Source organism: Sus scrofa, chromosome 13 (assembly GCF_054392235.1).
Source record: "Sus scrofa isolate SSC_HxYL_T2T_F1_AM1 chromosome 13, Sscrofa_HxYL_maternal_Yorkshire_Landrace_v2.0, whole genome shotgun sequence".
Taxonomy (NCBI): domain Eukaryota; kingdom Metazoa; phylum Chordata; class Mammalia; order Artiodactyla; family Suidae; genus Sus; species Sus scrofa.
Window position 1 is genome coordinate 79,653,518 of NC_139395.1, and position 1,043,550 is coordinate 80,697,067.

The 1,043,550-nt window shown below is 43.3% G+C and overlaps 9 protein-coding genes, 4 long non-coding RNA genes and 1 pseudogene across 151 annotated transcripts; 8 read left to right on the forward strand and 6 right to left on the reverse strand.

Moving 5' to 3' along the window:
* Nucleotides 1-41,869: 41,869 nt before the first annotated feature.
* LMCD1 (LIM and cysteine rich domains 1) lies at nt 41,870-102,472 on the forward strand. 3 transcript variants are annotated; one of them, XM_084987206.1, is made up of 6 exons: nt 41,870-42,024; nt 75,266-75,354; nt 81,956-82,813; nt 85,255-88,332; nt 99,960-100,175; nt 101,803-102,472. In XM_084987206.1, exons 4-6 carry the CDS (start codon nt 88,015-88,017, stop codon nt 101,959-101,961), a joined length of 693 nt encoding a protein of 230 aa, XP_084843332.1. In that variant the 5' UTR covers nt 41,870-42,024; nt 75,266-75,354; nt 81,956-82,813; nt 85,255-88,014; the 3' UTR covers nt 101,962-102,472. The 3 variants fall into 3 exon arrangements, with proteins under 3 accessions (XP_084843332.1, XP_020924276.1, NP_001008692.1); NM_001008692.1 differs by having other exon boundaries at nt 41,936-42,024; nt 81,956-82,211; nt 88,003-88,332; nt 101,803-102,038; XM_021068617.2 differs by lacking the exon at nt 75,266-75,354 and having other exon boundaries at nt 81,956-82,211; nt 88,003-88,332.
* Nucleotides 102,473-137,973: 35,501 nt separating this feature from the next.
* LOC146397419 (uncharacterized) lies at nt 137,974-145,627 on the forward strand. The gene is made up of 2 exons (XR_014823739.1): nt 137,974-141,934; nt 142,242-145,627. It is a non-coding gene; the product is annotated as an uncharacterized LOC146397419 (long non-coding RNA).
* A 2,323-nt stretch (nt 145,628-147,950) lies between these two features.
* On the reverse strand, nt 147,951-174,621 carry SSUH2 (ssu-2 homolog). 5 transcript variants are annotated; one of them, XM_003358510.5, is made up of 12 exons: nt 174,554-174,621; nt 166,824-166,922; nt 166,383-166,464; nt 164,720-164,849; nt 162,902-162,962; nt 161,372-161,496; nt 160,216-160,278; nt 158,340-158,425; nt 156,917-157,009; nt 155,810-155,915; nt 153,952-154,059; nt 147,951-149,850 (listed from the first exon to the last, which is right to left on the reverse strand). In XM_003358510.5, exons 1-12 carry the CDS (start codon nt 174,579-174,581, stop codon nt 149,704-149,706), a joined length of 1,128 nt encoding a protein of 375 aa, XP_003358558.3. In that variant the 5' UTR covers nt 174,582-174,621; the 3' UTR covers nt 147,951-149,703. The 5 variants fall into 5 exon arrangements, with proteins under 5 accessions (XP_003358558.3, XP_084845386.1, XP_005669800.2 ...); XM_084989260.1 differs by having other exon boundaries at nt 147,951-149,942; XM_005669743.4 differs by lacking the exon at nt 166,824-166,922.
* Nucleotides 174,622-226,187: 51,566 nt separating this feature from the next.
* CAV3 (caveolin 3) lies at nt 226,188-239,225 on the forward strand. Its single transcript, NM_001037149.1, has 2 exons — nt 226,188-226,301; nt 238,884-239,225. Exons 1-2 carry the CDS (start codon nt 226,188-226,190, stop codon nt 239,223-239,225), a joined length of 456 nt encoding a protein of 151 aa, NP_001032226.1.
* Nucleotides 239,226-242,392: 3,167 nt separating this feature from the next.
* OXTR (oxytocin receptor) lies at nt 242,393-347,823 on the reverse strand. Of its 8 annotated transcripts, XM_084987043.1 has the most exons (7): nt 347,255-347,823; nt 271,511-271,702; nt 267,669-268,172; nt 266,213-266,341; nt 262,879-263,369; nt 260,912-261,997; nt 242,393-247,114 (listed from the first exon to the last, which is right to left on the reverse strand). In XM_084987043.1, the coding sequence occupies exons 6-7, from the start codon at nt 261,837-261,839 to the stop codon at nt 246,882-246,884; spliced, it is 1,161 nt and encodes a 386-aa protein (XP_084843169.1). In that variant the 5' UTR covers nt 261,840-261,997; nt 262,879-263,369; nt 266,213-266,341; nt 267,669-268,172; nt 271,511-271,702; nt 347,255-347,823; the 3' UTR covers nt 242,393-246,881.
* Nucleotides 347,824-365,830: 18,007 nt separating this feature from the next.
* Nucleotides 365,831-471,964, reverse strand: RAD18 (RAD18 E3 ubiquitin protein ligase). Of its 6 annotated transcripts, none has more exons than XM_084986673.1 (14): nt 471,814-471,964; nt 470,253-470,334; nt 452,841-452,902; nt 451,602-451,672; nt 443,127-443,467; nt 439,232-439,331; nt 434,437-434,621; nt 426,592-426,668; nt 425,262-425,322; nt 406,533-406,670; nt 402,646-402,820; nt 379,774-379,836; nt 366,578-366,719; nt 365,831-366,467 (listed from the first exon to the last, which is right to left on the reverse strand). In XM_084986673.1, exons 1-13 carry the CDS (start codon nt 471,862-471,864, stop codon nt 366,617-366,619), a joined length of 1,509 nt encoding a protein of 502 aa, XP_084842799.1. In that variant the 5' UTR covers nt 471,865-471,964; the 3' UTR covers nt 365,831-366,467; nt 366,578-366,616.
* Nucleotides 471,965-480,412: 8,448 nt separating this feature from the next.
* Nucleotides 480,413-873,842, reverse strand: SRGAP3 (SLIT-ROBO Rho GTPase activating protein 3). Of its 50 annotated transcripts, XM_084989332.1 has the most exons (28): nt 752,022-752,718; nt 729,890-729,981; nt 729,424-729,594; nt 728,443-728,560; nt 628,980-629,094; nt 628,286-628,346; nt 627,774-627,966; nt 607,752-607,914; nt 578,424-578,486; nt 564,937-565,122; nt 560,859-560,987; nt 559,216-559,437; nt 557,330-557,431; nt 555,376-555,573; nt 551,119-551,203; nt 542,130-542,157; nt 539,529-539,615; nt 532,807-532,837; nt 531,639-531,699; nt 529,457-529,534; nt 520,933-521,067; nt 517,611-517,716; nt 517,183-517,410; nt 513,975-514,054; nt 493,494-493,674; nt 491,824-491,973; nt 489,467-489,794; nt 480,413-485,671 (listed from the first exon to the last, which is right to left on the reverse strand). In XM_084989332.1, the coding sequence occupies exons 8-28, from the start codon at nt 607,812-607,814 to the stop codon at nt 485,258-485,260; spliced, it is 2,955 nt and encodes a 984-aa protein (XP_084845458.1). In that variant the 5' UTR covers nt 607,815-607,914; nt 627,774-627,966; nt 628,286-628,346; nt 628,980-629,094; nt 728,443-728,560; nt 729,424-729,594; nt 729,890-729,981; nt 752,022-752,718; the 3' UTR covers nt 480,413-485,257. The 50 variants fall into 50 exon arrangements, with proteins under 50 accessions (XP_084845458.1, XP_084845463.1, XP_084845461.1 ...); XM_084989337.1 differs by lacking the exons at nt 628,286-628,346; nt 628,980-629,094; nt 728,443-728,560; ... (1 more) ...; nt 729,890-729,981; nt 752,022-752,718 and adding exons at nt 784,331-784,391; nt 825,120-825,250; nt 864,165-864,276; nt 873,588-873,658; XM_084989335.1 differs by lacking the exons at nt 628,286-628,346; nt 628,980-629,094; nt 728,443-728,560; ... (1 more) ...; nt 729,890-729,981; nt 752,022-752,718 and adding exons at nt 784,331-784,391; nt 825,120-825,250; nt 873,588-873,658.
* LOC146397420 (uncharacterized) lies at nt 721,814-728,023 on the reverse strand. Its single transcript, XR_014823746.1, has 2 exons — nt 723,093-728,023; nt 721,814-722,667 (listed from the first exon to the last, which is right to left on the reverse strand). It is a non-coding gene; the product is annotated as an uncharacterized LOC146397420 (long non-coding RNA).
* On the forward strand, nt 812,806-813,743 carry LOC100739467 (rRNA N(6)-adenosine-methyltransferase METTL5-like; annotated as a pseudogene).
* Nucleotides 834,925-861,578, forward strand: THUMPD3 (THUMP domain containing 3). 22 transcript variants are annotated; one of them, XR_014823743.1, is made up of 12 exons: nt 834,925-835,386; nt 835,521-835,623; nt 836,474-836,761; nt 837,808-837,885; nt 847,768-848,244; nt 850,679-850,809; nt 852,747-852,816; nt 855,908-856,023; nt 856,421-856,500; nt 859,688-859,798; nt 860,412-860,535; nt 860,716-861,578. XR_014823743.1 is itself a non-coding variant. In XM_084989364.1 (11 exons), exons 3-11 carry the CDS (start codon nt 836,507-836,509, stop codon nt 860,863-860,865), a joined length of 1,512 nt encoding a protein of 503 aa, XP_084845490.1. In that variant the 5' UTR covers nt 834,925-835,386; nt 835,521-835,623; nt 836,474-836,506; the 3' UTR covers nt 860,866-861,578. The 22 variants fall into 22 exon arrangements, 17 of the variants coding, with proteins under 17 accessions (XP_084845490.1, XP_020926758.1, XP_084845498.1 ...); XR_014823742.1 differs by having other exon boundaries at nt 834,925-835,623; XR_014823744.1 differs by lacking the exon at nt 835,521-835,623 and having other exon boundaries at nt 834,925-835,520.
* LOC146397421 (uncharacterized) lies at nt 865,768-871,846 on the forward strand. The gene is made up of 2 exons (XR_014823745.1): nt 865,768-868,995; nt 869,908-871,846. It is a non-coding gene; the product is annotated as an uncharacterized LOC146397421 (long non-coding RNA).
* On the forward strand, nt 873,785-968,062 carry SETD5 (SET domain containing 5). 50 transcript variants are annotated; one of them, XM_084989265.1, is made up of 28 exons: nt 873,785-874,124; nt 912,756-912,815; nt 916,643-916,829; nt 917,384-917,481; nt 917,640-917,864; nt 921,192-921,384; nt 921,667-921,772; nt 922,099-922,307; nt 922,646-922,704; nt 923,189-923,367; nt 924,312-924,350; nt 929,277-929,519; nt 930,931-931,079; nt 931,464-931,581; nt 932,806-932,915; nt 933,768-934,017; nt 934,384-934,464; nt 935,738-935,995; nt 937,658-937,978; nt 938,383-938,625; nt 944,148-944,277; nt 954,713-954,957; nt 957,980-958,036; nt 959,914-960,384; nt 963,088-963,386; nt 964,280-964,413; nt 965,002-965,090; nt 965,435-968,062. In XM_084989265.1, the coding sequence occupies exons 6-28, from the start codon at nt 921,293-921,295 to the stop codon at nt 966,041-966,043; spliced, it is 4,491 nt and encodes a 1,496-aa protein (XP_084845391.1). In that variant the 5' UTR covers nt 873,785-874,124; nt 912,756-912,815; nt 916,643-916,829; nt 917,384-917,481; nt 917,640-917,864; nt 921,192-921,292; the 3' UTR covers nt 966,044-968,062. The 50 variants fall into 50 exon arrangements, with proteins under 50 accessions (XP_084845391.1, XP_084845398.1, XP_084845414.1 ...); XM_084989272.1 differs by having other exon boundaries at nt 922,156-922,307; XM_084989288.1 differs by lacking the exon at nt 917,384-917,481 and adding an exon at nt 922,412-922,452 and having other exon boundaries at nt 922,156-922,307.
* LOC146397422 (uncharacterized) lies at nt 946,507-952,267 on the forward strand. Its single transcript, XR_014823747.1, has 2 exons — nt 946,507-948,652; nt 950,694-952,267. It is a non-coding gene; the product is annotated as an uncharacterized LOC146397422 (long non-coding RNA).
* Nucleotides 968,063-985,517: 17,455 nt separating the features above from the next.
* On the reverse strand, nt 985,518-1,037,076 carry LHFPL4 (LHFPL tetraspan subfamily member 4). Of its 2 annotated transcripts, XM_084989378.1 has the most exons (4): nt 1,036,950-1,037,076; nt 1,035,556-1,036,041; nt 993,132-993,368; nt 985,518-989,042 (listed from the first exon to the last, which is right to left on the reverse strand). In XM_084989378.1, the coding sequence occupies exons 2-4, from the start codon at nt 1,035,959-1,035,961 to the stop codon at nt 988,942-988,944; spliced, it is 744 nt and encodes a 247-aa protein (XP_084845504.1). In that variant the 5' UTR covers nt 1,035,962-1,036,041; nt 1,036,950-1,037,076; the 3' UTR covers nt 985,518-988,941. The 2 variants fall into 2 exon arrangements, with proteins under 2 accessions (XP_084845504.1, XP_084845505.1); XM_084989379.1 differs by lacking the exon at nt 993,132-993,368.
* Between the last annotated feature and the right edge of the window lie 6,474 nt (nt 1,037,077-1,043,550).

The window sequence follows — 1,043,550 nt, forward strand, 5'->3', positions numbered from 1 at the left end:
ACTACAATGAGGTACAACCTCACACTGGTCAGAATTAAAAATTTGACGAGTTATATGGAATTCCTGCCATGGCTCAGTGGTTAATGAATCCGACTAGGAACCATGAGGTTGAGGGTTTGATCCCTGGCTTCTCTCAGTGGGTTAAGGATCCAACGTTGCCATGCTGTGCTGTAGGTCACAGACGTGCCTTGGATCCCAAGTTGCTGGGCTCTGGTGTAGGCCAGCGGCTACAGCTCCGATTAGACCCCTAGCCTGGGAACCTCCATATACCATGGGTGTGGCCCTAGAAAATACAAAAAGACAAAAACAAACAAACAAATAAAAAAATAAAAAGTTGACAAATTATAAATGCTGGAGAGGGTGTGGATAAAAAGGAAAACTCCTACACTGTTGGTGGGAATATAAATTGGTACAACCAGTATGGAAATGGTATGGTAGTTCCTCAGAAAACTAAAAATAGAGTTGCCATATCATCTAGCAATCCCACTCCTGGACGCATATCCAGACAATACTATAATTTGAAAAAAATATGTGCACCCCTATGTTCATAGCAGAACTCTTTACTATAGCCAAGACATGGAAGAAACCTAAATGTCCATTGACAAAGGAATGAATAAAGAAGATGTGGTATATAAACACAATGGAATATTACTCAGCCATAAAAAATAATGAAATAATGCCATTTGCAGCAACACGGATGGACCTAGAGATTATCAGACTAAGTGAAGTAAGTCAGAGAAAGGCAAATATCATATGATATCATTTACATGTGGAATATTTAAAAATGATACAGATTAACATATTTACAAAACAGAAATAGATTCACAGACATAGAAAACAAACTTAGGGTTACCAAAGGAGAAAGCAATAAATTGGAAATTTGTGATTAAAATACATACACTACTATACATAGAATCGATAATCAACAAGGACCTACTCTAGAGAACAGGGAACTATACTGAGTGTCTTACGACAAGCTATAATGGAAAGAAATCTAAAAAAAGAAACATGTAGATATATATTTCAAATATTTTATATATATATATATATATTAAAAAACACACACACATATGTCACTTTGCTGTACACCTGAAACTACCACATTATAAAACAACTTTATTTCAATAAAAAAATTTTAAAAAGAACATGGTGCCCCCACTCTCCATGGACACACTGGTCATGTTGAATAACCTTTCCAGTAGCACACTGCTTTCAGTTCATGCATCACTGTTTACTGAGTACCTGTACCTATTAGAATCCTTTTGATTGTAAGAAAAAGAAAACCCAATCCAACATCTTCAATAATAAGGGAACTTATTATTTCACCTATTAGTAAGTTCAGTGGACCCAGAGTTAATTCAATTATGTTATCACATGCCATATTCTTCCCCATTTATGCCCTATCATTGTCTTGCTATAGCTCTTAGTTTCTTACATAGAAATAATATTCATCAGAAGAAAAGGGACTTTTCCTGCCCTACTCTTATTTTCCAAAGTGCCCCCACCCCAGATGACTTCCCCTCATATTTCACTGTCCAAAAATTGCCACATGCCCCTTATAATTAGGAAAAATATGCTAAAAAAGAATGAAAGAAAATTGCTTGGACTAGATCTGTCACAGGGAATGAAGAAACTGTGACCATACCTGGCCCACAGATCTATGGAGAAGGGCAAGAGTGAATTATAAGGGCCTCTGCCACACGTGAAAAGTGAGGGTGGTTAAGCAATGGATATGGGTCATTGTCTGCTACAGTGTCCATGTGCCTGGCATGCAGCAGGAGCTCCATAAATGTCTTCTGAAGGAAGAAAAGGAAGAAGCAAATTGGAGTGGTTACCAGAAGTGAAACAGTGGAGTGGCTGTGAACATATATTCAAAACAACTCCTTGAATTTTAAGAAATAGGTACCCAATTCAGAACAGTCTCAGAGAAGATTAATTATATTTACTGGCTCACATAATTGAGAAGTATAAGATGGTACTGGCTTCAAAACATGGCTGGATTCAGATATTAAGTAATATTTTCAGAAATATGTTTCAGTTGGTCTCTGGACTCTGCTTTTCACAAGATGGACCAAGGCAGCTACAGGCCCAAGTGTTCCCAGTTAAACAACCCCAAGGAAAAGGGGACCATTTTCCCCAGTCTTCAGCCCAGGTCCCTGATCTGACACTCAGTGTTCTGGATCAGACCACATGCCATCCTTGAGCCAATCCCTGTGGGAGGAGGGGGCTGATTGGCCAGCTCTGGCCACATGCCCATTGGGTCTGGGTCACATGACCACCCCATGGGCAGGGGAGGCAGAGAAGGTGGAGGAACAGAAGTGGGATAGGGAGGCAGAACAAGCAAGGGTGAAGGAGGAGGTAGAGGCTAGAAAAAGTGGTACTGGCTCCCTTTGGCATTTCCAACATTCCTCACAGCTTCCACCTGATTTCTCTCTGCCAGGTAGGAAACAAGTGACCAGTCTGTGCATTCCAATAGTGTCCTCATCCTGCTAAACAACAGAAATTCCAAGAATCATTCCAAACCAAGACCCGCAGTAGGTGGTTGAGGAAAGTTTATGTTTAATTAATGGCAACTGACAGTCTTCAAATGATCTCGGTGGTAAAACCCTCATTTAGCCTAGGTTTAGAAAGGGAACACTTGGGAGATTATTAATGAAGTTTGCTTTTCCTGGCCACAGTGAAAACAAAGGGAGAAGTATAATTGAGGCCATTTAGTTAAACTGTGGCAACTTAATCACTGGCAGATTTGTTCACAGGGGAAAGAGTGGGGAGAGGCCAGAGCAGAGAAAGCTGGCAGGCACATTTGAACAACACACAGCCTGCAGGATAATCCAAACTGCTGGTCCATTTGCAAAAGGAGTTGTTTAAATGTAATTGAACATGCAACATGCGAGTGGGTTTTATGCAATTCAGAATCCACAATAAATGCATTAATATCTGGAGAATTTCCAAAATGGGACCCTGCGAACTCAACCTGTAAGAGACATCATACATCACAGTGATCACATGAAAAACATAAGAATACACTGGAATGCATGTTAGGTCCAATTTTCCCACCTAGAAGCCTGGGCCCTTGCTGACCTCTCCATGATTTCTGCATGGCTGGCTCATCCTTGGTCTTCAGATCTCAACTGAAATGTCACTTCATCATAAAGGCCTGACCACGCGACAAATTTACCACAGCACTATGAGATGTCCCAGCATCTCAGCACCTGTTGTGTATGTGGTCTGTTGGCCTGTTCATAGACTTATGTTCTGGCTTAAGGGTGGTCCCATATGGAGAGCATCCTGTCCCATCTTGGTCACCATTACATGACCAGTACCTCCGCCAGTGACTGGCACTCAAGTATTTGCTGAAAAGATCAGTCAATTATCTCTGGTCCCTTCCCCTGACATTCAGTCCAGACAGCAGCCACAGCAGGCTCCTTGCTCTTCTGTCCTCTCTACTCCATGCCCTCACCTAGGCTGTTCCCTACTGGGAATGCAGGTCCTGCCTACTCTCACACCTCTACTAACCTCATGAATCGCACTCACTCTTCAGGGCCTCAGCCAATATCACCTCATTTCTTTAGATTCCCTCAACCCCCACCCCAGCATGACAGTCAATTCCACTCCTGCCACCTCCACCCCCAGCTACCCATCACTGCCCCTGCCTCTCTGACCTGTCCAGGACAGTGAACAGTACAGGATAAAAGAGGTAGAACATGCATAGAGCCAAACAGCCTCACCTTTGAATCTTGGTTCCCATGCTTACTACCCATGAGTGCTTAGGAAAATGGTTTATCTTTCTGAGCCTCAGTTCCCTCATCTGAACAATGGAGGTCAGAATAGCATCAACTAACAGAAATTTGGGGAGGGCTCTATGGGTCCAACTACATAATGAACGGTCCAGCCCCAGCCCCTCGCCCCACTGTCTTGTGAATCTAGCATTCATCACAGCTATTTGTGGACCTGTGTGTACCAATAGGTTTTAAATTCTTCAGGAGGTGGAAGTCATGCTGTTCTTCTTTGTATTCTCAAGTCCTGTATTCTGCCTCAAACATAGTAGGTGCTCAATAAACATTTTTTTTCAAATTCAATTGGATGTCATTCCAACATGACCCAAGTCTTCAAGTGACTTCTGTACACCTTGATCTTCAGCTCTCCAGAGAAAGCAAACCTATATGGCTCTTATCTTGAGCGAAACTCTAAAAAGAAAGACTGCCAGCCATGAGAAAGTAATCTTGCCCTGCATTCCCTCACCAAACAGAATTGTTTTTAAGTCAAATGTCTAGTCTGTGCACTCTGCCCTTCTAACCCATGTTTATTAGGGTTATTGCACAGAAAGAGCAGGAAATAACTTTTGGGTAGTATCTAGGTCTCTTAGCTATCTCCAAAATGGATGCATCTGCACATCCACTGCTCAAGGAGAGGTCTGTTTCCCCCTGCACAAAATTATCCAGAACATACAAGACTTAATGTCCTAGCTTTTCCTGCCTCAAATTGCAAATTCTTCCCTTCTCTAGCCTCAGGGACTGTGTCAACTTTTAAGATCCAGACCACAGAGCCATAGAGGATCTAGACATGCTAACAAAAATATTATTTGCTTCCCTGGTTTCCAGTATATTGGACAGGAGTCTTCAGTTCCCAGAGTCCCAAGACTCTGATAATACCAGTCCCAGCACCTAACTTCACCACTCACCCAGGCACCGATCATTTTTTTCAGATACCTAAGGTGGCTCCAGCGTCTCATTCCAAGCTCTGACTACAATTTCTTGTTTTCCAACACCATGAATGTGCTTCTTTTTTAAAAACTTATTTTTCTTGGAAAGATATGTCTGTCCTGATTACAGCCTTTCAGATTTTGATGGAGTGTAATATGCCCCTTAAAATTCAATCACCACCAATTAAACAGCTTCAATGCATCCATTTAATAGTGAGGCAACACGGTAAGTTACATCATTCAGAGACAGTAGTGGTGTTTGGAGGGGGAAGGAGCTGATGGACGTGAGAGCACAAACGTGCCATCTGGAAACAATTCTTCATTCAGCAAATGGTCATTTATTTGGAATACCTCCTCTATTCCATGGATTTTAGGCATGTTTTCTCATTCAATGGGAAACTGGAAGGAATAGGTCATTGAGACCTTTCATTTTTCTCATTCCTGTCATATAAACATGAATAAACAGCCCTCTCTAAAAATGCTACTAAGTTAGGGCAGCCCAGGGATATTTCAAGCCTGCATTCTGGCCATTTCTCTCTGTTTTATGTGGCTTCCTGCTCTCACATCCGATGAAAATAGCTCTTTCCATGGCAACACTACATAGAGATATGGTAGATTTGGGGTTTTTTTGTGTTTTTTTTTCTTTTTTTTTTTTAAAGCAAGACTGTTTATCTTGAAACTGAACTGAATTATCCCCCATTTTCTCCCTCACTCTACAAGACACCAGTTTTGGCAGAATCTCTTGAGGGATGTATGAGGACACATCTTTATCAAGGGACTGTAGTTCTTTCTCAAGTACCACTGACAATAACCCTGTGTAATTGCAAATAGGTTTCAATTCTGAGTGTCAGAGCCTAAGATCTTAGCTTCATATTCAAGACCACTGATAACTGGCTCTGCATGCTTCTAGATGTTCATATTCTAACAGTGCCTACATTTTACTTTACACGCTGACAATAACAACCTGCTTACCAGAGACCCGAATGAACTTGGGTTTCTCAGCCAGCTCACTGGATTACAGTCAAGTTCAGCATATCACCTTCTCCCAAACACACACATGCTTACACACATATATACATGAATACATAGACACACAAATCCATTCCCTATAGCATTCAGGCCATAAAGCAGAATGTTATGGAAAGATAACTGAAGAAGGGGATTTGACTGGGCATCATTTGCCCTAATGTCCCTTAACAGTTCCTTTAAAAATATTTTAAAATATTCTATCAAAATTCCTTTCCCAATGATAACTGCCAACTCTCTCTCTCTCTCCCTATTTGATGAAAAAAATGTTCTCCAACTGAAGTTTACGCTTTCTCCTCAACCCACTCTCAGCCAAAAAAATCCACTGAAAAAAATACAAGCCAGGCAGCCAGTTGAGAGTTTGAAACCACATTGTTAGGCACACCCAGACAATCCAGGATTCCCAGCAGGTCCCAGGCTGGGGAGAGATGAGAGCGATGCTCCATTCACTCACTGTGCAGAGGTCACAAACACACAAGGCAGCTGTGGCTCTGTGAGTGCACGAGCCTTTCCCTCTTCCTAGCATGCCCTTCTCACACGGCCCATATGATGAACCATTGAAGGAGTCAAGACCCAGACCAAGAATTACCACTTCTGAGACACCATGGGGATTTCAAACATGTTTACTCATCAAAGGGAAAACTGGAAGTCCAGAGCTGACCACTCTGACACAATACCTTGGGTCTGCACTTGTTGGGACACCCATTTACACTATTATACCATGAATTTCTTAAAGAGAAACCTTCCTATCTGAATCTCAGCTTAGCACAGTGCCTGGTACATGTACATAGTATATGCTTAGTAAATGTTTTTCCTATTGACTTTTATTTTTACCACACAGCTAGGAGTTAGGGCAGTGAGTGTATATAAAAACAGGAAGCCTAGGCAGATTCTTTGTCCTTTCTGAGACACAGAATGCATTGTGTACAGTCTCTAAGCAATATCCCTGCATTAATTCATTCAATAATCACAAGAACCCGATGAAGTAAATGCTATCATCATCCATATTTTACAGATGATGAAGCTGAAATTTAAATTCCCCTTCTGCAAGCTTTTATAGTGTTCAGAATATGTGTTGTCCACCCCTTACTGTAGGAGGACTATATACTCAGGCATGGCTATGTAGTCTGTTTTGTCCTATGAAAACTAAGACAGGAGGTGTGTCATCTCCAAAGCTTTAATAATTAGCACATGGTGCCCTGCCTCTTTTCCCTTAGCCCTATGAACAGTCTCTGCCCAGTCACCCTGGATCCCAGAGTAAAGATGATATAGAACATAAATGCAGCTGACCATTATTGGCCAAACAGCACAAGTGAGAAACAAATGTCCGTTTTTTATAAGCCACTGAGATTTGGGGGTTAACTGTTACCTCACCATAACTTAGCCTAAATTGACTAATGAAATCCACAAACCTTGAAAAAAATCTTTCCACGTTCCCATGTCAATAAAGGAAATTAACATCCATCCATTTGGAATTTATCTATGGTACCTCTTCTCCCTCCACCCCACAAGTCCCCCTCAAAAAAATTTTCAAGTCCTATTAACATGTTTTCTAAATCTTCCAGGAATGGAATGTCCCCATTTCCCCCTGCAAATACAATACCATCATCCCAGATTGGGCCACCATCATCTCTCCACTGACTATTGAAAAGATTTATCTGAAGCCCTCAGCCCCACTCCATCCACATTTTCCTCCCTCCATACTATCCTCCACAGATGCTCTGCCATGAGAAAGAATCAATCATGTCACCATGTTGCTTGGAAATCTTCAATGCCTTCCCCTTGTTCTCAGGAGATGGAGCAATATCCTTAACCTGGAGATGAATCTCCCATGGCCCGGCTCCTGCCACCTTCCCAGTCTCAGCTTATCCCTCCCTCCCACTTAACCTCAATGATCCACCACTCTGACCTTTCCCCTCTGGGACAAGAACATTGTCTTCCATCTTCAAGCCTTGCGTAGGCCTTTCCTTCTACCTGGGGTTCTCCCTCTACTTCCCACCATCACTCCCTATCTTTCTATTCAAATGTCATATCCTTGGTGAAGCCCTCCAGGACTCCATAGCTTGGGTCAGGGCCCGTAATTAAGTGCTTTCATTGGACCATGCCTTTCCCTTACATAATATTTTACACAGTTGCAATTTTAGATGTATTTAAAGGACTGCTTTCCAAAACTGTCTCCTCAACTAGACCATAAGTTTTATGTCAATGAGAACCTTACCAAATACATCTTTTAACCTGCACACCCAACAACTTCTGAAACACAGAAGATGCTCAAATAACATTTGATGAAGGAAGGAAGGAATATGTGAAATGTAAACCCTTTCCATTTGGACATTCTAGGTCTCCTCATAACACTTAAAAAATACACGAATTTGCTACCCCTATTAAGCTTAAAATACAACTCTTCCCATTGAATTTGTTGGATCAGAAAATCCCAGATACCACAGTAGTAATATTTTTGTCAGTTTTCCAGTGGTACTTTCTCATGTAATCTCATCCACTGGGGTCCTCCAGCCATGCACATAAGAAGTTAAATTCAGGATTGCCCAGCACACTGGCCTTGTACCTAAAGCAAATAAGATGAACGTGAATAGTGACAAGTAGGGCTGTATCTCTGCAGTCTGGAAGTTAACTTGGTCATGAGCTAAAATGAACTGCTGGGTTTTGGAATGGATACAGATGGTGACCAGAAATGGAGCACTGGCTGATATTTTCCTTCAATAAACAGATAGAACTCAGGGCACTCCAGGGGAATGGTCTGAGCAGTTTCATATAAAAGTATCAGAGGCCCCCAGTGGGGTCCCTGTGTTTTTATAGCCACCGATGATGACACTAGCTATACCCACTGCTCTTACTGACGATGCTCCAAGGGAGGAGGGTGGGGCCAGCTGTCCAGAGATGTTCTGTGACTGGCAAGGCTCTGTTTATTTCAGAACCCCCACCTGAGTTCTAGAAAAGAGCCTCATTGAAGTGCCCACAAAAGGGAAGCCCAAGTGTGAGCAGCATGGTACAATGAGAGAAAACAAGTCTTGCCTGTGTTCTTGGGTTCAAATTCCAACATAGCCATTTACCAACATGTAAAATTGGGGAATTTCACTGTGGCTCAGTGGTAATGAACCTGAGGATGGCATTCAATCCTTAGCCTCACTAGTGGGTTAAGGATCCACCATTGCCATGAGCTTCAGTGCAGGTCACAAAGAAGGTTCAGATCTGGCATTGCTGTGGCTGTGGTATAGGTCAGCAATTGCAGCTCCCATTCAACCCCTAGCCTGGGAGCTTCCATATACCACAGATGTGGCCCTAAAAAGACAAAAAAAAAAAGGGGGGTGGGGTAGGTCGCTGCATTTCTCTGAGCCTTGGTACCTTCATCTTTGAATGGGGAGCAGGACAAGGATAATTCTTTCTATCTTTGGGACAATTAAATGCATAGGAAGCAGCTAGACTGCAGTAGGTACTCAATAAACATCTATATTTCCCCATCCTTAGTCATTCTTCCAAGCATGTAACAAAACAAGATCTTCATTTTTTACCTTAGTAGTTGAGAGCAATACTTTGAACCTCATACTTTCATCTTTAATGGAAAAGATGGAAAATTTTTAGTTCCTTTAGAAATATTACTTTGGAGGTAAACTTTATGAAAATCAATGAAACGTTACAGAAAGGACTGAATGTTAAGAAATCTCTCTCCTTCATTCATAGAAGCTAAAATATCAATATCTATTCCTTCTTCAGTGCCTTCCAGGAGCCAGGCTCTCAAATGATGAGTAATTTGCATCCCTTGCCAGTAGCATATCCTTGGGTAAATTGCCCATCTCAACCTGGATGGCACCCACCGTAGAGTAAAGGTAAGAGTGATGCCTTTGTCACAAGGTTGCTTTGAAGATTAAGTGAAATATTCTGTCCCACTTAGATCATCTTAGAACTGAATGCATATTAGGTGGGTAGGTTTTTTGCTCTTTTGGGGGGAGGGGGACATACCCACGGCATATGGAAGTTTCCAGGCTAGGGGCCAACTTGGAGCTGCAGCTGTCGCCCTATGCCACAGCTACAGCAGTGCTGGATCCAAGCCACATCTATGACCTATACCACAGCTCACAGCAATGCCAGATCCTTTAACCCACTGAGCAAGGCCAGTAATTGAACCCACATCCTCCTGGATCCTAGTTAGGTTCATTACCACTGAGCCATGACGGGAACTCCTTAAGTGTTCAGTAAATGGAAGACATAGTTTTCATTCAGGAGTCCCTGGTACAAATATGCTGGTCCCAAAGCAGACTGTGTACATTTCTTCCCAACTCTGCTCTTAGTGTCATCACACAGACAGATAGCTTGAAATCAGCTATAGTGGGTACATTTAATCCATGGAAATCAGCAACGTACATATAAGGGTTCTTTATTTTCAGACAGCTAGTCATCAACCAAAAACCAACACCCCATGCTAAATAACCCTTCTATTTTACCAGTGAAGAAAACAATGCTTCTGGACATGTTAAGTGACTTATCCAAGGTAACACAGCCAGTAAATGGCAGAGTTGGGGGTGAAATCAATTACACATGACACCAAATCTCATGGTTTATCACCATAATAATTGTACTAACATTTATAGTAAAGGAAGAGGAAGCAACTTCTGGGAGTTGTCTGGGTTTTTTTGTTTTTGTTTTTGTTTTTCCTTTTTACGGCCCCATCTGCAGCATATGGAAGTTCCCAGGCTAGGAGTGGAATCAGAACAGCAGCTGCTGGCCTATGCCACAGTCACAGCAACACCAGATCTGAGCCACATCTGTGACCTATGCCACAGCTCGCATCAACACTGGATACTTAACCCACTGAGCGAGGTCAGGGATCGAACCCACATCCTTCATGGATACTATGTTAGGTTCTTAACCCACTGAGTCACAACAGGAACTTCCAACTTGCATTTTTAAAAAGTTCCTTTGACATCACGAGGGTCTTAAAGAGAATTACAATACATGGGGGTAGAAGTCAGTTTGCATAAGACCTAGCATGTGGAACTCCTCAGTCAGCAAAGTTCTAAATATTTCATGAGCCTCCACTTTGGAGCAAGCCTCGAGCTGCTGAGAGCACGCAGCTGGAACCTCTGAGCTGGGAGCTGGGGGTGTGTGGGCGAGATCACCATAGCCTTCTTAACTTTCTACAACAGAAATGTTTAGACATTCATAAAACTAAAGAAATGTATCATTTTCAATGCAAAGGCTGATTTATTTTAATTTTTTTCTTTTCTGGTTGCCCCATAGCACATGGAGTTCCCAGGCTAGAAATCAGATTCCAGCCACAGTTGCAACCTACAAGATCCTTAATCTACTGTGACGAGCCGGGGGTTGAACCCACGTCCCAGAGAAGCTGCCAATCCCATTGTGCCACAGTGGGAAGCCCAGGACTGATTTCTTTACTGAACAGCTACAGTGTGTTCAGCCCAGTTTCAGGAGGTAAATGAGGCAAGTCCAAATACATTGCAATTCCCATCACTTCTCCCTGAGTCCCCTGCTGCTAAAAAATTAAAACTAGTTAAAACAGTCTCCATTCTGTTTGCCCTGCCTCGGCCGACTAACTTATTACCAATGTTTACTTTCTGGTTAGAGTTATATTGCACTTTGTGTTTTGTTTTGTAATTGGAACATTCTCTAACACCCCTTCCCTGTCAGCAATCCTCTTTCCAGAGAAAAGGTCAAGAAATGATAGCCCCAAGGACCAACAGAAACCATCACTACACCAAGAAACAGCAGACTTGATGACTCTGAAATAATCTATGGAGGGAGAATAATATAGACACCTTAATCAATAACCCTGTCTTCTGAGCTAAACCTATAAAACCCCTTGGTTTTATAAAATCCCCCTCAGGACAGGACACAGTTTTGAGGTGTTAGCCTGATGTGGCCTCCTTTGCCTGGCAAAGCAATAAAGCTCTTCTTTCTGCTTCACCCTAAACTCTGTCTCTGAGACGTAATTGGTGCCCATGTACAAAGGCTGAGTTTTTGGCTATACAACCACTTCACAGACTCCTAGGTAAGTTTCACAACACACATGTGATGGTCCCAGGGGGACCACCTTCATCCCTCACAAGTCATGAAAGTCGGTGCCTTGTGATGGCTGATATCAGTCACCAAACATATTTTGGAAGAGAAAGTACAAATACACGATGTAACACAGATGCAAACAAACAAACAAACAAACAAACACCCACACCAAACCTCAGAACTCAAGCCAGGGGACCCATATACCTCCTGGGATGTTAACTTCACATTGACTGGTGATCTCCATCCAAAACATGGGCTTGTTTTCCTCCTGACTGTGACCTGCATGTCTGGCAGGGCACACTCCAGTCACACACACCGTGGGTTCTAGTATCTTCTCAGCAAAGAGAAGAGGAACATGGGTCATGGTGTTAGGGAGCAGGAGGAGGACTGAGGAGCTCTCTGGGAAAAAAAGAGAGCACAAAATTGAGAGAGAGATGAATGGGAATGAGGGAAAAGGTGCTGAAATAGGAGTGACATGAAATTCAAGGGGAAAAGGTAGACCAAGCTCAGGGAAAACAGTCACTAATGAATATTACCTCCCTTCAGTCATAACCATGTCCCTTGGGAAGTGGTTCTCACAGGGTAGTTCCTGAATTAGCATTACCTAGATATTTGTTGAGAATACAAATTCTCAGCTCCTGGGAATTCTGGGAGCAGAGTATAAGAATCTGTGCTGACAAGCTCTCTGGGTGATTCTGATATATGCTGAGGGTTGAGAACCATTGCTCTTCGGTACTCCGTGCCCTCACTTTGTCTTTAGTTCCAACTTGCTGCCACATCTAGAGGATAAATGGGCTTGATTTATGTTCTTCTCATGGAATGTACGAGCTCTATCTGCCAGGACTTCCTATCACAACTCTACCTGGACTAAGCCACCTAATGCATACTCAGGTGTTAAGGGTTGTCATAGATTGAATTATTGGCCCCAATGCTTCACTTCTTGCTGTATCTGGTGCCCTCTGCCTGAGGCCATGCAGTGCCTCCACAAAAAGCAGATTGTATGACTCCCTTTTCTTTGCATGGTCACATGACTTGCTTTGGTCAATAGGACATTAGCACATGTGACACAAGTACGGGCTTGAAATGTGCTTGTGCAGTCAAGCTCACCCTGTAACACCTCTGCCACCCCATTAGATGGGCACCCCCCCCAGGACACGTGGCCCCCTCAGTCTGGTCTCAGAATGAGCTCACATGATGCAGAGCCAAACTAGCACAACCTAAGAAGCCAGTTCACAGAACTATGAGCAAAATATTCCTTGTTATAAGATTCTAGGTTTATCTGTGACCCAGTAGTAGCTGACCAGTACTTTGGGCATCAGTGGATTTTGGTGGTATCCTCCTGAAATCCCAATGTCTTACAGCAGATTAGGACTTTCAACCCTTGCAAGGAGAGAATGGAAGTAAATTTTAAGAGGATCAGTTTGGCAGATAGGGAGTGCTCCACTTCTCTTAAGCTGTGAGTAGGGCTGCCCTGCAAGACACTATTAGGCCAGACAATGAGAAAGGCACAGAAGGCAGAGGGGGAAACAAGACTAAAAGGAAATACATGAATGACTTTAAGGGAGTTCCCATTGTGGTGCAGAAGAAATGAATTTGACTAGTATCCAAGAGGATGATATCCTGGCCTCACTCAGTGGGTCAGGAATCCGGCATTGCCGTGAGCTGCAGTTTAGGTTCACAGATGCACCTTGGATCCCACATTGCTGCACCTGTGGTGTAGGCTGGCAGCCGTAGCTCTGATTTGACCCCTAGCCTGGCAACTTCCATATGCCGTGGGTGCAGCCCTAAAAAAAAAAAAAGAAAAAAAAATGACTTTGAACAGAAGACACAGAAGTTTAGGTGAAAAGAAAGTGACATTGTGAAAAGAAAGGAGCATTGTGTCTCTTCAATTGGTCACGGCTGAGGTTCCCCAACAGGAATTTGCAAGACTCTCAGCTCCAGGCAAACCCATCTTCATTTATTCTTGCTTCTGGCCAGGCTACCATGTCATCTGGCTCTCACTCACAAGCCCAGGGTTGCAGTGGTGCCAGCAGGAGAAGCAGCATCCTCTCGGGTGGGAGGTGGCCTGGGACTGTTTGTCTTGACAGAATTATTCACTCTGGAAGCCAAGATCGCCCACCCAAATTCTTATATCATCATTCACTGTTTCTGAAGGGCTCTCTCAGTTGGGGGTCACAGCAGTAAAATGCAATACAGGCTCTGCACTTAGGGCTGCCCGGGAACTTAGATGGTTGGAGAGGCAGCATGTGTCATGTGCTGGCTGCTATGGTACCACTTGGCCACATGGGAAAAGCTGAGGTTACTCATGATCATCAGCACGTGGCTTCCCCACATGGCGAATGATGCTTACTCTGCACATTACAAGTCAAATCCCGTCAAAAGGGGAAATGATGTAATGAGTACCTTCTGGGCACCCGGAGGTGGGGATCTGGCAGTTTCCCACACTGGAATGAGTGTCTGGGTATGTTGTGAGGACTCTTCTCTTTTCAACCCCAGTGAATGCAGATGGTTTATGCCATACCAACACCAGCCTCCCCAGCCCCCTGCACAGGGATGTGAGAAAGAAGGGGAGGTGAAGGGCAACACAGCTGGCTGGGCACAAGCTTTCTGCCAGGTACTGTGCCAAGTGGTTTACATAAATTGCTTTAATTTGCATTTTAACTCTACAAGGTTGTATCCTCACCCCCATTTTTACAGACAAGAATGGTTAAACCTCAGGGAGGTGAAGCCCCATCATTGTCAAGTATACAGCTGGGTTGGAATCTAAATTGAACTAGAAGCCTGATTTTGCACTCTCACTGTAATACACTCCAAGGGCTTGTCCCTTGTATTAATAGTCATCTTACTATTAACTTCCTGAGGACAAAGACTGAGTGTGTTCCCTCCTGGGGCCACGTCTTATAGACATCATCTCCTCTAGTCTTCTCAATGCTTAATTTACAGTTGAAAAAAAGTAAAGCTCAGAGAGGTTAGGTAACTTTCCTGACGTAACACTGCTATTAAGTGAGAGAGCCAGGATGTGAACACAAGTGTGATTCCAGAGTCTGAATCCCTGACCAGGTGCCTGTTCCTTAGATTGTGAGCATCTGTTCATTAAAGCTCAATCCTGCCTGTGGAGAAGAGGTTAGCAATTAGGAAAAAAAAACTCTGTAGAGAAAGTAGATTTCTCAAAGCTGCAATAGACACCCCAGGCCTCTAAGAAGCATGCGACCTTGCTAACATCTGCATCTATGGCAACCCTGAAGCTTCAAAAATATTTTGGGAATGAACTCTACCTCGTCATGCAAATGCCCTGACCCAGGCTTTGGGGCTCACCTTTGGAAGCAAGAATGAAAACAATGACAGCAGTGGGTTTGAATGAGAGGCTATAAAAGCAAGTTACTACTTGGATGAGAAACAGTATTAAAAATGTATTCCAAAGGGTCACATTTCCCTAGCCTGAAAATATCCAAAAATGGAGATAAAAGAGATTAATTGGAAGAAATAGCAAGGGCTGTGTTCTAGGATAGTTTTCCCCGTGTTAAACCCAAGATTCCATGAGCTGGAGAGAGACACGTGGAAGTTTCTATGTGGATGAATTGGGGTTCCCTACCTGAGCATCATAATAAATGGAAGCATATTTATTTCTAAAAATCTGCATCTTAAACTTGGTGTGGTTCTGCCTGCCTAGCATCTCTTACAGGAGCATCACCCTCATTTTACTTGAGGGGAACTACCATCTCCCTCTCGTGTTCCTGGGATTTCGCATGTGGGGAAGCTACCAGAAAAGCCCCTTCCACAGCCTGAAGCTGCAGAAGCGGATGGAACAGGGGGAGACCGTGAGGGAGACTCGACCTGAGAGGGAAGCTGTGAGATGTGGGGACACTGACTCCTTATGACATGAGCCCCTTGGGCCCAATGATGATTAACCTCAAGTTCTCCCCACATGGCCAGACTTGTATATGAGAACCCACAGCTTGGTTCTTCATCTATGGCGACACAAAAATCCTGGTTCATATAACATTAATGAGTAAAATCGAGGAGAGGCAGAGCCACACCCTATATCCTGGAGTGCTAGACTGGGGATCCAATTTTAACTGGGTACTTCCTATGTCCCACACCCCAAGCCAATGCTTTTCTTACTTTGAGGACATCTATACTCCTTTCTACCCAAGTGGTCCTAATCTCTGCTCACTTCCATCCAGTGCACTCCTACCCATCCTACAAAACCCTCCATCATCTCCTCCCCTAGAGTAAGGTGTCACTTCCCCTCCCATCCTCTGGCTCCCACAGCACTGGCCCACATCTCTGCTGTCATCTCAATCACACTTCCTTGTTTTGTTTCTGTTCATATGGTGATTTTATTTATTTTCAATGTAAAAATAAATAAAAATCCTAAAAATACAAAAGAGAATGAGATAAAAAGTAAGATAAATTTTCCCTTTTGACCCAGTGTCTCTTCCTGGAGGTAAACATCATCAGCACTCAGTGTGAAGCCCTCCAGATGTTTCCGACTGCACTACACTGAAATGTCTGTCTGTCCCAGAGCATGTAATACATCAAGGACAGGAATTTGGCCTCATACACTTGGCAATGGTATCATGGGGCCATTCAGCCCAGATTCCCACCCTGGCACAAATATTTACTTTTGTGACCTGGGACAAATTGATGAAACTCTCTGTACCTCAGTTTCCTTATCTGTAAAATAGGAGTGGCCGTGTGTCTCATCAGGTTCTTATGAGTATTAGACATGTTAATATATTCAAGCACTTAGAACAAGGCCTGGGATTCCTGTTGTGGCTCAGTGGTAATGAACCCAACTAGTATCCATGAGGATGCGGGTTCAATCCCTGGCCTCACTCAGTGGGTTAAGGATCCGGTGTTGCCATGAGCTGTGGTGTAGGTTGCAGACACGTCTTGGATTTGTTGTTGTTTTTGCTGTGGTGTAGGCTGGCAGCTACAGCTCTAATTCTACCCCTAGCCCGGGAACTTACATATGCTGCAGGTGCAGCCCTGAAAGAAAAACAAACAAACAACAACAACAACAAAAAAAAAAAACAAGGCACATGTTAAATGCTGAATAATTGTTTATTACTGCTACTACGTCTCTCTCTCCAGTGTCCAGCCCTAAACAAAAAGTTCTGTGTGATTTCAAGCATGCATGTAGCTGGTTGACTTGCAGGAGTTCACTCCACCCCTCACATACACTTCTGGAACTTTCCCATTGACATTTATTCCCCTTGGTAAGATTAACCTTCATCACCATGATTTATTGAGTTCTTATTATGTGCTGGGGCATATCTTATCTCATTTTACCCTTTTAATATTTCTATTTTTTAAAAAGTAGGTACAGCCACTATGGAAAACAGTATGGAAGTTCCTCAGAAAACTCAAAACTAGATCTAACATATTATCCTTCAATCCCACTCCTGGGCATATATCCTTATGGAATATAATTCAAAAAGATACATGCACCCCTATGTTTATTACAGCACTATTCATAATATCCAAGACATGGCAACAACCTGAATGTTCATCGACAGAGGAATGGATAAAGAAGTGGTGTTTATATATATATATATATATATATATATATATATATATATATATATACGCACATATGTATATATGAATACTACTCAGCTATAAAAGTAAAGAACAAAACAATGCCACTTGCAGCAACATGGATGGAACTAGAGATCATCATGGTAAGTGAAGTAAATCAGACAGAGAAAGGCAAATACCATATGATGTCACTTATGTGTGGAATCTAAAATATGGCACAAATGAACCTATCTACTTAACAGAAACAGACTCACAGACATAGAGAACAGACTTGTGGTTGCCAAGGGTAAGGATGTTGGAGCAGGGCTGAAATGGGAGATTGGGGTCAGCAGATGTAAGCTATTATATATAGAATGGATAAATAACAAGGTCCCACTGTGTAGCAAAGAGAACCATATTCAGTATCCTATGATAAACTATTATGGAAAAGAATATTAAAACATATATATGTATACATATATAAGTATAACTGAATCGCTTTTCTATACAGCAGAAATTAACACAGCACTGTAAATCCAGTATACTTCAATTTTTTAAAAAGTACTCACCATTGTTCATAGCAATATTATTCACAATAGCCAATATTTGGGAAGACATCCAAAACGCAGGAGAACTTGGTCAAGGTCATCTGGTAAAAGGGATTCAACTCCAGTCTGTCACACCCTACGTACACTACCTGCCCAGTGTGCTTCATCCATTGTAGGCACTAATTATGTATGTGTTGGATGGACAAGAAACACAAAAGATCTCATGATGGTTATCCTTAATTTTCCCTTCTGCTATCTCTAATCAATGGCTTCCTGAAAACAGGAAGATGGCAAACGAAATCGAGGAAGAGTAAGACATTAGACCTATCCTTGTTCATCTCAGGGCTCCCCAAACCCCAGAGCAAGGAAAACCCTTGGTTCTGCCAGTCTAGAAACACCCTTTCAAGACCACACAAGGCACACTGTGGACTGGACAAAATCTAGTGTGGGCTAGCAGGGGACAGTCCCTCTCCCACACATCAGCCACACTGGGACTCAAAAGCAGAAGAATCAGAGAAATTGTAAGTAGGTCCCAGAGCTTTGCTGGAAGCCAAGCTATCATGGTTCAGATAAGAAACTTTAGCCCAAAGAGGGACCAATCCAATGCTCTCCAGCCTGCAGGTTTCTCAGTTTTCTCCACTGATAGAATGAAGATATTAATTCTTCCACTTAGATTACTAACGAAACCCCTGAAAAAAAAATCAAATACAACCAATGAAGTAGGACAAGCAGGCAAAAGCAATGGATAGTCCACAGAAAAGGAAACATAGGCCAAAGAGATAGATAGATAGAGATATTTAAGATCATTAGCCATCAAGAAATGTAAATCAGGGAGTTCCCTGGTGGCTGCATGGGTTAAGGAGCCAGCATTGTCACCACAGTGGCTTTGGTTACTGCTGTGACATGGGTTCGATCCCTGGCCCAGGAACTTCTGCATGCCATGATCACGGCTTAAAAAAAAATTAAAAATTTTAAGCAGTACCACAATGGGAAAATAAATTGAAATCTGACATTTCCTAACAGCGGATTGGATATAATCTAAAGACTCTCTTAAATGTGACTGGCAATCATGTAAATTAGTGCAATCACTTTGGAAAACTGAGACAAGAATGTTCAAAGGCCACAGTTAACAAGAGCAGAGGTCTGGTGACCACCCAAATCCCATGGGGATAAGAGTGATGAATAAACTGTGGTTTATCATCCTAGTGGAATCATCTATGGCTGCCCCTATGGATACACCATGCGAGGTACACAATATGGATAGATCTCAGCCAGATGTCATGAGGAAACACCCGGGCCCTCAAATTAGGGAGTGGGTAAGAGTCTTGGGTAGAAGGTTAAAACTACCAAAATGAAAGCTGCACACATGCAGTTATGAATGGACACAGATTGGATCCAACCATACAAAGAGGTCAGGTGGAGGGTGGTGGGTCAGGACAATGGGCACCTGGGAGGGGGTGATGAGGAGATGGCAGTAGGAGCCCCACACTGAGACCTAAGTAGTAACTCCACTTCTGTATTAATTCCAGGCCATTAGTGGTCCCTGCATGATTAAAATATGTATTTTTAGCACGTGTCATAGAATCAGAGTCATTATTAATTTAATCCAGTGACGATGAGGCCCAGTGACAACAACAACAACAATTCCTCTTGGCAAGGATGCCAAGAGGATCCAGCATAACGGCCCAGCTCCCAGGCACTTGCACTGTCGCCAAGACTGGCTCTGGGGTGGTGGCTGGCACATGCCCACGACGTCCGGTATGGCTGGAAAATCTCCTGAAGCAAGCTAAAGAAAATAAAATCCCTTTCACTCTGACTCCTTTAGCCTCACTTCCACCCATTCTGTGAACCAATACAACCTTTCTGCTCTCCTGGGCCTGACGTTTTTAAAACTTACCCAGCTCTTAACCTGGTAGATGACAAGACCCATGATCTCCAGGCGATGTTTTGGGAGATCAGAACCTCTTTCAAGCACCGTGATGCGCCTGCTCAATTTTCCTTTCAGAAAGAACCCTCATAATTGAGTCTCTGTCTTCTGAAGGATTTCACCTGGCCTGGGCTTTGGGTTAAAAGAAAACTGGCTTTCAGCAGAAAGGGAGGTGGAGGGGGGGGGTTGTTGACACTGCTCTCCCAGCCCGCTGTAGGTAAGAGTTTTTCCTCCCACACAACACAAGGAACAGAGAAGTCCTTTAAGCTTTATAAATACTGGCAAGGCTCAAAGAGCAAGTCACCAGCCTTAAAAACATGTCTCTGTTTCCTTTGGCTAATTTGCAAATCCAGTCATATTTTCAGATAAGAAGGTAAACAGAGGGTGGAGGAGATTAAGGAGGCCTATCCTAGGCCAGTATCTGGAGAGAGAGAGACTGGGAGAAGAAATGTTACTGGAGTCTTTCCCTTTCAGGGAAAATGTTGGTAGCCAAGCCCATAATAGCTCCCAAACCCAGGAGGTGATAGAGGTGAGCCCTGTTCTCTGCCCCTTCAAGAGAAAAAATAGGGCACCAATGAATAAGGTGCCAAACTCATGTGTACTGCATCCCAGTCTTGAGGCTTATAGTCAGGGAATGGGGTTGAAGAAGAAGTTGGCCAAGTCTGCAGTCTACAGAATTCTAGAATGGAAATGGGAGGCTGGAGATGGATCAACATCCTATTTCTTAAAAAAAATAAAATACCTTGTGCTAAGTCACTCTTAGCAAGGATGCTGAAGAATATTCTCAAGATGGTAGAAGCAGGGAGTTCCCCATTGTGGTGCAGCAGAAACAAATCTGATTAGTATTCATGAGGACATGGATTCAATCCCTGGCCTTGCTCAGTGGGTTAAGGACCCAGCATTGCCATGGGCTGTAGTGTAGTTTGCAGACATGGCTTGGGTCCCACATTGCTGTGGCTGTGGCATAGGCTGGTAGCTGTAGCTGATTTGACCCCTAGCATGGCATTCCATATGCCATGGGTGTGGTCCTAAAAAGCAAAAAAAAAAAAAAAAAAAAAAAGGTAGAACCAGCTCAGAACCTGGAAAATGGGGAGGCAGAGGGAATGAAACAAATTTTCTGAAACTGAAGGCAGGAGTTTAGAGGACTGGAAAGCCGAAGCGCAGCTTTTATAATATTCTCAAAGAAGCACGTGACCCTAAGAAAGATCAGGAACCAAGAAACTAGATAATCTTTGAGGTTCCTCCCTCAACAAAACACCAGGTCCTTATGCCTCTGAATTCAAGCTGAAGTAGATACCTTTAAAGACTTAAACACATACCCTAACTAGAAAGTGGCTCCATAAAGGCAAGGATGTCTTTTCTTTCTTTTCTTTTTTGGCCACTTCACGGCACATGGAGTTTCCAGGCCAGGGATCAGATCTGAGCCATGGTTGTGACTTACACCACAGCTGTGGCAATGCCAGATCCTTTAAATCACTGCCCTGAGCTAGGGATTGAACCTGTGTCCTGGCACTGTAGAAACACAACCAACTCCATTGGGCTGGAACTCCAAAGGCAAGGATTTCTGTCTTTCCTTCCCTGCTGCCCCACCAGCATCCCCAACAGTAGCTGACACATGTTATGTCTTTGGCAAACATCTCTTGGTGAATCTAGATGGACGGACCCCAACCAAAGCCTCTATTTCTTCTCCTGAGGTTACCCATGAATAAAAATGTCTCATTTGACTGGCCATGGAGGAGTTAGGTCTCAGCAAGTGTTCACTTTGGATCTTATCTGCACAGATTCAAATGTCTTCCCCAGACTTCCAGACACACACATCTGGAACCTAATGTCCCAGCTCCCAATTATTTAATCTGATGGGACTACCCTGAAATGGCTCTCCCTGCCTGTCTAGAAAGGAAGGTGTTAACTGTGGCCCCAGATACCAGATTTACAAAAGGTTTCCGCCTGCTGCCCTTGACCTCAAACCTTTCCCTGCTGTTGATATTGAAACCTAATTGTGTTGATGTTGGTCTCCAAGGTAAACAGAGTTTACAGGGGAAATGTTTGGACCTCAGGATTCCGGTTTGTTCCAAGATTGAACTAATGGCCGGAATTGTGAGCATTTCCCTTCATTTCCTTTGAAAGTGCTATTGATAATGCAGCCCAGGAGACAGCCCCAAACCATGCATAGGGCAGCCATGATCACAAACAGCCTCTAGAATACAATGGATACTTGCAGAATTTCACCTGGAGGAAATGCCAAGAATGGTACCCCAGGGTAGACCCCAAGATCCTAAGAGCAAGGAGAGAGGGGAGAGGAGGGCAATGTTAGGAGAGAAAAAAGGAGTACACAGCAGGAGTTCATCTCTTGTTCTCAGGTGGCTGTAGGGTGAGAACGCTGAGCCCTGACCGCTTGATGCAAGTCCCCAGAACTTGTCCCTTTGGAGAAAGAATTTGGCAAAGAGACTGAGGGTAGTGAGGCCAGTAAGTATTTATTAAGAGAGAAGACAGAAAAGATAGGTGTGGAGAAAGCACACATAGGCTCCACAGATGGGGCGGGGGGTGGATGAAAAGGAGAGAGAGATAGAAAGAGGAAGAGGGTGGCAGGTGCTTTGGAGGTCATTTAAATCAATTGTGTGGGGACAGTCCTTCCCGGCTTCCTCCAGCCAATCATCTTGCTTTGTCTGGCCTTGAGCCCACATCAGGCCTGATTCAGGGCCCTCTCCGGTGTGTGTGTGTATCTTTTAGCCAGGATGGATTCTATTGCCAGGATTTCTGGGAAGTTGACAAGATGTACTATGGTCTGCTGCCCTCCCTTCTCTGACCCCTGAGGAACCTTTCTGTGAGTGTGTAGTTCTGGAGGTCTCCTTGACCTCAAGAACAAGGAATAGGGAGTTCCTGTTGTGGCTCAGTGGTAACAACATGACTAGTATCCATGAGGATTTGGGTTCAATCCCTGACCTCGCTCAGTGGGTTAAGGATCTGGTGTTGCCATGAGCTATGGTGCAGCTTGCAGTCGCAGCACAGATCTGGTGTTGCTGTGGCTCCAATTCAACCCCTAGCCTGGGAAATTCCATTTGCCTTGAGTGCAGCCCTAAAAAAGCAAAAAAAAAAAAAAAAAGAAGAAGAAGAAGAAGAAGAAGAATGAGAAATGTGACATGGTCTCTATCTTTTATCCAAGCAGCAGGATGCAGCTCCTCCTTGCTCCTGCCATCATCTTCATCCTGAAGCCATCTGTCCACAGGGAACAAGTTACATACAGTTGCTCAGCCTGGGACCCATCTATCTCCTGCTTCAATCTGACCTGCTGATCTCCACCCTTACAACATACCCATTGCAAATGAAAGCCTTTTAATTGTGAAAGTACATTGACCCTTTTCAACAGCCCCAAGAGAAAAGTTTTATTTTCCCCCATTTTATTGATGGGAAAACTGAGGCCTCAACACTTTCTAAAGGTCACACAACAGAGGGGACCAAGCTTGGACTTATACTAAAGTCTGCATTCTTAGCCACCAGCTTGCATAGCCTCTCTTTATGCTCAAATCCTGCTCCTCCCTCTCATCACCATAAGTATCCTTGCCCATCATTGGAGGATGGTTTCTGAGTTCAACTGTGACTCCTCAGGCCTGGAGAGAAGAGAACTTGAACATATGAAATAAGGAACTCAGATATGGGTTGTTGTAGGTTGTAAAGGCTGGAGATGGGAGGGGAGCTTGGTGGGGAGGTCCATGAGCTTGACCCAGGGTAGGATTTGAGGTGAGTAAGGAACATAGCCAGGACTATGTGCTAGAAAGAGCATGCTGACAGTTGCCTACCAGCCCTCATGGAGCCCCAAGCAATACAGACACCTCTGGCTGTCCAGGGTGAGGAAGTCTGGCCCACGGCCTTCCCAGAAGGGGTAAGCCTGGCAAACCTCAGCCTTGTAACCCAGTCTGGGAAGCTGGCCCTTGTAGGGTTTGGCAAGCAGGCATCTGTGAGCTCAGCAGGAGAAGATGCCAATTGTCCCTGGTTTAGAGAAGAAAGGCTCTGCTATCCCCATTGCAGGTGGGCCCTCGCACAAGAGAGATTGCCAGAGTGCCCAGCTCCGTTTGTTTCTGACATGTGTAGCATCCCATTCAAATTGGAGCCAGGCTCATCCTTGGCCCACAGGGCTTCAAGCTCCAAAAATGATCCCTACATTGTGCTACGCCAAGTGTGGTCCAGACCCCCGGGAGCATGAATGTCATTGCCTGGGAGCACATGAGAAACGCAGAGTCCCAGGCTGCACCCAGACCTGCTGAATCAGAATCTTTAAAGTCTGGGAAGCACTGTCCTAGATGCTGCCCCAGCCTAGAATCAGAACCCCTGCAGCTATATCCCCCACATTTGCTTAACATAAAATTTCCCAAGGGAATTGGACATGGGCTGAAGTTTGAGAGCCAGGACAGGAGACCTTTGAAATGTCATGAGGACGTCATTACTGTGGCATTCGAACCACACCTTTCAGATGCCTCTCCTACACAGGAGCATCACAAAAATTCCTTTGGAGGTGGCATGGAAGGTATCATCCTTGATGTGTTGACAATCTACTTCTAAAAAAGATCGGTGAGAGTTTATTAACAGAGCAGGTCTGAGAACAAGCATGACAACCCACTAAGCTCCTTTCTCTACATTTGTAATATTAGAGGCTAAAATCCCACTGCTGGGCTAGCTTTATTTCTTTTTGAAATTATAAGATTTCCTCAGGAGAAAAAGCATATCTACATTCAGACTGTTTTCAGAGCCTGCTTTTCTCAATGGCAAACTGTAAGCAAGCCTTGTCATGTGACCCCCAGGGAAAATCTTCAAAGTGTCATTTCTCTCCACCTCCACTGCTGCATCACAGCCCATGTGTGCCTGCCAGGAGCTTTTTAGCTGGTCTCACTGCTTCTACATCTGCCCGCTTCTGGTCTCTGCTCCACAAAGCACCCAGAGTGGTCCCTGAAGGATGCAAATCCCATCGGGTCATATCCCAGCCTAAACTTAAGAACTGCCTATATCCATTTGTTTTGGCTGCTATAACAAATTGCCATGAGCACGGTGGCTTAAGACAACAAAAATGAATTGTCCCACAATTCTGGAGGCCAGAAGTGCACATCAGTATCACTGGATTGAAACCAGCATGTTGACAGGGCCAGGTTCCCTCTAGAGGCTCCAGAGGAGAATCTTTGCCTTGCCTCTTGCAGCTTCTGGAAGCTGGTGGCATTCCTTACCTTGTGGCCACATCTCTCCCTCCCTGCTCACACCGCTGCCTCCTCCTCCTCCATCTGAGTCAACTCTCCCTCTGCCGCCTTCATAGGGATACATGTGATGGCACTTAGGGCCCAACCGGATAATCCAAGGTAAACTCCCCATCTAAAGGTTCTTAACTTCATCACATCTGCAAAGTCTGTTTTTGTCCCATTGGATGATACTCATAGACTCTAGGGACTAAGATGTGGATATCTTTAGGAATCATTATTCAGTTTCCCACACTATCATTCCACTGCCTTCTTAAAATTAAAAATCTTTACTGTGGCTCTGAGGCCCCATGTGATCTGGCCCCTTCTCACTTCTCAGGCCCCATCTTGATCCACATTCCCCTTCTTTCAGTCGACCCCTTGCATCTGCTTTTCAATTTTCAAGTATGTTCTCACCAAAAGGCCTTGGCTCTTAGAGTTTCTTTTGCTTAGAAAGCTATTTCTCTTGGCCTCATTTGATGAACAAATGAATGAATGAATGTCTTATTCCCAATAATTCAGGAAAACAGAAGCAGCAACATGAGTAGACATTAACTTTGCCTACATCTGAATATTGCCTAGAGAGTTGTCTGGTTAATGATGCCCCCAACTACTCTTCCTTAAGGTGATAGATATCCAAAACTATCCACAGCACTTAGTTACCTGTAAGTTCTCTCTGAAATGGAGTCACTTTAGCCAGCAAAGTCAGAACTGCAGTAGGGAAAATGCCAATGGAACTAGCTCCAGTCTCTTTGTTCTTAGACAAAACAGGACAGTCCAAGAGATAGAAATCTATTTTGACTTCCTTTTAATGATGTTTATTCTTTTAGTAGTCATTGAATACTCACTGCTGATTTTGGTGGCAATTGTACAAAGGCCACTGCTGATGGCAGCATCCTGCCCCAGAGACAGGAGGCCTGCCTGTGGTTAAATGACCTCTAATTTTCTCCTGACTCTGGAAACAAGTCTATCATTAAATGGAATTTCTAGTGTGCTGTTATGATGAAAATGTAAATAGAAGTTCTTTCTTGCTCCAGAAAGAAGGAGCCTGAATTTCATATCATTAGACACATCCATAGCGATCAGTACATTATGACTGGTGGGTGGGCTCAAGCAATCAACCCACCTTGTTTTAATTTGCCTGGGTCTTTCGCATTAGCAGTTTCAATCTTGCATCCTGGGAAACCCCTGAGTCCCAGATAAACCAGGACAGTGTGTCATCCTAGTGGTAGTTCAAGGCCTATCCCTAATACCTGAAGGACCCCAAGGAGAAAGGGTACAAGCACAGGCATGTGTCTAAATATAAAGTTATAAATCATGCTAACACACTGCTCAATAAAAATGATGTGGTCCATCTTCCTACTATCATGAAGATCTTCAAAGCTACCTGGAAAGCCAGGTTTTAATTCCAAGTTATTGGATTCCACTCTGGCTTCTGGTCTGTTTCCACCTTCTTTTCCCACTCCGAGCTCCGTCCCACACTTCAAGGGGTCTTGCTCACACATATGCGTTTCCTCAAACTCTGTCCACATCCAATAAACTGCAACCTCTTGGTTCCCCCTCAGGCTTATGGGTAGGTAAACTGTACCAAGGTCCATTCTTAGAGGAGGATGGCCCCAGACAAGAGGCCACTCTGCTCTGGAAGTGGTATTAGGGCCCTTTAAGCAGGGAAGGGTTTGCGGAACCTATGCCTGGCCTGGAAGGGGTAGATGACCAGTGGGCCAGAGCGAGGCCCTCGGGACAGAAGCCAATCTTGCCTGTGGGAATCACCTCTTCCTGAAGGCTCCTTGAAATTAGAAACCATGGGATAGTTACCAAGGTCCTAACACACCATCAGGTCCTCCTGGAAAAAGGTCAGAGCTGACCAACCCAGACAAATAGCAGTTGTACAAAACCTTTCAGATGCCCTCAGACTATTCCTAGAAAGAAACAAACTAAGGTCCTCGCTAGAGGAAATAAAATTATAGTGTGAAAGGGGGAAAAAAGTCATGATGCAAAAAAGAAGTACTTAGAGAATGGCTCTATGCCTGGAGATTGATATGAAGAATAAGTCACAGAGAGGAGACCAGGAATTTAATAAGCTCATCCTCCCCCAGTCAATGCTAATCCAGGTTTCTGTTTTCCTTCATGGGATCTACTTTGATGGATGATACAGATTGTAATCGAAGTATCAGGAGATTAAAAGCCTTACACTCTGGAAATGACTTGTTGCCATGAGTACAGTAAGAGCCAGGCTGCCAGTTATGACATAAACAACAGCAGAGAGGTGATTTGATATGAAGTGGTGAAAACAATTGTGAAGGTAATTGATGTGGTGGTTAAAGCACAGTGTCAAGTAAGTGGGGTGTAAATAGTGCCTCTGTTGTTCACTATGTGAGAGAGAGACCTTAGGTGAATTAGTTTGGTTATTTGAGCCTTGGTTTTGCTAACTCAGCAAAACAGTGATCCAAATAGCACCTATCATATATGATTGGTACAAGGATGAATTGAGACATGATTTATAAAGAACTCAAACAGCATTTGAAACAAGGCAAGTGATAAAAAATACCACCTACTAGTTCTAAGTGAAGTGCTGGTGGTGATAATATTGCACTAGCAGAAAAGTACTAGTTGTCAAGAAAAATCAGTACTGGAATTCCGGGCAGCCGTGGCACAGGGAGTTAAGAATCCAACTACAGCAACTCAGGTAGTTGTGGAGGTGTGGGTTCAATCCCCAGCCTGGCATGGGGGATAAAGGATCTGGTGTTGCCATAGCTGCAGTGTAGGTTGCAGCTCAGATTCATTCCCTGGCCCAGGAACTTCTATATGCCATGGATGTGGCCATAGAAAAAGGGGGGAAAAAGAAGTTATGAGAGGTTTAGGTAGACTTCTTATATTCTGAGGCTCACTGTTTGGGAGTCTGAAAAGGAAGAAACTGCCTTTTTTTTAAATTGAAGAACACTTGATTAACAGTGTTGTATTAGTTTCAGGTATACAGCACAGTGATTCAGTTAATATACATAAATTCTTTTCCAGATTCTTTTCCATTATATGTTATTACAAGACATTGACTTTTGTTCCCTATGTTACACAGTAGGTCCTTGTTGTTTATCTCTTTTATATATAGTAGTATGTATCTGCTCATCGTAAACTTCTAATTTATCCTTCCTTAATTATGGAGCTGACTTTAATTGTAATAAGACATCAGGTAAAAGAATCTCTTTGGGGAAGGAGACGATGTATGAACTAAGCCTGTAGTAACTGCAGATACCAAACCAAATGGATAGGAAGACACAAGGAAACATGACTCACTCTCTCTTCCATTGAGAATATGTGCCCATGAGCACAGAATCATCTCAAACCACGTGGGGGACACCAAGACAAAGTGCTGAGCACACTCACCGCTGCACTCATAGTTTTACAGACCCAAGCTGAGTCATCGTAACAATTCAGTCACATCTCAAGTGATGGAAGGCTGACCGCTCACTGGCAAGCCTGAATCACCACATCACTAGCAAGTATCCCCATCCTTGGCCAAACTTAGGTACTACTCAATTTGTAGATGAATCATTTCTAAATTAGGCATGAAGTTTTCCAAATTAGCTCCAAGTGATCTAATATCTGGACAGGAAATATATATTACTGAATTGGAGGAGGGGACATAAGGAGAGAGAAAAAATAGAAAGAAGACTATGTTCTCTAAGAAAACTATTTTTCTTTTGAAATATAGGAACTATTTTTACAAAAATGACTGACTCACTTTATTTTTCTGATCATCTAAAAGGAAAGCATGTGTGTGTAATGGAGTGCTTTACAACCAAATAAAGATGTTGTGCAGGCAGTAGCCTTTTAATTCAGTTTGCATTACTCTAGCTATGTTTAAAACACACATACAAGTGCAAGATTGGTTTATTTTTGGGCTGGATTGCCTAAGGTCTTCCTACCATCACAAATAAACTTTCCACAAATCCTTCTCATGCTTTCTGGGATGCAGGAAAGAGCATCACCCAAAGATGCTCTCTGACTGGGTCACTCCAAGTTCCTGCTCTTGTTCCCAAGTGCTGCAAGCTGCACTGCAGAGCCCTTGGCTTTTTGGGAGTAAGCTAGGAAGATCCAGAGGCTCTCTTTGCCTCATTTTTCTCAGTGCATTTGTTACAGGTTTTCCAATACCTTGCCACAAGGAGGAATAAGCATTCATGGTTATCGCTTTGATCTCTAGAAGTAAACAGACCAGGGTTTCACTCCTGGCTCTGTCACTTCACTCTGCAAATACAGCCAAGTTGCTTATCCTCTTAGAGCCTCAGCGTTCTTATCTGTGAAGTGGGTAGACTTTGAGTCCCTAGTTCAGGATTACTGAGAGGATTAAGTGTGACCATCTTGGTCAAGTACTTGGCTCAATGCCTGGCCACACAGCCAAGAACTTCACAAATGTTTCCTCTATTCTTTCTATTGGAGGGCTGTCTGGAGTTATTTATCTAGACACTTTGGAAGTTAAGCCACTGGAGTCTGAGGTTTTAAATAACAGAGAACAGTAATATCCAGCCAAACTGATCTTCTTTCACCTCAGGGCCCATATTTTTCCTATCATAACACTCCCCATTCATCATCTTTTGCTGTAACTGCTTGTTTAACATCTGTCTTTCCTGGGAAGAGTAGATCTTGTGAATCTTTCATTACTGCTGCATGCCCCACACCCAACAGAGCTTTTGGTGTAGAAAGAGCTGTGCAATTGTTGTTTGTTAAATGACTGAAAGATGGAACAACCAAGAGAACAGTGGAATGAGAGACAGACTGAATGACCAAGTGAACCACAGGCCAAATGACTGAATGATCCATTGAGTGACTGAATGAATGAATGAACTAATAGATGAATGACAGAGACTGGTCATCTACATTCTACTGGAAGGTATGAAAATACTTCCTATATGACAAAAGATGAGACTACTAAGTGCAGGAAATGTAGGGTCTTTGGGGGAATACGGAAGAACTGGTTTTGAGTATTTTAAAGAGTTCAATTCTTCCCATTTCCCTTACATCAGTGATGGGATGGTGATTATACCCTACTGGAAAGCATTACTCACTTCACACTCACATAGCCCTCGAATGGTACATCCCTCCCATCCTCCATCATAACCCAAGATCTGCTTGACAGCTTCTGGCCTCAGAATGTCAGATGACATCATGGCCAAACCATGTGTCTTGGGCTGTGAGAACAAATGGGAATATCAACAGGAAGCCCCATATCCTTCTCTGCCTAATTTCTGAAAAAGAAGAATCTTCCCTAAAATCGCCCACCCCTCTCTTCTGAGTGAGCTCATCCAGTCTTTCCAGAAAGGCCAGTCAGTGGCAAAGTATTGCTGGACTCCATCAGGGGGATTTGGTGTCTTCATACTTTGTTCATCAGCCATAGGACACACTCATCTTTCAGAAGCTCTGGATTTCTGCCCACAGATGTCTGGACATGGCGTTGCATTCTCAGAGGACCTCTTAGGATGTGCACACTTAGCCAGAGAAGAAGCAAATTGTTTTTAAATTATAACCTGCCTCAAACTAATGTACTTGAAATGACCATTAGATGATATTTTGACTATGCTCATCTCTGTGATTTTAATGAAATAACTGAGTCAATTAATGCAATTTCCCATTGTGAGGGAGGAAAAGTCTCCCAAATCCAAACTGAGCAAAACCTTCAGGGTCCCTGGGAAGATTTTCTAAGAAATCCAAGCATGATGACTGCCTACCTGAAAATGAAGGAGCAAACAATAAATAACTGCATAATTAAATCATAATTACACAGCCATGAGGTATTAAACACCTTCTCCATGTGAGGCATTAGACTGCATGCTTTCTGTACATCAGTCCATATACTCTGTATGGCAACACTATGAGATTGGTATCACTGCCTCCATTTTACAGATAGGTAAACTGAGGCTTCCGGCAAGTTCTTAAGATGGGATGTGAACCAAATTTGCCTATTCTCAAAGCCAATGCTCATACTCCTCTACAGGCTGCACCATGGCCCACCAAGATAGGAGGGAAGGGTGAGGGCCAACAAAGTGGAACACAAGGGCGGAATGTTAACTTAAGTGGCATAAAGGGGTCCCAAAAATCTGGACAGGAAAAGGGGAAAAGACCTCATGGACACATGAACATAGTTTTCTAATAGATCAACTGTCATTGTGTGAGAAAGGGAGAGCCCTCGAAATAGATCCCAAAGGCTAGAAAAAATAGATCCATGACAGACCCAAAGGCAGATTTCAGCCCAAGAAAACGAGACGCCTTGTTATCAGTGAGTGCTGCACCAAATCGCTGCAACTCACTGGTCAGGGAATGAGCTCTTGGACATGAAGACCATCCAAGCAGATGGTAGGAAACATCTTACTGGGCACCAGAGTGTGGAATGGGATGGCTCAGAAGTCCTTTACAACTCCCAGTCCCTCTGTTGGCTTTGGGGACACATTCACCAACCATCTGACAAAGTCAGCCTTGCCTGCACCCAACCCCCACCTCCCACAGGCATGCGAGTAAAAGAAACTTTGTGGAAGTGGTCCATGGAGACAGTTTCATCTCCCTCAGGATAGAGAAAACAATCATGTTATTCTGAAACTATCTGTAATAAACAAGGAAGAACTGGGTGGATATTGGAAGAGAGGCCATCTTGGGAAAGGAAGGAAACTATGGGTGTTACTGTGTGCCAGGAAATGCCTTGGGCACTTTCTTGACTCAAGCTGGGCACCATGTTCTTGAAGTACTGCTCATCATTTTCATCTTACAGGTAGAACAATCTAAAAGAGAGTTAATTTGCTCAGAATCACATAGCTAATAATGGGTAGAACCAGGATTCAAATTCAGATTTGCCAAATCCAGTGAGAAGGAGACTGGGCAGGGCCCTGAGAGATGGAACTTAAGACAGGTAGGTATAAATGGGCAGAAAAGCAATAATAAGGCCACAGCATGGAGTAAGACATAGGAAATACATCCAAATGAGCAGCTCAAACAGGTCAATTTAATCACTAAGGAAAGGTAAGAAACAGGAAATGGATCAAACTGGACATCACCTCCTTCACAATTCACTCTAATTTTAGCCTTGAACCCAAGCTACAGAACAGGTTCCAAATTGACTGCAAATAATGTAGGTTCACAGATGGGACTTAAGACATTTCAATTTGAACAAAACATACATATGTCAACTTTTCCCCAAGAGTAAATTTCAGAAGCACTGTTACCAATTTTTTCCAGAGTACAGAATGATTTCAGTATTCCATGTGGAGATGTTACCAGGTAACACAGGTTCATGAGGCTTTGGAAAATTAAAATGCCAACATGGCAAAGAGAATGAAAAACATGGTAATGAGAAGGGATGTTAATGACAGCTTTAACTATACTGATTTTTATGTCTTCTCTGTTCCTTAAGTTCTCCTGGCACTAAAGGGTGCTATAAGGCTTCTCCCCAACCTCTCACTAATTAGAGATTTCCTGATGGGTTGAAACATCTGATTTTCTCCATTATTTGCTTATTCTAAAATATACTTTATCTAAATATTTGCTATAATTGGGCTGTTGAGGGTTTGAGGGTTACCTACAACTAGACCACAGGTGTTAAGTGTGTATTGAGGGAGGGAGGTGACTGAAATGATTTTTATGTCTATGCTAGGGATCCAGACCCTATGCTGTAGGAATTAAATGTGATGGACTTAGTTTGACATATAGCAAAACAACAACAACAAAAATGGTTGCTGGTGCTTTTAGGTGTGTTTTGTAGTTTTTCTTAGTACTGCCTTTGGAGTTGGACATATGGGTCCAAATTCAGGCTCTGCAACCAGGTGTGTATCATGGCGAAATTACATAAGCTTCCCAGGGCTCAGCTTGCTTTTCTGTGAAATGGCACTAAAACTATAACCACTAGAAAGTGTGCAGTGAGATTGCTTGGGGATAGAGTCTGACAGAGTCTTGTTGGTGGGAGCTCATAAAGGGCACTTGGGCCCAATTATCCAGAGCATGTCCCTTGAAGCTGGGCAATTCCCTGCTGGAGAGGCCACTGTAAATCCTCCACCCAGTCTCCTCCAAGCTACCCCACCCCCCCACAGCCCCCTCCCCCAAAGGTCAAAATCATTCTTAGGCTAGAAACTCAGAGCTTCAGGTTTGCCCTTTAAGTCCATTCAATAGCCTTTCTCCTTGGCCAGTCATAGCAACACCTCACATCCAACAGGCCTCCCGGCACACAGCAAGTACATTGCTATCTCTGGGTTGCAAACTCCACGCAGGTCAGCAAATTAGAGAAATTCCAGCTTAGAAAGAGGCCCAGCTCAGCCAATTGCTCCAGGTTCCCCAGTGCCTCACACACAAGCCTCATCCCCAGAGATCCAAGACTAGAGTCATGTTAGCTGGGGCCTGGCGTGGGAACACTTCGTGTCTGGAAGGTCCACCAGGGCCCAGACCCACTGCCACACACAGTCCCACTTTCTCTCCTCACAGGTGAGGGGACCAAGGCACTAGGGAGGGAGACAGCCCAAGTCACTATCACTGGCCAAAGAGGACCGTGGTCAGTCTCCTTAAGACCCAAGGGCAAGTGGCAGACCTGCCCAGGTGGAGCCCTCAAGCTCCCATCTTGCTTTGCCCAGCACCTCTCTCTCTTGTTTCCCTATTTTAATTAATTGTGAAGTCCCACATCTTTTTTAAGGAACTCACACAACAAAAGCCAAAAAGACTGTGAGAAACCACAGGGCAGTCCATATCTCAACAACCAGGGAAGCCCACTTTTGCCCCTAGATGGGTCAAGGTCCTGGCTGGAAACACTCGAAGGGGTCACTGAATGGAGTTACCAATGAAGGGGCTGCCAACGAAAGAGAAAACAGGGTTCCAGGAAACCACTTGGGAGGCAGCACCCCAGGCCAGGGACTGCAGAAAGCAGGGACTACCGCGCATCCCAAGGGACCAAGGGAGAGAGCAGTGGCCACAGTTGGAGGAACATAACCACCTCCAAAACCCAGCCAACAGGAAGTAGGGAGATTAAAGACACCCACCTCTGATATCCCACGGGAGCTTCCCACTGGCAGAACTTCGTGGGAAGACAGCAAAGGAGCCCACGTGTGGAGAACGTAGGTCAGCCTCTCAGGCAGAGCAGGAGGTGGCCGGAAGAGAGGACGCAAGGAACATCCCAAACCGTCCCCGATGCCTGAGACTCCTGTCTGGCTGCTTCGGTCCACACTGCCTTCGTTCTGAAGCCAGACAGCTCCTGAGTGATCTCAGGTGGGTTTGGACACCATCTAGCTATGAGGCTTGAGCAGCTCACATGACACAGCAGAGCTTCATTTTCTCAGCTGTAACGAGGATTAACACCACCTGCCACCTGGGGTGGTTTCAAGACTTAACAACATAAAATACTGATGAGAACAGAGAAAATACCGGGGAATATGTTCACTCCCTTCCTGCTACCAAGACACGTGCATGAATGTGCACACGCATGCACATAACACACACCCACAAACACACACGGTGAATAGGCTGAAGGTAGCAGTCACTAGTACATCTATGGAAATTAAATGTGGAGATGGTTCCATTCTCTGGGACCATAACTAGAATATTCTCCTTGATCAGAGAAATGCTGCTTTAAAAAGGACACACTCAACTCAAATAACTTGTTGTCCCAGGAAGCTTTAGGAAATGAGGGGAGCAGATAGATTTTTTTTAAAAAGAGGCACCAAACATCTTTGCACCAAGAAGTAGCAGAGCAGTTCCTGCTGTGGCACAGCAGGTTGAGGATCTGCATTGTCTCTGCAGCAGGTTTGATGCCAACCCTGCACAGTGGGTTATGATCCGACATTGTTACAGCTGAGGCGAAGATCACAGCTGTAGCTCAGATTCAGTTCCTGGTCCAGGAGTTCCCATATGCTGAAACAAGGTCATAACCCCCCCCCCAAAAAAAGATATTAAATAGATCCAAGAATTCTGAGAATGGTACACTGGTTTTCAATGCACTGTGTGATAGATCACCACAAACTTAGCAACTAAGATTCATTTATCATTCTGCTGCCTGGTTGTTGGCAGAACTCACTTCCTTACAGATGTGGAACCCCCTTCTTTAAGACCAGTGGGACAGAAGAAGAGATTTCCTCTGGCTCCTGCTGTGAAGGCCTCACCTGAACGGGGCAGGCCCACTCAGGATACTCTCCCTATTAGGGACTTTAATTACCCCTGCACAACCCCGGCTCTTTGGTCTTAAGACTCAACATAATCATGGGAGTGGAACCCTACCACCTCTGCCACATTCTGTTGGTCGGAAGCAAGTTACAAGTACCACCCACACTCATGGGGAGGAGATTATACAATGGTCTGGGTCATGGGGTGGCATCTTAGAATTGTGCCCACTACAAATATGGATGAGCACATGGATATGCCTTGGAAGATGAGAGGGATAAAGATGGTTATCCTCATTTTTCAGGAACTCAGAGACTCTGAAATACATTGCCCAAACCACTGAGCTTGCCCTCTCCCCCACCATGATGAAGCAGAAACACCAAGATTTTCTGGGTCTAAATCTTGTGCTCTTTCCCCTCCCTTGTCACCCTGGCAAAGAAGGGAATGGCTCCCTTATGCCATCAGGTGAGACATGGAGCTGATGCTGATGCAGAGCAAGCAGATCACTTGCTCCCAGTAAGTACTGATAACTTTGAGCTGCAAGTGGCCTTGGGGATGATGGTCAGTCACACCATTTTCTGCAGAGCTCGACTTAAATACCGGGATCTTGACCCCTGATGCAATGCTCCTTCACAGTGGGCAAATCGTCTTGAGTCTTTCGCTGTCCCTGTCAAAGGCTATAAGGCAGGAGAAGTGTTGGGTCCAAGAATCATGGTTTGCTTTCATTCAGATGCTTTGGCCTTACCAGAAAAGCATTTTTTGATCTAGGAGGCCATCCAAAAATCTGGAGAAAATTAGATAGTTATTCTAAAATTAAAGTTACTGTAAGAATGGCAAGAAAGAAACCCCAAAATTCAAGTTGTGGACAATTCCTATATATGTGGTACAAATGATGGTCCAAGCTGACAGAAATTAAAATATATTATGTGGTTCACAGTATATTTTTATCAATTAATACACATTAAAATATACTATGTGTTTTAGGGATTATTTATAGCTACCTACTTTTAACGGTTGGGTGTTTTTAATGAACTCAGTATGTTAAGAAAAACCATAACCAAATAGAAGGCATCACTCCTGTCTGCATATTAAAACAAGCAAGCCAGGCCTGCTACATGGTAACAGTAAAAACATCACCTTTGTAAACCATGATTATTGGGGATTTTCTAAAGCGTCTGGCATGAAGCTAAAAGATCTGGGTTCCAGTTTTGCTTGGCCTCTTTCTAGCTCCGTGAGTTTGAGCCAATCACTTTTCCTTCCCAGCATGGTGTTTAAAACTCGTATTAGACAAGGCAGTTATGGGTTCCCAGTTCCCTGGGCTCACCCTCTGATAATGAAGCTTTATTAGTTACCAACTGGGTTTCTGTTAAAACCTCTTGGGTATCCTTGCTGTGAATTAAGTAATAAATCAAATATTGTCACCCCCCTGCTTAAAGCTCTCTGTAACGCCCTGTCCGGTATGGTAGCCACTGGTCACACTTGGCTTTTGAGTATTTGCAACATGACTGACCTCACTGGAACTGTCCTTTAAGTATAAAACACACACCAGCTTTCAAAGATGGAACATGAAAGCAAGACTGTAAAATCCCTAAATAATATTCTTCTTTTCTTTTTACACCCCCACCTGCAGCATTTGGAAGTTCCCAGGCTAGGGATTGAATCAGAGCTGCAGGTGCCAGCCTACACCACAGCCATGGCAATGCTGGATCCAAGCCACTTCTGTGAACTACACCACAGCTTGTGGCAATGCCAGATCCTTAACCCACTGAGTTAGGCCAGAGATCGAATTCACTTCCTCACGGAAATTATGTCAGCTTCTTAACACACTGAGCCACAATGGAAACTCCTCAGTAATGTTTTATATCTAATAACAGGTGGATATGACACCATATTGGATATACTGGGTTATTTATTTATTTTTCACCCATACCCATGGCACGCAGATATTCCCTGGGCAGGGATTGAACCTGTGCCACAGCAGTGATCACACCTGATCCTTAACCACCAGGGAACTCCCCAGATATATGGGGTTAAATAAAATACAGTTTACCTGTTTTTTTGGTTTGTTTTGTTTTTTTTTACTTTTTTTAATATGGCTATTAGAAATTTGTTAATAATACATTTGGCTCACATTATATCTCAGTGGGAAAGCTTCCCATTGTCCTCAGAAAACAAATTTAAACTCCTTGTCAGCATCAAAGGTGATCCAGTCCTGGTCAGGTCTCCTCATAAATTCTCCCCATTCCTCATTACCCTCCACCTGCAATAACCCTATGATCCCTGAGATGCAGCAAGCCCATGTCCACCTTAAGGTCATTGCACACATGACTCCATCATTCTGGGATGCGCTTTCCATGGAAACTCTACTCATACTCTTGGCTGACTCATTCTCCCTTTAAAGGTTTCAGTTCATACATCGGTCAGGCCTTCCTGGACCACCCGATCTCAAGAGACCACACGTGCAGTGACACTCTCCTCCATTTATTTCCTCCGAGGCACTCACTGCCACCCCCAGTTACTTCATCTAGTGATCTGTCCCCTGTTCAATGCTGTCCCCCCCACTGGAATAGAAGCTGTGTGAGGACAGGAGCCTCTCTGGTTTTAGGCTTTGTCCTATCTTCAGCTCAGGGCCTCATGCATTAGAGTTCTCAGCTCAGGATTTGTTGACAGCATGAATGAGCAGTGAAAAGAGCACGAAACTCAGATTCGGAAGTCCCATTTGGGTCAAACTCAGTGACATCATGACAACATTGCCATCTTCTCTGACTGCTTACTCTTGTCCTGGAGTCAATCCACCATGGTCACGATGGGAGACTGTGCAATAACTGAAAGGACACGGTCTATGGTTAGAAGTCCTCAGTTTGAATTTCAGCTCTATCACTTGCCAGAGTGTGACCTCAGATGGAGCTGTTGACTGTCCCAAATCTCCATTTTCTCCCAGAGAAATAACTAGAATTATTATGGAATATTTAGAATTAGAATTTTTGGAGTTCCCGTTGTGGTTCAGTGGCTAATGAATCCAACTAGGAACCATGAGGTTGCAGGTTCAATCCCTGGCCTTGCTCAGTGGGTTAAGGATCTGGCATTGCCATGAACTGTGGTGTAGGTCACGGACACTCGGATCCCACATTGCTGTGGCTGTGGCGTAGGCTGGTGGCTACAGCTCCAATTAGACCTCTAGCCTGAGAACCTCCATATGCCGCGGGAGCAGCCCTAGAAAAGGCAAAAAGACAAAAAAAAAAAAAAAAGAAAAAAAGAAATCTCTTGAAGTTGAAGTAAGATAAGAGCTTTGTCCATCAAAAAGCACCCGTGATACTTATAAGACCAAGACATCCTTGAAGGGGAATTTTTCATTTACCCAGGTGTCTCCAGCACCTAGCAGAGGGCTCAGCCTAACTAAGTACCTTAAAACTCTTCTCTCTAATGTTCCAAGCTGCAACACATACCCCATTTCTTCCAAAGAAAAGCAAAAAGACCCCAGAGGTGGAGTGAGACTGAGGTGTGATGGATCCTATTGCCTCCATTTTCCAGAACAGTCACAATTATGAGTCCGTCCAGGTATCCAAACAAAGCTCTGAGTACAGGCCCCCTTGAACATCTGGCTTGAGAGGAGGGTTTAGAGAGTCAGACTCAGCATCCTGAGCTGAGCAAAGAGCAAGCTGTCCTTGGAGCAGGGAGCAGCTTTCTGTCCATGACAGGTTCTGTTCCAGAAATGAGAGCTGAGGAGAGATGAGGCCATCCAAACAGTAGCTCCTGATTCTCACAGTCTGAGCAATGGCCACAATATCTGCTGCCAGGGGTAAAAAGAAATAGAGGGGAAGAGGGTCTGTTTGGAATTCGACAACATTAAAGTTGGTGAAATTAGAATTATTCCATGGAACAATGAACTCTCAAGGTGGGGCAAGGAGGGTGGCTGGGAAGAGATAGAGAAATGACTTCACTGGAAAGGCCCTAGTGTGCAAGGGATAAAGCTTGCCTTTGTTATTCTCTCCTGGATTCAGTTCCCATAGCTCTGAAGTATTAAGACTTTTGGCAGGCCATCCTAGTACAGTGCTATTGTTCCCAGGATTTGCTACTGAAAGGGCTATTCACGTGGAAATCTCTCCCAAGCCAGGCTTCCTTTGGCCACAATTTATTTACCCAGGAGTGTAACATGCAGCCTACCTAGGAAGTTTGGACAAACCAGACCAGGTGCGGCACTCAGCCATCTCTCCTTGTCCAACTAGTGAGTTGCTCACTGCTGATTAAGAGCCAGAACCCCCAGGAGTTCCTGCTGTGGTGCAGCAGAAACAAATCCAACTAGTATCCATCAGGAGTGGGCTGGACCCCTGGCCTCGCTCTGTGGGTTAAGGGTCCAGCGTTGCCATGAGCTGTGGTGTAGGTTGCAGAAATGACTCAGATCCAGGGCTGCTGTGGCTGTGGTGTAGACTGGCAGCTGCAGCCCAGATTCAACTCCTAGCCTAGGAATTTCCATATGCCGCAGGTGTGACCCTAAAAAGCCAAAAAATAAGTAAATAAATAAAAATAAAGCCAGAGCTCCATCTCCATTCATGCCTCAAATGTGTTTTGAGCATCTATCCCAGGCTAGGTGTTGGGGCCATAGCCGGGGGCAAGTAAGACAAACATCCATTATAGCAGAAATCCATGAAAGAAGAAGACCATCCCTCATCTCGGAAGAGGGGAGTCACAAACAGAAAGCCCTTTCCAGGAAAGTGAAAAAGGAATCAAGATTTGGGTTCTTTGGTCAAGATTCAGGATCACTAGAAACAATGTGTTAAGAGCCAAATTGGAGGAGTTTCCATTGTGGTTCAGTAGGTTAAGAACCAGACTAGTATCCATGAGGATGTGGGTTTGATCCCTGGTCTCGCTTAGTGGGTTAAGGATTCTGTGTTGCTGTGAGCTGTCCCGCGCTGCAGCTCCCATTTGACCCCCAGCCCAGGAACTCCAATATGCTACAGGTGCGGCCCTATAAAGAAAAAAAAAATTGGAATTCCCGTCGTGGTGCAGTCGTTAACGAATCCGACTAGGAACCAAGAGGTTGCGGGTTCGGTCCCTGGCCTTGCTCAGTGGGTTAAGGATCCAGCGTTGCCATGAGCTGTGGTGTAGGTCGCAGACTTGGCTCAGATCCTGCATTGCTGTGGCTCTGGCATAGGCCGGTGGCTACAGCTCAGATTCAACCCCTAGCCTAGGAACCTCCATATGCCACAGGAGCGGCTCAAGAAAAGGCAAAAAGACAAAAAAAAAAAAAGAAAGAAAGAAAAGAAAAAAAAAAAATTGACCCCCTAGCCCAGGAACTCCCATATGCTACAAGTGTAAAAAAAATTTTTTTAATAAATTTTAAAAAGAACCAAATTGGAGAAGGCCTTGAGAAGGAAAGCATCACCAATAAGACAAAAAAAATCCTTGAGTGTGACCTGTAGCTTCCCCCACCCAAATCCATTCATGTGATGTACTTTGAGACCACCCTTCCGTCTCCCTGAAAACCAATTTCAGCCAACTTGAGCCCTGATCTCTGGCAGAGGGCACTGCCAATGTGGGTTACAGGATGAGAGCCTCATGAGAAGACAGAAGAGCCCCTTGTCTGTGAAAAAGGCTGTGCTTATTCCTCTGTCCAGACTGGGGAAATGACTCTGGAGGCCAGGTCTGCAAATGTGGCCTAATAGAGAAGTATAGGTTTATGGCATACAGCATGGCACAGTGAGGGAAGATCCAGCTGATTTTGCCTTGTAGGACTTGTAGTGTTAGATGTAGCATAAGGCTTCATCCTAAGGATGTGGGAAATCCACAGATGGAATCTTGCTTGTCTAGCCCCACATGACCCAACTTATCTAAAAACTATGAATTTCCCCATTTATGGCTTGTCATCCCCGTGTCCCTTTGCCCCAGGTGGGTTCTGACGCTCAGTCTCTCAGGTCAACGCGTTTCAGAAGAGTTCAGCTTTGGACCAGTACCCTCTTGATCCGATTTCCTCTCTATTAAATGGGAGTGATAATCACCATCATTATCATGGTAATAACAACAATACCTGAGATAGCTGTGGGAATACAATGAGAAAATAAGACTACAGGAGTAAGGACGTACATGATGGTGTTTATAAAATCAGGATAAATTTATAAAATTCGGATTCTCATCCTCACTGATGGGCGAGGATTTACAGGATAGAAAGTTGTGAAAGGCAGATTCATACTTTACAGACGAAGTCTGAAAAAAAATCATAACCCACCAGAACCTCACCTCCTCTCTGGTGACTGGAAAACTTGCCCCAGTTTGGGAAAAGCCAGCCGGATTGAGCAAAGCCGCTCGCGTTGTGGAGCAACACCTGCCCCACTCCCCTCGCGCCCCGCCTACGACAAGGCAGAAGAAAAGATGGGCAGGGGAACACAGCTCAGCATTTATTTTTGGACCCAGCTCACTAAAAATACCCTAGACTCCCTGTTTGATCACTCTCCCTTTTGACCTGCATGGATCGCGGCCCCGAGGCCCGCCCCACCCTCTGCCCGTTGTCCTTTAAAGGAGAAGGGCGTGGGGACGGATTCCTGCCGCTCTGGGACAGATGTGCGCCGCCCGGGCAGGCTGGGGCCGCGGCCGCACTGACGTCAGGGAAGCGCACACTCGGCAGTAGTCTCCCGGCTGGGTCCAGGCCACCCGAAGGGAGGGGGAGCCGCGCGCTGGGATTGGCTGACCAAGAGCGAGCGCCCGCACGGATTGGCTGGCGAAGTTTTAGAGGGAGTCCCGCTCTCCAATTAAAGGGCCCCGCCACGCCAGACTGCTCGCAGAGCTCCCGCTGGGCCCGCGATCCTGGCCATTCAGCCACCGCTGCCCCCGCTGCGCGCCCTCGAGCCTCTGTCTAAGAAGCAAAGCTCTGTTTCTCCAGCCCAGAACAAGATGGCAAAGGTGGCCAAGGACCTCAACCCAGGAGTTCAGAAGGTGAGCGGAGACCTGTCTGCATTTACCCAGATTCTTTCTTTTCCCTTGCTCCCCTCTCCCATGTGTTTGAGACTTACCTAGAATTAAGGAGACGGAAATTCATGAAATTCCAAGACTACAGAAAGTAGAATCGCTGGCAATACATTTTTGAGTTAACAGGCCAACACTGCAAATTTTACTCTTAAAAGCCTTCATGTAAAGTATTTGCAACAAATCTTAGTTCTTTGGTAATGCTAATTAAAATTTAAGGTAAAAAATTTTTTCTTAAATGGTAACTCTCTGATCTATAGGGGGGGAAGCTACCACCCCCCTCCTTTGATTGATTGAAGGTGGGAAGGGAGTAACATTGACTCACAAGGAATCTCCCCTTTTGTTACCATGCTAGTATTTTGCGGTTTTCACACACATACACACACACACACACACACACACACACACACAGTAACCTGTTTCTTTAGTTAGTGATGTTGGCACAGGGGAACTAATTTCTGTCCCCAGGGTCTGCCCGTTTCCCTTTCAAGAAGGGCTGGCCAGGAGCCCAGAAGGTCATGGGTGAATTGCTGCAGGAGGGGTGAGCAGCTGTGCCCTGAGCTCCAACACCCACTGGTTACTTACCTGCATGCAGTTGGGAGAGGGCACAGGCCAGAGGCTCAGAGGACCTGTGAGCTGGAATGAAGCCAAGAGACAGCCTAGACCAGTGGAGAAACCACCGAGGCCCAAGGTCAACAGAGAGCTGGTTGCAGCAGGCAACAGTGCCTAGCAAAGCCTTAGGCAGTGAAATCCCAACCCTGCCCCTTTTTAGCTGCACCACAATGACCAAGTCACTTTTCTGAGTCTCTCTTTCCTTGTCTCCCATGAAGGGATGGTAGGTGTCACCTCCCTCACAGCAGCAGTAAGAGCAATGGTACCCTTTGGGGTCAGCTCCCAAAGCAGTCATTTTTAAACTCTGATTTCTCTGATTTCAGGGAACTTGATCATGCTGGGCAAAGTCCTGCTCAGACATTACCAGGGGTAGACTGAGAGGCAGAAAAAAACCAAAAAACTATGTCAGAATCAAAATGAAAAGAACCACTTTGAGGTGCAATATTCACAACACACTATTGATGTACAGCTGCACTACTGCACAGCTGACCTGCCCCAGGCTCCCGCACAAAGTCCATCAGACCCTTCTGAATGAGAAAACTAGGGCAGATTTCATCAGAGCATCTCTCTGGAATGTACCTGCCCCCTTGCATTTGCCAGACTATTTGCGGAGTCAGGTCATCTCTCCTTCTTTGGAATTCTGAACACGTTCGACCTTGATACAATACCTGTTAATTTCTACCCAGTAGTGAGTCAGGCATGCACTGCTCTTACTTGTCTCCTCATCTTTCTAAACTCTTTGAGAACAAACCTTTCTTGCTCATCTCTGTTCCTGCACAGCATGCGAACACAGCAGGACTCAATCAACCACAAGGAAGCCAGCTAAGATCGCAGTGTTCACAGACAGTACAATTTGTGCATTTCTGTTTTCTAACTTGCGGTAGCACCAGGATTATTTGTGTGTCTGAACTGCCTCCCCAAATTCAGCAGAGGCAGAAGAATTCAGAGCGAAAGGGGCAGAGTTTCAGTGACCACTGGAAAGTCGGATGACTCAGGGTGGTTTTACTAGAAGCTGGCTGACAGTTCATGTATGAGGGGAGTCAGCACTCACAGAAAACTTCACACCCCCCATCAACACAAGCCTAGGCCACCACTTGGAGAGACCTTATTTTTATTTTCCTTTGCATGGGGGAGAGTGATTATCTGGATTAGAGGTGGAACATGGTCTCCTTCTTGTTACCCTCTCGTGCCAACTTCCTTGGCCTGCAAAGTGTTTATTTTCCATTTAGATCCAATTTCAGGCTTAGCAAAAGAATGTGGTGGGTAGAGATGAAAGGGTGGAGATTTTTCACCCTTTGGGGATGGTGACAATCAGAAGGAAGATCCCCACTTTGTCCATTCAACAATGTCTTTAACTCAGGAAGCTGAAGGAGGGGAAGGAGTGGGGGGAAACGCTGAGCGGTCCAGCTGTGATTAAGCACTGTGTCATATCAACAGCATGCTGAAAAGCTTTTATTGCACATTTACTTTTGAAATCTGCCACAGTGGGGGGTTTTTGAACATTTGGCTTCAGGATGTGTAATCACACTTAGGCATTTTGAAACAATTTCATAGACTCTTAGAGCTGCAAAGGGACCTATTTGCAAAATGAGAAATGGTTTTAAATGGCCTCCAAGCTGTCTCCGATGCCCTGCCCTCAAGGGGAGGGGGGCTGCGGGGAATCCCTAGCAGCTGGAAAGTCAAAAAAAGGTCTTAGAGAGGGAGGGAGAGAGAGAGAGAACACAAAATCCCCAAGCTGGAGTAGCCATTGAGCTCATCTATCCAACTCCCGGCAGACAAGGGAACTGGCCATGGGTCACATCCAATAGTTAGTGGCAGAGCCTAGCAACAGTTCCCTTCCTCCTCTCATCTGGGTTAAGTCGAATGCCCCCACTGGCTCCTCTGGAGCCATCATTTGCTTTTTGTCCAGGAAAGAGAAGGTTTCTTAGCATGGAGAGTTCTCCGAGAATCACAAACTAGCCAACATCCCTTGGTAACAAAAAGCCTGGAAGGCCGATGGCCACTTCTCTTGGTGTGATCAACCACTGCTGTGATGTCTTCTTCTCCTGTTTATTAAGCTACTAGTATTGCTGTTACCAGATCTGGGTTCACAGCCCAGCTCCACCCATTACTAGCCTTGTGCTCTGGGGCAAGCTGATTAACTTCTGAGTCTGTGTGCTCGTCTGAAAATTAGAGTGACAGTGAAAGCATCTCCATCTCCCTCCCAAGGGATATGTGATCAGTACTTGGAATGATGCTTGCAAAGGGCCCAGCATGTGAGCTCAGACAGACTTAGCCACTGTTATTGTCAGTGGCGGTTGTCTATTTCAATGGGTGTATGAATGCCGAAAATAGTCTTTTGGTGAATGCCAAAAGAAGTCTTTTTCTTCTGATGACTGTCCCATCTGAAGAGCAACTAATGTTCATTCAGCTGAATGAATGCCAGTTGCTCGACCATGATAACCAAGAACAATGACCAATGGCCCTGTCTTCATTCTAGCCCAACAGATACAAAATCTGCTCACACAACAATGATCAACACTCACTGAGCATTTCACTCTGGACTCCTGGAATGGTAGCCCTAGAAAGGGACATGGAGCTCTTTTAACTTTATCAATAAGGCAAATGAGACCCAGAGGAGTCAGGGTCCTTCTCTGAGACTGCGGAGAAGGTGTGAGCCAGACGCCACCAGGCTCTGCAATGATACAGGCCCCTTGGCTGTCAAAGAGCCATTTGAAGGAATTTAGAAAGGATGAAAACAAAGAGATCTGAGAGCATGTTCACTGTTGACTGTGCGTCTGCCAATGGACCCACTCCAGGGGGTTCTATTTCTCACCCCTCTGCATAATGTTGGAAGAGCATGAAATGATGCTTTCTCCAAGTGCATTGCAGGTTCCACCAGGCAGCTCCCTCCAGTCCTTCTCCACTTCACATCCTTCTTGGCTTTCCTGTCCTCCAGCTTTGCGCCCCCGCCCCCTGACCCCTCCCTGTACTCAGCCCTTCCTTCTTTCACCTCCAGTTCCTGCCGTGTCCAAAACTGCTGGCATGCTGCCTGGGCGAGCCAGTCCAACATCAACACGGCTCTTCGAGAATTGTCCTTGGCTCCCTCCATCTTAGAAATATATTAAGCTGTCACTTAAAGACCTTAATAGCCAAGCCATTGGCAGCATGCCCATAGGTGTATAAGCAACTTGGGCCACAGGAGAGCCATATTTTTTAAAAAGAAAGAAAGAAATTATCCAAGTCCTTCTTAAAGAGCTCTAAAAACAGATGCTGCAGTCATGACTTGTAAATTGCATATGCTTGTCCTCTTGTGCAGAGGCATCTGAATGTGTGGGATTGGGGTTGATGATCAGCTTTCACCAGGGCATCCTCCTCTGCAGTGGTGGGAGGCAGGGAAGGGCCACCTCACAGATCAGCTCTAGGCTTTATTCTAAGCCATCAAAGCCCCAAGACCTTCTCCTGGCCCAGGGCTCACCAAAAGTTCAAGAAACAGGACAGTTCAGAAATGACTTTGGTATTCCTCTCTGAAGATCCTCTAGTTTGACATTCTCTCCATGGTCACTGACCAAAGGTGACAAGGGAGAAAAAGAATGGGCTGAATTCAGTGAAGGCTCGAGACCAGGAGGGAGGGCTGGATGCCCAGGCTCACTCATGCATCTTCCTCTTCCTTTCTCACCCCCACTTCAGCCACTTCCAGTGAGGATAAGATAAGGAGCAGAGAAGTCAGGGAACAGTTCCTCCTGTAACCCACCCACCAGGGCCCACTGGGCTCCCCAAGAGGTATTAGACTTGACTTTGGGCAGGAGAATCTTTCTTTCCAACTTGCACATTCAAAACAGTGTGAGTGTATAATAAAGTGAAAATCTGTCACGATAAGCTCAGGCCTTGGGAGTTCTTATCTCCCCAGTGTTCATCCAATGCCATTGAAATACAAACCATAAGAAAAGGTTTCTGGCAGTGTGTAGGAGTGGGGTGAGGTGGTAGTTGAGTCATTAAAGTAACCACAAACACTTATAGGTAACTTGGATAGGTCACTGTTCCTAGGAAGTTGCCAACCTTGAATGAAAACTGGGCTTCCTGCAGTCCACTGACTTTTCCTGGGCACTATGCTGTCTCCCAAATGACCAAGGATTATTGAAAACAGGCCTAAACTCTGTTCCACTGAGAGGAGAATTGGGGAACAGCTTTTCAGGACCTCCAGAAGGAAGAGACAGCTGCTGCTCTTTAAATGCCTTTGTTTAGAAATCTCCCCCTCTTCCCTTTCATTTGCTAACAGGAAGGGGATTTAACTGGCAGCTGCCAGGACCTCACCAGGTGCAGGAACACCAGCACTTCTACAGGAGTCCCTCAAGACTGTACAATTTCCTTAATTTCACATGGCACATTCAGGGTGTCCTGAACCCCATTCTCCAAGCTTAGCATGTATCAATGGCATGGGTCTGCAGAAGCTCCAGAAATGCTTTCTGTAAAGCTTTTCTAGAAAGAGTGAAAGAAGAGATGAAGTTGGGTCTCCTATGTGGACCAAGACTCTTTTAGTGGCTGCAACTTTTACTTGGTATCTAAGCCTAAATGTTTGATGAGGAAATTCAGTTGTGTTTTTACAAAGACAGAAACAATAGTACAACTACAAAGCTTGAGAAAACTCCCAAATCAACCCTTAGCTCACTGTTTGTTATTTATATGAGACGCAAACATTTTTACATGTTTTCTCAGAAAGGCTGTGTTGGCCTTACTTTTCTTGGACTCTTTTCCCCTAAGGACTCTGCAGGAAGATTCATTTCTTCACTGTTAGGACAGACAACTTTGGGGAAAGGCAAAAGAAAGGAAGGAAAGACCTATCTGGGGTACACACAGAGGTGTGCATGATGTTTTCTCACATCTTATCTCATTTAGACTTTAGGATGACTGTGAAAAAATATGAATGTCCTTTTCACATATGAATACATTAAGACTAAGAGTTGAAATGACTTGCCTTAGATCCCATGATGAAAGATTAAGAACTCAAATCCAGTCTTTGATTCCAAAAAGCTAAAGCTCATCTTAAAGCTCTCTGATTCGAAAGCTCTTTCCCTTTTAGGAAGAAACCAGAAGGCTTTCATCAAAAGCAGAGGTCTTTTGATGGAGAAGGACTAGGATTATTAGGATACAGAGAGAGACCAGGATTATTACTGTAAATTTCACCCAGAGATCAAGGTGTTCCTCCACTTTGATAGTATGAATCAGGAACAGCCCAGCATTTGCCAAATGTTACCAGGCATCTGTACTTCTTAAATATTTCTTGGCCACTACCAGGTGTATACTGTCACGCACACTAAGTGGAAGTCATTTCGCAGGTATAAAAAAGGGACATTCTAGATTTCTCCCTTCATGGTTTTCTAGAACACTGGTAGAACTATCCAGAGAGGAGGCTAGTAGAAATAGAATCTAAGAAATCATACAGTATTATCCAGAAATTACTGAAGAAGCAATGACACTTGACAACCCCCCCCCCCAAAATCCTAGAGATCCAGGTTCCAGAGCTTCCAGGAAATTCTAGCCTGGGGATAAGTGTGGCCTCTGGAATGTGTATCTCTACATGCCTGATTAGCCTGACTCATAGTCTACCCAATAACACATGAATCAGGACCAAGCAAAACACAGCCTGAGCCCCCACCAAGACATGCTTTAAAAGGAAATAAGATTGCTAAGGGAGAAGAAACCAAAGGCTCTGTTTGGCAAGTCACTCTTTTAAAGGACAAAGTCAGCACCATGATCCAGCCCGTGGCAGTGGTTTTAAATCCAACATGATATGTCTATAGATTGATTTATTTTCCCTCCTTCTGTTTTAAAACATTGGGTCCTTTGTAAAATTAATCTTTGGAGAAAAATGTAAAGGAATCATTATATAAAAGAGCTGAGAAGAATCTCATGATCTGCTCGGTCAGTCCCTTCAGAATATTACAGATGGGACATGGGGGGAACATGTCACATCCAAAATTTACATGTGACATAACAGAGATGCACTGACTCACAGCATCATTTAAGAAAGGAGAGGAGTTCCCATAGTGGCTCAGCAGGTTAAGAACCCAACATAGGGTCCATGAGGATGTGCGTTCGATCCTTGGCCTCACTCAGTGGGTTAAAGATCCAGTGTTGCTGAGAGCTGTGGCATAGGTCACAGATGCAGCTTGGATCAGGCATTGCTGTGGCTATGGCATAGGCCAGCAGCTCCAGCTCTGATTCGACTCCTAGCCTAGGAACCTCCATATGCCACAGGTATGACTGTAAAAAGACAAATAGAAAACAGAAAAAGAATGAAGGGGAAAGTGTTATCTTTTCTATTCTGTCACTTACATGCCCAGGGTACCCTGATGTCACGTCACCCCCCCCCCATACCTTCAAGGTTCCAAAGGTCAGGTGAACATTTTGACTATGAACTCAGCTTTGGGCACATGGTCTAGAGGTCATTTTGAGAAGCAGTTAAGCACACAGCCTTGGCAAGCATGGAGATCTAGATGTGAGTTGTAATTCTCCCATTTTCTTGGTCTTTAACCTTTGCCAAATTGCTTACCCTCTCTGGACCTCTAGTTCCTCATTTGAGAAAGGTAGTTAATAACAGTTCTATATTTAACCAATAGTTTAATGAGAGAAAGAAAACTAGTTAAGTGCCTGGATGCATAGTAAGTGCTCAAAATAATACTTCCTCCTGCTGTTCTTGGTATCCCCTCTCATCAACATAGCACAGAAATTCCACAAGTAGTTAAGTGCTAGAACGTGGAAGACCAAAATTCAGCTTACTGACGTCACATGAGGCTTCTAAGATATCAGATTGAAGGACCTTCTCTTTGTAGCTAAACTTAGATCTGGGCCATAAGCAGACTCAGGTCACATCATCTGCAAATCATGACAATGGCAACAGTCTGCCTTGGGTGTCTGATTGCCACACATCTAAAAAAGCAGCCCTCCCCTTTGTTGAGACCATTCATTGGCCCTAGCCGTGTGATCTTACCCAGGAACTTAACTCTCGCCAAGCCTCGGATATCTTGCTTTTAAGACAGGGTAATTGTCACGCACTTCTTCATTTAGCAAATATTTATTTAGCATCTAGTATGTGCCAGGCACTGTGCTGAGTGCTCAGTACAAGACAATGAATAAGAAAGTTTGGGGCCTTGCCACATAAACTTGAGTCCAGCAGAGTGTTTTGTAAACAAATGTAGGAGAACCAAATAATGTCAATGTTCCATCATTCTGTGTGTTCTTTGACCTTCCCCATTCCCCCCCAACACACACACTTCCTCCTCTTTTGCTCTCTGCCCTCAGATTTCTCAGCACTGCACCCATCTGGCCCACTCCCAATCCCACTCATCTCCACAGTGTAGTATTGGAATGAGTATGGCAATTCTGCTCCCAGCTATTGCATTTTAAACAGGGCATAGAGTGAAGAAAAATCTAAGGTAAGGGGGCCACTGGCAGCTCTCAGGTACCACCAGTAAGCAGTGGACCCTTCAGCTCCATCACAGACAAGTGGTGGTAGACCAGTTGTCTGAGCTCAGTCCATGTCCTCAGAGTCATCTCAACACCCAGGCCCTGTTCTTTGTGGTGTTGGTGTCAGGGGCATCAAAGGGCAGAAGAAGGGGATAAGACCTGTTGGATGACTAATGCCCCCATAAGGAACCTGCCATAAGAAGATACTCTCTATTTGGGCCGTATGACTAAGAGTCATTTCCACATACTGATTTACAAGGCTGGCCACCAAGGTGACTGACCCAGCTAATCCTCTGGCTGGAAGAGGTAGAGGGAAAGTGAAGCCTAGCCCAGCCCTCATCCTGGAGAAGAGCCACCCACCTGCTGAGGTGCACCTGTGCTCCCCCACCTCAGCTTTAGTCCTGTGACCACCAGTGTCCTTATGAAGGACTCTGACTCTAATGGGGGGTGAGTATTCAGGGATTCTTATTTTAGAGGAAGTCTGGGAGGGAATTTTTTTTTTTTATATTGTCCATAGCTAGAGGAGATGTTTTTAACCAGGGACCTGCAGATAGAATTGAGGGTATCAAGGAACATAAGTGAGGAAAACTATTGCATCCTTACATACCAAAACTCTAACCTCTAACATTTCCTTACATTATAAATGAAGGCAAAAGCACTAACAAGTTAGCAGTCCTTGTGCCTTTTTTTTTTAAATCAAATAAAACTGTTTTTCATGACATTTAAGTTAGAAATAAATAACTCTATATAGGCCCCACACCCTTCATACTAATGGAAATCTGATATTTTCATTCCCTGTTATAGTCATAAGATGCCAGGCATACCACTCATATTCATTTCTATTCTGAAATAAGTGATTAAACCCATGGCTGGATCTTGTTAATTTATTTAACACAGGCATGTAGTTACTAAATTACAGATTTGTTGTATATATATTGATACCATTTCAGTAATATTCATTTCCTTTGTAATCCTATGTATTTTTATTTATTTTTTATTTTTTATTTATTTTTTTTGTCTTTTTAGGGCCGAACTTGCGGCGTATGGAGGTTCCCAGGCTAGGGGTCCAATTGGAGCTGTAGCCACCGGCCTATGCCACAGCCACAGCAATGCGGGAGGGATCTGAACTGCATCTGCGACCTATACCACAACTCATGGCAACATCGGTTCCTTAACCCACTGAGCGAGTCAAGGGATTGAACCTGCATCCTCACGTATGCAAGTCAGGTTCGTTAGCCACTGAGCCATAATGGGAACTGCCCTATGTATTTTAATATGTGCATTTAAAGCATGGTTCTGAGAAGGGGCACTTTTCAAGTCAGACATCCAAAAGGGCTCAAATATATTAAGACCTCTGTCAAAATAAAGCTCGAATAGTATTTGACACACACACATGCACACACACACACAAATATACACATGTGTACATATATATAAATACACATGCACAACTGTAGTGAATTGAGGTCTGAGGTTCTTGGAGTAGACAAACTGAGTTCATATCCCAGCTTTGCCACATGTTTCCTACTACCCTGGACATATGGCATTACTTCTGAGCTTTAGTTTATTCATCAATAAAATGGGCCTAAAAGTTGTCCCTACCACAACAGTCTATTAAGTTCTTAACACAGTATTTAACACCTAATGAATGTGTGTTAAACATGAGTTATCATCACTATCAAAAGAGCTAATGAAAGTAAAATGGTAAAGAGAATTAAAAACTGATAAAGAGAATAAAAATGGTAAAGAGAATGAATAAATAAATATATATATATATAGTTTTTTTATGGCCACACGCATGGTATATAAAAGTTCCCAGACCAGGATTGAATTGGAGGTGCAGCCACTACTGCAGCAATGCTGGATCCTTTAACTTACTGCTCAGGACCAGGGATTGAACCTGTGCCTCTGCAGCAACTTGAGCCACTGTATCCAGGTTCTTAACCCACTGTGCCACAGTAGGAACTCCTGAAAACATAACTTTGATGAAACTAATTACCCACCTCTGATGTGGTCAACTTTAAGAATTGATTCTGTGAAAACACATATCACATGTAATTATGATAAGCCAGGGACTGAGGTGGGAAGCGGAGAAGTGCGAGGAAAAGAATCCCAGAGGCCGAGTTTGAGGGATGGAATGGCCGATCTGGCCATCACTGGATCACAGCAGAGCCAAAGGCCTCTATCAGAGGTACGAACATGGAAATGAGGGAGAGCAGAGGGGGAAACACTTACCCTCACTGGGGGAGGTCAGAGAAAGCTTACCTGGGAGGCCACTCTGGGCTGAGTGTTGAAAGAAAAGGATGAATGAGCTTTTAGGATTGGGTCACAGGCCAGTTTTGTGTGTTCCAAGTCTGACACACATATCCTCCCTCTGATTTGGCTTCTCACTCAGGGGATATCATCAGTCTTTGAACTCCAGAGAAATACATTCTTATGTATCCATCTGTCCATCAGTCACATCTTGTAGTTTCTCTTCTGAGAACTTGTTCCTCTGGCCTCTCTCAACCCAAACCCTTTGGGGTGATAGGAAATCAGGGCTTGCCAAGCTGGCAGATCTGAGATTCCCAAGCTTAGCACTGGAGTTCCAGCAAGCTCACCTCCACTGAGTTTGAATTTTTGCAGGAAGATGTAGATTTGTGTTGTGACAGAAGGGGAAAAAATTAACTGAGGATACGCAACATATATGAAAAGACACACACATGCACATACACATACACAGCCTCTGTGAAATTCTGTATGGGGTGCCTATGAAAGGAATGTGAAAATGCAATTATGAGGAACATAGGATGGTGTGTGCATCCTAAGTTTTATTCATCTTCAAATTCTGAAGTCCTTTCCATGGTAATTAGAGGGAAAGAAATCCCACAGAGGATTCCTTGATGAACTGGGAAGAGGGTAATCAGCCTTCTGCAAACGGAAACTGGAGTAACAAGATTCAGAATCTTGCATCTAAACCATTCCTTTGGCGCAGTTCTTCCTTCAGATTTCTGACTTGGTCTGAAACTGTGAGATCCTTCTTACCATGTTTTAGAGCAGGTGATGCATCACAATGAAAAACACATGTTTGGATATGGAAATACCTCTGGGATGTCTGTGGTCAGGTGATTTGCATATGATACTTTAAAACAGAGATGGGTGGAATTCCAAGATGATTCCCTCCCAGTTATCTGGAAAATGAAACTCTGGGGATCAGCCCTGTGTTTGCAAGGATCTGACAAAGAGGTGAGCTTTGATGTAAAAGCTGTGTTTCCTCAAGTTTGTCCTTCTAAAAAGCCAACAGGCCCAAACGGCTGTGCAGAGAGCTCACCCAATATGTAGATTCACACTAATGAGAACAGCTCTTGCCACCTGCACTGTACCTGACCTTGGAGCCAGCCGAGAGCTGAGACCATCCCAAGGGAAGTCATCATAGACTTATTTGAATAATGACTATACTGTAGACTGCAGCAATTAGAATTGATTTTTAAGAGGTGGAATGGGGAGTTCCCATCGTGGCTCAGTGGTAACGAACCCAACTAGGATCCATGAGGATGCAGGTTCAATCCCTGGCATCACTCAGTGGGCTAAGGATCCAGTGTTGCCATCAGCAGTGGTTTAGGCCACAGACATGGCATGGATCTGGTGTTGCTGTGGCTGTGGCATAGGTCAGGAGCTACAGCTCTGATTCGACCCCTAGCCTGGAAACTTCCATATGCTGTGGGTGCAGACCTTAAAAGATTAAAAAAAGAAAGAAAGAATGAAAGAAAGAAAGAAAGAAAGAAAGAAAGAAAGAAAGAAAGAAAGAAAGAAAGAAAGAAAGAAAGAAAGAAAATTACCAATATTCCACATGCAAAGTACCTGATTAATAAAAAGGACTGGTGAGAGGTAAAAGGAAACCAAAGGTAGCTATGGAGGAAAACAAGAAAACCTTGGTAAATAGGGTACTATCTTTTTGAAATGCTTTTAAAAATAATTTGTGAAGTTGTCATAGCTTATTATTTATTATATGGAATGTTAAAACCATAAGAAAATTATCTAAGTTTTAAATCCTTATGACTTTCATCTGGAGAGAATGCTCAATAAATATATATGAAATCTGGTCATCCAAATTAACACATTTCATTAAAAGTTACCACTAGAAAAGCGAAAGACAACCCACAGGGAGAAAATATGATGGTACATATATCTGACAAAGGGTTGTAATCCAAAATATATAAATAACCTCTATAAATCAATAAACTTTAAAAAGCAGTCCAGTTCTTCTAAATAAGTGAAGTCTTGAGTAGTCATTTTGCAAAAGATGTTTAAAAGGCTGATAAGTAAAGGAAAAGGTGCTAAACCTCATTACTCATCAGAGACATACAAATTTAAAGCATGAGACAGTATTGTAGACTCTGCAGAATGATAAAAATTAAATACTGACAATAGAAAATACTGACAAGGATGTGGAGCAACTGGAACTCACATGCATTGCCAGGGAGGATATAAAATGATACAACCACACTGGAAAACTCCTTAGTAGCTTCCAATTAAGTTGAATGTATACTTACCCTGGGATCCATCAGGTTCACTTCTAGGTCCATATCCATGAGGTCTACCCCAAAAACCTGGACAAGAATAGCTGGAGAAGTTTTAATCTAAACGCTCAAATACTGGAAATAATTCAAATCTTCATCAATGAGAGAATAAACAAATTATTTTTTATATTTATACAATAGAAAATTACTTCATTTTTTTATTTTTATCTTTTCTGTCTTTTTAGGGCCTCACCCATGGCATATGGAGGTTCCCAGGCTAGGGGTCTAATCGGAGCTATTGCTGCTGGCCTACACCAGAGCCAGAGCAATGTCAGATGCAAGCCGTGTCTGCGACCTACACCACAGCTCACAGCAATGCTGGATCCTTAACCCACTGAGCAAGGCCAGGGATGGAACCCATAGCCTCATGGTTCCTAGTTCAATTCATTTCTGCTGCACCATGATGGGAGCTCCTACTTCATATTTTTAGAAACATCTACTAATACATGCAACAACATGGGTAATCTTAAATATGTTGGACAGAAGTCACACAGAAAAGATGACAGACTATATAATGCCATTTACGTGATTTTCAAAAATAGGCAAAATCCATCTGTAGTGATGGAAGTCAGAATAACAGCTACCTTCATAAAAAGAATTTATTGGCTAGAAAGGGCATGAGGGAACTTTCTGGAGAACAGGAAGTATTCTATATCTTTATCTGGATGGTACTCACAGGGGATACATATAAAGTGATCAAGTGAATACTTGAGATTTGTGGATTTTTACTGCATGTAAATGTTATCCTGAAGTGTTGTTAGAAAATAAGACTACATTTGATAAATAATTGGAAAATGTTCCACAGTCAAGCATAAGGATGTGGGGACCAAGAGGTTGAGCACTGAGTTCCTGCTGCAGCTCCATGGAGATGTCACTTTGAGGGACAGCTTTGTCCCAGGGAGCTGTCCCTAGGACACATTAGAATCCTTCCATTGAATTTAGTCTGGCATTAAAGTTTCTATGTGCTGGAGTCCTGTTAAGCCTCTTCTATCACTACAACATTCTGCTTCCCCTAAACTTCTCTATCATTTTTTCCCCAGAAATGCTTATTCTTCCTCACTTGCATGCTAAAAGGCCTTCTTCTCCATGGGCCAGAATCCCATCCATTCCTTAGTGCCCTCCTACGTGAAGCCTTCCATGCAAAGCTCTCTCTTCTCTGAACTCCTGGCATGGATTTGTTCTCTTACTGAATGGACCTTTAGTTTCTTAGATGGACCTTGAATATGTACAGTTGCTTTCCTGCCCACTTAACTCCTGCCCCATAAGGTCCTGTGTGTGCTACGTTCTCCATTTGTAAGTTCCATGGGGGGAAGGACCATGCCTTAACTGTCTTTTGTGTCCGCCTGGAAAGCCTGCATAGAGTAACGCCACCATAATATAAATGGATAGAAGAGGAAATGGGATGGAGTCAGGATGCAGGAGAGAAAAGGAGAGAGATCAAAAGAAGTAAGTGCAAGTTGGTGCTCCTACCTGATAAAGACTAGGAATCCTGAAGGGATAGAAACAGAGAGAGAGAAGGAGAGAGGATGAGGGTGGAGGACAAGGACGGACATGGAAAAGAGTAAATGAGACCATTAACCATGCACATCACTTGAACTAAACCAGACCACGACCAGAAGTGGTGAGATGGGAACAGGGCCAGGAGAGTGGGAGGAAGACTCCTTGGGAGTATTTAAGAAGGATCATAAGATGAAGAGGAAATGAAAGTGAGGAGGATGGGGAAAGCCGATTCCAAAGTGGACGCTGAATTTTTGATGTCTGGCCCCGAGTTTAATTATCCTCCTCCATTCTCCTATAAAAGGCTTGACTTTTCAACTATAATATAAAAAAATAAAAACCTAAATAAATAAATAAATAACCAGGAAGGAGAGCTTAATATAAAAAAAAAAAGCCCTCTCTTCTTTCTAAAAAGTTTGAAAATATATAGCTCCAACAAAAGCCAACAAAGCAGAAAAGGAAATATACTCACCATACTAATGAAGGCTGGATTATTTATTAAGTTAGCCATGTCAAAGCTCAATTTAGTTCCTGTCTGTAAAGCAATTATATCTGAGAATTTTTCTAACCACCACAATTTGATTAAAATAAATTGTGAACAACAACAACAAAGGCTTGAGCTTGACTTTAAGATGCTGGATGAGCTGGGACTTGATTGGTTTCCTTCCTTCAGACAATTAACTCAAACCTTTATCTGAGCCTTGTCTCTTGAGAACAACCTCCAGTGATTTCCATGGTCTGGGGAGGAAGTTGGCTGGGATTTCTAAACAACAGCCGCCCCATCTCAGGAGGTTGGCCCTCCTGAGAGACAAGACTGAAAACTGGCTGAAATTTAGTTCAAACCACTCATCGCTCAGACCAGTATCTACTTTAAGTTTCTAGTCCTTGATGAATATTTATACCAAAATAGGGCCAGTGGAAAAGTTCCATCTGTGTGGATTTTAAGAGTTTTGCCTTTCCTCAGCCACGTTGACCAAACTCAGGAAAGTGGTGGAAACATTGCCAAGTTCATGTTCTTTGAAGTACAAGAAATTCTAAGAAGGCCCTGGACCCATCATACTTCTTCTTATCCTGAAGGCTCAGAGTTGGCACTCCCTTCTTAAAAAATGCTTAATATCAACACCTCTCAGTACGTTAAAATTTTATCCAGACTTTGACTCTGTGCTGACCATTACCACTTTTTGGGAGCGTGGATAAGCCTATCCAAAGCTTTCTGGATAAAAGTTCTTTAGTTGTTGACATTTTCCCCATCTTTTAAAAATCTGAGTGGTCCAGTTAATCACTTTAATTCTCCTCCTTACTTTGTTAGTAGAGAAATGACCCCAAATTTTCTCCTCAGTTTTATTAGTCATGCCATACTCCCCAAAATCAAAACACCAGAAACTTCAACCGGTTCTGCTCTTATTATGAGGAGTTAAAATAGAGTACTTGCTCTTGTATTTGGCACATTAAATGCCTTTATCAAGCAGGGGCCACATGCCAGGCATTGCGTGACATAGTTTTTGCTAATCTTTACACAAATCCCATTTTACAGGTAAGTAAGGTTTAGAGGAATTAAGTACATTGCCATGGTGACATAGTTAATGTGATGAGCATGAATTAAATACAGGCAATTCAGTCCCCAGCTTCCCCTCTTTCCTCCAAACCATTTCCCATTGATAATAAACATGTTTACAGGATGCCAGAAGGATGGGCCATGAACTTGTTGGTCACAGGATGAACTGAGTTGGTACCTAGACATGCATTAACAATGTTGAACCACATTAGTCAGAATGTGTCTCCCTAATTAGTTTTTTCATCCTTTGGATTGTGTCCAGGAGAAAGTCTCCACTTGGTGCTAAAAAGACTGCAACACCTCAAATACTTACCCAATGTCACTCTGAACAGATGGAGAGTGGTCCTCAGGTTCAGAGCTTTAGAAAAGCAAGAGAATTACCTAAAATTTAATGTTGTTTCAAGTTTGTTGTGTTTTATGGTTATTTCCTGTTTTTTCAAAACAATTTGTTATTCAGGTACAATTGATTTATAATGTGTTAGTTTCAAGTGTACAGCACAGTGATTCAGTTATTATATATATAGAATCTGAGATATATATAGAGAGAATATGGAATATACATATATATTTTTTCAGAATCTTTTCCATTGAAGCCTATTACAAGGTATTGAATATAGTTCCCTCTGCTGTAGAGTAGGTCCTTGCAGTTTATTTGCTTTATGTGTAACAATGTGTATCTGTTAATCCCAAACTCCTATCTTATCCCACCTTCCCACATTTCCCCTTTGGTAACTGTAAATTTGTTTTCTATGTCTGTAGGTTACCTTCTCTTTTTAAACATTTTAGGTATAAAGGTTTTTTGTTAAGAAATAATTTTTGAAGTTCCCTAGTGTCCTAGCAGGTTAAGGATCCAGTGTTGTCACTGCTGTGGCTTGGGTTCAGTTCCTGGCCCAGGAACTTCCACATGTCGTGGGTGAAGCAAAATAATAATAATAACAATAAAGAAAGAAATACTTTTTTTAAGTGATTTGTTTTAAAAATTTTTAAGCAAATAACCACACGGATGGTATATAGAGGATATGATTCACAAAGGAGGAACAACAGGCTTCATAAATATCTAATATTTGATAATCCCTGATCTCTACAGCATTTAATCATTTTTAACACATCTTATGTAAAGTATCATATTTGATTTTCACAACAACCCCATGAAGCTGGTAGGGACTATGATCCATTTTTTTTTCCTTTTTATTAATTAAATTTATTTTTATTATGGTGAAGTTGATTTACAATGTTGAGTCAATTTCTACAGTAAAACATAGTGACCCAGTCAATGCATATATATACGTATACATATATATATACACACACATATACATATTCTTTTTCTAATATTGTATTCCATTATGGTCTATCCCAAGAGACTTGATATAGTTTCCTATTCTGTACAGCAAGACCTCATTGCTTATCATTCTAAATGTAATAGCTTGCATCTACCAACCCCAAACTCCCCATTCATCCCATTTCTTTCCCCCTCCCCCTTGGCAACAACAAGTCTGCTCCCCGTGTCTGTAAGTCTGTTTCTGTTTTGTGGACAGGATCATTTGTGCCATATTTTTAGATTCCAGATATAAGTGCTATCATGTGGTATTTGTCTTTCTCTTTCTGACTTACTTCATTTAGTATGAGAATCTCTAGTTACATCCATGTTGCTGCAAATAGCATTAATTTTTTCTTTTTTCTTTTTTTTTTTTTTTTTTTTTTGTCTTTTGTCTTTTCTAGGGCCGCACTTGTGGCATATGAAGATTTCCAGGCCAGGAGTCTAATCAGAGCTGTAGCCACGGGCCTACACCAGGGCCACAGCAATGCCAGATGTAAGCCGCATCTGTGACCTATACCACAGCTCACGGCAACACCAGATCCTTAACCCACTGAGCAAGGCCAGAGATTGAACCCAAAACCTCATGGTTCCTAGTCAGATTCGTTAACCACTGCGCCATTAGGGGAACTCTAATTTGTTCTTTTTATGGCTTAGTAGTATTCCATTGTATATATGTACCACATCTTCTTAATCCATTCATCTGTCAATGGAAATTTAGGTTGTTTCCATGTCTTGGCTATTGTGAATAGTGCTGCTATGAACATATGGGTGCATGTATCTCTTTGAACGTAAGTTTTGTCTGTATATATGCCCAGGAGTGGGATTGCTATATCATACAGTAGTTCTATATTTAGTTTGCTGAGGAACCTCCATACTGTTTTCCATAGTGATTGTATCAGTTTGCATTCCTACCAAGAACAAAGGAGGGTTCCCTTTCCTCCACACCCTCTCCAGCATTTGTTATTTGTAGACTTGTTAATGATGGCCATGCTGACCCATGTAAGGTGGTACCTCACTGTAGTTTTGATTTTCATTTCTCTAATAATTAGGGATGTTGAGCATTTTTTCATGTGCCTACTGGCCATCCATATGTCTCCTTTGGAGAAATGTCTATTTCATTCTCCTGCCCATTTTTCAATTGAGTTGTTTAACTTTTTTGTTTTTGTTTTTGTTTTTGTTTTTTGCTGTTGAGTTGTATGAGTTGTTTGTATATTTTGGAAATGAAGCTCTTGTCAGTTGCATCATTCACAAAGATTTTCTCCTATTCTACTGGTTATCTTTTCAGTTTTTTAATGGTTTCTTTTGCTATGCAAAAGTCTTTGAGTTTACTTAGCTCCCATTGATTTATTTTTGTTTTTATTGTCATTACCCTAGGAGGTGGATCAAACAAGATGTGTTGTGATTTATGTCAAAGAGCATTCTACCTTTATTTTCCTCTAGGAGTTTCTTCTAGTATCTGGCCTTACATTTTAGGTCTTTAATCCATTTTGAGTTCATTTTTGTGTACAGTATTAGAGAGTGTTCCAATTTCATTCTTTTACACATAGCTGCCCAGTTTTCCCAGCACCACTTGTTGAAGAAACCATTTTTCCACCACTGTATGTTCTTGCCTCCTTTGTCATAGATTAGTTGACCATAGGTGCCTGGGTTTATTTTTGGGCTTTCTATCCTGTTCCATTGATCTGTATTTATGTTTTTGTGCCAGTGCCATACTGGTTTGATGACTGTAGCTTTGTAGTATAGTCTTAGATCAGGGAGCCCGATTCCTCCAGTTCCTTTTTTCTTTTTCAATATTGCTTTGGCTATTTGTGGTCTTTTGGATTTCCATACAAATTTTAAAATATTTAGTTCTAGTTCTGTGAAGAATGTCACTGGCAATTTGATAGGGTAGCATTGAATCTGTAGATTGCCTTGTGTAGTATAGTCATTTTGACAATATTGATTGTCCAATCCAAAAGCATGTTATATCTTTCCATCTGTGTCATCTTTGATTTCTTTTATCAGTGTCTTAAAGTTTTCAGAGTACAGTTCTTTTGTCTCTTTAAGTAGGTTTATTCCTAGGTATTTTATTCTTTTTGATGTGATGGTAAATGGGATGGTTTCCCTAATTTCTCTTTCTGCTATTTCGTTGTTAGTATAGAAATGCCATCTTCATGATCTCCATGATCCATTTTAAAGATGAAAAAATAGAAGTCAGGGGGTAGAAAGTGCTCACCCCACTCACACAAGTAGTGGCAAAAGCAGCCAAGGCTCAGGTTCAGCTGAAGCACCAGCACAGGGCCCCACCAGCACATCCTCTCAAGGGCAGGAGCAGACACAGGGATATTGTGAAGCCACAAGCCAAGGCCAGAAATACCACACAAAGTCTACAGAACTTGATGACTCTCACTACTGGCCTGTTTCCAAAGTTTCCCAGGTGTTTGTATATATTCTATTTCATGGACAAGCCTGCAGTTGCTCAATTCTAATTTTCTCTTGAGAAGTCTTTTTCTCTCTAGTGAGTCACTTCCAGAAGGTTCAGATACTTGTTATCCCATCAAGAGACCATCTCTTATCTTTTGGGTTACACAAAGAAAGGGTGGCACAAACTAGAAATAGGCCCCTTCAAGAGGAAAAGTCAGCTTCTTTCCAATAAGAAGAGGATTTCTTCCAGCAGTTGATGTGAATTTAGACCATAGGCCAGGGTGACTGGATGGGTGGGGAGTCCATAAATGTGGGATAGATGGTGGGTTTGGGTGGCAAAGGTGGTGAACTGGCAACTCCATCAGTCTGTCTGTGAAGAGCTTCCAGGAGCTGAACACAGTCCTGGAGATGATACTGAGAGCTGGAGGGAAGAGTTGAAGCCATTTAAGCAGATTGATGCATGAAAAAGAATTGTGCTGGGAACCAAGAGGAGACTACAGCCAGGGTTGGAAACTTGGAGTGGGAGGGGAGCACATGAGGGGAACAGAGAAGTGCTACCTAGGCAGGTAGAGTGACCAGGGGCGGCTAGAATTTTGTAAACTATAGGAAACTAGGTTGGCTCTTTCTTCTTCCAACTCATCCTGCAGACATCAGCCTCAAATGTAAAATATCTATTATGTGGTAGCTTTTAATACACCAAGACACATTGCTCAAAGGCAAAACTGAAAGTGCTATATAAGGAAGCTATTGAAACCCATGTTTATGGAGGAGCTACTATGTGCAAGGCACTACCTTAGGCACTGGTAATAGAACAATGAACTAGACACACAGAGACCCTGCTCCCTTAAAACTTACAGTCTAGTGAGAAAGAATGACATTAAAGAGTTGCATCCATGATTAAATAATTACAACCATGATGGGTACCACAAAGAAGTATAAGATACAGGCTTTTCTAAGACCCTATGATTGGGCCCCCGGAAAGATGAGTAGGAATTTGTTAGGTGAAGGGAGAGAATGATAAGACAGATGGTCCAACCTGAGGAAACGGCCCATGGGCCAGCTTAGACATATACAAAAATTTGGCATCTTTTCTAGGATGTATGGTTAAATGAGTCATTCTAAATTTACTCTATTTTCTGAAACAGAACTTGGCTGCTGTATCTCTGATTTTACATTTTAATTGTGTTTCATGAGCTTTAAAGGTGAGACCTTGAAAGTGAATAACTTGCAAAGTGAATGATCATCTGCTCATTTCTGTTTCATAAAAATGAAAAACTTGGCCTGACTGCTCTTTGAGGTGTTTCCCTCTCTAGCAATCTGTGATTTTCTTGTGTTAGGTCTTCTTAAAAGCTGAATTCAACTCTAAAGAGTATGTACAAGTCATGCATTATATAGGGGGAAAATCAAAGAGAGGATGAAATATGTGAGAGTGTATTTAATGTTGGTTTTAAAAACATAAGATAGCCGTAAAGAGAAGAGGGAAGTCATTTATAAGAAGGAAACTTGTTTCGAACCAAGAAAAATGTCTTGTGAAAGACACCCCCCCTTAAAACACAAGTGCTTTTTACCATCAAGGCACAAGTGTAGGCTGAAGGCAACTAGTGTGTCAAGGCTTCCATTGTCCTACTTGTTAACCCTGAGATTCCCAGCAGGAATCATTTGCATAAGCAAAACCTTCAGATTCTGAACAGCTGTATTGTATGGTATGTTTCTACTGCACATTTCCTTTTAAGATATTAAGATTCAGATAGGCAAGAGTAAAAATTCTCCAGTTTGGTTAAGTCCCACTCCCGTTTCCAAAATTAATAAAAGTGTGTTATCCTTTCGAAGCTCAGTAATGCTTGCTGCAGGTTCAGAATTCAGATGCACACATGCGTGCACACTCATGCACCCCAAATTACATCCTTACAGGAAGCTGTTTTCTTAAGACATCAGGACGCTAAAATCAGGAAAGCCTTAATCAAATTGCAATAGTATAATATGTAAATACTGCTCAAGCTTACAGTTTTATACTTGAGAAGTCTATTAAGGGCCAAAACCTCAGAGCCATGCAGCCAATGAGATTTTCATTTCCAAGTGTAACCTGGGGACACCAGGCTTGTTCTCACTTAGGAAATGGGGGTGGGGCAGAGAAGGGTAAGAACTCCCTGCCAGGACTATATTTTCTTTGATCTCCACTCCCCCAAGCCACTTGGTAAACCTCTGGATAAGATTCCCATGTGGGCTCCTAGTGAGGCTGGTGGCTTTACCTAAAATCTGTGGCAGGACCTGTCTAGGAAAGAAAAGAGAGAACTCTATGGCAAAAAAAAAAAAAAAAAAAAAAAAGGAAAAAAAGAAAGAATTGTGTTGGAGTCTCTGGAAACACTTAGTTTGGAAAGAAATGTCAGGTCAGCTCCTGCCCTGGGGGAATCCCTTTCACAGTCAATGAAAATAGTTCCCACTCTGGGAACCGCTTTGTCTCAAAAGGTCCATAAAATGTCTGGAGGTGTGGGGAGGGGAGCCAAAAGGACCCCCCTCCTCATGCTGACTAATGAAGCAGCCAAGGAGCCTCACAGATAATGGGCAGGCTTTTCTAGAAATGGGCAGTTTTCAAAAAATGGGAGAGGATGGTTTTCCCCACTTGGCTGATTGGATCCTGCTGTGTTTGTGCAGAGCACTATTTGTGATGGGGTGGGCAGTGTCGGCTGCTAGTTCAAAGAGGGCTCTCGTGTCAAAGGGAAGTAAGAGTTCAGTCCTAAAACTCTGTCACTTCGGCCCAGCAGGGTCTCTTGTGTAAAGATTGCTGGACCTGTTCTGGATACAGCCACACGGAAATGTCAGCCATCACCTAGAGGCTTGCAGCCCAAGAGGCTGGTTTGCTTTCTGCCTGGGTCATGGTCATTTTCACCCTGCCAACCAGACTGTAAAACACAGGATTCAGAGTCCTTGGAGGGGGCTGATTACTTCAATTTATCCATGGGGGTCACAAGGATCCAAATACCCAGCCCCCAGTCACCCAATTTGGGATTGGGAACTTTTTGCCTTGCTTAGCATGCCTTTCTTTTTTTCCGTGGGAGGTGGGGGGCACACCCTGGCATATGGAAGTTCCAAAGCTAGGGGTCGAATTGGAACTGCAGCCACTAGTCTATGCCACAGTCACAGCCACAGCAACACAGGATCCAAGCCCCATGTCTGCACCTACAACATAGTTCATAGCAATGCCAGATCCTTAACCCACTGTGCGGGACCAGGGATTGAACCCACGTCCTCATAGATACTAATTGGGTTCATAACCTGCTGAACCACAACAGGAATGCCAGCACTCCACTCGTTCAAACTGACCCCAGCCCCATCACCATTGAAAGGTAAAAGATATTTTGTGAATATTTTGAGGCCTTTGCAGGGGCTCTTGCAGCGCCAGCTTGGCAAGGTTCCAGGACCCAGGAATTGGTTCATAGAATTGCTACAGCTCTTCCATCCCAGTGACCACATCGGGCCATTCCATGGGCTGCAAACTCTTTTATTTATTTATTTATTTATTTTTTGTCTTTTTGTCTTTTAGGGCTGCACCCACATGGGCACATGGAGGTTCCCAGGCTAGGGGTCTAATCGGAGCTGTAAATGCCAACCTTTGCCAGAGCCACAACAATGCAGGATCTGAGCCACATCTGCAACCTACACCACAGCTCACAGCAATGCCAGATCCTTAACCCACTGAGCAAGGTCAGGGATCAAAGCCGTGTCCTCATGGATGCTAGTCGGGTTCGTTAACCACTAAGCCATGAAGGGAACTGTAAACTCTTGAAAAATGTACTGATTTGTGTTCTGTTGCCTCCTGGCTTATTTTTTTTTTTTTATGAAAGTGCTAAAATTACAAGAGTCAACTTATCACAAAGGCAGACAGAAAGAAGGAAAAGAAAAAAAGATAGATAATGCCCTATCACGGCTGCCTGAACACTCTGTGTCTGCCCCGTTTTGCCACCTGATGGTGTGGTGTGAGACAGACATTACTAATAGACAACCAACCAGACCAGATAACAGAGGCACCTCTGACAGCAATCATTCATTTTCAGTCAGGGGGAAGTTTCCAGGATGCAGTCGGTTGAGGATGGGGTCAGCTGTGGGGGTGGGCTGTTACTTTAGAACCAGCCAACCCAAAGGCAGGCAGTCTGGGCATTCCTGCTTTTTGGGAACCCGCCTCAAATCAGTGAGGCTTGTCTGACAAGGATGGAGGGGTCGGGGAGAGGGAGGAAAAAGCTGGGTCTTAAACAGAAAAGGCTTTCATTCTATAATTTCCCGTCCACATATGGATTTGCTTTTCTACTTAGTTTTCCCTGCCAGATTAACCCTTTTTGTTCATACATGATGTGAACCTTGGCAATCTGCAATCATGTCCTTCCCTAGAGGGGAACAGAACCAAAAAGGTGGTAACAATATTAAAAACTTTCCATAAAGGGTCATACATGGTGGTTAGGAAATTAAGGAGGGAAGGGAGGGAGGACCTAGTCTAGGAAAATCAAGGACCTCCCTGAGGAAGTGTTAGGAGGAACTGGATGGTGGTTTCCAGAACTTTCCTGGGAATATGTTTATCAAGTAGCCTGAACAGATGGTTAGGAACCATTTCAGGAACAGTTGGAATGGCCACACAGGGGCAATGGGCCCTGTCACCCTCCCCCCAAAGGGTCTGGACCCGTCACATGTCCTACTCACCTTTCACACATTCTAGTATATCTGAGAATCCAATGCTCCTTCCTGGCCACCCTGATTTTAACCTAATTTTACCTGTTAAACACAATGCATTGACAAAAAGAGGACAGTTCTTGGTCATGTAGCCAGAGATAAGTCTAGTTTGAAAAGATACATGCACCCCTATGTTCACTGTAGCACTGATCACAACAGCTGAGACATGGAAGCAACCAATGTCCACTGACAGATAAATAAATAAAGATGTGGTACATATACATGATGGCATACTACTCAGCCATAAAAAAGAACATAATAATGCCACTTGCAGCAACACAAACGAACCTAGAGATTATCATACTAAGTGAAGTAAGTCAAAGACAAATATCATATGATATCACTTATATGTGGAATCTAAAAAGAAGATGCAAATGAACTTATCTACAAAGCAGAAATAGATTCCCATAGAAAAGAAACTAATGTTTACCAAAGGGGAAAGGAGGAGAGAGAGATTTATTAAGAGTTTGGAATTAACAGAACACACTACTATATATAAAATAGATGACCAACAAAGACCTACTGTATAGCACAGGGAAATATAGTCAATTTAAAAAAAAAAGAGGACGGTAGGACACCATTTCCTATAGGAAATGAAAGTACTCTTGTTGGGCATTTGTTAAAAACTTTATTTGGGACACTAGACACTGCTAACATCCTGAGCTAAATGCATCAGACTAACTCTCCCAACCATAGCCAATCCACAGGATAAATGTAAGCACACACAAACCATGTAATAGGAAAAATAACTGACTCTTTACCCTAAAATCCTAGCGACTCGGACACTTCTGCAATCAACTCATCACCCACCCTTTTCCTGTTCTGTTGCTTTAAATAGGACTGGGCTTTAAAAACAGAAAGAAAAAAGAAAAAGTTTTCCATGCATAGAATTCTAAGCACTCAATCAGTAGGACTAATCTGAATTTGTTTAGTCTGTGCATTTTTATCCTCATTACACAATTGAGGAAAAGAGAATCTAAACTGAAAAGATTTCTTCACATCTGTGCTTGTCCAGACAGAATAGAAATTCCCAAGCACCAGACGTGAGGGCAAAACGCACACACACACACACACACACACACACACACACACAAGCACATACAGACCCTGAAGGGCTTTTCCACCCCCAGATATGACCTCTAATGTACACATGGACTTTGTTCCCGCCTGTGGGCCTCACTGTGGGTTCAGGAGTCACTTTATCCAAAGTTGTCTCCGTGGCTGACTTACACATCAGCAGAGAGAGCATAGGTCAGACCATGCAGAATGGAAATTCAGAGAAGAAACTGCCAACATTCAGTTCTGAACACTCTGTCTGTCGCTACCTTGTTCTAAACCAGTTGTTAAGCAGATGGAATAAAAGAACCCTCCAGGGTCTGCACTGCCCGTCTCTTGCATCTCCTATTTGGGGAAACAGGGTTCTCTTGGCCAAGACCTGAAGCCATAGCTGGGCTGGGCTCCTCCTCCGTCTGGCATGATCCCTCAGTCCCCCGCTTTGGCCCTGGGCTGGGCCAGGGGAGGACCACCCCTGACCCTCAGGCCTGGCAGAGGGTCTCAAGATCTGTGGGAGATCTCCCAGGGGCGTCAGCCAGCCAGTGAAATTTAAAGGAAGAGGAAGGGTGTGGTTTCCCTCCTGTGTGGCTGTTAAGAAAGTTACTGCATTTGGCCCAGAAGCCTGTGGGGTAGGCTTGTGCCAGGACAGATGGGACCAAAATGCAATGTCAATAACAAGAGTCAGACAGGCTGTAAAAACTCACCTTGTAGGGGACAGTGGTCTTCGAGGGGAACACGGGAGGAAGAGAGGTTAAGCTGAGGAGCTGGGAGCCTTAAAGTCCAAGTTGGAACAGCCCAGGGCCCAGTAGTGAGGCCCAGTCCTTCCCAAACTTGTCTGCACATCAGAATCTGCTGGGGGAACTTCCACAATGCCTGCAGCCTGGGACCCATCCGCAGACTTTGCAGCTAGATTGTTCTGGGCTTCAGCCTAGGCTTTGGAAATGGGGAAAATTTCCCCAGCTGATTCTGATGTGCAGACATGCAGCCCCTAGCTACTCAAAGTAGGGTCCCTGAACCAGCAGCATGGGCTTCCCCCAGAGATGGGTGGAGGTATGGACTATCAGGCTCACCCCAGACTTGCTAAACTAGAATTTGCATGGTAGCCCCATTCCAGTGATCTTTATGCTAATCATCAGAGTGGTTAATTTGAGAAGAGCTGCTATACACAGACAAGGCCAAATCCTCCTACCCAAGTATAATCTCAAGCACATGCCTTTTCTCCTTCCTGGCACTGACTGCATTTGTAACTCTAGATTTGTGTGAGTTACAACAGAAATAAGTGGAAGGGCCCCCAAATATCTGGAAAAGACTTCTTTGCATTGCCTAGAGTGCATCGGTTAAGTTAAAATGTAAATTTGGGCTACAGAAAGACCTGGATTCAAATCTAAGCTCAAGCACTGACTCCCCAGGAAAATCAACTCATCCTGGTTTGTCCAGGGCTTTCCTGGTTTTGGCACTGAGGGTGTCACATCCAGGCCCTGACTCAGTCCCAAGGCAAACCAAGACAACCAGTTACCCTTCAGTTGATTCATATGCAGCCCAGCCCAGGGGTACCAGCAAAGATCAGTGGTTCTCAGACGTTACATGGATGTCTTAAACAGGGATGGGTGAACCCTATGCAGGTTTACTAGGTCCAAGTGAGTAGGAAGGATGTGCAACGCTAACAAGTCCCCAGGTGCTGCTTGGGGACCACAACTTGAGGACCATCTCAAGATTCATACCTCCTAGAGATGCTGTTAAGATTTGTAGAGCCCAGACTTAGCACAGTGACTGGAAAACCACAAAGCCTGATATGTGTTACAGCTGCTATTCATCCTTTTAATGGGGAAAAGATGGCCTGAAGCTAGTCTCCAAGAGGCAGGTAGGTTTGAAGTTCTCTGAGGTTTAGATGAACATAAGCAGAAACCCTGAGTATATGTTGAGAAGATTTGCAAGAGGTCCAGACAATTGGAAAGAGAGTCTGGGTAGAGATAGTAGATGACATGGAAAGATAAATTGATGAATTAGAGCAGGTGAAGTGGGCCATGTCATGGGAGCCCCGAGACATCTAACACCCAACAACATTCATCCCTGTAAGAGGGGTCCAGGATAGCTTCAGGATGAGATGGATGCTGGCATCCATAAGCTAAACAGACTATTAAGAATTGGGAATAAACCAGAAATGACTTGCTTCTTGGTTATGATGGTTTTTGCTCTTATCTTTGTTAAGTGATGGGTTTCTTCAACACATTGTCCCCATCCAATCTCCACAACTTGAGTCGGAGCTGAGTGCCAGCTCCCTGGCCTGGGATAAGCATTCGTGACCTGTAGTCATTTCAGGCTTCCAGGGCAGGACAGATAAACTTGGTGAATCCAGCACCTGGTGCTATTCTCCCTCAGGCACTGCCTGTTGTTCGAATTCACTCTGTCCTCTGGCCACCACCTACCCAGCTTAAGCCTGCCCATTGCCTTCGATAGCTACACTTTATTTAGCAGAACAGGGTTAGCTGGTATCCTGGGACCAAGGTGATCATGATCATGTCCTACTGACCCCATCTCTAACCCTTCCAAGACCTCCTTACCCCTATGGAAATGCTGCCCACCCCTTTGGACCCAGCTGGATCAAGGCTGACTGGGGCCTAGAGACACCCAGTATGGTAGGAAGTCGCAAGATCTGGATTCCTAAGATATGAGCGTGAGTTGTGTCCTGAGAGGCATATGATTCTATCAGTTCTATGAGCTTGTTTTTCTCATGAGCCAAATGAAAAATATTGACACCCTTGGGTTGTTGTGAAAACCCAGTGAGACAAGGGCTGTGAATACACTTTGCAAACTGTAAAGTGCCATGCCTATGGTAGAAAGTGCCATCATAAATTAGATGAGAGTATAGCAAAGAAGTTAAGATCAGCTTGGTTTCACTTCCTGGCTCCACCACTTATTGGTGAGAGCCTGAAAATGAGGTTACTAAAAGTGCTTCTCACTCGGGTCCGCCAAGAAGCTTAAATTAAATACTAGGCAAATACTTGGCATATGCCTGGCACAAAAGGTGTACTCCATAAATATCAGCTACACTAATAATCATGAGGAAAGATAAAACATTTTTGCTTAAATTTATGGCACAGCGAAGGGCACACAAAGGTGACCTCATTTCCCCAGAGAGGCTCCAATCCAGACCACTCTGAAAGAGCAAGCTGCTTTTCCTCTCTCAGACTCATGGTCATATGTCACCTGTTAGCTGGGAATAATGATTACACCTTACAGGCTTGTGAGAATCGTTAAGGAAGAGAATGCTTTTGTAAGTAAAATCACTTTGTGGACTGTCAAGCTGTTTTGACCTTGGGGTTGTTGAGGGTATGAGGGTCATTTCCAGATAATTTTTCTGTATGTGACTTCAGGTCCCTTCTGAATCTTCTCATAACTTCATCCCATTCCACCTTCTCTCCTAGAATCCCTGGGGGAGGGGTTTGTTTTTAAGTAAACAAAGCTTGTTAACTAGTCGTCTTTTAGAATGTAACACACGTCTGCTTATAGAGCTTACCTGCAAAAGACAAGTCAGAAGAGTTGGCTTGGAATAGAATTTCATGTCACTTCGGCACACCCCAGCCCAGAGAGCAAACCCCTAGGTAGTCAGGATGATATGTGACAATTTTAAGATACACTTTGCAGAAAGGCAAGATCATGTGCAACTAAAAAATGAAATTGGAAAAGATGTTCAACTCATTATGTAATAAAGGAACCAGTAACCTATTTAGATCAGTTCAAAAAGCATATGGGAGCTAAGTGTTTATAGGTAATGTAATGTTAGGAGACAGTAGATCGTTATATAACTAGTTAATGCTTTACAGGACAATAAACCATAACCTTGGGGGTTGGCTTTTTCAAAATGTCAGAAATTACTTGTATTTGTATCTCTACTGGACGAAAATCTGCAAGTTAACATGTAACTTCACCGAGGCTAAGAATAGCAAAACGTAAATCTCTGTAGCTAATCCTTGCAAGAATGGGGTGCGGGGTGGGGCACTGTCATGTCGCCACCACATGACATTAAAGGACGTTCCACCTGCCTTCTGGCCTTCTATCCAAGTCTTGGATCTTTGTAAATGACACTAAATACTTATTCCACTTTACAAAAAAAAAATAACCTTTTCATCTTACATGATGCTTACAACAGCTCTGCTGGGGCAAAAAGGACAGGGAAAACCCATTTTCAGAGGAGGAAATCTGAGTTACCAAGGAGAGAGGCTAGGCTGGGAGAAAACGCCAGTGTTCTAATTCTGAGCCTCATGCTCTTCCCCAACCTCCATCTCACACTTGTCCTCTATCCTCTTCCTCTCAGCCCCACACTCCTCTGGGCAGCATTTTCCCCTCTAAGACTTCCAGTGGATTTCACCTGATGGTGAAGGCTTAAGGATGGAGAAGACCCTGTTGCCCCTGTCCCTTAGCTGCCAGGAGCTCCCAGTCTCATCTGATGCCTTTCACATCCCGACACAGTTCAGTTCCACAGCATCAGCTGAACCACACCCTGTTATCTTGAGCCAGAGAAAATTGCCCAAACACTCTGTCCTCCCCTAAGGAATAAAGGACGGAAGTGATGATGCATTCCAAGAATGCATTTTTTTTTTAAGTGGTGGCTCCTTGTAAGCTCTTCTCTTTTCAGCTACTGTGAGCCACAGCATCATCTTTCCTCTGAGATGGAGCCCACATCAGAGAAGCCTACTGCTCATGAACCAGAATATGTCATCTGAAACACCCATTCTGGTTGATGTTTTACCCTCATCGGTAAACAGGGGCACCATTTTCTGTATTGGGGATAGGGACCACTGGGTCTCTCTGGCTCCTGGCTGGATGACGTGCAGTGGACACATGGTTATTTATGCTGTTAAACAGTCAGCCGGGAAACTGGCGGCCAGTGTGGTCCAATGGTCCGAATCTGTTTCTTCCTTCCAAGGCCATTTATTTTTCTCACCCACAGATTTCTGTTTCCATGGATACAGTCCCACTAGCAGGCTGGAGACTAACCAACCTGTTTCCTACACCCAGTCACAGAGGCAACACTTAGAATCATGAAAACAAAAGTTGGCAGTAAGAAAGTAAATGGGGTGTGAAGTTAGAAAAATCATTCCCCTGAACTTCCTTAAAATTCTGAAACTGGGGGAAAAAAAAAGATTTTGAGAAGATCTGATTTGGAGTGTGTTTTACACAAAGTGTACTGACAATAGCCAACACTCAGTGCATAATAAATGCAGGCTAAACCCTTTCCATGAGGTAGCCCATTTAACCCTCATGGTGACTCCACGAGACAGGGTGGTTCTTACCATCCCCACGACACAGAGGCAGAAGCTGACCCTCCACAGTACAGTCACTTTCCCAAGTCCAACAGCAGAGAGGGACCAAATGGGGACAAACACCCAGACCCTGTGACCCCAAAGCCTGGACTTGCTGACTCGAAACAGCTGCCTTCTCCCCATTTCTCTTCCTGCCTCCGTCATAGGCAAGCTCTTCTAAGGCTCTGGAAGCCTCTGCCCATCCAGCACCCACCATTTTGATTTGACCATGTAATCCTTCCTACACCACTTTGTAACATCCCACAGAATGAGGATTCTGTGGTCCAGGAGTTGAGCTCCCCCCAACCCCACCCCTACCCCGCCCCCCATCCAGGTCACTTTTCTCACTTACCAGGGAACTAACTTAGTCTGGGCAAGCAAATGAGTGGCTTCTGGCTGCACAACTAAGAAATATCAGATCTGGCACCACAGGGCCAGGCCTCCACCCCTGGAGCCTGAGCTGGGCTGCACTGGGCTGCCTGACATCACAGTTTCTAAACCCAATCCTGAGCCAGCAGTCCAGCTCTCCCAGCCAAGCCTCGGGGCTAATCCCCCACAGGGGGCTGTTAAATCAGCCAGTCCTTAGAAGAACCACCATACTTAAGTGGGCAGAGTGCTTTGCCACTTGGGAAATGGTCACACGTAGCCCTCCTGTCTCAGGCTTTGCTGCCTCTGTATATAAAACCATCCAGCAATGAAGTCTGACTCACACACCGTATACCTCCCAGCAAAACTTTCAAGCATTTAAATACTAAGTGGGAAAAGATCACTGCAGTTTGACTAGTAGTGTCCAAAGTGTCAGGAACAAGAGGCCAGGTTTTCTATGCCCACAGCTTTAGGGGGCAAAGTTCTGCCCACGAGTGAAAGGTCCCCAGCTCAGATGATAGATGAGATGGGGGTGAGCGTTGCCTTGGTTTTCAACTTTACGGTGAGTCTAGCACGGAATAGGCACAAACATGAACATGCTTCTCACCAAGCCTGTGCCACCTGCGTCTTACTACAAAAGCTGGAAAGGGGTCTTAGGTGGAAAAGCATAGTGTATGAGGATGCGGTGCAAACATGTCACAAAACAGGAGATGTGGAGCTGGGTATTATTGCGGGAAGACTTGGCAGGGAGAAGAGAAATGTAATGAAGGATAACTGCTTCTTTCCATGTTCTCCTTTGATTTCTGACACTAGCGCTGATGATGGCCTCATGCCTTGGCTTCCCACCACTACCACCACCATCACTACCATAAGCAGAGAGAGTAGAGGTGGAATGCCCCAGAGAGCATGTTCAGATGGTCACACCCTCCCCATCCCTCTCTGTGCCTCTCTGCCCTTGCATACCTCCCCCTTCTGCTGGAAATCACCTCCTCCTCCTTCTCTGCCTGCTCACCTTGCACAGCCCCAATCCCAAGTCACCTCCTCTGAGAAGCCACCCTGGACTTCCCCTTTGAGCTAACATCTTCCTCTCTGCTCCTAAGATCTGTGTGCAGAATAACAGCAGCTACTGTTTGCAGTTCCTTCTGTGGCTGGGCACTTTACATGCATTATCTCTGCACCCATGTGATAGGCAAGGAAACTGAGGCTCAGTTTGTCCCAGGCCACACAACTGTTAAGTCCTGAAGCTGGATTTGGAATCCAGCTCACTCAGTCTCCAGGGTCTGTGTCTTTCTACCACACCATGGGCAGCTGTCCTTCCCTCATATTCGCCCCTTCCAGGAGAAGGGACAAGGATGTATTTCTCCATTTTCCCCTAGACTCAATTCCTCTAGCATACCATGAGTTTTATGATGTATCCCAGTGCTTGGTACATAGCAGATGCTAAATAAAGGGTTAAATTAAGCAATAGTTGGTTAATCGAGAAGCTTATCCTTTTATCTTACTAGCTGATGGAGCTGGGCTTCTGATAAAGTCAGAGTACATGTGGTAGCCATCCCAAGTCACCCCACCCCCACCCCTAGTGGAGAGTCAGGTAAATTTCTCATCTGACAGATGCCTAAATGAACCCACTGCTTCTCCAAGTGTCATAGCATATGAACCTCCTGGGAATTTTGTTAAAGTACAGATACCGTTCTAAAGGGCTGAGACCCTCACAGGTAGGACCTGAGGGTCTGCTTTTCCTTCAAGCTTCTGGGGATGCTGCTGGTTTGAAGACCCCATTTGAGAGCCAGTTGGGTCCTAACACATCAGCCAGCAGCAGCCATTGCACTTGGGTTGCCTTGGCTGGTTATGAGCCATAAAACCTCTCCTGTGTGTTGTTCTCTTTCCAAAGGATGACCAGACTTCAACTGCCCCTGATTTTCCATGATTTAGCAAAATATTTAAGTTATGCTTTGAGCTATAAACATTTGGCAGCATGGACATTTGCTTGTAGCTGTAGCTTTGGTTTAATCACACCCTATCAATAAATCACAAATAAATGAGGGAGAGGAGGCGCTTGCTGGAAGATTCCATTCCAGTGACAAGTGGACCAAGGGAGTGGGTGAGAACGGGGGTATGGGGGTGGATTCAGGAGCGGATGAGCCCCCAGTGCATTTTTATTGGGAAGGGCCCCACCCTTCCACACTTGCCTACCCATGGCCACTTTCCCAGCTGGTTTCCTCTCTTCCTGGTAAACAGTAAAGCGATGGCTTATTCATCTCGGGCCCTTTGAACCCGGCACAATTTCTTTGCTGGCAGGCCAAGCCTTCAGAGGTCAAGCATCCCCAGCCCAAGACATTCAGGAGGAAAACACCCTCTTTTCTGTCTCCTTTTCCAGATGTCCCTGGGCCAGCAGCAGTCAGCAAGAGGTGTGCCTTGTCTGAGATGCAAGGGGACGTGTTCGGGCTTCGAGCCACATTCGTGGAGGTAACGGAGTTTGTCAGGAGACGCTCTGCCTGCCTTCACTTCTTGGCTGTCCTTTCTGGGAACTCTGATCATTCTCTGCAGGGACTGCTTAGGATGCATGCATTGTTGGCGGACTGGCTCCAGAGTGCATGTACTCTTGCTTGGCTTGATGTAGAAATGACAGAAAAGCCCTTGGGGGAGCCAAGATGGAGAGGGAGTTCAGGGCTTCATAAACCATTTCCAGGTGGAGGCAGCCAAGCTCAGCCTGGCGAGGAGGCTCTGGGAAGTGGTGGACAGCTGTTAGCTGGGGTCTGATCCATGCTGGGTAGTCCTGTCTGTCCTAGGGTTTGATTTCCTCATGCTGCCCCACTGTCCCACTGGGGTTCTGATCTAAAAGTGCCTCTGGGGCAGAAATAAAAGTCACTGCATCCACAGTACTTAAAAAACAGGACCTGGTTTTCACATTCAGGTGGGAGGGTTGTAACATCCAGCTGGGCTTGGATTCACAGAGCTTTTCTTTCTTTGCTTCTTTGAGGACTCTGGAAACAAGAGTTAGGGCTGCATCACTGCACTACCCCTAGGCACTATTCACATCAGCATCTGTGCAGCTGGCACCCCCTGGAAGTGTGCAGGGCACAGCCTGTGTGACCATCCCTATAGCCCTGGAGAGAGAACCTAAGCTCTGTAGGGCACAAGAGCTAAAAAGGAACTTCTGTCTCCACTGCCAGAGGGCGGCCTTAGGCACTTGGTGGGAGAACAAAATTGGGGAGGTATTTGTCTTAAGAAATTGACTTCCACTGTGAGATGGCAAAACTATTGAGCTAAGCTAATTTTTTTCTTTCTTTCTTTCTTTCTTTTTTTTTTTTTTTTGAATGGCCGTACTCATGGTATATGGAAGTTCCCGGCCCAAGGACTGAACCCGAGCCACAGCTTGACCTAGTTGCAGCTGTGGCAATGCCAGATCCTTAAACTCACCTCGCTGGGTATCAAACCCATACCTCTGCAGTGACCTGAGCTGCTACAGTCAGATTCTTAACCCACTGAGCAGGCAGTAACTCTTAATCTTTTCTATTTTAAGGTTGAAATAACCCTAGCAAGAGATATTAGCTTCTCCATTTTATAGATCAGGACACTGAGGATGGGTAATGGGGGGACAGCTGCCAGATGTCAGAATTGGAACTCAGGTCTGCGTGAAGCCCTCCCCGTGCTCTCAACCATTCGTCAGAGTACAGGGTCCAAGCGCAAGGCTGTTGTTCCTTGACCCTCTTCCCTGAAAGGCCCCCTCCAAGGAGCCCATATCATCTTCAGAATGTAAGGGACCATCAAGGTCATCCAATCCTGACTCCCGTCCGCTGCCCAATCCTCCTGCAGCTAAAACACTCCCAGGACAAAGAGCATCCCACACATCTAATTTTGCCACTTAAGTTCTTTCTGGCCTTGAAAAGAGGCAGCCCCCTATCATTTCACACTGCTGGTCCTACATCTGCCACCTAGGTGTCATAGAACAATGCTAGTGCCTCGTCAGCTCTCTAAGGACAAGAGAGGATGCCTCTGTCCAGAATCCCTGTGGCCAGGGCGCAGCAGAGGCAGGGGGTCCCTAAATGCACACCCTGAGTCCATTCAGTCATGTTCCCCTTCTCTCAAGGACCACAATCTCGTGTTGCCTGTGTCTGGCCTCTGAAAATGGGTGTTTGATCTATTTTGTCTGGTTTCCTAGTTGTTTACAGCAGGAGGGAATTTCTAGACACTGTTCCTCCTGGATGGGAGTGGAAGCCTCTCAGCATTGTTTTCATCCCAACCTTTCCCCATCATCCTACAAACTCTTTGAACCTCAACTGAACTTGTCCTGGAGAAACACAGACTGCAGCTAGTAGATCTTGCCTATCCAGTGTCCCCTGAGAACAGTCATCAGGACCTAAATTTGAGGCATAATGGAACAGTGAGGTCCCAGACCCTTAGCGTGGAAACCATGTCCAACCATTTTTTTCTGCTCCAACACTCACACTCTCAATAGTTTGAAGGATATTTTAAAGGACCAAAATGGCAGCCAGTCTGGTTTCATGGAACAGCTTCCTAACTAATCATCACAGGACAGAATTCATGCTGATGCTGCTTGAATAAGACACTTCCCTTCTCTAAGCCTCAGATTTCCCATCTGAAAAATGGCAACCTTAGGAGTTCAGATTGTGGCTCAGCGGGTTACTATCCCTACTAGTATCCATGAGGATGAGGGTTCAATCCCTGGCCTTGCTCAGTGGGTTAAGGGTCTTGCTGGCACTGCCACAAGCTGCAGCATAGATCACAGACTTGGCTCAGATCTGGGACTGCCATGGCTGTAGGGTAGGTTGGCAGCTATAGCTCCAATTTGTCCCCTAGCCCGGGAACTTCCATATGCCACAGGTGCAGCTGGAAAAAAAAAAAAAAAGAAAAAAAAGAAACCTTGGAACCAGTGGCTTTTGGCTTTACAGTTCCATAGTTCCAGGCAAATTTTCTGTAATTGAATTAATGATTCTTGTGGTTAGTAGAATTAGTATGGTCTTCCTATTAGCACGGAATAGTAGGATTACCTAGAGAGGAGGAGACAGAGTGAACACAAGGGCAGGATTTCAAAACAAATATGTCATGAAAACGTAAGGGGAGGCTCTCCCAGCAGCCTCCAGCATCCATTTGGCCATACAGAACTCCCTGTCCTCCTGGGCCAGCCTCATAGGACTCTGAACTTCCATTTAGAGCAGAGGGAAATAGGCCTCCAGAACACCAAGCTCTTCCAGGAGAGCACAAAGCAAGGCCTCTCTCTTGCATGCAGAGATTTTTTTTTTTTTTCCTTTATGGCTTTGTCCACAGCATGCAGAAGTTCCTAGGCCAGGGATCAAACCCAAGCCACAGCAGGGATAATGTCAGATCCTTAACCCTCCAGACCCCCAGGGAATTCCTAATAGATGGATGTTTTAAGTGTACACCACCTTCAGTGAGTGGAGGGAAGAACCTGATCTGAGGAAGGCAGGAGACATATTTTAAAAAGTATAAGAGATACCACTGGCATGGCAAATTCCAAAGCTTACATCCTTCAGGGGTCACTTTGGATAGATTTTCCCAATCTCCTCAGCGCAGCACCCCTTTGATGAGGTCCTGTCTCCATGCCAGCCTCGGCAGCTGCTCTGGGATCTGTGATGTTCACTCTGCCTCCTCTGCTGGGGCCAGGGATCTCACAGATTCCTCCTGGTATTTATTAAACATGAGTAGCTGGGGTTCCTGTGCTTTTTAGGGGACAAGCTATAGAAAGTCAACCTGAGCTGCTGAAGTTCCTGAAAAGACCTCTCGCATTTTGGGCTGCAGAAGACTCACCCCTGGAACAGGACCACTAGTGCCCATGCCCGGATCCCCCTCAAGTCCCCTGAATCCAGCTGGGTGGGGCATCACCAAGCTAACACAGCCTCCGGGTGACATGGCTGTGCAGCAAAGCTTAAAAACTTACCAACTCCACTGGGTCGATAAATTTTCTGTGAAGGGCCAGCTAGTCATTGTTGTCAGCTTCACAAGCCATATGGCCTCTGTCACAACTATTCAACTTGGCTCTTGTAACATGAAGGCATCCAGAGACAATATGTAAATGAAAGAATGTGATTGTGTGCCAGTGACTCTGTATTTAGGGACTCAGATTTCTCATGATTTTCACATGTCCAAAAATAGTAACCATCTTTTGAATTCTTTTCAACCATCTGAAAATGTAAAAATTCAGAGTTCCCATTGTGGCTCAGTAGGTTAAGAACCTGACATTGCTTCTGTGAGGATGCAGGTTTGATCTCTGGCCTCTCTCAGTGGGTTAGTGATCCAGCATTGCCACAAGCTGTGGTGTAGGTCGCAGATGTTGCTGGGATCCAGTGTTGCTGTGGCTGTGGTGTAGGCTGGCAGCTGTAGCTCTGATTCCACCCCTAGCCCAGAACTTCCAAATGCCACAGGTGCATCCATAAAAAGAAAAAATAATAATAAATAAAAATAAAAATGTAAAAGCTATTTAATTCACAGACCATACAAAAAGAGCTGGATTCAGCCACTGAGCTGTAGCTTGTCAAACCCTGATATAGACCAACCTTCTCATTTCACAGAAAAGAAGATTTATGGGAGCCAATGGTAGGCTAGTATTTGGGCTGGGATTAGATTTCAAGGCTGTGTCTTTTCCACCCTTCCAGGTTGCCTATGATAGATTGCAGAAATGGCCATTGTGACACCCTTAAGGATGTCATTAGATGTGTCTGTGTCCTCTGCAGTCTGGGTGCCTGGAAAGAGTGGGGTGAGACCAAGGAAGTCTCTAAAGTCCCAGAAACATGTATGGCAACAGGAAGAGCATGAATAACAGAGAAATAATATTGACACAATCTCAGAGAACATCTCATATCTGTCAGCATCTTCCATTCAAAGTGTTCTGCATCCCCAACGTCTCTAATAGCGTCTGAGCATTTACAGGAACCAAAAAAGCAAAGGGCAGCTTCCTTCCCTATTTCTGTGTATGGAAGGTATGGGGACATCAGATAGGACCCTGGGCTTTCCTTCACTTCCTCTTCCTTCCCCCTTCCACTTCCTGCTCTGCTGCTGCCCCACCCCACCTGTAAACCAGTGGTGCCCTTAAAGAAGCAGTCTCCTTGTGCCTGGCTCATACCAGAGAGCAGCAAGAGAATTATTATTGGTTATGAATAAAAGGCCCCAATTCCATAAAGCAAGCTACCTTCTTCTCATGAAAACCAAAAGAAAAGCCTTCCTACATTTGCCCTGCACCATCTTTAGGGTCATAATCATCTTTAGAGATAACTTTTCTGGAATTATCATTGAGATCATTGATTTTAACGTTTCAAATGGTAGCCCATTGAATATGAACTTGGACCATAAGCTTCTCCTCAAATAACACTGGAAATGCTGCCTTCTCTACCCTGTAAGGTCACACTGCACATCAGTGTGTTAAAAACAAGAAGCAGCCTTGCACTGAAAAAATGTGTTTAACTTTCTGTAACCCACTATTTCCAAACTCGTCACCACTGAGCCCTTCTCCACATACCACATACTGACCTCCTGGGGGAACCGGTCCAGGCTGTGGAACTACCCCAGAGCATGCACAAGTCTCCGTGGCCCAACCTGATGTTACCATATGCCATAAGTGTCACCTGATTTTCTCTCCCTCTGCCAGCTCAACCACAGTTTTCTTGAAGGCTGAAATAGGGCCTCCTTCTCTTCATACTAGGTGAGGGTTTCTCAACCTCAGCACTATCTATTGACATTTCAGGCCAGATGACTCTTTTTGGCAGAGAGAGCTGCCCCAGGTATTATAGGATGTTTAGCAGCATCCCTGGCATCGATCATGAGGAATCCAGTAGCACCCGACGGAGGCGATCAAAAGTATCTCCAGATGTTACCAGATGCCCCCTGGGGGACAGTCCTGACCTTGGATGGGAACCACTGACATAGACCGGCAAGGCATGCCTCCGGTAGCCCCACAATCAATATTTGTGCTAAATGATAAAATGCATCATTTTCCTGGGTTTAGAAAAGGAGGGTTCCTCCCGGCAGGCCTGGCTGTGAAGTGCTCATGCAATTGACATCCATCCCGCTGAGGGCTGTCCCATTCCCGCGGTGGATCTTGACATTGATATTTGACCTAACAAGCTTTAAATCATCTGTGTTGGAGCATCTGAGAAGGAGCATACCCAAGGGGACAGGGCCGGGAAGGGAGGGGAGAAGGTTTCATCTCACACAGAGAACTCTCTGGATCCCTAAACCTTAACAACCAGACACAAAGCAGCCAAATGCTTTTGTTCTTAATTGTCAGAGAGAAGCCCCGGGATGATTTTTCTTCTCCCAGCCTTACAACAAAGCCTTGCCAGTGGACATCAATCTCTCCAGCCCCTGGGGTCTTCTAAGCTCATTCCCTTCCCCCCAGGTCCTGTCCACCAGTTTTTCAAAGAAAATTTCCAGCTGTATTTTAGTGTCAGTATGAGTGCTAAAGAGTTTACAAGTTGGTAAAGTTCTGAGGTTCATGAAATCTTGAGAGACAATTTCAATAACTCTCTTTAGAGCAGGGATTAGCAGACCTCTTTTGGTTTCTTTTTTTGTTTGTTTTTGGGGGTTTTTGTAAAGGGCCAGATAGTAGGTATTTTAGGTTCTGTGGGGCGCATGGTCTCTGTTGCCATTGCTCATCTGCCATTGCTGCCCAGCCACACACAGTATTTAAGTGAATGGGCATGGCTGTGTTCCAATAAAACTTTACTTACAGAAACAAGTCATGGGCCGGGTGGAGCCCACAGGCTGTGAAGACCCCTTCTGGAGAACCTCTCTGATGATGAGCCAGCCTGTGTCAGCACAACTGCCAAGAGGAAAATGCAAAAATGTGCTGCTCTTTTTATCAACAAAAGTCATACCCACATTCCCCACAGATAGACAGACCAATAAGAAAACCTGGGTTTCTGATCCCAAATGCCCTTTGGTCTCATGTTACCATTTGTCTGCTGCTAACCTTTTAGAATCACTGACATTAAACTTTGAGCTTGCTTTCCAAAGTGTAGATGCTGCCAGTGGGAGATTCTTCCTCTCTTTCCTGGAGGGTGATCTCACTTGTCCCCATCCCCCACCCTAGGAAAATATGCAAGTCCTGCAAATGCAGCCAAGAGGACCACTTCCTGAGCTCTGACCTGGAAGATGATCGGAAAATTGGCCGCTTGCTGATGGACTCCAAGTATTCCACCCTCACAGCCCGGGTGAAAGGCGGGGATGGCATCCGGATTTACAAGAGAAACCGGATGATCATGACCAACCCCATTGCCACCGGCAAAGATCCCACCTTTGACACCATCACCTATGAGTGGGCTCCCCCTGGAGTCACCCAGAAATTGGTAAGAGCTTTCTCCAACCAAGTGCTTGTTTTCCTACCCTTGTAAATAGCAGCTATGCCATGGGTTTCTGAATGTCAAAGACAAGGTAAGTAGAGGACAAGGGTGCAGAAATGGTAGGAATGGGTATGATTTCCCACCTTCTTCTGCCTCACTCTGTGATCTCGAAGTGAAAACTGCCTGGGCCTCAGTTTTCCTCATCCCTGAAATGGGTAGAGGTGTTCCTGTGAATTCTAATGGCCCTGCCAGCTCTAGGACAGGGCTGTTCGTGATTCCTTTTGGGGTCCTCGCTTCCAAACAGAGAATGATTTACCCTTCAAAGCTCCTGGAGTCCTCATTTTCATCCATCATTTCCCCTAAAAGTAGACTGGGGTGTGCTCTGGGCAAGCCTGGGGGCTATGCATAGTCCTCTCTTCACCCTAACACTTGGGCTTAGAAGGAGGAAGCAAACTGGCTTTATGCAACTCTGGGGAAGAGGCACCAAGAGAAGGACAAGGCCCACAGAGAGCAAGTGGCTTCCACAAAGTCACCCTCTGGCTGCCCACTAAAAGGACACATGAAAAGCCCCACAGGTACAGGCATCACACCAGATCATTAAATCAGAAGTTCCAGATGGCAGGATCTGAATGATCAGACAGGAGTATTTAAATGCAGCCCCAAGTAAATACCACCCGCATCCACCTCAAGACCTAGCGTTCAAGACCGGTGCCCCTCCAATTTCCACAAGCATAAAAAACAATCTGAAGAGCTGGCAGATGTACACTTCCCATAGGCTTAGGGCTGTCCTGCAATTCTGCACACCTGCCAAACTCCCAGGTGATACAAATGCTGCCACTCCCAGACCACACCTGGAGCAGCGAGGGCCTCGATGATGTCTACTGGTCAGTGAGAGAAAAAGGTCCTACAGTGTCAGAGACACCGGCCTGGCAATGATGTCAATCTCACCTGGGAGAAAAGGAGAGCTTTTGAGTCCTATGTGGGCCCCATCCCTGCAGGCTTCTCCCACAGCTCCTGCCATGCCCCCTCACTCAGTACCCTGCAGCACATTGCCCTTCCTCATTCCTGCCTGGACCACTCTAGGCTCTCGCATATGCTGTTCCCTCTCTTTGAACTATCCTTTCCCAGTTCTTTGCATGGTTGGGTCCTTCTGTCAGTCAGGTCTCTGACAGGCCTTCCCTAACTACCCAGTCTGTGGTAGATGTCACTCAGCTCCGTACAACAGTTTTTATCTCTTCCACTTCTCCATGGTTTCTTTAGAAGCTTGGATTTCAAGCTGTCATGGCCTCATGCGTGTCTCTGCTTCACCGCCCTCTCTCTTCTACATGGGAGTAGAGCGAGGCCCACAAAAGCACACAGCATGCCTGTCCTGGGCACGGGCTCATCCAGCCCCTGAGGCCCTGCAGGGAGTGCAGTAAGCTTGATGGGTATTTATGCCAGGCCACCTCCTGGCCAGTGACACACCACGTGTGGTCTGCGGACTGGCACTGCTCCATAAAATCCTTGACTGGGTGACTGGTCCACAACCAGATGCATAGGAATTGAGAATAAATATTGGGGAACTTTTGTGGCAGTTGACATCCAAGTGGGGGATCGCTGAATAGCATTCCTATGTGGTCAGCCTCACGTGGTAAGCTCGTGTGGCCTGGGCTACATTCTTGTCACATGCAGCGAGCCCACAAATCATCCTGCAACTGATGGAAAAAGCACCATACAAACCTTCCTTCTTCACCATAGAAGGCTGAAGCAATGTAGTGGTAAGCTGGAGCTTAAGAGAGGGTAGAGATCCCTATTAGATAAAGTGAAGAGAGGCAAAATTCTCTTCTTTAAAGCTTTGCTTTTTGAGACTCATGTTTTAAAAGAACCTTTTGGCAATTCCTGAGCTCAGCCACCCTTTGAGGTAGGGGTTATTTTACATGCAACTAGCCTTCATCAGCTCCAGGGGGTAGGCAGGGGCTGGTCTGGGGCCACTGAGGGTGACGTTGAACAGAAGCAGTGCTGGGTAGTTCTGGATGCAGGTCTGCCTCCTGTACCCAGGCCTGGGTAAGCCATCAATGTCTCCAAGATGTCAGTGGAAACTAAAGCAAGCAGCTCATAAAAGAGCCGGCTGTGGGCGTCAGGAATTGGCCGGTGAAAACCCCAACCGCTTTGGCCCCAGACTAATCAGAGAAAAGCATCGTCAGGCATGATTAATGCCGGCTCGTAAAGCCACACAGGATAAAGGCGCCTCTGTCTGCTGCATGTCCTGCCTGCCGGAGCAAGTCGCCTTTCTGAGAGTGGATGATTCCCTCCCACTCACCCTTCTGGCTGTTTTTTGTCATTACCCAGTGATTGGGACTGATTATCCTTTAGAAATAGGACTGAATCTTGCTCCCTGTCATCCTTCCCCATCAGAATGAAAACCAGAGGAATGCTGGAGCCTTTAAAGACTGCCTACAATAAACCTAGTTGCCTAGTACTTATCAAGGACTTATTCTGAGCCAGGCTCCATGCTGGGAGCTATACATGCACACGCTCACATGATTTCCCAACACCTTTAGGACTGGACCGGTATGGCCCTCATCTACAGAAGGAGAAACGGAGGCTCAGAGGGGTAAATGGGTGTTTGAAAGCTAGGCAGGATTTGTGGGGGAGTCAAGATGGAGGAGAGGAGGGAACCAGCATCCACGGAGCCTTTGTATCCCGTGTCTTATCAACACCCCACCACTTCCTCTGTGCCGTGCACGACCACCCCCATTACTTTACAGGGGAGCAGACAGAGGCTTGTGAGGAGCCCATGGCAGGGGGTGGCACTCACTCACCCTCTCTTCCACCCCCATGGCAGATATTGCTGATTAGTCAGAGCACTGTCTTCCACTGAACCCTCACTGGGCCTCAGAATCCTTCTTGACACAGCACTCCAGGTTGCTGTTATTGACCAGGATCAGCATGTAACATGAAGCCCATTTACTGCTCTTGCCTGACAGCTGGAGAAGAATCAGAGCAGAACCAGGATTGGGTGGGGTTTTTTTGTTTTTTTTTTAAGGGCCGCACTCGCAGCATGTGGAAGTTCCCAGGCTAGGGGCCGAATCAGAGCTACAGCTGCCAGCCTACACCACAGCCACAGCAATGCCTGATCCTTAACCCACTGAACGAGGCCAGGGATCGAACCTTCATCCTCATGGTTCCTAGTCGGGTTCATTAACCACTAGCCACAAAGGGAACTCCAGGATCGGGTCTTCTGATGGCAGAGTCTGTGTGTGTCCTACCACCCAACCCTGGGAAAAGGACACCTTTCTCCTCCTCTTCCTACTCTTTTGATTTCTCTGCTACAAAAGCCTGGTTCCAGAAACCTCTTCACCCAAGATCTCTGCCACACAGCAAAGCACCAAATGGTTCAGAAGTCCTCGCCAAAAAACTTAACACCTAAACCAATTTTTCCAACTGACCCGAGAAAAGGCCTCTTGCTAAAGGTTTGGGAACATGACCTAGGTCAGCTCTGGAGAGACACCCAGGGTTCTGAGCAGCACAGGCAGCTGATTGTGACACCCTTTCTCCCCACCCTCCCCTTCCCAGGTCCATGCCAGTGGATAGTGATTGTCTGAGGGCTATGATGAGGGTTCTGAGGCCCTCATCAGGGTTGATTAGTAATGTCTGCCACCGGTGAGTGACTAGGGAGTGGTAGCAGGAGTCTCTGGCCAGCCATCACAAAACACCTGCCCTTGGTAGCTGGCTGCTAGGACCTTGCCAATGTCAAGGCAGAGAGCCTGGTACCTACCTGGGGCTCTGAGCTGTGACAGGAACAGTGAAGTCCCTGTCTCCAGGGTCCCACTCAGGAACCCACTAGCTCTGCAGGCCACAGACACCTAGAGCCAGGACAGAGCCATGAAAGGACACCATGCTTGTAGGCTCAGCAAGAGGCTGCTGGCCAGGCCACCGTGCAGGAGCTCTACCACAGGGCTGCTTTGTAAAGCTGAACAGGAAGGGGTGTGGAGCTGAGGAGGCCAGAGCCACACACAGATCCCAGGACTGGGACATGCTGGCACCAGGCAACACTTCCACAGAAATGAGGACAAAGGGAAACTTGCCCAGAGATTGAGGGACTTTTTTTTTTCCTCTTTGCAAACCATCCAACTTATAGAGAGGCAGTAGAGAAGGGGCAGAAACGCAAACTGCTGGGTTCAAAGCTGTGTCTGCCACAGACCAGCTGTGTGACCTTCCAGAGGTGACTTTTCTGTGCCTGTTTCCCAAGGGATAATATTAGTACCTTCCTCCTAGGGGTGTTGTGAGGATTAACTGGGTTAACACAGGTCAGGCACTTAAAAGAGGGCTCGGAACACACACAGAAGCAGCACACAGGTGTTGGCTGTTCCTGCCTTTCATCAAACTACTCCACCCAGGGAGAAGTGGGGAGAAGGCCACCCTTGGAGATAAGGGTGCTCTCCCCAGAGCTGATCGGCTGTGCAGCTGGGGCTGCTTCAGCACTTGGAGCGAGTTAAACTTTGGCCAGGTCTGGATGCCCATTCTGGCAGTGGGACCAAGGCCCTTATTTCTACTTCTCCAAGTTTCTTCCAGATATCCTAGGAGCAGGCAGGCCCCCAGGCAAGAAACAGGGAGGGCTGGTGGGAGGACATCCCTTGCCCTGCCCCTGCTGCCCCTCTTCCACTCCCCAAACTCCTAGGCCCTGTGCCTGCCCCAGACTGATGGCTGTTGGGCTGCTGCATTCTAGTCCTGTGTCGTCCCATCCCTTCCCCCACCTCATAGCCTGGGATGTCCTGCTTCAGACTCTCCTGGGAGGACCTGTACAAGCACTCGCTTCCAGTCCCCTAAATCAAAGCAGGCCCAGGAAGCACAAGGTCACCACGCGATTCCCATGCACCCAAAGCCTGAAACAAGTTTCTTCAAATCTACCCACCCAGCCTGTTCACACAGGAAGCCACCTGCACATTCCTACTGGTCAAGAGAAAAACCATAGTCACCCTGGTCTTCCCAAGACAGAGTCAGGAATCAGCCTCTGCCAGATGTGTCATCAGCCAGGGGACTGCCTGGAGGATGGTGGTGGGTGAAGGGCTTTGGCTTCTTTGGCCCCTCCCCTGGGCTGTGGACCTGGGCTGAGTAGGCTTGAATGCAGAGGTCATCACAGATGTAGTCAAGGATAAATTTGCCTTTCACAGTTTCTCGTGCTATATGGCTTTGACCTTTATCTCCCACTAAGCTCCCCGTGCGTGGGATCCAAGTGTAAGATTTCTGCTTTTACACTTTTAAAAAAGCAAGCAAGCAAACCAACAAAAGGCCAATTGGACATTTATCCATGGGCATATTAATATTCTGATGGGCTATTCCAACCCTGTCGGTATAGAAATGGGATTGACCTAAGACCTTCAACTATTTGAAGATGCCTTTGAATATTTTTAAATTAATAAACCATGAAAAACCTTCTGCCTATAATGATTTAATTATACTTGGCTAAGAAAAGCAATTTTAAATTAGATGGACAATTTTTTTTTTAATCAGAAGGATTGCCATGAGGTAAATGAAGTAAAAATGTTCAGTTTTGAAGGAAACAAAATCCATGCTGCAAAGCCAGCCAATCTAAAATGAACATTGACTAAAATTTCCCCATTCTTATCAGAAATCTGCATATGTAACTAAGCCCATAGGAGAGCATGGAAGCTGCCTTAGGCTTCTCTTGGGTGTGGCCCAAATTCACCCATTTCTTCCTTAAGAATCCCTTGAGTTCTGCAAAAATCTAAAGCAGCTGCAGGCTGTTCACCAAACGCAGCCTGGGTATCACAGTGCTGTGTCTCCTCCTCCCCAGGGCCTGCAGTACATGGAGCTCATTCCCAAGGAGAAGCAGCCCGTGACAGGCACCGAGGGCGCCTACTATCGCCGGCGCCAGCTCATGCACCAGCTCCCCATCTATGACCAGGACCCCTCTCGCTGCCGCGGACTTTTGGAGAGTGAGCTGAAGGTGATGGAAGAGTTCGTGAAGCAGTATAAGAGCGAGGCCCTGGGCGTGGGCGAAGTGGCCCTCCCCGGGCAGGGCGGCTTGCCCAAGGAGGAGGGGAAGCAGCAGGAGAAGCCCGAGGGCGCCGAGACCGCTGCCCCAACCGCCAACGGCAGCCTTGGGGACCCGTCGAAGGAATACGTAAGTCTCCCCCAGCCATCTGCCAGTGCCTCAGGTCTGGCTGAAGCTGCCTGGGCTGGACTGCAGGGTCAGGGCCCCAGCTGCAGGCTTTGTTCCCTCATCCATGTATTGGTTCATGGTCATGGTCCAGTGCCACAACCAAACTGTGGCAGCTCAGAAAAAGGGCATCTAACCATGCTTCGGGGTAAGGGTAGGCTTGGAGGAGGAGCTGAGGCCCAAGCTGGCCTTGGAAGAATAACGAGGAATCACCCAGGCCTTTAGGCTCTGCCAGGAAGACCTGTGTGGTCTTAAAGAGATAAGCATGCATGTAAAAAAAGTGGGGGGGAGGGACATTCCAGTGAGCACATCACCGTGTGACTGAAGTCATGGAGTGTCAGGGGCAGGACCCAAGGCTGGTGAGATCAGCAGAGGCCACATTTCCTGAACATCCATGCCCTCTATCCATTCATCACTCAAGCATTGATTAGTCTGGACTGTCTGCCAAGTCCCAGGAAATCAAACAAGCCCAAGACACTATCCCTGTATTGGGACTCCATGGACTGAGGACTGGACTCTGATGGGAGTGGTGGCAGGCTTGAGACCTGGGCCATTTTATAGCCCCCAGCACCAGCCCCCATCAGCCAAGTGGGTCTCAGGCCTCTGTGTGACATTTGGAGCTAAAAGTCCCAATACAAAAGGTCCTCAAGCAAATCACCTGCCTTGCTGGGAATAGGCTAGCAGCTCCCCCTGTGAAATGCCAGCCCAAACACTGCTGTCACCACATCCAGAAGAGCTGGACCTTCCTTCTCTATAGTGACTCACACTTGTCATCCAAAATCTATATCCCAGGAGTTCCTGTTGTAGCTCAGCAGGTTAAGGACTCAATGTACTCTCTGCAAAGATGTGGGTTTGATCCCCACCTCACTCAGTGGGTTAAGGATCCAGCATTGGCACAGGCTGCAGAGTAGGTCGCAGATGCCACTGAGATCCAGCATTGCTAAGGCCAGCAGCTGCAGCTCTGATTCCACCCCTAGCCCACAAAATCCCATATGCTGCAGGTACAGCCCTAAAAAGAAAGAAAAAACAAAATCTGTATCCCGCATCTCCAGCCCCTGCCCCATGGGCACGTGCATTTGGGATTGCCAACCGATGAACTCTAAGAGAAAATGAAACATATCTTCCCTACCACAGATTTGGTAACAGTGCTGAAAAGACCCATTTCTTAGGAAGAATTCACATCCCAGGGACTTTAAAAAAAATTAGATCCAGTTTCCATGTCTCATAAATAGTCCTCTCCCCAGCCCTACCCTCCATCCCAGCTCTAGTAGCCATCTGTCTTTAACACATAAATACGAATTCCAAGTTGGAAAGCGACTTCTTGAAATCTGTGACCTTTCCCAGTTGCCATTCCCAAGAGAGAAATGCTGATCTGAGAACGTATTTTACCCTGGATTCAGCCCACATATTTGGACAGCTTGGAAGTGGGGCAGAGGTGGCCTGAGACCCCAGGTCCTTGCCAACAGTAACTGTAGGAAACAGCTCTGACACTTCAGAAGCACTGAAACACTGAGATCAAGCGGTAATAGGGAATCTGGAGGAAGCCAAGATTGGTGGGCTGAGCTGGCCAGGGAAAACAGACTTTTCCTTCCTCACACTAACCCCAGTCTTAATTAGATTATTAATTACTGTCTTTAGTAGATTCACATCCATCACTCCCTTGAGGCCCTGCCTTGTCCATCTCTGTACCTGCAGCAGGTGCCCTCAATATAATATTGAGAGCAGCTGCTTCATAAATATGTCATCCATAAATGATGAAACAAATGAGTGAATGAATAAATATTCAAATTTAATTGCTTCTCAAAAGATGAGGACCACTTAAATGGCCATCTTACTGGGGAGAACAGTGAGACATCAAATTCGCAGGCAGGAAGCACCTGCTCTGTGCCAAATGCCACACTCCCTACTTCCAGGTCTTGGTTCAATTCGCACAGTTACTTGATGGGTGGATTTCACCAAGCCCATTTTACATGTGAGGAGTCAGAGATTCAGTGAAGACAGGGAGGCCTTATTGTCTCTAAGGGACAGAAGTTGGACCTGATACTCTTTCTACAAGAGGCTGAGTTCTAAAACCCTCACTGTTATCTGCAATTAACTCCCTGTTTATCTCCTTGAAGCCAGAGCAAATCCTATAAAGGTAGCCAAGTAGCCTGCCAGGCCATGGACTGTGTGTTCCCAGCAACCCCGCCATTAGGCTGTGGGCAGTGCTCAGCCTGTTATGTGGACGCCGGTGCTGGCCGTCCTGTGTGCTGGGCTCCTCTTGTTCTCATCAAAGGGCAGGTAGGACAGGTACCTGAGTCAAGCGGCAGGCCTGACTTTTATTCCTCTGAGGAGGGCAGTGAACTTTGCTAGAAGCAGTCAGGGCCTTTAACTTGAGAGCCCAGCTTCAAGGAGGAAGCATAGACCTCAGACTGACAATCAAATTAGCAATTTATGGGAGGAAAGTAGGCAAAAGGAAGGACATGTGAAAGGTATTCTACTGGAACTGTGTTGCTAACACATGGCAGTTTAGCATCCTAATGATAAGCGTCATTATTGTTAGTGGGGCTACCATTCAGCAGGCTTGCTCTGGACCAAGGACAGCAGCAGGCAGGAGAGCATCTGATTTAAAGCTCCAAACCACCCAAGGATGAGAAGTGAGGCTATGGGATTTGAACCAACCTCTGTTAGCTGCCAAGCCCATCTTTCATATTTCCCAAAGCTTATTCCTTGGAAAGGTCATGGATATGAGGCTATGAAAGGGCCATGGCACCATGTAAGGGGAACATCAGAGTAAAAACAAAACTAAATGTGTTTCCTTATGGCTGGATTTCTCAAAGCCTTGCAGAGGCTATGGAAGTGGTTCTCAAACTAAAATCGCCTGGAAGCCTGCGTCCCACAATAGACTAGTTGGTGCAGGTAGGGCCTGAGAATCTGCATTTCTAATGAGTCTCCAGGTTGATGCCAGTGATGGTCAGGCGTCCACACTTTGAGAACCACTGCTAATGAGGCTTAAAAATCACCTTACATTTAAGCTCAGCCAAAATGATATCACCGATCCAACAAACGGTGAGGGTCTGAGAGCTTTGAACACGGGCATTGTCTAGACTGATGTGGTGGCTCAGTGCCGGGGCTATTCAGTTCCTCAGACCTGAGCCCAGCTGTCATATCTGCACCCCTTGGCCAGCCCCCAGACCCTGGGCCTTCACACAGGTGCCGTGACAGGATGGGTGACCTAAAATCAGCCAGGGCGCATCTGGGCAATGAACTCAAGAGCTGCAGCTGCCCATGCCCACCTCAGGGCCGGTCCCTGAACATGCCATCCTTACACTGAGGTTAGGAGAGGTGGAAACACCACGGGAAATGCCAGGAGAGTCAGCCCTCTTCATGAGGAAAGGCCATAGCAGAAAACCCCAGACAGTAACAGGTTGGCATACCCATTTCACAGATGTGGAGCCTGAGGCACAGGAAGGTTAACTGATTTGCTAGTGAGATTCTATTCCAGGTCCTTCTGCATCATCAGCTCTGGGGGTTCTAAGCCTGTACAGGCATGGGGTCCAGACAGGGTGGCAACAAAGCAAGTGCACATGCATTTATGTTGGCTGGGGTGAGAGGCAGTGTTTTGAGTCATTCACAGTCCGGCCCCATGAAGAATTTGGGGGCCTCTTGTTTGTAAGCCAGGAACAAGGGAAGGACTTGCCTACCCCACCGCAATCCCACCCAGTGTGGGGTCTTGGGAGCTTTGAAGTGTTCCATGGCCAGGGTGCTACCCACCCCAGCAACCTGGACCATTCCACAGCAGCATGGCAAAGCCTTGCATCCACCTCCCAGGCCCCACTTCTGACCAGGATATATCCTACAGACTCCTACAGACTCCTGACCTCAATGCTCTGACTCTGAACCGCTCCACCAGACTGTTTTCCTGCGTTTACAGAACTGACAGGATATCTTCTCTGAAATTAAATATACAGATTTCTTGGGCATGGTCATCTTGCCCAGGAATTTCCGCCTTTCCCTACACCCCAAACTTGTAACTGAAGAAAGGGGAAAGAAAGCCAGAACCTAGCCTTTAATGTAAACTCCACCCTTGGGTATTTTTCATTCCTGCTGGGAGCCCCCCAGCTCCTGCCTACAGGCCAAGCCACGACACCAAAGAAAGTGACTAAAAGCAGCACAGATTGAAAACTGAAGATATTCCTTGAAGTCATATAAAGATATGTTGATTTGGTCCCAAATTATAGCATGCCCTCCCCACCGGCCCCTTTCCCCAGAAGAATGCACAGAGCAAGGACCAGAGTTCTGGGTCTCCTCCCTCTCAGATGGAAACTTACAGCAGCTGGCGGCTCAGCCCTACTTGAGCCCCAACAAGGGACATATTTGTGGGCGAGGGACTTCCAAAGCTTCATCTGAGCAGATGTTTGGCTTGTGGGCTGGTAGGCTGGCTTCCCTGCCAGCGTCTCTCTGGGAATTTGAAACCACTGACCTGCCCCCATGCCTGAGAGCCCCATCTTGGCTAGAGGACAGAGGGTCAAAGGCCCATGAAGCAGCCCCCCAAATTGCCATGGTTACCAGGCTTCTCAACATAGGCCAGTAAAGATATTGGAATGATATTAAAGGAGATTTTCTTTTCCACAGAAAATTCTCTTAATCCCATTTTTTAATACTATAAATACTTTTCCATGTTGCCACATAAGTTTTCACAATTTACCTTTTCTTTTTTTTCCCTGAAGTGGGCTGTGTAATATTCCACTGACTAAAACAGGGATTGGCAAATTTTTTCTGCAGAAGTTAGAGCATCAATATTTTAGCCTTTTGCACTGCCACAGTCAAAGACAAACAATATCTAAAGAGATGACCAGAGTGGTGTCCCAATAAAACTTTATGAAACAGGCCATGAGCTGGATTTGGCCTCACAGATGTCACTCACTGACCCCAAAACTAGAAGAACTATGAAAAATGGTTTTGGCTTTTTATGAGTTACTTGGGCTTTATCCAGTTTTATTTGGCTTTTGGAGGCTAATAGGTGATGATGATGATGGTGGTAGTGGTGTCACCTGCCATCCACTGACTGGTTGTGCCAGGCACGTGGCTAGAGGCTTCACATGGTTGTTTTATTGCACCCCAAGAATTACCCCCTCACTTGTCATATAGCTGGTGAGTGGGGAGCCAGAATTGGAACTCAGGCCTGCCTTCTCACCCCAGACCCTTCACAGACACCACTGAGTAACAGACAGTCCCAGAGCCCCCATGCGGCCCAGGCACCGTGTGAGGCCATTGCAGCAGAGATGACCATAAGTAAGGCTTGTCCCTATTCTGCAGTGTCCCTGTGCTTGTCAAAGCTGGACTCAAAAACACCCCAGGCTGACATCGTCTCCCAAGTGTGGCATTTAGGAAGCCTCCCAGGCCGCATCTTCCCCCTTCATTGAACAACCAGTGAGGAAGGTTTGGTTCAAAATGCCTGATATTCTATGTCACTGGGAGGAGCACACCCTCCTCAAGGACCCGCCCCCAGAAGAAGCAGGAAGCAAAGCCTGGGTTCTCCACCAACAGTGACCACATATGCATAGCATTTCCCACAAGCCAGGCCCTGCCTGGTGTCACAGACAAGGGAAGTTAGGCCCAGAGAGGTGGCTGACTGCCCCAAGAGCCCCCCAAAATGAAGCCACAGTGGAGCCTCATGTCACAGCCCCAGATCCCAAGCACCTGCACACAACCCCCCCCCCAATCTGGATCATAAGGAACATCGGGAGGATGACCGTGTGGGGTAACAGAACACAAAAGTCTGAAAATGCCAGCAGTGATACTGGGCTAGAAAAGAAAAAAAAAGGAAAAAAAAAAAAAAAAAGCCACCACTACACTTGAGATACATGAAGCTGCAGAGCTCAGATGGTAAATAATCACCATAAGAGGAGATGGGGAGATGCTGTTTATAAATAAATTGTTGAGTATTTGTGTTGGAAAGAAACCAGCGCCTGAATTCAAGGCCCTTGTGTTAATATTTACTACATTGCAATGGTGAGATTTTCACAAGGCAATCTGGGGTTTATACTGGGGAGGCCTATGGATAAGAGCCTTCCAGAAGCGAACAGCGTGATTGGGACAGAACTGCTGGCAGCCCCAACAGAGAGATTATGGCTGGTTTAGAGGGTACTCAGTATCTGTGGCTCCGCCTCCAAGGCCAGCACAGCTCATCCTCAGAGACAGTCTTCAGCTGTGTGAGCCTGGGCCGCTGTCCCTCAACTGCTGGCACCCACAACACTTTGTGTACTGGTTACTTCCATTGCAGAAGCCCTAACAGCTCATCAACTCTACATGTGTCACTCCTGTTACTGAGGGCTACACACCTGAGATGCAGTGACCTAAAATGAGGCATCAACTTTGCTCACCAATCAGAGGACTGGGCAGGGCTCAGTGGGGGGTTCTCTATCCAAGCAGCATCACTTGGAGCAGCTCCCGTGTTAAGACAATACCACCAAACAAAGCTGCCACTATCAAATTGTGATCCTTTATTTTCCTTAGACTTAATAGTTGCTGTGATTGTTACTGATGAAGAAACAGATATTCACCAAACTATTGTAAGTTTTGGTCATTATGGATGTTGACATCTGGGATGTGTTCTGTGAAATACTTGTTATTTGGGTGTAGACCTCAAGGTTGTGAAAGTCATGTTTGTTGAGACCTCTGGTGTCATTTTAGATGCTGCTCTAGGTTTCAAGGTGGCAGCTGCTGCATTCTTTGAGACTGAGGAAACAGGAGTCGTTGACAGTTTTGCTGTAGTTTTCAAGGTGGTAGTTATTGAGTTCTTTGAGTCTGCAGAAATTGAAGCTGCGTCTGTTTAAGTTGATCTGAAACTGATCTTCTGAGGCTCATTCACTGGCAAGTCTGGCCCCGATGCTGGGATGACAGAAAGGGCTGGGTCTGGACCAGCAGGGGCTCTGGCTTCACCCTCTACCTCTGTGTGTTTTCTCCAAGTGGTACCCTAAGAAGGAGGCCTCTGGGCTTTTTTCTGCCCCTCCCCCAGAACTCCCAAGAAAGAGCCAACTGAAGTTGTGTTGACTTTTATGACTTACCTCAGGAACCTATAGCATCCTTTCTATCACATTCTATCCTACAGAAGTGAATCACTAAGGCAGGACTGTAATGAAAGGAAGGGAAGAGACACCCCATTGGTTGGAGACAAGTCCAAGAAGTTCCAGCATCACTTTTTCACACCACTATGAGGAGAACTCCAGCCCTGCAAGCTCTGAGCTCTTGAGGTAGCCAAAGCTTGAATGCTCCCTGGCTTTCTCAAAGCACAGACCCAAAGCACAAAATATACAAAGTCTTTCATTTAAACCCTTGTGATTAAGAATCTCTTACCACTTAAACAGGTCAGGACAAAATGTCAGTGGCCCTGGGGAAAATGTCACATGTGTTCTACCTGTGAAAGGTGTGTGTTGTGGTTTCCCTCCACCAGAGGATAACAATCTGAAAAGTAGGCTATGTGGTGAAGGCTGGGGAGCTTCCCATGAGGGGCCTCTGATTTCAGATAGTGCGAAGCATGAATGAGAACCCGCTGTGGTGCTAATGATCAGTGTTCCTCTCTGTGTCTTTTAACCAAGTCTCAGAGGACTTCTACTCCATCGCATGACCTCCTCCACACTGGAAGTCACCTGCAAATGACCACATTGGGCTTTCTTCAAAACAGTCTAAAGTTTAAGCATCCCAGGAATTAAAATTGGCTTTTGCTGTAAACCGAACCTAATTGGTAATGTCATTTTTGCTGAGTTTATATATAAGGCCATTTCTAAACACCGTGTGATCATGGTTCTCCAAGTGTCCCCTGACTTCACCAGCATCCCAAAGGAGTCTGCAAATTCCTCTGGCCCCTCCCAGACCTACGAATGATACACTCCGGGTGGGGTAGGTACAGCAATCTGTTTGAACAACCCACTAGGGATGCTAGGCAAACTCGAGGCTAAGAACATGCATTGCAGCCAAGTCTGGGGTAGTGACAGAGGCTGAAATTCATACAACCTGATTTGCTGGGCTTGTACAGATGGAAAGAACAGAGACAGAAAAACAGAAAGCTCGTGGTAGAAGGAACGACCTGCTGGTCTACATGCTTGTAGGAAGGAACACGGGGCTCCAAACCAGAAACAGATCCTGCCTTCAACCTATCTTTGTCATCTTAGGAAACTTATTTAGCTCCCCTGAGCCTCAACTTTCTGGAAGGAGGGCTGAGTTGAGTAATAGAACATTTTACTTAATCATTATTGAACCCTTATAAACTTCATTAATTCTATTATCTCATTTAATCCATTGCAACAGACCTGTGAAGTTATGAGTATTAGCAGTAGTTTTCCCATTTGAAGAGTGAAAAAGCTAAAGTATAGAGAGATTGGGCAACTTGCCTAATGTCACACAGCTAACCTCCCCTCAACTATCCCCTGCAATTTAGAAACTTAAACCTGAGTTCCAAGGATTGTAGAAGAATAAGTTTGTGCAGGATCACAGGATGCAAGCAGGCTGGGTGTTTTGAGTCTTGGTTGCCAGGCTGCCCTTGGTGGCCAAGGGGCCACCAGGCTGAGAGAGCCAAGACACTGTCAGATGTCTCATCCTTTGAGCCCACAGGGAGGGGGCATGGGAAACAGTTCAGCAGCAAGGAGGAGAAGTTGGTTCCTGACACATGTTGACAGGGCTCATTACCCAGACATTATGTTTTCATAAAATGGCAGTGACAATGTTTGCTTGAAAAAGGGCTGACTGCTGGTAGAAATGGGGCACAGAGCTGGGGACAGTGACAGAAGAGACTCTATAGCAAGGCTCCTGCCAAAGCCCTTCCAGACAGCGCTTCCAAAATGATCTCCTCACATACAGACCAGAGCCAGTCAGGCTCCCCATTACCTCCAGAGTCAAGTCCAACCCACAGTTCAGAACCAACCGTGATCATCCCCAGACTGCCTCTCTGACTCACTTCCTTCCATTTCCTTCTGTGGATTGGGGGCACCTGCAGGTGCCCCCACAGGCACACCGAACTGCATTTACACCTCTCCCATCCCCCACTACTCTGTTAAGCAACATCTGGAAATTTGGCCACACTGACATATCCTGGTGATACCCAACCAGGTATGATGGATGAACAGGAAGCCCCTTCTGTGTGGGAGGAAGGGCGCTGGAAATTTCATTCTGCAAATTGTGGAAAGACAATGCTCACTCTTCAAACAGCTCTAGCCAGACTATTAACACTTCCCAGCTACTCTTAAGAGTTAAGTTCCCATTGTGGCTTAGCTGTAACAAAACTGACCAGTATCCATGAGCAACCATCCTTGCTCGGTGCGTTAAGGATCCGGCGTTGCTGTGAGCTGTGGGTCACAGCTGTGGTTGCAGACAGGGGTCAAATCCAGTGTTGATGTGGAATAGGCCAGTGGCTACAGCTCTGATTCAACCCCTAGCCTGGGAACTTCCATAGGCCACAGGTGTGGAGAGAAAGGAAGGGAGGGAGGGAAAGAAAGAGGGAGGGAGGAGAAAGGAGAAAGAGAGAGAAGGAAGGAAGGAAGGAAGGAGAGAGAAGGAAAGAGGGAAAGAAAGAAAGAACAAAAGAAAGAGAAAGAAAGAAAAGGAAGGAAAATCTGCGACAATCAGTGAATGCAGACTGATCCCTATTTTCTGTTCAGACCCTCCCACCCTATGTGTTCCAGGTGAGCTGGGGCTCATTCACTCACATGCAGAGGGACAGGGTTTCACTTTGGGGACAGACTTATGCCCTTCACTCTTGTGAGCAGCACTGAAGCCACACATCCAGCACAGATCAGCACATCCAGCAGATCTAAGGAACATGGACAGGCAGCCAGGAGCAATTAATCATAAACACATCCCTCATCTGGACATGGTGCTCAACCCCCAATATGCTGAGGGACCACTGTCAGAATATGGACATTTTTGACCATTTGATTTTCTTTCCCCAATTTTGCCACTTTAATTTTTATTTCCTCTTCATATATAAGAGCATAGTAAGTATGCAATTAAAGTATATATAGAATTCTAAGTGTCTAAGCAGCTCTGGATAGATGCCCACCCATCTTTAAATAGCCAAACAAATATCTCTATTGGGGCTGACATATAATTGGTCCTTAGTAAGACAGAGTATTCATCTCAAACCAGAAGTTAGCAAACATTTTCTGTAGAGGACCAGGTTATCCATATCTCAGGTACTATGGGCCAAGAGCCAAAATCAGTGATATCACATGGGTACTTTATGTAACAAGAGAAAAAAATAAATGTCCACAATTTTTGTGAAAGTCAAAATAGAACAGTGTACTTAAGACAGGTTTTTATAATACAAGTTGTATTAGTCAGCTAATGCTAAAGGTAATGTGGGATCCTGGATGGGATCCTGGACCAGAAGAAGGACAATAGGTGAAGTCTCAGAACATCTGGGTAGAGTTTGGACTTCAATTAGTAATAACTATCAATATTGGTTAATGGATCATGACAAACACACCATATTAATGTAAGATGCTAAGAACAAAGCAAAGTGGGTGTGAGGATATGAGAATTCTCTGTACTATCTGCATACATGTTTGGTAAATCTAAAACTGTTCTAAATTTTTAAGTTTATTAAAAATTAATCCTACATAGGTAAAAGTACCATTCAAAGTGCCAGGTGGACCAGTGGGTTTTCATGTAAGGACAAAATGTTGGTCAATATGGTTTCAGATTCCACATAAACTAACTTTTGAGACACTACCACTTGTTGAATTTTATTTTATATTTTTGCCCTTCATCCTCTTCTTTTTTATTTTTTATTTCCCCAATACATATTTTTTTTCCTACTGTACAGCATGGTGACCCAGTTACACATACATGTATACATTCTTTTTTTCACCTTATCATGCTCCATCATAAGTGACTAGACATAGTTCCCAGTGCTACACAGCAGGATCTCATTGAATTTTGATGTACTAGCAAAGAAGGCTATTCCACAGTTACCTGAGAAGGCTATTTAAAAATCCCCCCCTTCCTTTTCTAACGTCATGTCAGTGCAAGGTCAGATTTTCCTCATGAGATTCAAAGAAAACAACATAATGCAAAAGGTGAAAAGGTTCTAAGCAGTTCTAAGAATCCAGAAATTCTCCATCGAGCCAGTCATTAGAGATTTGCAAAAATGTAAACATGCCACTCTCTGTTAAATTTTTCTATTTTGGAAAATATAGTGATTTTTAATTAGAAATACTTATGATCATATGTTGTTGACTTATTATTTTAATGAGTTAATACTTTTGTAATTTTTTCTGTTTTAATTTCTCTTATGGTAAATATCAATAGCTATTACCCATATGAACAAAATCTCTTTGGGGTTCTCAGTAATTTTTGAGAGTCTAAAGGGGCCTGAGAACAAAGAGGTTGGGAATCACTGTGCTAAAGAAGTCCTTTATTCAGTCCTCATGAACCCCTGCTAGGTAGGCAGGATTCTTATTCCACTTTGCAGATGAGAAAACTGAGGAAGAGAGAGGTATAGTCACTTGCTCAAAGTCACCCAGAAAGTAAAGAGACTGGAGCCAAAACTCAAACCTGTGTCACGACGCTCTCCTGACTACCCTGTGTCTTGGGGTCCTTCCTGACCCTTCCAGGTCTGTGAGCTCTGCAAGGGGGTGGCCCCTGCCGACAGCCCCGTGGTCTACTCGGACAGAGCAGGTTACAGCAAGCAGTGGCATCCTGCATGCTTCGTGTGCGCCAAGTGCTCCGAGCCGCTGGTGGACCTCATCTACTTCTGGAAGGATGGGGCACCCTGGTGTGGCCGTCACTACTGCGAGAGTCTGCGGCCCCGGTGCTCCGGCTGTGACGAGGTGAGGGCCAGTTGGGTGGGGTGGATGGGCAGGACCCAGAGGGCCTGGGGAAGTGCGGCTTCACCGATGATGGCATCTGGATAGGAAAGCTGAGGCTCAGATCTCCCTTCGTGCTCTTAGCCTCTGTTTTCCCATCTGCAAAATGGGGCAGAAGTTAACTCCCACCCTGGGGCCTGTTGGGATGGGCCAGACACAGAGTGCCTGTCGGGTCTCATCCTTGGTACAAAGTGCTCAGAAGAATATTTGGGGTATGCAACAGGAGGCAGATGGCCCATGCTCAAACCTGGCTCTGCCTCTGTGAGTTGTGTGGGTCCCTAATTCCTGTGTCTCAGTCTTATGACTTATAAAATGGGAGAGTAACAGTGCCCACCCTGTGGAGTTGCTGTGAGGACAAGCAAGATCATGCAAGAAAATGCTTGGCCCAGGGCCTGACCAAGTAACTAAGAAATGGGTGCTGCTGTGAGTTTTAGGATGATGTAATACAAGATGACATGATAATCCAGCATTCATGTAACACAATCTAATAGTCAGAGAAGCTATGAAAGGGGCTCAGCTCTCCAATATGGGCTTGAACTAAAGGAACACTAAGGTGTATTAACAGTGACCATAATAGTTATGATAATAACAACTATGGTCTGCATGCCTTTGGTGACAGGAAGCTCACTACCTTCATCTTTAGCCACTTGGAGCCAATGTCTGCCCCTCCACCTCCCCCACATTGTCTCTGAGTGCGGTTACGGCCTGTAATTCTCCTACCTCAAGAACATTAAGAAGGCAAAGGGCTGCCAGCAGGCCTGAACCACCACCTCATTTTCGTGAAGACAACTGTACGCTCTCAGTAGCAACACCTCATGCTAACATGCTATAGACTTTGTACGTGAAGTGCCATCTCCATCCCACAACAGCCCTTTAGGGACATTAGAAGCATTATCCCCCATTTTATGTTTGAGAAAAGTGCAGCTCAGAGAGGTCGGTGATGGTCACACAGGATCGGCTTTGAGGATGCCATCTGTAGCCCCACTTGTAGCTCTCATAAACCCCTATGGGACGGGTGGCATTATATCCCCATTCTGCAGATATGGAAACTGAGGCAGAAGGCAACTAAGTAACTTGCCAAATATGTGCTAAGTCTTTAAGTGAAGACTCATATCTAGTTCCAGAATCAGAAGGCACATTTAACCAGTGTGCTGTTCACCCCTTTGGTTCCTCCCGGATGCGAGAGATATTCCAAAGCAATACTTTATTCCAAGCCCAAGTGGCTCTGGGTGTTCTTGGTCTTGAAGACTGACCACTGGCCACTTAGCTGTGATTAGGCTGTCTTCACTGGAGTATGGAATCCCACCTCAGAGCTCAATGGGGCTTTGGGTTTGGCCCAAAGATTATCACAGATGCTAGATACATAAAACCTGCCAATAGCAGAGGGGTTGTTTTCCACCCAAGAAGCAAACATGACCTTTTCCAATTATTGCACTGACTGCCTGAGATTTATGTCAGATTTCTCCACTGAGGCATTTAAAGGTTGAAGCAAGAATGGGGGTGGGGGGGCACCACTGAGAGTTTGTCCACCATTGCACCGTCTACCATGAACGGAACCTGATTGTATGTTTCTTCCACTTCCCCTCTCCAGATAATATTCTCAGAGGACTACCAGCGAGTGGAGGACCTGGCCTGGCACCGAAAGCACTTTGTCTGCGAGGGCTGCGAGCAGCAGCTGGGCGGCCGGGCATACATCATCACCAAGGGTCAGCTTCTGTGCCCGACGTGCAGCAAGTCCAAACGCACCTGAAGGGCCATCTGCCCACAGCCAGCATCCACAGGATCCCACCAAGAAGGAGAGCCAAGTGTGCTAAGGCCATCCTGAGGGTTTGGCGAGACAGCCAGCAAGCAACAAAAAGAGTCATCTTTTTTCCGAGGGAATATATATACTCATATATTGTAGGTTGGGTGGTGGCGGAACCTGAGCGCCAATAGTTTCAAAGACAGAAATGTTCTGAGAAGTCTTAGGATGAAGTTCTTTTGTTTTTGTTGTTGTTGTTGTTGTTTTCCAGTGGCCAACGAAAGACACAGCTGATATCTTGCCCAGGGTTTTTTGGAGGAGTCTCCCAGAATGCAACTCTGAGTGATCCAACCATGTAGCTGTAGAATGGGCATGCTTTCTCGAGATCACCAGGGCTCCTCCAGGAGCAGCCTGGGATCCCAAGAGTCCTTTGTTGCCTCTTTTTCAAATGGAGTTTGAATTTGAAATTTAAAAAACTTGGCATGATAAACATATCAATAAAAGTTTTATAAAGTTCCAATAGGCCCTAATCTCCTTATTTATACCTGGTGGTGATTTCACAGCATCTATTCTGCCCCAAGATGCTGACTGCTCATAGGAATGCTGCAGAAGGCACTGGAAATTCCGGGAATATATATATCAGACCCCTTTTGGGAATGTAGGGCCTTGGGGAAGAACCCCCCAGCCCCCAGTTCTGGGTCCCCCCAAAACACCAATGGAAACATGAATGTCATGGTCCACAGGACACCTGAACACAGCTGCTCTCAGAGCCCAGGCAGGTGGTAAGTGAGCCCCTGTGGGCGTAAGACCAGATAGCGTGTTCAGAGCCGCCAAGCAGGGCCACCTACCTCAGCCAACAGGTGCCACATGGACATGGTGACGAGTGCAGGCCGACCCAAAGGACTTCATGAGAAAGCTCTCTATTTTTGAAATGTTGCCAGGTGAACACTGAACAAGTTGAAAAGATTAGCTCTTTGGGGGAAAATGTCTCCCTTTTCATGGCATCTTTGAGCATGGTCCAGCCCCCAAATTTGTTTCCTCCCCACAATTTCTGAGAAAATACATTGTTTTTTTCTACTTAGGATATAAGTGCATCCCAATCCAGTGGCCCATGGCCCCTCTCTCTTAAGCTTCCCATCCACTGACCAGTTTCTTTCATTCCACCATCCAAATTTCAGTCGCATCCTCTCATCTATGACACATCCATTCAGGTACTTTGCACACTTGATGAAAGCAATTGCGATGTCCTTCCCAGTTAGTTTTCTGCTTCCAGCTCCTCTCTCCAGCCACCCCCTTTCTCTGCCATGTCCTCCTTCTCAAAGAGAGGCTTTAGGACCTATAATTCCTGGCTCCCTGCTGCCTCTCAAGTTCCACACCAAGTCCTCACCCTGAAATGTGAATCCTCCCAACACTTGGCTTAACTGTCTTTCTGGTCTTAAAACCCTATATTTCTCTAGATTTCTATTTCCCTTTTTCTCTTAAACATTCAGAATCTCCTTTTGATCAAGACCACTCCCCTTCCTCCTCTGTTCTGGGCTGGTTACCTGAAGACCAACTCCTTCTACTGAAATCCGATCTATCCTAGAAGGTGCTTCTCAAACATAACCTTATTCTCAGTCCCTGCTGGAAGCAGCAATGGAATATTCACTCATTCATTCCCTCCTCTTCATTCATTCATTCCACAAATATTTGCTGACCACTAGAATTCCAGTCCCTGAGTACAGGGGCTACAGTGCTCAGAGAAAGAACACCTCCAGACTTCTCTGCACAGGAGATGGGCCTCAGGCAAATATTCCCACAAGTGGATGTAAAATTAATGTATTGTTGATTCTGAAAAAGTGGGGAAACGTGTCTCCATAAAGCAAATGGAAGAGTGTGGACTTTGCCAAGGATATCAGGAAAGGTGTTCCTGGGAAAGAGACACTTGAATTGAGATCTTAAGGGTGGTAGATAATGAGGGAAAGGAAGATGGTTAAAGATGGGTGCATGGATGGCATGTGCAAAGGCCTAGTGGCTGAACCAACATCAGTTTATTCAATACCTACTTATTGCTATTGGAGATACAGTGAGGACCATGGCCCATGAGTGGGAATGAAAGAAGACAAGTATGGCAGGGCCAGAGAGGGAAGATGGATGCTGAGGCACAGAGGATCGCTAGCTTTGTTGCAACAGAAAAGACCAGTTTCTCTCCAAAGAGCAATGGGGAGCCTTCAGAGGCTTTAAAGCAGGGGTTGGTGGTGGCAAGTCAGAGAGATTATTGGATGCATGATTCTCCTTCTCTTGAAATCCAAGCATGATGCCTGACTAATTTTGTCCTAGTGTCTTTGTGTACATCATTGTGGACAGGAGTAACGTACCACAAAGGACGCAACTAGATGCCACCTAGAGTGTTTTCCTGCCTTCCCGGTGTCTACTTTGTACTTGGACACTCGAATCCTCTGTGACACCCCCCTTCCCATCTGATGGTCACTCATTGCAGTCCCTTCTCTCCCATAAAGTCTTCCATCCATTCCTAAGATTCTATTTCACTTGACCATCTTCTGCCCAGACCAACAAGGGTCTCCTAGTAAGCCTCCCTGCCATAAATTCACCCTCCCCACACACTGCTCAGATGGACTCCTCAGAAACACAGCCTCACCATGAACTTTCCTCTTCCAAACACTCAAGGGGATCCCTGTTCATACCCAGGAGGAAGTTGAAGCTTTTTAACTTTGCAAGCAAGTTTCTCAATTCCCCTAGCCCCAACCCACCTTGCTTACTGCTCCCCTTCCAGAAGCCAGTGCACACCATGTAAGTCCCTCTGGGAAGCAGCCCAGTCTTCCCTCACCTCTTCCCACTGCTCTGGCCATCCCTTTGCCTAGAGTTCCCCACATTGTTCTCTATTAGTGCCTCTTCCATGGGCTTCCATAGCTGACCAGAATTCTGTACCAGAATTGGAAGGACAGATGCTCTAAAATGTCACAGCGTTAATGGTGTATGCTTTATCCCCCATGTCAGCAGGAAGCACAGCTGCATCCTCATCACTCCCATTTTCTGGAAGATTCCTCCAGCCTCACCCTCCCTAAGATGGTGTCATAGGTGCCCTTGCCCTTCATCTGTGTTCTCAAAATACCCCAGGCTTATAGTGACCATTGCACTCATTCTATTGTGCTATAAATAGCAGCTCAAGGAAGCCTCCCTTCAGCACTTCTTGAGAGAACAGTCTCATTATCCTCAGAACACCACCTAGCAACTAAATCAAAGAACAAACAGCCCAGGGCCCTTGGATGATTCACTGTGGCTTATGGCACTAGGTTCTAAAAGGGCCTGACAAATAGGAAAACTTCAGACTGAGGCAGACTTTGTCACTGTTCTCCGTTCCGCCCCCTTCTTCATGGGGAGAACCCACCTGCCATAACACGAACTCACTTCTGCAGCTAGAGGAAGGGCATGTGACTCAAGCTTGGCCAACAGGGCTTCACCACTGGGGAGTGCCTTAGAAATGTTTTCTTCCTCCATAAAAAGAGCTGCTCTGCAGGAAATAGCCCTACCTTCTTTCTCTTTTGCTATCATTTCAAACCTGGGGGAAAAGTTACAAGAAAAGAACAAAAAGCATGTTTCCTTGAACCATTTGAGGATGTTGCTGACACAGAGCACCATCATTCCTGAACATTTTAGTGTGTAATTCCTACAAACAAGCACATTCTCCTACCTGTGAAACAACCATCAAAATTAGGGCTGAACATCCTACCATCTCATGCTCAGATCCACCCACTTCTCAGCAATCATCCCAATACTGTCTTTTATGACAAAAAGATCCAGTGTGGGATTAGGATTTATACTTGCCTCTAGTTTCCTTCAATTTGGAAGCATTCTTAGTTCTTTCCTTGATATTTATGATGTCGATATTTTAAAAGATTAGTTTTCTGAGGAATCTGAAAACAGTATGGAGATTCCTCAGAAAACTAAACAGAGAACTACCATTTGATCCAGAAATCCCACTCCTGAGCATCTATCCAGAGAAACCACGACTCGTAAAGACACATGTACTCCGATGTTCACTGCAGCACACTTTGCAATAGCCAAGACATGGAAACAACCTAAATGTCCATTGACAGAGGAGTGGATAAAGAAGATGTAGTACATATACACAATGGAATATTACTCAGCCATTAAAAGAAACGAAATACAGCATTTTTAGCAACACAGATGGACATAGAAATTATCATACTAAGTGAAGTCAGCCATACAATGAGACACCAACATCAAATGCTTTCACTGACATGTGGAATTTGAAAAATGGACAGACTGAACTTCTTTGCAGAACAGATGCTGACTCACAGACGTTGAAAAACTTAATGGTCTCTGGAGGAGACAGTTTGGGGGTGGAGGGATGCGCTTGGGTTATGGGATGGAAATCCTGTGAAATTGGATTGTTATGATCATTATACAACTACAGATGTGATAAATTCATTTGAGTAATAAAAAAATATTTACACAGCACTTAAAAAATAAAAATAATAAGTTATCATAGTTAAAACATTAAAAAATATTTTAAAAGATTAAAGGCTACTCATTTTTAAAAAAAGATTAAAAGCCATTTTTCTCTTTTGAGGGCCGCACCTGCAGCACATGGAAGTTCCCAGGCTAGGGGTCGAATTCAGCCACAGCAGTGCTGGATCCTTAACCCACTGAGTGAGGTCAAGGATCAAACCTGCATCCTCATGGATACTAGTCGGGTTCTTAACCTGCTGAGCCACAATAGCAACTCCTAAAGGCCACTTTTGAGTAGAATGTCTATCAGTCAGGGTTTGAAATCCTCTCACATTCAGATTCAGGTTATGTTTTTTGGGTAGGAAGGCGAAGGAAGTGATGCTGTTTTCATTGCATCGTGTCAGATAATACAAAATTTTTTTATTTGTCCCATTAGTGTTGATATTAATTTTAAACACTTGATTATGCTAGGCTTTTTTCCATTATAAAGCTACTCCTGTGCCTTTGTATTTCATGAGTATATTGTGGGAAGGTGCCTTAAGACTATGTTAATATCCTGTTTTTCAGCAAAATTCCACCCACTGGTTGTCATTATCCATTGAGGTCCCTCGAATGAAATCATTGTCAACTGTGATAGTTGACAAATGTTGATTTTTCTAATTTAATCATTCCTTCAATGTTTATTAGTTAGCATTCTACTATAAGGAGAAATTCTATTTCCTCCCTATTTAGGTATTTACTCTATTTTTTTTCTTTTTAGGGCCATACCTGTGGCATATGGAAGTTCCCAGGCTAGGGGGAGCTACAGCTGCCAGCTTACACCACAGCTCCCAGCAACATGAGATCCTTAACCCAGAGTGAGGTCAGGGATCAAATTTGCATTTTCATGTATACTAGCAGGGTTCTTAACCTGCTGAGCACAGCAGGAACACCTTGGTCATTTTTTATATCAGTTTGGAGTCTTGGATTTAGATTTCTATTTTATTAAATTGTTGATAATCTATTATTGCCATTATTTATTTTGATGCACAAACTGTCCCAAAGTGGGCCAGTGAAAGCTTTTTCAAGCTGCCCTTGGACAGGTCCCCATCATTCTTTGAATATAATTTTATATTCTGGTAACATACAGAGCTCTCAGCTCATCTTACACTTTTCCTGCCCTAGTTTTGGATTCAGCCATTTCTCAAGGAGTCCTGCCCTCTTAAGGGCTGGTGCTGTCAGGTTGGAACTCCTGGCGCCATCTTAGAACAATGAGGAAACAAGTGAACCAAGCCAATAGCCTGAGCATCATAGAGCTGAGACCTAAACAGAGCCTAGGTCCTTGGTTACATCATCAAGCCAGTGAACTTAACTCTGGGCTTGTTATATAAGACAATTTCCTTCTTCTTTGTGTATTTCCTGGTTGTGCCATACATTTTCTCACCATACAGTCTCTCATTAGAGAGGGCTTGTTAACTGCAGCCAGTAACAATGTGACTAATACTCAAGATGTTCCACATTTTAGCTTGGGTAGATCATACATTTCTGAAGCCGTTACACTCCCTGGTTCATTTGGGTATTTAATCAAGTCTGTCCAAGGGGACAGAAGCGATAGTGATGTGTGTGCTTGACCCACTGGCTTATCAGAATTTGGCTCCAAAGGTTTGGCTTCAAATGTGAGAAAGTTCCTTGGAAGCTGAGTCAACCATTCCCACAACCCTGCCTTTGACAAGCTGAGGCTAGAGATGATGCTATTGAAGGAAGTAGTGTGTTTGCTCCCTTTTCTCAACCACTATTTGTGTGCAGTCAGATTCTATTAGTTTGAAGCAAAATGATCTGTTTCCCCTGGTTCTTCAGTAGAATCTGCGGGCATCAGCATATAGTGCTTCTTTGGTCTGACCTTGTGACAGTATTGGTTTTGGGGTTTTATTGTTTGTTTTTGTTTTTGTCTCTTTAGGGCCACACCCACGGCATAAGGAAGTTCCTAAGATAGGGGTCAAATGGGAGCTGCAGCTGCCAGCCTACACCACAGCCACATCAACACGGGATCTGAGCCACATCTGTGACATACACCACAGCTCACGGCAATGCTGGATCCTTAAACCACTGAGAGAGGCCAGGGATTGAAACCGCATCCTCATGAATGCTTGTCAGGTTCATTACTGCTGAGCCACAATGGGAACTCCCAGTGCTGGTTCTTAAACAACAGAAAGGTTTTAGACTTATGGGCAAAAGAAATATTATCCAGTTTAAACAAACAAAATGGAAGGGGTTCTACATTCAACCGTCTACTTTCTAGTCAGAAAGTTCAGGAGAAGGGCCAGCTTTAGGAACAACTGGATCCAGCAGTTCAAAGTATGCCACTGAGAACCTATTTTCTTTCTCCATCTCTCACCTCTGTTTACCTCCATGTTGGCCTCATCCTCAGGCTGGCTCACCCAGATGGTAGCAGAAAGTGGTCTCCAGAAGCACCTGTGGTCATTTTCCCCCATGGAGCCAGTGAACCAAAGGAAAAGGGAGTGTCTCTTTCTGGCAATGACTTCAATTGGCCCAGCATGGGTCATATGCCTATACCTCTACCAGTGACTCTTCCCAGACAGCCAGGGTACCTTGATGTAACAACCAGCCAACTGGTGAGGGGAAGGGAGGGGATTTGAAAAGACAGCCACAACCAAATCACTTGAAATAAGCCCCTATATAAAAAAAAAAAAAAGAGGTCATGTTAGAAATGGAGGTGGCAAAGGAAAGCCTCCTGGGCAAAGAAGGGGAAAGTGGATAAAATGACAAGAGCAAAGCACAGAGGAAGGAGTAAACTGAGAAGCTGGAGGAGGACCAAACCAAGGAATCTAAGGACAAGACCATTCCAGGACTGGAGAATGCAGGCTCCAGGTCCGGGGTGGTGGGGTGGGGAAGCAAAGAGCAAGGCTAGAAGCCAAGTCACAAAGCTCATCTTGAAGTAATTACCATGCTACTAAAACTCTCATTTGTCTTGATATTTTTTAATGACTGGCAAGAAAAGACCAATGTTTTTAAAGGTCTAAATAAAATGGTATTCCCCAAAGGAAATGTCTGAGGGGTTTTATTGGGGCCTTTTTATTTTTTTTCTTTTTTTTGAGGCTATGAAAGATGATGGAGACTTACTAAGCTGTTTTTATGGGAAAAGTTTAATAAATGTGAAGGATGTACTTCCATGAGTTCAAATATGGAAGATTTTAAAATAGAAGAGTGACACAAGCAGCTAATGATCCCAATATGCTAGATTATGCAGGCTGTTGGCACTGGTTCCAGTTTTTAATCAAATATATAAATTATGAAATATTATTGCAAAGCATTGCAAGCCTTTGCCCTACAAGGGAATGGTTTGTGCTTCAGTTGACAGGAGCACTCTGTGGGGTTCATCTTCAGCTGATAAGGGGAGAGTGAGCAGGAGCCAGACGGGCATCTTGGCCAACGCAAGGGGATGGTCTGGTGCCAAAGATGGACAGAAGAACGTGCTCCAGACAAAGCCCAAGGCCAAGGAGAAAGGTGTCTGTTCAGTAGATAGCCTGTGTGGTCCCCTCTGCAAGGGAGGTGTCTCTGACATCTTGGGCCAGAGTTTGCAGACACTGAGCTTTCAGCACTTGTTCCCACCCCAAAAGCCACTCTTCTGCCATCTCTGCTTCAAGGCTCAGCAGGAATGTTCCCTCCTCCAGGAAGCCCTTGCTGATTTCTCCAGATGTTCAGAGTCTCAACCAGCTGTGTGACTTATATGACCCTTGACCAGAGCATACTTATGTCAGACACTGAGGATGATCTTCTGGACAATAGGCAACTCCCTCACCCCTTAGTTTGCTCTCTGATTCATTCATTTACCAAGCATTCAGCTGGAACCTACCATGACCCAAGCACTGTGCTAGGCCTTAGAAATACAACAGTGGACAAAAGAGATGTGATTCCTGCACTAATGGAGTCAGGGTCTATCAGAGGAGAGCAACAAAGAACAGACAACTATCTACTCAGACATGCCTGCATCCCAGCAGAATCCAAGCTTGAGTTCCTTCCCAAGACATTCCCAGCCTCCTCACAAATAGGCCACTAGGAGGCCTGGTCTTTCTCACTCACTCACCAAATAGATCAACAAGTCTGGCAGCATTACATACAGCCATCAACAGCATGGGCTTTGGGGCTAGATGCCCCAGTTCTAAACCCAGCTCCATTGTGTCATATAGATGTCATTTCACTTTGCTCCCAAGTTTATCTATTATAAAATAGGGATGGTAAATCATTTCCCTAAGAGGGTTGTTCTAAGGATTAAATGAGTGTATGTGTGTTTTTAAAGATCTAGAATAGCTCTGGCACATAGTAAGTGCTCAATAAGTAACAGTTTTCATCATCATTGTTGCTTGAATTACCCAACAATGGACCCTGGAAGAAGATGGCTTAAGTGCAATCTGTTCTACTGTGGAAAGAGTCAGTGGTTTTTCTTTTTTAGTTTGTTTAATTTTGTGGGGTTTTTTAAGTCCATAAGTAAATGTTCTTTTCTTCTTTCTAATCTGTGTGACTTTCTGGAAAATACCCAAATGTGATCAACCTCCCCAATGAGAGAGACATTCCAGCACCATGCTACACACACACTCACACACAAACACACACACGAGTTGTGAATGTAGGTACTCTTTCTTTGCTGGTAAAGTGTACCTGCCATCCCAAAGCCAGGTGTTGCCTATCCTGTATTTGTGTCGTACATGAATGGCAAGTGGCTCTGTTGACCCTCAGCCTCATGATGGGTCCCCTAAAGTCTTAAGACAATACCTGGGGAAGACAGGGAAAACATTTTTCTGATACGGCCACTTTATGTCTCACTTAACTCCACCTAGCAGTGAAAAAACTCAGAAATTGAACAGAATGGGAGAAAATATTTGCCAATGATGAACCAATAATGCCTTCATTTCCAAAATATACAAACAGCTCATACAACTCAACAACAACAAAAACCAATCTAATCAAAAAATGGGCTGAAGACCTAAAGACATCTTGCCAAAGAAGACATATGGATGGCTAACAGGCACATGAAAAAATGCTCAACATCACTAATTATTAGAGAAATGCAAATCAAAACTACAATGAGGTACCATATCACTGCACTTTTATCAGAATGACCATCACTAATAAGTCTACAAATAATAAATGCTGGAGAGAGTGTGGAGAAAAGGAAACAAACCCTCATACGCCATTGGTGGGAATGTAAGTTGGTATGACCACAATGGAAAACAGCATGGGAGTTCCCTTGTGGCACAGTAGCTTAAGGATCTGGCCTTGTCACTGCAGCATCTTGGGTCACTGCTATGGCATGGGTTTGATCCCTGGCTCAGAAACTTCCAAAAGCCACAGGTACAGCAAAAAAAAAAAAAAAAAAAAAAAAAAAAAAGAAAAAGGAGGTTCCTCAGAAAATTAAGAATAGTGTTACCATATAATGTAGCAACCACACTCCTGGGCATACATCCAGGTAAAACTATAATTCAAAAAGATACACGCATGCCTACATTCATCTCAGCACAATTCCTAGTAGCCAAGGCATGGAAACAACTTAAATGCTCATTGACAGATGAATGGATAAAGATGTGGTACATATACACAATGAAATACTAATCAGCCATAAAAAAGAACAAAGTAATGCCATTTCAGCAACATGAATGGACCTAGAGATTATCATACTAAGTGAAGTAACTCAGAAAGGGCAAGACAAAAACTACATGTTATCAGTTATATGTGGAATCTAAAATCTGACACAAATGAACCTATCTACAAAAGAGAAACAGACAGAGAACAGACTCATGGGTTGCCAAGTGGGAGGGGGTTGGGGAAGGAATGTGGTGGGAGGTTGGGGTTAACACAGGTAAGCTATTACACACAGAGGGGATCAACAAGGTCTTACTGTACAGCACAGAGAACTATATTCAATGTCCTAAGATAAACCAAAATGGAAAAGAATATTTTTAAAAGTTTATATATACATATAACTGAATATCTATGCAGTACAGCAGAAATTAACACATTATAAATCAACTATACGTAAATAAACAAACAAACAAAAAATCTCCAATGGCCTCAAATTTAGAAAGTGGAGCCCAGCATTCACAGCTGTCATCACACCAGGAAGATGCCTTTCTAAATAAGGGCTTCTCACTAAGAGCTTCTCGAACATAGTGTTTAAGAAGGACCTGGGGTTCTGGTTCAGTAGGTCTGGGCTGCACCCTGAGACTCTGCATTTCTAACAAGTCCTGAGGGAAATGCTGCTAGGCTGAGGACCACCCTTGAGGTCACCAGGCTAGAGCATGTTAGCATTGAAAAGGCTGAGCAGAGGCCAGGTAACCCAATCCCTGACGTGAGAAGTGGGGAAAGTGAGGCCAGAGAGTAAAGGAGCTTTACCAGGGTCACATAGCAAGCTCAAGGTAGAGTCAAGATCCGGTATCCCAACTTCCATGCCCACAGCATTCCTGGATCTGCTACCAGGCATGGGATTCCAATGCCCAGAAGGACCAGGCAATGAGGTACACGCTGAAGTCGGGAGTCAAGAGCTGAGGCCAAGCTACTTGTATGACTGCCTTTTTGCTTTTAAAACCTACCTGTAGGAGTTCCCATCTTGGTGCAACAGAAACAAATCCGACTAGGAACCATGAGGTTGTGGGTTCAATCCCTGTCCTCACTCAGAAGTTTAAGGATGTGATGTTGCTGTGAACTGCGGTGTAGGTCACAGACTTGGCTCAGATTCTGCATTGCTGTGGCTGTGGTGTAGGCTGGCAACTACAGCTCCAATTCAACCCCTAGCCTGGGAACCTCCATATGCCATGGTTGTGGCCCTAAAAAGCAAAAAATAAATAAAATAAAATAAAATAAAATAAAATAAAATAAAATAAAATAAATAAAATAAAATCTACCTGTAGCTATGACGGTTGTGTGAGCAGTCAGTTTGCATCCCCCTTAACCTAAGACCAGGAGTCAGGGAACTTTCCTATGAAGGGCCATACAGTAGAGGTCTCAGGCTTTGCAGGCCGCAATGGCATCTGTTGCAACTTCTCAACCCTGCTGTGGAGGGAGGGTGGGTGAGCAACAGACGACACGTGAACAAATGAGCATACCAGGTGCCAATAAGACGACGGGAGGTGGGTCCAATGTGGCCAGTGAGCCAGGGTTCATAACCCCTGCCTTAGCTGTTTAGACAGGGGGACAGGATCTATTTATACCAACTGTCACTTCTAAAGCAGGGTTTTAAAAATGCAACACACATCTTTCCTAGTCTGCAAAGTGCTGTCCTTGGTGAGTCTGGAGATGGAGGATGGAAGTTAATGTTCTCGTTTCCTCAGTTCCAAAGTACACATTGAATGAAAACATTACATTCCTAAAGTCATCTCAGAATGACAAGGCATGTTTACTGGGGTAGAAGTTTCGACCTCCAGCCCCCTACAAAGCTGTCCCTTGAGTAGGTGGCATGAGCAGTGACCTAAAATCCATGCATGAGATGACTTCAGATCAACTGGAAACAATTCTGGTAAAGAAATCCTTTAGGAGTTCCCACTTTGGCTCAGAGAAAACAAGCCTGACTAGTATCCATGAGGATGCAAGTTCGATCCCTGGTCTCACTCAGCGGGTTAAGGATCTGGCATTGCTGTGAGCTATGGTACAAACCAGCAGCTACAGCTCCAATTCCAGCCCTAGCCTGGGAACTTCCAGGTGCCGTGGGTGAGTCTCTAAAAAGCAAAAAGAGAGAGAAAAAAAGAAAAAGAAAAAGAAATCCCCCTCCAAGGGCGCTGGTCTAAGACACCATGTTCTCTGGCTCCTGTGATGGTGCAATGGGCTGTGAGAAGCTGGAGTTCAGGGCAACCAGTGCTTACCATCCAGGAGAAATCGCATGGCTTGCTTTGGAAATCGGATGGAATTCATTTGGATTCAGGGATGAGAATTGTCGTTTCCTCTCAGAACTTACATATCTCCCCAGCACCACCCACCATATACGACCCATAGGAAAAGACCTCATTTGGAAGGACAGGACCAGAGTTTTCGCTGCTCCAGAGACTCGTTCTCCGAACTCTTGTGAAGTCAGGAAAAGGTTTAGGAGGGGGAAGCATGGGCTTTTCTTCTGACTCTTATTTCTTCTGCCATGTTCACAGACCAAGTGCCCTCTGATGGGTCCATGGACCTGTCTTGGTTCCACTGTTGTTAGGATGTCCATGAGCCCGTTAGGCTGAGATCTCTCAGCTTTTGCCCCCGTAGTGACTGCCTGCTATGGTCCGGCCAGAGAATCATGGTGAGGATGCACACAGGCCCTAGAAACTGGCCATCGGCTTCCCACAGAGAGCAACTCAGGGACCAGTTTCACGCTGGGGTCAGAGCACTGTTCATTCTAGACAAAGTTCCTCTCTCCCAAAGGCAGGCCCAGTTCCAGACAAAGGTTGTATGACGCCACATGGCATTCCCCAAGCCAGGAAACCTTCCAAGAAGCAGAGCTGATGTGAACCTTCTATATTCCACTTAAAATGCAGAATGAGAGCTATATTTCTTTAGGATTAAATGGTTTTTTTTCAAAAGGCTAAGTCACCTGAGGGCACCCAGGCAGTGGCTGAATGATATTCTACCGACTACATTAGACACACATTCAGCACTAGGCTTCCTACTGGACAAAGAGGGCTTGTCATGGCCCCACCAGGTAACTTGAGGCCAGACACCTGGTTTTTCTCCCCTTTCTCGAACACTCTAGCTGCAGTGTGGGGAAAAGGTTTAGGCAGGGGAAGCACAGCTCACAGCACACCCCAGCACCAAACTACCCATCGGAGGAGTCAATCCTGGGTGCTACTTAGAGAGAGGAAATTTCTGAGGTTCCTGATGACTAGGACAGCTCTCTCAGGCCCTGCTCACAGCCCTTATCTCTCTGCTTCCCTGGAACCTGGGCCCTGCTGGGAGACCAGTGCAGGGGAGGAAAGCATCCTTTCCCCCTCTACCTATCTTAGGTTCACTGGCTGGGCCCACCAACCAAACTGATGAGGGAAAGATTAGCAAGAGGAAGAAATCTAATTGCACGCCTATGCACAGGAGTTCAAAAAGAAAACTGTGCCTCCAGGAGGCAGCCAGATAAATGAGGCTTATGGACCATCTCAGGCTAAACAAAGGAAAAGACAGCTGAGCTCCTGAGAGGGGCAGGCAAGTTACAGGAAGGTAAGTGGGAAAAGGACATTTAACTAGGGTGGTTTAGGAGAGTTTGTGAGGCAGGTTTAAATCCAAGATTTCTCCAGTAATAAGAGTTAGTGAATCTTCTTCTTCCAATTATAAGACAGGGAGCTCTCTCGATGAAGAGAAATTTCCTTTGTGAATTTCCTTCTGTGCCCCATTTATACACTTTTCCCACATCTGCTGGCTTTCAACTCATTTGGGAGTGTTGTATTCCCACTCGTACCACTCATCTAGAATTTTCCATAGCCAGGGTCCTCTTTCAGGCACCAGGGCTCCTCAGTTTTTCTTGGAGTTTCTAGAGAGGGGACAACAGAGGCACTGGCCCATAAAGCAGGAAGCCTGAGCCCAGACCTGGACTTTGCTGCTCCTGGGAAAGTCAGGAGAATTCCCTCCACCTCAGTATCACCTGGAGAGCATCCATCCTGCCCAGCTCTCAGCACTGCTGAGGACCAAAGCCCAGAGTGGAAAGGAAAGATTTGTGTAAACCATGAAGAGCCCTATTAATGCACAGTCTGCCTATCTGTTATTCTCAGAAGAAATACTGGCTTTCTCCTAATCCGGTTTGAGATGAACATTCTTTTAGCAGCACCTTATTAGCCTACTCGGGCACAGGCAAGCATTTTTCAAATGGTTCATGTCAATGGAATCTTATACAGCTTCCACATTCATGAAACAAACGGAAGCAGTGCTGTAAGAATTAGCAGGAGGAAGTCAGCTAGTGACCCATCCCATCCACTTATGCCTCAGACTGGCGGCAACAGCTGAGGCCTCTGCACAGACCCCAGGGATCGCAGAACCAGAGGAGAAGCTCTAGACCAGATGGTACCCAAGGCTTGTTCTTGAGAGGCAGGAGCAGAAGCCAGACCCCTGTCCTTCTGGAAGTTTCTTAAGGAAGGATGTCGGGAGGGAAGAAAAGGCTAAACAGACCATTTATTGGACCTTGTGTTTCAAATCAGAGGACAGGTAAGGTGTGTCATCAGCTGAGGGGTCACCAAAAAGTACAAGAGCCTGAGTTGAGGCTGGAAGTATGGGCCCAGGTTGTAAAAGTTCCCATTTCAAGATTTCCCTTGAGTACTATCACGCACAGCCTTTCATCACACCCTGCAAGTAGAAATTACCGTCCAAACTCTGCTCAAACCACCCACGTGGTGATGGGTGGGAGGGAAACTAAGGGAAATTTCCACACATTCATTTTTCTTAACCAGGGCCAATGGAGCAGAGTTTTGGCCCTGGAGCCCCTGGTCACCAGGCCAGTTTAAAGGTCTCAGAGGTAGAAGATGCACCTTCCCAACCAAGATGCTGACATTAGGAAGGGAGGTCAGCCTTGAAAAGGACCTGGAGCTACTCTGACTTTGGCCTCAATCGGGAGACAAATCCTAAAAATATGACAATAGGAGTTGTTGTGGCTCAGTGGTAACAAACCCAAATAGCATCCATGAGGATGCAAGTATGATCCCTGGCTTTGCTCAGTGGGCTAAAGATCTGGCGTTGCCATGAGCTACGGTGTAGTTAGACACACAACTCGGATCTGGCGTTGTTGTGGCTGTGGCGTAGGCTGGTAGCTGCAGCCCCAATTCGACCCCTAGCCTGGGAACTTCCATATGCCATACATGTGGCCCTAAAAAAAAATAAAAATAAAAATAAATTTTAAAAAGATTAAAAACAGGGTCATAGATCCTGGCCTCATTTAACTGGTGAAGACCAGCTCATGGCAAACTGACAAACCCTGTGGCTCTTGGAAAAATAAGCTCAAAACAACTGTGTTTATTTCCTTGACTGTGTCAATGACGACTGCCAGCTTTTCCAGCATGGAGCCAGGGAAGATTATCCTGGGGGAAATGTCAGGGCAGTTTAGGTAAGCAGGCATTGCTGTGTTATAATACAGCCTAGAAACAACATGTCCAGGACCCTAACAAGGGGGGGGACTTGGGTTCTGTCTACACTGCAGTAGGTGTTACTCATCTCCTTTTTGGCAAATGATGAAACTCTGGCTCAGAAAGAGTACATGGACAAGCCAAGGTCCACTTGGTAAGAAATCAACAAACCAAGACTGATGATCACGTGTGTGGTAGGGATTTTATACAAGAGGAAACAGAGGCCCCAGGAGAACTGTGAATTACTCAGGACGACACAACTAGGATGTAGCAGAAATGGGACTGGACACCTTTCCTGGTTCCTGGTCCTAAGGTCGTCTAACTCCTCTGTAAAAGCAGTGCTAATAACCTGTAAGGCAAGTAGTGATTATTAAGGATGTTTTGGTCACAATTTTTGTTGTTTTTCTTTTCATTTTTTGACTAAAGTTCAGAATATATATTTTTTTTTAGGGCTATACCTGCTGCATATGAAAGTTCCCGGGCTAGTGGCTGAATAGGAGCTGCAGCTGCTGGTCTACACCACAGCCACACCAATGCTGGATCCTCAACCCACTGAGTGAGGTCAGGAGTCAAACCCGCATCCTCATGGATACAAGTCAGGTTCGTAACCCACTGGGCCACAATTGGAACTCCCTAAAGGTCAGAGAATTTGATTGAGGTTTAAGCAAAGGAGAGACTGATCCTGAACAAATACTCATTTTTCTTATTTTGTTGAAGTTCTTCCCATAGACTCTGCATGCAGTGCAATTTGGTCCTCTGCTCTCAGTTTAAAAGCAAACATGGGAGTTCCCGTCGTAGCGCAGTGATTAATGAATCCGACTAGGAACCATGAAGTTGCAGGTTCAGTCCTTGGCCTTGTTAAGTGGGTTAAAGATCCGGTGTTGCCATGAGCTGTGGTGTAGATTGCAGACGCGGCTCGGATCCTGCCTTGCTGTGGCTCTGGCATAGGCCGGTGGCTACAGCTCCAATTAAACCCCTAGCCTGGGAACCTCCATATGCTGCAGGAGCGGCCCTAGAAAAGGCACAAAGACAAAAAAAAAAAAAAAAAAAAGGCAACATGATGAAACCAGAACACACCCTTACATCACACAAAAAATAAACTCAAAATGGCTTAAAGACTTAAACATAAAATAAGACATCGTAAAACTCCTAGAAGAGAACATAGGCAAGACATTCCCTGACATGGCACAAGGTTATCACCATATACATAATCACGTGGCCTTGTTTTCTCCACCAACCAGCTCTGAGACAGAGGGCTTATTATCCCCATTTTGCAGAGGAAGAAACTAAAACAAGAAGTGTAAGAGCTGGACCTCAACCATTCATTGCCTGTTAGAATCCAAGGTTCCCGTAAGTCAGTCCCAAGAGCTGGGCCCCCCAGCCCCCTTGAAACCCACAGGCCTTCTCCCTCCTTTGCCCTCCCACCTCCTGACCTTGTCTCCTGGGTGATGTATCTCTGGCTGCACACACAAGCCACTCAGAGCAATAACCTGGATTCCAGGCATTCAAGTTAAGCTGCAATTATGCCTGTGAAATCATGACTATATTATGCTTGGCAGAGAGGCTGTCCAGTGGGACTAAGGCCACAGCCCACCCCCACCCTCCCAACATAGTTTAAGCATTTTTATTAGTTGCCAACAATGAAAAATTGTGATTCCACAGAGAACGCCTAAACACCCACATTCTGTTGACCAATCAGAAGGTCTGGCCTTATCAGAGTTCAGAGATCTGCCTTCCTGCTGACCCTTTGTCCAGGCTGTCCACTCTCACTCACATTGTCACAGCCTCAGATGCCCTTGTTTTCACCCCCTCCAACTCTCCCTTCAGACACCTCACGAGAAATTTTACGCCAGTGTCTTTGTCACAAGAATCTTCTCAAAAATATCAACTTTATCAGGTCATACCCTTGCTCTAAACTTCTAATTGTTTCTCTACAAATTCATGTCTAAATTTCTTACTGGGGCATTGCAACCCTCCATGGTCCAGACTCTAGGTACCTTTCCAGCCTCAATTCTTTTTATTTTCTTCAAAGCCAGGTTAAACTATAATCACATCCTAGTGAGGAAGACTAGACAATGAACAAGAGAAACAAATGAAAAAGATTGTAGATGAGCTATGAAAGAGTTGAATGGGGCAGTGTGATAAATGCTGACTGTGGGGTACCTTGACATGGAGCCACCTGGGAAGGCTTCTCAGAGGAGGTGGCCTTTGAGCTGAATCTTGGACAGAGTTATCTAATGAGTTATCCCAAAGAATCTTTTTTTTTTTTTTTTTTGTCTTTTTGCCTTTTCTAGGGCCGCTTCCCACAGCATATGGAGGCTCCCAGGCTAGGGATCTAATCAGAGCTGTAGCTGCCGGCCTACACCAGAGTGACAGCAACTCAGGATCTGAGCCATGTCTGCGACCTACACCACAGCCCACACCAACGCCAAATCCTTAACCCAAAGAATCTTAAATATAGATCTTCATCCATCCTTCATCATGAAGGATTCCAGTCCTTCACATCTCCCTGTCTCCATGCTCCTTGTAATGCAACTTTGCTGCCCTCCCCCCAAGGGATAGAGCTCATTTCCCTATTCCCTGAGTCTGGACTGCCTCGGGGCCTCTAGACTTCATTCTGCTTTGGCCAACGGAATGCAAAGGACACTCTTTTTTGGTCCAAATGCTTGGGCGCATTTGTTGCAAATCAGTTGTGTGTGTGTCTATTTTGGGCTCTCCTCTCTTCCACTGATCTATATGTTTACCCATATAAGTCTTGAGAACAGGTAGAGTAAGTCTCTCAACTTTGTTCTTTTCCAAAATTGTTTTGATTCCCTTTCATTTGCATTTCCACATAAACTTTAGCATCAGCTCATCAATTCCTACAAAAATGCCTGATGGGATTTTGATTGGGACCAAGTTGATCAATTTGGAAAAATTGTCATCTCAACAACATTGGGTATCATAATCCATGAATATGGTATACCACTCATATTGAGGTCTTCTTTCATTCTGTTATTGCAGATGTCTTCCAGTGTAAAAGTCTTGGATATGTTTGGTTAAATTTATTCCTGAATTGTTGGTTACATTGTAATTTCTAAAAACTTTATTTTCTAATTGTTTGCTGCCAATATATTAAAATACAATTGATTTTGTTTAGCCTTAGCTGCTTACATCTCATGTGTATTTTCACTCTTCAACCAGAGACATTTTGGAGAATATGGAGAATTTGGGACTTCACTCCTCCAGCTTTCTACTGCCTAAGACTCCCCTGTCACTCGCCAGTGGCCACAGTAGCCTCACAGAACCAAACTCTGGTTCCCACCAAAGATATGGTAGGATTTCTATTGGAGTTTAGCTACTGCTCATTTCACCATGTCTGCACATTGCCTTCAAGCTAAAGCCATATTACTCAGTGTTGAGTCCTTTTTTGCAAGTTTTGACCCTCTCCAAAATCTGCTCACTTGTGTACTTTCCAGAGCCTTCAGGTTCTGGTTTGGTATTTTATCCAAGGTTTACAATTGTTCTCTGAGGGGGAATCAGCCTACTAAAAGCCTACTCTGTCACCCCAGAAGTCAAAATCCTCATTAATTTAACACCTCTGATGAGATTAAAAAAAAAAATTTTAAAGCACCATCCTAAAAAAAAAAAAAAAAAAAAAAAACCAGAATGAAAATAACATGTGTTGGCAAGGATGTAGAGAAATTGGAACACTTGCACTTTGCTGGTAGGAATGTAAAATGGTACAGCCACTACAGAAAAGTTTGGCAGTTCCTCCAAAAGTTAAGCATAAAATTACCATACGGATCCAGCAATTCTGGGCATATACCCAAGAGAATCAAAAGCAGAAACCCAAGGAAATACTTGTGCACCAATATTCAAAGCAGCATTATTCACAACAGCCAATAGACAGAAATAACAGTGTCCATCAAGAGAGAGAAGGCTAAACAAAATGTGGTCAATACACAATGGAATATTTTTTCAGCCATAAAAAGGAAGGAATTTCTGGTACATGCTGTTTGCTTGAGCTGTCCTAAAAGAGTACCACAGACTGGATGGCTTCAACATCAGAAATTTATTTTCCTCAGTTCTGGAGGCAAAAGTCCAAGATTAAGGTGTCAGTAGGGCTGGTTTTTTTCTGAGGGCTGCGAGGCTGGTCATCTTCCCCTGTCTTTCCATGGTCTTCTCTCTGTACACATCTGGGACCAAATTTCCTCTTCTGATAAGGACACCAGTCATACTGGATTAGTGCCCAACCATATGACCTCATTTCAACTGAATTACCCCCTGTAAAGACCCACTCTCCTAATATGGCTATGTTCTGAGGTACTGAAGGTTAAGACTTCAACATGTGAAATTTTAGCAGTTTGGGGGTTTGGAGGAAGGACATAAAATTCATCTCTAGCCTAGCATACAACAACATGGATGAATCTTGAAAACGTTTTTAAGTAAACAAGCCAGACACAAAAGGACAAATATTGTGTGGGGTCCTTCACATGAGGTATCACAAATCATCAACTTCATAGAAAAAGAAATTAGAACAGAGGTTAACAGGGGCCAGGGGAGAGGTGCAATGGGGAATTAGTATGGAATGGTTTTGTTTGGGATGATGAAAAATTTCTGGAAATGGATAGTTATGTGTACAACACTGTGGAAGTACTTAATGTCAGTGAGTTGTACACTTAAAAACTGTTAAAATAGTAAATTTTATTGTACATATTTTGTACCACAATAAAAAAGAATACTTCTATTTTTTAAAAAATCTATAAGAAGAAATTATCACCTGAAGTTCCTTCTCTTTCATATCTGAATATTGATGTAGTAGTAGTAGAGGGTATTTCTATTTTTGTTTGTTTCCTGAGGAGAAATTTTAATTTTCTATTATTTTTCCCTTGGAATTATGTAACTCAATACAGTGACACAAACCCATTATTTTTTTTAAATAAGGATTTCCATGCTTTATTATTACTTTTAAAAAATATTAAAAGTTGCATGATTTGAAACTATTTTCTCCCATTCTGTAAGTTGTCTTTTTGTTTTCTTTTTGGTTTCCTTTTCTGTGCAAGAGCTTGTCAGTTTGACTAGGTCCCATTGGTTTATTTTTGCTCTTATTTCTGTTGCTTTGGGAGAATGACCTGAGAAAATATTCATAAGGTTGATGTCAGAGAACTGGGAACTATGTCCAGTCACTTATGATGGCGCCTGATAATGTGTGAAAATAGAATGTGTACATGTATGTGTAACTGGGTCACCATGCTGTACAGTAGAAAAAAAATTGTATTGGGGAAATAACTATTAAAAATAATAAAAAATATTAAAAGGATTCAGACATATAGTGCAGTAGCAGTATTTTAAAATGGGTCCCAATATTGCCCCTCTCTGGTTTACATGTTTTATGTGATTGCTTTCCCCTCAGTGTAGACAGGACCGGTGAATATTCACTTACTAATTAAGTTACTAATCAGTTGACTTTGAGTTAATCAAAGGGGATTACCCTGGATGGGCCTGACCTAATCATATGAACTTTTAGAAGAAGGAGAAATGGTCGCCTGGAAGAAAGAAAATTTACCTACGTTATGAACTGACCATAAGACATAAGGGAAGATAAAAATGAACTCAAAATGGCTTAAAGACTTAAACATAAGATGTGACATCATAAAACCTCTAGAAGAGAACATAGGCAAAACATTCTCTGACATAAATTATACATGTCAATACAAAGGCGATAGAAATAAAAATAAACAAATGGGACCTAATAAAACTTACAAACTTTTGCACAGCAAAGGAAACCTTAAACAAAATGAAAAGACAATCTATAGAATGGGAGAAGATATTTGAAAATGATGCAACCAACGAGGGTTTAATCTCCAAAATAAACAAACAACTCATAAAACTCAACAACAGTAACAGAACAACCCAGTTGAAAAATGCACAGAAGACCTAAATAGACATTTTTCCAAAGGAGACATGAAGATGGCCAATGGGCACATGAAAAGATGCTCACATTGCTGATTATTAGAGAAATGCAACTTATAAATACAATGAGGTACCATCTCACACCGGTTGGAATGGCCATCATTAATAAGTGTGCAAATAATGGAGTTCCTGTTGTGGGTCAGCGGAAGCAAATCTGACTAGCATCCATGAGGTTGCAGGTTCGATCCCTGGCCTTGCTCAGTGGGTTAGGATCTGGTGTTGCTGTGAGCTGTGGTGTAGGTCACAGATGCAGCTTGGATCTGATGTTGCTGTGGCTATGATATAGGCCGGTAGCTATGGCTCTGATTTGACCCCTAGCCTGGTAACCTCCATATGCTGTGGGAACGGCCCTATAAAGCAAAAAAAAAAAGGTATGCAAATAACAAATGCTGGAGAGGGTGTGGAGAAAAGGGAACCCTCACACAGTATCTGTGGGAATGTAAATTGGTACAACCACTATGGAAAACTGTACGGAAGTTCCTTAGAAAACTAGTTTAGAAAACTAAACCCATTATTTTAAGACAGGAGACAGGTTATTAAAGGCAAAATGGGAAAGAGAAAATAGTTTCTGAATAAGTCCTCTAAAAATGAAAAGTCAGGTCTTCTGTTTGAACAGCGGGTCATCAATAACCAAGGCATTTAATTCAAATAGTTTACTTGAACTTTCCCAGGGGGTCAGCTGGGTGTCCTTTCGCCCCAGTAAGATACCACCTTTGGGACTGGAGACTCAGAAGAATGACTTCTCCGTGTGTCAAATGGCATTGTTACCCACTTAGAACACAAAATGTCGTGGTCTTTTGAGTTTAATGTATGAAGACAGATGATCTGTGTGGTAGACGCAAGGCATTTCAGACTCTTTTCTCTTAATATTTAAAACAAACTTGAGATAACTAACAATCCCCAGTGAACAAATGAGGAACCTGAGGCCTTTAGGAACTCTATAGGAATTCCCTTAGGAATCTACACATAGCCCTGGAAAGCCTATGAATATTGTAAATTGTAAATTATCTGGGGAAAATGTTTATCCTTTTATCTGGTGGTTCCAAAATAACTGCCTTTTCTTTCCACTGGTAAAATAAGAGGGGACGGAGATAATATATATATATATATATATCATCATATATATATGCTTGTGTTATAAATCTGAGATACTTGCTTTATGACCTTATAAACTGCATAACTCTAGGCAAGTTACCTCACTTCCTTGCACTTCAGTTTTCTCAACTATAAAATGGAGATAATAATGGAACTTGTCTGGAACATAGTAAACACTCAATAAACATTAGCTAGTATTATTATTGTAAAGGTGGTTATTCTTGTGTTCTCATCCATATGTCAGGGGCTTTAAGCATATTATTATCTATTTTATATCTACAGATAGACATATGTCTATTAATACTCATCTACATTATCTCACTCATCTCTGCAGAATATATTTTCTCATCCTTACCTTATCGGAGGGGAAATTGACGTTACGAAACATTAACTTCCCCCAAATGCACAGTTTATTGGTTTAGAAGTTCAGGGTTTAGAAAAAGAAAAGAACTCCCTTGGGGGAGTTCCCATTGTGGCTCAGCAGTAATGGACCTGACTAGTATCCATGAGGACACAGGTTCGATCCATGGCCTTGCTCAGTGGGTTAGGGATCCAGCATTACCATGAGCTGTGGTAAAGGTCTCAGACATGGCTCGGATCCCATGTTGCTGTGGCTGTGGCTGTGCCACAGGCTGGCAGCTACAGCTCATATTTGACCACTAGCCTGGGAACTTCCATATGCCCCAGGTGTGGCCCTAAAAAGACAAAAAAAAAAAAAAAAAAAAAAGGAAAGAAAAAAGGAAAAGCTGACACTCTGAAGATCTGGTTCCCACAGAAGTTTGTGATTGTCACTCTGCCTTCCCCAGGCTCTGTTTCCCTCATCTGGAAGATCCCTGGCCCCGCCACACATGCGTCATGGATACCAGCTGAGATGGTGGCCATGAGACAGTTCATCACCAGGAAAGAGCATTCAAGGATCCTGCAGGGAGGGCACATCTGCTCTGCTCCTGGTTGTGCCCCTAGTTCCTAACCCTATGGATGTTACACAGTAGGTACCCAATTTAAAGATGATGGATGAATGGGCAAATTATTTATTTTGCTCAGAGTGGAAGTCTACTGAATAATTCCCCAAATCTCAGCAATCCTTTGGGCCTCAAAACAAGAGCTTGCAAGGATGAGCAAGGTATATGTGTGATTCCAAAGAGGGAAAACAGATCTTGAGATCGGGGGTAAGTGGGACATATTTATCGTCTATATGCCGACAGCAGCTGTGCCAGTGGAGGGAAGGTTGGTATCTTTGCAAAAGCCATGGTGCCTGTCTCCCGCCTACCCATAAGGTCTTTTCCATGGGGAGGGTGGAGCCCATGGGGTGCCTCATAAACTGAAGTTTACAAAGAATATGTGACATATACACAATGGAATACTGCTCGGCCATAAAAAAAGAATGAAATAATGCCATTTGCAGCAGCATGGATGCAACTAGAGATTCTCATACTAAATGAAGTAAGTCAGAAAGAGAAAGACAAATACCATATAATATCACTTATATGTGGAATCTAAAATATGGCGTAAATGATCCTATCTACAAAACAGAAACAGACTCACAGACATGGAGAACAGACTTGTGGTTGCCAAGCGGGAGGGGGAGGGAGTGGGATGGATTAGGAGTCTGGGGTTGGTAGATGCAAAGTATTACATTTAGAATGGATAAGCAAGGAGGTCCTGCTATATTACACAGGAAACTGTATCAATCTTTGGGATATAACATGATGAAAGATAATATGAGAAAAAGAATGTATATTATATGTATGACTGGGTCACTATGCTGTTCAGCAGAAATTGACACAACAATGTAAATCAACTATACTTGAATTAAAAAAAAAGAAATACTAATTTTGTTCATGACCCTCTTTTTGCAATTTAGAGCTTAGCCACCCTTTTGAAGCCCACAATCAGGTCATATAAAAAAGCATTCAAAGTCCCTCATGGGCTGCCCTGTGGCCATCCATGCATTCAACTTGGCTTTTTCCTACTCTGCTCAACAGAGAGAAATTCTCACTAGCTTTCTACTGCATCTTGGAAGATGCATATATCTGACAATGAATCATGCATGGAGAAACAAAAGAAAGCCTCCAGAGGCAGCCATATATTGTTTGCAGATAAAGCTGCAAAAAAAAAAAAAAAGTAATTAAACCTTTTATTTTTAATTTAGGTTCAATTTGAAATGCTCTATCACCCACAGCCCAAAGGAATCTGCTTTCGATGTCCTGAGGACTTGAGTAGCTAGACTGGAAGAGATAGGAGCTGGGAGTCAAATAAGATGCAGACTGCCTGCCAGGGATGGGTAGAGAGGTCCTGGGGCCCAACGAGAGCCCCTGCCCACAGAAGCATCACTCCCCCAGTCACAGAGACCATCACTCACAGTATTATTCTACCCATGCATCACAATGCACAGACTCCACTGCAAGTTCAGACCCACATTATATGTCTGAGCTACAAGATGCGTGGCCCTTGGGGCCTCAGCCTTATCTGTAAATGGGAATAATAATGCTTGCCTATGTCAGAGTTGTTCTAAAAAGTCCAATGACATGATGAGTGACAGAGCAACTTTATAAATGTAGACATGCCTCTCCAAGTTTTGACAGTTCTAACTGTCTGTCTCCCCACCCCTCCTCCAAAGAAAGGATGAGCTCTTTGGACCAAGTCCATGACTTGTCCAGCAGTGAGATGCAGCTCAAAATGAACAGGCTTTGAAATGAAACCTACCTGGGCTTTATTTCTACCCCTGCCATATGCTAGTCATGTCACCATGGGCATATTTCTTAATCTAAGACTCTCTGCTGGATATGGGGGTCATCATGTTTTCCTCCTGGGGTGATAGGAGGATAAAATGAAGTCACAGATTAAGTGTCCGACACTTAATAGACATTCCCATGGATGTTCATTCTCCTCTTTTTCTTTTCCCCATACACTTGTTCATATAACCTCATAGTCATCAGGATTGTCTGCACTCAGTGTGGGGCAAATTAAAGTTTGCTCAATAGATAAATAGTGCTCAATCAACACTTGTTCTAGACCAGCTTGCTAATCCACCTGACCTTGTCATGCACCAAGAATCCTTACCCAAATTGCACCCCAGCCCTCACCCTACTCTCTCTTTGTGGGAAGCCCAGAAGTAAATAACAGAAGTGATATGCTTTCCTCACCCTGTTAAAAGCAGTGGGCTATATTTCACTGATCTGATATGGAAATCATCGCCATCACTTATGGAGCTGTAACTCCGTGGTAGGCACCTCCTAAGAGCTTCACATATGCTCATTTATTTACTCCTCAAGGTAACCCTCTGGTTTCAGGTGCCACCATTAACCCCATTTTACCTGTGAAGCAAGAAAGGCCCAGAAGTCTTAAAGAAGGTCTCCAAGCATATGAAAGATGAAATAATTCAAGCCCCAGAACCATGAATAAATTCCCAATTACATAATTTTATTTTATTTTTATTTATGTATGTATTTATTTATTTACTGTCTTTTTAGGGCCACACCCAAGGCATATGGAGGTTCCCAGGCTAGGGGTTGAAATGGAGCTGTAGGCACAGGCCTACACCACAGCCACAGCAATGCCAGATCTGAGCCACATCTGTGACCTATGCCACAGCTTGCAATGCCAGATCCTTTAACCCAGTGAGCAAGGCCAGGGATTGAACCTGCATACTCATGGATACTCATCGTGTTCTTAACCTGCTGAGGCACAACAGGACCTCCCCATTTATGTAATTTTAAATATGCACACATCCATGTAACTTTACAGGCTATAATGACTTGAAACTAACTACAAAGTTAGAGGGCACTGTTCCAAGACCATCTTCACTTCTGACACCAACTGCAAATTCAGGGGGGTTCCTGAAACCCTCCATGTTCAATAATTTTGCTAGAAGAACCCACAGAACTCATGAAAGCTCTTAGACTCACAGTTACGGTTTATTACTGGGAAAAGATATACAATAAAATGAGCCAAGAGAAGAAGCTCACGGGGCATAGTTCAGAAGTGCCAAACGTGGAGCTTCCACTGCCCTCTTCCCATGGGGTCATGGACACATTATTCTCCTGACACTTATATATGACAAAGCATCACCCAAAAGTGCACCCAAGCCTCAGAGTTCAGAATGTTCATTGCGATGCCATTACACTGGCACAATTGATTGATTGCCCCATGGCTGGTCTAATCTTCAGATCAACTGGTACTGTGTGACACAAAGTCCTAACCCTAAATCACCTTGTTGGTCTTCCTGGCATGACAATCCCCACCCTAAATCACACAGTGACTATCTATCTGGCTGACCCAGGCCTCCAGGTAAACAGAGATGACTCCCAGGAGCCCAGGGCAAAGACCAGACCTCCTTTGGGGATAAACTAAAACTCTTCACTACATGTACACACATATATTTGCACTTGTTCTTATATAGAAATGGATATAAATGCATACAGGAAAGACAAGAAAGAACTATAATCAAACTGCCAATAGTCAGAACAGAATGAAGTGTAAGGTAAATATTTCATTCTATGTTTTCTCTATATATTTCCCTATTTTTAAAATATTTTCTGGTGAGAATATATTTACATATTACTTATGAGAAAAATTACCTTTAAAACTTTAGAGAAAAAGACAAAAAAAAATTTAGAGAAACAAGAGAAAGGAAAACAAAGTTTATTGTGGCTGCCAGGCCAGCGGCCCAGGCGCCAGGTCTGAACTGCCTTCTCATCCTATAAATAGGAAGAAATCTGCTGACTTGACCTGGTGTGGAATGGGATGGCTGACCCAGTCATGGAATTTGGGTTGGGAAAGGCAAATGAAATGGCACAAGGCAGGGACCCCAGGGAAAGGGAAGGAGGGAGATGAATCTAGGAGAGAAATGACCCTCAGATAAGGATCTGCTTGACCTGCAGTGAGCTGGCAGCCAGGCCAGCCTGAGTTCTGGGAGGAGGCAAGTGGGGACAGTGGCCAGGATAGAGAACATGGAACTTAGATATTGGCCTTTAAAATAGGGGAGGGGAGGTGAAGGTCAGAGGAACAGGAGGAATCTTCCCCATTTCAATCCTTTTCACCCCAAACTCTAGCCTAGAGCCCAGGGCAAGTCAGTGGCAAAGCCTTGAGTCTCACCTATGTGGCACTCTCTGTCCCCCTGTCCCCGCCGTGCAAAAGCCCTTCCAGCCAAGCACCCCCAGGGCACTCTGATTTCACCCCACGTTCACAGCACAGGTCAGGGCAGGCCCCAGCCCACCTGTCATCACCATTATCATCATCAACCCCTGCTTTGTGGGGGCCAGCTTTCCCAAAGAAGCCTTGTAAAGACTTTCTAACAAGACCTAACAGCAACAAAAGGCCAGTTTAAAGAGAGCTACCTGCATGAGAAACACAAATCAGAAATCATTTTGAAATGGTAATTCAAGCACCCTATGGAATCTGTATCATTCACGTTCTCCAACATTTTTTTTTTCCTTTTTAAAAGAGTCATAGATTTTTCAAAAGAGCTCATGGTGCTATCATAGGCATAACAATGAGGTTATAAATGCTTTTGATATATACCAGGTACTGTGCTAACTCAATCAATCCTCACAATTAACACTGCAAAGTACTCCCCCCACTTTACAGATGTGGAAAATGAGTCTCAGAGAAGTTAAGAGGCTCAAGGGCACACAGACAGTGAGAGGAAGAGCCACCATACAAAACCAAGGCTGTTGTGAGAATCTATACTCTTTCCAGAAGGTTCTAAGAACTCCTGGCTCTCCCAGGCTCCCAGCCCACGGAGGGTCCTGCTTCTACTTTTTCACACTAACCTGTGTGGCTTATCAGGCTCTGTTCCCTGACAGCATCATGAATCTCAAAATGACCTGGGTTGACTTTAAGGTCACCTATTACAGGGACATATTTTCCAATGCAAAAAACCAACCCAGAGTCTAACAGATGAATTTTACTCTTCTTTGGGTGTGGAAGTTAATCTGGAAAGGTGTCATTTAGACACCAAAGTGTGATCATTCCAGGGAGAGTTCAATAGTTTACAAAGACCATGAGGCAGAACCTTGAGCATTGGGATTACCCAGAAACCCCGTGTTCCCATAGCATCCTGTGTGCACTTTGGGCCTGCCTCTCACCATGTGTGGATGCTGGTGACTGACATGCATCTCACCCAATGGCCTGCAATCTAGAGGCCAGAGGCATGGGGGCCATGGTGAGTACAGGCACAGACTGTACTAGTGGAGCTGGGGATGGTGGAGAATGAAGGAAAAGAGGAAAAGGAAAGGAAGTCAGGGAAAGTAGAAAAGGAGGGGAGGAAGAAGAAAAATAAACCATAAAAACTGAGACCTACATTATCTCTAGTTATAAAACCACTGAGTCCAACCCCTGGAAAAGGTAGGTAGGAGCATCCCTCTCACTGTGTCTGTCACCCCAGACCCAGCCCTTCCTGGTGACCTCAGCCAGGAGCCAGAGCCTTCAGCTCCTGCTGATCAACCCCCAGGCCCCACGCAGACAGATGCTGACTGGGCCTCACCTCCCTCAAGGCACCTGGAGACCTGGTCCTCCAAACAGGTGCCATGGATCTGCAGGAGCAGCTTGGGTAACCATGCACAGGATACCACTGCCCCTCTCACTGCTTTAACACTACAACAATGAATGATGGCTTCAGTGGTACAGAAAGTGACACCCATGCCCAGTCCCACTAGTCAGGTTTCTCAGTGACGCGGCAAGCACAGAACTGATAGGGAGCTGCCAATGTCAAATGAGAGATTTAGGATCCAAGGCATCCAGACAGCCTGGAGCAATAGCATGAACCCAACAAGGCGCAAGTTTAATGAGACAGTTGGTTGGGAGCCCTGTACTTGGGCCCCCGGAATGCAGCTGCGCAAATCCCCATGGGGTGGCATGGCTTGACAGCAGCACATGTGAGAAAGACACAGGGGATGTGTTATGTGTCCAGAGTAGGGGTGTCTGCCAAGCAGGGCTGTGACAGTAGTTGTGAGGGTCGGAATAAAGGGACTGCAGGCCCCTCTCTGCTCAGATCAGTGCTTCCCCTGCCTTCTCTTCAGAAGGACAATGAAGAACTGGTATCCACTCAGGGCAAAATGAGGGGACAGTGGGGTGGACAGAAGCCATGCCATATGAGCAACAGCTGAAAGAACTATGTCTAGCTTGGAGAAGCTGCTTAGGAGGACATGAGAGCAGCTTTCCAATATTTGAATGGTTGTCACAAAGAAGAGAGATTTTAGTGGGTTCTGTGTGGCTTCACAGGGTGAAATGAGGGCAATAGAAGTGGCATCAAGACTGGACGGTACAGAAGCCAGGTTGGTACCTTCTAGCAGTTAACATTGTCTCCAGAGGCAATGAGCCCATCATGGGAAGTAATCAAGTACCGGCATAGTGACCATCTCTTAGGGGTGTCAGGAAGGGTACTGGCCAGCCAAGATGACCTCTGTGGGTCTTTTCATCTCCAAGTTGAGCGTTTCCTGGGAGACCTCAGGAGGGAAGACCTATCTCTGGAGCTGGGTGCCTCCAGGGACCTTTTCCTTAAATTCTCTGGCTAAAGGCAGGAGCCAAGCACTTTCAACAGCTGCCATCCCACTGATTCCTTTTCCTAAATTAGGCTCCCTGGGGCCTCTCACCGGCTGGAGCACAGAGACAAGGGCCCTACACAGTCCAGAAAGTAATTGAGTCCATGATGTCATCACTCAGCTTGTCCCAAGAACACTGAAGCCCAGCGGCCGGGCCCATGGCTCCTCAAATTACCATTCTTGCAGCAGATTTTGGCATTTTGTCCCTGAGGGCCCAGGCCTCTATAAGGTGACACATGCCAAACAGTGACCAAAATAGAGCTGAGCCCTGGGATGCAGGCTGCCACCCAGGAAGGGGACGTGCAGTCAAGGACACTGGGGAAGTGGCCTCCAATGTCCCTGCCCCCAATATTGGCTGCAGTTGCTTTCTCCTTCATCAGCCAAGCCAAGTCAGGGGTGAGACATATCCCCCAACTAGGAGTGAAAAGAGAAACATTCTGGGGTGGGCAGAGCTGGTGAGCCCTGGGCCTCTGATCTGCTTGCCCAAGCGAATGAGCGAGCATGCAGTATGTGCCAGGCGTTCTACAATAGTGACTCAATTCTAATAGTGGGGAAAGGAAAAGACTAACGGGAAAAAATATTCTGTCTTACCGCATTTGAGGAAACTAGAGCCCAGAGGGGTTACAGAATTGGGCCAGGGTCACAGAGCAGTAGAGAATCCTCCGTCAACTCTTACACAGAAATGTTAGCCCCACTAGCCCAGAAGCATTAAGGAGGCCCTTCTACCATCCAGTCCACTGGCTCTCTCATCTCCAGGTCCTCTCTTTTCAGGCAATCAGAATTAGGTGGAAATCAAAATTCCTAGACAGGTAAAAAGGTACAATCTCTGAGAGCCTGAAGGAGGTGGGTTTGAACCCCTTAAAGCAAACAACCCCCAGAAGAGCCTGGGGTTCCAAAGACAAATTTACCTCCTTCCCAAATTCCTGTCATGGGACGATGATCAACATAGGGGACATGAGAAGAAGGATGGAAACAGGTGAAGGTGGGGGGAAGCAGCAGCACCATGAAGATGGGTGGACCATGTTCGCATCCTCACTCAAGCAAACCAACTTTACAGAAATAGGTTTGTCCAGCAGCAACTGCACAGGGTTCTGTCTAAAACATTCAGAGATTATGTGTGGCTGAAGTTAACACAACTTTAGGATTTCTTTCCAAGTAACCTAGTGGGATTAATAAAAGTGGGGGAGGAGGTGGGAAATGAAATGAGACTGGTTCTGAGTTAGCAACTGCTGAGACCAGGGGCTGGTTCATTATACTTACCATCCTCTGTACCCTTGTATATGTTGTTTGAAATTCTCTCTTATTAAAGATTTAAAAAGGAGATGTTGCCAATATTTTGAGCATCATTGCTAATGTCACAGCCCAGAAAGAGAATTTGTCAAGGATGCAAATATTCTGCAAAGGTCAATGTTGGTGTCCATGATTATGTTAGTGTTTATTAGTCTTTCTGGAAGGCATGTGTGCAAACTGCTACTGAGCAGGGCAGGAATTAAGAAATGTACACTCATTAAAGACATGGCCAAAGAGTTGTTCATCCTCACTTCCCTTTTACTGGAGACCACTGAGCTGGTTTCAGCCTCTTTCATGGGAAGGGAGTATCTTTGAAGAAGCTCCCACAAGATGTAGGGGGTTCTGGTGCCTTTAATTGCTTCATGGTGGTCTCTGGGCTGGGCCATTTTGCTTTGGTTCCAGTGATGTCACCAGTGAGTCTGCTTTGCAGATGCCAGCAACCACTCCAGAGAGCCTGGCCAATCCAAACCCAGTTGCTCAGATGCCTTCTCTAAATAGAAGGCTTGTATGATGATGCCTCCCTTCTGCCTGTGTGAGGAAGCCAGGCTGACAAGCCACGTTGATTAACCCTGAGCTAATTTTTACCTGTGGCCACCTGTCAATGTCAATTTACATGAGTCTTGAATAATGCAGCCACGTGGTGCAGCACCAGGACAGCCTGACTTGGGGACAGGACTGTCCTGGGTGTAGGGTGAGTTCCATTGGCAGTTCAGGATTGGCTCCTGGTGGTTCACACACCCAGCATGAAACCACACCTGCTCACACAGTGTCACGTCATCAATCCTTTCCAAATCAAGCTGGAGATTTGGAGATTACAGCAAGAAGAAAGTCTCACTTTTCTGCCAGTAGGTCTTTAACACCTTACTAACAATAGCTAATACTCCGTTTTAACAAGCGGAGAACAAACCTCAGCTTTGAGGTCCTTGCAGGCAACAAAATCTAGCTAAGACTGAACACTGATTTTCATCATGTTTAATTCTGCAGCCACTTTCTGTGTATGGAAATGAGGCTAGCTTCCTGTGTACAACCCTAAGACAACATAAAGAAAAGTTAAGTAAATATAATTCAGGTGTTCTGCGAAGTGTGAAGAAACAGATTTCACATGGAGCTAAAGAAGTTTACACAGGCCACTCAGCAGCTGCTGCAGCACCACCCAGCACAAGGGACAGTGTGCGGACATCAGCTGACTCAGGCTAAGACGTCCCCTAGCCAACTTTTCAAATTCTACAAAAGCATAAAACCACCTAAACAGGAGTTCCCTAGTGGCCTAGTGGTTAAGGATTCAGTGCTGTCACTGCTGTGGCTCAGGTTCAGTCCCCGGCCTGGGAACTTCCACATGCCGCAAATGTGGCCAAAAAAAAATCATCTCAACATATTCTGTTTTGTTTTGTTTTGTTTTTTCCTTCAGTCACCCGGTCTAGAACACCGGGAGTCATTCCTGACTTTTCCTTCAGAACCCCCTTATCATCCCCATCCCTGTTATCGCCATCATTATCTTCACCATCATCATCTTCACTATCATCTGCATCACCGTCATCAATGGATAAGAGCATCTACTGAACACTTCCTAAGAAGCAGGCATTTATCTCAGTGACTCCTCCTGACACTCCACAACTGGGAACATCATATCCAGCCTACCTTACAGATAAAGAAACAGACTCGGAAAGGCTAAGTGACTTGCCCACACTTACACACCAACTGAGGGTGGAGTCAGGATTTGAACCCAGGTCTGTTGTCAGAGACCAAGCTTCTAACCACTATGCTTTCCTGCCTTAGGTTAGGTCTTTAGCATTTCTTTCCCAGTGGTCAATACCACCCAAATTTCCTGCCTCCTGTCTCCCCCACTGCATCCCCCACGGGGACCAAACCATCCATTGTTTGGCCACCAGCTTGACCTATATAACACTTAAATCTGCCCCAGAGACTCCCCTGCCTGAAATCCTGAGTGGCTTCACCAGTAGATGGTAATGAGCTTATCTTACTTACCAGGGCTCCTTGATAGAGAGGATACAAAGGATTCTGGGTAATTTAAGAAAGGAAAAATGCAAGGGCAGGGAAAGTACTGGAAGAACACAAGGTAGCTCACTTAAGCTAAGCATGGGCCCTGATGTAATAAGCACCCATCACAAGTTTCTTGAATGGATAAATGAATGAGAGAATAAGTGAATGAATGGGGAGAGTAGGCAGCGCTGCTTGGTGAACATCTGCAGTTTTTAAGCCAGTCTAGAATTGCTTCAAAAGTCCCTAGTGGATTAGCTTCCTAGGCACTCACAACCCCCTCCCTACCACTCCCATCTGGTTCTGAGTGGGAAGGATTCCATAGAACCTTCATAAAACCACAGGTAAAATAAGGAAAGCATCAGCCCGGAACCTTGAGATTTATACTTTAGTCCTGGCTGCATCTCCCACTGGGTGGGGCTTCTTGGGCTAGATGTGTCCCCTCTCTCAGCCTCAGTTTCCACATCTGTAAGATGGTCACATCCAGCAACTCCTAGCTGCCTGCACTTGGAGGGGAAAGTGAGGGGGTGTATGTGCACCAACACTGGGTAAGTGCAAGCACAAGCTCTGTAAGTCAACTTTCTTAATCATATCTTTTGAGTTAATACTGAAATGAATTCTATCCAACCACAGAAAATGATGGGGCAATGGTGGCAGTCACAGGAGAAAGGCTTTAATGGAAAGGTGGCCTTGGGTTTCCATAGCTGCAACCAACACTGCGCTAAGGCATTTACAGCACCACGGCAGCAGGAGGAAGTTGAAAATTAAAAATGAATGAGCTGGGAGCTAGCTGCCATCTTGCAAGTGGATTATACAATATATATTTTGGATGCATGTGCATGCATGTGTGTGTGTGTGTGTGCATATAGGCATGCATGAGTGCACGTGCGCTCAATGGAAAAGGCCCTAGAAATCTGTCCGGCCCTAACCCACACAGATGGGGAAGCTGAGACTCAGAAAGGCTAAACACCTGGTTCTCACATTTGCACCAATGGTCTATGCAGCCCAGGGGTCCTGACACCACACACAGAGAGTCTCTACTCTCCCTCAACTCCCATCCATGAATCCTTTCTCCAGCACATCCTGCTGCTGCTCCTCCCAGGGAACGTCTGGGTGGCCCTCTGAGTCCATGGGAGGCAGATGCAGACACCTTCCTCCACGTGGGCCCAACATACGGTGTTTTTTGCTCTAAGTGGATTGGCACCGGCCTACACTCAACCTGCCAAAAATCTCCTGTGTTCTTTGGGCTCAAGCCCAAGGTCATCATATCACTTTCCAGGGAGCCATGGAATTGGCCCCAGAGAGGAGAAACATCTGGAAAGTAGAAAATGGATACACATTACTCTTGGAACCAAAGTAGCAGCAGCTCTCTCCCACCACACATGCTCACAACAGGCACTGGGCTCACCTTCCAGACCCATGGAGGTGGAACCTGGGCAGGGCTAGGACCTGGGGGTGGGGCCAGGGCCTGAAGAGAGGTCCTTCCAAACTTCAAGCAGGCAAAGCTGCATTGAAACTTGTATTCTCCTGGGTCACCAGCAGAAGAAATGGGGCTGGTACAGCTTCTCTGCAAGGCAATGCATCAGTATACGACAGAGTCTTAAACAACTACATATAATGTTGTATATTATATGCAAACTTTGTGCTTGCATTTTCATGTTTACCTCAGATTCTTTCCTTCATTCAGAATTTAAAAGTGGAATTATGGCATCAAAGGACACACACATATAATGTGTATTGGACTAAATATTATATATTCAATATAATATATTCAATATATGTCATACATTCAATATATTTTGAACTGTATTATGTGTATATGTGGATATCACTATATATGTATATTTATTTATATTAACAGAAAAATTAAAATTATAAAAGGAAAAGAAAAAAATTAATTGCCTCCTATCATAAGAAATTAATAATATTAAGAAAGTTTATAGATTTCCCATCATGGCTCAGTAGTAATGAATCCGACTAGTATTCATAAGGATGTGGTTTTGATCCCTAGCCTTGATCATTGGGTTAAGGATCCAGCATTGGCATGAGCTTGCGGTGTAGGTTGCAGACACAGCTTGGATCCTGCATTGCTGTGACTGTGGTATAGGTTGGCAGCTGCATCTCCAATGCAACTCCTACCCTGGGAATTTCCATGTTCTGTGGATGCAGCCCTTAACGGCCAAAAGAAAAAAAGAGAGAGAGAGAGTTTATGGAGTTCCTGCTTGGCACAGCATCTGACTACAGTGGCTCAGGCCACTGTGAAGGTGCAGGTTCAATTCCTGGCCTAACACAGTGGATTAAAGGATCCAACATTGCTGCAGCTGTGTTGTAGGTCACAGATGTGGCTTGGAATCAACCCTGGCCTGAGAACTTCCATATGCCATGGGTGCGGACATAAAATTTAAAAAAAAAAATACAACATTAAAAAACCATGTTTATCCATAATGTTTACCCATAACACTATGAGAAAACAGTAGAAATACAAAGTTATATTCTTCTCCCTCCCTCCTCCTCTGCCTCTGCCTGGTGGTCAGCTTTTAAAAACCAGGCACTCCCTCCCCACTTCAACACCCAGCGAAAACATCTCTCTCCTTTGTTCCACACTGCAATTTTTTTTAGGTTTTTATTTTTTTATTATAGTTGATTTACATTGTTCTGTCATTTTCTGCTGTACAGTCAAGTGACCCAGTCATATACATATACACACACATTCTTTTTTTCACATTATCTTCCATCATGTTCCATCACAAGTGACTAGATACAGTTCCCTGAGCTACACAGCAGGATCTCATTGCTTATCCATTTCAAAAGCAAAAAGTTTACATCTACTAACTCCAAACTCCCAGTTCATCAAATCAAAACTACTATGAGGTACCACCTCACAGTGGTCAGAACAGCCATCATTAACAAGTCAACAAGTAACAAATGCTGGAGAGCGTGTGTTGGAAAGGGAACTCTCCTACACTATTGGTGCAAATGTTAATTGGTACAACCGCACAGCAATTTAGAAAGCATCCTGCCCTGGGGCCGGAGATGTCATTACGTATGTGTTCCCGCCCACACTGCACCCTCCCCCAGAGGCAACCTAGCACATCATCTTCTCTTCTCAAGTCATATTTTTGTCACTCACATTGCACAGCTCAAACTCATTTCTAGCTACAAAGCCTTGTTTCGGGAGTGCTGCAGAAAAAATAATTTTCCCTAATTGATCTGAATAAACATATGTCTGTCAATACAAATCCTGTCCCTTCACGGATCATCTGCTGCATCTCCAGCAAGGCACCTCAGGGCAATGCTAAGGAGGCTTTTAGGCAGCCACACAAGGCCGCTGCTGAGCCAATCTGTCTTTAAGAAAACCCTCTCTGAGCCAAGCTGGAGGAATGAGAAAAATAAGCAGAGGCTTCAAATGGGGATGATTTTTACATCTGCCTGTTGAGATTTGGTCTGTTCTCCTGCAAGAGTCTAGAATGCCTGGCGTCCACCAATAGTCAAATCCCAGAGTCACCTGCCCAACCCTGCCCTTTGCTGCCCAGGACCACACCACACTGGCCCTGCAGCCCAGCTTGTCCTCATTCTCTCTAAGTGAAAGGGCTGCTTTCTGCCCCATCTGAAGATAAATGCCCTTAGAAGCAACTGGCCCTTTGTCTTCCTAAGCAATCCCCGCCCTGGGAGGCAGGTGATCATCAGTGAACACAGTTGGCCACAGGAAGGCAGGCGAGTTGAGAGCCTGGCTTTCCTCCTCGTTACTCAGCGAACTCAGGTCAGTATAGACAGAGTCTCCAAACCAGCCTCTTCAGCCTCAGAGGACATGCCCCACGCAGTTTCTATCAAGTTCATGTATGACACTAAACAGGCGCAAGCTTACTCTCTCAGGATGAGAGAGCATGGCTGGGGATGCCTTGCATTCAGGGTGTGCACAAATCCTACCCTGGTTGCCAGTTGTTTGGCTGTGTAGATTTCCCCCCTCTGGGAAACAGCACTCAGATTTTCCCAAAGGAACCAGCCTTTCCCATTTCTGGATCCAGGTTTTCGTGGGGCTGGTCCCATCCTCTGAATCCCACCCACCATTCAGCTCATTTCATCAGCCGAGACACAGGCATTGGTTTTAGGCTGGGCCATTCGGCCCAATCAGTCTTTGTTCTAGAAACTTTTCTGGAGCAACTAGGAAAGCCATGTGCTCTCAGCTGCAGGAGTTACTGAGAAAGTCAGCATAAGCCTGAAACTAAAGTGTTCAGCTTGCTACTAACAGGACAAAAATGGAGAGAAACAGGTGCTAGTGGTATTGTCTGAACTTCCAGCTACACTCAGGCCTCCGTCCAGGACAACCCCGAGCTTTCCAGTTCCACTTGCCAATGAACTGCTTTGCCAGGTGAGGTGGGCTTCCCATTCTCCCACCAAGTGGCAGGGCCCACAGGTCCCTGTACATTTGCTTTCTGATAAATCACCATCACTATTTGTTGGTGACATCAGCAACATCTGTCCTCTGCACCTCTTTCACCTGTGTGTCCTGCCTTGGTCTAGAGGCATCAGGATGTGATGGATGAGTCCCAGCTCAGCCACACAGTGGGCAAATGGTAGCGAGCTAGTGCTCTGGGTCTCAGGCATAGAAGCTGGACCCAGAGATGGGCGGGATCAGAAACCAGGAGAGGAGACTGAGGATGTCCAAAGGGGTCTGTGCTATGAGAAGTGAGGAGGGACTGGGCTCTAGGTCATGATCAGCTCACCGGGAGTCATCAGTTACAAGAGTCAGAATCAGACACCAGAATCTCACAGACAATCAGAGCTGCCAGGAAGGCAAAGGCAGGGAAGAAACGTCTATGGAGACAGGAGCCTCTTGGATACTCCGAGCCTCCTCTGGTCTTCAAGGAGTGCCCTTCAATTCCACTCGGGATAACTAGAAACCAAAAGACCTGGCTCCGGTCCAACCTGCCACATGACTTCAGGCAGAGGGCTCAACCTTGTAAACCTCAGTTTTCTCATCTATGAAATGGGTCTTAAAACAAATGGGCCTCAAAAACCAAAAGATGCATCAGATTGAGATGGTGGCGAAAAAGTTTTGCAAATAGGCTGTTAGTAGCTGGTATGGCTTAAAAGGCCCTTTCCTAGCTAACAGGAGGGTAGCTTAAAAGAGACTTCAATGCTTTATCCCAAAGCAGGAGTGCACAGTGGTTAAGAAGGAAGTAGGATTTTGAGCCTGAATATTTTGAATTTCAATCCCGACTTTGACCCTTACTCTTTAGGAAACTGCAACAAGACATTCTGGGTTCCTGTGCATCTGTTTCAACATTTTTCAAGTGGGAAAAAGAATCCCAGCTTTCCTGCAGATCTAGAGAGGGGACCAAATGAGGGCAAAAGAACTTGGTAAAACAGAGTAACAGAAAAATAATAATAAAAATTAAAAATTAACTACCCTTTAATGAGCACTTGCTCTGTGCCAAGCATAATCTTATCTAAGATCCACAATGATTCTCCAAGACAGACGTAGCAGTAATAATAACCATCACCGACACAGGATTGACAGCAGTACTCATCACTGAGGGCCTTCCCCACGCTAGGCCCTGGCCTAAGGGTTTTCCAGGCAGTTCCTGCTTCTGGTCCCAACAGTTCTAGGAAGAAGAGGTACCAACAACGCCCCATCCTGCAAGTGGGCAGACTGGGATTGATGAGCCAAGGTCACAGGGCCACGAAGGGCTCAGCTGGGATTTGTTTCAAACGCAGGGCTGCTTCTACAAGGTATCACATGCACATGGGGAGCGTGTGTGCTGCAGCTGTCATACACTGTCTAATACCTAGAGAGTTCTAGTCCCGGGAATGAGGGGCAGAAGGGTCACAGAGAAGGATCTGTGTCACCCTGTCCAGGACAATAATACAAACAGGAAGCCATGGCCAGGACCCTACTTCCATTCCACAATAAAGACATTTCTATGTAGCTGAAGAGGTTTCCTAGAATGAACCCACCCATAAAAAGCTGGGCCCCAAACCTCTACTCAAGAAGAACCACTCACTTCTACTCAGTTGCTGTCCCAGCTGCCATCAGGCTGTGGTGCCCACCTAGCCTGGGGTGGGCCCTGGATGGGAGCCTGTTGTTACATCAGCTGGTCTGCACACTCATCCCTGGAGTCTGGGGGGCTCTTCCCTTCTTACACACTCACAGAGGCACTCTGTCTATGCCAGCACACTGCATTTGTACCCAGGACTGAAAGCCTGGCTCTAACTTTCCTGCTCTGAGATTTGAACAAGAAATTAAACCCTGCACCTCAATCTGCTCATCTGTAAAATGGGGATTTAAAAAGTCCCTCCTTGTGGAGAAAAGGGAACCCCCCTACACTGTTGATAGGAATGTAAATTGGTACAGTCACTAAGGAGGACAACATGGAGGTTCCCTAAAAAACTAAAAGCAGAGTTACCATGTGATCCAGCAGTTCCACTCCTGGTCATCTATCAGGAAAAGACGAAAACTCTAATTTGAAAAGATACATGCACCCCAATGTTCACTGCAGCACTATTCACAATAGCCAAGACATGGAAGCAACCTAAATGTCCACTGACAGATGAATGGATTAAGAAGATGTGGGGAGTTCCCGTCGTGGCGCAGTGGTTAACGAATCCGACTAGGAACCATGAGGTTGCGGGTTCGGTCCCTGCCCTTGCTCAGTGGGTTAACGATCCGGCGTTGCCGTGAGCTGTGGTGTAGGTCGCAGACGCGGCTCGGATCATGCGTTGCTGTGCCTCTGGCGTAGGCTGGTGGCTACAGCTCCGATTCGACCCCTAGCCTGGGAACCTCCATATGCCGCGGGAGCGGCCCAAGAAATAGCAACAACAACAACAACAACAACAAAAGACAAAAAAAAAAAAAAAAAAAAAAAAAAAAAAGAAGATGTGGTACATATGCACAACGGAATACTACTCAGCCATGAAAAAGAACAAAATAATGCCATTTTCAGCAACATGGATGGAACTAGAGATTATCACACTAAGTGAAATAAGTCAGACAGAGAAAGACAAATACCATGATGTCACTTATATGTGGAATCTAAAAAAAAAATACAAATGAACATATTTATAAAATGAGAATATTTATAAAACAGGAGTAGATTCACAGACTTCAAAAGCAAACTTACGGTTACCAAAGGAGAAAAGGAGAGGAGAGGGACAGATAAATTGGGGGTCTGGGATTAGCAGATACATATCACTATATATAAAATAGGTAAACAACAGAGACCTACTATATAACTCAGGGAACTAAATTCTCTATCTTGTAATACTCTATAATGGAAAAGAACATGAAATAGAATAGAGATATGTATATGTGTATAACTGAATCACTTTGCAGTACACCTGAAGAAAACACATTTTACTCAACTATACTTCAATAAAAATATTAATAATAATAAAGTTTAAGACTATAAATGGGGGACTGGAGTTGCTAACCAACAGAGTACCATTTAGGAATACCTTAAATAATCAATAAAGTGTTGGAGAGGAGTTTCTGTTGTAGCACAGTGGAAACAAATCTGACTAGTATCTATGAGGATTTGGGTTTAATCCCCTGCCTTGCTCAGTGGGATAAGGATTTGGCATTGCAGTGAGCTGTGGAGTAGGTTGCAGATGTGGCTCAGATCTGACATTGAGCAGCTCTAGGTTCAATTTGACTCCTAGCCTGGGCACTTCCATATACTTGGGTGCGGCCCTAAAAAGCTTAAAAAAAAAAAAAAGACTGAAGGATTGCCAGGCACCCAGTGGGGGGTGGGAGGATAGTGGAAGATGAGCCAGGAGTGACTGAGCCCCAGGACCTAGCCAGCAGGCCCAGAAACTCAGGTGACAAAGGCATGAGCCTCCCCTTATGCTTATTGCTAAGTCACTATCACTCCCGTCTCCCTCACCACACCGGATGGGAGCATAGGCTCTGGAGCCAGAATGCCCATGTCAAATCCCTGCCTGTGGACTTTCTCGAGGTGGGTTGAAATTCGCTGGGCCTCAGACCCTCCTCAGCCAAGTGGAGGTTCTGTTAATAACTCCCTTGCAGGATTCACATCAGCTGATGTGTATAAGGAGCCGAGACAGCACCTAACACACAGGTGGTACCCCAGGAATGTTCGCCATCATTTTGAAGTCCAGGGGTCCTCAAGGCGAGATCAGGACTGGATTCACCTTTGCTTTCCCAAGGCATGGGCTAGCTGGCGGCCAGCACAGAGAAGGGGCTCAGTTCCTACCTGCTGAATGAATGAACGAGTGAGTGAGTAAATGAGTGAGTCAGTGAGTGAAGTGGACTCAAGAGCTAATGCACTGACCTAGGGTCCTACCGTCCAGCCTTCCATCTCAAGCCTGGCTTCCTAAATGTCACTGTTGATGTCTCTGGTGTCTTTTCAAAAGGATAAAGCAGCTTTAACTGGAGCCAACAAATAATAGAAAACATACTAAATGCATCTCTAAAGAAACTTTCTGGAGCCACCCTGATTTCCCTGAGGTGGCCCAATAAGCCCAAAGACTGATGAGAACAATAGACCCTCACAGGGTTTTTATTTTACCAGAAAAGGCGCTCCCTTATGCAGATGGCCCTGAGGTTTCATGTGTGTGCACCTGCTGCCCCCTGGTGGACAGAGTCAAAGGCAGCAGGAAGCCTTGGAAACGTAAGAAGCTGACTGTCCAACTCCTAAGAAAAATATGTATGTGGTGTTTTAGTTTGCAAAGGACTTTCCCATTCAGTGTCTTATATGAGCCTTAAAACAGCCCTGCAAGGGGCTGGGCAGAGACTCTCCCCACTTCACTGTTAAAGAAACAAGTTAGAGATGGTAAGCTCACAGTAAGGTGAGAAAATTTCAGGTTCAAAAGTTCTGATTCCAAAGCCCAGGTATTTCGACTCAAAGTGTCAATTTCCTCTTGTCACTGTGCATGAGGATCACCCTAGGGTATTGGCTTAAACTACAGAATCTCAGCCACCAATACCCCGAATATCTAGACGTGGGACTGGGAATCTGCATTTTTGACAAATGTTCCAGGTGACGTTGGTGTAATCAGGTCCAGATACTTGGACTGGCTTTTGGAAGAAACTTCCTGGTATCACATGGCCTCAGACTCTGTGCTTAGACAACCTCTTAAGTCTGTTTGAGCTGCTAGAACAAGAAATCATGGACTGGGGGGCTTAGAAACAAAAGAAATATCTCACAGTTCTAAAGACGCCAAGTTCAAGATCAAGGCACCAGCAGATGGGTGTGTAGGGAAGGCCTACTTCTTTATACACAGATAGGCATCTTCTGGCTATAACTTCATGTGACAAGGGAACTCCCTGGGGTCTCTTTTACAAAAGCACCAAACCCACTACCCTCTACTCTCTACATGCATACCTCCCAAAGGCCCCACCTCCCAATACCATCACATTCGGAGTTAGTTTCATCATGTGAATTTGGGTGAGACATTCAATTTATAGCACTCTCCTTCTGCTCCACTCTCAATGCTAAGCTTCCAATCTCTTCCATTTGCTCTTCGCTGGATGCCTTCACGCCAGTAACAGCTCAAATCTTCTAAGAACTCATGTGCCAGGCACATCACCCACACTACTCATTTAGTCTCCCCCCACAACCCTTACTGGTTGGCGCTACCAGCTTATAGAGGGAGATCTCTGGGCAAGCATGGGTGATCTGCAGGTGAGCCAGGGTGGAAACTCTGGGCCATGACCACGAGGCCACACAATGTGGCTCTGGGCCCTACAGGGCATCCCACACTGTGTCCCAGCCCCCTTCAAGTCCTGCCTGGTTTTCCAATCATGGGACAAAAACAAATGGTCACTAAAATGACAGGGGCTTATTTTGGCCTAAAAGACTAGCTCCCCACATCCAGGTCACATCTATCTTTTAGCTGGAAATCCCAATTCCATCAGCTGATGAGGAAGTGGCAAAGAAATGCCCCCAGACCTGACCACATAAAGACAAGCAGCAACCACTCCTACAGCGTGGGGATGAGGCTAGAGGGAGGGAACTCCAAATCTGGATGCCACAGGGCTCTTCTGTCCCCAAGTATAGGAAAACCATCAACTGCTTAGAGTACTGCTAGATAGAACATTCTATGGTACTTTTTTCTATGCCTGTCTGATGCCAAGGATTACAAAATTAGAAAATAAGCACAGGTCAAAAAGTTTGATTCTTAAGAAGAAAAAGGAAAAAGAGAGAGAAAGAGAGAGAGAGAGAAAGAAAAGAAAAGGAAAAGAAAAGAAAAGAAAAGAAAAGAAAAGAAAAGAAAAGAAAAGAAAAGAAAAGAAAAGAAAAGGCAGGCAGGCAGGCAGACACAGGAATTCCCAGAAGTGGCCCCTGTGGTCTGTTAAGAGATGCAGCCCAACTCCCAGAACGTTAGGGAAAGGCTTTCCTGGCCTTGTTCCCTGGGTTCCCAAAGCTGGAGGTTGGAGGTCAGGAAAGGGCAGATTATGGGGCTGGGGGTCGCCTCAGGGTCCCCATCCATACCTCAACCACAGCAGCTCTACTTGATCTGTGAACCAGGTTTATGGATCTGGATCCCACAGAAGATTTTATTTGAGGGAGAAAGGTAAAAACTTAAAAGGAAAAATGAGATCCAATGCAGCTCCCTCAGGTACAAAAAGGAAACTGCCCCAGAGGTGAATGGACTTGCTCAGGACCACAGAGCTGGTAGAGGCCAGACTGGAATTAAAATCCGGTAGTCTCGGAGTCAAATCAACATGTGAGTTCCTCCAGCCCTTGGGTCAAGCCTTGCGGTCAGCACTGACATACACTACACGCATATAACACGGTCATGAGCAAAACCCAACAGCCCTGGGGTGGGCGGTCCAGCTGAGGCGGAGACAAGTCCAATCAGGGACCAGCACACACGCATGCGCCCCACTGGGCAGCGAGATCCAGCCGGACCTGAGGGCGACAGGAAAATGACCCAGGGAAGCTGGGCACGTGCCAGATGAGCTGAAGGGTGAGGAAAAGGGGAGATGGTGAAATAGAGGTCACTCGTGGACATTTTGATGCACGAGGCCTGGGTCACTCGTCACCTGGAGAGGCACTGTGATAAGCGCCTAAAGGAGTTTCATTCACGGAAGAGACAGCCTTTCCAGGTACTAAGCACCTACTACAAACGCTGAGCTCTGCCCACCTGATATCTCCTCAACCCGCCCTGACAAGCAAGCTGTATCTCATCTCGGAGATGAGGAGACTGAGGCTCAGCGAGGTTAAAAGAACCGCCCAGTGTCACACAGATGGTGAAGGGTAGGGGTAGAATTTGAACCAGAGTGTATATGCTCTTTCCACAATCCCTGACTCATAAGAAAAAAAAAAAAAAAAAAAAAGCAAAAGAAGACTGGAATTCCAGCTCTGGGGCCCAGCGGCTGACTGAAGAAGGGTCTTTGCTGCTGAGAAACGTAACTCCACAGTCCTGACTGAAAAAACAGTTCTCTCATCACTCTTCCAATCAAGGGCTGCACATGAACTAGAAATTGAAGTTGGCCTCAATACAATAAGCTGACAGGTGTTGAAGGCCAGGTTGTTGGGTGCTATAGAGAATGACGGGGACCTGGAGAGAGGAAACCCAGGTAGGGGAGGAAGTCCCTCCTGCCTTCTAAGCAGGGATCCTCCTCTACACCTGGCAAACACACACCATGCACACATCCACACCATGCGCACACATACACACATATGCATACACACATAATACACATATGCACATGCTCATACACACAAAAATACATGCATGCACATCACACGCACCATGCACACTTATTTACACATCTGTGTGCGAGCACACCCACATGTGCTTATAACCACCACCATTGCCTTGGGTCTTGGGCATCCTCATCAATCAAAACTACTTGATTTGCACATGGATTCTCTCACCTTCCTCTGCTGGCAGCCTCCCTCTCCTCCCATCCCCTAGTCTCAGGGCAGAGATGCCAGGTTTCTAGGAAACCCTTACTAAGCCCAGCATGCTCCTGGCCTCCTGGCAGAGGCCCAGTGTCTGTCAGTGCCTGGTAGAAAACAGGGCTGAGGTTGTCCTTTGGCAGGGCAATAAAGAAAGAGACAGCCACTTGAGTCTGGTGCTCTTCTACTGAACCAGGATCAGAGCCATAGTGTCTGGTGGCCAGTTTGGGGGTTAGGGCTGCCCTGCCCTTCTGCTCTCTACCCTCGAGTGACTTCAGCTTGGTCTGGGGCTACACAGCAACAGCCAACTCAGGCAGAAATAGCAAATTAAGTCACATCCTGGCTGCAGCAAAGGTCATACAAACAGATAACAAAGCAAGGGGAAACAGGCAAAAGTTATCAAACAGCTGGATGACCCAGGGACCATCTGGGATTTTGTCAGAACCATCAGAATAAAGGGACACTGTGGCTGAGGGCTCACTGGGGCTTGATTAGGTCAGTGTTTCTGTAATCCAGTTTATTCCAGCTGGATTTTTCTCATTGGGTCATGTTCACATGCCAGCAGCGTGTATGAGCCACATGGCCTTGACCTTAACACACACGAGACTCCCTTTCTGGCCTAAAATGACATTCATACATAGCCCATTTACATACCAGTTTTGAAAAAGAAATGGAATGCCCAAACTGAAACATAAAGGAGGAATGAGAAGAAAGCAGTGTTTTCATACATGTATTTCAATCTGTGATGCTTGAGCACAGTGGCCTGAGGAACCCCAATAAAGCCATCAGAGGGTAACAAGTTTGGACTTAAGAGAAGGGAGAGGATTAGAAGCCATTTCAAACAAGACACAGGGGAACAACAACCATCAGAGATGAACACCAAGTAACAATAAGCATTGCATTAAGTTGTAATTGACCAGACCTTGTAGAACTAAGTTCTCCGTGACCGTTGGCAGCACGTGGAATGACGCTCCTCTGTATGGATATCCCTGAGTGCTGGGGACACCTCAGCTTTCCTGGACTCTGTCCACCCAATGCCAATAGCCTTGTTTCCAATTATTCTAACAACCCAAACCCCTCCTCTCCAGTTGTCCAATGCCCAGAGGCAGAAAAGAAGCATCCCCTTGAGGACCACAGAGGTAGTCACACACAGGGACATCACGTTGACACCAGAGGTTGGAGGCCTTGGCTCCTCAGACGGAAGGAGATGAGCTGGAGACCCTTTGTGTTACCCCTGCCACCACCAGGCTCTGCCCCCAGCAACCAAGATATACCCCAAACCAAGGCACAACTTGTGCCGCCCTCGCCCTCCCCACACACAGAGACCAGGGCATGGCTGGAGGCAGCCACACCAGGAGGTCTGCAGGTCTCAGGCATCTCAGAGCCTCTGGGATCCATCCCTTTGCTCCTCAGTCAAGTTCGTACACAATGATCCACCCAGCCCCCGAACTGCCCTTCCAAAGCCGACCAGGCATTCAATGTGCAGTGTGCCCCCTCCACTCACCCACTCCCCCTGCAACAGGTGGAGTTCCAGCGTGTGCTTGGGTACACGGGACATCCAGGTCATGTTCTACTCAATGGGCAGGTTCTAAGGCAGCACATGTATCCAAAATAGTTTCTAAAATTTACCTGTCCACAGGCACCAGGTAAGAGATTGGTGTACAGATCCCCAGCTCATCCAACACAGCAGATTTTCTCTCTAGCCTGGGACTACCTATTTCTTCAATTACGGTGGGCATGAGGGGTGCTTACCCTGAGAGCCACCATGTTGTAAGGAAGCCCACACTGCAAGGAGAGACCATGTATAAGTGCTCCACCTGAGAGCTGCCATCAACCACCAGATATCTGTGCAAACCAGTCTTCGGACAATGTTGGCCCCCCGCCCTTAAGCCACCCCTTCCTTCAAATCTTCCAGGCAAGGCCCCAGACATCATGGGGCAGAGATCAGCCATCCCACCATGGCTCCATCTAAATTCCTGAGCCACAGAATGAGGAGTACAATTTTGTTTGTTTCTGCAAAGTACACTATTTGTTGTGCACTATTTGAAGCGCACTATTTGGCAACCAATTCCTGTGTACCTTTCAGTCTCTCAAAATCACTCAGCTCCACAAAAGACCCACACTTGCAGAGACACACCAGAACTGAGACGGACCCAGGGAAAAACAAAATCAGCCCCACACTCAATCAGGGCTTTTGCTCAGAGGCCAGAGGCAAAGCCCCCACCCTTTAAGGGACGGTTCCTAAAGGACTGTGTGTAGTATGAATTCTCGTAGGTTAAACACATGACAGATTCCAGCAGAGGGGCTCCAGAAAGACTAGTCATTTGACAGAGGAGTTGAATTTTCTGGAAGGACACACTGGGGTTTGCATGTAATTGTCCAGAGCAGTCAACAGTGAGTCAATGCAGAAACCTCCGCAATCCTCGATGGCAAATGTGAGTGGCAGACGCTGGGGGCAGCTGTGCGATGTCAGAGTATGGTGCAGCCGCAGCAGTACTTCTCGGGGTAATCCACCACGTACACTCTGTGGTCAGTGCCGTAGATGTAGTAGACATAAGTCTTTCCTTGGTACCAATAACGAACTTCCGTGAGAGGGACCAGCTCAATGGTCTGGCGCTGAGCAAACAATCGACCGAGAAAAACCTTAGTGTTCTGATCAAGTCACTCGCCTGCTCAAGAATCTTCAGTGGCTCCCTACTACCTGTGGGCTGAAAGTCATGCTCTGGAGTTGGCCTTTTGGCTCCAGCCTGCCTTCTAGATGCTTCTACTATGCTCCTTCACACACCCTAGCCCTGGCCCAAACTGACTTCTCATCTTTAACCATCATCTGATTCTAAGTTTCATGAGGTAGGGATGCAGACATCCCCAGGGGAGTTTCAGGAGGACTGGAAAGCCAACGGCCAAACAGGACATCTTCCTCATGTTTTTAGGTGGGGAGGGGAGGGGGCAAGGCAGAGAAAGGTGGATGTAATGTCATTTGAAACATTTTTATAGTAAGACAACAATAGAGCTATTAGGGAGTGGATTATATAATTGGGATGAAATCTTAAGAGAAAACCTAGACACCAAAGAAATTCCAAAGTTTGGTGGGCTGCTTTCTCCAGGCTGTTTTCTCAGACCCTTCCCCCTCTACCCCAGGATTTTCAGTGAGAAAAGACTTTAAAGTTTCCCCTCTGTTTACAAATGGGGAGACTGAGGGTCACGGAACTTCGAGTTTGGAAGATCATCCAGGTCAAGTTCCACCTCTGGCTATACCTGCTTCAAGCTCAAATCTCCTCCCTCATGTCCACATCTACCTGAGAGCCTGGGGGGCACCCCACCCAGGGGTCCTAAATCCCTCATTCTCTGATCCCTTTTCTGAGCAGTTTCTCAGAACCTCTGGACAACTACCTGCATAACCCACATGATGAAGTTACTCCTCATCCAGCCACGCTTTCTCAGGACGTACTGCAGGCCAGGCTCTGTGCCAAAACCCCATGTTCCTCCACACAAGCTACTCCCCATCCCAGACTCAGATCTGGGGATCCCAACCCCAGAGGGAGGTGGTATGGGTGGCTCAGGCTCAGACCCTCCTACTTGCAGGAAGTCCCCTCCTTGGGAAAAGAACCCAAGACTCCTCACAGGAGGTGACAGTCCAGAGTCCCTGGGAGGAGAGGGAAACAGGCCAGGGAGGGGACCTCAAGAAGCAGGCTCCTTTGGGTATAGACAGAGGGTGAGTGACACTACAGCCAGAAGAGAGGACTCAGCGTCTGGGCATTTACTTCCCATGAAGCGGTCTGTGTGACCTCCCTCCCTCTTCCTCTCTCTAGGCCTCAGTTTCCTCATCTGTGAAATGGGGATTAAAATTTCTCTATTGCAAACTTGTTAAGAAAACTGAACAAGATCATGAGACTGAGTTTTCTCCATGTGCTGGAAACTGACCTCCAAGCAATACTTTTGGAGATAAAAGAAGATCCCCTTGCCTTGTTGGTACCAGAGACCCAAAATGGGAGCTAAGAAGTAAGAAGCAATGGGAACCAACATGACTGCTTGGAAAGCCAGGGGTCGTGGGTCAGAACCACCCTTGTTTCCAGACTTTTCTACTAAGATCAGATAGCCCAGCAAAACCACACCCGCGTGCCTCTATTTCTGACTGAAGAGGTCTCAGATTGGAAACCACAGGTTGGTCAGGACACCACCTGCCATCCAGCGGTTATCTCATCATCATCGGCCATCCATCTGCTTGCACGCCTTGGCCGTGGCCCTGGAATGGGCAGATCCCAGGTCTGAGAGGGGAGGCCAGGGCACTACACAGTGACAGCTGTCTCCTCACGTGGTTCTACTCACTAACTCCCCAAACCTGAACAAAATAGCAGCATGAATCTTTGTCTATAGATCCAGAGTCAAAGGACAACTTAGGAAAAATATTCACAGAAGTGGCCTCTTCTCCCATTACATTCCTTTTTAAAGGAAAATGCATGTCTGCCCCTGGTTCAACCCTCCCGGCTCTGGACTGACTCACAGATGGCTTGTGTCACCCGAGATGAGGCTGTGTCCTCAAGGAAAGCCCAGGAGACCCAGGGTCTAGACAAAGGCTTGCCACTAAAATGCTGGGTGACCTCAGGCTGTCACTGCCCCTCCGCCTAATGAAGGATTCAAAAAGGACTCGAATGGTCAGCCTCAGCAGCAGAAAGGTCCAAGCAAACCACTTGTGCTAAAAGCACATCCTGATCCTCTTGTCAACTCCAGAGTGGACACCTCAATACTGGGGGCTCTTCACTTAATGCCCACCATCCTGTTCCAATGCAAGGGCCCTTACAGACCCATCTGGGGTCTTCTGTGTATGGGACTGAAGAGCAAACATTAGCTCCAGGCGAATGGCCACTGAGGTGTGACTGACACTCAGGGAGCCACTGGCTATACCCCCCACTCCATGTGGCCTGTCCCTCTTTCTTCCCCAACTCCCCCACCCCTTTACCTATCTCTCCTGGGAGCCCTTCCTTAACAAATGATTCACACACAGATCCCCATCTCAGAGCTGCTTCTGTGGAGCCCAACTCAAGGCAAGGTCCAATCGCACCCATTTTACAGATGAGGACATCAAGGCCTACAAACAGAAGAGAGGGGCCAGGAGCCATGACTATGGCCAGAGCTGGAAGCAGGTCCTCACCTGGGAAATGACTATCCCTGCATGTCTGCTGGATGACAAGGGCCCTGAATCCCAAATGCAGCTGATGTCACTGCAAGCCTACCCTGGCTTTCAGAGAGTGGCTTGAGTACCCTGAATGCAGGTGATAATACCATTTCCATGGAGTTGGGAAATTGTTCTACTCCTGGGCTCTTCCACTAAGAAGCTGTGTGAGCTTGCCTAAATTAATCCCACTCTCTAGGCCTCCGCTGATTTACTGGAAGAGTCATGAGGGTCAGCTAGACCAGGGGTAGCCAACAAGGGCCACAGGCCAAAGCCGACCCATCAGCCCGTACAGTGTTACTAGCATTATAAAAATGTTGTCCTCAATACCGGAAAATTTGAAGGTTTCATCTAAAAATCTGGACTTCAGAAAGTCTGAAATCTCTGACCCTGTGCCACACAGAATTGAGGGGAGGCCTGATCTGCCTTCTGGATAAGCAGGCCTCCCACCCACAGCACCACCCACCCACCAAGCCTTTGAGTTTGCAGTGCCCCCATTCCATGCTCTCTGAAGTTCATTCCAGCTCCAAGATGGTCAATATGAATTTTAAATTAAACACATGCTTCTCTCTTTTGCAAAGAGGGGAGGTGTGCACAAAGGAGGTGAACGTTCACTGCCAAAGGAACAGAAGGAACGGGCATTGTGAGCACTGGCTTCTGGCTTTTTGAGCATGAAAACACATGAGCTCATCCTTTCAAAACCTTCTGAAGAGGTCGGAGCATCTTTTTTTCACAGGTGAGAAAATGAACTTGAAGGAGGAGTTCATAACTGGCCCAGGACCACTTCGGGATGTGGGAGAACCAGGATTTGCACCCAGTGTGGAAGATTCAGACCAACACCACCCCTGACGGACCCCTCATGACAGACCCTCGCAGAGCGCAGGTGCTGGATATTTCCTGGTCAAACCTTCATCTTCTACCTGCATTTCTTTCACCCCCATTCCCTCCCATCCTCCATCTCTCTCTCTCTCTCTCTCTCTCTCTCTCTCTCTCTCACACACACACACACACACACACACACACACACACACACACCGACTGGCTCCTGGGAACGCAAGGGGCACCACCGCCATCTAATGCCCATTGATAAGGCTGCACATCAACCAGCGTGAGTCTTGGGAGGCAAGGAAAAGACAGGCCTGGGAGTAAGGAAGACCTCTGAGGGGCTAGACACTGGGCTACAGTCCTGCCTAGGACTCTAGATCTGCAACTTTCCTTTCCCCTCTCTGAATACCAGAGAGTGAGAAACCAAAATCACTCTGAGCCACATTCCCATGCAAAACCCTACAAGTTTCCTGTCACTCTCAGGATAAAATCCAAACCTCTCACCGAGGCCCCAGAGTCTGGCCTGCCCAGCTCTCGCCACACAGCCCCAGGTCTCCAGTACTCCCTGTGCTCCTCGGTCTGGGGCTCCTCCCCTCCACCCCCTCCCCCATCCTTCTGCCCTGCCACTTTCCTGAAGGAGCCTCCCAGCAGAGGCAACAGTGACCTTGGAGCCCCAGCAGCTGGGCAGCTCACCTCCCACCGGCCCCAGCCCACTGGCTCACCTGCTGCAGGACGCGGGCTCGGGAGGCCAATGCAGCGCTGTGCTCGGCGATGCCCCGCTGAGAGGCCAGAGAGATGTCCCTCAGGGGGAAGTCCACAATGGGGTACACCTGGGAGAGACGCAGACCCCTGCCCTGACCTGGAGCCCTGGAGGCTGATGCTGACAGACTGCCAGAGCACCAGCCCCGGGAGGGAGGGCCCGGGTCCTTGGGGAGAGAATGGGTGGAGCTTGTTAAACCTCTGCTGACCCTGTTAGAGCCTCGGGAACGCCAGCAATTAAAAAGAGGTGCTGTCGACAGGAAACTCCCCCACCCTTCCGGCCTTTGCTGCCACCTAACTAGGGATGGTGGTGGGCTTCTTAGAGGGGTGATGCCTGAGGTGAGCCTTTAGGAAGCCAAGGGAGGGATTGGGGCAAAGAAAGGAGCAACTATTATGAGAACTATTATGCAGCAGTGAAGAAGGGACTCCTGCCATTTTCAACAACATGGATGGAAGAGGGCATTATGTTAAGTGAACTAAGTCAGAAAAAGGCAAATACCCTATGAGCTCACTTACATGTGGAATTATTAAAAAAAAAAAAAAAAACAGAAACTCCCAGATACAGATAATTGATTGGTGGTTTCCAAAGATAGGGACTGAGGAGATGGGTGAAATGAGGAAGGGGGTCAACTTCCAGTTATTAGATAAATAAGTCTTGGGGATGTTATGTACCAAATAGTGAGTACAGTTGCTAATTCTGGATCTGATATTTGAAAGTTGCTGAGTAGATCAAGAAGAAAAAAAAATCTTTAACTGTGTGGCAATGGATGTTAACTAGAGTTACTGTGGTGATCATTTCACAATTATACAAATGGAAAATGATGTACACCTGGAACTAATATGTTATATGTCAATCATATCTCAATTTTTAAAATTCATACTACAAAGTGAAAGAAGCCAACCTGAAACAGCTACATACTGTAAAAAGAGAAAAGAAAAGGAAAGAAAATGAAATGAAAAAGGAAGAAAAACTGACCCTCCCAAAGAAAACTGAAGGAGGATGTCCCATAAAGGCCGAATTCCCTGCCAAGGCTGACAACAGGGAGCAGCAAATCTTTTCTATAAAGGGCCAGATAGTAAATACTCATGCTTTGAAGGCCAACTACTGGACTCTGCCCTTGCACCTCAAAAGCAGACGCAGACAATATGTAAACAAACAGGCTGTGTGCCAGTAAAACTTTATTTATAAAAGCAAGCCAAGGGCCAGAGTTTGGTGACTCCTCGTGTACAATATCTGGCTGCTGGCAGCTCTCAGCTCTTAGCTCCTTGCCCTGCCCAGCTCCTTGCCCTCCAGAGTCCCTGCCCTCTGCTGCTCCTCAGGACCTCTGTTCCTCAACTGGATACCATTGCCCCCAGGGTCACACAACCCACTCCCCACTGCCCTGACCCCCACCCCCAGAGGAAACACCCCCACTTCCTGTCTCTCTACTTGCTTGTGTGTTTCTCAAAGACCCCAAGCACCAACTGACACAGGTGAAAATACTATTATTACCTTCCCCTCACTGAGTGAGAGATCTCAGGGCAGGATTCTATTTTATTGCGTCCTCATGGCCTAGAATAATACCTGGTGTAGGAGGAAGGTCTCAAGGTTCGTGCAAAGGAAGGAGGGGCAAAACAGGGAGGGAAAAGGAACAGAGAAAGAAGGGAAGATCAAATATGTAAAATTCAAGACAGAACTGGCCCCTTGGTGGCGTCCTGCACAGCCTGTCTTTCCAAAGGAATGCAGTGCCTCCAAAACACCAGAAGACCTCACCTCCCTGGGGGCTGGGGGCTGGGGGTGGGGGGCACACCCAGCTCCCCTTGTGGCAAAGCCCTCCTTACCATGGTGTTTTCATCCTTAAAAAGGATCTCTCCTCTGGCTTTAGCAAGCAGCTCCCCAGGGCAGTCCAGCTGGTGCTCAGATACAAACTCAAAAAGGTTGTTCTTCCTGGAATTGAAAAGGATGAGGAACAAAGCCCGTGGGTCTGTTAAGAACATAGGTTATGGGAGTTCCCGTCATGGCGCAGTGGTTAACGAACATGACTAGGAACCATGAGGTTGCGGGTTCGATCCCTGGCCTTGCTCAGTGGGTTAACAATCCGGCATTGCCGTGAGCTGTGGTGTAGGTTGCAGACGCGGCTCGGATCCAGCGTTGCTGTGGCTCTGGCATAGGCTGGTGGCTATAGCTCCAATTCGACCCCTAGCCTGGGAACCTCCATATGCCGCAAGAGCGGCCCAAGAAAATGGCAAAAAGACAAAAAACAAAAAACAAAAAACAAAAAAAAAAAGAAAAGAACATAGGTTATGGAGTTCCTGTCATGGTTCAGTGGTTAACAAACCCAACTAGCAACCATGAAGATGTGGGTTCAATTCCTGGCCTCACTCAGTGGGTTAAGGATCCGGTGTTGCCATGAGCTGTGGTGTAGGTCGCAGACATGGCTCAGATCCCCCATTGCTGTGACTGAGGAGTAGGCCAGCAGCAACAGCTCTAATTGGACCCCTAGCCTGGGAACCTCCATATGCTGCAGGTGCAGCCCTAAAAAGACAAAAAGACAAAAAGACAAAAAAAAAAAAAAAAAGAACGTAGGTTATGGAATCAGGTAGACCAAGGCTGGAGTGCTTGTCTGACTACCAGTGGGACCTTGGGAAAGTGCTTTAGCCTCTCTGGGACTCAGCATCCTCACATGGAAAATGGGAAAGTAGTGAAGTACAGACAATTCTGTTACCTCCTGTCATCCTCACCTGTGATGCGCTTATTATCAAGGTGCCTGACAAACTCTAATGCACTGGAGCTTCCCTGACGTGGGGATTTAGGACCCTGAGACTCCTCTCTAGCAGGTCTCTGCACTGTGAAGCCCCCAGTCGAGTGGGGCTTCTCTGTGAAAACCAATCCAGGTCACATCCCCCAGCCACCCCCACCAGGCCACGGTGTCAAGAGCTGCCACATACCACGCGATGACCAGCTGGATGAAGTGCAGCAGCTTCTTCTCCCCCTTGCAGGTGGCACAGGTCTTGTTGCCCCTCCCCGAGCATGTGCTGCATCTGAGAGGAACACCATCAGTACCATTCAGTCATGGCATCCTGGTGGCCTCCGAGCCCCACCCCCCACATCCCTCCTCTGAGATGTGGGCTGTGATGGGCAGGGATTTCTTCCATGGCCCACCATCCAGACCTCCTGCTTCTCATAGCAGTGGCCTGATCTCCCATTGGAGACCACACTTTTCCTGCCCAGCCTACATGGTTCCTGAGCTTATCCCCACCCCTTCTGTGACCAGCTTGGGACCTCAGCCAGCCAATCAGCTTATTCCATCTCTCTGGTCACTGCAGCTGATACAAAGATTGACACATGACCCACGTGAGTGCCCTGAGATCCACCCCAGAACTTTTGTTGAAACTATCAGGAAAGGGCCACCCTCTTTCACTGAGGTTACTAAGTTTGGAGCTGCTGGCCCCTCTGCCACCACAGGAGACAGCCTGCCTGAGAATGAAGCTGACACAAAGGTAAGCGGAGTGAGGGATGGAGATAGATTGCTGGTGACATGGTTTAAGCACCTCGATCCAGCTGTACCTGAAGTCATCCTGGAAATATATTCCTAGACTTTTCCATTACATGGGCCTAAACATTGATTTTTTTTGGCTAAAGCTAGCTTGAATTGGAGTTCTTTTACTTATAAATGAGAGAAACCTGAGTTTCCTTCCAAATCAAAAAACTTATTTACCCTCCACAGGTGGCAGGTGCACCCCAGCCTCACCATCTGGCTTGTTAGAGATGGCCTGGGTGTTGTTAGAGATGGCCTGGGTGTTTGGCCTTGATGAGCCAAAAGTATCATCAACTAACATAACTTTGAAAAGTCTCACTCCTCATGGTTTCCTGTTTCCTTTTAAAGATTTATAAATACATGAAAGGACATCATGTCCTAAAGGCAACGGCCCACTGTTTGCAAAGGCCTGTGAACAGGGATGGCACTGTGTTGATTTGGTCAATCAACCGACCTTCCTGGAAGACTCTGCAGTAGGTTATAAACAAGGGTTTGCCTAGACCCAGAATTTTTGGATGATTAAGAATCTCACATTTGGTTGGTTTTCCATATTCACTTCCCCTCCACATGAGCAGGAAGAGGTCTCCTTAACCCCCTGCCTCCCTTCCTGCCTATAGTGCCTCGTCCCTGCCCCATGAGCTCCACCCCCACCTCAAGATACCAGACCTCAAGAAATTCTTACCTAAGTGACGGCATGTCCAATGCACAGAGCTCTGGGGACACAGGGGTGACAAGAAAGACAAGGTGCCCACTTGCCTTACCAAGGGCAGGTGGTAAAAAGCAAGAGCGCCACTGGGGACACTCAGCTCTGTGCCAGGAGGCCCCACTCTTACCTCCGCCGGCCGGACCCTGAGCACATCTGACAACGCCGGGCAGGCTTGGCTTTGCGCTTGGCCCCGCTACAGGATGGGCACCGCACCTGTGAACACATGCAGCCTCAGCCCCCAGCAGCCTCCCAGGGGAGCAGGCAAAGGGCATCCTGAGACCTGGTTCCATTCCAGCCTGTGATCTTCCCTGAGCCATTTCTGTACCTCTTCTCCCTGGCCCTCAGGCCCCTGGTCTGTAACTTCAGAGGGCTAGAGGCAGAATGCCTTTGGACCCCTCCAATTGTAGCTTTAAAGACCCTGCATCCTAACATCCCTGCTCCTCCTGAGACATCAGCCTTCCCTGCTCCTCTCTGACCCCTATGACTCCAGGGACCATCCCCAACCAAACAGCCATGGCTGGAAGGTGGGGGGAGGGGTGGGCTGGGGAGGAACTTGGTGTTGGAGAAGATTGGAGTTCATCTTGGAAAGGCCCCCAGAGATGGGTCAGGCTACACCCCCACAGTGGGCTCAGGAGGGCCCCCAAGACATTCCAGTAAAAGCCTGAGGAAGGAAAGAGCTGTGGAGCAGGTAGAGGGGCAGGCATGCAGCAGGCAGAAGGTGGGCACCAGAAGGGCAGAAGGGCAGGTGGGCAGATAAAGGATAGAGGAGGCCCAGCTTAGAGCAGCAAGTGGTCAGTGTGTGTCCAAGAGATTGGGCATAAATGGGAAGGGGGAGAGCAGAGAACAGTCAGGGACGTGGCCTGACTGCTGGGACCACTAGTAGCCTAGAGATTTCTGAGAGAATGCTGATGCCACGAAGGCCTGGTTGGGTGCCAGGGAGCCACACTGGGCCGAAGAGTGGACTCTTTCCCCATCCTGGAATTTACATCTACCAGAACCTGAGAGTGTAACCTTATTTGAAAATCATCTTGGCAGATGTCATTAGTGAGAGTGAGGTCATACTGGGAAAGGATAGGCCCTACAGCTAATGACTGGTGTCCCTGTCAGGAGGCTGTGAAGTGATGCACATGGAGAGAGGCCAGGAAACCATGGAGGCAGGCAGAGGCTGGGCGATGTGGCTACAAGCCAAGGACCACCAGCCACTGCCAGGCCAGGGGGAAGACAGATGGCTTCTCCCTCAGGGCCTCCAGGAGGAGTTACCCCTGCTGACACCTTCATTTTATTTATTTACTTACTTATTTATAATTTTTTTTTATAATTTTTTTTTTGGCTGCACCCACAGCATATGGAAGTTTCTGGCCCAGGGATTGAATCTGAGCCACAGCTGTGGCAACACCAGATCCTTTAACCCACTGTTCCAGGCTAGGGATCAAACCCGCACCTCTGCAGCAACCCAAGCCGCTCCAGTCAGATTCCCAGCCCACTGTGCCACAGAGGGAATTCTGACACCTTGATTTTAGTCTTCCAGCCTTCAGAACTCTGAGCAAATAAATTTGTTATTTTAAGCCACCCAGTTTGTGGTTATTTATTACAGAAGCCCAAGGAAACTAATCCAAAGCCTACATCTATGCTGTCCCTGGAAGGCCCCGGAACTTCACGTCTTGGCACTTGCCCTGTGGTCACTTGTTAGCCTGCCCCACAGACAGAGGATCTCTGTGAGAAGGACCGTAGGTCTTAGTCCTTCTACAGCAAGCAGGTACTTAAACACTCGTAAGTAGAGGAAGAGAAGAAAGAAGAATTAAAATCATAATGCATCAAAGTCAGTAGAGACTGCCCGATCCAATGTTCCCATTTTACAGGTAGGAAAGTGGAGGCCCAGAAAGGGAGGATGAGTGGTCTGAGGTCATCGTGTCCGGGAGCCCCAGGCCCCAATCCAGCCCTACCTCCCTCCCCACGTGGCCTCGCTCCCACATATCACTTACCAACAGCCACACATGACTCACCGTGCCAGCCCCATGGCAGCCGCTGCACTTGTAGCGTCCTCGCCCGTGGCATTTGTGGCATTCCTGAGGGTGAACACTCTCCTCCATCTGGTTTCCCAAGTACCAGCAGCTCCTGGTTTCACCACCCTTACACTCATCCCCACCCCCATGATGTCACCATCCCACACACAGAAGTCCAGCAGTTCAGGCCAAGGTGGGAGGATGGCCATTCACTCTTGTTTGGGACTCTCAAGGGCCTTGAATGCCAAGCCAAGGAGATCACGCTACCATCTCATCAGATCCCCAGCTCAGTCTGTCCTGGATGCTAAGATGGGAGACTGGGTCTCGAGCTCCCACATCCTAACTCACACCCCCAGGCTAAACCACAAAAGCTAGCATCCTTTGCCCACTAGGAAGCTAAAGTGGTCTTTGGGGATAGAAGACATAAAAAATGGAGGGCATTTTTGTGAATGGCAGTGAGCTAGCTACTGGAATTCAATCACTGAATCAAAATCACTTTTCCACCCTGGAGAAAAGAAGGAAACACTTTCTTGATCTCTCAAAGCCCCCTTCATTTTATGATGCTATGAAAACTCATAGGGTAAAATTACATGCTTGAATCAAGTTCTAAAGTGAAAACAAGGCAGGTAATTAGATGAGAAGATAACATAAAACATCTCAGCTGTGTTTTTGTAACACATCAGGCTACTCCCACTGCCTGTCCTGATTATAATTCTATAAAATAGTATGGATGTCAACTTCTGCTCCCCTAATGACTTTCATGCACAAAAAAAAAAAAAAAAAAAAAAAAATCCCGACAATGCCTTAAATTTATTTTATATCCATTTCATTCAGCTATTTATCTACAGGCCAAAAAAATAAAAAAGGTAAAAACACTCAGATGGTCTAAAAATGCAAATGCTTACTATTTAAAGCTTGTGACAATTGTGTACCATCCTGTTGCTGTGTGAATACACCCTAATTTGCAAGAAATTTTGTATGGGACTACATTCCATACACTGGGTTTCTTAAGAATTCTGCCTATTTGTTGACCAAGGAATAACCCACCAGCCTGGCTTCTGGGTTTCTTTTTTAAAAGGATGGAGTTTGAAGCAAACCAGTGGGGCCCAGACAGTTGGCTCAGAGAAAAGGGCAAAGATTCCAATCAGCTCATTACCTTGACCAGTGATGAGTGAGGAACTTGGAACTTCCTGGTATCTTCCTGAAACATTGGGGGGACCTGGACCTTGATGTCCCAAAGCCTGGGGGAAGTCCCTCTTTGTGGCCCATCCACAGAGTGGTCTGACAGAGAAAGGGGTTGTTGGAAGATCAGCAAACGGCTGCGAGGACCAGCTTTCTTTGATTCGCCAAATGGTACAGAGGTTTCATCCAGTGCCAGGCATTAGGCTAGACCCTGGGGCTAAGGGACAGGGAGGCCAGTGTCCCCTTAGGGTCTGTGGTTAAGCACCCATGTATTGAAGTCAAGCAGACCTGACTGACTCCTGGTTTGGGTACTTCCTAGCTGCAAAATTCAGACAAGTTCCTCCATCCTCTGCCCTTCAATTCTCTCTTTTCTAAAATGGGGATAGGAATTCCCGTCGTGGCGCAGTGGTAAACGAATCCGACTAGGAACCATGAGGTTGCGGGTTCGATCCCTGCCCTTGCTCAGTGGGTTAACGATCCGACATTGCCATGAGCTGTGGTGTAGGTTGCAGACACGGCTCGGATCTTGCGTTGCTGTGGCTCTGGCGTAGGCCGGTGACTACAGCTCCGATTAGACCCCTAGCCTGGGAACCTCCATATGCCGCAGCAGCGGCCCAAGAAATGGCAAAAAGACAAAAAAATAGATAAATAAATAAATAAAATAAAATAAAATAAAATGGGGATAAATGGTGAAATCTACTACATAGGATGGTAGTAAAATTTCACAGCAGAAGGCACACCAATGCTTAGCTGAGGGCTGGCACATGCCGAGGACCCATAAACAAGGACTGTCATCACTATGGTCACCACCTGCACCACTGAACTTCTTTCTCCTATTCCTCCTCCATTCAAGGAGATGCATTACACAATATGATGGAATATGATAATAGTAAGTGCTCTGGACAAGAGGTGCAAAAGGGGCTCTGAAAACTCAGAAGACTGACTTATTCTTCTGGGAAGGGGGCAGCAGGAGAAGAAATCTTTAAAGGCTTCATCAAAGAGGGGATGCATGAACAGAGTCTCGAAGGATGAACCAGAGTGGTGAACAGGGAGAAGAGGTGGGGCATGGGGCTTCCCAGGCAGAGACCTTTCAGCCTCTAGGGGGGTTAGCAGAAGTCAGGGTGGCACAGCAAATGGGGTGGGGGTCTAGAGTCCCAAGGAGGTGCTGGGGCTGGCCTGGGAAGCAGGCAGGCACCCGAGCACCCTCTCTGTCTTAGCCGTCTGACCTGGCGTGGAAGCACCAGTCTGTGGCCAAAGGCAAACACTAGACTTTTTCAGGCCCTTCTGCAAACCACTTCCTGGACAGGAAATGGTTTGATCAGCCCTGGAAAGTCTCCAAGAGGAAATCCCCCCACCCCCCAATCTCTTACAGGGGATGGGAAACCGAGGCTCCGAGTAGAGAAGCATCTTACTCAGGGTGAGTGGCTGAGACAAGTCCCAAAGTTCTCCCCCAGCCCCTGCCATATTTGCCCCCAATTAAAACAATTGCAGACAACTCACTTACTAGTAAAGGGCTGAAACGTCCACTCACTTATCCTGGATTCGCTGAAGGTCTCTAGTCGATACTACAGAGGAAAAACAGCATGTACCCGCTCATGCCCTTAGGAAGGCAGAGTTTTCGGCCAAATGATGGAACTCCCAGACCCCAGGCTCAGCGCAGAGAACAAAGGCTCCCACGCAGCGCCCAGTGCCCAAGGGCTGCTCGGAACAGGCTGGCAGCAGTGACTTCTGTCACAGATGATCAGGGACATCTGCAGGGGTCAGTCAGCCCCAGGAAATCTCCTGTGACTGTGACCAGCACACATCTGGGTGACTTTAGTTCCCCATTTCTTTATACACAAAAATGGTCTACAAGGCAAGTTTTGAAGCAAAAATTGTCTTTTGACAGATGGAGGCAGCTGGAATCAGCCACTCCAAGTGCCCCCTTTGGAGGAATTTATCTGATATCAAGACACTCACTCTGAAGTTCCCATCATGGCTAAGTGGTTAACAAACCTGACCAGTATCCATGAGGATGCAGGTTCGATCTCTGGCCTTGCTCAGTGGGTTAAAGATCCGGTGTTGCCGTGAGCTATGGTGTAGGTCGCAGACACGGCTTGGATCCTGAGTTGCTATGGCTGTGGTGTAAGTCAGCAGCTACAGCTCTGATTCACCCCCTAGCCTGGGAACCCCCATATGCTTCAGGAGCAGCCCTAAAAAGACAAAAAGCCAAAAAAAAAAAAGACACTCCGTCTTAATCCTCATCCACAGAATCACAAAACGGGAAGGGACTTTGGCCTGGCTCCTTTTCCACTTGAGGAAAGGACTGCTCAGAGATGTCAGTTGACTTGCCCAAGGTCACACAGCTATGCAGAGACCTTGTACCCCAGATCCCTGCTCTGACCACTTCCTGCGAGACTGGTTTCTGTGTGATTGCGTGCCTTCCAGCCACCAGTGACACTACAGAATGTGAACTTAAACCTGTCCCTATCAAGGCAGAAGGTGACAATGGTGTAGTCTCCGTACCAGACACAGACCCTCCCTGGAGCCTCAGGCCTGAGAGTGGTGGATAAATGATCCTTAGCAAAGATGAAACTTGGGGGAGGTGGAGGGAGCTGGGATCAGGGGAGGAGATAGTCCTTTCCCACCCACCCCTTTGGGAAACAGATTAGTTGTGTCTTTAAAAACAGGGCTTTGGAGTTTCTGTCATGGCTCGGTGGGTTAAGCACCCTGCTAGTATCCATGAAGATGCAGGTTTGATCCCTGGCTTCACTCAGTGGGATAAGGATCTAGCACTGCCATGAGCTGTGGTGTAGGTTGCAGACCTGGCTCGGATCTCGCATTGCTGTGGCTGTGGTGTAGGCTGGCAGCTGCAGCTCTGATTCGACCCCTAGCCTGGGAACTTCCATATACTGGCAGGTGCGGCCCTAAAAAGACAGGGGAAAATAAAGAGGCAAAAAATAAATAAAAATAAAAACAGGGCTTTGGTACCAGCACCCCTAAGTTTGAATCCCAGTTTGGTCACTCCTAGCTGCATGTCTGGGGGAAAGTAACTCCAGCTCTCTAAATGTCCAATTCCTCCTCTTAACTGGTGACAGCAATACCCACTGTGTAGAGCAGCTGGCAGGATTCGATGAGACATATATGTAATGTGCTTTTTGTGATGCCTCATGCAGTCAAGCTGTTCGGTGTGATTGATAAAAATCATTCTTCGTATCATTATCACTATAGACCCCAGAAGTGGCAGAAGGGACTGCAACGTCACTGCCATTCTCACGCACTGCCCCCCTCAAGGCTCCTTTCTCCTGCCCCCACCAGCCACCCACCCCCCCAGGCCTCTCACCCTGCAGAGGGCCTGCTGCTTCAGCTCCCTGATGACAAGGTCGCCAGCGGCCGCACTGCCATAGCAGCACTTGGAGTTCACGAAGCTGAGGAGGGCTTCCCGGGCCACCTCCTCTGTCACCACAGGGACTCTGTTGGGGACCAAGCAGAGGGACGATGGGTGCAGGTAGAGCCTGCAGGCTCACCCAGGCCAGCCAGCCCTTCACTGTGCAGATGGAAACTGAGACGGGAAGACAGGAGCGTCCTGGCTCTGGGTGTCCAACTGGGGAGGGTGCTTCTGGCATCAGGAACTGCGAACAGACGCCCAGGGGCCCAGGGGGGAAAGTGGCAGGTCCTTTGAGAGGACAACAAAACCACTTTGGCTGAAGTGTGGAGCTAGGGAGACAGGTTGATAGAATCTTAGAACTCAAAACAAAAACAAAAAACAAACAAAAAAATGCAATTTAACAGATATGAAAAACTGAGGTCCAGAAAAGATGTGACACAGCTAAAAGGAGGCATTGTTAGGCCAGTCAAGGTGCCTGCCCTTGGGGACCTCAGCCAGAGGAGCTGTGACTAATGGTCATGGAAAGACCCCAGCTGAGAAGCTTCTGACAGCTGTGCCCAGAGAGACTCCCCGTGATCCTGCAGGATGGAAGCTGCAGTAGGTGGGAAGGCAGATTCTAAGTGACCATTCCTCGGCCTTGTCTCTGGATGACTCCCCTCCTTCTAGAAGATTCTCCTGAGGCCCGGCTGCCATGCCCCTCAGCAAAGCCCTCCCGTCCTGACTCCTTCAGTAAGCAGGGGCCCCTTCCTCCCTCCTCTGCACCGCATCTTCATATTTTTCTCCATGGCAGCCCACCTCCAATGTAAGCCACGCCCCATGCACGCTGTGTCCCCAGCAACGCCATCCTGATGGCCTGCGTGTCTGAGGGCAGGTGGAGGTGCACAGCAGATGAAGGGTGTTGGGGGGCAGAGGGGCCAGGATGACTCCACACAGGAAGCAGAGTCTGAAGACACACCCAGTGGGCCAGGGAGAAGAGAGGTAGACCAGGCAGCAGCAGGGCCAGAAGCACCTGGAGGACACTGTGGAAGGCAGGACATGGCCACCCCGCCCAGAGGCAGGAGCTGGAACAGACATGGCTCCACCTCAAAGCTGTATGGGCAGCAGGAGCTCTGCCCTGAGTCCTCCAAGCAGGGAGGTGAGTCAGGAAGCAGAGCTGGGGGTCAGCAGACCTTCAGTAAAGGGCTAGATGGTAAGTATTTTAGGCTCTGTGGACCACACGGCCTCCACATCACCACTCAACTCCACTGTCATAGGGAAAAAGCAGCCACTGTCAGTAAGGAAATAAATATGTGTGACCGTGTGCCGATAAAACTTGATAGACAGAAACAGGCGGTGGACTGGATCTGGCCCAGGGGCCATAGTTTGCAACCCCTGATCTAGACTAGGCTTTCAACACCCCCCTTGATAGCCAGACAGCCTGCAGAGCCTGGTAAAATACACATACTCCTGGCTCCTTCCCTGGAAAATCTGATCCAGTGGGTGTGGTCCCGATGCACCATCAGGGTTGAGATCCAAGGCCCCTGAGATCCCTGACAGGGACTCCCAGGGGGACAGTGGTAACATGGGGATCACCACGTGTGAGCCCATGTGATAGCTCCTGAGGGTTTCCAGAGCTCACCTGTGTTCCAGGAACCAGGACCAGCACCGTTGATCCTGAGGTCTCCCCGGAGCCTCCAAAGGGGGGAAGAATATCTGGTGTCCTGGAGGAGAGGCAGGAGTCAGGGGCTCCACAGTCTGGCTCAAAGGCTCAGGTATGTGTGGGGTGAAAGAAGGAAAGATGGGCTGAATGTGAGAAAGAACAGATGAAGAAGAAGAATGGCAGTTCTAAGATCAGCATTATCCTGGTCTTAAATGGAGATGGACATGGTCATAGAAGGGCCGTGGACATGGCCTATGCCCTCTGTCCTCCTATTCCCTCCCAACAGTGACAAAGGGCTTCTCAGGGCCCCCAGGGGAGAGGGAGCTCTCCCAGCCTGGCCTATTCCAGAGACACCCCCATTACAGCATAAGCCCCAGGAAGAGGCCTCAGGACTCAAGACCCCACCAACGAAAGACTTACTGTCCCCTTGAAGAAACCAGTCACAGCTGGGCAGCCTCTCCAGGAGTTCAGCCGGGGGTGCCAGAGGACTCTCAGCCTCAAAGCTGAGGTCCACCACACCTGCAGAAGAGCGGGGGGTGCTGAGCCCGGGGTTGGGGGGATGTGGGGAGCAATGCTGACAGGTGAGGGCTGTGCATCTTAAAGAGGCCATGATTTGGTGGGTCTCTGGCCCCATGGGGACACCCAACACAGGGCAGGCAGTGATGGGGGGTTGGGGTATGACAGCAGCAGCAGAAATAACAATGATGAGAAAAACCTTAAGAAGAGCAGCTCCTATTTGCTGGGCACCTACTGTGTGCCAGTCACCAGGACAAATGATTTATAAACAGCATCATATTCCACAGCCTCGGGAGATAGGTATCAAATGGCAGGTGGGCACACTTCTTTGATGCTTCTCTCATCAACAGTCAGGTCTGTTTCCTCCCCCTAAACCTGGACAGGCTTGTGACTGCTTCACCAGGGGAATATAGGGATCAACGAAGAGATTATAGCTCCTACTTCTGGGCTCCTGAAGCCCCTCAGCTTCATGACTGAGCTGCCAGGTAAGAAATCAGACTGTCCTACTGGGGAGGCCATGTGGAGATGCCCTGAGACTTCTCAGAGAGAAATAGAATGCAGCCTTCCAGCCACCCTGCCAAGCCATCAGACATATGAGCAGAGCCATCATGGATCCTCCAGTCCAGAGCAATTGCCTGCTGAATACAATGAGCCACCCTTTTATGGACTGCATGTCTGTACCCAGCCCCCAACGGAGTGATATTAGGAGCTGGGACCTTTGGAAGGGGGTTAGGTTTAAATGAGGTCTTGATGATGGAGCTTCATGAAGATCAATGTCCTTAGAAGAAGAGAGACTAAGGGTTTCTCCCTCTCTCTCCTTTGTGAGTACTCCGTGAGAAGGCAGCTGTCCACAAACCAGAAGTAGGCCCTTTCAGACCTTGGACTTCCCAGCCTCCAAAATAGTGAGAAAAAAAAAATGTTTGTTTTTTGGAATGCCCCTTCATGGCTTAGTCTGTTAAGAACTCACCTAGAATCCATGAGGATGCGTGTTTGATCTATGGCCTTGCTCTGTGAGTTATGGATACAGCCTTGCCATGAGCTACAGTGTAGGTTTTGGATGAAGCTTGGATCTGGCATTGCTCTGACTGAGGTTTAAGGCTGGCAGCTATAGCTCTGATTTGATCCCTAGCCTGGAAACTTCCATATGTCACAGGTGCAGCCCTAAAAAACACAAAAAACAAACAAACAAACAAAAAAGGTTTGTTGTTTAAGCCACCCAGTCCATGGGGTTTTTTGTTTGTTTGTTTGTTTTTGCTTTTTAGGCCCGCAGAATATGGAGGTTCTCAGGCTAGGGGTCTAATTAGATCTACAGCTGCCAGCCACAGCCAAGCCAGATCCAAGCCACATCTGCAACCCACACCACAGCTTACAGCAATGCCGGATCCTTAACCCACTGAGTGAGGCCAGGGATCAAAACTGCAACCTCATGGTTCCTAGTCATGGATTCATTTCCACTGTACCATGACGGGAACTCAAGTATATGGTATTTTTATTACAGCTTACATCAGCTCAAACCAATATAGACCCTAATCAGTCACACATGGAGCAGAAGAATCACCCAGCTGAGCCCCGTCCAAGTTCTTGACCCAGAATACCATGAAATCTGATAAGATGGTTGTTGTGTTGTTTTAAGGCACTGGTGTGTGGGCAGTTGGCCGTGCAACTTCCTCTACTGGGCATCTTTACTCTGAGACTCTACACAGAGCCAACCAAGACTTTCTGGGAGCCCCAATAGTCTAAGGCTCCTCCTGCATCCTTTCTCTTCTCACAGGTATCTGACTTGAACTGTGGTCTAAGAATGGTCCCTGCCTACACCTGCTCCCTCTCCCCCTGTCCCTGCACAGGTCTCCTCTGGATGTCTCAAGCCATATTGGTGTCTGGATCTTGGATGACCCAAATTGACACACCACTAGCACATTCTACCAATGAGGAGACTGAGGCTCAGAGAGGTTGTGATGGGCCCAAGATCACGCAGTCAGTGAGTGATGGAGTTGGAAGAAACCCTGGTTCTTCTGTCTCCAAAGCTGCTGCTCTTTCCAAGTACTTTTTATGAGGCAAAGCCTTTGCAAGAAGTACTCACTACATAACTATTTTTTAAAATCTCATCTTAATCTTCCAGGCTGTGACATAGATGCGTATGGCTCTGAGACTCCAAGGAGGAAAGCATAATAAGACCTGGCCCCTGGAAATGCAGGACAACACATAAAGCATCTCCCATACCTGCTGCCTCACCCCACCCTCCCCCCTGGAGGTGTGAAAGGCAGGACTCGACATGAGGCATCTGAGGCTCAGAGAGTTTACTGAAGTATTCCTAGGGTGCACAGCATTGGAGTTAGAGCAGGACAGAGGCTCCTTACTCCAGTTCCAGTCTAGTGGGCCACCCATTAAAGCTGTTCCCCAAAGCCCCCAGGCTGGTGAATAAGGATCCCTCAGCTCTGTCTTTCTAATGGCCAACTGATCACAGGAAGTTGACTTCAAAGGGTAAACTGACAAAGAGTGGAAGGGGATTCTCTCTGCAGTAACTCTCTGAAGCCCATTCAGGTCATGCTTCCAGCTGATCCACCTCATCTCCTAGATCCTTCTCTTTTCTGCAGCTCTTTAAAACCTATAGCACTTTATCACTACAAAAATTAAAACAATATGTCCTGTCCTTAAGAGTTTAATAAAAAACAGAGGCCAGAAGAATAAGCAGATTGTGGTCAAAACTGGAACAGTCTAGGTTACCTGGAAGTAGAGACAGATGTCAGGTGGTGAGGAAGCCTGAACGCCTGAACTCTTGGCCAAGATCAGTGAAGGAGGGCGTGTCATTAAAAAAATAAACAATGCTGCTATACCAGCACCTCCATCTCCCAGCTGCAGATGTACTTGTCCTCTGACACTAAGAAATACCTATGCATCTCTAAACTTCTTCCTCCTTGCAGGAAACTTCCAAAGGAAGCTGAAATAGAAGAGTGTTTGTAGAGAGTGCCTTTCTCAGCAGGCAAACTTATCTTCATAAGTAAATGATTCTGCCAAGAAGTAGGTGAGAGCCCTGGGGCAGATGTGGGTGTGATGTAAAGTGGCATCATCCCAAAACTTCAAACCCTTGTCCATGTGTCCTAAAGCCACTAAGATGAGAAGTCACCTGGAATTAGTCTTCAAATCGTGGCTCTCAATATTGTTTCACTTCTTGAGTTTATCAGCATTCTAAGCTATTCTCCACCGGGGGCCCAGGGATCAGTAAACATTCTCTACAAATAGCCAGGTGGTAAATATTTCAGACTCTTGGGACGGTATAGTCTATCTCAGTTACTCACCTTGGCCATTGTGCCCTGAAAGCAACTGCGAACAATAGACAACTGAGTAAGTGTGGCTTTGTTCCAGCTGAACTTTACAAAACAGACACCAGGTCAGCTTTGGCCCATGAACTGTATTTGGCCCACCCTGACCTGATGCTCATCTGTGTGGGGGGCTTTGAGGAGGATCAGGAAGGGGGAGGCTGGAATTTGAACCTTTCTGGGGCTGAGGTCCATGCATATCCGTGCAGTTTCTATGAGCCCAGTTAACAAAAATCAAGATGAGGGTCAAGGTTGGACTCTAGCTGGGGATGATGAGCATCAGTATCCCTGGGCACAGTGATTAGGAAGCCGGGCTCTGACAGGCTGGTGTCTGAGCCAGTTAACAGGCGACACTGTGCCAGGCCTCATCCTCCTAGCACTTGACTCCCCTGGCTGTGAAAGAGAACAGGTGACATTTGTACTCATCTAACCAGACGAGTTGTACACAGCTCTCAGCCCCAAACTGGGCATGTAACATTCAGTCATTGTTTTGGACCTGAGGAGGGAGGGTCTTCCTTTGTGCTCCTTTAAGCCAGGGGACAAAAGTGAAATGTCAAGCACGGGAAGAAAGGCAGGCCTGTCACAGCCCCTCCCCAGGGAGGGCCCCCACCCACCCAGAAGCCTTGGATCTGCTGAGGCATCGATACCCTCCTGGCACAGAAGACAAGGAAACGCCACGTGGCTGCTCTGTCCTGCCGGAAACCAAACAAAAGGGGCAGGAAGCAGGGAAGAATGAGAGGTGGGAAACTCAGAGCTCCATCCATCAACCGGGAGCCACCTTGACCTCTGGCCATTTGTCAGAGCTAAATTAATATCCCCATTATGTTGTGGACAAAAATAAAGACCTCCAAGCTGAAGCGCAGGAGGCTGCGTCATTTCCTGGGCAGATCGCATGGGGCACAACAGGAATGCCGACGTCACAGGACATTGTGTGGCGCCCAGCATGGGGGCCGCCAGCCACATCACCATTTCCACGACATCGGGCTGAGTTCCAGGGCACCCAGCCAGCTGGACCACTGCTCCCTCACACATGCCATGCCCAGGCCAAGGATGGTTCTTGCACGCTTTTGCACCTCATGACAACCACTGTTTTCCCCATTTCGTAGAACAAGATGAGGCTCAAAGATGTGATTTAGGATGAGTTCGCACAGTCACAGCAGAAACAGAAACAGTACTTAGAACTTAGATCCTGGCTGCAAGCCCCACAGCCTTTCCACCTGGGTGAATACTCCCCTGCTCCATGCACACATATCATATGGTTACCAGGAGAGCTTGGCAAAGTGCTCCCCAGGTGGTGTTTCTGCTCACCAGGCACCAGCTATTTTTCTTTTGTATAGGAAGGAATTTTTCTTGTGGAGAAAGATGTCATTAATGGTAACTCCCTTAACTTTCTCTATTTAAAAAGCCAGGTCCTTTAATTTTGGAGGATTAAAGGACTCCGCATCTTCTGCCCCTGATTCCAGGTTAACCATTGTCAAAGCACTGAAATCATGTCGCAACTCTGCTCAGATGGCTCTCCACGGTCCGTGTGCTTTCCTTTGTTTTTTACACTTTTATTTATTCATTTATTAGCCACACCTGCAGCATGAGGAAGTTCCTGGGCCAGGAATCCAACTGGAACCCCAGTAGTGACAACACCAGATCCTTAACCACTAGACCATCAGAGAACTCCCTTTTCTTCATTTTATATCTTACCTTTTCCAAGAAGTGTGAGAGCCCCTTTTGGACAGGGACCCCAACCCCCTCCCAACCCTTGCATACAGTTGGTGCACATAAATGCCTCTGGTTTGAACTTCATTTAAGAGGGTCCGAGAGAGGTTCAAGAAGTCAAATTCACACAGACAGAAAGTAGAATGATGGATGCCAGGGCCAATGGGGCAGAAGGCTGAGGAGCAAGTGTCTAATGGGTGCAGTTTCAGTTGTGTGAGAAAAGATTCTAGAGATGGATGGTGGCAAGGGGTAAGGGTTGCACAACAATGTGAATATAGTGTACACTTAAAAATGGTTAAGATGGTAAATGTTATGTGTACTTTACCACAATTTAAAATAATTCTTAAAAGAAAGGTGATTCAGACAATCCTAAGATTAAAAAGAAGAAGGAAAAAAAATACTGTTTTGCCAAGAACAACCAAATAATTGGCCATGCTATTTAATGGACTTCTTAGCAAGACCAGAAAGCCTGACCAGGTCACCCCCAATCTCACACATCTCAGTGGCTCACTAGTGCCCATAGCTAACATCCAAGCTTCTGGCAGATATGGCCCTATGCTACCCATGCGACAGGAAGAAAAGATTCTCATCTGCCCACCTGATGGGACAAAAGCCTTGTTGTGTGGTCCAGAGCAGAGAAAAGGGAAGACAGCAAACGGGGGTGGGGCTGGGAAGGGGGTGGTAAAGAACAGAGCAGAAACAGAATGGGAGAGAGAGGCAAGCCTGCCTAAGGCTTGAGAGAGAAATGTGGGAGCTTTGGGGTAAGTGCCATCAAGAAAACATCTAGGGGAGCAAACAGAAAGTGCACAGTGTGAGTGAGAGCACCAGGGAGTCAAATGGCAAAGAAGTTTCCTCCACCCGTGTCAGCCCTCTCTGTGCTCCACCAGACAATGCAGTAAATGAATGTACCACTGGTTTTCAGCTAGTTGGGATGTGGAACTCGTGCTCTGTAGAAAAAGCCCTCATGCCAAGACACGACCACACTCAGCTGGGCTTTCTGAGGGCTGCCTCTCCTTTGAAGAGGCAACTTGCCATGTCACGACCTTGATGTTTGCACTTAGCGCCCCCCGGCCCCCCACCAACACACACACACACACAGACACACACACAGACACAGACACACACACACCCTCTCCATCCCTACTCTGGCTATTCCTGCCCACAACACCAGCCGTTGCCCAGTTCAACCTGACTCAGCCATGACCTCAACTCCTGTGAAGCCGGCTGGGTGTGGTTCCCTTATCCGTGCCCACTCCCCATCCTTGCTTTTCTCAAAAGGCTCTGCAAGAATAATGTGCAAAAAGCCACATGGGGTCTGACTCCCCCATGAGACTTTGAACACTTTAAAGGTAGGTTGACAGACCCACCCTGGTCCCCTGTCAGGAGCTTCCTTACTGGGGCATCTTGGGGGAAATCACTTTATTTGTTAGGGCCTTGATCTCATTTCCCTACAGCAGGGCTTTATAGGTCTGCTCATTGGGAGAGACAACTGAGACAACAGACAAGAGCAGTCACTACAAACAGATTCAACAGAGTCCTGAGGACCATCCCTAAGCTATAACATGACTTCAAAGTAACCAAGTTTGGTAACTCTGAAAACGAACTAGTGCCACAGACCTCTCTAGGATTTGAATGAAAGTTTTGGACACTCCACCCCCTGACACACACACAAAGCACATTCACACAACATCTTGCCCTCACCTTCATGGTCTTTAAAGTAAGAACTCCCAATTTATCTCCCTTTACAGATAGGGAAATTGAGGCTCAGAAAGGTTAAGTGACTTGTCCAAGATCACACAGTCAATTTGCAGCAGAGCTAAGACATGAACCCTAGCCTCCCAATTCCCAATCTGATGCTCCATTGTGTTGCCCATTCCAAATTCAGGATAAAAATTTCCTATTTTAAAACATAGCACATCTCTTCCTAAAATACCACTTCCTGGAATTCTGAACGGGATCAGTGGCATCTCTGGAGCCCTGGGACGCAGGTTCCAGCCTAACACACTGAGTTAAGGATCCATAGGTCGAAACTGCAGTTCAGATCTCATCTCTGGTGCGGGAATTCCATTTGCTGAAGGATAGCCAAAAAAAGGAAAAAGAAAAAAAAAAAAAAAACTTCCTTCTTTATCTCTTTAAGTAGTTCTTAGTTTCCATTATATTTCTGTCGCACCAATGATAAGATGGGGTCGCCAGGGCTATGTTTCATGTGAGGAAATGAACAAGCCGGCTTTTTGCTAGAGGAAGATCATGCCTAAAGACATTTTACTGACATTTCTTTAAAATTAACCTCATTTAAGAACTAATGCAATTGTGGCAAATGAAAATCTTCATATTCAGGCTCACATGCAGCTCTGGGTAGGGGGAAGGGGGACGACTATCAACCAGAGAAAGGAAGGAAAAAGAATCTAAGATTTGGACCTGCTTCTCCATTGCCCAGAGGCACCTAATATAAGAAGAGCCAGCAGGATGCAAATGGGCTTTTAAGGTGGAAGGAAGGGAAGATAGGAAAGGATGCTCTCAGCAAACGGACAACCAAGGACAGCGGGAAGGTGTTGGCTCAGCACCCCACAGAGGCGGGCACCCCTCACCCTGACCGCCTCTACTTACTGTCCTCGTCACTCAGATCCCTGTCCATGGTCCAGACGTGCAGCCAAGGAAATGTCTGCCTGTGCAGTGGACTCAGGCTGCTGGGATCAGAGAGACTACCCTCAGCCCCTCCCAGAACAGCGGGCCCATTGTTACTGATTTGAATACAACAGAGGGAAACATCTGTGGGGAAGCACCAGGTCCATCAGAGCAACTGCTCTGGACCCGGCCTCCAGGTTCCTGAGCTCCTCCTCACAAGATCCTCTACCTGCCAGGTTCTTGCATGCAGATCTCCACCAGCATGCTCATACAGCCATCTGAAATGGGCCTTTTGAGAAGCCCATTTTTCTGAGCTTGGATTCAAACCCTCATCTAGTTTGACTCTCAAAGTTTCTTGCCCCCTATGCTACATGGTGCAAAGGTAGGAGGCAGGCTCCTGAGTGTGGTGCAGGCAGGAGAAGTGGGGGTACAGAAAATATCAAATGTAATAACCACAGGAAGTTTTCCTCCCCAAGTGAGAGAGGAGATACACGTGGCATCTCTGTCTTGAGCACCAGCCTCCCAGGCTCGCTGGGGAAACTTTAAGGCTGAGATTACAAGGTGAGGCTCTGAAGCCTCACAACACAATGCAGGCAGAGCCAGCTTCCCATCCAGACTGCATGGGCACAGCTGCCACCGCATCAGCCCAGCTGCCTGTGAAACATCTGTGGGGTTTCAAAGGGATCTGCCTGTGCTGTCTGAAATAAGGCTCCAAACTCCTGCAGCCCCAACCCTAGCAAGATCTCCCTGCTTCTCTAGGGAAGTGGAAACAATGAACACCAGGACCTGGTCACCAGGTAGTGGAAGCGAAGAGTTCATGACACCTGCACTGCTTCCCTGGAAAGGTCCCCTCACATCCGAGCCTGCAGTTCTCCAGCCAGGGCAGCTTTGCTCCAGAGGGCAAAGCACATACCCTGTGCCCTGCTCACCCAGTCCATCAATGCCCATGGGCTGTGTGTGATGCTCCACAATGAAGACCCATGAAGTGCTGTGGCTGATGTGGCAGTGGCCTGGCTTGGGTGGCCATACCACATACAGGGATGGCTCCAAGGGGACCACAAAACATCCTCTGTCCCACTCTACTGCTTTCACCCTCTTCATCCACTACATGCAGAATGCTGGTGACAATCAGGAAAGCAGTAGCAATAATCTGACAAATGCTTCTTAAATACAGTCAGAGGACTTACCCACAAATAGCTTCTATATTTGAAAGGAGCACTGAATTCCTTAAACCTGAGAGTTATCCAAGTTTCATTACTGCCTGTACATGGGAAAGACCAAGAGTCTGAGGAACTCACATAGCCTGCTGATACCTTTATACATTTAGCAATGACTTTAAGCCCTTGTAGAACCACTCCCATGGTAACAGAATTACCATGGATGTGTGTGCCTGAGTGTGTGTGTATTTACTCTAACATAATATATGTGTGTATGTTGTGGTCTATGTATGTGTCTCTATGCTTGTGTGTGTGTGTGTATGTGTATTTGACCCTAAACATGACAGAGGATTGATAGATAGACTACTTATGGCTTAACTAAACAATATACCACTATGATATCTTGAGTACTTTTTAAGCAGCAATGGATGCTTGCCTAAAACCCTCTTCTTCAGCATTTGAAAGAAACAATCAGAGGAAACTACTAAATGGCATACAGAAGAAAAGAATGTTAAATAGAGCTGAGTATGAAAGGGTCAGAAATCTTTAAGCCGCAAAAATGCAGACAACCATGAGGTATATCTTAGGAACCAGGGAGCAGTGATCAAAGGCAGTGAAACTTCCCTGCTGCACACTTGTTAGATCACACAGTAGTAGGTTAACAAATACCTCTTAAAATACATGGAAAATGAACAAACCCACTGCTAGACCTTTCTAATCTTGCTTAGGCATCAAGACCGGAATGCTGTCTGCAATGCCATGCTTGAGTGACTCAGGGCAGACAAGGTATCCATGACCACCTGGTATTCATGGTGTCAGCAGGAACAAGCATCATTAATTCTAATATCCAGGCCAGCATGAAGCCAATACAGGTCCCCACCTCCTGCTAGTATTCAAGGGGCTTTGAGGGGCAGGGGTGGGAAAAGGCATTGTGCCAGGCATTTTACATTCATTCTGTATCACTGCTGTTGATGTCAAGAAGGAGGCTCTTAAGAACTCTTCGTCTTGAACTGTCCCCAGTGGTCCACAGATAGGATCCCTCATCACACACCTCATATGTCTTGCTCATGGTTAAATACGCATGAGACATTTGTTGAATGAATGTAGCTATACAAGAGCTAATTCCATCCACTGACTGTTGTCTGAAAATCTTGTTTGTTCTTGGAAATAAAGTCTATGTAATCTCAGAGTTTGGTCTCTGGGTGTGGAGGGTACACCATGCCTGCAGGGATCATGCCAGGGCAGAGCAGGACTTCAGAAGGGAGTCTAGAAAGCACAGTGTATGGCACAGCTGCTGGCTATGACGCTGAAGGAAATGCCTCTTGGGAGGGTCCAACCAGTACCTTCAGGTATTTAAAGGGCTGCCACGGGAAGCTGAGTCTCAGGACGGGCAACCTTATGAGGAGGCCTGCTGAGAGCTGATCTAGAATGAGGGAACATTTCAACTTACCAGGAAGAAGATCTTTCTAGCAACAAATCCCTCTCTTGGGTTGGGCCCTCCAAAGAATGTTAAAGCAGAAGTTTCATGATGAAACAAAGTGGGCAGGAGGAGAACCTAACTGTGATGGCTTCAGAGTCTGTAAACTGGGTTCAGAATCCAAAAGTGGATGCTGCAGCACTATGGCACCTTTTGGGAGCATCCCTAGAGGATAGTGAAAGGAAATCTTCCTGGTGGGGAAAATTCTAAACAGTGCACCTGGTTGTGCACTTTGCCTGAAAGAAGGAATGGCCACAGGTAAGAGTCTATACCAACTCATGGGCTGTGGAAAATGGTCTTGCTGGATGGTCAGGAACTTTGGAAGGAATGTCACTGGAAAACTGGTGACAATGAGGTCTAGTAAAGGGTATATTGACAGATTTCTCTGAGAGCACAAGAATATGCAGACATCTGTATCTCATGTTCATGCTTATCAAAGGATGATTTCAGCTGAGAAGTATTTCAGTCATCCTTTTGAGTTGAGGTGTGGCCCATCCCATGGGTACCAGTCAGGCTCTTTCTGCAGCAACTTCTGTCAGTGCCTGATGGGTCACAGTAGCAGGGATGGAAGTTGTGCTTAGGCTCGGAAACACAGGCTTCCACTCACTAAGCCTGGCCTGGCTATGGCTGAGTGCCAAGTCAGAGACCATCAGAGTCCCAGCATGGCACCAGTGACTGAAGTGATCAACTACCTATCTTGTGGCAGGATGATTACACTGAACAGCTTCCATCATGGAAGACATAGTACTTTGTTCTTCAGAAATAGACACTCTGAATATAGATGTGCCTTCCCTGCACACAGATACTGCTACCATCTCTGGACTGTAACTAAAAGACAGCCGAGGCTGCATCTGCTGAGATGGAAGAAAGCATCAGACCGGCTGGTTGGGAGACAGAGGTTTCTGGCAAGTATATCTGATGTTGAAGCCACCAGAAAGCTCACCACATGCTCCTTCAACTGTTCAGGAGGGGCCTACCTACTGTGTGCTTGGTCCTTAGAGGTAAACCAGGCAATTCCTGCTCTTGAGGAATGCCCTGTCTCAAGTGGGAGACAAATTCATTACCAAGTACTTAAAATACAGAGGCCCAAGGGCCACAGTGGAGGGGTACACAAGATGTTCTGGAATATCAAAGACCAAGTGTGACATGAGATACACACACTGGAGTGGTTGTGGCAGAAAATGCACCACTCACTAGGTGCTAGAAACACCTGAAGGAGTATTAGGTGAACTTCCTGGTTACCTGCACATCAGATCTACTTGCAGGGGACTTGTGCCTCTCAACCAGTCAGGGCTGACTATCTCCCTGTCTCAAAAGAGGCAGCTTCTGCTCAGCTCTTATGGGAACTCCCGATCAGCTACAGTCCCTGCTCCCCTCCTGCCTGGGACTCTGCCTCAGACCCTGGAGACTGTCGCTGGGTTTTCTCCCTTCAAAATGGCATCCACCCAACATGGCCACACTGCCTGTACCGGGTTCCTAATTAATCCACTGGGGCTGGCCCTGGGCTCTTGTTTCTCTGTCAACCAAGAAGAATCACCAAGGGGCTTGTCAATATTACAAATCCCCTGTTTCCACCCCCAGAAATCCTGATTAAATATGTCAGATGTGGAAGGCTGGATTGTGGCTCTTTTTACAAGACGTCCTTTTGATTCCAACTCAGGTGGTCTCGGCTTTTACAACACTGACTTGGGAGTTCCTATTGTGGCACAGTGGAAGCAAATCCAACTAGGATCCGTGAGGACGTAGGTTTGATCCCCAGCCTTGCTCAGTGGGTTAAGGATACAGCGTTGCTGTGAGCTGTGCTATAGGTCAAAGATGTGGTTTGGACCCCACATTGCTATGGCTGTGGTATAGGCCAACAACTGCAGCTCTGATTTGACCCCTAGCCTGGGAATGTCTATATGCCACAGGTGCAGCCCTGGAAAACAAACAAGCAAACCACTGACTTAAAGTACAGCACAGTGCAGCATTTTAACTTCTTTCTTACAAGAGTCATTTTGATACAATCAGGAGGAGTTCCCACTGTGGCACAGTGGGTTAAGGATCTGGTGTTGCTATGGCTGTGGTGTAAGTGGCAGATGCAGCTCCAATTCGACCACTGGCCTCATAACTTCCATATGCCACAGGTGTGGCTGAAAAGATGCAGCCCTAAAAAGACAAAAAATAAAATAAAATAAATAAAATAAAAGGCTCAGAGAGGTGAAGTAACTTGCCCAGGATCACACAGTAAGAAGCCAAAGTAGGGTCTCCTCCCTCCAGGGGCTGCAGTGTCCTCCTGCCAAGTACACATGGAACATTCTCAAGGATTGTCCACATACTGGGGCACAAAACTAACCTCAACAAATTTAAGTGTATAGAAATTATTCAGCAACATGTGAGCACCAGTTCCAAATACAGTCTCCCACTTTCCAGATGGATGTCCTGCCCCAGCATCCACAGAGCTCTCACTCACTGAGCATCTGCTAGGATCCAGGCCCTGTCCCAGGCCCTCTCAACAGCCCATCTAAACCTACATCCACCCAGAACCCCTATGGGAGCCAAGCTGCCCAACAAAGGAATTCTGCCCCATGGGGCTGGCAGCTGCGATAACATTGTTAGTGGCTTATCGGCCGGCTGAGTGGATGGAGACGAGTGGTGCCCATGGCAGGAATCAAGGATGGGTGGAAGAGAATGGTCTTGACACAAATAAGAAACTTACCCAAGTGGAAAGTTCCTGGAACACTGTACCCAAGCACCTTCCTCTCCCTGGGAGCCTGGGAAACTGGCACATGCCTTCAGGTCCAATTGTGGGCTCCTGACTGCAGTGACAGAAAAGAGACTAAGATCCTACAAAGCCTTCCAAATGCCCAGTATGAAAGGGATGCTTTCACAGGCACCTTCCCACCTAAACCCCCACAGCTACCCATAAGGTAGATACTGTTCTCTTTTGAGATGAAGAAACAGGGGCTCAGAGAAGGTGAGTGACTTACCCAAGATCACACAGCTCATATGTGACAAAGACAGGATTTTAATAAGACCCATTGACACCAAGGCCCTAATGTAGATTGCCAACAATTCTGTGCGTTACCACATGTCATTTGGCACCTCTCCTCTGAGCTCCGGGCCCTCTCCAACTACGACATCTCCACTCAGATGTGTAACAGATGTCTCAAACTGAACTTCTGACCTCTATGCACCCCTGATTCCTGACTCCCCTCTCCTCTTCACAACCCCATGCGTGTCAACGCATCACATCCTCTGTCTGGGTCACATCACAGTCACACCACTTGCTCCACTTGGGTCTAAGCCCCACCCCCTCTCCCCTGGGCCACTGCAGGAGCTTCCTCCCTGGTTCTCACACTGTTCCCCCACCCCCACCCCCACACATACTCCCTGGGAGCCTGTGCTCAACAGAGTCCTCAGCCTAGTCTTCTGTAACTGCAAGTCATGTAATGGCCCACCCCTCTGTTCAACATCCCCTCCTCTGGCTGCCATCTCACAGGTCCTGAAAGTCGAGTCCTTGCTGTGGTCTGCAAGGCACCCAGCATCCATCATCATCCCTGCCCTTATCCCCTGTCCCTACCCTGGCCTCCTTGTTGCTCCTAAGCCACACCAAGCACACTCCTGCCTCAGGGGTTTTTGCACTGGCTATGCTCCTGCTTGGAATTCCAGATCCCACAACTCATTCCCTTGCCTGTTTTAGGTCTTTTCTCAAATGTCACCTTCCCAGTGCGGCCATCCCTCACCTTCTGCTTAAAGCTGGACACCCCCCACCCTGCACCCCCCCCCAAAATCCAGCTCTCTACTCCTAGTTCCTGCTTTTGTTTTCCTTCACAGTACATACTACTACCCAACACATCAACTACCTTACTATTTTAGGTGGTGTCTCACCACCGTATAAACAGGATGTAGGATCCACGAGGACAGATTTTTGACTGTTTTGTTGCCTGCTGCATGCCTAGCACCCTGAACAGGGCCTGGCAAATGGCAGTAGCTCCATAAATATGTGATAGATGGATGGATGGATGGATGGATGGATGGATGGATGGATGGATGGATAGATGGATGGATGAATGACTGAATACCCTGTTGACATTATTATGCAGTGACTTTATCACCCCATTGTTCTGGACTTCTGAGCAGATTTTTCAAATGAGTTTGTTTCATCTGTGGAGCAACAGAGAAGAAAAAAGAAAAGAAAAGAAAGGAAAGAAAAGGAAAGGAAAGGAAAGGAAAGGAAAGAAAAGAAAAGGAAACGAAAGGAAAGGAAAGGAGAGGAGACGAGAGGAGACGAGAGGAGAGGAAGGGAAAGGAAGGGAAAAGAAAGGAGAACTAGTAGTACTTTTTAAATATTAGTTTGTCCCTGTTTCTAGACTTTCACACTTTCAAAAATAAAGGAACCCAGTTTCAGAGGGCCCCCTTACAAGGACAGAAAGGGGAAATTCACTGTGACTCTGAGGTGGAAATGCTCAACCCAGGTTGCTTTCCCAGAAGCTGTGAATCTGTCCCCAGGAGGAGTCACAACATCCACAGTGACAGCTCAGATCCATCCCCAGCTCCAGGCAGGCAACGAGGATAGAGTCTTTGCTCCCAGTAGAAGTCACAGATGCTAATCTCATGAGGCACTGCTGCCAGCAACACCCAAGGCTCCTCCCTCCTTCCTACCTATGCAATCCATTTGTCTCCACAGCCAATGCAGAATTTTTAAAGGTCAAACTATTTGGCCGCTTAAATTTTCAAATACAAATGCAATTTTCTCTGTAAGGTGCCACCAACTTCCCAGGCCTCTGGCCAGCACTAACCATTAGTCCCTGTGACAGCAGGAGGTGCTTCCCTCACAGGTGGTGCCTCTCTTTGAGGCCCAGAGGAGAAGGAAGCAGCTGGGAGGGGCCGTCATTGCTATGTAGAGGTGAATACATGCCGGCCCCTCAGAAATCCTCTTGCCATAACTCCCACCCTACTCATGGGGAAACTGAGGCCAAGAGAAGCAGAGGGACTTGCCCAGGGTCACAGGAGAAGCAAATAAGAGTCCAGGATTTCTTCCATGATAGACACACCTGGTGTTTCCCCCTAAAGTTCCCAGATGTGAAGCGGCTTCCAGAGGCCACGCCCGCAGGGAGCTGGGAGCAAGGTGGGGTGTGGGAATCAGGGAGTTTTCACTCATCATCAGTCACAAATTTGACCCTTACAGGGACCTTGGCAAGTGCTAAAGCCAAATGCACCTGTCCCTTGGCAGGTGCAAAGACATCAAGGTGCCTCCTGCCAAGCTGAAGATGGCAGAAATGACATCTCCTCCACCCCCCTGATACTAGGCTTCGCATCTTGTATCAACTGGAGACACAGCCCTGAGCAAGAATGGACCTGTGGCCATGACTCCAATCTAATAGCCTGCCTCCCCAGGCCGGCCCCTCCCTCCTCGGCCTCTTCTGGCTCAGGGGCTTCAACATTCCCCACCCTATGCCCACCCCCAGCCACACAAACTGAACTGGAAACTTCTAGAGGTCCTCAACTCTGGCCTCCTGCCCATCCCTCCTGCCCCCGTCTCCACAGCACCATCCTCATCCTGGCCCCCTGCCACCCCTCCACTCTGCTGTGCCACCTCCCCCCATTTCACCTGTTCTGCAACACCAGCCTGGAGCCAGTCGGGGCTAAGGGATGGGGAGCAGTGGCAAGATGGTTCTAAACAACATGCATGAGCTTCACAAGATGAGTGGAAGTATCAGTCCATCAGCGGATGGAAGGAGGGAAGCTGTGAATGGGCGACACTAAGAGCTCAGAGTCTGGAGAATGCCAAAAACCTCTCTTCCCTTTTCCTGCTGGGTCACTCACCCAGCCCACCTCAGCCCCTTCTCTCTGGTCCCCCTCCCTCTGCACCAGTGCCTCCCTGACACCCCCAGGGTCTCAGGTGCTCTGGGAAAGGATGGAAACCTTCTGCATCTGGAATGTAAATGGCCTCACCAGCTCTAGATTCCCCCAAATGAAACATCCACAAGGCCAGCAAATCTTCGTGTTACTAATAGAGGCCACATCCCACAGCATAACCTGCATGCTTGTAATATCTACCAAGATTCTGTCCTGCACTGGTAGTGATCAGAAGCCCTCTCCCCAGAAGGAAGGATGGAAAAAAGGAAAAAGGGCGAGGGATTGGAAGCTCATTTCTGCCACACTTCCATCTCAAGTGTCCTGCTTCAGGTCTTCTGAGGCTCCCTATTACCCACAGAATAGTGTCCAAATATTCATTCTGGCTCCCAAATGCTGTTCCAGCTTTATTTCTCACCCTTTCTCCTGATGCACCCATACCCTGAACTCTCCCCAGGGGCCGCATTCCTACCTACCCCCAAAGCCAAGTTCAGTCACAGCTCCAAGCTTCTGTGCATACAGGTCCCTCCATCCCAAACATTCTCCTCCTCCACTATCTGGTGGTCAAACTCCTGCTCATCCTCTCCAAGGACCATCTCACATGGCCACTCCTCTGGGAAGAAGTGATTGTTCTCTCCCCTCTGTCTCCACAGCAGTCTTCATAGAGACATTATTTATGGATATGAGCATATGACTGCCTCCCTAACACCCCAGGACATCCCCCTGAGGTGAGGGGAGAGTGTGCGCCAAGGCGGGGGGTCACTTCCTGAATGCCTGTCTGTCCAGAGGCACGTCCACTGTACCTTGCTTCAAACCATCAAACTGGACTGGGAGAAAGAATCCACAAAGAAAATCCAAAACAACAGCCACAGGAATGGACAAGACTAAACGCCTTTCTGGGTCTAAATTAAGACACACAAATGGAGATTTAGCAGGTTTGATTCAAACCTGGACATTCAGGGGTTCAGTGTTAATTAGTCACAGACCTCAGAGCCAGAAAGGGAAGTCCTCAGACTTCAACCACTCCAAATCCCTCATTTATTTTCTGCTTTTATTTATCTTCACTATCCCATTTTTTTTTTTTTTTTAGTAGAAGAAATACCCTAATGCTGTAGGGGGAAAAAATCAAACCTACAAAAGATTAAAAATTAAAAGCTAATGGTCTCCAAACAAGAAAAGATGCTCAACATCACTAATCAAAGCCAAATCACAATGGAATTTTACCTTGCACCTGTCAGAATGGCTCTGATCATAAAGACACAAATGACAAGTGCTGGAGAGGATGTGGAGAAAAGGAAGCCTTATGCACTGTTGGTTGGAATGGAAATTGGTGCAATCACTGTGGAAAACAGTGTGGAGATTGCTCAAAATATTAAAGATAAAACTACCATATGATCCAGCAATTCCACCCTGGGTATTTATCCAAAGAAAAGGAAAACACTAATTAGAGCTATATGCACTCTATGTTCATCTCAGCATTATTTACAATAGCCAAGCTATGGAAGCAAAATAAGTATCCACCAACAGATGAATGGCTAAGGAAGATGTGGCATATATATACAATGGAATATTAATTGGTCATTAAAAAGAGTGAAATCTTGCCATTTTCAACAACATGGACAGATGAGTCCTAGAGGGTTTTTTTATTGAAATAAGTCAGACAAGGAAAGATAAATACTGTATGATATCATTTATATATGGAATATATTAAAAAAAACAAAGGCGCAAACATAACAAAACAGAAACCAAGTGAAAGATATAGAGAACAAATAGGCAGTTGCCAGAGGAGAGGGGGTAGGGGGGAGAAATAGGGGAGAGAGATTGAGATGTACAGACTTCCAGTTACAAAATGAATGAGTCACACGAGTCATGGTATGAAATGTACAGTGAGGGGAACACGGTAACTAACTAATATCTTTGTGGGGATATATCCTAACCAGACTTTACTGATGATCATTTTGAAGTGTATAGGAAGAAAATGACTGTGATTAGCTCCTATAACAAGAACAAACATAGTGTTGTAGGTCAATTATACTTGAAAAAACAAAGATGAGGTCAGATCATAAAAGAAGAGGTCAGCTTTGCGATTACCAGAGTCAGAGAGCGGGGTGGGGGGGAATTGGATGAAGGTGATCAAAAGGTATGACCTCCCAATTAGACAATAAATAAAAACTAGGGATGTAACGTACAACATAAATATAATTAACACCACTGTACATTATACATGAAAGTTAAGACAAAAAATCCTAAGGGTTCTCACCAAAAAATATTTTTCTATTTCTTTAATTGTGTATTTATATGAGATGATGGATGTTCACTAAGCTTATGATGATAATCGTTTCATGATGTATGTATGTCAAATCATCATTCTGTATACCTTAAACTAATATACAGTGATGTATGTCAATTTTATCTCAATAAAACTGGAAGAAAAAAATAAATAAATAATGGTCCCCACCTCAAGTGTCCCTATGTAAATTTATACGTAAATCTGCACATAAGTGGAAGGGAGCTTAGAACTTTTAGTTTTAATAAATGAGATTATATAAATATTGCTGAGAACCTTTTATTAAAAACAAAATATATCATGGATCTCTTTCTGTGCCAGTTCATTTTTTTAATAATGATTTTTCTATTAAAGCTGGTTTACAATGTTCTGTCAATTTTCTACTGTATAGAAAGGTGACCCAGTTACACATACATGTATAGATTCTTTTTTCTCACATTATCATGCTCCATCATAAGTGACTAGACATAGTTCGCAGTACTATACAGCAGGATCTCATTGTTTATCCATTCCAAAGGCAATAGTTTGCATCTATTAACCCCAAACTCCCAATCCATCCCACTCTAGTTCATTTTTTTATTGCTGTAATAAATTTCATATTTAGAGGACAATTCCTGGGGTTAAATCCAGGCACTGGGCTCTATATCATAGCAGAGAAATGACTAAAATATTGTTTATGAGCCTTTTTCTTTTACTGATAATTTTTTTTATTTGGGGGGGTGTTTTCTTTCTGTAAATTCTATGGAATCTAACACACACCCTAAAAATGCACACATGTTAAGCACACAGCTCAATGAATTTTCACAAAGTAAAGGCACTCACATAACCAACAGTCAGATCAAAGACAGAACATAACCAGATCCCAAAGGCCTCTTATACTTCTTTTCAGTAACTACTTCCCTGACTTGAAACACCAAAGTTCAGTTTGTCTGTTTTGGGGTGGGGTGGAGGGTTGTAGGCTGTGCCTGCAGCAGACAGAAGTTCCCAGGCCCAAGCACCACACCAGTGATGTCTCCAAATGCTTGACCGCTAGGCCACCAGGGAACTCCTGTTGTAAAACTTTATGTATACCCTTGAATTCATACAACAGGGACTTAACATCAGTCAGCTCAGGCTACTAAAACACTAGCCTGGTGGCCTTCACAACAGATGTTTATCTCCCACGGTTCTTCTGGAAGCTGGGAGTTGAGATCTCGGTGCCAGGATGGTGGACTCTGGTGGTGCAGGCCGCCACCTTCTCTGCTATTATTCACATGGTGGAGAGAGACCGTGCAAGCTCTCTGGCCTCATCTTGCAAGGCCACCAATACCTCATAGGACCTCTAATTTCACGACTTCATCTAACTCTAATCCCTCCTCAAGGCCCACCTCGAAATACAACCACATTAGCATGGTTGGGGTTTCAACGAATGGATGGATTTGGGCCTTTTGTGTCTGGCCTCTTCTACTCACCATTACATTTGTGAGAATTATCCTTGGCATCTCAGCCCCATCCATTCTGAACACTTCATAGCAGCCTTTTGCAGAAATGTATTGTCATGGAAGAACCACTCTTCTCCTGATGGACTCCCAAATTGTTTCCTATTTCTTAAAATCACAAAAAGTACTGTGATTTTTTCTTTAATCCTTATACCTATGTCTGGATAAATGATTAGAAATAGAACTGCTGTAACTACCTCATTTAACAAACAGATGCTGGGGCCTGGAGGGGCGAATGTGAACACCTCATGGTTTCCACAGATGACCTCACCCCTTGGTGAGCGTCAGCGGGTGTCCTCCCCAAGGCCACACTGAGCTAGTGGTCTCCCCAGGGCCACAGTGAGCAGACAGCAGAAGTAAAGCTAGTGGCACGCTTTCCCACCCTCCCCATTAGTCCACACTCTCTCTACTTCATTTCATCAAAAATATTCACTTGGAATTAGTTATGCACATAAAATCCTTGGAATCCCAAACATGCCTCCAGCCATTTTTCTGATTGACATCTGGAGCTGACTGCACAGAAAAAAGATATTGCCTTCCTTTTGTTCAACACAAATCATGCAGCCTAATAATACAGCCTCATAACCATTGAGCACTTGTCGGACTTAACGCTTGAAGGTTTCTAAAGCCAAAGAATTGCATCTCAGGTTAATGGCGGAGGAGACAAACAGACATAGATGAAGGTTTTGCAAAGTCTGCTCTGTTCTTTTTCAAGTTCAGGACATGGGGGAATTTCTCAGATTTCTCCACTTTTCTTCCTTCCCTCCTTCTGCCCCACTGTGAAGCAGGGGAAATTGAATCTCCAAAGGATATTTTTTTAACTAAACATAAGCCTGTGCTATTATAGAAACAAGGGTTTTGGTTTTGCTTCGTTTTGTTTTAATAATAATTTGTGTACCATTTCAGCAATGGTCAAGGGAATAAGATTTTAAAGACAGAGAGAGTCCAGGTTAGTGTAAATCTCCAACCAAGCACACAACTCAAAGGCTTCGTATTCAGACTCAGAGGGAGAAACTCACATCTCTGGCAACAGGCACCCTTCCCCTTTCTCATCTGCTACCAAAGAGCTCTCACACCAAGCAACACATCTAGTTGGAAGGGGAGCAAAAGGTCTGGCCAAGGATAAACATTAGTAATTGATTCCAAGGACAACTGCAAAAGGAGACCCCTTGGAACCCACTACCGCCAGCCCAGTCCTGAGTCCTGGGGTGCCTCTGTTCAGACAGCTGGGATGGCACTTAAAAGTGAAGGCATTTTCCCCCCACTTACTGGAAGACACAATTTCCAAGCTTCCTTGAAAGGAAAACTGAACCAGGTCTGAGGAGTGACCTTTGGAAAATGGCGGCAGGATGTCAGCAGATACAAAGAGCCGCCCTCCCCTGGCCACCGCCCCCATCATGCCCTTCCCCTCCCCTCCCCACAAGAGCAAAAGCCAGTAGATAAACCAAAGTTTAATATGTATAACTGAATCACTTCTGATACAGCAGAAATTATCACAACCTTGGAAATCAACTGTACTCCAATAAATCTATTTTTTTGTGTTTGCCTTTTTTTTGTCTTTTGTCTTTTTAGACCTGCACCCGCAGCATATGGAGGTTCCCAGGCTAGGGGTCAAATCAGAGCTGTAGCCACTGGCCTATGCCACAGCCACAGCAATGCCAGATCCAAGCCAAATCTGTGACCTACACCGCAGCTCATGGCAATGCCGGATCCTTGGCCCACTGAGCGAGGCCAGGGATTGAACCTGCAACTTCATGGTTCCTAGTCGGATTTGTTAACCACTGAGCCATGATGGGAACTCCTGTTTTTGCTTTTAAGGGCCACACCTGCAGCATATGGATGTTGCCAGGCTAGGGGTCAAATCACAGGTGCAGCTGCCGGCATACACCTACACCACAGCTCACAACAATACTGGATCCTTAACCCACTGAGTGAGGCCAGGGATTGAACCTGCATCCTCACGGATATTAATTGGGCTTGTTATCACTGAGCCACAATGGGAACTCCAATAAAACTATTTTTTTAAGTAAAAAAAAAAAAAATTTTTTTTTACTTAAAACATAAAACAGAAAATTTTAAAAGGACAAAAGTTGAGATCTGAATTTTAAATGTGACCCCAGCAAGTTCTGCTCCCCTGCCCTGGGCTTGTTTCTCTGCTTGTGAAGTGAAGTGGGGGCTGGTTCGGGAAAGGGGGTCTCTAGAAACTGTCCCCCCCACAAAACTGTATTATACAGGTCAGAGGTAGCAGAAAAATTAAAAAGATGGATCAAGTTGAAGTTTGATTCACAGCACTTCTGTGGTCACACTGCACAAAACTTGCTTATTGACGGACCATTTCAACTCCCAAGTCCTCAGCTCCCCTGGACCAGCAACAGGTAGCCACGTCTGGGACTTAGAGATGGAGAAACAGCTAATCCACAAATAGCGATCATGCCTCTCCCATGTCCCTGACTGAGTGGAAGTGACATGATAGGAGGGGTGAGGGCCAGGTGCCTCACTCACATTGTCTCACTCTGTCTGTACCAAAACCTAGGGAGGTAGAAATTAACATTACTCCCATTTTGGAGATGAGGAAACTGAGGCACAGGGAGGAAACGACCAAGCTCCTACAGGTGGGAAGTGGCAGGTATGACATGAAAGGGGTTTATCTAACCCCCCACAAACTTCCCACCTCCTCATGCATAGGATTTACCACTCTGGTTTGTAACTGCTCCCCTCCTTATCAAATGCCTTGGTCTACAGTCTAACGTATCTCCACATCTCTAACATTGCACTCGGTAAGTGCATGGGTGGGTGTGTGGACGGATGGATGGATGGGTGGATGATGGCTGAATGAGTTGAAGGATAGACAGATGGATTTGTGGGTAGATGAACGGATGGACGATTGGCTGAATGGGTGAATAGATGGATGAGGGTTGGATAGTGGATGGATGATGGATGGATGATGGGTAGGTAAACAGATTAATACTTGATGCCAAGTGAAGTAAGAAATCACTGAATGTTTGAGAGCAGGAGAGTGATGTAAAGTAACAAGAAGAAGCACAAGATTCAGCCTCTACCTCCACACAGCTTTCAATCCAATTGAAAGCATCAGTGGGGCACGGACACTTGAACTACCTCTTAACACTGAGTGGCCACTTCCCCTGAGGTTCCCCATATTTACAGAGAGTGGATGTGACAAAAGGTCAGCTGGGAGGGACTCCATGCTGCTCTGAGCAGGGAAGGAGTCAGGGAAGGCTGCCTGGAGGAGGCAGGGCTGGAGTTGGGCACTGAAGGATGAGTTAGATGGATGAGGAGGAGGGAACGAAGGCAGACTCCAAAGACCATGCCACTACATCTGCTATAGACCATTCTGCTCCATCCCCCCAAGAGGCAGATACACAAGGAAGGGTTGCAGAGAAGGGAAGGAAGGAAAAAGACCAGGAAAGAGAGAAGGAGGGAAAAGGTTTTGAGGAAGAACAAAAGAGAGGAGGAGGGAGGGAGAAAGAAAGGCAAGCCTTCCCTAGAGTAACCTGTGGAGGAATCAGCTCTGAGTCTTTCTGATCCCCTCGCCCCACCCAAGGGAGAGTCGGGCTGTTGGCATTCATTGCATCTCTTTGCATCCTCCCTGCTTTTTACATCCCTGTGTGCCCAGGACCACAAGCATTATTTTCCCCATAATAACTCCAAGGTATGAAGGAGCCAGCAGCTGTGAGGTCTGGGTCAGAGGAAGACCAGGATGAAGGCCAGCTCCCCAGCTCCTCCCTGTTTTTGTCCCCATCCCTCCCCGCTGCAGCAAGGGCAGGCAAGGAGGGAGATGAGAGGGGCACCCCCCAGGCCGCTGGGGCCAAAGCGTTTCCTCTCTGGTTAACCCTTAATGTCTCTGAACCTCGGTTTCCACATGGGAAAAAATGGGGCTATTCCTCATAGAAGTGTTACAGGGTATATCTATGATGTGATAAGACAAGAGATGACGCGTGTAAAGCAGCCGGTGCTATACCTGAGAACTGGCAGCACCTCATTAAGTAGGAGACATTACTCTTTGCAGCCATATTGCTTTATTCACATTAGATTAGGGGATTCAACTGAACCCTATTGCTTCCTGCCTGATGCTTGCAGAAACTCTGAGTGAGAGTCCTGGTCTCCTGGTCCTCAGCTGAGAGAAGGCGGGAATGGGTCACTCCAGGACTTTGTGGGACACCTGGCCTCCCTGCCAGGGAAACTGGTCCCCCAGGGCCCCAGCTGTTTGCTTCGCACTGACGCCTTTAAGAGACCTGCCAGCCTTCGCCGGCGACTGGCCCAGGCCGCCAGGCCGCCAGGCCGGGTGGGGCTGGCTCCACAGAATGCGTGATGCATTTTTGGGCCCCCCAAGGTAAAAATAGTTTTGCTTTGTTAGGCTGGGTGGTTACACACACTTTGGCCTGGCAGCCTGCCTGCTGGAAAGGCAAATGCCAGACTATTTCAGGCTGTCAAAACAAGCCCCTGCCAGGCCCCAACATCCAGCCCCAAGACAGCAGTAAGAATAGTCCACTGTCTCATTCTTTCAGGCCAGAAAGCAGAGAAAAGAAGGCTCTGTGCCCACATGACTTCTCCTTCTGTTATCCACAACCACAGCAGCCCCAACCACTGCAGAAAACACACACATGCTCCTCAAGGCCATGGTCCCTAAACAAAGCTCAACACAAAAAGGTTGTGGCAGGAATCTTCTTCATCTTCCAGCACTTTCCACACACAAAGCACCACAACAGGCATGTAGCTTTCATTCCATCATCCATTCACAGCAGACCTAGGAGGCACTTATGACCAGCCCCATTTTCTAGAAGAGGAAACTGAGGCTCAGAGACATGAAGTAACTGGCCCAAGGTCACACAGGAAAGCATCAGAGGCTGGATTCAAGTTTTAAGTAAGAAATTCCACCGGGACATTTTCAGTGGCTTTGTGGTGTCTTTGAGATAAATTCTGAATTTCTTAGCATGGCCTTCAAGGTCCTGTGAAGTTTGGCCCCTCCTGCCTTGCAGCATTTGTATTCCCTCCAAATTCATCTCTTTAAATCCTCCCCACAGTGTGACAGGAGGGTGGGGCCTTTGGAAAGTCAGGAAGGTGGAACCCTCCTGAGGGGACCAGTGCCCCTAGGAGAGACCAGAGAGCTTCCGCTTCCTAGTGAGGCCACGGCCAGGAAGAGGGTCTCGCCACACCCCAGACCTGCCTGCGCCTTGTCCATGAACTTCCCAGCTTTCAGAACTGTCAAAAACAAATGTTGGTTGTTGAAGCCACTCAGTCTATGGTATTTTTGATAGCAGCCTGAGCTAAGAGACCATCCTTTGTGGCCCAGCTCCAGCCCCACCTCCTCCAAGCAGCCTGCTCTGATCTCTCCCTGCCTAGGGCAAAGGCAAGCCTCTTCCCGTCTGACCTCCTGTCATAGCTGCTGTGGGTGTGCAGGGCACCTGTGCAGAGGTGGATGTGGGGGTTAGAGACTTCACCTGTCCACATCCTGTCTTCCTAGGGAGACTGGGAGCTGCTGGAAGGCAGAGGCTACATCTGTGCTTCTGTGCCTCTTATCATCACTCCCCTGTTCCCAAACCTTCAATGGCACAAGATCGTATTCACCCTCTGTCCACGCATCGTACGTCCACATGTTTCTCCATTCACTCAACAAATATCCATGGTGTGCAGAGCAAGGGAAGTGGAACTCAATTAGATACCTATAGTCAGAGGGGAGAGAGATGGGGGAGGAGGCGCATGAAGTACAGCCAATCAAGGCCATGGAAGGGGAGGCGCAGGGGGCCTAGAAGTCTTTTCAGGGATGGAGTCACCGGAGTGGACTTTACAGGAAGAATGGTGGTTAATTAGGTGAAACTAGAAGACTATTCTTACCCAGGCTTCACAACCCTCCCTCCGCAGTCTGACTTACTGTCTTTATCCCCGTCAGCCACTGTGTCAGCCATGTCCCAACATGGAAAACCAGCTCGCTCAAGTCAAATCACCAAGAAGTGTCTGTTCTCATAGGGATGATTATCCACAAAGGGCCAGGTGGGAGAACCACATGATCAGTGTTGTCATGGAGCTGCTCCCACCTGCTAGCCTGAAAGGGTGAGGGCAGGGGCATCTAGAGAAATCCAGGAGCAGAGAGTTGGGTAGAAGCCCTGGGAGAAGAATAGTGACTTTGTGCCAAGAATGTCCATACCCTGACCTCACTCTCCTTTCACCCCCTGATCACTTGGGTACCATCCATTGGCCACCTCAGCCAGAATCAGCAAGCTGTCCCAGGGTAGACAGCGGGGTGGAGAAGGGTGGAGGGTGACTCCAGAAAGGCAGAGGAAGCTGTCTGGCCCAGACAGCCAAGCATCACTGACAGCTGTCACCTGAGCCCACCATGGCCTTCACACCTCCGTGCCTTTGCTCACTCTGTTCCCTCTCCCTGGAGCCCCGCCCCCCACCCAGCATCATCAAGATCCAATGCTTCCTTCAAGCTGCACTCACAGATCATGTCCTCTGAAAGACATTGCCTTTCCTACTCAGAAAGCATCCATTCTTAGCATTATTCTCTCATGGGTCTTTTTTCCTCCACCCCCTTTCAGGATATAGTCTGTGGCTGATTCATCTTTAGAACCCTGAAGCTTTGCTTCCTCTAAGTCATGAGTCTCAAATATCTCAAGAACTGTGACAGGTCTGAGATTTGCCCTACTTGCAAGCTCACGAGTTAGCCTGCCAGTTTCATGGATGCTGGCAGAAAAGACACCTGGATCAGAGACAAAGAACTTGACTACTCACAGCAGTGGCAGTAGCTAGACAATCAGCGATTCTGCCTCAGTTCCAAGAGCCCTGATTCCCACAGGAACATGCAACAAGACCTAGGTAACACCTGTACGTGCAGTGAGATGCATTATAGGAGAACAATGCTGAGCTAAGCAGGTCCAAATATTTTATGGTGGGCAGTAAGCTCTCTGTTCCAGAGCAAGACTTCCTCTCTTCTCCCATGAATGTCTGCTGTTCAAACATCCTGGTAAAAATAGTCCAGGATATGGGAGTTCCCGTTGTGGCACAGCGAAAACGAATCTGACTAGGAACCATGAGGTTGTGGGTTCGATCTCTGGCCTCATTCAGTGGGTTAAGGATCCGGTGTTGCCCTGAGCTGTGATGTAGGTCACAGACGTGGCTCAGATCTGGTGTTGCTGTGGCTGTGGCTGTGGCATAGGCTGGTGGCCACAGCTCTGATTCAACCGCGCCTGGAAAATTCCATATGCCGTGGGTGTGGCCCTAAAAAGACAAAAAGACAGAAGGAAAAAAAAAAAAAAAAAAAAAAAAAAAAAGATAGTCCAGGATAAAGAAGAGACAAGGATGCACCAGACATATGGAAACACCAGAGGCCCATAAGAATCGTCCCCCTGTAGAACCTGTGAGGTGCCCACTGAATGTGATATGTCTGCCTCTGGTCCCCCTCTGCCCTCCTGAAAGCAAACATCAAGCCTGTGTATCTGGAGTTCCTGTCGTGGCTCAGCAGAAACGAACCTGTATCCACAAGGACTTGGGTTTGATGCCTGGCCTCACTCAGTGGGTTAAGATCCGGCATTGCCGTGCACTGTGGTGCAGCTCGAAGACGCGGCTTGGATCTGGTATTGCTATGGCTATGGTGTAGGCCAGCAGCTATAGCTCCAATTTGACCCCTAGCTTGGGAACCTCCATATGCCTAAAAAGAAAAAAAAAAAAAAAAAGACTGTGTATCTGTCAGGACCCTGACCTGGTTGCTCCTGGAGAATCCCTTCCAGGGGCCTCCAGGACTCACCAATAGTGAAATTACCAATAGAGAGCACTTGGGAAGGAGCTGATGGGTAACAAAGAAACTTACTGGTTCTCCCAAACCTATGGGACCCTCAGCCCTGCCTGGGGGTGGGGAAGGGAGACAGGACACAGCTGCTCTGGGTGCAATCCCTCCTCTTACCTTCTATCTGGTGCCTATCACAAGCCACAGAATTCACTTCTGGGCTTCATTTTTCCCATTTGTATAAGGGGCACAATAGCAGGAACTGGCTCACAGGGTGTTGAAATGATGAAGTGACTTCATTCCTGTGAAGTCCTTAGGCTGGCACACAGGAAGGGCTACATGTGTTAGCAAAACAGAAAGAAGGAAAGAAGAACAGAAATGCAGAAGGAGGAGAAGGCTGGGTGCATGGGCCAGACCGTCAAGCTCAGCTCTGGATGTGGGGGGAGGTGGCAGGAGCAGAAGCAGAGCTGAGATGTGAAAAGTGGGGAACATGACTGCGCACCTACACAGGTGGCTGTAATTTCTTACATCACTGACTCTGGCTGCATTTGTATCTTCATTCACAGACAGGATGCGATGACATCCATGTGGCTGGGGATGGCTCCCGGCTCCAGTGGTGCTGCTTGGGACAAATTATTACCCACTAAAAAACAGAGATGAACAAGTCATTTTGGAATCTTTCCACACGCAAAATTAGTACTCTGCTACTGTGCCCAATCTCACTGAGAAAATGATTTGCTCCCTTCAGCAGCCATCCCACGGACCAAATCACTGGAAGACACAAATGGCATGAATGAAAAGAGCCACTGCCACAAACGGAGTGTGCTAACCAACGAGCCAGGCCCTGAGCCAAGGCTTTACATACATCTCCTGGTTGACACGCACCATAAGCCCAGGGACAGCCATTAGCATCATTATCCCCATTTGACAGATCAGAAAGCTAAGTGAAGGTGGAATAACTTGTGGAGGTGAAATAACTTGTGTAGGTGGAATAACTAAGTGGAGGTGAAATAACTTGAACTCAAGTTCTGAGCTAAGATGTAACCCCAGCCAGCTGGACACCACCACACTGCGTGACACTGGAAATCACCTCTTCTTGACACATGCTGAGTCCAAGAAAGAGCCTGCAACCAGAGCTCATAACTCCGGGTCCAGACTTCTGTCCCCAGCCCACTCACCACCCCTCTGATTCTTTGTTCTCTGATAGCTTCACCAGTAATTTTTGAGAAAGCAAACACAAAACAATGTAAAATGTAGAGGAAAATAAGAAGGTAGGGATGGAGCAGGAATCACAGCAGTGGGGCCAGGAAGGGCAATTTCCATTTCAGCCAAGTCCAGGAATTCCACGGCTGATTAGAGCAGTGATGTCCACCAGGGGGCGCTATGAATGTATTAACAGATTAAGGGCTTCCAGCCAAAGCCCCTGGGATGCCTTCTCCTTAACAAGACCTCCTCATACAGGGGTCGCCGTGAATACCACTGGATACATACAAGGTAACTGTAAAAAGCGCACAGATGAACTTGAAAAAAATTTAAATAATTATGTATTTTCCAAGAAAATGTAGTTTTCTTCTAAATGCACTTGGCCAAGGAGATTTTTCTTTCTGCCTGGGGTATCAGTATTTTCCTTGATTAAGAGTGAGGGGGTCCTGGAGTTCCCATCGAGGCTCAGCAGATAACAAACCTGACTAGCATCCATGAGGATGTGGGTTCAATCCCCATCCTCACTCATTGGGTTAAGGATCTGGAGATGCCGTGAGCTGTGGTGTAGGTTGCAGATGCAGCTCAGATAATATTTATCTCCCCTTGGATTTTTGTCCCAAATGATTATCGTGAACCTAGTATGCTGAAACGGCACCAGCAGACACCCAGTCTTATTTATTTTCTCTAGTGAATCTCATTACCTCAAAGAATTCTACAAAGCTTCAGAGACATCGTCTATCTGTGGGCTGAGGACCATAGCACAGCATGCATGAGCAAGCAGCAAGCACAATTTCATTTTATTGGTGATGAATTAACCTGAAATTTGATTTTCTCAGCTAAGTCATCTTTTCAGCCTCTGACTATAAAAATCAGACATAACAATACTCTGGAATTCATTTTTAATTTTCTCTCCAAATGAAGTTTTGGCAATACTCAGGATTCTTGGTTTTGATGATCCTCCTTAACAATATGAAGTTCTTACTTAGATTTTTTTTTTATTTCCCCAATACATTATTTTTTTTTCTACTGTACAGCATGGTGACCCAGTTACACATACATGTATACATTCTTTTTTCTCATATTATTATGCTCCATCGTAAGTAACCAGACATAGTCACAGCAGGATCTCATTGCTTATCCATTCCAAAGGCAATAGTCTACATCTATTAACCCCAAGCTCCCAACCCATCCCACTCCCTCCCCCTCCCCCTTGGCAACCACAAGTCTGTTCTCCAAGTCCATGAGATTTTTTTTTTTTTGTCTTTTTGTCTTTTTAGGGCCATGCCTGTGGCATATGGAGGTTCTGAGGCTAGGGGTTCAGTCAGAGCTATAGCCGCCAGCCTATGCCGCAGCCATAGCCACAGCCACAGCAACACAGGATCTGAGCCGCATCTGCAACATACACCACAGCTCATGACAATGCCAGATCCTTAACCCACTGAGCAAGGGCAGGGATCAAACCCACATCCTTATAGATGCTGGTTGGGTTTGTTAACCACTGAGCCATGATGGGAACTCCATTGTTTAGATTTTTTTAAAAAACCTATTTGAGAATTCATAAGCTAGATAGGTTCCTGATTCTTTATTCAAGTACAATCTAGCCTCATATATCAAAGAGAATTGTGGCCTATAAAAAAAAAATCCATCACCTGTTAAAGGTTTGTCTCCAACTCAAACAAAGCCAACCTGCCTCATGGTTAGCCTCAGCCTCCTCTTCCTTTTTTCTTTTCTTTTTTTCTTAGCTATGCCCACAGCATGCAGAAGTTCCCAGGCCAGGGACTGAACCCGCACCACAGCAGTGACAAGGCCAGGTCCTTAACCCACTAGGCCACCAGGGAACTCCTCAGCATCCTCTTTCATTCGAATGAAACACCAGGTCAACATAATAGAAAGTGGTAGAAAGTGATTTAATTACTTATACTTTGTTGTACTGTTTAAATGATAAAATTAATACATCATGTCAAGAGGACATGAGAGCCAACCCCAAAGATTTCCCACTAGCCAAAGCTGGAACAAGTAGAACAAGAAACTAAGTAGCTTGTAATATTTTATTAAAACCCAGTAAATAAATAAATACCCATGAGCCCATTCTCATATTTAAAAGACTAAATAAATAAATAAATGGGAGAGAAGTGATAACGCTTGCTTACAGGCTAATTCCATTAATAACTGGAGAAGGAATGAGGGAACCAGAAGCCAGGATCAGGGTACTACAACAGTAACTGCTACAAGGTCCACAATGAATACTGAAATTAGTGGGTGATAGCTGAAGGAGAAATAGGATATTTGATAACCTCAAAGACTCCCCCCAAATATTTATTATTTATGAAGTACAAAAGAGCAACTTTGCAGTGGAGAATGTGGCAGACACCACATATCAAGGTGAACGTCAGCAGGAATAGGCCCACCAAGATCACGTGCCCTAATCCTATGTGCTGAGAAGGGCAGCTCATCCCTGTCACATTCTTCCCCCAAATCCACCACCTGGATCTATCTAACAGTGAGAAAACATCAAACCCAAATCCAGGGACATTCTACAAAATACCTGACTAGTACTCTTCAAAACTGTCAAGGTCCTAGAAGACCAGGAAAGACTGAGGAATGGTCACACACTGGAGACCAAGGACCCATGAGGGCTAGATGTGGTGTGTGATTCTGGATGGGGTCCTGGACATTGACCAGGACGTTAACGTCTGAGTCAAGCGTGTAGTCTCCTTCACAGTATAGCCCCAGTATTAAATCTTAGTTTTGATAAATGTGCCAAGTTAACATTAGGGGAAGCTGAATGATGGGATGTGTCAGAACTCTGCAACTCTCTTTTAAGTCTACAATTATTTCACCATTAAATTTTTTAAAAATAACAAATGAACTTATCTACAAAACAGAAACAGACTCACAGACATATAGAAGAGACTCGTGGTTGCCAAGGGCAGTGGGGGGGGGATTAAGTCGGGTGTTGGGAGTAGCAGGTGCAAACTATTGTATATAGAATGGATAAACAACAAGGTTCTACTGTAAAGAATATGGAACTATATTCAATATCCTATGACAAACCATCATAGAAAAGAATATAAAAAAGAATATATATATATGAATGACTGAATCACATTGCAGTACATCAAAAATTAACACAACTTACAATATTAACACAAATATTGTAAATCAACTATACTTCAACTATACTACTGTAACAAGTCAAACCAAAAAGGAGTATAAAGAAAAACTTTGCCTTCCCCTCCCTGCCCAGCCCACTCCTTGAAGTGACTGATTCGATGGTAACTTTGCAGTTCCTTTTGCTCATAAAAATACATTCAGATATATACATACATACTATATATATTAATATATTATTTATACATACACATGTATTAAGGTTCTCCCTTTTTTTTGCTTGATTGTTTTTTAAAAAGTGGGTTGTTGTGAAAAGGTAAATAGTTACTGATTTAAACTTTGTAAAAATCTCTTTTAAAAAGCGGGGGAGTTCCCATCATGGCACAGCAGAAATGAATCCCACTAGTATCCAGGAGGATACAGGTTTGATCTCTGGCCTTGCTTAGTGGGTTAAGGATCTGGCATTGCCATGAGCTGTGGTGTAAGTCGCAGATGGGTCTCAGATCCTGCGTTGCTGTGGCTGTGGTGTAGGGCAGCAGTTACAGTTCCAGTTCAACCCCTAGCCTGGGAACTTCCATATGCTGTGGGTGCACCCCTAAAAAGCAAAAAAAAAAAAAAAAAAAAAAAAAAGTCCACAGGGACATTCTGTTGTAAGGTGCTCATCAAGACATGTGGGAACCTGATTTCTTGCTGGAGCTCTAACAATCTCTACTCAAAACCTTCCCTCTCTCTTTCCACCATATCCTTACCTCTAAGTTTCTAACTCATAGTGACTGTCTTCCATTTACTCATTTCAACCCGCCACAACTGCCCCCGGCCCCCAGCTCAATAAATGTACTCGATTTATACCACTCTTCATGGGAAATAGCCCAAGGAAGCTAATTCCACCTGCAAACACCCCAGTCCTCTCAGCAGCATGAGCTCCATCACCAGAGTCCAAACAAAGCTGCAAAGTATCCTTCAAGATGGCAGGGAAGCTGTAACCATATCACTATCTTGGTTCCTGCCACACTATATTTGACTCAAATGTTTTTCAAGTCAAGAGGGCTGTATGGTGGCATTGCTCAATCTATTTTTTTTTTTTTTAGACATAGCCCATCCCGAGGAAATTATATTTCATCCTTGGCAATAAACATGGATCTACATGTGACATGAGCTTTAGAAATGTAGAGGAAGGGGGTGTTTGCTGCTGTAGTCAGCAAGCAGCACCCCAAGAGAAGAAGGGAGGGACTAGGAATGAGGAGGCTGGCTGCACTTTCAGGGTGATGAATGGTGTTGGTGATGACCTGGGGCGGGGGGGGGGAGGCAGAACTGTCTCCAGAATCCATCTGTCCTTGGGACAAATTCCTCTTAGTCTCCCTATACACAGAGTAGCAGCTGAGATCCCATCTTACTGAATAGAATCTAAAGATCCATGTAACGTTACTCAGCCTTCTTTGGGGCAGAGGTTGGGGGATTCTAACTCCCAAGAGGAAGTCATCAAAATAATTGTTTTTGATACTCTTTTGTAGCAACCACACACACACAAAATTACCTTTTTGACACCAGTAGGTCCTGACACTGAATCTCAATCTTACTTTCTGTGTGACCCTAGGAAAATTACCTGCCCTCTCTGAGCCTATTTTCTTCATACATTAAAAGGTGAGAATACTATCCATTTAACATGGTTGCTGTGAGGGTTAAAGAGCTAATGTAGGTGAAGTATCTATGCTAGAGCTTGGCATTTAAAACACTCTATCTTAAAAGGATAAATTGCACAAACCACTTATTGAAATTAGATGGATAGATAGACAGACAGACATTTGGCACTTAGAGCTATTTTGGTGATGTGACAAGATCAGAAAGTGCTTATCTACCCAATTTTGCTTGAAAAAAAAGCAGCCACTATATGCTCAAAAAAGCATCTCAAATCTTCTGCAGGTGCTAGGCAGTGGCTGCAGAAAGTGGCTGGTGGTGCTAGGCTGTTTTCAGGGTACACCTGAAATTGCTCATTCTCCAAAGACAGAATATGAGTTTCATTTTACTTACCATCTGTAAACTACCCCAGTGGAGTGGAATGTGCTTCTTTTCTATAAGAAACAAAGAAAGGGGAAATATACCTATTTTGGATAAGTATTATGGGGAATTATATATTTTGAATAAGTAATCTACTGCACTCATAAACACCATCCATTCTCCTTGAATCCATGTGAAAAGATAAGATTAAATAGGTTCTACCAGCGTTAAAACCCAGCCCAGAACTAAAAGGGAATTGCTGTGTATTCAGTCCTGTTTTCCACGTGTCATTTGTTTTATCTGAATTGGTCCTTACGAGGGCACTCTGAAATAAGGACTATGATTATCTTTTATAAGAAATGAGGCTCAGAAAGGTACAATGCCTAGAAACTGCCTAACAGAGCATTAGCACATAGTAAATAGATAAAATGATGATCATTTACCAAGGTGTCACTGCTAGTGAGTGGCAGAGCAAGGCTGTGTTGAATGTGTGCTTTTGTCTCCTCAAGTCATGGGCTCCCCAATTCTTGGTAAAGATTTCCTGGTCCCCTCTTTCCTTCCCCCTACACTCACACAACAAATCTTTTCTGAGCACCTACTTCATCATCTCCCCAATAGTGCCTTCTTATTTGCAAGGTCTCCCCAATTTGACACTGCCTTTGGGTCTCAAACCTGGAAGGTAAGCAGAGCAGAAACTGTTCTTCTCATTTCACAAGTGAGAAAACTGAAGCTCAGGAAGGTTCTGGGAAGTGCCCACAATTCTTAGATGCTCACATGTGCCCCCACACATGTCCCAAACCCCTGCAGTGAGGATCATTAATTTTTTTGGGGGGGAGATTACAGAAATACTATATATTGATTCATAAAATGGGAAAATCACCAAAGCCCTGATAAACAATATTTTAAAGTCTCAATAAGTGTGCTCCTCAAAGACAGCTGGTTTTGGAACATCTCAAAGGTGGCAGGTTGGTGAATCAAAGGCCAAAAGCAAACTACCAAAATTTTCATTTGGCCAAAACAGTCTTTAAAAAAGGGTAAATTAGTTACTAACATTTAAAAATTAAGGGATTTCACATAAATGTCATGATTTCAGCTTCTCTTTAAAAATAAGAGCTAGTAAAAGAGTTGACCAAGAGTCCCTTTTCCAGACAATATGTCTATCCAGTTTGCCTTAGTCCCCACTGCTCCCTATTGTTTTACACCTAGGCTGAGCCTTTCTATTAACCACTGACTCCTACAGTCAAAGTTATAACTACTGAGCACACCAATCCTGTCCATCATCTATGCAAATAATATTTTACATTTGAGATCATCCTATATTAACAATTGTTCACTTGCCTTTTTCAGTTGATCATCAGCGGTTTTCCATATTAGAAATTCTCTAAATATTATCATTGCTGTACAGCATTCCATTATGCTTGTGTCCCTTAATTTATTTCTGACTTTTTGCCATTATAGATGTGATTTTTTGAACATTTGCATTTAGTTTTTCTTTCCTCATCTTTTAAAGGTTTATTAAAGTATAGGTGCTTTACAATGTTGTGGTAACTTCTTCTGTACAACAAAGTGATTCAGTTCTACATATACACACATCCATTCTCTCTCAGATTCTTTTCCCAGATAGATTATCACAGACTACTGGGTAGAGTTCTCTGTGCTATACAGCAGGTCCCCATTGGCCAGTCATCCCATATACCTCAGTATGCATATGCCAGTCCCAAATCCCTAGTCCATCCCTCCCCATCACCTGTTCTCCTTGATAAACATAAGTTTGTTTTCAAAGCCTATGAGTCCATTTCTGTTCTGCAATTAAGTTCATTTGTATCCTTTTCTTTAGATTCCACATATAAGTGCGATCATATGTTTGTCTTTCTCTGTTTAGTTTTTTTTTTTTTTCAATGTGTATAAGCACTGGAAGACCAGAATATCTCCCTTTTAAGTCTCCAATTTTAGAATTGATTACGTTGGTCCCCTTTCAATGCCATGCACAACCCATGACCTTAGACACAGTGGTATGGCTTCTTAATAACCCACCACCAAGTGTCAGGACTTTGAGTTCAGGGCATGAAGTGGTTCTCCAGTAGTGGCGTCAAGATATTCACTGTCTTTGGATGTGAAAGGAGGGATCACCAGGACCCAGTGCTGTGGGGAAGACAGGAGCCAGTATGGGCCAGGGCCGCCCAGCCCCCAGCGCCCATGCTGCCCTGGACAGCCCTGCAAGGGCCCATCTCAGCTGCTGTTTCTTCCCCCCTTGGAGCCACTTTTACACTTAACCCCTATGGGAAAGTGTCACTTCATCTGGGAATTTCACCTTTCAGAACATGACTCCGAATGTAGAAAAGAGCCAAAAGGGCCTTGGCAAAGTCAAAGCTCCTGCCATCATCAAAGGCGTCACCAAAACCCCACTCACAGACATGACTCATCTTTGAGACAGAATTTTAACAAGGTTAGTTATCTGATAGCCCAGATCACAGAGGATTAGAAATAGTGACTTAGGAGGGAGCAGAAATTGGAGGCAGCTGACAGTAACAAGAAGTGGCAGGGGCCAGTGAGGGAAGAAATGGAAAAACATATTAAAATCAGCCCAAAGATTCAAACGCCACAGCAATCTGGGGTCCCATGATATTAAAGGCATCATGTGATGGGGGCAGCGCAGAAAGTCACGTGGGAAGGGGTGAAGGCCCCCGACAATGACAATGCTGGGACAACTTCCTTTAGCACAAAACTCATCTGGACCTCACTGCTCATGGCCTGAGGATACATAACCAGCCGCAGAGAGGGACATTGGGGGCAGATCCGGAAGTCCCCAGACACTGGCTGTGGCACCCGGACCCCTCCCCTGCACTCGGGGTCCAGATCAGAGGTGCACAAGGACTGGGGCAGCCCCAAAGGGAGGTCGTGGATGGGGAGGAGGGTGTGGGGATAACATGTCAACCAGAAGGCCCTGAGCTTGGGCCTGGGGGTCAAAAGTTCAGCAGAGAATGAACAAGACCCAGAAACCCTGAGCCCCACCCCCTTGCTCCACTGCCAGATTTGGGCTCCACCCACAGCCTGATTTGGAAGGATTTCTTAACCCTCCAACCCCATTCAGCTGTCGAGTGAAGATGTTCGTCCCTGTGCTACCTGCCTCATGGGCAATCTCGATTGGTGAATTTGTGAAGATAGATGCTATAGAGCTTTCACAGGATTTTATTTTTGCGGTCTGTGGAAATTGTGGGGCCAGGGATAGAACTTGTACCACAGTGGTGACAACACTGGATCCTTAACCACTAGGCCACCAGGGAACTCCCAAGAAGTGAGAGAGCTCTAGAAGCTGTTATTGCCGAGTGGTGACAGCAATGAGGAAAGGACTAGAATCTACAGGCTCCAAAAAGTGAGATCACATTCCTCAGGGCACTTAGTCATCCTGCCAGCCTGCCGATGATCCAGAAAGTTTGCTCAGTGATGAATGGATGTGAAAGAAGCTTTGTTCTAAAACAGAGCAAAAGGAAAACTACAAAAGACATGAGCCAGTTCCTCTACCAAATAGGAAGCCTGGAGTCACCATTTTTTGCCAGGCCATTTTTATAAGATAAATTCATTCTGCACTTATGCATCTTTTATTAGAGTTGAAATCTTTATAAACATCAAGGTATGATTTTAACTTAGTCTATGTTCAACCCAGTGGCGCTGGGGGAGGTTACTTTTGCTTTCATCCTAATGGGGGCTGTCCGTGAATACCACCCCACATCTGATAGGACAGACCAGCTGAAGACTGGGTAAGAAAATTGAAGCCCAAAAGGATGAAAGGACTTGCCCACCAAGCGACTTAGTGGTGAAGATGACATTCAGACCCAAACCCTCTTTTCTTCCAAGACTTTGTAAGCACAATGGTGGCTCTAAGGAAGGACAGAGGCTTTCAGAAGGGAGACCAGGGGGTCTGAAGACTTGGGCATTTTGACTGACACCATCCATCTAAAGGAGGGGGGGGGCTGTATCCTCTTAATGAGGACTTACCTTTATTTGGGAAAAGATCCTGAAAAGACATCTGGGGAAAGGAGAGGTCACATGAGGCCACGAGAGAAGAAGAAATGGAGAACCAAATGGCCACGCTTTGAAATTGCCTAAGAACAAGCAGGCAAGGAAGGAGGGGAAAGAGACATGGAGATGTGGCTGAAAATGGGGCCCTAGACATGGAGGCCATGCTCTGTAAAGTCTGGAGGGGGCTGCCCAGGGGCTCACGCAGAGACGCCCACCACCCAGTCAGGATCCAGGAATCCAACCCCTCCCCACACTCCTTCCCCATCTTCACGGGGGAAAAGCCCACCACATTCGCAAATGCATGTGTGCATGGAATTTTGACCAGGGGAGACAGTAAAACTCTTACGTCTGGGTCCACTAAGTGCAAAACAGAGAAAGCAGGATGGCCTACACATTAAAGTAGGAGCTCAGAACTAAAAGTCTCCTTTAGGAGGAATTCTTCCTGAAACTCTGGGGAAGGGTTTAGGCTTCCGGGGCTCCAAGTTAATGTCACCTCCATGATAAGGGACAGGAGACCCCACCTGCTATCTGGGCACAAGGTGTTCCACAAGAATGTGGTCACCAACTCCCTGGACGATTTTGACATGCAATAGAGGAAGCAAACATGTAAGCCACCAAGTCAAATGGTCTCCCAAAGCATCCCACACTAGCCCCACCAGCCTCACCAGTCAACATGATCCCTCTTCAATTCTGCACACAATGTCCGCTGGAGGAGTTCCCTTCCTTGATTCTAGCATGGCACTTGAGATGGAGAGATATGTATCTCCGAAACCTATTTTAAAGCTAATTCTAAATAAACATCACATCTTCAGGGCAAAGAAGAATTGAAGAGTGGTGGCTCTGAAAATTGAGCATTAACGCTGGGACCTCTGGTAAGTGATGGGATGGTCCCTTTAAGCAGGTGGGATAGGGTTGGGGCTTGGGACAGCAGGGAGAGTGATTAGGGGAATCAGCATGCTCCATGGAAGGGCACCAGGCCTGGGCTTTTGTCCCACCTCCACCTCATCTTGCTAAGTGAGCTTGGGAAAGTCACATTAGGCCCCAAGTTCCTCTTTTGTAAAACAGGCACAATGACTTCTGCTCTCCCTATTTCAAAGCAAATTCAAAAGTGAAGCAGCAGTGCAGAATGGTGGCATCTTAAGCATAACAAGCAGACAGGCTTGAAAAGTGCACCCACCCTGCTCACCTCCAACCTGGCAGCTACAATGGAAGAAAGAGTCAGGAAAAGCCTTGGGCCTTTGTTCTAAATGCCCCCTGTGTGCCAAGGATAGATACAAAGTATGACGTGAAGCAACCATGCTCAGGCTGAGTGGAAACTCTAAAGGAAAAATAAAGATGACAACAGTAATGACAGCAGTGCCACTCACTGTTAAAAGCATGTTATAGATATTATCTCATTTAAGCTTCCCAATGACCCTAAGAGGTTGGTACTATGATTATATTATTCCCATTTTGCGGATAAGGAATCTGAGAAGTTTGTTCAAAGTCATATAGCTAATAAGTGTCAGAGCCAAGGTCTGAACCTGAAATCTGCATTCAAAATCCATTGTGCTATAATAATTATCATAAGTGATAATAATAATGCTATAATAATAGTTATGAGTGATAATATTGCTATCGTGGTTATTAAGAAAAGTATGTCATATCATAATAAAATAATTATTATTAACATCCTTTACATGTGGTTCTCTCCACAGCCCCATGAGGAGGGCATTTTATCCCTATTTTATCAACAGACAAACTGAGGCTCAGGGACTCACTGAGTCCAGGGGCAAAGCCAGATGAACAGATAACCATCAGAAGGCACAGTCAGCAGATAGGTGATAACAGATTTTTTAAAAAATCAAACTTATCAACCTTGAGCTACCACTTGGCTCAAAGTTACCCTCCTTCAGGTGGGACATGTCTTGCAGACTTGAATCCAAATGCAGGAAGGCAAGTCACTTCTCACTTCCACAGTGTACTTCTCAGTGACAGGAAGCACACAATAGGATTCCCTAATGCTCAGAACCCTGGTGGAGATGAAAGGGTTGAGAGGAAACTTACAAAGCACAAGTGACTGATGAGAATAAAAGAATATTTTTGTTTGTTTTTGTTTTTTCTTTTTAGGGCTGCACCGATGGCATATGGAAGCTCCCAGGCAAGAGGTCGGACTGGAGCTGCAGCTGCTGCCGGCCTACACCACAGCCACAGCACCACCTCCAAGCTGCGTCTGTGACATGCACCACAGTTCATCACAAAGCCAGATCCCTTAGCCCACTGAGTGAGGCCAGGGATCGAACCTGCATCCTCATGGATACTAGTCAGGCTCTTAACCTGCAGAGCCACAACAGGAACTCCCAAGAAGATTTTAGTCCAATAAGGAAAAATTAATACGGTATGAATGGTGAGACAGGAAGAATAAAGAATATCTTCAGATGAAACATCATTTTTCCTTTCTTTCTTTAAAAGAAAAGACACTGTCAAATTATTTTCTCCAGGTACCTAGAGAAGTAAAAAAATGAAAAATTTCATCAGGAAAAGAGGAAACATATCTCCCACAGGGGCTGGTAAAATACTAGGAAAGCAACCAAACTAACAGATAGATTTAAGCAGAAAGCTGATTAAAAAGTTATTTGATAACTCAAAGAATCTCTAGAAAGCTCCGAAGATTAGGTTTGCCCCACCATGATCTGTGCTTAAAGTCACGTCACAAAACCCAACCAATGAAGGTGTTACTGAAGCCACCACTGCTATTGTTACTGCTGTGGCTCTGGTCACATGGGTTCAATCTCTAGCTGGGAAATTTCCAAATGCCATGGGCATGCCACACATCAATCAATCAACCTAAGTGACCAAAAAAGATTGAGAAATGTCCACCAGCTTCTCCAAAAGAGGCCAGAAAACTCCTGTCATGACAGATTTGAGGAAGAAAATAGATCTGCCTGAAAGCAGGGAACCAGGCTAAGTGAACTCTTGCTCTTTCTCTCACCTACAGAATTCTAGGTTCCGGGAGCACTGGGATCTTTTAATGATGCCAGGCCATGCCTCAATCCAATGATCTATCAGTTTCTGCAAGCACAGTGAATGATGTTGCATGCGCTCCACCACTGCTAGGAATGAACCAAAATGAAGTCACTCAGAACCCAAAGCTCAACTCTGTTTTATTTTATCAGCATAAAGAGGGCATGATGATTCAGAAGGATTAAAATCACCTCCCCCCAAGTAAGCTTCACCCTTGCAAGTCTTACTAGAACCTAAAACTGGCCCTTCAAGAAGACGGGGCACGGGCACAGGGGCTGGACTCGGGGTATCTGATAACCCGTCTCTCTGGCAAGCCTTCCACATCCTCTCCCTCTGCTGAGGGTGCAGGGGTGTCTCAACCCACACCCCCTGGCCACAGCCAGGAATCCATATGTGACTAGAATCTGGCCAATCACAGAATCCCACTAACCAGACCCAACTAGGGTGGCCCAAGCCGGGTCAATCAGGCCCCTCTTGGAGTTTCCCAATTTGGAGGTGAGACAGAGGAACCCTGCCTCTGGGCTCTTGATGCTGGAAAAGGTTGAAGCTGATACCTGAGCAGCCATCTTCCTGTTCCATGGAGAAAGGCTGTCAGCCACAAGAAGAAATGGAGCCCTCTGGAAATCAGAAGAGACCTGAGAGGTAGAGAGTGAGGCACAGCAAGCATCTTGGTGACATCATACCCCTGCTCTGGGACCCGAGGCACCGGCTCCTAAAGCCGCTCCCCACTTCTTCCCGGAACGTGAGCCCACTAGAATCCCTGCTTTGTCGGGGACATAGGAGTCATAACAATGCTGATAATCAATGACTAGAATGACTATGCTCTAGGAATAACTCTGCAAATACTGACATAAAAGTCATCATGCAAAAATCTAAGGTGGAGCCAACATTCAGCCAGTCTGCACTTCCGCTCCAGTTCAGAGAGCTTTTCTTAATCTCTCTGTAGCCGAGTTACCCCCACTGTAAAATGGGGATCAGACACAGAAGCAGCCTCCATAGGTTGTTGTGGGACTCGAGGGGGACAGCTCAGGGGACATCCTTCCAGCTTGAACATTTCACGACCCTGCTACCATCCCAAGTCTTTGAGATGAGTGGCTGAGGACCAGAGATGCCACCAGTGACCCGCACAAGTTGCACAGCTTGGTAAACACAGGCGACAGACTCAAAGTCCAGTGCTCCTTCTACTCCAGCACAACCTCAGAGACAGCAAGAGATGCCCAGATGATGCCTGGCACTGGTAGAAGAAGAATCTGACAAATTGCCAAGAGGTGCAAGTCAAAGTCATCATTTTGAAAGCCCTGGGTTCCCTGACCAAACAGGCAACTGTGAGCAGAGAGAGCTGCCCTTGTCTGGGGCCCAGGGACCTGGAAGGATACCTTGGGATGGGGGTGAGAGTGTCCCAACAGGTCATGAAGGGGACTGGACCCCCAAGGTCATTTCTTCTGCAGTGACTAATGTGGGAGCAAAACTCATTGTCTACTTGAGGATGTGCTTGCATGATTTTTCTTCCACTAAAGAGTTCAGAGAACTAAGAAGCAAAAGGGAAAATGGGGTGAAAGAGAGAGGAGGCCCAAGTGTACAATCGGCAGTGGACCTGAGACACCAGGTACTCAGAAACCCATTCCTGCTCAGACTGCAGACTGATCTCAAGCCAATTCATTTCACTGCAAATTGAACTTGTGGTATTCCAAGTGCTCAGCCTCTGGCAACATTGAACTTAACAGAGGTACACAGAGCTCTATGATTACAGCTTGAGCTGGAAAAAACATATCAACCATCTGTAAGCAGACAGACTTATCAGAGTTAGTATCTCCATAAACAGCTGATACAGACCATTAAACTGTGAAGATGAGTGTGAAAAAGACATGAGGAAGAAGTGTGCCCAGGAGAGAGTAGAAATAATAAAAAAATATAAAGTAAAAAATAAAAAAAAAACATAGAAAGACCTGTTTGACACTACCAAACAATTGAAGAAAGAAATGTAAGTAGAAAAAATGTACCAAAGGAATGTAATTAGAAACTATGATATGTCACATGGCATCTATTAAATCAGCAAAAATAAAAAAATAACAATTAATGCCCAGAGATGGCAAAGTTGAAGGAAAAATGGTAAATTCAAATATTGCTGGTGGCAGAGTATTATGGAAAGTAATCCGGAAACATTTCTAGAGCCAGAAAATTATTGATACCCTATGGCCTAATGATCACACTCCAAGGAAATTTATCTAAAAGGATCTGAAATGCAACGTCCAAAGATGTTGTTGGCCCTGTGGCATAAATTAATAGTACAACGAAGAAACATTTAAAAACGATCTAAATGTCCACAGTATAGAAAAAGATCAGCAAATTATAATATGTTCACCTCAGAGAATATTTTGGAGCCATTTAAGATGATAATTGTGAGGACTGTATAACCATTTACAGAGTGTTTTTTAATACATCTACTGTGCAAAAAGGAAAATGTACAGTTGACCCTTGAACAGTAGGGTTTGAATTGTGAAGGTCCATGTGTATGCAAATTTTTTTCAATAGCTATTACTATTGGACTGCGCGATTTGAGATGGGTTGAAGCCAATACAGAGGAACTACGTATGCTAAGGTTCAATTATATATTATACTCAGATTTTCAACTGTGCAGAGGTTTAGCACCCCAACCCCTGTGTTACTCAAGAGTCAGCTGCATAGAAGAAGGGTTATAATTATGGAAAACCTCTATTTCTAGGCATAGAAATATAAAAGAAGCCCAAAATAATGACGAGTGCTGTTAACTCGGTAGAGTGATGGGGAGTGGCTGGTTTTCAGCCTCAGCTTTCTCATCCAGGAATTTTGGCAGTATTCTCCATCTCCCCCTCTTTCTCTCCCTGGTGGTGCAGCTGGGGAGCGGCCCAGGGAGCCTGAGGTGAGAGTGGAAAAACGCCTCATGGGAAGGTAAGTACAGAGGATGCCTTCTGGCCAGCACTGTTCACACCCCAAATGCTTCTGTCTTCAAGTCCAGCCTCCCAACACTATTCCCCACACTATTCCCCACGCTCTTCTTGTCAATAAAGGACTCAGGCTTTCAGCACCCAGAGGTCTGTTGGGAAGAAAGAAGAGTAACCATGGGAACCCCAGCAGGAAGGAAGCTTGAAGGTCTTGAGGTGACCCCCCACCCCCACCCGGGGTTTCCAGTTTCTAAAGCAGTTCTGAAGCTTTGATCTCCTCAAGACTCACAAGAAGCCTGGGAAGAGGTACAATCAGAAAATACTGTTTGAGTCAGAAACTGAGGCTCAGAGAGGTGAACCACCCTCCCCACGGTTGCACAGAGTGTAAGCAGCAGAGATGGCAGGACACAGGCCCAATGACCCCAAAGCCCATGTTCTGTTGCCTCAATAGGGAGGTGACTGGCACAAGTTCAGCTGCCCCTGAAACCTTCCTGACAAAGAAATTTTGATTCATCTGAAATCTCCAGAGGGAAAGAACACTGGTTGTTTCCAAACTTGAGCATGCATCACAATCAACTTGAGGGGACTTTTAAGCACAGATCACCGGGCCCCACCTCGGTCTGGGGTGGGAGCCCAAGAACCTGCACATCTGACAAGCTTCCAGGTGATGCCCGTGCTGTTGGTCCAAGGACTGCACTTTGAGAACCACTGGTCTGGAGATCTTGACAAGGACTTGAACTGAAAGATGCACTTGGGGCAGTAGGAAAGAAATGATACACATGAAAACCAAGGATAAAAATGCATCCTTCTGCTCCCACCAGGGAAGTGAAATGAGAAAAGAAAATGGGAGGTAGGCTGAGGGTTTGAGCCCTAATTCCCTTGCAACACCACCACCAATTTCTATTAAAGCAACTAGAACCCCACATGCGCCCTATAAGTTTAGTGGGCTGGAGGGGGAAGTGATTGAGTGTCATGTGGGAACGGGAGTAAGATACAGGGCCAGCAATGGCCAGAGGGACAGGGTGGCTATCTGGACTCCAGCCACCTGGAAATCAGGGGAAGGGCTTTTAACATCCAAGGCAGTGTGGTATCAGGAGAAAAATCCATGGGCAGAGGCAGATGACGTGTAAATCAAATAAATAATGGGGGTGGGCTTCCATGGCCTCTCTCAAGTGCTGGCATGAGATTACTATCATGCATTTATGTGGGTGATATGAATGAAATGGTCTCATTCAGTGGCCCCACCTCCTCCGAGGTGAGTGAGGAGCCTGGGCACAGGGAGGTCAAGATCCCGAACCCTGAACCACAGTAGCTGGCATGATCCCCAGGATTCCACCAATGGAGATTAATGCCTTCAGGGAAGGATTCAGCATCTTCCAGAATCCTCTGGTAATATGTCCTTAGAAAGGTGACTCATCTGTCAGCTCAACAAATATTTGCAGAGCATCAAGCAGATGCCAGGGTGATATAAAATCACGAGACCGTCATGAGCTAATGCTTTAGTGGGTGTGAGTTGGCAACCAGCCTGTCTCGTTTCTCATTGAAAATGGTCAGCAGAGTGAAAGAACGGGGAACTGATGAATCTGGTATGCTGCGATTCACACAGCGGGTGTCAGCAGGCTGGCACTGGTAGGATGGGGACACTCATTAAACCACCCAGTCTATGACACTGTGTTATGGCTGCTCAGGCAAAGGTCTCCAGGATGCTGCATGTCCCCAGGCACTAGGGGGCGGTACAGGAGGGCTGCTGCCAAAGTGCAGGAGCCCCAGGGTGCGCACCAGGGCAGGACCAAAGATCAAGGGCAGCTGGTGACATCAGGGCAGAGGCATCCAGCAAGCATTCTCCAGAGAGAGCTTCGGTTGGGGCATCTGCCTTGTGTCCACACGGAAGGGACAGCTACAGAGAGCACAAGATGAGGTCTGGGCATCACCTGGGGACTCCATCTGAGAAAGGAGACAATAACACCTCCCCTGTGCCTCTGACACTGCCTGGTCTTGCTGGATGCCCACCCCCTCCCCAATCTTCATCCCCATATTTCTGGGACTCCCCAGAGGATATCTTATTGGTGTCCCCCCCTTGTTGTTATGGCGGTTTAAAGTTCAACTCCAGACACCCAGTGGCCCCTGCTGCTGCTTCACCCCACGTCTCTCCCTGGCTCCAGTCTCACCCACCAGAGCTTCCACCTCAGGGTTTGATGCACACGACACTCAGACACAGTGTGCAGCCTCCCATGCTGCTGATCCTGTTAATGTCTGCTCCAGGAGTTCCCATTGTGGCACAGCAGAAATGAATCCGACTAGGAACCATGAGGTTGCAGGTTCGATCCCTGGCCTTGTTCAGCGGGTTAAGGATCCGGGGTTGCCATGAGCTGTGGTGCGGGTCGAAGACATGGCTTGGATCCTGTGTTGCTCTGGCTGTGGTGTAGGCCGGCAGCTGCAGTTCCAATTGGACCCCTAGCCTGGGAACCTCCATATGCCGCCAGTGTGGCCCTAAAAAGACAAAAAACCAAAAAAAAAAAAAGTAGGCTCCACCCATCAGGACCTCTCCCAGCACCTCCCCTCCTGGCTGCAGCCCCAAGGGAACCCCCATGATCCCTGCCCCCCAGAGAGACTGACTCTTAAGGGGAAGCTCAAGAAACCATTCATGTAATCAGACCCTGGTCCCTCCAAGCCAGAACCCTCCTACCCCCTTGCAAAAATAGTCCCAGAAGCCATGTATAGCATCTCTGCACAGGCTCCTGGTCTCCCCTCTCCACCAAGAGGCCATCTGCAGGTGCAAACCACAGATCATCCTGTTCTCCTTCAGAACCACCCTGTGGCTCCAGGCAAAACTTTGACATCACTGAATTCAAATCTCAGCACCACCACTAAAAGCTGTGTGACCTCAGGCACATTATTGCACCTCTCTGAACCTCAGTAGCTCCCACCTTCTTCTGAGTTATGATGGAGATCCAATGAGAAAAACATTGGAAAAATATTACAACCATATTTAGCAGGAGCAATAACTAATATTTTAAGCTCTCGCCATGAGCCAGTCACTACTATGCTTTCCACGTGTTAATTCATATGTTCATTCATTTAATCCAAGGAGTTAGAAAACACAATTACCCCATTTTACAGAGGAGGAAACTGAAACATGGTGAGATTAAGAACCTTGCCCAAAGTCACACTGGGTATGTAATAGAGCCAGGATGCATCTCATTTATACAGCCCAATTTATATCTCCTCTTCTCAGTAATAGTCATCTCAGGATTTCCTGTGTTTAATATGAAACATCATTTCAAAAGTACTCAGAATCCAGCTGCAAGCTGCTCAGATTTCTTGACTCATCTGTGACATGAGTCATTCCATGAGCATGACAACAGCCACTCCTAACGCTTCCAGAGCTATACAAAGCCTTGTTTGCCATCAGCTGCTACCCTCCTGGTGAAGCAGACATTCAACTCGACTGGAGCTGGAACCTGGTTCACAATCCTCCCCTTCTCTCTGTGGGGAGCCAGCCCAGATGGGCCAGGGTCCTAGATCTGTGCTGTTCACATGAATATTTGTAACAAAGCACAGCTTTTATTCTATCATTTGTAAAAATTCATTCATAGAATTTTCCAGCTGAGCATTTCCGCTCCCTTCCCAGATGTGAATCCATGTGGTATTACCTCCATTTATTCACTCAACAAATATCTACAGAGGCTCTGCTATGTGCCAGGCACTATGTTCTCAAAAGTTAAATTGAAGAGAACAATTTATTCCCAGTTCCTATTCATTTGCCATGAACCAACTTCTTCCAGAACTTCATTTTGGTCTAGGAAGGGGCCAGTACAGTTAATTTCTCAGAACTTCTGGTTCAAAACCTTGAAAGTCCTATAGGTTCAGTGACTCTGCAGGTAACCGGACTTCATTAAAGCAAAAACTAGGAGTTCCCGTCATGGCTCAGTGGTTAACAAATCTGACTAGGAACTGTGAGGTTGCGGGTTCGATCCCTGGCCTTGCTCAGTGGGTTAAGGATCCGGGATTACCGTGAGCTGTTATGTAAGGTCGCAGGTGCAGCTCGGATCCCGAGTTGCTGTGGCTGTGGCACAGGCCAGCAGCTACAGCTCTGATTAGACCCCTAGCCTGGGAACCTCCATATGCCATAGGAGCAGCCCTAGCAAAGGCAAAAACAAAAAATAAAAATCAAAAAATACAGCAAAGACTGTCCTGTTCCAACCCCCCTCCACGAGGCCCACCTAGGGCAGCATACAAGGCCACTGGTTCCCTCCACACTTCTCTCCTCCTCTGGTTCTCCCTCCTCTCTGAGTTTGCAAGCTTTCTTCCCCCATCTATCTTGGTCTCCCTGCCCCAACTCCAAAGCCACTTCCTCCCCAGCACCTCTCCAGGGCAAGATGCCCAGCATCTGCCTCCACTGTGTTTTGCCCCAACCACCAGGCAATCCTGTGACACCAGCTGGGTGTCCAAATATTCAATTCCTTTTTTTTTAATTTTTATACATTTTTAGAGTATAGTTGATTTATAGTGTTATGTCAATTAGCTCAATTCTGACACTATCTGGAGATCAGATTCCATGGGTTAAGGGCTCAGTCCTACAAGACAACCTTCCCACCCCACCGCCTCAACACACACATTTCAGACACCAATCATAAATCCCGGTTGTTACCCGGGCTTCTGACCAACTGGCTGCAGATTGGAGGTCCCTTAAAACCCTGTTCTCAAGCTCCATCAATTTGCTAGAGTGACTCACAGAACTCATAGGAACGGTTTTTTTGTTTTTTTTTGTTTTTTTTGTTTTTTTTTTCCTTACCAGATTAACAGTTTTTTTGGTTTATTCTACAAAGATACAACTCAGGAGCAGCCAGGTGGAAGGAGTGCATTGGACAAGGTACAGGTGAAGGGACACAGAGCTTCCACGCCCTCTACAGGTGCATATCTCTCCCAGGACCTCCACATGTTCACCAAGCTAGAAGCTCGGAAAACTCCAGCCTTTTGGGTTCCTATGGAGTCTTCATTACATAAACACGATCAAATATCATTGGCCACTGATGACTGCTCAATATCTAACCACTCTCCCCTCCAGGGAGGTCGGGGGTGTGGGGCTGTGCCAGGAATGGAGACAAAGTCCAAATACATATTTATTATTATAAATCACAGGATCACACCGCCCTTTCTCACACCCTTGGCTTCAAGCCACCAACCAACTGGACCACACTTTGGTCCACTAAAGGGGGATAAAATTAAGGTCTGCAAAGGGACATTCTGTTTCCCCAAATAGGACTAATTCCTCCTATGGTACAGTATATAAACTGTGGATGTAAACATGCATGTTGGCAAAAATTAAAACTTCTCTTTACAAGCCCATGCCAGTGCTATAGCACATGAAATGAAATACTGTCATGCTAGCCTCACATAGTTGACCAAAACAAAGACCTTATATCTCTGAACAAAATAAGGCCAATCCTCAACCACAGAAGTTCTATTTTAATAAGAATGGCTTTTATTTACCTGGCAGAAGGGCCAAGTTCACAGATAAACGCAACGGGAATTCATCTCCTTTGCTGCCTCAGTTTAATGATCCTATTTAATGTCCCCAAACGTTTTTCCTGGCGATCAAGGACTTAAAAAAAAAAAAAAAATTCCCTTAAACGTCTGACAGTCATTTCCCAGATACCCTATTATCTTTGTCTCTTTTGAGCTAGTTGAGGTTAAATTTTAAGCCAGAGTTTACAAGCCCATAGCAGTGAAGACATTTTATTTCTTGTTGGAAGCTCAGCAGTTAATCCTGTACTTCCAATGGTTACAGGAGCCACTTGCTCTGTAACTCCCAAAGCTGTCTTCCTAATTTCCAATCTGTCAAGATCCTTTCTCGTGGCAAATGTACATTTTGCCACTCTTCTTGCCTGAGTTTTGAAAAAGTTTGTACTGATTCCCCTAAAAGACCAGCCACAGCTAAGCAGCTTCACAGCAGTACGGGGCCTCTCATCTTCAGTAAGTCAGCTGCCCTTCTGCTTCACAATAGCCATTTTAGTACATGTCATTTTAATACTAAATTTGGCCTCTTCTTCCAAAGACCATGGCAACAGGAAGGCTCAGACATGTGAAGCTTTATGAAGATAGTGAGGGGTCACAGGGAGAAGTCACACTGCACAGCTGACAGCAGTCACCCTCAAATCCTCACCATGAACCCCTTCTCTTCCCCAGTCTGTCTCTCTAGCCCCAGTCACCTGGGAGCTCCATGGCCCTGACCTCTCCCTCCTCACTGCCAAACTGCTGGTTCTGCAACTGAGAATCAATGACCCCAGTGTTCACAGCAGCACTGTTTACAACTGCCAAGGTATGGAAGCAACCTAAGTGGCCATCAACAGCTGAATGGAAAAAGACGTGGTATTCATATACAATGGAATACTACTCGGCCAAAAAAAAAAAAGAATGAAAATTTGCCATTTGGACCAACATGGATGGACTCGGAAGACATTATACTTAGTGAAATAAGTCGGACTGAAAAAGATATATAACTCCTATTATTTTTTTAGACTCCACATATAAGTGACATATATAATGTCAATGTCTAAAAAATGTAACAAGTTCCTCTGTGGCTCAGCCAGTTAAGGATCTGACGTGGTCACTGCTGCACCTCTGGTCGCTGCTGTGGCTCAGGTACAATACCTGCTCTGGAAACCAGGAACTTTCACATGCCATGGCACAACCAAAAAAAATAGAAAGAAAGAAAGATAGAAAGAAAGAGAGAGAGAGAGAGAAAGGAAGGAAGGAAGGAAGGAAGGAAGGAAGGAAGGAAGAAAGGAAGGAAGGAAGGAAGGAAGGAAGGAAGGAAGGAAGGAAGGAAGAAAGAAAGAAAGAAAGAAAGAAAGAAAGAAAGAAAGAAAGAAAGAAAGAAAGAAAGAAAAGAAAATATAGGAGTTCCCACTGTGGCTCAGAGGATTAAGGACCCAACATTGTCTCTGCGAGGACGTGGGTTTGATCCCTGGCCTCACTCAGTGGGTTAAGGATCCAGCGCTGCCATAAACTACAGCATAGGTCAGAGATGCAGCTTAGATTCACTGCTGCCCTGGCTGGGCAGAGGCCTCACTATAGCTCCAATTCGACCCCTAGCCAGAGAATTTCCATATGCCACAGATGTGGCTTTAAAAATATAAAATAAAACAAAATAAACTAGTGAATATGACAAAAAGGAAACAAACTCACAGATATAGAGAGCAAATGTGTTTGTTAGCAGGGAGAGGGGAAAGAGCAGTATAGGGGCCAGGGGGTGGAAGGTACAAACTACTGGGTGTAAGGTAGCCTCAAGGATGTATTGTGCATCATGGGGAATATTGCCAATATTTATGTATTTGGAAAATAAGCTTTAAAATTGCACACAAAAATTTAAAATAAAAAATAAGGATTAAAAGCATTTCAAATAAAGTAAAATAACATAAAACTGGGAATCCCTGAGAGGAGAGCTCTAACGATTACTGATGCCAGGTTCTAGCTTAGAGATACCAACTTTGTTGGTCTTCACAGCCCAGGAGGACTAAAACCCCAGACAGTTTCGCCTCAGCCCCTCCTCACTTAGGCTGAGCCATTCAGCACCCTCCTCAAGCTTGAACACCCCTCTCCTCTGTGAGGCAGGAGAGCCTGTGGTCTCCAGTTTTCCACAGTCCCCACCACTCCTTACCAAACCCCACGTGGAGACTGAGCTTTCTTTTTGTTTAACTTTTTTATTACTGAATGAATTTATTACATTTACAGTTGTACAATGATCAACACAACCAAATTGTATAGGATTTCTATCCCACACCCCCAGCACATCCCCCACCTCCCAAACTGTCTCCTCCAGAGACCATAAGTTTTTCAATGTCTGTGAGTCAGCATCTGTTCTGCAAAGAAGTTCAGTCTGTCCTTTTATCAGATTCCACATGTCAGTGACAGCATTTGATGTTGGTGTCTCATTGTATGGCTGACTTCACTTAGCATTACAATTTCTAGGTCCATCCATGTTGCTAAAAAATGCCAGTATTTCGTTCCTTTTAACATCTGAGTAATAGTCCATTGTGTATATGTACCACATCTTCTTGATCCACTCCTCTGTCGATGGACATTTAGATTGTTTCCCTGTTTTGGCTATTTCAAATAGTGCTGCAATGAACATTGGAGAATATGTGTCATTGTGAGTCATGGTTTTCTCTGGATAGATGCTGAGGAGTGGGATTGCTGGATCAAATGGTAGTTCTATTTTTAGTTTCTGAGGTATCTTCATACTGCTTTCCACAGTGGTTGCACCAACTTACAATCCCACAAACAGTGTACTAGGGTTCCTTTTTTTCCACACCCTCTCCAGCATTTATTTGATGATGGCCATTCTTGCTGGTGTAAGGTGCTACCTCATAGTGGTTTTGATTTGCATTGCTCTAATAATGAGTGATGTTGAACAACTTTTCATGTATTTTTTGGCCATCTGTATGTCTTCTTTGGAGAAACGTCTGTTTAGATCTTCTGCCCGTTTTTTTGATGGGGTTTTTTCTTTTTTTTTTTTTTTTTTTTTGGTATTGAGTGGTAGGAGGTGTTTATAAATTTTGGAGATTAATTTGCAAAGATTTTCTCCCATTCTGTGAGTTGTCTTTGTGTTTTGTTTAGGGCTTCCTTTGCTGTGCAGAATCTTTTAAGTTTTATTAGGATCCATTTGTTTATTTTTGTTTTTACTCTCATTACTGTAAGAGGTGATCTGAGAAGATGTTGCTGTTGTTTACGTTGAAGAGTGTTTGGCCTGTGTTTTCCTCTAAGAGATTTATAGTGTCTGGTCTTACTAGGTCTTTAATCCATTTTGAGTTTATTTTTGTGTATGGTGTTAGGGAGTGCTCTAATTTCATTCTTTTCCATGTGGCTGTCCAGTTTTCCCAGCACCATTTATTGAAGGGGCTGTCATTTCTCCATTGCATATTCTTGCCTCCTTTGTCATAGATGAGTTGGCTGTGGGTGCATGGGTTGAATTCTGGGCTTTCTATCCTGTTCCACTGATCCATATTTCTGTCTTTGTGCCAGTTCCATATGGTTTTGATGATTGTTGCTTTGTAGTGTAGTTTGAAGTCCGGGAGCCTGATTCCTCCAGCTCCATTTTTCTTTTTCAGGATGTCTTTGGCTCTTCTGGGTCTTTTGTGCTTCCAAACAAACTTTAAGATATTTTGTTTGGGTTCTGTGAATGATGTCCTTGGTAATTTGATAGGGATTGCATTGAATCTGTAGATTGTCTTGGATAGTATAGTCATCTTGATAGTATTGACTCTTCCAATCCAAGAGCATGGTATGTCTTTCCATCTATTTGTGTCATCTTTGATTTCTTTCATCAGTGTCTTATAGTTTTCAGAGTACAGGTCTTTTGTCCTCTTTAGGTAGGTTTACTCCTGGGTATTTTATTCTTTTGGATGCAATGGTACACGGGATTGCTTCCCTAATTTCTCTTTCTGATCTTTCATTGTTAGTATATAGAAATGCAGTCGATTTCTGTGTATTAATTGTGTATCCTGTGACTTTGCCAAATTCATTGATGAGCTCTAACATTTTTTTTTAACAGAGTCTTTAGGATTTTCTAGGTACAGTATCATGTCATCTGGAAATAGTGATAGTTTTACTTTTTCCTTTCCAATTTGGATTGCTTTTATTTCTTTTACCTCTCTGATTGCTGTGAGTAGGACTTCCAAAACTATGCTGAATAGTAGTGGTGGTGATAGTGAACACCCTTGATCAAGTGGGATTTATCCCAGGGATGCAAGGGTTCTTCAACATCCACAAATCAAACAGTATGATACACCACATTAATAAACTGAAGAATAAAATCCATATGATCTTCTCAATAGATGCAAAAAAAGCCTTTGACAAAATTCAACACCCATTTCTGATTAAAAAAAAAAAAACTTCAGAAAGTAGGCATAGAGGGAAACTTCCTCAACATAATAAAGGCCATATATGACAAACCCAGAGCTAACATCCTTCTCAATGGTGAAAAGCTGAAAGAATTCCCGCTGAGATCAGGAGGCTGAGCTTTCTTGGCATCATCATTAGTGATATAAATTCTATAGCAAATCCTGACTAAAATGTTTACTTTCCAGCCCCAAAGTTTGCCCATCTCTCTATTTTTCCAATCCTTGACTCCCTTTCACTCTCTGTCCTAACAAATCTGACCTCAGGAAGCTCAGCTCTTTCTGGAGCAGTATCTCACACGTTTGGGAAACTGAGAGTCAGTTCTCCCTTAAGAGTAAACCCTACCAGCTATCACTATCAAGAGGGCCTACAATAAGCCAGGCACTGGGTTAAAGAAAAATCTGCCACTGACTCACTAGTCCTTGGGACTACCCAGAATGAATCTTATACCTTAACCCTTCAGGGATTTGAATAAAATTTTTCTGTTTCTCCCTGTTGAGACTACTCTTCTCCAATCCAAATTTGTTCTATTTCTAATTAAGACATGTTTCAAGATCTTGTGCCATCTTACTCACCCTCTCTAGATATAGACTAGCTTCCCAAGACCCCAAACAAGGCTCCAAGTGTAGTATGACCAGTGCAGAGTTAGATCACACTGCCCTTTTTGGAAACAATTCCAAAAATCTCCAAAATCTCTTAAAAGAACCAGGTACCAAAATGCTGTTAAGAAGAGATTGTATTCTTAACCTCCTTATGTAGATGAGTAAACTGAAGCTGAGAAGGGAGGGACCTACTGATGGCACCTGGCCAGTTACTCCTGGTTCTTCTGTCTCCACATCCCAAGCTCTCCCCTCCTCCAACCAAGAGTCTTTGGTCCCTCAGTTTCTTCATCTGTAAAATGCAGAAACTGGGTCTCTTCCAGCTCTTGTATGCTGTGATTTGTCTTCTAAAAGCAGGTTCCAAACACCAAAGAGTAGCCAGAAAATAGAAGCCCTCTGCCTAGATCTAAAACTTCCAGAGTTCCCGTCATGGCTCAGTGGTTCACCCAACTAATAACCACGAGGTTGCAGGTTCGATCCCTAGCCTTGCTCAGTGGGTTAAGGATCCTGCGTTGCTGTGGCTATGGCATAGGCCAGCAGCTGTAGCTCTGATCCGACCCCTAGCCTGGGAACCTCCATATGCAGCGGGTGCAGGCTTAAAAAGACAAAAAGACAAAAATAAATAAATAAAAATTTTAAAAAATAAAAATTCTAAGAAAAAAAAAAGTTTCCTTTTCTGCTATTCATCCCAGCCTTACCTATCCTGGAAACTTGCACATAAGGGATAAATCTTGCTGGCTAGTGGGAGCTCTAAATCTGACAGTTAATTGAGTCTTCGGATCATTGCACAACAAATTCCCGGTGAGTCCTGCATCTTTCCTATTATCTCCCCTTTTCACACTCACAACTTTATGTCTTCCTGCACGTCCCATTTTCAAAGATCTTTTTCTCTCACTCCCTTAGAAAACCAAACAATAACCCAAGAAAATGACTTTAAAATAAGAACACAGAGTCCTCCATAAAATCCCAGGCATAAGGCAGGCCTCGGAAAGCCATTCTCCCTCCTTTACGTCATAGCGTCTGGAGCACCACCCCAGGGCTGTCTCAAAAGCTCCATCTCTCAGGATGTTCTTAGGTAATATCCTCCCCATGGATGGGTACATGGGCCCGCTTGTACAAAGCTCAAGCTCAGACCCAGATTCCTGCCACATCCCACGTGAATACAAACAGCAATGGTCTTTTTCCCAATTCCCTTGCAGGTGAAGGTATACATATCCATAGGACCTCAAGGTCCAGGAATGGGGATGAAAAAAAAATCCTAAAAGATTTAAAGACAGAGTTTTCTAGCTGCCAACAGCTTTCCCTCGTGATACTGTGTAGGAGCTGACATTGTGCTCAGTTAAATATCTACACTTCCTAGCTTCCTTTGCCAAGGAAGGTGGCTAATGAGAAACAAACAAGTTAACAAGTAGAACTTCCAGGAAAGCTTTCTAATGGGGCTTGCTCAGACAGGAGATACCTTTTTCTGCCCTGCCCCTTCCTCTTTCTTCTTGTCTAGACTCAGATATGATGGCTAGAAGAGCAGCAGCCATCTTGCGCCTATGAGGTAGCTGGGAGACCAGCAGAACAGAAAGAGATCTGGTGCCTGATGACATCAGGGAGCCACCAGAGTGGTTCTGAACTACCTATTTGTGTTATATGAGAGAAAGAAAAAAAATGTCCCTATCTTTGGGAAGCCACTATTACTTTGCATATTTATTAGTAGTAGCCAAGAACAGTTACTGATAGAGCCCTTATTGCCTCCAGCTTTCTTTTAAATTAAGGTATATCTGATGTACAATATTATAGAAGTTGTACAGTACAGTGATTCACAAATTTTAAAGGTTATACTGCATTTAAAGTTATTATAAAATATTGGCTATATCCCTTGTGTTGTACAGTATATCACTGTAGTTTATTTTATACACAACAGTTTGTACCTCTTAGTCTCTTATCCCAATAACGCCCCTCTTCCTTTCTTCTCCCCAGTGGCAACCACTAGGTTGTTCCCTCTATAAGTCTGACTCTTCTTTGTTATATTCAATAATTTGTTGTATTTTGTAGATTCCACATATAAGTGATATCATATATTATTTGTCTTTGTCTGACTTATTTCACTTAGCATAAAACCCTCCAAGTCCATCCATGTTGTTACAAATGGCCAAACTTTTTTTATGTTGGAGTAGTAGTCTATCCACATCTTCTTTATTCATTCATCTGTTGATGAACACTTAGGTTGTGGCTATTGTAAATAATGCTGCTGTGAACATTAGGGTGTGTGTATCTTTTTGAAATAGTGCTTTTGTTTTTTCAGATATATACCCAGAAGTGGAACTGCTGAGTCATATGGTAGTACTATTTTTAGTTTTTTAAGGAACCTCCGTACTGTTTTCCACAGTGGCTGCACCAATTTACATTCCCATCAATAGTGTATGAGGGTTCCATTTCCTCCACAACCTCACCAACATTTGTTATTTGTCTTTTTTTTTTATGATGGCCATTCTGACAGGTGTGGGGTGATACTCATTGTGGTTTTGACTTGAGTTTCCCCTGATGATTAGGGATGGTGAGCATTTTTTCATGCACCTATTGGCCATCTACAGGTCCTCTTTGGAAAAAAACGTCTATTCAGGTCCTCCGCCCATTTTTAATTGGGCTGTTTGCTTTTTTGATATTGAGTTATATGAGCTGTTTAACTTTTTTTTTCTTGTCTTTTTTAGGGTGCACCTGTGGTATATAAAGTTCCCTGGCGAGGTGTCAAATTAGAGCTGCACCTCTGGCCTACACCACAGCAATGCCAGACCCAAGCCACATCTGTGACCTATACCACAGCTCACAGCAACACTGGATCCTTAACCACGAGCAGGGCCAGGGATCGAATCTGCATCCTCATGGATACTGGTCAGGTTCGTTACTGTTGAGCCACAACAGGAACTCCTGAGCTCTTTAACTTTTGGACTAGTCTTCCTGCTTCAAAGCTCACCCAGCACCAGGCACCAGTGATCTTCCTCATATGCAAATCTGATAAACTCCCTCTGCAGCTTTGAAGTCTTCAATGGCTTTTCAGCAACTCTAGAGTCAGTCTATACTCTTTAGGATGACATTTGGGATCCTTCCCACCCAGGCCCAAGCCAAGCCTGTCCCCTGCTTCACCTCCGAGACAACATGTGCTTGAGCCACTGCACACTTGTCAGCACTATAGTTCACACCAGGCCTCTGATACCAGCAGCCTTTCTTCCTGAAATGTTCTATGTGGCGAATGCCTGCCTGTCTTTTAACACCTTACTCTAAGCAACCTCTTCCAGGAAGCCTTCCCTGATCCCCTCAGAATAAACCAGTTTCCTATGGAAATCTAAGGCAAGTTCTTTGCAAGATATCTCTGATCTGTAGCCCTTGCCACTCAATATCACAATTAATTATTTTCTGATCAGTCTGTCCCCCTAGGCTGTGGGCTCCCCCAGGCAGGGAGGAGCAGAGCCTGACTGGTCTGTTTATCCCTAGCCATTAGCCAACCCAGAGCAGATGAGTCAGTGGTGATGAATGGAGGCACAGACCCTACCACCGGGGACTCAGAGTCTTCGCCCTTTGTGATGTGGGGGCCTCAGTGATAGCTGGGCTGGAAAGGGACGCAGGGAAACTGAGCAGGTCCCTAAGAGAGGTGCTCCCCACTGACACCTGCACTGTGACTGGGGCCCATGGATATCCTGGAAGCTGACCCTAAGCCGACCCTGGGGACAGGGTGAAGGGCGGCAGGAACATGGACTCCATGTCCCCTCCATGTGACATCCAAAGGCAGAGGAGGGCGGACGACCCCATCAGAGGTACCCTGACCTTTTTGCCCCCAGCCCCACCCTCACACCAGAGTCCATCAGCCCCCCTCTGGGAGAAATCCTCAAAGTGGGAAACCTCAGCCCTGCTTCAGGCCACCAAACAGCAGAGCAGGTACCATCTGCTCCAACGAGAATCCCTTCTGTTCTTTTTTATATATACAATGATTTTTATTTTTTCCATTATAGCTGGTTTATAGTGTTGTCAATTTTCTACTGTACAGCATGGTGACCCAGTCACACATACACGTATACATTCTTTTTTCTCACATTATCATGCTCCATCATAAGTGACTAGATGTAGTTCCCAGTGCTACACAGCAGGCAGCAACCTAGATGGAACTAGAGATTCTCATACTAAGTGAAGTAAGTCAGAAAGAGAAAGACGTACCATATGATATCACTTATATCTGGAATCTAATATGCGGCACAAGCAAAACTTTCCACAGAAGAGAAAATCATGGAGCAGACTTGTGATTGCCAAAGGGGAGTGGGAGGGAGTGGGATGGACTGGAAGCTTGAGGTTAATAGATGCAGACTACTGCCCTTCTGTTCTGAAGCCTTCCCCTCACAAGCTCATCTCCTCCTCTCCTCGGGGGTAGGCAGAGTCCCCATGGTTATTAACATGGTCCCATTTTACATGTGGGCATATGGTGGCCCTGGGGGGGAGGGTCCCCGAGCTCACACAGCCAGCAAGAGGCAGAGCTGGGGACTCAGACCCCTCACTCCCAGATTCCCTAAACACAAATCCCAGAGTCCCAGAGCAGCAGGCGGGAGCTGCCAGGTCCTCAGCTTGTGTGTGAGGCCTGGCACCCACGGCAGCCCCCTTTAAGGAGTGCTGGGCCTTCCAGCAGGGCTGCAGTCTTAATTTTAGCTTGGAGGCCTGCCACCGGAGGCTTCAGCCAGAGGCGGGCTGAAGTTATGTGGGACAGCTGTCAGCCGGCACGCTGGGTGGGGCCTATTTAGCCGCCAGGGGCACAAATCTGGGGACACTGAACTGGTGTCCCTGCCCCAGGTCTCTTCAGCCCCGCCGGCCACACGGCTCCCATCTCCTCCCACTGGCCACCCAGCTCCACAATGATGGCCGAGGAGCGCACAGACCTGGAGGCCCAGATCGTCAAGGACATTCACTTCAAGGAGATCGACCTGGTGAACCGGGACCCCAAGAACATTAACGAGGACATAGTGAAGGTAGGCTCGCGGGCCTAGCCCGCACCACCCGCCCCGAAGGTGTTGGGTTGGGTGCTGGCTGGGGGTGGGCTCTGCTCCAGCACAATTGGCTTCCCTGAAAAGAGACCTGTTCTTCTCCCTTCTCCAAATGCCCCCTGCAAATCCAGCTGATACCCCCAAAGAACTTTTAGGGTTAACAAGAGCAAAGAATCAGCTGCATATACCTGACCACCCATCCAGGCAGGAGAGGCAAGTCACAAAGGAAGCTCCTCACAACTCCTGAGGCTCTTCCCATTTGCTCTGGCCCTCGGCTGGGGACAGATGAGGTGGCCAAGCTGGACTCCCTTCTGTGCCAGGGGCATTCTGCGGTCTCCGCAGTGGGCGCGGGGTTAATCTCCAGAGGGTGGCTTCCAGCAGGGCTGCTGGCCCCTCATGGGAGGCCCCCAGCCCCCATGACATTGCCAGAATCCACTGCCCCAGGCCGGGGGGCTGTGTCCAGTGCTCCTGCCTGCTCCCACCTGACCCCAGGTACGGCAGCCAGGCCAGGGCAGAGGCCCCTCAAAGGGTGCCAGGGCTCCTGAAAGGGAGTCTCAGATGAGGGTTACCCCACCTTCAGGGACTCTCCCCAGAGCCATGCCTGAGTCAGGCCTCTTTCCTCGCCCAAATGCCACAGGCAGCCTGGCCGCCCCCAGGCCCACACCCTCGGTCCACCCTCTACCCAGGAGCCATGGAGCTCTCACTACAGCAGAATTCCTGGGAGCCAGGTGCCCAACCACCAGCATCAAAGTCACTGGAAGGGCCTTTAAAAGGGCAGGTGCTGGGGCCTCCAGGATCCTCTGAATACATCGGAATCACAGACCAGCTCTGTCCAGTAGAAATATAATGTGACCCATTATACAATCACCCTATGTCATTTTAAAATTTTCTAGCAGCCACAACTTTAAAAAGGAAAAAACAGGTGAAATTAGTGTTCACAATATTTTTCATTTAAGTTGCTCTCTCCAAAACAGTATCATTCCAGAGTCCCCATTGTGGCTCAGTAGGTTAAGAATCCCACCAGTGTCCGTCCATGAGGATGTGGGTTCAATCCCTGGCCTTGCTCAGTGGTTTAACGACCCAGTGTTGCCATAAGCTGCGGCGTAGATTGCAGATGCTGCTCAGATCTGGAATTGCTGTGGCTCTGGCTCTGGCGTAGGCTGGCAGCTGCAGCTCCAATTCAATCCCAAGCCTGGAAACTTCTATGCACCGTAGGTGCTGCCCTTAAAAAAAAAAAAAAAAAAATGGCATCATAGCATCATTTCAACATGTAATCACTGCAAAACAATTACCAATGAACCACTGCACAGTCCTTCTCCAACATCCAGTGTGTATTTGAGAACAGAGGTGCATTTTGGCTCAGACTCCAAAGTTTTTATCAGAAATCCTTGTTCTGTATTTAGATTTCATAACATGAACAGATGAAAAGTGATTCACATGCCCAAACTGTTGCAAACATTCTTACAAGTTTCCCCATCACAGAATTAATTATCAATTGTTACACTGTAATTAAAATTAGACAAGATTTAGAATCCTTCAGTTGCACAAACCACAGGTCAAGTGCTAGATGCTCAAGGCCACTGTATTAGATAGCACAGTTAGGGGCTTGTTCTAAAGCCCAGCTCCTGCGTGGTCACCTTCAGTGGGATACCTCCCATGCTGGACAAGCCTACCTTCTCTCCATGGCTTTCAAATCCCCAAACAATCTGGCCCATGCTTCCTCTTCCACCTCCAGCCCCCACACCGGGAGCCAACACACCAACTAGAACACATGCCTGTGTTTTTGCCAGGAACACCTGCCTCCTGTCATCCACACGGTGAATGCCCCACTCAGCCTTCAAGACCCAATTCAAACATCACCTCCTCCAGGAAGCCTTCCCCAACTCCTCCAGGCAATCAGGAGCTCCTTCTTCCTCTGTGTCCCCACTTCATTCAGGGCATTTCTCTGTAACAGTTCATATTATGCTATTACTGTATTTACAAATGTCATTTGTGGTGGACATAGGGTAATCACAAAGCAACTTGAAAAGTGCTGCAATAGGGAAAATGAGGAAATGAATTTTGCAAACTAAAAAGCAGTGCAAAGATGTAAAATAACATTCACTGTGGTTTGCGCCTTGTGATCTAGATGGACTTAGTCCTGGACTTGACACAAACCGATCTGGTTTCAAATCCAGACTCTACTACCTAAAAACAATGACACAGGACAAGTCATCTAGGTTTTCTGTGCCTTAGTCCCCCTGCAAAATGAACTTAATTTTACTCCACCCAGTAAATGGATTTCAGAGCAGTGCTGTGCAGTAGAAATAGACTGTGAGGATTACATGAGATAAGGTGTTTGAAAGTGCCTAACAGAGTCCCCAGCACACAGTAAGGGTGTGTAAATTGTGAGCTAATGAGGAGCCTGGAGGGGTTTGCAGGACACGAGGACTAAGCCACGGGCAGCGTTTACACCCAGGTTCCCCTCGGGTGGTCCCTAGCAGGTTGCTGGCGGGGAGAAGGGGATTCCAAGGAAGAATGTGGTTTCTGAAGGATTCCTGAAGCAGGTGACAAGTGGAGAGAGGCTCTCAGGTCCTACTGAGCCAGCTCCAGGCTCCAGGCCCAGACTATAATCCAAGGGAGGGATGAGGGTGGCCACACGGATGCGGCTGGGGGCTGCTCTCTCCTGGAGGCCCTGAGCCCCAGAAAAGCATGTCACACGGCTAAGCAAAAGGTCCACAGATGTTCTTGTTGAGAAGAGATGGTTATTTGGTGTATCTACTAGACAATCCCTGGTTGGGGAGCTTATGTGACTTTTTCCCTTCATTTTTAATGAGTGAGAGATGATAGCATTTAGAAATAGAGGAAAGGGATTACAAAGCAGAGCCAGAAAAATACCACAGATGGGATCAAGGAGACTTCCAAGTTGGTGTAACAGGCTGTGAAAGAATAAAGAAAGGAAGAAAGGGGGGAAGAGCATGGCTAGAAGGGAGGGGTCGTGGGAGGCCTGTCTGAACATCACCTGGTCACATTTCATCAACTGGGGAAAGGATGAGGAGGAGGGAAGGGGGAGGACAAGGGAGTGAGGAAGAGAGACGGAGAGAAAGAGAAACGAAGTGGAGGCTGAGGTGAGGGCTGGAAAGGCATCTACTGGGGTGGAGTCACCTGTGCTAACAGGCACCACGTTGGCTAGGATGAAACCATAAGATGCTGGAATAAGATGGGCTGCAGATACCCAAGTCTGGTCCCAGCCCTGACATTAACTTGCTGTGTGACTCTGGGCAAATTCCTTTCCCTCTCTGGGCCTGAGTTCCTGGTGTGGACAGAGGCTGGGGGAAGAAGAGGGAGACCCTGTCCCCTTCACCACCACCAGCTGAGGTTTCACATAGAAAAGCCAAGGGTGAAGAGTAGAAGACACATCCAGCAGGTCCCTGGACTTGACCCTCGGCAGAGGCAAGATGCTCCCCTTTGGATTTCCAGAGTCAAAACTTCCCCAAACTTCTGTGAGCAAAGGCTGGTGCTGCCCTTGGACCCAGGCTGGAAGATGAGCACCAAAGGCAGAGGGAAAGCCCTGCAGGACCTAAGAGACTCCATTGTAGTCTCCAAGCTCAGGGGCTGGGCAGAGAGGAGGCTTGCCCCATTCCCTTCAAAACCCACCACCACCGCCATTTGTGGAACATCCATCTCATTACTGAGCATCTACTATGTGCCAGGCACTGTGCTGTCTCAGAGGAGACAGGGATGAGCAAGTGAGACCCACTGTGCATAAGCACTGTGCCAGGCTGTGCAGGAGGGCAAGGAGGCCAATGCCCCTTGGCACTTCAGCTGTCCAGAGAGGACACCATTCCCTTCAGACCCACGTTACGAAGTCATCAAACACCCCTCACCCTCCTCAACTCACACTGAGGCAGCCAGGCCCTAAAGCAGGGTCACCTGAGCCCGCTGTCACGCAGGTCCTTCAGCTTCTGGCTCAGCCACTCTTCCCCAGGCACCAGAGCCCGCCCTTCAAACAAGGCCAGGCGACAGACCTGACTTCAGCCCAGCAGATCCCATCCTACCCACCTCCAATTCATATCTGCAGCTACATGCCCTCCTCCTTCAGAAAAACACACAAACAACACCCTGTGCCTATCAGCTGAGTCTAATAAACACCGAGAGGACCCAGTGCTTCCTCCACCCTCAGTTCTCCAAACTCTGCACCCATTGTGGGTCCATCTGGATACCCCATGTGGAAAGATGAAACTAACCTGGTGCTTCCTCTTGAGAAGAGTCCAACCCAACAGAGAAGATGAGACAACATTACTGGGAATGCACAGGACCGAGGTGCTAAATGCCATAAATCAGCACCAGCTGAAGGATCAATGGAGGTTAAGGGAGGAAGACATTACTTTCATCTGAGAAAATCAGGACCCAGCTTCATGGGGAAGGTGGAATCCACAGTGCATCAATAAGGAGAAAATTGTAAAATGGGAGAAAGGGGCATCCAGCTTTCCAAGAAGAGGGAGCAAAATATAATGGGTTTTGCCACTCCCCTGCCTTTGTGCATGGCAGACATTACTAATGGATAACAGCACTTCTCCAGAAAGCTGTGGGCCATCAGCTAGGTGGAGCTGGCACACAAATGAAACCTCTTTGCTACTTTGTCTGCAGGAGAACAATGGGACCAGGTTCATCTGAAAGGGAATTTGTGGGAGAGAAGGCAAAAGGGGCAGATTGAAGCTGAATTAGGAAAGGTCATGACCTCCCAGGCATTCCACATTGGCAATTTCTTCCTTTTGGAAACATCTTGCCCCTGGCAAGTATCTCTAAGAAGGGCTACACTGGACTAGCTCACACTACAGTATTTTATAACTTAGTGCCATGGGGACTCCTGGGTATCAACTAGTCTACAGTGTTTTAAAAAGTGGTCCTCTTTCTTAGATTTATGGGCCCTGCCCCCAGAAAATTTTATACATCAGGGCTTGTGAATGCTTTGTACTTTCTTTCTTTTTTTTTTTTTTTTTTTTTATTTTCCCACTGTACAGCAAGGGGGTCAGGTTATCCTTACATGTATACATTGCAATTACAGTTTTTTCCCCCACCCTTTCTTCTGCTGCAACATGAGTATCTAGACATAGTTCTCAATGCTTTGTACTTTCAAAAGCAAACAAGTGCCCCATGTCCTACAGAAGATAAACCTGGAGTCCAGTGTTATCACTTGTTTTCCCTAAAGACACACAGCATCAGTTATCTACTGCTGTGTGACAAAGCATCCTAAAACTTGATGGCTCAAAGCAACACACATCCGAGGCTCTCTCAGTTTGGGGGATGACTAGACTCAGCTGGGCAGCTCCACTGGTCTCACGGGCGGCCTCTTGTGCAGCTGCTGCAGCACCCCTTCTTCAGCATTCCAGTGGTGAAAGTGAGGCACAGGGCAAGTCCAGACGTGATATGGGATGAGACTATGGGCAGACGTAAGCGCTGAGAGTCATGATTCATTGGGGGTCATTTTTGGAGACTAGCTAACCATCGCCTGGAAGCTGGTGCACAGAATTCAACTCTGGGCCATTTCTACTGCTCTCCAGGCTACTGCACCAGCTTCCTGAAGGTAGAGACTGAGGGGTCAGGGCAGGCGGAGGAGGTCGGGGAGAATGGGCAAGAGCAGAGCTCACTGAGACCTGATGGGGGCAGGGTCCCTTCTCTCCCTACTGATATCCTCTGTTATCTCAGTCTCATCACAGCATCTTTACATGAACCCAAGTCCCCCTGAGCCCTCAGCAGGTGCCCCAGGTCCTCCCATAGGAAGCTCAGGACTCCAAGCTCCTGCTAATCCGTGGTCCCCTCCTCCTGCCCTGGAAACCAGCCTATGCTGCATTCTTGTCCCCGCGGGGGTACCTAGTCCTGTGGATGCCCCTGGTCCTTGAGACAACAGAGGAAATTCAGGCTTTGATGTCAGGCCAACATGGGCTCCACCCCTGCCTGTCTCTGACATGCCAGGTGAAATACTGGCTATGAGACACAAGGCCAGAAGCTGACACAGACAAGGACTGAACTGTGGGCATGGTATCCCAGATTGTATAGAATTCCACTATTGTCATTACCAATTATAATACATGAAGCAAAGCTTTGCCATTTTTTAGCTGTTCTGCAGCCATCACCTCATTTTAGCTTCCTACTTCACAGGCCAGTGCTTCTCAAGCTCTCTGGGTGAAGGGCCACTTTTATTATTATTATTCCAATCTGCTGTACATCGACAGTTTGCAAAAGTCAATAAAAATTAACTACCAGAGAAATGAAGTCAAAACCGGTCATCAACAATACAAGCTCCAATTCCTATTATTATTAGAATCAAGAGACATAAAATTACTGGCTCAAATCACTTTGACTATTTCTACATGCCTACTCTCAGCTTCTGCACTTACCTTGCTAGAAGGGGGCACTGACTATGGACCACCCTTTAAGTGGCAAGGTAATAGCCAAGAACAAGGCTATTAACTAAGAATGGGTAATAATTAAGACGACAGTTTCATTTGGCACTGTGGGTTAAGGATCTCGTGGTGTCATTGCAGCGGCTCAGGTCACTGCTGTGGTGTGGGTTCAATCCCTGGCCAGGGAATTTCCACATGCCATGGGCATGGCCACCAAAAAAGGAAAAAGGAAAGAAAAGAAAATTAAGACCCAAGGAAACCAAGTCAGTCCTTTGGATCTTCTGACTCCAAAACTCTGTGTTACTAGGGCTCATTGGCCAATCTTCTCAGCAGAGTTGAAGCAAACAAACAAAAAACAGAAGGCCAGAGAGGGAAAGCACCTTGTCCCAAGTCACACAGTAATTCAGCAGCCAAGTGGAGATAGGACCCAGATGTCAGCCATTTCCCCCACCCACAGAGAGCCTATCTGAAGTGTCCAGGGCCTGGGATACCCAAGGACTGAGTCACACAGGAATCTGGGGGAGGTATTTTTGACAGAGTGTGGCCATTGGCCTTCCCCACATCTTCCAGCAGCTCCTGGCCCTGCTGGCTGCACCTTCCCCGCCCTTTTGGAGGAGGCAGGAGTTATGCTGGCTGGTTCCGATTAATCAGCTGGCTCCCCTGCTGCTCCAAAAATAAATATGCCAGAGAAGGGGACACCAAGTGAATGAGCAGCCACTTTCTCCCTCTCCCACTCCCGGCCCCTTCTCCAGGCACACACCAAGTAGCCCACAGCTCAGCCGCCACCCGCCCTACCCTCCCAGAAAAAGCCATCTCCCCTCCACTTCCGGAAACAAATTAAGAAATGAAATCACTGTGTGCTTCTGATACACTGGCATGTCTGCCTAAAGCCGCCTGAGCTGGGTCTTATAAATATCTCCCCAAACTAGTGTGGTGACCAGAGCTGTCTCAACACTCAGTCCCACTAGGGGCAACGGCTGCCTCCTGCCAGGACAACACGGCCCGCTGAGAGCACATTTTCAGATTCACAGACAATGGAGCAGGTGCCCTGTACACAGTGCTCAAGGCAACTACTGGAAATAATTCAAAATGTCAGCACCAATGGCTTCTGCCCCCCCCCAAAAAAAAGATAATTAAAAGACATCACTAAGCGATCCTTGAGGGTAGACTTATTATCTTAAGCAGAAAAGGAGGGAAAGGAGGACCCCATCCTTCTTACAGGCACAGGCTGAGGACAAGTGCACACATACTTAGGACTAGGTAGGCTGAAGAATTGTTGTCCTTACAGTCTGGGATGTCAACAGATTTTCTGAGCTACATTTTCATAAGAACTTCACAGCAGTTGAACCAATGATTACTGTCACTGGGCACCTACCATATGCCAGATATTGCATTAAGCATTGCCAAAGAGATGGTGTGCCTAGCACAAATTGGGTGCTGAATAAACATTTGTCTGGATAAATGGATGGACAGGTATGAATGGGTAGACGGATATGGATGGATGGATAGATGAATGGATAGATGGATAGGATAATAAATAGATAAATGGGTAGACGGATATGGATGGATAAATGCATATGGATGGATAGACAGATGGATAGTGAGAGATGGATGAATGAAAGAGAAATTCTTCATAATTCTTGATAATAAGGTGGTTAGAAAGTAGCAAACCCAGCTGACAAATTAAGAAATGAAATTCGAAGAGGTTGTCTGGCAGTCACTCATCAGATCAGCACCTGCATGGCTGTATATAAACCCACCTTTGGGACCCTAGCCTCCTATTGAAGAAAGCAGCTGTTACAGCCACCAGCCACTAACAGTTAGTGACCAGGTATTCTGTCCCAGGCAATGCTCTTAATAGTTACCTGTCTTAACTTACTCAATCCTCTGATAAACTTAGTAAGACCAATCTAGGAAAATGAGGCATGAAAAAGCTAAGGCACTTGCCGAAGATCCAAGAGCCAGGAAGAGACAGAGACAGAGCTGGACTCAAACCTCAGCAGGGTGACTTCTGTCAAGGGTTCCTTTCTGCTCTGTCGCCTCTTAGAGGCTGGACATAAATAAACAAATGTGTCAAATGGAGGAATTACATGAGCAAAGCAGGCTGGGCTGCAGAGGGGTGGGGAAATCGCTCTCTGCTTGGAGCAGAGTGGGTAGCTGCAAAGAAGGGCCAGGGCCCTGCCTGGGGGCAGGTCTGTCCAGCTGACAAGAACCAGACTAGAGAGGGGAGAGTCACCCTCCCTGACAGCCAGAATCTACCTCGGTGTCTGGCCATGGCTGGGGCCACGTTAAGAGCTGAGAGCAGCGTCAGGATGCCTGGATGCACCCGCCTGCCCCCCTGTGTGGTGAGGAGTTAGAGCAGGCTCATCTGTGACTAGCGAGGCCCTGCCCTAAGGCACAGTCACAGGGAGGGTAGGAGAGGTCACAGGTGCTGCCTGAGAGAGAGAAGGAAGGAGGGAGAGCCTGTGGACAAAGGCAAGAAACCCGTCTCTGCCCAAAGGCCTCCCTCTGCTGCCAAAGTTGCTGGGACCACACCTGCCTGCAGAGACCAGCCTGGTGCTGGGAGGCATCAGGCACAGGTGGAGTATGGTGGTGATGGAGGAGGAGCAGGCCACAGAGGTCAAAACACCACGATCAGCAGGATCCAGGCCTGGGGGGTTAGACTGAACCTCCGTCATCATGGTGTGTGTACCCAGCTCAAGGGTGGAACTGTCCCTGGGCCCATTCTCCCTAGCTTGTTGGAAGTGATCACACCCCCAAGAAATGGTAACTCTGGATTTCTGCCCATATAAACCAGATTAGACGATGCCAGCCCTTTCCATCCAGTCTCCCAAGCCAAGGGGTGCTCCCCAACCAACCCTGGCCTTCTCTTCCAAACACCCAGCGCATCACTCCTGCATCTCAGTGAGCCTCCAAACCCCACAGTCCCCCAAATCCCCAGCCAGCTGCCACCTCCTAGAAGCTGTCTAGGAAGGAGTGCCATCAGAGGAGATGAGCCATCTTCATATTCTCCCTTCCAGCCCTTCCCTCCCACCCAGGGTGGCCATATGAGAGGTTAGGTGACCTCCGCTGAGCCTCTGCAGAGGGCACTGGAGGCTGAGTTTATGGGAGGATCCTGGAAGGCCCTGTGACTCCCCAGGTCGGCTTTTCCATGTCACCTGCAGCCTGAAATCTCACCCTGTGAATTTTGCTCCCCAGCAACATACCACACCCAGGGTAGGGCTGAATCCTCAGCTGTTTCCAGGGGGACCCAGGGACCTGAGGCCTGGCACAGGAGAATCCAGCCACTTGGGAAAAACAGGACTCAACATGGTCATGTCCAAGAGTTCCCATCATGGCTCAGTTAACAAACCAACCAGTATCCATGAGGACGTGGGTCCGCTCCCTGGCCTTGTTCAGTGGGTTAAGCATCTGGTGTTGCTGTGAGCTGTGGTGCGGGTCACAGATGTGGCTCGGATCCCGTGTTGCTGTGGCTGTGGCGTAGACTGACAGCTGTAGCTCTGATTCAACCCCTAGCCTTGGAACCTCCATATTTTGTGGGTGCAGCCCTAAAAAGACCAAAACAAACAAAAAAACATGGGCATGTCCACTCCCTCCCCAAAAGAGTTATACTGGACAGAAAAGCACCAAAGCAATTATTTTAGGACTATAGAAATACAAATGGGAGATGTTTTTGTCAGTTTTTCTATTCCCGTAATTTTTCTGCATGTCATTTTATAAAGAAAAGTAATTTTAATAATAATTTTAGATAGAGGAGAGAATTCCCCTTCCCCCAAAAGTGGGAAAAGGGTCTGCCTGGAATGTTGAAGTTTGAGCTCTGCCCTATGAACCCCCATAGACAACTTCGCCCCCCAAATTAGTCCACTTTGTGCATTCATTCAAGCAATTTCTATTAAATGGCTCAGGAACACTGTAAAAGGGTCACTGCCCCCATTTTATAGACAAGGCTTAGTAAGGCTACATGACATCACATATGAGAACACACAGCAGGGACTCACAGAAGGCTAGTTAAGTGCCTTGACCAATGGCATACGGAAGTTCCAGATCCAAGGATCGAATCTGAGCCTCAGCTGCGATCTACGCAAAGTTGCAGCAACAGTGGATCCTTAACCCGCTGTGCCACAGTGGGAATTCTAAGCAATCGTTTTTGTATTTTTGCCCACATCCCAAATGAGGCCTCAGTCACCATTTCAGTGGGATGTGTGAGCAGGATTCTCTGAGAGCCCGGTTCCTTCCCATTGCAAAGGAGGGGTGGGTGGGCAGCAGGAGAGGGAAGTTGAGGTCACTGCGGGACCAGGGCGGGGAGGCAACACCTGTGTCCTCCCCAGGTGCTGCACACAGATGCCAGATACCTCTGCCAGCCAGGACCACGGGGCCCTCACATCACCACGTGCCAGATCTAAAATAGTTCTCAGACCTATGCACTCCCCCTCTAACTCCCTCTATCACACCAGGATCCAGCTCCCAACTCACCCCCCCCAAATACAGCCTCACTCCCACACCACTGACCACCCCAACCACGGCCATGAGGATGAGCCACTCAAAACTCAGATCAGAGATGGGGAGAACAGGCTGGTGGTTGCCAAAAACAGGGAGAGCAGTGGTGAAATGGGTGAAGGGGGTCAAAAGGTACAAACCTCTAGGTATAACTGGAATGTAACGATGGCATGGTGATTACAGTTATTAATACTGTTATCACATATGCGAAAGTGGCTAAGAGAGTAAATCTTCAAAGTTCTCATCTCACACACAGACACAAATATGTAAATGTGTGGTGATGGATGATAACTATACTTCGTGTGGTGATTATTTTCCAAAATATACAGATATCAAACCATTATGTTATACACTTGAATATAATGTTACACTTCAATTAAAAAAGCTCAGATGCAGATGAGCCATTTCCACTGCAAAAACCTTCAGAGGTTCCTCATCACACAGTCTGTGCCGCTTGGCCTCTCCAGCCTCGCTCTGGCCACTCTAGGCCAGCACCCAGCCTTCCAGAAGCACCTGCATCTCCCAAGAGCACACCCTGTCTATCTCTCTATGTGGTGGCGCTTGGTGCCCCAAACACTGTTTTCCAGCCTCAGACCCCACCCCCTACACACACACATACACACACCCCTTCAGCCACCACCATAACTAGGTGTCTCCTCCTCCAGGAAGCCTTACCCCCAGGTGGAGTTAAATGTCACTCTGTGGGTGCACGCAGACCCTGTCCTTCCCTTACCTGAGCACTGTCACTGGGGTGTCACTGCCTGCCACAAGCCCTGGGAAGGCAGGAATCTTTGCCTGTTCTCCATCATATCAACAGGCACAAGGAAATCTTTTGGGGATGACTGATGGTCCCATTCCCTAAGACCATAAAATAATAGAACTTGAGGCAAGGTTCCTGGCCTGCCTCTAACTTACAGTTGTTCTCAGCAAGTCACTCAGCTCTTCAGGGCTTCTTATTCACCCATAAGAGATAAGACTTGTGCCTCAGGGCTCTAGGGCAGCATCAGCTTCACCTGGGAGCTCGTCAGAAATGCAGAGTCTCCTGGAATTCCCCAGCCATTGAGGGTCTCGCATTTTGAGTTCCTGTTGTGGTTCGGTAGGTTAAGAATCTATCCATGATGATGCGGATTCGATCCTGGGTCCTGCTCAGTGGGTTAAGGATCCACCATTGCCACAAGCTGTGGCATGGGTCAAAGATGCAGCTCAGATCCCACGTTGCTGTGGCTGTGGCATAGACCAGCAGCTGTAGCTCTGATTCGATCCCTAGCCTGGGAACTTCCATATGCCACAGGGAGGAAAGGGAGGGAGGGGAGGGAAGAAGGAAAGGAGTTCCTTGGTGGTCTAGTGGTTAGGACTCAGCACTTTCACCACTGAGGCCCAGGGTCAATCCCTGGTCTAGGAATTGAGATCCTACGTCATGCCACTGCATGCTGTGGCCAAAAAAAAAAAAAAAAAAAAAAAAAAAAGGATCTGGCATGGATCTGACATTGTCACTGCTGCAGCATGGGTTTGATCCCTGGCTGGGGAACTTCTGCATGCCTGGACTTTACAGGTTAGGATCCCCCAGGGGTGGGGCCCAGCCATCTGGTTTACCAGGCCCTCCAGGGGGTTCTGAGCTCGCACACAAAAGCTTGAGAAGCAGGTGGATGCCTTGACGTGAGGACTCCCCCTACTGCCCCCTCAGGTGGACTTCGAGGATGTGATTGCGGAGCCAGTGGGCACCTACAGCTTCGACGGCGTGTGGAAGGTGAGCTACACCACCTTCACCGTGTCCAAGTATTGGTGCTACCGCCTGCTGTCCACGCTGCTGGGCGTGCCGCTGGCCCTGCTCTGGGGCTTCCTGTTCGCCTGCATCTCCTTCTGCCACATCTGGGCGGTGGTGCCATGCATCAAGAGCTACCTGATCGAGATCCAGTGCATCAGCCATATCTACTCACTCTGCATCCGCACCTTCTGCAACCCAGTCTTTGCCGCCCTGGGTCAGGTCTGCAGCAACATCAAGGTGATGCTGCGGAAAGAAGTGTAAGGCCGGGTGGGTGAAGGGGGGGGATGGCGAGGGCAGGGGAACCAGGCCAAGCTGCCCTCCCCGGTACTGCTCCAAGGGGCTGCCGGCAAGCCCGCTCTCCTTCCCCCAAGACTGCTGCTTCCCCCAGATGGGGGCTCACAGTATAGGGAAGCCAGAGAGGAAAGACAGCCCGACCACGAGTGCCGCGGCCTTCCCTCTGTCCCCTGCCCCGCCACAAGGCCCCCGTTGGGCACCAGGGAAGATGATTTGCTAAGAGGCAGCTACCACAAATATTTGCATTCACTTGTACTGTAACAGCATAAACCAGCACTCAGTTCCCATCCAGGACGCACCCACCCAGGGACTGTTGGCCTTAGGAGGGTGGCTCCAATAAAGGGTTTTGGCTGCATCTGGGGAATGCTGCATATTGTGTGTGTATCCGTAAGGAGGGTGAGCATACTGACCAGCTCCAAAATTATATACTGCTGCCCAAGCAGCAGGAGGAACAGGCTGGCTGGCTCATCTCTCAGCCAAATGCAAGAACCACTTTGGTTTTTCTTGGGATTCTTGTTGGCTGGTATCTGCTCCTGCCATGTTCCTTGGGAGATTATTTCCCCCTGACTTGTGTTGCCCCTGGGCCAGCCAGTGGTCACCCACAGAAGGAAATGGCTCCTGGGCTGGAAGGGGCAGATAACACTCTCTGGGCACCACCAGGGCAGGGCCTGCGTTCAAACCTTCCCTTTGGCTCAGACACTGAGACCCTGGCATTGCCTCTTGGCACATTACACCCTCAGCCCCAAAAGGGATGTGATGAGGGCATAAGGTCCAATCTATGTATGTGTGGACTCACCATGGAAATAAAAAGCAATGGAAAGGTCATGTCCTCTTGACCACCTACCCCCACCAGAAAAAAAAAAAAAAACCTTACATTCTTTAGGGGTGTTTTTCCTAAGTGTATTATCCATAACTTAGTCCTCAGGAAAAGGGGAGTGGGTGGCTTTTGTGCCTAAATTTGTTGGGAAAATGCTAAATATTTCTCTCAGAGAGCTTCAATAGACCTTAGTATGTTAAAGGCTCTGACAAGTCCTGCAGTAAAGAAAACTGTTTAGGCCAAAATTCCCTGATCCTATTTTTTTGTTTGTTTTTTTTTTTTTTTTTTTTTTCTTTTTTAGGGCTACACCCATGACATATGGAGGTTCCCAGGCTAGTGGTCGAGTCAGAGCTACAGCTGCTGGCCTACAACACAGCCACAGCAATGCCAGATCCAAGCCGCGTCTGTGACCTACACCACAGCTTATGGCAACGCTGGATCCTTAACCCACTGATGGAGGCCAGGGATCAAACCTGTATCCTCATAGATCCTAGTAGGGTTTGTTAATTGCTGAGCCATGAAGGGAACTGCCCCCCCCAATCCTATTTGACGTTTTTTGTTCACACAGCACCCATTTAAGTCTCATAAAATTCAGGTTCCAAGACACTTTTCAGATTTTCAGAGCCTCACTGACACCTGGCCATGAACCCAAGGGTCCTGGGGGTAACATGGTGGAGGGAATCACGCATAAACCACAGACAAAGCGCAGGCAGCCTCTAATCTGTTCCTGCCTCTCACCCTGATTGACCTCTCTGGTCTCAAATTCATCATCCATGAAATGATCTCTCATGGCCATTTCAGCACTTTTTACCTGTCTTTTCAAGCACCTTAGAGTGAAATTTTCAAACACAGAGGAGTGTTGAAAAGGTTTGCCCCAAACACCTACCAGCCCACCATCTAGAATTCATACTTTATTACTCCTCCTTTGTTGCATGTCCATCTGTCACCCACCAATCTCATCTTTCTTAATGCATTTTTAAATAAGCCACAGATTTGGGTATATTTTACTCCTAAACACTTTTATCATTACTCCTTCCTTTTTGCAAACAAGGAAGCTACCACCCAGAATTTCCCATTACAGTTAAGATCCTAGGTTAAGAAGCTGCCACAGCATCCATGAGAATATGGGGTTCCATCCCCGGCCTCGTCCAGTAGGTTAAGGATTTGGCAATGCCACAAGCTGTGATGTAGACCATAGATGTGTCTCAGATCGAGCATTGCTATGGCTGTGGTATAGGCCAGCAGCTGCCACTCCAATTTGACCCCTAGCCTGGGAACTTTCATATGCTGCAGGTAGGGCCCTAAAAAGAAAAAAAAATTACCACCCAGAGAGGTCACAGAGTTGACAAAAGATGCACAGCTAGCCACATTCATGGTGTGGTTCCAACCTACTGCTCTCTGCTCAACCTGGGGCCCTTCACGTTCTCAAGTGGATTCAGAGCCCAGGCTCCACCTGCTGAAAAGTTTAAAGCCAGCATCGCTTATAACCCTCAAAGGTCCTGCCCCTCAAGCATCTCTCACATTTGCTAGACCATCCATTTCAGACTTGGAATCTTGGGTAACAGAGACCTTTGACCACGTTGGCATTTGCTGTGACCTGACTTGACCCCACTCCAATTTTTCAAGCTTGCTCTCCTTCTCCAGAGCCAGACTACAGCAAGTACTCGACCACCCATGAAGTTCACAGGGTTGGACAAAGGACACACCTCTAGATGCATGTATATCCGAGGACTTGTTCCTTTGGGACCCCCCCCCCCGCCGAGAAGTAGCACATGGGACAACACCATGCAGCGTGATGAGAATGGGCCAGACAATGGAGGTGAACTTCAGCTCTCTCATACGCTATGTCCTACTCATCAGGGACTCTTGTTTAAGGCTCAGGTTTGGGGCTCCAGCTCCAGATTATGACTGAGCAGTAGAGCCCAGGAATGAACACAAACCCACCTGTGATTCTGCACATGGCCCCCACAATGAATTGAAGAAATATGCCTTAGGGTCCCTTCAAAGAGACAATCCAGAATCCCATTACATCCAGAGTTAGACTGTGGCATGTGGTGGGTGTGGCTACATCCTATAAGAGGGTTGTTCGTGGGTCTCAGAGCATCTTCCGACAGAACTCTGATAAATGAGAGTACCTGTGACCCAAGAGAATGGGACCAGGCCCCCTCCCCATAGCCCCCACCACATCCCAGATGCCCTCTGTCATAATCAGACAGATTATGGGAATTCAAGGGAAGGGTGGCAAGGAAATTCAAGTCTGCAAGACACCAGATATGGTCCCTGTTCTCAAGAAAGAGAAAGAGAGCAAAGCCACATATGGAAAAAAAAAATACATTTATTAACATATTAAGTGCACCTTTTAAACAGCAGCTAAAGAAGCAGGCATCTCATTATCAGGCACAACATTCACCAACTGGCACAGATAGGAGGTACCATGGAAAGTCATCAAGTAGAAGAAAATTGAGGTCATAGTCTGCATTTAGTAGTGTTTCACTGCAATTGAATACAAAAGGTTAAGCATTTTGAAACCAGGATCTTCTTAAAAGGTAGCCTCCTGCAGTCACAACCTAAGACCCATCCCTGAGAGAGACCAAATGGTGAGATTTGTTTTCAGGGCCTAAAGAAATAAGACTTAGCATCTTCCCATTCTGCACTTCACTTCTGACTTTCAGAACAACAAAACAGTCTAGAAGTAAATTTGCAAACTCCAATTTATTGGCACCTCCAAGCTTGTGTTAGGTTTGTAAACAGGCCTGAAACCAGGAGCAAAGGTGGTTGGAGGACCTCAGCTGAGAGGTCTGGAGGACAGAGATGATGGAGCCTGAGGCAGCATCCTGGGCCCTGCTCTCCTACTTCCAGGCTTGGGTTGGAAAGAGCAAGAGATTACAAAAATGTTCTCCCAGATGAGACTGGGAGGGGAGGGGTGTATAGCCAGCTGTGCTGCTGACATCAAACGTCACTGATTAGCCATAAAACAGATTCCTATGCCAGAATGAGAGCAAGGTCCCATCCAGAGCTCTCACAGGAGGAGAATGAGAAAAGTGTCCTGGTTGCTTATGTTGCCCAAGAACCTTGCAGCTTCAGGGTTCTGGGCAAGCTTGTGCCCATGGTCAGAAAAATCTACTGAATTGGTGTCTCCTTGATCCCCAGTAGCTGCTAGAATGGCAACTTCCCCAGGAACAGCAGAGACTGGGGCATCTCTGGCTGGTGAGCAGAGAGGCTTAAATGCCAACAGGCCCCACCATCGCTGCATCTGCACCCAGCGTGCCCCAGTGTCCTGGATGTAGGCACTGAGACCCCAGACTAGCATTCTGTTAGCTTCTCAGAGAGCCAGGACAGGCTGGTGTTGACACTCTAAGTGTCTGTCACAGCAACACTGCAATGTCTCTATCCAAAGATGACACTGTATTTCATTCTCCCATTAGTACTGAAGACCTTGTACTAAATGCTGGGGCTTTGGAGGCCAGCAACTCAGGGCACGCCTCTCTTCTCCCTGAACATTTAGACCCTGCCAGCTCGTTGTGGTGCATGTGTGTGCACGTGTGCATGTGTATGTGTGTGTGTGTTCACCTGTGTGTGCATAATGCAGTGTGGAGAGAGAGACGAGGAAATATGTATGGGAAAAGCAGGTCTGTGGCTGTAGGAAGTGCTACAGGAAGTGCTCTTGCTGTATCACAGTGAGTTCAAAAATATGCATACAAATAAAAAAGAAGAACAGTGCCCCAGAGGGCCACTGCGCTGGCCAGGCCCCAGCCAAAAAAATCTCTGATCCATAGCGTCCTGTATTTAATGGCTAAAGGTATTTCTTGGACACGGTCACGTTGTACTTCAAGGATGAGAGGACATCTGACAACATGTTTACCATGAGACCTCTGAGACCCTTGGCAAATTGGTCCTCTGAATCCAACACAATAATCTGCAGCTACAAGGCATCCTGTCTGCCTTGACTGGAGCAGGACAGGGGTACTTAGGGCAATGTCATTTCTTGAAGAAAAACTGAGTAAGAAAACCACAGATTTTTCTGAAAGGGTGAATCCCAAAGAAAGAAAAGCTCTGGGAGGGAAGAGATTCTAAGGAATTCATCCTTTAAGCTGGCTGCCTCTGACTTTGGAAACACTTCTTTTGTTTTCTGGGGTTTTTTAAAGGATTTAATTCAGTGGTTTATAGCATATGCTCAAAATCATGTAGATTACTCACTCCAGAAAATTTTCATCACTCCCCCCCCAAAAAAAGCCTGGTATCTTAGCACTCACTCCCCAATCACCCCAGCCTCCAGCCCCCAGCAACCACTATTCCATCATTTGTCGTGGGAGGATTGCCTATTCTGGGCATTTCATACAAATGCAATTACGGAGTATGTGGCTGTTTACAATGGCTTCTTTCACATAACATGATGTTTCCAAGGTACCCCATGTTGGAGCATGTGTCAGTACTTCATTTCTTTTTATAGCCAAATAATGTGCCAGTGGATAGCGAGGCCACATTTATTTATCCATCCGTGGACAGACATTTGGGTTATTTCCATTTGGAGCTATCACAAATTACAGGGCCATAAACATCTGTGTACAAGTTTTTGTGCGTACGTCTGCTTTCATTGCCCCTGAATAAATACCTAGGAGTAGCATTTCTGGCTCATGAGATAATTCTATGTTTAACTTTTTGAGGAACTGCCAAACTATGTTTCAAAGTGGCTGCACCACTTTACATTCCCACCAGCCATGGAAGGGAGTTCCCATTTCTCGCCATCCTCGCCAGCACCTGTTATTGCCCATCTCTTTGCTTAGAGCCATCTTTGTGGGTGTGCAGCGGTATTTCCCTGTGGTTTTGATTTGCATTTCCCTCATGAGTAGTAACAGTGAGCGTATTTTCATGTGCTCATTGGTCATGCATATAGCTTCTTTGTCTATTGGTTTGTCTATTCAAATATGTTGAATAACCGTTTTTTTAAACTGTGTTATTTTCATTGTTAAATTTTAAGTTTTCTTGATTTATTCTAGATACAAGCACATGGTGTGAAAATATTTTCTCCCATTCTTGTGAGCTGTCTTTTCACTTTCTTGATAGTGCCCTTTGAAGCACAAGAGTTTTGTGCCTCATTTTGATGTGGTCCAATTTATCTACTCTTCCCCTGGCTTGTGTTTTGGGTGTCATATCTGAGAGACCCTTGCCTAACCCAAGGTCACAAAGATTTATCCTATGTTTTCTTCTATGATTTTTCTAGTTTTAGCTTAGGTTAGTTTTAGGTTGATGCATTTTGAGTTAATTACTGTATGCAGTGTGAGGTAGAGGGTCCAACCGAATTCTTTGGCAGATATTCAGCTGTCCCACACCAAAAAGACTTATCTTCCCTTTTGAGTACTCTTGTCATACTTGTGAAAAACCTATTGGCCGTAAATGTAAAGGGTTTATATCTGTACTCTCTATTCCACTCCATTGGCCTATATGTCTATCCTTTTGTCTATTTCACCCTCTTTTTTCCATTTTTCAGCCAGGGATCAAACTGGCACCTCCACAGAGACAAGCCAGATCATTAACACACTGTGCCACAGAGGGAACCACACTCTTTTAATTACTGTAGCTCTGAAGCAGGAAGTATGAATTCACTAACTTTGTCTTCTTTTTCAAGGTTTATTTGGCTATTCTGGATTCTCTGCATTTCCATGTGAATTTTAGGATCAGCTTATCAATTTGTGCAAAGAGGACAGCTAGGATTTTGACAGGGATTACACTGAATCTGTAGATCAACTTGGAGAATGTTGTTATTTAACACAATTTAAGTCTCTGACCCATGAGTAGAGGATGTCTTTCCATTTATTTAAGTCTTCAATTTCTTTCAATGATATCTTGCAGTTTTCAGGGTATATAAGTCTTGCACTTCATTCATTAAATGAATTCCTATTCTTTCTGATACTATCATAAATGGAATTATTTCTCAATTTCATTTTCATACCATTCATTGCCACTGGCAAGAAATACAATTGATTTTTGTACTGACCTTGTTCTCTGAAACCCTGAATTCATCTATTAGTTTTAATGGGCTTGTGTGTACATGTGGGTGCATGCATGCATTCCTTAGAATTTTCTATACATGAAATCATGTCATCTGCAAGGAGTTTTACTTCTTTTCCAATTTGAATGCTTTTTATTTTTCTTTCCCAACTGCTTCTTAAGTACTGGCTTCCTAAACATTCTTAAGCCAAGTTTGAATCTGCTGCCTGTGCCAGATGGTTCATAGGAGAATCCCCTGCTCAAGGGCTACCTTCTGAAAAGCTGTCGCCCAAGGATGCTGGCACTGTACCACTCGAAGGCCAAAGCACTGAGTGCTGAGGCCATGAAGACATCGGCACCACCACCTGAGGTCATGTTCTTCACCCCTAGCTCAGAACACTAGGCTTTGGAGCCCATTTGGTCACCAATCCTATACTTACCACCTTTCACAAGATCCCAGGACAAAGGACTAAAAGGACACTGGATTAAAATTACAGGCTTCAGAGAAAAAAACCACCCACCCAGCAGCCAGGGGCAGCAGTGGGGACAGGGTAGCAGGAGTAAGGTGGGAGCCCAGGGGAGGTCCAGGGATTGTCCAATGGCTGAGTCACCCTCTCATCTTCCCCCTCAGAGATGGCTTCCCCACCCCAGGTCCAAATCCCCTGGCCTGCTCCAGCTCCCCCAAGGTGTGGAGGGGTACAAACTGACAGGTACCTTATACACATAGGGACGCAGCCACCACCAAGGGCCGGACTGTCCCTGTCACACAACCCAAGCCAGGGAGGCAGTCTCAGCCTCGATGGTCACCCCGTGGATGGCTACGAGCAGCTCTTCTGGCTGGAGCTGTGCTGGCTCAAGACAAAGGTGGACGAGTTGCTCTTTTTGCTGACACTCGTCTCTCCGGGCCGGCTGGTCTTCAGGTGGCTGGAAGAGCAGCAAAGGAAGCGCTGCACGAGTTCATGGAAGAGGTGGCCTGTGAAGAGCATGTAGATCCAGGGGTTGCAGCAGCTGTTGAGGCTGGCCAGGAGCATTGCAATGATGAAAGCTGAGGCTGTGGGGGGAGGGGCACAGGAGAAAGGACAGGACATCACTGCTGGGGCATGAAGCATCTACTCCTGAGAACAGGGGCGGGGTCACAAGACAGGAGACTGAAGAGACCAAGTTCACCTTCCATATGCTTGCTCCGGGCATGCACTCAGCCTGCCCCCACACCTTCCCCAGCTCAGCCCAGCCCTGGAATGTTCCCTGTCCTCTCCCTCAAGAGCTTACACATTGTGTGCCTCCCTCAGCACAGCCACCTGTTCATTCATCACTCACCCCACAAGCATCGCCTGCCTCCCACTCAGAGCGTCCAAGAGCACAGAGTCCAGAAGCTGCCAGACCCAGCTTGTATTCTAGCCCCACCAGCAACAAATTACTTTAATTCCCCAACAAACTGCTGTTTCCTAATATTTAAATGAGGATAACAAGTGTCCCCAGACCTCACGAGAATGCGGCAAGGGTGAAAGAGCACCTGGTACAGCAAGTACCTAACACAAGGTGGCTGCTATCACAACCACGTGCCAGGCTCAGTGCTGGGGACACAAAAACAAAGTGAGTAGCACTGTGAGGTAGGCACACTGGCCCCAAGGACACCAGCATCTGAGCTGATACCTGAAGGATGACTAAGAGGTCCCTAGGCAGAGAGGACAAGAAGGGCGCTCCAAGCAGAGGGAACAGCACAGGCTCGGTGACAAGAAAGTGTGTGCTGCCTTCACAGCTGACAACCCTGAGAGCGCTTCTGTGAATATTCCCTAAGAGCACTGCTTCAGCATAACAAACAAGACTTATACAGGAAAGGGGGACAAGAAAACTACATGAGGCACTGTGAAGCAGCTATTACACTGAGGATTTCCTGAGTTTCAGGTAAAATGAATGATCAGAAATCAACTTCCAGACATTGTGTGGCACAAATTTAAGCTTTGAGGGAAAAGAAAAATTTCTAAGGCTAAGTACTTCCAAAGTAAGGGGACAGGAAAATCTGGGTTTCTTTCAAAGGCCTTAAGTCTGACAAACTGCAGGCACCCTCCCACCAGCAGAGGAGGACAGGCACCCCCAGCCTAGAAACCCCCAGGGAAAACAATATTCCCAAGATTGCTGTTCACAGCCACGTCTTTATGAGTGATGGCAACTGCAAGGCTTAGAAACTCGCCTAATCTTCAGTTCGGTTCTGCAAAAAGTCTTTAGTAAGTAACTCCAGAACTCAAGAGTCGGATCCAGGAAAGGATTTCTCACAGGGCTTCTGGATGTGCAAGGTCTAGATAGCACCATAGACACAGAGCACAGTGACATCCATCAGCCAAGCCTCCCAGCACCAAAGGGGATAGAGGACTCTAAGGTGAATTCAGTGGTTCTCAAAGTGGGGTTCTAGGACCACATGGGAACTTGTTAGAAATGTAAACTCTTGGAGTTCTGTTGTGGCTCAGTGGATTAAGAATCCAACTAGTACCGGTGAAGATGTGGCTTCGATCCCTGGCCTTGCTCAGTGGGTTAAGGATCTGGCATTGCCATGAGCTATGGTGTAGATCACAGGCTCGGCTCAGATCCCACATAGCTGTGGCTATGATATAGGCTAACAGCTGTAGCTCCCATCCTACCCTGAGCCTGGGAACTTCCACATGCTGAGGGTGCGGCCCTACAAAGAAAAAAAAGAAAAAGAAAAAGAAATATCAACTCTCAGGCCTCACCCTAGATCTACTGAATTAGACTCCTGGGGGTGAGGCTCATCAAGCAATTGGCTACAAAGAGCCCTCCAGGGGCCTGTGACACACAGACAAGTTTGAGAACCACTGCTCTAATCACCAGGCACACCTGTGGAACAAAAGCAAGCAACAACACAACATGCAAAGCCCAAAAGTCTTGCAAAAGAAAATGTTTAGAAAGCAAAGGAGGGGGATCTAATCCTTAGACTAAAAGAGTAAATAAAGGGAACGTGGAAAAGTGAAGAGGAGGAGGAAGCCAGGACTTTTGAATTTCTCACTTTCCATAAAAGAGAATGGGGAAAACATTGATTTGGATGAATAAGAAAAAGATGAATTTAAGTTTAGAAAATCTGGTGAAATATAACAAAGACTGAAAATAGAACATTCTCAAAATCATAATTAAACATAAAATGAGAGGCAAAATCAGCACATAAAAGTCAAATTGTAAAAAGGCATCGAGACAGAAATTGTCAGGCACTAGGGAAGAATGCAGGTGCACAGAGCCAGGAAATGGGTAGAAGGAAGTCTTCAGGGACTCAGTTCTCACCTGGACAGAAAAGGCAGCATGTTTTACCCAGCTGTACAGAGTTATGTGGCATAATTGCAGCTGTTCGTTTATGCTACTTGCCTCACTCTTGACATTTGGATCTTTTAACTTATTTATCCCATTAAAAAGCAACAACAACAATCTACAGAAAGAGTAACCACAGAAGGGTAACAGTTAATGAATTCCCAAGTAACCCAACCCCATTAGTTGTTCTACCTCCAAGTGGCCTCTCTGGGTGGGAGGAGTTGGGACCATGGTCAGCACCTCTGCCCCCAGCTGGTGGCCACAGGCACGAATGACCCCGCTAGTCTGGCTCTGGGGGAAGGATGACCCTCTAAATTGAACCTGCTCCCCTCAAGCCGCCAAATGCTAAGGGCAAGCTTGAACTTGCTTAAAAAAAAAAAAAAATTGGTAATATCCTAACTAACCAAAGACATGGGTCCATAGCAGTGGAATTTCACACTATTGGGAATAAAAATCAGGCTATAGAAGACATTTCAAAAGAAGGATGCAGCAGAAATAAAGTCACATAAGTGAGACTGTCCAAAAACATTCAGGGGCCTCCAAAATTGTGGAGCGGGGCAGGGAAGAGGTTCATGGGAGAGGAAACTAGAAAGAGCCAGGCTGAAAAGGAGGATCTTGAATCCAGGCTGAACATGAACTTGAATCTAAAGGCAATGGGGAGCCATTGATGGTTTCAAAGCAGCAGAATGAGTGACTGGGCCTCATCCACTTTCCACACTAATTGTATTTTGTTTAGGCTACAACATTACCCTTCTTGGTAGCTAGAAAGACTTCTTAGAAGTGGAGAACAGGAACAGAACAAACCATGGAAACTATAATCCTTGGCATCTTATCATGCTGCTTCCAGGGGAGCACATGACAATGCAGTAATGTCAACCGCCAGAATCAAGGCTCGAGCTTGCACAGGACAGAACAGTTTTCAAAGAGCTTTATGCCCATTTTATAATGGGGAAAATGAAGCTCAGACTTTCCCAAGAACAAGTAATGAAGTCTGAGGGCTTTTGAAACTAAGTCAACATTCATGCAAGTCAGGATGGTTCCAGTGAGCGAGTCCTCTCAGCCCCAAAGCAAAGATGTGGGCTAGCCAGGCAACTGCCCTGGTGGTGTGATTTGAAGGACAGAGTTAGAGAACAATCTTCCTTTCCCAAAAGAGATGGAAGCCTCCTTGGAGGTTAAGTACTGCCCACTCCCCAGTCTTAAAATCCAACAGGGGACTGATTTCTAGAGGAAACACATTGCCTCCCAGCAGATCACCACCCTTCCTGGCAAAAGTCTCCTGATCTAGACCAGGGTCCGGCAAACTACAGCCCACGGGCCAAACCCAGCCTGCTGCTTTTTTCTGTTAATGATGTGTAACTGGAACCTAGCCAGGTCCATTCATTCCCATATTGTCAATGGCAGCTTCTGCACTACAAGGGCAAAATGGAGTTGTTGCTACAAATATCTTATATCCTGGGAGCCTAAAATATTTACTGTTTGGCCTTCTACAGAAAAGATTATCCAATCCTTGCTCTAAATGCATGCAGGAGGAGAAGATGCTAAAAAGCAGAGGGAAAGGGCTCCAAAGGGGAGGGGCAGACCCACAGGGTAAGCTCAGCTTGGTTCCCCACACCACCAGAAGCAGGATGGGGTGATGTCTTTGCTTTTCAGTACTTAGAAAACAAACGAAACCCACAAGAGAAGGGGGCTGCAACTCTGGGCAAGAGTGGGATTTCAGGGTCTCCACGGGGAGAGCTGGTTCTACTCTGTCACTTCCAGTTCCCTCTGTAAGTAACAGCTATCCCCCAGAACTGAGCCCTAACCACCTGCAAACCATTGTCTCTGGTCCAGAAGGGAGAGCAAGCGGGAGGCACTGGGCTTGGGATCAGCCCTCATGCTGGCCTGGCCCGAGCTTCCAGAAAGAGGGGGAGGGGGAGAGGGAGGACGTGGTGGGGGGAGATGGGGGGAAGGTCAGATGTTCATGCATCCTTATGCACTTCCTCTGCTCAGTGCCAGCCACCCAGTTGGCCCTGGGGGCCTACCTTCAAGGGGTTTACAAACTTGGGTGACAAAAAGAGAAGCACAGTCAGGCACCCTAGTCAAGGGGGAGCTGCGGCATTTGGGGGAGGGGCCAGACAGCCCAAGGCTAAGGACGAGGGGTGATCTTCAAGTGGCAGCTCCTCTGTGCCAGAGGAACAGATAGGAATGGCCACGCCAGGCCAACAGCAAACGTGCCCTGCTGGGCATTCTACCGCAAGGAGACAGAAACAACTCTGCATCTCCATCCAGTGAGTGACTCATGGAGGTGGGCAGCAGAGGGTCATTCGAGGACAGTGCCCCCAGCCTCCCACCTGCCTACCAGCCCGGCTTTACTCAAGCCCCAAGGAGTCCCTTGTTCGGATTTCCCGGCACTGCCTGCAGCCATCACCGTCACCAAGGGCCCAAATTAGCCGGGAACAGCTGACGGGCAGCTGGCCATGGCCTCTCTGGCTGTGTTGTTCCTGGGAAACTAGCACGTTTCACGTACAATTCAAAAACATATGGCTAAGCTGACACCTCTCATCTGAATCAGATCAAGCTTATCAACTTTCCTAAAAGGCTCTCTGTCACTCCAGAGACCAATCACTGAGTTCAAGGCCTCCTTCCACCCCCACCCCCACTGCACAGCTTGTGAATCAGGACTCCCTTAAGGACTCCAAACCCCTTATTCCTACAGGAGCTATATAGGAATGTGGGAGTTACAGTACAGAAGGCTTTTTTTTTTTTTTTAATGATTTTTGAATGTATGCTGACACAAAGACTGACTAGTAATATGTATGACAGGGCACATTCTCTGAAAAGACCATTTTACACACTGAAATTGTTTTAAAAAATCACAGATGTGTAAACTCGCCACATGTAAGGTCAGGAATCAGAGCTAAATTTGGGGGCTACAGAGTTTTAAATGGTCTTCTGTGACATCACCGCTCAAATCTGGGGACATGTGGGGCCAGGGCTGGACAGGACCAAAGAAATAACCATGTTCCACAAATAGAAGATCTGGGACTTCCCACAAACCATCAGCCCTTCTCTATCCTCTGGAGAATGACAGGGCCCTGCCCCCAGTTCAGGCCACACATGTAAAGGCTAACCACACATTTTGGTAACAGGGTTAATCAAGTCTCATTACACGAGTTGCAGTCAATGGGTCAGCTTCAGTGCCTGTTCTGACATCACCTAGGAGCTTGATAAAAATGCAGACTCATGGGGTCAACCAAGAATCAGAATCTTCATTTTAACAAGATCCTCCATGTGCTCTGCATACACATGGAAGTCAGATGTTTTCCTCCAATATGGGTAAAGATAACAAAGTAACTGCCCAAGGATCTCCTCAGGGAATGCGCATCTGCTTCTTTGTCTAAACAGCTCCTACTCATTCTTCAAAACCCTTTTCAAATGTTGCTTGCTCTCAAATCCTCCTGATTTTCTCCTGGGAGGATAGGATCAACAAATGCCTCCTAGGCACTCAGAGTACTTGATAAATGAATACCTTTCCTACAGCATCATCCCTTCATATTGTTTATAATTTGTGGTTGGGGACTGTGTCTCATTTGTGGCTCTGTCCTTAGCTATTAACAGAGACTGGAAAATAGGAAATGTTCCATAAGGGACTAAGTTGAATTGAAGCATGAAATTAGCAGACAGGAAGTTGGCATAAATCAGCCACCACCACTAGCATGTGGGAAAGGCAAAGACAATGTCCCCGCTTGACAATGGGGGAGGGGCCCTTAACAAGATGACTCAAAGGCAGATCCCTCTAGGATAATCAAGTGTACACTCAGCTATCAAAGTCAGGTGGAGAGAAAGAAACAGAATGAGTAAGAGGGACCATCACAGTGTGAGGCGTGGGCCATGAAGGGCAGAGGCGGTGGTATCAAAGCATCTGGCAAAGGGTGGGAGGGGCCAGCTCCCAGCAGAACTGAGGGAAGTGCTGGCAGAGGCTGCCCCTCAGTGGCCAGGAATCAGGATCACAGGAACCTCGGACTCTGGGTGGGGACACGAAGACCTCGCTCCTACCCACACCTCAGGAAAGGTTCCCCTTGGGTTCCTGAACCCAGAGTGAGAGCCTCCCCACCTTGCCTCCCACTGCCTCCTCCAGGCAAGACCTTCATTTCTCTTTAGCACTCTTGGTAGCAGCAACAGCAAGCTGGCCACTACTCCTCAACCAAAGCCGTGGCCCCTCCACCAAAGCACTCCCGAGCTCAAAGCAACTCTCAGCCCCTCAACTGTGACCCAACACATCTTGATGTTTCTGACATTTTCTTTGTTTATTCTTTAGGGCTGCACCTGCAGCATATGAAGTTCCCAGGCTAGGGGTTCAGTGGGAGCTGCAGCTGCTGCCCTACACCACTGCCACAGCAACAATGGATCCAAACCCCGCCTGTGACCTACACCAAAGCTCACAGCAACACTGGATCCTTAACCCACTGAGTGAGGTCAAGGATCAAACCCATGTCCTCATGGATATTAGTCGGGTTCGTTTCTGCTGAGCCACAGTGGGAACTCCGTTACTGTCTTTTTAAAGTATTTACTGAGCACTTACTACATGCCCTGTACACAGGCAGGCACCCCTCCTCACAACTTCAGCACCATTCTTAACCCCAGCAACCCCTCACCCCCGGCAGACAGGTTTAGTCCACCACTCAGGGTCACTGCTGCCACTCCATGTGGCCACGTCTCAGGACAGAACCTCCTGATGGACTCTGGGGGTGTCCCACCCAGGGGCTTGTAGGTGTACCTGACTTGGCCCAACTGTCCCATGGTTATGCATGTGCCAGCTGCTGGCCACAGGAGGGTGACTGGGGAGAGGCCCTTTCTCCTCAGGGGAGGACTCACAAATCAAGGCAGCGGCTGTGGAGACAGAACCTTCAGGGGATACTGAACCACTGCTTATAGAATGAATGAATGGGAGGAGGAAGGAGGCCCCCCCCCCCAGCTGTGGGCAAGAGGGAAAGCTTCATGAGCGTGAGCACTGGATGGAACTGCCACGTCCAGCTGTTCGGGTTGTGCACTGCACAGCTCTCAGGAACACTATCCTCAAGACCTAAATGGAAACCCTGGAGTTGTGCACAAAGAGGCCCACACTTTGGACTTGGGCTTGGAAGGATGGGTCTAGGCAGAAGAGACTCATGTTGGTGTTCCAGGGATGGGGTCAGAATCAGCATGGGTGCAAAAGGCACTGTGGGAAGCGTCAAGTCAGCAGGCCTGGACAGGGGTGCATGATGCAGTCTGGCCAGAGCTCAGGGAAGAAGGGCCGAGGGTACTCATTGAAGATATTAGTTCAGGCCTGGCCTACACAGTGGGTCAAACCAGTGGTTCTCAACCAACATTTGAGGTTTTGCCTCATAGGGGACATTTTTGGTGGCCACAATTGCAGGGAGCTGCTAGTGATATCTAGTGGGTGGGGGCCAGGGATGCTGCTAAGCATCCTACCTCACCCAAGATAGCTGCCTGGCCCACACCACACTTAAAACAAAGATTATCTGCCCCAAATGTCAACAGTGTTGAAGTTGAGAAACCCTGTTCTCAACCAGGAAGGGAGTGATGGAAAGCAAAGGAAGGTACTGATGTGAGAGGTACTGAGCTAAGATCCACTAGGACGGAGGAATCAGTGGATGGCGGGAGGAGCTGAGGGATGTGGGCTTTGAATCCACAGTGCTGAGAGGGTCCTGCTGTTAGCTGGAGTGTAGCTGGGTGGGGGGATGCGCTGGGTGTCACAGGGAAAAGAGCCCAGGAGTCTGGGATATTTGGGCCACAAAAAGGGTGCAGGGCTCTGCTTCGGAGGACCAGAAGCAGAGCCAAAAATTTGTTTTTTAACAAGTGCCTGGAGACCCAACACTGAGGGAGGAGCAGTGTTGAGTGGGCTGTGCCTCTCTGAACCTCAGTTTCCTCATCTGTAAAATGGGAATAATGTCCCCTTACCTTGCGGTGTTTGGGTGAGGATGAGAGATTGGGCCCAGGTTCAGATGCCTGAGACCAGGCCTCTGAAGGGGACAGTCCTCACTATCCAACTTTGTCTTCTGGGGGCGGGGGCTCTGGCAGGCGGGACCCTCCTACACCCCCTGCTCCACCTCCCACTCCCTCCCTAACCCACTCAGACATCCATAAAATGGGAAAACGTTGGTAGCAAAGCCTAGCCCAAGATAATTTTTTTTTTTTGCTATTATTAATCAAACCTTTGAGGGAAAAAAAGTGAAGTGACCTTGGGGCAGAAACCCAAGAGAAGACAAAGTATTGGTCAAGAACTTAAAAGAACCCACAATTGCTTAATCAGATGAAGAGTGTGGTCATTAACTGCAGATCTACTTCGAGGTATGCTCAGAAGGGCCAAGCTTGAGAAAAGCAAGCTCTGTCCTATCTCCTCCTGCCACTCCACCCACCGCCTCTGCTCTCCATTTCACTGGGTCCCCTAAGTAGCAGGCCCCTCTGAGGTAGCTGGCCCACCACACCTTGGGCACAGTATCCTTGGAAAGTAAGGTGGGCAGGCCACACTGGAAGGGCCAGAGTTCCAAAGAAATGGGGAGGGGCTTGGAAGCTCATTTTACAGATGAAGAAACACTTAAAACCAGGTCTCTTGTGCATTTCAACCTTCTTCCTGGTATGACAACCCCAACAAATGTTTGATTGCCCCCAGGGGTGGGGTGCTCGCTTCTTCACCAAGTAGTCCCTCCTATTGCTGGAGGGCTGCCCTAGAAAGTCCTTATTTCTCGAGCCCAACTCTTTACCCACCCTTGTCCCATCCTGTGCACCTTCCTCTTTCCACATCCCACATATTTGTTCAAGGAGCACTGGCTGAACTCCAATGGGTATTGAGCCTTGTGCTAGACACTGGGCACACACCAGTGAACAGGACAACTGGTGGGCCCCTGCTGTGACAAGGCTCACAGTCTGCCTCTCTCATTTTAGCAGCTTCTCTACATACCAACCTCCCTGGACATGCGGCCTACGGTCCACCCCATCCCACTTCACCCAGGTTCCCAAAACAAAAACGTCTATTCCTCCAGCTGGAACAGTCAACTCTCAAAGTCAATCTCAAGAATGCAAACAAAACTTGCAACAAATAGAATGGTGGGAGTGGAGGACAAGAAGAGTGACACGGATCATGTGGACCCCAAGCACCGTGAGTCACACCATATCATTCTCATAACGGCCCCACAAGTAGACTTGCTATCCTCATTATAAAAGAGGAGGAAGCTGAGGGTCAGAGAGGGAAAACCACCTGCTCACTGACATACTGACACAAGGGAGAAAGTGGCAGGGTGGGCTCCAAACACAGGCCAGTGGGTGCTTCCAATGCCCGCTTTTATCCTGCACTGGGACCCGGGGGTTCTAAAGTACCGACCCATTTGGCCTGATTGGTCAATTGGATACATGCATCTCATCTTCATCTCCCCCCTCAGCACCACCCCAGGGGCAGAGTCTTTAGGACCAGCAAATTCCACAGAGTTCAAGGGAAAAGGTTGGTGCCAATCTTTGGCTGTGCAACTCGATCCTGAAGGTTACATCAGGGCTTGTCCAGACCTGCCAGGGGCATCTGGTCCCAACCCTTCTGCAGTGTCACCACTCACACCAAAACAGGGCCCCACCAGCATGGGGCTTCATCAATCATCACGACCCTCCTCTTGCTTTTTTCTCCTCTATTTTTTAATTCTGAACAGTGGAAATACTGAAATTGAGAGTTTTCCTCTTTGTTTTGGCTCTTACAAAATGGAAGCCCCACGTGCAGCTCATACCCCTTCCTACGCATGCACAGAGCCTTTATTGCTACTGCTTTTATTCTATTATTTTTCCATCCTTTTTTTCCCTTCTTCCCCGTATCCTCACATCTATTTTATCTTCTTGTAGTACCCAAAACTATGAGTCACCCCCCCCCAAATTATTTTTGCAACAAGGCGAGTGCTAAATCCATAAAGGCAGTCCTTAGTGCAGGTGAAGGTGTACAAGTGGAAGAAAGTGCTTAAGGGAGAACAATGGAAAAGGAGCACTTGGTTCCAAGGGAACAGCAGGGGGAGGGAATGCTAAGGAAGGAAGGACTTGGAGTCTCGAGGGGGCCACGAGGCCAGTGGCCAAGGCCCATGTGATTCCTCCACCAGCTCTGTTAGCCCCAGACCCTGGCTCAATGGTTAAGGAGCTGCTCGTTCTCCCAGAGGCTCTCATGATGAAGCTGTTGGCAGGAATGGCAAGAACAATGGCCCACTCTGGCCTCCCTGAGCCTGCCTGTGCCTAGGCTTTCAGGAAGAATGTCTCATGTTCACAAAGGGCTCCCCATTCATAGAGCCAGGGGCCCTGATCTAGAGAATCTACATTCTTGTAAATTCCCTTCCTCTTAGAGAGCAAGGTGAAGGCTATGCACCAGTTCCACTTCACCCATCAAAATCTCTAGTGGCTCAAAGTCCCTGCCTGACTTATTCCTTTCTCACTACCTGCCAGTAGCCTCTAAACTCACATCTCTAAGGTGATTACAAAGGCCATCACTTTTTTTTTTCTTTTTTAGGGCCACACCTGCATCATATGGAAGTTCCCAGGCCAGGGGTTGAATCGGAGCTGCAGCTGCCAGCCTATACCACAGCCACAGCAACATGGACCTGAGCCACATCTGTAAACTACACCACAGCTTACGGCAAGGCTGGATGCTTAACCCACTGTGTGAGGCCAGGGATTGAACCTGCATCCTCACGGACACTATGCTGGGTTCTTAACCCACTGAGCCCTAGCTGGGACTCCATCATTACTTCTGATGGCCCAGCTTCCTACCTACAATTATCCAAATTAATATCAGGGGATACCAGGTGTACTTCTAACTCAGCTCATGCCCCTGGACCCTTCAGACCTGAAGCTGAGGAAGCACTTGACTGGGTCAGTGGCAGGTGCCCAAGCCCTCTGTGCTCAGTGAGTCAGGCGCCCACTTCTGGCAACATGCTGGGCAGGAGCAGCTATGTCAGGACCCCCATTGTCTGTACCTATGCTCTCCTAAGAGCACCCAGGACAGACTGCCAAGGAGGACCTGGAGGACCCCAGGGTTTCATGTGCCACCACCCTTTCCTGTGAACCAGAAGAGGAGAAGAGGGAAACAGTATCTGAGACCCCTGAAGCCTGAGCAGGAGCCCAGCTCTGCAACATGTCTCACCTGGGAAAATCCCCACATGTACCCAGAAGGACACTGGCCCCACTTTAGCTGGGGGCTCCCTCTTGCTCCCTCTCTTCTTGTGTCTTGTTTTTAAGAGACAAAAATAAATTCTTCAATGCACATTTAAAACATAGTAAAGAGCTAAACCTCACTGAGTGATTATAATGCGTGTTGACCACATACTCTCATTCTTTAGGGAGGTAAGTGAGGAAGAGAGTGCAGGTATGGGAATGCAAGTCACACAAGGTCAGGTGGAGAAAGGTCACCAGAGAGGAAAGTGAATGGGAGAGGCCAGGGAACGGCAAAGTGGAAGGAACCAGAATATCTGCCGAATGAGCGAAGGAAAGCCTGAAACATCCTCATTCTAAAAGCAACAGGACATGAAGGGTCAAGGGACAGAAGGGAACCCTTCGGCTGGCAAGGGCTGGAGGGCCACCTAGATCCCAGATCTCCCCCAAATCTGGCCTAAGAGGGTATCAGTCTCACTTCCTCGAGGGCTGGTATTTGAGCTCCTCAAGACTTAGGTCTAGTATCTCTCTTCGGATCCCACACAGCAAACAGGTGTGGCTTGATGCCTTATCTAGAAACACCCAGTACTGGCTTTTGCCCAAATCAACTCCCTAGTTATGTGCCTTTCCTAAGAAGCCTGCACTGGGGGGATGAGGTGGCACAGGAAACCCCAGTTCTAGTCTGCCTCCCATCTGCTGCGTGATCTGCCAGTGCCTTCTCCTCTCTGGACCCCGGCAAGATGTGCCCAGAAGCTGCACCAAGAAGCCAGGCTGGCTCTGCTGGGTTTTCACAGAAAGCCTCACACAAACAACCCGGCTGGGCATACCACAGGTGCTCAATAAATGTGGTGTTTTTATTTTTGTTTTGGCTGCCCTGTGGCATATGGAGTTCCCCAGCCATGGATCAGATCAGAGCTGCAGCTATAGCAATGAGGGATCCTTAATCCACGGGCTGAGTGGGGTATCAAATCTGCATCCTAAGCCTGCAGAGACCCCTCGGATCCCATTGCACCTCAGTAGGAACTCCAATAAACACTGAATAGTAATTGGCCACTAACACAAACAATGGACTAATTGGGAGGGCTGAGTAAATCCAGGAGTCTCTGGTTTGGGGAAGAGAGCAAAGCAAAGTTATCCAGCTGAAAGAAGGGAGATTTCAGCTTCCACAGAATAGTTGTGTTTGAGAATATTGAGAGTAGCAGTGATTGTATCCAGAAATGGGGCATTTGCACTATCTCAAGAGCAGAAAAGGAGAGAGCAACCCTCTCTGTCTTTCTAAGCGTTTAAGCCATTGGGCACACCAGTGCAGGGTTAGGTGCTTACTGCTAACAAAAAGGTGTAAACCATTCACCATCACTGATTATCCCCCCTGCTCTTGGCAAATGAGCTACTAGACCTGACTGCACTAAGGCGGAAGCTACCTGCAGCTCTTAAACCTCCAAGTGCGCAGTCCACAAGCTGGAACCCAGGCGCTCTCTGCTCCTCCCCCCAAGACCCCTCCCCCCACAGATCCTCCGGTTCTACGGTCTCTTCTTGTGTTCCCCAACAACTGCCAAGCTCTGTTAATGGCTCCTGGCCACCCTCAGCCCTGCGTGCCCAGTTCTCCAATCTGCAGGGAGTGCTCCCCGCCTACTGTAATCACCCAGCCTACCCGTCAAATGGGAAAGTTTGTGTGGCGGCTCCCTCCCCTGCCCGCCCCCTACGCCAGCAGAAACCCCCTCGCTTGCCCGCTGCGCCCACAGTGCTCACCTCTTCACTCCTGCCGGGGCTCATCGCCTCCACTGCGCAAGGGATTCAGGAACTAGTCTCCGCGCCCCCAAAGCGCCCAGCCCCGTTCCTTCCAGCGCTTTACTGGAGAAATTTATTGGCCCACCTCCTTCGGCTCTGATCCAAACCAGACCTCGCAGGTCCACGCGGATTTAAACTTAAAAGTGGAAGTTCAAAGTAAAGTGAACTTAACGTGGAAGGACCTTGAACTTGGGTCTGGGTTGTAAAGTCACCGCTCCCAATCTCTAACCAGGTGAAAAAAGCAAATCACTGAAAACTTGGTTCTTGATCCATGATAGTGAATCAAATACCTCATATGTTGCCCAAAGGCTGTGCGAAGAATTTTATGCGCATTTTTACATACATTCCCCTACTTCTGGGAAAACCTGGCACTTTTACCATCATTGCCATCTTACAAAAGCAGCAATCAAGGCTCAGAGAAGTTATAATCAAAATCACTTGGCCAGCGGATAAAAGAACCATAACTCAAGCCCAGGTCTGTAAAGTTCCAAAACCCGATCTCCCCCATGAGGCCCCGAGAACGCTGGACATTCAGAAGCAGCAGGACTAGCCCGCTCCGCCGCGCTCCCTCCTCCCGGTTTCCCGTCCGCCCTACCTTCCTTGGGCGCATCGGCGTCCCAGACGCTCCACATCTGCACGAAAAAGAATGGCGTCCAGCATACGATGAAGGCCAGCACAATGATGAAGGTCATCTTGACGGTGCGGATCTTGGCCTTGGAGATGAGCTTGACGCTGCTGACGCGGGCCAGAGCCGCTCGGCCCCGGCTGCCCGCCGCCGCGCCCTCGGTTCCCGCGATCGCCTCCGCCGCTTCCGCCGCAGTCTTGAGCCGCAAGTTCTGCCAGATCTTGAAGCTGATAAGGCCGTAGCAGGCGGCGAGCACGATGACCGGCACGATGTAGACCGCAAGTGTGATCCACGTGATGTAGGCCTTGGGCCCCCAGGGCTGGATGAAGACGGCCCAGCAATCGAAGACGCCGTCGGCCACCTCGCGCAGCGAGAAGATGTGCACCTGCGGCGCGCTGGCCACCAGGCAGCCCAGCCATGTGGCTAGCACTGCCAGACGATCCGCGCGGCGGCGCAGCGCGCGCAACGGCTGGCAGATGGCCAGACAGCGGTCGAGCGACATGAGCAGCAGCAGGTAAGTGGAAGCGAACATGCCCACCACCTGGAGGTACTTGACGAGGCGGCACAGCAAGTCGGGTCCGTAGAAGCGGAAGGTGATATCCCACAGTAGCTGAGGCAGCACCTGGAACACCGCCACCACCAGGTCGGCTATGCTCAGGTGTTTCATGAAGAAGAAGAGGCGCGAATGCTTGTGGCGCGTGGTGCGCAGCGCCAGCAGCACGCACGCATTGCCGCTCAGAGCTAGGAAGAGAATGAGGCACAACACCGCCACCTCCACACGCGCCAGGGCCTCGTTGCGCTGCGGCGGCCCGGCGGTGCGGTTGCCCTCGGCCTCTGGCGGCGCCGCGCTCGAGTTGACCGCCTCGGCGCTCCAGTTGGCTGCAAGCACCCCCTCCATGACCGTGGCCGCCGCCGTGCGCCCCTGGCCTTCCAGCCTTTTAAAGCGTGGCGCGCGGGGCGGGGCCCGACGCGCAGTCCCGGCGTGTCTGGGGGCGGGGTAGGGGCTCCTGGGTTCCACTCCCTGAGACTTCTTGGGCAGGTCTCCTGAGTCGGACTCTGAAACAAACCCCAAGGGCCGTGAAAAGACCACGCAATTCTCTCCCAACGGAGGTGTGGCTCAGCTGTCCCCTTCCCAGGAACCCCAAATCATCTGGGGCTATCGCCACAACAGCTGACCCTGGGGTAGCTCAGCTGCCACCCTGGAATCCCCGTTTGAGGTACCTCCTCTGAGACACTATAAATGAGCGGGAATCTACCTCACAGGCAGCTCCTTGAGGTATTTCATGGAAGAAAAGGGAGGGTCCTAATCGGTTTCCTCTGGGACTGGGACTTCTAAGCCAGCCACCTCCCGCAGGAATCCCCCAACTAGCTACCCACCCCCAAAATCCACAGCACAGCCACCTTCCGCGAGACCCAAACCAGCCAACCATCCTAATAAACCTTATTCCAGTAACTCTCAGAAGGGAGACACCCCAAACACCCACTTTCCTGGGAAACTCCAGCTCAGGACCACCTCCCCCATCTCCTGTTTCTAAAACGTTTAGCCATCCACCCCTGAATTTCCACAACAGCTGCTCTTTGCAACCCCAAATCTAGCAGTCCATCCTGGAGGAATTCCTGATTCAATACTTCCCAGGACGCCCCACCGCTGTGCCCAGTTCCTCTCAGGCCTAGACACCTCTCGAGGGGGATCTTCCCCAACCCAGCAGCCTCGAGGGCTGGGAATCCGACGCGTGTCTGCCCCCCCCCCCGCCCCCGCACCCCCGACAGCCAAGGGCTCTGCATCTAGAACCTGAGCAGTCACTTTACAATCTCTGAGAACACCAGCAGAGTCTTCAGGAACTAGAATCACCAGGCCCCCTACCACTTCCACTCGGGGTCCCAGTGGCTCCACCAGCCCCAGCCACCCCATCCACCCGTACGCAGGACCCAGTTACCTGCACCAAGCCGGCAGGCTGGCCTAAAGTTGGCCCCTGAGGAAGTTGTGCCGCCGCGTCGGGCTCCAAAGACGCGTGTGCTCCTAGCCCAGGTTGAGGTGGCTGCAGCCGGCACCCAGTCTGACACGATGCTGAGGACTCGGACTCTGGAACCTGGCTGGAGTCCCCTCTCCTGCAGCCAGGACAGGGTCTGATGCGAGCGAGGAACACCGGCCAGGCTGTGCGCGCGGGCAGCGTCAGGATGCGGCGCTGCCTACTGGTGGCCCGCTTTTCTGCAGCGGGTGACCCGGGGTGCACCACTTAATAGGTCCGCTAGGAGGCGCGGAAAGCTGGAAGAGCGGTGTTAAGTCACTGGGACAAACAGCTTATTTCACAGTGGCATAAGCAGCAAGAGGGAAGGAGCTCGTAAATAATCTGCTTGGTTTCTTCCTTTCTTGGTTTAGAAGCTCCCAACTCTCACGCAAATGGGAGGCTTGGATAGCAGTGTTTTCCTGTTGAGTTGACAATGATGAAGGTACAAAAGCATTTAACTGATATTTCCCAATCATTAAGTTATTTCAAGGCTTCCCCCCGCCCCCTTTTGGGAATTTGATGCCATGGAATCAGCGGTGAATTCAAGTAAGTCCTTGCTTTGGAATGCTTTTGTTACTCATTCATGTGGAATTAGAAAGCATTTCTAATTCCAGTCAGCGCTGGGAGAGGTCTTCATTCATTAGGTAGTTTTAGATCTCAAGCAAAATGATAATAATAATAATAATAATAAATATATCTTCATTTTAAAGTGATTCCACTGTCTATGGCCCAAAGTCATTTCTGCCTCTTTGCCATGCTTCAAAATCAAAATCCTAAATGACGTCAAAGGAAAATGAAATGTTAAAACAGCCTCTCTGACTCCTAGCTCCTTTTCTATTCTAAAATCATCTTTTGAAGTAATTTACAGTGGCCAGGAATCAAGGGAGAAAGAATAAGTGAGGATTCTAAACTGAACATGGCTCCTTGAAAATTACTAAATGCGTATCTCCTCCTGACACATCACTTATCCCTCTTTTAATTATGTAGCTAGAATTGAGTTACCCAAGGACAGGGTTTCCTGACTCCACAATTACAGCCCTGTGCCACAACATCTCAGGAGCCAACTGTTGCTGCCACCCTGGGCCCAGGGTTCTAGGTGAGTGAGCATTCCAGGATGGGCCTGGGAATTCCAGCAGGATTGAGAAGGTGGGAGAGGAACAGGTTTTCTTCTTGCCTTGGACAGTTATGTCACAATATTGTTTAAAAACAAAATTCAATAATAATAAACAATAAATTTTAAAGACCTTATTATTGGCCTTATTTTTTATTTATTTATTTATTTTTTTGTCTTTTTAAGGCCATATCCATGGCATAGGGAGTTTCCCAGGCTAGGGGTCGAATTGAAGCTCACCGGCCTATGCCACAGCAACACAAGATCCAAGCTGCATCTGCAACCTACACCACAGCTCAATGGAATCCTTTACACACTGAGCAAGGCCAGGGATTGAACCTGCATCCTCATGGATGCCAGTCAGGTTTGTTTCCCCTAAGCCACGACAGGAACTCCCCTTATTGGCTTTATTCAGGGATTCATGAATCAGGCAGCATCCACTCTAGCAGACATAAAGGAGCTCTGAGGAGCTGTGCAAAATCAAAGACTTTTATAGACAGAAGGGAGTAGAAATGTGGGAGCTACACTAATGCAAAAAGCAGACTGGTTATGGCATGGTTCCTTTCCCTATAGTGGACAGCAGGGGTTGACCAAGCAGATTATCCACCTGGATCCCATCCCATGATTCCTGATTGACTGGCTTAAAATTCAATTTCTGGGATAGCTAAAATAATCCTTAAGTTAAATCTCAGCTTGGTGACTTGGGGCTCAGCATAAGTGACTCTATTTTGGTCCTGTTGTTTTAACAATATCAACTAATAGCATCTATCACACAAATTACAGGTTAAAGTGAAAGACTACTCACTTTAAGTCAGATTAAGTGACCCTGGCCTTCTTGCTACACCTCAGCTTCCCCATTTGTAAAATGAGGGGGCTGGTCAAGATTCCTCACCTCTAAGATGTCATCCCTCTGGTTTTCTAAAATTTGATGATCTGGGCCATCTGAGAGCTTAATTCCACAGAGTGAAACACATCTTCTCAGTTCCACGCTGGGATGAGGGTGGGTTTTCCCTAAGCACCCCGATAGGTAAATTCAGGTAAATTTACCCCCTCTTTCTCCTGGAAAAGAGCTGCCTTCAGGGAGCAGGTTTCCTGGGCTACTTCTCCAGGGCTGAGCTCTTCCCACCCACATGGAGAGGCCAGCCCAGTCCTGGCACGGTGGCTGAGACCAAGCATGACCCTTTGGTCCTTCTAGATTTATTTTAAGGAATTGGCTAACATGATTACGAAGGCTGGCGAGTCCAAAATCTGCAGGGTGGACAGGCAGACTGGAGACCTAGAGAAAAGGCAATGCTGCAGTTCAAGTCTATCTACTGCAGAATTTCTTCTTGCTCACTGGAGACCAGTCTTTTGTTCTATTCGGGCCTTCAGCTGATAGGATGAGGCCCACCCACACTAGGGAGGGCAATCTGCTTTACTCCAAGTCCACTGATTTAAATGTTAATCTCATCCCAAAATACCCTCACAGAAACAGCCAGAATAATGTGTGACCACATATCTGGGCCCTGTGGTCCAGCCAGGTTGACACACAAAATTTATAATCACAAAGGGAGTCTCAGCAATCACTGTTTCACAAATTTCCAGTCTTCCTGGGCCAACATGCCTATTGAAGGTATGACCAGTATTGCATATATGTGTACTTCAGAAGGCCTAGGACACAGCAGAGGCAACTTTACAGGTATTAGCTGAACACAGAAGAACAGAGGGAAGGAAGGCAGGAGTGAAGGACAGAGGGAGGAAAAAAGGGAGGGAAGGAGAAAAGAAAAGAAATAAGTATGCTCATGGGCAGTTTCCCTATCTTGAGTGGACCATGCCCCCTAAGGAAGGCATCCTGCCCAGAGAATGACCTGTGCAGTACCCACGCCTACCTCCAGGAACCGGATCTTTAGTTGCAGCATCTTGGGAATTTTCGCTCTGGTACATTTATTTTGACATGGATCTAGGTGGTCCTGCTCTTTAGTCAGGGTGGAAATGAGCCACGAACACATTTAGTCCACTCCTTCCCCCAATACCCTCACCCACCCAGTGACCTCTCAGTCTTTGCTGGGGCCTCTGGCTCGGGAGGGTGTCATAGATACTCTCAGACATGAAGACTGGGAACACATCTTAGCAATACTTGTTGCCGGCAAACTTGCCCCCTAGCCCCCTTACATTTACTGCTGCTGTCCTGATGCAGGGCATATGGGGTGGACTGGGTGTTCATGAGGCCAGGCCAGGAAGCCAGCTTAGAACTCTCACACACTTCTTCTTCCGGCTCACATCATTTCGGCTGCTTCATTCCTATGTTCCACAGAGGGTGGAGAGAGAGGAAAATGTATGCCAAGGGAGAGGAGGAGGGAGTGGGATGGACTTGGAATTTGGGTTAATAGATGCAAACTATTGCCTTCAGAATGAATAAGCAATGGGATCCTGCTGTATAGCACTGGGAACTACATCTAGTCACTTATGATAGAGCATGATAATGTGAGAAAAAGAATGTATATATGTATGTGTGACTGGGTCACCTTGCTGTGCAGTAGAAAACTGACAGAATACCAGCTATAATGGAAAAAATTAAAATCATTATAAAACTTTAAAAAATGGAAAGCACTGTGAACTAGAAGCAGTAAGTGCTAGAATCAGAGTGTTACCACCTACTACCTACGTGGCCAAATCATGGGGCCTCTGAGATTCAGTTTCCCTTGGTGCTGACTTCACGGGGCTGTGAGTAAGTAAGACTTATTTACTTGCCACACTGGAAACATGTGGAAGTTTCTGGGCTCAAGTTCAAACCTGAGCCACAGAAGTTCCCATTGTGGTTCAGCGGGTTAAGGACCCGATGTTTGTCTCTGTGAGATATGGGTTTGACCCCTGACCTTGCTCAGTGGGTTAAGGATCCAGCGTAGCTGCAAAGTGTGGTGTAGGTTGCAGATGCAGCTCGGATCTGGTGTTGCCCTGGCTATGGTGTAGGTGAGCAGCTGAAGCTCCAATTTGACCCCTAGCCCAGGAACTTCCACATGCTGGAGAGTAATTTCCATATGGTGCAGGAGCCTAAGCCACTGCAGTGACAATGCCAGATCCTTAACCCCCACGCCACAAGAGAACTCCAAGGTTTAATTCACATGAGGAGTGCTGTGCAAACAGTTAAGTCCTATACCTCTGAACCTATTTTCTCATGTTGACAATGGTTTCCAGGACCATCCTATGAAAATATTTTCTCATCCAGTCAACCTCCAACTTATTAATCTTTCCAGAGCAAACTTATGTGTCTTTTCAATTCAATAAGACAAATCCACTGTATGTGTGTGTGTGTGTGTGTGAGGGGTGGGGGCAGGCTGTGTCAAGCAAGGGAACTAACTCCTCTGAACTTTCACTGGTGGGAAGGGACTCGACTCTTCAGGGAGCCCTCCTTGACTCCTCTGCCCACTGAGAATTCCCCATGTCTCTACCTCTGGTGCATGACTGCAGATGTTACCTGTAATATGAACGTGTCCAGTCTCCCCACTGGGGTGGTAAGTGCCTAGAATAAGTCTTGTGGACCACAGTCCTTTCTTTATATATCTACCATTACCTTTCCCATCACATACCCGTCAATAAAAATGTTCTGAGAAAATGATGGCTGTGTTACCCAAGAACATCCCTTGGCAAATTAACCGATAGAGTCAGGCCTCTGCCCTCCAGAAATATATTTCTGTGGAAATCTGGCTGAAAGAGGGCTCTTTGTGAGAAAGCATGCTATTCAGACCCAGGTGCCACTCTTCCTGAGAGAGAGCAAGTGATGGCAGAGATAAAGCACGATGCCTCCAATTCCATGAAGAGGTCCACTGCCAATGGACAGGACAGCACAACCCCTATGAGGGGACTGGCAGCAACATGTACATTTCCCGCTTGCGACACCATTGGCCTCGGTTAAGGCACAGCCAGAGAGCAAAGGCATTCTCTGGGAGTCACAGAGCTTGGTATATATAAAAGCAGGCTGTGCTTCTGCAGAAGAAAAGGTGTATTGAAAATCATGGGACTTGGGATGTGTGACTCTTCGGAGAAGGAGAGCCAAGAGGAGTGGAGAGTCACGTAAACGTGGTAGTCATCGGTGGTGGCCAGCAGAATGACAGGGCTTCTCATGATGTCGATCCTACAGAGGAGGACACTAAGGTTCAGAGAGGGAAGGGGGTTGGCCAAGGCCACAGAGCTGGTTAAAGTCCAGTGTGGGGAGTTCCCACAGTGGCTCAGCAGCTTTAGAACCTGACTAGTCTCCATGAGGATGCAGGTTTGATCCCTTGCTCAGTGGATTAAAAATCTGGCATTGCAATGAGCTGCAATGTAGGTTGCAGATGCGATTCAGATCCAGCGTTGCTGTGACTGTGGTGTAGGCCAATAGCTGCAGCTCTGATTCTACCCCTAGCCCGGGAACCTCCATATACCACAGGTACAGCTCTAAAAAGAAAAAGAAAAAAAAAAAAAAAAAGACTAGTGTGGCTGGAGTGAAGCAGGCTGAACAGATCTAGAAAGGTTGCTGGCACTAGACACCCCCAGCCTGGTTGCTCTGCTGAGGGACTTCATGCTCTCAGAGGGCCAGTAAGCTCAGGAATTTTACCTAAAGGAAGGGGACCAGTGACATCACAAGGGGTTGGTGAGCGGGATGGGGGAGTGAACTTCCAGGAGATGAGAGAGATAACTTGAGTCCGTCCCCAGGAATCATGGAGAGGGTGGTCTGGATTCACACAAAGAAAGCAAAGTGCTTCTCCCATCTGCCACCCCCCCCAACCCCATCCTGTTTCCACCAGTCCATCTCTAGTAGGTTCCAGTATAACCTAAGGGAAATTCCAGTGACCTGACAGCTCCAAACACAAACCCTGTCCCAAGCCCCTGGGCAGCCTGGTCTCTCCGCCTCCACCAATTCCAACTGCCTACTCATTTCTCTTTTTCATTTAAAAAGGAGTGGGGGGGGGACATTTCTCCTCAGAGGAAGTCTGCCTTTCTCTCTGGGGTGTGGGGCACACTGTGACTGTGTACTCTGTGCTCTGTTGTGCACAAACATTCATTAAGTATTTTCTAAGCACCTACTGTGTGCCCGGCAGGGTGACCTTGGATCGCAGCACCCAGAAGCAGTGTTGGGCCGAAGCTGAACTCTAGCAACCAGTGAGCTGAGCAGGAAGATCAACACCAGCAGAAGGACTGGATCCCAGCTCACAATTCTACCAGGAACACACCGCCTGGTGACACGGGGCAAGTCTCCATGCCTCCCTGACCTGTTTCCTCTCCTTAAAATGAGGGCCTTGGACGATTGCTGAGATTCACCCCCCCCCACACACACACACATTTCTTACTAACATTCTCCTAGTCTAGGGAGCAAAACACACCTAGCAGAGCAGCAAGCACAGTCTGATGAAGCGTCCTCAATACCACTGATGGCTCATGCACATAGTAGGTACTCAGTAAACACTAGCAGAGGGAACCAGAATGGACCATATGGGAAAGGCAACTGCGCTCAGACAGGAGAATGGGGCTTCAACAGCTGAGACATCACTCATCAACTATCAGGCTGGTGAAAATGAAAATTAAGGATGCCTCGAGTGATCTGATGCTCTCAAACATGACTAACAGGACTGTGTTCTGCAAGGGCCTCCTTAGAAGGAAACTGGACAAGATGTATCAAAAGCCTTAAAAACATAGATACCTTTGGTATAGAGGTGAACCCTTCCAGTGAGGTAACTTAAGTAAACAACTATGAGAAACTGCAAAGAGAGAAGTAGACAGATGTAAATCAAGCGCTTCCATTAACATGACAAAGGATAAGTGGAAGGAAAAGGTTACTATGACCATCCAGTGAAAAAAATGCAGGAAAGGGAGTGGATCTTTTACTAACTGATGTGGAGTAGTCCTGTGTGTGTGTGTGTGAGAGAGAGAGAGAGAGAGAGAGAGAGAGAGAGAGAGAGAGAGACTGAGACAGAGAAAAAGAGAGAGGGAGAGAGACAAAGAAAAGAAGAGAGGAGGAAGGAATAGGAGGGGGGAAGGGGAGCGAGGAAGAAGGGGAGATGGGAGGGGGTGAGGAGAAGGGTCCCTAGAGGATGTGACAAACTAACAGCAGTTGCCTCTGGATGATAGGATTCTGGGTGGCTTCTATGTTCTTTTTTTTTAGAGCCACACCCATGGCATATGGAGGTTCCCAGGCTAGTGGTCTAATTGGAGCTGTAGCTGCCAGCCACAGCCACAGCCATAGCAATGCCAGATCCTTAACCCCCTGAGCAAGGCCAGGGATCGAACCCACAATCTCATGGTTCCTAGTCTGATTCATTTCCGCTGCGCCATGACGGGAACTCCATATGTTCTGATTTTCATTGTTTATAGGGATTATTTTTGCAGTGTGAAAAGACAGAATCCATTTCTAAAAGCCCCATCATAGACCAACGTGAGTACTTCTGGCCTCCACTCTCCACCCTCCCAGCCTGCCAGCTGGAGGCTTCTCCAGGGCTGTTTGGGCTTGAGTGGGGCTGGACAGCCACTTGGGAGGTGGAGGTGGAGGCAGAAGCCCCCCTTGGAAGACCACAGAGACAACAGGCTGCTTCTGTGCCCCAGCTCTCCCCACAGTTGCCACCTGTAAAGTGCTAGTGACACCTCATCAACAGTGTCCTACAGGGCCACTCTCCTGCCACACGTCCTCACAAGAGAGATGCCCCAGATCAGGGTGGGAGAGCCTAGGACCCTGAAGCCTGGGTTCCAGGCAGTCTGCGTGCAAGAGCTCTTCCAGCGTGAGCACCACCTGGGAGCCAAAGGCAGGACCCCAAGGATTCTTAAGCCTCAGGACATGAGGACACACATCTCTATTCATTCACTGGAGGAATCTGAGGTGTAGAACAAGGAAGGTGATACCGTTCAGTGTCGCCTGATGAATCAGAGGCTCAGCTCAGACCAGGATGCTAGGTTCAGAGTGCTGATTCAATTTCCCACTAATGGAGCTGCCCCTCCAACTGGGCACAAACACCAAACTCCCAGTCCTCAGCAAGCTCTTCCTGATCCCTTGCTGAGGCCCCTTACCAGCCCCTGGCCCAGCCCATCTGCCTCCCCTCTACCCACACTGCCCCGCTCCCTGGTCCAGGTGTTACTCCCGGGCAGCACAGGTCTCCCCCCCACCCATCCTCCCACCCCACTGCCTCACCCCATTCCTCACCCCCACCTAACCCCCTGCTCCACCTCCAAGCCTTTGCTCAGCCCCTTTCCCTGCTGGAAGCACCCTCCCTGCTTTAACTATCAAATTCCCTATCTTACCCACTTTACAGACGGAGAAACTGAGGCTCATGACATGAAGTGATTAGTCTAAGACTGCCCCACTAATTGGTATCAAACTAGATCTCTGACTCCCTCCCAGTGTGTCGCCCTTTTTCTGTAAACTGGGCATTCTGGAATGATGGACCAGTGTGTCCTTTGCTCGTGAAACGATGACTTGGACACGACTCGGCAGGGACAGCTTACCTCCACTTCACTCAGTGTCAGCTGGCACAAAGCAGAGGCTGGGGACTGGAATTCTCCTCCTGCAGCGCATAAAGGCTGGCCCTTCCCCATAAGCATCCAATGCTGGCTGGGGCCCCAGTTGAAGTCAGAAGTCCTATGCGTGGGTTCCCAGGATGCCTTACCACATGGTGGCTGGGTTCTAAAGACAAGCATCTCAAGAAAGAGTAGAGATGGACAGTGAGCCAGAGGTGGAAAGAGACAGAGAGATCCAGGAAAAAGCTATGTGTCCGTTGTAGCTTAGCCTCAGAATCACGGTGCATCCCTCTGCTATGTTCTGCTCCATGACACAGTCACTGAGTCACACCCAGGTTTGGGAGCAGGAGAAACAGACTGTCTTTTGCAGGGAATGGAGAGGTGCTGGAGGTATGTGTGACTGAATGTACAGCTGTGACTTTCAGGGAAAATACACAATCCCAACATGTCACTGAGTTGTTCACAAAGTTTCAATGAAAGGGGAGCTGAAATGGTGCCTGGTACATGGTGAGCATCCAAGAAACAGCAGCTAGGATGTGGCTGCTGCCTACAAGGAGTCTGGAGACCACAGGTCAGGAACCAATGACCATGCCCAGAGGACCAAGCTGGAATTTGTCCTCTGCACTGCAAGCCACAAAACTCAAAGTTCATTTCACTGTCCCATGATATGAGTGAAAGAGGGGCCTAGGACAGGAAAACCACCTTAGGGAGAGTTTTCCCCACATGCCCCTGCCCACTCATCCATCACACTCAAGGATACTGCCCGATGGCCCAACACCAAGGGTGTTGGTCCTAAAGAAATCACACATCCTAAACAAGACATGAAGTACTGAGCAAACAGCTCAGAAATGAGCAGAAACCTCTGCAGGCTGCAGGGCCAGTGGAAACACACGCAGCTTCTGGAAACAAGGAGTCAGATGTCCTCCATGCCAGCAAAATAGTCCCTGGCAGGCCGTGTGCTTCTGGCCCACCCTGGGGACCTGCGCTACCAGGGGCCCGGGGCCAAACAAACTTCCCATGTCCCACCAGTGAAGATCCTATCACAGAAATTTCAGCGCAAAGTAGCCACAAACATCACTGCTCCCGGAAGTATTTATTTTTCTTTGGACAAGCAAGGAACCCAATAAGGCCCATGAGCCCCTCTGAGCCCAAGTCTACACATCCAGCAGTCCCAAGGGCCTGGCACAGCACACAGACACCACACAGAACTGCAACAAAGACACAAGAGAACCATAAAGGCTTTAAACACTGAGCCAGAAAGGACTTCAGAAATCACGTCTTACAATCTCGTTTCTCAGAGAACAGAAGTGAGGTCAAGAATGGTATCTGGACTGGCCCCAATTTCTGCTGCTTCCTTGCAGGGCCAGGGCGCCTATGGCAGCAGCTCTGGCCTGTTCCCAGAGTGATGGCTCCAGGCATGGAGCCCTGCAGGTCCTAGGCCTGTCCCACCTGCTCCAGAAGAGTTGGTTTTGGAGCAACTGGAGTGGGAGGAGAGGGCCCCTGAGATCCCCAGTTCCAGCCCCACAGCAGGTTCAGCTACCTAACCTGCAAGGCACAGTGAAAATCAACAATGTGGAGACCCTGTAAAAACTTTATTAAGAATTTAAGAAAGTGACAAAAAAAGGAAGTGTGGGGCCCTCTGAGCGTGAGGGGCGAGCTAATGCACAGGTTGCTGACCCATGAAGTTCTGGGGTCCTGTCTGGCCTGGAGAGAGCTAGGCATTGTGAGGCCCCCACCAACAGTTTCCCAGGGTGTCTAAAGAGAACACAGACACCTCTGCCATCCAAATGGGGCTCCAGTCAGGGGTATCTGAACCTCAAAGCAAAGCCTGTATCCCCTGAGTCTGTTTAACCCAGAGCTTGTCTAACTTAGAGTCCAGATAACTTTTATATACAATGACAGTGGAAGATGAGAAAGAGAAATTAGGGAAATGATTCCATTTGCCATTGCATCAAAAAGAATAAAACAGCTAGGAATAAACTGACCTAAGGAGGCAAAAGACCTATACTCTGAAAACTGTAAGATGCTGATGAAAGACGACAAATAGAAAGATACACCATGTTTTTGGAATGGTACTCTCAAAATGACTATACTACTCAAGGTACTCTACAGATTCAAAGCAATCCCTATCAAATTACCAATGGCAATTTTCACAAAACTAGAACAAAAGAATTTTAAATGTGTACAGTTTTAAATGTGGTACAGTGGGTTAAGAATCCAACGGCAGCAGCTCAAGGCACTGCAGAGGCTCAGATTTGATGGCACTCAGAGGCACAGTGGGTTTAAGGGTCAGGCATTGCCGCTGTGGCTCAGATTCCATCCCTGGCCTGGGAACTACCATACGCCAAGGTACATCCATAAAAATTAAAAAAAAAAAAAATCTGTATAGAAACACAAAAGACCCCGAGTAGCCAAAGCAATCCTGAGAAAGAAAAACAGAGCTGGAGGAATCAGGCTCCCGGACTTGAGACTATACCACAAAGCTACAGTAAGTAGTCAAAATAGTATGGTACTGGCATAAAAAGAGAAATAAAGATCAATGGACTAGGACAGAAAGCCCAGAAATAAATCCACACACCTATGGTCAATTAATCCATGACAAAGGAAACAAGAATATACAATGGAAAAAAGACAGTCTGTAAGTGGTACTGGGGGAGTTCCCATTGTGGCTTGGTGGTAACAAACCTGACTAGTATCCATGAGGAAGCAGGTTCAATTCCTGGCTTCACTCAGTAGGTTAAGGATTCTGCATTGCTGTGAGCTGCAGTATAGGTCTCTCAGATGCCACTTGGATCCCGTGGTGCTGTGGCTATTGTGTAGACTGGCAGCTACAGCTTCAATTCGACCCCTAGCCTGGGAACTTCCATATACCACAGGCGCAGCCCTAAAAAGAAAAAAATAAATAAATAAGTGGTGCTAGGAAAACTGGACAGCTACATGCAAAATAATGAAAGTAGGACACAAAATTACAAAAAAAATAAACTCAAAATGGATTAATGACCTAAATATAAGGCCAGATACTATAAAATTCCTACAGGAAAACATAGCCAGAACACTCTTTGACATAAATCATAGCAGTATCTTTTTTGATCCACCTCCTAGAGTAATGAAAATAAAAACAAAAATAAACCAATGGGACCTAATTAAACTTAAAACCTTTTGCATAGCAAAGAAAACCACAAACAAAATGAAAGGCAACCCACAGAATGGGAGAAAATATTTGCAAAGTGACTGATGTGGGATTAATCTCCAAAATACACAAACAGCTCATGCAATTCTACAGTAAATAAACAAAAAAACTCTACAGCAAATAATCAAAAAATGGGCAAAAGATCTAAATAAATATTTTTCCAAAGAGGACATATAGATGGCCAAAAGCACATGAAAAGATATTCAACATTGCTAATTTTTAAAGAAATTCGAATCAAAACTACAATGAGGTATCACCTCATACCAGTCAGAACGACCATCATAAAAAAAATCTACAAACAACACAAGTCAGAAAGAGTGTGGAGAAAAGAGAACCCTCCTACACCGTTGACGGGAATATAAACTGCTACAACCACTATGGAGAACAGTTTGGAGGTGAAGCTTCCTTAAAAAACTAAAAATAGAACTACCATATGATCCAGCAGTCCCACTAACTGCTGGGCATATATCCAGAGAGAGCCATAATTCAAAAAGATACATGCACCCCAATGTTCACTGCAGCACTATTTAAAATAGCCAAGACATGAAAGCAACCTAAATGTCCACTGACAGAGGAAATAAAGAAGATGTGGTACAGGAATTCCCATCGTGGCTCCATGGTAACAAACCTGACTAGTATCCATGAGGACATAGGTTCAATCCCTGGCCTTGCTCAGTGGGTTAAGAATCCAGAGTTGCTCTAAGCTGTGGTATAGGTCACAGATGCAGCTCAGATACCACGTTGCTATAGGCCAGCAGCCACAGCTCCAACTCAACCCCTAGCCTGGGAACTTCCATATGCCACAGATGCAGCCCTAAAAAAAAAAAATAGAAAGGGAGAAGGCAAAGGAGAAGAAGAAGGAGAAAGAAGAAGGAGAAAGAAGAAGAAAGAAGAAGAGGTACATATATATGATGGACTACTACTCAGCCATAAAAAAAGAACAAATGCCATTTGCAGCAACATGGATGGACCTAGAGACTACCATAGTAAGTGAAATAAGTCAGAGAAAGGCAAATATCACAAGATATCATTTATATGGGGAATCTTAAAAAATGATACAAATGAACTTATTTACAAAACAGAAACAGACTCACAGACTTGGAAAACAAACTTATAGTTTCCAAAGGGGAAAGGTGGGAGGAGGGATAAATTAGGATTTGGGAATTAACATAGATATACTACTATACATAAAACAGGTATCAAAAAGGACCTAATGTGTAGTACAGGGAACTACTCAATATTCTGTACTAACGTCTATGGGAAAAGAACCTGAAAATAATGGATACATGTAGATATATAACTGAATCATTTTGCTGTATACCTAAAATTAATACAACATTGTAAATCAACTATACTCAAATATAAAATAAAAATTAAATTAAAAAGATCAAATTGAAACAATAAAAACAAAAATAAAACAAAATGAGTGTGTGTAGGAAGAAGGAACTGCCCCCTTGCCAAGCTAATATACTTTTTCTAGACATTTTCACCATGAGAAATATATCCCATTAAAATCCCTTTTCTTTAGGGGAAAATAAACCCAAAATACCCTTTATAAAGGAGACCAATTAGAACAACGCCCCCATAGCTATCCTACTTGTAGCCCCCACCTCCCTGCTCCCAGAGTACATTTCAGTCTGTTAGTTTGTTAGAGATTAAAAATCAAACCATGGGTCTGCTGGCAGGAATCATTATCTGCATTCATCAGAAAACTGAGACTCCAGGAATAATCACCATCGGTGGCAGCACGGCAATCATTACTGAGCGCTTGCTGTTTGCTGAAAATTTGCATGCACTCTCTCAATTAAATTCTGGGAAATAAATTATATTATTACCCACATTCTACAGATAAGATATCAGAGGCTGGAGAGAGCCAAACCTGAGGCTGGAGAGGTTACACAGCTGGAAAGATACAGAGCCTGGATTTTAACCTGGGTTTCCCTGTGCAATGGACTAGCATGCCAGACGGTTCCTGGAAACTGCCCATCTTAGAGGCTCCTGCGCCAATCCGGAGTAGCAAGAATCCTTTCATGTCTCAGCCCCATCCTTCATCTAGGCTGAACCTACTGCCTAGTCTCATCCCAGTTCCTCTCTCATACCCAATACTGAACCTTGAGTTTATGAACTCACAGCTCTCAAGGAAGTAGGGCCCAAAGCATGATCTCTAAACCCCTCTTTCCTGGACAAAGTTGTTGCCACCATCAGAAGCTCTCACTCCATAAAACCGTACGTACACTGAGGTGTTTATTAAAACACAACCCTGGTTTTGAGAAATGAATAGGCTCGTTGGAATTCCCCAGTACATAAACCCCCAGAACATATCCATGTGTAAACAAAACAACACAGTTCCCATGATGCTCTGGCCACTGTTTAAAGCTGTTGAAATTCAGCTCTGGGTAAGGTAAACAAAGTCCCTGCCCATATGGACCTTACATTCTGGTGGGAGAGTCAGGTCAAAAACAAATACACACAAAGAACATCAATATAATAGCAGAAGGTGCTAAGTATTCTGAGGATAAAAAGTCAAGGTAAGGAGGTGGAGGGAGACTTGGGTTGCTCTTTTAGATGAGGTGTCAGGGAAGAGCAGACTCTGGAGGTAATGGTGGGCAAGGACTTGAATGAACAGGATGACCTATGGGAAGATCTGGGAGAAGAGCATTCTAGGCAGAGGCGGCTGCATGTGCAAAGGCATCTGGAGTAGCATGAAGGACAATGTGGCCACAGTACAGTGAACTAAAGGGAGAGTGGAAGGCATGAGGCCATGGAGGTCAACCAGGGCCGGATGGGGTAGGGCCTCAAAGACTAGCGAAGGAGTTTGGAATCATTCTAAATGCAATTGAGGAGTTCTGGTTGTAGGTCAGTGGGTTAAGAATCCAACTAGTATCCATAAGGATGTGGGTTGGATCCCTGGCCTGAGTTAAGGATCTGGCATTGCCGCAAGCTGTGGCATGGATTACAAATGCAGCTTGGATCTGTGTGGCTGTGGCTGTGGTGTAGGCTGGCAGCTGCAGCTGCAATCTGATCCCTAGCCTGGAAACTTCCATATGCCTCAGGTTCAGCCCTGAAAGAATGGATGGATGAATGGATGGATAGATAGACAGAAGAAATAGAAAGCCATCAGAAGGTCTGAGCAGGGTAATGAAAGGATCCAATGGATATCTTTTAAATGATCACAATGCTAAGTGGACAAATGACCACAGGAGAGTGTATTGATTAGCTACTGCAAACAGTCACAAAATCTCAATGGCACACAATAATACAACTGGTCTCAAACATATTAGTCTCAGAATACCTCTCTACTCTTTAAAACTATTTATTAATTACTTTTAAAATAATAATAAACCAATTACATATAAAACTTTTTATAAAAACCACTATATTTTCCAAGACAAAAAAAAATACAGTAAATCTATGGTTGTTTACATTTTTGCAAATCTCATAAAGATCTGGCAAATGAACTCAGAAGACAAATGAATTCTGATATCTGCTTCTATACTCAGTTGCAATACAATGTTTTGGTTGAAGGATAGGATGAAAATCTAACCTTATTCAGATATGCAGTTAGAAAAAAGAAGAGTATTTATTTTATTTTTTAATTTTATTTGTTGCATGCATCCTAAGCACACTGAAGTTCCCAGCAAGTGACTGAATCAGAGCGGCAGCTGCAGCAATGCTGGATCCTTTCACCCACTGTGCCCAACTGAGAATTGAACCCACACCTCCGCAGAAACCCAAGACATGCAGTCAGATTATTAACCCAATGCACCCATAGCAGGAACTCCAAGGAAGAGTATTTTAATAGGGTCTTTCAGTAATTCTGGATACTACTCTTTGATCCTACACTAAAAACTCATGTGGTAGTTTCAAAAAAGTTAGTAGCAATGTGGAACTGAAACCATATAAATGACCTCCTAATACCCTAATATACCAAAACCCATTAGTCAATCTTGCCTATTATAAATGAGTGTTTTTTCATTACTCAAATGATTTTATCACATCTATAGTTGTATAATGATCATCACAGTCCAATTTCACAGGATTTCCATCCCACAACCCAAGCACATCCCCCCACCCCCAAACTGTCTCCTCCAGAGACCATAAGTTTTTCAATGTGAGTTAGCATCTGTTCTGCAAAGAAGTTCATTCTGTCCTTTTTTCAGATTCCACATGTCAGTGAAAGCATTTGATGTTGGTGTCTCATTGTATGGCTGACTTCACTTAGCATGATAACTTCTAGGTCCATCCGTGTTGCTAAAAATGCTGGTATTTCGTTTCTTTTAATGGCTGAGTAATATTCCATTGTGTATATGTACCACATCTTCTTGATCCACTCCTCTCTCAATGGACATTTAGGTTGTTTCCATGTCTTGGCTATTGTGAAGAGTGCTGCAGCAAACATTGGAGTACATGTATCTTTGCCAGTCATGGTTTTCCCTGGATAGATGCCCAGGAGTGGGATTTCTAGATCAAATGGTAGTTCTAGGTTTAGTTTTCTGAGGAATCTCCATACTGTTTTCCACAGTGGTTGCTCCAACTTACAACCCCACCAACAGTGTACTAGGGTTCCTTTTTCTCCACACCCTCTCCAGCACTTACTGTTTGTAGACTTTTGGATGATGGCCATTCTGGCTGGTGTAAGGTGCTACCTCATAGTGGTTTTGATTTGCATTTCTCTAATAATGAGTGATGCTGAAGAACTTTTCATGTGTTTTTTGGCCATCCATATGTCTTCTTTGGAGAAGTATCTGTTTAGATCTTCTGCCCGTTTTTTGATGGGGTTGTTTGTTTTTTTGGTATGGAGATGCAGAAGGTGTTTATAAATTTTGGAGATGAATCCCTTGTCAGTTGATTCACGTGCAAAGATTTTCTCCCATTCTATGGGTTGTCTTTTCATTTTGTTTAGGGTTTCCTTTGCTGTGAGGAAACTTTTCAGTTTGATTAGGTCCCATTTGTTTATTTTTGTTTTTATTGTCAATACTCTAAGAGGTGGATCTGAGAAGATGTTGCTGATGTTTATGTTAGAGAGTGTTTGGCCTATGTTTTCCTCTAAGAGTTTTATAGTGTCTGATCTTGTCCATTCTTGCCACTACTCTTCAACATAGTTTTGGAAGTCCTAGCCATGGCAATCAGAGAAGTAAAAGAGATAAAAGGAATCCAAATTGGAAAGGAAGAAGTAAAACTATCACTATTTCCAGATGACATGACACTATACCTAGAGAATCCTAAAGACTCTACCAGAAAACTGTTAGAGCTCATCCACAAATTTGGCAAAGTCGCAGGATACAAAATTAATACACAGAAATTGATGGCATTTCTATACACTAGCAATGAAAGACCAGAAAGAGAAATTAGGGAAGCAATCCCATTTACCATCGCATCCAAAAGAAGAAAATACCCAGGAGTAAACCTACCTAATGAGACAAAAGACCTGTACTCTGAAAACTATAAGACACTGATGAAAGAAATCAAAGATGACACAAATAGATGGAAAGATATACCATGCTCATGGATTGAAAGAGTTAATATTATCAAAATGACTATACTACCTAAGGCAATCGACAGATTCAATGAAATCCCTATCAAATTACCAAGGACATCATTCACAGAACCCAAACAAAATATCTTAAAGTTTGTTTGGAAGCACAAAAGACCCAGAAGAGCCAAAGACATCCTGAAAAAGAAAAATGGAGCTGGAGGAATCAGGCTCCCGTACTTCAAACTACACTACAAAGCAACAATCATCAAAACTATATGGAACTGGCACAAAGACAGAAATATAGATTAGTGGAACAGGATAGAAAGCCCAGAATTAAACCCATGCACCTACAGCCAACTAATCTATGACAAAGGAGGCAAGAATATACAATGAAGCAAGGACAGATTGTTCAATAAGTGGTGCTGGGAAAACTGGACAGCCACATGGAAAAGAATGAAATTAGAACATTCCCTAACACCATACACAAAAATAAACTCAAAATGGATAAGCGAGTGTTTTATCCACGCATGATTTTGTAACATACTGCACTGGTCATCTGAAAAACATTAGTTCACTAAGTTAAGCAGATCTTCCAAATTTTGATAAATTTCATTAAATGATACTGTAAAAATCACATCCATTAATGTATCAATGATCTAATCACAAAAGTCTTTAATTACTTGGAAGCCAATACATAAGGTCAAGATCAGAGAGGTGTATACAAGTTTTTCAAAATTTTAATTTCCCCTTGAAAGCTCTAATTTAATCATGACAGCAGATACTGTCAGTTGTTTCCTTTAAAATGACAAACCCATTTCATTCATTTTTAAGAAAGCGTCTGGCAAATACATAAATATGAATACCCTTCATTTGTCTGTGACTACTTCTTTCCAGTAAAAATTGAGTCCATGAGAAAAGCAGCTAGTTCAGCTCACAAGTCAAACAACTGTACAAATGCCTTCACCTGTGACAATCAGCATATATCATTGTGCAGAAATGTTTTATGCCTACTTTCCTATTTCATCCCCCAGACTATGAAAAAGAGGTGTGCTCAAAGGCTGAGATTTAATAAAATTAGTATTTTTTCAGGCCACACCTGTGGCATATGGAGGTTCACAGGCTAGGGGTTCAATCGGTGCTGCAGCTGCTGGCCTGTGCCACAGCCATAGCAACATCAGATCCGAGCCATGTCTGCAATCTACACCACAGCTCACAGCAATGCCAGATCCTTAACTTACTGGGCAAGGCCAGGGATGGAAGCCATATCCTCATGGATACTAGTCGGATTCATTTACATTATGCCACGATGGGAATTTCCATCCAGAACATTTTAAAGTGAATTGGGCATTTTTCTACCACAAGTTTGTGGTGATGAAGAATACACAATGACCACTACCACAGAGTGTCATGGATGCTTTTCTCCATGCTCAAGCATTAGCAGTTTTATCCATGTGTTAGGCAGACTACTGGTGCCCCATGGATGCCACTGACCTGTTATCTGAGGACCTGTGAATCTGGCCTGTTATCCAGCCAAGGGGAAATCAGAATTGCTACTCAGCTGACCTTGAGCTGGGGGCTACTCAGCTGACCTTGAGCAGGGGGTGATATTCCTGGGTGGGCCCAAGGTAATCACAAGGTTCCTTCTAAAAGGGAGAGGGTAGAGGCTGGCAGCATCAGAGAGACAGGAAGGTGCTACACTGCTGTCTGTGAAGATGGAGGAAGAGCCACAAACCAAAAAACACAGGTGGCCTAGAAACCAGAAAAGACAGGGAAGCATGTCTCTCTCCCCTAGAGCCTCAGGAAGAAGCATAGCCCAACATTGATTTTAGCCCAGAGAGATTTATTACAACTTCTGACCTCTGCAACCGTAAGATAATACACTTACAATGTTTAGGCCACAAAGTGTGTGAAACTAATACCTCAACTATCAACACAATTCACTGTAGAACATTTTCATCACTTTATGATGAAGCCTCATACATATGAGCACACTCCCCATTTCTCTCCAAAAATCTAGACAATCACTAATCTACTTTCTGTATTGATGGGTTTGCCTACACGGAACATTTCACATAAATGGAACCATACTATGCACTCTTTTCTGTCTGACCATTTTTTAATCTAACGCAACATTTTCAAGGTTCATCCATGTTGTGGGATGTATCGGTATTATAATTCTTTTTAACTGTGAAATATTAATCCACTTTGCAGCTCTAACACGTTTTACTTATCCATTCATCAGCTGATGGATATTTGCATCATTGCCACTTTGGAGCTTAGGAATGCTACTGCTATGAACATAGGTACAGACACACCTCATTTCACTATACAGCACATTACTGTGCTTCCCCAATACAGCATTTCTTACAAATCAGGGGTTTGTGGCAACCCGGCACTGAGTAAGTTTATAGGCAGCATTTTCTAACCTCATTTGCTCACTTTGTGTCTCTGGGTCACATTGTGGTAAGTTTCACAATATCTCAAAACTCTAATATTATATTTTTATGGTGATCTCTGATCAGTGATCTTTTTTTTTTCTTTTTCAGACACTCCGAGGTATATGGAGTTCACAGACCAGAGATCAAATCCAAGCCAGAGCTGTTATCTATGCCACAGCTTGCAGCAACGCTAGATCCTTAACCCACTGTACTGGGCAGGTAATCGAACCTGTGTCCCTGATGTTGTAGCGACACCTTTGAATGTGATCCCACTGCACCAGAGCAGAAACTTCCCTGGTCAGTGATCTCTGATGTTACTATTTTCATTGTTTGGGGCACCACCAGCCATGCCCATATAAGACTGAGAGCTTAACTGATAAATGGTATGTGTTCTGAGTTCCCCACCAACCAGCCATTGATAAAGGCACAGTAGAGTTTGAAAGGACTGACTCCTAATTTTGAAAGACGTTCTACTATGTGTAAAAAGCTATGAAACAGCAATGCATGCTACAGAGAAATTTGTAGAGAAAGGATGAGTCCTTAAATGTGGCAAACTTCATTGCTATCTTATTTTAAGAAATTTCCACAGCCAGTCCAACCTTCAGCAACCACCACCCTGCTCAGTCAGCAACCACCAACATCAAGGCAGGGATCACACCGTTTCTACAGCATCAGGAGGCAGGTTCAATTCCTACCTGGTGCACTGGATTAAAGGATCCCATGTTGCCACAACTGTGGCTCAGATCTGATCCCTGGCCTGGGAACTCCATATGCTGTGGGGGAGTGTGTGTGGGGGGGGTGAAAAAAAGAAAGATAGAAAGAAAAATCAAGGCAAGATCCTCCACCGGCAAAAAAAAATAAATAAATAAAAAATAAAATAAAAAATAAAAGACTCACTAAAGGCTTAAATGATGGTTAGCTTTTTTTTTTTTTAAAGCAATAAAGGAATTTTCAATTAAATTATGTACAGTGGACCTTTAAACAATATGAGTTTCTTTTCTTTTTTTTTTTCTTTTTGCCTTTTCTAGGGCCACTTCCAGCGGCATATGGAGGTTCCCAGGCTAGGGGTCTAATCAGAGCTGTAGCCGCCAGCCTACGCCACAGCCATAGCAATGCGGGACCCAAGCCGCATATGCAACCTACACCACAGCTCACGGTAACGCTGGATTCTTAACCCACTGAGCAAGGCCAGGGATCAAACCTGCAACCTCAAGGTTCCTAGTTGGATTCGTTAACCACTGCACCAGGTTGGGAACTCCGAACATGAGTTTCTTATACATAGATTTTTAAGGGGTTTATGGTGCCCCTAACTCCTGCACTGTTCAAAAGTCAACTATACATTATTTTTTTAGTCATAAGGCTATTGAACACTTAATAGACTATAATATACTGTAAACAGAAATCACATATGCACTAGGAAACCAAAAGAAATTGTGACTTGCTTTATTGCAATTTTTTTTTTTTTTTTTGGCAGTAGTCTGGAACTTAAACCACAATATCACTATGATATGCTGGCACGGGTTTATGTATGGACATGTATTTTCAGTTTTCTTGGATACATACCCAGGAGTGAAATTGCCGGGGCATATGAATTTATGTTGAACATTTTGAGGACTTTTACATCCTTACTAAGAGCATGATGGTTCCAATTTCTCCCCATTCTTGTGAACACTTGCTGTCCTTTCTTTTTCAATTATAACCATCTTACTGAGTGTGAAGTGGTATCTCATTGTGGTTTCCAGTTGCTAATGCTACTGAGGATTTTTTCATGTGCTTACTGGTCATTTGCATATCATCTCTGCAGATACATCTATTCATTCTCTGCCCATTTTTTAAATTGGGTTGTCTTTTTATTATTGGATTGTAAGAGTTATTGTATATTCTAGATACAACTCCCTTAGCAGATAGATGATTCATAAAGATTGTCTCCCATTCTGTGGGTTATCTTCACTTTCTTGATGGTGTTCTTTGAAGCACAAAATGCTCAGTTTTGATGAAGTCCAATATATCTAGTTTTTATTTTCTCACTTGTACTTTCACTATCATATCTAAAAAATTACTGTCAAATCCTAGGTCACAAAGATGTACACCTATGTTTTCTTCTAAGACTTTTATAGTGTTATCTCTTACATTTAGGTCTTTGATGCATTTTGACTTAATTCTTGTACATGGTGTAAGACAGGAGTTCAAATTCATTCTTTTGCAAGTGGATATCTGGTTTTCCCAGCACTATTTGTTGAAAACCTATTCTTCCACTACTGAATGGTCTTGAAACTCTTGTAAAAATCAGCTGACCATGTGCACCTGAGAGGAATATGCACTCTGCTTTGTTGGGTAGACTGTCTGAAAGATAAACATTAAGGTCTAGTTTCAAGTGTCCAAGCCTTCTATTTCCTTGTAGCTCTTTTGCCTAGTTTTCTATTATTGAAACTAGGACACTGAAGTTATCAACTATTATTCTTGAATTGACCATTTCTCCCTTAATTCTGTCAGTTTTTGCTTCATGTATTTTGGGGCTCTGTTATTAGGGATGTGTCTATTTATCTATATCTATATGTAGATATATTCTTGATGGAGTTACAGTTTTATCATTATAGGATAGCCTAGTTTACCTCTAGTAACTTTTTTGTCTTAAAATCTATTTGTCTCCAGCTTTGTGATGGTTGCTATCTGCTTGATATATTTCTATACCCTTTTACTTTCAATTTATTTTTGAATCTAAAGTGTATCTCCTGGAATTCTTGCTGTGGACACAGTGGGTTAAGGATGTGGTGATGCTGCAGCTGTGGCATAGGCCACACAGCTGCAGCTTGGATTCTATCCCTGGCCCAGGAACTTCCATATGCCATGTGTGTGGCACGAAAAAAAAATTTAAATAAGTGTATCTTCTGTAAACATTTTATAGTTGGACATTATTTTTTTTCCAGTCTACCACTGCTTTTTTTTTTTTAAGGGCTACACCTGCAGCATATGGAGGTTCCCAGGCTAGGGGTTGAATCAGAGCTGCAGCTGCCAGCCTGCACCACAGCCACAGCAATGCCATATCCAAGCTGCATCTACAATATACATCACAGCTCATGACAATGCTGGATCCTTAACCCACTAAGTGAAGTCAGGGATTGAACCTGCATCCTCATGGATGCTAGTCAGATTCACTTCTGCCAAAGCATGACGGGGACCCCCTACCACTGCTTTTTAAATAGCAGTGTGTATGTCAATATTGTGAAAAAACATTCAATGTCTTCATACCATTATAAAAATAATCTTGACCTTACAGACCCCCCTGAAGGGGGCCTGTAGTCCTTTTTTTGAGAACTACTACAACAATAGTCATTTATTTAGCCTATGCATCTGTGAATCAGCTGGGTGTACACTGATCAAAGCTGAGCCTGGCTGGATTCTTCTCCTGGGATGAGCAGGCTTGCAGAGACATGTCCTTTTTTTTTTTGGTGACAGCAGAAGTTCAATAAGTCAGTGGAAAGGATCTTTTAAGGATATGCCTTATTGCACTGGTCAAAGTAAGTCACATGACCCAAACTCAAAGTCAAGGGACAAGAGAGCATGTTCCACCCCTTTAGTGAGGACTAGAAATCCATGCAAAGGGCAAGAATACAGGGAAAGGTAAAGAATTGGGACCAATGGCATAATCTACACAAAGATCAAGAGTAAAAGCAGGTGACCAGCTCAGAGCTACCGTAGCCGTCAGAGCAAGAGGAAGATGCCTTGGACTAGGTTAACAGTGGAGTGAGAGGTCAAAAGCAACTGGTCCGGGAACAAACTTGAGCAAGTCAGTCCTCTCCTCCAAACCCTCATTTCCTCAACTGTAAAGTGGTGTTATTCTAACAATTAAATGAGATAATGTATATAAAGTTTAGCCCTAGCGGGTTTTGGTCTATGAAAGCCATTACTATTACCTCTAATGTGGGGATGTTTAAAGAACCTCATAGATTCCATGTCATGATCAAAGCACCAGGAGCAGAGGCTTGCTCATAAAATAATACTCCAATTGTTCACTACTTACATTCTGTTGTCTTCCTAAAAGGATTGGAGGGAATTTACAGTAACAGATCCAATTACATTAACACCATTAAAAGCAGAGTGAAAGAGTAAGAACTTGCCTCATTGACTTAGTCCTGGAACTGAAGAAGCCACTTATAGAAAAGGATTTAATCATTTTGCTCATTACAGAAAGCAATGCGATATTTCTGAGAGAGTTAACCACACCTCCAGAGATCATTCCTGTTTGGCTGGGTTTAGAGAGAGGAGGTTGGATGGAGCTGCTGGGGAAGTGCTTCTAGACTGATTTAATTTAGATACTGTTTCATAGGGATTTTCTTTGTTTCACTTTTTCCATTAGATTCAATCTGCAGGAAGAGAAGACAATCTAGCCAGATAATCTCATTCAAGTTTTTAACCTCCATCTCCCTTTCTTTCAGTAAAATGGGAATAAAAGTAATAATAATAATACTCCCTTTGAGAGTGAATTGAGTCAATACACATAATATGCATTCAGAGCAGAGAGTGACACAGTGCTAGGTAAGTTTTTCATATTATTGCTGCTATCATTTAATAAACGCTCACATGTTATTGCCTAGAAAAGTTGGGCACAACTTCACAAAGTCCGTTTGAGACTTAATCTTACTGCTCAGGAAAATCTAGGTCTAAATATTTTCATGAAAGCAATGTTCTGCTCCAACCTCTAGGACGAGATACAGAACCTCTATTTTCTCTCTAGTTGCTCCTCCCTGACTTGAAGACCACAGGTAATCAGCAAGAAAGCCAATCCTGCAATTTGCTAAGACCCAAGCTGGGCACTTCCCTGCCCTGACCCAGAGCACAGCTTGGCCATGTTCATGGTGCCTCTGTAGAAGTCACCAAGAGATAATAAAGAATAGCTCTAAAGTTAGATCTGCAATGCTCAAACAAGTATTGGCCATAGACATCACATTTTCAAGACTTTGCTGTTAAAGTTGAGGAAATTGTGGCTCAGAGAGGCAGGGGTCATGCTGTCAGTGGCACCACAATGTAACTGGCCCCAATGCCCATGGACTTAACTACAAGGCCTTTATAGACCCTACAAGCAAAGTTCCCTCACTCAGGATCCTGGATCTTCATTTTGAGGATCCATCCTCAGCAGCCTCGATCCACCCTCAGAACAGAGTTTATAAACTCTTCTCTCACCAGGCCATTCTGCCCTGCCCCTCATAAAGCACAGAGGTGTGTCCATTATTCCAGATGATGTCTGCCCAGCCCAGAGGGGGTGAGACAGACCACTCCTTCTCCATAAATGCCATAGTTCTATTAATGTGGCTGGAGAGAAAATTGGCTTCCTTGGACGTTCCCATGATGTTCACTCACATGCCACTTACCAGCGAATAACCCCTCTGGTCCTTTGTGGATGCAGTTACTAAGCAACACCTGATTCAAAGGTGTTGAATCAGGTGTTGATTCAACATCTCTGTTTCAAAGCACCTGGTATCGAGCTTCATGGCTCACCCTGAGAGGCTTGGAGCACCTGGCTATCTGGCTGCACCAACTTCTGAGAAGAAAGGAATCAGGCTGACAACCCAAGAAAAGGACCTCAAGGTGACCCCTCCACTGGTACCTACTAGGCAGGACTGCTGCTGAATTCAGGATGGCCTAGAACTTCCCTGAGTAGGCAGAAACCAGTCTTAGTGCTCCCAATCTTGCCTACTGGACACTTTCCCTCCCCTTTCCCAGGACCTTCAGACAATTCCTCTCTGCACATCCTCATCTGAGTCTGGTTACTCCTTAGGGTAAACAGTCCAGGCTCTGCAGTAAGGGGGGAAAGCAGACTAAAGAATGACATGAACAGTATGGTATGGCTTTTCTGGGAAAAAAAAATCTGTAAATTATATTTATTCATTTGATTATACAAAAAAATAAAATTAACAGTGCCTGCTTATCTCTGAGAGCCAGAATGGTGTTGGGGGTGGTGGGAGGCTATAACCAGCTTTTTGCTGTACACATCTCAGAGCTGTCTGAACCTGGTAAACCCGTTCAGACAGCTGTAGGTTCATGTTAAATGAAAGGAAGGGAGGGAGGGAGGAAGATGTCAATTCTAAGTGCTCAGCACAGCTCCAGGAACAAGTTAAGAAATTGTCAGTTTTGGGAGTTCCTGTCGAGGCTCAGCGGTAATGAACCCAACTAAGATCCATAAGGATGCAGTTCAATCCCTGGCCTTGCTCAGTGGGTTAAGGATCTAGCGTTGCTGAGAGCTGTTGTCTAGGTCGCAGACGCAGCCTGGATCTTGCATTGCTGTGGCTGTGGTGTAGGCTGGCAGCTACAGCTCCGATTCGACCCCGCAGCCTGGGAACTTCTATATGTCTCGGGTGTGGCCATTTAAAAAAAGAAGAAGAAAAGAAAAGAAAAGAAAGAGTCAGCTTTAAGCAGCTCTTCATTCAGATTGAAGCTGAACAGCCACTTTTTACCTCCTTTCTCCAAACACTGCCTCTCCTCACCTCCCCTACCAAACCTCACCCCCACAGAAGTGGTGACTTAGGAACAACCTCCCTCCTCCACCTCCACCTTCCATAGTGACCAATGCCACCTGCCTCAGAAATAGTCAGATCAACATGCTCACAGAATGCTGCTACCAACTTAATCTCACTGTATAATTTTAAGTGGGCAAGACCCACAGGTGCAAAAACTGCTTGTCCTACAGAAAACAGCACTGAGGGCAGGTCTAGGGGAACAGAAGGGGTTTCCTAGCATGGGCATCAGACCCTTTGCATTCAGCTGCCCCAAAGGAGAAGCCGGCGCCAGAGTCTTCCAAGGAAATCCACTCTAGGTAGGGCGCCCTGAGGAGCCAGATCCCCACTGTGCCAGTGTGGGGAGCTGCCTGAAGCCTGTGCCCTCCCGCAAAGGGCAGCCTCCCCCTGGCCCTGTCAGCCTGTCTCTCCACATGTCCTCTAAGCCCCAAGACAAGGCCCTGGCTCAGCATAAAAACTTCTTCCCCAGGGGGCCCATGTGAATACACCCACCAGGAAGCAGCAGCTCTGCACTGCAACATGGGGTGGGTCACCCCCTAGCAGTGGGACCCTGGGAAAGCCACCCACTCTCTTGGCCACTTCTTCCTGAGTCTCCAACGCCTTCCTGCCAGGGCTTCTGGGAAGAAACGGGAAGAGAATAGATGGGTTACTGCTGAGCACAGGCCTGACTGAAAGGTGTGGAGACAAGCCCTAACCTCTCTTTTCTGAGCTCCATTTCTGAGTCTGTGTTTTAAGGCCAGCCATCCCCCAGTTCTAATGAGTGTGCATGGACTCTAAGGCTAGAGGCAGGGAGACAGAGATGAGTGATCACAACCAAAGGCCGGACCCAGGAGGCAAAAAAAGGCACAATGCCCAGATCTACTGGATACCACTCCTTCTGCCTCAAGGGAAGACGGGTGACTGCTGGTACAGGGGAGAGGGGGCAGACAGCAGAGCTGCTTGAGGAAACTGAATGGACGCAGATGACTCTGAATCACCAGGATCTGGTGACTCAGAGACATTAGCTACAGTGATTCCAGGCGATATGGTACTGGGGGTCTCCCACACCAGCCCAATGTGGCAGTGAGCATATCTTCAAGATGCCCAGTGGGCACAGGCCCTTCCCTGTGACACAGCAAGCCCATGGCCACTCAGTGGACAGATGCTACATTCAGGAAAGTGTGGGAAGTAGTCGGTAATTGAATTCTGAGAAGCTGCTTTAGCGTTTTTCTTTCTTTTCTTTTTTGGGGGGTGGGGCGGCTGCATCTGTGGCATATGGAAGTTCCCAGGCCAGGGGTGGAATGGGAGCTGCATCTGAGGTCTGCACCACAGCCATAGCAACACCGGACCCAAGCTGCATCTGTGACCTATGCCACAGCTTGCAGCAACACCAGATCCTTAAGCCCATCCGAGATGGGATCTGAGGTTGCTGTGGCTGTAGCGTAGGCTGGCAGCTACAGCTCTGATTCTACTCCTAGCCTGGGAAAGCCCATACGCCACTGGTGAGTCCCTAAAAAGAGCAAAAAAAAAAAAAAAAATAGATGTGGTACATAAACACAATGGAATACTACTCAGCCATAAAAAGAATGGAATAATGCCATCTGCAGCAACATGAATGCAACTGAAGATTCTTATACTAAGTGAGGTAAGTTAGAAAGACAAATACCATATGATATCTATATGTGGAATCTAATATATGGCACAGATGAACCTATCTACAAAATAGAAACAGATTCACAGACATAGAGAACAGACTTGTGGTTGCCAACAGGAAAGGAGGAAGAGGTAGGATGGACTGGGAGTTTGGAGCTGATAGATGCAAACTATCCCATTTAGAATGGATAAGCAATGGATAACCTTTGCTCATTGGATATAGCACAGAGAACTATATCCAATCACTTGGACAGAATAAGAGGAAAGATAATATGAGAAAAAGAATGTGTGTGTCCATATGTGTATGTGTGTGTGTGTGTGTGTGTGTGTGTGTGTGTGTGTATGACTGGGTTACTTCGCTTACAGCAGAATTGACAGAACATTGCAAATCAACTATAATTTTACAAAACTTAAAGAAATAGTAACAAAACAGTAGTCATAGGTCAATTAGTAATTAATTACTTACTGCTTGATTGATAATGGGATTAATGGAGAGAGAAATCCTATAAGCAGAGGGATCTGGAAAGGTTTCTGGGAGAAAAGGAACCTTGATGAGAATGAAAAAAAGAGAAGAAAGGAGTTCCCATTGTGGTTCAGTGGTAATGAACCCAACTAGTAACCATGAGGATGTAGGTTCAATCCCTGGCCTTGCTCAGAGGGTCGGAGATCCAGCATTGCCATGAGCTGTGGCGTAAGCTGCAGATGCAGATGCAGCTCCGATTCAAACCCTAGGCTGGGAACTTACACATGCCACAGGTGCGACCCTAAAATGAAGAAAGAAAGAGAGAGAGAGAGAGGGAGGGAGGGAGGGAGGGAGGGAGGGAGGATGGAAGAAAGAAAGAAAGAAAGAAAGAAAGAAAGGAAGGAAGGAAGGAAGGAAGGAAGGAAGGAAGGAAGGAAGGAAAAAGAAAAGAAAAGAAAAGAAAAGAAAAAAGAGAAATGAGAAGAAGAGACAGAGGACAAGGAGGATGGGGGGCGTGAGCGGGAGGGAAGGTGAGCCATAGGAACATAAAGGCTATGGTAAGAGCATCACCATGACAGTCAAGCCTTTCCATTTTTTTTTTCAAACAGTGGTCTTCTCCATAGAGGCCTCCTTTTCCTCATACTTTGAGAGGCCACACACTTACTCTGAGGCAGCTGCCATTGTCCAAACATTTTGGAAAATAGCACCTCCCTTGGAACACCCTGAATGGTGGAAAATACAGGAAAAGAGACAATGAATTGTTATTGGAATCCTGGGTTCAAGTTCTCGCCATGCTACTTATTAACTGTAAGACTTGGGGCAATGAGGGGAAGATGAGAACCAAGTCACGGAGCTGCTGTGAGGATGCGTGAAGAAATCATGCACATGTGACTGGGCGGGGTTTGGTCTCTGAAAAGACAAAAAGCCACTGAGCACAGGTCAGTGCTCAAACCCAAGTGCAGGGGAGGTGGCTGAATAGAAAATAAGATCTAATGAGCTGCTTTCCTTGTGAGGCACTTACCAGGGCTTGGAAGGTGGGTTCCTACATTTTTTGAGCAAATTCAGCAGCAACAGAAAAAAAGTCTCCAAGGGAACTACTTTTTTTAAAAAATAATAAGAATTCTTATCTTACATTTGAAAAAGTATAACGATAATACCATTTTCTACCTGAAAAGCAAACATAATTGCGTAATATCACCAAATATATGGAAAAGGTTCCAATTTTCAGTTGTCTCATCAATGTCTTCAATTATTTTAACAGTATGTGAAGCATGATTCAAAAGATATCTATCCACTGGGATTTGTTGATTTTTTTTTTTTTTTTTTTTTTTTTTTTGCCGCACCCCCTCCCCAGCATGTGGAAGTTCACCAGGCCAAGGATTGAACCCATGCCACAGCAGCAACCTGAGCTGGGCCTCCCACGCAGGCTCCTTAACCATCTGTGCCACAAGAGGTCCTCTTTTAGTCTCTTTTAATCCATGAGGTCCCCTCCCCCATTTCCATTTCAATTTATTGAATTAACAGCTTTTCTTAAAAATTTCCCTACAGCCTAGATTTTGCTGATTGCACTGTCTTTCTGTCTACCGAATTTCCTACAAACTGGCAGTTGGGCTTAGTGGTACTACGGTCAGCAAACTATAACCTGAGGGCCAAATCCAACTGGTGACCAGTTTTTGTAAATAAAGTTTTACTGGGACACAGCCACACCCATTTGTTCACCTACTATCTGCTTGTGCACTTCTTTGCTAAGTCATACAATTATGATAGACATCATTCACAAAACCCCAAATACTGCTCTCTGGCCCTGGCCATTTACAGAAAAGGTTTGTTGACTCCTGTTTTGGAGGCTTGATGGGATTCAGTATTTTTTTCTCTCTTTATTTTTTTTTTCAGGATAAAGTCATAGGAGGAGTGCGTGGACTCCTAGCAGGGAGCACATTAATGTCCAACTGTCCTTCTTTTCGCCACATTAGCAGCTAGTACCACTCAGGGTGCAAATCCATCAATTAGGGTCTGCCAAATGGCTTCTATCAAGAGAAACTTCCCTCACCTGCTCTTTGCTTAGCCAGAGCTAGCAGGCCTATGGAAAGAACAGAACAAAAAGCCTGATTCTTCCCCTTTATTCAGTAGTTTTCAAAACAGCGAGTTGGTCCCCTGGTTTCCTGTCATGGCGCTCAATTATAATTACTGTTTAAGTTTCATTATGTATTTCTATATTTCACTGTATTTGGTAACTCTTCATCTACAGCTGATATTGTCCATCCTGATGGTAATCTTGAGTCAGTGGGAGTCCTTTTGATGTAAATGAAGTCAACTTTGCTGGCTTCCTTGCTACCCAGAATGAGCAGCTCATATAAACTGCCATATTTAACTTGCAGGGAGGAGCTGGTTTTAAGTCGTATGATGTTATGTTCACACATATCCCAGAACCTCCAGTAATGTCACTCTCGTTTACCTGACTGCTTCCACAGCTAATGGACACACTTTATTTTGAATTCCACAGGTCAAATATGGGTAAGCAAATTAGAAGCAAACCTCTTTTTCCTCACAGCCCCCCGCATTCATCTTGCTGTCTCTCTATCCCAGAGGAGACACTCCCAGAGCTCCCGAGTGGAATGGTAGTGGTGGTGGGACCCCACCTGTGCTCTGCCCCCTTGTATGAGCACAGAGCAGCCCAAACTGGACCCATATGCCCAGCCCTGCTTCAGTCACACTGCTCACACTGCAGTACCTAGGGCCCCCCTTCCTGCTGCCTGCCAGCTCTCCACTGCAAGGATCACATCGGGGGACTAAGTGACCCCCGGGTGCTGGAATTAGAAGGCTGAGGAGGAGGAGGAGCAGAAAGAGAGAGGGAAGGAGAGCCTGTCATACACATCTCTCCAACATCTGCAATGGGCTTTTACTTCTCATCTCTCTTTTAACCTACACAGCAACTCTATAAGGAAAGGGTCTTTACTGCTCATCTGATTTCAATGACAGGAGTGAAGGCCTGAGAGCTGGAACCTAAATCTAAGTTTCCTGCCTTTAAATCCAGTGCTCTTGCCATGCCTCACCCCAGCAAACACCACCATCTTTATGACAAGACTGAAGCCAGCCAGTCAGCTCATTGTTACCCAAATAATTCATTACAACCATGATAAGCAACATTCAGAAAAGCAGGGAGTGTGAGAGAGCACAGGAGGGGCCCTAGCCAAGTATGCAGGGACGGGAGTGGGGCCCGAGAAAGGCTTCCACGGAGGAAGGAGACCTAAGCTGAACCCAAAGAATAAGGTGGAGTTAACCAGATGAGGAGGGGAAAGAAAATCTTCCCAGAGCTCAGCATGCACAAGGCCCAGATTTGTGGGGCAATAAAGGCAGCCACAGAAGCTTTGCCACCAGCTTCCCCATGTTGGGGCGGGGGGAAGTTCTCTTCCCCTAGAATCTACACTGACCCTGAGACTTGTTTTGATCCACAAGCACAGCAGAGATGATGCCATGACTTCTAAGGCAGGACTTTAATAAGAGATCTGCAGGTTCTGCTCTGGCAAGCTTGGAACTCTCTCCTTGGGACCCCACTACTTTGCTGTGACAAGCCTGGGCCTCAGTAGCGATCATGTGGTGAAGTGAGGCCCTCCATAATGGTGAATTTTATGTGTCAACTTGACTGGGTCACAGAGTTCCCAGACTGTTGCTCAAGCATGCTTCTAGGTGTTGCTGTGAGAGTGTTTTGGGATAAGATTAACATCTGACTCAGTAGGCTAGTAAAACAGATTGCCCTCCCTGATGTGGGCCTCATCCAGTCAGTTGAAGGCCTGCATAAAACTAAAAGACTGACCTCCTTGGAGTAAGAGAGAGTCCTTCCTGCCTGATTGCCTTTGAAATGGGACATCAACTTTTTTTCTGCTGGTAGCGCCTCCAGGTGACTGGAGCCAACACCACGTGGGGCAGGTGAACCACCCCAGCTGGACCCACTCAACACAGGAACTGTGAGACAGCAAATGGGTGCTGCTGTCACCCCCCCTAAGTGTGGGGTGATCTGTAACGCTACAACAGATAACCACATCAGGGAGTAGGGTCCTGGTGTGAAGCCCAGTGCAAGTGAAGCAGAAAGCACAGAAGGGGGTGGGGAGGGCAGCAGAAGGAAGAAGCAGAGAGCTGGGCAGTGCTGGATCATGCAGGATCTTATACACATGGTAAGTTCCAGTTAAGAGTGTGAATGTTTCCTTTGCCTCCATTTTCTTTTTTGGTTCCTACCTGTCTTTTTGTTTTTAGATTTATTGTTAAAGTGCTATTTGGAATTAGCAGCAGTAGTTGACCACTGCCAATACACAAGTGTGAACTACCTCATCATCACTTCTGCACCTATGAATTTTTTAGTCACAACGAGTCCAAGCAACTCATGCAGTGTAAACATGTAACTCATTTCTCAAAAACTGAAATGTTTCAATCTACTATTTCTACGGAAAGCCAAAACTTTCCAACTCAAGAGAATCCAAATCATTTCTGATCTCAAACTCTGTCCTTCCAGATAAATGCTCAGTTAATTTGGGATCTTCCTTCCACCTTCTCGCTGAGGGCTGTATCAAGTTCCCAAGTTCCAGCCCTAGAGGGAGGGGATAAAGTCCTGGGCCCTTCTCTGTTGCTATAAGAGATGTTCATCTCCTGAGTCTTGGAAACTGGACTCCACTGTCCTGAGATATGACCACGTCCTTTCCCAAAGCCCATGTTCCTTGGGTCACCTGCCCACTTGCCCTGCCATGGTCCTCTTGGAGCCCTGGAAGTCTTGTCTGCTTTCTACACATCCTGATTGGGTGTGGGGGATTCTGTGAAATGGCCTCTGCTCCATCAGCTGAGGCCACTCCATCACCCCATTCCTTAGGCACCTGCTGGATGATGCAGTTTCTCTACAAGTGTAAACTTCTGGGTCATACCTGAGAAGCCAGACAGGGGGCTTTCTGCTCTGAAAGATCCCCAAATCTATCAGCTATTATCCTAAGTCTCTAAGTATAGGGTGATTTATGATGCAAAAACAGGTAATAAAATCAGGAAGTATGGGCAGGAGGTTTCCACAGGCTTTCTCTCATCTCACACCCAGGCTGGGCTTTAGTTTGCAAAAGGAGTACTAGGAACTTAAAAAGCATCTAAATCTCTCTCTCTCTCTCTCCCTCCCTCCCTTTCTCTCTTTGAAAGTTCCTGGGCCAGGGATAGAACCCACACCACAGAAGTGACCCAAGCCATAGCAGAGACAATGCCAGATCCTTAACCCACTGAGTGACCAGGGAACTCCAAAAGTATCTAAGTCTTAATCACATTCCCTCTGGTACTTCCCTTTTGGCCAGATGGTCAAACTCTCATTTACCTTAAGAGACTTTGCAGATCTGTAGTATAATACTATGCTCTGAGACCTTTTAGTTCTTAATACTTCAAACTGAAAAGAACATTAATTCTCTTTCTCAAAAATTTGATTCTTAACACTGAAAATCATGGTTTTCAATACTATCCTTTCTGCTATAGATTTATAAGAATCTGACTCTACCATTTCGGTTTCATAGGAAAGGGCATATGGAAAGGCCTTGCTTCTGCTTCAATGGTGATAGAAAGAAGTCATTAAAGGTGTGGATTAAAATAAAGTTTAGCAGGGAGTTCCCATTGCGGCTTAGCAGTAACAAACCCAACTAGTATCCATGAGGATGTAAGTTTGATCCCTGGCCTTGCTCAGTGGGTTAGGATCTGACATTGCCATATGCTTTGGTGTAGGTCGCAGACACAACTAGGACCCTGTGTTGCTATGGCTGTGGCTGTGGTGTAGGTCAGTAGCTGCAGCTCTGATTTGACCTCTAGCCTTGGACCTTCTATATTCCACAGATTAGGTCCTAAAAAGCCAAAAATAAATAAATAAATACATAAATAAAAATAAAGTTTAACAACATCATCCTATTTGATGCAAGCACCAGAAAAGACCTAGATTATAGTAATCCATCTCATTGCTCTTATTCCCACCCACCAACTCAGAAGATGAATATACTAATACTCAAGGAAGTCAAGGTTGGTTTGTATCCTTCATCTTTTAATGTACACTTCATGATACTCACACAAACCCTTCTCAGATCATTTCACCTCAGTGTCTTCCAATTTTTTTCTCATTTTGTTCTGAACTCTATATCCACTGATCCTCTAAAATCTTCCCCTGTTGTTACAATAACCTATAATCTATGGATGCTCCATGTGACAGACCTTTTCTTGGAGAAGTTCCAAGTGCTAAGTTGGGGGGAAAACACCTTTGAGTTAAACCCAGGATGGTAATGTACATTATATCAAGAAGGATGGAAAGAACTCAGCCAGTATCTACAGGAAAGAAAGCCAGGAGATTGATTAGCAAGTTCTGTGTGGGTGTGTTGAGAGATGGGAGTAGAGAGTAGAGTGCTAGAGTGCATGCTTAATACCTGCTATTGGTGAGATAACATGAGTGGAGTTTACAGCAGATTCAGAGAAGGGAAATATCAAAGGGGCCTTTAGGTTAAGAGCTACTCAAAAGAGGCCTTATCATATATTAAAGAATAAAATAAAGTTGAAATAAATATAATTTCCACCCAAGAAATTCCTTAACTGCTCCTACTTTATTCCTCGCAAAAGTGAACAGGCTGGGTTCAAAGGCAGAGAATCATACACACACACACACACGCACACATGCACACACACATACACAACATCGAAAAACATTACCAACACCTTCCCAAAGGAAAAAAAAAAACAGATAAGCTCAAATACCAAAATTTTTTAAACTCAGAGAGCATGGACACAAAGATATATAAATGAACTAATCTCCATAAAGTTATATGCCCTTCATAGGAAAGAAGAAACCCAAAGTTGCTCCATTCTTGGTGGGACTGTGAGAGAAAGAGTAATCCTTAATAAAGATGGATAAAGAGAAACCTGTGGAACTTATTTTGGCATGACTGATTAAAATCCTGAAGAGTCCCACCACAGAGTGGGTTTGTACCCACTCGACATATCTTACCCTGTGAGTCTTCAATATATGGGGTGTAGTACATTCAAAGCAGTGGATGGGGGACAGAGAGAGAGAACAGAGAGAAATCCATGCTGAGGTATCAGACTGAGACCTCTCTCCAAGCACAAGATCTCCTCAGAAGGTCAGGGATGGGGAGGAGAGCTGAGGGAAACTCCACATATAATGGGGAATATAACTAGTCTTTTCCCCTGATTCCAGGCACAGAGTTTCAAAAACTCTTGGAATTTCCTGAGTGATGGGACTCTTTGTTAGACTAATAAGGTGAACAATAGAGAACTTTAAGATGGAAGGTGGTCATCAAAAAGACTAATCACATCATTATGTAGTTGGAACTTTGGGTCAGCCTGACCTCTGGGGAAATGAGGTGGGTAGTAATTGAGTTCAATCACATGGCCAATGATTTAATTCCTGCTGAAGGGAAAATACTGATACTGCCTTTAAATAATTTGAAGCCATTGGGGAATACAATCAAAAGAAGGCTATAACAAAGCCCAAACACTACCCAATCTCAGATCCAATGTTAGCCCCTACTCCAGCAACCTGAGAGAAACTGTATTTATTTTTCTTTCTAGGTCCTTTAATATAAAACATTTGAATACAACCAAATAAAACAAATCATATTAAAAAAACATAAAACATAATCTATAGTCAACAGAGGAAATGGACAATAGAACAGACCTAAAGATGGCTCAGACGTTGGAAAGATCAAGCAAGAACACTGAAATATTTATGCAAAAGATGCTAAAAACTGTAATGGAAAAAATGGATAGTAGATGTGAATAAATGGGAAATTTAAGCAGAGATGCGGAAAGAAAAAAGAATCAAATGGGTGTGACAGATATTAATAATGCAAAAATTAGAAATGAAGACTCCATTACATGTACTTAACAAGATGTAAGATATAGCACAGGAAATAATCAGTGAACTTGAAGACAGATCAGTAGAAAGAATCCAAATTGAAACAAAAAGAGTGGAATAAAAAGACAGAATAGAGAAAAGGGGATCTGAGGGAGAATATAAAAAATGTCTAACATACATATAATTGGAATCCCTAGGAGAGTATAGATTATAATTGTATAGGATAGAACAGGGTAAAATAAATACATGAACAGAAAACAGCCATAAACTTTCCAAACTTACTAAGGCATCAAAGGTTCTGGTTACCAAATCCTGCACATGTCGGGTAGGAATTGCACACCCTCAAGCAATTCCCAGACTCTAGTTTGGTGTCCTAAAATTCAACTCAATTCTGACATTATTCAATTCTGACACTATATGCAGAGACAGTAACAGATCCCACAGGCTAAGTGTTCAGTCCTACAAGATTGTCAGACATCAATCACAAGTCTAAGCTGTCACTGTATTTATAACAGGCTATAGATTGGAGGTCCAACAACCTTCTCTTTGGGTTTGATTAATATGCTACAATGGCTCCTAGAACTCAGAGAAACATTTTACTTAGTAGATCAGTGGTTTATTACAAAACAATATAATCCAGAGACAGCCACATGAAAGAGATACATAGGACAAGGTATGAGGAAGGATGCAGAGCTTACATGCCCTTTCCAGGGGTGCCACTCTCCCAGTACCTCCACGTGTGCACCAACCCAAAAGTTCTCTAAACCCCCTCATTTCATATTTTTATATAGACTTCATTATGTAGACATGATTAATTAAATCATTGGCTATTGGTGACTGATTCAACTTCCAGACATTCTCCCCTAGAAAGGGATTTATTATGGATAATAATACATCTATTGCACTCTTATGACTTTGAAATCACCTCAGGAATTAAGGCCAAGACACCAAATATTATGACAAAAGATGTACACATTGGCATTATAACTCAGAAAATCCAAGGGTTTTGAGAACTGTGAGCCAGAATCCATGGACAAAGACCAAATACGTATGAGAAATATATATATATATAACCAAGAATAACTATCATTCTCAAACTACTCCAAAACTTTGAAGAGGAGGGAACATTCCTAAAATCATTCTGTGAAGCCATGAACACCCTGATAACCAAACCAAAGACACCACAAAAAGAGAAAATTATAGGCCAATATCTTTGATAAATACAGATAAGAAAATTCTCAACAAAATTTTAGCAAACTGAAACCAACAACACATAAAAAGGATTACATACCATGAAGACACTGGTCTCAAATGACATATTAGACCAGATGACTTAATCATATACTCCATCTTAAAGCAGCAGAATACATATTCTTTTAAAGTGCACGTTCTCCAAGACAGATCACATCCTAGGTCACTAAACAAACCTTGGTAGGAGTTCCCTGGTGGTTCAGCACATTAAGGATTCATCATTATCACTGCTGTAGCTCTGATTACTGCTATGGCATATGTTTGATCCTTCACCTGGCCTAGGGACTTCTGCATGCCACAGGAATGGCCAAAAACAAAAAACAAGTCTTGGTAAATTTAAGAACATTAAAATGGTATCAGGCATCTTTTCTGACTACAATACTATGACACCAGAAATCAGCTACACACACACATATGCACATGGAAGCTAAACAATATGCTATTAAACAAGTGGATAGTGAAGAAATCAAAGAGGAAATCAAAAAATATTTAGAGACAAATTTAAAAAAAAAGGTGATTCAAAACCTATGGGACGCAGCAAAAGCAGTTCTAAGAGGGAAGTTTAGAGTGATACAAGCTTACTTCAGAAAATAAGAAAAATCTCAAACGACCTAATATTACACCTAAAAGAACTAGAGGAAGAACAAACAAAGCCCAAATTTAGTTGAAGGAAAGAAATCATAAAGAGCAGAGCAGTAATAAATGAAATAGAGACTGATAAAACAATAGAAAAGATGAATCTAAAAGCTGATTCTTTGAAAATATAAATAAACACAACCACTCAAAAATCTATGGGATGCCACAAAAGCAGTGCTCAGAGGGAAATTCATAGTGATACAGGCCTTCCTCAAAAAAGGAAGAAAAATCTCAAATCAACAACCCACCACCTAAATGAATTAGAAAAAGAAGAACAAACAAAACCTAAAGTCAGAGAAGGAAGGAAATTACAAAGATCAGAGAGGAAATCAATAAAATAGAGATTAAAAAAACAATAGAAGAAACCAATAAAACCAAGAGCTGGTTCTTTGAAAAGGTAAAAGAAAATTGACAAACTCTGGCTAGACTCACCAAGAGGAGAGAAAAAACCCACATAAACAAAATAAGAAATGAAAAAGGAGCAGTCACAATGGATATTGCAGAAATGCAAAAAACCATGAGTGAATACTATGAACAATTGCATGCTAACAAATCTGACAACCTAGAAGAAATGGACAACTTTCTAGAGACTTACAGCCTGCAAAACTGAATCAAGAAGAAATAATAATGAACAGATGGATCACTAGAAACGAAATTGAATATGTCATAAAAACACTCCCTACAAATAAAAGATGGCTTTGCAGGTGAATTCTACCAAACATACAAAGAGGAATTTATACCCATCCTCCTTAAACTTTTTCAAAAGGTTGAAGAAGAAGGAACACTCACAAAGACATTCTATGATGCCACCTCACCCTAATTCCAAAACCAGACAAAAACACCACCAGAAAAGAAAACTATAGGCCAATATCGTTGATGAATATAGACACAAAAATTCTCAACAAAATTTTAGCCAACCAAATCCAACAACATATAAAAAAAGATTATAAACACCACGACCAAGTGGGATTCATCCCAGGTTCCCAAGGATGGTTCAACATACACAAATCAATCAAGGTCATATACCACATTAACAAAAGAAAAGTCAAAAACCACGTGATCATCTCAATAGATGCAGAAAAAGAATTTGACAAAGTCCAACATCCATTCATGATCAAAACTCTTACCAAAGTGAGTATAGAGGGAACATAACATAATAAAAGCCATTTATAACAAACCCACAGCAAATATAATACTCAATGGAGAAAAGCTGAAAGCCTTCCCACTAAAATCTGGAACAAGACAAGGATGCCCACTCTCACCACTGTTATTCAACATAGCAATGGAAGTCCTAGCCACAGCAATTAGATAAACAAAAGAAATAAAAGGCATCCAAATAGGAAGAGGTAAAACTGTCACTGTACGCAGACGACATGATATCATACATAGAAAACCCTAAAGACTCAACCCCAAAATTACCTGCACGGATCAACAAATTCAGCAAAATAGCAGGATGTAAGATTAACATTCAGAAATCAGTCACATATATGTATACTTACAATGAAATATTAGAAAAGGAATACAAAAATACAATACATTTTAAAATTGCACCCAAAAAAATCAAATACCTGGGAATACACCTGACCAAGGAGGTAAAGGACTTATAAGCTGAGAACTATAAAACATTCATCAAGGAAATTAAAGAAGATGTAAAGAAATGGAAAGATATTCTATGCCCCTGGGTTGGAAAAATTAATATTGTAAAAATGGCCATACTACCCAAAGCAATCTAAAGAGTCAATGCAATCCCTATCAAATTACCCATGACATTTGTCACAGAACTAGAACAAACAATCCAAAAATTTATATGAAACCACAAAAGACCCAGAATTGCCAAAGCAATCCTGGGGAACAAAAACCAAGCAGGTGGCCTAACTCTCTCAGACTTTAGGCAATATTACAAAATCACAGTCATCAAGACAATGTGGTACTGGTATCTAAACAGACATACACACCAATGGAACAGAATAGAGAACCCAGAAATAAACCCAGACACCTATGGTCAACTAATCTTTGACAAAGGAGGCCAGAACATAAAATGGGAAAAAGACAGTCTTCTTTTCAGCAAGTATTGCTGGGAAACCTGGACAGCTGCATGCAAATCAATGAAACTAGAACACACCCTCATATCATGCACAAAAATAAACTCAAAGTGGCTGAAAGACTTAAATATAAGATAAGACACCATCAAACTCCTGGAAGAGAACACAGGCAAAACATTCTCTGACGTCAACCTTACAAATGTTTTCTCAGGTCGGTCTCCCAAAGCAACAGAAATAAAAGCAAAAATAAACCAATGGGACCTAATCAAACTGACAAGCTCTTGCGCAGCAAAGGAAACCAAAAAAGACAACTTACAGAATGGGAGAAAATAGTTTCAAATGATGCAATGGACAAGGGCTTAATCCCTAAAATATGCAAACAACTCATACAACTCAAGAGCAAAAAAGCCAATAACCTAATTGAAAAATGGGCCAAAGACCTGAATAGACATTTCTCTAAGGAGGATATACAGATGGTCAACAAGCACGTGAAAAAATGCTCAACATCCTAGATTATTAGAGAAATGCAAATCAAAAGTACTATGAGGTACCACCTCACACCAGTCAGAATGGCCATCATTAACAAGTCCACAAATAACAAATGCTGGAGGGGGTATGGAAAAAAGGGAACCCTCCTGCACTGTTGGTGGCAATGTAAGCTGGTACAACCACTATGGAGAACAGTATGGAGGTACTTTAGAAAACTATATATAGAACTACCATATGACCCAGCAATCCCACTCTTGGGCATATATCTGGACAAAACTTTCCTTGGAAAAGACACATGCACCCACATGTTCATTGCAGCACTATTCAGAATAGCCAAAACATGGAAACAACCCAAATGTCCACTGACAGATGACTGGATTAGGAAGATGTGGTATATATACACAATGGAATACTACTCAGCCACAAAAAATGAACAAAATAATGCCATTTGCAGCAACATGGATGGAACTAGAGACTCTCATACTGAGTGAAGTAAGTCAGAAAGAGAAAGACAAATACCATATGATATCATTTCTATCTGAAATCTAATATACAGCACAAATGAACCTTTGCACAGAAAAGAAAATCATGGACTTGGAGAATAGACTTGTGGTTGCCAAGGGGGAGGGGGAAGGAGGTGGAGGGAATGGGATGGATTGGGAGCTTGGGGTTAATAGATGCAGACTATTGCCTTTGGAATGGATTAGCAATGAGATCCTGCTGTGTCGCTCTGAGAACTATGTCTAGTCACTTATGATGGAGCATGATAATGTGAGAAAAAAGAATGTATACATGTATGTATAACTGGGTTACCATGCTGTACAGCATAAAATTGATGGAACACTGTAAACAAGCTAAAATGGAAAAAAATAAAAATCATTATATAAAAAAAGAAAGAAAATATAAATAAAATTGGTAACCTTTTAGCCAGACTCATCAAGAAAAAAATGGAGAGGGCCCAAGTCAATAAAATCGGAAACTGAAAAAGAATTTATAACCCACAGCACAGATATACAAAGGATCATAAGAGACTACTACAAACAAATATATGCCAATAAAATGGACAACCTAGGAGAAGTGGACAAATTCTTATAAAGGTACAGTCTGCTAGGAATGAACCAGGAAGAAACAGAAAATATGAATAGACCAATTACCAATAATGAAACTGAATCAGTAATGTAAAAACTCCCAACAAACAAAAGCTGAGGACCAGATGGCTTCACAGGTGAACTCTACCAAACACTTAGAGAAGAGCTAATACCTATGCCTCTCACAATATTCCAACAAACTGCAAAGGAAGGAATACTTTTCAACTCATCCTATGAGGCTAGCATCACCCTGATACCAAAATCAAAGGTATCATAAAAAAAGAAAATTACAGGCCAATATCACTGATAAACACACATGCAAAAACCCTCAACAAAGTAATAGCAAACCAATTCCAATGATACTTCAAAAGGATGATACACCATGATCAAGTGGAATTTATCCCAGAGATACAAGGATTTTTAACATATGCAATTCAATGTGATACACTATATTAACAAATTGAAGAATAAAAAAAACACATGATCATCTGAACAGATGCAGAAAAAGCTTTTGAAAATATTCAATATCAATTTATGATAAAAAAAAAACTCTCCAGAAAGCTGGCGTAGAGGGAACACACCTCAACATAATAAAGGCCATATATGACAAACCCACAGCTACCATGCACAATGGTGAAAAGCTGAAAGCATTTCCTCTAAGATCAGGAACAAGATAAGGATGCCCACTCTTACACTTTTATTCACCATGGTTTTAGAAGTCCTGGCCACAGCAGTCAGAGAGGAAAAAGAAATGAAAGGAATCCAAATTGGAAAGAAAGAAGTAAAACTGTCACTATTTGCAGATGTCATGATACTATGCACAGAAAATCCTAGGGAGTTCCTGCTGTGACTCAGCGGTAATGAACCCAACTAGTACCCATGAGGATGCAGGTTTGATCCCTGGCTTTGCTCAGTCAGTTAAGGATCCAGTGTTGCCCTGAGCTTTGGTTTAGCTTGCAGATGCAGCTCGGATATGACATTGCTGTGGCTGTGACAGACAGCAGCTGCAGCTCCAATTTGATCCCCTCGCCTAGGAACTTCCATATACCTACATGCAGCTACAAAAAATCGAAAGAAAGGAAGGAAGGAAGGAAGGAAGGAAGGAAGGAAAGAAGGAAGGAAAAAAAATGGGAAAAAAAAAAGGAAAATCCTAAAGCTGCCACCAGAAAACTACTAGACCTCATCAATGAACTCAGTAAAGTTGCAGGATACAGATTAATAAACAGAAATCTGTTGTATTTCTATACATTAACAACAAATTATCAGAAAGAGAAATTAAAGCAACAATTTTATTTACCATTACATCAAAAAGACTTTAACACTTTAAATGGGTAAATTGAATAGTATATGAATCATACCTCAATAAAGCTGTTTTTAAAAACTCTATATAGAGTCTATTTTAAGTTACTAGAATAAGTGAATTTAGCAAAGTTTCAAGGTACAAGGTCAATATACAAAAATCAATTTATGTAAATATACCAGTAATAAACAGTTATAAAATGAAATTCCAAATATAAACACCATTTGTAATAGCATCAAAATACTGACCAAAATCAAATACCCAAGTATAAATCTAATGAAAGGTGTTTAGAGAGCTATAACTCAAAACTACAAAATACTGCTTTGCAAAATTTGTCATAAGCAAATGTAGGCATGTACTATGTTCATGAATTGGAAGACTCAAAATTGTTTAAGATGTCCCCTCTCCCTAAATTAATCCATAGATTTAACACAATGTATTTCAAATATAAACAGAGTCTTCTGAAGATGTAATTTGACTCTAAAATTTACATGGACACACAAATGATATAAGCAAAACAATTCTGAAAATGAAGAATAAAGATGTAAGACTTTTGACTACCTAATTTCAAGACTCACTATAAAACTTCAGTAGCAAGATAGTAGGATGTAAATAAATAAATCAGTGGAAATAACCAAGACCATAAATAGACATTATACATATACAACTAATTGATTTTTTACCAAAGTGACAAGAAAATACAATGGGAAAAATAAAAATCTTTATAACAAGAGCTATATATTAATATAAAAATGAAACCTTAACCTCTTTCTTACTCTTACCTAAAAGTTAAATGTAATAAAATGTTAATAGTAAAACCTAGATGGAGGATATAAGAGTTTTCACTGTAGAATTCTTTCCAGTTTGTTATAGGCTTACAACTTTTTAAAGTAAACTTTTTGAAAAATAAGCCCAAACTGAAGATGAAAAACATTAGTTTGAAAACCCTGAACCATCAAACTTCGAGAAGAAGTATAGAGTATCTTCACAACATTAAGGTAACCAAAATTTATTTGACACAAAAACCCACTGGCCATAAAAGAATAAAAGTTAAACTAGGCTCCACCAAAATTTGAATTTCCTTCATTTTAAAATATACCACTAAGAAAATTAATAGATGAGCCATATACTGTGAAAAAAAACTATTTACAACATATATAGCTAATAACAGACTTGTATCTACAATAATATAAAGAAAGAAATCAACAATTAAAAGATGAACCCAATTTTCACAATGAGCAAACAATCTGAGCCATTACTTCATCAATGAAGAAATGGACAATAAGCACATAAAAAATACTCAATATCATTATCAAAAAAATTAAAAACAGGGAGTTCCTGTCGTGGTGCAGTGGTTGACGAATCCAACTAGAAACAATGAGGTTGTGGGTTCGATCCCTGGCCTTGCTCAGTCGGTTGAGAATCTGGCCTTGCCGTGAGCTGTGGTGTAGGTCGCACATGCGGCTTGGATCCCACAGCATAGGCTGGAGGCTACAGCTCCGATTAGACCCCTAGCCTGGGAACCTCCATATGCCACGGGAGTGGCCCTGGAAAAAGCAAAAAGACCAAAAAAAAATTTTAAAAATAAAGCCACAGTGAGTTACAACTTCACGTGACAGGTAATATTAAATGTTAGTAAAGCTGTGAAACAACAGGAATTCGTACATTTTGCTGGTGGGAGGCTAAATGGTGCCACTACCTTGGAGAATAGCTTGAAAGTTTCTGATTAAATTAAATACATATCTACCTCATTATATGTCAATTCTGCTATGTATTTACCCAAGACAAATGAAAACAAATGTCCACAGAAAGATTCATATAGGAATATTCATAGCAACCCTATTCACAAAAATCAAAAACCTCAAGCATTTCCAATGTCCATCAAGAGCAGCATGAACAAAATCATGGTACAATCACACAATGAAATATTAATCAATAATTAAAGAGAATTTATTTATCCATAATAGCCAAAGAAACAACCCAGTGCCCATCAAGAGATGAATGGATAAATAGAATGTAGTATACACACATGATGGAATACTATTAGCTTAAAAAAAGAAATTAAATTCTGATACATGCTACAACACAGATGTCCCCTGAAACAATTATGCTAAGTGAAGTAAGCCAGAGACAAAAGAACAAATATATGATACCACTTATATGAGGTACTCAGCATAAGCAAATGTATTGAGACAGCAAGTAGACTAGAGATTAACAGGGATTGGGAGTAAAAGGGCAATGCACGGTGTTTAATGGGGTTTCATCATCCTGAATGTTTCAATTCAAGATGATAAGAAAGTTCTGGAGATGGATAATGGCGATGGTTGCACAATACTGTGAATATACTTAATGCCACTGACCTGTGCACTTAAAATGGTTTAAATGGTAATTTTTGTTATGTCTATTTTACCACAATTTTTAAATGGAGAAGAAAATACTGACTAGCACAGAAATTTTCAAATATTTAGAAAATTATAAAAGGGAAACCAGTCACCCATAATCTCTCACTGCCTACAGTCTATGTGTAACACATTTTTGGAAAAACTTTTCTTCTGGGGTGTCTGTGAGCATGTTTGGACTTCAAACAATTGGTATCAATTTGTATGTATTTAAAACTTTTATTGTTTCAGTTTAGCTTCTGTATCTGAGAAATGGAGTTAATAAAATGTTAATGGAGAAAAAATTAACTACTGATAGAAGCAGCCATCTAGATGAAATGAATTTCAAAAAAGTATTACCCATGTGGAAAGAACCAGACACTACAGAGTAGTGAGGAAGGGTGTCAGCATGCAGAATAACTCCAACCTTTCTGCTACCTTCCGGTGCTGCTAAGGTTACCAGCATGGGCCCAGGGCCTTGGGGCTCCAGGTACAAGAGATGTGAGAATAACATCGTGTCTGCACATCTAAAGCTGCCAAAAGGAAACACCACCATCTTAATCCAAACAACCAGCTAGAACTGTTTACCAACTAGTACTGGGATAGATTCCACTCAATTTCTTTCAATAATTCACTGTTTAATGAATTGACTCTAATTTTGGTCCCCCAGATGTTCTGTTTTCTTTTCTTCAGTGCCAAAGATACCATCTCAGTACTGTTCAGCTGAGGAATGAACAGCCTTGCCTCAATCTCATCTCTTTGCCAGGGGAGGAAGGTAACCCGTTATGAGGTATGATGACCACCTGTCAGGAGCAAGAGGTTGTAAAGGTTCAGGAAGTGCAAGTGACATCATTGGAGTAAGGAAGACATTCATTTGTCTTCTGCAGAGGGGACCGAAGGCCCCACTCATCTCCCAGCCCAAGACAGACGGGCTTCAGAGAGACTGAGTACCCTCGTGTCACAGAACAGGCATCTCAGAGGTTTCAAAAGATCACCTGGATGGCTCCATTTCACGTAGTTTGTCTTCCCATACGTCATGAACTGACTCACAGATAGGGTCACAAGGAGAAGGAAGAAGATCTAGTGTGACAAATACAGAATGGTCTGTGGGGAAGCAGACGACCTGTGACTCCCCTACCAGAGCATCTGTGGATGGTGTTTTCAGAGCCCTGGGTCTTGTGCGCTCTCAGTACCAGGGGCCTGCGCCCAGGGCCTGAGTTCCTCCCAAGGTCTAGCTTATGTTAGGAAGTTGTAGCTCTTGCATAGATTCTTCTAAAGTCAAGCCCCAGCTTTGCCTGGTGCTGGTTTTTAACACCATTCAAGTGGCAAAAATAACCCAGCCTCTTCCAAGGGGGAGGGAGTTGGGGGAGGGATGGAGAGGGAGGGACATTATATAAAGGAAGGATAAACAGCAAGGTCCTACTGTATAGCACAGAGAACTATATTCAGAAAAAGAATGTATATATATGTATAACTGAATCACTCTGCTATACAGCAGAAATTAATACAATATTATAAAGCAATTATACTTTAATTTTTTAAAAAAGCCTCAATTTTCTCATTTTTAAAATGGGTGCTACCAATAACACCTAACTCAACTGTTGGTGCATGGATTAAATCAGAGAGTTGTATGAAAAACAGTGCCTAGAGGAAATAAAGAAAATTTTGTGGATGGTGAAATGCAGGCAACCTTTCTGAAGTGTGGGAGAGATTATCCTTGACACTGTAAAAGCCCAGATGTCCCTCCAGGAGATTTGAGCATCACCCTCTTCTGACTCTAGACTACCTACATCACTGAATCCATGATATATGAACTCTGTAAGGAACCTTCCAGAAGACCTAGCCTAACTCATTTAGGGATGCAGTCTATCCATGAAAGTAAGGAGGTTATTCATTCACCAATGTTTAAACTGAGGGCAGAGGATTTCCCACTATGGCACAGTGGGTTAAGTATCTGACTACAGCAGCTCAAGTTGCTATGGAGGTGCAAGTTTAATCCTAGGCCTGGTGCAGTGGCATTGCTGCATCTGTGGCGCAGGTCAAAGTTGCAGCTCGGATTTAGTCCCTGGACTAGGAACTTCCGTATGCAGCAGGTGAGGTCATTAAAAAAAAAAAAAAAAAAAAAAAAAAAAACTGAGGGCAGAGTCTCTCTCTTTTTTTTTTTTTTTTTTTTTACTTCTTTGCATTCCCTGGCCTTCTCCCTCTCTTGTGCATATCGCCTGGTCAAAAGTCTACACTCAATAAACATTCACTCATTTTGTCAACCTGTCGAAGGACACAGAGCTCAAAGAGAAAAGAAAATCAGACTAAACTTCCATTTTTTCTGGCTTATAGAGAAGAGGGGTACTGTAGTAAATAAGAGTAATCCAGATCTTGGTTCAAACCTCAGCTCTGTCCTGAAGTTGGGAACCTCAGGCAAGTTATTTTACTTGTCAGTAAAGCAGGGATCAGCGCATCCACATCTCAAGATTGTTTCAAGAATCAAAGGGAAATGGATAGCAAGCACCAGGCTCTCTGTTACAAAAGTCCAAATATTAAAATGACCCAGAGGAAAAGCAAGTCAGTCAAAAATCTGGATCTTCAGCTGACATCACATGAAGCCTCTAGATATTTGGAAATAGCTAAGGGAACTGAATGTCCACGTTGGCAATCATGCCCATGTTTCACAGACAGTGACCTGGCTTCTACCCATATCTCCTCTCCCAGGGAAGTCACATTTGATGCATCACCCAGGCCTTCTGGGCCTCCATTGCCCTCCCTGGGCTTTCAACACCACGGAGGCAACAGTGCTGGTTGGGACTCAGGAGATGAGGTTCAGAAAAGCTCCACCATCTTGACAAATCATTTAACCCCCTTTCAAGCCTCCCTTTCCTCAGCTGTGAAATTCCAATAATGATGCCTTCCACACAGGGATATTGTGAAAAGATGGAAAGGATGATGATTTTGGAAAGTATTCAGCACTTTAGAAACAAGAGGGGGTTTTAATGCCCTGACCTAAATCAAACTTTGGTCTGAAGACAACAATGGCTCAAAGTTCTTGGGGTTTTGCAAACTAAACATCTAACCTGGGACTGAAGCAAAAAGAAAAAAGAAAAAAAACTCATTAAAAAAATATACATGCAATTATTTTTCTTTCCCCCACCTCAGTCCAATGCCATCTCTAATCAAGCTGACATTTTCCCAAAAAGAGATGGCTCGAGTTATCACAGGCCAGTTGAGATGAGAGCAGCTGGCCCACCCAATGATGCTGTTGGGAAGTTATGGCACAGCTGACATCTCTTATCTCTCCTTTCATTCTCCTGGGAGCCAAAGTGCTGTGGAAAGTCAATCACAAGAAAGACTGGCAGTGCAGTGGATTAAGGATCTGGCATTGTCACTGCTGTGGTGCAGTCTCCATCTCTGACCTAGGAACTTTAGCATGCTGCAGACACAGCCAAAAAAAAAAATACTTTTTTATTAAAAGCATAAAAAAACCAAACCATGAGCCTCTTGAATGAGAGAAAATATTGAGTTCTAATGAACACTTCCAATCTGAAAAATGAACCTTGCTCATTGGCTGGAAAAGATGGATAGTCTGTGCCCATGTTTCCTGTGTCGGGGTGGCCCAGCACCAGGTCATTACATCAAGTACTCACCACACTGGTTTTTTTTTTTTTTTATGATTTCCTTTGCTGTGCAAAAGCTTTTAAGTTTAACTAGGTCTCACTGGTTTATCTTTGTTTTTATGGTCATTCTAGGAGGTGAATCAAACACAATATTGCTGCAATTTATGTCAAAGAGTGTTCTGCCTACGTTTTCCTCTAGGAGTTTTATGGTATCCAGCCTTACACTTAGGTATTTAATCTACTTTGAGTTTTTATTTTTGTGAATGGTGTTAGAGAATGTCCTAATTTCATTATTTACTATTTAGCTGCCCAGTTTTCCCAGCACCATTTACTGAAGAAACTATCTTTTCTCCACTGTATGTTCTTGCCTCCTTTATCATAGATTAACTAATCACAGTTTATTTCTGGGCTTTCTAGCCTATTTCACTGATCTCTTTTTCTAGTTTTGTGGCAGTACCATACTGGTTTTTTTTTTTTTTGGCTTTTTTTGTCTTTTCTGGGGCCACTTCCATGGCATATGGAGGTTCCCAGGCTAGGGGTCTAATCCGAGCTGCAGCCACCAGCCTACACCAGAGCCACAGCAATGCAGGATCTGAGCAGCATCTGTGACCTACACCACAGCTCACGGCAACGCCAGGTCCTTAACCCACTGAGCAAGGCCAGGGATCGAACCTGCATCCTCATGGTTCTTAGTCGGATTCATTAACCTCTGTGCCACGATAGGAACTCCCCATACTGTTTTGATGATTGTAGTTTTGATGTATAGACTGAAGTCAGAGAGCATAATTCCTTGAATTCTATTCTTCTTTTTCAATATTGCTTTGGCTATTTAGGGTCTTTAGTGTTTCCATATGATTAAAAGATTTTGTCCTAGTTCTTTGTGAAGAATGTCACTGGTAACTTGATAGAGATTCCACTGAATCCATAGATTGCCTTGGATAGTATAGTTATTTTGACAATATTGGTTCTTCCAATCCAAGAGTGTGGTATATCTTTCCATCTACTTGTGTCATAAAAAAAAACAAAAAGACAACACACAGAATGGGATAACATCCTTGCAAATGAAGTAACCAACAAGGGATTAATCTCCAAAATATAAAAACATCTCATGGAGATTTACATCAAAAAAAAAACCAATTAAAAAACATAATAAAAAATGGGCAGAAGATCTAAATAGAACATTTCTCCAAAGAATACATACAGATGGCCAAAAAGAAACATATGAAAAGATGCTCAATATCACTAATTATTAGAGAAATTCAGGTCAAAACTACAACGAGGTCTCACCTCACATGAGTCAGAATGGTCATCATCAAAAAGTCAACAAACAATAAATGCTGGAGTGGGTTTGGAGAAAAGGGAACCCTGTCTACACTGTTGGTGGGAATGTAAATTGGTACAGCCACTATGGAGAACAGTATAGAAGTTTCTTAAAGTTTTTACTAAATATAGAACTATGATATGCAATCCCCCTCCTGGGCATATATCCAGAGAAAACTCCAATTCAAAAAGATATATGCACCCCAATGTTCACTGCAGCACTATTTACAATATCCAAGACATGGAAGCAACCTAAATGTCCATCCACAGAGGAATGGATAAAGATGTGGTACATATACACAATGGAATATTACTCAGCCATAAAAAATTTTGAAATAATGCCATTTGTGGCAGCATGGATGAACTCAGATATATACCTACGTCAGACAAAAACAAGTATCATATAACACCACTTATATGTAGAAACTAATAAAAAATGATAGAAAAATATTTAAAAAACAGGAACAAACTCACAGATTTCAAAACCAATCTTATGGTTACCATGAAACCATTGGGAGAAGGGAAGAATTGGGAGGGTGGGAATTACACATACAGACTACTGTATAAAATAGAAAATTAACAAGAACCTACTGTACAACACAGGAAAATCTACTAAATAGTTTGTGATAACATATATGGGAAAGAAGAATGGATGTATTTATATGTATAACTGATTCACTTTTCTGTATACCTGAAACTCATACAACATTGTTAAATCAACTACACCCCCAATAAAATTAAATTTTAAAAAATTACCACACTTTTATCAGCACTCATGCGAATGCTCAGCTTACTGACTGCTCAGTGTAACTCTCTCCATCTGACCTGGGCACAGTGGCACTGCTGAGGGCCATTTTCTGCCCAGCATCCCCTGTGTGCCTAGCCTAAGTTGTAGACAGCACGACTGGAAGCAGCCAGTTTGACTCTGCAGATAAATTAATAGCCACACTTGTTGTGTCAGCCTAAAAATGAACCCATTAACTATCATGCATTTATCAACTTTCTCAGGGAAATGTCTCAAAGGCACCTTTGCTCCCAGCCCTGGGGCTCAGTAATGAGGTAGAGGATGCTGGTGGGTGAGGGTCAAAGTTGCATGATATTTGGTATGAGTTTGGGTGGATTGCTGGTGTTGGGGCTGGTGACAGATTTGGGAATGGGGAGAGGGATGGCATGGAGTCCAAGATGGCATACATGGGTAAAAAACAGAGTTAGTGTTAAGGGTGGGCTAAGGCTCAGGAACTGAGTAAGAGACAGATCAGGGCAGAGCAAAGGACAGACCTTTGGGCAGGGGAAAGGGAAGAGTGTGTGTAAGCAGCAGGCTGAGGCAAAGGATTTGGCCCAGGGATGATCAGGCCCCAGGGGAGGCTCAGAGATGGATGGTCTGAGACTCAGGGATGGATAGGCAGAGCTCAGGGGTGGGGTGATGTCTGCTGTATGTATTACTTGATGTTCTCTTTTTAAAGCTGAAAGCTTGAGAGCTTATTTCCTAAGGTCAAGAATTGTACTCTTGGTTCTATCAAAACACTCTGCTCTTTAGATGGCCCCAAGTTGGCCCAGAGCAACACTGGGAAATCATCTATGTTGGTGACCCCTTCCCTGTTCTTCTGGGAGGTTTGTCCCCTTTTGTGAAAGGGCCACCTGGCAAGTGCCCAGCAGCTCTCAGAGGATGTCTCAGCTTTTAAGAGGGTTTTTCATATGTATCTGATACAGCTGGAGATGGAGCAAATAGTGGAAGTGAAAAGAACTTCCTAAGACTATAAAACAGTGTATCACTATTGACAGCTGTGATCATTGTCTTGGCACCAGAGCATGGTCCCTGGAGAAGACAGTGCTGGCCTCTGACAGAGGGACTTGAGGCTGGTGGGTAGAGCCTTCAGAGGCCTGGCATCCATGCCAGATTCTTAGAGAGGAAGACCTTCCACCCTCTGTGTCTTGGAGTCCTCACCCAGGTATCAGCTTGGGCAATCTAAGTCCCAGAATTTCTCAAACCTCTGTTGGGATAAGGAAGGGCAGAAGCAATAAATGACACTGGGAAGAGGTTAAGGTTACCAGGTCAACAGTAACAGGACCCAAGAGAAGCATAAATGGCTCCATGGCCCTGGCTTCCCTTCAGCCACATGGTTGGTACATAATGTGTTTTAAGAATCAATAACAGAAAGTCCTACTGTGGCACAATGGGATCAGCGGCATCTAGGGAGTACTGGGAATCAGGTTGGATCCCCAGCCCCACAAGTGGGTTGGGGATCTTATGTTGCCACAGCTGTGGCATAGGTGGTGACTGTGGCTTGGATCTTATCCCTAACCTGGGAACTCCATATGCTGTGGGGTGGTCAAAATGAAGAAAAAAAAAGGATCAACAACAAAGGCAGCTGATTTCCTGGTGCTCCCCAGGGCCTGGGTCCCAAACAGGTGGATACTTTCAGTGTCTCCTGAGCAACCATTCTCCTCCATCCTTACAGGCCTTAACCTGCTCAGCCCTCCACTTCCTCAGTGTCACCAGTGAATGACTCAAGGAAGTGGATGTGCCCTGACTTACCAAAGCCCATGATGAGGATCCCAGGCCCCTTCCAGTCAGAGAATCTCAAGGTAAGGTTTCCTGGAGGTTTCTGGGGAAGAGCTTCACCCTGTATAGGAAAGAGCCTGGGAAGGCAGCCCCTCTCCCCAGGTTCAGCCCTTGCTGCCAGCAGCTGTCCTTCAACCAAGAGCAGAGCTGGCCTTGGATGAAAGTGACAGTGGGTAACAGTAGAGTGATGGCAAGAGTCAGAGTCACCGCCAGGCTCCTAAGAGGGCCAATCCCAAAGCCTGCACTGCCCCTCAACTACCTCAAATGTGATCACATGTTGCTGAAACATCCCACTGACCTAACTCTTCTGCTGGAAAGAGCCACACTCGGAGGCCTGTCCCATGACACAGGACTGAAGGGATGAAGAAAACAGTGTTGCTGGAGTTAGGCAACATCACAGACAGGGCCCTAACCCCTGGCTCGCATCCCTACCCCAGGGTGTTCACCTCTAAAAGGACGCCCAGCCGGGCCTGTGATGGTGCCTCCTGCCTCCACCCTCCCTCTGCCAGGTGTCATCGATGCCCAGGTGGGTCTGTGTGTCCCATGCTGTTGACAAAGTAAGTGCCAGGCAGGAGAATGAATTCTATCACTTCTGGGCAGACATGGGACAAGCTGGCCTCTAATTACAACTCCGGGGGAATGGAAAGGAGGCCCAGGCTTCAAGACCATGTCTAGAGCTCTGGCTGGGTGATGCCTTCCCAAAAGGTCTTGGTGGGTGGGCTCAGGTGGGTCACTTCAAAATAGCAACAGCTGGAGTTCCCGCTGTGGTGCAGTGGGTTAAGGATCCAGCATAGCTTGAACTGTAGCATAGGCCGCAGCTGTGGCTCAGATTTGTTCCCTGGCCTGGGAACTTCCATGTGCTGCAGGTACGGCCAAAAGAAAAAGAAAAAAATAGCCACAGTCCTTTGTTGGTGGAGCCTGGCAATTGGGGCAGATGCAGACAAGCAGAGTCTTTGGTGGAGGCAGACCCGCCTCTCCACCTTTATCTGCCCCTCCCACCCCACAGCTGCTCCTCCACACAGCTGGGGAAAGAACTGCAGAGCAGCACGTGGCAAAGACACTGGTCCTCCGGGGTCAGGTGTCTGTGGATCAGCATCACACCTCCAACACCAGCTGGCTTAACCTTTCTGAGCTTCAGTTCACTCATCTGTGAAACTGTGGCAGTGGTACCCACTTTGGAGGCCTGACAGAAGGATTCCAATCACTGAGGACGCAGAAGTTTCCCCAAAAAATGGTGGCTTTTGCTGGGATGCTTATTACTATTATCTGCTTTTATTCTTGGAGATAGGAAGTTTTAAAAGCACAGAACATGGTGGGCACTGCCCAAGTACCTGGGCTGAACCAAGAGTGAACCAAGACTTTCTGTAACAGCATCCAGGCTAGATCGTCACCGTGCCCAGGGTATGGTGATTTGCCAACTGTCTGGACTATGACTAAACACTTAAAAGAAAAGACAGCCTGGAGCTGGAACCCAGTGAAGTGAGGCAGGGAAACTGCACAGCTGGGCAGAGAATGGGGAACTCTGACAGTGGGGACCTAGGGGGCAATCAGCTGTCTGCCTCTCTGGGGCTGACCTAAACTCCCATGGAAAGTGATGGTCTTTTCATGAAGCTGTGGGCAGTCAGAGAGCACCAAGCCCAGCCCCACAGTATAGACTCCAGGATCCAGGAACCCCAGAGGTGGGGGGGCGGAGGCGGGGGAGGGGTGCGGCAAAGACACAGAGGGGGTTAGGGGCTTTGCTGGAATTAAAGCCAAGGGCTACTAACACCAGAGGTCCAATCGTTCTGATCCTGGAGTTGAATCATGACTAATGGTGTTGAGTCTGCTATGACAGATCATATCTCTCTAGATTTATTTGTTTATTTGAACTAAAGTGTCCTTTCTGCAGTCACTGGGCAAAACCGTGGAGGAGGCACAGGGCTGTCCTAAGCCTCCCTTCTCAAGCCTACCCATTCCTCCTCCTCACTCTCTGTTCTCACCAGATAGCAGGGCTCAACAGCTGCCCAGTCTCAACCCCCTCACCTGGCTCCCATCATGTGATCCTCACAATCTGTCTTCTGAGGGTTATTTATGTTCCATCTCTCTGGCCCCACTGGACTATACATCCCAAAAGGCAGGAGCAAGGGCTGACTTACACATCACTATGATCCTAATGCCTAGGACAGTGTCTGGCACATAGCAGGTGCTCAATAAATACTTGTTCCAAGAACCAGCCAACAAACTCACCTACACTGAGGTGCTAGGGCCTCACTATGTTCCCTCCAGTAGTGTAATATAAAGAGTAAGTGTATCTTTAAGAAAAGCAAGAGTGGACCAGGAGGAGAGGATTAAGCTACGTTGAGCACTTACTAAGGGTCAGGCACTGAGCTAGGTAATCAGTACATGTTATCTATGGTGATGACCATACACAGTAGGTCCCCTTGACCAGTTAATGCTTAACCCAAAGCAATGAGTCTCTAAGGTGAAATTCAGGCATAAGAGAAATAAAAAAGACTTTTGAGTCTAAGGATGGAATTTTCATGGTACCCCTCTTAGTATACTCTGTAAGCAATACTTATACTGTCTGTCCACAGAAGGAGCCTGCTTTGGACACCATAACCAAAGGCACTGTCACTATCCAGGCAGGAGGTTTTCAATCCAGTGGAAGCTTTGTGCAACTTTCACTACAAATATGCAGATATGACAGGAAGACCCTTTTTAACCCTCTGAGAGAATTAAGTCATTGCCTCCTAGTAGGCTCTTTAGTACACTCATCTAGTAATTATTTCTAGCAATTTTAAGGACATTGTCCCATGGCTGCCTGAGAGCCCCAAAGAAGCTGTGAATAAATCTAGAGGAGGGTCATAGTTCAGAAACAACTGTAGGTGTGACTTTTTCAAATAGAATGAACTCAAATCATATTCACAGGAAGCCCACATAGGGCTTGTACAGATGCAGCAAGCCTGGATTAAAAGGAACTGGGATCTAAAATTGCTTAAAATGTAAAGGGGCTTCTAGATCCCCAACTTTCAAAGACAAGAAGACTTGAGGAAGCTACCTAATTGCAAATACAGGTCATTTCTTGGGAGTCTCAGAGAGCATACCCAAGAGCCAAAAGAGAAAAACAGACCTGGAGCCACTCCCAGGAGGCAGAACCTAGACCTAATCAAAGAATGCCTCCTACTCTCAAGATGGGAGACCATGAATGTCAGCTCAGCTGGATGTCAGCACTGCTGTGACCAGTGACTGCTATGTGCTCCCCATTCTTCCCTCTTCTGAATAAGCACGTCCATCATGCTTACCCTATGTCTGTCTCACCAATGCACCTTAGGTATGAGCACATCAGATAATTCATCTTCTTGGCTTATGGCTCCAAATTAAGAGAAGTCATATTTGAGGAGGTTCACTGGAACTGGACACGGATCATGGGATACTAAACTTGAAGCTTGATGCCATAGTTTAATGAGAAGTTTTTAAGGTTCTGGGATGAGAGTGAACATGTTTTACATGTCGGAGGAATGTCAATAACATTCAGAGGATAGATGGTTAGAAGACGCACTTTCGCAGAATGAAAAAAAATAGCTACCACCCTTCATTTCTTCCTTTGTCTACACCCCCTGTGGTGTTACTTTGCACCTCCTCCCACCAATAGTCTATTTCCTCATCTTTAACCGACTGCCACTGTCACTTATTTCAACCATTAGCATATTCTCTGAGAATCCTGACATCACCATGAGAATAAGGCCAGTTGAGCCTACCAGACAATAAGAGACATGGGCTAGCCAGCTCCTCTGTCACAGACAAGTGAGTAAGAGATCTTAAACCAGCTAGCCCCTAGATGACCTACTAATGTCAGAGCAAAGCAAATTCAGCTGAGATCAACTGAGTCTTACCCAGATAAATAAAACTGACCAGCTGACCTGTAAAGTATAAGCAGTAATATATGACTCTTGTTTTAAGTCACTGAGTCTGGTGATGCTTTGTTACATAGCAAAAGCTAATTGATATGTTATTCTTCAGCGTTTCCCTTTCTATTAGTCAAACTATGTATGGAGCCTGTTATTTCAATTATTATATTTTCCTCATCTGGCATCTTCTTCATCATTGCTCATCCCTGCTTCATGTTCTAATAGCCTTTCTTATTTCTTTGAGGATACATATTATACTTATTTTTGTCTTGTTCTGTCTCATCCACTAATTCTGCTTCCTTTGGATGAAACTTCCTTTGGATGAAACAGGCAGTGAGCACGGTTGAGATGGTCTGGGACACATGCAAACACACTAGTGAACAAAAGTAACATTTGGTGCTTGGCATCCTAAATGACCAGTGCTGGGAGAGACCTAGACCAGATTCCCTGATTTAAAAGTGAGAAAACTGAGATGCAGAGAGGAGAAACAACTTGTTCAAACTTATGTAGCAAGTTGGTGGCAGAGATAAGTTGAGAATCTAGGTTTTCTCATTTCCAACTGAACCCTTGTAGTACCCTCTACTATATTTCCAACCCCTAACATTTTGGAGTCTTGGATGGACTCTTTCTCACTTGGCTCTCCAGCCTTCTGAGCCCTAGACACCCTCCTAACATTGTACCAACTGCTTCCCCATCTTTGTGACCTTCCATGGGTTCCAGTTGGCCTGATTACTTCGGTGGCCCCCTGACACTCCAAATGCTTCCTGACTTTTACACCACAGACTTTGACATTCTCTTTGCCTGGAATGGCCTCTTACATCCTTACCAGTTATTCCTGCTCATCCTTCAAGGCTCAGTTCAGACACTCTTTTTCATTTGTCACACTCAATCTAGTCTGTCTAGAAAAGAAAGGAGAATATTCGTTTGCCCTCAGCCATCAGGTCTGGCCTGGTTTCCTGAGGGTGGGAGGGAAGAAAATCTGTTTCTGCAAAGGATCAGCTACTCCTGGAAGTCTGGTTGAAGAGTTTTAATGATAGAGATTCTCAAAGACAGCAAGTCAGTGACTGGTGCTCTGAGTCAGTGGGTATAAGGCAGACAAAGGAAAAATTAGATGTGGACTGCACATTTGAAAGCACCCAGTCTAGAAGGGGAGCAAATACATGGAAACAAGAGACTATAAAATCAAAAATTTTAAGTGCCATAAGGAATACTCACTCCATAATTCCACCAGTATTTTGTTAGCATTTACTGAATGCCAGTGTGCTGGGCATTGGGGATATGTAAGTGAATAACATATGGTCCCCATCCTTAAAGAGGCTAATCATCAAGTGAAAAGAGAGGAGCTGGGATTCCTTATGACAGAGAGTGGGAAAGTATTAGGAAGACTGGGGAAGCCTTGAAAAAAATGGGTAAGAATTCAGCAATTCGAAACAAGGCCATTTCAAATACGATAGGAAGAAAACTCCTATGACAACCTCAATTAATGTAGTTAAGAGCACTTGATAAAATTCAACATCCCTTTGTTAAAAACAAAAACACTCAGACAATCTAAGACTAGAAGAGAACTTCCTTAACTTTATAAAGGACTCCTGTAAGAACCTACAGAGGACACTTAACTAGACACTCCCATTAAAATTAGGAGCAATTTCTGTATACCAGCAATGAAACATTAGAAAAGGAATACAAAAATACGATACCTTTTAAAATTCCACCTCACAAAATCAAATACCTCGGAATACACCTGACCAAAGAGGTAAAGGACCTATATGCCGAGAACTATAAAACTTTAATCAAAGAAATCAAAGAAGATGTAAAGAAATGGAAAGATATTCCATGTGTCTGGATTGGAAAAATCAATATTGTGAAAATGGACATACTACCCAAAGCAATCTACAGATTCAATGCAATCCCTATCAAATCACCCATGACATTTTTCACAGAACTAGAACAAACAATCCAAACATTTATATGGAACAACAAAAGACCCAGAATCGCCAAAGCAATCCTGAGAAACAAAAACCAAGCAGGAGGCATCACTCTCCCAGACTTCAAGAAATACTACAAAGCCACAGTCATCAAAACAGTGTGGTACTGGTATCAAAACAGACAGACAGACCAATGGAACAGAATAGAGAATCCGGAAATAAACCCTGACACCTATGGTCAATTAATCTTTGACAAGGGAGGCAAGAACATAAAATGGGAAAAGGAAAGTCTATTCAGCAAGCATTGCTGGGAAACCTGGACAGCTGCATGCAAAGCAATGAAACTAGAACACACCCTCACACCATGCACAAAAATAAACTCCAAATGGCTGAAAGACTTAAATATACGACAGGACACCATCAAACTCCTAGAAGAAAACATAGGCAAAATACTCTCTGACATCAACATCATGAATATTTTCTCAGGTCAGTCTCCCAAAGCAATAGAAACTAGAGCAAAAATAAACCCATGGGACCTCATCAAACTGAAAAGCTTTTGCACAGCAAAGGAAACCAAAAAGAAAACAAAAAGACAACTTACAGAATGGGAGAAAATAGTTTCAAATGATGCAACTGACAAGAGCTTAATCTCTAGAATATATAAGCAACTTATACAACCCAACAGCAAAAAAACCAATCAATCAATGGAAAAATGGGCAAAAGACCTGAATAGACATTTCTCCAAAGAAGATATACAGATGGCCAACAAACACATGAAAAAATGCTCAACATCGCTGATTATAAGAGAAATGCAAATCAAAACTACCATGAGATACCACCTCACACCAGTCAGAATGGCCATCATTAATAAATCCACAAATAACAAGTGCTGGAGGGGCTGTGGAGAAAAGGGAACCCTCCTGCACTGCTGGTGGGAATGTAAACTGGTACAGCCACTATGGAGAACAGTTTGGAGATACCTTAGAAATCTATACATACAACTTCCATATGACCCTGCAATCCCACTCTTGGGCATCTATCCGGACAAAGCTCTACTTAAAAGAGACACATGCACCCGCATGTTCATTGCAGCACTATTCACAATAGCCAGGACATGGAAACAACCCAAATGTCCATCGACAGAGGATTGGATTCGGAAGAGGTGGTATATATACACAATGGAATACTACTCAGCCATAAAAAAGGATGACATAATGCCATTTGCAGCAACATGGATGGAACTAGAGAATCTCATACTGAGTGAAATGAGCCAGAAAGACAAAGACAAATACCATATGATATCACTTATAACTGGAATCTAATATCCAGCACAAATGAACATCTCCTCAGAAAAGAAAATCATGGACTTGGAGAAGAGACTTGTGGTTGCCTGATGGGAGGGGGAGGGAGTGGGAGGGATCGGGAGCTTGGGCTTATCAGACACAACCTAGAATAGATTTACAAGGAGATCCTGCTGAATAGCATTGAGAACTATGTCTAGATACTCATGTCGCAACAGAAGAAAGGGTGGGGGAAAAAACTGTAACTGCAATGTATACATGTAAGGATAACCTGACCCCCTTGCTGTACAGTGGGAAAATAAAAATAAAAAAAAATAAAATAAAATAAAATAAATAAAAAAATAAAAAAAAAATTAGGAGCAAGTTAAGGATGTCTACTAGTATCACTTCTATTCTACACTTTACTGGAAGTCCTATGCAGTGCCAAAAAAGAAGAAAAAGCTATATGACATGTAAAAGGAAAAAAAAAAAAAAACACTGTCATTATTTACAGATGATATGACTATCTATGTAGAAAATCCCAAATAACTCTCAGATAAACTATTAGAATTACTATAAGATAATCTAATAAGGTTGCTGGGTCTAAAATAGACAAAAGTAATCATATTATACCTGATAAACAATGAAGCATAAACATTTTTAAAAGATATTTAGGAGTTCCCATCGTGACACAGCGGAAATGAATCCGACTAGGAACCATGAAGTGGCAGGTTCGATCCCTGGCCTTGCTCAGTGTGTTCAGGATCCAGTGTTGCCATGAGCTGTGCTATAGGTCACAGACATGGCTCAGATCTGGTGTTCCTGTGGCTCTGGCATAGGCCCGCAATAACAGCTCTGATTAGACCCCAAGCCTGGGAACCTCCATATACCACAGGTGTGGCCGTAAAAAGACAAAAGACCAAAAAATTTAGCATAGCAATAGCAATAAAAAGAGAAAGAAACTAGAAAAAAAATAACAAAAGAAATGGAAGCCCTTTAAAAATTTTAATAAGGATAAAATCAAATGAAACCCAAGTATGTGGAAACATAAATCGTATTCTTGGATAGAGAGATTCAATATTGTAAATATGTATTAAGATGGCAGAATAGAAGGATTGGAGCTCAACTTCTCTCCTAAAAACAGCAAAATTCACAACTAAAAGCTGAGCAATCCCCAACCAAATGGACCAGAAACCTTAAAAAAGATACCCTACTCCAGAAGAAAAAGAGGACGCCTCAAGAGGTAAGCTCCACAGACTGAAAACTGCTTCACAGAGAGAGACTCACCTACCGGAGTGAGAGTTCTGAGCCCCACATCAAACCCTCACCTGCGGGAATCCGGCACTGGGAGAAAGAGCCCCTGGAGCATCTGGCATTGAAGGCCAGTGGGGCTTGTGCACAGGAGCTCCACAGGACTGGGGGAAATGGAGACCCCATTCTTAAAAGGTACACACGACATTCAGGTGCACTGGATCCCAGGGCAGAGTGAGGTCTCCATAGGAATCTGGGTCAAACCTGACTGCAGTTCTTGGAGGACTGCAGTCCTTGGAGGGGTGAATGTGGCTTGTTGTGAAGCATGCCTTTCTCTGGACGTGGCCATTTTGGGAAAAATCTGGCCCAACCCATCAGTCAGTGTTGAGAAGCCCCAGGGAAAACAACAATCCAGGTGGGATCACAGCCCCTCCCCTCAGCAAACAGGCTACCTAAAGGCCCCTCAGGCACACAGCTGCCTCTAATCTCATCCAGAGACAAAACCCCACCCAACAGAGGGATTAGAATCAGCTCCACCTACCAGTAGGCAGGCATCAGCCCCTCCCATCAGGAAGCCTACGGAAAGCCTCCATACCGACTTCTGCCACAAGGGGGGCAGACACCAGAAGTAAGAGAGGCTACAACTCTATTATCTATAAAAAGGTCACCTCACCAAAAACCTATAAAAATGAAAATACAGAGAACTACAACTCCAATGAGGGGAAAGGAAAAACCCCAGAAAATCGCTAAGTGATGAGGAGATTCTCAGCCTCCAGGAAAAAGACTTTAGATTGTTGATGCTGAAGATGATGCAAGACATTGGAAATAAACTGGAGGCAAAGATGGATAACTTACAGGAAACACTGACCAAAGACATACAAGATACCAAACTTCAACAAGAAAAGATGCAAAATACAATCACTGAAATAAAAAATTCACTAGAAGCAGCTAACAGCAGAATATGGGAGGCAGAAGAATGAATAAGCGAGGTGGAAGACAGATTAGTGGAAATTATGGATGCAGAACAGAAAAGAGAAAAAAAACTGAAAACAAATGAAGAGAGTCTCAGAGAACTCTGGGACAATGTTAAACGCAGCAACATCCGTATTGTAGGACTGCCAGAAGGAGAAGAGAGAGAGAAGGGGACAGAAAAAATATTCCCAGAGATAATAGCCGAAAACTTCCCTAACATGGGGAAGAAACCACACACTCAAATCCAGGAAGCACAACAAGTACCATATAAAATAAACCCAAGGAAGAATACACCGAGACACATATTAATCCAACTGACCAAAATTAAAGACAAAGAGAAAATCTTGAAAGCAGCTAGGGAAAAGAAACAAGTAACATACAAGGGAACCCCAATAAGGTTATCAGCAGATTTTTCAGCAGAAACTCTGCAGGCCAGAAGGGAGTGGCATGATATACTTAACGTGATGAAAGGGAAAAAACCTCCAACCAAGATGACCTTACCCAGCAAGGCTCTCATTCAGATTTGAAGGAGAAATCAAAACCTTCACAGAGAAGCAAAAGCTGAGAGAATTCAGCAACACTAAACCAGCCTTACAACAAATACTGAAGGAACTTCTCTAGGCAGAAAAGAAAAGGCAGCAACAGGAAACAAAGAACTCAAACAAAATATTTTAAAGTTTGTTTGGAAGCACAAAAGACCCAGAATAGCCAAAGACACCCTGAGAAAGAAAAATGGAGCTGGAGGAATCAGGCTCCAGGGCTTAAGACTATACTACAAAGCTATAGTCATTAAAACCATATGGTACTGGCACAAAGACAGAAACATAGATCAGTGGAACGGGATAGAAAACCCAGAATTAAACCCATGCACCTACAGCCAACTAATCTATGACAAAGGAGGCAAGAATATACAATGGAGAAAAGACATCCCCTTCAATACGTGGTGCTGGGAAAACCGGACAGCCACATGTAAAAGAATGAAATTAGAATATTTCCAAACCCCATACACAAAAATAAACTCAAAATTGATTGAAGACCTAACTATAAGACCATATACTATAAAACTCTTAGAGGAAAACATAGGCCAAAACACTCTCTGACATCAATATCTTCTCGGATTCACCTCTTAGCGTAATGATGATAAAAACAAAATAAACAAATAGGACTTCATTAAACTTAAAAGTTTCTGCACAGCAAAGGAAGCCCTAAACAAAACAAAAAGACAACCCCACAGAATGGGAGAAAATCTTTGCAAATGAATCGACTGACAAGGGATTAATCTCCAAAATTTATAAACACCTTCTGCAACTCAGTACCAAATAAATAAATAAATAAATAAATAGGCGGATCTAAACAGACAATTCTCCAAAGAAGACATACAGATGGCCAAAAAAACACATGAAAAGAGGTTCAACATCACTCATTATTAGAAAAATGCAAATCAAAACCATGATGAGCTACCACCTTACACCAGCCAGAATGGCTACCCATCATAAAGTCTACAAATAAATGCTGGAGAGGGTGTGGAGAAAAGAGAACCCTATTATACTCTTGGGTAGGAATGTAAATTGGTGCAACCACTGGGGAAAACAGTATGGAGATTCCTCAGAAAACTAAAAATAGAACTACCATTTGATCCAGCAGTCCCACTCCTGGGCATCTATCCAGAGAAAACCACGACTTGCAAAGATACACATACTCCACTGTTCATTGCAGCACTAATATACAACAGCCAAGACATGGAAACAACCTAAATGTCCATCGAGAGAGGAGTGGATCAAGATGTGGTACATATACACAACGGAATATCACTCAGCCATTAAAAGGGAAGAATTAACAGCATTTGCAGCACCATGGAGGAACCTAGAAATTATCATGCTAAGTGAAGCCAGTCAGACAGTGAGACACCAAGATCAAATGCTATCACTTACATGTGGAATCTAAAAAAAGGACACAATGAACTTCTTGGCAGGACAGATACTGACTCATAGACTTTGAAAAACCTATGGTTTCTAAAGGAAACAGGTTGGGGGTGGGGGGATGCGCTGTGGGTTTAGGATGGAAATGCTATAAAATTTGGTTGTTATGATCACTGTACAATTATAAATGTAAGAAAACTCATCGAGTAATAAAAAAAACTTTTAAAAAGAGAAAGAAAACAGCATATGAGAAAATAAATAAAACTTAGCTGCTATCTCCTATCATATGTTAAATCAGTGGTTCTGAACTGAGGGTAATTTTGACTGCCAGGAAGCATTTGGCAATTTTGGAGACTTGTCTGTCTTTTATTTTTTTTTTTTTTTTTTGGCTGTGCCTGTAGCATGCAGAAGTTTCCAAGGCAGGGATCAAACCCATGCCACAGCAGTGACAACACCAGATACGTAACTGCCAGCCCACCAGGGAACTCCTGGAGACGTTTCTGATTGTCATAACTGGAAAGGGGCTGTGCTACTGACATCTAGAAAGTAGAGGCTGGGTTTAGTGCTAAATATCCAATAATGCACAGGACAGACATTCACAACAAAGAATTATCTGGTCTAAAACATCCATAGCACTAAGGTGCTAAATCAACTCTCTGTGTATCACAGATCTAAATGGTGAAAGGAAAACAAAAAGCTTCTAGAGGATAACACAGAATAATATATCCTTGACTTTGACACCACCAGGTAAAGACTGATTACAAAGGATATCAAAAGCATCAACAATGAAGAAAAAGATCAATAAACTGAACTACATTAAGAATTGCTGTTAAGGAGTTCCCACTGTGGTGCAGAGGATTAAGGATCTGGTGTTGTCACAGCTGTGGCACAGGTCACAGCTGCAGCTCAGATTCAATATCTGGCCTGGGAACTTCCATATCCCACAGGTGTGGTGGTAAGAAGAAGAGGAAAAAGAAGGAGGAAGAAGATGAGGAGGAGGAAGAAAAAGAACCACTACCATCACCTCTGTTCAAACGATGCCAAAGATGGAGTAAAAAGGCAAGAGTAGATGATATTTGAGACACACACAAAAATCAGAAGACTCTATTAGCCAAAATATATGAAGATCCTATACAGGTCATAAAAAAAAAAAGACAACCCAATGGGCAATAGACTTGAATTTCATAAAAGAAGATATATAAATGGTCAATAAATATATGAAAAGATGCTCATCACAGTCATTAAGAAAAAGTAAATCTGGAGTTCCCGTCGTGGCTCAGTGGTTAACGAATCTGACTAGGAACGATGAGGTTGCGGATTTGATCCCTGGCCTCACTCAGTGGATTAAGGATCCAGCATTGCCATGAGCTGTGGTGTAGGCTGCAGACGTGGCTCCGATCTGGCATTGCTGTGACTGTGGCATAGGCGGGAAGCTACAGCTCCAATTAGACCCCTAGCCTGGGAATCTCCATATGCCATGGCTGCAGCCCTAAAAAAACAAACAAACAAAAAAAAGTACATCAAAACTCTAATGAGATAGCAATATTCTCCCACCAGAATAGATAAAATTTAAAAGGCTGACAATACCAAGTCTTGGCAAGAACATGAAGAAACTCAAACCCTCATATACTGCTAACAGGAAAATGTTGTGACATCCACTTTAGAAAAGGCATTTGGTAGTTTCTACCTCCACTACATACTAAAATCAATTCCAAGTGGATTCCAGATCTAAAAAAAAGCATAAAACAATAAGCCTGTAGAACTGCACTGTCCTATATCATGGCCACTACTTACAGGTGGCTACCTAAAATTAAATAAACTTAAAATTCAGTTTTTCAGTTGCACTAGCCACATTTCAAGTACACAACAGCCACACATGATTTGTGCCACTGTTTTAGACAATGCACATATAAAGCACTGCCATCACCATCACTGTCCAAGTACTACTGGACAGTGCTACCCTAGAATAGGGTTCAACAAATTAGGGCCCACAGAACAAATCTGGTGCATCATGTGTTTTTGTAAATTAAATTTTACTGGAACATGGACACACCCAGTCATTTACTTATTGCCCATGGCTGCATTCACATCTATTTGCTTACAGACTGTTATGTAGTGCTTTCACACTACACAGTGGAGCTGAGTAGCTGTGACAGAGACCACGTGATCCACAGAGCCTAAAATACTTATTATCCAACCCCTTTCAGAAAAATGTTGCAGAAGTTAAAACACAGGAGAATTTATTAGTAACCTTGGGTTCTTATACAGGTCATAAAAAATATAACCATGAAAAAAATGTTAAATTGAACACAATTAAGAACTTCTATTCATCAAAAGTCATCCTTAATAGACTGAGAAGCAAGCCAAAGAATGAGAATTTGGAACACATATAGAGACAAAACTCTTTTCCAGAATATATAAAGAACTTATACAAATCAATAAGAATAAGAAAAATGAACAAGAGATTGGAAGGATTATGTCTCTCTCTCTCTCTCTCTCTCACACACACACACACAGAGCAAGCATGCTCACCATTCAAATGGCAAATAATATATCAAAAGATGCCTAACAATGTAAATTCTTCCCAACGCAGTATATAGATTCAATACAATCCCAAATAAATTCCCAGCAAGTTATTCTGTGGCTATCAACAAACCAATTCTAGAGTTTAAATGGAAAAGCAAAAGACCTAGAATAGTCAACATGATACTGAAGGAGAAAGAAAAAAGTCAGAAGGCAGACACTACTTTAAGACTTATTATAAAGTTATAGGAGTCAAGACAGTCTGACATTAATGAAAAACAGACAAATAGGAGCTCCCACTGTGGCAAAATGGGATAGACAGCATCTCTGCAGCACCAGGATGCAAGTTGAATCCCTAGCCTGGCACAGTGGGTTAAAGGATCTGGTGTTGCCTCAGCTGTGCAGGTCACAATTGGACTCACATCTGATCCCTGGCCCAGGAAATCCATATGCCACAGGGTGGCCAAAAAAGAAAGGGAAAAAAAAAAAAAAAAGACAAGCAGATCATTGGAACAGAACAGAAAGCCAAGAAAGAGACCCATATAAACAGGGGTCAACTGATCTTTGACAAAGAGCAAAGGTAATTCAAAGGTTAAAGGATAGTTTTTCAACAAATGGTGCTAGAGCAATTGGATGGATATCCATATGCAAATGAAATAAAATAAAATAAATCTAGATGCAGACTTTACATCTCTCACAAAATTTAATTCAAAATGAATCACAGACCTAAATGTAAAGTGCAAAACTTTAAAACTTCTAAAAGATAAAGAGAAAAAATCTAGGCTTGGGGCTGAGTTTTTAGATCTGTCACCAAAAGCATTATATATAAAAGAAAAATTGACAAGGTGGACTTTATTAAAATTAAAAATGTCTGCTCTGTGAAAGACTCTGTTAAGAGAATAAAAAGACAAGCCCAAGTCTGGCAGAAAATAACTTTTAAACACATCTGATAAAGGATGTATCCAAAATATTCAAAGAATTAGTAAACTCAACAATAAGAAAATAAATTCAATTTAAAAATAGGTAAAGACCTGAAAAAAGGATTAATCAGTAAAGATATACAGATGGCAAGTACTAATATGAAAAAGCACTCAAATTTATATGTCAATACAGAACTACAAACTAAAATGGACTCCACTATCCACATATTGGAACGGTTAAAATCCAAAACTTGTTAACACCAAATGCTGACCAGGATGTGAAGCAACGAGAAGTTGCTGGTAGAATGAAAAATGACCAACATGGAATACAGTTTGGCAGTTTTTTACAAATTCCATGCTCCTTGGAATTTACCCAAAGAAGTGAAAACTTAGGTCCATACAGAAACCTGCATATGGATGCTTATAGCAACTTTACGAACAATGACCAAAGCATGGAAGCAGCCAAGATGTTCTTGAATATGTCGATGTTTAAACAAACTGTGGGTAATTTGGATATTAATCTGAACAATGGCATATTATTCAGTTGAAACTAGCTACTAAGTCACAAAAAAAGGTGGAGAAACCCCAAATACATATTGCTCATTGAAAGAAGCCAGTCTGAAAAGCCTACATATTGTGTGATTCCAACCACATGCTGTTGTGAAAAAGGCAAAACTATAGAGGCAGTGACAAGATTAGTGGTTGCCAGAGGTTCAGGGGATATGGGGTGAGCTGAGTAGATAGTGCAGATTTTCAAGGCAGTAAAACTATACTGTACAATACATGACATTCTGCATTTGCCAAAACCCAGAAAATTATACAACACAAAGAAGGAAGCTTAATATAAACTGTGGGCTTTACTTAACAAAAATGGACTGACACTAGTGCATTAGTTAACAACAAATATACTACATTGATGCAAGATGTTAATAAGAGGGGAACCATGTGTGATTGTGTGTAGCATATGTGTGTGTAACTATGAGGGACGGGGTAGTGTATGGAAATTCTCTGTACTAGCTGCTCAATATTCTCGTTTGGGGATTTTTTTGTGTTGTTTGCTCAATATTTTAAAAAAAATAAAAATTCCTTTTTTTTCCCCCACTCAAGGCATGCAGACATTCCTGGGCCAGGTATGGAAGCTGGGCCACAGCAGTGACAACACCAGATCCTTAGCCCACTGAGCCACCAGGGAACTCCTAAAAATTCTTTTAAAAGGTACTTAACCTCACTGGGCATGATGGAAACACAACTTAAGCTATAATAAAATACTACAAAATACCTGCCAGGAGGACTAATCTAAAAAGGACACACTATGTAATCTTGGCCAAGGTCTACTCATATACTGAAACCAGAATCTCATACAAGCGCTGGTAGGAATATAAATGTGTAGGAAGACTTGAGAAAACAGCTGAATGTTAGCTGATAATGAACACACCTGTACTCGATGATCCAGCAATTCTATTTCTGCACATATACCCAAGAGAAATGTGTCTGCCTGAATGCCAGAAAGACACATGTAAGAGTGTCCACAGCAGTATTACTCATAAAAGCCTGAGTCTAATATGCAAAATGAGAAAAATAATAACTCTCCCAGGATTTCTCTGAGGATTGACCGTCATCCATACCAAGTACTCATGCCCCCCTTAGCATCTGGCAGGTATTATTAGGTGGGTGGAAATCACTGTTTCTTATTATTCATGGGCTGCATCAGTCAGGTTTTAAGTTGCAAAAACAAAAATGGAAAAATATGCTCTGACTTGCTGAAGCCAGAGAAGGAACTGCTTGGTAAGATACTGTATCATTCTCCAAATCAATCACAAAAAAAAACAGAGAACCAAGTTCAAAAAATAGGCAGAAACCAGGAGGGCCAGGTGGCAAAACACAGCCCAGGTCAGGCCACTGGAGTAACTGGAGTAGACATCTTCCTGGGGTGCAGCTGCCACGAGAGACCAGCTGTGACCTCAGCTTGCCCATTCCCTCTGCATGAACTGCTTCTCATGTGACATCATTTCTTGCGCAACTCCCTCAAGGTCCAAAGTTCAAGGTGGGAGCAGCTGGTTGGCCAAGCCTAGGTCATGTTATGTCTGAGAGGACAGGGGCTGAGGAAAAGGAATGTCTGGTCCCTTTGGTGCTTTGATAGTAGAGATACCACTGTGCCTATTACTAATGATGGCTTTTTCCAAATAAGAAAGAGTTTGGGGTGCTGGCAGCCATGAAAAAGCACATGTCCCTTATAAGGGTCCAGCCCATCTGTTGTCTCTTGATTGTACACCCCATTCAATTCCCTTGGTCCTATAGGGTTAAAACAACAACATGTGGAAACATAGTGCCTCTCCTCAAGCAGACTGCAGTCTAAATAGAGACACTTAAATTGCCTAACTTCCACATCCTGAAGTGGAGTGGGTGGATTTGGGCTGCATAAGTCCCAAGCAGTCAGCCAGGATGGTTACCGCACCCCAAGTCTCAACTCAACCCGGAAGAACCAAATTCCAACCAAACTCACTGCTGGGTGTTGTACTGGATTGGGAGGTACATCCAAGCCAAAGCCCTTCCAGAAGAGTTGAGATCAATAATGATCAATTTCATATGAAAAACAAATGAGAAAGTAAAAGAGCAAGGTAATAAATGTGTGATGGCCAACAGTCAGAAATTACAGGAACCAGAGAAGAGTGGAAACTAGTTGGGAACAAGCACAAAAGGTCTAGAACCAAAAGACTGGTGGGTAGACGCTCAGACCTTGCTTTAGGATCCACTGGTTGTTGAGGATTTGTGAGTCCAGCCAGCTGAAAGAAGCAGGATCCAGACAGACACCAATGGCATGTGGTACCCATGACCATATTCCTCTGATTGGTGTGGCTAGGCCAAGGGTGCACATCTGACCCACACTTGGCCAACAGAGCTTCCCTCCCAGGATCCAGAAGTGAAACACTGATGACAGGATCAGGAACCTCAACTAAGACATATATACACTGTACATATTTTCTGTAAGAAGAATGGGATGGCATCTTGTCAGGCACTTCTCAGGATCATACCAACCTAAATCCCAGGAAACTATCCTTTTGTCCAAGGTGTATAAGAACAAAATAATTGCTTAAGATCCAAACACCTACTAGAGGAAAACATAGGCAGAATGCTATTTGACATAAATCACAGCAACATCTTCTTTGATCCACCTCCTGGAATAATGACAATAAAGATACAAACCAATGGGATCTAATTAAACTAAAAAGCTTCTGCACAGCAAAGGAAACCATTAAAACAAATGAAAAGGCACCCAGAGAATGGGACAAAATCTTTGCCAATGATTCAACCAACAAAGGTTTAATCTTCAAAATATACAAGCAACTCATACAACTCAAAAACAAAGAAAATAAACAACCCAATCGAAAAATGGGCAGAAGACCTAAATGGACATTTCTCCAAAGAAAACATAGAGATGGCCAACAGGCACATGAAAAGCTGCTTTGTATTACTAATTATTAGATAAGTGCAAATCAAAACTACAATGAGGTACCACCCCACACCAATTATAGTGGCCATCATTAACAAGTTAACAACAAATGCTGGAGAGGATTGTGGAGAAAAAGGAACCCTCCTTCACTGTTGGTGGGAATGTAAATTGGTACAATCACTATGAAAAACTGGATGAAGGCAACTCAGAAAACTAAATATAGAACTACCTTATGATCCAGCAATTCCACTCCTGGGCATATATCCGGACAAAACTTTCATTGAAAAAGATACATGCACCTGTTTTGTTCATGGCAGCACTATTCACAATAGCCAGGACATGGAAACAACCCAAAAGTCCATTGATAAACGAATGGATTGAGAAGATGTGGCACATATATACAATACCATGCTACTCAAAGGACAAAATAATGCCATTTGCAGCGACACGGATGGAACTAGAGGCTCACATACTAAGTGAAATAAGTCAGAAAGAGAAAGACAAACACCATATGATATCACTTATATGTGGAGTCTAAAATATGGCACAAGTGATCTATCTACAAAACAGAAACAAATCATGGACATGGAGGACAAACTTGTGTTTGCTGGGGGGAGGGGGAAAAGCGGGGGGACTGAAGGGGAGTTTGGGGTTGGTAGATGCAGACTGTTACATTTGGAATGGATGGGTGATGGGGTCCTGCTGTAAAGCACAGGGAATATTGTCTAGTCTCTTGGGTTAGAAAAAAAAGAATGGGTCTATATAGGTGTCTGGGGCACTTTGCTATACAGCAGAAATTAAAGAACACTGTAAATCAACTATAATTTAATAAACTTTTTTTTAAAAAAAGATCCAAACACCTGGATTTTTCTCAATCCAAAATGTGACACCCATGGTAGACATGTCAGATACCAACAAACAACAGTACTTTATGGTTTATGGTGTTTTGACCCTCTAGGCAGCCCTGTAAGAAACTGGAATTTTCCACTCCATTATAAAGGGGATGGCAATGGGGTTAAGGAAAAGGAAGCCACTTGCCCAAAGACACTAAGCAGAGCATATGGGAGATTTTTTTGAAATTTGAAAAAATTCTTCCCATTCCTGTATGCACACCCCTTTGCAATGTGACTGCTGCTCCTTCCATGAAGAGGCGGAGTCTGTCTCTTTCCACCCTCTGAAGCTAGGCTCAGCCATGTGACACATTAGGCAGAGGCTTGAAAGTACCTGCACACTGAAGTTTGTCCCTTCCTGCCCCTGGGAACACTGAGATCCCCTGGGGAGAAGCCCAGGCCAGCCCCCTGGAGGATGAGAGACCAGGTAGCAAGAAAGAGTTGGCCATCTTAACAGATGTCTGTTTTAAGATGTTTCACTGAATAGCCACAATAATCTTACGAGGTGCTTTACTGTTACTTCCACTTTACAGTTGAGGAAACCAAATCTTAGACAGTTAAATAACTTTTCCAGAGCCATACAGCCAGTACATGGTGCAGCCAGGATTTGAGCCAGGAGTGCCTGGCTTTAGAGCTCAAGGTCCACAGAAAGCTGTGGGTTCCAGCCCCTCCCAGAGTAACTGGCTGACAATGAGTCCTGGCAGCTGTGGCCTGGGCACCAGAATCAGGCAGCACTCACTGGCTGGCATGGAAATGGGGGGGAGCAGGCTCTTAAGGGAAAGCATCTCCCTTGGGTATGATTCTGTCTGCACAGCTCAGCACTAGGAAGCACCTGCTCTGTCCAGCCCTTTGAATCTGGGAGGGAGGCAGTGGCATGACGTGGGTGGAGGTATCAGGGAGGCCAGGAGCTGGGCTGTATGTCCTCCAGGGCTCGGCAAATGTCTGATCCAGAATCTTGGCCCACCGTTCCAGATGTCCACATCTTTCCTCTGGGAAAAGGTGTGTGAGAGGACACCAACTAAGATCCTGAAGGAAAGGACTGAACAGAGGTGGACAGTCAGCACGTTCCCCAGGACACCTGGGGCTGACGCACATCCATGTCACCCTCCACCAGCTCATCATTTGATTCAGGCCCACCTGCGCTTCAGGGACGGCCCCCAATATGACCAGGGGGGCTAGGAAGACCTCACTAGAGCTGTTTCCCCTGCATCCTGTTCCAGCAGCCCTCCCGTCTTGGGTTTAAAGGCTTTTCAAATGTTCAAGGTCCACTAGGGAGAGAAGCTATGCTTCCAGCTGCTTTTGTTATCCCAGAGGCTTCTGAACATTCCAGGATGACAAGACCCTTGGGTGGCCATGATTTTTTCATGATGCCCCTGGGCCTCTAGAAAGACCAGACAGTCCCAATGGCTACAGGGTCCAGCCCAGGGCACTTCATGGGTATTTATATACCAGCAACAAAATACACAAAGAGTAAAAGAAAAGTGGTCTTTTCATTTCATCCTCAAGGAACCACAACTGTTTCCCAGAGGGACAGGTGTGCCCACTGGGTAATGTCTCACACCTCCTGACGCAACCAGATGCCACCGGCTTCAAATCCATCCACACAGGACTCCCAAACTACGAATGCTGAAAACCCGACTCTGCAAGGATAAGACATCATCTAAGGGAACGGAGAGTACTGGGCTGACCCTTTCACACGGGGCTAGAGAGACAACTGTGCTGCTGTGCTTCCTTCAAACATTCACAATAACTGGCTACGCATGTAATGTGGGAACCACACTAAGACCTGGGCAGGTGACAGTCGGCTTTGATAATGTGGTGCTGGGTAGGGCCCTGGGGGACAGGGCAGCATGGGGGGGGGGAGACAGAGGGAGTGAAGGGGTGATTGTGTAAAGGAGGATAGAAGGGACTACATGGATTTCTTAACCTCTGCAAGATCTCTTGCCCATTGGTCAAAGGGACCTAATCACAACCGTGTCTTGCCTCCTTTAAGGATAACCCTTGAAGGATTACCTTGAATTCAAATGAGACCCTGGGTTTAGAAATGTTTTGCAAACTGTAAAGCTTGGATCAAATGCAAGATGTTGCACCTACGGCACATTCTCATCCCCAGAGATGTCTGGAGGGACCCCTCCTGCAGACACATCACATTCTCCTGGCAGGGGGAGGAAATGCAGCAGATTCCAAATGATGCTCATTTGTCCCTCACTCCATTTCCTTTAGCCGACACCTTGCTGGTTACTTATAGATCTATGCTGGCTTCCAAAGGAGCAGGTACTATCTCAAAGGCAAGTTACAGCAGATTCGAAGAACCAACAAGGTCACTAAGGGAAGGAAGAGTCCAGCCCTGAATGCAGGCAAAGCACCACCAGCATTCTGAAACCTTACCAACAATTCCATAAATGCTGTCTTGGGCTTTCCTCTGGAAGACATGGTTTCCCATCAAATATGAATGAAGAGGAACTCGACTGCATTATAAAATTAATAATGTAGGACGGTAGCTGCCAAAGCCATTCATAATTGTAATTGCTTCTGCATGCGTTTTCTTGAAAGCAATTTCGTGTTTGTCAAGGACTAGGAACGAAGTCTCTTCCTTAGGTACTTATATGGTCAGGCACCAGACAGGGCTGTATTTCCCACACACGATAAGCGTGGCTCTGAAAATATGTGTGCTCAAAACCTAAGAAACAAACTTTTATTTTGCTGACAGACTCAGAAGAAAACACATTTCTTAAAAAGGACAATCTCCTGGGAGTTCCCCTGTGGTGCAGTGGGTTAAGGATCCAGTGCTGTCACTACAGCAGCTGTGGGGCATGTTCGATCGCTGGCCCAGGAACCTTCCCATACCATGGGCAGTGGACCCCTCCCCCCAAAAAAGAATGTCTCCCACTCTTTCACACCATTTTTTTAGTTTAGATTTTCATAGATGGCTGCCGAAAGCACTTGGACATATACAATTTCAAACTAAAGGCAAGTACATGATGCCTAGAGTCAAAATGTGATTTTTGCAGCTGTAAAGATATGGGAAAGGGTGAAAGGGTGCAGTCTAAAAAAGATGGATATAATTTTACCAAACTCCACTATGGCACTAAAAACTCTGCTTGTCAGATGTACAACTAGGGCACATTCTAAGGTTTGGGGAGAAATGAGAAGGCTGTAGCCTCCTGGCAGGAGAGGAAAAGTAAAGTGAGTATAAACTGGGAGCACTTCCTTGTGAACACAGGATAGAGTCTCTGGGCACAGACTTTTAGAGCCACACCTAAGAGACAATGAGCGTGGCATCTGAGTAAGGAAATGGATGGACCTCACTGGCACTCCCTGTAACAGAACATGGGTCACAGAAGAAAATCAGACTCTGTCTCACCCCCCGGATCTGGAGTCAGGCAGGTCTAGAGTTTGGATCTCATGGAATCTTAGGCAAGCTTCATCCCATCTTTGTGCCTCCGTTTTCTCATCTATAAGATGGCCCGATAATACCTACAGAGTGTTAAGTTCCAACGCAGCAGGAGGGACAGCTGTCAAGACATCAAACCCATATAGGATGCAGCACTGTAAATCAACTATACTGTGGTACATATACACAATGCAATATTACTCAGCCATAAAAAAGAATGAAACAATGTCATTTGTAGCAACAGGGATGGACCTAGAGATTATCATAATAAGTGAAGTAAGACAGCAAAAGACAACCATTATATGACTTATAAGTGGACTCTTAAAAAAGGATACAAATGCACTCACTTGCAAAATAGATTTACAGATTTTGAAAAACGTATCGTTACCAAAGGGGACGGTTGGGGGAGAGGGATGGATTAGGGGTTTGGGACTGGCATATGCACACTGAGGTATACGGAATGATTGCCCAACAGGGACCTGCTGTATAGCACATAGAGCTCTACTCAATATTCTGTGATAATCTATGTGGGAAAAGATTCTAAACGAGAAAGGATGTGTGTGTGTGAATAATTGAATCACTTTGTTGTACAACAGAAATTATCACAACACTGTAAATTAACTATACTTAAATAAAACTTTAAGAAATGAAAAAAAAAATAAAACCTGACACAGGAATACTTGTTACTGTCTGGCTGGGGGCCCAGGGAGTCATGCACTCATGAGCAGCCCCCAGTCCCGAACCTCCCATTCCCTCCCTCTCACCCCTGACCTGGTGTTCCAGCCCTGGGGCATCTCAGAATCCCCAGTGGAGCTGATAAGAACACAGGCCCCCAGCTCCTGAGTGTGGGGGCATGTGCATGGTCCGTGTATAGACCTAACCAAGTTCCCCAGGTAAGTCTGATACCTTCCAAAGGCAAAGAACACCTTTCAGCACGAAAAGTCTCATCATATAAGTGAGTTCGGTGGTTCTAGTATATGGCTGGACACTGTCCTCACTGGAGGACTCTTCACACCACAGAGGAGGCGGGGGGGGGGGGGGGGGCGCGCACATCTCACAATCCAGTTTTTTTTTTTTTTTTTTTTTTTGCTATTTCTTGCACCGCTCCCGCAGCATATGGAGGTTCCCAGGCCAGGGGTCGAATCGGAGCTGTAGCCACCGGCCTACGCCAGAGCCACAGCAACTCGGGATCCGAGCCGCGTCTGCAACCTACACCACAGCTCACGGCAACGCTGGATCGTTAACCCACTGAGCAAGGGCAGGGATCGAACCCGCAAACTCATGGTTCCCAGTCGGATTCGTTAACCACTGCGCCACGACGGGAACTCCCCAGTTTGACAGCTTAGGAGTGCAGCCCGAGTTGGGTTTTAAGCCACCTCAGTGCCCAGATGTGCAACAGAGTCTGAGAGGCACTGAGTTAGGTCCAAGTGAAGTGTGGCATGGCCTCTCCTCACCCCCTCCTACCTTTCCCGACTTCTCTGCCCCCAGGCATTGCCACCAGACTTCCAGACGTCAGGAGAACAGCATACCAGCCAAGAGACTCCATGTTTGGCAGAAACACCCCGCCAAGCTGGCCCAACTCGGGACATCCCTCAGCCCCGACTGAGCAGGGTCAGTAGTACAGATGTGGGGATGGCAAGATGGTCTTACATCCTGGGCCATCTGCCCCCAGCACTGTTCCCCAAACCTCTAGGGCCCACCTGTCAGTTGTTCTCCCCACACCCTACAGTGGAATAGAGGCTGCAAGAGGGCAGAGGTCCTGTCTATTTGTTCAGGCTTGTACCCCAGGACACAGGACAGTACCCAGCACTCAGAAGATGCTCCACAGGTATTAAACAAATAAATGAGTGAGGAAGTGAACATGACTGGGAATGGGCCATGGGTTTATGCTACACTCAGGAGGACATACATTTCTGTCTTTTGTCTTTTTGTTGTTGTTGTTGTTGTTGTTGTTGTTGTTATTGTTGCTATTTCTTGGGCCGCTCCCGCGGCATATGGAGGTTCCCAGGCTAGGGGTTGAATCGGAGCTGTAGCCACCGGCCTATGCCAGAGCCACAGCAACTCGGGATCCGAGCCACGTCTGCAACCCACACCACAGCTCACGGCAACGCCGGATCTTTAACCCACTGAGCAAGGGCAGGGACCGAACCCGCAACCTCATGGTTCCTAGTCGGATTCGTTAACCACTGCGCCACGACGGGAACTCCAGGACATACATTTCTAAGGGGCATTCTGGAAAGACCAAAAATCCCAAAGGCTCCAAGAGGTGGAACCCCAAATATCTGATGGGTGGCTGGCCAGGGAGATTCCTTAGGGCCGGGAATCTCAAGAAGGCTCAGTTCATTCCAGGGATGGTATACACACAGGGACATGACCTACACCACTGGCTGGAGTCGATCTAATCTGAGGGCTTCGAGCTATCCTGCTGAGCTCTGGGGCTTCCACCACAATCCCAAAGGGCCTCTATGGAAAGGACAGGAGTGAATGGGCAGCACGCCTGCCCTCAAAACCAGCATCAGCCAAGGGCGTCAACCAAGAGCATCAACCAAGGCCTTTCTATGGTTGCAAGTTGCACATACTCACCTCCAAGGAAACTTGTTTCCATTGAAAGAAAGGACGTTTTGTTTTTATTTTTCATTTCTTTGATGTTTAAAACCACCCTAGCTAGACTGCTTTGCTAAACAAGTAAATCTTTTTTTTTTTTTTTTTTTTTTTTTGTCTTTTTCAGGGCCGCACTTGTGGCACATGGAGGTTCCCAGGCTAGGGGTCCAATGCAGGATCTGAGCCACGTCTGCAACCTACACCACAGCTCACAGCAACGCCAGATCCTTGACCCAGTGAGTGAGGCCAGGATTGAACCCGTGTCCTCATGGATGCTAGTCGGGTTCGTTAACTGCTGAGCCACGACAGGAACACCAGTAAATCTTTACACTTCTTTCATCAGGGCCAAGTGCCTGCCTTCCAGCTGGAGGGAAGGAGAGGAGCCGACATCTAGGTACCATCCAGAGGGTGCCCTTGTCCCTGCAGCCCAAGAAGGGCCCAAGACCTCTCTCCAGATGCTTCAGATTCCTACATCCTCATCAGTGCCTGCTCCTTTCAATCCACACATGAGGCTTTGAGAATGAAAACTGTGAGGTATAACTTTCCAGCTCCAACCACCTAAAGACTGGTCATGAAACATGTCTGGAGTTCCCACTGTGGTACAGTGCATTAAGAATCTGAATGCAGGAGCTCCCGTCATGGCTCAGTGGTTAACAAATCCAACTAGGAACATGAGTTTGAGGGTTTGATCCCTGGCCTTGCTCAGTGGGTTAAGGATCTGGCATTGCCATGAGCTGTGGTGTAGGTTGCAGGCCTGGCTCAGATCTCACATTGCTGTGGCTCTGGCATAGGCCAGCAACTACAGCTCTGATTAGACCCCTAGCCTGGGAACCTCCATATGCCATGGGAGCAGGCCTAGAAAAGGCAAAAAGACAAAAAAAAAAAAAAAAAAAAAAAGAATCTGAATGCAAAAGCTCAGCGGGTTTGATCCCTGGCCAGATGCGGTGGGTTAAAGGATCTGGTGTTGCCACAGCTGTGGCTCAGATTCAATACCTGGCCAGGGAACTTCCATATGATATGGGTGTCACCATAAAAAAAAAAAAAAAATGTCAACGACAACGTGTCCATACAGTCTTTCGGATAAGGTCCTGCCCACAGAGGTCTTACTAGCCTGCAACGCTTTTGTTTCCCTACCATGGAAGCAACAGTAGAACCATGTAACCTATGCTGAACTAAGCTTAAAATATTCTTACTTGAACTTCAAATATATAGATCCTGGGTAGCAGCAATAATAACCAGTACTTTACAAATCATTTTCTCCATTAGATTGTAAGCCTGTTGATGAGAAGACACAATCTTGTTTATATCTTTATTTCTGGAGCTTAATATACAGCAGATGGCCCATAAATTGCTGTTGCTTCCCTTCATTTCATATATATCACGTCACACTCCAACAACTCTTTGACAGAGATACTTCCAGCAACTTTATTTTGTAGTCATGGAAACCAAGAATCAGACAGGACAGGTGATACCCCAATTTACAATCAGTCTAAAATGGAACCAGGAACAGAATTGGAATCATAATCCAGGTCTTTTTTATCTAGATCCTATACTCTCCCAAATGTCTAAGGCTTGTGGACAGCCTAGACGGAACATGTCCAAAGGTTCAGGCCACTAGAGAAAGACAGGCATGCAAACTTCGATCTCTAGTGAGGATCCCACAATTGAGAAGACCCAGCAGAACTGTCTCCTAGGGCTCCTGGCCCTGAAGGCTGAAGCTCCCTCTAGGGTACCTTTAAGGGTCCAGCACCCTACTTCCCCCTGCCCTCTCTCCAGCTCTGAGTCACACTTGTCAGCTTGTTCCCAGGGATCAGACTGGTCCTTTTGGCTGTCTGTTCCCTGACTCACCTGGGACCACAGAAAAGGTGAGAACTTGACTGACCTGGTTTAGTCCCCATCCTTCCACATCAGCGATGAGCAGGACATTCACCATAAGTCCGTGGGGAGTGCCCCAGAGTTTGGGGAAGACATTAGCCAAGGTGAGAAATTGGCTACCCAGGAAACACTCCAGGTTTGAACACTCCAAATGCCTAACAAGAGGCTGCTGACGATTGGTAATAACATACAGGCTCGAGTAACCACGTAGGCTTCTAGGCTGCACCCTAAAATAGGCTTTAACGTTTAACAATGGGAGACAAAGAGTGACTGAACTAGGATATGTTTCCTGCTACATTTGCAGGCATCACCTCCAACAAAGTGACATCCCCTCATGTCCCTTCACAGAATGGCAACGCATGCAGGTCCCTAAACCAGTCTCTGGGAAGAGGAATGGGGCCACCAGGATTGACTCAGACCCAGCAGGATTCGTCCCTGCAGCTGGAGATGGGCTCCTTCATTCCTAAATACTCATCCCTGGGGTAGAGATACACAAAGAAGCCAAAGAGGAGGATCAGGAAGAGAGGAAAACAGTTCCCTAAACCACCACCAGGGCTTCTTACAAAGCTAAATTATTCTACTACTTGCTGATCCTATTATGCAACCATTAAAATAATTATGAAAACAATGGGGAGTTCCCATTGTGGCTCCGTGGGTTATGAACCCAACATAGTGTCCCTAAGGATGCATGTTCAATCCCTGGCCTCACTTAGTGGGTTAAGGATCCTGTATTGCTGCAGGCTGTGGCGTAGGTCACAATTGTGGCTCGGACCTGACGGTGCCATGGCTATGGTGTAGACTGCAGATGCATCTCCAATTTGAACCCTAGCCATGTGCCACAGTTGTCGTCAGTAAATAAAAAACAAAAACCCAATGGGGTAGTGTGGTCACATCTTAAAATTTAACAAGATAAAAAAAAACAAACAAAAAAAACCAGGAGACAGAAATGTAGGGGTATGAGGTTTGCAGCATACAAATGTATATGTATGTGGATGATACAGGAAGATCATGTACCAGAATGAGATTAATTCAGCTATATGTTTGATGGGGGGATTGAAACTGACTTCATTTTTCCATTCCACAAACATCCTATAATGTCGGCAAGTGCTCAATGATAACCATAGCAATGTGAATAATAAATGAAACAAAAAACAGCCCATCAGTTGCACTTAATGGTGACTGAGACAGTGCAATCAAGCAGAATGTGGATGTGCTGGCCTGGGTCAGGCTCAGAGAGATGCTGAGAGCCAGGTGCTGTGGTGGAGGGAATCATTTCCCAAGGTGAAGCTCCCAGCATCTGGGCATCTCTCCAAATAAAATGAGGCTGGTCTTTTGTTTTAACCGTAGCATAAGAAAAAAAAAAAAAAGCTTGATGGATTTAAGGCTACTCTGTCCATCCAGAATTCACTCTTGAAAACCCCAGAGGGAGCTGGAAAAGGCAGGTGTTGATTCTCCAGAGCAGGCAAGTCTGGGGCCTGCATGTTACTCAGTGGGGGAGACAAACAGGGGCTTCCAACATCCCTGAGTGCAGAACCTCAAGTCTCAGGGCAGGCACCTGCCTGCAGGAGCTGATGCTCCTGTGTGGCAAGATTTCAGGGTGAGAGATGGCAGGCTTTTACATACATATTAAGTCCAGCTGGTCTTTGAATATAAAAGGACTTGTCAAAAATGGAGGGGTCCCCAATTAATGGCCCCGCATGTGGACCCGGGCTCAGGAAAGGCTTGAGGGGCAGAAGGTGGGGCTCATACTGGCAATAATCATCTGTTCCCTTTCGAGGGGGGAGGCAACCACACCCCTGGAAGCCCCAGACATGTGACACCCAAGTGCCCTTTACTTTGGGTAGGATGCTGTCAGCTGCATGTAACAGACAAGCCCATCTCAAAACGCCAACACTAGGACACACGTTACGTCACCAAAGAAGTCCAGAGCTGGCGAGCAAATGCGCTGCCCAGTGACACCCTCAAGGAGGAGGATTATTGAATCTTTCTGTTCTGCCACCCATTTAGCCTGGGCTTTGCCCTTGACTCACTCCCTTCCTGGGAGCAAGAGGGGGGCCCCTGGAGCAGCATCGTGCCCAGACAACAGTAACATCCAGAAGAAACGAAGCCCTTCCATTCCTATCTGTTTCATTCTGTCAATGAGGAAGACTTTCCCAGAAGCCTCCACCACACTCTTCCCACTGCTCCCCACCCAACCAAGCCGACGACCTTCAAGGGGAGCCTGATGGAGGGAAGGGCAGATCCTGTGAAGGGTGGATGCACCTGGTGGAAGTGGAATTCTTATTTATTTATTTATTTATTAAAGTATAGTTGATTTACAGTGTTGTGCCAATTTCTGTACAGCAAAGTGACTCAGTCATAATACACATTTTTTTAATATATTATTTTCCATCATGGAGTTTCCCAGGCTAGGAGTCGAATTCGAAGCCTCTGGCCTATACCACGGCTCATGGCAATTCCGGATCCTTAACCTACTGAGCGAGGCCAGGGATTGAACCCACATCCTCATGGATACTAGTTGGATTAGTTTCCGCTGTGCCACGACGGGAACTCGCTGCTTATCCCTTCTAAATGTAAGAGTTTGCATCTACCAACCCCAAACTCCCCATCCATCCCACTCCCTCCCTGCTCAAGGAAGCAGAATCCCACTAGAAAGGGGGAGGGAGATATGCCAGGAATGTACCCCACGCTCTCGACACTGCCCCTTCCCCTACAACAGAAGACACCTCCCTGACCTCTCCCACTGTGTCCTTTTCACAGGGCTGTTTTCCAGTCTCTCCAGCACTGGAATATTCTTCCTAGTCAGGCCTTAGCTGGAGAGCATCATGGCTTCTGTGTAGCTTGATGGGAACTCCTGCCTCAATCAGAACTTCCCATCCTGACCCTATATCATCGTTCTAATACCTGCCACTGTCCAGCTCCTATACTGGTCAGTTCAGTGCTTTCTGTCTTCCCCAAACTAAACCGTGGGCTTCCGGTCCCCACAGTGTCCAGCCCTCCACCTTGTGCTCTGCGTCGGTCCACTTGAAACCACCAGAGCTTTGCATCATCAAGTGGCTGAGACCCAAGTACCCGCTGCACACATCCCTGTCCCGTTACTCAAGGCTAAAGGCTATGCTCCTAATTAAAAACGGTCTAAGTTAACATGAAGCAAGGCGAGAGCCTGAGCCCTCAGCCTGCCTGCTAGTTTCAAGCACACATGAACAGAGTCGGCATCCTTGAGATTTTACAGAGCAGCAGTGAGCGTCCCCTGTGGCTTCTCCCTCCAATCCAGAGTCACTCCCAAAGCAAATGTCTCAGAAACACACAGAGCATGCAGGAGATACGCCAACGCCTTAGCAATGATGTCATCTTAAAAACTAAGACTAAACCAGGTTGATTACTGGTCACTGCTGTTTAGCAAGCTCTGCCATACCAGTCTTCAGGATGGCCAGACCCTCTGCTTCAGAATTCCTCTCCCTTCATGCACACAACAGCCTGGCATGCAACTGAAGACAGAGCTTCTATCTCCCATGCCTGCTTCAGAAGCTAAGGCCCGAAACTCCCACATGGTTCTCCTTGTAACAGGGGGTCCTCTTGGCTGCCTGCCTGGCTGCATTCATCCCAAAGCACTCTAGCTGGTCAGTGTCATCTGGAAATAAGAGAGCAGCACCTGACAATCTAGTGATGGTGTGTCATCAAAGCAGCAAAGAGGACAGCCTTCCCTTCCCCAGTTAGATGCTCAAATGACCCAAAATTGCATTTATAATTAACCTTGTCAACTATTTAAACTGCCATTTATGTTGAACCTCCCAGTTTGGAAAGAATACCAGCTTCAAAGGCAATTAGATGAGCATTCAAAATCCAGCTCTGGCAATGATCAGTTTGCTGTGTGACCCAGAGCAGGTCACATCACCCCTCTGAGCTCTAGTTCCCTCATCGATAAAATGGAAATCATGATACTGATCTCATGGAGGTGCTATGACAATTTAATTAAGAGAGAACACATTCAAAGAACCCAGCATAGAACATGAGCTCAATAAATGGGAGCCATGACTCCTATTGCCACTAAGAACATTAACCTCTAAGTTGTTTTTGCACATACTGTGCCTCTGCCCTGTACAACTACACCAGTGGTGAGAACAGGGGTCACAGAGTGCCAGAGCTGGAACTGCTCTCAGACATCAACTTAGCTCTGCAGTTCTCAACCCCAGATGAACCATCTGGGGTTTTTAAAAAACTTCCATCTCATAGGCTCAATCAAAGACCAATTAATCAGGAGACTGGGTACAAGCATCTGTGTCTCCTTAAACGGTCTCCTCACTTTACACAGGAGGACAGGAAGCCCAGAAAGTGGCTCTCCACTGATCACTGCCAATGTGATACTGCAGCATCAGCCCAGCATTTCAAATATCAGAGTATCTTGGGGACTGATTCTGTCAGCCAAGGTCAGGGTCCTTTCCAGCCAACACGTTTGATTGGCTTGTTTTCTATACCCTTACCCAGTCCTCTTCCTGGCAGACAGGACAAGCCCTTGAAGGGTCTGTGTGACAGGCAGAGATGGGCAAGGTGGATGGGGAACATTGCAGTGGGCAGGAACCAAGGGGCTACTCACCGCTGCCTGAATGCTCATGCCCTGGCCCAGCTCCCTGACATCCAGCACATGCTGCTCTCCCAGAAAGAAAGCACTTCTTCCCACTGGCTGTTTCCTACCGAACACCACCGCCTTCGGGGGGCCTTGTCCTCTGCCTCAGCCCCAGCACAAGTCAGAGGTCTCCAAAACATTAAATAATTCAAGAGCTATTCTCGAGCACTTACGTGCCAGGGACTCTGCTAGGAACAGCCAAGCTGGTCGCTGCCTTTCCGGTGCCATCGTTCAGGAAGGCAAGCGGCCTCCATGAGTCGGACTCTGCACCTGTCCCAGGAAGAGGCCACCTCTCAGCACCACCAACTAGCGGCCCAAGCCGTTTGCTAAGCAAGCGGGAGCCGTACTGAGGAGGCACACACTGGACAAACTAGAGCTAGTCCAGAGGGTTCAAGGAAGCGTGGAGCTCAGGGAATGCAGACTCTCTGAAGTGGGCGGGTTTAGGGATTGGTTCCCTGAAGCAGTGATGAAAGACCTATACAGAAATTTTGGCGCTGGCTGACTCCTAACCTTCACGTGAGCCATGTGGGAGCTGGAGTGAAGCTTGTGCTGATTGGCTGACTCTTGGGAGTCTCTGGAGTGAAGCTGGTGCTGATTGGCTGACTTTAGCAACCTAATTGGGAAGCATGCACCAGGTGTATGTCTGGTGTTGGATGCAGTTAGCGTAGTTTGAGGAACACTGGCCAAAGAAAAGCCTTTTCCTTTCTTGATGTCGTATGGGAAGTTTTTCTCCCCTTTCTCAGCTGACTGTGAGTCCTTGGGGGAACCCAATCGATAACTTAATGAAGCTCACAGTCTGGTTAGGAATTCAGGGCATGCTCCAAAAAATGGGACCAGTGGGGCCAGGAGTGGTGTTCATTCAGCAAACTTTTATGGTACGGGCTCCAGCTGTGTTTTAGCCCATGTGGAAGCACTAGGGGCCACGCGGGGCCCTAAACTCAAGGCCAGTGGAGAAGGATCAGGGCTGAAATAGCAAAATAAAAGAAAATAAGGCCTCTCAAATTGAAGCATCTCTGAATGGAAACCAGACAGGAGCCCCAAAAGCGTGTCCCCCAGCCTCTTCATTCAAAGGATAGGAAAACCTGATTCCCAGAGATGGTAATTAACATGCCCACATTTACATAGACTGTTAGTTGACAAAGTGGGATCCAGGTATCATGACTCCTTGCTCCTTATTCTTTACTGAAATCTACTGTCCTTGCACAGGAAGAAAGGAGCTGGCTACTCTCATGTATGGTGATGGGGGGAGGCCTCGCGGGGAAGTGGGCCTGCAGCGGGGCTTGGGAGGGGAGAGGGCATGAGCAAAGGCATAGTACAGAATGCTCTTGCACCTGCTTATCCAGGTGCCCCAATTCCTCACAGCAGCCCTGTTACTTTTTCCTCCCTCTGTTCTGGTACATGGCTCTTGCTGGAGTATTCACAGCCAGAGTCTTGAATTCCAGAAGGCACATCAACCAAAATTTCTAAATTGCATTTGCAGATCTGTCCCACTGGGCCCCTCTGGGGAGAGAGCAGGATGAGAAGACACCAGAGGGGTCACCCAGCTACTGGGCAGGCACCCAGGGCCTCCCCCTCTCCTCTTGCTTCTGGAGCAGCTTCTCCAGGATCCTCTACAGATGCTAAGGTGGGGCCAGCAGGAACAGCTCATTTGTTATCAATGGCAGCATCCACAGGCTGGGAGTGGCATGTGAACTCAGAGAGATGATGGAGGCATAGCTTGTTCTTGTTGCCCACAGACACCCTCTGCTCCTTCATATATGAGCCTACCCCAACCCTCCTCCCTGGCTCTTCCTAGAGCCCCAACCCCTCCCCCAAACCTGCCCTCCAGTGTGCTCCTCCTTCCCTTTTACAGAAGGACACATGTCCCAGGCCTGCCATGTGTCAGGTGCTGGAAATAAAGAAAAACATCAAAGTGAATCCTTTGCCCTCAGGTAATTATGGACAAGTCAGAGAAAGAGATTTAATAAATGTATATGAAAGACCAACCCCATGTAGGCCCTATGCTTGGCACTTCCATATTTTAATGCATAGTGCTGAGAGGTAGTTAGGGTTTGTGGTAGATAGAACTCTAAGATGGCCCCACAGATTCTCAACCCCATCTATAAAAACCCCTCCCCTTGGAGTTCCTGTTGTGGTGCATCGGAAGTGAATCCGACTAGTATCCATGAAGATATGGGTTCAATCCCTGGCCTCACTCGTGGGTTAAGGATTTGGCATTGCCATGAGCTTCAGTGTAGGTAACAGATGTGGCTCGGATCTGGCATTGCTAGGCTGTGATGTAGACCAGCAGCTGTAGCTCTGATCTGACCCCTAGCCTGGGAGCTTCCATATGCCTCGAGGGGTGTGGCCCTAGTGAAAAATAAAAGCAAAAAAAAAAAAAAAATCCCCTCCCTTTGAGTGTGAGAAGGATCTGTGACTATGATGGAGTGTTGTTTCTTGAGTAGGACATGTTATATAAGACTCTGATGCCAAGGACTGGGGAGTCTCCTGCTGGGTTTGAAGATCTGATCCACCATGTAGTGAGAAGGCCACATGTCTTCTAGGAGCTGAGAGAAACCACCAGCTGACAGCCAGCAAGAAAGCAGGGACCTCAGTCCTACAGTGACAAGGAAATTAATTCTGCCAACAACTTAAATGAGCTTGGAAGAGGATCCCAACCAGCAGATAAGAATGCAGGCCCAGCTGACACCTTAAGGTGGGCTTTGTGAGGCCTTGAACAGAGAAACCAGTTGTGCTGTGCCCAGACTTATGACCTGCAGAAACTAAGAAGAAATAAGTAGGTGTTAAGTCTCCAAATTTGTGGTAATTTGTCATGGAGCAATTGGAAACAAAGACAAATGATATTCAAAATATTTACAAACCAGCAGGGCATGGGTACCACCCAGAGTGGACACAGGCAGTAAACAACTGATATGATGGTGTGGGCAGAGCATAAGCCATGGAGGACTGTTTCATAATCCCCATTTTATAAATGAGGAAAGTGATGTTCAGTGGAAATTAACTAGCCCAAATCTTTATAGCTATTGGAGGCAGAGCCGGATCCATCCCAGGTCTTCTGGAGAGGCAATGAAAATCAAGGCTCTAATGCTGTGGATGGAGGGCTTTGAAAGCCATCCTTTGGGCTGTGGACTTGATTTTCTGGGTAGTGATGAACCACTGATAAACATCAGGAAGATGCAAGAGTAGAGGAGAACCCTCAGTATTGGCATTGCATAGACAACGCAGGTGTGTGTGATTTAGGAAAGAGTTTGAGAGATGCAGAAATATGACAAGTGATATAGAAAATGAAGTTTGATAATGAGAGGCCTTTGCTCCTGGTGTTCTGGAGGCACTTAGGTAACCAGGCTGGTGGTCAGGAAGGAGATCTGGGTGTGAAGCAGTGGGGAGCAAGGACTAATGGGAACCCAGGTGGCTGAAATGCAACCCAGAGGAGAAATTGTGGCTGGGCCCACGCCATCCCTACCTGCCTCCAACCCACTGGAGAAGGCTGCACACACATGGGGCTGGGGACCAGGAGGAGACTGATAGGCTTGCTGGCAGGAGCTGCAGGTGTCAGCACTTGAAAGGTGCTTCTCCACTTCATTTCTACATCTCGTGTAAATTACCTCGTGGACCACACAGGGAAGGTGATTGTGGGAAATGCAGCTCAAACTGCCCTAAGTTGACTTGGTACAAACTACCTCTCCATATTTTTGTGTGTGTGTGTGTCTTTTTAGGGCTGCTCCCACAGCACATGGAAGTTCCCAGGCCAGGGGTCGAATCGCAGCTGTAACCACTGGCATACACCACAGCCACAGCAACCGTGGGATCCGAGCTGAGACTGCAAACTATACCACAGTTCATGGCAACACCAGATCCAGGTTCAAGACCAGGTATTGAACTTGCATCCTCATGGATACTAGTCCATGGTTGGAATTTCTAATGTGAGGTTTCGGTGGCCTTTTGTGAAGGATCCCCAAAGACTTTGTGCCTCCAGGGTCCTGCTCCCAAACTGCCAGCTCTACACCTCTGTCACCTGTGGCACCTTCACAGGCTGCCACCTTTGTCAGCACCACAAACCCTTGACCTTGGTCCAAATGTCTCCACAGGTATTACATTATCTACTCAGTCCATGGAGCTCCTCTATAGTGTCCTTGCCAAATACTCAGTTTGTTTACAACTGGTGATGGGGAACTCACTACCTGTCAAGGCTGCCTTTTTGTTTGTTTGTTTGTTTGTTTGTTTTGCTTTTTAGGGCCACCCCTGTGGCATATGCAGGTTCCCAGTCTAGGGGTCAAATCAGAGCTGCAGCTGCCAGCCTATGCCACAGCCACAGCAACACCAGATCTGAGCTGCATCAGCAACCTTTGCTGGACCCTTAACACACTGAGTGAGTGAGGCCAGGGATTGAACCCTCATCCTCATGGATGCTAGTCAGGTACTAAACCTGCTGAGCTACAACAGAAACTCTAAGAAATATACTCTTTATATTGAGTTGAAATCTCTCTGTAGTTTTTATCTGTTGGTCCAAATTTTATCTCTTGGTCCCACAGAAAAATCCAATTGCCCAGATATGGCGGAGACTGCAGGAATTAGAGGCAGACAAACCCAGGTTCAGATCTTAGCCCTGCAGCTCTTGGCTCTGTGACTTGGCTCTTCACCCACCCATTTTAGCCTCCATTGGTGGATCTTGCCTGTGGAAATTAGTCCTGGGGTAGACTGATGGTGATTTTCTATTTACCTGTGCTTCTGTTTCCTCATCTATAAATGGAATCCCGGGAAATTTTTAAAAAGAAAGTATGTAATGTAGTACAGTGCCTGGCACACAGACTCTCCAGTAAATGCTAGTTTTTATTACTCAAATACCAATGTCTCAAAGGATGTTCTTTTCTAGGTTAAATATCTTTGATTCATGGAGTTCCCATTGTGGCTCAGCGATAGCAAACCCAACTAGTATCCTGAGGACTTGGGTTTGATCCCTGGCCTCACTCAGTGTATTAGGGATCCAGCGTAGCTGTGGTGTGGGTCGCAGATGTGGCTCAGATCTGGCATTGCTATGGCTGTGGTGTAGGCCAGCAACTGCAGCTCTGATTCGACCCCTAGCCTGGAAACCTCCATGTGCCACAGGCGTGGCCCTAAAAAGACAAAAAAAAACAAAAAAAAACAAAAAAAAAAACAACCAACTTTGGTTCTTGCCATAGTTCTCAGGCCCCTCACCCTGGTCTGCAGGTGCTGAATGCTTTTGTGGCCATGGCCCCTCTGGTGGGACTTCCGTTGCCAATTCCTGCTGTTGCGCTCCACTTTGGAGGGCTAACATGCACCGTTGCTACTTAGATAGAGAAGCCAGAAGGGCTGTGCAGCAGGAACGAGCTGTGCTTTCACGTCTGACAGGAACAGGGAGGTGCCCAGGGAAGCTGAGAACAGCTATCCTGGAAGTTAGCAGGGAGATGGCACCAGCTGGTAAGGGGTGGCAGGGGCAAGGGAAGGGCAGGCATCTGAATTTCATACCGTGGCAGCTGCCTTGGCCGATGCCCAACCCAGGGCTCGCTGCTCACTTCAAACTGGCAAGAAGCAGCCGAGGGAGATCTTCAAATTATAAACTCTCCACAATTCCCTACTCCAGGCCTCCTTGACCTAGAAAACCAGGCCAACAGAGAATGGCCCCTGATCTGGAGTCACAGAGAGCACTTTATCCAGCTCTTCAGGAATCCACGGGGGGAGAAATGAAAAGGGCAGAACAACAAGGCCATGTACACTTTCAATCAGTCGCTGGCTCCTGGAATGTTCTAGCAGGAGGTGGGGTCTGAAGACCATTTTGCTGCTGAGAAAACTGGGGCCCAGAGAAGGAAAACAGTCTGCCTTGAATCACACAGGTTGTAGCAGAACCCAGCTTATGGCCCAAGTCTGCTCTGCCTCTTGCAGTCAAGCTTCTGCACTTCCTCACCCCACCCAACAAGGAGTGTGTGTGCCTATGTGCTGGACACACACTCATACATATGTATGTACACAGAGGCACACACATGGAGGATTCGCATAGACAATTTAGAAAAATGTAGAAATAAAGAAAAAAAATGAAAATTCATCCAAAATACCAAAACTTAGAAAATACATGTTGGGGTATTTTCTTTTCTCTATGCATACTCATAATGCTTGAATAATACATGTTTAAGCACTGGAATTTACATAGATATGGATTTGCAATCTCTTGTTTACTTACTATATTATCAAGTTACATCTACAAATATTCTTCAAACATTTAATAGCTTTAAAATCTGACCTCACACACATGTACCACATTTATTTAACTATTTTCCTATGGATGATCTTGAGATTATTTTTATTTTACAATGTAAATAACAAAACAATTTGGGCAACTTTCACTTTTAGCCAAAGTGGAGTCAGAGGGGTCAGATTTACCCTCTCACTTAAACAAAAAAAGTGTTAAAAACGTGCAAAACATTTTGAAAACATGCAACATGTGTAACAAATGTTTGTGAAACAGCAATTTTCAAGAAACCTGTTCAGGCAATGAAGATGGGAAGCCACCAGGTGAGTGAGCCCTTCAGCTGCCCCAGGTAACTGTCTTGGGAGAAATTCCAGGGGGCGAAGGAATGGGAGACACAGGCAGAGTTTGAACTCCCTGACTTGAGGAGATGGAGCTGGGGGTCCAAGGAGATGAACTACAAAGACAGAGAGGAGATTTCTGCACAGAGAGGAAACCCTGGAGACCTGCAGAGGGTCCACCTTGAGTCCTCAGGAGATTACTGATTAGCATATGGAAGAAACTACTGGTGGCTAGGAAAGAAGTATTTGGAAGGATTAGAGGTAGCAGTGCCCAGGATTCACATACAGCTAGAGAGGAAATCTCCTAATTCACAGGGCAGTCAGTTGAGTAGTCAGGAAAGTCTTGCCTCAATGGTAGGGAAAAATCAGCCCTAGACTAAGCCTTGTCCTGAGCCCACCAAAAAAAAAAAAAAAAATATCTTGGAGTTCCCGTCGTGGCGCAGTGGTTAACGAATCCGACTAGGAACCATGAGGTTGCGGGTTCGGTCCCTGCCCTTACTCAGTGGGTTAACGATCCGGCGTTGCTGTGAGCTGTGGTGTAGGTTGCAGACGCGGCTCGGATCCCGCGTTGCTGTGGCTCTGGCGTAGGCCGGTGGCTACAGCTCCGATTCAACCCCTAGCCTGGGAACCTCCATATGCCGCGGGAGCGGCCCAAGAAATAGCAACAACAACAACAACAAAAGACAAAAAAAAAAAAAAAAAAAAATCTTAAAAGCAAGAACCAAAAAAATCAAGTTGTTTCCACATAACACAACTGTGTCCCAATGATCAAGACTATTTATAAGGAAAGAGAAACATTTAGCACCCAACAAGGTAAAATTCACAAAGTCTGGCATCCAGTAACAACCACCAAGCATGCAAAGAATCGGGAAAAACAACCCATAATGTGGGAATGAATTAATTGATAAATATTGATCCAGATCCAATACAGATTATTCAAATTAGCAGAAAAGGACATTAAAACAGGTATTCTATCTGCATTCCATGCGTTTAGATAATTAAGTAGAGTCTGAAGATATAAAAAAAGATCCAAATCAAACTTACAGAGATGAAAACAATGTATGAAGTGAAAAGTACAGTGGATATGATCAAAGGCAGATATTTCAGGAAAAAAAAAAGATGAAGTAACCTGAAGTATAGCAATAGAACGTATATGAAATGAAATATAGATAATTTATTTTTTTAATGAAAAGGACATCAGTGAACTATGGGACAACTCAATGGCCTAATGTAAACATAATTGGAATGACTCCTCAAAGGAGAAGAGAGGGGAGGACAGAAGAAAATAATGGTCAAAATTTTCCAAATTTGATGAAAATTATAAACCCACAGATCCAAAAATCTCAACGAAACACAAGAAAAAGAAACATGAAAAAAGCAACACCACCACATATTATTATTAAATTGTTCACACCTAATAAAAAGAAAATTTTAAAAGCAGTCCAAGGAAAAAACAGGCATATTACAAACAGAAGAACAAAGATAAGCATGACAGAAACTTTCTTACAGAAAACAAAGCAAAGGAGAAGACAATGAGATACTGGGGAAAATGTCCACCCACAATTCTATACTTAACCAACATTTCTTTCAGAATTGAAGGTGAGATGAAGATACACAAAAGCTAAAAAAAATTCATCACCAGCAGAAGACCAATAAAATTAATAAACTTCTAGAGTCAGATGAGGGGGAAAAAAAAAGAAAAATACCAATAAAAGATATGAAAAAGATAAGGATATCACACAAAAACTTTTACAGAAAAGGGAAAATTATTAAGAACTTCTGTCTGTAAATCTGATAACTTAAATGTAATGGATGAATTTGAAATATACAAAACAAAGTTCACCCAAGAAGAAACAAATAACCATAATAGTCCTATATGAGCTAGTAAAAAAATGAAGTATGTTATTAAAAACTTACCCAAAAAGAAAATTCCAGGCCCATGTGGTTTCAGAAGTTAATTCTACTAAACACTTAAGAATAAATAATACCAGTTCTGCACAAACTTTTCTAGGAAATTGAAGAGGAGAAAATATTTCATAGCTCCTTCCAGGAGGCTGGCATTACCCTAATACAAGAACAAGTTACAAATGTTTGCTCAGGTCAATTCTCCCAAGGCAACAGAAATAAAAGCAAAAATAAACCATTGGGACCTAATCAAACTCACAAGCTTTTGCAAAGCAAAGGAAACCATAAAAAAAAAAAAAAAAAAAAACCCCACAAAGACTGGAGTTCCCCATTGTGGCACAGTGGAAACAAATCTGACTAGGAACCATGAGCTTGCTGGTTTGATTCCTGGCCTCCCTCAGCAGGTTAAGGACCCATCCTTGCTGTGAGCTGTGGTGTAGGTCGCAGATGCGGCTCGGATCCTGAGTTGCTGTGGCTGTGGTGTAGGCCGGCACCTGTAGCTCTGATTCAATCCCTAGCCTGGGAACCTCCACATGCTGTGGGTGTGGCCCTAAAAAGAAAAAAAAAAAAAAAAGGAAACTTACAGAATGGGAGAAAATAATTTCAAATGAAGCAACTGACAAGGGCTTAATCTCTAAAATATATAAACAACGTATACAACTCAACAGCAAAAACCAACAACTTAATTTAAAAATGGGCAAAAGACCCAAACAGACATTTCTCCAAAGAAGATATACAGATGGCCAACAAGTACATGAAAAAATGCTCAACACCACTGATTATTAGAGAAATGCAAATCAAAACTACTATGAGGTACTACCGCACACCAGTCAGAATGGCCATCATTAATAAGTCCACAAATAACAAATGCTGGAGAGGTGTGGAGAAAAGGGAACCCTCCTCCACTCTTGGTGGAAATGTAATTTGGTACAACCACTATGGAAAACAGTATGGAGGTGCCTCAGAAAACTAAATACAGAACTACCATATGACCCAGCTATCTCACTCTTGGGCATATATCCAGACAAAACTTTCATCATATCCAGAAAAGATACATGCACCTATATGTTCATTGCAGCACCATTCACAATAGCCAAGACATGGAAACAACCCAAATGTCCATCAACAGATGACTGGATTAAGAAGATGTAGTATATATACACAATTTAATACTACTCAGCCACAAAAAAATGAACAAAATAATGCCATTTGCAGCAACATGGATGGAACTAGAGACTCTCATACTAAGTGAAATAAGTCTGAAAGAGAAAGACAAATACCATATGCTATCACTTATATCTGGAAAGGCACAAATGAACCTTTCCACAGAAAAGAAACTCATTGACTTGGAGAACAGACTTGTGGTTGCCAAGGAGGAGGGGGAGGGAGTAGGATGGACTGGGAATCTGGGGTTAATAGATGCAAACTATTGCCTTTGTAATGGATAAGCAATGAGATACTGCTATATAGCACTGGGAATTGTATCTAGTCACCAATGATGGAGTATGATGAAGAATGATGTGAGAAATAGAATGTATGTATGTATGTGTGACTGGGTCACTTTGCTATACAGTAGAAAATTGACAGAACATTGTAAACCAGCTATAATGGAAAAAATAAAAATCATTTTAAAAAAAGAACCAAAGTTATCACAAGAAATGAAAATTGCAAACCATTATCCCTCCTGAATGAAGATGCAAAAAATTCTAAACAAAAATGTAATTTAAAATCAATAGTTTGTAAAAACATAACACATCATAGCCAAGTGAAGTCTCTCCTATTTTTGTTTAAACATTCAAAAACGAATCTATGTGATTCACAATATTAATAAACTCAAAAAACCATATGATCATCTCAAAAACACAGAAAAAACATATGACAAAATCCAATAACTATTTCTGATTTTTAAAAAAATTCTCTGCAAGCTAGGAACAGAAGCTAATATTCCCAACATAACTCAAAGCATATCTTTGAAGATAATTTATATCTATAATAAAAAGCATCCAGATTGGAGAGGAAGAAATACAAAAGTCTTTGCATGATTCCATGTTTACATAATTCTCTATGCAGAAAAGCTAATGGAATCTACAAAAAAAAAAAAAAAAGCCACCAAGCTTATAAAAAGTATGTTTAGAAAGGTTGCAAGGTACATGATTAATATGCAAAAATTAATTCTATCTCTCTAATCTATCAATGCACAATCAGAAAATGAAACTTTAAAAACCATGCAGTTAACTCTTACAATAATTTTTTAAAAACCCAATTTTAAAATGAGCGAAAAATCTGAATAGACTTTTTTCTAGAAAATACATAGTAATGGCCAATAAGCACACAAAAAGATGTCCATCATCCTTCGCTACTGGGAAAATGCAAATCAAAACTACAATAAGATACTACTTCATATCCACAAGCATGGCTATAATAAAAAGACAGATAATCACAAGCGTTGGAAAGAACATGGAGAAACTGGAAGCCTAATACACTGATAGCAGGAAAGTTTTGCTGGCACTTCTGGCTTGTTTGTGCTGTCTCAGCTCAAATTCATCAGTAAGTTCACTGGTAGATGTGGGGTTTTTGTGTGTGAGGGGGAGGAGGTGTTTAATTATCGTGCAAGAAAACTGCCCCTTTCTTGTGTGGTATCCAGTCGTGTCTGACTTGGTCAGTGTGATCAGCGTGGGCCCCACACAGCACAGCCCACTCGTACAGCCCTCTTACTGGTAACACAAGCTGGTCTGGGCAGTCTGAGGAAGTTCTGCGCTGACCCAGACATTCAAGAAAGCAGATGCTGAGAGGCACAAAAAAATCAAGCTGAAGAATATATTCATTACTCCAACAAATACACGGCAGTGTTGATACCAATATTACCACACTCCACACTGCATTATTGAGACAGACCACATGAAGGATCTGCTCTAGTCAGTTCTGTGGGGTCTTCTGGAGTGAGTCAGACCCATGAAGGGGGAGGCTGTTCCTCCTGGAGGGATGGCATCTGATGACAGCCTAACCTATCCAAAAGTTCCCAAACACCTTTAGAAACCTTCCAGGTTGTGCTCCTCGAACTCCCAACCCACATTTTTATTATGTAGATGCAGTCATACATCTTTTTTCTTACCATGAAGCCTAAGCTTCTGAGTAAAAGGGTCAGAGCCTACCAATCATTTGGAAAGAGGTCTAAAGCAGTATTTAAGCCCAAGGCATGAGAAGTAGCACAAACCAGCAAAACCTTTGGCCTAATAGGTTCACTATTAGGAATTTATTTTATAGATACACATATACACACACATCAAGACAGTGCAAGAAGTAAGCTACTATTTCTGTAAAATACAGAGACCACATATTTTCTTGCATGTGCATAAAACATCTCTAAAAGAATGCACTAGGAGAGGTTGGCTGCCATTAGGGAGGGGAACTCAGCAACTGGAAAATGGTGCAGAAGGGAGGCTGCTTACTATATATATACTTTTGTACCTTATGAATCATGAGCCCTGATGATATACTGCATAAAAATAATTTGTTTAAAAAAATTAAAGGCATTATGAGGACATTGCTCTTCTGGTAAAAGGGCCAATACTAGTCCATGTACAACTGGACACTTAATAAAACAACCTGATAACTGTACGACCCATGCAGATTTTTCTCTGGAAAATGGAAAGGCAGGAATTGGTGTGCCCATTTTACAGATTAAAAACATGAACAAGGAGTTCCTGCTATGGCACAGTGGGTGATATTGTCAATGCTGTAGCTCAGGTCACTACTGTGGCATGGGTTTGATGCCTGGCCTGAGAATTTCTGTATGCCACAGGTGCAGCCAAAAAAAGAAAAGAAAAGAAAAGAAAAGAAAACCACAAAAACAAAAACAAACCAAACCAAACACAAATAAAACATTTAGAGGACTCACCAAGACTACAGTGAGTACACTGGCTTACTAACACCATCTTCATGTGTCCAGATGGAATTTCAGCTTTTACACGGACTCTGTGTCTCATTATGCCACCTTGAAAGAGCCTGTCCTTTGCTCTGAGGCGAGTATCTTCATTTGTAAAATAATGGGGTTGAACTAGATAGGCTATAAGGTTAACTTCAAGCAGCAAAATTTTATGACATCTTGAACTTAAGAACAAGAAACCTAAAATAATATCTCAGGCCTCTTTTCTTTTATGGTCACACCTGTATTAATGCTTCAGACCACCCCTCATCTGTCCCCTGATGAGAATGAACCAATGTGCTCACAAAAGCAGAGTTCTGTCTCCAGAACAAAAACCTCTGCTCTTCTCATCCAAAAAGAGAGATAGCAGTGCTGAACACTCCCCTGTGATACAGGGACTCCGGGATCATCTGTTAAACAAAAAGGAAAGTGATTAACAAAATCCTTGAAAGCATCCGGGAAGATGGAGTAAGGCTTTTAGCATTAAGAGTTTCTTAGCCATCTTCAAATGAATATTTGTGTGTCCAAAATGTGGGTTAACACGAAGGTTCAAAGCAAAATTATGTTTAGGACCAAAGCAATAAGACACTAAATAAGCATTCCAAAAAGATGGAAAAAACTTCCCCTAGTAGAGATCCCCATTGATGTTCCTTGGAACATCAATGTTTTCTAGTTGGGGAAGCACGTCCAACTAGGAAAGTGTTAAGAAACTTCATCAAATCAGAACAGCATTTATTGTGTTAACTGACAGGCTTACAACAAAGATTACTGGACACCCAAGTGCAGATACATAAAATTGTTGAGTCATGATGATTTGGAGAAATGTGACAGTTCCCTTAAGTGATATAATGGGTGTTTTTTTCATTCAGTTGAATCAAGCATTTCTGGGGCAGCTGAAGAGCAGGCAGAAGGGAGACCCAGAGGAGGTGTAAACGACTCCCAAGAGCCCCTGACCCAATGAACCAGCCCTCTGCTTATCCAGTCAGGACCCACTCAACATCTCTGCAGTACTTGCCTGCTGGGCTCGGCACTGCTCGACACTGCTTGACACATTAGGGACCCAGAGGTAGGCACCACACAGCCAGCCCCTGGTCTCAGGTATCTCGTACTCCAGACAGGAAAGACAGAGGGCAAATGGCTTTTTGTTTTCTTGCTCTTTTGCAAGTTCTGAGCACCTACTGTATACAAGACCCTTTTCCAGACCCAGAGACAAAGTAGTAAACATGATGGCACACATTACACACAATACACATTAGCTATGATTTAAGAGGGACAATCATAACTTTATATAGTCATCTTTGCTTACATCATCAGTTATCACTGATATCATTCTATCAGTGATTTGGGCTTCTTGGACCATCTCGTTTTATGTTTTCTGTTCACCATGCTTCTTAGTTGTTGCTGTTGTTGTTGCTTTAACTTTTTCTGCCTTGTAGTAGATTGATCACATTTTCCTTAATCTCGTTATCTGGCTTGAAAAATACCTTATGGTTGATTCATGAAGAGTTTCCCCTAAAGTCTAAAGTGGATCCTTAACTTACAGGGTAAAGCAGGTCAATGGCTCCTAAGCAGTAACAAGGGCCTCCGAGTATCTTTACTGTCCTGACTTCCTCTTTCATGCGCCATGTTACTGTCTAATACTTTATTTCCAACGTGTTTTGACCACCCCCTCCCCAATATTAAGTTTTTTTTTCCTTTTGGTCTATATTTAGTGTGTTTAACCAATTTCTTTGCTCACAACTGCCTTTTGCATCCTATTCCTTTCTTTTGGCTTCTAGTCCATTTGTACGGAAAAGTATCCTTTAGCAAGTGCTGTTTGCCTGTCAAATTTAACAGAGTGAAGTCCAGGTCTCTCAATCTATTATCTCTCACATGGGGAACACACAGGTTTAAAGTCCTCGGATTCATGACTATGCTATTATTTTACTTTGCAAGGAAAAAAACAAACAAAAACAAACAAAGAAAAAACAGTCCTGAACAAGGTAGGACTTTTAGAAGCATTCATTCACCTCTTCTCCACTTTGGATAGAAATCAGCAATAGTCACAACTACATGATCCAAGACAGATCCTGACAAAACAATGTCTATAAAGCTTGTATTTCTTTAAAATTATGACAAAGTGAGTAAGCTTTCAGCTCTAAGTTATGCTGTCACAGATTCTATATTAGGCCCACCTTCTCTTTCAAGCTTTTAACCAATATACATAACTCGGTATCATATACTGAAAATACAATGTAAATTGCTCTATGTAGATGTCATAGTTTGGGAAACCAATGCCACCAAATAAGAATGCTTTCAGCAGATATTCTTTACAATTCAAAGTTAATATTAAACGGCTTTACCCAACAATGAATTCGATGTTACCTAGAAGTGCCTTCTGTAGGTCAGACATGCTGTCAAGCATGGAAAAGTCAGGGTTGTTCAAAGTGATGTTACACGAAAGAAGTTATAAAATTCTTTTAAGACTGTAAGGCAGTTCTTAGGTGCTCCAAATGGAAATAATAAAAAATGCCATGTCAAAGTCTGGGGTTTCAATTATGACACTGGATGTTTCAAAGCTATAATCAATATGGGAATCAAAAAAAAAAAAAAAGCACCTGTTGGTATTCCTGAGCCCACCTGGCTTCCCATTCAAGTAAAGACATTCTTAAGAGTCCATCAACTTTGCCATCTGTTCATCTGGCACCCAAATCAGTATTCCTTCTTCAGCCAGCACCAGGAAAATAACAGCTCTAGAACCTTGTCAGATGTGCCCAGCCAGGGTGTGACATATTATAAAAGCATCCTCTAGCCACTCCCCTCAGAGATCCTAAATACCATATCAGAACCCCCAGTGGACCTTGGCCTTTGCTTGCTTAATACCCTATAGAATTGTCTTTTCTGAGTCCCCTTCAATTTTGGACTCTCAGCTTTGATCATTAATGGAGGCAGCAGCCACATGAAAGCTTTTGCACTTGCTATGAAATTCCCATGAAAAGCTTCAATATACTTAATGATCATTATTTTAAAAACTGCAGAACAAGTTCCCTTTAGAATTTAAATCCTGATGTCCTTTATTTTGAAAGCAGTCTGCTCATATATTTTATTAAGAGCTTATGTTCTAATAACTCCATTTCTGGGAATCTATCCTAAGGGAATAATTCTATTATTATTTATAACTGGGAAAAACTGGTAGCAACTTAAATGTCCCAGAACAGGAGACTGTCAAAGGTGGCACAGCATTCAGAGAGGGTTCATGACGCAGTCATTAAAGAGGACCCATAACACTGTGTGAAAGTGTTTTGTGACAAAACACTATCTGCTGTGTTTTAGTGTGGAGTTGGTTCTGGCGAAGTCAAATGGAACTGAGACTTGTCCAGCTTGTCTGACATAACTGTGAAGTCTGTGGACACACAGGCACGAATGAGCTGACTTCCATGAGTATTTTAATATTTTGTATGAAGGAGTCAGAAGATAACATGCACACGTCCTGGGGGTGGGGACAAGGAGGGGATGTGGTGATTAACATTATCCCCTTGGACTGATATTCAAGCTCTCTGTAGAGCAAAACAAAAGGCCCTCTCTCACGTGCTTGCAGAAGGCCATGTACCTCTGCCTTGCAGCACTTGCCACAACTGTAACCTGGGTAACTATCCAGTGTGGTCTGATGTGGTCTATGCAAGAGCACAAGGCAGGCGGGGGGGGGGGGGGGGAGAGAGGAGGGAAAAGGGCAAAGGGGGAAGGGGAAAAATGAGAGAGAGAAGAAGCAAATTTCTTCCCAAACTCACTGTGGGTTCAAGTGACAGCATTCACTCCTCCCATCAGAACCCAGCAAGGCCAAGGAGCAGGAAAATCAACAGAAGATGGGAGTGCCATGGCCCGGGCAAGGCAGGCTGTCCAGTGAGACCAACCGGGTTGTGTGCACAGGACACCAGGGCGGGAGCAGGGGGTGGGGGTGGGGGAGCAGCAGGAATCGTCAGGAGAGCAGCAACATTCCAGGCACAGACTGTCCTGTGTTCTCTATAGCCTGAGGCTGGGGCAGCCCAGACACATCGGGAAGGGGTGGGAAACGCCCCCTTAAGTCTAAGTGCGGGTGGGGCTAGAAGGCAGGAATGGGGTGGTGGGGGCTGGAGGGGTGCCTGTGTGGCCTGTTTATAGCCTCAGATGGTTATCCCGAAGGACATGACTAGAACCAGGGAAAGGTTATCAAAACGGTCAGGAATTCAATGGTTGTGATGATGATTTGTCCTCTCTCACGTTCATAAAGAATTCACTTTCATAATAGAAAAGGAAAGGAAAAAAAGGGTCTCAGAAAGAATTTCTATTTGCTTTTAATTAGATAAAGAACTTTGTAACCACTGCTTCTGCCTTTCCCTAGTTCTAAGAAAATTCAAGTCAGATTTCACATTCAGCCATAGCAACCACATTTGTGTCGTCATCTGGCGGTGCTTTCTTCTCACTCTTCACTCCTCCACAAAGTGCTTTCTCACTATTTGACCAGCCCCACTGCCATGCAAGTGCACTGCATGAGGTTGTTTTTAAATGCCTACCACCCTCCCTACACCACCCATATTATCCTATGCGTAGGCACTACCTTTCCCACTAGAACAGTGCTTCTTAATGAGGAATATAAAGGAGAGAAGGCATGAGAGGATGAAAGGACAGCCTGACACATCAGAACATCTGGATATGCTTCTCTAAGTGACACCCAGCAGCTCTCTGGCACCATCTGAAACCATAAGCATCATCGCCACGGTGAGGTGGCACCCCCAGGGGAGCTACTACACCCTGCAGGGCAGTGGGAAGGTAAAAGAATGAATGAGGACAGTCATATTTTCACTAAAAGGTAAATTTTAGAATCAGAAACTTAGCAGTTTCAATCCTGGATCTAACAGCCTAAAGTTCTTTATTCTCAAGTAAACATAATAATGTCATTCTCTCAGCATATGAATATTAGAGCATGCTAAGTGTAACAAACAGAGCTAGTAAGTGCTCTTTGGGCCTTATTTTTCAATGGACTTGGGAATTCCTTTACACTGGGGGTTTCTAATCTCACACAACTGACATTCTGAACTTTGCTGTGGTAATTACGGCAAGGTGAGGTCATGTGGATGGATCCTGGTTCAACATGATGGTGTCCTAACAAGAGAAGAGGGCACAGACCCAAGTGAGCAGAGGAAAGACCACATGAAGACACAGGGAGAAGGGGGCCCACCCGCAAGCCGAGGAAGGAGGCCTCAGAAGAAACCAACCCTACTGACAACTGGAGCTTGGTCTGTTACCCTGCGGAGTCATGAGAAAAACAAATTTCTCTGGGAAAGCCATCCAGTCAGTGGTACTTTGAACAGCAGCCCAAGCACCCTCTGTGGGGGCTGACCTGAGCCATGTGGATGTTCCTCAGCATCCCTGACTCTTGACCCACCGAGACAGCAGCAAGGCCCACGCACTGTGACAGCCAGCAGGTCTCCGCAAAGTCTTCCTCCTGCTGTGCTGAGAACCGCTGTTCCAGATGGCCTCTGGTCACCCCTGCATTCCCAGTGCTCCACACAGGGACTGTCACTTCACCAAGGAGATAATCAAATATTTACTAAATGTATTCACTTGCCTGGCTCGCTATGTGGGGTCTCACTGCTCCCTTGCAAACTCCTTTTGTTGCAATTAAAGTAGTAATTACTTCCAGTTTAATTTATAGCAGGCTGTGTAATTTTTAATATAGCAAGTAGTTTTCATTTCAGCATAATTTATGGTAACTCAGTGACGTAAATGTCACATCAACATTAAATGCTATTCTGTTTGATACTGTTCGCTTACCTCACATTGGATCTTTTGAAGATTCAATGAGTGGTGCTGTTTTTAGCTGCCTTAATGCACCACTCTTGACTTTAAGCAGATGAAATGACTATGACAAATTCTTATGCAACCATTTGAAGCTCAGGGAACTCATAAAGAAAACAAATGGCCATTTAAGTGAGAAAGCGCTGAACTCCAAGTCAGAATGAGACGCCACACATTATCCAGAAACCTGAAAGCACACCAAAAGCCGAAGCCAATGGGGATATTCTTTAGAAAGGGGAAGTCACATATGCCCCTGGCATGTTCATAAATCTGTTGTCTCACCACTGCTGATTTTGCTGCCGTAGTATCTGACCAACCCCTTCTAGTGATTTGTAGCTTGTACTCAACTATTCACAGGAGACTGTTTCATGGCCTTTATTTTAAATTGATAGAGTCTGTTCATTTACAAAATCCATTTATTGCATCCTTTCTATTTAATAGCTGGATTCAAAGTGCTAAAGACTCGATTTACCCAAGTGGAAACAAAAAGACCAAGTAATCATCTGTAAGTGCCGTTTCTGGAGAATATGCCCACTCTGTTCCGAAGTCATTGTCTGTGCCTTTAGGTTACAGTACTAACATCCTACTCCAGGTAAAGGGTAAGACTCGGGTCTGATTAACGACCACTTTAAACTCAGGCAACAACCATCCTGTGATGGCCATACCAAGCTCGCTGGCATCCTGGCACTGTACACACACACACACAGGACAGGAGTTAACAGCATCTGCCTTTCCAAAAACAGAGAGCTTGAATACCCTTATTGCTCCCTGTGGTATAGGTGTTGAAGGATCCTTTTATGAAGTTGGTTTCTCCATGGAAGAGAATGGCTTAAGGATATTCTGGAATTTAGAAACAAAATCAAACAAAGCCCTTTGCCAAAAAGTCTGTGCCCTCTGCAAAGCTGGGGAACATGTGGATGCCAGTATTTTTAGAGAGAGATGTCTTAGAAGCAGGAGGTAACGGTCCAAGTGAGGATGTATTAAGATTTTTTTTTCCTGGAAAAGCAGAAAAGAATGAAAATCAGTTAAATATAATATTTATGATTTAATATCCTCACTTTGTGCATCTATGAACATGAAATCTATATGGCAACAAAAAGGACTACATTCTGATCACTGCAGTGGGAAAGTCGGCAAAGCCCAAACTAATTCCGGTTCCGTTTATTTCTCGGCTCAAGATCAACACTTTCAGCTGATCTCGTGCGACGATTCTGTCTTGGACTTATTTCTGTGTCTTGAAGATCATTTCTGAAAACAGAAAAAAGAAAACGGCAGCTTAGGCAAAGATGATCGTTATTATTTTACAGCATTTCTAGTTTATAAGAGCCTTCCCATGCATTTTCATTGAATCCTCCAAACAGCCTTCTACTCCACTGACAAGTCTACTATAACTATTACTGCTATTATTTTTCTTCCCACTTTACAACTGAGAAAACAGTGACTTAGTAAAGACTAAGTCTAAATGAAATGAAAGAGCTAAGGCCTCAACCCCTTTCTTTCAAATCAAAATCTAGCAGTTTTATGCTTCTGCTTCACATGTAGAAAGCTGAAAAAAAAAAAAAAAATGTGCTCCCATCCTAACAAGTCGAAGCCAGAGGTCTAACAGAATTTATCTTGACCTTGTCAGAGAGCTGGGGTTCTAAGGGAAGCAAGAAAACAAAGTTCCCTCAAAAGAGAGACAGGCCATGTGCATGCCCTCACTCCAGGCAGGATGCCAAAGGCCAGAGAACATGCAAGTGAGGAGATGAAAGCTGCGGTTTTGCTGGATTCTGCAATATGCCCAGGAGCCTTGGCGGTGCTCGTGTGACACTGGGAGAGGGCAGGACACCGAGGAGAGCCTGAGGTGGGAGCACAGGGATAAAGCAGGGTACACAGGGGTGACAGGGGTTAGGCATAAGCCCTGCCTCTTCCCTCCACCCTCCTCTCCTATGAAGCAAAAGCTTTAAGCTGCTGAGAGAAGAGCAGGAAACTCCCTGGGCCATGGGCTTAGGTGAAGATGCGCTGCCCCTGGGGTGGAAAGGCAAAGATTCACTGTTGCTGGGAAATGGGAGAAACAGAAACCTCCACCTCTAGAAGATGGGAAGCAAGTCGTCTTGGGCCGAGGAGCTCATACAATTCCCAGCAGAGGTTGGGTCAAGGTGGTCTGAGCACCCTGGGAGGTGGGGGAGGGTGCTGGGAAACCCCCACCCTGGAGATGAGGCACCCAGGGCCTGCCTGAGACAGAGCTGGGGTGAGATGCCAGGGGGGCCCCCGTGGGCCCACCACGAGCCCAGCACCAAGTTTAGGCTGCAGCAGTAGCTGGCTGATGGAGAGGAAGGGACAAGGAGAAGAGGTGCCGCCCCTGGTCAGGGAGGGGAGAGGAAGGCACTAAGAGCAGATGAAAGGAAATGAGGGCAAAATCAGTAGGCCAAACCTCGCCATACTGTCCCAACACTAAGCACAAGGTCAAAGCAGCCCCACTGCTAGAGGAACGTGAGGGCTCTGATGCCCTGAAGGTCACATTAACAAGTAAACTCCAACCGAGGTCAACTCCCCACACGAATGGCCTAACAGGAGAAGGGGCCTTCCCAGCTCCAGGCACAAATGCTGTTTATCCCAGTCTCTATGGGCCTTCATTCAAGTAAAATAGATGATTCACAAAGAAGGTGGAAAACAAAGAAAATCTGTTGTAAAAAGTAACCAAGAGATAATACAGACAAAATGACCAGGACCTTAAATACCTATGGTTCACATGTTGCAGGCTCTAGGGAAAAGCCCAACATGGTGAACACATGCTCCAGGGGAGGCTCATTATTACTGCCCCTCCCCCTTACCACTCGGAGTCTAAGGTTCTCATCACAAGTGGCTGCCTTGTCGCTCTTTCCCCTCCTCCACAGAGTCAGCCTGTCCAGCTCAGCAAGCAGTGTACTCAACCAAGAGTCACCACTCTTCTGAGCTAGGACAGGGGCTGGCAAACATCGTAAAGGGCCAGATATCTGGGCTTTGCCAGCCAGTCACACAGTCTCTGTTGCAACTACTCAGTTCAAGTGTAATGTGAAAGGGGCCACAAACAGTAGATAAACAAAGTGTGTGGCTGTGTTCTAATAAAACTTTGTTAACAAAAACAGCAGAATAGATGTGCCACGTGGGCCATAGTTTGCCAACCCCTGACTTGGACCATGTGAGTCCAACAAGTGGATCCAGGTGGCTGAGCCACAGTTAAGTGTGAATCCTCTAGGACCTCCCTTGGCCAAGCTGCCACTCAGAGGATGTACCAGTTAGGCCACTATAGGGTTGCTCTTAGGAGAAAGAAAGATGCATCATGCCCAGGAATTGTCAAGAGGGAATCCTGAATTTTTAAATAGGTCCATATAAACCCAACACCCTTTTTGTCTTGATCACAGCCAGAAAGTGGCCAAAATGAGATGACCCCTTTCTGAGCACAGCAGCAATCAGTGACCAAGCTGCCTTACTAAGGTGTGTGGACCAGGAGGAGGTGAGGGAGCTGATTTTTTTCAAGGAGGCCATTCCAACATTCAGTACTAGATGCCTGTGGATTGCAGGGAGGCTAACAAATTCAGCAGGTCGCCAATCTCTTCAGAGAATGGGTCTTTCCTTCCTACCTGCATGAGTGATGCAGATGCTTTGATGGGCACCCTCCAGGTGTGGAGCCCCAAGAGGGGGAGTGGTGTTTTTACTCTGCTAATCTGTGACTTTTATGACCTAATTCAACTTCAATTACCTCCTTAACAGTTCTATCTCCAGTACAGGCACACTTGGAATTAGGCTTCAATGTACAAATTTTAGGTGGACACAAGTGAATCCATAACAGCCTTTGTGGGTCAGGCATTCAGTGCTGACAAGATTCTAGCAGCAAGCTAACAGCTGTTTTTCAAAAGGGATATAACTGGCAGCTATGCTAGGCTGGAGACAAGTCCAAAATCCCAAAGGGTGCCTCTCTTTGTCAGAGGCTCCAATCAACAAAATCACTGGCCATAAAGACTTGTAGCTCCAAGGGGTTTTTAGAGTTGTGGGAGTTCATGGGTATTATCACTTCTTATGTATGGTTCTTCCCCATCTGAGAATTTGCTCTGGCACTTAGTGGATGGGGAATTAAAGTATGTACACATCAGTCTTGCATGTGTTCCAATGAGAAGTAACAAATAACTTAGTACCAAGTTAGCCCAGAGGGCCTCAACTACAAGGTCATATCAGCTTCCCTTCCCCACTGTAAACCTTGCCAAACCCCATAAAATCAAGTCAGGTACTTCCTTCCCTGACAGAAGTAGGATATCAATCTGGTACCTATATCCAACAGAGCCAGCAAAGTCTGAGTCTCTGCCCTTCCCAAAGATCACTCCTGGACTGGTGCAGATGGCCTTTCATCTCCCTTGGGGACAGGTAGACCTGGGCTCCACCACTAAGCAACAAAGCCAGAATAGCCAAAACAAATCTAAAAAGAAAAATGTACACTGACAATAGTAAATGCTGGTGAAGATGTGGAGCAAAAGGAATTCTCATTCATTGCTGGCAGGAATGCAAAATGGCACAGTCATTTTGGAAGACAATTTGGTAGTTTCTTCCAAAATTAAACATACTCTTACCATATGATGCAGCAACTGCAGTCCTTGGTATTTAGCCAAATGAATGGAAAACTACATCCACACAAACCCTGAACTTTATTTATAGGTATAATAATATATAGATAGCACTTCATTCATAATTGCCAAAACTTGGAAGCAATTTAAGATCTCCTTCAACAGCTGAATACATAAATGAATGGCAGTAATTCATAGAATGGAATACTATTCAGCACTAAAAAGAAATAAGCTGCTCAAGCCACACAAAGACATGCAGCAAGCTTAAATATTACCAAGTGAAAGAAGTCAATCTGAAAAGGCTAAAACTGAAAAGGCCATAGTTGGGCTTGGGGAGAAGGAGGGGTGAATAGGCAGAACACAAAGGACTTTTAGAGAACTTTTCCCCTTGTAAGGTTTATTACTTGCAAAAAGAGGCTTTCTGGTGAGAACTGAAGAAGGAAACCAGGTTGGGGTCTTTATGGTGGGTAGTGGGTGGGATCACCTGGGATTTCTTAGCAGTCTGTCCAGATGTAGAAGGGGAAATGGAAGATCGAGACTCAAGAGCTGTCAGCAAACACCACAAAAATGGGGTCAGATAATATTACAGGGTGCAAACTGATGAAGAACTCAGTCCAGAGAATAGGTGTGTACAGTGGCAAAGCACTACACGTGGCTTAGGAGAGTCAAGACAATTCACTATCCTTTGGGCTCAGACTTCTTATAAACAGTGAATAGAATTCCTTCCCTACTCTGTAATCACAAGATTAAATAATAAAATGAACATGAATGTACTTATAACTTGACTAAAACATGTTAGGAATTTGATGGATGTTAGTTAATTACATTTGTCTTCTTAAATATCTAGAAGTAATTTTTGCTAATTTCATAAGATTCACTTCCTAGAAGATAATGGCACAAAAGAAAAAAAAAAACATCAGCCAACATGCAGCCCTTCTTTTTTTTCTTTTTTGTCTTTTTGCCTTTTCTAGGGCCGCTCCCGCGGCATATGGAGGTTCCCAGGCTAGGGGTCTAATCGGAGCTGTAGCTGCCAGCCTACGCCAAAGCCACAGCAACCTGGGATCCGAGTCAAATCTGCGACCTACACTATAGTTCATGGCAATGCTGGATACTTAACCCACTGAGCGAGGCCAGGGATCGAACCTGCAACCTCATGGTTCCTAGTCATATTTGTTAACCACTGTGCCATGACAGGAACTCCAACATGCAGCCACAACAGGAACTCCAACATGCAGCCCTTCTTAGGATAAAGCAATCTCTGTTTATCAGGGATGGTAACAGAAAACTCTTTGAAAGGCAAAATCAAAAGAAAATGAAGAATTGATAGGTCATATGACACAACTGGTATCCAAAAAAATTTCTTTGTAGGCTAGAGGCAAGAACTAAATCTCACAAGGGGAAAAGTAGGAAGACTACTATACACAGTAAGTACCCATACTTCAGTCCAGAAACAATTTCCCAAATTCAGGATGGGAAGCCATGGTTTAATGACAGCACAGGAATATTCAGTTCAAAAGGAATGGAGAGTGGAGTTCCCGTCATGTTTCAGTGGTTAACGAATCTGACTGGGAACCATGAGGTTGTGGGTTCGATCCCTGGCCTCGCTCTCAGTAGGTTAGGGATCCGGTGTTGCCGTGAGCTGTGGTGTAGGTCGCAGATGTGGCTCGGATCCCACATTGCTGTGGCTGTGGTGTAGGCCAGCGACTACAGCTCCAATTGGACCCCTAGCCAGGGAACCTACATATGCTACGGATGTGGCCCTAGAAAAGACAAAAAAAAAAAAGCACATGGCAACTGGCTTCTTCCAGAACGAGAGATCCAAGAGGGGGACAGAACAAACAAAAAAAAAAAAAGAAAGAAAGAGAGAGAGAGAGAGAGAGAGAGAGAGAGAGAGAGAGAGAGAGAGAAAGAAAAGAAAGAAAGAAAGAAAGAAAGAAAGAAAGAAAGAAAGAAAGAAAACACACACACACACACACACACAAAAGGAATGGATAGTGAGAGAAGGTTAATAAGCAGAAAACAGATTACATTTAAGATTTTATAAAATCAAATCAGCAACACAAAAGCAATCAGTGATAACCTTGGAAAAGTTTTGCATTCTAACGTTTACTGAATATAGTTCTTGGCATAATACTTTAAAAAGAACATGGACAGAGACCAAAGCCTATAGAATGTGCTTGGCACTTGCAGAGCCAAGGAGCTTCTCAGTTCTTTTGTCTTAAAGGATCATCCTTCTTCCCATTACAGGTAAGGCTACTAAAAAATAAGATCACTGTGGAGGCAAGTCCACAGGCTCACTCTGCCTTTAGCTTTTTCAGTTCTTCATCCACAAAGGACTGTAAACAGGCTGAGGCCAGGCCCATCACAATAATTTTTTGATGGGCTTTTGCTCCTAACTCTAATTTTAAGGTTTTTTTGCTTCATCTATTCTGGGGCTCTGTTGTTAGGTGCATAGGAACCTGTAATTTTATATCTTCTTGATGGATTGATCTTTTCATCACTATAAAATGTCTTTCCATCATTACAGAACGTCTTTCTAGTCTCTAGTTAACAATTTTTGTCCTAAAGTTTATTTTGCCTGATATTACTATGGCCATAAAAGCTCTCTTTTGGTTACTGTTTGCATGGTAATATTTTTCTTGCCTTTTACCTTGTGTTTTTGAGTTTAAAGTGGGTCTCTTGAAGACAGCATATACTAGAATTATGTTTTTTAAAAAATCCATTCTATCAAACTCTGCCTTTTAATTGAAGAGTTTAATCCACTTATATGTAATGTACTTACTAATAAGGTAGGAGTTGTATGTGCCATTTTGGTATTTATTTTCTATATGTCTTTTTTTTCATTCCTCTATTCTTCCATCACTGCCTTCTTTTGTATTATTTTCTAGTGTACCATTTTAATCCCCTTGTCATTTCTTTTACTATATTTAAATTAAAAAAAATATTTTCTTAGTGGTTTGCCTGGAGATTTTAATTAACATATTAATTTATAACAATCTAATTTAGATTATTGTCATCTTAATTTCAAGACAATACAAAAACTTTGCTTCTATACACCTATTTCTTCTTCCCACCTTTCTGCTATTATTCTCATCTTATGTCCATCAACATAGATTTCTAATTATTGCTTTGTACAGGTTTCTTTCAAATCAGATGCGGGGGGAGAGTTGCAATAAAAAAAATGTCTATACAGTCTTTTTAATTCACCTATACTTTTAAATTTGCCTTTACTGTGGTTCTTTATTTTTTCATGTCAATTCAAGCTACCATCTATTGTTCTTTCACTTCAGCTGGAAAGATTCCCTTTATTATTTCTTGTAGGGCAAATTTCCTAGTGACTAACTCTCTTTTATTTTTCTGGAAAGGTCTGAATTTTTCCCTCATCTCTGAAGTATAGTTTTACTAGATACAGAATTCTTGGTTGACAGTCTTTTTCTTTCAACATTTTGAATGTCATCTCACTGCTTCTGGCCTCCATGGTTTCTAATGAGAAATTATCAAATTGCTTGCAAGTGATGAGTGGCTTCCTTCTTTATACTTTCAAATTTTTCTGTCTTTGACAGAATCCCTTCAGCTTCTTATAGGTTTAATGTTTTTCATCAAATTTAAGTAGTTTTCCAGTCATTATTTGTTTGCATATTCTTTCTGCCTCTTTATCTTTCTCCTCTCATTCATAGACGCCCATCACACATGTTGGTATGCTTGATGTTGACCTACAGGTCTCTGAGACTGTTCATTATTGATCCTTTTTTTTTTTTTTTTTCCTGTTCCTCAGACTGAATACACTCAGCTTTCCATTTGCTCAGGTTCTGTATTAGCAGATCAAAAATATTAGGAAAAATAATTCCAGAAATTTCCAAAAAGCAAGACATGAGTTTGCTTCATGCTAATAACTATTTACAGAGCATTTGAATTGTGTTTACAACTATTTATGTAGCATTTACACTGTATTAGGTATTATATGTAATCTAGAGAGGATTTAAAATATATGGGAGAATGTGCACAGGTTATATGCAAATATTACACCATTTTATATGAGGGTCTTGAGTATCCATAGATTATGGATATGCAGCAGGGTGGGGTGGTTCTGGAACCAATCCTCCATGGATACTTGAGGGATGACTGTAATCTCAATACTGATTCTTTGTTACACATGCTTAAATCTGCTGCTGAGCCCCTTAGTGAATTTTTCATGTCAGCTATTATGTTTTTCAACTCCAGAATTTCCATTATAAAAAAATAACTTCTATTTCTTTACTGGTACTCTCTATTTGGTGAGACACTGTTTTCATACTTCCCTTTAGTTCTTTAAACATAGTCAAATCAACTGATTTTATTGGTTGCTTTCCAGCCTGCATGTATAGGCCACAGTTTGTCTTTTCTTTGCATGCCTCCTAACTTTGGTTGAAAATTGGACATTTTAACCAATATATTGTGGCAACTCTGGAAATAAGATTCTCCTCTTTCCTCAGGGTTTTTCTGATACTGGTGCTTGCTGTTGTTAAATGACTTTCTGAACTAATGCTGTAAATATATAGCTTTGTTGTGTGTTACCACTGACATGTCTGCTAAATGAGATTAGTGGTCATCTAATGATTGGATAAAATTTTCCCTAAAGGCCTGGAACCAGTATAACACAGGACCCCTGTCGAAATCAGTCTTGGCCAGCAGACTGTGTGTGTGTGTTAAGACACACACTGAGTACTTGGTCAACAACTTTACCTTAGCCTCTACTTTCTGCTTGCGCAGAGCCTCACGGTCAGCTGAAGGTGAGAGCTTAGGACCTTCTCAAGTCTTTTCCTGAGCATGTACAAAGCCCTAAGCATGAGTGTGACCTTCTAGAGCCACAGAAATATGTCAGCGCTGTCCAAAGCCCCCAGAGAAATATTATTTTTCAGCTTTTCCTTTAAGCTTTTTATTTAGTATATTTTTTGCCTTAAATGTTATCCACCACCTTGGATGGCAATGAAGTTAATCAACTGGCTCTAATTATTTTAAACAAACATAATTTGTTTTGAGGCTTTTTGCTCTGGGTAAGCTCCAAAATGGGTAAAGAGAGTCCTGCAAGTGGGAGTCTTTCAAGGAACCACCAAATAGGTCAAACAGTAAGAATTCTCTGGGAATGAGGCTGTGACGGAGCTCCAGCTCTATTCTGCTTTCTCTGGGGGATGTCAGGCTGTTGGTCCTCATCAAGACTGCAGACTGTTGGCTCCCAAGGCCAATGTGGAGCTGCAGAGAAGGGAATGGGAACAGGGCAAGTCAAATCACCACAAGGCTCACTATTCTTACTAAAATTCAGCCATTTTTCTTTAAGAAATATTCCCGGGATTGCTACTGCCTTTGGGGAATTTTCAGAGTTTTGAAAAAGTTGATTTGACAAATTTTGTCAGTTTTGCCATAGGTTTTATGGAATTTCCAGCGGTCCTCATTTCATCATTTTTCCTGACGTCACTCTTCATCTTTTTTTTTTTTTTTTTTTTTTTTTTTGTCTTTTGTCTTTTTGTCTTTTGTTGTTGTTGTTGCTATTTCTTGGGCCGCTCCCGCGGCATATGGAGGTTCCCAGGCGAGGGGTCTAATCGGAGCTGTAGACTCCGGCCTACGCCAGAGCCACAGCAACTCAGGATCCGAGCCACGTCTGCAACCTACACCACAGCTCACGGCAACGCCAGATCGTTAACCCACTGAGCAAGGGCAGGAACCGAACCCGCAACCTCATGGTTCCTAGTCGGATTCGTTAACCACTGCGCCACGACGGGAACTCCTCTTCTTTATCTTTTTAACTGTTTCTCCAGATTTTTACCCATGGTCTTAATGTCCCTAAACTTTCACATGTCAAATTTAACATCTTAATATTTCATTGCCATTTATTTATTTGGCTTCTTTTTTTAAGTTTTAACGGTATGTTCCCCTACATTTAACTTCTACAAAATTACTGATTGTTTTTTAATCTTACCTTGTTTTTAATTTCCTTCTAAAGTTTTAAGTAATATTTTCCTGCCATATTTCCCTTTTTTGATTTGCCTTCACAATAGCTGACAAAAAGCATGGTTATAGTGTTAGTGCGAGAAACAGCCTCTACCGTAAGCATGGGTTTGAAGCAGAGTCCCTAGCAAGCAAGGATCTCAAGGTTCTTCTAGAGTGATTCTCTAAAACACCTCATCCCCAAAGATGCAGAAATCCTAATAGGAAAACCCACACCAAGATTTTTTTTTCATGCATTTAATATACTTGTTTCCTGGAATGATGACATGTCACAAACACAACAAGTTTTTAAATCCTTGGTCTCTGAAAGGTATAATCAATGGATTTTTAGGTTTGCCAACAGCATGCTCTTAGCCAACTGACAATATTCCTGTGGAGGATCATGGTGAGGCATCAGGAAGCACTTAATCTACTGAGTACAAAAGCTATACCCAGGAGATATGGCCATTTATTATCATCCTGCTTCCAACATACATTATTATAAGGGCGACTGACCTTTGTTCTTGGTAGAGACATAGGAAAAAACCTCTCAGTTCAGGTTGATTACAGGGAGCCTGGTCAGAACAGGAGCTATTTTAAACAGAGTTGAGTTTTTTGATTCTTCTTCTTTTTAAACATAGAACTGTTTCCCCATGGAGAGTACTTTGAATTTTTTTAAGACCTATTTGGGGCAAAAGGCCCATCCAAAATACTAGTGCATAAGCTTGAATAAAGATCAAAACCTTACAAGCATATTACATGGAAGAAAAGCTACAGGCTAGTTTCTTAACATGAAAAAATAAAACAAAATATTAAGAAATTAAGTCTAGCAACATACAAAAGTTAAAACATCATCAACAAATTATGTTTGTTTCAAGAATGTAATCTTGAGATCTACTGAACATGCTCTCTAGAAAGGCCTTGGGTTTTAAGCACAGTGCTGCCGGAGCAGTCAAGGGTTCTGAATGGAGCTGTGAAGAAAGGAATGATAACTCCCATCTGGATGAAGAAAGGGGAAAAGCCAATTCAGGAAGAAGCAACTGCACTTGCAAAGCAGCATGACTTTGAGGGAACTGCAGTAGTTCAGCTTGGCTGCAATGAGGAGGGGGAGGGGAGAAAAGGGAAGGGAAAGGAATATGGGGACAGGACAGTCCATGAGCCAGCAAGTAGGCTGGAGCCATAACAGGAAGAGCCATGGATGCTGGTGAGTCCTGGAGGCCTTAAAGTACCATGCAAAGAACACGACATGTTTTAGATCTCACTGGCAGAATGAGGCATAGTGATGAGGCAGAGAGACAGCTGGATGGAGGTGGCAGGAAGCTGGAAAGAAGCGCCAAGGGCCTGTGTGGGCCAGGGCACAGAGGGACTGACAGAGACAGCATGGAGGTCTCAGCATGGAGCATCCACAGGAGCACTTCTTGCTGAGGGGGTCCCTGGAAGCAGCATCAGCAACACCTGGAGCATGTTAGAAATGCAACCTACACAGCCCAACTCAGAAGTGGATGGAGCCCAATAATCTGTGTTAACCAGTCCTCCAAGTGATCCTGATGTTCACTGAAGTCTGAGAACCACTTACCTACAGGACTTGGCAATCAACTGTGAAAGGTAAGAGAGGGTGAGAGTGGGTAAGAGATGACTCCTAGGTTTCTGGCTGGAACAGGGGACAGACTGTGATACAACCACTCACTGAAGGAGGGACAGTGGAGGAAAAGCAGGTCTGGAGAGAAGGTACTCAAGACTCTCCAGGGCAGACATACCTTCCCCACATTTTATGTATAAGGAAACAAATCAGGAAACATGTAATGATTTACCTGGACCATTTTTCTTCTTATTTTCATTCTGTTCAATGTAAATATATCATGTAGCTCAAAATGGTAAGACGAACCAATATTCAGATAGAAGAACCCAAGACTAGTCTGTAGAAAACAGGATTGGTTTGTTTTGTTTGTTTTGCTTCTTATGAACGTAACTGATTTATATGAGGCACCATGTTGCTAACAAAACTTCTCAATCCTTAATGGAATTAGGAGAATGTGTTGGAACTGAATTAGTATGTTCTATGACTAATATCTCAAATATGCCATTTGTGGTACCACAAAATGGCTATAAGCCTAAAATGTGTATTTGTTGGAACTGCCACATTTTGCAACCTTTTCCTGATTTTGCCTCTAAAGCTACATTGTGGCTTAAGCTTGTTTAAACTGTTCTACACTAAACTGAAACCAGGAGGCCTGGATTCTCACACTCACCCTCTTAGAGCCACTAACTAGCTGTGGACCTTGACCTTGTCAACTTATCATCTGAGGCTCAGCTTCCTTCTCTATAAAATGAAGGGACTGGACTAGATGAGCACTTACATGCCTCCAGCTTTAATATTTACTATGTGTAAGGATCAAGTGATGGGATTTATTTTCTAAGTGTGTTCTTATAATAAAAATAATGACTTTAAGAGATCATCATTACCAAGAATGGGCTTGGACTTGAGAACTGGGGCTACAGCTTGTCATAATCATTGCTGTCAGGGTTTAGTTTGAACAGGGTGATTCTTGGTTTAGAAGGAAGTAGTTAGCTAAGGAGTGGGATTAAAATCTCATCTCCATCACTTATCACTGTAGCTAAGTGACCTTGGATTGGAGATTTACTTCGTTCAGCCTCAGAGAGGTTTCCAGAAAGGTGAGGAGGTCAACAGCCTCAGATGCTGCTAAGAAGTGACAGAAGATGAGGTCTAAAAACTATCCTTTGGATTTAGCCACATGGAAGTTTTCAATGGCTTCAGGGAAAGCTACTTCAGAAGAATGATGGGCCTGGCAGAGAATGGTGAGGAGTACATGGAAGAGGAGGAAATGAAACAGTAAGCAGAGGCCATCTACTAGGAAGAAGGAAACGCAAGAGCAGCTGCAGGATGAGACTAGGTGAGAGACTGAGTGAGGTGGTGGTTGGCTGGCTGACTTCAAGACGGGAAAGACGTGAGCTGGCTGAAAGCCCAATGAGAGAGAGGGAGGGAGGGAGAGAGGGAGGAGAGAGGTGAGAGAAAGAGAAGGGGTAACATTCCTGACAAGAGGGTAGGAAGGTGGTAGGAGACTCAGTGAGGAGGAGGGACAGCCCTTTCTCACAAGGAGGAAGGAATATAAAAAGAGTGAAAAATATGTAGAAAAACAGGTCAATTTATACATTTGGTGTCAGAATGATGAGGATTCCCACACAATGGCTTCTATCTTCTCTATAATGGAAGAAATAAGGTCTTCAGCTAGGCTGGACCCACTGAAAAACACTGAGAAGGGTTTAAATAATCCTTCTGAAGAACAAGACAAATAAATAATCACAGGAATGGTAAAACTGCTCAGCAGCTTTGAGGACCCGTTTGAGGTGTGAGATCTTCATGAAATTAGAGTAGAACAAGTCTGCCCAGTTGTACTACAATCTTAAGACCGGGAACATCTAGGAAAGGATTAAAAGTTTTCTAAAGACTCTGAACCAGTGATCAAGGCCCAACTATTAATTCTTGATTATTAATTGCCCATTGGAACAATTTATCTTTAGAAAAACAACTTTGACAAGTAACTAGAGTAATCATGCTGGGATTTCATTTCTGAGCAGAAATAAACAGAAACAAGTAGTAACCTGTAAATTTTACCTTGGTATGCGTGAATTATTACTTTCTTAAGTCAGTAAGTACAAACATTCTTTGGTGTGAAAATCAACTGTACAGAATTACAATCTCTCAGGTCAGAGTACATGCTTATTTCATGATTATGAGAACTCACTTGTGTGATGCTTCCCAGGCCTCCTCTTCTTCTAGAAGATCTCTTATGATGTCTGAACTGGAACTAAAAGGATAAGGACATCAATATTGCCAGAAAATAAAATTCCAGAAAATGCAAACTAACCTAAAGTGAGAGAAAGCAAGGCAGTAGTAGTCCAGTGGTTACCAGCAGGGGGCGGAAATGGGCAAAGAGGCAATATAAAGTAGCATAAGGAAGCTCTGGGAGTGATGAACAGGTCATCATCTTGATTGTGGGGATGATTTCATGCATACATATGATAAAACTCATCAAACTGTATGCTTTAAATACCTGTAATTTATTACACATCAATTTCAATAAGCTGTAAAAACAATCAACTAGCAATAATAATGAAAAAAGTCACTTAAAAAGACGCTTAAATAAATCCCTCAATGTAAACCCTGGATTCAAATGGAATATAACTGTGAGCCTTTTCAATTTTAATTGAGGGCAACCAAAGATCAAGTCATGTCTTAAACTGCAGTTGAGTAATAAAATTCATAGGAGATATGAAGTTCTAAGTAGCTGTTAGACCTTTGTAACCAAAGTAAAGTAAAATATAATTAATTTGATCTTTGCTAATAATGAAATTTGTTATAATGCAACCTAGCTTAAAGTGATATATAATTTTTGGCCTATCTGTGCAGAGAGGCAGAGTAAATAAGGTTAAAGAGGGCATGTATTATACTTTTAAAAGTAAAAAATTGTTTTAAGGCTTTTAGCATCTTGCTCTTATCCAACAAATTCTTACCAAATATATATATTTTTAAACATGTACATTCATATCAAAAAAGCATTTCTTGGAGTTCCCGTCGTGGCACAGTGGTTAACGAATCCGACTAGGAACCATGAGGTTGCGGGTTCGGTCCCTGCCCTTACTCAGTGGATTAATGATCCGGCGCTGCCGTGAGCTGTGGTGTAGGTTGCAGACGCGGCTTGGATCCCGCGTTGCTGTGGCTCTGGCGTAGGCCGGTGGCTACAGCTCCGATTAAACCCCTAGCCTGGGAACCTCCATATGCCGCGGGAGCGGCCCAAGAAATAGCAACAACAACAACAACAACAACAACAAAAAGACAAAAAAGCATTTCTTTAGAAACCCAAGACATTGAATGTCATGGGCATTGTTTGGACAACTCAGTAACAGTCATCACTACCCTCGGGATAGAAAGCTAAAACAACGGAATAGCTAGGTCTCTCTCAAGCAGGAGACAACAGGTTTGGAAGTATTAGTGCCAATCTTTTTTCTAATCATATTCTAACAGGTAACAAAAGTTTAAAAATTATGAAGATTTAAAGTGTCAATGAATCATTCTCTACCACTTCTGACAATTGCTTTGAAGCAGCGTTTGCCTATCATGCCTGAACAACAACAACAAAGGCAGCAACAGTTACTAATACAGCTCTACGCCAAATGTTTCAGTCTAGGGATTTCCCACCCACCAAATTCCCAAGACCCTCAAGGAGCCATATGCAGGATGCCCTCTGACTGTAGTTTGCGTGTACAGAGGCCTTATGTGTGGGGGGTTCCATTCGCACTGCAATGTAGTGACCCCAACAACAAAGTGAGCCCAATGGTTCTCAGGCATTTCAGTTTGAGGATTCCCATATTGTAGCAGCAATACTTCTAGTATTTGTGGCTTGGGCAAATATATGACAAGAGTAAAGTACTCTAAATTTAGTAATACTGTTCATTTATATTTTACTCATTAGAGAGGCACATGAAAACATTAAAAAATAGTAGCACATACATTTGAGCCATTCTTCATTATGTCTACAGATAATTCTTAATGTGTATGTGCTTTTGCAGACCCAGTGCAATCCTTTCTTCAGGTCCCAGGGATGGGAACCATTGATCTAACCTGTCAGAGGACCTAAGCATCTATCTACTCTTCTACAGTGAGGATGGCCTCTTGCTCAAACGCAAGAGGCAAGTGTCCCTGAAAATAATAACACATTAATTTATCATCAGTTATTTTCACCTTAGTATAATCAAACCAATTCATAAGCATTCCCAGTAAACAACTAGTTGATATAGTTTTCCTTAGGAGGAAAGAAGGAAAAGCAGAAGACCCTTAAGGAGATGCAAGGCAGAGTCCACCAACTTTATTATTTTCCCAAAAGACAGACCCACATGGCCACTGACTAAGGAAGGCTAATATCCACTGCTGCCCCTTTCCACAGATGAAGCCTAAACCTTTCTGTTCCCTAAATCCCAACCTTTGCTGTTTTCACTTTGGTAATAACTACACCAACTTCATTAAAAAAAAAAAAAAAGTGAAGCTGTTTAACTTTTTCATTTCCTTCTCTCTACTCCCATCTATATTGATACCATAATCCACTCCTCTTTACCTGAAGAGAGCTTTGGAAATGTTTCTCAGTCGTTCTTCATTACTGTCCCCACCCTTTTCATCTAAGAAGCCTTTTCAGACTTTTTTTTTCCCCTGCCTCTCCACGAAATTTTAATACAAATATAATGTATATCTGTTTATATATTATATGCGTGTGTGTGTGTGTGTGTATATATGTGTGTGTGTGTATATATACACTTTAGATGTAGAGAAAGATTTTTTTTTTGCCATCCAGCACCGCTACCCAATTTCCACCCCCAGGGGATGAAATAACTCCTGCTAAGAACCCATGAGCTAGGGGAATGGGGTAACGGAGTGGTAGGCACATGGCTCTGGATCCTGGGAGGTATCACATAGCTAGAGAAACAGTCAAGTCAGCTTCTTGCTGACACCTCCCTCCCCAACACTCACACAGAATTTTATTTTTTAAACGGAAGGTAGCACAGCAACCCCACTATTCCAGCTAAGTAAGCAGGATGGCCACGCCTGTCAAATAACCTGGTAGTCTGAGATCAATTTACCTACAGGCTTTCAAATCACCAGTACAAATCACTGATTCGTTGAGGGAAAATATTTGCAGTGCATTAATGACACAGACCTAAGAGGTTTTTGCTACACTACCTCAGTGAAAACAGATGGTAGAGGAGGTTTACAAACAATACATCTCCAAAGTGGTCTGCAATCTTCTCTCCGTCTGCAACCCTAACACCACCAGCCAGCACAATGCATAGTTCCCAATTTCCTCAATCCTCATTCCATTTCCTTCTACTCCAGCTCATGTTCTACTAACATGACGATAACCAAATCACTAAAATCAATGATACAAAGTTTGGGAGGTTTGAAGTTTACCTAAAATGAAGTTTTAGCATATTTTGCTGTATCTGCTGTTCCAATTCTTGTCTCCACTAAGACAATGCAACTTGATGCTAACCAATACCATTAGAATAGCAGACAGAAATGTCCATTCCTTTGTAAGGTAAAGTACTTACTATATATTCTACCCAAAGTCATAGTCCTGAAATTAAACCTGCAGTCACACACATAGGATTTTACAAACAGACTGCTGGGCATTAACAGCCAGTATTACAAAAACTACCACAGATCTCTTCCTTGTGGATGGCAGTAAGTAATATTTTTGAAAGCTTAGTCATCTTAATATGCCCTGGAGATCAAAATTTCCTTTCACACATTTTCAAGACCTAAATTATCCTCCACAGGAAAAAATAAATTACTCACTCTAGCATACCCAGAATCAGGGCATACACAAGCCTACAAAGCTGCAGCTTTTAATTCTCAGACAAGATATGTTTTTCAAAGTCAACTACAGATTCTCTATTATTTGGGTTTGAAACACTACAGGAGTACATGATTTAAGAAACTGGATGGAAAAAAAAAAAAAAAAAAAAAGACAGAGAGAGAAAGAAGTTCCTATCGTGGCTCAGTGGAAACAAAACTGACTAGCACCCATGAGGATGCCAGTTTGATCCCTGGCCCCTACTCAGTGGGTTAAGATCTGGTGTTGCAGTATAGGTCACAGACACGACTTGGATCTGGTGTTACTATGGCTGTGGTGCCTGAGAACTTCCATATGCTGCACCTGTACCCCACCCCCCCCAAAAAGAGGAAGAAACCAGATGAATGTGTGGAATGTGGAGTCCAATACTTGAACATTACAGCTCCCTAAAGAAGAGTGTTCAAATGGTGCTCTCAGATGTCACCATCCAGACCAGGAGAGAGTAGATATTATACAAATTAAATACAAGAGACAAAGATTCATAGGCAAAAAAATATGAACTTTGAATTCTATGGAATTCCCAATCCTTATTCAGGAAGAATCTCATAGACCTATTTGGAACACTCACACTTAATTTTCCTATCATTTAGACTTTATTTTCAAAATTGTAAGCTCAACTGTTTTTCATCTCTGTTTGCTGTGGTCTTTGTCCTAGTTGGTCATCCTATAATATTTCACTCTTGTCATTCTCTGATCAAAAGTAGTAGCATAACATCTTATAAGGCAAAGGAAAACACTTTCTTTGCTTATTTTTTGTAGCATTTTATTTTGTTCTACTAGTTATGATTTTACCACCAAAGCTGCAAAGTAACCTATCAAATACCTCTAGCAAAGGAATGACTGGCATACCATCAGAGGGAGGAAAAAAAAAAAAAATCACAGATTTCAATGTCAGACAAAAATCAGATTTCAGTCCTGGGCAAACTACTTATCTTTTCAAGTCTCAATATCCTCACCTGTAAAGTCAGGATAACAAAGCAAATAGTTCATAGGGATATTTTAAAGATTAATCGATATACTACATAGAAAGTTTAATATAGAGCTTGGCACACAATAAGTGTTCAATAAATGTTGCATCCATTTTCATAAACCAGATTTGGGTCTGAATTACTCAAATAACTGTCTCAGCACCATGCTTCAATTTGCCCTAGGAGAGCACATCACCATGTGCTCTGTTTTAATCTTTGATTTCTAGTGTTTCTATGACACCAGAGTGCAAATTCATCAAAACTTGTTATTTATCCAGCATGGCAGGTACATGGGGTACTGTGGGGTAAATAAAATGTGAACATCTGCTACAAAAATCCTGTGTATTAAAGATTACGTACAAATGGAATTTTTCTATTATCTAATAGGCACTCCCCACCAACCCCTTCCCCAAATTCCGTCTCATAAATGCAGCATTAATTTGAACATATCTGAGTATATCCAACTAAAAATAAAAAACCAAAAAAATAAAAACCTCTAAGGAAAGATCACTGGAGGACTGACAGACAGTATATAATGCCCACAGGACAACGGTACTTTAAAAAAATGCCACCAGCTCCCATGAATCCTTCCTCAGACCACTATTTCTAGTCATCTGTTCTGTATGGAGCTTATACATCAAGTATTTTAGCAGTTGGGTGACAATAATATATTAGAACAGTATACATCCTAGATTGAAAAAAAAAATCACTCGATGTGGGAAGTGACAATAATAAAAATTACCATTTTGTAAGCAACTACTTGTATAAATCATTGTGATCATTAGTTTATAAACATTAGCTTTAATTCATTTAAGAAACCTGGGCTTTACCCCTATTTGACAGGTCGACAAAGGCTCAGAGAAATAAAAGGGGAAAAGAGGGATGTTTTCATGCTCTCCACTAGATCTAGAAAAAAATAAAATGAAGAAAGCTTCACATTCAGATACAAGAAAAAAAAACAGCATCAGAAGAATTTACTTATCAAGTTATATGAGGAAATCTTAATAAGATGAAACCAAACCGTTAACTAAGTTTATGTTCAATTTGCAAAGAATTCACAATATATGATCATCTCATTTGCCTTTTAGAATCATCCAGGGAGAGCAGCCAGGCAAAAACACTATCATTCCATTTCATTAACAAGGAAACTGAAGCCCAGGGAAATTAATTCAATTCTCCACCATGTGCCAGGCAGCCTGCTAGAGGCACAGAGCCTTGGATGAGCTGATCAACACAGAAGACAAACAGTTGGGTACAGGGATCTGATAGCTGCATGTAAATGTTAAGGACTTGAGGTCATAGCACCTGAGGGGAAGACACCTTCTCCCAGAACAATGTCCATTCATCCAAAGGTCTGTAGACCTCATGTACCACCCAATTTAAGCACTTTAGAAAATGCAAAAGATACAGATAAACTATTCCACATTCCCACATTTTTTCTAGAAACTTTCAACAATCAAAATTCACCATCTGAAACAAGAGGAACCATTTAGTTTTCAGGTGTATGAAGTTGATAAATGTCCCCAGAAAAAAACAAAGGCTTGAGTGAAACACAAAACAGAAATGTATACTAGTATATTAGCAGAAAAAGATTTTGAGGCAACATTAAATCGATTCAATGACACATTCTTAACAGTCAAAAAAACAAATGTAATTGGTTAATTCCAAAAGCAATTAAGATTTTTTAATGGCCACACCCCTCATACACGGAAGTTCCTGGGCCAGGGATCTAATGGGAGCTGCAGGTGTGACATACGCCAGCCAGATCCGTTCAACTCCCCCATCCCACCATCAGGCTGGAGATCAAACTCGAGCTTCTGAAGCAACACAAGCTGCTGCAGATGAATTCTTAATCCACTGTGCCTCAGGAGGAACTCCAAGAAGATTTTTGAAAACAATGAAGTTATCACTGTGTTAGAGTAAGATACTTACACCTCAGGTTTAGTTACTTCGATAAAGTTTTCTTTAGATACTGTTTTCTCTCTCTTTCTCTCTCTTTTTTTCTTTATAGGGCCATACCTGAGGCATGTGGAGGTTCCCAGGCTAGGGGCCAAATGAGAGTTATAGCTGCCAGCCTATGCCACAGCCATAGCAATGCCAGATCCGAGCCACGTCTGTGACCTATACCACAGCTCATGGCAACACTGGAGCCTTAACTCACTGAGAGAGGCCAGGGAGTGAACCCGCAATCACATGATTCCTAGTCAGATTGTTTCTGCTGTGCCATGATGGGAACTCCCTAGATACTGTTTTCTCTTAATTTGACCAGAAACATAAGAGCTTATTTAGCAATTCTGCTAATAATCCCAATGTCCCCTATATTACAAAATCCCATTAATATATCTGTTTAACCTTAATACATTATCAAATTTCATTAACCAATTTATAATAATGACATTAATGAAGACAATGATGATTTCCAAAACTTTAAAGTACCTATCCTTTCATGCTTCAAGTAGATTAATATATTTACATGGTTCAAAACCAAAATGACAGAAGAAGATGTACAATGAGAAGCCTTACTTCCTCTCTCTCTCCAGCCAACCTGTCCCCCTTTGTCTCCAACATGCAATCTCTCATTAGTTTACTATTTATTTGTCTGGTGTTTCTTTACGCAAAACCAAACAATTATAAGTATACAACATTTCCTCCCCTTCTAAGACACAGAATGCATCCTTGCTGTTCTGAATTTTAGTCTTTTCACTTACAAACATATCCTGGAAACTCTCCCTATCAGTATGTGGAGACTGTTCTTTTTGAACAATCACATATTATCTCATGATGTGGATATACTAGCATTTAATCAATCAGTCCCCAACAACCAATATTCAGAGCAGTTTCTGGTCTTTTGTTATGATAAACAATGACTTGATGAATAACACCACATAGTCATTTTGTACATGTGTGTACCTATAAGATAAATTCATGAGAATAATGGGTAACAGGCCAAACAACAGTACTTGTGGTTATCTCCCCAGATTCCTCTCCTTAGGGACTGTATTACATAGCATTCTAACCAGTAATAAATGTTTCCCCATAGCCTTACTTCAGAGTCTATTAGCAACTGGTAAGATGTTCACCAGCCTAACAGATGAGAAATGGATTTAATTTGTATTTATCTCTGAGCAAACCATCTGTTGATGACTTCTGCCCATTTTTCTTTATGTTTGTGGGTCCTTTCCTTTTCAGTCTCTAGGAGCTCAAAAAGAATATCAAATCTTGAATGTTTTTGTTTTTTGGGTTTTTTTTGCTTTTTAGTGCCGCACCTGCTGCATATGGAAGTTCCAGGCTAGGGGTCCAATCAGAGTTGCAGCTGCCAGCCTATACCACAGCCACAGCAATGTGGGATCTGAGCCATGCCTGTGCCACAGTTCATGGCAATGTGGGATCCTTAACCCACTGAGCAAGGCCAGGGATTGAACCTGCATCCTCATGGATACTAGTTGGTTTGTTACCGCTGAGTCACAAAGGGAACTCCTTGAATGTTTTTAAAAAGGTTTTATTAAACCTCTGTAAGTAATAAGGAAATGTATTAGCATGTTTTTTTCATTGTCAAAAACATTTCTAAGTTATATCTGAAAGCTTTAAAGCTACATATTTGAAGTTCTTTTAGTTGGTGAGAAAGAATTCCAAAGCACACATCTGTTATATCTACCTTAATTTTAATTCTGACTGCCATTCAAATTAGATTTGTCTGATTCTTTCTAGTATCTGTAATCAATGCAAGAAGAAGGCTAGCGCCAATAATTACCTACCCTGAGCTATATATTAGAAGCTAAACATGCTGGAGTAAAAAATAAAAACAAAATCAACTATCTATTTAACTGACTTTATCTGCTGACTAATCTTATTTAAAATCCCTGATCACAAATCTCATGTGGGCAACTCTTACTACCAGGTGACCCTACAATATCTGGCATGTTTTGTCCGCAACTCTCAAAGACTCACACCTTCTCAAACTGCCTCCCTGCCACCTGGCCCCCACTCTCAGCTGATGAACCTGTCTTAACTACATTAGGAAGACAACAGCGACTTGCTGGGCATGCCTGGATCAGGCTCTCATACTAAGTGAAGTAAGTCCAGAGAGAGAAAGACAACTACCATATGACATTACTTCTATGTGAAATCTAATATACAGAGCAAGTGAACCTTTCCACAGGAAACAAACTCATGGACTTGGAGAATAGACTTGTGGTTGCCAAGCGGGAGGGAGTGGGATGGACTGGGAGTCTGGGGTTAACAGATGCAAACAATTGCATTTGGAGTGGATAAGGAATGAGATCCTATTGTATAGTACTGGGAACTATATCTAGTCACTTATGATGGAACATGATGGAGGATAATGTGAGAAAAAGGATGTATATATATATATATATGTGTGTGTGTGTGTGTGACTGGGTCACTTTGCTGTATAGTAGAAATTGACAGAACACTGTAAACCAATTATAATGGAAAAAATAAGAATCATTTGAAAAATAAAAATAAAGAAAAAAAGAAAAAAAAATTTCAACTTTATGCAAAGAGTTATTACCATGTCAGGCCAAGACAAACACCACAGTCATCGTATAAAAGCTGAGGTGACAATCAGACACTGCTACAAGCTATGACAATGAAAGTATGATGTGCTAAGTGTGGAACCTGGAAGGAACTGCCAATTTGTATAAGCATTTTAGATACATAAGTAATCATCCCTTAAGGGGAATTGTAAAATTCTCTCCTGACGCAGTAAACCAAAGGACACAAAGTAATTTTATAGAACTTTATATTGCAGCAATTCATGAATTTGGTAAAAACAGAAATATCTGCCACATAGTATTGACTCAGAATACTGAAAATCATGTATTTATGATAAAAACAAAACCAAAAAAAAAAACTACTATAAATAAGCCCATCATATTACTCAATGAAAATGCATAATTAAAAAAATGCCTAGGAGTTCCCGTCGTGGCGCAGTGGTTAACGAATCCGACTAGGAAACATGAGGTTGCGGGTTCGGTCCCTGCCCTTGCTCAGTGGGTTAACGATCCGGCGTTGCCGTGAGCTGTGGTGTAGGTTGCGGCTCGGATACTGCATTGCTGTGCCTCTGGCGTAGGCCGGTGGCTACAGCTCCGATTCAACCCCTAGCCTGGGAACCTCCATATGCCGCGGGAGCGGCCCAAGAAATAGCAACAACAACAACAACAACAACAAAAGACAAAAAGACAAAAAAAATAATAATAATAAAAAAAAATGCCTAAAAGGTGCCAACATCAAAGTATCTGAGTAGAAGAAAATGCTATTATTTAACAGCAGATATCTTTTGGAGAAAAGGATCACCATTCAAATCACCTTTACAAGTAAGTATTCACTAATAAAAACATGGTTAACTGAAGATGAGGCAAACTGTAAATTGTGTAAGTTTTCTCTTGCAACGTAAAGGCTGAGTAGGCTACATCCAATGAGGTGAAATCACTCTACCATGTAAAGATGTTAGCACTAGAAAGCAAATCCGAAAAAACAAATAAGAAAAACAAAGGAAAACAAAACAGAATTCTTTCTTCATGCTTCATATATGGATTAAATTTTAACAGAGTACAAAATAATGCATTTTATAGAATGCATTACTAAGGGCTTTATTACTTATTTACATGACTAAATGTAACATATAATATTAACTGAAAGAAAAAAAAAGAATAATTCAGTAACCAAATTTACTATAACCCAAGAACTGACCAATTTACCATCGAAGAAAATGTTTCAATGACTTCGGTTTTCCCAATATTTAACACATTCTTTGAATATCTTCATATCAAGATCCCTCTTTACTAATGTATTATAATTATTAACTAAAGTTCACATTTTGTTTTTCTTTTGTCTTTACCTAATGTGCCTTCTTTGTTCCAGGGTCCCATTCATGACACCACATTTAGTTGTCCTATCTCTTTAGGTGCCTCCAGACTGTGACACTTTCTGACTTTCCTTGCTTTTAAGTACCCTGACAGTTCTGAGGCATGCTGGTCAGGTTATTTTGCAGAATGACCCTCAACTGGAGTTGGTCTGATGTTTTTCTTACAATTTGACTGAGGTAATTGAATTCAGGGGAGGAAGTCCACAGAGGCAATGTGGTATTTAGTATATAGGTGATCTTTAGTTTGATAAAAGATTATTTCCAAAGGTGACCTCTTGCCACCAGAGTCTGCTCTGTCACCAGCATGGAAGGTTGGAAGTTGCAGGGAGCAGCTTCCACCCAAATGACTGATAGATACCTCTGCCTTTTGCCCCTTGGTTGGGAACTCCAGTGGGTATTTTAAATCACTCCCAGTGCCCAGGATGATTAAACTCCAGTTGCTCAGAGTATCCTCTGGTTTAATAACATACCGCTTAAATACTGTCTTCCCTTCCTGTCTTACTTCCCCACTCCCTACAGTGTGGTTCCTTCACTTTTCAAATTAACCACTTCCAGTCAAATCCTTCTCTGGTGGTTGGCTCCCAGGAAGCCCAACCATTTCAAGAACTACTTATTTACACTCTTCCAAGAATGTGAAGCGCAAGCTGGCCTGGCTATAAGCACTATCAGTCAGAGAACTTGGGCTCTGAGGTCAACTGGGTTCTTATCCTGGTACTGCCAGATACCATGTGTAGCCCCCCAGGCAGCTTATGGAAGTCCTTTGACCTGCCATGTCCACATCTCTAAAATGGGTCTGACTATGCACTCAGTGATGTAACACAACACTCCTAGCACTCAAACATCTGTAGAAACCACACTGCCTACACTAAAAAGATTTTACATCTACTGTTCCATCGATATAGCTTAACTATTTCAAAGACTCTTGTACAAGATAAAAGTTGTAAATAGCTTTACTGCTGAGTCCAGAAACTTCCTATGAAACCCATCAGCTTTTCTACAGAAAGCATCAAAGGACATATACCCAAGGACTCTGTGAGCCCCTCTTCTCAAAATCCTCTTCCTCTACTCATCAACTCACAACTATTAGATTTACCTGCTCCTAACCAAGACTCACACTGAAAGAACTCCCTGAAACAAAAATTGTAATCTCAACACGTCTCAACTTTGCCCCTGTGGCAGAGAGGCCACTTTGATGACAGAGGTAGCATTTCCTGTTACCTTGGAGAAGCAATCAACAGGCTGCTAGTGCCAGTGCTCCACATTCCTTGGATGACTGTCACAATGACACTTTTTCTAAGATTTCCCTATCATTCTCTAGTTTACTCAGAACTAATTTTCCAACAAAAGGTAATCAAGATTTCTTCATAGGTGTTGGTTTTTGGGGTTTTGCTCTCTTGCTCTTATGAAGTCTGGACAGATAGCTCTTTGAAAAATGACTGAAAAGTGATGAAAAGTTATACCAAAACATATCAGAGGCATGGCCAATAGTTAATAAGACTTTTTGTCAAAGTGACTGGTGTTCTGTGTCTGCGTCTGTGTTGGACTTGGCCTTAGAGAAGAGGTAATGGTTTTTCCAGGAACAGTGGAAAGTTAAAATGTGTTCATTCACAGATTATCTGACCCAGGTTCTTTTATGACCAACACTGACCATCTGCAAGAAGGTTTGTGTAGGTTACAGGTTACCAAGCAGTGAAACTGGCTGGTCTTTGTGATACTCTGAGAACACTGAAATCGCCATTCCCACTTCATGAGCCCACGCTCTCTAACACCAAAACCAAGACATAACTATGTTAAGTTGGTCCCGAACAGACTGACTGAAATGAATACGGTTTCAGAGACTGAAAATCATATTCACCATCCCAGCAGACCCCTGGCTACTACAGTTTTTAGTCAATAAATCGTAAGTACAAATCTTTCCTTTAGAAAAATCTTCTGGTACAAACAACCTTCTTTGATTACGGACAAGTACTCTTTTCAAAATTTTTAAAATTTTAATAATTTCAAACATACCCCCCAAAATCACTCTTAGGCCCTTCATCCAGATTTTGCAACTCCTAACATTTTCCCACATTTGCTCTCTTATTCTGTGTGTGTGTGTATTCACACAAAAATATGTTACTTTTTTAACCACTAAGAATAAGTTGCAGCCACCACGTCCCTTTAACCGTTCAGTGTGCATTTCTTAAGAACAAGGACATTCACTTACACAATAAAATGGTCAACATCATAAAACTGAATATTGACATAATATCTCATCTATTAACTTATTCATATTTTGCTAGTTATATTAAAAAGTCTCTTTTTAACTTACATTGCCTAGAACTAAAGCGCATAAATATTTTTAAAAAATAATGATCTAAAGGTTCTTCTCAAGAACAGCATGACAATTATTCATCTCTACATGAAGATAAAGCTTCCTCTCTAGAGTCATAATCCAAAGCATCTTCTCTAATAATTTACCACTCAATAAAAATGCAGTTTTCTCTGCTTGCCAAAAATCAAGGAACAAAAGCTCTTTCTTCTTGATTAAGAAGAACAATAAGTTAATTTATAGAAACTTGGACAAGTCTCTTGAACTCCCGGAAATCATCTAGAAGGTGTACAAAAATACAAAATTCTTATCAATTTTTTTATCACAGGCAAGAAAGAATCAATACAACATTAATAATTTAAACTCTAAAAGAAGTACTTATTTAAGAGTTAAGAATCAAATTATCAAAAAACAATTTCATCCTAATAATTACTTGGATTGGATATCCCTATTGGATCTTAAAGTAAGATTATTATTAGTTTTCAGCCTGGCAAATTACATAAGCTTAAATACTGCTCTAACACTAAACCAACAGTGTTATTCAACAGTATAATAGTAAGACCTATAGTCTGTACCACAGTATGACTGCATGAGTTAAAAAACAATTCACAATGTATTTACATTCACATTAGACTTAAAACTGCATTACTTGCCTTTTAAAAAGATGGGGGGGAGCACAAAAAATTACAAAATAGTATGATCCTTCTGTCTTAAAAATGTTCCTCTGTCAATCCATGCATACATACTGCTATCCTTAGAAAGATGTACATATGAAAATGTTAACACAAAGTTATTTCTGGCTGCGAAAGTTACAGAATTTTATTTTTTGCTTACCTAAATGTTCTGTTTTTTTCACAATAAACATGCATAACATCTAAATTAAAAGTATTCAAGGAGTTCCCGTCGTGGCGCAGTGGTTAACAAATCCGACTAGGAACCATGAGGTTGCGGGTTCGGTCCCTGCCCTTGCTCAGTGGGTTAACAACCCGGCGTTGCCGCGAGCTGTGGTGTAGGTCGCAGACGCGGCTCGGATCCTGCGTTGCTGTGGCTCTGACGTAGGCTGGCGGCTATATCTCTGATTCGACCCCTAGCCTGGGGACCTCCATATGCCACAGGAGTGGCCCAAAGAAATGTCAAAAAGACCGAAAAAAGAAAAAAAAAAAAAAAGTACTCAAAGTTTAGGGCTTTACAGTGAAAACAATAAAACTATCATAAAAAAATGGTAACATTCTTGTAAACAATGAAAGAGAAAAAGATAGGCACACTTCAATATACAGGGAATAAGTATAATTCTAAAAGACTGATTCACAATCTGCAATGGACAAATAGCAAGAGAGCACAGACAATTCACCAACTATTACACTTGTCAAAAATAACATGATCACAGAATCTTGGGGTGAGAAAAGATCTGAACAAAGTCACTGAGTGCAATGCTCCACCTCCCCTCCATCTGATGCCTGAATATTACAGAAAATAAAAGCTGGACCAGACAAAGACCACTTATCTCAGAAAAGCTCTGATTTTACTAAAGGCATTTGGTTGTGATGGCTCCCTTCTCACTTTGAATTCTTTTCCTGATTTCTGTGGTGTTAATTACCCTAATCAACTGGATATCTCTTGACTATTTAGGTTTTGGAGTCACTAAAAAACACTGGCACTAACCAATGGATCACCATACTTTGTGACAATCTGCTACCAGTTTACCACCAACTTTCTGAGTATTATGATCTGCTTTATGAGTTTCCAATTAGGTGATGAAATTATGCTTAAAGTGACTCAGGGACCTTATTCATATTCAGATACTACGTTTCAAAAATCTAAGACAACACTGATGGCAAGATGAACCTTTTCTTTACCCCCCATTTTTGGTCACCACACACTATATGAAGTTCCAGGGGCAGAGATCAGATCCAAGCTGCAGTTGTGGCCTACACTGCAGATATGGCAATGCTGGATCCTTTAACCCACTGTGCTGGGCTGGGGATCAAACCTGTGTCCCAGCACTGAAGAGAAGCCACTGATCCCATTGTGCCTAAGCGAGAACTCCTGAACCACTGTTTTTTTTTTATCTTCAGAAAAAATGAATTTACAAACAAATGGACAGAATCAATCCAAAACAAAGAACAGAGGTTAAAATTCTGTGCTCCAACCCTCCATTACAAGAGCAGTTAAAAAATCTATTCCTCACTTTTCAAGCTCTAACCCCCTCTGAACCATTACAAAAACAGCTGTGCAGTTTCCCTGCAGCCACAGTTTTCTGGTCAGAGTTATTGTCTCCTGGCAGAGCCAGATTTAAGTTCAGGAATATTGGAATCCAAAGCCCTGTGCTATCAACCACTGCACCTGGGTCCTCTAATCCCTTGGTCCTCAGCTTCTGCAAAGATCAGTGGAGCTCATTTCCACTGTCTGAACCATTATTTTTAATTTTTACATACCCAGAGAGTTCTTTTAAACATATATAGAGATAGGTTTTTACCTTATACCACTGTTGTGCATATACATTGAAAAAAAAATCTGAAATAAATCAAAGTACTCCTAAAACATCATCAGATTCAGAGCCCCATTCTTCTTCATTGTGTTCTGATTCACTATCTATGTTATCTGAGTTTTCCTGCACAAAGTCATCCTCTGTACCACTGAGAGCACTAGAGATAAAGCATTTCTGAAAACTGACAACTGTCTCTAGGAATTTCATCTAAGGCACTGACACCCATTCTGCAAACAGAGCTCATGATTTTGTTTTCCTTCCTCAATCACATCACATGTGATTGGAAGAGAAGCAGTTTCTGTTCGAAGACAGGAAGAAATGTCTGACAAATTGATATTCTAGACCTGAACTTTAGTCTTTTACAATAGATGAATCAGTCAGGCTGTTACTATTTTGAAATTTTTTCCATCTATTCCAAGAGATCTGACCATTTTTCCTGCCTTCAGCAGGTCATGTGACAAACAAGCAATCCTTTGCACACAGCTCACTCACAAAACCTAAAAAGTTTTCAGATACTCACATGGGCTATCTTAAGGCCCTGTAAATCACTCAACTGTCTTGCAAGAAAACACAGAACTGCAATCATTCATCCAACAGTGAACACTACCTCACTAACATCAAACTTATACTCTGCTGTACTTTCTGTTACTTTCTTTACACATGATAACTTTTTTCTCATTATTTTGTTGAAGACGTTTAAAATGACAAACCAATGTAAAGTTAAAAATACATGTAACTCGGAGTTCCTGTCATGGCTCGAAGGTTAAAGAACCTGACTAGTAACCATGAGGATGTGGGTTTGATCCCTGGCCTCGCTCAGTGGGTTAAGGATCTGGCATTGCCATGAGCTGTGGTGACACAGCTTGGATCCCACGTTGCTGTGGCTATGGCATAGTCCAGTGGCTACAGATCCTATTGGACCCCTAGCCTGGAAATCTCCATATGTCACGGGTGCAGCCTTAGAAAAAAAAAGACAAAAAGACAAAAGACAAAAAACAAAAACATGTAACTCAACTGAAATTCATACACTTGCAAGTATATCACAACATCAACCTGGCTGGCATCAACTATAAGAAACTCTGATTATAGTACACATCACAATTTCAGACATTAAAATATAAAACAGAAAATGTACACCTTAGAATCAATAAATTCTTTACTTAATAAAGGTGTTGCCCACTTCAGATCTAGGGACACATACAGACAGAAAGTGAGGGCACAGAAGAAGGTATTACATGAAAATGAAAATCAAAAGAAAGCTGGAGTAGCAATACTCATATCAGACAAGACAGACTTTAAAATAGAGATAGTTACAAGAGACAAAGAAGGACACTACCCAATGATCAAGGGATCAATTCAAGAAAAAGCTATAACAATTGTAAATATATGCACCCAACATAGGAGCACCATAATATATAAAGCAAATGCTAACAGCCATGAAAGGAGAAATCAACAGTAACACAATAATAATGGAAGACTTTAACATCCCACTTACATCAATGGACAGATCAGACAGAAAATCAGTAAGGAAACACAGGTCTTAAATGACAAATTAGACCAGAGAGATTTAATTGATATTTTATAGAACACTACATTGAAAAGCAGTAGAATACACTTTCTTCTTAAGGGCACACAGAACATTCTCTAGGATAGATCACATTATGGGCCCATAATCAAGCCTCAGTAAATTTTAAAAAAATTGAAATGACATCAAGCATCTTTTCTGACCACAACGCTATGAGACTAGAAACCAACTACAAGGGAAAAACAAACAAACAAACAAACAAACAAAAAAAACAGCAAAACCCACAAACACCTGGAATCTAAACAATATGCTACTAAACAAACCAATGGATCACTGAAAAAATCAAAGAGGAAATCAAAAAATACTTAGGGACAAATGAAAATGAAGATACAACAATCCAAAACCTATGGGATACAGCAAAGGCAGTTCCGAGAAGGAAGTTTAGAGCAATACATTCTTTTCTCAGGAAACAACAAAATTTCAAATAAACAACCTAACACCTAAAGCAACTAGAGAAGGAGGAAAAGACAAACCCCAAAGTTAGTCAAAGCAAAGAAACCATAAATATGAAAGCAGAAAAAAATGAAAGAGACAAAGAAAACAACAGAGAAGATCAATGAAACCAAAAGATGGCTCTTCAAAACAATCAATAAAATTGATAAACCTTTAGCCAGACTCATCAAGAAAAATAGGAAGAGGAATAAAAATAAAATACCGAGGAAAAAACCAACCTAAAGAGATAAAAGACCTGTTCTCCGAAAACTCTAAGACACTAATGAAAAGAAATTAAAGATGACATAAACAAATGTAAAGATATACCATGGTCTTGAACTGAAAGAACCAGTATTGCCAAAATGACTACACTACCCAAGGCAATCTACAGATTTAATGCAATCCCTATCAAGTTATCAATGACGTTCTTCACAGAACCTGAACAAAATATTTTAAAATTTGTACAGAGGGGATCCTGTCATGGCACAGCAGAAATGAATCCAAGTAGGAACCATGAGGTTGCAGGTTCGATCCCTGGCCTTGCTCAGTGGGTTAAGGATCTGGCGTTGCTGTGAGCTGTGGTGTAGGTCACAGACATAGCTTGGATCCGGCATTGCTGTGGCTGTGGCATAGGCCAGCAGCTGTAGCTCCAATTCAACCCCCTAGCCTGGGAACTGCCATATGCTGCAGGTGTGGACCTAAAAAGTAAAAAATACAATACAATACAACACGGCACAATTTGTACGGAAACACAAAAGACCCTGAATAGCTAAAGCGATACTGAAAAAGAAAAATGGAACTGTAGGAATCAGGCTCCCTGGCTTCATCTATAATACAAAGCTACAGTAATCAAAAGAGTATGGTACTGACACAAAAACAAATACAGACCAGTGGAACAGGACAGTAAACCCAGAAATAAACCTAAGCACCTATGGTCAACTAATCTATGACAAAGGAGGTAAGAACATACAGTAAAGGAAAGATAGTCTCTTCAATGAGCAGAGCTGGGAAAACCAGGCAGCTACATGTAAAAGATGAAATTAGGACATTCTCTGACAACATACACAAAAATAAACTCAAAATGGATTAAGGACCTAAACATTAGGCTGAATACTATAAAAATCCTGGAGGGAAACATAAGCAGAACACTCTGTGACATCAGTCACAATAATACCTTGTTTGATCCACCTCCTAGAATAATAAACAAAACAAAAAAACCAATGGAACCTATTCAAACTTAGAAGTTTTTACAGAGCAAAGAAAACCATTAAAAAACAAACAAAAACCCAGAGAATGAAAGACAATTTTTACAAGTGAAGTAACCTACAAGGGATTAATCTCCAAAATATACAAATATCTCATGGAACTTTATATCAAAAAAATAAACAAATAAATAAACAATGCAGTCAAAAAAGGGGCAGAAGATCTAAACAGACATTTCTCCAAGGAAGATACATACAGATGGCAAAAAAAAAAAAAAAAAAGAAAAGAAAAGAAAAGAAAAGAAAAGAAAAAATATTCAACATCACCAATTATTAGAGGAATTCAAGTCAAAACTACAATGAGGTATCACCTCACACCAGTCAGAGAGACCATCATTAATAAGTCTACAAATAATAAATGTTGAAGAGGGTGTGGAGAAAAGGGAACCCCCGCCCCACACAGTTGGTAGGAATATAAATTGGTGCAACCACTATGGAAGACAATGTGGAGGTTTCTTAAAAAACCCGCCATTCTACTCTTAGAAATATATCCCATAAAAATTCATATATATGTTCATCAAAGACATTTACAATAATTTTGAGTGACAGAAGCCAGATATACAGGGATGAATACTACTATTTACACAAAATTGGAAAACGAAGAACTATGGTGTCGATAGTCAAGAGGAGAGAGGGGGTAGTAGCTGGGAGGAGTACAAAGGGGGTAATGTTCTATTTCCCTGGGTGGGTAGTTAAATATGTGTATTCACTTTGTAATAATTTTTCCTCAAATTGGTTTTGTGTGTTTTTTTCTGTATGTGAGTGATGTTTTAATAAAAAGATTTTAAAATAAAGCCACCCCCCCCAAATATAGAACTACCATATGATCCAGCTATCTTACTCCTGGGCATCTTTTCCAAAGAAAACTCTAATTCAAAAAGTGACATGCACCCCAATGTTCACTGCTGCACTATTTACAATAGCCAAGACATAAAAGCAACCTAAAGTCCATCAACAGAGTAGTGGATAAGGAAGATGTGGCACACACAATGGAATATTATTCAGCCATAAAAAGAATGAAATAATGCCATTTGCAGCAACATGGATAGACCCTGAGATTATCATACTCAGTGAAGTCAGTCAGACAGAGAAAGACAAATATCATTTGATATCAATTAAATGTGAAATGTAATAAAATGATACAAATGGACTTTTATATTTATTAAAAACAAACTCAAACATTTCAAAACCAATCTTATGGTTACAATAGGTTAAACTGTTGGGGAAGGAAGGAATTGGGAAGGTGGGAATAACAAACACACACTGCTCTGTAAAATATATGATTAATAAGAACCTACCATATAGCACAGGAAAACCACTCAATAGTTTGTAATAAACTATATGGGGAAAAAAGAATGGATTTATTTATATGTATAACTGATTCACTTTGCTGTACACTTAAAACTAATACAAAATTGAAAGTCAACTATATGCCCATAAAATTTAAAAAAATAAAAATAAAAAAGATCTTGTAGTGTCCCTAGGAAGGACATTTTTTAATAAAAAATGCATGATAGACTCAATTCTTAAGGACTTTTATGAGTAATAATAGGAGTGACAAAGATAGTCAAATAACTATAGTACAAGGTAAGATTTAATTTAGATAAACTGTTAAGGATTTCAGATTCACTGCTATAGGAATTAAGAGAGGACACTGAAATTACTTCCTGCATAGTGGGAAGAATAAAAGAAGTCAGAAATTGGATGAAGGGCTAAGAAAAAGAGGGCTATCCAAGAGCAAACTTAAGGCATGACTGATGGAGCAACGTCTTAGAGGAGGTGGATGAATCTGTCTAAAGAAAGAATATGTCTTTAGAAATGTCTTAAGAAACCTATCTTTCTCTTACAAGTAACAGGAAAGCAGAAGCCAGAAATTCTAAGAAACTTTAAAATGGAAAGATCTGGCAACATGTCAGATTCACTGCCTTGGTGAACTGGGAGACAAGGTGTTCAAAGTGAGGAAACAGACACAAAGCAACAAGGTTGGAACAGGTGCCAGGGAAGCACAACAGGGAGTAAATGAGAAGACTGTGCCTAGGGGTGAGTGGCCAGCTGATGCCAAACTAAACACATGTGAACAGAACAAATTTGGGCAGGTTCGCAACTTTCTAAAGTGCCAAAAAGTGAAAAAAAAATAAATTTGGGGTTTTAATCTATGATACAGCTTAAGAATTAGAATTAAGGCACAAAGGACTATGAAAGCATTCTTGCAATATCCAGTCCTAGAGTTCCAACTTTTGCAGTATTTTTGGAGAAAATTCAACTGATTTGGTCTTTATAAAACTAGAAGAATAATCACACACACTCACACACACCACAGGGGGTGGGGGGCACCCATGGCATGCAGAAGTTCCCAGGCCAGGGATCAAACCCATGCCACAGCAATGACCAGAGCCACAGCAATGACAACACTGGATCCTTAAGCCACTGAGCCACTGGGAACTCCAATGATCATAAATCTATAAAAGACTCTTACATCTACTATCTCATTTCGTCTTCCCAACAGATCTGAGATAGAAGATATTTATAAACGCTTTCCATAGTCATGGAAACAGACTTCAAAAGACTGACTCCCAAATCACCCAGCAGATCCTATGCTGATGGTAGTTCAACTCTGGGAACACATTAAAAATCAGTGAGTTGTAACTTGAGTTAACTGTATGATATGTAAATTACATCTCAATAAAGCTGTTAAAAATTTGCAATTAGCAGGTAGTTCCACTGGTCATGGGTATATATGTGTGTGTGTGTGTGTGTGTGTGTGTGTGTGTGTGTGTACATATGTGTAGACATATACATATATACGTGCATGACTAATTAAAATGTGGAAGAATATTAGAGCTTACTTAAAAAAAATTAAATGGTTTAATAATCCTCTCACAGTCCAGGGACGCCAATCAGTCTCTCTGAGGCCAAGACTTCCAACAATCGCATGCGATTTCCCACACTCTGGTCACCAGATAAATATACACCTGGCTGCTATGTGTTCTCCTTTTCACTTTCTGCCATTTCCCCCAACTCCAACTTCATAAAAATGTCCCACTCCATCTACTCCTGCAACTGTGACTATGCTTAAAAAGCTTGCTCTTATTTCCCTGGTCTCTGTTTTTCCTTCATTTTTACCCTGTTTTCCTGTTAAGTTTTGTTTAAACTTGGAGGAAAGGCCTGATCATTCATAGAGAAACTGCAGCAGTGTCAGGCTCTTGGAGAAACCCAGGCTAACCAAGTGTTTTTCCTTTACCCAACTTGATACAATGTTTCTGACCTTGATAGTGTTAGGGACAAAGTAAGAAGATTTCTGTTTCCTAATACTTGATCCTGGATAATTTGAAGATGTTTCCCAAGAACCTTAGGAAGCAGAGGATCCTTAGGTATATTCTTCTTAAAAAAAAACTTTGTTAATTTGATGTTTTAGATTAGATATCATCTATCATTCTAGGGTACTGTTAACAAATTTTAAATCAACAAATGCCAAAGATTAAACAATTTCCACGACACGTTCATATGCCGCTGTTAGCATTTTAAATTGGTATGATTTCACTCAGAAGGTAACAACACCACCAACTATGGTCAAATGATGTTAAGCATAAGGAAACAATTCATTAGAAACAAAAGGCTCTCTGTAGGGAGAGCTTTACCACAGCTTTAGGTGTAAAGTAGAACACTGGGACAAATGTAGAAATCCAACAGAAATTGAAGAATCTAGCCAATGATGGTACAGAAACCCAGGGGAATACTGCACCCACTAAAAAAAGTAATAAAGATGAGGTTGAAACAAGGTAACATTTACCACATAAAGTGAATCTTCAGAACTCAAAATGGTAACTATAATGCAACTGTCATCTTTCAAAACACATCATCTTCTTAAATGGCTTTTAAAAAATAATTTGGAAAAATGACTCATCTCCAAATCCCCTATTTTTAAAGCTTCCCCATCCATTCTTTTTGCTTAAGTGATTTGTTCTTTTTTATTCTGGCCATCTCTATTTTATCTCTTTCACTCATTCCCCTGATAAAAATTTCACTGCCAATGGTGTTCTTTTCTAACTCTAGGAAAAACATCTATATAAAGGCTACAAAGCAGAAAACAAAGGCCCCCCTGAGGCTGCTGTGCATACTCTCCACACCCTGCCAGGCTCCCTTGTGAACCCTAGGAAGCAGCAGGAGATGGTGGAAGGAGATGAGGAAGGGCACCGAGCCTCAGGGCTGTCTTCCAGTTGTTTCTGCCTATCTTAGTGTGCACAGGAAACAGAAATCTAAACTACGACAATTTTCTTACCTATTGCATGAATCTGATTCTGATGAAGAAAGAGCTTCTTCTTGAAAATCAGTACAACTGGAAGAATCATCTGGTCTATCAGGCTCTAACTTCCCTGGGGAGTCCAGCATTAATTGAGGGAGGTGCTTTGTTACCAAGGGCGTATCTGACAATTTCATTTTATTATCTTCCGGTCCTAAAAAGAGGAAAAAGAAATGAAATGGAAGAAAAAATGAAAAAAGAAGCATTTAGGAGTACCTTAAAATTTATGACCTCGGCGTGTTTATTACTTCCACATTTAATACTGCTATTCATAATTGGTAAAATAGAAGTTTATGCAATATTGATTATATTGATATAATCTAGCGATAGCCAGAGAATAAGAATTAACATTCAATGGTGCCACCTAATTACATAATATATATTATACTGTTCACCCTGTGACATTCCAGATTACTTAATTAATTTATTCTGGCAGGGGGCAATAGTGTATTTTTTTAATTGAGGCATAACTGACATATGACATCATATTAGTTTCAAATGTACAACCTAATGATTCAATATTTGTGTATACTGTGAAACGATCACTACAAAAAGTCCATCTAACATCCATAACTGTACATAGTTACAAAAATATTTTTTCTTTTTTTCTTGTGATGAGGACTTTTAAGACCTACTCCTAGCAACTTTCAAATTTGCAGTACAGTATTAGTCAATTTAAAGCAAAATATTCCTTAAAACCTGGAGTAAGGAGAACCTCGTAATTCTAATGAGGCTTCCGTTTAGAGAATGACTAAACAATGTCTATAAATTTCACAGACCAGAGAACAGTGATAAATACAAGCATTAAAAAAAAGGATTAAAGATTCAATTAATAAGAGAACCACAATATTTGTCATTGTGGCAAATGAATCTGCGTGGCAGTGAATCTATCAACACTTTTCTGAATCTGCTGCATATAATCATAAACAATATTTGTTTGATCCAATACACATCACATTTCCACACATCCCTTGTCATATTCTCAATTTCTGAGGTCTCTTATTGCAGATAATGAAGGTCCAGGAAAGCCGGAGGGATGCAGACAGTGTTTGCAAGAATATTCGACATGTGGCTATGACCAAATATCTGCCAATCCAAGCACATAGGAGAAAATTGGTGCAGGATCCTTCAGCGTCCAGGCCTCTCCTCCTGGGGTATCTCAGAGCTCTGCTGGGATTTTAGCTGTTCTCTCTTTATGATTCAAGGACTGTGTGAGTTCTTGACTATAGGCCACATGTGCTACTAGAATAGAATCCCTCTGCTCACAGAAAAGCAGAGCTTTCACAGATCACTCACACACTTCTGGAGGCCAGTGACCTTTATCAAATACCTCTTGTTATAAAGAGAAAATTATGGGAAGAGAATAAGACAAATTGTTGAAAAAACAAAAAACACCTTTCAACTCCATACAGTCAAGATTTTTCCAGAAATAATTATAAGTATTTGTTACACTCAAGAACAGCATGCATCACATAAGAGTATAACTTCTAAAAATAAGCTCCTGATGTTGTCTGGCTTTTAATAAGCCTGATCATTACCAAAACAAAACTGTACCCTCTAATGTTCATCTGGGAAAGGCAGAGAAGCAACTAAGAGGACAATCCAGGTCATCTGGGACCCTCTCTTGTAAATGGACACCAAGAACTGGGTTAAGAGGAATCACTCACCCAGGAAACTCAGCTGGGAGAATGCAATCAAGCTGGCAAACCGGGGAGAAGGAATTCAGTATAAGAGCATCTTTTATTTTTGCATCTGATTTATATTCTTCTCTTATTTCTTCCCCTCTTATAAAAGCTTCTACAGGACAAATTCCCTCTTGGGCGCAAATATCATTCAACAATTGTGGGCAGTGAAAGTTAGTTATACTGGAGTTCCTGTCGTGGCTCAGTGGTTAACGAATCCGACAAGGAACCATGAGGTTGCGGGTTCGATCCCTGGCCTTGCCCAGTGGGTTAAGGATCTGGCATTGCCGTGAGCTGTGGTGTAGGTTGCAGAAGCGGCTCGGATCCCGTGTTGCTGTGGCTCTGGTGTAGGCCAGCGGCTAAAGCTCCAATTGGAGCCCTGGCCTGGGAACCTCCATATGTCGCAGGAGCGGCCCTAGAAATGGCAAAAAGACAAAAAAAAAAAAAAAAAAAAAAGAAAGAAAGTTAGTTATCCTTTACATCTGTCCATGGCTTTCAGGACAGAATTCCAAATAGAGTCGAAAACATGAGGCCCCAACATCAAACCTCCCCAAAGACATGCAACACAATCAGATGATTTTGTTCTACTTAAGAGGACATGTATCTTGCTCACTTATATTGGAATTTTAATGAGCAAGTTTATTATAAAGAGCAAAAAAAAAAAAAAAAAAAAAAAAAAAAAAAAAAACTACATTGGTTGTATGGTGCTACACAAAGCTCAACGTTTCAGTCTGTGCCACTCTGTCTACCTCTCTCATACCCTCCACCTCTCCCAGACATGTGCTTTCAATGCATAACAATCTACCAGCAAAATTCATCTCCGAACCCCAGAGGGAGCAATATTTATGTGCACAAACACAGAGAATACACAATCCGAGTACAAGCATTCAATCATTTTCAAAAGAGATTCAACCAATAAACAAAAATGTTCTCCTAACTCGAGATATTAAGCAGCATTTTCTCAAGAGTTAAACTACTCTCCAACAACATTCTTTAATAACTACATGAACAAATTTAAGTTGTTCATAAAGACCATGAGGTATATATATAACACATTAGAGAAGAATGGATAAACAAAATGTATGATTTCAGTTATATCAGGTACCTAGAATAAGCAAATTCATAGACAAAGAAGTAGACCACAAATTACCAAGGGCTGGCAGAGAAACTGGAGGGAAAGTTATTATTTAATGGGTACAGAGTTTTTGCTGGAGATGATAAAAAAGTCTTGGGTGTAGATAGTGGTGACAGTGACACAACATTGTGAATGTATTTAATGCCAATGAATTGTATGTGTATGGATGGCTAAAATGATAAATATTACATAATGTGTATTTTTACCACAATGAAGAGAAAATAGTAAAGAAATTTCTTGTGCACTTTCCTCCAATATGACTGTTTTGTTCATGAGGGTCAAAGCCCTAGTAGCAACAAAAATACAATTTCTTTTTTTTTTTTTTTTTTTTTTTTTGGCTTTTTTTGTTGTTGTTGTTGTTGTTGCTATTTCTTGGGCCGCTCCCGCGGCATATGGAGGTTCCCAGGCTAGGGGTCGAATCGGAGCTGTAGCCACCGGCCTACACCAGAGCCACAGCAACTCGGAATCCGAGCTGCGTCTGCAGCCTACACCACAGCTCACAGCAACACCGGATCGTTAACCCACTGAGCAAGGGCAGGGATCGAACCCGCAACCTCATGGTTCCTAGTCGGATTCGTTAACCACTGCGCCACGACGGGAACTCCAATTTCATATTTTAAAATGGGTTGAAATTAAGGAATGTGCTACATATTAGCTCTAATGCTAATATATTAGCAGAATATTCCATCCAAAGTAAATACCAGTGACTTATAATAAAAATAACTTAGTCTCTTTGAGGATATCTAAGGACCTACAGCAATGAATCCTACACCTAGAAAACATCCTCAGGCTTAAACAATAGGAAACTTTTGATTTATCATTAATGGAAAGGAAGACAGACTTCAGAAACTGTGACTTCAGGACATCTTCCAATCATTTTTCCCAGAGTAACAAACATAGTGTATATCCAACAACTGCTGTGTCTAAAAATACTTTTTCCCATTTCAAATACCTAAGAAGTCCAAAGTAAATTTCCTTGGTTTCATTTTCTCTTTATATTAAAAACAGTAAAATTCAATGTATTTCTGTTTTTAACTAAAGTCTCTTACCCACGCATACAGATAAGAGGTCTTTTGTAGATTCATCATCTTTTTTCGTTACTTTTTTTTTTGACATTCCAACGGCTTTCTCGTATCCTTTTTTGGCCTGATCTACCAGAAGCTGAAATTCATTTTGATGTTTTTTACCTGAAAGTCAAAAGATCTTCTCAGTAAATCAAGGACTATAAAAGTTACAAGTCTAATACTGACAAACTAGACATCAAACAGCACACAAACTTGCTCAAGAACAGCATCCTTGGGACTCATTTCAATAAATTTAAAAGAGCTGGGGGGCCATGGAAGGTTTCTTTTATATCTTCTCCCTTCCTCCAAATTGGAAACATGACGTTCCTAGTTTGCAACTACACATTTCTTCCCAAACCCCATACTTTTTTAAAAAGGCTTTTGATAGAGCATGAAAGATGCTGTTTACTTAAATTTATGCAAAAGACACCCTTCTAACTTCCAAGACACAACAAAATACTAAGAGGAAGAATATTAACTGAGAATAAAAGCAGAAGCTTGAGGGAAGCTGATAAAAACAAAGGATATCCTTTTCAATTCCCCCCTTTTCCTTCACATTTCTTGCCTATTTCCCATCAGAACCCCTTTAACAATCTAAGATCCTTATCACTACTAAACCACCTTATTTTAGGATGTTATAATTAACCAATCAATTTACTACTATTTTAACATCTCTGAAGATAATTTAAGCCTGACCTCCAGGTCACTGTTATTAATTTAATGTACATTAATATACTAATCGTTACAGCATGGGCTTCAGGACATCTATTTGTGATTCTTTCTTTTTTTGGCCATGCTGGTGGCATGTGAAAGTTCTGAGGCCAGGAATCGAACCCACACCACAGCAGCAACCTGAGATGCTGCAGTGACAAAGCCAGATCCTTAACCCGCTGCACCATAAGGGAACTCTTATCTATTCATGATTCTGAACCATGCTTCAAATAGCTACAGTTGAACTTATTTACCTTAAACACTGAAGTCATGGTCCAGAATGATGCTGTAAATCGTGTAAAAATACACTTGAGAAAGATTCATACTGCAAATAGTTACAACAAGATTTTGAGACTATTTTCATCATGTTGAGACACCATTTTCCCTTTAATGCAATTACCATGAATTGGTCAATATACCATGAATATTGGTTTAGAGAATCTGTGCTTCAGTTAAAAACTATGCATTTTCTAGACCTCCCCTCCAGGATTCCAGTCATTCACTGCCTTTGAGTTGTATTACAGCTCTGTAAATTGTAGATAACTGATGGCAATGGAAAATAATTCTTGCCTATAGTCAAGTAGAATCCTGTCTGGTGATGGTTCAACTGACTTTCCTCCCTACTGTGAAAGAAGCCAGTTTTCCCTCATTTGCATATTCCTTTTAACACTCCTGACCTATACATGTGACTGTTCTTCAGGCATTAGGGAGAGACTGCTCCAAATTCCAATATATTACGTGTACAGTATGTGTATGAAAACTCCCAGTGAAACTAATGTGTTGGATTTTAACATATCTGATAAATTTTTAATAAGCGACTGGTTAAAATTTCTGCAAAATATAAGCTGGCTATAAAGATCACTGGAAAAAAATCAGCTCTTCAGAAACAGCTGAGATCCTGTGTAAGATACAAGCTAAGTGATTTCTCTTTAGTCCTATTTGACACTTCGCATTTCAGAATAATTACTTTGTACATTTTCAGCTCCCCAGAACCAATGGGCTAACACCACTGCCATCATTATGTAGTTTGTGTTAGGCAAGGGTGACACAACACTATAGATCGGTAAAATTTAATCAGACCCAGCCTGGACCCATTCTCCTAGTAAGACTCCTCCACTGCGTACTTAATGGATTGCGGATTTAAGAATTACTCGAGAAACTTTCCAAAGTAATCTTATAACAGTTAAGGAGGCTTAATGACTTCTGAAGTAAAAAATCCCAGGTTTCAAAGAGATTTTCTTTTTAGATCTAATTACCCCTACAGCTAGGCTGGAAACCAAAAAGTAAATGGTAACCACTGCCCTGGCTTTGGCCCAAGAAATCCAATAACCGCTGCTCAAAGGTGAACAGTGAGTGCCAAGATATTACGACTAATAAAACTGTTGCCATTCATTTCTCCATTTCATTTTAGGACTTCTGCCATTTGGCAAGGAGAACCTTAGAGTTTAAAATCTTTCTTCTGCTAGTTAGATGCCCTGAATTTACTTCTTAAAAGTTTTAAGTGGCTCAGGTAGCTATGGGAACTGATGAATGAGCCACATTCAACCAAGTGACACTCTTCCATATTTTTAATACTTGAGTCATACCACCTTTTCTGCCTTGCCAAGATGAAATATCATAATCTTTCCTAGTGCCAAGTCAAGCCCTTTATGCCCTGACCACCTTAACTACTCTTTTTCAGACCAGCTTTTATAATCTGAATAACTCTGGGTATGCCCATGAACCAAGGGGTGTACAAGACCAAAACCAGGCTCCCAAAACTGGGACAGACTCAAGCCTTTACAGTGATGTCACTGAGAAAATTACTCATCTATTTTAAATCACGGAATGAGTCTGAAGTCAGTGTCTCTCAAAGTAAAACCTTAGGTATTTTTTTCATCAACCACCTATGACACCCGCATAATTAAACGCAGATGAAGAAAAGATTAACGGGAAAGGTTAATATTCACGAAGGGCTTGTTCATTCAACCCTGAGCTGACTAGCCTCACTTTAAATTCATGATCATAAGTCTCAAAAGAGCACTCAACACTACCATACAACTTTTCTACCTTTCTCTAGTACACTCTGCTTTACAATTCTCCAAAACGACGAATTCACACTTTCTCTAACACCCCCTCTCAGCCCCTTCTTGTTGGCCTCACACTACTTTGAAAATACAGAAAATTTCTAATGGGAACTCTTGTCACCTTCCAACTACCACTACTTCATCTGTGCACACATGGTCTACTTTCCTCATAGTTAGCATGAAGTGACGGGCCTTGATGCGATGAGGGGCCAACCCTTAACTTATGCTCTGGAGTCTATCACTAAGGCCTTCGAAATGATATATTTCCTTTCCCGTATCATCAATTTCCCCTCTCTTTTGAATCTTTCCCACTGGCATATACAGAAGCCTAGGATGGGACTGTGCTTTTGAAAATTAGAGTGTGGGTTGTGAAAACAACTTAGTAGGTCCAGATCAGCATTTTTTTCTCAATAAAAAAAGAATAACAATTATGGCAGCTTGCTATTTTTATAACATTGTGATTGAGTTGAACACAATCAAAGTACAGTAACTGATCTCCCCTTCTTCCCGGGTGAGTGAGCAGATGATGATATATTCATCCTTGAACATTATGGGCAATGTTTGGCTACTGCTTCTGTTTGAAATGATGCTGTGTTTTGGTTGTGGCCTGAAGCTTTGAAGTGCTACTTGGCATCTCCTTTCTTCCATGGAGCTCTTTACATTCAGAAACATCAGAGCTGGTCAAATACTAGTTAGGTCACCTGAGTCTTGCTTGCCTCCATAGAGTCATCTTTGTATGAATCCAATGGTGGGTTTTATTTTTAAAATGGGTTTTAACTGATGTTCATGAAGAGCAGTGAGTACCTAGAGCTGTGCCACTAAAGAAAGGAAATTCTATCTAAGAAGGTACATTTCTGTACCAGAGCTGTGTCATAACCATCCTTTGGGCCCTCTGCTGGAAAAGTAGAATCAAGTCTCGAATAATGCCTTTTTAATTATATCCTCTAGTATTATAGAAGTAGGACAGTACTGTATCATACCTCTGTGAATGTAAAATATCTTGTACCTGCTTTATGATATGTAGTAGTGACTGTGCTTTATCAGAGATGTTTTTAATGACATTATTCTAGAATGTTTTCTTTCCAGATGATGACTGAGAAGCCAATAAAAAAAATGGTGCCAGGTACCACAACAGTAACAAAATTTTGTTGTTTTCTGGGGTTTTGCTTTTTACCTTTTTTTTTTTCTTTTTCTTTTTTTTTTAAATAGAGTGTGCTAGTTGTCTCTATAATTTTGTTCAGATGACTGCAGAACCTGGAAAAGCTGTTGCTGCTATTGATGCATAACATACTGCTATTGGTCTTTTTATATAAATAAATAAATAAGTCTATACACACACACACACACACACACACACACACACACACACATATAATGTGAATTTCTGGAAACTTTAGCTTGCTGTCAACTTTGGAAAAAGTATCTCAGTTGTACCGTGCTGGGTTGACATTGTACAGAAATTAACAGCCATATTGGTCTAGAAACGTTAAACATAATTTTTTCCATTTGCACAGGGGTAATGCATTGTGTTAAATATGTAAGGTCTTATCTACATGGGTTTGATTACAGAAACTAATAAAGTATTATCTAAATAATGAAAAAAAATAAAATAACAAGTGCCAGAGTGGGGTTTCTGCTGTGGCTCAGTGGTAACGAACCTGACTAGTGGCCATGAGGATGTGGCTTTGATCCCTGGCCTTGTTCAGTGGGTTAAGTACCTGGCGTTCTTGTGAGCTATGGTGTAGGTTGCAGATGCAGTTCAGATCCAGTGCTGCTGTGGCTGTGGTGTAGGCCAGCAGCTATAGCTCCAATTTGACCTTGGGAACTTCAATATGCTGCAGGTGTGGTCCTAAAAAGCAAAAAAAAAAAAAAAAAAAAAGGAAAGAAAGCAAGAAAAAAAGTGCCAGAGTACATTAAAAATGGAAAGAGGAAACAACTAAGATGTCCTTTAGTAGGTTAATGGATAATAAACTCTGGCACATCTAGAAAATGGCATATTACTCAAGTCTAAAAAAAAAATGAGCTATTAAGCTATGAAAAGACCTGAAGGAACCTTAAATGAGTATTACTAAGTGAAAGAAGACAATCTGAAAAGGTTACATACTATACGATTCCAACTATACAACATTCTGGAAAAGGCAAAATTACAGAGAGTAAAAAGTCCTGTGGTTGCCTGGGGTTGTGGGGGGAAGGGTGACAAGGGAGATGAATAGGTGGAGCACAGAGGACTTTCAGGGAAGTGAAAATACTGTGTATAACACTGTACTGGTAGGTACACAACATGCATTTGTCAAAATCTATGGAATGTACAACACCAAGAGTGAACCCTGAAAGCAAACTATCGACTTTGTGTGATTCTAAGTATCAATGCAGGTTCATCAACTGTAACAAGCAGACTATTCTGGGGGGGAACTCTGATATCTGGGGAGGTTATGCATTTGCGGGGTCATGAAATACAGAAGAACTCTCTGTAACTTGTTCTTAAATTTTAAAAAAGAGTAAAATGCATTACATTTTGGATAAGCATAATCAAGTGACTTTGGAGGTAAATTATCCCACAATTTTAACTTTTTTAGTCTCTAAAGAAATTTTGAGGAAAAAATGATAGAAAACAATTTTTTTCTAATCTTGGAGACATTTAAGCTCAAGGAAGAAGAATATGAACATCATTTGAAAGTATCTGAACACAATCTTTTTTAAAAAATGGGAAGATTACAAATTGTTCTACAATATTTCAGTAATGTGTATGAATATAGGTAGTGGTGATATAAAATATATTTTTCATGGTGGACTGTACTCAAAAAAGATCTGAAAATCCCTCGGTTAAATATCTCCCAACTCAAAAGGCACACTTAAAAAAACAAACAAATAAAACTATCCCTGGACCCAACACCCATCTCCAGCTACCACTTTATTTCTTGCCTCACCCTGACACAGTGAAACTTCACCTGAGAGTTATCTGCCTTCGTGGTCACACTTCCTCACTTCAGATTTGGTCTCAAGTGACTCTTAACTATTTTTGATGCCTCCTCTCAAATGAATTCTTGTCAGTTTGGTTTGTTGTGAAATCTATTATGTCTTCTAGCTCCTTCTACTCAAACTTTCACAGCAGCATTTGATACAATTCAGCATTTCTCCTTTTCCTGAAACACTCTCTTTCCCTAGATCCTCTGACACCAAACTTCCAAGTTTTCTTAGCTGCCTCCTCTACCCATCAGCTCTTCCCTAAAACGGCAGATTTCAAAGTACGCTAGTTGCCTGCTAAGGATCCCTGAGCTGGTTCCAGGGGTCAGATGAGGTCAAATCTACTTTCAAAATAACACTAACAAGTTGTTTGCCTTGTCTGTTATGTTGACATGTGCACTGACAGTGCAAAACTAAGGTGATTAAAACTGCAGGTGCCTTAGCATGAGTTACAGAAGTGACACTGAATTCTATCAGTAATCAGTGTATTTTAATGGCCATGCACTCACTAAAAAAAATCCAGTTTTACTTAATATCCTTGATGAAATGGTAAAAAATTTATGAAACATTAAATTTTGACTCATTAGTATGTATCTTTTTAATAACCTCAGTGATGACATGAGAACTACAAATTCAGCCCTCACACAAATTCAGCTACACACACAAAGTATCATGGATGCCTGTTTTGACCTGTGACCTAAACTTGGCACTTTTTTTAATGAGCGTGGCTTTTACTTGAAAGAACAGCATAGTACAATTATTCAGACCCAGATAATCTATTTTCTCAAAAATGAATGAGGTTGAGTTGTCACTTCAAGGAAAACAAGTGACAGTATTTACAGTAAAAAATAAATGATCTTCACAGCTTCCCACTTTTCTGATGACATTGGTAGATACTAAGGAATGCTTTTTTAAATTTGGAACTCAACCAACCAATTATTTTCCAAATAACTAAAAAACAATGTTACAAAATCATCCCTCGGTAAAAGATCCATTTGAAGTATACAAGAGACCGATGAATTTTAATGTATTAGAGTAGTACAAAAACCTCATTAAAATGGACTTCTAAATTTCACTGTAACTAAACTTCCTGAAATAACACTTGCCAAGCTTTAGTGTAGTATCAAAGAACAGCCACAAATATCTAGAAATCTATAAAAATACTGCCCCTCTCTTCAATTACCTAATTCATAGCCTGGATATTTTTCATACGTTTTAACCAAAACAACACACAGAACAGTTTAAATGCAAAAAGCAATGTGAGAGTCAAGATGTCTTCTATTAATTAAGCATGACATTAAAGAGATTTGCAGAAATGGGAAAGAATGCCATTCTTCTCACTAAATTTTTAAAATCAGACTTATTGAGAAACAGTTTGCACACAAGAAATTTTTAGGCAAACAATTTGATGCATTAAAAAAAAAAGTATAGTTGTGTAACTATCAACACAAACATAAAACAGATTTAAATCTCCCATTGGAGCTCCTTGTACTCAGTACCCACTTTTCTCCACTTGTAGCCCCTGGCAGTACCAATCTGCTTTCTGTTACTATACTTTTGCCCTTTCCAGAACTTTATATAAATGGACTCATACATGGGCATTACCTTTTTCGTTTGGCTTTTCTCTTAGTATACTGTTTCTGAGATTCATTCTGTTGTTTCCTATGTCAGGAGTTAATTCTTTTTTTATAGCCAAGGGCTGCTCCATTGCATCTGAATATATTGCAATGTGTTAATGGATATTTAGGCTGTTTACAGTTTAGAACAGTATGAACAATCCCCTATAACATTCATCCATAACATTCAACAAATTGTCCATTTACAATTGATGCATTTTATTTTTTGTAAATTGTATCTAATAAATCTGACTTTAACAATCTAGATGTAGACATATGTTTCCACTTCTCTTGGGTAAATAGCGAGGAATAAAATTATCAGGTTATATAGTGGTGTATGTTTGAATAGCAAATTACAAAACTGTTTACCTAAGTGGCTACCATTTTGCATTCTCACCAGCAATGTATGACAGTCCATTTGCTCTACATCCTGGCCAGCACTTGGTATTGTCCTTTTCCCCCTCTTTTATTTTTTGTCACTAAAATAAGTGTGGAGGAGTTCTCTTGTGGTTCATTGGGTTAAGGATCTGGTGTTGTCACTGCAGCAACCTGGGTCACTGCTGTGGCATGGGTTCAATCCCTGGCTAGGGAACTTCTACATGCCATGCATGTGGCAAAAAAACAAACAAAAAACCCAAAAATCAAAAACAAAACAAAAAATTAAGTGTGCAACATTATTTTATTTTCATTTTAATTTCTATTTTCCCCAAAGACTCACGACTAATGACTGACAAGACTAACTATATTTATTCATGTGGTTATTTGGTACTGGAGTATCTTTTTCTGAAGAAACTGTTTAAACCTTTGCCCTTTAAAGAAAATATATCCGATGACTTATTATTGAGTTGTAAGAGTTCTTTATATAAAACAGATACTAGTACTTTGTCAAATATAAACTTAACAGCATTTTCTTTTCTTTTTTTTTTTTTGTCTTTTTAGGGAGGTGCCAGAGGCACATGGAGGTTCTCAGGCTACGGGGTGAATAGGATCTGTAGCTGCCGGCCTGCACCACAGCCACAGCAACATGGGATCCAAGCCACATCTGTGACCTACACCACAGCTCATGGCAATACTGGATCCTTAACCCACTGAGCAAGGCCAGGGATCGAACCTGCATCCTCACGGAAGCTAGCGTCCTCACGGATGCTAGTGTCCTCATGGATGCTAGTCAGATTCGTTTCCACTGAGCCATGAAAGAAACTCCTTAACAGTAATTTTTAATAATATGTGACTTGCTTTTTCATTATCACATGTGTCTTCTAAATAGTAAAAGTTTTTAATTTTAATTAAGTATAATTTATGTTTCTTTATCTTTAATGATTCATACTAACTGTGAAACATGACCATGTTGACTGAATAAAAAGCTGTAGTTCTTCTTTCAAATTTGAGTATCATTTCTCTTTCTTGTCTTATCACATTGGCAAGGACCTTTAGTACAATGTTGAACAAAAGTGGTAAGAACAGATCTCTATTCCCAGTCAGAAGAAAAGCATTCAATATTTCACCATTAAATACGATGTTCGTTGTGGGTTTTTCAGATATCCTTTACCAGATTAAAGAATTCTCAGAAGAAAGGGTGGGGGAAAAAATGTAATTGTAATGTATACATGTAAGGATAACCTGACCCCCTTGCTGTACAGTGGGAAAATTAAAAAAATTATATAAAAAAAAGAATTCTCGTTTAATGAGACTTGATTATTATTAATGGGTGTTAGATTTTGCCAAAAGCTTATTCTGCATCTACTTATAAAATCACACTGGTTTTTAAGTTTATTAATACACTGAATTACATTAATTTTCTGGCATTAAACCAATCTTGCATTCTTAGGATAAACCCCACTCTGTTAGGATATATTATCCTTTTTATGTGCTGGATTTGATTTGCTAAAATATGGTTAAGGATTTCTGTATCTATATTCACGAAAAATATTGATCAGAACTTTTTATTATACTGTCTTTGTTTTTTAGTTTCATGGAAACTTTAGCTTTATAAAATGAAGTTAGAAGTATTCCTTCCTTTTCAAGTTTTTAGAAGAAATTTTGTAGAATTGGTATTATTTCCTTCTTTAATATTACTCAGCCATAAAAAAGAATGAAATAATGCCATTTGCAGCAACATGGATGGACCTAGAAATTATCATAGTAAGTGAAGTTAGACAGTGAAAAACAAACATCATATGATGTCACTTATGTGTGGAATCTAAAAAAAAAGGATACAATGAACTTATTTGCAGAACAGAAAGAATTTACTGGTGAAGCCATTTGCACCTGGAGTTTTCTTCCTGGGAAGGCAAATTTGATACAGGGCTGAATAAGCTTGAATAGGCTTACCTATTTATTTCTTGACTCATATTTGGTAATTTGTGTCTTTTAAGAAATTTGTCCATTTCACGTATGTTACCAAATTTACGGGCATAAAGTTTTTCATAATATTCCCTTATTATTCTTTTAATATTAGTAAGATACTATTGATATAATTCCCCCTCTTTTATTCCTGATTTGGCAATTCATGTTTTCTCTCTTTTTGTCTTAATCAGGCTTGGTAGAGGTTTCTCAACTTTGTTGATCTTTACAACTTGCTTGTGGTTTCATAGATTTTTCTGTCTTCAATTTCACTGATTTCTGCTCTTCACTACTTTCTTTCTGCTTACTTAGGGTGGAATTTGCTCTTATTTTTTTTTTAGTTTCCCAAGATGAAAGCATAGATGACTAATTGAAAACCTCTTCTCTTTTCTAATATAAATATTTAGTGTTACGTATTTCCCTCTAAACTCAGCTTTAGCTGCAACCTACACTGATATAATGTATCTTTATTCAGTTCAATTTATTCCCTAATATGTTTTTACCTCATCCAGTGTAGTTTTCAATTCAAGTATGTTTGTCACCTAAGGAATTCCATTTGGGTCTTTTTTATATCATCCATTACTCACCTCAGCAAGACCCTCCTTAATTCTTCCTTCTTGACAAAAGAGGCATATTTATAAAGTTATTTTATCACTTTTACCTACTAGTTTCATCACCTCTGTCATTCCTGGGTCTGGTTCTATTAATTGATTTTTCTCTTTTCTTAGACCTTACTTTTTTGCTTCTCTGAATTCCTGGTAGTTTCAATAGGATACTGTTAATTTTATATTGTTGGTTGCCAGATTTTATTTTATCCTTAAACTGTATTGTTGTTTATTCTGGAGTACATCAAGCTACTTGGAAACAACTAAATCACTTCACACTTTGCTTTCAAATTTTATCAGGGCAGATTATCAAGAGAAGAGAATGAGAACATAAGCCTAAGACTGGGAGAAAATATTTGCAAATGATGCGTATAGTAAAGGACTTATCCAAACTATACGAAGAACTTTTGGAGTCCCTGTCCTGGTGCAGCGGAAATGAATCTGACTAGGAACCATGCGGTTGCAGGTTTGATCCCTGGCCTCACTCAGTGCGTTAAGGACCTGGCATTGCCATGAGCTGTGGTGTAGGTAAAAGCAAAAAAAGTATATAAAGGGAGTTCCCATTGTGGCTCAGCAGCTTGGATCTGGTGTTGCTGTGGCTCTGGCATAGGATGGCAGTAACAGCTCCAATTAGACCCCTAGCCTAGGAACCTCCATATGCCGCTGGTGCAGTCTTAAAAGGTCAAAAGACAAAAAAAAAAAAAAAAAAAAAAAAAGAACTTTCACTATGAAAATGAGCAACCCAATTCAAAAATGGGCAAAAGATCTTAACATTTCACCAAAGAAGATATACAGATGGCAAGTAAATATATGAAAAAATGCTCAACATCATATATCATCAGAGAACCAAACATTAAGACAATGAGATACCACTATACACCTTTAGAATGGCAAGAATCCAAAACACTAACAATGTCATATGCTAATGAAGAAGTGGAGCAATAGGAACTCTCACTCATACCAGGTGGAAATGCAAAATGGTAGTCTGGAAGACAATTTGGCAGTTTCTCACAAAACTGAAGATACCTTATGATCCGGCAATTTCATCCCTTAGTATTTACCCAAAACAACTGAAAACTTATGTCCCTATAAAAACCTGCACATGACCACTTATAGCAGCTTTTTTCATGATTGGCAAAAGAAGCAGCCTAGGTGTCCTTCAGCAGGTGAAGTGATAAATGAACTATGGTACATCCAGATAATGCACTATTCAGCACTAAACAGAAATGAACTATAAAGCCAGAAAAAGACACAGAGGAAGACTGTATGCATCACTAAGTGAAACAATGAAAAGACTATATACTGTATGATTCTAATTCATACACATTGTGGAAAAGACAAAATTATGAAGACAGTAAAAAGATAAGTGGTTGCTAGGGATCAGAGAGGAAGGAGGGATAAAGATATGGAATACAGAGAATTTTTAGGGCAATGAAACTAACTATTCTAAACATAGCATTATACATCTGTCAAAACCACACAATATACAACCCGAAGAGTGAACCCTAAGGGAAACTGTGGACTCTGGTGATAAGGATGTGTCAACGTAGGTTCATTAACTGTAACAAATGTACTACTCTGGTGTGATATGATGACAGTGGGAGAGACTGTGCATGTATGGGATCAGGAGAAATAAAGGAACTCTCAGTTCTAGTCAGTTCTACTGTAAATCTAAAACTGCTCTAAAAGTATCTATTTAAAAAAAAAAAAATCTTTTTAGTAGGGAAAATTAGAGCAGCCATTAGCCTAGAGCAGGGACTGGCAAAAAAAAAAAAAAAAAAAAAAAAAACAGCCCAAAGGCTAAATCCAACCTCTGGCTTTTTTTTTTTTTTTTTTTTTTTGTATGGCCCTCAAGCTATGAGTGGTTTTTATATTTTAAAAAGGATTATAAACAAATAAGAACATTTGACAGATGCAGCCTGCAAAGCCCAACCTGTTATCAGGCCCTAAGGTAAATTTGCCCTGCTAATAATAAAACAATAAATCCTTTCTGAGGGTTTTGCCTGATGCCTTATATACTAAAAAGTTTTTTCTACTGTGGCTGGTGGTGAACTCAAGCTATTACCTGCCCTGTGTGAGCTCCAGAAATTGTTTTGGAACTAATCCTTTGAAGGAGTTTTCTCCTGGTCTCAGGCAGTTTCCTCTCTTTCACGTCTGTATTGCTAGGCAGCCAGACTTGACCAGCTCTTCCTGCAGATCTTGAGAGCTCTCTTTTCTCCACAGGTCTCTTTTTTCTGGTACTCTGTCCTAGTCAACCTGGCCCCCAAAACTTGGGTTTATGTTGAACCTATGCAATGACACCACCAGATTATTTTGGGGTTCACCAATCAGGGCTTAAAACTGCTGGAACTGTAGAGCTCACCATGTTACTGAGATACAGTTTTGTGCTAACTTTTTCCAATATCTGAAAATATACCGTGTTTTATATACTGCCTCTGGTTTTCTAGCTTTTAATGTAGGAAAGTAAATACAGTCTGATATTCCATCTGAGCTAGGAGTAGAAATCTCTATTTGCTTTGATTTTTTTGTATGTGGGGGGCAAGTTATGTTCTATTAACCAAAATATGTTACTTATGATTTATATTAACATGTAATGGATTTACTGTTTTTAAAGGAGTTAAGAAATGTATTAGGATTTTCTCAGTTTTAGTTTTTCTTAGATCCATGTGCTATTTGGAAATGTATTATTCAGTTTCCATATATTTGGTGATTTCCCAGAGAGCTTGGTTACTGAGTTCTAATTTGATTGCCCTGTGGTCCAAGAACATATACTGTATGCTGAATGAACTGACAAGATGAGCCTTCTTCAGATTCCCCAGGGTTCTTTCTCCTCTCCACTATTCTGTCCTGCAAACTTCAGCTTCTTTGGTTCTCTGGTCTTTCTTCCTCCATCATTAGAGCCCACCTGACTCTGCATGGGATCCCTCCGCCTGCCTCAGAGCCTAGAAACTCTATTAGAGGGCTCATCTTATTTTTCCCATCCCTCAGAGATCCCTGTCCTTTGAATTCTAACGTCTTAGATCTTGAAAACTGCAATTCATGTTTTATCCATTTATAGTGGACATTTGGGTTGTTTCTGTCTTAGCTATTGTGAATATATGCCCAAGAGTGGGATTGCGGGCTCATATGGTAGTTCTACGTATAGATTTCTAAAGTATGTCCAAACTGTTCTCCATAGTGGCTGTACCAGTTTACATTCCCACCAACAGTGGAGGAGAGCTCCCTTTTCTCCACACCCCCTCCAGCACTTATTTGTGGACTTATTAACGATGGCCATTCTGACTGGTGTGAGGTGGTATCTCATGGTAGTTTTTGATTTGCATTTCTCTTATAATCAGGGATGTTGAGCATTTTTTCATGTGCTTGTTGGCCATCTGTATATCTTCCTTGGAGAACGGTCTATTCAGGTCTTTTGCCCATTTTTCCATTGGGTGATTGGCTTTTTTGCTGTTGAGTTGTATAAGTTGCTTATATATTCTAGAGATTAAGCCCTTGTCAGTTGCATCATTTGAAACTATTTTCTCCCACTCTGTAAGTTGTCTTTTTGTTTTCTTTCTGGTTTCCTTTGCTGTGCAAAAGCTTGTCAGTTTGATTAGGTCCCATTGGTTTATTTTTGCTCTTATTTCTGTTGCCTTCATTCAGGTCTGTTTTCACATATCATCTCTCTTTTTCTTTTAAGTTTATATAATTTTTATTTTTTCCATATAGTTGATTTACAGTATTCCGTCAATTTCTACTGTATAGCAAAGTGACCCAGTCATACGTATATATATATATTCTTTTTCTCACATTATCCTCCATCATGTTCCATCACAAGTGACTAGATATAGCTCCCTGTGCTATACAACAGGATCTCACTGCTTATCCACTCCAAATGCAATAATTTGCATCTATTAACCCCAAATTCCAAGTCCATCCCACTCCTCCCCCTCCCCCTCAGCAACCACAAGTCTGTTCTCCAAGTCTGTGAGTTTGTTTTCTGTGGAAAAGTTCATCTGTGCTGTATATTGGATTTCAGATAGAGGTAATAGCATATGGTATTTGTTTTTCTCTTTCTGACTTACTTCACTTAGTATGAGAGTCTCTAGTTCCACCCATGTTGCTGCAAATGGCATTATTTTGTTCTTTTTTATGGCTAAGTAGTATTCCACTGTATATGTGAACCACATCTTCTTAATCCCAATAGAATATAAGCTCCACGTGGGCAGAGACTTAGTCTGTTCCTTTAATGTTATATTCCCAATACCTGGAGTATTGACTGTGATACACTAACTGGTGATCAATAAATACTGCCTGAGTGAAGGCTTTCAGATTGGTGTTCTTACTACTTCTTGCTGCCTTACAATTTATTCTCTATTCAGAAGATACCATAATCTTCTTATTGTGGATAAAATCACATCACGTCTCTTTCTAAGCTCTCCAATGACTTCTCACAAGCACTAAGAATCAAATGCAAAACACACTCTTACAAGGTCTTATGGGATCTGGCCCCGCCTCCCCACACACCACTCTTCTTCTCTGCTCACTACATTCCAGTCATACCCACCTACACTGTGTCTACTTCAGGGCCTCAGTCCTTGATGTTCTCTCTGCCTGGAGCACTCATCCTCTAGCCCTCTGAATCGTTGCCTTTATTTTAATTTTTTACTCAAAACTCATCTCAAATGTCAACTCCTTAATAAAAAAGCCTAATGCCCCATAATCCCTATCAAATTACTGTTTTATTTTCTTTAGAGCATGTGTCACATAAAATCATTATTATCATCTGCCAATTTATTGTTATTTATCTGTCTACCATTACATTGTAAGCAATGGAATTCTCATCGTGGCTCAGTGGAAACGAATCTGACTAGTAACCATGAGGACACGGGTTCAATCCCTGGCCTCACTCAAGGGAAGAATCTGGTGTTGCTGTGAGCTGTAGTATAGGTCACAGACATGGCTTGTATCTGGGGTTGTAATGGCTGTGGCTTAGGCTGGCAGCTACAGCTCAAATTCGACCCCTAGCCTGGGAACCTCCATATGCCACTGGTGCAGCCCTAAAAACAAAAAGACAAAAAAAAAAAGAATGTAAGCTCTAAGATAAGAAAGATCTATGTATCTTGTTCACTGCTCTATACCTGTTACCTAGAATAGCATCTGGCACATAGCAGATGCTCAATAAATACTTATTAAATTAGTGAATGACCAAATAAAAAAATAAAGGAACAAATTAAGCTAAAATGCCTTGACTGCTTAATTACCAGTTTACTCTCAGGAAAAGTTTCAGAATATAATCCCAGAGTGTTCATTAGAGGCTTGGGTTTTCTTTGCTGTTTTTTTTTCCCCTCCTTGGCAGAGTATAAAACTATATTTTATTAGGGCAAAGAGCATGAAGATTCCCAAAATATATCTCTCACAGCAGTTAGGCAAGTAGAGTAGTTTTCCATCAGTCCAAGATTCCACCTCTTACTGGAGTAATTCAGTCTTAATTAAGAAGGCTTACCAAAGCATTTGCAATCTGAGGAGTTCCCGTCGTGGTACAGCGGAAACGAATCCAACTATGAGGTTGCAGGTTCAATCCCTGGCCTCACTCGGTGGGTTGAGGATTCAGTGTTGCTGTAAGCTTGGTGTAGGCTGCAGATCTGGCGTTGCTGTGGCTGTGGTGTAGGCTGGCGGCAACAGCTCCGATTAGACCCCTGGCCTGGGAACCTCCATATGCCATGGGTGTGGCCCTAAAAAGACAAAAGGCAAAAAAAAAAAAAAAAAAAAAAGTCAAAGCATTTGCAATCTGAAAACCACAGGTAGCTCAATAAATTCATTTGATTCAACTCTGTATCAAATACACCTTCTACAGATTTGCAACTAAGGCTCAACTGGATTTCACTATTTCTTTCCTCCACTAAAAGAGGAGTTCATGAGTATAAATATATCCAAAAAATTGCTAAAGAAAATAAAATATCGCAAAACTACCCGACTAATTTATAAAATTAAGCTTTTTTCAAGCACTGTAACCTGAATCAATAGTACAAGTAATATTTCCAGTTAATGTATGGTCTCAAAAAATATTCCTCCACATGTCCCCCTGAAAAATATATTCCACCAAAACGAAGAAAAAGAAGAGGCAGATTTGGACCCTAAAAAAAAAAAAAAAAAAGATGTAGGGGAGGCCAATTTTGGGAAGAGGGCCAGGAAAAAAAAAAAAAAGGTAAACAAGAGTAAAGTCTGTTAATGCTGATTTAAATTAGAGCTTTCTCCACTGACATGAAGACAAAGAGGTCTATTCCTAAAGATTATTCTCTTACCTCTAGGGATAGACAGGGAAGAGGGACAGACACCATAGTAATTTGTCCTACACTTAGGCAAATGGGAGAGGGCAGGGAGCTTTTCCTTCTGCTGCTTCTCAACTGCCTTTAGCTCAAAGTAACATGCCACAGGGACACACTCTGGGGTGGCATACTCTGCTACCCTTTATCACCCTAGCATGTATGTTGCCTGGTTCAAACTGTATACAACGGCTCTAACTAAATACTGACTTTATAAAAAATGATGACAATATTCAGAGATTGGGAAGGTAGGAGCCAGGATATATAAAGGAGTTAATCTTCATTTTTCATATGAGGACTTCAGTCAGTTGTTAACATGGAAAACTGAAACAAACATTTCAACAAACAGCAGAAAGAACAATCTTTTATAAATATGCAGGTAATTACCAAAACAAAAGTCAAAAATTTTGACAGTGATTACCTCTAGGGAAGAGAAATGAAGACAGGTTGGTAGTGGAGGGGGTAGATTTGGGGTTTGTTTGCTTTCCTTTTACGGCTGCACCTGAGGCATTTGGAAATTACCAGGCTAGGGGTCAAATTGGAGCTGCGGCTGAGGCCTATACCAAAGCCACGGCAACACTAGATCTGAGCTGCATCTGTGACCTACAATGCAGCTTGTGGCAAAACCGGATCCTTAACCCACTGAGTCAGGCCAGGGATCGAACCCACATCCTAACGGCGACAACGTCGGGTCCTTAACCTGCTAAGTAAGCCACAACAGGAACTCCAGATTTGGGGGTTTTATAAGCTTTACAGAAATATGTGATTGAAAGAAAATGTGCATGTAAAATTTTAATAAAAATGTTTAAAAGAAGAAGAGAATTCAATGGCTTATTTGGATTGTGATATTAAATCACTGTATGATTTTGATTATGACTGAACTATAATGCTAAGCACTGAAGCTTTCAGAAGTACATGAAAGGTTAAAAAAATAAAAAGTACATACTGAGGTTTATTTTAGGGCTAAGTGAATTAACTCAACATGACATATCTAGTCAGGTTAAAATTTTAAAAGATATTTAAATGGTGAGCAACAGCTATCTGTGCATTTTCCTGCCTATATCTCAACCACATTTTCTTCAGTACAACATAATTATTAGCTACCATCCTTTAGTGATTTAAATTTTTTTTTGTTCCATGCAAATTGTCTGCTTTCCTTAAAGTTATAGGCCTTAGTTTTGCTACTTCCATGATCATCTGTTATGCTCTAGCTCCTGTACCAACAATGATCACTTTGGCTCCACCAACTCTAATTAGCAAGGATTGATCACAAGTGCTTTATGGTTCCCTCACCAGAGCTGCAACTTTGGTTGTTCAGCCTCTGGTCCGTGAATTGTTTAGGCTCCTTTCCCTACTCTGGGAAGGCACAGGCCACCACAATTACACCTAGTGCCTGTGCATTCTCCCTTCCCAAACATATCATGGCTGGTTCTGAACCTTCAAAGCTTAAGAAGTGAACAAAGAAAACAAAATTCTCTTAGCATAACCGAAATGTGGGGTACTCATTCAGCAAATATTTATCTACTGTTTGCTGGGCACTTAAATTTAAAATTAAACTAAAAACCAATCAACCAACCAAAGAATAAATAGCTACCTAACTGACAAAACAGTAATGTGCTAGCTCTGGGAAAGATACCTACAGCAGCCACTTAAGGAAAACGAAATGATAAAGCTGGGAATCTGGTAATAATGAGTAAGATGAAAACTATTTTCGGCACAAATGTGCAAGCTACAGAGTGCTGAAATTCTTTACAGAAACACTGTCACTGAGTGGCCTGAGGACAGAATGGCAAGTCAGGAATGTTTCCATTTTAATCCCATTTCTTCTCACAGAAATGCTCTGAGAGCAACCAATTAATATCTGCCAAGTGCTTAGTGAGAAGCTCAAAGCAGACAGTTTGTCACAAATCAAAAAGCAGGCACAGAGAGTTACAAAAAAAGGTCACTGTCTGAGTAAACATTTAACTAAAATTCAGTGTCTTAAGAAATATTAAAATGAAAGTTTATATCAAACATTAATATGAAAATATATTTTAAAAAATACTTAAGATGAAAAACTGCAACCCAAGTTCTTCAAAAATAAAGAAAACATCACACAACTTACGATATTTTCTGTGAATTTCGTCTATTTCCTTTTCTGTTTGGTCCTTCGTAAAAACCATTATCTAAAATAATCCAAAAATTCTTAATTAAAAATTCCAAAAAAGACAAAAACAGAAATTAGTAAACTATAAAACTTTCAAATTTCAAATATCAATGTTTAAAATAGAGGGAAATAATCTCACATCTCTGTTTTATATAGATGTAGGAAGATTAACTCCTGTTTATTTCTCTAGAATATCATAATTAATATACATTTTACTCATTACTTTTCTTCACCAGTAGAAAAATGCAACAGTGATTCCATTAGAATTTATGAAGTATTAACAGTGAATTAAATTTCCTACTTTCAATATTTAATTTTTCATATTCATTACTACAAGTAATACTTAAAACTACAATACTGAAGAGACATTTAGCAGATCATTAATAAGGCAGATCTTCTTGTTTGTCTTCTGTCTTTTCCAAACTAACTTTTCCAAGTCTACCACAAAGGAAATAGAGAAAATGCAGTAATACAAGATTTTGTGTGTTAAATTTCTAGTTCCACTTTTTAAAATCTTACACTCAAGAGATAAGGAATCTACTTATACATTTCATTATAGTCTTTTATCACACAGGTAATGATAAAGCCAATGAAAATCTCATTTTTTATACTATCTGATTATAAACTTACTTCCCTAAGGTCATTGCTTTCTTTACAAACACATTACCTATGGTCTAGGAAAAAAGTCTACTTGGGAAAGGACACCATGACTCTTTTCTTCTTTGGTATCCTTTCCTCAAGTTTTGGACCACAACACTAGAAGAAGGCAACAGTGAAGAAATTTAGGTCTCTGATTCCCTCAATAAGCTCAAAGGATGCTAATCCTCATAAACTCTCATACTCACTTAACTTCTCCATCATTATAATCATAGAAATCCAGGATGCCAGAGCTAAAACGGGATCTTAGAGACCGCATAGCTCAATCCCTCAGTTTTACAGATGAAGATCCTAAGGGCCACAGAGTTTAGTTAAAGCTTATCAAATGCAACCACCAGAGAAAGAAGCAATACCAAGGTTATCTGAGGTACAGGCAGGTGCTTTTTCTACAAAACTATAATTCATTAATAAACTCTACTTTGGATTGCACTTTATGCAGGAAGACTGCTAAAATATGATAGAATTTTGTGTTAAAAGTGAGCAGCAAGTAAATCAGAATACATTAAATGGAAATACGTTCTATTATATTTCCCACTGAACAGATTTAATACTGGTTTCCTTCCATCTGCAGGATATTCAGCTTTTCTTCTCTTCACTTCTACTGAGATACTGAAACAGACCATCAACATACACTTTCATTCAGTTTACTAGCTTCAAGACGCATCCTAGTCTTCTCCATATTTTCAATTTCTTGAACTATTTCAGCAGCTGTTAAAAAAAAGAACATATAGCCAATGTTAATTACATGGGGTGGTTCAATGTACTCTGGTTATATAAACTGTTAACAATGAAGTTAGATGATGCCTATACATGAATTCCCTGTCTCATCTGTGTAATTTTTCTGTAACTCTCAAATTATTTCAAAATAAGGTTAAAAAAATAAGAACACAAGGTTAAAACACTTAGCTTTTACATGCAATCACAGTTTAAAATATGCCCAGAAGAGTACAGCAAAGTCATTTTGCTCTTTCTTTGAGTATACAGGTATAAACAGCAGTCCCAATGGAATACTAAAATTAATTTGTTAGTGCGAATTCTATTCTTAGGGGATACCCACTCAGACTCCAATGTACTAAATGTAGTACAACAGACTGCTTTTCAAAGAGAGACACAGGTCTACAAAGAGCAGAGGACAATGGCTCAACTCTACAACTTCTGAAAGTGGGTGTGGTCACCAATCACATACATCAGAGAGATCTGGAATGAACTCTGCCTCCTATAAATACCTTTGAAGGCCAAAGGCATGAAATCTGCCAATGTTGTCTTTCTGTCTACTAGGTCGACGTATTAAAACTAAAATACATATGGTGTAGGAAAACAACTACACTCTCTTATACTCACTTATATGCACAAAAAAATCCTATGTCTGGAGTTTATTTCAAAATAACCCATGAGGAGAGGGCTGTAAATAACAGACAACACATCATTAGGCATGGGCTGACAACTGTTTATGCTGGATAACAGGTAAATGGGGAAAATCATTGTATTCTTCACCGTTCTTCCATATAAACTTAAAATAACCCCTACTAAAAAGTGTTTTACAAAAGCCAGTCTTCGAGAATGCAATTACCTCAATTCGAAGTTTGTTTTTCAAGCATTGAGAGGTACCTCTTGACTCCCTAATATCATAAAACCAGTAGAAAGAATATAAACAATCCCTCTCTCTGAACATGAAAAGCTAGCATAAATTTACTGAATCATGGTGTAACAGGAAAATGAAACATTTGCATTCTATCCAATCCACTAACACAAGCATCATTCAAGATAGAGAACATTTAGCATATTCTTTTCTAAGGTATTAGGGAAACTATTTTAGGATTAGATACAGTAGGTGCTTCAGTCTTTCAGGGAGACTTTGATTCTGTTTATGATGTAAAGAGCTGGATATAGTGTCCATCTCACTCTAAGAACAAGAAAAGGCTAGATAACACATAAAACTAATTTATCTTGAATCCAATACAGCTAGTCACAGGGAAACCAAAGAGCCTGAGATCAAATTAAAAGACAAGTGCCTTAGAGGAAAGCGGGGTCATGAGCACTGGCTGACATAAGGAGAAAGACTAGGATCATCCTACCTCTAGGTAAAAAGATTTCAGATTAACATTCCGATGAACTGCAAAAGGTCAAGTGTGAACCACCATGAAAGTATAAAAATCCTGGCAAGCAGAGACACAAGGGATTCACACTGATTTCAAGGTTATTTTCTATAGACCTTACTGAGTATTCTCAAAAGTGTCCCCCAAGATCGAGGCCTAGGAAAGGAGAACAGCCCCCACTGTGTGAAGGCACAAAGCCTCATAAGATCTTTAACCCTTAGGAAACAAAAGCATTAAGCCAGGGAAAATTCTAGTCCCCAGAACATACATAAATGGAGAAAGGAAATAAATGAAACTCTCCACTCTGGCAGAAGGGTAAGGGAACTGCCCTGGGCCTAGACCCCTGGAGGACCCTTGCCACTTAGGGAGGCACAAGATCACTGAGAGAGCCCTACTCCTGAGATCCACAATCATAAGACTGCCTAAGACAGAGCTCAACTAGAACAGAGAACAACCCCTTGCTCCTTACCATGGAATGGGGTTGCTCCAAGTGACAAGTAACAGTGAACTGTCACTGAGAGAGAAGTGAGCATGGAAAGAGACTCCATAAAGCACAGGCTCACAGGGAAAATCTAAGAGTAAGTGACAGGGGTACATTTAAAAACAACAACAATAAAAGGACTTCTGGTAACTCTGGCACCCATCTAAGCACAAGTGATATGAAACTGGTGGTCAACTGTGGATAACCACAGCAACAACAAAACCAAACCAAGTCAACCACACACAATAAAAACCTAGCAGAAGAGGAGACAAGTCCATTTTTTAGTCATACATAGTATTTACTCCAGTGTTTAGATTCTCACATACTAAGTCTGGCTTTCAACCAAAATTTACAAGATACATGACAAAGCAACCAAATAATAACAAGACTAAATTCAGATATCTATCACCCAGATGTAAGAACTACAGACATGGAATTGAGTGAATCACATCAACTATGATTAATATGCTAAAATATCTAGTGGAAAAGACAAACAACATGCATGAAGAGATGGGCACCTCAGGAGAGAGATGAAAACACCAAGAACAAAAGAGAAATGTCAGACAAAAAAAAAAATTAAGAGAGATAACTAAACTAAGCTATGTAAAAAAAATCAGTGAACTTGAAAATGGGATTGGTGGTATTACCCAAAGTGAAACAGAAAAAAAGAGGAAAACACACACACACACAAACAAAAGACAGAATAAAGCATCTAAGAGCTGTGGGACAGTATCAAAAAGCCTAATATACATGTAACAGAAATCCTGGAAGAAGAAATCGTTGAAGACCTGATAGCCAGAATTTGCTAAATATAATGAAAGATATTAAACCACAAATGCAAGAAGCTTAAAGAATATCAAGCAGAATAAATAATAAAAAACATAAGAAAACAAAAACACACAATATATCTACACATATCACAGGGAGAAAATTTTAAAGCCAGGCAGAAAAGGGGGTATATTACATAAATAAAAGTCAAGCATTACGTCACATCCTTTTCAAAATCTATTCAAGTCAGAAGGCAGCAGAATGAAGAATTTAAAGTGTGGGGGGAAAACATTCACCAATCCAGAATTCTATAGCAATGGAAATATTTTTCAAAAGTGAAAGAGAAACAAAGACTTTCTGAGTCAAACAAAAACAGAGAGGATATATTATTAGCAGACTTGTACTATAAAAAGTAAAATTCTTCAAGCAGAAGACACTCATCTCTTAAAGAAGAGTGTTAGAAATGATAACAATGAAGGTAAATATGAAATGTATATATTTTTTATTTTTTATTATAAAAATATCATCTGTATAAAGGAAAAATAATAGCAACGCATTGTTTTAACAGCATGACAACAACACAAAGAATTAGGGGTTGGGAGTATACTACTGTAAGATTCTTATACTACAAGCAGAGCAGTATATTCTTTGAAGGCAGACTGTGACTAATTAAAGATGTAGATTATGAACCTTAATGCAAACACTAAAACTTTTTTTTAAAGCACATACCCATGGCATATGGAAGTTCCCAAGCTAGGAGTCAAATGGGAACTGCAGCTACCAGCCTAGGTCACAACCATGGCAACATGAGATCTGAGCCGTGTCTGTGACAATGCAGTTTGTAGCAACAATGGATCCTTAACCCAACGAGCGAGACCATGGCTTGAACACACATCCTCATGGACACTCTGTCGGGCTCTTAACTCTGAGCCACAATGGGAACTCCTAAAACTTTTTTAAAAAAGAGGAAAAATAATAAGCTAATAGTAGAAATGAAATATAATTTAAAAAATACTCAATCCAAAAAACAACAAAAAGGGATAAAAGGAACAAACAGAAAACAACTAACAAGATGCTAAGCTTGAAGCCTACTGTATCAACAACTGCACTAAATATAAATGGTCTAAAAGCACTAATAAGAGCCAGAGAATGCAGAATGGATAAAAAAAGAAAAACCAAACAATATACTGTCAAAATAGAACCCATTTTAAATAAAAGACATAGATAGATCCAAAGTAAAGGATGGAAAGAGATGTATCATGTAACTACTAATGAATAGAAACCTGGAGTAGCTATATCAATATGAGGCATGAGACTCCAGAGCAATGAATGTTATCAGGGATAAAGAGGGAAATTATATATATATAAAAAGGAGTCAATTCATCAAGACTTAACAATTCTTAATGTGCTTGCAGCTATAATAGAAATTAAAAATCATACATGAACAAGACCTTCTAGTTCTAAACAAGATGGGCTAGATCATTTTTCTTCTCATTTCTCATATTCTTCCCTGCAAAGTTTAACTAAAAACTATGGACATAGCAGACAGTGATAAAAGAACTCTGAAATGTGGAAGGAGGAAAATGGACTGGTTAATAAGGATCTCAGAATCTAAGGAACAACACTGCTAAGTTTCCTAGGTTACTTTATATCTTCTAAATACCCTAGACTGGTCTCTGGTGAAGCTGCAATCCAGAACCACCAACAGGCACAGGGACGGGTGGGGTGGGGGTGGGGGGGTGCCAAGAAAAATCTATCCTAAGCAAAGGACTGTGACAGGGAGAGATGAGAAACATTTTTTATAATATCCAGCTAAACTGCTGATGTTCCCAGCCCCCTGCAACATCATCAGAGGTTAACTGGGGAGTGTGGACTTCCACACCCCCTACCCAGCAGCAGCAGGAAGCCTGAGGCAGGCTTTCTTCTCCTGCCAATACAGTGTCAATGCAAACTCTCCGCTGACTAGAAATCTAGCAAGGAGCCTAGACTTCTACCCCCGTACTCCTGACTCCACCACCACCCAGCAATAGCAAGTGGCATCCTCACCCTCTCAACTAGTGACTACAGGAAGAGAATCTCAAAGAGAAGAAACCTGGAGGAAAGTATTCTTTACGCCTGCACAGAAAAACCTGGACACACCCCTAGCTGATTCACAGGGGAAACTGTCTAGATTTGACAAAAGCATTGCATTGAGAACTGAACCACAAAACAGAATACCAGATATTCAGAGTGCCCCAAGGTAGCGATTAAATGGCACAGACCAGAATAACACTGCACGGGCTCTGGACACTAAACTGTCATTAGAACCACTTTCCACAAAGATAGGCCAGGATCTGCATCTCAAACCTAAACAAGGTGAATGCTTCCTAAAACAGAATATTTAGGGGCACACTCTTCTAGTCTCTGGATGGGATACTGCCCAATTTGTGAATCACCTAATAAAGCCAAAAAAAAGAGAGTATTTAAAAAGGATCTAGAGTCTTATACTATTATACTGAAAATGTCCAGGATATAATAAAAACACTTGCCATAGTAAAAAGCAAGAAAATCACAACTTGAATGAGAAAAGATAACCAAAAGACGTTACCATTAAGATGACTCGGATGTTGGAATTACCTGACAAAAATTATATAGCTAACATAAAAATGCTGTAACAGGCAATTAGGAATACTCTTGAAACAAAAGAAAACAAAACTGCTACTGTATGTACTACTTTTATGACAGTAACTACTCCATTATACAAATACTGTTAGGCTTGAGCCACACAGGGCCCCAGCTGAAAACCCAAATACTGCTATTCCTGACAGTTATATTTGTTATTAATCTATTATAGTTAGAAGGGGAAACTAAGTAACAACAACAAAAATTGGAAACAAAGTGAAGCAAATAAGCTTCACTGTATTATTTCAAATAAGTAACAACCACAATGAAGGGGGAAAGTAACTTATGAACACAGTATATGACCATGTACCCTTAGTCCAGGCAAGGGGGGAGGGGAGAGGGAAGACTCGGGTAGAGAGAAGTGGAAAAAAAAAATCTGAAATTCTTTCTCTGTTTGCAGAGGTGTAGCAGTAGATGTATTACAGAACTGAACAAATTCTGGGAGGGAAGACTGGAGGGAGGGGAAGATTGGGAGGGAAGATACTCCTTGTTGAAAAAGGGAAATACAAATACAAATGAGAAAGATAAAGAAGAACCCTATGGGGTTGTATCGAAAGTAGGGGTACTGGTATGTTCTAATCTGTACATATATATGTAGAACACAGGGACACAGACATGTGTATGTACACACATATCCATGTATGCATAGGTACAAGAATGTATATATTTCCTGAGCTCTATCTGCTGAAAGAAGCAAAGGCACCAGGTAGCAACAAGCATAGCTGGCAGCCATATCTTGGTTTCCTCAAAAAAAGATGCAAAGCTTCTCACGGAAATGGCTGATGCCAGAGCCAGAACAAGGAATCACTACCATGTTATGCTAGTGACTTATGCTGCAGCTTGCAACAAGGGATCCTTAAGCCACTGAGTGAGGCCAGGGACCAAATCTACAACCTCAGAGAGACACAATGAGTCCTTAACCCACTGAGCCACAATGGGAACTCCTTTTTTTTTCCCATAGGGGTAAGATTTTAATGAAGTATGGGATATTTAGATGGTATTAAACTGTCTCTGTACAGATTTCTTATTAAGAGTGAGAAGGAAAACTATACATGAAGAAACTGACAAGGTGAACAAATGAGGGGCACAAAGATGTTAAATACCTCTAACTTGATACTCTGAGAAGAACAAAACATCATTTACATAGTATTTTGGCCACGAATGCATAACCCAAATGTAATTATAAGGAACATTAGACGAAGCCAAATGGGAAACATTCTATTTGGGAAAAAAACCCAACAACAACAAAGATTATTCTTTCGAAATGCCAATGCCATAAAGGACAAAGAAAGGTGAGGAACTGTTCCTAATTGAAAGAGACTGAAAGGCTACTATGACTAAATTTAACATTGTGATCATGTACTAGAGGAGAAAAAAAAAAATCCATAAAGGCCATTATTGAGTCCACCGGTAAAACTGGAATCGAGATGACAGAACTGTTTTAACAAAGATGAGTTTACTCACACTGAGAACTGTACTGCAATGAAAGAGAATATCCCTTTTCTTAGGATATATACAATGAAGTATTCAGAAGTCAAGATTACAAACTTCTTCTTAGATGGGTTAGGAAAATATATGTATACATATATGTATGTATACACAAACACAAATACATTCAGAGAGAGAGAGAAAAACTAATTCATAGACCAAACAGGACAAAATGCTAATAGACGAATGCATGTAAAGGTGTGTATGTGTTTTTTGGTTTGTTTTTTTTTCTCTTTTTTGGCCACCCCTTGGCACATGGAGTTCCTAGGCCAGCAATCAGATCCAAACCACAGCTGCAGCTGTGGCAACACAGGATTCTTAATCCACTGTACCAAGCCAGGGATTGAACCTGCGTCCCAGGGCTCCCAAGATGCCACCAATCCCTTTGCACCACACTGGGTATTCTAGGGTGTATGTGTTCTTTATGATAATATTTCCACTTTCCCATAAGTACAAAATTATTTCCAAATAAAGGTTTTTGTTTTTTTTTAAGAATGCAAAATTAAGACCTTTTCAGACAAATAAAAGCTGAGAGAACTTTCTGTACTACAAGAAACATTAAATGAAGTTTTTTAGGCCAAAAGAATACAACATCAGGTAGAAATCTGGATCTAAGCAAAGAAGTGAAGACTACTACAAATAGTAAATATGTAGGCACACACAGGCTTTCCTTTAAATTTTTTAAATCTTCTTTAAAGGAAAATTGGCAGCTTGAAGCAAAAATGATAACACATTATCTCTAGAAAGACACCTAAGAAGCTGGCAGCAGAGATTGCCTCTGAGAAGGGAATACAGAGAGACCAGCTGAAAGAAGGGCTGGCTTATCATAGAACACTCTAGGTACCTTTGGAAGGAGTACATTTGCATATCTTACCTATTATCAAAAATGTATTAAAAATTTTCCCTGTGTTTTATAATCCCTAAGCCACACAAAATTGCTTTATCCAGAGAATAAACATAACTCATTGTTTTATTACTTTACCTGATTTAGGATGCAAAGCATCACACTGGGCATTGTACATGTGTACAAATTCTTGGTGCCTTTTAATGAGCTGTTGTTTATTTCCTTGAACAGATAATCCATGCTGTTTTAGCTTTTTCTTTAAATCTCGATCTGAGAGCAAGTTATATACAGTTTTGGGCAGCAGCTTCCTCTTCTGAACAGAACTGAAAAGGTGAAAAAAAGAAACCACAGAGGGTTATTGTGAATCATCAAATGTTTTTCATATGAAAGAGTAATTCGCCTTCTGACACAATACAAGAGTGACTGGGAGAATCATAGAACCATTAAGATAAAAACTGGAAAGACAAGAAGGATTAAATTTGCAAGAAAAGTTGGCAGTATTGGAGTTCCCTGGTGGCTTAGTGGGTTAAGAATCTGGCATTGTCACTGCAGTGTGCAGTGGCTCAGGTCACTGCTGTAGCGCAGGTCTGATTCCTGACTTGGCAACTTTCACATACTGCAGGTACATTCCCCCCACCCTCCAAAAGTTGACAGTACTCATCTGACAGTGATGCCCCTGAAGTGGCAGTGGGACATTCGAATAGGGGAATCTAGGTGGCAGCCAAAATGTACAGAAAGTTAGGTCTTAGAAAGAGGTCAGGCCTAAAGACACAGACTTGGGACTCATACAGAGGCTTGTGGACTAAATGCTATGAGAACTTAGGATCACACTGTGAAATCTCTATAAAAACCAGTTATCTCAGGTGATTAGAGTACAGATGCTATCAAGGATCAGGCTACAGATTTAAGAATATCATCATATAAAGCTTCTTTGCAAACAGTTCTGATGCAGAAGCAAAACTGCTCCCTTAAATCCAAGGCAATTATTTTGCAAAGAGAATTCAGAGAGTTGATGGGTAGGCAGTATTCTTGTGGCATTATCTTCAAAAGAACACAACTGAAAGCAGCAGCAAGAAAAGCAACAGAGTTTTGTTTTTTTCAATTTCCATTAATTATATTGACAAATATGTAAGGTATTCTAAGAAATGCAGTAGCAAAATCACCACCTGGCTCTTCACTGTATTTACATAATGAATACAATAAGCACCAAGCTGCAATCTTAAATTTCACAAAGCCCTGTCTTGTATTCCCTCCAAAAAACCAACTTGGCTGGCACAGCAGTGACCCAAGCTGGATCCTTAACCCTACCATACCACAAGAGAACTTCCAAAAAATCAATTAGTAAACATTTATTACATGGAATATGTAGAAGTCGAGCTACCTAAGCACATGAATGACTTGAGACAATCTTATAAATAGGAATTCTTTAGTAAATTTTAATCTATTTACTCTGATTATAGTCTGGTTCTCTGAGTACATCATCTGGCTCAATGTTATCACAATTAGGTGCTTAACAAATATATACTCAAAGTAGTCACTACATTTGCAATCATTTTTAAATGAAATATCAAAACTTCAGGTAAAAAATAATGGGAACTTGAAAGTAATAGATTTATCAAAAACAAACAAGATTTTACAAAGGACCTGAATGTAGCTAGTTGGCACAAGGCCATGCTGCCGAAACTTTAGTACATCTCAGAACCACCTAAAGAGCTTATTTAAAATGCAATTCTCGGGGAGTTCCCATCACGGAGCAGTGGTTAATGAATCCAACTAGGAACCACAAGGTTGCGGGTTTGACCCCTGGCCTCACTCAATGGGTTAAGGATCTGGCACTTGCCCTGAGCTGTGCTGTAGACTGCAGACTCGGCTCAGATCCCACATTGCTGTGGCTCTGGCGTAGGTCGGCAGCTACAACTCTGATTAGACCCCTAGCCTAGGAACCTCCATATGCTGTGGGCGTGGCCCTAAGGGAAAAAAAAAAAAATACAGTTCTCAATCACTTTGCCATATCACCCACCAAATTTGACTCAGGTCTTAAGTGGGGACCTAAAATCTCTATTAACAAGGTTCCACAGGGTAAAATCTGATGCAAATGGTCCACAGACTACACTAAAAGACAGTACAGTCAAGTACAGACTGAAAACAACCAAACATTTCTCTATTAACCAACAGCACCATTCCCTGGCTGGGTTATTTCTTTCACACTCTATAAATAAAATCTAAAAGCCAGAAATAACTAACTGCAGAAAGACATACAAACTGTCAACAGATTACATTTTTCTGAAAATTGCTCTTCCTATAATGACTGATGGGCTATTGGACTCTACAACACTGATGATGGCTAAACAAAATCACAGTAGGTAGCAAGAGCTCAAACATTTTGTAGGAGTTTATACAAGAACATTGTGAGGGACAATTCATTAAGTCTGTGTCACAACATTTATTTTATTAAGGATAGATGATTAAATTTAAGACTGTGAAATTCTAATGGAAAACTGTACTGCTCACTGGCATTTACAATGAAAAGCACTAGCAGAAAGCAACAATAAAAACATGAAGCCTGAAAAATGTTTCCCCAAAACATGAAAATGATACTGACCTTTCTTTCATGATTTGGTTTAACAGTAAAGCTTTTAAGGGTCCTCAGAACCTGAGGACATCAAAAGGAAGAGTATTCTTTTAATCTACTCTGATATGAATCTACAGAGCTGTCATACACATTAAAGCAGGGACCTGTCAGGGTGTTGTGGAGAAAATTTTCTAAATGCCAGAGACTCTTTTATGTGACCAGATCCAGGATGAGGATATAACTAAAGAGAAAGGTGGCTCAATGTCTCCCGAGGTGTATCCTTCCAAATTCTAGTTTTGCAAGATTAAGTTAGGAGGACAAAAGAGTTTGGGGGGGGGGTCAAATAAATATAGGAATTATTAGATAAAACAAAATCCAACAATCATATTTGATGTAGGACTTCTCAGAGCCTTCAGTCCACTAACTTGCACAGTGAATCTTTCCCTGTGAGTATGCATTGCTTCTAAAAGCACTACAGAGCAAATGGCAGGACTTTAGCTTTCCATCGAGCACTTTGGAACCACTAGTGGAACCTGAACTTCACTATTCATGGATGTGTATGTCTTTAGATAAATTGACAGAGCTAAGTATGTTAGAAGAAATATGATGGATGTATCTGGAAAAAGAGAGACCAAGCAGGATTATCAGTGCTGATTCCTTACTGGTCAAGAAGAAAATGCTCAGCTTCCAATCTCCCAACTCATTCTCTAGGAAAAAGCATTTCTAAAGAAGTCATCAGATTCTCACAGCTTATGGGAAATAACCCTCGAGATGATCCAGCTTCATTTATTCCAAATCCCAACTAACTAGGCATCCTAAAAATCTAAATTTTATTCCTGTCAACAAACTTAGCCACTAGGACTGATTGCTGTGCGTGCAAGACTGCACAGGCATCTGATGCCAGGATCCGTCTGTGGAGGAATCTTAGGCCCTACAGGCCACTATGGATAACAGGCAGGGACCAAGGCAGGGGGAGGGTCAGGTGGATCAGCACAGGCCCAGGCCCCTATTTCTACTTTAATGGAACAGGGCCAAGTTTACCTGCTTCACATATTATGGATCACTGTAAGATTTCACTTGAAAAAAGGTTCTGCTAGGGAAAACAATATCAAGCTAAGAACACAATAATAACTGTTAATTGGTGTCCCCACTGTAAATTAAGAAAGTACCACTGTGCTTTATATGTTACCTTTCATAAATTTTAACAGCAAGAGTCTGTCCCTTGGAAACTGAACTGAATCCAGATATACTCATAAAAATTAAGTGATACTATTTTATCTTTAATCATAAATACGATAAAGTACTCCTGCCTAACCAGCATGATTTTTGGAAAAGACTCTTCCAAGTTCTTCAAAACAGACCAAATGGAAGTGCCAATTATTCTGTTCATTCTCACCTCCTAGATAGCATTGGTTTCTTCACTTTCCTTCCTCTCCTTTCCAGATACCTCTGAAATATCACTTATTCTCTCCCCTTCCTTCCTGTTTCAAATGGGTTCTTTTTGCATGTCAAGGATAGCTTCATTACTGGACTTCTGATCTCTTATACTTTATATCATTTGCTCTCTCCCTGGAGATAGTGTAAGGAAGGAGGCTAAAAGCTTATATAATTTCTATTTGAATAAATAAAATCTTCCTCGATTTTGCTGCTTATTCCTTCCCCAAACCACCATTCCATCTCTCCTCTTTCCTTCATCGCCATACTCACCTAATTTGCAACTTCTGCTTCCCTATTATCTTCATTAACCACTGACTCTTTAACACTCTCAATTTAACTTTGATTAAAATGTGATTCCTAGACAACTTGTATGTGTAAAAACAGCAGTCTAGTTTAATAAACTACTTTGACTTCAATGTATAAGAGAGGCAGAATAATGTGAGTTTAGGTACAAATATTGGGTTGACAACTTACTTATCTTACCTGGGTAACTGGAAGACAATATAGATTACAATTCAAACATACCCTTTTGTATCTTTGAACATCATGTGTGTATGGTAATTAACTATTCAGAAAAAATAAATTTTGAAAAAGCTAGATTTAAAAAATTTAAACTTCTGAGCTTCCTAAGAACTAACATAAGCTTTAATGTGTTCTATGTTCAGTCTAACCTTGCTTTCTTTAGCCAAGGGTTTTATGGTAGTTCTAAGATTCTAAGAGAAAAAAACAAATCTAAAAAGAATTATTGAATTCTAAGTCATTAATTTCTTGTTCAGTCAAATTTTATTAGCATATAATAAAGTTAATTATATTTGGCAAGATAGGAGTTGAGGAAAGAATAAAGAATGGACAGGTGGCTAATATTTTATAAAGCAGAAGAAGCAACAGCTAAAGTAGCTCAATGGTTGTGTTTAACTTTCTTACCTTCTGAGGCTTTCTTTCTTCTCTTCACGTGATAAACAGCTGTCTAAGTGCTTATTAATGTGATTTTCTGGAATATTAACCCCACAAACAGGACAATCCACTGTATTTTTCAAAAAGAGAAGAAGATTTCATTATTTATAGAAAAAGCAAAAATAACATAACCTGGCACCTTCTAGCAACTAAGATAAAAAACAGAATCCAATCTTAACACACACTTAAAAAAGTATAAGAGAAAAAGGGCAACAGGAGTGGAACAGACTCCTGATTACTGAATAATGACTATACTGTGGAAAATAATAATAATAATTAGAATCCTAGTTCTGAAGGAAGATACTGCAAAGAAGTCTGGAAATTCTTTTACTAAAAAATGCTTTAGTTAAATCTTTTCCACCAAAGCATGACCAAGCTATAAAACTAATCTTAAGTATTTCCTAGTCTTAGGAACCATTAATGTTTAGCACTGAAGCAATCATAACAACTTGAGTAAGACATACCTGGCTGGAGATGGAAGGTGGGGGAAGGGTATATGCAGCTAAATAAAATAATATATTGGCGTGGGCCAACTACTCTTCAAATTATTCATGGCTACAAATTTGTTAATTTAGCTCTCATTTGTAGCTACAGACATATTTCATTTTACTGTGCTTCACTTTATTGTGCTTTGCAGATAACGCTTTTCTTTTCTTTTTTAAACAAATTGAAGGTTTTTGGCAACCCTGTATTGTCTGGTGATGGCCAGCATTTTCTTTTTTAAACTTTAAGTATAGTTGATTTACAATGTTGTGTTAGTTTCTGATGTACAGCACAGTGATTCAGTTATATATAGATTCTTTCTCATATTCTTTTCAATGAGGTTGATTATAGGATATTGAATACAATAGGACCCTGTTGTTTAATATATTTTTAATATAACAGTTTATTACCTGCTAATCTCAAACTTCTAATTATCCCTCCCTACCCTTTCCCCTTTGGTAACCATAAGTTTGGTTTTCTATGAGTTTGTTTCTGCCATACTTCAGATTTCACATATAAATGATACCATATGGTATTTCTCTTTCTCTTTCCGACTTACTTCACTTATTATGAGAATCTCTAGGTCCATTCACATTGTCTCAAATGGTATTATTTCATTCTTTTTTTATGGCTGGGTAGTATTCTGTTGTGTGTATAAGTGTGTGTGTGTGTGTATATATATATATATATATATATCTTCTCTATCCATTCATCTGTGGATGGACATTTAGATTGCTTCCATGTCATGGCTATTGTAAACAGTGCTGCTATGAACACAGGGGTGCATGTAGTTTTCAAATTAGAGTTTTCTCTAGATACATGCCCAGGAGTGAGACTGCTGGATCATATGGCAACTCTATTTCTAGTTTTTAAAGGAACCTCCATACAGTTTTACATAGTTGGCTACACCAATTTATATTCCCAGCAGTGTAGGAGAGTTCCCTTTTCTCCACAACCTCTCCAGCTTTTGTCATTTGTAAATTTTTTAACGATGGCCATTCTGACCAGTGTAAGGTGGTACCTCACTGTAGTTTTGATTTCCACTTCTCTAATAATTAGTGATATTGAGCATCTTTTCATGTGCCTATTGGCCATCTGCATGTCTTTGGAGAAATGTCTACTTAGGTCTTTGGCCCATTTTTTGATTGGTTTGTTTGGGGTTTTTTAAATTAAGTTGTATGAGCTGTTTGTATATTTTGGAAATTAAGTCCTTTTTGGTTGCATAGTTTGCAAATATTTTCTCCCACTCTGTAGGCTGTTGTTTTATTTTGTTTACAGTTTCCTTTGCTATGCAAAAGATTTATAAGTTTGATTAGATCTTTTTTATTTTAGCTTTTATTATTGCCTTGGGAGAATGACCTAAGAAAACATTAATACAATTTATGACAGAGAATGTTTGCCTATGTTCTCTTCTAGGAGTTTTATGGTATCATGTCTTAAATTTAAGTCTTTAAGCCATTTTGAGTTTATCTTTGTGTATGGTGTGAGGAATGGTACTAACTCCATTGATTTACATACAGCTGTCCACCTTTCCCAACACCACCTACAGAAGAGACTGTCTTTTCTCCACTGTATACTCTTGCCTCCTATGTTGAAGATTAACTAAGACAGTATTTTTAAACAAAAAAAAATTTAATTAGTGCATGTACATTTTTTTAGTCATTTTTTCAGTCATAAAGCACATAATAGATTATAGTATAGTGTAAACATAACTTTTATATGCACTGGGAAAGAAAAAAACCTGTGATATTTGGATATTTGCCTTATTACGGTGGTTTAGAACCAAATCCACAATTTCTTCAAGGTATGCCTGTGCAAGTGCAGTGTTAAAAAGTGGAAATATTATTCTCCATCATGTGAGAAAAAGAATGTGTTTATGTATGTGTGTGTGTGTGTGTGTGTGTGTGTGTGTGTGACTGGATCATTTTACCGTACAGCAGAAATCAACAGAATATTGTGAATCAACTATAATAGAAAAAATAAAAATCCGAAAGTATAAATAAATAAAAATAAAAAGTGGAAACATGATCACTTGGAAACTGATGAATTCCAGGGATATGTGGAGGTCTCTAGAGGCCACCATGGATAACAGGCAGGGACCACGTGGAAGGTCAGGTGGAGAAGCACAGCCTCCAGACCCTCCAATTCCACTTTAATGGAGCAGGGCCAATTTTATCTTCTATATGTATGATTCACTGAGAGATTTCACTTGAAAACAAAGATTCTGCTGCAGGGGGGAAATGTTATCAAGTTAAAAACACTACAGTAAGAACTATCAATTCATTAAAGAAAAAAAAAACTGAGCCAAGATGAGATACGCTAGGAAATACAAGTAAAAAATTCACATATCCACATGAAGTTTTAACACTTGAGTACTAATAAACTAATTTCAACCCAAGTTTAGTAACCACAAAGAGCCCTGCATTGTGTGAGGCACAAACACAGCAAGGATGCCTAATACAAAGCTTCTGCCTGAAAGGTGCTCTGAACTTCACTGGCTAGAAGACACGGAAACAACAGGTTAAACAAGCTGCCCATGTCATCAAAAAGTTAAGCAAACTACACAAAACAGTCCAGAAAACAAGTGCTGTAACACTTCAGTGATATGAGAGACTGATACTGTGTAACATAAGTGAAGAATGCTTAGATCTGGGTAGAGTCTAGAATGGCGGAAAATAGCCAGCAGATACTTTTCGTAAAGTGCCAGGTAGTAAAGATTTCAGGCTTTGGGGGCCAGACAATATCTGATCACAACCAATAAACTATGCCATGCAGTGTGAAGGCAGTCACAGACAACGGGTAAAGTAATGGGCATGGCTGTGTCCCCAGGAAGCCTTGTTTACTGGTGACAAGCCAAATCTGGCCTGCAGGGTGTAGTTTCCCATTCCCTGAGTATTTTCCAGGGCTGGAGGGGAGATCAGCTTGGCTAGAACAGAATGACTTTCGAGAAGGAGAAGTGAGAAATAAGGTCGGATAGCTAGGGTAGCAGCCCAGTTGTCTAAGGCTGCAAGTGCCAATCAGAACAGCTTGGAAGTGTTCAAGTACTCATATAATAAGATAAAAAGAGCTCTTTAAGGTCAAACTGGAACTGATATGAAGGATGATGGCGGAAATGAATGAAAAGCTGAAAAACAAAAGCTACTGCCACCCATGAAGCATGAACTAATTAAAACTGCTCCATTTTCCCAGTGACCAGCCTGAATTTCCATTCTGCAAGAGAGGAAGAGAACACATGTGGGAGCACCACCTACTCCCATCTCTGAGGCTGTGACAGGCTGAAATATGGTTTGTCCTTTCCCATTCCTTCCTCCTCAAAACTGCTGCTTATTTTTTCTTACGTCATGTAGGATGAGTGAGAAAATACATGAAAATAATGTCCTACCTTTAGTAACTTGTTTCAAGGCCGAGGTAGAGGGTGTCTCAGGAACAATGGCCTCTGAGGAACCTGGAGCTGATTTTTCTACAGAAGGTGGCCCTCCAGTCTTGGCAGAAGAGCTCAGCTCCTTCAGAGGGCTGAATTTGCTTTCATTCTCTTTTATCAACAACTCTGACATGGAACCACCAGTTTCTCTAATCAAGAAATTCTCCATTAACCTGCTCCCTTTCTTTAAAGAATGTCTGAAGCCTACAGGAGTACTTTGTACTTTGACAGCATGGTTCTTTGAAGAGGAGGAAGCAGGGGATACAGGTGGTGACTCTAAGGCAAACTGCAACAGATGATTCCTTGAAGCACAGAAAATAAAAAGGTAATTAAGGCATCAACTTATGGATACATAACAAGTTAGCTGACATAAACTGTCCTCTCAATTAACACTTGTTTCTGTGAAATACTGAATTTACTCCATAATGACAGCAAAAGCAGGGTTTCTTCTAGAATAAAATACAAAGCACTAAATCTGACTTTAAAAGCAGTTAATCTGTCTGTAGAAGAAAATGTAAGGGTTTCACATTCTGGCCATGGAGAATGGCTGGTACAAGACTCTCCAACTATAAATAACTTTAAAATCTGAACAGAACAAATAAAACTGTTTATAATCACAGACTATAATCAACACAAGTCCACAACCCTTGAGAGAGAAAGGAAACATGAGGTGATCCAACATTTCCACAACAATTTCTCTTGAAGATATGTTCTGGGAGCTGGGTATTGAAATGATGTTGAAACAGAGGCTGGTGACCTCACTAGGTAGAGGGAACAGGGATTACAGCTCTGGACAAAGAGCGCTAGGATTGTAGGCCAGGGTGCTGGGCAGGGGATAGCCACAGAAAGGGACCCCCAGAAGTCTGCTTAGAAATGCCCATCAATTCCAGATCATTTCCAGGGCTGCACAAGCATAAGATGAAGCCATGGGAGACAGTGCAGGAAGCAGATGCTGGGAAGCTGAGATTTTCAAGGACAATGCTGGGAAGTTGTTGAATAAAGGAGCTATGATATGGAAATGTTCTATATATTGACTGTGATGACAATTACACAGATTTATGTTTAATAACATTCAAGGGTCGAAATTCGAACTTACTGTATATATTTCATTACATGTAAATTTTACAAATTTTACCACAGTTTAAAAAAATAAGGAACTACTGAAAATAAAAATAACAATAATTTCAAAAAAATTACTGATATACTGATGAGAAAGGCTAAAACTAGAAAGACTGGGAATATCAAGTGTTAGAGAGGCTATGGAGCAACTCAAACTCTCTCCTTTGCTGGTGGAAGTGTAATTTATCTTAACCATCTGAAAACTCGCTTTATAAAGATGCCAATAAATTAATGAATGCTTACTCCCTGACCGAGCAATTACACTTCTAGATAGGCAAAAGAAATACATGCCAAAAGACATGTTCACAGCAGCAGTACTTATAACAGACAAAAACCAGAAACAGACCAGGATGTTTATCAATATGGAAATGGGGAAAAATAATCCACATAGTATCATCTGAAATCAAAAGACTCAGAAAAAGAGTAAATATTTATCACTACATTATTTGACCAGATTCCCCTTTCTCTGTTGGCCTGAGGTCAATAAAACCGCTATTAACACTCACACCACCTAGAGGTTTGTTACTTCATTGGGCAGGAATGACACAAAAAGAAAAAAAGCAGTCAATACCTAATTCTGATTTACAGTTTTACAGAAATCTATAAAACTCTATTTATATCAAGATATCCAGCTTCATATCATATTTAATTGTAGTCATAATCTGAATGCTTTGACCATTTTAAATATGTCCTGAGACTAACTGGTATATCTAATATTTTAAACATTACTATTAAATATTTTGAAATGAATAATTAGGGTTGAGAGACAGTGAGCAGATGTGCAGAAGATCAAGACTGGCTGTAAGCTGATACATGTTTAAGTTGGGAGGGTCTATACTATTTTCTCTATTTTTGTATATATTTAAACTTTTCCACAATGAGAAGTCTGAAAATAAATAAATAAAAGCTACAGTGGGAGAAAGGTTTAAAAAAAAAAAAAAAACCTAGGATCCTAATCTTTGCAAAGAAACAGAAATAAAGTAAAAATACAGAACCACAATCAATAAGTCGCCTCTCCTTCTAGGCTCTGGATTTGGCACAAGAGGTTCTAAGAAAAGCTTTCATCTCATTATAACAAAGTAAAATATACACTTTCCAACTAATGGATAAAACTGTCACTAATAAATTGCATCCACACTACTACAAAGGAATGTCTTTTCAGCTAAGTGTCTACCCTAGAGATAACTCCTTTTTGCTTTCATTTACAATTGAGAAGAATTTTTTTCCAATTTGCTCTTTTACTTCAATACAGGCTAGTAAGAGAATGTAGCAGACAGTTGAACCATCACAATAATAAAATTATGCTCCATTTAAAATTGAAATCCATTAACTTCTTCATGTGTCTGCTAATTTCAACAACAGAAATATAAAACAAAAGTGTCTGTCCTCAAGAAGCTTACACTACAGCAAGGGAAGAGAGAACAGACACATACAACATATGCAAAAAGTACTATGAAAATAAAATGAACACATTGAAGCTGTGAATGGGAAAGGGATGAGCTTGCTCCTCTTTACAGGACAGTCTCAGAAGCCATCACTGAGGAGATGACCTATGGAAAACAGTCTGAAGAAAGTGAAGGTTTAAGCCATGCCTATCTCTAGGGAAACAATGTTTCACTTGGAAATAACAATAAGTAGGAGCTCCCTTTACGGCTCAGTGGAAACAACCCTACTAGTATCCATGAGGATGGCTGTTCTATCCCTGGCCCTGTTCAGTGGGTTAAGGATCCAACGTGGCTGTCTGTGACCTACACCACAGCTCGGATCTGGCATTGCTGTGGCTGTAGTGTAGGCTGGCAGCTGAAGCTCGGATGCAACCCCTAGCCTGCGAACCTCCATATGCCACAGGTGTGGCCCTAAAAAGCAAACAAAAAACAAAATAAATAACAGTAAGTACAAAGAGGTCAGAGTATGATTAACATGTTTGAGGAGTTCCCGTGGTGGCTCAGTGGTTAATGAATCCAACTAGGAACCATGAGGTTGCGGGTTCGATTCCTGGCCTTGCTCAGTGGGTTAAGGATCCAGTGTTGCCGTGAGCTGTGGTGTAGGTTGCAGACGCGGCTCGGATCCTGCATTGCTGTGGCTCTGGCATAGGCTGGCGGCTACAGCTCCGATCCGACCCCTAGCCTGGGAACCTCCATATGCCATGAGAGCGGCCCTAGAAAAGACAAAAAGACCAAAAAAACACAAAAACAAAAAAACAAAAAACATGTTTGAGAAGCAGGGAGAAGGCCAGTGTGCTGGAGCTGAGTAAACATGGGGGGAGAAGCAGGCAAGAAGTTAGGGAGCCCACTATGCAGGGAGAAGACACTGAGAGGACATGGGCTTCTGCTCCACATGACACAGGAAGCTGCCTGTGACAATACGCAGCATGACCTACTTTTTATTTTCAAGCATCACTCTAGCTGCTGCCATTGGGAGAACTATTGGTGGGCAAAAAAGAAATAAGACCACTAGGAAGTGATCACAGTATCTAGACTGACTCTAGCCTGGACAGGAGAATATCAAGACGATGATAAAAAGCCATCAGACTCTGGAAGTATGGTAAAGACAGAGAAGGGTTTATTGATGAAATGACAGGTTAAGTTTGAAAGAGAAGGGTCAAGGATAACACCAAGGTTTTCGGCCTGAGGAAATGAAAGGATGGAGCTGCCATTTACTGAGATGAGGGAGACTGTAGAACAGCAGACTGGGAGTGGGGCTTTGGGGGCAGCAGAGGGGGAATTAGTTTAGTTTTGGCTTTAAGAAGTCCAAGTAGAGATGTGGGATAAGCAGTTGGATATCTGAGGCTCAGGTTAGGAGAGCACTCTAGCTGAGACACAGATTTGGAAGGCATTAATGCACAAATGGTATTTAAAACCATGAGACTATTTATGAGAATTCACATATCTTAAAAATGAACTGTGTGAAAATATTAATTCCAAAACTGATACCTGAAGTCACATTGAATTGGTAATTTTCCATTAATTGTCATCACTCTTATGAATTTATATTAAAGGGAAATGGCATTACAATGCCTAAGGGCATTCATCATAGACACTGTTTTAGATGAATTATAGACTATCAGAATAATTGTGACTCAGTAAACTATAGGAAAATCCTGCCCAATTTGTTAACTATACAGTAACCTTTCCTCTTCAGAATGTGGCTACGAATCAAGAGTGAAAACAGGTTTTTGAGTAGACACAGGCAGTCATAAAATCCATGCAATCAAGTCCATGGATTTCAGCAGCTAGTAGAAGTCCCTGTACATACTTATTTTGGTATGGAACATGCCAACAGTAGTTTAGCACCATCTGATTAAACAGATAGAAACCAACCACAGTACAAGTTCTTATCAGCAACTTAGAGCACGCACATTTGTATAACAGGGCAACATTGTATAAATACAGATGAATCATTTAGGATAGAAATGATAGGAATATTCACTTGGGTTCCTTTGTTCCAGATACTGTGCTGGATATGTTTTAATATAACTCTTCATTTCTATTCCTTACAGCAATTTCTCAAAATGTCAACAACATTATTCCCATTTTTCAGTTGCGGAAAAGAGATCAAAAAACATTTGTGTGTGTGTGCGTGTGTGTGTGTATGTATGTGTGTGTGTGTGTGTATATATATATATATAATTTTTTTTTTACGGCCACACCTGTGGCACATGGAAGTTCCAGGCTAGGGGTCAAAATGGCCACAGAATTTGCTGCAGCCACAGCCACAACACCACCAGATCCAAGACGCATCTGTGACCTATACCATAGCTCACGGCAACACTGGATCCTTGACTCACTGAGAAGGCCAGGGATTGAACCCACATCCTCATGGATACTAGTCCAGTTTTTCACTGCTGAGCACAAGGGAACTGCTACTATCTTGATCACACTCATTAAAACTAGTACAGGATTTTCCCTGGTGGCACACTGGGTTGGGATCTGGTGTTAACACTGCAGTGGCTTGGGTCACAGAAAGAAAGAAAAGAAAAGAGAAGAGAAGAGAAAAGCAAAGCAAAGAAAGAGGGAGGGAGGGAGGAAGGAAAGAAAGAGGAATTTTCATTGTGGAGCAGGAGAAATCAATCTGACTAGTAACCATGAGGACACAGGTTCGATCTCTGGCCTCACTCTGTGGGTTAAGGATCCAGCATTGCCGTGAGCTTCGCAGACACAGCTGGGATCTGGCATTGCTGTGACTGTGGTATAGGCCAGTGGCTACAGCTCTGATTTGCCCTCTAGCCTGGGAACTTCCATAGCCACAGGTGTGGCCCTAAAAAGACAGAAAGAAAGACGGGGGGGGGGGGGGGGGGGACAGAGAGACAGACAGAAAGAAAGAAGAAAGAGAACGAATGAACTAGTACAGTCAAGGCTGAACTAGTTCTCAAACCCAGTATGCTTTAAACCATGTGCTTGGAAAAGGCAAAATTTTATTCTATTTACTCTTATGCGATGCTAAGAGAATTATCTATTACAATTATTATCTAAAATGTTTAAATTCTTAAACTTGGAGCAAGCACCTAGAGAAAAATTCATACCCCAATGGTAGATAAGCCAAAGTCGTAAATGATGTGCTATACTCTCAACTTGTAAAAATAATGATATACATGCAGAGAGGCTGCTATGCAAAAATACAGAAACAACATTTTCTCACTTAGGTCAAGGATGATGTTCCACTTAGACAAAAATATTCTAAATAAATTTTGTTCAATACAATAGTTTCTTAGAATTATTTTAAATAAAACTGAGTCAAGAAAAAAACAACAAAAAAACCTGTTCCTTGAAAATAATAGGCAAAAGTTAGGAGTTCTCTTGTGGTGCAGCAGGTTAAGAATCTAGTGTTGTCACTGGAGCGGCCTGAGTCACTGCTGGGGGGCAGGTACAATCCCTGGTCCAGGAATGTCCACATGTTGCAGGCGTGCCCCCCACCAAAAAAAATTAAAAGGCAAAAAGTTAGAAGAAAATATAAGATCTATCTATCAGCCTTGTGTCTTAAAAGCTCTGGAATTATTTCCAATACCCTTTTATATTGTTTAGAATAACTAAATTTTTTTAAATCACATTATCATAAAATGGCAATGACATGAGAATGAAGGAAAAAATGAAATCAACAAACAATACAAATACCTTACATTTTACTCTTAAAGTTCTCTCCTCACTAATCTTAAATCATATTTCAAACAAATGATGAAACTGACTAGCCTGAATATCATCCCTACCAATTTTGCAAGTAAAGTACCACAGACTTTAGATATGACAAATGTCCAAGAAATGTTCACCAGAAGGCAATTCCAAGAAGAATGGCAACACAAGCAGAAAGAAGATAAACTCCATGCCAATCCTATAATGAATGCTTCCTACCCCCCCCCCAGGCCAGCTATAATGAATACCTAAGTAGCCTATTTATTTTGGGATGGAGGGAGAAGGGTAGAAGGCCTCCCTTTAAGTTACCAAAAGGTTTATGAACCCAAAGATACTGATCACTTCTCTTCAACAAGCAGATGCTGTTCTCTGTAACACTCCCTTTTTCCTAGCAGGGAGGTTATTACACTTTCAACACCAGCTGAGGAAAAAAAAAAGCCTTGAAATACAATTTTACCCTGAAATACAATTTTACTGTCTCAGAGAAAAGCAAATAGTCAAACAACTCATTTCTAAAGGCAGGGCTCCATTTTTCTCATAGAATTAAGAATCTAATTGTTGAAGGACTTTAAAATAAGAAAGGCAATCACTTTATTCATGAGAATCAGAGAATCTCAGAATGTCTTAATCTAAGAAGTATACCTACCACCTTCTTATGACTTTGCTTATGCAAATAACAAACCAACCAATTTCTGGAATGTCCCATTAGGCGAGTTCAGAGCACTAAATCCTATCATTCTTAGGATACAAACCAATGAATAAACATGCAATTCTATTGGATGAAATCTCTTTATGTTTTTGGAAACAATGTAATGTACCACCAAAAATGTCCTAACAGGCTTGGAAGTCACATACTTAAGTATGCTGGGCATGTAACTGTTAAGCTGTTAAGTAAACACAGTATATTTGTTTTGTTTTGTTTCTTCCTGCTTTTCAGTGCTGCACCTGCAGCATATGCAAGTTCCCAGACTGGGGATCAAATCAGAGCTCCAGCTCCTGGTCTGCACTACACAAAGCCACATCAATACAGGATCTGAGCCACATCTGCAACCTACACCATAGCTCATGGCAACACCAGATCCTTAACCCACTAAGTAAGGCCAGGGATTGAATCCACATCCTCACAGATACTAGTCAGGTTCATAACCCTCTGAGCCACAATGGGAACTCCAACAAAATATGTTCTTAATAAAAACCCCTGCTTGGCTTGTATGATTAAACTAAAAATAATTCAAAATACTGTTTGGTAAGACATGCCTTTTTATACCCCTTTGGATGACCACTCACTATTGCAATCATGCATTTGACAGTTAAGTAATTATAAAGCAGCAGCAATTATTTATTTCATGTGACACATCATTTTACACATGCTGAGCAAATCAGATTGAGAATTAATAGATTAATACATAACAGACACAGAAACCATTAGAAATATGTGTGTACACATGAGTTAGTACACACGTATGCAAACATGCATATATTACCCAGATCTGTCCACTCAGAATTCTTAGAAGCAATGACACCCCAGTAAAAATGAGCATACCCAATTCCAGACCCTGATTCCTAAATACCATTCTCCAACGAAAGGAAGCAGAGCTCCATGGAAAAAATGGTTGATTCTAATGCTGGGGCAGGAAAAATAAAAGATGAAGCTGAAATATCTCTGAAATACCCAGAAGTAAGTAAGTGCTCCAGGGAGTTCCTGTTGTGGCTCAGCGGTAACAAATCTGACTGGTATGCATGAGGACGTGGGTTCAATCTCTGGCCTCATTCAGTGGGTTAAAGGATCTGGCATTATCAAGAGCTGTGGTGTAGGTCACAGACAAGGCTCAGATCTGGCATTGCTGTGGCAAAGGCTGGAAGCTACAGCTCCAATTCCACCACTAGCCTGGGAACTTCCATATGCCACAGGTTCAGCCCTAAAACAAACAAAAAAACTGTAAGTCCTCTAATCTGCATTTTAACTCTTGTTTTTTCATAACAGGAGATTTTCTGTTAAGAAAGAAAATCCTATTACAATTAGATTGTCCACGTGTGATTAACGACTGCTGTCACTTCCCTCCTTTCCTTCTTTTACCACCAAATATGCAACCCCGCCTTTCCTAAACCCCAAAAGTGCACAGAGTAAAGGGGGCGAAACACATATAAAAGGCAAAAGCAGTTAGGAATTAGTCACAAAACTAAATCATACCGTGCAAAATTCAAGCTTTTTACCAGTTCATCTAACACGCGGTTATTTTTTAGGTCCGGCTCTGTGACTGTCTAGAGAAGAAAAACAACAGATGGAAAAAGGTCAGAAACAATAATTAACTTGTCATAATCTTGTTTTTGAAAACGTGAGTCTCATCCTCCTGAGACTTCCCATTCTACTGAGTCTTCCAGGAAAGCCTCAAAATAAAGTTAATTTATTTCGTACTAATATGGAATTTTAAAACAGTGAATCACTATCTGCTGACTGGAAGTCTGATAAAAGCTCTCCAAAGCATCTGGGAAAAACATATGTATGCTGTTCTGACTAAGAAGAAACCTGATATGAGTTAGAATTCTCCTTCAAAATGTCAGCACTCAGCTTTCCCAAAAATTTCTCCTGAAAAGCAGATAAAGATGCTCTTTTAAGTGACAACATTGGGAAAGGCAGTAGGTGTTCAAAAAGAGTTTAAAAACAAGACTGGTGTTCAGGAATGCAAGAGGAAAATCATAAATCCAGTAGTTATTTAGCAAAAATGACATATAGTTTATCTCTGTGACAGTACCATCTTGATGACAGCAGCATACCTAATGGTAAAAAGTTTAGACTTGGGAACCAAATAAGTTCAACTACAACGTGACACAAGGTACCTACCAGAGGTATCAAACAAGAACCCAAACCCTTTAACTAGCCCCAGTGTCCTTTCTGTCAGACATTACTGTCTCTTTTTCTTCTTTCTTCACCCTTATTTATGTTTACTTTCCCTTTCTACCTACTTTTTCACCTATTTCTATCACATGAAATGTCTCAGAAACTGTAACAAATTTCCTAGTATTCTCTCAGAAGGTCTGCTTTGGGAAAGAGGTAGGGGCCAGTTAAGCAGAATCTTTGCCTTCTGCACAAATAATAATCCTTTGCAAATAATACCTACCATTTTCTACCCTAGGTAAGAAATCACAAGAAAAAAAAAAAGCCATAAAAACAGTTCATAAAATTTAAAGTGTGTTATATCTTACTCTTAGTTCTTACTTCCTAAAATACATTTAGGTTATCAGAAATCTTAATGAACAGTTGAACAAAGTCCATTTCTCCGTATATGTATTTTAGAAGTCCTTTCTAAAAATGTTTTTGATATAGCTTAATTCAATAATTATACATCTTCCCATAGGCTTTTGTGTATGCATGAAGCAGAAATATCTCTACCAATCAGTTAGTTTAAAAGATAAGGAAAGAAAAACTTACCACACAACAAGTTGGACATTGTGTCTTATAGGACAGAAATTTTCTTATACAAAGAGAACAGTCTGCAAAAACACAAATGCAACACAATGTATCAGTTAAACTATATAATAACACTGGAGGAGTTCTCTGGTGGTGCAGCAGGTTAAAGATCTGGCATTTTCACTGCAGCAGCTTGTGTCACTGCTGTGGTGTAAGTTCGATTCCTGGCCTAAGAAAGTCTACGCTGCAGGCACAAGCAAAAACAAAATCTGACTTAAGCCTTAGAATATTTCCATCACCTAAGGTATATCATTATAATCCAAAAATTCTAGGACCTCTACTTTACCTATACACATTTGCAAATATAATTAAATAGCATTTTTAGGAAATGGAAACATAGCAAATAATAATAATCATGAGTCCCTAGCACATCACAACTCTATAAGCAATACGCATCACTGTAAAATGAAGGAAATATACATTTAAGACCTAGGATGGATTTATATAAACATGTAGTGTTTCTCCACTGCCTAACACTCTAAAATACAAATTCTGAAATAAGACATATACACATGTTAAGAAATAATATATACCCATGTTATCAAATTAGGGATTTCTACATCCTAACTCTAAGGATATCTTAAATGATATCCTTCATCCCACATTTAACAAGTACTTTTGTGGCAAGCACTAAGAAAAGCACAGTATGTAAGGGACGGTTCTTGACCTCAAGGAGCTGAAATGGAAGTGAGGCAATTACAGTCCAATGGTGCATTAAGGACAATGTATTAAGTCTTAACAAGTTAAGTGGAAATTGGCATGAACTAAATTCTTCAAACTCAAGGCAGTGTAAAATAATCTCCCAAAGAAAAAAACAGATGTGACTAATAGAATGGTACCTTACTGGTAGCTAATCTGCTACGAGCACGAATTCAGCTTAGTAAAGGAGCCTCATTAAAGGATTCAGTTTAGTTAAGGAGGAAAAGGAAGAGATAGTATTATTTCAGGTACAGATATCCTGGAAGTGAACAAATCATGTCAGCCTCAGTAAGAGCACCCAGGAAAAATGAAACACATTATGAAAAAGATAAATCAGGCAATGAATAAAGTTCTTTTGGGAAGCAAAGACAAATAAAGGGGGTTTCCAGTTTGGCATGTAAGCACCTTGGAAGTTATCACTCCACCTAACAACAAGTAAAAAGCTGAACAAACTAAAAAAATCAGTATCTCTTCTTAGATCCATTGAGGAACTGACCTTATGGGGCAAACTGCTGCCCCCAAAACTGGAGAGACAGGCTGGATATAGAAAAATACAATTTACCAGAGCAGAAACCTCCATGGGAACTAGAGAAGAGCTTTTGCTGTAACCAATGTTGGGACACAAAATCTGAACTATAATTGACAAATTGCTGGAGGCGCAGTGTGGATAAGTCTGAGAGTTAAAAACTCCACAGGGACATAGACATGGGGTGGGGAGGGGTGGGGGGCAGCAGCTCACACTTATGTCAGTTTTTAACTCCAAGGGATATACCAGGTTCTCAAAGTGACCATAAGTAGGGCGTGGGGGGAATCCAAAATTCTTCTGCAGGGGAGGGGGGGAAATAATCATTTTAAAATACACCAGAACCCTCTGTTCTTAACAAGGCCTGCCCTCAAGATAAACTATTTTATTGGAGCCTATTCTATTAGGTTATTATCAGAGTCCAGCAGAACTGGCTGGAAGGGAAACAACCAACTCCAGTTACCTCTAGCCATCCTGGCCCTCCCAAGGGGGGGACAAACTGAGAACCACTTGTGGCGTTCACAGCCCAGGGCACAGGCTCACTAAAAGACACCTAATTGTAGGAATATACAACACCACCCCTCCCCCCACATCTCACAGCACATTACTAAAAGGGCTATTTACTGCAGTTGCATTTAGCCAGTACATCAATGCCCCACTAATAGGAAATAATTATAGGGCATACTAAAAGGCAAAAAACACAATTTGAAGAAATTGACAGCATCATTAGCATTGTCAGATATGACAGGAACACTGGAATTGTCAGACCAGGAATTTAAAACAACTATGATTCGTATGCTAAGGGCTGTACTGGACAAAGTAGACAACATTTAAGAACAAATGGGTAATATAAGCAGAGAGATGAAAATTCTAAGGAGGAGTCAAAGAAATGCTAGAAATGAAAAACACTGTAGAAGAAATGAAGAATGCCTTCGATGTGCTCATTAGCAGATAAAATGCAGCTGAGGAGAAAAAAAATTAGTGCATTTGAGGATATCTCAATAGCAACTTCCAAAACTATAAAGCAAAAAGACCAGAAAAAAAAAAAAAAACCACACACACAAAAAAAATAATTACAGCTGATGTAAATTTTTGAAACTAATAAATGAACATAACTATTATCTAAAAACAAAACAAAATGAAATAATATTCAAGAACATTCTGCAGGGGGACAACAACAAAAGGTATACCTTTTGTTATACCTTGGTAACATCAGAAAGAGAAGAAAAAGAGAAAGAAAATAGAAAAAATATTTGAAGAATAAATGACAGAGAATTTCCCTCAGATTGTCAGACACCAAACTACAGATTCAGGCAGCCAAAAGAACACCACATAGAAAAAATGTCCCAAACCTACAATTTGATATATCACATTCAAACTGTGGAAAAAATAAAGAAAAAAATCTTAGAAAAAGTTAGAGGAGAAAAAACACCATACTTACAGATAAACAAAGATAATAACTAAATCTGTTCTCAGAAACCATGCATGCAAGGATGAGTGAAATATTAAAAGTGTGGAGAGAAAAGACCCATCGACCAAGATCTTTATATTCTGCAAAATGATCCCTCAAAAGTGAAAGAGAAATAAAAACTTTCTAGACAAATAAAAATTGAGGACACTTGCTCCCAGTTGACTGGCACTGGAAGAAATGCTATATTCTTCAGAGAAAAGGGAAATGATATGAGCCTAACACTTGGATCCACTCTAAAGAAAAGAACAAATGTAGAAGAAATAAGTACAGGTAAAATTAAAACTTATTTTTCTTATTCTTAACTGATCTAACAGACAACAGTTTGCTCAAAACAATAATAGCAGCAAAACATTAGATTACTTATGCTCATATACATATGCAAATGCTTGTATGTGCATGAAATGAATGACAGTAATGATATAAAGGACTGGAGGGAGGAATTAGGTGTCTTAGAAAGCTCGGCCTGCCATACCAAAATATCATAGACTGACTGCTTAAACAATAGAAATTTATTTTCTCCCACTTCTGAGAGCTAGTTCAAGACTGAGGTGCCAGCATAGTAGCTTTGTGGTGAGGACTCTTTCTGGCTTGCAGACAGCTGCCTACTCACTGTGTCCTTACAAGACACCGGGAGAGAAAACAAGCTTTCTATCTCTTTTCATCATCAGGGGGCACGACCGCATCTAAACATAATAATCTCCCAAAGGCCCTATCTCCAAATACCATCACACTGAGGCTTAAGGCTTACGAATCTGGGGAAGTTGGGGGCGGGGTGGGGGGGGCAGGGGAAGACACTTTAGTCCACAGCATTCCACCCCTTACCTTCCAAATTCATGTACTTCTCACATGCAAAATACATTCTTCCCACCCCACTAATCTCAAAAGTCTTAGCTCATTCCAGCGTCAACTCTAAAGTACCTATATAATATAAATATTTAATTAATAGGATCACACGTACCAGAGTATATATAATGAGGCTATTACTTTCTCTTCTGCATAATCTTACATGTGTTTTGTCTTGAAATATAGAGAACCAGACATTAGTCCAAAGTAGATCAAGCCCTCCACTTAATTCAACCTACCAGTCTACTACCAAGTATATGCTGGTGAACCATGGAGCAGCATAATTTATTTTCTAGTGAGCAAGCATGGTATTTCAATCAAAGTAGAGTAACTAAAGAGCTCTAAACTGTATATTCCTAGGTGGCTTTATTTAAATCGTCCATGAATTTTGTTTTTCTACCCAAATGCCCAACCATGAGCCATGTATACAGGGTGGAAGAGGGAAGAAGCAGAGGGTAGCTTCACAGAAACACACAAGCCTGGGGAAAGAGGCATTTCTAATCTCAAACAGGATAAAGCCATCTGCTGACTTTCATATATCCAAAGAGCCTAGCATTCTAACAGTAAAACGTAAATTTCTAAAACTGAAACCAATCCTTTCTGCATGTGATCGTAAGGATTTTATGAGAAAGTGCACCATTTTAAAAATAATTGTTAAGTGTCCAAATAAAAAAAAAGAAAATCAAGGAGTTCCCTGGTGGCTCAGCAGGTTGGAGACCCAGCATTGTTACTGCTGTGGCTTGGGTCACTACTGTGGCAGGGGTTCGAACCCTGGCTCAACAACTTCCACATGCCACAGGCATGGCCGGAAAAAAAAAAAGAAAGAAAGAAAATCTAGTTAGAAGTTTGAAAGGAATAGGAGATCCTGGAAAGTTGAGAAGGCTGGCTTCTGCCTCCAATAAAGTAACCATTTAACTAACAGGAGATGACAGCCCTCCAAGCACTCCAACATTCCCCTAAGTGCAGGTCTGCAAAAGGGGAGGTCCTTCTGTATGTAGAGCTATCTCTTTTCTCCCCATCTTGTTTCACGGTGCTGCCTCCTAAGAGTGAAAAAGAAGAGTAACACAGATTATTTCCCTGAGAGAATATGACATTGCCTCTTAATTTGGCAAAGGCCAGTAAATGAAACATTTCACATTTCACTTTTTTTAAAAATTAAATTGTTTTTTATTCCAACATGAGCCTCAATTAATTTTGCGAGTCAAAATCTACCAAAGGAAAAGAAAAATGACTGCTGGCCCATCTTTAAAATAGTGGCAATTTAACAGTACCTAAAAGCCAGTGACTTCATCTAAGAGTAAATATTTTAAGCAACTCCATTGTCAAATCAGTAATACTGTGCAAATGCAAATCAAATTGGCACTCATGCAGATCAATCTATTGGTGAGAACATTTCTCATTTAATGGTATTTTAAGGATAGGAGTAAGTCTGGGCCCTCTCCCCTCAAAAGTACTCTAATAGCATGAATTTAGATTATTTTAATTGTCCTACATTCTGCCACTGCACCTCACTCAAACCTTAATAGCAGCAGTTTGTCACCCATATCTCAAATGCTAAACAGAGCAAAACAGAATAAAGGAATTTAAAATGACAAGTCTTGAAACGTGTAAGGAGCATCAAAGTGGCTAGGATCCTGGGTCACCAATTCTAGTCAATCCAAGACAATACAGAACATGATGGCTAGCTCTGGCTCCTACTAAGCTCTGAGGGCCTTTGTGTCATTAAAATAACTACAGACTCAGAGCAACTTTTAGTCTTGAAGGAAACTGTAACAACTGGTGATTAGGAGAAAAAGCCTACTGAATCATGACCGGTATAATATGAAAAATAAGTGCTCAAAAAATAAATCATCATTATTGGAAGTACTCTCCACCAACTTCCTCATATAAAGTTTCACTTCAGTGACAACTATGTGACAGAAACAAGCCAAAAAAAAATTTTTAATGGAAATAAAGGCTAGTTTTTTGGCTGAGTTCACTGAATTCATAAAAAATAAAGTTGTTTTTCCCTAAAACAACGTAATTAAAAGCTACAGAATTGACTTTTATCTTTGTTCATGAGCAAGTAACCAAGATCTAGAATTACCATCCTTCTATAAACAACTAAAACACTAGGGAAAAATATGAAACAGCTATTTTCAGACTTCGGACAACTGCAGAAATAAGAGGAGTTCTACCCCATCCCAAGGTATCTGCCCCGAGGCATTTCTTGATCACTGTTCAGGGAGGAGATACAAAAGCCCATTAGTCTTGCTAGTTAAAGAAACAAAAGTCAGAGTTCAAAGCAATCTAGGTAGCTAGAATTTGCAAGGCAAAGTGCCAGAAAGAAAGAAGCCACACATAGAAAGGCCTCCAGAAACATGAATACAGATCCACTACTTATGCAAATCTGCACATTCGCAGGGTGAAAACACAGAGGCCAGACAACTTCAGGGAAGGAACCGTAACTGGAGAAACTACACAGGGGCAAGAGTTCATAAAATGTCTAGCACCCACTTTAGAGGAACCTCGCTAAATGCACAGACATTCAGTAGACACCCTAGAATATCCCACCTTAGTATGAGAGTAAACTGGCCACAGAGAGTGGGTGATGTTAGCAAGATGGCGGAATATTAAGCCAGACTTTGCTTTTCCCATGGAAATAAAAATCAACAACAGTATGTGACCCAAATCCCTTTGTGACAAATCCAGATGACAGTTATGATGCTCCTGTACCCCAGGGCAAGCACACAACTAGCCACATCAGAGCCAGTAGGCAGTTCATGACCCTTACTTGCCAGAGTCTCTCCCTCTGGCTCAGCACCACATGAACAGAAAGAAACTCCCAATTCCCAGCTTTTCCCAGGGGAAGGATACAGAAGACTGAAACACATATGAAATGTTCACATTTTGGGAACTCTGCCCAAGGGACTGGTTTCCATCTCGCCTGACTCTAAGCACTGACAAAACAGGGCACTGGGTTGGAGTCAATGAAAACAAAGGTGATAGTCTGGATTAATACAAACTTGTTCACCACCACCCCTCCCCTGGGAGTGCGCAGAAACTCCCACTTCTCAGCTTTGCTCTAAGGAGGAACATGCATCCAACATTGCAGCTTTTCATGAGGCTGCCCAAGAGACTGGTTTCTAGCTCACCCAACTCATATAGTGCTGGAGAAACTCGTCATATTCCAGATGCCTAGACACTAATGAGAACAAAAAAGACCTGGCAGTTTGCTGCTATTGTTGCTCCAGAGACCCACAGTACAGCAGATGGAGGTCAATATAACTCTGTGACTTCTCCTTTGAGGAGAAAGGTAAAAGAGAAGAATGCAACCAATATTTCAGCTTTTTAAATGGCTGCCTGAGGGACAGCTTCTACCTTGCCTGACTTAGAGTGCTGATGGGACCTGACATATTCTAGTGCTTGGGAGGCCACTAAGAACAAAAAAGAGCTGGGCAGTTTGCTGCAGTTTGACAAGGTCTCACGTACTACATATGTAAGAAGAAGCAAAACATTGTAAACTAATGAAAAAAGAAACAAGCAAAACATCTCTAATTGGGAATTTACACTCACAATTCCAAAGAAGATACACCCACAGAAAAGGTTTAAGAGGCCCCCAGAATCTCTAGCTGGGCTGGTTGGTAAATGTGGATGCAGGAACATCTAGCTTTCCCTATATGAAGAAAGTCTATAAAGCCTATGAAAGATGACTGCTTTTTCAAATGCATGGATCTCAACACAGTGTAATGAAGATACAGGGAAACATGGCCAAAGCAATGGAACAAAATAAGTCTCCAGAAGTTAATCCTAAAAAAAAAAAAAAAAAAAAAAAAAGTATATGAATTACCCAACAAAAAATTTTAAATTAAAAATTTTAAATAATAAAGATGCTCAATGAATTAAGGAAAATGATGTGTGAACAAAGTGAAAATATCAACAAAGAGATAGAAAATATAAATAAGAACCAAATAGAAATTTTGGAGCTAAAGAATATAACACAGGTTTTCACCACCATCTGAAAGTTAAGCATTCCTGTGAAACTTTTCATAAGCCAAAGTAGGCATAAAGTGAAAAAGCAATTACCGGAAGACACGCAGAAAATAAATAAAAATAAAGCACAGATGCTCACAGACACAGTTCAAAGCTATGGCAGCTTGATGCTGAGATGCTGAGTATAGTTGCTGGGGAAGGAACTTGGTGAAACTATCACTATTCAGGGTGCACACCTCTATAACAATTCACTATATATGCACCTTATATAGGAGCACACAAATACAAAAAACAAACATTAACACAAATAAAGGGAGCAGTTGATGGTAATACAATAACAGTAAGAGATTTTAACAGCCCATTGACATCAATGGACAGATCTTCTAGATAGAAATCAATAAGGCAAAAGAGATCTTAAATGATACAATAGAGCAGTTAGACTTAATTGATATTTTCAGGACATTACATCAAAAGGAATCAAAATACATATTATTTTCAAAAGCACATGGAACATTCTCTAGGATTAATCATATACTAGGACCCAAAACTAACGTCAACAAATTTAAGAGTATAGAAATTATTTCAAGCATCTTTTCTGACTGCATGAGAACAGCATGAAACCAGCAATCAACCACAGGAAAAGAATTATGAAAAAAATGACCACATGGTGACTATACAACATGCTACTAAAAAAAAAACCAATGGGTCAATGAGGATATCAAAAAGGAAATTAAGGGAGTTCCCACTGTGGCTCAGCAGAAACAAATGTGACTAGTATCCATGAGGATGCAGGTTCAATCCCTGGCCTCGCTCAGTGGGTTAAGAATCTCATGTTGCCATAAACTGTGGTATAAGTCACAAACTCGGCTTGGATCCTGTGTTTCTGTGGCTGCAGCATAGGCCAGCAGCTGCAGCTCTGATTCAACCCCTGGCCTGGGAACTTCCATGTGCCACAGGTATAGACCTAAAAAGCAAAAAGCAAAAAAAAAAAAAAAAAAAAAAAAAAAGGAAATTAAAAAATACCTTGGGACAAACAATGAAAACACAACCATGCAAAATCTATGGAATGTAAGAGTTCTTTTGTAGTGCAGCAGGTTAAGGATCTGGCATTGTCATTGCAGTGGCTTGGGTCATTGCTGTGGCACAAGTTCAGTTCCTGGCCTGGGAATTTCCACATGCCACAGGTACAGTCAAAGGACAAAAACAAAAGCAAAAAACCCCAAAATATGTGGAATGCCACAAAAGCAGTTCTTAGAGGAAAGTTCATAGCAATATAGACCTTCCTCAAAAAAACAAGAAAAATCTCAAACAACCTAATCTGCCATCTAAAAGAATTAGAAAAAGAAGAACAAACAAAACCTAAATTCAGCAGAAGGAAGGATTCATAAAGTTCAGAGAGGAATTCAATAAAGTAGAGATTTTTTTTTTAAATAGCGAAAAAAAAAAAAAATCAATAAAACCAAGAGCTGGTTCTTTGAAAGAGTAAACAAAGTTGACAAACCACTGGCCAGGCTCACCAAGAAGAAAAGAGACCTCAAATAAACAAAACTAGAAATGAAAAAGGAGAAATCTCAACTGATACCAGAAATACAAAAAGCCATAAGACAATACTATGAAGAGTCATATATGCCAACAAATTTGAGAACCCTAGAAGAAATGGACAACTTTCTAGAAATATATAGCCCACCAAAACCAAATCAAGAAGGAACAGATAAATTAGACAGACTCATCACTAAAAGTGAAATAGAGTCTGTAATTAAAAAACAAACAAACAACAAAAAAAACCCTTCCCAAAAAAACCCAGGACCAGATGGCTTCACAGGTGAATTCTACCAAACTTAAACCAAGCCTAAAGAGGAGAGGACACTACCAAAGACAGGCTATGAAGCCACCATCACCCCAATACCAAAAACAGACAAAGATACTACCAAAAAAGAAAATTATAGGCCAATATCTTAGATGAATATAGATGCAATTTTTTTTGTTTTTGCTTTTTAGGGCCACACCTGTGGCATATGGAGACTCCCAGACTAGGGGGTCTAAATCTGAGATGCAGCTGCTGGTCTATGCCACAGCAACACCAGATCCAAGCCGCATCTGTGACCTACCCCATAGCTCACAGAAACACTGGATCCTTAACCCTCTGAGTAAGGTCAGGGATCAAACCCACAACCTCATGGTTCCTAGTCAGATTTGTTTCTGCTGCACCACGATGGGAACTCTGCAAAAAAATTTTAATAAAATTCTAGCAAACCAAATCCAACAACACATAAAAAAGATTACACACCATGACCAACTGGGATTTGTCCAAAGTTCACAAGGATGGTTCAACATACGTAAATCAATGGAATAGGTCACACTAACAAAAGAAAAGTCAAAAACCACATAATCCTCTCAATATACACAAAAAATTTTTTGACAAAATTCAACATCCATTCATGATTAAAAACTCTTATCAATGGGGGTATAGAGGCAACATTTCTTAACACAATAAAAGCCATTTATGACAAGCCCACAGCCAATATAATACTCAACAAAGAAAAGCTGAAAGCCTTCCTGCTAAAATATGGAACAAGACATAGATGCCCACTCTCACCACTTCTACGCACCATAATATTGGAAGTCCTGGCCACAGCAATCAGACAAGAAAGAGAAATAAAAGGTATCCAAATTGGAAGGAAAGAAAACTGTCACTCTATGCAGATGACATGACACTATATAGAGAAAACCCTAAGGACACCACAGAAAAACTACTTATTCAAATTCAGCAAGGTAGCAGGATTCAAAATCAACATTCAGAAATGAGTAGCACTGATGTACATTAAAAATGAAATATCAGAAAGGGAATGTAAAATAATACCTTTTAAAATCGTACCAAAAAAAAAAAAAAACAAAACAAAAACAAACCTAGAAATAAACTTAACCAAGGAGGTTAAAGTTAAAGACTTATACACTGAGAACTATAAAACATTAATAGAGGTCAGATACAAAATGGTGGAACAGAAGGACTCAAGTTCATCTCCTCTCACAAAAACACAAAAATTACAACTAATTGCTTAACAATCATAAACAAAATAGACTGGAAGCTACCAAAAAAGATATCTTATACCCAAAGACAAAGAAGAAGCCATATCAAGATGAGAGGAGCAATCCCATACCTGCTGGGTGGGAAACCTACAAACTGGAAAATAACTGTATCACAGAGGCTTTCCCACAGCAGTGAGAGTACCTAACCCCATGTCAGGTTCCCATGACTGGAGGATGGACACAGGGAGGAGCCCCCAGAGCACTTGGTGTTGAAGGCTAGTGAGATTTGACCACAGAAGCTACACAGCACTGGGGCAAACAGAGACTCCACTCTTGGAGGGGGCACGCAGGGTTTTATGTGCACTAGGTCCCATGGCAAAGCAGGGACTTCATAGGAATCTGGGTCAGCTATACCTGTGGGTCTTGAAGGGTCTCCTGGGAAAGCTGTGGCTGACTGTGGGGGAAAGACATTGGAGGCAGAGGTCCCAAAGAATAATCATTGGTATGAGCTCCCCTGAAGGCTGCCATTTTGGAAAAATCTGGTCCTAACCATCAGGGCTGAGAACCTCAGGCCAAACAACAAACAGGGTGGGAACACAGCTCCACACATTAGCAAACAGGCCGTCTAAAGTCCTCCCAGGCACAAAGCCACTTCTCATCACACCCAGAGACAAAGCCTCATCCACCAGAGTGATAAGACTCAGCTCCATGTACCAGTGGGCAGCCACCAGTCCTTCCCTTTAGGAAACCTGCCACATGCCCTTGTATCTATTTCCCCCACAAGGGAGGAGACACCAGAAGCAAGAGAGGCTATAACATTGTAGCCTGCAAAAAGGAGACCACACAAAAAGCTATACAAAATGAAACATCTAAGAAATATGAGCCAGATGAAGGTACAAGACAAAAGCCCAGAAAACAGCTAAGTAAAGTGGAAATAAGCAACCTACCTGAAAAAGACTTTGGGGTAACAATAGTAAAGATGATTGAAGATCTTGGAAAAAAACTGAGGGCAAAGAACAATAAACTATAAGAAACATTTAACAAAGAAATGGAAGATTTAAAGATTAAACAGACAGAGATAAACAACACATTACCCAAAATAAAAAATTCACTGGAAGGAACCAATAGCAGAATACAGGAGGGAGAATGAATAAGCGAGGTAGAAGACAGACTGGTACAAATCAATAATGAAGAACAGAATAAAGAAAATAGAATGAAAATAAATGAGGACAGTCTAAGAGGACTCTGGGACAACTTTAAACACAACAACATTTCCATTATAGGGCTGCCAGAAGGAGAAGAGAGATAGATAGGGCTAGAAAAAATATTTTAAGAGATAATAGCTGAAATTTTCCCTACATGGGAAGGGAATCACTCACTCAAATCCAGGAAGCAAAACAAGTACCATACTGAATAAACCCAAGGAGGAATACCCTGAGACACATAATAATCAAAATGACTAAAATTAAAGACAGAGAAAATACTGCAAGGAGGTAGGGAAAAGCAACATATAACATACTAGGGAACCCCAATAGGGTTATCAGATGATTTTTCAACAGAAACTCTACAGGCCAGAAAGGAATGGCATGATATCCTTAAAGTGATGAAAGTTAAAAACCCCCAACCAAGAATATTCTACCCAGCAAGGCTCTCAATTACCAATTACCAATCCCACTCCTGGGCATCTATCCAGAGAAAACCATGACTCGAAAAGATACATATACCCCAATGTTCATTGCAGCACTATATACAATAGCCAAGACATGGAAGCAACCTAAATGTCCATGGACAGAGGAGTGGGTAAAGAAGATGTGGTACATCTACACAATGGAATATTACTCAGCCATTAAAAAGGAATGAAATAACAGCATTTGCAGCAACATGAATGGACCTAGAAATTATCATGCTAACTGAAGTTAGTCAGTGAGACACAAACACCATATGCTATCACTTATATATGGAATCTAAAAAAAGGATACAATGAACTTATTTGCAGAATAGAAACTGACTCACAGACTTTGAAAAACTTATGGTTACCAAAGGACAAGGTTGCAGGGGGAGGGATGGGCTCAGGGTTTGGGATGGAAATGTTCTAAAATTAGGTTGTGATGATGGTTGTACAGCTATAAATACAATGAAATTCACTGAATTAAAAAAAATTGGGGCAGAGGACCTAAACAGCCATTTTTTTCAAAGAAGACATACAAATGGCCAATAACCACATGAAAAGATGCTCAACTTCACTCATCATCAAAAAAATGCAAATCAAAGCCACATAAGATATCACCTCACACCTGTGAGAATAGTTATCATCAAAAAGACCACAAATAACATATGCTGGTGAGGATGTCGAGAAAAGGGAACCCTAATACACTGCTGCAGGAATGTAAATTGGTGCAACATCTATGGAAAGCAGTATGGAGATTCCTCATAAAACTAAAAACACAACCGCAATATTACCCAGCAGTTTCACTCTTGGGTATACATCTGGAAAAAAAACACCAACAACACTAATTTGAGAAGATATATGCATCCCATGTTCAAAGCAGCATTACTGAACAAGAGCCAAGATGTAGAAGCAACCTAAACATCTATCACAGATGAATGGATACAGAATAGGTGGTATACTGGGAGTTCCCATTGTGGTGCAGTGGAAACAAATCTGACTAGTATCCATGAGGATGCAGGTTCAATCCCTGGCCTTGCTTAGTGGGTCAAGGATGGGGCATTGCCATGAGCTGTGATAAGTATAGGCTGCAGATGTGTCTTGGACCCTGCATTGCAGTGGCTGTGGCATGGGCTGGCAGCTGTAGCTCCAATTCAGCCCTTAGCCTGGAAACTTCCATATCCCACATTTGTAGCCCTAAAAAGTCAAAAAAAAAAAAAAAGAATAGGTTTTATATATGTCTATATATACAATGGAATATTACTCAGCCATAATAAAGAATGAAATTTTGCCATTTGCAACAACATGGATGGAGCTGGAAGGTACTGTGCTTAGTGAGGTAAGTTAGAAAAAGACAAATACTGTATGTTATCACTTATATATTGAACCTAAAAAATGAAAGAAAAAAATGAATATAATAAAACAATAACAGACTTACAGATCTAGAGAAAAAATTAGCAATTACCAACGGTGAGAGGGAATAGAGGAAGGTCAAAATATGGGTAGAGGATTTTATATAAACTACTATGTATAAAATAAATAAAAAAGAAAAACAAAAAAGAGAAAATAAATAAGCTATAATGATATACAGCACAGAGAATATAGCCAATATTTGATAATAACTTTAAATGTTATAAAAGCTATAAAAATACTGAATCATTATTATACACCTGAAACTAATATAATGTTGTAAATCAACTATACGTCAATTTAAAAAAAGAGAAGAAAGGCATAGTTCTAACAGTTTTACACTATTCAAGTGGCATAATATTTTTCAAAGGGAGATTGTAATAACTTAAAGATGCCTATCTTAACCACTAAAACAATAAAGAAATAGTGCTGATAAGTCAGTATTTTTAAATGTTAAATTATCTTTTTAAAAGACAGGAAGACAGGTCAGACAGAACAGCTGGACAAAAAAAAAAAAAAAAAAACAAAAAGCAAGGTAGTATAGGAGTTCCCATTGCGGCTTAGCAGTAACGAAACTGACTTGTACCCATAAGGTTGCAGGTTCCATCCCTGGCCCAGCTCAGTGGGTTAAGGATCCGGCGTTGCCATGACCCGTGGTGTAGGTCACAGATGTGGATTGGATCCTGCATTGCTGTGGCTGTGGCATAGACCGGCAGCAACAGCTCCTATTCAACCCCTAGCCTGGGAACTTCCATATGATGCACGCAGAGCCCTTAAAAGCTAAAACAAAAAAAGCAAGGTAGTATATCTAAATCCAGCTTTATCAATAACTAACCTCTGCAATGATGTAAATGTTCCATATCTACACTGTCCAATACAGCAGCCACTGGTCTCATGGGCAATTCAACACGTGAAATGAGGCTAGTGCAACTAAAGTTTTTACTTAACTTTGAGATGTTAATAGCCACATGTGGCTAGCAGCTACTATATTATACAATGTAGGTCTAAATATTCCAAGTAAAAAATAGATATTTTCAGACTAGACTGAAAGAGATCTAAAATATATACTATCTAAAAAAGCTCAATTTAAAATGTCTCAGGAAATTAAAAAAAAAAAAAACTGAAACCAGATTATGTTCTCTGACAAGAATATGTGGTCAGGCTGCAAGGGCCAGCCAATTCCCTTAGCAAGTCTCCCAAATGTGACTTGTGTGGTTTTTGTTTTTAAAAATCCTTCACTCCCTTCACTGAAGGCACTTTAGGTTACACAAGGCTGTTTATGCCCAGTTTGCAAACCTTGCAAACAATAAAGCTGTCCTTTTATTTATGATAATCCCAATTCTTTACCAGGATTTCTTTATAATTTAGGACAACATTCCTATACTGAAGACAACATTTAAAATGTCAATTACCTACAGACTGATCTCCAGATTCAGTGCAATTCCAATGAACGTCCCAGGCCTTTTTGTAGAAATTAACAATCTGATTCTAAAATTTATATGGAAATTCGGAGTTCCAGTCATGTTTCAGCAGAATCAAATCTGACTAGGATCCATGAGGTCTCGGGTTGATCCCTGGCCTCACTCAGTGTGTTAAGGATATGGCATTGCAGTGAGCGGTGGTGTAGGTCACAGACGCGGCTCAGATCCCGTGTTGCTGTGGCTGTGACAAAGGCAGGTGGCTATAGCTCCGATTTGACTTCTAGCCTGGGAACCTCCATATGCCATGAGTGTGGCCCTAAAAAGCCAAAAAATAAAATAAAAATAAAATTTATATGGAAATGCATATAAAGTGCAAAGATCCTAAAAGAACCAAAACTTTGATAAAGAAAAACCAAAATTTTGATAAAGAAAAAAAATGCTAGAGTAGTTGCTATGCCTGAGTTCAAGATTTACTAGAAGGCCACAGTAATTAAGATAGCTTGGTGTTGGCATAAGGATAGAAACAATGATCAATGGAATAGAAAAGAACCCAGAAACAGATGCACATCTAATTCCCTGGGGCCATATTGACTGAGATAGGGAGAATTCTATCAGGTGATAGAAATGTTCAGTATCTAAACTATAGTGGTTACATGCTATAAACATTTATCAAAATTTATTGATACTTGCACACTTTCCAGCGCACTTAAAATGGATGCACTGTATTATATGTAAATTAAGCCTAAATAAAGACAATTTTAACACATATTTAGAATCTCCCAAATTTATCTTAGCTACTAATATGAATCTAGCTTAGAAGGAAACTAACATTTATTTACTAAAGGCCTATAATGTGCCAGACACTGGACTTTGCATATTAAATTCTCACAACCATCTTCTAAGGCAGAAACTTCTTACCAAAGTTTCAAATTTGAAGACATGCTAGGATTTGCAATTTCATCCACCTAGTAAGTGGGAAGGGAAGAGTCAAGCCCGAATGTATCCCTAATGCCTGTGTTGCTGCCACCACTATCCTCTTATTGTCTTCTTGATAGAAAATTTTCACCAAAGCTACGACTATTCACAAAACCTTTTTTTTTTTTTTTTTTTTTTTGGCGCCACACATGTGGCATATGCAAGTTCCCACAGTAGGGGTCAAATCGAGCTACAGCTGCCAGCCACAGCAACGCAGGATCCGAGCCGTGTCTGTGACCTACACCACAGCTCATGGCAATGCTGGATCTCTAACCCACTGAGCAAGGCCAGGGATCGAACCCGCATCCTCATGGATACTAGTCAGATTTGTTTCCACTGCACCACAAAGAGAACTCCCACAAAACCATTTTTTAAGCCTAATTTTTTTTTTTAAACTTTCCAAGGTAAGACAAAAAAAAAAAAAAAAAAAGGAGTTCCCGTCGTGGCGCAGTGGTTAACGAATCCGACTAGGAACCATGAGGTTGTGGGTTCGGTCCCTGCCCTTGCTCAGTGGGTTAACGATCCGGCGTTACCGTGAGCTGTGGTGTAGGTTGCAGACGAGGCTCGGATCCTGCATTGCTGTGGCTCTGGCGTAGGCCGGTGGCTACAGCTCCGATTCGACCCCTAACCTAGGAATCTCCATATGCCGCGGGAGCGGCCCAAGAAATAGCAACAACAACAACAACAACAAAAAAAGACAAAAAAAAAAAAAAAAAAAAAACTTTCCAAGGTAAATCAACTGGAAAATAGATAATAAGGGAGATCCCAAGCCTAGATAATTCATAAACTGGAGGGCAGATCCTGAACAATGACAGGTGCACTCCTATGCACTACATATGTCAAGCTACAGTATAACAATATTTACATACTAGCCTCATAGAGAGAAGTATAGACTCAATATATGATTCTTTCCAGCATCACAGAGCAAGTTAAGTGATAATTCTGTCTGTAATACTCTTCAGTGGAAGAACTCTCCCACTGGGATTTTTTTTTAAACTTTAAATTCCATGCCAAGGACTACTTGGTTGAACCACCTATCTCTTATCCTGTTAAAAACAAAAATTCTGAAATTTAACATCTAGAAGTGTTGGATAAATAAACATACATAGTGATCAAAACCATTACTCTTGTAAATGTTACAAAGGGCATAAAAGCATTCAAGAGGGAAGTGGTAGAAAAACATCAGAGCCCATACAAAATATTTACTATTCAAGAGGGAGGTCATGGAAAAGACCTGAAAACTTCAAGACAGAGAAGCTAAATAAAAGTGAGAAATAAGTATGTGTACTAATTTTTGGTGTTAAATGAACACTACATTACATAAAAATCACACTTTTACTACCTCACAGAAGGAGTACATACTTACAGTTATGTGAACACTGAGGAATCATCATTGCAATGTTGAAATATTCAAAGCAAATTCCACACCGCAGCAAATCATCTACTGGCTGAAATGCAAAAATACGTATATGCCTATCAGAAAGCCACCAAGATTGGAACATCTGCCATAGATCTTTCTCCATCCCCTAAAAAAAAAAACTAATAATATTTCTTCATGCTAATAATAAAGATTTATTAATTTAATGCTTACCACATGCTAGATACCTTCAATCAACTAGCAAGTCATTTTTGAGCACCATTGTGTTTAGGCACAGTGAATAAGCCAGACAGCATCCCAATTCACACACATTTAATCAGCCTTATAAACTATTTATTTCTATTTCCAGTTTATAGATGAGGCAACTGAGGCTCAGAGAGGTTAGGTAACTGAATCAGGGTCACAGTTAAATATGAAGCAGAGAGCAAATTTAATCCAGAACCACTGGAACTCAAATCTGTGTTCTTCTCCACTGCACCACTGCGTCTTGGTGCCAAAGCCACCACAACTTTAAAACCACAGCTTTCCTAGATCCTTCCATGATGTCAGCTTTTCACCATAGGGCTATCTCAAGTCCCCAAGCAATAGAGATGACACTGGTGGCAGCAGGTAGAACATGGCCTTATACCTCCTTTAACCTCCCCCACGTTCCTTCACTTAATCCCTAGAGTCAGCCTTATGAGTCAGTGGAACAGACACCACAATCCTCAAATTTACCAAACTAAGGAACAGAAGAAGGTGATCCTGCTCACAATCGCAAAGAGAAACACAGAACAAGGAGAAAAACCAAGCAACTGATTGTAGCTAGCACAGCATAGTGTATTTGCTCTTAACCAAACATAGGAGGAATCCAGAACTCACCACTATGGTAAATGGAAACTGGAATGCCTCGCCAAAAACAAAGTAGCCGCAAAAATCAGTGTTCTTTCAGTAAAATACTGCAATGAGATCAAAGGCTAGTGCTGGGCCCCAGTCCTGATTTCTTTGTTTAAAAGAGAGAGATGCACAACTATTAGGAGTCAGGACACATCAGAGAGGAATTAAGACAAATTAGCACTAGGCTTCTTGAAGGTAACTGGAAGAAATTAAAGAGAAATGTAAAGGAGACTACCTGCCTTGCTAAGCGATCAAGAGTTATCTGATGCAGGATTCACCCCAAATCACATACGGTGTCAGATTCTCAACTAAAGAACTGGGAGAGTTTACATAATGCATGGCACGTAGTAAGCCCTAAGAATTAGGTGTCACTGTTGTTTCCATTGTTTGGAGTAACTGCTTCCCTCCAGTTCTCTGTTACTGTTGTGGCTGACTCGGAGAATGATCGGTTCCATACGAAGGCCAACCTTGGATCACCATAATGGACCAAGGCTTATCCCCGGCACCTCCCAGGGGAGGAAACTGAAGTCCAAAGCCAAGCGGTTGGCAAGTGGCAGCGAAGAGCCAGGTACCCTGGCCCAGCTCGCCACTGGCGCCTCATCCTTTCTCCTCCTTAAGCCGGGGCTGGCCTCCTGCGGACGCCGGGCGCCCCCAACCCCCCCGAAACACTCACCTTCATGACTGCCAGCCCCGGAGGCCACCGTTGTTCGACCAAGGAGTCCATGGTCTCCCCTAAAAAAGCGGGGGGTATCCGCTACCCACTGGTCTCCAGTGCCCCACTGCCACTCGAAATTCCCCGCGCTACTGAGGTACGTCAGCATTTCGCGACGCGCCTGACACGCGAGCGGTGCCTGTTGGGAGTTGTAGTACGTGGGCGGAGCGCAGCCAAAGGTGCTCTCATTGCGCACGCGCGGGGTTTCCTCTTCGCCTCTCCACGACATCCGGTTTTGTACAGACACTTAATAAATAAATGCCTGTTGAATGTTGGGAAAAGATAGCCTGGCATCAAACGAAATCCAGGCCTTGCTAAACATTTCAAAGTCTAGGCTCACGCCCCCTCTTTCCAGTCACCTTCTCTGATTGCTATGACGATCTGTCCCTGCTGTGAGCCAGGGTTTTCAAATCCATTATTTCATCTCACCGCATCACAATACTAAGAGGTAAACATTATCGTTAGCTTTCACAAAAGTTCGCTTTGGCCCCCAAAAGTGAATAGTTTCCTTGAGTCACACGGTGTCTTTGACCAGACTACAAATAGGGCCTCTGGACTTTAAATAAGAGCTCTTTCATCAACTAGGATGGTTAACTATCTTAACTTTGGAGTGTAGCCTTCCAGGTAGTTCCTGTGCAGATACATAATTACAGTTTTTTTCCACGAATATTATTGTGGTAAATCATACTTTTGTCAATTTGAATTTTTCGGTTAACTTAGATTCCTCCTGAAACGGCTCCGTTTTATGGATTTATCTCATTCTTTTTAATAGCTACATTGTCCATCATACAGATTACTGAAATTTATGTATCCACTCCCATACTGAGGACACTTTACATTATTTCCAGTTTTTCGATATTGCAAAGAGTTGAAGTGAACATACTTACTATCTATGAAAATCTTGGCATATTTGAGCCAGAATATCTAGGGGATTTCTAGTAGATGGAATTACTAGGTTAATTTGTGTGCTGTTTTATCACTGTTATAGCTAGACTTTTCCAAAAAGGCTGTACCAGTATATTTAAACACTCACCAATCGAGTATGAGTGTCCATTACCCAAACATGAAGCACTGATCAGCACACTATCCAGTCTGTCTGTTCAACTCAGCACTGATCCCCTGCCTGATGTGGGCCTCCATCACATTAGGTTTCATGGGCAGCAAATCAGCACAGTTACATTGTTCAGGGAAGACCTCTGCGGCTTGTCACTGGCACCCCCACATAGTCCATGTACTCACTCCTTCAACAAATCTTTTTTTTTTTTTAAGTACTTACCATTGACCAGTCAGAGCTTCCCTGTAAAGTAGGCAGAAGTGAGATTGTTATTGCCATTTTACAGATGAAGACATGGAGGCTCAGAGAGGTTAATGCTTCACTCTTTCAGACTCTCTTCATAAGGAACTTCTGACCCATGAGGCAGAGATGTTTTCAATTGATTTTTCCTAACCTGTGCCCAAATCTCATTGGACAATAATAATATTAACGGCATTTGGACACAGAACTTTAACATCCATTACAGTAATAGCTGACACTTATTAGACCTTTGTATGCAGAGCACTGTTCTAGATTTTTTTTTCACATGTAGAATTATTTCAGACTCACTCCAACCAAATGAGAAAAGGGAAATAAACATAACTGGCTTAAGTATGGAAGTGGAACTAGTTAAGTGCAGGAGGAAGGATTTGACTTGGGCAATCTGGCTTAAGAATCCATTTTAACCAGAGTATTCTCATAACTACTTCATCATGAGAAATCATCTCATTTTCTAGATGTAGGAACTGAATCTCAGAGATGCAAAAGGACTCATTCAAGAACACACAGCTCGTCAGTGGCAAAGACCAGTTCTGAATCTAAAACTTTTAACTCCAAACCAGAAGGGATTATCCATTGACACTTTATCAAGGAATAACTGAGCAGAGAACGCTTCAGGGCAGAGATCTGAGGACCCCAGAATGCTGGACCTAGTGAGGCTCCAATAGGAAGGTGGGGGAATGGCAGGTTAAGGATGCAGTGGGTTTGTATCAACCAATCAGAAAAGGGCATGCAAATGAATTCCAGGCTGCCTTGGATGTGTAGCCTGGTTCTGGATGCAGGCAGAATGCGGTAGGCTTAGGAAGACAAAGGAAATGAGACCAAGACCAGATCCCAGGCCTGAGCACACACACAGTAATCATTCTTTTATGGTACTAGTTGGTAACAAGTTTGAAGGTGGTAAAGCGCCAGAGAGGTAAGAGAAGGAAAAGGAGATGAGGAAAGAGAAAAGTAATGGGGAAGGAAGAGAAGCGAGAAAAGACGGGGAAAGAAATGCTCACTTCCTATCCAGCTATGAAGACAGGCTTGGAAGCAGGCATCACTTGTTGGACCTGGGGCCCAAATTCATGGCCCATTTCTGGAGAGCCTCCAGGGTAGTACCCTGTGCTATTGTTCTCTGAGTTCCTGCCACCCAGTGCTTGGTGAGGCTGAATGAATGAGTAAATTACTGGAGTAAGCACACATTCCCATAAATCTTCTCCTTCCAGGCTGAGCAGTTCCTTTCCTGCCCTCTTCAAAAGCACCCAAGCAAGGACACCTCTGGGCCCAGGAAGGAAAGTCCACACAAGAGCACAAGCAGGCTCTGAAAGCCACTCAGGACAAGGCATCTGTCTTGCCCTCTCCAAGATATTTATCCACCCCCGGGAGCCAATCTCCCCTAACAAGCTGCTATTCCCACAGACAGTCTCCCTCTGTTAAATCAATACAGAGATTGTACTTCCTTATTCAGGAATAAAAACAAAATGTTCTGTACGAAAAAAGCAAGCCAGTGCTCAGTAGCATCTCCTGTTGCACTGGTACAGAGTGAGGATCTGAGATAGAGCTGCCAGATAAAATACAGGATGCCCAGTAAATCTGAATTTCAGATGAACAGTGAACAATTTTTTAAGGAAATCCTAAATACTGCATATGACCTACTTACACAAAAAAAATTTGTCACTGTTTACCTGAAATTCAAATTTAACTGAGCATCTTGTAGTTTTATTTGCCAAATCTGACAACCTTAATCAGAGAAACATTCTCCAACTGAGTGTGGGGCCTGGTCTGGCTGAACCTTGAGGGCCCCAGGCCCTGAATTCCTTTCCAGGATCTCTCTTCATCACACTCCTCTCCATCCTCCATTCTTCCTCCAGGACCCATCTTCATTCTAGTCACAGGAAGGGGATATTGAAGGAGCTCAGTCTTAATGTTTCTTTCTTCCCTTCCTCCCTCCATTCTAACAAATGTTTATTGAGCCAATCCGACCTGTGCCAGGGGCGAGACTATAGAGATGAACCAAAGTTGTGGCACCTGGTCTCAAGGAGCTGACACCCTGGGAAGTGGTGTGGAAACAAGAGAATGTCCTAGAGAGTGGGGGAGAGGCTGTCAATTGGATGATCTAGGCAGTCCTTTCTGAGAAGGTGATATTTGTGCTTGGGACCCAACTGATAAGACAGAGGCAGGCATGCGAAGACCTGGGGGTGCAGAAGTCCAGGCCTTGAGAAAGAGTTTGGGTTTTATTTTACTTTATTATTTGCTTTTTTTGGGGGGGGGCACACCCGAGGCATATGGAAATTCCTAGGCTAGGAATCGAACCGGAGCTACAGCTGCTGGCCTACACCACAGCCACACCAATGCCAGGTCCCCAGTCCCAAACCACATCCTCACGGATGTTAGTTGGATTCATTTCTGCCGCACCACAACGGGAACTCTGAGTTTGGGTTTTAGTCCATGTTAACTCAGGCAAATTATTGAACCTCTCTGTGCCTCAGTTTTCACATCTGTAAAATGGGGGCAATTGTAATACTATTTGCCTTATAGGGATGTTGTGAGAATTAAGTAAGTTGTTGAACATTAAGTGCCTAGAAGAGCACGTGGCACCTCTGAGCAAGTGCTAAGTGCCAGCTGTCAGGGTGGTTATGTTGCCCTAAGCAGAGGTGGAAGCCCTTGGAGGGCTTTAGGCAGGGAAGTGGTATGATCTGATTTGCATTTTTGAAAAACTTATATTTTTGAAAAGATTTCAAATAACTCACATTTTCATTTACATTTTGTTTCTAGCTGCTGAGTGAAGAAAGGATGTTAGTGGGGAAAGTGTAGACATATCCATCAGGGACTGTGACAGGGCTGGACCAGGATGCAGCAGTCAGAGGCAACAGAGGTGCTTTGGGTCCTGTGCTTATGGGCGACTCTGTCCCTGTGACCATGCCACCCCCCCCAATCCCTTCTAGATGTGGCCCCTGTCTTGTTCGTACCAGTCACTCTAACGCTGGAGCCCAGCCCCAGGGCCAGCATGTGAACAAAACCTCAGAATGCTCCTGGATAATAAGAGACAATAACCAAGTCAGCATGGAGCCATCTGTGAGATGTGACTGAGGTCATCCCAGACCATCCAGCCCCAGCTAAGCCACCTGCTCACTGCACAGAGCAACTCAACCAGCTCTGCCCATGACCTGCTTGATATACCACAGCATTACAGTAAATAATAAAGTTTCATCTACTGAGGGGGCAACCACCTGAACCTGCTAATCCAAGTTATTATAGCTCACCAATCCTAAAAGGGGGACCCGAGCAGCGTGCCCACCTCTGTTCAGAGGGTGAATGGAGTACTCACCCTCGGAATCTAATCAACATTTAGCTCCACCTCCCAGAATACCAGGCTAAGATAAACTCGGTGCCTCTGTACAGGGAATGCCCAACTGCTCCCCCTGTGGCTCTCTTCCCATGGGTCTCCTTCACTAGCCTCACACACAACACTTTGCACACTTCTGCTCACCCAACGCATGGAGGTTTTTCCCCACAACAAGTAATTCTCTGTGACAATGGCTGGGTGTTCTGCAAGTGAACTCAATTCTGACACTGTCTACCTGGAGACAGCGTCAGGCCCCAACCCCCTTCAGAGGCCAATCAGACACTCACGTTATCATCTGGGCTTCTGACCAACAGCGATAGATCAGAGGTTCTAATGATTCCCTCCTTGGGTTTAATTAATTTGCTACAGTGGCTCACAGAACTCAGGCAAACATACTTAACCAGTGAATTAAACGATGTGATAAAGGCAGCAGATGAATGATCAGGTGAAGAGACTCACATGGTGAAGTTTGGGAGGGCTCTGAGTAAGGAATTTCTGTTCCCGTGGAGTTGGGGTGCATCACCCTCCCAGCGTGGGTGTGTTTGCCCACCTGGAAGTTTCCCCAAGCCCCTGCTTTGGGATTTTTATGGAGGATCCCTCAAGTCAGCATGACCATTTATTAACACCATTTCTAGCTCCTCTCCCTCTGGAGAAGGGTGGGAACAGGCTGAAAATTCCAAGCTTCCAATCACAGTTTGGTGTTTCTGATGACCAGCCCCGCTTCCAGGAGGCATCCCGGAGCCCAACTAGAGTCCTCTCATTAGAACAAAAGATGCTCCTAGTGATCTTATCACTTAGGAAATTACAAGGGCTTTAGAAACTCTGTGCCAGGAACCAGGGTAGAGACCAAAATATTTATTTTCTATTATCTCTTAAGCATACACGAAGTCCAGCTACCAGGGATTCAACAGCTCAAGGAAGCAATCAGACAAAAAGAGACCATAGAGTATCTACCATAAATCAGAATTCTTCACAGATCATGAGCAGAGGTCACTGTTACAGAATAAAAAAAGACTTAAGAGGCATAGCCCCATTCTACCCTTGTTGGGCTCCTAGTTTGAAGAAATCAAACTTTAAAAGACATTTTGGGGAATAACAAATTAAATTTAAATGTGAACTATGTATTATATTATACTGGGAAATTATGATTAATTTTATTGGGTGTGATAATGGGATTGTCATCAAGTAGAAAAACGTCTTTTTTAGGGATGATGCTGATGTGTTTCAAGGTAAAAGGTCATAATGTTGGTGATTTATTTGAAATTTTTAAAAGATAAATTTGGAAAATTTTTAATTTTTTAAATCTAGGTGATAGGCATAATAGGTTACACTATTCTCTTTATTCTGTAAGTTTCAAATTTTTTGCAGTAAAAATCGGAGACCAGATTCCCACATGCCATTTTATAAATGGCCACATGAGGACAGTAGAGTATCAGGATAGATGTGGGTCCAAGCTTTCAGGAAGAAATGCAGAAGGGCAATCACCCCCATGCATTATTCCTCGTGTATTTAATTTACCTTTCACTAAAAGGCCTGTGCAGGGCCTATAAGGGCACAAAAAAAGTCAAATTCAGTCCCGTCCCTGCCCTCCTGCAGCCACTTGTCTAAGTAGTGTCTGTGTATCTGGGAGCCAGGAAGGGATGGTCACCAGAAGTCTCTCTCTTGGTGGGTCTGTGCAGACTTGGGTGCCTATGTGTTCCCCATCACTGGAATGGAGGCCTAGGCTCAGCATGTTGGAAACAAAGAAATTAATGTGGGGGCAGGGAGCGGGGGTAGTGGTGAGGGTGGAGCCAACCATCTGTGTTTTGAGTTCACCTCTTCCACAGGTTATTCAAGTTTACCGCTTATCAACCGTGATCTTGGGAAAATTACTGAACTTGATGGAGCTAGTAATAGTTCATACCTTATGGTTCCTCTGTTGAAAGAGAATGACACAGTCCACATAAGCTGCTTAGAACTGTGCCTGGTATATAGTAAGTGCTTAATACGAATGTATATACATACACAAAGGTTACAAGGCCCACTGGGGAAAAGGAGAAATTTGGCTTTGGGACAGGGGTCGCTGGAATTAGGACTCTCCAAAAGGCAAGATCGTCAACGTAGCAGCTACATTTATTGAGGGTTCTCCCTGTGCCAGGTACTGTCCCAAGCACCTCCTATGTACTAACTGACCTACTTCTCATGACAAGCCTCCAAGGCAGGTACTGTTACTATCTCTGCTTTAGAGGTGAGGAAACTGAGGGGCAGAGCTATAGAGAACTTTCCCGAGACTTCTCGGCTGGTAGGGAGGGGAGACCAAGATTTAAACCCAGGCAGTCTGAGCTTGGAGTCCTCATTCACGTCCACGAAGGTGGCTGTACTCCTCTTTGGCAATGGGTGCTGTGGGAAGACAAAGCATTTACCTAGAAGCGGGGATGTCATCCTGCATTGAGTCTGTCTGTGGACCTGGGGGAGGGGTGACAAAAAGATCCAAGATCCTGCTCTGACTTCATTTCTCAAGAGCTCCCCCTGGAGGGTGGTGCCCTTGTTACACTCCCGGGACTTGCCTGACCAGCATCATTTTCTCAGTCACAGATAGAATCCATCTCTTCCTGTGGGGGAGCCACTCTTATCTTACTTCCCACCAAGTGTTCAGGCAAGGCTGACCCCAGCCTCTAGCTCAGTGATTGGCCCATGGTAAACCTGTGACTTAAGCTAGGCCAGAGAAAATCTGAGACTTTTACTCATCTATTGGGAAACAGATACACCTTTTTTTTTTCTACATGTGTAGTTAAGAGCTAGGATGTAAGCTTGGAATCCCTTTGTGTCACTTTTGCTGTCATGTGGAAAGAGCCAGCCTAGGAATGTAGACGACATGAAGGAGAGCAAAGCTAGGGGTGGAGGGACAGAAGCTTGTGACATTGTTGGAACACCTAGATTCAGTCCTGCCTGAATCTCATTTTCCTTTTTGTTCAGATGGGGCAGAATTATTCCTTTTCATTTCAGACAGTCTGAGTTGGGTCTCTGAATCCTGATGTATGCATTTCTCAACAGCATGAAAGAAAGCAGAAAGGGCCAAGCTATTTATCAGGGCATCAAAGACCTAGGAGAACTGGTCTATGTTCAGTTAAAAGAACAGGCATGTGAAGAAGGAAACTCTTGTCCCATAGATTACAGGACTCTGTCAGCTGCCTCTAAAGAAGGTCTGTGCATTGGCTCCGTGCATAGGCCATTGATCTCCACATTAGAAAGCAAATAAGCCCCTTGTGGGGTAAGATGGGGGATATATGGATGGGCTCAGATTCTGACTCCTTCTCTTCCTAGCTTAACCTTGGCAAGCCACTTAGCCTCTCAGAGCCTCAGCTTACTTCTCTGCAGAATGAGGTTTGAAAAAGGTACTTACCTTTAATAGCCATTTTGAGAATTTGATGAGAAAATGCATGTAAAGGGCTTCATCTAGTGCCTAGGACAGAAATATGTGTCAACGAACACATCACACACACACATACGCACGCATACAGAAAAATTCCTAGGGACTGTATTATGTGACAACAGGTGCTAAAATGTAGACAACAGGTGCTAAAATGGTTCATATGCCGTCACATTGGAAATTGGTATCCTGTGGCCTTGGATGAGCACTCTCCCGAAGGTGATCTCTGAAGATGATGGCTCCCCTTTCCCTTGCCTTTGCCATGACAGACCCAGTTCTTGCTTTACCAGCGGGCACCCCCCACTTACCTCCTTCATTTAGCTCGTCGTGGACATGCTCCTCCTTGGAACCTTGGCCTTCATCCTGTTGGATCTGAGCTAAAGGACATTTCAGAGATGCTTCCTGGGGGAAGCACACAGACTGTGGATGGAGGGTAGGAACACTCCCCTCCTCCAGGACCTCCCCATCCCCGACAGGCCACCTCCCCTTTCCAAAAAGCCACCGGAGCACGTTTGAGAAAAGTTAAGCTGTTTTATTTCACAGGATAGCTCCACGTCAAACCAGCAGGCACCATCAGAACACGCGACAGAGGATCCAGCCAGACGCTACAGGACGGGCGCTGGGGTGTAAGGTAGAGAAAGGATGTCTGGGAAAGGGCAACACATCTCGTCACATGGGGACAGGCAACCAGCAATTTCCTAGGGTGGTTTCAATTTGTTTTTCCTGACACAGTTTGGGGAGGAAGGAAACCAAAGAAAATGAAATAGACCAGCCACTCTGAAGCAATCAGAACCAAACCGAATGCCAAACCATGTAAACAGTCACACTGCCGGGAACTAGAACCTGGGCAGAGACTCTGGCCAGAAACTCCTTCCATCTGAGGAAAGCAAAGTGCACTCTGGCTGTTCTGGTTCAAGGCTGTCGTTGGCCTGGGGCAGTTAACCCAGAAAGGAGGTGTCAGCAAGGGGCAGCGCGGGCCATTCGGCCGGTCCCAGAGGATGGGACAGCCGGTCGCTGGCCAGGAGGCCTCCGACCTGACAGCCAAGTCCCTTCTCCCAGCTCCCCGGCAGCACTGGGTTTGTGGGGAATTCTCTACACGCTGCTCAGAGGAGCGGGGCCCCAGAGAACCGGGGCGGTTGACAGGAAACGTCAGCATTAGCTCTGCACAGCAGAAAATCATCTTACAGCACCTGGCTCACCCTGCCCTGCCCTTTTCCTCCCCGACCCCCCTCCCAGGGCCCAGCAGGGCCCCCGACACAGCTGGGAGCCAGCCTTTTCTCTTTCTGGGTTTCTCAGGAGGATGAGGCGTTTGCTCTAGTGTGGAACCGTCTGAATGTGTGAAAAGTTAGGAAGAGAGAGACTGGAAGAACCATTACATGAGTCCGCGTGGTTTTCTGTTGGCCGTGTGCGCGCGCTCAGCGCTAAGTCACCACCAGGTCCCAGGAAGTCCTCTGCCTTCGTGCTTCCCGAACAAGAGAGAAACACCCCGACCAGGCGCTCCGAGGGCCTCCGACGGAGAAGCCAGCCCCACGCGAGGCCCTGCCCCGCGCTGGCTGCCCCCCTGGGCACCATCACCCGGCTCTGGAGCGTTTATAAGGCGGATGCTGAACTGCTGGTTCGGCGGGCAGCAGAGGGAACAGCTCCACTTCCCCGCGTCTCTTCGCACTCAGATCTGTTCACAGGAACCTTTCCTCCCTTGGGAATACGTGTCTCTCCTGTCCCTGGGCCCCGGGGACCTCAGAGAAGAGACTCCCCAGTCTAATTCCCAAGCTGACAATTCCCTCCAGCTGTGCGTGCGCTCCGTCCGGGGTTCAAAAGGCGCTTCAAGGTGAGAAATCGTTAGCACTGAAAACAAGGAAAGGCAAGAATTTTTTTCACAGAATCCCACAGCTCAGAGCAGCTCTTTAAGAGGAAAAAGGACTAAAGGGAGAGAGGGGAAGTGGGGTAAGGAGTGTGGCTTGTTCTTAATTTTATCCAAGAAAGGTCCTTGGCGGCTGGAGGCTGGGCCCCAGGCCCAGGAAACTAGACCAGGAACGAATTGTCTTTGGTCAGTTTTAAATGAACATCTTGCTGGCTCATTTCTAAAGTAGACTGAACACCAATTACACATAAAGACAAAAGGCTTGACCTCAGGGTAAATTGAAGGTTAAGAAATCATTCTGTGAAGCAAAAAATAAAAATAAAAATAAAAATTGCCCGTTATCAATGAACTGATCAGTACAGCTTTCAGGAATGGTGATGGACAAGTAGGTAAACACCACTTCTCCTCATACAATTGGTTATATTGAGGACTACTAACTAGGTTACTACATTTCCCCCACACTCACTGTACAGTTAGGTTTCTGGTATTTGTTTTTTACATTGATCTATCTACTAGGTGCAAAGATTTGGTGAGTGGCATTGGCTATAATTTAGTTGTAGCCTTTTTAAAAATTACAGTTTCACATTTTAACAGTTACTTTCCAGCATGTAAGCAAATACAGCAATATATAGTGAACTAACACAGGCAGGAGTCAGGAAGAGAATGCCAATGCTTGTGACCATGACCGTGGGCGGGCCTAGATGCATGTGGAGGGGGCCTGAGACATGCAGGGCACCAGATGGGGGAGGTGGCGGGGGAGTGTTTTTCCATTTGGTTCTGCGTCAAGGCTCAGATTTGGGGCTGGATGACTGGGGTGTGAGCTTCCCTAAATGTGAACTCATCAGCCGTTTCCCAATGGAAAAATAGGTGCTTTAAGAAAACAGCTAAGGCTCTGCCTTCAGGTAATGTGGTGAGAGGCAGGCCTATTTACAATAAGGAAAAAGGTGACATTAGTCAAATCAGAGGAAAATCCCCATGATGTGACTGGTGTTATGTATATCAGGCAACAGATTTGAAAACTCACATGTTCTCTTTTCATCTGGTAGTTACGGCAGAGGATGTGACATTTCACACAGGAGGCTCCTGCATTTACGGTCTGGGAGTATCTCTGGGGTGGAAATGAGGAGTCTTGTATCCTGCCTGCACATCACAGCATCCTTGCAAATAAACGACCTTAGGGGCTGGACCCAGCCCCACTCTCAGCCATCTATTAAATCCTGGACCAGTCACAGCCATCCCAAGGCCTTGTTTCTTTTCCTAAGTTGTAAAATGGGGATATCTCTATGTGCTCAAGGGCAGAGGGCTCCTAGCTGAGGCTCCTTCATTTCCAGGCGTTTTAAGCACAAGAAGGAAAGTCAGGTTCATTACTGGCCTCTCCCTAGCATTCTTTTTTTGTGCCCCGCTCCCCCTTTTCTTATTTTTACAGTTGCACCTGTGGCATATGGAAGTTCCCGGGCTAGGGGTCGAATAGGAGGTGCAGTTGCCGGCCACAGCCACAGCCATAACAACACAGGGTTCAAGCCGCATCCGTGAGCCACACCACAGCTTGCAGCAATGCTGGATCCTTAACCCACTGAGCAAGACCAGGGATCTAACCCACATCCTCACAGAGATAACACTCGGTCCTTAACGCACTGAGCCACAACAGGAGCCCCAGTGCCCTTTCTTAATTCTTCGCTCCACTGTGTGCTCTCAAGGCCATTCCTTCAGACAAGGCAGCATGACTCAACCTCCCTACACACCCAGGGAATGTGGCTTCACAGGTGCCTCCCTCTGCGGTCTGTTTACCTTTTTATGGAGGAACAGAGGAGGGGGTGACACTTAATCAGATGGGCTGAAATGGGAATGATGGAATTGCAAGCATCAACAGGTGATATATCCGGAGGACTGTGTTTTGTGGCTCTTCATGAAGCTGGCAGGAAAATTCCACTGCCCCCTTCTCAAATGCCATTAGATTTCAAAAGGAAGGTGCTGGATGGTTTTACCTTACTGGTGACCATGAAAAGGGTAGTCATGTTGGCACAGTGCTTCCTAGTTTGCATGGCTTGCTGGCTTACATTCTGTCTTCACTCATTTCATTTTATGGAAGAGGAAACCAAGGCTCTACGAGGTGAGTGACATGCCCCCCAATTCTATCCCCCTGGTTTCAGTTACATTAAATGTTCTGCCGGAGGTGGGCGAAGGGAGGGGAAGGGGGAGAAGAAAGCTATTTCATTGCATAAACTCCACCGGAGCAGAGTGTTCTCGGGGATGGCAAGTGCCAGGGACTCCCTCCCCAGCCCTGGTCTGAACTGGGCACTTGGGCCTGTGAGCTTCATGCAAGAGGCCACCAGCCAGAGTGTATCACGGCCTGATTTCAAATTAAAGCGATGGGACGTGAAGCCTCCTTGCCTGTTTAGTTCCAAATCTGACACAGTATAATTAGTAGGAAGAGGCAAAGAAAAAAATTAAATATTTTGAAGGTGGTATAAGTTAAACCTCAATAGTTACCACAGGTTTATTCCTACAGCGTTTCTAGGTTTTGAAGTGTTCCACACCACTGCGTTTGGTTTTTACTTTCCTTTCTCCCAACCACACATAATACTGTGCTACGATGGGGCTCAGGCTCTCACCATCCCCTCTTCTACGAACGAACAAAGGACGCCGTGGTCAGGGCTCTTCTCGCCAACGTCCTCCGTGCCTTTGGGGTGCAGATGGCCTTGGCCTCCAGGTGGAAAGGCAGGGTTTCTGGGGTGGAAAGGGAGGGGCTCTGTGGAGGGTTCCCCACCTTTGGGAGCAGCCTACCTGGGGTACCGCCTGCCCCACCCTTCCTTTAGGGGCAGACTGTTCTGGAAGGCCACGACTTCTAGAGACAGTGGGAGACTGGTCTTGTTTTTTGTTTTTCTGCAGGTTAGTGGTATATTGCTTCACTCGCAGTTACTGTGGGCCTTTGAATTCTCCCAGAAAAGTCCCTGCAAATCCCACCAAATAACTCAGCGGGAGATGTTTGGTGGCATGGGTCTGAGGTAAATCTAAGTTTCGTAAAAAGAAAAAGGAGATCCTATATACATTTAGTATGTGTGTCCAGATCTAGTATATGTATACAGGTGCATAAATATATATATACACACACCTACAGACACATACATACACACGTGTATACACACATATATGTACACGTGCGTATGTATGTAGAGAGAATGTCGAGAGAATACTTTTCCAGTGATGATATTCGGGCCAAGCCATTTAACCTCTGCCACAGTCTCAGGAGACGCTCTGGCTGGACCGCTCCTGCACTGCTCTGGCACTGTGTTCACACAGGGGCTGTGGAATCACGCAACGCAGGTGAGCTGCAGCTCGGGCCCGGGTCTCAGCCCCGCACAGACCTGCTCCCAGGAGGACCTTCTGGTCCCTGCCCAGTGAGGCCAGGAGCACTGGGAGGATGTGGGTGTCACAGAGGCCACCCTTGGCCCAGGTGGCCACAGCAGGCTGGGCGGTGCTGCTCCTCCCGGCAGGTCACATGGTGCCTGACTTGTCAGCTGAGCTGCTGGGGAACATCTTTTCTGTGGGCGTCACGGCCGGGCTGCCCACGCCTGAGCTGCTGCTGCTGCTGGACCGATGCTGGACCACGGGCCGCACAGGCCGCATGGGGGGAGGGCGCAGTTGGGCACCGGCCAGGCGGGCAGACAGGGCTGGCTTGAAGGTGGTCATCATCTCAGTGGAGGAGCTGCTGCTGCGGCGCATGGCAGCGTCAGGGTCACGGATGACGATGGTGTGCAGGGGGCTGGCGGGCTCCGAGCTGATGGGGCCTGGTGGGTTCTTCAGGGGCTCCAGGGTGTCCAGCACCACATCTGGGGCCTGCTTGACCGTGTTCTGCCTCTCCAGTTCCCGTAATTCGTGCAGAGCCGTGCTCATGGTCTTCTCGATGTCCTGGGGACAGAGAGGGCGCTAGTTAGAAGAGAGTCTAGGGGCCTGGGGTCCAGTCCTTCCCCAGCTGCTAACCAGCCTGTGGGCTTCATAGGGGGGCTTCCCCACAGGCCTCAGGGCTGGGATGCAGAGGCAATCCCAGGGTGTCTAACAAATGTGAGGGAAAATGAATATGGGTATGGCCAGAACAGGAAGCAGACTTAGTGGATGGTTCAAATCCTGTCTCTGCCACTTCCTTGCTATGCTTGGGCGAGTCACCTTACCTCTCTGAGCCTCAGAATTCTCATTTGTCCATTACAGGCAAGTGTAATACTGGCCTCAGGGGGGTGATGCGTGTATAAATGATATGGTCCCTCCGAAAAGCTTGGCATGGCAGCTGGCACAAAGTAAGCACTCGAAAATAATGACAACAACAATGACAATACTAGCTAATACCAAGCACCAAGTCATGACCTTTCCCCTAATAATTCATTTAATCCTCACACTTACCTGGTAGGAACTACCGTTATGCTCATTTCACACAAGGAAATGAGCATAACTAAGTAACTTGCCCAAGGTCACACAGCTAGTTAGCAGCATAGATGTCTGGCTCCAGAGTTGATGCCTTTATTATTATTTAATATATTATTTAATACATGCACAGACATATATATATATATCCTTGCCACATAGGAAAATTCCTTGGAGGTTATATATCAGAATGTTCACTATGCTCACCTCAGGATAATGGGACTGTTACTTTCTTCTCTGTATTGTAATTGGAAATTTTTTTTTTTTAAATGGAAAATTTAAAAAGCAACAAGAATCCAGAGGGGTGGCCATGCTGGCCTCGGGCTCAGCATTCCAGGAGGGGCACTGGAGCTGGCCAGGGCCTTGAGCCAGGAGCTGGGGCCAGGACGCAGAGCCTGGGTTTGGGAGGGAAAAGACTCCTTTGCCACTGCTGCTGGACAACCTTGGACGAGTCTCCGTCGCTCGTGGTCCAAGTGCTGAAAGCCCACTGTGGGCTATGAAGGTGGGATGGACAGTGGATGCGATGAGCTTCCTGAACTGCTGGATGCAGGTTCTCAAATTCCCTTCAGCCAGGGTTTCTCAGGGATGCTGTCACAGAGGCAGGAGAGCTGCTCAGACCCAACTGAGCCACCGAGGGGACAGTGCTTCACACTGCTCCTGGAAGACACTGGCACAGCCTCAGGCTCAAGGACGACTACTGAGACAAACCTGCTTTTCCGCCCTGGGGCAAATTTGGAAAACCTGAAAGTCAGGTTCAGACTGAGCTTGGGCAGGAGCCTGGAAGAGTCCTGATTGACCCCTTCCCAGGTCTTCTGTGACTTTCTCTCCTCCCTTGTCCTGGGGCAATTCCTACCACATGGGCCCCCAGTACAGGCTCTAATCTGGCCTTGGGCAGAGTCCCAGCCTATCGTTTCCTTGCTTTGTGGACAGACTACTGATAATTACATGATGGCTAATACTAGCATGTAAGCTTCCCCATGACATTTTATCCTTTGTCCATAAGACTGTCTACTTTAAGAAGGCGCTGTTTGTGCCTTTATCCACAAGGATGGGGGCGGGGGTCTGCATGATGGGAGAGAAGACAGCCCTCTCCCCACCTCTGCTGCATCCCAACCCCACACTGATGAAGCCCACTCACAAGCCCCAGTCTGCTTAAATTAAGTCCCCTGTTGACATCACAACTCTCTGTCTGCTCTATTCCAGAGTGAGCTAAAAGGCAAAACTAATAAACACAATATAATTTTCGCCCCTCCACCACCATCCGCACCACCACCACTCTACCCTCGCAGAGTGTGAGCCAGAAAGACAGAGAGCTCAGAGAAAGAGCAGCTGAGTTGCTTAGGCGTGAGCCTTGCATTAGCTTGAAAGGTAATGCCGTGATGTCCAGAGTGGAGGCGCAGAGAGGCACTGGGGGAGGACGGACAGCAGGGGATAGTGATCACTTTTCACCTCCTCCCACAGGAGATCTTCCCGCCTTGGATGGCAGTGTTGCAAGATCCCCAAACTGCCTCTTTAACTGGGTTCAAATGTAACTCCTAAAAGACATTTTGAGACCAGAGAATTTCAGGTCACTACACCTACTACTCGGATTCTCCATGCCACAGCTCCCCTCTGTAGCCTGCAAAGTGCTCATCAGAGCCAACGCAGAATGGGCTGGAGGTCGTCCAGTGTTCCCTTGGCTATTTACATATGGCTTCCAATGCTTTGCTATTTCCCCCTGTCCATGAAAGCAGCTCTCAAATGCCTGCAAATGGAAAACATGGGCAGCGCCCCCCAACTGTATTCTTTAGGCCAGTCTCACAAAATGCTCTGTGACTAAAGGTCAAAGAAGTCTGGGAAATGGGTGCCTTGCTCTCTTTCTTGAAGATTCGCAATGCACATCAACATGTTTAATAACCCTTGTTGCAGACAAGCCGTGCAACTTCGTCAGACCAGCATTCCCCAAACCTTCTTGACCTATTTTTCCTCCATTAACACCCCATGCAACTAGTCTGCTGTGGGAACCACACTGGAAATCCTGGCCCAGACAGCATTTGATTCTCTATGTAAAGGGCTGTGAACCTGGCCTCAGCTCATCCTCTCCCTATCGTGGCCCTCGGTAGAGCTTCCAGGTGATAGTGGACGCTAGGGTGATGCTTTCCAAGAGGATGGCCTTCAGAAATGGAGGGACCAGCAGGCTGCTTAGCTCTTCTGGTGGACCCATGCCAAGGTGTGATCCCCAGGGAGAGGGCATCAGGACATGGGGCCAAGCTAGATCCTGAAGGGATGAGTTCTTTCTGTGTTGGCATCCCCTTAGAACCCTCCCTTGCCTCCTCTAGAACACAACCTCCAAGCTACAACTTTCCTTCCCCCTTGTGAACAGGGACTCAGTGCTGCTCTTTGTAACAGAATTCTCACAGCCTGGAAGGTTCTGATTGTCTCTTTTCAGTGGGAGAAGACACTGGGAAGGGGTACTCAAGGGGCACCCAACCAAATTCCAGACAGAAAAAATAGGGAAACTTTTGAACTTGATAGAATGGTCAAAACACATGAAAGCTGTTATGCAAATTATTAAACAATTTAAGCAAACTGTTGCATAACCATTTCTTAAACAACTTTGGTTTGTTTGGCAAGTGTAAAAACCACACAGGTTTCTCATCCAAATTTTTAAAAATTGTTTAAAAAAACACAACATTCTAAGCTGTTTAGTCCTGCCTACCTTCTGCAACTCGGTGCTGTCCTCTGGGAGGACATCTCTCCCTGTCTCAGAGCAACCCCTGCATTTTAGACTCAAAACACAGGTCCCACTCCTTTAAGGTTCCTGACTTAGCTGCCATTTCCCGGCTGTGTGTGTTACTAGTTGGCAACTCTCTCTTCTCTAAACCACAAGCTCCATGTGGGCAGGGCCTGGGTCCATTTTAGATCATTATTATAGTCTCAGTGCCAGTCAGTGATTGTCACACAACAGATGCTCAATCAGGATTTGTTAATAGATGAATGAATGAATGAATGAAAAAAACGAGTAACACAATCTTTCTGTCTTGTGGAGACCCCCGCCACTACCACATCCCCCTCATCTGGGAATCCCCCTCCAGACCTGGAGACTTAGGCCTTTGGTCTTTACAGGAGCCCCAGCCAGGGGCTGCACCCATCCAGCCTCTGCTCCCACAGGGAGACCAGCTCACTATTTGTGTCCTGGCTCAGCCTCAGCCTGGCATGAAGGGCCAAGTGACTCCCCAGTCTGCAGGTACCCACCCCTCCCCTCTAGGGGTGTCAGCTGGGACAGTCTGCCTTTCCACAGGCCCTTACTTCTGCCAGGGCCTCGGCCTCCAGGGACTTGTGGTCCCCCAGGCTGCTGTGCCTGGTGGAGCCGCACGTCGACCGCACGGAGTGCCCTTCAGAGAGCGCCTTCTTGTCAGGGTAGTTGATGCTGCCAGCACTTCCGAACGTTGCCATCCTCCGCTTCTCGGGGCTCTCGATCCGGCCCCGGGTGAGGGGGATTTTGTGGGGGCTGCTGGGGCAGGCGGCGGCCCGGGGTGGCGTGTCTATGCTGGGTCCCAGGCCCCGGGGCGGGCTGTGTGTGTCACCCCCACTTCGGCGCCTGGGGATGGCCGCTCCGTCAGATCGTAACCGCACTCTGCAAAGGAGCCAGGGGGCAGGGCATGGGGCAGAGGTCAACCCTGGCCAGTGTCATGGTGGGTCAGCCACCCCCCAGGCCACATGTGACACACTAGTCTACACAGCGGTACAGTAAAGCCTCATTCAGCCAGACTCTGAGATTCTGCAGTAAAGGCACCGTCTGAGCCCCTAACTCAGGGCTGGCAGGTTGCACACATGAAGGAATCAGGGCATTCTGCTTCCAAGCAGCTGCCAGCGGTGTGCTAATTACACAGTGAAGGGCAGTCAGTCAGGGCAGGGAGGATTGTGACCTGGGAACGCTTTGGTGATGCTTAGTTGGGCTCATGATATGTTCTTAAGCGATTTAGGCATTTCCATGATTCCAAAGGGCTTGTAACTGGTCTGAGGCATTGAGGCCTGACTGTACCAAAAAGTTACCAGCTCCCTGCAAGCACAGGAGGAGCCTCCCTGGGAACTGAACACAGTCCAGTATCATCACCCTCCCCCATCTCCCCAGAGGGCTGTTTGTGTGAGGCTTCTCCAGATCTTGGAGAACTAGTCATTAAGAGTAAACCTTGCATTTCATGCATCTGGATACCTTTCACCTCTCAGGGAGGCTGTGGTGGAGTGAAAAGGGGCCTAGAGCATCTATCAGGAGGGCAAGTCCTTGTCTCTCCTCTGTCACAGACTTTCCAGTGACCTCTTTCAGACCCACTTTATTAATCTGTTACATGGGCATAACATTCCTTGCCCATGTTGGAGGGAGGTTCACTGGATGGGAACACACTCTGAAGAGGTTCCACAGGAGATTTTGCTACATCCTATGGAGGTCGCAAAGGACCCGAGGGCACTGGTGAGGGGAGGGAAGGCTGGAAGTGGGATGGGGTGGGGATGAGGGGCAGAGTGAGGGGATGGACTGTGACAGGGACCAAGCTCAGGGTGGTCAGCAGCTCTTTAGACCCTAATGCCACCAGCCAAGCTAAGCACCGCCTTCAGCCAGCCCAACAGGACCAAAGCAGAAGTGCTGGAGAGGAAGAGTAGTGGGGAAGAAAGAACAAGAAGGTAGGTGAGGGAGGACAGAGGGAGAGGGAGACTGAGGCAGGAGGCAACAAGGCCCCCCTAGAGATCAAGGGGCCACAACTCTGTCATCTACCTACCCCGACCTTCCATTCGCCCAATTCTATCACCCATCACAGCACCGTGAACTGAGCCAAATGGGCTGAAGGGAGGCACTAGGACTTTTGCTGAAGTACCTCCCTGGTGCATCCGATTCTTCCTGCTCTATCTACAAGCACCCCTAGTGTGGGCTGATCCCATGACCTTCACCAAGAAAACAGAGAATATGACATTTGGAGGATGTGATTAAGAAGAAAGTGTGAAACTGCCAGATTTTCTTTTTTCTCTTTTCTTTACTGTGTTTTTTTTTTGTTGTTGTTGTTTGTTTTTGTTTTTGTTTTTTTAAAACCCACACGCTTTGGACTTCACCTATACACTGAGCAGCAACAGTTCCTTACCTGGCACAAAGGTCATGGGACACAGCCCTGCCCACAGGCAGGAGTGAAGAAATTGTCAAACGCTGCTCCCACCAAGTATGTAGGTGGAGCCGAGTTTCAATTTCTCCCAACGCAAGTGGGCGGGAGACTTCTGTTTATGCAGCGCACTTCAGGGAGTAAGTGAGCTTTACATCCTTAAATATAACAACTTAAGTCTTCAACAGAAAGTGGGGAGGAGGTGTAAGAACTGGAGAGAGAGGAAAAATACTTGCCAATTTGTAACTCTCTCTCTCCCATTTGTTATTATTTTAGATAAAAGGCGTTGGTTGCCAATGTATGACTTTCTTCTTCCTCCTCCACCCCCAGTGCTAAGCAGATAGGTTTATACCTGCCATTCTTAGGCCAGTTCCAGCCAGCCCAGCAGGTGTGCCCAATGTCACATTGTGGGGAACCAGGGGCCACGACCTCCCTCTCCCCTCCTGTGCCTTCGCTTCTCCCAAACCAGACAAGTACAGGCACTGCACTAGCAGGAGAGAGTGAATCCACATTTCCTACCGGCCCATCACCCCCCCAAAGCCGTAATCTGAGATGTGCTCCGTGGGGGACTGGAGGTCGTTTTTGGAGGAGGCCTTGTCGTCCAGCAGTGGTCCGCTGCTGGCCTCGCTGTCGGCCTTTTGACTCAGGCTGTCTGAGAAGGCGTCGTCCCTGGGGAGGAGGACAGACGTGAATTGGGAGTCGCTCCAGAGAAGCAGCATGTGCTGAGCCCTGAGGAGCTGGATCAACACTCACCTCGAGGTTCGCTGATGCCTGACCGAGCTGCTTCCCACTCTTGCCTTCCCAGAGCTTCTCCAGTGGGAGAGCCGAGCAGGGTGGTACCGCCCCCGCCCGCCTTCTCCTCCCTCTCCAGGCTCTTCTCCCCCTGCAACTCTGGGCTGGGACCAGCTCAGCGTGGGGGGGAGTGTTGGAGGAATGGAGAGGGAGCCTGCAGGCTGAGCCCTGGGCGCTGACTCTCAAGTGGCTCCTGGCAGCAGTTTCGCACTCAGCGAGGGCGCAGGAAGGGGCCTCCATCCCTCCCTAGACCCGGGGCTTTGGACGGGGTGTTAGGAGGCGAGAGCTTGTTGGGGTGCCCTGTCCACCTACCCCCATGCCCTCTCCCTTCCAGTGACCTGCCCCTGTCTCAGAGGCAGAATGCTGCCTTGGATCCTTTTGTTGTTTGCCCAGCCCTGGACTTTTATCTGGCTCAGACCATCCCCCTCTGCATCAAAACCTATGCCTCTGGCCCTTCCCCTTGAGGCTCAGCTTGGTGGCTGCTTCCTTGATAAATCAGTTCCACCTGACCCTGACTGGCGCTGGGAGGGAGTATGTGCAGGAACTTTCAAAGGCTTTCAAAGAATGGAAGGTGCACTTTTTTGTGGGCCTGATGGTGGGGCTAGGTATGTGGGATGGGGGGGCTTTTTTTTTTTTTTTTTGGTCTTTTTTTAGGGCCACACCCAGAGCATTTGTAAGTTCACAGGCTAGGGGTTGAATCCAAGCTGTAGCCACTGGCCTACACACAGCCACAGCAACACAGGATCTGAACCACATCTGCGACCTACAATACAGCTTCACAGCAACACTGGATCCTTAATCCACTGAGTGAGGCCAGGGATCAAACCCGCATCCTTGTGGATATGGGTCGGGTTTGTTACCACTGAGCCATGGTGGGAACTCTGGTTTTTTTTTTTTTTTTTAATACCTAAAATTATTTTTCAAAATATAGTACCATGTTATCTGGAAATGAGGGGTTGCCTGTTTCCACCTATCCCCTGAGAGAGCCACCTCAGAGATAGAGAATGGTGGGCAGTTAAGAGGGCAGTGGGAGGGCCACTGGCTACAGGGAAGGCCCAGGAGGGTGGAGTATATGGCAAGATCCACTAGACAATGAGAACTGCAGTGGGTGACAAATGCCCTGGAGGCTGTCAGGTGGGTCAGGATGGTGCGCTAAGGGCATCAATCACTGTCTCTGTGTACTCTGAAGGATGAGCAATTTGCTGATTTGCTGTGTGGATCACTATTCAAAAGGCGGTTAAACATAATCCATTCTTGCAGAAGATCAAGTGTGTCATATAGGGGAGAGCAAATCACTGGCATACGATCCAGTAGTTCAGTTTCCATGCCTATTGCCCATTGCAGACACCACTAATCAATTATGGTGTTCTTCAGAGAAGGTCCCAACCCCCACTTACATGTCCTGTACAACTATGTACTGATGTGGGATGAGCCCATCCACGCCATTGTGACGACCCTCCCACCAGTCCTCGGAGGCACGGTGGTACAGTAGCAGCGAGGCCCCCTTCTTGAAGGACAGCTCACGTGGGGACCGTCCCACATAGTCAAACTTGGCAATGGCCTCGATCTGCTCCACTTCTGGAAGGAAAGCAAGAGGAAAAGCATCCATGAGGTCCCAGAAGGGCAGTCCAGAAGCCCTGCTCAAATGGCCCTGGCTTCTATGGGCAGCAGAGACACCGAGCCTGGTGAAAACAGCGTGGGCTGGGGCTCCAGACGCCAGGTTCTAGGCTTAGATCCACTCTCCCCATGCTGTGACCTCAGGCAGGCCATCTAACGTCCCAAAATGGAAAGTGAGGCTGACACGCCATATCCTTACTTTCCATTGCCCCTCTTCTACTCCACTTTTTAATATGTATTAAAACAAGAGCATAAGAATTTTATTTTCTTCCATCCCTTTATACCAGCTCTGTTTCCATTTTGCCATGAACCTTTCTCCTCCTTGCTCACTCATAACACTGTCAGTGGTTCTTACCTTTTGGGAGGTCAAACAAATGTTGCATGTGGATTCCCATCCATGCAAAATGTTAGACACAGTTTTTCACAGTTCCCAGGAGTTTTCAGAGCTCCTTGTTATAGACTGAATTCTGCCTCCCCTCAAATCCATATGTTGCAGCCCTGACCCCCATTGGGATGGGATTTGGAACTGAGGTGTTTAGGAGATAATTAAGATTAAACAAGGTCATAAAGGTGGGGCCCTAATGAGATAGAACTGGTGGTCCTCTGGGAAGAGGAAGTGACATCAGAGGTCTCTTTTACTATGCACACGCCAGTGGAAAGGCCATGTGAGGGCACGTTGAGAAGGCAGCTGTCTACAACCCAGGAAGAAAGCCTTCAGCAGAAGCCAACCTTGGACTCCTGAAATGTGAAGAAATAGATTTCTATTGTTTAAGCCACCCAAACTGTGGTATTCTATTATGGAAGCCTGAGCTAACTTAACATGCTCATCCATGAACTTGATTCTGGGGGAGGGAGAATTGTAATTGAGGCTATAGCTCATGCATATTTCTTTGCACCACACATTTATCCATCAAACCTTTACTCTCGTCTCTGGTCAGTGACAGGCCTACCTGGGTTAAACAATGAGAATATGGCTCTTGCCCTTGAGACACTCCTGCTGCCCAGCTCTGTTACCTCTTGTTTGTGTGACCTCAGGTAGGTTACTTAACTTCTGTACATCTCAATTTTCTTTAGGAGGATCAAAAGATGATGCATGAAAGAACACATGCAAGTGGCCAACAGGTACATGAAAAGCTACTCAACATCATTAATCATCAGGAAAATGCAAATCAAAACCACAAGGAGATAGCACTTCATAACTCTTAGAATGGCTATTATCAGAAAGACAAGAAATAACAAGTGTCGGCAAGGGTGTGGGAAAAGGGAACACTTGTGTACCATTGGTGCAGATGTAAATTGATGCAGCCGCTATGGAAAACAGTGTGGAAGTTTCCTAAAAAATTTTTAAAAAATACTACCATGTGATCCAGCTATTTCACTTCTGGGTATTTATCCACAGGAAATGAAAACACTAACTTGAAATGATCTCTGTACCCCCATATTCACTGCAGCATTATTTACAATAGCCAAGAAGTGGAAACAACCTAAATGTCCATCAACAAAAGAATGGATAAAGAAGATTTATGTATACAACAATGGAAAATTATTCAGCCATAAATAAAGAAATCCTGCCACTTGCAACAACATAAATGGATCTCGAAGGCACTATGCTAAATAAAATAAGTCAGACAGAAGACAAATACTGTATGATCTCTCCTATATGTGGAAGCTAAAGTAAAAAACAAACTGAATTCATAGATACAGAGAACAGACTGGTGGCTACCAGAGATGCAGGGTGGATAAAATGGGAGAGGGGGGTCAAAAAATACGAACTTCTAGTTATACGAGAAATAAGTCCTGGGATGTAATGCACAGTGTGGTGACTATAGCTAATAATACCATATTGTATTTCGAAACTTACTAAGAGAGAAGGTCTTAAAAATTCTTACCACAAGAAAAAAAAATGTAACTATGCACGGTGATGGATGTTAACCAGACTTAACTGTGTGATCATTTAACAAATACACACATACACTGATTCATAATGCTGTGTATCTGACACTAAAAGCATTATATATCAATTATACCTCAATGAAAAGAAAGATACTGGACTTGAATACATTAAAAGGGAGAGAGAACGGATGAAAGCACTCAGCAAAGCACAGACATACAACATATTACGTTGTCACATTCAGGTGACAGTGGCTCTTGGGATTTTGCCGAGAATTGCCAATGGGTTTAGCTTATAAGGAGGGTCTAGACAAGAAATCAGAGCTGCAGAGTGTTGAGGTAGTTTGCTCAAGACCCTACTGCTAGGAATGTTTGGGGAGGAGACTTTTGGGGGAGCAAGACGGTTATGCTTATGATTTATTGAACCTGTGTTACAGCTTGTATCCTAAAAGGTGCCCATGACTGGTAGAAAATGAATTTTGTGTAAGTGTTAAGGTATTTGTATTTTTAAAGCAAGCACAGAGATGTTTAAAATGATATATATTTGGATATATATATATATATATATATATATATATATATATACACACACACATACACTTAGATAAGCTAGATATATTAAATTCTAATCAAACACAGATGCTGAGCATCTGTGGGACAATCTCTGTTCCAGTCCACATGGATTATCCTAATTCCGTCCATGCAGCCAGCCACCTGGCCATCATGGAGTAAAGCCCAGGGATACTTGGCTTTGCCACTTTTTATCTGTGTGACCTTGAACAACTTAGTTCTCCTTTCTAAGTCTCAGTTTCCTCATCTATAAAATGGGAATGATAGTAATAGTACCTGCCTTATTAGGGCTTTTATGCGGATTAAATGAGTAACTGAACAGGAAGTGCTTTAATAACACCTGGCACATAGTTAGCTTTATCTGAGTTAGTTGTTGCTACCAGAGCTGATGACTTCTAAGGACCACAGGCAGCATGGAAATCATCTCTCCCTGTTAATCCGACCTCTTCCCTGCCCCGCCAACACACACACATACACATTAGGACTCCTCTCTGTAAACAGCTGGCTCAAGAAGACAGTGCCAGTGCCCCTGTGAGATGTAGTGGCCTTTGGATGGACCCAGTCCTCAGTGCCCAGGACAACTTTCTGCAGGGAGCAGGCCTCAGACAGTTAAGTCAGCTTTCCCCAGCTGACTCCCTGACAAATGTCTTTACGTGCTATTCTGACACAGTTGATGCAAAACGACAGCCTAGTTAGATGGGGCAAATGAACTCAAATCTTGACTCAGAGTCACCTTCCCAGTAAAATGGAGAGATGGCCATCCTCTCTGCTGCCTCTTTGAATTTCATGCCATCCACACGTTAGCACTGCCCCATAAGCTGTTTGTCTGCCTAGCTACAGAGACAGGAAGGCCAGAGGGTTTGTAAGACCAGGAGCTGAGCCATGAGGGCTGTGTACTCTCAGCTTTGACCCCAGAGGCTTCCTCTGAGTCTGCCTCCCACAATGCTGAAGGGGCCATGGACCAAACAGAGGTTTTCTATATGGAAAGGAGCGAAGAGGGCTGGTTCTCCCATCTCCAGAGGCTCCAGAAGTCCTCAGCAGTAGTTGGGAGCCAGAATAAGTGGAAAATGTAAGGGGGAAAAAAGAGGAGGAGCAGATCTGAGCTGCAAGTGGAGAAAGAGTGCCTATGTTTGCAGATGTCACCACGTAAGCATGTGTGGATGAACAGTGATGACAGTTATCATTTATTAGGAAGTCTATTGTTTGGATTTATCACACCCAAATTAGAACATGTGAATCTTCCTCTTAGCATTCTCCCACACACCCCTCTCCAAACTTACTGCATTCCCTCACCTTCCCCATCTTAGGAAACAAGACCACCATTGGTCCATTCCCTCAGGTCAAAGCCTTGATCTTGGGCATCGCATGTCCAATCTATTAGCAGCTCCTTCAGAGTGTCTCCTGCATCTGACCAGCCTCACCAGCTCCACTGCCGCCCTCTGGTCCAGGCCACTGTTCTCCCTCTACCTGGCCTCCTTGCTTTCATTCTTGCTTGGTAGAGCCATTTCTCCCCACAGCAGCCAGGCGACCTTTTAAAATCATAAATTAGATCACAAATCTTTCTTGTTCCACTCCCTCTCAAGGCTTCACATTGTGCTGAGAATAAAACCCAAATGTCTTCTCATGGCTTATGGGGCCCTGCATGCTCTGGGCTCTGAAGACCCCGGTGGCCTTGTCTCTGATCACGCTCTCCCTCCCTCTGTCTTCTCCAGCCTCACTAGCCTTCTTTATGTTTCTCCTCCAACACTGCAAAATGACATTTTTCAAACACAAAGTTCAAAGAATTTTAGTGAATACAAATACACCTGCCTCCTATATTCTACTATCAACATTTTACTATACTAGTTTTACCACACATCTATCTATCCATCCAATTTTTAAAATAATTTTAAAGTGCAGACATTTGTACTTTACCCCTGAACACTACAGCATAAATATTTATAGAGCCTTCTTGACACTTTTAAAACATGCAAAGCATTTTCATGCCACAGGGCCTTTGCATGTGTTATTGCCTGCCCCTGGGATACTTTCCTCCTAAACATTCATACTCAGTCATATTCCACAAATATTTACACTATGTGCTGTTTTCTCATTTCATTCAGGTCTGCATTCAAATAATGCCTCAGCAAGACCTTTACTGGCAACCTCTAACTAACTGCAAAAGCGCAACCTCACATCACTCTATCATCTTCTTTTGCTTTAATCTTCTTCATAACGCTTATTGCAACCTGAACGTGTGTGCGTGTGTGCGTGCGCATACAGCAACGTGTGGTTTTTCATACTTGTTTATTGTTAATCTTTCCTAGTAAGATGTGATTCCCATTAGATAGGGATTTTGTTTTATTTTCCCATCTTTACAATGGTCCCTGGGACGAGGAAGCTCAATACATATGTGTTAGTTGCATAAACAAACTAAGCTCTTACGGTGTGCTAAGGGTCCTACTTACATTACCACATTAAGTTATATCCTCACAATAGTAAATGCACACCATCCTCATTTTACAGGCGAGTAAACAGGCTGAGTTGAAATCATGTGTCACACGGGGACACGTCACAGAAGTAGAGAGTGATAAGCTGAGATCAAAGCCCTGGTCCCAGGTGTCACTAACAGAGCCTTCTTGGTGTTTTTAAAGCACGGTAAGTTTACTCCTGCCATGGGGTCCTTATGCCCACACAGTGTCAATATGAACATACACATATACCACGCCGCATGTCTGGTATTCGATTTGACCCCTGCTTCGGGAGAGCTAGTTGTGCCAGGTAGGTGTTCTACGGGCTCTACAGCAAGTAAAGAGATGGAGAGGCTGTTCCTGAGCTAAAGGGGAGTTGAAGACTGTCCTTGTAGGAGCCTGGCTGGAGTCACACTTTAGAAAAGTCACTCAGGAGCACAACAGTTGCAGAGCTGGGGAAGGGCTGATGGGGAGAGGCTGGAGCCAGCAGTTCAGCAGCTGTTACAATAGTCCAAGGGCTGATGTGAGACGAAAAGACAGAGTGGAGCTTTGCTTTTATTTTAGAATCCCAAAGCTGGACACTTTGCAAGTCCAGAACTTGTTATCTTTCTCTACCCATCACACAACAGGAAGCTGAAATGCCCCCTCTACTGATGCCACACAAAGAACACTTTTAGGTCATGGGGCAGCAGACAGCTCCATTCTCCTCAACACTTTCTCAACTGCCCCCCACCCCACCCACCCCACCTTACATACTGTCTCTGAAGAAAGAATCCTAATTTTATTAGGCCCATTTATCAAGGGTAGGAAGGTGGTTGTGCTCTCTCTCCTGCTCAGTTTCCCAGCAACTAAAGTAATGACCTGGGGGCTGCCCACAGGGTCCTTCTTTTCTCCTCAGTTCACTCATGACCTTGAATTCTTTCATTGTCTCGGGCTATAGCAGCAGCTGGTGTTAAGACTTTGATCTTATTTAGGAGGAAAGGAGAGCTGGAAACCTGGCCTGACACTGTGAGGGGATCTGCTAACCCACTTTTCAGTAAAACTTGTGGAAAATGCAAAAAACAAGCAAACAAACAACCACTGAAAGGCTCTGGAAATGGTCCTAAAGGTAAAAAACAAATGAAGAAAATCTACTCAGGGAGTTCCCATCATGGCTCAGCAGTTAACGAACCCAACTAGTGACCATGAGGACATGGGTTCGATCCCTGGCCTTGCTCAGTGGGTTAAGGATCTGGTGTTGCCGTGGGCTGTGGTGTAGGTTGCAGAGGCAGCCTGGATCCTGTGTTGCTGTGGCTGTGGCTTAGGCTAGTGGGCTGCAGCTCTGATTCGTCCCCTAGCCTGGGAATTTTCACATGCCAGGGGTGTGGCCCTAAAAAGATAAAAGACAAAAGACCAAAAAAAAAAAAAAAAATACCTATTCAAGAAAATTAAGAAAGCTGACAGTCTATGGGATTTGAACCAAGACTGCTCCCTCCCTCCACCAGTGCCCCCACCCCAAGCTCAGGGAGGCAAACTCCACCTCAGACTCCTGCAGCCCAAATATAGGGCCTCCTCTCCCACCAAGCTTCCAGTGGAAGGAATTTCTTGCCAGGAGGGGCAGGACATCAGTGTTTCTCCTTCTGCTCCCAGCGACCTGTTGCTGAGGCTAAAGGCCCCAGTGAGGATGGTAGAGAGGTAAGGGCTCCTCCTTCCACCCAACCCTCACTCAGGCAATGGAAGTTCTACCTTGGGCATGGTACCAGTGAGAATATTGGGGCCTTGACCACCTTGACCACCTCATGCTGGTTCCATGTGAGGAGAGGCAAGCTGAGAGTGTAAGGCTGCTGCCTTCCTCTCCACAAAGCACTCAGCTCCTAGAATGGGGAGGTCACTCAGAAGCTTGCCACTGTCCTCACCCCCAGCTCCAGAGCTCTATCTCAGAGATTTTGCTAGGGGGAAGAAGGAAGCTATAAAACAGCTGCTCATCTCTTCCCAAAGGAACTGACTTTATTTGCAACAGAGCTTGGGGAAGTTCAAGCCTCAGGGTGCTCTCAAGGACAGTGGAGGTTGTGATGAAAGGCATTTTGGGGCAGGTTCTTGGATTTAATGTAGATACAGACCAGACTGTAGACCAGCTATTTTGGAAGAGGTAACCAGGGAATAAGAAGGCTGAGAGGTGCTCTTCTATCGTCAGAACAAATACCAAACAATGACCTCAGAAACCATTCCTTAAAAGGAGACAGAATTTGATAGGATTTGGTTTGTAGAACAGTTTATGACTGAGGATACTGTTGATAGGAATAGAGCAAAGCATCCATTAGGGTAGTTTAACAGGTGGATGTGGTTAGGGAAAGACAACCCTACCAAAACCACTATCATCCCAGGTAATGTGGACATATGCAAAGCTATTCCTTTCTGAGAAGGAACATCAGGATTAACACCATGAATATGGGGGAAGGGAGGGAAGGAAACTAGATGTCACTGACATAAACCAGTCAGTCACTAAACAGAGAAGCATGTTAACAAGTAAGCCCCAAAGGGTAGGGACCAATACCAAGAATTGCTATAATATTTTATCTAAAATCTCCAGTTTCTAGTAAAAAATTTACAAGGTATGAAATGCAACAGAAAGCCTAACCCAAACACTTGGTGGGGGGAAGCAGACAACAGAAAGTGCCTGTGAGAATGACCAACGTCAAATTTAACAGAAGACTTCAAAATAGTTGTTAAAAACATGTTCACAGCTAAAGGAAACCATGGTTAAAGAAGTAAAGGAAGGTATAATGACAATGTCAAATCAAATACAAAATATCAATAAAGAAGTAGAATTTATAAATTAAAAAAGAATTCTAGAATTAAAAACTACAACACCTAAAATTAAACACTTACTAGAGGGACTTGATAGATTTGAACTGGCTACAGAATTAGCAATCTTGAAAAGATTGATAGAAATAATGATGAATGCTAAAGAACAGAGAGGAAAAAGAAGGAAGAAAGATGACTAAGTACTCTCTAATGTGGGATACCATTAAGTGTGCCAACATACATGTAACAGGAGTAGTAGAGGAGAAAAGAAATAGAGGAACAGAAAAAATATTTGAGGAAATAATGGCTTAAAACATCTCAGATTTATTGGAAAAAAAAAAAACCTACATGTCTAGGAAGCTCAACAAACTCTAAGTAGGATAAATGCAAAAGGATCTACATCCAGACATATCATAGTAATAACACTGAAAGTCAGAGACATAGAGACAATCTTGAAAGCATTAAGAGAAAACTGATTTATCACTTACAAGGGAATGCAAATAAGATTAACACCTGACTTTTCAGTAGAAATAATGAAGGCTGGAAGACAGAGGGACATCACATTCAGAGTGCTCCAAAAAATAACTGTCAACCGAGAATCTTAAATCTAGCAAAGCTAACTTTCAAAAATGAGGCAAAATAATGAATTTTCAGAATTTGTCACTAGAAAATCTACCTTGTAAGAAATATTAAAGGAAGTTTTTTCAGGCTGAAAGCACGTGACCCTTATAAAATTTGAATTCACAAGAAGAAACCAGTAAAGATAATTATGTAATCATAAAGGACTACAAATGTATATTTTTCTCTTTTCTTCTCGATATAAAAAGCAAGTATATACAGTATGTATATAATGTTGTGCTTATAAATATATAAATGTAACATGTGTATAATATATTTGCAATAACAGCACAAAGATGGCAAGAGCAAAGCTGTAGTGGGCTAAGGAAATGACCAGAGATGGTAAAAAAAAAATAATTATAACAATGTGCTGTCAGGTTTATAAAATTAGAAAATGTAATAAGTATGATAATAATCCTATAAAAAGGAGAATGGGGAACATAACTATATATAAGTAATAATATCACATATTCCTGGAATTAAGTTAATATAAATCTGAAGCTTATTCAGAGTTAAGACATAAATGTTAAATCTTAGAACAACCACTAAAAAATAACTCAAAAATACAGTTAAATAGAGTTTAAAAATCATTTAAAAATTAAAATACTACATTAGAAAATAATGCAAAAGAAAGCAGTAAAGAAGAAACAGAGGAATAACAACAACAAAAACTCACGACACATCAAAAACAAAATGAAACAAAAAATGCCAGGCAAAAATCCAACTATGTCAATAATAACATTAAATGTGAATGTATTAAAGAACCCAATTAAAATGCAGAGACCATCAGACTGGATAAAATAACATGATTCAACTAAATGCTATCTATAGGAGACGTTTAAGATGTGAAGATACAAAAAGAGTAACAGTAAAGGGATGGAAAAATATATTATACAAATTACAACCATAGGAAATCTGGAGAGGCAATACTAATGTCAGACTACATAGACTTTAACACCAGAAATTACTGGAAATAAAAAAGGACAGTTTATAATGATAAAAGGTTCAATCCATTAGGAAGATATAATAATGATAAATATAATGCATCTAATTATAGAGCAGCAAAATACATGAAGCAAAAAATGTCAGAAACGAAGGGATAAAAAATTTCAAAAAATAATAGTTGAAGATCTTAATACTCCACTTCTAATAAGGAATAGAACAACTAGAGAGAAGATCAACAAGGAGATGGAGAGCTTAACACCATAAACCACGTAGATCTAACAGACATTTCTAGAATGTACTGACCAACAAGCGAATATAAATTCTTCTCAAGGGCACATGGAACATCCTCTAGGATATGACAAATGGTGGGCCAGAAAACAAACTTCACTAATTTAAAAGGATGAGATAATACAAAGTATGTTCTCCAATCACAATAGAATTAAACTATTGATTTCTCAATAACAGAAAACTCCAAGTTATGAGCAAATTAAACAATGAACTCTAAATAATCAATGGTCAAAGAAAAGATCAAAAGGGAAATGAGAAAATACTTTGAGATGAATGAAAATGAAGACACAACATACCAAAACATATGAAATGTAGCTAAAGCAGTGCTTAGAAATTTATAGCTGTAAATCACTGCATTCGAAAAAATAGAGCTCAAATCAGTAACTTAAACTTCCATTGTAATTAACTGGAAAAGGAAGAGCAAAATAAACTGAAAGCTAGGAAGGAACTAATAAAGATTAGAGTAGAAATGAATGAAATAGAGAATAGAAAAACTATAGAGAAAAATAAACTAAACACAAGACTGTTTCTTTAAAAAAGATCAAACAAAATTCACACACCTTTAGCTTAACAACATTAACCAAGAAAAAAGAAAAGACTCAAATTACTAGAACCAGAAATGAAAAAGGAACACTACAACAAAATTTTTTAAAGGATAAAAAAGGATTATAAACCACTACTATATATATTTGTAGGCCAGTAAATTGAATAACTTAGATGCAATTAACAAATTCCTACAAAGATACAAACTTCTGAAACTAAAACAAGAAAAAATAGAAAATCTGAAAAGATCTACAACAAATAAAGAGATTTAATCAGTAATTTAAAAAAAAAAAAAAAACACTCCCAAAGAAATGCTGAGGCCCAGATAGCTTAGCTGCTAAATCCAATCAAACATTTAAAGAATTAACAACTATTCCTCACAAAACTCTTCCAAAAACTGGAAGAGGAGAAAACACTTCTCAATTCATTTTATGAAGTCAATATTACTCTTATACCTGAATTAGACAAAGACATTATAAGAAAACTATAGACCAACATCTCACGAATATGTGCACAAAAATCCTCAACAAAATACTAGCAAATGGAATCCAGTAACATATAAAAAGAATTATGACCCATATCCAAGTGGAATTTACCCAAGAAATGTAAAATTGGTTTAACATCCCCTCAAAATCAATAAATGTAATATATTTATCAATAGAATAAAAAACAAAAGAAAAAATCATATTATCAGCTCAACAGATGAAGAAAAAACATTTGACAAACCAACATGATAAAAACACTCAGCAAACTAGGAATAGAAAAGATCTTCCTTAACTTCTTTAAATGGATCTAGGACAAACCTATAGCTAACATCATCTTAATGGTGAAATACTGTATGCTTTCCCCTTAAGATCAGCAGCAAGACAAGGATGTCCATTCTCATCACTTCTAATCAACATTGTACTGGTGGTTCTAGCCAGGGCATTTAGGCAAGGAAAAGAAATAAAAAATATCTGGAATAGAAAAGAAGTAAAATTATGTCTAACCACATATGCTATGATCTCGTATATAGAAAATCATAAGGAATTCACTGAAAACTATTTGAATGAATGAACAAGTTCAGCAAGACTGCAGGATATAAGAGCAATATATTAAAATCAATTGTATTTATATATACATGTAATGAACAATTTGAAAATGAAATTAATAAAACAATTCCTTTACATTAGCATCAAAAAGAATAAAACAGTGAGGAATAATTTTAATAAGTACAAAACTCATATTCTGAAAACTAAAAATTATTGTTTTTTTTTAAATTTTTTGTCTTTTTTAGGGCTGCACCCGTGGCATATGGAGGTTTCCAGGCCAGGGGTCTAATTGGAGCTGTAGCTGCCGGCCACAGCCACAGCCACAGCAATGCAGTATCCGAGCCACATGTGAAACCTACACCACAGTTCATGGCAATGCTGGATCCTTAACCCACTGAGCGAGGCTAGGGATCGAACCCACAACCTCATGGTTCCTATCAGATTTGTTAACGACTGAGCCATGACAGGAACTCCTTTTTAAAAAATTATTGTTGAAAGAAATTAAATAAGATATAAAAATTGGAAAACATCTCCTGTTCGTGGATCAGAAAACATAACACTGTTAAGATGATATTGTTCCCAAATTGATCTATAAATTCAATGAAATTCCTATCAGAATCACACCTGACTTGGTAGAAATCGATAAACTGACTCTAAAATTCATATGGAATTGCAAAGAACCCAGTATAGGCACACACACACAAATTCTCTTTTTTTCTTTGCTTTTTAGAGCCACACCTGAGGCATATGGAGGTCCCCAGGCTAGGGGTCAGATTGGAGCTGCAGCTGCTGGCCTATGGCACAGCCATAGCAACACAGGATCCGAGCTGCATCTGTGACCTACACCACAGCTCACAGCAATGACAGATCCCTAACCCACTGAGCGAGGCCAGGGATCAAACCTGCAACCTCATGGTTCCTAGTCAGATTCTTTTCTGCTATGCCACGACAGGAACTCCAAAAATTCTTGGAAAAGAAGAACAAGGTTAGAGGACGCATACCTCCCAATTTCAAAACTTACTACAAAGCAAAAGCAATCAAACAATGTTGCACTGGCACAAGGATATATACAGATCAGTGGAAGAAAAATGAAAGTCCAGAATTAAACCCATACATTTATGGCCAAATTATTTTTTACAAGAGGGCCAAGATCATTCAATGGGGTAAAGAATATTTTCAATTTACGATGCTGGGAATGGATAGCCACACACAAAGAAATGATCACACCATATGTAAGAAATTAACTCAAAATGAATCAAAATGGATTTCTTAAACACAAAACCTTAAACTACAAAACTCTTGGAAGAAAACAAAGGGTACATCTTCATAAACTTGAATTTGGCATAGAATTCTTAGTAATAAAACCAGAAACATGAGCAACAAAAGAAAAAATTGATAAATTGAATTTCATTGAGATAAAAAAACTTGTGTTTCAAAGGACACCATGAAGAAAGCAAAAAGGTAACCCACAGAGTATGCAAATCAGGTTATCTGACAAACAACTTATATCTAGAATACAGAAAGAGCTCTTACAACTCAATAATAAAAACACAAATAACCAAATTTTAAATTGGGCAAAAGGTCTGAAGAGACAGCTCTCCAATGAAGATATACAAATAACCATTAAGCACATGAAAAGATGCTCAGTATCATTAGTCATGAGAGAAATGCAAATCAAAACTTCAAAGAGATACCACAGCACACCCACTATGATGGCTGGAATCAAAAAGTTAGATAAGGGAAGAAGTAAAACTATCATTTTTTGCAGATGACATGATACTATACCTAGAAAATCCTAAAGACACTATCAGAAAACTATTAGAGTTCATCAATTAATTTAGCAAAGTTGCAGGATACAAAATTAATCGACTGCATTTCTATATATTAACAATGAAAGATCAGAACAAGAAACTAGAGAAACAATCCCATTTACCATCACATCAAAAAGAATAAAATACTTAGGAATAAACCTACCTAAAGAGACAAAAGACCTGTACTCTGAAAACTATGACGCTGATGAAAGAAATCAAAGATGACACAAACAAATGGAAAGACACACCATGCTCTTGATTGGAAAAGTCAATATTACCAAACTGACAATACTACCCAAGGCAATCTACAGATTCAGTGCAATCTCTATCAAATTACCAAGGACATTTTTCACAGAACTAGGACAAAAGATTTTAAAGTTTGTTTGGAAGCACAAAAGATCCAGAATAGCCAAAGACATCCTAAAAAAGAAAAATGGTGCTGGAGCAATCAGGTTCCTGGACTTCAGGCTATACTACAAAACAACAATCATCAAAATTGTATGGTACTGGAACAAAGACAGAAATATATATCAGCAGAACAGGATAGAAAGCCCAGAATTAAACTCATGCAGGGGGGCCAAGATCAACTAATCTACGACAAAGGAGGCAAATAAACAATGGAGAAAATATAGCCTCTTCAATAAATGGTGCTGGAAAAACTGGATAGCCACATGTAAAAGAATGAAATTAGAACACTCCATAACACCATACACAAAGATAAACTCAAAATGGATTAAAGACCTAAACATAAGACCAGATACTAGAAAACTCTTAGAGAAAAACATAGGCCGAACACTCTCTGACATAAATCATAGCAATATCTTCTCAGATCCACCTCCTAGAGTAATGACAGTAAGAACAAAAATAAACAAATGGGACTTAATTAAACTCAAAAGTTTCTGCACAGCAAAGGAAACCCTAAACAAAATGAAAAGACAATCCACAGAATGGCAGAAAATATTTGCAAATGAAGTGATGGATAAAGGATTAATCTCCAAAATTTATAAGCACCTTCTGCATCTCAATACCAAAAAAGCAAACAATCCCATCAAAAAATGGGCAGAAGATCTAAACAGGCAGTTCTCCAAAGAAGACATACAGATGGCAAAAAAACACATGAAAAGAGATTCAACATCATTCACTAAGAGAAAAATGCAAATCAAAACCACTATGAGGTACCACCTTGCACCAGCCAGAATGGCCATCATCAAAAAGGCTACAAACAATAAATGCTGGAGAGGGTGTGGAGAAAAGGGAACCCTACTACACTGCTGGTGGTAATGTAAGTTGGTACAACCACTGTGGAAAACAGTATGGAGACTACTCAGAAAACTAAACATAGAACTACCATTTGATCCAGCAATCCCACTCCTGGGCATCTATCCAGAGAAAACCATGACTCAAAAAGATATATGTATTCCAATGTTCATTGCAGCACTATATACAACAGCCAAGACGTGGAAACAACTTAAATGTCCATCGACAGAGGAGTGAATCAAGAAGATGTGGTACATATACACCATGGAATATTACTCAGCCATTAAAAGGAAAGAAATAATGGCATTTGCAGCAACATGAATGGACCTAGAAATTATCATGCTAAATGAAGTTAGCCAGACAGTGAGAACCAACATACGCTATCACTTACATGTAGAATCTAAAAAAAGGACACAATGAACTTCTTTGCAGAACAGATACTGACTTACAGACTTTGAAAAACTTATGATTTCCAAGGGAAACAGTTTGGGGGGGTGGGGGATGCGCTGGGGGTTTAGGATGGAAATGCTATAAGATTGGGTTGTGGAGTTCCCGTCGTGGCGCAGTGGTTAACGAATCCGACTAGGAACCATGAGGTTGCGAGTTCGATCCCTGCCCTTGCTCAGTGGGTTAACGATCCGGTGTTGCCGTGAGCTGTGGTGTAGGTTGCAGACGCGGCTTGGATCCCACGTTGCTGTGGCTCTGGCGTAGGCCGGTGGCTACAGCTCCGATTCAACCCCTAGCCTGGGAACCTCCATATGCCGCGGGAGCGGCCCAAGAAATAGCAACAACAACAACAACAACAACAACAAAAAAGACAAAAGACAAAAAAAAAAAAAAAAAAAAAGATTGGGTTGTCATATTTGTTGTACAACCATAAATGTAATAAAATTCATTGAGTAATTTTAAAAAAAGTTAAATAAGGGAGTTCCTGCTGTGGCACCATGGGTTAAAAATCCAACTGCAACAGCTCTGGTTGCTGCAGAGGTGCAGGTTTGATTCCCAACCCAGGAACTTCCATATGTCATGGGTGCAGCCATTAAAAAAAAAAAATCTTGTGGATAAATAATAAAATGACAATTTTAAAAAAGTCAGATCATAACAAGTGTTGACAAAGATGTGGAACAATGGTGTTCACTGTACCTTTTTCTCCAACTTTACAGACAAGGAGACTGAGGCCAGAGGTTCTATGGCTCGTGTGTTTGAAATTCTTTATTAAAGAAGATATTGGGAACCAATATTTTAGAAAAAAGTAAAAATCTTACCCTGATTTCTAGTCGATGCTTAGAACAACTGATGAAAACTGTGAACCTGTTCTCAGAGGCATATATTCCTACAGAAACAAAATCTTGCCGGTTATGGGCCTCTAAAAACCCATTTATAGACCACTGACATGTGCAGAGTTCATGGCTTAAAAGATTCTAGACATAGATGATGGGAAGGCGTCAAAGGCAATTTGGAGAATTTGGGGACAATCAATGAGAGGATGATGGTGCAGATAACAACTGACATATTGTAATATATGAGCATGTTTGTTGCTGATTTTAGTGGTTTCTTTGTCTGGCAGTCTGGTTCCTCATTTAGCATTTCAGTTGTTATTGACTGGCTGCCTTAATCTTGTCATTTGGTTTATTTCTGATAATCAAGGGTTCATAGCCTAACCATGGTTTCTTTGTAAATCTTGGAGACGAAAAGAACAGGCAAAATGGATTTTACAGATTCCTACCCAGGATGTGCTGTGGACTCAAGACAGGGCAGTGGCATCAGTGAGGTACAGAATCTGCTGAAGAAGGAAAGGCAGGAGACACCAAAACAACAAACTTGTTCCTCCAATTTGGTCACTCATTGGATGGCCCACTGATTACAAGGACACAGAACTGTGGCTTCATGGCCGATTTAACCTTTGAAGGGCTGGGCTCCATTCACACAGCATATTTTCAAGAGAAACAAAAATAACTGACAGATCATCTAAATGAAATGTCTTAGAGGAAAGCAGGTCAAAAATCAAAAAATCAAGAGGGGAGGCTTCCAATGAACAGTTACATCAATAAAATTCACTGGACTCAGTTTCTGTTTTTGTTTTTTGCTTTTTTTTGCTTTTTAGGGCTGCGCTCAAGGCATATGGAAGTTCCCAGGTAAGGAGTCAAACTGGAGCTGCAGCTGCCAGCCTACCACAGCCACAGCACGCCAGATCTGAGCCACGTCTGAGACCTACACCACAGCTCATGGCAATGCTGGATCCTTAACCCACGGAGTGAGGCCAGGGATCAAACCCCGCATCCTCACAGATACTAGTCGGATTCATTTCCCATGCACCACAACAGGAACTCCCTGGCCTCAGTTTCTTTATCAGGATCAGGAAAGATTTATACTGGATACACAATCAATGAATGTTTTCTATCCACCTAGCTTTCCCAAGCAGGGCACTAAGCTTCTTCACATATGTCCCCTCATTTTAACCTAGGCCATAATTCTTTTGGTGCTCTCATTCCCATTGTATAGACAAGGAGACTAAGGCCAGAGGTTCTGTGGCTTGTCAAAGATCACATGGTCGTAAGGTCTCAGAGTCCAGTGCTCCCTTGACTGTTCCTGCAGCTCAACATTTCTGTGACTTTTTCAGCTGGAGTTGGCATGAATGTAAACATTTTGAAAATGCAAAGCATGTCCGTGACTGAGCACCCCCACCCACATCAGGGTACTGCAAGAGCCTTCAGGGAGCATCAAACAGGCACTTCCGGGGGTGTTGCCACGGGATGATTCTTTCTGCCTTTGCTATCCTCAGAAACCAGCAGCCTGAGGAAGAATTACAGAAGCAGCAGATATAAAGCTCTGGTCTGTTCCACTCTGGGGATCTATATGTCTGTGCTCTGAGTAGTAAAGGCAGCACTTTCTGGAGGGTTCTTCTCCATGGGAGTGAAGCCTGCCTGCAGTGTTTGTCCTGCGGCAGCAACCTCTGTTCTCTATCCCTCCCCCTCCTTGGTCCTGGTGCCCACAGCACCTTCCACCCTCCAGTAAGGAGCTGTGGGGAAACTCAGCGGGTACAGGGTAACCGACAGTGACATCAGCCACCCAGGAAGGTGGGCTGTAAGCATCCTCAGAAGGCACCTGACTGGCCTCCCCACAGGCCCGTCTTTCTCTACCAGCAGCAGCCCTGACAGGTCTTATTCCTGAAAAATCAGTCTATCTTGTTGGACAAGAGATGTTTTCTCCAGTGGAAAAAGAGAGTCTAAGAGCAAGCTCTAGAACAAGCAAGCACACACAGATCCAGGAAAAAACAAGCAACAGATGGTGAGAACAAGAAGGGGAGCCATTAAAAGTGATAGAGGGAGACGAAGAACTGGAGGTGGGAGGAAAAGGAGGAAAGAGAAAAGCAACCCACTGAAAACAAGCAGAAGGTGGCAGCTTTCACTTCTCAAAACAAAGGCTCTGTAGGACACTTTCCTCAGCTCAGGATGACTTCAGCCTCTAAAGATTCTGGCAGAGCTGAACATTACCCCCAGATTCACTTCCCTGCCCTGTGACCCAGCCTGATCCATCAGCTCCCTCTCAAGCCACAATGACTGGTTTTTGCCTGGATGTGTGACTGAAGGCAATGCAGTAAGACTCCATCTCAGGAGCTTTCTTGGAACCATTTTGAAAAGGAAGCTCTTTTCCTTTGGGACTTTGTGTAAAAGGATGCCGAAAGCCTGGAACTTCTAGAGACTACCACACAGGGAGATCCTACTTGAGAATGAAGCCAACACTGGGGGAAACAGAACAGCAAGATGGGGACACATTGCTGACAAAATCAACTAAGCTCCTGGATCCAGATGTACCTGAAGTCATGACTACCCTGGGACTTTCAAGTATATGATCTGAATTCCTTTTACGCTTAAGTCAGTTTGAGTTGGAGGTTCTGTGATGGGCAACTGACATAGTCCCACTGGAGTGTGAAACTTATCAGTCTTGCCTCTCTCACCAACACTCAGAGACCTCTTCTGAGTACATCCCCAGCTCTCCTGACAAAAACAGTGGCCAGCAGGGCCTGGGATTGCTCCATGAGAGAAACTCACATAAAAGAACCGCTAAATATCTTAGAGTATTGACAATAAAAACAAAAATAAACAAAAGGGACCTAATCAAACTGAAAAGTTTCTGCACAGCAAAGGAAACCCTAAACAACACAAAAAGACAACCCACAGAATGGGAGAAAATCTTTGCACGTGAATCAACTGACAAGGGATTCATCTCCAAAATTTATAAACACCTCCTGCAGCTCCATACCAAAAAAAAAAACAACCCCATCAAAAAATGGGAAGAAGATATAAACAGACAGTTCTCCAAAGAAGACATACGGATGGCCAAAAAACACATGAAAAGATGTTCCACATCACTTATTATCAGAGAAATGCAAATCAAAACTGCTGTGAGGTACCACCTTACACCAGCCAGAATGGCCATCATCCAAAAGTCTGCAAACAATAAGTGCTGGAGAGGGTGTGGAGAAAAAGGAACCCTAGTACACTGTTGGTGGGATTGTAAATTGGTGCAACTACTGTGGAAAATAGTATGGAGATTCCTCGGAAAACTAAACATAGAACTACCATTTGATCCAGCAATCCCACTCCTGGGCATCTATCCAGAGAAAACCACGACTTGCAAAGACACATGTACTCCAATGTTCACTGCAGCACTATGCACAATAGCCAAGACATGGAAACAACCTAAATGTCCATTGACAGAGGAGTGGATCCAGAAGATGTGGTACATATACACAATGGAATATAACTCAGCCTTTAAAATGAATGAAATACCAGAATTATTAGCAACATGGATGGATTTAGAAATTATCATACTAAGTGAAGTCAGCCATACAATGAAACACCAACATCAAATGCTTTCACTGACATGTCGCATCTGAAAAAAGGACAGACAGAACTTCTTCACAGAACAGATGCTGACTCACAGACATTGAAAGACTTATGGTCTCCGGAGGAGACAGTTTGGGGGGTGGGGGGGTGTGCTTGGGTTATGGGATGGAAATCCTGTGAAATTGGATTGTTATAATCATTACACAACTATAGATGTGATAAATTCATTTGAGTAATAAAAAAATTTTTTTAATTAAAAAAATTTTTAAAATGGCCCCCCACCCAAAAAAAGAACAACTAAATAATGATTTTTCAGAAGTGAAACTATCACAGGGAGAAAGGAGAGCTGTGCTCAGTCAGCAAAGGACAGCATTAAGACTCTCAGGCCTAAGGCATCTTCACTTGCATGGGTCCCTTCCTCCACTCAAAAAATGTCAAAAACTGTATTTCACAGCTGCATTGGTATAGAGATGGATATAATAAGGCTCATATTCTTTTTTTCTTATTTTAAAACATTAAAATTAAATTAAAATATTTTCATGGGTCCTAAGAGCATCGGTGGACCCTGGGCACTGTGCCTGATCTGCCTAAATGGAAGTGCTGGATACAGGCCCACATTATCCAGACTACTTTTCCACACAGTCCAGGCTCCTGAGAGATGAGCTAGATTCTCTTTTCCTTATCTAGAAGGGGTGGAAGGTCTGGGGAGGCCCTCAGAGCCCAGGCTGGCCTTTCTCTCTTCACCTGCACACATTTCCCTGGGTCACCACTGTTTGGCCTCGCCTTCAGGGACCCACTGCATAGGGGACACACCTGTAGTCCGGCAGTAACACTCTGCTTGGTGGGGAGCTGCTCCCAATCTGTCAGGTGACAAGACTGGGGCAACTTGAGGACCCATGCCTGGTTCATTGATGTGCCCCACATCCTAGCACAGGCCAGGCACAGAACAGACCCCAGGGCGGGAGGGATGGAGGACCAAGCCTGCTTCCTACCTAGTAAACTCTGGTCACTTAGGATCTGCACACAGGCCAGGCAGGACACAGGAGGGGAGGAGGCAGGCCGGGCTGGGATACTGTGAACTGGATGTCTTTCGGGGCCCTTGTCTGCTCTAGAGGATGAAAAGCTGACTTGCAAAGCTGGAGGGGGAAGCCCATGGGTGGGAAGGCATGAGTCACCATGAGAGGCCCCCAGATGCATTCCTTGCCCTGATTTCCCCTCACTCACCTTCATCACTGGTGTGAGGCTCGGTGCCATTGTCGTGGTCCACTTCATCAATGGTCCCTGGCTCACTGTGTGGACTGTCGCTGCAAGGAAACACAGGGAGCACACTCTTGGGGACTCTGTATCCTCACACTGCCTCAGCCTCCCTCCCTCTGGCGTTGGCCTGCCCACCTCTGGGCCTTGACCCACATCAGGCCAGACCCACTTCAGCCCATCTTTTCCATCTGACCACCTACAGTCCTTCTAACAGAAAATAACTCCTGGCCCCCTTGCCCATCAGGAAGAGTCTGTGAATAATACCCCACACCCATCCCCCCACTGCCCCCAGCACTGGCATTTGCTCGCCATCTTCTTGGTAAAGACTCTCAATGCCTAACTGTTCTGAAAGATCTAGAAGGCAGCAAACCCTGGCATTTATCTTTGGAATGACCATGGGTCAGAAGAGAAAGGAACTTGGGAAGTACTGAGAGTCATCCATGTGGCCTGGCTCCCTGTCTTACGGCAGAGGCGACGCACTCAGTGAAATAGGTAAAGCTTCTAAGGAAAGGGGTCCTCAGGACTGCCTCGTGGTGCCATGTGCAAAGTCCACATCAGCCAGGCAGGGAGCAGGATGGCAACCACCATGGGCTTGGGGGTAGAGTGGCTCCAGGCCCATCAAATTCAACCATTAACACACTGGGATAATTTCACCAGCTGCTGCCCCCTCACTGGATTATAAGATTCTTGAGGCCACGGTTCATTCACATGGTCAGCGGTCAGTTGTGTTTTCCAGCCACTGACCGAGTATGAATACATTCCAAACACCATGCTAGGTAGCAGGGATGCATTGATGGGTAGCATGGACACAGACCCTGTACTCACAGACCAGGAATTAAAACTTGCAAGTTCAAATGTGTTATGTAGGAAAAAATTTGCAGAGCAGAGTCAAGAATAGCAGAAGGCACCTACATAGAGTGATCAGGGAAGGCTTCTTGGAGGAGGTGACATTTATAATACCACTTAAAGGAATACAGACTTTAGTATAAAAATTCTCCTGGATAAGGCCCAGACTCTGTACAGTGTCTTAGGCCTTTTCATAACCTGGCTCCTGCTGGCCTGTGGGGCCTCCTCCCTCACCATCCCCCTGTCACACACAACAGCACATACAAAAACACTTTTCATTCTATTGCAAGCTCCAGGTCTTGCTCATTCTTTGTCCACTTTCACCTGCATAACCGCAGTTCATCCCACACACCTCAGTCAAGTCACTCTTTCTTCCTTTCCTGACCTCCTGACACTGGCTCCAGGGCCCTTCCTTCTGGAACTGCCTGTCTCCTCCTCTCTGTGTCAGGGGTTAATTCTGATTGGGTTACACCCCTGCCCCTAGCCCAGGGCCTGGCCCAGGACAGATGCTCAGCAACCATTTGGTGAATGGATAGATGATGTCACTGTGATGAGACCCTCAGTCAAATCCCCCTTTTCGGCTTTGAAAACTCCTCCTAAATTACGAAGTAATTAATAGTTTTCCTTTCACATGGGGCTCACATGGGATTAAGAAAAGTGTGGTTATTGTATATAGTGTTTTGACGAGTACGCTAAGATCTGTAGGTGCCTTTCCTAAGCACTCACTGTATATATATAGCAGCAAGAAAACTGGTAATGGGCTGAAAAAAACCGGTAAAACTTAAAAGCTTCTCTTTGTCTAGAAAGCATACTTGCTGGCTGTTGAATGTTTCTGTTACAGAAAAGAGACAGACCTGCTCCCAGTGCCTCAAATGAGATTAGAGAGCCTGTGGCCTGCTGTTTCTATGCAGGAAAGTGTTGCAGAGAAACAAAGAGGCTTGAACATTTCCCTTCTTTGAAGCAGCTGCCCAAATATTCCCACAGGAGTCAAGCAAGGCCAGGTCCAGGACCACTTTAACAATCAAAAGATAAGCACCCCTGTAGGCACCAGGCTGAAAGCAGTGTAGGCAATACCTAAATATATAGCTGTGTGTTGTCCTGGATTAGAAAAAAAGAGAGTAGGAACCCTTTGGTCTCTGTCAGCTGGTGTTCAGAATTTTCTATCTTCACTTCACCTACAAAAAATGTCCTATTTTCACCATATTTGAAGGTCTTAGACCGGAGAAGGCAGTCAGCCCTGAGTTTGATAAGATTCTTAAATATTCTGCCCAAGACCCAGTGTGGCACCAGGCAGAGAAAGGTGCCAAATTAGCCACTGTCAGCTTGGTGTGGTGCTCTCAGAAAAAGGGAGCAAACTTTGCTGATAACTCCTGGGTGGGAGGGGACAAAGGTGGGAAGTGTTATTCTCAGTTCAAGAATTGAGGTGGGGGAGTTTCTGTTGTGGCTCAACAGTAACGAATCCGACTAGTATCCTTGAGGATGCAGGTTCGATCCCTGGCCTCGCTCAGTGGGTTAAGGATCCAGCATTGCTGTGAGCTGTGGCATAGGTCACAGATGCATCTCGGATCTGGTGTTGCTGTGGCTGTGGCTGTGGCTATGACGGGCATCTGTAGCTCTGATGTGATCCCTAGCCTGGGAACTTAGATTTGCTGCACCTGAGACCCTAAAAACAAAGCAAAACAAACAAACAAAAAAGAGTTGAGGTGGGGATTATCCACTCCCGGCTGCCTGAGATGGACTTGCAACTCATCTGGTCAGCCACAGCATTCAACAACATTACATCTCCTAACCAATGTGATTAGTTTACAAGAACCAAGCCTCAGGAGGAAACATAATTCTTGGGCTTGTGTTAAAACATTTGGGAAGGAGAAGTTCTTTTTCCACTGGGGATGCTGAAAGGATGGGCTCTAAACTAGAGTTACCAGATACCTTGTTGAAACTACCAGGGAAGAGGCTGCCTGAGAATGAAGCCAATGCAGAAGAAAGCAGAGCTAGGGGCTAGGAATTGCAGGGCTGATTCTCGATGATACAAGTTGAACCCCTGGATCCAGCTGTACCTGAGGCCATAATCCCAGACTTTTTAGTTAAAAGTAAATTCCTATTTGGCTTAAGCCAGTTTGAGCTGTATTTCTGTTCCTTATAAACCAAAAGAGTCTTGACTGATGCAACCTATCCCTCATATAAGGCTGCCTTGAAGCTCAAATGGGAAAATGTATATGGGAGTACAGATAAAAAAGCAGTAAGAAAATCAAAGAGTTTCTCACCATTCTAGTTCCACAGCAACAATAACAATGATGATGATAATAATATTAAGAGAATGGAATCTTACCAATATTCTTCCCCTCCAGCCATGCATTTTTCATACACAGGTCCCTCTAGCTCCCGGGGGCTGGGGAAGATGGCTTCATGATGGATGATGATGGTTTTGATGACTTCATTGACGTGTGCCTGGCAGGACACAGGGTCTTGCCCATCAGGGATGTGCATGAGGGTGGGCCCGAAGCAGATGGCCAGGTTGTACGGGTCCATCATGTTCTCGTCGCTATACTGAGAGAGGCTGCGAGAGAGGAGTATCACAGGTCACCAGGGCAAGGTGAATCCTCCCCCATGGTTTCTTTCTTTTGGAGGTTATACTCAAGTTCAGAAGGGTTCCATGTTCTGTTTTAAGAACAACTGCACCTGCGAAAGCCTCAGAATACCCCCTCCCAAAGGGGGTCAGGGCTGAGTCCATGGGGACCCCCTGGCAAGGCAACTCACTGATTGAGGAAAGCGAAGAGGTATCTCATGACCACGATGACCACGCGGGGCAGGGTGATGAGGATCTGTTGGATCTGGTGCACCCTCTCAGCTGGGTTCTCCAGTTCTGTAATATAAAGGGGCTTTTCAGGGTGCCTTTCATCCTCAGAGAGCCAGGTAGCGGACATCTGTGAGTCCCACAGGTAAGATCAGCCCACGTGGTTCAGAGAGAGGCAGTTCTACTCTCAGTTCCAGGCGCTGACATGTGACCCTGACCTGGCCAATCAGAGCACTTTATTCTCCAGGCCACAGGCCTGGGCCCAGGGAAGGCTCTGTGGCTTAATCAGAACCAACTGGGGTTGATCCTTGGGACTTCACTGAAGAAACCTAGACAGAAGTTCCTTATTGAAACTGGGTAGCAGAGCACTGGGGGCTCCCAGGAAAGAATATCCTGCCTGGGAGTGAAGTCAGTCCAGAGATGGAGGGGAGAGATTCCTGCAGATGTCATGTGAGTGCTGGGTCTGGCAGGGCCTAAACTTTTAGGGGTGTGAGCCAATACCTTCCCTTTTATGGGTTAAGTCACCGTAAGGTGAGTTTCTGTCACCTGCAATCTGCAAGTCCTGACAAATACAGGCAGGGATCATGCTTTATTAAACTGTTTATAAACACTAGCTGCAGTACAGGCCTGGCTCACGAAATGAACGCTGACTAAATAACCACCTCTCAAGATATATGTTGGTCAACGAGCCTGGCTGATGCTTAGGATTTCATCTCTGACTCCTGTTTTCAGGTCAGCCCTAGAGAGACAGACATTGGTATTTTTATTTGTCAGGCCAGGGAGGGGGGCAACAAAGTGGGTTTGCAAAGGAGAAAAAAGTGCTTTGTGGGCTTTTCTCTGTAGATAGGGAAGGCTCGTGCTACGAGTGAGCTATCAAAGTTTCAATGATTATCTGTATATCTTTATATTATCTGTATATTATCTGTATTATCTTTATAATGTATAAACCCATATCAGTTTCTTTCTCAGAGAAAAACATGTTTTCCTCATGCAACAAGCCCTCCCCTCTCTAGCCTTCACATTCCATCACCATGTTCCCTTGAAAATACACCCCTCCCAAAAAAAAACCACAATTTACACTCTTTCTCCTCTGTATCCAAGGCCCTCTATGATGGGGCTTGAACCAACCTTGCCTGCCTCATCTCCCAGCTGCTGCCTCTTCTCAAAGTATCTGAAGATGACTTAGAACCACATTTCTCAGATGAAGTGGGAGTGTACCTCTGGAGCACTTGCCAATACATGAGACATTTTCTGGGGCTGTCACAGTGCCTGGAGGGTGCATTTGGGATTCAGGGCCCAAGATGCTAAGTGTCCTGAATGTGTGGATGCACAACAAGGGACAGTTCTACCCAAAATCCAGTAGTGCACCGTGAAGAAAGTGTGCCAGGGCCCCTTACACAGAAGCTCTCCAGCCCTGGGTCTTCACAGGTGACCTCTCTTCTATGCCTGGTATACTCCAGCCTACCATCAAGATCTGCCTCTAGGAAGCCTCACCTCAGTCTCCATTCAGAGTTGAAGGCTCTTGCACACCTGTCAAGTCTATTGCCCCTCATCCAGCCTCCTCCATGTCCTCAGCTTTAGTCACAGTGCCCTAGACCACCTCTGCCACCATTTATTAATAAGGAGACTTTACCTTACTCTGTAAATGAGAATCCAGGATCACTTGCCATATTAGAAGGTAACATAAGAACAGATACAATGAAAGCAAAACAAAGCTACCAAATTATAGGTGGACATTGTTTTATACAAAAGTTTCTGAGACTGAGGCCCAGCTCTCTCTGTTTAGAAGGAATATGGATGTGGATGGGTCCTTAATGTAACCAGAGGCTTGGGGAGGGAACTGAGGAGGGATCTGCTCGCTCATACTATGATCCAAGGTATACAATGCCATGACCTTGTACCAGAGACTGAACAGCTTGTCCAATCAGGGCCCTGCTCAGCAACTGGGCTATTGGAGCTTCTGGAAACACTAGCTGAGCAAGTGACATGGGGCTGAGATAGGTTTGGGCCTGTGTGGCCTGGAATTTCTGGGAAGTGATTTGGAGCCTGAAGTGGATCCAGAAAGACAAGCAGGAAGCAGTGGAGGGCAGAAGGACGGTGGAGGTGGTCTCTCACATAAGGCAAATAAGAAGGTTCAACCCTCCCTTGGTTGTCGTCACCTCCTGGGGCATTTTCCCAGCTGCAAATATCTCTCAGAACATTGTGAGAAGCAGCCCTAGTGAAACTGTGTGTGGGGAAACTTTTCTGTAAATCAAACCAAAGAGTGTGTATTTGTTTGTTTTGTCTTTTTAAGGCCACATCCATGGCATATAAATTCTTAGGCTCGGGATTGAATAGGAGTTGTAGCCGCTGGCCTATGCCACAGCCAAAGCAATGGCAACAAGTTGCATCTGTGATCTACACCAGCGCTCACAGCAATGCCAGATTCATAACCCACTGAGGGAGGCCAGGGATCGAACCCACATCCTCATGGATATCGGTTGGGTATCGCCGAGCCACGACAGGAACTCCAAGAGTTTATTATTTTTTTTAAAAAAAAAGGCTTAGTTTTCCAAAAGGCTAACATTCTAATATTCTAAGATTAAAAGTTTATTTTTAAAAACATTCCCAAAAAGTTGCATTGGATTTTGGCATCTTACAGTCAAAGTGCCTTTACTTCAGCCCCTAGATTGGGCTCCTACCTTTTCTACAGAAGCACAAGCCAAGAAGGACTCTGATGGCTAGCAACATCATAGGAAGTCCCCAGTCAAATTATTTGCATCATTTCCCTCATCTGCATGTTGCTGACCTCACTCCCCCATTTTCCATGGCTCCCCATTATCTAAGAGGGAAAGCGCTGGAGTCCTGGCAAGGCAATCATGGTCTTCCCTTTCCTGCTCCATTTAACCCTTCCAGCCTCTTACACCATGTTCTGGCTGTGACACCCTCCTGCTGGTCCCACTGATCTGTGTGTCCCCAGCTCTTCCCAGGATTCCTGAGTCTACTCCTCCAGGAAGACTCTACTCACATCATTGTCCCTCAGATGTGATCTGAGAAACCAAGCCTCCCTCTGCCTCTTCTTTTCTGAGCTCCTCCTATACCGAGGTGTACCAGGCCAAATAGCCCTTCTATCATAAATCATAAACCATACATTTCCACAACGAAGTTTTAAGTTTGAGGAGGACAAGAGCTGTACAGCTTCTTTCACGTATCCCCTTCTGTGTGCCTAGCACCGTGATGAGCCTGGAGTGCAACTTCAATAAAGATTTGTCAAGGAATTGATCATTCCACCTGGGAAATACTTACTAATAGTGGATATCAAATCTTGAAACCTTTCCTTAGGAAAGAGTGGGTTTTCCAGTCCTCGGAAATACAGTTTTAGAACACCAGCGACTGAATTGATGTCTCGTTCATTTTGATCATCTACAAGGGGGTCTTCGCCTAAGAGGAAACAGGAGATGATGATTCAGCTTGGCAAGGAGGCAGGGTATGTACAGATGGCAGAGGAGGTGACGTGGCCAGCCCTGAACTGGAGGACAAGCAGATGTGACAGCCTCCCCAATAGAGCAAGCTCAGCGTTCTCCCTGCAAGTGAGTTTGAAACTATTCAAATCTATAGAAATGCTATAAAATTAAAATAATGAATATCCATCACCCTTCACTTACACTCTTGCCATATTTGCTTTCTCTTTCTCCGCTTAAGTTTATTATTGCTCAATTATTTGGAGTATTTTGTAGAATTACAACACTCCACTGCTAAATATTTCAACACATTTCTCCTGAGCATAAGGATATTCCCCTATCTAACCACACAATGTTGTGACACCTAAGAAAATGAACGAGAGTGCCAAACTACCACCTCATGTACAGACTACACTCAAACATTCCCAATGGCCCCATATCTTTCATAGACTTTTTCAAAAGTGAAGATCTACTTAATGTTCACACAATTCATTCAGTTGTTACACTTCTTTAGTCTTTTGAAGGTAAAACAGACCCGCAAAATTTTCACTGTTTGCTTTTCATAATACTGACTTTTTTGAAGAGTTCAGGCCAACTGCCTTATAGAATGCCTCACATTCTAGATTTGTCTGATTATTTCCTCATGATTACAGCCAGGTTAAATATTCTGGGCAAGAATACTACATGGGAGATGTGTGACCACTGTATTAAGATGGTGGTCTTCAGATTTCTGCATTGTAAAAGTATTTTTCTCCTTTGTAATAGTAAGTGCAAAATATAAAATGTTTTTGTAAAAAATAAGTGATCTATGTGCAAATCACCATGCTCAATGTATTTTACACAGTTCTTTGAGCATCCAATGATAATTTTTGCCCAAGTCAATTATTACTCTGGGTTGCAATGAAATGGTGATTTTGTGATTCTGTCATTCTATCTAAAATTATTAGCTGGCATTGTTCCATAAAGGAGAGCTTTCCCATGTTCTCTTCACCTTCCTCTTATTTTTGAGCATTTTATAGACTTGTTTTTGTAATTTTTAATTCAGTGTGTTAGTCCACTACACTACTCTTCACTGGGATACTCAGACTGTTCCCAAATTTGGTAAGGGAGAGTCCTTTCTTATGTCCTTTTGATGTGATCTCTATTGAATACTTCCTTGCTTTCTGGCATAAAAGATGTCCCTGAATCACCTTGTACTTTCCCTGATCCCGATCTGGAATCAAACATTTCTCCAAGGAGCTCTGCTTGCTTTTTGTAGGGAGTGGTATTTAGAAACCAAGCTCTAGGTTCTAGGTGTGCCCACTGCTACAGGAGTGTCGTAAAGAGCTTCTAAGGCTCTTTCAGTAGATAGAGCTAGAATATACATACACACATTTTTTCAAAGTTCATACTAATATTTCCAATTCATGATATAAGGTTTTCTTTACCTTCATTTAATTTGTTTTGCATTTCGTATTTCTTACAGTGAAAATCTTGTTTTGAATAACATTAACAAGAAATATTTTAATGTATCCGCCTTATCCTACAATATACATAACATAGTTTCAGATTTTTAACTGCAATACTACCACTAACAGTAAACCTACCACATAAAATTTAAGATTTACTCATAGGGCTTTTATTTTTGTTTTTTAAGTGCTCAAAACAAATATATCCCACTAAAGATATATAATCAAAAGACAGAAAACAGATCAGTGTTTGCCTGGGGCTGGGGGCTGAGGTGTAAGGGGTGTAGAGAGTGACTACAAATGGGTACAAGTTTCCTTTAAATGATGATGAAAAATTTCTGAAATTAGATTATGGCGATAACGCACAACTCTATAAATATACTAGAAAATACTGAAATTTATACTTTAAAAATGCAAAAGCCTTATGGTGTGTAACTCAACAGAGCTGTTAAAAAAAATACATGACCAGAGCACATGTTGAAAAGAGACTCTTGGAGTCCCCGTCATGGCTCAGTGGTAACACACATGACTGGTATCCGTGAGGACAGCGGTTCAATCCCTGGCCTCTCTCAGTGGGTTAAGGATCTGGTGTTGCCGTGAGCTGTGGTATAAGTCACAGATTTGGCTCAGATCTGGCGTTGCTGTGGCTGAGGCATAGGCTGGCAGCTGCAGCTCCAATTCAACCCCTAGCCTGGGAACTTCCATATACCGTGGGTGCAGCCCTAAAATGACAAAAAAAAAAAAGAAAAGAAAAGAAAGAAAGAAAGAAAAGTTACTCTCTGTGTGGTCATCAGTCTGGTAATACAGCTTAATTGTTTCTATTTATGTTCAAGTTTAGAGATTTTACTTTTTTAGAAATCCTTTTTAAAAAAACTTGCTACTTGGAGTTCCCAGTGTGGTGCAATGGGTTAATAAGCTGACTGCCACAGCCTGGATCTCTGCAGGGGCACAGGTTCAATGACCCACCAAGTGCAGTGGGTTAAAGGATCTGGTGTTACTGCAGCTATGGCATAGGTCACAGATGTGGTTCAGACTCAATCCCTGGTCCAGGAACTTCCATATGCCACAGGTGTGGCCATAACGAAATTGCTGTTTTGAAAATATAAAGCATCCACGTGGTCCAAGAGTTAAAACCAGATAAAAAGTTGTTTACAATCCTTCTCCCCGCTACACCTTTCGTTCAACCATTTTCATTTAGTCTCTGGTTTGTCCTGCTGTCTTTTTGCAAAAGTAAGCAAACACATATATGCAAATTTTTTATGTTCCCTTATATCTTAAACAAAATATAAGTCACATACTCTACTACTACACATACCTGTTTCTTCTCTTAATAGTAAATCCTGGAAAGCCCTTTATGTCAGTTCATAGCTCTTCCTCATCTTTTTTTTTTTTTTTTTTAATGGTTGCAAAGTGCTCTATTTCATGGATAGACTATAATTTAGTCAACCACTCTCCTATGGATTGATATTCCAATCTTTTGCTGTTACAAATATTGCCACAACAAGTAACCTTGTACATGTGTTTGGTATCTGTGGAGGTGGGTCTCTGTGATAGGTCCCTAGAAGCAGAATTGCTGGATAAATAGTTGTGTAGTTTCACAGATAAAGCCAAATTCTCCTCCACTGGGGCTGCACCATTTTCTCCTCCTACCGGAAACACAGGAGAAGGCTGCTTTTCCACAGCCCTGCCATGGGATGTTGTTAAACTTTTGTATTTTTGCCAATTGCACAAGGAGAAATATCTCAGGAGAGCAGCACTTTCCAGTTTAACAGGAGCTGCTGAGCTAGTTGACCACCAGGCGATGGGAAAGGAAGCAGGAGCAATCGACACCTCCCTGAAGGTGCTGGGAAAGGTCTGTTTAACTCTTCCTCCTCCTCCCAGAACAGCCCAGAGCAATCTAAGACTGGCAAGCAATGAAGAGCAGAACTGGAAATTCACATTTGGATCTCTATACTCCACCTCGCCTCCGTGGGAAGAGAATGAATGTCACTGCCAGGGCCTCTGCCAGCCCCAACATGATTTAGTGCAAATTAGAGAAAGCGCGCCCCCTCTTCCTTCCTGAACCAGGGCTTGTGGCTTCCAGGGCATGAGCCAGATTTCAGCTCCTTCATGGCCAAGTACCCTTGTGCAGTGCTCAGCCTAAGCAACCAAGTGTATCATCCCAGGCACTGGTGTTCCGTAGGTCAACTCTCAGGTATTCCCACAGGAGGAGATGAGAATGTTTCCCCCACAAGACTTTCTCAGGGAGAAAGAAAAGAGAAAACATTAAAAAATTATTGCCTACGCTAATGTAGCACTTTTCAAGTGAGAAGTGCATGTGATCTCTCTTAATCCTGACAAAAGCACTGCAGAGCAGCAAGGGAGGCATGGTTCTAGCACCACCACTCTCTCTCAGCGAGGAAGCTTGAGGCCCCAACACATGAAACAACTTGCCCACATAGTCAAAACCAGACGCCAGGTCTTGTGATGCATCTATCTGTGGTTTCAGTTCTATCTGACTGCCTGTTTGCATGCCTGCCTATCTCATCTATCTCTCTATATCTCTCTCTATTATCTTTCTATCTTCCTTTCTTCTCTCCCTTCTTCCTTTACAGCAGAATCCCAACCTTTCTTTTTCAAGAAACAAGTTCCCATGGATACTCAACATCTAGAGCAAAGCTATCTTAGTTGACTTTAGAGAGAGGTACAAGCCCTACCTCCTCATCTTCCCTCTCTCCCAGTAGCAGCCCTGACATCTCTCTGGAGGACCATGAGAGTTCAAAAACTCTGCATTATATCAAGCTGTTTCCCTACTGTACCACACATTACTCTTGTGGTCTCATGATCCAAAAGCACATGGATTTTTTTCACCTTCTGTATGTGCTCCCCTTATTAAGCATGGTTACCATATTGGTCTTACACCCCCCATCCCCCACCCCCAGCCCCATATTCATTCTTGTTCTCCCTCCCAGAAGGCACTCCATCCATAAAAGGAGCCATGCAAACATTCCTTCCTCCTAGTCCAGGCTTTTGGCTCTCTGAAATGCTAGCCAATTTGGGCTCCAGAAGTGAATGGAATTCCAGAGCTCAAGATGAGCAGAAAAAAGTAGAATGATGGCTTCCTCCAGGAGGAAGAGAAGAGATAAAATTCTAGGCAAGTCTGAGAGAAGGCTGTATTTCCACTATGCTAGCTACTGTCCTGGGAGAGGTAGAATCATTACCAAACAGCTCTGCCTGCAGCCTGCTCTCAGCTGGTTGCCTGGCACTGCCAAAGGACTGAAGGCAGGGCTGTACTCAGGGCAGAGTGTGAACACACAGTGTGCACTTCTGGCTCTAGGGGAACATGCATATGGATGGGGCCAGAGCAGGAAGCCTGCACGTGGTCCCTCAAGGGCAGGTCTCTGTACCATGATCCTGCCAGCTCTGCAATATGACAACCCCTTCCAGTATCTCCTGGCAACACTCCTTCTGGGATATGAAACAGATCTCAGAAAGGCCAGGTCCAGAGTCCAGAATGTTTCAGCCCCTACATGCCATGACTTCAGCCCCAAATCCAAACCCCATCTTCATCTGTGAAAGGCAAAAGGGCCACTGACTCCCTTTCCAGGCACCCTTCCATATAAGGAGAGACCATAGGCAACTCTTCCACCTTTCCATACAAAGAGGACAGGGGATTGGCTTGTGGGGGAAAAGAGAGGCAGAACACTAGCCTAGGAGACAACAGTGACCCATGGCTCTCTCCACAGCACAGCCACTGATTCCTGCCTTTTCATGGTGCTTTCGTTTTCACTCAAAATGTGAGTGGTGAATTTAAGATGTATTGACAGCAAAATATAATAATAATAATAATAATAATATCAACTTAAACCATGGTTGACTAATATCAGAGAAAGAAAGTGGGTTTAGGAATAATAAGCCAAGAATGGATTTCCAACATGTAATTTTTCAGAAGCTTAAGGAAAAGAGATCTGTGCTCCTCTCAACAGCCTTATGCAAGGAATTTAGGCAAGAACTTCCCCCAGAGAGAGAAGGAAGGGGGCCAAGGAAGAAAAGACCCACATCTTTTTGAACAAGTGGCAAAGGACAGGCACCCTATAGAGATTAAAAGGTTTAAAACTTTAAAAGTAAAAGGAAGAAAGGAAAAACACACGATGTATTGGTTTAAAGAGAAAGTTCTGTCACAAGTTAGAGCACAGGGGCCATGAAGAGTGGGTTCAGGTCCCCTGGATGCTGGGGGCTGTGGAGGATGCACAGAGAGCCTGGGAGAAGCAAGCCAGTTTCAGGAGTTGGGGGAGAAGGTCCTCTGAGGGTCAGCCAGTCAGGAGCCCAGACCCAGGGCAGTTGGGTGGTGAACATCAAGAAGAAGAAAGTAATGAGGGTGAAATCTGGGCACTAGCCCAGAGAAGCCAGAACAGGCTTTTCTAAAAGAGACATCCCAGTAACCCTTCTTCTAGAATAATCCATGCTTCCTTGTAGGCTCGGGTGGAGCAGAAGGATGAGGCTGGCAAGAGAAAGAGATTCCTTCTGGAAAGAGAGTAAGAGGGAGAGGAGCATACGTGAGGCAAAGAAAAAGCAGAGACAGTATCTGCAGCTGAGTTCTGGGTCGGGTGATCCTCTCGGTCCAAGGCTTGTCACATCAGAGAATTCTAATGTGCACATCACTCCTGCAAGCACTCAAGCAAGTGACAGAAGGTGCTGACCTTAGAAATCACGTCAGGAAGGGAAGAAAGCAGCCCACTGAGGTGGGGCTCATGCCTGGCTGCTGGGACAACAAGGGTACTTAGAAGACAAGGGCAAGGGAGAAAATACAGGGGCCTTGGGGGGGCAGTCCTGAGGCTGGTGGGGAGTGGGTTTACCCATGAGATACAAGGAACTCTGTATAAAGGGATATGTCCAGAAGGATGGAACCAGCAAAAGGTCCAGATCATGGCTCTGTTCCCCTACAATGAATACGGCAGCAGGGGTGTTAGGGAGTTGGGGGAAGTGAAGACACAAAACCCTGGCTGGCTGCCAGGCTGCCACTAGCTCAGGAAAATGATGGACGACAATTCCATCATGGATGCTGACAGGGCTGCGGGGTGGAGGGAAGATACTGCTCACTTTGCGGGCTTTGCACATGCTTTTCCTTGGTCTAGAACACCCTTTCCTTGCTTCCCCTGACTCTTACTCTTCAGGCCTCAGTTTAGGCATTTCCTCTCCCAGGAAGCCTTCCCAAGCTTTGCTATTGTGCCCTCCTTCCACCCAAGCTGGGCTAGGGGCTTCTGTGCTACCCAGTGCTTACTCCATCCTGCACTGATTGCATGTCTGTTTTCTAAGCGGTTCCCTGTTGGCAGTGACTTGTTTTTTGTTCTTGTCATATTTCCAGGCCCTAGTCTCTTACCAAGCATAGTACAGGGCTCAGCGCAGGCTTGCTGAATAAATGCATGAGTAGGAGCTTGAGGCAGGGCAATTCTGGGGCCCTCTCAACATTCTAAGTGCCTAGGATTCTGGAGAGGACTCCAAAACCTAAGCTCCTCAGGACCCTAGGAGGCCACTGAGAGACACATCCAGCCAAATCTTGGTTCCAAGCCAAAGTGTCTAGGGCTGCAAAGCTCTGTGCTGGGGGCTACAGTGGTGACCGTCTGGGACTGACAGGATGCTCCCTCCATGGGCCAGCTACATCTCCCGATGAAAGTGGGAGGGCAGGGAGGATGAGCCTGCTCAGGGGGCAGGTGCTCCAGTGGTGGCCTGGCAATGAGTTGGGAGAATTCTAGGGCTGGAATCCCGGAGAGAGGCTTGCCCAGAGCACCACCAAAAGGGACAAACTGTACACCTTCCAAGGCTATTAGGAGGATCATGTAGAATGGTGAGAAATGCTTTGTAAATTTGGATGGGATGTACTGTGGGGAAATGGGTTTGGAATTGGGGTCCTCAAACCAAACTTAACATCTAAGCACTCAGAGAAGAAGATAGTAAATCAGAGTGGAGGGTAACTCTGGAGATGTGACGCTTCCAGGTGCTGTTAAGTAAGCTAAGCAACATCTTGGGTGCCCACATACCAACCCGCTCTTCCTCATGAGATAAGCTTCATTCAATAAACAGGGAGCATGATGTCGGAAAATGTTTCCTTGACTGAAAATGCATAGTTCCGCTGTAGCAGTGAGACAAACACTGGTATAAAAATGCAGAGGTATAGGAAGAACCAAGCTTTTCCTGATCCTAGTAAGTCCTTACTTTGCATGGACACTGTCACTAGCCATCTGTCCCCATCAGGGATCTGAGGCCAAGGGAGGCAAGACCAAATAAGCTGCATTCTTGTGGCCACTTCATTTCTCATAAGAAGTGGAAACTAGGTAACCTCCATGAGGGTAGGGGGAGTGTATGGTCTCTTCCTCCTAAAGGGTAGCTTTACCAAAAATTCCACATAAAAGTGTCAGAATTAGGAGTTTCCATGTGGCTCAGTAGGTTAAGGATCCGGTGTTGTCACTGCAGCAGCTTGAGTTGCGGCTGTGGTGTGGGTATGGCCAAAAAAAAAAAAAAAAAAAAAGAAGAAGAAGTAAGAAATAGGCAATGCTAAGCTACTCCATATTATCTATCTTCTTCCAACTTCTCTAAAACACAGAAGTCTTTAGAGACTGGAATAATGATTCTAAGGCCCTCTTTCCCAGCCACCACTCCAGAGCTCACCAGAGAAGGCCACCCATGTGTGGTAGCAAATGTTCAACAGCTAGCTCCTTGGAGGGGAGAAAGAAAAATCAAAGGTCTTAGTGTTTGCCAGTTTCTATGGTGTAAATACTCCCACCTTGCCTGATCTCAAGCTGCCAAGGTGAAGTCGCTGAAGGTGAAATTGGGAAGAGATGTCGATAAAAGCCACCCAGCACCCTGTGCTAAGACATGTGTTAACACCTGCCCTGTCTTCCTCTGGACTCAAGCTGGAGATGAGATGATCACTCCACACCTTACCTCTCTCAAAGGAATTTTTGATGTCATTGACTTCAACCTGAGATCCTGGCACTCTGAAGATCCCTTGCTGCTGGAGCCCTAAAAGAAATAAATAAGAAAAAAAAAAAGAGAGAGAGAGAGAGAGAGTAAGTGAGAGAGGGAGAGAAAGAGAGAAAATGCTTTGAGTTCATCAGACCACTGGGAACACCCACAACTCTCCCCACTGCTTGTCTCTTTCTCCCACCACCCTTTGTAACAGAGTCATTTCCAATGATTGTCTCCTGGCAGAAGCCCAAAAGGAGCTTTTGCAATGAACTTGAGCAGGCCAAAATCTTCAGCGGCATCCTGCTTTATATGTCTATGATCTCCTGTTTGGGTTTAAAGGAAACAAGAAGTTTATATCAACACTGGGCCAGTGAAAAACTTCCAGTTTAACCCACAGCTCAACACAATCAAATAAGTGGGTAGTGAATGCTGACTACTGAGCTCACGAGTTGCACTGGTCCCAGGTAGCTGACAAAGTGCCATTGGAGTTTAACAGCCACAGAGATTCCGAGCACTCCTTTCGCCATCACAGATGTCTTTTTCCTTCCAGAAAAGCTAGAGTCTTGAGTGACTGTTGGCTTGGGATCATGGAGTTTGGGGGAGATTAATTTATTAAAGAAAGACAATCTCATTTTGGGGAGGGGGCTGCCACTGTGGCAGGTGGAAGTTCCCAGGCCAGGAATCAAACCTACTCCATAGCAGCAATCTGAGCTGCTGCAGTGACAACACCAGATCCTTAACCCTCTGTGCCACAAGGGAACTGCAACGATCTTGATTTTTTTTTTTTTTTGTCTTTTGATGGATGAACCCATGGCATATGGAAGTTCCCAGGCTAGGGGTCAAATGAGAGCTGCTGGCCTACACCACAGCCACAGCAACGCCAGATCCAAGCCGTGTCTGCGACCTACACCACAGCTCACGGCATCACTGGATCCTTAATCCAATGAGTGAGGCCAGGGATCAAACCTGCATCCTCATGGATACTAGTTGGATTTGTTACCACTGAGCCATGACGGGAACTCCCAACAATCTCATTTTTTATGTGTTTCTACAAGGCCATAACAAAGAGGAGACCTTGATACCTGACAGTAATGACAAAACAGCAACTGATAAAACTGAAGGAATTAGAGGGGCTCCCTCATCCAAAATGGGAATTAATGTGGGGAGACTGGGATCCTCTTCCTGAGATTCAGTTTTTTCATAGTATATCTTTAAGGGAAAGTGTTTACCCTTAAAGGCAGGTGTCAGTCAAAGTTTGGTTTGTATATTGTATGTGCTCAATACACATTGTTAATTTCTTTCGACACTGAATTTCTACCACCTGTGTCTCTAATCCCATCCTCCTGGCTCATTCCTGTCCAGTCACATTATCCTTCCTCAAATATTAGACATTTATGCTTGCCATTCTCTCCACCTGGACTGCATGGCTGGCTTCTACTCAAATACTATCCCCTCGGAGATGGCTCTCCTTACCAGCTAAGCCAAACCATCCCTGCCCACCTCCAGCCATTCTCTATCCCCCCTTTAATTAGTTTCTTGGCATTAACACTATCTGGAATTATTTTCTCTCTCTGCTGGTTTATTTCCTCACCCCTCTAATTGGACATATAAGCTACCTAGGGCCAGCATCATACCTGTCTCCATGGCTATACTCCCATTGTCAAAAACCAGCACCTGTCATGAACTCTGGAAATCTATTTTTGGAGGAATGAATAAATAAAGAGCTTGGAGGCGCAAGTGCTGGGGACGCCATGCAGTAAATCCCAGACACCATGTTTCCTCCATAGAACTTACTGCTATCTATCTAGCAGTGTTAAATGACTAGTTGGTCAACCAGATCCAGCACTCAAAAGTGCAGAGCTCTGAGGGTGAGTGGGAGCCAGGAAGGAACTAACACAGTTCTCTCACGTGTTAGTTCCCTCTCTGCCCTTCTGTTTTCCTAGTTCTTGGGTTTTCTCACCACCACTTTTAGTCCCATATACACAGGGCTCAAGAGACAGCACTCAGGAAAGCAGCTGTTCTATGGAGCATTTTCCCTCTTGGAAGCAAAAAAGCGACAGGAAATCTTCCGAGATGAATCTGAATCTCATTTCTTATGAATACAGCCTGGCACCTGTTCTGGAAAGGGCTGAAAACACTGCCCCAGGATGGAGCTTACCGTATAAATTGATGTATCGGATGCAGCTCTCAACAACAAGTGGTATAGCTTGTCCTGAATCCTTAAGGAAAAAAATCGTGAGTTGTACTGAACTTGGCAATTGTCACAGGAAAAAAGACACTGCAAACACAGATTATAAACTCAAGCCAGAAGATTAGTACCATCGGATTAGTAGGAAAACAAGCAAGGAAGTGCGAATCCTGAAATCTCCACAGACAGTGAAAATAGAAAGCCTTCTGTTATTGCAGGAAAGGCACAGCTATGGTGACTTTAAAGAAATGCTCTGCCTTCTTACTCAGCTGGGTAGGATAAGGGCTCAGGAGGCCTGACTGGCACATTGGGGAAGGAGAGGGAGCCCACGTCCACAGTGGACTGGAGTCTGCTCTTGAAGAGTTCTCCACCTCCCACTCCCCTCAGCCCCAACTCAGCTCTTCTTCTGGTGCTCAGGGATAAAGGCGCAGGGTCAAGGCCTCCACCTCGTCTCCTAGTATTAAGAACACACTGTGGGGAAAGCAAGGCTGACCCCAGGGATCCTTCTGAGGTCTGAGAAAGGGAGACCAGTTCTACTCATGGTGCAGATACTCAGGCACCCTAAACATCCAGAGAGATATTTTAACAGTAAGTGCGTTACAAGAAAAAGTTCTAGAAATAGCTGATGTCAGCCATTGACCACTGAGTGGCCAACCTTAAGTCAGAAAGGCTGAATAAGATGCAATTCTAAACACAGGCATCTGGGGTGTGAATGTATTTTCAATTAAATTTTCCTAGCCTGGCCCGTGGCCAGAGGGAGCTGGGCAAGGGAGAATTTTCTTTTGGATTCCATGATTGGTTGACCTGTTATTCCAGGCCACTTATAGAGTATAAAATCTCCTTAAAACTCTCTTTTAAAGGGAGCCAAATTAAATATTAGCCTCCTCAGAAGGTTAGGGAACAAGAGGCATAAGTAATATGCTTGTGTAAAGGGACAGAAAAAAAACCCCATAAATTTGGATGCTTTCATGGCTCCTCCACACCCCACCTGCAAATTCTTTCCTTGATTAACTACAGTCACAGAAAGGACAATAAAGTGGATTCACTGAACAGGCAAGAGGGGAACCTGTGCTAGAGGCAGGACTAAAGACAGGTTTCAACCAGTTGAATGGGGCTAACGGAACTTTCCAGTAAATACCTGGTTCCTGGTTCGAGCATTTCTTCTTCCTCTGATAACAAAAAATAAACAGGCAGCAGAGCAGGAGAAAAAGAGAAGATTACGCAGGAGTAAGATCAGTTAGAGTAAGCAGATCCTTCAGAGTCCGGGAATGCCGAAATGCAATGGCAGCCAGCAAGGTCCGGGGAGAGGGCAACCAGCCTGTGGGGCGGGGGTGGGGGGGGGATGCCTGGGGCTCGGGGCCTCAGGGGAGCTCTACACCTGCCCTGGCCAGGCTTCCAGGGTGGCTGCCTGGGACAGCAGGGGCAAAAGGGCCTCTTTCAGTCCTTGTCAAATGCAGGAATGCTGTGTACTGAATGAACCCCTTCCTCACCCCAAGTCTAGCTTCTCCTCAACATAGGGGCTGTTTATTCACGAATGGGCAAGAGCCCACCTAAGACCCCTAAGGTTAGCCCAGCTCTCCAGGCAAAGGACACACGCCCTCATGTGTCTACTGTAACACTATCCCTGCACATCGGCTCAGGAAATCTCGCTCCTAGTTCTTAGGGAACCAAGATCTCACTTATCAGGTACCCTCTAGGTCGGTGGTTCCAGATTCTACACAGCTGCCTGGGTTTCCTACCACCTGGGGGAGCTGGTCCCAGGTGCCCACTTGGCTTCTCTCTCCTACCTCCTGCCCCTCGCCCTGGCACTGAAAAGGCCTCATGGAGCCCGCAAGCTGACAAAGCCTGGAGGAGGGAGGGAAGTGGGGTCCGGAGTCCTTCATGATCTTGCAGGCAGAATGGAGGTCGCCAGTTTTCCAAAGAGCAGCTGCCTCTTCTCTCTTCCATGTTTGCAGCAGGTTGGGTTCCTCAGGGGTGGGCGCTGGCTCTCATCCCAGCTCCTGGAGGAGGCCACCCGACTGAGAAATGGGAGGATGTGCGCCTCTGCGCTGGTGTCATTCACCCAGCTGCTGGCATCTCAAAGACTAGGACTGTCTTATGGTGGCTTAGCCCACTGGAACCTAGGCCAGCAGGGCCAGGTGGTCAGGTGATGCCCTGGGCGCACTCAGGAAAGCTGGGCAACATTAGAGCTAACGCTTCCGTGGGGCTCACGCTGGGCCGGGCAGTGCGCTAGGACCTGTGTTAGCTCATCTGATGTCATCACATGCTCAAGAGGAGGATAATTATCATGCTCACTTTATAGAAACAAGATGAGGACACCCCGCCCACCTGCCACTGCCTCTCCCATTTGCCCTGGAGGTAGATTTCCTAGGTCTCAAAATTCATAATAATAAATTGAGTTTCCTTCTGTCTGAGAGGAGAGGAAAAAAAAAATCAAGGATTTTGAAAAGAATCCATTCAGGTAGGGTCCTAGAAACTTGTAAAAGTAACTCCAACAATGTTTATCCACCATTCTTAACTTGGGGATGCTTCTTTGTCCCTCTAAACCGTGATAATCATAGGCTCTCTGTGATCTTATTTTATTGAAAAGCCTTTCAGGAGTTCCTGTCGTGGCTCAGGGGTAACAAACCCAACTAGTCTCCATGAGGATTTGGGTTTGATCCCTGGCCTTGCTCAGAGGGTTAAGGATCCAGCATTGCTGTGAGCTGCGGTGTAGATCACAGATGAGACTTGGATCCTGCATTGCTGTGGCTGTGGTATGGGGCCAGTAGCTACAACTCAGATAACTCAGATTCAACTCCTAGCCTGGGAACCTCCATATGCTGAGGTGGGGCCCTAAAAAAAAAAAAAAAAAAAAAAAAAAAAAAAAAAAAAAAAAAAAAAAAAGAAAGAAAGAAAGAAAGAAAAAAAAAGAAAAAAAAAGAAAAGCCTTTCAGAGGTTTGGCATTTCAAAGCTGAAGACTCTTAGTTGACGCAGACTCTTCTTCCAGAGAGCACGGGAATCATAAGAGCAAATTAAATTCTGTTCACAAAGGTGGAGGACTGAGTGGATCATGGTGCCCTTCATTCTCTGAGAGTTAACAATCCCTGAGCAGGGGCCATGCCGTGTGTAATCTGTCTCCACACCTCGAGCCCATAGGAGGCGTGCAGAAGAGTTGGTTGAACAGTATTGATAGTACATCATATAAACACATGTGACTACAAAGAAATGCCAGTGCTTAACAAACATTTTTTTTTTTTCAGAAACCCCTGAAGAGGCTATGCTCTTATTCTAGCAATGTGCCTTGCCACTGCTGGGTGCCCTGGGGCATCCCTCTCTGGGGGCTCTTTTCAGGGCCCACTGCAGCCAGTGCCTCTTGCCATTTTATGCCTCCAGTGGCTGCAAAGCTGGGCTCCTGAATGGTACGTTCCATTCCAAAGACTGAGGTGTCCATTACAAGGCAGAGTTTTGGCACTGCTGACAAAGGCCCTGCTGCAGGCTCTCAGGAAGACTGACCAGGTGGAGCAGTGGCATGAAATTTGGAATAAGAATGTGGCTTCCTGGTGACTACCTCCAAGGGGCAAAACACTCCCATAATTGATGTGTTTATCGGGGAATAACTTCAAATTACTTGATCATCACACATTTTATGTAAGAGCTCTCTATTCAGAGATGATTTCACTAAACAAAACATTTAATTTTCAAATGCTGTCAGGTAAGTCAGCTCCTTCCGAGTCCTGACTAATCACCCATTTCCAAAGAGCTGAGCAAATCCTGGAAGGTGTCCCTGCTGTCTCTGAGCCATTGTATATTCTGTTCCTCCTCTCAGGGGCTCCTCTGTCCTGCTGCCCTCTGCTGTGTTCCTGCCCTTCCTTCAAAGCCTCCTGTGCCCCAGGGCTCACACCCCTCCTGCTCTGAGCTCCCACAGAACTTATTTCTGTGGGGATAAGCCACCAAGTGCTCATCCTGAATCATTTTCCACGTTTAGCCTTCTATGTTGAAAGCCTCCTGAGTGACACCATAAGCTCCTGAGGGCAGGGTAACAAACGAGTCTCAAGCCCCTCTCAGCTCTGGAGTGTGGCTTCTTGGAGAAGAAAGTCTTGTTGGAGTGAGGAGGGAGGATGAAGAAAGGGCTCTTGACACAGCCTCCTCCTCCAGTGGCAAACCACTCACTCAGGTCACCTCCAAACAGCACCTCTTTCCTGGTGCACCTGGCAGCACCTCTCCTTTTGGGGCCCTCCATGCCTCCTTCCTCTGAGGTGTCCTAAAGCAGCCACTGCTGTTTCCCAGGCTGGGGCAGCCCTGACTTGTGCCCAACTTCCTTTCCCCCACTGTCCCTTCCCCAGAACTCAGTTCATAGGCAGAGACGGTCCTGCCTTCCCCCTCCCTGAGGCCAACCCTCCCTGTTCCATAAGCCCTGTGCATGCCCTGTCTGAGGACAGAGGCTAGAGAGCCAGAGCTGGGGCAGCCTCCACCACCCTACAAGGGTCAGCAGAGCCTTAGAGCCTTTACTTTTCTCCTGGCTGATATGAGTCATATTTTTCTATAGAAACTGTCTTCATTAGATGGTGGTGGGCTCTCCAATAACTGGAAGGGATCTCCTGTTCCCCTAAGTAATGCTAAGAATGCATCTCCCCTTCCTGAAGTGTGGCCCCCACCTGTTGTCCTTTTCACCTCCATCACTAACTTAACTTGCCTCGAGACATTTTACCTGGGATGGCTTGCTCCTGCACCCTCTGCAGCCAAGAAGCAAGAAAAAGACACTCACTGAGGAGAAAAGCTGTCTTTAGTTTAAGGTCTGAAGGGTTAACCTGGAATTCTAAAGGACTACCTCAGCTCTCTTCCTTTCTCCCACACTCCCTAATAAGAAGCAAACTAGGCAGAGGGCTGTCTCCCATAAAAACTGTGTTTCCCTTGCTGATATATTCTCAACTTTTAAAAAAATCACTTGTATAAAAACACACTGTTACCCCCACGGGTTTTTTTTTTTTTTTTTTTTTTTTGGTTTTTTTTTTTTTTTTTTGTGCTGCTCTGTTCAGTCTCCTCTGGGAGATGTGAGTGTGACTGAGGTGAGGGCGTTTCTCTAATGGTCCCTCAGGCTGGTTGGGACTGCAGGGCCTGAAGCAGAGAAGCATGGTTGGCAGGGATGCTGTCTGGAAGCTGGACTTCACTGGGTTCCAGCACCACCTCATCCCTCCCCCAGGGCTGAGGACAAAGGGGAAGTACTTAGGAGCAACTGGTCAGGGACAAAAGCAGCTCTGCCTAGAAGCCCTCACTGAAGCTGCTGGGAGGGCCAGGCTCGCTATAGGGCCTGGCCGAGGGCACAGATTGAAAGCTCTAGTCCACCTGTCATCAGTTTGTTGGTCAGTCAGTTAGGGCAGGGCTGTTGGTCAGGGGAGGAGGTGGAGAAAGGCTGCCATTACATTGGGCACATTCTCGGACTCTGTGGCTCCCCACCAAGTACCTTAATGAACGCTTCCATACAGCCGTTAAATAGTTTATGGCTACACACTGAGAGAGGCCTAGGTCTCCTCATTTTCTGTGGTTTAGGGGGAAGACAGGGGGGCCTGGGGGAAAATGGAACAAAAGAAATCAAGAAAGCAACCAAGGTAAACATACAACAGGGAAAGACACTCGTATGACCCACGAAGGAGGAGAACACAAAATGCGAATGGAAGGCCTGAACCCCCAGTGCACTGGTGTCCAATGCTCCATCAGAAGGCCTCTGGATGGTTAAGGGGGTCTCAATTTACCCACAATGTCAGACAGGAGCAAGGCTCAGGTAACACAAATGCATTCTATGCATTCTAAATCACAGAGGGATGTAGCACGTGTCCAGGAAACCACTGAAATGCCAATCAGAGGCTGTCATCCCACAAAACTGACCAGATGGAGGGGGAGTCAGGAAGAGATGTAATCTGTAGCCCAAGAAAGCAAGAGACTTTCAAAGATGATTGGAAGAGTTAATTTTCATTATTTTGGCTTCAATTCATTACCAAGTCTCAAATCCCAATGTACCAGGGCACTGATCTTCCTAATGCTGCTTAGCATTTCAAATGCACTTGACTGATCTTTATTCCATTGATCTAAGAGCCAGGCAATTATTAATCTCATTTTAAAGATGAAGAAACGATGCCAGGAGGGAGGCTGCAGCTTCTTTGGGGTCCCCAGGCGACCCCGGATAATGATTATCTCCTGTCCTTTAACCAAGTACACTTTCAAGTAAAGTGTTTTCAAATCCATTATCAGCTCATCCCTGTATGTGTGGCCCCATTTGAGAGAGGCCTAAACTGAGGCCTAGAGAGGGAAACTGGCAGAGTTAAGCCTCAAACACAGGTCTATTTGGCTCCAAGTCCAATATTTTTCCCAGTAGGCCAGTCATGAGCCTTAGGGTACTTTTTCATTTCCAGCCAAAGCCTCATTCATCCTATTAACCCTTGCCAGTGGAGGACTTGTTGGGTCAGGTTGAAAGTGTCTTGCTTGACTTCAGGATCTCCATTCCCTGTGCTCTATTCTTGGCCACAGGGAGGGGCGACCATCCATGGTTCACCAGCAACAGGGAAACAGCCACAAACACCGGATCAGTCTCCAGAGTTGCTCACATGCATATACCTGTGTTGGCTTATTTGCTCACCTTTCACCACCTGGCTCAATGCTGCCAGCCTTCCAGGGCAAAGGGCTTTCTGAGGTTAGGAGGAGGGCCCCCAACCAAGAGAGGCACTTAATTTTTAAATGGCTTAGTTCACAATTTAGGAGGTGCCAGGTGGGGACCAAGCCTGGCAGGGCCCATGTGTGACAAACACAGACCCAGCCCTCAATTCTTGACTGATTTCTGTGAATGGGCAAGAAATCACACGTGAAGCCAATCAAGGTGCTGAGACTCATGCTGCCTTGCTTGCTGGCCATGTGGGCCTGTCTCCTTCAGCAGCCCCACCATCTAGGGAACTCTTATCAACTTTTCCTTGGTGTCTGAATACTGAGCAAATGCTGCTAGCTCCAGGACATGCATGGGCAAAGACACAGCGGGATTCAAATATCATGCCACCCAAACACTGGAACCAAAATAACAGCACAGACCAAAATGTTGAAAAGAAACAACAGGCAAGATTATTTTGAGCCCATCTTGGATCTATGTCAATTTGGTTAGCTAAGTCCATGTCATTTCTTTTTCATAAGTTAGTTATTTTTTGAGGACGTGGGTATGTGGGAGTGATATTTCTTACAACAGATCTGCTTTTGAATTTCCAAATGCCAAAAGAGAGTGCCAAAAATATGACAGAGGGCCAGAGGTTTTACGTATAATAACTGGAGGATAGCAACTTCACCATCTTGTTTCCATGGTGTCTCGGGTTTCTGTTTTTGAGTGTTTTCAGATGATTTCTTTAAGTCACATTGTATGATACCCTCACAACAACCCTGTGAGGTAGGCAAGAACTAATTAAATCTACTTTAAGCATAAGGCAAATGAGCCCATGAGCGATTAAGAGATTTGCCTAAGGTCCTAGGAATAGAATTCAGCTCTTCCTACTTCAGGTGTGAGTGTGAAAATTGGGAAATGGATTTTACCACAAATATCCAGCAGTAGCATTAAATTATCTACTGAACTCTCATGGCCAGCAAGAGTAGAGACTCAATGCAGGTGTTGGACACCCAATACCAAAAAATCCAGGGTGCCTTCAAAATTTCATTTCTTAAAGCAAGTCCTAAGGATTTTTCCTTTAAGTTACAAAATTTCTCCTGCCCAATCCAGAAAGCAAAGGACTGTTGGAACCACACTGGGATCTCTTTCTTTGTGTGGTGCTCTGGGCTCTGGGTGGAATCTCTGACAAGGAAACGTAGCTATCCCAACTTTGCATGACATCAAATCATTACCGACTTACTGAAGTGCTGGGTGGGGCACAAAGTGGGGAGCAGGGGGGCAGCTCAGCCAAGGAAAGTGGGGCAGCCTAAGCCTTCCATCTCTTCTGCTGCTCAGTTGCAGAGCAAAAAGGAAAGAAAGAGAAAGAGAGAGAGAGAGAGAGAGGCAGGGAAAACAGGAACAGGGAAAGCCACGAGAGGAAGAAAGAGAAACCAGAGACCAATGTTCCCTTTCTGCCTTTTAATCAAGATGAAAATTAACACACATTAGCAACACAGAAATTGGCCTCAAAATTATTCTGTGACCAAAGGATGATGATTAAAATTTTTCCTTGACAACCCAACACATGTGGGTGTCGACATCCAAAATGGCAGCAATATTGTAATTCAATGGCAGTTGGGCTCTTGGAGGCTGTGCATGTGTGTGCACGGGGTTACATCTGTTTGGACAAGAAATCTCTAGTGATTCTCATTGCTAATTCAAACATGGAGCAAGTCAAACTAGGTTAGGGAAAACAGTTAACGGTTTGAATAACCACAATCAAACCTTATGTTTGCATCTGCTTTGCCATTTACCATACTCCTTTCAACTGCATTATTGCATCTGGTCAGCCCAATCACAAGGTTATTACGAATTGGGGCTATTCTCAGATAAGGTTCTTAACTGTGAGAAAAAAATATACAATGTGTTGCAGCCTTTGTACAAAAACTGGCCTGTCTATACAAGGCCAGCAGCAACTTGGCTGAGGGGACCTGCTCAAATGATCATTCGAAATAACACTGACCTTGGACAGGAAACTATGGGAGATACAGAGAGCCACAGTGTAGAAATAGCTCACCCTGGGCATTTAAGATTAATTAAAAAAAAAAAAAAAAACCACTTCCAAGTTAGCAATGCACTCCACAATAACTTAAAAATGATTTTTGGAAGTAAGAGGAAGTTTTAACTTTACTAACAAAGTTGCCTTTGATCTTGGCCAAGGGCCAAAGTGCAGATGGCTGGATTTGCTGCATACTGCAATGCATCTAAGTAGGAGGTCTGCAGTCCTAGCTTGGATTTCCCAGGCCCTGTGTCAAAGCGGGTGTGGAAGACAACATCTCAGAGGGCTTTATTTTTAAAAAACAAAACTCCTCAACTTTTCTGTAAGGAAGACCCTGGGGCCTCGCCAACGGTTTGATTCCAGATCTCTCCTCCAATCTGCTGGAACCATCTTCTCCTGCCTAAGTTCTAGGAATTAGGAGGAAGTGAGGGGTGACTCAATTCATCCCCCATCTGTTTCACTATTTGCAGACTTTGGTGTAAAATGTGACTTTTGTTGTTTTGGGACTATGACAACATTCTCTTGAAATAAATAAATAAATAAATAATACAGTTTCTCAAAGGTTCTTAGAAAGTCACTCTGCACATCTGCTGACCCGTGTGCTAGAAGGGCCTGGTCTGACGTTATGAATCATCCTGATGTTCCCAGGCTGCCAAGGCCTAGAGGAACAGCTGCACAGGCTAAGCTTCTGGCGAGCCCTGAGGCTCCCCCACCCTGGGCCCAGCAAACTGAAAACCCCGGGGCTTTCCAAGCCTCTTCCCAGCCAACTCCCTTCCTGATAAGGAGGGAGCTGAGGGTCCATCCTCCCTCTTGCCAAGCAGGACAGCTTTCCAGGATCTCGGCCACTGGGAAGCACAATGAGGAAAAGATGTCTTTGGGTCAACGGGCCCAGAATGAGGCAAAAGTGGCTGTCAATGGCCACATGATGGAAAAGTGCAGCCTCTGGGCCACTGGCTGAATTCACGTTGGGCAGTGGAACAAGCATTGCTGGGAACACGGAAGTGGATGGGCCCCAAGGAACCTGGGCAGCGACAGGGCTGCTTATGGATCTAAACTCCCTGCAAGCAGAGGAAAGGTCCAGTCCTGGTCAGCCCTTCAGCTATCAGCTGTTGAGTGAAAGTGTCCACTGGCTCTGGTCTGCTCAGGGAAAAGCACAGAGGGTGATGTGCAGTGAGCTGGAGAGAAAGCACAAGCTGCCCACAGTTAGTTCCCAACAAGGGGCTCTGCCACCAGGCATCCGTGCAGGGAGGTCCCAAGCCCACGTGGGCAGTAGCGGCGGCATCTGTGAGCACATGTGTGTGGATATGCACATGCGTATGCCCGGTGGTGTGTGATTCTAGCATATTCAAAGCTTTGACAAACCTGGACCCAGGGCTGGGCCCCTGGCTGGGCAGTTTGCTTGGCAGCCATAGAACAGATGGGGAGACAGGTTGACAGCTAACCCACAGCCTCTGGCTTCTCCTGGATGCCCTCTGCCACTCTGCAGCATGTGTTAGAGCCCCACCCTCCCACCAGCTGGAAAATGCCCAAGGATGGTCCCACGTCCACAGCACCATTGAAAGCCCCCTCCTGGTCACCAGTGTGATGCTGGTGCAGAGCAGCCAGAAGAGCTTTGCCTCTCCCCTGAGCACAGCCACACTACCCCATGGGGACACTGGTGAAGAGTTGTCCCCCACAAGACTCTGCCCCTCTGAGCCTCAGCAATGCCTGTCTACCCACCTCCCTGCCTGTTCTGCTCCTCCCACAGCCTCCTATTCCCACCTCAGGCAGCAGGTGAAGGAAAGCAAGATCCCCAGTTCTTACCTGGTTGTACCACATTCTGCTCTCTCCCCTAGAAAGAAAAGCATAGAGGGATGTTTAATTATTGGTTTTGTTTTTGGCTTTGCTTATCTTATTTATTTATTTATTTTACCAGAGAACATTCATCTTTTTCTTAAGACCAAGAAACAGCTAACAAAGTAATTATTTGTGAAATGTAAAATCTAATTATGCCCAAGGTCTAGTCTGTTGGGAAGAACTGAATCTTATCAAATCCTCAGTGCTTCTTAGTTGTAGGGCAATGTGCACATGTGTTTCATTTGTTATTGTTCATACACTTTTTTTTTCAGTGATTCTCAAACTACAGCCTGCTGACCACTGATATGAGAATCTTCTGGGGCTCTTATTAAAAATGCAGACTTCTTGGAGTTCCCGTTGTGGCGCAGTGGTTAACGAATCCAACTAGGAACCATGAGGTTGCGGGTTCGGTCCCTGCCCTTGCTCAGTGGGTTAACGATCCGGCGTTGCCATGAGCTGTGGTGTAGGCTGCAGACTCGGCTCGGATCCCGCGTTGCTGTGGCTCTGGCGTAGGCCAGTGGCTACAGCTCCGATTGGACCCCTAGCCTGGGAACCTCCATATGCCGCGGGCGTGGCCCAAGAAATAGCAACAACAACAACAACCAAAAGACAAAAGACAAAAAAAAAAATGCAGACTTCTTGGCTCTTTCTTGGGTAAGAACCCACGAATCTGCATTTTGATAAGCACCCCAGGTGCTTCCTTCTATGCAAAACTCAGCTCAAAAACTCACTCATTGCTTTATATCCACGGATGTTTAGTGACCACCTGTCATGCCTGGCACTGAAGGGGACTAGCCATAAGACACCTTCTGTTGTTTCTTGTCATGCCCCTACACCTGCCCCTCCTTCCTTATCTGCTGAAGAACCTACTTGCTTCCTTTACTGGAAAAGAAAATCAGTAATACAGGGTCTCCAGGTGCCTGCCCACTCCCCCATGACCTCTTTTCCTGGTGCCCTGGAGGAGGTGTCCTGCTTCTGCTAACACTCAGACCCTGTGCTCCAGGTCCTGAGCCCTCAGCCCTTCTCAAGGGCTTTGCTTCTGTAAGTGTCTCCCCTGAGTACAGCATCAGCAGTCTCCTCTCTTCTGGATCACTGTAACAACACTACACTGGATATGTCCAACTTGGCTTTTGAGCCTCCCCTTGACCCTATTTCTACTATAACTCCATTTCTCAGCTCTCCTTTCCAGCAACACTTCCTGCAGGAACTGTCTAGGGTCCCTGGGGCTTCCTCCCCTCACCTCTGCAGCTGGCTTCTGTCCCCTCCACTCCATGGAGCCTGCTCTGTGTGGCTGAATGTCTCCTCTGCTCTTAGCTGACTACTCAACACTCACCACTGACTAACTCAGTTAATCACTCCCTTCTTATAAAGTTTTCTCCTCTAGATTTTCATGACTCTGTATACTTTCCAGGGGTCTCTCCTGCCCTGTCAGCTCTTCCTCAGTTTCTCTTGTCGTCTCCTCCTCATCTGCCCAAACTCTAACCTCCAAATGTCAGAATGCCCCCAGGATGCAAACTAGGTCTTCTCTTCTCTTTCTACCACCCACACTGGGGATCTCAAATGCTTACTGAGGACTCCCTAATCTTATCTCCAGATCTTACTTTTCTCTGGAATTCCAGGCTCATATCTACTGCCTTCTTTTTTAACAGCTCTATTGAGGTATAATTTACATATGCTAAAATTCACCCATTTAAAATGTATAATTCAATGATTTTTAGTAAATACTCAAAGTTGTGCAACCATCACCACAATTCAATTTTAGAACATTTCCATCATGCAGAGAAGATCGCTTGTGTCAATTTATATCACTCACTACCTCTGCCCACCTCCAGCCTATGGCAACCACTCATCTACTCTGTCTCTATAGATTTGTTTATTCTTGATATTTCTTAAAGTAGAATCATATACTATGTGGTCTTTTGCATTTGGCCTTTTTCACTGAGCTAGTGCTTTTGAGGTTGGTCCATAGCATGATTAAGTATTTCATTCCTTTTATGGTGAAGTGGAGAACCTCTAAGCCAGTGCTGTCCCATGGAAATATAATGCAAGCCACAATTTCTAGTAGCCACATTACAAAAAGTAAAGAGAAACACGAGATTAATTTCAATGATACATTGTATTTAACCTAATATGTCAAAAATATTATTTCAACATGTATCAATATAAAAAATTAATAAATATGTATATAAACACATACATATATATAGTATTAAGTCTTTGAAATCCAGTGCTGATTTTACACATCTCAGTTCAGACTAGCCATGTTTCAAGGGTTCAGTAGCCACATGTGGACTGTGGCCACCACATTGGACAGAACAGTTCCAGGCTCTAGAATCTCATCCAGCATCCTCATGAAGGGACTTTATTTATTTACTTATTTATTTATTTATTGTCTTTTTGCCTTTTCTAGGGCCACTTCCCATGGCATATGGAGGTTCCCAGGCCCAGGGATCTAATCGGAGCTGTAGCCACCAGCCTACGTCAGAGCCACAGCAACGCAGGATCCAAGCTGCGTCTGCAACCTACACCACAGCTCACGGCAATGCCAGATCCTTAACCCACTGAGCAAGGCCAGGGACCGAACCTACAACCTCATGGTTCCTAGTCAGACTTGTTAACCACTGAGACACGACGGGAACTCCCATAAAGGGACTTTATAAAAGAAAGAACTGAGCATTTATTTTTGTCTCTAGAAAACAATGCTGAATGGGGCTGGAGAGAAAAATGAGGAGAGGAAGAGAGTGCGAGAAGTCTGAAAATAAAACTTGGAGTGAATCAACACACAGTTCCTTAATTCCTGACCAAAGCCACAAGCAGTTACAAGAGTGACTGCAGCTGGTTGAATTGAAGCCAAAGCAGGAAAGGAGAAAAATTAGGTAAAATGGGAAATTTGTTCTGCTTAATTTGACTGTGTACCTGGGGTCTGGGGCAAATTCCTACCAGACATCACTTGGAGTTAAATTTTCATGTAGACCCAAGACCTTGAGCTGTTGCCAACGGCAACCCATGAAAGGTTCTGCCAGGGCCTAGGTTGACTATGAATCACATTGTTTCCCTTGGGGCTGTAGTCACTGGGCAACTCTGACTTACGAAGGGGATGAGGAAGAGGTTCCTGCTCCCCATCCTCTTGGTTCCAGAACTGTCCACATCTCTATGTGCTGGGTACAGTGCCCTTCTTTTAGTCCTACCTCACCACATCCCTTCCTGCCTTTTCACATGCTGTTCCCTCTGTCCCAACATTCTTTGCACAGTTTTTCATGTGGCTGACACCTTATCCTTCAGTCTCAGCTTAAACATCACCTCCCCTCGTGGCCTCTCTGATCACCCAACCTAAAGCAGGTGCCCCCATGTCTCCCCCCCCATACACATCCATTCTCTATCTCAGCCCAAATTTTTTATGCAAGGACACTCCAGATGGATGGACAGATAGGGGCCAGGAGGGAAGGGGGGAAATAGGAATCAAAGGGTCTAGGTCCTCGAGTGGATATCAGAACACACTCAAGACAGACTTTCTCTGGCAAGGAATCGAATCTATTCTCTTTCAGTTTTTGACTCACATTACAGCTCTCAAAAATCCCTTTACTGGGAGTTCCTCTTGTGGCTCAGAGGTAACAGATTACCTGACTAGTATCCATGAGGATGCGGGTTTGATCCCTGGCCTTGCTCAGTGGGTTAAGGATCTGGTGTTGCTATGACCTGCAGTGTAGGGCGCAGACACAGCTCGGTTCTGGCATTGCTGTGGCTGTGGCGAAGGCTAGTAGCTGCAGCTCTGATTCAACCCCTAACCTGGAAATTTCCACATGCGAGGGTCTGGCCCTTAAAAAAATAAAAAAGAACCCCTTTACCAACATCCTTTAGAATATGGTGTTACAACTCCTAACAAATAACAGAAATCAAAAATATTCAGATGCCTTCTGATATCTGCTAGGATTTAAAAAATATATTTTACAGTTGGCAGCTCAGTCATTTTCTAGAAGGTCAGAATGTCTGGTCCTGGTGGATATTTTGCTCTGTAATGGGCTATTAAATCTTGGCCTGAAAAGGTTATGTCCATCCTCTTATAGATAATGCACTATTCATCCTTGAGGGGCTAGGGTACATTGAAAAAGCACCTGTATCTTTGGCGTAAACCCTGAGCTTACTCACTACCCAGAGCAGTAAAAAGGTCAGAAATCTAAGACTCAGAGATGATAAACTAAGAATCCTCTCTGGCCAGTAAAATGACATAGCCACAGCCAGGGGCACATAAGGGTGTGCGCTCTCGTTCCCAAGATGTGGCAGTGACATTGGTAACAAGGAATGCCAATTTGCAAGGTCCCGAGAAGCTTCTCAAGTTGCATGTCTGGGGTCAATCTGTTAAAAAATCCACCAAGTGAGGGTGACTCAAAAAACCTAGTGTTTCCTCCAACTTGTGGTTTCTTTAAAGTGCGCTGTCAAGAGAGTACTTGAGAGAAAGCGAGGCACTAGACATGACATGTTACTTTATTTTAAAAAAAGCTTTGGGAGTTCCCGTTGTGGCGCAGTGGTTAACGAATCCGACTAGGAACCATGAGGTTGTGGGTTCAGTCCCTGCCCTTGCTCAGTGGGTTAATGATCCGGCGTTACCGTGAGCTGTGGTGTAGGTTGCAGGCACGGCTCGGATCCTGCATTGCTGTGGCTCTGGCGTAGGCTGGTGGCTACAGCTCCGATTGGACCCCTAGCCTGGGAACCTCCATATGCCACGGGAGCAACCCAAGAAATAGCAAAAAGACAAAAAAGTAAATAAATAAAAATAAAAAATAAATAAAAAAAGCTTTGTATGTTTTTAGTCAAGATATTCTGCTTGGCCCCATATTTTGAAATTGTTTTCAAAACGACTAGATTATCCCCATACAAAATAGCTCTGGGAGTTCCCATTGTACCTCAGCAGTTAACAAACCCGACTAGCATCCATGAAGATGTAGATTCGATCACTGGCCTCCTTCGGTGGGTTAAGGATCTGGCTTTGCCATGAGCTGTGGTGTAGGCTGCAGATGTGGCTCAGATCCTGCGTTGCTGTGGCTGTGGTGTAGCTGGCGGCTACAGCTCCGATTGGACCCCTAGCCTGGGAACCTCCATATGCCATGGGTGTTGCCCTAAATAGATCAAAAAAAAAAAAAAAAAAAAAAAGCTCTGAAGTGATATAAAAAGGCCTTTGATGTAGGTGTCACCCTACCCTAGCCCCACTTAGAAGAGCTTTCTACTGAATGGAAGAGTTAACATGCCCAGGTAGAAGGAAATCATTTGAAGACACTCAGAAGAATGAATCAGAAGATGCTGAGCTTTCTTTGGCCTGTTCAATTTTTTCATGGCCCTGTTTTGCCCAATGGGCAAGAACTTTATCAAACCAAGTTGGTGAAAATTCTCCCCTTTCACCTAATGCCCTGAGAATCCAAATATACCTTTATCATGCAAGGGAAATACATAAATAATTAAAGATTTGGTCTCAGCTTCAGTTTTTTGCAGTAATTTATTAACTTTAGTGAATAACAATACATCAATATCCATTACTTGTGATGAATATACCCTACACAGATAAAGTGAAGATGTTAATAATAGCGAAAATTGGATGTCGAAAATATGGGAACTCTGTACTATCTTTGCAACTTTTTTATAAATATAAAACTATTCTAAAACCAAAAGTTAATAAGAAAAAAACCTCCCCAGAATTGACCAGTCTCATAAGACCCATCCCAGTTATCAAAAGGAGCACAATAGGCTTTCCCCACTCTGGTTTATGAGGAAACAGGACTACAGAAATTCTTATAGATGGCTCTCTTTCTTAGCTGCCACTACACTTCTGAAGCTGCATTTTCCTGCATTTTTTTTTTGTTACTATTCAGCTCAAAATTCACAAGAAGGACTCATAAATCACATCTCAGAGCAAGGCGCAGCCGGAGGCTAAATAAACTTGGAAGACCAAACGGGTCAGGAGTTATGCCAACCAAAACTAATTATTATGATATTTTATTAAGGCTATTCAGGCAGGGGCAGGAATGAAAGGCTCATCTGATAGCACTTATGGAAGACCTGGAGAGAACTTTCTCATCTGGGGTCTTATTTTTTAAAAGAATACCTTGTTTTCTAATGCAGGACATGCGAATTCAATAATACAAGTAGCCAGAAATCACAGGGCCCCACCTTTTGTTACATGGCTCATGAGAAAGAGCTCCCAGACCCCAATCCGATGGCCATAGAAACTGATCCTGCAAATCATGGAAGCTGCCCCCATCACGTACTCACCCAAGCTCCTCTAGAACTTTTTGTCTCTTCCCCTTCCCTCTGTTCTTAGTTTTGGTCCCTTCTGTGTTACTCACACTTCTCCACGGCCCCACTCTCCTGGTCCAATCCCCAAATGTCAGGATGGGCAGAATGTGGAGGGGTGGGGGTGGGGTGGGGAATGAAGAAAAAGCTCCCTGCAACTCGCTCTTCCCCACCCTTCCCCTTGTTCAATGAGTTCTGACAAATGAAAACACCCATGTATAACCACCACCCAAATCGGGACATAGAACATTTCCATCAGCCCCAAAAGCTCCCCAGCTCTCACCAGCAAGAACACAACAAAACTAGTCTAGAGTGATAGAAATCAGATCAGTGGTGGCTTGAGCTGGAGGATGGAACACTGACTACACAGAGGCACAAGGGAACTTTTGGGTGATAGAGACAGTGTTCCATATCTTGATCTGAGTGGTGGTTATACCTGGGTGCATATGTTTGTCGAAACAGACTGCTAAACATAAAATGAGTACATTTTATGGAAGAGCCATTATACATCAATAACGTTGATTGAAAAAATTCATTGGTATTAGTTTTAAAGCCCTGACTATTCCTTCAAGCCCTACTTATGTATGTTCCTTAGAGCCTTTCTGCCTCTCCAGAGCCCATGGTGAAACCGGCCCCTCGGGACTCATGATCCTCGGGGTCTACTGTACACCTGGGGATTCATTCAGTAGTTCTGAGTAACCATGTTACCACTGTTTAATTTCTTATGAATTCATAGGTTGTCTCCCAGCTCGACTCTAAGTGCTTTGTGACTGGAAGATGGCTCAATTTCTCTAAGATGGTTCATTCCTCTAAAGCAGGGGCTCAAAAATGCCAAGCACTTGCAGAGCCTGGCAGTCCCCTTGGTAGCTGCTGAGCAAATGGATGTGAGGGACTTGTGTGCCGGGGCACAGCCACTAAGATGTGCACCCACAGAGAAGAGGGTGTGCCAGCGAAGGGCGAGGACATGTTGAGTATGACCAACACCCACCAGCTAGTGACCGCTGGCTCCACAGCCCAGCACAACTCTCATCCTGCCACTCCTCCATCCCCAGAGTGCTCCTGAGTGATCTCTAGGCTGCTTCAGGCTGTCCTCTCAGGATCTACTGCATCATCTCCTTAAAAGGCCCCTTCATCTCTCCCACACTGTCCCATTTCCCAGACCTCATGTTTTCTTTCCTTTCAATGGAACATATCCTTTAGCCAACATGCCTCTCCAAACACAACACAACAATATATCTGAGTGTGGGGCTAACAGTGCTCCAAGCAGAGTCCAGCAGCTTCAGAAGCCCCAGACCAGGTCCTCCTCTCAAAGCCAAGCCTCATACCAGGCTCAAGGGTCATGAGGACTTGCTCTAAACCATCCCTGACCTTGGATGGTTTCTAGTTCATGTGTCTGTGACCTTTCCATTCAACATTCATTCAGTGGCTATTAATTGAGTGTTTACTATGAGCCAGGCACTGTTCTAAGCACTGGAGATAAAATGGTGGACAAATTAAGCAAGGAAGTTCCTACTCTGGTTGAAGACATGCTGCTGTTGCGGGCAGGGGCATGACCAATGACAACAAGCAGGTAGACAAATAAGACATTGGATGGTTTCATATGGTCAGAAGAGAGATGAAGAAAATCAAACAGAGAAAGTGTTGGAACAGAGGTGGTGATTCTTTGAGGTTGGGTGGCAAGGTGAGTCTTGCTGAGGAGGTGGTATCTGTGCTGACAGCTGAAGGATAAGGAGTCATCCACACAGAGATGTGGGGTAAGGGCATTCCAGGCAGAGGGAACACCAGATGCAGAGGCCCAGAGGTAAGAATAAGTTGGATGAGTTTTGAGGTGCAGAAAGGAGCTTGGTGTGGCTGGAATACAAGAGGGGAGTGTAAAATGGGTAGATAAGGTCAGGGAAGCAGGCAGAGGTCAAAGGATCTCAGGCCTCATAGGCCATGGGAACAGTAGGGATTTTACTCCAACCGTTGTTGCAAGCCTTTGGGAAGTTTTGTTTTTGTTTATATGGCCACACCTATAGAATATGGAAGTTTCTGCTCTAGGGGTCGAATTGCAGCCACAGCTGCTGGCCTATGCCACAGCCACAGCAATGCAGGATCCAGCCATATCTGTGACCTAAGCCGCAGCTTGCAGCAACACCAGATCTTTAATCCACTGAGCTAAGCCAGGGATCAAACCTGCATCCTCATGGACACTATGTTAGGTTCTTAATCCGCTAAGCCACAACGGGAACTCCCTGGGGAATTTTAAGTGGAAGCCCCAGGTCCCTCAGGAACCAAACCCTGGCTTACACATATGGATTCTTCTTCTTGGACCTAGAATTCTGGCCAGGCACTTCTACAGTACTCCTAGCAAAGAGGATCTGCTAAAAGGCATCAGTGCAGACTCCTGCGCCCTGAATCCCACCCCCTACCTACAGATCTCTTATCACTTCACCTGGGACTCACCCCCACAACCTAAACTAAGATGTGTTTGCCCCATACTTTCTGCAACAAGACCGGACTCCTCAGCATGTGTTCCAGGGCTACTTTTCCAGCCTGTTCATCCTGGTAGGTGGCTCCAGTACCAGGCCTTTTCCATCAAGTGCCCGGAATCTCTACCTGAAACAGCTCGAGGGGCCACACAAAACCCAGAGGGGAAGACCATCCCGCTTGCCCACTTCATTGCCCAACTTACCTTCACCCAAAGTCTGCTTGAGTAAGTCATGCTTGGCCTGCAGCTTAGTGATGAGGTTACTGCCATTCACATATTCTTTAAATTTCTGTAAGACACAAGGCACAAGGACGTTACAGATTTCAGGGCCAAGTCCTGCCATCTCTGCCTCCAGAACAGACCTCCGGGGAGGGAGGCCACTCTCAAGGACCCCAGCATGGGAAAGGAGGGTCTCTGCAACTGCTCCATTGGATCCCTCGCTCTGCCAACCTTGGCTGAATACTCCCATAACGAACTGCATATCAGTCTGGAAACACAAAGAAAGCTCAGGGGACAGGCACAGTGAAAGGTGCTTCTGTCAGGTGAGGACTGCAGGAGTCCAGGCAGAAGGCTTCTTTAGCCATCACAGCTCCATGCTTCTGGGCCAAGAACAATAAAGATGAGATCTGTCCGTGGGGCACTTAGAAAGACAAGAGCATGTTATCAGATCTATCAGAGAGGAGCCTCCGAACAAGTCTGTCTTTTATCTGGCTGTGCTCTGAAGGCAGAACGGCTTTGCAGGCACCTAGAGACATTCCTATTAAAATAACCCAAACTACATTGGGGGATATTATTTTCTTCTTTTCACAGATGAGAAAGTTGATGCTGGCACAGAGAATGATTTGCCCAAGGTCTCTCGGACCCTAGGCTCCTCTAGTTCAGGGGTCTGACCAAACACAACGCATTTCAGAGCAGTGCCAGGGACTGGGCGCCTGGAACAGAAACACTTCTACCTGCCCCCAGTTCTGCCTGGCCTCATCCACGCCTTTACATGGGTACACCAATTCTTTCTGGATCCCCGGTGCCTACAGCTATACCTGGCATATAGCAGGTGCTAAGAAATTAGACTGAATCCCTGACCTGGTGGGACTGACACAGCAGTGTAGGGAGAGAGATAATAAACTAGTAAAAAATGTTAAGTAAAATAGACAATTGTCAATGGTGGGGAATGCTTCGGATAAAAACAGGCAGGAATGAGGGTCTGGGCAGACCTCACTGCAAAGTTGCCTTCTGAGCCCAGCCTGAAGGAGGAGAGGAAGGGGACATGTGGCTGCCCAGGGGAGGGAGGGGGTCTAAGCAGACGAACAAAATAACAGAAGCCCTGAGAATGAAGGCACAGGAACAGATGTGATTGCCCAAATCTGCAGGCTAGTTTCTCACTAAAAATGTTCATTCTATGGAGGCTCAGAGATGCTGCACAGAAGGAAAGATGTGAACCTCTGTTGCTCAGGATGCCTGACCACCACCACCTTCCTGCTGAACACAGGTAGGGGGAAAAGGCCTGTGGGGTGGGGCTGACATGTGTCTAGGAAACAGTGAGGTCACCACACCCTGCCCCCAGGGTTTCTGGAGGTTGTGGTGTCCTCTCTCCTCAGCTGTGGTTATTAAGAGTCACTCTCCCTTGCATCTGTAGAGCACCAGACAGCTTTTAAATACATATGTGTGGTCCACTACAATCTCAGACAGCAAATGGGGGGACACCACATCCTCATTCTGCCCAGAATGAGAAAGAGCTCAGGGCTGCAGCCATTCAGTGTGCAACCTTGGCCAGATTTCTGAACATTTCTGGGCCTTCATACGCTCCTCAGGGTGAAATGACAGTAGACTCTCGGTGCTTCTCCAAGTGTGGTGCAGGGACCAGTGGTCTCCTCGCCAGCTTCGGAGAGTGTGAACATATAGGTTCCTGCTCTGCAGTACTCCTGGAATACCATGAAACTAACCAGAAGTGCTCACATTTCCAGGGCGCCACCCTGGGGAGGGTGGGAATCTGGGAACCTATGTTTTCAATAAGCTTTCCACATGACTCAAAAGCACACTTCAGTTTAACAATGACTCACCTAGTGGTTTTCTCTGGATGCTTCTAGTAATATTGCCCTTTGACTTTATCTTGTGTTTAAGAATTCACCAAAGGGGAGTTCCCCTTGTGGCTCATTGGTAATGAACCCAACTGATATCCATAAGGATGTGGGTTCAATCCCTAGCCTCACTCAGTGTGTTAAGTATCCAGCATTGCTGTGAGCTGTGGTGTAGGTCACAGACGTAGCTCAGATCCTGCACTGCTGTGGCTGTGGTGTAGGTTGGCAGCTACAGCTCCAATTCGACCCCTAGCCTGGGAACCGCCATATGCTGTACCTACAGCCCTAAAAAATAAAACCAAAAAAAAGAGAGCTGAGGTGTAAGTAGGTATTCTCATGCCTCATGGCCCCAAGCAGTTGAGCTCCCATTGTAACTATGTTTTGGTGGGTAATTCACTGGTCAGTGCAAATTACACCCTGGGGTTCTGGGACCTGTGGGCCCTGCCATCTTCTTCCAAGCTTCACCCAGGCTTCACATATGATGCGTGAAGGAAAGAATGCCATTGACTTGTACTGATGTTTGCATTAAAAGGCGTACCATGTCCTCAAAAATACCTAGAAAATGTCACAACATCAGGTCATGAGGTGGACTAGCCAACCAGGTTGATAATTTGAATATTAAGATGAAAATATAACATCCATGACCCTCATCATGGATGCTATCTTCTACTTTCAAGCAAGCTGAACCCCCTTCTTTGCTTCTGCTGCCAAAATGACTTGATAATCACCCGTACTCCTCACTTATCTTTGTGACCCATAAACTAGTAGGCCCCTCATGGAGGTGGTAAATCTTGAAATTGGCATGGACTGATTCACTAAGTCTAGCTTTGTTTTCTTTCTTGAAAACAACAAAGCGTAAGAGCGCTGATCAAGGAAATGCAGTATGTGTCAACTATTGGTTTTCCATGGGGAGTTGACAATTTGTCATGAAATGGAGTTGGATGTTAGAATTGGGTGGGTCTGTGGCTGGTTAAATGACCATAATTTAAAAGTGCTGATTAATGGATCTATATCAGCCTAGTGACATGTTTTGAACAACTCTGTCTTTGGCCTTGGCCCTGGCACACCACTCAAGTTTTTTTGTTTTTGTTTTTGTTGTTTTAATTGACAAACTTACTGAATCTGCAGCTGACACGAGGTCTGAAGAGACAGCATATGTGATGAGAAACTGGATCAGGATCATGACAGTCTGGCTGAACCCATCAAGAGGAAATCTAACTGGTGATAAACATAAGACATACCCAGGACATCACCTACAAATCCCATAGGATGAAGGTGATCTGGTTTAACAGCAGTGTGGTTGGAAAAGAGATTTTTTCTTTTAAGTAGGACCTTAGGATGCATTAAAAAAAAAGGAGCATAGCACCTAAAGTAGAGAGAGGTGAAAGCCTGGCCCTGTTCCATGCTGGTCACACCACTGCTGGAAGCCTCACTTTAGAAGAAGTACTGACAAACAGAACAAGTTCAGGAGAGAGGCGCTAGGATACTGAGACTCGACACAAGCTTAAGAGGCTGGATTGAAAGAATTAGATATGGTTAGCCTGGAGAAATAAAAGCCCAGCTCCCTGAAACCTCGCCAAAGACTGTCGAGTAGAATTAGCCTCTCTGCACTGCCCCAGAGAACAGAATCAAGATCACTGACCAGAAATCCTAGTGAGGCAGATTTCCTAAGATAAGAGAGATATGGGGAAAACATTATAATACCTAGAGCCAGCTGCACACCAAGCAAAAGGGTTATTTAGGTAAGGAGGGTGTGCAGAATCTAGATGACTTTGGGGCAGGGAAAGGACTGAATAGGATCAGACATCGGATGGAAGACACAAGGTTGCTTACAACCAGGGCATTCATGTTCACCAAATTCATGTTGAACCGAAGCCCTTACACCCCCCATCCCTGTTCCTCTCTGGCCAAGTGGGGTATAAGTAATCTGAGATGTTACATGAAGGACGGGCAACTCACCAGCAATCTCCAAGGACCACCCAGGGCACAGCCTGTTTGCAGAGCCCATGCTCAAATTTGAGACAACTCAACATGACAACCATTCTCTAAGCTCGGGAGATGTTCCTTGGGGCATGCATGTCATTCTGTTAGCCCCTTTCCTCTCACCCTACTGAACACAACTCTGTTTTGTTTTGTTTTGTTTTTTCTAGAATAAGAAAATTGCAGTAACTATCAATCCATGATTAAGGCTGATGCTCCCTACTGGTAGCTCACTTTCTACATTTCCCAAAGCCAAGCCAAGCAACTTCATCTGAAAAGTGTGTTGGAAGAACTGTAGGTTAACTAACCCCTGTGGTTCCTCTGGCTCCCACTACTTTGGGCTGCTCCCCAAAAATCACAGTGGGTGGGGCACAGACAGCAGGTCCTGGGCCGGGATGCCACTTACTGTAAAGTAAAACATTTCTGTCTCCTGCTGGTTGGCTCTCCTTTTGGCAATGTTGATCTTGCTCATGTAGGTCTCAGAGGCAGCTGACTTCACAGACTCTGTGGAACGACTGTGTTGGAAGGCATCAGAGACATCGAAGTCCTCCACGGTCAGCATGTCCTGTAAGGTCTGCATGGTGGCATCCAGGGTTTTTCTAACCTGGGAAATGCAGCAAGTCGACAAAAATCCTTCAGCCTCAGGATGTCTTTGACAACTCAAAGTCCTTTCCCAACTGTTCCATTACTTCTTCTCCATACAGCCTCTGGGAGGCAGGCAGGACAATGATGCTCATTCCTGTTAAACTGATTTGCAAAGTGGGGCCAGTAGCTGGTGGGGGTGAGAAGCCAGATCGCCCACACTAAGTCATGCCATGGGGCTGCTTCTGCTTTGAGAACCTTGGAGGATATTGTGACAAACAAGGAACTCAGGTCTGAGGTTTGTTTCTCTTTATGGTTCCATAGCTTCAAACTAGCTCCTTCTGGGAGGCAGGTCTCTGGGAAGGAACAATGCTCAAAATGCTCCCCATTCTCTTCATCCAGAGAGGGTGGGGGACAGCAGCCTCAATGAGTGCCCTCCTCAATGTCTGCCACAGAGTCCTCAGAAGCCTGACTGAAAAAGAGAGCCTCGGGGGAGACAGAAGCCGGGACACATGCAATGTAGATGCAGGGCAGGAAGAAAGAAAGAAAACACTCTTTTCATGTCCTCTCTCTTCTCAGGTTTGAAAAACAAATATAGAATGTGCCTGCACATGACCTCCCCCCAGGGACCGCTTTGATCCCTTCATCCTGAGCGACAATCTGGCTCCATCCTTTTTCGAGGCACAGAGCAACCGGCCCTCCCTGGCTGGCACAGCCCTCCTGAGTCTGAAGACAGGAACCACCACTCCCCATCTCCAGCTGCCACTGCACTTCTCAGGGGTGAGCCTGCCCACGATTTCAGTTGACACCCCCATGTCCTGGTGTCCTCCAGGTGGGTGACGTCCTCCCTGGGGGGGGGGGGGCACCTAGGCTGGAACAGGAAGTCTCCATGTGGCCTCATAATCTACATCAGAATGGAGCCACCCAGCTGTATTTCCACCTCTGCCGCCCTGGTGGGGGTCCTGTGCCACCAGCTTCAGGGGATACGTGCTGGCTCTGGTAAGACAGAAGTTCCTTGGGGCTCAGGATCTATGAAATGGTCAGTGTGCCATGAGCTATTTCATTGTGTGATTTAAAATACCTATTACTGGAGTTCCCACTGTGGCACAGCAGAAACACATCTGACTAGCATCCATGAGGATGCAGGTTCGATCCCTGGTCTCCATCAGAGGGTCAGAGATCCAGCGTTGTGTGAGCTGTGGTGTAGGTTGCAGATGCAGCTCAGATCCTGTATTGCTGTGGCTGTGGCATAGGCTGGCAGCTGTAGCTCTGGTTTGACCCCTAGCCTGGGAACTTACATATGCAGCAGGTGCAGCCCCAAAGAAAAGCAAAAAAATAAAATAAAAGACCTTTAATACTTTCTGATGATAAAAATAACACAAACTCTGCAGAAAAAAGAGAAAAGCACAAAGAAGAAAAGAGAAATCACCTATACTCCTGCAACCCAGTCAAAAGCACTAGCAATATTTAAAAGTATTTCCCATCAGTCTTTTTTCTATGCTTGTGAATAGCACAGAAACATGCAGGCATACGTTAGTTTACCCTGGCTAGGACAGTACTGTACACAGAGTTCTACTTTCTCTTAGCTTTCCTTTAACATCTTATGAGCTTTCCCCACGCCATTGAAGATTCTTGGTATGTGTGGTATTGAGGTTTGTACCATGGACAACTTTCAGATGAACCCTAATTTCTTACATGTTCCATGGCAAGAGTGGATGCCTCAGGACCAGCCAGGCCTGTGAAAGGAAATCCCCTCCAGGGCAGAGGGGTTTACTCACCTCCTCATTCTCTATTTTGAGAGTAGCCAGCCTGGACTGCAGCTGGTGGTACCGCATGAGCAGCTCCGTCTGGACGGGCTGCTGGGCGCTGACCTGGCACACCTGCAGAAATGACAGCCACCAGCCCTTGTCACCAGTGCAGAGCCAGGGCAGGGATACCATTACCACTCCCACCCATAGCTGCAGAAATAGGCCTGGAAAGGCCAAGTGACCTCTCCAAGGTCACACAGCTGGTATCTGGGGACCCCAGAGCCAGCGGAAGCCAGGGGCCACACTCTCACACTCTATGTCTATGCCTGTACAGCACGTTTCTACTTGGAGAGTGGACAGAATCTCATTAAGTGAGACTAACTGGTTAATTTCCAGGCAGGAAGCTGTGGTAAGGAAGCAAATGGCTGAGAGAAGCTGATGGAAAGAACAATGGGGAATTCCCATTGTGGCTCAGCAGTAATGAACACAACTAGTATCCATGAGGATGTGGATTCAATCCCTGGCTTTGCTCAGTGGGTTAAGGATCCAGTGTTGCTGTGAGCTGTGGCGTAGGTGGCAGACTTGGCTCAGATCTGGCTTTGCTGTGCCTGTGGTATAGGCCAGCAGCTAGAGCTCCGATTCAACCCCTAGCCTGAGAACCTCCATATGCTGTGTGTGCAGCCCTAAAAAGACAAAAAGAAAGAAAAAGAAAAAGAAAAAAGAAAATAAAAGAGCAAAGGGTGGGAAAGAGCAAAGTGGGCCCAGCAAGGAGATGCCTGTGGGAAGCATCCATGCAGTGGTGGCAACACTCACAGCCTGTCTTCCTTGATTGGTTGACCAAGAGAGGAGGGGGAGAAGAGAGGAATACAGGGGAATTCTGTTCTCCTCCACCCACACCCACATTCCCAGGCTAGGCTGTCTGGTGTAAGTGAGCTGAGATCATAGGGGATGGCAGGGCTCAGTTATTTACCACTAACAGCCTACCCAAACTCTGCATTCACTTTAAGACGATCCACAGAGCTGAACTTGAGGGCAGATGGAAGGGGCAGGAGCTACCGGGAGGCCCTGCAGAAGTCATGTCTTGTAAATGGAGAAAGTGGGCAGAGCCACTAACATGTCCAGCAAGTGCCACCTTCTGTGGTACTTCCTTGTCCCTCCCTGCTAAGCAGGTGCAGCAGCGGCCCAGCTAAGCTCCCCTGGGATGCAGAGGCTGACTCTAGGGTGCAGGGGGTGATGTGTCTGAGTGGAGGTAACAGAGCTTTAAGAAAAAGTTCTGTGCATGTGCTTCTGGGGGTAGAGATGGAGGGGGGAGGCTGATCTGACTTCTGGTGGCTGTCCTCTGTTAGTTCCAGGGACTCGGGCCTGAGCCCTAGAGACAGGGAGGAAAGACAGGGAAAAGTTCAAGGAGCTGTTTTCTTAAGAAATTTTGTGTAACTAGTGTGCTGCTTTAGGGCCAATGCCAAGTGCTTTCTCCCACTTTTCTTCCCCAGAACATAATGAAGGTCTTGAGCGGCACAGGCCCTGAAGGAAATGTGATTGGCTGGGATGCCAAGGGTTCACAGCATTGGAGCACAGGCCAGAGTGGCTATGCTGAGACCCTGTCTTTGTTGGTCTGAGGCTATCACAAGGGACAACGTGAGATGATCATCTCTGTGCAGATGTGGGGCTCTTCTAGGGCCTGTCTAGTCACAACTGGGAGGGATTCTATGCGAAGCTAAGGTCCTGCAGTTCTGCAGGTGGAGGACTTGAGCCACCAAGATTAGGGTATCAGCGATATACTCCTCAGCCGGGAAGCCCAGGCACCAAGAACTTGACACCAAGCCTCTGAGCTGACTTTTTCCTCCCACCGATGCCCTGGGAGCCCATGGGAGACAGGCAGAAGCAGCCTCAAGCAAGGGCTCCTGGGAGAAGCCTACCTCATCCCCCATGTGGGGCTGGAATTCAAACTTGAGAGGGGGACAGAAGACCTGGTTGCACATGTCCATGACCGTGTGCTTGTCGCTTCGGGAATCCAGGTTGTCCACCGCATTCTCGATGACATCCAGCCCCTCATGGCGAGAGGTTTCCAGGTTGTACTCGGCTGAGAGGTAGGTCCGGAAGGTGCGGGCCAGACTGGCATGAAAGCCCAAGTCACAGCACTTGGAGAGAAGCACACACAGAAGAGTGCAGTCAGAATGGTGACATGGAGGTAGGCCTGCCACAGTGACATGATTTCCTCCTACTCCACAGCCAGATCTTCCATGCTGGAGGCGCTCGAGCACTCTGGGAGCTTACCACACAGGTCACAGCAAAGTCCGTGGAGGGCGCTGGGGGCTGCAGTCCAGGCAATGGCAGTGCTTCTCTCACCTCCCCAAACTCATCACGTTCTTTCTCACCTCCAGGCCTTCACACATGCATTCTCCCTGCCTGGAGGATTCTCCCTCTCTCCTCCTGCCTAAATACTCTTTGGGTTTCAGTTTAGAGGTCACTTCCTGCAGGGAGCCTTCTCTGATGCTCGCCCACTGAGAGTTTAACGCCAGATGTTTCTCATCCAGGGGTCCACACGTCCCTCCATCTCCCTCACCATAACATCCACCACCTGGCACTGCAATTGCCTGTAACACATCAGGGTTGTGCAGGGTAAGCACCATGAGGACAGACCCACTGGCTCTTGTCCATGGTTACACCTCAAGACTGAGAGCTTGTAGGGACTCCATAAAAATTTGGTAAATGAAAAAATGAAAGGGCTGTGTGAAAAAGAAAGTTGAAAGGTAGGAAATAGGAGGGGTCTGGCCTCCGGTGTTGTGAAGAAATGAGCAGGGCCAAGCAGCTCTCTCTCCTGGGGTTGGCAATAATGGCATTAATGGATCCCCTCTGCAGCTAAGGGACAAGTGGTGACCCTCTGAATTCCTGACAGGATACACAGGGCCAGAGGAAAAGGATGCATCTGCCTCACAGAAGCTGACAGAGCATCTGCTGGGCCAGATCCCTGTCTGTGTGAAGACATGAGAAGCAGCCCCCGCTCCGTCACAGATGACATGGAAGCCCGCCTCACAGTGTTCTCTCCCCAGGCCTGGCCATCCCCCCAGTGTGTTTTGCACAGCTAGTACTCAGCAACCAGTGTTCCATCTTCCTTGTGCTTAAACTGCCTGATTTCTCCCAAGATAACAGCCCCCAAGTAAAACTACCTGTGGAATTCTGTCTCATTCATTATTTTCTTCCATATGCATGTGTGTCTGGCCAACTAGACACCGGGGGTGCTAAACAAATAAAGATCTTTACCGCTCTGTGAAGTCCCCCATGTCATGAACTGTGTAGATCACACTTGTGCCCCCAAGCCCAGCAAAGGGCCTGGTGTAGAGGAGGATGCTGGGAAAGTGCATGCTGGATTACAACTGCCCGGCCCAAGTGTTCAGGGGCCACCAGAGGCCACCCTCACCCACTGGGTAGAGGCCTCGAGGTGATACTCCTTTCCAAGATCCCAAATGCTCCTTGCCCTTCCCTGATCAGGGCTCCATTAAGGACAAGAGACAGCCCTCCCTGGACTGATGACTCGTGCCCAGACTCCCCAGGAGCTCACATCGATGAGGTCGGAGACATCATGGATGTAGTATTTGCTTATAGCTGCGTTGGTGGCTGCCAGATTCAGCAAGTAATCATTCCGGGCCTTGGTGCACTTCAGCTTGTTCTCAGAATACTTTGCCTGCCTCTGGAAGGAAAGAGTAGATGTAAGACCCGAGCCACTGATGGGAAGAATTTAGGATTTTCTTTATGCTCACCGCCTGCACCCAATCCCTTGCACAGCCCTGGAATGCCTTACTCCATGTGTCAGGTGAGGAAGATCTGGATCCTGGATTCAAAAAGCTCACCTTAAAGGGCACCCATGAAGCCAGCGACAGCACTGTTGGGTAAGCAGCAGACTTTTCCTGATGTCAGCCAGAGGAGAGTGTAAATGAGACCTCAGAGGCCCTACCCAACAGCCCCCCTCCCCACCGAAAGCCCATCCAACCTGGCTCTTCTTCCATGTTCCCATCATCACCTCCTCTGTCCATCCTCTAGAGGCCATATCCATTCCTGCCTCGAGACTTCAGCCTCATTCCTTCAGCCTGGCAGGCCATCCTTCCAGGTCCCCGTGTGGCTGCTTACCATGGTTACATAGTCGAGTGGGCCTCTGACGACAATCTTGCTAAAGTGTGTCCCCAGCATCTCCACTGTCTCTTCCCACACTCTGTCCTGCCCTACATTTCCCACTTATTTAATCTTTATTCAATTTTTAGTGAACATTTTCATCTTTATTTGAATTTTTATTTTAGAGCAGTTTTTGCTTCACAGCAAGATTGAGAGGAAAGTACAGAGATTTCCTGCATACCCTCCTTTTCCCACAGGGTACATTTTTTACAACTGATGGACCTATATTGACACACTACTGTCACCCAGAAGCCACGGTTTAGTTCAGGGTTCATGCTTGGTGTTGTATATTCTGTGGGTTTGAACAAAGGTATAATGGCATGTGTCCATCATTACAGTATCAGACAGAGCAGTTCCCCAGCCCTAAAAATTCTCTGACCCCCTCCCTCCCACCTAAACTTTAGTAGCCACTGACCTTTTTATTGTTCCACAGTTTGCCTTTTCGGGACTGTCATATAGTTGGAGTCATACAGTATGTAGCCTTTTCAGATTGGTTTCTTTCACTTTGTAACATGCATTTAAGGTCCCTCCATATCTCCCCATGGCTTGATAGCTCCTTTTTTTTTTTTTTTTTTTCCTAGCACAGAATAACCTTCCATTGTCTAGATGTACCAGTTACTTATCCCTCCACCTACTGAAGGACATCGGGGTTCCTCAATTTTATTTCATAATCACTTTTCACTAGGCAAAATTATATTTTTACCCCTTAGCTTACTTGCTGATTTTCAGTGTCCCCTGTTAGAAAGTAAGCTCTTATGAAGTTAAGGACTTGATGGGCCTGTTCATGGCCAGGTCTACAACCCCCGGAATAGTCCCTGCATGGGCAGCATGAAATGATTTTCACTGGATGTCTGACATGAGGGGTGGTGAGAAGGGGGTGGGGCAGCCCGAGTGCAGTCTTGCCCAGGAGTTGGGCTGCCTCCCTGGGAAGCTGCTTCTGTTCTGGGCCATCCTGGGCAGGAAGCAGTAAAGAGTCCATACGTTGGAAAGCGGTTCTCCTCCCCTTTCAGATGCATCACACTGCTGAGTAGAAACACAGCTCTCCTTAAAGAAACAGGGTTTCTTCCTTCACCTCAGCACTCTCAACCTTCCTTACTCCAGATCGAGTTCTCCAGCTGTTCAGTAGAGGTGCCCCCACGGTCAGCCTTTCAATGCTCTTCGGACACCTCTTCTGACCTTTTTCCAGGATCCACTTATTCTGGGAATTTCTAGTAACAAACTTCTAGCACTTCCATCCTGGACCAGCCACACTCCCAACCTCCACAGAGAGTTTTCATATGCCTGGCCCATTTCCAGGGGGTATATGACCCTGAGACCATTTCCAGGTCTTCATGGATTCATAAAATGTTATCCCTGGAAAGGATTTTAAAGATATCCTAGTTTAATTCATCCAATTTACACATGAGGAAATGAAAATTGAAGAGAAGTGGTTGTCCATGCCAAATGGCTAACTAGCACACAACGCTCAACTCAAACTTCATCTCCAGACTCCCCTGCCAGAGCTTTCTCTAGCCATCTATATACCCTCCTATGTTGTAGTTCTGAAATTTCCTGCCTGCTTCTTTTCTTTTTAAATTTATTTTTAATATATTCACAGAGTTGTACAACTATCACCACTATCTAGATTTAAAATATTTTCATCACCCCCAAAGGAGCCTTGTACCCATTAGCAGTCACTTTCTATTCTCTACTGCCCCAGTTCCCAACACCCAATAATATACTTTCTGTATCTATGGATTTTTCTGGACATTTCATATAAATGGAATCATACACTATGGGGTCTTTTGTGACTGGTCTCTTTCACTTAGCATTCTGTTTTCAAGGGTCATCCATGCTGCAGTATATTCATTCCTTTTCATGGCTGAATATTCCATTACAGGAATTTAACACATTTTATTCATTCATTCATTCATTGGATGATGGACATTTATTTATTTGGGTTGTTTCTACCCTTTGGCTATTATGCATAATGCTGCTATGAACATTCATGTGCAAGTTTTTGTATGAACATATTTTTTGTTTATCTTGGGTAGACATCTAAGAGTAGATCAGCTGAGTCATATGGTAATTCTGTGTTTAACATTTTGAGGAACTGTCCGACTAGTCCTCCAAAGTGGCTGCACCATTTTTACATTTCCCCCCAACAATGTATAAGGGTTCCAACTTCTCTACCTCCTCACCAATACTTATTATCTGTCTTTTTTATTTTAGCCATCCTGGTGGGTGTGAAGTGGTACCTCACTGTGGTTTTGATTTGCATTTTCTTAATGACTAAGGATGCTGACCATCGTTTCACTTATTGGCCACTCATATATGTTCTCTGGAGAAATGTCTATTCAAATCCTTTGCCCATTTTTAAAACTGAGTCTCTGCCTGGTTATTGGGGAGCATATTTTTCTTTGCCTTTGGAATTACCCTGAAATTTTATTCTATTTGTCTCTGGTTACTTTTGTAACTTCCCCAGGCCCTGTTGGGTTTTGTTCCCACTCAATCTCCTACAATTTTTAAGAATGGTAGGATCATATGATCATAGAATTAGTCTCAGAGAAGACCAAATAAATAACTGATGCAATGTTTGGCAAATAGAAAGAGTTCAGAAGATGTTTGCTACGGCATGGGATGAATGAATGAAGAGAATTCAACAAGAAAATTATAATCTTTTAAGAAGAATAGAATCTGAAAAGTAACCTAGTCTCGGATGAAAAAAAACAGCATGTTACAATACCTCTCTAAATACCTTGGCCATGACAGACATCATTAATTGTCCGATCACAGCACAGTCTTTAACCAAAGCCTGGAGAGGGCTCACAATCCTCAACGTAGAGCCTTGGGCAGCCGCTACCAACTGATCAGAGCTGACATTAGGGAACAGATTTGTTTGCCATAGCTGTCAGATTTTAAAACTGAAGTTCAGAGACTTGTTGTAAATATAGCTTCTTCAAAACCCAGCCTGTCTAACTCCGAAACTAGCACTTTCACTATGCCCTACTGAAGCACTTTTCCAGCACCAGCACACAAAGATTCTAAGTGGGCTGGCTTGGGCTTGGCAGCAACAATTTCAGAATGGTTCTTTACCTGGTGCCCAGGTGCTACTTGGTAGCCCAGTGCTGTTCCCTCTTGTTGAGACATGCTAAGTGTCAATCAACTCCCCAGCCACCAAACTGACCTCCAGGGAAGGCCCCACCTCCATGAACGTGCTTGCTGACATGGGTCTCAACAAAGTTCAGCTCTCTTGGCAGCTATGCACCTCTTCCCACTGTTGACCCTGGCCCAAAGCCTAACAAGTGCTAGCAGAGGCATAGCCAGCCCTGTCTCCAGCATGACACTAACCTCCAGGAGAGCAGAGGCTGGCAGCAGGATTTTACCTCAGCCCCTCAGGGTGCAGAGAGGGAGGCCGAGGTTGTGGGGAGCCTGGCCCTCTCTGTTTTGCCCCACCCTGACACCTCCCGCTGGCAGGGGCCTTCACTCACCTTCTCCTTCATCTTTTCAATCTTTTTCACGGAGCTGCGGCGCTGAGGCCGGTCCTCATGCCGGAGCAGGTTCATGCTGAGGTCTCCTGACTTGTTGAACTGCTTCTCCTCCTGTTTCTCGGCCTCCTTCAGCTTGCTCTCCGCACTGATGCTCTCTGCGTGGTACATGTGGTAGGTTTTCATGACCTGGGGACACGCGAGCATGGGGAAACAACAAGCTATTATGGCTCTCGTGCTGCCAGCCCCCTTCCAAGTTCTGTGCCCCGTCAGCTCCATCCCTGCCCTCCTCCCCTAGCTCTTCACTTTTGCACAAACTGTCTGAGAAAAGGAGGAGCATCATCATAGCAGTTTCATCACCATCACCATCATCATCATCACCATTATTAAATCCTTACTAAGTGCCCAGAATGGACCAGCAAAGAGGAAATTTAAAAGGGCACCCACAGCCCCCAGCACCTGTGGGTCCTCAGAGGTGACATGGTGAGCATGGCCTTCCTCAGCTGCCCTCTCCAGCCCTGCCAGCTATGACTCCTGCATCCCTCTTCCTCCCCATAGTGTCATTGGAAGAGGCCCTCCTCCTGGGGATTTCCATGGGAACATCCTTCTTACTCACACACAGATCATTTTCTTAGCTGTTTCCTTAAGTAAAATTGGCCTGTAAATGGCCCTGTTCCCAAAAGGAATATTATTGAATAACCTAATACATATTCTATGCTCTCAGAAATAAACTCATCCTTGGCTATAAAATGAATTCCTGTAAAGCAAATTGGACTTTACTATTCTACTTCCATTTTAAGCATTGAATATGATTATAACAAGGGAATTTTTGAGTCAGAAGAAATCCTAGACATAATCTAATCCAATGACCAAATTTTACAGATAGGGAAACTAAAGCCCAGAAGGACTAAATGGCTTATCCAAGATCATACAGCATTATCAGTATAGTTCCCAGACTTTACATCCATGTGTCATCAACTCAATCAAGATATAAATCACTCCCATCACACCAAAAGGATCTCTCGTGCCCCTTTCCAGTTGATCTGCCCCCCTTGCCCAGCCCCAGGCAATCACCAATTTGCTTTCTGTCACTGTCAGTTGGTTTTGCATGTTCTGGCACTTCACATACATGAAGCTGTAAAGTATAATAAACTCTTTTGGGGGAGTTCCCACCGTGGTGCAGCGGAAACAAATCTGGCTAGGAACCATGAGGTTGCAGGTCCAATCCCTGGCCTTGCTCAGTGGGTTAAGGGTCTGACATTGCCATGACCTGTGGTGTGGGGCAGACGCAGCTCGGATCTGGCGTAGGCCGGCAGCAACAGCTCCGGTTACACCCCTAGCCTGGGAACCTCCATATGCTGTGGGTGTGGCCCTAAAAGGACAAAAGACAAAAATAACAACAACAACAAACCCACAACTCTTTTATGTCTACCCTTCTTCATTCAGCATAATTTGTTTTTGAGATTCTCCCATGTTGTTGCATGCAGCAGTTCTTTATTATTGCTGAGTAGTTCCCTTATATGCCTATACCACAATTTGTTTATCTGTTCATATGTTGATAGTTATTTGGGTTGTTTATAGATTCAGGCTATTACGAATAAAGCTGCTAAGAATGTCCACATACAGGAGTTCTCATCGTGGAATCCATTCTCAGTGGAATCCATGAGGACACAGGTTCCATCCCTGGCCTCGCTCATTGGGTTGGGAATCCTGCCATGAGCTGTGAGGTAGATCACAGACTCGGCTCAGATCTGGCCTAGCTGTGGCACAGGCCAGCAGCTACAGCTCTGATTCAACCCCTAGCCTGGGAACCTCCGTATGCCATGAGTGAAGCCTTTAAAAAAATAGACAAACAAAAAAAGAATGTTCTTGTACAATTCTTTATGTGGACTTATGTTTTCACTGCTCCTGGATAAATATCTAGGAGTAGAATGGAGGGTCCACAGTAAATGCATATCTAACCCCATTAGAAACCTGGTCTCAGACTTTTAATTCACCACTTATTCTGTCCTATGGTACCCTTTCTTAATTCATTACCATTTGCTCAGCATACGTGACTATTTTTGGCGGCCTGAGAGCAAGCTGGGCCAGTCCCATACCAACAGTATTCTATCTCCCAGTCTCCAACTAGAAGTACATTTTTCCTTTGCAATGTCAAGTTTATGATCATTTTTCTATACTAAGAAATTTCTGAAATTCATGGCTCCTGAGCCTTGCTGGTTCTCTTCTACTGTTGTTTGGATGACTACAACAGCTACTAGAGCAGAGGCTTCCTCCTGGGGATGGGATGTGCTTCTGCCTAACCAGGCCCTTTAAGTCAAGGAACTCAGGATGAATTACTGGTCAACATTATAACCTTATTCCTTCTCATGTGAAATGAGTTTATCAGAATGAGGAATTCTTCTGTGACTCTTATCATGAAATCACAGCACTGATCTGTTATTTAGGAAGCTCTTTGTCATACGTCAGGAGTCAGTGGGGCAATATCTATTGCAGAGCATGTCGGGCAAGAATAAGAACTCTAGCCCAAATGTCTGGGCTGAATCCTGATGCTGCCACTTACCAGATGTGTCCTTGGCCAAGTCACACAACCCCTCTGACTTCTGCTCCCTCATCTATAAAATGGGGATAATACTGGCACCTACCCCAGAGATTTGTTGTGAGGACTAAATGAATTAGTTTTTATAAGGTGCTGAGAGCAATACCAACCACACAGAGAAGAGCCCTGTAAGCATTAGCTGCTACTATCACCACCACCATCAACAATCCTGATTTGGTCTGAGAGTTTGAAAATCTTGAACTTACTCACTTGACCTCAGGAAAATCCTCACAAACTCTAGATAACATTAGCTAATATGAAAAAATATATATCCTAGACCACATTTCTCCCTCCTTTCATCCTGAACACCTCCCCAAGTTTCAAAACAATAAATGAAAACATGCAATCAACTTTCCTTGTGGGTCTTGGTGGAAAGACTTCTCTGCATCCCACCTATTTTTGCTCATTTGCAGTTGCCCTAAAGCCACCAGCCATTCTTGCTGATTTCATCCACTCCTTTTGCCAGTTCCCCTAAGCTTATTTCCAAACAACCCCATGGGCCAGAAAGTATGCCTGATCAATGTGTTCTCGACATCTAGTGGTCAAAGCAAATGACTGCAGGTTTACAGGTAACCAGAGCAGCCACCTACTCTCAACCATTTTTAAGCCATGGCTCCCAGAACATAACACGGCTAAGAGTTTGGAGGGCCTGCTGAAGTGTGTCTCTGGCCCCTAACCCATTCTTGAACTTTTCCTCTAACCCTCCACATTCACAGACATCTTGGCTTCTCTGCTCCTTCACTGTGCAGTTCTGAACTTCATATCCTTTCTGGGTCAATGATTATGGCTAAATTCTTTTTTTTTTTTTTTGGTATTTCAGCTGCTGAGGTTGCTTATCTCACCACTAATTTATCATGTGCATTGGGTATTTCAGAGGAAGAGAGAGCGTTTCCATTCACACCTTGATCTTCCTGTCTGATCATCCCATGCAAGCATCCAACCACTCGGTCAAGGTCAGCACCCCAGCTGGATGTTCTCAGTCTCCCACATTTTCCTTTGCTCACTTTTCTACTCTTCTTGAACCACAGAGTACCCTTCCCATCCTCCATCATGCCAGACTTCCCAGTACAGTCTCTGATGCTTGGAGAACCCTGAAAACCCTTGGCCCAAACTCTATGTGATCCAATTGGCAATTCCTGATCCCAAGAATAACGGTGAACTTGATCACCCAGGGTGACTGACATCAGACAGCTGCCACAAAAGAGTTTGCTTGGGGACCTATCAGAAATGAGTTTAATGATTTATGTTCAGAATTCTCTAGATATTTCTTTTAATTACCTAAAACATGGATTTCAGCATGAAAGGCCCATAGCTCAATATCTAGAACAGTCTGCTCAATACTGCCAGTCCAAGAGGTGTTAAATAATACAAAACATCATCTATTACTTCAGAGCTTTCAAACCTTTTTTTAAAAAAAATTTACTATAGTTGATTTACAATGTTCTGTCAATTTCTGCTGTAAAAGCAAAGTGACCTAGTTGTACATTTATATTATCCCCAAGGAGAATTTCAACTAACCCTTACTCCAATCTTGGGAGGCAGCATGAGAACAATAACATCAGCAGCTAACACTTACTGAGCACTTATAACATGCCAGGCCTAGCACTAAGCACATCACATATGAACTCACTTATTTCTCACAAAAACTCTGTGAGGTAGATGCTAGATCATCCCCACTTTGCCATGAGGAAACCATGACACAGGGATGAAAGGACCCTTCACCCCACAGGAACTTGGGAGACCCAGTTTTGAGGGTTGGCCCTCCCACAATTTGCTGGGTGATGATGGCAGAGACTTGTCCTCTCTGGCCACCTGGCATTGACCAGAGAAGTGTGGCTGGGAGGGAGGTCCAGTCACCGTGACTATAGAGTTCTGGGCTGACAGCAGTAGGGGGCTGGGAAGGGAGCAGAGGTGGATACAGAAGCTCATCTCAGCCAAGTCACTGGGATCTCTGGAGGGGCCCTCGGAGACACCCACACAGTTCAGCTGGGAGTTCACTTCCCAGCCCTCAGACCCCATCAGGGAGGACCTCCCACAACAAGTCTAACACAGGCTGAGAAGTACCAGGTAGGGGCCTATAAGTGAAGACCACTGTTCTTGGACTTAAATCAGTTTCATAGGTTCTCAGAGACCCTCTAGAAACCTTGGTGTATTAACCTGTCATTGAAGGAAGCTGAGGCCCAGAAATTGCAGGCATGTGGCCAAAGTCACAGCACGCCAGAGAAATGGGCCTTCCAAGCTGCCGACATTGCATTTTCTGGTAATCATGCTGCCTTTGCCATATATATGCTGCCTTTTCCATCCCCCCACCCCACCAAATCCTCAGATCTTGAAAGATGGAAGATACTATGTGCACAGCTCTTCAGCTCTGCATTCAAATGCAAAATAAGGCCATGGTTATCTGAAAGTGGACAGAATTAATAAAGGAACATGCTGGGGCAGGATAAGGATCAGTTTTTTGAAAACAGGTTCTCAACAATGCAGTCTATGTATGCTTCCTCTACCCCACAGGCAGGGCCATCTGCAGGTCACACAGAGTTTGCATGGGGTGAGACCTGGGGCCAGTGCATGCCAAAGACATCCTTGAAGGAAAAGAGAAGTATCTGATTTTCAACCTGACCACCCACACTGTGTGCAGCCTACAGTCTCTGTAGAACTTAGAGTCTAAAGTCCACAAGGGAAAGGAGCTCATTCATGATTGTATTCTTTGAATTAGAACAGACACTGGTACCCAACAAGTATCAATATATATTTGCATATGCTTGTTCATAAATGAATGAATGACAGCTGGCTGGATGACTGGCTGTATAAATGTGTGGGTGGGCAGGTGGGTGAATGGATGGATGAAATGATGGATAGATAAACAGATAAAAAGGTGGGTGGGTGGGTAGATGGATGAGAGGGTAGAGGTAGGATAAAATAGGGAAGGTACAGTTCCTCTGCCTTTGATCTGGAGAAGGTATTCAAGGGTAAGGGAATGGCTACTTTCAGTCATTAACTATTATTCAACAGTTCATTATGTGCTAGAGACTGCACTAGAAACTTACTAGGAAATACTGCAACGTAGAAGACAGATATAGTCTCTGTCCTCACAGAATATTTACTTTAGTGGGGACACAGATGATTGTGCAGGGTGTGATAAGTGCAATGAGCAGAGGAGTACAGGGTGCTAGAGGAAGCGATACCTAAACTGAACCTTGAAGGAAGAATAGCTTTTAGCTTGGTAGATATGGCGCAGGGTGTGGGCAGAGTATTCCCACAAAGGGAGTAGTGTCAGCATTAAGCCCAGTAGAAGCATGAGCCAACTAAGTTTGAGGAACAGCTTACAGGTAGAAGAACATCAGGTGTTTGTTTAAAAACTGGAGCCACTTTCTTCTCCTCCCCCGGATCTTCCCCCTCAAGGAACATCTATTTCTCTCTACCCAGGATCATCCAGTCCTCCTTCTTCTGTAAAGGCTTCCTGATTTTCTTTGAGGAAATCCTCCAAATTTCCCTACACTATTCTGAGTCCACGTGGTTCAAAAGAAACCCACACAACCCTCCAATCCCTGGGTGTGGGCTGGAGACTCGGGCCTGACCAATCAGTAAACAGTATGTTAATCTGGCCACAGTGCCTGGGACTCCGGCCAGGCCAATTAGAGACAGCCCTGGGGCTTCGCTGGAAACACTGGGAAGGGAGGGTTCGCATTCCACTAGGGGGCGCTGAGCCGACAGGAAGTGAGCTTAGGTGGCAGGGAATGGACCATCTTTGTCACTGCTGGGGAGAAGTCAGGGACAGAGGGAGATAGGGAAGGAGGGAGAAAAGTGAGGGAGGGAATAAGGAAAAAGAGAGGATGTGCAGTTCTACTGCCTTTGATCTGGTGAGTGTATTGGGCAGGGGCAACTGCACCTTAACTTACTAAATATTTATTGAACGGCTTATTATGTGCCAGGTACTACAAAAAGGCTGGAAATACTACTGTATGGAAGACAGATCCCTTCTCTGCCCTCGGAATAATGGTGAGAGAAACAATAAAACAAATGTGTCAGCCTCTAAGACTCAATAAATTGCCATTTTTCCATATGCCAGGTCGTTGTGGATTCCAGTCTCTTGCTACTGAATGAGTCCCAGAAGGCAGACTTCCTTCTCTACTAGCCTCCCCACTACTCATATCAGTCCTGGTCCCGGCTGGCCAGACTTACTGCATGACTCACAAACAAATACTGATTGGCTGAACAGGGGCTCCTCATCCCATACCCCAGCTTCTGGCTTTTCTGTGGCCATGGGTGCTGATCCCTCTGCCTCCCTCTCCACCCAGGAAAGTCCACTGTCATTCAGCTCCAAATCCAAGGCCATCTCTTTCTGCTGACACTGTACGCATAACCCCACTAAGACACTTGTCACATGTTGTAGCCAAGTATCCTCTGCACACACTGATGATCAGGAAATATCCAGTGAGTGAGTAAAGGAATGTCTTTGTGAGAGGGCTGAGAAGGGTGAGGGAACTCTCGTTCCCCACCTTGTTTTTAGGACCACAGCCATCCCTAGAGGAAACCGGCCTTACACCCTGACCAGGAGGTGGTGGCAGTCCTTCTCACCCACAGTTGGTCTCCCTCCCAGGGCAGCATGGCATAAAGAGAAAGGCTTGAGAGGAGCCTCCAAGTTCCTTGAGCTTTGTGCCTTCATCTTGCTGATGGGGCTACTGAGGATCAGAGCCCAACTAACTTGCTCTGGGTTGGTGATTCCAAAAGTGTATGAAGGGAACTGCTGTGTTAGCAAGGTGATTTCAGGTGTTACAGATGTGTTATGAACCTTTTTTGATTCTCTTGGAAGAATTAGGAGGGAAAAAACATCAGTCAGGTACTCCCATGTCTACTGTCTGCTTTGAAGGCACCAGCAAGAATTAACATTGTTTCATCTTCATTTAACTTATGGGACCCTTCTGTTTATACAAAATTGTTTTTCATTTGTTAATGTGAAGTATCATTTCCTTCCAAAATAAACATATGTAAGTGGTTTATATATGTGTTTATACAAATAGTCAAATGTATTTATATAAGTACTTTTTTGGAGTAGACTTGAAGCAGGCCCTGCCACTCCCCAGCTGGGGGGACCTTGCGTTGGCTACCCTACCTCTCTCATCCCTTAGACTTCTCATCCCTAAAATTCAATAAGTGACAGGGCCTTGAATCCAGGTCCATTTGACTCTAAAACCTGTGCACTTTCTAGTACACAAGGCTGTTTATCCACTAATTAATTAGGACAGAGAGAGTTTTTAAAAATATACAAGCCAATTTAAAGAAAATTATTAAGTGGCAGAGGGCCCAAATGCATGAGCAAACAACAGTGGTTGTACCTCAGTGATGACAGACGTCAGTCCAGGAAGACACATGTGGGCTGGGCTAGAGCTGGGGCCAGAACCCAGGCTGCTGAGTCCCAGTCTCAGGCTCTCTCCACCACCCACATTCCTGAGAGTGGTCATCAGGAGGGAGATATCTTTGCAAAAATTTGTCAGGGGGGCTCAGCGTTAATTTTTATACCCTTAAGCTCAGTGTACAATCAAATCACAGCTCAGGTAGGAAAAAGGTAGAGCCCATGCATTACTCTAATTAGTGTCTACCTGTCACCAGCTTTGGTGTGGACACTCCAAGTCTCAGGGTCCGCTAGCAGTGCTGGGCTTAGAAAGTAGGCCAGTAGCCCTGCCTGGGAGAACCTGGAGCAGGAATACTGAGCACAGGGGAGGGCCAGGTGGGGAATGCTACAATGCTATCAGTTCAAAGTATAGCAGGTGCATTTCAGGATCTAGAACCATATTGAAAATCTGAATGTATTTTTTAGCTGAACAATGAAAATAGAGTGGGTTTTTTGTTGTTGTTTTGCCTCTTCTGGAAAGGCTGGCACCCTGGCCCACACTCTCACCTTCGGCCCTTTTTTTCCTCCCAGGCCAATACATGATAATCAAGAGATATAGTGTATCAGGCTGATGGGGGTTCAGGGGAAAAGAGGTGAGGTGTGATGTGTAGGGTGTGTGTGTGTGTGTGTGCGCACATGTGAGTGCATGTGCACTTGCGTATTTTAGAAAGACAAGCACCTCCAGGCAATGAGGTCTGGGCAGAGGGAAGCCCTGTTGAGTGAATGAATGAATGAACCAATAAATCACAGAACAAACGAACTAACAAAATGCCCAGCCCTCAATCATCTCTGCATCCTTCCTGGTGCCACATGGAGACCAGCCTTTTCCCTAAAGTAAGGAGTAGGTGGCCTTGAGCATTCATCTCTATCTTCATCATACCCAGTTCCATCTCCTCTATAAAACACTAAAAGAAAAAAAAAAGTGGGGCTTATTGGATAACCCTTTCTCTGCATTATTTCCTCCTCAGTCCCTGTGGTCATAACTCTGGGGCTGGTGGAAGAAGGAACATCCAAAAGCTCAGTAACCAGAAGTGCTCAAAAGAAATCCCTGGTAATGAGGCATGGGATTGGGGTCCAGAGGGCCAGCAGCAACTGGGTGCTGTGGCAGAGTGTTTGTAAAGATGGCCACAGTGACCTCCCTGTGGCCTCTTACATTGTCACTTCGTAAGCAGTTTACTTCTCCATCCCTCTGGGCATGGCTGTGGACTTGATTTGGACAATAAGATAATAGCAAATCTGATACAAAGAGAGACTTGAAAAGTGCTTGCCCATTGGGGTTTTCCCACTTTGGGCTCTTTTTTCAATTGGCTAGGAAACTGTAGCCATGTCAGTGGCCCAAGTGGAACCCAGCCCAAATCACCAACCCATAGAATCAGGAGCAAATAAAATGGTTGTCATTTTCAGCCGCTGAGTTTTGACATAATTTGTTACACAGCAATTGATAACTGATATATAGGCCTTAAGCAAGGCTTTACTTCTTTGTGACTAACTTTCTTTTTCTGTAAAATGTGTGTTCATTAAATATGTGTAAAATGTCTAATACAGCATGAGATACATTTTGGCCACAGTTGCTATTATTATCCTTGTTTAAACGATAAGGAAAATAGGGTCCAAGGAAAACATTTCACTTGGCCAGGCTGGGGACTGCACATACCCATCACATACTAGGCTCTGTCTTAGGCAGCTGCATCATCAGTTCACAAGTTTCTTCTTGTCTCCCTGTGCAGATTCTAAACTACTTGTAGGCAAAGCCAGTTTCTCTCATTTATCCATAGATCCCTCCCTCTATCCTTCAACAAGTACCCTGGGAACAGCAAGGATGTACAAGACACTTCAAAGACCAACTCCTGAAATGTTCACAGCCTGCCACTAGGCCTCCTGTGGTGCCAAGTCCACAAAAGCCCCAAACGTCTGAATTCAAATGAGCTTCTGGGCAACTACTGAAACTCACTACCATCAACAAATGACCTGGCGGGGGTCCTTATGGCACTGGAATGTTCTCACTCCTCTGCAGCAAAAGGCAAAAAGAGAGAGCTGGGGAGGGGCTGCCCTCCCCCACCTGCTCTGAGATCATCGCCAGGCTTCTGGGAGATGGCAAGCAGGGACCAGCCTGCCCACCTGGCCTGTGTGTCTAACACCAGCAGCATTTCTGTCCAACCGCCCTTCCCTGTGGCCAGCAGGGACACATGTGCCTGGAGCACCTGCTGGATTCAGGGCACTGTGCTGGGCACTAGCTTCATCCTCCTGGTCCCTGACAACTGCCTGCCCTGCCTACAAACTGGAGAAAGGCTCCATTGCCAGCCCCGCCTTTCAGAGGTGAGACTGAGCTCAAGTGACTCGCCTTAGACCATACAGCTGGGTTCAAACTGAGTCTGCAGGCCTTCCGTGCAGTGCTTCTCACCAAGATCTGACTCTAGGACTATACAGGCCAAGAGAAGAGACAAGGCAGAGACAGTCAAGATAACATAAGGGGGTTTTAAAAACTGAGGTAGGAATTTGAGGCCCAGAGGTGATGGCTTTCTTAAAGTGGTAAAGTTTGGTCTGAGCTTGAAAAGTAGGTATGACACAGATACACAGAGGAGGAGGGAGGGCAGCTACAGGCAGGGGTAACTGCACCAGTGAAGAAGCCAAGGCAGGGGAGATTTGGGGTGAACAGAGAGCTCCCAGAAGAGCCCTGCTACAGCCCAGAGGAAAATTTAGGGAGCGGCTGGGGTCCCGGATGTGGCCCCAGGTGCTGGAACACCGTGGAGGTGGGGTGCCTGAGGAACATGACAAGGCCCTCAGTGGGGGAGCGCCTGATGGAGCCAAACTCTCTGCAGAGTTCCCAGGAGAAACATCTCACTGGTTCCCAGCCTCACCAGTTTATCACTCTACTTCCCCCACTGCAGGAAAGCACACTCTCCAGGGAGGCAGAGATAATGGGTGACAGGACTATGGGGACTTCTGATATGTTGTGCCTCTTGGTTCTCTTTGTTTTGAGAGTGCTTCACATATCTGATCCCCTTTAGTTCTCACAAGGAGGTGTAACAAACAGGTATCACTGTTTCTGTTTATCAGCTGGATTTGAATCCAAGTCTCTGGCTCCAGAGTCTGTGCTTTAAGCCACAAAGTGATTTTCCCCCACAATCCCTGCTGACTCAAAGTCATATGTCTTCTCAAGCAGCAGTACTTCCTTTCCCATGAGCAATGATCCAGTTAAAAACTGTCAGGGCTTGAGGTTTTCTACTTAACTTGGAATCCTAGAAATGGGCCTTTCAACTTTTATGGATTAACTGCTAGGCACTCTTATCCCCATTTTAGTGATTGGAAAACTGAGTCCCAGAAAAGCAAACACCTGGTCCAAAGTCCCATAGCTGGTTGGAGTCTGAGGCTGGACTTCTGACCTGAAGTCCAGGCTCCTGATCAAAGGCACTTGGGCCTAAGGGGTCTACCACCTGCCGGCTGTATAGGATGAGGACATAGAAAGATAACAACACCAAAGAGAGAGGACTTCTCACAGTCTGCTGTTCTTCGTTACATACCAGAGATATGTATGTACATATTATTTTCAAATATAATTTTAGTAGCAGAATCTTCCCATTTTAATGAAAAACTTTATAAGCAACCTCCATATGTTGGTGGGAATGTAAATTGGTGCAGCCACATGGAAATGGAAAACAGGATGGAGGTTCCTCAGAAAACTAAAAGTAGAGTTGCTATGTGATCCAGCAGTCCCACTCAGGATATATTGACTATCCTGGGCATCTATCTGGAAAAGATGGAAACTCTAATTCACAAAGATACATAGCAGTATTTTATAGTAGAGAAGACATGGAAGCAACCTAAGTGTCCAACAACAGAAGAATGGATACAGAAGATGTGTTAAACACACACACACACACACACACACACACACACACACACCCACACCACATGAAATACTACTCAGCCATAAACATGAATTAAATAATGCCATTTGTGGCAACATGGATGGATCTAGAGGTTATCATACCAAATCAGACAGAGAAAGACAAATATCAAGCTGTATCACCTATAAGTAGAATCTAAAATATGACACAAATGAACTTATTTGCAAAACAGAAACAGACTCATAGACATTGAGAACAGACTTGGAGAGAGGGATGCGCTGAGAGTTTAGGGTTGGTAGATGCAAACTATTACATTTAGAATGGATACACAACAAGGCCCTACTGTAGAGCACAGGGAACTATATTGAATATCCTGTAATAAACCACAATGGAAAAGAGTGTGTGTGTGTGTGTGTGTGTGTGTGTGTGTGTGTGTGTGTGTATGTAAATGAATCAATTTGCTATACAGCAGAAATCAACACAACACTGTAAATCAACTATACTTCAATTAAAAAAAACTTCAAAAATATAAACATTTCAAAAAATATCCATTTTCTTCAAATTTCTAACACACAGACACAAACACAAATAAGGACTCTCCACGTATTTAAAACATAACAGTTTTACCCCTGGCCTGACTGCCTTAGGAGTGGAGGGCCTGTAGCTCCATCTGCTGGGCCACCTCACCCCACTGCCCCAGGCTCTCCTCACTCCTCCCCTAGGAAGCCCACAGCTCCTCAAGTACAGACTATACCTGTCTGCACCACAACCAGTGTGCTTGTGTTGCCCATTCACTCTTCTTGGATTTTAACACCCATCCCAAATCCAGTTAGATCTTGCCTCCAAGCAGGTAGCAAGGTCATTTTTGGGCCAAACTGCAATGTTCTGAAGTTATTCCTCTGAGATGGCAGAGTTCCCATCATGGCTCAGTGGTTAACAAACTCAACTAGCATCCATGAGGACACAGGTTCAATCCTTGGCCTCGCTCAGTGGGTTAATGATCAGGTGTTGCCGTGAGCTGTGGTGTAGGTCACAGATGAGGATCAGAACAAGCGTTGCTGTGGCTCTGGCATAGGCTGGAGGCTATAGCTCCAATTTGACCCCTAGCATGGGAACCTCCATATGCTGCAAGTGTGGCCCTAAAAAGACCACAAAAATTTTTTTAAATGAAATTAATTCTCTGAGATGGCATGGCATGCTCATCCCACCCCCACCTCACATAATCCTCAGAGCAGTGCTCCATTTCGCAGATGAGAATATGGAGACCCAGGCAAGCTACAGGCCTGTCTCAGGTCCCATGGTCAGTAAGGAGCTGGTCCCAGATTCAGCCTGTCCTACCTGACCCACGTTCTCCCCACCTACACCTTAAGCCTTCTGCTTTGGTAGGTAACACATTCTTCCCACAGCCGGGAGGGGATCCAGATCTCTGTAAACTTTTACAAACTAAACCTTCCCCCGGCCCCTCCCCAGATATACTGAACCAGAAGCTGGGGCTGTGAGTCATTACATCCCATTGCAATGACCCACTGTGATCAAAAGACACAGCAAAAACCAGGATCATCCCAGATCTCTGGTCAGCCTCCCTCCAATTCTGGGTGTGGAAGAAAGGGGGCCTGATCCCCAACAGCAGCAGAGCCTGAGCAAGACTTACTGTGTAGAGCTCGTTGGTGACCTTCAGGAGCTCTTCATGCATCTGCAGGCCAATCTCTTTGCTCTGGAACATGGAAAAACAAGTGTCAGAGGGGTAGGAGGGTGCTGCCTCACCGACCAATTTCTTTTTAACACAGAAAGGGCAGCAATGCTTGGGGTAGGGTGGGAAGGGGTGCAGAAATCAACATCAACCTCACTAGACCTGAAGCCCTCAACTCACGTGCATGAAACAAATCCACAGAGAGAGGCTCTTTACAGCAGGAATTCCTGGCCACATACATTAAGGAACCCTAGATATCACCTCCCTACTGTAGTGATTCACAGGGATATCATATTAAAGATTCTGAGAAGCCCTACAGCCGATCAACCTGTTCATCCTTTGTAATTCTGTGTGTCCTAAGCTGATGTGACCAGAGTGTGACCCTAGGTCAAAACCCATTAATATCTCATGAGACTGGGGTTCCAAAGAACCATTCTGAGAAACAATGACATAGCCTCTAAATTCAGTAAGCAGTTTAGGTTAACAGACAGCCCACTGGAGCACGAAGCAGGGGGTCTGGTTCCTGCTTAGCTGCATTGCTGACCGGCCACATGGCCTTGAAACCTAGGTTATTGCAGCTATAAAACTAAAAACTTTAAAAAAACTGCTTGAGGAGTTCCTGTCGTGGTACAGTGGAAATGAGGGGAAGGGTTACGGGTTCGATCCCTGGCCTCGTTCAGTGAGTTAAGGATCCAGCGTTGCCATGAGCTGTGGTGTAGGTCGCAGATGTGGCTCGGATCTGGCATTGCTGTGGTTGTGGCAGCAACAGCTCCGATTAGACCCCTAGCCTGGGAACCTCCAAATGCCGTGGGGGCGGCCATATAAAGACAAAAAAGACAAAAAAAAAAAAAAAAAAAAAAGCTGCTTGAACAAAATTTGACAGGTATTCTTGCTGCAGAGCTTTTCAGGGCCTTTCATCCCCTCATATTCATGGACTTTTTAAGTGGGGCTACAGGTGCAAGTTTAGGTGACCTCAGTCCAAACTAATATATTACATTGAGGGATATGAGTCAGAAAACAATGAACAAGTTATCTCCAGTTTACCTCCAGCCTGAAGAGTCTAAGATTCCTTTATTTTGCATAGTATTATTATTATTTTATAGTCAGCCCTCCATATCCATGTGTTCTGCATCCAAAGATTCAACCATCTGTGGCTCGAAATAATTTGAAAAAAAATTTCAGAGAATTCCAAAAAGCAAAACTTGAATTTGCCTTGAACTGCCAACTATTTACATAGCATTTACATTGTATTCATAACTATTTACATAGTACTTACATTGTATTAGCTATTATAAATAATCTAGAAATGATTTAAAGTGTATGGGAGGAGTTCCCGTCGTGGCTCAGCAGAAGAAACGAACCCGACTAGCATCCATGCAGGTTCGATCCTGGCCTTGCTCACTGGGTTAAGGATCCAGTGTTGTGGTGAGCTGTGGTGTAGGTCACAGACTTGGCTCAGATCTGGTGTTGTTGTGTCTGTGGTATAGGCCAGCAGCTACAGCTCTGATTCAACCCCTAGCCTGGGAAACTGCATGTGCTGCAGGTGCGGCCCTAAAGAGAAAAATACATACATACATACATACATACATACATAAATGTGTATGGGTGAATGTGCATAATTATATGCAAATGCTGTGCCATTTATACAAGGGACTTGAATATCCATGGATTTTGGTATCCATGGGGGCAGAGAGGTCATGGAACCAATCCCCATGGTTATTGAGATATGACTGCATTGTTATGATTATTTGGGGGGAGGGGAAAATACCCTCCCTATTTGCCCAAGCCATGAAACTTCTGTACTGAAGATAGAAGCCTGCTCTCTGCTCCCTGACAGCTGAGTCATCCTGTCCTTTCTTCCAGCTCCCTCAGCCTCAAGCATGACCAGTGGCAGACTGGCACAGACCAGCCTTCCTCTGGCCCTTGCACAGGTCAGAGCCCCGGACTCTGCAGTAGCTTAGGACACACTGATGCAATGTCTTCCCAGGCTTCTCCTGACCTGCAGCCTCCTACCAGCATCTGCACCTGTCTACATGTAGCCCTTATAGGTGCCAGATCTCAGTTCCCATTGTGGCGCAGCAGGTTAATGAGAATGGGGGTTTGATCCCTGGCCTCAAAGTGGGTTAAGGATCTGGTGTTGCCGTGAACTGCCCTATAGGCTGCAGACCCAGCTCGCATCCACCATTGCTGTGGCTGTAGCGTAGGCCAGCAGCTGCAGCTCTGATTCAACCCCTAGCCTGGGAAATTCCATATGCAGCAGCTGTGGCCCTAAAAACAAACAAACAAGTGCCAGATGTCTTAGCAGATAGCAAGAGCTCCAGGGCAGTTCCAGAGATCTGTTTAGACCTCCCTCCAGCTCTGGTGACTAAAGAAAGAGGGCTCCATCCAAAAGCACAGCAGAGTCTCAGCAGAACTTTCCATGCAGAACTCACAGGGAAACTGGGCACCTACAGAGGTGAGTGATGAGCCCAACCACCTGTCCCCACCTCCTCCCTTTCTCCCTGAATCTCAGCCACTGCCTCAGCCTCCCCAGTGGCCCCTCGCCCAAGGTTTGCTCCAGACTCTCTGACACCCTGCAATGGCCTTCAGTCTTGTCAACAACTCTGACACCCAAGACACCGTTTCTTATATATTTATTTTTAGGATCTAATTTTTTCGATAGGTAATAAATGCACATGTTTAAAGGAACTCTAACAGCCAGCAAGGTAAAAAGTGAAAAGTAAGTGTCCCTGACACCCAGAACCCCACCCAGAGGCAACTGCTAATAAGTTTCCTCTGATATCTTCCAGAAACAGTTTATCCATAGACAAGCACACATTTGGATAGTGTATGTCCTTTTTTAACACAAATGAAAGTTTTCTTTGCATCTAGCTTTTTCCCACCTAACAATACATCTGAGAGATTTTTCCCTCACAGTCCATGTAGCTCTTGCATCTTTCCTTTTCTAACAGCTGCTTGGGGTTCCATATACCAGATACACCATAACTAATTAACTAGCAGGTTGTCTCCAGTCTATTTATATTCCAAACAATGAGGCAGTGAGCATCGCTGTACTCTGTCACTAAGCACACGGGCAGGGTCCCCTGTCACATAAATTCCTCAAAGCAGCTCTGCTGGGAAGAGTCCAGCCTGCTCCGCTCTGCCCCTTGCGCTACTGGCTTCAGCTCCCACTTCTCGGGACCAGAACCCATGTCATCATCTCCATGGCACTTTCTCTTGGGCTTCCCCTTGCATGACCTCCAAGACCTATATCTTCAGCTGTTGCAAAACAGTACAGTCTGGATGTCCCCTCATCACATCAAACTCAAACTACCTAAACGCAAATCTGTGACCTTTCCTCCATCCCCTCAATTTCATTCAACGGGATAGTATCTCCCCTGGCATGGCAACTGGAAATCTGGAGCTATTTTTGACACTTTTTAAAAATCCCTCCTCAATCCAATCTGTCACTGGTTCCTGCCTTCAAACTGCCCAGTCCTTTGTTCCCCATAGCAGCAACACCAGCTCCCTCCCCAGTGTCCACTCTTGCCCTTCCTACTTCCTAATAGAGCCATGAATTTGGCCCTGCATTCATCCCTCCAGCTGAGTTATTCCAAGGATGTTGCTGACACCCAACTTGACTTAAGATGGTGGACTCTGGTTTGTGTTGTTAGTTCAGGGATGAGTACATGACAGCTGCATGGAAGAGGACTTAGAAGGTTGAGCAGCTTTTCTACTGAGTGCAAACAAGAGAGCATGGAGTCCAAGCAGCTACCAACAGGCCTCTTAGGACCAGGAGAGGGAGCAGCCTAGGTGGCAGAACATGAAACCTAGCTCCTAATGACTCCCAAGAAACTGGCTGAACTGAACCCAGAGCCCGCCTCCTGGTGAACTTCCACTTCTATGGCTTTACTGGTTAAGCTACTTCAAGCTGGGATTATCTGTCACTTACAGCCAAAGCAACCTAACGAATACATTTCTCTAACCAGTCCCAGCAGGAACCAGGTACTGAAGCTGCCCCTAACAAAGCCCTGACTCTTGTCCCCAGTTCTGCATGCCCAGTCCAGTGCAATCTCCTAGAAAGGTATTTTGTAGTGTCCCTATAAAGCTGCCACAGCACCTACAGGATCAAGACCCCAGCTCTCTCACTTGACTTTGAGGCTCTATGTGACAAGCACAGGCTTGGTTACAGGGTGGAGAGGGTTGAATTTTAGAGTCACAGACACCAGGAATGGAGACAGGACTTTAAACCATTTAAACTCTCAGCATCTCAGCTTCCTCACATGTAAAATGAGAGCCGGTGTCCTTCTCTGCACTTACAAAGAGAAGAGTAGTGATTTTGCTTGTTTACTTGCTTATTCATTTGTCACTTGTTCCCCCACTTGAAGGGAAACCCCCTGAGGGCAGAGACTTTCTGGAGGCAGATGCTTAGATCCCCCAGCTACTGAGACGACTGGCAGCAAACAGCCCCCAACTGAGAGTAACCTTCAGGGATGGCCTCTGAGGACAAGGTGACAAGCCTTCCACAGACTGACACCTCATCCAAGAGGCATAGAGGCCAACTCTCCTGTCTCAACCTGGACAGCTCTGGGGGTCGATCCATCTTTAGAACTCCCATACCGTTGGCTAAGGCTTTGTGTAAGCCAGCCTGCACGTGGCTTGGCTTCACTCTGCTTCGTACTCCACCCCCAAGGGGTGGATCCCAAGGTCACTCCCTAATCATTCTGCTAAGATGTTAAATTCAGGTCTCAGCTTCAGCTTCCTGGGTGCCCAACCTGCCATGTCTCACTTCCCCACTCCTCCCAGCAATGCCATAGAGCCTGTCACATAGTGGGTGCTCATTAGGTATGTTTGTTGAGTGAACCTATGAATGAATGAAGTGACAGTTTCTCTAAGACTTAGTTCTCTTATCTGTTAAAGTAGGACAGTGTCACAAGTGTCATGGAGTCCCTGTGAGCGTGAAAAGAGATGACACATATGGTAGCCGGGAAATCAAGCCAGCACAGGTAAAGAGCCTGGGGAGTAATGGTATACACTGAACTGATACCCATTGGATGCCAGCAGCAAGGCTGAGAAATTACCCAGAAAAGGGAATATAGTATTGAATTTTTTATTAACTCTTTCCAGTTTGGAGGGGTCAAGGGTCAAGAGCCAAATAATTCTAAGGCAGGAGGCAGAAAAGGCTGCAAAAGAGTGAAAGATGAGTCCTGTGGGATGAAGGAATGCAGAAGCTGGAGGGGCTACCACCAGGGCCACCTCACTTTGCACTAATGGCCAGAGACAGCTATTTTAGGCAGGGGCGTGGCCTGAGCAAAGGCCTAGCCAGGAAGAGGGAAAGGTTTGCTTTGCAAAGAGAGAAGCACAGCAACAGAAGAGCAGAGATGAGCTTGAAGTGGAGGTGGGCCAGATCACAGAGGCTAAAGGAGTGCAGACTGCAGTCAGAATGGAACTGGAGCCTCTGAAGGTTTCTGAGCAGGAGAGTGATGATCAGGGCTGCGCTTCTTCAGGAGGATGAAGACACCGGTGTTCAGAAGGGGATCACACGGAGGCGCTGTAAGTCACCAGATGGAAGCTGCCTGAGTGTTCTCTCCCCTTGGGCACCCAGCCCAGGAGGGCCTGGCCACAGTGAGTGCTCAGCAAATAGTTACTGAACTGCAAAGGACTAGAGGCATTTTATTTTTTATGGTTGGATTTTGTTGGGACGGGAAATAGCCTCAAGTACAGTTCCAGAAACTACTGAATGAGGAACCCAAACCAAACATTCCTCTAGGAACAGGAGGAGGCCAAAACCCTGATCATCCCCAGCAGACATCACACACACCCAGCCCTTGGGGACTCTGGTGGCAGTGTATTTGCACTCTCTGTCTGCATTTCTCACATGACTTTCATGCCTGCAGAGGTCAGGGTGGCAGGCTGCTTCCTTCACATACAGGAAATGTGTGGACTATGAAAAATGATTACACTGTGCCAAGGAGGGTTCAGCCATGGCAGCCCTGGTTCCTCAGGATTGGAAGGACAGAGCCCTCTCCTTTGACCCAAAAGTGTAAGATTAGGTGGCAAGTGGCCCTGCCTTTTTTTCCTGTCCATGGCTAAGGGCATGGGCAGAAAGAACTCCCCTTAGGACCAGATAAGTCTTTGATGAGGGGCAGGAGCTGTCCTGGGCATTATAAGATGTGTAGCAGCATCTCTGGCCTCTAACCTGTAGATTCCAGGAGCATTCCCTACCCCCACACCAAGCTATGACAACAAAATTTATCTCCAGACATTGTTAAATGTTGCCTGGGGGACAAAAAATCGTCCTGGGTGAGAAGTGTTGCCCTGGACCAAGGGCTCCAAGTGACAGCTTTTCTGGCCTACAGATGTGTTTTATTTGGTCACTCAGTGTTTCCAGAAAATCTGACTCTTCCCAGCATTTAAAAGTCAGGAAGTTCCCCATTATAAATCCAAATTTTCAGCTTTTCTTGAAAAACTAGAAGATTCAGTGAGACTGAGCCCCCACTGGACAGGGCAGTGCTCTCCAGTTGGCCACAGCGCCCAACATGGCCCTTCACCTGTCCATGTGAGTTTGTGACCCAGAAACCAGTGGGATCTCACTGGGGATGGCCATCTGTATCCCTGGTGCTCATGGAGGCAACCTTCCCAGACCTGCCAAATCTGAAGGTGGGAGAGGATCTTATATAAGCACCCTTCTCTCATCCCAACATTTGAGAGCTGCTGAAGAGTCTGGTCCTGAGACTGCACCTCCTGCCCCCACCCCCTGTGGACCCCAACACCACTGCCTGCATGGAATCCCCTGAACCCATCCTCCTGCCTATAATACCTCCTCCTGTACCTCTGTGGTCAGTGTCTCACCTGGCTTTGATTCCATTCACACCAGCATCTATCAAATGACCTGCTAGATACCAGCCTACACAAGGAAATGAAGACACAAAGCTGAGTGAGACTCAGTCCCTGCTCTATCAGCTGCATCCAGGATTTATGAAGCATGCTCCATTGGCTGCACTGTCCAAAGTCACCTACCTTCATACGTAACCTCATGTAAACCTTTAAGGCAGGTAATATTATTCTGCCCACTTGGCAGATGAGGGCTGATGGCTCAGAAGGGTTAAGCAACTTGCCCCAGGCTGCACAGCTAGGAAGTGGAGGAGCCAGGATCTAGCTTTTGGTTGGTCTAACCCCAAACTGGCATTTATGGCCCATTTCCCCAGGGCTTAGACAAGATGTGGGCACACGGGTGAAAAGAAGCCATTGCAATGTTGTCACAGAGATGAGTCCAGGCCACAAATCCAGGCTGCAAAAGAAAGCATGCCCTCTGGATGCCTGTCAATGTGCTTTCTCACCACTTGTGCAAACATCTGCATCCCTAGTTCTTTTTTTTTTTGTCTTTTTGCCTTTTCTAGGGCCACTCCCGCAGCATATGGAGGTTCCCAGGCTAGGGGTCCAATCAGAGCTGTAGCTGCCGGCCACAGCCACAGCCACAGCAATGCAGGATCCGAGCTGCGTCTGCAACATGCACCACGGCTCACAGCAACACTGGGTCCTTAACCCACTGAGCAAGGCCAGGGATCGAACCTGCAACCTCATGGTTCCTAGTCAGATTTGTTAACCACTGAGCCACGACAGGAACTCCTACATCCCCAGTTCTTGCCTTCACTTGCAGGCAAGTCAAGTTCTCCTTGGCCTGGTCCTTCTTGGCCCACCTGCCCCACCAGGACTAAATCCTCTACGAGGGCCATCTTTGGCTTTTCCCTTCCTCCTTCTTCTGATGACGACAAATGAGAATGTACATGCGACTGACCCCTGCTTGCCTGGGCACCCCAGGTGGTCCATCTGGCCTGACCAGAATGCTCTGGTGCCTTGTCTGGTGACTGGGTCAGAGGAGGATTCCAGGCTGAGCCTGTAAGAATCTTCCCTACAGCTTTCCAAGAACCATACTCTCAGATCATCTCTCCTCTGGGGTTGCTAAGCTGGGACATCAGGGGTCTTGGGGTGCCCACGACAAGGGGAGTCAGGGCCTTGACAGCATTTGAGTCCTGACCTAGGGATGCTTAGATACCATGTACTTCTGGACTTTTCTAGCTTATACAATCCCATGAATTCCCACCTTCACTCACATTAAAGAATACTGGCACACTCTGTGCTTCTATGAGTGTGAAGACACCAAAATGACCACAGGGTGAGACAGCCTTCTGAAAACCCTCCACCAAGCACCAGCTTTCATTTTCTGCAAAAGGACAAATTTCTAACCAACAAGAGAGAGTATAAGCCCCTTAAAAGCTAAGATTCCAGCTTCCCAGAGTGCTGATCACAAAGACACACACACAAAAGGAACTCCATGCTGCCTGTGCTTGAGCTGACCCATATGCCGGGGCAGAGGGAAACAGAGAGAGACAGTAAAAAGGGGCCACCTTTGACCTTTGAGTCTCACTTTTTTTGTGAAAATAAAACCAAACAAAACAACCCATACATTCATGTCAAGATGGCACCAACTGACAAAAATGTTTTGATGCAATGGTTCCTGAGTGAAGTCAATGTCTTTACTGTGAGAGATTAGCCATGGATGGCTGATTCTGGTTTTCAATGCATGGCTAATCATGCTGCTAAAGGGAAACATTCAAAACTGTTCCTATAGATCCTAGGACTTTATGTGCTGTATTTGAGAAGTTCTCTTTTCAAAGACTACGTCTCTGTCTCCCTCAAACAAACTCAAAGGTGGAGTCGGTCACTCTCTACATCTAGAAAACATTCAAATGCTGGGTTTTAAGGGCAATACTCTCTCATCACCTCTCCAGAGGACACCATTCAAAACAACTCTTTAGAAAACATTAAGGCAAGAACTAAGGTGGAGCCTTTCTCACCTTCAATCACTCCTCTTACATATCCTCTAGCACCATGTCAACAACCCCTGTTGCCCTTTTCTCACTCCTACTTGGTGTTCTCATGTTTTCCCCCTTTGGGGACATTCCAAGGTTTTCCTAGTTCTGGGATTCCAAGCAAATAATGGGAAACAAATACACAAACAAAACTAAATAAAACCCCAAACTCAGTTTCTTTTAGTTCTACTCCAATGCTGTCCCCCACTCCAGCTTGTTTTCTCATCAAAAACAAAACTAGAGACCCCCAGATGTTCCCTATTTAAATAAATGATATATGCAACCACTGGTCATTTCCCAAAACAATTGTGGTTTTATTTCCAAAGCAAAGGTTTTAAGGGCATATCTCACAGGCACTGGGCTTCTCCAAATCTGTCCTGGAAGGTCAGTTTAGCCTTGAACACAGCAGGTTGGACAGCTAACTAACTGGCCGATGTTCTCTGGGCTGTGTCCTCACTTGCCAATGACCAGGCTGTGGGCGCTGTGTCACATCACCCCCGCTCGCCTCCCAACATCATCTCGAGACCCCTCCCCCACCAATCTGGCCTCACGTCGCTCTTTCCCCCTCCCCATCTTCTTCCTTTCCCTGCTCCTCGACAATTCCTTTCTTTTCTCCACTTCCCAAACTAATTTCCGTCTTCTGTTGCTGCAACTCCACATACTTGTTTTTGCAAGGAGCTAGAGTACCAGGGCTGGGATATCAGACTGCAAGGAAACAGGAAGGCCCTGCAACCACTCATCAAATGTCCTTGGCAGAAGTGGGCCCTACTGAGGCCTCCTTAGGAGCCCAGCAATGGGCTGAGGCAATAAGCCTAGTGTTGTGTCTGTCACCCTCTTCCCCCCAGAATTACTCCCAGCAACTCTCTTAGACTCTGTTCGCAATGAAAGCCTTCATTTTCAGAAATGCTTAAAATAACAGGTCTGAGGAAGTTCAAGGATACCTTGGAATGGCTGTGAACAAGTGGCCCGAAGTGGTCAGGCTGGGACTTTCTGGAGCTCTACTAATACTACTAAATATTATCATTAATAATAATACTTATTATCATGGTTAATAATAATGCTTAGCATTATTACTACCAATAATACTTATCATTAAAGATAATAACCACAATAATAGTTTTTGTTCCTTGATCTCTGAGCATGTACCAAGCCCAATAACTGCTTTACAGACAATACCCCGTGGAAGCCTAATATCAGCCCTTTATGGAATATAACCCCATTTTAACCCCACTTTAAAGATTAGGACACAGAGGGAGGGTGAATGATTTGCTCGAGATCAGAGAGCTAGTAAATGGGATGCTCCCAACCATTCCACTCTGTGGCCTCCATCGGGAGAGCTGTTACTCTACGTATCTTTAGAATTCTTTCCCAAACATTCCAAAGTACTTATAAAACAGATATTCCTCTGCCTTATCATTAGAAGCATGCTGATATTTGTCACTAAATATCAGACAACATAAAGTACCTGGTAAGTGCCATTTTGGAGCATCTTCTGTTATCGGTGACTAAGGCCTGGCCCCACCCTCTGGCTTTCAGGCCAAGGCATAAGTATGCGGTGGGGACTTTTGGGCTGAGTCCCCATGTCAGCAGAACATACTCAGGAATAATCTTTCTTGACTATTTCTCTGATTTTTTCTTGGGGGGGGGGGGTTGTGAGGGGACATGAGTCTCCCACTCACAGATAAGCATCAAAATGTTCAGGGGACCGAGAGAGTCTCTGTGTTCCTAAAAAACAGATGGCTACAAAAACCAGAAACTGCTTGGTTTTGAGCTGTTTTCTCCCTCCCTACATTATCCTCAAGGTGAATATGAATGTTGTCAGGCTTATTTGTTGGCTTCTAAACATTATTGATCACTTATTATTGCTGAATCACTGACCTGAGACATCTCTCTAAACATCTTGTCATTTTATTTTATTTTATTTTTTATTTTTTTATTTTTTGTCTTTTTTTTGCTATTTCTTGGGCCGCTCCCGCGGCAAACGGAGGTTCCCAGGCTAGGGGTCGAATCGGAGCTGTAGCCGCCGGCCTACACCAAAGCCACAGCAACGCGGGATCCGAGCCGCGTCTGCAACCTACACGGCAGCTCACGGCAATGCTGGATGGTTAACCCACTGAGCAAGGGCAGGGATCGAACCCGCAACTTCATGGTTCCTAGTCGGATTCGTTAACCACTGCGCCACGACGGGAACTCCAACATCTTGTCATTTTAAAGTCTGATCTTCTACTTCATTTGCATTGTCTGTGACTAGTATGTAAGAGAGGATTTCATTGGCATTTCAAAAACATCTGTAGCCAGGTATCCGCCCATCTATTCACCTACTTTCACCCATCTATCTATCCACCCATGCACCTATCTATCTATCCATCCATCCATCTATCTATCCACCCGTGCACCCATCTATCTATCCATCCATCACCCATCTATCTATCCATCCATCACCCATCTATCTATCCACCCATGCACCCATCTATCTATCCATACATCACCCATCCACTGATGATCTACCCATGAGCCTACCCAGCCACTCATCCATCCATCCCTTCCTTCCTATTTCCACTTCAAACTCCCAATCCAGGCCCCTGTTACATTCCACCTCTAACTAGTATATTAGTGTGTATATATAATGATATGTAACTTCTCTCCTTGAGTCCAGCATCTCCCTTTTCAAAGCTGTCAAGTTAATCATCCTTAAACTTGGTTCTGACCACATCACCCCCATGCAAGAACCTATAGTAGTTCTAGAAAATGAAGCCCATCTTCTCCTTCTGACACCCAAGGGCCTTCTTGATCTATCTCCAACCTGCCTTTCCTTTTCTTCCCCTTAATTCCAACATTCCAATTTTGGGGGAGGGGTGGAAGTTGGGGGTCTAGGGATTGAATCCACACCACAGCAGTGATAATGCCAGATCCTTAACCCAGTAAGCCACCGGGAACTCCAATATTCCAATATTTTAAACACGCATAAGGGTAGAGAGAAAAATAACAAATGCCTATGAATATGCCACCCAAATTAGATAACCATTAAGATTTTGCCATTTTTGCTTGAAACTCCCTCTTAGGAAGCAGAACACACTGTAGAGACTGCTGACATGTCCTTTGTCTCCCTCCTTCCTCACTCATGCCTCAAGAACTGCTGAAGCTGGTGTCTATCCTTACACAGCCCACCTTTGTAAATGCCTATTTTAGATATGCATCTAACAATACAGAAAATATGAATAATCATTTTTTAATATTTTTATAAAATTTATAAAAATATTACAGTGTTCAACTTTTGTACACAATGGTATATGTAGATCTAGTTCCTTCATCTAAATGACTGTAAAAGAGTCCATCATGTGACTCTCCATAGCTTAGTTAACCATTCCCTTCATGAGAGCCATTTGGGTGATTTCTCTCTGTTTCTTTACTACAAACGCTATGGCAGCAAACCTCCTTGTATAAGGTTTTATGTGTGTCCAGATAGGCTAGAATATCTTAGGTTATACCTGGAAATGGAATTGCTGGGATAAAGAGTGTGTATGTACCTCTGTCTTCTCTGTTACTAGATAGTCCCATCGTTCTCCTATGGGGCTGGGCCAATTGACACATTTATTAGGAAGACACAAGTGGCTCCACTACTCCACATTCTTACCAGCACTTAGGATTGTTTTGCCAAGTTAATGGGAGTCAAATTATGAATTGTTTTGTTTTATTTTACCCTCTCCTTATTACCAGGAAATATGGGCATCTTTTCTTATATTTTTAACTATTTAGATTTAATTTTCTGTGACTTATTTATAGCTTTTACCCATATTTCTATTGGGTCATTTTCTATTTTCTGATTTATTTGCAGGTGCTTAAATTTTAAATCCTGGGTATTAACTTTTTATTAATTCTTTGTGTGCCAAATATCTTTTCCTGGGAAATGTGTATGTGTGTGTATATATATGTGTGTGTGTGTGTGTGTGTGTGTGTGTGTGTGTGTGTGTGTGTGTGTATATGTATATATATACTGGGTCACTTTGCTGTACAACAAAAATTGGCACAACATTGTAAACTAACTATAATTTTAAAAACTTATAATAAAACTTCAGTCATTAAGAAAGTGTAATATTGTCACACAGGTAGACAAATAGATCAATAGGACAGAATAAAGTCCAGGAACAGTTACACACATGCATGTAGAGATTTGTTTTTTAATAAGCTGATATCAAAGAACAATGAGAAAAAGATGATCTTTTCAATAAATGGTACCATGGCAACTGGATGTCCATATGGAAAAAATTAATCTTGCCTCTTACTTCACACCATAAGAAAGGTAAACTAATAAAGCTTTTAGAAGAAAGTTTTGGAGAATATCTTTGTGACTCTGAGGAAGGCAAATGTCATTGAACAGGACATTAAGAATACTGATAATTAGACTACACTAAAATCAAGAACTTTTGTTAATGAAAAGACACTATTAAGACAGTGACAGTGGAAAGTCAAGTCACTGAGAGGAAGAGGATATTTTCTGACATATTACTGACAAAGAGCTTCTATTTAGTACATGGGAATAATTTCAACAAATCAAGTAAAAAGAACAAAGACAATAGAAAAATGGGCAAAAGACTGGGACAGGCATTTCACAAAGAGACTATCTGAGCTACAAACACATGAAGGCCTGTTCATCTTCTTTAGTCATCTTGGAAATGCGAATTAAAATCACACTGAGATAACAATTACAAAAATTTTAAAGACTGATATTACTAAATGCTCATAAGAAGGATCTGATGGAATTCTTATCACAGCAAGAGTATAAATTAGAAAATCCACTTTGGAAAACTGTGTAATGTTATCTACTAAAACTGAAATATTCATATCCTATGACACAGTAATTCCACTTGTAGATATATACACAACAGTCCTGAATGCATATTGGACCAAATGATGTGTACAAGAATGTTCTCTGCATCATTATGTGTAATAACTCCGAACAGGAAACAACCCCAAAGACCATCAATAATAGAATGGATAAATAAAGTTCAGTATAGCCATTAAATGGAATATTACACACCAATGAAAATGATTGCCAACTCCACACAACATGAATCTTGCAGAGGTTGAGTAAAAGAAGCCTGACACAAGAGTATATCCTATAAGATTTTATGTATACAAATGACAAAAATAGGCAAACTAATCTACGGTGATACCATGGTGAGGGCAAAGAGTGACTGGAAGAAGGGATGAGTGAAGCTTCTGGACTGATAATGTTCTATATCTCATGTTGTTTATGATGTGCATTCACTTTCTGAAAATTTATCAGACTGCACTTATGATGTGTGCTCTTTTGTGTATGTCATACTTACATTAAAAAAAAAAATCATTCACACACACAAACCAAATATCTTTTCCTTGCCTGGTTTGTATTTTCCCCTTATTTATTGCTGCTGTATGGAAGATTTTAAAATTTTTATATAAGGGAATATATCAGTACTCTTTTTGCTTTATGTTATATGCTTAGGCAGTCTTTCCCCACCCTCCAGTATCTCAACTAGAATCTTTCATACTTTCTTCCAATTTTTTAAAGTTTTGCTCTTTACCTTTAGTGCTTTAATTCACCTAAAATATATTTTTGTGAACCAAGGTGGAAGTCTAATTTCTTCCATAAGGAAAAAAAAAAGTGTGTATGTGTTTCAAGCAGTTCCTAACAAATAAGAAGATATGGACAAGCAACCAGCAGTATCCTTTACTGAACAGTCTATCCTTTCCCCAAGTCTGTAATGCACTACGGCCATATATGTATTCCCATCTGTGATGGGCTTTGTTTCTGGGCTCTGATCTGATGCCTTGCCAAGTTTAATGAGCACTGCTCTACTACTACCTGTTTTACTATCACTTTGGAGGAAGTCTTAATATCTGATAAGGCAAATGTTCCAACAAATGCCAGAAAAATATAACCTACAGACCTTATTTTCTTTTTACGGTGAAATGAAGTTAGAAATTAAAAGCAAGTAAAAAGCTTTTTAAAAAAACTTTGGAACTAAAATATGTATAATTTTTCCCTCCCCCTCTTCCCCCAACAGGAAATGGGGGCAGGTGCATGCCTCAAGCAGTGATGTCCTCAAAGGCCCTGGGCCGGAAGTGCCCTGGCATGCACATGCATGGGCATGCTTGGAACCCCGAATTGCCAAAGGGCAGGCCAACAGTGCCAAGGAATCTTCACCCCTGAGAGCAGTCTTAAACCAATGGCAAATGGAAGCTGAAGGGTAAATACATATACCAACTGTGGTAGACTGAATTGTCTTTCAAAGATACCAGCCCCTAAAACAAACCTTTTTCCAAAAAGGACAAAGGACTCAAATCAGTTGTACATAGTGCTCCTGGTTGGAAATTATTTGGTAAAGTCCCTCCCAGAGAGATCTTCAGAAAACTTCCAAGATCATTCAGCAGAATTTCAGATCTCATTTGACTCCTGAACTTGTGCTCCTCAGTACTAGGAGATCAGTAAGACTGGAAAGCAGTGAGACTGGTTATTTTGCAGCATTTTTAAGTTCAGAGAAGTTGTTTCTCAGGAGACAAAATGATAAAATTCCTATTTCTCTCCTTCCATTTGTCGTTTATCACATTTAGCACAACCAGCATTTATAAAAATAATCACATTAAGGAAATAATCATTTAACTTGGAAAAAATATCCTCCTTTAAGCACTCAATAGTGTTTTTTATTGTTCAAAAGAAAAACTGGTTTCCCAAGTAAAAAAGAAAATGATTTTTAAATCTTTAAAAAAATCAGTTATAGTTAATTTTACTTACAGGTAATTAAAACATTGACCAGTTTATATGCTGCTGGGACTTAAAACATACTGCTGCGATTCCCAAGCTGTGTACCTAGGCACCCATATGCTATAGCTAAGCCAGGGGAGACCACTGCAAACTCAGTGATACTTTACATCGGTTGGATGTGGTGTAGACTGCTTGAGGTAGTACACAATTTCAACATTAAATGGCAATATATTATTGTCTGTGGCATCATACCTTTGTCAATCTGTTTTTTAATTTTCTGTGATAAAAATTGGATACTATGCAAAAATCAGCTTGGAACAGGAAATAAAGGTGATGGTGTCCAATCTGATTTCAAGGTTTGTGAAATTGTACAGTGCACAACAGGCACACATGCCCAATTAGTAATTAACTGTGGTTATTTAAGAACAAAATAAAACTTTTTGCTTTTAAAATAAAATAAAATATGTATAATTCTGAGAAAGTTATGGGGCAAAGAAGAAATTACAAAATGGAAATTATGAAGTACTAATATCTGGCAATGAAAATATCAATTATCAAAATTTCTAAGATGCAGTTAATTTATAGCATTAATGGCATTAATTTTCATCATTCTTGTTTTCTAATGTATGCATTTTTAAATCATATTTTCTAATTAGATGTGGCAGGCACACAGAAATGTTATTAATTTTTGTATACTGATCTTGTAATCAGCCATCATTACAAGATGGATGAAGAGGGTTCAGCAGGGAGTATGATATTTACTGTTGGTTTTTGATAAATGCCCTTTATCAGGCTAAGGAAGTTCCTATTTATTCCTAATTTGCTAAGAGTTAAATAGATAAAAGTTAGAAGTGTGCTTTTTAAAAGTCAAGAACACCATTTCTCTACCATTTTCCTCTACACTACACCAATTGAAGTCCAAACCAATATAATAAGAAAAAAAAAAAGAAATAAGAAGTTATTAAAAAAAAGAAAGACCACCTTCAGTTAGAACTAATCAGTGAGTGGTTTCCTGAGCATATTTTCTTATTTCTTATTTAAACTGTTTGCCCTGAATACTCTTTCATCTCATCTCTAAACTTAATTCTCACTATGTTCTTTCTCAAAGTCCCAAAAATCAACCTAATAATAGCTAGTATTTAAGGATTGCTTATTGCATACCAGGTAGGCCTTTTATAACATCATTTTAAAAATCCTTATAACAACTCTATGAAGGAGGTTTTTATTAGCTCCATTTTGAAAAGGCCAAAATGCAGAAGATTTTGGGATTAGGCCGAACTCACACAGCTGGAAAATGGTGGGACAGGGATTAAGCAGTCTGTCCATAACCCTAACCACTGCACTAGACTACAATGATACAGGCCCCAGACCTGTTCATGATACTGGACCCAGACTCTTCTGCCCATGGGGTTTGCTTTGGTCTAGAATCCTGTCTCTCACTTTCCCCAAATCTCTGCATATCCGTTGGGGACACAATGCTGTACCACTCAGATCCCCTTCAGGACTGGAGGGCATACTCCCCCAGACACCCACAGCTCTCAGCCCTCTTTGGAACTGCCTCGCCAAAGAGGCTTCTGCAAAAGGCCACATCCCCTTCCAGGAGCAACATGAGGGCAGAAAGATCTGGCTTCCTTACCACAGCCCAGGACAACCTGGAAGAGCCACCCCAGCCTCAGAGCACATCCCCTGAATCCTGCTTCCCTCCCTCCCGCAGGCGAGAGACCCAAAAGCATTCACTCTTTTACCCCCTGCACTGGAATCACTGTCTCACAGTCAGCTTCCTGGGAAACCCAAGCTGGGTGAGATCCTAATCTTCACTTAAAGATTCACTTCAAATGCTGCGTCCCCACAATAAAGTCTTCCTCAAACTGCACCCCCAAGCCCATATTAGATATCCTCCTCCCTCTGAAGCAATAGCCCTCTCCACTTTATCTGCATCACTGATACACATCTGTCTTCACGTCCATTCTTCACTGTGAGCTCCTCAAGGGAAAGCACGGTATCTGACTCACTTCTCTATCTTCTTTGGCACCTGCCTTTACCAGTGAGCATGGCTCTGGAGTCAGGCAAATCTGGATTCAAATCCCAGCTTCTCCTCTATCAGCATCACTTTCCTCATCTGTAAAGTGATGACAGCATCTTCCTCTAAGGCTTTAAGAACTAAATGCCAGTGTTCCCTTTGTGGCTCAGTGGCTAACAAACCTGACTAGGATCTAAGATGTTGCAGGTTTGATCCCTGGCCTTGCTCAGTGGGTTAAGGATCTGGCATTGCCATGAGCTGTGGTGTAGGTCACAGATGCACCTCGGATCTGGCATTGCTGTGGCTGTGACGTAGGCTGGAAGCTGTAGCTCTGATTCAATTCCTAGCCTGGGAACTTTCATATGCCATGGATGTGGCCCCAAAAATCAAAAAAAAAAAAATGCCTAGGAGGCGGGATCAGGATGGCAGAGGTGTAAGACATGGTGCTCACCCTCTCCCATAAACACGTTAAAAAAAAAACCATCTACATCTAGAATGATTCCCACAGAATATCTACTGAATCATGGAGAAGATCTGAAACCTCCAAAAAGGGCAAGAAATCCTCCACATAACTGGGTAGAACATAAAGAAAAAAAGAGAGAGAGAGGAATTAGGATGGGAGCAGCACTCCTGAGAGGGAACTGTGAAAGAGAAAAGGAACCCACACCTTGGGAATCCACCTAACTGATGGAGAGATCAGCTGAGATGGAGGAACCTCAAAGCCAAGAAGAAAAGCACAGAAGCTAGACTGAGGAGGGCAAAACAGAGAGAGAGCCACATGGACAATCTGTACCACCACCCCAAGACATCACAGCCTGAGACACTTGGGCAGGGGCTGGGCACTGAGACTCAGGCTCTAGAGGTCAGGTGTAGGGAGAGGACTAGGGTTGGTAATGTGAAGACAGACTGAGGGAGCTAGGGAGCAGTGTGCCAAGGGCTGGGGAGTGGAGTGCCATATCCAAGGGAACCCAGGAGGAGGTCTGGGCTGTCAGGAGAGGAGAGGTGCCACTGCGGGGGAGGGCAAGAGGAGGAAGGGTTGACCACCATAGGAATATCGTTCTCTGTGCATGAATGGACTCTCAGAGGGTGGGGCTATGAACAGCGAGGCACCTCTTGTGTGGGCTATGGGCCATGGCCCCTCTTCTGCCAGCTAGGGGTGGTGGTGCCTCCTGTGTGGGCTAAGCAGGATGGGGCACTTCTTTCCTGGTCTACAAGTGGCAGTGGCAAACCACCACAGCTATTTCTGATTCCAGGGGTGGGAGTGGCTTGCCACCACTAGGGGTCCATAAACAGGCATCATCCGAGGCCCAAGTCACCTCAGAGGCAGGCACAGAGAAGGGCACTGCAACCAAGCACCACCTGGAAATTGTGTGTTCTCTCACTCCCCTGGGAATGCACACACTCTGCCACTGCCACTGCCAAATGCTGTAGGTGCCACGTAAGCCTGCCTGAGTCTCACTGCCACTTCCCAAGGTCCTGCAAGTAGGAGCGGCCTGTGCCACATTCCCACGAATCCTTGCTACTGTCAAGGGCCCAGCAACCAGGCCGTGGCTACTAGCCCTGCCCATTGCCTCCATCTCCCTGGAAGCACATGCAGCACCCTATCAAGGAGATAACAGCCTGCACACACTGAGGAAAGAGACAGCAAATATCCAATCCCTCATGCCAAAAGTAAATAATAAGCCCTCAAAAATATGTAGGGGTGTTCTTGCATATGAGTAGCCCTCCAAGACTACAATAGTTGGTTTCCCTAAACTCACAGAATAAGAAAAATATAAGCAAAATGAAGAAGCTCAGGAACCATTCCCAGTTCAAAGAACAGGAGAATTCACCTGAAGCAGCAAACAATGAGACAGACCTCTGCAGTCTAACAGACACCGAGTTCAAAAAGGAGATAGTGAAACTATTAAAGGAATTAATGTTGAATATCAAGGAATTAAGAGCAGATATGAAGAGCAATGCAGATTACTTTAGAAAGGAACTAGAAAATAGGGGGAAGGATCAAGATGGCAGAGGAGTAAGACATCTCGCTCAACTTCTCGCATAAACACGTCAAAAAAACACATCTGCATGTAAAACGATTTGCACAGAACATCTACTAAATGCTGGCAGAAGAATTTAAACCTCCAAAAAGGACACAAAACTCTCAACATAACTGGGTAGAACAAAAGAAAAAGAGAGAGAAAAAAAAAGGAATCAGGACAGGACAAGCATTCATGAGAGGGAGCTGTGAAAGAGAAGAGGAACCCACACCTTGGGAAGCCACCTAACTGAGCGGGAGATCAGCTGAGACAGAGGGACCTCAAAGTCACTGAGAAAAAGGCAGCAGCTGGACTGAGGAGGATAAAGTAGAATGAGAACCGCACAGATCATCTGCACCACCGCCCCGGACACCACAACCTGAGACGCTCAGTCAAGGGCTGGGCACTGTGACTCAGGCTCCGGAGGTCAGTTCTGAGGAGAGGACCAGGGTTGGCTGTGTGGAGACAGCCTGAGGGGCTAAGGAGTGGTGTGCTATGGGTTGTGGAGTGGAATGCCACAACAGAGGGAACCCGGGAGGAGGTCTGGGCCTGCAGGAGAAGCAAGGTGCCATTGTTTCGGAAGAGTGAGAGGAGAAGGGGTGGAATGCCATAGGAATCTCCCTGTGCACTCAGGCTCTCAGAGGATGGGGTGCCTCCAGCACATGCTATGAGTGGCAAGAAACCACTTTCTCGAGCTATAGGAGACCAGGTGCCTCTTGTGCAGGCTACAGGTAGCTGGGCACCCCTTGTGTGGGCTAAGGGCAGTGGGGGGATAAGTGTGACATGGTGCCTCTTGCATGATCTACAGGCAGCAGGGACAAACCAAAGCAGTCATCTCAGAAACCAGAGGGAGGTGTGGCCTGCCACCACTGGGGGCCTGTGAACAGGTTCCACCTGCGGCCCCAGTCACCTCAAAGATCAGCAAAAAAAGAGGGCACTGCAACCAAGCACCACCGATTGTTGCTCTCTCTCCCCTGGGAACAAACCTGTCCTGCTGCTGCCACTGCCAAATGCTCTGGGCAGTGCCCAGATGCTTGATCACTGTCCCTTCCCAGGACCCTACAACTAGGAGCAGCATTTACAGCACCTCCTGTGGGGGCTAAGCAGGACAGGGTGCTTCTTGCATGGTCTACAGATGGTGGGGGCAAACCACCACAGTCATCTCTGACTCTAGAGGTGGGCATGGCCTGCTACCACTAGGGGTCCCTAAACAGGCACCATTTGTGTCCCTAATCACCTCAGAGGGCATCACAGAGGAGGGTATTGTGACCAAACACTACCCTGTTGTGCTCACTCTCCAGAGAACACACACACCCTGCCACTACCACTGCCAAATGCTCTGGGCACCTTGTAAATCTGCCTAAGGCTCATTACCACTTCCCAGGGCCCTACAACTAGGAGAAACATGTGCCACCTTCCTGCATGTCCTTGCTGCTTTTAAGAACCCAGCAATCAGTCACTGACTACTAGCTCTACCCATTGCCTCCTTCTCCCTGGAAACACACTCAGCACCCTGGGGATAACAGCCTGCTCACACTGAAGAAAGAGACAGCAAATATGCAAACTCCCATGCCAAAAATAAATAGCAACCCCCCCACACAAATTTCAAAGGGGTGCTCTTGCATATAAGTAGCCCTCCAAGACTATAGTTTGGCTTCCCTAAACTCACAGAAAAAGAAAAACATAAGCAAGATGAAAAAGCTCAGGAACCATTCCCAGTTCAAAGAACAGGAGAATTTACCCAAAGCAGCAAACAATAAAACAGACTTCTGCAGTCTAACAGACACCAAGTTCAAAAGGAGACAGTGAAACTACTGAAGGAATTAAGGCTGAATATCAAGGAATTAAGAGTGGATATAAATAGCAATGCAGATTACTTTAGAAAGGAACTAGAAAATATAAGGAAGAACCAAGAAAAATTATAAAATTCATTTGCAGAGATGCAAACTGAGCTAAAGGCACTAAAGAGCAAAATGAATACTGCAGAGGAACGAATTAGGAACTTGGAAGACAGAATAATGGAAATCACCCAATCAGGACAGCAGACAGAAAACCAAATGAAAAAACACAAAAGCAATATAAGAGATCTATGGGATAATGTAAAGGGTCCAATCTATGCATAATAAGAATTCTAGAAGAAGGAGAAAAAGAAAAGGGGATTGAAAATATATTTGAAGGAATTATGGCTGAAAACTTTCCAAATCTAAATGAAACAGATATCAAGATACAGGAAGCACAGAGGGCCCCAAACAAGTTGAGCCCAAATAGGCCCACAACAAGACATATTATAATAAAAATGGCAAAAGTTAAAGACAGGATTCTAAAGGCAGCAAGAGAAAAACAAAGTGTTAATTATAAGGGAACCCCCATAAGGTTATCAGCTTATTTCTCTACAGAAACACTACAGGCCAGAGAGAGTGGCAAGATACATTTGAAGTTCTAAAAGGGAAAAATTTGCAGGCTAGAATGTTCTACCTAGCAAGAATATCATTTAAAATAGATGAAGAACTATCACACCAGTCAGAATGGCCATCATTAATAAGTCCACAAATAACAAATGCTGGAACCCTCCTCCACTCTTGGTGGAACTGTAAATTGGTACAACCACTATGGAAAACAGTATGGAGGTATCTCAGAAAACTAAATATAGAACTACCATATGACCCAGCAATCTCACTCCTGGGCATATATCCAGACAAAACTTTCCTTGAAAAAGACACATTCATCCCTATGTTCATTGTAGCACTATTCACAATAGCCAAGACATGGAAACTACCTAAATGTCCATCAACAGATGAATGTATTAAGAAAATGTGGAACATACACACAGTGGAATATAACTTAGTCATAAAAAAAGAATAAAATAATGCCATTTTCAGCCACATGGATGGAACTAGAGACTCTCATACTAAGTGAAGTAGGTCAGGAAGAGAAAGACAAATACCATAGGATATCACTTATATCTGGAATCTAACATACAGCATAAATGAACCTATCTACAGAACAGAAACAATCTTATGGACGTGAAGAACAGACTTGTGATTGCCAAGGGGGAGGGAGTGGGATGGACTGGGAGTTTGGGGTTAGTAGATGCAAACTATTGCATTTGGAGTAGATAAGCAATGAGATCCTGCTGTATAGCACAGGGAACTATATTTAATCACTTGTGATGGAACATGATGGAAGATAATGTGAGAAAAAGAATGTATACATATGTGTATTACTGAGTCACTTTATTACTGTACAACAGAAATTGACAGAACATTGTAAATAAATCATCTATAATAAAAAAAGAAAAAGAAAAGAATTCAATTGACCATTTTTTCCTTCTTAAAAAAATCAGTTGTAGAGATTTTAACTCAGTCAGCAAGGGGAGCGGGATGCTTGGTCGGAATGCATGGTAACCTCCGTCTGCATTTCTCTATACCTTCCTGTGAACTGATAGGTATTACAATATTAAAAGTTTAAAAAAACAAACAAACAAAAAAGAATTAAATGTCTATAGAACGCCTAGCCCAGAGTCGGGCACAAAGTTCTCACTAATTGTTTGTTATCTATAATTACTGTTTATCTATTGTCATGACAGCACCAAGATAGGTTTGTCGAGTGAGTTGAGAATGCCTGCTGGTGACCAGCAGAGTGCAGAGCGAGCATTCACAGCTCATCTCCCTGGGCGACAGTGGAGCAGGCTGAAGGCTCCTCACCCCTGGCAGTCTGCCCACTTTGCTCTCTCTCTCCCTGCAGGCCTCAGAGCTGGACCCTCCAGCATGCAAACCCTCACCATCTCCTGCAACCAAAAAATAAAAAATAAACTTGGCTTTGAATCCAAGGCCATTGGTGCTTTTGATCTTGGTTACAAAGCAAGGCAATTACTGGATACAAAAGCCCTGATTTATTTATGAAATGCGACGTACATCTTCAAGGCGGGAGCGAAAAAGCTCGCTGCAGACCAATTCCTTATTGCCACACAGTGAATGGCTGCTTTCAAACACAAGCCCCCCAATGCCCTCTCTTCTCTGCTAAGAGTCTTTCCTCATTAGTGCTTCCTTCAGAACACTGCAGCGTCCAACAATCACATTCACTTCACGGCAGGACAAGTAATTCAATTCTGCAGGCATCGGAGCAGAGAATAATGGATGGCTATTGTTAAGGAAGCGGAGGCTGGAAGTGGAATGGGCCTCAATGGCTGGTCTCAGAAATGGTTGGGGCGGGAAGAGAGAGCAAGCAGGATGCAGGTGGACCCTCCTGCTGGTGCACCATGGGGGGCAGTGGATTCTGGACTGAACCTGAAGTAGGTTTTCTACTGGGTCTGGGGCTGGACTCCGTGCTTACCAGAGGAGGGCCTGAATTTCCACACCAGGAAAACAAGGAGGTTGTACTAGATTCTCCATGGGTGGTTACCAGATCAGCAGTGCCTGGGAACTTGTTAGAAATGCAGATTCTCAAGCCTTACTCCAATCTGGTGAATCAGAAACTGTAGGGGCAGCGCCCAGCCCTCCAGGTGATTCTGATGCTAGATTTCTCACGCCACTGGCAGATCATGTTTAAAGATGATGCCACAAACTCAAATGCACAAAGGGCCAAGGAGCTAAAATAAAGGAGCCGAGCAGGGACTTGGACTACTACAACTACCTCCAAGTGCGCCAAGAGTGGCCCCATGTGGATCTGGTATTGTCAGAGCTTCCGGCTTTTCAAGAAGAATACAAAATTATGCTTTTTATGTAAAATCCCATGATTTAAAAACATCGGTTGAATTTTTCTTAACATAGGGAGGGCAGAGCAGATTATATTTGAGAACCAAGTTGCAGCCTCCACTCCAATTTGCCTTGGACTTCCATCACGACACTCTGTCCACTGTGCTTTTGCCTTTCTCCTAGTCCTGAACTCCCAACCTCCTTTCCCTACTCAAGAGACTCCTATTCATCCTTCAATATCCAATTCAAGGATCACCTCCACTGTGAACTCATTCGCAACCCTCTGTCTCAATTTCCATCTTCTCCACTAAGACAGTCAAGAAGAATCAAACATGGAGCCAAAGAATTAACACATTAAGGAAGGTAACCAGAGAAGGAAGACATGGAGAAGTTATAAAGCAGGCTTTTCCCACAGAGGAGGAATTAGGACCTCTTGGAAAAGCTACCCTATTGCTGCTTGAAAAATCACTTAAACAAGGACACTGATCCCATTTTGACCAGAACCTAATAAAATGAAGCTTTAAAGGAGCAAATATAAAGAAACACAAGTGCAGAACTCATAGGATAGATTAAAAAACATTTGGTACAAAATCCCCAGGAGATTTGAGCTGAGAGTTCAGAGTGAGTCAACTGTGTGAAGAGACTATCATGAAAAAAGCAAGTGCCTTTATAGGTTTCATTATTAGAAATAAAGTGTCTAAACAGCCCCGCTCTCCTCTTAGCTGGTTAGACCTTCCTGGAGTGTCCTCAATGGTTCTGAATACAAATGTCTGCAAGTCAGAAGAGACCTGGAGCATGGCCCAGGAGGAGAGAAAACTCAAAGATAAGTCTCACAGGCACTTAACTGAAGGAACCTGGTGTGTTTACCCAGCAGTGGGAAGAGCCTGGGTGTGTGCTCATGATATCTGACTCCAAGTAATTGACAGGTTTCCATGTGGATGGATCTAGGTGGCCCACCAGACCTGTGTGTGGAAACCCTGGAAGATTTCATCTCAGGTTGGGAAGAATTTTCTATTGAGCTCAGTTGTCCCCAGAGGGAATGCAAGGTAATGCATGCCCTTTATTGGAGGAGATCTGGCAGAGAGAAGACAGCTCCTGAAGATGTTGATAAAAGGACCAGAATAGAAGGGCAAGTAGACACCCATTGTTTTATTTTACCCTTCTTCTTGTAGAAGCACCCAGTTTTTCCTGGGGGGCCACACTCACCCATTCTCTGTCCATTGGGAGAGTTGAGTATACGCTTGATTTTAGGGTTGGGAATGCCTCCCAGACCTGGTGAGTCTGCACTGCACCTCACCTGCACAGGTACAGCTTCAGGAGCACCCGCGGAAGCCACAATGGACCCATCAAAGCCTGTAAGGCTCAATCCTGGGAGAAGAGACCCCTCACTTTCTGCTGGACTTGAATCAGGTAGGATGTAAGCTTGGGGCTGCAGTCAGGGGTAGGGTGGTAGGTGGGCATGTAGTCGTTACACAGAGATTGCCTATGCAAAAGCCCCACTCCCACCCCTTGTTAATACAAAAAAAGGGGGGGGGGACAGAGAAAACTGGAGCAGAGTTGCAAAGAGGTTGAGTTCTGACATCTTTTGTGCCCTTGACGCCCCCCTACCTGAAGCCAGCCGTGGCTCCCAAGAGCTCATAAGCTCCCTTTCCTCCCTTAAGCCTGCTGAGCTGGTTTGCAACATAAGCGTCCTGATCACTGCAGTGGCTGCTAAGATCTCATTCAGTTCCATCCTGCTCTGGCAGATCCACATCTCACACTTCAAGCAAGGGCCACGTGCATGCACCAGCCCATCTGCCCAGACGAAACCTAGGATGGCTGTGGAAGGAGAAGTTCTGCCTCCAGGCATAAGAACACACTGCACTGCAAAAGGGGAAAGGGAAAATCAGGAAAAGGTGACTTACTAAGTCAAAGAGTACTCTGCAACAGCGAGAAGCTGGCAGGGTGGGGCAGCTGCCCAGCCTCAAGCACAGGAACGATGCCTGGCCTGGAAGCCACTCTCACCTCCTGCAGGGGCAGTGCCAGACTGTGACCTGGTGGATGGTAAAGAAATTCCCACCCCAGTGTGGTATTGTCACCATCTCTACTTCCCAGATGAGAAAGCTGAGGCTCAGAGACTGACCTGGGGTCATAGAGTCAGAGAGAGCAGTTCTGAGACAGACTCTGAAAGCACCCCTGTGCTGCCTCCTGCAGATGAAGACAATTGGCCATTCTTAAGCTTTAATTCCTCATCTGTAAAGTGGGCTGAGTGATGATCCTGTTCCCCTTAGAGGTCTTCAGAAGCTAGTATTATGTAAGGATGCAGCTTCAGTGTTGGGATCACCTATAACTGATGTGACACAAGGGGGCCATACTGTGTTAAATCAGCTGGCCAGGCCCATTCCCAGCTCCCTCTTGGCCCAGAGGGGCCAGATCATTTCCTTTGTTCCATGGGCACAGGCCTGGTAACAAGGCAGTCAGGAGCTCAGCTGTAAACCTTTTTTCATTATTTTCCACCCTGTTAACCTCCATCAGAAGTGAGGCTTCTGTCAGCCTAAATGAGAGCTGAAAAGATTTATCTCACTTGTCCCAGGGCTCAGCTCGGGGAAAGACCCTTCATTTTCTAAAAGCCCTGATGACCCTTTCTCTGTGACTTCCTCCCACTCAGGAAAAAAAGATGTGGCAGTGGTGGCAGGCAGGGGCTTGTGATGGGACCAAACGATCTGAATCACTTCTGTTTAGCTTTCCAAAGTGTTATGTGGCTTTTTATTATTACACTGTGTTTACCTTCCTAATTATGCCTGCTTTTGCAAATATTAAACTTAGATTTCACTTCATAAATACAGGGGAAGACCAGTACATACTGTGTGGCAGAAAGGAATTACCTTGCCTTACAATTGTGCTATAGAAGTCATCCTCAAAGTGGACGATCTGTATACGGGCCAGGGAGGGATGACTATATTTCAAATTGGCCTGTCTTCTTCCTCTGTGCATCTAGAAATCCCAGGTCACCTAGTCCCTAAAACTCGTGCCTGCCAAGAACAGGAGAACTAGATCATTTTAGTAGTAATTGTCTCTTACATTCATATAAAAATAGCCAGCTTTTCTGAGCACTTAACTCAGTACCAGGCACTGCCTTACATGCTTTACTTGGGATGAAAAACCCTCTTAATCCTAGCAACTGTCCTATGGGTATTTCTATCCCCATTTCGCAAATAAGGAAACTGAGGCTCATAGAGTTTAAGTAACAAGCCCCCAAACACGCAGCTAATAAATGATGGAACCAGGATTATGAACCTAGATATTTAAGAATTCTGGATCCAGGGAGTTCCTGTCGTGGCTCAGTGGTTAACGAATCTAAGAACCACGAGGTTTCGGGTTCAATCCCTGGCCTCACTCAGTGGGTTAAGGATCCAGCATTGCCTTGAGCTGTGTGTAGATCACAGACAAGGCTCGGATCCTGCGTTGCTGTGGCTGTGGTGTAGGCCGGCGGCTACAGCTCCAATTAGACCCCTAGCCTGGGAACCTCCATATGCCATGGGAGTGGCCCTAGAAAAGACAAAGAAAGAAAAAAAAAAGAATTCTGGATCCAAAGACCACACCCTCAACAACCTCTCAATAATACCTCCCTCCTTCACATGTGCCCTTTCATTTAACCCTCACACTGCCCCCTGGGTAGTGGGTGATCTTAGCCTCATTTGACAAACAAATGAGCAAATTTTGACCCTAAAATTCCTATTACAGAAACTGATCTTAAGAAAAATAGCAGTGGCCCATCATCAGATGAATGGATAAAGAACATACGGCATATATGTGTGTATATACATATATATGTGTGTGTGTATATATGTGTGTGTGTATATATATATATATATATAATTCAGCCATTAAAAAGAATGAAATTCTGATATTTGAAGCAACATGAATGAACCTAGAGAACATTATGTTTAGTGGTATAAATCAGGAAAAGACAAATTTGTATGATCTCATATGTGGAATCAAAAATATACAAGTGAAGGTATATGCAAAACAGAAACAGAGTCACAGATACAGAAAACAAACTACTGGTTACCAAAGGGGAGAGAGGCTAATCAGGGGTATGGGATTAAGAGATACAAACTCCAATATATGAAATAGATAAGCAACAAGGATACATTGTATAGCACAGAGAAATATAGCCATTACCTTGCAATAACTTTTAATGGAGTGCATCCTATAAAAATACTGAATCACTAGGCTTTATACCTAAAACTAATGTTGTAAATTAACTATACTTAATTTAAAAAATAGCAGAGACTGTGACAACACATAGAAGCTCACAGCAGCATTATTTATAATAATATGGAAATCACTAAGTGTTCAACAATAAGGGGTCAGTTAAATAAATAAGGGTACATCTATATGATGAAAATATTATGTAATCTTTCAAAATGTTATGGAAGCATATTTATTGATATTGCAAAATTCTGTAATCCAGTGTTATATACTTTGTTAGGTGACATAAGCAAAGAATAAAATCATACATGCAGTCTGATCTCATTTGGGAAAAGTACATATATATTTTAGAAAATGTATAAATATGAGCAATCATAGAAAATGTATTTGTGTATGTACATATAAAGAAATTCCTATGACAACCCAAGTGATTATGGCTGAGTGATAACATTTCAGGTGAGGTTAATTTCTATGTGTGAGCTCATCTCCCTTTTTCCAAGTTTCCTACAATGAATACACTATTTACCTAACCATGCAAAGGCTTTTATTTTTGTGGTAGAAGTAGCTGCTGAAATGGCTGAGACCCCCAGCCACAGCCAGGACTCAAACTTTGGGTCTGGGGTGCCAAGTCCAACACTCAGCCCCCTGCACCTTCAACTCGCCTGCCCCTAGACCCCATGTCCCCACACCACATCTCATCCTGGCTGGCACAATCATGCCATGGCCAGCCTGGGGCAGAAATGCAGGTGGCCCAAGTGCCCACCTTTTTGAAGAGTCTGATGACATCCTCGCTGATCTGGGAGAGGCGGACGATGACATTGTTCATGAAGATGTCATTGAGGGTGGCATGGTCTCGGCTCTCCCGCCTGGTCTGATGCAGGACTAGATACCAACAGTTCACAGGAGAGAGGAGATACTGGTCCTTCCTGTGGAAACAAGACAGTGCAGGTTTGGTTCACCAGAATTGCCATCCACACAGTTCTATGTTGTTACCCCCCACAGCTCTTTGATACTTATGGAGCCCTTTCAAACTTACTTTATTATAACACATTTAACAACTGGACCAACAGAGACCATGAGGTCTGAAGCAATCCTCCCAAGTTCACAGAGCAACGCTGGTCCCAAACCCAGGTCTTTGACTCAAACTCCTATCCTGTTCTACTCTCCCACTGAATGTGTCACTTGCTACATGCATCTGTCCCTTCTGGGAAGAAGATGTCTTCCCCAGTGCTAAGAAATTCTCAACCAACTGTGTTTGAAATATTTGAATGAGTTCTAGAAATATCCAGTGGCAAGAACAGAAAGTGGACCCTCTTCTTCCTCTCCCTGCCTCCACCAACTTCTGGGGTCCCCTCAGGCTCTTAAGCTCACTGTCCTCCTCCAGGGTCATTCTCTAGAAGATTCGAATGTGCAGCCAGGGTTAAGAATGCCTGCTGAAGGCAGTGGGGAGCCATGGAAGTCATTTAAGCAGAGGTATGATCTAACCAATGCATGTCTTAGAAAGATCACTGAGGGCAGATTGGGAGATGATGGATGGATGTGTGGATGGGTGAATGGATGAGCCAACGGATGAGTGGAGGGGTGAATGGGTGTGGGCACTGGCATGGGGCTGGGTCAGGAGGACCAGTCAGGAGATGACCTCAGTCCAGGAAATGAGAGATGATGGGGCCTGGGTGGTGGCCAGAGAAGGCCTGACTTAAGAGACTTCTCACCAAAAGAGCAGATAATCTTGGAGACTTCCTGGAAATAGAGAGGAGGAGGGAGAGGGAGAAGTGGATGGTGATTCTGAGGTTTGGATCTCAGGCTACTGGGTGGATGCTGATGACATGAACCGAGATAAGAACTACAAGAGAAGTGGATTTGGGCAAAAAATACTTTACATCCCATTTCTGTTGCTTCCTGGGTGGTGATGGAAAAAGAAAGATTAAAGGAGAGATGAGACAATTGAGCTATTACCAAAATTACTTCAGGGGCTTAGCTCAGCCTGGGATTCAAGAATTGAACAGCATCGGGGAATTAAATATGAAAATCTTATGGAAGTTATAGCCAGAAAGACAGTTTCAGGATGAAGTAAAAATATCTTGAACACGTATGGAAATGCTGGGACAGCTTGGGGACCATTAATTAGGTCACCTGGTCAGGGAGACTGGATAAGAGAAAGAAGAAAAAATGATGCTTTCCTTATCAGAATCTGTGGGCAGAAGGCAATACATCCTCAGACGGGATTACTGGGGAGGCAGAATGATCGGAGGCAAGGAGAAGAAATGTACACAAAAGCAACCAAGCTCACCAAGCTGAAGTGAGAGGCTGCCAGGAAGATGCAGGCCTCGGTTCATCCAGACTTTTATTCATTCATTATCTGCCTCTGGGTGTACAGGCCAGGCAGGTGACATGCTGGGGATGCAGCAGTGACCACAGCAGGCAAGACTCTGCTTCCACAAGCCTTCTACTCGGATGAGGGGGCACATAGGGAAAAATATGATCATGCAGCCTCATAAGTATAGTGATGGGAAGGAGACCGTGGGGCAGAGGAGATCTGGTGGAAAGGTGAGCATGGATGGGTCACTGAAGGAAACACTTTCTACGCTGAGTACTAAAGGCTAGAATGGAATTTGACAGAGCAGCACTTTTTAGGTGGAGAAATGTGATGAACAAAGGCCTAGACAGAGCATGCTGGTAAGCTCAACACAACTGAGAGGGCTCAAGCAGGGTGTCCTGGGTGATGGGGGGAGAGTGGGAAACAGGGCTGGGGAATTAGGCATAGGCCACATACCCAAGAGCCTTTAAGCCCCAGTAGAGAGTTGGAGCCTTGCCCTCGGGCTGGTGGAGAACCACTGAGGGGTTAAGAGCAGAGAAACAGAAGGGTAAACTTCCACTTTGTAATTCTAATCTGACTTCTGTGTGCAGGATGGGCTCAAGGGAGCCAAGAGGGAAGCTGAGGGATTCGAGAAACACCCAGGTTTGGGGTGGGGGGATGGAATTTAGATGGCAGAATAGAAGGACTGGAGCTGAATTTCTCTCATAAAAACAACAAAATTACAACCAAATGGACTGGAATCCTGCAAAAAGATATACTACCCCAGAAGACAAAGAGGAGGCCACATCAAGAGGTAGGAGGAGTGATTATGTGATATAAGCAACCCCATACCTCCCAGGTGGGAAGCCCCACAGACTGGAAAGTAACTGTATCAGAGACTTACCTACAGGAGTGAGAGTTCTGAGCCCCATGTCAAGTTCCCATGCCTGGGGATCTGGCATTGGGAGAAAGAGCCCCCAGAGCATCTGGCATTGAAGGCCAGTGGAGATTGTGCACAGGAGCTCCATAGGACCAGGGGAAATCCCATTCTTAAAAGGTGCATACAGACTTTTGTGTGCACTGGGTCCAGGGCAAAGCAGAGGATCCATAGGAATTGGGTCAGATCTGACTGCAGTTCTTAAAGGATCTCCTGGGAAAACTTGGGGTGACTGTGGCTCGTTGTGGGGGAAGGACATTGGGAGCAAAACCTTTGGGAATATTCATCAGGGTGCATTTATGAGAAATATTCATCTGATACTCATTTCTGATTAAAAAAAAAAAAACCTTTAAGAAAGTGGGCACAGAGGGAACTTACCTCAGCATAATAAAGGCCATATATGACAAACCCCGAGCTAGCATCATTCTCTATAGTGAAAAGCTTAAAGAATTCCTACTGAGATCAGGAACAAGACAAGGATGTCCACTCTCACCACTATTATTCAACATAGTTTTGGAAGTCCTAGCCACGGCAGTCAGAGAAGAAAAAGAAATAAAAGGAATCCAAATTGGAAAGGAAGAAGTATAACTATCACTAACTGTAGATGATATGACACTATACTTAGAGAATTCTAAACACTCTACCAAAAAACTGTTAAGAGCTCATCAATGAATTTGGCAAAATTGCAGACAAAATGAATACACAGAAATCAACTGCAACTTTATACACTAACAACAAAAGAGCAGAAAGAGAAACTAGGGAAACAATCCCCCTTTACCACTGCATCAAAAAAGAATAAAATACTTAGGAATAAACCTACCTAAGGAGACAAAAGATCCGTACTCTGAAAACTATAAGATGCTGATGAAAGAAATCAAAGATGACACAAACAGATGGGAAGACATACCATGCTCTTGGATTGGAAAAGTCAATATTATCAAAATGACTATAGCACCCAAGGCAATCTACAGATTCAATGAAATTGCTATCAAATTACCAAGGACATTTTTCACAGAACTCAAACAAAATATTTTAAAGTTAGTTTGGAAGCACAAAAGACCCAGACTAGTCAATGCCATCCTGAGAAAGAAAAATGGAGCTGGAGGAATCAGGCTCCTGGACTTCAGACTATACTACAAAGCTACAGTCATCAAAACCATGTGTTACTGGTACAAAGATAGAAATATAGATCAGCGGAACAGGATGGAAAGCCCAGAATTAAACCCACGCACCTACGGCCAACTCATCTATGACAAAGGAGGCAAGAATATAATACAATGGAGAAAAGATACCCCCTTCAATAAGTGGTGCTGGGAAAACTGGACAGCCACATGTAAAAAAATTATATTAGAACACTCCCTAACACCATACACAAAAATAAACTCCAAATGGATTAAAGACCTAGATATAAGACCAGACACTATCAAACTCCTAGAGGAAAACATAGGCCAAACACTCTCCAACATAAACGACAGCAACATCTTCTCAGATCCACCCATCAGAGTACTGACAATAAAAACAAAAATAAACAAAAGGGACCTAATCAAACTGAAAAGTTTCTGCACAGCAAAGGAAACCCTAAACAACACAAAAAGACAACCCACAGAATGGGAGAAAATCTTTGCACGTGAATCAACTGACAAGGAATTCATCTCCAAAATTTATAAACACCTTCTGCAGCTCCATACCAAAAAAACAAACAAACCCATCCAAAAATGGGCAGAAGATCTAAACAGACAATTCTCCAAAGAAGACATACAGATGGCCAAGAAACACATGAAAAGATGTTCTACGTCACTCATTATTAGAGAGATGCAAATCAAAACTGCTGTGAGGTACCACCTTACACCAGCCAGAATGGCCATCATCCAAAAGTCTACAAACAATAAGTGCTGGAGAGGGTGTGGAGAAACAGGAACCCTAGTACACTGTTGGTGGGATTGTAAATTGGTGCAACCACTGGGGAAAACAGTAAGGAGATTCCTCGGAAAACTAAACCTAGAACTACCATTTGATCCAGCAATCCCACTCCTGGGCATCTATCCAGAGAAAACCATGACTCAAAAAGACACATGTACTCCAGAGTTCACTGCAGCACTATTTGCAATAGCCAAGACATGGAAACAACCTAAACGTCCATTGACAGAGGAGTGGATCCAGAAGAGGTGGTACATATACACAATGGAATATTACTCAGCCATTAAAAAGAATGAAATACCAGCCATTTTTAGCAACGTGGATGGACCTAGAAATTATCATGCTAAGTGAAGTCAGCCATACACGAGACACCAACATCAAATGCTTTCACTGACATGTCGCATCTGAAAAAAGGACAGACTGAACTTCTTTGCAGAACAGATGCTGACTCACAGACATTGAAAGACTTATGGTCTCCGGAGGAGACAGTTTGGGGGGTGGGGGGAGGTGCCTGGGCTGTGGGATGGAAATCCTGTGAAACCAGATTGTTATGATCATTATATAACTACTGATGTGATAAATTCATTTGAGTAATAAAATAAAATAAACTCAAAATGGATTAAAGATCTAAATATAAGACCAGATGCTATAAAACTCTTAGAGGAAAACACAGGCCAAACACTCTCCACCATAAACGACAGCAACATCATCTCAGATCCACCTCTTAAAGTAATGACAATAAAAACAAAAATAAACAAATGGGACTTAATTAAACTTAAAAGTTTCTGCAGAGAAGAGGAAACCTTAAACAAAACTAAAAGACAATCCACAGAATGGGAGAAAATATTTGCAAATGAAGCGACTGACAAGAGATTGATCTCTAATATTTATAAACACCTTCTGCAGCTCAATACCAAAAACAAACAAACAAAAAAAATCAACAATTGCGCAGAAGATCTGAACAGACAATTCTCCAAAGAAGACATACGGATGGCCAAAAATACATGAAAAGAGGTTCAACATCACTAATTATTACATAAGAGCAAATTAAAACCATTATGAGGTTCCACTTTATACTGGCCTGAATGGCCATCATCCAAAAGTCTACAAACAATAAGTGATGGAGAGGGTGTGGAGAAATGGGAACCCTATTACACTGTTGGTGGCTGTGTAAATTGGTGCAACCACTGGGGAAAACAGTATGGAGATTCTTTGGAAAACTAAAAATAGAACTACTATTTGATCCAGCAATCCCACTCCTGGGCATCTATCCAGAGAAAACTAAGACTCGAAAAGACACGTATACTCCAATGTTCATTGCAGCACTATATACTGCAGCCAAGACATGGAAACAACCTATATGCCCACCAACAAAGAGTGGATAAAGAAGATGTAGGACGGAGTTCCCATTGTGGCGCCGTGGTTAACAAATCCAACTAGGAACCATGAGGTTGCGGGTTTGGTCCCTGCCCTTGCTCAGTGGGTTAACGATCCGGCGTTGCCATGAGCTGTGGTGTAGGTTGCAGACACGGCTTGGATCTCACGTTGCTGTGGCTCTGGCGTAGGCCGGTGGCTACAGCTCTGATTCGACCCCTAGCCTGGGAACCTCCATATGCCGTGGGAGTAGCCCAAGAAATGGCAAAAAGACAAAAAAAAAAAAAAAAAAAAAAAAAAAAGAAGATGTAGGACATATACACAATGGAATATTACTCAACTATTAAAAGCAAAGAAATAATGGCGTTTGCAGCAACATGGATGGACCTAGAAATTATCATGCTAAGTGAAGTCAGACAATGAGACGCCAACATCAAATGTTACCACTTACATGTGGAATCTAAAAAGAGACACAATGAATTTCTTTGCAGAACAGATACTGACTCACAGACTGAAAAACTTAATTTCCAAATGAGACAGGTTGGGGGGTGGTGGGATGCACTGAGGGTTTGGGATGGAAGTGCTATAAAATTTGGTTGTGATGATCATTGTACAACTATAAATGTAATAAAAATTCACTGAGTAATAAAAAAAAGAAACAGAGCTTTTTGGGGTCAAATAATGATTAAATTAAAATGAGCATTACTGAATACAATCAAAAAAAAAAAAAGAAAAAAAGAAACTGACTGGTTGGGAAGGAGAAGACAATGTCCAGAATGACTCCCAAATCTTGCAGCCTGGGCACCTGAGAGCAGAGCGGCCTTTACTGAGATGAGGACTAGCACCTGCAGCGGTGGGGCAGGGAGGGAAGGCGGTGAGTTCCACTTGAACATGGCAAGTCTACGGGGCCTGTGCATCACTCAGAGGGCACTATCTGGGCTAGACAGACAACTGTAGGAGCCAACAACAAGCACTTGGATGACATCTGAAACCATGGGATGACATGGAATGCTTCAGAAATGCCTATGACCATGGGGAGGAAGGGGCAAACCCTCAGGAGGTCTGGCGAGGCTATGCTGGAGGGAGGTGGCAGCTCCAGGCAACCTCTGCCCCGGTGACCTGGAAGAAGGTTAGGACAGGGATGAGGTGCCAGCCCACTTTCTGCAGAGACACTGTCCAAGATGTGCCATCCAGCCAGAGGCACACCCCTCCATCCACCCCAGCACAGGAGGCTGCTTCTGCTCTCCCCATCATCTCCTAGCTGTGGCTCCCCTCGTGTGGGCCAGCTCTCTTGTATACTAAAAGGTCAGAGGGCTGTCCACAAGCATGGGCAGAGATGACCGCTCTCTGGAGAGCTGCCATTAGTGACCTTGGCCAAAATAGTACCTGGCTCTCAGCACCTGGACTTGGGAGTGGGGAGGAGCACTTTCCCCTGAGTCCATACTGCCTGGAACACAGCTGAGGGGGCTGAAGCAGGGTGTCCTGTGGTGATGAGGGAAGAGTGGGAAACAGGGCTGGGGAATTAGGCATAGACTACATATGCAGTCACTGAACGCCTGGGGCCTGGCTACTCAGACCATACTATCAACCTTGGTGTTAAACACCAGAAAACAGCTCCATGGTCATTCACTCAGGGTCATTCTGCCGTTCATTCACTCAATACATTTTTGTTGACTATGAACCAGTCCCCAGGGATAAAAGCTGGAGCACAAAAGACACAGTTCCTGCCTCCACGGAGCTACAGTCTAGTGGGAAAGACAGATAACCCTGGGAGAGTCCAGCACATGTGGATGGAGTCATAGCTACAGAAAGTGCTAGAAGGGAGAGTGTGGTGTGTGAGGATACATAACAAGGGGACCTGCTGATTCCAGGGGTCACTGAAGTGTCCCTAAGAAAGGGTCTTTTGGCTGAGCTCTCAAGGAAGGGATGGGGGAGCTAGATGAAGGGTGCCAGGAGGGTGGCCTTAGGGGAGAGGGTCTCAGGCAGAGGGAACAGAATAGGCAAAGGCTAATAGTGGAGAGGAGCTTAGTGCATTAAAGGCCAGTGTGGCTGAAGCCCAGGAGACAAGGCAGAGGAGGACAAGGGAGAATGCAGAGCTCTGGCCAGTGCACTGATCACCTTGCTACTGGCCATCTGATGCGGGAAGCAGCATCCAGGCCACGTATAGCAGAGCTAGACACCAGCCTCCTCTTTTCAAGAGGTTACTTGTCCCTTCTGAAAACAGGACCCCTTTGACCTGAGACCCAGCTCTCCACACTCACAGCCATCTTTTCCTGCTGCGGCCACAATTCTAGAAGATGTCAGAGTGAACCTGGGCAGACGCTCTGTCCTCTATGGTACATCTTGAGGGCCTTTCTGTTTTCCAGTCTTGCATTCCTGTGTCTACACAGCAGGTGGAAGCTGCTGAGCTAAGGTATAATTGAGAACTTTCACATCTATATGTATATATTTTCTTTTTTACAGCCGGAAAATAGCAACGACAATTTCTGGTGAGTCACAGCTTTCTTTCTTTGGCTAGGGGAGCTGAGTATGAAGCTCCAAGTGATTGCAGCTAGAGAAGTGAGGCCTTGCCAAGCTGGTGAGTTAGGAAAATGAAATCCGCAGTGAGCCAGCTTCTCCTGCTTCCCAGCTGGGGACCAGAAAATTCCACTTAGCAAGCAGAACCTATTTCCAGGCCTGCTGAGCCCAATGTTGCAGGTGAATCCAAATCCACTGGCCTGGGATGGTGGTCCCTCTGGAGGGAAGGGAAGCTCCTGCAATTGACACTGTCCCCAAGATGCCAAAGGCCTGCCTCTGGGTTCCTGCTCCCTTCTAGAACATTCCCAGGTCTTGCACTGAGCTTTCTTGGGCAGCTACCAAAAAGCTGCCTCTGAAAATCATGACCTCAATTAGTTCCAGAGCCCCAAAAGTGTGCTTAACCTTTTGCTACCTACATTGCCCCGAGCAGGATTTGGAATTCATTGTCCTTGCTAGGAGCATGAATCATTAATTCTGCAAATATTAACTGGATGCCATCTTTTTTGCAAGACAATAGTAAGGAAAATGAGTCATGCTCTCTGATTTATGGAGCTCACAGTTCAGGAGGGGCCTCAGATGACAACCAAATAATTGCATAAGTAAATAGGAAATGACATAGGTGATAGGAGCTATGAAGGAGAAATGCATGGTGCCTCCAGAGTCTATAAATAGGGGAGGGAGTCCTTCTTGTCTCTAAGACCTTAGCTGAGGTGCTTCTCCTTGTTGAGGCCTTCCCCAGTCTCTAGCACACACTTTATTTTATTGTTATTCCAGCACTACCACGCCTGACACTCATCCTGTCCATTTACTTTTTGTTTCTTTGAACCCTTTCTAGCTCACATATGTCTTGCTCACTCTCCACTGTTTCTCTGATGCCAGGCAGGGCTGGGAAAACAATTAGCTGAGAGGTGAAAGTGCCCAGAAGGATGAGTTGGGGCAAGAAAAAATGGATAGGCTTTCTTGTGGCCTAGGGAGAAGGGAACACATTCCCGGTGGTCAGCGTGACGGCTCTGTGTGCAGAGAAGATGGATAGGGGTGGAGACAGGGCCAGAGAGGCAGCAGGGACCAGGGCCTGGAAGGACAGGATGAGCGCTTGGGCCGCATATTGCTGGACACAGGGCTGCTGTAACAAAGCACCACAGATGACGCTAAAGCAGCAGAAATGTATCGCCTCCCAGTTCTGAAGGCTGGAAGTCTGAGATCTGGACATCAGGAGGGTTGGTTCCTCCTGAGGGTAGGACTTTGCTCCACGGCCCTGCCCCAGCTTCAGGCAGTGTGCTGGCCATCTCTGATGTTCCCCAGCATGTAGACACATTACCCCCAGCCCTGTCTTCTTGTTCACATGATGTTTTCCCTGGATGTGTCTATGTCTAAATTCCTCCTTCTTTTATAGGGACAGTCATGTTGGATTAGGCCCACTGCAATGATCTCATCTTTACTTGATTCCCTCTGAAAAGACCCTATTTCCCAACAAGGTCACACTGAGGTACTGGGGGTTGAGGACCTCAACACGTGAACTTTTGGAGATACAGTTTAACCCATAATAGGCTGCAACCCAAATGGATCATGAGTCTGAGGAGGGTTTATGTGGTCACTCGGGCATCTTGCTTGTGGTCCATGAGAGAAGCAAATGGACCTATGACATGGAGGATGAAGTGTGACCCCCTCAGCTGAATTTAGGGCCTATACAATCTGCCACTGGCCTCACGTGACCTCTCCCTTAACCCCCTCTTTGCTCCAGGCAGTGGGTGAAGCCCTGAGCCCGGAATGGATTTCTTCATTTACCTATCTTTTTCCCCTAAGGAATCCAAGGCTACTATACTGGAAGTTGGAGAGTATATTTTGGGTTGTGGCTCTGCTGCTAATTGACTGAGTATCCTTGAGGTTGTGGTTCTGCCTCTCTGAGGCTTTACTGTCTCATCTATCGAATAGGTGGGTAAGGGACAGAGTGGCCAGTGAGGACCTTTCAGACCTCTGTGACAACAGTGACCATATTTTTCAAAACCAAATGTATACACATGACCTGATAAAGGATTTTTTCCAAATTCCCTAACTTATATATTTGATAACCCCTAACAAGAAGTGCAAAAATGATAGCAGTGAATGGCTATTCTCTACCCTCTCATGCGTGCAGTTTAAAGACAGGGATGTGAAGCTGCTGAAACCTGGGAAACGGGTTAGCTCTTCCTGAGTCACATGCATTCCTGCCTCGGGGGCATCTCAGCAAACTCTTCACTCAAGTGAAATGCCTTCCCCTCTTCACTGCATGCAGCAAAATTCCCCTCATCAAGGTCTAGAGCCTTCAAGAGTCTTTCCTCCAGGGATCATCTGAGATCCACAGAATGTTCTCTCTGAACTTCTCATTTTAATTTTCTCATACAGTTACTTCTGGATGACATCTTTTATCTTGTTATTTAACTCAACTCATTACCCACCAATTGTCCTTCACACATGTGGGCTTGTTTCATCTCTTATTCCATAAGCTTCTTGAAGTCAGGAACCATCTCTTATATTTCCTTGTATACCTCCATAGCCCCTAGCAGAATCTCATTCATTCATTCATTCATTCACTCTCTCTCCTAATATCTTTCGAGTATCTGTGATGTGCTAGGTACTGTCCAGCCACAGAGGATTAAAAAGATGACTCCTCAAGGATGAGCCTTGAGAAGGCTCACAATCTAGTAGCTTAAATTAATGCAAACCAAGAATTATTATTATTATGGATCAGAACACATAGTTGAAGTGACAGAAAAACTCACTTCAGACTGGCTTAAGCAAAAGTGGTAGTAATGGGAGGAAGAAAAATTTTAAAGATTAGAAATTTTAGGAGTTCCCTTATGGCACAGTTGGTTGAGGATCCAGCATTGTCAGTGCAGTGGCTTGGTTCAGTCCCTGGCTTGGGCACTCCCATATGCTGTAGGCATGGCCAAAACAAGAAATTTTTTAGTTGGAAAAAAAATGTAAAGGAATAGGAGGTTGTTGGTCTCAGGCATAGCTGCATCCAGGGGCTCAAAGGATGTCAACAGGACCTGGTCTTTCTCTATCTCTTGGCTCTGCTTTCCCCTCTCTGTGCTGGCTTCACTCCCTGGCAGTTCTTCTCCAAACCGAAAGTACCCCCACTGCTAGCAATCCCAGTAAAAAGAGAGACTTTCCCATTGTTCAAGCTAAAGTCCTGGAATTGCATGTCGCTGGATTAAAGCTCTGTGGCCAAGCAGACGCAATCCTGGGCACAGGCTCACCATTGTTCAGGGATGATTCCCCAGGGGAAAATCTGGTCTTGTTATGAAAAGAAGGGAGGGAGGCTGAGCAGGGGAGAGTAACAGATGTCTGCTATGTTATGCTGTGTGAGGAAGGGGATCCCAGAGGAGGGAGAGAGGGAGGGAGGGAGTACTTAATTCTGCATCAGGGTGGATGGGGAATCACAGAAACAAGTACAGTAAGAGTTTGCCAGGTGGCAACGTAAAGACAGGTGCATCCTGCAGGCAGCAGGAAGACTGAGTGCGAAGCTTGAGGTCAGACAGGACATGGGTGCTCCAGGGCTGAAAGAAGTTCTATCTGGCTCAGGCTGGGGTAATGCAGGGCGAGGTGGAAGAGAAAGCAGGATGGGAAGAGCCAAAAGGACTTTGTAGGTCAAGGCCGAATGAAGGTTTTGAGTGGGCCGGTGATAGAATCAATGGGTAGGAAAGCCAGGGGGGAAGCAGAGCAGCTGTCAAGGTGAGGGGTTGGTGTCTTACAATGGGCCTGAGATTGCAGGGCAGGGCAGCCCCTTCATGCAGCTGAAATCCACTGACTAGAAGCTGTCTTTGGCTGATGCCAGCCCTGAGACAGCCATTCCCAAGGGAAAGAACTACACCCATTGGTTCACCTGGCAGAAGCAGGTTCAGCTTTACCCACGCTGAAGTGCAATGGAGTCAAAGTCTGGGGTTCAAATACCAGTTCTTCCCCTCATCAGCTGGGTGAACTTAGGAAATCAGTTAAAACTTTTCTTTCCTTACCTATAAGATTCAATACACCCCCTCACAGTGGCGCTTTAAGGATTAAATGAGGTAATTCAAGAGACGCTCTTAGCATCAAACCCAGCATCTGATAATAATACTAATTATGACTGGCATCCCTATTATTACCAGCAGCACCTCACTAGGCAACTGGGGAAATCCAATGGCTGATGTGTGCAGATGTACAGCCCATGGTAGGTTGGCTACAATTGCTGGTTTTCCTCCTGCCATTACTACCTTCTCCCCCAGGAAGCTCTTATGTGCACTTCAAGGCCTAGTGCCAATGGTCCAGAGACTCCCCCTATGCCCTGAGGCAGAATTATTCACTCCCTTGTTCCTCACACCTTGAAGTGAAGGAGCACTGGGTCTGGTGTTCAGCAGTGCTTCTGAGCACTGCTCCTGAGCTCCCTTTTGACTTGTTGCATGTATTCTTCACACTAGAACAAAAATCCCTGCCTCATTAGGCAACATCTGGCCACCCTCATCTTCTCACTCCCTGCAAGACCCTTTTGCCTTGGTTTATCTACCAGTAAAATGAGTGAATCACAGGATGTGTACAGCACAGGCAGAGGAAGGGCTCTGATCCACAGCTGTTGGGCCAGCCCTTTCACTGCCCAGTGGGGGATCCTAAGCCAGGCCCACCCTGGCTGGCCTTCAGGTCCCTTGCCTGTCATATGGGGATGGTGACACTTCCCTGACTCCCTGGGCCCCACCAGGATTCGTGAGAGGATTTAAGCAGTTACAGGCTGGGGGAGAGGGGCACTTTGCAAAGTGTAAGATGGAAAGTCATTATTATCCTCTTTGCTTAATGGAATTGAGTCAAAACTATACCCTCTGTATATTACTGCTTGTTAAAATCTTTATTACAACATTTATTTTTCATTTTAGAATAAAATTTAAATGATATGCAGAATAAAATTTAAATGATATGCAGATATACATGTATATCAAGCATATCCAAATATAAATGACTCTCGTCCTAGTTAACACTTCGGAAGTTGCCGATTATAGTCTCTGAGGATTCCAGAAAACTGAAATCAGGTTCTGGATTTGAGGGGGTGGGGGCAGAAGGAAAAACTGGAAGGAGAAAAAGGGGCTATAGCTTCACAAGGACCACTCAAGAAGCTGCCTTAAAGTCCTTCCCAGTCATGAAAACAGAAGTGGAGGATGAGAGAGTGGGGGAGAAAGACGTTCGCTCTCCAGGAGAGCTGGCAGGGGCCCTCAGGCTGCCTCACACTGGCTTCAGGACTACTGCCACCCGCACGCTGCCACCACTTCATACCTCCCTGCTGACTGTCTCTTTTTACTTAATGACTGTTTTTACAAAGGACTTTTCCTAGTTTTTTTTTTTTTTTTTTTTTGTGGGTGTGTCTTTCGTCTTTTTTAGGGCTGTACCCGCAACATATGGAGAATCCCAGGCTAGGGGTCTAATCGGAGCTACAACTGCCAGCCTATACCACAGCCACAACAACACCAGATCCGAGCTGCATCTGTGACCTACACCACAGCTCACCACAACACCAGATCCTTAACCCACTGAGTGAGGCCAGGGATTGAACCCACAACCTCATGGTTCCTAGTCGGATTCGTTAACCACTGAGCCACGATGGGAACTCCCCCTAGTCTTAGTTAAAATAAAATTTTAAAAAACCAACATCACTTGCCCTAAATAGAAGGTCACTCAAAAAGCAGGTTCAAGGAAAACAAAACAGTATCATTCAGTCCTAGGCAGAAGCTAATGCCCAAGGTCTGTTGCCTATTTGTTAAAGGGAGATGAGAAAGGTGTTAGGATACACTAGAACCAAACTGTAACCACAAAGACTGAAAGAGAATTGAAAAGATCAGTCTGGATTTACCACCCATGTGCTCCCAATGACCCCTCCCCGATTGTGAGGAATACCAATCTGGTCTGAGCAGCCTTCACTACAGAAATGTGCCCCTAAAACCTCCGGCCTTTGTGTGTACACCTGCATGGATTGGAGACACACACCTCCCAAGGCAGCTTTTCTTGATGGACAGCTCTGGCTACTAGAACATTCTCAAGGTTGAGTTACATTCTGCTTTCTGAAAATGCTTTCATTGGACATGACTTCTTTCCTTCTGCAGTCACTCAAGCAAAGTCTAGTTCCTTCAAGTATTTGAAGAAAGCATTTGGTCATGCTTTGGTCTTTTTTGGTTATTCATTCAAAAAAAATTGATAGAACTTCTACTGTATATCAGAGAGAGAGAAGGAGAGATAGAGAAAGAGAGGGATAAGGGGAAGGAGGGAAGAAAGGAGAGAGGAAAGAGCGACTAGAAATGGACCCTTGCCTTCAAGCAGCTGGCAGGCTGGAGTGGGTGAAGCACACATATGAACTGGTCATTCCTTGATAATCTGACCTGCAACCAAGGAGAGTGACATACAGCTCACCATGGGAGGCCAGGGGAGGAGCAGCTCTCTGTGGGCCTGGGTCCAGCAGCAGGGGCTTCTTGGAGGAGGTGAGCTCTGAGCTGGCCCTGGGGAGCTGACCAGCAGGAGAAGAGGGGAGCTTCTGATGCCCACACTTGGTCTGGGCTGATTGGTGACTCTCAGGAAAACTGAGCCAGCACAGAGAGATGAGGGGACATACCCAGGGTCAAGCAGCTAGGAGCATTTTTGCATTCTGGAGCCAGCTAAACCATGATTAGAATCTTGGCTCTGCCACTTATCTGCTCGAGCTGTATCTCTCTGGACAAATTATTTGATTTCTCAAAACCTCAATGTTTTCAGCTAAAAAGACAGAGATGGTACCTGCCTCAAAGATCCCAACATCTACCATGAAGGTTAAATGAGACAATGCATATAAGCCATCCAGTAGAGCATTTGACATGCAGTTATATGGCTGTGGGGGTATTTGAAAGATTAAATGACCTGCACAGCACAGACACAGAGTGATCAGGAAGGATTCAGCTGGCAAAGTGTCCTAGGAGAATACTGGCTCTGGAAGGTATCACTGGTGTGATGGGAGTCATAGTAACAGCAGCAGCTATGACTGGAAACATGAGTCACACCTGGAGGACCTCCCCCATCATCCCCTCCTCAGTCTGAGCACATTTACAGGCTCCATTTATTCACTAAAAAAGTGTTTCTCTCCTCAGGATTCCACCTGGAAGGCTAAGTCTAAATTACAGCCTCTTTTTAGGGAAATGCTACATCTGTGGAAACAAAAAGTCTGTGATGTTTTATCCCCCCAAAGAAGCATTTTCTTGACAGTCAAGTTAGTTGCTAACTGAATTCTCCCTTTCAACTGCTCCATGAAGCTAAGAGGTACTCTAAACCCCCTTTGCACAGAGAAGCATTATTCACTGGCTAAGCACCTCCCAGCTCTTGCCACACTCTGACTTCCCTCATTTTAAACATATTTGAATAGAATTCCCTATTGCTTTTTCCCACAGCTGTCCAAATATCAGCAACCAACACTTAACCTTCCAGAGAGAGCATTTTTGTCAGGTATATCCCCTGGAAAGTCAGGGGACTCAAAAACAAAGAGAGTCAGAATAGAAGGGGGCTCTGTCATCTCCCACACAAAGCACTATTTACCTGCAGTGTGAACATTCCAGAAGGGAATCCAGAGTTTGTCTCAACAGGGCTTTCGAACTGGGTCCCAAGGAGTGCTGGTTTGGTAAAATGTTGATCAATATTATAGGGGAGAGAGAATTCTATGGTCAAATAGCCTTCAGAAAGAAGTCAAGTAGCTTTGAGAAAGAAGTTAACAGGCTTACTTATTGCAAAATTTCTCAGAGCTTCCCATACACTAATGTGTGTTGAGAACCTCTAAGGGGTATGGAGTATATAATCCTTTCTTTTCTCTCTTTGCCCCCACCCCTCAACTAGACATCCCAAAGTAATGGAGTTTGAGAAAACACTTTTCTGGAGGAAGAAAAAGTCTTAGTTCCAGGAAACATCTGGCTTCCTTGAAGTACCCAATTTGTTTCAAGGACATCCATCTACACCAAGAGGCAGGTTTTAAGATCCCCATGTGCCACCTTCCATGCCACACTCCTGCTAAGAAAGGGATCCCCACTCAAGGCCTTGAAAAGGACAAGGCAGGCCCAAGCGAGGCCCAGCTGCAAGAGGGAGGTGAGTTATGGTTTGATGCTGGGGAAGACAAGAGGCCTGGAAGGCCAGCAAAGCCTAAAAGTGAACTGTAAAAAATTTAGCCTCTAGAAAGTCATCATACTGGGCAATTCTTCCATGTGAATGGTCATCAGAATCCTCTGGAAGGCTTGTTAAAACACAGATTGCTGGGTTCCACTCCCAGAGCTTCTCATTCAGCGGGTCTCGGGGAGGCCACAGGTTTTGCATTTCTGACAAGTCTCTGCAGGATGCCCCAGCTGCTGGTCAGAACACTCTGGAAACCAATGCTCAGCTTTGTGGTCCCAATTCCCCAGTGAAGGAGGCCACTATAAAGTCTACACTGTCTTCTCAGCAACCCTGTGCCTGAGCCAGGTACGAGAGTAGCTGGCCCTTCATCCAAATGGCCTCCCCAAGCTCCTAATGCAACCAGAAGACAAATGTCCCCTTCCTTCCCTACCTCCTATCACCCCCAGCCCAGGGCCACTCTAATTACTACCTGACCTTCATTCATCCACTCAACAAACCATAAGCCAGACTGATGCCCAATGGCCCCATGGAAGTCACATGTTGATACACTGCTCTCAGTGTGATGGTATTAGGAGGTAGAGCCTTTGGCAGGTGATTAGGTTAGATGAGCTCATGAGGGGGGAGAACCAATGGTCCACAAGCCACAGAAGGACTCTCACCAGAACCTCACCATGCCAGCAGCCTGATCTCCAGCTTCCAGCCTCCAGAACTATAAGAAGTACGTTTCTATTTATAAGCCACCCTGTCAATGGTACTTTGTAATAGCAACCCAAATGGACTACGACTGTGCCCATCCCAGTTTTGCCACTAATTTGCTGTGAGAGCTTTGTCAAATCAATTCCCTCTCTGAAACAAATCTCTTAGCCAGAGTGAACTTTATAAACCAAGTAAATCTCCTTCCTCCTTTTCTTCCTCCCTTCCTCAGGCTCACTCACCAACACCCCACCTCTACCTGGCACCGGGCTCAGTGTAACAGGAATAAAATGACCAGATCTTGGCCTCGGTCCCCACACCCTGAGAGGCTATCTGGCAGATATGTGGACACTCTTAATAAAGTCTACAAGATAGCAGGACAAGGCTCCTGGATAGCCAGGACAAAGGGGCCAGCCAGAACACAGCACAGATCTGTGCACAGAGCTCCAAATAAGAAGCAGCCAGGGGTCAGCGCTGCTTGGCTCTAGGGTCAAAGGGCAATCCCAAGCATCCCCTGGAGACTCCTGCTCCCAAAAGCCATTGGGGGCCCTGCCGATGCATTAGCCTTGCGCAGAGGGCTGGCAGCAGCTGCACTGGCCTGGGCCACACCCTAATTAGACTTTCATAGTGTGTCCAGCAGCCTGCTTGGCCCGGCTGCCAGCTGGGCTCCTGTTCTGTCTGGTGGCCTCTGTTAATGAACCCATGAGGGGCTGACTGAGCTCATTACAGGCCATGCAAGGGAACAGGGGACCCCCGCCCATACTTCCACAGTACCCCTTTCCCCCCTCCCCCATGTTCACACTGAGAATAGGAAGGGAGCTGATTCCAAGCGAAGAGGAAGGGGAGGGGCAGGAGCTGAGGCTCCAGCTGGATCACACTGCCCCACGATGGCTCCCAGGACAGCTCAGCCAGAGACATGGGTTTCTGCACATGTGTCTGTGTCTGTGGTTTTAGGAGAGTATTCAGCGTCCATGGCTGGTCTCAGACTCCATCCAAACCCTTTCTTATCTCAGGCCAAGAAGGCAGAATGAGAGCGAAGGTTCAAATCTGTTACTTTCTAACAATTGGTCCATAGACAGGTTTACACAAGCCGCTGAGTCACAGCTTCGCTGTCCTCACCTCTAAGGTGGGGTGCTAATACCCACCTGGATCAAAGTAAGTGCTCAGTTAATGTTATCATTGTCATTGTTATTAAAAGATGGGTGAGAAAAGGCACCAAAATGTGAGCTTCTCTGTGATAGAACTGTGATTTTTTTCTTCTACTTTCCTGCATTTTCTAAATTGTGTACAACGAACACTTTTACTTTTTTCATTGAAAAAAGTACACACATTCTCCAAAAAAAAAAAAAAATCAGTAAAAATGAGATTATTCATGAAAGGGCCCAGATAGTGCCTGGGAGGAAGTTAACAGAAGCATCCTCTTGGAATGAAAATTTGAATAGATGAGACTGGAAGGAAAAACATGCATGGTATTTGCAAATGTGTAATAAATTTTTGCCCTTTAATAAAGAAATTTCTTCTCCCCAAATGTCAAAGGAAGAAGGCACAAACGTGAGTATTTGAATGCCGAGGCACCAATTAAAGGAGGTATGTAGGAGGATTTAAAGGAAGAGCATTCCCTGGCCAGAGAAGAATGCAAAAAAACATACAGAGGAAGGTGGAAGCCACTGACCATTGACAAAGGAATGGATAAACAAAGTGTGGTCTTTACACACAATGGAATATTATTCAGCCTTGAAAAGGAAGGAAATTCTGACACATATGACAACATGGGTGAACCTTCAGGACATTTTGCAAAGTAGAATAAGCCAGTGACAAAAGGATAAATAGTGTGTTATCCCACTAATATGAGGTCTCTGGAGCAGTCAGACTTACAGAGAAATAAAGTAGAATGGTGGGTGCCAGGGGCAGAGGAAGAGGGGATCAGGGCATCATTGACAGGGTGCAGAGTTTCATATTTGTAAAATAAAAAGTTCTGGGGATGGATGATGGTGATGGCTGCACAAGGGTATGAATGTATTAAATGCCACACACCTGTACATTCAAAATGTTTAAAGTGCTAACTTTTATGTAATGTGTATTTTAGTTTAAACCCATGTACGAGGGGAAAAAAGAGATGGAACTCAGAGGAAAGAGGAACAGTGCAGACAGAATGAAGCAGGTTTCTGGTCTTCTGGGCTTGAGGGACATCCCATGGAGAGATGCCCCATGGAGGGGGGACATCTGGGGAGCACGGTAGAGGAGGGACAGATGCAGGGTGGACATGCCCCAGCAAGGTCCCAGCTCCAGCTTGTACTTAGCCGCTGGCCCTACAGGCTCCAAGCTAGGAGGCATTTGTAGCCAGAAGATACAACTAGGTGCCTGCCCAGGAGCCTCCCTCAGTGAAATCAGAGCTTGGGGTGTGAGAAATTAGGACCTGGAGGGTATGTGTATGTAAACAAGCAACTAAGGCAGGTTAAAAGCCTAGCCCTGTCCTCCAGAGGAGTAATGAAGAGAACTGCTTTGAGCATCAGAACCATGGAGAAGAAATTCTGAAGTCATCGTGCTGAAGGAATCACACATGGGCTGGCTGAGCCCCAGATAAAAGAGAACTAGGTAGAGTCAGGATGTCCCAAAAGGAGGTTGGGTGTCACCCTGGCCCAAATGGAGGCTGGCACGGTGCCTGGTGGGATAATAATAAAAATTTATTGAGCATTTATTGTCTGTGACAAGCACTTCTCTTGGGTCCCTCATGTATTCCTTTCAGCATCTTTATGGGTAGGAACTCTCTATCTTCACTTTACACTGAGGAAGACTGAGGCTTGGAGATGTAAGTCAGCTGCAGACCCCAAGGCCTTAAAAGCACACCACCCACCCCCAGTGAGTCCTTGCCTCCTTTCTGCTTTTCCTCCAGCACTGCTCCCCACCGCCCCAAGCCCCTGGCTCCTTCTCACTTGAATTGGTGCTCCCGGGAGCTGCGGATCTTGGAGGAAAAGCGCTCAGCCAGCTTCTCCAGGCTGCGGGAATACTCAAGTTCGATCTCGGCTTTCCGGCGGAAAAACTCCTGGAGGTCCTGGAGCAGCTGCAGCCTCGACTCGGACTGCTGCTCCAAGCATTTGAACTGCTCCACCAGCTGCGTGCGTATCTCTGCGGGCAGAGCAAGAGCAGGCTGTTAGGTGTAGTGGGGACAGCAGAGGGACCCATCCAGCTCACCCAGTGCCACTGGTCCAGGCACTGCAATTCCAGCAGCCCCCTCCCTACCACCCTACCATCTGGAGCCTCTCTAGGCATTGGGATAATGATTTGTCACATGCCTGAGTTTGCCACACAGTCTAACCCAATGTTTCCCAAAGTTGAAGCACGTACATCACCAGCATGATTTTGGCCATATCCACACACCACCATCATACATAAGAAACATATGATCTAGTGCATTCGCTCACTCTTCTTACTGAAAAGAACTTACCTAAAATGAACAGCTTAATGTCATCACATCAAGGGTAAAACTAGGGCCACTTGCCATCCTGCTACATATAAAATGGATATAACAAAAACAAAGATTTCATAAAAGATTTCATAAAATTCTCTCTAGAAACTACTGCTTACCAAAAGCTCTAAGCCTAAGGTGCTCAGCTTCCATCAACAGGAGAAAAATGGGAAAAAGAGAAGAATTAAAGACAGACTTTCTCCGGATATAGTCAGGACTGAGAGAGGGCTGAGCAGGATGCCATTTACCTGTCGGTTTCAGGGTCACTTAAGGCAATGTCTGTGTTCCACTTTGAATTAAACTGAGATCCATGCATTAACATCTCAGGTACCACCAGAGAATGTATCCCAGACTTCAGGAAATACTGACAGAGAAAACCAGGTCTTTTGCAACCAGGGCAAAAGTTCAAAAACAGGGGCTAGAGATAAAAATCATGGCTGAATCACAGTGGTTTTGTCATTGCTGCCCTCTCCATGCACAACCCTTTCCTTGCCACCTATAAGCTGTTCAATAAACCAGTCTCCCCACACTACTTTGCTCACACTAGCTTCCTGCTCAAAACACCCCAAGCCTCCCCCTCCTCCCCCAACCCTGTCTGAGTATTAAGTCCAACTCCTTAGTATGGAATTCCAGGCCACCCACCACCTGGCCCCAAACCTCATCACAAATTCACCCAAATCTCTGGATTCTTCCCCAGTGGACTCTACAAGTTGTTAAGCCAGTGCCTGAGATGTCCAATTCCTCCTGCATAAATGGGCCTCTTGAAGGACTGGAACTCAACTTCTCTCCTAAAAACAACAAAATTCACAACTAAAGCCTGAGCAATCTCCACCCAAATGGACCGGAAACCTTAAAAAAGATATCCTACTCCAGAAGAAAAAGAGGAGGCCACATCAAGAGGTAGGAGGGGCGATTTCGTGATATAAACAACCCCATACCTCCCAGGCGGGAAGCCCCACAGACTGGAAACTAACTGGTTCACAGAGACTCACCTACAGGAGTGAGAGTTCTGAGCCCCACATCAAACTCTCACGTGTGGGGATCTGGCACTGGGAGAAAGATCCCCTGGAGCATCTGGCATTGAAGGCCAGTGGGACTTGTGCGCAGGAGCTCCACAGGACTGGGGGAAACGGAGACCCCATTCTTAAAAGGCGCACACAGACTTCCATGTGCACTGGGTCCCAGGGCAAAGCAAAGTCTCCTTAGGAATCTGGGTCAAATCTGACTACAGTTCTTGGAGGACATCCTGGGAAAACAGGGGTGAATGTGGCTTGTTGTGAGGGAAGGACATTGAAAGCAAAGCTCTCGGGAATATTCATATTCAGCAGCATACCTTTCTCTGGAGGTGGCCATTTTGGGAAAATCTGGCCCCATCCATCAGTCAGAGCTGAGAAGCCCCAGGGCAAACAACAACCCAGGTGGGATCACAGCCCCTCCCCTCAGCAAACAGACTACCTAAAGACCCCTCAGGCACACAGCTGCCTCTAATCCCATCCAGAGACTAAGCCCCACCCACCAGAGGGATTAGAATCAGCTCCACCTACCAGAGGGCAGGCATCAGCTCCTCCCATCAGGAAGCCTACAGAAAGACCCCATACTGACTTCTGCCACAAGGGGGGGCAGACACCAGAAGGAATAGAGGCTACAACTCTATTATCTGTAAAAAGGTCACCTCACCAAAAACCTATAAAAATGAAGAGACAGAGAACTATAACTCAGATGAGGGAGAAAGGAAAAACCCCAGAAAATCAGCTAAGTGATGAGAAGATTCTCAGCCTCCAGGAAAAAGACTTTAGATTGTTGATGCTGAAGATGATGCAAGACATTGGAAATAAACTGGAAGCAAAGATGGAGAACTTACAGGAAACACTGACCAAAGAGATACAAGATATAAAACTTAAACAAGAAAAGGTGCAAAATACAATAACTGAAATAAAAAAATTCACTAGATTGCAGCAACATGGATGGAACTAGAGAATCTCATACTGAGGGAAATGAGCCAGAAAGACAAAGACAAATACCATATGATATCACTTATAACTGGAATCTAATATCCAGCACAAATGAACATCTCCTCAGAAAAGAAAATCATGGACTTGGAGAAGAGACTTGTGGCTGCCTGATGGGAGGGGGAGGGAGTGGGAGGGATCGGGAGCTTGGGCTTATCAGACACAATTTAGAATAGATTTACAAGGAGATCCTGCTGAATAGCATTGAGAACTTTGTCTAGATACTCATGGTGCAACAGAAGAAAGGGTGGGGGAAAAACTGTAATTGCAATGTATACATGTAAGGATAACCTGACCCCCTTGCTGTACAGTGGGAAAATAAAAAAAATAAAAAAAAAATTCAGAAAAAAAAAACAGTATAAAAAAAAAATTCACTAGAAGCAGCCAACAGCAGAATACAGGAGGCAGAAGACCAAATAAGTGAGGTGGAGGACAGATTAGTGGAAATTATGGATGCAGAACAGAAAAGAGGAAAAAGATTGAAAACAAATGAAGAGAGTCTCAGAGAACTCTGGGACAACGTTAAACGCACCAACATCCATATTATAGGGGTGCCAGAAGGAGAAGAGAGAGAGAAGGGGACAGAAAAAATATTCCAATAGATAATAGCCAAAAACTTCCCTAACATGGGAAAGGAACCACTCACTCAAATCCAGGAAGCACAACAAGTACCATATAAAATAAACCCAAAGAGGAATACCCCAAGACACATGTTAACCAAAATGACCAAAATTAAAGATGAAGAGAAAATCTTGAAAGCAGCCAGGGAAAAGAAACAAATAACATACAAGGGAACCCGAATAAGGTTATCGGCAGATTTTTCAGCAGAAACTCTGCAGGCCAGAAGGGAGTGGCATGATATCCTTCACGTGATGAAAGGAAGAAACCTCCAACCAAGATTACTCTACTTAGCAAGGCTCTCATTCAGATTTGAAGGAGAAATCAAAACCTTCACAGATAAGCAAAAGCTGAGAGAATTCAGCAACACTAAACCAGCCTTTCAACAAATACTAAAGGAACTTCTCTAGGCAGAAAAGAAAAGACAGCAACAGGAAACAAAAATTCCACAAATGACAAGGCTCACCAGTAAAGATATATATACAGTAAAGATACAAAATCATCCATGCACAATTATACCACCAAAATCAGAAATCATGAGATGAGATGGGTACAAACGCAGGACACTGGAAATGAACTTGCAATTAAGAGAACAACAACTTAAAACAATCTCATATATATATAGACTCTTATAGCAAAACTTCAGAATAACTACAAACCAAAAATCTACAATTGATACACAAACAAATAAGAAAAATCAACTCAAACACAACACTAAAGATAGTCATCAAACCAGAAGAGGAGAGAACAAGAGAAGAAGGGAAGAAAAAACAGCAACAAAAACAAATCCAAAGCAATTAATAAAATGGCAGTAAGAACATACATATCAATAATTACCTTAAATGTTAATGGACTAAACGCCCCAACCAAAAGACATAGACTGGCTGAATGGATACAAAAACAAGACCCAGATATATGTTGTCTTCACGAGACCCACTTCACTTCCAGGGACACATACAAGTTGAAAGTGAGAGGAAGGAAGAAAATATTTCATGCAAATGGGGATCAAAAGAAAGCTGGAGTAGCAATACTCATATCAAACAAAATAGTCTTTAAAATGAAGAATATTTTAAGGGACAAAGAAGGACATTACATAATGATCAAAGTATCAATCCAAGAAGATGAAATAACAATTTTAAATATCTATGCACACAACATAGGTTCACCACAATATATAAGGCAACTGCTAACAACCTTAAAAGGACAAATTGACAATAACACAATCATAGTCAGGGACTTTAACACCCCAGTTACAGCAATGGACAGATCATTCAGACAGAAAATCAATAAGGAAACAGAGGCCCTGAATGATGCATTAAACCAGATGGACTTAATAGATATTTATAGGACATTCCATCCCAAAGCAACAGAATACACATTCTTCTCAAGTGCATATGGAACATTCTCTAAGATAGATCATATCCTGGGCTATAAACCAAACTTCCATAACTTTAAGAAAATTGAAATCATATCAAGCATCTATTCTGACCACAATGCTATACGACTGGAAATCAACAACAAGAAAAAATCTGCAAAAAACACAAACACGTGGAGACACAACAACATGCTACTAACCAACCAATGGATCACTGAAGAAATCAAAGAGGAAATTTTAAAAATACCTAGAAGCAAATGACAATGAAGATACGACACTCCAAAACCTATGGGATGCAGCAAAAGTTGTTCTAAGAGGAAAGTTTATAGCAATACAAGCCCACCTCAGGAAACAAGAAAAAGCTCAAATAAGCTAACTTTACATCTAAAGCAGCTCAACAGAGAAAAACAGACAAGACCTAAAGTTAGTAGAAGGAAAGAAATCTTAAAGAGCAGAGCATAAATCAATGAAATAGAAAAGAAGAAAACCATAGAAAAGATCAATGAAACAAAAAGCTGGTTCTTTGAAAAGATCAACAAAATTGATAAACCCCTAGCCAGATTTATCAAGCAAAAAAGAGAGAGGACTCAAATCAATAAAATTAGAAATGAAAAAGGAGAAGTAACAACGGACATCACAGAAATACAAAGGATCATAAGAGACTACAACATACAACTCTATGCCAATGAAACAGAAAAACTAGAAGAAATGGACAAATTTTTAGAAAAGTACAAACTTCCAAGACTAAACCAAGATGAAACAGAAAAGATGAATAGACCAATCACAAGTACTAAGATTGAAACTGTGATTTAAAAACTTCCAACAAACAAAAGTCCAGGACCAGATTGGCTTCACAGGTAAATTCTATCAAACATTTAGAAAAGAGCTAACACCTACCCTTCTGAAACTATTCCAAAAAATTGCAAAGGAAGGAATACTTCTAAACTCATTCTATGAGGCCACCATCACCCTGATACCAAAACCAGACAAAGATACCACAGACAAAGAAAATTACAGGCCAGTTTCACTGATGAACATAGATGTGAAAATCCTCAACAAAATACTAGCAAACTGAATCCAACAATACATTACAAGGATTGTACATCATGATCAAGTGGGATTTATCCCAGGGATGCAAGGGTTCTTCAATATCTGCAAATCCATCAGTGTGATACACCATATTAACAAACTGAAGAATAAAAACCATATGATCCTCTCAATAGATGCGGAAAAAGCCTTTGACAAAATCCAACACCCATTTCTGATAAAAACCCTTCAGAAAGTGGGCATAACGGGAACCTACCTCAACATAATAAAGGCCATATATGACAAACCTACAGTGAACATCATTCTCAATGGTGAAAAGCTGAAAGAATTCCTGCTGAGATCAGGAACAAAACAAGGATGTCCATTCTCGCCATTACTCTTCAGCATAGTTTTGGAAGTCCTAGCCACGGCAATCAGAGAAGTAAAAGAAATAAAAGGAATCCAAATTGTAAAGGAAGAAGTAAAACTATCACTATTTGCAGATGGCGTGATACTATACCTAGAGAATCCTAAAGACTCTACCAGAAAACAGTTAGAGCTCATCCATGAATTTGGTAGAGTTGCAAGTTACAAAATCAATACACAGGAATCGACGGCATTTCTATACACTAACAATGATAGATAGAAAGAGAAATTAGGGAAACAATCCCGTTTACCACTGCATCCAAAAGAATAAAATACCTAGGAGTAAACCTACCTAAAGAGACAAAAGACCTGTACTCTGAAAACTATAAGACACTGATGAAAGAAATCAAAGATAACACAAATAGATGGAAAGATATACCATGCTCATGGATTGGAAGAGTTAACATTATCAAAATGACTATACTACCTAAGGCCATATACAGATTCAATGCAATCCCTATCAAATTACCAAGGATATTTTTCACAGAACTCAAACAAAATATTTTAAAGTTAGTTTGGAAGCATAAAAGACCTAGAATAGCCAAAGACATCCTGAGAAGGAAAAATGAAGCTGGAGGAATCAGGCTTCCGGACTTCAGACTATACTACAAAGCTACAGTCATCAAAACTGTATGGTACTGGCACAAAGACAGAAATATAGATCAACGGAACAGGATGGAAAGCCCAGAATTAAACCCACGCACCTACAGCCAACTCATCTATGACAAAGGAGGCAAGAATATAATACAATGGAGAAAAGATACCCCCTTCAATAAGTGGTGCTGGGAAAACTGGACAGCCACATGTAAAAAAATTATATTAGAACACTCCCTAACACCATACACAAAAATAAACTCCAAATGGATTAAAGACCTAGATATAAGACCAGACACTATCAAACTCCTAGAGGAAAACATAGGCCAAACACTCTCCAACATAAACGACAGCAACATCTTCTCAGATCCACCCATCAGAGTACTGACAATAAAAACAAAAATAAACAAAAGGGACCTAATCAAACTGAAAAGTTTCTGCACAGCAAAGGAAACCCTAAACAACACAAAAAGACAACCCACAGAATGGGAGAAAATCTTTGCACGTGAATCAACTGACAAGGGATTCATCTCCAAAATTTATAAACACCTTCTGCAGCTCCACACCAAAAAAACAAACAAACCCATCCAAAAATGGGCAGAAGATCTAAACAGACAATTCTCCAAAGAAGACATACAGATGGCCAAGAAACACATGAAAAGATGTTCTACGTCACTCATTATTAGAGAGATGCAAATCAAAACTGCTGTGAGGTACCACCTTACACCAGCCAGAATGGCCATCATCCAAAAGTCTACAAACAATAAGTGCTGGAGAAGGTGTGGAGAAACAGGAACCCTAGTACACTGTTGGTGGGATTGTAAATTGGTGCAACCACTGGGGAAAACAGTAAGGAGATTCCTCAGAAAACTAAACCTAGAACTACCATTTGATCCAGCAATCCCACTCCTGGGCATCTATCCAGAGAAAACTATGACTCGAAAAGACACATGTACTCCAGAGTTCACTGCAGCACTATTTGCAATAGCCAAGACGTGGAAACAACCTAAACGTCCATTGACAGAGGAGTGGATCCAGAAGAGGTGGTACATATACACAATGGAATATTACTCAGCCATAAAAATGAATGAAATACCAGCCATTTTTAGCAACATGGATGGACCTAGAAATTATCATGCTAAGTGAAGTCAGCCATACATGAGACACCAACATCAAATGCTTTCACTGACATGTCGCATCTGAAAAAAGGACAGACTGAACTTCTTTGCAGAACAGATGCTGACTCACAGACATTGAAAGACTTATGGTCTCCGGAGGAGACAGTTTGGGGGGTGGGGGGATGTGCCTGGGCTGTGGGATGGAAATCCTGTGAAACCAGATTGTTATGATCATTATATAACTACTGATGTGATAAATTCATTTGAGTAATAAAAAAATAAAATAAAAAATAAATGGGCCTCTTGTCTGAAAAGGTGGCCAACTCCATCTTAGCATCCTTTGGAGAAGTGGGCTTCAAAGGAGCCAGCCCTACTCTGGGGAACTTGAAGGCTTCCCAAGGGGGGCACAGGCAGGAAGTGTTAGAAAGGAATCAGTTTGAGATCATGTTTCCATTCCCACTCTTTCCTGCTCTGCCTGAGAATGCACTTCAGTGTCTCTCCTTTTCCACCCGTCCTTCTCCCTCTTTGCAGAAGAAATACCAACTTCTCCCCCATGCAGAATCTGGCCATGGCACAGTGCCCCAAAGTGTCAACAGACTTTGAGAACAATTCAGAATGCTAGTGCTGGCAAATCTTCTTTAATCTAGGGACCACAAACCATTGCCACTCAAGGTGTTGTCCATCTAACAGCAGCATCAGAATCACCTGTATGCTTATCAGAAACACAGAACCTCAGAGGCCAACCCAGACCTTCTGAATCACAACCTCCATTTTAGCAAGATCCCTGGATGGTCCTTGTGCAACTTAAAATGTGAGGAGCATTGCCATCAACCACTCTACCCACCTCATTATGAGAAGCATTTCCCATACTATCTGACTTTTTATTTTTTATTTTTTTAGGGCCACACCCACAGCATATGGAAGTTCACAGGCTAGGGGTCAAATCGGAGCTACAGCTTCCAGCCTACGCCACAGCCACAGCAATTCGGGCTCTGAGCTGCATCTGCAACCTATACCACAGCTCACGGAAACACCAGATCCTTAACCCACTGGGCAAGGTCACGTCCTCGTGGATCCTAGTTGGGTTCGTTAACCACTGAGCCATGAAAGGAACACCTGACTTTTTATTTTTAGTAACTATTTATCCAATTATAAAATATTGACATTATTTTGATGAACTGTGTGGATTAATCAACCTGAAGAAAGATTCTTAGGGTTTTATGGTCAAAGGAAATTTTTTAATATTTATCTCAATTTACATAAAATTGAAATATTTTGGATAAAAGTAAAATAGAGTAACCAATTTAAAAGTTCAAGCATAAAATATATTAAGGTAAAATTCTGTGAAGGGAATTAGGAGTTCAAGAAGGTAAAGACAGGAACAATGTATATGTAAAATTTCTGACTTGTACAGGTAATTTTTGATGAGTGATGGTGGAGACCAATGTATTGTGGTATTTACCTTACAACCTGGCAATTCCACTTTTGGATATATATCCAAAATAAATCACTGTTTACATTCACCAAAAAAAATATAGAAAAATACTCATAGAAGCTTTATAGAAGAATATTAGAAACAACCCAAAATGTCCCGTAAGAGTAGATATGATTTTTTTTTTTTTTTTTTTTTTTTTGCTTTTTAGGTCCACACTCACAGCATATGGAGGCTCCCAGGATAGGGGTCTAATTGGAGCTACAGCTGCTGGCCTACAACACATGCACAGCAATGCCGATCCAAGCCTTGCCTGCGACCTACACCACAGTTTATGGCAACGCCAGATCCTTAACCCACTAAGCAAGGCCAGGGATTGAACATGAAACCTCATGGTTCCTAGTCAGATTCGTTTCTGCTACGCTACGACACAAACTCCACGATGTGATTTTTTAAAATGTGAGGTATTCATTTGGTGGAATACTATATGACAAGGAAAAAATGAAGTACTGCTACTGGCTTAGGTCTCCTTGTGTTAACTGAAAGAAGCAAGAAAAAATGAGATCATGCAAAAGTAGTTTATGGCAACAAAGGTGAGAGGAACAATCACCTTTTGGGGGGTATTGACTGAGAGGGGCAGGAGGGCACATTCTGGAATGCTGGAGATAAACCAGAACACCTTGACATGGGTGATAGGTACGTTGGTAAAAATGAATTGAGCTGCACACTTAAGAACTGGGCATTCTATTGTATATAAGTGATACTTCAATAAAAGGGCAAAATAAAAATGGCCATGATAGTCTGCATTTGATACATTTAAGAGAGTGGTGTAATTTTATTCTACAAGGTTAATATTTACCATATGGCATAAATGATATCCTTCGTAACTATTTAAATTTCTAATGAAATATTTCAGATATCAAGTTAAAATGTGTGAGGCAAAAGAGATTTCTTCCACCAAAGTTCATTTAGAGGGTAGGCAAGCAAAAAAGCTCTAAAATCAGTACTTTAGAGCCCAAGCACTGTTCTGCCAAGGAAGTCCTAGACTACTCAGCCCTCGTGACCCTCCTCTGAACTCCACCGTACTTACAATTAGTCTCAGTCTGTCTCCTGCTGTTTTTTTTTTAATTCTTTCATGCATGTGCGTCATATCTGCCTTAGCTCCATGAGTGAAACTTAAGCTCTGAAGATGGATTCTCCCAGTACATACAGTCATCAGAATATCAATATCTGTGTAGCAAATTACTATTTACCTTCAGTAAGTGCTTTTACCCAAGGACATTAAGTGTTTCAGTTATGGAAATCTCTCCTAACACAAACACACACACACACATATATATATACCACACATACTCACATACAGTGCATGCCACACAGTCTCACACACACCACATATCACACACACTCACATACCCCACTACACACATTCATACACATTACCATACACACATATTCATATGCACACACACCACACACATTCACACACACTACATACATACCAGACATGGATATTATTATTATTCATTTTTACAGATGAAGAAAGCAAGGCTCTATGTGAACCCAAAGGAAATTGCCCAAGGACACACTTTGTTCTATGAACTGTAATGATCTACACAGGTGTGCCTTGACATGGCCTGCTTGTTGAATTGGATTGAGACGCCATCATTCCCGCAACTACAGGCCCAACACATAGTTATAAAAATGCTTTCCAAATATATGCCTGGCCACATCCACAGCATATAGAAGTTCCTGGGCCAGGGGTTGAATTTGAGTCACAGCATGGCACCACTGGATCCTTTAACCTACTATACTGGGCCAGGGATGAAACTCACGCCTCTGCAGTGACCCAAGCCATTGCAGCTGAGTTCTTAACCCAGTGCACTATAGCAGGAACTCCCCAAATATATATTTTCTTCCTTTTTAAGGCCACACCTGCAGCATATGGAAGTTCCCAGGCTAGGGGTCAAATTAGAGCTACAGCTGCTGGCCTATACCACAGCCACAGCAACTCAGGATACAAGACACATTTGTGACCTACGCAGCATGCTTATGGCATTGGCCAATCCTTAACCCACTGAGTGAGGCCAGGGGTCAAACCCGCTTCTTCACAAATACTATGTCGGGTTCTTAACCTGCTGAGCCACAACAGAAACTCCTCCAAATATTTTTAATATTACTTTTAGGCCATCTACTGTTTGGGACTCATAATAAGCTTAATAATAACTGTGAGCCCTTAGCACATCATTTGTTCCATGTCTGCTGCTGTATTCTTTAGATCTTTATCTCACATAATCTGCACAGCCTCCCCTATAAGGTGGGAACCACTAATACACCTTCAATTCCTCCTCACAGATGAGTAAGTGGAGGCTCAGAGGTAGGCAGCCTCTGGTCACAACAGCTGGAGGGTGGCGATTAAGCCAGAAACCAAGCCCAGCTCCCTCAGATGGGAGCAGTGACCTTCCTGACACCTCACTAAACTGAGGCTGCACAATTTTTTAAAAAAGATTTTAATCCACCTGTATTTAACATCTTATATGCTTTTTGTAACAAGATGGTGGTCTAAAGAGATATCATTTATCAAACATTTTGCAGCCACTGCCTTCCTCCATTATAGGGCATGCATTACAGGAGCCAATGGTCTCATATTTTAGAGGAAAATCTCATAAATCACAGTGTGCTAACAGAGACAATTTGGAAGGAGCAGAGAAACCTCCCCTAGTTCACACAAACAGCTGGAGCCTCTAGCAGCTTGGATGACTCTGAGTCAAGTCTTTCTGGCAGGAGAGACCCTGGAGAGAGCACTGACACCCTGACCGCAGCCTGCTGGTGCTATGGAACCTGAGAGGATTTGATTTCCCATCCTATCTCTAACTCCCTCCAAGTTGCTCCTACTTGGAGCCAGCATAGATTTGGTTTTTCTCCTGGAAGATTTCCAAGAGAGAGAAAAAAATAAAGAAATAAAACAACTGTATCCAAGGCATAGACTTCATTCAGAAGACACCCCCGCCCCCGCCCCCTCAGGGAGTGGTTCCAGTCTCAGCACAGCACTGAGTGGAGGAAAAGTAAAAAAGGGTTGGGCAGGGAGGAGAAGGAGGTGCTTGGAAAGTGAGAAAGGCTTTGATATCAGAAACTTAGAGCTACAGATGACCTCCCTGTCTCCTGGGGCAGCCTCCTAGTTTTACAGACAGAGTTGTGAGGCCTTCAGAAGGTCTTCTGAAGCAGAGCTCTCCCTGTGGCACTCCCCAGATAAAACTCTCCAAGGTGAAACATGGAAGAACCAATCTGACTGCAGACTGGATCTGTTTCTTTTACTTTAACCTTTGTATTCTATTGCTTTTGCTACAAGTTAATCAGCCAAAGAATGTTGCCTGTACCCTGAAACACAGGATAGCCCATTATCAAGGCTCTGGCCCTTAAAGATGTAACACTTTTCCATTCATAGAGAGATAAAGAGTTGAAGAACAGAGTATAACATTTGTCTTTTGGGAGGTTTATAGGAACACTGTGAACAGATCTACATGGATTGCTATAAGAACAAAGGACCCCCACACCAAAAGTTTGTAACAACCAACCACACCCCTTCCCCTTTTGGTACAAAAGAAGCCTGAATTCACACTTGGGTAAAACAGTTCTTTGGGACACTAGTCATCTCAGTCTGCTGGTTTTGTGAATAAAATCACTATTTCTTGTCCCAGTGACTCGTCCCCCAAATTACTGGTCTATCATGTGGTGAGCAGGACAAGCTTAGACTCCCCATTGCTTATAGGATAAAGGCCAAACTCCTCGGACATTCAAAATCCAAGAATCTACAGGCTGCCTAACCACCCCCATAGTACTCCCGGTTACTCTCCAAGTACCGGTCTCACAAAAGACCACTGTGCCTATACCAATGCTATCGCCCATGGCAACCCTCAGATGATCCATGTTCTGGAAGAATATGCATCCACACATTCCCCACCCCACTCACAACCACAACCTCACAAGCAGAAGAATCAGGGAAATTCTTTAGATCCAAGGTAATCAGGAATTCTATTTTTTAAATTAATAGACTGTTTTTAGAGAAAAATTAAACAGAAAGTAGAGCTCTCATCTAACCTCTCTCACTGCCCTGCACAAATTCCCCTATTATTAGCCTCTTGCAATGGTATGGGGCATTTATTACAACTGATGGACAGTAGTGATGCAGTATTATTAACTAAAGCCCATAGTTTACATCAGGGTCACTCTTGCGTTTTACATCCTATGGGTTTTGAAAAATGCATGATGCCATGTAGGCATCATTATAGTATCATACGGAGTAGTTTCACTGACCTAAAAAACCCTGGGCTCCTCCTGTTATCCTTCCCTCCCTCCTCGCCCCAACCCCTGGCAGCTACTCCTATTTTTACCATCTCTGTAGTTTCGCCTTTTCCAGAATGTCACATAGTTGGAATCATACATTATGTAGGCTTTTAAAACTGGCTTCTTTTACTTAATAATTGCATTTACAGTTCTTTCGTGTCTTTTCATGGCTTAGAAGTTCATTTCTTTTTATTGCTGAATAATATTCCATTATATGTAATAATAGTCTTGGTTTCTTTATTCATTCACTTTTTTGGCAATTATGATATTTCATGCAAGCTTTTGTATGATCACAAGCCCTCACCTCATTTGGATAAAATACCTTTCTGTTAACTTTTGCAACAGACTAAATTTAAGAGCAGTTTTAGGCTTACAGAAAAAAATATATTTTTAAAACACAGGAGTTTCAAAAATTAGTATAAAATTCAAAAAGTAGAAAGGGTATAAAGAGAAAATTCTCTCTCTAGTCCTTGTCCACCAGCCACTTAATCCCCCTCTAGCGAGGTAACCAAGTTTCCAAGTTCATGTGTGTCTTTCTAGAAATAATGGCATATTTCAAAAATATTATTTCTCCTGTTTTTATACATATTATAGCACACATGACATTCACAGTGTTCTATACCTTACCCTTTTCTTTTAAGAATACATTGGGGAAATAAATCCATGTCATTTTATAAAGAACTTCCTCATTCCTTTTTACAGCGCTATAGAAAAGCCCCTCTTCTTCTTCTCCTTTATGGAAAAGAGTAGAAGGATGGAACAAGATGTGGCCATAAGTAGAATCTCCTATGATTTCCTTTTATTCTTTCACAGGAAAGTGACAAAGGAGTTCTGTGCTTTATTTCTTAAAAGTAAGAAGTTAAAAAATGTTTGCAGAGCATCTAAAACTTCCATTTTTTGTTTTTTGTAGCATACAAAATATCTTTGGGTAGTGGAATGGCCCAGTCTGTAGACTTCTGCTTTAATATGCTAAAGATATTTATCAAGCCCCACTTGCTAAGATAAGGAAAACTTGTCATATAGCAAATAGCCAAGAGGCACTCAAACTAGAAGTGCCAAATTTTCCAGGAGATCCATAGCACCTTGCCACTCAAGGTGTTATTTCTGGATCAGCAACAACAGCATCCCCTAGAAACTTATTTCTAACAAATTTCTGCATTTCTAATATCTCACCCCAGACCTACTGATTTAAAAACTACTTTTTAACAAGATCCCATGAGAATGGTACGCACATTAAACTTTGATAAGAATTGTCTTCACACATATAGAAAATAAGCTAGTAGTGCCCAGTGGGGAGAGGAGGGGAGGGGCAAGATAGGGGTAGGGATTAGGAGGTACGAATTACTGTGTGTAAAGTAAGCTATAAGGATATACTGTATAACACAGGAAATACATGCAATATTTTATAACTATAAAAGGATATAATTTTTTTAAATTGTGAATCACTACATTGTATACCTGAAACTTAAGTTTTTACAGCACTATAGAATTCCATATTCTATATTACAAATGTAACAAATTTTTAGCCAGTCCCCTTTCCTGGACCTTTAGGGGGTTTATTTGTTTGTTTGTTTGTTTGTTTTTGTCTTTTTGCTATTTCTAGGGCCGCTCCCGCGGCATATGGAGGTTCCCAGGCTAGGGGTCTAATCGGAGCTGTAGCCACCGGCCTACACCAGAGCCACAGCAACGCGGGATCCGAGCCACATCTGCAACCTACACCACAGCTCACAGCAACGCCGGATCCTCAACCCACTGAGCAAGGCCAGGGATCGAACCCACAACCTCATGGTTCCTAGTCGGATTCGTTAACCACTGAGCCACAACAGGGCTCTGTGGACCTTTAGGTTTTTTGCATTCATTTACCACCATCAAAAATGCTGGAATAAATAACCATATACAAGCCTCCTTTTGCATGCAGGGACGTCACTTGTGTAATCAAAAGGCATTTGTGTTAGTATTTTGAGGCTGCAAAAAGTGCCCTTCGCTAAAATCTTACCAACTGGTATTCCCACCAGAAGTTTGTAAGAGGGTCACAGGGACTATTAGAAAGCTGATGTGCTGCTGGGATTTGCCTCAAAATAACCTTGGATGGCAGGCTGGGGAATGGTAGTGTTATAGATAAAAAACATGGTTGGCCTTGACTTGATTGACGAAATTTAATTGCAGTGATGAACGGGGGAAGAGGCTTCTTATACTATTCTCTCTAGTTCTGTAATGTCTGAAACTTTCCATGATAAAAAGGAGAACAAAGACAGTCAGACAAAGCGAGAAATGTGATACAGAGCTTGCAGCTCCCCTTAACAGGTCTGACCAGTTAGGAATTAAGACTACCAATAACTTGTCCCTAGAGGCCTCTGCCCCTAGCCTGCCAGTGGCTCTCCTGGGCTAGAGGGAGGATCCAGAGTATGATCCCAAGAGCAGGTCCCACCCAGTTCTCACCCCTGACCCTGTCATGAGAACATGGTAACTTTTCTGACACTCCCTGGGACAGTGAGGCCCCACTTTCAAGGTCTGTATATATCCCGAAAATCAAGATCAAGTGAGTGTTTGTCACTCTGCTCCACAGAGGCAGCTGGTATGCCCTCTCTGGGATAAAGTTTCAGGAGCTAATGAGGAGTATGGTATGTTACACACTTGCACACAGTCATGCCCGAGGCTGGCACTATTCTCATGCCAACTTCATAGATGAAGGAATTGAGACTCGAGGACAGGAAGTGGATGCCTAGGGTCAATCACAAAGTGGCTGAGCCAGGGTTCAAACCCAGAGTAAGGGGCAGACAGGAATCAAGATGACTCAGTCTCCAGGTCATGATTCCCCTGGGGGGTTTCAACACCCCTATTTCAAGGATCATGCACCACTTCACCTACTGTCTCCACCCCCACAATCCACATGCCATTTTAGTGCTATTCTCACTGGTCTTGGTTGTCACTGTGCCCCCCAGTGCATCGTGACCTTGACCTCAGGCCCTCCTGTAGTGGAGGGAAACATCAGTTTGGTAGCACAGTGTAGCAGACCCTGGGTTTACCTGCCTGGAGGGTTCAAATACCGGCCTTGCTACATATTCAGCAAGGTAAACTTGGGAACATTTCCTCATTTCCCCCTGGGATTCAGTTCCCCCCTGGAATATGGGCATGAATAATAATCTACTTCACATTGTTGTTGTAAGGGCTGATAAGTGACCATAGATAAAACTCTTAGTATAGTGCTTCATTTATATTAGCACTGTACACAGCAGCCACTAGTCACATGTGGCTATTTAAATTTAATGAAAAATTTTAAAATTCATTCTTCAATCATACTTGCCACATTTCCACTGTTCAAAAGCACATGTGGTTAGTGGCTACTGTATTGGACAGCATGGAATAGTTTCATCACTGCCGAAACTTCTATGGGATAGCACCATATGAGAAGCTTAAGAGAGGTTAGCTATGATTATCATTTATTATTACTATTGCTTTCCACGGCCATTTACCATCTCCTTAAATGGAAAAAAGTCCTAAAGCAGAGGTGACATCCATGTTTTATTACTTAGAATTTGTGTACAATGCCTCCAACAAGAGGAGTGTAATGGGGCCTATGAGGCCCTTGGAGTAGCATGGTGGACACCTACTCTCACTGTCACTAGCCCAATGCCCAACATGGTCCCCCGCCATCCCACTCCAGCCTGAGGAGAGGCAATAGACCCAGCAAAGCCTTTACTCCAGCTGCTGTTACAAGGTCTTTGCCAGAGACTGTTGTGAGGTCTTAGGCAGACAAGTCATTTTTTCTGAGCTGTTTTCTCATCTGCATGCTTACCCTGCAGGGTTGCTGCAAGGATCAGACTAGAAAGAATGCATAGAATGTGCCTGGCACCTAGAAGACCCTCAGCAAACAGACCCTACAGAGAAGTGGCATGGCACTGCAGGAAGGGCACAGCTTACAGGTCTTGGGGACAGCCAGATCTGGGCTCCAAACCTGGTTTTCTCCACTTTTTGCAAAAATCACTTCAGCTCCCTGAGTATCTTTTCTGGTCTATAAAATGGGAAATAATACCCTCCTCTTGGGCTTGTCCAAAAAGGGAGCGATGGTATGCATATAAAACACCTGACTTGGTGCCTGGTACATAACAAGCAAGCAATAAATGGCCAGAATGAGGAGTCACTGCTGCTGGAGCCACAGGGAGTGAGCATGGGGCACGCAGGACACTGAGCCAGATGTCTCCCAGGCCCTTGTCTCGTCCTCCATCCACAACCCCGCAAAGAGGGTTTATCACCTAGCGAAACCCTGGGGTATCATCCCCCAACCTCTCTGGCACTGGGTTCCCTCTTCCTTCCCCTCCTCCCTTCCAGCCTGCACCAAAGGTTCTTGCCTTCCCTGGGACCTTCATAAAAGTTTCCGCGCCCCTGGAGTGGGCCCTGCACCGCTGCCCCTTCTCCCAGCCTCCTATACACAAAGAAGCAGCTTGTCCTGGGGCCCCCGCTGCCCGAAGGGCGCCCAGTTCCGCGCTGCGCCAGGTGCACCAGCTGCCGGGCCGGAAGCGGCGCCGCGCAGTTTCCCTGGCAACCACTTTGGGCTGCGCGCCCCGCCCCACCCCGACCCGCCCAGCCGAGCTGGCCTCCCCTTTGGAAGCAAGCGCCTCTCTGAGGACTAGAGCAGGCTCTGAGCATCTGGTGTTGTCTTCCCTCATTTTGCTGAGGGCCCGTCCTTTATTAACCTTGACCAAGCCCCTTCGCATCCTTCAACGCTTCTGACCACAGAAATGGGCGGCAGGAAGGAGTTGGGTTATCACACCATTTTACTGATAAGGAAATTGAAGCTCAAGAAAAGTGGAAAGACTTGCCAGAATCACAGGACTCAAACCCAGATGGCATGACCCTGCCAGGCGCTGACCAGTTCTATTTCTGCTCCCCACCGATCTGAGGGAATCAGACTCAGAACGGGATTGTTTCTCAAATCATATCACCGCCTCAGCCCTGACGAAGATCAGTAGGCCACTGGGTAATGCACCGGCAAGAGCTGGGTCTGGGATCAGACTTGCAGAGTTCAGAGCTTGGCCTTGAAATTTACTAGCTCTGTGAACTTCAACAAATAAGTTAGCCTATCTGGGCCTTGGCTTTCCCATCTGCAAAATGGAAAGCAGAGCATTATGGCACTTGGCACTTTCCCACAAATTGTCTCTTTGTTGAAGCAAAGCAGAAAACATTGTGCAACAACCTTAGGAGGTGGTTGCTATGACTATTATCCCATTTTGAAAAGGAGGAGAGTGAGGCACAAAGAGGTGAAGTGATTTGCCTAATTTCACCTAAACATTAAGGAGTCTTTTGGCTCCAAATCATGTACCACTTGCCAGACATGTTTCCTGAGTTGCTTATCATGTATACTCTACTAAGTCAACCAAGTTTTCACACTCTGTCTTTAGCCATCTCACAATTATTCAGGGTAGCAAAGGCCAGGCTTAGAAGAGACAATCAAAGCATATCAATTTCTGAGGCTGCCTTGGAGCAAATTAGGTCTGCTTCCAGCTTGCTGGGTGGTGGGGGACACATATGCTGGGAAGGAGATGGGTGAAGGGACTGGCATTTCACCACCAGTCCCTCCCCTAGAAAGGAAGCACAGTAAATGGGCTAGTGTTCTGAAAAAATAAGAACTATTTAATGATGATGCTACTGTCAACAAGGAAAATCTTCCTCTAAGAGGAAATTCTATGGTCCCAAACAAATTAGGGAATTAGCCCTGGATATACTTTCATAGTTGAAGAGATGGGAGATGAGATTTCCAATTTCCACTGTGGTCCATAAGCACAGATCCAGCTCTGCAGCACCCTGAGCATCCCTACCTGGACTGCTAAACCATTTCCCTTGAGCTGAGAGTTCAAAGCAGAGTGGGTGAGAGAGAGGGTTTCCCCACAGCATCTGGGCCGTGTCCAAATTACAGCCATTCCTTCTCATGAAGAAGTCAGACAGAAGTTACCTCCCTGCCTTCCAGATAGTCAGTGAAAAGCAAAGAATGGTCAGAATAAGGCCATGCCTCTTCTTAATGGAAGCTCTGAGTTAAAATGGGACGTGGTCAATTTCAACCTGAGATTAATATTCACAGATTTGCTGCTCAATGTTTCTTGCAGTATCAGATGTGTTTAAATGGGGAAAGATCAAGAATCATTAACGCTGAATTTCCATCTGCATACCTCTTACTGAGGAAGCTTTTCTTTATGTATTCAATTCTATGCTGCTCCCAGTATTCATAAGTCAGAGAACTGGGCACCCTTAGAAATACCTAAGTGCTTCCCAAGCTTCATAGCCATTTTCACAATATGTATGCTATAAATACCCTCTATCCTATATTTACTTAATATATTGCTTTAAATCACCTCATTTTTATATAAGACACTTCATAGTATTGCCAAACTTGAATCACTCTCAATTAATGGAAGGTAACCGTAAAAAATACATAAAATGATCACAAAATAACATTATTAAATTCTACCTAGATTCTGAAGCCTGAAACCAGCTTTCTTTTTGATAAAAGGGGTTTAGTAAATATTAGAGGAAGTGTTGAAGACACACTAGCACCTAACAGGGATTTTCTCCTTGGAAGAGTTGAAGGAGAATTAAAAAGGAAATGAGTATCTACTTCTGTGAGTCAGTGCTATTAAGTTCTCTCTCTAGTGACGCACCTAAAATTATCCTATATATACACCATCAGTGGTGCTTATCCCTCACTTCAGGAAACAGTAATTGGTCCAACCTCTTAATTCACAAAAGGGAAACTGAGGAACTGAGAGCCTTACCCTAATGTGGTACCAGAACCTGGGTCTCCCAGCTGTGTGGCCTGTGCTCAGCTCTTGTGATTGCAGTTTGTCATCTACAAGTGCTTTCTTCTCTGTTGTGATGACAGGCAGCTTGCATAGAGCCAGCATCTGTGACCAAATTGGTTCCTCAGAAATTTTTTTAAATGAATAAATTAACCAATCAAATGAAGTGATGTATTGTGGTAGGCTGAATAATAACCCCCCAAAGGTATTCAGATCCTAGTCCCTGTAACCCTACAGATGTAATCTTAAATGGAAGCAAAGGACTGTGCAGATTAAGATAAGGATCTCGAGATTGGTAGATTATCCTGAATTACCGGGTAGACTCTAAATGTAATCACAAGTGTCCTTACAGGAGAGAGGAAGAACGTGTTGGGTACAGAGAGAAGAGGAGGAAGTGATGCAACTACAGAGGCAGAGACTGGAGTGATGAGGCCACAAGCCAAGGAATGCTGGCAACCATGAGAAGCCAGAAGAAGCAAGAAATGGATTCTCCTCTAGAGTCTCTGGAAGAATCAAGTGGGGTCCCCTGCCAATATCTTAATTTTGGCCTGGTGAAACTGACTTCGGACTTCTGGCTTCTAGAATTGTGAGAGAATTAATGTGTATTGTTTTAAGTCACTAGGTTTGTGGGAATTTGTTGCAGCCATAGGAAACATATACACCACTTTGAAATCTCTAAAGCTTTATAGAATATGGTTTAAGCAGTGAGTGATACAAAAATTCAGAGGGCCAGAAGAGGGAGGGAACCTAAGGTGCAGGAGAGTGAGCTGAGAACTCATGAAGGAGGAGAGCTGAGGCAGGATTTGTAGGATCCAGAGAAGCAGAGAGAAGGAGTGGGGCATTCTATTATACATACCCATGAACATTCACAGACTGCCTACTATGCCTGTGTTAGAGGACAGGGGAATCTGAGATAAAAATACTCGTACAGCAGGGCCCCTGCCCTCAAGGAAATGCCAGTGTGCTGGGAGAATGAGGTATACCCAGGTGAAAAAATAATTGGCAGTATAGATGGGATAATTCCCCTTTTAGGATCAGAGATACACACCAAAAAAATGCATGTGCAGGGATTTTTATTACAACACCGTTTAGAAAAGTAAAAACTTGAGCACAACATAACATAATCCAAGAACAGGTTATTGGTTAAATAACAGAACACTCGATAGTTTAAAAATTATGCTGTTTAACAGTTAATGACATAATGATATAATAGTTGTTGTAGATAATATGTGATAGTTAAGTAGAAAATGCCTATAATATACAGTTAAATAACAGAAGTGGATTACAAAAATAGGTAAGTTTAGTCCTCTCAAAATATAACTATAGCTATTTATAAACAGAGAAAAACTGAAGAATATATACCAAAATATAATCATGGCTATCTCTAGGTGGTGAGATTACACACTGATTCACTTTTTTTAATTCACTTTTTTGATAAATATTTACTGAGTACCTCAGTGCTAAGCCATGGCTAGGTGATAAACATTTTAGGTTTTGCCGGCCATACAGTCTCTATTGCAACTACTCGGTTCTGTCCTTGTATCACAGTAGTGACCATAGACAGTATGGTAATGAATAGAGATGGCTTTATTTCAATAAAACTTTATTTCCAAAAATAGGCAATGGGCCACATTAGACCCAGGGGCCCTAGGTTGTCAACCTGTACTAATCGCTGTGCTTTTCTGTATTTTTCATAGCCTCCACATAACAGGCATTACACCTCCTACATGGAGAGAGGCAGTAAACTTTTAAAAATACTCATTATCAATTGGCCCTGGAAAGGCTATGGTTGGGTCTATTAGGTAGCATCTCCTCTAGGGGTGACAACCTCAATTATCTCCGGAGGTTATGCAGCTAACAAAAATGTTATTAGAGACCTGGGGTAAAACAACACAAAGAGGACAGATCTGACCAAATATAGTCAAATTCACTCCTTAATGTTAAGGCTGTGTCTGCTAAACAAAAGTGATCTATAAACTTCTAGCTTAGGACTCTAGAAAACCTTCCCAGCAAATGTCACTTTAGCTAGTGCCAGCCCTCCCAAATTCAAACTCAGAGCATGGCAGACCCGGCTCTGCCATAGCTGTCCCCACCTTGACCCCATTAGCTCGTGTTGAAATGACCAGCCAGGGCAAGAGCTGCTAATCTTCATTGAGAAGGTGCCTCCGGCCATGTGTGCATTCAACTGACAGTAATAGGATGCAGGATGAATTTCCTTGACCTTCTGGAAGAATATCCAAGGCCCCAGTGAAGCCCAAACATTTTATGCACATTGCAGCTACTGCTCACAAAGGCTTGCCATGGGGTAGAAAGGCACTACATCAGGCTGAGTGATTTATGTTTCTGAAAGCCACATGAATTACTGGCCATTACCTCATCCTGGCAACTTTTCAAATTCTTGCCAATTGATTTTAAGAAAGGAGAGAGGGAAAAATAAGAAGGGCTGGGAGTGTGTGTGTGTTTTCTCTTTAACCCAAACTCTGCAAAAGTTCTCAAAGGGAATCTTTATCCATTCCACAACAGGGACAGATGTTAAATTTTCATGGAGGTCAGTGAGTGGGCCTGGTAATCTAGGGGAGTTTTATTTTTACAGTGCACATCAAGCAAGTCCTTACAATCCCTGCTCTCAATTCTTGTCAGTCAAGAACTTACCAGGGAAACTCTTCAGGAGAACTTCTATGCCTTGGAGGCTAGATGAAGAGCAACAGGACATAACAAAATAATCCAGAAGTGTATCTTCTCAAATACTGAGTCCAGCAAACTTTAGGAAAAGACTCAGAAAAAAATACAAAATCATTACAGTTGCCTAATGGTTACATATATAATGTTAGCACATATACACACTATGGTCTGGGAAGATTATTTTATTCAAACATGGCCTTAAAAAAATAGGGTGAGTTCCAGCTCTGCCTCAAGGCATTAACCTCATCCATAAACTGGGATTAATAACACCTACCTAGGAATTGTGGTAAAATCAAATTAGGAAACAGACACATACATGAAAGAGTTCTATAAACAGCAAAAAGTTAAACATGATTCTTCTTCATAGTATTATTATTATTACTTTATAAGGGTCCACTGCCTGCAAATTAGAACAAAATGTGGCCAGCACATCCATTGACTGCAATAGTGACACAAGCTCAACCAGAGGAAGAGGCTGCAGTGTCCTTAGTGGACGTGTCTCCCAGGGTTGCAGCAAACCTCACCAGTCAGGTTGGAAACCAATCATTCACACATGGGCTTAGAACGAGCACTTACTACCCCAATATAAATCTATGTCCTTTTAACGCAATATAGAACTTTCTGCCAAGCACATATTTCATGTCTTGGGTCCTATTACCAAAGAGGAAAAACACCTCATGTTTATTCGCCTGCCACTTGGCAGCAGAACGCAGTGGGCTCTTTCTGTTCCCTGCTGGGGCCATAATTCTTTGTGAGATGTTGGGCAAATAGCCTTACTCCTCTGGGTCAGTCGGTCAATGGATTGCTTTTGCGGTCCTACTGTGGATAGAACTCTGGGCTTCAAATTCCACACAAAGCTAGGTTGTTGGATTAAGGTCTGTCTCAGCATTAAGAGCTTACTGGATGTCAACCAAGTGGGCAATTTCTTAATCTAACACCCTCCTGTGCCCTGTTTGGGCATAAATCAGGTTATATGCTTGACAGCTCTGTAGCAATCACCTCCCAGCCAAGGTATCCACCACCTGCACCCATCACCTGCAGTGAAATGCAGCCCTTCATCCTTCTCCTTCCTCTTCCCTTGGCCTCTATTAATTTCTCCCAACGCTGAAGTGCATGGCTGGCAAGAACACAGCAAGAGCAGATTCTGACTTCAGAAGTACTGCCTGTTCCTTCTGTTTGACTCTTACTTTCTCCCTCCTTGATGAGGGCGACTGCTATGGGTCAGCTTATGGGGGAAATGAGCAGATAACATGCCATCTAATGCATTCCAGTTTCCATGACCAAACCTTTTGGATCCTGACTGCACTTCATGGTAGGAAATATATAAAATATCAACAAGGAAGACAGCAGAAACACAAATGCCAGCGATGCTGATTCCTTTTCAGGGACTCTCTTTGAAAGGCTGAGGAGCACTGGGCAAAACCACAGTCATTACAAGGCTCTGGATCTACTGCTTCCCAGAAGAAAGGGAGGTAATGGATCTCCAAGCACCTAATAGGGACGGTAGGGTGGTTGTTTGCCTCAGGTCCTACTTTCTGAAATTCTAGGGACCTGACTGATCAACAGAGCCAGCAGTTCCTCCCGGGGAGTCCCACAGACCCCTGTGCCCATGAGATGCCCCTCTCTCCCACTCTGAAACTCACCCCTCCAAATGACCCCTAAGCAAGGAAATGGCACTTTGATTCCCCTACTCGATCAAGTTAGAAACTGGCCCATCACCTTATCTCTCCCTTACCCCCAGACCTCTATCCCAATCCATCCTACTGCCTCAAGACTTCTAAATTCATCTACTTGCCTCCATCTCCACCACCACCCTAGGGAAAGCCCTCATCTCTGACCTGGACAATCACAAGAGCCTCCAAAACCAGTGTCCACATTACATTTGCCCCCTTTCTGATATTTTCAAATCAATTCTTCTTTGGAAAGTAAACATCTCATTCATGTCACCACCAGCAAGTCCCTGCCCTTCCCACTCTCCACCTCCAGCCCATAATCCTTCACTGGATTATCATCCCTTTGGGGATAAAAGACCAAACCCTAGCCTGGTGTACAAAACTGTGTATGATGTGGTCTCTCTACTCCACCACAGCCTCATCTGGTTCCATTTGCCCCTTGCTTACAGTCTTTCAGCCTCCCTGCCTTCTCTCTACTGCCTGAACATACCAAGTTTTTTCCTGCCTCAGAGCCTTTGCACTTGCTATTCTTCTAGCTGAAATGCTCTTCTCTTCTCTCACTTCTCCCTCCTACCCTAACTCCCATTTATCCTCAGGTTTAGAGAAATTAAATGACTGCCTTATAGTATTGCCACAATCATTAAGTGAGATTATGCATGTAAAGTGCTTGGCCTGAGTATTCAATAAATGTCACATGTGCATTATCCATGTTTAAATCTGAAAATTCATTCTTATTCACACACATCTAGTCTTGCTTTCTGTCTTCTCTAAGTTAATAGCATTATCTTCAACTCCAGAAAGTCTTTTTGGGATGCTCAGAAGGGAGATAAAAGTTTTTCTTGTTTCTACTTAGACCTGGAAATCTCATGGATACTTCCTTCATCTCTGTCCTATATAAAGTTTATGTTTTACTCAAAAACTCAAAATCCTCTTTTCCTCCTAAGATGTGGGTGACCCAATTGATATCTAACTTCCTATTTCTATATTCAACCATTCTCTTACACATCCATTCAGTGTTGATTAGCATCTGCCAGGCTCTGTGCAAGAACAGGAGGATACAATAATGGGGATAACCCAGGACCTGCCTATGAAATTCAGCAGAGACCAACAAATACAAAAAATTATAACAACAAGCTAGGACAAGGTATGTACAAAAAAAGCTTAGGAGCGCACTAAGAAGGAAGCAGGAAACTCTTCAGGAGAGATTTAGGGGACAAAGAGATCAGAGGCTTCACATGGCATCTGAGACTGGTCCTGAAGGGTGGATAGGTATTCACCAGGTAAAATGAGAGCTCAGTGAGCCCACCAGTTAAGGAGTTTGGGGGGATGCAGAGGCTCAGGTGGGAAGGGTTCTTTGGATCCAGGTTGTGAATGACCTTTAAGGCTACATTCAGGGCCTCAGGCTTTGCCTCATATACAATGTTACGGAAAAACGTGGTGACAACATGGGGGACAGGTGAGAAGAGATGGGAGACAAGGAGACTGGTCAGGAGGCTACTGTGATACTACAGTCAGGGCCAGGGGAGCTCAGCTGAGAGAGACAGATTAAGTTCCTTTCACAAAGCAGGTGTTTCAGGTGATGATAGACAAATCCTGCTTTCTTAACTTTTACAAGAGCCCTGTGCATGTAGAGCTTACAGGGCCAGTTTCAAATGCTAAGTTTCAGTCAGTGGATGCCATACAGAGCCTCTCCTTTACAGTGTCCAGCTGAGAATTCTGATCCACCTTTGCTAGTGGTGCTGAAGGCCTTGATGTGACATGCTATTGCTGCCATGTGCAGGCAGTTCTGAGCCCTAACTGAAACCAGAAGTGTAAGGCAGGCAACCCCAGCTTCTATTTGTGTTACTGATTTCATAAACCTGCGAAAAGGAAGACAGTCTGGAAGAAGAATAACTTCTAAGTAAAATATGGGTATGACATTTATTCCTCACTTTGTGAACTCCTACTCATACATCAAGGCCCAATTCAGAGGTCCCATGGGAGACACTGTGAGCTTTCATGATAAAGATTAGCAGAGTAGGAGAAAAGAGCTTCTTCCACACTTTGGCTTAGAGCAGAGATGGCTCTGGGGTAATACAGACCAGCAGAATCACAGTGGCATCTAAGGCGATGCTGCTCAGAGAGCACCAGGACCAGGTCCTGGAATAGATGTGGTAATCCCACAAGGGCATCCAGCTGGGGAAAGGGGGGTGATGCTTCAATCCTGGTTCCGGGCAGGAAGCGGATATCAACAATAGCACAGGCGCACTTGTTCATGGCACATGTGAGATACCTGCTGGACATGTGGCACTGCTGGGCCCCTGCCCGGATTTCCGCTTCAACAGAGAACATGAACATGGGGTCATGGCAGGCACCAGAGAAGTAAGATGAGGGATCCAAGGCTGACTGATCTCGAATCAGACTCAAAACTTTTCTTTGCTCACGACAGCTTTGCACCTGACCTCTCTTAGCGTAACAGCAAACTTAAAGGAACTTGTGGATAAGGAAACTGAGGCTCACCTGACAAGCTCCCCAAGACCACTCGGCTGTTCATCCACCATGTGCTGAAGCCAGAATCTAAGCCCAGGACAGGTGAGCCCAAGAAGGCTCATCCCCCAAATCTCAGTGCTTTAGCTCACCACTCATCAGTGTGCCAGGGTCCCTGATTCTGGGAACAGAATCATTAGCCAAGTGAACCTCTCCAGGGAAGATTCCAGACACAATGATTCATGAGAGAGGGAAGAGAAGAATAACCATGTGCTACCAGCGGAAAGCATTCAAGCGCTTCCTTTTGTGCTTTTGTGGGACTTGGACACGCTCTGACCCAGGTGTTTCCACATAGCCAGCCAGAGTGCCGGCCTCTGGAGAGATGGAAAGCCTCAGAAAGGAACGCAGCCTGCACTGGCCACAAAAACAGATGACATGGTGCAAGCTGGAGTCCGTGTGGGCTCAGATGGGCACCCAGACCCTGAGAATTGATTGCCATTCTCTAGCCTCTCCCTCCCATCACACAAGCCCCACCTTTCAAAAGCCCCCTTTCAGACCTCAGGAATGAAAGTTCCTGAGCGCAACTTCCCACCTCTGGACTATCTCAGGAGCCAGGAGCCAGGAGCCAGAGAGGGGCTGTTGTTTTGATGGGGGTTTTCCTCCCAACCCAGTGGGAGAAAAGCCCACAGATCCAGTTTAGCTCAAGTGCCCAAGCCTACCTCTCATTAGCATTTCAGCGTTGCTAATCAGCAAGAGCCATAAACTCAAGGGAGGGAGTGGGGAGAGATGAAGGAGACGCCTACTTCTCCAGAATCACAGAGATCTCTACGTGAGGGGACGACCCAATAGGAGTGATATAAGGAAACGCTGAGAAGGCACCAACCCTAGCATTTCTCTAGCCTGGGCTCATGGAAGGCCAGGGAACCTGGGGCACAATCACCAGCATTTTGCAGGCTGAGCTGCGTAGTGTTCATGCAGAAAAAGGACACCGAGCAAGTGTCATCTGCCATTTTCTTGGGCCATGGAAGCATCTTTATAGAACAACTTGCTCCAACCATCTCATCTCCTGGGGAGACAGAGGAAGTGCCATGGGGTAAAGCCAGACTTGTCAAACAGCTACTTTGGCAAAGGTGGCCTTGTGTCTAATAATAACTTACAACCACATGATGCCTGATGTTTTTCAAAACCCATTTACATCCATTATTTACTAGACCACACACTGCCTCCAGTTCACAATGGAGAACCTGAGATGTAGAAAATGTAGGCTGTGGAGCCAGCAGGCAGGTTCCTGCTCTCGCTGTCCACCTGTGCCTCCACTGACTTCCACTCCTCCCCAGTTTGCTGGGCAAATGCCCATGGGAGAGTGATCCTGCTGCCCACATCACAGCACTTTGCTGATTAGAAACTGCTCCCCAAACTCTGGGCGTGAGCCGAAGAAAGAATGAATGAACTCACTGTAATTATGTGAGATGGGCAGGGCAGATATCATCATTCCATTTCCCAGGTGAGGAAACTGAAGCTTACAGCCCACCTGACACGTGACCTTCCCGAGACCCCAGCTGGTGGTGAACTGTGAGCTGGGATTTGTGATGCCTAGTGTGACAGGTTTTATTTAAGGCCCCAACTTTTTCAGTCCCTCCCTGTGCCCACAGTCTTTGCCATGTGACTTTATAGTTCCTCTCTCACTAAAGAGGTGAAATCTGTGTTCCCCACCCTCTATATCTGGGCTGGCCTAAGACTTGCCTGGCCAAAAGAATGTGGTATGTCAGGTCCAGCCTGGGCCCCAGAGGCCTTGAGTGTTTTCACCTGCTCCTACGCACCTGTCGCGACCAGGAGCACATGCCCAAAACCAGGCCGTGGGAGGACAGGAGTCACAGGAGTGGAGGTGTGTTGCCCCAGTCATCCTGGCACCAAATAGCCAACCTTAGACATGTGAGTGAGCTGCCTAGCTGACCTCTAGATAACTCCAGGTGGATGAGCAATAAACACATGTTACTGATGCCGCTGAGTTATGCAGGCGGTTGTCATACACATTCTATGGCAATAGCTACCAAGTAGAAAGCCCCTATTCCATCCATCCTCCTATGCCTCCATTGACTCACTCAGCATGTATTTCCCAAATGCCCATTACATGTCTAGCACTGTGCTAGGCACTGGGGACACAGTGGTGAGCAAAGTGCCCCTGACCTGCCTTCAAGGAGTACACAGACCAGGAAGGAACACTGACAATTACAATTCACAGGGAGGAGGAGGAGGGCTGGGAGGCTAGGACAGGGTCCTAGAGGGAGTGCCATCTCAGCAGAAATCTAAAGGTTGAAGAGGAGCCTGAGGGGCTAGGAGGAGTGTTGGGGAGGATGTTCCCAGTAGAAGCCTCCATCTGGCAGAGGCCTGATGAGCTATCTAGTGAGGCCCATCTTACCCACTTTTTCCATATTTATTTTCAAGGCCAAGTGAAACCTAGAAGAGGAAACAGAAGCATTTTCCATACACAGATGGAGAAACGGAGGTAAAAGCCACAAAGCATTTCCAGTGCACCCTCATGGGAGCAGGACCTGAAGACAGCCTTCTGAGTGCAGCAGCAGAAGGTCCTGTGTTTCGACTGTAAGGGAAGTCTGCTACCTGCCTTAAGCTGTAGGTTCTTTGCTGCTTCTTACACAGGACAGTCAGGAAATGAAAGCTAATACCTTGAGAGGAGTGAACCCATGGCATTCCTCTAAAGCAGCCAATCAGAGGGACAAAAAAAGGCTCATCTCTATGGAGAAAAAAGGGGGAAAAGAAAATCCCAGGGGAGGCTGTATGCTGTGGCATTCATTTACCCATTCATTCATTCATTCTTTCTTTCATTCAGCCAACAAATCCTCCCTAACCAGCCACATTCTGCCAGCCCTGAGGAAGACTAAAAGATGTCTGGCCCCCTCAATCCTGTCCCCAAAGACCCCTAGTCCAGAAGAAACTGGGGCAACTGCAGACTTTTTGTAAAGACAGAACCTAGAGGTGGCAATCTGATGGAGGTGGACACCAGGGAAATTGCTTTGAAGCTGGTGGAAAAGAGGGAGAGCCTGTTTTTACTTAGATTTTGTATTTCTCTGGGGTGGCTTGGGGCGGGGAGGTTGAAGTCACCCTTTGGCTCAGCCACTATGTAGGGAAGACCATGTATGTGTGGAATGGCCTGCAATACTGTTACTAAGTGGTAAGAGAGGGCAGCAAGATTCAGATGGAATTTGGGGAGTTCAGAAGTGGGTAAGATGGGCCATTACTGGCTGAGTGAATCAGGCAGGGCTTCTAGTAAGAAAAGTGAGTCAATGACTGAAGAGAATGAGGAAAAGGTCTAGAGGGGGAAGGAACCACCCAAAGGCATAGAGGTAGGGAAGCCTCGAACTAACCTGGAGACTCATTCTGGGTTCTTGGAGCATAGCCGGGAACAATAGGGGAAAGTAAAAGTTCAGCTGGAAAGGCACACTGGAGCTGGATCAAGGAAGTTCTGAGACACCAGGAGAAGGAGCTTGAACTTTATCCAGAAGATAATTGTATCAAAGAATGTCACATCAGGGGTGCATTTCAGGAATATTAATCTGACCAACTAATGGGTTAGAAAGGAGAGACCGAAGCCAAGAGGAGCAATTAAGAAGATCCTGCCAGAACTGGTTGGAAAAGAGGAGACAGATGTGAGAAACAGACTCCAAATGACTCAACAACTGGCCAGATGGAAAGAGCAGAGCCAAGGGTCATCCCCAGGTTTCTGTCTGTGAGAAGGACTGGAATCCACTGCAGTGGAGAGGATGGGAGGTCTGCCGGTTTGAGGGCTGTGTCAGACACGACGGAGTCAAAATGCCTGAGAGGCGGCCAGCAAGGAGCTCAGAGGACAGCAAAACTGAGAAAGATGCTGCTGCTCCTGAAAGACAGGCCAGGTTTGGAAATGAGAAAGAAGCAGTGGGGAGCCAGTCAGAAGGAAACTACCGAAGGTGCAAGGAAGAGAGACAATAACAACAGGACTAGGAGCTCGTCCCTCTCCTCCCCATGTTATAGCCTGTGTGCAACGGAACAGCAGTTCTAGGTCCCCAGGCCTACCTGGAGGTCAGTCTCGTCCGAACAATGTGCTCTCCATGAGGGACTGTGTCAGCTGGATTCTCGCAGCATCTCCTGTACCTTAAACACTGCATGGCACATCAGAGGTGCTCCTAAGTATCCCATAGATGTGTCTGATGGTGCCTGACCTGGCCACAACCCCTGAAAAGGAGAGCTACAAAAGGAGAGCCAGCCCCTCACCTCCAGTAACTAGACTGGGAGTGGACAGTGATTAAGCTGGAGGTGGAGAGTGTATCCACTCAAAGGCTGGTCGAAGCCAGCCAGCCTCTCTCTGATATTTTAACTAGGACACAAGGGTTGAGAGCAGTTGCGATGGGCCTTAAAGCCATGTAGGCTCTGGGCTGGTGGCCACTGTGGGCCAGGAACAAAGTGAGCAGGTGAGAAAGCCAGTGGTCAGAGAGAAAGGCAGGAGAAGGGAGCAGAGAAAAGCAGAGACAAAACACACATGACCCCTGAGAAATTAGAGTAGCCTCCTTCCCTAAGTTCCCAACTCCAACCCTGCAAGCACTAGCTTAACTTTGCTCTCAGCCCCAGGCACTAAGGAGCCACCAGATTTCCCTCAGGAAGGAAGGCTTCATCCTCCCAGTTGCTGGGAGAGTTTCCAGAAGACTACCTTCGCTGCCAGCCCCCCAAATACTGAAGAACACTGCCTGGCCCAGGGTCACACTCTTTCCAGCGGAGGCCCACATCCATAGCTGATCAACATGGGGGTGTAAGGAAAGACCTGGACCCCTTGCTCCAACTTGGGACAACTCCCATGGACATTCACTGGGATTTCATCAGGGCTCAACTGCTCCCTTTGGCCAATCCCACTGCCTTGGCCTCACTTCCCAATTGAACTGCCCAATAAATGCCCTGTATACTAATCATCTCAACATCTGTTTCCCAGGGAACCCCACTCTCAATAGCCCTGATATTGCCTATTATATCCTTATAATAATCTTTTGGGGGAGTTCCCATCATGGCTCAACAGAAACAAATCTGACTAGTATCCATGAGGACGCAGGTTCAATCCCTGGCCTCGCTCAGTGGGTTAAGGATCTGGCATTGCTGTGAGCTGTGGTGTAGGTCAAAGATGTGGCTCAGATCTGGCCTTGCTGTGGTTGTGCATAGGCTGGCAGCTGCAGCTCTGATTTGACCTCTAGCCTGGGAACCTCCATATGCTGCGGATGTGGCCCCAAAAAGACAAAACAAAAAACAAAAAACTTTTCGTATATTAGCCAGCATGAGTAAATCTTGATTAGACTGATGGTACCAGTTTCTGTATTCCTAAGAGAACTTACTATGGTGTTTTGCAAAGAACAGCAACAAGAAGAGTACTTACAATGGTGTTTTGCAAAGAAGAACAAGAAGAAGGAGAGGAGGAGGAAGAAGGAGGAGGAGAAGAAGAAGAGCATTTACTATGGTGTTTTGCAAAGAAGAGGAAGAAGGAGAAGGAGAAGAAGAAGAAGTAACATTTGTTGAGCAAATACTGTGTTCCAGGAATTGTTCTAAGCATAGAAAAGGATCAGTTAAGCTTCACAGCATCCTTATATCATTCTTATATGAGGTATACACTATTATTCCCATTTTACAGATTTTAAAAGAACAAAACTGAGGCATACTTTCCCAGAGCCACACAATTAAGTAGGAGGAAAGTAAAAATGAGAACCAGTCTGCCAGACAGGGAACCTTTGTCCTTAACCACATTCAACTCTGCCACCTGCATCAAGGACTCATTAAATTACAAGGTCAAAGAAAGAGTCAATGATTTTGAGCTAACTGGGAACCAATAAATTATCTAGGCCACTTGTTTTATTTTAGAGGCCCAAAGTGATGGCTTTTTATGCTCAAGTTTATATAATTCAGTTGTGATATATGAGAATTTAACTGAGACAAAAATCAAAATACACATATGGCAAAAAAAAAAAAAGTGATAAAAAGATAGTTTAAACAATGTAATTTTCACCACAATAAATGATCTTGTTATATGGGCTCTACTCATGGCACTTTGCTATTTACATTGTATACACACAGTACTGTATAGAGTTACACATACTAAACCATGTACATTCCATTTTAAGGGCAGTTTCAGGGAATGACAAGGCCCAACATGCTGACTTTGGGATCTAAACCCCTGTAAGACAGGCTCCGCCTTTGAAGGAGCAGAAGGCAAGAAGCAGACTAGAACTGGGGTCTCCTGACTCACAATCCAGATTCCCTCTACCACTCCTACCCACGTCCCCTCTATTTGTTTATCTGGTTTTATTTCAAAGAAACGAACTGGCTCAGAGCATTGCAACACTGCCATTTAGAAAAGCTCAGAGCCAGAGACTCCAGTTATTGAGAAATCCACGTGAATCACCACACTGCAGCCATGCTTTGGAAATCACTGTTTCTAATTAAAGGATCAGCTGACACATTACATGGCTCCTTGGGAAGCATCTCATCACACCACATACTCTCCCAGATGTCCCTGGATCTCTCCTTCTTGCCTTTTTCATTGGCGTTCTCACCCTTATCACCAAGTAGCGCTCATTTACTCACCACTCCCGTCCCTGGGGAATGATGTAAGCCACTAAACAATGTGACTCAAAATAGACCAGCTTCCAGATCTTAAGGAGGACACAAGGATTCAGGACAACATTCAAACATCTCTGGCCCCAACCAACCTCACCTCCTCTTCCCAAACCCCACCCCACCAAATTCATTATTTCCTGAGCCACGACGAATATGACGAATATGCTCCCACCTCGGGGTCTCAAGAGCCTTTCCTGCTCCTCTCCACAGACTTAAACCCCATCTGTCCTTCAATTTCCAGTCCAAGAACACATCCTCTGAGAAGGCGTCTCTGCCCATGTGACAGAGACCAGAGAGCCAAAGGAACATTCAACACGGCTGTACCCGAGGTCACCAATTGCAGGCTGAATGGCCATACAGTGTTATATGCTATATATGGCTGAAACATTCTTGAGTCTACAAGGTATTGAGAGGCGTGATTGCTCTAATTTTGTTGCAAACCCTTAAAAGTCAGGGGATTTCACATAAAAGTTCTGGCTTTGTGGCTGGTCTTGAAAGACCAGTGACCTGGAAACACCGGGCTTATTTCTTATATGGTAACAATCAGATGAAAGGAAGAAGAAACTGCCCTCTCTGCATCTTTTTTTGCATAAAGTTTTGGTTTTGCACTTTAAAAAAAAAAATTATCAATGATTATATAAATCTTCCATCAAACTGCTTCACCATTTTCTAGGCTAAGGTTGTTTTCTGCATGCCATTTTTTATTAATCTAAACACTCAATCTCACTTTTCTTCTTGGTAAAGTTCATCTTTTAGTATTTCTTCCAGCAAGCATCTGTGTGTACTACACTTTCTTCTTTTTGCATATCTGAAAATGCCTTTATATCATTCTCACTCCTGAGTGCTGGTTTAGCTGAGCTGAGGCTTCTGGGCTGACAGTTGTACTTGCTCAGCTTTTTCAAGGTGCTTCTTCATTGTCTTCTGGCAGCTGCTATTGCTGATGAGAATTTGCCGTCAGCCTAGTTGTTATTCCTTTGCAGGTAATTTCTCTTTTCTCTGTGGAGCTTTTAAGAGTTTGTATTCTTGAATTTCTGAAGCTGTACTACAATAAGTCTAGATGTGAATTTTTGTCATTCATGGTGCTTTTTTCAACCCTAGAACTCATATCTCTCTTCAGTTATGAGAAAATGTACATTCACTATCTTACCAAATACTGCTTCTCATTCATCTCCTCTTTTCTTCTGAAACTCTGATTGACTTATACTGGAGCCTTTTTTCTTTTTTTTTTTTTTTTTTGTCGTCTTTTTGCCTTTTTCTAGGGCCACTCCCAGGGCATATGGAGATTCCCAGGCTAGGAGTCTAATCAGAGCTGTAGCTACCAGCCTACGCCACAGCCACAGCAACGGGGATCCGAGCCGAGTCTGCGACCTACACCACAGTTCACGGCAATTCCGGATCCTTAGCCCACCGAGCAAGGCCAGGGATTGAACCCACAGTCTCATGGTTCCTAGTCAGATTTGTTAACCACTGCGTCACGACGGGAACTCCTATACTGGAGCCTTTTGATCTATTCTGTATCTCATTACCACTCTCTCATATTTTTAATTTCCCACTCTGGGTTGGACCCTTGATGAACTCCTCAGTACCAACTTCTAATTCACCAATACATTCTTATGTCCAGTATTGAGTCTGCCATCTATTGAAGTTATGCTAAGAAATTTAAAATTATACTTCATATCTCCTGATTGCTAGTTGGTATTTTTATACCCTGTGTTCTTTTTTTGTTTCTTCTTACTTTTTATTTCATTTATCCTTATTCTTCTTTATAGAGTCTATTCCTTTCTTCAACCTGCTAAGGATCCTCACACATATTTTGAAGACATCATTAGCTTTCACTCTTAATTCTCATACTCTGAAGTGAATTCATTTCCCCATTGTTGGTTTTGGCTATATTCCTTTCTTTCTCTCTTCTTTTTCTTAGCAATAGTTTTCCTCCCAACTATTTTAGAATTTGGAATAGTAGGCTCATCTTTAATGGGAGGTTTGCTGTGTGTTTGTTGCATTCTCTATCTATCTATCTGGCATTTTACACTTGGCTTTTCCTGGACCACTAGGGTCCCCAGTGAAGACCAGATTCCAGTAGCAGCTGGAGAGTTAAATTCCATGGTCATACTGGGGACAGTCAAGCTTATCACTGAATGCTGGGGACTTGTTGGGTACTATCTGCAATGATATATTTATACATCACTTTGTATTTGCCATAGCCTTATGCAGCAATCAGGAGATTTTTCCAACCTTCTTTTCCAGATGAGGGAACCCCACTTAAGCCCCAGATTTCAAGCAATAAACCTGGTTATGAAACCCTGTTTCTCATGAAGCACTTTGCAATTCCCATTTCTTCCCAATAATGTATTCCAGTGGAAGCCGCAACTTGGTTTTATCACTAAAACTCTTGAGGCTCCAAACCCAGAATGGGGAGGAACTACACTGGCTGGAGGAGCAAGACCTATTTACATATTTCCCTAGCGACTTACACTAGTTCTGGAAAAGTGAGGGCAGCAAGGAAAAGCCCAACCAAGTATGTATTTCAACAGACAGGATGTAACCAGGCAAGCATAGCAGGGCCGAGCACCTCAGAGGGGGCACCCCATATCCTTCCTTTCCAAATAACTAAAAATGTTTATTAAGACAGTACTCACTACCCCCAAGTACCCTAGTTTTCTAATATTCTAAGCATCATTCCATGGATTTACCTGAACTTTTCAACCTGTTTATATTTCTGGGGTGCATATTTTTCTTGAAGTAATGAATACCATATATGCTACTTTAAGAAGACATTTACTAAGTGTTCACTATGCACCAGGTACCATCTAAGGACTTTACACACATCAGCAACATTTCAGCCTCAGAACAACCCTGAGACAGAAACTGCTGTTATTCTTATTTATGAAAGGGGAAATGGAAGCTTGGCTACGACCCACAGCCAGTAACGACAGAGTCTGTCCCAAGAGCTCCAGTTCTCGGTCATCATATAGCTGGCCTTCCCTAGTTTACACTGGGGGACACCAGGGATTAAAGTAAGAGGACCCTAAGAGGAAAATGAAATCCAGACCAAAAAGTTGAGGACAACTTCTGCTTCTCTAACCCATGCATATGTAGATACCGAACAACTAAAATGCAAACTACTACAGGCAGGAGGGACAATTTCCTGTTTCATAGGAAGTCATTCAGAGGAGTCTTTTTAGACCTGAGGGATGATTTTTCAAGGGGAAAATCATGCTTAGAAGTTGCTTGTGTATCATTTAATGAATAACAGCTATTGTTGTTTTCACCTAATCCTTTTGTGGACTCTGTGAAAGACCAGCTAAAATAACTCAGGTATTATCTAGAAATACCAGGCCTGGCTGGACCCACCAGGGCTATGCAAGAACAAAGCCCCTTCCCAGCTGAGGTGAAACCCTGTGGCCCAGCCAGGGATTCTACCTGGCTCTCTTGTCTGCTCAAATCTGAGGGGTTCTGTATGAAACATTCACAGGGGACATTGGTCCTTTACAAAGAGTTGGGAGTGGGGAGGGATTCTAGTAAAATTGGAGGTTTTATCCACCAGGATCATCTCGAGCTTTCATTCTATGAGCCAAGGGAAGTACATCATGTCTGTTGCTCCCCTAGGACATCCAGGTTCCTATTAAAGAGGAGCCCAGTGACAAGACTGTTCAGCTCTCACTGGCTGGAGTTTGTTTCACAGTGATATTCCCTTACATTCACATAGCACTTTGCTGTTCAAACTATTATATTCACATCTCTGATTGAATGGATTTTTTCCCCAAACCCTGGGAGGTGGGTATTAATTAGCCCCATGTCCCAGATGAGGAATTATCCCATATCACCTGCCTACAGTCCCATAAGAAAGAAGTGGCAAACCTGGGGCTCAAATCATAAACCTTCACCTTCTCTTTAGGGAAATTTAAGAAGCTAGTCCCTCTCTTTGCACAGAAGGAAAAATACAGAATTGCAGACAGGCTTCCACAGCAGTCATGTTCCTTGGGTCTCATTTGCAGTACAGGACTGGGTATCTCCTAAGGAATTCAACACTAAAAACCCCTTGAGATTAGGTTCACCCTCTCTCCAATCCATACCATAAACCACAATTTGGGCAAGTGAAGGCCTGAGAAACCTGCAGGACACATTGCAAGAGGGTGGCCCAAGGGGAGCCCTCTGCCTTTTCCCAAGCTCCCTGACATAGCCCCTCGGCAGCCTAAATTCACTCCAGTCCCTTCCTTCACATTCCTAAGAATAGGCCCCTCAGATAACACTTCAGGCCCCAACGAGGTTAAAGGACACCAAAGGGCAAAGTGTGTCTGCCTCAGACTCTGGTCCATGTTCTGTACTCTGGTCCTAAGGCTGTAATTTTCTTTGCCTGCCCACATAGCTTCCAGGTTCTGATACCTGCTACCAGATTCCCCTGGCCAGACCCCTCCTGACTTCTGGTACCTTCCTGTTTTTGAGTTCTCAGTCCACCTCCTGAAGCTTGTCAATCTTTGTAGGTTCCTGATGACACCTCCTTGGCTGTTAACCTCTGCTAATCCTCCTTCCTAATCCAGCCTTCTGAGGCCAGATGCTTCATAACATTCACCACCATGGCCAGCTTGCCTGGCCTCACTAGCCACTTCCTTCTTGTCTCTGACACCCATGTGTGGAAGGCTACCAACATGGTGTGTGTCTTTCATTCACCTAACAATCAATAAGCAAAGCTTGTGATGAACAGAATGTGAGAGAAGTGATATTGTATGACTTCAGAGACAAGGTCACACAAAGCACTGGGGTTTCCTCCTTACTCTCTCTGTGAAATTACTCTCTCTGGAAGCCAGGTGCCGTGTTGTGAGGACACTCAAATAGCGCTGTGGAGGGGTCCATGTCGAGAGGAAATGAGGCCTCCAGCCAACAGCCAGGTGAGTTAGACAACTACAAAGTGAATCCCTTAGCCCCAGTTAAGCCTTTAGATGACTGCAGCCCTGGGATCTCAACTGCAAGCCCATGAGAGAGCCTGAGCCAGAACTGCCCAGCTAATGCTCCTGATTCTTAACCCATATGAATTGTGTGAGGTAGTTAATGTTTGTTGTTTTTAATTGCTATGTTTTTAATTAACTTGTTTCACAGCAATAAATAAGAATTACCTATGTGAAGAATTAATATATATAAAGAGTTAATAAAGAGATTTAAAATAGTACCTGACACATGGAAAATGCTCAGCAGTATTATTGTTTTACGTTACAACCACACTAGTCTATGTATGATTCTCCAAGTTTGCCAGGTATTTCAAAATTTATAAAAAAAAAAAAATCGAGCATCAAAATAAACAATAGTTGTGGTGGATTATAGCCCCTGAATAAAATAAAAATTCATGACTTTTTGCTGATATAAATGAATGAATGGACAAACAAGTAAAGGAGGGGTGAAGGCTCTACCTTGTATTAGAATTCCAAATAATAAATGTGGAAGGAAAATGTAATAATCATTTGGCAAAACATGATGCTAAAACTACAGGGTCAAAGCTTGATGAGGAAGAGAATACGCACATGGTCTCAAAGCAGTTCGCACAAAATGCTTATTAAATACAATTTATTATTGAGTACAAAACACTTGTTAATTAACTTTGCAATGGAGAAACCCGACAGATACCATCTTAATCAACTGATAAATGTCAATATCACCAGTAATGGGACAAATCAACATCCTGTGCCTTTCAATATGATGCACCAAGAAACCCCCTGGGCCAAAGCCTGTCTTGTTTCTCTTTACCCCCGGCAGTGCCTTGTAGCAGCAGCTCCTGGTCACTGGGTGCTGTGTGCCAGACCCGGCACCAAGATGCACTGAACACCTAGCATCTCATGTGATCTTCACAATGACCTTAAGCTCTGAGAGGCAAACAAGGTACCCAAGGTCCCACAACCAGTGAGAGGCAGAGGTAGGATACAAACTGCTCTGTGCTTCTCCACACTGGACTGGCTTCCTTGGGGGCCAACAAACATTGAATTCAGTCCTCTCTACAGCTCCAGGAGGTTTCTGGACACAGGGAAGTTGCCCCCAGAACAGAGCTTCATTCTCCCTCCTTCCTTTGATAAATATCAGAGCCAGCAATCAGAGGGAGAAAAGTGCTGGATGCAGGGTCTGAACGCTGTAGTTTGGGCATATAAATACCGTATTCATGGGTCTCTGTCTTCCCCAACTTTGGTCCAGTGCAGTGGTTTTCAAACTTCTTTTAGAAGCCATATTTTTTTCAAGCAAACTTTCCCACAAAACCTCAATATATCATAGCAGTATTATTTGCAACAGTCAAAAGGTGGAAACAACACCTTGTCTATGGATGAATAAAGGAATAAATAAAATGTGCTCTAACCATAAAATGGAATATTATTCAGCCTTAAAAAGAAAAGAAATTCTGGCACATACTACAATGTGAATGAACATTGAAAACATTATACTAAATGAAATAAGCCAGACAAATATGACATGATTCCACTTATATGAGGTCCCTAGAGCAGTCAAAGTCATAGAGGTAGAAAGTATAATAATGATTACCAGGGAAGGGGGGAATTGGGAGTTATTATTTCAAGGGTACAGAGTTTCAATGTGGGGAGATGAAAAGGTCATAAAGATGGATGGTTGTTCAACAATACGAATACACTTAATGCCACTGACCTGTATACTTGAAAATTATTAAAATGGTAAATTTTATGTTACATATATTTCCAAGTAAATAAATGCTTTAGTATATGCAATAGATTAAGCAAAAATAGAAAATACCAAGGACGTTCCTTTAACTCCCCCCCCTTTCAGTGACTGCGAAGAATCCCTACTCCTGAGCACCACATGGACTATTTCTTTTTTCTTTCTTTTTTTTTTTAGGGCTACATCTGTGGCATATGGAAGTTCCCTGGGTCAGGGGTCAAATCAGAGCTACATCTGCCAGCCTACACCACAGCTACAGCAAAGCCAGATCTGAGCTGCATCAGCAAACTACATCACAGCTCACAGCAACACCAGATCCCCCAGCCCACTGTACAAGGCCAGGGATTGAACCCACATCCTCATGGATACTAGTTGGGTTCTTAACCTGCTGAGCCACAATGGGAAATTCTACATGGACTATTTAAATTCAAATATTTGGGCCTCTGGGAGCAACATCTGCCTGCGGAGCTTGCTGCCTACAATGTCGATCCCAAGCAGTCCCTGCTTCCTCTGCTGCATTTGATTCTGCTGTGATGAAGTCCCCAAGTTAAACCATAGTGAGGACAAGGCTCTGGGATGCTGGCAGGTGGGGGAACTCCCAGGGAGTCTGGCTCTAGGTGAAACACTCAGGGTGGGCATGGCAAAGAGGTAGAAGCTTGACAACCTAGTGGTACATCTGCACTCATCACCCCTCAGCTCCCCACACAGACCCTGGGCGGGTCAATTAACTCAGACAGCATCAGTGTGCACTTTTGTAAAAGGGAGCAGTAATAGTAGTACCTACCGCATAGGGTGTGTTGAGGTTTAAGTGAGATAATGTACATAAAATAAAAGTGCCTGGTGTATAAGTAATTCAGAAAGAGCAAAGCTATATGATGGTGGCAATGTCTTGTGGTGGTCAAAGGCTAGGTTTGGGAGGTGGCCGAATTTCAACCATGGCTCTGCCACTTACCTGCTGTATGATTTTGAGAAAGTTACCTACTCTGTCTGTTTCACTTTCCTCATCTATTAAAAAGAGGATGGTCATCGTACCCACTTCTTAGGTTATTAGGAAGATGAACTGGGCTGATAGAGGTAAGACTGTTAGGACTATGCCTGGTCCATGGCAAGTGTTCATTAGATGTGAGCATCTCCCAGGGCTGTCTGACTAGGCTTCCAAAGCAGCAGGCCTGGCAGGACTGAGGGGGATGGAGCCTGCATGATGAGGCTGGTTTTCTCAGCCAAAACCAGATTTGACTGGCCAGACCAAACACAGGCCAAGGGGGCTGCTGCCACAGCCCAGGGCCCCCATTCCCAGAAGAGAAAACAGCTCCAAGCTGGAGTGGGCAAAAGGGGTGCTGAGGAAAGAGACAAGAAGGAGTAAGACGGTTCTCTAGTCTCCCCTCAAAAGCAAGCAGAGGGCATGAACCAAGGGCCTCAGATTTGCTGTTTATGGTCTTGACCAAAGGTATTTTGAAATTGTGGCCATCTTTGTGCCTTCCTTTTGGTCTTCACCTGTGGCTCACCGCTGAAGCCAGAAGACTAAATTTAGGCCACTCTACTGCTCAGGCCCAGCAGAAAGCCTGCTGTTTTCAAAGCAAAGAGGGCAGAGGAAGTGGCGGGTAGGGGGTGCACAGGAAAACGGAGGCAGATTCCACTAAAGGGCTGCTTGTCGCTGCTGGGATCCTGGCCATCGGCCTGCATGAACAACTACAAAGATCTCGGCTCCAGGCCTCCAGCAAGCCACAGCTGGAGCAGGTTGTGGACCTGGGGCCTGTATACAAATAGGGCTGGGGTGAGTCAGAGACTCTGGTTTCCCACCTTTGGGAAACACTCATAGGAAACTCTGACACTCTCAGTGGAAACCCTTGTCATTGTCGCCACTGGGACAGACTCAGCTCAACTCTTTGCAGATGAGGAAGTTGGGCCCACTGTTTCCACTGAATATGCACCAACAATTCCAGGATGGTATGAAGCACCTCAGGTGTGGCATCCTCTTTAATTCTCAGCAGCAACAATTCTTTCTATATTATTATAAGTCCATAAGTCCGTAGCTGGTAAATGGCTTGGCAGGATTTGAAACCAGGCTTATCTTTTTCCAGACCTCTTGTCTTTAAACATCATATCTATAATATAAATTGGGGAACCAAATTGCTCAAACCTCCCAGCAAGTACCATTAGTGCTGAGCTTGGACCCCCAGCCTCCTGACATCCAGACAAATTCACACACACTCATACACACACAGACTTATTCTGAAAAATCTCTCTAATGGAGACATCAGATGTGGCCACTGCTAAGCCTTTCCTTGCTCACTGAACCTTATCATCTTTCTTCCCACACAATGTACTTATTTTGGGTGGATGTCACAGCCACTCCATACTCCGTATACATATGATTATTCTCAGTAGCCACATTATTCATCCTGCACCTCACTGTTAGCTGATCTTCCCTTTGATCATCTTAGAAACTCTTCTTTTACAGATAGGACAGACAGGTAAATAACCCAGATGGAGGCACACAGCATCACACCCAGCTCCAGATGGAAGCCTGAATTTCATGACCCTTCCCTGTCCCTCCATCTGCTCCTTAACTCCCCACCTCTACTTCCCCTGTGAGCCACAAACTCTGCCCAAGGTGTCCCTCTGTCCTTCCTGTTCTCTAGCCTTTCTGATTCCTTTCTGATCTTTGTTTTGCACCTGCTATCTATGCTGCTGCAAAGACACTGCCTCATGGACTTAGCTCTTTTCGGGTTTCTGATCATGTCCCTCTTGCCTAAAACTCCTCTGTGGCTTCCCTTGGCTCTTAGGATAAAGGCCAAAATCTCAAGAAACTTTGGGTGCTGTGTATACTTGCCCTGAATTACCTTTCCAGTGCTCCTCCTCCCCACGCCCACCACCACCATGCCTCAGCCACACAGGCCACTTTTCAGTCCTCCATCCCCAGGGCCTTTGTACATGCTGTTCCTTTGGTCTGGCTGCTCCTTATCTGGTTAATCCCCATTCATCTTTCAAATCATCATTCCTCCTTCCCTGGACCCTCTGTCTGGATCAGATCCCTTTGTTATATGTTCTCACAGATCTAAACTTTGCTCCTTCAAAGCCTTATCTCAGGTGTAATTATTCATCCCATGCATGTGATTACCTGATAAACAAGGAAGAAAACCCTACTAGAAAAAAAAAAAAAAAAAAAAAAAACAATAAGAGCGAGCACTGTAACTGTTTTCACTTAGCACTATATCCCTATCACCAAATGACTGTTGATCATTTGACTGAGTCATCAATGAAGGAATGAGTGCATGAATGAATAAATATTCCTCTACCTACTGCCTAAGCCCTAGTGTAACCTTCCTTGACTACTCTCCCCACTACAGCCGTCTCCTGTGAAGACTGCCCATGGCAGGCCCTCACTTGGTTTGTTGACGGCTGTCACCTGATTCATCTACAGCTGTCACTCAACAGCTGCCTTTTCCTACTCTGAAGACCACACCATCCACTAAGCGGTGAGTGGGAAGGCATCATGTCTATCTCCGTCTCCTCCCTAACTCTAGTTCCCAGCACATAAGAGGTGCTCAATAAACATTTGTTGAATGAGTGACTGTCCATTCTTAAAAACATCTTGGTCCCACAAATTCTGTTTCCTTCTTTTGTTAACTGACCTCATCGCTGCCCCAGAAAGAAATTTCCCAGCCTCTCTTGCACTAAGGGTGACCCTGTGACTAAGCGCTTTCCAGTGGAATGTGAGTGGTTATCATGGGACCCAGTAACATCCTAGAAAATGGCAGAGCCATAATACAGAAGTTCTGAATGACTTCATGGAGCATAGCCTTGCTGACAACTGAAGACAGCAGGACTGTTAGATGAGAGAGAAATCAGTGTCTATTGTATTTAAGCATAGTTTATTTGGATGTCTCTACCCTAACACGTTGTCATTTCCAGACCTCCAAGCCACATCCGCAAGAGCGAATGTGGACTTGGCTGCTGACACACAGCTTCCTCACAGTGTGCCCTGCTGCTCTTGTCTGAGGCCAGCTAAACATCCATGCTGATGATCCTTTATCACCTGACTTCATTTCTTTGTCCTCACTAATCTGTCTTCTCTACCCCTCCTCAGAGCCCTCTCATGTGGTCCCACCCTGACTTGTCAGCTCCCAGGAACTGCCCTACCTCTGAAATCTTGAACTGAAAAACTCCTCATTCTAGCTGCAACTCATTTATTTCTGCTTCTACCCAATTCCCAACCACCCCTGTTCCCCAGCCTACTGGATACCTCTAGTCCTGGGTTCTCCATCCTCTCTGTGAACCAGCAGCCTTGAGAGATGCAGTGGATCCTTCCATCAGCAGAAGCTCACCTACAGCAGCGATTCCCATGGGCAGAGAAAGGCAGCATCAATCCTAGAGGGGCTGCACGTGGTCCTTTGGTGGGCTCTCTCCGGCATCCATCTGCCTGCCCTCCCTGCAGCCCTTGTTAGGCTACCCTCCCCTCCCACCATGCAAATCACAAGAGGCCACCACTCATCTGGCTGGCTTTCCACCTACTGCGTCTTCACACCCTCTCTCATTCTCTGATGCTAATTCCCTTCTTAACTCAACACTTGGTTCCTAGACATCACTTCTCTTGTTCTTCTCTACTCACATCTCATGTTCTCCTTAAGCAATCTTGCCTTTGCCTTTACTTCACACACATGCTGACAATGCCCACATCAGTGGCCCATTCTCTGACCTTACTCCTAAGGTCCATGGGCTGAATTCCCTACTGCCTTCAGGACCTGGGCTACCAGATGCTCCTCACCCTCGACATGTCCAAACAAAACTTAGCATCCTCTGCTCTTCCCCTAAATGTGAGCCTTCTCCTGTGTTCCCTGTCTGGAGGAATGGCACTCCACACATATTTGTGCAATGAATGGAAGTGTGACTACTTCTGGACAGGCATAGGAAGGAGGTGCTGGATGGAGGGAACATCAGAGTGAGAGTGCAGAGGTGGGTGTGAGCATGAAGCAACTGGCGGACAGCAAAGAGACCACCCTAGAAGGAGAGAGAAGGTGGGATCTGCATGCCTTTGCCAAGTCCCTGGCTTTGGGCTGGCTTCATCCTTTGGTTGTGTTAATTTTAAGGAACATCCCTGGACATCCAGGGTACAACATAGGGAGGAAGGAGAATCCAGCTTCCAAACTCACATCTGCTGAAGACCACTGACTTTCCCACTTCAGACTGAAAAAAAACCAAAAACCGTTTTCTCCACATCTGAACAAAAGCCCCAGTCTAAAAGTCTCCCTGTCTTCTGCCCGCCTTGCTGCCCACCCTCCTTCTCCATCAACACCACCTCCAAGCATACTCAGCAGATGCAGCTGGGAGCAAAATGCCCCCGTGGAATGGCAAGAAAAGCCATCTAATGACAAATAATGGAAGTTAGAGCATCTGCACAGCCCTTTACAGTTCACAAAGTGCTTTTTTCATAAACATTAGCTCAGTGACTCCCCACCACAATCCTCTGCAGGAAGTAACATTCTCCTCCTTCTGCTGGGGAGTAAACAAAAGCCCCGAGGGGTTAAGAGACCTGTCCAAGGATGCAACTAGCAAGCGGCAGGCCTCTCTGTCAATAGGAGGTGCTACAAAGTCATAAGTCAGGACCCAAGTGCACAACTTGACTTCTCAGCCCAGAAGTCCATCAGAGAGAACTCTGTCCACAGGCCTCTCCAGTCACTTGCTTTTATGTGTACAAACTCAGACATCTATTTCTATAGATATTTCACCCTAAAGCCCCAATTTTGCCTGTCACACAGGCCCAACCATCAGTTCTGCTGTTCCCAGCTGCTCCAAGTACACTCGGAAATTCAGTGGGTTGAGTAGCAGCCAGCCCACTTCATTTCTGAGAGCTGCTGAGCCCCATCCCCCTGGAGAACTGCGTGATCGTGCACCAGGACAAGAACCAGGACCAGTATTCATGCACGAGCAGAATGTACCATTCCTGCAGTGCTTTCACAAACCACTGCACTGTTTCAGTGCACCTGTGGCTTTCTAACAACCTCTTAAAAACTGTCAAAGGTCCAAAAGGGAGAATGAATTTACTTAGAATAAAAGACAACTATGTAACACTTAGAGCTCCAGATGGAGATTCTTTCTGGGTTTTTAGGCATTTCTTTGTACCTGTCACAAGGCACGTCAACTGAAATACGTGCTTCTTAAACTAAGTGACATTTTGGGGTTTGTTTTTGGTTTTGTTTTCCTTTTATGGCCACACCTGAAGTATATGGAAATTCCTGGGCCAGGGACTGAATCTGAGCCACAGCTGCGACAATGCCAGGTCCTTTAACCCATTGCCCCAAGCTGGGGATCAGAGCTGCTGCAGTGAGATTCTTAACCAAGTGCGCCACGGCAGTAACTCCCTAAGTGACTTGCTAAGTGATGACCTGTTCCTTGCATTAAAAAATGGAAGGAAGAAAAGGAGAAACCTACTGGTTCATAATCTCCCTTTCAACTACATTTGGGCTCCTACTCTATGCCAGACCCTGGCCATGTGAATAGACGTTGATATTCCCAAAACGTCACAGTAGTTAAGAGTCTTTACCCTGGAACCAGGCTTATGGTGCCTGTGTGCCTCTTCCTCCCAACATTCACAGCTCTGCACCAGGGTGAGAGCAAGATTTCGGCCTCAACTGAAATTGAGCATTGCTGGATGAGAGCTCCCTCTAGTACTCACTGGGCAACTCTCAGCAGCAGTTCAGTGCTTCTCTGAAGGGGAAGAGGGGGCAGTAAAAGTCCTAGAGGTCAGGACATCTGGGGTCCAGTTCCCCCTTTGAGAAAGTCACCATCCCCATTCCTGAGCCTCAGTTTCCTCACCTGCAGGATGAAGGGACTGGGCTAGAGTTTCTTTAGGCAGTACATGGTATCCGCTTAGACCTTGGTATCCGTCAGTCAGACCTGTCTTTGACGTTTGTTAAAAGGATAAGGTAAGGACTTAAAACATGTACAGCACTGCGTGGAGTGACAGAAAGCACTGCGGAAAGGAGAGAAGGTTTCATCGCTGCCATGAGGTGTCTTTGGGCAGTGCACAGCCAGCACAACTGTACCTGGCAGCACTGACTTCAATACTAACTCTGCCACCTACTGTGTAACATTGGGCAAGTTTCTGAGCCTCTCTATGAATCTGTATCTTCATCTAGAAATAAAGATAAGTAGAGGTGTCTATGTGATAATGTCATGAAGGATGAAATGAGATAATGCACAGAAAGTATTAGCACACAGCCTGGCTGTAAGGAAGCACTTTTTAAGTACTATTATTAGCACTGTGTATAAGACATTGTTCAGGCCTTTGCAGAGTTTACAGTCTAGTGAGAGAAGCAGATTGTTGAACTATCACATCTATTTAAGACTAGGGTTGGGGAGAAGAGTGGTAAGACAGGAATCAAGAAACTGCTCTTGAAGGATGACTAGGAGTTCACCAGGCAGAGAGTAAGAGGAGGCTGGGATCCGGAGGGAGAAACTCAGGGCTTTGAGAACAGTATGTATAAAGGAAATGAGGCATTACATGTCATTGCATGTTCCGGGAATGGTGAAATGTTTCCGCACTATTAACTACTAATTATGAATTTTTGCTGAGCTCAAGTACATGGTAGCAGAGCAAATAACTCCCTCTGGGTGCTAAACTTATAAGTCCAGACACTTGACTTTGAAACTCAAAGTATCTGTCCTTTGGGCCCATTAGGCCAAAGCCTTTTGAAGGAGACAACAGCTTCAATTAACCAATAATCACTTTTGCCAGGTTTAACAAAGACCTCGCTAGGATGTAACTGCAAGAGCATTGCTGGATGAGAGCTCCCTCTGGTACTCACTGGGCAACTCTCAGCAGCAGTTCAGTGCTTCTCTGAAGGGGAAGAGGGGGCAGTAGAAGTCCTAGAGGTCAGGACATCTGGGGTCCAGTTCCTCCTTTGAGGAAGTCACCATCCCCATTCCTAAGCCTCAGTTTCCTCACCTGCAGGATGAAGGGACTGGGCTAGAGTTTCTTCAGGCAGTACATGGTATCTGCTTAGAACTTGGACTTTAAAATAAATCAGACCTGTCTTTGACGTTTGTTAAAAGGATAAGGTAAGGACTTAAAATATGTACAGCACTGCGTGGAGTGACAGAAAGCCCTGAGGAAAGGAGAGAGGGTTTCATTGCTGCCATGAGGCTGTGCTGGCATGTGGGACATGTCAGTGACTGTCTCAGAATGAACAGGCCCTCAGTCTCACGCCCTCGGAGAGTTCCAAAGCCCTGCGCCAGGGCCATGCGACAAACTCCAACAATTTCAGACTCCATAATATCGTCTTTCTGTTTGGCTTTAATGGGTTTTCCAGATTTTCCAGATTTTTTACATGGAAAACACTCACATGACAACCTCAGAGCTGTGGTGGTGGTGGCAGAAGGGTGGGGAGGGATGGAGTGGAAAGAAACCCTCTGATGATAGAAACCAGAAGAGTTTTCTAAAAAGGCCAAAGAACTGCAAAAGAATTTGAATCACACCCAGACACAACAAAAGAGAGGCAAAGGCAGCAGAGCAGGACAGGACTGCTCTTTAGGAAGTTCCAATGGTTCTTTATGGCTCCTCACAGGAAGAAGGATCTATGGTATTTGCTCCCAAAGACTCACAGACATCCACTGTTATTGTTGTTGTGATAACACTGAGGTCAGCATTATAAAGAGCTCCCATTGTGTCATTTCCTCCTCACCTCCACCTGGTAAGCTGAATACTCTCCTTCTGCCATGCCACAGGTATGGGCCCTGAGGCTCAGTGAGGCCAAAGGAAACTTGCCCAAGGTCACAGAGGCTTGAACTCAGGCCTCAGAAACCTGAGGCTACTCCCCTTCTGCAAGCTCTTCACTTGGTGCAGCAAGTACTTCAAAGTCCTGAGGATGGCTACAAAGTGGCCCGAGACTGCACAGCGCCATGGTGCTCTGGCTTGCCAAGGGTCAGGACCATGGGAATTGGAGGAGGACAGCTCACTGTCTGTTGAGTGACAATCCTACCCCTGGACAGCCAGCAGTCCCTCTGCTGGGTGCTGTAAATGAATCATCGGGGCCCACTCCCACAGTAGGACCTTGCTGGAACAGGGGCCCAAGAACACCAGAGGACCCCTGTGTCCACCACAAAGTCCTACAAAAAGGTGGCTAGGTTCTGGCAGGCTGATGTTCCCTCTTCCTTGCTCCTGAAAAAGGATCAAAGGACTGTGTTACTCCTCAGGCCAGCAGGCAAGGGCTCAGCTGCCCTTCAACCACCCCATCTGTTCCAAGTTCAGGGGCAGCTGTGAGAGCATGGAAAGAATATGCGACTGAAGTCAGAAGGCCAACATTTAAATCCCAGCTCTGCCACCTAAGACAATTATGGGACATCTGTGAGCCTCAGTTCTCTCCTCTCCAAAATGGGAATGCTCATAGTACCAACCTCCCAGGGCTGCTCAGAGGACCACGTGGAATAACAAATAAGAAAGCTTTTTGTAGACTGGAAAGCCCTATAAAATATATGTGAGATCATTGTTCGTCTTATCCCTTGCCCAGCTCTATATAGTCAGAAGGATATAAAAAAGGTCCTAAAATCTTATTAAAATTCTCATTAGAGTCTTATTTAAAGTTTCTATTATTACTATCAACATCATTGTCTAGATACCTCAAAATAGCCCCTGTATATCCAAACTAAATAAGATGCGAAGAAACTTGATAGCTAAAGCACCTTGACCTATAATTGGAGGTGACAGGCTCTGAAGGTATTCAGATACTATATTCATTTCCTAGGGTTGCCAACAACAAAGGACCACACACTGAGTGACTTAAACAACAGAAACTTACTGCCTCAGTTCTGGAGGCTGAAAGTCTGAAATCAAGGTGTCAGCAGTGTTGGCTGCTTCTGCGGGCTGTAAGGGAGCATCTACCCACGTCTCTCTCCCAGCTAGTGGAGATTTGCAGGCAATCTTTGGCATTCCTTGGTTTGTACATGCATCACCCCATCCCCGCCCCTCATCTTCACATGGCATTCTCCCTGTGCATGTCTGTGTCCAAATTTCCCCCTTTTTAAGAACACTAGTCACGTTGGATGAAGGCCCACCCTAATGATCTCAACTTAACTTGCCCTCTGCAAAGATTCCATCTCCAAATCAGGTCACACTTGCAGCTCTTGAGGGGAAAAGACACAATTCGGCCCATAACAAATATCTTCCTCCAAGAATCTGGGGTGCTCAGGGCCGGATCCTCAGCTCATGTCTGCCTCCCCATGTGTGTACCCCACTCATCCATTTTTAGTCAACCTCTGGGCTAGGCCACTATGGAATGTTCATCCCATAACTTCAAGATTAGTCTGTTTCTGACCCCCAGGAGCTGGTCCCCTCCTGGGCACTTAATGGAAGAGCACCAGATGCAACATCATAGGTTTAACGTGAAAAAGCACACAGATCCTCCTTCACAGAGAGCTGGGGGCAGGGTGAGGAGCATGGCTGGGAGGCTGAGCCAAAGACAGCACACGATCTGGAATGAGGCCACTGTGAAGGGGCCACTGCAGGGGCTGTGTCTAGTACAGTAGATTAGACTGGAGGTGGCATGGGGACGCCACAGGCAGGGAGGCCAGAGAGAGAAGTAAACAAAGAAAGAAATCATGTGAGAGGAAGCTGGGAAGCTACCAAGGCCAACAGACGAAGTGACAGGGCACAGCTCACAGCCACCACCCCCTGAGCACTGCTTCACTGTGGCTTAGAGTCGGACAGCCCGGGCTGGCACAGAGAGGCTGGACATCTGTGGACCTGGGCAAATGCCGCTTGGCCCAGCCCTGGTAGGATGCTTCCCACACTCCCCACTTAGGAGGCTAGCCCAGGAAAGCTTCAGCCATCTGAAAAAGGCAGCCCTGCGCACTGATGCTGGCACATGCAGGGCACGTGGGGCAAGAGCACAGAGGAAGAGCTCACACTGAGTCAAATGTCCTAATGCCTGCCCCCTGTGCAGCCCTGGCAGGGCCCAGATGGTGGCAGGCTCTGTGTTTAGAAGGTGTTGGGGCATTGCCAATGAAACAGTTGACCCCCTTCAGAGAAGCATCTGTTTGAGAATCACTGGCACCTACCAAGATATGCAATCATGCCCACCCCCAATAAAATAAAATGATAGTTCCTGCACTTGAGCAGCTTAGTGGCCAATGGGGCAGTGTGAGTGGATTGGAATAGTGCCAGGATGGAGAAAGCCATGGGGAAGAAGAAATACACTAGGCCTGGGGGGCAGCAAGATGCTCCCCAAGGAAGGGTACAACCAACTGACAATTTAAGGACAACTTGCCACCTCTGTTGCACTTCCACAGCTTCACGCATGCTCCTCCTTCTGCCTGGACCTTCCCTGCACTTCCCCTCCTCATCTCCCCATCCTTCAGGCCACTTCCTGAGGAGGAATTTTTACTCCCATGTGATGGATAAGGAACCCGAGATCAGTGAAATGAAGAGCCTTGTGGGCTCAGGTTAGTAAGCAGGAGACATGAGAATGAGTTGGCAACACTGGACACCAGGGAGGAGTCCTTCCATGGGCTGAGGGACACTGCATGCATACAGATGCCTGCTGCCCAGATATGGTTAGTGGCATAGCCTGAGGCTGCCTCTTGAGCCAGCACCTCATTCCCATATCCCTCCCTGCCCAGTGGGGCAGGTGGGCAGGAATTCTCAAGGATGCTTCGGAACACATGGCTGCTTACCGCTGTCAACCAAACATCTGGACTTGCCCATTGTCCAGATGTTCCAGCATCATTTAGGCATGAGCTTAAATCCACACCAAAATTAATCTGGTTAATCAAAAATTGAGGAGTTCCCATTGTAGCTCAGTGGAAACGAATCTGACTAGCATCCATGAGGATGCAGGTTTGATCCCTGGCCTCACTCAGTGGGTTAAGGATCTAGCACTGCTGTGAGCCGTGGTGTAGGTTGCAGACATGGCTTGGATCCTGCATTGCTGTGGTTGCGGTGTAGGCCAGCGGCTACAGCTCTGATTTGACCCCTAGCCTGGGACCCTCTAGGTGCTGCTGGTGTGGCCCTAAAATGACCAAAAAACAAACAAACAAAAAATAAAAGAAAGGAAGGAAGGAAGAAAGGAAGAAAGAAAAGAAGGAAGGAGGGAGAAAGCAATTTTGCTCACATCTCAGAATTCACACAGCCAGTCTCAGTCTATCTTGTACTTTTTATTTGGATTTCCTATGTACTAATCTGCCTCTCACTAGACAGTGGATGTCTCCAGAAAAGAGACACTATTTTATTGGCCTCTGGATCCCCAATCCCCAGCACAGGTCCTGGAGCACAGAACATCCTCACTCAACATTTATAGAGTGAACGTGTGTTTTGCTATCATCTGATTTCATGGACATGACTCAGGGCAGTACTCCACTGAGGGAAGACACACAGCTGAATGGTCTGAGGAAAGCTCAGAGACAGGCGGGCTCTCAGTGGAGCAGCCCAGGAGCAGACTATGGTCTGCTGTGGGTGCCCCTGGGCAAAGAGGATGTGGGCTTATGCCCACCAGCACCAAGCCTGGCACAAGAGGTGCTCTAGAAATATTTGTGGAATTGAGTCTGTGCCACATACATTCTTCTGGTCTCAGTCCTATTCAACATGAATAAAGTCTTCACCAGCACGTTCCAAATTAGGGGTGACCCTTGAGATCTTCTAAGTGTTTGGAAAGAAAAGGGTTCTGTTATCAACAAATACAGGGTTACACAAAGCCAAACTGGTCCTACCATAAATTTCTCACATCTTCAGCGATTAAAGAGATTGGACACCTATCAGACTGCTGGGATTTGAGTTCTATCTCTACCACTTCCTAGAAGATAACCTGGGATTCTTAATTCATCCAAGCATTCACTTACCTTCTGTAACATGGGGTGATTCGATGTATTGCCTAAGGCTATTCTGAGATTACTTGTGAAAATAGATATGAAGGACCTAGTAAGGTACCTAGCACATAGTGGGCCTTTGATAAATGATAGTTATACTAACAATAATTTTTTAAAATATATTACTATTATTAATGTATTTTGCAAATCTCCAAGTGGAGGAAGATACATCAGATAAGAGAACGTTTCCCAAATTTATTTGACCACAGATTTTACCCAAACTAATTGTCCATAGGATTCCACTTAGAAGACATCAGCTTAGGTCAGTGGCACTTAGATTGTCAGGAAAACTGGCCCAGGTAGCAGGGAAGGTCCTCGTGTGCATGGCCCTGCTTTAAGTGAGCTGCCTGTCAAATGCTTTCATTTTTTATTCTTCGCTTCTTAACCTGAGGTTCAGAGACTAAATCTAGGAAGGTGTACACCACTAAAAATTTCAGGAAGGTAGTTCCCTGGTGGCCTAGTGGTTGGGATTCAGCACTTTCACTGCTATGGAACAGGTTCGATCCTTGGCCTGAGAACTGAGATTCCACATCAAGCTGTTGCATGCTGCAGCCAAAATAAAAATTAATTAATTAATTCAGATAAAATTGAATATTTTGAAAGGTAAATACTTATCTACTATTAAGAATCAACTATATGTCAGACACTCTACTAGGTGCTATAGATATAAAGGGAAGCCAAATCAGCTCCCTCCTCTATGGAGCCTCCATTCTACAGGGAGAGACAGATATTAGCCAAACAACCACGTAAAAAGTTTTAAACTGCTCTTGTATCAGGCGCCAAGGAGAGATTCACAATGCAATGAGAATATACTCAGAGATGATTAACTCAATGGGAACAGCAAGTTCAAGGCCCCTTGGAGGGAGGCCGCATGGTGAAAACAAGGAACAGCTAGAAGGCCCGTGCGGCTGGCTAGGGGTCTGGGAGAGGCAAGAGAGACTAACCATACAGAACCTCAGAGGCCATGCTAAGAAGTTCCGTGTGTCTTTCTTGGGAGGGAGTTAATGGCTTCCATGGCATTCTCAAAGGGCTCCATGACCCTAACACAGTTTAGAGGGGTCCCATTGTCAGTGGCTTCATTTAGAGACAGTAATGCCAGCCCTTGAATGCTGAGAAGGGCATCTGAGGGATTTGCCTGCCCAACATTCATTCCCCCTTCTTCTGGCATCAGCCTTTTCATATTCCTTTGGAGAAATCACCCCCTCCCACTCCATGTGATTTCTGTGGCACTAACTATAATTTCAACTCTAGGGAGATCATGTGACCCCAGTCTGGCAAATAGGAGGCAGGCATCTCTGGCCACATGACCAAGCAGGACAAATGAGCTGTCCTAGGATCTGTCCTGGGGCTTCCACAGGAACTACTAACAGATGCTCTCCTCCCGTGGACTGTAAAGCTCGTAGAAGATAAACGTGGAGAATTTGCCAGTCACCTTAAGATCTTGAGTGGTGAGCCTGCCTGTGACACAAGGCATCTCAGCAGAGAAAAGAGCCAAAAGATGGAGAGAAACACACACCTGATTATACCATTTGAACCTTCAGATACAGCCACCCCTAGAATCAGAACTATCCCTGGACTTTCCAATCCCTGTTGAGTCAACAAATCCCTATTTTCAGCCAATTGAATAATACTTGTCACTTGCAACCAGTAGTTCTGACTGATACATCTCTTAAGTCAGAGTTTGGAAAACTGAAGCCCAGAGAGGAATCTAGATTCCAAATTCACAATGCTACACAGGAGTGTAGCATATGGGTCTCCAGACTCGTAGACCAGGTAGCACGCACAGCTCTCCTACCCCTCCCTAGGACGGGTCCCCTCCATCCTCCTTCCTCCCCCAGAATCTAGGATAAAGCAGCTCTTCTCCTCTTCTTTGCTAACCTCAAGGCCCAGAATGAGAAACAACAAAAAGGGCATGATCTTTGCTCTGCCCCAGACTAGGGATGTCTCTGTGTATTAATTTCCTTTAGTGGCCAGGGTGTGGGCAGCTGGGCCACAGGGTCAACAGCAGCTGGAACAAACTTCAGTTTCTTTGCTGCAGGTAAAGCCATCTTATCTGCCACTGCTCCCCCACATGCACCACATTCCAGAATCCCCTTCCCATCTCCCATCCTCCCCCAAATCCTGTTTACTTCAGGCTCTGCCCTTCTGAGGTTCAAATCCTGCCTGTTGTCCAAGATTCACTTTCCCAATAAATCTAGGCTATAGGAAGCCATCCTTCTTGATGCCCACAGTTCCCACTGCCTGGGGCACACCTCTGTGTGTGTATGTTGGGGGGGGCAGGTAATCACTGCCAGTCTACCCCCTCCCTACTCTCTTGTATACTTTCTGGTCATTTGGGGCATGTCAGCTTGAGCTGCCCAGCTGGATAAGCAACATCACAGAGGTTACAAGTCTAGGCTCTAGGGTCAGATACACCTAAGTGTGAATCCTGACTCCATCTCTTCATAGAAAAGTGGCCTTGAGCAAATGACTTATCCTTGCTGAGCCTCAATTTCCTCATCTGGAAAGTGGGAATAATGTCAGGCATATAAAGGATTTAATCTAGGCCTTGCCATATAGTAAACAGTTGATGAATGTTAGCTTATGAATGCTGCTATTATTGAAAATGTCATTAAACCATATTACCAGTGAACTCCTAGGGCAACAATATGCAGTATCTTCCCTCAGTGAAGAAACTAAACATTTACTTTCTATTCCTGCTCTCACTCTTCAAACTCTGAGTCTTTCTTATCCATAAAATGGGTCTAACAATTGCCACTGTGCCTACCTCATGAGGTAATTGGGAGGATCAAGTGAGGAAATAATAACTAATAATACCCTCTCCACGGAGTTTACCATTTACAACACACTTGCAAACTGCCATTTTAATCATTGTAAGACATGACTGTGACACAGAGGTGAGGTGACAAGCTCAGGGTCACGCCACTAGCAAGGGATGACACATGGTTGTCCACTGCCTTGTTCAGTGCTGTGTCCCTGAGTCCCAGCACAGGGCAAGGCACACAGGAGGTATTGAACAAATACCTGAGATCTTTCCACTGAAGCCTGAGAGGCCATCATTTCTGGCCACCCCCACAGCTCATGGCACACAGGTTAGAAAGGGATCCTGAACTGGAGAGCACGCCAAGATATGCGGGAGATAAGAAGGGAGCCAAGGAGCTTTCCAGTCCCCAGGAAGTTTAGGCTTGGGGAAGACATTCTCTAAGTCCCCTCAGCCATGCAGGCTCAAGAAGCACAAGAGAAAAATTGCTAAGGAAAGTTTAATAGGAGGGCAGCTGCCCTCAAAAGACTGGCTGTTTGGTTCCCACCCACAGAAAGACAAAGAGAGTTAATAAGAGTAACAGTGGGTTAGTGGGGAAGCCACAGGAAGCCAGGCTGGGCAGGAAGTTATTCTCCGCCCGTACTTCCCTTACCCCTCTGCTCTCCTAGCACTGTTCTTTTGGCTGCAGGAGCAAGCAACCGCAGGGTGTACCCTCACCAACCACGAGGGACTTGGTTGGGGGGAAGGGCTGGCAGGGCAGGCCAGGGGCCATGGCATCCCCTCACTTCAGGTTTGATCCCGTTCCTGCCTGCAAGTTTCATCAAAACAACTGGAATCGGAAGGCGTGGGCAACAGACATACCCTGCAATCATGCCAGAAATCCAAACACAGCCATCCCCTCCAAGTTCTGCTCCGTCTCCTCTGTGAATCTTCTGTGGGCTGCTTCAGGGCCCAGTAAGCTTTCTCTTGTCTGAACCATGGTACCAAAAGCTCATCTCTCTTCCTGCTGTAGATTCTGAACTGACAAGGGCATTGGGAGACACCTGCCAACATCCTCCCACAGATGGCAGGGATTCCTTCCTTGGCATCCCAAGTAAATTACCCACCAGCTTCTGCCTGACCAGGCCTCAGCAAAAGGAAGCTCACAGTCACTTAAGGGGCCCAGGCCTTTGGACAGCTCTGATTGTGTTCTGACAGCAGGTGTTTGGGGAAAGAGGCAACCATGGGCTGTGGCAAAAAGCACTTGTGATTTGGAAGCAGGAAACCTGGCTTGCCATCTCACTTCTGTGAGGCCTAGGGCAAATCACTTTCTTCATAATCACATGGATTCCTTCTTTAAAAAGGGGAGAATAGTTATCTCTACACCTCAGAGGGCTGCTGGGGGAAGCAAGTGAAATTTTGTGAGAAATGCACTGGGAAACATCACATTCTGCACAGGGCAGTGGTATTATGCAAAGGCCCAAGAAAGTAAATGTGAGGCCCCAAGAATTCCTATCATGGCCATGTCTTTGGCTTAAGGCACTGAAGGGCCAGTGAAATGGGAAGATAAATGTATTTCTTTTCCATTACTGTCAGAACAAATTTCTATTGACCAAGCAACTTAATAAGCATAAATACATTATCTCACAGTTCTGAGGCTCAGAAATCCAGGTTGACTCAGTTGGTTTTCTGCTTAGGGTCCTACAGGGGTAAGAGGTGTTGGCTGACTGCACTCTTTGGGAAGATTCTAGGAAGAATCCACATCCTCAAGGATTGTGGTTGTGGCAGAACCTCGTTCCTTGCATTTGTAGGACTGAGGTCCCCATTTCCTGGCTAGCTATCAGCTGGGGGGCACCCTCAGCTCCTCTTTCTTGTCTTTGCACTTGGACAGACCCCTAGGTCTCAGAGCCAGGGGCGGTACAGTGCATCATGTCCTTCTGACTTTTCCCTCTGGGCACCTCTTTTCTGCCTACAGCCAGAGAGAGTTCTTAGCATTTTTTTTTAATGGCCCCACCCACAGTATATGGATGTTCCCAGGCCAGGGATTGAATCTGAGCCACAACTGCCAACCTACGCCGCAGCTGCAACAACATCACATCCTTTAACCCACTGTGCTGGGCCAGAGATTGAACCCTCACCTCCACAGCGACCTGAGCTGCTGCAGTCAGATTCTTAACTCACTGCACCACAGTGGGAACTGCAGTTCTCAGCTTTTAAGGACTCATGTGATTACACTGGGCCCACCAGATAATCCACAAACAATTTCCATATTTTAAGGTCGTTATGGGTTGAATCATGTCCCCTCAAAAAAGTTATGCTTAAGTCCTAAGCCCCCAATATCTCAGAATGTGACCTTAATTGGAATAGGGTCTTACAGAAGTAATCAAGTTAAAATGAGGTCATTTGGGGGGGCTCTGATTCAAGATGACTGTTGTCCTCATAAAAAGCGGAAATTTGGACCCAGAGACAGACATACACAGAGAGAAGACAATGCGAAGACCCACGGGGCGGGGGGGTGGTAGTGGTGGTGGAGTCTGGAGTGATGTAATTACAAGAAAAGGAACACCAAGGGCTATGGGCAAACACCAGAAGCAGAAAGTGGCGAGGAAGGATTCTCCCCTAGAGTCGACAGAGAGAGTTCAGTCCAGCCAACACCTTGATTTCAGGCTTCTAGTCTCCAGAACCGTGAAACAATAAATTTCTGTTGCTTTAAGCCATCCAATTTTGAGTGCTTTGTTACAGTAGCTCTGGAAACTAATGCAAGGGTCTTAACCTTAATTACATCTGCAAAGTCCTCTTGCCATGTGAAGTAACATTCATAGGTTCCCGGGGAATCAGGCACAAGGCTCTTTGGGGGGGGGGGAGGCATTATTCTGCCTACCAAACGTATCCAGTGATGATCAATCCTTATGCTTAGGCCTGCTTTCTTAACAGATTCAATGAACAAACCAGGCCCAGAAAGAAAGGCTGTGCTCAGGAACCTGGGAGAGGAGGAGGTGGTGAAGGCCAAGAAAATGGCCCAGAGCAGAAGCCCCACTGGAGAGAGGGCACATAGGACCCTGCTTTGTTATAAACAAAAGGAATAGGACTAGTGAGGAAGTGCACACACCTTGCAGCCACGTTTCCACCCACTGGTGCTTCACTAAGTCTCACCTCCCCTGTCCTGTGAATGGATATCATGATAATGCCTAACTTCACAGAGATGTAAGAATTAAATGAAGTCATGAAAATAAAGAAAACCTCATGTTTACTATAAAGCCTGGCACATATGAAGCATTCAAAAACACTTATCCATTACAGTTATATATGTATACACAGATATTTAATTATGTATTAGAAACAGTACACACACACATAGAGGAGTCTGGGAGGATATATCCACAACATTAACATAATGCAATTTACGGTGGGTGACAAGAGCCTTCAGTGTTTTATTTAGAGGTTTATATATCTTGATATTTGAATTTTTACAGCAAGCATGTATTACTTTTATAATTTAAAACTATTCTTAATTAAAAACACTTATCTCCCTGGGAAACTAATTTTGAATGTCCTTCCACACCCACATAGTTGTATTCTAGCACTGAAACAAATCTGCTATCACACACACACACACACACACACCCTGGAAGGCTCCCTAAAGGCCATTTCCTCATCAGCCTTCGCCCCCAGCCCCAGCCCTGGTCCCTCCGTACCCACAGCATTACCCTGAGCTGAAACACAATCCTCTTCGGCCCAACTTTTTGGTGGAGGCAGAGGCAGTAGGCAGTAGCAACTCAGGCCCTACTGCTCTATTCTCAGCTTGCAAGGTCCCTACCCCTTGGAGCCCCTCTCCTCCTCAGGAGCTGTTCTGAAAGGCTCTATGTTGCTCAGCAGAGCGCTTTTGGAGGCTCTTCGAAAAACAACCTCTGCCATTTCCATCCACTCCCAAGGCTCCATCTCCAAGGGGCTTGAGGAAGGAAAGGACACTAATCCAGGCATCCCAGGTTGCACACCCCCTCAATCTCAATCTTCACCTCCCCGCCCCCATTCAACCAATCAAGTAATTCATGAACAGAGGTGGATTTTTTTGGCTGTACTCACAGCATGTGGAATTTCCTGGGCCGGGGATCTAACTCATGCCACAGCAGTGACCCAGACTGCTACAGTGAAAATGCCAGATCCTTAACTCCTTTGCACCATAAGGGAATTCCACGAACAGAGATTATTCAGCAAGGTGATGCTGGAGGCTGAGGTGAGGAAGGAGTGTGGTAATGCACTGCAGAGTCATGGCCTTTAACAAAGACTGGTTTCAATAAATTAGAATGATTTTATTTCACAGCATAGCACAGGGATTAAAAGTACAGACTTTAGACGTCATTTGACTCTTAACTGCAACAGTTACTAGTTGTGTGACCTTCAACACTGGATTTCTAAGTTCTTTGAACCTCGGTTTCTTCATCTGTCAAAGGGGGGAATAAGCTTGCTTCAAGGTCTTAACATGAGGATTGAATCAGTCATACATGTAAATTTCCCAGCTCTTAGAAGAATTGGAGAGATGGACACTGTTGGTAATGTTCTTATTACTATTAGAAATGTAGGCACAGATCCTGCCCTGGAGGCATTGGTAGTCAAGGTGGGAGTTAGGCAGAGCCCCTAGAAAGTTCAATGAGGCCTTGGATACAATGTAAAAGGCATTTGGAGACTGAGAGTCAAACAAATAATAAAGAGCTAGTTAGTTGCTTTACAGAAAAGATAGAAGAGGGAGTTATCCAGTCCAGACTGGCTTTTTAGCTTGTACCTCTCCTCCCAAGAGCTGCTACCCCAGCTCCAGAGCAATCCCTCCCAGACAGATTTTATGAATCAGCTCTGCCCACCACCCCTTACCCCCCACCCCTACCCCGCTCCATGCAGTATGAACCCCAGCACATGGCCAGAACCCCACCTTGTTCCCAAACCCTGGTGTAGGTGCTATTCTAGTCACCTGCCTGGTGTATCTTGCTCTGACATCTTTCCCCTCTAAGACAGAGGTCTTCCTCTAGGCGGCTCTGTCCTAGATCCCCAAAGGCCCCAGGCCCAGACTCCCCTCCACAGCATTCCATCCATGGGACATTTGTGGTTTCAGAAACACTGCAAACCCTCTTAACTGCCTAGAATCCAACCTCCCACTGATGTGCTGGGTGTCCCCAAACACTGTGCCACACTTTTCTACCAGATGTGCCTCTCTAGCCCCCTGTGTGCCTAGTCTTGGGCAGATTCCAGCCCCTCTCATTAGCTACCCTGTGTTCCAAGACAAGACAGAGATAGTGGCTGGTATGGCCAGACAGAGATGGTCAGTGGAAGAAGGAGCCACCTGTGACTTGGGCTGACTGCAGGAGGAGAGGGTATGCCACTGGCACCCATTTAGAAAAGAGTGAAAAAAGGCTTAGAAACAAACCATAATGAGCCCCAAATGACATGCTTGATCTCCCTCCTAAAAGACTCCTGGAAGGATTAAATGGAGGAGCAGGGAGTAGGCCAGCACACAGGGTTCAATGCTGGGAGTGCTCCACTTTCCAACCAAACCAGACAGTTCTGCACTCTCCAACCCCATCACCCCTCAAATCCCAGGGCTGCTAGAGATAGTCACCAAGCCCATTTCACTCGTGCCACACTACACCGGTGGATGCTTCCTCTGAGAGCACCAAGCCGTCTCCAACCTCGCTACCTGTGGACTTGCAGACTCCTCTGCCAGGAATAACTCTTCTCCGCTCTTTTGTGTTCAGCTTAGTCTAACATGAGAGACCCCTACATGAGAGACCCCTCCTCTAGGGAAGCCTTTTCTGTTTCTCCAAGAGAGGATCCTCTTCTCTGTGCTCTCACAGAACTCTGAGTGACCCTTTATTACAATGTTTACCACACTTCCTTGTGATTATTTCCTGAGTATTATGAATCGCTCTTTATTGCTGCATGGCCAGCCCCTTCAGGACAGGAGTTTTGTATTATTCATTCTATAACAGCACCTGGGACACTCAATACATGCTTGCATGTAGTATCATCAATACCACTTTTTACCAAATGCCAATGACATGCCACAGATGACACTAAGTAGGTGAGAGAGAAAATCTCATTTAATCCTCATGTAACTCTGCAAAGCTAAGTATCACATACCCCATCTTACAGATAAGGAACCTGTCGTTTGGAGAACCTCAGCTAAACATGTACCCTGTCCTTAGGTAGCCCAAAGTAGATGTTTATTTCCAGTTATTGAAATCTACTCAGTTTGAGTCAGTCCAATCAATAAGCTGCTCTTGAATAAATATTGGGGCATCTGCTCTTCTACAGGGGAGCAGCTTGTCATGAGGGCAGCCCCAGAGCCAAGTTCATTAGAGCTTTCTACAGCCAGTGGGTACTAAATTCTCCCTATATCTTACCTTCCCATCAACAAAAAGAGCTGTAATGGCAATCTCTCTAAAAGGCAATGTGTCTCCAGTGGATTAAGTGAGGAAGGGGCCGGGGAGGATTTAATCATTGTCGCACAGTAATTGAACGGAGATGTGAGGTAATTAAGGGGAAAACCACACCAGCACACAAACTCCACGCTAAGCGCTTTGCATCCATTATCTCTCCACATATCATCTTCTGTTTACCTCTTCAAAGAAGCACCATCTTCCCCAAACCCCTAATCACAAATCCAGTGGCCTGTCTCAGCTCTGGTCCCACTCATCCTCACCAGAACTCAGTACCACCCCCCATTTCCCTGACTCCCAACCCCCTTGGCTTATGTGAATCTAGGCTCTTCTGCTGCTTTCTCTTGGCTACTCCTTCTGACAGCATATGCTCTGTTCCTCCTAATTCTTTTCCTCCCGGCTCCTTTTCCTCTGCCGACCTCTTCAGTCAGGGCCTCGGCCTGTGTCTCATTTCACTAGATGTCCGCTCCCTGGGGATCTCATCCAAGCCTGTGTGAGATGTGGCTTCTACAATCAGTGACGCCCTCAGAACACTTGCAGACCCTCGCATTAACCATAAGGGTGATTAGCAAACTCCCCTTGCTGGAGGCCTCTGGAAGCAAGAGATGTGGGACTCTTGTCCCAGAGTCCAACCCACATTAGAAGACGGAGGAGGGAGGGGAAAGAGGATACAAGAAAATGGTCATAAAAGCAAGGGTAGAGCTGTCTACTTATCAAACAAGCACATGTCTGTATGTGTATCACATTTTACAAATGCAGGTTTTCAAAGACCACCCCCCCCAATAAAAAAAAAAAAAAAAAAAACAGCTGAGAAATCCATAGCCTAGAGCAACAACACTGGATAACTGAAGAGAGAGAGAGAGAGAAATACTAGTTCACTTTCCTTTTCCTAGTAATGCCCATGGGAAGACTGGGCAAGGAAATGCTTATGGATTAGAAGTAGGTAAACAGCGTGCCCATTTGTAATGTTACACAACTATAAATCTTCAGAAATACTTTGGCAGAGGGCTGTAGACCTAGAGGGAGGGACCTGAAAGGTCACCTAATCCGGCTTTTCATTTTATAGATGAGGAAAGTGAGGCTCAGAGAGGGAAGGAGTCTTGTCTCAGTCCAGTGATCATCAACCACTCAGGCCTCCTCTACATTCTGATCCTATGGGATACTGATCAAAAGGGTGCCAAACAGGACCACAAAGGTCCTAGGAGAGCCGAGGTGCACCTGCCACTATCTCCCGGGCTTAGAGAAAAGCTCACGGCACCTGACATGGCCAGTTACAGCAAATCATATCCTGTCTCCTGGGTGCCACGTCTTTTTTTCCCTTTGATGTATGATCACTTAATTCCCTCCTTGATTGCTTTTCAAAAGCAATCTAAATTAATGCAAACCCACAAAGGGCAAGGCTCTCTGTGAATAATTAGTGCATGATAATAACTGCAAATAGGGAAAGATGCAAAGTTGGGCTAAGAACTAGTGCTCCCAGCTCTCCGATTCACTCACTCTCTTCTCATTAGGAATTCTCTTTACACCATTAAAGAATGGGTTTTGAGGAGACTTGAGAAAGGGTAGTATTTCTAAGGAGGCCATGGGTTCATTGAAGGATGGTCAGAAGGAAAAAACAGAAGCAAAATCAGACTGGTGATTGTTACTAGGCCTTTGCCTTTTTCCTAGCTTCTGGTGGTGACTAAACACTTGTTCAAATTTCTGCCATTTAGAGAGGAAATATCATCACAGTCAAGGACCCACCATCACTTAATCCCATCCATGCAGGGTTTCCTCCTGCAAAACCTTAGTCCAGCCAGTATTGCCTCTTTCTCTTTTAGCCTAAAGTTCCTATCCCCAACCTTTACTCCTATTTTTGCCCCTATCTGAAATGTCCTCCCTCTGCCTACCCTTTGAAAAAGTCACAGCTTATACAGCTTTCAGAGGCCTTCTTAAAGCTTTCTCTGACAACTCTACATTTTTGGAAGTTCCTGTGATTTCAGGGTATGTGGCAGAAATTGCTAGTGCCCACCAATATCTACATTTCTTCCCTCTTTCCCAGACACACAGCTTTACCTTTCCAGGCCTAAACCATAAAGAATTCTCAGGCATGATCCTCACTCTCTCTTTCCACATCTATGGCTGGAAAGAAAGGATTCCATAGGCTTTGAGGAGGGGCCAAGTCACAAGATGGAAGAAGCCTGGGCCCCTGAATGACTGTGTGGAACAGACTTCCCAGCCAATTCAAAATGAGTTTGAAATTTTTTTTTTTTTTTTGTCTTTTTGCCTTTTCTGGGGCCACTCCCATGATATATGGAGGTTCCCAGGCTAGGGGTCGAATCAGAGCTGTAGCCACTGGCCTATGCCAGAGCCACAGCAACTCGGGATCTGAGCTGCATGTGCAAACTACACCACAGTTCATGGCAACACCGGATCCTCAACCCACTGAGCAAGGCCAGGATCGAACCCGCAACCTCATGGTTCCTAGTCAGATTCATTAACCACTGTGCCAAGATGGGAACACCTGAAATAAATTTTATTGTGCCAAACCACTGATATTTATCTATTACAGCAGCTAGCTTTACACATTTTAACTAACACAGTATGTCATATAGATTTTACTACACGTGCCAACTCTGACCTATTGTAGTGGCTGCCTGGAGCTCCACAGAAGGATTACTAGGCAGCATCTGGGCTTACTATAAGAAAGCCTGTAGTGACTAATTACTTATGTCTGCCATGCTGTATTTTCCTATCTCTGATCTATAATTCATATTTTAGTACTTAATTTAGCAACTGGTTGTATATAACTTCACACTTTTTTCACTGTTCTGTGTGCCTCAATCCTACCTCCCCTATAAAGTAATAAACTCCACGAGGGCAGAGGCCAAGCCCTGTCCACATTTGCTTAAAAGAGGACATACAGATGCAAATACTTATGAAGTTGACTTAAAAATAAAATTCAAAGATGGAAATAAAGTGTACTCTTGATTTTCACCAGGATTGTCTTAAATCATGCAGAGAAAACTGAGGTTTAGGAAACGTTACAACAAATAAGGCAAGCCCCTGTTTATCCCCAGCTAAATGGGATACAACAAGTCCCCTTAGAAAGTCAGTTTTTACCTACTATCGTACTTAATAGGCAGTTATATGGGAAGAGAATGGACTATCTGTAGGGCCTGAAAACTGGGCTCCACACACCCCTTTATTTAAGATTATGGATTGTCAGAGCCAAAACATCATCTAATCCAGGGACAGAAAACAGATTTCAAATCAGATGCTATCTAATACATTCACAAAGGCTGCCTGGAGAGCTGTATTCAGAAGATTCTGAGATCATATATGAGGCTAGTAGGAAATGAGTAGGAAAATCCAGAAGTTATATTCCCTTCATGTATCTGTCATTCCTGATCTAATCCACACTCATCATTGGACTATAACCAAATTAAGTCCCAAGAGGAAGAGCTGATTTACCTGATGTCACAGAATAAGTTGGTGGAAGAAGCAGGACTCAAACACAGGTTTCCCTGCATCTTTCCCAGTATTCCAGGCTTAAGACAGGAGGTGGACCTGAGAGAATAATTTGGAGCTACAGATAATCATAATACACATAATTACTCATTAGCACTTACTCTGTGCCAACCACTGTTCTAAGTGCTTTTCACATACAATCCTATTCAATCCTGCCAGAACAGCAAGAAAGGTGCTATGGTCACCCCCACTTTACAGATGAAATTGAGGCAAAAAAGAGGTGAGTTACTGCCCAAGATCCCAGGACCAGTAAGTGGCAAAGAACAGATTTAAACACAGAGGGAAGGAAAAAATCAGAAAAGAACAAAAGTAGATTTAGACATATCCTCACATAATGCATGGAAGAGTCTTGTAATTTCACCAACAAATACAAAGTCAACTAACATTGAGAAAAATATCCCAGGAAGCCCTAATGATCTTTTCAAAGCACCTAAAGGCTGCAGAATAAGGAGTGCAAAGTCCTGGTTGCAGTGGCAGGGAGCAGCAGTGAATGAGTGAGGAGACAGAGATGAGAACGGGTGAGTCAGTAGGACCCAGGTAGGACACTGAGCTCCTGGCATGAACATATAGGTCTCACCATGATCTCAAGCATGTCAGGTTGGCCCCAAAAGGTCTCATTTTGCTCAAAAAACTCCTTAAACTGAAAAATGTGGTGCATGGAATAGCACTGGCTGGCTCTGATCTCCAGGGCTTGCTGTTTCAGAACAGAAAGAGGTGCCCATAGATATATTTATAAGTTTAAAGCTGGCAAGCAGTTAAGCTACCTGGGGTTGCTCGACATCTGTTTCAGTGCACATTTCCCCCATTTTTTTTGTTTCACTAGATTTTAATCAGCCAGTTATTTTAAGCCTGAATTATGATTTCACACATATCCACAGCCAAATGACATAAAAAACTACAAAAACGCCATGACCAAATCAGAACTCAGGGCCAGCAGCTCAGCAAGGGCAGCCCCTCGAGAATAACCCCTGCCTGGGATCAAAGGAAAGTCAAGTGGTGGGTCACATCTGAGGGCTCGGGCCTCTGGGGAAAGAGGGGCCTCTCAGCCTTGAGCTTAGCTAGCCCAGGCCATGCACGGCCAGTCACCCCTTTGTTCCATGACCTTGGCCTGGAAACCTCTTTCCTCCCCTTGCTGAGCAAAATCCTCAGCTCCTTCAAGGCCTAGCCCAAATGTCAAGTTCTTTGGGTAGTTTTCCCTTGCTCCATCCCTACCCTATCTCTGCTTCCTGCCAAAAAAACCTCACTCCTCCTCCGTCTTGCCAGCTACTTTATCATACCACAGTGAGCTGTGCAGGGCCTGGCTTCCTGACCACACTGAGCTCCTCAGCACAAGGGCTGTGTCTTCCACAACTCTATGTCCTCAGCTCCCAGCCCATTCCATTCCATGTGTTTCTGGATGAAGGAAAGGAGAAGGGGAGAGATCACAGCTATGAACCACCCTCCTTCACAGCCTTACAGAGATTGAGGCAACATCAGGCAGCAACCTGGAGGCAGAAGCTGGTCCAGGTACTATAGTCACTATGGAAAATATTGGAGAGAAAAAGCTAAGAAGCAAAAGAGTGCCACAATTTTTCTAACATGATTAAGTATTACTTTTATCACTGGAAAAAACATAAAATAAACATTATTTTTAGGGGACTGTGTTTTTCACCCTGAAAGAACTTATAGAGTTCCCTATTTTGTGGGAAACAGACACTGCATGATCTGTTTACAATGCTTTGGGTGCACAGGAAAGGAGAAGCTTAGCCTGCCTGGTGGCATCAGGAAAGGCTTCTCACAGGAGGGGATGTTTTTCTAGAGACTTGAGGATGAGTGCGAGCAGGTAGACTAGGGTAGGAGAGGTGGAAGGGAATTCCAGGGAGAAGGAACAGTGTGTGCAAAGGCACAAAGACATGAGTGTGTAGGCTAAATGATAAAATGGAGTGCCAAGTGCATGAAAGAGAGTTGTGGGCATGAGCTTGGAGGATGTGCAATAAAAGGTTAATAATAAAGGGTGTTCCAACCCTGCATATTCCAAGGAAAGGACTGATTCTTGGCCAGTTCCTAGGAGAAAACCTCTGAGTTCTTGGAATATTAAGCCTGATAGCGTCTTTGTATTCTTGCGGCTATGGGCCACACCAGCTAGTTTAGGCTAACAATGTGATTTATGGTAAAGGCCTGGGTTTATTTCCTAGGCCTTAGTCACATGGGTGATTCCTGCCTACATGACTGACCCCCCAATAAAAACTCTAGATATCAAGACTCTGGTAAGCATCCCTGGTTTGGAAATACCTCACATGTATTGTCACACATCATTGCTGGAGAATGAAGCACTGTCCCAGGACTGGGAGAGGACAACTGAGGCTTATGCCTGGTGTCCCCTGGGTTCTTCACAACACACCTTTTCCTTTGCTGATTTTAATCTGTAGCTTTTTGCTGTAATAAACCATAACCCATGAGTATAACAGCTCCTCTGAGTTCTGGGAGTCCTTCTAGCAAATCATCTAACATTGGGTGGTCTTTTTTTTTTTTTTTTTTTTTTTTTTTTTTTTTTTTTTTTGGATATCAAGCCTGCTGGTTTTCTTTCCTTTTTTAATTTTATAATGATTTTTATCTTTTCCATTATAGGTGATTTACAGTGTTCTGTCAATTCTCCACTGCACAGCAAGGTGACCCAGTCACACATACATGTATACATTCTTTTTTCTCACATTATCATGCTCCATCATAAGTGACTAGACATAGTTCCCAGTGCTATACAACAGGATCTCATTGCTTATTCATTCCAAAGGCAATAGTCTGCATCTATTAACCCCAACTCCCAATCCACCCCACTCCCTCCCCCTCCCCCTTGGCAACCACAAGTCTGTTCTCCATGTCCATGATTTTCTTTTCTGTGGAAAGGTTCATTTGTGCCATATATTAGATTCCAGATATAAGTGATTTCATATGGTATTTGTCTTTCTCTTTCTGACATACTTCACTCAGTATGAGAGTCTCTAGTTCCATCCATGTTGCTGCAAATGGCATTATTTTGTTCTTTTTTATGGCTGAGTAGTATTCCATTGTGTCTATATACCACATCTTCTTAATCCAATCATATGTCGATGGACATCTAGGTTGTTTCCATGTCTTGGCTGCTATAAATAGTGCTGCACGGAACATGCGGTTGCATGTGTCTTTTTCAAGGAAAGGTTTGTCCAGATATATCCCCAAGAGTGGGACTGCTGGGTCATATGGCAGTTCTATGTATAGTTTTCTAAGGTACCTCCATACTGTTTTCCATAGTGGTTGTACCAATTTACAGTTCCACCAACAGTGAAGAATGGTTCCCTTTTCTCCACACCCTCTCCAGCATTTGTCATTTGTGGACTTATTAACTGTGGCCATTCTGATTGGTGTGAGGTGGTACCACATAGTAGTTTTGATTTGCATTTCTCTAATAATCAGGAATGTTGAGCATTTTTTCATGTACTTGTTGGCCATCTGTGTATCTTCTTTGGAGAAATGTCTATTCAGGTCTTTTGCCCATTTTTCCATTGGGTTGTTGGCTTTTTCGCTGTTGAATTATATAAGTTGTTTGTATATTTTAGAGATTAAGCCCTTGTCGGTTGAATAATTTGAAACTATTTTCTCCCATTCCGTATGGTGTCTTTTTTTTTATGGTTTCCTTTGCTATGCAAAAGCCTGTCAATTTGATTAGGTCCCACTGGTTTATTTTTGCTTTTATTTCTGTTGCTTTGGGAGATTGACCTAAGAAAACATTTGTAAGGGTGATGTCGGAGAATGTTTTGCCTATGTTCTCTTCTAGGAGTTTGATGGTTTCTTGTCTTACATTTAAGTCTTCAAGCAATTTTGAGTATATTTTTGTGCATGGTGGGAGAGTGTGTTCCAGTTTCACTGATTTGCATGCAGCTATCCAGGCTTCCCAGCACCACTTACTGAAAACACTGTCTTTTTATTTATATTCTTGCCTCCTTTGTTGAAGATTAATTGACTATAGGTGTCTGGGTTTTTTTCAGGTTCTCTAATCTGTTGCATTGGTCTGTATGTCTGTTTTGGTACCAGTACCACACTGTCTTGATGACTGTGGCTTTGTAATATTGCCTGAAGTCTGGGAGAGTTCTGCCTCCTGCTTGGTTTTTGTTCCTCAGGATTGCTTTGGCAATTCCGGGTCTTTTGTGGTTTCATATAAATTTTTGGAGTGTTTGTTCTAATTCTCTGAAAAATGTTATGAGTAATTTTATAGGGATTGCATTGAATCTGTAGTTTGCTTTGGGTAGTATGGCCATTTTTACAATATTAATTCTTTCAATCCAGGAGCATGGAGTGTCCTTCCATTTCTTTGAATCCTCTTTAATTTCCTTGATTAATGTTTTATAGTTCTCAGCACATAAGTCTTTCAACTTCTTGCTCAGATGTATTCCCAGGTATTTGATTTTGGGGGTGCAATTTTAAAAGGTATTATATTTTTGTATGCCTTTTCTAATATTTCATTGTTAGTGTATAGAAATGCAACTGATTTCTGAATGTTCATCTTGTATTCTGCAGCTTTGCTGAATTTGTTGATCAGTATGGGTAGTTTTTGGGTTGAGTCCTTAGGATTTTCTATATATAGTATCATGTCATCTTCATTCAGTGACAATTTTACCTCTTCTCTTCTAATTTGGATACCTTTTATTTCTTTTGTTTATCTGATTGCTGTGGCTAGGACTTCCAATACTACATTGAGTAACAGAGGTGAGAGTGGGCATCCTTGTCTTGTTCCAGATTTTAGTGGGAAGGCTTTCAGCTTTTCTCCATTGAGTATTATATTTGCTGTGGGTTTGTCTTAAATGGCTTTTATTATGTTAAGGTATGTTTCCTCCCTACCTACTTTTAAGTTTTGATCATGAACGGATATTAGACTTTGTAAAATGCTTTTTCTGCATCTATTGAGATGATCATGTGGTTTTTGACTTTTCTTTTATTAATGTGGGATATGACCTTGACTGATTTGTGTATGTTGAACCATCCATGGGAACCTGGGATGAATCCCACTTGGTCGTGGTGTGTGATCTTTTTAATATGTTGTTGGATTTGGTTGGCTAAAATTTTCTTGAGAAGTTTTATGTCTATAGTCATCAAAGATATTGGCCTAAAGATTTCTTTTTTGGTGGTATCTTTGTCTGGTTTTGGAATTAGGGTGAAGGTGGCATCTTAGAATGTCTTTGGAAATGTTCCTTCTTCTTCAACCTTTTGGAAAATTTAAGGAGGATGGGTATACTTTACTCTTTGTATGTTTGGTAGAATTTGCCTGTGAAGCCATCTGGACCTGGACTTTTTTTTTTGTAGGGAGTGCTTTTATTACATATTCAATTTAATTTCTAGTGCTTGGTCTGTTCAGCTGATCTATTTCTTCTTGATTCAGTTTTGGCAGGCTGTAAGTCTCTACAAAGTTGTTCATTTCTTCTAGGTTATCAAATCTGTTGGCATACAATTGTTCATAGTATTCTCTTACGGATTTTTGTATTTCTGCAATATCCATTGTGACTTCTCCTTTTTAATTTTTTATTTTGTTTATTTGGGTTTTTTCTCCTCTTCTTGGTGAGTGTGGCCAGAGGTTTGTCAATTTTGTTTACCTTTTCAATGAACCAACTCTTGGATTTATTGATTTTTTTCTATTGTTTTTTGAATTTCTATTTTATTGATTTCCTCTCTGATCTTTATGATTTCCTTCCTTCTGCAGACTTTAGATTTTGTTTGTTTTCTTTTTCTCATTCATTTAGGTGGTGGTTAAGTTGTCAATTTGAGATTTTTCTTCTTTTTTGAGGAAGGCCTGTATTGCTATGAACTTCCCTCTGAGCACTGCTTTTGCAGCATCCCATAGATTTTGAGTGGTTGTGTCTTCATTATCATTTGTCTCAGGGTATTTTTTAATTTCCTTCTTGATTTCCTCATTGACCCATTGGTTTTTTTAGTAGCATGTTGTTTAGTCTCCATGTAGTTAGTTGTTTGTCCTTCCTTTTCCTGTGGTTGATTTCTACTTTCATACCATTGTGGTTAGAGAAGATACTTTTCTTTTGCTTTTTTTTTTTTTTTTTTTTTTTTTTTTGCTTTTTAGGGCTGCACCCACAGCATATGGAAGTTCCCAGGCAAGGGGTTGAATTGGAGCTATAGCCACAGCAACGCAAGATCCAAGCCATATCTGTGACCTACACCACAGCTCATAGCAACACTGGATCCTTAACCCACTGAGCAAGGTCAGGGATCAAACCCAAGTCCTCATGGTTACCAGACAAGTTCATTACCACTGAGCCATGATGGGAACTCCAAATCATCTAACCTCATGATGGTCTTGGAGACCCCCCCACTATAGAGAGTCAAGCAGGAGCAGAGCAAAAAGAGCTCTGCCTTGCAGGCTAGTGAGTTTGAACCTCATTATGCAGTCATTATAGAACTGAAGGGTTCCAACTTGGGGCTGGCATGACAAGATCAAATGAACATTTCTTGAAGACACTTCAGACTACGGGTTGCAATGGATGGTAGGAAGGGAAAAGGCTGGAAGAAGGAAGACCAAAACCAGGGAGGATACTGCTAAGCCCGTCCAGGCAAGAGTTGGCGAGCCCTTGGTAGTGGTTAGTGGCCACAGGGAAGGACTGAAAGCAAGAGAGATTCAGGAAATGGATGCCACAACTAGACTCCAGGGGGAGGGAGAAAAGTCAAGGCTGACTCCCAGGTTTCTGGCCTAGGCAACTAGACAAGTGGTAGTATCAGTCACTGAAGTGGTGGATCCTGCAGGGAAAAGTTTGGGGGTGTCCTGACTGCCAACGTGGCTTTTCTCACTATATTCATTTCTACCATCTTGGGCAAACGGACTGCTTTGTCCATTCTTTTTTCTCTCCCTCACGCTATCCATTCAGCCCTTTGCCTTCCATGATCACTTACAGATTGCATCTCCTTAAAAACCACCAAAAGGTATACTTGGCAGATCTCCCTGACCTCGATTTCTCTGCTGGCAGAGTCACAAGAAAGGCATTAGTGCCTGCTGTGAAATAAGCCAAGCAGAGGACACTCACAGCTTGGGTGGCAGAGGTCTCACGAAACAAGGGACATGTGAGAAGATTTCAAATACCAAGATGGGATCCTGGGCCAGACACCAGGGAGGTTAGACTCAGATCCCTGTTACATGGCGTGAGAATGTGGGGCTGAGAGGAACAGGAAGAAAGAAAGGCTCTTTGGTCTGAACAGACAGTCTCCCCTTGCATGGGGCTAAGCTGAACTTTATACGTTTCCAGGTGACAAGGAGTCAGTGTGACTTGCGGTCCCTCCATGCTTGGCCCCAGGACCAGGCATCAGCCTTCTGGGTGCAGGTGATCCAAGCTGTCACAAGCCAAGGGTGAACCCCACATCCCTGGCTGTGCTCTGCCAGCCCAGCAGTTCCAATAGTAGCTCCAACAGCAGCACAGAGCCTGTAGTGCCCTGGGGATGCATCACTGGGTCATGCTCGAAGCCAGCCTGTTTTGCTCCTCCACCCAGCACTGTGCATCCCAGACACACGGTTGAGTGCACAGCTGGCTTCTGGCCTCCTGGCCTTCCTCCTTCATTTGCTTATTCAACAGCTACAAAGGCCTGAGTTACAGCCCATTCTACCCAGAAGAAGGCCCAGAGTGAGAAAGGCAGAGGACAAGTGAAGAGGAGTGGAATCATCCAATCTTTGGGTCCCAAATGGGGACTATGATGTGGCAAGAGCTTCACATACATACATTCCCAAAAAGGGAATATGGGAAATGGGTGAAAGCACAGGCTCCAGAATCAAGTAGACTGAGCCTGAAATCCCAAATTGACTATTTACTAGTGACTTTCTCAACTAACACACCCTACCTCAAAGGGTTAATACATGGATTCAATGAGCTAAGTTCTAAAATGCCTCCTATATATTAAGTGCTCAATAAATGTTATCTACTTTTACTGTTGGCTCTCTAAGCCTGGGGATTAGAGAGGAAACCTTTGAGTGGCAGGTCCTATAAGTACTACAGTGAGATGTAGTTCCTGTAAGGCTCCCAGTTCAGGCCAGATGGATAAGAGGATCACACAGTTTGCAGCTGTGCAGAGCTGGAAACCTCCTGAGAGATCATCTGATCCCTCCTGTCATGGATGAGGAAACAGAGAGGTGAAGTAGCTCTTCCAAGATCATTCAATAAGGTAGTAGTAAAGTCAAGACCAGAACCCAGGGCTCTAGATTTTGATTCCATTGATTTCCTCTCCATGGAAACTTATAAAAACAAAAGAGAGGACACCACAAGTCAGGTCATGGATGAAACATCAAACAACTTGCTGTAGTATAGAGGATACTATTAGTGTCCTGTGCAGATCCCTTTTCCAGGCCATGCAATAACCCTCTGTCACTGTATTAGCTGTTAATGGCTCACAGCTGCCCCCTCTTCTGGACAATCACCAACACCTTCCCAAGCCCCTGCTCCTGCCCAGATGATGGGAACTGTTTCGCCCAGATTACACCCAGTACAATCAATGCTGGCAAATGCTTAACAACCAGTCTTTTTTAGTGGTGGGGGAGAGGGAAGCCCTGGTTTGTGTGTTTGCCATTTTCTGTAATGCAGACACTCCCACCATGGCTGATTTCAACCCACCAACATAACGTCATTGAATATGGAGCTTCAAGGAGACACACAATATCTCTCCATCATATGGTATTTCCATTATAAAGATAAAGCAGACAAAAATAACCAAAAGAGCATAGATAAAAGAAAATTCTAACAAAATAAGTAGGAAGTGATGAGGTCTGAACATTTATTATAATTGTTTTTAATACTGGTTATTTAGTTTAAAGTTTTATATAATGTAACTTTTTTTTTTTTTTTGTCTTTTTAGGGATAGAAGTTGCCAAGCTAGGGGTCAAATCAGAGCTGTTGTTGCTGGCCTATACCATAAACACAGCTACACAGGATCTGAGCCACGTCTGTGATCTATACTGCAGCTCACAGCAACGCCAGATCCTTAGCCCACTGAGCAAAGCCAGGGATCGAACCCACATCCTCATGGATACTAGTCAGATTCATTACCAATGAGCCAAGATCGGAACTCCTATAATGTAATCTTAAGCATGGTGATGATCATTGTGCAACTATAAATGCAATAAAATTCACTGAGTAATTAAAAAAAGAGTGGATTACAGAATTCCTAAAAATTTGACAATGGGCTCCTCTGAGGTCATAGGGGATAATTCCAACACATCAATGATTGATACTCTACCCCATTTCCAATAGCCCAAAGCCATGACATGTGGGTGTAAAACACTGGCCCCCAATCTCATCCAGGGAATAACTCTGTAGTATGAATAATTCCAGAGCCCCCAGCAGATCAGTCTAAGGCTAGACTTTAGGTGGGGCCACTTCTCTCACTTGCTCTTTCTCCTTCCCTATCCTGGTCCCCTCATACAGGTTTTTCCTGAAGGACACCACTTAAAGAAATCACAGAGCCCCTAGCCCCATCTCAGACTCCACATGAAATCCAACCTAAAATGCTACAGTGTGAAAATTCAGGGAGAAAGTAGAAAAGACTACTGTAGATTTGGAGGAATTCTCAGGAGGCTGTCTGGAGGGGGTGGGATTCAAAAAGTGGGTGGAATTTAGGTTTGGAAAAGAAGAGTGAGAAGATATTCCAAATGGAAGAAGTAGTTTAATTCAGGTTATACGAACTACCATGCAGATGGAAGATCCCTCTACCAGGCTGGACAGAGTTCTCACAGGGACAAGGCATGGACCCTGGGGCCACCCAAAGCTGGAGGAGAAGGTGTTTCCATGGCTACAGTGTGATCAAGAAAGTTAAACTGTTCCTCTGTCAAGAGGTGTGGCTCTCCAGCAAGGATATTATGGCATCCTAGTTTGTGCTAAAACATGGAACTAGAAGGTCATTTTCAGGCTATATCGCTACTAGTGAATGAAAAGTTTCAGGTGATATAAGGGTAATATTATTTCATAGTTATATTGTCTTTGCTTTGAATTTAATTTTTTTAAATTTTGGTAAAATATACATTAGCATAAAATTTACTATCTTAACCATTCTTTGCTTTTGTTTCTAAAGTTACCTTCAATATGTAACAATGCTCACTTTTCATTTGCAGAAGTATGTAATGTTTCCTTTTTAAATAATTTGTACAGCATGGATTTGTTTAAAGAAAATATGCAGGAAATAATAAAAAAGTGATACAGATATCAAAAATTCACAAAGGCAGAACTCAAAACCCCTGAATTTTGCAAAATATTCCAATGCTCTCATTTTAAGTCAGAAAACTTGCACCCAGAATGGGTAAGGGAACTGCTGAAGATCACATGCCAGTTAGTTGCACAAACAGGATTAGAACCAAGTCTTGTAATTCTTGCTTCTATATCTTTCATTCTGCACTGTTTCTCCTTTAAAGAAGGAAGAAAAACAATGTGTTCTTTTTTAGAACACACCTTTCCAAAGTTTTATCCTCCCTCCAAAAGATATATAACAGAGAACCTATAAGGTTCTTTGTCATGACAGGAAAAAGTCACCTTCCCTTTTAAATCAACCTCATTGATGGTTTTCAGAGTAGAGAAGGGACTCATGGATAACAGGGTGTGCTGGCCTGGAAAAGACACAAATACTCTTGAAATCTGTCACCTCTGAATTTATCATTCCGCTAACATCAGATGTCAAAGCTATAAAGGAAAGAAAAGTTGGCATTTTGATGCCAGTGTCCACCTCCAGCTGTTCCACAGGGCATGCCTGTCAAAGAGGTAGTCTATTTGTTTTCTAAACTAAAATGTACAGGCAGAGTTGGTTTAAAATGCATCTTGATAAGAACTGCAAAGTAGAAAACTGACTGCCTTTGCCATTAAGTGCCTCTGGAACTTCAGGCTCCCTCCTTAACCTCTCCTGGACTCAGTTTACTACTCTCAAATAAAGACAATAATTTTGGCTTATCTCAGTATTGTTTCTACAGCCGCTAAATGTTTGGCAGGACAACTTAACAGTTTACATATTGTTTCCTCAGACCTAGTGTCTCCTTTAATCCATACAATTGTGTTGATAGGGGTTTTATTATTTAACAGTTGGGGAGACAGTGTCCGAAAGAGGTCATGTAACTTGTTCATGGTTGTGAGTGGGTCTCAAACCCAGATCCTGTGTCCATCCATTTTAAAAGTTTAGAAGACTATCACCAATGTTTCCCAAAACATATTTTTCAGAATCCCTGTTGACTGATAGATAGATAGACACACAGACAGACAGATAGATAGAGTTGCTAGTTATTGCTTTTCAAAAGAGATGTCGTATATAACACTATATTAAAAAGTGTTGACAGAACATTGTAAATCAACTGTAAAGGGAACAAAGTACAAAACATTTCTAAAACTGATTTATCAAATTACCAAATTCATCATATTTATCTCTCTCTAAAAATTAATATTTTAGGAGTTCCCATTGTGGCACAGTGGAAACAAATCTGACTAGTATCCATGAGGATGCAGGTTTGATCCCTGGCCTCACTCAGTGGGTTAAGGTTCCAGCATTGCCATGAGCTGTGGTGTAGGTCACAGACACAGCTCAGATCCATTGTTGCTGTGGCTGTGGTGTAGACCAGAAGTTACAGCTCCATTTTGACCCCTAGCCTGGGAACTTCCATATGCCATGGATGCAACCATAAAAAGGTAAAACAAAAAATAAATTAATAAATAAAAATTAATATTTTAGAGGTCATTTTGGAAACTGAAACTATCTATTGTAATTACTCTTAATTCTGTTATTACTGTCCATCATGTTTCTGTTGCTTTACGAAAACTGCGAACTCTCTACTCCATATTAGCATGCAGAAAACAGACCTTTCTATAAAGCCTATCTTTCAGGCCTATAACAATTAGACTGAGTACGGCCTAATCATTTGCTCCACAGGGCAAAACTTGGAATAACACAGCTGTTTATCACCATAATTGATTACATACAGCTATTTTCAGAGAAGTTGAACATTCCATGTATGTCTGTGTGGCCTACCTGCAAGTCTCAAGCAACCAATATTTATTTAATATTTATTTTGCCTTTTGTCTGTGTTCAGGTGTCTCTCTGTAGACCCAATGAGTCAAAGAAGGCAACCTTCTCTTCTGAGGTTGCTCAATTCCCACACACAATGATAAGAGGATTGGGGTAACAATGAAGAAATAAATTTTTTTTTTATTTTTTTTTTTTGCTTTTTAGGGCCAAGCCTGCAGAATATGGAAGTTCCCAGGCTAGGGGTACAATCGGAGCTGCAGCTGCCAGCCTCCACCACAGCCATAACAACACCAGACCTGAGTCTTGTCTGAGAGCTACACCACAGGTCATAGCAATGCTGGATCCTTAACCCACTGAGCAAGGCCAGGGATTGAACCCGCATCCTCATGGATACTAGCCAGGTTCATAACTCACTAAGCCACAAGGGAAACTCCCAAGGAATAATTTTTTAATAATTTTTTTAGGAGTTCCCATCGTGGCTCAGTAGTTAGCAAATCTGACTAGGAACCATAAGGTTGTGGGTTCAATCCCTGGCCTTGCTCAGTGGGTTAAGGATCCAGTGTTGCCGTGAGCTGTGGTGTAGGTCGCAGACACGGCTCAGATTCTGCGTTGCTATGGCTGTGGCGTAGGCAGAGGCTACAGCTCCGATTGGACCCCTAGCCTGGGAACCTCCATATGCCTGGGAACGGTCCTAGAAAAGACAAAAAGCAAGAAAAAAGAAAAAAAATTTTTTAATATAGGGTCCCACATTTTCATCTACTAGGCCCTACAAATTATGCATCCAGTCTCAAACAACCAGTGTTTAACTGTAAGGTACATGAAGGAAAAGACCATGTCCGTCTACACCCAGCACCTAGCATTGTGCCCAGCATGAGAAAGGGGCAAACTCCTTATCTATTGAGTGAACAGGTGTAAGGAAAGGGCTGTAGGGAGGAGAGACCTGGTCCTTCTTCTTACCAACAAGGCGTAGGAATCCCCTTAAACTTTGAAGGGTATTCACATGAAAAACAGGATCAAGCATCCAGAGAGAATGAAAACTGGAGACAAGCTGGAGAAATAGGCCAGCCTATAAGAAGGCAAGCAAGCAAAAGACCAGAAGCAGGCAGACACACTGACCTCTCCCCAGAAACCGGTACATTTTCCAATGCTTTTCCAGGCAACAGACAATATCAGAAAAGAGCACTAACCTGAATGTGATGCATTTTCCTTTCCATCCCCACAGATATCTGCCCCACCTCCCTTCCCTTGCTAAGCCAGCTATCTCTGATCCCCAGCACCTCTCAGCTGCTAAAAGCCTGAAAGGTTTAATCTCCAAGAAGGATGCTCCAGGGCTCTGTTATCAGAGTTACTTAATTCTGCATTTGCCACGGGCTTAATCATCTGCATCAGACCACACTCCCGTGACTCATGCACACACACTGGCTCTCTGGGAGCTGCAAGTTGTTCTCACTTCATCAGCACCTCAGAAGCATTAATAAAGTGCAAATGTGCAAAGGCAAAGGCGGGGATGGGGAGGGCTTCAGTTTTGTGTTTCTGTTTCTCAATAACACTGATGTTCTAGCAACAATGACAGAAATTAAAAAAAAAAAGAAAAAAAAAAAAGAAAAAGAAAGAAACCAGTCATGGCATTTCACACCAACCACCAACTGAATGGTATTCATTTTCCCATGTTTCCTTCCTTATTCATTCTATAGCATTGCCATGACAATAAATACTTTTACATGTTGCTATCTCACTTTCAGAACCCTCTTATCTAAAGGCTGAATAATATTCCATCAAAGGGCTGTGACAATCTGTGATGGACTAAATGTGTGCAGCTGCTCCAAAATCATATAGGTGTCTTTAACCCCCAATGTGATGTTATTAAGGGGGCAGGGCCTTTGGGAGTTAATAAGATTTAGATGAGGGTGGTGCACCTATGATGGGATTAGTGTCCTTATAAGAAGAAGGAAGAGACCAGAGCTCTCTCCAGTACTCTCTCTCTCTCTCTCTCTGCCATGTGAAGGCAGAATAAGAAGACAGATGTCTGCAGGTCAAGAGGGCCATCACCAAGGATTTGCCACACTCCAGAACTGTGAGAAATTAATGTCTAATTTTTGAGTCACCCAGTCTGTGGCATTTTGTTACAGCAGCCCAAGCTAAGATGCCATCCAACACTTAACAATTTTCTTCCTGTTGGACATTACACAGGATGAGCTTTTGTGCTTTTCATTTCTGAAAAAGGGTTGGAGGAAGCAGAACTGCATTCAGATTTTAGCTATGTCTTTTACTAGCTAGTGAGCCCCTTGAGAAGAAATAGTAGTTTTCCCTCACTCAAAGCACTGATGACGGGAAAGTGCCATGTAAACTATACGGCACTGTACAAATTTCATTATGAGTGGAGGTACTAAGCCATGTCCAAAAAGAATTGCAAACGTGTGGTCCCTGCCTACTGGAAACCTGCCATTGAGATAGCTGTTAAATAGAGGAAATATGACACAGAAGTAGGACACTAACCTCTAGACTTCGAAGTATAAACATTAGAGAAAAAGTAGCATTCAAAAAGGCCTTAGGAATTACAAAATGCAATATAGGTTGTAGGTTGACTAGTAACCAGAAAAATGGCATTTAAAAGCAAACCATTTAAAGTAGAAGCTAAAGGAGTTCCCACTGTGGCGTAATGGGTTAAGAATTGGCATTGTCTCTGCAGCAGCTCAGGTTGCTGCTGAGGCACAGATTCAATCCCTAGCCTGGCACAGTAGGTTAAGGATCCGGTGTTGCCACAGCTGTGGTATAGGTCATAGCTGCAGCTTGGATTTAATCCCTGGCCTGTGAGCTTTCATATGCATGGGTGCAGCCAAAGAAGAATAAATAAATAAATAAATAAATAAATAAATAAATAAATAAATAAATAAATAAAATGGAAGCTAACAACATGACAGTTACATGCAAGGCATCATTTGTGTACTTAGGGAAAAAAACTGCTACAGCCAGAAAGATAGGAAATTGTGTCCTATGCGTCCTATAGAGCCATTAACCATAAAAAAAAAAAAAATGTATGTGTCCTTTAAATACCACTAATACGTTTTTAAGATAAATGAGCTATATTGTTAAAACTAAAACTGTCTTATTTGAATATACTTTATGAAGACCCTACATACAGTAAGAGTGTGTTATTAAAGGGGTGGGACAAGATTCTTTGTTCAGTCAAATAAATATTTATTGGTGCCTATGACATGCTAGTCTGTTATATTCTAGGTTAAACAGAAAGATAAAGATGAGCTCCCTGCCCTCAAGGAGCACATAAAGCCCAGGATAAATGTGATGTGTGCCATCCTATCAAAGTACCGGCAAAATGCTACGGAAGCAAAAGGAGGAAAGAGATTCTACCCAATAAATGGGTGTTCAGAAAAGTTCTCACAGTTGAAGTCACTTTTGATCTCGTTTTTAATGGATGACCAGTTTTCCTGCAAAGAAGAAAGAATATGTGTGTATATCCTTGGGATGGAAAGCAGAAGAAATTCCAGATCCCCAAAAGACAGGGGGATCTTGCTCTGAGTAGTCTAAATTTACTCGCATCAGCATTACCTGAGTGCTTGTATCAGCTGCAGATTCCTGGGCTCTACCACACACCTACTGAATCCCCTGGTGGGGTCCAGCAATCTGCACCTTACTAAATCCTCCAGTCACTCAAACACATACCATCATTAAAAACCAGTGGTGCCGGAGCTCCCATCGTGACCAGTGGTTAATGAATCCGACTAGGAACCATGAGGTTGCGGGTTCAATCCCTGGACTTGCTCAGTGGGTTAAGGATCTGGCGTTGCCATGAGCTGTGGTGTAGGTTGCAGACTCGGCTTGGATCCCATGTTGCTGTGGCTGTGGTATAGGCCGGTGGCTACAGCTCTGATTTGACCCCTAGCCTGGGAAATTCCATATGCCACAGGAGTGGCCAAAAAAAATGGCAAAAAAAAAAAAACAACAGTGGTGCCAGAGTTCCCACTGGCGAAGTGGGTTATGAATACAGCATTGTCTCTGCAGTGGTGTGGGTTCAGTTCTCAGCCTGGCACAGTGGTTTAAAGATCAGGTGTTGCTTCAGCTGATGCATAGGTTGCAGCTGCAGCTCAGATTCCACCCCTGGCCTGGGAACTTCCATATGCCACAAACATGGCCAAAAAAGAAAATAAATGATTTTTTTTATAATAAAAAATAAAAACCAGTGGTATGAACAACACGATTGCACTTTCCAAGCATAAATCAAGTCACAACAGCCCTCCGAGGTAATCAGCTGTCAATGGTATGGAAATGCACCAACAGAGGCCTAGAGGAGAGGGGTGAGCATTCAGGCATCTCCTTTAAGTCACTTCCAAAGATGTGACCCTCTGCCCCTCCACCCACCCTTGGCAGCAAGCCAAAGTTTGTTCAGCTGGATATATTCCCTAATCAGGCAGACACCATTTTGTTAGCCTAAATTTGGTTTCCCAACAGGAAGGCTCAGTAAAAACAGACAGGACATGAAGGACAGTGTTAGGAGCCAACAGTGCCTCGCTCTTATCCTCTCTTGACCACCACCTCTAACTCTCACAAATCAGACTGACCCCAAGAACCTGAGTGAGGAAAGGGGAGAGGGAGCTCCTCTGACATCCATTGGTGGCTGAACCAGTGGTGAAGCTCAGGTGATGGAAAGCCCGGAAGCCAAGGCAGATGTTCAGCCAAATTAAGTGGTTCCAGGAGAAAATGAAGGCTTGCCTGATGAGACATCTGGTGTCCATTAACCTCCTAAGCAGAGCTTCAGCAGAGCCATCTGCTGGAATAGACTCTCTGGAGGCAAGGAGCTTCCCCCACCTCCGTGTGCCTCTGCATGCTCCCAGCAAAGGCCTTAAGAGAGAGAAGGACACTGGTCCACTTGATTTCTTCCAAACTCGAGGGCCAGTAAAGAGAATGGTCAAGGGACACACCATGAGGCTGCAGTCATGGGGCAGAGTAAACCGACATCAAGGAGAGCTTATTCAGTATCAAGTGCCTGTGACACTCAAGGAGACAGTGTACAAAGGCTGTGGGTGCAATTGGAGAAGTATGATTTCTAAATGATGTAACTGACCAATACAGAGAGAAGAAAAAAACTAACATTTACTGAGGATCCACTATGGTCCGTGCAACTTGGTAGGCATTTTCAGATACATTTATCTCATTCAATCTTTGCAACACTCTATGCCCTAGGTGTAGTTATTTGCATTATACAAATGAGGAGACTGGGATTCAAAATTATGTCTACTAAACTTCCGAGAAAAGTTCAATACTTCTTTAGCCAGATGATTGTGCGACAATTAAGCCAGTTTCTTTGGTTTGGAGGATGGGGGGGAGGGATGGGGGAAGGGCCGTAACAAAAGCTATTTGTGGACTATAACAAAAGATTATGCATGGATGAGGTTTGCTGCCTTTGATGCTTTTGAAGATGACCAGACTGAAGCTTGAAATGTATCCATGGAAACAGCTATGGTAGGAGCGGAGGCCAAATTAGTTCACCCCTGAGACATTTGGGTTGGGGACTCTGGAGACTGTTCCTTGATGCAGAGAGAGCGGTATCAGCTCCCACTTCATCTTCTAGGTTCTGCCTCCCCTGTTGCCACAGCTGGACCACTGGAAGCCTGTCTCCTCCCAAGATATCAGCTACCCCAGACACCAGGCTTTCTGTGAAGCCAAGCTTTAATCACCTCTGAGACCCCAGTTCCAGGGGGCTGAATACCCTCCCAGGGAGGCCCAAGGACAAACTTCCACTCTGGCTCACCCTAGCCTTCTGCTTTGGCAAAGACCTGGGCCCCACCCATGAACTCTAGTCTGCAGCAGAGGTTTTACTGCCCCCTGCTCAGACCTCTAGATAGAAACGGGCTGCCTGCCCTACCCTTGAGCCCCCCTCCTAGATTCCTGTCCCAGCTCTGTCCAGCCCCTTGGAACCACTCTTTCTTTCCCTCAGAACCCCCAAAGTGACATTTGGCCTGATTCCCCACTGAGCCGGTGAGCCTGGGAGTTTGTCTTCCCCCCTAGACCTCTATTGTTTCTCCTGCACCCATTCCCCAGGCCGAACGATGGTACCGTTCCCTGGCTGCTCCCAGGCTGGCGGCCCACAGCCCATCTCCAGACACATTCTAGGCCTCTCCAAAGATCACAGCTCCTTTGCGGGGGGGGGCGGGGAACCAACCCCAATGACAGTTTGCTGTGAGGTTTAAGTTCAGCCACTTGCCCAGTTTGCAACAATTCCAACTTCAGGGCTCCCTGTGAGATCAGCTAGGCTTTTTTTTTTTTTTTTTTTTGGCCACATCAGCAGCATATGGAAGTTCCTGGGCCAGGGATTGAATCCAAGGCACAGCTGTGACCTACACCACAGCTGCAGCAACAACAATCCTTAACCCGCTGTGCCAGAGCGGGAACTCTAGCCGTCAGCTGAGACTTTTCATTTTTGTCCCCTTTTAAACTAGAGGGCACCATATCCAATGCCCCTCCCAGCATATCCCTATTCTGGAGCAATCACCCACTCTCCCAAGCTCAGGAGAATCACCTTGGGCATTGAACCTGGATACTAGTTCTAACCCAGCCACATACTTTCTGGACCCCTTAGGGAATTACTTAACCTCTCTGAGTCAGTTTCCTATCTATAAATTGATAAATGAACATGAGGGCAGTATTCTTGCAGCTCATACCATTTTAAATTATCTTATTCATTTGACAAACACATACTGAGAACTGACCACAGCTTTTCATCCCTCAGACCCCAGTTTAGATGACACTTCCTCCAGGCAGTCCTCTCCAGGCCCAAAGCCGGGAGATATAATTCTTCTAGTTCCTGCAGCCCCAATCTTACCCTTCCTGTAGCTCTTACCCCCAAGTTGTAATCACCTGCTTTATGCCTTTCCTGCCATTGGATCATGAGCACCATGAGGGCAGAAGGTATTTTCCACCTTTATATCCTCCATGTATAGTTCATCGTAAAGGTATAAAAATATTTGTACACTAATGAAGTCACTAAGCTACTGGCTATAGGAAAAGCAAAGACAACATCCTGCATTCACATAGCCCTTCCCAAGGTGCAGATTGCTTTCATTCTCAGGTCTCATTTGGTCCTCATGACAACCTCGCAGAGTAGGCAGGGCTGGAAGAGTATTTCCATTCTGTAGATGAAGCGACAAGGCCAGCATGTGCCAAACTGACTTACACCCTGCTGGAGTCTAGTCTCCTGTCTGCTCAGCAGGTGTCTCCCTTCCATCTCCTCCCCCACCAAAACACGGCAAGGCAGAGGCAGGCCTTATTGGTACATTGACCGGCTAGAAAGGGTTTGCCTCCACCATCCCCAGCCCACTCTTGGGATCTGTGATTTCCCTCATCCGGAGACCACCATCCCAACAGTGAATGAAGGAAGCCATTAAGTATCAGGGAACCCATCTTGGACACTATTTAAACTCCAAGTCAGAATATCACATGTGACAAAGACCCATGTGAAACTGCCTGGCTGCCTGAAATGACACAGGAGTGGAAACCTCAGCACTTGGCCTCTAACTCTGGGCAGAGCATTAGTGCTAGTGTAGGAAGGGCCCAGGGATGACCCAGCAGAGAACAGGGGGTTGGTGAGGTGCAGGACACACCCCCAGGCCTACCAGCCTGGCCACAGTGGGGTGAGTGGGGACCCGCCCATCCTGTTTCTCTCCTCCCCCAGGCCTGAGCTAGCTGTGCCTCTTCTCCCACTGGCTTGGCTCTGAACTTATCTCTGTTTCTGTGTGGAACACTCGCTGTCTCAGCTCCCTCAATATCCTATCGGGAGATAAAATGAGGAAAGAGGGAGGGGCCTGCACACAAAAGCACTCTTCCAGCTGCAAAATAGAAATTCTTTTCTCCTCTGCCCCGTAGGGGGAAAAAAATTCTACACCCAAACACGCTACCAAACAGATCTTAACTCTCCCTAGGGTCCTTTCATTTTTTAAGTCCTAAATAAATGCATGAATTTTCCCTAAAGAAACTGTGATAATATAATTAGCAATACACAGAGGCTTTAGCTGGGAAATGGCTGGCCCTCCCTGCTTCCCAACCCCGGCCTCTGTAGGAGTCAGGCTTTGAAAAGAAGAAATCTATTGTCACTGGGGAACATGGAGCTGAATCACCAATCCCAGCAGAGTGGTGATGCTGAAACCTCCCTTTGTGAAGGCTGCACGTTAATGGCTGGCCGTTATTTGCAGCAACGCGGGCAGGGCCTATTCTCTCAGCGTGTTTAAGCTTCCGTGGGCCATAAACATTGATCACCATTTAGACTGCAGTACCTTCACCTTCGTGATATAAATCACATGTCCACTTGGAGCTCCTGGAGACAATCTCCCTTCAGACCTCAACCATCCATGGGAGGAACTCCCAGAAAACTGGTGATTGAGATTGGAAAATAGGTGGTAAACTCTAGACCAAAGTTATCCAATTGAAATCTGAAGCAGACCACAGTGTCATTTTAAGTCTTCTGGTAGCCACATTAAAAAATAAAAAGAGGTAGGTGGGGACAAGATAGGTGAGGGGGATTAAGAGATATAAACTACTGGGTATAAAATAAATAAGTTACAAAGATGCAATATACAGCACAGGGAATAGAGCCAATATTTTATAAGAATAACTTTATAAAAATATTGAATCATTATATTATACACCTGAAACTAATGAAATATTGTAAGTCAACTATACTTGAATTTTAAAAATAATAAAAAATAAAAACAAAAAGAGGTAAAATTACTTTTAATAATATATTTTGTTTAACCAGGAGGCAGTAGGCATTATACCCAAAATGTTATTATGTCACTATATAATCAACACAAAAATTATTACTGAGACATTTTACATTCTCCTCATTCTGTACTAAGTTTTCAAAATACATGTGTGTTTTACATTTACAGCATGTCTCAATTTGGACTAAACACATTTCAAAGCTAAGGAGTCACATGTGACTGGTGGCTACTACATTGGACAGTGTAGCTCTAAAGTTTGCATAATGTATATAACTTGATCTTTACAACAAGCCCCCTGACGCAGGCATTAGCATTACCATTTCATAGATGAGAGAGAGAAGGCTCAGACAGAATAAAAGTTGGCCTCACAGAAATCTAGGATCTACATTTCCTGCCTCCTAGTTGTAAGCACCTATCATTTCCTTGCACTTATATAAAACAAGATAGAAATGATGACAAAGATAAATCCAGTGTTTACACAGTGCAGGTGCTGGATTCACAACAGCCAGAGGTAGAAGCAACCCAAATGTCCATCAATAGATGGATGCATAAACAAAATGTGGTAAATGCATACAATGGAATATTATTCAGTCTTAAAAAAGAAGGAAATTCTGGGACATGCTACGATATGGATGAACCTTGAGGACATCACGCTAAGTGAAATAAGCCAGTCACAAAAAGACAAGCACCGTATGATTCTACTTATCTGAGGTCCCTAGAGTAGTCAGACTCAGAGAAAGAAAGTGGAATGGTGGTTGCCAAGGTCTAAAGGAGGGGCATGGGAGTTACTGTTTTAATGGAACCACAGTTTCAGCTTAGGAAGATGAAAAAAACTCTGGGAGTGGATGGTGATGATGGCTGAACGACAACATGAATGTACTTAATGCCACCAAACTGTACATTTAAAAATAGTTTAAATGGGAGTTCCCATTGTGGCGCAGAGGAAATGAATCCAACTAGGAACCATGTGGGTTCAATCCCTGGCCTTGCTCAGTGGGTTAAGGATCTGGTGTTGCCGTGAGCTGTGGTGCAGGTCGCAGATGCAGCTTGGATCTGGCATTGCTGTGGCTCTGGTGTAGGCTGGCAGCTCCAATTAGACCCCTGGCCTGGGAACCTCCATATGTCACCGCCGCCTTAATAAGACAAAAGGAAAAAAAAAAAAGTTTAAATGGATCAATTCTCTGTTATATGTTACCACAATTTAAAAAATAAGCTGTAAAAAGAAATGGAAGTGCTATGCTAAACGCTATGAGCATTATCACATCTGATCCTCATAACAAACCCACTTCATAAAGTACATGGGTTATTATCTCCATTTTATTGATGGGGAAGTCAAGGCTTAAATACATTAAGCAGGAGTTCCCATCATGGCTCAGTGGAAACGAATCTGACTAGGAACCATGAGGTTTTGGGTTTGATCCCTGGCCTCGCTCAGTGGGTTAAGGATCTGGTGTTGCCATGAGCTGTGGTGTAGGTCACAGACACAGCTCAGATCCTGCGTTGCTGTGGCTCTTGCATAGGCTGGCAGCTACAGCTCCAATTTGACCCCTAGCCTGGAAACCTTCACATGCCACTAGTGTGGCCCTAAAAAGCAAATAATTAATTAAGTAATTAAATACATTAAGCAAACATTCAAGATCCCATGGCCAGTGAGAGGCAGAATGAGGATTTGAACTCAGGAAGTCTGATTCCCGAGCCCACGGTCTTAAACATGATGTCCTCCACAACATCCTCTCTGATTGTCCCCAAATAGAAACAGAAGTATAAATAATCCAGGAAGGAAATAGAAATGGCATTTGCTATAATCTATTCTCAGCACAACACTCACAAAACCCCCTTTGAAACATAAATTCGATCATGCCACTGGCCTTCTCCAAGCCAATTTGCAATAAAACCCAAGTTCTCTATTCCCAGCTCCCAGGCCCTGTGGGATTATGCCTCTCCAATCTCATCCCTCTTGGCTCATGATGTGCCTCCACCCACCTCCTTCATCTTTCTTCTTTTTGGCTTTTTATGCCCACACCCTCAACATATAGAAGTTCCTGGGCCAGGGGTCGTATCAGAGCTGCAGCTAAGGCCTACACCACAGCAATGCCAGATCCGAGCCACATATGCAACCTATGCCACAGCTATGGAAATGCCGGATCCTTCACCTATTGAGTGAGGCCAAGGATCAAACCCATATCCTCACGGAGACAACATCAAGTTATTAACCCTCTGAGCCATAACAAGACACCATTCTTCATCTTTCTTAAACCTACCAATGCCCAGGGCCTGGGCACGTGATGTTCCTCCCCCCAGAAGGCACCTTAACAGGCATCTGTACGGCCAGTTCCTTTCTTCATTTAGGTCTTTAACCAAAAGTCCCCTTATCCCAGAAGGCTTCTTTGTCTCTTGTCTCTAAACTAGAACACTTCCTCGTCCTCAGCCCAGCACTCACTGAAAGATGACTCCAAAAGGGCAAAAACTGCTCTATTTACTGCTGTACCCCTGGCCTAAAATGGAACCAAAAACATAGCAAGATGCTCAAATGAACATCTGTTGAAAGAATGACTGAACTTATGGATTTATTGAGTGCTTAGTCAATCCTCACCACCACCTGGTTCACAAGGGTTTCCTAGGACATCAGATTTTCAGTGTTGGATCTCAGAAACTCAGACCCAGAGGTTAAGGAATGGGAGCTCTAACCAAATGAATTTTGAGTTCCTTTCCAGCAACCTGATTTTATAGCCTCATGGTTTCCATTGCTTAAAGTCCCATGCCTACAGGTAGCAATATAGAAAGATTGCACTTTGGGTACAACTAGACTTGGTTTGAACCCAAGATATACTGCCCCAGAGTAAGCCATCCAACTGCCCTACATCTGAATAACTTCATCTTCAAAACAGAGTAAGAAATCCAGCTCAGGGGTCTCTCATGAAAATAGATTGTCATGGACTGGGCTCTCTGAGTAGCACACACTCTGAGATGGAGATCATCATGCAAGAGTATTTTAGGGTACACTTTTCTTTTCAAAACCTGTAATAAGAGGGAGAAGGAAGCAGGATTAGACAGAGTGAAAAGCTGAGCCACGATGCAGTCCCAGTGGCGGCACCAAGCTGAGTGGGCTCTTCAAGTTGTCCCAGGTTTTAGGGAAGAGGGCATAATCTGGGGCTATGCAGCTCCCTTCAGCAGAGGCAGTTCTCAAAGAGGGCTGACAGCCAACAGTCCCTCCAAGACCTCGGGATAAGCCCTTCAATTCTGAAGGGGACTGCCTTGTTTGTCACTCCCTGAAACATATATGCTAAGTGCTCAACAAATGATGTTGTTGTTGTCATTATCACAGGACATAATTCAAGGCCAGGTCTATCTCACTTCGAAGTCAGTGCTCCTTCTCCTCTGCCTCCCCAGCTCTGTATCTGAAGACTCTCTACCTCTGCCTTAGTTCAAGTAATATTTGATAGATCCCATCTCCCTACCCAGATGATGAGTCCCCTGAGTGCAGGCTCCACAGTGACTCATCTTTGTATCCTCTCCCACAGTTGCCCTTGGCACTCGAGGATTCCTAGGTAACTGACACATGAACAAGAGTAAATCCACCTTTCCAAGATCCCCAACATTTTTATGGATTTTTGACCATATCCTTTCAAGATCTTCAATATCCCCAGTCCTATCCAGGTTAGGCAATGGAAAGACCCAGGGTCAAATATCCCAGGCAGATCCATACTAACCTAGACACTATTTGACATCAGAGCTGAGGCCTGAAGCACCTCTCTTCTTCCACTACCCCAATCTCCCCCACGGGGCCCAGATCTAATTGCCAACAGCCAGCTCACTCCTACCATGGAGCAAACAGAAAACCCATAATGGTCTTTCTGCCTTCCCTCCTTAGGCTCCAATGTAAACACATGCTTCTTTCCTCATGACAAGAAAAGAGAAGAGTTTTAGGGGGTTGAGACTACAATCCAGAGATCTTGCAGCTTAAGTCAGTAGCCGTCTCACTATAATACTATACCAACTTCCCGAGCATGCACATCCCTTTTTAAAGCCTCTTCAAATACCTCCTTCTTGGTCAGAGCTAGGTCAACTCATTGAATGCTTCAGGAAGGGAGGATGAAGGAGTCCTGGTTAAGCAGAGGCTTTGGTGTCAGGCAAACCTGTCTGAATCCCAATGCCAGCATCTGCCAGCTATACTAGTGAGCAAGTTATTTGGAGATCCCTGCATCTTTTTCCAATGGGGAAATAACTACCTACCTCATAGAGTGACTGCAAGGATTAGTGGGAACAAATGGCATACAGTATGTATTCAATTAATGTCACTGTCATAATTATTACTAGCAAGGGGCTTGGAGGCCAAAAATACCCCAATTTAGTTCTGAGGTTTTGCACCAAAATGTGGAGACTGTGCTTCTATGACACCAGAACAACCATAAAGCATTGAAAAAAATATTTTAAAATATTAATTAAATATTAATTATTTTAATATTAAAATATTAATATTAAATTATTAATATTATTCAGATACTTAGTAGATGAAGTTATTTGGAGATCATATTGTATTCCTCAGTTTTCTCCCCTATCAATATTTCACCTTCCTCACCACCTTCTGGGGATATTATAAACATTGTAAAATATTCACAGATCCTTTTTTTCCCTAGCAGATATGAGTACTTCAAAATGTAAAATATCTGGAGTTCCCGTCGTGGTGCAGTGGAAACGAATCCAACTAGGAACCATAAGGTTGTGGGTTCGATCCCTGGCCTCACTCAGTGAGGTAAGGATCTGTCATTGCCGTGAGCTATGGTGTAGGTCACAGACACAGCTCAGATCTGGCATTGCTGTGGCTCTGGCAGAGGCTGGCAGCTGTAGCTTCGATTAGACCCCTAGCCTTGGAAACTTATGCTGCGGGTACAGCCCTAAAAAGCAAAAAAAAAAAAAAAAAAATCTGTATAGCAAAACTACCATGAATAGAGTCTTTGAGGAAAAAAAGGATAAGTTAAGGAATGAAAAATTTGCAGTTCACTTTATAACCAAAGAGCCAATTTCCTAAAATACAAAGAGTTATTTCAACATCCTAGGACAAGATAAACAAACCAGTAAAAAAAAATCACAAAACTGACATATAAATAAATGGTCAACACCTTCTTCAACAAGGAAAAAAAAGCCAATTAAAATGACAATGAGAGATCCTGCTGTATAGCACTAGGAACTATATCTAGTCAATTATATGGAGCATGATGGAGGATAATGTGAGAAAAAGAATGTACATATGTGTGACTGGGTCACTTTGCTCTATAGTAGAAAATTGTTAACCAACTATAATGGAAAAAATAAAAGTCATTTTTAAAAGTTTTTAAAATAATAAAAAAATAAAATAAGATGAGGAAACAAAGAAAAATGAGATATTTTTCACTTATAAAATTAGAAAGAATGGAAATATTCCTTCTTGCACATGACAAGTACATAGGGAAACAGTTAAGTCGCATGTGCTGCCAGGGGTGGGAGGTATAAATCGGTATGGCTTCTCCTGGAAGAAAACTTGATTCCAGCTATTGAAATATCAAATGTTTCAATCTGTTGACTCACAACTTCCCCATCTAAACATATATCCTTCCAAAACATTCACCTATACGCACAAAACTATATGCATACAGATGTCCAATATAGCATTATTCGTTCATCAGAAAAAAATCAGAATCCAAGCAAATGGGCATTAGTGGGATTTGGCTAACATATTATATAGGGACAGTCATAAAATGGAACTCTATACATGCACTCAAAAGAGTGAAACGTGAAATGTATCCACACAGAGATTTGTACACAAATGTTTGCAGAAGCACTACTCATAACAGCCCCAAACTGGAAACAACCCAAATATCCACCAACTAGCAAATAAACAAAGTGTGGTATATACCAAAATGGAACAGTATTGAAAAGGAACAAAAGTCTGTTACATGCTACAAAATGAGAGAACCTCAAAAACATTACACCTTAAAAGAAGTTAGACATACACACTATATATATATATTGTGTTTATAATTCCATTTATATGCATGCCCATAAAAGGCAAATCTACAGAGGCAGAAAATAGATTAGTGGTTGCCTGGTGATAGAGATGAGGAGGAGGGTAACTGCAAACGGACACAAGGAATCTTTTAAGGGTGATGGAAATGTTCTAAAATTGGACTGTGGTGTTAGCACAATTCTGAAATTTCACTAAAAAGTTAATGAATTGTACACTTAAAATAGGTGAATTTGATGGCATACAATTTATACCTCAGTAAAGATAATTTCAAAGTAAAATGAAATAGATCAATAAATACTCTCATGCAAAGATGTCTGAGACAAATTGCTAATTTCTTTTAAAAGAAGAAAAATAGGGAGTTCCCTGCCTAGGGAACCCAACTAGCAGCCAAGAGGACAAAGGTTCGATCCTTGGCCTCACTCATTGGGTTAAATGATCCAGTATTGCCTTGAGCTGTGGTGCAGGGTAAATACAGGCTCGGATCCTGCGTTGCTGTGGCTGTGGCATATGCCAGCAACTACAGTTCTGATTCAATTCCTAGCCTGGGAACTTCCATATGCCTCCAGAGCATCCATAGAAGGACCAAAAAAAAAAAAAAAAAAAAAAAAAAAAGCTAAAAGAGAAATAGTATAAATAATACCATATGACTGCCAAGGCAATCATAATAATATATATTCACATACACATAGAAAAAAAATCTGGAAGAATATATACGAAACAGGTAACAGTGACGTTCTCTCCAGGAGGCAGGATTATGAGAACCTTTTACTCTCTTTATGGGACCCTTCTGACATATCTGATTTTTTTGGCCGTGTCTAAGGCATATGGAAGTTCTCGGGCCATGGACTGAACCCGTGCCACAGCAATGACCCAAGTCGCTGCAGTGACAACACTGGATCCTTAACCTGCTGTGCCATAAGAGAACTCCCTTTTTTTTTTTTAAGTAGGTATTTTTGCTCTATGTTTGAACACTTTCTTAATAAACTGTTGAGGGGAAAGTGGGCATTACTTTTATAATCTTAAAAAACACAATATAAATATTAAAATAAATAGGTAAATAAAGGAGTGTTGTTTAAAACTGATTCTGTTTTGCTGATACTGCTGATTCCCCAGTTAAAGATGCCACATCTGGTCACAAGATGTATGGAATCTCTCATTCTCCTGGCTCCACCACAGCCTGGAGAAAAAAGAAGAAATCTGAAAACCACCCAGCTCTTTTGCTCATTCCAATCTCCCCAAACAAATGATGACTAATTCTGTTTCCCAGCCACCTTGAAGCTGGAGAGAATGAATACCCAAGAGAGGTGTATGCATGTCAACCTGTCCATGGAGAGCAGAGCTTATGAAGCAATGTTCTGTGTGTTTAGCTCACTAAAAAATTTTTATTTTAATTTTTAAAGGATTCCTCAAAGGCTGATAATTATTCACTAAGCTGAAGAATGGGGTCAAGGGCCTGAGGACTCTCTCAAGACACAGAGACCCCTGGAGTGCCTGACCCACCTCCCTATCTTGAATTCTCTAAGCCCAGACCCTGGCACCTCAACAAACTTAAGTAGTTTTTTCATCATTTTTTATTAAAGTGTGGTAATCATACAGAAACTGTATACATTTTAAGTAGATTTTTATAAAGACCCTAAAGCTCAAGGATAAATCTTACCCTTTTACAACAGCTTTTTTCTTTTCCTTTGGCTTTGCCTAATCAGAGGTGAAAAGTAGCTGAGCTAATCCATCTCCCTGGAAGTCTGGACTAAGGTGTATGTTTGTTGCAGGTGGTGGGCACTGTTTCCCAACCCCAAGAGGTGCTTCCAAGTCAGATGCCAATACTTCATGTCTCAGAGAACAGGGGCTGAGATTACCTCAGTCTTCTCCCAAAGAAAGCTCTCCAGTTGCCAAGAATAAAGATGGAATGATCTCTACTAGACTATAAGCTCAGTGAGGGCCAGAAGTGTGCCCGTCTGTTCATCAATATAAACACAGTGCCAGGTACATAGTAGGTACTCAATAAATATTTATTAAAACAAATGCTGGAGTTCCCGTCATGGCGCAGTGGTTAACGAATCCGACTAGGAACCATGAGGTTGCGGGTTCGGTCCCTGCCCTTGCTCAGTGGGTTAACAATCCGGCGTTGCCGTGAGCTGTGGTGTAGGTTGCAGACGCAGCTCAGATCCTGCGTTGCTGTGGCTCTGGCGTAGGCCGGCGGCTACAGCTCCGAGTGGACCCCTAGCCTGGGAACCTCCATATGCCGCAGGAGCGGCCCAAGAAATAGCAAAAAGACAAAAAATAAAAAATAAAAAAAAGACAAAAAAAAAAAAAAAAGTGCTGATTGACTGGAATAGAAAAGGTGAAGATAGACCCTGGAAACCAGGCCACAAAGCAGAAACCCTAATGGCTGGGAAAGGGCTACTGCTAACGCAGAGAGTGTCTTATTGCCAATTAGAAAAAGACAGTTCATGGAGTTCCCATTGTGACTCAGTGGATTAAGGACCTGACATAGTGTCCATGAGGAGGTAGGTTCAATCCCTGGTCTCACTCAGTGGGTTAAGGGTCTGGCATTGCCGAAAGCTGTGGTGTAGGTCACAGATGCAGCTCTGATCCAGTGTTGCCGTGGCTGTGGCACAGACCCTCGCTGCAGCTCCAATTTCACCCCTAGCTGGGAACTTCCATGTGCCACAGGTACAGCCCTAAAAAGAAAGGGAAAAGACAGATCTTTCTTCCTACAGATACTCCTCCACACCAGACAAAGTGCTTGGTGAGCAGGGATTGGACTGGGTTTCAGGCCCCACCTCTCAGCCAAGTGTCCTTGTATAGGGGACAACTTGCACAGCCATACAGATGGCCTTGCATTGGTATCTCTATTGAAAATACAAATCGGGTAGACAGTCCCTTGCCAAGCTTCTAAGCAGATGCCCAGTTTGTCTACAGGAAAGGTTGACTTGAAGTAAAAGGCTAGAAAAACTTTCCTCTAGTCAATAAATGCTATGGACTAATTATAGGAACATGTAGTCCCAAACCCTGCATCATCTAAAAAGGAAATGTGGAATTTCCCCCTGCCCACTTTAACTCCCTCCATATTCCTAAGCAAGAGCAAAGCAGATGGGAAAAGGAAAAGAAAGAACATCTCATTTCACACCAGAGACTATCCTTTTCCTATGGAAACAGTTACACAAGCTTCATACCCAAACACCTCAAGAATGACTTCATCTGTGCAACTTCTGGTGTATAGGCATCATCTCTTGCCTAGACTACGGCAATGGCCCCTCACTGGTCTCACTGCTTCTCCTCCTCTACCCACAATCTATCCTCCACATTCTAGGAGGAAGGATCTTTCTAAAGGAAAAAACTGATCATGTACTCTCCCTGCTTAAAATCTCTAACTAGACATAGAATAAAATGCAAGGCCCTCGATGGCCCTATTCTAGCCAATCTCTCCCAGTTGTTGTAACATTCTCTACCTCCCTCACTTTGTTCTTGCCTACCTGCTTTGTTATAGTTCCTTCCCCATTTTTCTCTTTTAATTCTCCAAACCTGTTTTTCCTGCCCCCAGGACCTTTGCACTTGCTGCTTCCCAGGCCTGCATTCTCTTCTCCAGCTTTTCACAATATTCAGCTGTCAACTTAGAGAAGCTTTTCCTGATCTATTATCAGAAATTATAACACCCCTCCCCCTTCATTCTCTATTCTATTACTGGTGGGTTGTCAGGGGTTTTTTTGGTTGGTTGGTTGCTGGGTTTTGTTTATTTGTTTTGGTAATGGTTACTATTATCTGAATTCATCTTGTTTACTAGTTAACCTTTTTATTGCCAGTCTCCCTGCCTTCCCTTATGCCCCTACACATACCCCCACACCAGCACACATAAGAATATAAGCTTATTTCCTACTCTATCTCTAATATCTAGAACACAATAGAAGCTTAATAAATACTTTTTTAAGCATTACAATAATTACAATTGTAAGGCTCTTAACAGTTTGCAAAGTATACTTGCATTCACTGCCTTATTTAACCTTAAAAACAGCCACATTAGGCAGGTAGCACAATGCTCATTTTACAGATGAGGAAACAGATTCAGAGAGGCCAAGCAGCTTAACAAAGATCACACAGCAAGAAAGTACTTATTTTGCACTCAGACTCAGGTTTTCTCCCTCCAAGTCCAGAGTTCTTCTCTCAATATATGGTTAACATCTGACAGGGCTTCCCACTCAGTGAGCAAAAGCTTTACAATAACCAATGAAAAAGAAAGTTATTTGTAAGACTGAGTTAAGCTCCAAGGCAAAAGAGAATATAAAGCTATGAAATCATTTTGGAAATCATCAAAATAGAAAATTATGTAAAATGAGCCCCCTCTGAAGTCCACGGAGGGAGAAGCTGCAAGGCGTCCAGATGTCATATCTTAAGTTGATCTGTGCTTATAGAATTCCCCAATTCAAATGAAGGATGGGGAACTTGGGAGTAGAAAAATATGGAGAAAGATGAAAAGCGCTGTATCTCTACCCAAGAGTGGCAGAAAGGAACTATGACTAATAGGGAAAATTCACTGTAGGAAACTAGCCACATGCTACAGAAGGATCAAATTTCTCACCCTTCAGACCAGAAAGTTAAAGGCATAACAACAAAATCATGTTTAAAACTATCTTCTCAGACCAGCTCAAAGAGGATGAGAGTAAAGAAAATCTCTGAGAGGATAAAGTGAAGTGGTCTTTGGGGAAAGGGAGCTGTGTGGATAAGAGGAAATACGTTCCATTATATTTATAGTGCTTTATATGTGTCCATACCACATATTCAAAAAGTTAACTAAATTATAAACATTAAAATGAAGAGAATGACAGGGTTCAGGAAGCAGTTTCAACAGGTCAGGTCTTCAGATCCCAGCCTTCCTATCAGATTTCATCCTTTCCACCTCAAACAAAGGTAAGCAGTCAGATATAATCTTCCCTCTTCAGAGCATGACAGGTAGGAAGTTCTTCCTTTGGTCTCACTCAGATCTAAGACATTTCCCCTTCAAGTCCTGGAGCCAGAGAGCTGAAAAGAACCATCTTCTCTATAATCCCCATCTTATAGATGAGACCCAGAGACGGAAGAGATTTTCTCAAGGTCCATCAACTAGTGAGTAGCAAAATGGGTGCTTGAATGCAGACTCCCAGTCTCCCAGAGCTGTGCTCCTTGTGTGCTGTCAAGGATCCCTCTCTGTTCAATACCCAGAAGACCCAAACACCAACAGCTAATATGCAGTTTAAGACCATGAGCCCACCTGGCCATTCTCTAAAGACTCTGCTTTGCTATACTGCATCTACTTTCTGCCTCTGACCATTCCGAGGCAGGTAGCCAATGGCTCTCACCTGGAGGCAGGACCATTCCCCCAAAGGGAATGCAAAATCTGTGGGGCAATGTCATCAAAACTAAGAAGCACTACCAGCATCTAGTGGGCAGGGGCCAGGGGACATCTGCAATGGAGGGGACAGTCCACACTGAGACATGCCCCATCCAAAATGCCCTGTAAGGTGGCCCCACCCTGTCATCTCTGCATCAGTCTCTCCTACCCTTCAAAAGCTGAATGTCCACAGGGTAGTAGGAGCCCTGACAAAAGCTAGCTAAATTTTATCAGAGATAACTACAACAATAAGCAATATTTGATGGATTTTGCAGCAAAATACTGTCACAAACATCCTTATGACCCTAGAAAAAGGACACAGCTGTTCGAACTCAACAAAGAGACTGAGGTACTGAGGGGCTAAGTCAGTTGCCAGAGCCATGCTAAAATCTGACAAGGCTGATACTCATTAACTGAGTCTCCCAAATCCATAATTCCAAACACTGCCATCTTTAAAATAAACTGGGCTGAAGGAAATTTAAACTACCAATAAAAGTCACCCATGGACCAATCCCGTGCCTCAGTGGCCTCGCTGGGATGACAGAATGCATCTTCCAGACTGTCCAGAAGGCATATTGCGTCTGGATAGATCTCACCTTGGTTAAGGCTGTAGTTTTCAGATCAGATTTCATAGTTCAGTAAAATCGACTCCCCAGAAATGTAAAGGGGCATCTATAAAAGGTGGCCAACATTGCAAAGGGCATTAGGTAGGAAAAACTACCCTTGTTGTTTAAGAAAGGGTATTTGCGCACACACACACACACACACACACCCTAGAAAGGAAAAACATAATTTAGAATAAAGGTCAGGCCATTAATTACATACATACATACAGTGAGCTTTATGGAGAAATTCGTACATCATCCTTAGGTTTTCCAAGTTGCTGCAGAATGGGAGACACTTCAAGGACTCACAGTTTTCCAGGGACCTTTAGGACAACCTCATTGTGACAAGGAGACCTGTGGCCTTTGGACTCACTGTGCTGGCTGCAGTCCCTAGCCTTGCTGAAGCCAAACCACCGAGAGAACCACAAAGGTGGCTGAGTATGGTGACAGCAGAAAGGAGCAGCAGGGCACTCCCACAGCCTCAGCTGGAGCTCTCCCTCCCACAAGGAGCCATGTGTCAGTGGTCCTCACCCACGTGAGAAGGGAGGAGAGCAGAAGGGGGAGGAGGAGGTGTTGCTCAGACTGGGTCCGGCTCTCCTACCCTTCCCCCTCCTCCCTTTTCTCCAGCCACCCTCAGAATTCTGAGCAGTCTGCACGTCAGCTTTATAAACACAGGGAAAAGTGAATGCGGCCTTTAAGCTGCCTTCCCAGGATCAAGGGATGTGTTACAAGTTTCGCTGGCCTCCCTGTTGTTCAGAGTACTTCTGAAAGACAGTGCTTACATTGGGCTCCACATTTAAGAGATATTAATAATTTGGAAGTTTTATCAGTGGGCTGCAGACTCGAAAATGGTCCTCCATTTGGGAAGTTTTCCCAAAAAAATATTGCTCTAGGAGAAACTCTAGCCTGGCCAGTAAGATTGGTTAAATCCACCCTAGAGATGAATTATGTGGAAGATTTGACAGCCAGATGGCTTTCAAAACGTTGATAAGCTGAAGTGTGGCAGGAAAAACAGACCAGAAAGTAAGAGAACAAGTCCTCTAAAGCATAAAGGAAGAATCTAGCATGAGAATGCCTAACAGCAAAAACAAACACCTTCCACATATACCACCACTGCTCAACCCAAACCCACGATAAGTGAGATCTTTTCCTACTGAGCCTGGCACACAGCCTCAGAATCCTTCTCAACACAGCCCCACAGCAGCCACTTCCAATCCATCACTTTTGGCACTCAGTTGGGGATTGTTCTATCCCAAAGCAAGAGCTCTCTCCTCAAAAGAGCAGAAATGGCACAGGAGATATAAACTTTTCCCCATCCCTGATTTAGGAATACATGAAAGCAGTCTTCACATCATAGAAATGTTACCATGGGAATAAGCTTAGACTTATTCTGGTTGTTCCAAAGGATAGAGGTATCATACAGTTCTATTCAAGGAAGATTTTTCCAACAAAGCTTTCCAACAATGGGACAGTCTGATTTACGAGGTGGTCAGTGCCTTGCTACAGAAAGTTCTACTCAGAAGCCTCAAAGATTCCTGCCTAGGGTAGGCATTCAGGAAAATTCTGTTATTTTAAGTAGGACTTGAGGTTTAGATATAATATGCATATACTGAACATCTAATGTGTGGCAGGGGTTGGCACACAGACTACCATGATGAATATTGTGAGCCCATTTACAGAAGGGGACAATGTGGTGGATCAAGAATTCAAATCCCTGTCTCCCCACACCAAATGCTGCCTGGCCCCTCTGCCCTTGCCTCTTTTAGCTGCAAATGAATACCAAGACAAGGCCTCCTCTGAAGCTAACTGGTCCTCAGACAGTACCTATGTTGGCTGTTTTTTCCTCCCTAAAGATGCTGCCCAGTTATGTGATGGCCCCACTTCTGCTGCTCTAAAAATGTTCCAGTCCAGGGCCAAAGCTCCCTCACTGCTGGACAGCTGGCATCTTGTTTGCTCATTCTATTCCCAAACAAAGGGGCACAGATGGAATCTTTGATGTTGCACTTAGTATCTCAGTCCTAAAATCCCAGGCACTTACACTCTTTGGTATCAGGCATTTGTGGCTTCTGTTCCAATGCAAAAGTTCCTAAAACAGGGTGACAACTGAATCAATCACTGGCTTGCCAGATGATCAGCTAATTGTTAGCTTCGAGGTCCTGGATAAAGAGAAAGTTTCAGTGAAAGAAAGGAAAAAAGATAGTTTGAACTTCTCCTTTCTTCTTGGGGGTCCTGCTGCAGCAATGAGAAGGTCGGATTCAGATTCCTGGCGATTCTTTCTCATACCCCAACCCCCACTGTCTCCAGTCCCACCTTGTCTCACCCTCTGTCACAGCATCTGCCTTGTTCCCCAGCGTCTGGGTCCTATCTCTGACTTACCCAACCCCACTGCGAGGGCGTGCTTTTTGCACTCTCCTAGGGCACTACCCAGTACCCCCATCCCACACTTGACACTTCCACCTGGATAGACCTCACCTGCCTGGGTATCCTCTTGCCCCAGTGGAACTGGGGACCCTACCCCCAGAGGGTAGAATTCTAAGCACTCCTGTTATAGCCCCACCTGACCTCCTCCTGCTACAGTTAACCAGACCACCATGGACCATGCCTCCAGCAATGGCTGCCACTTTCCTGAGTGTACTTCCAAATGCTCTCTAAAGTTACCTCCCTGATCTTATTAAGGAACCAGATCACACTCATATTTGTAATTCTATTTCCTTATATATGCCCAATATCTCCCGACTGGGAGAATCTCAATCTCCCAATCAGAATTTTTTGATTCCCACTTGCCCACATCAAACATATACATGCTGCCTAAAATCCTTCCTGGTGATGCCAGCCCTTTCCTATCTCTCTTTTTACACTCAATGTTGGTACAGCAAAATCAGTCCCTTACTTATACTATTATCTTCTTCACTGCCTAATGAAGCAATTTAGCACATCAGACATTCTCATCGCCACTAAGTACTTGCTTCCCCTTCCAACTAGTTTATAAATGTCAGTGGACAAAAATATTCTATTTCACCTTGCACCTGCTCAGTGCCTGGCCAGCAGAGCTTTGGAGACCTTCTTTGGAGAGAGCCTTCCCCACCAACAGTGGTAGGATGCTACTGGTAGAGTTGTGTTGTTAACCCCATGTCATGACTGGTTCAGGAACTGCCTAAGCTGGACCACTCTGAGTCTCTTCCCAGAGGTACTGAAGTGAAGGAGAAGGAAAGAAGGCAAATGAGAGAGAGGGAGCAAGAGAGACAATCTTTCCATGTGTTCACTCCAGCTGAAACATGAAGTTAGAAGCTCTGGGCAACCACTGTCTACCTGTCACGTACAAGCATCAGAAACAGTCAGTCTGCTACGAAGAAGGATTGAAGCAGATGTACAGACAGAAGCCAAAATGAGAGATAGTACACTAATTAACATCTAGAACAAACCAGGGCTCCTGAGCACCCCATTCTTGGTCCCAGGCCATCCTGAAGCCAAATGTATTTCCCCACCTGGGTTCCACAGATCATCTTGCATCTTTCCAAAAAACTCCACTTTCACCACCACCGGCTTCAGCTGGCTTTTGTTGTTGTAACCAAAAGTTCTAATTAAAGAGAGAACACATGTTAGGTGTTTAGTCAGTCCTTGCCCATTGATTGAATACATTCGTGATTTCTCACCTCATACAAGTTAAATAACACTGGTGAATCTCTCTAGCAGTTCTCATTAGGTGCTTTGAAACAAGGACATGTAACTTGATAATTTTTCTATTGGCTATAGTCATGCTTAACAACAAAATACCATAGTCATACTCAGACCAGCTTGAACGCTAACACCCACATGAACCTACATGCACATCGCTTCGATTACACAAAACAGGCACTTGGTGCATTTTGCTCCCTTCCTGGGTCTTTTGTGCCAAAAACCAGAAAACAATGAAAAACAAATCGAAGTTATACTCAGGAGCCTGAATGACACCTCTGTGATGGCACTTGGCAGTAATATACCCTGAGCAAAGCTTCTACATCTGAGCCACATTCAATAAAACACTGCCACTGTGCCACCTGTTCCAGGCGGCTGGGAGTGTAGTCCTTATCCAGGACTCTCTGGACACTCCAAGCAGCATCTCTCAAAGGATGCTTGTTCTAGAACAAGGATCTGCAAACTACAATCCATGGGTTGAATATGGCCCACAGCCTGTTTTTGTAAAAAAAAAAAAAAAAAAAAAAAAAAAAAAGTTTTATTGGAGCATAGCCATGGCCATTCACTTCTCTATTGTCCATAGCTCCTTTTGCCCTCAAGAGTAGAGCTGAGTAGTTGAGACAGAAAGCATATGGCCCGCAAAGCCTGAAATGTTTACTATCTGGCCTTTTACAAAAAGTTTGAATATCAAGAAGATGCCAATAGATAGACTATTTTTTAAAAATAGTACTTCATGGAGTGCCCGTTGTGGCACAGGGGAAACGAATCCAACTAGTATCCATGAGGATGAGGGTTCGATCCCTGGCCTCGCTCACTGGGTTAAGGATCTGGCGTTGCCATAAGCTGTGGTGTAGGCCACAGACATGGCTTGGATCTAGCATTGCTGTGGCTGTGGTGTAAGTCAGCAGCTGTAGCTCCAATTCCACCCTTAGCCTGGGAACTTCCATATGCTGCAAGTGCTGCCCTAAAAAAAAAGCAGAAAAATAAAAAATAAAAATAAAAATAGTACTTCAGTTAATGAGTTCTGGTTAAATAATTTCTTTTTTAAAAAAAAAACAGGACTTATCAGAGCCTTTAATATGAAGATGTACACTATGACACTCTTGGGAAGGAACACACTAGAATGCTTCCCATGCTTATTTGAACAAACAGCCCTTTTTACAGTGGATATCTTGAGAGACTGGTGTTCTAGCAAAAGAGATGATAATAACCCAGCTCCACCTGTCTCATAGGGCTTTTATGAAGGCCAAATGCAACAATGATATGAGTGAGATGAGCAAACCACAGGCAAATGAGAATTATACCTTCAGCCCAGTAACTTAAAGGCATTTCCTCTCCATTTCCCACCAGCCAATCTGAGGAAAGACACAAATGGCTTCAAGGAGTCGACTGTTTCCAATTACCTGCTGATTCTGAAGCTCTCACTAGCCTCCATAACAAAGTACACTACTGGAAGCTTAATGGGAAGGGCTGCTAAGAGATTCGATTTGTTTCCATTAAAGAACATCAATTAATCTCGATTCTGGATGGGAGACAGGCACTTCTCCTCTGGAAGTTTTGAGTAGCTCCCCACACTACAGAAGTGACATGGGCTCCAAATAGACTGTTTCCTCATACAAAGACCTTTTACTAGCCATGGGATTCTGATGGGGACAGATGCTTCTGTGAGAGGAACATCTGCTCTCCCCCCACAACAGAGTCCTCGTCATACTCCATATGTACATGCCCCATGCTTCCCCACATGACACCTACAGCACCAACTGGATTTTATCACCAAGCATTACCCAAGGGTGCCCGGGCAAGGGGAAACAGCTCTTTGAGATGCAAGACCTCTCTACTTCTGACTCAGATGCAAGGAAGTGCCCAGGGAAAGCCAAAAAGGTCAGGTAGGGACTGGCCAGGGCCCCAGATTATGAAACAACAATGACGTTACACTGAGATGTCATGCTATTTACAAATGGATGTCACCACTTCCTTTTCCAAAACAAGAAGTGGGAAGTGTGCCCAAGGGGATAGAGGGAAGAAAGTGGAAAGGGAGACAGATATATGGAAACACCATCCCCCATCCCCCCACCCACCATCCTGTAATCCTAACCCTCTCCAGGCAGTTTAAATGGCACCTGCCCATCTTCTCCCCTACCATACAGACACCAGCATCTTCCAGATGACAAGGAGTCACTGGAAGTCCCAAGAGATCAACCCTTCCTAGAATCCCCACAATTCACAAATACTACTTCTATCTGTGGAAGAAAGGCCCTAAGTAACAGCAAGTCTTCTTTTCTTTTTTTCCAGGGCTGCACTCTCGGCATATGGAAGTTCCCAGGCTAGGGGTCGAATTGGAACTGCAGCTGACAGCCTGCACCACAGCCACAGCAACACCAGATCAGGGCCACATCTGCGACCTACACCACAGCTCGCGAAAGCACCGGATCCTCAACCCACTGAGCGAGGCCAGGTATCGAACCCATGTCATCATGTATACTAGTCAGGTTGGCAACTGCTGAGCCACAACGGGAACTCCAATGGTAAATCTTTAAAAAAAGAGATTAGGGAAAGGTAAAAAGAAAATAACAGGCAAAGGATGACTCAATTAAGGGGTACACTGAGGCAACTGCAGTACAAACATAAAATTGCTGCCAGATGGCCTGTACCATGGAGAGCCAGTCACACTAGAAATACTCAGGCCAGCAGGGCATTTCCTAAGTGATAAGCCTGAGGCCCCATGCAGGGAGGGGCTTGCTCTGTAAGGAAGTGGAGTTGGAGGACGTCCCTAAGGATTCTGAAGTCCCGGGTTGGACAGTTTCAGTCTGAGAACCTAAGAGGTTCACTCAAGCAGGGTGAGGGTCTAGTAGACCCTATCTCAGAGTCAGGCAGTCAACCAATAAGCCCACAGTGAGCCCCACTCCCATGACTCTAAGCAGCCATCAGATGCTGAGCTAACAGCCTTGACCATCCTCTGCTTTTGGTGAAATTCTTGCCATTTCTACCACCAGATACCAGAGCTTCCTAAGAAGATTCAGTTCTTCTCCATCTCACTCAGGCCCCAGAAGCTGACAGAGGTTCTAAAGCTGGTACCTGGAACCTCTGGAGAAGAAGGTGCTTCCAGTGAAACTCAGGCTTCCAAGAAGAAGCTGCCCAGCTTGGGAGCCACCTGAGAGCAAGACTATCCCAACCACCACCATCTGGTCTCTCTACACCTGGCCCCCACCACATCTCCTCAGAGCAGGAAAGGTCAGCCAGCTCCCCAACCAGATGAGACCACTAGGCAGACACCTGCAGGACTGTGCTGGGGAAGGGGAAGCTGCTGTTTGCATGGCTCCAGAACAGCCCCACAGTGTGATAGTTACAGGATGAAGATTTGGGTCACTATAAGGAAACCCATCAGAAGCCTTGGAATAGTTCAAAAGAAAAGCTAGAGCTGTTTGCTAAGAGGCAAGCAATGCAGCTGGTAGCACACGAGCCACAGTTATGCATTAGGTGCAGCTGCAAAAGCACCTCTGCTCCCCCAACCCTATTCCAACCTTCACCTGTGGCCCCCAGCTGCCCGCCCTACCGCTGGGGAGAAGACCAAGAGACATCCAGGACTGCACCTTCAGGATATCTCTGACTGTGCTGGCCATTTTGATGTGGCCTTGAAAGCAAACTCTGCCTGCCATCCTGGTCATGCCTGCTCCTAAGCGTGAGGCATCCTCTAAAGAGTTAGCTCTGGGAGGAAAATCTCAACTTGATGTAAATGGTGGTGCAGTTTGCATTCCCGTCCCATCCCACGTTGTCTTGGCACCTAGGACAAGTCTTTCCTGAGACAAAGACTTCATCTCAGCTCCAGGTGCTCTGAAGATGTCTATTCCTCTTTGAGGTACCCCGCCCAACCCACCTCCTAGAAGTGAAATCCAAGTAAACTGCAAAGGCTGTATTTTAAGTCAGACCATCCCAAACATGATATGCCCTCCAAAGGCAGGGAAAATTAATCAGGGACTTTTATATAATGAAAATAAAGTTCAGCGACATTTTTATTAAAATCAACACTACCACCACCACTACAGCAGGGGTCCTAACTCCACTCCCTCTGGGGTCCTGGGGGATCAGGTGAACTAGCAGCGCAGGCGAGGCTAAGGGGATGAGGACGGTGGCCAAGTGAGACCTCAAACACTGTGCAAGGAAAGGCTCTGGCACTTAGCCCCATCTCGTGCTGCCACGTGGGAACACAGGCCCAGCACTGCCAGACCTTCTGACTTTTTAAAAAGGTGCTAGAAGTCCAGAATTTATGTGAAATCTCCTTGTTTTTACTTGTTGGCATCTAATTCACATTTTTCAAAGACACGGTACAAGCCAAATCAAACACATCTGAGGGCTGGATCTGGCCTGTGTGCCGTCAGTTTGCAAGCTCTGCATAAAAGTTCAGCTTAAACAAATTACCAGAATGTGCAAAACAGATCCTTCCCAATCACCCCCTCCATCTCTGAGAAATGAGGCAGGGGTCAGGAGTGGTGCTGCAGGCAAGATGAGCTTCAGGGATGAAGCACGGCCAGTGACATGTGTTGTCCAATTTGCTTGGTGAGCACTGGAAATTTACATTTCCATTTTGACAGAGTCTCAGCAAAATGGCTGCCTCCTCAGCGTGTCATGCTTTCCTCTATCAGAAACCAAGATTTCTTTTTTTTTTTTTCTTCTTTTTTTACTTCTGTTAAGGAAATTATCTTCTACTGGGCTGCAGAAGGCAGAATCACAGGATTGGCAAAGCCCTTGTGTGTCACCTAGAACAAACCTCCCTCTGATGCCTAAATCCCCTGACAATCTTTTCCTAGGACATGTCATCCAGCTTCAAATGCCTCCTACACCAGGGAGCTCGAGGCTTCCTGAGGCTGTCTGCCTGTCTTTTCAAGACAGCTCTAATTGTTAGGAAGGTCTTCCAGACACTAGACTTCCATAAACTCAGCCCAAAATCAGATTAGGTTTTTTTGGCAGCTGCCTCCCTGTGACTCATACCAAACTTAATGTCAACGGGAACCTAAAGTCTTTTTCACAAGTCCTCGGCCAGCTGGGTTCTTAGACAGAAGGGCAAGTTTTATACTTTGTACCTTATTAAATTTCAGCCCACCTACATGTTGCAATGAGGTGGCCATCCATTCACAGTTACAGATCTTTGTTAGTGTCCCTGATTCTCTGAGGAGGACTTTGATCCTACCTCTGCCCCACAGAGGGTTGGAGCCGAGGGCTCTGCACTTAATCGATAACACAGAAGGCACTGAGGCATTTGCAATCTACCTTCTTCAAAGCCTGGGGTCCTAACTCTAGGGTTGCTGGAAATATTTTAGAGGATTGAATGAGGGTTGGTCCATTCCTTCACATCAAACACCTCAAATGCTCACAGAATCCAAGCAGGTAACAAAAATGAGTGAAGTGGTTGAGGTGGGCCCTAGAACAAAGTGGAGCCCATGCCACAATTGGAAGGGGGCAATTTTTGCCTCTGTCTGAGAATGAGGGCCCCAAATTTCTAGATCTTCCCATTCATAAGAAGTGCCAGAAATCTGGAATTTTTTAAATGTAAACCCTCTTGATTTTTTAAAAGACTTTCTTAATTTTTAAATGTTGAGAATTAATTCACTTTTGTAAATGTTCCAAAGGCCACTAGTGGGTGTAAGTTTGCCTGCAAGCTGCCAGTTCTGCTGTAGATACTCTAAACCTCATTCTTGGACCATATCAAGCCCTCCAAACCTGGGGAAGCATAGTAACAGAGTGTGGCCTACGTTCCAGGCACTGAGCTAAATACTGAGTGTGAATTATCTCATTTAATCTTCATAAGAGTCCAACAAGGTGCCCATTTTACGGAGGTACAAGCTGAGGCATAGAGAGAATGCCCAAGATAGGTATTATTGTTCCTATTTTACAGTGGTACAGAGAGATGAGCCTCAGAGAGGTTAAACAATTTGTCTACAATTAAAAAGCATCACAGGTAGAACCTGAGCCCAGATCTACTAGACTCCCAAGCCTGCCGTGTTACTCTTGTAGTTGTGATTATTAATAACAACAGCCAACACGAGCCCTTACTATGTGCCAGGCACTGCATGGAAGGCTTTACATGCATTATCTCATTTAACTCCTAAATAACTCCTTAAGATTGGATTATTATCTTCACTTTACAGATGAGGAAACTGAGGCTCAAAGAGATGGAAAGACTTTCCCAAAGTCACACAGCTAGAAAATAGTAGAGCTGGGCTGAAAACCTCAGGCAGTTCAATACCAACAACCATGTCCATCACTAAGCCTGCTTTCCCTGGTTTTCTAACTTTCTCTAAATGGATAGGCACGCTCACGTTCTTATTTGAATATGCAATTAAAACACTGAACAGGGTAGAACATTTTGGTAGGCCACTAGAGACTGAACCTAGTCTGACAACAGTCCATGCAATAATCAGCACATATTCAGACTACTATGAACCCATCCAATGATGCTCTCTGGTTATCCTGTGTTTAGGGAATTCGTACAGGAAAGGCAGAAAAAAGTGTAGATTCACGGCAAGACTGGAGAAGGGTCAAGATTACCACAGCTGAGATTGGTCCCCTCTGTCCTAACTGCAAGACTACACCAGGTCTCTCTTTCCAGACTTGGCCCCAATCCTCCCCTCCACCCATTCAGATGATAATTATCTGGGTCTTAGAGGTACTAGAGCTCCCTAAATTGGGCCTCAGATAACCCTTCCTGTTTTGTCAAGCAACTTATTTTTCAGGGGAAATAAGGGACTTCATGGTCCTCCAGCCAAGGTCTGGGGTAGAGGCCAAGGAAGGCTTTTGTCTGAGAGGTCCAGAGAAGGCTTCTTCTAGGGCTCTGACAAACTATAAGAGAAACTGGTGATCCAGGGGGCATTCCTGTTTCTTGGGAGACTTTTCTCCAGGAGTCATCTTGCCCTCCTTGGAAACAGCCATCCCATAGTTGATAGTAATGAAGATGAAGAAATGTGGCCGTCTCTTTACAAACCGGGCAATTAAATTCTCCTTAATAAAGTTCTCTTCCTCCTCCTAGCAGTATCGCTTCTGTTGAGGACTTGGATGAATATTTTTCATTCCTTTAAATAGAAGTAGAAGACAATGTTTCCTGGAAGAGCATCTTAATATTTTCATAAGCCCAAACCTAACTGTGCGTGTATTTTTCAATCCTTGATAGCTATTCCAGAACTTGCTTTCAATGCCTCCTGTGTGGCAGGCACCAAGCATAAGAATTCAGGGAATGAATAAAACAAGGCCCCTGCACTCAATGAGCTCACAGGGAGACAGACACATAAACAACCCCACGGTAACAGTCCAGGGGAGGAACTAGGCAAAAATAGAAATAATTAACATTTCTACAGCACTCCCAAGTTTACTTTCTCACCAGCACCTCATTTGATCCTCACAGCAACTAGCCTTTAAGGTAGATAACACCCTCCTTTTACAGATGAGAAAGCAAGGATGAAGAACAGAGACATGCCTTGCTCAACAGACAGAGCAGAGATGGATAATCAGGTCTATGCCTCTGAATCCCAGTCTCTGGACACAGCACCACAATGGCTTCTGATTTAAACCCAATAAATTAAATGGTTGGGCCTGACTATTCTGCTTCTATACCCGTCTCTTAAATTTTAAAACGGCAGGGGAAAATATATTTATTCCACATGGTGGAATAATCCAGTAAAATAATATATTTCACCTCAGCAATCATTCTTCCAGTATAAAATGAGCACCACAAGAAGTTAAGCATAATAAACATCTCTTGCGGGTGTTTTTACTTCTTTCTTTTCCTTTCTTTTATAGTTCACTTGATGTCTGAACATTCGCCATAGCAGGAAAATTTGTCAAATTCCTTACTTTTTGTCAATTTGGTGGGTTTTCCATTAGAAAAGTAATCATGCTCATGATTTTAGAAGTCAATCAATATTGAACAATACGGAGGAAAAGGTCTCCTTTCCACTGTTCCCTATCATTATCACCCTCCCCATCCCTGACCTCCACCCCATTCCTAGTCCCCAAGGATAAATATCATTACCAGTCAGTAAGAACTATCAGACTCCAATTACATACACTCAAATATATAAAGACCTACATTTTTTATTTTTAAAAATTCCATAGGGTTATAATAAACATACGCACAGGGGGTTCAGGTTCATTAGGGTTTTTTTCTCATTCATCAGTAATTCTATACGACAACTAAATATTGTTTTGCCTTCAAAAAAGATACAAAGGAGTTCCCACTGTGGCTCAGAGGGTTAAGAACCTGACTAATCTCCGTAAGGATATGGGTTCGATCCCTGGGTTAAGGATCCAGTGTTGCAGCACAGGCTGCAGATGTGGCTCGGATCCAGTGTTGCTGTGGCTGTGGTGTAGGCTGGCAGCTATAGCTCTGATTAAACCCCCAAGCCTGGGAACTTTCATATGCCGAAGGTGCAGCTGTGAAAGAAAAAAAAAAAAAAAAAAAAAAAAGATACATGCAGTCAGGTTGGTGATTTTACTACAGTTCAGGTCCAAATATTTCAAGTTCATGAATACTGGGACACTTGTAAAAGGTAGGTTCTCAGGTCCTACCCCCCACCTCCCACCCCCCATCCCAAGATTCTGATGCAAGTGGCCTAGGAGCCACACTGAGAAAAACACTGCAATAGGCAAAGAAAGCATCATGCCTAAGATTTACTGGAAACTTCCTTTCTCAGTTGCCCATGCTGGTAATTCCACATCTACTGATGGTTTTTTGGTGCTGCTCCATTTTCCTCTCCTTTCTAATCTGATACACTCACTAAGGGCTTCACTATAGGCTCAGGTTCACAGTCTGGGACTTGATGCTGATTATTGGTATAGCTAACATTTCCACTATTTGATGAATGCTCTTGTGTACAAGCAGCTAATTCTCACACACACACACACCCATGAGTGTGGTATTACTATCCCCATTTTTGAAATAAGGAAACTGGTGAGGTATTATCCCTATTTTTCTTCTATTTCTTGGATAAAAAAAAATTATCAGTCAGTTGATAAGCCATAAGCCAAGACTCAAACCCAGGTCTATGCAATTCCATCCAGAGCCTGGTCCCACTCACACCACAGCTGCCTCCTTTCACAATCCATATTCTTGTCTCACCCACTTTCTGTGACTTTAACATAACTCTATTCAACCAAGATGGAATTCAATCCTCTTCAGTTGATCCCTGTATTTAATTTCACCTTAAAAGCACTTATCCTATGATTATATTTATCAACTTGAGTATAGCTATTATAAAATTCCTTTTCTGGGACCATTTTTTCCTTTTACACAAAGAACTGTGTGTTTCTCTTAGAAGTACTGATATTCCTGACCTTTTAAATATTCTGATGGCTTCTGACCCTTCTCTAAATGGAAAGATGGTTCCATCTAGATCTTAAATAACTCATGAAATAATGGTGGTGAGGTAAGCTTAGCCAATATGATTCAGTTTTATAGATCAATATCAGAAATCACAACATTTTCAACCCTTTAGCTCAATTTGCTATAGGTTCCCCTAAGAACTCTGAACTACCCTTTCACAATACTCAATATTTTTGTAAGGATAAGTTAAAATGTTCTTCCTCACAGAATTATAAAGTTGATGAGGGCAAGGAACACAGTAGAAACTCAATAAATACGTGTAAGCTAAATCAAAGTGAACTGGCCCACCACATTCTCAACATTTCTTTCCCACTATTCCCAATAGTCTAACAGTTCTCTGTTTCTGGCAGAGAGCAATAGGGCCTCCGCCATTTTTGGCGCAGAGTTTCAACAGCAATATTATGCCAAGAATGAGATCCAGCAAGACAGAAATACTCAGGGTAAGGCCTGAAGCAGGAGGATCAGGCCAAAACTAAAGCCCCAAATTAGCTGAGGGTCAAGGGACAAATACACTAAAAAGACCACAACCAGGCAAAAGATCAGGAGTCCAAATGGCCGAGTCTGGAAGTCAAGGAGTAGGTGTATCAGAAGCTAGAGAGTGGCTATTGTTCTGCCTCAGTTTTCCCAAGGTTATATCTCTTCAGGAGATCCAAAACATACTGTCTGGAGAGGCCACTGATCAAAATAAAGAAGCTTTAAAGTAAAAAGTAATGTGCTGATAATTCTGCTTGGAAATGCCCTGCTGAGATGACAGCTGGGAAGCAGCCACACTGCTCAGCTAGTTTGCATTCTTTAGTACAAATGACACTAGAGAAGAGACACACACACTTTTGTGTCCCTAAAGGTGGCTAAGGTGCTTCACTGGTAAGGGTCCTCTCATGGCATCTCTCTCTGAGATGGGACTCTAACCCATGGAAGGTTCCCCCATGGAGCTGTTCCCTCCCTCCAAGCACTAATCCCTTGGTGAGAACTCTGCCCACCCTACAGGAATCCAGTTCCTTCTCTCTGACAAAGAGTTATAAAATTTAACTGATCTACAGTAAACTCTATTCTGAAACTACCCTCACCAGCCATGAGAAGCAAAGGAACAAGAGGTTACCACTGCTGCAGCAGACCAGCAATCTGGAATCCCCAAAGCACCATTGATGGCCAGGGACTTGGGCAGAGAAATGGCAGGGAGGGGGAACCTGCTACAGAGGCTCAATTGTTTGCCTTTGAAAAGATTCTCCTTTCAATACTTCCTGCCAAAGGCAGGAATGGCTGCCTGGGTACCAACAGGGAAGTGAGGCTATAGGGGACCAGAAAGGGGACATTTTTTAGCTGAAAGTATCAGGGTGAATGCAGAGATGGACAAGTTCTTGGGGAGTTTTATATAAATCTTGTGGGACAGAACCTAACACACACAAACTATCATCACAAGAGAATGGTTTCTAACAAACTAATCCCCAGCCCTTGGGGACCATCAAAACACGTGGGAGGTCATGTTTATTGACTGATGCTCTTGGCAAAGTCTTTATTTTAAGGCCGCCCTCTATTTCAAGCCATAGGCCTATAGGCCTATGATGATTTGCCTATCAGCTTTATTTTCATAACTTTTCATGAAAGAGCTATGATTCCATTTTTGTTATATGTAGATATAAAACAGATTTGATAGATATCTGAAGTCTGAAAAGTAATACACTGAATGTTTACAATGATTATCTCAAGTAGCAGTTTCTAGATTCATTTTTTTCTTCTGTATTTTCAAAACTTTTAAAATAATGAGCATGTATTATATCCATAATCAGAAAAAAATGTTATCAGAAAAATAACACTCTCATCCACTATCTCCAAAGCCAAAGACTCATAGGAGTCAATGGTTAGAAAAGAACTTAAAACTCCTGTCAGTTCTATCTCATCTCCCATGTCTGCTCCATTCTACCTATTCTGGATTTTAGCCACATCAAACTTGTCAGCACTTCCCAAGTACCCAGGCCCTTTAATGACCCACCCCCCATGCCTTTGCACATACTGTTTTCTCTTCATGAAATGCCTTTCACCACTTGGAGAGCTTCTACCCATCCTTCAAAACCCTGCTCAAAAGTCCTTCCTTCTAGAAGAACTTCTCCAGCTCTCTCCAGCAAAATGTCACTTTCTCTCTGAGTCTCCAGTGTGTGATTCCATCACTGTCCCAGTACTTACCACACTGTGTAATTATTAATTTATTTATTTTTGTAATTATCTTCCCTAGAAAACTATGAGTCCATCAAAGACAGGGATGGGAACCATATTTTACCCATTTTTGTGTTCCCATATCAGCCACATAGTAGGAACTCAATTAACAGAAAATATCAAATTCTCTGCAGTATCCCTGCAAGTGGGCACTTGGTCTCTCTCCCTCATGCCCCTCTAAGCCAAAGGGGGATGGCTTCTTCAGATTTTTTGTGTCCTTGAATTACTTCTCAATCAGGGTTAGGGAAAGCCTGGATCTGCTTTACTATGTGCCTCTAAACTGCAATTCCCAGTACAATCCCATGCACCCCAAAGCAGACTATATATGTGTGCTTATGTACAAGGTCCATCACAGGACATCTACATTCACCACTCAGTCACCAAATCTTAGGATCACTTATTATACACCAAATGCTATTTTAGGTACTAACAAAACACAAATGAACAAGAGAAGCAAGAGTCTTGCTCTTATAGACTTTCACTTCTGGTAAAAAGAAAAAAAATTAAAAGAAGGGAAAATATCTTATAGCTATAAGTGCTCTCCTGAGACTTCAAGTGAGCTGATCCAATAGTTACTCCATAGCTGCTTAAGAATGGGTGGTCAGGAAGTGACATGGAAGCAAAGAGCTGAATACCTAGAAGAAGCCAGCCATGTGACAGTGAACAGGAGTCCAGAAAGTAGGAAACGTTAAGTACAAAATCCTGAAGCAGGTACTAGCTTGGAGAATTCATGGAACCAGAAGAGCAGAGAGGTGAAATGGCCAAGATGGGCAGAGCATGGCTTTGTGAGCCCAGCCAGGAGTCTGATTTGATCATTGAGCAGTGAAATGCTACTGAAGGATTTGACACTAGGAAGTGACAGGATTAGATTTACACTGTATAAGGATTGTTGCTGTAGGGACAATAGACTATGAGGATAAGAGAAGAAGTCGGGAGACCAGTTAGGGCAGTGGCTTTAACTGGGGCCTATTTTGGCCCACAGGGGACATTTGGCAATGCCTGGAGGCATTTTTGGTTGTCCTGACTTGGGGGAAGGGGGAAGTGGGGGGAGTTGCGACTGATATGTAGAGAGAGGTCAGGCCCACTGCTCAACATTCCACATTATGCAGGACAGCCGCCACAGCAGAAAGTGATCCAGCCCCAAGTATCAGCAGATGGAGGTTGAGAAACCCTGAGTTATGAGATGTCACTATGGTCTGAACGAGAGCTGATGGTGGCCTGGGCCAGGACGGTGCAGATGGAGAGGGAAGGAAATTCACTACATTTAGTATTTAGAAATATTGAAGGTTTTTCTTCCAGATTTCCTCAGACTTCCTGGACATTATTCAGGTGGTGGGGCTGGGGTGGAGGGACATTCTATGCTCACTGTCCCAGGGACAGTAGAGAGAAAGAGTCAATTCTCGGCTTTTGATTTTCAAAAGCCTAGCCCTCAGGGAGAAGAGAAAGAATGTGGGTTATGGACAATAGCTATGATAGAATGTCTGATGACAAAGAGCCAGGATATCACCCCTATTAACCCACCTGCCCCCTCTGCCTTCCCCCACATTTGGATTAAAGATTCTGGGATTCTGTAGCAAGGAGTATGTAGATTGTAAGGATCTGTAAGAAAATAACCTGCACCTTGCCTCACCCTAGACAAGCGCAGGGGAAGAGAGTGATGAGGTCCATAGAGATTTGCAGAATCTGAGAACAGAGGAGCAGGGCCACTTCCCCAGGCAGTACCCTAGGGAGGCACTGGAGAAGTGAGTGCTGGGCATGCCAAGACAGGCCTGAGATAAATGTCCGGAGTCTCTCATGACCCAGAATGGTGTGTGAGCCCTAGGATGACCTCTGGTGCCTGCAAGTCGCATGGAAGGAGGTGAAGAAGAGAACACACAAAGTGGCCTCTGGCTTGGAACAAAGAAGGATCACTGTCAGAGCAGACCACTGAGACCCAAGAGGAAGGAGGATACCTCAGGAGTTGCCAAAGTAGACTGATGATAAATCACAACAGATGTCCCTTGGTACTCCCTAGTCCCCCTGGACCTTGGGACACAACACTGGAGAAAACAAGAGGAAAACCCCAAATACACTTGGATTTATTTCTGCCACCCCCAGCAGAATAGATATGTGAAATGTAAATTAAGCTACAGAAAAATAAAGAAAAACCTGTCTTTATTGCATCTGGATTTGCGGCTGAGATTCGTTCATTCTGAGGCACCACCAGCCATGGACTTCTGTGGTCTATCTGCACCATTATCACCTGGCATTGACAGCACAATCTCAGGGGCAGAGCCAAGGTCCATTCAAGGCCCCTTGAACACTGCCTGCAACTGAGTGCACGCCCTTACTGTCACACACAGAGGGGCACACCAAACACGCCACGAATATTGATTAGGAAAGAGCTGTCGCCAAATTACCATTTAAATCAATGGCTGAGCACTCAGTAATTGGAAATGTCAAAACCCACATTTTCTAAGTGACCTCAGAACGCTACATTGATATCACTTAGCTGAGCTGGATATGAATTTGTTTTACCTCTTTCCCTCTTCAAACTGTCCTCTTAGAAAAGTATAAAAATTAGGGAATTTGGCAAAAGGAAAAAGGAGAAAGTATCTGGATAATCCATAAAGTGCACAGCCTGATATTGTCCAAAATGTAATCTCAGAAACAGAGATGTGTGGGATACTGCATGAAAAAGGTTTACAGGACTGAATAAGTTTGAAGAAAGGTTGTGGCCTTTTCTTGGCAGATCACAAGCAACACTGCAAGATTCCGGTAAGTCCCCTGGGAAACAAACCTATTTAACTCACTTTATGCTAGAACTTCCAAAACCTATCTGACCACAGAAGTATTTTTTCCTCCCGATGCCTCTTTACATCCAATTTCATGGAATATACCTCAGAGAACACTACTCCAAACATAAATTGGCCTAATGATTAAACAAATTGAGAGAATAGAGCCAAAACCCCACTCTTGGCCAAGGATTTTATAAACACCAACAAGCCATCAGGAACAAATCATTTACAAGTGAAATTGAGCCCAGGATACAACTTGCTGAGGCCTATATTAGGCCAGAGGCTCTGAACGGACACTCAGCACCTTTAAGACATCAACCACTGTCTCTTTCCTGGCAGCTACCAGGACAGGACCCAGTTTCTGAACCAGCCTAACCCCATCTGCTCTGACCTCTCCAATCCTTACCCTGTTACGTCCTCGCCTCATCCTGTTTTCCAAAGTACCACTCTACTTTGCCTCCCAGGCAACCACTGCCACCTGGGCTTGCCCCACCCACCAGAGCAATTCAACTGTAAACAGTTCTTAATTACCAATGAGATGCCAGGCACAAGGCTACAGCAATGAGCCAAGCAGATGGACCTTTCACCTTCATGGAAATATGGTCTATGAGTGTCTTCAAGCCAGAACCTTTCTCTGAACATCAGTTTCCACATCTGGAGGGGGGAAAAGTGGGAGCATCGGACTAGAAGACACCTAAGATGTCTGGTTCTATATCTCCAGGTTGGTGGGCCCTCTGTCAAGTCTCCAGTCTCCAAAGACAACTCCCTGGGGAGGGAACAAGGGATCCAACACAGCTGAGTGGCATGGGGGGGGGGGGTGGATAGGAGAAACTGGATTAGAATTTCCATGCTCCTTCTAGTGCAAAGACCAAGACCCACCCCAGACTGCCTCCCCAGTGAAGGAAGCCCTGGGTTTCAGAGTCCAGTTGCCCTGGCATACATCTTGCCTCCCTGCACACCTGCAAGTCAGGAAGCCTCCAGCTTAAACCTGAGCTCCACCACTGTTCACTGTGCAATCTGATACAAGCGATTTTATTTCTCTGAACTTTAGGTTTTACTAAATAAAATGGGAATAATAATGACTATCTCACAGACTTTTGGGGATCAAAGAATGAGGTATAATGTGCATGACTGAGACCTAAGGACAAAAATTAATACCTCCCATTGCTAAACAAAGCTGTATAACTTGAAGTATGATTTGTAACAGTTACTGAATGAAAAAATGAGTGAGTGAATGAATGGCCAAATTTTCTGGAAAGCCATGGTCATCCCTAACATATAAACTCTGGTGATTCGGATTCCAGAAATGGCCAATATATAAGCCCAGATCCACTAATTTCTCCAGACTGGATGGTGCTAGGTGTGCAGTACTCTCACCTAGACTGTGACAAACACCACCTCATCATTACCTTGGCTTTCAACATATCCGCCTTCATCCAATCTGCATAGATAAACATCTCCCCTATCAGGGACAAACAAGTAAATTCATCAAACCTTGAAGACTATTTCTTCAACAAATAGAACCCCTACTTTCAATGGAACAGAAAGTATGATGTTTTGGGTTGAATGTTTGTGTTCCCCCTGAAATTCATCTGTTGAAGCCCTAACCTCCAATGTGGTGATATTTGGGAATGGGTGAGGCTTTTGAGTGATTCAGTTACATGAGATCATGAGATTGGTGCCCTCATAATGGGATTAGTTGCCTTCTAAGAAGAGGATAGAGAGCTTTCTCTCTCCACACACAGAGGAAAGACCATCTGAGCACAGCAGGAAGGTCACTGTCTACAAGCCAGGAAGTATGCTCTCACCAGGAGTCAAGTCTGCAGGCACCCTGATCCTGGACTTCCCAGCCTTCAGAACTGTGAGAAATAAACGTCTGTTGTTTAAGCCACCCAGCCACCAGCCACCCATGGTATTTTGTTATAGGAGCCCAAGCTAAGACAAATGTCAAAGAAATGTTAACTCTAGCTTGAGCCCAAGCTATGAGTTGTAAGAGTAAAACTTATTAGTAAGTTATCAGCCACTCTTTCAACTGATCGTATGCCAAGCACACTGGGGAAATGAAAGTGACCATAAGCATTTCTGCCTTCAATAGTTCATGGCCAAAGGACTAAATACAAAATTGTAATGAAGAATGGTGAAACTCAGAATAGAGGGGAAGATGTGAGGAATCACTAATTCTGCCTAGAAGAGTTTTCAGGAAGGTATCATGGAAGAAGGGATCATTTGAGCAGGCATCAAAGCATGATAAGGAGTTGGCCAGACAAAAAGAGAAAGAAGAGGGAGATACCTTAAGCAGAATAAAGGCACAAATGGGGAAATACTTGGAGGCAAGAAAGAGTATGGAGGATGCAGAGACAAGGAACTGGTCTAACATGGTCATGAGAGCACAGGCCTATTACAGAGAAAACAACAGAAGATGAAAGAGGTAAATTAGCCGAGGCCCCATCACCAAGACCCTTCATGGATTTGAACTTGTAGGCCAGAAGTTGCAGACTGGTGGGCACAGGCTGAAGCTCTCTTACTGACAGGTTTGTTCAGGTAGAAGAGTGTTTCTTAAAAACTTGGGCTACCACTTAAAAATCAAGAGACTTTCATTGTGGCCTTGGATTTGGCAAGGATTCTTAGATATGACACCAAAAGCATGAGAAAAGAAAGCAAGAGGTAGATAATTAGAACTTGATAAAAATTTTTAAGTTTTGTGCTTCAAAGAACACCATCAAAAAAGGGAAAAGACAACAAATAGAACGGGATACAATATTTGCAAATCATGTATCTGGTAAGGAATTTATATCCAGAATGCAAAAAGAACTCTTACAGCTCAATAATGAAAAAGACAGCCCAATTTCTTTTAATGTTTTAAGTTGAAATTTTAAGGAGTTCCCTGGTGGCCTAGCAGTTAAGGATCCAGTACTGTCACTGAGGTGGCTTGGGTCACTGCTGTGATTCCAGTTCCATTCCTGGCCTGGAAACTTCCATATACTACAGGCGCAGCCAAAAAAAAAAAAAAAGTTAAAATTTTAAATATTTAAAATAAAAATCAGGAGATTTTGTTTTAAAATCCAGAGGCCCTGGAAATACTGAAAGAATAGAACACTCTGGGCTCACATCCCTTCATGGCAATGACAGGCTAGAGCTGAGACAGCAGTTGCCTCCTCTAAGTGAGCTCCCCAATCAGTCATAGTCCTCACTACTCCCCATGTTCCCCAACCAGACTACTTTCCTCACTGAAGCCTACTGAAGGTAGGGAGGTCTCCTAAGGTCATTGTCCAATCACTCTACGGCACCATCTCTTTAAGACTTAAATCATTCTGGTGCTGTGTTGGAAGTTTTTTGTGTTTTAGATTTTTTATTTCTTTTCCTTCACTGATTTTATCAACATAGTCCAAGAAAACTCTTAGAAAGCAAAGAATGCATCATATATTTTGCATCTCTCACAATACCCAGCACAAGATAGAAGACAAAGTCAATGCTCAATGTTCATTGAATGAACGCATAAATGAATGAGTAAGTAAATACTTCTCTGTGATCTTCCTCAATACCTTTCTTCTTTCCTCCAACTCTAGACTTAGGCCATTAAGAAGATGGCCTAAAATGAATATGGATGGGTAATAAAAAAAATAAAACACTGAAGTCAATCATTGTATTTCTATTTTCATTTTCTATTAGGGTGAAATGGAAATGGAAACTCTCAATAAATGCAGAACAGACCATTATGTCTGACAGCAAGATGAATTAGAGCCCAGGATACTGGGGCATGCCTGCAAATAAGATTACCAAACACTATCTGTGATCTTTGAGGGAACTGTGAAAAATAGGATAGGTGCCAAAAAGCTGGAAATGGGCAAATGTTCTGATTTTTCAAAAGGGGAAAGAAGTTAGAGCTTGCCAGTTCCAGACTAGAGAATATGATGTCACTCTCAGGCAAGGTTCTTGAACAGACTCATTAAGGGACATTTGTAAACACCTCAGACAGGAAGCAATGTCCATTTGGAACCAGCACAGGGTCACCAAGAACAAGTCATATTCAATTCATTTCATTTTTTTCTCTCTGACATGGCTCCTAGCCTAGTGGATTGGGAAAATACTGCAGATATAATACATGGTACAATGAAGGAGTAAACAGCGAAAAGGGTTAATACAACCCTTGGACTATATTAATAGAAACATTACACACACCGTAAAGGAAGTGATAATTATTCTCTTTCTCTGACCACATCTAAAGAATCTCATTTAGAACTTGGTATCCCTCTTGAAGAAGGCTTTTGACAGTATAGCCTTTTGGAAGCCCATTTGGCAAAATTTCTTTGAAAGTATAAAGCTCAGATCCATATTACTGGCATCTACAGAAAAAGTGAAAGATCTGGCTGGACCTACATTCTAAATAGCAACACCTGGTTGAACCCAAGTAGTGACTGCCCATTTGGACAGGACATGTGCTCTCGGGCCCCCCATAATTACCACCCCTTCTTACACTGCTCTGGCTGAGGTGGTGGGCCAGCTGCCACAAATCATCCTGGCTGACTTCACTCACTTATTCTATCTGCCAAGTACGCAAAGGCACTGGAGTCTGCAACCTAGGATGCAGCAGATAAGATGATAAGCAGAAGTGAATCATCTTACATGAGGAAATGAAAGATCATCATAGTCCAGTGGTTATGATCAGAGGCTCCAAATAACCAATGGATTATGGGGAAGAAGCATCTGTCTCATTCTATGAAGTTCCACAGTACAGAACAAAAAGGGGGATGAGAGACATCTTAGCCCAACATAAAAACGCTTTACAGCAGCTGGAGTGGTCCAAAAAAAAAAGAATACATGGGCTTGAAGTGGTGAGTTCCTCATCACTGGAAATGTACAAGCCTATGTTGTACTACTGTGTGTTGCAGGTATATAATCAAAGGGATTCAAGTATCAGATAAGGCAAGAGAAGGCTCGAGTCTGAAATTTCTCACGATAGGAAAAAAACAAAAACAAAACTTTTCAAACCTTCCCCTTTGTTAGGTCAGTAAATTCTTCAAAAAGAGAAAAAAGAAACTAAGCCAACAAAGAACTCAGTAACATTTTTAAAAATCAAAAGTTCCCCTCACAAAATGCTCAGAGGACAAAATCTGTCAAACTAGTTGGGGCGTTTGTGCCAAATTGGCCAAATGATACCCAGGGAAAAAGGTAATTGGCATCAGGCGTTATTTTTGGTGACTGGGCAAATGCTCTTCGGAGGCAGGCAACAAAGGCAAGGCAGGAAAGTAAGAGAGTAAACAATGGACCCTGCTGGAGAGGCGATCAGTCCCCACCACAAAACTGCCATCTGCTACTGACATCAACACTTCAAGGGGCAGCTTCAGGCAAAAAAATATATCACGGACTCTGGGCCTGGAAGAAAACCAGAGGCCTTCACATTTTCCACCCTGTGACCTTGGGCAAGTCATTTAACATTACAAGGCCTCAGTTTCTTCATCTCTAAAACTGAGCTCCTACAAACTCTTTTTGTATTTTGTATATGCCAAGGGTGGTGATTTCTGGGAGTGAGCCATGGAAACTGTCAAGCCCTACATACACATCAATACTTACGAGACATTTAGAGTCTAAGACACAAGATCATTTGGACAAATTTCCTGTGGAAACGCATTACCTTGTCTTTGCTCATCAGTTGTTAAAATAAAGGCAAAGGGTAAAAGGTTAAAGGATGAGCCAGAGCTAAAAATGTTTAATTGATCCTTAAGAAAAGTTCACAGGCCCAGTGGTAGCAATCTTTCAAAAATGAGATAAGCACATTCCCTACCAAGACAGTGCTTATAAAAACCCCAAACTGTTCAAAAGTCAGCTCACCCTTCTCTCTTATGGCATTTTCCATGGGACGCTAAGTTTAAAAAAAAATAATAATCAGCCAAATTAGGCTTATAAAACACAAAATCCCTAAAAAGTGGGCATGCAAAGGCTGAAACAGACTTGTATTGATCAGCTGGAAGAATTCAGATCTCTGGCCAATAAAGGGTTGGCTTCTAAATTTTCAGCAAAGCTGAAGCCCTGTAAGTCACTGTTCTCTAAACTGAACTGAAAACCAAAGAGGAGGAGCCCAGGGATGAGCAAGGTTTTCTGCTCATTTCTCCCTGGGATCTACAGAGAGGTAATTTGCATGCCGGGTTTGACCAGAAATAAAAGGCACAAGACGGTTGGTTAGCCTGGGGGCGGGGTGGTGGGGGGAGACCAAGCTCTCCCCTGATAGCTGATCCCCACCCCCCAAAGTTTCCCAAGCATCTGAAGCCTGTGTAGCAGCTGTGGTGCACGGCCTCCCACAGCTCCCGGGGAGGCCACCCAACTTCCCGGGTCACTGAGTGTTGAGCTGCAGCAGCACCTAGAAGCAGGTGTGGAACCTCAGGTTGCCGGAGCCCTAAATAACCAACTTAATAGCCCCCCCGTAACCTCAGGGGCAGGCATCAAAGCCCCCCCACCCCGAAAATGTATTTTGTCTTTACTCTTTTTACGAGAGACCACAACATACCCTGTGTCGCAGCAAAGAGAACCGTGACCAGAAAGAAAACAGATGCCAAGAGGCCCAGGCCCAGTCTTCCCTGAGGGTACATCCTCAGAGAAAGCATGAGTACGGTGGAGAGTGCTTTCCAGTTTTCCTTGCCAGGGTTGAACCTATAACCGATGGAGTGGGAGAAGCCCCATTCTGGCATGAATAAGGATTCTGCCTGAATCTGTGTGACTGTGGCCAGCTTCCTCTTTTGCCTTGCTAGTGTAGATTTAGGGAGCGGCTTCTGAGAGGAGTGTGCACATAGTGAGTGGCACCAAAGCTGGAACAAGCAGCCGGAGGTCATCTCACCCTCCTGGCAGGCTTCCTCTGGCACTATGGAAGCCAGGCAGCGCCCAGCAAACCGGCACACTAAGCTGTTGGCTTTCAATGAAGGCTGATGACCCTATACACTAGGGCACAGACAGTGATCAGGGCTGCACACTGCAAGAGAATACATTTTCTGCATCCAGCTCCCTCTTTATGCCTAAACGCCTGCATTAGTTTGGATCAATATGGTCCATAACAGTTAATCCATGGCAACCCAGGCCAGTCCAGAGTCACCGACAAAGAAGTGCAGCCCAGAGAGATGCTGCTCCCCTGAGCACATGCATGTGATTCCAGCCCAGAGAAAGGGGCAGAGGCAAAGCAACAACAAAAACCAAAAAGGAGAAAGAAGGAAAAAAGCATATCATTTAAAAAAAAAATCATATTAAGAGGCTCTTTGCGTGGGGGTGGGGAAGAGGCAGTGACTGTCAAGATGGCCTTAGAGTGACATGTCACGGCCAAGATGATGGAGTATCGGCGACACTCCTAGCGCTGGGCGTAGGAGCCTCCTCACACACCTGCAATGCAGTGATCGCCCATCTACAATCCCTACTCCCGGCGCCAGCATGCTCTGCAGTCCAAACCAGCCTGGACTTGTGAGGCTGCCACCGTTCCTCCTCACAATAAGATTATTGATGCATAACAACATTTCATGATGGCAGAGAGGAAGGGTGGGGGGAGCCAGAGAAAGAGAGAAAGGAAAGGGGAGGGGAGGCATGACTCCCCAGCCCGAATCTCACCTTTTATTTGGGCTTCATATTCGGCGATAATCTCTTTGTCTTTCTTGAACTTAGTTTGAGATGACATCTTCTAATGTGGCCAAAGGCACTGACAGGCTGTTGGATTTATTGCTCCTTTTCTTCCCGAGTCCTCACACAAGCCCTGGTAACCACACGGCTCTGGTTGATTTCACAGGTGTAGGGGCTAATCTCTTTCTGTGGGCTGCAGAGCCAGGGGAAAAATCCCTCTTGTTCTCGGAGTAAATTCTCTTTACTCGCCAAAAAAACGTCTCTAGTAGCTTGGTCTGGTCAACTCCTCTTGCAGAAGAACCACCACCCTAGGAGCACAGTAACCTGCCCAAGATTTTTCTTCCAAAAAAATAAAAACCGAGAGCACTCACACACACACACACACACACACACACACACACTCACGCGTGCACTCGTGCACTCATCCGGACAGGCACACACCCAGTCGTGATGCAAACACACACCCTCACAACCGCTCACACACACTCACACACTCACACATATACATCCACAAGAGGCGCAGCGCCTCCTTGGTCGTGCAGTCAGCCTCAAGCTGGCTTTCGAAGGCTCTGCTAAGGAGATGGTCAGGTTGCCAAAGGGCCGGTCATCTCGCATCCTCCCTCCCTTCCGTGCCTCTGGTCTGATGTACAGTGAGGCTTGAAGCCAGGAGAACGAGGTGGAAGTTCTCTTGCTGCAAGGCTTAAGCTCGGGTGAACCGGGGCCGGACTGCCCGCCCAGCAGGGCTGGCCAGAGCACTCCCCCACCGCTCTCGTCACCAAGCTCCACCTCCTGGATTTTATAACTGACACATTGTAGCCTACAGGAGAGCAGAACTCACTGCAAGCAGAAAGGGGAAGAAATGCTCACAAAAGGGAAGGAGACAGGAAAAAGAATAGGCCTGAAAGGCCCCTGCAACTCCGACCTTTAGCAGCTGGGTTAGGGATTTTTCCTCCAAAAATTCTAAAAGGTCCACCTTTTCTTTGCAGCATGCAATTCAATTTGTCAAAGAAATGGCTATGTTACGGTTTGTCACTCTGCCGGAACCTGGAGCAGAGGAGAGGGGCTGACCCATGTAGGCAAGCTCATTAATATTTGCTGAGCAATTACGGGATGGCTGGGACAATGCCAGGTGTCTCAGACACGCAGCTTTGCAAAGCTGTTGGGATCAGGCTTGCTAGAAACTCAGCCTCCTCAGGGTCTCCTGGGGCTTTGGACAAATCAATAACTCACTAAGCTTCAGTTTTCTCACCAGTAAAATGGGTTTTCTTTGGAAGCTTTTTCATTCCTTCTTTGAACAAATATTTATTGAAAGCTTACTATAGGCCATATATCATTCTGGATAAGGTAACACAGCAATGATCAAACTAGGCAAGAAAGAAAAAGAAAAAAAAAAAAATCCCCCACCCCCCTGGAGCTCCAGGTCTCCACATCACCCAACTCTGGGAGGTCGCACCAGTCATGTTAATCTTCTCAGTAAAAGCAGCCCCAAGCAGAGCTCAGAATGCACTGTGAATGGTGCCTCCTGGAGTTGTGCAAGGCAAGAGGTCCTGGGAGGGGAAGATGAAAGATAAACAAAATGAGTAAGTTATATAATATGGCAGAAGATGATATGTGCTGCTAGGAAGAAGATATCGCAGGGCCTTTGGGAATGAAGGAGCTCTTGGAAGGCTCAAGTAAGAATGTGAAGCTGGAGTTCCTGTTGTGGTTCAGTGGTTAACGAATCCGACTAGGAACCATGAGATTGCGGGTTTGATCCCTGGCCTCGCTCAGTGGGTTAAGGATCTGGTGTTGCCGTGAGCTGTGGTGTAGGTTGCAGACGCGGCTCGGATCCTGCATTGCTATGGCTCTGGTGTAGGCCAGTGGCTACAGCTCCAATTCAACCCCTAGCCTGGGAACCTCCATGTGCCACAGGAGCAGCCCAAGAAATGGCAAAAAGACAAAAAAAAAAGAAAAAGAATGTGAAGCTAAGCTTAGCAGAGACCCTGACAGTAAGCGCTCAGTGAGAACAATTTTTACTACCCTCAAAACCTCACAACATAGTGTAAGTACCCCTCTTTCTTAGGTAAAGAGGCACAGATTATGGGACATGACTTATCCAGAGTCACCAGCATTCAAGCTTTGGTTGTCTAACCCCAGATTCTGCCTGTGCAAATGTGCAAAGTCTCCTGTATTCTACTAGAGATTAAACCCTTTTCACATGCACTTAAGGCAGAATAATACCTGTTCTATAAAAATAAAATCAAGTGCTATAGGGTTGCTGCCACTGGAATTTCACAAAGTAAGACTGCCACTAACATTTATTGTCCCCCAAATGTGGTATTTTCATAAATATCTCAAAATAATCTTCCACTGCCTTTTTCTGAGTACACAGTAAATAATTTGTTTTGAATTCAGAAATGAATGTTACCCATGCTAGTCCACTGAGGCTTCCTAGAGAAAGTGGCAACTGTAGTGAGTGTCCCCAGATTGGTATGGCGAGGGGAAGGGCATTCCTGTGGAGCAAATAGTACAAGTCAAGGCCTACAGCTGGGAATGCATGGGATCTGCTTGGAGAAAGCAAGGGAGAAGTCCAGCTAGTGAGTCACAGGGCTTATTACAGCTTCATTCTTGGATACAGGGGGTCACAGAGTTCACAAATAGATGCCACTAGCCCACAGCCATCACCATCACCCCCCTGCCTCTCCCTTCCCACAGGTATGCTCAGGCCCTCTGCAATTCCCCTTTAGACGATTTTAAAACAGCAAAAGCCACACGTTACCTAACAAAGATATGCTCAGAGATTAACATGTCTGCCTCAAGCCTAGACTCTCAAAGGAAAATGGGAGTTAGTACCACCCAGTTTGGGAGGCAACAAACTGGATTCCCTGCCTGACTCTGCCACTGACTAGTGCTGAAAACTGGAGCATGCTTGTTGCCTGTTTGAGGCAGGAACTAGTAAATGTCAGCTCTTCTCATCACTACTAAAATTTTAAATCCACGAGATTTCTGGGAGACCCATGTGTAAGGAACTGAGCCACAGCAATGTTGCAAAAAGCCATATAAAACTGAAGTATGGTATAGAGGTGCTGAACAACAGAAGAATCTGGACTCTGGCATAAAACAGATGGCGATTTAAATTCTGGCTCTGCTGTTTCCCAGCTTGTGAGAGGCCTTAGGTAGTTTCTGTGCCTCAACTAAGTCTCAGTTTCATCTATAAAATGGTGGGGATCCCACTCTGCAAGTGATCCAATGAGATCAAGGATTTAAAGTGCCTGGCACAGGAGTTCCCATCATGACGAAGTGGAAACGAATCTGACTAGGAACAATGAGGTTGTGGGTTCAATCCTGGCTTTGCTCAGTGGGTTAAGGATCTGGTATTGCCATGAGCTGTGGTGTAGGTTGCAGATACGGTGAAGATCTGGCATTGCTGTGGCTCTGGTGTAAGCTGGCAGCTGTAGATTCAATTAGACCCCTAGCCTAGGAACCTCCATATGCCGAGGGTGCGGCGCTAAAAAAAAAAAAAAAAATTTAAAGTGCCTGGCACACAGCAGAGGTCCCATAGAGTATTTCTTTTTTTTTATTCTTTTTATTATTTTTAATAGTTATTTCCCCAATACATTTTTATTCTACTGTACACCATGGTTACCCAGTTACACATGCATGTACACATTCTATTTTCACACATTATCATTCTCCATCATAAGTGACTAGACATAGTTCCCAGTGCTACACAGCAGGATCTCATTGCTAATCCATTCCAAAGGCAATAGTCTGCATCTATTAACCCCAACTCCCAATCCACCCCACTCCTTCCCCCTCCCCCTTGGCAACCACAAGTCTATTCTCCAAGTCCATGATTTTCTTTTCTGTGGAAAGGTTCATTTGTGCCATATCTTAGATTCCAGATATAAGTGATATCCTATGGTATTTGTCTTTCTCTTCCTGACTTATTTCACTCAGTATGAGAGTCTCTAGTTCCATCCATGTTGCTGCAAATGGCATTATTTTGTTCTTTTTTATGGCTGAGTAGTATTCCATTGTGTATATATACCACATCTTCCTAATCCAATCATATGTTAATGGACATTTGGGTTGTTTCCGTGTCTTAGCTATTGTGAATAGAGCTGCAATGAACACGCAGGTGCATGTGTCCTTTTTAGGAAAGTTTTGTCTGGATATACGCCCAAGAGTGGGATTGCTGGGTCATATGATAGTTCTATGTATAGATTTCTAAAGTATCTCCATACTGATCTCCATAGTGGTTGTACCAGCAACAGAGCAGGAGGGTTCCCTTTTCTCCACACCCCTTCCAGCATTTGTTATTTGTGGAGAGTATTTCTTTCTAAGATCCAACCATGTTGGGTCTAAGATCAGAGCTGGGGCTCCACAGATACCTGGGTTGGGAGCAGGAAGAGAGGAAATTAAAAAGGGGAAAAGCAAAAAAGGGTTGTGCCCCCGCAAATACATCACCACAGCCCAGCATCTCAGGAAGAGGTGGTATGACCTGAGCAAGCCCATGGGACAATATCCTTGCTCTTTTCCTTCTGAACCCCCCCATAGCTCGCCCCGGTCTCCCAGCTGCCCTCTGTGACATCCCTCTCCATGTGGCCACTTCCTCCTTGCTGTATGAGAACCAACTGCCATTCCTGATGATTACCCTTCACATGGTAGTAACAGAAACCAGACTGCTCCAAAAATAAATGTGGTATGCGGCAAGGCAAAGGGCTCTGCCATGTGATTTGATCTGTGCCACACCCTCAAGGATGTGAAGACCCCCTGGAAGGGTATATTTTGTTTCCCTCAGGCTCATTTCCTAGATTCTTTTATATATTCATGAATTATACTAATAGCTAATGTGTATCAAGCCCACATTCCATACAGGTACTGGGCCAAGTACTCTATGAGATTTTATCACCAACATAGATTTTATCAATAGGTCAGGTGCCGTTAATCATCCTTGTTTTACACATAGGGAAACTGAGGGACAGAGCAGTGAAGCAATTTGCCCAGGATTATACAGCTAGCTACTAACTGAATCACATGCAAGCCTAGATCCAGCCATATCAGGGCCCAAGTGCTCAACCACTATAGTGGTTATAGAATTATCCCAGAGCAATCAGTGTAGGAATAACTGCAGTCAAGTAGTGATGTTTTTCTTCAATCAACATAATGTTCAACCTGAAGCTTGTCATTTAAAAGAATTCAGAGTTAAAAATATAAGAAAAACATGCCACAGCCATTGATGAAGCTTAAATTACAGTTACAGCTGAATAACACAAAACTCACTGAACTGGTTTCTTTTCCTGGTAGGAAAAAAAGGAAGAAGAATACTTGCAGAGTTCCCATTGTGGCGCAGCAGAAAGGAATCCGACTAGGAACCATGAGGTTGCAGGTTCGATTTCTGGCCTTGCTTAGTCAGTTAAAGATCCAGCATTGCCGTGAGCTGTGGTGTAGGTTGCAGACCTGGCTCAGATCTCACTTGCAGTGGTTGTGGCATAGGCCGGCATCTGTAGCTCCGATTAGACCCCAAGCCTGGGAACCTCCATATGCCATGGGTGTGGCCCTTAAAAAAAAAAAAAAAAAAAAAAAAAAAGAATACTTGGAGGAAAAATGACCAGAATAGTTTTTGGTTAAAGGTGATTTTATTTTTCTGGTCAAATATGAAATCCTCCCAAGATGACTAATAAGAGTTGATATCTTTTGTGACATTTTCCAATGCTACCAACTAATGATGCATCCTTGGCTGGCTTGGTGAATAGCTCTGACCTTAAATCTCCGCAAAATGAAAGCAACAACAGAACTCAGCTTGTTGGTGCCAGAATTTGCTACAATTAATAGTGACCATGACAGCATATCTTGTGTATAGATATTGTTTAAATGTTATAAATCCCTTTTATATCGTTTCTCTTATTTGGTTTTCACAATCACCTCGGGGGTTGGGAGTGGGAGGCAGGCAGGGCTCTTTTTAATCCCTGTTTGACTGATAAGGAAATGAGTAGATAAGTGGCAATTTTAATGGGAGAATTATTTTATAACCTCAAGCATAAGGATAGCCTTCCTGTGTCACAAAACCTGTAACCCATAAAAGCCTGACAGATTCAACTACGTAACAATTTTTTCGAAATTCTGCCTGGCCAAAACCACCATAAGCAGAGCCAAAGACAAACTGAGAAACAGTATTTGCAATACCTATTATAGGCCAAGGAATAATTTCCCTAATGCACAAAAACATACTAATTTCCCTAGTATACAATCCAAACAAATACTTGTACATGAATGTTCCAGCAGCACTGTTCATCATAACCCAAAGGTGGAAATAATCCAAATGTTCATCAATGGCTGAACAAATAAATAAAACATGTTCTATCCATATAATGGAATATGATTCAGCCATAAAAAGGAATGAAGCAGTAAGGATGAGACTTGAACACACTCTAAGTGACAGGACCCAGACACAAAATGCCCATTCATATTCTGGAAATATCTAGAATAAATAAACCCATAGAGATAGAAAGCAGATCAGTGGTTGCCAGGGGCTAGGGGAGGTGGGGAATGGGAAGTGATTGCTTAATGGATATAATTTGGTGACAACAAAAATGTTTTGGAACTAGACAGAGGTGTTAGTTGCACAACATTGCGAATGTACTAGATGCCACCAATTTGTACACTTTAAAATGGTTAATTTTATGTTCTGTGAATTTCAATTCAATAAAAAAATAAATACCCCCCCCAAAAGTTCTTTCAAATCTGTAATAAAAACACCAATGGTCCATTAGAAAAATCAGTAAAGGATATGAATAACGCTTCATAGAAAGGGAAAGATATATGAAATGCTAATCAACCTCATTCATAATGACCATAAATCAGGCATGGCTGGATCCAGGGGGTCTAATATGTTCAACTCTCCAACTCTCCACTCTGTTTCAGTCTTTCCCAGGAGTTCCAGCAAAAGTCCCAGGAGTGGTCAACTGGCCAAGGCTGGAGCACATGGCTATCCCTGAACCCATCTCTATGGTCAGATGGATAGAATGTTCTATTCGGCCAGGCCTAGATTGTGGGCTTGCCCCTGGAGCTGTAGGATGGAGTCAGATCCAAACAATCCACATGGCCCCAAGAGATTCCCAAAGAAGGATCAGGGGGCTCTTCCAGAAGGAGGAGTGGATAGTGAATGTGCATTCAACATGTGTATGCTATGAAAAGGATGCGGGAAGGAAGGGGGATTTACAGAAAAGATCCATGGAAAATGCGATAAAGCAGCTTGAAATTATCCAGCTTTATTGTTTACAGAGCACCTTCTCACCCATTATCTTGAGTCTCACACAGTCTTTTGAGATAGATGATAGCACTCCCATGTTACAGATGAGGAAATGAAGGCACAAGGAGTCTGAATGACTTCCCCAAACCCCCATGACTAAAAAATGGAAGCCAGGCGAGAAACAAGGACACCTGACCCCACATCCGGTGTTCTCTCCCCACCCCTGTAGGAGCCACACCCTACTAAGAGACACAGAGATACACACAGGAACCTACAGGCCTCGGGAACCTGCCCACTTGGTTCTGTTAGGAAAAGGGGAGAAGGTTGTTTCTTAGTTTTTCGTTTGTTTGTTTTATGGCCACACCCATGGCATATGGAAGTTCCCAGACTAGGGGGTCAAATTTCCCCCATCACAATGTGGATCTGAGCTGTGTCTTCCACCTACACCACAGCTCACAGCAACACCAGATCCTTAACCCACTGAGCGAGGCCAAGGATCAAACCGGCGTCCCCATGGATCCTAGTCTAGTTCGCTACTGCCGAGCCACGATGGGAACTTCTTTTTTATTTTTTTTATGGCTGCATCTGCAGCATAAGATTATTTCTTAGAAATCAAGACCTGTCACTAAGCCTGAGGAGGGCTGATAGCTGATGCTGCAGAAGTCCTCTGGCTTTTCAAGAAGAGCAGTTCCTGATAAGCAGCCCAGCTGTCCTCTTGTCCATCTAAAGGCTGGGCATCCACAAGGACAGTGATTCACAGCCAAGCCTCAGAATCCTAATACTGGAAGAACAGGCAGAGGACTTCAAAGCACCTGAGCCCTTGACTTCATTGCTAGCAGAGTTTGCTCACTTCCAAGGATGATGAGGCATTTGGCCCATGGCCTCCACGGGCTTCAAGGGAACATTTATTCCACCTGGAGAGACCTTAGTTCAATGAACACTTTGGCCATTCTCCCCATCCCTCACTCACTCCTCCCTTAAGGAGGAAAAATGACTTAGCAGATTGGTAAATTTGGAAGGAGAGATTGAGCTCACCCCTTGGAACTAGGTTGAAAGCCCGGCTCTACAACCTACTAGCTGTGTAACCATGGGCAGATTGCTGGCTAGCACCTGGTAAGTGCCACATACGTGCTTGTTACATAAATAACAAAGTCTCCTCTGCCTGTCTCATCATCTACTTCTCAGTTAGTTCGAAACTTGAAGTGGGAAAAAGAGTTTGATATATTGACTCTGCGAAAGTCCAACACTAGAGAACTTACACCTTCCAAAGTTTGTTGGTTTTTTTAATTCTAAGATATGGAGGAATCATAGCAATGCATAGTCACGGGTGCTTGATTAGGTGGCCCAGAGTCTTAGACTTTCCAGGCTGCTGTAACAAAATACCACAGACTGGGTGGCTGATAAACAATAAACATTTATTTCTCACAGTTCTGGGGACTGGAAGTTCGAGAGGAGGGTGCCAGCACATTTCAGTGAAGGTTCTCTTCTAAGTCAGACTTCTCATGTATTCACCAGAGAAGGAACTAGGGAGTTCTCTCAGATCTCTAATATAAGAGCACTAATTCTATTTCTGAGGGCTCCACCCTTATGACCTAATTATTTCCCAAAAGCCCCACCTCCTAAGGCCATCACACATGGCATCAGGATTCCAACATGTGAACTTGGGGGAGACACAAACATTCAGTCCACAGCACTAAGCTACAGGACTCGGGCCAGAGCCTGCAAATCAGCAGATACCACCCCAGGTCACAAGTCCTCAAGATCAGACGGGGGTAAGGAGTGAAACAGGAAGCCATGAAACAAGAACAGGGACAATGTGCTGGGATCAGGACAAAGAGACTTACTGGAGACTCCCAGAGTCTCAGCCTCCTCATCTCTGCAAAAGAAAAATAATACGAACTCTTAGGGTTTGGGAGAGGATTAAATGAGATCATAAACAAGAGGTCTTATGATACAGAGGTAAGGAATTATTGAAGTGCCCACTGAACTTGTGTATGAAGTTAACAAGTGTCCTGACTGTCTTAAATGCCCTCTATTGAGTACTTGGAGAAGCAGAAGATGATGTCACTTGATCAAGGTGTTATAATTCATAAATGCTGGAGCTGGGCTCTTAACCTAGGTCATCTGACTACTGCATAATGCAGGCCATCAACTGCCAGTGGATTCCAGGGTAGGAAATGGGGAACCTGTGTCAAATTCCCACCTTGTCTTAGAGTTATAGATTGAATGTTTGTGTGCCCCCCTTCCCAAATTCATAAACTGAAGCCCTAACTTCCAATGCAGTAGTATTTGAAAGTAGGACCTTTGGGAGATAATTAATTAAGATTAGATGAAATCATGAAGGTGGGGCCTCAGGATGGGATTAGTGTCTTACAAGAGGAGACACTAGAGAGCTCTCTCAGCAATACTCTCTCTCCCACCCTCCCTCTCTCTCTCTCTCTCTCTCTCTCTATATATATATACATGTATATATATATATATATATATATATATATATCTTTTTCTCTCTTTCCCCCACCTCTCCCGCCATGTGAAAACACAGTGAGAAGGTGGCCATCTGCAAGCCAGGAAGTGGGCCCTAACCAGAACCAGACCATGCTCACACCTAATCTTGGTCCTCCAGCCTCAAGAACTAGGAGCGCATAAATGTCTACCTTTTAAGCCACCAAGTCTGTGGTATTTTGTAGGCTGAAGAATGGTTGATTCAAAAATATAGTAATAATGGGGGAAAAAAGGAGCATATAAGAGAAAGAAAGTAGCTAAACCAAGGGATATGAATAGAATATTTTTATTAACTCATTCACTCACTCATTCAACAAATATATCTTAAGCACTTTGTATGGGCTAAGCTTATGAAGAGCTAATCCCAATCATGAACCACACAGATAACAGTCCCAGCTATTATGCTAGTTTAATGGAGGAGACAGGTAAACAAGCAATTATAATTCAAGCAGAAGAAAAAGTAGGGTTCCATGGGATCTCAGGATAAATGCACCTGACTCTCACTCAGAGAGCCAGAGACTTCTCAGAGGTGGAGATTTCTAAGCTGAGCCTAGAAAGACAGAGAGCAGAGCAAGCCCAAGACAGGAAGAGAAAGTGTTCTGGGCATGGGGCATGGCATGAGCTGAGAGGTGATGATCAGTGCAGGTGGAGCTGAAGGAGATGATACGGGAGAGAGATGCGGACCAGAGTGTGAAGAGTCTGCTAAGGAACTTTAACAAGTTGAGAGCTTAGCCGAGGTTCAGTCAGGAGCCCCTGAAAGGAAGTGACCTCATCAAATTTGCCTTTCAGAGAAGGTGACTCCAAAGACAGTGTGGAAGCTGGGCTAGAACAGGTAAGACAAGGAACTAGAAAGCAGAGGAGAAGCTGTTACCATCATTAAGGAGAGCTCTGAAGGGGACTGGGCAAGGTAATGCCCATACAGCTATGCTATGAAAATTGGGTCCTTCACAAACATTGCCTTGCTATATCCCTGTATCAGTGACAGCATACACTGGGTACTATAATTGTCCCCTGCAGAGCTGTTCCTCTGCGGTTAGCTGCTGCCCTGGCCCCTGATGCCAAGACCCCAGCTTCTTTCATCTAGACAGTTTTTTAATAGCCTCCTTTTTGGTTCCTCTGTCTCCAGCCTTACCTCCCTACAATCCATGATCAACCCACCAGCCAGAGTGAGCTTTTAACATGTAACTCAGATCCTGATGCTTCTCTGGTAAATAACTTGCAATGGCCTCCCACCACTTACAGTTAAATGCACACTCCTTCCCACAACCCACATAACTAGGCCTCTGTTTTGGTCCTGATCTCATTTCCCACTGCTCTTTCTGCAGCTCCCTACTCCAAGCCACAGTCATGTTGTTACACTTCTAGAATGTTCCAAGGACTTGCTGTTCACCCAGCTCCTTCAAGGATCTTGGCCCTTCTCACCTTAGAGAAGCCCACCCTGACTGCCCTACTCAAAAGGCCAGTTCCCCTGTTCTGTTTTCTTCATAGTACCACCACATCCAACGTTATCTTATTTACCTATATGTTTGTTCATTTAATGACCTTTTCCTAACCCTCCACACCCTACCCACTTAAGACCAGTGGGTCTGATAGACCCTTTCTGCAGTGGTGGAAATGTCCTTTATCTGTGCTGTCTGATACAACGACCATTACCCTGTGAGCACTTGAAATGTGCACATGTAGATGAATACTGAATTTTCAATTTGATTCCATTTTAATGAATTTACATTTAAATTTTGTGATTATTGTATTCGACAGAGCAGCTCTGGAGTATAAGCTCTGAGAAGGCAAGGACTATGTCTGTCATCGTGTTCCCTGTGCCTAAACCTGCTATTTAGTAGGTGCTCAATAAATCATTCTTGAGCGAATGGTCAAGGATATGAACAAGTAACAATAAAATCCCTTCTGACCTCCTCTTGGCCCTGCTCCCCACCTCTCACTAGAGGCCCCAAGGCCTCCCTCCACCCAGTCAGGGAGGGAGCGTTTCTCCGCTGCAGTGACCTCAGGCATTTGCAGAAACACCAGGTGCCAGGGCAGCAGAGTCAATTACTCCCTCCACTGCACTCCATTTGGAGCCGAACACCCCCTGTGAGGAGGTGGGATGGTAATGAGGCCTTACCAGGCCCCAGTAAATACTGCAGCTGTTTCCTATACAGTCATTTGGGCTTTATGGAATGTGGAAGTGGCTCGGTCTATAAATCTACTGGAATCGCTTTATTTGTCTATTCCTCCTCCTCCTCCTCCTCCTCCCTTGTCTAATGTTGGAAAGTACTGGGAGGGAGAACCAAGTCAGTGTCAGGTCAAGAGGCTGAATTCAATTAAAGCCTTATTTGGACCCAATCTCTTTTAGGAAATGAAATCAGCATTGGGCTGAAAAATATATTTTTTGCAAGTTAGGGTCCCTCCTGGGCTCCATTTAGGCAGAAAGATAATTCAGAACAGACATTTAGTCTGGTCTTATTTCTGCACAGCAAGGACTAGGACATCTACATGATCCCGTGGTAATAAGACAAAGTTATACTTCCCCCACCAGAGCCCCTGTAATGGCCCCAAATGATGACTGGGAAAGATAACGCTCCTGAGGCCTCTGGAAAGCACTGCTCCACCTTGTTAATTGTGGCCTGGATCACGTGGGGAAGAAGCAGACACAGATGCTTTGAGACAGTACCAAATACAAGACAGAGAAAACGGCACTAGTTTAAGAGACAGGTCAAACTGAGGTGGACCGAGTGAAGGTGGCTCAGGTGGAACTTCTTGGAGAAGCCAGTGCACAGGCAAGGGATGCTGTAAGGGGTCTGGTTTCTAGGGTATAAAAGAAAACCCTTAGGCCTGCTCTGAGTGGCTGGCATGGAGGTACAACAAAAGGTGAGATTACTGGATGCTTCATGGAACATCTCTGAGAACTGCCAGTCCCATGGCCCGAGATGCTTCAGGAAATGAGCTGTATTTTCTCTGTGGTTTAGAAACTGTCCTTAACCTGAGGAAGACTCTTTGTCATAGCAGGGGACAGGTGGCATATCCTCATATGCAATTTTGACAACAGCCAGGATCCAGAGTATCACAGGCTCAAAAAAAGTATAATGATAGTAATAATACTTACCATTTAGGATGCCCCAACAAGGTACCAGCCTCTATGCAAAGCTGTTTTCTACATTATGCCAGTGAATTCCCACAACTCTTGAGATCTCTAACTATCCTGATTTTACAGGGTAAAAAGGAGAATGATTCAGAGAAGTTGAGTCATCTGCCTTGTTGGAGAGGCCCCTGTGGAAGGAACAAAGGGTGACCTCTGACCAACAGGCAGCAGGAACGGAGGCCCTCAGTTCAACAACCTGTGAGGAACTGAATCCTACCAACAACCATGAAGTCAGCTTAGAGTAGATCTGCTATGGACTGAACTGCGTTCCCTCAAATCCATATGTGAGGCCCTAACCCCAAAGTGCCGGTTTAGAGATTGGAGCTTTGGGAGGTAATTAGGTTTAGATAAGATCATGAGTATAGCCCTTATAAGGAGAGATAAGCAATCTTGCTCTCTCTCCCTCCACCACATGAGGACACATAGCAAGAAGGTGGCCATCTGCAACCCAGGAAGAGAGCTCTCACCAGAGCCCATCATGCTGGCAGCCTGATCTCAGACTTCCTCTGGAACTGTGAAGACACAAACCTCTGTCATTTAAGCCATGCAGTCTGTGGTACTCTGTTATGGCAGTCCAAGCTGACTAATGTAAGACCCTTTCCCAGCTGAGTCTTCACATGAAATTTCAACTGCAGCTTCACGAGAGACCTTGAAGCAGAGGACCCAAAGAAACCAAACGTGGATTCCTGATCCACAGAAACTGTGAGATAATAAATGCGCATGTTTTATGCTACATTTGGGGGAGTAATATGTTAGTCAGCTGTAGATAACAGCTACAGTCATACAACCCAAAGTGCCTCATCTCTGACTCTAAATCAAATCAGCTGGGTCCCAAAACCCATCACACTACCTTTTATGTTTTCTTCCATTGCTTTCCCCAGAAGTGTCAATACAGGTGCCTATCACTCTGAAACAGTCTGACACTGACCCCTTTCCTGATGTCTGTCCACCAGGCATAAGAACAGAACCATAGGAAGTTCCTGTTGTGGCTCAGTGGTAATGAGCCTGACTAGAATCCATGAGGATGTGGGTTTGATCCCTGGCTTTTGGGTTAAGGATCCAGCATTGCCGTGAGCTGTGGTATAGGTTGCAGGCGTGGCTTGGATCCAGCGTTGCTGTGGCTGTGGTGTAGGCCGGCAGCTGCAGCTCCAATTTGACCCCTAGCCTGGGAACCTCCATATGCTGCTGGTGCAGCCCTAAAAAGCTAGGGAAGGAAAGTAGGAAGGGAGGGAGGGAGTGGAGGAAGAGAGGGAGGGAGGAAGGGAACAGGACCATATACATTCCAGGAGGCAGCACCTCAGAGTGGAAAGCAGACAGAATCTGGAGTTAGGTGATTTAGATTGAACTCAAAGCACTGCCAGCACACCCTAACTATGTGACCCTGGGCAAGCCACTTCCCTAATCTGAGTCCCCACAAGTCATCTCTTGAAAGACAATTTCTTACAAGATGAATAGAAAGCCTTTACATGGAGAGACAATTTCAGCCTAACAAACATTACCTCAAGACAAAAAGAGTCAATGGGCATTTTTCCCAGCAGACCAAAGTCAGGCCTGCCAGTCTAGAGTCTCCCAGTGGAAACAGTGCTTCTTATGTGTGCTGAGTCATGAAGCAAGAGGGACGGTTATTATTCAACCAAAACTAAGTGTTCAGACAGTGTCCCCAACAGAGCCACATAGTTACCTTCCTTCAAGATATCTGTCTCCTCTGCCACTGACATGTGTCTGCCTACCTAGACTTCTGAGGACCAATTCTTATTTGGGAACCACAAGTGTCAGCCCTCTGTATCATTTGCCTGGATAAAACTTTTATTCACCAGTTCTGCATGAGATAAGGTCTGTTTGTAAATCTTCTCAAGAACAACTGAAATCATTCCACCTGAACACATTTCCAGCATCATCATGCTAAATGGTGATGAGAGCCAGTAAAGGAAGCTGCCCACAAATGTGGTCATGTTGAGAAGGAGTTATCCCAAAAGAAGGCAAAAGCCAAAACAGGCCACATTTAGCCTCATTAGTACATTTACAGACCATACTTAGTCTGGATAAGTTAACGCACTACCTGTTATGACATGGTAATCCTTCTGATAAACTGCTACATGAAAAGGTGGAATGTAAAAATATGAGCAGAGCATGATCTCATCTAGGAAAGAAAGGAAAGAGAAAAAAATCCTAAAAAAATGTTTCTCAAATACCCAGTATCAGAGAAATCGGGAGGACTTCTTCTTCTTTTTTTTTTTTTTTTGTCTTTTTGTATTTTCTAGGGTCGTACCCAAGGCATATGGAGGTTCCCAGGCTAGGGGTCTCTGGCCTACACCACAGACAAAGCAACACGGGATCTGAGCCATGTCTGCGACATACACCACAGCTCACAGCAACGCCAGGTCCTTAACCCACTGAGGGAGGCCAGGGATCAAACCTACAACCTCATGGTTCCTCGTCGGATTCATTAACAACTGAGCCACGATGGTAACTCCCTGGAGGACTTCTTTAAACACACTGCTAAAATTTCCAATTCAGAAGGTCTGGGATGAGGCTGGGAATTTTGCATTTCTAACAAGTTCTCTGATGTCATTAGTCTGGAGACCAGACTTTGAAAACCACTGCTATAAGAAAATATGCCAGATTCAGTAGTTACCTACAGGGAGTGGATCTAAGGACAATAATTTTTAATGTGGCATAGTATTATTCTACATTAATGTTGATAATAAAAGGATATACTTTTAACAGCCAGGAAAATACATGAGTAGTCTAAAAGAAAGGAGCAAAATTTTTTTTCTTTTTTCTTTTTTTTATGGCTGCAATATATGGAAGTTTCCAGGCTAGGGGTCGAATCGGAGCTGCAGCTGAGGCCTACACCACAACCACAGCAATACGAGATCCAAGCTGCATCTGAGACCTATGCCACAGCTTGCAGCAACACCAGTGCCTTAACCCACTGAGCAAGGCCAGGGATCCAAACTGCATCCTCAAAGAGATAGCAGGTTCTCAACCCATTGATCTATAATGGGAACTCCTGGGTTTTTTTCTATTTTTTAAACATGCATGTATCAAATGAGTCAATCCTCTATGCTTCCTTTCACAGGACAGACAAAACTACTCCATGATGATAAAAATCAGAATCTTGGCAATGATTTCTTGGATATGACACCTAAAGTGCAATCAACAAAATAAGAGAACTAAAAAAGCACTTCTGCACAACAAAGGAAACCATCGACAAAATGAAAAGGCCACCAACAGAATGGGAGAAAATATTTGCAAATCATCTGATAAGGGGTTAAGATCCAAAACACATAAAGAATCAGATAACTAAATAGCAAAAAATAAATAATCCAATTTAAAAAGGACAAAGTGCCTAAACAGACATTTTTCCAAAGAAGACATACAAATGGCCAACAGATAAATGAAAAGGGCTCTCAACATCTCTAATTGGAATTCCCATTGTGGCACAGAGGAAACAAATCCAACCAGTAACCATAAGGTTGCGGGTTCAATCCCTGGCCTTGCTCAGTGGGTTAAGGATCCAGCGATGCCATGAGCTGTGGTGTAGGTTGAAGACGTGGCTCAGATCTGATGTTGCTGTGGCTGTGGTGTAGGCTGGCGGCTACAGCTTTAATTTGACCCCTAGCCTGGGAACCTCCATATGCTGCAGGTGTGGCCCTAAAAAGCAAAAAAAAAAAAAAAAAAAAAAAAAGCAACCTCTAATCATTACAGAAATGCAAACCAAAACCACAATGAGATTCTACCTCACGCCTGTTAGAATGGTTATTATAAAAAAAGACAAGAGATAACAAATTTCCAGCCAGGGTGTAGAGGAAAGGAAACCCTTGTGCACTACTGGCGGGAATGTACATTGGTGCAGCCACTATGTAAAACAGCGTGGACGTTCCCAAAAAGTTAAAAACAGAACTACCATGTGATCCATCAATCCCATTGCTGGTAACTTATCTGAAGGAAACAAAAACACTATGTCAAAAAGATATTTGCCTGGAGTTCCTGCTGTGGCACAGAAGGTTAAGGATCTGGTGTTGTTTCTGGAGCAGCTTGAGTTGCTGCTGAGGTGTGGGTTCAATCCCCAGCCACGTGCAGTGAGTTAAGGATCCAGCGTTGCTATGGCTGCTGCAAAGGTTGCAGCTGTAACTCAGATTCAATCCCTGCCTCAGGAACTTCCATATGCTGTGGGTGTGGCCAAGGGAAAAAAATGGTAATTTTTGTTGAATGGGGAAACCAGTTGTCCTAAGTTTTTTGGAGGTTTGTGCTTAGGTTTATGGGACTACTCTCAGCAACTACACTGATGAGGGAGCAAGGGCAGCAGAATTGATCCCTGGGATGCTCTCAGGCTGTGAGATGCTCTCGGGGTGTGATGGTCCTTCAGAGCTGTTCAAAGTGTAGCAGGGCCACCTGTACCCCATAGTTATTGATGCAAGTACCTGAGGAGGGAGCATAACTTGGAGAGAGTAGTCTCCTGCTTTGAGGTCAAAGCCTGAGGGGAGTTGTAGCTGGGAGGCTCCAATAACCAACACTCCTAGGCATTTAGGGGGTGAGTGCCTCAGTCCTGCTGGGGATCTGGATAGAACAGCATACTCAAAGTATGGATCCTCTGCTTTGGTCCTTAGGAATTATTCATGCTCAAATGATTTTCCGCTGTGATTACAATGTGAGAAGTGCCATGAGAGGGTTAGGTGTAGAGTGCCCATTACTTCACTCAGTCTTGAGGTGTTTCCTATAGACATAAATTGGCTGTAAGGTTCATTTTGCCTTGTTAGCACAAACCTCCAAAAAACTTAGGACAGCTGGCTTCCCCATTCAACAAAAATTACCATTTTGTAGGATGGATTTTCATTACATCAGCCTTGCCTTCAAGGCAAAATGAACCTTACAGCCAAAATATGATGCCAGAAAAAGAAAGCACAGAATGACAGAGAATGGGGAGAAGAATTAGGAATGTACACCTCTGTCCTATCTCCTAGAACATATTATGTCTATAGGAAACACCTCAAGACTGAGTGAAGTAATGGGCACTCTACACCTAACCATCTCATGGCACTTCTCACATTGTAGTCACAGCAGAAGATCATTTGCATGAAAGGTTTCAGACCTGCTCCATTCTGATTTTACAAGAGTTCTAGAGTTTGGATATATTAATGCCAAAATTTGTTTAGTGTGACAGCAATCAAATTAAAGTTTAGGAGTTCCTGTCGTGGCGCAGTGGTTAACGAATCCGACTAGGAACCATGAGGTTGCGGGTTTGGTCCCTGCCCTTGCTCAGTGGGTTACCGATCCGGCGTTGCTGTGAGCTGTGGTGTAGGTTGCAGACATGGCTCGGATCCCGTGTTGCTGTGGCTCTGGCGTAGGCCAGTGGCTACAGCTCCGATTCAACCCCTAGCCTGGGAACCTCCATATGCCACGGGAGCGGCCCAAGAAATAGCAACAACAACAACAACAACAAAAAAGACAAAAAGACAGAAAGACAAAAAAAAAAATTTAAGTTTACATTTTTACATGCCACAATAGATAAATGTCCAAAAACTGTCAAAATTTCTACAGCCACAGGTCCACAGCAATGAATGCCACGGCCATCGTCTATGACAGCCTGCCTTTGGGGAGCCATCACCAGTTATCCACAGTCCACTGGATCACACTATTTCTTCATGGTACAAAATGTTCTCAGTCTTTACACTGGTGTGATTTTTAAATGTGATCACTTTTTTTTTACTTAAAAAAAAATCTGGAGTTCCCTTGTGGCACAGCAGGTTAAGGGTCTGGTGTTGGCACCGCAGTAGCTCAGGTTGCTACTGTGGCATGGGTTTGATCCCTAACCCAGGAACTTCCACGTGGCATGGCATGGCCAAAAAAAAAAAATCCTGACCATGGTAAAAAAAAAAAAAAAAAAAACACACACACACATATGATTGACCATCTTAACCATTTTTCAATGTATAGTTCAGTGACATTAAGTATATTCACACTGTTGTACAACCATCACCACCATCCATCTCAGGAAAATTTTCATCATCTCAAACTGAAACCCTGCACCCATTAAACTCCCCAGCTCCTAGAAACTTCTTTCTACATTCTGTCTCTGATTTTGACTACTCTAGGTCTCTTATATAAGTGGAATCAAATAGCATTTGCCCTTTTGTGACTAGGACATTTCATTTAGCATAATGTCTCAAGGTTCATCCATGCAGTAGCATATGTCAGAAGTGCATTCTTTTTTTAAGCCTACATAATATTCCATAGTTTGGATATACCGCATTATGTTTATCCACTCATTATTGATGGACACTTATGGTAATTCTATTTTTACTCTTTTAAGTAACTGCCATACTGTTTTCCACAATGGCTTTACCATTCTACATTTCCAATAAACGTGGACAAGGGTTCCAATTTCTCCACATTCTCATCAACAATTCATTTTCTGGAGTTCCCGTCGTGGCGCAGTGGTTAACGAATCCGACTAGGAACCATGAGGTTGCGGGTTCGGTCCCTGCCCTTGCTCAGTGGGTTAACGATCCAGCATTGCCGTGAGCTGCCGTGTAGGTTGCAGACGCGGCTCGGATCCCGCATTGCTGTGGCTCTGGCGTAGGCCAGTGGCTACAGCTCCGATTCAACCCCTAGCCTGGGAACCTCCATATGCCACGGGAGCGGCCCAAGAAATAGCAACAACAACAACAAAAGACAAAAAAAAAAAAAAATTCATTTTCTGTTTTGATAGTGGCCATCTAATGGATATGAAACAGTATCTTATCTTGGGTTTTGATTTACATTTCTCTAGTGATTTGTGATGCTGAACATCTGTTCATGTGCTTATTGGCCACTTGTTTCTCCTCTCTTGAGAAATGTCCTGCACCCATTTTCAATCAGGGTGTTTGTTTTTTGCGGTTGAGTTGTAGGAGTTCTTTATGTATTCTGGATATTAACCCCATATCAGATAGGTAATTTGCAAATATTTTCTCTCATTCTGTTGGTTGCCTTTTCACTCTGTTAGTGTGTCCTTTGTTGCACAGAAGTTTTAATTTAGATGTAGTCCTATTTATTTCTTCTTTTGTTTCCTGTGCTTTCGTTGTATATCAAGAAATCATTGCCAAATTCAATGTCATGAAGTTTTCCCATTTTTTTCTTTTAAGAGTTTTATAGTTTTAGCTCTTACATTTAAATCTTTAATCCATTTTAAGGTAATTTTTTTTCATATGGTGTAAGATAAGAATCCAATTTCATTCATTTGCATGTCTATAAACAGTTTTCCCAAAACTATTTGTTGAAAAGACCATCCTTTCCCCATTGAATGGTATTGGCATTCTAGTTGAAAATCATTTGACCGTATATGTGAGAGTTTATTCCTGGGCTCTTTATTCCATTGGCTACACGTCTGTCTTTAAGTAAATGATCACTTTTAATATCCTTTTAGAACAACTCTGCTCTTTGGCCTCCCAGATTGAAGTTTTCCACTGTAACTATTTCCATACATGCTCTGCCAAAAGACTGTACATTTCTTAGGAGCTAAGACCATGTCTAGTCTTCCGTAACCTCAGTGCTTGGTATTGTACCTGGCACATGGTAGATGCTCCAAAAAATATGTGTCCCAGATGTGGCAAGTGAGCAAGTTTTGTGCCCACATGCCCACCTTGAACTAGGACTCAGCATTTCAATGCATTCTCAAAAGAAATTAAACTACACAACACATTAATAAGAAAAGTCTGTTTTACTGGAGACTTCTTGGGAAGGCAGGAGGGAAAGTTTATACTGCACACAATATGACAAAATTTCATAAAAGTCTCTTTAAATTTTTTTTTCTTTCCCCTCAGTCTTCTCCCCTGCTGGCCAGTTTATCTTTGTTCCTTCTCTTCCTCTTCCTTTTTCTCAGCCTCTAAAAAAATATGCTCTATTGTCCCAAAGATATTCAGTTCTCAGCCTTAGAGTGCCAACCCACTCAACCAAATATGAGCCTGGTTGTTAGTTAGATAGAACCACCTATCTATTGATCTTCAAGCTTAATGCTTAGGAACTCATCTTCACCTCTACCTCAAGCAGTTGATCAGGTGTTCACACATCACATGGGTCTCCTGAAATGAAGAGGGATGTGGAGTGCTAAGGGTAGAAATCTACTGCTAAGAAAAGATTTTCTTCACTGGGTTACTGGTTTCTCTACTGGTGTAGGTCACAGACACGGCTCAGATCCCACTTTGCTGTGGCTGTGGTGTAGGCTGGCAGCTGTAGCTCCGATTAGATCTCTAGCCTAGGAACCTTCATATGCAGTGGGTGTGGCCCTAAAAAAGACCCCCGAAAAAATTAGCCCTGTGCTGGGAACAGCAAATTACTGTGCAGCATAAGTCATGTGAAAGTACTCTGCATATTGTGAAATGTGTCACAAATGTATTTAAAGTCAGCATGGAATAGTGGAAGAAACAGTCTTTGCAGCCAAAAGAAATGGGATCACGCTGGAGTAACTGGGTATCCTGGGCAGGTTATTTCACTTCTGTGAGCCTCAATGTCCTCTTGAATGAGGCTATATCCTAATCTGTCACTTGCAAGTGACAGAAAACCCAACTCAAAGAAGCATTTGCATTAAAAGGGAGTTTTTTCTGACTCAGGTATCTGAATTACAGTTGAGGCACACAAACAAAGTAGCCAAGTCACAGACGCTCTCTTAAACCTCTTAATTCTAACTCTCTGCATTGCTTCATTCTTCTTAAATCATAGGACCCCTCGGGGCAGCACATCAAGATTATATCCAACACCCTAAAGAGCCACAGAGCAAAAAAAGTTCTTTTTCATGCAAGTTCTGGAATAATTCTCATTGACCTTGCTTGGATCATATGACGATACCTGGACCAATCATTGAAGCCAGGAGATAATCATATTCTGATTGGCCAGGCCCTGGAATAAGAGCGATGGGATGAGCCCCACTAGAGCTGAGAATGGGGAGTGGTTCCCCAAAAGACAAAATGCTATTGCCTGGAAAGGGGGTGATGGATGCCAAGCCAGCAGCAACAGATGTCCATGACAGATGATGCTATAGCCACTTGGTGGAGTGGTCTCCAGGTTTAAACGAGCCATGCATGTAAGTAGGAGATTGTGACGATTATAGAGGAGAATAGGCCTCTGCAAAGTAACATCCAAGCAACTGAGAAGTCAGTTTGATGAGAACAAAATCAGTGCCCTAATGAGGCCAATGGGAATGTTCTGAGACAAGCATAAGGTATGGATCCCACACTGGACTGGCGCTGTGGCAAAGGTCAAGGTCAGCCCCACAAGGAGCAAAGTTTAGGGCTCAGAATGATGCTTAGGTGATGAGATATGATTGGATCGTAGCCAAAAGGCCAGTGCTGGCAGAGCTGTGCCTCTGGCTTTCGGTTGAGTGGACAGCTTGTCCCCCTAAAAAGGCCAGGCCCAGCAGGCAAAGGAAACCATAGCAACCACAAGTTGAGGAAGACGGATGAAAAGCTTGTAAACACAGCTTCCAGCCATGTGGCATAGCTTTGGGCTCCTAGGAGACAGCCACATAAAGACCAGTCTGGCTCATGGCGACCAGGCAAAGGGACTATTTCTGGACTCAACTGTGGGTCGACGCAGAGTCTGCAAACCAGACAAGCAAACAGGCAGCACAGACATCACTACTACAAAAGAAGAATCTTTGTGGACTGCGCTTCTAGTTGCTCATGTGTGCCGATTGGCCAAGCTAGCTTTCTTTGCCCACACCAGTTCATGTCCACCTCCCCTTCCCACCTCCGTGCAAACTTCTGACCCAGCCTCACTGCTGGGTGAAAAGTAACTGTGTATAGAGTGGCAGCCACTGGGAAACCTACTAAGAAGCTCTGTGTTTCTCTGTCATAAATAACCAGCTATCTCCGACAATTTCCTGAGCTGCACAACCAGCAACGACAACCTGCCTTTCCATCCATCATTGGACAGTGATTGTCGGTCCGCAGCAGAATGCTGACAACTCCATTTTACAAGGCTGTGGCCAAGCCCACTTTTCACCACGGGAGAGTTAACCATTACACCACAATGCTGGGTATAACAGTACCCACCCAGACCAGACAATTAATAGGAAGAAAAAAATCTACTTTTTTCTCCAATCTGATTTTCCAAAGAGAAAAAGAGAAAAATCAGCAAACTCTTTTTGCCTGATAAATACTTGAAATTTTAGGTGCACAGAACCCAAACAGTAACCATGGCAACGCAAGCCACTCCAATAAGACTAACACAGATTATTTCCAGCACAATAGCCTGGCTTGTGCTCAGAAAGCAGAGGTAATGTTAGCTGAAAGCAGTTCCTGAATTGGAGAGAATAAAATCCTCCAGCAGTGGAAGCTTCATGCTTTAGGTTTCTGGTTTCGGGACTCTAGGATTCAGTGGCAAGATGAATTAACTACTGGATTAATATCTTGTCATTCCACACTAATGAATTGGCAGCCTCCTCATCCTCTGCTTGGACTTTTTCATTTCTAACCACAAAGCATTCAAACCCCAGGACTCACAGCAACAACAATAAGAATATGGGTCATGAAAATACCAGAATCAGGCAGTTTGAATAGGGATCACTTAGCCTGGGAGTCTCTTGAAGGTAGGGGAATATGCTATATGATCTGCACAGAGCTGAGGAGCTGATCCACGGTGGACAAAGCTCAGTCTAATCATTACAGACGGGGAAACTGAAACTCATGAAAATTAGGAGATTTGGCCATGCTTACTCAGAATCAGGAGGTGACAGGAACTCTGGTTGAGGCCACCGGCCGTAGAACAGGATGGAATGAGGTAAGCATCATGACTGTTAGATTCTGGGCAGTCATTTAACTTCTATGAACCTGGGTTTATTTAAGAATAAGAATTATAATGGTAATAATAAGGCCTACCTTTTAAAGTTGTTTAAGGAATAAATGAAATAATCCATGTAGCTCCATGTAGTGTACTAAGCATCCAATAGTTGGCCCCAAATTAACTGATACTACTATTATTAATGGCAAAGCCAGAACTAGACCAATTACTCCTGAGAAGACTTCTGCCCAATGCAAGAGGAAATCTGACTTCATCTTAATCTATAGGACCACTTCTTTCCATACTACATCGTCTTCAGACATAAACTGACCATTTAACCCATCCATTGAGATTTAACAATCTTTTCCTTTAAAGCAATGGTCCTCAAAATTTTGGTCTCAGCATTGAGGGTTTGGGATGGAAATGCTATAAAATTTGGTTGTGATGATTGTTGTACAGCTATAAATGTAATAAAATTCAGCGAGTAATTTTAAAAAAAGAGACTAGCTTCCAAGTTCCAGAGACAAGAACGAACGCTAAAATATATATATATATATATATATATATATATATATATATATATATATATGCTCTCAGGATCCTTTTCCACCTTAAAAATTACTGAGATTCCCAAAGAACTTTTGTTTATATGAGTTTTCAGAATTATTTATTGGTCTATTTTAAAACAACAAAAATAAATTCATTACATTGTAACATTAATTATACATTTTTATGAAATATAACTATTTTCCAAAACAAAAAAAAGTGTAATGAGAAAAATGACATTGTTTTGCATATATGCAAATCTCTACTGTCTGGCTTGACAGAGAGCAGCTGGGTTCCCATATCTGCTTCTGCATTCACTATTGTAATAAGTTGTTTGGGTTGAAGTATATGAAGGAAACAGTCTCACACAGATATATAGTCAGAATAGGAAGGAATATTTAATAGACTGTTCAGATAAGTCTGAATTTTTCTTTGATAATCAGTTGCATCAAAACTCAGCAAGTATTAGTTTCTTAAAGATTAGTTGTATGCAGAATCTAAAACCACATCAATGAACTCTTTACATTAAAATCTATTGGTCTATCATGCTCTTCAAATATATATATTTTTTTACCTATGCATGATTTTTTTTAACATCATGCTTTGGTCTTTTGGAAAATACTGGCTCACTGAGTTATGCAGACCTCCCAAATGTTGCATTTCACTACACAAGATCACATTCATTAACATCACCACCAATCTCATGAGGTAAGTCTTTAAATGTTAGGAAGCTGTCAAGTTCATAGTGGCAGATATTCTAATTTTCACTTGAAAGCTTGAATTTTATCTTTGGTAGCAAATACTGTCAGTGTTTTCCTTGACAGGATCATTTCAATTATTTTTTGAGAAATTTTATACCATATATCCAAGCTGAAATAACTACAGTTTTTCACTAAAAGATAAATTTTTAAAAAGGTAAAACCATAACGCTCCTACAGATATAAAATGAATGCATTAAAGATTTTATTTAAGTCATAATGAGAGAACCAGGCAGATGTTTGAACAAGCTCAAAGGAGAAGTCAAAGAGGTGCAAATTTACAATGAATAAAAGAATGTTGAAATGAATGTGCACATGGCACAAAACTGGCTTTTCACAGAGGGGGATGGGCTATCCCTCCACCAGACACAATTCATTTGCATATCTATAGAAAAGAATTATTTTGCACTGCTATCAGTTATCTACAACTTACAGAGTTGTGAAATAGCTCCATAGAATCATAACCAGCTAAGCATGTGCTATAGACAATGCACAGTTTTCCTCTGAAGCACAAATCTTCCCTTCAGTCTTCTGTCACTCATTCTTTTGAGTAAAAAAAAAAAATGTGTTGTGAAAAAAGCAGCTAGTTCAACTCACAGTCCAACAGTTGCATGAGTGCTATTCCTGAGACAATCGTCCTACTTTGGTATGCAACACAAGTAACATTAGAAAAGACTGGTGCCACCGCCTTGATTTCTGCTAAGGGGCCATCGGCTTTAGCCACCACTGCTTCTGCACCATTAGTGCAAATGTCAACACAGTGAAATGGCAAATGATATAGTCTTGGTATTAATCTAAGAACAGTTTTGACTTTGAGGACCCCCTGAGAGGATCTTGAGGAATCCTAAGGGGTCTGTGAATCTTTTAGAATTGTTGTTGATCAAGGTAATGACCTAAAGAAGAATGAGGAAAAAGAGGCAAAGAGCCAGGCAATCTGCAATCTGAAAAATCAGATCTCTCATGGGTCACTGCTTAGGAGGGAAATGTGATCAATGAGAATCTGGGAACAGTAGCATGGAGTTGGGGGAGTGGAGAATTTAAATAATGAAACCCACTAAAAGTTGGAAGTGCTTTGTTGTTATTGTGACAATGCCTGTGACAAAATACTTCTCCCAGCACAGGCAGACCAAACCCACTGTTCCCCACTTGTTCCCCACCGCCCAGAAGTACAAACTTGAGTGAGACACAGGAATCCACTAGAGCATTAGAGCTGTAGACTGTATGGGCAGAGATAGCAACCACTCTCTTCCTATTCTTTTTAGTAACTGATAAGAAATCTGACAAGCGTGGATGCCTGTCAAAATCCAAAGTGATCAGCATCTTGATCCTCATCTTCTCTCAAAAAACAAGGATTATAACTCTTCAACTTCAGTCACATCCTCCCTCAAATTTTGAACCATTGTTGTCATATATTTCAGGTTTATCTTGGTTCTTTTTAACCTTTCAAGAAATTATTATTGTCTTATAGAGTTGATTTTTTTTAATTGATCCATGTATCTAACATTTTCTTTGCTCTTCATTCCTTCTTGCATCTTGGATCTGCCTTCTCCCTAATGTATCTTCTTTAGAATTTCCTTTGGTGAGAGTCTACTGATGATGAATTTTTGCAGATTTTGTCTGCAAATCCTTCTTTAAAATATTTTTGCTGCATATATAATCCTAAATATATAGTTATTTTCTATCAGCACATTTAAGTTATTTCAGTGGTTCCCATTATTGCCATTGAGAGGACAACTATCAGGATAATGGCTATTCTTTAAAGACAATCTGTCTTTCCCTGTGATTGCTTTAAGCTCTTCCCTTTGTCTTGGTGTTCTGAAGCTTCATTTATACCATGTGCAAGTGTGGATTCCTTTTTCTTTTTTTCTTTCCCTTTTTACAGCCACACCTCCAGCTTAGGGAAGCTCCTAGGCTAGGGGTCTAATCGGAGCTTAGGAGCTGCAGCTGGGGCCTACACCACAACCAGAGCAACTGGATCCAAGCCACATCTGCAACCTATGCCATAGCTTGTGCATAGCCAGTTCCTTAACCTCATGAGTGAGGCCAAGGATCAAACCTCCATCCTCACAGAGACATCAGGTCCTTAACCTACTGAGACATAATGGGAACTCCTTGGATTTCTTTTTATCTTACATGAGATTCAGTGGGATTCCTGAATGTGTGGACAGGTGTCTTTCACCAATACTGAAAAATTCTCAACTATCTTCTGTTCAAATATTGTCTGTGCAACATTCTTTCTCTATTCTTCTGGAACACCAATTATATGTGCATTAAATTATTTCATTCTATCTTCCAGATTGCTTAACTATCTTTCACATTTTCCATCCCTTTGTCTTTCTGTGCTGCATTCTGGATATATTTTTATTTTATTTTATTTTATTTTGCTTTTTAGGTGGATATATTTTTAGAACTCTCCTCCAGGTTATTGATTCATTCCTCAGTTGTCTAATTGTTGAATTCAGAAATTTTTATTTCCAGAATTTTTTTAAAAATATGCTTTGTCAGCTTTATAGTCTGATTATTTATTCATAATTTTCTTTCTTTCTTTTTGTCTTTTTTTTGGTCTTTTTAGGTTCACATATGTGTCATATGGAAGTTCCCAGGCTAGGGGTCAAATTAAAGCTGCAGCTGCTGGTCTACACCACAGCCACAGCAACTCCAGATCTAAGCCATGTCTGTGACCTATACCACAACTCATGGCAATGCCATATTGCCTTAACCCACTAAGCAATTCCAGGGATCAAGTTCACATCCTCATGAATACTAGTCAGGTTCATTACCACTGAGCCGCCATGGGAACTTCTACTTCTTATTTATTTAAATTTATTAAAATACTTATTTTTATATACTGTGACTGATAATTCCACTATCTATAGTTTTCATGGGTCTCATTCTGCTGTCTGTTGTTTCTGTTGGCTCAATTGTCATGTGGCATCACTTCTTTAAGCATTTTATTATTTTTGAGCATGAGCTGAAATTTCTTAAAACTTTATCATAAAAAATTCCTTGAGGCCTGGGAAAGACAAGTTCCTCTAAAGGGGTGTGCACTTGGTTCTGCTAGGTACCTCAAGAACACTATCAATCTAAAATCACTTTGGTTGTGTAAATTCATGTTATAGACCTTCATAAGTGTTGACCTGTGATTACAAATTCTCAAGGAAGATTTTTCTTGACCACTCAGTCCCAGTGTTCAAAACAAACAATTGTTTTTATTCCTCAGGTGACAAGTTTATTTCTAAATCACTCTTGCACTAAAAGGCCTTTACACTGAGGTATGGCCATTTGAGAGCCTCATTTTATGGAAAAGGTCCTATTAGATGCCTACCTTGGGCAGATTCTAGGCTTCATATTCTGTCTCCTCATAAATGAAGCCATGAAAAAACCAAAGCTCAAAAATCAATCAGCTCAGCAAGTATCTTTGAGGCATAAGCCAGATTTGGGGCTCTGCTTACTCCTCTTACTTAGTTTTTCATCTTTAAGGATTCCTTAACAACTTGCTGACTAATGAACACATTTTTAATGGCTTTGTATGTCATTCAGCACATTTAGTTGTTTTCAGCAGGAGGATCATCAAGGTAAGCTATTCTATTCCACTGCAAGAAATGAAAGTTCATATAAAAGCATATGGTATGTTAATGATGATTTATCTGACGAAGTTTGTGTGGGACAAGAATAAGGGAGGGCAATAAGATTACAGCTGGGGGAGTTCCCTTGTGGCTCAGTGAGTTAAAGATCGGGTACTGTTGCTGCAGTGGCCTAGTTGCTGCTGTGGCGCAGGTTTGATCCCTGGCCCAGGAACTTCCACATACTCTAGGAGTGGCAAAAAAAAGAAAAAAAAAATCGCAACTGGTGATATACTTGAAAAACTTGTCAGGGACTAGCCAATGAAGGGTTTTGAATGACATTCTATATTTGAACTTTATCCAATAGGTAACAGAGGTTCTTCCAAATTTGGACTACAAGATTCATAAAGTTTTTCATACACTAACATCTTAGGATTCTATTGTTGTTTCTCTTGAAAGCAGTGCTTCTCAAGGTGTAGCCAAGTTTCCCCTGCATCAGAATCATCTAGTTCCCTTATCAAAACCTGTAGCCTGGAGTTCCCGTCGTGGCGCAGTGGTTAATGAATCCGACTAGGAACCATGAGGTTGCGGGTTCGGTCCCTGCCCTTGCTCAGTGGGTTAATGATCCGGCGTTGCCGTGAGCTGTGGTGTAGGTTGCAGATGCGACTCGGATCCCGCGTTGCTGTGGCTCTGGCGTAGGCCGGTGGCTACAGCTCCGATTCAACCCCTAGCCTGGGAACCTCCATATGCCACGGGAGCGGCCCAAGAAATAGCAACAACAACAACAAAAGACAAAAAGACCAAAAAAAAAAAAAAAAAAAAAAAAAAAAACCTGTAGCTTTCCAAGTTCCAACTCAAACCTACTGAATTCGTATCCCCAGAGAAGGAAGGTGGTGGGGAGACCACTAGAAGTTTGGAAAGTCATTTTTTAATGAGATAGAATAGAGTAAAAACCTGCAGAGCATGTCTCTTGCTGTAAGGATGAGTATTATTTCATTAAACCTTTGTTTAGGTGTTATAAAGTGTGTGTGTGTGTGTGCACGTGTGTATGTGTAAACACACACTAGGCTAAGCTGTAAAATGTTTTTCATGTGTTGAGGTTAAAAAAGTTATGGAGTTCCCGTTGTGGCGCAGTGGTTAACGAATCCGACTAGGAACCATGAAATTGCGGGTTCGATCCCTGGCCTTGCTCAGTGGGTTAAGGATCTGGCATTGCCATGAGCTGTGGTGTAGGTTGCAGACTCAGCTATGATCCCGAGTTGCTGTGGCTCTGGCGTAGGCCAGTGGCTACAGCTCCGATTAGACCTCTAGCCTGGGAACCTCCATATGCCGCAGGAAGCAGCCCTAGAAAAGGCAAAAAGACAAAAAAAAATTAAAAATAAAAAAAAAAATCAGAGAATCATTGTCTTAGAGGATGCCGTTTATATTGTTTCTCATCAGACTTTACCTGTAATGAATATATCATAAGGAAATGAATGCAGTATAATTTCCCCCGGAATAACCCTACCCATAGCACAGTAAGATACACCTATGTTTTACATAAATCAATTAATTTGGGCACTTCATGACTCAAAGTGATGAAAAAGCATCTCTATGAACCTGGTATGGGCAGAAACATGATGTTAATTGTCACGCATTCATTCTTTTCCTCAAGAAATTATAAAGCCTGTGTTTCAGTTGTCATCACATCTCAGCAACCCTATACTTTAGAAAAAGAAGCATCACAAAATCCTGGCACAATTAACTCCTAAGGACTGAGGGGGATCTTTTTGCTGCACAGGATTTTATTGTACTTAGTCTTGCTCCCACAAGCAGTCATAGGTTTTTTGCCCAGAATGCCTTTTCCTATTTGGATACTTTTTTCTTTTTTTTTTTTTTTTGCTATTTCATTGGGCCACTCCCGCGGCATATGGAGGTTCCCAGGCTAGGAGTCTAATCGGAGCTGTAGCTGCCGGCCTACACCAGAGCCACAGCAACGCGGGATCTGAGCCTCATCTGCGACCTACACCACAGCTCACGGCAATGCCGGATGGTTAACCCACTGAGCAAGGGCAGGGATCGAACCCGCAACCTCATGGTTCCTAGTCGGATTCGTTAACCACTGTGCCACGACGGGAACTCCCTGGATACTTTTTTCCCTGGCACTTTACTTGCTTAGATGTGGCCTATTCTCCCAAAATGCCAAGAAACAAGGACAAATACAAATTCACCCATTCAAACATCCACCACACACACACACACACAACTGTCTTAAATATACTTTGCAATTTCAATCATTCATGTAATACCTTTTTTATGTTTTTTATTTCCATAAACCTATAGTACTTTTTTTTTTCTTTAAACTGAATCACATTTTTTACATTAAAAAAAAAGTTTTCATAAAGAATACTTTCTACTTCTTTTGCAAAAGGAACACTAGTATCATTTGCCAAAAGAGAAGGCAACTATAAAAATAAACGTGAGGGAAGGGCAACCAAGTTATCAGAGTCAAGTTAGGTTCTGTTACCTGCCAGACCTCTGAACCTGAATGCAGCCTGTTCTCTTTGTTTAAAAAAAGGCTTGAATGTTTCTTTTAAAGATCTACTGGGACAAGACTCTTTTTCTGTGATGTTATCAAAAGGCATGGGATATTGGAAAAGGAAATAACTTTCTTGACAGTGGTTCATTTTTAAGGTTGTTCAGGTACCTCTTAGAATTATCTCCTGTTTCATTAGTATCTCGAACTTTAGGAAAGGTTAGTACAGATTTTTGGTTCTCAAACTGGAATGTTCATCAGAATCACCTGAAGGGCCTGTTAGACCACCGATAGCTGGGCCTCGTACCTAGTTTCTGATTCAGCAAGTGAGGCCCAAAGATTTGTATTTCTAACAAGTTCCCAGGTGGTGCTGATGTTGTTGGCACAGACCACCCTTTGGGAACCACCGAACAGACAAGATAAATCCTACACATTTTTCACAACCCTCTTTAAGTGGGTCTCTCCTTCTCTGCACCCTCTATCCACATTAAACTGCTCCTAATCCCTTCCTGTCCATCTTCCTGATTCCCAATCTTTTCACCCAAACCAAACATTTTATTATCCTCCCTTCACAAATCCCATGCTTTAAATGCTTTTTGTCTATCAAACAAAACACACTTATTGAGTAATAATTCATTTCCTCATGTTTTATTAATCAAAGACAAGGATAACTGCCAATCAGAGCTTCCAGTCAGCATGGGGTAACTGGTATTTCTATACTGACTTGTTATAATTCTAGCCCAGAACAAAGAAACCTGAGGTTTTAGTTTAAAGAGCCTGTGCATCTAATCCCTGGCAAATATGAGCTTTTTTGGTTAGTCTTTTTGAAGTGCTGGAAATAGCTCACAGGCAGCCCCTCCCTTCTTTCCCCATTGCCCTGTGGGGCTGGGAAGCTCAGGTTGGGACCACCTGGTACCTATCACTCATCTGGTAATTAATCACTGATTGTCTTCTGTCATTTTTTCTATTGTTGTCCCTTAACAGTATAAAGAGGCTGCATCTGGCCCTTCTTTGTAAACTGCACAGTACCTTGCTTAGGGCTTTAGAATATTAGCAACTACCCCCAAAAAAAGAAGAAAAAAAAAACTCAAAACTGTTTATTTCATTTATATGTTTGACTATACCACAACTGCATCCAGGGGAGAGCAAAACAATGAAAGAATACTTCAGTGAAGTAGACCAGTATGGTAAATAGAAGACTGAAAAGTTACCCTTTGGGGGAGGAAAATGAGTCAACAAAACAATTAATTTCCAGGGTTGGTAAAGAGACTGGAAAATAACCACTTGCCTGATTAAGTTCACCAGGATATGATTCCATTGGATTGCTCTGCCTGGGGCCTCCTGGAAGGCTGTTAGGAGGAAATGTTTGAAATGAGTCCGATTTAACCACAAGCAGACAAACTGAGGATTTGGAGCAATGGTAAAATCCTAATGAATCAGAAATAACTCTGCCTTCCTCAAGAGTGTATGAACAGTATACTCTTCCTTTTTCCAAAACTCTACTTAAAACTCTTGTCCTCCTGGAAGCCATCCCTGTTGATGATTACCACCTCCATGCCCTCCTGATTCCAATCACATGTTATTCTGAACTCACTGCATGTTGCAATAAAATTGCTACTGAAGATTTTTAAAGTGGGGGGGGGGGGGGCGGTGCGCGCCCGCTTGGGAAGGTGCCCTTCTTCCCTCCAAGAAATGGTTCCCCAACCACTGTGACAAAGACCTAAAGCTTGACTACTATAATTTATTTGATGACCTTGTTTATGCCAGGTATCTTCATTCAAAATGCCAATGACAGTAAGCTGTTATCCATCATTAATCTGTTGCTGCCCTTTGCTGATGAATGGGACACTCAAATAGTGTTGCTAGCATTGCTGTGGATAGTTACCCCAAGGAAATTCCAAGGAAATCTTTCAACTACTGATGACTCCAGAAAAGACGCAAAAAACAAGGCTTTGGGTTGTTGTTTTACTTGTTCCAAACACTTATTAGATTTTGCTAATTACACAGCTTATCAAAGTAAAAGATCTTCTGGGTGCCATGTGCTAGTCTACGCATCATTCATGCCTGATTGAATAACATGGTTAAAATCCAAGAAGCTCCTCCTCTAATGAAGTTCCTGTCCTGGTCTGTTGCTACGGCAACTTAGGGCTAGGCTCCAAGATGACAGCAAATATATTAAATATTGCAGCAAATCCATTTTCTCCCTGCTTTAATGACCTCAGATCCAAAACTGGATTTGATAGCATACAAGTTGAGAAAAAGTATTGTGCTTGCAATTTTTTTTTTCTTTTTCAACATGGAAACCGATCATATTTATACTCTTGAGCACAGTGCCATCCATGTAGCAGGCATTAAAAAACTACTTGAGGGGAATTAGTCAGACATGATGGATTGACCACACATATTTACTGCCTTTTTCCTGAGACCCCACCAAAATGACAATAAAAGAATTAAAAAGAAATATGTTCGCAAAGATGAAGAAAACAGGAAATGATACCACAGTAAGTAATTTCCATTTGTTTTTTTAGCCCTTTTTTAATTTTTATTTTCTTTTATTTTGGAGGCCCATGCCCACAGCATGCAGAAGTTCCCCAGGCCAGGGACTGAACCCATGTCACAGCAGTGATCCAATCCATGCTAGTGATAATGCCAGATCCTTAACCTGCTAGGACAGTAGGGAACTCCTCAGCTTTTATGTTGTGTAGTAAAATACACATAACATAAAATTTACCATTTTGCGGGGGGAGAGGGATGGGCTGGGGGTTTGAGACTGGCATATGCACACTAAGATATATAGAATGACTGATCAGTGGAGACCTCCTGGGGACTCTACCCAATGTTTTGTGATGCTCTATATGGAAAAAAGAATCTGAAAAAGAATGGATGTGTGGGAGTTCCCATCGTGGTGCAGCAGAAATGAATCCAACTAGGAACCATGAGGTTGAGGGTTCAATCCCTGGCCTTGCTCAGTGGGTTAAGGATCCGGCATTGCTTTGAGCTGTGGTGTAGGTCACAGACGAGGCTCAGATCTAGCATTGTTGTGACTGCAGTGTAGGCCAGTGGCTACAGCTCTGATTGGACCCCTAGCCTGGGAACCTCCACATGCCGCAGGCGTGGCCCTAAAAAGACAGAAGACAAAAAAAAAAAAAAAAAAAAAAGGATGTGTGTATATGTGTAACTGAAATTATCACAACATTATAAATCAACTATATTTCAATAAAACTTTTAAAGATGAGAAAAATAATTTACCATTTTAACCATATTTAAGTGTACAGTTCAGTGGCATTAAGTACATTCACACTATTATGCAACCATCACCACCATCTAGCTCCAGAACTTTTTCATCATCCCAAACTGAAATTCTGGAGCCATCAATAACTCCCTATTCCCTCTCCCCTCAGCCCATGGTAACCATCATTCTACTTTCTGTCTCTATATAGTTGAATACTCATATAAGTGGAATCAGATAATATTTGTTCTGGTATGACTGGGTTATTTATAACACTTAACATAACATCTTTAAGGTTTATCCATGTTGTAGCATGTGTCAGAATTTCATTCCTTTTCCCCCTACTAAATCAGCTTGTATTTCATTTTTCGCTTTATTGAAGGGTAACTGATAAATTTTACTCCTTTTTGAGGCTGAATAATATTCCATTTTATGAATACAACACCCTTTGTTTATCCATCCATCAATGGATATTTTGGCAGTTTCCACCTTTCAGCTACTGTGAATAATACTGCTATGAACGTTGGTGTGTAAATTTTTATTCAAGTCCCTGCTTTTGGAATTCCCTGATGGCCAAGCAGTTAAGGATCAATGTCATCACTGCTGTGGTGCAGGTTTAACCCCTGGCCATGGGCTCAGCCAGAAAAAAAAAAAAATTAAGCAGCCACCAGTGAATCTCTCAAGCTGTTGAGGAAAAAAACTCCCTCCTTTCAGAACTTTTGTGTATATACCCAGAAGTGAACTTGCTGGCTCAAAGGTAATTCTACATTTAACTTTTTGAGGAAACATCATTTTCCACAGCTGCACCATTTCACATTCCCACCAACAATATGCAAGGGTTCCAATGTCTCCACATCCACCCCAACACCGTTGTTTTTTCTTTGGGTTTTTTTTTTTTTTTTAAATATGCCATCCTAATGGATATGAAGTAGTACCTCATTGTGGTTTTGATTTGCATTTTCCTGATGGTAACTGATGTGGAGGAGCTTTTTATGTGCTTATTGTCATTTATTCTCTTCCTTTTTAAAAAACAGAAAACAGATGGAGGAAAGGTAACATCATAACAGAGCAAGGGAGGGGGAGGAGGGAAGGTATGTTACAAACAGGTGAGAAGCAAATTTATTCACCCTACAAAACCTCTGAAAGATTTGGGCCAAATAAAAGGATGGACCAAGATGAGGATTAGGGTTGAAAATCTCCTCTGCCCTAAAAGCCCAGATATTATTCCTCACTCAGGCAGGAGAACAGAAGCTCAATCCCAAGCAAATCTGAAGTGGAGAAGCACTAGATTCCAATATAACCGGCACAGTAGCCAGCAGAAGTGAGGTAAGGTCTGGAAATGAGGAGACTCAGCTAGAGTGCATCCTGAATGGCAGGACACCCAGACTTCTTCCTCAACTCTGCTCCCAAAATATAGGCGATGTGTGTTACCCCTAGATAGCAGATGAGAGGATTCTTCTCCAAAGAAACTGAATTGCTGCAGCGGAAAACCATAGATAGTAACTTTTGAGGTTCCAAAAATAGCAAGATCCCCATCAAAAACCCAATGGTAAAGTCTTCCACTTGATAAGTACTGTCTATGCACACAGGGTTTCCAATTAGGTCTTAGGCCCCACTCTAAAATATGAAGTGACAACTAACATTTGAGGAAACCCCATCATGAAAGACAGAGACTGAAACAACCCCACCACCAAGCTGAACCAGGAAGATGATGCCAGAAAGAGAAGAAAGCTTCCGATAAAAATTACAATTAATACTCCCAGAGAGTTAAGAGAAGATATTGCATCCATCCATTTTTTAAAAAACAGTATACTGGAGTTCCCATCATGGTTCAGTGGTTAACAAATCCGACTAAGAACTATGAGGTTGTGGGTTCGATCCCTGGCCTTGCTCAGTGGGTTAAGGATCTGGCATTGCCGTGAGCTGTGGTATAGGTTGCAGACGCAGCTCGGAGCCCACATTGCTGTGACTCTGGCATAGGCCAGCAGCTACAGCTCCGATTAGACCCCTAGCCTGTGAATCTCCATATGCCATGGGAGAGGCCCTAGAAAAAGGCAAAAAGAGAAAAATAAATAAATAAATATAAAATACAATAAAAAACAGTATACTATGAAAAATAAAAAGAACCCTTGGAAATCAAAAGTGATCATCAATGTTTAAAATTAATAGGGAATTTCCCTTGTGGTGCAGCAGATTAAGGAGCCAGCATTGTCACTGCAGCAGCTCAGGTTGCTGCTATGGCATGGGTTTGATCCCTGGCCCAGGAATTTCTGCATGCTGTAGGTGCAGCCAAATAATAATAAGAAGAAGAAGAAGAATAATAGACAAGTTGGAAGTAATAATAAGTCAAAATGATGGAAAATAATAGGGGTAGGATAAAGATAAAACACTTAGGGAATAAATTTAATTGAACATTCAAGTAAGAAAGCAGAGGAGGAAGAGATTATCAAAGAAATAATTTAAGAAAAGTTTCCTGGAACTAAAGGATCTGAGTCTCCAGCTGAAAGCCCAATGAATGAAAAGAGACTAATGAAGACTAGGTTTTAGCAGACCAGAGCTACAGAGAAGAACTACAAGTGTCCAGATAGATAAGTCACGTACAAAGAAATAGGATTAAAAATGGTACTGGACTTCTCAAAAAGGACCCTAGAACCTAAGAACACAATGGAATAATGACTTAAAAGGAAAATAATTTGCAACCTGAATTCTATATGGCCAAACAGCAAATCCAGAGTGAGGGTAGAAAAAAAAGACATTTTCAGGTAAGCAAGGACTCAAAATAAAAAATAAAAAAAAATATTTCTCCCCTATACCATTTCTTAGAAAGCAACAGAAAGAAAAGTGTCACCAAAACCAAGAAGACATGAGTCCTGGGAAATAGAGGTTCTAACATAAAAGAAAAGCAAAGGAAACTCTCAAAATAATAAGGGAAAAGCCTAAGGTAAAACCTGTCTATACTGGAGCAAGAGGGCTTCAAGAAGGAAAGTTCCAGATAGGGTAGTGTACACTCTTGAGCATTAAAAAAAACTATTGATAAGCCATAAAAGAAACTGAAGATGACACAAACAGATGGAAAGATATGACTTGTTCTTGGATTGGAAGAATTAATATTGTCAAAATCGCCATATAACCCAAGGCATTCTACAGATTCAATGCAGTCCTATCAAAGTACCAATGGCATTTTTCACAGAACTAAAACAAATAATTTTAAAATTTTGTATGGAAACGAATAGCCAACATAATTTTGAAAAAGAAGAACAGAGCTGAAGGAATCATGCTCCCTGACTTCAGATTATACTACAAAGCTAAAGTTATAAAAACAGTATGGTACTGACACAAAAACAGGCACATAGATCAATGGAACAGAACAAAAAGCCCTGAAATAAACCCACACACTTATGTTCAATTAACCTATGACAAAGGAGGCAAGAATATACAATAGAGAAAAGATGGTCTTTTCAATAAGTGGCACTGGGAAAGCTGGACAGCTACATGCAAAAGAGTGAAATCAGAATTCTCAGAGTTCCCATCGTGGCTCCAGTGGTAACGAACCCAACTAGTATCCATGAGGATTCGGGTTCAATCTCTGGCCTTGCTCAGTGGGTTAAGGACCCAGCATTGCTGTGAGTTGTGGTGTAGGTCTCAGATGTGGCTCAGATCCTCAGATCCCACACTGCTGTGGCTATGGTGTAGGCTGGCAGCTACTGCTCCAATTGGACCCATAGCCTGAGAACTTTCATACATTGCAGGTGTGGCCCTAAAAAGCCCCCCCCCAAAAAAAAAAAACCTCTAACACCATATACAAAATAAACTCAAAATAGATTAAAGACCTAAATGTCAGAACAAAACCATAAAACTTCTAGAGGAAAACACAGGCAGAAAACACTCTTTGACAAAAATCATGGCAAATTTTTTTGGGGGGAATCTCTCCTAAAGCAAAGGATATAAAAGCAAAAATAAACCAATGGAACCTAATTAAACTTAAAAGCTTTTGCACAGCAAAAGAAACCACTGACAAAATGAAAAGACAACTACTAAATGGGAGAAAATAATCTGCAAATGATGGCCAATAAGAAGTTAGTATTCAAACTATATAAACAGCTCATACAACTCAACATCAAAAAACCAAAACAACCTGATTATAGATGCATTCTAATAGTTAAGCATAATCATTAAGAGCATAGATTCTGGATTCAAACAGCCTGAGTGCTCAGCTTCACTCTGCCACTTTTTATGAGCAGGGTGAACTTGGGCAGGGTAGCATAGCACTCTGCCTCAGTTTCCCCATATGTAAAATAGGAAACATAACAGTACCCACCCAAAAGGAATAATGTGATAATGAAATAATATACTGACAGCACTTAGAATTCTTTCTGGCACCTGTACACATTCATAGAGTATTAGTGATCATTGCTGTCATCCCCTAGTATGGTTCTATCAAAACATGCCACTCTGCTACCTTTCAGTGGCCATTCCAAAAAGATCACTGTGTCAGAGTGACAGAGTAAAGACGCACAACAGGTAACTGGAACTTAACTCCTGCTCCACAATTAGAAATAGCCAGACCCTAAATGCAAAGCTACACAGGCTTGGTGTCTTCCTCTGCCTTGTCCTTTTCTTCTTGGGACAAGAACTGAAGACAATCTGGTGTAGTACTATAAGGAGTGGTTACAACAGGAACCTGAAACCAGATAGACCAGGTCATATTTTGGTTCCCACCTATTAACTACATGAGCAGGAGCTAACTACCTGTCACTGTCGGCTGAACTGTGTCCCCCTAAAAAGTTTTCTGTTGCAGTTGTAACCCTCAGAACCTCAAAATGTGACTGTATTTGGAGACAGGATCTTGAAAGAAGTGATTAAGGTAAACTGAGGTCATGTTGGAGGCCCTAATCTAATATGACTGGTGTCCTTATAAAAAGAGATTAGGACATGGACACAACAGAGGAAAGACCATGTGAGGATGCAGAGAGAAGACAGTCACCCACAAGCCAAGGAGGGAGGCCTCAGAAGAAGCCAACTCTGCCAACACCTTATCTCGAATTTCCAGCCTCAAGAACTGTGAGGAAATAAAATTCTGTTGTTTGATCAGCTCAGTCTGCAGTACCTTTTTATGGCAGCCTGAGGTGACTAACACACTTGATCTCAGTTTTTTTAATGGTAAAATAGGAATATATCTCATGAGCTAAACGTGAGGGTTAAATTGTGGGAAAAAGTACTCACCACAGTGCTTGGCATATAATATGTGCTCAATAAATGTAGGCTGGTATGACTATTGTATTATTATTATTATTATTATTATTATTATTATTATTATTATTATTATGGCTTTTTAGGGCCACACCCATGGCATATGTCAGTTCCCAGGCTAGGGGTCAAAATGGAGCTACAGCTGCCAGCCACAGCAACATGGGATCCAAGCTACATCTGTGACCTACACCATGGCTCATGGCAATGCCAGATTCTTGACCCACTGAGCAAGGCCAGGGATCGAACCTGCATCCTCACGGATACTAGTTGGGTTTGTTACTCCTGAGCCACGATGGGAACTCCTGTTTTTATTATTAAAACACAATTACTCTGGTCTTTTCACAGTAACAGAAGGAAGGAAAGAAGGTGAGTGACCAAGTCAATCAAAATTAGCAAAGCTATTACAATGACGTCATAATTCATATTCATGTCTTTGGCTTTGACCTCTTCAATCCACCTCCACAACGCCACCAGAATATTCTTTCTGGAATGAAAATCTGGCTGTGATATCCAGAACCCAAAAATGGCCTCAAATTCCACTCTTCCCTCCCTGTATGTGCATCCTATCAAAAGTGGACCCCATGTTCCTTCCCTGTGAATCAGGGCTGTGCCTGTGACCACTTTGACTAGAATACTACTAGTCAAAGTGGAAAATGAGGAACTAGAGGACTAGAGGAAAATGAGATCCTGGGACTTCCAAGGCCGCACATTAAAAGGCCCAGGAGCTACAGAGCCACCAAGAGAATAGGATACTCTGCTGGAGAGAGAAGTCATGGGGAAAAGCCCAGAAGGAAGAAGAAAGAAGCTACATGGAGGAACATCCAGGTAGAAGACATGCAGCCCCAAGCCACAGCAACAGCCACCTTCTCACTGCTACTGCATGAGAGAGCCCAAGCCAGACCAGCAGAAGAACCACCCAGGTGAGCCCCAGCCAACCCATGGAATCATGAAATACAATAAAATGGCATTGGTTAAGCCAGCAATTTGGGGTGGTTTGTCATGCAACAAAAGATAACTGAGACCCTGCCCATGCTATTGGTCTACTTCAAATCTTTGGCTCTCAAAACCAAATTTCCATAATCTTCCCAAGCCGTGTACTGGGAGCAAGTTACCTAATCCCTCTGTGCATTATTTTTACTGTCTATAAAGTGGAAGTAATAATAACACCTTCCTCAAAGGGTTGCTGGGAAGATTAAGAAATAATATACATCAGCTACTTGGAACACTGTGGCATACAGTAAGTGCTCATAGAGAAGTTAATCATCATCACTGTCCTCATCACCTTTCTTGCCCTGCTCTCTCCAGCTGCTCCCTGAACATTCCCCTGTCCACTCTGGGACACAGTCACACTAGAATCCTTTCTCCCCAACAACATGTCACGCTTAACAATTCTTTTTTTTTTTAACTAGTTTTTTTTGTTTTTTGTTTTTTGTTTTTTTTTTTCTTTTTTTGCTATTTCTTTGGGCCACTCCCGCGGCATATGGAGGTTCCCAGGCTAGGGGTCTAATCGGAGCTGTAGCCACCGGCCTACACCAGAGCCACAGCAACTCGGGATCCGAGCCGCGTCTGCAACCTACACCACAGCTCACGGCAACGCCGGATCGTTAACCCACTGAGCAAGGCCAGTGATCGAACCCGCAACCTCATGGTTCCTAGTCGGATTCATTAACCACTGCGCCACGACGGGAACTCCCCTTAACAATTCTTGACCTTGTACATTCCATTCCTTCTGCTGAGAATGTCGTTCACCTGCCTTTCCTTCCAGAAAATCACCATGTCCTCCTGTGAAGGCTTCTTGGATCTCCCATCAGTGCAGCATCTGCCCCTGTGCCCCTCAGAGCATCTAGCACTTGTCCCTGTGGAGGAGCTTCACATACGTTGCTGCCTGTGTGGCCCTGTCTGTCTCACCAGCTGAACTCTAAGTCCTTTAAGGACAGAGTCCATGCTTGATTCATGTGCCAGCAGAAAATGGTTCATAGCAAGCTGTTTCTGGAAGGGAGGGCATCGGCTTTTAGAGCACTGGTTCTCAACAGGAGTGGAGGAGACAATTTTGTCCCCCGGGGGACTTGTAGCAATGTCTGGGGACTTTTCTGGTCGTCACATGAGTGGGAGGGTGCTACCTGCATCCAGTGGGTAGTGGCCCAAGAAGTTGCTAAATGTAGGAGAGCATCCACAATAAAGAACTATCCAGGAGTTCCCATCGTGGCGCAGTGGTTAACGAATCCGACTAGGAACCATGAGGCTGCAGGTTCGATCCCTGCCCTTACTCAGTGGGTTAACGATCCGACGTTGCCGTGAGCTGTGGTGTAGGTCGCAGATGCGGCTCGGATCCTGCGTTGCTGTGGCTCTGGTGTAGGCTGGTGGCTACAGCTCCGATTAGACCCCTAGCCTGGGAACCTCCATATGCCGCTGGAGTGGCCCAAGAAATGGCAAAAAGACAAAAAAAAAAAAAAAAAAAGAACTATCCAGCCCAGGAGTTCCCGTCATGGCTCAGTGGTTAACGAATCCGACTAGTAACCATGAGGTTGCGGGTTCGATCCCTGGCCTCACTCAGTGGGTTAAGGATCCAGCGTTGTTGTGAGCTGTAGTGTAGTTTGCAGATGCGGCTCGGATCTGACACTGCTGTGGCTATGGCTGTGGCTGGCAGCTACAGCTCCAATTGGACACCTAGCCTGGGAAACTCCATATGCCGCACATGTGGCCCTAGAAAAGACAAAAAGACAAAAAAAAAAAAAAAAAAAAAAGAAAAAAAAGAACTATCCAGCCCCAAATGCCACTAGTGCAGAGGTCAAGAAACCCTGTTTTACAGGATTATTACATTGAGAGAGAGAGAGAAAGGAGTGAGGGAGGAGGAGAGAGTGCATGCATTGACATACTCAGTGGCCTGGGTGCACCTTCCCATCCCTATCCCAGCTCAGCTCTCTTCTCAGCACCTCTGGGAGCTGAGGTACCAGGAAAGGTGCCAAGGAGAAGTTAAAGGCCTAAATATGATCACCTTCCTTCCTGCCCAGCGTGATCCTGAATGAGAACCTTCCATTATCACATTCCTCTTCTCTTTATCCTACGGTCCCTTCTATCCTGTGATATCCTGTGATTCTGCAGTTGTAGGCTGATGCCTGCTGTTTCTTTCTTGGCTAAAAGATGTCAATACTGCAGACTCTCTCACATGCCAAGAGAGGAAAAATCCCAGATAGGCTGGCCTGAGTCACTGAGAGCTAGTGTTACATCCTGGATCACCCAGAACTCAGTGAACTCACGTGCCTGCAACACAGGCACCCAAGCTGCCCAGGTAGGCAGCCAGCAGTATGCAAAAGAAATGGGATGGCCTTGATGGCCGTGTAGCTAACTCAGCTCTAATCTGAAGAGGTCTCTTTGTTTTGTCAGTCAGAGCATGGTGTGTCTTTGTCAGGGAGCATGGAGACATCTGTGAAATCTGCTTTGTCCCCCAGGAACAGAGTGGTAGGAAACCATACCCTGTGGGATTGCTTCTGAGAGAGCAGTCCTGCAGGGTGGCAGTGGGCAGAGTGGACACCTGGGACTCCTCCAGGAACTTGATTTTGTTGTTTTTAATTCGCTTCAATTGGAGGTCATATAGTGTAATGATAAAAAGCCTCAGCTTTGGCATCAGATAGGCCTGAGTGTGAGTTCTAGTTCCATCACTTACTGCATGATCCTGGGTCGATGCCTTGGTCTTGACTAAGCGTCAACCCTGAGTTGGGGACAATAATAGTACCCATGTTGTAGGTTTGTTCTGTGGATTAACTGAAATCATGGAATCATAGGTTTGGGACACTGCATAGCATAACTGCAGGTATACAGCACTTGTTATTATGAAAAGATATGATAGATGACTGAGTAATTGAGGAGAGTGACAAATCAGACTGAAATTCTCACATAAACTCCTATATCCAGGTAGGATGCTGGTGAGTTAGGACACTGAGAGCTAACACTGCTATCGCTCTTCCCACACGCTTACAACTGTTTCAAGTGTTTTGCACATATTAACTCAATCCTCATAAAGACCATGCATGACAGGTACTTTATGATTCCTATTTTATAGCTGAAACAATGAGACACGGGACTGGTAAGAGGAAGACAAAGGTTTGGACAAAGGCAGCTTGGCTCCTGGGTCTCTGCCCTTAGCAGGATACATACTGCCCTGACTGACTCTAGAGAATGGTTAGAAATGCCTACTTCAACCCCTGCCCTGCTCCCTAACACCCCTCCACCCTCAGACAGAAGAGCACTGCAAATGCCCAGGAGGGAAGCACCTAGCTCTGCAAGAAAGAGTCTAGAAGTGGCTGTGGGGATGTAGACAAAGGATGTCACAGGTAGGCAGGAAGAAAATGAGATTCAGAAATGGGCAACTTGGGACTCCACCCAGGCACCACCTGGTGACTGTGGGTGACTATGGGCCCAGAGACATACTTTCTCAGAGCTTTATTTCTCTCCCTCTAAAACAAGGGCTTAGCTCCCTGCTAGCCCTAGAATACTAGGTTCTCATAAGGAAAGGCTGCCTGTGGAGTCTTAGGCAGATCCTACCGTGGGGGAAGAGCACCCCCTGGTGAGATGTTCTAAAAAATGTCCCAGAGCACTGGGCCAGAACTCAGGACACCTGGTTCCTCTGGGCTGCTCTGCCCATATTTAACTGTGCAGACCTGGGCAAGGTGTTTCACCTTTCTGAATCTCAGAATTATAATCAGTAAAATGACACCAAAAAAAAAAACCTAGCAACAACAATAATATTTATTATAGCCAACACTTTCCCCCCACATTTTTTCATCACTTTATTTTGAAATAGTAGTGGATTATAAACCAACATGGATGATAAATTTTAGAAGTGATATATTTGTTCTGGGAAGTATAATAAGTTGGAACATTGCCTCTATTTGTTCCTATATATTTCTGTCCTTCATGGGGTTTTTGTTTCGATTTTGGTTTGAAGGGATTTATTTAATTGTGGTAAGAACAAGAAGAATTGTAGTTATGGTGAAATCTATTCTTTTAACAAGTTTTTGAGTATATAATACGGTGTTGTTAACTACAGGCACTTACTTATCCTGCATAACTGAAACTTTATAACCACTGATTTAGCTAAGGCTTTTTGAGCATGTATTATATGACAGGCACAGTTAATCCTTCACATAACCATGTAAGAAAATTCAGAAAGACTGCGCAGCTTTCTACATTAATCCACAAGAGACTTTACTAATTAGAAAAGTCTACAATAATGACATTTGTAAGGTGATTTATATTTGATCAACATGACCCCATTGACTCCACACAACCACTCATGAGATCAGTGCTGTTAAACAGCTCTTTACAGTAGGGAGATGGAAGACCTCTCGGTCACCATGTATCTGCCTATGTCTGCAGAGCCCTGCACCAGGCTCTGAGAGAGCACGTTATCTCAGAGTTCTCCGTCTGGCAGGAAAGGGAGACACAGTAAGTACCCACGGGATGAGTGTGCACTATAGAAAAATCTGGGAGCCAGAGGAGCTTCACTTGGTCTGAGAGGGGAGCAATGGCAAAAACCATTCCATCTAGAGTCCCATGCTGCCAAGCTCTGTGTTGTCACTCACCATGGAACCTGGCACACTGTTTACATACCTGTTTATCCACCCCTGGCTTCCGAGTTAGCATCTGCGCTCTTTGGGGACAATGCCTGTGTCTTAATCGCCTTCATAAGGCCATGCCAAGCAGAGGGGCTGCCATATGGTGGCTGCAGTGAAAGTCCTGCTCCTCTTCCATGCCAACATGCCCTCCTTTCATTCCCTAGACCTTCCTCTTCCTCACAGCAACCCACAGAGATCAAGACCATGGATCCTGAGCCCAGGCCTGGCCATAATGCTCAAACCCAGAGAAGTTACAGTAACATTAACTATTTCCATGTTATTCGAGTATAACAGAATAAAAGTGCTGGGCCAGGCTGAGGGGTGGGGGCGGGGGAGACCCAACAGTTTTCAGGCGCTCTGTGCTGAGCATTCTATCATTATGGTAAATCTAATAAAAAGCCTGGGAGGTAGGTAGTAAGCGGCAGGACTGGGATTTGTCCCTGTGCAGCCTGGCTCTGCTCTTTTCCACACATTCACCATGTTCTGCTGCCCCTTAGCTCTTTCCTCCAAGCTTCAGGGAGTGGCCAGTGCTATCTTCAGCAAAGGACAGGGCCCAAGGATGGCCACTCAGGCTCTACCCCCCACCCCCCACGTTTGGAACTCCCTAGAATCAGAAGATTCTTCTGGAAGCTCCAACTCACTTTCTAAAGGCCACAAAGCATCTTCCAAGGATTTCCCATTTCCAGCTTCTAGACTCTTGTTCCTGAAGAAACTGTGAAGGACACATAGATGCAGGTGCAGTCCACTGAGTTGACCCAACCAATGAAACTGACACCTGAAAGATACCATTCTCCCCCTGCTCACCTGGGGGATAAAATCAGAGAGGATGATAACTATATATATATATATATATATATAATTTGGCTTTTTAGGACCACAGGTGCAGCATATGAAACTTCCCAGGCTAGAGGTCAAATTGGAGCTATAACCACCAGCCTACTCCATAGCCACAGTTATTCGGGATCTGAGCTGCATCTGCAACCTACACCACAGCTCACGGCAATGCCGGATCCTTAACCCACCGAGCAAGGCCAGGGATCAAATCCGCATCCTCATGGATACTAGCCAGGTTTATTACTGCTGGGCCACAATGGGAACTCCAACAATGTGTGTTCTTGGCTGAGCTCTTACTTGGTGCTGGCATTCCACTAAGCCTCCTCAAATATCCTACTGAACCTTCACAACAACCTTCAGAGGTATGTACCTACTTGATTCCCACCAGGTAAAGTTGGTTAGGGCCTTCCAGGAAACTGATTCCAAGACAAAATCAGTCATGTAAGAGACTTTTTAGGAGAAACAATTCTGAAGGATAAAGGGGAAAGAACAAGGGTAGGTAGGAAAGCCTCTGACTCTGATGCAGGTCTCACACCTAAGAAAGAGACAGGGAAGGAAGGATTGGGCAGGAAGAGCCCAGGGTGCAGTGCACTAGCACCCTCACTGCAGCCTCAGTGTGAATGTGGTGGTGCAGTGGAGGGAGGCTAAAATTAGCATGTTCACTGCTCACAAGAGGTTCTCTCTTAAAGTTGCCCTGAGTAGCGTGATCTCCACTGCTGCCATAAAAGATTGTGTTCCCAGCCCCAGGAATAGTGCCTAGCACATTGCATTCAATAAAAATTTATTGAATCAGGAGTTCCCGTCGTGGCGCAGTGGTTAACGAATCCAACTAGGAACCATGAGGTTGCGGGTTCAGTCCCCGCCCTTGCTCAGTGGGTTAATGATCCGGCGTTGCCGTGAGCTTTGGTGTAGGTTTCAGACGCGGCTCGGATCTGGCATTACTGTGGCTCTGGCGTAGGCCCCGGGCTACAGCTCCAATAGACCCCTAGCCTGGGAACCTCCATATGCCGCTGGAGCGGCCCAAAGAAATAGCAAAAAAAGAGACCAAAAAATAAATAAATAAAAATAAAAATGAGGTTTTCACAAGAAAAAAAATTTGAATCAATCTATTATCTAATTAATCTCCATCTGTGTATAAGGAGACTTAAGTGCAGCAATGACTTGCCCAAGGTCACACAGCTAGTAGTTTGTTCTGCCCAGATTTGAGTCCTAGTTTTCCCACTCTAAAGCCCACACACTTAAGGCCTCCCCCACCTCTCTCCTCTTTCTCTGCACTCAGCACCAAAACACTGCCTAGCTGTGATATCACGACCTTTTCTTGACTTTATTCACTCTGTCAATCACTAATTCATTCACTCAGCAAATAGTGCCCAGGTACTGCACTGGATACCTGGGTGACACAGACCAATAGGAAAGGTCCCTCCCCTGAGAGGTTCACGGCCCTGGGCAGGGAGGCAGTCAGGTAACAAAGGATTACAAAGGATTATAGGGTTACAATGGCAGGGCACTCAGGATGAGTGAATTCTCAGGACAAGGAGGGTCAAGAAGTGGAGCAGGAGCTAGCTAGCTTCTGTCACTGCCCACCTCACCTCACACCCCAGCCCTACTGCCAGCCAGGGTACCAAACTTCTGGAGGGAATTTGAACTCTGAACATACATGCCAGCCAAGGGTCATCAGAAATGCTGATAGTATGAAATCACTTTAAAAAGGGGATGGTAGCAAACCTGGTAACCATGGTTATAGACATAAACTCAACAATACAGAGGGAACTAGCCAGGCTAGGGAACTAGCCAGGCTAGGGACCCGCCGCACAGCTATTCAGGTGATATTTTAGTTGATCAAATGTTTGATACATATAAGGAAAAGATTGAATGAGGGCCTTAAAATTTTATCATACATTACTTGAAAACCACTTAGAAGGAGTTCCCATTGTGGCTCAGCAGTGAAGAACCCAACTAGTATCCATAAGGAGGCAGGTTCAATCCCTGGCCTCATTCAGTGGGTTAAGGATCCAGCACTGGCATGACTTGTGGTGTAGGTCGCAGATACAGGTTGGATCCTGCATTGCTGTGGCTATGGCATAGGCCAGCAGTTGCAGCTCCGATTCAAGCCTTAGCCTGGGAACTTTTGTATGCCTCTGCTGCAGCCCTAAAAAGCAAAAAAAAAAAAAAAAAAAAAGGAAAAGAAAACCACTTAGAAACTCCTATTAGAGGTCCTAAGAAGAATAGATATCAAAAATGCCCCCCCCCCCAAAAAAAAAGCCCACAAGGAGTTCTCTGGTAGTCTAATAGTTAGGACATAGTCTTTCACTGCTGCAGCCTGGGTTTAATTCCTGGTCTGGGAACTAGATCCCACATCAAGCTGTTGCATGCTGTGGAAAACAAAACAAAACAAAACAAAACAAAAAAAACCTACAGAGATGGTATCTTAAGCAAAGTAGAAAAATATGTCCCGGGAAAACCCTGGGTGCAGAGCTGAAATCAGAGAATCAAAAAAGTATTTCATTCTACTTGCAAAAATTAGAAACAACCTAAATATCCATCAATGTGGAATTCAACAAATTTATACCAATCTCGTTTATTGCATCATGCACACATATTCACTGAAGGATGTCTGAGTGCTAAATGTCACTAAAATGGTGCCTTTGGGATGGTGGGATTTCAAGAGGGTTTTTTTTTTTTTTTTTTTTTTTTTGGTTGCCCTTTAGCATATGGAGTGCCTAGGCCAGGGATCAGATCAGAGCCACAGACACGACCTAAGCCACAGCAGCAGCAACACTGGATCCTTATAACCCACTGTGCCAGGCGAGGGATCGAACCTGTGTCCCAGTGCTCCCAAGATGCCACCGATCCTGTTGCACCACAGCAGGAACACCTCAAGAAATTTTTATACTCTTCTTTTCACTTATCTGTGTGTTCAGATATTTTTTTAAAAGCATATGTCTTTTTTTTTTTCGTCTTTTTAGGGCCACACCGAGAGCATATGAAGGTTCCCAGGCTACGGTCAAATCGGAGTTGTATCCACTGGCCTATGCCACAGCAATGTCATATCCAAGCCAAGTCTACAACCTACACCACAGCTTATGGCCACGCCAGATCCTTAACCCACTGATCGAGGCCAGGGATGGAACCCACGTCCTCATGGACACTAGTCGGGTTCATTACCATTGAGCCACAAAGAGAACTCCCAACATTCCAGCCCAGCTACACCCTTGCCTCACTTGTTCATTTGGTTTAGAAACCAGGATCTCTGAGCCTCCATAGTGACCCCCCACCGCCCCACACCAATGAATCCCACATCCTGATATTCACATTCTTGTATGGGGTTCCCCATCCCCATACTGACTCTATGCATAGCAAAAAGGCTTGCTTTGGCCAATGGAATACCACCAAATGCAATGTAAGCAGAAGCTAGACAAGCCCTCATCACTGGTGCTCATCTCCTTAGAATGCTCCCTTTTGGGACACAGCTGTCACATAAGAAGGCTGGGCAAAACAAGCAAATGATGAGAAGCCACATTAGGATAGAGACCTAGCCCATCCATCCTAGTGTCCTGCCTTAGCAGCCACAAGAGACCTAAAGGTGAGACCACAGAATAACTGCCACAGAATTGGTTTAATTAGAAAAATAATAAACTGTGTTAAGCTATTACCTTTTAGAGCGGTTCCTTATGCAGAAGTAAATAAGTGAAATAGCCTCTGATCCCTATTTCTCTGTCAACACTGTGAAGACCTCAGCTGCTACTCCTATCCTTGGAGCTTACTCCACTTCACCCACACTGGCTGCCTTGCCATTCCTCTGACACATGAAGTGCCCACCTGAGGGCATTTACACTTGCTATTCCATTCACCTGGAGAGTATTTTCCTCCAACAGCCACATGGCTTGTTCATTCATCTTCAAATCTACTCAAACACCACCTTCTCAATGAAGTCTTCCCTCACCAGTCCATTAAAAGTTATCCTCTTTCCCTATTGTTTCCCCTTTGCACATATCCACTTTTTAAAAGCTTACAATTTGCTTATTTTATTGTCTGTCTCCACCCATTAGAATATAATTCCTTGAAGGCAGGGATTTTTGTCTTGTTTACTGTTGTATCTTAGTGTCTGGAACAACACTGTTACGTGGCAGGCACTCAATAATAGTTACTAATAAATGAATGAAGATATAATGTGAAAAATATAACATTTGGTACATAAAAGAGCTTATGGGAATACTGAGGAGAGATGTCTAACCCATTTGAGGAAGTTGGGCAGAGCACAAGAGGGTGGGAAGATGTTCGGAGCAGAGACCCAAAGTAAAGACACAATCTCTGCATACAGAGCAGGAGAGAAAAAAAGGGTCCATATGATGAAAGAGATGCAATACAGCCAACTTTCTGTCTTACTATAGCCCCTCACAATATGTATCCAGCCTCCCCTTTCCCTCTCCAGCTGAAGGGACATGACTCCCCACCTCCAAATCCAGTTCTGCTCCTCGTTCCCCAGACAGACCTGACCTGAAATGGCAAGGACATAAGCTGCTCCAGCACCTCCATGGAAACCAGCATTGAATCATGTAGGAACTAGGCAGGAACTAGGCAACAGGAGCAGAGGGACTATGGTGGCATTGGAGCCCAGTTCTGATGACTAGACTCCAGCCTCATTCCCAGCATCTGGAGCCTTATCTTGGCTAATATCCAGTTCCTTTGGACTCTAGACCTGCCTTGACATGACTGCTTTTAAAAACAGAAAACTGGGAGTTCTTGTGGCGCAGTGGAAACGAATCCAACCAGGAACCAAGAGCTTGTGGGTTCCACCCCTGGCCTTGCTCAGTGGGTTGTGGATCCTGCGTTGCTATGGCTGTGTGTAGGCCAGCAGCTGTAGCTACAATTAGACCCCTAGCCTGGGAACCTCCATATGCCACGGGGGCGGCCCTTAAAAAAAATAAATAAATAAAGGCAAAAAAATAAAATACAATTAAAAATTTTAAAAAAATTAAAAAAAACAGAAAACCCCTTGTTCTCATCATGGTTCAGTGGTAACAAACCTGACTAGTATCCATAAGGATGCAGGTTTGATCCCTGGCCTTGCTCAGTGGGTTAGGATCTGGCATTGCTGTGGCTGTGGCATAGGCCAGCATGTGCAGCTCCAATTTGACCCCAGCCTGGGAACTTCCATAAGCTGCAGGTGCAGCCTTAAAAAAAACAAAACAGGAGTTCCCGTCACGGTGCAGCGGAAATGAATCCCACTAGGAACCATGAGGTTGTGGGTTTGATCCTTGGCCTTGCTCAGTAGGTTAAAGATCCAGCATTTCTGTGAGCTGTGGTGTAGGTCACAGACACAGCTCAGATCTGGTATTGCTGTGGCTGTGGCATAGGCTGGCAGTTGTAGTTCCAATTAGACCCTTAGCCTGGGAACCTCCATGTGCCTCAGGTACGACCCTAGAAAACAAAAAACAAACAAACAAAAACAAAAAAGAACAGAAAACCCAACCCAAAGTGGCATAAGCACTAAAGAGATTTTTTGAGTGGAACAATTAGACATTCTAGTGGCAGGGATGGCCTCAGTCACAAGACTCAACTGATGTCATTGAGACTGGGTTTTTCTCCATTTCTTAGCTCTGCCTTCAGTGGGGTTGGCTTCATTCATCCTCAGGCTCTTCAAAACCCCCCAGCCTCCGCAACAGCTTCAGGCTTTCTCTTCAGGGTGCCAAACTGAAGAGAAAGTTGTTTTTTTTTTTTTGTCTTTTTAGAGACACACCAGCCACATAATCCATTCACAGCTTAGGGGTTCAATCTAAGCTGAAGCTGCCAGCCTACCCCACAACCACAAAGCAGGATCCAAGCCAAGTCTGCAACCTACACCACGGCTCATGGCAACCCACCCACTGACCGAGGCCAGGGATCGAACCCAAGTCCTCATGGATACTAGTCGGGTTGGTTACACTGAGCCACAATGGGAATTCCCAGCTCCACCTTCTCCCAGACTTTAACATCAGTGGGAGGAGGGCACCTGCCTCTTTCTCCCACCAATCCCAGAAAAGTCCTGGCTGCATTTCATTGGCTATGAAACCAAAGTCTATGCCCTTCCCAACCCCCCTACCCCAACCCCCACTCCCCCTCCATCCCCCCACCCCCCACCCCTCGTCCCCAAGCTGGGTGAGAGAAAGGATTTGCTAACTTGATTGGCCTGGAGCTAAGAATGGAGCCTTGCAGAGATCTGTAGCGGAAAGGAGAAAACGCAAATCTGGGCTGGAAACAGAAAGAAGGGGAATGGCTGCTGGAGGGGCAAACTACAACCTCTTAATCCAAATTTAGTTCCATAGCATGGCCTCCAACAACCCAGCCAAAGAGATAAATAACAGTTCTTGATTAGAGAATGTTTTACACTTTCTGCCACATTCTACAAAATTCAAAAATAAACAGTGAAATCATATCTTTTATGGTGAAATGAATATTAAATACATAAACCATTGAAACATATGGGGATCTAAATGATGATAATGATTTTTCAATATAATTTGCTTTCAGGATTTTCAAAAAATAATGTGATGCTATTAGCATTCATCTTCAAAAAAGTAGAATAAAATTCAGGAAAGTAAAACAGAGATGACCTAAATCATGCCTATTATCAAAAACCCATTTCAACAGATTCCAAAGGCTGTCTGAACTCCTCTCTGGCAATGCAATTTTGCTCTGTCAAATATTTCATGAAAGTGGGTCACTGGCTAGAGTCAAAAACAGGGTTTTGTTTTTCTTTTTTAGTGTAGCAATTTGTCCCACATGATTTTTTTAAAACTGGATTTTTTAATTGAGCCAGTGTTTTTGTCCATCTGAAGGAATGCATCAAATATATTTGTTTAGAAATCAGCTATCCTGGCGATTTATAAAACTTAAAGAAACATATAATTTAATAATTGTTCTTCCCCTTAACTACTTCCTGCTAAGCATCTCAAGGCGGGAGAGGTTAGATGAACATCTGGGGGGGGGGGTTGGTTTTTTGTTTTTTGTTTTTTTTTTTCTTAAGCCTGAGAAACTGGAACTTCCCTACATTTCAAAGCACAAAGACATTATTCAAGGAAAGGGGCCAGGGAGGCAGAGCAATTCAATTTTGTAGGCCGCTGTGTACTTCTTCCTTTCTCCTGCCAAATCAGGGCTCACCCCGGTCCCAAGTGGACTACATGCGAGGCAGCCCTCTGTGAAAAAGTGAAAGCAGTCGAGGAAAAAGAAAAAGCGGCCAGCCAGGAGAGCCTGGGGAGCACTCATTATAACTGAATAGACCCAGTGAAAGGGGCTTTTTGCTGAGCTGCCTGGGTGGGGCCACTCCATTCAGGCTCCCATTGTAAATTCCATCTGTGTGCTATCATTTCCTGACCCAGAAACAGGAAAATGTTTGGACCATAAATTTCCCCAGGACCTGGCCTGGCCACAAAATTCATTACCTTTTAGGTTCACTGGCTCCTTGGATGTTTGGTAAAGGTTTGAGACCTCTGAGACCTATCTGCCTATAGTCACAGGCTAGATGCTTCCTACAGTAGTAGTTACGGCTCTGAATCTACCACACAGTTATAAACAAAATGAAAAAAAAAAAATTTATAACTGAACTTCATTCTTGGCCCTATTCAACCAGAGTGGTAAAAATGTAATCTCAGCTAATTTATTACTTATTTATTTATTGTCTTTTTAGGGCCGCATCTGCAGCATATGGAGGTTCCCAGGCTAAGGGATCGAATCAGAGTTGCAGCAGTCAGCCTATGCCACAGCCACAGCAACGCAGGATCAGAGCCTCATCTGTGACCACAGCTCACAGCAACTCAACCCACTGAGCAATGTCAGGGCTCAAACCCACGTCCTCATGCATACTAGTCGGGTTCATTACCACTGAGCCGCAGCAGGAGTGCCACCTCAGCTAATTTAAAGTCTTCATCCTGTTTTTAGGGAATGCCTCTTGGTTCTGGGTGTTTATGGAGAATCATGGGGGGTGGGGCATGTATTCTGGTCCCTGCTGTCATGTATCCATGCAGCTGTCAGATGAAATCGCCGTCACCTTGTTTGGCCTGTAGGCTGCAATCCTCACTGATCATCACTGACATGTCCCTCACCCAAGCTTCATGATGCCTTCCGGCCCAGCACCATTTCTGGGCCACACAGGGAAACAGGAATCTGCCAGTTGTGTCCTTTCTGCTCTACAAGACTTTGCCCAGAAAGCAGGACATAAGGCCCCTCTCTCTGGTCCCTGCTGCATCTCTAGGTCTATCATACCCCCAGTGTCTCTCCTCCTTCCCACCCTCACCTCCCCTTCAAAAAGTGGATTTTCTGTTCACCTGAGGGAGAATCTCTCTTCAAACCCCTTGTTCCCACTCATTCTGGCCATGTTCAGTGCTCTCAGTGTTCCCCTAAGAGCTTTAGACTTTTGGAAACCAAAGCAAGAAAGATTCCCATTTGTTTTTTTTTTTTTTGCTCTGACATTTTCTTCCCTGAGTTAATGAGCACAGAATGGCCTAGAAGCTTAAATGGAGAAGGCTACATAAACAGAAGCGCTTCAGAAGGTGAAAAAAACTAATTTAAAATACACACATTAGCATTTTAGAATTATTATGTACTGTTATCTTGTAATATCTGCATTCTCCTTTTTTAATCTTCAAGGCAATCCTGTGAGGTAGATATTATTTTTCCTGTTTTGCAAATGAGAAAATCAGGGTGCAGAGAGATTAGAAAGCCTTGCCTGAAGTCATATATGCCAGGTTTTGAATTCAGGGCTTTTGGTTATGAATCCAAAGTTAATTCCACTATATCTCAGCTTGTCCTCCCAAAGAAGAAAGCGAGAGACAGAGGCCTGATTGAGAAAACAAAGCCCAGGATACCGATCAGTGTTAGGAAATTATTTGGTCCATGAGATACTATTTTTGTTCTTATTTGGCCTCCCTGTGGCATGTGGAGTTCCCAGGCCAGGTATCAGGTCTGAGCTGCAGTTGCCACCTACACTGCAGCTGCAGCAATGTTGGATCCTTTAACATGCTGTGCTGGGCTTGGGATTGAACCTGCATCTTGGCGCTGCAGAGATGCTGTCTATCCCATTGTGCCACAGCAGGAACTCCATGACATACTAGTAAGCCAAAACGTAGTATAACAAGGCAGAGTAATAAAATAAATCAAGAGACAGGATGCAAGGGAAATAAGCACCAGAGACTAAGGAGTAAAATGGTCCCAAGTCAAGGTCACAGGTCAAGGAGTAACTGCTTCCCGACTATGAGAGACAGGTTAGGAGTCCAGAAAATTATGACCAAAACCAAAGTGCCCTGTGCCCCTCAAATCCTAAACTGGCCAGGAGTCGGGACTATAGAAGTCACAAGAGCAAATCAAGGCATCGACAGTAAACACTAGACTTTAGACTATGAAAACATCCATTTGCCCTATAAGCTGTCCTTCTGGGAAACTCAGAGCCCACAGGTTGAGTAGGAACATTACTGTGAAGGTGAGGACTAGCTGAATAGAAAGCCAGGGCAGAAACGGGAAAGTAGAGATTAGAAATCCTTGGGGACAAAAGGCATGTCACTGTGCACAGGGAATGTCTGTTGTCTTTGCCCAGCATGCTCACTTCTGATAACAAAGCCCATCTCATCCTGTGGATAAGGAACAAATTCCCCAGCCTTAGTTCACAGGTTCAAGAGGGACTGCCTACTGGCCAGTGGTCAGGCTCGGATTGCACATATACCACAATAATTGGCTCAGGGGTGAGTAAGTGACCCAAGGTAGGCCAATCAGCATTGCTGTGGTCTGAATGTTTGTGTCCCCCCACCAAATTCATATGTTGAAATCCTAACCCCCACAGATGATGGTATAAGCAGGTGAGGCCTTTGGGAGGTGCTTAGGTCCTGAGGGTGGAAACTTCATGAATGAAATTGGCATTTTTATAAGAGATCCCCTGCCATTTCCACCATATGAGGACAAAGCAAGAAGGTACCACCTATGAGCCAGGAAACAGGCCCTCATCAGACACCACACCAAATCTGCCAGCACCAAGATCTTGGACTCCATCTTCCAGAACTGTGAGAAATAAATTTCTGTTGTTTGTAAGCTACGTGACTATGGTATTTTGTTACAGCAACCCAAAGAAACTAAGACAAGCACCACCTTGGCACTTTTCTAGAGTGACAGGAAAATAGGCAATTTGATCTAGTGGGCTTGCCAAGCCAGTAGAATGTCATGGTGCTCTCCATTTGGACCACCTCCCAGGGAGAATCTGCCTGAGAATAAAGCCAATAGAGCAGAAAGGGCTAAAATACAGGGGCAGACCAGAAGAGAAGAAAACAGTACCCTAGCAACATTTGGGGGGGCCCTGGATCCAATCATAATAAATTCATCCCCTTGAACTTCTCAATTAAGTGAAAAGTAAGTTCCTTTTTTTGGTTATCTCTCCATGTCTGAAAGAGTCCTGCTAATTCACTCTGCATAAAAATTTGCACTGAATAATGAAAATATGGACAGATGCACTGAAAGTACAACACTGCTTTATGGAATTACACAAGGAATAAGCCCTAAATGTGCTTTCCCTCAGCTTTTTCTGTCAGAGGTCTTATCTCCGCATCTCTAGCCAAACCTTTCAGTAATAAAGGAAATTGTCTTTAAGTCCCAGTGAAGGGCAGAGAGATTAGATTCCAAAGAAACTCTTTCCAATTAGTGAATATTCACTGTGGGCATGCTAGATAAAAGGCTCTGAATAATGTTATTTCCAAGTGTTACCACCAAAAAAACAACCCTTAATTTCAACACTTAATTACTCATAGTGCTATACAAGGCCCACACAGACCGTCTATGTCCAATATGTGCACAACATCTGGTGGTTTTTAAAAAGTCCGCAAATTATTTGACATTTCTTCCTTTAAAATATGGGGTTTAATTTACTGCCCCTTGAAAATGGGACAGATTTAATGACTCACTTCTAAGAAACAGAAGGTGATGGAAGGGATGCTTTCTGACTGGTGCCTTTGCTCTCCTGCTCTCTCTTTCCATTCTAACTTTTGGAACCAAGCAAGACACCACATTTTGAGGAAACCTAAGTCACAGGCAGAGGCCACACGAGGATGTTCATAAAACAGCCCCAGGCTGGCCTTCAGCCAACAATCAAAATCAACCACAAGACAAGGGAGTGAACAAGCCTTTAGATGACTTCAGCCTCAGCCTTCAAGTCTTCAAGTCCCCAGGCCTGGTGAAGCAGAGACAGCCATTCCACTGTGGCCTTTTTGAATTCCTGACCCACAGAAATTGTGCAAGACTGTAACTGATGTTTACTGCTTTTAAGCCACTATGGCTTTTTGTTTTGTTTTAAGGTGAGTTTAACAACTTTGGCTCAAGGACTTTGCTGTAATTTTTTTTGGCTGCATTTGGTGGCATGGAGAAGTTCCTGGGCCCCAGGGATTGAACCCCTGCCATAGCAGTAACCAGAGCCACAGCAGTGACAACACTGGATCCTTAACCTACTGAGCCATCAGAGACTCCATAAGCCACTATATTTTGAGGCACTTTGTTACACAGCAATTGATAACTAACACAGAGTCCAAGAACAAAATAGCAAATGGTCATCAGCTCAAGTGCTAACTCCAATCAACTGAGAGTTGTCCTGAAGAAAGCTTCATCAGGACTGAGAAAAAAAAGAAAATGGATGTCTTTATAAGCACAGAAGTGGGAAGTGACAGCACTTGTGTTTTTTATTTACCAACCCTGGTCGAAGACAACTGACTACAGACCCCAGAAAAAAAAAAAAAAATGTTCTAAGAGGGAAAGGGAGAAAAAGGCCAGTAGATAAGGTAGCAGAAAAAGAACTAGGCTTGGAGATAAGATACACAGATTTAAAGCTCAGCTACTTAGCAGCTGTGAAAACTTAAACTAGCCATTTAACCTCCCTGGACCTCAGCCCCCTCATCTGCAAAACCACAGGACTATTGTGAGGGTTAAATCAGATATTACCATGACACAGATGTCTGGCAGTAGATCCTCAACAAATGGAAATATGGTTGGAGTCCTGGTGGAAACTAAGCAAAATGCGGACATGGGAGATGGATTTGAGGTCTATTTGACTCTCAAATACAGCATTGTCACAGCATTCAAGGCCTTCCTAAAGCTTTATTTCCCAAGTGTGAAATACTAAGACCGTAGGATGTTAATGGCACATTCTGTGAAATACTGGTTATGTAAAATCTTAATAGGTGTGGCGAAGATAAAAAGAGTTTGCTTAATGCACTTACCACATGACCCAGCACTTCCCATATCATAAAGAAGTAAAAATTTATGTTCACACAAAAACCTGTACATGAATCTTTATAGCAGCTCTATTCATAATCACCAAAGGCTAGAAACAACGCAGATGTTCTTCAACAGAATAAACTGTGGGACATCAATACCATAAAATACTACTAAGCAAAGAAAAACACCTAACTCTTGATACATTCAACATGGATGAGTCTCAAAGATATTACCTGAGTGGAAGAAGCCAGTCTCAAAGCCAGTATAATTTCATTTATATGACTTTCTTGTAAAAAAGAAAACTATATTGGTAAAGAACATGTCAGTGGTTGCCAGGGGTCAGAGGAGTAGGGGATGTGACTATAAATGGATAGCACAAGGGTGTTTTGGGGGTGTGATAACACTGCTCTGTATCCTGACTGTGGTAGTGGTTACAAAAATCGTATATGTGTAAAATTTTACAGAGCTGTATACCCAAAAATATTACTTTTACTGTATATTATTTTTCAAAATAAAATTAAAAGAAGAGTTCACTTAAATTTGGGAAAGTCTGGGAGTTCCTGTCATGGCACAGAAGAAATGAATCCAACAAGGAACCATGAGGCTGTGGGTTCGATCCCTGACCTCACTCAGGGTTATGGATCTGGCGTTGCTGTGAGCTGTGGCGTATGCCAGCAGCTGTAGCTCCTATTTGACCCCTAGCCTGGGAACCTTCATATATCGTGGGTGCGGCCCTAAAAAAAAAAGCAAACAAACAAACAAAAAATTGGGGAAAGTTTGGGTTAAAGTGAAATAAGGGGAGTTCCCGTCGTGGTGCAGTGGTTAACGAATCCGACTGGGAACCATGAGTTTGCGGGTTCGATCCCTGGCCTCGCTCGGTGGGTTAAGGATCCGGCATTGCCGTGAGCTGTGGTGCAGGTTGCAGACGTGGCTCGGATCCCGCGTTGCTGTGGCTCTGGCGTAGGCCGGTGGCTACAGCTCCGATTCGACCCCTAGCCTGGGAACCTCCATATGTCGCGGGAGCGGCCCAAGAAATGTCAAAAAGACAAAAAATAAAATAAAATAAAATAAAGTGAAATAAGGTATTTTACAACAGGACTTCTCACGGCCTTTGACATGCTTTGATCACATATTTAATTTAATATATATTAATTTAATTTAATATTTAATCACAAATGAGCATTTATGATTCTGGAAGACTGAAAGAGAATATGCAGCATTTCTCAAATTTTTGGCCAAGAAACCTTTCTCAGAACATCCCCGGAGGCTGTTGTTTCCTATATTCACTCTGAGGAATTCAGATCTGTTAAGAGATTACGATTTGGGATCCAGAGATATTAAAATGACAGGCTGTAAGTTACCTTCCATTTATTGCTAAAGTCTCAGTGCTGTACATAAATGCAAGGATGAAGAGTTCGAAGTAATAAAAAGTAATAGGAGCAATAAGATCCTACTGTATGGCACAGGGAACAGTACCCAATATCCTGGGATAGACCATGATGGAAAATACTATTAAGAAAGAATATATACGTGTGTGTGTGTGTGTGTGTGTGTGTGTGTGTGTGTGTGTGTGTGTGTGTGTGTGTGTGTATGACTGAGTCACTTTGCTATACATCAGAAACTGGCACAACATTATAAATCAACCATAATTTTTTTAAAAAGTAATGAGCACTTCCATGGTTTTAAAAATTACACTTGTGGAGTTCCCGTCGTGGCGCAGTGGTTAACGAATCCGACTAGGAACCATGAGGTTGCGGGTTCGATCCCTGACCTTGCTCAGTGGGTTAAGGATCCGGTGTTGCCGTGAGCTGTGGTGTAGGTTGCAGACATGGCTCGGATCCTGCGTTGCTGTGGCTCTGGCGTAGGCCAGTGCCTACAGCTCCAATTCGACCCCTAGCCTGGGAACCTCCATATGCCGCAGGAGCGGCCCAAAGAAATAGCAAAAAGACAAAAAAAGAAAAAAAAAAGAAAAGAAAAAAAAATTACACTTATATAATATGTATATAACTAAAAATACACACAAATCACTCTCTAACACATACTCATTCCTATGTGCATATGTACTGAAAAAAAAGTCTGGAAGCTAGGGGAATTTTCACCAAAAGGTTGCTAGTGACCAAATCTGGGTGGTAAGATACTAGGTAACTTTTTTTTTTTGCTTTTTTCGGGGGGGGGGGGGCTCATCCTCACCATATGGAAGTTCCCAGGCCAGGGGTCAAATTGGAACTATAGCCACCGGCCTATGCCACAGCCACAGCAACTGGGATCCAAGCCATGTCTGCAACCTACACCACAGCTCACAGCAACGCCGGATCCCCCACCCACTGAGCAAGGGCAGGGATCTAACCGAAATCCTCACAGATACTAGTCAGATTCTTTTCCACTGCTCCACAACAGGAACTCCAATACTAGGCAATTTGACGTATTTTTTCTTATTTTGCTATTTTGCATTTTCAGATTTTCCTGAAAAGAATGTTGTGAATTACTTGTTAAAAAAAAAAAAAAAAAAAAAAACAGGACTTAAAAAGAGGGAAACAAAGAAGGAAAATGCAAATAGCAAAGGCTGCAAAGATCCAGCACCGTTAAACCTTTCGAGTGCACAGTTTTTAAAAAATGAAGAAATTAAGGCCTAAGGAACTAGAAAGTCGTCTGCAACAAGTGGATGCATTCGAAAAGCCCAAGCTACTTCTAGAACAGTATCCAACAGGCCACACATTGTAGCATGTATGCTCTATACAATCCACAATACATATGATGACACTGAAAATAAAATGGTTGCAGATCTAGGATGTGGCTGTGGAATGCTTAGCATCGCAACTGCAATATAGGAGCAGGGGTTGTGTGTTGGATTTGACATAGGTGAAGATGCATTGTAAGTATTTAATAGGAATGTAGAAGAGTTTGAGTTAACAAATGTTGGAGTTCCCGTCGTGGCTCAGTGGTTAACGAATCCCACTAGGAACCATGAGGTTGTGGGTTCGATCCCTGCCCTTGCTCAGTGGGTTAACGATCCGGGGTTGCCGTGAGCTGTGGTGTAGGTTGCAGACATGGCTCGGATCCCACATTGCTGTGGCTCTGGCGTAGGCCGGTGGCTACAGCTCCGATTGGACCCCTAGCCTGGGAACCTCCATATGCTGCAGGAGCGGCCCAAGAAATAGCAAAAAAAAAAAAGACAAAAAACAAATGTTGACATGGTTCAGTGTGACGTGTGTTCATTATCTAACGAAATGTCCAAGTTATTTGATACAGTAATTATGAATCATCCCTTTGGGACCAAAAATAATAAAGGGACAGATAGAGCATTTCTGAAGACTGCCTTGGAAATGGCAAGAACAGCAGTATATTCTTTACACAAATCCTCAACAAGAGAACATATTCAAAAGAAGGCTGCAGAGTGGAAAATCAAGATAGATATTATTGCAGAGCTGCGATATGACCTGCCAGCATCATACACATTTCACTAAAAAAAAAAAATCAGTGGACATTGAAGTGGACCTAATTCGGTTTTCTTTTTTAAAGCCTTCAAAGACAAAAGCAGCTTAAAATCTAATTAAAATGAATAAAACAACAACAACAACAGGAGTTCCCATTGTGGCAAAGTGGAAATGAATCTGACTAGTATCAATGATGTTGCAGGTTTGATCCCCGGCCTCGCTCAGTGGGTCATGGATCTGGCCTCGTTAACCACTGAGGCATGACGGGAACTCCTAGGTCTCCTTCTTACAAAAAGGAGACTTCCCATTCTTCAAATCTAAGCTGATCTTTTTTTTTTTTTTTTTTTTTGTCTTTTTGCCTTTTCTAGGGCCACTCCCTTGGCACATGGAGGTTCCCAGGCTAAGGGTCTAATCGAGTTGTAGCCACCGGCCTACACCAGAGCCACAGCAACGCCAGATCCAAGGCACGTCTGCAACCTACACCATAGCTCATGGCAATGCCGGATCCTTAACCCACTGAGCAAGGCCAGGGGTTAGGAACCTGCAACCTCATGGTTGCTAGTCGGATTCGTTAACCACTGCACCATGACGGGAACTCCAAATTTAAGCTGATTTGAGACTTGCACTGACAGAATAGGGTAGAGTGACACCATGTGAGTTCCAAAGGCTTTTCAGCTTCCACCTGCATCCTCTTCGAACCTCAAGATCAAGGATACAAAGAACCCCAAAATGAAATACCGCATGGAGAGAGAGGCCCAGATCTTCCCACTAACCCAAATAAGCCCCAAGTTACCTTTCAGATGAATGTAGCCATGTGAGTGAGCCCAGGCAAAATAAGCAGAAAAACTACCCAGCAAACCCATAAAATAGTAAAGAGTAATATACTGTTGTTGGTTTAAGCCACTAAGTTGTAGAGTGATTTGTTATGCAGCAATAACTAACTGATACAACTTGAGTTGACAAAGCCAAGAAAAAAATCTCAAGTCACTGAGGTGCCTGTGTTGGGTCAGTTCCAAAAAAAAAAAAAAAAAACTAAAGTAACACAATGTGTTAAAAGCTCTTTCAGTGAGCTTTTTTTTTTTTTTTTTGGCACTTCTTTTCCTAATACATAGATAGATCAAGCCATACTCCATGCCCTGAGAGTGATTAGATATCTCACACTTCCTTCCAAATAGACCACAGAGCTCTTCTGAAAGTAAGAAAATGTGGAATATTATGCAAAAAAAGAATGTCAGGAGAGCTCCTTCTACAAGAAAACAAGGAATTGTTTACATAGGAAAATGTGCGCTGAAACCAATTAATTTTTATCCTTTGCTATTAGGGCACATTAGGTTTTTATTCCAAGATTCATTGAGTCATGAAACATATTAACTGTGGCAGGCTGAGTTTCAATTAAAGACAGAAGGCAAGGGTCATTTACCTACAACTAAATGCTTCTTCAATAATAAGACTCATGAGCAAAAGGAACTTGCTCCAAGAAGAATATGACGAATTGTGAATACACTCATTGTTTTTATTCAGACGCAAATGGCTCTAGACCAGAAAATCATATTAGTTCAAAACATGATATGGAACCTACTGCTAATACTAGGAAATGTTTCTCACACATGGATAATTCACTATTGAAATCAGCAACCATAAAAAAAAAAAAAAATCAGGAGTTCCTGTCATGGCTTAGTGGTTAACAAATCTGACTAGGAACCATGAGGTTTCGGGTTTGATCCCTGACCTTGCTCGGTGGGTTAAGGATCCGGGGTTGCTGTGAGCTATGGTGTAGGTTGCAGCCGAGGCTCGGATGCCGTGTTACTGTGGCTCTGGCATAAGCCAGTGGCTACAGTACCGATTCTACCCCTAGCCTGGGAACCTCCATATGCCACAGCTACAGCCCTAGAAAAAACAAACAAAACAAAAAATCAGCAATCACGATGATAGGGAAAAAAAAATACCCTAGCTTCTCAACCTGTCATCTCTCTTGACAGGATGACTTAGCATACTTTAGTTTTTCTTTTTTTTTTTTTTTTTTTTTTTTTTTGTCTTTTTGCTATTTCTTTGGGTCGCTCCAGCGGCATATGGAGGTTCCCAGGCTAGGGGTCCAATCGGAGCTGTAGCCACTGGCCTACGCCAGAGCCACAGCAACGCTGGATCTGAGCCACGTCTGCAACCTACACCACAGCTCATGGCAACACCGGATCGTTAACCCACTGAGGAAGGGCAGGGACCGAACCTGCAACCTCATGGTTCTACTTTAGTTTTTCTTATAGCCTACATTTTAAAAGCAACATCACCACAAAATCTTGTAGTGGCATTTGGGGTTTAATGATGGCAATCCTTTTCAGAAGAAAGTCTATCAGGAGGAAAAGAATACAGATGGTATCTGGTGGCTCCTTCACAGCAGGTCACTTGGCATTCTTTCCTCTCATTTAACTGCTATCTATAGAACGCCCTCTCAGTCTTTCCTTCCTCTCCATTTCTCATATTTCTTGGCCTATTCCCTTTGCTGATTGCAATCACTTGGCCCCATCTAATTTCACCTTTCCTTGAACATTAGCCCTCTCTTTACTGCTTTACTTGATATACAAAGAGTATAGCTGCTCCTCACATGACAGCCCTGCCTTCTCTGCTGTTAGCACAAAGAAAGAATTCTCTCTCAGACAGGGTCTGGTTACCTTGCAATTTCCCATGTCCTTTTCTTGAAGATACCAGTCCGTCTCAGTGTCTCTCTTTCTCTCTCTCTCTGGGCATTCAATCTTTGACAAAACAGTGAATATATCTGATTCACGTTCAGATGGAGTGAAAGCAGACTTAATCGTGTGCAACTTTTAAGTGGTACATAACAGACACAGCTTCTAACACAGAAGTAGAAATCATGTTCAAATCAACAATGACTGACTTTTTTAAACAGAAAATATATCTGAAGACTAGACTTGGGGTTTGGGCCACCAATAGGTAACTTCCATGTAAAGTAATGTTTTCAGCTTTGGAGAAGAATATATGAGTGAATTTGTCCTAGTGCCTCCTCAGGGATGTATATAACAATGGGATGGATATCTTTGAGTACTGCAGAGACTAAGCCCCCACTCAGGTGGAGGATGGTGACTACATGGTGACCACAAGCCCATAGACCCCAGACTGGTTGAAACCAGAAGGGTGATAATTAAGATGTCTGAAACATCACCCCATTTCCTCACCACCAACTAATCAGCGGAAAGAAATACACTCTGCAGTCCTAAACGTTGTCCTTAAAAAGCCTTCCCTGAAAATCACTGGGGACTTTGGGTCTTTGGAGCATGAGCCATTGTATTTTTTTGCTGGGCCCTACAATAAATACTGTACTTGGATTTCCGTTGTGCTGTAGAGGGTTAAAGATCTGGCACTATTGCTGCAGTGGCTCAGGTCGCTGTTGTGGCATGGGTTCAATCCCTGGCCTGGGTTCCACATGCTGCAGGAGCAGCTGAAAAAAAATACTGTACTTTCATCACTACCTAGTGAAGTAAATTGGCTTTAGAGCATGGTGGATGAGTGGACCCAAGTTTGATTTGGTAACAGGAGAAAACTCCAAAGTTTGAACCTTGATAAGTAAAAGAAAACATAGCCACTGATGGAAAAAACTAAGAGGAAAGACTGGTTTATGGACAAAAATAGGATATGCTCAGTTTTCAATGTGTTAGTTTTGGAGTCGTGGCAGACAGAGGTCTGTAAGAAGCATCTAACAGTTTTTGGAATTAGATTTGTCTGAGAAACATCAAAAGCATAGCTCAATTTAAGAATAATCAGCATAAGAGTTGGAAACTAGGCCGCAAAGATACCCTCTTCACCACAATTGCCTATTTTCCTCAGCCAAGTCAATCCTTTTTCACTGAAAGGGGCTTCATCATGAGGTGCAAGCTTCCTATGCCAGCTCAGGTCCTCCTAATAACCCTCCCAAAGGAGCACAGAATTACATTTATTCCTGAGCATAGCTCTGGGCTGCAGGGTGATAACCAAGCAACATCAGCAGGTAGTTTAAGGAAATAAGCCCTGGAAGAAGCTCCTTAGATGTGCACAGAGGATTAACTTTGGTATTTCACCACACTTATGGGATACAAGTCAACCGTGGACAGAAACAGTATGCCCTCCTTGTCATGTGCAATGGTGCCCTCTACTACAGAGCTTCATTATTATGAAATCTCAAAGTCCAAGACATTCAGACACCACTAGTTTTCAAATAAACTTCATAAGCTAAGACACCACACTTGCAATCTTCTGGCTCCTTGTACTCATGAAATATGCCTGAGCACCATCAACCATTCAATAATTACTTACAAAGTGCCTATTTTGCACTTGGCCCTGAATGACCCACTGTCTTTTCCTTCACACTGGACCTCTGGAATCACACAGTCTCATCTTTAAATCCCAACTATAACCTCTCTTGGCTCTATGAGTCTGATGAAGTTACCTAGCTCCTCAAGGCTTTGTTTCTTCTCATCTACAAAAATGAGATTAAAATGCCACATTCCTTTATTTGTGTTCAAGGTTATGTCCTTTCCTTCAAAGCTCCTCATGTAGCTTTGACTATACTGAGTGCAGGTACTTTCAGAAGGTTGAGGGAAAAGGTTCTCTTGACCCTCTTAGGGTACCTAGCTGGACCTGAAAGTTAAACTGACATAGACAGATTAACAGAAGAAAAACATACACGTTAATGTAATACAAGTTTTATGTTACACAGGAGCCTTCCTAAGGAAATGAAGACCCAAAGAAACAGTTAGATCTGAGCATGTTAATACTAGGGTTAATGAAGAGTAGATAGTCGGGGAGGAGGAGGAGGGAAAGTGAGCAAGACCTGCTTGTTAGGATTCTTCTCAAGGTCTCTTTGTTTTCAGAGATAAGGATGCACCTTCCCTCCAGGGGCTGCAGGGACAACGTTCTAGATCTTTCAGTTTTGAAGAGAAGGAGGAAAACTGGATGTGGGAAATCCCTGGGTTTAAGTATTGACAACTAATTTCAAACCCTGGGTACCCCAAATCAAATTGGTCAGACCCAGGGGCTGCCTGTTTGCAACTTCCCCAAGAAGACAGGGCACTCAGATAACTCACAGTTTTAAGCACCTTTTGAGGCATTACCCAGCAAGACTAAGGGACGCTCCAGTAAAATCCTCATTTCACTCCAGCTCGGTCTCAATCAATCACCCTAACTCTCTTCATGCTACAATGAAACAAGAACCCAGTGTGACAGGATCATTATCACCAGAGGAAAGGACAATATCATCATGGGTCATCAGCTTGCATTATATAAACAAATCTAAGGGCTCGATATGAGGAAACAATGAAAATGCTCTCAACAGGGCAGTGAAGCATAAGCAGTACAGGAACAGAATTATGCTGATCAGACTTACAGGGCCAATCACAGACACATCAGGAACATTCAGTCAGCACTTTCAGGTGATATTTTCCCAGTGTGATACTCACTGCTTTCATGCTTCCTTCATCTCTGACTCATTCTTTCCGGTTCAATCTATTTTGTTTATGGATTTAATATCTGGCACAATTCCTCTAAAGAGCTCATGATTTCCCTCTGACTTCTCTTCCCCCTCCTGCTTCAGAACAGGGCAGATGGCAAACCAAATAATAAACAATGACAGATGTAAAAGGATATGGATATTTATATTGTTTCAGTTTGGGGCCCCAAATGAAGCTGGCCCAACAGACATAAGATTGGAGCTGGCTCATGCCTTCCAAAAGGGTCTAAGCATTGTTGCCTCTGACAAATGCCTTGCCAGTAATTATAACTCTGTGCTAAAGACGCACACTTTCCCTCTGAATGTGTTTCTTTTTATTCTGCTACTTAAGGGCAACTGAGCATTCCATGACCCAACAAACATGAGTCACCTTCTAGAGGCATGATCCACCATATCCTCTGGGAATACCAACATCCAGTAGTCTTCTTATCTGTTGGGAAGGTTTGAGGACAATGAAACTGGTACCCAGGATATTCCCTGAGGTGCATGGGACACAAGAACACTAAGGGAGAACTGTTGAACACAGCCTACAGTTGGGATATGCCAAAACCCTGTATGATGGACAGGGGAATTCCTTTAAAAAAAAAAAAGGCTCAATTGTTAGAAGAGACAATATGGTCACTAGGAGAAAAATCACCATAAATGAAGGAGTGGGTGATTTGGAAGAGTGGGTAACTTGGTCAGGTCAGGCCATCATAACAAAATACCATGGCTAAAATAAGTATTTGGGTAGTTCCCAATGTGGCTCAGCAGATTATGAACCCAGCTAGTATCCATGAGGATGTGAGTTCGATTTCTAGCCTCCCTTAGTGGGTTAAGGATCCAGTATTGCTGTGAGCTGTACTGTAGGTTGCAGATGCAGCTCAGATCCTGCATTGCTGTGGCTGTGGAGTAGAATGCCAGCTGCAGCCCCAATTCGACCCCTAGCCTGGGAACTTCCATATGCCACAGGTGTGGCCCTAAAAAATGAAATAAAATAAAATAAAAATAAGTATTTGGATTATGTTTTGAGAGAATGAAAATGACTTTCATGGGAATCTGGGCTTGGCAGTACCCTAGCGTATGGTTGTAAATTAACTCTAAATTGCCAAATATAGTGGGAACTTTTTAGCACTCCTATTACTTGACCTCTCTGGTATCTGATGTTGTTGACAATTCCTCCCTTAAAATTCTCCTTAACCTCCTTTTCCCTGTGAACCCCTCTGGCCACATGGGGTATGCCTAGGCTGAATCTGGTGCAGATGGAGAGGCAGTAAGAGAGCACACATAGGAAGTGCCTGGGGCCCAGCAAGGATTTGCCTTAAAAAATAGTACCCAGACCCTTGAGGGTGGCTGGGCCCCTTCCACACCTGAAAAGCAGTGAGTGGCAGATGAGACTTGAGAAGAACTGTGCTGATCCCTGAAATCTGGTCACAACTCAACAAGGAGCAGAAGAAACTCCAGCAACTACTCACTCAGTCCTTGCTTACACATTTGGTAATAAGCTGAAATGAAAGCAACCTTGAACCTGTCCAACTGGTCATTCTTGCCAGGCTTTGAACCTGGAATAGCCTATCACAAGCTGACCTAGCTCACTGTCCTTCAGTCTTTTCAGCGACCGCTTCTTCCTCATCTTGTTCCCGAACTGTTGAGATTCCACAGGGTTCCTTGCTCAGCCCTTTTCTTGATGTTCACTCCCAGGGAACCTGATCAACCACTTGATTTTAACTTCTGCTCATTTACTGATGACCTCTAATTCTGTTATCTACTGACCAGAACTGAGCTTCAAATTCATGTACCACAGCTTAATGTAGGTCCCCCAAACCCTTCAAACTCCACATGTCCTAAACGGAATTGATTCTCTCTTTCCACAATCCAGTCCTCCGCTCACATTCTCTTTCTTGGTCAACTGGCCCTCCATTAACTCAGGTGAAAAGGCCAGAAAACCGAAACCCTTCATCAGAGTTGGTGCTGAGTTTTTTTTAAGTGCATATTAGAAGGAGATACTATAAGAATATAGATGAATCATGTTGTCTCTTTTTAAAAAATCAATTTTATTATTGACTTAGAAGGTTTAGCATGCATTTATTCTCAGATGACTACTGAATGTCTTCAATAAGCTTTTCCTTCTCTATCCACACTGCAGTAGCCTTGGTTCTTACCTACACTGTCTCTTGCCAGAATCACTGCAATAAGCTCTCATGCAATCTCCCTCATTTATATTCTTCTAATCACTGCTGCCAAAGTGATTTTTAAGCACATTTAAATATATTTTTTCTTATTACAGAATTAATACATGTTTACAGTGGATATTTGAAAAAAAGTCTGTAAAAAGATAATCACTATTAACATTGTGTTATGTATACTTCCAGCCACTTTCTATGAATAAACACACTTCTTTAGATAAAGTACTATATAGGAGTTCCTGTTGGCAATCAGTGGAAATGAACTCGACTAGTATCCATGAGGACGTGGGTTTGATCCCTGCCCTCACTTAGTTGGTCAAGGATCCAGCGTTGCCATGAACTGCGGTGTAGGTTTGAGAGGTGGCTTGGATCCCATGTTGATGTGTATATAATATATACTTTATACGCCCATTTTAAAATTGGGGGGGTTGTTGGGTGTTTTTGTTTGTTTGTTTGTTTTTTGTCTTTTTTAGGGCTACACCCACGACATATGGAGGTTCCCAGGTTAGGGTTTGAATCAGAGCTGTAGCCACCAGCCTAGCCACAGCCACAGCAATGCTGGGATCCAAGCCGTGTCTGCGACCTACACCACAGCTCAGGGCAACGCCAGATCCTTAACCTGCTGAGCGAGGCCAGGAATCAAACCAACATCCTCATGGATGCTATTGGGTTTGTTAACCACTGAGCCATGACGGGAACTCCTAAAATTAGTGTTGTGAACAATTTCCTAGCATAAAATTTCCTACTGTAAAGATACGTTAAAAGATGCTATGATAAACATCATTGTACATGCATCTTTCTTCATATCATAATTGTCTCTTTTGAGGTAATATTGCCAGGGATAGGGATGCATACATTTAAGACTGTGAACCTTTGCCAAATACTCCCTGAAAAGGTTTTATCCATTTATTATACTTCTATCAATAATAGAGTGTGATTTTAATGTAGAAATCAGATTGTCACTCCAGGACTTGGAAGAAAGCTACAGGTTCAAAAAGCTATAGGCCAGAGAAGGCTCAGAAATAGAGCTGTCAGGAGTTCCCGTCGTGGCACAGTGGTTAACGAATCCGACTAGGAACCATGAGGTTGCAGGTTCGGTCCCTGCCCTTGCTCAGTGGGTTAACAATCCGGCGTTGCCGTGAGCTGTGGTGTAGGTTGCAGACGCAGCTCGGATCCAGCGTTGCTGTGGCTCTGGCATAGGCCGGTGGCTACAGCTCCGATTGGACCCCTAGCCTGGGAAGCTCCATATGCCGTGGGAGCGGCCCAAGAAATAGCAACAACAACAACAACAACAACAAAGACAAAAGACAAAAAAAAAAAAAAAATTACGTTGTGATCATGGTCGTATAACTATAAACATAATAAAAAAAAAAAAAAAGAAAAAGAAATAGAGCTGTCAGAGTTCCCGTTGTGGCGCAGTGGTTAACGAATCTGACTAGGAACCATGAGGTTGCAGGTTCGGTCCCTGGCCTTGCTCAGTGGGTTAACGATCTGGCGTGGCCATGAGCTGTGGTATAGGTTGCAGATGCGGCTCAGATCCTGAGTTGCCGTGGCTCTGGCGTAGGCTGGTGGCTGCTGCTCCAATTAGACCCCTAGCCTGGGAACCTCCATATGCCGCGGGAGCAGCCCCAGAAAAAGGCAAAAAGACAAGAAAAAAAAAAAAAAAGAGAGCTGTCAGATTTAGAAAACAAATTCATGGTTATCAAAGAAGAAAGGTGGGGGGAGGGATAAATTAGGAGTTTGGGATTAACCCAAATATACTACTATACATGAAGTGGATAACCAATAAGGATCTACTGTATAGCATAAGGAACTCTACTCAATATTCTATAATAACATATATGAGAAAAGAAGCTGACAAAGAATAAATATATTTACATGTATAACTGCATCACTTTGCTATACACCTGAAACTGACACACCATTGTAAAGTGACTATACTCCAATTTAAAATAAAAATTGGAAAACTTTAAATTTAAAATTTAAACTTGTTTCCATCGTGGCTCAGCAGTAATGAACCTGACTAGTATCCATGAGGACGAGGACATGGATTCCATCTCTGGCCTTGCTCAATGGCTTAAGATCTGGCATTGCCGTGAGCTGTGGTGTAGGTCACAGACAATGCTCAGCTCTGGCATTGCTGTGGCCGTGGCACAGGTCAGTAGCTGAAGCTCCATTTCAACCCCTAGCCTGGGAACTTCCATATACCACAGGGGCAGCCCTAAAATCATAATTTTTTAAAAATTAAACTAAAATTTAAAAAGAAAGAAAGAAATAAAAGAAATAAGGCTGTCATAGTCATTGGGCAAGCCTTACATTTTCATTTTTCAAGTAAAGTTGCAGCCCATTAGAGCCTTCATGATGAAACATGAAGAGGTTGAAATACAAAAATGTTCATCCTTCAACTCTTAGAGCAAATGCCATGCAAAGCCAGGGACTTTCATGTCTACATATGACTAAGTACTTAATAGCTTCCTTCGTTAATTATTAAGAGTAATTAAAATTTTATATTCTCAAAAAAAAAATGGAGGACTGCCAATTACCAAAACTTTGGCTGCAACAGAAAGTTTGGTGATAATGCACATTTCCTGCCACATGTGTGATAACATGGATTGCTGAAATTTGCAATATTTTCAGTAATGCTCTTTTGGGGGTAGGAGTACTTCATAATATCTTGAGTTTCAAATGTAGCCATTCTTGTATCTGTTATACATGTTATTTGACAGGTCAAATACAGCTGTTTTTCTGGTTTTGATCATGTTGTTCATGCATAAATGTTATGGTCTTGGTCTTTCGTTTGTTTGTTTAGGGCTCCACCTGTGACATATGGAGGTTCCCGGGCTAGGGGTTGAATCAGAGCTGTAGCTGCAGCTGTCAGCCTACACAACAGCCACAGCAATACCAGATATGAGCCACGTCTGGGACCTACACCACAGCTCATGGCAACGCCGGATCCTTAACCCACTAAGAGAGGCCAGGGATAAAACCTTTGTCCTTATGCATGCTAGTTGGGTTCCTTACCACTGAGTCACAAGGGGAGCTCCCATGCATAAATGTTATGATGTTACTCTGTGGGGTTGCTATTTTGTTCCTCTCTTATTCTTTGTTACCATCAAATTCTCTTCCCACCAGAAGTGGAATGGATGGGTTAGGTATTATTGTGGCAGGGGGAGCAGTGCCAATTAAGTTAACATGTTTGTGAACCATTGGTCTGAATGCCTCAAAATCTCACTACACTGAGTCTAGGTTTATTTACTAGATTGGTTAGCCTAGTAAAGAGGCCTGGTGAATTACTGCCTACAAGATTATGTTTGAGGGAAAGAAGAACAGAGTGACTGAAAATAATTTTGAGAAAAAGTAACAGGAGGCTCACAGACTAACCCTCTCTCCTTCCAACTCTTGGATTTTAAAACACTGGTCTTTTGTGACAGAAAACTATATGCAGGAATATATGGCATATGAATACATACATATACATACATACACATATATATACACACACATATATAAAACAAGACTCTATTAAATATTAGCAGGGTTAAGCGATCTCAGCTACCTTTAGCCTAACAGAAACATAACCAAGGCTATGTTGAGAACCATGTCAACATTGTTTTGTACTCAGCTCAGGCTACTCATCCACTGGCCTGCAGATTCATTAAACTCCTGATGTGACTCTGAAAGACTAGCAGAGAAGAGGAGAGAGTTCTTCCTACATGAGTGACTATCTGAGGGAAATAAGACATTCATATAACTGATTCTCTTAACAGGACCAAAGATGCTTATTTTCCCATCCAGCTCTGGGAAAGTCATGATTTTAAAAAACACAGGATTTACCTTGACAAACAGATTATGAACAGATATGGGAATCTGGTTTCCATCAGTCCAGCTTGCATTTCAGCAGGAATTCTGTAATGTTACCAGCTTGAGAAAGACTGGTCCACTGCATGGCAATACATCTCCATTTCCTTATGGAGAAAAAAGGGAAGAGAAAATTAGCTAAATCAGTTCTGCTTGATTTTGCTCACATCTTTTCTGCCAAGAGTAGCAGTTATCCACCAACAGGCTCTAGAAACACCCACACACCCAGAGACATGTATAGTCAAGCAATTGTTGGGCTATAAATTCATAAGCTTGTTGTTTTCCATTATCTAGGCCTCTAGTTAAAATATTCAGTAGCATCAGAATTGGGCTCACCTCAATAGCAGAATTTTATGTGCAGTTCTAGGTCAGCTATGAATCACAAATAGTAACAGTTAACCCAAGGCTGCAAAACCTTTCCTCTGCACATCCTCTAAGGCAGGGTGAAACAACACTGACAAGGATCCCTGATAGGCTATAAGTAAGGGTAGGAGAGAAGATTCACAGACATAAAAGAAAAGAAAAAAAAGGAGTTCCCATCGTGGCTCAGTGGTTAACGAATCTGACTAGGAACCATGAGCTTGCAGGTTCGATCCCTGGCCTTGCTCAGTGGGTTGACAATCCGGCATTGCCCTGAGCTGTGGTGTAGGTTGCAGACGCGGCTCGGATCCTGAGTTGCTGCGGCTCTGGTGTAGGCTGGTGGCTACAGATCCGATTGGACCCCTAGCCTGGGAACCTCCATATGCCATGGGAGCGGCCCAAGAAATGATAAAAAGACAAAAAGAAAAAAAGAAAGGGACAAGGTGGAAAAGAAAGAGAGGAAAGCCCAAAAGTAATAGACTATTTAAAAGATAAATGTGAATGATCGCATGTACTGAGCTGTCATAGAGCAATATCTACCCTATGCCAGACATTGTTCTAATTTACTTGCATTATTTAATTCAATCCACATACATTCATGGCATACCTTCTGTGCGCCAGGCACTGTTCTAAGTAAAGATTATTCCCTACAGAGCCAAAGAGATGAGAATCTCCTCCTTTCTGGAACTTATATCTCAGTAGAGAAGATCTTATTTAATCATCATAATAAGGAAAAGAGATGGGAAAAGCATGGTGAGAAAGGAAAGGATAGGAATGGACAGAAAAAGAGATCACAGGGAAGGGGATATAAAGGAGATGAAGGGCTAGGTTAAGATGATAAGTCTCTATTCAGGCCTCAACTCCTCCAAAATAAAGGCTTTGGAAGATACCACCATAACCAATTAAAAGAAAACTGTGAATGTAAATGTTTGAAGAAATATACTTCTACCTTATTTCAAATGTGTATAGCAACTTGAAATGCTAACAAAGTCTTTCGGAGTAGATATCCAACAATAGTCCACTTTAATTTTTAAAAAGTCATATTTGTTTTTGTTTTGTTTGTTTTTGCTATTTTGGGGCCACACCCGAGGTATATGGATGTTCCCAAGCTAGGAGTCTAATCAGAGCTACAGCTGCCGGCCTACACCACAGCCACAGCAACAGGGGATCCAAGCCATGTCTGTGACCTACACCACAGCTCACGGCAATGCTGGATCCTTAACCCACTGAGCAAGGCCAGGGATTGAACCCACAACCTCATGGTTCCTAGTCAGATTCGTTTCCACTGCATCACAATGGGAACTCCTAAAAAAGTCATATTTGTAATAAGCAACCTTCAATTGCACATACAACCCTTGTTTCTCCCGGCCTATTCTAGTGAATTGGGAGAAAAATCAGTTAACTAAGAAAAGATAAACCAGGGAGTTCCGGTAATGGGGCAGCAGAAATGAATCCGACTAGTATCCATGAGAAGGCGGGTTCAATCCCTGGCCTCACTCAGTGGGTCAGTGATCCGACATTGCCATGAGCTGTGGTGTAGGTCGAAGACATGGCTTGGATCCTACATCCCACATTGCTGTGGCTATGCTGTAGGCCAGCAGCTATAGCTCTGATTCAACCCCTAGCCGGGGAACTTCCATATGCCACAAGTATGGCCCTAAAGACCAAAAAAAAAGGAAGAAAGAAAGAAAAAGATAAACCATTTTTGACTGAATTCCTCACCAGCATCAATGATAATACTAATAGGCAGCATATTGAGGACTATCTATTTGAGGACTTTCTGTTTATTGCATAACAAACTAACTCAAAACTTAGTAGTTTCACAACAATGAATTATTATTTCTTGTGATTCTGTAGGTTGGCAGGTTGGTTCTAGTCTCAACAGCTCACTCATGAGGCTGCATTCAGCTGGGACACTGGCTTCACAGTGTCTTTTTCTCCACATGGTGTCTTACTACAGGAGAATCTAGGCTGAGCTTCCTTACAAAGTGGCATCAGTAATCTAAAAGAGCAAAAATGGAAGGTTTCAGTCCTCTTAAGACCTAGCCTTGGAACTGGCCAAAGACACATCTGCCACATTCTACTAGTCAAAGCAAGTTGTAAGCCCAGTCAGATTCTAGGGGAAGTAAAAAAGATTCCATCTCTTGTTGGCAGGAGTGGTGACCCTTATAATGACAAGAGTTGTTGGCAACTATTTTGTAGGCAAGACATCACATTTGCCACATGCCAGAAACTGTATATTATTTCAATGAATCTTTAAGAGCAACTTATGAAATAGGCACCATTTTATCCCTACTTTACAATTAAGGAAAATTAGTTCCTGAAAGGTTAAGTATCCTCCAGCAAGTAGGTGGCAGATCTAAGACCAGATCTTAACCACCTTCAGAGTTCCAATTCACAACTATCCCTCAATACAAGTCAGTAGAATTAGAGGGGTTGAACCCCATGTTCCCTCTCTATTAGGGAAGCAAGAAAGCATAGTAATGAAGAGTTAGAACTAGAGTCAAACTGCCTTGATTCAAATCTTGGCTCTAAGTCTCATTAGCTCAGTTATTTTGAGCTAGTTACTTAGCTTCAAGTTCATCATCCATAGAACAGGGCTGATAACAATAGTCCAAGTCACCACAGGGCTATTAGGAGATAATGCATCTAAAATTCTACCTGGATAGAGTATGCGATCCATACATATTAATTTTGTTATTTCAAATGTCCTGATTAGTTTACTTTGAATCAAGCAATAACACAGTCCCAAGACCATGGTCTCCAGAGCTGTTTACCATGGTCAACCGGGGGTGTTGCTGACCAGTGATCCTGAGTCTATGCGACTTGATCATCACTGTCCCTGCTGGCCTTGCTTGTGATTCTGTTTTGCTTCTGGACCCATGCTGCTGCTACAGTGACTACTGCTGAGGGTCCTGCTCACTGTAGTCCCCCTCTGCTCACTTGTTACACGTTCTGCTTCCTTCTGGAGCTGCCACTTCATGCTAGAGATCTGGAGGCTGTCCGTGTTTACTTAACAACATTCTCCCTTTCTCAGTTCTCTGTTAATTCTTCTGGTTACACAAAAGAAGAACAGCTCTCAGAGGCTAATCCCATTAATACCTTGTTTTGTTTGGGGGTATTTAAAAAAGGTTCATCAACATCCCTTTTTAACAAAGGAGTAGGAAATGGAAGTTTCCCTAATTCAGAACATTTGCTGGATGTTTCCTGAACTAACTCAGTTCCTTTTCTGGGTCTTTGCAATGTATAAGAATGATTAACCACTAGGTGGCAGGGATGTTTCGATACCCAGCTCATTAGCTTCTCACACTGCAATCTCAATTTCAGCCAAGACACAGAGTTCCTTTCAAAATGAATGAGTTGCTTTTAAATAAACTTACTTATCTATATGAAGTTCAAGGTGAACAATAAACTTCAAGTACATTCTCTTGAAAATTCACTGTGTTGTTGCTAATTCTATCAGAGAGTTCTCACAGGAGTTACATTACTAAAGCAGTTTTATATATAGCCTTTGGCTTGAAAGGGCATGGGAAAAGTAAACATATCTCAGCTTGTTCAGGGCACAGCCAAAGCTGATTGTTTCCCTCTCTAGTTATCATCACCTGATGGGCCAAAGGTTAAAAGTTCATGAACTTCTAGTCTATCATATCATTTTGTTAATGAAATTATAGACACATCACTCATTTCCCAATGAGGTCCCAAAAAGTTTTCTTGGGGAAGATGTAATTTCAGTAGCTTCTTGAGTGAGATAACAGGTATAGGGGCATTCTTTCTTTCAATTACATCCCCACATGAATCCAACCTGCCCAGTGGAATCCCAACAAAATAGGTTACAACCCATAAAGGAAGGTAAAGAAAGGTACAAATGAGGTAGAGGAAAGGCCAGAAGCGCTGATATAACCCTCACCTTACAGTATGGGGAAAAAAAGAGATGCTGTCTATACTAAACAAAAAGATGTTTCATATATCACTTAAATTTACCTAAGTAAATTTAACATAGAGGAACAAACTATACTGGGTTGTAATTTTTTTTTTTTTTTCTTTTTAGGGCTATACCCACAGCATATGGAGGTTCCCAGGCTAGGGGTCGAATCTGAGCTGTAGCTGAGGCCTACACCAGAGCCACAGTAATGCGAGATCCAAGCCACATCTGTGACCTACACCACGGCTCAAGGCAATGCCAGATCCTTAACCCACTGAGCAAGGCCAGGGATCAAACCTGCAACCTCATGGTTCTTAGTCTGATTTGCTTCCGCTGAGCCACAACAGGAACTCCGAGCTGTAACTTTAATGGGAGGAGAAGGAAGGGGAAAATAGGATGGTGGGATGTTATTAATAGGCTAAACCTCAAGTACCCTAAGAGTTAGCAAATAATGCTTAAAACTGAAAGAAAAAAAAAAAGACATAGCACTACAAGCATATTATTTAGAGACATGGAGGAAATCACCATGAGAACTAAAGGCAGAAGTGGCTAACAGTCCTTGCGTCTGTACAAGAGCAGAGGAAGGGACTGGCCTGGGGAGTGGCTGTACTGTTTAATTTTCTAAACATGACATTGTTTTACCCTTAAGAACAGGAGAGGATAAACAGCTACTAGGATAAAATAGATACCTGTGTTCATGGGAGCAACTACCACTCAGTTCCTAATATGTATCACTATATCTGATAGGAGTTATCAAATTTAATCATTTGCTTATTTATGTAGGGGTTGCTTTAGTTCACCATAACACAACTAGTTAGAAAGAAATTAGAGGCTTCAATTTCCACAGGTTTGCTACTTATTCAAAACTGGCATTTTCAAGCAAGGATGCACTTTAGTCTATGTTTTCACAGCAGATCACCAGGGTTTTTCTGATAAGAGCTCATATACTATTACTCTTTGCAATAAATCAGAATAAGAAAGAGCAAATGTGTCCATTTTTACTTCCTCTGTAGAATTTTAGTCTGAACTTTCTTTTTTGATTTTTTAAAGTTTTATTAAAGTACAGTTGATTTAGAATGTTAGCCTGAACTATTTATTGAGCATTCATCCCTCAGCAGAACATGGGCACTTTTGACCAGCAAAATCTGCTAGGCCTGACCTTTAAACTTCCTGTTCTTTACCTTGCTTTCAAATTCACATGCAATTCATCAGCAACAAGTCATCTTTCAAAATATACCAGAATTTGACAATTCTCCTCACTGCCACCCCTAATATCCTAGTTTGGGTCATCATTCTCTCCCACTTGGACCACTGAAATGGCCTGGTAACTGCTTCCTTTCCTGCCCTCTACCATTCATGTAGCAACCAGATTAATTATTTTAAAATCTAAGTCATGGTGATAATGTGTAAAACATTGGTCTATACTATGTACCCACCCCATCTCATCTTCTCCCTCTCCCCCTTATTCTCTCCCTGGCCAAGCTGGCCTCCTAGCTGGCTACTCCTAAACCCTCTTGAACATGTTTCTGCCCTTGTCCTGGAATGCTCTTCTCCCAGATACCCAAAAGTCTTGCTTTCTCATTTTCTTCAGGTTCTGCTTTGGTACCTTATCCAAGAGGCCTTCCTGACCACCTGATATAAGATAGGCTTTACCCCTCCATCTCTATCACGCTTCATCCCCCTTTCTTTCTCAGTTTTTCTCCATAATACTTATCATCATAGGAATGTATGTGTATTTTTCTGTATTGTCTGTCTTTTCCAATAGAAGCTCTAGAAAAAATTCTCAGCACTTTACCATTACTGCCTGAGACTGTCTGACATGTAATAGATGTTTCAATAAATTCTGTTACTAACATGATCTGCCACGGGCAAATACTGTCTTAGGATAATGTTTCCCCACATGTGTGACCTGTTTTATGAGACGATTTAAATAGTATAAATATATGCATTAAATAATGCTGAATCAAATGTAAAGAATCTTTTCAATATTTTAATTCATTAGATCAACAAGATCTCATTTAGTGCAATTTTGTCTCTAACATTTTATAATTTAACCTCTTAAAAAGAGAACAGGCCTTACATTTACAGCCTTTTTTCTGGACAGAATTTAAACATCATTTTGTTGTTATTTATTTTATTATGTATTTATTTATTATTTATTTTATTTATTTTATTATTAATATTATTAATAAATTTATTTATCAATATTAATGTATTATTTTATTATGTATTTATTTACTTTTATTATTATTATTTTGCTTTTTAGGGCCACACTCACGGCATAAAGAGGGTCCCAGGCCAGGGGTCTAATCAGAGCTAGAAGCTGCTGGCTTACACCACAGCCACAGCAACACCAGATCCCAACTGTGTCTGCGACCTACACCACAGCTCACGGCAATGCAAGATCTTTAACCCACTGAGCAAGGACAGGGATCAAACCTGAAACCTCATGGTTCCTAGTCAGATTCATTTCCACTGCACCAAGAGACGGGAACTCCCTCCACTGTATTTATTTATTTATTTATTTTTGTCTTTTTGCCATTTCCAGGGCCACTTCCGAGGCACATGGAGGTTCCCAGGCTAGGGGTTGAACTGGAGCTGTAGCCACCGGCCTACGCCAGAGCCATAGCAATGCGGGATCCGAGCCGAGTCTGCAACCTACACCACAGCTCATGGCAATGCTGGATCCTTAACCCACTGAGCAAGGCCAGGGATCGAACCTGCAACCTCATGGTTCCTAGTCGGATTTGTTAACCGCTGTGCCACGATGGGAACTCCCACTGTATTTATTTTTAAGGGCACCATCTATTTTAATTATATGCCTGGTAACATGTTAATCTCACTTAAATCTTACAAAAGCTCTTATCATTTTGCATATGAGGAAACTGCAAGATGAGTTACCAATGAGACCAAAAGTTTCCTTTGAGGTAAAATTTACCAATTTAAATATCTTAAACTGTACCACTCAGTGTTTCATAGTATAGTCACAATGTGGTACAACCATCACTACCATCGAATTCCAGGACATTCTCAACACTCCAAAAAATAAACCCCATCCATACCCTTTGGCTATCATCCCCCCACCTCATTCCCCCAGCTCTGAACCACAAATCTGTCTCTATATAATTTGCCCATTATAGACATTTCATACAAAAGGAATCACATATGTGGTCTTTATGGACTTTTTTTCACTTTGCAAGTTTTCAAGACTCGTCCATGTTGTAGCATGCTTCAGTACTTCACTTTTTTAATGACCAAATAATACTGTATTGTATGATTGTGTGGTGGATATACCACTTTTGTTTATCTATTCATCAGCTAAGGACATTAGGATTATTTCCAATGCTCAATGCTGCTAGGCACATTCATGTCTAAGTTTTTGTTTGAACATCTGCTTTCAGTTCTCTTGGGTATACCTACCAGGAGAAATGCTGAGTCATATGACAATATTTTTTTTTTTTTTTTTTTTTTTTTTTTGTCTTTTTGCTATTTCTTTGGGCCACTCCCGCGGCATATGGAGGTTCCCAGGCTAGGGGTCGAATCAGAGCTGTAGCCCCCAGCCTATGCCAGAGCCACAGCAACACAGGATCCGAGCCGCGTCTGCAACCTACACCACAGCTCACGGCAACGCCGGATCGTTAACCCACTGAGCAAGGGCAGGGACCAAACCCGAAACCTCATGGTTCCTAGTCGGATTCGTTAACCACTGCGCCACGACGGGAACTCCTTTTTTTTTTTTTCTCGACAATACTCTTTAACTTTTTTGAGGGAAGTACAAACTGTTCTCCAAAGTGGCTGTACCATTTTTCATTCCCACCGGCAATGCCTAAGTGCTCCAATCCACCACATTCTTACTGAAACTTGGAACTGCCTATTTTGAAAAAAACTTTTAGGAGTTCCTGTTGTGGCTTAGCAGAAACAAATCTGACTAGTATCCATGAGGAGATGGGTTCAATCCCTGGCCTCACTCAGTGGGTTAAGGACCCAGCATTGCCATGAATTGTGGTGTAGGTGGCAGGTGAGGCTCAGATCTGGCATTGCTGTGACTGTGGTGTAGACCAGGGACTACAGCTCTGATTTGAACCCTAGCCTGGGAACCTCCATGCACCACAGGTATGGCCCTAAAAAGACCACAAAAAAAAAGAAAAGAAAAAAACTTTTAACCAAATAGGTATTTTACCGTAGCTTTACTTTGCATTTTCCTAATTACTAGTGATATTGATCATCGTTCCACGTGATTATTTACCATATGTGTATCATCTTTAGAGAAATATTCAAGCCTCTGCCCATTTTTAAACTGGGTTATCTTTACATTGTTGAACTGTAAAAATGCCCTTCTAAAATCATTTAAGTTGAAGATATGTATGACGAAATAAAATTTATATTTTAAGGCAGGACAAGGAAAAAATTAAAGGCAAAATTCTGTTTGGCCTCCTCCCTCACTCATGTGCTTTACACATTAACCAGAGCTACTCAAAGATGGAAGTGCCTGCTCACAGCAAAGATCAATTTTTTTTTTCTTCTAACCCCAGCAATGTAACTTCTTAAAAGAATAGTGTACTTTCTCATCTCTGAAAGAGGTTATGGTGACTTGTTGCTTACCTGGACTATGTATCCTTGGTGAACTTTATAAAAAATATCAGTATGTCATTTTGATGTATGATTCCTTGTCTAAAAAACATATATGACAAGACTCCCCCCACCCCATCGTGACTGAGTGGTTAAAGATCCCGACTAGTATCCACGAAGACTCAGGTTCAATTTCCGGCCTCGCTCTGTGGGTTAAGGATCCGATGCTGCCATAAACTGTGGTGCAGGTTGAGGACTCAACTTGCATCTGGCGTTGCTGTGGCTGTGGTGTAGGCCGGCAGCTGTAGCTCCAATTCCATCCCCAGCCTGGGAACTTCCATATGCCGGTGGGTACGGCCCCAAAAAAGACAAACAAAAACAAGACAAAAAACGTATATGGCTATGCCTTCCGAGGCAAAACGATTCTCAGGGTTTTCAGAGAAATCTCCTTCCAGGGTTATAATCCTCAGTTTGGCTTAAATAAAATTCTCTTTTAAAATTCTTGGCAGTTAACCTTCCTCAAGTATTTAAAGAAAAATACTAAGTAAACAATAGTAACATACGTTAGGTAACATGTTACTTTGGGGGCAAAACATTTAGCCTCTGTGAGACTCAGGTTCGCCGGCTTTAAAACAGAGTGGCCCCTGCTTGAAAGTTGCTGGAACAAATGAATTTACGTGTGTGAAGCGCTTACTCGGAACCAGCGGGATAAACACTAACATCGACCACTACCACAACTGACGACGAGGCCAACGGCGTTCCAGATTCTGCCTGCAGGGAGTCCTGCCCGCAACTGCAGGAGCGGACCACCACCTACCGAAGTCCACCCTGCAAACAAACGCTCTTCCTCCCGACGTGCACCAGAGCCCGCCCCCAGGTTGGTGCCGCTATGGCCGTGCCACTCGACTTCCGTTTCCGGGGCGCCGAGGCAGTTTCCGGCGGCGTGACCTGAGCGCGTCGGGCAGCGTGGTCCCGGAGCCGGAAGGGTCAGCGCAGGCGGCTGGTAAACGGGCGGTGGGTGGGAGTGGCCGGGTAGGGTACCAATGACCCTTGGGAGGGAGAGTCAACCGTCCTCTTGAGACCCTGGCTGTCGACGGGTGCACTTCAGCCCGATCCACGGCGGAGCCCTTCTCACTCCCTTTTACTGGGTTTCATCAGCTCCCCGGGTTTCCTGTGATTTGGGCCCTGGGGGTGGGTGTCGGGAAACGTGGGTTTCATTCCAGCCGGCGCTACTGGTTAGCTCTCTGATCTTGGTAGGTCTTTCCGTGAGCTTCATCTGCCTTATTTGGAAGATAGAAGTCGTATCACTGATTGTGCGCTCCTTAATGGCGGGGACTGAATGTTATTTGTGTTAGACACCGTGTCCTGTCCCAGATTCAGAACAAGGACATTGTAGGTACTCTGCGCCTACTTAAGTTGTTTTGATTCACAAAATCTTTGAACATCTGTTGAGAGCTTTTGATCTCCACTCCCAGCTTTCTAGACCCTTATACTCCACCTCGTCCCTTATCCTACCAAATGCTCAGGTAAAGGAAATTTGGCTTACTGTTCACATCTCTCTTGATGCCCATCTTTGGATCCCAGGATCTGGACTCTTCTAGACATTCAAATATTTGTTGCAACTAGATAGTAGGTATTCTTTTTTGATCATTTTAAAATGCATGAATAACCACTTCAAGGAGAAAAATTGACATCCTTAATCAGTATGCTCAATAGCAGTATGCTATTCCCACTTAAGTCTTTCAACAGCTGCCAGAGAGAGTCATTTTTCGGTTCTCATTTGGCAGGTGAGGAAGTTGAGGCATTGGAGAATAAACTTTTTTTAGTCATTCTTTGAATGGTGAGGGCAAGAATTCAAACCTTGGTCTGAAATCCCAAAGCCCCATGTTCCTAACTGCTTCCTGAAACAGGACTATATGCCAAAGTATTTTTTTGTTTGTTTGTTTGTTTTTTGTCTTTTTGCCTTTTCTAGGGCTGCACCTGCAGCAAAGTATTTTTGAATGTGCTCTAGCAGCTTCTGTTTTGGGATTAACTGTTTTATTTATGTGATGGCTGTTATCAGGCTAGGTGCTCCCAAACCAAACATTGCATGCTGTGAAAATACTGTCTCTTTTTCTTCCATAGTATCTATATTGCTTGTTTAATAATTTTTTTTTTTTTAATCTTTTTAGGGTCGCACCTGCAGCATATGGAAGTTACCAGGCTAGGGGCTGAATCAGAGCTGCAGCTGCCTGCCTACACCACAGCCACAGCAGCACCAGATCTGAGCCGCATCTGCTACCTACATCCCAGCTCATGGCAATGCCAGATCCTTAACCCACTGAGCAAGGCCAGGGGTGGAACCTGCATCCTCACGGATACTAGTCGGATTCATTTCCACTGTGCCACAATGGGAACTCTGAAAATATTTTTAATTATAGTTGAAATAAGAGGTGATAATGTTTGGGCATGATTTCTTTATCTGTACTACTTTTGAAAGGATTATATTCAGGATCTTGGAAGCACTGCCAGTATGTCTGATGTTCAAGAGTCCACTAACCCACTCCTGGATGTGAATCTTCTTGAGAACCAGAGCTCTACACAAGTGACCGAAAGTGGCCCCAAAAGTGAGTCCGAGCATCTCCGAGTCACTATTGGAGCCACTGTGCCTACTGGTTTTGAGCAAACAGCTGCAGATGAAGTGAGAGAGAAATTGGGATCATCATGCAAAATCAGCAAAGACCGGGGCAAGATATATTTTGACATTTCAGTGGAAAGTCTGGCTCAGGTTTGAATGAAGCAATATTTAAAATAATTTTCTAAATAGATCATTTTATGGTTGCTTTCTAGTTTTGCTTTGCTCTGCTCTGCCCCAAATCAGGTGTTTTTAAAGTATTACTATGTTTGCCATTGGGTACTGATTTGTGAGTTTGATTAGTAGGTTTGCTCTCTTTTGTAGAAATGATCCTAATATTTCCTGAGGATGAATTTACCACAAAGAATCTTCTGTGACTTGTGAAGAAATTCTTAGTATCTGCTACACATCTTGGAATTTACTTCAGCATCTAGCTGAAGCTTAGACCTCAGTGGTGCAGCATAAAAGCTTCATTTGTGTCAAATTTATTCTTGCTTAAAAGTAATTAGGAATCACTTAGTGTGAGAAGTGAAGGTCAGCAAACTGCCATCCCACTAGAGTGAAACCTAAGGTGTTTCTCATTACCGCATAAGCAACATGAGGGCAGGGATTGTTTTCTGGATTCTGTGGGGGTTTTTTGGTCAATATCTTCCAAGTTCTTAGTATCTGGCACATGATAGACACACAGTACATATTTGTGGGTTGAATTGGTAAGCAAGTATTTTTCATTGAGTGTTTTATTTAACCTAAGCGGCTTTATGAAGATGGGCACTACCATTATCCTCATTAATGATTAGGCTTAGGACTAAGTAATTATGCAGCGTTGCTTAGCTAATAACCACAGAGGTAGAGTTCAGACCCTACACAATGTACCCTAGGGAGCTATGAGGGTATTATAAAGCCCCACTTGACTGTCTTCATCTTTGGCTTCCCTAAATCCGGGTTGCCCACACAGCACTTCAAGCTTCTATTCTTCCATCTGTCCTTTTTCCTTTTCTCTAGGGATATAGAAACAGATGGGTGACCAAAAAAAAAAAAAAAAGAGGAGACTGGGGAGATGGGAAATTTTTAAATACAAATTATAGATATTAGCTGCTTTAAAACCTTTACACCTAATTTTTATATTTAAATGTTGATGGTTAATGTGCTTCAAAAGCTTTCTCAGAAATTTGTTTCTAACATTTTTTTTTCCCTCCCAGGTTCATTGTCTGAGATCAGTTGATAACTTATTTGTGGTTGTTCAAGAATTTAAGGATTACCAGTTCAAAGAAACAAAGGTGAGTTATCCCAAATGTAGTACCTGATTTTCAGCCATCCTCTCAAAGAGATTATTTCCACTTTTCTCATTTTGTGTTATCATTTAGCATTACTGCTATTTTTAAAATATAGAATACTGATAGGCTTTTACAGTAAAATCCAGAAATTTGTTCATAGTTCATCCCAAAAGTTTTTTTTTGTTTTGTTTCGTTTTTTCCTTTTTTTTTCTTTTTAGGGCTGCACTCTTGGCATATGGAAGTTCCCAGGGTAGGAGTCAATTTGGAGCAGTAGACGCTGGCCTACACCACAGCCAGTCCAGCAATGCTGGATCCTTAACCCACTGAACGAGACCAGGGGTCAAACCTGAGTCTTCATGGATACTGATTGGGTTCATTACTGCTGAGCCACAACAGGAATGCCCTGCAAATTGTTTTTAAAGATCATTTTTGGAGTTCCCGTTGTGGCGCAGTGGTTAACAAATCTGACTAGGAACCATGAGGTTGCGGGTTCGATCCCTTGCCTTGCTCAGCGGGTTGGGGATCCGGTGTTGCTGTGAGCTGTGATGTAGGTTGCAGACGCGGCTTGGATCCCGCATTGCTGTGGCTCTGGTGTAGGCCGGCGGCTACAGCTCCGATTGGATCCCTAGCCTGGGAACCTCCATATGCCGCGGGTGCGGCCCTAGAAATGGCAAAAAGACAAAATATATATATATATATTTTTTTTTTTTTTTTGCAGGGGGTAGGGAATGGGTGAAATGAGTGAAGAGAGTCAATAACTACAGACTTCCAGTTATAAGATAATTAAGTCCTGGGGGTGTAATGTAAAGCATGGTAACTGTAGTTAATAATAATTATTGCATATTTTCAAGTTGCTAAGAGAGTAGATCCTAAAAGCTCTCATCATAAGAAAAAAACTTTTTTGGAGTTCCTGCTGTGGTGCAGTGGGTTAAGGATCCAGCATTTGTGCCTGCAGGGGCAGGTTTAATCCCTGGCTCTTTGCAATGTGTTAAAGATCCGGCGTAGCCACAGCTGTGATGTAGATCACATCTTCAGTTCAGTTTCGATCCCTGGCCCAGAAGCTTCAATGTGCCAGGTGTTTTGTGTATGGCCAAAAAAGAAAATACTTTTTAACTACGGTAACTGATAGTAACTAGACTTACTGTGGTGATCATTTTGCAGTGTATATTGTACCAAATCATTATTTGGTACCCCTGAGTTGAAAGTATGTTAATTGTACCCCATTTTTACAAAAGATGAAAGACTAACAAGATAAGAAATAAAAAATATTGAAAAACATAAAAACTTATAAGAAATTTGAGTTCTTTTTGGTGCAGTGGGTTAAAGATCCAGCATTATCACTGCAGCAGCTCAGGTCACTGCTGCAGTGCGTGTTTGATCCCTGGCCCAGGAACTTCCAGATGCCTCAGGCTCAGGCAAAATAATAATAATAATAAAATAAATTAAAAAAAAAAAACAAAAACTTACAAGAAATAGAACAGATTGTTTGACTTTCTTACAAAAGATAAAGACACCTTACATGAGCTTTGCTGATATATATAGTTTCAAAATAGAATTGCTTCCAAGGCTGTGAACCAAAGAGCAAGTGACAGTTTATGTCATCTACAAATAACACTTTCTCTCACCATTCTGCTTTTGCCCTGCTTTCTTCTGTAACTTGTTTTTTTGAAATAAAGCCAAAGTAATATCTAAATACTCTTTCAGTTGTTAGGACACCAGCTTTGTCCTCAACTTGTGTTTAGCATCTGATTCCTAAATATTAAGGTGCTACCTAAGATGAAGGCCAAAAATAGATCTCAGTGAGGCTTTAGTATTTTTCCACATTGCTTTTTTGGTCTGGTTTCCAGCATCAAATGTTTGAAAACCTTTTTCTGTTTTATTGCCTATATTAGAAATAATCTTTTTAAAAAATTATGATATGCTACCTAATACTCTAATTTTTTATTTATTGGCAACAGATTAATTTCCAAAACATTATTCAGAAACCAGCCAAAGTGCTATGAACCTACAACCTGGGGAAAAAAACAGACCTAAAAGAATTTAGACTGAGGAAGTTCCTTTTGTGGCTCATCAGGTTGAGAACTTGACATAATGTCTGTGAGGATATAGGTTCGATCTCTGGCTTCACTCAGTGAGTTAAGGATCCAGAGTTGCCACAAACAGATGTGGCTCAGATCTGGTGGTGTTGTGACTGTGGCGTAGGCCAGCAACTGATTCAGCCCCTAGCCCAGGAACTTCCATAGGCCGCAGGTGTGGCCACAAAAAGACAAAAAAAAAAAAAAAAAAAATTTAGATTGAAAATAGATGATAATTTTATTAACTAAAAATGTAACTTTCAACAGTAGTGTTATAGCCCTTAAGCCTTCCGATAGGCATTGCCAACCAAATCATGTATAAAACTGGTAAATAACAGACAGCTACTCTCAATTTTTGCTATTAAGGATTTCAAAATTTTAATAGTGAGTTCTATAAATGAATACATGTTAACAGGTATTTTAATTTTTTTTATTTTTTAATTTTTAGTTTTTTTCTCATTTTAGAGCCCACCCACGGCATATGGAGGTTCTGGAGGTTCCCAGGATAGGGGTCTATTTGGAGCTGTTGCTGCCGGCCTACACTTGAGCCACAGCAATGCCAGATCTGAGCCTCATCTGTGACTTACACCACAGCTCACGGCAGTGCCAGATCCTTAACCCACTGAGCGAGGCCAGGGATCAAACCCGCAATGTCATGGTTCCTAGTCTGATTCGTTTCCGATGCACCACAACAGGAACTCCTGTTAACAGGTATTTTTAAAAACTGTAAGTTTTCATCTTAAATTCTTGCCTCCAGCCTAATAAGGTTTGTTTGTTCGTTTTCCTTTTTCAGCTGCACCTACAGCACATGGAAATTCCTGGGCCAGGGACTGAATCCGAGCCACATCTGTGACCTACGCCAGAGGTATGCTGTGCCGGATCTTTAACCCACTGAGGTATAGTGGGAATCCCTAGGGAATTATTAATATTTTCTTCCGTTTCTATGTTTTTGCCATCCTTGAGTTTGTATTGTTTTGAGTGTTTTTGATTTCTCTAATTGGAGGTGAATTTGATTCTATGAAATAGTTCTATATGAACCAGGTTTTCAGAGCTGTCTTGTAAGTAACTGCAAACGAGGTTGCTGGTGGAAGTCCCAGAAGAAGACAAGCAAGGATTAAAGGCAGATTTTCAGATCCCAACAACGGCAACTTCTCTTGTATTTGACCACGAAAAATTAAGAAAAATTGTTAAGCCCATCACTTTGTGGTCTTAAACTGCAACAAGCGCTCAGTAAAACCTTGTTTTTAAACATTTGCTTCTAATTTTCATTCTGTTTTCCATCAGTTGTATTCTTTGTTGCATTATATTTTCCCATGTCTTATAAAAGCCTATTAATTTGATCATTCTAATGGGTTCTTTTATTTTTAAATATTCAAATGATATGAATTTTATTAGCCTTTTTATTAAGTATAAAAACAGGCTAGTATCTGTGATTTAAAAAAATTTTTTAACTAGTTTATACAAGCGCTTAGAGCAAAATTGTAAAGACTGAAAAGGAATACAGTGAAGAGAGAGATTCCTCTCTTCCCATACTATGCATTTCCCTCCTTGGAGACAACAACTATTACCAATTTCTTAGATCACCTTTAGAGATATTTCTTTAATATGTGTATTTTATTGACATATTTACACAAATAGAGGTATATCTTACATACTGTTCTGTGCTGTGTTTTTTGTCATTTATCTTGGAAATCCTGCCAGTGTCATTGTTGGATTTGACTGCGTCACAGTTTAATCAGTTCCATTTTAGGACATTAGGATTTTCCACACTCTTGCTATTATAGTAGCCTAGTGAACATCCTATATACATTTCTATACATTTTCACTCTGAGGGTCTTTTTTTGTTGTTTTGTTTTGGTTTTGTTTTGGTTTTTTTGGTGTTTTTGGCTGTACCTGCAGCATATGTAGGTTCCCAGGCTAGGGGCCTAATCAGAGCAACAGCTGCCAGCCTAAGCCACAGCTATAGCAATGCCAGATTGAATCCGTGCCTGTGACCTACACCACAGCTCATGGCAACGCCAGATCCTTAACCCACTGAGCAAGGCCAGGGACTGAACCTGCAACCTCATGGTTCCTAGTCGGATTCATTAACCGCTGAGCCACAATGGGCACTCCTCTGCTGGATAAGTTTATCACATTGATATGACAGAAATGTTTGGTCTTGGTTCTGTCACATTTATGTTACATATATCCTGCTTTCTTTTTCTTTCTCTTTAAAAGCTTGTTATATATGTTGTCTTTGCTTTTTCCACATGCATGCATTTTAAAATATTTGGTTTATATTCTCTAGCTGTTATCTTTTTAATTTTCTTTTTTTATCTTATCTATTCTAGCTGTTACCTTTTGTAAATACAACTTAGTATACTATTTACACAGTATTTTGTGAATCTCTAAGAGCAGTGATGAGATTGGCATATTTTTGGAGTTCCCTTGTGGCTCACTGAGTTAAGGATCTGACATTGTCACTGCTGTAGTTCTAATTACACCTATGGCTTAGATTCAGTTCTTGGTCTGGGAACTTAACGCATGCTGCAGGCATGGCCAAAGAAAAAAATGGCGTATTTTCTCTCCTTCCCTTAGACCTTCCAGTTTTTTGGTTTTTGTTTTGTTGTTTTTGCCACACCCATGACATTTGGAAGTTCTCATGCTAGGAATCGAATCCATGCCACAGCAGTGACAACACCATATCCTTAACCTATTGAGCCACCAAGGAACTCCTCACTTTACAGTTTTATAATTTTTTTTTTTTTTCCTTTTTAGGGCCACACACACAGCATATGAAAGTTCCCAGGCTAGGGGTCTAATAAGAGCTGCAGCTGCCAGCCACAGCCACAGCCATGCAGGATCTGAGCCATGTCTGCGACCTACACCACAGCTCCCCAGCAGTGCCAGATCCCCAACCCACTGAACAAGGCCAGGGATTGAACCCGCATCCTCATGGATACTAGTCAGATTGTTTCCACTGAGCCACAATGGAAACTCCCTATAATTTTTCTTAGTGTTGACTCATACCTTTAAATCCTTTAAATATACTTTTTTTAAAAAATCAGCCTTAGGAGTTCCCAGGTGGTGCAGTGGCATTGTTACTGCTGGGCTCAGATCACTGCTGTGGTAGGGTTCAGTCCCTGGCCCAGAAACTTCCACATGCCACAGGTGTGGTCCCCCCAAAACTGTGAAAAAAAAAAACACATAAGGTTTAATTTCTATCCTTTGACCTCAGAGTGTAAAAAAAGAGGATATGTGTGCCTAAATTACTTCCTGTTTCTGTTACCTTTACCCTTCAACTATGTGCCCATTTATAACATTTACTTTTTGCTTTGCAGCCATAATCCCTATATTTGTTTTTTAGTCCTACAGTTAAATTGATGATAGGCACAACTCCCTGTCCTTTAGTTACAGTTTTTGTCTCTTGAATGGCACAAGTTCAGAAATGTGTGTCATTCGCATTTAAATTTTTTTATTTTTATTTTTTGTCTTTTGAGGGCTGCACCTATGGTATATGGAAGTTCCCAGGCTAGAGGTCAAATCAGAGCTGTAGCCACCAGCCTATGCCAAAGCCACACCATCCAAGCTTTGTCTGTGACCTACACCACAGCTCACAGCAACACCGGATCCTTAACCCATTGAGTGAGGCTGGGTATCAAGCCTGCATCCTCGTGGTTACTGGTCAGATTCGTTTCTGCTTAGCCACGATAGGAACTCCCACATTTATATTTGATTAAAAGTTTAAGTTTAAAATTTGGAGTCACGCTTTCCTTCCTTAAGAATGTCATAAACAATGTTCATTCTCTTCAAGCATGAAATGTTGCCATGGAAAATCCTGAAGCCATCCTGTTATCTTCCCCCTTATTTGTTGCTTTCTTGTTATTTTTACTTGATGTCCTAGTTTTTTTGTTTTTTTGCTTTTTTTTTTAAGGCTGCACCCACAACATGTGGAGGTTCCCAGGCTAGGGGTTGAATCAGAGCTATAGCTGCTGGCCTATACCACAACCACAGCAACACAGGATCTGAGCCACATCTTCGACCTACATCACAGCTCCTGGATCCTTAACCCACTGAGCAAGGCCAGGGATCAAACCCAGAACCTTATGGTTCCTAGTCAGATTAGTTTCCGCTGCACCATGATGGGAACTCCAGATTTTTTTTTAATCTTTGAAATCTTACAAGTACACCAGGCTATGTCTCCTTGATAATTTCCTGGGTAAGACATTTCATTCTCTACAGAAATTCACATTTCTTGAAAGTTTTCTTTTTCTATTTTTTTTCTTTTTTTATTTTTATTTTTATTTATTTATTTATTTTTTTTTGTCTTTTGTCTTTTGTCTTTTTGTTGTTGTTGTTGTTGTTGTTGCTATCTCTTGGGCTGCTTCCGCGGCATATGGAGGTTCCCAGGCTAGGGGTTGAATCAGAGCTGTAGCCACCGGCCTACGCCAGAGCCACAGCAACACGGGATCCGAGCCGCATCTGCAACCTACACCACAGCTCACGGCAACGCCGGATCGTTAACCCACTGAGCAAGGGCAGGGACCGAACCCGCCACCTCATGGTTCCTAGTCGGATTCGTTAACCACTGCGCCACAACAGGAACTCCCTTTTTTTTTCTTAATTTGTTTTTCTGTCCCTTTCCTCCTTTTTCTGTTTATGTAAATCTTATCCTGATAACTTTAGATAATTGCTTGTCTTTGAATGAGGGAGTGCCTCTTGGGCCTACTATTTATAGGAGGGAGGTTCAGGAACTGTTTGAGGCCAGCAAGAAATCCCCCTTTTTTAGTGGGAAGTTCCTTCTGACAAAAGGTTGTAGGTGAATGAGTCCTTCTCTGCCTTCTTTTTAAAAATCTCTTTATTGTATAATTTCCATAAAATTTAATGAGTTCTTGGAAGTTTCCATGATGGCTCAGCTATAAGGAACCCAACTAGTATCCATGAGGATGTGTGTTTAATCCCTGTCCTGGCTCAGTGGTTAAGGATCCGGCATTGCTGTGAGTTGTGGTGTAGGTCACAGACACCACTAGGATCTGGCACTGCTGTGGCTGTGGTGTAGGCTGACAGCTATAGCTCCGCTTCAGCCCCTAGCCTGGGAACTTACACAGGCTGTGGATGCAGCCCTAAAAAGACAAAAATAAAATGCAAATAAATAAGGGAGTTCCCTTTGTGGCTCAGCAGTTAACGAGCCCGACTAGGATCTATGAGGATGTAGGTTTGATCCCTGGCCTCGCTCAGTGGGTTAAGGATCCAGCATTGCCATGATCTGTGTTATAGGTCACAGATTGAGCTTGGATCCCAGGTTGCTGTGGCTGTAACATAGGCTGGCCGCTACAGCTCCAATTCAACCTCTAGAGTTCTTCATATGATGCAAGTGTGGCCCTAAAAAGCAAAATAAATAAAAAATTAAAAACAATAAGTAAGTAAAAATTAAAAATTTTAATGAGTTCTTATAACCATTATGGCTCTTTAGCTCAAAGGGTGCAGCAGCTTTAGAGTTATTCACAATGTGGAATATCTCTCAACTCTCCTCTATTTCCAGCAAATAGAGCATGTCTGTGAACTTCCTTGTTTGGCCTCCATTTTCCCCCTGGCAGATGGGGTCCAGGCAGTTTCCTGCTCAGTGCATGTAAATCCCTGCTGTTCCAGAGGAGAGTTGATTTGCTCTTGCTTTGCAGACTGCGCTCTACCCTCTGAGATCTGTTGGCACTCTCCCTCTCTTGTCTTCCTGCCCTCTGCTTGATCTTCACTGCACTTGAGAATGCTTATGTTAGAATTCATATGTTAATGGTTCTAGATCACAGATACTGTGTAGGTTTTGTTAGGATAGAGTTGGCATTTCTATGGTTCTTTTCTTTTAGAATGGTTTTTGAAGAAAGGAAGTGGCTCCACCCTGTTAAACCTACAAGTGCTATAGATGCCCTTTATGTGGAAATTATTTGTAAATAGAATTGAATTTGCCAAACCTGAAATTACCATTATTTCATCAGGTTTCAAGTAGTATTAGAGCCTTCACTCACTTCCATTTCATGTCTCTTCCATCTGTCAATACCAGTTTCTTTCTACTTGGATTTTCATTACCACATACTGTCCACACCAGTACTCTGCAGCAGAACTCTCTGAGGGAAATGTGTATGTTCACACTGTCCACCATCTTAGCCACTAGCATTAATATGTGAAGTGTGGCTAACGTGACTGAGAAACTGAGCATTTAATTTTAAATCTTTTAAATTTCATGGGGTTCTTGTTGTGGCTCAGCGGAATGGAATCTTACTAGTATCCATGAGGACACAGGTTCGATCCTCAGCCTTGCTCAGTGGGTTAAGGATCTGGCATTGCCATAGCTGTGGTGTGGGTCACAGACGTGGCTCAGATCTGGCTTGTCTGTGGTATAGGCTCCGATTGGACCCCTAGCCTGGGAACCTCCATATGCAGCAAGTGAGCCCCTAAAAAGACAAAAATAAATTTCAGTAGGCGATGTGATTAGTGCCTGCTGAATTGGACACCACAGCTCTGTACCACATTTAAACATTTAACAACATGTCATTCCGTAGCTGTTTATTGAACACTTTTTGTACACCAGACAAGGCTCTCTGTGTGGTTTACAGCAATGGTCAGGACATTACACCCTGCACTTAGCTTTTGGGAGGAGCCTTGATAGTGAACAGTACATAAACCTACTAACTTTAGATAATGCTGAGTTGTGTAAAGAAAAGAAATGGAGAAAAGAATGATGTGAGTTCCCATTGTTGCTTGGGAAACGAATCTGGCTAGTATTCATGAGGACGAAGGTTCGATCCCTGGCCTCGCTCAGTAGGTTAAGGATCTGGTGTTGCTGTGAGCTGTGGTGTAGGCCAGTGGCTACAGCTCCAGTTGGATCTCTAGGGGTCAAATCACAGCTACAGCTGCCAGCCTACACCACAGCTCACAGCAATGCCAGATCCTCAACCCACTGAGCAAGGCCAGGGATCAAACCCACAACCTCATGGTTTCTAGTCGGATTCATTTCTGCCGCACCACAACAGGAACTCCCATAGCCTGGGAACTTTCATATGCCACAGGTGTGGCCCTAAAAAGAGAAAAAAAAAGGTGCTTAAACTAGAGCAGATATCTCAGAGGATATGCCTTTTAAATTGCTGTTAAGTAGTGAGAAGGGAACCAGCAATGCAAAGAGACCATGTGAAGCAAATATCTTCCAAGCAAAGGTAGAAAGCGAGGAAGAGAATGATCCTGAAGTGATGTAAGGGAAATAGGCAGGAGTCAGGTTATTTGGGCTTTTTAAAGAATTTAAACTGGGGGGAGTTTCTTGAGAAGCTGTTGAGGAGTTTTAAGCAAGGGAAGGGCATGATCGAACTTATTTTTTAGGAAGATGACTGTAGGTACTATTTAAAAATTGGATAGGTATATTTTTAACTAAGGTTTGGGTTTTTTCTTTTAAAAAGTTAATATGTGCATACACAGCATAAAATTCAAAAGGTAGTCTGTGAGAGTTAAATTGTCTTCCTTCCCTTGTCTTTCATCCATCTACTTCCCTCCCTGTAGGTAACTGTTAATCTTTTCTTGTTTGCTTACATTTTAATCTTAAAGCCCAACTTCTGATCTACCATTCTGTTCTGTATTGTTCTGTAGTGGCCTTAATTTGTATAAATTTTAATTTTCAGTGAGACTTTAATTTCTTTAAATGCAGGCATTATATTACTTACTTTTCTGCACTTTTACCACCCCCAACATAACAGTTAATGTAGTCAGTAGACAAAGTAGGAGTTTATTTGTTCAACTTAAGTGGTAATAAATGAATGAAACGAACAGATTTCATACTCTTTTATAGGAAGAAGTTCTAAAGGATTTTGAGGAATTGGCTGGGAAGCTTCCATGGTCAGACCCTTTAAAAATATGGAAAATTAACACCCGTTTCAAGAAAAGAAAAACAAAGCGCAAAAAGATAAGTCAGAATACAAGTAAAGAGAAGATTGATAATGGTCAAGGAGACAAAACAGATGAGAAGGATGTTAAAAAAGAGATCACTAACAATGTCTTAGATTCACAGATCTTAGACTATTATGAAAATCTAGCCATCAAAGAAGAGATATCAACATTAGTAGGTGATGACTTGGTGTCTTGCAAAGATGAGACTGATGAAAGCTCAAAAGAAGAAACTGATCCTGAGGTGCTAAAGTTTAGAGTCACATGCAACAGGGCAGGAGAGAAACACTGTTTTTCCTCAAATGAGGTGGCAAGAGATTTTGGGGGTGCCGTTCAAGAGTATTTTAAGTGGAAGGCTGACATGACCAACTTTGATGTGGAGGTAAGTGCAGGCTCTTAATTGTGTTGATTGAAGAAGGCTGCCATTATAAATTTGTAGAATTTTCAAGGCTAGTCCAATCTTAAGGACAATTTAACAAGTTGACAAAGCTAATAGGGTATCATTGACAAGAGCCTGGGTTATGGAGATGGATCTATATCCAAACGTTGTCTCCATAACTTTGTAACTTTGGACAAGATATTATCTCTGAGCATCTCTTTCAAATGGAACCACTCATAGTTTACACCTGTAAGTGTGTCCTGAAGGTCAAATGAGATAATACATAAGTTTCTGGTGTGATACCTGGTCTATGCTGCATGCTCAATAGATGGTAGCTTTTACGACTTGGGTTTTCTAATTTCTAATCTAGTGCTTTTATAACATTATATGGGATTTCAGATTATAAAATTCAAAAGAATTAAAACAACTATTTTGACTTTGTACATCTTGGTTGCAGGGTTTTTCTCCTAAAGTGGCATACATTTTTAAAACAGACCTTGATCAGGAGTTCCTGCCATGGCTCAGCAGTTAATGAATTTGACTGGCATACATGAGTTTGCAGGTTCAATCCTCAGCCTTGCTTGGTGGGCTAAGGATCTGGTGTTGCTGTGAGCTGTGGTATAGGTCAAAGACTCAACTCAGATTCCTTATTGCTGTGGCTGTGGCATAGGCTGGCAGCTATAGCTCCAATTCGACCCCTAGCCTGGGAACCTCCATATGCGGCAGGTGTGGCCCTAAAATGACAAAAAAAAAAGTAAAATAGATCTGGACCTTCTAAAATCAGGACATTGTTGCTAATATGCATCCTAGAGCCAGCTCTTCTCTTACATTCTGCTAGGTTCCCAAACCCAGAGCTCCTTTTAGCATGTTTACTCTCCTTGGTCTCAGTTCTGCTATACCAGTTATTCACATAAGAACCATACTAACTAGTCTTTCAATCTCTGAAAGCTTAAAAGGCTCCTAGCAGCTGACATTTTTACCAAGGAGTCATTTATTGTTGCTTTTGGGACACTTGAATCTGGGGCAAGTCACTTATTCTCTCTGTAACTTTTTTTTTTTGGCATATCAAATCAGAAGAACAATTCCTTATTCCTTTTTATCTCCTAACAGCTGTTATAAGAATGAATAGGCTAACTAAAACAGTGACATCCAAAAGTTAGCAAGGGGGCTCAGAGGACAGATTCTGGAGGTGCACTGCCTGTGTTTAAATCTCAGCTTACAAGCTGTATGAATTTGGGCAAGTAGGTTGACCTCTTTGTGCCTTAATATCCTCATCTATATAAGGAAGGTAATAATGCCTAGCTCAGAAGGTGTGGATATGAAATGAGGTAACAAATAAAAAGTATGTTAAACAGTGGTTTGCATATAGCTGGGTAAGTGTCAGCTGCTGTGCTGTTAATAATGAGGAAATTTTAAGTGGAAGATTAGATAACATATTTTTATTTGAATAGTTGATATTTAACTGTTAGAAAAACTATAACTAGGATTAAAAAACAATTTCAGGGACAAAAGTGAGTTGTTTTAAAAAGTACTAAGAAAATAATAGGTGATAAAGCGCATGTGGGCGTGGTGTTAACAGTTGGTTAATCTAAGTGAAGGGTATACTTAAGAGTTCATTGTACCCTTGTTCTTATAATTATTTCTATATGTTTGGAATTTTTTCCAAAAATGTTAAAAAAAAAAAAATTTTTGGCCACATCCATGGCATGTGGAAGTTTCCAGGCTAGGGATCAAAACCCACACCACAGCAGGGATCTGAGCCACCACAGTGACAGCATCAGAACCTTCATCTGCTGAACAACCAGGGAACTCTCTAAAATGTTAATTTTTTTTTTTTTTTTTTTTTTTTTTTTTTGGCTTTTTAGGGCCGGACCTACGACATATGGAGGTCCCCAGGCTAGGGGTCTAATCAGAGCTATAGCTGCCGGCCTACGCCACAGACACAACAATGCCAGATCCGAGCCATGTCTGCGACCTATACCATAGCTCATGGCAACGCCGATCCTTAACCCACTGAGCAAGACCAGGGATCAAACCTGCAACCTCATAGTTCCTAGTTGGATTTGTTTCCGCTGTGCCACAACGGGAACTCCTAAAATGTTAAAATTTTTTTAAATATGCATTAAAAACCTAGAAACCTTCAAAATGTGTTTCCATTATAAAAATTGAGAAATCTGGTTACAGCTAACTTACAATTATAGTGTGAATTAAAAAGAGAATAAAATAGATTTAAAATTTTTAAAGTAGTATAGACATTATTTCATTTATATGAAGCTCAAAAAAAGACAAAATTAATTTATCATGGTAGTGGTCAGATTAATGATTATTTTGGGTGGGTATTGACTGTGAGGGCTAGACAACTGTATGTCTTTATCTGGGTGGTAGTTATATAGTGTATATATAGATAAAAATTCACTTATTCTATCTTACATTATAGGTTCTTCTGAATATCCATGATAATGAAGTTGTTGTTGGCATTGCATTGACAGAAGAGAGTCTCCACCGAAGAAATATCACTCATTTTGGACCCACAACTCTTAGATCTACTCTCGCCTATGGGATGCTCAGGTAAGAGAATGGATTTGCTGTCTAGATTTATCTCAGTCATGTGTTCACCCCGATCCAGCAGCAATGGCTAGGTGTACAGGGCTGCTTGCCACCAGGAGGGTTGCCAATGATTCTGTTGCCATGTGTTGAGAAACATGAACAGGGAAGTAGAGTTGGACAGATACTATAGTAAGAATCCAGTGCTAGTCTCTAGGAATCTCAGTTTTGTGAGAGATAAAGAATAACCTTGGAGTTCCCGTCCTGGCTAAGTGGTTAACGAATCCGACTAGGAACCATGAGGTTGTGGGTTTGATCCCTGGCATTGCTCATTGGGTTAAGGGTCCAGCGTTGCCTCGATTTGAGGTGTAGGTCGAAGATGCAGCTCTGATCCTGAGTTGCTGTGGCTCTGGCGTAGGCTGGCAGCTACAGCTCTGATTAGACCCCTGGCCTGGGAACCTCCATGTGCCGCAGGAGAGGCCCTAGAAAAGGCAAAAAGACAGAAAAAAAAAAAAGAACCTTGCATGTAATAAATAATCCTAACAGAACATGGAACGATTAGCAGGACAAAAGGAGAGACCTTGTCACCTGTCTGAGGAGGGGATGCTTCATAGAGGAGGTAACATTTAAGCCCCTGATGGTAATGCCTCTAATCCTGACTCTGTCCCCTACTAGCTTTGTGTCCTTGGACAGTTTTGCATCAGCTTATGTGTTAAAGAGAATAATAATAGTAACTTGTCTCACAAGGTTGTTAAAAGGATTAAAAGAGATAATAGGTGTAAAGAGCTTAATTCTAACACTCCTGGCAAATACTAAGTGCTCAAAGTAAAGCAGTTGTTTTATAGCAAGTTTATTATCTTTAAAATTAAATTAATTAGGAAAGGAATACTGAATGAATAATTGCCAGTAAACTTATTTATTTTTTTTAGGGCCGCACCCAAGGCATAGGAAGTTCCCAGGCTAGGGGTCAAATCAGAGCAATAGCTGCTGGCCTACACCACAGCCACAGCAATGTTGGATCCCTGACACACTGAGCAAGGCCAGGGATGGAACCTGCATCCTCATGGATACTAGTCAGGTTCTTTTCCACTGCACCACAATGGAAACTCCCACCAGTAAACTTATATAGATACACATTCTACTTGAAGTATGTTTGAGGTTTAGTTTAGTTTTTGTTTTCTCTTTTTTGGATGCCCTGTGGCATATGAAATTCCTGGGCCAGGAATCTAATCTGAGCTGTAGTTCAGCCCAAGCTGCAGTTGTGATTCTTTAACCCATTTCCTGTGTCCCAGTGCTTCCAAGATGCTGCCAATCCCATTGCACCACAGCAGGAACCCCTGAGGGTTTGTTTTTTTTTTAATGTAATGACACAGGTTTATATACAAAATAAAATGTGTTTTCTAAAAGCATACACACACACACATATTAAAAGACCTTGAAGCTAAATTCCATTGGGAGTGAAATGGGATTTCAGATGATAGTCAAAGGGGACTTTTATGTTTTGTTTTGTTTTTTTTTTTTTTTTTCTGTCTTTTTAGGGCTGTGCTCATAGAATATGGTAGTTCACAGGCTAGGGGTCTAATTGGAGCTGCAGCTCCCGGCCGATGCCACAGCCACAGCAGCTTGGGATCTGAGCTGCATCTGTGACCTACTCATAGTTCATGGCAATGCCAGATCCTTTAACCCACTGAGCAAGGCCAGGGATCGAACTGGCATCCTCATGGATATTAGTTGGGTGGGTTCATTACCACTAAGCTATAATGGGATCTCCATTTTTTTTTTTCTTTTTAAATGTTAGGAGATAGAGTCAACATGTAATTACAAATTAATTTTTAAAATAAATATTGATTAGTGTTTCTTCATGCCAGCATAACAGGCCTTTGGTCTTACAGCTTTAGGAATAATTGTTGTGGAAGACTTTGCTCTTAAAATCTGTTCACTTAGGCTGTTTTCTTCTCTAGGCTCTGTGCTCCTCAGCCTACTGATATAATAATTGATCCAATGTGTGGAACAGGGGCAATACCAATTGAGGTAATAACTTTTCTTTAGCTTTTCGATGAGTAATTGATACATCTGGAATGTTCTAGAACTAATGAGTACATTCAACATAATGAAATCACCAAGGTTGGGTCAGTGGATCCAAGAATTCTGAGTGAATTACACTAGTAAACTGGAACTTCTGTGATGAGGACGTAACCACTTGTTACAGTAGCCAAGGACTCAATTTAGATTGTAAATCATCTTTGCTCACTACATTATGGAGGAGGCTGACAATTACAAACTGGTGATTCCCATTTCTATAACAGACAGACTGGTACACTTAAACAGAAAAGATAATTGAAGGCATAAGCATAACCCAGAGGAGGGTATTTCATCTGTAAAGTGGGATTATGCTTCTTAATTCACTTAGGTTCTTGAGGGAATAAGTATAGTTGTAAGATGGGGAAACATATGAACATTATTTAGATTTTTTAGGAAGTCTAGCAAAGTTAACAAGGTTTTCAAAAAATACCATGAATTGAGAGAACTTAAAAACTGCACTAAGCAAAGCAAGAAATAGAAAGGCATTTTAATAGGAGAGTCTCCTTGAATCAGTGTTATTGAATCAGTATTATCTAAACTTTTATAATAAATAATTTGGGAAAGGAAACTCCTGGTAAAATTGCTTAAATTTGTGGAGTTCACTTGTGGACAGCAGGTTGGGGTCTGGCATTGCCATTGCAGCAGCCTGGGTCGCTCCTGTGGCACAGGTTCAATCCCTGTCCCAGGAACTTCTGCATGCCATGGGGGTAGCCAAAAAAGATTACTTAGATTTGTGAAACCTGGTAAGTTCTTACATATAGTATACATAAAGCCAATGGGAGTAAATTGCAGGGAGATACCACAGATTCCGTGAGTGAGCAGAAACTGGACAGATGAGCAAATCCAAAGTAATCCACAAAGGGAAAAATAATCCAGACTGCAATTAGAAAATGACATCTGCCATCTGGGAATTAGAATCTCAGAAGGAAATCATAGTAGTCTAGATGACTGCTATTTCCTCCTAGTATCAGTTCAAGAGATTTACTCTGGCTAAAGAGCCACACAGATGAAAAGCTGTCAAGAAGAATTCTAGAAGTGTTCCCTAGTGGCTCAGCAAGTTAGGATCAGGTGTTGTTATTGCTGTGGCTCAGGTTGCTGCTGTGGTGCAGGTCCTATCCATGGCCCTGGAACTTCCGTGGGTATGGCCAAAAAAAGAAAAGAAGAATTCTGGGCACAAAACAGAGTGTTCTTCCCTAGCATTAAACCATGATGTGTCTATCTTGGAAATAACAGCAAAGATCACTATGTGTTAAGGAATACACAAGAGAGCTGAAGAGTTCCCCACACAGACAAAAAAAAAAGATAAAAATTTGAGACATTTCCATGCAGGGGTAGACATGACAATGTCAATATAGATAAACCTAAGTTGATACAGGATCAAAATGAATGAAATTATGAAAGGAATTGACAGGGTATATATAATAAAGATTTGTTTACCAAAGTATAAAGATTTAGAATACTGTCCTTAGAGACTGAAAATCTAAACAGGTTTAGAAGAAGTGATTTGGGGAAACAGAATCACCTGAGAGGCTTTCATCATCCTCTACATCACCCTTCTCCATTACCCTCAAGGGCCCTGAGAAAAGAAAAGCTGTGAAGCACTATGTTCATGGATGTGGGTGTATCACTGTTTACCAAAGAAGAGGTCTTTGTTACTCATCCCTGAACATATGGCAGAACTGTCTCTGCTTTCATGTCAGAAACCTTCTGTTGATCTGCATAGAACATTGTTCAGGCCTAGGATAGTCTGCCACCTCATTCTACAAGTAATGTGGAAAGCTTGGTATTTATTTTCTGCTGACATGTTTTTTATTAAAAATTACAAAATTCTTTTTTTTTTTTTTTGTCTTTTTGCTATTTCTTGGGCCGCTCCCGCGGCATATGGAGGTTCCCAGGCTAGGGGTCCAATCGGAGCTGTAGCCACCAGCCTACACCAGAGCAACACCAGATCTGAGCCGCGTCTGCACCCTACACCACAGCTCATGGCAATGCTGGATCGTTAACCCACTGAGCAAGGGCAGGGACTGAACCCGCAACCTCATGGTTCCTAGTCGGATTCGTTAACCACTGCGCCATGACGGGAACTCCTAAAAATTACAAGATTCTTTCAAGAATATGGTGCTTGTCATTCAAAAACCTATGTAATGGAGATTACATTTTATTTAGAATTCTCAAATATTCCAGTTTATCAGCTTATATAAAATTTCATAATGATGAAAGGGTTATATAGGTTAGTTAGTTTATTTAAATTTTTCAAACTACATTTTTTTTTTTTTTTTTTTTTTTTTTGTCTTTTGTCTTTTTGTTGTTGTTGTTGTTGTTGTTGTTGTTGTTGCTATCTCTTGGGCCGCTTCCGCGGCATATGGAGGTTCCCAGGCTAGGGGTTGAATCGGAGCTGTAGCCACCGGCCTACGCCAGAGGCACAGCAACGCGGGATCCGAGCCGCGTCTGCAACCTACACCACAGCTCACGGCAACGCCGGATCGTTAACCCACTGAGCAAGGGCAGGAACCGAACCCGCGACCTCATGGTTCCTAGTCGGATTCGTTAACCACTGCGCCACAACGGGAACTCCTCAAACTACATTTATATGTAAGGTCTGTAATGCCTACTATGTGGAGGACCTGCTGCATGAGATACTGAATAACTTACTAGACTTAACCCTTAAGGAGTTTCCAGATTCATTGAATGACAGATAGGTAGAGAAAGAATTAAAAAAAAAAACAAGTGCAGTGGTAGTTTTATGTACAAAGTGCTTTTGGAGGGGCAAATTAGAGACAGCTTAGAGAGTTAGGCTTGATGTCACAGAGGGCAGGACATTTGAGCTGGGTATTTAAAGATGAGTAAGAGTTCAGCACACAACAGGAGGGTATTACAAGCAAGGAGAATGGCAAAGCTGACAGTATGCAGTGTTTTGCCACTTAAAAGCATTGGATTGGATTGTCTTATTTATTGACAAGTGATTGAAATGACTTTACCTTTAATCTTTTCTGTTTTGCAGTTTGTTACTTCTCTTTTAATATATTCTCTTGTCTTTTAGGGGGCTACAGAATGGTCTAACTGTTACCATATTGCTGGCGATAATAATCCATTGGCTGTGAATAGAGCAGCAAATAATATTTCATCCTTATTGACCAAGAGTCAAGTTAAAGAAGGGTAAAAATTTTAAAGATTTTATAGCATCTATTAAACTTGAGAACCACTTTCCATATTGACTGAAGAATTAATACGCCCTGTGCATTTTGACAATATTATAACCAAGATGAATATATTGTGAGATTCCATGTAAATTTTAAGTTTATGGAAAATAACATATTTTTAACTATAATTTCTCCTACCCTAATGCAACTGTTTTTACTTCTGCCTTCCTTTTTCTTCCTTATTCATATATCTTTTTTCCCACATAGTAGAAGAATTGCATAGATTCATTTTTATTTCATAAATTTTCAGATACTTTTTATGTTTTTGTTTTTAATGACTGCATAATATTCCATTGTATAGAAATACTACATTTTACTTAGCCTTTCCTCTATTATCTGCACTTCAATCTCAGAGTTGGAGGAGACCTGAAAGCCATCCCTGCAGTGCCTAACTATCCTGTAGGAAATCCTGACCAATGGCCTTCCAGCCTGTGTAAGCATCTCTAATGATTCTGCCTCTGAAGGCTGTTGATTCCATCTTTGCACAGCTTTGAGTGTTAGTCCTATCTTTTAGTATCTCACTGTACCTTCTACAGATCTAGGTTTTTTCTTCCATGTGAGTCCATAAAGAAGCATGTTAGCTCTGTGTCACAATGATGATTGACATCAGGTATTTGAAGAGCTTCCAACACCCTTTCTCCCTCCCTCCCAGCTCTCCAAATCCTCTCTTTTCCAAGCAAAATAGTCCAAGGTCTTTTAACCATATCCCTTTGATATCTGTGCACTGAAATTGTTAGCCTCTGGGAAATGTTTTTTTCCAATCTGAGATATATGCTGTTACAGTATCTTAAGCCCTAGCCCACTGTAGAAATTATATTTGATCACACCATCTGTGCCATCCTTTCACCATTCTTTCAAAGTCTCACCTGTCTTTGGGAAGAATGGGTTGAAATATCACTTCGTCTCTAGTTTCCTACCAGAGAGCTCATCATAAAATTGTTTATCTGGTCTTTGTGCAGGTGTCCTTTGTGTTGTAAAGTTGGCAGGAATAGGTAGTGGTCAACAGATTTGTTAGGTCTTATGGGGTTCCACATCCAGGTGCCCAGGAAGTCATTATATCCCATGATTGGCCTTATAGCTGCCTCCATAACCCATAGTGTCAGGTTGATATTTGTAAGTAGAAATCACTTGTTTTTAAAAATATATGTGGACTTAATGCAGATATTCATATTTATTATTTATACATGCTATATATCTTAATACTATTTTATGTCTGTATGTTGGTTAGCCTCTTTACTCATTTTATTTTTTCCCTTTTTTGATTAGAATTGCCAGCACTTTTTGTCTTTTCCTGTACTGTTTGTTCTATGATTTTATACTTGATGCTTTTTTAAATTTCTCTTTCCTATTGAGATTTTTAAATTTGTTATATAAAATCTTAAGTTATATGCTATCTTTTTTATTTTATTTTATGTTTTTGTCTTTTTGCCATTTCTTGGGCCGCTCTTGTGGCATATGGAGGTTCCCAGGCTAGGAGTCTAATCATAGCTGTAGCTGCTGGCCTATGCCAGAGCCACAGCAACGCGGGATCTGAGCCGCGTCTGCAACCTGCACCACAGCTCATGGCAATGCCGGATCCTTAACCCACTGAACGAGGACAGGGATCAAATCCGCAACCTCATGGTTCCTAGTCCAATTTGTTAACCGCTGAGCCACGACAGGAACTCCTGTGTCTTCTTTTTAATAATGAAAGTTTTTATTAGAGCTTTTATGCTAAGTAATCCTGTAGATTTTGATAATTCCTTATTTTGGTTACTTTCTAAGTAATTGGTTATATACTTGAATGTGTCTGATCTAGTTGTTTAGGACAGTGCTTTTCAAACTCTAATGTGTGTGGAATCTTCTGGGAAACCTGTTAATTATACAGATTCTGATTCACTAGGTTTAAGATGGGACCTGGGAGTCTGCATTTCCTGGAAAGCTTCTGGGTGATGTTGATGTTGCTGGTCTATGGCCCACCAGCCTTTGAGGACCAAGGGTTTAGGTCATCTTTTATACTTAAGTAGTTAAAAGCTTTTTAGGAGTTCCCTGGTGAATCAGCAGGTTAAGGATCTGGTGTTGTCACTACTGTGACACTGAGTTGGATCCCTAGCTCTAGAGCTTCCCCATGGTACAGACACAAGAAAAAAAAAAAAAAAAAAGGCTTTTTATTTATTTATTTAGTTATTTTTGCTATTTCTTTGGGCCACTCCCGCGGCATATGGAGGTTCCCAGGCTAGGGGTCCAATCGGAGCTGTAGCCACCGGCCTGCACCAGAGCCACAGCAACGCCAGATCTGAGCCGCGTCTGCACCCTACACCACAGCTCACGGCAACACTGGATCGTTAACCCCCTGAGCAAGGGCAGGGACCGAACCCACAACCTCATGGTTCCTAGTTGGATTTGTTTCTGCTGCACCATGACGGGAACTCCTGATCCTTAATATTTTTTGGCTTTTTTTTTGTTTTATTGTAGCTTTTGGTGCCTTTGACCATAATATTCATATTTTAAGTATCTGTATTTTTTCCTGTTATGTAAATGATTGCCTTTAGTGAATTTTTCTTAAATTCTTATTAAAAATCACTATTATAATAATTTCTGCTCATAATCTTTAATTTTTAGCCTGTGCATTATTGCCTGTTGTAATTTTCTTAAACTAGTAGCTTGCCTTTCTTTATGGCTGCACCTGCAGCATGCAAAAGTTCCTGGGCCAGGGATCAAACCAACACAGCAGTGATAACACTAGGTCCTTAACCTTGTAGGCTACCAGGAAACTCCCTTAAACTAGTAGCTTTGCTTAATTGGAAGGATTTAAATCATTTATATTTATTGTTAATTTTGTCTTATATCATCCATTTTTTTATCTTAACTTTGTTCTTTGCCTTGTTTTTTTTAATAGTATGGTATATGTGTTTTAATATTAAGACTAGTACGTTTATATTTCCTAATTTTGCATATTTGTTTCTTTAGGTTTCCTGTTCTTACTATGTAGACTTAAAGTTTATCCTTCAGATGTCCATTCATCACGTTTTTACTCTTTAGTGTTGTTTTCTTCCAGTATATCAGATTCATCAACAGTGTTACAGCCTGAACGCTATTTTCAAATTACAGTTATTTTGTCACATTCTCTTCCCCTTAATCTGTTTTCTTGTAGATGAAACAGATATAGATATCTTTTATAAATCAATCTTAACTAATTTTTAAATTTGTCATTCTTGGAGTTCTCATCGTGGCTCAGTGGAAACAAATTTGACTAGCACCCATGAGGAAGCAGGTTTGATCCCTGGCCTCTCTCAGTGGGTTAAAGATCTGGCATTGCCATGAGCTGTGGTGTAGGTCACAGACTACACTTGGGATCCTGCGTCGCTGTGGCTGTGGAGTAGGCCAGCAGCTACAGCTCCAGTTTAACCCCTGGCCTGGGACCCTCCATGTGCTGTGGATGCGGCCCTGAAAAGACCAAAAAAAAAAATTTTTTTTTGTCATTCTTACGGATTGTCATTATGAAAACTTTGACTTATCCTTTCCACCTACGTGCTACTTTAAATGTTACTGATGTCACTATTATTTTACCTTTTATATTTTGTAGCAGTCTACAAAATTCATTGTTCAGATGCTGAAGCCCCTTTCTTTTGTCCCCACAGCAAATTGTCCTGGGGCTTGCCCATAGATACTGTTCAATGGGATATCTGCAAACTGCCATTAAGAACTGGTTCTGTGGACATTATTGTAACAGACATGCCATTTGGAAAAAGGTGGGAGTTGGTCCTTTTAAAAATGAATTTTACCTTCACTAACAAGTTATATTAGTGTTAGTACCCACTTGTCTTTTAAATCTGTTGCATTGAGCTTATTCTGTCAGAAATCTTCCATTTCTTTTAGTAGACTCAACAAGTTTTTCACTCAAGAATTGTGGATTCACCAATTCGGTTTCTTCTGAGAACTCAGGAATGTGTTAACTCCATTTTGATCCTGGCCATCACAGATTCATCCACTTTCTAGCCCATTGTTGGGCTAGAATAGAACATAATAATAATAGAACATAATAATACTTCAGAGATTGATAAAGACTTGGTTATTTTTCAGGATAAATGCTTTTTAATCATTGGTTAATTTGACTGCTTATACTAAGAGGACAACTATTAATTTTTTTTCTCACATAACTGATGCATTCTATTCAAAATTCTAAGCAGTTTAACTAAGTCTGATCACTCATTTCACTGACAAGTAATGGCAGAGCTCTGGCTTCTAAAAAACAAATGTTTTTCTTACCTCAGGTATTCTTACTGCAATGAGATTTTAATGACTCATTTCATATAGTCCTTGATACTAATCTACAATAGTGACTCACCACATCTTCTTTTATAGGATGGGTTCCAAGAAGAGAAACTGGGACCTTTATCCAGCTTGCCTACGGGAGATGAGCCGTGTCTGTAGACCAGGGACAGGCCGAGCTGTACTACTGACTCAGGACAAGAAGTGCTTTACTAAGGTGCTCTACATTAGCTCAGAAACTCAGCCTGTGGCAACTTTAGGACTATTTTAAATAGACTTGGGGATATTTGAGTAGCATTTGTATTTTCTCCCAGTGTTTATAAATGGCAGCTAAAACCCTTGGTTGGTCTAGAAGCAGTTGTCCACTTACTCTTTTGTGCTTTTTGTGTTTACACAGGCATTATCCGCAATGGGACATGTATGGCGGAAGGTGCATACTGTCTGGGTGAACATAGGGGGACTTCATGCTGCAGTTTATCTTCTGAAACGTACACCTCAAACTTTTGTTCATCCTTCAGAACAAGATGGAGGAAGATCTCCTTGGTAATGCAAAGAATGAAGTTTTTATGCTTCCTGACACTAGAAATGTCCACATGAAGAACTTATTTTGAGGGAAAAATAGTATTAATAAAGGTGTACTTTGGAAAAGCTCTTCACCCAATTAGCAAAAGGTGAATGGCGTGGAATGTCTTATGAGAAAGCACAACTTTGCTGTGGAACTGTTTTGAAGGAGTAGTTGGGCAATAAGTACTTTTCTTAAAATGCTTTAATGCTAAGCCTACTAAAATGCTCTGGTACTTGGATTTAAACATTTAAACATTTTCAGGCTTTATAGCACTGTAGCAGGTGGAAAGCTACCCTAGCCTAATTGAAAGGCAGAGTTTAATCAGAGGATGAGGTTACATTTCATTGCCCATACAGCTTTGATATTTAGTTGGTCAGGTTCTTTACCTGACCTTTAAAAAAATGAAGCACTGTAAAACAGTGCTTGCCCCACGACAAGATCAAATCTCCTAAGATCTATGGGAAAGTTTACTATCTGCCTTAAAAATCATAATATGTACCTGTTATTCAGATTAATACATAGAACTAAATAGACATTTCTATTTGTAAATAGAAGCAAAGAGCCTTGTAGATGAAGTATGCGACCAACAAGCCATATTTAAAGAAATTTTATTTTTCATTCAGTACAGAAAGGTGGTGATGTTTGGGCTTCTTTACTAGAGAACTGATGTCTTTGAATTAAAAACTTCATGTAAATTCTTGTTTACTCTTGGTCACTATTCATCCTTAGTTGCTTTTCCTGTTGCAGAAAGTCTTTGCTAACAGTAGGAATTGAAATAACCTAAACACCTCCCTGGGATTAAGAGAAGTTGGGATCTTGTGTGGAATTCTGTATAGTAGTATTGTTTTTGGCTGCATTCAGCTTAGATGTTCAGTGTCATGTTAATAACATAATAGTGCTACTCATATCAACTTGTTTTCTCCCCTTTTTTGGCTGCACCGTGGCATATGGATGTTTCTGGGCCAGGGGTAGAACTGGCACTGCCAGAGACAAGCCAAATCATTAACCCACTGCGCCACAGCCAAAACTCCTATTCATGTTAACTTTGGACGTCTCATTTAGAAAAGGACATAGGACTTCTTCCCTTTGAAAGAACAGAATTCACATTAGCAGCACAGCCAACAGTCCTAGTCTGGTTCCTCTCTGATATACTACCTCCCAGAGGTATGAGAATGAACTGGAAAGAAGGACTTATAAGGCTCTTATATCCCAGACTGGAGTTTTTACCATCATCAGAATGCACAGTTGATTATGGGGTTCAACATTAAAGCTGTTTACAAAAGAAACTATATATATAAACCTCTGGTCACCAGAACACAGAACTGGAAAAGTTCAAGGACCTTATCTGTTTTCTCCACTGTTTACCTGATAAAAAGTACCTACCAGCGGAGTTCCTGTCACGGCTCAGAGGTTAGCAAATCCGACGAGGAACAATGAGGTTGCGGGTTCAATCCCTGATCTTGCTCAGTGGGTTAAGGATCTGGCATTGCCCTGAGCTGTGGTGTAGGTTGCAGACACGGCTCGGATCCCGAGTTGCTGTGGTTCTGGCGTAGGCCGATGGCTACAGCTCTGATTCAACCCCTAGCCTGGGAACCTTCATATGCCGCAGGAGCGGCCCAAGAAATGGCAAAAAGACAAAAAAAAAAAAAAAAAAAAAAAAAAAAAAAAAAAGAAAAAAGAAAAAAAAACCTATCATGAGTATTTAATATTGGTTGAACAAATGGATATTTTTGCATAATGGCTGTTTTTTATGCTTGGTCCATCATAGCTAAAGGCCCAAAAACATGAACAGATTGATTTCAAATTAAGTATGTAGTGAACAATGTCTGCAAAAATTTGCCATCTCCCCCCACCCCAATATTTTGTTATCTGTTGACAGAAAATGCATTATATGAGGATTCAGAAAAACTGAGATTCTATACGATACTGCCAGGTACCTACCAGTTGTGTGACCTTGGTTAACTTCTGAAGTGGGCTTCCTGCATCATGGGATTATAAAAAGATGGTTAAGATAATTTTAATAATCTGAACACACAATTCCTGCCATGGCACAGTGGGTTAGAATCCATCCACAGCAGCTCAGGTTGCTGCAAAGGCATGGGTTCAATCACCAGCCCTGTGTAGTGGGTTAAAAGGATCCAGCATTGCTGCAGCTGCAGCTGGGATTCAGTCCCTGGCCCAGGAACTTCCATATGCCAGGGGTGTGGCCATTAAAATAAATAAAATAATCTGGACACAAAATGACTGAGTTATGGACCAGACATTCAATATATTTTAGAGGGGGGAAAAAAAGACACTGAGACAAATATAATTTTAATGAAAGGAAAGTCATTTATCTTCCAGTGACTGTCAGTGTACTAGTGCCTAGAGAGGGAAACATTTTTAAACATTGTAACAAGACTTTCAGAAAACTTTAGAGGTTCTGTATCAATGCCAGATGCACTCAGGTCTCCATTGCAAGTGCCAAAGGATAAGACTAAGACTGAAAAAAAGGAGGTGGTTTAAAAGTTTTATATTGGAAGCTCCCTTGGCATAGCAGGTTAAGGATGTGGCCTTGCCACAGCTGTGGTGCAGGCTACAATTGTGGCATAGGTTCTAATCCCCAGCTCAGGAATTTCCACATGCCATGGGCGCAGCCGGGGGCAGGGGTTTAAATCTGTAAAGTACATAAATTACAATAAAGCCCAAAAGGCCTTAATACTACTGAGCTAGGCATAGAAAAAGTAGCCCTTTCCATGAAGTTCAGATGAGGTATTATGTGGGAATATGATGAAAGTTTGAAAATTCTAGGACACACAAAAAAAATTGAAATACTGTACCTTGGTTATTTATTTATTTTTAAGTTGAAGAGGAACACCATATAGACAGCTCTCTCCTATACTGCATTTTTTAATGTGCACAATGTGAAAAAATTTACCATTGCTTATGAGAAGCCTGCTTTGTCACCCTCATACTTCTGCCCCAAGGCAAACATGTATGCTAATCAGCTGTGGGATTGTAGCTATTCAATCATATAGTCTATGATGAAAGCAATTTTCACTGGAAAGGAAAACATGGTATTTTAGTTTTCTCAAGCCCAAATTCTGAATTTCCAGCTGCCTCCTGTGATTACCCCTGCCTGTCCTACTTAAAACTCAACTTGAACCTATCTTTCTCCATTAAAATCTGCTCCCTGTCCTGGCATGCCCACCCTCCCAGTAATCCAGGCTTAATACCTGGAGTCATTTTTCACTACATCCAGCTATTCAACAGGCATTTGAGTGTTTACCATGTATACTCACTATGCTTAGCAGCTTCCTCCAACTTCTTGGTCTCAGGATATCTTCACATTATTAAAAGCTGAGGGTCCCAAATGCTTTGTTTACCAGTATTTTACCATACTAGAAATTAAAACTGAGGGGAAAAAAACATAGTGACAAATAAATCACATTAACATTTTCACGGAAGTAACTGTATTTTTCAAATAAGAGTGACGTTTTATATTTCTGCAATTCAGTCCGCCTTAATATAATGCCTAAGTACAAAACAGCTGGATTTTTTTTTTTTTTTTTTTTGTCTTTTCTAGGGCCGCTTCCCGCGGCATATGGAGGTTCCCAGGCTAGGGGTCGAATCAGAGCTTGGATATGGTGTGCTATGGCTGTGGCATAGGCCAGTGGCTACAGCTCTGATTCGACCCCTAGCCTGGGAACCTCCATATGCGTACGGCCCTAAAAAGACTAAAAAATAAAAAAAAAAAATTAAAAAAAATACTTAAAAAATTTTTTATTTTATTTTTTAAATTTAGTTTTGTCTTTTTGCCTTTTCTAGGGCTGCTTCCCACAGCATATGGGGGTTCCCAGGCTGGGGGTCTAATCGGAGCTGTAGCCATCGGCCTACACCACAGCCACAGCAACGTAGGATCCGAGCCACGTCTGCCACCTACACCATAGCTCACGGCAACACCAGATCCTTAATCCACTGAGCGAGGCCAGGGATCGAACCCGCAACCTCATGGTTCCTAGTCGGATTTGTCAACCACTGCGCCACAATGAGAACTCTCAAGGCAGCTGGATTTTTATCTTCTGTATTCAAAGTTGGTTATGTTACTTAGAATTTTTTGTAATTTTATATATTGATCATATGGAAAATATTGGTTAAGTCAATTGTATAAATCTTCCAAATTTGGGAGTTCCCAGCATGGCGCAGCAGAAACGAATCCAACTAGGAACCATGAGGTTGCGGGTTCGATCCCTGGCCTCGCTCACTGGGTTAAGGATCCAGTGTTGCCGTGAGCTGTGGTATAGGTCACAGCCGTGGCTCGGATCTGGCGTTGCTGTGGCTCTAGCTGGCAGTTATAGCTCCAATTAGATCCCTACTGTGGGAACCTCCATATTGCCACAGGTGTGGCCCTAAAGAGACAAAAAAAAAAAAAAAAAAAACTTCCAAATTTTGGCCCACATCGTTATGCATTATCTAATGTTATACTAACATTCTCACTTATTTAAAAAAAAAAAAACACTAGGGACAGTACTGATAGTCAGCCTCTTGCTAATAGATGTTTCCCCAGAATTCTGTATTTTCACTTCCAAGTTTGAATTTTATCATTGACAACAACTGCTGTCAGTTTTCCTTGAAAGGCTAACTTCCTTCGTATTTGAAAAAATGTCTGCCAAATATCCAACTGTGACAATCAAAATTTGACAGTCAATCTTTCAAGTAAAATTAGTATTCCAAGAAAATAGGAGCTAAATCAGCTTGCAACTCAACTGTCTTGAATGTTTTTTCCTGAGACAACCATTATACTTTTTAGCATATGAAGTACCACAAACTTTCCATTTCATCACCCATATGTGTATTATGTACTCACGGTCCAGATTTAATCAAATAATTTGTTTTCACAAGGACTTTTTTTTTTTCCTTTTGCCATTTCTTGGGCCACTCCCTCAGCAATATGGAGGTTCCCAGGCTAGGGGCTGAATTGGAGCCGTAGCCACCGGCCTACGCCAGAGCCACAGCAACTCGGGATCCTTAACCCACTGAGCAAGGCCAGGGATCAAACCTGCAACCTCACGGTACCTAGTCGGATTCATTAACCACTGAACCACGACGGGAACTCCCACACAAGGACATTCTTTAAGTGAAACTGCCACCCCCTATTCTGCAAATGGATGGCAGAAAATGACTGCTAGTTTTGTGCCACTGTCTTTCTTTCTGCCAAGTCCTGGCAGTTTTACCCACGTTTGCGTTTCACCATTAGTGAAAAGGTCAGGATAAACCGTTAAGATTTTAAAGTTATTTAATAGGACATGTTGTGTTTGTCGCACTTCATGTTAAGAGTCTGACTAGCTGCTAATGCCAGACAGGTAAAAGCAACATAACAAGCCCAACCATGTTTGAAAACTCATCTATTGTGAGGCACACATACAGTGCTACCAATGTGGTATTAACAGACTTCATGTCTGAGCATAAATCTTAACAAGTTACTATATTGTTATAAAGCAGCACTACCATGAATTTTTACTTTTCATCATTCAAGAGCATCAGCTGTTTATGGCTTTTTGTAAAGTTTCTCCACTAATATGTATGATCTGCCAGCCATATGTTATATAATTTATCATTTAAGATACTTCAGTAGGTTTTCCTTATAGTTTCTATTAACTTCATCTTCTTAGCATTTTTAAACATAGATGGTGTAGTTGTGGGCTGAACATGTCATTTTTTAAGCCAATGATCTATTCTTAAAAAATATTACTTATAGTATCTATATATAGTATTTATATAATAAGAAAAATTGGTTTATTTTGAATAAATTATTAAATCCTAGGGGTTCCTGCTGTGGCTGAGTAAGATCAGCAGCATCTCTCTCTGCAGTGCCAGAACGCAGGTTCAGTCCCTGGCACCACACAAGGGATTAAAGGATCCAGCGTTGCCATAGCTGCAGTGTAGGTCAAACAGTGGCTCACATCTGATCCCTGGCCCAGAACACCATATACCTTGAGGAAGCCCCCCCCCCCAAAATTCTAAAACAAGTTGTAATTAAATTTAAAAGTTAATAAGTTGTGAGAAAATATTTAAAACTTTATTTCATAACAAGACCACAGAATGTATTTAACTACAGAGTTTTGTAGTAGCAATTACATAATTCTGAAGGTTGGTGGGATTTTAGAGGTATAACCTAAAGAAAGTTAATTTCTAAAGTTACAAAACATAAACCTACAACCTTGGGAAATTCTGGAAAATTCACATAGCCCCTACACACCTGTGAGAAAAAAAAATGGGCTCTGGCCACACCCACAGCAGTGACAATGCCAAATCCTTAACCCATAGGCCACCAGAGAATTCCTATGAAAATAGTTTTGACCTGAAGACCTCCCTATGATTAGACAACAGGAATATAAGCACCATCATCCCCTCAAGGAGCAACCTTAAAAAGCAAAAAAAAAATTCCCCCACTTACTAATCTAATACAGTTGTGAGAAGTGCTATGACAGCTTTCAAGTGGGGAATCCAATATCGTGGAGTTAAGGGCATCAAGGAAGGCTTCCTTGAAAAGTGATGTGTTGAGACCATTCTTTTCAGTGACTGGTGTTCAGAGTCCTTTAACTTCCTTTCCATTTTGATTGCCATCATTGTATAACAGACCCCATCGCTTCCTGTCAGGACTACTGTAAAAGAATCTCCTAAGTTTGGTCTCTCTGCCTTCAACCCTACAACCCATCCTGTATCTGTAGCCAGATTAAATTTCCTAAAAGACTGTTTCTATAGAGAAACATGGTACCCTAAGCTAAGTAAGGGATACCGACTAGGTAAGTCAGATTAGAATTTTGAATCTGTAGCTCCTAATTGCTGTGTTTACAGGAGAATTATTAAACCTCACTGAGCTTTAGTTTCACACTCTGTAAGATGAAGTTTTATACATCAGAACCACACTAAACTCACTGGCAAGTCTGCCATACTAACTGGTACAGAACTGTCACTCAACGAATATTAGTTCATTTCTTCTAACCTACATTTCCATTAGCTTTTGCCTATGGTATGCACTAGGGTAAATTGCTATTACTTGTAATAAAAAGTCTGGGGTGGGATTTTAACCAAAGGTTAATAAAAAGAAAAAACCACTGTCCCTACACTAGAGGGTGGGGTTAGTTAGCTAGTAAAATAACGAATTCTATAAATGTGCTGAGAAAATGTGTTACTGTTGTCAGCAGGAAAAGCCAATCACAAACATGTTTAAAAAAAAAAAAAACAAACAAACCTAGAAAACAAAGGGTGACTAAGTACCAGTACAAACTAAATATCTGGGGGAAAAGGCTGGAAAAGTAGGATTAAATGCAACCATGACTTTGAGATACAATCAGAGAGGCAGAAATAGTCTCTAGTCAGCAAGAAAGGTATACACCATGACACCAGTAATAAGTCATCAAGTTTGACTCTGGCCTAGATAAAACAGACCTAAATATTTCATTCCATGCTATTAATAGTTCTTTAATAAACCAGTTTCTCACCCACTTCATCAAGAATGGGGATCATGGGAGTTCCAATTATGGCTTAGCGGGTTAAGAACCCAACTAGTATTCATTGGGTTAAGGATACGGGGTTGCCAAAAGCTGTGGTATAGATTGCAGATGCAGCTCTGATCCCGTGTTGTTGTGGCATAGGCCAGCAGCTGAAGCCCTGATTTGACCCCTAGCCCAGGAATTTCCATATGCCACAAGTGTGGCCCTAAAAAAGCAAAAATAAATAAATAAATAAATGAAAATAAAAAGGAGGCAGGATAATGGATAATAAACTTTTCTGGAGAAAAAAGTTCCCCAACATGAACAGTACACTACTAGGTAACAAAATCAAGAATTTTTAGCCTGCAAAGTATGAGACTCCTGAGTATGTGGCTGGACAATGGGCTGTACAATTAAGTCTGGCCTAAAACAAACTAGTCTTACCCTGGGAATGTGGATCCCTAACATATTCTGGATTAAGAGTTGTAAACTGTAATTATAACAAACCTCCTCCATACATAACAACTGTTAAGAGAAACAATGCGTAGTTCAAATTTTGTATATCTTTCTTTTCTTTTCTTTTTTTTTTTCTTTTCTAGGACCGCGCCCACAGCATATGGAGGGTCCCAGGCTAGGGGTCTAATCGTACCTGTGGCTGCTGCCACAGCCACAGCAATGCAGGATCCGAGCCACATATGGACCTATACCACAGCTCATGGCAACGCTGGATCCTTAACCCACTGAGCGAGGCCAGGGACCGAACCTGCAGCGTCATGGTTCCTAGTTGGGTTCGTTAACCACTGCGCCACAACAAGAACTCCAAATTTTGAATATCTTAAAAAAAAAGAAAAAATTAAAGCCTAAAAACCTTCAGTGTTCTCATGCAATTATTATGGCTCTACTTCAAAGAGAGATAGATAGTTGGTTTATTTTAAAAACTGTAATAAAGCCTGAGGAAGTATAGCACAGGAAGAGGATAAGTGCAATGGTTTGCACAGGAAACCCAAGGAAGAGCTCAATGGTAGACAGATGTATTATTCAGAGACCATGAGGCATGAGTTTTCTTTATGAACAGAGTATTAGGCAACTTGGGTTACAAGTATGATCCTAAAGTATCTCCATAAAAGAAGCATTGTTTCTATGGACTTAAAAACTATTATTTGAAAAACAATTTCACATATAAATCAATAAAATCAACATTTACTGAGAACCCAGGTCTGTGTTAAGGCACTGAGGAATCAAGAACAAACTGGGAATCCTTGAGGAATGCATTTAGTGGGAAAACAGACAAAAAAGGTAACTTCCTTGCTCAAAAAAAAATTACTTGGAGTTCCCATCGTGGCACAGCGGAAACAAATCTAACTAGGAACCACGAGGTTGTAGGTTCAATCTCTGGCCTTGCTCATTGGGTTAAGGATCCAGCGTTGCTGTGAGCTACACAGTTGCAGACACAGCTCAGATCTGGCATTGCTGTGGCTCTGGCATAGGCTGGCAGCTGCAGTTCTGATTTAACCCCTAGCCTGGGAACCTCCATGTGCCACAGGTGTAGCCCTCAAAAGAAAAAAAAACTTACTTGGATCCCTTTTAAAAACAATGTGACCTACAAGTTTCAAAAACTATCACATATTACTTTCTGCCTTTCAAAATGCTTCCTTTAGGGACAAAGTAGATTAGACATACAGTTTCCCTGATGTAATCATGTTTCAGATACGTATACTGTAGCCCCATGAGGGCTGCACTAGCATTGTGATTTCTAGGCCACCAAATCAGAAGCATATAAGGAACCTGAAAAAGAATTCTAGTAACCCCTGCTCTCCAATCTTAATTGAGAATCTCTGTGTGAGGGACTGGGAATCCGCATTAAACAGCCAAGTACAATTGTGTACTTAGTTCTCATATTTTAAGGAGAAATTTTAAGTTAGCACATAAACCATAAAGAATTTTGGTATTAAAATATATCTTAAATTTATAATTCATCAGATGAAAACTTACTTTGTGATGGCTTCCTGTAACTTAGTGCCCTCTCTGATGAAAGTTTTTCCAAAACTGAAAACTTTGTAGGACTGAAATTCAGGGGTAGTTTCACAAACACCAGATATAGTCTGATTCTTCCCTAAACTTATGTCAGTATTATGGTTTAATGAAATCTCATTTTCTTAAAATTTATTAGGCATTCTTTGGTGAAATCCAACTAGTCAACACATTGTTGTCCAAAGCAGGTTATCTACAGTACTGGTTTGTTGGCTTTAGCTCTCAGCTAAAGTATAGAAATAGGTATTCAAACAAACCAATCAAGTACAAATACACATATAACCTAAATGGACCACAGAGTTTCAACTTTTCTTTCCTTACTGCTTAGTATGAAAAGAAAATTATCAATGTCCATATTAATTATTCTGCAATCCACAGCACAAATTTGTGGCTACAGCCACAATGTACACAGTAGCAATTTAGACTTAAATTACATAGCATGAAAAATTCAGTTTTGTCACAAAAGCCATACTTCCAAGGCTCAACAGTAACATATGTTAGTAGTGACTACCATATTAGACAGCATAGCTATAGAACATTTCCATCATCAGAGTTATACTGGCCAGTGCTAATCTAGAGCACTACCAAACATACAAAAGAACTATTTGAGAGACCAACCTATCAAACCTTATAAAGACATCTACATGTCACTCACTGCATTTTATTTAGGGTTGGCTAGACATCAAGGACTATACTAGGTGCTTAGGTACAAGACTCAACAAGAACCTGTGCCCTCAAGAAGCTCCAAATAGTTAGGAGAATTTAAGCAAGCAATGACAACAACCTGATAAGTGCTATGATTCAACCTGCTATGGGATCAGGAGAAAGCAATACTAACTTTTTTATGGGGGATTCTGGCTTAAAGGATGACAGATCACAGAGGAGATATTTCAGTCTTCATGCTCTTTACTTGAAGGGTAAGGACTATGGAGGGTAGCATTCCAGAGGGAACCACCCTACAGAGATCTGATAATGTTACTTTGATTTTGGTAAATAGCAATCAACTCAGTGTGACTTGAGCAGAAAAGTACTTTTTGTAGGCATGTGTGGAAAATTGTGCAAAGAAAAAGGTGTTGAGAAAAGATAAGGTTAGTCCACTGAGGGAACTCCTTTTTCACATTTGTGAAGATAGAATGCATTGTTTAAGTAGTTAGGAGCCAGTAATGGAGTTGTGTCAGTTATTTTCATGCTTTATCTTAATTTTAGGACAACTGTCCCAGCAACACCTAAGATTTATCAGATACTGGAGACAGAGACACTAGTTTGGAAGCTATTAGCATTACGGCAACTGAGCTCAGTTACTAACTAATGAAAATACAAACAGATTTATTGAAAAGTATTCAAAAGACATAAAGGGGAGTATTGCTGAACCTCAGGTCCAATCGCAGTGGTAGTCAAGATCATCTGACTGTGAATAGGGTCAGGAGTAAAATCCCAGCTTAAGAAAAAGAAAAAAATGAAAATCAAGGTAAATATTCACGAACATCAGTAAATGAGGAATAAATGCACTGTTGGGCCTATGCTCAAGATGGGTAGTGTTAATTGGTGGTGGAACTTATCTGATTTCATGACTTGCTGGCTACCTAAAACAGGTGAGGAGAAAGCCAATGCTATGTCTGGGACTGGATGAGCAAGTACAACAAACAAAATGGGCTTAAAGTATGAGTGAGAGTTATCTGACCGTAAGGATGCAAGTGAGGGGGCCTAAGGTTTGGAGATTAATATTTAATCTCAGATGCTATACTTTGGTGGTGTAGCAAAAGTCTACAAATGGGATGACTGTAAAACTCAGTAGATCCGTGCTTTTTAACCTATCTCCCTTCATCAGGAAATTGCGACACAAAGATCTTTAGTAATAACACGCAGTCTCAATGCATAAAATCAGGCTTAGGTGTTGCCTGGACTCATTTCCCATCTCCACCCCACTATAATTATTTTGTGACACAAACTCAAGACTGTGGGAATATAGAGAAATTGGGCTCGTCCTCGTACACCTGCTCAATCCCCTGCAGGACAACGCCCAAGAATCAGGTTAAGCCAGGGCAAAAGAATCCCGCCCATAATCGAGAAGGAGCAAACTGACATGGAGGCGATGACGAGATCGCGGGGGAGGGAGGGATTTTTCTAGGCCCAGGGCGGTCCTTAGGAAAAGGAGGCAGCAGAGAACTCCCATAAAGGTATTGCGGCACTCCCCTCCCCCTGCGGAGAAGGGTGCGGCCTTCTCTCCGCCTCCTCCACTGCAGCTCCCTCAGGATTGCAGCTCGCGCGGGTTTTTGGAGAACATGCGCCTCCCACCCACAAGCCAGCAGGACCGACCCCCCACTCCTTCCTCCACCCCCCACCCCCACGGGTCCGAGAGCAGGTAGAGCTAGTCTCGTCCTTCAGGCGGCGGACGCCCAGGGCGGAGCCGCAGTCACCACCACCCAGAAGCCTCGGCCCGGCAGCCCGCCCCCGCCTCCTGCGCGCGCTTCCTGCCACGTTGCGCAGGGGCGAGGGGCCAGACACTGCGGCGCTGGCCTCGGGGAGGGCCGTACCAAAGACCGCCTCCCTGCCGACTCGCGTAGTGGTTTCGCTCATTTGGGACCCAAGCCAATAACAAGGGGCCGTTCCCAGGACTTCAGCAGCCAATCAGATACCAAAGCCGAGCAGGCGGCGGGTAAACCGACTCCCCCGGAGGGGAGGGTGGCAGGACGCCCGCGCGGGAGCCACTTTCACTGACCCTCCCCTCCCCCCGCAGGAGGCCGACAGCGCCCTCCTGTGCAGCTCTCTCCACCCCACCTACCTACCCACCCAGGGGGCAATGCGAGAGTTCCTGGGAGGCTGCGCACTCCCGAGGCTGTAACTGACAGGAGCTTTACTCCAACCAAAACACGCCATTTGTGTTTTCACACACGGCGGGAGGAGAAGCGGCCAATCAGTGACAAGAGAAGAGCAGGAAGCGCTCCTCCCTCTGCGGGAGCAATGGCTCCGTCCGTATTCCAGGCTTTTCCGCTCCCTTCTCCCTCCCCCTCCGGTTGCCGCAGGGCGGGCCGCACTCCCGCCTGCCTCTCACCACCTCTTCCCCTTCCAGCGTAACAAACGATATGCTCCCGACTTCCCGCTAGGGAAGGCGACCCCCGCTACCGGTCAGACCACCTCAAGCACCCATCCCCCGCCAAACCGCCGGCCCTCCCCCAAACCAGAGTCCCGCTCCCCTACCTAGCCGAGGCTCTCTGAGGAGCCGGAGCCCCAGAGCACAGCCTCTTCTCTAGGCGGCCCCGGCGGCTTCCGCTGATTGGCGGGGAGCTGGCCAATGGGTGCGAGACGGTGGGCGGAGGGGCCAATGGCGCGGCGGGAGGGGGCGTGTCCCGGGTGCCCCTGGCGCCGGCGCTGGGAATCCCCGTGCGGTCAGTGGCGTTTCCGCTCGGGCAGCGGGCTGAGTGAGCTGCTGCCGCCGCCGCCGCCGCCGCCGCCGCCGCCGGGGGAGGGGCGGCCGCCGCCCGCCTGCGCTCAGAGACTCACGCAGCCCCAGTCCCGCCAGTCCGCCAACACAGTAGTGCCGGCCCCCCCCTCCTTCCCTGGCCCTCCCCCCTCACCGCCTTTGGCTCGCTCCGCCTTTTTGCCCCCCACCCCCACCTCACGGGCACGGGCCATTCCCGGCCAGGAAACGCCGTGGCGCCGCGCTGGGCCTAACTCGAGTCCTGCTGCCTACCGGGAGTGCCGTGCGCCGCAGCCCGGGCCCAGGCCTGGGACAAGGTAAGGGTGCGACAGAAAAGAGAGACCTCCCCTCACCACCGGGCCCCGGGGGAGGGAAGGGTCACCTCCTCCGTCTCCTCGCGCTTGCTCTCGGGACGTGGGCCTGGCCCTCCCCCGGCTCTCAGCAGGAGGATGCTGCCCCTTCCCATCCCCCCTCGCCCCCCCACACCACTGTACCCCTCTTTCCCAGGCGGAGAGGCCCCCTCCTTAATCTAGTCGACCCCACTACCCTTTTCATGTCTTTCCTGGGTCAGGACGTTTCCCCTCCCCCCACGCCTCTTCACCCCTTTTCCTGTGAACTGCCTACTCCACGTTTACCTTTTACTTGAGAATAGGCCTCTCGCCGCCCTCCTCAAAATACACAGCACACTTTTTTTTCCCCTCCCCAAACCCCACCCCCACCCCCGTTCGCGCGGCCTTGTGACAACTCTGGTCGCTCTGGGGCCCTCGATCTCCCCCCTCCAAGAATGTTCCTGGACGCTTTTCCTCTCGTCCTAGGGTCCCTATTGCAGATGATTGCTTCCTTTCCCACACTAAAGACGTTGGGCTTCGCCACCCCCACCTCACATTCTTGGGCTCTCAGTGGCGTATGCCCCAGTATCTCTGAAATGGCCCCACTGAATTTGTAGGGTTCTAGCTTGGAGTTGAGCCAGATTGTGTCGTTTTCCCTGTCTTGGGCGTGGAGAGAGATCATTTGAGAATATCTTTAAAGGCAGAAAAATGTAGCCTCTATTAATTGCCTTTCCCTCTGCGTGGAAGCCAGGGATGCGAAGTGAATGGTGGTGAGAAAAAGCCCTGGTTTTTAAGTAGGTGAATCGCGTGACAGGGAAAGTTTAACTGTTGGGAAAGCCCCTTCTATGCTAATTTATTCTATAGAGCTCTTTGCTTGTCTCACTTCTTGAGAATAACTGGTCTTTCCCTTGGATATTGATGCTGCAGCCAGCTCTGCTGGTCTGGGTCAGGGGTGCGTGTATGACCTGCATTTTCTGCTTTCTCATGTTACTTGTGCAATGTGTTCACCACCAAGTCATTTTTTGCCCAGACCTCTGGGTTCCATTGGGCTTTGTCTATACTTAGTTCATTTTTCTAGTTTTCCCCATGCTCATAGTACTGAAAGAATCCCCAGGTTCTCTGCTAATTTCCTTTGTCATTTTATTAAACAAGTTGCATTTAAATGACATATTTGTGACCAAGGTCATATTTACATTTTTTTTATTGTTGGGCAGATGTTATTTAGCAATACTTTGAGTAGGATCCAGCTGAGTTGAGTATTCTGAGCTCTTCAGGAGAATGTGTACCCCCTATTTGGGAAAAATTTCTTGATTAGTTTTATATCATTAATGTTTTTAGGTCACTCAGAGAAAAATTGTAAGTGATAATTTTAGATGTGTGGAATCTGAGCTAGTACTAAAGCAGAGAATATTCACATTATCAGAGGTTTCTGGGCTGCTTGGAGGACAGAGGTAATTTTTTTATTGGATTCCTACCAGTTTTCTCAGGCGGATCATTAGTTTTCTGTTATAACCAAAAATTCTAACCTATTATGGGATTAAAGTCTTTAAGGTTTACTCACGCTGTCATTATGTATAGGAAAATGAGTTGTGTCCTTTGGTAGGACATGACACAAGCCTCTGTCCTTAGTTGAAATTTTATATTTGTCTGTAAGGAGAGCATTTGGCAAATTGGCTTTTTGAAGACTAAAGCTTAATCTTCACTCTTAAATTGCTGGCTTATTAAAATGGATATTTTGAATTTGGTAAGTGTTGATTTTTCTAATAAAAAGCTTTATTTAAAACTAAAAGGGTGACCTTAGGATTGTTTTTTCTTCTAAAGACATAATTCCAACCCTTCTGGCATGAGGCACTGGTCCCCCCCCCCAAAATGTGTAAGGAGTGGGGGTGGGGTAAGGAGAAGGTTGTTCCTTTGGGTTAGATCACAGGGGTGAGTATGCAAGGCAGGAGCAGCTGCTGGCTCTGGAGCTGTGGTTGCTACGTGAGAAGCTTGAGTAGTGCTGGCTGCTGTCTCCAGGGAAGGACAGCAGTGCAGCGTCCATTAATGCTGTTGGCTGCAGGGAGCTGCACTTAGGCAATGGCTGCTTTAGGACTAAGAAGAAGCCTTGGTTTCCTGGGAATTTTCACTGCTGAGCTGGTTTGCGTTTTATTGGTGGGGAGATGAGAATTAGCAATTCATAACCTTCTACCCATTTATGGATATTTAGCATCTGGAAACTGGATCATAGTTAAAGACTTTTCTTTTTTGTTTGGTTTTTGGGGATTTTTTTGGCAAATTTTTTATTTGTATCTAGGGATTTTGCTTGGCTAGGACTCAAAGTTCCATTCGAGTTTTAATTTTTCAATCCATTTAAAACCAAAGTAGTAAGAATTTAAGGATCTTCCTGAGAACCAGAATGGGGAAAACATCAGTTTATTTTTCTGCAACTGACTTGCTTTTCTCTATCTCTTTAATTGTTAAGTTAATTTTAATACTTCATTGTTTGTCCCCTTCCTTCCTGTTGTGAGACCATATGTAACCTTATTGAACAGATGTTTTGCCAAACGTTTTACTCATTTGGAAATCTTAAACTCTTAAAAGAACTATCCTTTTTGGAATGATTTCTAAATATAAATATCAGGTATTTCCTCTTATTTTCTTTATTAGTAATAGACCTCCCCAGATTAGATTATTTCTTTAGAATTTGAACTATAATATTGATTCATTATAATATGTGTTGAATATATAGTCTTCTAAGATCACAAGGATGTGTATGTTTGGCCATGATCCATCTGAAATATAGGGCAGACTAGAAGTAATAATCAGAAATCAAATAAATGCAGTGTTCAGAATACTTGAGAAGACAGCCTCTGAGCCTCTTATTTGGTCTCCCTTCCCCCACAGTTCCTACACTTTAGGAAGATCTCTGATTAAGCAGAACAGTTTGTTGAGTATGGAGGTACTTGAAGGAGAACCATCACTCTAGTACAACATCAGTTACGTATGATACTTAACAAATGCCTAAGACTCTTGCATCCTGTATATTTTTTCCTTGAGAATTTTGATAGGATCAGTTTTGTGTAAATGTACACAGTAGGTGTGATATGACTCTTGGCATTTGTGGCGGGAACCAAAAAGAATGGAAATGAGTTTTGTCATTCACAAATGTGGCTTGTATTGTTTCTCAGTGATGAAAGCAGACTAATGAAACAGAACTTTAAGTGAATAATATTTTAGGTGGCTCTAATTCTTATTACTACCAAAATAAAAGATGTTGTATCAGATAAATAAGTTTTGGCTCATACTGGCTGTTTAACATAATTCAGTTTTGTCTTTTAGTTTAAGTCATTGCATTATATGGAAGCTACCTTAGAAATCATTGCTTTAACTTGTATTTCCTGTTTGGAACTCCCTTGTGATCTTAATGTAATCATTTCCTTAAAAGCATAAGGGGCCTTTTTATAGGAATTATATGAGTATGCTTGAAATTTTTAATATCTTTTGATAGTATTTTGTGTCCAGGAATTTACTTATTTTCTGGACTAATTTTGGCTTTTCTGGAGAAACGTGGGTATTCCATTTTTTGCTTTTGGACACGAAAATAATTCAGTACAAAATGCAGATGTGCAGACAACCAGTTTTACTTTATCCTCTTCACATTCAAATAACTTACATTAGGCCACAATTAAGGACAGTCAGTGATTGTTGGATACAACTCATTGAGAAATTGGATCATGAATAGAATAAAAAATTCTTCTAATTTTTGGTTCAACTCTGGTGATACTCAGTTTTACTTGAAACTAAAAGGCCTAGTGAATTTTTTTATAAAAATTGTTTCAGGTTTGATAACTAAAAACATTGAAAAGGATGTTTTGTTTAAAACAGAACTTTTGACTGCAAAAGTGTGAGAAAATGTATATTTACTAATACAGCTGGTGGTTATTTGTAATTTGATTAAAAACATCCTTTCAGAGGCACTTACTGGAAGAAAAGTATACAGTACCTGTTGTAAACAGGGATTCATTCGTACCTTTCTTCATTGCCAAAAATTCCAAAATATGTAGTGAAATGGCATTTTTAACCTTTCCCTTGATGCAGTGAGTGATTTCTCCTGTGGTAAGGAGTCCGGGAAGTTCATGAAAGGTTGATAGAATAACACTTCTTTAATTTCTCAATACATGTTTTGTCAAATCAGAGTCTTATGAAAAGTATCCTTTGTATATTCATTCTAAATTGAGTAAAAGATACCCCATAAATTTGGGGTATTGGAAAGCATCACTTTAGAGAATTCTCTTATTCTGACAGATATATTTAAACACTTTATTAAGAGAACTATGAGAGATAATAAAGAAACAATGAAGCAGAATCTGTCTACTTTGTATGAGCCCTCCCTGAGCTAGGAATTTGTAATCCCATCCTGCCTCACTCAGTTTTTCCATCATATTGATTTTGTTTGCTGAATACCTCAGGGAGAGAGATGTAAGGGTCACGTTTACTATCTTTGATATAAAGACAGCGAAAAGGAATTTTCTGCTTATTGGAATAATGTCTTAGTATTTTTAAAACACTAAGACTATTGGCCTGTTTTGCCTGGTATATATGACTTTCGATTTGATCTGCTGTGCTCTTCTGTCTTCCTTGAAGTATGAGAATTCTGAGTTTGATGGCAAATTGAAGTAATAAGAATCATTTCTTTGGCCTGTTAGTCATGTGCGTATACCTAGAGCTGAGGATACTTACTGGCCTATGTTAAGAATCGCAAAAAAAAAAAAGCAGAAGACATAGGACTTTATACTGAATTGGTTTGTATCTGGGGAATCAAGTTTTTGATGTGCTACTTAACTGAGGGAAAATGCAGGATTCCTTGCTGCACTATTTGAAAAATAGATGGAAGCATGGGAGGAGCCTGAGACCTCTGCAGCAGGATTTGGTCTGAGTAGAAAAGGAAGATTTTTGTTTCAAATTGCCAGCTGCTTATGTCAGACTGACTCCCTTATTATGCTTCTAGTTGGCCTGTCAATATGGCCAAACAGCTAGATAAGTGCAGGGCAGGACAAAGGGCTCTTTGCACAGCAGGGAGGCAGTGTTAGTGGGGGAGGGGCAGGAGGTAGGAAAGGCAGGAGAAGGAGATTCTTTTCCTTGGGAGATTATTCAGTTTGGCATACAATTAAAGAAGTCATTTATAGTTCCCACTCAAGCATTGAATTTGTGCCAGCCATATACTGTTAACCCCCAATTTAGTGTATCCCTGACTATCTGGTAGGAGCTCATCCCCTCCTCCAAGGAAAAGTAAAAAAAAAAAAATTTGGAGCTTTATATAGTTTAAAAGAAAATAAATCTCATGTCCTCTACTCGCCTAAATACAAATCACTTCCTGAGTAGACCAGTTCTAGAGTGTTTTACAGCTGAATTCTCATTAAAAAAAGATAGAACAGAATCTTCTGTCTGAATAAAACTTGTATTTTAATAAAATGTGCATTGTCTTATTTGGATTAGGATTAGACTGGAATAAATAGAATAATTTGTTTCCCTTTGTGAAATAGTTGCATATTGTGAGCTCCATTTTATATCAGTATTATGCGGAGAACCCTTCAGCAGAACCCTCCAGCATTCATGTGTTGGGTTGCCATCAAGTAAAATGCTAACTGCCGAAAGGCTACTTAGTTTCAGTCTCATCCCTGCTTCCTGGAGAACTTGCTATTCCTTGAAGATTACCCACCCACCCCCTTTTAAATTAGGCACAACCTTGTTTGTTACATTTATGCTCAGCTCTCCCTCCCAAGTAGGATGGATGCATTTAGTTTATTAGCATTAATATGAATCACAGAGTTGGAAGATATTTTTCATTATCTCTCTGGTTAAGCAAAATAATAAAGTTTAAAATATACATTAAAGTTTGAGCCCCTAAGGAAGTTTTCATTTAAAATGTTAAAAGTATCAATGTCCTGAATAGTAAATATAGTTTAAAAATGAATATCTAATAGGTGTGCCATTTCCTTTTTTTAGTGTTGCTTTTTATTTTTATTTTTTTAATTATTCTTATTTTTTTCCATTATAGCTGGTTTACAGTGTTCTGTTAATTTTCTCCTGTACAGCAAGGTGACCCAGTCACACATACATATATATTTTTCCTCACATCTTAGTAAAAAAACAAAATATTAAAGAATTGCATTCCTAAATTGGATAGCAATTATTTTGATTACAATTGGATTCCTAGTTTATAAAAAGTTTATTCTGAGGTTCTTTGAAATGTTGAACATATTTAAGAGAATTTGATTTTTAGAAATAATTGGCTTGAACTCAGTTTTCCAAGAGTACATCTGTTGCTTGAATTTAGATACCACCTGTATTGTAATGTTCTTAAACCAGCCCTTAAAGTTTTCCCTCTGTCCAGACTGCAGGAGACAATAAAGGAAATTGGAGTACTGATTTTTACTTAGGGATTCAGAGCTTGTGGCTGATAGCAAAGAAAAGATGTTTTAACTTAATAGAATAACTTAAAACTGCCTTTAGGAGTTCCCTTCGTGGCTCAGTGGTTAATGAATCCGACTAGGAACCATGAGGTTGCGGGTTCGATCCCTGGCCTTGCTCAGTGGGTTAAGGGTCCGGTGTTGCTGTGAGCTGTGGTGTAGGTTGCAGACGTGGCTCGGATCCCACGTTGCTGTGGCTCTGGCGTAGGCCGGTGGCTACAGCTCAGATTGGATCCCTAGCCTGGGAATCTCCATATGCTGTGGGAGCTGTGGGAGCGGCCCAAGAAATGGCAAAAAAGACAAAAAAAACCAAAAAAAAAAAAAAAAAAAAAAAAAAGCTGCCTTTAATGCATATTGTAATACTACACAAACCTAGCCAAGCTTTGTGTCATTTCCCTCTGTAGAAGAAACATAACTGTGTTACCTACTTAACATTTATAATTTTATGTGCAGTGGTCTTGGCAGTGTGATATATTTTGACCTGAAAAGGGAAATTTGAGTGACTAATTATCATTGCCATTAGAAGTTTTTAAAAAAAATCTGTAAAATAGTAACAACATTAACATGAAATTTAGTGAGCTGTGTTTTTTATTCCTATAGATACTTAGGATAGTCATTTCTTCTCTTTATAATTCATTCACATGGATTATTTCCATAGATTTGTGAGACTAAAATAGAAGCCATCTAGTTCAAACCCTGGCCTCCATTCCAGACAGTTTTCTCTGCATGTACTTAAACCCACATTGCTAGTTCTGTAAACATCCTGTACACATAAGCGTGTACACACATACACATAGTTCCCAACTAATTAAAAATCTCTTTGTTGTGGCTTTTAGTCCTCTAATTACTTGAATCTTGCCATGGGCCTAAAAAGTTCCTGGCGAAAGTGGGGGCACATTTTAATCCTGAAGGTCTTAATAACTGCTTTAGCTCCCCAAACAACTCATCTCATTTTCAATAAGACCTGGTCATCAGTAGGCTAGAATGGAGGTGAAACACATAGCACTATACCTCATCTTGCCTGTGCAGCTGTTCCACCTTATTTCCTGCTATTATTATCCTATAACACCTCTCCCCAGCAAAAGAAGAAAGTAGGACAAAGGGGGAAATTGGTTGGGCTAATATGATTTTTATTATAGTTAGATTGTGGGTTTGTTTTTATGTACAAATAGAGCTAACTTGTCCTATTTTTGAAAGTCAGTAGTGAAAGAGATTTTATAACTTTAGTATCTTATAATGTTTCCTAAAAAACATTTCAGTTGTTAACCTTACAGGTTTTAAGCACACTTACTTTTCATTGGTTCGTCACATAATCATTTTTACCACCACATGGCCACTGTATTACTGGCTTGAAAAAAGGGAGAGTCTTCTATAGATAATATTTGCAATCTGAATTGGGAATTACTAATTCATATAATTCATATTTATAGTTACATAAAATAAGGTTAAAAATTAAATATGTATGCTTGCCCCTTTGCCTCGGTGGAGGTGAAATTAATTGTTTGAATATAGATTTTTCATTCCTCAGAGTTCTTTCTTCCAACTGCATAAATTATGTTCTTCAAGCCTTCTTTTTCCCACACAACTCCCCCACAAGACATTTTATTTTTTATCATTTTTATTGTTTTCTGGTGCTGAAATTTTTCCCTCCCCATTCCTGAAATGTGAAGATAAAAACCCAGTACTCTAATAGGATGAGTGTATGCTGAGTGTAGTAAGAGGATTATTTTATAATTCTTAGAAATTATGATCTGGTTAGGATGTTCTATATTTAATGATGTCAACTTATTAATTTTAATGTATGTCCAGGTGGATCTCATTGTTTTATGTTTGCACCCATTGTTTGTCATTTTGTTTTAGGTGGGGTTTTGTTTCTTTTCCTCCCTATCTCCATGTTTTGGGTTTTTTTATTCCTGCCCAGTTGTGGGTTTTACCTGTGTTGAAAATTTCTATTTCCTTCCACCAACCTCTGTGCACACCACAACATATACAATTTGTATTCTCAAAGCTCTATGAAGGAGGATGTTCTGTAGTTAATAACCAACTATTTGGGCATTCTTGGTTTCCAAGAATGGTTTTGTTTATTAGGAAGAACCTGGAAGAACCTGTTGGCATTTAGACTGCCTCTACATTTATGTTACATTTTCCTTTATTAATGTAGGTTGTTGAGAATTGACTTATTCTGTAAGAGAAACTATACAAAAACAGAAGGGCCGCAGTTAGATCAGGTTATTTAAAAAATAATTGTTTATTATGATAACATTTGTGATAGAGTCTAAAGGTCATTTTTAAACTGTATTTTAGTTCTAAAGAATTTAATCTCCTAAAATAAAACAAAGAGAAGAACTTCTGAGGCAGTGTGACTGATTGGCATGCTGAATGTAGCATTAGATTGTTGTATGAATACATAATTTTTTTTTGGTCTTTTTGTTTTTTTAGGGCTGCACCCACAGCATATGGAGGTTCACAGGCTAGGGGTCCAGTTGGAACTATAGCCGCCAGCCTACACTAGAGCCACAGCAACATGGGATCTGAGCCACATCTGCAACCTACACCACAGCTAATGGCAATGCCGGATCCTTAACCCACTGAGCAAGGCCAGGGATCAAACTCGTGTCTTCATGGATGCTAGTCAGGTTTGCTAACCACTGAGCCATGATGGGCAATTCCCTGAATATATAAATTTCTATTTTCTCCATTTATGATGCAGACTCCTATAGCCATGCAAGTTAAATGTCTTTATGTCCACAGCTTCATAAATATTAGGTGAGATTACTTTAAAAAAAAAAAAAAGATTTGAAGAAATTATAGAAACAAGCCCCATTTACTTTTTTTTATTTTTGGTCCACCCCACAGCATATGGAGTGCCTAGGCCAGGGATCAGATCTGAGCCACAGTTGCAACCTAAGCCTCAGCTGAGGCAACACTAGATTCTTAACCCACTGTGCCAGGCCAGGGATCAAACCTGTGTTCAGTGTTCCCAGTTCACCACCAGTTCTGTTGCATCACAACAGCAACTCCAAATTTTTGAAGTCCATTTTTTATTATTTTTGTACTTGCTAGACAAATTTAGTTTTATTTATAGCTTTTAGAACCTTAATGTTGTAGCTTAGTAATAGCACAAAATAAAGGTGGCTTGACATGGTATCCATGTATGTTTTAGGATGGGACTAAATTGTACCAATTTGTTACATATTTTCATATTTAGGCTTTTATTGAAAAGATTTACCCAATATTTTAAAACCTATGAAATAGCATAAAATATTCACATTTTAGTAGATAGCCATCTGTTGGTGGAACATTATATAAGCAATACTAAAACCAGATATTTACTTAAAATTAAAAATGTGAAAATTATGTTACCATGTATGGAGGTCTGCAGTTACTATAACCGTATTACTTTAGAACAAGTAGGTTAAAAAAATGCCAGCCCCAAGGCTCTTCCTTTGGAGTCTAGGCTGGTTGACCTAATCAAAACGTTTTTGTTTACTCTTCCTTACTTTACCCCTAGGCTGTTAAGATTGAAGTGTTGCTAGGAATAAGGTATCCATTCATATATTGAGTAGAAGTCTGATTAGGTCATGTGTGCAAGCCCATAGGAAGGCATGAATTTTTAGAAGAGCAAGGCTCTCGGTAAGTGTAACTTTCCTCTAATAGTTTATTATGAATAGTTGGTATGAAAAGGAATGGTTAGAGGTTTGCAGGGTACACTAAGCAAGAAGAGAGATAGACATATCTCATTTGATATAAATATGTCAGACAAGAGAGATGAAAAGTAATTTTTTATGTACAATGCCTTAGCTTTTCTGAACTCAATAATATTAAGATTGTATTTCTATGGAAAATAGCTTACCCAAAGGATTGAGTTGAACATCTTTTGTGAAAATGATATTTTAAATTTGATCTTTTATGGATAGAGGAAACTTATGTCTTGATTTCCGTACAATAGTCCTGGTTTATGTCTACCAAGTAATTAGTAATAGCATCCCTTTCCTTCAGAAATGTCCCACTTTGGACCATAAATTATATGCTCACCCTAATTAGAGAGGATCATGAAATTTTTCATCACTCCATAGCAACACACTTTTCTTTTCCAGAGCTCTTCTGATTCTTCTATCCGCTAGGATTTTTCTCTTGGCTTCTCTGAATTCTCATTTCTACATGGACAACTTAATTTTTTTAATTTTGTAATTATAGTTTATTTACAATGTTCAGTCCATTTCTGCTGTACAACAAAGTGACCCGTTATGCATATATGTATGTTCTTTTTCTCGTATTATTTTCTGTCATGTTCTATAGTTCATAAGTGCCTGGATATAGTTCCCTGTGCTATACAGTTGGACCTCATTGCTTGTCCATGCTAAATGTAATAGTTTGCATCTGCCAACTCCAAACTCCCAGTCCATCCCATTCTCTTGCTCCCCCAACTTTGGCAACCACAAGTCTGTTCTCTATGTCCCACATGGACAATTTTAGAATAACTTTTTCTTTCCCTTTTAGTTGGTATTGAGGGAGGGGATAGATAACAGATTTGCTTTTTCTATTAAGAAAAATTCCAAATACAACAAAATAGAAGGAATAGAAAAATGGACTCTTTTTCTCATACTATTTTCCATCATGTTCCATCCCAGGATTTTATTTAAACCATTCCATATGATCAAGATAAGGTCCATCTAGTCACTTGACTGATAAGTTTGTGTCCTTCTAATTTATAGGTTCTCTCTTTTTTTCATATAACACATTTGTTAATGAAATTTATCACTGTGTTGAGTTAGCACTCTTGATTTTTGGAAATTTATATCTCCATGATGTCATTTAACATATTCTGCTATTAGATGACCCTCCCCCCATATTTTAAGTAAATTAGTGATTAGATCCATTGCAAGTATACTTTATAAAAAGTACTATGTACTTCCATTAAGAGTTATATAATGTCTACCTGTTTATGTGATATCAGGCAGCTGTCAAAGGGCCCAAAGTTTCTGTGTGTGTAGGTTCTTTGGAGAATTTACTGTATTAGAAACTAAAACTGAGAATACTTTTTAAAATATTTATTCACTAATTTTAGAGTAGCAGTAACAAATCTTGACATAAAATGATTGTTATGAAAAATAATTTTTAATAGCATTGTTTTACATTTTTGCCAATCTCTTTAGTGATAGAAGGCAACTGCTTTTTTTTTTTTTTTTTTTTTTTTTGCTTTTTGCTTTTTGGGCCTCACTCACAGCATATGGAAGTTCCCAAGCAGGGGTTCCAATCAGAGCTGTAGCTGCTCACCTACACCACAGCTCAAGGCAACGCCAAATCCTTTAACCCACTGAGCGAGGCCAGGAATCAAACCTGCATCCTCATGGATACTAGTCAGATTCTTAACCCCCTGAGCCACAATGGGAATTCCTGGCAACTGCTTTCATATAGGTGCTTCTACATTTAATTTGTTGTGATAAGTTGTTTTGGTTGAGAACTGAAGAAAATCTGGCTTTATACAGATGCGTAGTTGAAAAGGGGAACACTTAACTCCCTGAATCTCAAGAACTCTAGAGTTCTCAAGTCACATTTTGAGAAGAGTAAGCTTAGATCCATTATTTCCTTTATGGTTATGAAATAGTGATATTCTATCACTATTTCATTATTTTCTGTAATACCCTAATTATTTGGATACCATTTGAAAACAAAATTAAGATCAGTACTTGTTTTCTTTTTATTAAAGTATACTTTATTTACAATGTTGTGCCAATTTCTGCTGTATAGCAAAGTGACCATATATGTAAATTCTTTTTTTTTTTTTTTTTTTGCAGAAAGAGACACTTAATATTTACTGTTCAGAACAGTGTTCCGGCAACCAGGGGGCCTCAGGGGTGAGCAGGGAGAGCCTGGTGTCCTTGGCTTTACCAGGTCACTGGAGGATGGGAATGTGAACCAGGCCCGGGGTCCCCTGTTTAGCCAACTTTTGGACTGGGCAAGAGAGGAAGTGGGTGCAGGGCTGGAACCCTGCTGGTGTTGGCAGCTGCCTACCTTGGTCTGGTGGAGACAGCGTGGGCCACTGTCCTAAGGTGGGGGGGGGGTATGGTGACCGGCTCAGGACAGAGAGGCGCCTGTGATTCCCCCACAGGGCCCCAGCAGTCAGGGGTCTACATTCTCTTCCTCATACTATTTTCCATCATGTTCTATCCCAGGAAGATTGGATATAGTTCCTTGTGCTGTACAGCAGGACCAACCTCATTGCTTTATCCATTCAAAATGTGATAGTTTTCATCTACCAATGCCAAACTCCTTATCTATCCCACTGCCTCCCCCCTCTCCTTTGGCAACCCACAAGTCTGTTCTACATATCTACAGAACATGTTTCTGTTCTATAGATATGCCCATATTTTAGATTCCAAATACAAGTGATGTCATATGGTATTTCTCTTTCTCTTTCTCTCTTTACTTATTATGAGAATCTCTGGTTGCATCCATTTTGCTACAAATGGCCTTATTTCATTCCTTTTTATGACTAAGTCGTATTATTGTGTATATATACCACATCTTCCTAATTCATTCATTTGTTTATGGACATGTAGGTTGTTTCCATGTCTTGGCTGTTTTGAAATAGTGCTGCTATGAACATAGGGGTGCATGAATCTTTTTCAAGGAAAGTTTTGTCTGGATATATGCCCAGGAGTAGAATTGCTGGATCATATGGTAGTTCTATATTTAGTTTTCCGAGGTACCTCCATACTGTTTTCCGTAGTGGTTGTACTGATTTATATTCCCACCAACAGTGCAGGAGAGTTCCCTTTTCTCTACACCCTCTTCAGCATTTGTTATTTGTAGACTTATTAATAATAGCCAATCTAATTGTTGTGAGGTAGTACCTCATTGTAGTTTTGATTTCCATTTCTCTAATAATTAGTGATGTTGAGCATCTTCTCATGTGCCTGCTGGCCATCTGTATGTCTTCTTGGAGAAATGTCTATTTAGGTCTTCTGCCTGTTTTTTGATTGGTTTGTTTGTTTGCTTTGCTGTTGAGTTGTTTGTATATTTTGGAGATTAAGCCCTTGTTCATTGTATCATTTGCAACTGTTTTTTTCCCATTCCTTAGATTGTCTTTTCAGTAGGTTTTGGGGGGTGGGATTGATTTCCTTTTCTGTACAAAGCTTTTAGGTTTGATTAGGTTCCATTTGTTTATTTTTGGGTTTTTTTCTATAGCTTTAGGAGAGGACCTAAGAAAACATTTGTATGGTTGATGTCAAAGAATGTTTTTTCTGTGTTCTCGTCTAGGAGTTTGACGGTTTCTTCTCTTATGTTTAGGTCTTTAAGCCATTTTGAGTTTATTTTTGTGCCTGGTGTGAAGGTGTGTTCTAGTTATCGTTGATTTACATGCAGCTGTCCAGTTTTCCCAACACCACTTGCTGAAGAGACTGTCTTTTTCCCATTTTATATTCTCACCTCCTTTGTCGAAGATTAATTGACCGTAGGTATCTGGATTTATTTCTGAGTTCTCTATTTTTTTCCATTGGTCTGTATGGAGTACTTGTTTGGTTTTTTCTTCCCTTCTTTACTTACCAGTTCTAACAGTAATGGGTTGGTAACTTAGCAACCTCTAGAAGTGAGCAGTGAAATGTTTTATTATTATTGTGTACTTAAAACTTCATATCTGTTTATATCTTTCAGTCTCTTACAGTTTTTAATTTTGACATTTGGCTCTTGGCTCCTAAGTCCTTTTTGCCCATTCTCAATAGTTTCCTAGCTTTTTTTTTTTTTTTTGATTCCTTGCTTTCTAGTATGACAAGATGTTCTAGGATCATTTTGTGCATTTCCTGCCCCAAACCTGGGATTACTCATTTCTACAAAACTCTGGTTTCTTTAGTGGGAAATGGTACTTAGAGACCATGATCTGAGTGTTGGGAGTATTTAATGCTCTTGGGTTGGGACTTGTTTCTAGGCCTTTTCAATGGGCAGAACTAAAAAATGGTTTCTTTCCTTTCCTCTTTTTTTCCTGTTTTTAAAATATCACTGGTTGGTATTTGATAAATTCAGTTTTGAACTTAGTGCTACATAATATTTACAGAAACTTAATTGTTTCTTTATGCCCCAAATCCCAATTTCTACTAATAAATGATGTAATTACTCTTTGCTTTGTCCCACAGCACACACACAACAGTTTTATTTTTATTTATTTATTTATTTATTTTTGTCTTTATAGGACCTCACTTGTGGCATATGGAGATTCCTGGGCTATGGGAGCAATCAGAACTGTATCTGCTGGCCTGTGCCAGAGCCACGGCAATGCTAGATCCTTAACCCACTGATCAAGGCCAGGGACTGAACCCACAGCCTCATGTATGTATGTCGAGTTCGTTAACCACTGAACTATGATGGGAACTCCATACACAACAGTTTTAAAGTGGCAGAACTGGGAGTTCCCGTCGTGGCGCAGTGGTTAACGAATCCGACTAGGAACCATGAGGTTGTGGGTTCGATCCCTGGCCTTGCTCAGTGGGTTAACGATCCGGCGTTGCCATGAGCTGTGGTGTAGGTTGCAGACGCGGCTCGGATCCTGCGCTGCTGTGGCTCTGGCGTAGGCTGGCAGCTACAGCTCTGATTAGACCCCTAGCCTGGGAAACTCCATATGCCGCAGGAGCGGCCCAAAGAAATAGCAAAAAGACAAAAAAATAAAATAAAATAAAGTGGCAGAACTGGGAATTCCCATCATGGCTCAGCAGAAACAGTCTGAGTAGTATCCATGAAGACACAGGTTTGATCCCTGGCCTTACTCAGTATGTAAAGGATCCGGCATTGCTGTGAGCTGTGCTGTATGTTGCAGATGCGACTCACATCTGGTGTTGCTGTGGCTGTGGTATAGGCCAGCAGCTGCAGCTCCGATTCACCCCTAGCCTGGGAACCATATGCCATAGGGGTGGCCCTAAAAAATAAAAAGACAAATGAAATGGCGGAACTGGCAGTACTTTTTTGTATGAGTACTGAAAAGTGAGTTTGTTTGTTTTTGCCCTTAGGATATATCTCTTCAAGGATATATAGTCACATTACGGTGGTTTCAGATCACTTGGGATAGTTCTCCTCTATGTGGTTGATACACCAACTTGATACACAGTGAGGTTAATTTGTTTTATTTCACTTTCGGATGTTTCAGGGATTAGTTTCTGTTTTATAATTGTATAAGATATGGTAGTTGAATGAAATTTGCAAATCTGAATATAGTCAAAGATCTAGCTTCTAGTTTTTTCTATTTTTTCCTCTCCTTGTCCCTATGTGTAAGACTTGACAGATTCATTCATTTATGAATATTATTTAAAGTGATATTTTTATCATGGTATTTGTTTTGTAATACAAGAAGCATTTAAGTTAGTTTATTTACTGATACTGTCTGCTTCTAGATTTTTCAGTAACTAATAGCTTTTAGGCCATGCAAGAGGAACATAGACCTTTCTTCTAGGATCCATAATTTCTTGCCTTGATATAAACAGTTCAAGATAAGAAACCTCCTTCTCAAGTAAAAATTATCTCTCTTGAAATGCTAGATCATTTTCCATTTGTCACTAATGATTTCAGATACTTAAACCTGATGATCACTTGGGACACTGGTGCTACTTGTAATAGAAAGGTCATCAGTAACATTTTTTGAATGGTTCGCCCTTAGACATGAAATTTAGATGTTACATTAAAAAGGATGTCATGTAATTTTTACCTTTGTCTTTTAAAAGTCAAATTATTTGATTGTATTAAGTTTTAAGTTAAAAATAAAATAGTTGAAAATCCTAAACCTGTTAAATATAAAATCTATTTTGTCCTTTCTAATTATAATATCTAAAAGGAGTTATAATATCATTTCATTAATCTGTCACATTATATTTATTTTATAGTCTAAAAAATATTAAAATCAAGATATGCAAAATGGTAAAGCAGTCGTGGTTAAAGGCATGAGGATTTTGAAACTGGATAGACCTTGGTCTAGTTTGCAGTTTTCTTGCTCTGTCCTTAAACAGGTTTCTCAACTTGGTAAGTTCAATTTTTTGATTACACAAGAATAGTACCTTACTCGTAAAATTGTTGTGGACATTACATGAATTGATGCATGTAAAGTGATTGAGGACACTGTGGCTGTTAGAAAGTAAGCACCCTGTAAATGTTAACTTTTATTTTGCTAGTTGTTATTATTAGGAAGATATGATCAATCCTCTAAACTCTATCTGCATCTTAGGATAAGTAATGCTTATATGCTGTAAATACAGCACCTGATTTTCATAACTCTACTATATGAAAAGAACCAACTGTTAACAGAGGAATAATAGAGGTGTCTAGCTAAAATTTGAGACTTACTCTAGCAAATACGCCAGTGCTTGCCATGTAAGTACAATTACGTTAAAATTTGTAGTAGAGAAGAGAACTTTAAGGGAACAAAACTCTTTTCAAGATGCTTTTCAGAAGTTATTAGAAGTTTTATTTGAAGTAGCTTTAGGGCACCATGTATACTGAGGTAAAGGAATTTTTTTTTAACTCTGGAATTTTAGGGCACATCAGCCTTTTAAGTGCCTTCACATAAAGCTGTGGCTCCCTATTAGGTCAGGTGTTTGTGGTTTTTAGTTTTGGGTTTGTTTGTTTTGTTTGTTTATTGAGGTATAATTGACAAGATTGTAATATATTCATAGCATACAACATGATGATTTGATATAAACACATATTCTGAAAGGATTCTAACAGTTAATTAACACATTCATCCCTCACATGTTTCCCTTGGTGAGTGTGTGAGAACCTGTAAGTTCAAATATCTCAGCAAATTTCAGTTTTACAGTATGTGTTAACATTAGATCCTCAGACCATATACACGTTTATCATCAAAGTTTGTACCCTTTTACTAACCTCTTCCCATTTCTCTTTCATTCCAGCTCTTGGAAGCCATCATTCTACATTGTGTTTCTCTTGAGTTCAATTTTTTTTCTTTTTTCTTTTTATCAATTCCAAATGTTAGTGGTACCATGAAGTATATGTTTGGCTCTTTCAAGGATCTATTGACTTTTTTTTTTTTTTTTTTTGGTTGTCTTTGGGAAAATGTCTGTTAAGGTCCTTTGCCTGTTTTTTAGTTGAGGTTTTTCGTTTTTCTTTTTTTGGCTGTTGAGTTTGAGTTACTTAAATGTTTTTGATGTTAACCCTTTATCAGCTATGTGACTTGCAAATGTTTTCTTCCATTGCAAAGATTGCCTTCTCATTTTGTTGACCGTTTCTTTTGCTGTGCAGAAGCTTTTAGTTTGTTGTGGTCTCACTTGTTTATTTTTGCTTTTGTTATCCTGGCCTTTGGTGTCAGAAAAGTCATTGGCAAGATCAGTATCAAGGACCTTATCCCCTATGGTGTGTTTTTGTTTTTGTTTGTACTTTTAGTGCAGCATATGCAAGTTCCCAGGCTAAGGGTTGAATCAGAGCTGCAGCTGCTGGCCTGTGCCACAGCCACATGGGGTTCAAGCTGTGTCTGCAACCTACACTACAGCTCATGGCAATGCTGGATCCTTAACCCACTAAACAAGGCCAGTGATTGAACCCACATCCTCATCCATACCAGTCAGGTTTGTAACTCCCTGAGCCACAATGGGAATTCCCCCTGTTTTCTTTTGGAGTTGTATGGCTTCAGGCCTTACATTCAAGTCTTTAATACATTTTGAGGAGATTTTTCTCTGTGATGTAATATAAGGAATAAGGTCCTGTTGCCTTTTTTTTTTTTTTTTTTTTTTTTTTTGCTGCCCTTGCAGTGTGCAGAATTTCCTGGCTCAGTGATCAAACCCAAGCCACAGCAGTGACAACATTGGATCCTTAACCTGCTAAGCACCAGGGAACCCCCTCTAATTATATTCTTCTGATTGTGGATATTCAATTTTCCTGGTACCATTTATAGTAAAAAGAGACTATCCTTTCCTCATTATATATTCTTTTTTTTCTATGAATGAAAATTTTAATTATATACATTTCTATGTTACATTTTAATTATATACAAATTTAAGAGCCTCTTTTCTTGCACAGCCTCTATGATTTACAGAAATTATTTACATAATTTAGTCAGAGGAAATATTAAAATGCTGTTGTATAAATTTACATTTAAAATTAAATTCAGATTTAAAACAAACTGATTTATAGGAAGAGTTAAATTTACAAGAAAAATTATTCCATCACAATCACCAGCTCTCAAAGTACTATGATTTATATTTTAAAATAATTTATCAGAAGTTTTTCCCATTTCCCCTTCCCCTTTGGTAATCACAAGTTTATGTCTGTGAGTCTGTTTCTGTTTTATAAATAAGTTTGTGTTAACTTTTTTAGATTTCACATATAAGTGATGTCATATATTTGTCTTCACTTATGTCCCTTATTATGATAATCTTGAGGACCATCCATGTTGCTGCAAATGACAGTATTTCACTCTGTTTAATGGCTGAGTAATATTCCATTGTATAACAGCTTTAGTAACAGTTGGATCAGCAGAAAGATACTTCTTAAAATTAAAGGATATCCAAAGAAGTCCTTATTCATAGCTTTTGTTAAATTTCTTCACTTTGTTGAAAAGTAGTTTACAAGTACATGCATAGGTTTATTTCTGGTCTCTCTAATCTGTTAATCTGTGTGTCTGTTTTTGGGAGAACACTATTCTGGACCTTTGTAATATAGTTTGAAATCAGGAAATGTGATACTTCAAATTTTTCTTTCTGAAGATTGCTTTGGTTATTCAGAGTTTTTTGTAGTTCCATAAAAGGAATTTTAGGTGTGGTGTTTTTTGTTTTTTGTTTTCTCTGAAAAATGTCATTGGAATTTTGCTGGGATTGCGTTGAATCTGTAGATCATTTTGTGTAGTATGGGCATTTTAGCAGTGCTCTTTCAGTTGATGAGCATAAAGTATCTTTCCATTCACTTGTGTCTTTCATCAGTATTTTACAGTTTTCAGTGTCTAGATCTTTCACTTGGTTAAATTTACTCATAAGTATTTTATTCTTTTCAGTGCTGTTATAAATAAAATAATTTCTTGGAGTTCCTTTTGTGGCTCAGAGGTTAACGAACCCAACTAGGATCCATGAGATTGCCGATTCGATCCCTGGCTTCTCTCATTGTGTTGGGGATACAGCATTGCCATGAGCTGTGGTGTAGTTCCCAGACACGGCTTGGATCTGGCATGGCTGTGGCTGGCAGCTGTAGCTCTGCTTCAGCCCCTGGCTTGAGAACTTCCACATGCTGCAAATGCAGCCCTAAAAAGCAAAAATATAATAAATAAACCTGAAACATTTTTAAAAATTGTTATAAAAAAATAATAATTTCTTTTTCCTGTAGTTCATTGTTGGTATATAAAGAACTGATTTTTTTTTTACATTGATTTTTTTTTTTTTTAATCCTGTGACTTTACTAAATTTGTTTATTCTACAAAATTTTTTGGTAAAATCTTTAGGGTTTTCTAGATATACCATGACATCTGCAAACAGACAATTTTACTTTTCTGATTTGGATGTTTTCTTTCTCTTTTTTCTTTCATTTCTTTTTCTTACCTATTGCTTTGGTTAGGATTTCCACTACTGAACTGAATAATAGTGATGTTTAGTAGAATGCTAAATAACAGTGGAAATCTTTCTCTTGTTCCTGGTCTTAAATGAAAAGCTTTCAGCATTTCACCATTGATATTAGCTGCGGGTTTGTCATATATGGCCTTTATTATGTTGAGGTACCTTCCATCTATACCTTATTTGCTGAGAGTCTTTTAGCATGAAAGGATTTGAAATTCACTAAATGCTTTTCTGCATATATTGGGATTATCATATCATTTTTATCCTTTTGGCTGGTGATGCCCAAAGCATATGGAAGTTCCAGGGCCAGGGATAATAAAGCAGAGCTGTAGCAGTAACAATGCCATGTAGTTAAGCTGTGGGCTACCAGGGAAGTCCTGATTTTTATTTATTTATTTTTTTCCCTCACTCTCTAGGGCAACATCTGTAGCATATGGGAGTTCTCAGACTAGGGGTTGAATCAGAGCTACAGCCATCAGCCTTCCCCACAGCCATAGCAACACTGGATCCCTGACCCACTGAGCGAGGCCAGGGATTGAACCTACATTCTCCTGGATGCTAGTCAGATTTGTTTCTGCTGTGCCACAATGGGAACTCCCTGATTTTTATTTTATTTTATTTTTTTGTTAATGTGTATCACATTGATTTGGGTATTTGAACCATCCTTGCATTCCCAGAATAAATCCCAATTGATGGTATGTGATCCTTTTAATGTACTGTTGAATTGAGTTTGCTAATATTTTCTTGAAGATTTTTGCATCTGTGTTTGTCACAGTTATTGATCATTAGTTTTTTTTGTAGTACTCACATCTGGCTTTGGTATCAGGGGAAAATGAGTTTGGAAGTGTTCCCTCTTTTAATTTTTTGGAACCTTTTTTGGTTTGTTTACTTTGGGATTAGAGTGAGATTGAGGAGTGTTAAAACGAATTCACATGAGATGGCAATACTTAAGATATATGAATGGGAGCTCTAGGAGTTCCTGTCCTGGCGCAGTGGTTAACGAATCTGACTAGGAACCATGAGGTTACAGGTTCAGTCCCTGGCCTTGCTCAGTGGGTTAAGGATCCAGCGTTGCCGTGAGCTGTGGTGTAGGTTGCAGATGCTGCTTGGATCCCGTGTTGCTGTGGCTCTGGCGTAGGCCAGTGGCTACAGCTCTGATTAGACCCCTAGCCTGAGAACCTCCAGATGCTGTGGGAGCGGCCCCAGAAAAGGCAAAAAGACAAAAAAAAAAAAAAGAATGGGAGTTCTAGGAAATGACAAAATGGTGGCTAAAGTTATCTTACCCCTAAAACAAAACAGGAACTAAATTGCACATTTTTTTAAAAAAAGAATTTATCTTTTAGAGATACATGCTGAAATATTTATGGATGAAATGATGTATTACTGGCATTTGCTTTAGAATGGAGAAAAGGTGAAATAAGATTGACTGAGTTAGTGATTATTGAAATGATGTTAAGTAAGTGAAGTTCCTTATAAAATCCCGCTTTTATCACCTGTTTAAATTTTTCGTGGTAAGAAGTTTTAAAGCTTAAAATTATAGACGTGGCTGTTGTGGTTCTTGGTTAAAGCAGATTAGTCACATACTAAGATGTTTTGGTCTCCCCATTGGTGCTGCTTGCCTTCTGAGCCCAATTCCTCTGTGACTTTCATGTGATATTTCCAATCAGTGGAAAAACAGTGACTACACAGATATACAGTGATTTTGTACTGAGAGGAAATCTTCCTATTTTAAAGAAGTCTGTTTAGATTTCTAGAAAGCATTCCTGACAAGAATTAAGACAGGATTGAAGAACAAGTGGGTAAATCAACAGTATGTTCAGAAAAGGAATGGATATATGTGTATAAATAACTGATTTACTTTGCTGTACACCTCAAACTAACACAACTTTGTAAGTCAACTATACTCCAATAAAATTTATATTTTAAAAAACAGTGTATTTAGAATATAGTAGGTTTCATTTTATGAGGTGGTTGAATTTCTAAAAATATATCTTATAAATATCAGATCAATGGCAAACAGTTAAGATTTCTCTAAGAAAATTAATAGAGTATTTGACTAAGGGTGCAGATTATTCTATGACTATTAGCAAATCTTAATGTTAGTGGATTTAAGTTACCAACAAAGCTCAAACTGTAGATTCTTCCACTTCACACTATTGCCTTGGAAGCAGGAAATTGGTTTCTATTTGCCTTCCTTTTGCTCTCTATTTACTTCTTTAATATTGTAACCCTACATACCAAGAGTTGGTATCTGCAATATGCTAGGTATTTTGGTAAGTTCTCTTAAGGATGTTATCTTACATAATTCTCAGAGAAGTGCTCTAGAGTGGTTTACAAACAATTGAATTAGAGTGATCGTACAACTAGCAGTAAGGTGAGTCAACTCTATGATTCTAGGATCTTTTCATTATAACATATTACTTATATTATTTAAGGAAGTCCCCATCAATATAATGGGCCCTTTGTTCTTATTTTGGGTGTTGCCATCCATCTGTAGTTTTTCTCTTTTCACTTTTATCTTCTAGGGTTCTTTGCCTGTAATTGGATGTGGATAGAGGAACTGGATGGAGCTTTATTGAACTTTGTCTCCTACTAGACTAAGTGTATATTTTGACTTCCTTGGTATTTAAAAAAAAAAAAAAAAAAAAGTAGGTCTCTTCCAGTCACCTTTCAGTCAGTTACAGGTTTCCTTCATTCTAGACTGCCTGCAGTTCAGGAAAGGGTGTAGATCACAGACTTATGAATCCCTTGAATTTTTACCTCAAGTTTTGTCACTATATTTTTGTGAGGAAAAAGTTCATAATCTTTATAAGATTCTCACAGAAATCTGTGATTATTTTTCAAAAAGTTTAAGAACCATAGATAACCTAGGATTTGGTTCCTAAGAGACTGACTCAACTCACTTGATCCTTCACCTGAAAAGGGGCCCCCCTTTGACCTATTGAGCCAAGCAGCAAACCATCACAGTGTCCACCTAAGAATATACTTGTTTTCTTATGAAGAAATAATCTGTGAATTATTTTTTATGTTTGAAAATTTAAATAATTTTGCTATTAGAGATAGAAACCTGCTTGTATCAGGTTGACATAAATGAATACTCATTTTTGCTTGGTAAATCAATTTCCCAAATAAAATACCTTTTCAAAGGGAAATAGGCATTCCTGTAGTGGCTTTAGCGGAAACGAACCTGACCAGTATCCATGAGTATTCGGGTCTATCCCTAGTCTCGCTCAGTGGGTCTTAAGTGAGCTGTGGTGTAGGTCAAAGATGATGCTGGGATCCCACGTGGCTGTGCCTCTGGCCAGCAGGTGTACCTTTGATTCGACCCCTAGCCTGGGAACTTCCATATGCTGTGGGGGCAGCCCTAAAAAGCCAAAAAAAAAAAAAAAAAAAAAAGAAGTGAAATGAAAAAAGGAATTAATAATAGGTCTAGAGGTCAGAAAAGCTTCCTAGAGGAATTTGTGTTTCTATAAAATAAGAAATGGTGACAAGCAGCTACCAAACATTTGTCTTTAAAAATTTTTTTTGGCTTGTAGATTAGGATTTTATGGAATTATAATAGGGAGATAGTCAAATAAATGTTGACTGTAGTTTCCCTCAAAGAAAGATCAGGCAAATGCTGTTTCCTTTGGACAGTTCAGTAATGCAGAGTTGGTAGGAATTCAATGAATGTATGTGTGTTCAAATAATAGCTAAGAAGTATTAAGTTTGAAATCTGCTTGAAAAAACAGTAACAAAGGAATTCCTTTCATGGCTCGGCAGTAATAAACCCGACTAGGATCCATGAGCACGCAGCTTCTATCCCTTGCCTTGCTCAGTGGGTTAAGGATCCTGTGACTTAGGTCACAGACGTAGCTTGGATCCCGCATTGCTTTGGCTGAGGCACAGGGTGGCAGCTGCAGCTCCAATTCAACCCTAGCCCGGGAGCTTCCATATGCCAGGGATGTGGCCCTAAAATGACCAAAAACAAGAAAAGCAAAGAAAAATGGTAACAAGGTAGTTATACCCCAAATGAACTTTGGTATATTAATACTAAAGCAAATAGAGAAGCCTGCCTTGTGGGTTTCCTTCTTGCTTTCATGTACAGATTGGGGAAGAGTTGGAATTTAAAGCGTGAAACATAATCTTGAATCTCGGTAGATTCTTAAGAAACCCTAAATTCATTGAAGAACCGTGGTTCATACAAGTTTTTTTGAAAATTCATCATTGCTTTAACAGGGGGCTCTGTGGTGGTTTAGCCCAAGGAAAGCACCTTTTTAGACAGGGATCTTCTTTGTTTCCCTTTTTTTGTTACCTTAATAGGTATCATCTGATATATTTATCAGAGTATAAATTGTTTAGTCCTGTCATGACTAAATAGATAACAGCCTTTAAGGACATCAATGAAAGGTTCTTGTGCAGAAATATTGTCAGTTATCCATAGTTATTATTCTTGGACACTGATACTTTGTGGGCCAGGAGCCCCAATTGCAAAGAAGCTAATGTGTTGACCAATTCATGGTGTATTTTTTAACTGTATTTTCCGAATCAACATAAAAGATTTCTTGCACTTTTTTGGGGGGCTAAAAGTCTGAGATCAAGAAGTAGACTAGGAGTTCCCGTCATGGCTCAGTGGTTAACGAATCTGACTAGGAACCATGAGGTTGCAGGTTCAGTCCCTGGCCTCGCTCAGTGGGTTAAGGATCCGGTGTTGCCATGAGCTGTGGTGTAGGTCACAGACTCAGCTCGGATCCCATGTTGCTGTGGCTCTGGCGTAGGCTGACGACTACAGCTCCGATTGGACCACTAGCCTGGGAACCTCCATATGCCGAGGGTGCAAGCCTAGAAAAGACCAAAAAAAAAAAAAAAAAAAAAAAAAGAAATGTAGGCTAGGTTGATTTCTTCTGAGACCTCTCTCCTAGACTTGCAGATTGTTGCTCTCTTGCCTCTTTATGTGACTGTCCCTATGTGTGTACATCCCTGATATCTTTGTATGTCCACATTTTCTCTTATGAAGACATTGGTCGTAATAGATCAGGGTCTACCCTAATGGCCCTGTGACTTTTTAAAAAATTTTTTAGTTGATGTGTAATTAACATATTAGTTTCAGGTCTACAACATAATGATTTGATATTTGTATTTATTGTGAAATGATCACCACAGTAAGTCTAGTTAACATTTCTCACCTTAAATAGTTACTTTTTCTTTCTTTCTTTTCTTTTTTTCCCCCCATTTATGGCTGTACCTATGGCATATGGAAGTTCCCAAGCCAGGGGTGCAGTCTGAGCTACAACTGCGGCCTATGCCACAGCCTTGGTAACTCTGGATCCAAGAGTTGCAACCTATATCATACTTGTGGCAGTGCTGGGTCCTTAATCCGCTGAGCAACGCCAGGGATCAAGCCCATATCCTCAAGGAGAGAGCGTGGAGTCCTTAACCTGCTGAGCCACAAAGGAACTCCCAATTTTTTTTTTTCTCATGATGAGAACTTTTAAGATCCATTCTCTTAGCAACCTTCAAATATGCAATATAGTATTATTAGCTAGTCACCATGCTATAGATTACATCCCTGTGACTTACTTACTTTGTAGCTAGAACTTTCTACCTTTGACTCTCCCACCCACGGCCATTTCTTCTGCTTCCAAAAATTTTTCCACTTTAAAAAAACTATCTTCATGCCCAAAAATATTGGTTACCCACTACTCTAAAGTTATTAGTTGTGATCTATAAGAAATTTATCAAAATCTGGAGCATAGATTTTTTTTATTTATTTACTGATTTATTTTTTTGGCTTTTCAGGGCTGCACTGGCAGCATGTGGAGGTTCCCAGGCTAGGGGTCTAATTAGAGCTGTAACCACTGGCCCACACCACAGCCACAGCAACTTGGGATCTGAACCATGTCTTCTACCTACACCACAGTTTATGGCAACGCCAGATCCTTTACCCACTGATCAAGGCCAGGAATCAAACCCGCAATCTCATGGTTCCTAGTCAGATTCGTTTCCACTGTGCCATGAGGAGAACTCCTGGAGCATGGAATTTTTTTTTAAAAGATGTCTTAGGGGGTTTTTGGGGGGAGGGGGGGTACCAAATACTGGAAAGGGAAAAAAATAATCAAAAACAGGTAATATTCAACATTTAGAAGTATTTTATTCAGGAAAAAATAAGTTTGTAAATTGAATATGCTCTAACAAAAAGGATGAGTAGAGCTAACTCCTGGAGTTCCTACAGTGGTGCAGTGGGTTAAGACTCCCAACTGCAGTGGCTCTGGTTGCTGCAGAGGTGTGGGTTCAATCCCGTCCCAGGGAGGTGGGTTAAAGGATCCAGCGTTGCTGCAACTGCAGCATAGGTCACAGCTGTGGATCGGATTTGAGGGGCCCAGGCCCTGGAACTTCCGTATGCTGCGAGTGTGGCCATGTATGTATGTGTGTGTGTGTATATTTGTGTGTGTGTGTGTGTGTGTATATATATATATTTTTTTTAAAGCTAACTCCTAAAAGGAGTATTTCACTCCTCTTTATTCAGTCTAGAATTCTGGGCTTTGCTTAGGGTACAACCCTGGTGGGACAGGAAAACCTATACAAAAAATTGAAAGAGACAATAACTGGGAAATTTTAACATCATAAATGGTTGTGATTGTATTTTGCATAAGAATTTGAAAGAATTCCCTTTCTGGCTCACCAGGTTAAGGACACAACATTGTCTCCATGAGGATAAGGGTTCAATCCCTGGCCTCCTTCAGTCAGGGATCCAGCATTGCTGTAAGCTGTGGCATGGGTCACCAGTGAAACTCGGATAGAGTGTTGCCTTGACTCTGGTGTAGGCCTTAGCTGCAGCTCAGATTCAATCCCTGGCCCAGGAACTTCCTTATGCTACATGTGCAGCCATAAAAATTTAAAAAAAAAAAAGGAACAACTTACTATACTAGTTGTATTCATTTAAAAGTAGTTTTGTCCATGTCCTTACTAATGAATGAGAATTTTGCTCCCAATACAACCGAAATGTTTACTGAAACGGTATCAAAGATGAACATCTGTGTTGAGGTTTTAAAATTATTTTTCATATTAAGATCTCCAGAGAATATTTCTACAGACTCTAAGTTAAATGTTTTTGATGTTTTTGCACAATGGCAACTCTTAAAATTCCTGGGTCTCATAACAAATTACTAACTAAGCTAATGGTCCAGAGATGTTCCTCCTCTTGAACTTCTAAGGAATTCATATACTCACCATAACAAAGATTTCATTTTAGTCAGTAACCTTCTATAAAGGTAAATACAGGCTTGTTTTTTGCTTAGGCAAAAAAGTGTACATCAGTGTTTCCTTGAGTTGATCAATGTTCTCATCATTGTTACCTTTTAGATTACAAATTATCCTGAGTTTAATTTTGCTGTTAATATAACTTACAGAGAGTAGTTTGATAATAGAATATGTAGGGGTATATATTTGCATTGACAGTGGGCCTGTTTTCCACTGGCTGGATCTTAAGACATCTCTGCTTTGTGGTTTATATACGAATCAGCCATATATATCCCAAATGTTTCTATTCTGTGACACACCATTATTACTGAGTTATTTTTTTGACTCAAAACATGCCTCTGTGGAGTAGTTGAGCTTTTTTAACCCTAAGTTTGTCATCACTCTAAGGTTCTCTTATTACTCTTAAGAAACTTCTCATTAAAAGCACGGCCGGGGCGGAGGCGGGGGGACGGACTGCCACCTCAGATTGCTAGTGTGATAAAATCAGTCCTTCTCTTTAATACACTGGTTTATCACCTTTATCTGCTTTGGTGTTTCTTCTGTGTTTTATCCATATTTACTTATTGGTATAGCATTTACATATAGAAATGTTAGGTCACAGATATGAGTCACGTGGATACTGTACTTCACTATACTGTAAGAAGAAATATGCATACCCAAGAACACAAGAAATTTTATTAATAACAAACTCAGAGCAAAAAATAATCACAGTGATTTCATTTTTAAGAAATTTTGTTGTTAACAAACTCATAGCAAAAAATAGTCATAGTACCTGCAGCATATGGAAGTTCTTGGGCTAGTGGTCGAATCAGAGCTGCAGCTGCGTGCCTTTGCCACAACTACAGCAACACTGGATCAAAGCTGAATCTGTGACCTATATCACAGCTTGTGGTGACACCAGTCCTTAACCCACTGAGCAAGGCAAAGGATCAAACCCCCATCCTCATGGAGACAATGTTGGGTCCTTAACCTGCTGAGCCACAGTGGAAACTTTTTTTTTTTGGCCTTTTTAGGGCTGCACCCATGACATATGGAAGTTCCCAGGCTAGTGGTCCAATCAGAGATGTAGCTGCTGGCCTACACCAGAGGCACAGCAACTCTGGATCCAAGCCGAGTCTGCAACCCACACCATAGCTCACAACAATGCCGAATCCATAACCCACTGAGCAAGGCCAGGAATCGAACCTGCAACCTCATGATTCCTAGTCTGATTAGTTTTTGCTGCGCCCTGTCGGGATCTCCTCCAGTTTTTTTTAAGTAAAGAATAATTAAGATATTTTTAATAGTCATAAGTGTATAATTGTAAAACCTAAACATTTCTCAGCAGATCAGTTTTGATGAATTCCAGTAAACTTTATATCCAGTAATTTTTGCAGTGGAATGGTAGTTTGTCTTTCTCTATCACCACCACCTGTTGTCATAAGCCAACTACTCTCACCATATTTATGATGAACGAGGAACAACTTCGCTCAGCAGATGTGATATGTATAACTGATATTTCTGGCATTAGCTTTAAAATAATGCTGTTGAAGAGGAGAGGTTACAGATAAAATAAGACTGGCCATAAGTTGATTGTTGATTAAAGCATCAGACAGAATAAATCATGTGATCAAAATTTTGAAGGGAAAAAAACTAGTGAATAGCTCATTAACAAAGAAGATGGTCTTACTACATTTAGGCAAAGGAGTTTGAACTAACCCCATAGGTATTAAGGAGCCATTGTAAGTTCCTAATAGTAGGATGATAATGATCAAAGTTATGCTCTAGAAAGGTTAACGTCATGGAAGAATGAAGAGAAGACTAGAGGGTTGAGAACCTAGAGGTAGTGAAACCGGTTCATTGCAACCTTAAAGTTATAAGGAGGTGAGTAGTATTGGCGAATGGATGGATAAAAGATAGTCTATGAAATATTTTAAAGGAGAAAGAAAATCTCTATCCAGGCTCTCAGTGTGGTGCTAGTGTCAGCACAGCAAAAATGAGAGGTTTGGGGTTTTGTTTTTTTGTTTTTTTTGGGGGGGCCATGCCCACAGCATGTGCAAGTTCCCAGACAAAGGATCAAACCTGCGTTGCTGCAGTGACAATGTCATTTCCTTCATTAACCCTCTGTGCCACAAGAGAACTCCTTGATGAGCTTCTTAATGTCTCAGAGTTTCTTCTCTATCCAAGGGTAATTAAAAATGAAGGCATCGTATTTATACTACTGAGACAGAACTCGTAGAACAGAGTTTTGATAACCTGTTTAAAACTTGAGATCTCAAATCTTCTAGGTTACTTGAATTTTTTGGTCATAGACCTATAAATGCCAGCTAGATTAAAGATGGCTAGCATAATTTGTTTTTTCATTCCTAGAAAAAGAAATTGAGAGCTTGTTGCTACCTTCTATTAAAAGAAAAGTTACCTCATGGAACAGCTGTAAGAAAATTCTTTGGTTTTGAAAATAATGCCTGATCTAGGTTTTATTTTGACAGTCCCAGCCCAAATTTAGTGAAAAAGCAACTGAGATCTCAGATGACATCCAGTGTATCCAGTTAATAGCATTAAAAATGTTTTGGACTTATATGGCCATTGGGTTAAGAATCCGACTACAGCGACTTGGGTTGCTGCAGAGGCACAGATTTTATCCCTAGATTGGGAAGTTCCATAAGCCAAGGGTGTGGCCATTAAAAAAAAGTGTATCACAGAATTGTTAAGAATTTGCAATTAATTTTCATTTTAAGGTTTTCTTTTAGGATGTAGAGTGTCTTCTAAGGAAGAGACTGAAGAATGTTGAAATTATCTTGGGAAGTTCTTGTTGTGGCTCAGCGGAAACAAATCCACCTAGGAAGCATGAGGTTGCGGGTTCGATCCCTGGTCTCGCTCAGTGGGTTAAGGATCCCACATTGCTGTAGCTGTGGTGTAGGCCAGCAGCTATAGCTCCAATTTGACCCCTAGCCTGGGAACCTCCATATGCTGTGGGTGTGCCCTAAAAAAGATGAATAAAGTGAGCAAAACAGATTAAAGAACAGTAGGGTTATCAACTTTCATCTTTAGGGACTCCTTGGGAAGTAGAATTCTGTGAGAATTTCACTTCTACTTTTTATGCTTTTGTAATGTTTGTGTATTTCTACAAGCATTTATTTTTATAATAAGAATGAAGATACAGGAGATCCCATCATGGCTCAGTGGTTAACGAATCCAACTAGGAACCGTGAGGTTGCGGGTTTGCTCCTTGGCCTCGTTCAGTGGGTTAAGGATCCAGCGTTGCTGTACGCTGTGGTGTAGGTCACAGATACTGCTCGGATTTGGCGTTGCTGTGGCTGTGGCTGGCAACTACAGTTCCGATTCGACCCCTAGCCTGGGAACTTCCATATGCCGCGGGAGCAGCCCTAAAAAGACAAAAAGACCAAAAAAAAAAAAAAAAAACAGAATGAAGATACAGCTGTTGATTGAGAGAGGATCCTTACTGTGCGTATCAGAATTATTAAGCTTTAAGTTCCTTTACTGCTATATACTAAGCTTCTTTGTCTGCCAAATAATTGCAGAACATGTATAGTCAGGTTCTGTTCATGATTTGAAAGTTCTGGCAACCTGTTGTTCTTTGTTCTGTTAAGAATTCTTTAGGAGTTCCTTGGTGGCCTAGCAGTTATAGGATCCTGATGTGGCTTAAATCACCTCTGTGGCTTGGGTTTGATCTCTGGCCCAGGAACTTCTGCATGCTGCATGTGTGGCCAAAAAAAAATTTTTAAATAATTTTTTATGAGACCAATAAATGGTAACTTTTGCCTAAATAGTATAAGAGATTTGTAGAAAAATATGTTTTCAAACTTGTCTGTGTCACTGCTAACCTCTGGAGTGGTTTAGGGTTTTCTTTCTTGGATGGGAGGGTTTTGTTTTCACTTTAGGTTGACTCCTTAATCCTAGAGACACACCTTAGGATTTCCTTTCCCTTTCATGATTGTGAAAATGCAGTACTTGACGCATAAGCAAACCAAGAGAGTTTGCAAAGTACCTAACATCTTCTACTTGGGTAAGAGAAACATCTTAAAATAGCACTTAACATAGTTTTCTTTTATACATAGTAGTTACGCATCTCATGATTGTTGAATGACTGGAGAAAAACCTGACAAATCTAGATAATAGAAATGGAAATCCCAAGAGAGCCAGAAATGTTAATCTTGACTTGTTTGTCTAACACAGTACCAGGAATAATTGGTGCTTAAGTTTTAAAATTTTGTTTTAATTCAAACATTGCTGTCTAAAATAAGTAGTAATTATTGGGACTTCCCACTGTGGCTCAGTGGGTTCATGATGCAGTGTTGCTTCAGCTGTGGTGAAGGTTGCAACTCTGGCTCAGATTCATTTCCTGTCCTAGGAACTTCCATATGCTGTGTGTGTGGCTGAAAAGGGGGGGAAATAGTAGTAAAATTAAGTAAGTAGTAATTACTTTAGTAAATAGAGCCTATACAGTAAAATTCTAATTTTCTTTCTACTTTACTCCACCACTTTGTGACTTATTATAAATTAACTTTTTTGTAACTCTTGTTTCTTCATTTTTAAAATAACGAATTAGACTCTAAACTTAAAACTAAAGTTTTTATCAACTGGAGAAATTTTGCGTAAAGTACAGAAAAGCATAGCTTTTGGGGTTTTTTGGTTTTTTTTTTTTTTTTTTTTTTGGTCTTTTCAGGGCCGCACTCACGGCATAGAGAGGTTCCTAGGCTAGGGGTCAAATCGGAGCTGTAGCCACTGGCCTACGCCAGAGCCACAGCAACGCAGGATCTGAGGTGCATCTGTGACCTGCACTATAGCTTATGGCAACACCAGATCCTTAACCCACTGAGCGAGGTCAGGGATTGAACACACAACCTCATGGTTCCTAGTCAGGTTTGTCTCCGCTGTGCCACGACAGGAACTCCATAAACTGTACTTTCATACAGTATAGTTTATAACCCACTTTGTGCATAACCCACTTTGTCTGCAGTAAGTATACATGGTTTGCATTTCAGGATTTGAAAATGAAAAAAGGTATGGTTTGAGAGTCAGCAAACACAGGTAGGAGAGGTTCTTTTCTGATCTAGTGTGGTACATGCCTCTAAAACATGATCTGAGAGTTGAAACATGGTAAGATAGAACCTTTAAAAAGTCTTGGGAATATAACTTTTTAAAGAGTTCATTGTTCAGAGTTCATTGAGAGTATCATCTTTGAGACTCAGAAGCCTAAAATTTTCCTAATTGATTATTGTCATAGGTAGAGTCTTCGCATCCTTGGTTAGTTTTAGCAGTAAAAATCATTGTTAAATGGGTTATGAATACAATATTTCTTTTTCTTCATTGTTAAAATAATTTAAGATTGGAGTTCCCATCATGGCACAGTGGAAACAAATCCACCTAGGAACCATGAGGTTGCAGGTTCGATCCCTGGCCTCACTCGGTGGGTTAAGGATCTGGTGTTGCTGTGAGCTGTGTGGTGTAGGTCGCAGATGCGGCTTGGATCTAGCATTGCTGTGGCTCTGGCGGAAGCGGGCGGCAACAGCTCCGATTAGACCCCTAGCCTGGGAACCTCCATATGCCGCGGGTGCAGCCCTATAAAGACAAAAGACAAAAAAAAAAAAAAATTAAGATTATAGCGTTTAGTTTTACTATATATAGCATGTACTCTTACTCTGTTACTCATCCCCCCTTCCTTTCAAGTACAACAATGTATGTCTTGGCCTCTATAATATTACCATTAGTGAAGTTTTTCATGGGGAAAGAACTTCTTATAGGATTCCCCATCCACACCCCCTGCCCCATCCTTGCCGCATATGGTAGTTACTGGGCCAGGGATTGAATCCTAGCCATAGCTGCAACCTTTGCCATAGCTTAACCCATACCTTAACCCACTATGTTGCAATGGGACCTCCTACAATAGGTTTTTGTTTGTTTTGTTTTGTTTTAAACTAGGTTTTGGAGTTCCCCTTGTGGCTCAGCAGTTAGTGAACCCGACTAGCATCCATGAGGACACAGGTTTGATCCCTGGCCTCATTCAGTGGGTTAAGGATCCGGCGTTGCTCTGAGCTGTGGTGTAGGTCACAGACATGGCTCAGATCCTGGGTTGCTATGGCTCTGGCGAAGGCCAGCGGCTACAGCTCCAATTTGACCCCTAACCTGGAAACCTCCATATTCCGCAGGTGTGGCCCTCAAAAGACAAAAGGACAGAAAAAAAAAAAAACAAAAAACTAGGTTTTAATTACCACCTCTTCTAGTAAACTTAGAGCTTTTGTAGACATCAGTTTATTGTGCCAAACCCAGTAGCCCCTAGAGGGAGGTTAGACAGAGGAGCCAAGGGATAAACAAGTGTTGAAGAAGAGGTGAGAGAAAAGGAAAACTTTATCTTGGCTCCTAATTACTAAATCATGATGTTTCTTCAGTCTCTTATTTGTTTATCCCAACAGTTCTCTTTTCTTCTTTTCAGCCCTGAACTTCTAGATCCTTGCCTGCATTAACTTGCTCCAGACTGTAAGCCTAACTTAAAACTTACACTACTCCAAGTAAATGAACTTTTTACCAGATCTTTGAACTTTCTCTTTTCTTGGAGTTCATCTCTTATTTTCCATGCTTATTGCTTACCTCTCCTATACTTTTTTCCTCCCATGTTTCTCACATATCCTTTTCTCACATTACTTACTGTAGCAAAATTGAAATACACACTGTTGGAGACAGTGAAAATAAATTTTAGCCACATTCAGGTTATTAGTAGTAACTTCTCTTTGTTTACATGTATTTAAAAGTTTCAGGGAGTCATTTACATTCTAATTTACTACAAATGATAATCCATGTGCACCTATGAGTCAGCAGAACAGTGAGAAAATGAGAAAACTGAGACTTTTCAGACATTTGCATGAATTGCTTGAGCCAGTACCAAGATTCATAGAAGTTTAGAGCAGGAGAAAAATCTAATGAAAATTTTACTTTGAGGAAGTTAAGGTTCATCTATAAAAAAGATTTTCTGAGATCACCAAACTAATTAAGTTGTAGGCTAGATCTCACATTTCCTAACTCTTAATGTAGTACTTGCTCTTAACATAGCTTTTCTTCTCCCAAGATAAAAAGCTTTATGTTACAGTACAACAGCTGTGTTTTTCCTTGATATCTTAGTGTGAGTTGGAAATTAAAGGATAAGCGTGTAATGCGGCTGCAACATTAGTTCCTAAACAAGTTGGTTTTAATAAAATTTCATTTGTATATTTATTGCATGTTTAACTATTTTTGATTTAAAAATCAAGTTGAGGGGTAGTAGTCATAGAAAAAAAAAAAAAATGTCTTCTAGCATTCTTTCCCCATCTTCCCTTTTTACTGTTTGGTCATTCAAAAGTAGAAATTTTAAGTATAAAAATATTTAATAATAGAAGTTCCTGCTGTGGCACAACAGGATCAATGGCATCTGTGGAGCACTGGGACGAAGGTTCGGTTCCCCAGCCCTGCCCAGGGGGTTAAGGATCCAGCTTTGCTGCAGCTTCAGTGTACATTGCAGATGCATTCTACATTGCAACTGTGGCTTGGGTCTGATCCCTGGCCTGGGAATTCCATTTGCTATAGGACAGCCAGGAAAGAAGTACTCAAGATCAATTCAACCTAGATGTATAGCAAAATTTTGAATAATGAGTAGATTCAGAAAATGAATCTTAAAATTAATGGTTATTTTCTTTTAACCCTTATTGAAAATTTTTCTGACTTGTCTCTTAATTTAGTTGAATTTATTCATTTATTGGCCTACTATAAAGATCCTTTGCCACCAGAGTTATTGTGTATCTGTTCATTTTCATTATTTATTAGTTTAAATATAGGTATAGTAGATTAGACTGAATGCATTTCCCCCCACATCACAGCATATGGAAGTTCTGGAGTCAGAGCTGCAGCCTTCACCACAGCTATGGCAACATCGGATCCTTAACCCACTGTGCCACAGTGAAATCTCCCAGAATGCATTAGAAACTTGTGTTTTTAGTGAATCCCAGTTAAAGGGTTATTCCTTTCAAAAAGAAATATAGTTAATTATGGCTTCTGGCTAGTTGGAGTTTAGAGAAAACTAAACAGGGTCTTTTATAATGATTTTTGTTTTTTCCATTATAGCTGGTTTATAGTGTTCTGTCAATTTTCTACTATACAGCAAGGTGACCCATTTACATATACATGTATACATTCTTTTTTCTCACATATACAGTGTCTTTTATTTAGTATGTGAAGAGGGAAAAAATTCTAGTAGTTTTATGACAGTACTATGTGAACAACCTGATATCAAAGCTCTGAAAAAGAAACCAGGCCTAGGAGATGAAAATCTAGGTAGGATTTTTAAGTTGAAGATATTTTAGATTCTACGATAGTAAGTTGTGGTTAATAGGAGGAAAATTATCATTAATCCTCATATAAGATCTGAAGTAATTGCTGCCCTTGAGAAAAGTGGGCATTGAAAACTGATATTATTCAATCTGCCTTTATGTCAGCCAAGCAAGATTTTTTTTCTGTAATCCATGCCTGTTTTTAACACTTCGAGTTTCACATAATTTTTAAAATACCTCATTTTTAAAATGAAATTTGCCTTTCTGGCCCTGACTTAGTGAGTGTACATATTTGTCTTTACTTTGAAATCTCATAATTGGGCCCTAGATTCTAGAGTGCTTTTAATTCTTAGGGTAGGGTAGCCACTACATGCCAAAACGTTTTGGTTTTTTTTGTTTTTTTGGGGGGTTTTGTTTTGTTTTGTTTTGTTTTTATGAGAGTGAGGGGGAAAAGTGTAAAATTTTGGTGTAAATAGCTTGCTGTTAACATGGGAATTCATAAAAGTAAAAATGATCTGATTGGTTTATTTAAAATTTAATAATAGAGGAAAAGCCAAAGAAACTAAAAAGGGACATCCTCAAAATGGCTTGTTTGTATATCCCCAAATATATATTCACTTACATGTTTTGTCAGAGACCAAAATTCAGGAAGCAAAATTTGGCTTCCTGGTGGTTTCTGGAGAGAATTGATCAGAGATTGCTTCTTGGCTAAGTTGCTGTCTGCATAGGCTGTTAACAATTGTTTCTCTGGTAGCAGATCTTGTTCATCAGCATTTCATCATTTCTGGGAGAATGGCCAAGGTCCACAGCCACAGTACAAAGACTGTCTGAAGCATATGAGGCCTGTTCTTTTTCTGAAGCGGCACTCCTCTTCCTGCCAGTCCTCTTCACAGGATTACTGAAGCAGACTTGTTCTGAATTTCTTTCATTGGATTGGCTGTTTATTGGACTCTAAACTCCCAGCTGCTTCCGGCTCACCTGGCTGATGCAATTTCTTTTTCTCAAATCTCTATTGGAGTTGTTCTTAAAGCACTTTTGTCTGTCTTCTCTGAGAGTGACCAGACGTATCAGATGGGTCTTGTGCTTTCAGCAAGTCATGTAGGAAAGACACTGTCAGAATGGCAGATACAGAGACTGTTGACCATTTCTGAAACCAATTTAAACAGAAATAATTACAAACCATTTCTGGCATGTTCATAACAACCTGTTTCTTAGAAATTGTATGTAAATGGTGGCTTCTCAACAGGCTGGTTCTGCTTCTGAGTCCAAGAACTTAACTATGCTTCCTGGGGTTCTGATAGATTGTTCTAGAAATAGTAAATTGAAATGCAGTTGAAGTTCTGATGCATTCCTTTTCCCCCCTTCTGTATACTCGTGTCCTTATTTCTCTTTTTGCTTCTGTTATTCTTTCTTTTTTGTTGTTGCTAAGGGAGTCTACTTCTTTGACTTAATTTTTTTCTTCCTCTTACTGTTACCTTCATACTTTTTAACTTTTATGTATTTTTTTTTTTAGGGCCACACATGCAGAACATGGAAGTTCCCAGGCTAGGAGTCGAATCAGAGCTACAGCTGCTGGCCTGCACCACATCCACAGCAGCACCAGATCCTTTAACCCACTGAGCAAGGCCAGGAATCGAACCCACATCCTCATGGATGCTAGTCGGGTTTGTTAATCACTGAGCCACAAGGGGAACTCCCATACCTTTTATTTTTATAATTCTGAGTATACTCGTTTAAAATTATTTCTAAAGAATAGATTATTTTCCAATTCTTAATAAAAAGTTAGAAATCTATAAGATATCGACGTAAAGTACATTTTTAAAGTTTTTTTAAGTTTTTTATTTTTCCTTATTAGAGCCCCACCTGCAGCATATGGAGGTGTTCCCAGGCTAGGAGTCGAATTGGAGCTGTAGCTGCTGGCCTACACCACAGCCATGCTAGATCCAAGCTGCGTCTGCGATCTGCACCACAGTGGGATTCTTAACCCACTGAGCGGGGCCAGGGATCGAACCTTCATCCTCATGGATACTAGTCAGATTCATTTTTGCTGAGCCACAATGGGAACTCCCAACATAAAGTACATTTACTCTCCATTGCTGGTAACTGGAATCCCACAAACAGATCTGTTCATTTTTATGATATGTTAACATATCACATGTTTAGTACCCCCTTCTGGCTAATGTTAAATTTGACTCTCTGCCTTCCTCCTCTCCCCCCTACCAAGCCCTGGATCATCACTTATTTTCCTTTCCTTTTTGTAGTGTAGGAAGCTACTTAAAGCTCTGTTTTCCACATTTTCCTTTGAGTAGTTGACCACAAATAGAATTAACTATTTGCCACCCTATAGTAAGGACAGTAGGATGGTGGAATGGAGTGGGGGCAAGAAAGGAGTAGTATGAACTTTAGTAGTTGATGGTAGATCCCCGTCTGGAGAGTAATTCTGACATTCAACTAAAGAAGAGCCTCTGATTTTAGGAATGGGTCAGTAGAGAAGAGAAGCATCTCCTAGGAGAGATGAAAAAATCCTTTGGGAAATGGGAGAGAATTCTCATTTGAAGGAAAGAAAAAAAAATTTCCCAGAGACAATATTTACCAATTTTTAAGTCAAATAAAGACATTTTCCTTTTATGTCCTTTGTTTTAATAGGTTCTGGCTTTATAAATAAGTGAGATAACAATATCAAGGGACAAAGATATAGTACTAGGTGGAACACAGAATGGTAAACAAGGCAATATACAGAAATGAAACAGAATCGTGAATAAAGTATTATTTCCAGAAGTTCCTGTTGTGGCCTAGCAGTAGCAACCCAACTAGTGTCCATGAAGTGTCGGGTTTGATTCCCTGGCCCCACTCAATGGATTAAGGATCTGGCATTGCTGTAAGCTGCTGTGTATGTCACCACCGCCGACACAGCTTGGATCTGGCTTGGCTGTGGCTGTGGTGTAGGCCAGCAGCTATAGCTCTGGATCAGCTCCTAGCCTAGGAACTTCCATATGCCACAGATGTAGCCCTAAAAAGACAGAAAAATTATTTCTATAGAATTCTATGTGTCTATCTATGTTATTTCTTTTATGCTAATTATGTCTCAACTTTTTCTAGGTCTTCAGAGCTACTGGCAGATAATTTTGGGGGACTTCATATTCAGAGGTCTATAAAAAGGTGACTGAGCCAAATAAATTCTTTTAATTTGTTTGAATTTTTGTATTTTAATAAAGGCTAAAATTATAATTTTGATATAATGGTGATCATAATTTATTCAGAGAATATTCTCAAACACCTTTTATGTGCCAGGCACTGTTCTAAACTTTGGAGCTACAGCAGAGGATGAAACACAAAAATCGTTGTTTTCACAGAGTTTATGTTTCTGGTAGGAAGAGAGACAGACAAATTGTTTACAAGTAAAAGAAATCTTGAAACAGTTCCACCTAGAGACACTTAATTCTTTGCTGTTGTTGTTATTGTTGCTTTTTAGGGCCACACTTGTGGCATATGGAAGTTCCCAGGCTAGGGGTCGAATCAGAACTTCATCTGCAAGCTTATTTCACAGCCACAGCAACGCAGGATCCTAGCCAAATCTATAGCTTATAACACAGCTCATGGCAATGCCAGATACTTAACCCACTGAATGAGGCCAGGGGTCAAACCCACATCCTCATGGTTACTAGTTGAGTTGGTTACCACTGAGCCACAATGGGAACTCCAATTCTTGTCTCTCTTTCTAGGACATATCTCCAAACTATGTGATAAATTAGTAACTACTTTATCTACTAAGCTTGGTAAACTGTAGTTTACTAACTATATACTATTATCTTATAAAACTAAAGTAATTATAATAAAATACTGCATATGGATGGTCTGTTAAAAGTTTTCAGTTAACATTTTAATAGCTACATTTTGCAGAGCCTTCTTTAGGGAAGGAACTAGTTTCAGGATTATATGGGAACTTTGGTTTTGTTTTGTTTTTTAGTTTAAAAAAAGTGCCATTATTTTGAAAGCATTATTTGGAACAAGATAGCCAAGCACTTCATCACAAGAGTAGAAGTCATGTAAAATTACCCAAAAAGAAAATGGAAGAATGCATGGGAAGAGAAACTCATAGTTAACTACTTAAAGTTATTTATCAACCATCCAAATTAGCTAGGTCAGGAATTTATTCAGGAATGTATTAATCACTTGCTCATTTATTAAGGAGATACTATCTGAAATGATGTTTTCTTCTTTTCCTTTTAGTATTCTTTTTTAAATTACTTAGAAAAATAACTACTGTCAGCTTAGTTTTCTAAGTTTTCCTTTATCTAGACACCTACTTTTTTATGGGCATATAGTAGTAATGGCTATGACAAAGGATTTTTTTAACAGTGTTGGGGAAAGGGGGCATTCTTTACTCAAAACACAGGTTAAGATTCCTGTGTCGGTCATGGGTGGTATGATCATTATTAGAGTCTGCTCTGGTTATTAAATCAGGCAGCCTTTGGGTTGTTGTTTTTTTCTTTCTTTCTTTTTTTAATTCAAATTATGCTGTGAAACCAAATAGAGAAAGAATAGTAACCAACAGGTCCTTCCCTGACCACCGCCCCCCCTTATTTTTTTGCTTTCTAGGGCTGCGCCCATGGCATATGGAGGTTCCCAGGGTAGGGGTTGAATCGGACCTATGGCTGCTGGACTACACCACAGCCACAGCAACGCAGGATCCAAGCCACGTCTGCAGTCTACACCACAGCTCATAGCAACACCCGATCCTTAACCCACTGAGCAAGGCCAGGGATCTAACCTGTATCCTCATGGATGCTAATCAGATTCATTAACCACCATGCCATGACAGGAACTCCCCCAATGTTTAAGTATGCCCCTTAGGGTTTATTTGATAAATATTCTCTCTTCTATTATTGGTAGATTTTATTTCAGTTTCCAAGAGCCTTGGAGGATGTATTCCTCTACTCTGTTAGGATATGTTGTTAGAGAAATCAAACATTTATGAGTAAGATGGGCCCAAAAGCATAAAGTTATATTAGTCACTTCTCTTTTATGAGCTGTGAGGAAGCAGTAGGTTGGAAGATTTGCCCTTCTCGTTTCAGTCTCAAGTCTAACATGTCACCTCAGGTTGAGTAGAAGCAGGTATATTGCCACACCCAAATCTGGAGAGTCCTGGGTCCAATTAGTGAGATCTAGCTCTTTCAAAATGTAGGTGCCAGGGAGGACTGCTTAGTTTATAGCTGTTCTAGCATTTTAAAATAATGATACAAACAAGTAATATTACCTTTATGTGTTGTTAAAAGTCTTAGCCTGATTCATTGGTCATACTTGGCTTTTTTAACCTTTCATTTGGTTTGATTTTTTTAGTGTATAAATAATCATTTACTGCTCTTGTCTTAATTTTAATCTTAATTTGTCTTAATCTGTTAATAGAATCCTATTAATATCATGTATCAGTATATCAGCCATGACTTCTTTTGTAGTCTTCAGCAAAAATCTTTATTAACCTAGCTCTTTAACAATCACATTGACTTTCTTTCTTCCCACATAAAATGCTTCTTGTTTCATTCTTTTTTTTTTTTTTTTTTTTTTTTTTGTCTTTTTAGGACTGCAACCGCAGCATATAGAGGGTCCCAGGCTAGGGGTCCAGTCAGAGCTATAGCCACCAGCCACAGCCATAGCCACGGCAACGCCAGATCCAAGCCAAGTCTGCAACCTACACCACAGCTCACGGCAGCACTGGATCCTGAACCCACTGAGCGAGGCCAGGGATCGATCCTGCAACCTCATCAGATTCTTTTCCACTGTGCCTCAATGGGAACTCCTTATTTCATTCTTTTAATGCTTTTTTGTTTTTTGGTTTTTTTAACAAAACTATGGAATCACTAATGTAAAATCAAAGTACACTTTTTCCCTTTACACTGTACCTCCAAATCTCTTAATCTACCTTTGTTTCTTTTACACTTTGTTAGTTTGAGAATCTTTCTGTTCTAATTCCACTGGCTTTGGTCACCAGCTCAAGGTGACCATACAAACTTTTCAAATCTTTACCATGAAACTATACTCTTTGTAGTTTGTTTTTATTTGTACCTAATAATGATATTATATCACAAATATAGTTAGATACAGTATCTTCTCTCAAAATTATAGTTATTAAAAAGCTTTAAAAGACAGAAAAGCATATTCTATGAGAGAAAGTGACAGTAAGAAACAGCTGTATTCAGTTACATATAAACAAATTGATCTCTTATCATATTTATTTTGGAATGAATAACATTATTGACTAATGGTAAAACTCGTTTATTTGTGACCAGGTAGAGTGGGGGGGGGCAGTTTAAATGAAGATCCTGGAGTTCCCGTTGTGGCGCAGTGGTTAACGAATCCGACTAGGAACCATGAGGTTGCGGGTTCGATCCCTGCCCTTGCTCAGTGGGTTAACAATCCGGCGTTGCCGTGAGCTGTGGTGTAGGTTGCAGACGCGGCTCGGATCTGGCATTGCTGTGGCTCTGGCATAGGCTGGCAGCTACAGCTCCGATTCGACCCCTAGCCTGGGAACCTCCATATGCCACGGGAGCAGCCCAAGAAATAGCAAAAAGACAAAAAAAAAAAAAAAATGAAGATCCTGAATTGTTAAAGAAACTATGAAATTTCTTTTAACTGTTCTCTGTCTTAAAACTTGTTAGTTAGATCCTAGGATGCCAGAAATTTTTGTTGGATAAGCAGTTGTGGAATGGGAGGAATGTGCCTATTATTGGTGAGCAAACTATTACATTCCCTTTATCTGAATAGGAAAAAAATTAAGATAGAAATGAAAAGTGAGCAAAACTTTTACTACCTCACTTTGTGAAACATTAACGCAGAACATAGTAAAAATGGGATAGTTGTGTTGATCCCTTGTAATTGTTTTATATTTATCCCTTAAAAGTGTTGTTCAAAAAAATAGAAAAATATTCAATAGCATTTGCAATAAATTTAAAAAACTGTTGACTAGATATTTTCCTTTTCTGTGGCAGGATTCCCCATGTCCGTAACATGTTGGTTAAGGCTCTGCAGCTCACCCCCACTCTCAGAGTGGCCAGTCTCCAATAATTGGACCCCGTGATTTCCACTCTCTGCTGTGTTGGACGTCATGAGCATTGCAATCCCTCTGGGAGTCACCACACCAGATACATCCTACTCAGATATGGCTGCTGGATCAGAGTAAGTGCTACTTCCTAGGTAGTAGGTGCATTGCCAGATTGTGTGGAGATAAGTTTCTTACAGGCATCTAGTAATAAATACATATAGTGTTTTCTAAACCCAGGCCTAGCCCACTGTAAATGACATTAGACTTTTCCCTTTCCCCCATAGAAGCTAGGGCAAAAAAGAGTTAGAAGGGGGAGGAAAAGAATTTGGGGGGATGAGAATTCTGAATAAATAATTAATAGAATTATATTTGCAAAGTAGTGATTACATTTTCGTTTGTTTTGATGGGCAAGGAAGATCGAAATAAGTGGGTGTCACTACCTGCTTCTATAGATTATCTGATGAATGCAGTTGATAAGGAGGAGTTCTCTCCAACTGATTTTCCTTGAAGGCCTCTTCCTATGTACTTCTCACTGTTCTAGAGTAAAGGGGCTACAACTATATGGGCACATTACTTAGACCTGATATTTGGGATAGAAAATGTGGAAAGTAGTGTCATCTGTTTTTTATAATACTCATTGCCTAGAAAGAGGACCTTCAAAATCAGTGGTACCAAACTTTTTTTTCAGCTAAGAGCAGCTTTAGGAAATCAGAATTTGTCGAAAAGTCCAATCCCTAAAATAGACTCTCAGTTCTTGAAGAATTTAAATGCCAAATGGCAATGAAGGTAGGCTTTCATTATAAAACTTTATATATTATTCACAGTTAATAAAAATTTTAGCCTTTTGTATCCCTTCTCTTTTAAGTTGTCCAAGATTCCCCCTGCTCACAGATTCCCCCTCTTGTCCTTTTACCTCCCTTGTACCCAATCTTCCTTGCTTACAGAAAGGAAGTGGAAGCCCCCTACCTTTCAAGACGAAGTGGCACTACACCAGGATGTGAAAGTCCAGCGAAAGAGACCCAAGGGGCCTAGGGGGCAGCACACCCCCAGAAGCCAAGTCTATTCCAGGCAGTACCAGGGATTAGGGTCTGGGCTGGAAAAATCCTGGTGTTTTGAATATGTTCAGGTCCAGTTCAGACTCTTGATCCCACAGCCACTTCTTGAGTGAGGTGGGTGTTGCTCTAATTCCCCTGTTTCTCTTGCCATTTTCACAGTCCCTGGGGATTCTTTCCCCTTCAGCAAAGTAAAGAAACTGTACCAGAATTCTGGGTTCAACTGCATCCCTGATTATAGTGCTTTTCTTCCTTAAAACTGAGAATATTAGTAAAGAGCATGTATGTTTCTTCACAAAGCCACCTAGGATAACTGAACTGTTTACCTACTTCCTTAAAGAGGAAGACTTAAAATGAAGCTACCCTAAGAAGCAGTATATTATATTCTGGGGTAGTCTAGAACTGAAAGCTGTTTTTAGCCCTATTCCATATAAAAATGAGGATGGAGGGTGGGGGAAGTGGGAGGATGGATTGTGTTTATTTTTATTTTTATTTTATTTTTTGCATGCCAAGAGATTTGGTTAAGCCAATAGCTGGGACTTACAAATTTACAACTATTTCCCAAATAAAGTATTTTAAAATCTTCCTGCATTAATAGATAACATAGTTGTATAGTGTTAATGGATTTGTATTAGACCAACCACTAGGCTCCTATACAGATGACTGACAAACTATATGAGTAGACAGTATTAACATTTGTGGGAAATTTCAACAAAAAGATTATATCAATGAGTTTGGGATTAATAGATAAGAAAAATACCTAAAGCAATTAATTATCCCTAAAACAGGTATTTTTCCAGAGTACAGAGCTGACTGCCCATAAATATTGCTAGGGAGTCCAGAAGTAATTGCAAAATCAAAAAATACTTCTGGCCTAAAAATTTGACTATAATGTTTCTATTTCCTAAAACGTTTTAATCCATAATCTCCAGACATATTTCTGATACTGTGGTCATAGCTAATTAATAGTTACTTGTTTAGTATTTCTACAAAGCAAGAGAATGTCAACAGTTAGCTCATATACCATTCTGTTAAATTATTAATGGTATTTGTTAATGCTTCACCATACATATTTCACTGTCATGTATATTCCACTATTCTGGGCACTCTAAGATTAAACCTGGTATGAAGGACAACATATTCAACTAAGTAAAAGACTTAGAACTTACCTTATGGGAATTTAAATCTGATGGCAATGGTATGCATTATGCTTTTTTTTTTTTTTTTTTGTATATTTGTAGGAAAACCTCTAGATGTAACAATAGAAGCAAAGACTTTTTTGAATTTACAGTACTACCATAAATGAATTTCAGACATTTTCTAAGAGGTAGTGTTAAAACATCAGGCTGCGTATTGTACTTAGAGCACAAATTGATCTATTGTAAGCATGGCTTTTGGGAATGTGCCCAACTGTCATAGCAGGTCAGACATAGGGTAAGAAAGGCTATAGTTAAACTTGCATAAAATGGTTGGTTAATAAGAGATACAATCCTAATACTCCAAATCTTTAATCCATATTTTAAAACATAGATAAGAGTGTGTGTGTGTGTGTGAAGGAATATCTTAAGAAATCCTGTTGTTACCTCTCAACGTGTAACTGTGTATTTAATCAATGGCCAGTTTGGAAATTGCAGTTTCCTCAAAAGATAATGAGCTTAAAGTTTAGTATTTGGCACGCATAGCCATATATTAAGTGCTATGCTTGACTAGAAAGTATTTTGCAGTGGGATGGCCTTTTAACCTCCACTATATACATTTTATTTTTATTCCGTAGACTTGCACATGAAGTGCATATGTTCATATTTACCCAGTTTGGAGATGGGTAAGATACAACCAACATAGCTCCATCTCCATGGCCATCTTTGATTTCATGCCACTTTCCTTTTTCCCGTCCAAAAAAAATCCATTTCTAATAAACAGCTGTCATGTTTCACTCCATGTGTTCAGTGGTACAAAATCTCTTGTGTAAAATATGCAGCTCTTTGGAATTCTTGTTTATCAAATAAATTAACAAAGTTGTAATATAAAGTTACTACTTTCTCTTAACTATTCATCATAGAAACTAAAATCTACCTTCATTTTATTAATGCTTGTTTGCCTTTGGTTTCATTTAGGAAACCCTACCTGTTTCCTAATACTAAGAGCTGATTGCCTCTCAGTGAGCCATGTTCAGATCATCTTTTTCTCAAGAATACTGACCTGCATTCTTGATGTATCCCCCCGCTCCACCCAGTTCTCATCTTGCAGACACTTTTAAGTAATAAAAATGCATGCACTTCACTAACAGAGAATACTTTCCTGTGTCTAAAGTTCTTCTTCACCTAGAAATTACCTTTGCTGTTATTTATAAGATCCCTTCTCACAGTTTTGGAGCATATAACTGGGTGAGTTGGATACATATCAGAATTTTCTTTTGTCCCTCACTTCTCAGCTGACATTGCAGCACATTGAACTACACACTTTATTCCTGCCAAGTACTATATAATGTGTATTCCCAAGCAGGAAGAATAAATATTACTTGAAGCAAACAGTATTCTTCATTTCTCTAAATGACTCTTTGATCAGTTGCTAAAGCTGAGTTATGCCTGTCTTTGAAGTTTCTAATTTGTGAATCTCAGTGCTTGTTGATTTAAGTGACAAATAACCCATTATTCAATTCTGCAAAGTCAAACAGTTACATTCCTTAACTGTCTTTCAAAATTCTGCAAAACCTAACCAGATAACTAAGCAATAAGACTTAATTGTTTTTGTCCCAAAACTTGAATTTGTCCTTTGCCATTTAGGCCTTTTTTTTTTTTTTTAATCAAGTTAAGGCTTACATTACATTTCTAAATTTGAACACATTTATAATTTTTTTATGTTAAAAAAATTGTATTTGAACAGTTTATTTTCCACTTAATGAGGGTATAAATCAAGCTTCTCAAGCTTCTCACTAAGCCGGGTTACTTAAGATTATGTTATTTTCTCTAAAGGAAGAAAGTTATTCTAGTTTCCAAACCGATTAGGCATAGTGGAAAGAGCATGGGCTTTGGGGTCACACATTGTTTCACATCCTGACTCTGTCACTGTGTGACCTTGATGAAATCATGTCACAACATCAACTTCTCATTCTGTAAAAGTGGGGTGTTATTTACCATGTTTAGTAGTTGCAGAATAAATAAATTAATACATACAAAGCACCTGGCAGATAATGGGCAGTTCAAAGTGGTAGCCAATACTGCTGTTGTTATTTGTCACAAGACTAAACTTCTGAGTAGTTTTGATTAGTTTGAAGTTTTATGGTATTACCATGCAGCTATTAAATAATTGTGTCCTTGATATGCTTGCATGTCATTGATGGATGAGAAATTATTACTCTGATATTTGAAAGGTGTTTGGGGGTTCATCAAGATGAGAGGTATGATAAATATAAGATGCCATTGTTTTTACCTGTACTTTCTTCAGGGTATCCTGTCTTGGTAGTGAATGGAAGAGGGCCTGGTCCCTGGGGCAGTGCAGAAGGCACTTTCATCATCTCACTCACTGCAAATGTCATGTGAGGTTTCATGGAAGTATTAAGAGATCCAATTAAGAAGAATAGTTCTGAGTCTAAACCAGCCCAGAGTGGCTTCTCTAGGGGAAACTCCCTGCTCAGCTGGTACGTTTGTGTTTGTCATTAGGGACACCTTGTATCCCAGGTGCCTGCCTTGAGACATCTGCCTGTACTGGCTTCATGTTGCACACAAATCCACATTGAATAACACTCCTACTGTTATTTATAGGGTTAGTTGTGTTAATCAGATTGTTTCACTGAGTTCTTTCTCTTATTCTAGTGGCTGGTGGTTGTGGAAAGAGGAGGGGTTAGAATGGGAAGGTAAATCTTAGTTTCAGGGAAGATTAGGTGTTATGCTATCATGCATTGCTTTTCGCCTTTGTGCAGCCCTGAATCTGTGGAGGCTAGTCCAGCAGTTAATGAGAAGAGCGTGTATTCCACTCATAATTATGGGACCACTCAGAGGCATGGGTGTCGAGGACTGCCTTATGCTGTGAGTATGCATTTGTTTCTCTCCAGAGCAGTGATCTTCCTGGAGTGTAATCCATTCTTATACATTGTGACTTTCTTGAAATGTTTATATGCAGCATGACGAAGTTGCCCCTTTTGCACTTCCCTGCCTCCAGCGGACGTCTAGCCCTGCATCATTGTTCTTGTTTTTATGTCCCAGTTGACCTTGGCATTTTGTTTTATCACTTTCCTGGTTGAAGCCAAAAAACGAAGGGTACTACTTTCTTCTTTCTTTCCATATGTACCATACTTTAGGGGAGAGAGGGGCCAGTGTTTGGACACTGTTGATTTAAAAAATCTTATTTTCAGGATCATAATTACGGAGCCCCTCCTCCTCCGACACCTCCTGCTTCTCCCCCTGTCCAGACGATCATCCCTCGTTCTGACCTGAATGGCCTGCCGTCGCCCGTAGAGGAACGCTGTGGAGACAGCCCGAACTCTGAAGGAGAGACTGTTCCTACCTGGTGTCCTTGTGGTCTTTCTCAGGATGGCTTCCTTCTCAACTGTGACAAGTGCAGGTAAGATCGTGTTCTATCTAAATCCAAGCCTGGGTTACTGGGATTAGGGTTTCTTATTAGTAGGGAAAAGCTCAAAGTATTCTTTCTTGTGTTTGTTAATGTAGATGATTCCTTAGTGCTCCTTGGCTCGAATTCTCTGCACTAGGTGAGAATTGCTGACAACAAGGAATGAGAGATTGATGTTAAAGCTATTGAATTTGATATGAAATTTAATGTCCTGGAAACATTTGGTAGGTGGGAGGAATGGGGTAGTATATGCAGAGACACTTCTCCCATGTGTGCAGTAATGTGCTGCATGCTGTTGAAAGGACTACTTTAAGTTTATTTTCCCTCTTTAGGGGAATGAGCAGGGGGAAGGTTATTAGACTTCATCGGCGGAAGCAGGACAACATATCAGGTGAGCAGAGATGGGTTAGGCCCATGTTTTGACATATACTATTTTATGATTTTAATATTCATCCCAAGAACCCCTCTTGTAAGTTCCCATGGTCCCCAGCTCTTTTCATGGAGAGAGATTGAGGTCCTCTCAAGACTGCTATAATTCTGTTGTTGAGAATTAAATGTATCCACAGTCAACATTTTAGCCCTGAAGTAATCAAAATGTTCCCTGTGAGCACATCTGCGCACACACATCCTTTTCTTTGTTATGTATACATTGAGGCACTAAATACATACAGTGTAGATAAGTGCTATATGCTTAATGGCAGTTATGTAGAGTCTTGTTTTCATATGGAATATGGTTATTTATGTTCTACAAATTATAGAGTTAATAGTAGTAGTAAAGACTTCTGGATATTGGCTGGATCTCAAGAAATAAGCTTCTTTTAATGAACTTTTGAGGCTTTTTGTACAATGTGAACTATGAAATAACCTTTTTTCAGGTGGGGATAGCAGTGCAACAGAAAGCTGGGATGAGGAGCTTTCTCCTTCCACTGTGTTGTATACAGCAACACAGCACACACCTACAAGCATCACCTTAACCGTTAGAAGAACCAAGCCCAAAAAGCGGAAAAAGAGTCCAGAAAAGGGTCGTGCAGCACCAAAGACGAAGAAAATCAAGGTATGAAGGGCTAAAGTAGCTTAAATAATAGAGGTATGTCTGAAGTAGCTCAAATTTTGGACCAAGAATGCACCAAAATTCTTTAAAGAAGTTTGATCCAGATGTTTGAAGGGCCACTTTTGCTCTCCTTGCAAAAACCAGCTAATCAGTGTTGTGAACATGTAAACCAACCTCTCTTCTGCCACTCCATACCATCACAACTGGAAGAAAGTTTCTTTTATTCCAGCCCCCATCTCAGGTATGAAATCCTAGCCCCACCTGGCTCAAGCCCATGTGTGCTGCAGCCTCCAGTCTAAGCTTCTGCTTTCCTTGCAGTATCTCCTGCCTCCTCAACCCCAAAACAGTGTGCAGTTCTTGTCCTGGTACCTGCCCACCTCATGTCATTGGTTGATTGTTTTTCCCTTGTTTCAAAAAATTGAGGGAACATCTCTTGAATGGTCTAGGCTTACTCAGTGTTGTGGTCACTTTCCTGTATTCTCAACTAAAAAGTTTTCCAGGAGGGAACCTCTTCTGTTTTGTGTTCTTTCTTCCCCATCACAGCAACTTTGTTGCTCATAGGTGACTTGCCCACCCCTTGTTAAGGGGATTGGTCTTTGTTTCCTTCTTAATTTCAAAGCTGGTAAATCTGCAACCTTACTTAACATTTTAATTTACTTTTTCTTTTAGTGTCAGGGTTGCACATAGGATTTAAGTGATGCATGCTCTTCCCTGTTAATTGCCTAATTCAGCAATGGAAAGTATTGGAATTAGCCTTAGACTTCACTGGCCTTGTGTTACCCCTATTCTTGATAAAAGTGTGGGGAATTCCATTGTATTTGTTACCTAGGGAAAAGGGGACAGAATAGAACATTAGTTCTTGCCTTAGTTTTAGTCTCAGATAGGTATAACTGTCATTCTTGGTACCAAGTTTTGTTTTGTTCTACTTGTTTTCCTCTTTGGGATAGGCATTTCGAGAGGGATCCCGGAAGTCCTTGCGGATGAAGGTAAGGGGTATTCTTCCCTGATGCTGTGTTTTACTTCACTGTGATCTTGCGTTTTGGTCAGCTTCTTTCCTGACATTGATGGTCTGGGAATCTTGGACTCTGCTTTTCATTAGTTTGTAATTGTTGCCATTCAGTTTTCATAGAGGCTTTCTCCAAAGTAGATTTTCTTAGCCATTTTCTGAAATATTTTCCCTTTCTGTAATCAGCCTTCATTTATTAGTTTTTCATTAGCTGCTATTCTGGGGGTGGGGGTAAGTGACATTTTGCCAAACAAAATGAGGCTGATGTTTCCTGTCACTGATTAGCCTCAACCTCAGTAGTAAGAGTTTTCCAGTGATAGAGGATCTCTTGTAAATCCACCCTAGCACCATGTGGGCTTTAATTACCAGTTGGAAGAATAAATTTCATCAGTAGAAAAGTAATAGAAGTGATAAGAATTATTCTTAATGGAATTACTTATTTTTGAGCTGTTTTCTCTTGGCGTATGTATTTGGTATAGAAGACTCAGATGATGTTAGTATGCTTCTTTTCTTCAGTTATCAAATAAAAGAGCTCACAAGGCATGATTTTAAGTAGTGGTTGGAGAGTAGAGAAATTATGTGCAATGATTTAAAGGGACTTTCAGTTACTAGGTGATAAGGAAATGGTGTACCCAGAGGAGATTTATATACTGTCTGGTGTCTTCTTAAACTGTGTGTACATATAGGACAATATACCTCCAAACCATTACTTATGCCTTCAAAGCATTTAATTAGAATTAAAATTTAGCTTAATTCAGACAGACTTGTGGTTGCCGAGGGGAGGGAGTGGGATGGACTGGGAGTCTGGGGTTGATAGATGCAAACTATTGTATTTAGAGTGGATAAGTAATGAGGTCCTGCTGTATAGCCCAGGGAATTATATCTAGTCACTTGTGATGGAACTTGATAGAGGATAAATGTGAGAAAAATAATGTATATGTGTGTGTGACTGGGTCACTTTGCTATACAGTATAAATTGATAGAACACTGTAAACCAACTATAATGGAAAAAATAAAAATCATTAATGAAAAATTAAAAAGATCTAGCTTAATTCTATAAGTATTCCTATGCCTGAATGTGTAGATGGTATAAAAGCAGGATCCTTCATGTTGACAGTTATGTAGCAAACATTAAAATCTTTCAGTGGGTGGGAGAAAAAACTGTAACTGCAATGTATACATCTAAGGATAACCTGACCCCCTTGCTGTACAGTGGGAAAATAAAAAAAATAAATAAATAAAAAGAAATAATAATCCTCTAAAAAAAAATAAATAAAATAAAATAAAATCTTTCAGTGGGAGTTCCTGTCGTGGCTTAGTGGTTAACGAATCCGACTAGGAACCATGAGGTTGTGGGTTTGATCCCTGGCCTCGATTAGTGGGTTAAGGATTTGGCGTTGCCATGAGCTGTGGTGTAGGTTGCAGATGCAGCTCGGATCTGGCATTGCTGGGCTGTGGTGTAGGCTGCTAGCTGCAGCTCTGATATGACCCCTAGCCTGGGAATCTCCATATGCCACAGGAGCGGCCCTGGAAAAGGCAAAAAGACAAAAAAAAAAAAAATCTTTCAGTGAAGATAAACCTTCTTAGGATTTATTTTTCTATATATTTGTACTTATAGGGAGACCAGCATGACTCATGTTTAAAAGATCACAGATGGTGGAGTTCCCATCATGGTGTGACAGAAACGAGTCCGACTAGAAACCATGAGGTCATGGGTTCCATCCCTGGCCTTGCTCAGTGGGTTGGGGATCCGGCTTTGCCGTGAGCTGTGGTGTAGGTCTCAAATGCAGCTCAGATCCCAAGTTGCTGTGGCTGTGGCATAGGCCAGCAGCTATAGCTCCGATTCAACCCCTAGCCTGGGAACTTCCATGTGCTGCAGGTGCGGCCTTAAAAAGCAAAAAATTAAAATTAAAAAAAAAAAAAGTTCACAGATGGCACTTTTTAATAAATAAATGTATAAAATTAGAAGGCATCACCTTGCATATACTTACAAAAGACTTGTTCATGTCTATAAAAGAGATGGGAGAGGACTTAGAGCTCAAGATCATCAGAATCCTGGGGTGTCTTAGAACACAGTGGCTCTTGCTTGATCTATCTCCTGCAGGGAGCCATTTACTTAGAGGAGACCTTAAATAGACATAGCCTTGATCCTATCTTTTAAGCCCTTTTCTCTTTTATCAGCTAAGTATTATAACTTGCCTTCAGAGGTTTGAAATCTTTTGAAAGTTATTGACCAGCTCTCCCAGAAAAACTACATGTAAATCCCAAACATTCCTTAGTTTTGCGATATTGACAAATAGTTCCATAAGCATGTTAAAATTTAGATAATAAAAAAATACAATTTGGTTTATTTTGATTCTCATATCAGAATTTTAAGTTATAAATTTTATACCCAGAATTTATTATTAGCAAAAACTCCACCAAAGATCTGAGTGGGAACAAGATCTGTTACTTGGATTATTTACCCCAAAGTTGAACTTCCTTACTGGAGACTGCTCTAAACCAGGATATCTCACCTCAATATATTGAACCAAATAATTCTTTTGTATGGAGCAGAGCTGTCTTTTGCATGACTGTAGGGCATGTAGCAGCATCCTTGACACAGGTACCCTGGAGTTCCCGTTACGTCGCAGTGGAAACAACTCCAACTAGTATCCATGAGGATTTGGGTTCAATCCCTGGCCTCACTCAGTGGCTGTGGCATAGGCCAGCAGCTGCAGCTTCAGTTTGACCCCTAGCCTGGGAACTTTCATATGCTTCAGGTGTGGCCCTACAAAGCAAAAACTTAAAAAAAAATTTTTTTAATAACACAGGTACCAGGTGATAATCAAATTACTTCAGATGTTACTAAACATCTCCTTGGTGTTGGAATCACCTCTGGTTGAGAACCGCTGCTCTAAACTCACTGAAATGGGGTCTTCAGTTCTCTGAAGAATGGGATAGAAGAATAGACAGAGCTATATTAGTGTTCAATAGCTAAAACTTTGGGAAACGTTTCCAATATACGTTGTTTAACAAGTCATAAGTTTAGTGATCATACTGGATGCTTAAACCTGGAAATAACTGTTTGGGCACCTTTAATCTCTAGTCTTATAAGCACCTTTAAGTCCCAAGTTTTGTACTTTTCTTTTGCCTAGCTGTTACTAACACTTCAAGCCAATGATATTGTGTTCTCAGTGTTGGCCTTAGGTGTTTGTTAGATCCCTTTGTTTATCGTTTATTCTTTTGGACTCTAGTGAGAAACGTGGAAAACAGTGGTGTTTTTTCCTTCCATTTCCCTATTCCTTGGGGAAAAGATGATAGACAATAATCAGTCAAAACTAGTGATACAGAAGTGTAGGAAAGTAAATGTTATGATGGGTTTAATGCTTACTCTGTCATTCGTGGAAACCATATTTAATTTTTTTTATACCTGTTGTTGCAAGTTTAGAGTCAGTCAACATGGATTTGCAGGTAGCTTTGGTGCTGTAATGTCTTTTCCTTCTAATCACTAGTGTGACATCATCATTATCAGTGTTTGTTTTGTTTTCTAATGATACATTAAGTTTTAAACACCATGGAGAGGAACGTGTATCAGACTTAAGCTGTGTCTGTGTAGCTCAGGCACATATAAAACTGTCTATTTAGGAAGATGTTGCTGAGATGTAATTATCTTTTCTCAGTACTATAGTATCCTGGCAGTGGTTTTCCTATATAAGTGTGTATATAGCAAAGTACCCCTCAGTGTTCCTTAAACTGCACCCTTACCCATGCCCATCCCCACACCTCACCTCTTTTAAACTGTCAAAAATAGAGTGCTAGAAGGATGTATTCTAAATGATAACTTTTTCTCTGAGAGGTGAGATTATGAGTTACTTTTTTTTTTTTTCCAAGAGAGATTATTTTTATTTGAAGAAAACTGAAAAAAACTCATACGCTTAACATATCACACCTTTAACAAAACTCATATGAGTTACTTCTTTATTTGGGTCACCTGTGGTTTTTTTTTTTTTTTTTTTTTTTTGTCTTTTGTCTTTTTTTTGTTGTGGTTGTTGTTGCTATTTCTTGGGCCGCTCCCGCGGCATATGGAGGTTCCCAGGCTAGGGGTTGAATCGGAGCTGCAGCCACCAGCCTACGCCAGAGCCACAGCAACGCGGGATCCGAGCCGCGTCTGCAACCTACACCACAGCTCATGGCAACGCCAGATCGTTAACCCACTGAGGAAGGGCAGGGACCGAACCCTCAACCTCATGGTTCCTAGTCGGATTCGTTAACCACTGCGCCACGACGGGAACTCCTGGGTCACCTGTGTTTTTAGAATGAACATGTATTAATTGTATTAATAAAAATAATGAGTCATACAAAAACATTCTTAGTATTAAAACCATAACTGATGTTTGATAAGTATTGAAGTTTAAGTAGCATAATATTTTGAGGTGTCTCTAGTGTTTGTTTTTATGATTTTTCTTTTTTTTCGGATGCTCCCTCAGCAACCTGTGCCACAGCTGTGGCAAAGCCAGATCCTTAACCTGCTCTGCCACAGTGGGAACTCCTATAAAGATGTTCTTATGAATTTAATGTCATTTTTTTTTGAAGTATAGTTACAGTGTTTTGTGATGTGATTCTTATAAGTTTGATTTTATGGCTAAAAATGGTCATAAAATAACAGTGATGGGATGGAATTGCAGTCTGATTAATATCTTTACTCATAAATGAGGAAACTGAGCCTCTTACCTTATTAATAATGAAACCATGATAGAAGCCAGATCCTGACTCCCAGGCCATTATTCTTATGCCACACCAACTGCCAAGGGAAAAAAATTTTCTCTGGAAATTCAACCTGTTCCCCTACTCCACCCCCACCCCCACCCCCACCACTTTTTTATACATAGACTCTCCTAACCTACATGACTTTTGTTCTCTACAGAATTCTCCTTCTGAAGCACAGAATTTAGATGAGAATACAACTGAGGGATGGGAAAATCGGATAAGACTATGGACTGATCAGTATGAAGAAGCCTTCACTAATCAGTACAGTGCAGATGTACAGAACGCCCTTGAACAACATCTTCATTCTAGCAAGGAATTTGTGGGCAAACCTGCTATTTTAGACACTATTAATAAGACTGAATTGGCCTGTAATAATACAGTTATTGGTTCCCAAATGCAGGTAAGGATCAAAGGGTTAAAGACTCTTTAAGTAATTAAGGTTATAAGAACCCAGGAAGGGAGTTCCTGTCATGGCGCAATGGTTAACGAATCCGACTAGGAACCAGGAGGTTGCGGGTTCAATCCCTGGCCTTGCTCAGTGGGTTAAGGATCTGGCGTTGCCGTGAGCTTCGGTTTAGGTTACAGAGTTGCAGATTCGGCTCGGATCCCGAGTTGCTGTGGCTCTGGCGTAGGCTGGCAGCTACAGCTCCGATTCGATCCCTAGCCTGGGAACTTCCATATGCCGCGGGAGCGGCCCAAGAAATGGCAAAAAGAGCAAAAAAAATAAAGAAAGAAAGAAGGAACCCAGGAAGAAGACATATTTTGAAATTACATTTCAAGTGTATAAGGTGTTAGAATAACAAATTAGCCAGATACTGAGCATCTTTAACCAAAAGCAGGTTATAGTAACTAGAAACTGTTCAGATACAATTTTTAAACTATGTATCTTCATTAATTAAAAATAGACAAATTAGGATAAATTTTATACAGCCTCAGTAAGAATTATTCAGATTAATAGAAACCTAAACTCGTGCTTTCTCATTCTTAGATTAGCAGTAGAGCTGCTAAAATCTTAATCATGTATTTTTCTTTGATTTTTTTTTTTTTTTTTCCCTTGCCTTCAGGGAGTAAGGGGTGGCAGATTCACTAGATGGAGCCTGTTTCCTAGAATTACTGTTTTATGAAGTTTTATTTTAACATAAATATCTGATCATTAAGCTAAAAAACATATATAGGAGTTCCTCTTGTGGCTCAGCAGTTAAGGAACCCAGCTAGTATCCATGAGGATGCAGGTTCAGTCCCTGGCCTCTCTCAGTGGGTTAAGAATCTGGCGTTGCCATGAGCTATTGTGTAGGTTGAAGACGTGGCTTGGATCCCTCATTGCTGTGGCTGTGGCGTAGGCCAGTGACTGCAGCTCTGATTTAACCCTTAGTCTGGGAACTTGCATATGCCACAGGTACAGCCCTAAAAAGCAAAAAATAAGTAATATATATAAATAAAACCTACAAATATTGGTGCCTTTTTCTTAATTAGGAAGTATTTTATATTTTATTTTTTGCTTTTTAGGGCCGCATGTGCAGGATATGGAAGTTCCCAGGCTAGGGTTTGAATCGGAGCTGTAGCTACCGGCCTACGCCACAACCATAGCAACTCGGAATCCAAGCCGTGTCCTCAACCTACACCATAGCTCACAGCAACACGGGATCCCTAACCCACTCATTAAGGCCAGGGTTCGAATCAGCAACCTCATGGATACTAGTCCGGTTCATTTGTGCTGAGCCACAATGGGAACTACTCAATTAGGAAGTGTTTTAAATGTCTTTTAAGCTACTGTGGATATTGTCTAATGTTAATACTTTGATTTTATTCAGCTACAGTTGGGAAGAGTCACTCGTGTTCAAAAGCACCGGAAAATCTTGAGGGCTGCAAGAGATTTGGCTTTGGACACTCTCATAATAGAGTATCGAGGCAAAGTCATGTTACGGCAGCAATTTGAGGTCAATGGGCATTTCTTCAAAAAGTAAGAACATCCTTCTTGGAGCATTGAGGTTCAAAGTGGGTCTGGCTGAGCAGTATGGCTGTAAAAACCATCCTGGTTGATAGTATGCTCTCGAAGGAAAAGATTACTCAGATAAGCTCATGCCTTTCTGCTGTTTGTAGACAAGTGCAAATAAATCTGCAAATTGTTTAATGTATAAAGTGACAATAACTCCTTTCCAAGCCTAGCATTCCTTGCTTTGTGCTTATTCTTTAATCAGAAGCAGACAAGCATGTGATGTTTTTCCAAGTTTAGGCATTGCAAAGGATTGCTGCTTCTTCTGTCAGCATATGCTTCTTGTTTGAAGTCATGGGGTGGCCTTTTTATTTGTGTTGATAATTACAGGAATTTTAATTATATCCCTAGACCATATCCCTTTGTGCTCTTCTACTCAAAGTTCAATGGTGTAGAGATGTGTGTGGATGCACGTACTTTCGGTAATGATGCTCGGTTCATCAGAAGATCATGTACACCAAATGCAGAGGTAAGATTTTTGTAGCAACTTCTCTTTGAATGGAACCATCAAAAGGACAAGTCAACTGAAGAAACAGTCTGAAAATTTCACCCATATTAAGGTCTGTAGATAATGGTTATGATCTTTAATTGTACGAAATGAAAAACAGAAGTAATAATGCTTGAAGTTTCCTTCATGGCACGGTAGTTAACAAACCCGACTAGGATCCACGAGAATAAGGGTTCGATCCCTGGCCTCTCTCAGTGGGTTAAGGATCCAGTGTTGCCATGAGCTATGGTATAGGTCACAGACACAGCTCAGATCCCACATTGCTATGGCTATGGCATAGGCTAGTAGCGGTAGCTCCAGTTCAACCCCTAGCCTAGGAACTTCCATATGCCGTGGGTGCAGCCTTAAAAAGCAAAAAAAAAAAAAAAAAAAAGAAGAAGAAGAAGTAATGATGCTTGTCTTCTGTAAGGATGGGGACAAGAAATGGATTTTCTTTAGAGAACACAGAAAAAAGCAAGTTAGCGTTTGCTAAAGAGAACAAGCTAGAAAGGATGAGAAGTCAATGAGATTCTATTAAATAATCACCGTATAACAGAAGATGATATTATTTGGCCAAAACTAAGGTGTGTAGTTGCAGTTTTTTAGAATTTAGGTGTTAGGGTTGTAAGAGAGATTCTAAACATTTCTATCATTCATTAGTCTGTATTCTGCATAATGAGTGCAGCCACATCAAATGCAGGAAGCAAATCTACAGAGTTCTTACAAAGGAATTTTAATTTTCTCTTATAACTAATAACTTTAAGATAGAGAATATTGATCTTCGGGAGTTCCCACTGTGGTACAGCGGAAGTGAATCCAACTAGGAACCATGAGGTTGCCTGGGATCTGGCATTGCTGTGGCTCTGGCATGGGCTGGCAGCTGTAGCTCCAGTTAGACACCTAGCCTGGGAACCTCCATATGCCATGGGTGCGGCCCTAAAAAGAAAAAAGACAAAAAAATGAATAAATTTAAAAAGATATAGAATAGTGATCTTAACCCTATAGCTAATATCTCAAAATTTCTCCATTTATTTCTAGAAATATCGTAAGTTTTCAATTATTATGATAGTTTCAAATGCAATGATGTAGTTAAATAACAAGATTACCATAACTTTAAGTGGGGAGATATTTGGGTAAAAGGTTATCCTCCTATGGAGAATTCCTGGTCTTTTTGATAAATCATAACCTTAAGTGTTGTTCACACAGGTGCGACATATGATTGCAGATGGGATGATTCACCTCTGTATCTATGCTGTGTCTGCCATCACCAAGGATGCTGAGGTCACCATAGCATTTGATTATGAGTATAGTAACTGGTAAGATCTCCACAGCCTTTGCTAACATGAATGGCCTTGTCTTACACATTAAGCTATTCTATTTAGTCTGCTTTTGTGCCTTACAGTTCCTCCTCTTTTTTTTCACCTAGTCTTTTCATAAGTAGTGCATTTTCTGCCTAGAAATTGTGGAGGGAAGGATAGACTCAGGGTGTTTTTTAAAGAGACACAAGTACAGTGAGATATTGTTCATCAGTCAAGGCTGTTTTCACTTACACCTCTGTAGAGTGTGAATAACACAAAGGACATTACCAGGTACTCTCAGAAATTGCATTATCTGTTATGATACACACAGCACCTGTACCAGGGATCATATAGAATAAGAATACAAAAATTCGCCCCATCCATTCAAATCATGTAATCTCTATATATGACAATGCAGAAAGAACACATGGCAAGTCATAGATGATTATATGATGGGTTTTATTAAATGGATGCTTTTTCCCTTTGGTCCTTTTAGGCAAAAAGGGGTTATGTGGTAAACTGATGTTTAACACAGATATAAGAAAAGGTATTAAATAGAGTCTCAGAAGGTAAAAGTAAAGACATTGGGAAAGTAGACACAAGTATGGCCCCTGTAGACTCTGTCACTGATTCACTGCCAACTAAATAGCATAAAGACTGTTGGAAGAATTGAATTTAGTGGGATATGTAGGAGAAGAGTTGGGGCTATAGAGAAACACAGAATATTGAAAATATCTGTAGGACTCTAATGTCTCTGAAAGATAATATTAGAGGAAATTACTGTAGTAAAATTTCAAGAGAAGGAATAGGTAATATAACTGATTTTCAAGGGTACTGAGACAGGCACTTTTGGTTGTTTCTCTGGAGCAGTAATTATAAAGTGGACTGTGCATGTCACAAGGGGAACCGGAATTGCCCAATACAAAAAAGAAATCCCAATGCTGCAGAACTGCCACTTCCACCTCCTCCAAGCCTACCCACCATCGGAGCAGAGACAAGGCGTAGAAAAGCACGACGGAAAGAGCTAGAGATGGAGCAGCAGAATGAGGCTCCAGAAGAGGATAACAACCAGCAACCAGAACAAATTCCTGAGAAAGTAACTGTATCCAGTGACCATGAGGTAAACTCCTTGGTCAGAGGATGTTGCTATGATGTTGATCTTCTCCAAATGAGGAATATTCTAGCTTGACACATGTTGTTTTATGTAGGGAATCTATAGTAACACTTACTACCCTTCTTATCAAGGTGGGTGTGCTTTCATTCATTCTTTCTGACTTTTTTCAATGTCAAGAACATTCTTTCAGGTACTTTTCCAAGTTTCAGCCCGAGAAGGGGGTTTATCACCATATGACCCCACATGGATAATATAAAGCACTAGAAATTGTTTCTAGAAAGTTTTAAGTTACCAGGGTTGTGGGGGGGAACCACAAGGATTGATTTTTCTTGGAGCCTAAGAGTACAGCTGAATGTTGCCTCTGTCTCAAAGGAAATAGACAATCCAGAAGAAAAAGTAGAAGAAAAAGAAGAGGTTATAGATGACCAGGAGAACCCAGCTCATAGCAGGAGGGTAGGTACCTGCTGATTTCTGCTGCCTGTAGCATGTGTACCCCTTCTCTTCTGAATGTGTCTTCTTTGATAAGTTAATATACCATCACCTCTGGGTCACAGTTTGGGCCTTCTCTGTAAAGTGGATTCCATTATGATTTTTTACAGACATGGATCCACATAGTTCACCAACTTAAATGAGGATAGTTTTAGTTTTAATTTTTTGTTTTGTTTTGTTTTCTGTTTTTTTGCTTTTTAACGCCACACACACGATACATGGATAGTCCCATGCTAGGGGTAGAATGGGAGCTGCAGCTTCTGGCCTACACCTTAGCTATCAGAAATGCCAGATCCTTAACCTACCGAGCAAGGCAGGGAATCCAACCCATGTCCTCCTGGATCCTGTCTTGGTTCATTAACCTCTGAGCCACAAAAGGAACTCCACCAAGAGATTTCTTACTAGCATTCTTGTTCCAAAAAATTTTTCGAAATAACATATCTATGCTTTGGCTACTTTCTCTGTTAAGGATCCACTGTTGCCACAGCTCTGGCTCAGATTTGATCTCTGGCCCAGGAACTTCCATATGCCATGCGTGTGACCATTTAAAAAAGAAAAAAGAGACCCATATGGATTCAAAAAATGTTTTTCATGGCTGAAACCAGTCATGTTTATTTCTGTCCCTGAGAAGCTACTTAAGAAAATCTAGTTGAATTTTTTTTTTAATTCTGAAAATGCAGAGAAAAATTGGATTTGATTGCTGTTTTTCTTTTGTATTAAAAAGTTTCAGGAGTTCCCGTCGTGGCGCAGTGGTTAATGAATCCGACTAGGAACCATGAGGTGGCAGGTTTGATCCCTGGCCTTGCTTAGTGGGTTAAGGATCTGGCGTTGCCGTGAGCTGTACTGTAGATTGCAGACGCGGCTTGGATCCTGCGTTGCTGTGGCTGTGGCATAGGCCAGTGGCTACAGCTCTGATTCGACCCCTAGCCTGGGAACCTCCATATGCCGCAGGAAGCGGCCCTAGAAAAGGCAAAAAGACAAAAAAAAAAAAAAAAGTTTCAAAATAGCTGACCTTTTCTGAGACTTTCAAGTTTGACCTTGCCTTCCTTTGCAACTCTTTGCAGCATTTAAAATGAAACGCTTTCATTTTAGTATTTATTTTATGTTCTGCAAGATACGTCTTGTTTTAATGGTGGTTTCTATAAATGTCCATGAATTTCCATTAATAATACTTGTGAAAAGCTGTCCCCTTCTCCTGGTTGAAGCATCCTTCTATGCTAATGTTATTTCTTTCTAGACTCGGGAAGATAGGAAGGTTGAAGCCATCATGCATGCTTTTGAAAACTTAGAGAAAAGAAAGAAGCGGCGGGATCAGCCCTTGGAACAAAGCAGCTCTGACATAGAGGTTACTACCTCTACCTCAGAGACTCCTATGGGAGAAGAAACAAAAAATGAAGCCCCTGAATCTGAAGTTAGCAACCCAGTTTCAAACATTGCCATCCCAAGCAACCCACAGAGTGTTGGAGTAAACACCCGGAGGTCTTCCCAAGCAGGGGTAAGATGACTTGACTTCAGGCCCAAGACAGCCTCAATTTTGCTTATGTCTATTACCTATCTTTTTTGAATGCTTGTAGTCAGCATTTTCAACTTCGCGTTATATTGCAGTAAATAGGGCGGTTTATAATCAGCCAATCTGGGAGTTCCCTTCATGGTGCAGCGAAAACGAATCCAACTAGGAACCATGAGGTTGCAGGTTCGATCCCTGGCCTTGCTCAGGGGTTAAGGATCCGGCATTGCCGTGAGCTGTGGTGTACAGACACAGCTCGGATCTGGTATTGCTGTGGCCATGGCATAGGCTGGCAGCTACTGCTCTGATTCAACCCCTAGCCTGGGAACCTCCATATGCTGCTAGTGCAGCCCTGGAAAAGACCAAAAAAATAAAAATATTATCAGCCAGTCTGTGGGATTTGGAGAGACAGAATTTGAATGACTAGAATGCCAGATAAATTCTTGGTGGTAAGTCCTTAAAAATCATTTGGGGAGTTCCCACCGTGGCACAGTGGGTTAAGAATCCAATTACAGCAGCTTGGGTCCCTGTGGAGGTGCAGGTTCAATCCCTGGCCTGGGAACTTACATATGCTGCAAGTGCAGCTGTTTAAAAAAATTTTTTTTTTAGTCATTTTGTTTCTCTTTGGCCCTCTGAATAGCACAGTTATATACCTGACCTTTCACAGGATTCTCAGAATTAACTCTCCTTTCCTTTTCCTACCTTAGTTAGCCATGAATTCTAAGCCTTAAGCTAAAACCTCAGTATCTGAGGAGTTCCCGCCGTGGTGCAGTGGTTAACGAATCCGACTAGGAACCATGAGGTTGCGGGTTCGGTCCCTGCCCTTGCTCAGTGGGTTAACGATCCGGCGTTGCCGTGAGCTGTGGTGTAGGTTGCAGACGCGGCTCGGATCCCGCGTTGCTGTGGCTCTGGCGTAGGCCGGTGGCTACAGCTCTGATTCGACCCCTAGCCTGGGAACCTCCATATGCCGAGGGAGCGGCCCAAGAAATAGCAACAACAACAACAACAAAAAAGACAAAAGGCAAAAAAAAAAAAAAAAAAAACCCTCAGTATCTGAGGGAAAACAAAGGGAAGAACTATCTTCTCTGCTGAGAATCCTAAAAATTAGGTGGCTATTCTCAACTTTTTGGCCTATTTTGTAAATACTTATTAGCAAGAAATAATTAACCGAGACATCCTGTTATTGAATCTTTAGCTGATTTTAATATATCAATTTTGTAAGGATTACAGTTGAAATTAATGGGGTTTTTTGTTTGGTTTCTTTTGCTTTTTTTTTTTTTTTTTTTTTTTTAAGGCCACACCTGCGGCATGTGGAAGTTCCTAGGGTAGGGGTCGAATTAGAGCTGCAGCTGCCAGTCTACACAACAGCCAGAGCAATGTGGGTTCTGAGCCACATCTGCACCCTACACCTCAGCTCATGGCAATGCCAGATCCTTAACCCAATGACCAGGTCCAGGCTTTAAACCCACATCCTCGTGGATATTAGTCAAGTTCGTAACGCACTGAGCCACAACAGGAACTCCTGAAACTTTTTAATGCTCACTTTTTTTACCAGTAAACATTTAGAATGCTTAAAGTGAATAGGAAACTGACCAGAATGTTTACTGACAAGAAATTTCTGGTAAGCAGTTGACTTTGCTATCATTATAGGATGTTGCTGCAGAAAAACCAGTTCCCAAACCACCTCCAGCAAAGCCCTCTAGGCCCCGACCGAAGAGTCGAATTTCTCGATACCGGACCAGTTCAGCCCAAAGACTAAAGCGTCAAAAGCAGGCCATTGCACAGCAGGCAGAATTGTCACAAGCTGCCTTAGAAGAAGGAGCAACTAACAGCTCAGTAACTCCTACTGAAGCAGGGAATGTCGACAGTTCAGGAGAAAATAGACAATTAACAGGGTCTGACCCAACTGTAGTATCAGTTACTGGATCCCATGTCAACCGTGCTACGTCTAAATACCCCAAAACCAAAAAGGTAAGCTCAAGTATATCTTCATAAGTGTAGTCTGGCAAAAGGTGTGGCCTAGTAAAGTGAAAGGACTTGTAATCCCCAGGGGGAAAAAAATAATCTAAGAATTATTAGATTGAAAGTTTTAGATAAAATGGTTATTAGTTGCAAAAGGCTGAGGCCACCCTGCTACCTTACTATTGTTTCCATAGTTTTTAGGCAGAGCTTAAATTTCTGATAACTGAAATCATTCCTCCTGTAGTGGTCTTGGAGAAGGTGAAAGAAAATACTCTTGTGCTCTGAATGCACAGTTCATACATACTTCCTGCAGCTGCTGTATCTATCTATGTCCTAGTTTCTAGATGAACCACACTGCTGTCTCTGACTTTGACATCTGCAGCATGAACTGACATCCTTTTTTTTTAACTTAGTATCTAGTTACAGAATGGTTGAATGACAAAGCAGAGAAGCAAGAATGCCCTGTTGAGTGCCCTTTACGGATCACCACGGACCCAACTGTACTGGCAACGACCCTGAACATGCTACCCGGTCTTATCCATTCCCCATTAATTTGCACCACCCCCAAACACTACATTCGCTTTGGCTCACCCTTTATCCCTGAGAGGCGTCGAAGGCCACTTCTGCCTGATGGCACGTTCAGCTCCTGTAAAAAGGTATGTTTGTGTTTACATGTTCCTGTTTTTGTTTTTTTTTAACCTAGGAGTCCTGTAATGGTGACATATCTAACGCGGTTCTCTAGACAGCCATACTCTACCCATGTGAGTTTACAATGAGTGAGCTGTTAAGCCGTGAATTCTAATGCATTAAGGGTCGGTGATGTATACTGTATTTTTGGTACTCAATTTGTGAGTATTCACTGACGTCTTTTCTGAAAGCCCTTGAGGTTACTGAGTTGGGAACACACAGCATTTGGAGACTGAGTAGGGAGGGATGTTTTGTGTGTGCTCTGTGGTGTTGGTTAACATGTCCATTGTGATTATTGTGTGAGATTGGGCCCCAGGTACTCTAGAGCACTGTTGCACAAGTAAAAAGTGATCAAATTGTGTTTTGAATGAATTCAATTGATATTATCATTTGAATGAGAATAGAGGAAAAGTCTATTACAATCGGCATAATTTCTGTTCCTTGATCAAATGACAAGTTGGACTGTTTATTCCCTAGTGATTATGAAACCTACTATAAAATTTCCTCTCTTTTTCTCTCTTTCTCTCTTTTCCCTGTAGTTACATATTGTTTTTGGATCTAGTGGCAGTAGTATTGGTGGTTGTTTGGTTTTGGAATGCTCTTTCTTAATTCCCAAAAGCCCTGCATATTTTCCAAAGGTGTCTCAAGAATAAATCATGCCCTCAGACCTATGACGTTTTTGTTTCTACAAGTATAGAGCACCCTTTCATTTGGTCTTCCTTTGAGGTAGAGTCTGTTCCCTGGAACACCCTTTTCTCTTATCCTCAGATCTGGATTCAGGCTGCCTTCCTCAGTGTCTGCTATTGCCCTCCTCCACTGGCATCACGTACATGAGGATGCTGCATATAGATTATTTGATGTGATGAAGTCTCCAGCTCCAGGCAGGTCTTCCCTGACTCCTCCAAACTTAAAGCTTTTCTCTTTTCCCAAAGAGCAGATAATTATTTCTTGGGGGGAGGGGGCATGAAAGAAGAGCCACAGTGGTGTGGGATATGGAGGGGAGGAGGGCAACAGGGATCTGTACACAAAGGAAGGGGACTTCCACTGAATGAGCAGCATACAACAAAGAAAGCCTTTTCCTAATTACACATCTTATCTAAGTGTTTGAGAGTCACTTACGGGTTTATTTAGGGGAAATTCTTAAGTAGAAAAACTCCTAAAGAGAAACTTGACCATGAAATCTTTACCAGAAGGGTTTGTGGATAATAGAATAACATGAATAACTTTCAGGTGTCAGAAATGAAAACACTGACAACTTTCTTAGGAAGAAAATAAGACTAGAAATTTGCCAAAATGATAAAGGATGGTTGGCTCTCTGGAGATACCAGTTTACTTATCCTGGCTATTTCAGAAGGAGAAAAAAGTATTCACCGTTTAATGAGCATTATGATTAACCTTATTCTGTAATAATTGGGAAGTTCTGTTAACTCCAAGTATTGCGTTTAGCCCCATCTCTCATTAAGAGTAAGAGTAATAGCTCGGAATCAGGCTGCAGAGGTATGGGTTCCATCTCTGGAGCAGCACAATGTGTTAAAGGATCTGGCATTGCCATGGCAGTGGCAAAGGTTGCAGCTGGGGGTTAGATTCAATTCCTTCTGAGGGTGGGGCTGTTAAAAAAAAAAAAAAAAAAAAAAGGTGGCGTTCCCATTTTGGCTCAGCGGGTTAAGAACCCAGCAAGTATCCATGAGGATGTGGGTTCAGTCCCTGGCCTTGCTCATTGGGTTAAGGATCCAGCATCGCCACGGGCTGTGACGTAGGTTGCAGATGCAGCGCAAACGTCATTTCTGTGGCTGTGGTGTAGGCCAGCAGCTGCAGCTCTGATTCGAGTTCTAACCTGGGAACTTGCGTATGCTGCAAGTACGGCCCTAAAGAGACCAAAAAAAAAAAAAAAAACAACAACTCAGAATCTTAACTACATTTTCAGAGTAGTATTGAACAATTAGAGAAGCTATAAATATGGTCTTTTGTTTGGAGGAGCAAGTCAAAAGAAGGGTTAATACATATATGAAATAAAATAAATTTTTTCCTTTTGTTCTGGGTATAGAACTAGGATGTTAACTTTTGTCAACTCAGATATTACAATTTGTTATCTTAAGGGGACAGGAGTTCTTGTGGCACAGTGGGTTAAGGATCCATTGTCACTGCGCCAGCTTAAGTTGCTGTTACGGTGTGTTTAATCCCTGGCTCGAGAAATTCCGTATGCTGTGGGTATGGCTGAGAAAAAGAAAAAAAGATTAGACAATAATTACTACAGATTAATAGTCTGAATTGTAAAGAGTATGGTCTAGCCATGCTATTTGAAATGACATGATCATTCTGATGCTGGGTTATAGTCTTTCTGTTTCCATCTTGCTACCCCAAGTAGTAGAGTTGTGTGGAAATAAAACATGTAGAACTATGACTTCAGCTATGATAGAAAGTCCATTTCTTAGAGCTTTCTTTACCTGCTTATTATTTGGGACTTGTATTTTTATCTCATTGAACTCAGCTTTATCCTAGGTAAGGATGGAGAAGATTTTTTTTTTTTTTAAAGATTGGTTAGAAAGTACTCATTCATGTAGTGCAGGACCTAAGATTTCCATGATTAAATAAAATTGTAATAAATTTATAAAAATCCCTCAAAGGAGAATGTTAAGTTAGATGAGAACGACCATCCTCCTTGTTATTAAACAGTTTATATTCCTAATAGGCTTACTCTTTCATCTCTGACTGAAAAGCTTCATATGTTAAAAGCAGTGTAAAGTTGCTTGTTATATTTGCACCTAGATTCTTAGAGTATTTGTCAGAATGTTTGATGATATCTCTATAGTTAAACTGAATAAGAGTTCTTAACTAGCATGTTATGGTGTATCTTTTGTTAGATTTTTACTTGCTATTTTAGAATAGAAGCATTTATATGTGGCTAGCAAACTTTTCAGTAGTATCCCTCCCTGTTCTTGTTCAAGCTCTAAGTTTACCTTCTAGGCATAATACGTGTGGGGCATTTGGTCTCCCATCCTGACTGAAAATGTAACACCGTGCTTTGCATTGATATTTCATTGTGTGTACTGGAGGGTTATTAATCTGTGTATCTCTATATAGCACTAAAATTCAGTTGAACAAGTCCTCACTGAACATATGTGCCCAGTACTAAGCTCCCAGCTTTCCTCACATGCATTCTCTCACTTAGCGTTTGTGATAACCCTGTGAAATTGGGCTTTTGGCTTCAATTTACAGATCCAGAATCTTTGGCTCAGAAGTGTTAAGTAACTTGCCCAGAGGTAGGCATCTAGTAGGAGGCGTGGCCAAGTTTCAATCCAGATCTTTGGACTCTAAAACCCAAATTAGTTCTTTGCTCTTTCTCCATCGTAATGAGACTCTTTAAATTCCTCTTGCCTATCACTGAGCTTCCTAAAAAAAACTCTTTTGGAGTTCCCGTCGTGGCGCAGTGGTTAACGAATCCAACTAAGAACCATGAGGTTGCGGGTTCGGTCCCTGCCCTTGCTCAGTGGGTTAAGGATCCGGCGTTGCCATGAGCTGTGGTGTAGGTTGCAGACGAGGCTCGGATCTCGCGTTGCTGTGGCTGTGGCATAGGCTAGTGGCTACAGCTCTGATTCGACCCCTAGCCTGGGAACCTCCATATGCCGCGGGAGTGGCCCAAGAAATAGCAAAAAGACACACACAAAAAAGAACTCTTTGATACAGAGCTTCAGAGAAGGTTCTTTTGACCTTAATAACCATAGCTAAAATTTAGGGGGGAAAAGTTGTCTAAAGTTAATTTGTTATCTAATAAGAGTGATTGGAACTTGTTAGATACAAGAAGCTGTTCACGTTCCTTCATTATGGGCCCTACAATATTGTGTAGACATACAATAGAGCCAGGAGGAATGGGTTTGATCATGTTTTTGTTTGATTTAAGCTAACCAGAGCAGCATCTTATTCCTTAGACTACCTCTGTCCTGGCTTTATTTTCCCTTTTTGTAGTCCTCAGACCCAGATTATAAGGTCTTTTACGGGTGTATCTACTTGAACCTGGGAATATAAGAAATTAAGTTCTCTTAGAGGAAAGCACAGCGACCCCAAATGAGTCCTGTCATCTGCCCTGAAAAGAAAAACTTGTCCTAAGGTATCTACAACAAAGGATTTTGACTCATTTTGTCCTCCTGAGCCTAATTCTCCCCCATCTCTATGTATAATGAATACTTTGTACAAGATGACCTCCGAGTTCTCTTCTGTGTAAGGAGCTATGGTTCTGACAGTTCGTCTTTATCTCAGTATTTTATATATAAAAGAGTTAGTTCATACTTGGCCTTTGGCTTTTTTTTTGACTTTTCAGGGACCTGGTCATACCCTAAGATGTTGATGTGATTCAGTTGACTCTCGAGCTCTCTTTTTTAGATATTTATTCATTCTTTATCTCCTCATGTTTATAATTTTATTTTTGCTTTCATTTAGCAGAGCACAATGCTATTTACATGATTTCTTGGTTTTTTCACATTATTTCCTAAGAAATAATTATTTCTTAAGAGCATAAATCTATTAGAATTGCTCTCTTGTTAAAGAGAATATTTACTTACCTGTAATATTTGTTCTCTAAAGGTGTAAAGTTATAATCACCTTTGCTCTTCCTATTTGGGATAGGGTCTGACTCAGAAATTGATGTTTATCCAAATTCAATCTGTCTTATGTCAGGGCAGGAGAGCCACAGAGTGGTGAGCAACCTACAGCTCTGTATCTTAAGAGAACACAATTACAGGTAAGAAATTTTCTCTCTTCCACAGGATGCATTCTAACCTAAATTTGTTTCCATCATTTTAGACTCCAGTATTCAAGACAAAAAATGTGACTGACTAGAGAGCTCTTTTTGACTTTTTTCTTCTTTTTGATTCTGCAAAAGGTTATTTATTCTGGTGATTTGCATTATTCATGCGTAATTTAACCAAACTACTTAACATGGAGGGAAAACTCATAGGATATTCTGAGAGACTTTTTGGACATCTTTAGGTACTTGTAGTGAAGAGCTATTTATTCTCATCTAAAGTTTTCTTGTGAATCTTTTCTATTATTTCTTCAGATATCCCTGGCACAAGGCAGACAACTCTTAAGAGATCTTTTATCTTCCTTCTGTGCACTTAGTTTTATCATGTATGATAAGAATCTCTCTTAAATACATGATGAGATTTCTTCCTTATCTTTTCCCATTTATCTCATTCTAAGCAATGTGAAAACTTAAATAATATGTCTGTATTTTTGGTTTTTTTTTTTTGTTTTTAATGGGACTTTATTCTGTATAATCCAGGTTTTCTCATTTGTGCCCTATAGAAAGAATTAATGGGGCAGTATCCTAAAATGCTGAAGCACAAGACAAAACATACTTGACTGTGGACCTGAATGTGTTAGATTGTTTCTCTCACCATTCGATGTGTAATGACCTGGTTAATGCATTTAAAATAGGTGAACTAAATGATTTTAAATGATTATTAATAATTCTCTGCTTCTTTTCCCATTATAGCGCTGGATAAAGCAAGCCTTGGAAGAAGGGATGACTCAAACATCATCTGTACCCCAAGAGACTAGAACTCAGCACCTATACCAAAGTAATGAGAATAGTAACTCTTCTAGTATCTGCAAAGACAATGCAGGTACGTGTTTCAAACCTTTCTAAATACATGAGCAATGGTTATTTAGGGTCTACATAAAAAGTTTCAGTATGCATACTTTAAAGGTCTGCCACAGAAAAGAAATAGCACTGTTCTCTAAATAGTTACTTTATATCTGTCTTTACAGAGGAAGAGAGATCTCAAGTCAGGGATCAGTTTTCCCAGGACGACAAAGAAGGAACTAGACAGTGTACAGATAACAGCAGGAATGGTTATAAAAAGGTTAGAAATATTTAAAGTAGTAAGTTTAGGAAACCTATTGCCATAGTCAATAAGAGGGGAAATACGCAAGAAAGATGTGGAGGTGGGCACTGTTCAGGAAAGAATCAAAATTATAGGTGATTGAATTGGGTGGAACTTATTTGGAGGGGCAGGGAATGATTGAAATAAATGAGAAATTATTATGAAATGGTGATTTTCAAAGGAGTCTGCCCAGTTAGGTTTGGTTTTTTTCTTTTTTGTTTTTTTTTTTTTTTGTCTTTTATGGCTTCATACTCGGCATATGGAGATTCCCAGGCTAGGGCAGAGCTACAGCTGCCGGCCTACACCACAGCCACAGCATTGCAGGATCTGAGCCACATCTGCGACCTACATCACAGCTCAGGCATCACCAGATCCTTAACCCACTGAGTGAGGCCAGGGATGGAACCCGAAACCTCACGGTTCCTAGTTGGATTCATTTCTGCTGCACCACAGAACTCCAGTACAAATTTTTTTAGAAGGCATCACCTTGAATCCAGTTTGAAGTCCTCATGAGTTTTCAAACTAGAGAGTCATGAAAATCATCTAGTCCATCCATTGTTTTCCAGTGACACTTGGAGCGATTTTTATTGAATTTCACTTGAATGCACTGATGCATGGACTTGTGATGCCAACTTAACATTCTTTGGGATAGTCTTTTTACCAAAGTTTTCCTTGGTAATACTAGTTTAATTGAAAAGTTCCCTGTGATTTCTGTAAGTTTATCTCAGAATCAATTTTGTGAATATTATGCAATCAAAACAAAATACTAGGAGTTCCCATTGTGGCTTAGTAGTAATGAACCCAGTCTGTAAGGATGCAGGTTTGATTCCTGGCTTCGCTTAGTGGGTTAAGAATCCAGTGTTGCTGTGAGCTGTGGTGTAAGTCACAGATATGGCACAGATCTGGCATTGTAGTGGCATAGGCCAACTCCTGTACCTCTGATTTGACTCCCAGCCTGGGAACTTCCATATGCCATGGGTGTGGCCCTAAAAGTAAATAAATAAGATGCTGAGGTTCATGCAAGGCTATAGCTAACATGATAATATTTCAGATTTCCATAAAAACCACCTCATTGTTGATATTTGCTCCCTGAGTAAATGCGAACTTGAATTAAATAAGGAGATTTGTGCTAGTAATATTGACTTTATATTCAAATTCTTTTTTGTTGTTGTTTTTTGGTTTTGCCTTTTGCTAGGGCTGCTTCTCTCGGCACATGGAGATCCCCAGGCTAGGGGTCAAATCGGAGCTATAGCCACCAGCCTAGGCCAGAGCCATAGCAACGCGGGATCTGAGCCATGTCTGCAACTTACACCACAGCTCATAGCAATGCCAGATCCTTAACCTACTGAGCAAGGCCAGGGATCGAACCTGCAACCTCATGGTTCCTAGTCAGATTCATTAACCACTGTGCTACAACGGGAACTCCAGTATTGGCTTTATATTAAAATTCTGTATGATACTGGGAAAAACATAGGCTACTAAAAATAATTATTTTCAAATTATTGACTTTTTATTTTTCTGTCCCCACATTTGGATTATACTTTGTATGTTATCATATGTGTAACCTCAGGATAATAAAATCCCAGTGTAGGAGTTCCTGTCGTGGCTCAGTGGTTAATAAACCTGACTAGTATCCAAGAGGATGTAGGTTCAGTCCCTGGCCCTGCTCAATGGGGTAGGGATCTAGCATTGCCATGAGCTGTGGTGTAGGTTGCAGACTCGGCTGTGATCCCGAGTTGCTGTGGCTTTGGCGTAGGCCGGTGACTACAGCTCTGATTCACCCCCTAGCCCGGGAACCTCCATATGCTGTGGTTGCAACCCTAAAAAGACAAAAAGACAAAAATAAAATAAAATCCCAGTGTAGAAAACATCTGGAAGATAAATGACACTGTGTGTTTAAAATATCTTACCCTCTTTACCAAAAGATAAGGGAGATTTACTCAGACCAAGTTAATATAAAAAAATGCTGGTTTTGGATATTACCGAATTTGTTGGACAGCTTTTAAAGAATACGCTTATAATTTAACCAGAAATCTTCTATCTCATATACACACAGACATATGTGTATGATCTGTGTGTTTTATGTGTTGTATACGTTTAAGCAATTCATGTCCTAAATGGCAAAGACTCATAGGAAAAGTGCACTTATTACTATATGCCCTGGTTGGAATGGAATTAGGACTGTAGTCACCAACCTTTATTGAACTTCTCTCATCTCTACCAGTGAGAAATATTCAAAGAATGTACCTTGCCTTTAAGGTACAACATAGACAGAAAATATTTAATTGAAACCAAATAGTACTCAAGTGACTTGGTATACTGCTACAAGTTAGTGTAAATTCTGAAGGATTATTTTCATGTTTTGTTTTTGGTTTTGTTTCCCTCTCCAAAAGATCAAGAAAATGTAAATCAAGAAAGGGATGGCTGTGGCATAGACCAGCAGCTACAGCTACACTTCAGTCCCTAGCCTGGGAACTTCAATATGCCTCAGGTGCAGTGCTAGCTAAGAAGACGAAAAAAAGAGAGGGAGAGAAATTGGTGTAGTAGAAAAAATCTACTACAGACGTGAATTTGAATACTATCTCTATCCTTGTAAACTATGTTAGGCAAGTTATAAAACCTCTCTGAGCCTCATTACGAAATAGGTATGGGAGTTCCCTTTGTGGCTTAGTGGTTAACGAACCCAACTAGCATCCAGGAGGACATGAGTTCAATATCTGCCCTTGCTCAGTGGGTTAAGGATCTGGCATTGCCATGAGCTGTGGTGTAGGTCACAGACGAGGCTCAGATTGGTCATTGCGGTGGCTGTGGCATAGACTGGCAGCTACAGCCCCAGTTGGACCCCTAGCCTGGGGTGCTCCTTCCCTTGCTCTGCACAGACAGGTCCCTGGGAACCTGTACATAAAGCACAGTATCAGACCCTAATAGGAATTATTACTGTCATCATTCTACACAAAATTCTATTTCTTATGAAGCATTTATGAAACATTTGCAGAAATCAGTCAGAAACTAGGATACATTAAAGATTCAAAGTTCCCAGAGTCCCCTGGTGGCTTACCAATTAAGGATCTGGCATTGTCACTGCTGTGGTACAGGTTCAGTATCTGACCTAGGAACTTAGACATGCCAAAGCTCAGCCAAAAAAAAAAAAAAAAATTCTAAGTTCCTAAAAGCTTAAGTCGTATAGAAATAAAAGGTATTACTCTTGAGGCAGAGGAGGACATGATGTACATTATTTGCAAGTGAGGTGGATATATACCTAGGAGAGCCTAAATGATCATTGAAAAAATTAATATTTCAATAATACCACTAAAAGAAACATATATATGTGTGTGGCTAGGTTCCTTTGTTGTATAGCAGAAATTGGCACAACATTGTAAGTCATCTATACTTTAATAAATAATAATACCACTGGATATACAAAAATTAATAGTATTTATGTACCAAGAAAATAAATGAAGGGAAAATTTTCATTCCCAAACTTAACAAAATTAAGAAACTGCCTAGGAATAATGGTAGGGACATGTAGAATAAATCATTAGTGAGAAATATATAAGCAGCTTCTTTCCTGTCTTCATATAATTTGCATCAAACTAGCTTATTATGGTGTTTGATTCAATGATCTTAGAGGTTTATTGTAAAGTAACATATCTTTACATACAAAACAAACCCACAGAACAGACATAGAGAACAGACTTGTGGTTGCCATGGGGGTAGGGGTTAGGGAGAAGGCATCAATTGGGGGTTTGAGATTAACAGATGCAAGCTATGATATATGGCATGGATAATAAAAAGGTCCTATTGTATAGCACAGGGAACTATATTCAGTATCCTGTGATAAACCGTAATGCAGAAGAATATGAAAACAAATGTATATATGTATGTATAACCGGATCACTTTGCTGTACAGCAGAAATTAACACATTGTAAATCAACAGTACTTCCATAAAAGAAAATTCAAAAATCAAAAGAAAAAATAAACATGAAAATAAGAGGAGTTCCCGTCGTGGCGCAGTGGTTAACAAATCCGACTAGGAACCATGAGGTTGCGGGTTCGGTCCCTGCCCTTGCTCAGTGGGTTAACGATCCGGCGTTGCCGTGAGCTGTGGTGTAGGTCGCAGATGCGGCTCGGATCCCGCGTTGCTGTGGCTCTGGTGTAGGCTGGTGGCTGCAGCTCCGATTCGACCCCTGGCCTGGGAACCTCCATATGTCGCGGGAGCGGCCCAAGAAATGGCAAAAAGACAAAAAAAGAAAAGAAAATAAGAAAAAAATTGAAAAAGAATAATGATGAGGAAGTATTTCACCCAGAAGTATAAAACTAGTTTCTAATATGAAACTAGAAGCTAGTAATTAAATTAGTAGAATAGTGGTGCAATAATAGATATGTACCTATGCAACAGAATAACAAGAAACAGGCCTCGTATAAATGAAAGATTTGATAAATTATTCTGGAATTTCTGTTTCAGAGGTTGGAAAAAAACATTTCCCAAGTAAATTCTATGCACATTCAATTTGTTTCTTTTGATTATAGTTAAGTAACAATGTTTTTGTGTCTTTAGTTTTCTGAATTAATAGAGGTCAAAAATATTGGGAGAAAGGATTTGCAATAAAAATGGCAGGGGAGTAATATCTCTACTAGTAATTTAGTTAGATTTATCTTATGTATTACAAATACTTCTATTCCTTAACCTTGTAATTGTTGTTCTAGGTACTTCCTTTTTTTTTTTTTTTTTTTTGTCTTTTTGCCATTTCTTGGGCCGCTCCCGCGGCATATGGAGATTCCCAGGATAGGGGTCGAATCAGAGCTGTAGCCACCGGCCTACGCCAGAGCCACAGCAACTCGGGATCCGAGCCGCGTCTGCAACCTACACCACAGCTCATGGCAACGCCGGATCCTTAACCCACTGAGCAAGGGCAGGGACCGAACCCGCAACCTCATGGTTCCTAGTCGGATTCGTTAACCACTGCGCCACGACGGGAACTCCTCTAAGTACATATGCAGAAATAGATGTGAACCAAAATTTTTGTACAAAGTGTTAGTCTTGGGATTATCAATAATTGTAAAATACATACAGGCTTAAAACAATCTGAGTTTCAGAGTTCGCATTGTGGTGCAGCAGAAACAGTCTGACTAGGAACCATGAAGTTGCGGGTTCAATCCCCAGCCTCACTCAGTGGGTTAAGGATCTGGCGTTCTGGCGTTGCTGTGAGCTGTGGTATAGGCCAGAAGCTATAGCTGAGATTCGACCCTTAGCCTGGAAACCTCCATATGCCATGGGGGTTGTTTTTTTTTTCTTTTTTTTCGTCTTTTGTCTTTTTTAGAGCCACACCCATGGCACATGGAGGTTCCGAGGCCAGGGGGTACAATATGAGCTATAGCTGCCAGCCTACACCACAGCCACAGAAACAGGATCCAAGCCTTTGTTTGCCACCTACACCACAGCTCATGGCAATGCCAGATCATTAATCAGATCATTAATCAGAGCAAGGCCAGGGATTGAACCTCCATCCTCATGATTACTGGTTGGGTTCATTAACCACTGAGCCACAGCAGGAACTCCAAATTTGTGGTTTATCTTCTATTGCACCTGCTTTTTTATGGAATACTATACAGTAGCATTCACTCTTGATGTATTAAATTACCCCCCACGAAAAAAAAGCATTATACTACTTTTAAATTAGATTTCAGTCATCTGAATCTTGACTCTATAAGAATATTAAAAGAACAGTATATTATGACCAAATGAAAATTTTTCCCTGGAATGTAAAGGTGGTTCAATATTTGAAAATGTATTCATAAAATTAATTTACTATCCAGCTAAATGGAGGAGGGTGAGTAATAGGATAGCAAATGTGAATCTAAGAATAAATCTAATAAAATAACATACTTTGTGGTTTTTTTCTTTTACATCTATTTGAAAAGAATTGGCAGGTATGCTTCATGGTGAAACTAGTTAGGTTATATCTTTAAATGGGTTATCAGATTATCTTACTGTTACCATTCTTATTTAACAACATTTAGAATTGTTATCCATGGAGTTCCCGTCTTGGCTCAATGGTTAACGTATCCGACTAGGAACCATGAGGTTGAGGGTTTGATCCCTGGCCTCACTCAGTGGGTTAAGGATCCGGCGTTGCCATGAGCTGTGGTGTAGGTTGCAGACGCGGCTCGGATCCCGCGTTGCTGTGGCTCTGGCGTAGGCCGGTGGCTATAGCTCCGATTTGACCCCTAGCCTGGGAACCTCCATATGCCGCGGAAGCGGCCCAAGAAATGGCAAAAAAAAAAAAAAAAAAATTGTTATCCAAAGTCATTGCCGCCAAAAAAAAAAAAAAAAAAAAAAACTCTGTGATAAAAGTATTGATAAAGAGAATGTGTATGTTATTGTATACAAATAATATATTTAATTGAGAAAGCCAAGAGAATTAACTGAAAAACATGGACATCGATAGGGTAGCTAGGCACAAAAAATATGTGAACATTTTCTTATATGTTAGCAATAACATTTAGATAATATTCAGTGAGAAATACATCCAGTTCACAGTAGTAACAGGAAATAGGGAACACTGGAGCATAAACCTGATTTGAAATGTAGCAAATCTGTAATGAATAGTGATGTAAATGAAGGCATGAGTAGCTAAAAGATTATACCACTGTGCTGAATGAGAATTCTCCACAAATTATTCAGTCACCATTTGGAGGATGGGGTAATGTCAGCATAGTTGAATGATTTCTACAGTTTGTTGACATGAACAAGTATGCTGGAATAGGCAAAATATTTTGGAGAGCTAGAGTAGAATAACTGGAAGTGCCCAAACAATTTCACTAAAAAGTGGACAGAATAACATTCTGGTAGGACAAATGTTGTATTTCAAATCAGTGGAGAAATTTTGATTATGCTGCTTTATACTAAAGTATGTTCTATTTGAGTTAAATTGAAAAATTAAATATGGGGATAAACGTTAAATAGGTCAGTGTTTTTATAGTTTTGGGTTGGGATGTCAAATACATGCATCTCAGAGGCAGAAAATAAAGGAAATAGTTGATACTTGTGACTGTATAAAAGTATAAAACATTGTATAGCCAAAAAAGACTCTTAATATTAAACTATAATTGTAGCATTTTGGTCATGGTCATGGAAAGATTTTTGTTTTTATTTATTTGTTTTTTTTTCACTCCCTCAAACCATGTAGAGTTCCCAGACAGCCTATACCAGATCCTTAGGTCACTGGGCTGGGCCAGGGATTGAACCTGTGTCCAGTGTTTCAGAGATGCTACCTATCCCATTGCACCAAGTGCTCTGTGGGCACTCCACAGAGAATTTTTTTTTTTTTTATCACGACACCCATGGCATATGGAAGTTCCCAGGCCATAGATTGAGTCCGAGCCACAGCCTTTACTTACACCCTAGCTATGGCAATGCAGGATCCTTTAACCACCTTTATCAGCCCAGGTATTACGTAGTTCTGAAGGAAAATAGTAGGTTATTATCCAGTATGATTTAGACAAGAGTCAGTAAGGCCATGTCAAGAAAGAGCTCAAGATGAAAATACACCAGGATACTCGCAGTACCTTAATTTGTGGATGTGATTTCAAGTTACAAATGTATTTCAGTGTGTGGATGTTTGTTTATATAATCTTGGGAATTACTTGAGTAAAGGCTTAAAAAAAAAAGTAAAAGATGGATTTAATCACTTGAAATTTGATAATTATGTGTGGCAAAAAGAAAAATTAAACTTGAAAAAAATTTCAAATATAGTGCTATTCATCGAAAATATAGGCGTATTACAAAGTAAACTTTGGGCAAGTATCAGATCTGGGTTTTTTTGTTTGTTTGTTCGTTTTGTCTTTTTGCCTTTTCTTGGGCTGCTCCTACGGCATATGGAGGTTCCCAGGCTAGGGGTCCAATCACAGCTGCAGCCACCTGCCTATGCCAGAGCCACAGCAACGCCAGATCCTTAACCCACTGAGCAAGGCCAGGGATCGAACCCGCAACCTCATGGTTCCTAGTCGGATTCGTTAACCACTGTGCCACGACGGGAACTCCACAGTAAATATTTTAAAATAACATTATAATGCTAGGTCCAACACTGTGACTACTAAAGGCAATTTTGTAAATGATGAAGTTCATTACAGAAAAGTTACAAAGTTCAGATAAACTCTCCCATCCCCAAATCAACTTAAAGATCATTCACTTAAAATGCATTCACTGAGTTATTCAACAAAACAGATATGATACTGGAGTTCCCATTGTGGCGCAGTGGTTAACGAATCCGACTAGGAACCATGAGGTTGCGGGTTCGATCCCTGACCTTGCTCAGTGGGTTAAGGATCTGGCGTTGCCGTGAGCTGTGGTGTAGGTTGCAGACATGGCTCGGATCCCGCGTTGCTGTGGCTCTGGCGTAGGCAGGTGGCTGCAACTCTGATTAGACCCCTAGCCTGGGAACCTCCATATGCCGCAGGAGCAGCCCTAGAAAAAGGCAAAAAGACAAAAATAAGTAAATAAATAAATAATAAAATAAAATATTTACTGTTTAAAACTCTTACAGTATAAAAGGTATTCTAAATATAAGTCATGAAACACATATTTGTTTTTCTTGGCACTTTTCAAAAGGAGAAAAGAAAAAGAAAACTTAGTATCTGGAATAAAAGGAATATTCAAATAAACTTCTAATCTAGGAAAGTAAAAAATTCTGAGATATCAAAAAAGGAAAATATGTTTCTCCTTTTTTTTTTTTTTTTTTTTTTGGTCTTTTTAGGGCCATATGTGAGGCGTGTGGAAGTTCCCAGGTTAGGGGTCAAATCAGAGCTGCAGCCTCGGCCACGGCCACGCTAGGTGTGAACCACATCTCCATCCTACACTGCAGTCCACAGCAATGCCAGATCTTAACCTTGAGAGGGACCAGGGATCGAACCTAAGTCCTCATGGATACTAGTCAGGTTCATTACTGCTGAGCCACAACAGGAACTCCTTCAATATTTTTTACTTTTATTTCTTCTCTATCCATTTCAACATCTACTGCCCTAGTTCAATGCCCCCATAACTCTGTTTTAACTATTCAATTAACTCCAAAGAGTTTCCCAATGTCCACTATCATCCTAACCATTGTTGCCAGGGGATCTTCTCAAAGCATAGCTTTGATGCTGTCCCAAAACTTTCCCTCAAAGGTTTAGGATAACTGTCACTCCTTCTACCAAGCTTTGGGGATATAATTTAACCATATGATTAAGAATAAAAATGGAGGAGATCCCTGTGGCACATAGGGTTAAGGATCCAACATTGTCATTGCAGCAGCTTGAGTCACTGCTGTGGTGCAGGATCAGTCCCTCACCCGGGAACTTCCTCATGCCACAGGCACTGCCGAAACAATAGTGCTGGGTTTACAGAGTTATTCAAATTAAATGTGGTAATTCACATAAAGCACATGGTATAGTACTTGGTATGTTAATAAGCATTTGCAGCATAGCTTTTTTTTTTTTCTTTAACTAACACAGGATTACCTCTATTGAGGTTCTTAAACCTATATTAAACATGTTTTATATTTTTTTCTTATGCATTTGTATACCCCTTTAAATAGAATACATGATAACAGTTTTCCACACACACCTAGTTCACTGGTTTCCATATAGTAGGTACTAAGTAAATAAAATCACCTTGAACTGTAAATGAATAAAAGTAGATTTTTCCTCTGAGAAAGTGAGATAGGTACATTAGCCTGAGTGGTCACAAAAATTTATAGCCTTTCTTAAGTAGATGTAAAAATATAAAGAACCGCTGGAAAATAGCAAAAATATATAAAAGGAATATGGAGTTCGCATTCCAGAAGCTTGAACTGGTGACATGGCAGTTTAGTAAATGGTAATTTTTAAGATGCGTCACAGATTTGAGATTTCAGAAACTCAGTGTGAAAAATGTAAGATTATATTTTCTGCTACAAGAGGTTAACTCAGCTCCAGTCATTAAAAGTGTCACATTCATGTCATGATATTTTGGGAGGTAGAGAGTTTTGAGAATTACTTTAAGTGTGGCCATTTCTTTGGGCTTTTGGTTTTATTATAGGCATGAGACAAGAGATGAGTTATGAGCCATTATCAGCTAGAGATTAATGGCTTTACTACAAAGCCTCTCTTTAAACTGTAGTTTCAAACCTCTCATCCCAGCTTTGTATTTCACAGACTTGTTGAGCCCATTAAAGAAATGGAAGTCTCGCTATCTGATGGAACAGAATGTCACCAAGTTATTGCGGCCTCTTTCTCCAGTCACACCACCCCCTCCCAATCCAGGCTCAAAGAGCCCTCAGCTGACCACACCTGGCCCATCTCACCCAGAAGAAGAGTGTCGAAATGGATACAGCCTCATGTTCTCACCAATCACGTCTCTTACCACTGCTAGTCGCTGCAATACTCCTCTACAGTTTGAGGTGATTTGGGATTGGTGGTTGGGCGTGCTAAATATGAAGATCATCACTTGTACCTCCTCATTTAAAGTAGACGTGCAAATTTTTCCTTCCCATATTCTTTGCCCATCTTAGCAAGAATATGGGAATCCTCAGGATCATTGTGACCTATTACCTGGTAGCCTCTCATCTTGGCAGTCCCCCTACTTCCCAAAATAGGACTAGTGGTCCCACTCGTGACATTTATCTGTCTTTTGCATGCAATTCATAGTCTCCATAACTTCAGATGGTAATCATGCTAGATTTTCATCTTTACCTAACTATATGCCTTGGTTAAAATGGGCCTCTAGGACTTCTCATGTGGCTCACAACAAAATGGGCTTCCAGCTCTGTAGTAACCATTAATGACACTGGCCTGAAAGCTCTCAGGTCATACTGATTTGTTGTAACTCTGTGTCTAGGCCTTTAAATCAGTGAAATATCTTTGTTATTTTGCATTCTCATTGTAGCCTTAGTAAACTGAATTTAGAAAGCATTAGGGTATACTTTATAGCAAATTAGAGGTTTTTTTCTTACTCCAGGTTACTTTTCTTTCTTGTATTAGGAATGAGAAGTAGAAAGAGGCTACAATGTGCATTTATAAGAAGAAGATAGTTGATACCTACTCTCTTGTCAGCTGTTTCAAAAAGTTAATTCCAAATTGTTTTAGTATTCAAGTTTGAGTAACAGCAGGTTTAGGAGGTAGAATCCATGTACATTTAAAAAAAAAAAAAATGTATTGCATGTTGCTTTGATGTATAAACAGACACTATCTATTCTCAGAAAAATTTTTTTCAATAACTAAATACACTTAGGTCTAACCCTAGCTTGAACTTCTCCATATATGTTCTTCAGTGAAAGTTAATGTTCTAACCAGGCCATCCTAACTGTTCAGTTTTTATGAGCGCAAACTTTTAAATGGCTGACTCAGGTAAATAACAGTGTTGAAAACAAGATGCAGCTATTCTGTACCTAAACTAAAACATTAACTAACTTTTGGAACACACCTCTTTCTGAAATGTAACCTTCCTCATTACATTTAATTTTCAGGGTGGTTACTCTTTACCACATTCCCTGTGGCATTCTTTTTAGCCAGATTGCAAAATAGCTGATGCAGACTTTACTAACTTTAGTCTAATTGCAGTTAACTTTTCAGTTAGCAGCTAAACTTTGACAGTAAAATTTCAGGAGAAGACATATTCCTTGGGGGAAAGTAGATTATAGGAATAGGATTTCATACTTTATTATAATTCTTAGAGGTTTTATTTTAATTACATGTGAAATTAGAAGGTAAGTCACCTTCTAGAAGGGCTGAATTTAGCACTCAGTATTGGGGTAACTATTAAGCAAATATAAGGGTTTTTGGGATTTTTTTAAAATCAGTGATTATTTTAGTGATGCATAGTTGTAAGTATATTAGAATACTAAGAGGGAAAGAAAATATTTTAATAAATAGCCCATCCCTTCAAAAAGTGTAGTGCATGTTTTTACTGTTTTAGTCTCATGATTTAACTAAAGAAATTTGGCCTTTTTCAATTAAAAAAATTTCATCATCCTGACCATCTTTATCATCAATCTAATTTCCATACTCTTTCCTACATTCTAATATGTGGAGGTGGGGAGCCTTATTTCCATCCAAGACTGTGACACAGAGTCAAAGAATATCAGAAAAATGTTGCAAGATCAGCTTGATTGAGGGAAGAATATTTTTGAAAGGAAAAATGTTAAGTATTCCAAGAGAAGAATGGGAAATGCCAAGGGAATGATTTGAGGAGACATGTAGTGGAAGAGAAAAAAGATCATGAAGAAGGGAAAGCATCACAAAAAGAGTGGAAGCAGCACTGGGAGGGGGGAGGTTAAGCTTAATTAGCCTCTGCTTTCCACCAAACTACCCTTCTCTTGTCTTCTTGCCTTAAGAGCCATACCCCACCACCCATCTAATTTATACTACCACCCCACCAAGTAACAGCCAGCACCCCTGCTCTGCTAAAGCAGCCTCATTTCCCCTGCCATAGGATAGATCAGCCACCCAGGCCACAGCTGTCTAGAGGCTGTAACATTAGGAATCCCCCCCCCTTACCCCTGAACCCTTGTCACAGCTACCACCATCATTTTCTACTTTATTTACCTTTCATATTTTCCTATCTGAGCTCTCGGCACAGTTCCTATTTGATACGGGAGGGCTCACTCAGGCCAAAGCCCTAAAGGTAGCCAGGGACTTGAAGCTTGAAGTGTACACATGTGCTGCTTTGGGATTGGGTTTGTTTTGTTTTGTTTTGCTTTTTTGTTTTTGTTTTGTTTTGTTTTGTTTTGTTTTGCTTTTTCCCCTTTTCCCTCTCCCTCTTTCCTCCGAAGTATTTAATGGATTTAATATTGAAGAAATTGAAGAACCTTAGTAGAGGTGATCAGATCCAGTTGGGTTATGTTAAGTACCATCTAGCATATGAGCTAGAGAGTCCATCAGTTGTAACCCCTGTAACTGTTGTTCAAGAGAAACTGGCCATCTCCCTAGCCCTACTGGCCCCAGCATGCTAAGCAATTTCCCTGGGTAATGGTGGTGGGCCTTAGTCACACAAGAGAATGAGGAAATGTGATCAGAACAGGGTGTGGGGTGAAGTTGAAAGGTGCTCTCATGGAGGAATGAGTGGTAGAGTGCCCATCAATAACAGATACTATAGGTTGCTAATATCTCATATAACATAGAAAGATATAGAATAAAATCTTAACCAATTTAACTTTTTTGATAGCTGTTTGAGATGTTTACTTATAGCATGAAATATAACCAATGTACCTTTGAATGCTTTCAAGGACACTAAGAAGCATTTTAACAAGTCATTCTGTCCATTGAGATGAATTCTGCATTTAAACATTTCCCCTGTGCATTCTCCCTGCCCTCCCCTCCTCAAAAAAGTTGTGGCTAACCATCTATGCTTGCCTTTGCTTTATTTTTTGTTTGTTTTGTTTTGCTTTGAGTAGATGAATAACAAGATGCTTTTCCCTCCTCTAGAACATATCCTCCCCTGAGAGTTCCCCTGCGAATAGGCCCGAGTCCCTGTCACCCGAGGTAGTTATTACACCATCTCAATCACACTTGGAGGCTGAGAGTGAGTGTGCATGAGTGTGTTCTTGCGTGTGTGAGAAGGGCTGGGGTATCTGATTGAATGGGGTGATGGGCTAGAGAGTGGCTGATTGGTCACTCTAAGTTGAGTGTATCTTCCGATGTGTGACTGTGTTTACTCAGAACTCTCAATGTAGATGGAGGAAAATAAAGTAGCTGTGTATGTGTGGTGGGATTTGTTTTTTTTGTTTTTGTTGGGGGAGGGTATGGTTGAAGAGTTCTTTTAACAAAGAACAGAATTTAGAAGTCAAGTTTAAAGGAGCTGAAGATGTGGTGGGAACCTTGTTCAAGAAAATCCAACAAAGTGTGTTTGTTAAAAAAGGAAAGTTAAATCACCAGTTGGTAGGAGCTGTCTTTTGGTATTTATTATCTTGGGCCAATAAAGGAGCCACTTACGTTGGAAAAGTTAGGCAGTGATTTATACCTTATTCCAGGGTGAATGCGATAGCTCTGTTTAAATGGGTATTTTGAGCTCTGGTTGATAGATTAAGCAGCTTCTTTGGGAAGGAAGAGTCATGCCTCTCAGCTTTCTAAGGCAGCCCATGGCTTCTGTGACTCTAGCCTCAATTCTGCAGTGGTTGGGAATGGTTGCTATACAAAGGATATCTCTTAGAATATCAGTTGAGTGCTTTTCTTAGAAATCCTACTCTTTGAAAATATTAAATTCAGATTTTAGTGCTAGAATTTCTTACAAGATTTGGACAAATGTAGTAACGATTTACTCCATGAATCCACGTGGAGCATTTTTTTCTCTTGAAAATTGTAGTCTCTCTGAACTGTTAACCCCACACCCTCCCAGTAAAAAATTAGTGCTAAACAGGTGACCAAATCCTGAATGAGTAGGATTTTATAGATCTGTGTGAAACTGAAGAAGATTGTGGTCTTAGTGTACTAGAGGTTTTCTGGATGTTTTTTACTCTATCTTGTAATAGATTTAAAACTCTTTCTTCTCAGTTGCTAAAGATTCTCAGCTTAATTTGGAGGCTGACATGGTATATAGTATCTGGGTTTCTGGTCCTTTTCTTTCTAGAGAGTTAGCTTTAGTTGACATAGTGGCAGAAAATCTTGATGTTCAGAGGTAATTATGACCATATAGATGGGTTTATTTTTGGTACATTTCAGCATTTCACGTGCTCTGCAGTGATGAGCATTAGTGGTCTTGTGGTGTGTTGACATACATTAGAGGATGCAGAAAGAAGAATTGAGTGGCCAGAAAGTTTTATGAGAAACACACCTACTTAATAGTGAAAGCGAGTGAAGAACTGATTGGTTGATGTCTTCAACTAACACCATTCTCTTTTTCTAAACCAATAACTTAAGTACTAGACTTCTCGTCTACTTTGTATTTTCTTTCACCTTTCCCCTCCTCCCACCTTCCATCAATATTAGTTTAGAAATGAGTAAAACAGAAACCAGTTATCCTAAGACACCCTTTTCACCTCTGTAGCATCCATGGGGCTCAGGTAAAACCCTGATAATACTGCCAGTAGCTGAATGTAGTACAAGGTGACTCAACAAACCTGATGAAAGGCTAAGCAGGCAAAACTGTCACATTTGGCCAATTATCTAATTCTGACTTTCCCAGTATTCTCATCCAGAAAGATTTTCAAGAAATTTGGGAAAGGCCAGGGTTCTTTGGTCATCTGGCATATATACACTGGTGCTACATGGGACCTATACAGATGTTAATGACTTTCTCTCTTTTACTTCTATGCCTCTTTCCTTGTTCACCTGTGCCCCCTCCCCCATTTCCCTTCTTTTCTGCCCTTTGACTTTTGCCTTTCTCCCCCACCCCATTTCTCCAATGATTTTTATTCTTTCAGCTTTGTCACCGGAAAGACCTGGACTTGACAAAAGTAGGCTACCTTGACTCCAACACTAACAGCTGTGCTGACAGACCTTCCCTGATCAACTCAGGTCATTCTGACCTGGCTCCTCATCCTTCTGTTGGGCCCACCTCTGAGACCAGCTTTGCAAGCAGGACTGGAGATGGACATCAGACCCTTGTGAGAAACTCGGACCAGGCATTTCGGACAGAGTTTAACTTGATGTATGCCTACTCTCCATTGAATGCTATGCCTCGAGCAGATGGATTATATCGAGGATCTCCCCTAGTAGGGGATAGGAAGCCTTTACATTTGGATGGGGGCTATTGTTCCCCTGCAGAAGGGTTTCCCAGCAGATATGAACATGGTTTTATGAAAGACCTCTCTCGTGGATCCATGTCACCTGGAGGTGAAAGGGCTTGTGACGGAGTCCCATCTGCCCCCCAGAACCCACCACAAAGGAAAAAGGTAAGTGTTTCACATTTTATAGGCCTTTTTGAAGAACATTAACTGAGTAAGTCAGTAGATTTTTACTGAGGTACCACTATGTTTTCAGCACTGTTCTCAGTGTAATGAAAACAAAGATAAGTCGTGGTTTCAGCATGTCCATTGGAAGACTTTTAATACAATTTCATGAGTGTTGTAAATATTCACCACATTTAAATGCCTACCATGTATGTGCTGTAGTCTTGGCTAGGCAATTCAAAGGATAAAGCATTGAAAAGGAATAATGCTACTTAATGTACTTTGTTTTTGCTACACTGTGCAGTGGCTTGATATGGGATCTTGGCTCCCAGACAAGGGATTGAACCTGGGCTGCATTATGAAAGTCCTAACAATTGGGACCACACCATGAAACTCCCTTGTGGCACTTTTCATGTTTTAGGTACTTACTTCTGCATTTAATCTCACAATAATCCTGTAAAATGAGTAATTTCCCATTTTGCAGATGATGAAATTAAGGCAAGTCAAATAACTTGCCCAGGGTCACACAGCTAGTACATGGAAGAGCCAGGACATTACCCAGGTCTCTCTGATTCCAGATTGCATGTTCTTGTTGCCACCATGCTGTATCGTATCCCCTTCTAGGTTCTGCCCTCATGAAGCTGATAGCAAGTGAGACTGAGCTTAGCAGGTAATTATATTAATAATGATAGACACTCCAAAGGAGTTGTTGAGATGTGATGAGAACAACTTAACAGTGGAACATAGCCAAGTTGGATATATGGAGGGAACTTTGAGAACAAATGAGGCTTGTAGCCAAGTTTAAGGGGTAGTAGAGTGAAAGGTGGCAGATCACTGATTTGGCTAATCTCGAATGATAAATTTGAGGAAGTGAAGATGTTACAGAAGAAAGAGCAGAAATGAGCAACTATGTAACACTCCATAGATTGAGCACCAGGGATACAATGTGGTTGCTGTTGAATGTTGCTATGGTGTCATATGAAAAGTGAGGAGAGTCTGGAGGAGAATACAGAGAGGGCCAGACAGTAGAGAGCTGGTGTGGGGCCTGCCTTGTAACAAGTAATCCTGTTCTAGGAGTCACAAAGCCAAAAAGATGCTTTTTGTGTCAGTGGTTTTCAACTAGGGGCATTTGGAAATACATGGAAGTATTTTGAGTTTTTACAACTTCTATTTACTGGTCAGAGCTAGAGATGCTTAATGTTCTCTGTGTGACAGTCTCAAATAATTGCAGAATATCTGTGGTACTCTTGTTGAAATGTAGCCTAGTGGTTGTTTTTTTTTTTGTTGTTTTGTTTTGTTTTTTTTGTCATTACAACGAATTATTAACTTTTTTCCAAGATTGTGCATAGAAAATGCATGCACAAAGTTATCTTTGCAATTTTGTTATATTTTGTGTTTGAACATAAAAATGAGACACCTTGAACATAAAAATGAGACACCTAAGCCGATAGAAGGAGGAAACACTGGTAGATAGTTTGGAATAAAATAACATTGGGTTTCGGAGACTGTCGCATGAATAGTATTGACTATCAGTAACAAAAATGGAAACAGTCGTTGGGTTTTATTCATTATGTGCAAAAGAGGTTGGAATCATGATTTGTTATTTCAGAAATATTAAAAATATAGGGCAAGCCTAGTTTTTACCCTCATAGAACATATAGTTTACAAATATATTAGAATATACTAGACATTGTAAAAGGTCAGCAGCCTCTGTGTTCACAGTGTGCTATGGCAGCAGAGAGGAGATGGACTAGCAGGCGAGGGAGAGGAGTCCTTTTGGGGCAGTCAGGAAAGAATAAAGGAGATAAATGGTGAGAGAGGAAGGAGTTTCCAAGTAAAAGTTTTCTGGTGCTGACTTGCTGAAATGTAAACAGAAAATCATTTCCTGGCTCCCTTTACATTAGTTTCCTTATGTGTAAAACAAAAACAGTAATAAAGCCCTAGTATATCTTGAAAAATTGAGCACACTTTAAAACTCTGAAGCATTGCCTTTTTAAAAAAAACAAGTAACTCCAGGGATTCCTATGGAGTGAGGAAGAACTGTTTGAAACACTGGGAGACCTTTTCAGCTATACAAACTCCCAACTCTTCACCTTCCCTTTTCTAGGTGCTGTACCACTGTTGCAAATAACTATGACAGCACACTTCTATTACTGGGAACTGTGAGGCAACAGGTTTTTTGGAAGGTGTAGTAAAGGTTGAGGTGTTCTGGTGAATGCCATTTTCAAAAATATCTCCTAATATATTGTTTTCCTGACCCATATTTGACTCTTTTTTTTTTTTTTTGCTTTTTAGGGCTGCACCCATAGCATATAGAGGTTCCCAGGCTAGGGATCTAATCAGAGCTACAGCTGCCAGCCACAGCCACAGCAATACCAGATCCAAGCCACATCTGTGACCTGCACCACAGCTCACAGCAATGCTGGATCCTTAACTCACTGAGCCAAGGCCAGGGATTGAACACACAACATCACGGTTCCTAGTCAGATTTGTTTCTGCTGCACCATGATGGGAACTCCATTTTTTGACTAATTTAAATATTTAGCTGTGCTCAGATGTTTCTCACACCTGGAAAAAGTCACCTGTTGGTGCCTGCTTTGTTTACATGGCTTGCTAGTGGTTTACTATGGTCCCGTCCTCTTTCGCCATTGCTAGTGATCCACTAATGATGTCTAGCTACAGTCTTGTTTCTTGTTTCCTTCCTAGGTATCCCTGCTGGAGTACCGCAAAAGGAAACAAGAAGCCAAGGAAAATTCTGCTGGTGGGGGAGGCGACTCTGCACAGAGCAAAAGCAAGTCTGCAGGAGCGGGGCAAGGCAGCAGTAACTCACTTTCTGACACTGGTGCCCATGGTGTGCAGGGATCCTCAGCCCGAACCCCATCTTCCCCTCATAAAAAGTTCTCCCCATCTCATTCCTCTATGTCTCATTTGGAGGCGGTAAGCCCATCAGATTCCAGAGGCACTTCATCTCACTGCAGACCTCAAGAGAATATCAGCAGTAGGTGGTAAGTGTATGTTTAATGCTTTACTGATTAAATTAAGGAGGGATGTGTACATCTAGGCTGGCTCCCAGTTTTACCTAAAATATATGGGAATGCTTATCTGAGAAAGCCAGCCGAAAGCCAGCCAACAGTGCCACTTACCCTATTCAGCTGATTTAATAGTGTCAGCCATAATCCCTAGCCTTACAGAAGCAAAGAATTGCCACCAAGCCTGCAGAACAAGATGTTGGACAGCATATAGTTGTGGACACAGAGGAGCTATTTTATTTGCTGGGCACTAACACTGCCTCTTCTGTTTTCTCATTTCTTGTGAAAGGTAAGTCAGGAGTTCAGTTCAGTTCCACTTAAATTAACAACAGATGTCTCAGTTCCACGTGGCTAGCATATACAGAGAGAAGTGACATGTTCTGAAAGGAATTGTCTGATTTAGAGGAGACCACAAATAAATAAACAGTACTAGTCTCAAGTACTGAGTATCAAATGAATGAAATAAAGAATGAGGCATTTCATTCAATGAATCAATGAAGTCTGAGAAAGAAGAGACATGGCTCTAATGATTAATTTTCATTAATCTGTTAAACTACTACATGCCAGGCACATGACTTCAGAGAAGATAAAATTTAGCATATTAAGATGGGGATTAAAAGAGATACACATCTTTAAATCCTCCTTTTCCTTGATTGCTTTTTCTTTTCAAGTGTTTGTTGTTCTGCGCCTGGCATAGCTTGAGGCAGAAAAGAATACCTTGTTTTAAATTGGTCCTACAGAAAAATAATGTTTAAAAAGAGGGTGTCTCAAGAGAATCTGTTGTATAGCCCTTTTGTCAGAGCTTTGTTTGTTCTAGACTCTTGACTCTGAAGTCCTTTAACATAAACCGTCACCTTTTGCCTTCACAGGATGGTTCCCACATCAGTAGAAAGACTCCGAGAAGGAGGGAGCATCCCCAAGGTCCTCCGAAGCAGTGTGAGGGTGGCCCAGAAAGGAGAGCCTTCCCCCACGTGGGAGAGTAACATCACAGAAAAAGACTCAGGTGAGCCCATGGCCTTCTCCTGCCAACCAGGTTCAGGGACACATGAGCACCAAATGCTGGGCTGAGGTGAGTTTCTTTCTTAGGCACTTGGGCTCCCCTGTGTGCAGAGTTTCCAGTATAGTCTTGCTTTCACTCTTTGGGGCTATAGCATTCTTAAGATCTAGCATTGCTTGCTCTCTGTCTGCTCTTTTTTCCCAAAGGATATCTTTCTGTAACTCATCTCTCCAAAGGCCTGGAAATCACCCTGATGAAGGATGAAGAGAAAGGAGGAGACAGGAATCAGATCAAGCTTTTAAAATAGCCCATAATTAGGAGTTCCCTGGTGACTCAGTGGGTTAAGGACTCTGATGTTGCCACTGCTGTGGCACGGGTTTGATCCCTGGCCCAGGAACTTCTGCATGCCGCGGGCGCGGCCCAAAAAAAAAAAAAGCCCATGATCATTTCTTTTGCCCTTCTGGCATGCTGCACTTAACCTGATTTGTCAGAAAGAAAGCAGCATGTGTTGGTGCTGGCATTGGTGACTTGAATGAACAATGGCTCTCTCTCACTTATTGTAAAAAAATGAGTTTATTTCATATTACCTTCCAGACCCTACTGATGGTGAAGGCCCAGAGACACTGAGCTCAGCACTCTCTAAAGGAGCAGCCGTTTACAGCCCTTCCCGATACAGCTACCAGGTGAGACGAGAAAGTGCTCATCTCTGGGCATAGGAATTTGTTCTGGGTTCCAAATGTTGTGTGATCCTGGCCATCCTTTGCAGTTGAGATGCCGTCTTTGCATATAGTTTCAGCAGCCTTGGAAATATGTCATCATCTGCTCATCTTCAGGTAATAAGTCATGCCAGAAAAATTGTGACCAAAGGCAGCCATTTTACTGTCTTTGTTAATCCTAAAAAGAACAGATGGCTAAGAAGATGAAGAAGAAGAAGAAGAAAGTAGGGTATTTTAAATATTCACAAGCCTAAATGGCTTAAGTAGGGACTTTTTCACCTCCTTATGCTTTTCCTCCCAACTCTTTCTAGCTCCTGCAGTGTGATAGTCCACGGACAGAATCACAAAGCCTCCTTCAACAGAGTTCCTCCCCCTTTAGAGGACATCCCACCCAGTCTCCAGGATACAGTTATCGAACTACTGCACTGAGACCTGGGAACCCCCCTTCTCATGGTTCTTCAGAATCCTCCCTCTCTTCTACGTCCTATTCCAGCCCCGCCCACCCTGTGTCCACAGACTCGTTGGCCCCATTTACGGGGACACCAGGGTATTATAGCAGCCAGCCACATTCTGGAAACAGCACCGGCAGCAGTCTTCCAAGGAGGAGCTGCCCTTCTAGTGCTGCTAGCCCTACCCCACAGGGCCCCTCAGACTCGCCGACCTCAGACTCGGTTTCCCAGTCCAGCACAGGAACTCTGAGTTCCACCTCCTTTGCTCAGAACTCTAGGTCGTCATTGCCATCAGACTTCCGGACTATCAGTCTGCCCAGTGCTGGGCAGTCAGCTGCCTACCAGGCCTCCAGGGTATCTGCGGTTTCCAATTCACAGCACTACCCACACCGAGGGAGTGGGGGTGTGCACCAGTACCGGCTCCAGCCACTGCAGGGGTCGGGGGTCAAGACTCAGACAGGACTTTCCTAGGGCTTCTGGATTTGGGCAAACAGAACTGAATGAGCCCATAGCTGCTTCCTTCCAGCTGCCTCTGGAACCTAGGCCGAGCATATTGCTGAGGAAGGGGGTACAAGGTGCCAGAGGATTGGGTCTGGTCGACAAGAAACAAGACTTATGGTCGCGACTGGCTCTGGCCTTGGAGAAAGATGTAAATCTTGTCTGAAGCAGAGACTATAAAGAAGTTTCTCCCTGCTGTTAAGGGTACATTGTTGACAAGCAAATGGTGTTTCGGTTAGTAACGGTTCTAAGTGCAATGAGTTGTGTTGAAGCCTCCATCTCCCATCCTTGCCTGTAACCTGAAGTCACTTGTGCAGTGAGGATATCTTTTTAAATCAAAAAAAAAAAAAGTTTTCAAAGGAAAAAGTGAAAAGAGCCAATCTCAAAGCCCCAAGCCATCTGAGTAGTGTTAGGGTTTTATGCACTTAAGAAAAAAGGTAGGTATGTAAATGTTCACCCTAAGACAACCATTCCAAAAGCAAGTATCTGGCCAAGATGTTTCCACCAAGAATATTCCCTCTTTTTGTCTTAAAAACATCAAGAAGAAAACGGATAGTGAAGCTTGGAATGTGCTCTGACTGAGGGGTGCCTGGATCTCTGAAGAAGAGCTCATGTTCAACTCTTGATTATTCAGGAGCGGATTATCCTAGTAGGTTGTCTGAGCCTCCAGCTGGTACCATCCATTTCACAGCTCAGTAACCCATGAAGTAAGTAGGCGAAGAAAAGGTATACATAACTGAGATGTGCCAATTGCGTTGCTACTTATCAGCTGTTGGCAATAAATTTGATTAGGAAGGGTCCCCCATGCTTTGGGAATTGTTTGAATTTTATTTTTTCTACTCCCCATTAATCAGGAGTTAACGATCCCCTGAGTAGGACCGCCTCCATGATTAGGGAGCATGCACTCGTGACTGCAGGGTAAGAGTGGAAAGACATGTTTGTGGAGTGGCACCGACAGGACTGTGATTGTGTGTGGGCATGGCCCACGTTCCTTTGGGGGATGCTTCTTTGAGAGTGGCCTAGGTGAGAGTATTCTAAAGCCACCCACACACCTACACTGTTCTGGATGAGAGACGAGAGCAGACTGGCTTCTCCCCATCAGTGCATTGTGCCTGTTGTACACCCCTGGAGTAGCCCTGGAGCCAGCCAGGTGGGGTACACAATCTTTTTAAATTCCATACGGTTGCCAGCTTATTTCTTTCACTTGTTTACTGTAATATCTGGTGTGTTTTTATTTATCTAATTTTGTATTCAGTTATAACCATGGTAGGGGTAGCAAATATATGACAGGTGTAATCCCTGGTGCTGCAGTGGACCTTCTTTCTTTTGGACAAGATAATACTGTGAGTCTCCCTCCTTCCTTCCCTCCAGTTTGTTTTCTCCTTTTTTCCCTAGCCTCTTGCATCCCCTTCCTTTCTACCCTCTCCTACAACTATCATATGCACAGTCTTCTCTCTTTGTGTGTGACTGTTACAAAATTTCACTTTTTCAAAATTGAAATCAGGTGTTTGCTCAAATGAGGGGAGATTTTTTTTTTTTTTCTTTTTTTAAATGCTGAGACATCAGCAGAATACTTTTCTTTCTGATGTTTCCCCCACAAAACCCATCAGTCTGGGAGAGAGTTGGGAATGGAAATCATGTTGCCTGGGATGCTGGTTTCTTTGTATATTATATAAAACGTATGTAAATGTCTCTCCATTTGAGCTGGGGTTTGCATTCTCCCCTTGGCTATTAACCAGGGGGAGAGGCCAGCGGGCAGGCGGCCCTCACCCTGCCTGGCACGTGCAGAGACCCCAGCCACTCTGTGTGGGCAGGGTGCTGTCAAGACCAGACCTCTGGGGGGGGTGGGGGCGGGGGGTGGGGGGAACTCTTGGAAGGGAAGAAGTATCACTTCTTTCTCAAGTGGAGTGTTTACACCTTGCTGTAACATTTGAACTTTCACAAGAGATGTAATAATTTTGATAATAAAATTCTTAACCATAATAATCATAAGTTGAGAACTTTGTCCAATTTTGTGACCTTGCCTTGCCTGGTTTTCCTAACCCTGTCCTTAAGTGAAGAAAGCAAAATGGATACATGTTCAAGAGGGTGCTCTTGGTAGAGTTGTTTTGCCCATAATGGGCCCAGGAATACGGATTGATCTTCCTTCACACCCTTTTTTTTTTCTTTTTTTTTTTTTCTTTTTTTCTTTTTTACTTTATAGGACCACACCTGCAGCGTATGGAAGTTCTCAGGCTAGGGGTCAAATCAGAGCTACAGCTGCCAGCCTACACCACAGCCACAGCAACTCGGGATCCAGGCTGCATCTGTGACCTTTAACCAGCTCTTGGCAATGCCAGATTCTTAACCCACTGAGTGGGGCGGGGTATCAAACCCATGTCCTCATGGATGCTAGTTGGATTCTTAACCTGTTGAGCCACAGTGGGAACTCCATGATATTCCTTCACACTTTTATGATTAAAATCAGGCCATTATTAGGACCAGTCTGCAACAGTGAAACTGAATTTTGAAGACAAACTTGAACTGGACTGGAGTTCGTGACCTTGGGCTCATTTATTCCACAACTATTTATTGACCTCTTTTCCATTCAAAGATAATACAAGGCAGGGAGTTCCCGTCGTGGCTCAGTGGTTAACGAATCCGACTAGGAACCATGAGGTTTCAGGTTTGATCCCTGGCCTTGCTCAGTGGGTTAGGGATCCGGCATTGCTGTGAGCTGGGGTGTAGTTCGCAGATGCGGCTGAGATCCTGCGTTGCTGTGGCTGTGGCATAGACTGGCGGCTACAACTCTGATTGGACCCCTAGCCTGGGAACCTCCATATGCCACGGGAGCGGTCTTAGAAAAGGCAAAAAGACAAAAAAAAAATACAAGGCATTGTTTTTGATGGTGGGTTTATGCTGATTAAAATAGAGGATAGAGGTAAGCAGATAACATCTCTGCTCTCATAGAATTTACATTCTAGAGCAGTGTGGAAACGAACCCAGTCCATAATTTCAAGAGGTCCTGACCGTTAATTGTTTCATAGCAGGTATGTAACTAGGGAGATTGAAGGGGCAACTCTGGATTGGTTGATCCAGGAGGTCTCTAAGAGGTTGACATTTCAGCTGAGATCTCAGTGATCAGGAGTCAGTCATGGAAATCAATACGAATAAAGATCTTTGCAGTCAAAGATACTTAACAAGAAAAGCCTTGGTTGGGATAGAGTGAATAAGCAGGGCAGGGAGAGGGGGCAGCAGATAGCAAGAAGATAGGGTCAGATCATATAGAGCATGTCTCAGCAATCTTTCTCTAAGGGGATAGAAAGTTAATACTTAGGCTTTGCATGCCATGTGGTCTCTATCCCAACTATTTTACTCTGCCCTTAAAGCATAAAGACAGTAGGCAATACATGGCTATGGCCAGTAAACAGTATTTACAGAAAAACATGGTCAGTCAGATCTGGCCCCCAGGCCATAGTTTGCTGGTCTCTGATGTAGAACCTTGTGGGTTTAGTTTAAAGAATCTGCATCCTAGTGGGAGAGTCACTGCAGGATTTTAAGCAGAGAAGTGACATGGTCTAATTTATGTTTTGTTAATTGGTTAGTTTTTTAAAATTACTCTGTTTTGATCCAGGAGGAATTAGGAATAGAAACCAGGAAACCAGTCTGGAAGCTATAGTAGTTCAGGCAATCAGCAATCAATGGTGGCTTCTATGTAAGTGGTCATAGGGAGAAAGAAGTACTTAGAGTCAGGATGCTTTTTGTAAGTAAACAACAGTGCTTGCTAGTGAACCGGTGTGTCAGGGTTTTGTTCTAACATACATTTCACAAACATTTATCAAGAGAGAGTTACAATAGACTGCATTTGCTATTAAACACAGGGGAGTCAAAGAGAAGATGCTAATTCCTTAAAGAAGCTTAGAAAGTAACCAATTGAAGACAAAATTAAAATCATTGTCTTCTTAGAATGCCTAGGTGACCTTCCACAAGCCACAACTGAATTCTTCTTGCTCAAAGAGGAGAATTGGTGGGTGCATAGTCCTCTTTTAAAAGCATTTTGATATTCAGCGTAGTATTTGGTCTCAGTTCTGTGATGAAAGCAGGTGAGGTGCTAGAATTTAAAGATGAGAAATTGAGGTCTAGTGCAGTGTCCTGTCTCTACAATGGAGCTTCTAATAATGGAAGAATAAGCTCATCTGATTTTTGTTAGAATTGAAAGGTTCTATTTTATAATTGTTTATTAGACAGCTACTGTGCTAGGCTGTGCTAGGTGCTAGGAATATGAAGGTAAGTAAGATACCCTTACCTATTAGGAATTTGTAGTCTATTTGCTATTGTTACCAAGTGTCTGCTCTGTTATTAGGTACTTTGCTTTTGATGTGGTATAAATGTTAGAAGCTGAACTGTATTAAATAATCAAGTGCATTAGTGCACTTTGTACACAACTTCTCAGTTGTGGTTCTTCCGTTTATGTCCATCAGCTATCTCATTCATCCTTAACAGTGTGTAAGGTATTATTACCATTTTACAATTTTAGTTTTAGAGGATGCAAATGTCCAAGATTTTGCTCTTCTAAAGGCAGACTCCACCTGACAGTCTTAGAAATTTTGCAGTTTACCCAGGAAACAAATAGAGATAGCTAGAGATCCTTCAAAACTGACTACAAGCAGTGGCGCCTAGAAGTTAAGGATCTGGTGTTGCTACAGTTATGGCTCAAGTCACGCCTGTGGCTCAGGTTTGATCTCTGACTTTGCAATTTCCACCTGCCATAGGCACAGCCAGGGTGGGGTCCGGGGACTGACTTAACTAGCTGAAAAAGTGTATTACACCCTTTGTTGCCTTAAAAACAGCAGTCTGGCCTTTTCATCTCTCAAGCATCAGATTGGTGGTTCAGGGTTTTCTGTTTAGCAAAGGACACTCTGAAGAAAAAAATTCGGAATTGTCCCACTGGAGGAGGCTATTTACTTTGAAACTGCACTGATTATCAATTCATCGATTACAGAGGGGACAACCTCCATAACCTGCTATCAAACTTAGATAAAGGTCCTGTGCTGAAAATAAATAAAGGAAGCAGCTTGGAAAAAAAGCATAGTTATGGAAAGAGATGGTGTTCTCCTCTAATTTTTCCCTGCTTTTAGGTTCAAAAGCTTACCTGGCAGAGAATCTGAGGTAATAGTTTTGAATATTCTCACACAGAAGTCATGATAGCAAAACAAAACCTTGGGCAACTTTGTAGGAAAACTGGGTATCCCCGTGACCCTCAAAACAAAGGAAAGAAAGGGCATTCCCTGATGGTCTTGTGGATAGGACTCAAACTGACTGCTGCATCTGGGTTTCAGTCTCTGGTAAGGGAACTAAGACTCCACATCACGCCATTGCATGTCAAGCCCCCCCCCAACCAGAAAAAAAATCTCACAAAGGAAAGAAATGACCAATAACCACAAGATCTGCGTGGTAATCACGTTTTGTTCCAGAGAAAGCAATGGCATGTCTGATGTGTCTCAGAACTCCACAAGCACTCAGTCAGAAGTTCAATGAGCCATTGTGAAAATGACAGACTAGGAGGGGCTTGCTGTATGTACAAAGAAAGGGCACTTGGTTAGATCTGAAGGGGTTGCAACACTTTGGGCCTAAGAAAATTTCTAAACAGCAAAGTTCACAGGATTGAGCACACAGAATCCAAATTGAGCAAGACAATAGAGTTGGAGAGGTAGAGGATCCCATTAAATGAAGTATTTTGAATAAGAGTGTGAAACTAGGATTGTCCATTTAATCCAGTATTACCCTTCTAGGAACAATATGAAAGTATTAAATAATTTGTTCTTTAACTCCTGAGAGAAACAATTGATCATAAATTGGTCAATTAAAGCTGAATTTAAACAGCTTTTATTTTCACAGTCCATATTTTAATATTTTGCATGAAAAAAGTACTATAGAACCTTGAACCTAGGAAAACTAATAAGTCGTGCCTTCTAAAAGTGCAGGAAAAACTAACTTGTATAGTAAATATGGGCAACAGAAAGGAACAAAGTCAAAATCCAAACAAGTACAAGAAAGCAGAATATCTGCACAGACAATGAAAGCATGCTAATTCAACAGAACAAAAAAAAAAAAAAAACAGGTATACAGATTGAGAAGGAAGAAGTAATAAACAGTCTTTGTTCACTATGGACATAATTGTTTTGTAGAAAATCCAAAAGAATCAATCCCCCTCCCCCAAAGAAAACATGCAGCTAATAATCAATTACATCAAGGTTGCAGAGTACAATGTTAATGATAGAAATATCAGCTGCTTTCTTATATGCCAGCAATAAACTATTGGAATTTAAAAGTTAAAACAGTTAACATTTATTCTGGAGCCAACAAAAAATGAAATAGTTATAAATTAACAAAATATCTAGAAGGCCTATATGGATAAGACTATAAAACTGATGAAATTAACTAAATAAACAGGAATATTCCATGGTCATGTATGGAAAGATTTGATGTCAGGATGTCAATTCTCAATTTGATTTTTGGATTTGTAATCCCAACTAAAACCCTAGCAGGTTATCTTGTGGCTATCCATAAACAAAGCTTATACACAGAGGGGAAAGACCCAGAATAGCCAACACACTGTTAAAAGGGAAGTGTTCTTTAGGTCAGACTTATTCTAAAGCTATAGCAATCAAGACAGCGTGATAATTGGAATAAGAACAAATGGATTGGTGGAAAAGAATAAGAATGCCCATAAACCCACACAAATGTAGTCAACTGATATTTGACAAGCAAGGGCAATGCAATGGAGAAAAGATAGTCTTCAACAAATGGGGCTGGCACAGCTGGACATCCGCATGCAAAAAAATGGGTCTAGACACAGATGCTGACACTCTTCACAAAAGCTAACTCAAAATGAATCATGGACCTAAATATAAAAAGCAAAAGTATTGGAGTTTCCTGGTAGCCTAGTGGTTAAGGACTTGGCAGTTGTGTGTCTGGCAATGACTTCTCAGATACAATACCAAAGCCATCATGTGCCACGGGTGCAGCCAAGCAAAGGGGGGGGGGATAAATTAATCAATTGATCAGTCTCCTGGAAGGAAAAGTAGGCAGCATCTTCCTTGACACTGGTCTTGGCAATGATTTTTTGGCTTTGATACTACAAGCAAGAGCAGCAAAAGTAAACAGGTGACATTACATGAAATTTAAAATCTGCACAGCAAAGGAAAGGAAACCGTGTTCAATATGAAAAGGCAACCTACTGAGTGGGAGAAAATACTTGCAAATTATATATCTGATAAGGGGTTAGTATCTAATAGATATATAAAGAACTCATAACTGAAAAATATTTCAATAAAAAATGGGCAGATCTAAATAGCTATTTTTCTATGTAAGAAATACAGATGGCCAACAGGTACATAAAGGGTGCTCCGCATCATTAATCACCAGGGAAATGGAGATCAAAATCACAATGAAATACCACTTGAGCCCTGTCTGTGGGGATATAAATTGGTGCACCCTCTCTGGAAATCATTATGAAGGTTCCTTGGATTAAAAATAGAACTATAATTAGGGTTCCTGTTGTGGCTAGGTTGTAACGAACCCAACTAGTATCCATGAGGACGCAGGCTTGATCCCCGGCCTCGCTCAGTGGGTTGAGGATCCAGCATTGCCGTGAGCTGTGATGCAGGTTGCAGACATGGTTCAGATCCCACTTTGCTGTGTCTATGGCGTAGGCTGCAATTACAGTTCCAATTTGACACTTAGCCTAGGAACTTCCATATGCCTGGGTGCAGCCCTAAGAAGATGTAAAAAAAAAAATAGAACTATCATATAATCCAGCAATTCCACTTTTGGGTGTTTATCTGAAGAAAACAAAAACACCAAGTCAAAAATATATTTGTACCCCTGTGTTAACTGCAACAAGATAGGGAACAACCTGTGTTTGTTAGTGGATGAATGGATAAAGAAAATGTATGCATGACAGCTATAAACAAAAAATGAAATCCTCCCATTTGCAACAACATGAATGCACATTGAGGGAGTTCTTCCTGAGTGAAATAAATTAGAGGAAGACAAATACCTTATGATCTCATACAAAAATATAGAGAGTCTTCAAAAAAAAAAAAAAAAATGAGCTTATGGGTACAGAGAACAGATTGGTGGTTCCCAGAGGTGGAGGATGTGGGGTTAAGCCAAATGGGTGACAATGGTCAAAGGTCAAACTTGGAGTTATAAATAAGTCCTGGGGATGTAACACAGCATAGTGACAATAGTTAATAATACTGTATTTGCATGTCACTAAGGGAGTAGATCTTAAAAGTTTTTAGCACAATAAAACAATTTTTGTAACTGGGTGATGATGGATGTTAACTAGACATTGTGATCATATGTGTGTGTATATATACACACATACACACAATTTGTATATTTATGTACATATATATAGATGCATTATGTTGTACACATGAAACTAAAAATGATACATGTCAATTACATCTCAGCTTTTTTTTTTTTTTTTTTGACTTGGAGTTCCCACTGTGGTGCAGTGGGTTAAGAATCTGCAGCTTAGGTTGCTGCAGAGGTGCTGGTTCAATCCCCAGCCTGGTGTAGTGGTTTAAAGGATCTGGTGTTGCTACATCTGCAGCTCAGATTCAGTCCCTGGCCCAGGAATATCCATGTGCCATGGGCATGGCCATTAAGAGAAAAAAAAAAGTAAGACTTGAGTGGGGAGAGCATGACAGCATATCTGATAGCCTTTATATCAGCCAATATGACTTTAATTTCTTTATGGTCAGGATTTTCTCACAGTTTGACAGAAGAGAGGTGAGAAGCACTTTTTCAAGAAATAAATGAATTTTCCTAATTAGAAGATCCAGTAGATAAAGTTGAGGTCATAAAGTACAAGTTAAGGAAAATTTTTACCTGAAGAAACTTTAAAAAAATGATGATAAGGAAAGGAATAATGTTTAACTTACTATTAAACAGTTTAGCAAATCAGTCAAGCACATTGGTTTTTAAAGGCTGTATTTCAAGATATTTGTACATTTTAAGGTCCAGTGGTATTGACAGCCACCAGTAGGTATAAATCCTACTAGAACTCGTCAATTCATATGAAGCTTTATTTGTGGTTATCTACAGAATGCTTTCCTATCTTATCTTGGCAAGATAAAATAGCCTTATTTTCAAATGGGCAAAGGTCTGAACATACACTTAGTATATATGCAAAGATGTTCAACATCATATGTCATTAGGAAGTTGCAGGTTGAAACAATGTGATGTCATTTCCTACCTATTAGATTGACCACAATCCAAAACACTAATCCCACCACATACTGCTGAGGATGTGAAGCAGCTGAAACCCTCACTCACTGCCGGTTGGAGTGCAAAACTTGGGAAAACATTTTGGCAGTATCTTACAAACTAAACATGCACTCAGCATACAGTCCAGCAGTTGTGCTTCCTAGTTTACACCCTAAGAAGCTGAAAATGTATGTCTATACAGAAACCTCTTTATAGATGTTGTAAGCAGCTTTACTGATAATTGCCAAATCTTGGAAGCAATCAAGATGTCCTTCAGTAGGTGAGTAAATAAACTAGTATTTCTGGAAAGTGAACATGAAATGAGCTATCAAGCCATAGGAAGAACATGGAGTGGAGTTCCCACTGTGCTGCAGTGGGTTAAGGGTTCAGTGTTGCTGCAGCTGTGATACAGGTGTAGCTGCAGCCGTGGTATAGGTCGCAGCTCCAGTTTCCCTGGCCCAGGAATTTCCATGTGCCATGGATGAACTAAAAAAGAAAAAAAAAAATGGAGAACTTAATGCATATTACCAGTAGAGAAAAACCAGTCTGGAAAATCTACATACTATGCGATTCCAATTATATGGTACGCTAGATAATGCAAAACTGTAGAGATGGCGAAAAGATCAGCAGTTGTGGGGGGGGGATGAGTGGGAGGAACACAGGATTTTTAGGGTGGTGAAGCTATTTATGTGATACTGTAGTGGGAAATACATGCAATATACATTTGTCTATACCCATAGAATGTGAGTGAACCCCATCCTAAACTATGAACCTTGGGTGAAAATGATGTCCAGTGTAGGTCCAGCAGTTGTACCATTTAGTGGGGGTTGTGGTTAATGAGGGAGGCTGTGAATGTGTGGAGCAGGGAGAATACGGAAAATCTCTGTACCCTCTGCTCAATTTTGCCGTGAACCTAAAACTGCTCTAATAGTCTTTGTTCCAGTGACAAATACAGAAGACTGGCAAAAAAAAAAAAAAGACATGTGTTAATACGTATTTCCAAATAAAGACAAGGCAAGGGAAAGAATAAATACCAAAAGTTTTATCTCAAGACTTTCCCTGAAATATTTCAAAGTAAAAATTGACAGAACATGTTGCATACCTTGTAAATTCAACCCAGAATGGTCAATATCAAAATATCCTAAAATTTTTGGAATGTAAAGAAAAGGAAAAATATCCTTGGGTATCCAAGTAACTCCTAAAGTTACTTATAATGGAAAGAAAATTAAGCTGTATCAAGGTTTTTGAGAGCAACACATTATAGCAAAAGAGTAACACGTTTAAAATTCCATGACTAAATGAGAAGTTTCATACCAACTATACAATAGCAGCGGACTGTCATCTGCATTCAAGAACCTAGGGAACTTTATTCCCATTAACTTTTAGGAATCTGTTAAAAACTGAGCTCATTCCGGCAACCAAACTCTAGAAACATCAACAGAGGGAGTTCCCACTGTGGCTCAGTGGAAACAAATCCAACTAGTATCCATAAGGATGCAGGTTCCATCCCTGGCCTCGCTCAGTAGGTTAAGAATCCGACATTGCCATGAGCTGTGGTGTAGGTCACAGATGCTACGCAGATTCCATGTTGCTGTGACTGTGGCTCCAATACGACCCCTAGCCTGGAAACTTCCATGTGCCACAGGTGTGGCCCTAAAAATCACACACACACAAAAAAAGAAAGAAACATCAACAGAAAGTCTAGTAGTGAGTTAATTAAATGCAGTTAGCTACTCGAACAAAAATGAATGGGGAATATAAGGTGAGACTTGTCAGCTGGTTTATGTGAGTTAGGCAGTGTAAATACAGAGCAACTACAAAGGAAGTAAGAAAATACTTTTTAGTGATTATACTGGTGGTGGTATATCTGAGGGCTTTAATATCAGATAAAACAAATGAATCGTGGCTCAGTGGTTAACAAATCCGAGGAGGAACCATGAAGTTTCGGGTTCGATCCCTGGCCTCCCTGGAGTAAGGATCCGGCATTGCTGTGAGATGTGGTATAGGTTGCAGACACTGCTTGGATCCCGCATTGCTGTGGCTCTGGCATAGACTGGCAGCTACGGCTCCAACTCAACCCCTAGCCTGGGAACCTCCATATGCCAGAGATGTGGCTATAGAAATGGCAAAAAGCCAATAAAAAAAAAAAAAAAGAATCCATTGCCCTTGAGAACCCAGATTCTAAATGAGGGGGGAAAAGGTGTCATTGATGTCAAGACAGAGGATGTTAAGCCAAAACCTTTCTTATATCAGTACCAACTCAGGAAGTTTTGTGTTTGTTTGCTCTTTTTGGCCATGCCTGAGGCATATGAAAGTTCCCAGGCCAGCAATTGAACCTGAACCAGAGCAGTAGCCTGAGCACAGCAGTGACACAGAGTCTTTAACCACTAGGCCACCAGGGAGCTCCCTAATGAGGTATTTTATCACAGACAGATTAGATAGATCCCATATCCACATATGTGTGTGTCCATATCTTAGCTCTATCAACTGGGAAAGGCTTAGAAATAGGGCTTCCTAGAGAAATGGCAGATTTGGGGATGAAGGAAAAAATGTCCAATATCAGTCTGAAACATCTTGTCATTATCAGAGAGCAAGGATACTATCAAAGATAATTAGCGTTAGGTTTAAAAGACTTGCAAGGTGGCTACCAAGTTTCTCTTTGGTTATGGTCAAAAAGGTATCATAGTTCATCTGCCCATACATTTGTTTTATGCTGCAACATGTCTAACAAAGAACAGAATCTTACATAGCTGCAATGAACAGGCAAACAACGCTGTTGCTAAGTGGCCTAAGATCATTTGAGTCCAGGTCCTCTGTCTGATTTATTTGTGAATTTCTAGAGCCTGGCAGTACCTGACCAGAACAGGCATTTAACAAATGTTTTGTTGAATGAGTAAATAAATCCGAAGAAGGCTCCAACCCACACAGGTTGAATTTCAGCACCTAAGTGAGCTCCCAGCACCTCCGGGTCTGTTTGGACGCCAGCAGCCTTCTTCTCTGCCTTAGTGGACTTGAGAGGGGTTTCAAACCAGAGCCTGGTTGGAATCTTGGAATCTGGTGAGTTCTCCCCACTTCACTCTCCTTAGTCACCCCACGAAATAGTTCTCCATGTCCTCTGGCTTTCCAGGGTTCTCTGCTTTTACCATTTCCCATCCTTCTCTCCCAACTTTCCTGTGGTGCTGTCTGGACAGCCCTTTTCTTTGATAGACAAACCCCCACCTCCTCCATCTTGTCTGTCAACCTTTACTGAATACAGTTCTCTCCGGAGGACACCACCTCCTTTGCAGCCCTTGATGTGGAGGCCGCTCCTGCTCTCACTTCTCGTTGCACGGAGGGTCTTCCCAGATGTCTCCAGACAAAACTCATCTTGTCCCTCAGATAAAAATATCCTGCACCCACCCCGAAGCTCACACATTTGGTTCTTGTGTTTCAACCCTCTTCACTGATGTCGTTTTAACCTTCCAATGTCTCTCTCTGATTCTTTTTGCTTTTTGGCTTTTTAGGGCCATACCCATGGTGTAAGGAAGTTCCCAGGCTAGGGGTGAAATCGGAGCTACAGCTGCCAGCCTACCACAGCCACAGCAATGTGGGGTCCAAGCCATGTCTGCAACCTACGCCATAGCTCACAGGAACACAGGATCCCTGGCCCACTGAGCGAAGCCAGGGATTGAACCCGCATCCTCATGGATCCTGGCTGGATTCGTTTCCACTGTGCCATGACGGGAACTCCCTCTCTCTGATTCTCTCGAGTCTTAACTTTGGCTTGTCTTCTCCACCCCATTTTCTCCCACTGTCCTTCCCATTTGGGTGGACATCCTAACCAGGATGCCTCTCATCGCAAAATCTTTTGCAAGAATTACTCAGAATAATTAGAAAAAGAAGAATAAACAAAACATAAAGTCAGCAGAAGGAAGAAAATCATATGAAGATCAGAGAGGAAATCAATAAAAGAGAGATTCAAAAAATAATAGAAAAAAATCAATAAAACCAAGAGCTGATTCTTCGAAAAGGTAAACAAATTTGACAAACCTCTGGTCAGACTCACCAAGAAGAGGAGAGGAAAAAAAACAAACAAGAGAAATGAAAAAGAAGAAATCTCAATGGATACTGCAGAAAGACAAACCATAAGAGAATACTATGAACAATTGTATGCTAACAAATTTGACAGCCTTTAAGAAATGGACAACTTTCTAGAAACTTAAAGCCCACCAAAACTGAATCAAGAAGAAATAGATCAAGTGAACAGACCAATAGCTAGAAATGAAGTTGAATATGTAATAAAAACATCCCTATAAACAAAAGTCCAGGACCAGATGGCTTCACAGGTGAATTCTACCAAACATACAAAGAAGAACTTATACCCATCCTTCTTAAACTTTTCCAAAGGTTGGATAAAAAGGAATACTCCCAAAGACATTCTCTGAAGCCAGCATCACCCTAATACCAAAAGCAAAGATACTACCAAAAAACAAAATTATACATGCCTATCTGATGAATATAGACACAAAAATTCTCAATAAAATTTTAGCCAACAAATTCCAACACCATATAAAAAAGATCATACACCATGACCAAGTGGGATTCATCCCAGGTTCATTAGGATGGTTCAACATATGCAAATCAATCAATAACATACACCACATCAACAAAAGAAAAATCAAAAACCACATGATCATTTTAATAGATGCAGAAAAAGCATTTGGCAAAGTCCAACGTCCATTCATGATAAAAAAAAAAAAAACTCTTACCAAAGTGGGTATAGTGTGAACATACCTTAACATAATAAAAGCTATTTATGACAAACCCAGAACCAATATATTACTCAATGTAAAAAAGCTGAAAGCCTTCCCACTAGAATCTGGAACAAGAAGAGGATGCCCACTCTCACCACCTTTATTCAACATAGTATTGGAAGTCCTAATCACAGCAATCAGACAAACGAAAATTATCCAAATTGGAAGAGGTGAAATTGTCACTTTATGTGGATTACATGTACTATATGTAGAAAACTCTAAGGACTCCACACAAAAACTACTCAAACATGGGGAGCTTGGGGTTAATAGATACAAATTCTTGCCTTTGGAACAGATTAGCAATGAGATCCTGCTGTGTAGCACTGGAATATGTCTAGTCACTTATGATGGAGCATGATAGTGTGCAAAAATAGAATGTGTACATGTATGTGTAACTGGGTCACTATGCTGTACAGTAGAAAAATAATTGTATTGGGAAATAAGTATTAAAAATAATCATTTTAAAACAACTGTCAAACAATAAAAATGGCAATAAGTACATGCCTATCAATAATCACTTTAAATGTCAATGAACTAAATGCTCCAATCAAAAGTCACAGGGTCGGTGACTAGATGTTAAGCCTTTAGCCAGGCTCATTATGGTTAGCATTAGACAGGGAAATAAAATAAGAAATACAAGAGGAAAAGTTACAACTGATATCACAGAAATATAAACAATTCTAAGTGAATGTTATGAGCTGGTATAAGTCAATAAATTGGACAAACTAGAAGAAATGGATTAATTCCTAGAAACATACATTTTTTTCAAGAATGAATTAGGAAAAATTGATAATCTGAAGAGACTGTGTTGAAACTGAATCAGTAGTCAAAAAACTCCCCCAAAACAAAAGTCTAGGAACACATGGCTTCACTGGGGAATTCTACCAAACATACAAAGAAGTAATACCTCTCATTCTCAAACTATTCCAAAGAAATAAAGAGAGGGTAACACCCCAAATTCACTCTACAAGGCCACCATTAATATGACACACACACACACACACTTCTCAGACTGATCAATGAATTCAGCAAAGTAGCAGGATACAAGATTAACATTCAGAAACTGGTTGCATTTCTGTATACTAATCATACTATCAATTAGAAAAGGCATACAAAAATACAATACCTTTTAAAATTGCACCCCACAAAATTAAAGACCCAGGAATATACCTGACCAAGGAGGTGAAAGACTTATATGCTAGGAACTATAAAACGTTAATCAAGGAAATTAAAGAGGATTCAAAGAAATGGAAAGATATTCCATGCTCCTGGGCTGGAAGAATTAATATCGCAAAAATGGCCATACTACCCAAAGTAACCTACAGATTCACTGCAATCCCTGTCAAATTACCCATGACATTTTTCACAGAACTAGAACAAACAATCCAAGAACTTATATGGAATTTTAAAATTTATATGGAACAAAAACCAAGAAGGAGCCATAACTCTTCCAAACTTCAGGCAATATTACAAAGCCATGGTGATCAAGACAGTGTGGTACTGGTACTAAAACAGACATACAGACCAATGGAACAGAATAGAGAACCCAGAAATAAACCCAGACACCTACGGTCAATTAATCTTTGACAAAGGAGGAAAGAATATAAAATGGGGAAAAGATAGTCTTTTCAGCAAGTGGTGCTGGGAAAACTGGACAGTCGCATGTGAATCAGTGAAACTGGAAAACACCCTCACACCATATACAAAAATGAACTTCAAATGGCTTAAAGATTTAAATGTAAGACAAGACGCTATTAAACTCTTGGAAGAGAACATAGGTAAAACATTCTCTGACATCAACTTTACAAATGTTTTCTCAGGTCAGTCTCCCAAAGCAACAGAAATAAAAGCAAAAGTAAACCAATGGAACCTAATCAAACTGACAAACTTTTGCAACACAAAGGAAATCCCCCCAAAAAACCAAAAACACAACCTACAGAATGGGAGAAAATAGTTTCAAATGATGCAACTGACAAGGGTTTAATCTCTAAAATATACAAACAACTTAAACACAATTCACCAGCAAAACCAACAACCCAATTGAAAAATGGGCAAAAGACCTGAATAGACATTTCCCCAAAGACATACAGATGGCCAATAGGCACATGAAAATATGCTCAATGACTAATTATTAGGGAAATGCAAATCAAAACTATCATGAGGTACCACCTCACACCTGTCAGAATGGCCATCGTTAACAAGTCAACAACAAATGCTGGAGAGGGTGTGGAGAAAAGGGTCCTCTCCTACACTGTTGGTGGTAACGTTATTTGGTACAACCACTATGGGAAACACTATGGAGGTTCCTCAGAAAACTAAATATAGAACTACCATATGATCCAGCAATCCCATTCTTGAGCATATATCCAAAGAAAACTTTCCTTGAAAAAGACACATGCACCCCTACGTTCATTGCAGCACTATTCACACTAGCCAGGACATGGAAACAACCTAAATGTCCACTGACAGATGAATGGATTTAGAAGCTTTGCAATATATAAACAATGGAATACTACTCAGCCATAAAAAGAATAAAATAATCCCATTTGCAGCAACATGGATGGAAATAGACTCTCTAAGTGAAGTCAGAAAGAGAAAGACAAATACTACATGATATCACTTATATCTGGAATCTAATACATGGCACAGAGGAAACTTTCCATAGAAAAGAAACTCATGGACTTGGAGAACAGACTTGTGATTGCCAAGGGAGAGGGGGAGGGAGTGGGATGGACTGGGGGTCTGGGTTAATAGATGCAAACTCTTGCATTTGGGGTGGATAAGCAATGAGATCCTGCTGTATAGCACAGGCAACTATGTCTAGTCACTTGTGATGGAACATAATGGAGGATAACGTGAGAAAAAGAATGTCTATGTGTGTGACTGGATCACTTTGTTGTACAGAAAACTGACAGAACACTGTAAATCAGCTATAATGGAAAAAATAAAAATCATTAAAATTAAATAAGAGCTGAAGAAAAAGAATTACTCAGAATATTCAGGTCAAATACCTTTCTAACTATAATCTCCTAAACGTCCAGCTCTTTCACATGCCTTAATTTCTCCATTTTCATTGTCAGTCTGCCCCATTTTCCCATAACCAGCGTATATCTGATGGTGGACCTCTGACTGTGCTGACCTTGCACCTGCCTTCCAGTTTATATAGTCTTACTTCCGTGTCTACCCTCCCATCTCTTGGTGCCACCATAGTTTCATGGTCACTAATCAGTCCTTTCATATCTTTTGACAGATCCTTTAACAGCTGTTCCAAATTTTCATCATTCTTCTCAAACCCCTTGCTCATTCCCTTGACTTTCAGTAGAGAATATTGCCTCCTACTTCACTGAGAAAAATGGATGCCATCAGGCAAGAGCTCTCTAACTAAACCTTATACATCCTAGCCTCTTCCATTAGCAACCTCTCTTAATCTTTGAACTCTTACTGGCTATGACCCACAAATATTCAGAACTCTTCCATATTTAAAGAAAAAGGGATTCCATTTCCTCCTTTAAATTACATGCTGATCCTTGTCCACTGCTTGTTCACTATGTACACTTAGCATTTCCTGAATGAACGGAGTCATTTCTTTCCCCTTCTTAGCCACTCTTCTCCAGAAGGTGATCCTCTCAGTTATCTCCCATTCTCTCCCTTAACAGGCCTCAGTGTGGCTCTCCTCACACTCCTCTGAACATGCTTTTATCAAATCCAGCAGTGGCCTCTTTGTTCCCAAGTTTAGTGGGCACAGATTTCAGTCCCTAATTCTCTGCTCCACCTGACCAGTTGAACTTCCCCTTAAGTTCCAAGTCCTGGGTTTCCTTAACACCACGTCCTCACTGTTAAGTAGCTCCGACTCTCCTTTTGGACAGCCATTCCTCTGACCTTTATACATTGGTGTTTTCCAGTGATTCGTAGCCCCATGCTCTCTTCACACTACACAAGTCACCCTGAACAAGTTCATCTGCGCTTCACGTTTCAGCCATTACATGCATGTTCGTGTTTCTCTTGGGCTCCCAAATCCATGTAAGTCAGCTGACTACTGGGCAATCTACCAGGATGTCCCATATGCATGTCTCAAATTGAACTGTTCATCTTGTTCCCCCGCTACACTGGCAAACTTTTCTTTTCCCCTAAGCAAAACGTTTTAACTGTCCTCCTTGATGCCACTCTATCCCTTATCCCCATAATCGGTCAGTTACTAAATATCCTCAATTCTACTTCCTAAATATAAAATTTCTTACCTCTCTCAAAACCACTGCCATCACCCTGCTTCAGGCCTTCCCTTTCATTAAAACTGATCTTTCTGGAATGCGTATCAAATTGTATTTTTTTCAGGCTTAAAACACTTCCCTGGTTCCCAAGGGTCCGAACTGCTGTACACAGCCTCTAAGCCTTTTCATCATCTGGCCTTTGCCAAGCTCTGCATGTTAATCTCTCACTCTCCCCACCTCACAGTTTACAGTTCAGCATTACTAAATTGCTTTTACTTCTCCACAGGTTCAATTCTGTTTCTCACCTCAGTCTCCTTCCTCAAGCCGCCTACTCTTTCATGAATGGCTTTCCTGGCACCTGCCTGCCTACCTCCTGTTCATCCTACTGCAAAACCTTCCATCCCCGGCTCTACTCATCCCACCTCAAGCCACACAAGGTACTCACAATACCCTGCACCAGGTAGATTTCACATTGTTCTTTATATGTTTATTTCCCCAATCAGACTGACCTTGAAGGATTTTGTTCTTTAAGCGCTCAGCAAATACTATGTTCTCAAAGCATGTTGAACGAAGGCTCACTTACCAAGTGCAAAAATTATAATCATTGTAGTTCCCACATGGGTCGTGTTACTGTGTGCCAGACACTTCAAAGCAATTCACACGCATTCCCTCGTTGGTTCCTTAAAACTTCCCAGAGATCACTGTCATCATCCCCACTTATTCAGTGGGGACTTAAATAGAGGTGAAGGGATTTGTCCAAGGCCACACAGGCTGAGAAGGGTGGAGCCTTGTTTTCAAGCCCATGCAGGAGCTGGCAGACTGCCAGCTCTTCTCTCCTCTTTCTTTGGAAACGTCTCCAATTGTATTTGTTAACAGACTACATTTCAGTTAGGTGTGCTGTGTGCCTACTCAGTCTTATGGGATCTCCAGAAGTCTCCTTAAAACAAAATGTGGATCAAAGTGACTAGAGCCCCAGCAGCCACCCTGGGCCATAAGGTGTCCTTGAGGATGGAAGCCAGGATTGAAAATGTTCCGGGGTTCCTGATAAAACTGGCCATGTCAGTCATGGTCTGGCTACCTCCAGTAAGCTCTGGTAATATGCAGCCACACCTGGTACAAAGGGTCAAGTTGAATCTAGCCCTTCTTGATCCCCTGGGGGCCAACTCAGAGAAGGAGAAGCTAGCATGGGTGATATAAAGTGTTTCTTTATTTGAACGTCATTCCACCTGCACTGAAGCTCAAATCCAGCAGCAGCAGAAGGGGTGAGGACCAAAATCAGTTACCAAATTGGACGACAGACAGCGCAGACACATTCAGACATAACTTACTAATGGGGTGTAGACAACACCAAGCTATCCTAATGACACAGCAACGGCCCTCGCATGGCCAGAGCTCAGGGAAGGACTGTGGCTCCCTTGTTCCCCTCTCAGAAAACTCCAGTCCCACCCGAAGGCTGGCCCTGAGCCAGGCAGGGGCCTGTGGAAGTTTCTTGTGCTGGGAAGATCCCAGCTTCTCCAAAGAGAGGGCCTCCCTTTCTCAGTTCACACTGGAAACTGGAGAAGAGTGATTCCCGTGCACAAGCAGAACCGTGAGACAAGTCTGCGGGGGGTTTTCCCCATGGCCTAGTCTGAAAGCTCTTCTTGGCTAGGCCAGGCCTGAAAAGACCTTCGATCATTTGATCCTACCCATGGTGTTTTCCTCCATGGGTACTGGTCCCCAAAGAGGAAAGTCCTCCCATTCCAAGACCTGGAAGGACTTGAGCAAGTGGTGCTCAGAACCTCCCCCCCCCACAAAAAAAAACAAAAAAATGTTGGAGCTGCCTTGGCCTCTCCTGAGATAGTCCCCCACCAGGCAGAGGGACCCAAGTAGTGCCACAGCCCACTGGTCCAGGCATGGCTTGGGAAGGAGTGCCTCGGTGGGCCACTCAAAGTGCAGCCTCTTTCAGGGACCAAGGGACCGAGCCCAGGTCAGGAACAGACCATCTCCTCTGCTTCGTCTCCTCCCAAAGGTGAAAGCCAAGCCAGCCATGGGTGAGAGCAAACCACAAAGTGCTGTGATGGCTTCCTGGCCCCCAAGAGCCGTCTGAGCCATAGGCTTGGCTGTAGCCTCACCTGGGGCCTCTGGCTGAAGCATCTGTTTCCCCCCTCTGCTGAAGCCTCAGAGACAGGGCTTTGGTTTGGTCCCCAATTGAAACTCTTTCCCTTCCCTAAGGTACTTGGTGTTCCTCCAGCTCCACCAACACTGCCCCCCTCACCCCAAGCTCCTGGGTGATTATCCTAACTGCCCCTCTCTCAGCCAGAGCAGCAGCTGGAAACCACCCTCCCTCTCTTCCACTAACCTGCTCCGGGATCACCTGGACTCGGTTCTCCTGATGTGATGCCTCAGCCTCGGAGGAGGTAGGTTCTAATTTCCTCCCAGGGCACAGGGGTCTGTGGCCCCCTTGGGCAGCAGGCACCCATGGGGGAGTGGGCTCTCCCCTCGCAGAGGGCACACAGCAGCTGCTCCCCCCTCCTCCGAGTCCTGTCTCCTGGCCTCCCACAACTCACCTCTCCCTTTGTCTCCTTCCCCTTCCTCCAGCTCTGGGCACCTCCCCGCCCCCACCCCAGTGCTCCATCCATCACCCCCTCTCTGTTCACTCTTCCTCCACCTCTGTACCTCCTCAGTCTCCCCCTCCTCCTCAGACTCCCTCCCTCCTCTCCCTATCTCTGCACCTCCCTCTTTCTCCCATCTCTGTCTTCTCCCCACTTCTAGTCACTTGCTTTGAGTTCCTCTCTCTGCTGCCTTCTAACATTCGGCTTTGGTTTGGATCTTGGAGGACTCACTTTTGCCCTCCTCCCTCCCCACCACAAGGCTCCCCCAACCCTTCCACTCAGCCCCGGACCTGGTGGGGCTAGGAGAGGAGCACAGTGCTGGGGCTGGAGCACAGGGGTAGCTGTTTGCCCAGGAAGAGGGAGTAGAGAGGGTCAGGGTCAGAACTTCGTAAGTTCCAGGTTTCAGGAATCCTCTGAGGACCCAGCACATGATTCCAGTTAGAGTGCAGGCTGGGGACTCAGGCAGAGGATTTCTAGGGTCTGTCTTGGAAACCCTAACTCTCAGGTCCAGGTCCTGTGGAAATGAACACAAGGTTGCAAATATATGGCACTCGCTGCCTTTCTCCCAGGCGGACATGACATGGCAACATGCTCCCCCTCCACTGCTGGAGGGGTACCTGGAGACAGAAGTAGGCACACGAGATGAAGCCAATCAGCCACTGAACTGGGGGCTGGAAGAGGCCATCCATGCCCCAGACCAGATAGCTCTACCATCAGGTCCGCGAGGCAGTGAGGAGGGGTCAGAAACACCTGCAATCTCCCTCTGTGCTCCCTGCCAGGCGGGGGAGATGCCCCCACAGGGGTTAGAGAGGGATGAGAAGACTCATCATCTGCCCCACACACACCTACACACACACACACACACACACACACACACACACACACACACACATTCACTCATGCCTTGGCTCTAAGCATGCCCATCAGGCTGCAGACCCTGGGCAGACCACAAGGCGAGAGGTGGGAAGAAGGAGGAAGTGGGGACAGGGTTACAAGGCCTGGGGATGGGGACAGGGGGTACCCTGTTCAGAGGTGACCTGCAAGTTCAAGTTATGCAGAAAAGTATCAAAGAGGCAAGACAGTCTCTGCTCTTGGCAGATGTCGGGGGGGAGGGGGACATGAGAAGGGGCAAAGGGGTGATGCATCCCCTAATTCCCACCCATGGGTCCCCCTCCCCAACCCCCAACCCTGACAACAGGGCCACAAAGTCTGTGCTGTACAAAACAGGCCAGAGTCAAGGGTCCTGTCACTGGTGAGCCATCTGAGCAGGGAGAAGGCCAGGCCAACCCCAAGCTGAGCCACTTGCAGCCCCAGTGGCCAAGTGCCACCAAAACGGGATCTCAGCACTGCCTCCGGAGCCTGCCTATCTTTGCTCAGCGTCTGTATGAATAGGGCCCCAGTCAGCAGCTGACCAGCAGGCCCTATGCCCTCTCCCTTGGTGCAGTTCGGACTCCTGTGGGAGAGCTGGGAGCAGTCTGGAGCAGGAGAAGAGAGGCCCCAGGGCGGCCGGGGGTGCTTGGAGCTCTGTGATGAAATGATGGAACCATCACCAGCCAAAAGAAAGGTAGGAAAGAGTCTGGTCTGCCTGGATCAGTGTCTTAGTTGAGTTTCTGCAGGAGGCTGGGGACCAGAGGAGGGGAGGACAGAGCCAGGCAGCAGCCCTCCAGACTGAGGGAGGCTGGGGAACCAGAACCACGGTGCTTCCTGCCCCTGGAGACTCTGCAGGGCCCCCAGCCAGGATGCAAGGGAGGAGGAGGCCAGGGACTGGGGGCCAGCTCCCTTCGGCCAGTTGAGGGAGGTGCAAAACCAGGCCTTCCTGGGGCCTTCAGGGCCTCCTCCCCTCCCCCAGGCTGCATCCCAGTCCCAACCTCTCTTCAAAGCCTGGAGCTTGCAGACGGGTAGCAGGTGAGAAGTCAGTCCAAGACCGGGTTCTTCCCTCGGAGCTTGAATGGAGGGATGAGAGGGCAGGAGACAGACAAGCTGAGGGCAGGTCAATTCCTGGGCTGTGGTCCTGGCCTTCAGGGTCCCTGTGAGTGAGCGACGGGACAGGGGAGAACTCCCCATCCAGAGACATCACCTCCTGGCCGCAACACGGAGCTTACTGTAGAGCCCACAAAATCTGAGAGAGAGAGAGAATTGCAGAAAGTAAGAGGCCGCCCAGCTCTGGGGCTCTCTCAGGCTAAAGCTGGGCCTGACTAGTTGGATGGCCTCAAGCCAGCCATTTGGCCTCTCTGAGCCCCAATTTCCTCATCTGTAGAATGGACATAACAGCCTACTTCTCCACAGAGTGATTCTGAGGGGTCAAAAAGACCTAAGTAATGCCAGCCAAGGGTTCTGCATGGTATTTGGCACACAGTAAATATTACGTTTGTTCCAGAGGTCTCTGGCTCAGAACTGAACTATGAGGCTCACTCACCTTGAGCTCCCAGTGAGGGATGGAGATCCCTGGACGCTGAAGGAGGCAAACTGGGGATCCCTTGTGCCACTTGTAGCATACCGAGCTGTTACGTTGCGTCAGGGAGGGAGGAGAGGATGCTGAATGGGCCCATCTCATCCCCAGGCCCCTTCCAAAAGGCCACATGGAGGTCCTAGTCTTGCACTTCTGGATGCTGCCACCAGAGGGCAGGCCCTGACCCCACACCAAGACCATAGAAATCACTGGGTGTCAGAATCTCCAGGGACAGGAGGTCAGGGGACAGCTTATCAGCCCCAGAGGGTCTGCAGCAGAAAAGAGCTTGCCTCTGGACTTAGACCTGGGCTCAAATCCTGGCTCTACCACTTTGGTGAACTTGGGCAAGTTATTGGGCCTCTCCAGACCTCTGCTTTCTCATTCATAAAATATGGTCATAATGCCTGCCTGGTGGGGAGCTGTGAGGAGTGACAGCATTCACCAAGCATTCCCCACTGCCCCTCTGTGAATACAAACTTTCTTCTGTACAGGACAGCCTTTTTTCTTTTCTTTTCTTTTTTCTTTTTTTTTTTTTTTTGGTTTATAGGGCCGCACCTGCAGCATATGGAGGTTCTCAAGCTAAGGGGTCTAATTGGAGCTACAGCTGCCAACCTAAGCCACAGCCACAGCAATGCAGGATCCGAGTCACGTACGTCTATGACCTACACCATGGCTCATGGCAACGCTGGATCCTTAACCCACTGAGTGAAGCCAGGGATCAAACACGCATCCTCATGGTTCCTAGTCAGATTCGTTTCTGCTGTGCCAGGACAGGAACTCCCACAAGACAGTCTTTTAAGGCAGTATGAGTTTCACCACTCTTGCTTTAGGTAGTACAGGAAACTGAGGTTCCAAGAGGTGAAGGCATTTCTTAGCTCAACCTGCTTCCAACAGAGTCTGCCTTCACAGTCCAGGGGAATTCATACCTCAATTCTAGGGTACCTCTTGTCAAATCAGATAATAACCCTCACTGTCATTATCCCCATTTTATAGATGAGAGACACCAAGAGATGAATGAAACTGAAGGAAAGGGACCATAGACCTAGCACATGCTAACAGCTCAAGGAAAGGTGAGACCACGGGAACAACAAAATCTGACTTCCCATGGCAGAGAATGCACACCCAGACAGATTCAGTATACCCCTTTCTCTGTGGTCGAGGGCTGGGTCAGAAGACTGACCTTCCTTTAGAGAGCAATCTTGAATTATCCCTACAACTGTGAGTGTACAATGCACTTCTGGAACAACACTGAAAAAACTCTTGTGTATAAGAAGGCAAAGACAACTGCCTCACACCAGTCAGAATGGCCATCCCTAATAAGTCTGCAGATAACTAATGCTGGAGAGGGTGCGGAGAAAAGAGAACCCTGCTACACTGTTGATGGGAATGTAAAATGGTACAACCACTATGGAAAACAGTATGGAGGTTCCTCAGAAAACTAAATATAGAACTATCATACCATCCAGCAATCCCACTCCTGGGCATATATCCGGACAAAACTACAATTCAAAAAGATACACGCTTCCCTATGTTCACTGCAGCAGTATTCACAATAGCCAAGACCTAGACACAACCTAAATGTCCATCAGCAGATGAATGGATTAAGAAGATGTGGTACCTATAAGCAATGGAATACTACTCAGCCACAAAAAAGAACAAAATAATGCCATTCACAGGAACATGGATGCAACTAGAGATTCTCATACTAAGTGAAGTAAGTCAGAAAGAGAAAGAAAAACACCATGACATCACTTATATGTGGAATCTAAAATATGGCACAGATGAACCTATCTACACAAGAGAAACAGACTCACAGACATGGAGAAGAGAATTGTGGTTGCCAAGGAGGAGGGGGAGAGAGTGGGACTGCCTGGGAGATTGGGGTTAGCAGATGCAAACTCTCCCATTTAGAATGGATAAGCAAGAGGTCCTACTGTATAGTACAGAGAACACCTGTGATAGAACATGATAGAACATGATAGAAGATAATATGAGGAAAAGAATATAGACATATATATGTGTGCGTGTGTATGACTGAGTCAATTTGCTACACAGCAGAAATTGACAGAACATTATAAATCAACTATACTTTAATTAAAAAAAATTTAGTAAGTTCCCGTTATGGCATGGAAACGAATCCAACTAGTATCCATGAGGATGCCGGTTCGATCCCTGGGCTTGCTCAGTGGGTTAAGGATCTGGCAATGCCATGAGCTGTGGTGTAGGTTGCAGACATGGCTTGGATCTGGTGTTGCTGTGGTTGTGGTGTAGGATAGCAGCCTCAGCTCCGACTCGACCCCTAGCCTGGGAACTTCCATGTGCCATAGGTGCGGCCCTAAAAAAGCAAAAAAATAAATAAAAAGAAGGCCAAGATAAAGATGGTCTCCAGTAATAGTAAAAACTTGGAAACCTTCATAACAGCCCCTACAAGGAGAGTGGTTAAGAAACTACAATTCCCTCATCTTATGTAATGCTAAGCACTGGATATAAAGGGCAAGACAGCTCCCCATAAAATGATAAATATCTTTAAGATGTGCTCTAGAGTCGAGCACAGAAAGCCAACTAAGGAGGGATTTGTTTCACATGATGTCTCTCCTGCATGAGTACATACTACCACCATACATTTCATAAAGGGATCTAACAATGTGCTTAGATACACAAATAAGCATCTAATAACAGTTTATTCCTGAGGCTCTGGCCTTAGGTGTCAATTTCTTTCTTTCTTATATATTACTGTTACTTGAAACATATGAAAGTTTATGCATAATATACTGGGTATAAAGCAACTGTACCAAACATCTGTGGGCTCACCATGCAAGAACATAACCCACCCATAATTTGAACATACCTGCCTGTCCCCCACCTCATGCCCTTGCTTCCCTGCTTCCATCCCAACCACAGAGAACCACAGTCCTACCTACCTTTTGTATTGATCATTTCTTTGCTTTTTTAAAAAAATACAATATTTTTATATATGCATATATATTTAAACTGTATTTAGAGTAGTGTTGCTGAGTTTTTTAGCTCAAAAAAATTATCACGGAGTTCCCGTCGTGGCGCAGTGGTTAATGAAGCTGACTAGGAACCATGAGGTTGCAGGTTTGGTCCTGGCCTTGCTGAGTGGGTTAAGGATTTGGCGTTGCCATGAGCTGTGGTGTAGGTTGCAGACACGGCTCGGATCCTGCGTTGCTGTGGCTCTGGCGTAGGCTGGTGGCTGCAGCTCCGATTGGACCCCTAGCCTGGGAACCTCCATATGCCGTGGGAGCGGCCCAAGAAATAGCAACAACAACAACAACAAAAAAGACAAAAGACAAAAGACAAAAAAAAAAAAAAAAAAAAATTTTTAACTCCTCTCTCTCTCTCTCAATATTATGTTTCCAGGCTGTATCTATTCATTCTGTTACATATAAGTGAAGTTCATTCATTTCCACAGTTGTGAACTGTGCCGTGATGTGAATACATCACCATGTATTTACCCATCCTCCTGTCAATGGCCATTTAGGTGTTGGCTATTTTGAAATTGCTGCCAAGAGCATATTCTTATACATTTCTCCTGAGTTTATGCTCATGGAAGAGTTTGCTGGGTCAGGCATGCAAATGTTGAGATATGAGGGATAACTTCAAACTGTCTCCGAGGCAGTCTGCCTGTCTGTACGGTTTCTAACTTGTGCTTCACTTGACTTTTAAGGTGCTCCCGCCCACACACCCCCACCACCGCCAGCCGCCCACCAGAAGCAAAGCGGAAGCATGCACGCTCGCCTTTGTTCTCCTGCTTGAGTTCCTCCTGCAGCAGGTCTGTTTGCCGGTTGCCCAGCACGAAGGCAAGGAAGGAGAGGATGAGGGCGTTGAGGATGCCGATGATGGCCAGGATGTATGCCCAGCGCACCGAACAGTCCCCCAGAGAGTACTTCCCAGTCTTGGCCCCGCACATGTCCCGGATTGTCTCGGCGTCCCAGCCGTCGGGGAAGATCATGCAGCCTAGCACGAGGCACAGAGCTGAGAGGGCACCAGGCCGGGCCCACCACCAGGGTCAGGAAGGAAGAGAGAAGGGGATGATTACTCCCCAGAGCCTGAGGACCACCAGAAGCCCCCTAAGGCTGGGCCCCACACTCCTGCTCCACCCAACAACCCAGGAGCTTATTAACCACCTCCAGTGGATCCAGAAACTCTGCGTTTGGGAGGGCCTCGTGTGTTGGGGAGCAGAAACTTTCCAGAATGCACAGTGCCTTCCCCTACCCCCATCAAATCAACTCCACCTCCAGGAAGCATTCCTGGAAATAGGAAAAAATAGCAAACCACAGTGACCTCCTTCAGCTCCTTTTATGCTTACCCTCTCCCATCCTCACCATCCTTTATTTTTGTCATGTATCCAACAAATATTCATTAAGCATTTTACTTTCCTTCATGTAGCTAGAAAAAAAAAAGGTCTCATTCACAGTTGAGCAATGCACTTGGAGCGAGAACAATGGGGTTTGAGCCTAGTTCTTTCACTTAGTGTATGACTTAGGGGATTCTTCTTGTTTGCATCTGTGCAATGGAAATCATGGTACTTACCTTCCAGGGTGGCTGTGAGGATTTAATGAAGTTATGCTGAAGAGAAGGCCCAGGACGAGTCCAAGGGCACTCCAGCATTTATGGGGCAGGAGAAGAGGAAGAGCCTATGCAGAAGGCTTGACCCATCCATCTCCCCATATATCCCTGACATTTCATAAGACCCTCCAGGACCCTAAAAAGGGGAGGGGGGTCAAACCGCCACGGATGCGGAAGTGGGAGATAAGGAGCCTCCGGAGCCCAGCCCTTCACATCCCAAGGCCCTTTGGGAGAGGGAGGTACATTCCTACCTCTCCAACCTTAAAACCTTGGTTCTCCAGCTTGAGGCAGGGGTGAGCAAAGAGCCTGGAGGGGAAACCCACCCAGCCCCTCCACCTCCTCTCTCTCCTCTCCCAGGAACAGCACGTTTCCTCTCCCGCGCAGGGCATCACCGTCTCCATGGAAACCGCACCAGTATCCTGCGGGTGGTCCTCCTCCCTCTGCAAGCCCTTACTGGGCGCTCAAAGAGGCTTTCTTCCTGAGGCTGTGCGCCTGCACTGCATGTTCTCTGTCTCTCTTCCTCATCACTAATGTACCTCTAGCCGTGTGTGTCTAATGCTTTCTCTTCTCCACCCTTTTCATCTTTCTTTTTTCTTTTGCCTCCCCCCCCTCTCCAGCTAGTCTATACCTGCTCAAGCCTCAGCCTCTTTCCTCCCTCTTCCCTTTCCTCCTTGGATCTCTCAGCATTTGACATTCATTCAATACCCCTCCTCTTCTCTCTTCCTTTTCTCACTTCTCTTCCTTCTCTTTATCTATGCCTTCACCCTTTCCTCTTCCTGCCTCTCCCTTCGTATATTCTACAAATAAATTCTGAATGTCTTCTAAGGGTTAGGCGCTGTGCAGGGTGCTAGGGACACTGGCAGGTATGGTTTCTTGCCATCAGGAGCAGAGGGGTGTGGAGAGGAATCAAGTCAAATCAACACACAAATAAAGAATTTATACATGTCAGGGAACTCTTGGAAGGTGACCCAGGCTGCAGGGGCACTCTCCATCTCTCACTCACTCTCTGCCTCCTTTGCTTTGCAGTGTTTTACGTGGCAACTATGGGGCCCCAGAGGCTGCTCTGGGAACGAGAAACAACTAGAGGTCAAGCAAATGAAACAAACCAACCAGATGGGTTTCCTGGGAACTGGGGGAAGAGAGCAGGGGACCTCTAGGGACAGCCTAAGCCAGGTAAGTGACCAAGAGGCTCAACCATCAGGAGGTGGAATAACTAGATGCAAGGAAGCCTTCAGCACCCCCATTTGCTGGATGAGGAAACCAAGGCTGAGGGTTTGGAGTCTAAGTTCAAGTCTCTCTTGGAAATAACAAGTTGGCTGAAGAGTAAGCTGCAGTGAGGCACAGAAACAGATGCAGGGTCCAGGGTAAGGTAGGTGGGATGGATAATGGGATGTTTAGCATCACCCCTGGCCTCTAGCAACCACCCGCAGTCAGAGCCATTTTTTTAAAGCCACAAGACACAGTTGAATGTCCCCTTGGGGGCAAAGGTGTCCCTGGTCGAGAACCACAGGTCTTAGGAAAAGGGGCCCTCAGATGGGGCATCACTCTCCAGTCGCCCTACAGCTTACTGACTTCCAAAGCAGCAAGGAGGTGTTGTGACAAATTTAAGATGTATAATATTAATATTATTAGTAATATGATAATGTTAACAAATAGTATTGAGTGCTTAACTATGCGCCAGGGTGCTAAGCTCCTATGTTTCATGATCTCATTTAATCCTGTAACAAATCTATGAGGTGGAAAAAAAGATCATCCTCACTTTACAGATAAGGAAACCAAGGCTTAGAGGAACTAAGTATTATACCTGTGTCACACAGCTAATAAGTGGCAGGTTTTGTATTCAAACCCAGACAGGGTTTTTTGTTTGTTTGTTTTGTTTTGTTTTTTTGTTTGTTTTTTTGTCTTTTTGCCATTTCTTGGGCCGCTCCCCGCGGTATATGGAGGTTCCCAGGCTAGGGGTCAAATCGGAGCTATAGCCACCAGCCTACGCCAGAGCCACCGCAACGAGGGATCCGAGCCCCGTCTGCAACCTATACCACAGCTCACGGCAACACCAGATCCTTAACCTACTGAGCAAGGGCAGGAACTGAACCTGCAACCTCATGGTTCCTAGTCGGATTCGTTAACCACTGAGCCACAACGGGAACTCCCCCAGACAGGTTTTTATTTAATGTTTCTCTTTGAACACTTAATTTTATTTTTTGGCCACACCCATGGCACGTGGAAGTTCCCAGGCCAGGGACTGAACCTTCACCACAGCAGCAAACCAGGCCACTGCAGTGACAATGCCAGATCATTAAACCACTGCACCACAAGGGAAATCCTGAACACTCATTTTTTTTTTTTTTTTTTTTTTGGTCTTTTTGTCTTTCCTAGGGCCGCTCCCGCAGTATATGGAGGTTCCCAGGCTAGGGGTCTAATCGGAGCTGTAGCCACTGGCCTATGCCAGAGCCACAGTAATGCGGGATCCAAGCCGCGTCTGCAAGTCTGCAACCTACACCACAGCTCACGGCAACACCGGATCCTTAACCCATTGAGCAAGGCCAGGGATCGAACCTGCAACCTCATGGTTCCCAGTTAACCACTGCACCACAACGGCAACTCCAATGAACACTCACTTTTAAACTGAGAGGAATTTAGTTTATTTTTTACTTTTTTTTTTTTTTTTTTTTTTTGGTCTTTTTAGGGCTGCACCCACGGCATGTGGAGGTTCCCAGGCTAGGGGTTGAATTAGAGCTACAGCTGCCGGCCTACACCACAGCTCATGGCAACACCAGATCTCATGGTTCCTAACAGATTTGTTTCCACTGTGCCACAACAGGCATTTACTTTAAAAGTAAGTTTTATATCACTATCAAAGAAGAAGCCAGGATCATTTGCCATAGATAGAAGGAAACTATAAGCATAAATATAATCAAACAAAAACACTGTTCCTAGGTTCTACCTGGATACTTTTTTTTTTTCTTTTTTAGGGCCACACCAACAGCATATGGAGGTTCCCAGGCTAGGGGTTGAATCGGAGCTACAGCTGCTGGCCTACACCACAGCCACAGGAACGCAGGATCTGAGCCGATTCTTCGACTTACACCACAGCTCTTGGCAACGCCAGATCCTTAACCCACTGAATGAGGCCAGAGATTGAAACCGCAACCTCTTGGTTCCTAGTCAGATTTGTTTCCCTAGCTGAATACTTTTATCTGCCAAGCGCTCTAGAGGAGCCTGAGAGCGGCTCCCTCTTAAGACTTCTTAATGTGAGTGGAATTCAGAACACATCAGCAACAAACTGAGACTTTCTCCTTGAAGTTATGAAACACTGCCCACCCTGTACTGCCTCAGCAGGAAGCTCAAACCACTCTTTACTGTGTGATCTTAGGCACAGTCAGCTGACTGATCTGGGCCTTGGTTTCTTCACTTGTGAAATGGGCATCTGCCCTACTCATTTCTTAGAGCTTTTGTGAGAATCAAAAGATCGGCAAGAAGACATGTGGCATGATATTAAGGGTGAAGTGGGGGCAGGTCATGACAACTCTTGGCAGAGTAGAAAAAATTTTTGGACAACTGAGACAAGCCTTTTCCCAGATACTCAAGAAATGCTAACAGTGACTGCCTGGAGATGGAGATAAGCTTAATTTTTACACATAACCAGGACAGAGACTAATTGTTTACTATGGTATCTATTTATCCCTTCTTCCTTAGTATTAGAATTCCCAATTTTAAGCTGAAAACTTAACAATTGAAAATAAGGACTACATTTTCCAGCCTCCCTTGCAACATGACTAAGTAAAAAAAGCATGCAAATGTATTATGTGTCTTTAAGGAAAGCTATCATATATGATATATATATGCAATGATGTGCATATGTTATTTTTGCCCCTTTTTTCTTTATTCTTTTATCTGGCTGCCTGGAATGCAGATTTGATAGCTACGGCTCTAGCAGCCATCTTCAACAATAAGGACAAGGCATTTGCCCCAGGAGTGGTAGAGCAGAACTCTGGAAGGAGCTGCTGACTTCAGGAGCTACCGTACCAGCTCTGGAATGCCTAACTTTTGGGCATTTGTTTTATAAGACTCACACACTGCCTACAGTGCTAAGGAGGCAACTTGGATTTTTGTTTTACATAAGAGACTAGAACCTGTGTCATTAAACTACAATTACTTTGGATTTTCCTATAACCTACCTCCAAACCTAGGCCTAATTGATATGATAATATATTATTCCTTTTCAATTTTTGTCATGTGTATGTACTGGGAAAAAAACTTTAACTGTGTGTCCTTGGGCCAGTCACTTCACCTCTCTAAACCTCAGTTTTGTCATCATAGAAATGGTAATGCCTCTATCCCAAGGCTGGGAGGTAGACTGGATGGTCACCATCATCACTGTAATGGTGGTACGTGAGGTGGGCACCTGAATGGTACATTCAGCCTGTTGGAGGACAACATGGCAGTGCCCATAAAAATCATAAATGCTCTTATCCTTGACTCGGAAATTTATCCTATGGCTAAACCTGTGCATGTATACAAAGGATGTATACGAGGTGTTCCTTATGCCATCATCTATGTAACAAAGGACTGAATGTCTATTTAGAGGGAACCAGCTAAACAAAGTATGGGGCATCCATGCCAGGGAATACTGCAAAGCCATTAAAATGAACCCGGTGCTACTGTATATGGTGTCATAGAAAATCTTCTGAGGTATATTAAGAAACTTAAAAATCAGGAGTTTCTCTCATGGCTTAGCAGAAATAAATCTGATTAGCATCCATGAGGATGCAGGTTTGATCCCTGGTCTCGCTCATTGGTTAAGGATCCAATGTTGCTGTGAGCTGTGGTGTAGGTCGCAGACACAGCTTGGATCCTGTGTTGCTATGGCTGTGGTGTAGGCCAGCAACTTCAGCTCTGATTTGACCCTAGCCTAAGAACCTCCATGTGTCGTGGGTGCAGCCCTAAAAGGATTAAAAAAGAAAGAAAGAAACTTAAAAATCAAAGTACAGAATAATCTATAGAGTGTGATCCTTCCTGTGTTTTCTGAAAAGGATGTACCTATTATGGAATACACACAAGAGGTAGAAAGGAGGGGTGAGTCCATAAGGACTGACACAGCAAGATCTCAGAGACATGAGATCTACTACAAAGAGACGTCATAATTTTTTTGAGACAGGGAGAAGGAAGGATTTATTACTTGCAAAAAGGAAGGAGAAAACTGGGGCTCCTTCTCAAAGCAGTGTCTCCAATCATAATTTTTTAAAAAATCAAACAAGTGGCATTCCCATCATGGCACAGTAGAAATGAATCCGACTAGGAACCATGAAGTTGCGGGTTGTAATATAGGTCGGAGACGTGGCTTGGATCTGGCGTTGCTGTGGCTGTGGTGTAGGCTGGCAGCTATAGCTCCAATTAGACACCTAGCCTGGGAACCTCCGTACACCACAGGTATGGCCCTAAAAAGCAAAAATAATAATAATAATAATAATAATTTTAAAAAATAAAGCACGTATTCAGTGTTTTCTATGTGCCAGGCACTATTCTAATGGCTTTATGTGTATTAATTCATTGTTATCCACATTTCATAAATGGCAAAACAGGCCCAGAAAGGTTCCAAGGTCACAAAGCTAGGAGTCAGGCCCAGTCTTCCTGATACCACAGTGGTGCTCTGTGACTTAATAATCAGGTATGAGTCCACCTGCCCTCAGGCTGCTGGCACCATGCCCCTGCTGCAGTGATTCCTGCCCTTCTGAGGGCTTGCTGGGTGCTCACGGGCCTGAAGGACCTGCACCGAGTTCACGTTGGCACATGTGGACCCCGACAGGGCCTTTGGCTTGGGGCCACCCTGCCTGGGCACCCCTTACATTGAGGACAACCTGCTGCAGGGCTTCCTGAGGAGACACCTGCCCCCTGAGAGAGAAAGCCAATGACAAAGAATTGCCAAATCAGGATTAATCAGGATGGTGGAGCAGAAGGACTGGAGCTCACCTTCTCTCATAAAAGCAACAAAATTACAGCCAACTGCTGAACAACCTTCAACCAAATAGACTACAAACTATCAAAAAAGATATCCTACTCCAGAAGACAAAGAGGGGGCCACATCCAGATGGTAGGAGGGGAAATATATATTATATGATATAAGCAACCCCATACCCACTGGGTGGGTAACCCAGACTAGAAAGTAACTATATTAGAGAGGCTCACCAACAGGAGTGAGAGTTCTGAGCCCCATGTCAGGTTCCCATGCCTGGGTATGGGGTGGGAGGAGGAGCCCCCAGAGCTTTTGGTGTTGCTGTCCAGCAGAGTTTGTGTGCATGAGCTCCACAGGACTGGGGTAAACAGAGACTCCACTCTTGAAAGGTGTACACAGGCTTTCATGTGCACTGGGTCCCAGGGCAAAGCAGAAGACTCCATAGGAATCTGGGTCAAACCTGCCTTCAGTTCTTGGAGGATCTCCTGGGAAAACAGGGGGAGACTCATTGTGGGGAAAGGACACTGGAGGCAAAGGCCCTGGGAATAATCATCAGCATGAGCTCCTCTGGAGACAGCCATTTTGGAAAAATCCAGCCCCACCTGTCAGGGCTGAGAATCCCCAGCCCAAACAACAAACTGGGTGGGAAACAAATAACCCATCAGCAAACAGACTGCCTAAAGACACCCCCAGGCACACAGCTGCCTCTAATCACACCCAGAGACAAAGCCCCACTCACCAGAGGGATAAGAATCAGCTCCACCTACCAGTGCGCAGGCACTAGTCCCTCCCATCAGGAAACCTGCAGCAAGCCCCTGTACCAATTTTAGCCACAAGGAAGGCAGATATCAGAAGCAAGACAGGCTAACACAGTTGTCTGCAAAAAGGAGACCACAACAAAAATCTATACAAAATGAAAAGGCAGAGAATTGTGACTCAGGTAAGCGAACAAGAAAAAGACAGAAAAACAGTTAAGTGAGCTGGAGATTACCAACCTCCATGAAAAAAAAACTTTAGACTAATGACAGTAAAGATGATTCAAGATCTTGGAAATAAATTGGATGCAAAGATTGATAAATTACAAGAAACACTGAGCAAGGAGATAGAAGATAGAAGGATTAAGCAAGCAGAAATGCAAAATACAGTAGCTGAAATAAAAAATTCACTAGAAGCAACCCATAGCAGAATATAGGAAGCAGAAGAACGAATAAGCAAGGTGGAAGACAGACTAGTGGAAATCACTAACATGGAACAGAAAAGAGAAAAAAGATTAAAAAGAAATGAAAAAAAAAATAAAAATAAAAATAAAAAGAAATGAAGACATTGGAGTTCCCATCATGGCTCAGTGGTTAATGAACCCGACTAGTATCCATGAGGACACAGGTCCAATCCCTGGCCTTCCTCAGTGGGTTAAGGATCTGGTGTTGCCATGGACTGTGGTGTAGGTCACAGACAAGACTCGGATCCCACATTGCTGTGGCTGTGGTGTAGGCTGGCAGCTACAGCTCCAATTTGAGCCCTAGCCTGGGCACCTCTATATGCAATGGGTGCAGCCCTAAAAAGACAAAAAGACAAAAAAAAAAAAAAAAAAAAGGAAGAAAGACAGTCTAAGAGAACTCTGGGACAACATTAAATGCACCAACATCCATATCATAGGGGTGCCAGAAGGAAGAGAGAGAGAGAAGGAGCCACAGAAAGTATTTGAAGAGATAGTAGCTGAAAACTTCCCTAACATGGGAAAGGAATCACTCACTCAAATCCAGGAAGCACAAGTATCATATAAAATAAATCCAAAGAAGAACACCCCAAGACATGTATTAAGCAAACTGACCAAAATTAAAGACAAAGAGAAAATCATGAAAGCGCTAGGGAAAAGACACAAATAACATACAAGGGAACACTGATAAGATTAACAGCAGATTTTTCAGCAGAAACCCTGCCGCCTAAGGGAATGGCATGATATACTTAAAGGGATGAAAGGAAAAAAAAAAAAAAACAAACCCTCCAACCAAGATTACCCAGCAAGGCTCTCATTCAGATTTGAAGAAGAAATCAAAAGCTTTACAGACAAGCTAAAGCTAAGACAATTCAGCACCACTAAATCAGATTTATAACAAATACTAAAGAAACTTCTTTAGGTGGAAAAGAACAGGTCACAACTAGAAACAAAAATATTACAGATGACAAGGCTCACCGGTAAAGGAATACATACAGCAAAGGTGGGAAATCATCCACACACAAATATGCTACCAAAACCAGAAATCATTAGAAGAGGAGGGTACAAATGCAGGATACTGGAGATGCACTTGCAATTAAGACACCAACAACTTAAAACAATCATTATATATATATATAGGCTTCTTTATCAAAACTTCATGGTAAGCACAAAGCAAAAGTGTACAATAGATACACACACAATAAGAACAAGCAATCCAAAACACAACACTAAAGATAGTCATCAAACTACAAGAGAAGAGAACAAGAGAAGAAAGGAAGAAAAAATAGTAACAAAAATAAATCCAAAACAGTTAATAAAACGGCAATAAGAACATACATACCCATAGTTACCTTAAATGTAAATGGACTAAATGCTCCAATCAAAATGCCCCAATGGATTTTGTATCCATTCCATCCTGAATGGATATAAAAGCAAGACACTTATATACACTGTCTCCAAGAGATCCACTTCAGTTCTAGGGACACATACAAACTGAAAGTGAGAGGATGGAAGAAAGTATTCTATGCAAATGGAAATCAAAAGAAACCTGGAGTAACAGTATTTATATCAGAATATTATTTTAAAAATTTGTACGCTTAAAGAATATTATAAGAGACGAAGGAGGACATTACAGGGAGATCCCATCATGGCTCAGCAGAAACAAATCAGACTAGTATCGATAAGGATACAGGTATGATCTCTGGCATTGTGCAGCTGGTCAGGGAACTGGTGTTGCTGTGAGCTGTGGTGTAGGTCACAGATGTGGCTTGGATCTGGTGTTGCTGTGGCTGTGACATGGGCCGGCAGCTGTAGCTCTGATCCAACCCCTAGCCTGGGAACTTCCATAAGCCACAAGTGCAGCCCTAAAAAGGAAAAAAAAAAAAAAAAAGAAGAAGAAGAAGAATGACATTACATAACGATCAAAGGATCAATCCAAGAAGAAGATATAACAATATAACAATTGTAAATATATGTGCACCCCACATAGAAGCACCTCAATATATAAGGCAACTGCTAACAACCTGAAAAGGAGAAATTGACAATAACACAATAATAGCAGGGGACTTTAACACCCCACTTAGAGCAATGGACAGATCATCCAGACAGAAAGTTAACAAGGAAACACAGGCCTTAAATGATGCATGAGACCAGACGGACTTAATAGATATTTATACATTGTGGTATAGCAAAAATGAATCTGAATAGTATCCAGGAGGAGGCAGGTTTGATCCCTGGCCTTGCTCAGTGGGTTATAAATCCAGGATTGCAGTGAGCTGTGGTGTAAGTCTCAGATGCAGCTCAGATCCCATGTTGCTGTGGCTGTGGCGTAAGCTGGCAGCTATAGCTCTGATTGGACCCCTAGCCTGGGAACTTCCATATGCCACAGGTACAGCCCTAAAAAGCAAAAAAAAAAAAAAAAAAATTAAGAACTAAAAAATTAAAATAAAAGGTATTCATATAACTTTCATCCAAAAGCAACAGAATACACATTCTTCTCAAGTGCACATGGAAAAATATCTAGGGTAGATCACATTCTGGGCCATAAATCGAGCCTCAGTAAATTTAAGAAAATTGAAATCATATCAAAGCATCCTTTCTGACTAAAACCCTATCTAACTGGAAATCAACAAGGAAAAAAAAAACTGCAAAAAAAACCAAACACATGGAGACTAAACAACATGCTACTTAACAGCCAATGTATTACTGAAGAAATCAAAGAGGAAATTCAAAAATACCTAGAGAAGCAAATGGCAAGAAAGACACACAATCCAAAACCTATGGGATGCAGCAAAAGCAGTTCTAAGAGGGAAGTTTATAACAATACAAACCTACCTCTGGAAACAAGAAAAGTTTCAAGTAACCTAACTTTACTCCTAACTTTACACCTAAAACAACTAGAGAGAAGACAGACAAATTCCAAAGGTAGCAGTAGGAAAGAAACCATAAAGATCAGAGTAGAAATCAATGAAATAGAAATGAAGAAATTCATAGAAAAGATCAATGAAACTAAAAGCTGGTTCTTTGAAAAGATCAATAAAGCTGATAAACTCTTAGCCAAACTCATCAAAAAAAAAAAAAAAAAAGAGAGAGAGAGAGAGAGAGAGAGAGAAAGGACTCAAATCAATAAAATTAGAAATGAAAAAGAAGATACAACAGGCATCACAAATACAAAGGATCATAAGAGACTACCACAAGTAACTATATGCCAATAAAATGGACACTGTAGAAAAAATGGACAAATTCTTCAAAAGGTACAATCTTCCAAGACTAATCCAAGACAAAACAGAAAGATGAATGGACCAATGACAAGTACTAAAACAAACTGTGATTTAAAAACTTCCAACAAACAAAAGTCCAGGACCAGATGGCTACACAGGAGAATGTTATCAAAAATTTAGAGAAGAGCTAACACCTATTCTTCTGAAACTATTCCAAAAAATTGCAGGGGAAGGAACACTCCCAAACCCAATCTATGAGGCTACCATCACCTGATACCAAAACCAGACAAAGATACCACAAAAAAAGAAAAGTACAGGCCAACTTCACTATGAACACAGATGCAAAAATCATCAACAAAATACTAGCAGACCAAATCCAGCAATACAATAAAAGGACTGTAAACCATGATCAAGTGGGATTTATCCCTGGGATGCAAGGATTTTTCAGTATCTGCAAATCAATTGGTGTGATACACCACATTAATAGGCTGAGGAATAAAAACCGTACGATCCTCTCAATAGACGCAGAAAAAGCCTTTGATAAAATCCAACACCCATTTCTAAAAACAAAAACAAAAACCTCCAGAAAGTGGGCATAGAGGGAATCTACCTCAACATAATAAAAGCCATATGTGACAAACCCACAGCTACATCATTCTCAATGGTGAAAAGCTGAAAGAATTCCCGCTGAGATCAGGAACAAGACAAGGATGTCCGCTCTCACCCCTAAACTTCAACATAGTTTTGGAAGTCCTAGTCACAGCAATCAGAGAAGTAAAAGAGATAAAAGGAATCCAAATTGGAAAGGAAGAAGTAAAACTATCACTAATTGCAGATGACATGATACTATACCTAGAGAATCCTAAAGACTCTACCAGAAAACTGTTAGAGCTCATCCATGAATTTGGCAAACTCACAGGATACAAAATTAACACACAGAAATTGATGGCATTTCTATATACTAACAATGAAAGATCAGAAAGAGAAATTAGGATAGCAATCCCGTTTACCATCACATGCAAAAGAATAAAATACCTAGGAGTAAACCTACCTAAAGAGACAAAAGAACCTGTACTCTGAAAACCACAAGACACTGATGAAAGAAATCAAAAATGACACAAAGAGATGGAAAAACATACCATGCTCTTGGATTGGAAGAATCAATATTGTCAAAATGACTCTACTACCCAAGGCAATCTACAGATTCAGTTCAATCCCTATCAAATTACCAACGGCATTTTTCACAGAACTAGAACAAAATATCTTAAAGTTTGTTTGCAAGCACAAAAGACCCAGAATAGCCAACGCCATCCTGAAAAAGAAAAATGGAGCTGGAGGAATCAGGCTCCTGGACTTCAGACTATACTACAAAGCAACAGTCATCAAAACCGTATGGTACTGGCACAAAGATAGAAATATAGATCAGTGGAACAGGATAGAAAGCTCAGAATTAAACCCACGCACCTACAGCCAATTAATCTACGACAAAGGAGGCAAGAATGTACAATGGAGAAAAGACAGCTTGTTCAATAAGTGGTGCTGGGAAAACTGGACAGCCACATGGAAAAGAATGAAATTAGAACACTCCCTAACACCATACCCAAAAATAAACTCATAATGGATTAAAGACCTAGATATAAGACCAGACACTATAAAACTCTTAGAGGAAGACATAGGCCAAACGCTCTCTGACATAAACAACAGCAACATCTTCTCAGATACACCTCTTAGAGTGATGGCAGTAAAAACAAAAATAAACAAATGGGACCTAATTAAACTTAAAAGTTTCTGCACAGCAAAGGAAACCCTAAACAAAATGAAAAGACAACCCACAGAATGGGAGAAAATCTTTGCAAATGAAGTGACTGACCACCTAAACACCTTCTACTGCTCAATATCAAAAAAACAAACAACCCCGTCAAAAAATGCGCAGAAGATCTAAACAGACAGTTCTCCAAAGAAGACAAACAGATGGCCAAAAAGCACGTGAAAAGATGTTCAACATCACTAATTATTAAAGAAATGTAAATCAAAACTACTATGAGGTACCACTTTATACTGGCCAGAATGGCCATCATCAAAAAGTCTACAAACAATAAATGCTGGAGAGGGTGTGGAGAAAAGGGAATCCTCTTAAACTGTTGGTGGGAATGTAAATTGGCGCAACCACTATGTAAAAGAGTATGGATATTCCTCAAAAAACTAAAAATACAATTATCATTTGATCCAGCAATCCCACTCCTGAGCATCTATCCAGAGAAAACCATGACTTGAGAAGCTGTGTGTACTCCAATGTTCATTGCAGCACTATTTTCAATAGCCAAGACATGGAAGCAACCTAAATGTCCACCGAAAGAGGAGTGGATAAAGAAGAAGTGGTACAATATACAGTGGAATATTACTCAGCCATAAAAAGGAATAAAATAATGACATTTGCAGCAACATGGATGGACCTAGAAATTATCATGCTAAGTGAAGTTAGTCAGTGATACACAAACATCATATGCTATCACTTATATGTGGAGTATTAAAAAAGGGTACAATGGACTTCTTTGCAGAACAGAAACTGACTCACAGACTTTGAAAAACTTATGGTTACCAAAGGAGACGGGCTGGTGGGGGAAGGAAGGGGTGGGGGTTTGGAATGGAAATATTGTAAAATTGAGTTGTGATGATGGTTGTACAACTATAAATATAATAAAATTCATTGAATTTAAAAAAAATAATCAGGTAAAAAGACAGTGCATGATCTGTCTTGTTTCAAAACAGTAGGAAGAATTCTACATACACAATGAGATGTTATTCAGCTTAAACAGGAAAGAAATTCAGACACATTCAAAAACACGGAAGAATCTTAAGGACATTAGGCTAAATGAAATGAACCAGTGACAAAAGGTCAAATATTGTATGATTCCACTTATATGAAGAATGTAGAGGAGTTCCCGTTGTGGGGCAGCAGAAACAAATCCAACTAGGAACCACGACGTTGTGGGTTCAATCCCTGGCCTCGCTCAGTGGGTTAAGGATCCAGCATTGCCATGAGCTGTAGTGTAGGTCACATATATGACTCAGATCCAGCGTTGCTGTGGCCCTGATGTAGGACAGCAGCTGTTGCTCCAATTGGACCCCTAGCCTGGAAACCTCCATATGCTGCAGGTGTGGCCCTAAAAAGCAAAAGAAAGGAAGGAAGAATGGACATAGAGTAGTCAGATTCCTAGAGACAGAAAGTAGAATGGAGGTTGTCAGAGGCTGGGGGAGCAGGGAGTGGGAAGTTAGTGTTTAATGGGGACAGAGTTTCAGCTCTGCAAGGGAATAGAGTTGTGGAGATAGTGGTGATGGCTGCACAGCAGTGTGAATGTGCTTAATGGCACAGAACCAGACACATAAGAGGAGTTAAAATAGTAAATTTTGGAGTTCCCACTGTGGCAAATGGGATTGGCAGTGTCCTGGAAGCACTGGAATGCAGGTTCAATCCCCAGCTGGGCACAGTAGGTTAAGGATCCTGCATTGCCGCAGTTGCAGCGTAGGTCATACTGTGGCTCGAATATGATCCCTCACCCAGAAATTCCATATGCTGAGGGATGGCCAAAAAATAAATAAATAAATAAATAAAAAGTGGTAAATTTTATGTTGTGTATTTTACCACAAAAAGAGAGGAGGGAGGAAGGGGAACACAGAAAATGGCACGATGTATTTTCCTCACGGATGTGTATGTAAATGCACAGAAAAAAGACCAGGAAAAATAAAAATTAAGTTTATAAAAATTGTGGCCTCTGGAGAAGGACGGGTGGGGACTTAAGTGTGTTTGCAATGCTTCAGCTTTTCAAGGAGTGAACATATTCATATATTACTCATGAAATTAAAAGCTTAACTTAAAACCCTGGTTTTTCAAAGAATAACATATATACATACATAAGCTTGCATCTCTATAGACATCTCTGTGTTTTTTGTTTTCTTGTCTTTTTGCCTTTTCTAGGGACACTCCCACGGCACATGGAGGTTCTCAGGCTAGGAGTCTAATTGGAGCTGTAGCTGCTGGCCTACACCAAGCCACAGCAACATGAGATCCAAGCCACATCTGCGACCTACGCCACAGCTCATGGCAACGCCAGATCCTTAACCCACTGAGCAAGACCAGGGATCAAACCCGCAACCTCATGGTTCCTAGTCAGATTTGTTAACCACTGAGCCACGGCAGGAACTCCTCTATAGACATCTCTGGAAGGATAAAGAAGCAACTTAATGATGAGCACCTCTGAGACATGGCCCAAGGTGATGGAGGAAGGGAGGGAGATACCAACTTTTTGTTCTCTGCCCTCCTGTACTATTGAAAGTGTTTAACATCAGCATATATTACTTTAATAATAAAAATGACATTATTATATCCAGTCCTTTTCTACCTATGTCTGGCCATGAAATCCTCTTACACTTTTTAAAAATAATTAAGAAACTAAAGCAAAGTTAAAAGCAAAAACAAGAGAAAATTAAATACAGAACTACCATATTATCCAGCAATCCCACTCCTGGGCATATATATGGACAAAACTTTCATCCAAAAAGATATATGCACCCTATGTTTATTGCAGCACTATTCACAATAGTCAAGACATGGAACAACTTAAATGTCCATCGACGGATGAATGGATTAAGAAGATGTGGTACATGTACACAGTGGAATATTACTCAGCCACAAAAAAGGACAAAATAATGCCATTTGCAGCAACAAGGATGCAACTAGAGATTCTCATACTAAGTGAAGTAAGTCAGAAAAAGAAAGAAAAATATGGAGTTCCCGTAGTGGTGCAGCAGAAATGAATCCGACTAGGAACCACGAGGTTGTGGGTTTGATCCCTGGCCTTACTCAGTGGGTTAAGGCTCCGGCGTTGCTGTGAGCTGTAGTGTAGGTCGAAGACTCAGCTTGGATCCTGCGTTGCTATGGCTGTGGCATAGGCCGGCAGCTGCAGTTCTGATTGGACCCCTAGACTGGGAACCTCCATATGCCTCAGGTGTGGCCCTAAAAAGCAAAAACAAACAAAAAAAAGAAAAATACCATACGATATCACTTATATGGGGTATCTAAAATATGGCACAAAAGAACATATCTATAGAACAGAAAAAGACTCAGACATGTAGAACAGAATTGTGGTTGGCATGTGAGAGGGAGGAGGAAGTGGGATGGACTGGCAGTTTGGGGTTGGTAGATGCAAACTATGACATTTAGAATGGATAAGCAGTGAGGTCCTACTGTACAGCACAGGGAACTATATCCAATCACTTGTGATAGAACATGATAGAAGATAATATAAGAAGAAGAATATATATATGTGTGTGTATACATATATATATATATATATATGTTTGACTGGGTCAATTTGCTATACAGCAGAAATTAATAGAACATTGTAAATCGACTATAATAAAAAATGTTTAAAAAACAAAGTACGGAGTTCCTGTTAACAAATCCGACTAGGAACCACGAGGTTGTGGGTTCGATCCCTGGCCTTGCTCAGTGGATTAAGGATCCAGTGTTGCTGTGAGCTGTGGTGTATGTTGCAGACGCAGCTCAGATCCCACGTTGCTATAGCGCTGGCATAGAGCGCTATAGACCCCTAGCCTGGGAACCTCCGTATGCCGTGGGAGTGGCCCTAGAAAAGGCAAAAAGACAAAGATAAAAAATTAAAAAATAAAAAGCAAAGTACAATAAGAATTTTTTTTTAAAAAAAAAGGAAAAACAATACTTGACTTTGGGGAATAAACGCAGGATGGGGCTAAGAAGTAATATACAATATATTGGGGGGTTGTTTTCTGTAATGCTTGTGTACAAATGTGCCTTTATATAAAGCTTTTTAATGATGCATTTTATGCTTAGATATCTTAATAGCGTTTCATAATGATACAATTACACTATCCTCAAGGGACATCCACTGAGCTGGTCACTCCTAAAGGGAGGCCTTGGTTTATGCTCAGCTGTCCCTCCTGATTCACCACAGCTGCTACCCATTACTGGAGGGACAGGCTAGATGTCCCCTAGGGCTTTCTGTCCCTGAGCTGACTCCAAAAAGGCTTGCTATGGCCTGAACTGTGAATATCCCCACAATATTCGTATTTTGAAGCCCTAACTGCCAATATGATGGTATTAGGAGATGGAGCCTTGGGAAGGTAATTAGAGTTGGAAGAGGTCATGAGTGTACAGCGCCAAGATGGGATTAGTGCCTTTATAACAGATACCAGAGTCTGCTCTTTCCCTGCACCTGCCATGTGAAGACACACCAAGAAGGTGGCTCCTGCAAGCCAGGAGGAGGACTCTCACCAGAACCAGGCCATGCTGGCACCTAGATCTTGGAATTCTACTTTCCTGAACTGTGAGACAATAAATGTCTGCTGTGTAAGTCACCCAATCTATGGTATTTCATTATGGCAGCTTCGTGCAACAACTTAGATGAATCTTAGAGTCATAACACTGAAAAATAGTGTGATTCCACTTATATAACATTCGCACTGATAATCCTGGTTACTTTTAAGGAGGGGAATGAGGGCGGGAACCCAGGGTAGGAGGAAGACCTTGCACTGCTAGCCTGCTGCATTTTTCTTTTTTTTTCCTTTTTTTTTTTTTTTGGTCTTTTTAGGGCTGCACCCACAGCATATGGAAGTTTCCAGGCTATGGGTCGAATTGGAGCTGCAGCTGCAAGCCTACGCCATTGCCACAGCACCTCGGGATCTGAGCCGAATCTGCGACCTACATCACAGCTCACGGCAACACCAGCCAGATCCTTACCCCACTGAGTAAGGCCAGGGATCAAAGCCGCATCCTCACGGATACTAGTCGGGTCTGCTGCTGCTGAGCCACAATAGGAACTCCACTATGCCTTATGAATTCAGAACCATGTGAATAAGTTACCTATTGAAACTGTAAGCTAGGTGGGAGTTAACCACTAGTGACTTCTGCCAGAGAATTTCACTCACTTGGCTTTTTTTTTTTATTCACTTGGAATGAAATAATTAAAGCAACGAAGAATTGCAATGTACAAGCCAAATGGAACTCACAGAAATAATGGATTAATCACAAAAAAAAACCCAAAAATGTCTAGACCCCTTTTGACTGAGCTCGCCAATTTCTAGGAATTTGTCCTAAGAAAATCCTCAAGGATCTGCTCTAAGATTTAGCTGTGAGGATGTCTATTATGTCACAAGAGAGAAGAAAAGAAAGAAGAAAAAGATGAGGATAAGGGAGGAGAGAAGGGAGAAATAATAAAGGAAGGAAGGAAAGAAGAGTTCCTGCTGTGGTGCAAAGGGATCAGCAGTGTCTCTGGAGCACCAAGACACAGGTTCAATCCATAGCCTGGCTCAGTGGGTTAAACAAACTGATGTTGCCGAGTAGGTCGGAACTGTAGCTCAGATCTGATCTATGGCCTGGAAACTCCATCTGCCAAAGGGCGGCCAAAAAAAGAAAAAAAGAAAAAAGAAAAAAAAAACAGAAAGAAAGAAAGAAAAAAGGAAGGAAGGAAAGAAAGAAGCAACTGATTATTGAACAACACTGGAATATTCTTTCATACTGTGGACTACTATTCCACTATGAAAATTATAGTGAGAGGGATTTAATGATACAAAAAATACTCATGATGTGTTAGGTTTCAAAAGGATATAAAAAATAACACAATTTCACTTTGGGAGGAAATACATAGTTACAGCAAAGAGTTATATAAAATTTAACACACCAGACACCATGCTAAGTATTTTACACACATTACTTCATTCAATTCCCACAACACTCTGTGGAGTAAATACTGTTATTGTCTTCTTTATACAGATGAGGGCACAGAGAGGTTTTTCAAGTTATCAAGGTCACACAGCTGGTAATTTACAAAACCAGGATTTGGACCCAGACAGCGTGGCTCCTGAGTATGCTCAGAACCAGTACTCTAAATTCTTACAATTGTAAACCAACAGTTAAGAATGATTGTTTCTGGAAGAGTGAGATTAAGGTGTAATCTTGCTCATCTATAGCCTCCAAATTTCATACAAAGAACAATGATAATTTTACAGAGCAGTAGAAGTCTTAGAAAAGGTAAGATACAGAGAACCAGGACAGCATCTGAGAGGAGCCCAGAGAAGGGCTGGTGTTGGGACTGTGACCACAGCATTCCACACAGCGTCCCACGCAAGCGCTGCCCCAGGCCTCACACTGGGGGCTATAGGGAGAACCACCTGCAGCAAGACGCCCCCCACCCAGAGAAGAAAGTTGTCCTCAAGCCCTCACACCAGTTGCACCAGCTCCAACCTGCCCACCCAGGGCAGGGGCTTATTGTACAAGGGAGAATGGGCCTCTCCTAAGAGTCAACCCCAACTGGCTAGATGTGAAGATTCAGGCCCAATTTTAGTGCCTCCATCAGCCAGCGACCTCAGGAGACAGGAGTCCACCTGGCTCCCTACACCCCATCCAGCTCCCAGACATTAAGAGGCACCCTGATTCCTCCCTTTCCCTCACCCCCACATCCAATCCAAGGCCAACTGGCTCGACCTCTAAAAAATATCTAGGACTGACCTCTTTTCTCCATCCCCACTGCCACCATCTGTCCAGCTGCCATGAGCTCCCTCCCCAATGACCACAGTGGCCTCCTAACTAGCTTCTCCACTCTCCTCATTGCCCCATCATCATCTGTTCTCCACTCTGCATCCAGAGTGATCATTCAAAAGCACATGCTGCCATGCCACTCCCCTGCTTGGCACACTTCGAAAGCCGCCATTACATTCAGGATAAACCCTGATACCTGGTCCTGGGCTAAGTGTCCCACAGGTTTTCCCCACCTTCCCCAGCCTCTCAATCCCTACTCTCTGGCCACACTGGGCCTCCTTTCTAGCCTTCACCCTCACCCTTGTTTCAAGTTCAGCCCCTGCCTGGAGCCTTTGCACTGACCGTTCTCTCTCCCTGGGACGCTTCCTCCAAGTCATTCAGTCCCTGGCTTGTGGTTCCTGATCTTAGGGAGACTACAGCTTTAGTAGGGGGACATTCAAGAATGCACATAATTGTACCTGGTGTCACAGATGCTGTTATGAAGGGATGCAACACCCATCACTTTGTGTGGGAATTATTCAGGAGCAGTATTTACTTTATTCCACCGCCCCTGGGCCCAGCCTGCACAGAGCCCACAGGGCCTCTTGACAACCTCTGAAGCCCCTGTCCACTGCATCCCTGGCTGCCCTGGCTCGGCTCTGCTGCACTCATCTCCAGGGTTGGGTCTGAAGCTCCCCACACCCTGTCTCACCCCTCCAGTCTGGCCCAGGCCCATCCAGGGGGTCCGACCTTCCCCATCCCCTCTGGCTCCTCCAGCCAGCTCTCCTTTCTCAAGGCTATTCTGTTTCTCAGTTGCTAATTTGAGCAGCCCCTCTGGCTCCTCCTCCCCCTGCAGCTTAAAGGTTGGTGCTTCCAGGCTGTCTCCCCTTTTCGCTCCACACGCTCTCCCTGGGCAGTTTCCCCCACACTCAGTCTCACATCTGCATCTCTGAGACCTCTCTCCTCAGCTGCAGGCCCGAACAGCCCACAGCTTGTCAGACCCTGCCTCTTGTGCTCCCACAGGGACCGCACATTCAGCACTTCCCAGCTGAGTGGATCTCCCTGCTGTGTCCTTTGGAAATGTCATGCCAGAGACCCAGTCCCCTGATGAGGGGACCTGAGTCTTCTGCAGGGCCTGCCTGTCCTCACCCTCAACATCTGCTGGGCTCCTAAATAGGTCTCCAGTTTCTTCCCAACCTCTCTCCCCCAACCCCAGCCCCTCTCACCAGGACCACTGCCCACTCCTTGTCTGCCAGCAAGCCTCGGTCAGATCCATTCCCTGTAGCAGCTGCCCAAGTCATCTCTCTACACCCATGTGGCCCTGGTCACTTCTATGCCTTAAGAGTGACTGCCCACCACCTAAGGATAGGACCTACACTCCCAATTTTCAAAGCTCCCCATCAGCCAGCCCTACCTCTTTTCCAGGCATTTCTCCCACTTTTCAACCTTTCCTCCCTGGCAGTAGCACAGACCAGGGAATGTTGGAACCAAAGGGTTTTGATGCAAGTCACGCAACAGCTAATAATACTCGCTATTTTGCAAACTGGGTTTCCTTTGTGCCAGGGTCTGTACACATATTCACAATCAATCCTTCAACAGCCCCACAAGGCAGTTACTAACATTACAGCCCTTATTTTATAGAGGAGGAAATAGAGAGTCAGAAATTACATGACCTTTCTTTTTTGGGGGGGCTGTGCCGGCAGCATGCAGCAGTTCCCAGGCCAGCGATTGACCAGAGCTACTGCAATGTCAAGCCGAATCCTTCACCCACTGCTCCATGAGAGAACTCCTGAACGACCTTCCTAAGGACACTTAGTTGGTAATGTCACACAGGGTTCCAATTCAGTTGGCTGACTATCGAATATGCTGCCTCCAAAGGAGTAAGTGGTGGAGCTAGGACTTAAATCAGAGCTTATCACTCATTCATTCAACAGGCACTTGTTAAGCACCTACTATGAACCAGGCACAGACTCCTGACCCAGGGCTCTCATTATGCCATTACGCCAGCTCTAGAATTAAAGTAAGGTTGATAATGATAAATAATATGAAATGGGAATGAAAAGAAAAAGACAAAAATAAGAGTCTGTCAGGATAGGAACAGTTCAGCCCTCGTCCTCCTGACACCTCCAGCCCATTCTCTCTCCCAGCACTCAGATCCCTCCCCTGATTGCTCCCCTGCTCAAAGCCCTCCAAGGCCTTCCTATGTATTATACTACTCCCGAGAGCCATAAAGGAGGGAACTGATGATCTGCTTATGTTAAGAAAAAACAAATTTCACCATAAGGAAAACATCCATAGCAAAGTCAAAAGATGACCTGAGAGACAATATTCATAACATATCACAAAGAGCTGACTTTCTTAATTTATAAAGAGTTCTTACAAATCAAAGAAGAAAAATACCGTTAGCTTGGTAGAAAAATACTTATGAACTGACACCTCACAGAAAAAACACAGGCATACCTTGGAGATATTGTGGGTTCCATTCCAGACCACCACAATAAAGTAAGCAGACAAAATTTTCTTTTTTTTTCTTTTTAATTCTTTTTTTTTTTTTTTTGTCGTATTTTTAGGGCTGCACCCGCGGCATATGGAGGTTCCCAGGCTAGGGGTCAAATCGGAGCTCTAGCCACCGGCCTACACCACAGCCATAGCCACAACCACGCCAGATCCAAGCCATGTCTGCAACCTACACCACTGCTCATGGCAAGGCCGCATCCTTCACCCACTGAGCGAGGCCAGGGATCAAACCCGCAACCTCATCATTCCTAGTCAGATGCGTTTCCACTGTGCTATGGCAGGAACTCCAAAATTTTCTTTTTTTGGTTTCCCAGTGCATATAAATGTTTGGAGTTCTAGCTGTGGCGCAATGGGATCAGCAGCATCTTGGGAGCACTGGGGATGCAGATTCAATCCCTGGTCCAGCACAGTGGGTTAAGAATCCAGTGTTGCTACAGCTGCAGCTTAGGCTGCAGCTGTAGCTCAGATTTGATCCCTGGCCCAAGAACTCCATATGCCTCAGGGCAGCCAAAAAAGGGGGGGAAAAAAGGAATTATGTTTACACTGTATCGTAGTCTATTAAGTGTTCAACAGTGTTAACGTCTGAAAATGTACAAATGTGGGAATTCCCGTTGTGGCTCAGTGGGTTAAGAACCCAACTAGTATCCACAAGGATTCAGGTTCAATCCCTGACCTCATTCAGTGGGTTAAGAATCTGGCATTGCCACAAGCTGCAGTGTAGGTCGCACATGCAGACTGGATCCAGCGTTGCTGTGGCTGTGGTGTAGGCCAGCAGCTGCAGCTCAGAGTCAACTCTTAGCCTGGGAACTTCCATGTGCCACAGGTGCAGCCATAGGAGGAAAAAGAAAAGAAAAAAAGCACAAACTTAATTTTAATACTTTATAGGTAAAAAATGCCAAAACAGTTAAAATAATAACATTAAAGATCACTGATCACAGATCACCCATAACAAATACAATAATAATAAAGTTTGAAATATTGTGAGAGTTACCAAAATATGACACAGAAACACAAAGTAAGCAAATGTGGAGCTCCCTGGTGGCTCAGTGGGTAAAGGAAACTATGGTTTTGATACTGCTGTGGTGTGGGTTTGATCCCTGGCCCAGGAACTTCCACATGCCATAGGCATGGCCAAAAAACAAAAGCAGGGGAACAAATGCTGTTGGAAAAATGGCACCAAAAGACTTGTTCAACACAGGGTTGCCACAAACCTTCAATTTGTAAAGAAAGAAAAAAATAACACAATAGCTGTGAGGCATAATAAAGCAGAATGCAATAAAACAAGATCTGCCTATATATATAAAACATGCCCAACTTCATTCATAAAAGAAAGACAAATTACTTCTGCCCATCAGGTTGGCAAAAATAAAGTATTTGTTAACACACTCATTTGGTAAGAATGTGGGGAAACGTATTCTCAGACATTGCCGCTGGGAGTAACTTTTATGGAGAGGACTATGCCTGGATCTGTCAAAAGTATAAACATGTAGAACATAATCCAGCAATTCCACTCTAGGTCTTTATTTTATCCTTATATACATAGGTACCAAATTATTTATATACATTATCCATTGAAATATTGTTATAGTTGTATCAAGTTATTTATATACATTATCCATCCAAATATTGTTATAATTGTTAACTGTAAACAACTTAAATATTTATTACACATATGATGACACATCTGTACAAAAGTGTATTATGCAGCTCTTAAGAAAAAGGTAGCTTTTTATATGCTGATTTGGAACAATCTCTAAGATATGTGTTCAATTTAAAAGGCAATATAAACCAAGTGCTTAGTATGCTACCACTTGTGGTAGTTTTTAAATATGTCCACAATTTTTTAAAATATACTTCCTTTCAAGAGGAGGAGTTGAATTCTCCTCCCCTTGAATGTGGGCTGGATTTAGTAACTCACTTCTAATAATAGAGTGTGGCAGAAGTGATGGTATGTGATGTCTATTAGGACATAAAAAGCAGTTGCCACGACAAAGGAGGCACAAATATACAGTGGAGAAAAGACAGTTTCTTCGGCAAGTGGTGCTGGGAAAGCTGGCCAGCTACATGTAAACCAATGAAATTAGAATACTCTCTCACACCATATAAAAAATAAACTCAAAATGGTTTAAAGACCTAAATATAAGACATGACATCATAAAACTCCTAGAAGAGAACATAGGCAAAACACTCTTGGACATAAAATGTAGCAATATTTTCTTAGATCTGTATCCCAAGGCAAAAGAAACAAAAGCAAAAATAAATAAATGGGACCTAGTCAAACTTAAAAGCTTTTGCATAGCAAAGGAAACGGTCAACAGAATGAAAAGACAACCAAGAGAATGGAAGAAAAGTATCTGCAAACAATGCAACTAACAAAGGATTAATATCCAAAATATATAAACAGTTCACACAACTCAAAAGCAAAAGAACAAAATACACCAATTTTAAAATGGGCAGAAGATCTAAATAGACATTTCTCCAAAGAAGACATACAGATGGCCAACAGGCACATGAAAAGATGCTCAATACCACTAATTATTAGAGAAATGCAAATCAAAACCACAATGAGTTATCTCGCACCAGTTAGAATGATTACCATCCAAAATTCTACAAAATAATAAATGCTAGAGAGGGTGTGGAAAAAAGGGAACCCTCCAATACTGCTTTGAGAATGTAAATTGGTGCAGCCACAATGGAAAACAGTATGGAGGTTCCATAAAAAACTAAAAATAGAGCCACCATATGATCTAGCAATCCCACTCCTGGGCATATATCCAGAAAAAATAAAAAAGACAAAAAAGATGTGGTATATGTATACACACACACACACACACACGCACAATATAATATTACTCAGCCATGACAAAGAAGGAAATATTGCCATTTTCAGCAACATGGATGGACCTAGAGATTATCATACTAAGTGAAGTAAGTCAGACAGAGAAAGACAAATATTATATCACTTACATGTGGAATCTAAAAAATAGTACAAATAAATCTATATACAAAGAAGAAACAGACTCACAGACATTAAAAAAGCAACGTGCGGTTACTAGAGAGGAAAGGGAGTGGGGAGAGGGATAAATTAGGAGTATGGGATTAACACATGCAAATTACTACATATAAAATAAACAATAAGGATTTATTGTATAACACAGGGAACTATACTCAATTTCTTGTAATAACCTATAATGGAAAATAATCTGAGAAAAAAATATATAACTTTGCTGTATACCTGAAACAACACAAATGGTAAATAAACTATACTTCAATAATTACATATATATATATATATATATATATATATATATATATATATATATACATATATACTTTTTTTTTTTTTTTTACTTTTTTTTTTTCTAGAACTGCAACTGAGGCATATGGAAGTTCCCAGGCTAGGGGTTGAACTGGAGCAGCAGCTGCAAGCCTATGCCACAGCCACAGTGATGCCAGATCCGAGCCTTGTCTGAGACCTACACCACAGCTCATGGCAATGTCAGATCCTGAACCTGTTGAGCGAGGCCGGGAATCCAACACGCATTCTCATGGACACTGGTCGAACCTGCTGAGCCACAATAGGAGCTCCAATAATAATAATTTTAAAAAAGGCAGTGTGATGGCCAAAACAATCTTGAAAAAGATGAACAAAGTTGGAGGACTCAAACTTTCTGATTTGAAAACTCACTACAAAGCAACAGCAATCAGGACAGCCTGGTACTAGCATAAAGACAGACATACAGGTCAATGGAATAGAACTGTAAGTCCAGAAATGAACCCATGTATCTATGGTCAATCAATTTTTGGAAAAGGTGCCAAGATCATTCAATTGACAAAGAACACTCTTTTCAATAAATGGTGTTGGCAGAGATTAAGATAGTGGAATAGAAGAACTGGAGCGCAACTTCTCTCCTAAAAACAACAAAATTCACAACTAAATGCTGAGCAATCTTCAATCAAATGGACCGGAAACCTTCAAAAAGATATTCTACACCAGAAGACCAAGAGGAGGCCACATCAAGAGGTAGGAGGGGTGAGTACATGATATAAGCAACCCCATACCTCCCAGGTGGGAAGCCCCACAGATTGGAAACTAATTGGCTCACAGAGACTCACCTACAGGAGTGAGAGTTCTGAGCCCCACATCAAACTCCCACATGTGGGGATCTGGCACTGGGAGAAAGAGCCCCCCAGAGCATCTGGCATTGAAGGCCAGTGGGGCTTGTGCACAGGAGCTCCACAGGACTGGGGGAAACAGAGACCCCATTCTTAAAAGGCACACACAGACTTTCAAGTGCACTGGTCCCAGGGCAAAGCAAAGTCTCCATAGGAATCTGGGTAAAACTTGACTGCTGTTCTTGGAGGACATCCTGGGAAAACAGGGGTGAATGTGGCTTGTTGTGGGGGAAGGACACTGGAAGCAAAGCTCTCAGGAATATTCAGCAGGCTGCCTTTCTCTGGAAGCAGCCATTTTGGGAAAATCTGGCCCCACCCACATCAGCACTGAGAAGCCCTATGCCAAACAACAACCCAGGTGGGATCACAGCCCCGCCCCTCAGTGAATAGGCTGCCTAAAGACCCCACAGGCACACAGCCGACTCTAATCACTCTAATCCCATCCGGAGACAAAGCCCCACCCACCAGAGGGACAGGAATCAGCTCCACCTGTCAGTGGGCAGGCATCAGTCCCTCCCATCAGGAAGCCTACAGCAAGCCCCCATACCAACTTCAGCCACAAGGGGGGCAGACACAAGAAGTAAGAGAGACTACAACTCTATTATCTATAAAAAGGTCACCGCACCAAAAACCTATAAAAATGAAAAGACAGAGAACTATAACTCAGATGAGACAGAAAGAAAAAACCCCAGAAAATCAGCCAAGCAATCAGCAGATTCTCAGCCTCCAGGGAAAAGACTTTAGACAGCTGATGCCAAAGATGATTCAAAACATTAGAAATAAACTGGAGGCAAAGATGGATAACTTACAGGAAACACTGAGCAAAGAGATACAAGATATAAAACTTAAACAAGAAGAGATGCAAAATACAATAACTGAAATAAAAAATTCACTACAAGCAGCCAACTGCAGAATACAGGAGGCAGAAGAACGAATAAGCAAGGTGGAGGACAAATTAGTGGAAATTACGGATGCAGAGCACAAAAGAGAAAAAAAATTGAAAACAAATGAAGAGAGTCTCAGAGAACTCTGGGACAATGTTAAATGCACCAACATCCATATTACAGGGGTGCCAGAAGGAGAAGAGAGAGAGAAGGGGACAGAAAAAATATTCCCAGAGATAATAGCCGAAAACTTCCCTAACATGGGGAAGGAATCACTCACTCAAATCCAGGAAGTGCAACGAGTACCATATAAAATAAACCCAAGGAGGAACACCCTGAGACACATATTAATCAAACTGACCAAAATTAAAGACAATGAGAAAATCATGAAAGCAGCTAGGGAAAAGAAACAAACAACATACAAGGGAACCCCAATAAGGTTATTGGCAGATGTTTCAGCAGAAACTCTGAAGGCCAGAAGGGAGTGGCATGATATACTTAACGTGATGAAAGGAAAAAACCTCCAACCAAGATTCCTTTACCCAGCAAGGCTCTCATTCAGATTTGAAGAAGAAATCAAAAGCTTCACAGAGAAACAAAAGCTGAGAGAATTTCAGCAACACTAAACCAGCTTTACAACAAATATTAAGAAACTTCTCTAGATGGAAAAGAAAAGGCTGCAACAGGAAACAAAAATACCACAAATGGCAAGACTCACCAGTAAAGGTATATATACAGTAAAGATACAAAATCATCCATGTGCAATTATGCCACCAAAATCAGAAATCATGGGAAGAGGTGGGTACAAATGCAGGACACTGGAGATGCACTTGCAATTAAGAGACCAACAACTTAAAACAATCTCATATATATATATGAGATATATATATATATATATGTATATACTCATGTCAAAACTTCAGAATAACTGCAAACCAAAAATCTACAACTGATTCACAAACAAATAAGAAATACAACACTAAAGATAGTCATCAAACCAGAAGAGGAGAGAACAAGAGAAGAAGGGAAGAAAAAAGAGCACAAAACATATCCAAAGCAATTATTAAAGTGGCAATAAGAACGTACATATCAATAATTACCTTAAATGGACTAAGGTACCTTAAATGGTATTTAGTGGACTAAACACCCCAACCAAAAGATATAGACTGGCTGAATGGATACAAAAACAAGATCCATATGTATGCTGTCTTCAAGAGACCCACTTCACTTCTAGGGACACATACAAATTGAAAGTGAGAGGATGGAAGAAAATATTCCATGAAAATGGGAATCAAAAGAAAGCTGGAGTAGCAATACTCATATCAGACAAAGTAGACTTTAAAATTAAGAATATTTTAAGGGGAGTTCCCATCGTGGCGCAGTGGTTAACGAATCCGACTAGGAACCATGAGGTTGAGGGTTCGATCCCTGCCCTTGCTCAGTGGGTTAACGATCCGGCGTTGCCGTGAGCTATGGTGTAGGTCGCAGACGCGGCTCAGATCCCGTGTTGCTGTGGCTCTGGCATAGGCCGGTGGCTACAGCTCCGATTGGACCCCTAGCCTGGGAAACTCCATATGCCACGGGAGTGGCCCAAGAAATGGCAAAAAGACAAAAAAAAAAAAAAAAAAAAAGAATATTTTAAGGGACAAGGAAGGTCACTACCTAATGATCAAAGGACCAATCCAAGAAGAAGATATAACAATTTTAAATATCTACACACCCAGCATAGGTTCACCACAATATATAAGGCAACTGCTAACAACATTAACAAACTGAAGAATATAAACCATATGATCCTCTCAATAGACGCAGAAAAAGCCTTTGATAAAATCCAACACCCATTTCTGATAAAAACCCTTCAGAAAGTGGGCATAGAGGGAATCTACCTCAACATAATAAAAGCCATATGTGACAAACCCACAGCTACATCATTCTCAATGGTGAAAAGCTGAAAGAATTCCCGCTGAGATCAGGAACAAGACAAGGATGTCCGCTCTCACCCCTAAACTTCAACATAGTTTTGGAAGTCCTAGTCACAGCAATCAGAGAAGTAAAAGAGATAAAAGGAATCCAAATTGGAAAGGAAGAAGTAAAACTATCACTAATTGCAGATGACATGATACTATACCTAGAGAATCCTAAAGACTCTACCAGAAAACTGTTAGAGCTCATCCATGAATTTGGCAAACTCACAGGATACAAAATTAACACACAGAAATTGATGGCATTTCTATATACTAACAATGAAAGATCAGAAAGAGAAATTAGGATAGCAATCCCGTTTACCATCACATGCAAAAGAATAAAATACCTAGGAGTAAACCTACCTAAAGAGACAAAAGAACCTGTACTCTGAAAACCACAAGACACTGATGAAAGAAATCAAAAATGACACAAAGAGATGGAAAAACATACCATGCTCTTGGATTGGAAGAATCAATATTGTCAAAATGACTCTACTACCCAAGGCAATCTACAGATTCAGTTCAATCCCTATCAAATTACCAACGGCATTTTTCACAGAACTAGAACAAAATATCTTAAAGTTTGTTTGCAAGCACAAAAGACCCAGAATAGCCAACGCCATCCTGAAAAAGAAAAATGGAGCTGGAGGAATCAGGCTCCTGGACTTCAGACTATACTACAAAGCAACAGTCATCAAAACCGTATGGTACTGGCACAAAGATAGAAATATAGATCAGTGGAACAGGATAGAAAGCTCAGAATTAAACCCACGCACCTACAGCCAATTAATCTACGACAAAGGAGGCAAGAATGTACAATGGAGAAAAGACAGCTTGTTCAATAAGTGGTGCTGGAAAACTGGACAGCCACATGGAAAAGAATGAAATTAGAACACTCCCTAACACCATACCCAAAAATAAACTCACAATGGATTAAAGACCTAGATAGGAGTTCCCGTCGTGGCGCAGTGGTTAACGAATCCGACTAGGAACCATGAGGTTGCGGGTTCGGTCCCTGCCCTTGCTCAGTGGGTTAACGATCCGGCGTTGCCGTGAGCTGTGGTGTAGGCTGCAGACGCGGCTCGGATCCCGCGTTGCTGTGCCTCTGGCGTAGGCCGGTGGCTACAGCTCCGATTGGACCCCTAGCCTGGGAACCTCCATATGCCGCGGGAGTGGCCCAAGAAATAGCAACAACAACAACAACAACAACAACAAAAGACAAAAAGACAAAAGACAAAAAAAAAAAAAAAAAAAAGACCTAGATATAAGACCAGACACTATAAAACTCTTAGAGGAAGACATAGGCCAAACGCTCTCTGACATAAACAACAGCAACATCTTCTCAGATACACCTCTTAGAGTGATGGCAGTAAAAACAAAAATAAACAAATGGGACCTAATTAAACTTAAAAGTTTCTGCACAGCAAAGGAAACCCTAAACAAAATGAAAAGACAACCCACAGAATGGGAGAAAATCTTTGCAAATGAAGTGACTGACCAGGGATTAATCTCCAAAAGAAATTTTTTTTCTTTTTGCCTTTTCTAGGGCCGCTCCCATGGCATGTGGATGTTCCCAGGCTAGGGGTCTAATCGGAGCTGTAGCCACCGGCCTACGCCACAGCCATAGCAACGCGAGATCTGAGCCGCATCTGCAACCTACACCACAGCTCACGGCAACACTGGATCCTTAACCCACAGAGCAAGGCCAGCGATCGAACCTGCAACCTCATGGTTCCTAGTGGGATTTTTTTTTTTTTTTTGTCTTTTGTCTTTTTTGTCGTTGTTGTTGTTGTTGCTATTTCTTGGGCCGCTCCCGCGGCATATGGAGGTTCCCAGGCTAGGGGTTGAATCGGAGCTGTAGCCACCGGCCTACGCCAGAGCCACAGCAACGCGGGATCCGAGCCGCGTCTGCAACCTACACCACAGCTCACGGCAACGCCGGATTGTTAACCCACTGAGCAAGGGCAGGGACCGAACCCGCAACCTCATGGTTCCTAGTCGGATTCGTTAACCTAGTGGGATTTTTTAACCACAGAGCCAAGACGGGAACTCCAATCTCCAAAGTTTATAAACACCTTCTGCAGCTCAATATCAAAAAACCAAACAACCCTATCAACAAATGGGCAGAAGATCCAAACAGACAATTCTCCAAAGAAGACAAACAGATGGCCAAAAAGCACATGAAAAGATGTTCAACATCACTCATCACTAGAGAAATGCACATCAAAACCACTATGAGGTACCACCAGCCAGAATGGCCATCATCAAAAAGTCTACAAACAATAAGTGATGGAGAGGGTGTGGAGGAAAAGGAACCCTAGTACACTGCTGGTGGGATTGTAAATTGGTGCACCACTGTGGAAAAGAGTAAGGAGGTTCCTCAGAAAGCTAAAAATAGAACTACCATTTGATCCAGCAATCCCACTCCTGGGCATCTCTCCAGAGAAAACCGTGACTTGAAAAGACAGATGTTCATTGCAGCACTATTTGCAATAGCCAAGACATGCAAACAACCTAAATGTCCATCAACAGAGGAGTGGATCAAGATGATGTGGTACATACACATAATGGAATATTACTCAGCCATTAAAAGGAACGGAATACTGGCATTTTTAGCAACACGGATGGACCTAGAAATTATCATGCTGAGTGAAGTTAGTCAGACAATGAGACGCCAGCATCAAATGCTTTCACGGGCATGACATGTGGAATCTGAGAAAAGGACACAATGAACGTCTTTGCAGAACAGATACTGACTCACAGACTTTTAAAAACTTATGGTTTCCAAAGGAGACAGTTTGGGGGCTGGGGGGATGCGCTGGGGTTGTGGGCTGGAAAGCCTATAAAGTTGGATTGTGATGATCACTGTACAACTATAAATGTAATAAATTCATTGAGTAATAAAATAAATAAATAAATAAATGCTATTGGGACAACTGGATAGCCACAGGCAAATAATGAAGTTGAACGCTGACCTTACACCATATACAAAAATTAACTCAGATTAGAGACCTGAGGGTAAGTGCTAAAACTATAAAACTCTTGGAAGAAAACATAAAGGTAAATTTTTGTGACCTTGGATTTGGCAACAGATTCTTTTTTTTTTTTTTTGTCTTTTGTCTTTTTAGGGCTGCACCTGCAGCATATGGAGGTTCCCAGACTAGGAGTCAAATCAGAGCTGTAGCTGCTGGCCTACACACAGAGCCACAGCAGCACTGGATCTAAGCTAAGTCTGCGACCCACAGCACAGCTCAGTGAGGCCAGGGATCGAACCCACGTCCTCGTGGATACTAGTGAGGTTCATTAACCACTAGCCACATGACGGGAACCCCTGGCAATGGATTCTTAGGGCATCAAAAGCACAAGCAACAATAACTACAAAAAAAAGATAAAATGGACTTTGTATAAATTTAAAACTATTTTGCTTCAAAGAACACCATCAAGAAAGTAAGACAGCCACGGAATGAAAGAAAATATTTGCAAATCCTACATCTGATATGGAACTTTTATCAAGAGTATAATGAACTCTTACAACTCAGTAGTAAAACAAAAATTATAATAACCCAACTAAAAAATGGTGAAAGGGGAAGGAGATAGGAGGAGGAAAGAAATAGGTGAGGGAGATTAAGAGCTACAAACTCCCAACTATAAAATGAGTCATGGGTATGAAACGTCCAGTGTGGGGAATACAGTCAATAACTAGGTAATAGCTTTACATAGTGGCATATAATAACTAGACTTATCACGGTGATTGTTTTGAAATATATAGAATATCAAATCACTGTGTTATACAATTAGAACTAATATAATGTTATAGGTCAATTATACTTCAAAAACAAATAAATATAGAAAAACAGATCAGACTTGTGGTTACCAGAGGGGTGCAAAAGGAAGATCAGACTTGTGGTTACCAGAGGAGTGCAAAAGGAAGGGGAAAACTTGATAAAGGCAGTCAAAAGGTCCAAACTTCCAGTTATAAGGTAAATAAGTACTAGGGATGTAATGTACAACATGATAAATATAATTAACACTGCTATAGGTTATATATAAAAGTTGTGGGTGGGTTGGGGGTTTTTTGTTTATTTGTTTGTTTTTGCTTTTTAGGGCTGCACCTGAGGCTGATGGAGGTTCCCAGGCTAGGGGTCGAATTGGAGCTACAGCTGCCGGCCACAGCCACAGCCACAGCAACATGGGATCCAAGTCGTGTCTACAACCTATACTACAGCTCATGGCAATGCCGGATCCTTAACCCAATAAGCAAGGCCAGGGATGAAACCCTCATGATGTATACTAGTCAGGTTCATCATTACCACTAAGTCACAACAGAACTCCCATAAAAGTTGTTGAGAGTAAATCCTAGAGTTGTCATCACACACAAAAAATTTTTTTTCTATTTCTTTAATTTTGTTGTGATAAATCATTTCATGACATATGGAAGCCAAATCATTTTGCTGTACACCTCAGGCTTATACAGTTTCATATGTCAATTATATCTCAATATCATTAATTATTAGGAAAATGGAAATCAAAATCACGATGAGATAACAGTTCATACTGAGTAGGATGGCTATAATTAAAAAGTCAGATAGGAGTTCCAGTTGTGGTGCAGCGAAAACGAATCTGACAAGGAACCATGAGGTTGCATGTTCGATCCCTGGCCTCGCTCACTGGGTTAAGGATCTGGCATTGCCGTGAACTGTGGTGTACGTTGAAGACTCGGCTTGGATCTGGCGTTGCTGTGGCTCTGGCATAGGTCGGCAACAACAGCTCCAATTAGACCCCTAGCCTGGGAACCTCCATATGCTGCGGGTGTGGCCCTAAAAAGACAAAAGACAAAAAAAAAAGAAAAAAAGTCAGATAATAACATAAGTGTCAATGAGCATATAAATAAGAACCTTCATACACTGCTAGTAGGAATGTAAAATGGTGCTGCCACTTTAGAAAACAATCTGGCAGTTCTTCACAATGTTAAATATAGAGTTGCTACTTCAGCCAGCAATTCCACTCCCAGGTATACATCCAAGGGAAATGTAAACCTGTATCCACACACAAATGTGTACACAAATGTTCACAGCAACATTACTCATTCACAATGGCCAAAAGGTGGAAACAACCCAAATGTCCATCAGCTAATAACTGGGCAAACAAAAGGCAAGATATCCATACAATGGAATACTACTCAACGGTAAAAATGAATGAAGTATTGACACAGGTTACAACGTGGATCCACCTTGAAACTATTATACTAATTAAAAGATGCCCATCACAAAGACTACATATTACATGATTATACTTATACAAAATGTCCAGAACAGGCTTAAGAGGCAGGAAGTACATTAGTGGTTGCTTAGTGACTGGAGAAGATGGGGGTGGTAGGCTTAGGAAAGATAGGTAAAGAGTATAAGGCTTCATTTTAAGGTGATGAAAATATCTTAAAATTGACTGTGGAGGAGTTCCCGTCGTGGCGCAGTGGTTAACGAATCCGACTAGGAACCATGAGGTTGCAGGTTCGATCCCTGCCCTTGCTCAGTGGGTTAACGATCCGGCATTGCCGTGAGCTGTGGTGGAGGTTGCAGATTCGGCATGGATCCAGTGTTGCTGTGGCTCTGGCGTAGGCTGGTAGCTACAGCTCCGATTGGACCCCTAGCCTGGGAACCTCCATATGCCGCGGGAGCGGCCCAAGAAATGGTAAAAAAAAAAGACAAAAAAAAAAATTGACTGTGGTAATGGTTACACAACTCTGTAAATATACTAAAAACCACTGAATTGTACACTTTATATGTGTGAATTGTATGGCACATGAGTTATATCTCAATAAAGCTATTACCAAAAGAGGGGGAAGGGCAATGGAATGTCTTATTTCTCTCTCTTGGATCACTCATTTGGAGGTCTCCTCCAGCCCTAGTCAACCTTCAGATGATCCCAGACCCCACTAAGGTCTTTTTTTTTAGGGTCACATTCTCGGCATATGGAAGTTCCCAGGCTGGGGTCAAATTGGAGCCACAGCCACAGCAACGTGGGATCCAAACCATATCACCGAACTACATCACAGCTCACAGTAACACTGGATCCCCGACCCACTGAGCGAGGCCAAGGATCAAACCAGCAACCTCATGGATACTAGTTGGATTTGTTTCCACTGCACCCCAATGGGAATTCCCCCCACTAAGGTCTTGAGTGTGACTTCATGAGAGACCTCAAGCCAGAAATACCTATCTAAGCTACTCCCAAATTCTTGTGACTCACAGAAAGAGAAATAAATGCTTATTGCTTTAAGCCACTCAGTTTTGGAGTAATTTGCCATGTAGTGATAGATAATAATATGCCATTTATGTAAAAAGAATATTGTTTGCATTTGCTTGTGTATTTATGAGATTTCTTGAAAATGATATTCAAGAAATGGTAAAAATGGTTGCTTCTGGGAGGTGACCTCTGGGGAGACCACTGGAGGATGAAGGCAGGAAAGAGACTTAGATCTGATTATATACCATTTAATCGTTTGAATTTCATTTCATGTGCATGTATTAACTTTTCCAAAAAGCAAATGAAAGTCTGAAAAAAACTAAATGCTTGAAAACAGAAGTCAACAAATCAACTATACTCCAATTAAAACAAACAAACAAAAAAATAAAAAAACGGAGAGATTTCCCATCGTGGCTCAGTGGTAATGAACCCAACTAGGATCCATGAGGACACAGGTTTGATCCCTGGCCTTGGGTTAAGTGAGATCAGTGGGATCAGACCCTTAGGGGGTTAAGGATCTGGTGTTGCCGTGAGCTGTGGTGTAGGTCACAGACGAGGCTCGGATCCCATGTTGCTGTGGCTGTGGGGTAGGCCAGCAGATGTAGCTCTGATTTGACCCCTAGCCTGGGAACTTTCATATGCCAAACATGCGGCCTTTAAAAGACCAAAAAAAAAAAAAAAAAAAAAATGCCAAGCAAAAGTCAACAACTATCTGCTGCTTACAGATAGAGTCTCAACTCCTGACCATGACTTAGAAGGCGCCCACAATCCAGCGCCTGCCCATCTCCCCAGTCTCAGCTCTCACTTCCCCTTGTGCTAATTGTTTGTTGTGCCCCAAACACATCAGGCTATTTATTTCCCCCATCCCTTAGATCATACCATCTCTTCTGCTTGGTTCCCCTTCTCCTTCCTTCCCAACCTTTAAGACTCAGCTCAAATGCTGTAACATTTTGGGGAGAGGACCTCCCTGGCTGTCCTTAACATATCAGAAGCCCCCTCTGTGCCCCCGGGATACCCTTGCATGATTCAAGGATTTCATGTTTTGTCCTGCAGTGTGATGATCTAATTTCTTTCCTGCCTCTTCCATTAGACTAGGAGCTTCCTGGGAGCGAGGACTCTTACTCAGGATTCCCTGAGCCTAGCACAATGGGTGACACACAGAGGAGGCCGCCGGTAAAGGACTGACGTGAGAAAGAAAGGAAGGGAGTAGGGGGAGAGGGAGCAAAACAAAAACTGAAAGAGGTGGAGGAGGGAAAGAAGGTGGTAAGTGGGAAAGAAGGAAGGAAGGGAAAGTTGGGGGAGAAAGAAAATGAAAGAGGGGAGGAGGGAGGAGGGAAGAAATTCCCCCAGTGTGCTCAGCAGTGCCATTACATACAACCAGGACTCACGAGATGAAGAAAATCCCAAACCAAATCTGAAATGCACCCCAAAAGTGGGAAGGAATATGGATGCATGTTCTACTCTGCAGTGACACTGCTGCTCTGCACCCAGAGGCCCCTGATGATGGAGGACACACACCTGGAAGGCTGGAAGAGACTAACCTCTGGATCACCAACCAGCCCTGACCCCTCCACCTTCAATCTCCACAGCTCCCACTCCATCTCATTCTGTTCTCTGCTCTGATTCTAGCACCAGGCACTGCCTGATGCAGAACAGGCTCTTAACACTGAGTAAATGTGCTCAAAATCATCTCCCTTCTGGAGACAGTAGAGTCTTGCTTTGTGGCCATGACTTGTCTCTTCTCTCTAGGACTCAGATTTTTCATCTGTACAAGGAGGGAGTTGGGCCAGCTGATTAATAAGACCCTTCCCAGCTGACAGTCTATAACTTCTCAGGGCCTTTGATCATCTTAGCAAATCCTAACTCTTTCACCTGAGTAGCAAGGATTCCTCACAAGCTGCTCTTCACTCAGCCTATGCCACAGGAATAACAGTGACCATTTATTGAGTGTTCACTGTACACCAGGAACCACATTCAGCATTTCAGCTCCACAGTTTCATTTATTCCTTTCTATCACCTCTGAAGTAGGTACAATAATCATCTCCATTTTACAGATAAGGGATCTGAGGCTCACAGAGGAAACCCCACTTATCCAAGGTCACACAGCTGGGAAGAGGCAGAGCAAGAATTCTAAGTCCTTGGCTCTTACACCCTTACCCTGCACTGCCCAGCCTGGGTCTCTACTTCAGCCAGCAACCTCCCCTTGGCTACTCTCACCCAGCCCACTGGTAAACACTGAGTACACAGAGCTTACAGTTGTAATCTGTGTATTCACATTCTGGGTTCCAATTCAGGGTTAAGAACAAGTTCTAGATCCATTTAGACTTGTGCAAAGTTTCAGCTTCACCCTTCACTAGATGCATGACCTTTGGCCAAGTCATTTTAACAGATGAAGGTAAATGGCATAACAAATATAAAAGTGTCTAGCATAGAAGCTGGCTGTCTCGCATAAAGGCTTGTGTGTTCTCCGTAAATGAAAAAGACCAAATGAAGAGCAGCAGAGATATTCTGAGAAGCCCTGAAAAGCTGACCCCTAACTCCACAAAGAGCCACCTGAGTCTCCCAACCTTTCTGCATGGCATTCAACTCTTGTGGCAAATTCATTCTGTCTCTATCCCCATCCTAAATGCTCCTTTATAAATCCTTCATAAATCCCTGAGCTTTAGAGTCAGACAGACTGAGTTACAATCCTGGCTCCACCACTTACCCCCTACATGACCTTGGACAAATGACTCTTTCCTTTCTGAGGCTCATCGTTCTCATCTATGAAATATTCATAATGGTACCTACTCCACGGGATTGTTGTGAGGATTCAATAACAGTATGTATGTATATATTTAGCACATGGTCAAGCATCTAGGAAAGGCTCAGAAAATGCTATTTTTTTTCCTGAATAATAACAGTGGTAATAGCTTTGAACTGTCTACTGGTTAAAGTCCAAATTCCTTGATCCCGTATTCAGAGCCTTGCACACTGGACCCCATCATTCCTTTCTGGCCTCTCCCCAGGCTGCTCCCCTAAATGGATGCCACACTCAAGCCAGAGGTAGCTTTTTCACTTCTGTGTCTCTGCCCATGATCTCCCTGTCCATTCAGAATGTGCTCTCACGCCTCACAGCTGTGCATACCATGCCTCACTCAAGTTTCACCTCTCAGCTAGGCCAGTAGCCTCCTGGATTGCCCTGGGTTTCCACAGTACCTAAAGCCCAGCACATATTAGTGCTTAGACTGTCCAGGGCGAGGCTTGACTGCACTTGTCTTACCTACAGTGCCCCTCTTTCAGTAGGCACACCTGATTTCCCTTTGTGGAAATTTATCTTTCTCCCCTATCAGTCCATGTGTTCCAGGAAAGTCGCACTAATTAGTTAAGAAGTAGACACTTGACCAAAGATGAGCCCATCAGAATCAGCCCTGAAACTTTTGCTGGAACCAGTGGGGAACTGGTGTTCTTTTTCCATAGGCATTGCTAAGCACAAGCAACCTAAATTCAGAACTGCTGGTAGCCTGCCTTTCCACCTTCAAGAGAGAAGTGGACCTAAAAATGAGCTAATTTAGAGGAACCAAGAAATGGAGAGAGATTTTTTTGGGGGGGGGGTGTTTTGTTTTGTTTTTGCTTTTTAGAGCAGCACTCACGGCATATGGAAATTCCTAGGCTAGGGGTCCAATTGGAGCTACACATGCTGGCCTACACCACAGCCACAGCAATGCCAGATCCAAGCCTCATCTGTGACCTACACCACAGCCCTTGGTAATGCTGGATCCTTAACCCACTGAGCAAGGTCAGGGATTAAACCCGCATCCTCATGGATACAAGTCAGGCTCATTACCACTGAGCCATGACAGCAACTCTGGAAGAGATTTATTTTTAATGATGTTATTTGAGCATCTGGGTCTGTCTGTGCCTGGAGCCAGCCCTCTTGACTTTTAATGCACGTAAGCCAAAACCACCACCCTCTTTACGGTATTTTAGTTTACTTAAATCAGCGTGAGTTGGGTTTCTATCATTTTTCACTGAAAGACTGCTGACCAATATAGTGATTCAAAGAGATGGTAAGCTTCCTGAGAGCAGGGATTGCATTTCATAGACCTAAGATTCTTGTGGCCAGTATTACAGTATTATAGCACCTAACAGAGGTGAGATCACTGAGCAGGTGGGGAATGAACAAAGAAATAAGTATTGCTTTGTATTGTCCCAATGGTCCAGTGTTCTGCACTCAGAAGATTCTAAAATATTACTTTAGAGTATTCTAATTCTTTTCTTTCTTTCTTTCTTTCTTTTTTTTTTTTTTTTTTTTTTTTGGCTTTTTAGGGCCATACCCAAGGCCTGGAAGTTCCCAGGCTAGGGGTGGAATAGGAGCTACAGCTGCTGGCCACAGACACAGACACAGCAATGCCAGATCTGAGCCACGTCTGCGACCTATACCACAGCTCATGGCAACAACAGATCCTTAACTCACTGAATGAGGCCGGGGATCAAACCCACAACCTCATGGTTCCTAGTCAGATTTGTTTCCTCTGCACCACAACTGGAACTCCTAGAGTATTCTAATTCTTATCTGACACAAAGAAGGCCTTCTGCTTCTCTGCAGTTCATCTGAGGATGACTGATTTCTCACTTTCTGAGTGGGATGATCTTGGTGAAAGAGTCGTTCTAGGTACCCCACAAGACTGAAAGAGATACTGACTAGTATTCCACTGCACAGATGAGAAAACTGAGATTTAAGCTAAAAACAGTTGCTTAACACTGCATAGTGAGTCACAGGCAGAGTCCACTAAGAACCCTCCCCCAGTCCATGACTCCCAGTCCAGTGCCCTGGCCTCTGCCCTGGTGTCACTTTAAGCAAAGTGAATCAGTCACTTACCCAGAGAACTCAGCAATCTGTAAGTAAAACAGAATGAACTGCTCAACTCTGATAACTACCCTCAGGGGTGAGGCAGTAACACAAGGAAAAGAGCACTGGGCCAGGAGTCAAGACTAGTTTACTCTATGACTGGCTGTGTGACTTTGGGTAAGACCTTCATTGCTCTAGGCTCATGTCTCTAAAATGGGGGCAGAGGAAGGCAGCATTTGAAGGAGCTTATTTCTAAGATTCCTGAAATTCTATATTTACATGGTGGTTGTTGGACAGTTCATCAAATCCCCAAGATTAAACCCACATAGATTACAGAGTATTGGAAGGCCAAGAGGTCAGCAACCATCAGCAGATTACAAATTAAGGCTCAGGAAATGGGTGTTCCAGTTAAGCATCTATTCTCTCTGGTTTGACTTTTAAGAATAGAATAGAAAATACATAATATCACCTTCTGGGTACTGATAAATAGGGTGATAACCCCCACATTTTACAATTCCCCTTCCTAACTTTCTTCAAAAATTTTAAAAGACCTCCATATAAGTTGGAGTGAGATGGATTTGAAACAAGCCCACTAGAATGTCCACACTGAATAAATGCTAACTTCTTCGAAGTAATCCTTTTGGGAGTTTGAGCAATTCAGCTAACAGTGCAGTAATTCCTCCCAGCATTTGTTACCATTCTCTTGGGGAAGCAAACTAGCCTCATGGTTTTGGCTTGACACCTTGGCATTTATCTCCAGTGACAATTCTTGGTTTGATCACCTATTGTTTTTTCTACACTCGGCTGTTTCCAAAAATCATATTCCTCCTTTAAACGATGGAGGTTTCCCCTCAATGATGAGGTTCAAGGGTGTACACCCCATAACCCAAAGGCAATTCCCTACACTGTTTTGCGCAAGTGATATAACACCTTCAGGAGGTCTCTTGTGAAGGGGCTGACACTTGTTGAACGTCCTGAAGTGTTTATTTTTTTAAAAAATCTCAGCTGCATGATCGTTACATTTTCTCTTTTCTTTCTCAACTTGGAGGGCTCTAAATTTTTTCCTTCACCAGCTTCATCAGCCTTCCTTCTCCACCCCTGCCATTCCCCTGGCCCCACTTTCCCCAGCCCAGCTCTCTATCTGGCCTGCAATTAGGCAAATGCCCAAGTTGCTGAATCTTCAAAATCTGTCTTCAATCGAAAGGTACACAGGGGACTTTAGATGGGGGACTCTAATGGACACTGGAAAACCATCTCAGCAGTTCTCATTCCCAAAAGCCTCTTCTCTGGTTCTTAGGGCAAGTTGTTTGTCTTATTGAAACATTTCAGAGGGCCCCAGGGACTCATTCCCACTGGGCATAGCACCACAACCTTTTCTGCCTTGGGTGGGGGTGGCTAGAGACCTGCCCTTTCCAGACCCATGTTGTCCAGTGCTGTCAAGCACCCACACTTCAAACACTGGATAGACACTACAGACAGCCTTCTCCTACACCCCCCCCCCCATGTCATAGCACTTCACAGTTTACAAGATACTCTTTCATGAGTTCTTGGAATCTGAACTGTTTTACAGATGAGGAAACTGAGCCTTGGAGAAGTAAAGAGAAACATAGGAGTTGATAATGTTAGCAAGTTAAAGGTCAAAGTCAGATCTCCTGATTCTTCATCTCATGCTTTTCCCAATGCAACAGAAATTGCTCACACATAGAGTAACTCCTCATTCAGAAATTATTTCCCCTAAGACAGCGAACAGCCTCTCAGAGACCCTCAGAAACTCAAACATAACGCTAAACCACCAATAAACGCAGTCTGCCCATATCCAAGCACACAGAACTACAGATCCTGTTCTAAGGCACTACCTCCTGCTCCAAGGTGTCTCAGAGAATCCCTCCCCAGTGGTTTCCAAAAGTCAGCAAAGGAGGTGTGTCTTTAGACAGAGGAGTAGAATCTATCTCTGACTCCTCCAAAAAGGGGTCCCGGAAGGAAAGAGCCCCATCCCCCGTGTCTGTTCTAGGAGTCCCGCTCCCGCCCCTACCCTACCTGCCAAGAGCTGCATCCAGGCGCAGATCTTGTAGACCGTTGCGGTGTTGCAGAAGAAGAAAAGCGCAAAGCAGGTGATGCAGCCGAGGATCAGCACCATGGAGAGCAGCACGAAGAAGGCAGCCGCCTTGAAGGCGCCGGACGGGATGGTGCTGAAGTCGGTGAACGAGCCGCGGCAGGTGAGCTCTCGGCCCGCCAGCCCGCTGCCCACACAGTAGTGGAAGAGGCCGAAGTAGCCAGGCTTGGGGGTGCTCACGCTGTCGCCCACCCAGTAGGGCTGGATGAAGACCACCACGTTGATGATGGCGAAGCAAATGGTGAAGATGGCCCATAGCACGCCGATGGCCCGCGAGTTCCGCATGTAGTGCTCGTGATAGAGCTTGGAGGCCTCCTGCGAGGGCAGCATGGTGCCCGGGGGCGGGGCCGGCGGCGGCGGCTGGCGGGGGCCGCCGGCCCGGGACCGACCGCCGGGCTGCCGAGCAGGAGCTGAGGACGCAGGCGAGAAGGGGCCCTGAGCCCAGGAACCCGCGAGGGCGGGGCCTGAGGCGGAGCTGAGAGGACCTGGGGGCTGGTAAGGAGGGGCTAAGAGGGGGTCATGAGAGTATTGGGGAGGTGTCGGGTGGGGAGCACTGGCAAAGATCTCCAATTGGGGGACTTAGGAAGAACCATGTGAGTGTTGGGGGGCGCTGGGATGAGAATATGGGAGCTGGAAGGGAGGCGCTAGAAAGTGGTCATGGTGGCTTTGGGGAGGGGGTTTGGAGGATAATTTTGGCGGAGTAAGAGTGGGCCGTGGGGAGAAGGAATGGAGGCTGGAGACGAGTGCTGGAGAATTAGCAGAGAGGTTTTAGAGGGAGCTCGGAAGGGTATTTAGGGGCTGGTATTAGGGGTAAAAAGAGGTCTGGAATTGGGTGTCTAGAAAGGGGCTGTGGAGAGGGGGGTGGGCACTTCTATGAAGGGGTAAGAAGGGGATATAAGGGGCTCATACTAGGGGACAGGGAAGGTGATCAGGGGCTGGAACAGGGAGGGCGAAGTGGAGGAATCAGGATGAGGCTAGAGAGGAATCGTGGGCTGGGACTGCAGGATCTGAACACGGGGCGAGGGGGTTGGGAGGGTCCTCCAGAAGACAGGGCTGGATGTAGGCGGGGGAGGGGGGGGAGCCTAGGTTTGGCGGGCCAGGGCTAGAGAAAAAGCTTCTCCAGGCCAAGGGGACGAGAGACCGGGGACGGCAGGCAGCCTGGGCGGCAAAGGGCGGGCAGGGGGCCAGGGCTGTCCCCAGGGCGCGGGGGAGCGGCCGGGCCCGGGTAGGGCCGAGGGTGGGGGGAGCAGCTGCCCCGCGCCGAAGCCCGACGCTCGAAGAGGCTGCGGCCGCCGGGAGTGGGTGCGGGGTGACCAACCTGGGCCCGGTCCGGGGCAGGGTCCGGGACTGGCACGGCTTAGGCACCGCGGCTCGGCGCTCCCAGTAGCGGCTTCCCGGGCCCAGGCGGCGGCCTCGGCGCGGCCTCCATTTTGCTCGGGTTCTCCCCGGGGCGCGCTCCCGCGCCGAGGCGCGAGCTCTCGTGCACCTGCGCGGCCCGACGGAGGCGCGCTCCTGCCGCCGGCGTGCGGGGCGGAGCGGAATAGGAAAGGAACGGGAGCTCCTGGTTCAGGCAGTCAGGGAGACCGGTAGGCACCGTCCCCGGGGTCCCCCGGCCGGAGCAGTAAGCCCACTTCACAATAAAGCCTTCTAATTTGGAGGACCCCCTTCTTCCAGGACCTCAGGGTAGGGTTGAGGGTCTCCGCAAAGCCCCTGGGAATGGGGGAGGGGCCGAACAGGGTATTATTTGATAGGGTTTGAACGGATTTCTTGCTCCCAAATTACCTCCTGAACAGCCTATCACAGTTGCACCATTACGCTTCCAGTCCTTTGGGTCGTGGAGGCGTTGAAGTTTCCCAGAGTCTCCTAGGAAACTACCAACATTTCTGGGAAAGGGAAGCCCCGAAACTTAGCAGCCCACGCCAGCGGTGGGGATTCGTTGGCCGCCAGCGTGTGGAGCTGGGCCTGGAGCAAAGGACCCCGGGTGAGTATGAGGAACAGGAGAGAAAGGGGCTGGGGACGTGTTGATTTCTCTCCCTACACTCTCCCAGGGCTTGGTGTGAAGTGGGCACGTGATGAAGATGTGTTAAATCATGGAGTCCAGGCCCGCAGAGAGGCCCGAGGACGCACGGGGGCCACTCTAGGGGAGCCAGTACAGGTCCCAAAGGGATATAGGTTTTGGTTTGTGTTCTGCCCAGATGATCAGGGTGGGCATCCAGAAAAAAGTAGCTACTATTTAACTGTTTTCGTGGCCTTGCACTTGCTCTCTGAACCTCTCCTTTCCCATCTCTAAAGTGGGCAGGTTAAGCCCCACCTCACAGGTATTGGGGTGGGGTGGTGAAAATAATGTTAGTGAGTTCCAAATACTAGATCTACACAGGGGTCAGTCTGACAAAATTTAGATCCTAAAAAAAAAAAAAAATCATGTAAAGTTGCAAACTTTGCTGCAGTTGGATTATTTTTATTTTATTATTATTATTTTGCTTTTTAGGGCCACACCTGCAGCATATGGAAGTTCCAAGGCTAGGGGTCGAATTGGAGCTACAGCGGCTGGCCTATGCCACAGCTACAGCAACGAAGATCCAAGTCATGTCTGCAAACTATGCCACAGCTCACAACAACGCTGAATCCTTAACCCACTGAGCAAGACCAGGGATTGAACCCATATCCTCATGGATACTATGTTGGGTTCTTGACTCACTGAGCCACAAAGGAACTTTCAAAATTCCATTTTTAGAAGAAATGGTCATGATAATTAATGGCAAGTTTTTTTTTCATTGCCTTTATTTGGCAAAATAATAAATAGGCAATGTTATTTCTTCCCAAATTAAAAAAAAATTGTGTGAGATCTCCCACAGTGTGGGGACCACAGGCCCACGTGAAGACCTAAGACAGTATGCTAAATAAATGTGGTTTCTCCTTCCATTGGTTCCTTAAAGAGATATCCAGGCTTTTTCCTGAGAACCCCAAGATCTTAGAATCATGAGCTGGAAGGGGCTGTGGAGAGAGTCCCATTCTACACTTTCTCCCACTTGACAGATGGAGAACAGAGGCCAAAGAGGGGGACTGACTAGTACCAAGAGGTGAGTCCATCCTGCCTTAAACTAATCAACTCGATTCATTAATTTTTTTTCATCCACACAATAAATTCATGATGGGCTCCTGCAGTGTGCGAGCACAGCACTGTGACAGTGCTTGGGAGAAGATGGTGGGTGAAACAGAAGTGGTCCCTCCTCCCCTGGAGATAGAAGGTGCTAGGAGATGGGAAGTATCTCAGAGTATCTCAAAGTCTCTTTCTGTGGGTGCTCCTGCTATGGATACTGTTATGAACATAATTGATGGAGCCAGAAGCACCATCTTTTCTCCTTATTCTGCCATGTATTCTTGCCCTTTTTTCCTACCCCACTGAACCAAGCTAGGCATCCAAGAAAAAAAAAAAAAAAATCAGAGGTCCACACTATTACTACTCTCTCTTGAAGGAAGAACTAAGAGTTCTTGCTCAGATGGGCCCCCAGCTCCTCACCGGTTGCTCAATTTTAGCTCTGCAGAGCAGAGGCACCCTGAAAGGAGCTGCCCACCACCCATGCCAGTTCTGACATCAGTACTATTTCTTTAAAGAAATTCCTTTCCCCGTCACTCATTCCATTGATTTAGTGAGATTCACCCTCCACCACCACCATATTCCTCTCTAGAGTAGGGCAAATGATCAGGCCCGGGCAATGAGAATACTCTACTGTTCCTGACACAATGAATGTCTCAGGGGTGGCCCCATAAGCCAACTCAGGTAGTTGAGAAGGACATCCAGGTCATTTTCTGCAGTTTACAAGAAAGAGGTTGTTCCCTTTCTGCCGAGTTTGTTGAGCTGGGGCTTTGGCTTCAACCACAGGGGGCCATCTTGGAAACCCCAAGCAGAGAGATTATCTAAGAATAAAATGAACACAGAAAGACACTAAAAGTGGAGAGAGACAGTCATGATGACATAGTTTGAGCACCAGGATTCATCCATGCCTTAAGACCTGCTTCTGGATTGTTCTGTTAGGTGAGCCATTAAATTCTGTTTTTGCTAAAGCCAGTTTGAGTCAGATTTTTGTCACTTCCAATCAAAATAGTTGCAAATAATTTACTACCTACATCTCCCCCAAGCAGGGCTGGTATGCTGGATTATTTATATTGTAAAAAAATGCCTGAAAGGGTAAGCTGCCCCTGACATATTGGAACCATGCAACAAGAATTTGAGGTCCATCTCTGCCCCTGACCAATTCTGTGACTCAGGACAATGATGCTACTCCTCATACCCTTGTTTTCTTCATTTATAAAATAGAGGAAAACATCCTTCTTCCTACAGATGTTATGAGTGTTAAAAGACAGAATGCACGGAAAAGAGCTTTGTAAACTGAAAATGGCTTTATAACTGTTAGTAACTGTCATTAAATTTTAACAAGTGGCTCACCCAAGGAGTAGAAATAGCAATAGCACTGGGAAGGCATTTGCTGAACAATGAGAAGCTGGGACAAACTGTCTTCTCGTTTTCAAGACTAACCTTTGAGCAGTTACAGAAAGGAAGTTCGAGAACTCTCTATAGAATGAACAGAACAGAACCGTTATGGGCTCAAGATTGGGACTATAGAACATTAGGCAAAGATGATCCTGGAATGAGAGCACCTGGCCAAGTGATGCCCTCAGGGCAATTTCAGCCAATCTCCTAGCAAAGATTTGTGACTTGCCAGACACCCTTATGCCTCAAATAAGTATTCAGTTACATTGAACATGTATTGGAAGTTCACTGGTGGTCTCATGGCTAGGACTCAATGCTTTCTCAATGCTTTTACCTCTATTGTCTGTGTTCAATCCCTGCTTTAGGAACTGAGATCCACATCAAGCAGCTGCACACCACACCCATAAAAAAATAGGTAACTTAAAAAGTTACTTACTAAGCTCTTACAATATTCTAAGTCCCCCAGTTTTTTCTTTAGATATGTAGTCCCACTTAATCTTCACAATAACCCTATGAGGTGGTGTTATGGGCTGAATTATATCCCTCCCCAGCCCCTAAATTCACATGTTCAAGTCCTAATTTTCACTACTATGAAACTATAGTAATCACAATGGTATGGTACTGGCATAGAAACAGACAAATAGATCAATGGGACAGGATAAAAAGCCCAGAAATAAACCCACACACCTAGGTTCAATTAGCTTATGACAAAAGAGGCAAGAATATACAATGGAGAAAAGACAATGTTTTCAATAGGTGGTTCTGAGAAAACTGGACAGCTACAGGTATAAGAATGAAATTAGAACATCCTCAAACACCACACACAAAAATAAACTCAAAATGGATTAAAGACCTTAATGTAGGACAAGATGCCTGAAAACTCCTAAAGGAAAACAGGCATAACACTCTTTGACACAAATTACAACAATGTTTTGGATCCATCTCCTAGAATGATGGAAATAAAAACAAAAATAAATAAATAGGACCTAATCAAACTTAAAAGCTTTTGCACAGCAAAGGAAACCATAAACCAAATGAAAAGACAACTTATGATCTAGGAAAAAAATACTTGCAAACAATGCCTCCGACAAGGACTCAATCTCCAAAATATACAGACAACTCATACAATTCGATAACAACCCAATCAAAAAATGGGCAGAAGACCTAAATAGACATTTCCCCAAAGAAGACATACAGATGGTCAACGGGCACATGAAAAGATTCTCAGTATTAGTAATTATTAGAGAAATGCAAATGAAAATTATGTGAGGTATCGCCTCACACAAGTGAGAACGGTCGTCATTAAAAAATCTACAAATAATAAATGCTAAGAGAGGGTGTGGAGAAAAAGAAATCCTTCCATGCTGTTGGTGGAAATCTAAATCGGTGCAGTCACTATGGAGAAGAGTTTGAAGGATCTGTAAAAAAGTAAAAATAGAGTTACCATATGATCCTACAATCCCATTCTTGGGCATATATCCAGAAAAAACCTTAATTTGAGTCTGGCACCTTAGACCACTTGGCCATCCTGACAGCGATAGAAAACCCTGATTTGAAAAAATTATGCATCCCAGTGTTCATAGCAGCACTATTTACAATAGCCAAGGCATGGGAGCAGTCTAAATGTCTATCAAGAGATGAATGGATAAAGAAGATGTAGATATATTTGTATAACATATATAATGAAATATTACTCAGCCATAAAAAATAATGAGTAATGCCATTTGCAGCAAATGGATAGAGATTATCATACTAAGTGAAGCTAAGTCTGACAGAGAAAGGCAAATATCATATGATAGCACTTAAATGTGGAATCTAAAAAAATGACTTATTTACAAAAAAATGAACTTATTTACAAAACAGAAATAGACTCAAAGACAGAAAATAAATTTATGGTCAACAAAGGGGAGAGCAGGGTGGAGGGGTTGGGGGATAAATTAGGAGTTTGGGATTAACATATACACACTAATATATATAAAATATATGGGAGTTCACACTGTGGTATAGTGGGTTAAGAATCTAGCATTGCTGCAGCTATGGCACAGATCACATCACAGCTCCTGACTTGGGAGCTTCCTTATGCCACAAGTGCAGCCAAAAAAGGAAAAAATTAAAATTAAAAAAAATAAAAATATATAATCAATGAGGACCTATTGTGTAACACAGGGAACTACAGTCAATGTCCTGTAATAGTCTATAATGGAAAAGAATCTGAAAAAGAATATGTATATATGAAACCGAATCACTTTGCTGTACACTTGAAACTAACACAACATTGTAAATTAACTATAATTTAAAATTTTAATAAAAAAGGTTTGTGCATTTCCTTGTAAAATTCATTTCAAAAAAATTGCAATCAGATATTCAACTTTAGTTAATGAAGTCTTTAAGGGAAAAGGAACTGTTTCTACAGCTTACTTTGAAATGCTCACAAAATAAGATGGCTTAATAAATGGATAGAAAGGTGGTGAGATTGGAAGTTCCCTTGTGGTATAGCTGGTTAAGGATCTGGTGTTGTCACTGCTGTGGTGCATGTTCGATCCCTGACCCAGGAATTTCCACATGCTGTGGGCGTGGCCAAAAAAAGGGAAAGATTGATAGGTAAGTGCAAAAGCAAATACAGAGTAAAAGTGTAATTGGTAGAATTAGGCAGTGAGTATTCAGATGTGCACTGGAAGATTCTTCCAGTGCTCTGAAAAATGTTGGCAGGGGTGGGGAGGGGGAATCCCCCCATTATAATCACTGACTTTCCAGTTTCTCCCTGTGAGTCTATTGATTTTCTTGCCACATATATTGAGACTAAGTTATTAGATGCATCTAATAACTAATAATCTTTTGACTAGTATTTCCCTGGTATACATCCTTTTACCTTTAGTCTTTCTGTGTCATTATGGTTTTGGAATGTCTTTTTTTTTTTTTTTGGTAAAAATCCAAAAGCTTTAAAAAATCCAGTATGAGGAGTTCCTGTCGTGGTGGAACAGAGACAAATCCAACTAGGAACCATGAGGTTGCGGGTTCAATCCCTGGCCTCGTTCACTGGGTTAGGGATCTGGCGTTGCCGTGAGCTGTGGTGTGGGTCACAGATGTGACTCGGATCCGGCATTGCTGTGGGTCTGGCGTAGGCCAGCAACAACAGCTCCAATTCGACCCCTAGCCTGGGAACCTCCATATGCCTCGGGTGCGGCCCTAAAAAGACAAAAGACCAAAAAATAAAATAAAATAAAAATAAAAAATCCAATATGGGTCTCTGGCTTATTATAGGTAAACATTAATCTGTTTACATTTATTGTAGTTGATCGATTTGAACTTATTTATACCATGTAATTTTATGTTTACATCTCCTGTGCTTTTTCTATGCATTCATTTTCTACTTTCCAACTATTTTAATATTTTAATTTTCTTTATTCTTGTTTTGCTTCTGCTGGTT

Bases quoted from the DNA above. Each gene is read 5' to 3' on its own strand.
- SRGAP3 (XM_084989314.1), bottom strand. From the start codon at position 825,178: ATGCAAGCTGGACTGATGGAAACCAGATTCCCATATCTGTTCATAATC. The intron at 607,915-627,773 runs GTGAGAAGGAGC...TTGTTTCCACAG, and splicing joins TCCCGGGAGCACCAATTCAA to GAAGGACCAGTATCTCCTCT. The intron at 560,988-564,936 runs GTGAGTGAAGGC...CTTTCCTTCCAG, and splicing joins TTGAAAAGATGAAGGAGAAG to AGGCAGGCAAAGTATTCTGA.
- SSUH2 (XM_084989260.1), bottom strand. From the start codon at position 174,581: ATGGACAGGGATCTGAGTGACGAGGACA. The intron at 162,963-164,719 runs GTGAGAGGCCTG...TTTCCTCTGTAG, and splicing joins AGCAGCAGGCCCTCTGCAGG to TATCGACTAGAGACCTTCAG. The intron at 154,060-155,809 runs GTAAGGAGGGCT...CGTCTCTCCCAG, and splicing joins TTAAGGATGAAAACACCATG to GTGTACCCCATTGTGGACTT.
- CAV3 (NM_001037149.1), top strand. From the start codon at position 226,188: ATGATGGCCGAGGAGCGCACAGACCTGGAGGCCCAGATCGTCAAGGAC. The intron at 226,302-238,883 runs GTAGGCTCGCGG...CTGCCCCCTCAG, and splicing joins TTAACGAGGACATAGTGAAG to GTGGACTTCGAGGATGTGAT.
- SETD5 (XM_084989265.1), top strand. From the start codon at position 921,293: ATGGAAGTATTAAGAGATCCAATTAAGAAGAATAGTTCTGAGTCTAAA. The intron at 921,385-921,666 runs GTACGTTTGTGT...GCCTTTGTGCAG, and splicing joins GGAAACTCCCTGCTCAGCTG to CCCTGAATCTGTGGAGGCTA. The intron at 937,979-938,382 runs GTAAGCTCAAGT...TTTTTAACTTAG, and splicing joins AATACCCCAAAACCAAAAAG to TATCTAGTTACAGAATGGTT.
- OXTR (XM_084987042.1), bottom strand. From the start codon at position 261,839: ATGGAGGGGGTGCTTGCAGCCAACTGGAGCGCCGAGGCGGTCAACTCG. The intron at 247,115-260,911 runs GTAGGGCGGACG...CTCCCCCCACAG, and splicing joins CGCCGATGCGCCCAAGGAAG to CCTCAGCTTTCATCATTGCA.
- THUMPD3 (XM_021071099.2), top strand. From the start codon at position 836,507: ATGTCTGATGTTCAAGAGTCCACTAACCCACTCCTGGATGTGAATCTT. The intron at 836,762-837,807 runs GTTTGAATGAAG...TTTCCCTCCCAG, and splicing joins CAGTGGAAAGTCTGGCTCAG to GTTCATTGTCTGAGATCAGT. The intron at 856,024-859,687 runs GTAAAAATTTTA...TTGTCCCCACAG, and splicing joins AAGAGTCAAGTTAAAGAAGG to CAAATTGTCCTGGGGCTTGC.
- RAD18 (XM_021068322.2), bottom strand. From the start codon at position 471,961: ATGCTGACGTACCTCAGTAGCGCGGGGAATTTCGAGTGGCAGTGGGGC. The intron at 434,622-439,231 runs GTAAGAAAGTTA...TCACCTTTTCAG, and splicing joins AAGAAAGAAAGCCTCAGAAG to TTCTGTTCAGAAGAGGAAGC. The intron at 426,669-434,436 runs GTAAAGTAATAA...TTTTTTTAACAG, and splicing joins TGCTTTGCATCCTAAATCAG to CTGCTGAAATAGTTCAAGAA.
- LMCD1 (NM_001008692.1), top strand. From the start codon at position 41,983: ATGGCAAAGGTGGCCAAGGACCTCAACCCAGGAGTTCAGAAG. The intron at 82,212-88,002 runs GTAAGAGCTTTC...CCTCCTCCCCAG, and splicing joins CTGGAGTCACCCAGAAATTG to GGCCTGCAGTACATGGAGCT. The intron at 100,176-101,802 runs GTGAGGGCCAGT...TCCCCTCTCCAG, and splicing joins GGTGCTCCGGCTGTGACGAG to ATAATATTCTCAGAGGACTA.
- LHFPL4 (XM_084989378.1), bottom strand. From the start codon at position 1,035,961: ATGCTGCCCTCGCAGGAGGCCTCCAAGCTCTATCACGAGCACTACATG. The intron at 993,369-1,035,555 runs GTAGGGTAGGGG...GTGCCCTCTCAG, and splicing joins CTGGATGCAGCTCTTGGCAG to CTCTGTGCCTCGTGCTAGGC. The intron at 989,043-993,131 runs GCGAGCGTGCAT...TCTCTCTCTCAG, and splicing joins ACTCAAGCAGGAGAACAAAG to ATTTTGTGGGCTCTACAGTA.